Raw genomic sequence first — 1,153,433 nt, forward strand, 5'->3', positions numbered from 1 at the left:
TCTGCCTAGACTATTGCTTTGTTTCTGGCAATTTGATGGATAGAGTAAGAAGATTTGAAATGGTGCAGCAACTCGTGAGTGATCACGACCTGGTAGCTATTGCCCTGGAAATCAGAGAAAAACCTTATACCAGGGTAATAATGAACCCAGTGAAATTAACCTGGGCCAGAAACATGCTAGGGGTGGGAAAAAGGGAGATTTCTGCAATGTGTGGGCAATTGCAGGCGGCAGTGGAAGGCAATAAGGCCTGTGTCGAATATAATTGGATTTTAAAAGATTTCATCCAACCAGTGAAGAGAGGGAAAAATGCTGAGCTAATTCCTAAGCATGCTTACGATCCAATGGTTAGCAGGGCTGAGAAAGAACTTGCGTGGAGCCCTGAGGAAAATCCAAGCGGGAAAGGCTTCGGACTCCGCTGAACTGATCCGGCTTCGTAAGAAAATTTTTAGGAATTGGCTAATAGCCACTAGAAGTCAGCGACTGCAGTCCAAGGCTGAGCAGATGCTAAAGGTGGTCTGTAAGAAAAACACTAGGTACCTCTGTGAACTGCTGAACAACGGGGGGACCTTTAGAGCAGACCTTATGCTGGGCCAAGAGAGCGGGTCAAGTTGGCCATCTCACTACTCTGGGATGTTTTCAGATCTGGTACATCTAGTGAGGATGGAGGTGAGAGAGAGTGCCCACAGGTGGATGATTGAAATTGAAAGGGAAGATCTGGAGGTGAGGATAAAGGGATTCAGCTCTTCAAGAGCTGCAGGCCCTGATGGTATTTCTATCCAGCTCCTCAAAGAAAATCCGGAAGAGTGGAGCCGATTGGCTATGCTGGTCTTTGATCAGGTTCTTTGTACGAATCAGGTCCCGGATACCTGGTGAGAGGCGATAATTGTCCCCATCTTCAAGAAGGGCGACCTGCTGATCCTTGGAACTATCAGCCAATTGCCCTTCTTGACTCTATGCGGAAACTCTTCGCCTCAATTGTTTTACGTGACTTGACAGAGTGGGCTGGGAAGGCAGGAGGCTGGACCCCTGTCAAACGGGATTTGTAAAGGGTGTGGGAACCTGCCTGAATCTCTTTGTAATCAGAGACTTAAAACAAAGAGTACTTGAATCAGGGGTCTGTATCCATATGGACTTTATGGACCTGGAACAGGCCTTCAATTGTGTGAATCAGGAAAAGTTGTGGGCAAAATTAAAACATTTGAATTGCCCTGCGGATTTATTTGAGGCTATCCGCGCACTTTACTTGTACACATTGGTGCAAGTTAGACTTGCAGCTACAGGGGTTCTCTCTGTAAAGATCATGACTCATCGGGGCCTGAAGCAGGGCTGTGCCCTAGCCCCGTTATTGTTTAGTTTGTATGTCTCAGACTTGGGAGAATCACAGGCTGTAGTGAGGCCTTTTCCACACAAAAGAAATGGAAATGCTATACCTTGGGTCCTCTATGCAGACGATTTAGTGTTCATGGATCTTACCCCAGTTGGTTTGCAGAGGCAAATCAAGAGCTTTGCGCAGTATCTTAGAGCCAATAATATGAAAATCAATGTTTGCAAATCAATGATCCTGAGCATGTAGTACGCTCGTAGGAGGCCTAGAAAAGATCAGGTTTGGTGGTTGTAAAATGAGAGGATGGAAGTGGTTGATACTATGGTATATCTGAGGGTGGTCATTAATAAGAACATCGATGATAGAGCCCTTTATCTCTCACTTCGCACAAAGACTAAACGACTGGTGCGCCAGGGTATGAGAATCCATTGCAAATATGGTAAATTCTCTCTCTCCCCTCTACTGTCATTCTATCGCCAAAAGGTAGTGCCCATTCTTACTTATGGCACGGAAGGAATGATGAACATATCCTGGAAGGTTTGGGCTCTATTAGAGGGTCTGTTCTGAAGAAAGTCTCTTAAGTTACCCACCTCACTGCCGATGTCTATTATAAGGTACGAGTTGAGACTGCCGTCCTTGGACTCATTTGCCCTCTGGAAATCTATTGTGTTTTACCGAAAATGTAAGGTGGCTGAAAGTGGAACGCCCTTTGAGATTTTCAACTTAATGGAAAAATCTTCTGATCTATCTCTTAGGAGATGGTGGGAGAAGATTGAGGGAATCCTTGCTGAAAGTGAGGTTGAAAGAGCAGAGTTAATTTCCAACCACATGAAAATAAAAAAAACCCTGCAAGATCAAGATTCAGTTGAAACTGTTCGCTAAAGAAACTCAGACTCATTGAGACCCTGTTTAGAAAGAGAAAAAGTGTCTTCAATCAGCCCCCACAATATCTGCTAAAATTCCCTTCCTCACATTATAGGGATTTGTTGCTTAGGGTGGGATTGAATATTCTGGCTACGAGAGAGGTGGAACAGGAAAGAAACCAAATATCGCAGGAAGCCTCGCATTGTAGATATTGTGGATCCCCAGGGAAAGTTGAAACTCTTGGCCATTGGGTGACCTCGTGCTGGGCTCTTATGGATTTGTGTTCACATTTCCTGCAAGGCCATCAGAGTTCTAGGTTGACAACATTGGATCAACAGTGGTGGGAGTGGATCCTGATGGGAGAGAGAAGAAGTTCTGCAATTCATAGAAGCCGTGTTAAAGTCTTCAAAGGAACTCAAGGGTGCCCTCATTAACGCCAGATCTATTACGGCCCACGCACTGGACATCTCTGACCTCATCACCACTCATAACCTCTATTTTGTGGCCATTACCGAAACCTGGTTACACACAGCCTCTGGCCAACTTCTCTCCCTCGCTACCCCCAACGGTTACTCTATCCTTAGAGCTGACCGACAATCAACATCCAAAGGAGGTGGAGTCGCATTCATACATAGAAATAACATCACACTTAGAATCATCCCCAACACAGAGCTCAGTTCTGCAGAATCCCTCTCCGTGAAACTCACCTTATCTCCAACTAACACTGCTACCCTCCACCTTATCTATAGACCTCCAGGACCACTTGGCTCCTTCATAGATGAGATCACAGCCGTTCTGACTGTCAATACGAAACCCAACTCTCAGGTATTGCTTCTAGGTGACCTCAACCTTGGCCTACACGACACTAAGGATCATTTGGCCTCTGAGGTCGCTATCACATTAGCTAATTTAGGACTCCAACAGCGCATTGACAAACCTACCCATATTAAAGGCAGAACGCTCGATTGGATTACTGACCTCAATTGCAACACTACCATAAGTTCCAACCACGCTTGTGCCTGGTCCGACCACCACATCATCATCTTCCACCTACCAGCGACCAACCCTCTCACCACTCCCACGATAGCTCCAGCCACTCCCACAAGGAACAAAAAAGACATCACCGGGGATAAACTTCTCCCACTCATCCTTCCTATCCTGAACAAATGTGTGTCCCAACACAACGACCCTACAGTCTTAGTAGACATCTTCAATCAAACACTGCTCAAAGCCATTGATAATATAGCACTGCTTAAATTACGGAAAGCTAAACAACAAACCCATTTGAATTCCTGGTTCACCCCGCAGTTAAGAGTCTTACGCAAAGAAAAACGCAAGGCTGAATCACTCTGGAAGAGCCACCCATGTGACCCTAACAAAGAACGCCTCATCATCGCTACCCACAACTACAAGGAAGCGATCTTACAAGCCAAAAAGGAGACTTACAACCAACGTATCACACAAGCAGAATCCAACACTAAGGAGTTATTTAAAATCCTTAAAGAATTGGAAGCCCCCTCCCCCGTTCCTGATACCTGCACTAAAGACAGCCAATGGTGCAACAACATCCAAAACGCTCTCCTCAACAAAATCACCACCCTGCAATCAAAAATTAACGCCAAACAAACTACCCTACTCACCAACCCCGCCACTAAACCTTCCACTACGCCAAAGGCCTCCTTTACTCACACCCCTTTCAGCTTCACCCCACTCACCATCCTCGAAGTCGAAAACATCATTCGCAACCTAAAGCCCTCTAATTGCCAAGGTGACTCCTGCCCAGCACCTATCATTAAGGAAGCGGCACATGACCTCGCTCCTTTCATAACCACCTTCATCAACTCTTCATTCCTAACTGGAACGGTACCCAACAATTTAAAGGACGCATGGGTTATCCCTCTCCTAAAAAAAACGACTTTGGACCCCGAAACACCAACTAACTACAGACCTATTACCACTGTACCGTTCCTACTCAAAAATCTTGACAGAGCAGCATAACTGCAGATTCAGAACTACTTAGAAACTAATAACCTCCTCGGCTCAAGACAGTCTGGCTTCAGACCCAAGCACGGGACTGAAACAGCTCTTCTTGACCTCAAAACTCAAATTGAGGACCTTAAAGACAACGGTAAACTGGCCCTTCTACTACTACTGGACTTATCCGCTGCTTTCGACTTGGTCAACCACCAAATACTATGTCGGCACCTGAAGTCCGCTGCCCACTTCTCTGATCACGCATCCAACTGGATTAGGTCATTCCTCGACAACAGGCACATGAGAGTTTTCTCACCTACCGCATCGGCCGACCCTACACCAGTCCCTTGTGGAGTCCCGCAAGGGTCCTGTGTCTCCCCTACTCTCTATAATGTCTTCACCAAGCCATTATTTGATGTGCTTGACTATCTGGGTGTCACCTACACGAATTACGCCGATGACACCCAGATACTCATACCCATTACTGGTGACTACATTGTTGACTCCAAAGCCCTCAATGACATTTACCTTGTCATTCAAGCATGGATGGCCCAGCACGAGCTGTGCCTCAACGATGACAAGACTGAGCTTCTCATCTTAGGCACGCAACAGAGACTTAACAAACTGAGTCCCCTGTTCGGCTCCTTTAACATTGACGGTAATCTAATTAAAGTATCTAAAGATACCAAAACTTTGGGTATCTACTTGGACGCCTCCTTGACTCACCCGACAAACCAATGCAGTGGCTGCTGCGTCTGCCTACACCTGCAAATTGATCTCAGCCTGTCGCCCATTCCTTACCGCCCAGAACTGCATTACCCTGGCCCGGACCTTGGTTATGTCCAAACTGGACTATTGTAATGCATTGTACCAAGGCACTAACCAGGGTAATCTTAACAAACTTCAGACTACCCAAAATAATGCCATTAGAGCGGCTCTTAATATCCCCCGATCTACCCACCTCTCAGAAACCAGGAAGAACCTCAACTGGCTCTCAGTCGCCCAAAGGATCTCACTGAAAGCACTTACCCTTACATACAAATGTGTTAACCACCAGGCCCCCTCATATCTAGCCTCTCGATTCACGCAACATATACCAACGCGAGTATTTAGATCTGCACAGTCCCACGGTCTTGCAATCCCTAGATTCAAGCTTCATACAGCTGGGGGTGCCAGCTTCCCTGTCCTGGCAGCCAAGCTTTGGAACACTGTACCACTCACTATCAGAACCTTACCGTCATTTAAACTATTCAAACACAAAGCCAAGCTTTGGCTAGTTACATCTCACTAACAACCACCCTTCTGACTTTGACGGGCCATCTGGGACCTAGCTCTGCTTTGTTCCGGCACTACTGTTCTGCTTATTGCTCTGATTTGTAACGTCAATTGTATATTTTGTATATTTTGTTCACAATCTATTGGTACCATTGGTACCATTGTGATGATATGTTATGTAATTTTCTGCCAAGATATGCGCCCGGTTGCCTTTGGGCCTGGTCTGCGCTATATAAATAAAACAAATACAAATACAAATGTGCTCTGTAGCTAGGGCTTGTCTGAAAGTAGTAGAATGTCGAGGAAACCCCCATAGAGCTGGGAAGCTTCTGGCCGTCGACTATTAAGAGCTTATATTCATGCTCGGTGACAGAGGTGGCTGGAGACTACTCCGGTAAATGATCTATTGAAACGGTGTAAGGTTATGTAAAAGGGTGTTGCTGAAAATACTGTTTGATTTTAAAATGAAGATGGAAATAGGTGAGGAATGTTGAAGCCTTAAACATCTTCTTTTATGATTGATTTTTTCTTTCTGCCGGTTGCAATGTGGAAGAATGCCACGTCACGGAAATTGGAGGGGATCCGAGAAGGCATCTCTAGTAAAAAAGCCCTGACTTCCGACATTGGGGTCAGTGGGGCTCATACATCCTTTGTGAGGGACGAGGATATCCCTATATTTAATTTTAGCCCCATCACCACCGACCCAGGACTTAGCTTTGGTAATATCCAAACTTAAGGCTACGAAATGCACGGGTGATCCCTGCTCCTCTATCATCATCAAGACCTGCCCGCCGACGCTAGTACAGTCCATTTGTTAGTTTATCAACTCCTCCTTGACAACTGGGGTGGTCCCTAATGAGTTAAAACAAGCCTGGGTTACACCATTACTAAAAAAAACAGGATTGAGCCAAAGCCTCCCGGCTAACTATAGGCCGATAACCAACACTCCTTTCCCTCTTAAGAGTTTGAATCGAGTGGCCTATTCACAGATTGCCCAACATCTTAACCTGTATCCCATCCTAAACCCCTTACAATCAGGGTTCAGACAAGGTTTTGGGACTGAAACATCTCTATTAGATCTTAAATCCAAACTACTAAAGAGAATGGACAAAGGCCTTGCCTCCATGCTCATCTCCTTGGATAAATCCGCGGCTTTCGATCTTGTTGATCATACCATCTTGGCCGAGCGGTTTAAGGAAGTAGCAAATTATTCAGCAGAAGCTACTCAATGGATGTTATCCTTTCTATCTAATAGAACTAACAGAGTTAGTGCAGAGGACGCAATGGTGCCGCCCATCCATGTGTTGTTCAGAGTACCTCAGGGTGCTTGCACTTAGCCGTGTATATATAACATCTTCATGGTTCCTTTCTTTGCACATCTTGAACGGGAAGGAATTATTTTCTCCAACTATGCGGATGACACGTAATGTGTCATCCCGCTCTCAGGATCTCATTGCCAGGATGAAATAGAACTAAATAGAATATTTGCCATTATTGAGCGCTGGATGATGCAGAACAATCTGGCTCTCAATCGAGGCAAGACGGAACTCATGGTTGTCGGTTCAGTAGCACCCCTGTTGGGGGACGTAGAAATCATCACTCTCCCCAAGGTTAAAAAAATCCTGGGAGTTGTTCTTGATCAGGTGTTGGATATGAAACCATATGTAGGATGCACCGTCGCCTGAGCAACTTATTATATTAAACTATTAGCCCACTTGAGACCTTATATCTCTCAAGATAATGCGGAAGTAATTGCGCAAGCAATAATAGGCGCAAAGATTGATTATTGTTGTAGTCTTATGGCAGGAGCTGGCAAAGCTTCTATCAATCGGCTTCAAGTTGTTCAAAATGGGGCTGTGGGAGTGGTATCAGGCCTATCCATGCGTGCCCACGTAACAGAGTTACGTCGTGCCCTGCACTGGCTTCCTGTGGAGGCTCGTATCGCTTTCAGGTTACTGGTAATTACATTTAAGTGCCGAATGGGTACGATGCCGACCTATTTATAAGACCATGGGCCTCATTGCGACCCAGGCGCTAAGGGGTTTACGGCGCCGTAAAAGGTGGCAGTGCCGTTAACCCCTTAGCGCCTAATTACGAGGTCTCTTTGCGGGTTCCCACCTTAACGGCTGGTTTTACCAGCCCTTAAGGATTGGACCCGCAAAGGGACCTCGGAGGTAATTACGGTACCGCAAATTGTGGTACCGTAATTACCGCCTTCCCCATTCCCATTGAGCCCTATGGGGACAAAAATGGGAATGGGGAAGGGTCAATGGTGAATGGGGAATTACCGCCCCGCCAACCTTGGAATGGAGCGGTAATTCCACCATTCACCATGGCGGAATCGGTAAGTTACCAGCGTTAACCATGGCGCTATTATTCGTGGGTGGAAGTTTCATCCAGTCCTAGAGGGGACGGTGTAGGGCCTAGGGTGGCAGGCCACAGTGGAGGAGAGAGCAGGGAATATATGTTCCTTCCACAAGGACCTCCTTTTTGGCTCATTCAATTTGAGGTGGTTATGGATCATGCCGTCCCAATTATTGGAACCCCTAATCAAAATGGGGATCCCTTTGTCAATGTTTAATGCCCTTTTGTCACTTTACACAAAACAAAGCTGTTGTGAGTCGAGGTTTGGGTGGCAGCTCATTTTGAGGTTCAGAATGTGTGCAGCAAGGCTGTGTTCTGGCCCCCACTCTTTCTGCCTCTTTATAAATGGCACATTCGAGCCTGTATGGTCTATTTCCACTGATGCCCCTCTCTAGGGTGAGATAATACCCATTTCTTTTATTTGCCGATGATGCCGTATTGGTTTCCTTGACCCCGACTGGCCTGAGAAAGCAACTTGCACGGTTTGTCGATTTTTATGATTTTGTGGCCTCTTGCTCTCCTGAAAACAAAATCCATGGTCTTTGAGCCCAGGTCCCTTATTGGACAAGTAAGATCGTTCAATTACCCGGGGATCAGGTACATGCACTCGGGTGATTGGTCAATAGAAAGCTAAGCTTGCAGACTGATGGGTCCCTTATTGGACAAGTAAGATCGTTCAATTAGCCGAATCAGGTTCATGCATTCGGGTGATTGGTCAATAGAAAGCTAAGCTTGCAGACTGATGGGTCCCTTATTGGACAAGTAAGATCGTTCAATTACCCGGGGATCAGGTTCATGCACTCGGGTGATTGGTCAATAGAAAGCTAAGCTTGCAGACTGATGGGTCCCTTATTGGACAAGTAAGATCGTTCAATTTCCGGGGGATCAGGTTCATGCACTCAGGTGATTGGTCAATAGAAAGCTAAGCTTGCAGACTGATGGGTCTCTTATTGGGCAAGTAAGATCGTTCAATTACCCGGGGATCAGGTTCATGCACTCCAGTGATTGGTCAATAGAAAGCTAACCTTGCAGACTGATGGGTCCCTTATTGGACAAGTAAGATCGTTCAATTACCGGGGGATCAGGTTCATGCACTCAGGTGATTGGTCAATAGAAAGCTAAGCTTGCAGACTGATGGGTCTCTTATTGGGCAAGTAAGATCGTTCAATTACCCGGGGATCAGGTTCATGCACTCCAGTGATTGGTCAATAGAAAGCTAACCTTGCAGACTGATGGGTCCTTATTGGACAAGTAAGATCGTTCAATTACCCGGGGATCAGGTTCATGCACTCGGGTGATTGGTCAATAGAAAGCTAAGCTTGCAGACTGATGGGTCCCTTATTGACCAAGTAAGATCGTTCAATTACCTGGGTATCCGGATCATGGACTCGGGTGATTGGTCAATACAAAGCTAAGCTTGCAGACTGATGGGTCCCTTATTGACCAAGTAAGATCGTTCAATTACCTGGGGATCAGGTTCATACACTCGGGTGATTGGTCAATAGAAATCTAAGCTTGCAGTCTGATGGGTCTCTTATTGGGCAAGTAAGATCGTTCAATTGCCTGGGGATCCAGATCTTGCACTCGGATGATTGGTCAGATGGCTTCCTAGCACCCATGCCGCTCAGCTTCACATTACCTACTCTTCCTTGTCACAGTATTTACCTAAAAGGTACCCACCTCTGTCCCAGGACCATTTCATGCACTTCTTTTTTCTGGCCCCACTCCTTCCTCTGCAGGTGTAGAAGGTCCTTCTATCCCAGTCTGGGAGATAGAGGCAGTAAATCGGGACTGTGATGAGGACTCTGTTCTACCCCCCACTCTTCTGATGAGGACTGGGAGTAGTGAAGATTACTAGTAAGTAATCAGACCATTATCTTCATGTGCCTCTTCCTTGTCACAGTAATTCCTGTGAGTAAAACACAGCTATTGATGGAAGGAGCCTATGAATAATCCACCATGACCACCTTAAGTGCTGCCGCACCCTCCTCCGTGGCCACCTTAAGTGCTGCCACAACCGCCAACTCCACCTTAAGTGCTGCCGCACCCGCCACTATTTCCACCTTAAGTGCTGCCACACCCGCCACCATGATCACCTGAAGTGCTGCTGCACCCTCCACCATGACCACCTTAAGTGCTGCTGCACCCTCCTCCATGACCGCCTTAAGTGCTGCCACACCCGCCAACTCCACCTTAAGTGCTGCTGCACCCACCACCGTAACCACATTGAGTGCTGCCACAACCACCACCATGTCCACCTAGTGCTGCCGCACCCTCCTCCATGACCACCTTAAGTGCTGCCGCACCCTCCTCCATGACCACCTTAAGTGCTGCTACACCCGGCAACTCCACCTTAAGTGCTGCCGCACCCGCCACCATGACCACCTTAAGTGCAGCCACACCTGCCATGTCCACCTTTAGTGCTGCTGCACCCGCCACCATTTCCACCGTAAGTGCTGCTGCACCCACCACCATAACCACCTTCACTGATGCTGCACCCTCCATCATGACCACATTAAATGCTGCTGCACTCACCACTATGTCCACCTTAAGTGCTGCTACTCTCTTGACCATGACCACCTTAAGTGCTGCTGCATCCGCCACCATGACCACCGTGAGTGCTGCCACACCTGCCAACTCCACCTTAAGTGCTGCCTCACCGTCCTCCATCACCACCTTAAGTGTTGCCACACCCGCCAACTCCACCTTATGTGCTGCTGCACCTGCCACCATTTCCACCATAAGGGCTGCCGCACCCGCCACCATGACCACTTAAGTGCTGCTGCGCCCACCGCCATTACCACCTTAAGTGATGTTGCACCCTCCATCATGACCACATTAAATGCTGCCGCACCCGACACCATGTCCACCTTAAGTGCTGCTACTCCCTTCACCGTGACCACTGTAAATGCTGCCGCACCCACCACCATGACCACATTAAGTGATGCTGCACCCTCCACCATGACCACATTAAGTGCTGCCGCACCCGCCACCATGTCCACCTTAAGTGCTGCTACTCTCTTCACCGTGACCACCTTAAGTGGTGCTGCACCCTCCACCATGACCACATTAAGTGCTGCCGCACCCGCCACCATGTCCACCTTAAGTGCTACCACACTCACCACCATGTCCACCTTAAGTGTTGCTACTCCCTTCACCGTGACTACCTTAAGTGCTGCTGCACCCGCCACCATGGGCACCGTAAGTGCTGCTGCATCCGCCACCATGACCAGCTTAAGTGCTGCTGCACCCACCACCATAACCACCATAAGTTCTGCTGCACCCGCCACCAGGTCCAGCTTAAGTGCTGCCGCACCCGCCACCATGTCCACCTTAAGTGCTGCTACACCAACCACCATGAGCACCGTAAGTGCTGCCGCTCCCGTCACCATGTCCACCTTAAGTGCTGCTGCACCCGCTACCCTGAGCACCGTACATGCTGCCGCTCCCGTCACCATGTCCACCTTAAGTGCTGTCGCACCCGCCACAATGACCACCGTAAGTGCTGCCGCACCCGCCACCATAACCACCTTAAGTGCTGCTGCTCCCGTCACCATATCCACCTTAAGTGCTGCTGCTGGTCCCGCCTCCACCTTTATATCATTTTCAGAGTCGAGCACTCCACTTCCTTCTGCAGGTTCCAGTCCGCAGAATGCACGTGCCAAACAAGCTGCTGTATAGTCCACATTGGCCCAGCAATGCTTAATGAGCTATATGGGGGTCTGGTCATGATGCTGCCCTACAGATGTCCACCAGGACCCCATGATGAGTTAGGAGAGGAAGGGGGGATTTGAGCCCTGTTTTTCTGGTTCCAGATTTTTGACGGAGAGGAGACTTCATCTGCTCCTCTTCCATCCTCCGTGCAAGGGCCACCAAAACACTTTCTGCAGAGTTGTTATTCAAACGCTAAATTAGTAAATTGTTCAATAAATGTGACTTTCACACTTTAAAAAACATGGCTTTGAAAGCACCAAGTCACGTGATAAGGCAACCTGGAAAAGGTAAGAAAGTCTTAAAATAAACACATGTTCATATGGAACGTATTCAACACTCCATCTGAAATAATAAAGGGGCCGAGCTTTAGGGTGCAGTGGCACAGGTCAGGTACAGCTCACAGTAGCAGCCACTCAACATGCTGAGCTACCTTCCTAGGTGTGTACCTCTGTCTCATTTACCATATTTTCCTTGCCCGTGTCCTTCCCTTGCAGCGCATTCTCCGTGCCCTCCACCCCCTCCTCCCTTACAATTAACTTTCAGACCTCTGTTTTCTTTTTGCTCCATTCCTTAATTCCTTTTACCTCCCACTCGCCCTCTTCACTTGCCCACATTTCTCAGTCACCAGTTCCTTGCCCCTCATCCGGTTCAACTGCCCATCCCTTACCCCTCAACACCTTACCTTGCCCTGGCTCACAGGTAGGCGGCAGCCAATCTTGGTTTGCCATCCCTTACCCCGCAACACCTTACCTTGCCCTGGCTCACATGTAGGCGGCAGCCAATCTTGGCTTGCCATCCCTTACCCCGCAACACCTTACCTTGCCCTGGCTCACATGTAGGCGGCAGCCAATTTGTTTTGCCACCCCTTACCCCGCAACACCTTACCTTGTCCTGGCTCACATGTAGGCAGCAGCCAATCTTGGCTTGCCATCCCTTACCTTGCCCCAGGCTCACATATAGGCGGCAGCCAATCTTGGCTTGCCATCCCTTACCCCTCAACACCTTCCATTGCCCTGGCTCACATGTAGGCAGCAGCCAATCTTGGTTTGCCATCCCTTACCCTGCAACACCTTACCTTGCTCTGGCTCACATGTAGGCGGCAGCCAATCTTGGTTTGCCATCCCTTACCCCGCAACACCTTACCTTGCCCTGGCTCACATGTAGGCGGCAGCCAATCTTGGTTTGCCATCCCTTACCCCGCAACATCTTACCTTGCCCTGGCTCACATGTAGGCAGCAGCCAATCTTGGTTTGCCATCCCTTACCCCTCAACACCTTCCATTGCCCTGGCTCACATGTAGGCGGCAGCCAATTTGTTTTGCCATCCCTTACCCCGCAACACCTTACCTTGCCCTGGCTCACATGTAGGCGGCAGCCAATCTTGGTTTGCCATCCCTTACCCCTCAACACCTTACCTTGCCCTGGCTCACATGTAGGCCGTAGCCAATCTTGGTTTGCCAGTCCGCCTCTGCCAGACATGGCAAGGTGCTGTGATCAGGGGTCTTGCTTGTAGTTGTGACACTGGGACCTGAACTTTGAAACCTTCAGCTAAAGGCACTGAGGGCATTTGACTGGCATTGTGCTGGCAAGATGCACTTTCCTGGAGAATCGGCTGCATGCTTCAATCCATGGAGGCAGAGGAGTCTGCAGGGGTGGGGGAGGGAGGAAGAATTGGCTGTATGCTTCAATACATGGAGGCAGAGGAGTCTGCAGGGGTGGGGGAGGGAGGAAGAATTGGCTGCATGCTTCAATCCATGGAGGCAGAGGAGTCTGCAGGGGTGGGGGAGGGAGGAAGAATTGGCTGCATGCTTCAATACATGGAGGCAGAGGAGTCTGCAGGGGTGGGGGAGGGAGGAAGAATTTGCTGCATGCTTCAATACATGGAGGCAGAGGAGTCTGCAGGGGTGGGGGAGGGAGGAAGAATCGGCTGCATGCTTCAATCCATGGAGGCAGAGGAGTCTGCAGGGGTGGGGGAGGGAGGAAGAATCGGCTGCATGCTTCAATACATGGAGGCAGAGGAGTCTGCAGGGGTGGGGGAGGGAGGAAGAATCGGCTGCATGCTTCAATACATGGAGGCAGAGGAGTCTGCAGGGGTGGGGGAGGGAGGAAGAATCGGCTGCATGCTTCAATACATGGAGGCAGAGGAGTCTGCAGGGGTGGGGGAGGGAGGAAGAATCGGCTGCATGCTTCAATCCATGGAGGCAGAGGAGTCTGCAGGGGTGGGGGATGGAGGAAGAATTGGCTGCATGCTTCAATCCATGGAGGCAGAGGAGTCTGCAGGGGTGGGGGAGGGAGGAAGAATTGGCTGCATGCTTCAATCCATGGAGGCAGAGGAGTCTGCAGGGGTGGGGGAGGGAGGAAGAATTGGCTGCATGCTTCAATACATGGAGGCAGAGGAGTCTGCAGGGGTGGGGGAGGGAGGAAGAATTGGCTGCATGATTCAATCCATGGAGGCAGAGGAGTCTGCAGGGGTGGGGGAGGGAGGAAGAATTGGCTGCATGCTTCAATCCATGGAGGCAGAGGAGTCTGCAGTTGTGGGGGAGGGAGGGAGAATTGGCTGCATGCTTCAATACATGGAGGCAGAGGAGTCTGGGGCGGTCTGCGGAGGCAGAGGAGTCTGTGGGGGTTGGGGTGGCAGAGGAGTCTGTGGGGGGGCTGCGAGAGGTGGGGGGGCCCGTTGGAGCTGTTGATGGAGAGGGAGTAAGGGTGACCTACTACTTGTATTTACAAGAAAAGTTGGACTGGAGGTGTTTTTTCAGCCTGTGTGTTTGTGGTTATGTTTTCAGTGTATTTGTGAGTGTGTAAAGTATATGTGGAAGGCTGTAGCTTTCTGTTCATGCAACTATATATGTATATATGCGTATACGGTGTGGATTCCTATAGGTCTCTGTTGTTCACATATGTGTTCTGGGCGAGACACTGGAAAACTGTCACACACTCACTTTGTAGTCTACTAATAAATAATACATCTTTCTGCACACAGTTGCCAACTGCGCCTGAAAGTGAGAAACACAACCAACACATTGCACTACAGTCGCCATATAGTAACATACAAGGGGGGGGCTCCCTAGGGTGATATAGTAACATACAGGGGGGGGGTCTACCTAGGGTGATATAGTAACACACAAGGGGTGCTGCCTAGTGTGATATAGTAACACACAAGGGGGGCTGCCTAGTGTGATATAGTAACACACAAGGGGGGCTGCCTAGTGTGATATAGTAACACACAAGGGGGGTTGCCTAGGGTGATATAGTAACTCACAGGGGGGCTACCTAGGGTGATATAGTAACACACACAGGGGCTACATAGGGTGATATAGTAACACACAGGGGGGCTACCTAGGGTGATATAATAACACACAGGGGCTACCTAGGGTGATATAGTAACACACAAGGGGTGCTGCCTAGGGTGATATAGTAACACACAGGGGGGCTACCTAGGGTGATATAGTAACACACACAGGGGCTACCTAGGGTGATATAGTAACACACCCGGGGGCTACCTAGGGTGATATAGCAACACACAGGGGGGCTACCTAGGGTGATATAGTAGCACACACAGGGGCTACCTAGGGTGATATAGTAACACACAAGGGGGGCTGCCTAGTGTGATATAGTAACACACAAGGGGGGGCTGCCTAGTGTGATATAGTAACACACAAGGGGTGCTGCCTAGGGTGATATAGTAACACACAGGGGGGCTACCTAGGGCGCTATAGTAACACACAGGGGGGCTACCTAGGGTGATATAATAACACACACAGGGGCTACCTAGGGTGATATAGTAACACACAAGGGGTGCTGCCTAGTGTGATATAGTAACACACAAGGGGTGCTGCCTAGGGTGATATAGTAACACACCGGGGGGCTACCTAGGGTGATATAGTAACACACAGGGGGCCTACCTAGGATGATATAGTAACTCACCCGGGGGCTACCTAGGGTGATATAGTAACACACCCGGGGGCTACCTAGGGTGATATAGTAACACACAAGGGGGGCTGCCTAGTGTGATATAGTAACACACAGGGGGGCTACCTAGGGTGATATAGTAACACACAGGGGGGCTACCTAGGGTGATATAGTAACACACACGGGCTACCTAGGGTGATATAGTAATACACCCGGGGGCTACCTAGGATGATATAGCAACACACAGGGGGGCTACCTAGGGTGATATAGTAGCACACACAGGGGCTACCTAGGGTGATATAGTAACACACAAGGGGGGCTGCCTAGTGTGATATAGTAACACACAAGGGGGGCTGCCTAGTGTGATATAGTAACACACAAGGGGTGCTGCCTAGGGTGCTATAGTAACACACAGGGGGGCTACCTAGGGTGCTATAGTAACACACAGGGGTGCTGCCTAGGGTGATATAGTAACACACCGGGGGGCTACCTAGGGTGATATAGTAACACACAGGGGTCCTACCTAGGGTGATATAGTAACTCACCCGGGGGCTACCTAGGGTGATATAGTAACACACCCGGGGGCTACCTAGGGTGATATAGTAACACACAAGGGGGGCTGCCTAGTGTGATATAGTAACACACACAGGGGCAACCTAGGGTGATATAGTAACACACAAGGGGGGCTGCCTAGTGTGATATAGTAACACACAAGGGGGGCTGCCTAGGGTGATATAGTAACACACAGGGGGGCTACCTACGGTGATATAGTAACACACAAGGGGTGCTGCCTAGTGTGATATAGTAACACACAAGGGGGGCTGCCTAGTGTGATATAGTAACACACAAGGGGGGCTGCCTAGTGTGATATAGTAACACACAAGGGGGGCTGCCTAGTGTGATATAGTAACACACAAGGGGTGCTGCCTAGGGTAATATAGTAACACACAAGGGGTGCTGCCTAGGGTGATATAGTAACACACAGGGGGGCTACCTAGGGTGATATAGTAACACACACAGGGGCTACCTAGGGTGATATAGTAACACACCCGGGGGCTACCTAGGGTGATATAGCAACACACAGGGGGGCTACCTAGGGTGATATAGTAGCACACACAGGGGCTACCTAGGGTGATATAGTAACACACAAGGGGGGCTGCCTAGTGTGATATAGTAACACACAAGGGGGGGCTGCCTAGTGTGATATAGTAACACACAAGGGGTGCTGCCTAGGGTGATATAGTAACACACAGGGGGGCTACCTAGGGCGCTATAGTAACACACAGGGGGGCTACCTAGGGTGATATAATAACACACACAGGGGCTACCTAGGGTGATATAGTAACACACAAGGGGTGCTGCCTAGTGTGATATAGTAACACACAAGGGGTGCTGCCTAGGGTGATATAGTAACACACCGGGGGGCTACCTAGGGTGATATAGTAACACACAGGGGGCCTACCTAGGGTGATATAGTAACTCACCCGGGGGCTACCTAGGGTGATATAGTAACACACCCGGGGGCTACCTAGGGTGATATAGTAACACACAAGGGGGGCTGCCTAGTGTGATATAGTAACACACACAGGGGCTACCCAGGGTGATATAGTAACACACAGGGGGGCTACCTAGGGTGATATAGTAACACACAGGGGGGCTACCTAGGGTGATATAGTAACACACACAGGGGCTACCTAGGGTGATATAGTAATACACCCGGGGGCTACCTAGGGTGATATAGCAACACACAGGGGGGCTACCTAGGGTGATATAGTAGCACACACAGGGGCTACCTAGGGTGATATAGTAACACACAAGGGGGGCTGCCTAGTGTGATATAGTAACACACAAGGGGGGCTGCCTAGTGTGATATAGTAACACACAAGGGGTGCTGCCTAGGGTGCTATAGTAACACACAGGGGGGCTACCTAGGGTGCTATAGTAACACACAGGGGTGCTGCCTAGGGTGATATAGTAACACACCGGGGGGCTACCTAGGGTGATATAGTAACACACAGGGGGCCTACCTAGGGTGATATAGTAACTCACCCGGGGGCTACCTAGGGTGATATAGTAACACACCCGGGGGCTACCTAGGGTGATATAGTAACACACAAGGGGGGCTGCCTAGTGTGATATAGTAACACACACAGGGGCAACCTAGGGTGATATAGTAACACACAAGGGGGGCTGCCTAGTGTGATATAGTAACACACAAGGGGGGCTGCCTAGGGTGATATAGTAACACACAGGGGGGCTACCTACGGTGATATAGTAACACACAAGGGGGGCTGCCTAGGGTGATATAGTAACACACACAGGGGCTACCTAGGGTGATATAGTAACACACAAGGGGTGCTGCCTAGTGTGATATAGTAACACACAAGGGGTGCTGCCTAGTGTGATATAGTAACACACAAGGGGGGCTGCCTAGTGTGATATAGTAACACACAAGGGGGGCTGCCTAGGGTGATATAGTAACACACAGGGGGGCTACCTAGGGTGATATAGTAACACACAGGGGTGGCTTCCTAGGGTGATATAGTAACACACAAGGGGGGCTGCCTAGGGTGATATAGTAACACACGGGGGGGGCTACCTAGGGTGATATAGTAACACACACGGGGGCTACCTAGGGTGATATAGTAACACACAGGGGTGGCTTCCTAGGGTGATATAGTAACACACAAGGGAGGCTGCCTAGGGTGATATAGTAACACACGGTTGGGGCTACCTAGGGTGATATAGTAACACACACAGGGGCAACCTAGGGTGATATAGTAACACACAAGGGGGGCTGCCTAGTGTGATATAGTAACACACAAGGGGGGCTGCCTAGGGTGATATAGTAACACACAGGGGGGCTACCTACGGTGATATAGTAACACACAAGGGGGGCTGCCTAGGGTGATATAGTAACACACACAGGGGCTACCTAGGGTGATATAGTAACACACAAGGGGTGCTGCCTAGTGTGATATAGTAACACACAAGGGGTGCTGCCTAGTGTGATATAGTAACACACAAGGGGGGCTGCCTAGTGTGATATAGTAACACACAAGGGGGGCTGCCTAGGGTGATATAGTAACACACAGGGGGGCTACCTAGGGTGATATAGTAACACACAGGGGTGGCTTCCTAGGGTGATATTGTAACACACAAGGGGGGCTGCCTAGGGTGATATAGTAACACACGGTGGGGGCTACCTAGTGTGATATAGTAACACACAAGGGGGGCTGCCTAGGGTGATATAGTAACACACAGGGGGGCTACCTACGGTGATATAGTAACACACAAGGGGTGCTGCCTAGTGTGATATAGTAACACACAAGGGGGGCTGCCTAGTGTGATATAGTAACACACAAGGGGGGCTGCCTAGTGTGATATAGTAACACACAAGGGGGGCTGCCTAGTGTGATATAGTAACACACAAGGGGTGCTGCCTAGGGTGATATAGTAACACACAAGGGGTGCTGCCTAGGGTGATATAGTAACACACAGGGGGGCTACCTAGGGTGATATAGTAACACACACAGGGGCTACCTAGGGTGATATAGTAACACACCCGGGGGCTACCTAGGGTGATATAGCAACACACAGGGGGGCTACCTAGGGTGATATAGTAGCACACACAGGGGCTACCTAGGGTGATATAGTAACACACAAGGGGGGCTGCCTAGTGTGATATAGTAACACACAAGGGGGGGCTGCCTAGTGTGATATAGTAACACACAAGGGGTGCTGCCTAGGGTGATATAGTAACACACAGGGGGGCTACCTAGGGCGCTATAGTAACACACAGGGGGGCTACCTAGGGTGATATAATAACACACACAGGGGCTACCTAGGGTGATATAGTAACACACAAGGGGTGCTGCCTAGTGTGATATAGTAACACACAAGGGGTGCTGCCTAGGGTGATATAGTAACACACCGGGGGGCTACCTAGGGTGATATAGTAACACACAGGGGGCCTACCTAGGGTGATATAGTAACTCACCCGGGGGCTACCTAGGGTGATATAGTAACACACCCGGGGGCTACCTAGGGTGATATAGTAACACACAAGGGGGGCTGCCTAGTGTGATATAGTAACACACACAGGGGCTACCCAGGGTGATATAGTAACACACAGGGGGGCTACCTAGGGTGATATAGTAACACACAGGGGGGCTACCTAGGGTGATATAGTAACACACACAGGGGCTACCTAGGGTGATATAGTAATACACCCGGGGGCTACCTAGGGTGATATAGCAACACACAGGGGGGCTACCTAGGGTGATATAGTAGCACACACAGGGGCTACCTAGGGTGATATAGTAACACACAAGGGGGGCTGCCTAGTGTGATATAGTAACACACAAGCGGGGCTGCCTAGTGTGATATAGTAACACACAAGGGGTGCTGCCTAGGGTGCTATAGTAACACACAGGGGGCTACCTAGGGTGCTATAGTAACACACAGGGGTGCTGCCTAGGGTGATATAGTAACACACCGGGGGGCTACCTAGGGTGATATAGTAACACACAGGGGGCCTACCTAGGGTGATATAGTAACTCACCCGGGGGCTACCTAGGGTGATATAGTAACACACCCGGGGGCTACCTAGGGTGATATAGTAACACACAAGGGGGGCTGCCTAGTGTGATATAGTAACACACACAGGGGCAACCTAGGGTGATATAGTAACACACAAGGGGGGCTGCCTAGTGTGATATAGTAACACACAAGGGGGGCTGCCTAGGGTGATATAGTAACACACAGGGGGGCTACCTACGGTGATATAGTAACACACAAGGGGGGCTGCCTAGGGTGATATAGTAACACACACAGGGGCTACCTAGGGTGATATAGTAACACACAAGGGGTGCTGCCTAGTGTGATATAGTAACACACAAGGGGTGCTGCCTAGTGTGATATAGTAACACACAAGGGGGGCTGCCTAGTGTGATATAGTAACACACAAGGGGGGCTGCCTAGGGTGATATAGTAACACACGGGGGGGGCTACCTAGGGTGATATAGTAACACACACGGGGGCTACCTAGGGTGATATAGTAACACACAGGGGGGCTACCTAGGGCAGTGGTCTTCAAACTTTTTTGGCCAGGGCCCCCCTGAGCAAAATTTGGGCAGGTCGGGACCCCCCAGAAATGCCAAATGGACAGTATATATTGCGCGCCGTCACCTGCTCCCATCAAAGTCGCTGGGCTCCCTCATCCCACTCCTACCCAGTCGCTGGTCTCTCCCCACCCCATCACACACCCAGGGCTCTCCCCACTCTGCTCCTATCACTATCCCATGGTTCCCGTCCATTGTGCTCCCACCATAGTCCCTCGGTTCCCCCATCCCGTTCCCAACACAGTCTGAGGGCCAGTGGCGGCTGGTGAATCTTTTTTAAGCGGAGGGGCATTAAGGGGAGGTTCGGGGGGGTTTCCCCCTGTGAATTTTTTTTTAAATAATAGGTTAAAATGTTGCATTGTAGAGCATACTTTTAACAAAAAATGGGTAAATAGCCAAACAGTTTGCAATTGTTGCTGGGAGTCCAGGGGGCAGGCATTGATATTTTATTTCTATCGCGCTCGTACACAAGTGTTTCAGAGTGTGACAAGGCAAGGGAGGGGAACAGAGGAGAATAAAACAGCGATCTTACTAGGCCCAGTGACATTGAGAACGCGCAAGTGTGAGGGGAAAAGTGCATGGAAGGGGGGAGAAGTGGAAAGTGCGAAGCAGAGGAGAAACAGATAAATAACAATAAATAAATAATAAAGGCAACAAACAGTGGTAGTGCAGCCAGCAATTTGCAAGTGCTACGTTTAAGGCAGCAGACAGGGTAGGTCTGATAAGTGCAGGAAGAAAGATGGTTCTCCTCAAGTTTTAGAGTGGCAGGGCGCTGTTCCAGAGGGAGGCCCCAGCCGAAGACGGAGATCTACCCCCAGCTCGTTTCTTTGATAAACGACTGACCCTGAGGGAGTTGGAGGTAGAGGAGTGAAGAGCTCGAGAGGGGAGGTATTTGCGGAGGAATAGCTGAAGGTATTTTGGACCGAGGCCCCAGAAAGCCTTGTGGACAAGGCAGAGGGTTTTGAATGATAGATGTCCGGTAAAAAGATACCATCCCTGTCCCCTGGGCCCCACTGGTCCTAACACAATGAACATGATTATGTGTATATGCAAGGCGCTGCACATTCATACAGCAATCACTCTATCTTTCACATGAGCATCCATCACCATACACTCACTCATAACGCATCCATACACATGTTTAAATAAAAACAATGAACATAAACGTACCTTCTGCATTGGCCTGTGTGTGGGTGCTGCTCCAGCTGCTCTGTCCGTATGTGCGAGGAGGCGCAGGAGCTCCCCCTCGGACATACAGACATGCAGTGCCCCAGCCAGCATTTCCAATGAGCTATGCAATGCTGGCGAAGCAAAACGCCCCAGCACTTGCATGGCTCAGTGAGCATGTGCGGCTGGGGAACTAAACTGAACTGTCAAAGGGAAACAGTGTTTCCCTTTGACAGTTCAGCCAGCCCAGGAGCACTCCATTAGCTGGATAAAGCAGCTGAGGGAGTGCTCACTGTTTCACTGGGCTGGCTCCTTAGCTCCTCCATAATGGGTGAGGGGCCACTATGCAGTTAGTAATGTTGACCATTGTTGCTGGATATATCACAATTTACTTACATTTTAACACAAAGCACCCCTTTGGGTACTATTGAAACAGTGGGCTTCATAACTACTCTGGCGGTAGCTGTGCCGGTAAAACCGGCACGGCTGCCACTGGAGTTGCATCCGGGTCTGGCACCCGCGAATGGGCAATTACTAGGTCATGCCGAGTTAGGCGGACATGATAATTGCCCTTTCGAAGGTGCCGGTAGATCCCCATTCCCATTTGAGCCCCATATGGCTCAAATGGGAAGGGGGAGCTCGGATGCACCGGCACCGTTAATAACGGTGCTGGTGCATCCGACGAGCTGAGGTCAGACCTGGCGGGGGCTGTCAAGCACCCACGAGCACAACTCTTACTATGGTGGAACGGTAGCAACGGTGCCGGTAGCTTACCAGCACCGTTGTTACTGGTCCGCCATAGTAGTAATGAGGCCCAGTCTGTGACTAAAGGAATGAATATCCATTTACAACTGTGGGCCACTTTTTCATTGTTGCCTGAGACAGTTTCATGCTTCAGCCCGCCCATGTGGGCCACCCCTGCCCATTTCTTCCAATCTAAAAAAAAAAAAAAAAAAAAAAAAAAAAATCTTTTTTCATGCTGAGCTCTCAGGGCCCCCCTGGGATGCACCCGCGGACCCCTAGGGGGTCGCGACCCACAGTTTGAATACCACTGACCTAGGGTGATATAGTAACATACGGGGGGCTACCTAGGGTGATATAGTAACACACATGGGGGCTACCTAGGGTGATATAGTAACACACAGAGGGGCTACCTAGGGTGATATAGTAACACACAAGGGGGGCTTCCTAGGGTGATATAGTAACACACAGGGGGGCTACCTAGGGTGATATGGTAACACACGGGGGGCTACCTAGGGTGATATAGTAACACACACGGGGGCTACCTAGGGTGATATAGTAACACACACGGGGGCTACCTAGGGTGATATAGTAACACACGGGGGGCTACCTAGGGTGATATAGTAACACACGGGGGCTACCTAGGGTGATATAGTAACACACACAGGGGCTACCCAGGGTGATATAGTAACACACCGGGGGGCTACCTAGGGTGATATAGTAACAAACACAGGGGCTACCTAGGGTGATATAGTAACACACGGGGGCTACCTAGGGTGATATAGTAACACACACAGGGGCTACCCAGGGTGATATAGTAACACACCGGGGGGCTACCTAGGGTGATATAGTAACAAACACAGGGGCTACCTAGGGTGATATAGTAACACACACGGGGGCTACCTAGGGTGATATAGTAACACACACGGGGGCTACCCAGGGTGATATAGTAACACACAGGGGGGGTACCTAGGGTAATATAGTAACACACAGGGGGGTGCTCCTTAGGGTGATATTGGTGTCCTTTCATAAAGAACTCACCCATGATCAAGAGCTTCACCACAGCACAGGGGAGGGAGTCTTACAAGGTGAAACCAAGGTCAAGTCATAATGGACACTGTGGACACTTCCCTCCTTGAAAACAAGGAGTCCTGATAAACTGCTGAGGATTGTAACAGACCCTTGGCGTATTGGCCACAGTGAGGCCAGCATTACTATCCAGGGTCCTGATAAATGCTGAGAAGTGTAACAGACCCTTGGCGTATTGCCCACAGTGAGACCAGCATTACCATCCAGGGTCCTGATAAACTGCTGAGGAGTGTAACAGACCCTTGGCGTATTGGCCACAGTGAGGCCAGCATTATTATCCGGGGTCCTGATAAATGCTGAGAAGTGTAACAGACCCTTGGCGTATTGGCCACAGTGAGGCCAGCATTATCATCCGGGGTCCTGATAAACTGCTGAGGAGTGTAACAGACCCTTGGCGTATTGGCCACAGCGAAACCAGCATTACCATCCAGGGTCCTGATAAACTGCTGAGGAGTTAACAGACCCTTGGCATATTTGCCACACTGAGGCCAGCATTACCATCTAGGGTCCTGATAAACTGCTGAGGAGTGTAACACACCCGTGGCGTATTGGCCACAGCGAGACCAGCATTACCACCCAGGGTCCTGATAAAATGCTGAGGAGTGTAACAGACCCTTGGAGTATTGGCCAGAGCGAGGCCAGCATTACTATCCAGGGTCCTGATAAACTGCTGAGGAGTGTAACAGACCCTTGGCGTATTGGCCACAGTGAGGCCAGCATTACTATCCAGGGTCCTGATAAACTGCTGAGTGTAACAGACCCTTGGCGTATTGGCCACAGTGAGACCAGCATTACCATCCAGGGTCACAGGGTCACATCCCCAGCGCTTAGTCAGGGTGGCGCTTTGGGAGGCGCGGCAGTGGGACGAGGAGGAAAGGGCACCAGAAAGGGGATATGGTCATTCTGGCGCCGGGCCATGGGACAACGTCATGGATGGGCCCTGCCGTGCTGGAAGCAGAGTGCCGAGGGGTCTCGGAATGGGTATAAAGGGAAGGAGCACAAGGAGCTCTCCATCGTTTGTCTTCCCCTGGCCGAGAACGGTGATCTGCAAAGGCAGCTCAGTTAGCTAAACTTCCCGCCATACCACCCTACAGATTGGAGGTTGAGGGGGTGTGTTGCTGTAGGTTGGGGCACATTACATTCAATTTGTGGTCACTGAAGGGGAGATTTATTGCTGGCTTATGGTATGGTCCAAGGTTCGGAACGGAATGGTGAGGTGTCATGCCAGAGACTAATTGAGCGGTCCTCACCGTTCTGTGCAAAGGGAGGGATCGGGTCTGAGGGTCTGATCAGTTTAGGGGGTCACATATTTCCCTCTGACGCGTTCCCGGAGTGTGGGGGGTGATGACCATTGCCACCCCACCCAGGCTCAAGTAGGTAATTGATGATGTAATGACGATGTAACAGATGATGTAATGATGACTTAGATGACATAATGATGACCTGATTGATGACGTAACAGTTAATGATGATCTGCATATATGGCTTTGTCGCATTTTGGTGCTGTATGCAATATAATAAATGCGGCCTAATGCCTTCCAAAGAATATCTGTGTCTGGTGTCCCTCACTGCCCCTGCCGCCTGCGTTGCCCACAAGTTTGGCTTTTACGTGCAGCTGCTAGCGGGGGACTTGAACTTGGTGGACACCTTTTGACTGGGTAACTGGGGGTTTGGGACTCGGGGAAAGCCTGCATCTAGTGAACCCCTTGGACTAGGGTCCTTTAAGACGAGCTAGCAATACTTAGAGATGGATGGGGATGCAGGAATTACTCATACATCAGCAATCAAACCGACTCAGGAAGTTGGCAAAACTCTGTTCTGTTTTATTAGCAATTATCTAAAACAGCGAGAGGTTACAACGGACATCATCCGACATTCCCTCGAGCTCTCAATGCATTTCTGAAAAAACATTTTTATACAGAAAATTCATCATTGCTGACGTCATCCTACATGGCAAACTAAGAAAACCTACTAAGGAAAGTGATAGGCTTACAGGGAACATCTAAGTATACGTTCCATAATGGCGGGGGCTTTGATTGGGTTTCTAAGATCAGGTGGACAACTAAGCCCATCCCAAGTGCAAGTCATCTTCATCGTTACAAAATACACAACGATTCATTGGTTACACAAACTATAGGGCTCCTTACTATGTGGCCCTCTATGATTGGTTGACATGCTTGTACCCTTCTGGAATATTCCAATCACTAGCGGCTCGCAAGCTGCTTACCCCAGGTGTTGGGAGGGTCGGCCTGGTCATGCCTCCCCACCCAATTAGCCCAGCACCTATCATCACTCCTACTGTCTGCCATTCAATTAAGGCTTTGAACTTGGCCTGGTAGCGCTCCTCGAGCCTGAGAATAAGAGGGAGAATGAGCATGGTCTGTCTTCTGGTTTCGGTGTAGCCTGACCTGAAGTCTATTTTCATCTGATCATGTGACTAGAGACCACGTTTTCGAGCTCTTCTGTTGCATAAAACACTATTATATGATGAACTCTTGATGCCTTGAATGTTTTTTCATTTCACTAAACAGAAGTGTGTTTCTTTCTCACGTTAATGTAGCTTCTTGAACAGACAGTTAGGCTCATGGTGGCCTCGGCTCTTGGTGCTGGGCCAGCCAGCCTTTCTCGAATTTCTCGTTCCCCATCAGCTATTTTCTAACTGCGCTAAACTCAAGCCCTCTCCATTCCCAGGGTTTGAACTTGCTAAGGTGCATTGTGGAACATCCAGATTCTATATATTCCTATGTATATACACTGGTGCATCGCCACAATCTAATGCACTACATAGCCAGCCTCACGATTACTTTGTCTACTTGCGTTTCAGCATCTGTACAGGTGTAAAATTATTTTGCATTTTCTTCAATGTTTCTTCACACGAGCCTCTTCATTTCGATCCCGAAATGTTGCTTTCCTTTGATACTTCATCCTCATATTCTATAGAGTGTCTGCATTCCGTCTCCATTGACACTTCTTCTGGGCGCGTCAGTTCTACTTCGCATGACGTCACCAGTCTTCTTTCTTGTTTGTTTTCACACTTCTTCCAGGGCGTCTTCCGGAAGACCATTATTTCTTTGTGAGTGCATATAGGGTTTTCTCAATGGGTACCTTGTCTCAAGGACTCTTTGCGGTGTGGGCATCCTCACTGGAACTGCACGTGTCGCCACTTCCGGATCCCAGCATATAGGCAACACGGGGGCAGAGCTTTTGGTAGGGGTACTTGGCTTCTCTAGTCTAGTGAGACCTTTGGGTGCGCTAGTTGGTTTGTTTGAACTCTCCTGGGGATCTCCTTACGTGGCCTTTTCTTCTGTTGTGTATGTAAGAATAAACATCTTTGGAACATACTGAGTCCATCTGTTTGTGCAATCCACTCGGCCGTCCATGGAAACACCCAGCTATTGTATGACTGCTGTCATGCTTTGCCCATGTGCAGTGTGTTTGGTCAAAAGACCTTTAGTTGTCAACAATAAAATACCATATCATACCATTTTAAATCATACACTATTATGCTGTGTCATTCTAAATCAGCCCGTTATCAGACTGTATTCTACATTACCCCACATCTATCACCCTATGTCTTCATTGACTCCATATCAATCACTCCATCTGCCACTGCATCACTCCTTATCACACCTGTATGCGATCAGTAAAGGAAGAGTCCGCTGAGAGTTCTGTACAATGGAATGTTTTATTGAAATGCTTCCAGGTAAAGTCATCCAGTTCCGGGTCAAGTGTCATTCATCATAGAATTGTGGTAGGTCAGCACCTGCAATGATTGTGTGTTCACTTCCTGTTTTGGTGATGGTTACCATGTATATCACACCCCCACTGGATCCATCACGTGACATTGCCAGAGCCAGCGCTGTAGAGGAATCAGAAAACATGTACATCTTACTGCAAGAATGGGAGGCATGACCATGGCTGAAGTGTGCTTTATACATCCCATGTAACTTGACATGTGAGCATTACTCGAGTTATAGGAGGCATGTGCCAGTGAATAAGATAGATAACAGATCATTAATGTAAGTCAGGAAGCACACACCTTCCGCAATCAAGGGAACATGTTAGCGTGCAGGTCATGGGCACGTCAACATATGGGAGATATTGCAGGGTATGGGGCATCCAGTCCAAAATCTCTCTCACACACACCACACACACACACACACACACACACGCACGCACGCGCGCGCACACACACACACACACACGTTACTGCAAATCTGGGAACATGCAAGCCTCCTGCAATCCAGGGAGCATGTCAGCATGTGGGAGATATTGCAGGACATGGGACATCCAAGCCAATACTGTAAATCAGAGGGTTACCTCAGCATTAATGTGAGATAGGAAGGGCACACACACGTGTTACTGCAAATCTGGGCACATGCAAGCCTACTGCAATCCAGCGGGCATGTCAGCATGTGGGAGATACTGCAGGTCATGGGCATTTCAGCATGTGGAGATATTGCAGGACATGGGCATGTCAGCATGTGGGAGATACTGCAGGTCATGGGCATGTCAGCATGGGGGAGATACTGCAGGTCATGGGCATGTCAGCATGGGGGAGATATTGCAGGACATGGGACATCCAAGCCAATACTGTAAATCAGAGGGTTACCTCAGCATTAATGTGAGATAGGAAGGACACACACATATTACTGCAAATCGAGGAACATCCAAGCCTTCTGCAATTCAGGGGCATGTCAGCATGGGGGACATATTGCAAGTTACGGGGCATCCAAGCCAGTACTGTAAATCAGAGGGATACCTGAGCATTAATGTGAGATAGGAGGGGCACACCCGTGTTATTCCAAATCTGGGAACATGCAAGCCTACTGCAATCCAGGGGCATGTCAGAATGTGGGATATATTGCAGGTCATGGGGCATCCAAGTCAATGAATCAGAGGGGTACCTGAGCATTAATGTGAGGTAGGAGGGGAACACACACACACACGTCTTACTGCAAATCTGGGAACATGCAAACCTTCTGCAATTCAGGGGCATGTCAGCTTGTCCGATGTGATAGGAGAGATGAGGAGAGGAAGGCAGATTGAGGATGGGTGGCCAGGGGTGGTAGGAGGATGGAAGGGGGAGGGGGAAAGTGGAGTAGAGAGTGCTCAGGATGTCCAGGGTTTTAGCAGTGAAGTGGGTGGCCAGTGCAGTGCAGGGGGCCTGAGAGGGGAGAGGCGTGGTGGAGACTGCAGAAGGATGAGCTAGTTCCTTGCAGATTTTAAAGAGTTCAGCTGTGTTGTTGGATGCACCAGAGATGCAAGCCTGGATGTGGGCTCTCTTCTTGGAGCGAATGTAGAGACGATATTGCCTTTGGAGAAGGCGACAGGCCAGTTTGTCAGAGGATGAGCTTGAGGTCTGCCACTTCTGTTCCGCAGCTCTGCACTTGCACTTGAGGGCTTCAAGATCAGACTCGTACTGGGTGTTGCGCTTGGTAGCATGTTTCAGGCGAATCCTCATGACTGGGGCAAGGATATTGAGAGTGTTGGTGATGGCGAGGTGGAGGTTGCTAAGGGCAGCATCGTAGATAGAGTCTGCGGTGGGAGGGGATGGGGGTCAAGGTAGATGTGAAGGCAGCAGCTGCATCGGGCGAATGTCAGAGAATGAGGTTGGCAGAGCTGGAGGAAGTGAGGCCAGGGGGTCGAGAGGCCCAAGTGAGGGGATAGAAGGGAGTGGTCTGACCAGGAGAGAAGGGTGGCGAGAGGAGGGGAGAGCAGAAGATCAGTGTGGATGAAGGCATCGAGAGTGTGTCCAGACTTGTGGGTGGGACCAGTGGGGAGAATGGAGTGGGAGAGCGAGGTGCAAAGATCACGGAAGAGAGTGGTAGCTGTGATTGAGGAGTCAAGGTGGATGTTGAAATCACCAAGTAGGAGGAGTTTAGCGGTAGATGACAGGAGCGAGGAGGAGAAATCCACCCATTCTGAGAGGAACAGTGAGATGGAGACAGGTAGTCGACAGATAGCGGAAATGGTCAAGGATGAGGTAGGAGAGATGACCAGCTTGCAGACCGGGCTCTGAAAAGAGTATGGCTGGGTGGGTATGAGGAAAGAAGGGACCCACTCAGGGAAGATCAGGCAACCCCACTGCCATCTCGGTTGGGGCATGGCTTAGAGATGATCTTGTAGCCGTCAGGGAGAAGGGAGTCAAAAGCAGTGACTGAGCTGGCCTTGAACCATGTCTCGTGAGATTGAGGATGTGGAGGTCCATTCAAGGAGGAGGCAGAAGTCAGCAGAGTGTTTGATTCAAGCATTCAGTGCCTGAATTCGCCTGACCTCATTACTGGGACATTCATAGAAAGAGTAAAGTTCCTTTGAATGTAGTTGTTTCGTCGGTATGGTTTATGACGGGAAAAGCATTGAGAGGTCTGGGGAAACCAGGGGTCTGGTTGACAGTAGGCTAAGGGGATGTCAGGTACGGGGTTGTTTGGAAAGGGGGCATGCTATGTCTCACGCTTGGGTAAACCCTCCCCAATCGCAAGGGACCCTCCACTCAGGTGATCCTCCCTCGCTAGCCCGCTCACAGGGGCGGGATCCAAAAGCGATGGCCCAGCCCTGGCCACCTGTTTGGATGGTCCCCGAGATCAGGAAGGGAAAAACACCCCGATTTCTTACACCCCGCAAATGTACATAAGCTCAATTACTAAACTGGTTGCGGATACATGGGACAAATTGGTGATGAAATACGGTATTACTTCGTTTCCATACCCTTTGACACCAATATTTCTTTACCCAAGGTTCTCTCTGTGAATGCAGCGGGGAGCTTTCCGTAAGCGCTAGGTGGGGGGTTGCCAGAGACTGAGGGACATGGTTGCAGGGCAACCCGTCAAATCATTTATAGAGTGCAAACAGGGGTTTAGAGTCGATGAGAGGGAAGGATTGCATTACTTCCAATGAAGGCACTGGATCTCGAACTCAGAGGTTGAGGCTGCAGCCACTCGGCCGCTCATCTCTTATAGAAAAATATATTATGACTCATGACAGCTTTAAGGGATTGATTTCGGGTCTATACAGAACGCTGGTGGTTGCGGGATCCCAGAAGACCTGGCCGTATATAATGATTACATGGGGGAAAACCTTAGGGAAGGAAATACCCTGGGAACAATGGGACATCCTCTGGAGGGACATTCCCAAAATGGCAAAATCAACCCAATGACAAGAAATGTGGTATACGATTTCATACAGATGGCTCTACACAGCTGCCAGGCTTATAAGACTGTACCCAGAAGCCTTGCAGGATTGGTTGAGGGGGTGTGGGGGTATTGGCACTTGGTTCCATACATGTTGGAATTGCTCCAAGCTTAAAAGACTGTATCCGGAGGCCTCACAGGATTGTTTGAGTGGTTGTGGGGGTATTGGGGCTTGGTTCCATATATGGTGGAATTGCCCCAAGCTTAAAAGACTGTATCCGGAAGCCTCACAGGATTGTGTGAGTGGGTATGGGGGTATTGGCACTGGGTTGCATATATGGTGGAATTGCCCCAAGCTTAAAAGACTGTCTCCGGAAGCCTCACAGGATTATTTGAGTGGGTATGGGGGTATTGGCACTGGGTTGCATATATGGTGGATTTGCCCCTAACTTAAAAGACTGTACCCAGAAGCCTTGCAGGATTGGTTGAGTGGGTGTGGGGGTATTGGCACTTGGTTCCATACATGTTGGAATTGCTCCAAGCTTAAAAGACTGTATCCGGAGGCCTCACAGGATTGTTTGAGTGGTTGTGGGGGTATTGGGGCTTGGTTCCATATTTGGTGGACTTGCCCCAAGCTTAAAAGACTGTATCCGCAGGCCTCACAGGATGGTTTGAGTGGTTGTGGGGGTATTGGGGCTTGGTTCCATATTTGGTGGAATTGCCCCAAGCTTAAAAGACTGTATCCGGAAGCCTCACAGGATTGTTTGAGTGGTTGTGGGGGTATTGGGGCTTGGTTCCATATTTGGTGGAATTGCCCCAAGCTTAAAAGACTGTATCCGGAAGCCTCACAGGATTGTTTGAGTGGTTGTGGGGGTATTGGGGCTTGGTTCCATATATGGTGGAATTGCCCCAAGCTTAAAAGACTGTACCCAGAAGCCTTGCAGGATTGGTTGAGTGGGTGTGGGGGTATTGGCACTGGGTTGCATATATGGTGGAATTGCCCCAAGCTTAAAAAGACTGTATCCGGAAGCCTCACAGGATTATTTGAGTGGGTATGGGGCTATTGGCACTGGGTTCCATATATGGTGGAATTGCCCCAAGCTTAAAAGACTGTATCCGGAGGCCTCACAGGATTGTTTGAGTGGTTGTGGGGGTATTGGGGCTTGGTTCCATATATGGTGGAATTGCCCCAAGCTTAAACGACTGTATCTGGAAGCCTCACAGGCTTATTTGAGTGGGTATGGGGGGATTGGCACTGGGTTCCATATATGGTGGAATTGCCCCAAGCTTAAAAGACTGTCTCCGGAAGCCTCACAGGATTATTTGAGTGGGTATGGGGGTATTGGCACTGGTTTCCATATATGGTGGAATTGCCCCAAGCTTAAAAGACTGTATCCGGAAGCCTCACAGGATTGTTTGAGCGAGTGTGGGGTTATTGGCGCTTGGTTCCATACATATTGGAATTGCTTAAAAGACTGTGGGCCTCATTACGACCCTGGCGTTAACCATGGCGCTATTAGCGCCATGGTTGACGCCGGTAAATTACCAACTCCGCCATGGTGAATGGCGGAATTACCGCCCCATTCCAAGATTGGCGGGGCGGTATTTCCCCATTCACCATGGGCCCTTCCCCATTCCCATTTTTGCCCCCATAATGGGGAAGGCGCTAATTACGGCACCGTAAATTACGGTGCCGTAATTAGCTCCTAGGTCCCTTTGCGGGTTGGTTTTTTAACGCCTGCTAAAAGCAGGCGTTAAAGTGCAACCCGCAAAGGGACCTCGTAATCAGGCGTTAAGGGTTTAACGACGCCGACACCTTTTACGGCGCCGTTAACCCCTTAACGCCTGGGTTGTAATGGGGCCCTGTATCCGGAAGTCTCACAGGATTGTTTGAGTGGGTGTGGGGGTATTGGCACTTGGTTCCATATATGGTGGAATTGCCTGAAGCTTTGTTTGAGTGGGTGTGGGGGTATTGGCACTGGTTCCATAGATGGTGGAATTGCCGCAACCTTAAAAGACTTTGGGCCTCATTACGACCCGTGCGGAATGGGTTAATGGGTGCCGCTAATGGTTGCGGACCCGTTAACACCATTCCGCACGATTATGAGGTTCGCTCATGGGAACCGATGTGGACGTCTGGTTTTACCAGATGTCCTTACCGGGTCCTGCGAGGGGACCAGGGAGCTAACAACGGGCCGGCCGTAATCGGCCTGTTGTTAGGTCCCTCCCCCATTCCCATTGAGCCCTAAGGGGGCTCAAATGGGAATGGGGAAGGTCCGGGGCCGGGTTCTTTAAAGGAGGAATTACCTGGCCCTCCAAACTTGAAATGGCCCGGTAATTCCCCATTCAGGGAACCCGGACCCGGTTTTGGTGGCAGCCATGCCGCCAATAGCGGCATGGCTACCGCCAAAGCCGTAATGAGGCCCTGTATACGGATGTTAGGGAGAATTCTCTTCTAAGGCTAATTTCCCTTACCTATAGAGTCCCCCAGCAGCTTTGCTGGATTTGAAGGGTTTATTTTTTTCTCTTGCTAAGAATGAGACTCTTTTTTCCCACTCTTAGACCTGTTGCTGATGTGTGCCTTAGGCTATTTTTTGTGCTTATGGGCTATGGGGTTCTTCTTACCCTCATAGGTATCATCTTTTTACATGTGTGTTACACAGCACCCTCAGTGCAGTAACGCAGAGGCGTCACCTCGGCCCCAAATATAGACTCCATACCTTGGGACCGACTACTGTCTCCATTGACTTCACTAGTCAATAGTTATGAACAAAACCAGTATAACCCATCTTACTATGGAAGTACTGGGAAGGGTTAATAGTTTTTCCCTGGTGTTCATTTTCGAGAGGGTACCGTACAGTCCCTCTCTCCAAAATGTCTGGCTGGTGGCAGTGGTTACTACTGTAAATATTCGACGGCAAATATTTTCCTATGGGATTTACCCATTGTTCGAGGTTACCACTTTTACTGACAGCCTCTAACATACCGCCGGTTTATATTAATATTAATTTGACTCCGGTAGGTTTTTATTGCCAGATCTTTGATATTAATTCTGTCTTGTGTCTTTCTCTGTAATCCTAACCTCGGTCGGGGATCCTTTGTTCGTCCTTTTGGCAGGCTTCTGCACAGAAGCCCTCCTTTCGGCACCACTGAGTCTGGGGTAGACAGGATGTGTGGGAGGGGGAATAGGCACCCTGGACAGGGTAACCTAGGCAACCAAAGTCGCACTCTGCCCTGATAGGCTGGGGGGTTATCCCACCAGGATAGCCACCCCACTATGTGAGTGACAGCTAGGCAGTATGAATGGGGGTCTTTCTGCATAAAAGCAGGGTCCTGAGGACTGGAGGACAAGACATCGCCACTGGCACTAAGAAACGGAAGAGGAGAGAAGCTGAAGACATCTGCAATGACTGAACCACCGGTGAAGCCCTGCTGCAGATCCTCACCACTTTTCTCCAACGACTCGAGAAGATCTTCACCTGCAAGAGTCTTCTTCCCTTGAGCTGGTGGGGGCAAACAGTTCGCCAATCGCCTTCCAGGACCTGCCTTGGTCGAATCGCCAGTGCCAAGCACTAGGAGACCGGATAGCCAGGCACCCTTCCACCACCACCGCCATTTAAAGGAGCATACCTTTTATTCCATTTTGGCAGCACCGCGGCTGGTTTCATCCCTGGGCAGAGCAGTAACCCGAACCTTCCTCCATGATGAGAGCCTCTCTTCCTCTGCTGGATCTCCCGAAATGCAGGAACTGCCAGGAACTACCGCCACCACAGGAGCCTCTTCCACTTTCAAGGTACATTGTTCCACCAGGCCTCCCGTTTCGTTGGGTACTGCTAAAGGTGTTTTAAATCCTTTACTTACCTCCAGGGTTGGCCGCCCCTTTCGTCTAACATTATCATTTTACATCTGCAACCGCCTTTTCAATGTGTTAAACAAAGACTTGACTGCAGCTACTAGAACATTTTTTTGAACCTAGGCACTTTGCCTCGTACCACTGACTCTGGCACATCCCTATTGACTCTGGCTAAATCTGTTACAACTGCCTTCTCTAGATTACTTTTCACTAAAACATGTGTTGGTGCACCTAACTTCTTATAACCACCTTTTCCTTCCCCTTTATATATTGTGAAGTGCCATTTTGCTCAGTTTTCACCTAAGTATTGCTGTTGCTAAAGTACGGCCTTGCCTAACTTGTTCACAATCCAATTGGGAAGTGTTGCTGGTGTGTTTAGGAGTCTAAACCTGTATAACTTGTCCTTTCCCTCCCTCTGAAGAAATTGTGAGAGTGCCATTTCTGCTTGGTTTACACTGTGCCGTTTTGCTCAGTTTTCACTCTTGCTCAAACTTGTCTACAATTTAAATAGGGAGTTGTGTATACTTTTCTTGACTGTTTTAACTTGCTTTAAGGATAGTGATTTGGGTGTAAACTTAAAAGTGTGTAAAATAAATATATATTCTTTTGATACTTATGTCAGTGTTTCCTTGTTCCATAGTGCTGTAGTCCTATTGTGTAAACCCTGAATACTGCTCATCTCCCTCTTGAGATAAGTCTGAGTGCTTAGCCACAGCTACCAACTAAATCGTTGTGGTACAGACTGATACCAAAGGGTATTTATTGCATATACCTGTAGTCTTAATCTTCTGTAGTGCTCCCTAAGGGAACTGCACAGGATTCTGCCTAACACCGGAAGCCTCACAGGATTGTGTGTGTGGGGGTATTGGCACTTGGTTCCATATATGGTGGAATTGCCCCTAACTTAAAAGACTGCATCCGGAAACCTCACAGGATTGTTTGAGTGGGTGTGAGGGCATTGGCACTTGGTTCCATATATGGTGGAATTGCCCCAAACTTAAAAGACTGTATCCAGAAGCTTCACAGTATTGTTTGAGTGGGTGTGGGGTTATTGGCACTTGGTTCCTGTTATGAAGATGGCACAACACAGGAGGCAAGTCTTCATGAAGTGTTTATTTAAGTTAAATGATATAAAAGACCCCCAACAGCAGCAGGGAGCCACCAGCAATCGCATATAACTTCAACTAACAAAACATAGAACGTTAGGAATAACATAAGTAAACACTGGTTTTGTGACCACACTAGAACTTGGAACAGTGAACCATTCTATGTGTTATTAACCCTCTCTGTACATAGCTCTTTCTCCATGAGAGCACATTATAACACATCTTCCTCTTTTTCACAAAACTCACTCACAAAACATTAACACCTTCAATGTGACCTCTTTTCACCGTAGCAATTCTATCCTTATTCCAGACCTGTCCACCCGCTACACGCACCGCACCTTTTAGCACAGCAACCACCCTGACAGGATCTGAATATAACGAATCACCCTTTTTTTACAACACCTTTCTTTATTCTTACCCAATCACCACACTCTACTCGCAATTCCTTTCTTCCTCTTCACTTATTTTCACGCATTACCCAATCACTTTTTCTTTTTCAACACATTTTCCTCACCTCATCAATCACTACATCCGACTCTCTACTCCTCCCTAACCATGGAGGACATGTCATAGAGAAAGGTTTTCGACCCCTCATGAGTTCGAATGGACCTAAACCAGTAGTGGCATGGGGCGCCATACGCAACACCCACATCCTGTTGTGGATGGTCACTATTTTATCGAAACCGCACTCTTTCCCCATGCGGATGCTTTCCATCACGCATCTGTTCAACCTTTCGACTACCCCATTGGTTTCAGGATGATAAAGAGCAGCTCTTTTGTGTCTTATCCCTCACTTCTTCAGATAACTCGGAAAGCATCCACCCGTAAACTGGGTACCATTGTCTGTAAGAACACTCTCTGAAAGACCCTCACTCGCAAAAATCCCTTGCAACACATTCACCATGCTTTCCCCCTTGAATTCCCTCACAATTCTAAAATCAGACCACCTGGAGAATAGATCAACCACCAGCACCACAAATCTCCCCCTAACATAGCCCAAGTCAACAGGTCCCAGAATGTCCATGGCTATGCCACTCCAGACGTTAGACGGAACACCAACATCCACCAGCGGCTGCTTCCTAACTTCAATCCCCTTTCCACTCTTAATGGAGACATGTGACACTCGCTTAAACATCTCTCGACATCTTTGTCAAATCCCGGCCACCAATAGTCTGATCTCAATACACCCTTAGTTTTAGAGATGCCAATATGACCACTATGTGCTAAGTCAATAGCTTTGGCACGAATACCCGCTGGGACCACCGCTCTCTCCCGCAACTCACAGTTCATCTTTCACCTCCCAATAAGGTCTTTCTCCTACCGTCAATTCCGACTTGTTGGGCCAAACTGATGTTAACACATACGTCATCACCTTTTTAATTGCTTCATCCTTTCTTATTTCTGTTAGCCACTCCTCCTTAGACACAATCCCTTCAGTGTTCACAAACACCATCTCCATGTCAACATCCTCCTGCACGTCCCGTGTCACAACTCTTATTCTCGACAAATGATCAGCCAAAACGGTCTCTTTCCCAGGAATTACTTCCATTCTAAAACTATGAGCTTGCATCCTGGTAACCCATCCAGCTACTCTGCGTGAGACTCTATCCAAACCTCTGCTCTCAAAAATAACCTTCAGTGGTTTGTGGTCCGTCCGAATCACAAAGTCCACTCCCCATACAAAGTTTCTGAAACGCTCAACTGCCCAATAGCATGCCAGGGCTTCTTTTTCAAAAACAGAATATCGTAACTCTGCACCTTTCAGACCATGTGATGCATGTGCTATCACTACTTCTTATCCATCCTCTTGTTTCTGGGAAAGAACGGCACCTAGACCACCCTCACTGGCATCTACGGTAATGATCGACAATCTCTTTGTGTCAAAACATCCTAAAGGCCGAGCTAGATCTATCTCCTCCTTAATTCTTAGGAACTCCAACTCACAAGCTCGGCTCCATATGAAATCAGCACCTTTCCTTAAGATTTTCCTAATTTCCAGAACTTTTGTGGCATCATTTTCTATGAAATTTTGGTAAAATTTGGTCAGAAATGAACATAGTTCACCTTTAGTGGCTGGCCTCTCACAATGCTCTCCTTGGGCTTCACACCCTCACTCAACACCTCGTGACCTAAATAATCCACCTTGGACACAGCAAACTTGCACTTTTCTTCCCTTAAAGTAATGCCCCTTTCTTCAAAAATCTTTAATACTCTATCAAGGGTTTTATCGTGTTCTTCTAAGGTTTCTCCGCATATTAACACATCGTCTTGGAAGCAGAAAACTCTCTTCACACACCTGAGCAAACGATCCATGATCTTTTGAAACACTGACGAGGCTGATACCAGCCCAAAAGGCATCCTCCGAAATTGATACACGCCTTCATGTGTAATAAATGCAGTGACTTTCTTACACTCTTCTTCCAGTTCGACCTGGTGATATTCCGATGCCATATCGAGTTTCGAGAACATTTTGCCTCGCCCAACCATTGCTAACATCTCACCCATGTTCGGCAAAGGGTGCCTGTCAACCATCACACATTTGTTGAGTTTGGGCATGTCTATACACAATCTCAAGTCACCTGAACTCTTTTTAACAACTACAACAGGCGAAACCCACTCCACACCTGCTTTCTCAATAACGCCCATCTTTAACAATTTATCCAGCTCTTTTTTGACACCTTCTCATAAGGAGAAGGGTACAGGTCAAAGTTTTGCAACAACAGGTGTACTGCCCCTTTTTATGATGATTTGGTGCTGAAACCCCTTCACTCTCCCCAAGGTTTTGTTGAACACTTTACCATGCTCTGCTAAATAAGTACTTGGAGTGATGCAAGGTGAAGTTACTTGTAATACCTGTTCTACCTGGTTGGGATCTAGTCTAATTCCTAAATTCTTTTGCTCCCTCCATCCCAGTAAGGATTGCCCTTTCTTAGTAATGTACATTTTACCATCACATTTGCGTCCCTTGAACTCAAATTTACTCCAATTGTGATCCAACAACTCAATCTTATCCTGATTATAACCTCCTGGATTTATATCAGGTTTTATTTAATTGGACACTTCGCCCTTCAACTCCTTTTCAAATACGCTTCTTGATACTAAAGTAATCTTTGAACCAGAGTCAGCCATCATGGAGACTTTGTGGCCATTCACGCTCAGCACAGCATATGGACGCTAACAATCATCCGCACTCTCACTCTCGGATGTGACATTTACAGTGTTGACAATAACATTTTGCAACAGAAGTGTAATTTCTTCCTCCGATGATCTGCCATCTTATTCTTCATTCACATACAAAACCTTCCTTTGATTGAATTGTCCATATTGATAGTTTTTACAACAGTTCGCGAAATGCCCCTTCCATTTGCATTTCGCACATGTGGCTCTGCGACCAGGACATACAACTGATGAAGCGAAATGCGTACTACTCGCGCACCGAAAACACAGTCTCTCATCTTTTATTTCTGTTCTCTGTGGAGGTTCCTGGCTTCTTTTCTCTTCTGCAGTTACACGATTCGTCTGCTTGCCTTTCCCCCTTCTTTTACTTTTCCCATCCACCAGATTTAGGAGCTCCATTTTACTCTCCCTTGTTTCTCCCGTTTCATTTTTGGATAGTTTAGCCACACAAGCCAAGGAGTCTTCCACTTGTCTAGCAATATCTAATACTTCATCCAAGTTGGGTTCATCCCTTAGCCATAACTCTTCACGTATCTTGTTGGACCTGCAGTGCGTCGTGAACTGGTCACATATATGCTTGTCAAAAGCCTCTTGGAACTTGCAAGATAAGGCTAGATGTCGCAGCGCCGTCACATACTCTTCCACAGATTCCCCTTGGGCTTGTATGCGCATCCGGAAATTAGAACGTTCCAATATAGTGCTCGTTTTAGGATTAAAATGCTTGTCCAGCTTCATCAAAGCCAAATCAAATTCATTCACAGCATCACCCCCGCCATCGCCTAATGGCTGGGGAAGTGTCTCATAAATTCTCTCTCCTTCATATCCTAAAAAGTGTAGGAGAAGTGCTAACTTCCTTTCGTTGGAATAAGATGTCCCGCCAGCTGCCTTCATGTAATGCAAAAATCCTTTGCGCCACTGAGCCCACAGAATCTTCGCTGGACCTGGAGTTGGCATAAAAATTGGAGGTCCAGCTATTCCCGGTAGGCCCGCCATGCTCCTATGGAAGTTGCTTGTGCCTCTATACTCGCACACTCACACAGAGACACTGACTGTGAATCCGGGTGGATTTTTCAACTCAGTTTACTTCCCCCTTTAAAGGCAGTATATATATATATATATATATATATATATATATATATATATATATATATATATATATATATATATATATATATATGAGAATGGCTAATGTGCATTCACTTCTCACAAGTCTGATAGATGGACGAGCAACTGTTCAATTTGGCTGTGGCTTCAGAAGCTATGTTTCACTCATATGCTTCACTTATCAGCACGTGCTTCCATGAGCAGCAGCTCTGCCTGCACGCAACTTGCTGAAACACCTTCACTTCACTTATTTGTGGTGGTGTGTGCAATCATGTACAGCAACATTGCATGCGCTCAATTCTTGGGTCCCCACTAGTCCTTATGGCTCGATAAGGTGGCTGACTTCAATGAAGATACATTTTATGTCCTACGAGCGCATTTGGTAAAAGAAATTCCTTCGCAAGACATGAGCGAACGTTCAGGGTGCGCCTCTATTCCGCTTCGTACGGTACAGTGAATCTGCTCTCGCTGCCGGGCCCCTCCTTTCCCACACAGGAGCTAGCGTGGCTGAATCACTGCTCTCGCTGCCGGGCCTCTCCTTTCCCACGCAGGAGCTAGCGCAAGTGAATCACTGCTTTAGTTGCCGGGCCTCTCCTTTCCCACGCAGGAGCTAGCGCGGCTGAATCACTGCTTTAGTTGCCGGGCCTCTCCTTTCCCACGCAGGAGCTAGCGCGGCTGAATCACTGCTTTAGTTGCCGGGCCTCTCCTTTCCCACGCAGGAGCTAGCGCGGCTGAATCACTGCTTTAGTTGCCGGGCCTCTCCTTTCCCACGCAGGAGCTAGCGTGGCTGAATCACTGCTTTAGTTGCCGGGCCTCTCCTTTCCCACGCAGGAGCTAGCGCGGCTGAATCACTGCTTTAGTTGCCGGGCCTCTCCTTTCCAACGCAGGAGCTAGCGCGGCTGAATCACTGCTTTAGTTGCCGGGCCTCTCCTTTCCCATGCAGGAGCTAGCACGGCTGAATCACTGCTTTAGTTGCCGGGCCTCTCCTTTCCCACGCAGGAGCTAGCGCGGCATGCAGGAGCTAGCATGGCTGAATCACTGCTTTAGTTGCCGGGCCTCTCCTTTCCCACGCAGGAGCTAGTGCGGCTGAATCACTGCTTTATTTGCCGGGCCTCTCCTTTCCCACGCAGGAGCTAGCGCGGCTGAATCACTGCTTTAGTTGTCGGGCCTCTCCTTTCCCACTCAGGAGCTAGCGCGGCTGAATCACTGCTTTAGTTGCCGGGCCTCTCCTTTCCCACGCAGGAGCTAGCGTGGCACGCAGGAGCTAGCACGGCTGAATCACTGCTTTAGTTGCCGGGCCTCTCCTTTCCCATGCAGGACCTAGCGCGGCTGAATCACTGCTTTAGTTGCCGGGCCTCTCCTTTCCCACGCAGGAGCTAGCGTGGCTGAATCACTGCTCTCGCTGCCGGGCCTCTCCTTTCCCATGCAGGAGCTAGCGCGGCTGAATCACTGCTTTAGTTGCCGGGCCTCTCCTTCCCCATGCAGGAGCTAGCGCGGCTGAATCACTGCTTTAGTTGCCGGGCCTCTCCTTTCCCACGCAGGAGCTAGCGCGGCTGAATCACTGCTTTACTTGCCGGGCCTCTCCTTTCCCACGCAGGAGCTAGCGCGGCTGAATCACTGCTTTAGTTGCCGGGCCTCTCCTTTCCCACGCAGGAGATAGCGCGGCTGAATCACTGCTCTCTCTGCCGGGCCTCTCCTTTCCCATGCAGGAGCTAGCGCGGCTGAATCACTGCTTTAGTTGCCGGGCCTCTCCTTTCCCACGCAGGAGATAGCGCGGCTGAATCACTGCTCTCTCTGCCGGGCCTCTCCTTTCCCATGCAGGAGCTAGCGCGGCTGAATCACTGCTTTAGTTGCCGGGCCTCTCCTTTCCCACGCAGGAGCTAGCGCAGCTGAATCACTGCTCTCTCTGCCGGGCCTCTCCTTTCCCACGCAGGAGCTAGCGCAGCTGAATCACTGCTCTCTCTGCCGGGCCTCTCCTTTCCCATGCAGGAGCTAGTGCGGCTGAATCACTGCTCTCGCTGCCGGGCCTCTCCTTTCTCACGCAGGAGCTAGCGCGGCTGAATCACTGCTCTCGCTGCCGGGCCTCTGCTTTCCCACGCAGGAGCTAGCGCGGCTGAATCACTGCTCTCGCTGCCGGGCCTCTCCTTTCCCACGCAGGAGCTAGCACGGCTGAATCACTGCTTTAGTTGCCGGGCCTCTCCTTTCCCACGCAGGAGCTAGCGCGGCTGAATCACTGCTTTACTTGCCAGGCCTCTCCTTTCCCACGCAGGAGCTAGCGCGGCTGAATCACTGCTTTAGCTGCCGGGCCTCTCCTTTCCCACGCAGGAGCTAGCGCGGCTGAATCACTGCTTTAGTTGCCGGGCCTCTCCTTTCCCACGCAGGAGCTAGCGCGGCTGAATCACTGCTTTAGTTGCCAGGCCTCTCCTTTCCCACGCAGGAGCTAGCGCGGCTGAATCACTGCTTTAGTTGCCGGGCCTCTCCTTTCCCGCGCAGGAGCTAGCGCGGCTGAATCACTGCTTTAGTTGCCGGGCCTCTCCTTTCCCACGCAGGAGCTAGCGCGGCTGAATCACTGCTTTAGTTGCCGGGCCTCTCCTTTCCCACGCAAGAGCTAGCGCGGCTGAATCACTGCTTTAGTTGCCGGGCCTCTCCTTTCCCACGCAGGAGCTAGCGCGGCTGAATCACTGCTTTAGCTGCCGGGCCTCTCCTTTCCCACGCAGGAGCTAGCGCTGCTGAATCACTGCTTTAGTTGCCGGGCCTCTCCTTTCCCACGCAGGAGCTAGCGCGGCTGAATCACTGCTCTCGCTGCCGGGCCTCTGCTTTCCCACGCAGGAGCTAGCGCGGCTGAATCACTGCTCTCGCTGCCGGGCCTCTCCTTTCCCACGCAGGAGCTAGCACGGCTGAATCACTGCTTTAGTTGCCGGGCCTCTCCTTTCCCACGCAGGAGCTAGCGCGGCTGAATCACTGCTTTACTTGCCAGGCCTCTCCTTTCCCACGCAGGAGCTAGCGCGGCTGAATCACTGCTTTAGCTGCCGGGCCTCTCCTTTCCCACGCAGGAGCTAGCGCGGCTGAATCACTGCTTTAGTTGCCGGGCCTCTCCTTTCCCACGCAGGAGCTAGCGCGGCTGAATCACTGCTTTAGTTGCCAGGCCTCTCCTTTCCCACGCAGGAGCTAGCGCGGCTGAATCACTGCTTTAGTTGCCGGGCCTCTCCTTTCCCGCGCAGGAGCTAGCGCGGCTGAATCACTGCTTTAGTTGCCGGGCCTCTCCTTTCCCACGCAGGAGCTAGCGCGGCTGAATCACTGCTTTAGTTGCCGGGCCTCTCCTTTCCCACGCAGGAGCTAGCGCGGTTGAATCACTGCTTTAGTTGCCGGGCCTCTCCTTTCCCACGCAGGAGCTAGCGCGGCTGAATCACTGCTTTAGTTGCCGGGCCTCTCCTTTCCCACGCAGGAGCTAGCGCAGCTGAATCACTGCTTTAGTTGCCGGGCCTCTCCTTTCCCACGCAGAAGCTAGCGCGGCTGAATCACTGCTTTAGTTGCCGGGCCTCTCCTTTCCCACGCAGAAACTAGCGCGGCTGAATCACTGCTTTAGTTGCCGTGCCTCTCCTTTCCCACGCAGGAGCTAGCGCGGCTGAATCACTGCTTTAGTTGCCGGGCCTCTCCTTTCCCACGCAGGAGCTAGCGCGGCTGAATCACTGCTTTAGTTGCCGGGCCTCTCCTTTCCCACGCAGGAGCTAGCGCGGCTGAATCACTGCTTTAGTTGCCGGGCCTCTCCTTTCCAACGCAGGAGCTAGCGCGGCTGAATCACTGCTTTAGTTGCCGGGCCTCTCCTTTCCCATGCACGAGCTAGCACGGCTGAATCACTGCTTTAGTTGCCGGGCCTCTCCTTTCCCACGCAGGAGCTAGCGCGGCACGCAGGAGCTAGCATGGCTGAATCACTGCTTTAGTTGCCGGGCCTCTCCTTTCCCACGCAGGAGCTAGCGCGGCTGAATCACTGCTTTATTTGCCGGGCCTCTCCTTTCCCACGCAGGAGCTAGCGCGGCTGAATCACTGCTTTAGTTGTCGGGCCTCTCCTTTCCCACTCAGGAGCTAGCGCGGCTGAATCACTGCTTTAGTTGCCGGGCCTCTCCTTTCCCACGCAGGAGCTAGCGCGGCACGCAGGAGCTAGCATGGCTGAATCACTGCTTTAGTTGCCAGGCCTCTCCTTTCCCATGCAGGACCTAGCGCGGCTGAATCACTGCTTTAGTTGCCGGGCCTCTCCTTTCCCACGCAGGAGCTAGCGTGGCTGAATCACTGCTCTCGCTGCCGGGCCTCTCCTTTCCCATGCAGGAGCTAGCGCGGCTGAATCACTGCTTTAGTTGCCGGGCCTCTCCTTTCCCATGCAGGAGCTAGCGCGGCTGAATCACTGCCTCAGTTGCCGGGCCTCTCCTTTCCCACGCAGGAGCTAGCGCGGCTGAATCACTGCTTTACTTGCCGGGCCTCTCCTTTCCCACGCAGGAGCTAGCGCGGCTGAATCACTGCTTTAGTTGCCGGGCCTCTCCTTTCCCACGCAGGAGATAGCGCGGCTGAATCACTGCTCTCTCTGCCGGGCCTCTCCTTTCCCATGCAGGAGCTAGCGCGGCTGAATCACTGCTTTAGTTGCCGGGCCTCTCCTTTCCCACGCAGGAGCTAGCGCAGCTGAATCACTGCTCTCTCTGCCGGGCCTCTCCTTTCCCACGCAGGAGCTAGCGCAGCTGAATCACTGCTCTCTCTGCCGGGCCACTCCTTTCCCATGCAGGAGCTAGTGCGGCTGAATCACTGCTCTCGCTGCCGGGTCTCTCCTTTCTCACGCAGGAGCTAGCGCGGCTGAATCACTGCTCTTGCTGCCGGGCCTCTGCTTTCCCACGCAGGAGCTAGCGCGGCTGAATCACTGCTCTCGCTGCCGGGCCTCTCCTTTCCCACGCAGGAGCTAGCGCGGCTGAATCACTGCTTTAGTTGCCGGGCCTCTCCTTTCCCACGCAGGAGCTAGCGCGGCTGAATCACTGCTTTACTTGCCAGGCCTCTCCTTTCCCACGCAGGAGCTAGCGCGGCTGAATCACTGCTTTAGCTGCCGGGCCTCTCCTTTCCCACGCAGGAGCTAGCGCGGCTGAATCACTGCTTTAGTTGCCGGGCCTCTCCTTTCCCGCGCAGGAGCTAGCGCGGCTGAATCACTGCTTTAGTTGCCGGGCCTCTCCTTTCCCACGCAGGAGCTAGCGCGGCTGAATCACTGCTTTAGTTGCCGGGCCTCTCCTTTCCCGCGCAGGAGCTAGCGCGGCTGAATCACTGCTTTAGTTGCCGGGCCTCTCCTTTCCCACGCAGGAGCTAGCGCGGCTGAATCACTGCTTTAGTTGCCGGGCCTCTCCTTTCCCACGCAGGAGCTAGCGCGGTTGAATCACTGCTTTAGTTGCCGGGCCTCTCCTTTCCCACGCAGGAGCTAGCGCGGCTGAATCACTGCTTTAGTTGCCGGGCCTCTCCTTTCCCACGCAGGAGCTAGCGCGGCTGAATCACTGCTTTAGTTGCCGGGCCTCTCCTTTCCCACGCAGAAGCTAGCGCGGCTGAATCACTGCTTTAGTTGCCGGGCCTCTCCTTTCCCACGCAGAAACTAGCGCGGCTGAATCACTGCTTTAGTTGCCGGGCCTCTCCTTTCCCACGCAGGAGCTAGCGCGGCTGAATCACTGCTTTAGTTGCCGGGCCTCTCCTTTCCCACGCAAGAGCTAGCGCGGCTGAATCACTGCTTTAGTTGCCGGGCCTCTCCTTTCCCAAGCAGGAGCTAGCGCGGCTGAATCACTGCTTTAGTTGCTGGGCCTCTCCTTTCCCATGCAGGAGCTAGCGCGGCTGAATCACTGCTCTCGCTGCCGGGCCTCTCCTTTCCCACGCAGGAGCTAGCGCAAGTGAATCACTGCTTTAGTTGCCGGGCCTCTCCTTTCCCACGCAGGAGCTAGCGCGGCTGAATCACTGCTTTAGTTGCCGGGCCTCTCCTTTCCCACGCAGGAGCTAGCGCGGCTGAATCACTGCTTTAGTTGCCGGGCCTCTCCTTTCCCACGCAGGAGCTAGCGCGGCTGAATCACTGCTTTAGTTGCCGGGCCTCTCCTTTCCCACGCAGAAGCTAGCGCGGCTGAATCACTGCTTTAGTTGCCGGGCCTCTCCTTTCCCATGCAGAAGCTAGCGCGGCTGAATCACTGCTTTAGTTGCCGGGCCTCTCCTTTCCCACGCAGGAGCTAGCGCGGCTGAATCACTGCTTTAGTTGCCGGGCCTCTCCTTTCCCAAGCAGGAGCTAGCGCGGCTGAATCACTGCTTTAGTTGCCGGGCCTCTCCTTTCCCACACAGGAGCTAGCGCGGCTGAATCACTGCTCTCGCTGCCGGGCCTCTCCTTTCCCACGCAGGAGCTAGCGCAAGTGAATCACTGCTTTAGTTGCCGGGCCTCTCCTTTACCCCGCAGGAGCTAGCGCGGCTGAATCACTGCTTTAGTTGCCGGGCCTCTCCTTTCCCACGCAGGAGCTAGCGCGGCTGAATCACTGCTTTAGTTGCCGGGCCTCTCCTTTCCCACGCAGGAGCTAGCGCGGCTGAATCACTGCTTTAGTTGCCGGGCCTCTCCTTTCCCACGCAGGAGCTAGCGTGGCTGAATCACTGCTTTAGTTGCCGGGCCTCTCCTTTCCCACGCAGGAGCTAGTGCGGCTGAATCACTGCTTTAGTTGCCGGGCCTCTCCTTTCCAACGCAGGAGCTAGCGCGGCTGAATCACTGCTTTAGTTGCCGGGCCTCTCTTTTCCCATGCAGGAGCTAGCACGGCACGCAGGAGCTAGCATGGCTGAATCACTGCTTTAGTTGCCGGGCCTCTCCTTTCCCACGCAGGAGCTAGCGCGGCTGAATCACTGCTTTAGTTGCCGGGCCTCTCCTTTCCCACTCAGGAGCTAGCGCGGCTGAATCACTGCTTTAGTTGCCGGGCCTCTCCTTTCCCATGCAGGAGCTAGCGCGGCACGCAGGAGCTAGCACGGCTGAATCACTGCTTTAGTTGCCGGGCCTCTCCTTTCCCATGCAGGACCTAGCGCGGCTGAATCACTGCTTTAGTTGCCGGGCCTCTCCTTTCCCACGCAGGAGCTAGCGTGGCTGAATCACTGCTCTCGCTGCCGGGCCTCTCCTTTCCCACGCAGGAGCTAGCGCGGCTGAATCACTGCTTTAGTTGCCGGGCCTCTCCTTTCCCACGCAGGAGCTAGCGCGACTGAATCACTGCTTTAGTTGCCGGGCCTCTCCTTTCCCACGCAGGAGCTAGCGCAGCAGAATCACTGCTCTCTCTGCCGGGCCTCTCCTTTCCCACGCAGGAGCTAGCGCAGCTGAATCACTGCTCTCTCTGCCGGGCCTCTCCTTTCCCATGCAGGAGCTAGTGCGGCTGAATCACTGCTCTCGCTGCCGGGCCTCTCCTTTCTCACGCAGGGGCTAGCGCGGCTGAATCACTGCTCTCGCTGCCGGGCCTCTGCTTTCCCACGCAGGAGCTAGCGCGGCTGAATCACTGCTCTCGCTGCCGGGCCTCTCCTTTCCCACGCAGGAGCTAGCGCGGCTGAATCACTGCTTTAGTTGCCGGGCCTCTCCTTTCCCACGCAGGAGCTAGCGCGGCTGAATCACTGCTTTAGTTGCCGGGCCTCTCCTTTCCCACGCAGGAGCTAGCGCGGCTGAATCACTGCTTTAGTTGCCGGGCCTCTCCTTTCCCACTCAGGAGCTAGCGCGGCTGAATCACTGCTTTAGTTGCCGGGCCTCTCCTTTCCCATGCAGGAGCTAGCGCGGCACGCAGGAGCTAGCACGGCTGAATCACTGCTTTAGTTGCCGGGCCTCTCCTTTCCCATGCAGGACCTAGCGCGGCTGAATCACTGCTTTAGTTGCCGGGCCTCTCCTTTCCCACGCAGGAGCTAGCGTGGCTGAATCACTGCTCTCGCTGCCGGGCCTCTCCTTTCCCACGCAGGAGCTAGCGCGGCTGAATCACTGCTTTAGTTGCCGGGCCTCTCCTTTCCCACGCAGGAGCTAGCGCGACTGAATCACTGCTTTAGTTGCCGGGCCTCTCCTTTCCCACGCAGGAGCTAGCGCAGCTGAATCACTGCTCTCTCTGCCGGGCCTCTCCTTTCCCACGCAGGAGCTAGCGCAGCTGAATCACTGCTCTCTCTGCCGGGCCTCTCCTTTCCCATGCAGGAGCTAGTGCGGCTGAATCACTGCTCTCGCTGCCGGGCCTCTCCTTTCTCACGCAGGGGCTAGCGCGGCTGAATCACTGCTCTCGCTGCCGGGCCTCTGCTTTCCCACGCAGGAGCTAGCGCGGCTGAATCACTGCTCTCGCTGCCGGGCCTCTCCTTTCCCACGCAGGAGCTAGCGCGGCTGAATCACTGCTTTAGTTGCCGGGCCTCTCCTTTCCCACGCAGGAGCTAGCGCGGCTGAATCACTGCTTTACTTGCCAGGCCTCTCCTTTCCCACGCAGGAGCTAGCGCGGCTGAATCACTGCTTTAGCTGCCGGGCCTCTCCTTTCCCACGCAGGAGCTAGCGCGGCTGAATCACTGCTTTAGTTGCCGGGCCTCTCCTTTCCCGCGCAGGAGCTAGCGCGGCTGAATCACTGCTTTAGTTGCCGGGCCTCTCCTTTCCCACGCAGGAGCTAGCGCGGCTGAATCACTGCTTTAGTTGCCGGGCCTCTCCTTTCCCGCGCAGGAGCTAGCGCGGCTGAATCACTGCTTTAGTTGCCGGGCCTCTCCTTTCCCACGCAGGAGCTAGCGCGGCTGAATCACTGCTTTAGTTGCCGGGCCTCTCCTTTCCCACGCAGGAGCTAGCGCGGTTGAATCACTGCTTTAGTTGCCGGGCCTCTCCTTTCCCACGCAGGAGCTAGCGCGGCTGAATCACTGCTTTAGTTGCCGGGCCTCTCCTTTCCCACGCAGGAGCTAGCGCGGCTGAATCACTGCTTTAGTTGCCGGGCCTCTCCTTTCCCACGCAGAAGCTAGCGCGGCTGAATCACTGCTTTAGTTGCCGGGCCTCTCCTTTCCCACGCAGAAACTAGCGCGGCTGAATCACTGCTTTAGTTGCCGTGCCTCTCCTTTCCCACGCAGGAGCTAGCGCGGCTGAATCACTGCTTTAGTTGCCGGGCCTCTCCTTTCCCACGCAGGAGCTAGCGCGGCTGAATCACTGCTTTAGTTGCCGGGCCTCTCCTTTCCCAAGCAGGAGCTAGCGCGGCTGAATCACTGCTTTAGTTGCTGGGCCTCTCCTTTCCCATGCAGGAGCTAGCGCGGCTGAATCACTGCTCTCGCTGCCGGGCCTCTCCTTTCCCACGCAGGAGCTAGCGCAAGTGAATCACTGCTTTAGTTGCCGGGCCTCTCCTTTCCCACGCAGGAGCTAGCGCGGCTGAATCACTGCTTTAGTTGCCGGGCCTCTCCTTTCCCACGCAGGAGCTAGCGCGGCTGAATCACTGCTTTAGTTGCCGGGCCTCTCCTTTCCCACGCAGGAGCTAGCGCGGCTGAATCACTGCTTTAGTTGCCGGGCCTCTCCTTTCCCACGCAGAAGCTAGCGCGGCTGAATCACTGCTTTAGTTGCCGGGCCTCTCCTTTCCCATGCAGAAGCTAGCGCGGCTGAATCACTGCTTTAGTTGCCGGGCCTCTCCTTTCCCACGCAGGAGCTAGCGCGGCTGAATCACTGCTTTAGTTGCCGGGCCTCTCCTTTCCCAATCAGGAGCTAGCGCGGCTGAATCACTGCTCTCGCTGCCGGGCCTCTCCTTTCCCACGCAGGAGCTAGCGCGGCTGAATCACTGCTTTAGTTGTCGGGCCTCTCCTTTCCCACTCAGGAGCTAGCGCGGCTGAATCACTGCTTTAGTTGCCGGGCCTCTCCTTTCCCACGCAGGAGCTAGCGCGGCACGCAGGAGCTAGCATGGCTGAATCACTGCTTTAGTTGCCAGGCCTCTCCTTTCCCATGCAGGACCTAGCGCGGCTGAATCACTGCTTTAGTTGCCGGGCCTCTCCTTTCCCACGCAGGAGCTAGCGTGGCTGAATCACTGCTCTCGCTGCCGGGCCTCTCCTTTCCCATGCAGGAGCTAGCGCGGCTGAATCACTGCTTTAGTTGCCGGGCCTCTCCTTTCCCATGCAGGAGCTAGCGCGGCTGAATCACTGCCTCAGTTGCCGGGCCTCTCCTTTCCCACGCAGGAGCTAGCGCGGCTGAATCACTGCTTTACTTGCCGGGCCTCTCCTTTCCCACGCAGGAGCTAGCGCGGCTGAATCACTGCTTTAGTTGCCGGGCCTCTCCTTTCCCACGCAGGAGATAGCGCGGCTGAATCACTGCTCTCTCTGCCGGGCCTCTCCTTTCCCATGCAGGAGCTAGCGCGGCTGAATCACTGCTTTAGTTGCCGGGCCTCTCCTTTCCCACGCAGGAGCTAGCGCAGCTGAATCACTGCTCTCTCTGCCGGGCCTCTCCTTTCCCACGCAGGAGCTAGCGCAGCTGAATCACTGCTCTCTCTGCCGGGCCACTCCTTTCCCATGCAGGAGCTAGTGCGGCTGAATCACTGCTCTCGCTGCCGGGTCTCTCCTTTCTCACGCAGGAGCTAGCGCGGCTGAATCACTGCTCTTGCTGCCGGGCCTCTGCTTTCCCACGCAGGAGCTAGCGCGGCTGAATCACTGCTCTCGCTGCCGGGCCTCTCCTTTCCCACGCAGGAGCTAGCGCGGCTGAATCACTGCTTTAGTTGCCGGGCCTCTCCTTTCCCACGCAGGAGCTAGCGCGGCTGAATCACTGCTTTACTTGCCAGGCCTCTCCTTTCCCACGCAGGAGCTAGCGCGGCTGAATCACTGCTTTAGCTGCCGGGCCTCTCCTTTCCCACGCAGGAGCTAGCGCGGCTGAATCACTGCTTTAGTTGCCGGGCCTCTCCTTTCCCGCGCAGGAGCTAGCGCGGCTGAATCACTGCTTTAGTTGCCGGGCCTCTCCTTTCCCACGCAGGAGCTAGCGCGGCTGAATCACTGCTTTAGTTGCCGGGCCTCTCCTTTCCCGCGCAGGAGCTAGCGCGGCTGAATCACTGCTTTAGTTGCCGGGCCTCTCCTTTCCCACGCAGGAGCTAGCGCGGCTGAATCACTGCTTTAGTTGCCGGGCCTCTCCTTTCCCACGCAGGAGCTAGCGCGGTTGAATCACTGCTTTAGTTGCCGGGCCTCTCCTTTCCCACGCAGGAGCTAGCGCGGCTGAATCACTGCTTTAGTTGCCGGGCCTCTCCTTTCCCACGCAGGAGCTAGCGCGGCTGAATCACTGCTTTAGTTGCCGGGCCTCTCCTTTCCCACGCAGAAGCTAGCGCGGCTGAATCACTGCTTTAGTTGCCGGGCCTCTCCTTTCCCACGCAGAAACTAGCGCGGCTGAATCACTGCTTTAGTTGCCGGGCCTCTCCTTTCCCACGCAGGAGCTAGCGCGGCTGAATCACTGCTTTAGTTGCCGGGCCTCTCCTTTCCCACGCAAGAGCTAGCGCGGCTGAATCACTGCTTTAGTTGCCGGGCCTCTCCTTTCCCAAGCAGGAGCTAGCGCGGCTGAATCACTGCTTTAGTTGCTGGGCCTCTCCTTTCCCATGCAGGAGCTAGCGCGGCTGAATCACTGCTCTCGCTGCCGGGCCTCTCCTTTCCCACGCAGGAGCTAGCGCAAGTGAATCACTGCTTTAGTTGCCGGGCCTCTCCTTTCCCACGCAGGAGCTAGCGCGGCTGAATCACTGCTTTAGTTGCCGGGCCTCTCCTTTCCCACGCAGGAGCTAGCGCGGCTGAATCACTGCTTTAGTTGCCGGGCCTCTCCTTTCCCACGCAGGAGCTAGCGCGGCTGAATCACTGCTTTAGTTGCCGGGCCTCTCCTTTCCCACGCAGAAGCTAGCGCGGCTGAATCACTGCTTTAGTTGCCGGGCCTCTCCTTTCCCATGCAGAAGCTAGCGCGGCTGAATCACTGCTTTAGTTGCCGGGCCTCTCCTTTCCCACGCAGGAGCTAGCGCGGCTGAATCACTGCTTTAGTTGCCGGGCCTCTCCTTTCCCAAGCAGGAGCTAGCGCGGCTGAATCACTGCTTTAGTTGCCGGGCCTCTCCTTTCCCACACAGGAGCTAGCGCGGCTGAATCACTGCTCTCGCTGCCGGGCCTCTCCTTTCCCACGCAGGAGCTAGCGCAAGTGAATCACTGCTTTAGTTGCCGGGCCTCTCCTTTACCCCGCAGGAGCTAGCGCGGCTGAATCACTGCTTTAGTTGCCGGGCCTCTCCTTTCCCACGCAGGAGCTAGCGCGGCTGAATCACTGCTTTAGTTGCCGGGCCTCTCCTTTCCCACGCAGGAGCTAGCGCGGCTGAATCACTGCTTTAGTTGCCGGGCCTCTCCTTTCCCACGCAGGAGCTAGCGTGGCTGAATCACTGCTTTAGTTGCCGGGCCTCTCCTTTCCCACGCAGGAGCTAGTGCGGCTGAATCACTGCTTTAGTTGCCGGGCCTCTCCTTTCCAACGCAGGAGCTAGCGCGGCTGAATCACTGCTTTAGTTGCCGGGCCTCTCTTTTCCCATGCAGGAGCTAGCACGGCACGCAGGAGCTAGCATGGCTGAATCACTGCTTTAGTTGCCGGGCCTCTCCTTTCCCACGCAGGAGCTAGCGCGGCTGAATCACTGCTTTAGTTGCCGGGCCTCTCCTTTCCCACTCAGGAGCTAGCGCGGCTGAATCACTGCTTTAGTTGCCGGGCCTCTCCTTTCCCATGCAGGAGCTAGCGCGGCACGCAGGAGCTAGCACGGCTGAATCACTGCTTTAGTTGCCGGGCCTCTCCTTTCCCATGCAGGACCTAGCGCGGCTGAATCACTGCTTTAGTTGCCGGGCCTCTCCTTTCCCACGCAGGAGCTAGCGTGGCTGAATCACTGCTCTCGCTGCCGGGCCTCTCCTTTCCCACGCAGGAGCTAGCGCGGCTGAATCACTGCTTTAGTTGCCGGGCCTCTCCTTTCCCACGCAGGAGCTAGCGCGACTGAATCACTGCTTTAGTTGCCGGGCCTCTCCTTTCCCACGCAGGAGCTAGCGCAGCAGAATCACTGCTCTCTCTGCCGGGCCTCTCCTTTCCCACGCAGGAGCTAGCGCAGCTGAATCACTGCTCTCTCTGCCGGGCCTCTCCTTTCCCATGCAGGAGCTAGTGCGGCTGAATCACTGCTCTCGCTGCCGGGCCTCTCCTTTCTCACGCAGGGGCTAGCGCGGCTGAATCACTGCTCTCGCTGCCGGGCCTCTGCTTTCCCACGCAGGAGCTAGCGCGGCTGAATCACTGCTCTCGCTGCCGGGCCTCTCCTTTCCCACGCAGGAGCTAGCGCGGCTGAATCACTGCTTTAGTTGCCGGGCCTCTCCTTTCCCACGCAGGAGCTAGCGCGGCTGAATCACTGCTTTAGTTGCCGGGCCTCTCCTTTCCCACGCAGGAGCTAGCGCGGCTGAATCACTGCTTTAGTTGCCGGGCCTCTCCTTTCCCACTCAGGAGCTAGCGCGGCTGAATCACTGCTTTAGTTGCCGGGCCTCTCCTTTCCCATGCAGGAGCTAGCGCGGCACGCAGGAGCTAGCACGGCTGAATCACTGCTTTAGTTGCCGGGCCTCTCCTTTCCCATGCAGGACCTAGCGCGGCTGAATCACTGCTTTAGTTGCCGGGCCTCTCCTTTCCCACGCAGGAGCTAGCGTGGCTGAATCACTGCTCTCGCTGCCGGGCCTCTCCTTTCCCACGCAGGAGCTAGCGCGGCTGAATCACTGCTTTAGTTGCCGGGCCTCTCCTTTCCCACGCAGGAGCTAGCGCGACTGAATCACTGCTTTAGTTGCCGGGCCTCTCCTTTCCCACGCAGGAGCTAGCGCAGCTGAATCACTGCTCTCTCTGCCGGGCCTCTCCTTTCCCACGCAGGAGCTAGCGCAGCTGAATCACTGCTCTCTCTGCCGGGCCTCTCCTTTCCCATGCAGGAGCTAGTGCGGCTGAATCACTGCTCTCGCTGCCGGGCCTCTCCTTTCTCACGCAGGGGCTAGCGCGGCTGAATCACTGCTCTCGCTGCCGGGCCTCTGCTTTCCCACGCAGGAGCTAGCGCGGCTGAATCACTGCTCTCGCTGCCGGGCCTCTCCTTTCCCACGCAGGAGCTAGCGCGGCTGAATCACTGCTTTAGTTGCCGGGCCTCTCCTTTCCCACGCAGGAGCTAGCGCGGCTGAATCACTGCTTTACTTGCCAGGCCTCTCCTTTCCCACGCAGGAGCTAGCGCGGCTGAATCACTGCTTTAGCTGCCGGGCCTCTCCTTTCCCACGCAGGAGCTAGCGCGGCTGAATCACTGCTTTAGTTGCCGGGCCTCTCCTTTCCCGCGCAGGAGCTAGCGCGGCTGAATCACTGCTTTAGTTGCCGGGCCTCTCCTTTCCCACGCAGGAGCTAGCGCGGCTGAATCACTGCTTTAGTTGCCGGGCCTCTCCTTTCCCGCGCAGGAGCTAGCGCGGCTGAATCACTGCTTTAGTTGCCGGGCCTCTCCTTTCCCACGCAGGAGCTAGCGCGGCTGAATCACTGCTTTAGTTGCCGGGCCTCTCCTTTCCCACGCAGGAGCTAGCGCGGTTGAATCACTGCTTTAGTTGCCGGGCCTCTCCTTTCCCACGCAGGAGCTAGCGCGGCTGAATCACTGCTTTAGTTGCCGGGCCTCTCCTTTCCCACGCAGGAGCTAGCGCGGCTGAATCACTGCTTTAGTTGCCGGGCCTCTCCTTTCCCACGCAGAAGCTAGCGCGGCTGAATCACTGCTTTAGTTGCCGGGCCTCTCCTTTCCCACGCAGAAACTAGCGCGGCTGAATCACTGCTTTAGTTGCCGTGCCTCTCCTTTCCCACGCAGGAGCTAGCGCGGCTGAATCACTGCTTTAGTTGCCGGGCCTCTCCTTTCCCACGCAGGAGCTAGCGCGGCTGAATCACTGCTTTAGTTGCCGGGCCTCTCCTTTCCCAAGCAGGAGCTAGCGCGGCTGAATCACTGCTTTAGTTGCTGGGCCTCTCCTTTCCCATGCAGGAGCTAGCGCGGCTGAATCACTGCTCTCGCTGCCGGGCCTCTCCTTTCCCACGCAGGAGCTAGCGCAAGTGAATCACTGCTTTAGTTGCCGGGCCTCTCCTTTCCCACGCAGGAGCTAGCGCGGCTGAATCACTGCTTTAGTTGCCGGGCCTCTCCTTTCCCACGCAGGAGCTAGCGCGGCTGAATCACTGCTTTAGTTGCCGGGCCTCTCCTTTCCCACGCAGGAGCTAGCGCGGCTGAATCACTGCTTTAGTTGCCGGGCCTCTCCTTTCCCACGCAGAAGCTAGCGCGGCTGAATCACTGCTTTAGTTGCCGGGCCTCTCCTTTCCCATGCAGAAGCTAGCGCGGCTGAATCACTGCTTTAGTTGCCGGGCCTCTCCTTTCCCACGCAGGAGCTAGCGCGGCTGAATCACTGCTTTAGTTGCCGGGCCTCTCCTTTCCCAATCAGGAGCTAGCGCGGCTGAATCACTGCTCTCGCTGCCGGGCCTCTCCTTTCCCACGCAGGAGCTAGCGCAAGTGAATCACTGCTTTAGTTGCCGGGCCTCTCCTTTCCCCCGCAGGAGCTAGCGCGGCTGAATCACTGCTTTAGTTGCCGGGCCTCTCCTTTCCCACGCAGGAGCTAGCGTGGCTGAATCACTGCTTTAGTTGCCGGGCCTCTCCTTTCCCACGCAGGAGCTAGCGCGGCTGAATCACTGCTTTAGTTGCCGGGCCTCTCCTTTCCCACGCAGGAGCTAGCGTGGCTGAATCACTGCTTTAGTTGCCGGGCCTCTCCTTTCCCACGCAGGAGCTAGTGCGGCTGAATCACTGCTTTAGTTGCCGGGCCTCTCCTTTCCAATGCAGGAGCTAGCACGGCTGAATCACTGCTTTAGTTGCCGGGCCTCTCCTTTCCCATGCAGGAGCTAGCACGGCACGCAGGAGCTAGCATGGCTGAATCACTGCTTTAGTTGCCGGGCCTCTCCTTTCCCACGCAGGAGCTAGCACGGCTGAATCACTGCTTTAGTTGTCGGGCCTCTCCTTTCCCACGCAGGAGCTAGCGCGGCTGAATCACTGCTTTAGTTGCCGGGCCTCTCCTTTCCCACTCAGGAGCTAGCGCGGCTGAATCACTGCTTTAGTTGCCGGACCTCTCCTTTCCCATGCAGGAGCTAGCGCGGCACGCAGGAGCTAGCACGGCTGAATCACTGCTTTAGTTGCCGGGCCTCTCCTTTCCCATGCAGGACCTAGCGCGGCTGAATCACTGCTTTAGTTGCCGGGCCTCTCCTTTCCCACGCAGGAGCTAGCATGGCTGAATCACTGCTCTCGCTGCCGGGCCTCTCCTTTCCCACGCAGGAGCTAGCGCGGCTGAATCACTGCTTTAGTTGCCGGGCCTCTCCTTTCCCACGCAGGAGCTAACGCGACTGAATCACTGCTTTAGTTGCCGGGCCTCTCCTTTCCCACGCAGGAGCTAGCGCGGCTGAATCACTGCTTTACTTGCCGGGCCTCTCCTTTCCCACGCAGGAGCTAGCGCGGCTGAATCACTGCTTTAGTTGCCGGGCCTCTCCTTTCCCACGCAGGAGCTAGCACGGCACGCAGGAGCTAGCATGGCTGAATCACTGCTTTAGTTGCCGGGCCTCTCCTTTCCCACGCAGGAGCTAGCGCGGCTGAATCACTGCTTTAGTTGCCGGGCCTCTCCTTTCCCACGCAGGAGCTAGCGCGGCTGAATCACTGCTTTAGTTGCCGGGCCTCTCCTTTCCCACTCAGGAGCTAGCGCGGCTGAATCACTGCTTTAGTTGCCGGGCCTCTCCTTTCCCACGCAGGAGCTAGCGCGGCACGTAGGAGCTAGCACGGCTGAATCACTGCTTTAGTTGCCGGGCCTCTCCTTTCCCATGCAGGACCTAGCGCGGCTGAATCACTGCTTTAGTTGCCGGGCCTCTCCTTTCCCACGCAGGAGCTAGCGTGGCTGAATCACTGCTCTCGCTGCCGGGCCTCTCCTTTCCCACGCAGGAGCTAGCGCGGCTGAATCACTGCTTTAGTTGCCGGGCCTCTCCTTTCCCACGCAGGAGCTAGCGCGGCTGAATCACTGCTTTAGTTGCCGGGCCTCTCCTTTCCCACGCAGGAGCTAGCGCGGCTGAATCACTGCTTTACTTGCCGGGCCTCTCCTTTCCCACGCAGGAGCTAGCGCGGCTGAATCACTGCTTTAGTTGCCGGGCTTCTCATTTCCCGGGCAGGAGCTAGCGCGGCTGAATCACTGCTCTCTCTGCCGGGCCTCTCCTTTCCCATGCAGGAGCTAGCGCGGCTGAATCACTGCTTTAGTTGCCGGGCCTCTCCTTTCCCACGCAGGAGCTAGCGCGGCTGAATCACTGCTCTCTCTGCCGGGCCTCTCCTTTCCCACGCAGGAGCTAGCGCGGCTGAATCACTGCTCTCGCTGCCGGGCCTCTCCTTTCTCACGCAGGAGCTAGCGCGGCTGAATCACTGCTCTCGCTGCCGGGCCTCTCCTTTCCCACGCAGGAGCTAGCGCGGCTGAATCACTGCTCTCGCTGCCGGGCCTCTCCTTTCCCATGCAGGAGCTAGCGCGGCTGAATCACTGCTTTAGTTGCCGGGCCTCTCCTTTCCCACGCAGGAGCTAGCTCGGCTGAATCACTGCTTTACTTGCCGGGCCTCTCCTTTCCCACGCAGGAGCTAGCGCGGCTGAATCACTGCTTTAGCTGCCGGGCCTCTCCTTTCCCACGCAGGAGCTAGCGTGGCTGAATCACTGCTTTAGTTGCCGGGCCTCTCCTTTCCCACGCAGGAGCTAGGGCGGCTGAATCACTGCTTTAGTTGCCGGGCCTCTCCTTTCCCACGCAGGAGCTAGCGCGGCTGAATCACTGCTTTAGTTGCCGGGCCTCTCCTTTCCCACGCAGGAGCTAGCGCGGCTGAATCACTGCTTTAGTTGCCGGGCCTCTCCTTTCCCATGCAGGAGCTAGCGCGGCTGAATCACTGCTTTAGTTGCCGGGCCTCTCCTTTCCCACGCAGGAGCTAGCGCGGCTGAATCACTGCTTTAGTTGCCGGGCCTCTCCTTTCCCACGCAGGAGCTAGCGCGGCTGAATCACTGCTTTAGTTGCCGGGCCTCTCCTTTCCCACGCAGGAGCTAGCGTGGCTGAATCACTGCTTTAGTTGCCAGGCCTCTCCTTTCCCACGCAGGAGCTAGCGCGGCTGAATCACTGCTTTAGTTGCCGATCCTCTCCTTTCCCACGCAGGAGCTAGCGCGGCTGAATCACTGCTTTAGTTGCCGGGCCTCTCCTTTCCCACGCAGGAGCTAGCGCGGCTGAATCACTGCTTTAGCTGCCGGGCCTCTCCTTTCCCAAGCAGTAGCTAGCGTGGCTGAATCACTGCTTTAGCTGCCGGGCCTCTCCTTTCCCACGCAGGAGCTAGCGCGGCTGAATCACTGCTTTAGTTGCCGGGCCTCTCTTTTCCCACGCAGGAGCTAGCGCGGCTGAATCACTGCTTTAGCTGCCGGGCCTCTCCTTTCCCACGCAGGAGCTAGCGCGGCTGAATCACTGCTTTAGTTACCGGGCCTCTCCTTTCCCACGCAGGAGCTAGCGCGGCTGAATCACTGCTTTAGTTGCCGGGCCTCTCCTTTCCCACGCAGGAGCTAGCGCGGCTGAATCACTGCTTTAGTAGCCGGGCCTCTCCTTTCCCACGCATCAGCTAGCGCGGCTAAATCACTGCTTTAGCTGCCGGGCCTCTCCTTTCCCACGCAGGAGCTAGCGTGGCTGAATCACTGCTTTAGCTGCCGGGCCTCTCATTTCCCACGCAGGAGCTAGCGCGGCTGAATCACTGCTTTAGTTGCCGGGCCTCTCCTTTCCCACGCAGGAGCTAGCGCGGCTGAATCACTGCTTTAGCTGCCGGGCCTCTCCTTTCCCACGCAGGAGCTAGCGCGGCCGAGCCTCTCCTTTCCAACGCAGGAGCTAGCGCGGCTGAATCACTGCTTTAGTTGCCGGGCCTCTCCTTTCCCACGCAGGAGCTAGCGCGGCTGAATCACTGCTTTAGCCGCCGGGCCTCTCCTTTCCCACGCAGGAGCTAGCACGGCTGAATCACTGCTTTAGTTGCCCGGCCTCTCCTTTCCCACGCAGGAGCTAGCACAGCTGAATCACTGCTTTAGCTGCCGGGCCTCTCCTTTCCCACGCAGGAGCTAGCGCGGCTGAATCACTGCTCTAGTTGCCGGGCCTCTCCTTTCCCACGCAGGAGCTAGCGTGGCTGAATCACTGCTTTAGTTGCCGGGCCTCTCCTTTCCCACGCAGGAGCTAGCGCGGCTGAATCACTGCTTTAGCTGCTGGGCCTCTCCTTTCCCACGCAGGCTTTAGTTGCTTGCTGCCGGCCTCTCCTTTCCCACGCAGGAGCTAGCGCGGCTGAATCACTGCTTTAGTTGCCGGGCCTCTCCTTTCCCACGCAGGAGCTAGCGCGGCTGAATCACTGGTTTAGTTGCCGGGCCTCTCCTTTCCCACGCAGGAGCTAGCGCGGCTGAATCACTGCTTTAGTTGCCGGGCCTCTCCTTTCCCACGCAGGAGCTAGCGTGGCGGAATCACTGCTTTAGCTGCCGGGCCTCTCCTTTCCCACGCAGGAGCTAGCGCGGCTGAATCACTGCTTTAGTTGCCGGGCCTCTCCTTTCCCACGCAGGAGCTAGCGCGGCTGAATCACTGCTTTAGTTGCCGGGCCTCTCCTTTCCCACGCAGGAGCTAGCGCCGCTGAATCACTGCTTTAGCTGCCGGGCCTCTCCTTTCCCACGCAGGAGCTTGCGCGGCTGAATCACTGCTTTAGTTGCCGGGCCTGTCCTTTCCCACGCAGGAGCTAGCGCGGCTGAATCACTGCTTTAGTTGCCGGGCCTCTCCTTTCCCACGCAGGAGCTAGCGCGGCTGAATCACTGCTTTAGTTGCCGGGCCTCTCCTTTCCCACGCAGGAGCTAGCGCGGCTGAATAGTTTCTTGCTGCCGGGCCTCTCCTTTCCCACGCAGGAGCTAGTGCGGCTGAATCACTGCTTTAGTTGCCGGGCCTCTCCTTTCCCACGCAGGAGCTAGCGCGGCTGAATAGTTGCTTGCTGCCGGGCCTCTCCTTTCCCACGCAGGAGCTAGCGCGGCTGAATCACTGCTTTAGCTGCCGGGCCTCTCCTTTCCCACGCAGGAGCTAGCGCGGCTGAATCACTGCTTTAGTTGCCGGGCCTCTCCTTTCCCACGCAGGAGCTAGCGCGGCTGAATCACTGCTTTAGTTGCTGGGCCTCTCCTTTCCCACGCAGGAGCTAGCGCGGCTGAATCACTGCTTTAGCTGCCGGGCCTCTCCTTTCCCACGCAGGAGCTTGCGCGGCTGAATCACTGCTTTAGTTGCCGGGCCTGTCCTTTCCCACGCAGGAGCTAGCGCGGCTGAATCACTGCTTTAGTTGCCGGGCCTCTCCTTTCCCACGCAGGAGCTAGCGCGGCTGAATCACTGCTTTAGTTGCCGGGCCTCTCCTTTCCCACGCAGGAGCTAGCGCGGCTGAATAGTTTCTTGCTGCCGGGCCTCTCCTTTCCCACGCAGGAGCTAGTGCGGCTGAATCACTGCTTTAGTTGCCGGGCCTCTCCTTTCCCACGCAGGAGCTAGCGCGGCTGAATCACTGCTTTAGTAGCTTGCTGCCGGCCTCTCTCTTTTCATGAGTACCAGCTTTGCCTGTGTCATACGAACCCATCACTGTTGGGAAACGAGGCCTTGGAGGGCGCGGAGCAAGGAACGACGAGATTCAGTTACTTGTGAAATAGGCAGAGTGGGGGAGCCTCCCTCAGTGGCCGCTACAACGCTCGGGGTTCGCGGAGCAGCCCACTAGAAGAGAAGTCTTTATAATCTGGGTGGTTTTCCCTGGGTGGCCACTGCTACGCTTGCCAAAAGCAGAGCGGCATGAACAGGATCGCTGTCGGGGGTCTTCTTTTCACGATCCCATCCTCGTCGCCACTGTTATGAAGATGGCACAACACGGGAGGCAAGTCTTCATAAAGTGTTTATTTAAGTTAAATGATATAAAAGACCCCCAACAGCAGCAGGGAGCCACCAGCAATCGCATATAACTTCAACTGACAAAACATAGAACGTTAGGAATAATATAAGTAAACACTGGTTTTGTGACCACACTAGAACTTGGAACAGTGAACCATTCTATGTGGTATTAACCCTCTCTGTACATAGCTCTTTCTCCATGAGAGCACATTATAACAGTTCCATATATAGTGGAATTGCCCCAAGCTTAAAAGACTGTATCCGGAAGCCTCACAGCATTGTGTGAGTGGGTGTGTGGGTATTGGCGCTTGGTTCCATATATGGTGGAATTGCCCCAAGCTTAAAAGACTGTATCTGGAAGCCTCACAGGATTGTGGGTGTGGGGGTATTGGCACTTGGTTCCATATATGGTGGAATTGCCCCAGAATCGATGCATTTTGGAGGGAAATACGGGATGCCCGAGAGCAGATCTTTGGTGCTCACCTAATAACATCCTCAGAAGAGGGACTGCTGGGATGTAGGGGGAAGTCCGAAACAGGCTCCAATAAGGCACAGTGGAGAGCCCAAATCCTTCTAGTGTTAGCCGCCATGCTGCTGATCACACAGAGATGGAAAGCTGGGAGATTCCAACATTTCAAGAATGGAGGCGGGGAGGAGGAGGGGCAATGTTTTACAGAGCTGACTGTGTTGGGTGCATGGCATATAGCTCAGCCAAAATTAAATCAAATTAATTTAAAAAAAGAAGTATGAGAGGTTGTCAATCTAGATTAATAGTAAATCAGGAATACTGGCCTCCGCGATCAAACTGCCTGAGAATTGAAGAAAGATATCACATGGGCAAAAAAGAAAGGAGAGAAAAATGACGGGAGCACATTTATTTACTTTCAGCATGACTCCAGCTATGGTTGGGCATTAAGTGGCTGAAATGAAAGACGACTAAACAGGACTCCCCTCTCCTGCCTTCTCAGGAAACAACATCCAGAGACTTAAAATCAATATTATTGAGACTAGGGATCAAAGCCAAGACTTTGGCCTGAAGAACCAACTCTTCAAAGAACATCTTGCAATTGCTAATCATTCCACTCAACCCTTTTAACTCCCTCTGGAATACCCACTCACCCCCCCTCCCTAACCCCTCAGAGCTCCTCTGCTACCCCTGCAACCTACCCACTCACTCACCCCCTCTCTACCCATCAGAGCTCCTCTGCAACCCCTGCAACTTACCCACTCACTCCCCCTCTCTACCCATCACAGCTCCTTTGCTACCTCTGCAACCTACCCACTCACCCCCTCTCTACCCATCAGAGCTCCTCTGCAACCCTGCAACTTACCCACTCACTTCCCCTCACTACTCATCAGTGCCTCTCTGCAACCCCTGCAACCTACCCACTCACTCCCCACTCCCTACCCATCAGTGCTTCTCTGCTACCACTACAACCTACCTACTCACTCCCCCTCTCTACCCATCAGAACTCCTCTGCAACCCCTGCAACCTACCCACTCACTCACCCTCCCTACCCCTCAGAGCTCTTCTTCTACCCCTGCAACCTACCCACTCACTACCCCTCTCTGCCCATCAGTGCTCCTCTGCAACCTACCCACTCTCTCCCCCCTCTCTACCCATCAGAGCTCCTCTGCAACCCCTGCAACCTACCCACTCACTCATCCTCCCCCTCTCTACCCATCAGAGCTCCTCTGCTACCCCTGCAACCTACCCACTCACTCTCCCTCTCTACCCATCAGTGCTCATCTGCAACCCCTGCAACCTACCCACTAACCGTCTCTACCCATCAGAGCACCTCTACTACCTCTGCAACCTACCCGCTCCCTACCCATCTCTACCCATCAGAGCTCCTCTGCAACCCCAGCAACCGACCTGCTCACTCACCCTCTCTACCCATCAGAGCTCCTCTGCTACCCCTGCAACCTACCCACTCCCTCTCCCTCTCTACCCATCACTGCTCCTCTGCAACCCCTGCAACCTACCCACTAACCCTCTCTACCCATCAGAACTCCTCTTCTACCCCTGCAACCTACCTGCTCAGTCCCCCTCTCTACCCATCAAAGCTCTTCTGCAACCTACCCACTCATTCTCCCTCTCTACCCATCAGTGCTCCTCTGCAACCCCTGCTACCTACCCACTCACTCCCCCTCTCTACACATCAGAGCTCCTCTGCTACCCCTGAAACCTACCCACTCACTCAGCCTCTCTACCCATCAGAGCTCCTCTGCTACCTCTGCAACCAACCTGCTCAATCCCCACTCTCTACCCATCAGAGCTCCTCTGCTACCCCTGCAACCTACCCACTGACTCTCCCTCTCTATCCATCAGAGCTCCTCTGCAACCCCTGCAACCTACCTACTCACTCTTCCTCTCTACCCATCAGTGCTCCTCTGCAACAGCTGCAACCTACCCACTCACTCCCACTCTCTACCCATCAGCGCTCTTCTGCAACCCCGGCAACCTACCAGCTCACAACCCTTCTCTACCCATCATGCTCCTCTGCTACCCCTGCAACCTACCCTCTCTCCCTCTCTACCCAACAGCACTCCTCTGCAACCTCTGCAACCTACCCACTCACTCCCCCTCTCTACCCATCAGAGCTCCTCTGCAACCCCTGGCACCTACCTGCTCACTACCCTTCTCCACCCATCAGATCTCCTCTGCTACCCCTAAAACCTACCACTCACTCTCCCTCTTTACCCAACAGTGCTCCTCTGTAACCCTTGCAGCCCTACCTGTGCACTACCCTTCTCTACCCATCATGCTCCTCTGCTACGCCTGCAACCTACCCTCTCTCCCTCTCTACCCAACAGCACTCCTCTGCAACCTACCCACTCACTCCCCCTCTCTACCCATCAGAGCTCCTCTGCAACCCCTGGCACCTACCTGCTCACTACCCTTCTCCACCCATCAGATCTCCTCTGCTACCCCTAAAACCTACCACTCACTCTCCCTCTTTACCCAACAGTGCTCCCCTGTAACCCCTGCAACCTACCTGCGCACTACCCTTCTCTACCCATCATGCTCCTCTGCTACCCCTGAATCCTACCCACTCCCTCTCTACCCAACAGTGCTCCTCTGCAACCCCTGCAACCTACCCACTCACTTCCCCTCTCTACCCATCAGAGCTCCTCTGCTACCCCTACAACCTACCCACTCACTTCCCCTCACTACCCATCAGTGCCCCTCTGCAACCCCTGCAACCTACCCACTCACTCCCCACTCTCTAACCATCAGTGCCCCTCTGCAACCCCTACAACCTACCCACTCACCCCTGTGAGAAACCTGAGGATATTCGGACTCCTACTCCCCCTTGATCCTCTGTTCAGGTAGCCAGGGAAAGGCCATCGCTCTTGGATCACGACCCTGGTGGTGGAGAAGTGAGAGAGGATCACCAGGGTGTATGGTCCTTGGGGATTGGGAGTTGGGTGCCCACAGGCGAGACATGGTATCCCCTTTCCCTATTGACGACCAACCTAACCCTCCCCCAACCTTTATGGGCTACTGCAAGGCCTCACCCTTTATTTTCTGTCGGCCAGAGCATTTATATTCCATGTCACTGCATGAGTATTGCCGCCGGTCAGACAGAGCATTTATAGTCCATGTCACTGCATGAGTATCCCCGCCTGTCGGCCAGAGCATTTATATCCCATGTCATTGCATGACTATTCCAGCCAGTCAGACCGAGCATTCATATTCCATGTCATTGCATGAGTATTGCCGTCGGTGTTAGGGAGAATTCTCCTTCTAGCGCTAATTTCCCTCACCTAGTGAGTCCCCCAGCAGCTTTGCTGGATTTCTGGAGTTTATTTTTCCACCTGGTAAGAGTGTAAATCCTTTTTCCACTCTTACATGTCTTTTAGCCTATGTGTTTTTACTCATTGTGTGATCTTGGGCACTGGAGCACACCACTCCAGGTGCCCCTGTTCTTGTATGGGTTACACCGCACCCTCAGTGTAGTAACCCAGGGTTGTCTTTCAGACTTCCCTCTGACTCCATTTCGCTGGGGCTGACTACTGTCCCCCAGAGAAAGGTAAAGTTGCCATTTACTTTACATAGTCACTTTTTTTCCAGAGACCCAGTACACCCCATTTTACATGGAGTACTGGAAAGGACTAATCTGTGCCCCTTTTCTGTCTGTACCTCCCTGAGCATTGTTTTGCTCTTTTAACATTTAGACTTGGCTGGTGGCAGTGTTATCTATCCTAACTGTTCTACCGCGATTATATTAGATAAACGTGGTAATACTTTTGGCTATTTTTGCAGCCTTAAGCATAAACCCGCTTGACCAAATCGTCTTTCTTTTGGCTCCGGTTAGGTTTATTCGCCATTTCTTTTTGTTAAAGTCCTTCTTGTGTTTTACTTTGCGCGGCAAACTATGTTCGCCTTCTTTGTTCACCGTCTTTTGGCAGGCTTCTGCAGAGAAGCCCTCCTCTTGGCGCCTGGGTGTCTAGGTAGACTGAATGTGGGGAAGGGATGTAGTCACCCCCTGCACAGGGTATCCTAGGAAACCCAAGTCACACTTTGCCATGATTGGCTGAGGTGGTTGTCCCGGCTGGAGAACCCCCCCCTGCTGCATGATTGACAGCCAGGCTGGGTGAATGGGGGTTTTGCGCATAAAAGGCAGGTCTCTTGGGCTAGAAGTCAGAGTCGCCTCTGGAACTACAAGGAACCGAAGAGAAGCAGAGAGAACGACGGCTGCTGCAACCACCCCGTACCAGTGAAGCCCTGATGCAGTCCTGAGCTATCTACCCTTCGAAGACCAGAGAAGATCCAGTCCGGAGTCTTCTTCTCTTGAGCTTGGTGGGGATAACCAGCTCATCTTCTTCAGCCAGAGGTCTCTGTTGTGGTCGAAATCTCTGCTCACTGCTGTAGTGGTCCGGATAGCCACATGCTGAGCTTCTCCTGTTTTTAACGAGCACACCTTTTCGTTGCCACTGCTGCCGGCTTCATCCCTCTGTGGTGCAGACCCCCTTCAGATGTCCTCCTTCAGAACAAAGCTCCAGGACTCGTGGGTCTGCGGGAAACCAACAGGAACAACTGCCAGGGCACCAGCTGCACCATTGGAATAAGGTACTGTGTTCTACTCGAGGAAACTGGGGGAATCCCTTTTCTTCATCCACAAGGCTTGCCCTTGTCGTCCCTCCTTCTTATAACTTTTGCTTCTGAACATTGACAATTTCAAAGTACTTTTGGCTACGTAGAATCGTGAACTGTCTAACGGTGTGATCTTCGGCAACAGGCCTCCAGTGTCACTTGAACCTGGCTCCAGCCCTTTGACTTTTGAACTCCTGTCTCTGAGTGTTTCTCGATTCTGTCTGTCTAACCGAAATATTGCCTGTGATTTATACCTCCAACTCCCTCTGGGTATCTCAGGTGCTAAGTGTGTTTTTGCCAAGGTAGCATTTCATGTCACGGATACGCGTTTATTTAGTAGACCGTACTGTCAAAAAGTGATCGCAACCGTATCCGCGGTATCGTGTCTGGTTCATTCAAACACAGGGTACTTACCTTGAGACATACTGTACAAAGTGAATTGGTTAGTCATAGTATATTTAATGTGTGGTTTTGTGGAAAGTTTAATAGAAGTGTTGTGTTTATAACTGATGTTTTAAAAAAATAATTGTACTTATATTTTTCTACCTGTAACCTTGAGTCAGTGTTTGCTTGAGTCACAGTAATTGTGGTCCCTTTGTATAATCTCTGCTACTGCTCATATACTCTTGAGATAAGCCTGGCTGCTCCGCTACTGCTACCACTCTGACATAGTAGTACAGGCTTGTACCAAAGGTAAAACTTGTATTGCCACCTGTAGTCTTAATTGTGTGTAGTGGTCCCTAAGGGCACTGCACAGGATTCTGCCTAACAGTCGGTCAGACAGACAGAGCATTTATATTCCATGTCACTGCATGAGTATTTCCACCTGTCAGACAGAGCATTCATATTCCATGTCACTGCATGAGTATTCCCGCCTGTCAGACAGAGCATGCATATTCCATGTCACTGCATGAGTATTCCCACCTGTCAGACAGAGCATGCATATTCCATGTCACTGCATGACTATTCCCACCTGTCAGACAGAGCATGCATATTCCATGTCATTGCATGAATATTCCCGCCTGTCAGACAGAGCATGCATATTCCATGTCACTGCATGAGTATTTCCACCTGTCAGACAGAGCATTCATATTCCATGTCACTGCATGAGTATTCCCACCTGTCAGACAGAGCATTCATATTCCATGTCACTGCATGAGTATTCCCACCTGTCAGACAGAGCATTCATATTCCATGTCACTGCATGAGTATTCCCACCTGTCAGACAGAGCATGCATACAGTCTTTCTTTGCGTAATCCTTGGACATTACATTCATGTACTTCTTCATTGCAGCTGCACAGAGGTGTCCCTCCTAAACTATTACTGCTGCTTTTCTCTACATGCATGGGATCAGAGACCTTATGAGACACCAAGGGAGTACATTAAAAACGTTCCTGTGTTACTTCCACCCCAATCCTCTCCTCCGATATTGCCTCTTGTATTTCAAAGAATAAGCTCTATAGGTGCCCGAAACCTACCATTAGTTGCAAACTGAACACACTCCTCTCTCGACATCCTCGACTTGAAGGCGGAATCTACGTAGCCATAAATATACGTGCTCCCAGAACCTCCAATGGCAAAGGGTTGGCGGATCAGCATCCCGCTAAGCGTCGCATACACCTGAGCCAAGAAACAAATGCAGGTCAGTGACCATACTATGAGCTAAAGCACATGCACTGTGAAATATATCATGTGCCAGTGGCCATACACCTGATCCAAGAAACAAGTGCATGTCCGTGACCATACCATGAGCTAAAGCACATACACTATAACAGATATCATGTGCCAAGCATCGAATACACCTGAGCCAAGAAACACATGCATGTCAGTAACCATACCATAAGCTAAAGCACATGCACTATAACATATATCATGTGCCAAGCATCCCAAACACCTGAGTCAAGAAACAAATGCATGTTAGGGTCCATACCATGAGCTAAAGCACATGCACTATAACATGTATCATGTGGCAGTGTCCCATACACCTGAGCCAAGAAACAAATGCATGTCAGTGACCATACCATGAGCTAAAGCGCATGCACTATAACATATCTCATGTGACAGTGCCCCATACACCTGAACCAAGAAACAAATGCATGTCAGTGACCATACCATGAGCTAAAGCGCATGCACTATAACATATCTCATGTGCCAGCATCCCGTACACCTGAGCCAAGAAACAAATGCATGTCAGTGACCATACCATGAGCTAAAGCGCATGCACTGTAAAATATCTCATGTGCCAGCGTCTTGTACATCTGAACCAAGAAACAAATGCATGTCAGTGACCATACCATGAGCTAAAGCACATGCACTATAACATATCTCATGTGACAGTGCCCCATACACCTGAACCAAGAAACAAATGCATGTCAGTGACCATACCAGGAGCTAAAACACTTGCACTATAACATATGTCATGTGCCAGAGTCCCATACACCGGATCCAAGAAACAACTGCATGTCAGTGACCATACCATGAGCTAAAGCACATGCACTATAACATATATCATGTGACAGTGCCCCATACACCTGAACCAAGAAACAAATGCATGTCAGTGACCATACCATGAGCTAAAGCGCATGCACTATAACATATATCATGTGCCAGCATCCCGTACACCTGAGCCAAGAAACAAATGCATGTCAGTGACCATACCATGAGCTAAAGCGCATGCACTGTAAAATATCTCATGTGCCAGCGTCTTGTACATCTGATCCAAGAAACAAATGCATGTCAGTGACCATATCATGAGCTAAAGCACATGCACTATAACACATATCATGTGCCAGCGTCCCATACACCGGATCCAAGAAACAACTGCATGTCAGTGACCATAGCATGAGCTAAAGCACATGCACTATAACATATATCATGTGCCAGCATCCCGTACACCGGATCCAAGAAACAAATGCATGTCAGTGACCACACCATGAGCTAAAGCACATGCACTATAACATATATGATGTGCAAGCATCTTGTACATCTGATCCAAGAAACAAATGCATGTCAGTGACCATACCATGAGCTAAAGCACAGGCACTATAACATATATCATGTGACAGTGCCCCATACACCTGAGCCAAGAAACAAATGCATGTCAGTGACCATACCATGAGCTAAAGCGCATGCACTATAACATATATCATGTGCCAGCATCCCATACACCTGAGCCAAGAAACAAATGCATGTCAGTGACCATATCATGAGCCAAAGCACATGTACTATAACATATCTCATGTGTTAGCGCCCCATACACCTGAGCCAAGAAATAAATGCATGTCAGTGACCATACCATGAGATAAAGCACATGCACTATAACATATATCATGTGCCAGCATCCCATACACCGGAACCAAGAAACAAATGCATGTCAGTGACCATACCATGAGCTAAAGCGCATGCACTATAACATATATCATGTGCCAGCGTCCCGTACACCTGCACCAAGAAACAAATGCATGTCAGTGACCATACCATGAGCTAAAGCGCATGCACTATAACATATATCATGTGCCAGCATCCCGTACACCTGAGCCAAGAAACAAATGCATGTCAGTGACCATATAATGAGCTAAAGCACATGCACTATAACATATATCATTTGCCAGCGTCCTGTACAACTGAGCCAAGAAACAAATGCATGTCAGTGACCATAGCATGAGCTAAAGCACATGCACTATAACATATATCATGTGCCAGCGTCCCATACACCTGATCCAAGAAACAAATGCATGTCAGTGACCATAGCATGAGCTAAAGCGCATGCACTATAACATATATCATGTGCCAGCATACCGTACACCTGAGCCAAGAAACAAATGCATGTCAGTGACCATACCATGAGCTAAAGCGCATGCACTATAACATATATCATGTGCCAGCATCCCGTACACCTGAGCCAAGAAACAAATGCATGTCAGTGACCATATAATGAGCTAAAGCACATGCACTATAACATATATCATTTGCCAGCGTCCCGTACAACTGAGCCAAGAAACAAATGCATGTCAGTGACCATAGCATGAGCTAAAGCACATGCACTATAACATATATCATGTGCCAGCGTCCCATACACCTGATCCAAGAAACAAATGCATGTCAGTGACCAAAGCATGAGCTAAAGCACATGCACTATAACATATATGATGTGCCAGCATCCCATACACCTGAGCCAAGAAACAAATGCATGTCAGTGACCATACCATGAGCTAAAGCACATGCACTATAACATATATCATGTGCCAGCGTCCCGTACACCTGAACCAAGAAAAAAAATGCATGTCAGTGACCATACCATGAGCTAAAGCGCATGCACTATAACATATATCATGTGCCAGCATCCCGTACACCTGAGCCAAGAAACAAATGCATGTCAGTGACCATATAATGAGCTAAAGCACATGCACTATAACATATATCATTTGCCAGCGTCCCGTACAACTGAGCCAAGAAACAAATGCATGTCAGTGACCATAGCATGAGCTAAAGCACATGCACTATAACATATATCATGTGCCAGCGTCCCATACACCTGATCCAAGAAACAAATGCATGTCAGTGACCATAGCATGAGCTAAAGCACATGCACTATAACATATATCATGTGCCAGCATCCCGTACACCGGATCCAAGAATAAAATGCATGTCAGTGACCACACCATGAGCTAAAGCACATGCACTATAACATATATGATGTGCCAGCATCCCATACACCTGAGCCAAGAAACAAATGCATGTCAGTGACCATACCATGAGCTAAAGCACAGGCACTATAACATATATCATGTGACATGCCCCATACACCTGAGCCAAGAAACAAATGCATGTCAGTGACCGTATCAGGAGCTAAAGCACATGTACTATAACATATCTCATGTGTTAGCGCCCCATACACCTGTGCCAAGAAACAAATGCATGTCATTGACCATATCATGAGCAAAAGCACATGCGCTATAAAATATATCATGTGCTAGCGTCTCATAAACCTGACACAAGAAACAAATGCATGTCAGTGACCATACCATGAGCTAAAGCACATGCACTATAACATATATCATGTGCCAGCATCCCATACACCTGAGCCAAGAAACAAACGCATGTCAGTGACCATACCATGAGCTAAAGCACAGGCACTATAACATATATCATGTGCCAGCATCCCATACACCTGAGCCAAGAAACAAATGCATGTCAGTGACCATACCATGAGCTAAAGCACATGTACTATAACATATATCATGTGACAGTGCCGCATACACCTGAGCCAAGAAACAAATGCATGTCAGTGACCATACCATGAGCTAAAGCACATGCACTATAACATATATCATGTGACAGTGCCCCATACACCTGAGCCAAGAAACAAATGCATGTCAGTGACCATACCATGAGCTAAAGCGCATGCACTGTAAAATATCTCATGTGCCAGCGTCTTGTACATCTGATCCAAGAAACAAATGCATGTCAGTGACCATACCATGAGCTAAAGCACATGCACTATAACATATATCATGTGCCAGCGTCCCATACACCTGATCCAAGAAACAAATGCATGTAAGTGACCATACCATGAGCTAAAGCACATGCACTATAACAGGTATCATGTGCCAAGCATCCCAAACACCTGAGTCAAGAAACACATGCATGTTAGGGTCCATACCATGAGCTAAAGCACATGCACTATAACATGTATCATGTGGCAGTGTCCCATACACCTGAGCCAAGAAACAAATGCATGTCAGTGACCATACCATGAGCTAAAGCACATGCACCATAACATATCTCATGTGACAGCATCCCGTACACCTGAGCCAAGAAACAAATGCATGTCAGTGACCATACCATGAGCTAAAGCGCATGCACTGTAAAATATCTCATGTGCCAGCGTCTTGTACATCTGATCCAAGAAACAAATGGATGTCAGTGACCATACATGAGCTAAAGCACATGCACTATAACATATATCATGTGCCAGCGTCCCGCACACCTGAGCCAAGAAATAAATGGATGTCAGTGACCATACCAGGAGCTAAAACACTTGCACTATAACATATATCATGTGCCAGAGTCTCATACAACGGATCCAAAAAACAACTGCATGTCAGTGACCATACCATGAGCTAAAGCACATGCACTATAACATATATCATGTGACAGTGCCCCATACACCTGAACCAAGAAACAAATGCATGTCAGTGACCATACCATGAGCTAAAGCGCATGCACTATAACATATATCATGTGCCAGCATCCCGTAAACCTGAGCCAAGAAACAAATGCATGTCAGTGACCATACCATGAGCTAAAGCGCATGCACTGTAAAATATCTCATGTGCCAGCGTCTTGTACATCTGATCCAAGAAACAAATGCATGTCAGTGACCATACATGAGCTAAAGCACATGCACTATAACACATATCATGTGCCAGCGTCCCGTACACCGGATCCAAGAAACAACTGCATGTCAGTGACCATAGCATGAGCTAAAGCACATGCACTATAACATATATCATGTGCCAGCATCCCGTACACTGGATCCAAGAAACAAATGCATGTCAGTGACCACACCATGAGCTAAAGCACATGCACTATAACATATATGATGTGCCAGCATCTTGTACATCTGATCCAAGAAACAAATGCATGTCAGTGACCATACCATGAGCTAAAGCACATGCACTATAACATATATCATGTGCCAGCATCCCATACACCTGAGCCAAGAAACATATGCATGTCAGTGACCATACCATGAGCTAAAGTGCATGCACTATAACATATATCATGTGCCAGCATCCCATACACCTGAGCCAAGAAACAAATGCAAGTCAGTGACGTATCATGAGCTAAAGCACATGTACTATAACATATCTCATGTGTTAGCGCCCCATACACCTGAGCCAAGAAATAAATGCATGTCAGTGACCATACCATGAGCTAAAGCACATGCACTATAACATATATCATGTGCCAGCGTCCCGTACACCTGAACCAAGAAACAAATGCATGTCAGTGACCATATAATGAGCTAAAGCACATGCACTATGACATATATCATGTGCCACCATCCCATACACCTGAACCAAGAAACAATTGCATGTCAGTGACCATACTATGAGCTAAAGCACATGCACTATAATATATATCATGTGCCAGCGTCCCGTACAACTGAGCCAAGAAACAAATGCATGTCAGTGACCATAGCATGAGCTAAAGCACATGCAATATAACATATATCGTGTGCCAGCGTCCCGTACACCTGAGCCAAGAAACAAATGCATCTCAGTGACCATACCATGAGCTAAAGCACATGCACTATAACATATATCATGTGCCTGCTTCCCATACACCTGATCCAAGAAACAAATGCATGTTAGTGACCATACCATGAGCTAAAGCACAGGCACTATAACATATATCATGTGCCAGCATCCCATACGCCTGAGCCAAGAAACAAATGCATGTCAGTGACCATACCATGAGCTAAAGCACAGGCACTATAACATATATCATGTGCCAGCGTCCCACACACCTGAGCCAAGAAATAAATGCATGTCAGTGACCATACCATGAGCTAAAGCGCATGCACTGTAAAATATCTCATGTGCCAGCGTCTTGAACATCTGATCCAAGAAACAAATGCATGTCAGTGACCATACCATGAGCTAAAGCACATGCACTATAACATATATCATGTGCCAGCATCCCGTACACCTGAGCCAAGAAACAAATGCATGTCAGTGACCACACCATGAGCTAAAGCACATGCACTATAACATATATGATGTGCCAGCATCTTGTACATCTGATCCAAGAAACAAATGCATGTCAGTGACCATACCATGAGCTAAAGCACAGGCACTATAACATATATCATGTGCCAGCGTCCCACACACCTGAGCTAAGAAATAAATGCATGTCAGTGACCATACCATGAGCTAAAGCGCATGCACTGTAAAATATCTCATGTGCCAGCGTCCCGTACACCTGAGCCAAGAAACAAATGCATGTCAGTGACCATACCATGAGCTAAAGCGCATGCACTGTAAAATATCTCATGTGCCAGCGTCTTGTACATCTGATCCAAGAAACAAATGCATGTCAGTGACCATACCATGAGCTAAAGCACATGCACTATAACATATATCATGTGCCAGCGTCCCATACACCTGATCCAAGAAACAAATGCATGTAAGTGACCATACCATGAGCTAAAGCACATGACTATAACAGGTATCATGTGCCAAGCATCCCAAACACCTGAGTCAAGAAACACATGCATGTTAGGGTCCATACCATGAGCTAAAGCACATGCACTATAACATGTATCATGTGGCAGTGTCCCATACACCTGAGCCAAGAAACAAATGCATGTCAGTGACCATACCATGAGCTAAAGCACATGCACCATAACATATCTCATGTGACAGCATCCCGTACACCTGAGCCAAGAAACAAATGCATGTCAGTGACCATACCATGAGCTAAAGTGCATGCACTGTAAAATATCTCATGTGCCAGCGTCTTGTACATCTGATCCAAGAAACAAATGGATGTCAGTGACCATACATGAGCTAAAGCACATGCACTATAACATATATCATGTGCCAGCGTCCCGTTCACCTGAGCCAAGAAATAAATGCATGTCAGTGACCATACCAGGAGCTAAAACACTTGCACTATAACATATATCATGTGCCAGAGTCTCATACACCGGATCCAAGAAACAACTGCATGTCAGTGACCATACCATGAGCTAAAGCACATGCACTATAACATATATCATGTGACAGTACCCCATACACCTGAGCCAAGAAACAAATGCATGTCAGTGACCGTATCATGAGCCAAAGCACATGTACTATAACATATCTCATGTGTTAGCGCCCCATACACCTGAGCCAAGAAATAAATGCATGTCAGTGACCATACCATGATCTAAAGCACATGCACTATAACATATATCATGTGCCAGCATCCCATACACCTGAACCAAGAAACAAATGCATGTCAGTGACCATACCATGAGCTAAAGCGCATGCACTATAACATATATCATGTGCCAGCGTCCCGTACACCTGAACCAAGAAACAAATGCATGTCAGTGACCATACCATGAGCTAAAGCACATGCACTATAACATATATCATGTGCCAGCATCCCGTACACCTGAGCCAAGAAACAAATGCATGTCAGTGACCATACCATGAGCTAAAGCACATGCACTATAACATATATCATGTGCCAGCGTCCCGTACACCTGAACCAAGAAACAAATGCATGTCAGTGACCATACCATGAGCTAAAGCGCATGCACTATAACATATATCATGTGCCAGCATCCCGTACACCTGAGCCAAGAAACAAATGCATGTCAGTGACCATATAATGAGCTAAAGCACATGCACTATAACATATATCATTTGCCAGCGTCCCGTACAACTGAGCCAAGAAACAAATGCATGTCAGTGACCATAGCATGGGCTAAAGCACATGCACTATAACATATATCATGTGCCAGCGTCCCATACACCTGATCCAAGAAACAAATGCATGTCAGTGACCATAGCATGAGCTAAAGCACATGCACTATAACATATATCATGTGCCAGCATCCCGTACACCGGATCCAAGAAAAAAATGCATGTCAGTGACCACACCATGAGCTAAAGCACATGCACTATAACATATATGATGTGCCAGCGTCCCGTACAACTGAGCCAAGAAACAAATGCATGTCAGTGACCATATAATGAGCTAAAGCACATGCACTATAACATATATCATTTGCCAGCGTCCCGTACAACTGAGCCAAGAAACAAATGCATGTCAGTGACCATAGCATGGGCTAAAGCACATGCACTATAACATATATCATGTGCCAGCGTCCCATACACCTGAGCCAAGAAACATATGCATGTCAGTGACCATACCATGAGCTAAAGCACAGGCACTATAACATATATCATGTGACAGTGCCCCATACACCTGAGCCAAGAAACAAATGCATGTCAGTGACCGTATCAGGAGCTAAAGCACATGTACTATAACATATCTCATGTGTTAGCGGCTCATACACCTGTGCCAAGAAACAAATGCATGTCATTGACCATATCATGAGCAAAAGCACATGCGCTATAAAATATATCATGTGCTAGCGTCTCGTAAACCTGACACAAGAAACAAATGCATGTCAGTGACCATACCATGAGCTAAAGCACATGCACTATAACATATATCATGTTTCAGCATCCTGTACACCTGAGCCAAGAAACAAATGCATGTCAGTGACCATACCATGAGCTAAAGCACAGGCACAATAACATATATCATGTGCCAGCATCCCATACACCTGAGCCAAGAAACAAATGCATGTCAGTGACCATACCATGAGCTAAAGCACATGCACTATAACATATATCATGTGACAGTGCCACATACACCTGAGCCAAGAAACAAATGCATGTCAGTGACCGTATCAGGAGCTAAAGAACATTTACTATAACATATCTCATGTGTTAGCGGCCCATACACCTGTGCCAAGAAACAAATGCATGTCATTGACCATATCATGAGCAAAAGCACATGCGCTATAAAATATATCATGTGACAGTGCCCCATACACCTGAACCAAGAAACAAATGCATGTCAGTGACCACACCATGAGCTAAAGCGCATGCACTATAACATATATCATGTGCCAGCATCCCATACACCTGAGCCAAGAAACAAATGCATGTCAGTGACCATACCATGAGCTAAAGCACATGCACTATAACATATATCATGTGCCAGCGTCCCGTACACCTGAGCCAAGAAACAAATGCATGTCAGTGACCATACCATGAGCTAAACATGCACTACAACATATCTCATGTGCCAGCATCTCATACACCTGAGCCAAGAAACAAATGCATGTCAGTGACCATACCATGAGCTAAAGCACATGCACTGTAACATATATCATGTGCCAGCGTCCCACACACCTGAGCCAAGAAATAAATGCATCTCTGTGACCATACCATGAGCTAAAGCACATGCACTATAACATATCTCATGTGCCAGCGTCCCACACACCTGAGCCAAGAAATAAATGCATCTCAGTGACCAAACCATGAGCTAAAGCACATGCACTATAACATGTATCATGTGCCAGCATCTTGTACATCTGATCCAAGAAACAAATGCATTGTAATGAACATACCATGAGCTTAAGCCCATGCAATATAACATATATCATGTGCCACCATCCCGTACCCCTGAGCCAAGAAAAAAATGCATGTCAGTGACCATACCCTGAACAAAATCACATGCACTACAACATATCTCATGTGCCAGCGTCTTGTACATCTGATCCAAGAAACAAATGCATGTCAGTGACCATACCATGAGCTAAAGCACAGGCACTATAACATATATCATGTGCCAGCATCCCATACACCTGAGCCAAGAAAGAAATGCATGTCAGTGACCATACCCTGAACTAAATCACATGCACTATAACATATCTCATGTGCCAGCGTCCCACACACCTGAGCCAAGAAACAAATGCATGTCAGTGACCATACCATGAGCTAAAGCACATGCACTATAACATATACCATGTGCCAGAGTCCCGTACACCGGATCCAAGAAACAAATGCATGTCAGGTACCATACCATGAGCTAAAGCACATGCACTATAACATATATCATGTGCCAGAGTCCCGTACACCGGATCCAAGAAACAAATGCATGTCAGGTACCATACCATGAGCTAAAGCGCATGCACTATAACATATCATGTGCCACCATCCCGTACACCTGAGCCAAGAAAAAAATGCATGTCAGTGACCATACCATGAGCTAAAGCACATGCACTATAACATATATCATGTGCCAGCGTCCCACACACCTGATCCAAGAAATAAATGCATGTCAGTGACCATACCCTGAGCTAAATCACATGCACTATAACATTTCTCATGTGCCAGCGTCCCACACACCTGAGACTAGAAAAAAATGCATGTCAGTGACCATACCCTGAGCTAAATCACATGCACTATAACATATCTCATGTGCCAGCGTCCCACACACCTGAGCCAAGAAACAAATGCATGTCAGTGACCATACCATGAGCTAAAGCGCATGCACTATAACATATATCATGTGCCAGCGTCCCATACACCTGAGCCAAGAAACAAATGCATGTCAGTGACCATACCATGAGCTAAAGCGCATGCACCATAACATATATCATGTGCCAGCATCCCGTACACCTGAGCCAAGAAACAAATGCATGTCAGTGACCATACCATGAGCTAAAGCACAAGCACTATAACATATATCATGTGCCAGCATCCCGTACACCTGAGCCAAGAAACAAATGCATGTTAGTGACCATACCATGAGCTAAAGAGCATGCACTATAACATATATCATGTGCCAGCGTCCCATAGACCTGAGCCAAGAAACAAATGCATGTCAGTGACCATACCCTGAGCTAAAGCGCATGCACTGTAAAATATCTCATGTGCCAGCGTCTTGTACATCTGATCCAAGAAACAAATACATGTCAGTGACCATACCATGAGCTAAAGCACATGCACTATAAAATATATCATGTGCCACAATCCCGTACACCTGAGCCAAGAATAAAATGCATGTCAGTGACCATACCCTGAACTAAATCACATGCACTATAACATATCTCATGTGCCAGCATCCCGTACACCTGAGCCAAGAAACAAATGCATGTCAGTGACCATACCATGAGCTAAAGCACATGCACTATAACATATATCATGTGCCAGCATCTCATACACCTGAGCCAAGAAACAAATGGATGTCAGTGACCATACCATGAGCTAAAGCGCATGCACTATAACATATCATGTGCCAGTGTCCCATACACCTGAGCCAAGAAACAAATGCATGCCAGTGATCCTACCATGAGCTAAAGCGCATGCACTATAACATATATCATGTGCCACCATCTCGTACACCTGAGCCAAGAATAAAATGCATGTCAGTGACCATACCCTGAACTAAATCACATGCACTATAACATATCTCATGTGCCAGCATCCCGTACACCTGAGCCAAGAAACAAATGCATGTCAGTGACCATACCATGAGCTAAAGCACATGCACTATAACATATATCATGTGCCAGCATCTCATACACCTGAGCCAAGAAACAAATGCATGTCAGTGACCATACCATGAGCTAAAGCGCATGCACTATAACATATCATGTGCCAGTGTCCCATACACCTGAGCCAAGAAACAAATGCATGTCAGTGACCATACCATGAGCTAAAGCGCATGCACTGTAAAATATCTCATGTGCCAGCGTCTTGTACATCTGATCCAAGAAAAAAATGCATGTCAGTGACCACACCATGAGTTAAAGCACATGCACTATAACATATATAATGTGCCAGCATCTTGTATATCTGATCCAAGAAACAAATGCATGTCAGTGACCATACCATGAGCTAAAGCACAGGCACTATAACATATACCATGTGCCAGCATCCCATACACCTGAGCCAAGAAACAAATGCATGTCAGTGACCATACCATGAGCTAAAGCACATGCACTATAACATATATCATGTGAGACTGTGCCCCATACACCTGAGCCAAGAAACAAATGCATGTCAGTGACCATAGCATGAGCTAAAGCACATGCACTATAACATATATCATGTGCCAGCATCCCATACACCTGATCCAAGAAACAAATGCATGTCAGTGACCATAGCCTGAGCTAAAGCACATGCACTATAACATATATCATGTGCCAGCATCCCATACACCTGAGCCAAGAAACAAATGCACGTCAGTGATCATACCATGAGCTAAATCACATGCACTATAACATATATCATGTGCCAGAATCACATACACCTGAGCCAAGAAACAAATGCATGTTAGTGACCATACCATGAGCTAAAGCACATGCACTATAACATATATCATGTGCCAGAGTCCCGTACACCGGATCCAAGAAACAAATGCATGTCAGGTACCATACCATGAGCTAAAGCACATGCACTATAACATATATCATGTGCCAGAGTCCCATACACCTGAGCCAAGTAACAAATGCATGTCAGTGACCATACCATGAGCTAAAGCACATGCACTATAACATATATCATGTGCCAGAGTCCCATACACCTGAGCCAAGAAACAAATGCATGTCAGTGACCATACCATGAGCTAAAGCGCATGCACTGTAAAATATCTCATGTGCCAGCGTCTTGTACATCTGATCCAAGAAACAAATGCATGTCAGTGACCATACCATGAGCTAAAGCACATGCACTATAACATATATCATGTGCCAGCGTCCCATACACCTGATCCAAGAAACAAATGCATGTAAGTGACCATACCATGAGCTAAAGCACATGACTATAACAGGTATCATGTGCCAAGCATCCCAAACACCTGAGTCAAGAAACACATGCATGTTAGGGTCCATACCATGAGCTAAAGCACATGCACTATAACATGTATCATGTGGCAGTGTCCCATACACCTGAGCCAAGAAACAAATGCATGTCAGTGACCATACCATGAGCTAAAGCACATGCACTATAACATATATCATGTGACAGTGCCACATACACCTGAGCCAAGAAACAAATGCATGTCAGTGACCGTATCAGGAGCTAAAGCACATGTACTATAACATATATCATGTGACAGTGCCACATACACCTGAGCCAAGAAACAAATGCATGTCAGTGACCGTATCAGGAGCTAAAGCACATGTACTATAACATATCTCATGTGTTAGCGGCCCATACACCTGTGCCAAGAAACAAATGCATGTCATTGACCATATCATGAGCAAAAGCACATGCGCTATAAAATATATCATGTGACAGTGCCACATACACCTGAGCCAAGAAACAAATGCATGTCAGTGACCATACCATGAGCTAAAGCACATGCACTATAACATATATCATGTGCCAGCGTCCCGTACATCGGATCCATGAAACAAATGCATGTCAGTGACCACACCATGAGCTAAAGCACATGCACTATAACATATATCATGTGCCAGCGTCTCGTACAACTGAGCCAAGAAACAAATGCATGTCAGTGACCATACCATGAGCTAAACATGCACTACAACATATCTCATGTGCCAGCATCTCATACACCTGAGCCAAGAAACAAATGCATGTCAGTGACCAAACCATGAGCTAAAGCACATGCACTATAACATGTATCATGTGCCAGCATCTTGTACATCTGATCCAAGAAACAAATGCATTTTAATGAACATACCATGAGCTAAAGCCCATGCAATATAAAATATATCATGTGCCACCATCCCGTACCCCTGAGCCAAGAAAAAAATGCATGTCAGTGACCATACCCTGAACAAAATCACATGCACTACAACATATCTCATGTGCCAGCGTCTTGTACATCTGATCCAAGAAACAAATGCATGTCAGTGACCATACCATGAGCTAAAGCACAGGCACTATAACATATATCATGTGCCAGCATCCCATACACCTGAGCCAAGAAAGAAATGCATGTCAGTGACCATACCCTGAACTAAATCACATGCACTATAACATATCTCATGTGCCAGCGTCCCACACACCTGAGCCAAGAAACAAATGCATGTCAGTGACCATACCATGAGCTAAAGCACATGCACTATAACATATATCATGTGCCAGAATCACATAAACCTGAGCCAAGAAACAAATGCATGTTAGTGACCATACCATGAGCTAAAGCACATGCACTATAACATATACCATGTGCCAGAGTCCCGTACACCGGATCCAAGAAACAAATGCATGTCAGGTACCATACCATGAGCTAAAGCACATGCAATATAACATATATCATGTGCCAGAGTCCCATACACCTGAGCCAAGTAACAAATGCATGTCAGTGACCATACCATGAGCTAAAGCACATGCACTATAACATATATCATGTGCCACCATCCCGTACACCCGAGCCAAGAAAAAAATGCATGTCAGTGACCATACCCTGAACTAAATCACATGCACTATAACATATCTCATGTGTCAGCGTCCCACACACCTGAGCCAAGAAATAAATGCATGTCAGTGACCATACCATGAGCTAAAGCGCATGCACTATAACATATCATGTGCCACCATCCCGTACACCTGAGCCAAGAAAAAAATGCATGTCAGTGACCATACCATGAGCTAAAGCACATGCACTATAACATATATCATGTGCCAGCGTCCCACACACCTGATCCAAGAAATAAATGCATGTCAGTGACCATACCCTGAGCTAAATCACATGCACTATAACATATCTCATGTGCCAGCGTCCCACACACCTGAGACTAGAAAAAAATGCATGTCAGTGACCATACCCTGAGCTAAATCACATGCACTATAACATATCTCATGTGCCAGCGTCCCACACACCTGAGCCAAGAAACAAATGCATGTCAGTGACCATACCATGAGCTAAAGCGCATGCACTATAACATATATCATGTGCCAGCGTCCCATACACCTGAGCCAAGAAACAAATGCATGTCAGTGACCATACCATGAGCTAAAGCGCATGCACCATAACATATATCATGTGCCAGCATCCCGTACACCTGAGCCAAGAAACAAATGCATGTCAGTGACCATACCATGAGCTAAAGCACATGCACTATAACATATATCATGTGCCAGCATCCCGTACACCTGAGCCAAGAAACGAATGCATGTCAGTGACCATACCATGAGCTAAAGCGCATGCACTGTAAAATATCTCATGTGCCAGCGTCTTGTACATCTGATCCAAGAAACAAATACATGTCAGTGACCATACCATGAGCTAAAGCACATGCACTATAAAATATATCATGTGCCACAATCCTCTACACCTGAGCCAAGAATAAAATGCATGTCAGTGACCATACCCTGAACTAAATCACATGCACTATAACATATCTCATGTGCCAGCATCCCGTACACCTGAGCCAAGAAACAAATGCATGTCAGTGACCATACCATGAGCTAAAGCGCATGCACTGTAAAATATCTCATGTGCCAGCGTCTTGTACATCTGATCCAAGAAACAAATGCATGTCAGTGACCACACCATGAGTTAAAGCACATGCACTATAACATATATAATGTGCCAGCATCTTGTATATCTGATCCAAGAAACAAATGCATGTCAGTGACCATACCATGAGCTAAAGCACATGCACTATAACATATATCATGTGCCAGCATCCCATACACCTGAGCCAAGAAACAAATGCATGTCAGTGACCATACCATGAGCTAAAGCACATGCACTATAACATATATCATGTGACAGTGCCCCATACACCTGAGCCAAGAAACAAATGCATGTCAGTGACCATAGCATGAGCTAAAGCACATGCACTATAACATATATCATGTGCCAGCATCCCATACACCTGATCCAAGAAACAAATGCATGTCAGTGACCATAGCCTGAGCTAAAGCACATGCACTATAACATATATCATGTGCCAGCATCCCATACACCTGAGCCAAGAAACAAATGCACGTCAGTGATCATACCATGAGCTAAATCACATGCACTATAACATATATCATGTGCCAGAATCACATACACCTGAGCCAAGAAACAAATGCATGTTAGTGACCATACCATGAGCTAAAGCACATGCACTATAACATATATCATGTGCCAGAGTCCCGTACACCGGATCCAAGAAACAAATGCATGTCAGGTACCATACCATGAGCTAAAGCACATGCACTATAACATATATCATGTGCCAGAGTCCCATACACCTGAGCCAAGTAACAAATGCATGTCAGTGACCATACCATGAGCTAAAGCACATGCACTATAACATAAATCATGTGCCACCATCCCGTACACCCGAGCCAAGAAAAAAATGCATGTCAGTGACCATACCCTGAACTAAATCACATGCACTATAACATATCTCATGTGCCACCGTCCCACACACCTGAGACTAGAAAAAAATGCATGTAAGTGACCATACCCTGAGCTAAATCACATGCACTATAACATATCTCATGTGCCAGCGTCCCACACAGCTGAGCCAAGAAACAAATGCATGTCAGTGACCATACTATGAGCTAAAGCGCATGCACTATAACATATATCATGTGCCACCATCCCGTACACCAGAGCCAAGAAACGAATGCATGTCAGTGACCATACCATGAGCTAAAGCGCATGCACTGTAACATATATCATGTGCCAGCGTCCCACACACCTGAGCCAAGAAATAAATGCATCTCAGTGACCATACCATGAGCTAAAGCACATGCACTATAACATATCTCATGTGCCAGCGTCCCACACACCTGAGCCAAGAAATAAATGCATCTCAGTGACCATACCATGAGCTAAAGCGCATGCACTGTAAAATATCTCATGTGCCAGCGTCTTGTACATCTGATCCAAGAAACAAATGCATGTCAGTGACCATACCATGAGCTAAAGCACATGCACTATAACATATATCATGTGCCAGCGTCCCACACACCTGAGCCAAGAAATAAATGCATGTCAGTGACCATACCCTGAGCTAAATCACATGCACTATAACATATCTCATGTGCCAGCGTCCCACACACCTGAGCCAAGAACAAAATGCATGTCAGTGACCATACCATGAGCTAAAGCACATGCACTATAACATATATCATGTGCCAGAGTCCCATACACCTGAGCCAAGGAACAAATGCATGTCAGTGACCATACCATGAGCTAAAGCACATGCACTATAACATATATCATGTGCCACCATCCCGTACACCCGAGCCAAGAAAAAAATGCATGTCAGTGACCATACCCTGAACTAAATCACATGCACTATAACATATCTCATGTGTCAGTGTCCCACACACCTGAGCCAAGAAATAAATGCATGTCAGTGACCATACCATGAGCTAAAGCGCATGCACTATAACATATCTCATGTGCCAGCGTCCCACACACCTGAGCCAAGAAACAAATGCATGTCAGTGACCATACCATGAGCTAAAGCGCATGCACCATAACATATATCATGTGCCAGCATCCCGTACACCTGAGCCAAGAAACAAATGCATGTCAGTGACCATACCATGAGCTAAAGCACATGCACTATAACATATATCATGTGCCAGCATCCCGTACACCTGAGCCAAGAAACAAATGCATGTCAGTGACCATACCATGAGCTAAAGCGCATGCACTGTAAAATATCTCATGTGCCAGCGTCTTGTACATCTGATCCAAGAAACAAATACATGTCAGTGACCATACCATGAGCTAAAGCACATGCACTATAACAAATATCATGTGCCACAATCCCGTACACCTGAGCCAAGAATAAAATGCATGTCAGTGACCATACCCTGAACTAAATCACATGCACTATAACATATCTCATGTGCCAGCATCCCGTACACCTGAGCCAAGAAACAAATGCATGTCAGTGACCATACCATGAGCTAAAGCGCATGCACTGTAAAATATCTCATGTGCCAGCGTCTTGTACATCTGATCCAAGAAACAAATGCATGTCAGTGACCATACCATGAGCTAAAGCACAGGCACTATAACATATATCATGTGCCAGCATCCCATACACCTGAGCCAAGAAACAAATGCATGTCAGTGACCATACCATGAGCTAAAGCACATGCACTATAACATATATCATGTGACAGTGCCCCATACACCTGAGCCAAGAAACAAATGCATGTCAGTGACCATAGCATGAGCTAAAGCACATGCACTATAACATATATCATGTGCCAGCATCCCGTACACCTGAGCCAAGAAACAAATGCATGTCAGTGACCATACCATGAGCTAAAGCGCATGCACTGTAAAATATCTCATGTGCCAGCGTCTTGTACATCTGATCCAAGAAACAAATACATGTCAGTGACCATACCATGAGCTAAAGCACATGCACTATAACATATATCATGTGCCACAATCCCGTACACCTGAGCCAAGAATAAAATGCATGTCAGTGACCATACCCTGAACTAAATCACATGCACTATAACATATCTCATGTGCCAGCATCCCGTACACCTGAGCCAAGAAACAAATGCATGTCAGTGACCATACCATGAGCTAAAGCGCATGCACTGTAAAATATCTCATGTGCCAGCGTCTTGTACATCTGATCCAAGAAACAAATGCATGTCAGTGACCATACCATGAGCTAAAGCACATGCACTATAACATATATCATGTGCCAGCGTCTCATACACCTGAGCCAAGAAACAAATGCATGTCAATGACCATACCATGAGCTAAAGCGCATGCACTGTAAAATATCTCATGTGCCAGCGTCTTGTACATCTGATCCAAGAAACAAATGCATGTCAGTGACCATACCATGAGCTAAAGCACATGCACTATAACATATATCATGTGCCAGCGTCTCATACACCTGAGCCAAGAAACAAATGCATGTCAATGACCATACCATGAGCTAAAGCACATGCACTGTAAAATATCTCATGTGCCAGCGTCTTGTACATCTGATCCAAGAAACAAATGCATGTCAGTGACCATACCATGAGCTAAAGCACATGCACTATAACATATATCATGTGCCAGCGTCTCATACACCTGAGCCAAGAAACAAATGCATGTCAATGACCATACCATGAGCTAAAGCACATGCACTGTAAAATATCTCATGTGCCAGCGTCTTGTACATCTGATCCAAGAAACAAATGCATGTCAGTGACCATACCATGAGCTAAAGCACATGCACTATAACATATATCATGTGCCAGCGCCCCATACACCTGAGCCAAGAAACAAATGCATGTCATTGAACATATCATGAGCAAAAGCACATGCACTATAACATATATCATGTGCCAGCGGACAATACACCTGAGCCAAGAAACAAATGCATGTCAAGGCAAATACCATGAGCTAAAGAACATGCACTATAACATATATCATGTGCCAGAGTCTCATACACCTGAGCTATGAAGCAAATGCATGTCAGTGACCATACCATGAGCTAAAGCACATGCACTATAACATATATCATGTGCCAGCATCCCACACACCTGAGCCAAGAAACCAATGCATGTCAGTGACCATACCATGAGCTAAAGCACATGCACTATAATATATATCATGTGCCAGCATCCCATACACCTGAGCCAAGAAACAAATGCATGTCACTGACCACACCATGAGCTAAAGCACATGCACTATAACATATATCATGTGCCAGCGTCCCGTACACCTGAGCCAAGAAACAAATGCATGTCAGTGACCATACCATGAGCTAAAGCACATGCACTATAACATATATCATGTGCCAGCGTCTCATACACCTGAGCCAAGAAACAAATGCATGTCAATGACCATACCATGAGCTAAAGCACATGCACTGTAAAATATCTCATGTGCCAGCGTCTTGTACATCTGATCCAAGAAACAAATGCATGTCAATGACCATACCATGAGCTAAAGCACATGCACTGTAAAATATCTCATGTGCCAGCGTCTTGTACATCTGATCCAAGAAACAAATGCATGTCAATGACCATACCATGAGCTAAAGCACATGCACTGTAAAATATCTCATGTGCCAGCGTCTTGTACATCTGATCCAAGAAACAAATGCATGTCAATGACCATACCATGAGCTAAAGCACATGCACTGTAAAATATCTCATGTGCCAGCGTCTTGTACATCTGATCCAAGAAACAAATGCATGTCAGTGACCATACCATGAGCTAAAGCACATGCACAATAACATATATCATGTGCCAGCATCCCGTACACCTGATCCAAGAAACAAATGCATGTCAGTGATCATACCATGAGCTAAAGCACAGGCACTATAACATATATCATGTGCCAGCATCCCATACACCTGAGCCAAGAAACAAATGCATGTCAGTGACCATACCATGAGCTAAAGCACATGCACTATAACATATATCATGTGACAGTGCCCCATACACCTGAACCAAGAAACAAATGCATGTCAGTGACCATAGCATGAGCTAAAGCACATGCACTATAACATATATCATGTGCCAGCAGCCCATACACCTGATCCAAGAAACAAATGCATGTCAGTGACCATAGCCTGAGCTAAAGCACATGCACTATAACATATATCATGTGCCAGCGTCCCACACACCAGAGCCAAGAAACAAATGCATGTCAGTGACCATACCATGAGCTAAAGCGCATGCACCATAACATATATCATGTGCCAGCATCCCGTACACCTGAGCCAAGTAACAAATGCATGTCAGTGACCATACCATGAGCTAAAGCACATGCACTATAACATATATCATGAGCCACCATCCCGTACACCCGAGCCAAGAAAAAAATGCATGTCAGTGACCATACCCTGAACTAAATCACATGCACTATAACATATCTCATGTGTCAGCGTCCCACACACCTGAGCCAAGAAACAAATGCATGTCAGTGACCATACTATGAGCTAAAGCGCATGCACTATAACATATATCATGTGCCACCATCCCGTACACCAGAGCCAAGAAACAAATGCATGTCAGTGACCATACCATGAGCTAAAGCGCATGCACCATAACATATATCATGTGCCAGCATCCCGTACACCTGAGCCAAGTAACAAATGCATGTCAGTGACCATACCATGAGCTAAAGCACATGCACTATAACATATATCATGTGCCACCATCCCGTACACCCGAGCCAAGAAAAAAATGCATGTCAGTGACCATACCCTGAACTAAATCACACGCACTATAACATATCTCATGTGTCAGCGTCCCACACACCTGAGCCAAGAAACAAATGCATGTCAGTGACCATACTATGAGCTAAAGCGCATGCACTATAACATATATCATGTGCCACCATCCCGTACACCAGAGCCAAGAAACAAATGCATGTCAGTGACCATACCATGAGCTAAAGCGCATGCACCATAACATATATCATGTGCCAGCATCCCGTACACCTGAGCCAAGTAACAAATGCATGTCAGTGACCATACCATGAGCTAAAGCACATGCACTATAACATATATCATGTGCCACCATCCCGTACACCCGAGCCAAGAAAAAAATGCATGTCAGTGACCATACCCTGAACTAAATCACATGCACTATAACATATCTCATGTGTCAGCGTCCCACACACCTGAGCCAAGAAATAAATGCATGTCAGTGACCATACCATGAGCTAAAGTGCATGCACTATAACATATATCATGTGCCACCATCCCGTACACCTGAGCTAAGAAAAAAATGCATGTCAGTGACCATAGCATGAGCTAAAGCACATGCACTATAACATATATCACGTGCCAGTGTCCCACACACCTGAGCCAAGAAATAAATGCATGTCAGTGACCATACCCTGAGCTAAATCACATGCACTATAACATATCTCATGTGCCAGCGTCCCACACACCTGAGCCAAGAAACAAATGCATGTCAGTGACCATACCATGAGCTAAAGCGCATGCACTATAACATATATCATGTGCCAGCGTCCCATACACCTGAGCCAAGAAACAAATGCATGTCAGTGACCATACCATGAGCTAAAGCGCATGCACCATAACATATATCATGTGCCAGCATCCCGTACACCTGAGCCAAGAAACAAATGCATGTCAGTGACCATACCATGAGCTAAAGCACATGCACTATAACATATATCATGTGCCAGCATCCCGTACACCTGAGCCAAGAAACAAATGCATGTCAGTGACCATACCATGAGCTGAAGCGCATGCACTGTAAAATATCTCATGTGCCAGCGTCTTGTACATCTGATCCAAGAAACAAATACATGTCAGTGACCATACCATGAGCTAAAGCACATGCACTATAACATATATCATGTGCCACAATCCCGTACACCTGAGCCAAGAATAAAATGCATGTCAGTGACCATACCCTGAACTAAATCACATGCACTATAACATATCTCATGTGCCAGCATCCCGTACACCTGAGCCAAGAAACAAATGCATGTCAGTGACCATACCATGAGCTAAAGCGCATGCACTGTAAAATATCTCATGTGCCAGCGTCTTGTACATCTGATCCAAGAAACAAATGCATGTCAGTGACCATAGCATGAGCTAAAGCACATGCACTATAACATATATCATGTGCCAGCATCCCATACACCTGATCCAAGAAACAAATGCATGTCAGTGACCATAGCATGAGCTAAAGCACATGCACTATAACATATATCATGTGCCAGCGTCCCACACACCTGAGACTAGAAAAAAATGCATGTCAGTGACCATACCCTGAGCTAAATCACATGCACTATAACATATCTCATGTGCCAGCGTCCCACACACCTGAGCCAAGAAACAAATGCATGTCAGTGACCATACTATGAGCTAAAGCGCATGCACTATAACATATATCATGTGCCACCATCCCGTACACCAGAGCCAAGAAACAAATGCATGTCAGTGACCATACCATGAGCTAAAGCGCATGCACTGTAAAATATCTCATGTGCCAGCGTCCCACACACCTGAGCCAAGAAATAAATGCATCTCAGTGACCATACCATGAGCTAAAGCACATGCACTATAACATATCTCATGTGCCAGCGTCCCACACACCTGAGCCAAGAAATAAATGCATCTCAGTGACCATACCATGAGCTAAAGCGCATGCACTGTAAAATATCTCATGTGCCAGCGTCTTGTACATCTGATCCAAGAAACAAATGCATGTCAGTGACCATACCCTGAACTAAATCACATGCACTATAACATATCTCATGTGCCAGCATCCCGTACACCTGAGCCAAGAAACAAATGCATGTCAGTGACCATACCATGAGCTAAAGCGCATGCACTATAACATATATCATGTGCCAGCATCCCATACACCTGAGCCAAGAAACAAATGCATGTCAGTGACCATACCATGAGCTAAAGCACATGCACTATAACATATATCATGTGACAGTGCCCCATAAACCTGAGCCAAGAAACAAATGCATGTCAGTGACCATAGCATGAGCTAAAGCACATGCACTATAACATATATCATGTGCCAGCATCCCATACACCTGATCCAAGAAACAAATGCATGTCAGTGACCATAGCCTGAGCTAAAGCACATGCACTATAACATATATCATGTGCCAGCATCCCATACACCTGAGCCAAGAAACAAATGCACGTCAGTGATCATACCATGAGCTAAATCACATGCACTATAACATATATCATGTGCCAGAATCACATACACCTGAGCCAAGAAACAAATGCATGTTAGTGACCATACCATAAGCTAAAGCACATGCACTATAACATATATCATGTGCCAGAGTCCCGTACACCGGATCCAAGAAACAAATGCATGTCAGGTACCATACCATGAGCTAAAGCACATGCACTATAACATATATCATGTGCCAGAGTCCCATACACCTGAGCCAAGAAACAAATGCATGTTAGTGACCATACCATAAGCTAAAGCACATGCACTATAACATATATCATGTGCCAGAGTCCCGTACACCGGATCCAAGAAACAAATGCATGTCAGGTACCATACCATGAGCTAAAGCACATGCACTATAACATATATCATGTGCCAGCATCCCATACACCTGAGCCAAGTAACAAATGCATGTCAGTGACCATACCCTGAACTAAATCACATGCACTATAAGATATCTCATGTGTCAGCGTCCCACACACCTGAGCCAAGAAATAAATGCATGTCAGTGACCATACCCTGAGCTAAATCACATGCACTATAACATATCTCATGTGCCAGCGTCCCACACACCTGAGACTAGAAAAAAATGCATGTCAGTGACCATACCCTGAGCTAAATCACATGCACGATAACATATCTCATGTGCCAGCGTCCCACACACCTGAGCCAAGAAACAAATGCATGTCAGTGACCATACCATGAGCTAAAGCGCATGCACTATAACATATATCATGTGCCACCATCCCATACACCAGAGCCAAGAAACAAATGCATGTCAGTGACCATACCATGAGCTAAAGCGCATGCACTGTAACATATATCATGTGCCAGCGTCCCACACACCTGAGCCAAGAAATAAATGCATCTCAGTGACCATACCATGAGCTAAAGCACATGCACTATAACATATCTCATGTGCCAGCGTCCCACACACCTGAGCCAAGAAATAAATGCATCTCAGTGACCATACCATGAGCTAAAGCGCATGCACTGTAAAATATCTCATGTGCCAGCGTCTTGTACATCTGATCCAAGAAACAAATGCATGTCAGTGACCATACCATGAGCTAAAGCGCATGCACTGTAACATATATCATGTGCCAGCGTCCTACACACCTGAGCCAAGAAATAAATGCATCTCAGTGACCATACCATGAGCTAAAGCACATGCACTATAACATATCTCATGTGCCAGCGTCCCACACACCTGAGCCAAGAAATAAATGCATCTCAGTGACCATACCATGAGCTAAAGCGCATGCACTGTAAAATATCTCATGTGCCAGCGTCTTGTACATCTGATCCAAGAAACAAATGCATGTCAGTGACCATACCCTGAACTAAATCACATGCACTATAACATATCTCATGTGCCAGCATCCCGTACACCTGAGCCAAGAAACAAATGCATGTCAGTGACCATACCATGAGCTAAAGCGCATGCACTGTAAAATATCTCATGTGCCAGCGTCTTGTACATCTGATCCAAGAAACAAATGCATGTCAGTGACCATACCATGAGCTAAAGCACAGGCACTATAACATATATCATGTGCCAGCATCCCATACACCTGAGCCAAGAAACAAATGCATGTCAGTGACCATACCATGAGCTAAAGCACATGCACTATAACATATATCATGTGACAGTGCCCCATAAACCTGAGCCAAGAAACAAATGCATGTCAGTGACCATAGCATGAGCTAAAGCACACGCACTATAACATATATCATGTGCCAGCATCCCATACACCTGATCCAAGAAACAAATGCATGTCAGTGACCATAGCCTGAGCTAAAGCACATGCACTATAACATATATCATGTGCCAGCATCCCATACACCTGAGCCAAGAAACAAATGCACGTCAGTGATCATACCATGAGCTAAATCACATGCACTATAACATATATCATGTGCCAGAATCACATACACCTGAGCCAAGAAACAAATGCATGTTAGTGACCATACCATAAGCTAAAGCACATGCACTATAACATATATCATGTGCCAGAGTCCCGTACACCGGATCCAAGAAACAAATGCATGTCAGGTACCATACCATGAGCTAAAGCACATGCACTATAACATATATCATGTGCCAGAGTCCCATACACCTGAGCCAAGTAACAAATGCATGTCAGTGACCATACCCTGAACTAAATCACATGCACTATAAGATATCTCATGTGTCAGCGTCCCACACACCTGAGCCAAGAAATAAATGCATGTCAGTGACCATACCCTGAGCTAAATCACATGCACTATAACATATCTCATGTGCCAGCGTCCCACACACCTGAGACTAGAAAAAAATGCATGTCAGTGACCATACCCTGAGCTAAATCACATGCACGATAACATATCTCATGTGCCAGCGTCCCACACACCTGAGCCAAGAAACAAATGCATGTCAGTGACCATACCATGAGCTAAAGCGCATGCACTATAACATATATCATGTGCCACCATCCCATACACCAGAGCCAAGAAACAAATGCATGTCAGTGACCATACCATGAGCTAAAGCGCATGCACTGTAACATATATCATGTGCCAGCGTCCCACACACCTGAGCCAAGAAATAAATGCATCTCAGTGACCATACCATGAGCTAAAGCACATGCACTATAACATATCTCATGTGCCAGCGTCCCACACACCTGAGCCAAGAAATAAATGCATCTCAGTGACCATACCATGAGCTAAAGCGCATGCACTGTAAAATATCTCATGTGCCAACGTCTTGTACATCTGATCCAAGAAACAAATGCATGTCAGTGACCATACCATGAGCTAAAGCACATGCACTATAACATATATCATGTGCCAGCGTCCCACACACTTGAGCCAAGAAATAAATGCATGTCAGTGACCATACCCTGAGCTAAATCACATGCACTATAACATATCTCATGTGCCAGCGTCCCACACACCTGAGCCAAGAAAGAAATGCATGTCAGTGACCATACCCTGAGCTAAATCACATGCACTATAACATATCTCATGTGCCAGCGTCCCACACACCTGAGCCAAGAAACAAATGCATGTCAGTGACTATACCATGAGCTAAAGCACATGCACTATAACATATATCATGTGCCAGAGTCCCGTACACCGGATCCAAGAAACAAATTCATGTCAGTTACCATACCATGAGCTAAAGCACATGCACTATAACATATATCATGTGCCAGCGTCCCGTACACCTGAGCCAAGTAACAAATGCATGTCAGTGACCATACCATGAGCTAAAGCACATGCACTATAACATATATCATGTGCCACCATCCCGTACACCCGAGCCAAGAAAAAAATGCATGTCAGTGACCATACCCTGAACTAAATCACATGCACTATAACATATCTCATGTGTCAGCGTCCCACACACCTGAGCCAAGAAATAAATGCATGTCATTGACCATACCATGAGCTAAAGCGCATGCACTATAACATATATCATGTGCCAGCGTCCCACACACCTGAGCCAAGAAATAAATGCATGTCAGTGACCATACCCTGAGCTAAATCACATGCACTATAACATTTCTCATGTGCCAGCGTCCCACACACCTGAGACTAGAAAAAAATGCATGTCAGTGACCATACCCTAGCTAAATCACATGCACTATAACATATCTCATGTGCCAGCGTCCCACACACCTGAGCCAAGAAACAAATGCATGTCAGTGACCATACCATGAGCTAAAGCGCATGCACTATAACATATATCATGTGCCACCATCCGTACACCAGAGCCAAGAAACAAATGCATGTCAGTGACCATACCATGAGCTAAAGCGCATGCACTGTAACATATATCATGTGCCAGCGTCCCACACACCTGAGCCAAGAAATAAATGCATCTCAGTGACCATACCATGAGCTAAAGCGCATGCACTGTAAAATATCTCATGTGCCAGCGTCTTGTACATCTGATCCAAGAAACAAATGCATGTCAGTGTCCATACCATGAGCTAAAGCACATGCACTATAAAATATATCATGCGCCAGCATTCCATACACCTGAGCCAAGAAACACATGCATGTCAGTGACCATACCCTGAGCTAAAGCACATGCACTATAACATATATCATGTGCCAGCGTCCCACACACCTGAGCCAAGAAATAAATGCATGTCAGTGACCATACCCTGAGCTAAATCACATGCACTATAACATATCTCATGTGCCAGCGTCCCACACACCTGAGCCAAGAAAAAAATGCATGTCAGTGACCATACCCTGAGCTAAATCACATGCACTATAACATATCTCATGTGCCAGCGTCCCACACACCTGAGCCAAGAAACAATTGCATGTCAGTGACCATACCATGAGCTAAAGCGCATGCACTATAACATATATCATGTGCCACCATCCCGTACACCTGAGCCAAGAAACAAATGCATGTCAGTGACCATACCATGAGCTAAAGCACATGCACTATAACATATCTCATGTGCCAGCATCCCACACACCTGAGCCAAGAAATAAATGCATCTCAGTGACCATACCATGAGCTAAAGCGCATGCACTGTAAAATATCTCATGTGCCAGCGTCTTGTACATCTGATCCAAGAAACAAATGCATGTCAGTGACCATACCATGAGCTAAAGCACATGCACTATAACATATATCATGTGCCAGCGTCCCACACACCTGAGCCAAGAAATAAATGCATGTCAGTGACCATACCCTGAGCTAAATCACATGCACTATAACATATCTCATGTGCCAGCGTCCCACACACCTGAGCCAAGAAAAAAATGCATGTCAGTGACCATACCCTGAGCTAAATCACATGCACTATAACATATCTCATGTGCCAGCGTCCCACACACCTGAGCCAAGAAACAAATGCATGTCAGTGACTATACCATGAGCTAAAGCACATGCACTATAACATATATCATGTGCCAGAGTCCCGTACACCGGATCCAAGAAACAAATGCATGTCAGGTACCATACCATGAGCTAAAGCACATGCACTATAACATATATCATGTGCCAGAGTCCCATACACCTGAGCCAAGTAACAAATGCATGTCAGTGACCATACCATGAGCTAAAGCACATGCACTATAACATATATCATGTGCCACCATCCCGTACAATCGAGCCAAGAAAAAAATGCATGTCAGTGACCATACCCTGAACTAAATCACATGCACTATAACATATCTCATGTGTCAGCGTCCCACACACCTGAGCCAAGAAATAAATGCATGTCAGTGACCATACCATGAGCTAAAGCGCATGCACTATAACATATATCATGTGCCAGCGTCCCACACACCTGAGCCAAGAAATAAATGCATGTCAGTGACCATACCCTGAGCTAAATCACATGCACTATAACATTTCTCATGTGCCAGCGTCCCACACACCTGAGACTAGAAAAAAATGCATGTCAGTGACCATACCCTAGCTAAATCACATGCACTATAACATATCTCATGTGCCAGCGTCCCACACACCTGAGCCAAGAAACAAATGCATGTCAGTGACCATACCATGAGCTAAAGCGCATGCACTATAACATATATCATGTGCCACTATCCGTACACCAGAGCCAAGAAACAAATGCATGTCAGTGACCATACCATGAGCTAAAGCGCATGCACTGTAACATATATCATGTGCCAGCGTCCCACACACCTGAGCCAAGAAATAAATGCATCTCAGTGACCATACCATGAGCTAAAGCGCATGCACTGTAAAATATCTCATGTGCCAGCGTCTTGTACATCTGATCCAAGAAACAAATGCATGTCAGTGTCCATACCCTGAGCTAAATCACATGCACTATAACATATCTCATGTGCCAGCGTCCCACACACCTGAGCCAAGAAAAAAATGCATGTCAGTGACCATACCCTGAGCTAAATCACATGCACTATAACATATCTCATGTGCCAGCGTCCCACACACCTGAGCCAAGAAACAATTGCATGTCAGTGACCATACCATGAGCTAAAGCGCATGCACTATAACATATATCATGTGCCACCATCCCGTACACCTGAGCCAAGAAACAAATGCATGTCAGTGACCATACCATGAGCTAAAGCGCATGCACTGTAACATATATCATGTGCCAGTGTCCCACACACCTGAGCCAAGAAATAAATGCATCTCAGTGACCATACCATGAGCTAAAGCACATGCACTATAACATATCTCATGTGCCAGCGTCCCACACACCTGAGCCAAGAAATAAATGCATCTCAGTGACCATACCATGAGCTAAAGCACATGCACTATAACATGTATCATGTGCCAGCTACCATACACCTGAGCCAAGAAACAAATGCATGTCAGTGACCATACCATGAGCTAAAGCACATGCACTATAACATATATCATGTGCCAGCGTCCCATACACCGAATACAAGAAACAAATGTGTGTCAAGGCCCATACCATGAGCTAAAACACATGCACTATAACATATATCATGTGACAGCATCCCGTACACCTGAGCCAAGAAACAAATGCATGTCAGTGACCACACCATGTGCTAAAGCACATGCACTATGACATATAATGTGCCAGCATCTCATACACCTAAGCCAAGAAACAAATGCATGTCACTGATCATACCATGAGCTAAAGGGCATGCACTATAACATATATCATGTGCCAGCGCCCCATACACCTGAGCCAAGAAACAAATGCATGTCAGTGACCATACCATGAGCTAAAGAGCATGCACTATAACATATATCATGTGCCAGTGTCCCATACACCTGAGCCAAGAAACAAATGCATGTCAGTGACCATACCATGAGCTAAAGGACATGCACTATAACATATATCATGTGCCAGCATCCCATACACCTGGGCCAAGAAACAAATGCATGTCAGTGACCACACCATGAGCTAAAGCACATGCACTATAACATATATCATGTGCCAGCATCCCGTACACATGATCCAAGAAACAAATGCATGTCAGTGACCATAGCATGAGCTAAATCACATGAACTATAACATATATCATGTGCCAGTGTCTCATACACCTGAGCCACGATGCAAATGCATGCCAGTGATCATACCATGAGCTAAAGCACATGCATTATAACATATATCATGTGCCAGCGTCCCATAGACCTGAGCCAAGAAACAAATGCATGTCAGTGACCATACCATGAGCTAAAGCACATGCACTATAACATATATCATGTGCCAGCGTCCCACACACCTGAGCCAAGAAACAAATGCATGTCAGTGACCATACCCTGAGCTAAATCACATGCACTATAACATATCTCATGTGCCAGCGTCCCACACACCTGAGCCAAGAAAAAAATGCATGTCAGTGACCATACCCTGAGCTAAATCACATGCACTATAACATATCTCATGTGCCAGCGTCCCACACACCTGAGCCAAGAAACAAATGCATGTCAGTGACCATACCATGAGCTAAAGCGCATGCACTATAACATATATCATGTGCCACCATCCCGTACACCTGAGCCAAGAAACAAATGCATGTCAGTGACCATACCATGAGCTAAAGCGCATGCACTGTAACATATATCATGTGCCAGCGTCCCACACACCTGAGCCAAGAAATAAATGCATCTCAGTGACCATACCATGAGCTAAAGCACATGCACTATAACATATCTCATGTGCCAGCGTCCCACACACCTGAGCCAAGAAATAAATGCATCTCAGTGACCATACCATGAGCTAAAGCACATGCACTATAACATGTATCATGTGCCAGCATCCCATACACTTGAGCCAAGAAACAAATGCATGTCAGTGACCATACCATAAGCTAAAGCACATGCACTATAACATATATCACGTGCCAGCGTCCCATACACCAAATACAAGAAACAAATGCGTGTCAAGGCCCATACCATGAGCTAAAACACATGCACTCTAACATATCTCATGTGACAGCATCCCGTACACCTGAGCCAAGAAACAAATGCATGTCAGTGACGACACCATGTGCTAAAGCACATGCACTATTACATATCATGTGCCAGCATCTCATACACCTGAGCCAAGAAACAAATGCATGTCAGTGACCATACCATGAGCTAAAGCGCATGCACTGTAACATATATCATGTGCCAGCGTCCCACACACCTGAGCCAAGAAATAAATGCATCTCAGTGACCATACCATGAGCTAAAGCACATGCACTATAACATATCTCATGTGCCAGCGTCCCACACACCTGAGCCAAGAAATAAATGCATCTCAGTGACCATACCATGAGCTAAAGCACATGCACTATAACATGTATCATGTGCCAGCATCCCATACACCTGAGCCAAGAAACAAATGCATGTCAGTGACCATACCATGAGCTAAAGCACATGCACTATAACATATATCATGTGCTAGCGTCCCATACACCGAATACAAGAAACAAATGCGTGTCAAGGCCCATACCATGAGCTAAAACACATGCACTATAACATATATCATGTGACAGCATGCCGTACACCTGAGCCAAGAAACAAATGCATGTCAGTGACCACACCATGTGCTAAAGCACATGCACTATGACATATCATGTGCCAGCATCTCATACACCTGAGCCAAGAAACAAATGCATGTCACTGATCATACCATGAGCTAAAGCACATGCACTATAACATATATCATGTGACAGTGTCCCATACACCTGAGCCAAGAAACAAATGCATGTCAGTGACCATACCATGAGCTAAAGCACATGCACTATAACATATATCATGTGCCAGCGTCCCATACACCTGAGCCAAGAAACAAATGCATCTCAGTGACCATACCATGAGCTAAAGCACATGCACTATAACATATATCATGTGCCAGCATCCCATACACCTGAGCCAAGAAACAAATGCATGTCAGTGACCATACCATGAGCTAAAGCACATGCACTATAACATATATCATGTGCCAGCGTCCCACACACCTGAGCCAAGAAATAAATGCATGTCAGTGACCATACCATGAGCTAAAGCACATGCAATATAACATATATCATGTGCCAGGGTCCCATACACCTGAGCCAAGAAACAAATGCATGTCAGGCACCATACCATGAGCTAAAGGACATGCACTATAACATATATCATGTGCCAGCATCCCATACACCTGGGCCAAGAAACAAATGCATGTCAGTGACCACACCATGAGCTAAAGCACATGCACTATAACATATATCATGTGCCAGCATCCCGTACACCTGATCCAAGAAACAAATGCATGTCAGTGACCATAGCATGAGCTAAATCACATGCACTCTAACATATATCATGTGCCAGTGTCTCATACACCTGAGCCACGATGCAAATGCATGCCAGTGATCATACCATGAGCTAAAGCACATGCACTATAACATATATCATGTGCCAGCGTCCCATAGACCTGAGCCAAGAAACAAATGCATGTCAGTGACCATACAATGAGCTAAAGCACATGCACTATAACATATATCATGTGCCAGCGTCCCACACACCTGAGCCAAGAAATAAATGCATGTCAGTGACCATACCCTGAGCTAAATCACATGCACTATAACATATCTCATGTGCCAGCGTCCCACACACCTGAGCCAAGAGAAAAATGCATGTCAGTGACCATACCCTGAGCTAAATCACATGCACTATAACATATCTCATGTGCCAGCGTCCCACACACCTGAGCCAAGAAACAAATGCATGTCAGTGACCATACCATGAGCTAAAGCGCATGCACTATAACATATATCATGTGCCACCATCCCGTACACCTGAGCCAAGAAACAAATGCATGTCAGTGACCATACCATGAGCTAAAGCGCATGCACTGTAACATATACCATGTGCCAGCGTCCCACACACCTGAGCCAAGAAATAAATGCATCTCAGTGACCATACCATGAGCTAAAGCACATGCACTATTACATATCTCATGTGCCAGCGTCCCACACACCTGAGCCAAGAAATCAATGCATCTCAGTGACCATACCATGAGCTAAAGCACATGCACTATAACATGAATCATGTGCCAGCATCCCATACACCTGAGCCAAGAAACAAATGCATGTCAGTGACCATACCATGAGCTAAAGCACATGCACTATAACATATATCATGTGCCAGCGTCCCATACACCGAATACAAGAAACAAATGCGTGTCAAGGCCCATACCATGAGCTAAAACACATGCACTATAACATATATCATGTGACAGCATCCCGTACACCTGAGCCAAGAAACAAATACATGTCAGTGACCACACCATGTGCTAAAGCACATGCACGATGACATATATCATGTGCCAGCATCCCGTACACCTGATCCAAGAAACAAATGCATGTCAGTGACCATAGCATGAGCTAAATCACATGCACTATAACATATATCATGTGCCAGTGTCTCATACACCTGAGCCACGATGCAAATGCATGCCAGTGATCATACCATGAGCTAAAGCACATGCACTATAACATATATCATGTGCCAGCGTCCCATAGACCTGAGCCAAGAAACAAATGCATGTCAGTGACCATACCATGAGCTAAAGCGCATGCACTATAACATATATCATGTGCCAGCATCCCGTACACCTGAGCCAAGAAACAAATGCATGTCAGTGACCATACCATGAGCTAAAGCACATGCACTATAACATATATCATGTGCCACAATCCTGTACACCTGAGCCAAGAATAAAATGCATGTCAGTGACCATACCCTGAACTAAATCACATGCACTATAACATATCTCATGTGCCAGCATCCCGTACACCTGAGCCAAGAAACAAATGCATGTCAGTGACCATACCATGAGCTAAAGCGCATGCACTGTAAAATATCTCATGTGCCAGCGTCTTGTACATCTGATCCAAGAAACAAATGCATGTCAGTGACCATACCATGAGCTAAAGCACATGCACTATAACATATATCATGTGCCACAATCCCGTACACCTGAGCCAAGAATAAAATGCATGTCAGTGACCATACCCTGAACTAAATCACATGCACTATAACATATCTCATGTGCCAGCATCCCGTACACCTGAGCCAAGAAACAAATGCATGTCAGTGACCATACCATGAGCTAAAGTGCATGCACTGTAAAATATCTCATGTGCCAGCGTCTTGTACATCTGATCCAAGAAACAAATGCATGTCAGTGACCACACCATGAGCTAAAGCACATGCACTATAACATATATAATGTGCCAGCATCTTGTATATCTGATCCAAGAAACAAATGCATGTCAGTGACCATACCATGAGCTAAAGCACAGGCACTATAACATATATCATGTCCTAGCATCCCATACACCTGAGCCAAGAAACAAATGCATGTCAGTGACCATACCATGAGCTAAAGCGCATGCACTATAACATATATCATGTGCCACCATCCCGTACACCTGAGCCAAGAAACAAATGCATGTCAGTGACCATACCATGAGCTAAAGCGCATGCACTGTAACATATATCATGTGCCAGCGTCCCACACACCTGAGCCAAGAAATAAATGCATCTCAGTGACCATACCATGAGCTAAAGCACATGCACTATAACATATCTCATGTGCCAGCGTCCCACACACCTGAGCCAAGAAATAAATGCATCTCAGTGACCATACCATGAGCTAAAGCGCATGCACTGTAAAATATCTCATGTGCCAGCGTCTTGTACATCTGATCCAAGAAACAAATGCATGTCAGTGTCCATACCATGAGCTAAAGCACATGCACTATAACATATATCATGTGCCAGCGTCCCACACACCTGAGCCAAGAAATAAATGCATGTCAGTGACCATACCCTGAGCTAAATCACATGCACTATAACATATCTCATGTGCCAGCGTCCCACACACCTGAGCCAAGAAAAAAATGCATGTCAGTGACCATACCCCGAGCTAAATCACATGCACTATAACATATCTCATGTGCCAGCGTCCCACACACCTGAGCCAAGAAACAAATGCATGTCAGTGACCATACCATGAGCTAAAGCGCATGCACTATAACATATATCATGTGCCACCATCCCGTACACCTGAGCCAAGAAACAAATGCATGTCAGTGACCATACCATGAGCTAAAGCGCATGCACTGTAACATATATCATGTGCCAGCGTCCCACACACCTGAGCCAAGAAATAAATGAATCTCAGTGACCATACCATGAGCTAAAGCACATGCACTATAACATATCTCATGTGCCAGCGTCCCACACACCTGAGCCAAGAAATAAATGCATCTCAGTGACCATACCATGAGCTAAAGCACATGCACTATAACATGTATCATGTGCCAGCATCCCATACACCTGAGCCAAGAAACAAATGCATGTCAGTGACCATACCATGAGCTAAAGCACATGCACTATAACATATATCATGTGCCAGCGTCCCATACACCGAATACAAGAAACAAATGTGTGTCAAGGCCCATACCATGAGCTAAAACACATGCACTATAACATATATCATGTGACAGCATCCCGTACACCTGAGCCAAGAAACAAATGCATGTCAGTGACCACACCATGTGCTAAAGCACATGCACTATGACATATAATGTGCCAGCATCTCATACACCTGAGCCAAGAAACAAATGCATGTCACTGATCATACCATGAGCTAAAGGGCATGCACTATAACATATATCATGTGCCAGCGTCTCATACACCTGAGCCAAGAAACAAATGCATGTCAGTGACCATAGCATGAGCTAAAGCACATGCACTCTAGCATATATCATGTGCCAGCGCCCCATACACCTGAGCCAAGAAACAAATGCATGTCAGTGACCATACCATGAGCTAAAGAGCATGCACTATAACATATATATTGTGCCAGTGTCCCATACACCTGAGCCAAGAAACAAATGCATGTCAGTGACCATACCATGAGCTAAAGGACATGCACTATAACATATATCATGTGCCAGCATCCCATACACCTGGGCCAAGAAACAAATGCATGTCAGTGACCACACCATGAGCTAAAGCACATGCACTATAACATATATCATGTGCCAGCATCCCGTACACCTAATCCAAGAAACAAATGCATGTCAGTGACCATAGCATGAGCTAAATCACATGAACTATAACATATATCATGTGCCAGTGTCTCATACACCTGAGCCACGATGCAAATGCATGCCAGTGATCATACCATGAGCTAAAGCACATGCACTATAACATATATCATGTGCCAGCGTCCCACACACCTGAGCCAAGAAATAAATGCATGTCAGTGACCATACCATGAGCTAAAGCACATGCACTATAACATATATCATGTGCCAGCGTCCCACACACCTGAGCCAAGAAATAAATGCATGTCAGTGACCATACCCTGAGCTAAATCACATGCACTATAACATATCTCATGTGCCAGCGTCCCACACCCCTGAGCCAAGAAAAAAATGCATGTCAGTGACCATACCCTGAGCTAAATCACATGCACTATAACATATCTCATGTGCCAGCGTCCCACACACCTGAGCCAAGAAACAAATGCATGTCAGTGACCATACCATGAGCTAAAGCGCATGCACTATAACATATATCATGTGCCACCATCCCGTACACCTGAGCCAAGAAACAAATGCATGTCAGTGACCATACCATGAGCTAAAGCGCATGCACTGTAACATATATCATGTGCCAGCGTCCCACACACCTGAGCCAAGAAATAAATGCATCTCAGTGACCATACCATGAGCTAAAGCACATGCACTATAACATATCTCATGTGCCAGCGTCCCACACACCTGAGCCAAGAAATAGATGCATCTCAGTGACCATACCATGAGCTAAAGCACATGCACTATAACATATATCATGTGCCAGCGTCCCATACACCAAATACAAGAAACAAATGCGTGTCAAGGCCCATACCATGAGCTAAAACACATGCACTCTAACATATATCATGTGACAGCATCCCGTACACCTGAGCCAAGAAACAAATGCAAGAAAGTGAATTGTTCCTCGCGCTCCCAGCGCGGTGTTTGGCCTGCTCCTGCTCCCCCCTCCCACTTCCTGGTCTTCCCCTCCCTCCCCGCCTCCCTGCCCGCCCACACCCCCCCCCCTTCCTCCCTCTGCCTATAACCTCCCCCCTCCTGGGCAGCCCTCTGCCCGGCAGCCCCCGCGGCTAAGGGCCCCAGGCCAAGGGCGACTCCTACAGTGCGGCTCCCTGTGTGTCTGCAGGTGTCCGCAGGGGACGCCAGGCGCCAGCTTCTCCGCTCTCCGGCCCACCCCTCCTCACCTTGCTCACCTCATCCGCATGATGCCTCGCCCCCCTATTCCAATTTTTTGGTAAACTAGGGTGTTTTTTCTCCCCTCGGAGGATTCTCAAACTTAGGTGGCCCTGACCTACTACGCATTACTGTTTGCTCTGCATTGTGTTAAACTAGGGTGCTTTTCTCCCCTCGCAGGATTCTCAAACTTAGGTGGCCCTGACCTACTACGCATTACTGTTTGCTCTGCATTGTGTTAAACTAGGGTGCTTTTCTCCCCTCGCAGGATTCTCAAACTTAGGTGGCCCTGACCTACTACGCATTACTGTTTGCTCTGCATTGTGTTAAACTAGGGTGCTTTTCTCCCCTCTCAGGATTCTCAAACTTAGGTGGCCCTGACCTACTACGCATTACTGTTTGCTCTGCATTGTGTTAAACTAGGGTGCTTTTCTCCCCTCGCAGGTTTCTCAAACTTAGGTGGCCCTGACCTACTACGCATTACTGTTTGCTCTGCATTGTGTTAAACTAGGGTGCTTTTTCTCCCCTCGCAGGATTCTCAAACTTAGGTGGCCCTGACCTACTACGCATTACTGTTTGCTCTGCATTGTGGTAAACTAGTGCCCTCCACTCACTTCCTGTCTGCATACTCGTGGCGTCCGCCTCCCCTCCTACTCCATGGTGCTCTCTATCTCGCCTATCTACTCTAACTGCTTTTCCATTGACTATCCTGCTCTCCTCACTAAATCCGGTAGGAAAAAGTTTAAAAAGGACATCCTGGTCTCCAACCCAGGCCTCCCTATCGCTGACACCTACACGAGCGCCTGCTCCAAGGAAACTCTCACTGACATTCTCTTTTTCGTGCCTTCACCTGACCTATGGACCCCTCACATGGTCGCTGTGCTCTCTCCTTTCTCCACCTCTCCCATTAATGGTGGCACCCGTTGGGATGTCCTCTTGGCCCCTTTCCACTCCTCTAAAGCCATCATTAATGTCTATGCTAACGGGACCGTCTTGGTCCAAGGCCCTCAGGCCAACCTTCACCTCTTTGATAGACGCTTCCCATGCCTCATCAACTTCCTCTCCGCTCCCGCTGTCCCCCCTCCTCTGTCCTCGGCTACCTTGCCTCTCCCCTCCCTCCCTGCCCCTTCTCTTGCTCCCTCTTCAACTCCTTCTCTAACACCTCCGCAGGGCATACCTCTGATCTGTACCCCTCCCCGGAAGTTTTTCAAGGGTGGCAACCCTCTCCACATTGCCACTCTAAATTCTCGCTCTGCCATCAAGCACTCCTCTGATATCTGTCGCCTTCTTGAGGAACTGGACCTCGACGTCCTCGGTCTCACTGAGACTTGGTTCACTGCCAGCTCTGCCACCAGCTTTGACACACTCCTACCTGACGGCTACAAGATCCTCTCCGTGCCCAGGCCCAACCGTTCAGGGGGTGGTGTTGCCCTTATCTTCCCTGAGTGGATTCCTGCCACTGTCACTCCTACGCAGACCTACTCCTCTTTTGAATGTCTTGTCTGCCGACTCTCTCTCTCTCCTAGCCATTCCCTTACCGTGGCTACTATCTATCGGCCACCTGGTCAAATTTCCTCCTTCCTCTCTGAGTGGGCTGACCTCTCCTCCTCACTCCTGTCCTCAACCACCCAACTCCTCTTTCTCGGTGACTTCAACATCCACCTCGATGCCTCCTGTCCCCCCACTGGTCTCTTTCGCGAACTCTGCAACTCTCTCTCACTCTCTATTCTCCCGTCTGGGCCTACTCACTCTGCAGGGCACACTCTTGATGCTCTGATCTCTTCTGACCTTCCCCTCTCCCTCCCTCTCTCCACTCCTCTCTCCTGGAGCGATCACTTTCTCCTATCCTCCCACCTCTCCCTCCCTACCCCACAGGCAAAGCCACCCTCTTCACTGCCACCCACCTTCTCGGTCATCCGACCCATGAAGCGCGTGTCAGTTGAAGCTTTCGCTGCTACCTTCTCGCCCCCTCCCCCCCCCCGGCTGACTCCCACCCTGACACAGCCCTCTCCATGCTCTATTCCTCTATATCTGATACTCTCGATATCCTTGCCCCCGTCATGAGAATCCGCCTGAAGCCCAAAGCCAAATGTAACTCCTGGTATGACTCGGATCTCGTCACCCTAAAACGCAAGTGCAGGGTGGCAGAGAGGAAATGGCGTGCTTCATGTTCATCCTCTGACAAACTGGCCTGCCGCCTGCTCCAAAGGCAATACCGGCTCTCCGTTCTCACCAAGAAGAGAGCCCTTATCCAAGCCCGCATCTCTGAGGCATCTAACAACTCGGCCGAACTCTTTAAAATCTGCAAGGAGCTGGCCAACCCTGCTGCAGTCTCTACCTCTCCTGTCCCCTCCCAGGCCCTCTGCACGGCACTGGCCTCGCACTTCATCTCAAAAACTCAGGACATCCTGTCCTCGCTCTCCTCCGCTCTCCTCCCTCCCTCTCTTCCCGGCTCTTCCTCTTGCTCTCTTGCAGCCGCCCCTCCGCCCTCCTTCTCTGCTTTTCCACCTTTTTCTGCTGATGAGGTTTCCAGACAAGTCCGATCTATGAAAGCCTCGTCTAAACAGGTTCACCCCTGTTCCTCCAAAACCATCAAGGACCACATCGACTCCCTGGCTCCTGCCCTGGCTGACTTTTGCAACCACTCATTCGCCTCTGGAGTCTTCCCATCCCCCCTCAAGCACTCCCTTGTGCACCCCCTCCTCAAGAAACCCTCTTCCGACCCCTCCTACCCGGCCAACTATCGCCCAATCTCCATTACTCCCTTCCTGGGCAAACTCCTGGAGAAACTGGCCATCTCCCAGCTTAACCTCCATGCTGAATCTGTTGGTAATCTTCATGACCATCAATCCGGCTTCAGAGCGGCCAGAAGCACGGAAACTGCTCTCCTGAACATCCGTGAGGACCTGCTCCTGAACCTCGATTCCAACACTCCCTGTGTTCTCATTCTGCTCGATCTCTCCTCTGCCTTTGACACTGTCAACCTTGCCATCCTGCTCAACCGTCTCCGTGATAACCTGGGTATCACTGGTCAGGCTCTGGCATGGCTGACCTCTTTCCTTTCCGGTCAACCCTCCCAGGTCCAAATGGGCTCCTTCCTCTCTGACATCTTTTTCTCCACCTGTGGTGTCCCCCAGGGATCAAACCTCTCTCCCTGGCTTTTCAACCAGTATCTGGCACTCCTTGCCCACCGCATCGCCGCTCTCTGCCCCCACTTCCAGTGCTATGCGGACGATACCCAGCTCATTTTCAGGCTACCCTCGGCCTCCTCCTCTCCTTCCCTCATCTCCGACTGTCTGTCTGCTATCCAGGAATGGTGTGCCGCCAATGACCTCTGCCTTAACGCCAGTAAGACTGAGATTCTACTCATCGGCACACCCACTCCCTCCTTCCCTGCAGCTCTCTGGCCGGCCTCCCTTGGCCCCCTTCCCGCCCCTACCTGCAAGGCTAAAAACCTCGGGGTCATCTTCGACTCCACACTCTCCTTCTCTCCTCATATATCTGACGTCTCTAAGAAGTCACACTACCAGCTGCACCTCCTCAGAGGTATTCTTCCCTTCCTCTCCTTCCCCCAGAAGCTCACTGTCTCCCGAGCCCTGGTTCTCTCAAGGCTGGACTACTGTAACAGCCTCTATCTTAATCTGCCTGCCTCCACTCTCCGCCCTCTGCAACTTATCCAGAACAGAACTGCGAGACTTGTCCTTGGCCTCAAGCCCAGGGACCGTATCTCTCCAGGACTGAAATCTCTTCACTGGCTCCCAGTGGCTGCGAGGATTAAGTTCAAAACCCTCTGCATTGTCCACAAGGCCTTCTGGGGCCTGGGGCCTAAATACCTTCAACTCTCTCTTCCTAAATATCTTCCTTCACGAGCCCTTCGCTCATCCGTCTCCAACTCCCTCATGGTCAGCCGCTTCTCAAAGCAACGAGCTGGGGGTAGATCTCTCTCCGCAGCAGGGGCCTCCCTCTGGAACAGCCTTCCTGCCTCCCTGAAACTTGAGGAGAACCATCTCCGGTTCCGGAAGTACCTCAAAACCTTCCTCTTCGCTTCTGCCTTCTCTCTCCCTCTCCCCTGCTAAACCTGCTTATCTCCCCACTGAATTCTGCACTAAACCTGCATCTGGGCCACTCTCAGCGACCTCGGTCCAGGGCCCAGCCACTCTCTACTTGCACTGCCTCCCTGGCTCCCCCTGCACTGTGGGACTGTCACTGTATCCCTACAGCCCCCCTTCCCAGCACTTCCCAGCACTTGCTCTGCACTTACCTCGCACTTGCCACCAGCTGGCCCTTTTTATTTATTATTTATTATTTATTATTTTATTTCGCTACTTACCTTGTACTGCACTTCCCCCCCACCTCCTCCCCCTGCACTTTCTCCTTTTCCCCTTACCTCTGCACTTGCGCGATCTGAATGACACCTGGCCTAGTAGGATCGTTTGTCTGTCTTCCCCTTGTTTCCCTCCCTCCCTGCCTCGTCGCGCCTTGAAACACTTGTGTATAGGCGCGTTACAAATACCATATCATATCATATCATATCATATCATGTCAGTGACGACACCATGTGCTAAAGCACATGCACTATTACATATCATGTGCCAGCATCTCATACACCTGAGCCAAGAAACAAATGCATGTCAGTGACCATACCATGAGCTAAAGCGCATGCACTGTAACATATATCATGTGCCAGCGTCCCACACACCTGAGCCAAGAAATAAATGCATCTCAGTGACCATACCATGAGCTAAAGCACATGCACTATAACATATCTCATGTGCCAGCGTCCCACACACCTGAGCCAAGAAATAAATGCATCTCAGTGACCATACCATGAGCTGAAGCACATGCACTATAACATGTATCATGTGCCAGCATCCCATACACCTGAGCCAAGAAACAAATGCATGTCAGTGACCATACCATGAGCTAAAGCACATGCACTATAACATATATCATGTGCCAGCGTCCCATACACCGAATACAAGAAACAAATGCGTGTCAAGGCCCATACCATGAGCTAAAACACATGGGCCCTCATTACGACCCTGGCGGAATCCGCGGTGCTAAATGCACCGCGGAGCATGGCGGAAAGCCGCCGATAGCGCCATGGGGGTTGGCAGATTTACCACCCCATGCCGACCTTGGCGGAGCGGTAAATCCCCAATCCCCATTTTACCCTTCCCCATTCCCATTCTTGCCCCATAGGGTATAATGGGAGTGGGGAAGGAGTTAATTACGCCGCCGTAAAGTACGGCGGCGTAATTAACAACGAGGTCCCTTAGCGCCATGGTTTTCTCCGCCCGGTAAAACCAGGCGGAGAAAACCTCCATGGCGCTAAGGGAACTCGTAGTACGGCGGACGGGTCCGCCGCGATTACCGCTGGCGGAAACCCACTCCGCCAGGGTCGTAATGAGGGCCATGCACTATAACATATATCATGTGACAGCATGCCGTACACCTGAGCCAAGAAACAAATGCATGTCAGTGACCACACCATGTGCTAAAGCACATGCACTATGACATATCATGTGCCAGCATCTCATACACCTGAGCCAAGAAACAAATGCATGTCACTGATCATACCATGAGCTAAAGGGCATGCACTATAACATATATCATGTGCCAGCGTCTCATACACCTGAGCCAAGAAACAAATGCATGTCAGTGACCATAGCATGAGCTAAAGCACATGCACTATAGCATATATCATGTGCCAGCGCCCCATACACCTGAGCCAAGAAACAAATGCATGTCAGTGACCATACCATGAGCTAAAGAGCATGCACTATAACATATATCATGTGCCAGTGTCCCATACACCTGAGCCAAGAAACAAATGCATGTCAGTGACCATACCATGAGCTAAAGGACATGCACTATAACATATATCATGTGCCAGCATCCCATACACCTGGGCCAAGAAACAAATGCATGTCAGTGACCACACCATGAGCTAAAGCACATGCACTATAACATATATCATGTGCCAGCATCCCGTACACCTGATCCAAGAAACAAATGCATGTCAGTGACCATAGCATGAGCTAAATCACATGCACTATAACATATATCATGTGCCAGTGTCTCATACACCTGAGCCACGATGCAAATGCATGCCAGTGATCATACCATGAGCTAAAGCACATGCACTATAACATATATCATGTGCCAGCGTCCCATAGACCAGAGCCAAGAAACAAATGCATGTCAGTGACCATACCATGAGCTAAAGCACATGCACTATAACATATATCATGTGCCAGCATCCCTCACACCTGAGCCAAGAAATAAATGCATGTCAGTGACCATACCCTGAGCTAAATCACATGCACTATAACATATCTCATGTGCCAGCGTCCCACACACCTGAGCCAAGAAAAAAATGCATGTCAGTGACCATACCCTGAGCTAAATCACATGCACTATAACATATCTCATGTGCCAGCGTCCCACACACCTGAGCCAAGAAACAAATGCATGTCAGTGACCATACCATGAGCTAAAGCGCATGCACTGTAACATATATCATGTGCCAGCGTCCCACACACCTGAGCCAAGAAATAAATGCATCTCAGTGACCATACCATGAGCTAAAGCACATGCACTATAACATATCTCATGTGCCAGCGTCCCACACACCTGAGCCAAGAAATAAATGCATCTCAGTGACCATACCATGAGCTAAAGCACATGCACTATAACATGTATCATGTGCCAGCACCCCATACACCTGAGCCAAGAAACAAATGCATGTCAGTGACCATACCATGAGCTAAAGCGCATGCACTATAACATATATCATGTGCCAGCATCCCGTACACCTGAGCCAAGAAACAAATGCATGTCAGTGACCCTACCATGAGCTAAAGCACATGCACTATAACATATATCATGTGCCACAATCCTGTATACCTGAGCCAAGAATAAAATGCATGTCAGTGACCATACCCTGAACTAAATCACATGCACTATAACATATCTCATGTGCCAGCATCCCGTACACCTGAGCCAAGAAACAAATGCATGTCAGTGACCATACCATGAGCTAAAGCGCATGCACTGTAAAATATCTCATGTGCCAGCGTCTTGTACATCTGATCCAAGAAACAAATGCATGTCAGTGACCATACCATGAGCTAAAGCACATGCACTATAACATATATCATGTGCCACAATCCCGTACACCTGAGCCAAGAATAAAATGCATGTCAGTGACCATACCCTGAACTAAATCACATGCACTATAACATATCTCATGTGCCAGCATCCCGTACACCTGAGCCAAGAAACAAATGCATGTCAGTGACCATACCATGAGCTAAAGTGCATGCACTGTAAAATATCTCATGTGCCAGCGTCTTGTACATCTGATCCAAGAAACAAATGCATGTCAGTGACCACACCATGAGCTAAAGCACATGCACTATAACATATATAATGTGCCAGCATCTTGTATATCTGATCCAAGAAACAAATGCATGTCAGTGACCATGCCATGAGCTAAAGCACAGGCACTATAACATATATCATGTCCTAGCATCCCATACACCTGAGCCAAGAAACAAATGCATGTCAGTGACCATACCATGAGCTAAAGCACATGCACTATAACATATATCATGTGACAGTGCCCCATACACCTGAGCCAAGAAACAAATGCATGTCAGTGACCATAGCATGAGCTAAAGCACATGCACTATAACATATATCATGTGCCAGCATCCCATACACCTGAGCCAAGAAACAAATGCATGTCAGTGACCATAGCCTGAGCTAAAGCACATGCACTATAACATATATCATGTGCCAGCATCCCATACACCTGAGCCAAGAAACAAATGCATGTCAGTGATCATACCATGAGCTAAAGCACATGCACTATAACATATATCATGTGCCAGAATCCCATACACCTGAGCCAAGAAACAAATGCATGTCAGTGACCATACCATGAGCTAAAGCACATGCACTATAACATATATCATGTGCCAGCGTCCCATACACCGAATACAAGAAACAAATGCGTGTCAAGGCCCATACCATGAGCTAAAACACATGCACTATAACATATATCATGTGACAGCATGCCGTACACCTGAGCCAAGAAACAAATGCATGTCAGTGACCACACCATGTGCTAAAGCACATGCACTATGACATATAATGTGCCAGCATCTCATACACCTGAGCCAAGAAACAAATGCATGTCACTGATCATACCATGAGCTAAAGCGCATGCACTATAACATATATCATGTGCCAGCATCTCATACACCTGAGCCAAGAAACAAATGCATGTCAGTGACCATAGCATGAGCTAAAGCACATGCACTCTAGCATATATCATGTGCCAGCGCCCCATACACCTGAGCCAAGAAACAAATGCATGTCAGTGACCATACCATGAGCTAAAGAGCATGCACTATAACATATATCATGTGCCAGTGTCCCATACACCTGAGCCAAGAAACAAATGCATGTCAGTGACCATACCATGAGCTAAAGGACATGCACTATAACATATATCATGTGCCAGCATCCCATACACCTGGGCCAAGAAACAAATGCATGTCAGTGACCACACCATGAGCTAAAGCACATGCACTATAACATATATCATGTGCCAGCATCCCGTACACCTAATCCAAGAAACAAATGCATGTCAGTGACCATAGCATGAGCTAAATCACATGAACTATAACATATATCATGTGCCAGTGTCTCATACACCTGAGCCACGATGCAAATGCATGCCAGTGATCATACCATGAGCTAAAGCACATGCACTATAACATATATCATGTGCCAGCGTCCCATAGACCTGAGCCAAGAAACAAATGCATGTCAGTGACCATACCATGAGCTAAAGCACATGCACTATAACATATATCATGTGCCAGCGTCCCACACACCTGAGCCAAGAAATAAATGCATGTCAGTGACCATACCCTGAGCTAAATCACATGCACTATAACATATCTCATGTGCCAGCGTCCCACACACCTGAGCCAAGAAAAAAATGCATGTCAGTGACCATACCCTGAGCTAAATCACATGCACTATAACATATCTCATGTGCCAGCGTCCCACACACCTGAGCCAAGAAACAAATGCATGTCAGTGACCATACCATGAGCTAAAGCGCATGCACTATAACATATATCATGTGCCACCATCCCGTACACCTGAGCCAAGAAACAAATGCATGTCAGTGACCATACCATGAGCTAAAGCGCATGCACTGTAACATATATCATGTGCCAGCGTCCCACACACCTGAGCCAAGAAATAAATGCATCTCAGTGACCATACCATGAGCTAAAGCACATGCACTATAACATATCTCATGTGCCAGCGTCCCACACACCTGAGCCAAGAAATAAATGCATCTCAGTGACCATACCATGAGCTAAAGCACATGCACTATAACATGTATCATGTGCCAGCATCCCATACACCTGAGCCAAGAAACAAATGCATGTCAGTGACCATACCATAAGCTAAAGCACATGCTCTATAACATATATCATGTGCCAGCGTCCCATACACCAAATACAAGAAACGAATGCGTGTCAAGGCCCATACCATGAGCTAAAACACATGCACTATAACATATATCATGTGACAGCATCCCGTACACCTGAGCCAAGAAACAAATGCATGTCAGTGACCACACCATGTGCTAAAGCACATGCACTATGACATATCATGTGCCAGCATCTCATACACCTGAGCCAAGAAACAAATGCATGTCACTGATCATATCATGAGCTAAAGGGCATGCACTATAACATATATCATGTGCCAGCGTCTCATACACCTGAGCCAAGAAACAAATGCATGTCAGTGACCATAGCATGAGCTAAAGCACATGCACTATAACATATATCATGTGCCAGCGCCCCATACACCTGAGCCAAGAAACAAATGCATGTCAGTGACCATACCATGAGCTAAAGAGCATGCACTATAACATATATCATGTGCCAGTGTCCCATACACCTGAGCCAAGAAACAAATGCATGTCAGTGACCATACCATGAGCTAAAGGACATGCACTATAACATATATCATGTGCCAGCATCCCATACACCTGGGCCAAGAAAAAAATGCATGTCAGTGACCACACCATGAGCTAAAGCACATGCACTATAACATATATCATGTGCCAGCATCGCGTACACCTGATCCAAGAAACAAATGCATGCCAGTGATCATACCATGAGCTAAAGCACATGCACTATAACATATATCATGTGCCAGCGTCCCACACACCTGAGCCAAGAAATAAATGCATGTCAGTGACCATACCCTGAGCTAAATCACATGCACTATAACATATCTCATGTGCCAGCGTCCCACACACCTGAGCCAAGAAAAAAATGCATGTCAGTGACCATACCCTGAGCTAAATCACATGCACTATAACATATCTCATGTGCCAGCGTCCCACACACCTTAGCCAAGAAACAAATGCATGTCAGTGACCATACCATGAGCTAAAGCGCATGCACTATAACATATATCATGTGCCACCATCCCGTACACCTGAGCCAAGAAACAAATGCATGTCAGTGACCATACCATGAGCTAAAGCGCATGCACTGTAACATATACCATGTGCCAGCGTCCCACACACCTGAGCCATGAACTAAATGCATCTCAGTGACCATACCATGAGCTAAAGCGCATGCACTATAACATATATCATGTGCCACCATCCCGTACACCTGAGCCAAGAAACAAATGCATGTCAGTGACCATACCATGAGCTAAAGCACATGCACTATAACATATATCATGTGCCAGCGTCCCATACACCGAATACAAGAAACAAATGCGTGTCAAGGCCCATACCATGAGCTAAAACACATGCACTATAACATATATCATGTGACAGCATGCCGTACACCTGAGCCAAGAAACAAATGCATGTCAGTGACCACACCATGTGCTAAAGCACATGCACTATGACATATAATGTGCCAGCATCTCATACACCTGAGCCAAGAAACAAATGCATGTCACTGATCATACCATGAGCTAAAGCGCATGCACTATAACATATATCATGTGCCAGCATCTCATACACCTGAGCCAAGAAACAAATGCATGTCAGTGACCATAGCATGAGCTAAAGCACATGCACTCTAGCATATATCATGTGCCAGCGCCCCATACACCTGAGCCAAGAAACAAATGCATGTCAGTGACCATACCATGAGCTAAAGAGCATGCACTATAACATATATCATGTGCCAGTGTCCCATACACCTGAGCCAAGAAACAAATGCATGTCAGTGACCATACCATGAGCTAAAGGACATGCACTATAACATATATCATGTGCCAGCATCCCATACACCTGGGCCAAGAAACAAATGCATGTCAGTGACCACACCATGAGCTAAAGCACATGCACTATAACATATATCATGTGCCAGCATCCCGTACACCTAATCCAAGAAACAAATGCATGTCAGTGACCATAGCATGAGCTAAATCACATGAACTATAACATATATCATGTGCCAGTGTCTCATACACCTGAGCCACGATGCAAATGCATGCCAGTGATCATACCATGAGCTAAAGCACATGCACTATAACATATATCATGTGCCAGCGTCCCATAGACCTGAGCCAAGAAACAAATGCATGTCAGTGACCATACCATGAGCTAAAGCACATGCACTATAACATATATCATGTGCCAGCGTCCCACACACCTGAGCCAAGAAATAAATGCATGTCAGTGACCATACCCTGAGCTAAATCACATGCACTATAACATATCTCATGTGCCAGCGTCCCACACACCTGAGCCAAGAAAAAAATGCATGTCAGTGACCATACCCTGAGCTAAATCACATGCACTATAACATATCTCATGTGCCAGCGTCCCACACACCTGAGCCAAGAAACAAATGCATGTCAGTGACCATACCATGAGCTAAAGCGCATGCACTATAACATATATCATGTGCCACCATCCCGTACACCTGAGCCAAGAAACAAATGCATGTCAGTGACCATACCATGAGCTAAAGCGCATGCACTGTAACATATATCATGTGCCAGCGTCCCACGCACCTGAGCCAAGAAATAAATGCATCTCAGTGACCATACCATGAGCTAAAGCACATGCACTATAACATATCTCATGTGCCAGCGTCCCACACACCTGAGCCAAGAAATAAATGCATCTCAGTGACCATACCATGAGCTAAAGCACATGCACTATAACATGTATCATGTGCCAGCATCCCATACACCTGAGCCAAGAAACAAATGCATGTCAGTGACCATACCATAAGCTAAAGCACATGCTCTATAACATATATCATGTGCCAGCGTCCCATACACCAAATACAAGAAACGAATGCGTGTCAAGGCCCATACCATGAGCTAAAACACATGCACTATAACATATATCATGTGACAGCATCCCGTACACCTGAGCCAAGAAACAAATGCATGTCAGTGACCACACCATGTGCTAAAGCACATGCACTATGACATATCATGTGCCAGCATCTCATACACCTGAGCCAAGAAACAAATGCATGTCACTGATCATATCATGAGCTAAAGGGCATGCACTATAACATATATCATGTGCCAGCGTCTCATACACCTGAGCCAAGAAACAAATGCATGTCAGTGACCATAGCATGAGCTAAAGCACATGCACTATAACATATATCATGTGCCAGCGCCCCATACACCTGAGCCAAGAAACAAATGCATGTCAGTGACCATACCATGAGCTAAAGAGCATGCACTATAACATATATCATGTGCCAGTGTCCCATACACCTGAGCCAAGAAACAAATGCATGTCAGTGACCATACCATGAGCTAAAGGACATGCACTATAACATATATCATGTGCCAGCATCCCATACACCTGGGCCAAGAAAAAAATGCATGTCAGTGACCACATCATGAGCTAAAGCACATGCACTATAACATATATCATGTGCCAGCATCGCGTACACCTGATCCAAGAAACAAATGCATGCCAGTGATCATACCATGAGCTAAAGCACATGCACTATAACATATATCATGTGCCAGCGTCCCACACACCTGAGCCAAGAAATAAATGCATGTCAGTGACCATACCCTGAGCTAAATCACATGCACTATAACATATCTCATGTGCCAGCGTCCCACACACCTGAGCCAAGAAAAAAATGCATGTCAGTGACCATACCCTGAGCTAAATCACATGCACTATAACATATCTCATGTGCCAGCGTCCCACACACCTGAGCCAAGAAACAAATGCATGTCAGTGACCATACCATGAGCTAAAGCGCATGCACTATAACATATATCATGTGCCACCATCCCGTACACCTGAGCCAAGAAACAAATGCATGTCAGTGACCATACCATGAGCTAAAGCGCATGCACTGTAACATATACCATGTGCCAGCGTCCCACACACCTGAGCCAAGAACTAAATGCATCTCAGTGACCATACCATGAGCTAAAGCACATGCACTATAACATATCTCATGTGCCAGCGTCCCACACACCTGAGCCAAGAAATAAATGCATCTCAGTGACCATACCATGAGCTAAAGCACATGCACTATAACATGTATCATGTGCCAGCATCCCATACACCTGAGCCAAGAAACAAATGCATGTCAGTGACCATACCATGAGCTAAAGAACATGCACTATAACATATATCATGTGCCAGCGTCCCATACACCAAATACAAGAAACAAATGCGTGTCAAGGCCCATACCATGAGCTAAAACACATGCACTATAACATATATCATGTGACAGCATCCCGTACACCTGAGCCAAGAAACAAGTGCATGTCAGTGACCACACCACGTGCTAAAGCACATGCACTATGACATATCATGTGCCAGCATCTCATACACCTGAGCCAAGAAACAAATGCATGTCACTGATCATACCATGAGCTAAAGGGCATGCACTATAACATATATCATGTGCCAGCGTCTCATACACCTGAGCCAAGAAACAAATGCATGTCAGTGACCATAGCATGAGCTAAAGCACATGCACTATAACATATATCATGTGCCAGCGCCCCATACACCTGAGCCAAGAAACAAATGCATGTCAGTGACGATACCATGAGCTAAAGAGCATGCACTATAACATATATCATGTGCCAGTGTCCCATACACCTGAGCCAAGAAACAAATGCATGTCAGTGACCATACCATGAGCTAAAGGACATGCACTATAACATATATCATGTGCCAGCATCCCATACACCTGGGCCAAGAAACAAATGCATGTCAGTGACCACACCATCAGCTAAAGCACATGCACTATAACATATATCATGTGCCAGCATCCCGTACACCTGATCCAAGAAACAAATGCATGTCAGTGACCATAGCATGAGCTAAATCACATGCACTATAACATATATCATGTGCCAGTGTCTCATACACCTGAGCCACGATGCAAATGCATGCCAGTGATCATACCATGAGCTAAAGCACATGCACTATAACATATATCATGTGCCACAATCCTGTACACCTGAGCCAAGAATAAAATGCATGTCAGTGACCATACCCTGAACTAAATCACATGCACTATAACATATCTCATGTGCCAGCATCCCGTACACCTGAGCCAAGAAACAAATGCATGTGAGTGACCATACCATGAGCTAAAGCGCATGCACTGTAAAATATCTCATGTGCCAGCGTCTTGTACATCTGATCCAAGAAACAAATGCATGTCAGTGACATACCATGAGCTAAAGCACATGCACTATAACATATATCATGTGCCACAATCCCGTACACCTGAGCCAAGAATAAAATGCATGTCAGTGACCATACCCTGAACTAAATCACATGCACTATAACATATCTCATGTGCCAGCATCCCGTACACCTGAGCCAAGAAACAAATGCATGTCAGTGACCATACCATGAGCTAAAGTGCATGCACTGTAAAATATCTCATGTGCCAGCGTCTTGTACATCTGATCCAAGAAACAAATGCATGTCAGTGACCACACCATGAGCTAAAGCACATGCACTATAACATATATAATGTGCCAGCGTCCCACACACCTGATCCAAGAAACAAATGCATGTCAGTGACCATACCATGAGCTAAAGCACAGGCACTATAACATATATCATGTGACATGCCCCATACACCTGAGCCAAGAAACAAATGCATGTCAGTGACCATACCATGAGCTGAAGCACATGCACTATAACATATATCATGTGACAGTGCCCCATACACCTGAGCCAAGAAACAAATGCATGTCAGTGACCATACCATGAGCTAAAGCACATGCACTATAACATATATCATGTGCCAGAGTCCCGTACACCGGATCCAAGAAACAAATGCATGTCAGGCACCATACCATGAGCTAAAGCACATGCACTATAACATATATCATGTGCCAGAGTCCCATACACCTGAGCCAAGTAACAAATGCATGTCAGTGACCATACCATGAGCTAAAGCACATGCACTATAACATATATCATGTGCCACCATCCCGTACACCCGAGCCAAGAAATAAATGCATGTCTGTGACCATACCCTGAACTAAATCACATGCACTATAACATATCTCATGTGTCAGCGTCCCACACACCTGAGCCAAGAAATAAATGCATGTCAGGGACCATACCATGAGCTAAAGGACATGCACTATAACATATATCATGTGCCAGCATCCCATACACCTGGGCCAAGAAACAAATGCATGTCAGTGACCACACCATGATCTAAAGCACATGCACTATAACATATATCATGTGCCAGCATCCCGTACACCTGATCCAAGAAACAAATGCATGTCAGTGACCATAGCATGAGCTAAATCACATGCACTATAACATATATCATGTGCCAGTGTCTCATACACCTGAGCCACGATGCAAATGCATGCCAGTGATCATACCATGAGCTAAAGCACATGCACTATAACATATATCATGTGCCAGCGTCCCATAGACCTGAGCCAAGAAACAAATGCATGTCAGTGACCATACCATGAGCTAAAGCGCATGCACTATAACATATATCATGTGCCAGCATCCCGTACACCTGAGCCAACAAACAAATGCATGTCAGTGACCATACCATGAGCTAAAGCACATGCACTATAACATATATCATGTGCCACCATCCCGTACACCCGAGCCAAGAATAAAATGCATGTCAGTGACCATACCCTGAACTAAATCACATGCACTATAACATATCTCATGTGCCAGCATCCCGTACACCTGAGCCAAGAAACAAATGCATGTCAGTGACCATACCATGAGCTAAAGCGCATGCACTGTAAAATATCTCATGTGCCAGCGTCTTGTACATCTGATCCAAGAAACAAATGCATGTCAGTGACCATACCATGAGCTAAAGCACATGCACTATAACATATATCATGTGCCACAATCCCGTACACCTGAGCCAAGAATAAAATGCATGTCAGTGACCATACCCTGAACTAAATCACATGCACTATAACATATCTCATGTGCCAGCATCCCGTACACCTGAGCCAAGAAACAAATGCATGTCAGTGACCATACCATGAGCTAAAGTGCATGCACTGTAAAATATCTCATGTGCCAGCGTCTTGTACATCTGATCCAAGAAACAAATGCATGTCAGTGACCACACCATGAGCTAAAGCACATGCACTATAACATATATAATGTGCCAGCATCTTGTATATCTGATCCAAGAAACAAATGCATGTCAGTGACCATACCATGAGCTAAAGCACAGGCACTATAACATATATCATGTCCTAGCATCCCATACACCTGAGCCAAGAAACAAATGCATGTCAGTGACCATACCATGAGCTAAAGCACATGCACTATAACATATATCATGTGACAGTGCCCCATACACCTGAGCCAAGAAACAAATGCATGTCAGTGACCATAGCATGAGCTAAAGCACATGCACTATAACATATATCATGTGCCAGCATCCCATACACCTGAGCCAAGAAACAAATGCATGTCAGTGATCATACCATGAGCTAAAGCACATGCACTATAACATATATCATGTGCCAGAATCCCATACACCTGAGCCAAGAAACAAATGCATGTCAGTGACCATACCATGAGCTAAAGCACATGCACTATAACATATATCATGTGCCAGAGTCCCGTACACCGGATCCAAGAAACAAATGCATGTCAGGCACCATACCATGAGCTAAAGCACATGCACTATAACATATATCATGTGCCAGAGTCCCATACACCTGAGCCAAGTAACAAATGCATGTCAGTGACCATACCATGAGCTAAAGCACATGCACTATAACATATATCATGTGCCACCATCCCGTACACCCGAGCCAAGAAATAAATGCATGTCAGTGACCATACCCTGAACTAAATCACATGCACTATAACATATCTCATGTGTCAGCGTCCCACACACCTGAGCCAAGAAATAAATGCATGTCAGTGACCATACCCTGAGCTAAATCACATGCACTATAACATATCTCATGTGCCAGCGTCCCACACACCTGAGCCAAGAAACAAATGCATGTCAGTGACCATACCATGAGCTAAAGTGCATGCACTATAACATATATCATGTGCCACCATCCCGTACACCAGAGCCAAGAAACAAATGCATGTCAGTGACCATACCATGAGCTAAAGCACATGCACTATAACATATATCATGTGCCAGAGTCCCGTACACCGGATCCAAGAAACAAATGCATGTCAGGTACCATACCATGAGCTAAAGCACATGCACTATAACATATATCATGTGCCAGAGTCCCATACACCTGAGCCAAGTAACAAATGCATGTCAGTGACCATACCATGAGCTAAAGCACATGCACTATAACATATATCATGTGCCACCATCCCGTACACCCGAGCCAAGAAAAAAATGCATGTCAGTGACCATACCCTGAAATAAATCACATGCACTATAACATATCTCATGTGTCAGCGTCCCACACACCCGAGCCAAGAAATAAATGCATGTCAGTGACCATACCATGAGCTAAAGCGCATGCACTATAACATATATCATGTGCCACCATCCCGTACACCTGAGCCAAGAAAAAAATGCATGTCAGTGACCATACCATGAGCTAAAACACATGCACTATAACATATATCATGTGCCAGCGTCCCACACACCTGAGCCAAGAAATAAATGCATGTCAGTGACCATACCCTGAGCTAAATCACATGCACTATAACATATCTCATATGCCAGCGTCCCACACACCTGAGCCAAGAAAAAAATGCATGTCAGTGACCATACCCTGAGCTAAATCACATGCACTATAACATATCTCATGGGCCAGCGTCCCACACACCTGAGCCAAGAAACAAATGCATGTCAGTGACCATACCATGAGCTAAAGTGCATGCACTATAACATATATCATGTGCCACCATTCCGTTCACCAGAGCCAAGAAACAAATGCATGTCAGTAACCATACCATGAGCTAAAGCACATGCACTGTAACATATATCATGTGCCAGCGTCCCACACACCTGAGCCAAGAAATAAATGCATCTCAGTGACCATACCATGAGCTAAAGCACATGCACTATAACATATATCATGTGCCAGCGTCCCACACACCTGAGCCAAGAAATAAATGCATCTCAGTGACCATACCATGAGCTAAAGCGCATGCACTGTAAAATATCTCATGTGCCAGCGCCTTGTACATCTGATCCAAGAAACAAATGCATGTCAGTGACCATACCATGAGGAAAAGCACATGCACTATAACATATATCATGTGCCAGAGTCCCGTACACCGGATCCAAGAAACAAATGCATGTCAGGCACCATACCATGAGCTAAAGCACATGCACTATAACATATATCATGTGCCAGAGTCCCATACACCTGAGCCAGGTAACAAATGCATGTCAGTGACCATACCATGAGCTAAAGCACATGCACTATAACATATATCATGTGCCAGAGTCCCGTACACCGGATCCAAGAAACAAATGCATGTCAGGCACCATACCATGAGCTAAAGCACATGCACTATAACATATATCATGTGCCAGAGTCCCATACACCTGAGCCAAGTAACAAATGCATGTCAGTGACCATACCATGAGCTAAAGCACATGCACTATAACATATATCATGTGCCACCATCCCGTACACCCGAGCCAAGAAATAAATGCATGTCAGTGACCATACCCTGAACTAAATCACATGCACTATAACATATCTCATGTGTCAGCGTCCCACACACCTGAGCCAAGAAATAAATGCATGTCAGGGACCATACCATGAGCTAAAGCGCATGCACTATAACATACATCATGTGCCACCATCCCGTACACCTGAGCCAAGAAAAAAATGCATGTCAGTGACCATACCATGAGCTAAAGCACATGCACTATAACATATATCATGTGCCAGCGTCCCACACACCTGAGCCAAGAAATAAATGCATGTCAGTGACCATACCCTGAGCTAAATCACATGCACTATAACATATCTCATGTGCCAGCGTCCCACACACCTGAGCCAAGAAAAAAATGCATGTCAGTGACCATACCCTGAGCTAAATCACATGCACTATAACATATCTCATGTGCCAGCGTCCCACACACCTGAGCCAAGAAACAAATGCATGTCAGTGACCATACCATGAGCTAAAGTGCATGCACTATAACATATATCATGTGCCACCATCCCGTACACCAGAGCCAAGAAACAAATGCATGTCAGTGACCATACCATGAGCTAAAGCACATGCACTATAACATATATCATGTGCCAGAGTCCCGTACACCGGATCCAAGAAACAAATGCATGTCAGGTACCATACCATGAGCTAAAGCACATGCACTATAACATATATCATGTGCCAGAGTCCCATACACCTGAGCCAAGTAACAAATGCATGTCAGTGACCATACCATGAGCTAAAGCACATGCACTATAACATATATCATGTGCCACCATCCCGTACACCCGAGCCAAGAAAAAAATGCATGTCAGTGACCATACCCTGAAATAAATCACATGCACTATAACATATCTCATGTGTCAGCGTCCCACACACCTGAGCCAAGAAATAAATGCATGTCAGTGACCATACCATGAGCTAAAGCGCATGCACTATAACATATATCATGTGCCACCATCCCGTACACCTGAGCCAAGAAAAAAATGCATGTCAGTGACCATACCATGAGCTAAAGCACATGCACTATAACATATATCATGTGCCAGCGTCCCACACACCTGAGCCAAGAAATAAATGCATGTCAGTGACCATACCCTGAGCTAAATCACATGCACTATAACATATCTCATATGCCAGCGTCCCACACACCTGAGCCAAGAAAAAAATGCATGTCAGTGACCATACCCTGAGCTAAATCACATGCACTATAACATATCTCATGTGCCAGCATCCCGTACACCTGAGCCAAGAAACAAATGCATGTCAGTGACCATACCATGAGCTAAAGTGCATGCACTGTAAAATATCTCATGTGCCAGCGTCTTGTACATCTGATCCAAGAAACAAATGCATGTCAGTGACCACACCATGAGCTAAAGCACATGCACTATAACATATATCATGTCCTAGCATCCCATACACCTGAGCCAAGAAACAAATGCATGTCAGTGACCATACCATGAGCTAAAGCACATGCACTATAACATATATCATGTGACAGTGACCCATACACCTGAGACAAGAAACAAATGCATGTCAGTGACCATAGCATGAGCTAAAGCACATGCACTATAACATATATCATGTGCCAGCATCCCATACACCTGATCCAAGAAACAAATGCATGTCAGTGACCATAGCCTGAGCTAAAGCACATGCACTATAACATATATCATGTGCCAGCATCCCATACACCTGAGCCAAGAAACAAATGCATGTCAGTGACCATACCATGAGCTAAAGCACATGCACTATAACATATATCATGTGACAGTGCCACATACACCTGAGCCAAGAAACAAATGCATGTCAGTGACCATACCATGAGCGAAACATGCACTATAACATATATCATGTGCCAGTGTCTCATACACCTGAGCCAAGAAACAAATGCATGTCAGTGATCATACCATGAGCTAAAGCACATGCACTATAACATATATCATGTGCCAGAATCCCATACACCTGAGCCAAGAAACAAATGCATGTCAGTGACCATACCATGAGCTAAAGCACATGCACTATAACATATATCATGTGCCAGCATCCCATACACCTGATCCAAGAAACAAATGCATGTCAGTGACCATAGCCTGAGCTAAAGCGCATGCACTATAACATATATCATGTGCCACCATCCCGTACACCTGAGCCAAGAAAAAAATGCATGTCAGTGACCATACCATGAGCTAAAGCACATGCACTATAACATATATCATGTGCCAGCGTCCCACACACCTGAGCCAAGAAATAAATGCATGTCAGTGACCATACCCTGAGCTAAATCACATGCACTATAACATATCTCATATGCCAGCGTCCCACACACCTGAGCCAAGAAAAAAATGCATGTCAGTGACCATACCCTGAGCTAAATCACATGCACTATAACATATCTCATGTGCCAGCATCCTGTACACCTGAGCCAAGAAACAAATGCATGTCAGTGACCATACCATGAGCTAAAGTGCATGCACTGTAAAATATCTCATGTGCCAGCGTCTTGTACATCTGATCCAAGAAACAAATGCATGTCAGTGACCACACCATGAGCTAAAGCACATGCACTATAACATATATCATGTGACAGCGTCCCGTACACCGGATCCAAGAAACAAATGCATGTCAGGCACCATACCATGAGCTAAAGCACATGCACTATAACATATATCATGTGCCAGAGTCCCATACACCTGAGCCAAGAAACAAATGCATGTCAGTGACCATACCATGAGCTAAAGCACATGCACTATAACATATATCATTTGCCAGCGTCCCGTACACCTGATCCAAGAAACAAATGCATGTCAGTGACCATAGCCTGAGCTAAAGCACATGCACTATAACATATATCATGTGCCAGCATCCCATACACCTGAGCCAAGAAACAAATGCATGTCAGTGATCATACCATGAGCTAAAGCACATGCACTATAACATATATCATGTGCCAGAATCCCATACACCTGAGCCAAGAAACAAATGCATGTCAGTGACCATACCATGAGCTAAAGCACATGCACTATAACATATATCATGTGCCAGAGTCCCGTACACCGGATCCAAGAAACAAATGCATGTCAGGCACCATACCATGAGCTAAAGCACATGCACTATAACATATATCATGTGCCAGAGTCCCATACACCTGAGCCAAGTAACAAATGCATGTCAGTGACCATACCATGAGCTAAAGCACATGCACTATAACATATATCATGTGCCACCATCCCGTACACCCGAGCCAAGAAATAAATGCATGTCAGTGACCATACCCTGAACTAAATAACATGCACTATAACATATCTCATGTGTCAGCGTCCCACACACCTGAGCCAAGAAATAAATGCATGTCAGGGACCATACCATGAGCTAAAGCGCATGCACTATAACATATATCATGTGCCACCATCCCGTACACCTCAGCCAAGAAACAAATGCATGTCAGTGACCATACCATGAGCTAAAGCACATGCACTATAACATATATCATGTGCCAGCGTCCCACACACCTGAGCCAAGAAATAAATGCATGTCAGTGACCATACCCTGAGCTAAATCACATGCACTAAAACATATCTCATGTGCCAGCGTCCCACACACCTGAGCCAAGAAAAAAATGCATGTCAGTGACCATACCCTGAGCTAAATCACATGCACTATAACATATCTCATATGCCAGCGTCCCACACACCTGAGCCAAGAAAAAAATGCATGTCAGTGACCATACCCTGAGCTAAATCACATGCACTATAACATATCTCATGGGCCAGCGTCCCACACACCTGAGCCAAGAAACAAATGCATGTCAGTGACCATACCATGAGCTAAAGTGCATGCACTATAACATATATCATGTGCCACCATTCCGTTCACCAGAGCCAAGAAACAAATGCATCTAAGTGACCATACCCTGAGCTAAATCACATGCACTATAACATATATCATGTGCCAGCGTCCCACACACCTGAGCCAAGAAATAAATGCATCTCAGTGACCATACCATGAGCTAAAGCGCATGCACTGTAAAATATCTCATGTGCCAGCGTCTTGTACATCTGATCCAAGAAACAAATGCATGTCAGTGACCATACCATGAGCTAAAGCACATGCACTATAAGATATATCATGTGACAGTGCCCATACACCTGAACCAAGAAACAAATGCATGTCAGTGACCCTACCATGAGCTAAAGCACATGCACTATAACATATATCATGTGCCAGCGTCCCACACACCTGAGCCAAGAAATAAATGCATGTCAGTGACCATACCCTGAGCTAAATCACATGCACTATAACATATCTCATGTGCCAGCGTCCCACACACCTGAGCCAAGAAAAAAATGCATGTCAGTGACCATACCGTGAGCTAAATCACATGCACTGTAACATATCTCATGTGCCAGCGTCCCACACACCTGAGCCAAGAAACAAATGCATGTCAGTGACCATACCATGAGCTAAAGCGCATGCACTATAACATATATCATGTGCCACCATCCCGTACACCTGAGCCAAGAAACAAATGCATGTCAGTGACCATACCATGAGCTAAAGCACATGCACTGTAACATATATCATGTGCCAGCGTCCCACACACCTGAGCCAAGAAATAAATGCATCTCAGTGACCATACCATGAGCTAAAGCACATGCACTATAACATATCTCATGTGCCAGCGTCCCACACACCTGAGCCAAGAAATAAATGCATCTCAGTGACCATACCATGAGCTCAAACACATGCACTATAACATGTATCATGTGCCAGCATCCCATACACCTGAGCCAAGAAACAAATGCATGTCAGTGACCATACCATGACCTAAAGCACATGCACTATAACATATATCATGTGCCAGCGTCCCATACACCGAATACAAGAAACAAATGCGTGTCAAGGCCCATACCATGAGCTAAAACACATGCACTATAACATATATCATGTGACAGCATCCCGTACACCTGAGCCAAGAAACAAATGCATGTCAGTGACCACACCATGTGCTAAAGCACATGCACTATGACATATCATGTGCCAGCATCTCATACACCTGAGCCAAGAAACAAATGCATGTCACTGATCATACCATGAGCTAAAGGGCATGCACTATAACATATATCATGTGCCAGCGTCTCATACACCTGAGCCAAGAAACAAATGCATGTCAGTGACCATAGCATGAGCTAAAGCACATGCACTATAACATATATCATGTGCCAGCGCCCCATACACCTGAGCCAAGAAACAAATGCATGTCAGTGACCATACCATGAGCTAAAGAGCATGCACTATAACATATATCATGTGCCAGCGTCCCATACAGCTGAGCCAAGAAACAAATGAATGTCAGTGACCATACCATGAGCAAAAGGACATGCACTATAACATATATCATGTGCCAGCATCCCATACACCTGAGCCAAGAAATAAATGCATGTCAGTGACCATACCATGAGCTAAAGCGCATGCACTATAACATATATCATGTGCCACCATCCCGTACACCTGAGCCAAGAAAAAAATGCATTTCAGTGACCATACCATGAGCTAAAGCACATGCACTATAACATATATCATGTGCCAGCGTCCCACACACCTGAGCCAAGAAATAAATGCATGTCAGTGACCATACCCTGAGCTAAATCACATGCACTATAACATATCTCATGTGCCAGCGTCCCACACACCTGAGCCAAGAAACAAATGCATGTCAATGACCATACCATGAGCTAAAGTGCATGCACTATAACATATATCGTGTGCCACTATCCCGTACACCAGAGCCAAGAAACAAATGCATGTCAGTGACCATACCATGAGCTAAAGCACATGCACTGTAACATATATCATGTGCCAGCGTCCCACACACCTGAGCCAAGAAATAAATGCATCTCAGTGACCATACCATGAGCTAAAGCACATGCACTATAACATATCTCATGTGCCAGCGTCCCACACACCTGAGCCAAGAAATAAATGCATCTCAGTGACCAGACAATGAGCTAAAGCGCATGCACTGTAAAATATCTCATGTGCCAGCGTCTTGTACATCTGATCCAAGAAACAAATGCATGTGAGTGACCATACCATGAGCTAAATCACATGCATTATAACATATCTCATGTGCCAGCGTCCCACACACCTGAGCCAAGAAACAAATGCATGTCAGTGACCATACCATGATTTAAAGTGCATGCACTATAACATATATCATGTGCCACCATCCCGTACACCTGAGCCAAGAAACAAATGCATGTCATTGACCATACCATGAGCTAAAGCGCATGCACTGTAACATATATCATGTGCCAGCGTCCCACACACCTGAGCCAAGAAATAAATGCATCTCAGTGACCATACCATGAGCTAAAGCACATGCACTATAACATATCTCATGTGCCAGCGTCCCACACACCTGAGCCAAGAAATAAATGCATCTCAGTGACCATACCATGAGCTAAAGCACATGCACTATAACATGTATCATGTGCCAGCATCCCATACACCTGAGCCAAGAAACAAATGCATGTCAGTGACCATACCATGAGCTAAAGCACATGCACTATAACATATATCATGTGCCAGCGTTCCATACACCGAATACAAGAAACAAATGCGTGTCAAGGCCCATACCATGAGCTAAAACACATGCACTATAACATATATCATGTGACAGCATCCCGTACACCTGAGCCAAGAAACAAATGCATGTCAGTGACCACACCATGTGCTAAAGCACATGCACTATAACATATCATGTGCCAGCATCTCATACACCTGAGCCAAGAAACAAATGCATGCCACGGATCATACCATGAGCTAAAGGGCATGCACTATAACATATATCATGTGCCAGCGTCTCATACACCTGAGCCAAGAAACAAATGCATGTCAGTGACCATAGCATGAGCTAAAGCACATGCACTATAACATATATCATGTGCCAGCGCCCCATACACCTGAGCCAAGAAACAAATGCATGTCAGTGACCATACCATGAGCTAAAGAGCATGCACTATAACATATATCATGTGCCAGCGTCCCATACACCTGAGCCAAGAAACAAATGCATGTCAGTGACCATACCATGAGCTAAAGGACATGCACTATAACATATATCATGTGCCAGCATCCCATACACCTGAGCCAAGAAACAAATGCATGTCAGTGACCACACCATGAGCTAAAGCACATGCACTATAACATATATCATGTGCAAGCATCCCGTACACCTGATCCAAGAAACAAATGCATGTCAGTGACCATAGCATGAGCTAAATCACATGCACTATAACATATATCATGTGCCAGTGTCTCATACACCTGAGCCATGATGCAAATGCATGCCAGTGACCATACCATGAGCTAAAGCGCATGCACTGTAACATATATCATGTGCCAGCGTCCCACACACCTGAGCCAAGAAATAAATGCATCTCAGTAACCATACCATGAGCTAAAGCGCATGCACTGTAAAATATCTCATGTGCCAGCGTCTTGTACATCTGATCCAAGAAACAAATGCATGTCAGTGACCATACAATGAGCTAAAGCACATGCACTATAACATATATCATGTGCCAGAGTCCCGTACACCGGATCCAAGAAACAAATGCATGTCAGGCACCATACCATGAGCTAAAGCACATGCACTATAACATATATCATGTGCCAGAGTCCCATACACCTGAGCCAAGTAACAAATGCATGTCAGTGACCATACCATGAGCTAAAGCACATGCACTATAACATATATCATGTGCCAGAGTCCCGTACACCGGATCCAAGAAACAAATGCATGTCAGGCACCATACCATGAGCTAAAACACATGCACTATAACATATATCATGTGCCAGAGTCCCATACACCTGAGCCAAGTAACAAATGCATGTCAGTGACCATACCATGAGCTAAAGCACATGCACTATAACATATATCATGTGCCACCATCCCGTACACCCGAGCCAAGAAATAAATGCATGTCAGTGACCATACCCTGAACTAAATCACATGCACTATAACATATCTCATGTGTCAGTGTCCCACACACCTGAGCCAAGAAATAAATGCATGTCAGGGACCATACCATGAGCTAAAGCGCATGCACTATAACATATATCATGTGCCACCATCCCGTACACCTGAGCCAAGAAAAAAATGCATGTCAGTGACCATACCATGAGCTAAAGCACATGCACTATAACATATATCATGTGCCAGCGTCCCACACACCTGAGCCAAGAAATAAATGCATGTCAGTGACCATACCCTGAGCTAAATCACATGCACTATAACATATCTCATGTGCCAGCGTCCCACACACCTGAGCCAAGAAAAAAATGCATGTCAGTGACCAAACCCTGAGCTAAATCACATGCACTATAACATATCTCATGTGCCAGCGTCCCACACACCTGAGCCAAGAAACAAATGCATGTCAGTGACCATACCATGAGCTAAAGTGCATGCACTATAACATATATCATGTGCCACCATCCCGTACACCAGAGCCAAGAAACAAATGCATGTCAGTGACCATACCATGAGCTAAAGCACATGCACTATAACATATATCATGTGCCAGAGTCCCGTACACCGGATCCAAGAAACAAATGCATGTCAGGTACCATACCATGAGCTAAAGCACATGCACTATAACATATATCATGTGCCAGAGTCCCATACACCTGAGCCAAGTAACAAATGCATGTCAGTGACCATACCATGAGCTAAAGCACATGCACTATAACATATATCATGTGCCACCATCCCGTACACCCGAGCCAAGAAAAAAATGCATGTCAGTGACCATACCCTGAAATAAATCACATGCACTATAACATATCTCATGTGTCAGCGTCCCACACACCTGAGCCAAGAAATAAATGCATGTCAGTGACCATACCATGAGCTAAAGCGCATGCACTATAACATATATCATGTGACACCATCCCGTACACCTGAGCCAAGAAAAAAATGCATGTCAGTGACCATACCATGAGCTAAAGCACATGCACTATAACATATATCATGTGCCAGCGTCCCACACACCTGAGCCAAGAAATAAATGCATGTCAGTGACCATACCCTGAGCTAAATCACATGCACTATAACATATCTCATATGCCAGCGTCCCACACACCTGAGCCAAAAAAAAAATGCATGTCAGTGACCATACCCTGAGCTAAATCACATGCACTATAACATATCTCATGGGCCAGCGTCCCACACACCTGAGCCAAGAAACAAATGCATGTCAGTGACCATACCATGAGCTAAAGTGCATGCACTATAACATATATCATGTGCCACCATTCCGTTCACCAGAGCCAAGAAACAAATGCATCTCAGTGACCATACCATGAGCTAAAGCACATGCACTGTAACATATATCATGTGCCAGCGTCCCACACACCTGAGCCAAGAAATAAATGCATCTCAGTGACCATACCATGAGCTAAAGCGCATGCACTGTAAAATATCTCATGTTCCAGCGTCTTGTACATCTGATCCAAGAAACAAATGCATGTCAGTGACCATACCATGAGCTAAAGCACATGCACTATAAGATATATCATGTGCCAGCGTCCCACACACCTGAGCCAAGAAATAAATGCATGTCAGTGACCATACCTTGAGCTAAATCACATGCACTATAACATATCTCATGTGCCAGCGTCCCACACACCTGAGCCAAGAAAAAAATGCATGTCAGTGACCATACCGTGAGCTAAATCACATGCACTGTAACATATCTCATGTGCCAGCGTCCCACACACCTGAGCCAAGAAACAAATGCATGTCAGTGACCATACCATGAGCTAAAGCGCATGCACTATAACATATATCATGTGCCACCATCCCGTACACCTGAGCCAAGAAACAAATGCATGTCAGTGACCATACCATGAGCTAAAGCACATGCACTGTAACATATATCATGTGCCAGCGTCCCACACACCTGAGCCAAGAAATAAATGCATCTCAGTGACCATACCATGAGCTAAAGCACATGCACTATAACATATCTCATGTCCCAGCGTCCCACACACCTGAGCCAAGAAATAAATGCATCTCAGTGACCATACCATGAGCTAAAACACATGCACTATAACATGTATCATGTGCCAGCATCCCATACACCTGAGCCAAGAAACAAATGCATGTCAGTGACCATACCATGACCTAAAGCACATGCACTATAACATATATCATGTGCCAGCGTCCCATACACCGAATACAAGAAACAAATGCGTGTCAAGGCCCATACCATGAGCTAAAACACATGCACTATAACATATATCATGTGACAGCATCCCGTACACCTGAGCCAAGAAACAAATGCATGTCAGTGACCACACCATGTGCTAAAGCACATGCACTATGACATATCATGTGCCAGCATCTCATACACCTGAGCCAAGAAACAAATGCATGTCACTGATCATACCATGAGCTAAAGGCCATGCACTATAACATATATCATGTGCCAGCGTCTCATACACCTGAGCCAAGAAACAAATGCATGTCAGTGACCATAGCATGAGCTAAAGCACATGCACTATAACCTATATCATGTGCCAGCGCCCCATACACCTGAGCCAAGAAACAAATGCATGTCAGTGACCATACCATGAGCTAAAGAGCATGCACTATAACATATATCATGTGCCAGCGTCCCATACAGCTGAGCCAAGAAACAAATGAATGTCAGTGACCATACCATGAGCTAAAGGACATGCACTATAACATATATCATGTGCCAGCATCCCACACACCTGAGCCAAGAAATAAATGCATGTCAGTGACCATACCATGAGCTAAAGCGCATGCACTATAACATATATCATGTGCCACCATCCCGTACACCTGAGCCAAGAAAAAAATGCATTTCAGTGACCATACCATGAGCTAAAGCACATGCACTATAACATATATCATGTGCCAGCGTCCCACACACCTGAGCCAAGAAATAAATGCATGTCAGTGACCATACCCTGAGCTAAATCACATGCACTATAACATATCTCATGTGCCAGCGTCCCACACACCTGAGCCAAGAAACAAATGCATGTCAGTGACCATACCATGAGCTAAAGTGCATGCACTATAATATATATCATGTGCCACTATCCCGTACACCAGAGCCAAGAAACAAATGCATGTCAGTGACCATACCATGAGCTAAAGCACATGCACTGTAACATATATCATGTGCCAGCGTCCCACACACCTGAGCCAAGAAATAAATGCATCTCAGTGACCATACCATGAGCTAAAGCACATGCACTATAACATATCTCATGTGCCAGCGTCCCACACACCTGAGCCAAGAAATAAATGCATCTCAGTGACCAGACAATGAGCTAAAGCGCATGCACTGTAAAATATCTCATGTGCCAGCGTCTTGTACATCTGATCCAAGAAACAAATGCATGTGAGTGACCATACCATGAGCTAAATCACATGCATTATAACATATCTCATGTGCCAGCGTCCCACACACCTGAGCCAAGAAATAAATGCATCTCAGTGACCATACCATGAGCTAAAGCACATGCACTATAACATGTATCATGTGCCAGCATCCCATACACCTGAGCCAAGAAACAAATGCATGTCAGTGACCATACCATGTGCTAAAGCACATGCACTATGACATATATCATGTGCCAGCGTTCCATACACCGAATACAAGAAACAAATGCGTGTCAAGGCCCATACCATGAGCTAAAACACATGCACTATAACATATATCATGTGACAGCATCCCGTACACCTGAGCCAAGAAACAAATGCATGTCAGTGACCACACCATGTGCTAAAGCACATGCACTATGACATATCATGTGCCAGCATCTCATACACCTGAGCCAAGAAACAAATGCATGTCACTGATCATACCATGAGCTAAAGGGCATGCACTATAACATATATCATGTGCCAGCGTCTCATACACCTGAGCCAAGAAACAAATGCATGTCAGTGACCATAGCATGAGCTAAAGCACATGCACTATAACATATATCATGTGCCAGCGCCCCATACACCTGAGCCAAGAAACAAATGCATGTCAGTGACCATACCATGAGCTAAAGAGCATGCACTATAACATATATCATGTGCCAGCGTCCCATACAGCTGAGCCAAGAAACAAATGAATGTCAGTGACCATACCATGAGCAAAAGGGCATGCACTATAACATATATCATGTGCCAGCGTCTCATACACCTGAGCCAAGAAACAAATGCATGTCAGTGACCATAGCATGAGCTAAAGCACATGCACTATAACATATATCATGTGCCAGCGCCCCATACACCTGAGCCAAGAAACAAATGCATGTCAGTGACCATACCATGAGCTAAAGAGCATGCACTATAACATATATCATGTGCCAGCGTCCCATACACCTGAGCCAAGAAACAAATGCATGTCAGTGACCATACCATGAGCTAAAGGACATGCACTATAACATATATCATGTGCCAGCATCCCATACACCTGAGCCAAGAAACAAATGCATGTCAGTGACCACACCATGAGCTAAAGCACATGCACTATAACATATATCATGTGCAAGCATCCCGTACACCTGATCCAAGAAACAAATGCATGTCAGTGACCATAGCATGAGCTAAATCACATGCACTATAACATATATCATGTGCCAGTGTCTCATACACCTGAGCCATGATGCAAATGCATGCCAGTGACCATACCATGAGCTAAAGCGCATGCACTGTAACATATATCATGTGCCAGCGTCCCACACACCTGAGCCAAGAAATAAATGCATCTCAGTAACCATACCATGAGCTAAAGCGCATGCACTGTAAAATATCTCATGTGCCAGCGTCTTGTACATCTGATCCAAGAAACAAATGCATGTCAGTGACCATACAATGAGCTAAAGCACATGCACTATAACATATATCATGTGCCAGAGTCCCGTACACCGGATCCAAGAAACAAATGCATGTCAGGCACCATACCATGAGCTAAAGCACATGCACTATAACATATATCATGTGCCAGAGTCCCATACACCTGAGCCAAGTAACAAATGCATGTCAGTGACCATACCATGAGCTAAAGCACATGCACTATAACATATATCATGTGCCAGAGTCCCGTACACCGGATCCAAGAAACAAATGCATGTCAGGCACCATACCATGAGCTAAAACACATGCACTATAACATATATCATGTGCCAGAGTCCCATACACCTGAGCCAAGTAACAAATGCATGTCAGTGACCATACCATGAGCTAAAGCACATGCACTATAACATATATCATGTGCCACCATCCCGTACACCCGAGCCAAGAAATAAATGCATGTCAGTGACCATACCCTGAACTAAATCACATGCACTATAACATATCTCATGTGTCAGTGTCCCACACACCTGAGCCAAGAAATAAATGCATGTCAGGGACCATACCATGAGCTAAAGCGCATGCACTATAACATATATCATGTGCCACCATCCCGTACACCTGAGCCAAGAAAAAAATGCATGTCAGTGACCATACCATGAGCTAAAGCACATGCACTATAACATATATCATGTGCCAGCGTCCCACACACCTGAGCCAAGAAATAAATGCATGTCAGTGACCATACCCTGAGCTAAATCACATGCACTATAACATATCTCATGTGCCAGCGTCCCACACACCTGAGCCAAGAAAAAAATGCATGTCAGTGACCATACCCTGAGCTAAATCACATGCACTATAACATATCTCATGTGCCAGCGTCCCACACACCTGAGCCAAGAAACAAATGCATGTCAGTGACCATACCATGAGCTAAAGTGCATGCACTATAACATATATCATGTGCCACCATCCCGTACACCAGAGCCAAGAAACAAATGCATGTCAGTGACCATACCATGAGCTAAAGCACATGCACTATAACATATATCATGTGCCAGAGTCCCGTACACCGGATCCAAGAAACAAATGCATGTCAGGTACCATACCATGAGCTAAAGCACATGCACTATAACATATATCATGTGCCAGAGTCCCATACACCTGAGCCAAGAAACAAATGCATGTCAAGGCAAATACCATGAGCTAAAGCACATGCACTATAACATATCTCATGTGCCAGCATCCCATACACCTGAGCCAAGTAACAAATGCATGTCAGTGACCATACCATGAGCTAAAGCACATGCACTATAACATATATCATGTGCCACCATCCCGTACACCCGAGCCAAGAAAAAAATGCATGTCAGTGACCATACCCTGAAATAAATCACATGCACTATAACATATCTCATGTGTCAGCGTCCCACACACCTGAGCCAAGAAATAAATGCATGTCAGTGACCATACCATGAGCTAAAGCGCATGCACTATAACATATATCATGTGACACCATCCCGTACACCTGAGCCAAGAAAAAAATGCATGTCAGTGACCATACCATGAGCTAAAGCACATGCACTATAACATATATCATGTGCCAGCGTCCCACACACCTGAGCCAAGAAATAAATGCATGTCAGTGACCATACCCTGAGCTAAATCACATGCACTATAACATATCTCATGTGCCAGCGTCCCACACACCTGAGCCAAGAAACAAATGCATCTCAGTGGCCATACCATGAGCTAAAGTGCATGCACTATAACATATATCATGTGCCACCATTCCGTTCACCAGAGCCAAGAAACAAATGCATCTCAGTGACCATACCATGAGCTAAAGCACAAGCACTATAACATATCTCATGTGCCAGCGTCCCACACACCTGAGCCAAGAAATAAATGCATCTCAGTGACCATACCATGAGCTAAAGCGCATGCACTGTAAAATATCTCATGTTCCAGCGTCTTGTACATCTGATCCAAGAAACAAATGCATGTCAGTGACCATACCGTGAGCTAAAGCGCATGCACTATAACATATATCATGTGCCAGCGTCCCACACACCTGAGCCAAAAAAAAAATGCATGTCAGTGACCATACCCTGAGCTAAATCACATGCACTATAACATATCTCATGGGCCAGCGTCCCACACACCTGAGCCAAGAAACAAATGCATGTCAGTGACCATACCATGAGCTAAAGTGCATGCACTATAACATATATCATGTGCCACCATTCCGTTCACCAGAGCCAAGAAACAAATGCATCTCAGTGACCACACCATGAGCTAAAGCGCATGCACTATAACATATATCATGTGCCAGCGTCCCACACACCTGAGCCAAAAAAAAAATGCATGTCAGTGACCATACCATGAGCTAAAGCACAAGCACTATAACATATCTCATGTGCCAGCGTCCCACACACCTGAGCCAAGAAATAAATGCATCTCAGTGACCATACCATGAGCTAAAGCACATGCACTATAACATGTATCATGTGCCAGCATCCCACACACCTGAGCCAAGAAACAAATGCATGTCAGTGACCATACCATGAGCTAAAGCACATGCACTATAACATATATCATGTGCCAGCGTCCCACACACCTGAGCCAAGAAACAAATGCATGTCAGTGACCATACCAGGAGCTAAAGCGCATGCACTGTAAAATATCTCATGTGCCAGCGTCTTGTACATCTGATCCAATAAACAAATGCATGTCAGTGACCATACCATGAGCTAAAGCACATGCACTATAACATATATCATGTGCCAGCGTCCCACACACCTGATCCAAGAAATAAATGCATCTCAGTGACCATACCATGAGCTAAAGCGCATGCACTGTAAAATATCTCATGTTCCAGCGTCTTGTACATCTGATCCAAGAAACAAATGCATGTCAGTGACCATACCATGAGCTAAAGCACATGCACTATAAGATATATCATGTGCCAGCGTCCCACACACCTGAGCCAAGAAATAAATGCATGTCAGTGACCATACCTTGAGCTAAATCACATGCACTATAACATATCTCATGTGCCAGCGTCCCACACACCTGAGCCAAGAAAAAAATGCATGTCAGTGACCATACCATGAGCTAAAGCGCATGCACTATAACATATATCATGTGCCACCATCCCGTACACCTGAGCCAAGAAACAAATGCATGTCAGTGACCATACCATGAGCTAAAGCACATGCACTGTAACATATATCATGTGCCAGCGTCCCACACACCTGAGCCAAGAAATAAATGCATCTCAGTGACCATACCATGAGCTAAAGCACATGCACTATAACATATCTCATGTGCCAGCGTCCCACACACCTGAGCCAAGAAATAAATGCATCTCAGTGACCATACCATGAGCTAAAACACATGCACTATAACATGTATCATGTGCCAGCATCCCATACACCTGAGCCAAGAAACAAATGCATGTCAGTGACCATACCATGACCTAAAGCACATGCACTATAACATATATCATGTGCCAGCGTCCCATACACCGAATACAAGAAACAAATGCGTGTCAAGGCCCATACCATGAGCTAAAACACATGCACTATAACATATATCATGTGACAGCATCCCGTACACCTGAGCCAAGAAACAAATGCATGTCAGTGACCACACCATGTGCTAAAGCACATGCACTATGACATATCATGTGCCAGCATCTCATACACCTGAGCCAAGAAACAAATGCATGTCACTGATCATACCATGAGCTAAAGGCCATGCACTATAACATATATCATGTGCCAGCGTCTCATACACCTGAGCCAAGAAACAAATGCATGTCAGTGACCATAGCATGAGCTAAAGCACATGCACTATAACCTATATCATGTGCCAGCGCCCCATACACCTGAGCCAAGAAACAAATGCATGTCAGTGACCATACCATGAGCTAAAGAGCATGCACTATAACATATATCATGTGCCAGCGTCCCATACAGCTGAGCCAAGAAACAAATGAATGTCAGTGACCATACCATGAGCTAAAGGACATGCACTATAACATATATCATGTGCCAGCATCCCACACACCTGAGCCAAGAAATAAATGCATGTCAGTGACCATACCATGAGCTAAAGCGCATGCACTATAACATATATCATGTGCCACCATCCCGTACACCTGAGCCAAGAAAAAAATGCATTTCAGTGACCATACCATGAGCTAAAGCACATGCACTATAACATATATCATGTGCCAGCGTCCCACACACCTGAGCCAAGAAATAAATGCATGTCAGTGACCATACCCTGAGCTAAATCACATGCACTATAACATATCTCATGTGCCAGCGTCCCACACACCTGAGCCAAGAAACAAATGCATGTCAGTGACCATACCATGAGCTAAAGTGCATGCACTATAACATATATCATGTGCCACTATCCCGTACACCAGAGCCAAGAAACAAATGCATGTCAGTGACCATACCATGAGCTAAAGCACATGCACTGTAACATATATCATGTGCCAGCGTCCCACACACCTGAGCCAAGAAATAAATGCATCTCAGTGACCATACCATGAGCTAAAGCACATGCACTATAACATATCTCATGTGCCAGCGTCCCACACACCTGAGCCAAGAAATAAATGCATCTCAGTGACCACACAATGAGCTAAAGCGCATGCACTGTAAAATATCTCATGTGCCAGCGTCTTGTACATCTGATCCAAGAAACAAATGCATGTGAGTGACCATACCATGAGCTAAATCACATGCATTATAACATATCTCATGTGCCAGCGTCCCACACACCTGAGCCAAGAAACAAATGCATGTCAGTGACCATACCATGATTTAAAGTGCATGCACTATAACATATATCATGTGCCACCATCCCGTACACCTGAGCCAAGAAACAAATGCATGTCAGTGACCATACCATGAGCTAAAGCGCATGCACTGTAACATATATCATGTGCCAGCGTCCCACACACCTGAGCCAAGAAATAAATGCATCTCAGTGACCATACCATGAGCTAAAGCACATGCACTATAACATATCTCATGTGCCAGCGTCCCACACACCTGAGCCAAGAAATAAATGCATCTCAGTGACCATACCATGAGCTAAAGCACATGCACTATAACATGTATCATGTGCCAGCATCCCATACACCTGAGCCAAGAAACAAATGCATGTCAGTGACCATACCATGTGCTAAAGCACATGCACTATGACATATATCATGTGCCAGCGTTCCATACACCGAATACAAGAAACAAATGCGTGTCAAGGCCCATACCATGAGCTAAAACACATGCACTATAACATATATCATGTGACAGCATCCCGTACACCTGAGCCAAGAAACAAATGCATGTCAGTGACCACACCATGTGCTAAAGCACATGCACTATGACATATCATGTGCCAGCATCTCATACACCTGAGCCAAGAAACAAATGCATGTCACTGATCATACCATGAGCTAAAGGGCATGCACTATAACATATATCATGTGCCAGCGTCTCATACACCTGAGCCAAGAAACAAATGCATGTCAGTGACCATAGCATGAGCTAAAGCACATGCACTATAACATATATCATGTGCCAGCGCCCCATACACCTGAGCCAAGAAACAAATGCATGTCAGTGACCATACCATGAGCTAAAGAGCATGCACTATAACATATATCATGTGCCAGCGTCCCATACAGCTGAGCCAAGAAACAAATGAATGTCAGTGACCATACCATGAGCAAAAGGACATTCACTATAACATATATCATGTGCCAGCATCCCATACACCTGAGCCAAGAAATAAATGCATGTCAGTGACCATACCATGAGCTAAAGCGCATGCACTATAACATATATCATGTGCCACCATCCCGTACACCTGAGCCAAGAAAAAAATGCATTTCAGTGACCATACCATGAGCTAAAGCACATGCACTATAACATATATCATGTGCCAGCGTCCCACACACCTGAGCCAAGAAATAAATGCATGTCAGTGACCATACCCTGAGCTAAATCACATGCACTATAACATATCTCATGTGCCAGCGTCCCACACACCTGAGCCAAGAAACAAATGCATGTCAATGACCATACCATGAGCTAAAGTGCATGCACTATAACATATATCGTGTGCCACTATCCCGTACACCAGAGCCAAGAAACAAATGCATGTCAGTGACCATACCATGAGCTAAAGCACATGCACTGTAACATATATCATGTGCCAGCGTCCCACACACCTGAGCCAAGAAATAAATGCATCTCAGTGACCATACCATGAGCTAAAGCACATGCACTATAACATATCTCATGTGCCAGCGTCCCACACACCTGAGCCAAGAAATAAATGCATCTCAGTGACCAGACAATGAGCTAAAGCGCATGCACTGTAAAATATCTCATGTGCCAGCGTCTTGTACATCTGATCCAAGAAACAAATGCATGTGAGTTACCATACCATGAGCTAAATCACATGCATTATAACATATCTCATGTGCCAGCGTCCCACACACCTGAGCCAAGAAACAAATGCATGTCAGTGACCATACCATGATTTAAAGTGCATGCACTATAACATATATCATGTGCCACCATCCCGTACACCTGAGCCAAGAAACAAATGCATGTCATTGACCATACCATGAGCTAAAGCGCATGCACTGTAACATATATCATGTGCCAGCGTCCCACACACCTGAGCCAAGAAATAAATGCATCTCAGTGACCATACCATGAGCTAAAGCACATGCACTATAACATATCTCATGTGCCAGCGTCCCACACACCTGAGCCAAGAAATAAATGCATCTCAGTGACCATACCATGAGCTAAAGCACATGCACTATAACATGTATCATGTGCCAGCATCCCATACACCTGAGCCAAGAAACAAATGCATGTCAGTGACCATACCATGAGCTAAAGCACATGCACTATAACATATATCATGTGCCAGCGTTCCATACACCGAATACAAGAAACAAATGCGTGTCAAGGCCCATACCATGAGCTAAAACACATGCACTATAACATATATCATGTGACAGCATCCATTACACCTGAGCCAAGAAACAAATGCATGTCAGTGACCACACCATGTGCTAAAGCACATGCACTATAACATATCATGTGCCAGCATCTCATACACCTGAGCCAAGAAACAAATGCATGCCACGGATCATACCATGAGCTAAAGGGCATGCACTATAACATATATCATGTGCCAGCGTCTCATACACCTGAGCCAAGAAACAAATGCATGTCAGTGACCATAGCATGAGCTAAAGCACATGCACTATAACATATATCATGTGCCAGCGCCCCATACACCTGAGCCAAGAAACAAATGCATGTCAGTGACCATACCATGAGCTAAAGAGCATGCACTATAACATATATCATGTGCCAGCTTCCCATACACCTGAGCCAAGAAACAAATGCATGTCAGTGACCATACCATGAGCTAAAGGACATGCACTATAACATATATCATGTGCCAGCATCCCATACACCTGAGCCAAGAAACAAATGCATGTCAGTGACCACACCATGAGCTAAAGCACATGCACTATAACATATATCATGTGCAAGCATCCCGTACACCTGATCCAAGAAACAAATGCATGTCAGTGACCATAGCATGAGCTAAATCACATGCACTATAACATATATCATGTGCCAGTGTCTCATACACCTGAGCCATGATGCAAATGCATGCCAGTGACCATACCATGAGCTAAAGCGCATGCACTGTAACATATATCATGTGCCAGCGTCCCACACACCTGAGCCAAGAAATAAATGCATCTCAGTAACCATACCATGAGCTAAAGCGCATGCACTGTAAAATATCTCATGTGCCAGCGTCTTGTACATCTGATCCAAGAAACAAATGCATGTCAGTGACCATACAATGAGCTAAAGCACATGCACTATAACATATATCATGTGCCAGAGTCCCGTACACCGGATCCAAGAAACAAATGCATGTCAGGCACCATACCATGAGCTAAAGCACATGCACTATAACATATATCATGTGCCAGAGTCCCATACACCTGAGCCAAGTAACAAATGCATGTCAGTGACCATACCATGAGCTAAAGCACATGCACTATAACATATATCATGTGCCAGAGTCCCGTACACCGGATCCAAGAAACAAATGCATGTCAGGCACCATACCATGAGCTAAAGCACATGCACTATAACATATATCATGTGCCAGAGTCCCATACACCTGAGCCAAGTAACAAATGCATGTCAGTGACCATACCATGAGCTAAAGCACATGCACTATAACATATATCATGTGCCACCATCCCGTACACCCGAGCCAAGAAATAAATGCATGTCAGTGACCATACCCTGAACTAAATCACATGCACTATAACATATCTCATGTGTCAGTGTCCCACACACCTGAGCCAAGAAATAAATGCATGTCAGTGACCATACCCTGAGCTAAATCACATGCACTATAACATATCTCATGTGCCAGCGTCCCACACACCTGAGCCAAGAAACAAATGCATGTCAATGACCATACCATGAGCTAAAGTGCATGCACTATAACATATATCGTGTGCCACTATCCCGTACACCAGAGCCAAGAAACAAATGCATGTCAGTGACCATACCATGAGCTAAAGCACATGCACTGTAACATATATCATGTGCCAGCGTCCCACACACCTGAGCCAAGAAATAAATGCATCTCAGTGACCATACCATGAGCTAAAGCACATGCACTATAACATATCTCATGTGCCAGCGTCCCACACACCTGAGCCAAGAAATAAATGCATCTCAGTGACCAGACAATGAGCTAAAGCGCATGCACTGTAAAATATCTCATGTGCCAGCGTCTTGTACATCTGATCCAAGAAACAAATGCATGTGAGTTACCATACCATGAGCTAAATCACATGCATTATAACATATCTCATGTGCCAGCGTCCCACACACCTGAGCCAAGAAACAAATGCATGTCAGTGACCATACCATGATTTAAAGTGCATGCACTATAACATATATCATGTGCCACCATCCCGTACACCTGAGCCAAGAAACAAATGCATGTCATTGACCATACCATGAGCTAAAGCGCATGCACTGTAACATATATCATGTGCCAGCGTCCCACACACCTGAGCCAAGAAATAAATGCATCTCAGTGACCATACCATGAGCTAAAGCACATGCACTATAACATATCTCATGTGCCAGCGTCCCACACACCTGAGCCAAGAAATAAATGCATCTCAGTGACCATACCATGAGCTAAAGCACATGCACTATAACATGTATCATGTGCCAGCATCCCATACACCTGAGCCAAGAAACAAATGCATGTCAGTGACCATACCATGAGCTAAAGCACATGCACTATAACATATATCATGTGCCAGCGTTCCATACACCGAATACAAGAAACAAATGCGTGTCAAGGCCCATACCATGAGCTAAAACACATGCACTATAACATATATCATGTGACAGCATCCCGTACACCTGAGCCAAGAAACAAATGCATGTCAGTGACCACACCATGTGCTAAAGCACATGCACTATAACATATCATGTGCCAGCATCTCATACACCTGAGCCAAGAAACAAATGCATGCCACGGATCATACCATGAGCTAAAGGGCATGCACTATAACATATATCATGTGCCAGCGTCTCATACACCTGAGCCAAGAAACAAATGCATGTCAGTGACCATAGCATGAGCTAAAGCACATGCACTATAACATATATCATGTGCCAGCGCCCCATACACCTGAGCCAAGAAACAAATGCATGTCAGTGACCATACCATGAGCTAAAGAGCATGCACTATAACATATATCATGTGCCAGCTTCCCATACACCTGAGCCAAGAAACAAATGCATGTCAGTGACCATACCATGAGCTAAAGGACATGCACTATAACATATATCATGTGCCAGCATCCCATACACCTGAGCCAAGAAACAAATGCATGTCAGTGACCACACCATGAGCTAAAGCACATGCACTATAACATATATCATGTGCAAGCATCCCGTACACCTGATCCAAGAAACAAATGCATGTCAGTGACCATAGCATGAGCTAAATCACATGCACTATAACATATATCATGTGCCAGTGTCTCATACACCTGAGCCATGATGCAAATGCATGCCAGTGACCATACCATGAGCTAAAGCGCATGCACTGTAACATATATCATGTGCCAGCGTCCCACACACCTGAGCCAAGAAATAAATGCATCTCAGTAACCATACCATGAGCTAAAGCGCATGCACTGTAAAATATCTCATGTGCCAGCATCTTGTACATCTGATCCAAGAAACAAATGCATGTCAGTGACCATACAATGAGCTAAAGCACATGCACTATAACATATATCATGTGCCAGAGTCCCGTACACCGGATCCAAGAAACAAATGCATGTCAGGCACCATACCATGAGCTAAAGCACATGCACTATAACATATATCATGTGCCAGAGTCCCATACACCTGAGCCAAGTAACAAATGCATGTCAGTGACCATACCATGAGCTAAAGCACATGCACTATAACATATATCATGTGCCAGAGTCCCGTACACCGGATCCAAGAAACAAATGCATGTCAGGCACCATACCATGAGCTAAAGCACATGCACTATAACATATATCATGTGCCAGAGTCCCATACACCTGAGCCAAGTAACAAATGCATGTCAGTGACCATACCATGAGCTAAAGCACATGCACTATAACATATATCATGTGCCACCATCCCGTACACCCGAGCCAAGAAATAAATGCATGTCAGTGACCATACCCTGAACTAAATCACATGCACTATAACATATCTCATGTGTCAGTGTCCCACACACCTGAGCCAAGAAATAAATGCATGTCAGTGACCATACCCTGAGCTAAATCACATGCACTATAACATATCTCATGTGCCAGCGTCCCACACACCTGAGCCAAGAAACAAATGCATGTCAATGACCATACCATGAGCTAAAGTGCATGCACTATAACATATATCGTGTGCCACTATCCCGTACACCAGAGCCAAGAAACAAATGCATGTCAGTGACCATACCATGAGCTAAAGCACATGCACTGTAACATATATCATGTGCCAGCGTCCCACACACCTGAGCCAAGAAATAAATGCATCTCAGTGACCATACCATGAGCTAAAGCACATGCACTATAACATATCTCATGTGCCAGCGTCCCACACACCTGAGCCAAGAAATAAATGCATCTCAGTGACCAGACAATGAGCTAAAGCGCATGCACTGTAAAATATCTCATGTGCCAGCGTCTTGTACATCTGATCCAAGAAACAAATGCATGTGAGTTACCATACCATGAGCTAAATCACATGCATTATAACATATCTCATGTGCCAGCGTCCCACACACCTGAGCCAAGAAACAAATGCATGTCAGTGACCATACCATGATTTAAAGTGCATGCACTATAACATATATCATGTGCCACCATCCCGTACACCTGAGCCAAGAAACAAATGCATGTCATTGACCATACCATGAGCTAAAGCGCATGCACTGTAACATATATCATGTGCCAGCGTCCCACACACCTGAGCCAAGAAATAAATGCATCTCAGTGACCATACCATGAGCTAAAGCACATGCACTATAACATATCTCATGTGCCAGCGTCCCACACACCTGAGCCAAGAAATAAATGCATCTCAGTGACCATACCATGAGCTAAAGCACATGCACTATAACATGTATCATGTGCCAGCATCCCATACACCTGAGCCAAGAAACAAATGCATGTCAGTGACCATACCATGAGCTAAAGCACATGCACTATAAGATATATCATGTGCCAGCGTTCCATACACCGAATACAAGAAACAAATGCGTGTCAAGGCCCATACCATGAGCTAAAACACATGCACTATAACATATATCATGTGACAGCATCCCGTACACCTGAGCCAAGAAACAAATGCATGTCAGTGACCACACCATGTGCTAAAGCACATGCACTATAACATATCATGTGCCAGCATCTCATACACCTGAGCCAAGAAACAAATGCATGCCACGGATCATACCATGAGCTAAAGGGCATGCACTATAACATATATCATGTGCCAGCGTCTCATACACCTGAGCCAAGAAACAAATGCATGTCAGTGACCATAGCATGAGCTAAAGCACATGCACTATAACATATATCATGTGCCAGCGCCCCATACACCTGAGCCAAGAAACAAATGCATGTCAGTGACCATACCATGAGCTAAAGAGCATGCACTATAACATATATCATGTGCCAGCTTCCCATACACCTGAGCCAAGAAACAAATGCATGTCAGTGACCATACCATGAGCTAAAGGACATGCACTATAACATATATCATGTGCCAGCATCCCATACACCTGAGCCAAGAAACAAATGCATGTCAGTGACCACACCATGAGCTAAAGCACATGCACTATAACATATATCATGTGCAAGCATCCCGTACACCTGATCCAAGAAACAAATGCATGTCAGTGACCATAGCATGAGCTAAATCACATGCACTATAACATATATCATGTGCCAGTGTCTCATACACCTGAGCCATGATGCAAATGCATGCCAGTGACCATACCATGAGCTAAAGCGCATGCACTGTAACATATATCATGTGCCAGCGTCCCACACACCTGAGCCAAGAAATAAATGCATCTCAGTAACCATACCATGAGCTAAAGCGCATGCACTGTAAAATATCTCATGTGCCAGCGTCTTGTACATCTGATCCAAGAAACAAATGCATGTCAGTGACCATACAATGAGCTAAAGCACATGCACTATAACATATATCATGTGCCAGAGTCCCGTACACCGGATCCAAGAAACAAATGCATGTCAGGCACCATACCATGAGCTAAAGCACATGCACTATAACATATATCATGTGCCAGAGTCCCATACACCTGAGCCAAGTAACAAATGCATGTCAGTGACCATACCATGAGCTAAAGCACATGCACTATAACATATATCATGTGCCAGAGTCCCGTACACCGGATCCAAGAAACAAATGCATGTCAGGCACCATACCATGAGCTAAAGCACATGCACTATAACATATATCATGTGCCAGAGTCCCATACACCTGAGCCAAGTAACAAATGCATGTCAGTGACCATACCATGAGCTAAAGCACATGCACTATAACATATATCATGTGCCACCATCCCGTACACCCGAGCCAAGAAATAAATGCATGTCAGTGACCATACCCTGAACTAAATCACATGCACTATAACATATCTCATGTGTCAGTGTCCCACACACCTGAGCCAAGAAATAAATGCATGTCAGGGACCATACCATGAGCTAAAGCGCATGCACTATAACATATATCATGTGCCACCATCCCGTACACCTGAGCCAAGAAAAAAATGCATGTCAGTGACCATACCATGAGCTAAAGCACATGCACTATAACATATATCATGTGCCAGCGTCCCACACACCTGAGCCAAGAAATAAATGCATGTCAGTGACCATACCCTGAGCTAAATCACATGCACTATAACATATCTCATGTGCCAGCGTCCCACACACCTGAGCCAAGAAAAAAATGCATGTCAGTGACCATACCCTGAGCTAAATCACATGCACTATAACATATCTCATGTGCCAGCGTCCCACACACCTGAGCCAAGAAACAAATGCATGTCAGTGACCATACCATGAGCTAAAGTGCATGCACTATAACATATATCATGTGCCACCATCCCGTACACCAGAGCCAAGAAACAAATGCATGTCAGTGACCATACCATGAGCTAAAGCACATGCACTTTAACATATATCATGTGCCAGAGTCCCGTACACCGGATCCAAGAAACAAATGCATGTCAGGTACCATACCATGAGCTAAAGCACATGCACTATAACATATATCATGTGCCAGAGTCCCATACACCTGAGCCAAGTAACAAATGCATGTCAGTGACCATACCATGAGCTAAAGCACATGCACTATAACATATATCATGTGCCACCATCCCGTACACCCGAGCCAAGAAAAAAATGCATGTCAGTGACCATACCCTGAAATAAATCACATGCACTATAACATATCTCATGTGTCAGCGTCCCACACACCTGAGCCAAGAAATAAATGCATGTCAGTGACCATACCATGAGCTAAAGCGCATGCACTATAACATATATCATGTGACACCATCCCGTACACCTGAGCCAAGAAAAAAATGCATGTCAGTGACCATACCATGAGCTAAAGCATATGCACTATAACATATATCATGTGCCAGCGTCCCACACACCTGAGCCAAGAAATAAATGCATGTCAGTGACCATACCCTGAGCTAAATCACATGCACTATAACATATCTCATATGCCAGCGTCCCACACACCTGAGCCAAAAAAAAAATGCATGTCAGTGACCATACCCTGAGCTAAATCACATGCACTATAACATATCTCATGGGCCAGCGTCCCACACACCTGAGCCAAGAAACAAATGCATGTCAGTGACCATACCATGAGCTAAAGTGCATGCACTATAACATATATCATGTGCCACCATTCCGTTCACCAGAGCCAAGAAACAAATGCATCTCAGTGACCATACCATGAGCTAAAGCACATGCACTATAACATATATCATGTGCCAGCGTCCCATACACCTGAGCCAAGAAATAAATGCATCTCAGTGACCATACCATGAGCTAAAGTGCATGCACTGTAAAATATCTCATGTTCCAGCGTCTTGTACATCTGATCCAAGAAACAAATGCATGTCAGTGACCATACCATGAGCTAAAGCACATGCACTATAAGATATATCATGTGCCAGCGTCCCACACACCTGAGCCAAGAAATAAATGCATGTCAGTGACCATACCTTGAGCTAAATCACATGCACTATAACATATCTCATGTGCCAGCGTCCCACACACCTGAGCCAAGAAAAAAATGCATGTCAGTGACCCTACCGTGAGCTAAATCACATGCACTGTAACATATCTCATGTGCCAGCGTCCCACACACCTGAGCCAAGAAACAAATGCATGTCAGTGACCATACCATGAGCTAAAGCGCATGCACTATAACATATATCATGTGCCACCATCCCGTACACCTGAGCCAAGAAACAAATGCATGTCAGTGACCATACCATGAGCTAAAGCACATGCACTGTAACATATATCATGTGCCAGCGTCCCACACACCTGAGCCAAGAAATAAATGCATCTCAGTGACCATACCATGAGCTAAAGCACATGCACTATAACATATCTCATGTGCCAGCGTCCCACACACCTGAGCCAAGAAATAAATGCATCTCAGTGACCATACCATGAGCTAAAACACATGCACTATAACATGTATCATGTGCCAGCATCCCATACACCTGAGCCAAGAAACAAATGCATGTCAGTGACCATACCATGACCTAAAGCACATGCACTATAACATATATCATGTGCCAGCGTCCCATACACCGAATACAAGAAACAAATGCGTGTCAAGGCCCATACCATGAGCTAAAACACATGCACTATAACATATATCATGTGACAGCATCCCGTACACCTGAGCCAAGAAACAAATGCATGTCAGTGACCACACCATGTGCTAAAGCACATGCACTATAACATATATCATGTGCCAGCGTCTCATACACCTGAGCCAAGAAACAAATGCATGTCAGTGACCATAGCATGAGCTAAAGCACATGCACTATAACCTATATCATGTGCCAGCGCCCCATACACCTGAGCCAAGAAACAAATGCATGTCAGTGACCATACCATGAGCTAAAGAGCATGCACTATAACATATATCATGTGCCAGCGTCCCATACAGCTGAGCCAAGAAACAAATGCATGTCAGGGACCATACCATGAGCTAAAGGACATGCACTATAACATATATCATGTGCCAGCATCCCACACACCTGAGCCAAGAAATAAATGCATGTCAGTGACCATACCATGAGCTAAAGCGCATGCACTATAACATATATCATGTGCCACCATCCCGTACACCTGAGCCAAGAAAAAAATGCATTTCAGTGACCATACCATGAGCTAAAGCACATGCACTATAACATATATCATGTGCCAGCGTCCCACACACCTGAGCCAAGAAATAAATGCATGTCAGTGACCATACCCTGAGCTAAATCACATGCACTATAACATATCTCATGTGCCAGCGTCCCACACACCTGAGCCAAGAAACAAATGCATGTCAGTGACCATACCATGAGCTAAAGTGCATGCACTATAACATATATCATGTGCCACTATCCCGTACACCAGAGCCAAGAAACAAATGCATGTCAGTGACCATACCATGAGCTAAAGCACATGCACTGTAACATATATCATGTGCCAGCGTCCCACACACCTGAGCCAAGAAATAAATGCATCTCAGTGACCATACCATGAGCTAAAGCACATGCACTATAACATATCTCATGTGCCAGCGTCCCACACACCTGAGCCAAGAAATAAATGCATCTCAGAGACCAGACAATGAGCTAAAGCGCATGCACTGTAAAATATCTCATGTGCCAGCGTCTTGTACATCTGATCCAAGAAACAAATGCATGTGAGTGACCATACCATGAGCTAAATCACATGCATTATAACATATCTCATGTGCCAGCGTCCCACACACCTGAGCCAAGAAACAAATGCATGTCAGTGACCATACCATGATTTAAAGTGCATGCACTATAACATATATCATGTGCCACCATCCCGTACACCTGAGCCAAGAAACAAATGCATGTCAGTGACCATACCATGAGCTAAAGCGCATGCACTGTAACATATATCATGTGCCAGCGTCCCACACACCTGAGCCAAGAAATAAATGCATCTCAGTGACCATACCATGAGCTAAAGCACATGCACTATAACATATCTCATGTGCCAGCGTCCCACACACCTGAGCCAAGAAATAAATGCATCTCAGTGACCATACCATGAGCTAAAGCACATGCACTATAACATGTATCATGTGCCAGCATCCCATACACCTGAGCCAAGAAACAAATGCATGTCAGTGACCATACCATGTGCTAAAGCACATGCACTATGACATATATCATGTGCCAGCGTTCCATACACCGAATACAAGAAACAAATGCGTGTCAAGGCACATACCATGAGCTAAAACACATGCACTATAACATATATCATGTGACAGCATCCCGTACACCTGAGCCAAGAAACAAATGCATGTCAGTGACCACACCATGTGCTAAAGCACATGCACTATGACATATCATGTGCCAGCATCTCATACACCGGAGCCAAGAAACAAATGCATGACACGGATCATACCATGAGCTAAAGGGCATGCACTATAACATATATCATGTGCCAGCGTCTCATACACCTGAGCCAAGAAACAAATGCATGTCAGTGACCATAGCATGAGCTAAAGCACATGCACTATAACATATATCATGTGCCAGCGCCCCATACACCTGAGCCAAGAAACAAATGCATGTCAGTGACCATACCATGAGCTAAAGAGCATGCACTATAACATATATCATGTGCCAGCGTCCCATACACCTAAGCCAAGAAACAAATGCATGTCAGTGACCATACCATGAGCTAAAGGACATGCACTATAACATATATCATGTGCCAGCATCCCATACACCTGAGCCAAGAAACAAATGCATGTCAGTGACCACACCATGAGCTAAAGCACATGCACTATAACATATATCATGTGCAAGCATCCCGTACACCTGATCCAAGAAACAAATGCATGTCAGTGACCATAGCATGAGCTAAATCACATGCACTATAACATATATCATGTGCCAGTGTCTCATACACCTGAGCCATGATGCAAATGCATGCCAGTGATCATACCATGAGCTAAAGCACATGCACTATAACATATATCATGTGCCAGCGTCCCATAGACCTGAGCCAAGAAACAAATGCATGTCAGTGACTATACCATGAGCTAAAGCGCATGCACTATAACATATATCATGTGCCAGTGTCTCATACACCTGAGCCACGATGCAAATGCATGCCAGTGATCATACCATGAGCTAAAGCACATGCACTATAACATATATCATGTGCCAGCGTCCCATACACCTGAGCCAAGTAACAAATGCATGTCAGTGACCATACCATGAGCTAATGCACATGCACTATAACATATATGATGTGCCACCATCTCGTACACCTGAGCCAAGAAACAAATGCATGTCAGTGACCACACCATGAGCTAAAGCACATGCACTATAACATATATCATGTGCCAGCATCCCATTCACCTGAGCCAAGAAACAAATGCATGTCAGTGACCATACCATGAGCTAAAGCGCATGCACTATAACATATATCATGTGCCAGCATCCCGTACACCTGAGCCAAGAAACAAATGCATGTCAGTGACCATACCCTGAGCTAAATCACATGCACTATAACATATATCATGTGCCAGCGTCCCATACACCTGAGCCAAGAAACAAATGCATGTCAGTGACCATACCATGAGCTAAAGCGCATGCACTATAACATATATCATGTGCCAGCATCCTGTACACCTGAGCCAAGTAACAAATGCATGTCAGTGACCATACCATGAGCTAAAGCGCATGCACTATAACATATATCATGTGCCAGCATCCCATACACCTGAGCCAAGAAACAAATGCATGTCAGTGACATATCATGAGCTAAAGCGCATGCACTATAACATATATTATGTGTCAGAGTCTCATACACCTGAGCCAAGAACCAAATGCATGTCAGTGACTATACCATGAGCTAAAGCGCATGCACTATAATATATATCATGTGCCAATGTCTCATACACCTGAGCTACGATGCAAATGCGTGCCAGTGACCATACCATGAGCTGACGCACATGCACTATAACATATATCATGTGCCAATGTCTCATACACCTGAGCTACGATGCAAATGCGTGCCAGTGGCCATACCATGAGCTGAAGCACATGCACTATAACATATCATGTGCCAGCGCCCCAGACACCTGAGCCAAGAAACAAATGCATGTCAGTGACCATACCATGAGCTAAAGCACATGCACTATAACATATATCATGTGCCAGTGTCTCATACACCTGAGCTACGAAGCAAATGCATGCCACTGACCATACCATGAGCTAAAGCACATGCACTATAACATATATCATGTGCCAGCGTCTCATACACCTGAGCCAAGAAACAAATGCATGTCAGTGACCATACCATGAGCTAAAGCACATGCACTATAACATATATCATGTGCCAGCATCGCATACACCTGAGCCAAGAAACAAATGCATGTCAGTGACCATACTATGAGCGAAACATGCACTATAACATATATCATGTGCCAGCATCCCATACACCTGAGCCAAGAAACAAATGCATGTCAGTGACCATACCATGAGCTAAAGCACATGCACTATAACATATATCATGTGCCAGTGTCTCATACACCTGAGCCAAGAAACAAATGCATGCCAGTGGCATACCATGAGCTAAAGCGCATGCACTATAACATATATCATGTGCCACCATCTCGTACACCTGAGCCAAGAAACAAATGCATGTCAGTGACCACACCATGAGCTAAAGCGCATGCACTATAACATATATCATGTGCCAGCGACCCATAAACCAGATCCAATAAACAAATGCATGTCAGGTACCATACCATGAGCTAAAGCACATGCACTATAACATATATCATGTGTCACCATCCCGTACACCTGAGCCAAATAACACATGCTTGTCAGTGACCATACCATGAGCTAAAGCACATGCACAATAACATATATCATGTGCCAGCGTCTCATACACCTGATCCAAGAAACAAATGCATGTCAGTGACCATACCATGAGCTAAAGCGCATGCACTGTAAAATATCTCATGTGCCAGCGTCTTGTACATCTGATCCAAGAAACAAATGCATATCAGTGACCATACCATGAGCTAAAGCACATGCACTATAACAGATATCATGTGCCAGCGTCTCATACACCCGAGCCAAGAAACAAATGCATGTCAGTGACCATACCATGAGCTAAAGCACATGCACTGTGCCAGCGTCTTGTACATCTGATCCAAGAAACAAATGCATGTCAGTGACCATACCATGAGCTAAAGCACATGCACTATAACATATATCATGTGCCAGCGTCTCATACATCTGAGCCAAGAAACAAATGCATGTCAGTGACCATACCATGAGCTAAAGCACATGCACTGTAAAATATCTCATGTGCCAGCGTCTTGTACATCTGATCCAAGAAACAAATGCATGTCAGTGACCATACCATGAGCTAAAGCACATGCACTATAACATATATCATGTGCCAGCGTCTCATACACCTGAGCCAAGAAACAAATGCATGTCAATGACCATACCATGAGCTAAAGCACATGCACTGTAAAATATCTCATGTGCCAGCGTCTTGTACATCTGATCCAAGAAACAAATGCATGTCAGTGACCATACCATGAGCTAAAGCACATGCACTATAACATATATCATGTGCCACAATCCCGTACACCTGAGCCAAGAATAAAATGCATGTCAGTGACCATACCCTGAACTAAATCACATGCACTATAACATATCTCATGTGCCAGCATCCCGTACACCTGAGCCAAGAAACAAATGCATGTCACTGATCATACCATGAGCTAAAGCGCATGCACTGTAAAATATCTCATATGCCAGCGTCTTGTACATCTGATCCAAGAAACAAATGCATGTCAGTGACCACACCATGAGCTAAAGCACATGTACTATAACATATATAATGTGCCAGCATCTTGTATATCTGATCCAAGAAACAAATGCATGTCAGTGACCATAGCCTGAGCTAAAGCACATGCACTATAACATATATCATGTGCCAGCATCCCATACACCTGAGCCAAGAAACAAATGCATGTCAGTGATCATACCATGAGCTAAAGCACATGCACTATAACATATATCATGTGTCAGTGTCCCACACACCTGAGTCAAGAAATAAATGCATGTCAGTGACCATACCATGAGCTAAAGCACATGCACTATAACATATATCATGTGCCACCATCCCGTACACCTGAGCCAAGAAAAAAATGCATGTCAGTGACCATACCATGAGCTAAAGCACATGCACTATAACATATATCATGTGCCAGCGTCCCACACACCTGAGCCAAGAAATAAATGCATGTCAGTGACCATACCCTGAGCTAAATCACATGCACTATAACATATCTCATGTGCCAGCGTCCCACACACCTGAGCCAAGAAAAAAATGCATGTCAGTGACCATACCCTGAGCTAAATCACATGCACTATAACATATCTCATGTGCCAGCGTCCCACACACCTGAGCCAAGAAACAAATGCATGTCAGTGACCATACCATGAGCTAAAGTGCATGCACTATAACATATATCATGTGCCACCATCCCGTACACCAGAGCCAAGAAACAAATGCATGTCAGTGACCATACCATGAGCTAAAGCGCATGCACTGTAACATATATCATGTGCCAGCGTCCCACACACCTGAGCTAAGAAATAAATGCATCTCAGTAACCATACCATGAGCTAAAGCGCATGCACTGTAAAATATCTCATGTGCCAGCGTCTTGTACATCTGATCCAAGAAACAAATGCATCTCAGTGACCATACCATGAGCTAAAGCACATGCACTATAACATATCTCATGTGCCAGCGTCCCACACACCTGAGCCAAGAAATAAATGCATCTCAGTGACCATACCATGAGCTAAAGCACATGCACTATAACATATCTCATGTGCCAGCGTCCCACACACCTGAGCCAAGAAACAAATGCATGTCAGTGACCATACCATGAGCTAAAGCGCATGCACTATAACATATATCATGCGCCACCATCCCGTACACCTGAGCCAAGAAACAAATGCATGTCAGTGACCATACCATGAGCTAAAGCGCATGCACTATAACATATATCATGTGCCAGCGACCCGTAAATCGGATCCAATAAACAAATGCATGTCAGGTACCATACCATGAGCTAAAGCACATGCACTATAACATATATCATGTGTCACCATCCCGTACACCTGAGCCAAATAACACATGCATGTCAGTGACCATACCATGAGCTAAAGCACATGCACAATAACATATATCATGTGCCAGCGTCTCATACACCTGAGCCAAGAAACAAATGCATGTCAGTGACCATACCATGAGCTAAAGCACATGCACTATAACATATATCATGTGCCAGCGTCTCATACACCTGAGCCAAGAAACAAATGCATGCCAGTGATCATACCATGAGCTAAAGCGCATGCACTATAACATATATCATGTGCCACTATCTCGTACACCTGAGCCAAGAAACAAATGCATGTCAGTGACCACACCATGAGCTAAAGCGCATGCACTATAACATATATCATGTGCCAGCGACCCGTAAACCGGATCCAATAAACAAATGCATGTCAGGTACCATACCATGAGCTAAAGCACATGCACTATAACATATATCATGTGTCACCATCCCGTACACCTGAGCCAAATAACACATGCATATCAGTGACCATACCATGAGCTAAAGCACATGCACAATAACATATATTATGTGCCAGCGTCTCATACACCTGAGCCAAGAAACAAATGCATGTCAGTGACCATACCATGAGCTAAAGCACATGCACTATAACGTATATAATGTGCCAGCGTCTCATACACCTGAGCCAAGAAACAAATGCATGTCAGTGACCATACCATGAGCTAAAGCACATGCACTGTAAAATATCTCATGTGCCAGCGTCTTGTACATCTGATCCAAGAAACAAATGCATGTCAGTGACCATACCATGAGCTAAAGCACATGCACTATAACATATATCATGTGCCAGTGTCTCATACACCTGAGCCAAGAAACAAATGCATGCCAGTGGCATACCATGAGCTAAAGCGCATGCACTATAACATATATCATGTGCCAGTGTCTCATACACCTGAGCCAAGAAACAAATGCATGCCAGTGGCATACCATGAGCTAAAGCGCATGCACTATAACATATATCATGTGCCACCATCTCGTACACCTGAGCCAAGAAACAAATGCATGTCAGTGACCATACCATGAGCTAAAGCACATGCACTATAACATATATCATGTGCCAGTGTCTCATACACCTGAGCCAAGAAACAAATGCATGCCAGTGGCATACCATGAGCTAAAGCGCATGCACTATAACATATATCATGTGCCACCATCTCGTACACCTGAGCCAAGAAACAAATGCATGTCAGTGACCACACCATGAGCTAAAGCGCATGCACTATAACATATATCATGTGCCAGCGACCCATAAACCAGATCCAATAAACAAATGCATGTCAGGTACCATACCATGAGCTAAAGCACATGCACTATAACATATATCATGTGTCACCATCCCGTACACCTGAGCCAAATAACACATGCTTGTCAGTGACCATACCATGAGCTAAAGCACATGCACAATAACATATATCATGTGCCAGCGTCTCATACACCTGATCCAAGAAACAAATGCATGTCAGTGACCATACCATGAGCTAAAGCGCATGCACTGTAAAATATCTCATGTGCCAGCGTCTTGTACATCTGATCCAAGAAACAAATGCATATCAGTGACCATACCATGAGCTAAAGCACATGCACTATAACAGATATCATGTGCCAGCGTCTCATACACCCGAGCCAAGAAACAAATGCATGTCAGTGACCATACCATGAGCTAAAGCACATGCACTGTGCCAGCGTCTTGTACATCTGATCCAAGAAACAAATGCATGTCAGTGACCATACCATGAGCTAAAGCACATGCACTATAACATATATCATGTGCCAGCGTCTCATACATCTGAGCCAAGAAACAAATGCATGTCAGTGACCATACCATGAGCTAAAGCACATGCACTGTAAAATATCTCATGTGCCAGCGTCTTGTACATCTGATCCAAGAAACAAATGCATGTCAGTGACCATACCATGAGCTAAAGCACATGCACTATAACATATATCATGTGCCAGCGTCTCATACACCTGAGCCAAGAAACAAATGCATGTCAATGACCATACCATGAGCTAAAGCACATGCACTGTAAAATATCTCATGTGCCAGCGTCTTGTACATCTGATCCAAGAAACAAATGCATGTCAGTGACCATACCATGAGCTAAAGCACATGCACTATAACATATATCATGTGCCACAATCCCGTACACCTGAGCCAAGAATAAAATGCATGTCAGTGACCATACCCTGAACTAAATCACATGCACTATAACATATCTCATGTGCCAGCATCCCGTACACCTGAGCCAAGAAACAAATGCATGTCACTGATCATACCATGAGCTAAAGCGCATGCACTGTAAAATATCTCATATGCCAGCGTCTTGTACATCTGATCCAAGAAACAAATGCATGTCAGTGACCACACCATGAGCTAAAGCACATGTACTATAACATATATAATGTGCCAGCATCTTGTATATCTGATCCAAGAAACAAATGCATGTCAGTGACCATAGCCTGAGCTAAAGCACATGCACTATAACATATATCATGTGCCAGCATCCCATACACCTGAGCCAAGAAACAAATGCATGTCAGTGATCATACCATGAGCTAAAGCACATGCACTATAACATATATCATGTGTCAGTGTCCCACACACCTGAGTCAAGAAATAAATGCATGTCAGTGACCATACCATGAGCTAAAGCACATGCACTATAACATATATCATGTGCCACCATCCCGTACACCTGAGCCAAGAAAAAAATGCATGTCAGTGACCATACCATGAGCTAAAGCACATGCACTATAACATATATCATGTGCCAGCGTCCCACACACCTGAGCCAAGAAATAAATGCATGTCAGTGACCATACCCTGAGCTAAATCACATGCACTATAACATATCTCATGTGCCAGCGTCCCACACACCTGAGCCAAGAAAAAAATGCATGTCAGTGACCATACCCTGAGCTAAATCACATGCACTATAACATATCTCATGTGCCAGCGTCCCACACACCTGAGCCAAGAAACAAATGCATGTCAGTGACCATACCATGAGCTAAAGTGCATGCACTATAACATATATCATGTGCCACCATCCCGTACACCAGAGCCAAGAAACAAATGCATGTCAGTGACCATACCATGAGCTAAAGCGCATGCACTGTAACATATATCATGTGCCAGCGTCCCACACACCTGAGCCAAGAAATAAATGCATCTCAGTAACCATACCATGAGCTAAAGCGCATGCACTGTAAAATATCTCATGTGCCAGCGTCTTGTACATCTGATCCAAGAAACAAATGCATCTCAGTGACCATACCATGAGCTAAAGCACATGCACTATAACATATCTCATGTGCCAGCGTCCCACACACCTGAGCCAAGAAATAAATGCATCTCAGTGACCATACCATGAGCTAAAGCACATGCACTATAACATATCTCATGTGCCAGCGTCCCACACACCTGAGCCAAGAAACAAATGCATGTCAGTGACCATACCATGAGCTAAAGCGCATGCACTATAACATATATCATGCGCCACCATCCCGTACACCTGAGCCAAGAAACAAATGCATGTCAGTGACCATACCATGAGCTAAAGCGCATGCACTATAACATATATCATGTGCCAGCGACCCGTAAATCGGATCCAATAAACAAATGCATGTCAGGTACCATACCATGAGCTAAAGCACATGCACTATAACATATATCATGTGTCACCATCCCGTACACCTGAGCCAAATAACACATGCATGTCAGTGACCATACCATGAGCTAAAGCACATGCACAATAACATATATCATGTGCCAGCGTCTCATACACCTGAGCCAAGAAACAAATGCATGTCAGTGACCATACCATGAGCTAAAGCACATGCACTATAACATATATCATGTGCCAGCGTCTCATACACCTGAGCCAAGAAACAAATGCATGCCAGTGATCATACCATGAGCTAAAGCGCATGCACTATAACATATATCATGTGCCACTATCTCGTACACCTGAGCCAAGAAACAAATGCATGTCAGTGACCACACCATGAGCTAAAGCGCATGCACTATAACATATATCATGTGCCAGCGACCCGTAAACCGGATCCAATAAACAAATGCATGTCAGGTACCATACCATGAGCTAAAGCACATGCACTATAACATATATCATGTGTCACCATCCCGTACACCTGAGCCAAATAACACATGCATATCAGTGACCATACCATGAGCTAAAGCACATGCACAATAACATATATTATGTGCCAGCGTCTCATACACCTGAGCCAAGAAACAAATGCATGTCAGTGACCATACCATGAGCTAAAGCACATGCACTATAACGTATATAATGTGCCAGCGTCTCATACACCTGAGCCAAGAAACAAATGCATGTCAGTGACCATACCATGAGCTAAAGCACATGCACTGTAAAATATCTCATGTGCCAGCGTCTTGTACATCTGATCCAAGAAACAAATGCATGTCAGTGACCATACCATGAGCTAAAGCACATGCACTATAACATATATCATGTGCCACAATCCCGTACACCTGAGCCAAGAATAAAATGCATGTCAGTGACCATACCCTGAACTAAATCACATGCACTATAACATATCTCATGTGCCAGCATCCCGTACACCTGAGCCAAGAAACAAATGCATGTCAGTGACCATACCATGAGCTAAAGCGCATGCACTGTAAAATATCTCATGTGCCAGCGTCTTGTACATCTGATCCAAGAAACAAATGCATATCAGTGACCATACCATGAGCTAAAGCACATGCACTATAACATATATCATGTGCCAGCGTCTCATACACCTGAGCCAAGAAACAAATGCATGTCAGTGACCATACCATGAGCTAAAGCACATGCACTGTAAAATATCTCATGTGCCAGCGTCTTGTACATCTGATCCAAGAAACGAATGCATGTCAGTGACCATACCATGAGCTAAAGCACATGCACTATAACATATATCATGTGCCAGCGTCTCATACACCTGAGCCAAGAAACAAATGCATGTCAGTGACCATACCATGAGCTAAAGCACATGCACTGTAAAATATCTCATGTGCCAGCGTCTTGTACATCTGATCCAAGAAACAAATGCATGTCAGTGACCATACCATGAGCTAAAGCACATGCACTATAACATATATCATGTGCCACAATCCCGTACACCTGAGCCAAGAATAAAATGCATGTCAGTGACCATACCCTGAACTAAATCACATGCACTATAACATATCTCATGTGCCAGCATCCCATACACCTGAGCCAAGAAACAAATGCATGTCAGTGATCATACCATGAGCTAAAGCACATGCACTATAACATATATCATGTGCCAGAGTCCCGTACACCGGATCCAAGAAACAAATGCATGTCAGGTACCATACCATGAGCTAAAGCACATGCACTATAACATATATCATGTGTCAGTGTCCCACACACCTGAGCCAAGAAATAAATGCATGTCAGTGACCATACCATGAGCTAAAGCGCATGCACTATAACATATATCATGTGCCACCATCCCGTACACCTGAGCCAAGAAAAAAATGCATGTCAGTGACCATACCATGAGCTAAATCACATGCATTATAACATATCTCATGTGCCAGCGTCCCACACACCTGAGCCAAGAAACAAATGCATGTCAGTGACCATACCATGATTTAAAGTGCATGCACTATAACATATATAATGTGCCACCATCCCGTACACCTGAGCCAAGAAACAAATGCATGTCATTGACCATACCATGAGCTAAAGCGCATGCACTGTAACATATATCATGTGCCAGCGTCCCACACACCTGAGCCAAGAAATAAATGCATCTCAGTGACCATACCATGAGCTAAAGCACATGCACTATAACATATCTCATGTGCCAGCGTCCCACACACCTGAGCCAAGAAATAAATGCATCTCAGTGACCATACCATGAGCTAAAGCACATGCACTATAACATGTATCATGTGCCAGCATCCCATACACCTGAGCCAAGAAACAAATGCATGTCAGTGACCATACCATGAGCTAGAGCACATGCACTATAACATATATCATGTGCCAGCGTTCCATACACCGAATACAAGAAACAAATGCGTGTCAAGGCCCATACCATGAGCTAAAACACATGCACTATAACATATATCATGTGCCAGCATCTCATACACCTGAGCCAAGAAACAAATGCATGCCACGGATCATACCATAAGCTAAAGGGCATGCACTATAACATATATCATGTGCCAGCGTCTCATACACCTGAGCCAAGAAACAAATGCATGTCAGTGACCATAGCATGAGCTAAAGCACATGCACTATAACATATATCATGTGCCAGCGCCCCATACACCTGAGCCAAGAAACAAATGCATGTCAGTGACCATACCATGAGCTAAAGAGCATGCACTATAACATATATCATGTGCCAGCGTCCCATACACCTGAGCCAAGAAACAAATGCATGTCAGTGACCATACCATGAGCTAAAGGACATGCACTATAACATATATCATGTGCCAGCATCCCATACACCTGAGCCAAGAAACAAATGCATGTCAGTGACCACACCATGAGCTAAAGCACATGCACTATAACATATATCATGTGCAAGCATCCCGTACACCTGATCCAAGAAACAAATGCATGTCAGTGACCATAGCATGAGCTAAATCACATGCACTATAACATATATCATGTGCCAGTGTCTCATACACCTGAGCCATGATGCAAATGCATGCCAGTGACCATACCATGAGCTAAAGCGCATGCACTGTAACATATATCATGTGCCAGCGTCCCACACACCTGAGCCAAGAAATAAATGCATCTCAGTAACCATACCATGAGCTAAAGCGCATGCACTGTAAAATATCTCATGTGCCAGCGTCTTGTACATCTGATCCAAGAAACAAATGCATGTCAGTGACCATACCATGAGCTAAAGCACATGCACTATAACATATATCATGTGCCACCATCCCGTACACCTGAGCCAAGAAAAAAATGCATGTCAGTGACCATACCATGAGCTAAATCACATGCATTATAACATATCTCATGTGCCAGCGTCCCACACACCTGAGCCAAGAAACAAATGCATGTCAGTGACCATACCATGATTTAAAGTGCATGCACTATAACATATATCATGTGCCACCATCCCGTACACCTGAGCCAAGAAACAAATGCATGTCATTGACCATACCATGAGCTAAAGCGCATGCACTGTAACATATATCATGTGCCAGAGTCCCATACACCTGAGCCAAGTAACAAATGCATGTCAGTGACCATACCATGAGCTAAAGCGCATGCACTATAACATATATCATGTGCCACCATCCCATACACCTGAGCCAAGAAAAAAATGCATGTCAGTGACCATACCATGAGCTAAATCACATGCATTATAACATATCTCATGTGCCAGCGTCCCACACACCTGAGCCAAGAAACAAATGCATGTCAGTGACCATACCATGATTTAAAGTGCATGCACTATAACATATATCATGTGCCACCATCCCGTACACCTGAGCCAAGAAACAAATGCATGTCATTGACCATACCATGAGCTAAAGCGCATGCACTGTAACATATATCATGTGCCAGCGTCCCACACACCTGAGCCAAGAAATAAATGCATCTCAGTGACCATACCATGAGCTAAAGCACATGCACTATAACATATCTCATGTGCCAGCGTCCCACACACCTGAGCCAAGAAATAAATGCATCTCAGTGACCATACCATGAGCTAAAGCACATGCACTATAACATGTATCATGTGCCAGCATCCCATACACCTGAGCCAAGAAACAAATGCATTTCAGTGACCATACCATGAGCTAAAGCACATGCACTATAACATATATCATGTGCCAGCGTTCCATACACCGAATACAAGAAACAAATGCGTGTCAAGGCCCATACCATGAGCTAAAACACATGCACTATAACATATATCATGTGACAGCATCCCGTACACCTGAGCCAAGAAACAAATGCATGTCAGTGACCACACCATGTGCTAAAGCACATGCACTATGACATATCATGTGCCAGCATCTCATACACCTGAGCCAAGAAACAAATGCATGCCACGGATCATACCATGAGCTAAAGGGCATGCACTATAACATATATCATGTGCCAGCGTCTCATACACCTGAGCCAAGAAACAAATGCATGTCAGTGACCATAGCATGAGCTAAAGCACATGCACTATAACATATATCATGTGCCAGCGCCCCATACACCTGAGCCAAGAAACAAATGCATGTCAGTGACCATACCATGAGCTAAAGAGCATGCACTATAACATATATTATGTGCCAGCGTCCCATACACCTGAGCCAAGAAACAAATGCATGTCAGTGACCATACCATGAGCTAAAGGACATGCACTATAACATATATCATGTGCCAGCATCCCATACACCTGAGCCAAGAAACAAATGCATGTCAGTGACCACACCATGAGCTAAAGCACATGCACTATAACATATATCATGTGCAAGCATCCCGTACACCTGATCCAAGAAACAAATGCATGTCAGTGACCATAGCATGAGCTAAATCACATGCACTATAACATATATCATGTGCCAGTGTCTCATACACCTGAGCCATGATGCAAATGCATGCCAGTGACCATACCATGAGCTAAAGCGCATGCACTGTAACATATATCATGTGCCAGCGTCCCACACACCTGAGCCAAGAAATAAATGCATCTCAGTAACCATACCATGAGCTAAAGCGCATGCACTGTAAAATATCTCATGTGCCAGCGTCTTGTACATCTGATCCAAGAAACAAATGCATGTCAGTGACCATACCATGAGCTAAAGCACATGCACTATAACATATATCATGTGCCAGAGTCCCGTACACCGGATCCAAGAAACAAATGCATGTCAGGCACCATACCATGAGCTAAAGCACATGCACTATAACATATATCATGTGCCAGAGTCCCATACACCTGAGCCAAGTAACAAATGCATGTCAGTGACCATACCATGAGCTAAAGCACATGCACTATAACATATATCATGTGCCAGAGTCCCGTACACCGGATCCAAGAAACAAATGCATGTCAGGCACCATACCATGAGCTAAAGCACATGCACTATAACATATATCATGTGCCAGAGTCCCATACACCTGAGCCAAGTAACAAATGCATGTCAGTGACCATACCATGAGCTAAAGCACATGCACTATAACATATATCATGTGCCACCATCCCGTACACCCGAGCCAAGAAATAAATGCATGTCAGTGACCATACCCTGAACTAAATCACATGCACTATAACATATCTCATGTGTCAGCGTCCCACACACCTGAGCCAAGAAATAAATGCATGTCAGGGACTATACCATGAGCTAAAGCGCATGCACTATAACATATATCATGTGCCACCATCCCGTACACCTGAGCCAAGAAAAAAATGCATGTCAGTGACCATACCATGAGCTAAAGCACATGCACTATAACATATATCATGTGCCAGCGTCCCACACACCTGAGCCAAGAAATAAATGCATGTCAGTGACCATACCCTGAGCTAAATCACATGCACTATAACATATCTCATGTGCCAGCGTCCCACACACCTGAGCCAAGAAAAAAATGCATGTCAGTGACCATACCCTGAGCTAAATCACATGCACTATAACATATCTCATGTGCCAGCGTCCCACACACCTGAGCCAAGAAACAAATGCATGTCAGTGACCATACCATGAGCTAAAGTGCATGCACTATAACATATATCATGTGCCACCATCCCGTACACCAGAGCCAAGAAACAAATGCATGTCAGTGACCATACCATGAGCTAAAGCACATGCACTATAACATATATCATGTGCCAGAGTCCCATACACCGGATCCAAGAAACAAATGCATGTCAGGTACCATACCATGAGCTAAAGCACATGCACTATAACATATATCATGTGCCAGAGTCCCATACACCTGAGCCAAGTAACAAATGCATGTCACTGACCATACCATGAGCTAAAGCACATGCACTATAACAGTTATCATGTGCCACCATCCCGTACACCCGAGCCAAGACAAAAATGCATGTCAGTGACCATACCCTGAAATAAATCACATGCACTATAACATATCTCATGTGTCAGCGTCCCACACACCTGAGCCAAGAAATAAATGCATGTCAGTGACCATACCATGAGCTAAAGCGCATGCACTATAACATATATCATGTGCCACCATCCCGTACACCTGAGCCAAGAAAAAAATGCATGTCAGTGACCATACCATGAGCTAAAGCACATGCACTATAACATATATCATGTGCCAGCATCCCATACACCTGAGCCAAGAAACAAATGCATGTCAGTGACCACACCATGAGCTAAAGCACATGCACTATAACATATATCATGTGCCAGCGTCCCATACACCTGAGCCAAGAAATAAATGCATGTCAGTGACCATAGCATGAGCTAAAGCACATGCACTATAACATATCTCATGTGCCAGCATCCCATACACCTGAGCCAAGAAATAAATGCATCTCAGTGACCATACCCTGAGCTAAATCACATGCACTATAACATATCTCATATGCCAGCGTCCCACACACCTGAGCCAAGAAAAAAATGCATGTCAGTGACCATACCCTGAGCTAAATCACATGCACTATAACATATATCATTTGCCAGCGTCTTGTACATCTGATCCAAGAAACAAATGCATGTCAGGTACCATACCATGAACTAAAGCACATGCACTATAACATATATAATTTGCCAGTGTCTCATACACCTGAGCCAAGAAACAAATGCATGTCAGTGACCATACCCTGAGCTAAATCACATGCACTATAACATATCTCATGTGCCAGCGTCCCACACACCTGAGCCAAGAAAAAAATGCATGTCAGTGACCATACCGTGAGCTAAATCACATGCACTGTAACATATCTCATGTGCCAGCGTCCCACACACCTGAGCCAAGAAACAAATGCATGTCAGTGACCATACCATGAGCTAAAGCGCATGCACTATAACATATATCATGTGCCACCATCCCGTACACCTGAGCCAAGAAACAAATGCATGTCAGTGACCATACCATGAGCTAAAGCACATGCACTGTAACATATATCATGTGCCAGCGTCCCACACACCTGAGCCAAGAAATAAATGCATCTCAGTGACCATACCATGAGCTAAAGCACATGCACCATAACATATCTCATGTGCCAGCGTCCCACACACCTGAGCCAAGAAATAAATGCATCTCAGTGACCATACCATGAGCTAAAACACATGCACTATAACATGTATCATGTGCCAGCATCCCATACACCTGAGCCAAGAAACAAATGCATGTCAGTGACCATACCATGACCTAAAGCACATGCACTATAACATATATCATGTGCCAGCGTCCCATACACCGAATACAAGAAACAAATGCGTGTCAAGGCCCATACCATGAGCTAAAACACATGCACTATAACATATATCATGTGACAGCATCCCGTACACCTGAGCCAAGAAACAAATGCATGTCAGTGACCACACCATGTGCTAAAGCACATGCACTATGACATATCATGTGCCAGCATCTCATACACCTGAGCCAAGAAACAAATGCATGTCACTGATCATACCATGAGCTAAAGGGCATGCACTATAACATATATCATGTGCCAGCGTCTCATACACCTGAGCCAAGAAACAAATGCATGTCAGTGACCATAGCATGAGCTAAAGCACATGCACTATAACATATATCATGTGCCAGCGCCCCATACACCTGAGCCAAGAAACAAATGCATGTCAGTGACCATACCATGAGCTAAAGAGCATGCACTATAACATATATCATGTGCCAGCGTCCCATACAGCTGAGCCAAGAAACAAATGAATGTCAGTGACCATACCATGAGCTAAAGGACATGCACTATAACATATATCATGTGCCAGCATCCCACACACCTGAGCCAAGAAATAAATGCATGTCAGTGACCATACCATGAGCTAAAGCGCATGCACTATAACATATATCATGTGCCACCATCCCGTACACCTGAGCCAAGAAAAAAATGCATTTCAGTGACCATACCATGAGCTAAAGCACATGCACTATAACATATATCATGTGCCAGCATCCCACACACCTGAGCCAAGAAATAAATGCATGTCAGTGACCATACCCTGAGCTAAATCACATGCACCATAACATATCTCATGTGCCAGCGTCCCACACACCTGAGCCAAGAAACAAATGCATGTCAGTGACCATACCATGAGCTAAAGTGCATGCACTATAACATATATCATGTGCCACTATCCCGTACACCAGAGCCAAGAAACAAATGCATGTCAGTGACCATACCATGAGCTAAAGCACATGCACTGTAACATATATCATGTGCCAGCATCCCATTCACCTGAGCCAAGAAACAAATGCATGTCAGTGACCATACCATGAGCTAAAGCGCATGCACTATAACATATATCATGTGCCAGCATCCCGTACACCTGAGCCAAGAAACAAATGCATGTCAGTGACCATACCCTGAGCTAAATCACATGCACTATAACATATATCATGTGCCAGCGTCCCATACACCTGAGCCAAGAAACAAATGCATGTCAGTGACCATACCATGAGCTAAAGCGCATGCACTATAACATATATCATGTGCCAGCATCCTGTACACCTGAGCCAAGTAACAAATGCATGTCAGTGACCATACCATGAGCTAAAGCGCATGCACTATAACATATATCATGTGCCAGCATCCCATACACCTGAGCCAAGAAACAAATGCATGTCAGTGACATATCATGAGCTAAAGCGCATGCACTATAACATATATTATGTGTCAGAGTCTCATACACCTGAGCCAAGAACCAAATGCATGTCAGTGACTATACCATGAGCTAAAGCGCATGCACTATAATATATATCATGTGCCAATGTCTCATACACCTGAGCTACGATGCAAATGCGTGCCAGTGACCATACCATGAGCTGACGCACATGCACTATAACATATATCATGTGCCAATGTCTCATACACCTGAGCTACGATGCAAATGCGTGCCAGTGGCCATACCATGAGCTGAAGCACATGCACTATAACATATCATGTGCCAGCGCCCCAGACACCTGAGCCAAGAAACAAATGCATGTCAGTGACCATACCATGAGCTAAAGCACATGCACTATAACATATATCATGTGCCAGTGTCTCATACACCTGAGCTACGAAGCAAATGCATGCCACTGACCATACCATGAGCTAAAGCACATGCACTATAACATATATCATGTGCCAGCGTCTCATACACCTGAGCCAAGAAACAAATGCATGTCAGTGACCATACCATGAGCTAAAGCACATGCACTATAACATATATCATGTGCCAGCATCGCATACACCTGAGCCAAGAAACAAATGCATGTCAGTGACCATACTATGAGCGAAACATGCACTATAACATATATCATGTGCCAGCATCCCATACACCTGAGCCAAGAAACAAATGCATGTCAGTGACCATACCATGAGCTAAAGCACATGCACTATAACATATATCATGTGCCAGTGTCTCATACACCTGAGCCAAGAAACAAATGCATGCCAGTGGCATACCATGAGCTAAAGCGCATGCACTATAACATATATCATGTGCCACCATCTCGTACACCTGAGCCAAGAAACAAATGCATGTCAGTGACCACACCATGAGCTAAAGCGCATGCACTATAACATATATCATGTGCCAGCGACCCATAAACCAGATCCAATAAACAAATGCATGTCAGGTACCATACCATGAGCTAAAGCACATGCACTATAACATATATCATGTGTCACCATCCCGTACACCTGAGCCAAATAACACATGCTTGTCAGTGACCATACCATGAGCTAAAGCACATGCACAATAACATATATCATGTGCCAGCGTCTCATACACCTGATCCAAGAAACAAATGCATGTCAGTGACCATACCATGAGCTAAAGCGCATGCACTGTAAAATATCTCATGTGCCAGCGTCTTGTACATCTGATCCAAGAAACAAATGCATATCAGTGACCATACCATGAGCTAAAGCACATGCACTATAACAGATATCATGTGCCAGCGTCTCATACACCCGAGCCAAGAAACAAATGCATGTCAGTGACCATACCATGAGCTAAAGCACATGCACTGTGCCAGCGTCTTGTACATCTGATCCAAGAAACAAATGCATGTCAGTGACCATACCATGAGCTAAAGCACATGCACTATAACATATATCATGTGCCAGCGTCTCATACATCTGAGCCAAGAAACAAATGCATGTCAGTGACCATACCATGAGCTAAAGCACATGCACTGTAAAATATCTCATGTGCCAGCGTCTTGTACATCTGATCCAAGAAACAAATGCATGTCAGTGACCATACCATGAGCTAAAGCACATGCACTATAACATATATCATGTGCCAGCGTCTCATACACCTGAGCCAAGAAACAAATGCATGTCAATGACCATACCATGAGCTAAAGCACATGCACTGTAAAATATCTCATGTGCCAGCGTCTTGTACATCTGATCCAAGAAACAAATGCATGTCAGTGACCATACCATGAGCTAAAGCACATGCACTATAACATATATCATGTGCCACAATCCCGTACACCTGAGCCAAGAATAAAATGCATGTCAGTGACCATACCCTGAACTAAATCACATGCACTATAACATATCTCATGTGCCAGCATCCCGTACACCTGAGCCAAGAAACAAATGCATGTCACTGATCATACCATGAGCTAAAGCGCATGCACTGTAAAATATCTCATATGCCAGCGTCTTGTACATCTGATCCAAGAAACAAATGCATGTCAGTGACCACACCATGAGCTAAAGCACATGTACTATAACATATATAATGTGCCAGCATCTTGTATATCTGATCCAAGAAACAAATGCATGTCAGTGACCATAGCCTGAGCTAAAGCACATGCACTATAACATATATCATGTGCCAGCATCCCATACACCTGAGCCAAGAAACAAATGCATGTCAGTGATCATACCATGAGCTAAAGCACATGCACTATAACATATATCATGTGTCAGTGTCCCACACACCTGAGTCAAGAAATAAATGCATGTCAGTGACCATACCATGAGCTAAAGCACATGCACTATAACATATATCATGTGCCACCATCCCGTACACCTGAGCCAAGAAAAAAATGCATGTCAGTGACCATACCATGAGCTAAAGCACATGCACTATAACATATATCATGTGCCAGCGTCCCACACACCTGAGCCAAGAAATAAATGCATGTCAGTGACCATACCCTGAGCTAAATCACATGCACTATAACATATCTCATGTGCCAGCGTCCCACACACCTGAGCCAAGAAAAAAATGCATGTCAGTGACCATACCCTGAGCTAAATCACATGCACTATAACATATCTCATGTGCCAGCGTCCCACACACCTGAGCCAAGAAACAAATGCATGTCAGTGACCATACCATGAGCTAAAGTGCATGCACTATAACATATATCATGTGCCACCATCCCGTACACCAGAGCCAAGAAACAAATGCATGTCAGTGACCATACCATGAGCTAAAGCGCATGCACTGTAACATATATCATGTGCCAGCGTCCCACACACCTGAGCCAAGAAATAAATGCATCTCAGTAACCATACCATGAGCTAAAGCGCATGCACTGTAAAATATCTCATGTGCCAGCGTCTTGTACATCTGATCCAAGAAACAAATGCATCTCAGTGACCATACCATGAGCTAAAGCACATGCACTATAACATATCTCATGTGCCAGCGTCCCACACACCTGAGCCAAGAAATAAATGCATCTCAGTGACCATACCATGAGCTAAAGCACATGCACTATAACATATCTCATGTGCCAGCGTCCCACACACCTGAGCCAAGAAACAAATGCATGTCAGTGACCATACCATGAGCTAAAGCGCATGCACTATAACATATATCATGCGCCACCATCCCGTACACCTGAGCCAAGAAACAAATGCATGTCAGTGACCATACCATGAGCTAAAGCGCATGCACTATAACATATATCATGTGCCACCATCTCGTACACCTGAGCCAAGAAACAAATGCATGTCAGTGACCACACCATGAGCTAAAGCGCATGCACTATAACATATATCATGTGCCAGCGACCCGTAAATCGGATCCAATAAACAAATGCATGTCAGGTACCATACCATGAGCTAAAGCACATGCACTATAACATATATCATGTGTCACCATCCCGTACACCTGAGCCAAATAACACATGCATGTCAGTGACCATACCATGAGCTAAAGCACATGCACAATAACATATATCATGTGCCAGCGTCTCATACACCTGAGCCAAGAAACAAATGCATGTCAGTGACCATACCATGAGCTAAAGCACATGCACTATAACATATATCATGTGCCAGCGTCTCATACACCTGAGCCAAGAAACAAATGCATGCCAGTGATCATACCATGAGCTAAAGCGCATGCACTATAACATATATCATGTGCCACTATCTCGTACACCTGAGCCAAGAAACAAATGCATGTCAGTGACCACACCATGAGCTAAAGCGCATGCACTATAACATATATCATGTGCCAGCGACCCGTAAACCGGATCCAATAAACAAATGCATGTCAGGTACCATACCATGAGCTAAAGCACATGCACTATAACATATATCATGTGTCACCATCCCGTACACCTGAGCCAAATAACACATGCATATCAGTGACCATACCATGAGCTAAAGCACATGCACAATAACATATATTATGTGCCAGCGTCTCATACACCTGAGCCAAGAAACAAATGCATGTCAGTGACCATACCATGAGCTAAAGCACATGCACTATAACGTATATAATGTGCCAGCGTCTCATACACCTGAGCCAAGAAACAAATGCATGTCAGTGACCATACCATGAGCTAAAGCACATGCACTGTAAAATATCTCATGTGCCAGCGTCTTGTACATCTGATCCAAGAAACAAATGCATGTCAGTGACCATACCATGAGCTAAAGCACATGCACTATAACATATATCATGTGCCACAATCCCGTACACCTGAGCCAAGAATAAAATGCATGTCAGTGACCATACCCTGAACTAAATCACATGCACTATAACATATCTCATGTGCCAGCATCCCGTACACCTGAGCCAAGAAACAAATGCATGTCAGTGACCATACCATGAGCTAAAGCGCATGCACTGTAAAATATCTCATGTGCCAGCGTCTTGTACATCTGATCCAAGAAACAAATGCATATCAGTGACCATACCATGAGCTAAAGCACATGCACTATAACATATATCATGTGCCAGCGTCTCATACACCTGAGCCAAGAAACAAATGCATGTCAGTGACCATACCATGAGCTAAAGCACATGCACTGTAAAATATCTCATGTGCCAGCGTCTTGTACATCTGATCCAAGAAACGAATGCATGTCAGTGACCATACCATGAGCTAAAGCACATGCACTATAACATATATCATGTGCCAGCGTCTCATACACCTGAGCCAAGAAACAAATGCATGTCAGTGACCATACCATGAGCTAAAGCACATGCACTGTAAAATATCTCATGTGCCAGCGTCTTGTACATCTGATCCAAGAAACAAATGCATGTCAGTGACCATACCATGAGCTAAAGCACATGCACTATAACATATATCATGTGCCACAATCCCGTACACCTGAGCCAAGAATAAAATGCATGTCAGTGACCATACCCTGAACTAAATCACATGCACTATAACATATCTCATGTGCCAGCATCCCATACACCTGAGCCAAGAAACAAATGCATGTCAGTGATCATACCATGAGCTAAAGCACATGCACTATAACATATATCATGTGCCAGAGTCCCGTACACCGGATCCAAGAAACAAATGCATGTCAGGTACCATACCATGAGCTAAAGCACATGCACTATAACATATATCATGTGTCAGTGTCCCACACACCTGAGCCAAGAAATAAATGCATGTCAGTGACCATACCATGAGCTAAAGCGCATGCACTATAACATATATCATGTGCCACCATCCCGTACACCTGAGCCAAGAAAAAAATGCATGTCAGTGACCATACCATGAGCTAAATCACATGCATTATAACATATCTCATGTGCCAGCGTCCCACACACCTGAGCCAAGAAACAAATGCATGTCAGTGACCATACCATGATTTAAAGTGCATGCACTATAACATATATAATGTGCCACCATCCCGTACACCTGAGCCAAGAAACAAATGCATGTCATTGACCATACCATGAGCTAAAGCGCATGCACTGTAACATATATCATGTGCCAGCGTCCCACACACCTGAGCCAAGAAATAAATGCATCTCAGTGACCATACCATGAGCTAAAGCACATGCACTATAACATATCTCATGTGCCAGCGTCCCACACACCTGAGCCAAGAAACAAATGCATGTCATTGACCATACCATGAGCTAAAGCGCATGCACTGTAACATATATCATGTGCCAGCGTCCCACACACCTGAGCCAAGAAATAAATGCATCTCAGTGACCATACCATGAGCTAAAGCACATGCACTATAACATATCTCATGTGCCAGCGTCCCACACACCTGAGCCAAGAAATAAATGCATCTCAGTGACCATACCATGAGCTAAAGCACATGCACTATAACATGTATCATGTGCCAGCATCCCATACACCTGAGCCAAGAAACAAATGCATGTCAGTGACCATACCATGAGCTAGAGCACATGCACTATAACATATATCATGTGCCAGCGTTCCATACACCGAATACAAGAAACAAATGCGTGTCAAGGCCCATACCATGAGCTAAAACACATGCACTATAACATATATCATGTGCCAGCATCTCATACACCTGAGCCAAGAAACAAATGCATGCCACGGATCATACCATAAGCTAAAGGGCATGCACTATAACATATATCATGTGCCAGCGTCTCATACACCTGAGCCAAGAAACAAATGCATGTCAGTGACCATAGCATGAGCTAAAGCACATGCACTATAACATATATCATGTGCCAGCGCCCCATACACCTGAGCCAAGAAACAAATGCATGTCAGTGACCATACCATGAGCTAAAGAGCATGCACTATAACATATATCATGTGCCAGCGTCCCATACACCTGAGCCAAGAAACAAATGCATGTCAGTGACCATACCATGAGCTAAAGGACATGCACTATAACATATATCATGTGCCAGCATCCCATACACCTGAGCCAAGAAACAAATGCATGTCAGTGACCACACCATGAGCTAAAGCACATGCACTATAACATATATCATGTGCAAGCATCCCGTACACCTGATCCAAGAAACAAATGCATGTCAGTGACCATAGCATGAGCTAAATCACATGCACTATAACATATATCATGTGCCAGTGTCTCATACACCTGAGCCATGATGCAAATGCATGCCAGTGACCATACCATGAGCTAAAGCGCATGCACTGTAACATATATCATGTGCCAGCGTCCCACACACCTGAGCCAAGAAATAAATGCATCTCAGTAACCATACCATGAGCTAAAGCGCATGCACTGTAAAATATCTCATGTGCCAGCGTCTTGTACATCTGATCCAAGAAACAAATGCATGTCAGTGACCATACCATGAGCTAAAGCACATGCACTATAACATATATCATGTGCCACCATCCCGTACACCTGAGCCAAGAAAAAAATGCATGTCAGTGACCATACCATGAGCTAAATCACATGCATTATAACATATCTCATGTGCCAGCGTCCCACACACCTGAGCCAAGAAACAAATGCATGTCAGTGACCATACCATGATTTAAAGTGCATGCACTATAACATATATCATGTGCCACCATCCCGTACACCTGAGCCAAGAAACAAATGCATGTCATTGACCATACCATGAGCTAAAGCGCATGCACTGTAACATATATCATGTGCCAGAGTCCCATACACCTGAGCCAAGTAACAAATGCATGTCAGTGACCATACCATGAGCTAAAGCGCATGCACTATAACATATATCATGTGCCACCATCCCATACACCTGAGCCAAGAAAGAAATGCATGTCAGTGACCATACCATGAGCTAAATCACATGCATTATAACATATCTCATGTGCCAGCGTCCCACACACCTGAGCCAAGAAACAAATGCATGTCAGTGACCATACCATGATTTAAAGTGCATGCACTATAACATATATCATGTGCCACCATCCCGTACACCTGAGCCAAGAAACAAATGCATGTCATTGACCATACCATGAGCTAAAGCGCATGCACTGTAACATATATCATGTGCCAGCGTCCCACACACCTGAGCCAAGAAATAAATGCATCTCAGTGACCATACCATGAGCTAAAGCACATGCACTATAACATATCTCATGTGCCAGCGTCCCACACACCTGAGCCAAGAAATAAATGCATCTCAGTGACCATACCATGAGCTAAAGCACATGCACTATAACATGTATCATGTGCCAGCATCCCATACACCTGAGCCAAGAAACAAATGCATTTCAGTGACCATACCATGAGCTAAAGCACATGCACTATAACATATATCATGTGCCAGCGTTCCATACACCGAATACAAGAAACAAATGCGTGTCAAGGCCCATACCATGAGCTAAAACACATGCACTATAACATATATCATGTGACAGCATCCCGTACACCTGAGCCAAGAAACAAATGCATGTCAGTGACCACACCATGTGCTAAAGCACATGCACTATGACATATCATGTGCCAGCATCTCATACACCTGAGCCAAGAAACAAATGCATGCCACGGATCATACCATGAGCTAAAGGGCATGCACTATAACATATATCATGTGCCAGCGTCTCATACACCTGAGCCAAGAAACAAATGCATGTCAGTGACCATAGCATGAGCTAAAGCACATGCACTATAACATATATCATGTGCCAGCGCCCCATACACCTGAGCCAAGAAACAAATGCATGTCAGTGACCATACCATGAGCTAAAGAGCATGCACTATAACATATATTATGTGCCAGCGTCCCATACACCTGAGCCAAGAAACAAATGCATGTCAGTGACCATACCATGAGCTAAAGGACATGCACTATAACATATATCATGTGCCAGCATCCCATACACCTGAGCCAAGAAACAAATGCATGTCAGTGACCACACCATGAGCTAAAGCACATGCACTATAACATATATCATGTGCAAGCATCCCGTACACCTGATCCAAGAAACAAATGCATGTCAGTGACCATAGCATGAGCTAAATCACATGCACTATAACATATATCATGTGCCAGTGTCTCATACACCTGAGCCATGATGCAAATGCATGCCAGTGACCATACCATGAGCTAAAGCGCATGCACTGTAACATATATCATGTGCCAGCGTCCCACACACCTGAGCCAAGAAATAAATGCATCTCAGTAACCATACCATGAGCTAAAGCGCATGCACTGTAAAATATCTCATGTGCCAGCGTCTTGTACATCTGATCCAAGAAACAAATGCATGTCAGTGACCATACCATGAGCTAAAGCACATGCACTATAACATATATCATGTGCCAGAGTCCCGTACACCGGATCCAAGAAACAAATGCATGTCAGGCACCATACCATGAGCTAAAGCACATGCACTATAACATATATCATGTGCCAGAGTCCCATACACCTGAGCCAAGTAACAAATGCATGTCAGTGACCATACCATGAGCTAAAGCACATGCACTATAACATATATCATGTGCCAGAGTCCCGTACACCGGATCCAAGAAACAAATGCATGTCAGGCACCATACCATGAGCTAAAGCACATGCACTATAACATATATCATGTGCCAGAGTCCCATACACCTGAGCCAAGTAACAAATGCATGTCAGTGACCATACCATGAGCTAAAGCACATGCACTATAACATATATCATGTGCCACCATCCCGTACACCCGAGCCAAGAAATAAATGCATGTCAGTGACCATACCCTGAACTAAATCACATGCACTATAACATATCTCATGTGTCAGCGTCCCACACACCTGAGCCAAGAAATAAATGCATGTCAGGGACTATACCATGAGCTAAAGCGCATGCACTATAACATATATCATGTGCCACCATCCCGTACACCTGAGCCAAGAAAAAAATGCATGTCAGTGACCATACCATGAGCTAAAGCACATGCACTATAACATATATCATGTGCCAGCGTCCCACACACCTGAGCCAAGAAATAAATGCATGTCAGTGACCATACCCTGAGCTAAATCACATGCACTATAACATATCTCATGTGCCAGCGTCCCACACACCTGAGCCAAGAAAAAAATGCATGTCAGTGACCATACCCTGAGCTAAATCACATGCACTATAACATATCTCATGTGCCAGCGTCCCACACACCTGAGCCAAGAAACAAATGCATGTCAGTGACCATACCATGAGCTAAAGTGCATGCACTATAACATATATCATGTGCCACCATCCCGTACACCAGAGCCAAGAAACAAATGCATGTCAGTGACCATACCATGAGCTAAAGCACATGCACTATAACATATATCATGTGCCAGAGTCCCATACACCGGATCCAAGAAACAAATGCATGTCAGGTACCATACCATGAGCTAAAGCACATGTACTATAACATATATCATGTGCCAGAGTCCCATACACCTGAGCCAAGTAACAAATGCATGTCACTGACCATACCATGAGCTAAAGCACATGCACTATAACAGTTATCATGTGCCACCATCCCGTACACCCGAGCCAAGACAAAAATGCATGTCAGTGACCATACCCTGAAATAAATCACATGCACTATAACATATCTCATGTGTCAGCGTCCCACACACCTGAGCCAAGAAATAAATGCATGTCAGTGACCATACCATGAGCTAAAGCGCATGCACTATAACATATATCATGTGCCACCATCCCGTACACCTGAGCCAAGAAAAAAATGCATGTCAGTGACCATACCATGAGCTAAAGCACATGCACTATAACATATATCATGTGCCAGCATCCCATACACCTGAGCCAAGAAACAAATGCATGTCAGTGACCACACCATGAGCTAAAGCACATGCACTATAACATATATCATGTGCCAGCGTCCCATACACCTGAGCCAAGAAATAAATGCATGTCAGTGACCATAGCATGAGCTAAAGCACATGCACTATAACATATCTCATGTGCCAGCATCCCATACACCTGAGCCAAGAAATAAATGCATCTCAGTGACCATACCCTGAGCTAAATCACATGCACTATAACATATCTCATATGCCAGCGTCCCACACACCTGAGCCAAGAAAAAAATGCATGTCAGTGACCATACCCTGAGCTAAATCACATGCACTATAACATATATCATTTGCCAGCGTCTTGTACATCTGATCCAAGAAACAAATGCATGTCAGGTACCATACCATGAACTAAAGCACATGCACTATAACATATATAATTTGCCAGTGTCTCATACACCTGAGCCAAGAAACAAATGCATGTCAGTGACCATACCCTGAGCTAAATCACATGCACTATAACATATCTCATGTGCCAGCGTCCCACACACCTGAGCCAAGAAAAAAATGCATGTCAGTGACCATACCGTGAGCTAAATCACATGCACTGTAACATATCTCATGTGCCAGCGTCCCACACACCTGAGCCAAGAAACAAATGCATGTCAGTGACCATACCATGAGCTAAAGCGCATGCACTATAACATATATCATGTGCCACCATCCCGTACACCTGAGCCAAGAAACAAATGCATGTCAGTGACCATACCATGAGCTAAAGCACATGCACTGTAACATATATCATGTGCCAGCGTCCCACACACCTGAGCCAAGAAATAAATGCATCTCAGTGACCATACCATGAGCTAAAGCACATGCACCATAACATATCTCATGTGCCAGCGTCCCACACACCTGAGCCAAGAAATAAATGCATCTCAGTGACCATACCATGAGCTAAAACACATGCACTATAACATGTATCATGTGCCAGCATCCCATACACCTGAGCCAAGAAACAAATGCATGTCAGTGACCATACCATGACCTAAAGCACATGCACTATAACATATATCATGTGCCAGCGTCCCATACACCGAATACAAGAAACAAATGCGTGTCAAGGCCCATACCATGAGCTAAAACACATGCACTATAACATATATCATGTGACAGCATCCCGTACACCTGAGCCAAGAAACAAATGCATGTCAGTGACCACACCATGTGCTAAAGCACATGCACTATGACATATCATGTGCCAGCATCTCATACACCTGAGCCAAGAAACAAATGCATGTCACTGATCATACCATGAGCTAAAGGGCATGCACTATAACATATATCATGTGCCAGCGTCTCATACACCTGAGCCAAGAAACAAATGCATGTCAGTGACCATAGCATGAGCTAAAGCACATGCACTATAACATATATCATGTGCCAGCGCCCCATACACCTGAGCCAAGAAACAAATGCATGTCAGTGACCATACCATGAGCTAAAGAGCATGCACTATAACATATATCATGTGCCAGCGTCCCATACAGCTGAGCCAAGAAACAAATGAATGTCAGTGACCATACCATGAGCTAAAGGACATGCACTATAACATATATCATGTGCCAGCATCCCACACACCTGAGCCAAGAAATAAATGCATGTCAGTGACCATACCATGAGCTAAAGCGCATGCACTATAACATATATCATGTGCCACCATCCCGTACACCTGAGCCAAGAAAAAAATGCATTTCAGTGACCATACCATGAGCTAAAGCACATGCACTATAACATATATCATGTGCCAGCATCCCACACACCTGAGCCAAGAAATAAATGCATGTCAGTGACCATACCCTGAGCTAAATCACATGCACCATAACATATCTCATGTGCCAGCGTCCCACACACCTGAGCCAAGAAACAAATGCATGTCAGTGACCATACCATGAGCTAAAGTGCATGCACTATAACATATATCATGTGCCACTATCCCGTACACCAGAGCCAAGAAACAAATGCATGTCAGTGACCATACCATGAGCTAAAGCACATGCACTGTAACATATATCATGTGCCAGCGTCCCACACACCTGAGCCAAGAAATAAATGCATCTCAGTGACCATACCATGAGCTAAAGCACATGCACTATAACATATCTCATGTGCCAGCGTCCCACACACCTGAGCCAAGAAATAAATGCATCTCAGTGACCAGACAATGAGCTAAAGCGCATGCACTGTAAAATATCTCATGTGCCAGCGTCTTGTACATCTGATCCAAGAAACAAATGCATGTGAGTGACCATACCATGAGCTAAATCACATGCATTATAACATATCTCATGTGCCAGCGTCCCACACACCTGAGCCAAGAAACAAATGCATGTCAGTGACCATACCATGATTTAAAGTGCATGCACTATAACATATATCATGTGCCACCATCCCGTACACCTGAGCCAAGAAACAAATGCATGTCAGTGACCATACCATGAGCTAAAGCGCATGCACTGTAACATATATCATGTGCCAGCGTCCCACACACCTGAGCCAAGAAATAAATGCATCTCAGTGACCATACCATGAGCTAAAGCACATGCACTATAACATATCTCATGTGCCAGCGTCCCACACACCTGAGCCAAGAAATAAATGCATCTCAGTGACCATACCATGAGCTAAAGCACATGCACTATAACATGTATCATGTGCCAGCATCCCATACACCTGAGCCAAGAAACAAATGCATGTCAGTGACCATACCATGAGCTAAAGCACATGCACTATAACATATATCATGTGCCAGCGTTCCATACACCGAATACAAGAAACAAATGCGTGTCAAGGCCCATACCATGAGCTAAAACACATGCACTATAACATATATCATGTGACAGCATCCCGTACACCTGAGCCAAGAAACAAATGCATGTCAGTGACCACACCATGTGCTAAAGCACATGCACTATGACATATCATGTGCCAGCATCTCATACACCTGAGCCAAGAAACAAATGCATGCCACGGATCATACCATGAGCTAAAGGGCATGCACTATAACATATATCATGTGCCAGCGTCTCATACACCTGAGCCAAGAAACAAATGCATGTCAGTGACCATAGCATGAGCTAAAGCACATGCACTATAACATATATCATGTGCCAGCACCCCATACACCTGAGCCAAGAAACAAATGCATGTCAGTGACCATACCATGAGCTAAAGAGCATGCACTATAACATATATCATGTGCCAGCGTCCCATACACCTGAGCCAAGAAACAAATGCATGTCAGTGACCATACCATGAGCTAAAGGACATGCACTATAACATATATCATGTGCCAGCATCCCATACACCTGAGCCAAGAAACAAATGCATGTCAGTGACCACACCATGAGCTAAAGCACATGCACTATAACATATATCATGTGCAAGCATCCCGTACACCTGATCCAAGAAACAAATGCATGTCAGTGACCATAGCATGAGCTAAATCACATGCACTATAACATATATCATGTGCCAGTGTCTCATACACCTGAGCCATGATGCAAATGCATGCCAGTGATCATACCATGAGCTAAAGCACATGCACTATAACATATATCATGTGCCAGCGTCCCATAGACCTGAGCCAAGAAACAAATGCATGTCAGTGACTATACCATGAGCTAAAGCGCATGCACTATAACATATATCATGTGCCAGTGTCTCATACACCTGAGCCACGATGCAAATGCATGCCAGTGATCATACCATGAGCTAAAGCACATGCACTATAACATATATCATGTGCCAGCGTCCCATACACCTGAGCCAAGTAACAAATGCATGTCAGTGACCATACCATGAGCTAATGCACATGCACTATAACATATATGATGTGCCACCATCTCGTACACCTGAGCCAAGAAACAAATGCATGTCAGTGACCACACCATGAGCTAAAGCACATGCACTATAACATATATCATGTGCCAGCGTCCCATACACCTGAGCCAAGTAACAAATGCATGTCAGTGACCATACCATGAGCTAATGCACATGCACTATAACATGTATCATGTGCCAGCATCCCATACACCTGAGCCAAGAAACAAATGCATGTCAGTGACCATACCATGAGCTAAAGCACATGCACTATAACATATATCATGTGCCAGCGTTCCATACACCGAATACAAGAAACAAATGCGTGTCAAGGCCCATACCATGAGCTAAAACACATGCACTATAACATATATCATGTGACAGCATCCCGTACACCTGAGCCAAGAAACAAATGCATGTCAGTGACCACACCATGTGCTAAAGCACATGCACTATGACATATCATGTGCCAGCATCTCATACACCTGAGCCAAGAAACAAATGCATGCCACGGATCATACCATGAGCTAAAGGGCATGCACTATAACATATATCATGTGCCAGCGTCTCATACACCTGAGCCAAGAAACAAATGCATGTCAGTGACCACACCATGTGCTAAAGCACATGCACTATGACATATCATGTGCCAGCATCTCATACACCTGAGCCAAGAAACAAATGCATGCCACGGATCATACCATGAGCTAAAGGGCATGCACTATAACATATATCATGTGCCAGCGTCTCATACACCTGAGCCAAGAAACAAATGCATGTCAGTGACCATAGCATGAGCTAAAGCACATGCACTATAACATATATCATGTGCCAGCACCCCATACACCTGAGCCAAGAAACAAATGCATGTCAGTGACCATACCATGAGCTAAAGAGCATGCACTATAACATATATCATGTGCCAGCGTCCCATACACCTGAGCCAAGAAACAAATGCATGTCAGTGACCATACCATGAGCTAAAGGACATGCACTATAACATATATCATGTGCCAGCATCCCATACACCTGAGCCAAGAAACAAATGCATGTCAGTGACCACACCATGAGCTAAAGCACATGCACTATAACATATATCATGTGCAAGCATCCCGTACACCTGATCCAAGAAACAAATGCATGTCAGTGACCATAGCATGAGCTAAATCACATGCACTATAACATATATCATGTGCCAGTGTCTCATACACCTGAGCCATGATGCAAATGCATGCCAGTGATCATACCATGAGCTAAAGCACATGCACTATAACATATATCATGTGCCAGCGTCCCATAGACCTGAGCCAAGAAACAAATGCATGTCAGTGACTATACCATGAGCTAAAGCGCATGCACTATAACATATATCATGTGCCAGTGTCTCATACACCTGAGCCACGATGCAAATGCATGCCAGTGATCATACCATGAGCTAAAGCACATGCACTATAACATATATCATGTGCCAGCGTCCCATACACCTGAGCCAAGTAAAAAATGCATGTCAGTGACCATACCATGAGCTAATGCACATGCACTATAACATATATGATGTGCCACCATCTCGTACACCTGAGCCAAGAAACAAATGCATGTCAGTGACCACACCATGAGCTAAAGCACATGCACTATAACATATATCATGTGCCAGCATCCCATTCACCTGAGCCAAGAAACAAATGCATGTCAGTGACCATACCATGAGCTAAAGCGCATGCACTATAACATATATCATGTGCCAGCATCCCGTACACCTGAGCCAAGAAACAAATGCATGTCAGTGACCATACCCTGAGCTAAATCACATGCACTATAACATATATCATGTGCCAGCGTCCCATACACCTGAGCCAAGAAACAAATGCATGTCAGTGACCATACCATGAGCTAAAGCGCATGCACTATAACATATATCATGTGCCAGCATCCTGTACACCTGAGCCAAGTAACAAATGCATGTCAGTGACCATACCATGAGCTAAAGCGCATGCACTATAACATATATCATGTGCCAGCATCCCATACACCTGAGCCAAGAAACAAATGCATGTCAGTGACATATCATGAGCTAAAGCGCATGCACTATAACATATATTATGTGTCAGAGTCTCATACACCTGAGCCAAGAACCAAATGCATGTCAGTGACTATACCATGAGCTAAAGCGCATGCACTATAATATATATCATGTGCCAATGTCTCATACACCTGAGCTACGATGCAAATGCGTGCCAGTGACCATACCATGAGCTGACGCACATGCACTATAACATATATCATGTGCCAATGTCTCATACACCTGAGCTACGATGCAAATGCGTGCCAGTGACCATACCATGAGCTGAAGCACATGCACTATAACATATCATGTGCCAGCGCCCCAGACACCTGAGCCAAGAAACAAATGCATGTCAGTGACCATACCATGAGCTAAAGCACATGCACTATAACATATATCATGTGCCAGTGTCTCATACACCTGAGCTACGAAGCAAATGCATGCCACTGACCATACCATGAGCTAAAGCACATGCACTATAACATATATCATGTGCCAGCGTCTCATACACCTGAGCCAAGAAACAAATGCATGTCAGTGACCATACCATGAGCTAAAGCACATGCACTATAACATATATCATGTGCCAGCATCTCATACACCTGAGCCAAGAAACAAATGCATGTCAGTGACCATACTATGAGCGAAACATGCACTATAACATATATCATGTGCCAGCATCCCATACACCTGAGCCAAGAAACAAATGCATGTCAGTGACCATACCATGAGCTAAAGCACATGCACTATAACATATATCATGTGCCAGTGTCTCATACACCTGAGCCAAGAAACAAATGCATGCCAGTGATCATACCATGAGCTAAAGCGCATGCACTATAACATATATCATGTGCCACCATCTCGTACACCTGAGCCAAGAAACAAATGCATGTCAGTGACCACACCATGAGCTAAAGCGCATGCACTATAACATATATCATGTGCCAGCGACCCATAAACCGGATCCAATAAACAAATGCATGTCAGGTAACATACCATGAGCTAAAGCACATGCACTATAACATATATCATGTGTCACCATCCCGTACACCTGAGCCAAATAACACATGCATGTCAGTGACCATACCATGAGCTAAAGCACATGCACAATAACATATATCATGTGCCAGCGTCTCATACACCTGATCCAAGAAACAAATGCATGTCAGTGACCATACCATGAGCTAAAGTGCATGCACTGTAAAATATCTCATGTGCCAGCGTCTTGTACATCTGATCCAAGAAACAAATGCATATCAGTGACCATACCATGAGCTAAAGCACATGCACTATAACATATATCATGTGCCAGCGTCTCATACACCTGAGCCAAGAAACAAATGCATGTCAGTGACCATACCATGAGCTAAAGCACATGCACTGTGCCAGCGTCTTGTACATCTGATCCAAGAAACAAATGCATGTCAGTGACCATACCATGAGCTAAAGCACATGCACTATAACATATATCATGTGCCAGCGTCTCATACATCTGAGCCAAGAAACAAATGCATGTCAGTGACCATACCATGAGCTAAAGCACGTGCACTGTAAAATATCTCATGTGCCAGCGTCTTGTACATCTGATCCAAGAAACAAATGCATGTCAGTGACCATACCATGAGCTAAAGCACATGCACTATAACATATATCATGTGCCAGCGTCTCATACACCTGAGCCAAGAAACAAATGCATGTCAGTGACCATACCATGAGCTAAAGCACATGCACTGTAAAATATATCATGTGCCAGCGTCTTGTACATCTGATCCAAGAAACAAATGCATGTCAGTGACCATACCATGAGCTAAAGCACATGCACTATAACATATATCATGTGCCACAATCCCGTACACCTGAGCCAAGAATAAAATGCATGTCAGTGACCATACCCTGAACTAAATCACATGCACTATAACATATCTCATGTGCCAGCATCCCGTACACCTGAGCCAAGAAACAAATGCATGTCACTGACCATACCATGAGCTAAAACGCATGCACTGTAAAATATCTCATGTGCCAGCGTCTTGTACATCTGATCCAAGAAACAAATGCATGTCAGTGACCACACCATGAGCTAAAGCACATGTACTATAACATATATAATGTGCCAGCATCTTGTATATCTGATCCAAGAAACAAATGCATGTCAGTGACCATAGCCTGAGCTAAAGCACATGCACTATAACATATATCATGTGCCAGCATCCCATACACCTGAGCCAAGAAACAAATGCATGTCAGTGATCATACCATGAGCTAAAGCACATGCACTATAACATATATCATGTGCCAGAGTCCCGTACACCGGATCCAAGAAACAAATGCATGTCAGGTACCATACCATGAGCTAAAGCACATGCACTATAACATATATCATGTGTCAGTGTCCCACACACCTGAGCCAAGAAATAAATGCATGTCAGTGACCATACCATGAGCTAAAGCGCATGCACTATAACATATATCATGTGCCACCATCCCGTACACCTGAGCCAAGAAAAAAATGCATGTCAGTGACCATACCATGAGCTAAAGCACATGCACTATAACATATATCATGTGCCAGCGTCCCACACACCTGAGCCAAGAAATAAATGCATGTCAGTGACCATACCCTGAGCTAAATCACATGCACTATAACATATCTCATGTGCCAGCGTCCCACACACCTGAGCCAAGAGAAAAATGCATGTCAGTGACCATACCCTGAGCTAAATCACATGCACTATAACATATCTCATGTGCCAGCGTCCCACACACCTGAGCCAAGAAACAAATGCATGTCAGTGACCATACCATGAGCTAAAGTGCATGCACTATAACATATATCATGTGCCACCATCCCGTACACCAGAGCCAAGAAACAAATGCATGTCAGTGACCATACCATGAGCTAAAGCGCATACACTGTAACATATATCATGTGCCAGCGTCCCACACACCTGAGCCAAGAAATAAATGCATCTCAGTAACCATACCATGAGCTAAAGCGCATGCACTGTAAAATATCTCATGTGCCAGCGTCTTGTACATCTGATCCAAGAAACAAATGCATCTCAGTGACCATACCATGAGCTAAAGCACATGCACTATAACATATCTCATGTGCCAGCGTCCCACACACCTGAGCCAAGAAATAAATGCATCTCAGTGACCATACCATGAGCTAAAGCACATGCACTATAACATATCTCATGTGCCAGCGTCCCACACACCTGAGCCAAGAAACAAATGCATGTCAGTGACCATACCATGAGCTAAAGCGCATGCACTATAACATATATCATGCGCCACCATCCCGTACACCTGAGCCAAGAAACAAATGCATGTCAGTGACCATACCATGAGCTAAAGCGCATGCACTATAACATATATCATGTGCCACCATCTCGTACACCTGAGCCAAGAAACAAATGCATGTCAGTGACCACACCATGAGCTAAAGCGCATGCACTATAACATATATCATGTGCCAGCGACCCGTAAACCGGATCCAATAAACAAATGCATGTCAGGTACCATACCATGAGCTAAAGCACATGCACTATAACATATATCATGTGTCACCATCCCGTACACCTGAGCCAAATAACACATGCATGTCAGTGACCATACCATGAGCTAAAGCACATGCACAATAACATATATCATGTGCCAGTGTCTCATACACCTGAGCCAAGAAACAAATGCATGTCAGTGACCATACCATGAGCTAAAGCACATGCACTATAACATATATCATGTGCCAGCGTCTCATACACCTGAGCCAAGAAACAAATGCATGCCAGTGATCATACCATGAGCTAAAGCGCATGCACTATAACATATATCATGTGCCACTATCTCGTACACCTGAGCCAAGAAACAAATGCATGTCAGTGACCACACCATGAGCTAAAGCGCATGCACTATAACATATATCATGTGCCAGCGACCCGTAAACCGGATCCAATAAACAAATGCATGTCAGGTACCATACCATGAGCTAAAGCACATGCACTATAACATATATCATGTGTCACCATCCCGTACACCTGAGCCAAATAACACATGCATGTCAGTGACCATACCATGAGCTAAAGCACATGCACAATAACATATATCATGTGCCAGCGTCTCATACACCTGAGCCAAGAAACAAATGCATGTCAGTGACCATACCATGAGCTAAAGCACATGCACTATAACGTATATCATGTGCCAGCGTCTCATACACCTGAGCCAAGAAACAAATGCATGTCAGTGACCATACCATGAGCTAAAGCACATGCACTGTAAAATATCTCATGTGCCAGCGTCTTGTACATCTGATCCAAGAAACAAATGCATGTCAGTGACCATACCATGAGCTAAAGCACATGCACTATAACATATATCATGTGCCACAATCCCGTACACCTGAGCCAAGAATAAAATGCATGTCAGTGACCATACCCTGAACTAAATCACATGCACTATAACATATCTCATGTGCCAGCATCCCGTACACCTGAGCCAAGAAACAAATGCATGTCAGTGACCATACCATGAGCTAAAGCGCATGCACTGTAAAATATCTCATGTGCCAACGTCTTGTACATCTGATCCAAGAAACAAATGCATATCAGTGACCATACCATGAGCTAAAGCACATGCACTATAACATATATCATGTGCCAGCGTCTCATACACCTGAGCCAAGAAACAAATGCATGTCAGTGACCATACCATGAGCTAAAGCACATGCACTGTAAAATATCTCATGTGCCAGCGTCTTGTACATCTGATCCAAGAAACAAATGCATGTCAGTGACCATACCATGAGCTAAAGCACATGCACTATAACATATATCATGTGCCAGCGTCTCATACACCTGAGCCAAGAAACAAATGCATGTCAGTGACCATACCATGAGCTAAAGCACATGCACTGTAAAATATCTCATGTGCCAGCGTCTTGTACATCTGATCCAAGAAACGAATGCATGTCAGTGACCATACCATGAGCTAAAGCACATGCACTATAACATATATCATGTGCCAGCGTCTCATACACCTGAGCCAAGAAACAAATGCATGTCAGTGACCATACCATGAGCTAAAGCACATGCACTGTAAAATATCTCATGTGCCATCGTCTTGTACATCTGATCCAAGAAACAAATGCATGTCAGTGACCATACCATGAGCTAAAGCACATGCACTATAACATATATCATGTGCCACAATCCCGTACACCTGAGCCAAGAATAAAATGCATGTCAGTGACCATACCCTGAACTAAATCACATGCACTATAACATATCTCATGTGCCAGCATCCCATACACCTGAGCCAAGAAACAAATGCATGTCAGTGATCATACCATGAGCTAAAGCACATGCACTATAACATATATCATGTTCCAGAGTCCCGTACACCGGATCCAAGAAACAAATGCATGTCAGGTACCATACCATGAGCTAAAGCACATGCACTATAACATATATCATGTGTCAGTGTCCCACACACCTGAGCCAAGAAATAAATGCATGTCAGTGACCATACCATGAGCTAAAGCGCATGCACTATAACATATATCATGTGCCACCATCCCGTACACCTGAGCCAAGAAAAAAATGCATGTCAGTGACCATACCATGAGCTAAAGCACATGCACTATAACATATATCATGTGCCAGCGTCCCACACACCTGAGCCAAGAAATAAATGCATGTCAGTGACCATACCCTGAGCTAAATCACATGCACTATAACATATCTCATGTGCCAGCGTCCCACACACCTGAGCCAAGAAAAAAATGCATGTCAGTGACCATACCCTGAGCTAAATCACATGCACTATAACATATCTCATGTGCCAGCGTCCCACACACCTGAGCCAAGAAACAAATGCATGTCAGTGACCATACCATTAGCTAAAGTGCATGCACTATAACATATATCATGTGCCACCATCCCGTACACCAGAGCCAAGAATAAAATGCATGTCAGTGACCATACCCTGAACTAAAGCACATGCACTATAACATATATCATGTGTCAGTGTCCCACACACCTGAGCCAAGAAATAAATGCATGTCAGTGACCATACCATGAGCTAAAGCGCATGCACTATAACATATATCATGTGCCACCATCCCGTACACCTGAGCCAAGAAAAAAATGCATGTCAGTGACCATACCATGAGCTAAAGCACATGCACTATAACATATATCATGTGCCAGCGTCCCACACACCTGAGCCAAGAAATAAATGCATGTCAGTGACCATACCCTGAGCTAAATCACATGCACTATAACATATCTCATGTGCCAGCGTCCCACACACCTGAGCCAAGAAAAAAATGCATGTCAGTGACCATACCCTGAGCTAAATCACATGCACTATAACATATCTCATGTGCCAGCGTCCCACACACCTGAGCCAAGAAACAAATGCATGTCAGTGACCATACCATTAGCTAAAGTGCATGCACTATAACATATCTCATGTGCCAGCATCCGTACACCTGAGCCAAGAAACAAATGCATGTCACTGACCATACCATGAGCTAAAGCGCATGCACTGTAAAATATCTCATGTGCCAGCGTCTTGTACATCTGATCCAAGAAACAAATGCATATCAGTGACCATACCATGAGCTAAAGCACATGCACTATAACATATATCATGTGCCAGCGTCTCATACACCTGAGCCAAGAAACAAATGCATGTCAGTGACCATACCATGAGCTAAAGCACATGCACTGTAAAATATCTCATGTGCCAGCGTCTTGTACATCTGATCCAAGAAACAAATGCATGTCAGTGACCATACCATGAGCTAAAGCACATGCACTATAACATATATCATGTGCCAGCGTCTCATACACCTGAGCCAAGAAACAAATGCATGTCAGTGACCATACCATGAGCTAAAGCACATGCACTGTAAAATATCTCATGTGCCAGCGTCTTGTACATCTGATCCAAGAAACGAATGCATGTCAGTGACCATACCATGAGCTAAAGCACATGCACTATAACATATATCATGTGCCAGCGTCTCATACACCTGAGCCAAGAAACAAATGCATGTCAGTGACCATACCATGAGCTAAAGCACATGCACTGTAAAATATCTCATGTGCCATCGTCTTGTACATCTGATCCAAGAAACAAATGCATGTCAGTGACCATACCATGAGCTAAAGCACATGCACTATAACATATATCATGTGCCACAATCCCGTACACCTGAGCCAAGAATAAAATGCATGTCAGTGACCATACCCTGAACTAAATCACATGCACTATAACATATCTCATGTGCCAGCATCCCATACACCTGAGCCAAGAAACAAATGCATGTCAGTGATCATACCATGAGCTAAAGCACATGCACTATAACATATATCATGTTCCAGAGTCCCGTACACCGGATCCAAGAAACAAATGCATGTCAGGTACCATACCATGAGCTAAAGCACATGCACTATAACATATATCATGTGTCAGTGTCCCACACACCTGAGCCAAGAAATAAATGCATGTCAGTGACCATACCATGAGCTAAAGCGCATGCACTATAACATATATCATGTGCCACCATCCCGTACACCTGAGCCAAGAAAAAAATGCATGTCAGTGACCATACCATGAGCTAAAGCACATGCACTATAACATAAATCATGTGCCAGCGTCCCACACACCTGAGCCAAGAAATAAATGCATGTCAGTGACCATACCCTGAGCTAAATCACATGCACTATAACATATCTCATGTGCCAGCGTCCCACACACCTGAGCCAAGAAAAAAATGCATGTCAGTGACCATACCCTGAGCTAAATCACATGCACTATAACATATCTCATGTGCCAGCGTCCCACACACCTGAGCCAAGAAACAAATGCATGTCAGTGACCATACCATTAGCTAAAGTGCATGCACTATAACATATATCATGTGCCACCATCCCGTACACCTGAGACAAGAATAAAATGCATGTCAGTGACCATACCCTGAACTAAATCACATGCACTATAACATATCTCATGTGCCAGCATCCCGTACACCTGAGCCAAGAAACAAATGCATGTCACTGACCATACCATGAGCTAAAGCGCATGCACTGTAAAATATCTCATGTGCCAGCGTCTTGTACATCTGATCGAAGAAACAAATGCATGTCAGTGACCATACCATGAGCTAAAGCACATGCACTATAACATATATCATGTGCCAGCGTCTCATACACCTGAGCCAAGAAACAAATGCATGTCAGTGACCATACCATGAGCTAAAGCACATGCACTGTAAAATGTCTCATGTGCCAGCGTCTTGTACATCTGATCCAAGAAACAAATGCATGTCAGTGACCATACCATGAGCTAAAGCACATGCACTATAACATATATCATGTGCCACAATCCCGTACACCTGAGCCAAGAATAAAATGCATGTCAGTGACCATACCCTGAACTAATTCACATGCACTATAACATATCTCATGTGCCAGCATCCCGTACACCTGAGCCAAGAAACAAATGCATGTCACTGACCATACCATGAGCTAAAGCGCATGCACTGTAAAATATCTCATGTGCCAGCGTCTTGTACATCTGATCCAAGAAACAAATGCATGTCAGTGACCACACCATGAGCTAAAGCACATGTACTATAACATATATAATGTGCCAGCATCTTGTATATCTGATCCAAGAAACAAATGCATGTCAGTGACCATAGCCTGAGCTAAAGCACATGCACTATAACATATATCATGTGCCAGCATCCCATACACCTGAGCCAAGAAACAAATGCATGTCAGTGATCATACCATGAGCTAAAGCACATGCACTATAACATATATCATGTGCCAGAGTCCCGTACACCGGATCCAAGAAACAAATGCATGTCAGGTACCATACCATGAGCTAAAGCACATGCACTATAACATATATCATGTGTCAGTGTCCCACACACCTGAGCCAAGAAATAAATGCATGTCAGTGACCATACCATGAGTTAAAGCGCATGCACTATAACATATATCATGTGCCACAATCCCGTACACCTGAGCCAAGAAGAAAATGCATGTCAGTGACCATACCATGAGCTAAAGCACATGCACTATAACATATATCATGTGCCAGCGTCCCACACACCTGAGCCAAGAAATAAATGCATGTCAGTGACCATACCCTGAGCTAAATCACATGCACTATAACATATCTCATGTGCCAGCGTCCCACACACCTGAGCCAAGAAACAAATGCATGTCAGTGACCATACCATGAGCTAAAGCACATGCACTATAACATATATCATGTGCCACAATCCCGTACACCTGAGCCAAGAATAAAATGCATGTCAGTGACCATACCCTGAACTAAATCACATGCACTATAACATATCTCATGTGCCAGCATCCCATACACCTGAGCCAAGAAACAAATGCATGTCAGTGATCATACCATGAGTTAAAGCGCATGCACTATAACATATATCATGTGCCACAATCCCGTACACCTGAGCCAAGAAGAAAATGCATGTCAGTGACCATACCATGAGCTAAAGCACATGCACTATAACATATATCATGTGCCAGCGTCCCACACACCTGAGCCAAGAAATAAATGCATGTCAGTGACCATACCATGAGCTAAAGCACATGCACTGTAAAATATCTCATGTGCCATCGTCTTGTACATCTGATCCAAGAAACAAATGCATGTCAGTGACCATACCATGAGCTAAAGCACATGCACTATAACATATATCATGTGCCACAATCCCGTACACCTGAGCCAAGAAGAAAATGCATGTCAGTGACCATACCATGAGCTAAAGCACATGCACTATAACATATATCATGTGCCAGCGTCCCACACACCTGAGCCAAGAAATAAATGCATGTCAGTGACCATACCATGAGCTAAAGCACATGCACTGTAAAATATCTCATGTGCCATCGTCTTGTACATCTGATCCAAGAAACAAATGCATGTCAGTGACCATACCATGAGCTAAAGCACATGCACTATAACATATATCATGTGCCACAATCCCGTACCCCTGAGCCAAGAATAAAATGCATGTCAGTGACCATACCCTGAACTAAATCACATGCACTATAACATATCTCATGTGCCAGCATCCCATACACCTGAGCCAAGAAACAAATGCATGTCAGTGATCATACCATGAGCTAAAGCACATGCACTATAACATATATCATGTTCCAGAGTCCCGTACACCGGATCCAAGAAACAAATGCATGTCAGGTACCATACCATGAGCTAAAGCACATGCACTATAACATATATCATGTGTCAGTGTCCCACACACCTGAGCCAAGAAATAAATGCATGTCAGTGACCATACCATGAGCTAAAGCGCATGCACTATAACATATATCATGTGCCACCATCCCGTACACCTGAGCCAAGAAAAAAATGCATGTCAGTGACCATACCATGAGCTAAAGCACATGCACTATAACATATATCATGTGCCAGCGTCCCACACACCTGAGCCAAGAAATAAATGCATGTCAGTGACCATACCCTGAGCTAAATCACATGCACTATAACATATCTCATGTGCCAGCGTCCCACACACCTGAGCCAAGAAAAAAATGCATGTCAGTGACCATACCCTGAGCTAAATCACATGCACTATAACATATCTCATGTGCCAGCGTCCCACACACCTGAGCCAAGAAACAAATGCATGTCAGTGACCATACCATTAGCTAAAGTGCATGCACTATAACATATATCATGTGCCACCATCCCGTACACCAGAGCCAAGAATAAAATGCATGTCAGTGACCATACCCTGAACTAAATCACATGCACTATAACATATCTCATGTGCCAGCATCCCGTACACCTGAGCCAAGAAACAAATGCATGTCACTGACCATACCATGAGCTAAAGCGCATGCACTGTAAAATATCTCATGTGCCAGCGTCTTGTACATCTGATCCAAGAAACAAATGCATGTCAGTGACCATACCATGAGCTAAAGCACATGCACTATAACATATATCATGTGCCAGCGTCTCATACACCTGAGCCAAGAAACAAATGCATGTCAGTGACCATACCATGAGCTAAAGCACATGCACTGTAAAATGTCTCATGTGCCAGCGTCTTGTACATCTGATCCAAGAAACAAATGCATGTCAGTGACCATACCATGAGCTAAAGCACATGCACTATAACATATATCATGTGCCACAATCCCGTACACCTGAGCCAAGAATAAAATGCATGTCAGTGACCATACCCTGAACTAAATCACATGCACTATAACATATCTCATGTGCCAGCATCCCGTACACCTGAGCCAAGAAACAAATGCATGTCACTGACCATACCATGAGCTAAAGCGCATGCACTGTAAAATATCTCATGTGCCAGCGTCTTGTACATCTGATCCAAGAAACAAATGCATGTCAGTGACCACACCATGAGCTAAAGCACATGTACTATAACATATATAATGTGCCAGCATCTTGTATATCTGACCCAAGAAACAAATGCATGTCAGTGACCATAGCCTGAGCTAAAGCACATGCACTATAACATATATCATGTGCCAGCATCCCATACACCTGAGCCAAGAAACAAATGCATGTCAGTGATCATACCATGAGCTAAAGCACATGCACTATAACATATATCATGTGCCAGAGTCCCGTACACCGGATCCAAGAAACAAATGCATGTCAGGTACCATACCATGAGCTAAAGCACATGCACTATAACATATATCATGTGTCAGTGTCCCACACACCTGAGCCAAGAAATAAATGCATGTCAGTGACCATACCATGAGTTAAAGCGCATGCACTATAACATATATCATGTGCCACAATCCCGTACACCTGAGCCAAGAAGAAAATGCATGTCAGTGACCATACCATGAGCTAAAGCACATGCACTATAACATATATCATGTGCCAGCGTCCCACACACCTGAGCCAAGAAATAAATGCATGTCAGTGACCATACCCTGAGCTAAATCACATGCACTATAACATATCTCATGTGCCAGCGTCCCACACACCTGAGCCAAGAAACAAATGCATGTCAGTGACCATACCATGAGCTAAAGTGCATGCACTATAACATATATCATGTGCCACCATCCCGTACACCAGAGCCAAGAAACAAATGCATGTCAGTGACCATACCATGAGCTAAAGCGCATGCACTGTAACATATATCATGTGCCAGCGTCCCACACACCTGAGCCAAGAAATAAATGCATCTCAGTAACCATACCATGAGCTAAAGCAGATGCACTGTAAAATATCTCATGTGCCAGCGTCTTGTACATCTGATCCAAGAAACAAATGCATCTCAGTGACCATACCATGAGCTAAAGCACATGCACTATAACATATCTCATGTGCCAGCGTCCCACACACCTGAGCCAAGAAATAAATGCATCTCAGTGACCATACCATGAGCTAAAGCACATGCACTATAACATATCTCATGTGCCAGCGTCCCACACACCTGAGCCAAGAAACAAATGCATGTCAGTGACCATACCATGAGCTAAAGCGCATGCACTATAACATATATCATGCGCCACCATCCCGTACACCTGAGCCAAGAAACAAATGCATGTCAGTGACCATACCATGAGCTAAAGCGCATGCACTATAACATATATCATGTGCCACCATCTCGTACACCTGAGCCAAGAAACAAATGCATGTCAGTGACCACACCATGAGCTAAAGCGCATGCACTATAACATATATCATGTGCCAGCGACCCGTAAACCGGATCCAATAAACAAATGCATGTCAGGTACCATACCATGAGCTAAAGCACATGCACTGTAACATATATCATGTGTCACCATCCCGTACACCTGAGCCAAATAACACATGCATGTCAGTGACCATACCATGAGCTAAAGCACATGCACAATAACATATATCATGTGCCAGCGTCTCATACACCTGAGCCAAGAAACAAATGCATGTCAGTGACCATACCATGAGCTAAAGCACATGCACTATAACATATATCATGTGCCAGCGTCTCATACACCTGAGCCAAGAAACAAATGCATGCCAGTGATCATACCATGAGCTAAAGCGCATGCACTATAACATATATCATGTGCCACTATCTCGTACACCTGAGCCAAGAAACAAATGCATGTCAGTGACCACACCATGAGCTAAAGCGCATGCACTATAACATATATCATGTGCCAGCGACCCGTAAACCGGATCCAATAAACAAATACATGTCAGGTACCATACCATGAGCTAAAGCACATGCACTATAACATATATCATGTGTCACCATCCCATACACCTGAGCCAAATAACACATGCCTGTCAGTGACCATACCATGAGCTAAAGCACATGCACAATAACATATATCATGTGCCAGCGTCTCATACACCTGAGCCAAGAAACAAATGCATGTCAGTGACCATACCATGAGCTAAAGCACATGCACAATAACGTATATCATGTGCCAGAGTCTCATACACCTGAGCCAAGAAACAAATGCATGTCAGTGACCATACCATGAGCTAAAGCACATGCACTGTAAAATATCTCATGTGCCAGCGTCTTGTACATCTGATCCAAGAAACAAATGCATGTCAGTGACCACACCATGAGCTAAAGCGCATGCACTATAACATATATCATGTGCCAGCGACCCGTAAACCGGATCCAATAAACAAATACATGTCAGGTACCATACCATGAGCTAAAGCACATGCACTATAACATATATCATGTGTCACCATCCCATACACCTGAGCCAAATAACACATGCATGTCAGTGACCATACCATGAGCTAAAGCACATGCACAATAACATATATCATGTGCCAGCGTCTCATACACCTGAGCCAAGAAACAAATGCATGTCAGTGACCATACCCTGAACTAAATCACATGCACTATAACATATCTCATGTGCCAGCATCCCGTACACCTGAGCCAAGAAACAAATGCATGTCAGTGACCATACCATGAGCTAAAGCGCATGCACTGTAAAATATCTCATGTGCCAGCGTCTTGTACATCTGATCCAAGAAACAAATGCATATCAGTGACCATACCATGAGCTAAAGCACATGCACTATAACATATATCATGTGCCAGCGTCTCATACACCTGAGCCAAGAAACAAATGCATGTCAGTGACCATACCATGAGCTAAAGCACATGCACTGTAAAATATCTCATGTGCCAGCGTCTTGTACATCTGATCCAAGAAACAAATGCATGTCAGTGACCATACCATGAGCTAAAGCACATGCACTATAACATATATCATGTGCCAGCGTCTCATACACCTGAGCCAAGAAACAAATGCATGTCAGTGACCATACCATGAGCTAAAGCACATGCACTGTAAAATATCTCATGTGCCAGCGTCTTGTACATCTGATCCAAGAAACGAATGCATGTCAGTGACCATACCATGAGCTAAAGCACATGCACTATAACATATATCATGTGCCAGCGTCTCATACACCTGAGCCAAGAAACAAATGCATGTCAGTGACCATACCATGAGCTAAAGCACATGCACTGTAAAATATCTCATGTGCCATCGTCTTGTACATCTGATCCAAGAAACAAATGCATGTCAGTGACCATACCATGAGCTAAAGCACATGCACTATAACATATATCATGTGCCACAATCCCGTACACCTGAGCCAAGAATAAAATGCATGTCAGTGACCATACCCTGAACTAAATCACATGCACTATAACATATCTCATGTGCCAGCATCCCATACACCTGAGCCAAGAAACAAATGCATGTCAGTGATCATACCATGAGCTAAAGCACATGCACTATAACATATATCATGTGCCAGAGTCCCGTACACCGGATCCAAGAAAAAAATGCATGTCAGGTACCATACCATGAGCTAAAGCACATGCACTATAACATATATCATGTGTCAGTGTCCCACACACCTGAGCCAAGAAATAAATGCATGTCAGTGACCATACCATGAGCTAAAGCGCATGCACTATAACATATATCATGTGCCACCATCCCGTACACCTGAGCCAAGAAAAAAATGCATGTCAGTGACCATACCATGAGCTAAAGCACATGCACTATAACATATATCATGTGCCAGCGTCCCACACACCTGAGCCAAGAAATAAATGCATGTCAGTGACCATACCCTGAGCTAAATCACATGCACTATAACATATCTCATGTGCCAGCGTCCCACACACCTGAGCCAAGAAAAAAATGCATGTCAGTGACCATACCCTGAGCTAAATCACATGCAATATAACATATCTCATGTGCCAGCATCCCGTACACCTGAGCCAAGAAACAAATGCATGTCACTGACCATACCATGAGCTAAAGCGCATGCACTGTAAAATATCTCTTGTGCCAGCGTCTTGTACATCTGATCCAAGAAACAAATGCATGTCAGTGACCATACCATGAGCTAAAGCACATGCACTATAACATACATCATGTGCCAGCGTCTCATACACCTGAGCCAAGAAACAAATGCATGTCAGTGACCATACCATGAGCTAAAGCACATGCACTGTAAAATATCTCATGTGCCAGCGTCTTGTACATCTGATCCAAGAAACAAATGCATGTCAGTGACCATACCATGAGCTAAAGCACATGCACTATAACATATCTCATGTGCCAGCATCCCGTACACCTGAGCCAAGAAACAAATGCATGTCACTGACCATACCATGAGCTAAAGCGCATGCACTGTAAAATATCTCATGTGCCAGCGTCTTGTACATCTGATCCAAGAAACAAATGCATGTCAGTGACCACACCATGAGCTAAAGCACATGTACTATAACATATATAATGTGCCAGCATCTTGTATATCTGATCCAAGAAACAAATGCATGTCAGTGACCATAGCCTGAGCTAAAGCACATGCACTATAACATATATCATGTGCCAGCATCCCATACACCTGAGCCAAGAAACAAATGCATGTCAGTGATCATACCATGAGCTAAAGCACATGCACAATAACATATATCATGTGCCAGCGTCTCATACACCTGAGCCAAGAAACAAATGCATGTCAGTGACCATACCATGAGCTAAAGCACATGCACTATAACGTATATCATGTGCCAGAGTCCCACACACCTGAGCCAAGAAATAAATGCATGTCAGTGACCATACCATGAGCTAAAGCGCATGCACTATAACATATATCATGTGCCACCATCCCGTACACCTGAGCCAAGAAAAAAATGCATGTCAGTGACCATACCATGAGCTAAAGCACATGCATTATAACATATATCATGTGCCAGCGTCCCACACACCTGAGCCAAGAAATAAATGCATGTCAGTGACCATACCCTGAGCTAAATCACATGCACTATAACATATCTCATGTGCCAGTGTCCCACACACCTGAGCCAAGAAAAAAATGCATGTCAGTGACCATACCCTGAGCTAAATCACATGCACTATAACATATCTCATGTGCCAGCGTCCCACACACCTGAGCCAAGAAAAAAATGCATGTCAGTGACCATACCCTGAGCTAAATCACATGCACTATAACATATCTCATGTGCCAGCGTCCCACACACCTGAGCCAAGAAACAAATGCATGTCAGTGACCACACCATGAGCTAAAGTGCATGCACTATAACATATATCATGTGCCACCATCCCGTACACCAGAGCCAAGAAACAAATGCATGTCAGTGACCATACCATGAGCTAAAGCGCATGCACTGTAACATATATCATGTGCCAGCGTCCCACACACCTGAGCCAAGAAATAAATGCATCTCAGTAACCATACCATGAGCTAAAGCGCATGCACTGTAAAATATCTCATGTGCCAGCGTCTGGTACATCTGATCCAAGAAACAAATGCATCTCAGTGACCATACCATGAGCTAAAGCACATGCACTATAACATATCTCATGTGCCAGCGTCCCACACACCTGAGCCAAGAAATAAATGCATCTCAGTGACCATACCATGAGCTAAAGCACATGCACTATAACATATCTCATGTGCCAGCGTCCCACACACCTGAGCCAAGAAACAAATGCATATCAGTGACCATACCATGAGCTAAAGCGCATGCACTATAACATATATCATGCGCCACCATCCCGTACACCTGAGCCAAGAAACAAATGCATGTCAGTGACCATACCATGAGCTAAAGCGCATGCACTATAACATATATCATGTGCCACCATCTCGTACACCTGAGCCAAGAAACAAATGCATGTCAGGTACCATACCATGAGCTAAAGCACATGCACTATAACATATATCATGTGTCACCATCCCGTACACCTGAGCCAAATAACACATGCATGTCAGTGACCATACCATGAGCTAAAGCACATGCACAATAACATATATCATGTGCCAGCGTCTCATACACCTGAGCCAAGAAACAAATGCATGTCAGTGACCATACCATGAGCTAAAGCACATGCACTATAACATATATCATGTGCCAGCGTCTCATACACCTGAGCCAAGAAACAAATGCATGCCAGTGATCATACCATGAGCTAAAGCGCATGCACTATAACATATATCATGTGCCACTATCTCGTACACCTGAGCCAAGAAACAAATGCATGTCAGTGACCACACCATGAGCTAAAGCGCATGCACTATAACATATATCATGTGCCAGCGACCCGTAAACCGGATCCAATAAACAAATGCATGTCAGGTACCATACCATGAGCTAAAGCACATGCACTATAACATATATCATGTGTCACCATCCCGTACACCTGAGCCAAATAACACATGCATGTCAGTGACCATACCATGAGCTAAAGCACATGCACAATAACATATATCATGTGCCAGCGTCTCATACACCTGAGCCAAGAAACAAATGCATGTCAGTGACCATACCATGAGCTAAAGCACATGCACTATAACGTATATCATGTGCCAGAGTCTCATACACCTGAGCCAAGAAACAAATGCATGTCAGTGACCATACCATGAGCTAAAGCACATGCACTGTAAAATATCTCATGTGCCAGCGTCTTGTACATCTGATCCAAGAAACAAATGCATGTCAGTGACCATACCATGAGCTAAAGCGCATGCACTATAACATATCTCATGTGCCAGCATCCCGTACACCTGAGCCAAGAAACAAATGCATGTCAGTGACCATACCATGAGCTAAAGCGCATGCACTGTAAAATATCTCATGTGCCAGCGTCTTGTACATCTGATCCAAGAAACAAATGCATATCAGTGACCATACCATGAGCTAAAGCACATGCACTATAACATATATCATGTGCCAGCGTCTCATACACCTGAGCCAAGAAACAAATGCATGTCAGTGACCATACCATGAGCTAAAGCACATGCACTGTAAAATATCTCATGTGCCAGCGTCTTGTACATCTGATCCAAGAAACAAATGCATGTCAGTGACCATACCATGAGCTAAAGCACATGCACTATAACATATATCATGTGCCAGCGTCTCATACACCTGAGCCAAGAAACAAATGCATGTCAGTGACCATACCATGAGCTAAAGCACATGCACTGTAAAATATCTCATGTGCCAGCGTCTTGTACATCTGATCCAAGAAACAAATGCATGTCAGTGACCATACCATGAGCTAAAGCACATGCACTATAACATATATCATGTGCCAGCGTCTCATACACCTGAGCCAAGAAACAAATGCATGTCAGTGACCATACCATGAGCTAAAGCACATGCACTATAACATATATCATGTGCCAGCATCCCGTACACCTGATCCAAGAAACAAATGCATGTCAGTGACCATACCATGAGCTAAAGCACATGCACTATAACATATATCATGTGCCACAATCCCGTACACCTGAGCCAAGAATAAAATGCATGTCAGTGACCATATCCTGAACTAAATCACATGCACTATAACATATCTCATGTGCCAGCATCCCATACACCTGAGCCAAGAAACAAATGCATGTCAGTGATCATACCATGAGCTAAAGCACATGCACTATAACATATATCATGTGCCAGAGTCCCGTACACCGGATCCAAGAAATAAATGCATGTCAGGTACCATACCATGAGCTAAAGCACATGCACTATAACATATATCATGTGTCAGTGTCCCACACACCTGAGCCAAGAAATAAATGCATGTCAGTGACCATACCATGAGCTAAAGCGCATGCACTATAACATATATCATGTGCCACCATCCCGTACACCTGAGCCAAGAAAAAAATGCATGTCAGTGACCATACCATGAGCTAAAGCACATGCACTATAACATATCTCATGTGCCAGCGTCCCACACACCTGAGCCAAGAAAAAAATGCATGTCAGTGACCATACCCTGAGCTAAATCACATGCACTATAACATATCTCATGTGCCAGCGTCCCACACACCTGAGCCAAGAAACAAATGCATGTCAGTGACCATACCATGAGCTAAAGTGCATGCACTATAACATATATCATGTGCCACCATCCCGTACACCAGAGCCAAGAAACAAATGCATGTCAGTGACCATACCATGAGCTAAAGCGCATGCACTGTAACATATATCATGTGCCAGCGTCCCACACACCTGAGCCAAGAAATAAATGCATCTCAGTAACCATACCATGAGCTAAAGCGCATGCACTGTAAAATATCTCATGTGCCAGCGTCTTGTACATCTGATCCAAGAAACAAATGCATCTCAGTGACCATACCATGAGCTAAAGCACATGCACTATAACATATCTCATGTGCCAGCGTCCCACACACCTGAGCCAAGAAAAAAATGCATGTCAGTGACCATACCCTGAGCTAAATCACATGCTCTATAACATATCTCATGTGCCAGCGTCCCACACACCTGAGCCCAGAAATAAATGCATGTCAGTGACCATACCATGAGCTAAAGCGCATGCACTATAACATATATCATGCGCCACCATCCCGTACACCTGAGCCAAGAAACAAATGCATGTCAGTGACCATACCATGAGCTAAAGCGCATGCACTGTAACATATATCATGTGCCAGCGTCCCACACACCTGAGCCAAGAAATAAATGCATCTCAGTGACCATAAAATGAGCTAAAGCACATGCACTATAACATATCTCATGTGCCAGCGTCCCACACACCTGAGCCAAGAAATAAATGCATCTCAGTGACCATACCATGAGCTAAAGCACATGCACTAAAACATGTATCATGTGCCAGCATCCCATACACCTGAGCCAAGAAACAAATGCATGTCAGTGACCATACCATGAGCTAAAGCACATGCATTATAACATATATCATGTGCCAGCGTCCCATACACCGAATACAAGAAACAAATGCGTGTCAAGGCCCATACCATGAGCTAAAACACATGCACTATAACATATATCATGTGACAGCATCCCGTACACCTGAGCCAAGAAACAAATGCATGTCAGTGACCACACCATGTGCTAAAGCACATGCACTATGACATATCATGTGCCAGCATCTCATACACCTGAGCCAAGAAACAAATGCATGTCACTGATCATACCATGAGCTAAAGGGCATGCACTATAACATATATCATGTGCCAGCGTCTCATACACCTGAGCCAAGAAACAAATGCATGTCAGTGACCATAGCATGAGCTAAAGCACATGCACTATAACATATATCATGTGCCAGCGCCCCATACACCTGAGCCAAGAAAAAAATAGATGTCAGTGACCATACCATGAGCTAAAGAGCATGCACTATAACATATATCATGTGCCAGCGTCCCATACACCTGAGCCAAGAAACAAATGCATGTCAGTGACCATACCATGAGCTAAAGGACATGCACTATAACATATATCATGTGCCAGCATCCCATACACCTGAGCCAAGAAACAAATGCATGTCAGTGACCACACCATGAGCTAAAGCACATGCACTATAACATATATCATGTGCCAGCATCCCGTACACCTGATCCAAGAAACAAATGCATGTCAGTGACCATAGCATGAGCTAAATCACATGCACTATAACATATATCATGTGCCAGTGTCTCATACACCTGAGCCACGATGCAAATGCATGCCAGTGATCATACCATGAGCTAAAGCACATGCACTATAACATATATCATGTGCCAGCGTCCCATAGACCTGAGCCAAGAAACAAATGCATGTCAGTGACCATACCATGAGCTAAAGCACATGCACTATAACATATATCATGTGCCAGCATCCAATAGACCTGAGCCAAGAAACAAATGCATGTCAGTGACTATACCATGAGCTAAAGCGCATGCACTATAACATATATCATGTGCCAGTGTCTCATACACCTGAGCTACAAAGCAAATGCATGCTAGTTACCATACCATGAGCTAAAGTGCATGCACTATAACATATATCATGTGCCAGTGTCTCAGACACCTGAGCCACGATGCAAATGCATGCCAGTGATCATACCATGAGCTAAAGCACATGCACTATAACATATATCATGTGCCAGCGTCCCATACACCTGAGCCAAGTAACAAATGCATGTCAGTGATAATACCATGAGCTAATGCACATGCACTATAACATATATGATGTGCCACCATCTCGTACACCTGAGCCAAGAAACAAATGCATGTCAGTGACCACACCATGAGCTAAAGCACATGCACTATAAAATATATCATGTGCCAGCATCCCATTCACCTGAGCCAAGAAACAAATGCATGTCAGTGACCATACCATGAGCTAAAGCGCATGCACTATAACATATATCATGTGCCAGCATCCCGTACACCTGAGCCAAGAAACAAATGCATGTCAGTGACCATACCCTGAGCTAAATCACATGCACTATAACATATATCATGTGCCAGCGTCCCATACACCTGAGCCAAGAAACATATGCATGTCAGTGACCATACCATGAGCTAAAGTGCATGCACTATAACATATATCATGTGCCAGCATCCCGTACACCTGAGCCAAGAAACAAATGCATGTCAGTGACCATACCATGAGCTAAAGCGCATGCACTATAACATATATCATGTGCCAGCATCCCATACACCTGAGCCAAGAAACAAATGCATGTCAGTGACATATCATGAGCTAAAGCACATGCACTATAACATATATTATGTGTCAGAGTATCATAGACTGGAGCCAAGAACCAAATGCATGTCAGTGACTATACCATGAGCTAAAGCGCATGCACTATAACATATATCATGTGCCAATGTCTCATACACCTGAGCTACGATGCAAATGCGTGCCAGTGACCATACCATGAGCTGAAGCACATGCACTATAACATATATCATGTGCCAATGTCTCATACACCTGAGCTACGATGCAAATGCGTGCCAGTGACCATACCATGAGCTGAAGCACATGCACTATAACATATCATGTGCCAGCGCCCCATACACCTGAGCCAAGAAACAAATGCATGTCAGTGACCACACCATGAGCTAAAGCACATGCATTATAACATATATCATGTGCCAGCGTCTCATACACCTGAGCCAAGAAACAAATGCATGTCAGTGACCACACCATCAGCTAAAGCACATGCACTATAACATATATCATGTGCCAGCGTCCCATACACCTGAGCCAAGAAACAAATGCATGTCAGTGACCATACCATGAGCGACACATGCACTATAACATATATCATGTGCCAGCATCCCATACACCTGAGCCAAGAAACAAATGCATGTCAGTGACCATACCCTGAGCTAAATCACATGCACTGTAAAATATCTCATGTGCCACCATCTCCTACACCTGAGCCAAGAAACAAATGCATATCAGTGACCATACCATGAGCTAAAGCACATGCACTATAAAATATCTCATGTGCCAGTGTTTTGTACATCTGATCCAAGAAACAAATGCATTTCAGTGACCATACCATGAGATAAAGCACATGCACTATAACATATATCATGAGCCAGCGTCCCGTACACCAGATCCAATAAACAAATGCATGTCAGGTACCATACCATGAACTAAAGCACATGCACTATAACATATATAATTTGCCAGTGTCTCATACACCTGAGCCAAGAAACAAATGCATGCCAGTGATCATACCATGAGCTAAAGCGCATGCACTATAACATATATCATGTGCCACCATCTCGTACACCTGAGCCAAGAAACAAATGCATGTCAGTGACCACACCATGAGCTAAAGCGCATGCACTATAACATATATCATGTGCCAGCGACCCGTAAACCGGATCCAATAAACAAATGCATGTCAGGTACCATACCATGAGCTAAAACACATGCACTGTAAAATATATCATGTGACAGTGCCCCATACACCTGAGCCAAGTAACAAATGCATGTCAGTGACCATACCATGAGCTAAAGCACATGCACTGTAAAATATATCATGTGACAGTGCCCCATACACCTGAGCCAAGAAACAAATGCATGTCAGTGACCATAGCATGAGCTAAAGCACATGCACTATAACATATATCATGTACCAGAATCCCATACACCTGAGCCAAGAAACAAATGCATGTCAGTGACCATACCATGAGCTAACGCACATGCACTATAACATATATCATGTGCCAGAGTCCCGTACACCGGATCCAAGAAACAAATGCATGTCAGGTACCATACCATGAGCTAAAGCACATGCACTATAACATATATCATGTGCCAGAGTCCCATACACCTGAGCCAAGTAACAAATGCATGTCAGTGACCATACCATGAGCTAAAGCACATGCACTATAACATATATCATGTGCCACCATCCCGTACACCCGAGCCAAGAAAAAAATGCATGTCAGTGACCATACCCTGAACTAAATCACATGCACTATAACATATCTCATGTGTCAGCGTCCCACACACCTGAGCCAAGAAATAAATGCATGTCAGTGACCATACTATGAGCTAAAGCGCATGCACTATAACATATATCATGTGCCACCATCCCGTACACCTGAGCCAAGAAAAAAATGCATGTCAGTGACCATACCATGAGCTAAAGCACATGCACTATAACATATATCATGTGCCAGCGTCCCACACACCTGAGCCAAGAAATAAATGCATGTCAGTGACCATACCCTGAGCTAAATCACATGCACTATAACATATCTCATGTGCCAGCGTCCCACACACCCGAGCCAAGAAAAAAATGCATGTCAGTGACCATACCCTGAGCTAAATCACATGCACTATAACAAATCTCATGTGCCAGCGTCCCACACACCTGAGCCAAGAAACAAATGCATGTCAGTGACCATACCATGAGCTAAAGTGCATGCACTATAACATATATCATGTGCCACCATCCCGTACACCAGAGCCAAGAAACAAATGCATGTCAGTGACCATACCATGAGCTAAAGCGCATGCACTGTAACATATATCATGTGCCAGCGTCCCACACACCTGAGCCAAGAAATAAATGCATCTCAGTGACCATACCATGAGCTAAAGCACATGGACTATAACATATCTCATGTGCCAGCGTCCCACACACCTGAGCCAAGAAAAAAATGCATGTCAGTGACCATACCCTGAGCTAAATCACATGCACTATAACATATCTCATGTGCCAGCGTCCCACACACCTGAGCCAAGAAACAAATGCATGTCAGTGACCATACCATGAGCTAAAGTGCATGCACTATAACATATATCATGTGCCACCATCCCGTACACCAGAGCCAAGAAACAAATGCATGTCAGTGACCATACCATGAGCTAAAGCGCATGCACTGTAACATATATCATGTGCCAGCGTCCCACACACCTGAGCCAAGAAATAAATGCATCTCAGTAACCATACCATGAGCTAAAGCGCATGCACTGTAAAATATCTCATGTGCTAGCGTCTTGTACATCTGATCCAAGAAACAAATGCATCTCAGTGACCATACCATGAGCTAAAGCACATGCACTATAACATATCTCATGTGCCAGCGTCCCACACACCTGAGCCAAGAAAAAAATGCATGTCAGTGACCATACCCTGAGCTAAATCACATGCTCTATAACATATCTCATGTGCCAGCGTCCCACACACCTGAGCCCAGAAATAAATGCATGTCAGTGACCATACCATGAGCTAAAGCGCATGCACTATAACATATATCATGCGCCACCATCCCGTACACCTGAGCCAAGAAACAAATGCATGTCAGTGACCATACCATGAGCTAAAGCGCATGCACTGTAACATATATCATGTGCCAGCGTCCCACACACCTGAGCCAAGAAATAAATGCATCTCAGTGACCATAAAATGAGCTAAAGCACATGCACTATAACATATCTCATGTGCCAGCGTCCCACACACCTGAGCCAAGAAATAAATGCATCTCAGTGACCATACCATGAGCTAAAGCACATGCACTAAAACATGTATCATGTGCCAGCCTCCCATACACCTGAGCCAAGAAACAAATGCATGTCAGTGACCATACCATGAGCTAAAGCACATGCATTATAACATATATCATGTGCCAGCGTCCCATACACCGAATACAAGAAACAAATGCGTGTCAAGGCCCATACCATGAGCTAAAACACATGCACTATAACATATATCATGTGACAGCATCCCGTACACCTGAGCCAAGAAACAAATGCATGTCAGTGACCACACCATGTGCTAAAGCACATGCACTATGACATATCATGTGCCAGCATCTCATACACCTGAGCCAAGAAACAAATGCATGTCACTGATCATACCATGAGCTAAAGGGCATGCACTATAACATATATCATGTGCCAGCGTCTCATACACCTGAGCCAAGAAACAAATGCATGTCAGTGACCATAGCATGAGCTAAAGCACATGCACTATAACATATATCATGTGCCAGCGCCCCATACACCTGAGCCAAGAAAAAAATAGATGTCAGTGACCATACCATGAGCTAAAGAGCATGCACTATAACATATATCATGTGCCAGCGTCCCATACACCTGAGCCAAGAAACAAATGCATGTCAGTGACCATACCATGAGCTAAAGGACATGCACTATAACATATATCATGTGCCAGCATCCCATACACCTGAGCCAAGAAACAAATGCATGTCAGTGACCACACCATGAGCTAAAGCACATGCACTATAACATATATCATGTGCCAGCATCCCGTACACCTGATCCAAGAAACAAATGCATGTCAGTGACCATAGCATGAGCTAAATCACATGCACTATAACATATATCATGTGCCAGTGTCTCATACACCTGAGCCACGATGCAAATGCATGCCAGTGATCATACCATGAGCTAAAGCACATGCACTATAACATATATCATGTGCCAGCGTCCCATAGACCTGAGCCAAGAAACAAATGCATGTCAGTGACCATACCATGAGCTAAAGCACATGCACTATAACATATATCATGTGCCAGCATCCAATAGACCTGAGCCAAGAAACAAATGCATGTCAGTGACTATACCATGAGCTAAAGCGCATGCACTATAACATATATCATGTGCCAGTGTCTCATACACCTGAGCTACAAAGCAAATGCATGCTAGTTACCATACCATGAGCTAAAGTGCATGCACTATAACATATATCAATTGCCAGTGTCTCAGACACCTGAGCCACGATGCAAATGCATGCCAGTGATCATACCATGAGCTAAAGCACATGCACTATAACATATATCATGTGCCAGCGTCCCATACACCTGAGCCAAGTAACAAATGCATGTCAGTGATAATACCATGAGCTAATGCACATGCACTATAACATATATGATGTGCCACCATCTCGTACACCTGAGCCAAGAAACAAATGCATGTCAGTGACCACACCATGAGCTAAAGCACATGCACTATAAAATATATCATGTGCCAGCATCCCATTCACCTGAGCCAAGAAACAAATGCATGTCAGTGACCATACCATGAGCTAAAGCGCATGCACTATAACATATATCATGTGCCAGCATCCCGTACACCTGAGCCAAGAAACAAATGCATGTCAGTGACCATACCCTGAGCTAAATCACATGCACTATAACATATATCATGTGCCAGCGTCCCATACACCTGAGCCAAGAAACATATGCATGTCAGTGACCATACCATGAGCTAAAGTGCATGCACTATAACATATATCATGTGCCAGCATCCCGTACACCTGAGCCAAGAAACAAATGCATGTCAGTGACCATACCATGAGCTAAAGCGCATGCACTATAACATATATCATGTGCCAGCATCCCATACACCTGAGCCAAGAAACAAATGCATGTCAGTGACATATCATGAGCTAAAGCACATGCACTATAACATATATTATGTGTCAGAGTATCATAGACTGGAGCCAAGAACCAAATGCATGTCAGTGACTATACCATGAGCTAAAGCGCATGCACTATAACATATATCATGTGCCAATGTCTCATACACCTGAGCTACGATGCAAATGCGTGCCAGTGACCATACCATGAGCTGAAGCACATGCACTATAACATATATCATGTGCCAATGTCTCATACACCTGAGCTACGATGCAAATGCGTGCCAGTGACCATACCATGAGCTGAAGCACATGCACTATAACATATCATGTGCCAGCGCCCCATACACCTGAGCCAAGAAACAAATGCATGTCAGTGACCACACCATGAGCTAAAGCACATGCATTATAACATATATCATGTGCCAGCGTCTCATACACCTGAGCCAAGAAACAAATGCATGTCAGTGACCATACCATCAGCTAAAGCACATGCACTATAACATATATCATGTGCCAGCATCTCATACACCTGAGCCAAGAAACAAATGCATGTCAGTGACCATACCATGAGCGACACATGCACTATAACATATATCATGTGCCAGCATCCCATACACCTGAGCCAAGAAACAAATGCATGTCAGTGACCATACCCTGAGCTAAATCACATGCACTGTAAAATATCTCATGTGCCACCATCTCCTACACCTGAGCCAAGAAACAAATGCATATCAGTGACCATACCATGAGCTAAAGCACATGCACTATAAAATATCTCATGTGCCAGTGTTTTGTACATCTGATCCAAGAAACAAATGCATTTCAGTGACCATACCATGAGATAAAGCACATGCACTATAACATATATCATGAGCCAGCGTCCCGTACACCAGATCCAATAAACAAATGCATGTCAGGTACCATACCATGAACTAAAGCACATGCACTATAACATATATAATTTGCCAGTGTCTCATACACCTGAGCCAAGAAACAAATGCATGCCAGTGATCATACCATGAGCTAAAGCGCATGCACTATAACATATATCATGTGCCACCATCTCGTACACCTGAGCCAAGAAACAAATGCATGTCAGTGACCACACCATGAGCTAAAGCGCATGCACTATAACATATATCATGTGCCAGCGACCCGTAAACCGGATCCAATAAACAAATGCATGTCAGGTACCATACCATGAGCTAAAACACATGCACTGTAAAATATATCATGTGACAGTGCCCCATACACCTGAGCCAAGTAACAAATGCATGTCAGTGACCATACCATGAGCTAAAGCACATGCACTGTAAAATATATCATGTGACAGTGCCCCATACACCTGAGCCAAGAAACAAATGCATGTCAGTGACCATAGCATGAGCTAAAGCACATGCACTATAACATATATCATGTACCAGAATCCCATACACCTGAGCCAAGAAACAAATGCATGTCAGTGACCATACCATGAGCTAACGCACATGCACTATAACATATATCATGTGCCAGAGTCCCGTACACCGGATCCAAGAAACAAATGCATGTCAGGTACCATACCATGAGCTAAAGCACATGCACTATAACATATATCATGTGCCAGAGTCCCATACACCTGAGCCAAGTAACAAATGCATGTCAGTGACCATACCATGAGCTAAAGCACATGCACTATAACATATATCATGTGCCACCATCCCGTACACCCGAGCCAAGAAAAAAATGCATGTCAGTGACCATACCCTGAACTAAATCACATGCACTATAACATATCTCATGTGTCAGCGTCCCACACACCTGAGCCAAGAAATAAATGCATGTCAGTGACCATACCATGAGCTAAAGCGCATGCACTATAACATATATCATGTGCCACCATCCCGTACACCTGAGCCAAGAAAAAAATGCATGTCAGTGACCATACCATGAGCTAAAGCACATGCACTATAACATATATCATGTGCCAGCGTCCCACACACCTGAGCCAAGAAATAAATGCATGTCAGTGACCATACCCTGAGCTAAATCACATGCACTATAACATATCTCATGTGCCAGCGTCCCACACACCCGAGCCAAGAAAAAAATGCATGTCAGTGACCATACCCTGAGCTAAATCACATGCACTATAACAAATCTCATGTGCCAGCGTCCCACACACCTGAGCCAAGAAACAAATGCATGTCAGTGACCATACCATGAGCTAAAGTGCATGCACTATAACATATATCATGTGCCACCATCCCGTACACCAGAGCCAAGAAACAAATGCATGTCAGTGACCATACCATGAGCTAAAGCGCATGCACTGTAACATATATCATGTGCCAGCGTCCCACACACCTGAGCCAAGAAATAAATGCATCTCAGTGACCATACCATGAGCTAAAGCACATGGACTATAACATATCTCATGTGCCAGCGTCCCACACACCTGAACCAAGAAATAAAAGCATCTCAGTGACCATACCATGAGCTAAAGCGCATGCACTGTAAAATATCTCATGTGCCAGCGTCTTGTGCATCTGATACAAGAAACAAATGCATCTCAGTGACCATAGCATGAGCTAAAGCACATGCACTATAACATATCTCATGTGCCAGCGTCCCACACACCTGAGCCAAGAAATAAATGCATCTCAGTGACCATACCATGAGCTAAAGCACATGCACTATAACATATCTCATGTGCCAGCGTCCCACACACCTGAGCCAAGAAAAAAATGCATATCAGTGACCATACCCTGAGCTAAGTCACATGCACTATAACATATCTCATGTGCCAGCGTCCCACACATCTGAGCCAAGAAACAAATGCATGTCAGTGACCATACCATGAGCTAAAGCGCATGCACTATAACATATATCATGTGCCACTATCCCGTACACCTGAGCCAAGAAACAAATGCATGTCAGTGACCATACCATGAGCTAAAGCGCATGCACTGTAACATATATCATGTGCCAGCGTCCCACACACCTGAGCCAAGAAATAAATGCATCTCTGTGACCATACCATGAGCTAAAGCACATGCACTATAACATATCTCATGTGCCAGCGTCCCACACACCTGAGCCAAGAAATAAATGCATCTCAGTGACCATACCATGAGCTAAAGCACATGCACTATAACATGTATCATTTGCCAGCATCCCACACACCTGAGCCAAGAAACAAATGCATGTCAGTGACCATACCATGAGCTAAAGCACATGCACTATAACATATATCATGTGCCAGCGTCCCATACACCGAATACAAGAAACAAATGCGTGTCAAGGCCCATACCATGAGCTAAAACACATGCACTATAACATATATCATGTGACAGCATTCCGTACACCTGAGCCAAGAAACAAATGCATGTCAGTGACCACACCATGTGCTAAAGCACATGCACTATGACATATCATGTGCCAGCATCTCATACACCTGAGCCAAGAAACAAATGCATGTCACTGATCATACCATGAGCTAAAGGGCATGCACTATAACATATATCATGTGCCAGCATCTCATACACCTGAGCCAAGAAACAAATGCATGTCAGTGACCATAGCATGAGCTAAAGCACATGCACTATAACATATATCATGTGCCAGCGCCCCATACACCTGAGCCAAGAAACAAATGCATGTCAGTGACCATACCATGAGCTAAAGAGCATGCACTATAACATATATCATGTGCCAGCGTCCCATACACCTGAGCCAAGAAACAAATGCATGTCAGTGACCATACCATGAGCTAAAGGACATGCACTATAACATATATCATGTGCCAGCATCCCATACACCTGAGCCAAGAAACAAATGCATGTCAGTGACGACACCATGAGCTAAAGCACATGCACTATAACATATATCATGTGCCAGCATCCCGTACACCTGATCCAAGAAACAAATGCATGTCAGTGACCATAGCATGAGCTAAATCACATGCACTATAACATATATCATGTGCCAGTGTCTCATACACCTGAGCCACGATGCAAATGCATGCCAGTGATCATACCATGAGCTAAAGCACATGCACTATAACATATATCATGTTCCAGCGTCCCATAGACCTGAGCCAAGAAACAAATGCATGTCAGTGACCATACCATGAGCTAAAGCACATGCACTATAAAATATATCATGTGCCAGCGTCCCATAGACCTGAGCCAAGAAACAAATGCATGTCAGTGACCATACCATGAGCTAAAGCGCATGCACTATAACATATATCATGTGCCAGCATCCCGTACACCTGAGCCAAGAAACAAATGCATGTCAGTGACCATACCCTGAGCTAAATCACATGCACTATAACATATATCATGTGCCAGCGTCCCATACACCTGAGCCAAGAAACATATGCATGTCAGTGACCATACCATGAGCTAAAGTGCATGCACTATAACATATATCATGTGCCAGCATCCCGTACACCTGAGCCAAGAAACAAATGCATGTCAGTGACCATACCATGAGCTAAAGCGCATGCACTATAACATATATCATGTGCCAGCATCCCATACACCTGAGCCAAGAAACAAATGCATGTCAGTGACATATCATGAGCTAAAGCACATGCACTATAACATATATTATGTGTCAGAGTATCATAGACTGGAGCCAAGAACCAAATGCATGTCAGTGACTATACCATGAGCTAAAGCGCATGCACTATAACATATATCATGTGCCAATGTCTCATACACCTGAGCTACGATGCAAATGCGTGCCAGTGACCATACCATGAGCTGAAGCACATGCACTATAACATATATCATGTGCCAATGTCTCATACACCTGAGCTACGATGCAAATGCGTGCCAGTGACCATACCATGAGCTGAAGCACATGCACTATAACATATCATGTGCCAGCGCCCCATACACCTGAGCCAAGAAACAAATGCATGTCAGTGACCACACCATGAGCTAAAGCACATGCATTATAACATATATCATGTGCCAGCGTCTCATACACCTGAGCCAAGAAACAAATGCATGTCAGTGACCATACCATCAGCTAAAGCACATGCACTATAACATATATCATGTGCCAGCATCTCATACACCTGAGCCAAGAAACAAATGCATGTCAGTGACCATACCATGAGCGACACATGCACTATAACATATATCATGTGCCAGCATCCCATACACCTGAGCCAAGAAACAAATGCATGTCAGTGACCATACCCTGAGCTAAATCACATGCACTGTAAAATATCTCATGTGCCACCATCTCCTACACCTGAGCCAAGAAACAAATGCATATCAGTGACCATACCATGAGCTAAAGCACATGCACTATAAAATATCTCATGTGCCAGTGTTTTGTACATCTGATCCAAGAAACAAATGCATTTCAGTGACCATACCATGAGATAAAGCACATGCACTATAACATATATCATGAGCCAGCGTCCCGTACACCAGATCCAATAAACAAATGCATGTCAGGTACCATACCATGAACTAAAGCACATGCACTATAACATATATAATTTGCCAGTGTCTCATACACCTGAGCCAAGAAACAAATGCATGCCAGTGATCATACCATGAGCTAAAGCGCATGCACTATAACATATATCATGTGCCACCATCTCGTACACCTGAGCCAAGAAACAAATGCATGTCAGTGACCACACCATGAGCTAAAGCGCATGCACTATAACATATATCATGTGCCAGCGACCCGTAAACCGGATCCAATAAACAAATGCATGTCAGGTACCATACCATGAGCTAAAACACATGCACTGTAAAATATATCATGTGACAGTGCCCCATACACCTGAGCCAAGTAACAAATGCATGTCAGTGACCATACCATGAGCTAAAGCACATGCACTGTAAAATATATCATGTGACAGTGCCCCATACACCTGAGCCAAGAAACAAATGCATGTCAGTGACCATAGCATGAGCTAAAGCACATGCACTATAACATATATCATGTACCAGAATCCCATACACCTGAGCCAAGAAACAAATGCATGTCAGTGACCATACCATGAGCTAACGCACATGCACTATAACATATATCATGTGCCAGAGTCCCGTACACCGGATCCAAGAAACAAATGCATGTCAGGTACCATACCATGAGCTAAAGCACATGCACTATAACATATATCATGTGCCAGAGTCCCATACACCTGAGCCAAGTAACAAATGCATGTCAGTGACCATACCATGAGCTAAAGCACATGCACTATAACATATATCATGTGCCACCATCCCGTACACCCGAGCCAAGAAAAAAATGCATGTCAGTGACCATACCCTGAACTAAATCACATGCACTATAACATATCTCATGTGTCAGCGTCCCACACACCTGAGCCAAGAAATAAATGCATGTCAGTGACCATACCATGAGCTAAAGCGCATGCACTATAACATATATCATGTGCCACCATCCCGTACACCTGAGCCAAGAAAAAAATGCATGTCAGTGACCATACCATGAGCTAAAGCACATGCACTATAACATATATCATGTGCCAGCGTCCCACACACCTGAGCCAAGAAATAAATGCATGTCAGTGACCATACCCTGAGCTAAATCACATGCACTATAACATATCTCATGTGCCAGCGTCCCACACACCCGAGCCAAGAAAAAAATGCATGTCAGTGACCATACCCTGAGCTAAATCACATGCACTATAACAAATCTCATGTGCCAGCGTCCCACACACCTGAGCCAAGAAACAAATGCATGTCAGTGACCATACCATGAGCTAAAGTGCATGCACTATAACATATATCATGTGCCACCATCCCGTACACCAGAGCCAAGAAACAAATGCATGTCAGTGACCATACCATGAGCTAAAGCGCATGCACTGTAACATATATCATGTGCCAGCGTCCCACACACCTGAGCCAAGAAATAAATGCATCTCAGTGACCATACCATGAGCTAAAGCACATGGACTATAACATATCTCATGTGCCAGCGTCCCACACACCTGAACCAAGAAATAAAAGCATCTCAGTGACCATACCATGAGCTAAAGCGCATGCACTGTAAAATATCTCATGTGCCAGCGTCTTGTGCATCTGATACAAGAAACAAATGCATCTCAGTGACCATAGCATGAGCTAAAGCACATGCACTATAACATATCTCATGTGCCAGCGTCCCACACACCTGAGCCAAGAAATAAATGCATCTCAGTGACCATACCATGAGCTAAAGCACATGCACTATAACATATCTCATGTGCCAGCGTCCCACACACCTGAGCCAAGAAAAAAATGCATATCAGTGACCATACCCTGAGCTAAGTCACATGCACTATAACATATCTCATGTGCCAGCGTCCCACACATCTGAGCCAAGAAACAAATGCATGTCAGTGACCATACCATGAGCTAAAGCGCATGCACTATAACATATATCATGTGCCACTATCCCGTACACCTGAGCCAAGAAACAAATGCATGTCAGTGACCATACCATGAGCTAAAGCGCATGCACTGTAACATATATCATGTGCCAGCGTCCCACACACCTGAGCCAAGAAATAAATGCATCTCTGTGACCATACCATGAGCTAAAGCACATGCACTATAACATATCTCATGTGCCAGCGTCCCACACACCTGAGCCAAGAAATAAATGCATCTCAGTGACCATACCATGAGCTAAAGCACATGCACTATAACATGTATCATTTGCCAGCATCCCACACACCTGAGCCAAGAAACAAATGCATGTCAGTGACCATACCATGAGCTAAAGCACATGCACTATAACATATATCATGTGCCAGCGTCCCATACACCGAATACAAGAAACAAATGCGTGTCAAGGCCCATACCATGAGCTAAAACACATGCACTATAACATATATCATGTGACAGCATTCCGTACACCTGAGCCAAGAAACAAATGCATGTCAGTGACCACACCATGTGCTAAAGCACATGCACTATGACATATCATGTGCCAGCATCTCATACACCTGAGCCAAGAAACAAATGCATGTCACTGATCATACCATGAGCTAAAGGGCATGCACTATAACATATATCATGTGCCAGCATCTCATACACCTGAGCCAAGAAACAAATGCATGTCAGTGACCATAGCATGAGCTAAAGCACATGCACTATAACATATATCATGTGCCAGCGCCCCATACACCTGAGCCAAGAAACAAATGCATGTCAGTGACCATACCATGAGCTAAAGAGCATGCACTATAACATATATCATGTGCCAGCGTCCCATACACCTGAGCCAAGAAACAAATGCATGTCAGTGACCATACCATGAGCTAAAGGACATGCACTATAACATATATCATGTGCCAGCATCCCATACACCTGAGCCAAGAAACAAATGCATGTCAGTGACGACACCATGAGCTAAAGCACATGCACTATAACATATATCATGTGCCAGCATCCCGTACACCTGATCCAAGAAACAAATGCATGTCAGTGACCATAGCATGAGCTAAATCACATGCACTATAACATATATCATGTGCCAGTGTCTCATACACCTGAGCCACGATGCAAATGCATGCCAGTGATCATACCATGAGCTAAAGCACATGCACTATAACATATATCATGTTCCAGCGTCCCATAGACCTGAGCCAAGAAACAAATGCATGTCAGTGACCATACCATGAGCTAAAGCACATGCACTATAAAATATATCATGTGCCAGCGTCCCATAGACCTGAGCCAAGAAACAAATGCATGTCAGTGACCATACCATGAGCTAAAGCGCATGCACTATAACATATATCATGTGCCAGCATCCCGTACACCTGAGCCAAGAAACAAATGCATGTCAGTGACCATACCCTGAGCTAAATCACATGCACTATAACATATATCATGTGCCAGCGTCCCATACACCTGAGCCAAGAAACATATGCATGTCAGTGACCATACCATGAGCTAAAGTGCATGCACTATAACATATATCATGTGCCAGCATCCCGTACACCTGAGCCAAGAAACAAATGCATGTCAGTGACCATACCATGAGCTAAAGCGCATGCACTATAACATATATCATGTGCCAGCATCCCATACACCTGAGCCAAGAAACAAATGCATGTCAGTGACATATCATGAGCTAAAGCACATGCACTATAACATATATTATGTGTCAGAGTATCATAGACTGGAGCCAAGAACCAAATGCATGTCAGTGACTATACCATGAGCTAAAGCGCATGCACTATAACATATATCATGTGCCAATGTCTCATACACCTGAGCTACGATGCAAATGCGTGCCAGTGACCATACCATGAGCTGAAGCACATGCACTATAACATATATCATGTGCCAATGTCTCATACACCTGAGCTACGATGCAAATGCGTGCCAGTGACCATACCATGAGCTGAAGCACATGCACTATAACATATCATGTGCCAGCGCCCCATACACCTGAGCCAAGAAACAAATGCATGTCAGTGACCACACCATGAGCTAAAGCACATGCATTATAACATATATCATGTGCCAGCGTCTCATACACCTGAGCCAAGAAACAAATGCATGTCAGTGACCATACCATCAGCTAAAGCACATGCACTATAACATATATCATGTGCCAGCATCTCATACACCTGAGCCAAGAAACAAATGCATGTCAGTGACCATACCATGAGCGACACATGCACTATAACATATATCATGTGCCAGCATCCCATACACCTGAGCCAAGAAACAAATGCATGTCAGTGACCATACCCTGAGCTAAATCACATGCACTGTAAAATATCTCATGTGCCACCATCTCCTACACCTGAGCCAAGAAACAAATGCATATCAGTGACCATACCATGAGCTAAAGCACATGCACTATAAAATATCTCATGTGCCAGTGTTTTGTACATCTGATCCAAGAAACAAATGCATTTCAGTGACCATACCATGAGATAAAGCACATGCACTATAACATATATCATGAGCCAGCGTCCCGTACACCAGATCCAATAAACAAATGCATGTCAGGTACCATACCATGAACTAAAGCACATGCACTATAACATATATAATTTGCCAGTGTCTCATACACCTGAGCCAAGAAACAAATGCATGCCAGTGATCATACCATGAGCTAAAGCGCATGCACTATAACATATATCATGTGCCACCATCTCGTACACCTGAGCCAAGAAACAAATGCATGTCAGTGACCACACCATGAGCTAAAGCGCATGCACTATAACATATATCATGTGCCAGCGACCCGTAAACCGGATCCAATAAACAAATGCATGTCAGGTACCATACCATGAGCTAAAACACATGCACTGTAAAATATATCATGTGACAGTGCCCCATACACCTGAGCCAAGTAACAAATGCATGTCAGTGACCATACCATGAGCTAAAGCACATGCACTGTAAAATATATCATGTGACAGTGCCCCATACACCTGAGCCAAGAAACAAATGCATGTCAGTGACCATAGCATGAGCTAAAGCACATGCACTATAACATATATCATGTACCAGAATCCCATACACCTGAGCCAAGAAACAAATGCATGTCAGTGACCATACCATGAGCTAACGCACATGCACTATAACATATATCATGTGCCAGAGTCCCGTACACCGGATCCAAGAAACAAATGCATGTCAGGTACCATACCATGAGCTAAAGCACATGCACTATAACATATATCATGTGCCAGAGTCCCATACACCTGAGCCAAGTAACAAATGCATGTCAGTGACCATACCATGAGCTAAAGCACATGCACTATAACATATATCATGTGCCACCATCCCGTACACCCGAGCCAAGAAAAAAATGCATGTCAGTGACCATACCCTGAACTAAATCACATGCACTATAACATATCTCATGTGTCAGCGTCCCACACACCTGAGCCAAGAAATAAATGCATGTCAGTGACCATACCATGAGCTAAAGCGCATGCACTATAACATATATCATGTGCCACCATCCCGTACACCTGAGCCAAGAAAAAAATGCATGTCAGTGACCATACCATGAGCTAAAGCACATGCACTATAACATATATCATGTGCCAGCGTCCCACACACCTGAGCCAAGAAATAAATGCATGTCAGTGACCATACCCTGAGCTAAATCACATGCACTATAACATATCTCATGTGCCAGCGTCCCACACACCCGAGCCAAGAAAAAAATGCATGTCAGTGACCATACCCTGAGCTAAATCACATGCACTATAACAAATCTCATGTGCCAGCGTCCCACACACCTGAGCCAAGAAACAAATGCATGTCAGTGACCATACCATGAGCTAAAGTGCATGCACTATAACATATATCATGTGCCACCATCCCGTACACCAGAGCCAAGAAACAAATGCATGTCAGTGACCATACCATGAGCTAAAGCGCATGCACTGTAACATATATCATGTGCCAGCGTCCCACACACCTGAGCCAAGAAATAAATGCATCTCAGTGACCATACCATGAGCTAAAGCACATGGACTATAACATATCTCATGTGCCAGCGTCCCACACACCTGAACCAAGAAATAAAAGCATCTCAGTGACCATACCATGAGCTAAAGCGCATGCACTGTAAAATATCTCATGTGCCAGCGTCTTGTGCATCTGATACAAGAAACAAATGCATCTCAGTGACCATAGCATGAGCTAAAGCACATGCACTATAACATATCTCATGTGCCAGCGTCCCACACACCTGAGCCAAGAAATAAATGCATCTCAGTGACCATACCATGAGCTAAAGCACATGCACTATAACATATCTCATGTGCCAGCGTCCCACACACCTGAGCCAAGAAAAAAATGCATATCAGTGACCATACCCTGAGCTAAGTCACATGCACTATAACATATCTCATGTGCCAGCGTCCCACACATCTGAGCCAAGAAACAAATGCATGTCAGTGACCATACCATGAGCTAAAGCGCATGCACTATAACATATATCATGTGCCACTATCCCGTACACCTGAGCCAAGAAACAAATGCATGTCAGTGACCATACCATGAGCTAAAGCGCATGCACTGTAACATATATCATGTGCCAGCGTCCCACACACCTGAGCCAAGAAATAAATGCATCTCTGTGACCATACCATGAGCTAAAGCACATGCACTATAACATATCTCATGTGCCAGCGTCCCACACACCTGAGCCAAGAAATAAATGCATCTCAGTGACCATACCATGAGCTAAAGCACATGCACTATAACATGTATCATTTGCCAGCATCCCACACACCTGAGCCAAGAAACAAATGCATGTCAGTGACCATACCATGAGCTAAAGCACATGCACTATAACATATATCATGTGCCAGCGTCCCATACACCGAATACAAGAAACAAATGCGTGTCAAGGCCCATACCATGAGCTAAAACACATGCACTATAACATATATCATGTGACAGCATTCCGTACACCTGAGCCAAGAAACAAATGCATGTCAGTGACCACACCATGTGCTAAAGCACATGCACTATGACATATCATGTGCCAGCATCTCATACACCTGAGCCAAGAAACAAATGCATGTCACTGATCATACCATGAGCTAAAGGGCATGCACTATAACATATATCATGTGCCAGCATCTCATACACCTGAGCCAAGAAACAAATGCATGTCAGTGACCATAGCATGAGCTAAAGCACATGCACTATAACATATATCATGTGCCAGCGCCCCATACACCTGAGCCAAGAAACAAATGCATGTCAGTGACCATACCATGAGCTAAAGAGCATGCACTATAACATATATCATGTGCCAGCGTCCCATACACCTGAGCCAAGAAACAAATGCATGTCAGTGACCATACCATGAGCTAAAGGACATGCACTATAACATATATCATGTGCCAGCATCCCATACACCTGAGCCAAGAAACAAATGCATGTCAGTGACGACACCATGAGCTAAAGCACATGCACTATAACATATATCATGTGCCAGCATCCCGTACACCTGATCCAAGAAACAAATGCATGTCAGTGACCATAGCATGAGCTAAATCACATGCACTATAACATATATCATGTGCCAGTGTCTCATACACCTGAGCCACGATGCAAATGCATGCCAGTGATCATACCATGAGCTAAAGCACATGCACTATAACATATATCATGTTCCAGCGTCCCATAGACCTGAGCCAAGAAACAAATGCATGTCAGTGACCATACCATGAGCTAAAGCACATGCACTATAAAATATATCATGTGCCAGCGTCCCATAGACCTGAGCCAAGAAACAAATGCATGTCAGTGACTATACCATGAGCTAAAGCGCATGCACTATAACATATATCATGTGCCAGTGTCTCATACACCTGAGCTACAAAGCAAATGCATGCTAGTTACCATACCATGAGCTAAAGTGCATGCACTATAACATATATCATGTGCCAGTGTCTCATACACCTGAGCCACGATGCAAATGCATGCCAGTGATCATACCATGAGCTAAAGCACATGCACTATAACATATATCATGTGCCAGCGTCCCATACACCTGAGCCAAGTGACAAATGCATGTCAGTGACCATACCATGAGCTAATGCACATGCACTATAACATATATGATGTGCCAGCGTCCCACACACCTGAGCCAAGAAACAAATGCATGTCAGTGACCATACCATGAGCTAAAGCACATGCACTATAACATATATCATGTGTCAGAGTATCATACACTGGAGCCAAGAACCAAATGCATGTCAGTGACTATACCATGAGCTAAAGCGCATGCACTATAACATATATCATGTGCCAATGTCTCATACACCTGAGCTACGATGCAAATGCGTGCCAGTGACCATACCATGAGCTGAAGCATATGCACTATAACATATCATGTGCCAATGTCTCATACACCTGAGCTACGATGCAAATGCGTGCCAGTGACCATACCATGAGCTGAAGCACATGCACTATAACATATATCATGTGCCAATGTCTCATACACCTGAGCCAAGAAACAAATGCATGTCAGTGACCACACCATGAGCTAAAGCACATGCACTATAACATATATCATGTGCCAGCGTCTCATACACCTGAGCCAAGAAACAAATGCATGTCAGTGACCATACCATCAGCTAAAGCACATGCACTATAACATATATCATGTGCCAGCATCTCATACACCTGAGCCAAGAAACAAATGCATGTCAGTGACCATACCATGAGCGAAACATGCACTATAACATATATCATGTGCCAGCATCCCGTACACCTGAGCCAAGAAACAAATGCATGTCAGTGACCATACCCTGAGCTAAATCACATGCACTGTAAAATATCTCATGTGCCACCATCTCCTACACCTGAGCCAAGAAACAAATGCATATCAGTGACCATACCATGAGCTAAAGCACATGCACTATAAAATATCTCATGTGCCAGTGTTTTGTACATCTGATCCAAGAAACAAATGCATTTCAGTGACCATACCATGAGATAAAGCACATGCACTATAACATATATCATGAGCCAGCGTCCCGTACACCAGATCCAATAAACAAATGCATGTCAGGTACCATACCATGAACTAAAGCACATGCACTATAACATATATAATTTGCCAGTGTCTCATACACCTGAGCCAAGAAACAAATGCATGCCAGTGATCATACCATGAGCTAAAGCGCATGCACTATAACATATATCATGTGCCACCATCTCGTACACCTGAGCCAAGAAACAAATGCATGTCAGTGACCACAGCATGAGCTAAAGCGCATGCACTATAACATATATCATGTGCCAGCGACCCGTAAACCGGATCCAATAAACAAATGCATGTCAGGTACCATACCATGAGCTAAAACACATGCACTGTAAAATATATCATGTGACAGTGCCCCATACACCTGAGCCAAGTAACAAATGCATGTCAGTGACCATACCATGAGCTAAAGCACATGCACTGTAAAATATATCATGTGACAGTGCCCCATACACCTGAGCCAAGAAACAAATGCATGTCAGTGACCATAGCATGAGCTAAAGCACATGCACTATAACATATATCATGTGCCAGCATCCCATACACCTGATCCAAGAAACAAATGCATGTCAGTGACCATAGCCTGAGCTAAAGCACATGCACTATAACATATATCATGTGCCAGCATCCCATACACCTGAGCCAAGAAACAAATGCATGTCAGTGATCATACCATGAGCGAAAGCACATGCACTATAACATATATCATGTGCCAGAATCCCATACACCTGAGCCAAGAAACAAATGCATGTCAGTGACCATACCATGAGCTAACGCACATGCACTATAACATATATCATGTGCCAGCATCCCGTACACCTGATCCAAGAAACAAATGCATGTCAGTGACCATAGCATGAGCTAAATCACATGCACTATAACATATATCATGTGCCAGCGTCCCATACACCGAATACAAGAAACAAATGCGTGTCAAGGCCCATACCATGAGCTAAAACACATGCACTATAACATATATCATGTGACAGCATCCCGTACACCTGAGCCAAGAAACAAATGCATGTCAGTGACCACACCATGTGCTAAAGCACATGCACTATGACATATCATGTGCCAGCATCTCAAACACCTGAGCCAAGAAACAAATGCATGTCACTGATCATACCATGAGCTAAAGGGCATGCACTATAACATATATCATGTGCCAGCGTCTCATACACCTGAGCCAAGAAACAAATGCATGTCAGTGACCATAGCATGAGCTAAAGCACATGCACTATAACATATATCATGTGCCAGCGCCCCATACACCTGAGCCAAGAAACAAATAGATGTCAGTGACCATACCATGAGCTAAAGAGCATGCACTATAACATATATCATGTGCCAGCGTCCCATACACCTGAGCCAAGAAACAAATGCATGTCAGTGACCATACCATGAGCTAAAGGACATGCACTATAACATATATCATGTGCCAGCATCCCATACACCTGAGCCAAGAAACAAATGCATGTCAGTGACCACACCATGAGCTAAAGCACATGCACTATAACATATATCATGTGCCAGCATCCCGTACACCTGATCCAAGAAACAAATGCATGTCAGTGACCATAGCATGAGCTAAATCACATGCACTATAACATATATCATGTGCCAGTGTCTCATACACCTGAGCCACAATGCAAATGCATGCCAGTGATCATACCATGAGCTAAAGCACATGCACTATAACATATATCATGTGCCAGCGTCCCATAGACCTGAGCCAAGAAACAAATGCATGTCAGTGACCATACCATGAGCTAAAGCACATGCACTATAACATATATCATGTGCCAGCATCCCATAGACCTGAGCCAAGAAACAAATGCATGTCAGTGACTATACCATGAGCTAAACGCATGCACTATAACATATATCATGTGCCAGTGTCTCATACACCTGAGCTACAAAGCAAATGCATGCTAGTTACCATACCATGAGCTAAAGTGCATGCACTATAACATATATCATGTGCCAGTGTCTCAGACACCTGAGCCACGATGCAAATGCATGCCAGTGATCATACCATGAGCTAAAGCACATGCACTATAACATATATCATGTGCCAGCGTCCCATACACCTGAGCCAAGTAACAAATGCATGTCAGTGATAATACCATGAGCTAATGCACATGCACTATAACATATATGATGTGCCACCATCTCGTACACCTGAGCCAAGAAACAAATGCATGTCAGTGACCACACCATGAGCTAAAGCACATGCACTATAAAATATATCATGTGCCAGCATCCCATTCACCTGAGCCAAGAAACAAATGCATGTCAGTGACCATACCATGAGCTAAAGCGCATGCACTATAACATATATCATGTGCCAGCATCCCGTACACCTGAGCCAAGAAACAAATGCATGTCAGTGACCATACCCTGAGCTAAATCACATGCACTATAACATATATCATGTGCCAGCGTCCCATACACCTGAGCCAAGAAACATATGCATGTCAGTGACCATACCATGAGTTAAAGTGCATGCACTATAACATATATCATGTGCCAGCATCCCGTACACCTGAGCCAAGAAACAAATGCATGTCAGTGACCATACCATGAGCTAAAGCGCATGCACTATAACATATATCATGTGCCAGCATCCCATACACCTGAGCCAAGAAACAAATGCATGTCAGTGACATTTCATGAGCTAAAGCACATGCACTATAACATATATTATGTGTCAGAGTATCATACACTGGAGCCAAGAAATAAATGCATCTCAGTGACCATACCATGAGCTAAAGCACATGCACTATAACATATCTCATGTGCCAGCGTCCCACACACCTGAGCCAAGAAACAAATGCATGTCAGTGACCATACCATGAGCTAAAGCGCATGCACTATAACATATATCATGCGCCACCATCCCGTACACCTGAGCCAAGAAACACATGCATGTCAGTGACCATACCATGAGCTAAAGCGCATGCACTATAACATATATCATGTGCCACCATCTCGTACACCTGAGCCAAGAAACAAATGCATGTCAGTGACCACACCATGAGCTAAAGCGCATGCACTATAACATATATCATGTGCCAGCGACCCGTAAACCGGATCCAATAAACAAATGCATGTCAGGTACCATACCATGAGCTAAAGCACATGCACTGTAACATATATCATGTGTCACCATCCCGTACACCTGAGCCAAATAACACATGCATGTCAGTGACCATACCATGAGCTAAAGCACATGCACAATAACATATATCATGTGCCAGCGTCTCATACACCTGAGCCAAGAAACAAATGCATGTCAGTGACCATACCATGAGCTAAAGCACATGCACTATAACATATATCATGTGCCAGCGTCTCATACACCTGAGCCAAGAAACAAATGCATGCCAGTGATCATACCATGAGCTAAAGCGCATGCACTATAACATATATCATGTGCCACTATCTCGTACACCTGAGCCAAGAAACAAATGCATGTCAGTGACCACACCATGAGCTAAAGCGCATGCACTATAACATATATCATGTGCCAGCGACCCGTAAACCGGATCCAATAAACAAATACATGTCAGGTACCATACCATGAGCTAAAGCACATGCACTATAACATATATCATGTGTCACCATCCCATACACCTGAGCCAAATAACACATGCATGTCAGTGACCATACCATGAGCTAAAGCACATGCACAATAACATATATCATGTGCCAGCGTCTCATACACCTGAGCCAAGAAACAAATGCATGTCAGTGACCATACAATGAGCTAAAGCACATGCACAATAACGTATATCATGTGCCAGAGTCTCATACACCTGAGCCAAGAAACAAATGCATGTCAGTGACCATACCATGAGCTAAAGCACATGCACTGTAAAATATCTCATGTGCCAGCGTCTTGTACATCTGATCCAAGAAACAAATGCATGTCAGTGACCATACCATGAGCTAAAGCACATGCACTATAACATATATCATGTGCCACAATCCCGTACACCTGAGCCAAGAATAAAATGCATGTCAGTGACCATACCCTGAACTAAATCACATGCACTATAACATATCTCATGTGCCAGCATCCCGTACACCTGAGCCAAGAAACAAATGCATGTCAGTGACCATACCATGAGCTAAAGCGCATGCACTGTAAAATATCTCATGTGCCAGCGTCTTGTACATCTGATCCAAGAAACAAATGCATATCAGTGACCATACCATGAGCTAAAGCACATGCACTATAACATATATCATGTGCCAGCGTCTCATACACCTGAGCCAAGAAACAAATGCATGTCAGTGACCATACCATGAGCTAAAGCACATGCACTGTAAAATATCTCATGTGCCAGCGTCTTGTACATCTGATCCAAGAAACAAATGCATGTCAGTGACCATACCATGAGCTAAAGCACATGCACTATAACATATATCATGTGCCAGCGTCTCATACACCTGAGCCAAGAAACAAATGCATGTCAGTGACCATACCATGAGCTAAAGCACATGCACTGTAAAATATCTCATGTGCCAGCGTCTTGTACATCTGATCCAAGAAACGAATGCATGTCAGTGACCATACCATGAGCTAAAGCACATGCACTATAACATATATCATGTGCCAGCGTCTCATACACCTGAGCCAAGAAACAAATGCATGTCAGTGACCATACCATGAGCTAAAGCACATGCACTGTAAAATATCTCATGTGCCATCGTCTTGTACATCTGATCCAAGAAACAAATGCATGTCAGTGACCATACCATGAGCTAAAGCACATGCACTATAACATATATCATGTGCCACAATCCCGTACACCTGAGCCAAGAATAAAATGCATGTCAGTGACCATACCCTGAACTAAATCACATGCACTATAACATATCTCATGTGCCAGCATCCCATACACCTGAGCCAAGAAACAAATGCATGTCAGTGATCATACCATGAGCTAAAGCACATGCACTATAACATATATCATGTGCCAGAGTCCCGTACACCGGATCCAAGAAAAAAATGCATGTCAGGTACCATACCATGAGCTAAAGCACATGCACTATAACATATATCATGTGTCAGTGTCCCACACACCTGAGCCAAGAAATAAATGCATGTCAGTGACCATACCATGAGCTAAAGCGCATGCACTATAACATATATCATGTGCCACCATCCCGTACACCTGAGCCAAGAAAAAAATGCATGTCAGTGACCATACCATGAGCTAAAGCACATGCACTATAACATATATCATGTGCCAGCGTCCCACACACCTGAGCCAAGAAATAAATGCATGTCAGTGACCATACCCTGAGCTAAATCACGTGCACTATAACATATCTCATGTGCCAGCGTCCCACACACCTGAGCCAAGAAAAAAATGCATGTCAGTGACCATACCCTGAGCTAAATCACATGCAATATAACATATCTCATGTGCCAGCATCCCGTACACCTGAGCCAAGAAACAAATGCATGTCACTGACCATACCATGAGCTAAAGCGCATGCACTGTAAAATATCTCTTGTGCCAGCGTCTTGTACATCTGATCCAAGAAACAAATGCATGTCAGTGACCATACCATGAGCTAAAGCACATGCACTATAACATATATCATGTGCCAGCGTCTCATACACCTGAGCCAAGAAACAAATGCATGTCAGTGACCATACCATGAGCTAAAGCACATGCACTGTAAAATATCTCATGTGCCAGCGTCTTGTACATCTGATCCAAGAAACAAATGCATGTCAGTGACCATACCATGAGCTAAAGCACATGCACTATAACATATATCATGTGCCACAATCCCGTACACCTGAGCCAAGAATAAAATGCATGTCAGTGACCATACCCTGAACTAAATCACATGCACTATAACATATCTCATGTGCCAGCATCCCGTACACCTGAGCCAAGAAACAAATGCATGTCACTGACCATACCATGAGCTAAAGCGCATGCACTGTAAAATATCTCATGTGCCAGCGTCTTGTACATCTGATCCAAGAAACAAATGCATGTCAGTGACCACACCATGAGCTAAAGCACATGTACTATAACATATATAATGTGCCAGCATCTTGTATATCTGATCCAAGAAACAAATGCATGTCAGTGACCATAGCCTGAGCTAAAGCACATGCACTATAACATATATCATGTGCCAGCATCCCATACACCTGAGCCAAGAAACAAATGCATGTCAGTGATCATACCATGAGCTAAAGCACATGCACAATAACATATATCATGTGCCAGCGTCTCATACACCTGAGCCAAGAAACAAATGCATGTCAGTGACCATACCATGAGCTAAAGCACATGCACTATAACGTATATCATGTGCCAGAGTCCCACACACCTGAGCCAAGAAATAAATGCATGTCAGTGACCATACCATGAGCTAAAGCGCATGCACTATAACATATATCATGTGCCACCATCCCGTACACCTGAGCCAAGAAAAAAATGCATGTCAGTGACCATACCATGAGCTAAAGCACATGCACTATAACATATATCATGTGCCAGCGTCCCACACACCTGAGCCAAGAAATAAATGCATGTCAGTGACCATACCCTGAGCTAAATCACATGCACTATAACATATCTCATGTGCCAGTGTCCCACACACCTGAGCCAAGAAAAAAATGCATGTCAGTGACCATACCCTGAGCTAAATCACATGCACTATAACATATTTCATGTGCCAGCGTCCCACACACCTGAGCCAAGAAAAAAATGCATGTCAGTGACCATACCCTGAGCTAAATCACATGCACTATAACATATCTCATGTGCCAGCGTCCCACACACCTGAGCCAAGAAACAAATGCATGTCAGTGACCATACCATGAGCTAAAGTGCATGCACTATAACATATATCATGTGCCACCATCCCGTACACCAGAGCCAAGAAACAAATGCATGTCAGTGACCATACCATGAGCTAAAGCGCATGCACTATAACATATATCATGTGCCAGCATCCCATACACCTGAGCCAAGAAACAAATGCATGTCAGTGACCACACCATGAGCTAAAGCACATGCACTATAACATATATCATGTGCCAGCATCCCGTACACCTGATCAAAGAAACAAATGCATGTCAGTGACCATAGCATGAGCTAAATCACATGCACTATAACATATATCATGTGCCAGTGTCTCATACACCTGAGCCACGATGCAAATGCATGCCAGTGATCATACCATGAGCTAAAGCACATGCACTATAACATATATCATGTGCCAGCGTCCCATAGACCTGAGCCAAGAAACAAATGCATATCAGTGACCATACCATGAGCTAAAGCACATGCACTATAAAATATCTCATGTGCCAGTGTTTTGTACATCTGATCCAAGAAACAAATGCATTTCAGTGACCATACCATGAGATAAAGCACATGCACTATAACATATATCATGAGCCAGCGTCCCGTACACCAGATCCAATAAACAAATGCATGTCAGGTACCATACCATGAACTAAAGCACATGCACTATAACATATATAATTTGCCAGTGTCTCATACACCTGAGCCAAGAAACAAATGCATGCCAGTGATCATACCATGAGCTAAAGCGCATGCACTATAACATATATCATGTGCCACCATCTCGTACACCTGAGCCAAGAAACAAATGCATGTCAGTGACCACACCATGAGCTAAAGCGCATGCACTATAACATATATCATGTGCCAGCGACCCGTAAACCGGATCCAATAAACAAATGCATGTCAGGTACCATACCATGAGCTAAAACACATGCACTGTAAAATATATCATGTGACAGTGCCCCATACACCTGAGCCAAGTAACAAATGCATGTCAGTGACCATACCATGAGCTAAAGCACATGCACTGTAAAATATATCATGTGACAGTGCCCCATACACCTGAGCCAAGAAACAAATGCATGTCAGTGACCATAGCATGAGCTAAAGCACATGCACTATAACATATATCATGTGCCAGAATCCCATACACCTGAGCCAAGAAACAAATGCATGTCAGTGACCATACCATGAGCTAACGCACATGCACTATAACATATATCATGTGCCAGAGTCCCGTACACCGGATCCAAGAAACAAATGCATGTCAGGTACCATACCATGAGCTAAAGCACATGCACTATAACATATATCATGTGCCAGAGTCCCATACACCTGAGCCAAGTAACAAATGCATGTCAGTGACCATACCATGAGCTAAAGCACATGCACTATAACATATATCATGTGCCACCATCCCGTACACCCGAGCCAAGAAAAAAATGCATGTCAGTGACCATACCCTGAACTAAATCACATGCACTATAACATATCTCATGTGTCAGCGTCCCACACACCTGAGCCAAGAAATAAATGCATGTCAGTGACCATACCATGAGCTAAAGCGCATGCACTATAACATATATCATGTGCCACCATCCCGTACACCTGAGCCAAGAAAAAAATGCATGTCAGTGACCATACCATGAGCTAAAGCACATGCACTATAACATATATCATGTGCCAGCGTCCCACACACCTGAGCCAAGAAATAAATGCATGTCAGTGACCATACCCTGAGCTAAATCACATGCACTATAACATATCTCATGTGCCAGCGTCCCACACACCCGAGCCAAGAAAAAAATGCATGTCAGTGACCATACCCTGAGCTAAATCACATGCACTATAACAAATCTCATGTGCCAGCGTCCCACACACCTGAGCCAAGAAACAAATGCATGTCAGTGACCATACCATGAGCTAAAGTGCATGCACTATAACATATATCATGTGCCACCATCCCGTACACCAGAGCCAAGAAACAAATGCATGTCAGTGACCATACCATGAGCTAAAGCGCATGCACTGTAACATATATCATGTGCCAGCGTCCCACACACCTGAGCCAAGAAATAAATGCATCTCAGTGACCATACCATGAGCTAAAGCACATGGACTATAACATATCTCATGTGCCAGCGTCCCACACACCTGAACCAAGAAATAAAAGCATCTCAGTGACCATACCATGAGCTAAAGCGCATGCACTGTAAAATATCTCATGTGCCAGCGTCTTGTACATCTGATACAAGAAACAAATGCATCTCAGTGACCATAGCATGAGCTAAAGCACATGCACTATAACATATCTCATGTGCCAGCGTCCCACACACCTGAGCCAAGAAATAAATGCATCTCAGTGACCATACCATGAGCTAAAGCACATGCACTATAACATATCTCATGTGCCAGCGTCCCACACACCTGAGCCAAGAAAAAAATGCATATCAGTGACCATACCCTGAGCTAAGTCACATGCACTATAACATATCTCATGTGCCAGCGTCCCACACATCTGAGCCAAGAAACAAATGCATGTCAGTGACCATACCATGAGCTAAAGCGCATGCACTATAACATATATCATGTGCCACTATCCCGTACACCTGAGCCAAGAAACAAATGCATGTCAGTGACCATACCATGAGCTAAAGCGCATGCACTGTAACATATATCATGTGCCAGCGTCCCACACACCTGAGCCAAGAAATAAATGCATCTCTGTGACCATACCATGAGCTAAAGCACATGCACTATAACATATCTCATGTGCCAGCGTCCCACACACCTGAGCCAAGAAATAAATGCATCTCAGTGACCATACCATGAGCTAAAGCACATGCACTATAACATGTATCATTTGCCAGCATCCCACACACCTGAGCCAAGAAACAAATGCATGTCAGTGACCATACCATGAGCTAAAGCACATGCACTATAACATATATCATGTGCCAGCGTCCCATACACCGAATACAAGAAACAAATGCGTGTCAAGGCCCATACCATGAGCTAAAACACATGCACTATAACATATATCATGTGACAGCATTCCGTACACCTGAGCCAAGAAACAAATGCATGTCAGTGACCACACCATGTGCTAAAGCACATGCACTATGACATATCATGTGCCAGCATCTCATACACCTGAGCCAAGAAACAAATGCATGTCACTGATCATACCATGAGCTAAAGGGCATGCACTATAACATATATCATGTGCCAGCATCTCATACACCTGAGCCAAGAAACAAATGCATGTCAGTGACCATAGCATGAGCTAAAGCACATGCACTATAACATATATCATGTGCCAGCGCCCCATACACCTGAGCCAAGAAACAAATGCATGTCAGTGACCATACCATGAGCTAAAGAGCATGCACTATAACATATATCATGTGCCAGCGTCCCATACACCTGAGCCAAGAAACAAATGCATGTCAGTGACCATACCATGAGCTAAAGGACATGCACTATAACATATATCATGTGCCAGCATCCCATACACCTGAGCCAAGAAACAAATGCATGTCAGTGACGACACCATGAGCTAAAGCACATGCACTATAACATATATCATGTGCCAGCATCCCGTACACCTGATCCAAGAAACAAATGCATGTCAGTGACCATAGCATGAGCTAAATCACATGCACTATAACATATATCATGTGCCAGTGTCTCATACACCTGAGCCACGATGCAAATGCATGCCAGTGATCATACCATGAGCTAAAGCACATGCACTATAACATATATCATGTTCCAGCGTCCCATAGACCTGAGCCAAGAAACAAATGCATGTCAGTGACCATACCATGAGCTAAAGCACATGCACTATAAAATATATCATGTGCCAGCGTCCCATAGACCTGAGCCAAGAAACAAATGCATGTCAGTGACTATACCATGAGCTAAAGCGCATGCACTATAACATATATCATGTGCCAGTGTCTCATACACCTGAGCTACAAAGCAAATGCATGCTAGTTACCATACCATGAGCTAAAGTGCATGCACTATAACATATATCATGTGCCAGTGTCTCATACACCTGAGCCACGATGCAAATGCATGCCAGTGATCATACCATGAGCTAAAGCACATGCACTATAACATATATCATGTGCCAGCGTCCCATACACCTGAGCCAAGTAACAAATGCATGTCAGTGACCATACCATGAGCTAATGCACATGCACTATAACATATATGATGTGCCAGCGTCCCACACACCTGAGCCAAGAAACAAATGCATGTCAGTGACCATACCATGAGCTAAAGCACATGCACTATAACATATATTATGTGTCAGAGTATCATACACTGGAGCCAAGAACCAAATGCATGTCAGTGACTATACCATGAGCTAAAGCGCATGCACTATAACATATATCATGTGCCAATGTCTCATACACCTGAGCTACGATGCAAATGCGTGCCAGTGACCATACCATGAGCTGAAGCACATGCACTATAACATATATCATGTGCCAATGTCTCATACACCTGAGCTACGATGCAAATGCGTGCCAGTGACCATACCATGAGCTGAAGCATATGCACTATAACATATCATGTGCCAGCGCCCCATACACCTGAGCCAAGAAACAAATGCATGTCAGTGACCACACCATGAGCTAAAGCACATGCACTATAACATATATCATGTGCCAGCGTCTCATACACCTGAGCCAAGAAACAAATGCATGTCAGTGACCATACCATCAGCTAAAGCACATGCACTATAACATATATCATGTGCCAGCATCTCATACACCTGAGCCAAGAAACAAATGCATGTCAGTGACCATACCATGAGCGAAACATGCACTATAACATATATCATGTGCCAGCATCCCGTACACCTGAGCCAAGAAACAAATGCATGTCAGTGACCATACCCTGAGCTAAATCACATGCACTGTAAAATATCTCATGTGCCACCATCTCCTACACCTGAGCCAAGAAACAAATGCATATCAGTGACCATACCATGAGCTAAAGCACATGCACTATAAAATATCTCATGTGCCAGTGTTTTGTACATCTGATCCAAGAAACAAATGCATTTCAGTGACCATACCATGAGATAAAGCACATGCACTATAACATATATCATGAGCCAGCGTCCCGTACACCAGATCCAATAAACAAATGCATGTCAGTGACCATACCATGAACTAAAGCACATGCACTATAACATATATAATTTGCCAGTGTCTCATACACCTGAGCCAAGAAACAAATGCATGACAGTGATCATACCATGAGCTAAAGCGCATGCACTATAACATATATCATGTGCCACCATCTCGTACACCTGAGCCAAGAAACAAATGCATGTCAGTGACCACAGCATGAGCTAAAGCGCATGCACTATAACATATATCATGTGCCAGCGACCCGTAAACCGGATCCAATAAACAAATGCATGTCAGGTACCATACCATGAGCTAAAACACATGCACTGTAAAATATATCATGTGACAGTGCCCCATACACCTGAGCCAAGTAACAAATGCATGTCAGTGACCATACCATGAGCTAAAGCACATGCACTGTAAAATATATCATGTGACAGTGCCCCATACACCTGAGCCAAGAAACAAATGCATGTCAGTGACCATAGCATGAGCTAAAGCACATGCACTATAACATATATCATGTGCCAGCATCCCATACACCTGATCCAAGAAACAAATGCATGTCAGTGACCATAGCCTGAGCTAAAGCACATGCACTATAACATATATCATGTGCCAGCATCCCATACACCTGAGCCAAGAAACAAATGCATGTCAGTGATCATACCATGAGCGAAAGCACATGCACTATAACATATATCATGTGCCAGAATCCCATACACCTGAGCCAAGAAACAAATGCATGTCAGTGACCATACCATGAGCTAACGCACATGCACTATAACATATATCATGTGCCAGCATCCCGTACACCTGATCCAAGAAACAAATGCATGTCAGTGACCATAGCATGAGCTAAATCACATGCACTATAACATATATCATGTGCCAGCGTCCCATACACCGAATACAAGAAACAAATGCGTGTCAAGGCCCATACCATGAGCTAAAACACATGCACTATAACATATATCATGTGACAGCATCCCGTACACCTGAGCCAAGAAAAAAATGCATGTCAGTGACCATACCATGAGCTAAAGCACATGCACTATAACATATATCATGTGCCAGCGTCCCACACACCTGAGCCAAGAAATAAATGCATGTCAGTGACCATACCCTGAGCTAAATCACATGCACTATAACATATCTCATGTGCCAGCGTCCCACACACCCGAGCCAAGAAAAAAATGCATGTCAGTGACCATACCCTGAGCTAAATCACATGCACTATAACAAATCTCATGTGCCAGCGTCCCACACACCTGAGCCAAGAAACAAATGCATGTCAGTGACCATACCATGAGCTAAAGTGCATGCACTATAACATATATCATGTGCCACCATCCCGTACACCAGAGCCAAGAAACAAATGCATGTCAGTGACCATACCATGAGCTAAAGCGCATGCACTGTAACATATATCATGTGCCAGCGTCCCACACACCTGAGCCAAGAAATAAATGCATCTCAGTGACCATACCATGAGCTAAAGCACATGGACTATAACATATCTCATGTGCCAGCGTCCCACACACCTGAACCAAGAAATAAAAGCATCTCAGTGACCATACCATGAGCTAAAGCGCATGCACTGTAAAATATCTCATGTGCCAGCGTCTTGTACATCTGATACAAGAAACAAATGCATCTCAGTGACCATAGCATGAGCTAAAGCACATGCACTATAACATATCTCATGTGCCAGCGTCCCACACACCTGAGCCAAGAAATAAATGCATCTCAGTGACCATACCATGAGCTAAAGCACATGCACTATAACATATCTCATGTGCCAGCGTCCCACACACCTGAGCCAAGAAAAAAATGCATATCAGTGACCATACCCTGAGCTAAGTCACATGCACTATAACATATCTCATGTGCCAGCGTCCCACACATCTGAGCCAAGAAACAAATGCATGTCAGTGACCATACCATGAGCTAAAGCGCATGCACTATAACATATATCATGTGCCACTATCCCGTACACCTGAGCCAAGAAACAAATGCATGTCAGTGACCATACCATGAGCTAAAGCGCATGCACTGTAACATATATCATGTGCCAGCGTCCCACACACCTGAGCCAAGAAATAAATGCATCTCTGTGACCATACCATGAGCTAAAGCACATGCACTATAACATATCTCATGTGCCAGCATCCCACACACCTGAGCCAAGAAATAAATGCATCTCAGTGACCATACCATGAGCTAAAGCACATGCACTATAACATGTATCATTTGCCAGCATCCCACACACCTGAGCCAAGAAACAAATGCATGTCAGTGACCATACCATGAGCTAAAGCACATGCACTATAACATATATCATGTGCCAGCGTCCCATACACCGAATACAAGAAACAAATGCGTGTCAAGGCCCATACCATGAGCTAAAACACATGCACTATAACATATATCATGTGACAGCATTCCGTACACCTGAGCCAAGAAACAAATGCATGTCAGTGACCACACCATGTGCTAAAGCACATGCACTATGACATATCATGTGCCAGCATCTCATACACCTGAGCCAAGAAACAAATGCATGTCACTGATCATACCATGAGCTAAAGGGCATGCACTATAACATATATCATGTGCCAGCATCTCATACACCTGAGCCAAGAAACAAATGCATGTCAGTGACCATAGCATGAGCTAAAACACATGCACTATAACATATATCATGTGCCAGCGCCCCATACACCTGAGCCAAGAAACAAATGCATGTCAGTGACCATACCATGAGCTAAAGAGCATGCACTATAACATATATCATGTGCCAGCGTCCCATACACCTGAGCCAAGAAACAAATGCATGTCAGTGACCATACCATGAGCTAAAGGACATGCACTATAACATATATCATGTGCCAGCATCCCATACACCTGAGCCAAGAAACAAATGCATGTCAGTGACGACACCATGAGCTAAAGCACATGCACTATAACATATATCATGTGCCAGCATCCCGTACACCTGATCCAAGAAACAAATGCATGTCAGTGACCATAGCATGAGCTAAATCACATGCACTATAACATATATCATGTGCCAGTGTCTCATACACCTGAGCCACGATGCAAATGCATGCCAGTGATCATACCATGAGCTAAAGCACATGCACTATAACATATATCATGTTCCAGCGTCCCATAGACCTGAGCCAAGAAACAAATGCATGTCAGTGACCATACCATGAGCTAAAGCACATGCACTATAAAATATATCATGTGCCAGCGTCCCATAGACCTGAGCCAAGAAACAAATGCATGTCAGTGACTATACCATGAGCTAAAGCGCATGCACTATAACATATATCATGTGCCAGTGTCTCATACACCTGAGCTACAAAGCAAATGCATGCTAGTTACCATACCATGAGCTAAAGTGCATGCACTATAACATATATCATGTGCCAGTGTCTCATACACCTGAGCCACGATGCAAATGCATGCCAGTGATCATACCATGAGCTAAAGCACATGCACTATAACATATATCATGTGCCAGCGTCCCATACACCTGAGCCAAGTAACAAATGCATGTCAGTGACCATACCATGAGCTAATGCACATGCACTATAACATATATGATGTGCCAGCGTCCCACACACCTGAGCCAAGAAACAAATGCATGTCAGTGACCATACCATGAGCTAAAGCACATGCACTATAACATATATTATGTGTCAGAGTATCATACACTGGAGCCAAGAACCAAATGCATGTCAGTGACTATACCATGAGCTAAAGCGCATGCACTATAACATATATCATGTGCCAATGTCTCATACACCTGAGCTACGATGCAAATGCGTGCCAGTGACCATACCATGAGCTGAAGCACATGCACTATAACATATATCATGTGCCAATGTCTCATACACCTGAGCTACGATGCAAATGCGTGCCAGTGACCATACCATGAGCTGAAGCATATGCACTATAACATATCATGTGCCAGCGCCCCATACACCTGAGCCAAGAAACAAATGCATGTCAGTGACCACACCATGAGCTAAAGCACATGCACTATAACATATATCATGTGCCAGCGTCTCATACACCTGAGCCAAGAAACAAATGCATGTCAGTGACCATACCATCAGCTAAAGCACATGCACTATAACATATATCATGTGCCAGCATCTCATACACCTGAGCCAAGAAACAAATGCATGTCAGTGACCATACCATGAGCGAAACATGCACTATAACATATATCATGTGCCAGCATCCCGTACACCTGAGCCAAGAAACAAATGCATGTCAGTGACCATACCCTGAGCTAAATCACATGCACTGTAAAATATCTCATGTGCCACCATCTCCTACACCTGAGCCAAGAAACAAATGCATATCAGTGACCATACCATGAGCTAAAGCACATGCACTATAAAATATCTCATGTGCCAGTGTTTTGTACATCTGATCCAAGAAACAAATGCATTTCAGTGACCATACCATGAGATAAAGCACATGCACTATAACATATATCATGAGCCAGCGTCCCGTACACCAGATCCAATAAACAAATGCATGTCAGGTACCATACCATGAACTAAAGCACATGCACTATAACATATATAATTTGCCAGTGTCTCATACACCTGAGCCAAGAAACAAATGCATGCCAGTGATCATACCATGAGCTAAAGCGCATGCACTATAACATATATCATGTGCCACCACCTCGTACACCTGAGCCAAGAAACAAATGCATGTCAGTGACCACAGCATGAGCTAAAGCGCATGCACTATAACATATATCATGTGCCAGCGACCCGTAAACCGGATCCAATAAACAAATGCATGTCAGGTACCATACCATGAGCTAAAACACATGCACTGTAAAATATATCATGTGACAGTGCCCCATACACCTGAGCCAAGTAACAAATGCATGTCAGTGACCATACCATGAGCTAAAGCACATGCACTGTAAAATATATCATGTGACAGTGCCCCATACACCTGAGCCAAGAAACAAATGCATGTCAGTGACCATAGCATGAGCTAAAGCACATGCACTATAACATATATCATGTGCCAGCATCCCATACACCTGATCCAAGAAACAAATGCATGTCAGTGACCATAGCCTGAGCTAAAGCACATGCACTATAACATATATCATGTGCCAGCATCCCATACACCTGAGCCAAGAAACAAATGCATGTCAGTGATCATACCATGAGCGAAAGCACATGCACTATAACATATATCATGTGCCAGAATCCCATACACCTGAGCCAAGAAACAAATGCATGTCAGTGACCATACCATGAGCTAACGCACATGCACTATAACATATATCATGTGCCAGCATCCCGTACACCTGATCCAAGAAACAAATGCATGTCAGTGACCATAGCATGAGCTAAATCACATGCACTATAACATATATCATGTGCCAGCGTCCCATACACCGAATACAAGAAACAAATGCGTGTCAAGGCCCATACCATGAGCTAAAACACATGCACTATAACATATATCATGTGACAGCATCCCGTACACCTGAGCCAAGAAACAAATGCATGTCAGTGACCACACCATGTGCTAAAGCACATGCACTATGACATATCATGTGCCAGCATCTCAAACACCTGAGCCAAGAAACAAATGCATGTCACTGATCATACCATGAGCTAAAGGGCATGCACTATAACATATATCATGTGCCAGCGTCTCATACACCTGAGCCAAGAAACAAATGCATGTCAGTGACCATAGCATGAGCTAAAGCACATGCACTATAACATATATCATGTGCCAGCGCCCCATACACCTGAGCCAAGAAACAAATAGATGTCAGTGACCATACCATGAGCTAAAGAGCATGCACTATAACATATATCATGTGCCAGCGTCCCATACACCTGAGCCAAGAAACAAATGCATGTCAGTGACCATACCATGAGCTAAAGGACATGCACTATAACATATATCATGTGCCAGCATCCCATACACCTGAGCCAAGAAACAAATGCATGTCAGTGACCACACCATGAGCTAAAGCACATGCACTATAACATATATCATGTGCCAGCATCCCGTACACCTGATCCAAGAAACAAATGCATGTCAGTGACCATAGCATGAGCTAAATCACATGCACTATAACATATATCATGTGCCAGTGTCTCATACACCTGAGCCACGATGCAAATGCATGCCAGTGATCATACCATGAGCTAAAGCACATGCACTATAACATATATCATGTGCCAGCGTCCCATAGACCTGAGCCAAGAAACAAATGCATGTCAGTGACCATACCATGAGCTAAAGCACATGCACTATAACATATATCATGTGCCAGCATCCCATAGACCTGAGCCAAGAAACAAATGCATGTCAGTGACTATACCATGAGCTAAACGCATGCACTATAACATATATCATGTGCCAGTGTCTCATACACCTGAGCTACAAAGCAAATGCATGCTAGTTACCATACCATGAGCTAAAGTGCATGCACTATAACATATATCATGTGCCAGTGTCTCAGACACCTGAGCCACGATGCAAATGCATGCCAGTGATCATACCATGAGCTAAAGCACATGCACTATAACATATATCATGTGCCAGCGTCCCTTACACCTGAGCCAAGTAACAAATGCATGTCAGTGATAATACCATGAGCTAATGCACATGCACTATAACATATATGATGTGCCACCATCTCGTACACCTGAGCCAAGAAACAAATGCATGTCAGTGACCACACCATGAGCTAAAGCACATGCACTATAAAATATATCATGTGCCAGCATCCCATTCACCTGAGCCAAGAAACAAATGCATGTCAGTGACCATACCATGAGCTAAAGCGCATGCACTATAACATATATCATGTGCCAGCATCCCGTACACCTGAGCCAAGAAACAAATGCATGTCAGTGACCATACCCTGAGCTAAATCACATGCACTATAACATATATCATGTGCCAGCGTCCCATACACCTGAGCCAAGAAACATATGCATGTCAGTGACCATACCATGAGTTAAAGTGCATGCACTATAACATATATCATGTGCCAGCATCCCGTACACCTGAGCCAAGAAACAAATGCATGTCAGTGACCATACCATGAGCTAAAGCGCATGCACTATAACATATATCATGTGCCAGCATCCCATACACCTGAGCCAAGAAACAAATGCATGTCAGTGACATATCATGAGCTAAAGCACATGCACTATAACATATATTATGTGTCAGAGTATCATACACTGGAGCCAAGAAATAAATGCATCTCAGTGACCATACCATGAGCTAAAGCACATGCACTATAACATATCTCATGTGCCAGCGTCCCACACACCTGAGCCAAGAAACAAATGCATGTCAGTGACCATACCATGAGCTAAAGCGCATGCACTATAACATATATCATGCGCCACCATCCCGTACACCTGAGCCAAGAAACAAATGCATGTCAGTGACCATACCATGAGCTAAAGCGCATGCACTATAACATATATCATGTGCCACCATCTCGTACACCTGATCCAAGAAACAAATGCATGTCAGTGACCACACCATGAGCTAAAGCGCATGCACTATAACATATATCATGTGCCAGCGACCCGTAAACCGGATCCAATAAACAAATGCATGTCAGGTACCATACCATGAGCTAAAGCACATGCACTGTAACATATATCATGTGTCACCATCCCGTACACCTGAGCCAAATAACACATGCATGTCAGTGACCATACCATGAGCTAAAGCACATGCACAATAACATATATCACGTGCCAGCGTCTCATACACCTGAGCCAAGAAACAAATGCATGTCAGTGACCATACCATGAGCGAAACATGCACTATAACATATATCATGTGCCAGCATCCCGTACACCTGAGCCAAGAAACAAATGCATGTCAGTGACCATACCCTGAGCTAAATCACATGCACTGTAAAATATCTCATGTGCCACCATCTCCTACACCTGAGCCAAGAAACAAATGCATATCAGTGACCATACCATGAGCTAAAGCACATGCACTATAAAATATCTCATGTGCCAGTGTTTTGTACATCTGATCCAAGAAACAAATGCATTTCAGTGACCATACCATGAGATAAAGCACATGCACTATAACATATATCATGAGCCAGCGTCCCGTACACCAGATCCAATAAACAAATGCATGTCAGGTACCATACCATGAACTAAAGCACATGCACTATAACATATATAATTTGCCAGTGTCTCATACACCTGAGCCAAGAAACAAATGCATGCCAGTGATCATACCATGAGCTAAAGCGCATGCACTATAACATATATCATGTGCCACCATCTCGTACACCTGAGCCAAGAAACAAATGCATGTCAGTGACCACAGCATGAGCTAAAGCGCATGCACTATAATATATATCATGTGCCAGCGACCCGTAAACCGGATCCAATAAACAAATGCATGTCAGGTACCATACCATGAGCTAAAACACATGCACTGTAAAATATATCATGTGACAGTGCCCCATACACCTGAGCCAAGTAACAAATGCATGTCAGTGACCATACCATGAGCTAAAGCACATGCACTGTAAAATATATCATGTGACAGTGCCCCATACACCTGAGCCAAGAAACAAATGCATGTCAGTGACCATAGCATGAGCTAAAGCACATGCACTATAACATATATCATGTGCCAGCATCCCATACACCTGATCCAAGAAACAAATGCATGTCAGTGACCATAGCCTGAGCTAAAGCACATGCACTATAACATATATCATGTGCCAGCATCCCATACACCTGAGCCAAGAAACAAATGCATGTCAGTGATCATACCATGAGCGAAAGCACATGCACTATAACATATATCATGTGCCAGAATCCCATACACCTGAGCCAAGAAACAAATGCATGTCAGTGACCATACCATGAGCTAACGCACATGCACTATAACATATATCATGTGCCAGCATCCCGTACACCTGATCCAAGAAACAAATGCATGTCAGTGACCATAGCATGAGCTAAATCACATGCACTATAACATATATCATGTGCCAGCGTCCCATACACCGAATACAAGAAACAAATGCGTGTCAAGGCCCATACCATGAGCTAAAACACATGCACTATAACATATATCATGTGACAGCATCCCGTACACCTGAGCCAAGAAACAAATGCATGTCAGTGACCACACCATGTGCTAAAGCACATGCACTATGACATATCATGTGCCAGCATCTCAAACACCTGAGCCAAGAAACAAATGCATGTCACTGATCATACCATGAGCTAAAGGGCATGCACTATAACATATATCATGTGCCAGCGTCTCATACACCTGAGCCAAGAAACAAATGCATGTCAGTGACCATAGCATGAGCTAAAGCACATGCACTATAACATATATCATGTGCCAGCGCCCCATACACCTGAGCCAAGAAACAAATAGATGTCAGTGACCATACCATGAGCTAAAGAGCATGCACTATAACATATATCATGTGCCAGCGTCCCATACACCTGAGCCAAGAAACAAATGCATGTCAGTGACCATACCATGAGCTAAAGGACATGCACTATAACATATATCATGTGCCAGCATCCCATACACCTGAGCCAAGAAACAAATGCATGTCAGTGACCACACCATGAGCTAAAGCACATGCACTATAACATATATCATGTGCCAGCATCCCGTACACCTGATCCAAGAAACAAATGCATGTCAGTGACCATAGCATGAGCTAAATCACATGCACTATAACATATATCATGTGCCAGTGTCTCATACACCTGAGCCACGATGCAAATGCATGCCAGTGATCATACCATGAGCTAAAGCACATGCACTATAACATATATCATGTGCCAGCGTCCCATAGACCTGAGCCAAGAAACAAATGCATGTCAGTGACCATACCATGAGCTAAAGCACATGCACTATAACATATATCATGTGCCAGCATCCCATAGACCTGAGCCAAGAAACAAATGCATGTCAGTGACTATACCATGAGCTAAACGCATGCACTATAACATATATCATGTGCCAGTGTCTCATACACCTGAGCTACAAAGCAAATGCATGCTAGTTACCATACCATGAGCTAAAGTGCATGCACTATAACATATATCATGTGCCAGTGTCTCAGACACCTGAGCCACGATGCAAATGCATGCCAGTGATCATACCATGAGCTAAAGCACATGCACTATAACATATATCATGTGCCAGCGTCCCATACACCTGAGCCAAGTAACAAATGCATGTCAGTGATAATACCATGTGCTAAAGCACATGCACTATGACATATCATGTGCCAGCATCTCATACACTTGAGCCAAGAAACAAATGCATGTCACTGATCATACCATGAGCTAAAGGGCATGCACTATAACATATATCATGTGCCAGCGTCTCATACACCTGAGCCAAGAAACAAATGCATGTCAGTGACCATAGCATGAGCTAAAGCACATGCACTATAACATATAGCATGTGCCTGCGCCCCATATACCTGAGCCAAGAAACAAATGCATGTCAGTGACCATACCATGAGCTAAAGAGCATGCACTATAACATATATCATGTGCCAGCATCCCATACACCTGAGCCAAGAAACAAATGCATGTCAGTGACCATACCATGAGCTAAAGGACATGCACTATAACATATATCATGTGCCAGCATCCCATACACCTGAGCCAAGAAACAAATGCATGTCAGTGACCACACCATGAGCTAAAGCACATGCACTATAACATATATCATGTGCCAGCATCCGGTACACCTGATCCAAGAAACAAATGCATGTCAGTGACCATAGCATGAGCTAAATCACATGCACTATAACATATATCATGTGCCAGTGTCTCATACACCTGAGCCACGATGCAAATGCATGCCAGTGATCATACCATGAGCTAAAGCACATGCACTATAACATATATCATGTGCCAGCGTCCCATAGACCTGAGCCAAGAAACAAATGCATGTCAGTGACCATACCATGAGCTAAAGCACATGCACTATAACATATATCATGTGCCAGCGTCCCATAGACCTGAGCCAAGAAACAAATGCATGTCAGTGACTATACCATGAGCTAAAGCGCATGCACTATAACATATATCATGTGCCAGTGTCTCATATACCTGAGCTACAAAGCAAATGCATGCTAGTTACCATACCATGAGCTAAAGTGCATGCACTATAACATATATCATGTGCCAGTGTCTCATACACCTGAGCCACGATGCAAATGCATGCCAGTGATCATACCATGAGCTAAAGCACATGCACTATAACATATATCATGTGCCAGCGTCCCATACACCTGAGCCAAGTAACAAATGCATGTCAGTGATAATACCATGAGCTAATGCACATGCACTATAACATATATGATGTGCCACCATCTCGTACACCTGAGCCAAGAAACAAATGCATGTCAGTGACCACACCATGAGCTAAAGCACATGCACTATAAAATATATCATGTGCCAGCATCCCATTCACCTGAGCCAAGAAACAAATGCATGTCAGTGACCATACCATGAGCTAAAGCGCATGCACTATAACATATATCATGTGCCAGCATCCCGTACACCTGAGCCAAGAAACAAATGCATGTCAGTGACCATACCCTGAGCTAAATCACATGCACTATAACATATATCATGTGCCAGCGTCCCATACACCTGAGCCAAGAAACATATGCATGTCAGTGACCATACCATGAGTTAAAGTGCATGCACTATAACATATATCATGTGCCAGCATCCCGTACACCTGAGCCAAGAAACAAATGCATGTCAGTGACCATACCATGAGCTAAAGCGCATGCACTATAACATATATCATGTGCCAGCATCCCATACACCTGAGCCAAGAAACAAATGCATGTCAGTGACATATCATGAGCTAAAGCACATGCACTATAACATATATTATGTGTCAGAGTATCATACACTGGAGCCAAGAACCAAATGCATGTCAGTGACTATACCATGAGCTAAAGCGCATGCACTATAACATATATCATGTGCCAATGTCTCATACACCTGAGCTACGATGCAAATGCGTGCCAGTGACCATACCATGAGCTGAAGCACATGCACTATAACATATATCATGTGCCAATGTCTCATACACCTGAGCTACGATGCAAATGCGTGCCAGTGACCATACCATGAGCTGAAGCACATGCACTATAACATATCATGTGCCAGCGCCCCATACACCTGAGCCAAGAAACAAATGCATGTCAGTGACCACACCATGAGCTAAAGCACATGCACTATAACATATATCATGTGCCAGCGTCTCATACACCTGAGCCAAGAAACAAATGCATGTCAGTGACCATACCATCAGCTAAAGCACATGCACTATAACATATATCATGTGCCAGCATCTCATACACCTGAGCCAAGAAACAAATGCATGTCAGTGACCATACCATGAGCGAAACATGCACTATAACATATATCATGTGCCAGCATCCCATACACCTGAGCCAAGAAACAAATGCATGTCAGTGACCATACCCTGAGCTAAATCACATGCACTGTAAAATATCTCATGTGCCACCATCTCCTACACCTGAGCCAAGAAACAAATGCATATCAGTGACCATACCATGAGCTAAAGCACATGCACTATAAAATATCTCATGTGCCAGTGTTTTGTACATCTGATCCAAGAAACAAATGCATTTCAGTGACCATACCATGAGATAAAGCACATGCACTATAACATATATCATGAGCCAGCGTCCCGTACACCAGATCCAATAAACAAATGCATGTCAGGTACCATACCATGAACTAAAGCACATGCACTATAACATATATAATTTGCCAGTGTCTCATACACCTGAGCCAAGAAACAAATGCATGCCAGTGATCATACCATGAGCTAATGCGCATGCACTATAACATATATCATGTGCCACCATCTCGTACACCTGAGCCAAGAAACAAATGCATGTCAGTGACCACACCATGAGCTAAAGCGCATGCACTATAACATATATCATGTGCCAGCGACCCGTAAACCGGATCCAATAAACAAATGCATGTCAGGTACCATACCATGAGCTAAAACACATGCACTGTAAAATATATCATGTGACAGTGCCCCATACACCTGAGCCAAGTAACAAATGCATGTCAGTGACCATACCATGAGCTAAAGCACATGCACTGTAAAATATATCATGTGACAGTGCCCCATACACCTGAGCCAAGAAACAAATGCATGTCAGTGACCATAGCATGAGCTAAAGCACATGCACTATAACATATATCATGTGCCAGCATCCCATACACCTGAGCCAAGAAACAAATGCATGTCAGTGATCATACCATGAGCGAAAGCACATGCACTATAACATATATCATGTGCCAGAATCCCATACACCTGAGCCAAGAAACAAATGCATGTCAGTGACCATACCATGAGCTAACGCACATGCACTATAACATATATCATGTGCCAGAGTCCCGTACACCGGATCCAAGAAACAAATGCATGTCAGGTACCATACCATGAGCTAAAGCACATGCACTATAACATTTATCATGTGCCAGATTCCCATACACCTGAGCCAAGTAACAAATGCATGTCAGTGACCATACCATGAGCTAAAGCACATGCACTATAACATATATCATGTGCCAGCGTCCCGTACACCTGAACCAAGAAACAAATGCATGTCAGTGACCATACCATGAGCTAAAGCACATGCACTATAACATATATCATGTGCCACCATCCCGTACACCCGAGCCAAGAAAAAAATGCATGTCAGTGACCATACCCTGAACTAAATCACATGCACTATAACATATCTCATGTGTCAGCGTCCCACACACCTGAGCCAAGAAATAAATGCATGTCAGTGACCATACCATGAGCTAAAGCGCATGCACTATAACATATATCATGTGCCACCATCCCGTACACCTGAGCCAAGAAAAAAATGCATGTCAGTGACCATACCATGAGCTAAAGCACATGCACTATAACATATATCATGTGCCAGCGTCCCACACACCTGAGCCAAGAAATAAATGCATGTCAGTGACCATACCCTGAGCTAAATCACATGCACTATAACATATCTCATGTGCCAGCGTCCCACACACCCGAGCCAAGAAAAAAATGCATGTCAGTGACCATACCCTGAGCTAAATCACATGCACTATAACATATCTCATGTGCCAGCGTCCCACACACCTGAGCCAAGAAACAAATGCATGTCAGTGACCATACCATGAGCTAAAGTGCATGCACTATAACATATATCATGTGCCACCATCCCGTACACCAGAGCCAAGAAACAAATGCATGTCAGTGACCATACCATGAGCTAAAGCGCATGCACTGTAACATATATCATGTGCCAGCGTCCCACACACCTGAGCCAAGAAATAAATGCATCTCAGTGACCATACCATGAGCTAAAGCACATGGACTATAACATATCTCATGTGCCAGCGTCCCACACACCTGAACCAAGAAATAAATGCATCTCAGTGACCATACCCTGAGCTAAATCACATGCACTATAACATATCTCATGTGCCAGCGTCCCACACACCTGAGCCAAGAAACAATTGCATGTCAGTGACCATACCATGAGCTAAAGCGCATGCACTATAACATATATCATGTGCCACCATCCCGTACACCAGAGCCAAGAAACAAATGCATGTCAGTGACCATACCATGAGCTAAAGCGCATGCACTATAACATATATCATGTGCCACCATCCCGTACACCAGAGCCAAGAAACAAATGCATGTCAGTGACCATACCATGAGCTAAAGCACATGGACTATAACATATCTCATGTGCCAGCGTCCCACACACCTGAACCAAGAAATAAATGCATCTCAGTGACCATACCATGAGCTAAAGCGCATGCACTGTAAAATATCTCATGTGCCAGCGTCTTGTACATCTGATACAAGAAACAAATGCATCTCAGTGACCATAGCATGAGCTAAAGCACATGCACTATAACATATCTCATGTGCCAGCGTCCCACACACCTGAGCCAAGAAATAAATGCATCTCAGTGACCATACCATGAGCTAAAGCACATGCACTATAACATATCTCATGTGCCAGCGTCCCACACACCTGAGCCAAGAAAAAAATGCATATCAGTGACCATACCCTGAGCTAAATCACATGCACTATAACATATCTCCTGTGCCAGCGTCCCACACATCTGAGCCAAGAAACAAATGCATATCAGTGACCATACCATGAGCTAAAGCGCATGCACTATAACATATATCATGTGCCACTATCCCGTACACCTGAGCCAAGAAACAAATGCATGTCAGTGACCATACCATGAGCTAAAGCGCATGCACTGTAACATATATCATGTGCCAGCGTCCCACACACCTGAGCCAAGAAATAAATGCATCTCTGTGACCATACCATGAGCTAAAGCACATGCACTATAACATATCTCATGTGCCAGCGTCCCACACACCTGAGCCAAGAAATAAATGCATCTCAGTGACCATACCCTGAGCTAAAGCACATGCACTATAACATGTATCATTTGCCAGCATCCCACACACCTGAGCCAAGAAACAAATGCATGTCAGTGACCATACCATGAGCTAAAGCACATGCACTATAACATATCTCATGTGCCAGCGTCCCACACACCTGAGCCAAGAAATAAATGCATCTCAGTGACCATACCCTGAGCTAAAGCACATGCACTATAACATGTATCATTTGCCAGCATCCCACACACCTGAGCCAAGAAACAAATGCATGTCAGTGACCATACCATGAGCTAAAACACATGCACTATAACATATATCATGTGACAGCATTCAGTACACCTGAGCCAAGAAACAAATGCATGTCAGTGACCACACCATGTGCTAAAGCACATGCACTATGACATATATCATGTGCCAGCATCTCATACACCTGAGCCAAGAAACAAATGCATGTCACTGATCATACCATGAGCTAAAGGGCATGCACTATAACATATATCATGTGCCAGCATCTCATACACCTGAGCCAAGAAACAAATGCATGTCAGTGACCATAGCATGAGCTAAAGCACATGCACTATAACATATATCATGTGCCAGCGCCCCATACACCTGAGCCAAGAAACAAATGCATGTCAGTGACCATACCATGAGCTAAAGAGCATGCACTATAACATATATCATGTGCCAGCGTCCCATACACCTGAGCCAAGAAACAAATGCATGTCAGTGACCATACCATGAGCTAAAGGACATGCACTATAACATATATCATGTGCCAGCATCCCATACACCTGAGCCAAGAAACAAATGCATGTCAGTGACGACACCATGAGCTAAAGCACATGCACTATAACATATATCATGTGCCAGCATCCCGTACACCTGATCCAAGAAACAAATGCATGTCAGTGACCATAGCATGAGCTAAATCACATGCACTATAACATATATCATGTGCCAGTGTCTCATACACCTGAGCCACGATGCAAATGCATGCCAGTGATCATACCATGAGCTAAAGCACATGCACTATAACATATATCATGTTCCAGCGTCCCATAGACCTGAGCCAAGAAACAAATGCATGTCAGTGACCATACCATGAGCTAAAGCACATGCACTATAAAATATATCATGTGCCAGCGTCCCATAGACCTGAGCCAAGAAACAAATCAATGTCAGTGACTATACCATGAGCTAACGCGCATGCACTATAACATATATCATGTGCCAGTGTCTCATACACCTGAGCTACAAAGCAAATGCATGCTAGTTACCATACCATGAGCTAAAGTGCATGCACTATAACATATATCATGTGCCAGTGTCTCATACACCTGAGCCACGATGCAAATGCATGCCAGTGATCATACCATGAGCTAAAGCACATGCACTATAACATATATCATGTGCCAGCGTCCCATACACCTGAGCCAAGTAACAAATGCATGTCAGTGACCATACCATGAGCTAATGCACATGCACTATAACATATATGATGTGCCAGCGTCCCACACACCTGAGCCAAGAAACAAATGCATGTCAGTGACCATACCATGAGCTAAAGCGCATGCACTATAACATATATCATGTGCCACCATCCCGTACACCTGAGCCAAGAAACAAATGCATGTCAGTGACCATACCATGAGCTAAAGCACATGCACTGTAACATATATCATGTGCCAGCGTCCCACACACCTGATCCAAGAAATAAATGCATCTCAGTGACCATACCATGAGCTAAAGCACATGCACTATAACATATCTCATGTGCCAGCGTCCCACACACCTGAGCCAAGAAATAAATGCAACTCAGTGACCATACCATGAGCTAAAGCACATGCACTATAACATGTATCATGTGCCAGCATCCCATACACCTGAGCCGAGAAACAAATGCATGTCAGTGACCATACCATGAGCTAAAGCACATGCACTATAACATATATCATGTGCAAGCGTCCCATACACCGAATACAAGAAACAAATGCGTGTCAAGGCCCATACCATGAGCTAAAACACATGCACTATAACATATATCATGTGACAGCATCCCGTACACCTGAGCCAAGAAACAAATGCATGTCAGTGACCACACCATGTGCTAAAGCACATGCACTATGACATATCATGTGCCAGCATCTCATACACTTGAGCCAAGAAACAAATGCATGTCACTGATCATACCATGAGCTAAAGGGCATGCACTATAACATATATCATGTGCCAGCGTCTCATACACCTGAGCCAAGAAACAAATGCATGTCAGTGACCATAGCATGAGCTAAAGCACATGCACTATAACATATAGCATGTGCCTGCGCCCCATATACCTGAGCCAAGAAACAAATGCATGTCAGTGACCATACCATGAGCTAAAGAGCATGCACTATAACATATATCATGTGCCAGCATCCCATACACCTGAGCCAAGAAACAAATGCATGTCAGTGACCATACCATGAGCTAAAGGACATGCACTATAACATATATCATGTGCCAGCATCCCATACACCTGAGCCAAGAAACAAATGCATGTCAGTGACCACACCATGAGCTAAAGCACATGCACTATAACATATATCATGTGCCAGCATCCCGTACACCTGATCCAAGAAACAAATGCATGTCAGTGACCATAGCATGAGCTAAATCACATGCACTATAACATATATCATGTGCCAGTGTCTCATACACCTGAGCCACGATGCAAATGCATGCCAGTGATCATACCATGAGCTAAAGCACATGCACTATAACATATATCATGTGCCAGCGTCCCATAGACCTGAGCCAAGAAACAAATGCATGTCAGTGACCATACCATGAGCTAAAGCACATGCACTATAACATATATCATGTGCCAGCGTCCCATAGACCTGAGCCAAGAAACAAATGCATGTCAGTGACTATACCATGAGCTAAAGCGCATGCACTATAACATATATCATGTGCCAGTGTCTCATATACCTGAGCTACAAAGCAAATGCATGCTAGTTACCATACCATGAGCTAAAGTGCATGCACTATAACATATATCATGTGCCAGTGTCTCATACACCTGAGCCACGATGCAAATGCATGCCAGTGATCATACCATGAGCTAAAGCACATGCACTATAACATATGTCATGTGCCAGCGTCCCATACACCTGAGCCAAGTAACAAATGCATGTCAGTGATAATACCATGAGCTAATGCACATGCACTATAACATATATGATGTGCCACCATCTCGTACACCTGAGCCAAGAAACAAATGCATGTCAGTGACCACACCATGAGCTAAAGCACATGCACTATAAAATATATCATGTGCCAGCATCCCATTCACCTGAGCCAAGAAACAAATGCATGTCAGTGACCATACCATGAGCTAAAGCGCATGCACTATAACATATATCATGTGCCAGCATCCCGTACACCTGAGCCAAGAAACAAATGCATGTCAGTGACCATACCCTGAGCTAAATCACATGCACTATAACATATATCATGTGCCAGCGTCCCATACACCTGAGCCAAGAAACATATGCATGTCAGTGACCATACCATGAGTTAAAGTGCATGCACTATAACATATATCATGTGCCAGCATCCCGTACACCTGAGCCAAGAAACAAATGCATGTCAGTGACCATACCATGAGCTAAAGCGCATGCACTATAACATATATCATGTGCCAGCATCCCATACACCTGAGCCAAGAAACAAATGCATGTCAGTGACATATCATGAGCTAAAGCACATGCACTATAACATATATTATGTGTCAGAGTATCATACACTGGAGCCAAGAACCAAATGCATGTCAGTGACTATACCATGAGCTAAAGCGCACGCACTATTACATATATCATGTGCCAATGTCTCATACACCTGAGCTACGATGCAAATGCGTGCCAGTGACCATACCATGAGCTGAAGCACATGCACTATAACATATATCATGTGCCAATGTCTCATACACCTGAGCTACGATGCAAATGCGTGCCAGTGACCATACCATGAGCTGAAGCACATGCACTATAACATATCATGTGCCAGTGCCCCATACACCTGAGCCAAGAAACAAATGCATGTCAGTGACCACACCATGAGCTAAAGCACATGCACTATAACATATATCATGTGCCAGCGTCTCATACACCTGAGCCAAGAAACAAATGCATGTCAGTGACCATACCATCAGCTAAAGCACATGCACTATAACATATATCATGTGCCAGCATCTCATACACCTGAGCCAAGAAACAAATGCATGTCAGTGACCATACCATGAGCGAAACATGCACTATAACATATATCATGTGCCAGCATCCCATACACCTGAGCCAAGAAACAAATGCATGTCAGTGACCATACCCTGAGCTAAATCACATGCACTGTAAAATATCTCATGTGCCACCATCTCCTACACCTGAGCCAAGAAACAAATGCATATCAGTGACCATACCATGAGCTAAAGCACATGCACTATAAAATATCTCATGTGCCAGTGTTTTGTACATCTGATCCAAGAAACAAATGCATTTCAGTGACCATACCATGAGATAAAGCACATGCACTATAACATATATCATGAGCCAGCGTCCCGTACACCAGATCCAATAAACAAATGCATGTCAGGTACCATACCATGAACTAAAGCACATGCACTATAACATATATAATTTGCCAGTGTCTCATACACCTGAGCCAAGAAACAAATGCATGCCAGTGATCATACCATGAGCTAATGCGCATGCACTATAACATATATCATGTGCCACCATCTCGTACACCTGAGCCAAGAAACAAATGCATGTCAGTGACCACACCATGAGCTAAAGCGCATGCACTATAACATATATCATGTGCCAGCGACCCGTAAACCGGATCCAATAAACAAATGCATGTCAGGTACCATACCATGAGCTAAAACACATGCACTGTAAAATATATCATGTGACAGTGCCCCATACACCTGAGCCAAGTAACAAATGCATGTCAGTGACCATACCATGAGCTAAAGCACATGCACTGTAAAATATATCATGTGACAGTGCCCCATACACCTGAGCCAAGAAACAAATGCATGTCAGTGACCATAGCATGAGCTAAAGCACATGCACTATAACATATATCATGTGCCAGCATCCCATACACCTGAGCCAAGAAACAAATGCATGTCAGTGATCATACCATGAGTGAAAGCACATGCACTATAACATATATCATGTGCCAGAATCCCATACACCTGAGCCAAGAAACAAATGCATGTCAGTGACCATACCATGAGCTAACGCACATGCACTATAACATATATCATGTGCCAGAGTCCCGTACACCGGATCCAAGAAACAAATGCATGTCAGGTACCATACCATGAGCTAAAGCACATGCACTATAACATATATCATGTGCCAGATTCCCATACACCTGAGCCAAGTAACAAATGCATGTCAGTGACCATACCATGAGCTAAAGCACATGCACTATAACATATATCATGTGCCACCATCCCGTACACCCGAGCCAAGAAAAAAATGCATGTCAGTGACCATACCCTGAACTAAATCACATGCACTATAACATATCTCATGTGTCAGCGTCCCACACACCTGAGCCAAGAAATAAATGCATGTCAGTGACCATACCATGAGCTAAAGCGCATGCACTATAACATATATCATGTGCCACCATCCCGTACACCTGAGCCAAGAAAAAAATGCATGTCAGTGACCATACCATGAGCTAAAGCACATGCACTATAACATATATCATGTGCCAGCGTCCCACACACCTGAGCCAAGAAATAAATGCATGTCAGTGACCATACCCTGAGCTAAATCACATGCACTATAACATATCTCATGTGCCAGCGTCCCACACACCCGAGCCAAGAAAAAAATGCATGTCAGTGACCATACCCTGAGCTAAATCACATGCACTATAACATATCTCATGTGCCAGCGTCCCACACACCTGAGCCAAGAAACAAATGCATGTCAGTGACCATACCATGAGCTAAAGTGCATGCACTATAACATATATCATGTGCCACCATCCCGTACACCAGAGCCAAGAAACAAATGCATGTCAGTGACCATACCATGAGCTAAAGCGCATGCACTGTAACATATATCATGTGCCAGCGTCCCACACACCTGAGCCAAGAAATAAATGCATCTCAGTGACCATACCATGAGCTAAAGCACATGGACTATAACATATCTCATGTGCCAGCGTCCCACACACCTGAACCAAGAAATAAATGCATCTCAGTGACCATACCCTGAGCTAAATCACATGCACTATAACATATCTCATGTGCCAGCGTCCCACACACCTGAGCCAAGAAACAATTGCATGTCAGTGACCATACCATGAGCTAAAGCGCATGCACTATAACATATATCATGTGCCACCATCCCGTACACCAGAGCCAAGAAACAAATGCATGTCAGTGACCATACCATGAGCTAAAGCGCATGCACTGTAAAATATCTCATGTGCCAGCGTCTTGTACATCTGATACAAGAAACAAATGCATCTCAGTGACCATAGCATGAGCTAAAGCACATGCACTATAACATATCTCATGTGCCAGCGTCCCACACACCTGAGCCAAGAAATAAATGCATCTCAGTGACCATACCATGAGCTAAAGCACATGCACTATAACATATCTCATGTGCCAGCGTCCCACACACCTGAGCCAAGAAAAAAATGCATATCAGTGACCATACCCTGAGCTAAATCACATGCACTATAACATATCTCATGTGCCAGCGTCCCACACATCTGAGCCAAGAAACAAATGCATGTCAGTGACCATACCATGAGCTAAAGCGCATGCACTATAACATATATCATGTGCCACTATCCCGTACACCTGAGCCAAGAAACAAATGCATGTCAGTGACCATACCATGAGCTAAAGCGCATGCACTGTAACATATATCATGTGCCAGCGTCCCACACACCTGAGCCAAGAAATAAATGCATCTCTGTGACCATACCATGAGCTAAAGCACATGCCCTATAACATATGTCATGTGCCAGCGTCCCACACACCTGAGCCAAGAAATAAATGCATCTCAGTGACCATACCATGAGCTAAAGCACATGCACTATAACATGTATCATTTGCCAGCATCCCACACACCTGAGCCAAGAAACAAATGCATGTCAGTGACCATACCATGAGCTAAAGCACATGCACTATAACATATATCATGTGCCAGCGTCCCATACACCGAATACAAGAAACAAATGCGTGTCAAGGCCCATACCATGAGCTAAAACACATGCACTATAACATATATCATGTGACGGCATTCCGTACACCTGAGCCAAGAAACAAATGCATGTCAGTGACCACACCATGTGCTAAAGCACATGCACTATGACATATCATGTGCCAGCATCTCATACACCTGAGCCAAGAAACAAATGCATGTCACTGATCATACCATGAGCTAAAGGGCATGCACTATAACATTTATCATGTGCCAGCATCTCATACACCTGAGCCAAGAAACAAATGCATGTCAGTGACCATAGCATGAGCTAAAGCACATGCACTATAACATATATCATGTGCCAGCGCCCCATACACCTGAGCCAAGAAACAAATGCATGTCAGTGACCATACCATGAGCTAAAGAGCATGCACTATAACATATATCATGTGCCAGCGTCCCATACACCTGAGCCAAGAAACAAATGCATGTCAGTGACCATACCATGAGCTAAAGGACATGCACTATAGCATATATCATGTGCCAGCATCCCATACACCTGAGCCAAGAAACAAATGCATGTCAGTGACGACACCATGAGCTAAAGCACATGCACTATAACATATATCATGTGCCAGCATCCCGTACACCTGATCCAAGAAACAAATGCATGTCAGTGACCATAGCATGAGCTAAATCACATGCACTATAACATATATCATGTGCCAGTGTCTCATACACCTGAGCCACGATGCAAATGCATGCCAGTGATCATACCATGAGCTAAAGCACATGCACTATAACCTATATCATGTTCCAGCGTCCCATAGACCTGAGCCAAGAAACAAATGCATGTCAGTGACCATACCATGAGCTAAAGCACATGCACTATAAAATATATCATGTGCCAGCGTCCCATAGACCTGAGCCAAGAAACAAATGCATGTCAGTGACTATACCATGAGCTAAAGCGCATGCACTATAACATATATCATGTGCCAGTGTCTCATACACCTGAGCTACAAAGCAAATGCATGCTAGTTACCATACCATGAGCTAAAGTGCATGCACTATAACATATATCATGTGCCAGTGTCTCATACACCTGAGCCACGATGCAAATGCATGCCAGTGATCATACCATGAGCTAAAGCACATGCACTATAACATATATCATGTGCCAGCGTCCCATACACCTGAGCCAAGTAACAAATGCATGTCAGTGACCATACCATGAGCTAATGCACATGCACTATAACATATATGATGTGCCAGCGTCCCACACACCTGAGCCAAGAAACAAATGCATGTCAGTGACCATACCATGAGCTAAAGCACATGCACTATAACATATATTATGTGTCAGAGTATCATACACTGGAGCCAAGAACCAAATGCATGTCAGTGACTATACCATGAGCTAAAGCGCATGCACTATAACATATATCATGTGCCAATGTCTCATACACCTGAGCTACGATGCAAATGCGTGCCAGTGACCATACCATGAGCTGAAGCACATGCACTATAACATATATCATGTGCCAATGTCTCATACACCTGAGCTACGATGCAAATGCGTGCCAGTGACCATACCATGAGCTGAAGCATATGCACTATAACATATCATGTGCCAGCGCCCCATACACCTGAGCCAAGAAACAAATGCATGTCAGTGACCACACCATGAGCTAAAGCACATGCACTATAACATATATCATGTGCCAGCATCTCATACACCTGAGCCAAGAAACAAATGCATGTCAGTGACCATACCATCAGCTAAAGCACATGCACTATAACATATATCATGTGCCAGCATCTCATACACCTGAGCCAAGAAACAAATGCATGTCAGTGACCATACCATGAGCGAAACATGCACTATAACATATAACATGTGCCAGCATCCCGTACACCTGAGCCAAGAAACAAATGCATGTCAGTGACCATACCCTGAGCTAAATCACATGCACTGTAAAATATCTCATGTGCCACCATCTCCTACACCTGAGCCAAGAAACAAATGCATATCAGTGACCATACCATGAGCTAAAGCACATGCACTATAAAATATCTCATGTGCCAGTGTTTTGTACATCTGATCCAAGAAACAAATGCATTTCAGTGACCATACCATGAGATAAAGCACATGCACTATAACATATATCATGAGCCAGCGTCCCGTACACCAGATCCAATAAACAAATGCATGTCAGGTACCATACCATGAACTAAAGCACATGCACTATAACATATATAATTTGCCAGTGTCTCATACACCTGAGCCAAGAAACAAATGCATGCCAGTGATCATACCATGAGCTAAAGCGCATGCACTATAACATATATCATGTGCCACCATCTCGTACACCTGAGCCAAGAAACAAATGCATGTCAGTGACCACACCATGAGCTAAAGCGCATGCACTATAACATATATCATGTGCCAGCGACCCGTAAACCGGATCCAATAAACAAATGCATGTCAGGTACCATACCATGAGCTAAAACACATGCACTGTAAAATATATCATGTGACAGTGCCCCATACACCTGAGCCAAGTAACAAATGCATGTCAGTGACCATACCATGAGCTAAAGCACATGCACTGTAAAATATATCATGTGACAGTGCCCCATACACCTGAGCCAAGAAACAAATGCATGTCAGTGACCATAGCATGAGCTAAAGCACATGCACTATAACATATATTATGTGCCAGCATCCCATACACCTGATCCAAGAAACAAATGCATGTCAGTGACCATAGCCTGAGCTAAAGCACATGCACTATAACATATATCATGTGCCAGCATCCCATACACCTGAGCCAAGAAACAAATGCATGTCAGTGATCATACCATGAGCGAAAGCACATGCACTATAACATATATCATGTGCCAGAATCCCATACACCTGAGCCAAGAAACAAATGCATGTCAGTGACCATACCATGAGCTAACGCACATGCACTATAACATATATCATATGCCAGAGTCCCGTACACCGGATCCAAGAAACAAATGCATGTCAGGTACCATACCATGAGCTAAAGCACATGCACTATAACATATATCATGTGCCAGAGTCCCATACACCTGAGCCAAGTAACAAATGCATGTCAGTGACCATACCATGAGCTAAAGCACATGCACTATAACATATATCATGTGCCACCATCCCGTACACCCGAGCCAAGAAAAAAATGCATGTCAGTGACCATACCCTGAACTAAATCACATGCACTATAACATATCTCATGTGTCAGCGTCCCACACACCTGAGCCAAGAAATAAATGCATGTCAGTGACCATACCATGAGCTAAAGCGCATGCACTATAACATATATCATGTGCCACCATCCCGTACACCTGAGCCAAGAAAAAAATGCATGTCAGTGACCATACCATGAGCTAAAGCACATGCACTATAACATATATCATGTGCCAGCGTCCCACACACCTGAGCCAAGAAATAAATGCATGTCAGTGACCATACCCTGAGCTAAATCACATGCACTATAACATATCTCATGTGCCAGCGTCCCACACACCCGAGCCAAGAAAAAAATGCATGTCAGTGACCATACCCTGAGCTAAATCACATGCACTATAACATATCTCATGTGCCAGCGTCCCACACACCTGAGCCAAGAAACAAATGCATGTCAGTGACCATACCATGAGCTAAAGTGCATGCACTATAACATATATCATGTGCCACCATCCCGTACACCAGAGCCAAGAAACAAATGCATGTCAGTGACCATACCATGAGCTAAAGCGCATGCACTGTAACATATATCATGTGCCAGCGTCCCACACACCTGAGCCAAGAAATAAATGCATCTCAGTGACCATACCATGAGCTAAAGCACATGGACTATAACATATCTCATGTGCCAGCGTCCCACACACCTGAACCAAGAAATAAATGCATCTCAGTGACCATACCATGAGCTAAAGTGCATGCACTATAACATATCTCATGTGCCAGCGTCCCACACACCTGAGCCAAGAAAAAAATGCATATCAGTGACCATACCCTGAGCTAAATCACATGCACTATAACATATCTCCTGTGCCAGCGTCCCACACATCTGAGCCAAGAAACAAATGCATATCAGTGACCATACCATGAGCTAAAGCGCATGCACTATAACATATATCATGTGCCACTATCCCGTACACCTGAGCCAAGAAACAAATGCATGTCAGTGACCATACCATGAGCTAAAGCGCATGCACTGTAACATATATCATGTGCCAGCGTCCCACACACCTGAGCCAAGAAATAAATGCATCTCTGTGACCATACCATGAGCTAAAGCACATGCACTATAACATATCTCATGTGCCAGCGTCCCACACACCTGAGCCAAGAAATAAATGCATCTCAGTGACCATACCATGAGCTAAAGCACATGCACTATAACATGTATCATTTGCCAGCATCCCACACACCTGAGCCAAGAAACAAATGCATGTCAGTGACCATACCATGAGCTAAAGCACATGCACTATAACATATATCATGTGCCAGCGTCCCATACACCGAATACAAGAAACAAATGCGTGTCAAGGCCCATACCATGAGCTAAAACACATGCACTATAACATATATCATGTGACAGCATTCAGTACACCTGAGCCAAGAAACAAATGCATGTCAGTGACCACACCATGTGCTAAAGCACATGCACTATGACATATCATGTGCCAGCATCTCATACACCTGAGCCAAGAAACAAATGCATGTCACTGATCATACCATGAGCTAAAGGGCATGCACTATAACATATATCATGTGCCAGCATCTCATACACCTGAGCCAAGAAACAAATGCATGTCAGTGACCATAGCATGAGCTAAAGCACATGCACTATAACATATATCATGTGCCAGCGCCCCATACACCTGAGCCAAGAAACAAATGCATGTCAGTGACCATACCATGAGCTAAAGAGCATGCACTATAACATATATCATGTGCCAGCGTCCCATACACCTGAGCCAAGAAACAAATGCATGTCAGTGACCATACCATGAGCTAAAGGACATGCACTATAACATATATCATGTGCCAGCATCCCATACACCTGAGCCAAGAAACAAATGCATGTCAGTGACGACACCATGAGCTAAAGCACATCCACTATAACATATATCATGTGCCAGCATCCCGTACACCTGATCCAAGAAACAAATGCATGTCAGTGACCATAGCATGAGCTAAATCACATGCACTATAACATATATCATGTGCCAGTGTCTCATACACCTGAGCCACGATGCAAATGCATGCCAGTGATCATACCATGAGCTAAAGCACATGCACTATAACATATATCATGTTCCAGCGTCCCATAGACCTGAGCCAAGAAACAAATGCATGTCAGTGACCATACCATGAGCTAAAGCACATGCACTATAAAATATATCATGTGCCAGCGTCCCATAGACCTGAGCCAAGAAACAAATCAATGTCAGTGACTATACCATGAGCTCAAGCGCATGCACTATAACATATATCATGTGCCAGTGTCTCACACACCTGAGCTACAAAGCAAATGCATGCTAGTTACCATACCATGAGCTAAAGTGCATGCACTATAACATATATCATGTGCCAGTGTCTCATACACCTGAGCCACGATGCAAATGCATGCCAGTGATCATACCATGAGCTAAAGCACATGCACTATAACATATATCATGTGCCAGCGTCCCATACACCTGAGCCAAGTAACAAATGCATGTCAGTGACCATACCATGAGCTAATGCACATGCACTATAACATATATGATGTGCCAGCGTCCCACACACCTGAGCCAAGAAACAAATGCATGTCAGTGACCATACCATGAGCTAAAGCGCATGCACTATAACATATATCATGTGCCACCATCCCGTACACCTGAGCCAAGAAACAAATGCATGTCAGTGACCATACCATGAGCTAAAGCACATGCACTGTAACATATATCATGTGCCAGCGTCCCACACACCTGAGCCAAGAAATAAATGCATCTCAGTGACCATACCATGAGCTAAAGCACATGCACTATAACATATCTCATGTGCCAGCGTCCCACACACCTGAGCCAAGAAATAAATGCAACTCAGTGACCATACCATGAGCTAAAGCACATGCACTATAACATGTATCATGTGCCAGCATCCCATACACCTGAGCCGAGAAACAAATGCATGTCAGTGACCATACCATGAGCTAAAGCACATGCACTATAACATATATCATGTGCAAGCGTCCCATACACCGAATACAAGAAACAAATGCGTGTCAAGGCCCATACCATGAGCTAAAACACATGCACTATAACATATATCATGTGACAGCATCCCGTACACCTGAGCCAAGAAACAAATGCATGTCAGTGACCACACCATGTGCTAAAGCACATGCACTATGACATATCATGTGCCAGCATCTCATACACTTGAGCCAAGAAACAAATGCATGTCACTGATCATACCATGAGCTAAAGGGCATGCACTATAACATATATCATGTGCCAGCTTCTCATACACCTGAGCCAAGAAACAAATGCATGTCAGTGACCATAGCATGAGCTAAAGCACATGCACTATAACATAGAGCATGTGCCTGCGCCCCATATACCTGAGCCAAGAAACAGATGCATGTCAGTGACCATACCATGAGCTAAAGAGCATGCACTATAACATATGTCATGTGCCAGCATCCCATACACCTGAGCCAAGAAACAAATGCATGTCAGTGACCATACCATGAGCTAAAGGACATGCACTATAACATATATCATGTGCCAGCATCCCATACACCTGAGCCAAGAAACAAATGCATGTCAGTGACCACACCATGAGCTAAAGCACATGCACTATAACATATATCATGTGCCAGCATCCCGTACACCTGATCCAAGAAACAAATGCATGTCAGTGACCATAGCATGAGCTAAATCACATGCACTATAACATATATCATGTGCCAGTGTCTCATACACCTGAGCCACGATGCAAATGCATGCCAGTGATCATACCATGAGCTAAAGCACATGCACTATAACATATATCATGTGCCAGCGTCCCATAGACCTGAGCCAAGAAACAAATGCATGTCAGTGACCATACCATGAGCTAAAGCACATGCACTATAACATATATCATGTGCCAGCGTCCCATAGACCTGAGCCAAGAAACAAATGCATGTCAGTGACTATACCATGAGCTAAAGCACATGCACTATAACATATATCATGTGCCAGTGTCTCATATACCTGAGCTACAAAGCAAATGCATGCTAGTTACCATACCATGAGCTAAAGTGCATGCACTATAACATATATCATGTGCCAGTGTCTCATACACCTGAGCCACGATGCAAATGCATGCCAGTGATCATACCATGAGCTAAAGCACATGCACTATAACATATATCATGTGCCAGCGTCCCATACACCTGAGCCAAGTAACAAATGCATGTCAGTGATAATACCATGAGCTAATGCACATGCACTATAACATATATGATGTGCCACCATCTCGTACACCTGAGCCAAGAAACAAATGCATGTCAGTGACCACACCATGAGCTAAAGCACATGCACTATAAAATATATCATGTGCCAGCATCCCATTCACCTGAGCCAAGAAACAAATGCATGTCAGTGACCATACCATGAGCTAAAGCGCATGCACTATAACATATATCATGTGCCAGCATCCCGTACACCTGAGCCAAGAAACAAATGCATGTCAGTGACCATACCCTGAGCTAAATCACATGCACTATAACATATATCATGTGCCAGCGTCCCATACACCTGAGCCAAGAAACATATGCATGTCAGTGACCATACCATGAGTTAAAGTGCATGCACTATAACATATATCATGTGCCAGCATCCCGTACACCTGAGCCAAGAAACAAATGCATGTCAGTGACCATACCATGAGCTAAAGCGCATGCACTATAACATATATCATGTGCCAGCATCCCATACACCTGAGCCAAGAAACAAATGCATGTCAGTGACATATCATGAGCTAAAGCACATGCACTATAACATATATTATGTGTCAGAGTATCATACACTGGAGCCAAGAACCAAATGCATGTCAGTGACTATACCATGAGCTAAAGCGCATGCACTATAACATATATCATGTGCCAATGTCTCATACACCTGAGCTACGATGCAAATGCGTGCCAGTGACCATACCATGAGCTGAAGCACATGCACTATAACATATATCATGTGCCAATGTCTCATACACCTGAGCTACGATGCAAATGCGTGCCAGTGACCATACCATGAGCTGAAGCACATGCACTATAACATATCATGTGCCAGCGCCCCATACACCTGAGCCAAGAAACAAATGCATGTCAGTGACCACACCATGAGCTAAAGCACATGCACTATAACATATATCATGTGCCAGCGTCTCATACACCTGAGCCAAGAAACAAATGCATGTCAGTGACCATACCATCAGCTAAAGCACATGCACTATAACATATATCATGTGCCAGCATCTCATACACCTGAGCCAAGAAACAAATGCATGTCAGTGACCATACCATGAGCGAAACATGCACTATAACATATATCATGTGACAGCATCCCATACACCTGAGCCAAGAAACAAATGCATGTCAGTGACCATACAGTGAGCTAAATCACATGCACTGTAAAATATCTCATGTGCCACCATCTCCTACACCTGAGCCAAGAAACAAATGCATATCAGTGACCATACCATGAGCTAAAGCACATGCACTATAAAATATCTCATGTGCCAGTGTTTTGTACATCTGATCCAAGAAACAAATGCATTTCAGTGACCATACCATGAGATAAAGCACATGCACTATAACATATATCATGAGCCAGCGTCCCGTACACCAGATCCAATAAACAAATGCATGTCAGGTACCATACCATGAACTAAAGCACATGCACTATAACATATATAATTTGCCAGTGTCTCATACACCTGAGCCAAGAAACAAATGCATGCCAGTGATCATACCATGAGCTAATGCGCATGCACTATAACATATATCATGTGCCACCATCTCGTACACCTGAGCCAAGAAACAAATGCATGTCAGTGACCACACCATGAGCTAAAGCGCATGCACTATAACATATATCATGTGCCAGCGACCCGTAAACCGGATCCAATAAACAAATGCATGTCAGGTACCATACCATGAGCTAAAACACATGCACTGTAAAATATATCATGTGACAGTGCCCCATACACCTGAGCCAAGTAACAAATGCATGTCAGTGACCATACCATGAGCTAAAGCACATGCACTGTAAAATATATCATGTGACAGTGCCCCATACACCTGAGCCAAGAAACAAATGCATGTCAGTGACCATAGCATGAGCTAAAGCACATGCACTATAACATATATCATGTGCCAGCATCCCATACACCTGAGCCAAGAAACAAATGCATGTCAGGGATCATACCATGAGCGAAAGCACATGCACTATAACATATATCATGTGCCAGAATCCCATACACCTGAGCCAAGAAACAAATGCATGTCAGTGACCATACCATGAGCTAACGCACATGCACTATAACATATATCATGTGCCAGAGTCCCGTACACCGGATCCAAGAAACAAATGCATGTCAGGTACCATACCATGAGCTAAAGCACATGCACTATAACATATATCATGTGCCAGAGTCCCATACACCTGAGCCAAGTAACAAATGCATGTCAGTGACCATACCATGAGCTAAAGCACATGCACTATAACATATATCATGTGCCACCATCCCGTACACCCGAGCCAAGAAAAAAATGCATGTCAGTGACCATACCCTGAACTAAATCACATGCACTATAACATATCTCATGTGTCAGCGTCCCACACACCTGAGCCAAGAAATAAATGCATGTCAGTGACCATACCATGAGCTAAAGCGCATGCACTATAACATATATCATGTGCCACCATCCCGTACACCTGAGCCAAGAAAAAAATGCATGTCAGTGACCATACCATGAGCTAAAGCACATGCACTATAACATATATCATGTGCCAGCGTCCCACACACCTGAGCCAAGAAATAAATGCATGTCAGTGACCATACCCTGAGCTAAATCACATGCACTATAACATATCTCATGTGCCAGCGTCCCACACACCCGAGCCAAGAAAAAAATGCATGTCAGTGACCATACCCTGAGCTAAATCACATGCACTATAACATATCTCATGTGCCAGCGTCCCACACACCTGAGCCAAGAAACAAATGCATGTCAGTGACCATACCATGAGCTAAAGTGCATGCACTATAACATATATCATGTGCCACCATCCCGTACACCAGAGCCAAGAAACAAATGCATGTCAGTGACCATACCATGAGCTAAAGCGCATGCACTGTAACATATATCATGTGCCAGCGTCCCACACACCTGAGCCAAGAAATAAATGCATCTCAGTGACCATACCATGAGCTAAAGCACATGGACTATAACATATCTCATGTGCCAGCGTCCCACACACCTGAACCAAGAAATAAATGCATCTCAGTGACCATACCATGAGCTAAAGTGCATGCACTATAACATATCTCATGTGCCAGCGTCCCACACACCTGAGCCAAGAAAAAAATGCATATCAGTGACCATACCCTGAGCTAAATCACATGCACTATAACATATCTCCTGTGCCAGCGTCCCACACATCTGAGCCAAGAAACAAATGCATATCAGTGACCATACCATGAGCTAAAGCGCATGCACTATAACATATATCATGTGCCACTATCCCGTACACCTGAGCCAAGAAACAAATGCATGTCAGTGACCATACCATGAGCTAAAGCGCATGCACTGTAACATATATCATGTGCCAGCGTCCCACACACCTGAGCCAAGAAATAAATGCATCTCTGTGACCATACCATGAGCTAAAGCACATGCACTATAACATATCTCATGTGCCAGCGTCCCACACACCTGAGCCAAGAAATAAATGCATCTCAGTGACCATACCATGAGCTAAAGCACATGCACTATAACATGTATCATTTGCCAGCATCCCACACACCTGAGCCAAGAAACAAATGCATGTCAGTGACCATACCATGAGCTAAAGCACATGCACTATAACATATATCATGTGCCAGCGTCCCATACACCGAATACAAGAAACAAATGCGTGTCAAGGCCCATACCATGAGCTAAAACACATGCACTATAACATATATCATGTGACAGCATTCAGTACACCTGAGCCAAGAAACAAATGCATGTCAGTGACCACACCATGTGCTAAAGCACATGCACTATGACATATCATGTGCCAGCATCTCATACACCTGAGCCAAGAAACAAATGCATGTCACTGATCATACCATGAGCTAAAGGGCATGCACTATAACATATATCATGTGCCAGCATCTCATACACCTGAGCCAAGAAACAAATGCATGTCAGTGACCATAGCATGAGCTAAAGCACATGCACTATAACATATATCATGTGCCAGCGCCCCATACACCTGAGCCAAGAAACAAATGCATGTCAGTGACCATACCATGAGCTAAAGAGCATGCACTATAACATATATCATGTGCCAGCGTCCCATACACCTGAGCCAAGAAACAAATGCATGTCAGTGACCATACCATGAGCTAAAGGACATGCACTATAACATATATCATGTGCCAGCATCCCATACACCTGAGCCAAGAAACAAATGCATGTCAGTGACGACACCATGAGCTAAAGCACATGCACTATAACATATATCATGTGCCAGCATCCCGTACACCTGATCCAAGAAACAAATGCATGTCAGTGACCATAGCATGAGCTAAATCACATGCACTATAACATATATCATGTGCCAGTGTCTCATACACCTGAGCCACGATGCAAATGCATGCCAGTGATCATACCATGAGCTAAAGCACATGCACTATAACATATATCATGTTCCAGCGTCCCATAGACCTGAGCCAAGAAACAAATGCATGTCAGTGACCATACCATGAGCTAAAGCACATGCACTATAAAATATATCATGTGCCAGCGTCCCATAGACCTGAGCCAAGAAACAAATCAATGTCAGTGACTATACCATGAGCTCAAGCGCATGCACTATAACATATATCATGTGCCAGTGTCTCACACACCTGAGCTACAAAGCAAATGCATGCTAGTTACCATACCATGAGCTAAAGTGCATGCACTATAACATATATCATGTGCCAGTGTCTCATACACCTGAGCCACGATGCAAATGCATGCCAGTGATCATACCATGAGCTAAAGCACATGCACTATAACATATATCATGTGCCAGCGTCCCATACACCTGAGCCAAGTAACAAATGCATGTCAGTGACCATACCATGAGCTAATGCACATGCACTATAACATATATGATGTGCCAGCGTCCCACACACCTGAGCCAAGAAACAAATGCATGTCAGTGACCATACCATGAGCTAAAGCGCATGCACTATAACATATATCATGTGCCACCATCCCGTACACCTGAGCCAAGAAACAAATGCATGTCAGTGACCATACCATGAGCTAAAGCACATGCACTGTAACATATATCATGTGCCAGCGTCCCACACACCTGAGCCAAGAAATAAATGCATCTCAGTGACCATACCATGAGCTAAAGCACATGCACTATAACATATCTCATGTGCCAGCGTCCCACACACCTGAGCCAAGAAATAAATGCAACTCAGTGACCATACCATGAGCTAAAGCACATGCACTATAACATGTATCATGTGCCAGCATCCCATACACCTGAGCCGAGAAACAAATGCATGTCAGTGACCATACCATGAGCTAAAGCACATGCACTATAACATATATCATGTGCAAGCGTCCCATACACCGAATACAAGAAACAAATGCGTGTCAAGGCCCATACCATGAGCTAAAACACATGCACTATAACATATATCATGTGACAGCATCCCGTACACCTGAGCCAAGAAACAAATGCATGTCAGTGACCACACCATGTGCTAAAGCACATGCACTATGACATATCATGTGCCAGCATCTCATACACTTGAGCCAAGAAACAAATGCATGTCACTGAACATACCATGAGCTAAAGGGCATGCACTATAACATATATCATGTGCCAGCTTCTCATACACCTGAGCCAAGAAACAAATGCATGTCAGTGACCATAGCATGAGCTAAAGCACATGCACTATAACATATAGCATGTGCCTGCGCCCCATATACCTGAGCCAAGAAACAAATGCATGTCAGTGACCATACCATGAGCTAAAGAGCATGCACTATAACATATGTCATGTGCCAGCATCCCATACACCTGAGCCAAGAAACAAATGCATGTCAGTGACCATACCATGAGCTAAAGGACATGCACTATAACATATATCATGTGCCAGCATCCCATACACCTGAGCCAAGAAACAAATGCATGTCAGTGACCACACCATGAGCTAAAGCACATGCACTATAACATATATCATGTGCCAGCATCCCGTACACCTGATCCAAGAAACAAATGCATGTCAGTGACCATAGCATGAGCTAAATCACATGCACTATAACATATATCATGTGCCAGTGTCTCATACACCTGAGCCACGATGCAAATGCATGCCAGTGATCATACCATGAGCTAAAGCACATGCACTATAACATATATCATGTGCCAGCGTCCCATAGACCTGAGCCAAGAAACAAATGCATGTCAGTGACCATACCATGAGCTAAAGCACATGCACTATAACATATATCATGTGCCAGCGTCCCATAGACCTGAGCCAAGAAACAAATGCATGTCAGTGACTATACCATGAGCTAAAGCACATGCACTATAACATATATCATGTGCCAGTGTCTCATATACCTGAGCTACAAAGCAAATGCATGCTAGTTACCATAGCATGAGCTAAAGTGCATGCACTATAACATATATCATGTGCCAGTGTCTCATACACCTGAGCCACGATGCAAATGCATGCCAGTGATCATACCATGAGCTAAAGCACATGCACTATAACATATATCATGTGCCAGCGTCCCATACACCTGAGCCAAGTAACAAATGCATGTCAGTGATAATACCATGAGCTAATGCACATGCACTATAACATATATGATGTGCCACCATCTCGTACACCTGAGCCAAGAAACAAATGCATGTCAGTGACCACACCATGAGCTAAAGCACATGCACTATAAAATATATCATGTGCCAGCATCCCATTCACCTGAGCCAAGAAACAAATGCATGTCAGTGACCATACCATGAGCTAAAGCGCATGCACTATAACATATATCATGTGCCAGCATCCCGTACACCTGAGCCAAGAAACAAATGCATGTCAGTGACCATACCCTGAGCTAAATCACATGCACTATAACATATATCATGTGCCAGCGTCCCATACACCTGAGCCAAGAAACATATGCATGTCAGTGACCATACCATGAGTTAAAGTGCATGCACTATAACATATATCATGTGCCAGCATCCCGTACACCTGAGCCAAGAAACAAATGCATGTCAGTGACCATACCATGAGCTAAAGCGCATGCACTATAACATATATCATGTGCCAGCATCCCATACACCTGAGCCAAGAAACAAATGCATGTCAGTGACATATCATGAGCTAAAGCACATGCACTATAACATATATTATGTGTCAGAGTATCATACACTGGAGCCAAGAACCAAATGCATGTCAGTGACTATACCATGAGCTAAAGCGCATGCACTATAACATATATCATGTGCCAATGTCTCATACACCTGAGCTACGATGCAAATGCGTGCCAGTGACCATACCATGAGCTGAAGCACATGCACTATAACATATATCATGTGCCAATGTCTCATACACCTGAGCTACGATGCAAATGCGTGCCAGTGACCATACCATGAGCTGAAGCACATGCACTATAACATATCATGTGCCAGCGCCCCATACACCTGAGCCAAGAAACAAATGCATGTCAGTGACCACACCATGAGCTAAAGCACATGCACTATAACATATATCATGTGCCAGCGTCTCATACACCTGAGCCAAGAAACAAATGCATGTCAGTGACCATACCATCAGCTAAAGCACATGCACTATAACATATATCATGTGCCAGCATCTCATACACCTGAGCCAAGAAACAAATGCATGTCAGTGACCATACCATGAGCGAAACATGCACTATAACATATATCATGTGACAGCATCCCATACACCTGAGCCAAGAAACAAATGCATGTCAGTGACCATACCCTGAGCTAAATCACATGCACTGTAAAATATCTCATGTGCCACCATCTCCTACACCTGAGCCAAGAAACAAATGCATATCAGTGACCATACCATGAGCTAAAGCACATGCACTATAAAATATCTCATGTGCCAGTGTTTTGTACATCTGATCCAAGAAACAAATGCATTTCAGTGACCATACCATGAGATAAAGCACATGCACTATAACATATATCATGAGCCAGCGTCCCGTACACCAGATCCAATAAACAAATGCATGTCAGGTACCATACCATGAACTAAAGCACATGCACTATAACATATATAATTTGCCAGTGTCTCATACACCTGAGCCAAGAAACAAATGCATGCCAGTGATCATACCATGAGCTAATGCGCATGCACTATAACATATATCATGTGCCACCATCTCGTACACCTGAGCCAAGAAACAAATGCATGTCAGTGACCACACCATGAGCTAAAGCGCATGCACTATAACATATATCATGTGCCAGCGACCCGTAAACCGGATCCAATAAACAAATGCATGTCAGGTACCATACCATGAGCTAAAACACATGCACTGTAAAATATATCATGTGACAGTGCCCCATACACCTGAGCCAAGTAACAAATGCATGTCAGTGACCATACCATGAGCTAAAGCACATGCACTGTAAAATATATCATGTGACAGTGCCCCATACACCTGAGCCAAGAAACAAATGCATGTCAGTGACCATAGCATGAGCTAAAGCACATGCACTATAACATATATCATGTGCCAGCATCCCATACACCTGAGCCAAGAAACAAATGCATGTCAGTGATCATACCATGAGCGAAAGCACATGCACTATAACATATATCATGTGCCAGAATCCCATACACCTGAGCCAAGAAACAAATGCATGTCAGTGACCATACCATGAGCTAACGCACATGCACTATAACATATATCATGTGCCAGAGTCCCGTACACCGGATCCAAGAAACAAATGCATGTCAGGTACCATACCATGAGCTAAAGCACATGCACTATAACATATATCATGTGCCAGAGTCCCATACACCTGAGCCAAGTAACAAATGCATGTCAGTGACCATACCATGAGCTAAAGCACATGCACTATAACATATATCATGTGCCACCATCCCGTACACCCGAGCCAAGAAAAAAATGCATGTCAGTGACCATACCCTGAACTAAATCACATGCACTATAACATATCTCATGTGTCAGCGTCCCACACACCTGAGCCAAGAAATAAATGCATGTCAGTGACCATACCATGAGCTAAAGCGCATGCACTATAACATATATCATGTGCCACCATCCCGTACACCTGAGCCAAGAAAAAAATGCATGTCAGTGACCATACCATGAGCTAAAGCACATGCACTATAACATATATCATGTGCCAGCGTCCCACACACCTGAGCCAAGAAATAAATGCATGTCAGTGACCATACCCTGAGCTAAATCACATGCACTATAACATATCTCATGTGCCAGCGTCCCACACACCCGAGCCAAGAAAAAAATGCATGTCAGTGACCATACCCTGAGCTAAATCACATGCACTATAACATATCTCATGTGCCAGCGTCCCACACACCTGAGCCAAGAAACAAATGCATGTCAGTGACCATACCATGAGCTAAAGTGCATGCACTATAACATATATCATGTGCCACCATCCCGTACACCAGAGCCAAGAAACAAATGCATGTCAGTGACCATACCATGAGCTAAAGCGCATGCACTGTAACATATATCATGTGCCAGCGTCCCACACACCTGAGCCAAGAAATAAATGCATCTCAGTGACCATACCATGAGCTAAAGCACATGGACTATAACATATCTCATGTGCCAGCGTCCCACACACCTGAACCAAGAAATAAATGCATCTCAGTGACCATACCATGAGCTAAAGTGCATGCACTATAACATATCTCATGTGCCAGCGTCCCACACACCTGAGCCAAGAAAAAAATGCATATCAGTGACCATACCCTGAGCTAAATCACATGCACTATAACATATCTCCTGTGCCAGCGTCCCACACATCTGAGCCAAGAAACAAATGCATATCAGTGACCATACCATGAGCTAAAGCGCATGCACTATAACATATATCATGTGCCACTATCCCGTACACCTGAGCCAAGAAACAAATGCATGTCAGTGACCATACCATGAGCTAAAGCGCATGCACTGTAACATATATCATGTGCCAGCGTCCCACACACCTGAGCCAAGAAATAAATGCATCTCTGTGACCATACCATGAGCTAAAGCACATGCACTATAACATATCTCATGTGCCAGCGTCCCACACACCTGAGCCAAGAAATAAATGCATCTCAGTGACCATACCATGAGCTAAAGCACATGCACTATAACATGTATCATTTGCCAGCATCCCACACACCTGAGCCAAGAAACAAATGCATGTCAGTGACCATACCATGAGCTAACGCACATGCACTATAACATATATCATGTGCCAGCGTCCCATACACCGAATACAAGAAACAAATGCGTGTCAAGGCCCATACCATGAGCTAAAACACATGCACTATAACATATATCATGTGACAGCATTCAGTACACCTGAGCCAAGAAACAAATGCATGTCAGTGACCACACCATGTGCTAAAGCACATGCACTATGACATATCATGTGCCAGCATCTCATACACCTGAGCCAAGAAACAAATGCATGTCACTGATCATACCATGAGCTAAAGGGCATGCACTATAACATATATCATGTGCCAGCATCTCATACACCTGAGCCAAGAAACAAATGCATGTCAGTGACCATAGCATGAGCTAAAGCACATGCACTATAACATATATCATGTGCCAGCGCCCCATACACCTGAGCCAAGAAACAAATGCATGTCAGTGACCATACCATGAGCTAAAGAGCATGCACTATAACATATATCATGTGCCAGCGTCCCATACACCTGAGCCAAGAAACAAATGCATGTCAGTGACCATACCATGAGCTAAAGGACATGCACTATAACATATATCATGTGCCAGCATCCCATACACCTGAGCCAAGAAACAAATGCATGTCAGTGACGACACCATGAGCTAAAGCACATGCACTATAACATATATCATGTGCCAGCATCCCGTACACCTGATCCAAGAAACAAATGCATGTCAGTGACCATAGCATGAGCTAAATCACATGCACTATAACATATATCATGTGCCAGTGTCTCATACACCTGAGCCACGATGCAAATGCATGCCAGTGATCATACCATGAGCTAAAGCACATGCACTATAACATATATCATGTTCCAGCGTCCCATAGACCTGAGCCAAGAAACAAATGCATGTCAGTGACCATACCATGAGCTAAAGCACATGCACTATAAAATATATCATGTGCCAGCGTCCCATAGACCTGAGCCAAGAAACAAATCAATGTCAGTGACTATACCATGAGCTCAAGCGCATGCACTATAACATATATCATGTGCCAGTGTCTCACACACCTGAGCTACAAAGCAAATGCATGCTAGTTACCATACCATGAGCTAAAGTGCATGCACTATAACATATATCATGTGCCAGTGTCTCATACACCTGAGCCACGATGCAAATGCATGCCAGTGATCATACCATGAGCTAAAGCACATGCACTATAACATATATCATGTGCCAGCGTCCCATACACCTGAGCCAAGTAACAAATGCATGTCAGTGACCATACCATGAGCTAATGCACATGCACTATAACATATATGATGTGCCAGCGTCCCACACACCTGAGCCAAGAAACAAATGCATGTCAGTGACCATACCATGAGCTAAAGCGCATGCACTATAACATATATCATGTGCCACCATCCCGTACACCTGAGCCAAGAAACAAATGCATGTCAGTGACCATACCATGAGCTAAAGCACATGCACTGTAACATATATCATGTGCCAGCGTCCCACACACCTGAGCCAAGAAATAAATGCATCTCAGTGACCATACCATGAGCTAAAGCACATGCACTATAACATATCTCATGTGCCAGCGTCCCACACACCTGAGCCAAGAAATAAATGCAACTCAGTGACCATACCATGAGCTAAAGCACATGCACTATAACATGTATCATGTGCCAGCATCCCATACACCTGAGCCGAGAAACAAATGCATGTCAGTGACCATACCATGAGCTAAAGCACATGCACTATAACATATATCATGTGCAAGCGTCCCATACACCGAATACAAGAAACAAATGCGTGTCAAGGCCCATACCATGAGCTAAAACACATGCACTATAACATATATCATGTGACAGCATCCCGTACACCTGAGCCAAGAAACAAATGCATGTCAGTGACCACACCATGTGCTAAAGCACATGCACTATGACATATCATGTGCCAGCATCTCATACACTTGAGCCAAGAAACAAATGCATGTCACTGATCATACCATGAGCTAAAGGGCATGCACTATAACATATATCATGTGCCAGCTTCTCATACACCTGAGCCAAGAAACAAATGCATGTCAGTGACCATAGCATGAGCTAAAGCACATGCACTATAACATATAGCATGTGCCTGCGCCCCATATACCTGAGCCAAGAAACAAATGCATGTCAGTGACCATACCATGAGCTAAAGAGCATGCACTATAACATATGTCATGTGCCAGCATCCCATACACCTGAGCCAAGAAACAAATGCATGTCAGTGACCATACCATGAGCTAAAGGACATGCACTATAACATATATCATGTGCCAGCATCCCATACACCTGAGCCAAGAAACAAATGCATGTCAGTGACCACACCATGAGCTAAAGCACATGCACTATAACATATATCATGTGCCAGCATCCCGTACACCTGATCCAAGAAACAAATGCATGTCAGTGACCATAGCATGAGCTAAATCACATGCACTATAACATATATCATGTGCCAGTGTCTCATACACCTGAGCCACGATGCAAATGCATGCCAGTGATCATACCATGAGCTAAAGCACATGCACTATAACATATATCATGTGCCAGCGTCCCATAGACCTGAGCCAAGAAACAAATGCATGTCAGTGACCATACCATGAGCTAAAGCACATGCACTATAACATATATCATGTGCCAGCGTCCCATAGACCTGAGCCAAGAAACAAATGCATGTCAGTGACTATACCATGAGCTAAAGCACATGCACTATAACATATATCATGTGCCAGTGTCTCATATACCTGAGCTACAAAGCAAATGCATGCTAGTTACCATACCATGAGCTAAAGTGCATGCACTATAACATATATCATGTGCCAGTGTCTCATACACCTGAGCCACGATGCAAATGCATGCCAGTGATCATACCATGAGCTAAAGCACATGCACTATAACATATATCATGTGCCAGCGTCCCATACACCTGAGCCAAGTAACAAATGCATGTCAGTGATAATACCATGAGCTAATGCACATGCACTATAACATATATGATGTGCCACCATCTCGTACACCTGAGCCAAGAAACAAATGCATGTCAGTGACCACACCATGAGCTAAAGCACATGCACTATAAAATATATCATGTGCCAGCATCCCATTCACCTGAGCCAAGAAACAAATGCATGTCAGTGACCATACCATGAGCTAAAGCGCATGCACTATAACATATATCATGTGCCAGCATCCCGTACACCTGAGCCAAGAAACAAATGCATGTCAGTGACCATACCCTGAGCTAAATCACATGCACTATAACATATATCATGTGCCAGCGTCCCATACACCTGAGCCAAGAAACATATGCATGTCAGTGACCATACCATGAGTTAAAGTGCATGCACTATAACATATATCATGTGCCAGCATCCCGTACACCTGAGCCAAGAAACAAATGCATGTCAGTGACCATACCATGAGCTAAAGCGCATGCACTATAACATATATCATGTGCCAGCATCCCATACACCTGAGCCAAGAAACAAATGCATGTCAGTGACATATCATGAGCTAAAGCACATGCACTATAACATATATTATGTGTCAGAGTATCATACACTGGAGCCAAGAACCAAATGCATGTCAGTGACTATACCATGAGCTAAAGCGCATGCACTATAACATATATCATGTGCCAATGTCTCATACACCTGAGCTACGATGCAAATGCGTGCCAGTGACCATACCATGAGCTGAAGCACATGCACTATAACATATATCATGTGCCAATGTCTCATACACCTGAGCTACGATGCAAATGCGTGCCAGTGACCATACCATGAGCTGAAGCACATGCACTATAACATATCATGTGCCAGCGCCCCATACACCTGAGCCAAGAAACAAATGCATGTCAGTGACCACACCATGAGCTAAAGCACATGCACTATAACATATATCATGTGCCAGCGTCTCATACACCTGAGCCAAGAAACAAATGCATGTCAGTGACCATACCATCAGCTAAAGCACATGCACTATAACATATATCATGTGCCAGCATCTCATACACCTGAGCCAAGAAACAAATGCATGTCAGTGACCATACCATGAGCGAAACATGCACTATAACATATATCATGTGACAGCATCCCATACACCTGAGCCAAGAAACAAATGCATGTCAGTGACCATACCCTGAGCTAAATCACATGCACTGTAAAATATCTCATGTGCCACCATCTCCTACACCTGAGCCAAGAAACAAATGCATATCAGTGACCATACCATGAGCTAAAGCACATGCACTATAAAATATCTCATGTGCCAGTGTTTTGTACATCTGATCCAAGAAACAAATGCATTTCAGTGACCATACCATGAGATAAAGCACATGCACTATAACATATATCATGAGCCAGCGTCCCGTACACCAGATCCAATAAACAAATGCATGTCAGGTACCATACCATGAACTAAAGCACATGCACTATAACATATATAATTTGCCAGTGTCTCATACACCTGAGCCAAGAAACAAATGCATGCCAGTGATCATACCATGAGCTAATGCGCATGCACTATAACATATATCATGTGCCACCATCTCGTACACCTGAGCCAAGAAACAAATGCATGTCAGTGACCACACCATGAGCTAAAGCGCATGCACTATAACATATATCATGTGCCAGCGACCCGTAAACCGGATCCAATAAACAAATGCATGTCAGGTACCATACCATGAGCTAAAACACATGCACTGTAAAATATATCATGTGACAGTGCCCCATACACCTGAGCCAAGTAACAAATGCATGTCAGTGACCATACCATGAGCTAAAGCACATGCACTGTAAAATATATCATGTGACAGTGCCCCATACACCTGAGCCAAGAAACAAATGCATGTCAGTGACCATAGCATGAGCTAAAGCACATGCACTATAACATATATCATGTGCCAGCATCCCATACACCTGAGCCAAGAAACAAATGCATGTCAGTGATCATACCATGAGCGAAAGCACATGCACTATAACATATATCATGTGCCAGAATCCCATACACCTGAGCCAAGAAACAAATGCATGTCAGTGACCATACCATGAGCTAACGCACATGCACTATAACATATATCATGTGCCAGAGTCCCGTACACCGGATCCAAGAAACAAATGCATGTCAGGTACCATACCATGAGCTAAAGCACATGCACTATAACATATATCATGTGCCAGAGTCCCATACACCTGAGCCAAGTAACAAATGCATGTCAGTGACCATACCATGAGCTAAAGCACATGCACTATAACATATATCATGTGCCACCATCCCGTACACCCGAGCCAAGAAAAAAATGCATGTCAGTGACCATACCCTGAACTAAATCACATGCACTATAACATATCTCATGTGTCAGCGTCCCACACACCTGAGCCAAGAAATAAATGCATGTCAGTGACCATACCATGAGCTAAAGCGCATGCACTATAACATATATCATGTGCCACCATCCCGTACACCTGAGCCAAGAAAAAAATGCATGTCAGTGACCATACCATGAGCTAAAGCACATGCACTATAACATATATCATGTGCCAGCGTCCCACACACCTGAGCCAAGAAATAAATGCATGTCAGTGACCATACCCTGAGCTAAATCACATGCACTATAACATATCTCATGTGCCAGCGTCCCACACACCCGAGCCAAGAAAAAAATGCATGTCAGTGACCATACCCTGAGCTAAATCACATGCACTATAACATATCTCATGTGCCAGCGTCCCACACACCTGAGCCAAGAAACAAATGCATGTCAGTGACCATACCATGAGCTAAAGTGCATGCACTATAACATATATCATGTGCCACCATCCCGTACACCAGAGCCAAGAAACAAATGCATGTCAGTGACCATACCATGAGCTAAAGCGCATGCACTGTAACATATATCATGTGCCAGCGTCCCACACACCTGAGCCAAGAAATAAATGCATCTCAGTGACCATACCATGAGCTAAAGCACATGGACTATAACATATCTCATGTGCCAGCGTCCCACACACCTGAACCAAGAAATAAATGCATCTCAGTGACCATACCATGAGCTAAAGCGCATGCACTGTAAAATATCTCATGTGCCAGCGTCTTGTACATCTGATACAAGAAACAAATGCATCTCAGTGACCATAGCATGAGCTAAAGCACATGCACTATAACATATCTCATGTGCCAGCGTCCCACACACCTGAGCCAAGAAATAAATGCATCTCAGTGACCATACCATGAGCTAAAGCACATGCACTATAACATATCTCATGTGCCAGCGTCCCACACACCTGAGCCAAGAAAAAAATGCATATCAGTGACCATACCCTGAGCTAAATCACATGCACTATAACATATCTCATGTGCCAGCATCCCACACATCTGAGCCAAGAAACAAATGCATGTCAGTGACCATACCATGAGCTAAAGCGCATGCACTATAACATATATCATGTGCCACTATCCCGTACACCTGAGCCAAGAAACAAATGCATGTCAGTGACCATACCATGAGCTAAAGCGCATGCACTGTAACATATATCATGTGCCAGCGTCCCACACACCTGAGCCAAGAAATAAATGCATCTCTGTGACCATACCATGAGCTAAAGCACATGCCCTATAACATATGTCATGTGCCAGCGTCCCACACACCTGAGCCAAGAAATAAATGCATCTCAGTGACCATACCATGAGCTAAAGCACATGCACTATAACATGTATCATTTGCCAGCATCCCACACACCTGAGCCAAGAAACAAATGCATGTCAGTGACCATACCATGAGCTAAAGCACATGCACTATAACATATATCATGTGCCAGCGTCCCATACACCGAATACAAGAAACAAATGCGTGTCAAGGCCCATACCATGAGCTAAAACACATGCACTATAACATATATCATGTGACGGCATTCCGTACACCTGAGCCAAGAAACAAATGCATGTCAGTGACCACACCATGTGCTAAAGCACATGCACTATGACATATCATGTGCCAGCATCTCATACACCTGAGCCAAGAAACAAATGCATGTCACTGATCATACCATGAGCTAAAGGGCATGCACTATAACATATATCATGTGCCAGCATCTCATACACCTGAGCCAAGAAACAAATGCATGTCAGTGACCATAGCATGAGCTAAAGCACATGCACTATAACATATATCATGTGCCAGCGCCCCATACACCTGAGCCAAGAAACAAATGCATGTCAGTGACCATACCATGAGCTAAAGAGCATGCACTATAACATATATCATGTGCCAGCGTCCCATACACCTGAGCCAAGAAACAAATGCATGTCAGTGACCATACCATGAGCTAAAGGACATGCACTATAACATATATCATGTGCCAGCATCCCATACACCTGAGCCAAGAAACAAATGCATGTCAGTGACGACACCATGAGCTAAAGCACATGCACTATAACATATATCATGTGCCAGCATCCCGTACACCTGATCCAAGAAACAAATGCATGTCAGTGACCATAGCATGAGCTAAATCACATGCACTATAACATATATCATGTGCCAGTGTCTCATACACCTGAGCCACGATGCAAATGCATGCCAGTGATCATACCATGAGCTAAAGCACATGCACTATAACATATATCATGTTCCAGCGTCCCATAGACCTGAGCCAAGAAACAAATGCATGTCAGTGACCATACCATGAGCTAAAGCACATGCACTATAAAATATATCATGTGCCAGCGTCCCATAGACCTGAGCCAAGAAACAAATGCATGTCAGTGACTATACCATGAGCTAAAGCGCATGCACTATAACATATATCATGTGCCAGTGTCTCATACACCTGAGCTACAAAGCAAATGCATGCTAGTTACCATACCATGAGCTAAAGTGCATGCACTATAACATATATCATGTGCCAGTGTCTCATACACCTGAGCCACGATGCAAATGCATGCCAGTGATCATACCATGAGCTAAAGCACATGCACTATAACATATATCATGTGCCAGCGTCCCATACACCTGAGCCAAGTAACAAATGCATGTCAGTGACCATACCATGAGCTAATGCACATGCACTATAACATATATGATGTGCCAGCGTCCCACACACCTGAGCCAAGAAACAAATGCATGTCAGTGACCATACCATGAGCTAAAGCACATGCACTATAACATATATTATGTGTCAGAGTATCATACACTGGAGCCAAGAAGCAAATGCATGTCAGTGACTATACCATGAGCTAAAGCGCATGCACTATAACATATATCATGTGCCAATGTCTCATACACCTGAGCTACGATGCAAATGCGTGCCAGTGACCATACCATGAGCTGAAGCACATGCACTATAACATATATCATGTGCCAATGTCTCATACACCTGAGCTACGATGCAAATGCGTGCCAGTGACCATACCATGAGCTGAAGCATATGCACTATAACATATCATGTGCCAGCGCCCCATACACCTGAGCCAAGAAACAAATGCATGTCAGTGACCACACCATGAGCTAAAGCACATGCACTATAACATATATCATGTGCCAGCATCTCATACACCTGAGCCAAGAAACAAATGCATGTCAGTGACCATACCATCAGCTAAAGCACATGCACTATAACATATATCATGTGCCAGCATCTCATACACCTGAGCCAAGAAACAAATGCATGTCAGTGACCATACCATGAGCGAAACATGCACTATAACATATATCATGTGCCAGCATCCCGTACACCTGAGCCAAGAAACAAATGCATGTCAGTGACCATACCCTGAGCTAAATCACATGCACTGTAAAATATCTCATGTGCCACCATCTCCTACACCTGAGCCAAGAAACAAATGCATATCAGTGACCATACCATGAGCTAAAGCACATGCACTATAAAATATCTCATGTGCCAGTGTTTTGTACATCTGATCCAAGAAACTAATGCATTTCAGTGACCATACCATGAGATAAAGCACATGCACTATAACATATATCATGAGCCAGCGTCCCGTACACCAGATCCAATAAACAAATGCATGTCAGGTACCATACCATGAACTAAAGCACATGCACTATAACATATATAATTTGCCAGTGTCTCATACACCTGAGCCACGATGCAAATGCATGCCAGTGATCATACCATGAGCTAAAGCACATGCACTATAACATATATCATGTGCCAGCGTCCCATACACCTGAGCCAAGTAACAAATGCATGTCAGTGACCATACCATTAGCTAATGCACATGCACTATAACATATATGATGTGCCAGCGTCCCACACACCTGAGCCAAGAAACAAATGCATGCCAGTGATCATACCATGAGCTAAAGCGCATGCACTATAACATATATCATGTGCCACCATCTCGTACACCTGAGCCAAGAAACAAATGCATGTCAGTGACCACACCATGAGCTAAAGCGCATGCACTATAACATATATCATGTGCCAGCGACCCGTAAACCGGATCCAATAAACAAATGCATGTCAGGTACCATACCATGAGCTAAAACACATGCACTGTAAAATATATCATGTGACAGTGCCCCATACACCTGAGCCAAGTAACAAATGCATGTCAGTGACCATACCATGAGCTAAAGCACATGCACTGTAAAATATATCATGTGACAGTGCCCCATACACCTGAGCCAAGAAACAAATGCATGTCAGTGACCATAGCATGAGCTAAAGCACATGCACTATAACATATATTATGTGCCAGCATCCCATACACCTGATCCAAGAAACAAATGCATGTCAGTGACCATAGCCTGAGCTAAAGCACATGCACTATAACATATATCATGTGCAAGCATCCCGTACACCTGAGCCAAGAAACAAATGCATGTCAGTGATCATACCATGAGCGAAAGCACATGCACTATAACATATATCATGTGCCAGAATCCCATACACCTGAGCCAAGAAACAAATGCATGTCAGTGACCATACCATGAGCTAACGCACATGCACTATAACATATATCATATGCCAGAGTCCCGTACACCGGATCCAAGAAACAAATTCATGTCAGGTACCATACCATGAGCTAAAGCACATGCACTATAACATATATCATGTGCCAGAGTCCCATACACCTGAGCCAAGTAACAAATGCATGTCAGTGACCATACCATGAGCTAAAGCACATACACTATAACATATATCATGTGCCACCATCCCGTACACCCGAGCCAAGAAAAAAATGCATGTCAGTGACCATACCCTGAACTAAATCACATGCACTATAACATATCTCATGTGTCAGCGTCCCACACACCTGAGCCAAGAAATAAATGCATGTCAGTGACCATACCATGAGCTAAAGCGCATGCACTATAACATATATCATGTGCCAGCATCCCACACACCTGAACCAAGAAATAAATGCATGTCAGTGACCATACCATGAGCTAAAGCGCATGCACTGTAAAATATCTCATGTGCCAGCGTCTTGTACATCTGATACAAGAAACAAATGCATCTCAGTGACCATAGCATGAGCTAAAGCACATGCACTATAACATATCTCATGTGCCAGCGTCCCACACACCTGAGCCAAGAAATAAATGCATCTCAGTGACCATACCATGAGCTAAAGCACATGCACTATAACATATCTCATGTGCCAGCGTCCCACACACCTGAGCCAAGAAAAAAATGCATATCAGTGACCATACCCTGAGCTGAATCACATGCACTATAACATATCTCATGTGCCAGCGTCCCACACATCTGAGCCAAGAAACAAATGCATATCAGTGACCATACCATGAGCTAAAGCGCATGCACTATAACATATATCATGTGCCACTATCCCGTACACCTGAGCCAAGAAACAAATGCATGTCAGTGACCATACCATGAGCTAAAGCGCATGCACTGTAACATATATCATGTGCCAGCGTCCCACACACCTGAGCCAAGAAATAAATGCATCTCTGTGACCATACCATGAGCTAAAGCACATGCACTATAACATATCTCATGTGCCAGCGTCCCACACACCTGAGCCAAGAAATAAATGCATCTCAGTGACCATACCATGAGCTAAAGCACATGCACTATAACATGTATCATTTGCCAGCATCCCACACACCTGAGCCAAGAAACAAATGCATGTCAGTGACCATACCATGAGCTAAAGCACATGCACTATAACATATATCATGTGCCAGCGTCCCATACACCGAATACAAGAAACAAATGCGTGTCAAGGCCCATACCATGAGCTAAAACACATGCACTATAACATATATCATGTGACAGCATTCCGTACACCTGAGCCAAGAAACAAATGCATGTCAGTGACCACAACATGTGCTAAAGCACATGCACTATGACATATCATGTGCCAGCATCTCATACACCTGAGCCAAGAAACAAATGCATGTCACTGATCATACCATGAGCTAAAGGGCATGCACTATAACATATATCATGTGCCAGCATCTCATACACCTGAGCCAAGAAACAAATGCATGTCAGTGACCATAGCATGAGCTAAAGCACATGCACTATAACATATATCATGTGCCAGCGCCCCATACACCTGAGCCAAGAAACAAATGCATGTCAGTGACCATACCATGAGCTAAAGAGCATGCACTATAACATATATCATGTGCCAGCGTCCCATACACCTGAGCCAAGAAACAAATGCATGTCAGTGACCATACCATGAGCTAAAGGACATGCACTATAACATATATCATGTGCCAGCATCCCATACACCTGAGCCAAGAAACAAATGCATGTCAGTGACGACACCATGAGCTAAAGCACATGCACTATAACATATATCATGTGCCAGCATCCCGTACACCTGATCCAAGAAACAAATGCATGTCAGTGACCATAGCATGAGCTAAATCACATGCACTATAACATATATCATGTGCCAGTGTATCATACACCTGAGCCACGATGCAAATGCATGCCAGTGATCATACCATGAGCTAAAGCACATGCACTATAACATATATCATGTTCCAGCGTCCCATAGACCTGAGCCAAGAAACAAATGCATGTCAGTGACCATACCATGAGCTAAAGCACATGCACTATAAAATATATCATGTGCCAGCGTCCCATAGACCTGAGCCAAGAAACAAATCAATGTCAGTGACTATACCATGAGCTAAAGCGCATGCACTATAACATATATCATGTGCCAGTGTCTCATACACCTGAGCTACAAAGCAAATGCATGCTAGTTACCATACCATGAGCTAAAGTGCATGCACTATAACATATATCATGTGCCAGTGTCTCATACACCTGAGCCACGATGCAAATGCATGCCAGTGATCATACCATGAGCTAAAGCACATGCACTATAACATATATCATGTGCCAGCGTCCCATACACCTGAGCCAAGTAACAAATGCATGTCAGTGACCATACCATGAGCTAATGCACATGCACTATAACATATATGATGTGCCAGCGTCCCACACACCTGAGCCAAGAAACAAATGCATGTCAGTGACCATACCATGAGCTAAAGCGCATGCACTATAACATATATCATGTGCCACCATCCCGTACACCTGAGCCAAGAAACAAATGCATGTCAGTGACCATACCATGAGCTAAAGCACATGCACTGTAACATATATCATGTGCCAGCGTCCCACACACCTGAGCCAAGAAATAAATGCATCTCAGTGACCATACCATGAGCTAAAGCACATGCACTATAACATATCTCATGTGCCAGCGTCCCACACACCTGAGCCAAGAAATAAATGCAACTCAGTGACCATACCATGAGCTAAAGCACATGCACTATAACATGTATCATGTGCCAGCATCCCATACACCTGAGCCGAGAAACAAATGCATGTCAGTGACCATACCATGAGCTAAAGCACATGCACTATAACATATATCATGTGCAAGCGTCCCATACACCGAATACAAGAAACAAATGCGTGTCAAGGCCCATACCATGAGCTAAAACACATGCACTATAACATATATCATGTGACAGCATCCCGTACACCTGAGCCAAGAAACAAATGCATGTCAGTGACCACACCATGTGCTAAAGCACATGCACTATGACATATCATGTGCCAGCATCTCATACACTTGAGCCAAGAAACAAATGCATGTCACTGATCATACCATGAGCTAAAGGGCATGCACTATAACATATATCATGTGCCAGCGTCTCATACACCTGAGCCAAGAAACAAATGCATGTCAGTGACCATAGCATGAGCTAAAGCACATGCACTATAACATATAGCATGTGCCTGCGCCCCATATACCTGAGCCAAGAAACAAATGCATGTCAGTGACCATACCATGAGCTAAAGAGCATGCACTATAACATATATCATGTGCCAGCATCCCATACACCTGAGCCAAGAAACAAATGCATGTCAGTGACCATACCATGAGCTAAAGGACATGCACTATAACATATATCATGTGCCAGCATCCCATACACCTGAGCCAAGAAACAAATGCATGTCAGTGACCACACCATGAGCTAAAGCACATGCACTATAACATATATCATGTGCCAGCATCCCGTACACCTGATCCAAGAAACAAATGCATGTCAGTGACCATAGCATGAGCTAAATCACATGCACTATAACATATATCATGTGCCAGTGTCTCATACACCTGAGCCACGATGCAAATGCATGCCAGTGATCATACCATGAGCTAAAGCACATGCACTATAACATATATCATGTGCCAGCGTCCCATAGACCTGAGCCAAGAAACAAATGCATGTCAGTGACCATACCATGAGCTAAAGCACATGCACTATAACATATATCATGTGCCAGCGTCCCATAGACCTGAGCCAAGAAACAAATGCATGTCAGTGACTATACCATGAGCTAAAGCGCATGCACTATAACATATATCATGTGCCAGTGTCTCATATACCTGAGCTACAAAGCAAATGCATGCTAGTTACCATACCATGAGCTAAAGTGCATGCACTATAACATATATCATGTGCCAGTGTCTCATACACCTGAGCCACGATGCAAATGCATGCCAGTGATCATACCATGAGCTAAAGCACATGCACTATAACATATATCATGTGCCAGCGCCCCATACACTTGAGCCAAGTAACAAATGCATGTCAGTGACCATACCATGAGCTAATGCACATGCACTATAACATATATGATGTGCCACCATCTCGTACACCTGAGCCAAGAAACAAATGCATGTCAGTGACCACACCATGAGCTAAAGCACATGCACTATCACATATATCATGTGCCAGCATCCCATTCACCTGAGCCAAGAAACAAATGCATGTCAGTGACCATACCATGAGCTAAAGCGCATGCACTATAACATATATCATGTGCCAGCATCCCGTACACCTGAGCCAAGAAACAGATGCATGTCAGTGACCATACCCTGAGCTAAATCACATGCACTATAACATATATCATGTGCCAGCGTCCCATACACCTGAGCCAAGAAACAAATGCATGTCAGTGACCATACCATGAGCTAAAGCGCATGGACTATAACATATATCATGTGCCAGCATCCCGTACACCTGAGCCAAGAAACAAATGCATGTCAGTGACCATACCATGAGCTAAAGCGCATGCACTATAACATATATCATGTGCCAGCATACCATACACCTGAGCCAAGAAACAAATGCATGTCAGTGACATATCATGAGCTAAAGCGCATGCACTATAACATATATTATGTGTCAGAGTCTCATACACCTGAGCCAAGAACCAAATGCATGTCAGTGACTATACCATGAGCTAAAGCGCATGCACTATAACATATATCATGTGCCAATGTCTCATACACCTGAGCTACGATGCAAATGCGTGCCAGTGACCATACCATGAGCTGAAGCACATGCACTATAACATATATCATGTGCCAATGTCTCATACACCTGAGCTACGATGCAAATGCGTGCCAGTGACCATACCATGAGCTGAAGCACATGCACTATAACATATCATGTGCCAGCGCCCCATACACCTGAGCCAAGAAACAAATGCATGTCAGTGACCATACCATGAGCTAAAGCACATGCACTATAACATATATCATGTGCCAGTGTCTCATACACCTGAGCTACGAAGCAAATGCATGCCAGTGACCATACCATGAGCTAAAGCACATGCACTATAACATATATCATGTGCCAGCGTCTCATACACCTGAGCCAAGAAACAAATGCATGTCAGTGACCATACCATGAGCTAAAGCACATGCACTATAACATATATCATGTGCCAGCATCTCATACACCTGAGCCAAGAAACAAATGCATGTCAGTGACCATACCATGAGCGAAACATGCACTATAACATATATCATGTGCCAGCATCCCATACACCTGAGCCAAGAAACAAATGCATGTCAGTGACCATACCATGAGCTAAAGCACATGCACTGTAAAATATCTCATGTGCCACCATCTCGTACACCTGAGCCAAGAAACAAATGCATATCAGTGACCATACCATGAGCTAAAGTGCATGCACTATAACATATATCATGAGCCAGCGTCCCGTACACCAGATCCAATAAACAAATGCATGTCAGGTACCATACCATGAACTAAAGCACATGCACTATAACATATATCATGTGCCAGTGTCTCATACACCTGAGCCAAGAAACAAATGCATGCCAGTGATCATACCATGAGCTAAAGCGCATGCACTATAACATATATCATGTGCCACCATCTCGTACACCTGAGCCAAAAAACAAATGCATGTCAGTGACCACACCATGAGCTAAAGCGCATGCACTATAACATATATCATGTGCCAGTGTCTCATACACCTGAGCCACGATGCAAATGCATGCCAGTGATCATACCATGAGCTAAAGCACATGCACTATAACATATATCATGTGCCAGCGCCCCATACACTTGAGCCAAGTAACAAATGCATGTCAGTGACCATACCATGAGCTAATGCACATGCACTATAACATATATGATGTGCCACCATCTCGTACACCTGAGCCAAGAAACAAATGCATATCAGTGACCATACCATGAGCTAAAGTGCATGCACTATAACATATATCATGAGCCAGCGTCCCGTACACCAGATCCAATAAACAAATGCATGTCAGGTACCATACCATGAACTAAACCACATGCACTATAACATATATCATGTGCCAGTGTCTCATACACCTGAGCCAAGAAAAAAATGCATGCCAGTGATCATACCATGAGCTAAAGCGCATGCACTATAACATATATCATGTGCCACCATCTCGTACACCTGAGCCAAAAAACAAATGCATGTCAGTGACCACACCATGAGCTAAAGTGCATGCACTATAACATATATCATATGCCAGTGTCTCATACACCTGAGCCACGATGCAAATGCATGCCAGTGATCATACCATGAGCTAAAGCACATGCACTATAACATATATCATGTGCCAGCGCCCCATACACTTGAGCCAAGTAACAAATGCATGTCAGTGACCATACCATGAGCTAATGCACATGCACTATAACATATATGATGTGCCACCATCTCGTACACCTGAGCCAAGAAACAAATGCATGTCAGTGACCACACCATGAGCTAAAGCACATGCACTATAACATATATCATGTGCCAGCATCCCATTCACCTGAGCCAAGAAACAAATGCATGTCAGTGACCATACCATGAGCTAAAGCGCATGCACTATAACATATATCATGTGCCAGCATCCCGTACACCTGAGCCAAGAAACAGATGCATGTCAGTGACCATACCCTGAGCTAAATCACATGCACTATAACATATATCATGTGCCAGCGTCCCATACACCTGAGCCAAGAAACAAATGCATGTCAGTGACCATACCATGAGCTAAAGCGCATGGACTATAACATATATCATGTGCCAGCATCCCGTACACCTGAGCCAAGAAACAAATGCATGTCAGTGACCATACCATGAGCTAAAGCGCATGCACTATAACATATATCATGTGCCAGCATACCATACACCTGAGCCAAGAAACAAATGCATGTCAGTGACATATCATGAGCTAAAGCGCATGCACTATAACATATATTATGTGTCAGAGTCTCATACACCTGAGCCAAGAACCAAATGCATGTCAGTGACTATACCATGAGCTAAAGCGCATGCACTATAACATATATCATGTGCCAATGTCTCATACACCTGAGCTACGATGCAAATGCGTGCCAGTGACCATACCATGAGCTGAAGCACATGCACTATAACATATATCATGTGCCAATGTCTCATACACCTGAGCTACGATGCAAATGCGTGCCAGTGACCATACCATGAGCTGAAGCACATGCACTATAACATATCATGTGCCAGCGCCCCATACACCTGAGCCAAGAAACAAATGCATGTCAGTGACCATACCATGAGCTAAAGCACATGCACTATAACATATATCATGTGCCAGTGTCTCATACACCTGAGCTACGAAGCAAATGCATGCCAGTGACCATACCATGAGCTAAAGCACATGCACTATAACATATATCATGTGCCAGCGTCTCATACACCTGAGCCAAGAAACAAATGCATGTCAGTGACCATACCATGAGCTAAAGCACATGCACTATAACATATATCATGTGCCAGCATCTCATACACCTGAGCCAAGAAACAAATGCATGTCAGTGACCATACCATGAGCGAAACATGCACTATAACATATATCATGTGCCAGCATCCCATACACCTGAGCCAAGAAACAAATGCATGTCAGTGACCATACCATGAGCTAAAGCACATGCACTGTAAAATATCTCATGTGCCACCATCTCGTACACCTGAGCCAAGAAACAAATGCATATCTGTGACCATACCATGAGCTAAAGTGCATGCACTATAACATATATCATGAGCCAGCGTCCCGTACACCAGATCCAATAAACAAATGCATGTCAGGTACCATACCATGAACTAAAGCACATGCACTATAACACATATCATGTGCCAGTGTCTCATACCCCTGAGCCAAGAAACAAATGCATGCCAGTGATCATACCATGAGCTAAAGCGCATGCACTATAACATATATCATGTGCCACCATCTCGTACACCTGAGCCAAAAAACAAATGCATGTCAGTGACCACACCATGAGCTAAAGCGCATGCACTATAACATATATCATGTGCCAGCGACCCGTAAACCGGATCCAATAAACAAATGCATGTCAGGTGCCATACCATGAGCTAAAGCACATGCACTATAACATATATCATGTGCCACCATCCCGTACACCTGAGCCAAGAAACAAATGCATATCAGTGACCATACCATGAGCTAAAGCACATGCACTATAACATATATCATGTGCCAGCGTCTCATACACCTGAGCCAAGAAACAAATGCATGTCAGTGACCATACCATGAGCTAAAGCACATGCACTATAACATATATCATGTGCCAGCATCTCATACACCTGAGCCAAGAAACAAATGCATGTCAGTGACCATACCATGAGCTAAAGCACATGCACTATAACATATATCATGTGCCAGCGTCTCATACACCCGAGCCAAGTAACAAAAGCATGTCAGTGACCACACCATGAGCTAAAGCACACGCACTATAACATATATCATGTGCCAGCGTCCCATACACCTGAGCCAAGAAACAAATGCATGCCAGTGATCATACCATGAGCTAAAGCGCATGCACTATAACATATATCATGTGCCACCATCTCGTACACCTGAGCCAAGAAACAAATGCATGTCAGTGACCACACCATGAGCTAAAGCGCATGCACTATAACATATCATGTGCAAGTGTCCCATACACCTGAGCCAAGAAACAAATGCATGCCAGTGATCATACCATGAGCTAAAGCGCATGCACTATAACATATATCATGTGCCACCATCTCGTACACCAGATCCAATAAACAAATGCATGTCAGGTACCATACCATGAGCTAAAGCACATGGACTATAACATATATCATGTGCCACCATCCCGTACACCTGAGCCAAGAACAAAATGCATGTCAGTGAACATACCCTGAGCTAAATCACATGCACTATAAAATATATGATGTGCCAGCGTCTCATACACCTGAGCTACGATGCAAATGCATGCCAGTGACCATACCATGAGCTAAAGCACATGCACTATAACATGTATCATGTGCCAGCATCTCATACACCTGAGTCAAGTAACAAATGCATGTCAGTGACTATACCATGAGCTAAAGCACATGCACTATAACATATATCATGTACCAGCGTCTCATACACCTGAGTCAAGTAACAAATGCATGTCAGTGACCATACCATGAGCTAAAGCACATGCACTATAACATATATCATGTTTCAGCATCTCGTACACCTGAGTCAAGAAACAAATGCATGTCAGTGATCACACCATGAGCTAAAGCACATGCACTATAACATATATCATGTGCCAGCATCCCGTACACCTGAGCCAAGAAGAAAATGCATGTCAGTGACCATACCCTGAGCTAAATCACATGCACTATAACATATATCATGTGCCAGCATCCCATACACCTGAGCCACGAAGCAAATTCATGTCAGTTACCATACCATGAGCTAAAGAGCATGCACTATAACATATATCATGTGTCAGCATCCCGTACACCTGAGCCAAGAATAAAATGCATGTCAGTGACCATACCATGAGCTAAAGTACATGCACTATAACATATATCATGTGCCAGAGTCTCATACACCTGAGCCAAGAAACAAATGCATGTCAGTGACATACCATGAGCTAAAGCGCATGCACTATAACATATATCATGTGCCAGTGTCTCATACACCTGAGCTACGATGCAAATGCATGCCAGTGATCATACCATGAGCTAAATCACATGCACTATAACATATATCATGTGCCACCATCTCATACACCTGAGCCAAGTAACAAATGCATGTCAGTGACCACACCATGAGCTAAAGCACATGCACTATAACATATCATGTGCCAGCGTCCCATACACCTGAGACAAGAATCAAATGCATGTCATTGAACATATCATGAGCAAAAGCACATGGGCTATAACATATATCATGTGCCAGCGGACAATACACCTGATCCAAGAAACAAATGCATGTCAGTGACCATAGCCTGAGCTAAAGCACATGCACTATAACATATATCATGTGCCAGCATCCCATACACCTGAGCCAAGAAACAAATGCATGTCAGTGATCATACCATGAGCGAAAGCACATGCACTATAACATATATCATGTGCCAGAATCCCATACACCTGAGCCAAGAAACAAATGCATGTCAGTGACCATACCATGAGCTAACGCACATGCACTATAACATATATCATGTGCCAGAGTCCCGTACACCGGATCCAAGAAACAAATGCATGTCACGTACCATACCATGAGCTAAAGCACATGCACTATAACATATATCATGTGCCAGAGTCCCATACACCTGAGCCAAGTAACAAATGCATGTCAGTGACCATACCATGAGCTAAAGCACATGCACTATAACATATATCATGTGCCACCATCCCGTACACCCGAGCCAAGAAAAAAATGCATGTCAGTGACCATACCCTGAACTAAATCACATGCACTATAACATATCTCATGTGTCAGCGTCCCACACACCTGAGCCAAGAAATAAATGCATGTCAGTGACCATACCATGAGCTAAAGCGCATGCACTATAACATATATCATGTGCCACCATCCCGTACACCTGAGCCAATAAAAAAATGCATGTCAGTGACCATACCATGAGCTAAAGCACATGCACTATAACATATATCATGTGCCAGCGTCCCACACACCTGAGCCAAGAAATAAATGCATGTCAGTGACCATACCCTGAGCTAAATCACATGCACTATAACATATCTCATGTGCCAGCGTCCCACACACCCGAGCCAAGAAAAAAATGCATGTCAGTGACCATACCATGAGCTAAATCTCATGCACTATAACATATCTCATGTGCCAGCGTCCCACACACCTGAGCCAAGAAACAAATGCATGTCAGTGACCATACCATGAGCTAAAGTGCATGCACTATAACATATATCATGTGCCACCATCCCGTACACCAGAGCCAAGAAACAAATGCATGTCAGTGACCATACCATGAGCTAAAGCGCATGCACTGTAACATATATCATGTGCCAGCGTCCCACACACCTGAGCCAAGAAATAAATGCATCTCAGTGACCATACCATGAGCTAAAGCACATGGACTATAACATATCTCATGTGCCAGCGTCCCACACACCTGAACCAAGAAATAAATGCATCTCAGTGACCATACCATGAGCTAAAGCGCATGCACTGTAAAATATCTCATGTGCCAGCGTCTTGTACATCTGATACAAGAAACAAATGCATCTCAGTGACCATAGCATGAGCTAAAGCACATGCACTATAACATATCTCATGTGCCAGCGTCCCACACACCTGAGCCAAGAAATAAATGCATCTCAGTGACCATACCATGAGCTAAAGCACATGCACTATAACATATCTCATGTGCCAGCGTCCCACACACCTGAGCCAAGAAAGAAATACATATCAGTGACCATACCCTGAGCTAAATCACATGCACTATAACATATCTCATGTGCCAGCGTCCCACACATCTGAGCCAAGAAACAAATGCATGTCAGTGACCATACCATGAGCTAAAGCGCATGCACAATAACATATATCATGTGCCACTATCCCGTACACCTGAGCCAAGAAACAAATGCATGTCAGTGACCATACCATGAGCTAAAGCGCATGCACTGTAACATATATCATGTGCCAGCGTCCCACACACCTGAGCCAAGAAATAAATGCATCTCTGTGACCATACCATGAGCTAAAGCACATGCACTATAACATATCTCATGTGCCAGCGTCCCACACACCTGAGCCAAGAAATAAATGCATCTCAGTGACCATACCATGAGCTAAAGCACATGCACTATAACATGTATCATTTGCCAGCATCCCACACACCTGAGCCAAGAAACAAATGCATGTCAGTGACCATACCATGAGCTAAAGCACATGCACTATAACATATATCATGTGCCAGCGTCCCATACACCGAATACAAGAAACAAATGCGTGTCAAGGCCCATACCATGAGCTAAAACACATGCACTATAACATATATCATGTGACAGCATTCCGTACACCTGAGCCAAGAAACAAATGCATGTCAGTGACCACACCATGTGCTAAAGCACATGCACTATGACATATCATGTGCCAGCATCTCATACACCTGAGCCAAGAAACAAATGCATGTCACTGATCATACCATGAGCTAAAGGGCATGCACTATAACATATATCATGTGCCAGCATCTCATACACCTGAGCCAAGAAACAAATGCATGTCAGTGACCATAGCATGAGCTAAAGCACATGCACTATAACATATATCATGTGCCAGCGCCCCATACACCTGAGCCAAGAAACAAATGCATGTCAGTGACCATACCATGAGCTAAAGAGCATGCACTATAACATATATCATGTGCCAGCGTCCCATACACCTGAGCCAAGAAACAAATGCATGTCAGTGACCACACCATGAGCTAAAGCACATGCACTATAACATATATCATGTGCCAGCATCCCATTCACCTGAGCCAAGAAACAAATGCATGTCAGTGACCATACCATGAGCTAAAGCGCATGCACTATAACATATATCATGTGCCAGCATCCCGTACACCTGAGCCAAGAAACAGATGCATGTCAGTAACCATACCCTGAGCTAAATCACATGCACTATAACATATATCATGTGCCAGCGTCCCATACACCTGAGCCAAGAAACAAATGCATGTCAGTGACCATACCATGAGCTAAAGCGCATGGACTATAACATATATCATGTGCCAGCATCCCGTACACCTGAGCCAAGAAACAAATGCATGTCAGTGACCATACCATGAGCTAAAGCGCATGCACTATAACATATATCATGTGCCAGCATACCATACACCTGAGCCAAGAAACAAATGCATGTCAGTGACATATCATGAGCTAAAGCGCATGCACTATAACATATATTATGTGTCAGAGTCTCATACACCTGAGCCAAGAACCAAATGCATGTCAGTGACTATACCATGAGCTAAAGCGCATGCACTATAACATATATCATGTGCCAATGTCTCATACCCCTGAGCTATGATGCAAATGCGTGCCAGTGACCATACCATGAGCTGAAGCACATGCACTATAACATATATCATGTGCCAATGTCTCATACACCTGAGCTACGATGCAAATGCGTGCCAGTGACCATACCATGAGCTGAAGCACATGCACTATAACATATCATGTGCCAGCGCCCCATACACCTGAGCCAAGAAACAAATGCATGTCAGTGACCATACCATGAGCTAAAGCACATGCACTATAACATATATCATGTGCCAGTGTCTCATACACCTGAGCTACGAAGCAAATGCATGCCAGTGACCATACCATGAGCTAAAGCACATGCACTATAACATATATCATGTGCCAGCGTCTCATACACCTGAGCCAAGAAACAAATGCATGTCAGTGACCATACCATGAGCTAAAGCACATGCACTATAACATATATCATGTGCCAGCATCTCATACACCTGAGCCAAGAAACAAATGCATGTCAGTGACCATACCATGAGCGAAACATGCACTATAACATATATCATGTGCCAGCATCCCATACACCTGAGCCAAGAAACAAATGCATGTCAGTGACCATACCATGAGCTAAAGCACATGCACTGTAAAATATCTCATGTGCCACCATCTCGTACACCTGAGCCAAGAAACAAATGCATATCAGTGACCATACCATGAGCTAAAGTGCATGTACTATAAAATATCTCATGTGCCAGTGTTTTGTACATCTGATCCAAGAAACAAATGCATGTCAGTGACCATACCATGAGATAAAGCACATGCACTATAACATATATCATGAGCCAGCGTCCCGTACACCAGATCCAATAAACAAATGCATGTCAGGTACCATACCATGAACTAAAGCACATGCACTATAACATATATCATGTGCCAGTGTCTCATACACCTGAGCCAAGAAACAAATGCATGCCAGTGATCATACCATGAGCTAAAGTGCATGCACTATAACATATATCATGTGCCACCATCTCGTACACCTGAGCCAGAAAACAAATGCATGTCAGTGACCACACCATGAGCTAAAGCGCATGCACTATAACATATATCATGTGCCAGCGACCCGTAAACCGGATCCAATAAACAAATGCATGTCAGGTGCCATACCATGAGCTAAAGCACATGCACTATAACATATATCATGTGCCACCATCCCGTACACCTGAGCCAAGTAACAAATGCATGTCAGTGACCATACCATGAGCTAAAGCACATGCACTGTAAAATATCTCATGTGCCACCATCTCGTACACCTGAGCCAAGAAACAAATGCATATCAGTGACCATACCATGAGCTAAAGCACATGCACTATAACATATATCATGTGCCAGCGTCTCATACACCTGAGCCAAGAAACAAATGCATGTCAGTGACCATACCATGAGCTAAAGCACATGCACTATAACATATATCATGTGCCAGCATCTCATACACCTGAGCCAAGAAACAAATGCATGTCAGTGACCATACCATGAGCGAAACATGCACTATAACATATATCATGTGCCAGTGTCTCATACACCTGAGCCAAGAAACAAATGCATGCCAGTGATCATACCATGAGCTAAAGCGCATGCACTATAACATATATCATGTGCCACCATCTCGTACACCTGAGCCAAGAAACAAATGCATGTCAGTGACCACACCATGAGCTAAAGCGCATGCACTATAACATATCATGTGCAAGTGTCCCATACACCTGAGCCAAGAAACAAATGCATGCCAGTGATCATACCATGAGCTAAAGCGCATGCACTATAACATATATCATGTGCCACCATCTCGTACACCAGATCCAATAAACAAATGCATGTCAGGTACCATACCATGAGCTAAAGCACATGGACTATAACATATATCATGTGCCACCATCCCGTACACCTGAGCCAAGAACAAAATGCATGTCAGTGAACATACCCTGAGCTAAATCACATGCACTATAAAATATATGATGTGCCAGCGTCTCATACACCTGAGCTACGATGCAAATGCATGCCAGTGACCATACCATGAGCTAAAGCACATGCACTATAACATGTATCATGTGCCAGCATCTCATACACCTGAGTCAAGTAACAAATGCATGTCAGTGACTATACCATGAGCTAAAGCACATGCACTATAACATATATCATGTACCAGCGTCTCATACACCTGAGTCAAGTAACAAATGCATGTCAGTGACCATACCATGAGCTAAAGCACATGCACTATAACATATATCATGTTTCAGCATCTCGTACACCTGAGTCAAGAAACAAATGCATGTCAGTGATCACACCATGAGCTAAAGCACATGCACTATAACATATATCATGTGCCAGCATCCCGTACACCTGAGCCAAGAAGAAAATGCATGTCAGTGACCATACCCTGAGCTAAATCACATGCACTATAACATATATCATGTGCCAGCATCCCATACACCTGAGCCAAGAAGCAAATTCATGTCAGTTACCATACCATGAGCTAAAGAGCATGCACTATAACATATATCATGTGTCAGCATCCCGTACACCTGAGCCAAGAATAAAATGCATGTCAGTGACCATACCATGAGCTAAAGTACATGCACTATAACATATATCATGTGCCAGAGTCTCATACACCTGAGCCAAGAAACAAATGCATGTCAGTGACCATACCATGAGCTAAAGCGCATGCACTATAACATATATCATGTGCCAGTGTCTCATACACCTGAGCTACGATGCAAATGCATGCCAGTGATCATACCATGAGCTAAATCACATGCACTATAACATATATCATGTGCCACCATCTCATACACCTGAGCCAAGTAACAAATGCATGTCAGTGAGCACACCATGAGCTAAAGCACATGCACTATAACATATCATGTGCCAGCGTCCCATACACCTGAGACAAGAATCAAATGCATGTCATTGAACATATCATGAGCAAAAGCACATGGGCTATAACATATATCATGTGCCAGCGGACAATACACCTGAGCCAAGAAACAAATGCATGTCAGTGACCATAGCATGAGCTAAAGCACATGCACTATAACATATATCATGTGCCAGCATCCCATACACCTGATCCAAGAAACAAATGCATGTCAGTGACCATAGCCTGAGCTAAAGCACATGCACTATAACATATATCATGTGCCAGCATCCCATACACCTGAGCCAAGAAACAAATGCATGTCAGTGATCATACCATGAGCAAAAGCACATGCACTATAACATATATCATGTGCCAGAATCCCATACACCTGAGCCAAGAAACAAATGCATGTCAGTGACCATACCATGAGCTAACGCACATGCACTATAACATATATCATGTGCCAGAGTCCCGTACACCGGATCCAAGAAACAAATGCATGTCAGGTACCATACCATGAGCTAAAGCACATGCACTATAACATATATCATGTGCCAGAGTCCCATACACCTGAGCCAAGTAACAAATGCATGTCAGTGACCATACCATGAGCTAAAGCACATGCACTATAACATATATCATGTGCCACCATCCCGTACACCCGAGCCAAGAAAAAAATGCATGTCAGTGACCATACCCTGAACTAAATCACATGCACTATAACATATCTCATGTGTCAGCGTCCCACACACCTGAGCCAAGAAATAAATGCATGTCAGTGACCATACCATGAGCTAAAGCGCATGCACTATAACATATATCATGTGCCACCATCCCGTACACCTGAGCCAAGAAAAAAATGCATGTCAGTGACCATACCATGAGCTAAAGCACATGCACTATAACATATATCATGTGCCAGCGTCCCACACACCTGAGCCAAGAAATAAATGCATGTCAGTGACCATACCCTGAGCTAAATCACATGCACTATAACATATCTCATGTGCCAGCGTCCCACACACCCGAGCCAAGAAAAAAATGCATGTCAGTGACCATACCATGAGCTAAAGTGCATGCACTATAACATATATCATGTGCCACCATCCCGTACACCAGAGCCAAGAAACAAATGCATGTCAGTGACCATACCATGAGCTAAAGCGCATGCACTATAACATATCTCATGTGCCAGCGTCCCACACACCTGAGCCAAGAAACAAATGCATGTCAGTGACCATACCATGAGCTAAAGTGCATGCACTATAACATATATCATGTGCCACCATCCCGTACACCAGAGCCAAGAAACAAATGCATGTCAGTGACCATACCATGAGCTAAAGCACATGCCCTATAACATATAGCATGTGCCTGCGCCCCATATACCTGAGCCAAGAAACAAATGCATGTCAGTGACCATACCATGAGCTAAAGAGCATGCACTATAACATATATCATGTGCCAGCATCCCATACACCTGAGCCATGAAACAAATGCATGTCAGTGACCATACCATGAGCTAAAGGACATGCACTATAACATATATCATGTGCCAGCATCCCATACATCTGAGCCAAGAAACAAATGCATGTCAGTGACCACACCATGAGCTAAAGCACATGCACTATAACATATATCATGTGCCAGCATCCCGTACACCTGATCCAAGAAACAAATGCATGTCAGTGACCATAGCATGAGCTAAATCACATGCACTATAACATATATCATGTGCCAGTGTCTCATACACCTGAGCCACGATGCAAATGCATGCCAGTGATCATACCATGAGCTAAAGCACATGCACTATAACATATATCACGTGCCAGCGTCCCATAGACCTGAGCCAAGAAACAAATGCATGTCAGTGACCATACCATGAGCTAAAGCACATGCACTATAACATATATCATGTGCCAGCGTCCCATAGACCTGAGCCAAGAAACAAATGCATGTCAGTGACTATACCATGAGCTAAAGCGCATGCACTATAACATATATCATGTGCCAGTGTCTCATATACCTGAGCTACAAAGCAAATGCATGCTAGTTACCATACCATGAGCTAAAGTGCATGCACTATAACATATATCATGTGCCAGTGTCTCATACACCTGAGCCACGATGCAAATGCATGCCAGTGATCATACCATGAGCTAAAGCACATGCACTATAACATATATCATGTGCCAGTGTCTCATACACCTGAGCCACGATGCAAATGCATGCCAGTGATCATACCATGAGCTAAAGCACATGCACTATAACATATATGATGTGCCACCATCTCGTACACCTGAGCCAAGAAACAAATGCATGTCAGTGACCACACCATGAGCTAAAGCACATGCACTATAACATATATCATGTGCCAGCATCCCATTCACCTGAGCCAAGAAACAAATGCATGTCAGTGACCATACCATGAGCTAAAGCGCATGCACTATAACATATATAATGTGCCAGCATCCCGTACACCTGAGCCAAGAAACAGATGCATGTCAGTAACCATACCCTGAGCTAAATCACATGCACTATAACATATATCATGTGCCAGCGTCCCATACACCTGAGCCAAGAAACAAATGCATGTCAGTGACCATACCATGAGCTAAAGCGCATGGACTATAACATATATCATGTGCCAGCATCCCGTACACCTGAGCCAAGAAACAAATGCATGTCAGTGACCATACCATGAGCTAAAGCGCATGCACTATAACATATATCATGTGCCAGCATACCATACACCTGAGCCAAGAAACAAATGCATGTCAGTGACATATCATGAGCTAAAGCGCATGCACTATAACATATATTATGTGTCAGAGTCTCATACACCTGAGCCAAGAACCAAATGCATGTCAGTGACTATACCATGAGCTAAAGCGCATGCACTATAACATATATCATGTGCCAATGTCTCATACCCCTGAGCTATGATGCAAATGCGTGCCAGTGACCATACCATGAGCTGAAGCACATGCACTATAACATATATCATGTGCCAATGTCTCATACACCTGAGCTACGATGCAAATGCGTGCCAGTGACCATACCATGAGCTGAAGCACATGCACTATAACATATCATGTGCCAGCGCCCCATACACCTGAGCCAAGAAACAAATGCATGTCAGTGACCATACCATGAGCTAAAGCACATGCACTATAACATATATCATGTGCCAGTGTCTCATACACCTGAGCTACGAAGCAAATGCATGCCAGTGACCATACCATGAGCTAAAGCACATGCACTATAACATATATCATGTGCCAGCGTCTCATACACCTGAGCCAAGAAACAAATGCATGTCAGTGACCATACCATGAGCTAAAGCACATGCACTATAACATATATCATGTGCCAGCATCTCATACACCTGAGCCAAGAAACAAATGCATGTCAGTGACCATACCATGAGCGAAACATGCACTATAACATATATCATGTGCCAGCATCCCATACACCTGAGCCAAGAAACAAATGCATGTCAGTGACCATACCATGAGCTAAAGCACATGCACTGTAAAATATCTCATGTGCCACCATCTCGTACACCTGAGCCAAGAAACAAATGCATATCACTGACCATACCATGAGCTAAAGTGCATGTACTATAAAATATCTCATGTGCCAGTGTTTTGTACATCTGATCCAAGAAACAAATGCATGTCAGTGACCATACCATGAGATAAAGCACATGCACTATAACATATATCATGAGCCAGCGTCCCGTACACCAGATCCAATAAACAAATGCATGTCAGGTACCATACCATGAACTAAAGCACATGCACTATAACATATATCATGTGCCAGTGTCTCATACACCTGAGCCAAGAAACAAATGCATGCCAGTGATCATACCATGAGCTAAAGTGCATGCACTATAACATATATCATGTGCCACCATCTCGTACACCTGAGCCAGAAAACAAATGCATGTCAGTGACCACACCATGAGCTAAAGCGCATGCACTATAACATATATCATGTGCCAGCGACCCGTAAACCGGATCCAATAAACAAATGCATGTCAGGTGCCATACCATGAGCTAAAGCACATGCACTATAACATATATCATGTGCCACCATCCCGTACACCTGAGCCAAGTAACAAATGCATGTCAGTGACCATACCATGAGCTAAAGCACATGCACTGTAAAATATCTCATGTGCCACCATCTCGTACACCTGAGCCAAGAAACAAATGCATATCAGTGACCATACCATGAGCTAAAGCACATGCACTATAACATATATCATGTGCCAGCGTCTCATACACCTGAGCCAAGAAACAAATGCATGTCAGTGACCATACCATGAGCTAAAGCACATGCACTATAACATATATCATGTGCCAGCATCTCATACACCTGAGCCAAGAAACAAATGCATGTCAGTGACCATACCATGAGCGAAACATGCACTATAACATATATCATGTGCCAGTGTCTCATACACCTGAGCCAAGAAACAAATGCATGCCAGTGATCATACCATGAGCTAAAGCGCATGCACTATAACATATATCATGTGCCACCATCTCGTACACCTGAGCCAAGAAACAAATGCATGTCAGTGACCACACCATGAGCTAAAGCGCATGCACTATAACATATCATGTGCAAGTGTCCCATACACCTGAGCCAAGAAACAAATGCATGCCAGTGATCATACCATGAGCTAAAGCGCATGCACTATAACATATATCATGTGCCACCATCTCGTACACCAGATCCAATAAACAAATGCATGTCAGGTACCATACCATGAGCTAAAGCACATGGACTATAACATATATCATGTGCCACCATCCCGTACACCTGAGCCAAGAACAAAATGCATGTCAGTGAACATACCCTGAGCTAAATCACATGCACTATAAAATATATGATGTGCCAGCGTCTCATACACCTGAGCTACGATGCAAATGCATGCCAGTGACCATACCATGAGCTAAAGCACATGCACTATAACATGTATCATGTGCCAGCATCTCATACACCTGAGTCAAGTAACAAATGCATGTCAGTGACTATACCATGAGCTAAAGCACATGCACTATAACATATATCATGTACCAGCGTCTCATACACCTGAGTCAAGTAACAAATGCATGTCAGTGACCATACCATGAGCTAAAGCACATGCACTATAACATATATCATGTTTCAGCATCTCGTACACCTGAGTCAAGAAACAAATGCATGTCAGTGATCACACCATGAGCTAAAGCACATGCACTATAACATATATCATGTGCCAGCATCCCGTACACCTGAGCCAAGAAGAAAATGCATGTCAGTGACCATACCCTGAGCTAAATCACATGCACTATAACATATATCATGTGCCAGCATCCCATACACCTGAGCCAAGAAGCAAATTCATGTCAGTTACCATACCATGAGCTAAAGAGCATGCACTATAACATATATCATGTGTCAGCATCCCGTACACCTGAGCCAAGAATAAAATGCATGTCAGTGACCATACCATGAGCTAAAGTACATGCACTATAACATATATCATGTGCCAGAGTCTCATACACCTGAGCCAAGAAACAAATGCATGTCAGTGACCATACCATGAGCTAAAGCGCATGCACTATAACATATATCATGTGCCAGTGTCTCATACACCTGAGCTACGATGCAAATGCATGCCAGTGATCATACCATGAGCTAAATCACATGCACTATAACATATATCATGTGCCACCATCTCATACACCTGAGCCAAGTAACAAATGCATGTCAGTGAGCACACCATGAGCTAAAGCACATGCACTATAACATATCATGTGCCAGCGTCCCATACACCTGAGACAAGAATCAAATGCATGTCATTGAACATATCATGAGCAAAAGCACATGGGCTATAACATATATCATGTGCCAGCGGACAATACACCTGAGCCAAGAAACAAATGCATGTCAGTGACCATAGCATGAGCTAAAGCACATGCACTATAACATATATCATGTGCCAGCATCCCATACACCTGATCCAAGAAACAAATGCATGTCAGTGACCATAGCCTGAGCTAAAGCACATGCACTATAACATATATCATGTGCCAGCATCCCATACACCTGAGCCAAGAAACAAATGCATGTCAGTGATCATACCATGAGCAAAAGCACATGCACTATAACATATATCATGTGCCAGAATCCCATACACCTGAGCCAAGAAACAAATGCATGTCAGTGACCATACCATGAGCTAACGCACATGCACTATAACATATATCATGTGCCAGAGTCCCGTACACCGGATCCAAGAAACAAATGCATGTCAGGTACCATACCATGAGCTAAAGCACATGCACTATAACATATATCATGTGCCAGAGTCCCATACACCTGAGCCAAGTAACAAATGCATGTCAGTGACCATACCATGAGCTAAAGCACATGCACTATAACATATATCATGTGCCACCATCCTGTACACCCGAGCCAAGAAAAAAATGCATGTCAGTGACCATACCCTGAACTAAATCACATGCACTATAACATATCTCATGTGTCAGCGTCCCACACACCTGAGCCAAGAAATAAATGCATGTCAGTGACCATACCATGAGCTAAAGCGCATGCACTATAACATATATCATGTGCCACCATCCCGTACACCTGAGCCAAGAAAAAAATGCATGTCAGTGACCATACCATGAGCTAAAGCACATGCACTATAACATATATCATGTGCCAGCGTCCCACACACCTGAGCCAAGAAATAAATGCATGTCAGTGACCATACCCTGAGCTAAATCACATGCACTATAACATATCTCATGTGCCAGCGTCCCACACACCCGAGCCAAGAAAAAAATGCATGTCAGTGACCATACCCTGAGCTAAATCACATGCACTATAACATATCTCATGTGCCAGCGTCCCACACACCTGAGCCAAGAAACAAATGCATGTCAGTGACCATACCATGAGCTAAAGTGCATGCACTATAACATATATCATGTGCCACCATCCCGTACACCAGAGCCAAGAAACAAATGCATGTCAGTGACCATACCATGAGCTAAAGCGCATGCACTGTAGCATATATCATGTGCCAGCGTCCCACACACCTGAGCCAAGAAATAAATGCATCTCAGTGACCATACCATGAGCTAAAGCACATGCACTATAACATATATCATGTGCCACTATCCCGTACACCGAGCCAAGAAACAAATGCATGTCAGTGACCATACCATGAGCTAAAGCGCATGCACTGTAACATATATCATGTGCCAGCGTCCCACACACCTGAGCCAAGAAATAAATGCATCTCTGTGACCATACCATGAGCTAAAGCACATGCACTATAACATATCTCATGTGCCAGCGTCCCACACACCTGAGCCAAGAAATAAATGCATCTCAGTGACCATACCATGAGCTAAAGCACATGCACTATAACATGTATCATTTGCCAGCATCCCACACACCTGAGCCAAGAAACAAATGCATGTCAGTGACCATACCATGAGCTAAAGCACATGCACTATAACATATATCATGTGCCAGCGTCCCATACACCGAATACAAGAAACAAATGCGTGTCAAGGCCCATACCATGAGCTAAAACACATGCACTATAACATATATCATGTGACAGCATTCCGTACACCTGAGCCAAGAAACAAATGCATGTCAGTGACCACACCATGTGCTAAAGCACATGCACTATGACATATCATGTGCCAGCATCTCATACACCTGAGCCAAGAAACAAATGCATGTCACTGATCATACCATGAGCTAAAGGGCATGCACTATAACATATATCATGTGCCAGCATCTCATACACCTGAGCCAAGAAACAAATGCATGTCAGTGACCATAGCATGAGCTAAAGCACATGCACTATAACATATATCATGTGCCAGCGCCCCATACACCTGAGCCAAGAAACAAATGCATGTCAGTGACCATACCATGAGCTAAAGAGCATGCACTATAACATATATCATGTGCCAGCGTCTCATACACCTGAGCCAAGAAACAAATGCATGCCAGTGATCATACCATGAGCTAAAGCGCATGCACTATAACATATATCATGTGCCACTATCTCGTACACCTGAGCCAAGAAACAAATGCATGTCAGTGACCACACCATGAGCTAAAGCGCATGCACTATAACATATATCATGTGCCAGCGACCCGTAAACCGGATCCAATAAACAAATACATGTCAGGTACCATACCATGAGCTAAAGCACATGCACTATAACATATATCATGTGTCACCATCCCATACACCTGAGCCAAATAACACATGCATGTCAGTGACCATACCATGAGCTAAAGCACATGCACAATAACATATATCATGTGCCAGCGTCTCATACACCTGAGCCAAGAAACAAATGCATGTCAGTGACCATACAATGAGCTAAAGCACATGCACAATAACGTATATCATGTGCCAGAGTCTCATACACCTGAGCCAAGAAACAAATGCATGTCAGTGACCATACCATGAGCTAAAGCACATGCACTGTAAAATATCTCATGTGCCAGCGTCTTGTACATCTGATCCAAGAAACAAATGCATGTCAGTGACCATACCATGAGCTAAAGCACATGCACTATAACATATATCATGTGCCACAATCCCGTACACCTGAGCCAAGAATAAAATGCATGTCAGTGACCATACCCTGAACTAAATCACATGCACTATAACATATCTCATGTGCCAGCATCCCGTACACCTGAGCCAAGAAACAAATGCATGTCAGTGACCATACCATGAGCTAAAGCGCATGCACTGTAAAATATCTCATGTGCCAGCGTCTTGTACATCTGATCCAAGAAACAAATGCATATCAGTGACCATACCATGAGCTAAAGCACATGCACTATAACATATATCATGTGCCAGCGTCTCATACACCTGAGCCAAGAAACAAATGCATGTCAGTGACCATACCATGAGCTAAAGCACATGCACTGTAAAATATCTCATGTGCCAGCGTCTTGTACATCTGATCCAAGAAACAAATGCATGTCAGTGACCATACCATGAGCTAAAGCACATGCACTATAACATATATCATGTGCCAGCGTCTCATACACCTGAGCCAAGAAACAAATGCATGTCAGTGACCATACCATGAGCTAAAGCACATGCACTGTAAAATATCTCATGTGCCAGCGTCTTGTACATCTGATCCAAGAAACGAATGCATGTCAGTGACCATACCATGAGCTAAAGCACATGCACTATAACATATATCATGTGCCAGCGTCTCATACACCTGAGCCAAGAAACAAATGCATGTCAGTGACCATACCATGAGCTAAAGCACATGCACTGTAAAATATCTCATGTGCCATCGTCTTGTACATCTGATCCAAGAAACAAATGCATGTCAGTGACCATACCATGAGCTAAAGCACATGCACTATAACATATATCATGTGCCACAATCCCGTACACCTGAGCCAAGAATAAAATGCATGTCAGTGACCATACCCTGAACTAAATCACATGCACTATAACATATCTCATGTGCCAGCATCCCATACACCTGAGCCAAGAAACAAATGCATGTCAGTGATCATACCATGAGCTAAAGCACATGCACTATAACATATATCATGTGCCAGAGTCCCGTACACCGGATCCAAGAAAAAAATGCATGTCAGGTACCATACCATGAGCTAAAGCACATGCACTATAACATATATCATGTGTCAGTGTCCCACACACCTGAGCCAAGAAATAAATGCATGTCAGTGACCATACCATGAGCTAAAGCGCATGCACTATAACATATATCATGTGCCACCATCCCGTACACCTGAGCCAAGAAAAAAATGCATGTCAGTGACCATACCATGAGCTAAAGCACATGCACTATAACATATATCATGTGCCAGCGTCCCACACACCTGAGCCAAGAAATAAATGCATGTCAGTGACCATACCCTGAGCTAAATCACATGCACTATAACATATCTCATGTGCCAGCGTCCCACACACCTGAGCCAAGAAAAAAATGCATGTCAGTGACCATACCCTGAGCTAAATCACATGCAATATAACATATCTCATGTGCCAGCATCCCGTACACCTGAGCCAAGAAACAAATGCATGTCACTGACCATACCATGAGCTAAAGCGCATGCACTGTAAAATATCTCTTGTGCCAGCGTCTTGTACATCTGATCCAAGAAACAAATGCATGTCAGTGACCATACCATGAGCTAAAGCACATGCACTATAACATATATCATGTGCCAGCGTCTCATACACCTGAGCCAAGAAACAAATGCATGTCAGTGACCATACCATGAGCTAAAGCACATGCACTGTAAAATATCTCATGTGCCAGCGTCTTGTACATCTGATCCAAGAAACAAATGCATGTCAGTGACCATACCATGAGCTAAAGCACATGCACTATAACATATATCATGTGCCACAATCCCGTACACCTGAGCCAAGAATAAAATGCATGTCAGTGACCATACCCTGAACTAAATCACATGCACTATAACATATCTCATGTGCCAGCATCCCGTACACCTGAGCCAAGAAACAAATGCATGTCACTGACCATACCATGAGCTAAAGCGCATGCACTGTAAAATATCTCATGTGCCAGCGTCTTGTACATCTGATCCAAGAAACAAATGCATGTCAGTGACCACACCATGAGCTAAAGCACATGTACTATAACATATATAATGTGCCAGCATCTTGTATATCTGATCCAAGAAACAAATGCATGTCAGTGACCATAGCCTGAGCTAAAGCACATGCACTATAACATATATCATGTGCCAGCATCCCATACACCTGAGCCAAGAAACAAATGCATGTCAGTGATCATACCATGAGCTAAAGCACATGCACAATAACATATATCATGTGCCAGCGTCTCATACACCTGAGCCAAGAAACAAATGCATGTCAGTGACCATACCATGAGCTAAAGCACATGCACTATAACGTATATCATGTGCCAGAGTCCCACACACCTGAGCCAAGAAATAAATGCATGTCAGTGACCATACCATGAGCTAAAGCGCATGCACTATAACATATATCATGTGCCACCATCCCGTACACCTGAGCCAAGAAAAAAATGCATGTCAGTGACCATACCATGAGCTAAAGCACATGCACTATAACATATATCATGTGCCAGCGTCCCACACACCTGAGCCAAGAAATAAATGCATGTCAGTGACCATACCCTGAGCTAAATCACATGCACTATAACATATCTCATGTGCCAGTGTCCCACACACCTGAGCCAAGAAAAAAATGCATGTCAGTGACCATACCCTGAGCTAAATCACATGCACTATAACATATTTCATGTGCCAGCGTCCCACACACCTGAGCCAAGAAAAAAATGCATGTCAGTGACCATACCCTGAGCTAAATCACATGCACTATAACATATCTCATGTGCCAGCGTCCCACACACCTGAGCCAAGAAACAAATGCATGTCAGTGACCATACCATGAGCTAAAGTGCATGCACTATAACATATATCATGTGCCACCATCCCGTACACCAGAGCCAAGAAACAAATGCATGTCAGTGACCATACCATGAGCTAAAGCGCATGCACTATAACATATATCATGTGCCAGCATCCCATACACCTGAGCCAAGAAACAAATGCATGTCAGTGACCACACCATGAGCTAAAGCACATGCACTATAACATATATCATGTGCCAGCATCCCGTACACCTGATCAAAGAAACAAATGCATGTCAGTGACCATAGCATGAGCTAAATCACATGCACTATAACATATATCATGTGCCAGTGTCTCATACACCTGAGCCACGATGCAAATGCATGCCAGTGATCATACCATGAGCTAAAGCACATGCACTATAACATATATCATGTGCCAGCGTCCCATAGACCTGAGCCAAGAAACAAATGCATATCAGTGACCATACCATGAGCTAAAGCACATGCACTATAAAATATCTCATGTGCCAGTGTTTTGTACATCTGATCCAAGAAACAAATGCATTTCAGTGACCATACCATGAGATAAAGCACATGCACTATAACATATATCATGAGCCAGCGTCCCGTACACCAGATCCAATAAACAAATGCATGTCAGGTACCATACCATGAACTAAAGCACATGCACTATAACATATATAATTTGCCAGTGTCTCATACACCTGAGCCAAGAAACAAATGCATGCCAGTGATCATACCATGAGCTAAAGCGCATGCACTATAACATATATCATGTGCCACCATCTCGTACACCTGAGCCAAGAAACAAATGCATGTCAGTGACCACACCATGAGCTAAAGCGCATGCACTATAACATATATCATGTGCCAGCGACCCGTAAACCGGATCCAATAAACAAATGCATGTCAGGTACCATACCATGAGCTAAAACACATGCACTGTAAAATATATCATGTGACAGTGCCCCATACACCTGAGCCAAGTAACAAATGCATGTCAGTGACCATACCATGAGCTAAAGCACATGCACTGTAAAATATATCATGTGACAGTGCCCCATACACCTGAGCCAAGAAACAAATGCATGTCAGTGACCATAGCATGAGCTAAAGCACATGCACTATAACATATATCATGTGCCAGAATCCCATACACCTGAGCCAAGAAACAAATGCATGTCAGTGACCATACCATGAGCTAACGCACATGCACTATAACATATATCATGTGCCAGAGTCCCGTACACCGGATCCAAGAAACAAATGCATGTCAGGTACCATACCATGAGCTAAAGCACATGCACTATAACATATATCATGTGCCAGAGTCCCATACACCTGAGCCAAGTAACAAATGCATGTCAGTGACCATACCATGAGCTAAAGCACATGCACTATAACATATATCATGTGCCACCATCCCGTACACCCGAGCCAAGAAAAAAATGCATGTCAGTGACCATACCCTGAACTAAATCACATGCACTATAACATATCTCATGTGTCAGCGTCCCACACACCTGAGCCAAGAAATAAATGCATGTCAGTGACCATACCATGAGCTAAAGCGCATGCACTATAACATATATCATGTGCCACCATCCCGTACACCTGAGCCAAGAAAAAAATGCATGTCAGTGACCATACCATGAGCTAAAGCACATGCACTATAACATATATCATGTGCCAGCGTCCCACACACCTGAGCCAAGAAATAAATGCATGTCAGTGACCATACCCTGAGCTAAATCACATGCACTATAACATATCTCATGTGCCAGCGTCCCACACACCCGAGCCAAGAAAAAAATGCATGTCAGTGACCATACCCTGAGCTAAATCACATGCACTATAACAAATCTCATGTGCCAGCGTCCCACACACCTGAGCCAAGAAACAAATGCATGTCAGTGACCATACCATGAGCTAAAGTGCATGCACTATAACATATATCATGTGCCACCATCCCGTACACCAGAGCCAAGAAACAAATGCATGTCAGTGACCATACCATGAGCTAAAGCGCATGCACTGTAACATATATCATGTGCCAGCGTCCCACACACCTGAGCCAAGAAATAAATGCATCTCAGTGACCATACCATGAGCTAAAGCACATGGACTATAACATATCTCATGTGCCAGCGTCCCACACACCTGAACCAAGAAATAAAAGCATCTCAGTGACCATACCATGAGCTAAAGCGCATGCACTGTAAAATATCTCATGTGCCAGCGTCTTGTACATCTGATACAAGAAACAAATGCATCTCAGTGACCATAGCATGAGCTAAAGCACATGCACTATAACATATCTCATGTGCCAGCGTCCCACACACCTGAGCCAAGAAATAAATGCATCTCAGTGACCATACCATGAGCTAAAGCACATGCACTATAACATATCTCATGTGCCAGCGTCCCACACACCTGAGCCAAGAAAAAAATGCATATCAGTGACCATACCCTGAGCTAAGTCACATGCACTATAACATATCTCATGTGCCAGCGTCCCACACATCTGAGCCAAGAAACAAATGCATGTCAGTGACCATACCATGAGCTAAAGCGCATGCACTATAACATATATCATGTGCCACTATCCCGTACACCTGAGCCAAGAAACAAATGCATGTCAGTGACCATACCATGAGCTAAAGCGCATGCACTGTAACATATATCATGTGCCAGCGTCCCACACACCTGAGCCAAGAAATAAATGCATCTCTGTGACCATACCATGAGCTAAAGCACATGCACTATAACATATCTCATGTGCCAGCGTCCCACACACCTGAGCCAAGAAATAAATGCATCTCAGTGACCATACCATGAGCTAAAGCACATGCACTATAACATGTATCATTTGCCAGCATCCCACACACCTGAGCCAAGAAACAAATGCATGTCAGTGACCATACCATGAGCTAAAGCACATGCACTATAACATATATCATGTGCCAGCGTCCCATACACCGAATACAAGAAACAAATGCGTGTCAAGGCCCATACCATGAGCTAAAACACATGCACTATAACATATATCATGTGACAGCATTCCGTACACCTGAGCCAAGAAACAAATGCATGTCAGTGACCACACCATGTGCTAAAGCACATGCACTATGACATATCATGTGCCAGCATCTCATACACCTGAGCCAAGAAACAAATGCATGTCACTGATCATACCATGAGCTAAAGGGCATGCACTATAACATATATCATGTGCCAGCATCTCATACACCTGAGCCAAGAAACAAATGCATGTCAGTGACCATAGCATGAGCTAAAGCACATGCACTATAACATATATCATGTGCCAGCGCCCCATACACCTGAGCCAAGAAACAAATGCATGTCAGTGACCATACCATGAGCTAAAGAGCATGCACTATAACATATATCATGTGCCAGCGTCCCATACACCTGAGCCAAGAAACAAATGCATGTCAGTGACCATACCATGAGCTAAAGGACATGCACTATAACATATATCATGTGCCAGCATCCCATACACCTGAGCCAAGAAACAAATGCATGTCAGTGACGACACCATGAGCTAAAGCACATGCACTATAACATATATCATGTGCCAGCATCCCGTACACCTGATCCAAGAAACAAATGCATGTCAGTGACCATAGCATGAGCTAAATCACATGCACTATAACATATATCATGTGCCAGTGTCTCATACACCTGAGCCACGATGCAAATGCATGCCAGTGATCATACCATGAGCTAAAGCACATGCACTATAACATATATCATGTTCCAGCGTCCCATAGACCTGAGCCAAGAAACAAATGCATGTCAGTGACCATACCATGAGCTAAAGCACATGCACTATAAAATATATCATGTGCCAGCGTCCCATAGACCTGAGCCAAGAAACAAATGCATGTCAGTGACTATACCATGAGCTAAAGCGCATGCACTATAACATATATCATGTGCCAGTGTCTCATACACCTGAGCTACAAAGCAAATGCATGCTAGTTACCATACCATGAGCTAAAGTGCATGCACTATAACATATATCATGTGCCAGTGTCTCATACACCTGAGCCACGATGCAAATGCATGCCAGTGATCATACCATGAGCTAAAGCACATGCACTATAACATATATCATGTGCCAGCGTCCCATACACCTGAGCCAAGTAACAAATGCATGTCAGTGACCATACCATGAGCTAATGCACATGCACTATAACATATATGATGTGCCAGCGTCCCACACACCTGAGCCAAGAAACAAATGCATGTCAGTGACCATACCATGAGCTAAAGCACATGCACTATAACATATATTATGTGTCAGAGTATCATACACTGGAGCCAAGAACCAAATGCATGTCAGTGACTATACCATGAGCTAAAGCGCATGCACTATAACATATATCATGTGCCAATGTCTCATACACCTGAGCTACGATGCAAATGCGTGCCAGTGACCATACCATGAGCTGAAGCACATGCACTATAACATATATCATGTGCCAATGTCTCATACACCTGAGCTACGATGCAAATGCGTGCCAGTGACCATACCATGAGCTGAAGCATATGCACTATAACATATCATGTGCCAGCGCCCCATACACCTGAGCCAAGAAACAAATGCATGTCAGTGACCACACCATGAGCTAAAGCACATGCACTATAACATATATCATGTGCCAGCGTCTCATACACCTGAGCCAAGAAACAAATGCATGTCAGTGACCATACCATCAGCTAAAGCACATGCACTATAACATATATCATGTGCCAGCATCTCATACACCTGAGCCAAGAAACAAATGCATGTCAGTGACCATACCATGAGCGAAACATGCACTATAACATATATCATGTGCCAGCATCCCGTACACCTGAGCCAAGAAACAAATGCATGTCAGTGACCATACCCTGAGCTAAATCACATGCACTGTAAAATATCTCATGTGCCACCATCTCCTACACCTGAGCCAAGAAACAAATGCATATCAGTGACCATACCATGAGCTAAAGCACATGCACTATAAAATATCTCATGTGCCAGTGTTTTGTACATCTGATCCAAGAAACAAATGCATTTCAGTGACCATACCATGAGATAAAGCACATGCACTATAACATATATCATGAGCCAGCGTCCCGTACACCAGATCCAATAAACAAATGCATGTCAGTGACCATACCATGAACTAAAGCACATGCACTATAACATATATAATTTGCCAGTGTCTCATACACCTGAGCCAAGAAACAAATGCATGCCAGTGATCATACCATGAGCTAAAGCGCATGCACTATAACATATATCATGTGCCACCATCTCGTACACCTGAGCCAAGAAACAAATGCATGTCAGTGACCACAGCATGAGCTAAAGCGCATGCACTATAACATATATCATGTGCCAGCGACCCGTAAACCGGATCCAATAAACAAATGCATGTCAGGTACCATACCATGAGCTAAAACACATGCACTGTAAAATATATCATGTGACAGTGCCCCATACACCTGAGCCAAGTAACAAATGCATGTCAGTGACCATACCATGAGCTAAAGCACATGCACTGTAAAATATATCATGTGACAGTGCCCCATACACCTGAGCCAAGAAACAAATGCATGTCAGTGACCATAGCATGAGCTAAAGCACATGCACTATAACATATATCATGTGCCAGCATCCCATACACCTGATCCAAGAAACAAATGCATGTCAGTGACCATAGCCTGAGCTAAAGCACATGCACTATAACATATATCATGTGCCAGCATCCCATACACCTGAGCCAAGAAACAAATGCATGTCAGTGATCATACCATGAGCGAAAGCACATGCACTATAACATATATCATGTGCCAGAATCCCATACACCTGAGCCAAGAAACAAATGCATGTCAGTGACCATACCATGAGCTAACGCACATGCACTATAACATATATCATGTGCCAGCATCCCGTACACCTGATCCAAGAAACAAATGCATGTCAGTGACCATAGCATGAGCTAAATCACATGCACTATAACATATATCATGTGCCAGCGTCCCATACACCGAATACAAGAAACAAATGCGTGTCAAGGCCCATACCATGAGCTAAAACACATGCACTATAACATATATCATGTGACAGCATCCCGTACACCTGAGCCAAGAAAAAAATGCATGTCAGTGACCATACCATGAGCTAAAGCACATGCACTATAACATATATCATGTGCCAGCGTCCCACACACCTGAGCCAAGAAATAAATGCATGTCAGTGACCATACCCTGAGCTAAATCACATGCACTATAACATATCTCATGTGCCAGCGTCCCACACACCCGAGCCAAGAAAAAAATGCATGTCAGTGACCATACCCTGAGCTAAATCACATGCACTATAACAAATCTCATGTGCCAGCGTCCCACACACCTGAGCCAAGAAACAAATGCATGTCAGTGACCATACCATGAGCTAAAGTGCATGCACTATAACATATATCATGTGCCACCATCCCGTACACCAGAGCCAAGAAACAAATGCATGTCAGTGACCATACCATGAGCTAAAGCGCATGCACTGTAACATATATCATGTGCCAGCGTCCCACACACCTGAGCCAAGAAATAAATGCATCTCAGTGACCATACCATGAGCTAAAGCACATGGACTATAACATATCTCATGTGCCAGCGTCCCACACACCTGAACCAAGAAATAAAAGCATCTCAGTGACCATACCATGAGCTAAAGCGCATGCACTGTAAAATATCTCATGTGCCAGCGTCTTGTACATCTGATACAAGAAACAAATGCATCTCAGTGACCATAGCATGAGCTAAAGCACATGCACTATAACATATCTCATGTGCCAGCGTCCCACACACCTGAGCCAAGAAATAAATGCATCTCAGTGACCATACCATGAGCTAAAGCACATGCACTATAACATATCTCATGTGCCAGCGTCCCACACACCTGAGCCAAGAAAAAAATGCATATCAGTGACCATACCCTGAGCTAAGTCACATGCACTATAACATATCTCATGTGCCAGCGTCCCACACATCTGAGCCAAGAAACAAATGCATGTCAGTGACCATACCATGAGCTAAAGCGCATGCACTATAACATATATCATGTGCCACTATCCCGTACACCTGAGCCAAGAAACAAATGCATGTCAGTGACCATACCATGAGCTAAAGCGCATGCACTGTAACATATATCATGTGCCAGCGTCCCACACACCTGAGCCAAGAAATAAATGCATCTCTGTGACCATACCATGAGCTAAAGCACATGCACTATAACATATCTCATGTGCCAGCATCCCACACACCTGAGCCAAGAAATAAATGCATCTCAGTGACCATACCATGAGCTAAAGCACATGCACTATAACATGTATCATTTGCCAGCATCCCACACACCTGAGCCAAGAAACAAATGCATGTCAGTGACCATACCATGAGCTAAAGCACATGCACTATAACATATATCATGTGCCAGCGTCCCATACACCGAATACAAGAAACAAATGCGTGTCAAGGCCCATACCATGAGCTAAAACACATGCACTATAACATATATCATGTGACAGCATTCCGTACACCTGAGCCAAGAAACAAATGCATGTCAGTGACCACACCATGTGCTAAAGCACATGCACTATGACATATCATGTGCCAGCATCTCATACACCTGAGCCAAGAAACAAATGCATGTCACTGATCATACCATGAGCTAAAGGGCATGCACTATAACATATATCATGTGCCAGCATCTCATACACCTGAGCCAAGAAACAAATGCATGTCAGTGACCATAGCATGAGCTAAAACACATGCACTATAACATATATCATGTGCCAGCGCCCCATACACCTGAGCCAAGAAACAAATGCATGTCAGTGACCATACCATGAGCTAAAGAGCATGCACTATAACATATATCATGTGCCAGCGTCCCATACACCTGAGCCAAGAAACAAATGCATGTCAGTGACCATACCATGAGCTAAAGGACATGCACTATAACATATATCATGTGCCAGCATCCCGTACACCTGATCCAAGAAACAAATGCATGTCAGTGACCATAGCATGAGCTAAATCACATGCACTATAACATATATCATGTGCCAGTGTCTCATACACCTGAGCCACGATGCAAATGCATGCCAGTGATCATACCATGAGCTAAAGCACATGCACTATAACATATATCATGTTCCAGCGTCCCATAGACCTGAGCCAAGAAACAAATGCATGTCAGTGACCATACCATGAGCTAAAGCACATGCACTATAAAATATATCATGTGCCAGCGTCCCATAGACCTGAGCCAAGAAACAAATGCATGTCAGTGACTATACCATGAGCTAAAGCGCATGCACTATAACATATATCATGTGCCAGTGTCTCATACACCTGAGCTACAAAGCAAATGCATGCTAGTTACCATACCATGAGCTAAAGTGCATGCACTATAACATATATCATGTGCCAGTGTCTCATACACCTGAGCCACGATGCAAATGCATGCCAGTGATCATACCATGAGCTAAAGCACATGCACTATAACATATATCATGTGCCAGCGTCCCATACACCTGAGCCAAGTAACAAATGCATGTCAGTGACCATACCATGAGCTAATGCACATGCACTATAACATATATGATGTGCCAGCGTCCCACACACCTGAGCCAAGAAACAAATGCATGTCAGTGACCATACCATGAGCTAAAGCACATGCACTATAACATATATTATGTGTCAGAGTATCATACACTGGAGCCAAGAACCAAATGCATGTCAGTGACTATACCATGAGCTAAAGCGCATGCACTATAACATATATCATGTGCCAATGTCTCATACACCTGAGCTACGATGCAAATGCGTGCCAGTGACCATACCATGAGCTGAAGCACATGCACTATAACATATATCATGTGCCAATGTCTCATACACCTGAGCTACGATGCAAATGCGTGCCAGTGACCATACCATGAGCTGAAGCATATGCACTATAACATATCATGTGCCAGCGCCCCATACACCTGAGCCAAGAAACAAATGCATGTCAGTGACCACACCATGAGCTAAAGCACATGCACTATAACATATATCATGTGCCAGCGTCTCATACACCTGAGCCAAGAAACAAATGCATGTCAGTGACCATACCATCAGCTAAAGCACATGCACTATAACATATATCATGTGCCAGCATCTCATACACCTGAGCCAAGAAACAAATGCATGTCAGTGACCATACCATGAGCGAAACATGCACTATAACATATATCATGTGCCAGCATCCCGTACACCTGAGCCAAGAAACAAATGCATGTCAGTGACCATACCCTGAGCTAAATCACATGCACTGTAAAATATCTCATGTGCCACCATCTCCTACACCTGAGCCAAGAAACAAATGCATATCAGTGACCATACCATGAGCTAAAGCACATGCACTATAAAATATCTCATGTGCCAGTGTTTTGTACATCTGATCCAAGAAACAAATGCATTTCAGTGACCATACCATGAGATAAAGCACATGCACTATAACATATATCATGAGCCAGCGTCCCGTACACCAGATCCAATAAACAAATGCATGTCAGGTACCATACCATGAACTAAAGCACATGCACTATAACATATATAATTTGCCAGTGTCTCATACACCTGAGCCAAGAAACAAATGCATGCCAGTGATCATACCATGAGCTAAAGCGCATGCACTATAACATATATCATGTGCCACCATCTCGTACACCTGAGCCAAGAAACAAATGCATGTCAGTGACCACAGCATGAGCTAAAGCGCATGCACTATAACATATATCATGTGCCAGCGACCCGTAAACCGGATCCAATAAACAAATGCATGTCAGGTACCATACCATGAGCTAAAACACATGCACTGTAAAATATATCATGTGACAGTGCCCCATACACCTGAGCCAAGTAACAAATGCATGTCAGTGACCATACCATGAGCTAAAGCACATGCACTGTAAAATATATCATGTGACAGTGCCCCATACACCTGAGCCAAGAAACAAATGCATGTCAGTGACCATAGCATGAGCTAAAGCACATGCACTATAACATATATCATGTGCCAGCATCCCATACACCTGATCCAAGAAACAAATGCATGTCAGTGACCATAGCCTGAGCTAAAGCACATGCACTATAACATATATCATGTGCCAGCATCCCATACACCTGAGCCAAGAAACAAATGCATGTCAGTGATCATACCATGAGCGAAAGCACATGCACTATAACATATATCATGTGCCAGAATCCCATACACCTGAGCCAAGAAACAAATGCATGTCAGTGACCATACCATGAGCTAACGCACATGCACTATAACATATATCATGTGCCAGCATCCCGTACACCTGATCCAAGAAACAAATGCATGTCAGTGACCATAGCATGAGCTAAATCACATGCACTATAACATATATCATGTGCCAGCGTCCCATACACCGAATACAAGAAACAAATGCGTGTCAAGGCCCATACCATGAGCTAAAACACATGCACTATAACATATATCATGTGACAGCATCCCGTACACCTGAGCCAAGAAACAAATGCATGTCAGTGACCACACCATGTGCTAAAGCACATGCACTATGACATATCATGTGCCAGCATCTCAAACACCTGAGCCAAGAAACAAATGCATGTCACTGATCATACCATGAGCTAAAGGGCATGCACTATAACATATATCATGTGCCAGCGTCTCATACACCTGAGCCAAGAAACAAATGCATGTCAGTGACCATAGCATGAGCTAAAGCACATGCACTATAACATATATCATGTGCCAGCGCCCCATACACCTGAGCCAAGAAACAAATAGATGTCAGTGACCATACCATGAGCTAAAGAGCATGCACTATAACATATATCATGTGCCAGCGTCCCATACACCTGAGCCAAGAAACAAATGCATGTCAGTGACCATACCATGAGCTAAAGGACATGCACTATAACATATATCATGTGCCAGCATCCCATACACCTGAGCCAAGAAACAAATGCATGTCAGTGACCACACCATGAGCTAAAGCACATGCACTATAACATATATCATGTGCCAGCATCCCGTACACCTGATCCAAGAAACAAATGCATGTCAGTGACCATAGCATGAGCTAAATCACATGCACTATAACATATATCATGTGCCAGTGTCTCATACACCTGAGCCACGATGCAAATGCATGCCAGTGATCATACCATGAGCTAAAGCACATGCACTATAACATATATCATGTGCCAGCGTCCCATAGACCTGAGCCAAGAAACAAATGCATGTCAGTGACCATACCATGAGCTAAAGCACATGCACTATAACATATATCATGTGCCAGCATCCCATAGACCTGAGCCAAGAAACAAATGCATGTCAGTGACTATACCATGAGCTAAACGCATGCACTATAACATATATCATGTGCCAGTGTCTCATACACCTGAGCTACAAAGCAAATGCATGCTAGTTACCATACCATGAGCTAAAGTGCATGCACTATAACATATATCATGTGCCAGTGTCTCAGACACCTGAGCCACGATGCAAATGCATGCCAGTGATCATACCATGAGCTAAAGCACATGCACTATAACATATATCATGTGCCAGCGTCCCTTACACCTGAGCCAAGTAACAAATGCATGTCAGTGATAATACCATGAGCTAATGCACATGCACTATAACATATATGATGTGCCACCATCTCGTACACCTGAGCCAAGAAACAAATGCATGTCAGTGACCACACCATGAGCTAAAGCACATGCACTATAAAATATATCATGTGCCAGCATCCCATTCACCTGAGCCAAGAAACAAATGCATGTCAGTGACCATACCATGAGCTAAAGCGCATGCACTATAACATATATCATGTGCCAGCATCCCGTACACCTGAGCCAAGAAACAAATGCATGTCAGTGACCATACCCTGAGCTAAATCACATGCACTATAACATATATCATGTGCCAGCGTCCCATACACCTGAGCCAAGAAACATATGCATGTCAGTGACCATACCATGAGTTAAAGTGCATGCACTATAACATATATCATGTGCCAGCATCCCGTACACCTGAGCCAAGAAACAAATGCATGTCAGTGACCATACCATGAGCTAAAGCGCATGCACTATAACATATATCATGTGCCAGCATCCCATACACCTGAGCCAAGAAACAAATGCATGTCAGTGACATATCATGAGCTAAAGCACATGCACTATAACATATATTATGTGTCAGAGTATCATACACTGGAGCCAAGAAATAAATGCATCTCAGTGACCATACCATGAGCTAAAGCACATGCACTATAACATATCTCATGTGCCAGCGTCCCACACACCTGAGCCAAGAAACAAATGCATGTCAGTGACCATACCATGAGCTAAAGCGCATGCACTATAACATATATCATGCGCCACCATCCCGTACACCTGAGCCAAGAAACAAATGCATGTCAGTGACCATACCATGAGCTAAAGCGCATGCACTATAACATATATCATGTGCCACCATCTCGTACACCTGATCCAAGAAACAAATGCATGTCAGTGACCACACCATGAGCTAAAGCGCATGCACTATAACATATATCATGTGCCAGCGACCCGTAAACCGGATCCAATAAACAAATGCATGTCAGGTACCATACCATGAGCTAAAGCACATGCACTGTAACATATATCATGTGTCACCATCCCGTACACCTGAGCCAAATAACACATGCATGTCAGTGACCATACCATGAGCTAAAGCACATGCACAATAACATATATCACGTGCCAGCGTCTCATACACCTGAGCCAAGAAACAAATGCATGTCAGTGACCATACCATGAGCGAAACATGCACTATAACATATATCATGTGCCAGCATCCCGTACACCTGAGCCAAGAAACAAATGCATGTCAGTGACCATACCCTGAGCTAAATCACATGCACTGTAAAATATCTCATGTGCCACCATCTCCTACACCTGAGCCAAGAAACAAATGCATATCAGTGACCATACCATGAGCTAAAGCACATGCACTATAAAATATCTCATGTGCCAGTGTTTTGTACATCTGATCCAAGAAACAAATGCATTTCAGTGACCATACCATGAGATAAAGCACATGCACTATAACATATATCATGAGCCAGCGTCCCGTACACCAGATCCAATAAACAAATGCATGTCAGGTACCATACCATGAACTAAAGCACATGCACTATAACATATATAATTTGCCAGTGTCTCATACACCTGAGCCAAGAAACAAATGCATGCCAGTGATCATACCATGAGCTAAAGCGCATGCACTATAACATATATCATGTGCCACCATCTCGTACACCTGAGCCAAGAAACAAATGCATGTCAGTGACCACAGCATGAGCTAAAGCGCATGCACTATAATATATATCATGTGCCAGCGACCCGTAAACCGGATCCAATAAACAAATGCATGTCAGGTACCATACCATGAGCTAAAACACATGCACTGTAAAATATATCATGTGACAGTGCCCCATACACCTGAGCCAAGTAACAAATGCATGTCAGTGACCATACCATGAGCTAAAGCACATGCACTGTAAAATATATCATGTGACAGTGCCCCATACACCTGAGCCAAGAAACAAATGCATGTCAGTGACCATAGCATGAGCTAAAGCACATGCACTATAACATATATCATGTGCCAGCATCCCATACACCTGATCCAAGAAACAAATGCATGTCAGTGACCATAGCCTGAGCTAAAGCACATGCACTATAACATATATCATGTGCCAGCATCCCATACACCTGAGCCAAGAAACAAATGCATGTCAGTGATCATACCATGAGCGAAAGCACATGCACTATAACATATATCATGTGCCAGAATCCCATACACCTGAGCCAAGAAACAAATGCATGTCAGTGACCATACCATGAGCTAACGCACATGCACTATAACATATATCATGTGCCAGCATCCCGTACACCTGATCCAAGAAACAAATGCATGTCAGTGACCATAGCATGAGCTAAATCACATGCACTATAACATATATCATGTGCCAGCGTCCCATACACCGAATACAAGAAACAAATGCGTGTCAAGGCCCATACCATGAGCTAAAACACATGCACTATAACATATATCATGTGACAGCATCCCGTACACCTGAGCCAAGAAACAAATGCATGTCAGTGACCACACCATGTGCTAAAGCACATGCACTATGACATATCATGTGCCAGCATCTCAAACACCTGAGCCAAGAAACAAATGCATGTCACTGATCATACCATGAGCTAAAGGGCATGCACTATAACATATATCATGTGCCAGCGTCTCATACACCTGAGCCAAGAAACAAATGCATGTCAGTGACCATAGCATGAGCTAAAGCACATGCACTATAACATATATCATGTGCCAGCGCCCCATACACCTGAGCCAAGAAACAAATAGATGTCAGTGACCATACCATGAGCTAAAGAGCATGCACTATAACATATATCATGTGCCAGCGTCCCATACACCTGAGCCAAGAAACAAATGCATGTCAGTGACCATACCATGAGCTAAAGGACATGCACTATAACATATATCATGTGCCAGCATCCCATACACCTGAGCCAAGAAACAAATGCATGTCAGTGACCACACCATGAGCTAAAGCACATGCACTATAACATATATCATGTGCCAGCATCCCGTACACCTGATCCAAGAAACAAATGCATGTCAGTGACCATAGCATGAGCTAAATCACATGCACTATAACATATATCATGTGCCAGTGTCTCATACACCTGAGCCACGATGCAAATGCATGCCAGTGATCATACCATGAGCTAAAGCACATGCACTATAACATATATCATGTGCCAGCGTCCCATAGACCTGAGCCAAGAAACAAATGCATGTCAGTGACCATACCATGAGCTAAAGCACATGCACTATAACATATATCATGTGCCAGCATCCCATAGACCTGAGCCAAGAAACAAATGCATGTCAGTGACTATACCATGAGCTAAACGCATGCACTATAACATATATCATGTGCCAGTGTCTCATACACCTGAGCTACAAAGCAAATGCATGCTAGTTACCATACCATGAGCTAAAGTGCATGCACTATAACATATATCATGTGCCAGTGTCTCAGACACCTGAGCCACGATGCAAATGCATGCCAGTGATCATACCATGAGCTAAAGCACATGCACTATAACATATATCATGTGCCAGCGTCCCATACACCTGAGCCAAGTAACAAATGCATGTCAGTGATAATACCATGTGCTAAAGCACATGCACTATGACATATCATGTGCCAGCATCTCATACACTTGAGCCAAGAAACAAATGCATGTCACTGATCATACCATGAGCTAAAGGGCATGCACTATAACATATATCATGTGCCAGCGTCTCATACACCTGAGCCAAGAAACAAATGCATGTCAGTGACCATAGCATGAGCTAAAGCACATGCACTATAACATATAGCATGTGCCTGCGCCCCATATACCTGAGCCAAGAAACAAATGCATGTCAGTGACCATACCATGAGCTAAAGAGCATGCACTATAACATATATCATGTGCCAGCATCCCATACACCTGAGCCAAGAAACAAATGCATGTCAGTGACCATACCATGAGCTAAAGGACATGCACTATAACATATATCATGTGCCAGCATCCCATACACCTGAGCCAAGAAACAAATGCATGTCAGTGACCACACCATGAGCTAAAGCACATGCACTATAACATATATCATGTGCCAGCATCCGGTACACCTGATCCAAGAAACAAATGCATGTCAGTGACCATAGCATGAGCTAAATCACATGCACTATAACATATATCATGTGCCAGTGTCTCATACACCTGAGCCACGATGCAAATGCATGCCAGTGATCATACCATGAGCTAAAGCACATGCACTATAACATATATCATGTGCCAGCGTCCCATAGACCTGAGCCAAGAAACAAATGCATGTCAGTGACCATACCATGAGCTAAAGCACATGCACTATAACATATATCATGTGCCAGCGTCCCATAGACCTGAGCCAAGAAACAAATGCATGTCAGTGACTATACCATGAGCTAAAGCGCATGCACTATAACATATATCATGTGCCAGTGTCTCATATACCTGAGCTACAAAGCAAATGCATGCTAGTTACCATACCATGAGCTAAAGTGCATGCACTATAACATATATCATGTGCCAGTGTCTCATACACCTGAGCCACGATGCAAATGCATGCCAGTGATCATACCATGAGCTAAAGCACATGCACTATAACATATATCATGTGCCAGCGTCCCATACACCTGAGCCAAGTAACAAATGCATGTCAGTGATAATACCATGAGCTAATGCACATGCACTATAACATATATGATGTGCCACCATCTCGTACACCTGAGCCAAGAAACAAATGCATGTCAGTGACCACACCATGAGCTAAAGCACATGCACTATAAAATATATCATGTGCCAGCATCCCATTCACCTGAGCCAAGAAACAAATGCATGTCAGTGACCATACCATGAGCTAAAGCGCATGCACTATAACATATATCATGTGCCAGCATCCCGTACACCTGAGCCAAGAAACAAATGCATGTCAGTGACCATACCCTGAGCTAAATCACATGCACTATAACATATATCATGTGCCAGCGTCCCATACACCTGAGCCAAGAAACATATGCATGTCAGTGACCATACCATGAGTTAAAGTGCATGCACTATAACATATATCATGTGCCAGCATCCCGTACACCTGAGCCAAGAAACAAATGCATGTCAGTGACCATACCATGAGCTAAAGCGCATGCACTATAACATATATCATGTGCCAGCATCCCATACACCTGAGCCAAGAAACAAATGCATGTCAGTGACATATCATGAGCTAAAGCACATGCACTATAACATATATTATGTGTCAGAGTATCATACACCTGAGCCAAGAAACAAATGCATGTCAGTGACCATACCATGAGCTAAAGCACATGCACTATAACATATATCATGTGCCAGCATCCCATACACCTGAGCCAAGAAACAAATGCATGTCAGTGACCATACCATGAGCTAAAGCACATGCACTATAACATATATCATGTGCCAGTGTCTCATACACCTGAGCCAAGAACCAAATGCATGTCAGTGACTATACCATGAGCTAAAGCGCATGCACTATAACATATATCATGTGCCAATGTCTCATACACCTGAGCTACGATGCAAATGCGTGCCAGTGACCATACCATGAGCTGAAGCACATGCACTATAACATATATCATGTGCCAATGTCTCATACACCTGAGCTACGATGCAAATGCGTGCCAGTGACCATACCATGAGCTGAAGCACATGCACTATAACATATCATGTGCCAGCGCCCCATACACCTGAGCCAAGAAACAAATGCATGTCAGTGACCACACCATGAGCTAAAGCACATGCACTATAACATATATCATGTGCCAGCGTCTCATACACCTGAGCCAAGAAACAAATGCATGTCAGTGACCATACCATCAGCTAAAGCACATGCACTATAACATATATCATGTGCCAGCATCTCATACACCTGAGCCAAGAAACAAATGCATGTCAGTGACCATACCATGAGCGAAACATGCACTATAACATATATCATGTGCCAGCATCCCATACACCTGAGCCAAGAAACAAATGCATGTCAGTGACCATACCCTGAGCTAAATCACATGCACTGTAAAATATCTCATGTGCCACCATCTCCTACACCTGAGCCAAGAAACAAATGCATATCAGTGACCATACCATGAGCTAAAGCACATGCACTATAAAATATCTCATGTGCCAGTGTTTTGTACATCTGATCCAAGAAACAAATGCATTTCAGTGACCATACCATGAGATAAAGCACATGCACTATAACATATATCATGAGCCAGCGTCCCGTACACCAGATCCAATAAACAAATGCATGTCAGGTACCATACCATGAACTAAAGCACATGCACTATAACATATATAATTTGCCAGTGTCTCATACACCTGAGCCAAGAAACAAATGCATGCCAGTGATCATACCATGAGCTAATGCGCATGCACTATAACATATATCATGTGCCACCATCTCGTACACCTGAGCCAAGAAACAAATGCATGTCAGTGACCACACCATGAGCTAAAGCGCATGCACTATAACATATATCATGTGCCAGCGACCCGTAAACCGGATCCAATAAACAAATGCATGTCAGGTACCATACCATGAGCTAAAACACATGCACTGTAAAATATATCATGTGACAGTGCCCCATACACCTGAGCCAAGTAACAAATGCATGTCAGTGACCATACCATGAGCTAAAGCACATGCACTGTAAAATATATCATGTGACAGTGCCCCATACACCTGAGCCAAGAAACAAATGCATGTCAGTGACCATAGCATGAGCTAAAGCACATGCACTATAACATATATCATGTGCCAGCATCCCATACACCTGAGCCAAGAAACAAATGCATGTCAGTGATCATACCATGAGCGAAAGCACATGCACTATAACATATATCATGTGCCAGAATCCCATACACCTGAGCCAAGAAACAAATGCATGTCAGTGACCATACCATGAGCTAACGCACATGCACTATAACATATATCATGTGCCAGAGTCCCGTACACCGGATCCAAGAAACAAATGCATGTCAGGTACCATACCATGAGCTAAAGCACATGCACTATAACATTTATCATGTGCCAGATTCCCATACACCTGAGCCAAGTAACAAATGCATGTCAGTGACCATACCATGAGCTAAAGCACATGCACTATAACATATATCATGTGCCAGCGTCCCGTACACCTGAACCAAGAAACAAATGCATGTCAGTGACCATACCATGAGCTAAAGCACATGCACTATAACATATATCATGTGCCACCATCCCGTACACCCGAGCCAAGAAAAAAATGCATGTCAGTGACCATACCCTGAACTAAATCACATGCACTATAACATATCTCATGTGTCAGCGTCCCACACACCTGAGCCAAGAAATAAATGCATGTCAGTGACCATACCATGAGCTAAAGCGCATGCACTATAACATATATCATGTGCCACCATCCCGTACACCTGAGCCAAGAAAAAAATGCATGTCAGTGACCATACCATGAGCTAAAGCACATGCACTATAACATATATCATGTGCCAGCGTCCCACACACCTGAGCCAAGAAATAAATGCATGTCAGTGACCATACCCTGAGCTAAATCACATGCACTATAACATATCTCATGTGCCAGCGTCCCACACACCCGAGCCAAGAAAAAAATGCATGTCAGTGACCATACCCTGAGCTAAATCACATGCACTATAACATATCTCATGTGCCAGCGTCCCACACACCTGAGCCAAGAAACAAATGCATGTCAGTGACCATACCATGAGCTAAAGTGCATGCACTATAACATATATCATGTGCCACCATCCCGTACACCAGAGCCAAGAAACAAATGCATGTCAGTGACCATACCATGAGCTAAAGCGCATGCACTGTAACATATATCATGTGCCAGCGTCCCACACACCTGAGCCAAGAAATAAATGCATCTCAGTGACCATACCATGAGCTAAAGCACATGGACTATAACATATCTCATGTGCCAGCGTCCCACACACCTGAACCAAGAAATAAATGCATCTCAGTGACCATACCCTGAGCTAAATCACATGCACTATAACATATCTCATGTGCCAGCGTCCCACACACCTGAGCCAAGAAACAATTGCATGTCAGTGACCATACCATGAGCTAAAGCGCATGCACTATAACATATATCATGTGCCACCATCCCGTACACCAGAGCCAAGAAACAAATGCATGTCAGTGACCATACCATGAGCTAAAGCGCATGCACTATAACATATATCATGTGCCACCATCCCGTACACCAGAGCCAAGAAACAAATGCATGTCAGTGACCATACCATGAGCTAAAGCACATGGACTATAACATATCTCATGTGCCAGCGTCCCACACACCTGAACCAAGAAATAAATGCATCTCAGTGACCATACCATGAGCTAAAGCGCATGCACTGTAAAATATCTCATGTGCCAGCGTCTTGTACATCTGATACAAGAAACAAATGCATCTCAGTGACCATAGCATGAGCTAAAGCACATGCACTATAACATATCTCATGTGCCAGCGTCCCACACACCTGAGCCAAGAAATAAATGCATCTCAGTGACCATACCATGAGCTAAAGCACATGCACTATAACATATCTCATGTGCCAGCGTCCCACACACCTGAGCCAAGAAAAAAATGCATATCAGTGACCATACCCTGAGCTAAATCACATGCACTATAACATATCTCCTGTGCCAGCGTCCCACACATCTGAGCCAAGAAACAAATGCATATCAGTGACCATACCATGAGCTAAAGCGCATGCACTATAACATATATCATGTGCCACTATCCCGTACACCTGAGCCAAGAAACAAATGCATGTCAGTGACCATACCATGAGCTAAAGCGCATGCACTGTAACATATATCATGTGCCAGCGTCCCACACACCTGAGCCAAGAAATAAATGCATCTCTGTGACCATACCATGAGCTAAAGCACATGCACTATAACATATCTCATGTGCCAGCGTCCCACACACCTGAGCCAAGAAATAAATGCATCTCAGTGACCATACCCTGAGCTAAAGCACATGCACTATAACATGTATCATTTGCCAGCATCCCACACACCTGAGCCAAGAAACAAATGCATGTCAGTGACCATACCATGAGCTAAAGCACATGCACTATAACATATATCATGTGCCAGCGTCCCATACACCGAATACAAGAAACAAATGCGTGTCAAGGCCCATACCATGAGCTAAAACACATGCACTATAACATATATCATGTGACAGCATTCAGTACACCTGAGCCAAGAAACAAATGCATGTCAGTGACCACACCATGTGCTAAAGCACATGCACTATGACATATATCATGTGCCAGCATCTCATACACCTGAGCCAAGAAACAAATGCATGTCACTGATCATACCATGAGCTAAAGGGCATGCACTATAACATATATCATGTGCCAGCATCTCATACACCTGAGCCAAGAAACAAATGCATGTCAGTGACCATAGCATGAGCTAAAGCACATGCACTATAACATATATCATGTGCCAGCGCCCCATACACCTGAGCCAAGAAACAAATGCATGTCAGTGACCATACCATGAGCTAAAGAGCATGCACTATAACATATATCATGTGCCAGCGTCCCATACACCTGAGCCAAGAAACAAATGCATGTCAGTGACCATACCATGAGCTAAAGGACATGCACTATAACATATATCATGTGCCAGCATCCCATACACCTGAGCCAAGAAACAAATGCATGTCAGTGACGACACCATGAGCTAAAGCACATGCACTATAACATATATCATGTGCCAGCATCCCGTACACCTGATCCAAGAAACAAATGCATGTCAGTGACCATAGCATGAGCTAAATCACATGCACTATAACATATATCATGTGCCAGTGTCTCATACACCTGAGCCACGATGCAAATGCATGCCAGTGATCATACCATGAGCTAAAGCACATGCACTATAACATATATCATGTTCCAGCGTCCCATAGACCTGAGCCAAGAAACAAATGCATGTCAGTGACCATACCATGAGCTAAAGCACATGCACTATAAAATATATCATGTGCCAGCGTCCCATAGACCTGAGCCAAGAAACAAATCAATGTCAGTGACTATACCATGAGCTAAAGCGCATGCACTATAACATATATCATGTGCCAGTGTCTCATACACCTGAGCTACAAAGCAAATGCATGCTAGTTACCATACCATGAGCTAAAGTGCATGCACTATAACATATATCATGTGCCAGTGTCTCATACACCTGAGCCACGATGCAAATGCATGCCAGTGATCATACCATGAGCTAAAGCACATGCACTATAACATATATCATGTGCCAGCGTCCCATACACCTGAGCCAAGTAACAAATGCATGTCAGTGACCATACCATGAGCTAATGCACATGCACTATAACATATATGATGTGCCAGCGTCCCACACACCTGAGCCAAGAAACAAATGCATGTCAGTGACCATACCATGAGCTAAAGCGCATGCACTATAACATATATCATGTGCCACCATCCCGTACACCTGAGCCAAGAAACAAATGCATGTCAGTGACCATACCATGAGCTAAAGCACATGCACTGTAACATATATCATGTGCCAGCGTCCCACACACCTGATCCAAGAAATAAATGCATCTCAGTGACCATACCATGAGCTAAAGCACATGCACTATAACATATCTCATGTGCCAGCGTCCCACACACCTGAGCCAAGAAATAAATGCAACTCAGTGACCATACCATGAGCTAAAGCACATGCACTATAACATGTATCATGTGCCAGCATCCCATACACCTGAGCCGAGAAACAAATGCATGTCAGTGACCATACCATGAGCTAAAGCACATGCACTATAACATATATCATGTGCAAGCGTCCCATACACCGAATACAAGAAACAAATGCGTGTCAAGGCCCATACCATGAGCTAAAACACATGCACTATAACATATATCATGTGACAGCATCCCGTACACCTGAGCCAAGAAACAAATGCATGTCAGTGACCACACCATGTGCTAAAGCACATGCACTATGACATATCATGTGCCAGCATCTCATACACTTGAGCCAAGAAACAAATGCATGTCACTGATCATACCATGAGCTAAAGGGCATGCACTATAACATATATCATGTGCCAGCGTCTCATACACCTGAGCCAAGAAACAAATGCATGTCAGTGACCATAGCATGAGCTAAAGCACATGCACTATAACATATAGCATGTGCCTGCGCCCCATATACCTGAGCCAAGAAACAAATGCATGTCAGTGACCATACCATGAGCTAAAGAGCATGCACTATAACATATATCATGTGCCAGCATCCCATACACCTGAGCCAAGAAACAAATGCATGTCAGTGACCATACCATGAGCTAAAGGACATGCACTATAACATATATCATGTGCCAGCATCCCATACACCTGAGCCAAGAAACAAATGCATGTCAGTGACCACACCATGAGCTAAAGCACATGCACTATAACATATATCATGTGCCAGCATCCCGTACACCTGATCCAAGAAACAAATGCATGTCAGTGACCATAGCATGAGCTAAATCACATGCACTATAACATATATCATGTGCCAGTGTCTCATACACCTGAGCCACGATGCAAATGCATGCCAGTGATCATACCATGAGCTAAAGCACATGCACTATAACATATATCATGTGCCAGCGTCCCATAGACCTGAGCCAAGAAACAAATGCATGTCAGTGACCATACCATGAGCTAAAGCACATGCACTATAACATATATCATGTGCCAGCGTCCCATAGACCTGAGCCAAGAAACAAATGCATGTCAGTGACTATACCATGAGCTAAAGCGCATGCACTATAACATATATCATGTGCCAGTGTCTCATATACCTGAGCTACAAAGCAAATGCATGCTAGTTACCATACCATGAGCTAAAGTGCATGCACTATAACATATATCATGTGCCAGTGTCTCATACACCTGAGCCACGATGCAAATGCATGCCAGTGATCATACCATGAGCTAAAGCACATGCACTATAACATATGTCATGTGCCAGCGTCCCATACACCTGAGCCAAGTAACAAATGCATGTCAGTGATAATACCATGAGCTAATGCACATGCACTATAACATATATGATGTGCCACCATCTCGTACACCTGAGCCAAGAAACAAATGCATGTCAGTGACCACACCATGAGCTAAAGCACATGCACTATAAAATATATCATGTGCCAGCATCCCATTCACCTGAGCCAAGAAACAAATGCATGTCAGTGACCATACCATGAGCTAAAGCGCATGCACTATAACATATATCATGTGCCAGCATCCCGTACACCTGAGCCAAGAAACAAATGCATGTCAGTGACCATACCCTGAGCTAAATCACATGCACTATAACATATATCATGTGCCAGCGTCCCATACACCTGAGCCAAGAAACATATGCATGTCAGTGACCATACCATGAGTTAAAGTGCATGCACTATAACATATATCATGTGCCAGCATCCCGTACACCTGAGCCAAGAAACAAATGCATGTCAGTGACCATACCATGAGCTAAAGCGCATGCACTATAACATATATCATGTGTCAGCATCCCATACACCTGAGCCAAGAAACAAATGCATGTCAGTGACATATCATGAGCTAAAGCACATGCACTATAACATATATTATGTGTCAGAGTATCATACACTGGAGCCAAGAACCAAATGCATGTCAGTGACTATACCATGAGCTAAAGCGCATGCACTATAACATATATCATGTGCCAATGTCTCATACACCTGAGCTACGATGCAAATGCGTGCCAGTGACCATACCATGAGCTGAAGCACATGCACTATAACATATATCATGTGCCAATGTCTCATACACCTGAGCTACGATGCAAATGCGTGCCAGTGACCATACCATGAGCTGAAGCACATGCACTATAACATATCATGTGCCAGCGCCCCATACACCTGAGCCAAGAAACAAATGCATGTCAGTGACCACACCATGAGCTAAAGCACATGCACTATAACATATATCATGTGCCAGCGTCTCATACACCTGAGCCAAGAAACAAATGCATGTCAGTGACCATACCATCAGCTAAAGCACATGCACTATAACATATATCATGTGCCAGCATCTCATACACCTGAGCCAAGAAACAAATGCATGTCAGTGACCATACCATGAGCGAAACATGCACTATAACATATATCATGTGCCAGCATCCCATACACCTGAGCCAAGAAACAAATGCATGTCAGTGACCATACCCTGAGCTAAATCACATGCACTGTAAAATATCTCATGTGCCACCATCTCCTACACCTGAGCCAAGAAACAAATGCATATCAGTGACCATACCATGAGCTAAAGCACATGCACTATAAAATATCTCATGTGCCAGTGTTTTGTACATCTGATCCAAGAAACAAATGCATTTCAGTGACCATACCATGAGATAAAGCACATGCACTATAACATATATCATGAGCCAGCGTCCCGTACACCAGATCCAATAAACAAATGCATGTCAGGTACCATACCATGAACTAAAGCACATGCACTATAACATATATAATTTGCCAGTGTCTCATACACCTGAGCCAAGAAACAAATGCATGCCAGTGATCATACCATGAGCTAATGCGCATGCACTATAACATATATCATGTGCCACCATCTCGTACACCTGAGCCAAGAAACAAATGCATGTCAGTGACCACACCATGAGCTAAAACACATGCACTGTAAAATATATCATGTGACAGTGCCCCATACACCTGAGCCAAGTAACAAATGCATGTCAGTGACCATACCATGAGCTAAAGCACATGCACTGTAAAATATATCATGTGACAGTGCCCCATACACCTGAGCCAAGAAACAAATGCATGTCAGTGACCATAGCATGAGCTAAAGCACATGCACTATAACATATATCATGTGCCAGCATCCCATACACCTGAGCCAAGAAACAAATGCATGTCAGTGATCATACCATGAGTGAAAGCACATGCACTATAACATATATCATGTGCCAGAATCCCATACACCTGAGCCAAGAAACAAATGCATGTCAGTGACCATACCATGAGCTAACGCACATGCACTATAACATATATCATGTGCCAGAGTCCCGTACACCGGATCCAAGAAACAAATGCATGTCAGGTACCATACCATGAGCTAAAGCACATGCACTATAACATATATCATGTGCCAGATTCCCATACACCTGAGCCAAGTAACAAATGCATGTCAGTGACCATACCATGAGCTAAAGCACATGCACTATAACATATATCATGTGCCACCATCCCGTACACCCGAGCCAAGAAAAAAATGCATGTCAGTGACCATACCCTGAACTAAATCACATGCACTATAACATATCTCATGTGTCAGCGTCCCACACACCTGAGCCAAGAAATAAATGCATGTCAGTGACCATACCATGAGCTAAAGCGCATGCACTATAACATATATCATGTGCCACCATCCCGTACACCTGAGCCAAGAAAAAAATGCATGTCAGTGACCATACCATGAGCTAAAGCACATGCACTATAACATATATCATGTGCCAGCGTCCCACACACCTGAGCCAAGAAATAAATGCATGTCAGTGACCATACCCTGAGCTAAATCACATGCACTATAACATATCTCATGTGCCAGCGTCCCACACACCCGAGCCAAGAAAAAAATGCATGTCAGTGACCATACCCTGAGCTAAATCACATGCACTATAACATATCTCATGTGCCAGCGTCCCACACACCTGAGCCAAGAAACAAATGCATGTCAGTGACCATACCATGAGCTAAAGTGCATGCACTATAACATATATCATGTGCCACCATCCCGTACACCAGAGCCAAGAAACAAATGCATGTCAGTGACCATACCATGAGCTAAAGCGCATGCACTGTAACATATATCATGTGCCAGCGTCCCACACACCTGAGCCAAGAAATAAATGCATCTCAGTGACCATACCATGAGCTAAAGCACATGGACTATAACATATCTCATGTGCCAGCGTCCCACACACCTGAACCAAGAAATAAATGCATCTCAGTGACCATACCCTGAGCTAAATCACATGCACTATAACATATCTCATGTGCCAGCGTCCCACACACCTGAGCCAAGAAACAATTGCATGTCAGTGACCATACCATGAGCTAAAGCGCATGCACTATAACATATATCATGTGCCACCATCCCGTACACCAGAGCCAAGAAACAAATGCATGTCAGTGACCATACCATGAGCTAAAGCGCATGCACTGTAAAATATCTCATGTGCCAGCGTCTTGTACATCTGATACAAGAAACAAATGCATCTCAGTGACCATAGCATGAGCTAAAGCACATGCACTATAACATATCTCATGTGCCAGCGTCCCACACACCTGAGCCAAGAAATAAATGCATCTCAGTGACCATACCATGAGCTAAAGCACATGCACTATAACATATCTCATGTGCCAGCGTCCCACACACCTGAGCCAAGAAAAAAATGCATATCAGTGACCATACCCTGAGCTAAATCACATGCACTATAACATATCTCATGTGCCAGCGTCCCACACATCTGAGCCAAGAAACAAATGCATGTCAGTGACCATACCATGAGCTAAAGCGCATGCACTATAACATATATCATGTGCCACTATCCCGTACACCTGAGCCAAGAAACAAATGCATGTCAGTGACCATACCATGAGCTAAAGCGCATGCACTGTAACATATATCATGTGCCAGCGTCCCACACACCTGAGCCAAGAAATAAATGCATCTCTGTGACCATACCATGAGCTAAAGCACATGCCCTATAACATATGTCATGTGCCAGCGTCCCACACACCTGAGCCAAGAAATAAATGCATCTCAGTGACCATACCATGAGCTAAAGCACATGCACTATAACATGTATCATTTGCCAGCATCCCACACACCTGAGCCAAGAAACAAATGCATGTCAGTGACCATACCATGAGCTAAAGCACATGCACTATAACATATATCATGTGCCAGCGTCCCATACACCGAATACAAGAAACAAATGCGTGTCAAGGCCCATACCATGAGCTAAAACACATGCACTATAACATATATCATGTGACGGCATTCCGTACACCTGAGCCAAGAAACAAATGCATGTCAGTGACCACACCATGTGCTAAAGCACATGCACTATGACATATCATGTGCCAGCATCTCATACACCTGAGCCAAGAAACAAATGCATGTCACTGATCATACCATGAGCTAAAGGGCATGCACTATAACATTTATCATGTGCCAGCATCTCATACACCTGAGCCAAGAAACAAATGCATGTCAGTGACCATAGCATGAGCTAAAGCACATGCACTATAACATATATCATGTGCCAGCGCCCCATACACCTGAGCCAAGAAACAAATGCATGTCAGTGACCATACCATGAGCTAAAGAGCATGCACTATAACATATATCATGTGCCAGCGTCCCATACACCTGAGCCAAGAAACAAATGCATGTCAGTGACCATACCATGAGCTAAAGGACATGCACTATAGCATATATCATGTGCCAGCATCCCATACACCTGAGCCAAGAAACAAATGCATGTCAGTGACGACACCATGAGCTAAAGCACATGCACTATAACATATATCATGTGCCAGCATCCCGTACACCTGATCCAAGAAACAAATGCATGTCAGTGACCATAGCATGAGCTAAATCACATGCACTATAACATATATCATGTGCCAGTGTCTCATACACCTGAGCCACGATGCAAATGCATGCCAGTGATCATACCATGAGCTAAAGCACATGCACTATAACCTATATCATGTTCCAGCGTCCCATAGACCTGAGCCAAGAAACAAATGCATGTCAGTGACCATACCATGAGCTAAAGCACATGCACTATAAAATATATCATGTGCCAGCGTCCCATAGACCTGAGCCAAGAAACAAATGCATGTCAGTGACTATACCATGAGCTAAAGCGCATGCACTATAACATATATCATGTGCCAGTGTCTCATACACCTGAGCTACAAAGCAAATGCATGCTAGTTACCATACCATGAGCTAAAGTGCATGCACTATAACATATATCATGTGCCAGTGTCTCATACACCTGAGCCACGATGCAAATGCATGCCAGTGATCATACCATGAGCTAAAGCACATGCACTATAACATATATCATGTGCCAGCGTCCCATACACCTGAGCCAAGTAACAAATGCATGTCAGTGACCATACCATGAGCTAATGCACATGCACTATAACATATATGATGTGCCAGCGTCCCACACACCTGAGCCAAGAAACAAATGCATGTCAGTGACCATACCATGAGCTAAAGCACATGCACTATAACATATATTATGTGTCAGAGTATCATACACTGGAGCCAAGAACCAAATGCATGTCAGTGACTATACCATGAGCTAAAGCGCATGCACTATAACATATATCATGTGCCAATGTCTCATACACCTGAGCTACGATGCAAATGCGTGCCAGTGACCATACCATGAGCTGAAGCACATGCACTATAACATATATCATGTGCCAATGTCTCATACACCTGAGCTACGATGCAAATGCGTGCCAGTGACCATACCATGAGCTGAAGCATATGCACTATAACATATCATGTGCCAGCGCCCCATACACCTGAGCCAAGAAACAAATGCATGTCAGTGACCACACCATGAGCTAAAGCACATGCACTATAACATATATCATGTGCCAGCATCTCATACACCTGAGCCAAGAAACAAATGCATGTCAGTGACCATACCATCAGCTAAAGCACATGCACTATAACATATATCATGTGCCAGCATCTCATACACCTGAGCCAAGAAACAAATGCATGTCAGTGACCATACCATGAGCGAAACATGCACTATAACATATAACATGTGCCAGCATCCCGTACACCTGAGCCAAGAAACAAATGCATGTCAGTGACCATACCCTGAGCTAAATCACATGCACTGTAAAATATCTCATGTGCCACCATCTCCTACACCTGAGCCAAGAAACAAATGCATATCAGTGACCATACCATGAGCTAAAGCACATGCACTATAAAATATCTCATGTGCCAGTGTTTTGTACATCTGATCCAAGAAACAAATGCATGTCAGGTACCATACCATGAACTAAAGCACATGCACTATAACATATATAATTTGCCAGTGTCTCATACACCTGAGCCAAGAAACAAATGCATGCCAGTGATCATACCATGAGCTAAAGCGCATGCACTATAACATATATCATGTGCCACCATCTCGTACACCTGAGCCAAGAAACAAATGCATGTCAGTGACCACACCATGAGCTAAAGCGCATGCACTATAACATATATCATGTGCCAGCGACCCGTAAACCGGATCCAATAAACAAATGCATGTCAGGTACCATACCATGAGCTAAAACACATGCACTGTAAAATATATCATGTGACAGTGCCCCATACACCTGAGCCAAGTAACAAATGCATGTCAGTGACCATACCATGAGCTAAAGCACATGCACTGTAAAATATATCATGTGACAGTGCCCCATACACCTGAGCCAAGAAACAAATGCATGTCAGTGACCATAGCATGAGCTAAAGCACATGCACTATAACATATATTATGTGCCAGCATCCCATACACCTGATCCAAGAAACAAATGCATGTCAGTGACCATAGCCTGAGCTAAAGCACATGCACTATAACATATATCATGTGCCAGCATCCCATACACCTGAGCCAAGAAACAAATGCATGTCAGTGATCATACCATGAGCGAAAGCACATGCACTATAACATATATCATGTGCCAGAATCCCATACACCTGAGCCAAGAAACAAATGCATGTCAGTGACCATACCATGAGCTAACGCACATGCACTATAACATATATCATATGCCAGAGTCCCGTACACCGGATCCAAGAAACAAATGCATGTCAGGTACCATACCATGAGCTAAAGCACATGCACTATAACATATATCATGTGCCAGAGTCCCATACACCTGAGCCAAGTAACAAATGCATGTCAGTGACCATACCATGAGCTAAAGCACATGCACTATAACATATATCATGTGCCACCATCCCGTACACCCGAGCCAAGAAAAAAATGCATGTCAGTGACCATACCCTGAACTAAATCACATGCACTATAACATATCTCATGTGTCAGCGTCCCACACACCTGAGCCAAGAAATAAATGCATGTCAGTGACCATACCATGAGCTAAAGCGCATGCACTATAACATATATCATGTGCCACCATCCCGTACACCTGAGCCAAGAAAAAAATGCATGTCAGTGACCATACCATGAGCTAAAGCACATGCACTATAACATATATCATGTGCCAGCGTCCCACACACCTGAGCCAAGAAATAAATGCATGTCAGTGACCATACCCTGAGCTAAATCACATGCACTATAACATATCTCATGTGCCAGCGTCCCACACACCCGAGCCAAGAAAAAAATGCATGTCAGTGACCATACCCTGAGCTAAATCACATGCACTATAACATATCTCATGTGCCAGCGTCCCACACACCTGAGCCAAGAAACAAATGCATGTCAGTGACCATACCAAGAGCTAAAGTGCATGCACTATAACATATATCATGTGCCACCATCCCGTACACCAGAGCCAAGAAACAAATGCATGTCAGTGACCATACCATGAGCTAAAGCGCATGCACTGTAACATATATCATGTGCCAGCGTCCCACACACCTGAGCCAAGAAATAAATGCATCTCAGTGACCATACCATGAGCTAAAGCACATGGACTATAACATATCTCATGTGCCAGCGTCCCACACACCTGAACCAAGAAATAAATGCATCTCAGTGACCATACCATGAGCTAAAGTGCATGCACTATAACATATCTCATGTGCCAGCGTCCCACACACCTGAGCCAAGAAAAAAATGCATATCAGTGACCATACCCTGAGCTAAATCACATGCACTATAACATATCTCCTGTGCCAGCGTCCCACACATCTGAGCCAAGAAACAAATGCATATCAGTGACCATACCATGAGCTAAAGCGCATGCACTATAACATATATCATGTGCCACTATCCCGTACACCTGAGCCAAGAAACAAATGCATGTCAGTGACCATACCATGAGCTAAAGCGCATGCACTGTAACATATATCATGTGCCAGCGTCCCACACACCTGAGCCAAGAAATAAATGCATCTCTGTGACCATACCATGAGCTAAAGCACATGCACTATAACATATCTCATGTGCCAGCGTCCCACACACCTGAGCCAAGAAATAAATGCATCTCAGTGACCATACCATGAGCTAAAGCACATGCACTATAACATGTATCATTTGCCAGCATCCCACACACCTGAGCCAAGAAACAAATGCATGTCAGTGACCATACCATGAGCTAAAGCACATGCACTATAACATATATCATGTGCCAGCGTCCCATACACCGAATACAAGAAACAAATGCGTGTCAAGGCCCATACCATGAGCTAAAACACATGCACTATAACATATATCATGTGACAGCATTCAGTACACCTGAGCCAAGAAACAAATGCATGTCAGTGACCACACCATGTGCTAAAGCACATGCACTATGACATATCATGTGCCAGCATCTCATACACCTGAGCCAAGAAACAAATGCATGTCACTGATCATACCATGAGCTAAAGGGCATGCACTATAACATATATCATGTGCCAGCATCTCATACACCTGAGCCAAGAAACAAATGCATGTCAGTGACCATAGCATGAGCTAAAGCACATGCACTATAACATATATCATGTGCCAGCGCCCCATACACCTGAGCCAAGAAACAAATGCATGTCAGTGACCATACCATGAGCTAAAGAGCATGCACTATAACATATATCATGTGCCAGCGTCCCATACACCTGAGCCAAGAAACAAATGCATGTCAGTGACCATACCATGAGCTAAAGGACATGCACTATAACATATATCATGTGCCAGCATCCCATACACCTGAGCCAAGAAACAAATGCATGTCAGTGACGACACCATGAGCTAAAGCACATGCACTATAACATATATCATGTGCCAGCATCCCGTACACCTGATCCAAGAAACAAATGCATGTCAGTGACCATAGCATGAGCTAAATCACATGCACTATAACATATATCATGTGCCAGTGTCTCATACACCTGAGCCACGATGCAAATGCATGCCAGTGATCATACCATGAGCTAAAGCACATGCACTATAACATATATCATGTTCCAGCGTCCCATAGACCTGAGCCAAGAAACAAATGCATGTCAGTGACCATACCATGAGCTAAAGCACATGCACTATAAAATATATCATGTGCCAGCGTCCCATAGACCTGAGCCAAGAAACAAATCAATGTCAGTGACTATACCATGAGCTCAAGCGCATGCACTATAACATATATCATGTGCCAGTGTCTCACACACCTGAGCTACAAAGCAAATGCATGCTAGTTACCATACCATGAGCTAAAGTGCATGCACTATAACATATATCATGTGCCAGTGTCTCATACACCTGAGCCACGATGCAAATGCATGCCAGTGATCATACCATGAGCTAAAGCACATGCACTATAACATATATCATGTGCCAGCGTCCCATACACCTGAGCCAAGTAACAAATGCATGTCAGTGACCATACCATGAGCTAATGCACATGCACTATAACATATATGATGTGCCAGCGTCCCACACACCTGAGCCAAGAAACAAATGCATGTCAGTGACCATACCATGAGCTAAAGCGCATGCACTATAACATATATCATGTGCCACCATCCCGTACACCTGAGCCAAGAAACAAATGCATGTCAGTGACCATACCATGAGCTAAAGCACATGCACTGTAACATATATCATGTGCCAGCGTCCCACACACCTGAGCCAAGAAATAAATGCATCTCAGTGACCATACCATGAGCTAAAGCACATGCACTATAACATATCTCATGTGCCAGCGTCCCACACACCTGAGCCAAGAAATAAATGCAACTCAGTGACCATACCATGAGCTAAAGCACATGCACTATAACATGTATCATGTGCCAGCATCCCATACACCTGAGCCGAGAAACAAATGCATGTCAGTGACCATACCATGAGCTAAAGCACATGCACTATAACATATATCATGTGCAAGCGTCCCATACACCGAATACAAGAAACAAATGCGTGTCAAGGCCCATACCATGAGCTAAAACACATGCACTATAACATATATCATGTGACAGCATCCCGTACACCTGAGCCAAGAAACAAATGCATGTCAGTGACCACACCATGTGCTAAAGCACATGCACTATGACATATCATGTGCCAGCATCTCATACACTTGAGCCAAGAAACAAATGCATGTCACTGATCATACCATGAGCTAAAGGGCATGCACTATCACATATATCATGTGCCAGCTTCTCATACACCTGAGCCAAGAAACAAATGCATGTCAGTGACCATAGCATGAGCTAAAGCACATGCACTATAACATATAGCATGTGCCTGCGCCCCATATACCTGAGCCAAGAAACAGATGCATGTCAGTGACCATACCATGAGCTAAAGAGCATGCACTATAACATATGTCATGTGCCAGCATCCCATACACCTGAGCCAAGAAACAAATGCATGTCAGTGACCATACCATGAGCTAAAGGACATGCACTATAACATATATCATGTGCCAGCATCCCATACACCTGAGCCAAGAAACAAATGCATGTCAGTGACCACACCATGAGCTAAAGCACATGCACTATAACATATATCATGTGCCAGCATCCCGTACACCTGATCCAAGAAACAAATGCATGTCAGTGACCATAGCATGAGCTAAATCACATGCACTATAACATATATCATGTGCCAGTGTCTCATACACCTGAGCCACGATGCAAATGCATGCCAGTGATCATACCATGAGCTAAAGCACATGCACTATAACATATATCATGTGCCAGCGTCCCATAGACCTGAGCCAAGAAACAAATGCATGTCAGTGACCATACCATGAGCTAAAGCACATGCACTATAACATATATCATGTGCCAGCGTCCCATAGACCTGAGCCAAGAAACAAATGCATGTCATTGACTATACCATGAGCTAAAGCACATGCACTATAACATATATCATGTGCCAGTGTCTCATATACCTGAGCTACAAAGCAAATGCATGCTAGTTACCATACCATGAGCTAAAGTGCATGCACTATAACATATATCATGTGCCAGTGTCTCATACACCTGAGCCACGATGCAAATGCATGCCAGTGATCATACCATGAGCTAAAGCACATGCACTATAACATATATCATGTGCCAGCGTCCCATACACCTGAGCCAAGTAACAAATGCATGTCAGTGATAATACCATGAGCTAATGCACATGCACTATAACATATATGATGTGCCACCATCTCGTACACCTGAGCCAAGAAACAAATGCATGTCAGTGACCACACCATGAGCTAAAGCACATGCACTATAAAATATATCATGTGCCAGCATCCCATTCACCTGAGCCAAGAAACAAATGCATGTCAGTGACCATACCATGAGCTAAAGCGCATGCACTATAACATATATCATGTGCCAGCATCCCGTACACCTGAGCCAAGAAACAAATGCATGTCAGTGACCATACCCTGAGCTAAATCACATGCACTATAACATATATCATGTGCCAGCGTCCCATACACCTGAGCCAAGAAACATATGCATGTCAGTGACCATACCATGAGTTAAAGTGCATGCACTATAACATATATCATGTGCCAGCATCCCGTACACCTGAGCCAAGAAACAAATGCATGTCAGTGACCATACCATGAGCTAAAGCGCATGCACTATAACATATATCATGTGCCAGCATCCCATACACCTGAGCCAAGAAACAAATGCATGTCAGTGACATATCATGAGCTAAAGCACATGCACTATAACATATATTATGTGTCAGAGTATCATACACTGGAGCCAAGAACCAAATGCATGTCAGTGACTATACCATGAGCTAAAGCGCATGCACTATAACATATATCATGTGCCAATGTCTCATACACCTGAGCTACGATGCAAATGCGTGCCAGTGACCATACCATGAGCTGAAGCACATGCACTATAACATATATCATGTGCCAATGTCTCATACACCTGAGCTACGATGCAAATGCGTGCCAGTGACCATACCATGAGCTGAAGCACATGCACTATAACATATCATGTGCCAGCGCCCCATACACCTGAGCCAAGAAACAAATGCATGTCAGTGACCACACCATGAGCTAAAGCACATGCACTATAACATATATCATGTGCCAGCGTCTCATACACCTGAGCCAAGAAACAAATGCATGTCAGTGACCATACCATCAGCTAAAGCACATGCACTATAACATATATCATGTGCCAGCATCTCATACACCTGAGCCAAGAAACAAATGCATGTCAGTGACCATACCATGAGCGAAACATGCACTATAACATATATCATGTGACAGCATCCCATACACCTGAGCCAAGAAACAAATGCATGTCAGTGACCATACCCTGAGCTAAATCACATGCACTGTAAAATATCTCATGTGCCACCATCTCCTACACCTGAGCCAAGAAACAAATGCATATCAGTGACCATACCATGAGCTAAAGCACATGCACTATAAAATATCTCATGTGCCAGTGTTTTGTACATCTGATCCAAGAAACAAATGCATTTCAGTGACCATACCATGAGATAAAGCACATGCACTATAACATATATCATGAGCCAGCGTCCCGTACACCAGATCCAATAAACAAATGCATGTCAGGTACCATACCATGAACTAAAGCACATGCACTATAACATATATAATTTGCCAGTGTCTCATACACCTGAGCCAAGAAACAAATGCATGCCAGTGATCATACCATGAGCTAATGCGCATGCACTATAACATATATCATGTGCCACCATCTCGTACACCTGAGCCAAGAAACAAATGCATGTCAGTGACCACACCATGAGCTAAAGCGCATGCACTATAACATATATCATGTGCCAGCGACCCGTAAACCGGATCCAATAAACAAATGCATGTCAGGTACCATACCATGAGCTAAAACACATGCACTGTAAAATATATCATGTGACAGTGCCCCATACACCTGAGCCAAGTAACAAATGCATGTCAGTGACCATACCATGAGCTAAAGCACATGCACTGTAAAATATATCATGTGACAGTGCCCCATACACCTGAGCCAAGAAACAAATGCATGTCAGTGACCATAGCATGAGCTAAAGCACATGCACTATAACATATATCATGTGCCAGCATCCCATACACCTGAGCCAAGAAACAAATGCATGTCAGTGATCATACCATGAGCGAAAGCACATGCACTATAACATATATCATGTGCCAGAATCCCATACACCTGAGCCAAGAAACAAATGCATGTCAGTGACCATACCATGAGCTAACGCACATGCACTATAACATATATCATGTGCCAGAGTCCCGTACACCGGATCCAAGAAACAAATGCATGTCAGGTACCATACCATGAGCTAAAGCACATGCACTATAACATATATCATGTGCCAGAGTCCCATACACCTGAGCCAAGTAACAAATGCATGTCAGTGACCATACCATGAGCTAAAGCACATGCACTATAACATATATCATGTGCCACCATCCCGTACACCCGAGCCAAGAAAAAAATGCATGTCAGTGACCATACCCTGAACTAAATCACATGCACTATAACATATCTCATGTGTCAGCGTCCCACACACCTGAGCCAAGAAATAAATGCATGTCAGTGACCATACCATGAGCTAAAGCGCATGCACTATAACATATATCATGTGCCACCATCCCGTACACCTGAGCCAAGAAAAAAATGCATGTCAGTGACCATACCCTGAGCTAAATCACATGCACTATAACATATCTCATGTGCCAGCGTCCCACACACCCGAGCCAAGAAAAAAATGCATGTCAGTGACCATACCCTGAGCTAAATCACATGCACTATAACATATCTCATGTGCCAGCGTCCCACACACCTGAGCCAAGAAACAAATGCATGTCAGTGACCATACCATGAGCTAAAGTGCATGCACTATAACATATATCATGTGCCACCATCCCGTACACCAGAGCCAAGAAACAAATGCATGTCAGTGACCATACCCTGAGCTAAATCACATGCACTATAACATATCTCATGTGCCAGCGTCCCACACACCCGAGCCAAGAAAAAAATGCATGTCAGTGACCATACCCTGAGCTAAATCACATGCACTATAACATATCTCATGTGCCAGCGTCCCACACACCTGAGCCAAGAAACAAATGCATGTCAGTGACCATACCATGAGCTAAAGTGCATGCACTATAACATATATCATGTGCCACCATCCCGTACACCAGAGCCAAGAAACAAATGCATGTCAGTGACCATACCATGAGCTAAAGCGCATGCACTGTAACATATATCATGTGCCAGCGTCCCACACACCTGAGCCAAGAAATAAATGCATCTCAGTGACCATACCATGAGCTAAAGCACATGGACTATAACATATCTCATGTGCCAGCGTCCCACACACCTGAACCAAGAAATAAATGCATCTCAGTGACCATACCATGAGCTAAAGTGCATGCACTATAACATATCTCATGTGCCAGCGTCCCACACACCTGAGCCAAGAAAAAAATGCATATCAGTGACCATACCCTGAGCTAAATCACATGCACTATAACATATCTCCTGTGCCAGCGTCCCACACATCTGAGCCAAGAAACAAATGCATATCAGTGACCATACCATGAGCTAAAGCGCATGCACTATAACATATATCATGTGCCACTATCCCGTACACCTGAGCCAAGAAACAAATGCATGTCAGTGACCATACCATGAGCTAAAGCGCATGCACTGTAACATATATCATGTGCCAGCGTCCCACACACCTGAGCCAAGAAATAAATGCATCTCTGTGACCATACCATGAGCTAAAGCACATGCACTATAACATATCTCATGTGCCAGCGTCCCACACACCTGAGCCAAGAAATAAATGCATCTCAGTGACCATACCATGAGCTAAAGCACATGCACTATAACATGTATCATTTGCCAGCATCCCACACACCTGAGCCAAGAAACAAATGCATGTCAGTGACCATACCATGAGCTAAAGCACATGCACTATAACATATATCATGTGCCAGCGTCCCATACACCGAATACAAGAAACAAATGCGTGTCAAGGCCCATACCATGAGCTAAAACACATGCACTATAACATATATCATGTGACAGCATTCAGTACACCTGAGCCAAGAAACAAATGCATGTCAGTGACCACACCATGTGCTAAAGCACATGCACTATGACATATCATGTGCCAGCATCTCATACACCTGAGCCAAGAAACAAATGCATGTCACTGATCATACCATGAGCTAAAGGGCATGCACTATAACATATATCATGTGCCAGCATCTCATACACCTGAGCCAAGAAACAAATGCATGTCAGTGACCATAGCATGAGCTAAAGCACATGCACTATAACATATATCATGTGCCAGCGCCCCATACACCTGAGCCAAGAAACAAATGCATGTCAGTGACCATACCATGAGCTAAAGAGCATGCACTATAACATATATCATGTGCCAGCGTCCCATACACCTGAGCCAAGAAACAAATGCATGTCAGTGACCATACCATGAGCTAAAGGACATGCACTATAACATATATCATGTGCCAGCATCCCATACACCTGAGCCAAGAAACAAATGCATGTCAGTGACGACACCATGAGCTAAAGCACATGCACTATAACATATATCATGTGCCAGCATCCCGTACACCTGATCCAAGAAACAAATGCATGTCAGTGACCATAGCATGAGCTAAATCACATGCACTATAACATATATCATGTGCCAGTGTCTCATACACCTGAGCCACGATGCAAATGCATGCCAGTGATCATACCATGAGCTAAAGCACATGCACTATAACATATATCATGTTCCAGCGTCCCATAGACCTGAGCCAAGAAACAAATGCATGTCAGTGACCATACCATGAGCTAAAGCACATGCACTATAAAATATATCATGTGCCAGCGTCCCATAGACCTGAGCCAAGAAACAAATCAATGTCAGTGACTATACCATGAGCTCAAGCGCATGCACTATAACATATATCATGTGCCAGTGTCTCACACACCTGAGCTACAAAGCAAATGCATGCTAGTTACCATACCATGAGCTAAAGTGCATGCACTATAACATATATCATGTGCCAGTGTCTCATACACCTGAGCCACGATGCAAATGCATGCCAGTGATCATACCATGAGCTAAAGCACATGCACTATAACATATATCATGTGCCAGCGTCCCATACACCTGAGCCAAGTAACAAATGCATGTCAGTGACCATACCATGAGCTAATGCACATGCACTATAACATATATGATGTGCCAGCGTCCCACACACCTGAGCCAAGAAACAAATGCATGTCAGTGACCATACCATGAGCTAAAGCGCATGCACTATAACATATATCATGTGCCACCATCCCGTACACCTGAGCCAAGAAACAAATGCATGTCAGTGACCATACCATGAGCTAAAGCACATGCACTGTAACATATATCATGTGCCAGCGTCCCACACACCTGAGCCAAGAAATAAATGCATCTCAGTGACCATACCATGAGCTAAAGCACATGCACTATAACATATCTCATGTGCCAGCGTCCCACACACCTGAGCCAAGAAATAAATGCAACTCAGTGACCATACCATGAGCTAAAGCACATGCACTATAACATGTATCATGTGCCAGCATCCCATACACCTGAGCCGAGAAACAAATGCATGTCAGTGACCATACCATGAGCTAAAGCACATGCACTATAACATATATCATGTGCAAGCGTCCCATACACCGAATACAAGAAACAAATGCGTGTCAAGGCCCATACCATGAGCTAAAACACATGCACTATAACATATATCATGTGACAGCATCCCGTACACCTGAGCCAAGAAACAAATGCATGTCAGTGACCACACCATGTGCTAAAGCACATGCACTATGACATATCATGTGCCAGCATCTCATACACTTGAGCCAAGAAACAAATGCATGTCACTGAACATACCATGAGCTAAAGGGCATGCACTATAACATATATCATGTGCCAGCTTCTCATACACCTGAGCCAAGAAACAAATGCATGTCAGTGACCATAGCATGAGCTAAAGCACATGCACTATAACATATAGCATGTGCCTGCGCCCCATATACCTGAGCCAAGAAACAAATGCATGTCAGTGACCATACCATGAGCTAAAGAGCATGCACTATAACATATGTCATGTGCCAGCATCCCATACACCTGAGCCAAGAAACAAATGCATGTCAGTGACCATACCATGAGCTAAAGGACATGCACTATAACATATATCATGTGCCAGCATCCCATACACCTGAGCCAAGAAACAAATGCATGTCAGTGACCACACCATGAGCTAAAGCACATGCACTATAACATATATCATGTGCCAGCATCCCGTACACCTGATCCAAGAAACAAATGCATGTCAGTGACCATAGCATGAGCTAAATCACATGCACTATAACATATATCATGTGCCAGTGTCTCATACACCTGAGCCACGATGCAAATGCATGCCAGTGATCATACCATGAGCTAAAGCACATGCACTATAACATATATCATGTGCCAGCGTCCCATAGACCTGAGCCAAGAAACAAATGCATGTCAGTGACCATACCATGAGCTAAAGCACATGCACTATAACATATATCATGTGCCAGCGTCCCATAGACCTGAGCCAAGAAACAAATGCATGTCAGTGACTATACCATGAGCTAAAGCACATGCACTATAACATATATCATGTGCCAGTGTCTCATATACCTGAGCTACAAAGCAAATGCATGCTAGTTACCATACCATGAGCTAAAGTGCATGCACTATAACATATATCATGTGCCAGTGTCTCATACACCTGAGCCACGATGCAAATGCATGCCAGTGATCATACCATGAGCTAAAGCACATGCACTATAACATATATCATGTGCCAGCGTCCCATACACCTGAGCCAAGTAACAAATGCATGTCAGTGATAATACCATGAGCTAATGCACATGCACTATAACATATATGATGTGCCACCATCTCGTACACCTGAGCCAAGAAACAAATGCATGTCAGTGACCACACCATGAGCTAAAGCACATGCACTATAAAATATATCATGTGCCAGCATCCCATTCACCTGAGCCAAGAAACAAATGCATGTCAGTGACCATACCATGAGCTAAAGCGCATGCACTATAACATATATCATGTGCCAGCATCCCGTACACCTGAGCCAAGAAACAAATGCATGTCAGTGACCATACCCTGAGCTAAATCACATGCACTATAACATATATCATGTGCCAGCGTCCCATACACCTGAGCCAAGAAACATATGCATGTCAGTGACCATACCATGAGTTAAAGTGCATGCACTATAACATATATCATGTGCCAGCATCCCGTACACCTGAGCCAAGAAACAAATGCATGTCAGTGACCATACCATGAGCTAAAGCGCATGCACTATAACATATATCATGTGCCAGCATCCCATACACCTGAGCCAAGAAACAAATGCATGTCAGTGACATATCATGAGCTAAAGCACATGCACTATAACATATATTATGTGTCAGAGTATCATACACTGGAGCCAAGAACCAAATGCATGTCAGTGACTATACCATGAGCTAAAGCGCATGCACTATAACATATATCATGTGCCAATGTCTCATACACCTGAGCTACGATGCAAATGCGTGCCAGTGACCATACCATGAGCTGAAGCACATGCACTATAACATATATCATGTGCCAATGTCTCATACACCTGAGCTACGATGCAAATGCGTGCCAGTGACCATACCATGAGCTGAAGCACATGCACTATAACATATCATGTGCCAGCGCCCCATACACCTGAGCCAAGAAACAAATGCATGTCAGTGACCACACCATGAGCTAAAGCACATGCACTATAACATATATCATGTGCCAGCGTCTCATACACCTGAGCCAAGAAACAAATGCATGTCAGTGACCATACCATCAGCTAAAGCACATGCACTATAACATATATCATGTGCCAGCATCTCATACACCTGAGCCAAGAAACAAATGCATGTCAGTGACCATACCATGAGCGAAACATGCACTATAACATATATCATGTGACAGCATCCCATACACCTGAGCCAAGAAACAAATGCATGTCAGTGACCATACCCTGAGCTAAATCACATGCACTGTAAAATATCTCATGTGCCACCATCTCCTACACCTGAGCCAAGAAACAAATGCATATCAGTGACCATACCATGAGCTAAAGCACATGCACTATAAAATATCTCATGTGCCAGTGTTTTGTACATCTGATCCAAGAAACAAATGCATTTCAGTGACCATACCATGAGATAAAGCACATGCACTATAACATATATCATGAGCCAGCGTCCCGTACACCAGATCCAATAAACAAATGCATGTCAGGTACCATACCATGAACTAAAGCACATGCACTATAACATATATAATTTGCCAGTGTCTCATACACCTGAGCCAAGAAACAAATGCATGCCAGTGATCATACCATGAGCTAATGCGCATGCACTATAACATATATCATGTGCCACCATCTCGTACACCTGAGCCAAGAAACAAATGCATGTCAGTGACCACACCATGAGCTAAAGCGCATGCACTATAACATATATCATGTGCCAGCGACCCGTAAACCGGATCCAATAAACAAATGCATGTCAGGTACCATACCATGAGCTAAAACACATGCACTGTAAAATATATCATGTGACAGTGCCCCATACACCTGAGCCAAGTAACAAATGCATGTCAGTGACCATACCATGAGCTAAAGCACATGCACTGTAAAATATATCATGTGACAGTGCCCCATACACCTGAGCCAAGAAACAAATGCATGTCAGTGACCATAGCATGAGCTAAAGCACATGCACTATAACATATATCATGTGCCAGCATCCCATACACCTGAGCCAAGAAACAAATGCATGTCAGTGATCATACCATGAGCGAAAGCACATGCACTATAACATATATCATGTGCCAGAATCCCATACACCTGAGCCAAGAAACAAATGCATGTCAGTGACCATACCATGAGCTAACGCACATGCACTATAACATATATCATGTGCCAGAGTCCCGTACACCGGATCCAAGAAACAAATGCATGTCAGGTACCATACCATGAGCTAAAGCACATGCACTATAACATATATCATGTGCCAGAGTCCCATACACCTGAGCCAAGTAACAAATGCATGTCAGTGACCATACCATGAGCTAAAGCACATGCACTATAACATATATCATGTGCCACCATCCCGTACACCCGAGCCAAGAAAAAAATGCATGTCAGTGACCATACCCTGAACTAAATCACATGCACTATAACATATCTCATGTGTCAGCGTCCCACACACCTGAGCCAAGAAATAAATGCATGTCAGTGACCATACCATGAGCTAAAGCGCATGCACTATAACATATATCATGTGCCACCATCCCGTACACCTGAGCCAAGAAAAAAATGCATGTCAGTGACCATACCATGAGCTAAAGCACATGCACTATAACATATATCATGTGCCAGCGTCCCACACACCTGAGCCAAGAAATAAATGCATGTCAGTGACCATACCCTGAGCTAAATCACATGCACTATAACATATCTCATGTGCCAGCGTCCCACACACCCGAGCCAAGAAAAAAATGCATGTCAGTGACCATACCCTGAGCTAAATCACATGCACTATAACATATCTCATGTGCCAGCGTCCCACACACCTGAGCCAAGAAACAAATGCATGTCAGTGACCATACCATGAGCTAAAGTGCATGCACTATAACATATATCATGTGCCACCATCCCGTACACCAGAGCCAAGAAACAAATGCATGTCAGTGACCATACCATGAGCTAAAGCGCATGCACTGTAACATATATCATGTGCCAGCGTCCCACACACCTGAGCCAAGAAATAAATGCATCTCAGTGACCATACCATGAGCTAAAGCACATGGACTATAACATATCTCATGTGCCAGCGTCCCACACACCTGAACCAAGAAATAAATGCATCTCAGTGACCATACCATGAGCTAAAGTGCATGCACTATAACATATCTCATGTGCCAGCGTCCCACACACCTGAGCCAAGAAAAAAATGCATATCAGTGACCATACCCTGAGCTAAATCACATGCACTATAACATATCTCCTGTGCCAGCGTCCCACACATCTGAGCCAAGAAACAAATGCATATCAGTGACCATACCATGAGCTAAAGCGCATGCACTATAACATATATCATGTGCCACTATCCCGTACACCTGAGCCAAGAAACAAATGCATGTCAGTGACCATACCATGAGCTAAAGCGCATGCACTGTAACATATATCATGTGCCAGCGTCCCACACACCTGAGCCAAGAAATAAATGCATCTCTGTGACCATACCATGAGCTAAAGCACATGCACTATAACATATCTCATGTGCCAGCGTCCCACACACCTGAGCCAAGAAATAAATGCATCTCAGTGACCATACCATGAGCTAAAGCACATGCACTATAACATGTATCATTTGCCAGCATCCCACACACCTGAGCCAAGAAACAAATGCATGTCAGTGACCATACCATGAGCTAAAGCACATGCACTATAACATATATCATGTGCCAGCGTCCCATACACCGAATACAAGAAACAAATGCGTGTCAAGGCCCATACCATGAGCTAAAACACATGCACTATAACATATATCATGTGACAGCATTCAGTACACCTGAGCCAAGAAACAAATGCATGTCAGTGACCACACCATGTGCTAAAGCACATGCACTATGACATATCATGTGCCAGCATCTCATACACCTGAGCCAAGAAACAAATGCATGTCACTGATCATACCATGAGCTAAAGGGCATGCACTATAACATATATCATGTGCCAGCATCTCATACACCTGAGCCAAGAAACAAATGCATGTCAGTGACCATAGCATGAGCTAAAGCACATGCACTATAACATATATCATGTGCCAGCGCCCCATACACCTGAGCCAAGAAACAAATGCATGTCAGTGACCATACCATGAGCTAAAGAGCATGCACTATAACATATATCATGTGCCAGCGTCCCATACACCTGAGCCAAGAAACAAATGCATGTCAGTGACCATACCATGAGCTAAAGGACATGCACTATAACATATATCATGTGCCAGCATCCCATACACCTGAGCCAAGAAACAAATGCATGTCAGTGACGACACCATGAGCTAAAGCACATGCACTATAACATATATCATGTGCCAGCATCCCGTACACCTGATCCAAGAAACAAATGCATGTCAGTGACCATAGCATGAGCTAAATCACATGCACTATAACATATATCATGTGCCAGTGTCTCATACACCTGAGCCACGATGCAAATGCATGCCAGTGATCATACCATGAGCTAAAGCACATGCACTATAACATATATCATGTTCCAGCGTCCCATAGACCTGAGCCAAGAAACAAATGCATGTCAGTGACCATACCATGAGCTAAAGCACATGCACTATAAAATATATCATGTGCCAGCGTCCCATAGACCTGAGCCAAGAAACAAATCAATGTCAGTGACTATACCATGAGCTCAAGCGCATGCACTATAACATATATCATGTGCCAGTGTCTCACACACCTGAGCTACAAAGCAAATGCATGCTAGTTACCATACCATGAGCTAAAGTGCATGCACTATAACATATATCATGTGCCAGTGTCTCATACACCTGAGCCACGATGCAAATGCATGCCAGTGATCATACCATGAGCTAAAGCACATGCACTATAACATATATCATGTGCCAGCGTCCCATACACCTGAGCCAAGTAACAAATGCATGTCAGTGACCATACCATGAGCTAATGCACATGCACTATAACATATATGATGTGCCAGCGTCCCACACACCTGAGCCAAGAAACAAATGCATGTCAGTGACCATACCATGAGCTAAAGCGCATGCACTATAACATATATCATGTGCCACCATCCCGTACACCTGAGCCAAGAAACAAATGCATGTCAGTGACCATACCATGAGCTAAAGCACATGCACTGTAACATATATCATGTGCCAGCGTCCCACACACCTGAGCCAAGAAATAAATGCATCTCAGTGACCATACCATGAGCTAAAGCACATGCACTATAACATATCTCATGTGCCAGCGTCCCACACACCTGAGCCAAGAAATAAATGCAACTCAGTGACCATACCATGAGCTAAAGCACATGCACTATAACATGTATCATGTGCCAGCATCCCATACACCTGAGCCGAGAAACAAATGCATGTCAGTGACCATACCATGAGCTAAAGCACATGCACTATAACATATATCATGTGCAAGCGTCCCATACACCGAATACAAGAAACAAATGCGTGTCAAGGCCCATACCATGAGCTAAAACACATGCACTATAACATATATCATGTGACAGCATCCCGTACACCTGAGCCAAGAAACAAATGCATGTCAGTGACCACACCATGTGCTAAAGCACATGCACTATGACATATCATGTGCCAGCATCTCATACACTTGAGCCAAGAAACAAATGCATGTCACTGATCATACCATGAGCTAAAGGGCATGCACTATAACATATATCATGTGCCAGCTTCTCATACACCTGAGCCAAGAAACAAATGCATGTCAGTGACCATAGCATGAGCTAAAGCACATGCACTATAACATATAGCATGTGCCTGCGCCCCATATACCTGAGCCAAGAAACAAATGCATGTCAGTGACCATACCATGAGCTAAAGAGCATGCACTATAACATATGTCATGTGCCAGCATCCCATACACCTGAGCCAAGAAACAAATGCATGTCAGTGACCATACCATGAGCTAAAGGACATGCACTATAACATATATCATGTGCCAGCATCCCATACACCTGAGCCAAGAAACAAATGCATGTCAGTGACCACACCATGAGCTAAAGCACATGCACTATAACATATATCATGTGCCAGCATCCCGTACACCTGATCCAAGAAACAAATGCATGTCAGTGACCATAGCATGAGCTAAATCACATGCACTATAACATATATCATGTGCCAGTGTCTCATACACCTGAGCCACGATGCAAATGCATGCCAGTGATCATACCATGAGCTAAAGCACATGCACTATAACATATATCATGTGCCAGCGTCCCATAGACCTGAGCCAAGAAACAAATGCATGTCAGTGACCATACCATGAGCTAAAGCACATGCACTATAACATATATCATGTGCCAGCGTCCCATAGACCTGAGCCAAGAAACAAATGCATGTCAGTGACTATACCATGAGCTAAAGCACATGCACTATAACATATATCATGTGCCAGTGTCTCATATACCTGAGCTACAAAGCAAATGCATGCTAGTTACCATACCATGAGCTAAAGTGCATGCACTATAACATATATCATGTGCCAGTGTCTCATACACCTGAGCCACGATGCAAATGCATGCCAGTGATCATACCATGAGCTAAAGCACATGCACTATAACATATATCATGTGCCAGCGTCCCATACACCTGAGCCAAGTAACAAATGCATGTCAGTGATAATACCATGAGCTAATGCACATGCACTATAACATATATGATGTGCCACCATCTCGTACACCTGAGCCAAGAAACAAATGCATGTCAGTGACCACACCATGAGCTAAAGCACATGCACTATAAAATATATCATGTGCCAGCATCCCATTCACCTGAGCCAAGAAACAAATGCATGTCAGTGACCATACCATGAGCTAAAGCGCATGCACTATAACATATATCATGTGCCAGCATCCCGTACACCTGAGCCAAGAAACAAATGCATGTCAGTGACCATACCCTGAGCTAAATCACATGCACTATAACATATATCATGTGCCAGCGTCCCATACACCTGAGCCAAGAAACATATGCATGTCAGTGACCATACCATGAGTTAAAGTGCATGCACTATAACATATATCATGTGCCAGCATCCCGTACACCTGAGCCAAGAAACAAATGCATGTCAGTGACCATACCATGAGCTAAAGCGCATGCACTATAACATATATCATGTGCCAGCATCCCATACACCTGAGCCAAGAAACAAATGCATGTCAGTGACATATCATGAGCTAAAGCACATGCACTATAACATATATTATGTGTCAGAGTATCATACACTGGAGCCAAGAACCAAATGCATGTCAGTGACTATACCATGAGCTAAAGCGCATGCACTATAACATATATCATGTGCCAATGTCTCATACACCTGAGCTACGATGCAAATGCGTGCCAGTGACCATACCATGAGCTGAAGCACATGCACTATAACATATATCATGTGCCAATGTCTCATACACCTGAGCTACGATGCAAATGCGTGCCAGTGACCATACCATGAGCTGAAGCACATGCACTATAACATATCATGTGCCAGCGCCCCATACACCTGAGCCAAGAAACAAATGCATGTCAGTGACCACACCATGAGCTAAAGCACATGCACTATAACATATATCATGTGCCAGCGTCTCATACACCTGAGCCAAGAAACAAATGCATGTCAGTGACCATACCATCAGCTAAAGCACATGCACTATAACATATATCATGTGCCAGCATCTCATACACCTGAGCCAAGAAACAAATGCATGTCAGTGACCATACCATGAGCGAAACATGCACTATAACATATATCATGTGACAGCATCCCATACACCTGAGCCAAGAAACAAATGCATGTCAGTGACCATACCCTGAGCTAAATCACATGCACTGTAAAATATCTCATGTGCCACCATCTCCTACACCTGAGCCAAGAAACAAATGCATATCAGTGACCATACCATGAGCTAAAGCACATGCACTATAAAATATCTCATGTGCCAGTGTTTTGTACATCTGATCCAAGAAACAAATGCATTTCAGTGACCATACCATGAGATAAAGCACATGCACTATAACATATATCATGAGCCAGCGTCCCGTACACCAGATCCAATAAACAAATGCATGTCAGGTACCATACCATGAACTAAAGCACATGCACTATAACATATATAATTTGCCAGTGTCTCATACACCTGAGCCAAGAAACAAATGCATGCCAGTGATCATACCATGAGCTAATGCGCATGCACTATAACATATATCATGTGCCACCATCTCGTACACCTGAGCCAAGAAACAAATGCATGTCAGTGACCACACCATGAGCTAAAGCGCATGCACTATAACATATATCATGTGCCAGCGACCCGTAAACCGGATCCAATAAACAAATGCATGTCAGGTACCATACCATGAGCTAAAACACATGCACTGTAAAATATATCATGTGACAGTGCCCCATACACCTGAGCCAAGTAACAAATGCATGTCAGTGACCATACCATGAGCTAAAGCACATGCACTGTAAAATATATCATGTGACAGTGCCCCATACACCTGAGCCAAGAAACAAATGCATGTCAGTGACCATAGCATGAGCTAAAGCACATGCACTATAACATATATCATGTGCCAGCATCCCATACACCTGAGCCAAGAAACAAATGCATGTCAGTGATCATACCATGAGCGAAAGCACATGCACTATAACATATATCATGTGCCAGAATCCCATACACCTGAGCCAAGAAACAAATGCATGTCAGTGACCATACCATGAGCTAACGCACATGCACTATAACATATATCATGTGCCAGAGTCCCGTACACCGGATCCAAGAAACAAATGCATGTCAGGTACCATACCATGAGCTAAAGCACATGCACTATAACATATATCATGTGCCAGAGTCCCATACACCTGAGCCAAGTAACAAATGCATGTCAGTGACCATACCATGAGCTAAAGCACATGCACTATAACATATATCATGTGCCACCATCCCGTACACCCGAGCCAAGAAAAAAATGCATGTCAGTGACCATACCCTGAACTAAATCACATGCACTATAACATATCTCATGTGTCAGCGTCCCACACACCTGAGCCAAGAAATAAATGCATGTCAGTGACCATACCATGAGCTAAAGCGCATGCACTATAACATATATCATGTGCCACCATCCCGTACACCTGAGCCAAGAAAAAAATGCATGTCAGTGACCATACCATGAGCTAAAGCACATGCACTATAACATATATCATGTGCCAGCGTCCCACACACCTGAGCCAAGAAATAAATGCATGTCAGTGACCATACCCTGAGCTAAATCACATGCACTATAACATATCTCATGTGCCAGCGTCCCACACACCCGAGCCAAGAAAAAAATGCATGTCAGTGACCATACCCTGAGCTAAATCACATGCACTATAACATATCTCATGTGCCAGCGTCCCACACACCTGAGCCAAGAAACAAATGCATGTCAGTGACCATACCATGAGCTAAAGTGCATGCACTATAACATATATCATGTGCCACCATCCCGTACACCAGAGCCAAGAAACAAATGCATGTCAGTGACCATACCATGAGCTAAAGCGCATGCACTGTAACATATATCATGTGCCAGCGTCCCACACACCTGAGCCAAGAAATAAATGCATCTCAGTGACCATACCATGAGCTAAAGCACATGGACTATAACATATCTCATGTGCCAGCGTCCCACACACCTGAACCAAGAAATAAATGCATCTCAGTGACCATACCATGAGCTAAAGCGCATGCACTGTAAAATATCTCATGTGCCAGCGTCTTGTACATCTGATACAAGAAACAAATGCATCTCAGTGACCATAGCATGAGCTAAAGCACATGCACTATAACATATCTCATGTGCCAGCGTCCCACACACCTGAGCCAAGAAATAAATGCATCTCAGTGACCATACCATGAGCTAAAGCACATGCACTATAACATATCTCATGTGCCAGCGTCCCACACACCTGAGCCAAGAAAAAAATGCATATCAGTGACCATACCCTGAGCTAAATCACATGCACTATAACATATCTCATGTGCCAGCATCCCACACATCTGAGCCAAGAAACAAATGCATGTCAGTGACCATACCATGAGCTAAAGCGCATGCACTATAACATATATCATGTGCCACTATCCCGTACACCTGAGCCAAGAAACAAATGCATGTCAGTGACCATACCATGAGCTAAAGCGCATGCACTGTAACATATATCATGTGCCAGCGTCCCACACACCTGAGCCAAGAAATAAATGCATCTCTGTGACCATACCATGAGCTAAAGCACATGCCCTATAACATATGTCATGTGCCAGCGTCCCACACACCTGAGCCAAGAAATAAATGCATCTCAGTGACCATACCATGAGCTAAAGCACATGCACTATAACATGTATCATTTGCCAGCATCCCACACACCTGAGCCAAGAAACAAATGCATGTCAGTGACCATACCATGAGCTAAAGCACATGCACTATAACATATATCATGTGCCAGCGTCCCATACACCGAATACAAGAAACAAATGCGTGTCAAGGCCCATACCATGAGCTAAAACACATGCACTATAACATATATCATGTGACGGCATTCCGTACACCTGAGCCAAGAAACAAATGCATGTCAGTGACCACACCATGTGCTAAAGCACATGCACTATGACATATCATGTGCCAGCATCTCATACACCTGAGCCAAGAAACAAATGCATGTCACTGATCATACCATGAGCTAAAGGGCATGCACTATAACATATATCATGTGCCAGCATCTCATACACCTGAGCCAAGAAACAAATGCATGTCAGTGACCATAGCATGAGCTAAAGCACATGCACTATAACATATATCATGTGCCAGCGCCCCATACACCTGAGCCAAGAAACAAATGCATGTCAGTGACCATACCATGAGCTAAAGAGCATGCACTATAACATATATCATGTGCCAGCGTCCCATACACCTGAGCCAAGAAACAAATGCATGTCAGTGACCATACCATGAGCTAAAGGACATGCACTATAACATATATCATGTGCCAGCATCCCATACACCTGAGCCAAGAAACAAATGCATGTCAGTGACGACACCATGAGCTAAAGCACATGCACTATAACATATATCATGTGCCAGCATCCCGTACACCTGATCCAAGAAACAAATGCATGTCAGTGACCATAGCATGAGCTAAATCACATGCACTATAACATATATCATGTGCCAGTGTCTCATACACCTGAGCCACGATGCAAATGCATGCCAGTGATCATACCATGAGCTAAAGCACATGCACTATAACATATATCATGTTCCAGCGTCCCATAGACCTGAGCCAAGAAACAAATGCATGTCAGTGACCATACCATGAGCTAAAGCACATGCACTATAAAATATATCATGTGCCAGCGTCCCATAGACCTGAGCCAAGAAACAAATGCATGTCAGTGACTATACCATGAGCTAAAGCGCATGCACTATAACATATATCATGTGCCAGTGTCTCATACACCTGAGCTACAAAGCAAATGCATGCTAGTTACCATACCATGAGCTAAAGTGCATGCACTATAACATATATCATGTGCCAGTGTCTCATACACCTGAGCCACGATGCAAATGCATGCCAGTGATCATACCATGAGCTAAAGCACATGCACTATAACATATATCATGTGCCAGCGTCCCATACACCTGAGCCAAGTAACAAATGCATGTCAGTGACCATACCATGAGCTAATGCACATGCACTATAACATATATGATGTGCCAGCGTCCCACACACCTGAGCCAAGAAACAAATGCATGTCAGTGACCATACCATGAGCTAAAGCACATGCACTATAACATATATTATATGTCAGAGTATCATACACTGGAGCCAAGAAGCAAATGCATGTCAGTGACTATACCATGAGCTAAAGCGCATGCACTATAACATATATCATGTGCCAATGTCTCATACACCTGAGCTACGATGCAAATGCGTGCCAGTGACCATACCATGAGCTGAAGCACATGCACTATAACATATATCATGTGCCAATGTCTCATACACCTGAGCTACGATGCAAATGCGTGCCAGTGACCATACCATGAGCTGAAGCATATGCACTATAACATATCATGTGCCAGCGCCCCATACACCTGAGCCAAGAAACAAATGCATGTCAGTGACCACACCATGAGCTAAAGCACATGCACTATAACATATATCATGTGCCAGCATCTCATACACCTGAGCCAAGAAACAAATGCATGTCAGTGACCATACCATCAGCTAAAGCACATGCACTATAACATATATCATGTGCCAGCATCTCATACACCTGAGCCAAGAAACAAATGCATGTCAGTGACCATACCATGAGCGAAACATGCACTATAACATATATCATGTGCCAGCATCCCGTACACCTGAGCCAAGAAACAAATGCATGTCAGTGACCATACCCTGAGCTAAATCACATGCACTGTAAAATATCTCATGTGCCAGCATCTCCTACACCTGAGCCAAGAAACAAATGCATATCAGTGACCATACCATGAGCTAAAGCACATGCACTATAAAATATCTCATGTGCCAGTGTTTTGTACATCTGATCCAAGAAACTAATGCATTTCAGTGACCATACCATGAGATAAAGCACATGCACTATAACATATATCATGAGCCAGCGTCCCGTACACCAGATCCAATAAACAAATGCATGTCAGGTACCATACCATGAACTAAAGCACATGCACTATAACATATATAATTTGCCAGTGTCTCATACACCTGAGCCACGATGCAAATGCATGCCAGTGATCATACCATGAGCTAAAGCACATGCACTATAACATATATCATGTGCCAGCGTCCCATACACCTGAGCCAAGTAACAAATGCATGTCAGTGACCATACCATTAGCTAATGCACATGCACTATAACATATATGATGTGCCAGCGTCCCACACACCTGAGCCAAGAAACAAATGCATGCCAGTGATCATACCATGAGCTAAAGCGCATGCACTATAACATATATCATGTGCCACCATCTCGTACACCTGAGCCAAGAAACAAATGCATGTCAGTGACCACACCATGAGCTAAAGCGCATGCACTATAACATATATCATGTGCCAGCGACCCGTAAACCGGATCCAATAAACAAATGCATGTCAGGTACCATACCATGAGCTAAAACACATGCACTGTAAAATATATCATGTGACAGTGCCCCATACACCTGAGCCAAGTAACAAATGCATGTCAGTGACCATACCATGAGCTAAAGCACATGCACTGTAAAATATATCATGTGACAGTGCCCCATACACCTGAGCCAAGAAACAAATGCATGTCAGTGACCATAGCATGAGCTAAAGCACATGCACTATAACATATATTATGTGCCAGCATCCCATACACCTGATCCAAGAAACAAATGCATGTCAGTGACCATAGCCTGAGCTAAAGCACATGCACTATAACATATATCATGTGCCAGCATCCCATACACCTGAGCCAAGAAACAAATGCATGTCAGTGATCATACCATGAGCGAAAGCACATGCACTATAACATATATCATGTGCCAGAATCCCATACACCTGAGCCAAGAAACAAATGCATGTCAGTGACCATACCATGAGCTAACGCACATGCACTATAACATATATCATATGCCAGAGTCCCGTACACCGGATCCAAGAAACAAATGCATGTCAGGTACCATACCATGAGCTAAAGCACATGCACTATAACATATATCATGTGCCAGAGTCCCATACACCTGAGCCAAGTAACAAATGCATGTCAGTGACCATACCATGAGCTAAAGCACATACACTATAACATATATCATGTGCCACCATCCCGTACACCCGAGCCAAGAAAAAAATGCATGTCAGTGACCATACCCTGAACTAAATCACATGCACTATAACATATCTCATGTGTCAGCGTCCCACACACCTGAGCCAAGAAATAAATGCATGTCAGTGACCATACCATGAGCTAAAGCGCATGCACTATAACATATATCATGTGCCACCATCCCGTACACCTGAGCCAAGAAAAAAATGCATGTCAATGACCATACCATGAGCTAAAGCACATGCACTATAACATATATCATGTGCCAGCGTCCCACACACCTGAGCCAAGAAACAAATGCATCTCAGTGACCATACCATGAGCTAAAGCACATGGACTATAACATATCTCATGTGCCAGCGTCCCACACACCTGAACCAAGAAATAAATGCATCTCAGTGACCATACCATGAGCTAAAGCGCATGCACTGTAAAATATCTCATGTGCCAGCGTCTTGTACATCTGATACAAGAAACAAATGCATCTCAGTGACCATAGCATGAGCTAAAGCACATGCACTATAACATATCTCATGTGCCAGCGTCCCACACACCTGAGCCAAGAAATAAATGCATCTCAGTGACCATACCATGAGCTAAAGCACATGCACTATAACATATCTCATGTGCCAGCGTCCCACACACCTGAGCCAAGAAAAAAATGCATATCAGTGACCATACCCTGAGCTGAATCACATGCACTATAACATATCTCATGTGCCAGCGTCCCACACATCTGAGCCAAGAAACAAATGCATATCAGTGACCATACCATGAGCTAAAGCGCATGCACTATAACATATATCATGTGCCACTATCCCGTACACCTGAGCCAAGAAACAAATGCATGTCAGTGACCATACCATGAGCTAAAGCGCATGCACTGTAACATATATCATGTGCCAGCGTCCCACACACCTGAGCCAAGAAATAAATGCATCTCTGTGACCATACCATGAGCTAAAGCACATGCACTATAACATATCTCATGTGCCAGCGTCCCACACACCTGAGCCAAGAAATAAATGCATCTCAGTGACCATACCATGAGCTAAAGCACATGCACTATAACATGTATCATTTGCCAGCATCCCACACACCTGAGCCAAGAAACAAATGCATGTCAGTGACCATACCATGAGCTAAAGCACATGCACTATAACATATATCATGTGCCAGCGTCCCATACACCGAATACAAGAAACAAATGCGTGTCAAGGCCCATACCATGAGCTAAAACACATGCACTATAACATATATCATGTGACAGCATTCCGTACACCTGAGCCAAGAAACAAATGCATGTCAGTGACCACACCATGTGCTAAAGCACATGCACTATGACATATCATGTGCCAGCATCTCATACACCTGAGCCAAGAAACAAATGCATGTCACTGATCATACCATGAGCTAAAGGGCATGCACTATAACATATATCATGTGCCAGCATCTCATACACCTGAGCCAAGAAACAAATGCATGTCAGTGACCATAGCATGAGCTAAAGCACATGCACTATAACATATATCATGTGCCAGCGCCCCATACACCTGAGCCAAGAAACAAATGCATGTCAGTGACCATACCATGAGCTAAAGAGCATGCACTATAACATATATCATGTGCCAGCGTCCCATACACCTGAGCCAAGAAACAAATGCATGTCAGTGACCATACCATGAGCTAAAGGACATGCACTATAACATATATCATGTGCCAGCATCCCATACACCTGAGCCAAGAAACAAATGCATGTCAGTGACGACACCATGAGCTAAAGCACATGCACTATAACATATATCATGTGCCAGCATCCCGTACACCTGATCCAAGAAACAAATGCATGTCAGTGACCATAGCATGAGCTAAATCACATGCACTATAACATATATCATGTGCCAGTGTATCATACACCTGAGCCACGATGCAAATGCATGCCAGTGATCATACCATGAGCTAAAGCACATGCACTATAACATATATCATGTTCCAGCGTCCCATAGACCTGAGCCAAGAAACAAATGCATGTCAGTGACCATACCATGAGCTAAAGCACATGCACTATAAAATATATCATGTGCCAGCGTCCCATAGACCTGAGCCAAGAAACAAATCAATGTCAGTGACTATACCATGAGCTAAAGCGCATGCACTATAACATATATCATGTGCCAGTGTCTCATACACCTGAGCTACAAAGCAAATGCATGCTAGTTACCATACCATGAGCTAAAGTGCATGCACTATAACATATATCATGTGCCAGTGTCTCATACACCTGAGCCACGATGCAAATGCATGCCAGTGATCATACCATGAGCTAAAGCACATGCACTATAACATATATCATGTGCCAGCGTCCCATACACCTGAGCCAAGTAACAAATGCATGTCAGTGACCATACCATGAGCTAATGCACATGCACTATAACATATATGATGTGCCAGCGTCCCACACACCTGAGCCAAGAAACAAATGCATGTCAGTGACCATACCATGAGCTAAAGCGCATGCACTATAACATATATCATGTGCCACCATCCCGTACACCTGAGCCAAGAAACAAATGCATGTCAGTGACCATACCATGAGCTAAAGCACATGCACTGTAACATATATCATGTGCCAGCGTCCCACACACCTGAGCCAAGAAATAAATGCATCTCAGTGACCATACCATGAGCTAAAGCACATGCACTATAACATATCTCATGTGCCAGCGTCCCACACACCTGAGCCAAGAAATAAATGCAACTCAGTGACCATACCATGAGCTAAAGCACATGCACTATAACATGTATCATGTGCCAGCATCCCATACACCTGAGCCGAGAAACAAATGCATGTCAGTGACCATACCATGAGCTAAAGCACATGCACTATAACATATATCATGTGCAAGCGTCCCATACACCGAATACAAGAAACAAATGCGTGTCAAGGCCCATACCATGAGCTAAAACACATGCACTATAACATATATCATGTGACAGCATCCCGTACACCTGAGCCAAGAAACAAATGCATGTCAGTGACCACACCATGTGCTAAAGCACATGCACTATGACATATCATGTGCCAGCATCTCATACACTTGAGCCAAGAAACAAATGCATGTCACTGATCATACCATGAGCTAAAGGGCATGCACTATAACATATATCATGTGCCAGCGTCTCATACACCTGAGCCAAGAAACAAATGCATGTCAGTGACCATAGCATGAGCTAAAGCACATGCACTATAACATATAGCATGTGCCTGCGCCCCATATACCTGAGCCAAGAAACAAATGCATGTCAGTGACCATACCATGAGCTAAAGAGCATGCACTATAACATATATCATGTGCCAGCATCCCATACACCTGAGCCAAGAAACAAATGCATGTCAGTGACCATACCATGAGCTAAAGGACATGCACTATAACATATATCATGTGCCAGCATCCCATACACCTGAGCCAAGAAACAAATGCATGTCAGTGACCACACCATGAGCTAAAGCACATGCACTATAACATATATCATGTGCCAGCATCCCGTACACCTGATCCAAGAAACAAATGCATGTCAGTGACCATAGCATGAGCTAAATCACATGCACTATAACATATATCATGTGCCAGTGTCTCATACACCTGAGCCACGATGCAAATGCATGCCAGTGATCATACCATGAGCTAAAGCACATGCACTATAACATATATCATGTGCCAGCGTCCCATAGACCTGAGCCAAGAAACAAATGCATGTCAGTGACCATACCATGAGCTAAAGCACATGCACTATAACATATATCATGTGCCAGCGTCCCATAGACCTGAGCCAAGAAACAAATGCATGTCAGTGACTATACCATGAGCTAAAGCGCATGCACTATAACATATATCATGTGCCAGTGTCTCATATACCTGAGCTACAAAGCAAATGCATGCTAGTTACCATACCATGAGCTAAAGTGCATGCACTATAACATATATCATGTGCCAGTGTCTCATACACCTGAGCCACGATGCAAATGCATGCCAGTGATCATACCATGAGCTAAAGCACATGCACTATAACATATATCATGTGCCAGCGCCCCATACACTTGAGCCAAGTAACAAATGCATGTCAGTGACCATACCATGAGCTAATGCACATGCACTATAACATATATGATGTGCCACCATCTCGTACACCTGAGCCAAGAAACAAATGCATGTCAGTGACCACACCATGAGCTAAAGCACATGCACTATCACATATATCATGTGCCAGCATCCCATTCACCTGAGCCAAGAAACAAATGCATGTCAGTGACCATACCATGAGCTAAAGCGCATGCACTATAACATATATCATGTGCCAGCATCCCGTACACCTGAGCCAAGAAACAGATGCATGTCAGTGACCATACCCTGAGCTAAATCACATGCACTATAACATATATCATGTGCCAGCGTCCCATACACCTGAGCCAAGAAACAAATGCATGTCAGTGACCATACCATGAGCTAAAGCGCATGGACTATAACATATATCATGTGCCAGCATCCCGTACACCTGAGCCAAGAAACAAATGCATGTCAGTGACCATACCATGAGCTAAAGCGCATGCACTATAACATATATCATGTGCCAGCATACCATACACCTGAGCCAAGAAACAAATGCATGTCAGTGACATATCATGAGCTAAAGCGCATGCACTATAACATATATTATGTGTCAGAGTCTCATACACCTGAGCCAAGAACCAAATGCATGTCAGTGACTATACCATGAGCTAAAGCGCATGCACTATAACATATATCATGTGCCAATGTCTCATACACCTGAGCTACGATGCAAATGCGTGCCAGTGACCATACCATGAGCTGAAGCACATGCACTATAACATATATCATGTGCCAATGTCTCATACACCTGAGCTACGATGCAAATGCGTGCCAGTGACCATACCATGAGCTGAAGCACATGCACTATAACATATCATGTGCCAGCGCCCCATACACCTGAGCCAAGAAACAAATGCATGTCAGTGACCATACCATGAGCTAAAGCACATGCACTATAACATATATCATGTGCCAGTGTCTCATACACCTGAGCTACGAAGCAAATGCATGCCAGTGACCATACCATGAGCTAAAGCACATGCACTATAACATATATCATGTGCCAGCGTCTCATACACCTGAGCCAAGAAACAAATGCATGTCAGTGACCATACCATGAGCTAAAGCACATGCACTATAACATATATCATGTGCCAGCATCTCATACACCTGAGCCAAGAAACAAATGCATGTCAGTGACCATACCATGAGCGAAACATGCACTATAACATATATCATGTGCCAGCATCCCATACACCTGAGCCAAGAAACAAATGCATGTCAGTGACCATACCATGAGCTAAAGCACATGCACTGTAAAATATCTCATGTGCCACCATCTCGTACACCTGAGCCAAGAAACAAATGCATATCAGTGACCATACCATGAGCTAAAGTGCATGCACTATAACATATATCATGAGCCAGCGTCCCGTACACCAGATCCAATAAACAAATGCATGTCAGGTACCATACCATGAACTAAAGCACATGCACTATAACATATATCATGTGCCAGTGTCTCATACACCTGAGCCAAGAAACAAATGCATGCCAGTGATCATACCATGAGCTAAAGCGCATGCACTATAACATATATCATGTGCCACCATCTCGTACACCTGAGCCAAAAAACAAATGCATGTCAGTGACCACACCATGAGCTAAAGCGCATGCACTATAACATATATCATGTGCCAGTGTCTCATACACCTGAGCCACGATGCAAATGCATGCCAGTGATCATACCATGAGCTAAAGCACATGCACTATAACATATATCATGTGCCAGCGCCCCATACACTTGAGCCAAGTAACAAATGCATGTCAGTGACCATACCATGAGCTAATGCACATGCACTATAACATATATGATGTGCCACCATCTCGTACACCTGAGCCAAGAAACAAATGCATATCAGTGACCATACCATGAGCTAAAGTGCATGCACTATAACATATATCATGAGCCAGCGTCCCGTACACCAGATCCAATAAACAAATGCATGTCAGGTACCATACCATGAACTAAACCACATGCACTATAACATATATCATGTGCCAGTGTCTCATACACCTGAGCCAAGAAAAAAATGCATGCCAGTGATCATACCATGAGCTAAAGCGCATGCACTATAACATATATCATGTGCCACCATCTCGTACACCTGAGCCAAAAAACAAATGCATGTCAGTGACCACACCATGAGCTAAAGTGCATGCACTATAACATATATCATGTGCCAGTGTCTCATACACCTGAGCCACGATGCAAATGCATGCCAGTGATCATACCATGAGCTAAAGCACATGCACTATAACATATATCATGTGCCAGCGCCCCATACACTTGAGCCAAGTAACAAATGCATGTCAGTGACCATACCATGAGCTAATGCACATGCACTATAACATATATGATGTGCCACCATCTCGTACACCTGAGCCAAGAAACAAATGCATGTCAGTGACCACACCATGAGCTAAAGCACATGCACTATAACATATATCATGTGCCAGCATCCCATTCACCTGAGCCAAGAAACAAATGCATGTCAGTGACCATACCATGAGCTAAAGCGCATGCACTATAACATATATCATGTGCCAGCATCCCGTACACCTGAGCCAAGAAACAGATGCATGTCAGTGACCATACCCTGAGCTAAATCACATGCACTATAACATATATCATGTGCCAGCGTCCCATACACCTGAGCCAAGAAACAAATGCATGTCAGTGACCATACCATGAGCTAAAGCGCATGGACTATAACATATATCATGTGCCAGCATCCCGTACACCTGAGCCAAGAAACAAATGCATGTCAGTGACCATACCATGAGCTAAAGCGCATGCACTATAACATATATCATGTGCCAGCATACCATACACCTGAGCCAAGAAACAAATGCATGTCAGTGACATATCATGAGCTAAAGCGCATGCACTATAACATATATTATGTGTCAGAGTCTCATACACCTGAGCCAAGAACCAAATGCATGTCAGTGACTATACCATGAGCTAAAGCGCATGCACTATAACATATATCATGTGCCAATGTCTCATACACCTGAGCTACGATGCAAATGCGTGCCAGTGACCATACCATGAGCTGAAGCACATGCACTATAACATATATCATGTGCCAATGTCTCATACACCTGAGCTACGATGCAAATGCGTGCCAGTGACCATACCATGAGCTGAAGCACATGCACTATAACATATCATGTGCCAGCGCCCCATACACCTGAGCCAAGAAACAAATGCATGTCAGTGACCATACCATGAGCTAAAGCACATGCACTATAACATATATCATGTGCCAGTGTCTCATACACCTGAGCTACGAAGCAAATGCATGCCAGTGACCATACCATGAGCTAAAGCACATGCACTATAACATATATCATGTGCCAGCGTCTCATACACCTGAGCCAAGAAACAAATGCATGTCAGTGACCATACCATGAGCTAAAGCACATGCACTATAACATATATCATGTGCCAGCATCTCATACACCTGAGCCAAGAAACAAATGCATGTCAGTGACCATACCATGAGCGAAACATGCACTATAACATATATCATGTGCCAGCATCCCATACACCTGAGCCAAGAAACAAATGCATGTCAGTGACCATACCATGAGCTAAAGCACATGCACTGTAAAATATCTCATGTGCCACCATCTCGTACACCTGAGCCAAGAAACAAATGCATATCTGTGACCATACCATGAGCTAAAGTGCATGCACTATAACATATATCATGAGCCAGCGTCCCGTACACCAGATCCAATAAACAAATGCATGTCAGGTACCATACCATGAACTAAAGCACATGCACTATAACACATATCATGTGCCAGTGTCTCATACCCCTGAGCCAAGAAACAAATGCATGCCAGTGATCATACCATGAGCTAAAGCGCATGCACTATAACATATATCATGTGCCACCATCTCGTACACCTGAGCCAAAAAACAAATGCATGTCAGTGACCACACCATGAGCTAAAGCGCATGCACTATAACATATATCATGTGCCAGCGACCCGTAAACCGGATCCAATAAACAAATGCATGTCAGGTGCCATACCATGAGCTAAAGCACATGCACTATAACATATATCATGTGCCACCATCCCGTACACCTGAGCCAAGAAACAAATGCATATCAGTGACCATACCATGAGCTAAAGCACATGCACTATAACATATATCATGTGCCAGCGTCTCATACACCTGAGCCAAGAAACAAATGCATGTCAGTGACCATACCATGAGCTAAAGCACATGCACTATAACATATATCATGTGCCAGCATCTCATACACCTGAGCCAAGAAACAAATGCATGTCAGTGACCATACCATGAGCGAAACATGCACTATAACATATATCATGTGCCAGTGTCTCATACACCTGAGCCAAGAAACAAATGCATGCCAGTGATCATACCATGAGCTAAAGCGCATGCACTATAACATATATCATGTGCCACCATCTCGTACACCTGAGCCAAGAAACAAATGCATGTCAGTGACCACACCATGAGCTAAAGCGCATGCACTATAACATATCATGTGCAAGTGTCCCATACACCTGAGCCAAGAAACAAATGCATGCCAGTGATCATACCATGAGCTAAAGCGCATGCACTATAACATATATCATGTGCCACCATCTCGTACACCAGATCCAATAAACAAATGCATGTCAGGTACCATACCATGAGCTAAAGCACATGGACTATAACATATATCATGTGCCACCATCCCGTACACCTGAGCCAAGAACAAAATGCATGTCAGTGAACATACCCTGAGCTAAATCACATGCACTATAAAATATATGATGTGCCAGCGTCTCATACACCTGAGCTACGATGCAAATGCATGCCAGTGACCATACCATGAGCTAAAGCACATGCACTATAACATGTATCATGTGCCAGCATCTCATACACCTGAGTCAAGTAACAAATGCATGTCAGTGACTATACCATGAGCTAAAGCACATGCACTATAACATATATCATGTACCAGCGTCTCATACACCTGAGTCAAGTAACAAATGCATGTCAGTGACCATACCATGAGCTAAAGCACATGCACTATAACATATATCATGTTTCAGCATCTCGTACACCTGAGTCAAGAAACAAATGCATGTCAGTGATCACACCATGAGCTAAAGCACATGCACTATAACATATATCATGTGCCAGCATCCCGTACACCTGAGCCAAGAAGAAAATGCATGTCAGTGACCATACCCTGAGCTAAATCACATGCACTATAACATATATCATGTGCCAGCATCCCATACACCTGAGCCACGAAGCAAATTCATGTCAGTTACCATACCATGAGCTAAAGAGCATGCACTATAACATATATCATGTGTCAGCATCCCGTACACCTGAGCCAAGAATAAAATGCATGTCAGTGACCATACCATGAGCTAAAGTACATGCACTATAACATATATCATGTGCCAGAGTCTCATACACCTGAGCCAAGAAACAAATGCATGTCAGTGACATACCATGAGCTAAAGCGCATGCACTATAACATATATCATGTGCCAGTGTCTCATACACCTGAGCTACGATGCAAATGCATGCCAGTGATCATACCATGAGCTAAATCACATGCACTATAACATATATCATGTGCCACCATCTCATACACCTGAGCCAAGTAACAAATGCATGTCAGTGACCACACCATGAGCTAAAGCACATGCACTATAACATATCATGTGCCAGCGTCCCATACACCTGAGACAAGAATCAAATGCATGTCATTGAACATATCATGAGCAAAAGCACATGGGCTATAACATATATCATGTGCCAGCGGACAATACACCTGATCCAAGAAACAAATGCATGTCAGTGACCATAGCCTGAGCTAAAGCACATGCACTATAACATATATCATGTGCCAGCATCCCATACACCTGAGCCAAGAAACAAATGCATGTCAGTGATCATACCATGAGCGAAAGCACATGCACTATAACATATATCATGTGCCAGAATCCCATACACCTGAGCCAAGAAACAAATGCATGTCAGTGACCATACCATGAGCTAACGCACATGCACTATAACATATATCATGTGCCAGAGTCCCGTACACCGGATCCAAGAAACAAATGCATGTCACGTACCATACCATGAGCTAAAGCACATGCACTATAACATATATCATGTGCCAGAGTCCCATACACCTGAGCCAAGTAACAAATGCATGTCAGTGACCATACCATGAGCTAAAGCACATGCACTATAACATATATCATGTGCCACCATCCGTACACCCGAGCCAAGAAAAAAATGCATGTCAGTGACCATACCCTGAACTAAATCACATGCACTATAACATATCTCATGTGTCAGCGTCCCACACACCTGAGCCAAGAAATAAATGCATGTCAGTGACCATACCATGAGCTAAAGCGCATGCACTATAACATATATCATGTGCCACCATCCCGTACACCTGAGCCAATAAAAAAATGCATGTCAGTGACCATACCATGAGCTAAAGCACATGCACTATAACATATATCATGTGCCAGCGTCCCACACACCTGAGCCAAGAAATAAATGCATGTCAGTGACCATACCCTGAGCTAAATCACATGCACTATAACATATCTCATGTGCCAGCGTCCCACACACCCGAGCCAAGAAAAAAATGCATGTCAGTGACCATACCATGAGCTAAATCTCATGCACTATAACATATCTCATGTGCCAGCGTCCCACACACCTGAGCCAAGAAACAAATGCATGTCAGTGACCATACCATGAGCTAAAGTGCATGCACTATAACATATATCATGTGCCACCATCCCGTACACCAGAGCCAAGAAACAAATGCATGTCAGTGACCATACCATGAGCTAAAGCGCATGCACTGTAACATATATCATGTGCCAGCGTCCCACACACCTGAGCCAAGAAATAAATGCATCTCAGTGACCATACCATGAGCTAAAGCACATGGACTATAACATATCTCATGTGCCAGCGTCCCACACACCTGAACCAAGAAATAAATGCATCTCAGTGACCATACCATGAGCTAAAGCGCATGCACTGTAAAATATCTCATGTGCCAGCGTCTTGTACATCTGATACAAGAAACAAATGCATCTCAGTGACCATAGCATGAGCTAAAGCACATGCACTATAACATATCTCATGTGCCAGCGTCCCACACACCTGAGCCAAGAAATAAATGCATCTCAGTGACCATACCATGAGCTAAAGCACATGCACTATAACATATCTCATGTGCCAGCGTCCCACACACCTGAGCCAAGAAAGAAATACATATCAGTGACCATACCCTGAGCTAAATCACATGCACTATAACATATCTCATGTGCCAGCGTCCCACACATCTGAGCCAAGAAACAAATGCATGTCAGTGACCATACCATGAGCTAAAGCGCATGCACAATAACATATATCATGTGCCACTATCCCGTACACCTGAGCCAAGAAACAAATGCATGTCAGTGACCATACCATGAGCTAAAGCGCATGCACTGTAACATATATCATGTGCCAGCGTCCCACACACCTGAGCCAAGAAATAAATGCATCTCTGTGACCATACCATGAGCTAAAGCACATGCACTATAACATATCTCATGTGCCAGCGTCCCACACACCTGAGCCAAGAAATAAATGCATCTCAGTGACCATACCATGAGCTAAAGCACATGCACTATAACATGTATCATTTGCCAGCATCCCACACACCTGAGCCAAGAAACAAATGCATGTCAGTGACCATACCATGAGCTAAAGCACATGCACTATAACATATATCATGTGCCAGCGTCCCATACACCGAATACAAGAAACAAATGCGTGTCAAGGCCCATACCATGAGCTAAAACACATGCACTATAACATATATCATGTGACAGCATTCCGTACACCTGAGCCAAGAAACAAATGCATGTCAGTGACCACACCATGTGCTAAAGCACATGCACTATGACATATCATGTGCCAGCATCTCATACACCTGAGCCAAGAAACAAATGCATGTCACTGATCATACCATGAGCTAAAGGGCATGCACTATAACATATATCATGTGCCAGCATCTCATACACCTGAGCCAAGAAACAAATGCATGTCAGTGACCATAGCATGAGCTAAAGCACATGCACTATAACATATATCATGTGCCAGCGCCCCATACACCTGAGCCAAGAAACAAATGCATGTCAGTGACCATACCATGAGCTAAAGAGCATGCACTATAACATATATCATGTGCCAGCGTCCCATACACCTGAGCCAAGAAACAAATGCATGTCAGTGACCATACCATGAGCTAAAGGACATGCACTATAACATATATCATGTGCCAGCATCCCATACAGCTGAGCCAAGAAACAAATGCATGTCAGTGACGACACCATGAGCTAAAGCACATGCACTATAACATATATCTTGTGCCAGCATTCCGTACACCTGATCCAAGAAACAAATGCATGTCAGTGACCATAGCATGAGCTAAATCACATGCACTATAACATATATCATGTGCCAGTGTCTCATACACCTGAGCCACGATGCAAATGCATGCCAGTGATCATACCATGAGCTAAAGCACATGCACTATAACATATATCATGTTCCAGCGTCCCATAGACCTGAGCCAAGAAACAAATGCATGTCAGTGACCATACCATGAGCTAAAGCACATACACTATAAAATATATCATGTGCCAGCGTCCCATAGACCTGAGCCAAGAAACAAATGCATGTCAGTGACTATACCATGAGCTAAAGCGCATGCACTATAACATATATCCTGTGCCAGTGTCTCATACACCTGAGCTACAAAGCAAATGCATGCTAGTTACCATACCATGAGCTAAAGTGCATGCACTATAACATATATCATGTGCCAGTGTCTCATACACCTGAGCCACGATGCAAATGCATGCCAGTGATCATACCATGAGCTAAAGCACATGCACTATAACATATATCATGTGCCAGCGTCCCATACACCTGAGCCAAGTAACAAATGCATGTCAGTGACCATACCATGAGCTAATGCACATGCACTATAACATATATGATGTGCCAGCGTCCCACACACCTGAGCCAAGAAACAAATGCATGTCAGTGACCATACCATGAGCTAAAGCGCATGCACTATAACATATATCATGTGCCACCATCCCGTACACCTGAGCCAAGAAACAAATGCATGTCAGTGACCATACCATGAGCTAAAGCACATGCACTGTAACATATATCATGTGCCAGCGTCCCACACACCTGAGCCAAGAAATAAATGCATCTCAGTGACCATACCATGAGCTAAAGCACATGCACTATAACATATCTCATGTGCCAGCGTCCCACACACCTGAGCCAAGAAATAAATGCAACTCAGTGACCATACCATGAGCTAAAGCACATGCACTATAACATGTATCATGTGCCAGCATCCCATACACCTGAGCCAAGAAACAAATGCATGTCAGTGACCATACCATGAGCTAAAGCACATGCACTATAACATATATCATGTGCAAGCGTCCCATACAACGAATACAAGAAACAAATGCGTGTCAAGGCCCATACCATGAGCTAAAACACATGCACTATAACATATATCATGTGACAGCATCCCGTACACCTGAGCCAAGAAACAAATGCATGTCAGTGACCACACCATGTGCTAAAGCACATGCACTATGACATATCATGTGCCAGCATCTCATACACCTGAGCCAAGAAACTGATGCATGTCACTGATCATACCATGAGCTAAAGGGCATGCACTATAACATATATCATGTGCCAGCGTCTCATACACCTGAGCCAAGAAACAAATGCATGTCAGTGACCATAGCATGAGCTAAAGCACATGCACTATAACATATAGCATGTGCCTGCGCCCCATATACCTGAGCCAAGAAACAAATGCATGTCAGTGACCATACCATGAGCTAAAGAGCATGCACTATAACATATATCATGTGCCAGCATCCCATACACCTGAGCCAAGAAACAAATGCATGTCAGTGACCATACCATGAGCTAAAGGACATGCACTATAACATATATCATGTGCCAGCATCCCATACACCTGAGCCAAGAAACAAATGCATGTCAGTGACCACACCATGAGCTAAAGCACATGCACTATAACATATATCATGTGCCAGCATCCCGTACACCTGATCCAAGAAACAAATGCATGTCAGTGACCATAGCATGAGCTAAATCACATGCACTATAACATATATCATGTGCCAGTGTCTCATACACCTGAGCCACGATGCAAATGCATGCCAGTGATCATACCATGAGCTAAAGCACATGCACTATAACATATATCACGTGCCAGCGTCCCATAGACCTGAGCCAAGAAACAAATGCATGTCAGTGACCATACCATGAGCTAAAGCACATGCACTATAACATATATCATGTGCCAGCGTCCCATAGACCTGAGCCAAGAAACAAATGCATGTCAGTGACTATACCATGAGCTAAAGCGCATGCACTATAACATATATCATGTGCCAGTGTCTCATATACCTGAGCTACAAAGCAAATGCATGCTAGTTACCATACCATGAGCTAAAGTGCATGCACTATAACATATATCATGTGCCAGTGTCTCATACACCTGAGCCACGATGCAAATGCATGCCAGTGATCATACCATGAGCTAAAGCACATGCACTATAACATATATCATGTGCCAGTGTCTCATACACCTGAGCCACGATGCAAATGCATGCCAGTGATCATACCATGAGCTAAAGCACATGCACTATAACATATATGATGTGCCACCATCTCGTACACCTGAGCCAAGAAACAAATGCATGTCAGTGACCACACCATGAGCTAAAGCACATGCACTATAACATATATCATGTGCCAGCATCCCATTCACCTGAGCCAAGAAACAAATGCATGTCAGTGACCATACCATGAGCTAAAGCGCATGCACTATAACATATATCATGTGCCAGCATCCCGTACACCTGAGCCAAGAAACAGATGCATGTCAGTAACCATACCCTGAGCTAAATCACATGCACTATAACATATATCATGTGCCAGCGTCCCATACACCTGAGCCAAGAAACAAATGCATGTCAGTGACCATACCATGAGCTAAAGCGCATGGACTATAACATATATCATGTGCCAGCATCCCGTACACCTGAGCCAAGAAACAAATGCATGTCAGTGACCATACCATGAGCTAAAGCGCATGCACTATAACATATATCATGTGCCAGCATACCATACACCTGAGCCAAGAAACAAATGCATGTCAGTGACATATCATGAGCTAAAGCGCATGCACTATAACATATATTATGTGTCAGAGTCTCATACACCTGAGCCAAGAACCAAATGCATGTCAGTGACTATACCATGAGCTAAAGCGCATGCACTATAACATATATCATGTGCCAATGTCTCATACCCCTGAGCTATGATGCAAATGCGTGCCAGTGACCATACCATGAGCTGAAGCACATGCACTATAACATATATCATGTGCCAATGTCTCATACACCTGAGCTACGATGCAAATGCGTGCCAGTGACCATACCATGAGCTGAAGCACATGCACTATAACATATCATGTGCCAGCGCCCCATACACCTGAGCCAAGAAACAAATGCATGTCAGTGACCATACCATGAGCTAAAGCACATGCACTATAACATATATCATGTGCCAGTGTCTCATACACCTGAGCTACGAAGCAAATGCATGCCAGTGACCATACCATGAGCTAAAGCACATGCACTATAACATATATCATGTGCCAGCGTCTCATACACCTGAGCCAAGAAACAAATGCATGTCAGTGACCATACCATGAGCTAAAGCACATGCACTATAACATATATCATGTGCCAGCATCTCATACACCTGAGCCAAGAAACAAATGCATGTCAGTGACCATACCATGAGCGAAACATGCACTATAACATATATCATGTGCCAGCATCCCATACACCTGAGCCAAGAAACAAATGCATGTCAGTGACCATACCATGAGCTAAAGCACATGCACTGTAAAATATCTCATGTGCCACCATCTCGTACACCTGAGCCAAGAAACAAATGCATATCAGTGACCATACCATGAGCTAAAGTGCATGTACTATAAAATATCTCATGTGCCAGTGTTTTGTACATCTGATCCAAGAAACAAATGCATGTCAGTGACCATACCATGAGATAAAGCACATGCACTATAACATATATCATGAGCCAGCGTCCCGTACACCAGATCCAATAAACAAATGCATGTCAGGTACCATACCATGAACTAAAGCACATGCACTATAACATATATCATGTGCCAGTGTCTCATACACCTGAGCCAAGAAACAAATGCATGCCAGTGATCATACCATGAGCTAAAGTGCATGCACTATAACATATATCATGTGCCACCATCTCGTACACCTGAGCCAGAAAACAAATGCATGTCAGTGACCACACCATGAGCTAAAGCGCATGCACTATAACATATATCATGTGCCAGCGACCCGTAAACCGGATCCAATAAACAAATGCATGTCAGGTGCCATACCATGAGCTAAAGCACATGCACTATAACATATATCATGTGCCACCATCCCGTACACCTGAGCCAAGTAACAAATGCATGTCAGTGACCATACCATGAGCTAAAGCACATGCACTGTAAAATATCTCATGTGCCACCATCTCGTACACCTGAGCCAAGAAACAAATGCATATCAGTGACCATACCATGAGCTAAAGCACATGCACTATAACATATATCATGTGCCAGCGTCTCATACACCTGAGCCAAGAAACAAATGCATGTCAGTGACCATACCATGAGCTAAAGCACATGCACTATAACATATATCATGTGCCAGCATCTCATACACCTGAGCCAAGAAACAAATGCATGTCAGTGACCATACCATGAGCGAAACATGCACTATAACATATATCATGTGCCAGTGTCTCATACACCTGAGCCAAGAAACAAATGCATGCCAGTGATCATACCATGAGCTAAAGCGCATGCACTATAACATATATCATGTGCCACCATCTCGTACACCTGAGCCAAGAAACAAATGCATGTCAGTGACCACACCATGAGCTAAAGCGCATGCACTATAACATATCATGTGCAAGTGTCCCATACACCTGAGCCAAGAAACAAATGCATGCCAGTGATCATACCATGAGCTAAAGCGCATGCACTATAACATATATCATGTGCCACCATCTCGTACACCAGATCCAATAAACAAATGCATGTCAGGTACCATACCATGAGCTAAAGCACATGGACTATAACATATATCATGTGCCACCATCCCGTACACCTGAGCCAAGAACAAAATGCATGTCAGTGAACATACCCTGAGCTAAATCACATGCACTATAAAATATATGATGTGCCAGCGTCTCATACACCTGAGCTACGATGCAAATGCATGCCAGTGACCATACCATGAGCTAAAGCACATGCACTATAACATGTATCATGTGCCAGCATCTCATACACCTGAGTCAAGTAACAAATGCATGTCAGTGACTATACCATGAGCTAAAGCACATGCACTATAACATATATCATGTACCAGCGTCTCATACACCTGAGTCAAGTAACAAATGCATGTCAGTGACCATACCATGAGCTAAAGCACATGCACTATAACATATATCATGTGCCAGCATCCCGTACACCTGAGCCAAGAAGAAAATGCATGTCAGTGACCATACCCTGAGCTAAATCACATGCACTATAACATATATCATGTGCCAGCATCCCATACACCTGAGCCAAGAAGCAAATTCATGTCAGTTACCATACCATGAGCTAAAGAGCATGCACTATAACATATATCATGTGTCAGCATCCCGTACACCTGAGCCAAGAATAAAATGCATGTCAGTGACCATACCATGAGCTAAAGTACATGCACTATAACATATATCATGTGCCAGAGTCTCATACACCTGAGCCAAGAAACAAATGCATGTCAGTGACCATACCATGAGCTAAAGCGCATGCACTATAACATATATCATGTGCCAGTGTCTCATACACCTGAGCTACGATGCAAATGCATGCCAGTGATCATACCATGAGCTAAATCACATGCACTATAACATATATCATGTGCCACCATCTCATACACCTGAGCCAAGTAACAAATGCATGTCAGTGAGCACACCATGAGCTAAAGCACATGCACTATAACATATCATGTGCCAGCGTCCCATACACCTGAGACAAGAATCAAATGCATGTCATTGAACATATCATGAGCAAAAGCACATGGGCTATAACATATATCATGTGCCAGCGGACAATACACCTGAGCCAAGAAACAAATGCATGTCAGTGACCATAGCATGAGCTAAAGCACATGCACTATAACATATATCATGTGCCAGCATCCCATACACCTGATCCAAGAAACAAATGCATGTCAGTGACCATAGCCTGAGCTAAAGCACATGCACTATAACATATATCATGTGCCAGCATCCCATACACCTGAGCCAAGAAACAAATGCATGTCAGTGATCATACCATGAGCAAAAGCACATGCACTATAACATATATCATGTGCCAGAATCCCATACACCTGAGCCAAGAAACAAATGCATGTCAGTGACCATACCATGAGCTAACGCACATGCACTATAACATATATCATGTGCCAGAGTCCCGTACACCGGATCCAAGAAACAAATGCATGTCAGGTACCATACCATGAGCTAAAGCACATGCACTATAACATATATCATGTGCCAGAGTCCCATACACCTGAGCCAAGTAACAAATGCATGTCAGTGACCATACCATGAGCTAAAGCACATGCACTATAACATATATCATGTGCCACCATCCCGTACACCCGAGCCAAGAAAAAAATGCATGTCAGTGACCATACCCTGAACTAAATCACATGCACTATAACATATCTCATGTGTCAGCGTCCCACACACCTGAGCCAAGAAATAAATGCATGTCAGTGACCATACCATGAGCTAAAGCGCATGCACTATAACATATATCATGTGCCACCATCCCGTACACCTGAGCCAAGAAAAAAATGCATGTCAGTGACCATACCATGAGCTAAAGCACATGCACTATAACATATATCATGTGCCAGCGTCCCACACACCTGAGCCAAGAAATAAATGCATGTCAGTGACCATACCCTGAGCTAAATCACATGCACTATAACATATCTCATGTGCCAGCGTCCCACACACCCGAGCCAAGAAAAAAATGCATGTCAGTGACCATACCCTGAGCTAAATCACATGCACTATAACATATCTCATGTGCCAGCGTCCCACACACCTGAGCCAAGAAACAAATGCATGTCAGTGACCATACCATGAGCTAAAGTGCATGCACTATAACATATATCATGTGCCACCATCCCGTACACCAGAGCCAAGAAACAAATGCATGTCAGTGACCATACCATGAGCTAAAGCGCATGCACTGTAGCATATATCATGTGCCAGCGTCCCACACACCTGAGCCAAGAAATAAATGCATCTCAGTGACCATACCATGAGCTAAAGCACATGCACTATAACATATATCATGTGCCACTATCCCGTACACCGAGCCAAGAAACAAATGCATGTCAGTGACCATACCATGAGCTAAAGCGCATGCACTGTAACATATATCATGTGCCAGCGTCCCACACACCTGAGCCAAGAAATAAATGCATCTCTGTGACCATACCATGAGCTAAAGCACATGCACTATAACATATCTCATGTGCCAGCGTCCCACACACCTGAGCCAAGAAATAAATGCATCTCAGTGACCATACCATGAGCTAAAGCACATGCACTATAACATGTATCATTTGCCAGCATCCCACACACCTGAGCCAAGAAACAAATGCATGTCAGTGACCATACCATGAGCTAAAGCACATGCACTATAACATATATCATGTGCCAGCGTCCCATACACCGAATACAAGAAACAAATGCGTGTCAAGGCCCATACCATGAGCTAAAACACATGCACTATAACATATATCATGTGACAGCATTCCGTACACCTGAGCCAAGAAACAAATGCATGTCAGTGACCACACCATGTGCTAAAGCACATGCACTATGACATATCATGTGCCAGCATCTCATACACCTGAGCCAAGAAACAAATGCATGTCACTGATCATACCATGAGCTAAAGGGCATGCACTATAACATATATCATGTGCCAGCATCTCATACACCTGAGCCAAGAAACAAATGCATGTCAGTGACCATAGCATGAGCTAAAGCACATGCACTATAACATATATCATGTGCCAGCGCCCCATACACCTGAGCCAAGAAACAAATGCATGTCAGTGACCATACCATGAGCTAAAGAGCATGCACTATAACATATATCATGTGCCAGCGTCCCATACACCTGAGCCAAGAAACAAATGCATGTCAGTGACCATACCATGAGCTAAAGGACATGCACTATAACATATATCATGTGCCAGCATCCCATACACCTGAGCCAAGAAACAAATGCATGTCAGTGACGACACCATGAGCTAAAGCACATGCACTATAACATATATCATGTGCCAGCATCCCGTACACCTGATCCAAGAAACAAATGCATGTCAGTGACCATAGCATGAGCTAAATCACATGCACTATAACATATATCATGTGCCAGTGTCTCATACACCTGAGCCACGATGCAAATGCATGCCAGTGATCATACCATGAGCTAAAGCACATGCACTATAACATATATCATGTTCCAGCGTCCCATAGACCTGAGCCAAGAAACAAATGCATGTCAGTGACCATACCATGAGCTAAAGCACATGCACTATAAAATATATCATGTGCCAGCGTCCCATAGACCTGAGCCAAGAAACAAATGCATGTCAGTGACTATACCATGAGCTAAAGCGCATGCACTATAACATATATCATGTGCCAGTGTCTCATACACCTGAGCTACAAAGCAAATGCATGCTAGTTACCATACCATGAGCTAAAGTGCATGCACTATAACATATATCATGTGCCAGTGTCTCATACACCTGAGCCACGATGCAAATGCATGCCAGTGATCATACCATGAGCTAAAGCACATGCACTATAACATATATCATGTGCCAGCATCCCATACACCTGAGCCAAGTAACAAATGCATGTCAGTGACCATACCATGAGCTAATGCACATGCACTATAACATATATGATGTGCCAGCGTCCCACACACCTGAGCCAAGAAACAAATGCATGTCAGTGACCATACCATGAGCTAAAGCACATGCACTATAACATATATCATGTGCCACCATCCCGTACACCTGAGCCAAGAAACAAATGCATGTCAGTGACCATACCATGAGCTAAAGCACATGCACTGTAACATATATCATGTGCCAGCGTCCCACACACCTGAGCCAAGAAATAAATGCATCTCAGTGACCATACCATGAGCTAAAGCACATGCACTATAACATATCTCATGTGCCAGCGTCCCACACACCTGAGCCAAGAAATAAATGCAACTCAGTGACCATACCATGAGCTAAAGCACATGCACTATAACATGTATCATGTGCCAGCATCCCATACACCTGAGCCAAGAAACAAATGCATGTCAGTGACCATACCATGAGCTAAAGCACATGCACTATAACATATATCATGTGCAAGCGTCCCATACACCGAATACAAGAAACAAATGCGTGTCAAGGCCCATACCATGAGCTAAAACACATGCACTATAACATATATCATGTGACAGCATCCCGTACACCTGAGCCAAGAAACAAATGCATGTCAGTGACCACACCATGTGCTAAAGCACATGCACTATGACATATCATGTGCCAGCATCTCATACACCTGAGCCAAGAAACAAATGCATGTCACTGATCATACCATGAGCTAAAGGGCATGCACTATAACATATATCATGTGCCAGCGTCTCATACACCTGAGCCAAGAAACAAATGCATGTCAGTGACCATAGCATGAGCTAAAGCACATGCACTATAACATATAGCATGTGCCTGCGCCCCATATACCTGAGCCAAGAAACAAATGCATGTCAGTGACCATACCATGAGCTAAAGAGCATGCACTATAACATATATCATGTGCCAGCATCCCATACACCTGAGCCAAGAAACAAATGCATGTCAGTGACCATACCATGAGCTAAAGGACATGCACTATAACATATATCATGTGCCAGCATCCCATACACCTGAGCCAAGAAACAAATGCATGTCAGTGACCACACCATGAGCTAAAGCACATGCACTATAACATATATCATGTGCCAGCATCCCGTACACCTGATCCAAGAAACAAATGCATGTCAGTGACCATAGCATGAGCTAAATCACATGCACTATAACATATATCATGTGCCAGTGTCTCATACACCTGAGCCACGATGCAAATGCATGCCAGTGATCATACCATGAGCTAAAGCACATGCACTATAACATATATCATGTGCCAGCGTCCCATAGACCTGAGCCAAGAAACAAATGCATGTCAGTGACCATACCATGAGCTAAAGCACATGCACTATAACATATATCATGTGCCAGCGTCCCATAGACCTGAGCCAAGAAACAAATGCATGTCAGTGACTATACCATGAGCTAAAGCGCATGCACTATAACATATATCATGTGCCAGTGTCTCATATACCTGAGCTACAAAGCAAATGCATGCTAGTTACCATACCATGAGCTAAAGTGCATGCACTATAACATATATCATGTGCCAGTGTCTCATACACCTGAGCCACGATGCAAATGCATGCCAGTGATCATACCATGAGCTAAAGCACATGCACTATAACATATATGATGTGCCACCATCTCGTACACCTGAGCCAATAAACAAATGCATGTCAGTGACCACACCATGAGCTAAAGCACATGCACTATAACATATATCATGTGCCAGCATCCCATTCACCTGAGCCAAGAAACAAATGCATGTCAGTGACCATACCATGAGCTAAAGCGCATGCACTATAACATATATCATGTGCCAGCATCCCGTACACCTGAGCCAAGAAACAGATGCATGTCAGTGACCATACCCTGAGCTAAATCACATGCACTATAACATATATCATGTGCCAGCATCCCGTACACCTGAGCCAAGAAACAAATGCATGTCAGTGACCATACCATGAGCTAAAGCGCATGCACTATAACATATATCATGTGCCAGCATACCATACACCTGAGCCAAGAAACAAATGCATGTCAGTGACATATCATGAGCTAAAGCGCATGCACTATAACATATATTTTGTGTCAGAGTCTCATACACCTGAGCCAAGAACCAAATGCATGTCAGTGACTATACCATGAGCTAAAGCGCATGCACTATAACATATATCATGTGCCAATGTCTCATACACCTGAGCTACGATGCAAATGCGTGCCAGTGACCATACCATGAGCTGAAGCACATGCACTATAACATATCATGTGCCAGCGCCCCATACACCTGAGCCAAGAAACAAATGCATGTCAGTGACCATACCATGAGCTAAAGCACATGCACTATAACATATATCATGTGCCAGTGTCTCATACACCTGAGCTACGAAGCAAATGCATGCCAGTGACCATACCATGATCTAAAGCACATGCACTATAACATATATCATGTGCCAGCGTCTCATACACCTGAGCCAAGAAACAAATGCATGTCAGTGACCATACCATGAGCTAAAGCACATGCACTATAACATATATCATGTGCCAGCATCTCATACACCTGAGCCAAGAAACAAATGCATGTCAGTGACCATACCATGAGCGAAACATGCACTATAACATATATCATGTGCCAGCATCCCATACACCTGAGCCAAGAAACAAATGCATGTCAGTGACCATACCATGAGCTAAAGCACATGCACTGTAAAATATCTCATGTGCCACCATCTCGTACACCTGAGCCAAGAAACAAATGCATATCAGTGACAATACCATGAGCTAAAGTGCATGTACTATAAAATATCTCATGTGCCAGTGTTTTGTACATCTGATCCAAGAAACAAATGCATGTCAGTGACCATACCATGAGATAAAGCACATGCACTATAACATATATCATGAGCCAGCGTCCCGTACACCAGATCCAATAAACAAATGCATGTCAGGTACCATACCATGAACTAAAGCACATGCACTATAACATATATCATGTGCCAGTGTCTCATACACCTGAGCCAAGAAACAAATGCATGCCAGTGATCATACCATGAGCTAAAGCGCATGCACTATAACATATATCATGTGCCACCATCTCGTACACCTGAGCCAAAAAACAAATGCATGTCAGTGACCACACCATGAGCTAAAGCGCATGCACTATAACATATATCATGTGCCAGCGACCCGTAAACCGGATCCAATAAACAAATGCATGTCAGGTGCCATACCATGAGCTAAAGCACATGCACTATAACATATATCATGTGCCACCATCCCGTACACCTGAGCCAAGTAACAAATGCATGTCAGTGACCATACCATGAGCTAAAGCACATGCACTGTAAAATATCTCATGTGCCACCATCTCGTACACCTGAGCCAAGAAACAAATGCATGTCAGTGACCATACCATGAGCTAAAGCACATGCACTATAACATATATCATGTGCCAGCATCTCATACACCTGAGCCAAGAAACAAATGCATGTCAGTGACCATACCATGAGCGAAACATGCACTATAACAAATATCATGTGCCAGTGTCTCATACACCTGAGCCAAGAAACAAATGCATGCCAGTGATCATACCATGAGCTAAAGCGCATGCACTATAACATATATCATGTGCCACCATCTCGTACACCTGAGCCAAGAAACAAATGCATGTCAGTGACCACACCATGAGCTAAAGCGCATGCACTATAACATATCATGTGCAAGTGTCCCATACACCTGAGCCAAGAAACAAATGCATGCCAGTGATCATACCATGAGCTAAAGCGCATGCACTATAACATATATCATGTGCCACCATCTCGTACACCAGATCCAATAAACAAATGCATGTCAGGTAGCATACCATGAGCTAAAGCACATGGACTATAACATATATCATGTGCCACCATCCCGTACACCTGAGCCAAGAACAAAATGCATGTCAGTGAACATACCCTGAGCTTAATCACATGCACTATAAAATATATGATGTGCCAGCGTCTCATACACCTGAGCTACGATGCAAATGCATGCCAGTGACCATACCATGAGCTAAAGCACATGCACTATAACATGTATCATGTGCCAGCATCTCATACACCTGAGTCAAGTAACAAATGCATGTCAGTGACTATACCATGAGCTAAAGCACATGCACTATAACATATATCATGTACCAGCGTCTCATACACCTGAGTCAAGTAACAAATGCATGTCAGTGACCATACCATGAGCTAAAGCACATGCACTATAACATATATCATGTTTCAGCATCTCGTACACCTGAGTCAAGAAACAAATGCATGTCAGTGATCACACCATGAGCTAAAGCACATGCACTATAACATATATCATGTGCCAGCATCCCGTACACCTGAGCCAAGAAGAAAGTGCATGTCAGTGACCATACCCTGAGCTAAATCACATGCACTATAACATATATCATGTGCCAGCATCCCATACACCTGAGCCAAGAACCAAATTCATGTCAGTTACCATACCATGAGCTAAAGAGCATGCACTATAACATATATCATGTGTCAGCATCCCGTACACCTGAGCCAAGAATAAAATGCATGTCAGTGACCATACCATGAGCTAAAGTACATGCACTATAACATATATCATGTGCCAGAGTCTCATACACCCGAGCCAAGAAACAAATGCATGTCAGTGACCATACCATGAGCTAAAGCGCATGCACTATAACATATATCATGTGCCAGTGTCTCATACACCTGAGCTACGATGCAAATGCATGCCAGTGATCATACCATGAGATAAATCACATGCACTATAACATATATCATGTGCCACCATCTCATACACCTGAGCCAAGTAACAAATGCATGTCAGTGACCACACCATGAGCTAAAGCACATGCACTATAACATATCATGTGCCAGCGTCCCATACACCTGAGACAAGAATCAAATGCATGTCATTGAACATATCATGAGCAAAAGCACATGGGCTATAACATATATCATGTGCCAGCGGACAATACACCTGAGCCAAGAAACAAATGCATGTCAGTGACCATACCATGAGCTAACGTACATGCACTATAACATATATCATGTGCCAGTGTCAAATACACCTGAGCTACGAAGCAAATGCATACCAGTGACCATACCATGAGCTAAAGCGCATGCACTATAACATATATCATGTGCCAATGTCTCATACACCTGAGCTACGATGCAAATGCGTGCCAGTGACCATACCATGAGCTGAAGCACATGCACTATAACATATATCATGTGCCAATGTCTCATACACCTGAGCTACGATGCAAATGCGTGCCAGTGACCATACCATGAGCTGAAGCACATGCACTATAACATATCATGTGCCAGCGCCCCATACACCTGAGCCAAGAAACAAATGCATGTCAGTGACCATACCATGAGCTAAAGCACATGCACTATAACATATATCATGTGCCAGCGTCCCACACACCTGAGCCAAGAAATAAATGCATCTCAGTGACCATACCATGAGCTAAAGCACATGGACTATAACATATCTCATGTGCCAGCGTCCCACACACCTGAACCAAGAAATAAATGCATCTCAGTGACCATACCATGAGCTAAAGTGCATGCACTGTAAAATATCTCATGTGCCAGCGTCTTGTACATCTGATACAAGAAACAAATGCATCTCAGTGACCATAGCATGAGCTAAAGCACATGCACTATAACATATCTCATGTGCCAGCGTCCCACACACCTGAGCCAAGAAATAAATGCATCTCAGTGACCATACCATGAGCTAAAGCACATGCACTATAACATATCTCATGTGCCAGCGTCCCACACACCTGAGCCAAGAAAAAAATGCATATCAGTGACCATACCCTGAGCTAAATCACATGCACTATAACATATCTCATGTGCCAGCGTCCCACACATCTGAGCCAAGAAACAAATGCATGTCAGTGACCATACCATGAGCTAAAGCGCATGCACTATAACATATATCATGTGCCACTATCCCGTACACCTGAGCCAAGAAACAAATGCATGTCAGTGACCATACCATGAGCTAAAGCGCATGCACTGTAACATATATCATGTGCCAGCGTCCCACACACCTGAGCCAAGAAATAAATGCATCTCTGTGACCATACCATGAGCTAAAGCACATGCACTATAACATATCTCATGTGCCAGCGTCCCACACACCTGAGCCAAGAAATAAATGCATCTCAGTGACCATACCATGAGCTAAAGCACATGCACTATAACATGTATCATTTGCCAGCATCCCACACACCTGAGCCAAGAAACAAATGCATGTCAGTGACCATACCATGAGCTAAAGCACATGCACTATAACATATATCATGTGCCAGCGTCCCATACACCGAATACAAGAAACAAATGCGTGTCAAGGCCCATACCATGAGCTAAAACACATGCACTATAACATATATCATGTGACAGCATCCCGTACACCTGAGCCAAGAAACAAATGCATGTCAGTGACCACACCATGTGCTAAAGCACATGCACTATGACATATCATGTGCCAGCATCTCATACACCTGAGCCAAGAAACAAATGCATGTCACTGATCATACCATGAGCTAAAGGGCATGCACTATAACATATATCATGTGCCAGCATCTCATACACCTGAGCCAAGAAACAAATGCATGTCAGTGACCACACCATGAGCTAAAGCACATGCACTATAACATATCATGTGCCAGCGTCCCATACACCTGAGACAAGAATCAAATGCATGTCATTGAACATATCATGAGCAAAAGCACATGGGCTATAACATATATCATGTGCCAGTGTCAAATACACCTGAGCTACGAAGCAAATGCATGCCAGTGACCATACCATGAGCTAAAGCGCATGCACTATAACATATATCATGTGCCAATGTCTCATACACCTGAGCTACGATGCAAATGCGTGCCAGTGACCATACCATGAGCTGAAGCACATGCACTATAACATATATCATGTGCCAATGTCTCATACACCTGAGCTACGATGCAAATGCGTGCCAGTGACCATACCATGAGCTGAAGCACATGCACTATAACATATCATGTGCCAGCGCCCCATACACCTGAGCCAAGAAACAAATGCATGTCAGTGACCATACCATGAGCTAAAGCACATGCACTATAACATATCTCATGTGCCAGCGTCCCACACACCTGAGCCAAGAAAAAAAATGCATCTCAGTGACCATACCATGAGCTAAAGCACATGGACTATAACATATCTCATGTGCCAGCGTCCCACACACCTGAACCAAGAAATAAATGCATCTCAGTGACCATACCATGAGCTAAAGTGCATGCACTGTAAAATATCTCATGTGCCAGCGTCTTGTACATCTGATACAAGAAACAAATGCATCTCAGTGACCATAGCATGAGCTAAAGCACATGCACTATAACATATCTCATGTGCCAGCGTCCCACACACCTGAGCCAAGAAATAAATGCATCTCAGTGACCATACCATGAGCTAAAGCACATGCACTATAACATATCTCATGTGCCAGCGTCCCACACACCTGAGCCAAGAAAAAAATGCATATCAGTGACCATACCCTGAGCTAAATCACATGCACTATAACATATCTCATGTGCCAGCGTCCCACACATCTGAGCCAAGAAACAAATGCATGTCAGTGACCATACCATGAGCTAAAGCGCATGCACTATAACATATATCATGTGCCACTATCCCGTACACCTGAGCCAAGAAACAAATGCATGTCAGTGACCATACCATGAGCTAAAGCGCATGCACTGTAACATATATCATGTGCCAGCGTCCCACACACCTGAGCCAAGAAATAAATGCATCTCTGTGACCATACCATGAGCTAAAGCACATGCACTATAACATATCTCATGTGCCAGCGTCCCACACACCTGAGCCAAGAAAAAAATGCATCTCAGTGACCATACCATGAGCTAAAGCACATGCACTATAACATGTATCATTTGCCAGCATCCCACACACCTGAGCCAAGAAACAAATGCATGTCAGTGACCATACCATGAGCTAAAGCACATGCACTATAACATATATCATGTGCCAGCGTCCCATACACCGAATACAAGAAACAAATGCGTGTCAAGGCCCATACCATGAGCTAAAACACATGCACTATAACATATATCATGTGACAGCATTCCGTACACCTGAGCCAAGAAACAAATGCATGTCAGTGACCACACCATGTGCTAAAGCACATGCACTATGACATATCATGTGCCAGCATCTCATACACCTGAGCCAAGAAACAAATGCATGTCACTGATCATACCATGAGCTAAAGGGCATGCACTATAACATATATCATGTGCCAGCATCTCATACACCTGAGCCAAGAAACAAATGCATGTCAGTGACCATAGCATGAGCTAAAGCACATGCACTATAACATATATCATGTGCCAGCGCCCCATACACCTGAGCCAAGAAACAAATGCATGTCAGTGACCATACCATGAGCTAAAGAGCATGCACTATAACATATATCATGTGCCAGCGTCCCATACACCTGAGCCAAGAAACAAATGCATGTCAGTGACCATACCATGAGCTAAAGGACATGCACTATAACATATATCATGTGCCAGCATCCCATACACCTGAGCCAAGAAACAAATGCATGTCAGTGACGACACCATGAGCTAAAGCACATGCACTATAACATATATCATGTGCCAGCATCCCGTACACCTGATCCAAGAAACAAATGCATGTCAGTGACCATAGCATGAGCTAAATCACATGCACTATAACATATATCATGTGCCAGTGTCTCATACACCTGAGCCACGATGCAAATGCATGCCAGTGATCATACCATGAGCTAAAGCACATGCACTATAACATATATCATGTTCCAGCGTCCCATAGACCTGAGCCAAGAAACAAATGCATGTCAGTGACCATACCATGAGCTAAAGCACATGCACTATAAAATATGTCATGTGCCAGCGTCCCATAGACCTGAGCCAAGAAACAAATGCATGTCAGTGACTATACCATGAGCTAAAGCGCATGCACTATAACATATATCATGTGCCAGTGTCTCATACACCTGAGCTACAAAGCAAATGCATGCTAGTTACCATACCATGAGCTAAAGTGCATGCACTATAACATATATCATGTGCCAGTGTCTCATACACCTGAGCCACGATGCAAATGCATGCCAGTGATCATACCATGAGCTAAAGCACATGCACTATAACATATATCATGTGCCAGCATCCCATACACCTGAGCCAAGTAACAAATGCATGTCAGTGACCATACCATGAGCTAATGCACATGCACTATAACATATATGATGTGCCAGCGTCCCACACACCTGAGCCAAGAAACAAATGCATGTCAGTGACCATACCATGAGCTAAAGCGCATGCACTATAACATATATCATGTGCCACCATCCCGTACACCTGAGCCAAGAAACAAATGCATGTCAGTGACCATACCATGAGCTAAAGCACATGCACTGTAACATATATCATGTGCCAGCGTCCCACACACCTGAGCCAAGAAATAAATGCATCTCAGTGACCATACCATGAGCTAAAGCACATGCACTATAACATATCTCATGTGCCAGCGTCCCACACACCTGAGCCAAGAAATAAATGCAACTCAGTGACCATACCATGAGCTAAAGCACATGCACTATAACATGTATCATGTGCCAGCATCCCATACACCTGAGCCAAGAAACAAATGCATGTCAGTGACCATACCATGAGCTAAAGCACATGCACTATAACATATATCATGTGCAAGCGTCCCATACACCGAATACAAGAAACAAATGCGTGTCAAGGCCCATACCATGAGCTAAAACACATGCACTATAACATATATCATGTGACAGCATCCCGTACACCTGAGCCAAGAAACAAATGCATGTCAGTGACCACACCATGTGCTAAAGCACATGCACTATGACATATCATGTGCCAGCATCTCATACACCTGAGCCAAGAAACAAATGCATGTCACTGATCATACCATGAGCTAAAGGGCATGCACTATAACATATATCATGTGCCAGCGTCTCATACACCTGAGCCAAGAAACAAATGCATGTCAGTGACCATAGCATGAGCTAAAGCACATGCACTATAACATATAGCATGTGCCTGCGCCCCATATACCTGAGCCAAGAAACAAATGCATGTCAGTGACCATACCATGAGCTAAAGAGCATGCACTATAACATATATCATGTGCCAGCATCCCATACACCTGAGCCAAGAAACAAATGCATGTCAGTGACCATACCATGAGCTAAAGGACATGCACTATAACATATATCATGTGCCAGCATCCCATACACCTGAGCCAAGAAACAAATGCATGTCAGTGACCACACCATGAGCTAAAGCACATGCACTATAACATATATCATGTGCCAGCATCCCGTACACCTGATCCAAGAAACAAATGCATGTCAGTGACCATAGCATGAGCTAAATCACATGCACTATAACATATATCATGTGCCAGTGTCTCATACACCTGAGCCACGATGCAAATGCATGCCAGTGATCATACCATGAGCTAAAGCACATGCACTATAACATATATCATGTGCCAGCGTCCCATAGACCTGAGCCAAGAAACAAATGCATGTCAGTGACCATACCATGAGCTAAAGCACATGCACTATAACATATATCATGTGCCAGCGTCCCATAGACCTGAGCCAAGAAACAAATGCATGTCAGTGACTATACCATGAGCTAAAGCGCATGCACTATAACATATATCATGTGCCAGTGTCTCATATACCTGAGCTACAAAGCAAATGCATGCTAGTTACCATACCATGAGCTAAAGTGCATGCACTATAACATATATCATGTGCCAGTGTCTCATACACCTGAGCCACGATGCAAATGCATGCCAGTGATCATACCATGAGCTAAAGCACATGCACTATAACATATATGATGTGCCACCATCTCGTACACCTGAGCCAATAAACAAATGCATGTCAGTGACCACACCATGAGCTAAAGCACATGCACTATAACATATATCATGTGCCAGCATCCCATTCACCTGAGCCAAGAAACAAATGCATGTCAGTGACCATACCATGAGCTAAAGCGCATGCACTATAACATATATCATGTGCCAGCATCCCGTACACCTGAGCCAAGAAACAGATGCATGTCAGTGACCATACCCTGAGCTAAATCACATGCACTATAACATATATCATGTGCCAGCATCCCGTACACCTGAGCCAAGAAACAAATGCATGTCAGTGACCATACCATGAGCTAAAGCGCATGCACTATAACATATATCATGTGCCAGCATACCATACACCTGAGCCAAGAAACAAATGCATGTCAGTGACATATCATGAGCTAAAGCGCATGCACTATAACATATATTTTGTGTCAGAGTCTCATACACCTGAGCCAAGAACCAAATGCATGTCAGTGACTATACCATGAGCTAAAGCGCATGCACTATAACATATATCATGTGCCAATGTCTCATACACCTGAGCTACGATGCAAATGCGTGCCAGTGACCATACCATGAGCTGAAGCACATGCACTATAACATATCATGTGCCAGCGCCCCATACACCTGAGCCAAGAAACAAATGCATGTCAGTGACCATACCATGAGCTAAAGCACATGCACTATAACATATATCATGTGCCAGTGTCTCATACACCTGAGCTACGAAGCAAATGCATGCCAGTGACCATACCATGATCTAAAGCACATGCACTATAACATATATCATGTGCCAGCGTCTCATACACCTGAGCCAAGAAACAAATGCATGTCAGTGACCATACCATGAGCTAAAGCACATGCACTATAACATATATCATGTGCCAGCATCTCATACACCTGAGCCAAGAAACAAATGCATGTCAGTGACCATACCATGAGCGAAACATGCACTATAACATATATCATGTGCCAGCATCCCATACACCTGAGCCAAGAAACAAATGCATGTCAGTGACCATACCATGAGCTAAAGCACATGCACTGTAAAATATCTCATGTGCCACCATCTCGTACACCTGAGCCAAGAAACAAATGCATATCAGTGACCATACCATGAGCTAAAGTGCATGTACTATAAAATATCTCATGTGCCAGTGTTTTGTACATCTGATCCAAGAAACAAATGCATGTCAGTGACCATACCATGAGATAAAGCACATGCACTATAACATATATCATGAGCCAGCGTCCCGTACACCAGATCCAATAAACAAATGCATGTCAGGTACCATACCATGAACTAAAGCACATGCACTATAACATATATCATGTGCCAGTGTCTCATACACCTGAGCCAAGAAACAAATGCATGCCAGTGATCATACCATGAGCTAAAGCGCATGCACTATAACATATATCATGTGCCACCATCTCGTACACCTGAGCCAAAAAACAAATGCATGTCAGTGACCACACCATGAGCTAAAGCGCATGCACTATAACATATATCATGTGCCAGCGACCCGTAAACCGGATCCAATAAACAAATGCATGTCAGGTGCCATACCATGAGCTAAAGCACATGCACTATAACATATATCATGTGCCACCATCCCGTACACCTGAGCCAAGTAACAAATGCATGTCAGTGACCATACCATGAGCTAAAGCACATGCACTGTAAAATATCTCATGTGCCACCATCTCGTACACCTGAGCCAAGAAACAAATGCATGTCAGTGACCATACCATGAGCTAAAGCACATGCACTATAACATATATCATGTGCCAGCATCTCATACACCTGAGCCAAGAAACAAATGCATGTCAGTGACCATACCATGAGCGAAACATGCACTATAACATATATCATGTGCCAGTGTCTCATACACCTGAGCCAAGAAACAAATGCATGCCAGTGATCATACCATGAGCTAAAGCGCATGCACTATAACATATATCATGTGCCACCATCTCGTACACCTGAGCCAAGAAACAAATGCATGTCAGTGACCACACCATGAGCTAAAGCGCATGCACTATAACATATCATGTGCAAGTGTCCCATACACCTGAGCCAAGAAACAAATGCATGCCAGTGATCATACCATGAGCTAAAGCGCATGCACTATAACATATATCATGTGCCACCATCTCGTACACCAGATCCAATAAACAAATGCATGTCAGGTAGCATACCATGAGCTAAAGCACATGGACTATAACATATATCATGTGCCACCATCCCGTACACCTGAGCCAAGAACAAAATGCATGTCAGTGAACATACCCTGAGCTTAATCACATGCACTATAAAATATATGATGTGCCAGCGTCTCATACACCTGAGCTACGATGCAAATGCATGCCAGTGACCATACCATGAGCTAAAGCACATGCACTATAACATGTATCATGTGCCAGCATCTCATACACCTGAGTCAAGTAACAAATGCATGTCAGTGACTATACCATGAGCTAAAGCACATGCACTATAACATATATCATGTACCAGCGTCTCATACACCTGAGTCAAGTAACAAATGCATGTCAGTGACCATACCATGAGCTAAAGCACATGCACTATAACATATATCATGTTTCAGCATCTCGTACACCTGAGTCAAGAAACAAATGCATGTCAGTGATCACACCATGAGCTAAAGCACATGCACTATAACATATATCATGTGCCAGCATCCCGTACACCTGAGCCAAGAAGAAAGTGCATGTCAGTGACCATACCCTGAGCTAAATCACATGCACTATAACATATATCATGTGCCAGCATCCCATACACCTGAGCCAAGAACCAAATTCATGTCAGTTACCATACCATGAGCTAAAGAGCATGCACTATAACATATATCATGTGTCAGCATCCCGTACACCTGAGCCAAGAATAAAATGCATGTCAGTGACCATACCATGAGCTAAAGTACATGCACTATAACATATATCATGTGCCAGAGTCTCATACACCTGAGCCAAGAAACAAATGCATGTCAGTGACCATACCATGAGCTAAAGCGCATGCACTATAACATATATCATGTGCCAGTGTCTCATACACCTGAGCTACGATGCAAATGCATGCCAGTGATCATACCATGAGATAAATCACATGCACTATAACATATATCATGTGCCACCATCTCATACACCTGAGCCAAGTAACAAATGCATGTCAGTGACCACACCATGAGCTAAAGCACATGCACTATAACATATCATGTGCCAGCGTCCCATACACCTGAGACAAGAATCAAATGCATGTCATTGAACATATCATGAGCAAAAGCACATGGGCTATAACATATATCATGTGCCAGCGGACAATACACCTGAGCCAAGAAACAAATGCATGTCAGTGACCATACCATGAGGTAACGTACATGCACTATAACATATATCATGTGCCAGTGTCAAATACACCTGAGCTACGAAGCAAATGCATACCAGTGACCATACCATGAGCTAAAGCGCATGCACTATAACATATATCATGTGCCAATGTCTCATACACCTGAGCTACGATGCAAATGCGTGCCAGTGACCATACCATGAGCTGAAGCACATGCACTATAACATATATCATGTGCCAATGTCTCATACACCTGAGCTACGATGCAAATGCGTGCCAGTGACCATACCATGAGCTGAAGCACATGCACTATAACATATCATGTGCCAGCGCCCCATACACCTGAGCCAAGAAACAAATGCATGTCAGTGACCATACCATGAGCTAAAGCACATGCACTATAACATATATCATGTGCCAGCGTCCCACACACCTGAGCCAAGAAATAAATGCATCTCAGTGACCATACCATGAGCTAAAGCACATGGACTATAACATATCTCATGTGCCAGCGTCCCACACACCTGAACCAAGAAATAAATGCATCTCAGTGACCATACCATGAGCTAAAGTGCATGCACTGTAAAATATCTCATGTGCCAGCGTCTTGTACATCTGATACAAGAAACAAATGCATCTCAGTGACCATAGCATGAGCTAAAGCACATGCACTATAACATATCTCATGTGCCAGCGTCCCACACACCTGAGCCAAGAAATAAATGCATCTCAGTGACCATACCATGAGCTAAAGCACATGCACTATAACATATCTCATGTGCCAGCGTCCCACACACCTGAGCCAAGAAAAAAATGCATATCAGTGACCATACCCTGAGCTAAATCACATGCACTATAACATATCTCATGTGCCAGCGTCCCACACATCTGAGCCAAGAAACAAATGCATGTCAGTGACCATACCATGAGCTAAAGCGCATGCACTATAACATATATCATGTGCCACTATCCCGTACACCTGAGCCAAGAAACAAATGCATGTCAGTGACCATACCATGAGCTAAAGCGCATGCACTGTAACATATATCATGTGCCAGCGTCCCACACACCTGAGCCAAGAAATAAATGCATCTCTGTGACCATACCATGAGCTAAAGCACATGCACTATAACATATCTCATGTGCCAGCGTCCCACACACCTGAGCCAAGAAATAAATGCATCTCAGTGACCATACCATGAGCTAAAGCACATGCACTATAACATGTATCATTTGCCAGCATCCCACACACCTGAGCCAAGAAACAAATGCATGTCAGTGACCATACCATGAGCTAAAGCACATGCACTATAACATATATCATGTGCCAGCGTCCCATACACCGAATACAAGAAACAAATGCGTGTCAAGGCCCATACCATGAGCTAAAACACATGCACTATAACATATATCATGTGACAGCATCCCGTACACCTGAGCCAAGAAACAAATGCATGTCAGTGACCACACCATGTGCTAAAGCACATGCACTATGACATATCATGTGCCAGCATCTCATACACCTGAGCCAAGAAACAAATGCATGTCACTGATCATACCATGAGCTAAAGGGCATGCACTATAACATATATCATGTGCCAGCATCTCATACACCTGAGCCAAGAAACAAATGCATGTCAGTGACCACACCATGAGCTAAAGCACATGCACTATAACATATCATGTGCCAGCGTCCCATACACCTGAGACAAGAATCAAATGCATGTCATTGAACATATCATGAGCAAAAGCACATGGGCTATAACATATATCATGTGCCAGTGTCAAATACACCTGAGCTACGAAGCAAATGCATGCCAGTGACCATACCATGAGCTAAAGCGCATGCACTATAACATATATCATGTGCCAATGTCTCATACACCTGAGCTACGATGCAAATGCGTGCCAGTGACCATACCATGAGCTGAAGCACATGCACTATAACATATATCATGTGCCAATGTCTCATACACCTGAGCTACGATGCAAATGCGTGCCAGTGACCATACCATGAGCTGAAGCACATGCACTATAACATATCATGTGCCAGCGCCCCATACACCTGAGCCAAGAAACAAATGCATGTCAGTGACCATACCATGAGCTAAAGCACATGCACTATAACATATCTCATGTGCCAGCGTCCCACACACCTGAGCCAAGAAATAAATGCATCTCAGTGACCATACCATGAGCTAAAGCACATGGACTATAACATATCTCATGTGCCAGCGTCCCACACACCTGAACCAAGAAATAAATGCATCTCAGTGACCATACCATGAGCTAAAGTGCATGCACTGTAAAATATCTCATGTGCCAGCGTCTTGTACATCTGATACAAGAAACAAATGCATCTCAGTGACCATAGCATGAGCTAAAGCACATGCACTATAACATATCTCATGTGCCAGCGTCCCACACACCTGAGCCAAGAAATAAATGCATCTCAGTGACCATACCATGAGCTAAAGCACATGCACTATAACATATCTCATGTGCCAGCGTCCCACACACCTGAGCCAAGAAAAAAATGCATATCAGTGACCATACCCTGAGCTAAATCACATGCACTATAACATATCTCATGTGCCAGCATCCCACACATCTGAGCCAAGAAACAAATGCATGTCAGTGACCATACCATGAGCTAAAGCGCATGCACTATAACATATATCATGTGCCACTATCCCGTACACCTGAGCCAAGAAACAAATGCATGTCAGTGACCATACCATGAGCTAAAGCGCATGCACTGTAACATATATCATGTGCCAGCGTCCCACACACCTGAGCCAAGAAATAAATGCATCTCTGTGACCATACCATGAGCTAAAGCACATGCACTATAACATATCTCATGTGCCAGCGTCCCACACACCTGAGCCAAGAAATAAATGCATCTCAGTGACCATACCATGAGCTAAAGCACATGCACTATAACATGTATCATTTGCCAGCATCCCACACACCTGAGCCAAGAAACAAATGCATGTCAGTGACCATACCATGAGCTAAAGCACATGCACTATAACATATATCATGTGCCAGCGTCCCATAAACCGAATACAAGAAACAAATGCGTGTCAAGGCCCATACCATGAGCTAAAACACATGCACTATAACATATATCATGTGACAGCATCCCGTACACCTGAGCCAAGAAACAAATGCATGTCAGTGACCACACCATGTGCTAAAGCACATGCACTATGACATATCATGTGCCAGCATCTCATACACCTGAGCCAAGAAACAAATGCATGTCACTGATCATACCATGAGCTAAAGGGCATGCACTATAACATATATCATGTGCCAGCATCTCATACACCTGAGCCAAGAAACAAATGCATGTCAGTGACCACACCATGAGCTAAAGCACATGCACTATAACATATCATGTGCCAGCGTCCCATACACCTGAGACAAGAATCAAATGCATGTCATTGAACATATCATGAGCAAAAGCACATGGGCTATAACATATATCATGTGCCAGTGTCAAATACACCTGAGCTACGAAGCAAATGCATGCCAGTGACCATACCATGAGCTAAAGCGCATGCACTATAACATATATCATGTGCCAATGTCTCATACACCTGAGCTACGATGCAAATGCGTGCCAGTGACCATACCATGAGCTGAAGCACATGCACTATAACATATATCATGTGCCAATGTCTCATACACCTGAGCTACGATGCAAATGCGTGCCAGTGACCATACCATGAGCTGAAGCACATGCACTATAACATATCATGTGCCAGCGCCCCATACACCTGAGACAAGAAACAAATGCATGTCAGTGACCATACCATGAGCTAAAGCACATGCACTATAACATATCTCATGTGCCAGCGTCCCACACACCTGAGCCAAGAAATAAATGCATCTCAGTGACCATACCATGAGCTAAAGCACATGGACTATAACATATCTCATGTGCCAGCGTCCCACACACCTGAACCAAGAAATAAATGCATCTCAGTGACCATACCATGAGCTAAAGCGCATGCACTGTAAAATATCTCATGTGCCAGCGTCTTGTACATCTGATACAAGAAACAAATGCATCTCAGTGACCATAGCATGAGCTAAAGCACATGCACTATAACATATCTCATGTGCCAGCGTCCCACACACCTGAGCCAAGAAATAAATGCATCTCAGTGACCATACCATGAGCTAAAGCACATGCACTATAACATATCTCATGTGCCAGCGTCCCACACACCTGAGCCAAGAAAAAAATGCATATCAGTGACCATACCCTGAGCTAAATCACATGCACTATAACATATCTCATGTGCCAGCGTCCCACACATCTGAGCCAAGAAACAAATGCATGTCAGTGACCATACCATGAGCTAAAGCGCATGCACTATAACATATATCATGTGCCACTATCCCGTACACCTGAGCCAAGAAACAAATGCATGTCAGTGACCATACCATGAGCTAAAGCGCATGCACTGTAACATATATCATGTGCCAGCGTCCCACACACCTGAGCCAAGAAATAAATGCATCTCTGTGACCACACCATGAGCTAAAGCACATGCACTATAATATATCTCATGTGCCAGCGTCCCACACACCTGAGCCAAGAAATAAATGCATCTCAGTGACCATACCATGAGCTAAAGCACATGCACTATAACATGTATCATTTGCCAGCATCCCACACACCTGAGCCAAGAAACAAATGCATGTCAGTGACCATACCATGAGCTAAAGCACATGCACTATAACATATATCATGTGCCAGCGTCCCATACACCGAATACAAGAAACAAATGCATGTCAAGGCCCATACCATGAGCTAAAACACATGCACTATAACATATATCATGTGACAGCATCCCGTACACCTGAGCCAAGAAACAAATGCATGTCAGTGACCACACCATGTGCTAAAGCACATGCACTATGACATATCATGTGCCAGCATCTCATACACCTGAGCCAAGAAACAAATGCATGTCACTGATCATACCATGAGCTAAAGGGCATGCACTATAACATATATCATGTGCCAGCATCTCATACACCTGAGCCAAGAAACAAATGCATGTCAGTGACCATAGCATGAGCTAAAGCACATGCACTATAACATATATCATGTGCCAGCGCCCCATACACCTGAGCCAAGAAACAAATGCATGTCAGTGACCATACCATGAGCTAAAGAGCATGCACTATAACATATATCATGTGCCAGCGTCCCATACACCTGAGCCAAGAAACAAATGCATGTCAGTGACCATACCATGAGCTAAAGGACATGCACTATAACATATATCATGTGCCAGCATCCCATACACCTGAGCCAAGAAACAAATGCATGTCAGTGACCACACCATGAGCTAAAGCACATGCACTATAACATATATCATGTGCCAGCATCCCGTACACCTGATCCAAGAAACAAATGCATGTCAGTGACCATAGCATGAGCTAAATCACATGCACTATAACATATATCATGTGCCAGTGTCTCATACACCTGAGCCACGATGCAAATGCATGCCAGTGATCATACCATGAGCTAAAGCACATGCACTATAACATATATCATGTTCCAGCGTCCCATAGACCTGAGCCAAGAAACAAATGCATGTCAGTGACCATACCATGAGCTAAAGCACATGCACTATAAAATATATCATGTGCCAGCGTCCCATAGACCTGAGCCAAGAAACAAATGCATGTCAGTGACTATACCATGAGCTAAAGCGCATGCACTATAACATATATCATGTGCCAGTGTCTCATACACCTGAGCTACAAAGCAAATGCATGCTAGTTACCATACCATGAGCTAAAGTGCATGCACTATAACATATATCATGTGCCAGTGTCTCATACACCTGAGCCACGATGCAAATGCATGCCAGTGATCATACCATGAGCTAAAGCACATGCACTATAACATATATCATGTGCCAGCGTCCCATACACCTGAGCCAAGTAACAAATGCATGTCAGTGACCATACCATGAGCTAATACACATGCACTATAACATATATGATGTGCCAGCGTCCCACACACCTGAGCCAAGAAACAAATGCATGTCAGTGACCATACCATGAGCTAAAGCGCATGCACTATAACATATATCATGTGCCACCATCCCGTACACCTGAGCCAAGAAACAAATGCATGTCAGTGACCATACCATGAGCTAAAGCACATGCACTGTAACATATATCATGTGCCAGCGTCCCACACACCTGAGCCAAGAAATAAATGCATCTCAGTGACCATACCATGAGCTAAAGCACATGCACTATAACATATCTCATGTGCCAGCGTCCCACACACCTGAGCCAAGAAATAAATGCAACTCAGTGACCATACCATGAGCTAAAGCACATGCACTATAACATGTATCATGTGCCAGCATCCCATACACCTGAGCCAAGAAACAAATGCATGTCAGTGACCATACCATGAGCTAAAGCACATGCACTATAACATATATCATGTGCAAGCGTCCCATACACCGAATACAAGAAACAAATGCGTGTCAAGGCCCATACCATGAGCTAAAACACATGCACTATAACATATATCATGTGACAGCATCCCGTACACCTGAGCCAAGAATCAAATGCATGTCAGTGACCACACCATGTGCTAAAGCACATGCACTATGACATATCATGTGCCAGCATCTCATACACCTGAGCCAAGAAACAAATGCATGTCACTGATCATACCATGAGCTAAAGGGCATGCACTATAACATATATCATGTGCCAGCGTCTCATACACCTGAGCCAAGAAACAAATGCATGTCAGTGACCATATTATGAGCTAAAGCACATGCACTATAACATATAGCATGTGCCAGCGCCCCATATACCTGAGCCAAGAAACAAATGCATGTCAGTGACCATACCATGAGCTAAAGAGCATGCACTATAACATATATCATGTGCCAGCATCCCATACACCTGAGCCAAGAAACAAATGCATGTCAGTGACCATACCATGAGCTAAAGGACATGCACTATAACATATATCATGTGCCAGCATCCCATACACCTGAGCCAAGAAACAAATGCATGTCAGTGACCACACCATGAGCTAAAGCACATGCACTATAACATATATCATGTGCCAGCATCCTGTACACCTGATCCAAGAAACAAATGCATGTCAGTGACCATAGCATGAGCTAAATCACATGCACTATAACATATATCATGTGCCAGTGTCTCATACACCTGAGCCACGATGCAAATGCATGCCAGTGATCATACCATGAGCTAAAGCACATGCACTATAACATATATCATGTGCCAGCGTCCCATAGACCTGAGCCAAGAAACAAATGCATGTCAGTGACCATACCATGAGCTAAAGCACATGCACTATAACATATATCATGTGCCAGCGTCCCATAGACCTGAGCCAAGAAACAAATGCATGTCAGTGACTATACCATGAGCTAAAGCGCATGCACTATAACATATATCATGTGCCAGTGTCTCATATACCTGAGCTAAAAAGCAAATGCATGCTAGTTACCATACCATGAGCTAAAGTGCATGCACTATAACATATATCATGTGCCAGTGTCTCATACACCTGAGCCACGATGCAAATGCATGCCAGTGATCATACCATGAGCTAAAGCACATGCACTATAACATATATCATGTGCCAGCGCCCCATACACTTGAGCCAAGTAACAAATGCATGTCAGTGACCATACCATGAGCTAATGCACATGCACTATAACATATATGATGTGCCACCATCTCGTACACCTGAGCCAAGAAACAAATGCATGTCAGTGACCACACCATGAGCTAAAGCACATGCACTATAACATATATCATGTGCCAGCATCCCATTCACCTGAGCCAAGAAACAAATGCATGTCAGTGACCATACCATGAGCTAAAGCGCATGCACTATAACATATATCATGTGCCAGCATCCCGTACACCTGAGCCAAGAAACAGATGCATGTCAGTGACCATACCCTGAGCTAAATCACATGCACTATAACAAATATCATGTGCCAGCGTCCCATACACCTGAGCCAAGAAACAAATGCATGTCAGTGACCATACCATGAGCTAAAGCGCATGGACTATAACATATATCATGTGCCAGCATCCCGTACACCTGAGCCAAGAAACAAATGCATGTCAGTGACCATACCATGAGCTAAAGCGCATGCACTATAACATATATCATGTGCCAGCATACCATACACCTGAGCCAAGAAACAAATGCATGTCAGTGACATATCATGAGCTAAAGCGCATGCACTATAACATATATTATGTGTCAGAGTCTCATACACCTGAGCCAAGAACCAAATGCATGTCAGTGACTATACCATGAGCTAAAGCGCATGCACTATAACATATATCATGTGCCAATGTCTCATACACCTGAGCTACGATGCAAATGCGTGCCAGTGACCATACCATGAGCTGAAGCACATGCACTATAACATATATCATGTGCCAATGTCTCATACACCTGAGCTACGATGCAAATGCGTGCCAGTGACCATACCATGAGCTGAAGCACATGCACTATAACATATCATGTGCCAGCGCCCCATACACCTGAGCCAAGAAACAAATGCATGTCAGTGACCATACCATGAGCTAAAGCACATGCACTATAACATATATCATGTGCCAGTGTCTCATACACCTGAGCTACAAAGCAAATGCATGCCAGTGACCATACCATGAGCTAAAGCACATGCACTATAACATATATCATGTGCCAGCGTCTCATACACCTGAGCCAAGAAACAAATGCATGTCAGTGACCATACCATGAGCTAAAGCACATGCACTATAACATATATCATGTGCCAGCATCTCATACACCTGAGCCAAGAAACAAATGCATGTCAGTGACCATACCATGAGCGAAACATGCACTATAACATATATCATGTGCCAGCATCCCATACATCTGAGCCAAGAAACAAATGCATGTCAGTGACCATACCATGAGCTAAAGCACATGCACTGTAAAATATCTCATGTGCCACCATCTCGTACACCTGAGTCAAGAAACAAATGCATATCAGTGACCATACCATGAGCTAAAGTGCATGTACTATAACATATATCATGAGCCAGCGTCCCGTACACCAGATCCAATAAACAAATGCATGTCAGGTACCATACCATGAACTAAAGCACATGCACTATAACATATATCATGTGCCACCATCTCGTACACCTGAGCCAAAAAACAAATGCATGTCAGTGACCACACCATGAGCTAAAGCGCATGCACTATAACATATATCATGTGCCAGCGACCCGTAAACCGGATCCAATAAACAAATGCATGTCAGGTGCCATACCATGAGCTAAAGCACATGCACTATAACATATATCATGTGCCACCATCCCGTACACCTGAGCCAAGTAACAAATGCATGTCAGTGACCATACCATGAGCTAAAGCACATGCACTGTAAAATATCTCATGTGCCACCATCTCGTACACCTGAGCCAAGAAACAAATGCATATCAGTGAAAATACCATGAGCTAAAGCACATGCACTATAACATATATCATGTGCCAGCGTCTCATACACCTGAGCCAAGAAACAAATGCATGTCAGTGACCATACCATGAGCTAAAGCACATGCACTATAACATATATCATGTGCCAGCATCTCATACACCTGAGCCAAGAAACAAATGCATGTCAGTGACCATACCATGAGCGAAACATGCACTATAACATATATCATGTGCCAGCATCCCATACACCTGAGCCAAGAAACAAATGCATGTCAGTGACCATACCATGAGCTAAAGCACATGCACTGTAAAATATCTCATGTGCCACCATCTCGTACACCTGAGTCAAGAAACAAATGCATATCAGTGACCATACCATGAGCTAAAGTGCATGTACTATAACATATATCATGAGCCAGCGTCCTGTACACCAGATCCAATAAACAAATGCATGTCAGGTACCATACCATGAACTAAAGCACATGCACTATAACATATATCATGTGCCACCATCTCGTACACCTGAGCCAAAAAACAAATGCATGTCAGTGACCACACCATGAGCTAAAGCGCATGCACTATAACATATATCATGTGCCAGCGACCCGTAAACCGGATCCAATAAACAAATGCATGTCAGGTGCCATACCATAAGCTAAAGCACATGCACTATAACATATATCATGTGCCACCATCCCGTACACCTGAGCCAAGTAACAAATGCATGTCAGTGACCATACCATGAGCTAAAGCGCATGCACTATAACATATATCATGTGCCAGCATCCCGTACACCTGAGCCAAGAAACAGATGCATGTCAGTGACCATACCCTGAGCTAAATCACATGCACTATAACAAATATCATGTGCCAGCGTCCCATACACCTGAGCCAAGAAACAAATGCATGTCAGTGACCATACCATGAGCTAAAGCGCATGGACTATAACATATATCATGTGCCAGCATCCCGTACACCTGAGCCAAGAAACAAATGCATGTCAGTGACCATACCATGAGCTAAAGCGCATGCACTATAACATATATCATGTGCCAGCATACTATACACCTGAGCCAAGAAACAAATGCATGTCAGTGACATATCATGAGCTAAAGCGCATGCACTATAACATATATTATGTGTCAGAGTCTCATACACCTGAGCCAAGAACCAAATGCATGTCAGTGACTATACCATGAGCTAAAGCGCATGCACTATAACATATATCATGTGCCAATGTCTCATACACCTGAGCTACGATGCAAATGCGTGCCAGTGACCATACCATGAGCTGAAGCACATGCACTATAACATATATCATGTGCCAATGTCTCATACACCTGAGCTACGATGCAAATGCGTGCCAGTGACCATACCATGAGCTGAAGCACATGCACTATAACATATCATGTGCCAGCGCCCCATACACCTGAGCCAAGAAACAAATGCATGTCAGTGACCATACCATGAGCTAAAGCACATGCACTATAACATATATCATGTGCCAGTGTCTCATACACCTGAGCTACGAAGCAAATGCATGCCAGTGACCATACCATGAGCTAAAGCACATGCACTATAACATATATCATGTGCCAGCGTCTCATACACCTGAGCCAAGAAACAAATGCATGTCAGTGACCATACCATGAGCTAAAGCACATGCACTATAACATATATCATGTGCCAGCATCTCATACACCTGAGCCAAGAAACAAATGCATGTCAGTGACCATACCATGAGCGAAACATGCACTATAACATATATCATGTGCCAGCATCCCATACACCTGAGCCAAGAAACAAATGCATGTCAGTGACCATACCATGAGCTAAAGCACATGCACTGTAAAATATCTTATGTGCCACCATCTCGTACACCTGAGTCAAGAAACAAATGCATATCAGTGACCATACCATGAGCTAAAGTGCATGTACTATAACATATATCATGAGCCAGCGTCCCGTACACCAGATCCAATAAACAAATGCATGTCAGGTACCATACCATGAACTAAAGCACATGCACTATATCATATATCATGTGCCACCATCTCGTACACCTGAGCCAAAAAACAAATGCATGTCAGTGACCACACCATGAGCTAAAGCGCATGCACTATAACATATATCATGTGCCAGCGACCCGTAAACCGGATCCAATAAACAAATGCATGTCAGGTGCCATACCATGAGCTAAAGCACATGCACTATAACATATATCATGTGCCACCATCCCGTACACCTGAGCCAAGTAACAAATGCATGTCAGTGACCATACCATGAGCTAAAGCACATGCACTGTAAAATATCTCATGTGCCACCATCTCGTACACCTGAGCCAAGAAACAAATGCATATCAGTGACCATACCATGAGCTAAAGCACATGCACTATAACATATATCATGTGCCAGCGTCTCATACACCTGAGCCAAGAAACAAATGCATGTCAGTGACCATACCATGAGCTAAAGCACATGCACTATAACATATATCATGTGCCAGCATCTCATACACCTGAGCCAAGAAACAAATGCATGTCAGTGACCATACCATGAGCGAAACATGCACTATAACATATATCATGTGCCAGTGTCTCATACACCTGAGCCAAGAAACAAATGCATGCCAGTGATCATACCATGAGCTAAAGCGCATGCACTATAACATACATCATGTGCCACCATCTCGTACACCTGAGCCAAGAAACAAATGCATGTCAGTGACCACACCATGAGCTAAAGCGCATGCACTATAACATATCGTGTGCCAGTGTCCCATACACCTGAGCCAAGAAACAAATGCATGCCAGTGATCATACCATGAGCTAAAGCGCATGCACTATAACATATATCATGTGCCACCATCACGTACACCAGATCCAATAAACAAATGCATGTCAGGTACCATACCATGAGCTAAAGCACATGGACTATAACATATATCATGTGCCACCATCCCGTACACTTGAGCCAAAAACAAAATGCATGTCAGTGAACATACCCTGAGCTAAATCACATGCACTATAACATATATGATGTGCCAGCGTCTCATACACCTGAGCTACGATGCAAATGCATGCCAGTGACCATACCATGAGCTAAAGCACATGCACTATAACATGTATCATGTGCCAGCATCTCATACACCTGAGTCAAGTAACAAATGCATGTCAGTGACTATACCATGAGCTAAAGCACATGCACTATAACATATATCATGTACCAGCGTCTCATACACCTGAGTCAAGTAACAAATGCATGTCAGTGACCATACCATGAGCTAAAGCACATGCACTATAACATATATCATGTTTCAGCATCTCGTACACCTGAGTCAAGAAACAAATGCATGTCAGTGATCACACCATGAGCTAAAGCACATGCACTATAACATATATCATGTGCCAGCATCCCGTACACCTGAGCCAAGAAGAAAATGCATGTCAGTGACCATACCCTGAGCTAAATCACATGCACTATAACATATATCATGTGCCAGCATCCCATACACCTGAGCCAAGAAGCAAATTCATGTCAGTTACCATACCATGAGCTAAAGAGCATGCACTATAACATATATCATGTGTCAGCATCCCGTACACCTGAGCCAAGAATAAAATGCATGTCAGTGACCATACCATGAGCTAAAGTACATGCACTATAACATATATCATGTGCCAGAGTCTCATACACCTGAGCCAAGAAACAAATGCATGTCAGTGACCATACCATGAGCTAAAGCGCATGCACTATAACATATATCATGTGCCAGTGTCTCATACACCTGAGCTACGATGCAAATGCATGCCAGTGATCATACCATGAGCTAAATCACATGCACTATAACATATATCATGTGCCACCATCTCATACACCTGAGCCAAGTAACAAATGCATGTCAGTGACCACACCATGAGCTAAAGCACATGCACTATAACATATCATGTGCCAGCGTCCCATACACCTGAGACAAGAATCAAATGCATGTCCTTGAACATATCATGAGCAAAAGCACATGGGCTATAACATATATCATGTGCCAGCGGACAATACACCTGAACCAAGAAACAAATGCATGTCAGTGACCATACAATGAGCTAACGTACATGCACTATAACATATATCATGTGCCAGTGTCAAATACACCTGAGCTACGAAGCAAATGCATGCCAGTGACCATACCATGAGCTAAAGCGCAGGCACTATAACATATATCATGTGCCAATGTCTCATACACCTGAGCTACGATGCAAATGCGTGCCAGTGACCATACCATGAGCTGAAGCACATGCACTATAACATATATCATGTGCCAATGTCTCATACACCTGAGCTACGATGCAATTGCGTGCCAGTGACCATACCATGAGCTGAAGCACATGCAATATAACATATCATGTGCCAGCGCCCCATACACCTGAGCCAAGAAACAAATGCATGTCAGTGACCATACCATGAGCTAAAGCACATGCACTATAACATATATCATGTGCCAGTGTCTCATACACCTGAGCTACGAAGCAAATGCATGCCAGTGACCATACCATGAGCTAAAGCACATGCACTATAACATATATCATGTGCCAGCGTCTCATACACCTGAGCCAAGAAACAAATGCATGTCAGTGACCATACCATGAGCTAAAGCACATGCACTATAACATATATCATGTGCCAGCATCTCATACACCTGAGCCAAGAAACAAATGCATGTCAGTGACCATACCATGAGCTAAAGCACATGCACTATAACATATATCATGTGCCAGCATCTCATACACCTGAGCCAAGAAACAAATGCATGTCAGTGACCATACCATGAGCGAAACATGCACTATAACATATATCATGTGCCAGCATCCCATACACCTGAGCCAAGAAACAAATGCATGTCAGTGACCATACCATGAGCTAAAGCACATGCACTGTAAAATATCTCATGTGCCACCATCTCGTACACCTGAGCCAAGAAACAAATGCATATCAGTGACCATACCATGAGCTAAAGCACATGCACTATAAAATATCTCATGTGCCAGTGTTTTGTACATCTGATCCAAGAAACAAATGCATGTCAGTGACCATACCATGAGATAAAGCACATGCACTATAACATATATCATGAGCCAGCGTCCCGTACACCAAATCCAATAAACAAATGCATGTCAGGTACCATACCATGAACTAAAGCACATGCACTATAACATATATAATGTGCCAGTGTCTCATACACCTGAGCCAAGAAACAAATGCATGCCAGTGATCATACCATGAGCTAAAGCGCATGCACTATAACATATATCATGTGCCACCATCTCGTACACCTGAGCCAAGAAACAAATGCATGTCAGTGACAACACCATGAGCTAAAGCGCATGCACTATAACATATATCATGTGCCAGCGACCTGTAAACCGGATCCAATAAACAAATGCATGTCAGGTACCATACCATGAGCTAAAGCACATGCACTGTAAAATATATCAATTGACAGTGCCCCATACACCTGAGCCAAGTAACAAATGCATGTCAGTGACCATACCATGAGCTAAAGCACATGCACTGTAAAATATATCTTGTGACAGTGCCCCATACACCTGAGCCAAGAAACAAATGCATGTCAGTGACCATAGCATGAGCTAAAGCACATGCACTATAACATATATCATGTGCCAGCATCCCGTACACCTGATCCAAGAAACAAATGCATGTCAGTGACCATACCATGAGCTAAAGCACAGGCACTATAACATATATCATGTGCCAGCATCCCATACACCTGATCCAAGAAACAAATGCATGTCAGTGACCATAGCCTGAGCTAAAGCACATGCACTATAACATATATCATGTGCCAGCATCCCATACACCTGAGCCAAGAAACAAATGCATGTCAGTGATCATACCATGAGCGAAAGCACATGCACTATAACATATATCATGTGCCAGAATCCCATACACCTGAGCCAAGAAACAAATGCATGTCAGTGACCATACCATGAGCTAACGCACATGCACTATAACATATATCATGTGCCAGAGTCCCATACACCTGAGCCAAGAAACAAATGCATGTCAGTGACCATACCATGAGCTAAAGAGCATGCACTATAACATATATCATGTGCCAGCGTCCCATACACCTGAGCCAAGAAACAAATGCATGTCAGTGACCATACCATGAGCTAAAGGACATGCACTATAACATATATCATGTGCCAGCATCCCATACACCTGAGCCAAGAAACAAATGCATGTCAGTGACCACACCATGAGCTAAAGCACATGCACTATAACATATATCATGTGCCAGCATCCCGTACACCTGATCCAAGAAACAAATGCATGTCAGTGACCATAGCATGAGCTAAATCACATGCACTATAACATATATCATGTGCCAGTGTCTCATACACCTGAGCCACGATGCAAATGCATGCCAGTGATCATACCATGAGCTAAAGCACATGCACTATAACATATATCATGTTCCAGTGTCCCATAGACCTGAGCCAAGAAACAAATGCATGTCAGTGAACATACCATGAGCTAAAGCACATGCACTATAACATATATCATGTGCCAGCGTCCCCTAGACCTGAGCCAAGAAACAAATGCATGTCAGTGACTATACCATGAGCTAAAGCGCATGCACTATAACATATATCATGTGCCAGTGTCTCATACACCTGAGCTACAAAGCAAATGCATGCTAGTTACCATACCATGAGCTAAAGTGCATGCACTATAACATATATCAGGTGCCAGTGTCTCATACACCTGAGCCACGATGCAAATGCATGCCAGTGATCATACCATGAGCTAAAGCACATGCACTATAACATATATCATGTGCCAGCGTCCCATACACCTGAGCCAAGTAACAAATGCATGTCAGTGACCATACCATTAGCTAATGCACATGCACTATAACATATATGATGTGCCAGCGTCCCACACACCTGAGCCAAGAAACAAATGCATGTCAGTGACCATACCATGAGCTAAAGCGCATGCACTATAACATATATCATGTGCCACCATCCCGTACACCTGAGCCAAGAAACAAATGCATGTCAGTGACCATACCATGAGCTAAAGCACATGCACTGTAACATATATCATGTGCCAGCGTCCCACACACCTGAGCCAAGAAATAAATGCATCTCAGTGACCATACCATGAGCTAAAGCACATGCACTATAACATATCTCATGTGCCAGCGTCCCACACACCTGAGCCAAGAAATAAATGCATCTCAGTGACCATACCATGAGCTAAAGCACATGCACTATAACATATCTCATGTGCCAGCGTCCCACACACCTGAGCCAAGAAATAAATGCATCTCAGTGACCATACCATGAGCTAAAGCACATGCACTATAACATGTATCATGTGCCAGCATCCCATACACCTGAGCCAAGAAACAAATGCATGTCAGTGACCATACCATGAGCTAAAGCACATGCACTATAACATATATCATGTGCCAGCGTCCCATACACCGAATACAAGAAACAAATGCGTGTCAAGGCCCATACCATGAGCTAAAACACTTGCACTATAACATATATCATGTGACAGCATCCCGTACACCTGAGCCAAGAAACAAATGCATGTCAGTGACCACACCATGTGCTAAAGCACATGCACTATGACATATCATGTGCCAGCATCTCATACACCTGAGCCAAGAAACAAATGCATGTCACTGATCATACCATGAGCTAAAGGGCATGCACTATAACATATATCATGTGCCAGCGTCTCATACACCTGAGCCAAGAAACAAATGCATGTCAGTGACCATAGCATGAGCTAAAGCACATGCACTATAACATATAGCATGTGCCAGCGCCCCATACACCTGAGCCAAGAAACAAATGCATGTCAGTGATCATACCATGAGCTAAAGAGCATGCACTATAACATATATCATGTGCCAGCATCCCATACACCTGAGCCAAGAAACAAATGCATGTCAGTGACCATACCATGAGCTAAAGGACATGCATTATAACATATATCATGTGCCAGCATCCCATACACCTGAGCCAAGAAACAAATGCATGTCAGTGACCACACCATGAGCTAAAGCACATGCACTATAACATATATCATGTGCCACTGTCTCATACACCTGAGCCACGATGCAAATGCATGCCAGTGATCATACCATGAGCTAAAGCACATGCACTATAACATATATCATGTGCCAGCGTCTCATACACCTGAGCCAAGAAACAAATGCATGTCAGTGACCATACCATGAGCTAAAGCGCATGCACCATAACATATATCATGTGCCAGCATCCCGTACACCTGAGCCAAGAAACAAATGCATGTCAGTGACCATACCATGAGCTAAAGCACATGCACTATAACATATATCATGTGCCAGCATCCCATAGACCTGAGCCAAGAAACAAATGCATGTCAGTGACCATACCATGAGCTAAAGCACATGCACTATAACATATATCATGTGCCAGCGTCCCATAGACCTGAGCCAAGAAACAAATGCATGTCAGTGACTATACCATGAGCTAAAGCGCATGCACTATAACATATATCATGTGCCAGTGTCTCATACACCTGAGCTACAAAGCAAATGCATGCTAGTTACCATACCATGAGCTAAAGTGCATGCACTATAACATATATCATGTGCCAGTGTCTCATACACCTGAGCCACGATGCAAATGCATGCCAGTGATCATACCATGAGCTAAAGCACATGCACTATAACATATATCATGTGCCAGCGCCACATACACCTGAGCCAAGTAACAAATGCATGTCAGTGACCATACCATGAGCTAATGCACATGCACTATAACATATATGATGTGCCACCATCTCGTACACCTGAGCCAAGAAACAAATGCATGTCAGTGACCACACCATGAGCTAAAGCACATGCACTATAACATATATCATGTGCCAGCATCCCATTCACCTGAGCCAAGAAACAAATGCATGTCAGTGACCATACCATGAGCTAAAGCGCATGCACTATAACATATATCATGTGCCAGCATCCCGTACACCTGAGCCAAGAAACAGATGCATGTCAGTGACCATACCCTGAGCTAAATCACATGCACTATAACATATATCATGTGCCAGCGTCCCATACACCTGAGCCAAGAAACAAATGCATGTCAGTGACCATACCATGAGCTAAAGCGCATGCACTATAACATATATCATGTGCCAGCATCCCATACACCTGAGCCAAGAAACAAATGCATGTCAGTGACATATCATGAGCTAAAGCGCATGCACTATAACATATATTATGTGTCAGAGTCTCATACACCTGAGCCAAGAACCAAATGCATGTCAGTGACTATACCATGAGCTAAAGCGCATGCACTATAACATATATCATGTGCCAATGTCTCATACACCTGAGCTACGATGCAAATGCGTGCCAGTGACCATACCATGAGCTGAAGCACATGCACTATAACATATATCATGTGCCAATGTCTCATACACCTGAGCTACGATGCAAATGCGTGCCAGTGACCATACCATGAGCTGAAGCACATGCACTATAACATATCATGTGCCAGCGCCCCATACACCTGAGCCAAGAAACAAATGCATGTCAGTGACCATACCATGAGCTAAAGCACATGCACTATAACATATATCATGTGCCAGTGTCTCATACACCTGAGCTACGAAGCAAATGCATGCCAGTGACCATACCATGAGCTAAAGCACATGCACTATAACATATATCATGTGCCAGCGTCTCATACACCAGAGCCAAGAAACAAATGCATGTCAGTGACCATACCATGAGCTAAAGCACATGCACTATAACATATATCATGTGCCAGCATCTCATACACCTGAGCCAAGAAACAAATGCATGTCAGTGACCATACCATGAGCGAAACATGCACTATAACATATATCATGTGCCAGCATCCCATACATCTGAGCCAAGAAACAAATGCATGTCAGTGACCATACCATGAGCTAAAGCACATGCACTGTAAAATATCTCATGTGCCACCATCTCGTACACCTGAGCCAAGAAACAAATGCATATCAGTGGCCATACCATGAGCTAAAGTGCATGCACTATAAAATATCTCATGTGCTAGTGTTTTGTACATCTGATCCAAGAAACAAATGCATGTCAGTGACCATACCATGAGATAAAGCACATGCACTATAACATATATCATGAGCCAGCGTCCCGTACACCAGATCCAATAAACAAATGCATGTCAGGTACCATACCATGAACTAAAGCACATGCACTATAACATATATCATGTGCCAGTGTCTCATACACCTGAGCCAAGAAACAAATGCATGCCAGTGATCATACCATGAGCTAAAGCACATGCACTATAACATATATCATGTGCCACCATCTCGTACACCTGAGCCAAGAAACAAATGCATGTCAGTGACCACACCATGAGCTAAAGCGCATGCACTATAACATATATCATGTGCCAGCGACCCGTAAACCGGATCCAATAAACAAATGCATGTCAGGTGCCATACCATGAGCTAAAGCACATGCACTATAACATATATCATGTGCCACCATCCCGTACACCTGAGCCAAGTAACAAATGCATGTCAGTGACCATACCATGAGCTAAAGCACATGCACTGTAAAATATCTCATGTGCCACCATCTCGTACACCTGAGCCAAGAAACAAATGCATATCAGTGACCATACCATGAGCTAAAGCACATGCACTATAACATATATCATGTGCCAGCGTCTCATACACTTGAGCCAAGAAACAAATGCATGTCCGTGACCATACCATGAGCTAAAGCACATGCACTATAACATATATCATGTGCCAGCATCTCATACACCTGAGCCAAGAAACAAATGCATGTCAGTGACCATACCATGAGCGAAACATGCACTATAACATATATCATGTGCCAGTGTCTCATACACCTGAGCCAAGAAACAAATGCATGCCAGTGATCATACCATGAGCTAAAGCGCATGCACTATAACATATATCATGTGCCACCATCTCGTACACCTGAGCCAAGAAACAATTGCATGTCAGTGACCACACCATGAGCTAAAGCGCATGCACTATAACATATCATGTGCCAGTGTCCCATACACCTGAGCCAAGAAACAAATGCATGCCAGTGATCATACCATGAGCTAAAGCGCATGCACTATAACATATATCATGTGCCACCATCTCGTACACCAGATCCAATAAACAAATGCATGTCAGGTACCATACCATGAGCTAAAGCACATGGACTATAACATATATCATGTGCCACCATCCCGTACACCTGAGCCAAGAACAAAATGCATGTCAGTGAACATACCCTGAGCTAAATCACATGTACTATAAAATATATGATGTGCCAGCGTCTCATACACCTGAGCTACGATGCAAATGCATGCCAGTGACCATACCATGAGCTAAAGCACATGCACTATAACATATATCATGTGCCAGCATCCCATTCACCTGAGCCAAGAAACAAATGCATGTCAGTGACCATACCATGAGCTAAAGCGCATGCACTATAACATATATCATGTGCCAGCATCCCGTACACCTGAGCCAAGAAACAGATGCATGTCAGTGACCATACCCTGAGCTAAATCACATGCACTATAACATATATCATGTGCCAGCGTCCCATACACCTGAGCCAAGAAACAAATGCATGTCAGTGACCATACCATGAGCTAAAGCGCATGCACTATAACATATATCATGTGCCAGCATCCCATACACCTGAGCCAAGAAACAAATGCATGTCAGTGACATATCATGAGCTAAAGCGCATGCACTATAACATATATTATGTGTCAGAGTCTCATACACCTGAGCCAAGAACCAAATGCATGTCAGTGACTATACCATGAGCTAAAGCGCATGCACTATAACATATATCATGTGCCAATGTCTCATACACCTGAGCTACGATGCAAATGCGTGCCAGTGACCATACCATGAGCTGAAGCACATGCACTATAACATATATCATGTGCCAATGTCTCATACACCTGAGCTACGATGCAAATGCGTGCCAGTGACCATACCATGAGCTGAAGCACATGCACTATAACATATCATGTGCCAGCGCCCCATACACCTGAGCCAAGAAACAAATGCATGTCAGTGACCATACCATGAGCTAAAGCACATGCACTATAACATATATCATGTGCCAGTGTCTCATACACCTGAGCTACGAAGCAAATGCATGCCAGTGACCATACCATGAGCTAAAGCACATGCACTATAACATATATCATGTGCCAGCGTCTCATACACCAGAGCCAAGAAACAAATGCATGTCAGTGACCATACCATGAGCTAAAGCACATGCACTATAACATATATCATGTGCCAGCATCTCATACACCTGAGCCAAGAAACAAATGCATGTCAGTGACCATACCATGAGCGAAACATGCACTATAACATATATCATGTGCCAGCATCCCATACACCTGAGCCAAGAAACAAATGCATGTCAGTGACCATACCATGAGCTAAAGCACATGCACTGTAAAATATCTCATGTGCCACCATCTCGTACACCTGAGCCAAGAAACAAATGCATATCAGTGGCCATACCATGAGCTAAAGTGCATGCACTATAAAATATCTCATGTGTTAGTGTTTTGTACATCTGATCCAAGAAACAAATGCATGTCAGTGACCATACCATGAGATAAAGCACATGCACTATAACATATATCATGAGCCAGCGTCCCGTACACCAGATCCAATAAACAAATGCATGTCAGGTACCATACCATGAACTAAAGCACATGCACTATAACATATATCATGTGCCAGTGTCTCATACACCTGAGCCAAGAAACAAATGCATGCCAGTGATCATACCATGAGCTAAAGCACATGCACTATAACATATATCATGTGCCACCATCTCGTACACCTGAGCCAAGAAACAAATGCATGTCAGTGACCACACCATGAGCTAAAGCGCATGCACTATAACATATATCATGTGCCAGCGACCCGTAAACCGGATCCAATAAACAAATGCATGTCAGGTGCCATACCATGAGCTAAAGCACATGCACTATAACATATATCATGTGCCACCATCCCGTACACCTGAGCCAAGTAACAAATGCATGTCAGTGACCATACCATGAGCTAAAGCACATGCACTGTAAAATATCTCATGTGCCACCATCTCGTACACCTGAGCCAAGAAACAAATGCATATCAGTGACCATACCATGAGCTAAAGCACATGCACTATAACATATATCATGTGCCAGCGTCTCATACACTTGAGCCAAGAAACAAATGCATGTCAGTGACCATACCATGAGCTAAAGCACATGCACTATAACATATATCATGTGCCAGCATCTCATACACCTGAGCCAAGAAACAAATGCATGTCAGTGACCATACCATGAGCGAAACATGCACTATAACATATATCATGTGCCAGTGTCTCATACACCTGAGCCAAGAAACAAATGCATGCCAGTGATCATACCATGAGCTAAAGCGCATGCACTATAACATATATCATGTGCCACCATCTCGTACACCTGAGCCAAGAAACAATTGCATGTCAGTGACCACACCATGAGCTAAAGCGCATGCACTATAACATATCATGTGCCAGTGTCCCATACACCTGAGCCAAGAAACAAATGCATGCCAGTGATCACACCATGAGCTAAAGCGCATGCACTATAACATATATCATGTGCCACCATCTCGTACACCAGATCCAATAAACAAATGCATGTCAGGTACCATACCATGAGCTAAAGCACATGGACTATAACATATATCATGTGCCACCATCCCGTACACCTGAGCCAAGAACAAAATGCATGTCAGTGAACATACCCTGAGCTAAATCACATGTACTAGAAAATATATGATGTGCCAGCGTCTCATACACCTGAGCTACGATGCAAATGCATGCCAGTGACCATACCATGAGCTAAAGCACATGCACTATAACATATATCATGTGCCAGCATCTGATACACCTGAGTCAAGTAACAAATGCATGTCAGTGACTATACCATGAGCTAAAGCACATGCACTATAACATATATCATGTACCAGCGTCTCATACACCTGAGCCAAGAAACAGATGCATGTCAGTGACCATACCCTGAGCTAAATCACATGCACTATAACATATATCATGTTTCAGCATCTCGTACACCTGAGTCAAGAAACAAATGCATGTCAGTGATCACACCATGAGCTAAAGCACATGCACTATAACATATATCATGTGCCAGCATCCCGTACACCTGAGCCAAGAAGAAAATGCATGTCAGTGACCATACCCTGAGCTAAATCACATGCACTATTACATATATCATGTGCCAGCATCCCATACACCTGAGCCAAGAAACAAATGCATGTCAGTGACATATCATGAGCTAAAGCGCATGCACTATAACATATATTATGTGTCAGAGTCTCATACACCTGAGCCAAGAACCAAATGCATGTCAGTGACTATACCATGAGCTAAAGCGCATGCACTATAACATATATCATGTGCCAATGTCTCATACACCTGAGCTACGATGCAAATGCGTGCCAGTGACCATACCATGAGCTGAAGCACATGCACTATAACATATATCATGTGCCAATGTCTCATACACCTGAGCTACGATGCAAATGCGTGCCAGTGACCATACCATGAGCTGAAGCACATGCACTATAACATATCATGTGCCAGCGCCCCATACACCTGAGCCAAGAAACAAATGCATGTCAGTGACCATACCATGAGCTAAAGCACATGCACTATAACATATATCATGTGCCAGTGTCTCATACACCTGAGCTACGAAGCAAATGCATGCCAGTGACCATACCATGAGCTAAAGCACATGCACTATAACATATATCATGTGCCAGCGTCTCATACACCAGAGCCAAGAAACAAATGCATGTCAGTGACCATACCATGAGCTAAAGCACATGCACTATAACATATATCATGTGCCAGCATCTCATACACCTGAGCCAAGAAACAAATGCATGTCAGTGACCATACCATGAGCGAAACATGCACTATAACATATATCATGTGCCAGCATCCCATACATCTGAGCCAAGAAACAAATGCATGTCAGTGACCATACCATGAGCTAAAGCACATGCACTGTAAAATATCTCATGTGCCACCATCTCGTACACCTGAGCCAAGAAACAAATGCATATCAGTGGCCATACCATGAGCTAAAGTGCATGCACTATAAAATATCTCATGTGCTAGTGTTTTGTACATCTGATCCAAGAAACAAATGCATGTCAGTGACCATACCATGAGATAAAGCACATGCACTATAACATATATCATGAGCCAGCGTCCCGTACACCAGATCCAATAAACAAATGCATGTCAGGTACCATACCATGAACTAAAGCACATGCACTATAACATATATCATGTGCCAGTGTCTCATACACCTGAGCCAAGAAACAAATGCATGCCAGTGATCATACCATGAGCTAAAGCACATGCACTATAACATATATCATGTGCCACCATCTCGTACACCTGAGCCAAGAAACAAATGCATGTCAGTGACCACACCATGAGCTAAAGCGCATGCACTATAACATATATCATGTGCCAGCGACCCGTAAACCGGATCCAATAAACAAATGCATGTCAGGTGCCATACCATGAGCTAAAGCACATGCACTATAACATATATCATGTGCCACCATCCCGTACACCTGAGCCAAGAAACAAATGCATGTCAGTGACCATACCATGAGCTAAATCACATGCACTATAACATATATCACGTGCCAGCGCCCCATACACCTGAGCCAAGTAACAAATGCATGTCAGTGACCATACCATGAGCTAAAGCACATGCACTGTAAAATATCTCATGTGCCACCATCTCGTACACCTGAGCCAAGAAACAAATGCATATCAGTGACCATACCATGAGCTAAAGCACATGCACTATAACATATATCATGTGCCAGCGTCTCATACACTTGAGCCAAGAAACAAATGCATGTCCGTGACCATACCATGAGCTAAAGCACATGCACTATAACATATATCATGTGCCAGCATCTCATACACCTGAGCCAAGAAACAAATGCATGTCAGTGACCATACCATGAGCGAAACATGCACTATAACATATATCATGTGCCAGTGTCTCATACACCTGAGCCAAGAAACAAATGCATGCCAGTGATCATACCATGAGCTAAAGCGCATGCACTATAACATATATCATGTGCCACCATCTCGTACACCTGAGCCAAGAAACAATTGCATGTCAGTGACCACACCATGAGCTAAAGCGCATGCACTATAACATATCATGTGCCAGTGATCATACCATGAGCTAAAGCGCATGCACTATAACATATATCATGTGCCACCATCTCGTACACCAGATCCAATAAACAAATGCATGTCAGGTACCATACCATGAGCTAAAGCACATGGACTATAACATATATCATGTGCCACCATCCCGTACACCTGAGCCAAGAACAAAATGCATGTCAGTGAACATACCCTGAGCTAAATCACATGTACTATAAAATATATGATGTGCCAGCGTCTCATACACCTGAGCTACGATGCAAATGCATGCCAGTGACCATACCATGAGCTAAAGCACATGCACTATAACATATATCATGTGCCAGCATCTGATACACCTGAGTCAAGTAACAAATGCATGTCAGTGACTATACCATGAGCTAAAGCACATGCACTATAACATATATCATGTACCAGCGTCTCATACACCTGAGCCAAGAAACAGATGCATGTCAGTGACCATACCCTGAGCTAAATCACATGCACTATAACATATATCATGTTTCAGCATCTCGTACACCTGAGTCAAGAAACAAATGCATGTCAGTGATCACACCATGAGCTAAAGCACATGCACTATAACATATATCATGTGCCAGCATCCCGTACACCTGAGCCAAGAAGAAAATGCATGTCAGTGACCATACCCTGAGCTAAATCACATGCACTATTACATATATCATGTGCCAGCATCCCATACACCTGAGCCAAGAAGCAAATTCATGTCAGTTACCATACCATGAGCTAAAGAGCATGCACTATAACATATATCATGTGTCAGCATCCCGTACACCTGAGCCAAGAATAAAATGCATGTCAGTGACCATACCATGAGCTAAAGTACATGCACTATAACATATATCATGTGCCAGAGTCTCATACACCTGAGCCAAGAAACAAATGCATGTCAGTGACCATACCATGAGCTAAAGCGCATGCACTATAACATATATCATGTGCCAGTGTCTCATACACCTGAGCTACGATGCAAATGCATGCCAGTAATCATACCATGAGCTAAATCACATGCACTATAACATATATCATGTGCCACCATCTCATACACCTGAGCCAAGTAACAAATGCATGTCAGTGACCACACCATGAGCTAAAGCACATGCACTATAACATATATCATGTGCCAGCGTCTCATACACTTGAGCCAAGAAACAAATGCATGTCCGTGACCATACCATGAGCTAAAGCACATGCACTATAACATATATCATGTGCCAGCATCTCATAAACCTGAGCCAAGAAACAAATGCATGTCAGTGACCATACCATGAGCGAAACATGCACTATAACATATATCATGTGCCAGTGTCTCATACACCTGAGCCAAGAAACAAATGCATGCCAGTGATCATACCATGAGCTAAAGTACATGCACTATAACATATATCATGTGCCAGAGTCTCATACACCTGAGCCAAGAAACAAATGCATGTCAGTGACCATACCATGAGCTAAAGCGCATGCACTATAACATATATCATGTGCCAGTGTCTCATACACCTGAGCTACGATGCAAATGCATGCCAGTAATCATACCATGAGCTAAATCACATGCACTATAACATATATCATGTGCCACCATCTCATACACCTGAGCCAAGTAACAAATGCATGTCAGTGACCACACCATGAGCTAAAGCACATGCACTATAACATATATCATGTGCCAGCGTCTCATACACTTGAGCCAAGAAACAAATGCATGTCCGTGACCATACCATGAGCTAAAGCACATGCACTATAACATATATCATGTGCCAGCATCTCATAAACCTGAGCCAAGAAACAAATGCATGTCAGTGACCATACCATGAGCGAAACATGCACTATAACATATATCATGTGCCAGTGTCTCATACACCTGAGCCAAGAAACAAATGCATGCCAGTGATCATACCATGAGCTAAAGCGCATGCACTATAACATATATCATGTGCCACCATCTCGTACACCTGAGCCAAGAAACAATTGCATGTCAGTGACCACACCATGAGCTAAAGCGCATGCACTATAACATATCATGTGCCAGTGTCCCATACACCTGAGCCAAGAAACAAATGCATGCCAGTGATCATACCATGAGCTAAAGCGCATGCACTATAACATATATCATGTGCCACCATCTCGTACACCAGATCCAATAAACAAATGCATGTCAGGTACCATACCATGAGCTAAAGCACATGGACTATAACATATATCATGTGCCACCATCCCGTACACCTGAGCCAAGAACAAAATGCATGTCAGTGAACATACCCTGTGCTAAATCACATGCACTATAAAATATATGATGTGCCAGCGTCTCATACACCTGAGCTACGATGCAAATGCATGCCAGTGACCATACCATGAGCTAAAGCACATGCACTATAACATGTATCATGTGCCAGCATCTGATACACCTGAGTCAAGTAACAAATGCATGTCAGTGACTATACCATGAGCTAAAGCACATGCACTATAACATATATCATGTACCAGCGTCTCATACACCTGAGTCAAGTAACAAATGCATGTCAGTGACCATACCATGAGCTAAAGTGCATGCACTATAACATATATCATGTTTCAGCATCTCGTACACCTGAGTCAAGAAACAAATGCATGTCAGTGATCACACCATGAGCTAAAGCACATGCACTATAACATATATCATGTGCCAGCATCCCGTACACCTGAGCCAAGAAGAAAATGCATGTCAGTGACCATACCCTGAGCTAAATCACATGCACTATTACATATATCATGTGCCAGAGTCTCATACACCTGAGCCAAGAAACAAATGCATGTCAGTGACCATACCATGAGCTAAAGCGCATGCACTATAACATATATCATGTGCCAGTGTCTCATACACCTGAGCTACGATGCAAATGCATGCCAGTGATCATACCATGAGCTAAATCACATGCACTATAACATATATCATGTGCCACCATCTCATACACCTGAGCCAAGTAACAAATGCATGTCAGTGACCACACCATGAGCTAAAGCACATGCACTATAACATATCATGTGCCAGCGTCCCATACACCTGAGACAAGAATCAAATGCATGTCATTGAACATATCATGAGCAAAAGCACATGGGCTATAACATATATCATGTGCCAGCGGACAATACACCTGAGCCAAGAAACAAATGCATGTCAGTGACCATACCATGAGCTAACGTACATGCACTATAACATGTATCAAGTGCCAGTGTCAAATACACCTGAGCTACGAAGCAAATGCATGCCAGTGACCATACCATGAGCTAAAGCGCATGCACTATAACATATATCATGTGCCAATGTCTCATACACCTGAGCTACGATGCAAATGCGTGCCAGTGACCATACCATGAGCTGAAGTACATGCACTATAACATATATCATGTGCCAATGTCTCATACACCTGAGCTACGATGCAAATGCGTGCCAGTGACCATACCATGAGCTGAAGCACTTGCACTATAACATATCATGTGCCAACGCCCCATACACCTGAGCCAAGAAACAAATGCATGTCAGTGACCATACCATGAGCTAAAGCACATGCACTATAACATATATCATGTGCCAGTGTCTCATACACCTGAGCTACGAAGCAAATGCATGCCAGTGACCATACCATGAGCTAAAGCACATGCACTATAACATATATCATGTGCCAGCGTCTCATACACCTGAGCCAAGAAACAAATGCATGTCAGTGACCATACCATGAGCTAAAGCACATGCACTATAACATATATCATGTGCCAGCATCCCATACACCTGAGCCAAGAAACAAATGCATGTCAGTGACCATACCATGAGCTAAAGCACATGCACTGTAAAATATCTCATGTGCCACCATCTCGTACACCTGAGCCAAGAAACAAATGCATATCAGTGACCATACCATGAGCTAAAGCACATGCACTATAAAATATCTCATGTGCCAGTGTTTTGTACATCTGATCCAAGAAACAAATGCATGTCAGTGACCATACCATGAGATAAAGCACATGCACTATAACATATATCATGAGCCAGCGTCCCGTACACCAGATCAAATAAACAAATGCATGTCAGGTACCATACCATGAACTAAAGCACATGCACTATAACATATATAATGTGCCAGTGTCTCATACACCTGAGCCAAGAAACAAATGCATGCCAGTGATCATACCATGAGCTAAAGCGCATGCACTATAACATATATCATGTGCCACCATCTCGTACACCTGAGCCAAGAAACAAATGCATGTCAGTGACCACACCATGAGCTAAAGCGCATGCACTATAACATATATCATGTGCCAGCGACCCGTAAACAGGATCCAATAAACAAATGCATGTCAGGTACCATACCATGAGCTAAAGCACATGCACTGTAAAATATATCATGTGACAGTGCCCCATATACCTGAGCCAAGAAACAAATGCATGTCAGTGACCATACCATGAGCTAAAGCACATGCACTGTAAAATATATCATGTGACAGTGCCCCATATACCTGAGCCAAGAAACAAATGCATGTCAGTGACCATAGCATGAGCTAAAGCACATGCACTATAACATATATCATGTGCCAGCATCCCATACACCTGATCCAAGAAACAAATGCATGTCAGTGACCATAGCCTGAGCTAAAGCACATGCACTATAACATATATCATGTGCCAGCATCCCATACACCTGAGCCAAGAAAGAAATGCATGTCAGTGATCATACCATGAGCAAAAGCACATGCACTATAACATATATCATGTGCCAGAATCCCATACACCTGAGCCAAGAAACAAATGCATGTCAGTGACCATACCATGAGCTAACGCACATGCACTATAACATATATCATGTGCCAGAGTCCCATACACCTGAGCCAAGTAACAAATCCATGTCAGTGACCATACCATAAGCTAAAGCACATGCACTATAACATATATCATGTGCCACCATCCCGTACACCCGAGCCAAGAAAAAAATGCATGTCAGTGACCATACCCTGAACTAAATCACATGCACCATAACATATCTCATGTGTCAGCGTCCCACACACCTGAGCCAAGAAATAAATGCATGTCAGTGACCATACCATGAGCTAAAGCGCATGCACTATAACATATATCATGTGCCACCATCCCATAAACCTGAGCCAAGAAACAAATGCATGTCAGTGACCATACCATGAGCTAAAGCACATGCACTGTAACATATATCATGTGCCAGCGTCCCACACACCTGAGCCAAGAAACAAATGCATGTCAGTGATCATACCATGAGCTAAAGCACATGCACTATAACATACATCATGTGCCAGCATCTCATACACCTGAGCCAAGAAACAAATGCATGTCAGTGACCATACCATGAGCTAAAGCACATGCACTATAACATATCATGTGCCAGCGTCCCATACACCTGAGCCAAGAAACAAATGCATGTAAGTGACCATACCATGAGCTAAAGCACATGCACTATAACATATATCATGTGCCAGCGTCCCACACACCTGAGCCAAGAAATAAATGCATGTCAGTGACCATACCCTGAGCTAAATCACATGCACTATAACATATCTCATGTGCCAGCGTCCCACACACCCGAGCCAAGAAAAAAATGCATGTCAGTGACCATACCCTGAGCTAAATCACATGCACTATAACATATCTCATGTGCCAGCGTCCCACACATCTGAGCCAAGAAACAAATGCATGTCAGTGACCATACCATGAGCTAAAGCACATGCACTATAACATATATCACGTGCCACTATCCCGTACACCTGAGCCAAGAAACAAATGCATGTCAGTAACCATACCATGAGCTAAAGCGCATGCACTGTAACATATATCATGTGCCAGCGTCCCACACACCTGAGCCAAGAAATAAATGCATCTCAGTGACCATACCATGAGCTAAAGAACATGCACTATAACATATCTCATGTGCCAGCGTCCCACACACCTGAGCCAAGAAATAAATGCATCTCAGTGACCATACCATGAGCTAAAGCACATGCACTATAACATGTATCATGTGCCAGCATCCCACACACCTGAGCCAAGAAACAAATGCATGTCAGTGACCATACCATGAGCTAAAGCACATGCACTATAACATATATCATGTGCCAGCGTCCAATACACCGAATACAAGAAACAAATGCGTGTCAAGGCCCATACCATGAGCTAAAACACATGCACTATAACATATATCATGTGACAGCATCCCGTACACCTGAGCCAAGAAACAAATGCATGTCAGTGACCACACCATGTGCTAAAGCACATGCACTATGACATATCATGTGCCAGCATCTCATACACCTGAGCCAAGAAACAAATGCATGTCACTGATCATACCATGAGCTAAAGGGCATGCACTATAACATATATCATGTGCCAGCGTCTCATACACCTGAGCCAAGAAACAAATGCATGTCAGTGACCATAGCATGAGCTAAAGCACATGCACTATAACATATATCATGTGCCAGCGCCCCATACACCTGAGCCAAGAAACAAATGCATGTCAGTGACCATACCATGAGCTAAAGAGCATGCACTATAACATATATCATGTGCCAGCGTCCCATACACCTGAGCCAAGAAACAAATGCATGTCAGTGACCATACCATGAGCTAAAGGACATGCACTATAACATATATCATGTGCCAGCATCCCATACACCTGAGCCAAGAAACAAATGCATGTCAGTGACCACACCATGAGCTAAAGCACATGCACTATAACATATATCATGTGCCAGCATCCCGTACACCTGATCCAAGAAACAAATGCATGTCAGTGACCATAGCATGAGCTAAATCACATGCACTATAACATATATCATGTGCCAGTGTCTCATACACCTGAGCCACGATGCAAATGCATGCCAGTGATCATACCATGAGCTAAAGCACATGCACTATAACATATATCATGTTCCAGCGTCCCATAGACCTGAGCCAAGAAACAAATGCATGTCAGTGACCATACCATGAGCTAAAGCACATGCACTATAACATATATCATGTGCCAGCGTCCCATAGACCTGAGCCAAGAAACAAATGCATGTCAGTGACTATACCATGAGCTAAAGCGCATGCACTATAACATATATCATGTGCCAGTGTCTCATACACCTGAGCTACAAAGCAAATGCATGCTAGTTACCATACCATGAGCTAAAGTGCATGCACTATAACATATATCAGGTGCCAGTGTCTCATACACCTGAGCCATGATGCAAATGCATGCCAGTGATCATACCATGAGCTAAAGCACATGCACTATAACATATATCATGTGCCAGCGTCCCATACACCTGAGCCAAGTAACAAATGCATGTCAGTGACCATACCATTAGCTAATGCACATGCACTATAACATATATGATGTGCCAGCGTCCCACACACCTGAGCCAAGAAACAAATGCATGTCAGTGACCATACCATGAGCTAAAGCGCATGCACTATAACATATATCATGTGCCACCATCCCGTACACCTGAGCCAAGAAACAAATGCATGTCAGTGACCATACCATGAGCTAAAGCACATGCACTGTAACATATATCATGTGCCAGCGTCCCACACACCTGAGCCAAGAAATAAATGCATCTCAGTGACCATACCATGAGCTAAAGCACATGCACTATAACATATCTCATGTGCCAGCGTCCCACACACCTGAGCCAAGAAATAAATGCATCTCAGTGACCATACCATGAGCTAAAGCACATGCACTATAACATATCTCATGTGCCAGCGTCCCACACACCTGAGCCAAGAAATAAATGCATCTCAGTGACCATACCATGAGCTAAAGCACATGCACTATAACATGTATCATGTGCCAGCATCCCATACACCTGAGCCAAGAAACAAATGCATGTCAGTGACCATACCATGAGCTAAAGCACATGCACTATAACATATATCATGTGCCAGCGTCCCATACACCGAATACAAGAAACAAATGCGTGTCAAGGCCCATACCATGAGCTAAAACACTTGCACTATAACATATATCATGTGACAGCATCCCGTACACCTGAGCCAATAAACAAATGCATGTCAGTGACCATACCATGTGCTAAAGCACATGCACTATGACATATCATGTGCCAGCATCTCATACACCTGAGCCAAGAAACAAATGCATGTCACTGATCATACCATGAGCTAAAGGGCATGCACTATAACATATATCATGTGCCAGCGTCTCATACACCTGAGCCAAGAAACAAATGCATGTCAGTGATCATAGCATGAGCTAAAGCACATGCACTATAACATATAGCATGTGCCAGCGCCCCATACACCTGAGCCAAGAAACAAATGCATGTCAGTGATCATACCATGAGCTAAAGAGCATGCACTATAACATATATCATGTGCCAGCATCCCATACACCTGAGCCAAGAAACAAATGCATGTCAGTGACCATACCATGAGCTAAAGGACATGCATTATAACATATATCATGTGCCAGCATCCCATACACCTGAGCCAAAAAACAAATGCATGTCAGTGACCACACCATGAGCTAAAGCACATGCACTATAACATATATCATGTGCCACTGTCTCATACACCTGAGCCACGATGCAAATGCATGCCAGTGATCATACCATGAGCTAAAGCACATGCACTATAACATATATCATGTGCCAGCGTCTCATACACCTGAGCCAAGAAACAAATGCATGTCAGTGACCATACCATGAGCTAAAGCGCATGCACCATAACATATATCATGTGCCAGCATCCCGTACACCTGAGCCAAGAAACAAATGCATGTCAGTGACCATACCATGAGCTAAAGCACATGCACTATAGCATATATCATGTGCCAGCATCCCATAGACCTGAGCCAAGAAACAAATGCATGTCAGTGACCATACCATGAGCTAAAGCACATGCACTATAACATATATCATGTGCCAGCGTCCCATAGACCTGAGCCAAGAAACAAATGCATGTCAGTGACTATACCATGAGCTAAAGCGCATGCACTATAACATATATCATGTGCCAGTGTCTCATACACCTGAGCTACAAAGCAAATGCATGCTAGTTACCATACCATGAGCTAAAGTGCATGCACTATAACATATATCATGTGCCAGTGTCTCATACACCTGAGCCACGATGCAAATGCATGCCAGTGATCATACCATGAGCTAAAGCACATGCACTATAACATATATCATGTGCCAGCGCCACATACACCTGAGCCAAGTAACAAATGCATGTCAGTGACCATACCATGAGCTAATGCACATGCACTATAACATATATGATGTGCCACCATCTCGTACACCTGAGCCAAGAAACAAATGCATGTCAGTGACCACACCATGAGCTAAAGCACATGCACTATAACATATATCATGTGCCAGCATCCCATTCACCTGAGCCAAGAAACAAATGCATGTCAGTGACCATACCATGAGCTAAAGCGCATGCACTATAACATATATCATGTGCCAGCATCCCGTACACCTGAGCCAAGAAACAGATGCATGTCAGTGACCATACCCTGAGCTAAATCACATGCACTATAACATATATCATGTGCCAGCGTCCCATACACCTGAGCCAAGAAACAAATGCATGTCAGTGACCATACCATGAGCTAAAGCGCATGCACTATAACATATATCATGTGCCAGCATCCCATACACCTGAGCCAAGAAACAAATGCATGTCAGTGACATATCATGAGCTAAAGCGCATGCACTATAACATATATTATGTGTCAGAGTCTCATACACCTGAGCCAAGAACCAAATGCATGTCAGTGACTATACCATGAGCTAAAGCGCATGCACTATAACATATATCATGTGCCAATGTCTCATACACCTGAGCTACGATGCAAATGCGTGCCAGTGACCATACCATGAGCTGAAGCACATGCACTATAACATATATCATGTGCCAGCGTCCCACACACCTGAGCCAAGAAATAAATGCATCTCAGTGACCATACCATGAGCTAAAGCACATGCACTATAACATATCTCATGTGCCAGCGTCCCACACACCTGAGCCAAGAAATAAATGCATCTCAGTGACCATACCATGAGCTAAAGCACATGCACTATAACATATCTCATGTGCCAGCGTCCCACACACCTGAGCCAAGAAATAAATGCATCTCAGTGACCATACCATGAGCTAAAGCACATGCACTATAACATGTATCATGTGCCAGCATCCCATACACCTGAGCCAAGAAACAAATGCATGTCAGTGACCATACCATGAGCTAAAGCACATGCACTATAACATATATCATGTGCCAGCGTCCCATACACCGAATACAAGAAACAAATGCGTGTCAAGGCCCATACCATGAGCTAAAACACTTGCACTATAACATATATCATGTGACAGCATCCCGTACACCTGAGCCAATAAACAAATGCATGTCAGTGACCATACCATGTGCTAAAGCACATGCACTATGACATATCATGTGCCAGCATCTCATACACCTGAGCCAAGAAACAAATGCATGTCACTGATCATACCATGAGCTAAAGGGCATGCACTATAACATATATCATGTGCCAGCGTCTCATACACCTGAGCCAAGAAACAAATGCATGTCAGTGATCATAGCATGAGCTAAAGCACATGCACTATAACATATAGCATGTGCCAGCGCCCCATACACCTGAGCCAAGAAACAAATGCATGTCAGTGATCATACCATGAGCTAAAGAGCATGCACTATAACATATATCATGTGCCAGCATCCCATACACCTGAGCCAAGAAACAAATGCATGTCAGTGACCATACCATGAGCTAAAGGACATGCATTATAACATATATCATGTGCCAGCATCCCATACACCTGAGCCAAAAAACAAATGCATGTCAGTGACCACACCATGAGCTAAAGCACATGCACTATAACATATATCATGTGCCACTGTCTCATACACCTGAGCCACGATGCAAATGCATGCCAGTGATCATACCATGAGCTAAAGCACATGCACTATAACATATATCATGTGCCAGCGTCTCATACACCTGAGCCAAGAAACAAATGCATGTCAGTGACCATACCATGAGCTAAAGCGCATGCACCATAACATATATCATGTGCCAGCATCCCGTACACCTGAGCCAAGAAACAAATGCATGTCAGTGACCATACCATGAGCTAAAGCACATGCACTATAGCATATATCATGTGCCAGCATCCCATAGACCTGAGCCAAGAAACAAATGCATGTCAGTGACCATACCATGAGCTAAAGCACATGCACTATAACATATATCATGTGCCAGCGTCCCATAGACCTGAGCCAAGAAACAAATGCATGTCAGTGACTATACCATGAGCTAAAGCGCATGCACTATAACATATATCATGTGCCAGTGTCTCATACACCTGAGCTACAAAGCAAATGCATGCTAGTTACCATACCATGAGCTAAAGTGCATGCACTATAACATATATCATGTGCCAGTGTCTCATACACCTGAGCCACGATGCAAATGCATGCCAGTGATCATACCATGAGCTAAAGCACATGCACTATAACATATATCATGTGCCAGCGCCACATACACCTGAGCCAAGTAACAAATGCATGTCAGTGACCATACCATGAGCTAATGCACATGCACTATAACATATATGATGTGCCACCATCTCGTACACCTGAGCCAAGAAACAAATGCATGTCAGTGACCACACCATGAGCTAAAGCACATGCACTATAACATATATCATGTGCCAGCATCCCATTCACCTGAGCCAAGAAACAAATGCATGTCAGTGACCATACCATGAGCTAAAGCGCATGCACTATAACATATATCATGTGCCAGCATCCCGTACACCTGAGCCAAGAAACAGATGCATGTCAGTGACCATACCCTGAGCTAAATCACATGCACTATAACATATATCATGTGCCAGCGTCCCATACACCTGAGCCAAGAAACAAATGCATGTCAGTGACCATACCATGAGCTAAAGCGCATGCACTATAACATATATCATGTGCCAGCATCCCATACACCTGAGCCAAGAAACAAATGCATGTCAGTGACATATCATGAGCTAAAGCGCATGCACTATAACATATATTATGTGTCAGAGTCTCATACACCTGAGCCAAGAACCAAATGCATGTCAGTGACTATACCATGAGCTAAAGCGCATGCACTATAACATATATCATGTGCCAATGTCTCATACACCTGAGCTACGATGCAAATGCGTGCCAGTGACCATACCATGAGCTGAAGCACATGCACTATAACATATATCATGTGCCAATGTCTCATACACCTGAGCTACGATGCAAATGCGTGCCAGTGACCATACCATGAGCTGAAGCACATGCACTATAACATATCATGTGCCAGCGCCCCATACACCTGAGCCAAGAAACAAATGCATGTCAGTGACCATACCATGAGCTAAAGCACATGCACTATAACATATATCATGTGCCAGTGTCTCATACACCTGAGCTACGAAGCAAATGCATGCCAGTGACCATACCATGAGCTAAAGCACATGCACTATAACATATATCATGTGCCAGCGTCTCATACACCAGAGCCAAGAAACAAATGCATGTCAGTGACCATACCATGAGCTAAAGCACATGCACTATAACATATATCATGTGCCAGCATCTCATACACCTGAGCCAAGAAACAAATGCATGTCAGTGACCATACCATGAGCGAAACATGCACTATAACATATATCATGTGCCAGCATCCCATACACCTGAGCCAAGAAACAAATGCATGTCAGTGACCATACCATGAGCTAAAGCACATGCACTGTAAAATATCTCATGTGCCACCATCTCGTACACCTGAGCCAAGAAACAAATGCATATCAGTGACCATACCATGAGCTAAAGTGCATGCACTATAAAATATCTCATGTGCTAGTGTTTTGTACATCTGATCCAAGAAACAAATGCATGTCAGTGACCATACCATGAGATAAAGCACATGCACTATAACATATATCATGAGCCAGCGTCCCGTACACCAGATCCAATAAACAAATGCATGTCAGGTACCATACCATGAACTAAAGCACATGCACTATAACATATATCATGTGCCAGTGTCTCATACACCTGAGCCAAGAAACAAATGCATGCCAGTGATCATACCATGAGCTAAAGCACATGCACTATAACATATATCATGTGCCACCATCTCGTACACCTGAGCCAAGAAACAAATGCATGTCAGTGACCACACCATGAGCTAAAGCGCATGCACTATAACATATATCATGTGCCAGCGACCCGTAAACCGGATCCAATAAACAAATGCATGTCAGGTGCCATACCATGAGCTAAAGCACATGCACTATAACATATATCATGTGCCACCATCCCGTACACCTGAGCCAAGTAACAAATGCATGTCAGTGACCATACCATGAGCTAAAGCACATGCACTGTAAAATATCTCATGTGCCACCATCTCGTACACCTGAGCCAAGAAACAAATGCATATCAGTGACCATACCATGAGCTAAAGCACATGCACTATAACATATATCATGTGCCAGCGTCTCATACACTTGAGCCAAGAAACAAATGCATGTCCGTGACCATACCATGAGCTAAAGCACATGCACTATAACATATATCATGTGCCAGCATCTCATACACCTGAGCCAAGAAACAAATGCATGTCAGTGACCATACCATGAGCGAAACATGCACTATAACATATATCATGTGCCAGTGTCTCATACACCTGAGCCAAGAAACAAATGCATGCCAGTGATCATACCATGAGCTAAAGTGCATGCACTATAACATATATCATGTGCCACCATCTCGTACACCTGAGCCAAGAAACAATTGCATGTCAGTGACCACACCATGAGCTAAAGCGCATGCACTATAACATATCATGTGCCAGTGTCCCATACACCTGAGCCAAGAAACAAATGCATGCCAGTGATCATACCATGAGCTAAAGCGCATGCACTATAACATATATCATGTGCCACCATCTCGTACACCAGATCCAATAAACAAATGCATGTCAGGTACCATACCATGAGCTAAAGCACATGGACTATAACATATATCATGTGCCACCATCCCGTACACCTGAGCCAAGAACAAAATGCATGTCAGTGAACATACCCTGAGCTAAATCACATGCACTATAAAATATATGATGTGCCAGCGTCTCATACACCTGAGCTACGATGCAAATGCATGCCAGTGACCATACCATGAGCTAAAGCACATGCACTATAACATGTATCATGTGCCAGCATCTGATACACCTGAGTCAAGTAACAAATGCATGTCAGTGACTATACCATGAGCTAAAGCACATGCACTATAACATATATCATGTACCAGCATCTCATACACCTGAGTCAAGTAACAAATGCATGTCAGTGACCATACCATGAGCTAAAGTGCATGCACTATAACATATATCATGTTTCAGCATCTCGTACACCTGAGTCAAGAAACAAATGCATGTCAGTGATCACACCATGAGCTAAAGCACATGCACTATAACATATATCATGTGCCAGCATCCCGTACACCTGAGCCAAGAAGAAAATGCATGTCAGTGACCATACCCTGAGCTAAATCACATGCACTATTACATATATCATGTGCCAGCATCCCATACACCTGAGCCAAGAAGCAAATTCATGTCAGTTACCATACCATGAGCTAAAGAGCATGCACTATAACATATATCATGTGTCAGCATCCCATACACCTGAGCCAAGAAGCAAATTCATGTCAGTTACCATACCATGAGCTAAAGAGCATGCACTATAACATATATCATGTGTCAGCATCCCGTACACCTGAGCCAAGAATAAAATGCATGTCAGTGACCATACCATGAGCTAAAGTACATGCACTATAACATATATCATGTGCCAGAGTCTCATACACCTGAGCCAAGAAACAAATGCATGTCAGTGACCATACCATGAGCTAAAGCGCATGCACTATAACATATATCATGTGCCAGTGTCTCATACACCTGAGCTACGATGCAAATGCATGCCAGTAATCATACCATGAGCTAAATCACATGCACTATAACATATATCATGTGCCACCATCTCATACACCTGAGCCAAGTAACAAATGCATGTCAGTGACCACACCATGAGCTAAAGCACATGCACTATAACATATATCATGTGCCAGCGTCTCATACACTTGAGCCAAGAAAAAAATGCATGTCCGTGACCATACCATGAGCTAAAGCACATGCACTATAACATATATCATGTGCCAGCATCTCATACACCTGAGCCAAGAAACAAATGCATGTCAGTGACCATACCATGAGCGAAACATGCACTATAACATATATCATGTGCCAGTGTCTCATACACCTGAGCCAAGAAACAAATGCATGCCAGTGATCATACCATGAGCTAAAGCGCATGCACTATAACATATATCATGTGCCACCATCTCGTACACCTGAGCCAAGAAACAATTGCATGTCAGTGACCACACCATGAGCTAAAGCGCATGCACTATAACATATCATGTGCCAGTGTCCCATACACCTGAGCCAAGAAACAAATGCATGCCAGTGATCATACCATGAGCTAAAGCGCATGCACTATAACATATATCATGTGCCACCATCTCGTACACCAGATCCAATAAACAAATGCATGTCAGGTACCATACCATGAGCTAAAGCACATGGACTATAACATATATCATGTGCCACCATCCCGTACACCTGAGCCAAGAACAAAATGCATGTCAGTGAACATACCCTGAGCTAAATCACATGCACTATAAAATATATGATGTGCCAGCGTCTCATACACCTGAGCTACGATGCAAATGCATGCCAGTGACCATACCATGAGCTAAAGCACATGCACTATAACATGTATCATGTGCCAGCATCTGATACCCCTGAGTCAAGTAACAAATGCATGTCAGTGACTATACCATGAGCTAAAGCACATGCACTATAACATATATCATGTACCAGCGTCTCATACACCTGAGTCAAGTAACAAATGCATGTCAGTGACCATACCATGAGCTAAAGTGCATGCACTATAACATATATCATGTTTCAGCATCTCGTACACCTGAGTCAAGAAACAAATGCATGTCAGTGATCACACCATGAGCTAAAGCACATGCACTATAACATATATCATGTGCCAGCATCCCGTACACCTGAGCCAAGAAGAAAATGCATGTCAGTGACCATACCCTGAGCTAAATCACATGCACTATTACATATATCATGTGCCAGAGTCTCATACACCTGAGCCAAGAAACAAATGCATGTCAGTGACCATACCATGAGCTAAAGCGCATGCACTATAACATATATCATGTGCCAGTGTCTCATACACCTGAGCTACGATGCAAATGCATGCCAGTGATCATACCATGAGCTAAATCACATGCACTATAACATATATCATGTGCCACCATCTCATACACCTGAGCCAAGTAACAAATGCATGTCAGTGACCACACCATGAGCTAAAGCACATGCACTATAACATATCATGTGCCAGCGTCCCATACACCTGAGACAAGAATCAAATGCATGTCATTGAACATATCATGAGCAAAAGCACATGGGCTATAACATATATCATGTGCCAGCGGACAATACACCTGAGCCAAGAAACAAATGCATGTCAGTGACCATACCATGAGCTAACGTACATGCACTATAACATGTATCAAGTGCCAGTGTCAAATACACCTGAGCTACGAAGCAAATGCATGCCAGTGACCATACCATGAGCTAAAGCGCATGCACTATAACATATATCATGTGCCAATGTCTCATACACCTGAGCTACGATGCAAATGCGTGCCAGTGACCATACCATGAGCTGAAGCACATGCACTATAACATATATCATGTGCCAATGTCTCATACACCTGAGCTACGATGCAAATGCGTGCCAGTGACCATACCATGAGCTGAAGCACATGCACTATAACATATCATGTGCCAGCGCCCCATACACCTGAGCCAAGAAACAAATGCATGTCAGTGACCATACCATGAGCTAAAGCACATGCACTATAACATATATCATGTGCCAGTGTCTCATACACCTGAGCTACGAATCAAATGCATGCCAGTGACCATACCATGAGCTAAAGCACATGCACTATAACATATATCATGTGCCAGCGTCTCATACACCTGAGCCAAGAAACAAATGCATGTCAGTGACCATACCATGAGCTAAAGCACATGCACTATAACATATATCATGTGCCAGCATCCCATACACCTGAGCCAAGAAACAAATGCATGTCAGTGACCATACCATGAGCTAAAGCACATGCACTGTAAAATATCTCATGTGCCACCATCTCGTACACCTGAGCCAAGAAACAAATGCATATCAGTGACCATACCATGAGCTAAAGCACATGCACTATAAAATATCTCATGTGCCAGTGTTTTGTACATCTGATCCAAGAAACAAATGCATGTCAGTGACCATACCATGAGATAAAGCACATGCACTATAACATATATCATGAGCCAGCGTCCCGTACACCAGATCCAATAAACAAATGCATGTCAGGTACCATACCATGAACTAAAGCACATGCACTATAACATATATAATGTGCCAGTGTCTCATACACCTGAGCCAAGAAACAAATGCATGCCAGTGATCATACCATGAGCTAAAGCGCATGCACTATAACATATATCATGTTTTACCATCTCGTACACCTGAGCCAAGAAACAAATGCATGTCAGTGACCACACCATGAGCTAAAGCGCATGCACAATAACATATATCATGTGCCAGCGACCCGTAAACAGGATCCAATAAACAAATGCATGTCAGGTACCATACCATGAGCTAAAGCACATGCACTGTAAAATATATCATGTGACAGTGCCCCATACACCTGAGCCAAGTAACAAATGCATGTCAGTGACCATACCATGAGCTAAAGCACATGCACTGTAAAATATATCATGTGACAGTGCCCCATATACCTGAGCCAAGAAACAAATGCATGTCAGTGACCATAGCATGAGCTAAAGCACATGCACTATAACATATATCATGTGCCAGCGTCCCATACACCGAATACAAGAAACAAATGCATGTCAGTGACCATACCATGAGCTAAAGCACATGCACTATAACATATATCATGTGCCAGCATCTCATACACCTGAGCCAAGAAACAAATGCATGTCAGTGACCATACCATGAGCTAAAGCACATGCACTATAACATATATCATGTGCCAGTGTCTCATACACCTGATCCAAGAAACAAATGCATGTCAGTGACCATAGCCTGAGCTAAAGCACATGCACTATAACATATATCATGTGCCAGCATCTCATACACCTGAGCCAAGAAACAAATGCATGTCAGTGACCATACCATGAGCTAAAGCACATGCACTATAACATATATCATGTGCCAGTGTCTCATACACCTGATCCAAGAAACAAATGCATGTCAGTGACCATAGCCTGAGCTAAAGTACATGCACTATAACATATATCATGTGCCAGCATCCCATACACCTGAGCCAAGAAACAAATGCATGTCAGTGACCATACCATGAGCTAAAGCACATGCACTATAACATATATCATGTGCCAGCATCTCATACACCTGAGCCAAGAAACAAATGCATGTCAGTGACCATACCATGAGCTAAAGCACATGCACTATAACATATATCATGTGCCAGTGTCTCATACACCTGATCCAAGAAACAAATGCATGTCAGTGACCATAGCCTGAGCTAAAGTACATGCACTATAACATATATCATGTGCCAGCATCCCATACACCTGAGCCAAGAAACAAATGCATGTCAGTGACCATACCATGAGCTAAAGCACATGCACTATAACATATATCATGTGCCAGCATCCCATACACCTGATCCAAGAAACAAATGCATGTCAGTGACCATAGCCTGAGCTAAAGCACATGCACTATAACATATATCATGTGCCAGCATCCCATACACCTGAGCCAAGAAAGAAATGCATGTCAGTGATCATACCATGAGCAAAAGCACATGCACTATAACATATATCATGTGCCAGAATCCCATACACCTGAGCCAAGAAACAAATGCATGTCAGTGACCATACCATGAGCTAACGCACATGCACTATAACATATATCATGTGCCAGAGTCCCATACACCTGAGCCAAGTAACAAATCCATGTCAGTGACCATACCATAAGCTAAAGCACATGCACTTTAACATATATCATGTGCCACCATCCCGTACACCCGAGCCAAGAAAAAAATGCATGTCAGTGACCATACCCTGAACTAAATCACATGCACCATAACATATCTCATGTGTCAGCGTCCCACACACCTGAGCCAAGAAATAAATGCATGTCAGTGACCATACCATGAGCTAAAGCGCATGCACTATAACATATATCATGTGCCACCATCCCGTACACCTGAGCCAAGAAAAAAATGCATGTAAGTGACCATACCATGAGCTAAAGCACATGCACTATAACATATATCATGTGCCAGCGTCCCACACACCTGAGCCAAGAAATAAATGCATGTCAGTGACCATACCCTGAGCTAAATCACATGCACTATAACATATCTCATGTGCCAGCGTCCCACACACCCGAGCCAAGAAAAAAATGCATGTCAGTGACCATACCATGAGCTAAATCACATGCACTATAACATATCTCATGTGCCAGCGTCCCACACATCTGAGCCAAGAAACAAATGCATGTCAGTGACCATACCATGAGCTAAAGCACATGCACTATAACATATATCACGTGCCACTATCCCGTACACCTGAGCCAAGAAACAAATGCATGTCAGTAACCATACCATGAGCTAAAGCGCATGCACTGTAACATATATCATGTGCCAGCGTCCCACACACCTGAGCCAAGAAATAAATGCATCTCAGTGACCATACCATGAGCTAAAGAACATGCACTATAACATATCTCATGTGCCAGCGTCCCACACACCTGAGCCAAGAAATAAATGCATCTCAGTGACCATACCATGAGCTAAAGCACATGCACTATAACATGTATCATGTGCCAGCATCCCACACACCTGAGCCAAGAAACAAATGCATGTCAGTGACCATACCATGAGCTAAAGCACATGCACTATAACATATATCATGTGCCAGCGTCCAACACACCGAATACAAGAAACAAATGCGTGTCAAGGCCCATACCATGAGCTAAAACACATGCACTATAACATATATCATGTGACAGCATCCCGTACACCTGAGCCAAGAAACAAATGCATGTCAGTGACCACACCATGTGCTAAAGCACATGCACTATGACATATCATGTGCCAGCATCTCATACACCTGAGCCAAGAAACAAATGCATGTCACTGATCATACCATGAGCTAAAGGGCATGCACTATAACATATATCATGTGCCAGCGTCTCATACACCTGAGCCAAGAAACAAATGCATGTCAGTGACCATAGCATGAGCTAAAGCACATGCACTATAACATATATCATGTGCCAGCGCCCCATACACCTGAGCCAAGAAACAAATGCATGTCAGTGACCATACCATGAGCTAAAGAGCATGCACTATAACATATATCATGTGCCAGCGTCCCATACACCTGAGCCAAGAAACAAATGCATGTCAGTGACCATACCATGAGCTAAAGGACATGCACTATAACATATATCATGTGCCAGCATCCCATACACCTGAGCCAAGAAACAAATGCATGTCAGTGACCACACCATGAGCTAAAGCACATGCACTATAACATATATCATGTGCCAGCATCCCGTACACCTGATCCAAGAAACAAATGCATGTCAGTGACCATAGCATGAGCTAAATCACATGCACTATAACATATATCATGTGCCAGTGTCTCATACACCTGAGCCACGATGCAAATGCATGCCAGTGATCATACCATGAGCTAAAGCACATGCACTATAACATATATCATGTTCGAGCGTCCCATAGACCTGAGCCAAGAAACAAATGCATGTCAGTGACCATACCATGAGCTAAAGCACATGCACTATAACATATATCATGTGCCAGCGTCCCATAGACCTGAGCCAAGAAACAAATGCATGTCAGTGACTATACCATGAGCTAAAGCGCATGCACTATAACATATATCATGTGCCAGTGTCTCATACACCTGAGCTACAAAGCAAATGAATGCTAGTTACCATACCATGAGCTAAAGTGCATGCACTATTACATATATCATGTGCCAGTGTCTCATACACCTGAGCCACGATGCAAATGCATGCCAGTGATCATACCATGAGCTAAAGCACATGCACTATAACATATATCATGTGCCAGCGTCCCATACACCTGAGCCAAGTAACAAATGCATGTCAGTGACCATACCATGAGCTAATGCACATGCACTATAACATATATGATGTGCCAGCGTCCCATAACCCTGAGCCAAGAAACAAATGCATGTCAGTGACCATACCATGAGCTAAAGCGCATGCACTATAACATATATCATGTGCCACCATCCCGTACACCTGAGCCAAGAAACAAATGCATGTCAGTGACCATACCATGAGCTAAAGCACATGCACTGTAACATATATCATGTGCCAGCGTCCCACACACCTGAGCCAAGAAATAAATGCATCTCAGTAACCATACCATGAGCTAAAGCACATGCACTATAACATATCTCATGTGCCAGCGTCCCACACACCTGAGCCAAGAAATAAATGCATCTCAGTGACCATACCATGAGCTAAAGCACATGCACTATAACATGTATCATGTGCCAGCATCCCATACACCTGAGCCAAGAAACAAATGCATGTCAGTGACCATACCATGAGCTAAAGCACATGCACTATAACATATATCATGTGCCAGCGTCCCATACACCGAATACAAGAAACAAACGCGTGTCAAGGCCCATACCATGAGCTAAAACACATGCACTATAACATATATCATGTGACAGCATCCCGTACACCTGAGCCAAGAAACAAATGCATGTCAGTGACCACACCATGTGCTAAAGCACATGCACTATGACATATCATGTGCCAGCATCTCATACACCTGAGCCAAGAAACAAATGCATGTCAGTGACCATAGCATGAGCTAAAGCACATGCACTATAACATATAGCATGTGCCAGGGCCCCATACACCTGAGCCAAGAAACAAATGCATGTCAGTGACCATACCATGAGCTAAAGAGCATGCACTATAACATATATCATGTGCCAGCATCCCATACACCTGAGCCAAGAAACAAATGCATGTCAGTGACCATACCATGAGCTAAAGGACATGCACTATAACATATATCATGTGCCAGCATCCCATACACCTGAGCCAAGAAACAAATGCATGTCAGTGACCATACCATGAGCTAAAGCGCATGCACTATAACATATATCATGTGCCACCATCCCGTACACCTGAGCCAAGAAACAAATGCATGTCAGTGACCATACCATGAGCTAAAGCGCATGCACTATAACATATATCATGTGCCACCATCCCGTACACCTGAGCCATAGAAAAAAATGCATGTAAGTGACCATACCATGAGCTAAAGCACATGCACTATAACATATATCATGTGCCAGCGTCCCACACACCTGAGCCAAGAAATAAATGCATGTCAGTGACCATACCCTGAGCTAAATCACATGCACTATAACATATCTCATGTGCCAGCGTCCCACACACCCAAGCCAAGAAAAAAATGCATGTCAGTGACCATACCATGAGCTAAATCACATGCACTATAACATATCTCATGTGCCAGCGTCCCACACATCTGAGCCAAGAAACAAATGCATGTCAGTGACCATACCATGAGCTAAAGCACATGCACTATAACATATATCACGTGCCACTATCCCGTACACCTGAGCCAAGAAACAAATGCATGTCAGTAACCATACCATGAGCTAAAGCGCATGCACTGTAACATATATCATGTGCCAGCGTCCCACACACCTGAGCCAAGAAATAAATGCATCTCAGTGACCATACCATGAGCTAAAGAACATGCACTATAACATATCTCATGTGCCAGCGTCCCACACACCTGAGCCAAGAAATAAATGCATCTCAGTGACCATACCATGAGCTAAAGCACATGCACTATAACATGTATCATGTGCCAGCATCCCACACACCTGAGCCAAGAAACAAATGCATGTCAGTGACCATACCATGAGCTAAAGCACATGCACTATAACATATATCATGTGCCAGCGTCCAACACACCAAATACAAGAAACAAATGCGTGTCAAGGCCCATACCATGAGCTAAACACATGCACTATAACATATATCATGTGACAGCATCCCGTACACCTGAGCCAAGAAACAAATGCATGTCAGTGACCACACCATGTGCTAAAGCACATGCACTATGACATATCATGTGCCAGCATCTCATACACCTGAGCCAAGAAACAAATGCATGTCACTGATCATACCATGAGCTAAAGGGCATGCACTATAACATATATCATGTGCCAGCGTCTCATACACCTGAGCCAAGAAACAAATGCATGTCAGTGACCATAGCATGAGCTAAAGCACATGCACTATAACATATATCATGTGCCAGCGCCCCATACACCTGAGCCAAGAAACAAATGCATGTCAGTGACCATACCATGAGCTAAAGAGCATGCACTATAACATATATCATGTGCCAGCGTCCCATACACCTGAGCCAAGAAACAAATGCATGTCAGTGACCATACCATGAGCTAAAGGACATGCACTATAACATATATCATGTGCCAGCATCCCATACACCTGAGCCAAGAAACAAATGCATGTCAGTGACCACACCATGAGCTAAAGCACATGCACTATAACATATATCATGTGCCAGCATCCCGTACACCTGATCCAAGAAACAAATGCATGTCAGTGACCATAGCATGAGCTAAATCACATGCACTATAACATATATCATGTGCCAGTGTCTCATACACCTGAGCCACGATGCAAATGCATGCCAGTGATCATACCATGAGCTAAAGCACATGCACTATAACATATATCATGTTCCAGCGTCCCATAGACCTGAGCCAAGAAACAAATGCATGTCAGTGACCATACCATGAGCTAAAGCACATGCACTATAACATATATCATGTGCCAGCGTCCCATAGACCTGAGCCAAGAAACAAATGCATGTCAGTGACTATACCATGAGCTAAAGCGCATGCACTATAACATATATCATGTGCCAGTGTCTCATACACCTGAGCTACAAAGCAAATGAATGCTAGTTACCATACCATGAGCTAAAGTGCATGCACTATTACATATATCATGTGCCAGTGTCTCATACACCTGAGCCACGATGCAAATGCATGCCAGTGATCATACCATGAGCTAAAGCACATGCACTATAACATATATCATGTGCCAGCGTCCCATACACCTGAGCCAAGTAACAAATGCATGTCAGTGACCATACCATGAGCTAATGCACATGCACTATAACATATATGATGTGCCAGCGTCCCATACACCTGAGCCAAGAAACAAATGCATGTCAGTGACCATACCATGAGCTAAAGCGCATGCACTATAACATATATCATGTGCCACCATCCCGTACACCTGAGCCAAGAAACAAATGCATGTCAGTGACCATACCATGAGCTAAAGCACATGCACTGTAACATATATCATGTGCCAGCGTCCCACACACCTGAGCCAAGAAATAAATGCATCTCAGTAACCATACCATGAGCTAAAGCACATGCACTATAACATATCTCATGTGCCAGCGTCCCACACACCTGAGCCAAGAAATAAATGCATCTCAGTGACCATACCATGAGCTAAAGCACATGCACTATAACATGTATCATGTGCCAGCATCCCATACACCTGAGCCAAGAAACAAATGCATGTCAGTGACCATACCATGAGCTAAAGCACATGCACTATAACATATATCATGTGCCAGCGTCCCATACACCGAATACAAGAAACAAACGCGTGTCAAGGCCCATACCATGAGCTAAAACACATGCACTATAACATATATCATGTGACAGCATCCCGTACACCTGAGCCAAGAAACAAATGCATGTCAGTGACCACACCATGTGCTAAAGCACATGCACTATGACATATCATGTGCCAGCATCTCATACACCTGAGCCAAGAAACAAATGCATGTCAGTGACCATAGCATGAGCTAAAGCACATGCACTATAACATATAGCATGTGCCAGGGCCCCATACACCTGAGCCAAGAAACAAATGCATGTCAGTGACCATACCATGAGCTAAAGAGCATGCACTATAACATATATCATGTGCCAGCATCCCATACACCTGAGCCAAGAAACAAATGCATGTCAGTGACCATACCATGAGCTAAAGGACATGCACTATAACATATATCATGTGCCAGCATCCCATACACCTGAGCCAAGAAACAAATGCATGTCAGTGACCATACCATGAGCTAAAGCGCATGCACTATAACATATATCATGTGCCACCATCCCGTACACCTGAGCCAAGAAACAAATGCATGTCAGTGACCATACCATGAGCTAAAGCACATGCACTGTAACATATATCATGTGCCAGCGTCCCACACACCTGAGCCAAGAAATAAATGCATCTCAGTAACCATACCATGAGCTAAAGCACATGCACTATAACATATCTCATGTGCCAGCGTCCCACACACCTGAGCCAAGAAATAAATGCATCTCAGTGACCATACCATGAGCTAAAGCACATGCACTATAACATGTATCATGTGCCAGCATCCCATACACCTGAGCCAAGAAACAAATGCATGTCAGTGACCATACCATGAGCTAAAGCACATGCACTATAACATATATCATGTGCCAGCGTCCCATACACCGAATACAAGAAACAAACGCGTGTCAAGGCCCATACCATGAGCTAAAACACATGCACTATAACATATATCATGTGACAGCATCCCGTACACCTGATCCAAGAAACAAATGCATGTCAGTGACCACACCATGTGCTAAAGCACATGCACTATGACATATCATGTGCCAGCATCTCATACACCTGAGCCAAGAAACAAATGCATGTCAGTGACCATAGCATGAGCTAAAGCACATGCACTATAACATATAGCATGTGCCAGGGCCCCATACACCTGAGCCAAGAAACAAATGCATGTCAGTGACCATACCATGAGCTAAAGAGCATGCACTATAACATATATCATGTGCCAGCATCCCATACACCTGAGCCAAGAAACAAATGCATGTCAGTGACCATACCATGAGCTAAAGGACATGCACTATAACATATATCATGTGCCAGCATCCCATACACCTGAGCCAAGAAACAAATGCATGTCAGTGACCACACCATGAGCTAAAGCACATGCACTATAACATATATCATGTGCCAGCATCCCGTACACCTGATCCAAGAAACAAATGCATGTCAGTGACCATAGCATGAGCTAAATCACATGCACTATAACATATATCATGTGCCAGTGTCTCATACACCTGAGCCACGATGCAAATGCATGCCAGTGATCATACCATGAGCTAAAGCAAATGCACTATAACATATATCATGTGCCAGCGTCCCATAGACCTGAGCCAAGAAACAAATGCATGTCAGTGACCATACCATGAGCTAAAGCACATGCACTATAACATATATCATGTGCCAGGGTCCCATAGACCTGAGCCAAGAAACAAATGCATGTCAGTGACTATACCATGAGCTAAAGCGCATGCACTATAACATATATCATGTGCCAGTGTCTCATACACCTGAGCTACAAAGCAAATGCATGCTAATTACCATACCATGAGCTAAAGTGCATGCACTATAACATATATCATGTGCCAGTGTCTCATACACCTGAGCCACGATGCAAATGCATGCCAGTGATCATACCATGAGCTAAAGCACATGCACTATAACATATATCATGTGCCAGCGCCCCATACACCTGAGCCAACTAACAAATGCATGTCAGTGACCATACCATGAGCTAATGCACATGCACTATAATATATATGATGTGCCACCATCTCGTACACCTGAGCCAAGAAACAAATGCATGTCAGTGACCACACCATGAGCTAAAGCACATGCACTATAACATATATCATGTGCCAGCATCCCATTCACCTGAGCCAAGAAACAGATGCATGTCAGTGACCATACCATGAGCTAAAGCGCATGCACTATAACATATATCATGTGCCAGCATCCCGTACACCTGAGCCAAGAAACAGATGCATGTCAGTGACCATACCCTGAGCTAAATCACATGCACTATAACATATATCATGTGCCAGCGTCCCATACACCTGAGCCAAGAAACAAATGCATGTCAGTGACCATACCATGAGCTAAAGCTCATGCACTATAACATATATCATGTGCCAGCATCCCATACACCTGAGCCAAGAAACAAATGCATGTCAGTGACCACACCATGAGCTAAAGCGCATGCACTATAACATATCATGTGCCAGTGTCCCATACACCTGAGCCAAGAAACAAATGCATGCCAGTGATCATACCATGAGCTAAAGCGCATGCACTATAACATATATCATGTGCCACCATCTCGTACACCAGATCCAATAAACAAATGCATGTCAGGTACCATACCATGAGCTAAAGCACATGGACTATAACATATATCATGTGCCACCATCCCATACACCTGAGCCAAGAACAAAATGCATGTCAGTGAACATACCCTGAGCTAAATCACATGCACTATAAAATATATGATGTGCCAGCGTCTCATACACCTGAGCTACGATGCAAATGCATGCCAGTGACCATACCATGAGCTAAAGCACATGCACTATAACATGTATCATGTGCCAGCATCTCATACACCTGAGTCAAGTAACAAATGCATGTCAGTGACTATACCATGAGCTAAAGCACATGCACTATAACATATATCATGTACCAGCGTCTCATACACCTGAGTCAAGTAACAAATGCATGTCAGTGATCACACCATGAGCTAAAGCACATGCACTATAACATATATCATGTGCCAGCGTCTCATACACCAGAGCCAAGAAACAAATGCATGTCAGTGACCATACCATGAGCTAAAGCACATGCACTATAACATATATCATGTGCCAGCATCTCATACACCTGAGCCAAGAAACAAATGCATGTCAGTGACCATACCATGAGCGAAACATGCACTATAACATATCATGTGCCAGCGCCCCATACACCTGAGCCAAGAAACAAATGCATGTCAGTGACCATACCATGAGCTAAAGCACATGCACTATAACATATATCATGTGCCAGTGTCTCATACACCTGAGCTACGAAGCAAATGCATGCCAGTGACCCTTACCATGAGCTAAAGCACATGCACTATAACATATATCATGTGCCAGCATCCCATACACCTGAGCCAAGAAACAAATGCATGTCAGTGACCATACCATGAGCTAAAGCGCATGCACTATAACATATATCATGTGCCAGCATCCCATACACCTGAGCCAAGAAACAAATGCATGTCAGTGACATATCATGAGCTAAAGCGCATGCACTATAACATATATTATGTGTCAGAGTCTCATACACCTGAGCCAAGAACCAAATGCATGTCAGTGACTATACCATGAGCTAAAGCGCATGCACTATAACATGTATCATGTGCCAATGTCTCATACACCTGAGCTACGATGCAAATGCGTGCCAGTGACCATACCATGAGCTGAAGCACATGCACTATAACATATATCATGTGCCAATGTCTCATACACCTGAGCTACGATGCAAATGCGTGCCAGTGACCATACCATGAGCTGAAGCACATGCACTATAACATATCATGTGCCAGCGCCCCATACACCTGAGCCAAGAAACAAATGCATGTCAGTGACCATACCATGAGCTAAAGCACATGCACTATAACATATATCATGTGCCAGTGTCTCATACACCTGAGCTACGAAGCAAATGCATGCCAGTGACCCTACCATGAGCTAAAGCACATGCACTATAACATATATCATGTGCCAGCGTCTCATACACCTGAGCCAAGAAACAAATGCATGTCAGTGACCATACCATGAGCTAAAGCACATGCACTATAACATATATCATGTGCCAGCATCTCATACACCTGAGCCAAGAAACAAATGCATGTCAGTGACATACCATGAGCGAAACATGCACTATAACATATATCATGTGCCAGCATCCCATACACCTGAGCCAAGAAACAAATGCATGTCAGTGACCATACCATGAGCTAAAGCACATGCACTGTAAAATATCTCATGTGCCACCATCTCGTACACCTGAACCAAGAAACAAATGCATATCAGTGACCATACCATGAGCTAAAGTGCATGCACTATAAAATATCTCATGTGCCAGTGTTTTGTACATCTGATCCAAGAAACAAATGCATGTCAGTGACCATACCATGAGATAAAGCACATGCACTATAACATATATCATGAGCCAGCGTCCCGTACACCAGATCCAAGAAACAAATGCATGTCAGGTACCATACCATGAACTAAAGAACATGCACTATAACATATATCATGTTCCAGTGTCTCATACACCTGAGCCAAGAAACAAATGCATGCCAGTGATCATACCATGAGCTAAAGCGCATGCACTATAACATATATCATGTGCCACCATCTCGTACACCTGAGCCAAGAAACAAATGCATGTCAGTGACCACACCATGAGCTAAAGCGCATGCACTATAACATATATCATGTGCCAGCGACCCGTAAACCGGTTCCAATAAACAAATGCATGTCAGGTGCCATACCAGGAGCTAAAGCACATGCACTATAACATATATCATGTGCCAGCGTCTCATACACCAGAGCCAAGAAACAAATGCATGTCAGTGACCATACCATGAGCTAAAGCACATGCACTATAACATATATCATGTGCCAGCATCTCATACACCTGAGCCAAGAAACAAATGCATGTCAGTGACCATACCATGAGCGAAACATGCACTATAACATATCATGTGCCAGCGCCCCATACACCTGAGCCAAGAAACAAATGCATGTCAGTGACCATACCATGAGCTAAAGCACATGCACTATAACATATATCATGTGCCAGTGTCTCATACACCTGAGCTACGAAGCAAATGCATGCCAGTGACCCTTACCATGAGCTAAAGCACATGCACTATAACATATATCATGTGCCAGCATCCCATACACCTGAGCCAAGAAACAAATGCATGTCAGTGACCATACCATGAGCTAAAGCGCATGCACTATAACATATATCATGTGCCAGCATCCCATACACCTGAGCCAAGAAACAAATGCATGTCAGTGACATATCATGAGCTAAAGCGCATGCACTATAACATATATTATGTGTCAGAGTCTCATACACCTGAGCCAAGAACCAAATGCATGTCAGTGACTATACCATGAGCTAAAGCGCATGCACTATAACATGTATCATGTGCCAATGTCTCATACACCTGAGCTACGATGCAAATGCGTGCCAGTGACCATACCATGAGCTGAAGCACATGCACTATAACATATATCATGTGCCAATGTCTCATACACCTGAGCTACGATGCAAATGCGTGCCAGTGACCATACCATGAGCTGAAGCACATGCACTATAACATATCATGTGCCAGCGCCCCATACACCTGAGCCAAGAAACAAATGCATGTCAGTGACCATACCATGAGCTAAAGCACATGCACTATAACATATATCATGTGCCAGTGTCTCATACACCTGAGCTACGAAGCAAATGCATGCCAGTGACCCTACCATGAGCTAAAGCACATGCACTATAACATATATCATGTGCCAGCGTCTCATACACCTGAGCCAAGAAACAAATGCATGTCAGTGACCATACCATGAGCTAAAGCACATGCACTATAACATATATCATGTGCCAGCATCTCATACACCTGAGCCAAGAAACAAATGCATGTCAGTGACATACCATGAGCGAAACATGCACTATAACATATATCATGTGCCAGCATCCCATACACCTGAGCCAAGAAACAAATGCATGTCAGTGACCATACCATGAGCTAAAGCACATGCACTGTAAAATATCTCATGTGCCACCATCTCGTACACCTGAACCAAGAAACAAATGCATATCAGTGACCATACCATGAGCTAAAGTGCATGCACTATAAAATATCTCATGTGCCAGTGTTTTGTACATCTGATCCAAGAAACAAATGCATGTCAGTGACCATACCATGAGATAAAGCACATGCACTATAACATATATCATGAGCCAGCGTCCCGTACACCAGATCCAAGAAACAAATGCATGTCAGGTACCATACCATGAACTAAAGAACATGCACTATAACATATATCATGTTCCAGTGTCTCATACACCTGAGCCAAGAAACAAATGCATGCCAGTGATCATACCATGAGCTAAAGCGCATGCACTATAACATATATCATGTGCCACCATCTCGTACACCTGAGCCAAGAAACAAATGCATGTCAGTGACCACACCATGAGCTAAAGCGCATGCACTATAACATTTATCATGTGCCAGCGACCCGTAAACCGGTTCCAATAAACAAATGCATGTCAGGTGCCATACCAGGAGCTAAAGCACATGCACTATAACATATATCATGTGCCACCATCCCGTACACCTGAGCCAAGTAACAAATGCATGTCAGTGACCATACCATGAGCTAAAGCACATGCACTGTAAAATATCTCATGTGCCACCATCTCGTACACCTGAGCCAAGAAACAAATGCATATCAGTGACCATACCATGAGCTAAAGCACATGCACTATAACATATATCATGTGCCAGCGTCTCATACACCTGAGCCAAGAAACAAATGCATGTCAGTGACCATACCATGAGCTAAAGCACATGCACTATAACATATATCATGTGCCAGCATCTCATACACCTGAGCCAAGAAACAAATGCATGTCAGTGACCATACCATGAGCAAAACATGCACTATAACATATATCATGTGCCAGTGTCTCATACACCTGAGCCAAGAAACAAATGCATGCCAGTGATCATACCATGAGCTAAAGCGCATGCACTATAACATATATCCTGTGCCACCATCTCGTACACCTGAGCCAAGAAACAAATGCATGTCAGTGACCACACCATGAGCTAAAGCGCATGCACTATAACATATCATGTGCCAGTGTCCCATACACCTGAGCCAAGAAACAAATGCATGCCAGTGATCATACCATGAGCTAAAGCGCATGCACTATAACATATATCATGTGCCACCATCTCGTACACCAGATCCAATAAACAAATGCATGTCAGGTACCATACCATGAGCTAAAGCACATGGACTATAACATATATCATGTGCCACCATCCCATACACCTGAGCCAAGAACAAAATGCATGTCAGTGAACATACCCTGAGCTAAATCACATGCACTATAAAATATATGATGTGCCAGCGTCTCATACACCTGAGCTACGATGCAAATGCATGCCAGTGACCATACCATGAGCTAAAGCACATGCACTATAACATGTATCATGTGCCAGCATCTCATACACCTGAGTCAAGTAACAAATGCATGTCAGTGACTATACCATGAGCTAAAGCACATGCACTATAACATATATCATGTACCAGCGTCTCATACACCTGAGTCAAGTAACAAATGCATGTCAGTGATCACACCATGAGCTAAAGCACATGCACTATAACATATATCATGTGCCAGCAAAACAATGCGCTCCGGGCAGCACTGTCCATTCCAAAAAGAGAACACATCTCGCAAGCAAGGAGAGATGCCCACTGGCTACCTGTGAAGGAACGCATACTGTTCAAAGCCATGACCATCACACACAGATGCCTATCCCTGGATGCCCCACCCTATCTCGCAGAAAGAATCACACCGAAAGCCTCCATCAGACCCACCAGAGCTCACCGCACCAACATGATTGATGTCCCCACGTTTCAAAGATCCAGGGCGGGAGGAACCAGCTTCCAACACCTCGCACCAAAAAACTGGAACTCCCTACCTACCTCACTAAGGAACGAAAAATCATACCATACCTTCCGTAAAAACCTCAAAACCCTCCTATTCCGCTAAAGTCTGCCACATTCACTCTCATGCTTGCATTGTAACCACAGCATAGCATAACCTTTAAGCTCAATGTTTATTACCAATGTGAAATGTACTATGTAACTCGGTTACATCTGTAAACACATTCCTATGTTTGTGTTCATGACTAAGTCTGCTGTAACAGCGCCACGATGCCCCAGGGCAGTTCTGTGCGCTTTATAAATGCAAATAAATAAATAAAATAAATAAATAAAAAATAAATATCATGTGCCAGTGTCTCATACACCTGAGCTACGAAGCAAATGCATGCCAGTGACCATAGCATGAGCTAAAGCACATGCACTATAACATATATCATGTGCCAGCGCCCCATACACCTGAGCCAAGAAACAAATGCATGTCAGTGACCATACCATGAGCTAAAGCGCATGCACTATAACATATATCATGTGCCAGCGTCCCACACACCTGAGCCAAGAAATAAATGCATGTCAGTGACATATCATGAGCTAAAGCGCATGCACTATAACATATATCATGTGCCAGCGCCCCATACACCTGAGCCAAGAAACAAATGCATGTCAGGTACCATACCATGAGCTAAAGCACATGCACTATAACATATATCATGTGCCAGCGTCTCATACACCTGAGCCAAGAAACAAATGCATGTCAGTGACCATACCATGAGCTAAAGCACATGCACTATAACATATATCATGTGCCAGCATCTCATACACCTGAGCCAAGAAACAAATGCATGTCAGTGACATACCATGAGCGAAACATGCACTATAACATATATCATGTGCCAGCATCCCATACACCTGAGCCAAGAAACAAATGCATGTCAGTGACCATACCATGAGCTAAAGCACATGCACTGTAAAATATCTCATGTGCCACCATCTCGTACACCTGAACCAAGAAACAAATGCATATCAGTGACCATACCATGAGCTAAAGTGCATGCACTATAAAATATCTCATGTGCCAGTGTTTTGTACATCTGATCCAAGAAACAAATGCATGTCAGTGACCATACCATGAGATAAAGCACATGCACTATAACATATATCATGAGCCAGCGTCCCGTACACCAGATCCAAGAAACAAATGCATGTCAGGTACCATACCATGAACTAAAGAACATGCACTATAACATATATCATGTTCCAGTGTCTCATACACCTGAGCCAAGAAACAAATGCATGCCAGTGATCATACCATGAGCTAAAGCGCATGCACTATAACATATATCATGTGCCACCATCTCGTACACCTGAGCCAAGAAACAAATGCATGTCAGTGACCACACCATGAGCTAAAGCGCATGCACTATAACATATATCATGTGCCAGCGACCCGTAAACCGGTTCCAATAAACAAATGCATGTCAGGTGCCATACCAGGAGCTAAAGCACATGCACTATAACATATATCATGTGCCACCATCCCGTACACCTGAGCCAAGTAACAAATGCATGTCAGTGACCATACCATGAGCTAAAGCACATGCACTGTAAAATATCTCATGTGCCACCATCTCGTACACCTGAGCCAAGAAACAAATGCATATCAGTGACCATACCATGAGCTAAAGCACATGCACTATAACATATATCATGTGCCAGCGTCTCATACACCTGAGCCAAGAAACAAATGCATGTCAGTGACCATACCATGAGCTAAAGCACATGCACTATAACATATATCATGTGCCAGCATCTCATACACCTGAGCCAAGAAACAAATGCATGTCAGTGACCATACCATGAGCAAAACATGCACTATAACATTTATCATGTGCCAGTGTCTCATACACCTGAGCCAAGAAACAAATGCATGCCAGTGATCATACCATGAGCTAAAGCGCATGCACTATAACATATATCCTGTGCCACCATCTCGTACACCTGAGCCAAGAAACAAATGCATGTCAGTGACCACACCATGAGCTAAAGCGCATGCACTATAACATATCATGTGCCAGTGTCCCATACACCTGAGCCAAGAAACAAATGCATGCCAGTGATCATACCATGAGCTAAAGCGCATGCACTATAACATATATCATGTGCCACCATCTCGTACACCAGATCCAATAAACAAATGCATGTCAGGTACCATACCATGAGCTAAAGCACATGGACTATAACATATATCATGTGCCACCATCCCGTACACCTGAGCCAAGAACAAAATGCATGTCAGTGAACATACCCTGAGCTAAATCACATGCACTATAAAATATATGATGTGCCAGCGTCTCATACACCTGAGCTACGATGCAAATGCATGCCAGTGACCATACCATGAGCTAAAGCACATGCACTATAACATGTATCATGTGCCAGCATCTCATACACCTGAGTCAAGTAACAAATGCATGTCAGTGACTATACCATGAGCTAAAGCACATGCACTATAACATATATCATGTACCAGCGTCTCATACACCTGAGTCAAGTAACAAATGCATGTCAGTGACCATACCATGAGCTAAAGTGCATGCACTATAACATATATCATGTTTCAGCATCTCGTACACCTGAGTCAAGAAACAAATGCATGTCAGTGATCACACCATGAGCTAAAGCACATGCACTATAACATATATCATGTGCCAGCATCCCGTACACCTGAGCCAAGAAGAAAATGCATGTCAGTGACCATATCCTGAGCTAAATCACATGCACTATAACATATCTCATGTGCCAGCATCCCATACACCTGAGCCAAGAAGCAAATTCATGTCAGTTACCATACCATGAGCAAAAGAGCATGCACTATAACATATATCATGTGTCAGCATCCCGTACACCTGAGCCAAGAATAAAATGCATGTCAGTGACCATACCATGAGCTAAAGTACATGCACTATAAAATATATCATGTGCCAGAGTTTCATACACCTGAGCCAAGAAACAAATGCATGTCAGTGACCATACCATGAGCTAAAGCGCATGCACTATAACATATATCATGTGCCAGTGTCTCATACACCTGAGCTACGATGCAAATGCAAGCCAGTGATCATACTATGAGCTAAATCACATGCACTATAACATATATCATGTGCCACCATCTCATACACCTGAGCCAAGTAACAAATGCATGTCAGTGACCACACCATGAGCTAAAGCACATGCACTATAACATATCATGTGCCAGCGTCCCATACACCTGAGACAAGAATCAAATGCATGTCATTGAACATATCATGAGCAAAAGCACATGGGCTATAACATATATCATGTGCCAGCGGACAATACACCTGAGCCAAGAAACAAATGCATGTCAGTGACCATACCATGAGCTAACGTACATGCACTATAACATATATCATGTGCCAGTGTCAAATACACCTGAGCTACGTAGCAAATGCATGCCAGTGACCATACCATGAGCTAAAGCACATGTACTATAACATATATCATGTGCCAGCGTCTCATACACCTGAGCCAAGAAACAAATGCATGTCAGTGACCATACCATGAGCTAAAGTGCATGCACTATAACATATATCATGTGCCAGCGTCTCATACACTTGAGCCAAGAAACAAATGCATGTCAGTGACCATACCATGAGCTAAAGCACATGCATTATAACATATCTCATATGCCTGCGTCCCATACACCTAAGCCAAGAAGCACATGCATGTCAGTGACCATACCATGAGCTAAAGTACATGCACTATAACATATATCATTTGCCAGCGTCTCATACACCTGAGCCAAGAAACAAATGCATGTCAGTGACCATACCATGAGCTAAAGCACATGCACTATAACATATATCATGTGCCAGCATCTCATACAACTGAGCCAAGAAACAAATGCATGTCAGTGACCATACCATGAGCTAAAGCGCATGCATTATAACATATATCATGTGCCAGTGTCTCATACACCTGAGCTATGATGCAAATGCATGCCAGTGACCATACCATGAGCTAAACATGCACTATAACATATCATGTGCCAGCGCCCCATACACCTGAGCCAAGAAACAAATGCATGTCAGGTACCATACCATGAGCTAAAGCGCATGCACTATAACATATATCATGTGCCAGTGTCTCATACACCTGAGCTACGATGCAAATGCAAGCCAGTGATCATACTATGAGCTAAATCACATGCACTATAACATATATCATGTGCCACCATCTCATACACCTGAGCCAAGTAACAAATGCATGTCAGTGACCACACCATGAGCTAAAGCACATGCACTATAACATATCATGTGCCAGCGTCCCATACACCTGAGACAAGAATCAAATGCATGTCATTGAACATATCATGAGCAAAAGCACATGGGCTATAACATATATCATGTGCCAGCGGACAATACACCTGAGCCAAGAAACAAATGCATGTCAGTGACCATACCATGAGCTAACGTACATGCACTATAACATATATCATGTGCCAGTGTCAAATACACCTGAGCTACGTAGCAAATGCATGCCAGTGACCATACCATGAGCTAAAGCACATGTACTATAACATATATCATGTGCCAGCGTCTCATACACCTGAGCCAAGAAACAAATGCATGTCAGTGACCATACCATGAGCTAAAGTGCATGCACTATAACATATATCATGTGCCAGCGTCTCATACACTTGAGCCAAGAAACAAATGCATGTCAGTGACCATACCATGAGCTAAAGCACATGCATTATAACATATCTCATGTGCCTGCGTCCCATACACCTAAGCCAAGAAGCACATGCATGTCAGTGACCATACCATGAGCTAAAGTACATGCACTATAACATATATCATTTGCCAGCGTCTCATACACCTGAGCCAAGAAACAAATGCATGTCAGTGACCATACCATGAGCTAAAGCACATGCACTATAACATATATCATGTGCCAGCATCTCATACAACTGAGCCAAGAAACAAATGCATGTCAGTGACCATACCATGAGCTAAAGCGCATGCATTATAACATATATCATGTGCCAGTGTCTCATACACCTGAGCTATGATGCAAATGCATGCCAGTGACCATACCATGAGCTAAACATGCACTATAACATATCATGTGCAAGCGCCCCATACACCTGAGCCAAGAAACAAATGCATCTCAGTGACCATACCATGAGCTAAACATGCACTATAAGATATATCATGTGCCAGTGTCTCATACACCTGAGCTACGATGCAAAGGCATGCCAGTGACCATACCATGAGCTAAAGCACATGCACTATAACATATATGATGTGCCAGCGTCTCATACACCTGAGCCAAGTAACAAATGCATGCCAGTGACCATACCATGAGCTAAAGCACATGCACTATAACATATATTATGTGCCAGAGTCTCATACACCTGAGCCAAGAAACAAATGCATGTCAGTGATCACACCATGAGCCAAAGCGCATGCATTATAACATATATCATGTGCCAGTGTCTCATACACCTGAGCTACGATGCAAATGCATGCCAGTGACCATACCATGAGCTAAAGCACATGCACAATAACATATATGATGTTCCAGCGTCTCATACACCAGAGCCAAGAAACAAATGCATGTCAGTGACCATACCATGAGCTAAAGCACATGCACTATAACATATATCATGTGCCAGCATCTCATACACCTGAGCCAAGAAACAAATGCATGTCAGTGACCATACCATGAGCGAAACATGCACTATAACATATCATGTGCCAGCGCCCCATACACCTGAGCCAAGAAACAAATGCATGTCAGTGACCATACCATGAGCTAAAGCACATGCACTATAACATATATCATGTGCCAGTGTCTCATACACCTGAGCTACGAAGCAAATGCATGCCAGTGACCCTTACCATGAGCTAAAGCACATGCACTATAACATATATCATGTGCCAGCATCCCATACACCTGAGCCAAGAAACAAATGCATGTCAGTGACCATACCATGAGCTAAAGCGCATGCACTATAACATATATCATGTGCCAGCATCCCATACACCTGAGCCAAGAAACAAATGCATGTCAGTGACATATCATGAGCTAAAGCGCATGCACTATAACATATATTATGTGTCAGAGTCTCATACACCTGAGCCAAGAACCAAATGCATGTCAGTGACTATACCATGAGCTAAAGCGCATGCACTATAACATGTATCATGTGCCAATGTCTCATACACCTGAGCTACGATGCAAATGCGTGCCAGTGACCATACCATGAGCTGAAGCACATGCACTATAACATATATCATGTGCCAATGTCTCATACACCTGAGCTACGATGCAAATGCGTGCCAGTGACCATACCATGAGCTGAAGCACATGCACTATAACATATCATGTGCCAGCGCCCCATACACCTGAGCCAAGAAACAAATGCATGTCAGTGACCATACCATGAGCTAAAGCACATGCACTATAACATATATCATGTGCCAGTGTCTCATACACCTGAGCTACGAAGCAAATGCATGCCAGTGACCCTACCATGAGCTAAAGCACATGCACTATAACATATATCATGTGCCAGCGTCTCATACACCTGAGCCAAGAAACAAATGCATGTCAGTGACCATACCATGAGCTAAAGCACATGCACTATAACATATATCATGTGCCAGCATCTCATACACCTGAGCCAAGAAACAAATGCATGTCAGTGACATACCATGAGCGAAACATGCACTATAACATATATCATGTGCCAGCATCCCATACACCTGAGCCAAGAAACAAATGCATGTCAGTGACCATACCATGAGCTAAAGCACATGCACTGTAAAATATCTCATGTGCCACCATCTCGTACACCTGAACCAAGAAACAAATGCATATCAGTGACCATACCATGAGCTAAAGTGCATGCACTATAAAATATCTCATGTGCCAGTGTTTTGTACATCTGATCCAAGAAACAAATGCATGTCAGTGACCATACCATGAGATAAAGCACATGCACTATAACATATATCATGAGCCAGCGTCCCGTACACCAGATCCAAGAAACAAATGCATGTCAGGTACCATACCATGAACTAAAGAACATGCACTATAACATATATCATGTTCCAGTGTCTCATACACCTGAGCCAAGAAACAAATGCATGCCAGTGATCATACCATGAGCTAAAGCGCATGCACTATAACATATATCATGTGCCACCATCTCGTACACCTGAGCCAAGAAACAAATGCATGTCAGTGACCACACCATGAGCTAAAGCGCATGCACTATAACATATATCATGTGCCAGCGACCCGTAAACCGGTTCCAATAAACAAATGCATGTCAGGTGCCATACCAGGAGCTAAAGCACATGCACTATAACATATATCATGTGCCACCATCCCGTACACCTGAGCCAAGTAACAAATGCATGTCAGTGACCATACCATGAGCTAAAGCACATGCACTGTAAAATATCTCATGTGCCACCATCTCGTACACCTGAGCCAAGAAACAAATGCATATCAGTGACCATACCATGAGCTAAAGCACATGCACTATAACATATATCATGTGCCAGCGTCTCATACACCTGAGCCAAGAAACAAATGCATGTCAGTGACCATACCATGAGCTAAAGCACATGCACTATAACATATATCATGTGCCAGCATCTCATACACCTGAGCCAAGAAACAAATGCATGTCAGTGACCATACCATGAGCAAAACATGCACTATAACATATATCATGTGCCAGTGTCTCATACACCTGAGCCAAGAAACAAATGCATGCCAGTGATCATACCATGAGCTAAAGCGCATGCACTATAACATATATCCTGTGCCACCATCTCGTACACCTGAGCCAAGAAACAAATGCATGTCAGTGACCACACCATGAGCTAAAGCGCATGCACTATAACATATCATGTGCCAGTGTCCCATACACCTGAGCCAAGAAACAAATGCATGCCAGTGATCATACCATGAGCTAAAGCGCATGCACTATAACATATATCATGTGCCACCATCTCGTACACCAGATCCAATAAACAAATGCATGTCAGGTACCATACCATGAGCTAAAGCACATGGACTATAACATATATCATGTGCCACCATCCCATACACCTGAGCCAAGAACAAAATGCATGTCAGTGAACATACCCTGAGCTAAATCACATGCACTATAAAATATATGATGTGCCAGCGTCTCATACACCTGAGCTACGATGCAAATGCATGCCAGTGACCATACCATGAGCTAAAGCACATGCACTATAACATGTATCATGTGCCAGCATCTCATACACCTGAGTCAAGTAACAAATGCATGTCAGTGACTATACCATGAGCTAAAGCACATGCACTATAACATATATCATGTACCAGCGTCTCATACACCTGAGTCAAGTAACAAATGCATGTCAGTGATCACACCATGAGCTAAAGCACATGCACTATAACATATATCATGTGCCAGCGTCTCATACACCAGAGCCAAGAAACAAATGCATGTCAGTGACCATACCATGAGCTAAAGCACATGCACTATAACATATATCATGTGCCAGCATCTCATACACCTGAGCCAAGAAACAAATGCATGTCAGTGACCATACCATGAGCGAAACATGCACTATAACATATCATGTGCCAGCGCCCCATACACCTGAGCCAAGAAACAAATGCATGTCAGTGACCATACCATGAGCTAAAGCACATGCACTATAACATATATCATGTGCCAGTGTCTCATACACCTGAGCTACGAAGCAAATGCATGCCAGTGACCCTTACCATGAGCTAAAGCACATGCACTATAACATATATCATGTGCCAGCATCCCATACACCTGAGCCAAGAAACAAATGCATGTCAGTGACCATACCATGAGCTAAAGCGCATGCACTATAACATATATCATGTGCCAGCATCCCATACACCTGAGCCAAGAAACAAATGCATGTCAGTGACATATCATGAGCTAAAGCGCATGCACTATAACATATATTATGTGTCAGAGTCTCATACACCTGAGCCAAGAACCAAATGCATGTCAGTGACTATACCATGAGCTAAAGCGCATGCACTATAACATGTATCATGTGCCAATGTCTCATACACCTGAGCTACGATGCAAATGCGTGCCAGTGACCATACCATGAGCTGAAGCACATGCACTATAACATATATCATGTGCCAATGTCTCATACACCTGAGCTACGATGCAAATGCGTGCCAGTGACCATACCATGAGCTGAAGCACATGCACTATAACATATCATGTGCCAGCGCCCCATACACCTGAGCCAAGAAACAAATGCATGTCAGTGACCATACCATGAGCTAAAGCACATGCACTATAACATATATCATGTGCCAGTGTCTCATACACCTGAGCTACGAAGCAAATGCATGCCAGTGACCCTACCATGAGCTAAAGCACATGCACTATAACATATATCATGTGCCAGCGTCTCATACACCTGAGCCAAGAAACAAATGCATGTCAGTGACCATACCATGAGCTAAAGCACATGCACTATAACATATATCATGTGCCAGCATCTCATACACCTGAGCCAAGAAACAAATGCATGTCAGTGACATACCATGAGCGAAACATGCACTATAACATATATCATGTGCCAGCATCCCATACACCTGAGCCAAGAAACAAATGCATGTCAGTGACCATACCATGAGCTAAAGCACATGCACTGTAAAATATCTCATGTGCCACCATCTCGTACACCTGAACCAAGAAACAAATGCATATCAGTGACCATACCATGAGCTAAAGTGCATGCACTATAAAATATCTCATGTGCCAGTGTTTTGTACATCTGATCCAAGAAACAAATGCATGTCAGTGACCATACCATGAGATAAAGCACATGCACTATAACATATATCATGAGCCAGCGTCCCGTACACCAGATCCAAGAAACAAATGCATGTCAGGTACCATACCATGAACTAAAGAACATGCACTATAACATATATCATGTTCCAGTGTCTCATACACCTGAGCCAAGAAACAAATGCATGCCAGTGATCATACCATGAGCTAAAGCGCATGCACTATAACATATATCATGTGCCACCATCTCGTACACCTGAGCCAAGAAACAAATGCATGTCAGTGACCACACCATGAGCTAAAGCGCATGCACTATAACATATATCATGTGCCAGCGACCCGTAAACCGGTTCCAATAAACAAATGCATGTCAGGTGCCATACCAGGAGCTAAAGCACATGCACTATAACATATATCATGTGCCACCATCCCGTACACCTGAGCCAAGTAACAAATGCATGTCAGTGACCATACCATGAGCTAAAGCACATGCACTGTAAAATATCTCATGTGCCACCATCTCGTACACCTGAGCCAAGAAATAAATGCATATCAGTGACCATACCATGAGCTAAAGCACATGCACTATAACATATATCATGTGCCAGCGTCTCATACACCTGAGCCAAGAAACAAATGCATGTCAGTGACCATACCATGAGCTAAAGCACATGCACTATAACATATATCATGTGCCAGCATCTCATACACCTGAGCCAAGAAACAAATGCATGTCAGTGACCATACCATGAGCAAAACATGCACTATAACATTTATCATGTGCCAGTGTCTCATACACCTGAGCCAAGAAACAAATGCATGCCAGTGATCATACCATGAGCTAAAGCGCATGCACTATAACATATATCCTGTGCCACCATCTCGTACACCTGAGCCAAGAAACAAATGCATGTCAGTGACCACACCATGAGCTAAAGCGCATGCACTATAACATATCATGTGCCAGTGTCCCATACACCTGAGCCAAGAAACAAATGCATGCCAGTGATCATACCATGAGCTAAAGCGCATGCACTATAACATATATCATGTGCCACCATCTCGTACACCAGATCCAATAAACAAATGCATGTCAGGTACCATACCATGAGCTAAAGCACATGGACTATAACATATATCATGTGCCACCATCCCGTACACCTGAGCCAAGAACAAAATGCATGTCAGTGAACATACCCTGAGCTAAATCACATGCACTATAAAATATATGATGTGCCAGCGTCTCATACACCTGAGCTACGATGCAAATGCATGCCAGTGACCATACCATGAGCTAAAGCACATGCACTATAACATGTATCATGTGCCAGAATCTCATACACCTGAGTCAAGTAACAAATGCATGTCAGTGACTATACCATGAGCTAAAGCACATGCACTATAACATATATCATGTACCAGCGTCTCATACACCTGAGTCAAGTAACAAATGCATGTCAGTGACCATACCATGAGCTAAAGTGCATGCACTATAACATATATCATGTTTCAGCATCTCGTACACCTGAGTCAAGAAACAAATGCATGTCAGTGATCACACCATGAGCTAAAGCACATGCACTATAACATATATCATGTGCCAGCATCCCGTACACCTGAGCCAAGAAGAAAATGCATGTCAGTGACCATATCCTGAGCTAAATCACATGCACTATAACATATCTCATGTGCCAGCATCCCATACACCTGAGCCAAGAAGCAAATTCATGTCAGTTACCATACCATGAGCAAAAGAGCATGCACTATAACATATATCATGTGTCAGCATCCCGTACACCTGAGCCAAGAATAAAATGCATGTCAGTGACCATACCATGAGCTAAAGTACATGCACTATAAAATATATCATGTGCCAGAGTTTCATACACCTGAGCCAAGAAACAAATGCATGTCAGTGACCATACCATGAGCTAAAGCGCATGCACTATAACATATATCATGTGCCAGTGTCTCATACACCTGAGCTACGATGCAAATGCAAGCCAGTGATCATACTATGAGCTAAATCACATGCACTATAACATATATCATGTGCCACCATCTCATACACCTGAGCCAAGTAACAAATGCATGTCAGTGACCACACCATGAGCTAAAGCACATGCACTATAACATATCATGTGCCAGCGTCCCATACACCTGAGACAAGAATCAAATGCATGTCATTGAACATATCATGAGCAAAAGCACATGGGCTATAACATATATCATGTGCCAGCGGACAATACACCTGAGCCAAGAAACAAATGCATGTCAGTGACCATACCATGAGCTAACGTACATGCACTATAACATATATCATGTGCCAGTGTCAAATACACCTGAGCTACGTAGCAAATGCATGCCAGTGACCATACCATGAGCTAAAGCACATGTACTATAACATATATCATGTGCCAGCGTCTCATACACCTGAGCCAAGAAACAAATGCATGTCAGTGACCATACCATGAGCTAAAGTGCATGCACTATAACATATATCATGTGCCAGCGTCTCATACACTTGAGCCAAGAAACAAATGCATGTCAGTGACCATACCATGAGCTAAAGCACATGCATTATAACATATCTCATGTGCCTGCGTCCCATACACCTAAGCCAAGAAGCACATGCATGTCAGTGACCATACCATGAGCTAAAGTACATGCACTATAACATATATCATTTGCCAGCGTCTCATACACCTGAGCCAAGAAACAAATGCATGTCAGTGACCATACCATGAGCTAAAGCACATGCACTATAACATATATCATGTGCCAGCATCTCATACAACTGAGCCAAGAAACAAATGCATGTCAGTGACCATACCATGAGCTAAAGCGCATGCATTATAACATATATCATGTGCCAGTGTCTCATACACCTGAGCTATGATGCAAATGCATGCCAGTGACCATACCATGAGCTAAACATGCACTATAACATATCATGTGCCAGCGCCCCATACACCTGAGCCAAGAAACAAATGCATGTCAGGTACCATACCATGAGCTAAAGCGCATGCACTATAACATATATCATGTGCCAGTGTCTCATACACCTGAGCTACGATGCAAATGCAAGCCAGTGATCATACTATGAGCTAAATCACATGCACTATAACATATATCATGTGCCACCATCTCATACACCTGAGCCAAGTAACAAATGCATGTCAGTGACCACACCATGAGCTAAAGCACATGCACTATAACATATCATGTGCCAGCGTCCCATACACCTGAGACAAGAATCAAATGCATGTCATTGAACATATCATGAGCAAAAGCACATGGGCTATAACATATATCATGTGCCAGCGGACAATACACCTGAGCCAAGAAACAAATGCATGTCAGTGACCATACCATGAGCTAACGTACATGCACTATAACATATATCATGTGCCAGTGTCAAATACACCTGAGCTACGTAGCAAATGCATGCCAGTGACCATACCATGAGCTAAAGCACATGTACTATAACATATATCATGTGCCAGCGTCTCATACACCTGAGCCAAGAAACAAATGCATGTCAGTGACCATACCATGAGCTAAAGTGCATGCACTATAACATATATCATGTGCCAGCGTCTCATACACTTGAGCCAAGAAACAAATGCATGTCAGTGACCATACCATGAGCTAAAGCACATGCATTATAACATATCTCATGTGCCTGCGTCCCATACACCTAAGCCAAGAAGCACATGCATGTCAGTGACCATACCATGAGCTAAAGTACATGCACTATAACATATATCATTTGCCAGCGTCTCATACACCTGAGCCAAGAAACAAATGCATGTCAGTGACCATACCATGAGCTAAAGCACATGCACTATAACATATATCATGTGCCAGCATCTCATACAACTGAGCCAAGAAACAAATGCATGTCAGTGACCATACCATGAGCTAAAGCGCATGCATTATAACATATATCATGTGCCAGTGTCTCATACACCTGAGCTATGATGCAAATGCATGCCAGTGACCATACCATGAGCTAAACATGCACTATAACATATCATGTGCCAGCGCCCCATACACCTGAGCCAAGAAACAAATGCATCTCAGTGACCATACCATGAGCTAAACATGCACTATAAGATATATCATGTGCCAGTGTCTCATACACCTGAGCTACGATGCAAAGGCATGCCAGTGACCATACCATGAGCTAAAGCACATGCACTATAACATATATGATGTGCCAGCGTCTCATACACCTGAGCCAAGTAACAAATGCATGCCAGTGACCATACCATGAGCTAAAGCACATGCACTATAACATATATTATGTGCCAGAGTCTCATACACCTGAGCCAAGAAACAAATGCATGTCAGTGATCACACCATGAGCCAAAGCGCATGCATTATAACATATATCATGTGCCAGTGTCTCATACACCTGAGCTACGATGCAAATGCATGCCAGTGACCATACCATGAGCTAAAGCACATGCACAATAACATATATGATGTTCCAGCGTCTCATACACCTGAGACAAGTAACAAATGCATGTCAGTGACCATACCATGAGCTAAAGATCATGCACTATAACATATATCATGTGCCAGCATCCCATACACCTGAGCCAAGAAACAAATGCATGTCAGTGACCATACCATGAGCTAAAGCGCATGCACTATAACATATATCATGTGCCAGCATCCCGTACACCTGAGCCAAGAAACAAATGCATGTCAGTGACCATACCATGAGCTAAAGCGCATGCATTATAACATATATCATGTGCCAGTGTCTCATACACCTGAGCTACGATGCAAATGCATGCCAGTGACCATACCATGAGCTAAAGCACATGCACTATAACATATATGATGTGCCAGCGTCTCATACACCTGAGTCAAGTAACAAATGCATGTCAGTGACCATACCATGAGCTAAAGCGCATGCACTATAACATATATCATGTGCCAGCATCCCATACACCTGAGCCAAGAAACAAATGCATGTCAGTGACCATACCATGAGTTAAAGCGCATGCACTATAACATATATCATGTGCCACCGTCTCGTACACCTGAGTCAAGAAACAAATGCATGTCAGTGATCACACCATGAGCTAAAGTACATGCACTATAACATATATCATGTGCCAGCATCCCGTACACCTGAGCCAAGAAAAAAATGCATGTCAGTGACCATACCCTGAGCTAAATCACATGCACTATAACATATATCATGTGCCAGCGTCCCATAGACCTGGGCCAAGAAGCAAATTCATGTCAGTTACCATACCATGAACTAAAGAGCATGTACTATAACATATATCATGTGCCAGCGTCTCATACACCTGAGCCAAGTAACAAATGCATGTCAGTGACCACACCATGAGCTGAAGCACATGCACTATAACATATATCATGTGCCAGAGTCTCATACACCTGAGCCAAGAAACAAATGCATGTCAGTGATCACACCATGAGCTAAAGCGTATGCATTATAACATATATCATGTGCCAGTGTCTCATACACCTGAGCTATGATGCAAATGCATGCCAGTGACCATACCATGAGCTAAAGCACATGCACTATAACATATATGATGTGCCAGCGTCTCATACACCTGAGCCAAGTAACAAATGCATGCCAGTGACCATACCATGAGCTAAAGCACATGCACTATAACATATATTATGTGCCAGAGTCTCATACACCTGAGCCAAGAAATAAATGCATGTCAGTGATCACACCATGAGCTAAAGCGCATGCATTATAACATATATCATGTGCCAGCATCCCGTACACCTGAGCCAAGAAACAAATGCATGTCAGTGACCATACCATGAGCTAAAGCGCATGCATTATAACATATATCATGTGCCAGTGTGTCATACACCTGAGCTACGATGCAAATGCATGCCAGTGACCATACCATGAGCTAAAGCACATGCACTATAACATATATGATGTGCCAGCGTCTCATACACCTGAGCCAAGTAACAAATGCATGCCAGTGACCATACCATGAGCTAAAGCACATGCACTATAACATATATTATGTGCCAGAGTCTCATACACCTGAGCCAAGAAACAAATGCATGTCAGTGATCACACCATGAGCTAAAGCGCATGCATTATAACATATAGCATGTGCCAGGGCCCCATACACCTGAGCCAAGAAACAAATGCATGTCAGTGACCATACCATGAGCTAAAGAGCATGCACTATAACATATATCATGTGCCAGCATCCCATACACCTGAGCCAAGAAACAAATGCATGTCAGTGATCATACCATGAGCTAAAGTGCATGCACTATAACATATATCATGTGCCAGCGTCTCATACACCTGAGCCAAGAAACAAATGCATGTCAGTGACCATACCATGAGCTAAAGCACATGCATTATAACATATCTCATGTGCCTGCGTCCCATACACCTAAGCCAAGAAGCACATGCATGTCAGTGACCATACCATGAGCTAAAGTACATGCACTATAACATATATCATTTGCCAGCGTCTCATACACCTGAGCCAAGAAACAAATGCATGTCAGTGACCATACCATGAGCTAAAGCACATGCACTATAACATATATCATGTGCCAGCATCTCATACAACTGAGCCAAGAAACAAATGCATGTCAGTGACCATACCATGAGCTAAACATGCACTATAAGATATATCATGTGCCAGTGTCTCATACACCTGAGCTACGATGCAAAGGCATGCCAGTGACCATACCATGAGCTAAAGCACATGCACTATAACATATATGATGTGCCAGCGTCTCATACACCTGAGCCAAGTAACAAATGCATGCCAGTGACCATACCATGAGCTAAAGCACATGCACTATAACACATATTATGTGCCAGAGTCTCATACACCTGAGCCAAGAAACAAATGCATGTCAGTGATCACACCATGAGCTAAAGCGCATGCATTATAACATATATCATGTGCCAGTGTCTCATACACCTGAGCTACGATGCAAATGCATGCCAGTGACCATACCATGAGCTAAAGCACATGCACTATAACATATATGATGTTCCAGCGTCTCATACACCTGAGCCAAGTAACAAATGCATGTCAGTGACCATACCATGAGCTAAAGATCATGCACTATAACATATATCATGTGCCAGCATCCCATACACCTGAGCGAAGAAACAAATGCATGTCAGTGACCATTCCATGAGCTAAAGCGCATGCACTATAACATATATCATGTGCCAGCATCCCGTACACCTGAGCCAAGAAACAAATGCATGTCAGTGACCATACCATGAGCTAAAGCGGATGCATTATAACATATATCATGTCCCAATGTCTCATACACCTGAGCTACGATGCAAATGCATGCCAGTGACCATACCATGAGCTAAAGCACATGCACTATAACATATATGATGTGCCAGCGTCTCATACACCTGAGTCAAGTAACAAATGCATGTCAGTGACCATACCATGAGCTAAAGCGCATGCACTATAACATATATCATGTGCCAGTGTCTCATACACCTGAGCCACGATGCAAATGCATGTCAGTGACCACACCATGAGCTAAAGCGCATGCACTATAACATATATCATGTGCCACCATCTCGTACACCTGAGTCAAGAAACAAATGCATGTCAGTGATCACACCATGAGCTAAAGTACATGCACTATAACATATATCATGTGCCAGCATCCCGTACACCTGAGCCAAGAAAAAAAATGCATGTCAGTGACCATACCCTGAGCTAAATCACAAGCACTATAACATATATCATGTGCCAGCGTCCCATAGACCTGGGCCAAGAAGCAAATTCATGTCAGTTACCATACCATGAACTAAAGAGCATGCACTATAACATATATCATGTGCCAGCGTCTCATACACCTGAGCCAAGTAACAAATGCATGTCAGTGACCACACCATGAGCTAAAGCACATGCACTATAACATATATCATGTGCCAGAGTCTCATACACCTGAGCCAAGAAACAAATGCATGTCAGTGATCACACCATGAGCTAAAGCATATGCATTATAACATATATCATGTGCCAGTGTCTCATACACCTGAGCTACGATGCAAATGCATGCCAGTGACCATACCATGAGCTAAAGCACATGCACTATAACATATATGATGTGCCAGCGTCTCATACACCTGAGCCAAGTAACAAATGCATGCCAGTGACCATACCATGAGCTAAAGCACATGCACTATAACATATATTATGTGCCAGAGTCTCATACACCTGAGCCAAGAAACAAATGCATGTCAGTGATCACACCATGAGCTAAAGTGCATGCATTATAACATATATCATGTGCCAGCATCCCGTACACCTGAGCCAAGAAACAAATGCATGTCAGTGACCATACCATGAGCTAAAGCGCATGCATTATAACATATATCATGTGCCAGTGTGTCATACACCTGAGCTACGATGCAAATGCATGCCAGTGACCATACCATGAGCTAAAGCACATGCACGATAACATATATGATGTGCCAGCATCTCATACACCTGAGTCAAGTAACAAATGCATGTCAAAGATCACACCATGAGCTAAAGTACATGCACTATAACATATATCATGTGCCAGCATCCCGTACACCTGAGCCAAGAAAAAAATGCATGTCAGTGACCATACCCTGAGCTAAATCACATGCACTATAACATATATCATGTGCCAGCGTCCCATAGACCTGAGCCAAGTAACAAATGCATGTCAGTGACCACACCATGAGCTAAAGCACATGCACTATAACATATATCATGTGCCAGCGTCTCATACACCTGAGCCAGGTAACAAATGCATGTCAGTGACCACACCATGAGCTAAAGCACATGCACTATAACATATATCATGTGCCAGCGTCTCATACACCTGAGCCAAGTAACAAATGCATGTCAGTGACCACACCATGAGCTAAAGCACATGCACTATAACATATATCATGTGCCACCATCTCATACACCTGAGCCGAGAAACAAATGCATGTCAGTGACCATACCATGAGCTAAAGCACATGCACTATAACATATATCATGTGCCAGCGCCCCATACACCTGAGCCAAGAAACAAATGCATGTCAGTGAACATATCATGAGCAAAAGCACATGGGCTATAACATATATCATGTGCCAACGGACAATACACCTGAGCCAAGAAACAAATGCATGTCAGTGACCATACCATGAGCTAAATCACATGCACTATAACATATATCATGTGCCAGCGTCCCATAGACCTGGGCCAAGAAGCAAATTCATGTCAGTCACCATACCGTGAACTAAAGAGCATGCACTATAACATATATCATGTGCCAGCGTCTCATACACATGAGCCAAGTAACAAATGCATGTCAGTGACCACACCATGAGCTATAGCACATGCACTATAACATATATCATGTGCCAGCGTCTCATACACCTGAGCCAAGTAACAAATGCATGTCAGTGACCATACCATGAGCTAAAGCACATGCACTATAACATATATCATGTGCCAGCGCCCCATACACCTGAGCCAAGAAACAAATGCATGTCATTGAACATATCATGAGCAAAAGCACATGCACTATAACATATATCATGTGCCAGCATCCCATACACCTGAGCCAAGAAACAAATGCATGTCAGTGACATATCATGAGCTAAAGCGCATGCACTATAACATATCTCATGTGCCAAGCATCCCATACACCTGAGCCAAGAAGCACATGCATGTCAGTGACCATACCATGAGCTAAAGCACATGCACTATAACATATATCATGTGCCAGCGTCTCATACACCTGAGCCAAGAAACAAATGCATGTCAGTGACATATCATGAGCTAAAGCGCATGCACTATAACATATATCATGTGCCAATGTCTCATACACCTGAGCTACGATGCAAATGCGTGCCATTGACCATACCATGAGCTGAAGCACATGCACTATAACATATATCATGTGCCAATGTCTCATACACCTGAGCTATGATGCAAATGCGTGCCAGTGACCATACCATGAGCTGAAGCACATGCACTATAACATATCATGTGCCAGCGCCCCATACACCTGAGCCAAGAAACAAATGCATGTCAGTGACCATACCATGAGCTAAAGCACATGCACTATAACATATATCATGTGCCAGTGTCTCATACACCTGAGCTACGAAGCAAATGCATGCCAGTGACCATACCATGAGCTAAAGCACATGCACTATAACATATATCATGTGCCAGCGTCTCATACACCTGAGCCAGGTAACAAATGCATGTCAGTGACCACACCATGAGCTAAAGCACATGCACTATAACATATATCATGTGCCAGCGTCTCATACACCTGAGCCAAGTAACAAATGCATGTCAGTGACCACACCATGAGCTAAAGCACATGCACTATAACATATATCATGTGCCACCATCTCATACACCTGAGCCGAGAAACAAATGCATGTCAGTGACCATACCATGAGCTAAAGCACATGCACTATAACATATATCATGTGCCAGCGCCCCATACACCTGAGCCAAGAAACAAATGCATGTCAGTGAACATATCATGAGCAAAAGCACATGGGCTATAACATATATCATGTGCCAACGGACAATACACCTGAGCCAAGAAACAAATGCATGTCAGTGACCATACCATGAGCTAAATCACATGCACTATAACATATATCATGTGCCAGCGTCCCATAGACCTGGGCCAAGAAGCAAATTCATGTCAGTCACCATACCGTGAACTAAAGAGCATGCACTATAACATATATCATGTGCCAGCGTCTCATACACATGAGCCAAGTAACAAATGCATGTCAGTGACCACACCATGAGCTATAGCACATGCACTATAACATATATCATGTGCCAGCGTCTCATACACCTGAGCCAAGTAACAAATGCATGTCAGTGACCATACCATGAGCTAAAGCACATGCACTATAACATATATCATGTGCCAGCGCCCCATACACCTGAGCCAAGAAACAAATGCATGTCATTGAACATATCATGAGCAAAAGCACATGCACTATAACATATATCATGTGCCAGCATCCCATACACCTGAGCCAAGAAACAAATGCATGTCAGTGACATATCATGAGCTAAAGCGCATGCACTATAACATATCTCATGTGCCAAGCATCCCATACACCTGAGCCAAGAAGCACATGCATGTCAGTGACCATACCATGAGCTAAAGCACATGCACTATAACATATATCATGTGCCAGCGTCTCATACACCTGAGCCAAGAAACAAATACATGTCAGTGACATATCATGAGCTAAAGCGCATGCACTATAACATATATCATGTGCCAATGTCTCATACACCTGAGCTACGATGCAAATGCGTGCCATTGACCATACCATGAGCTGAAGCACATGCACTATAACATATATCATGTGCCAATGTCTCATACACCTGAGCTATGATGCAAATGCGTGCCAGTGACCATACCATGAGCTGAAGCACATGCACTATAACATATCATGTGCCAGCGCCCCATACACCTGAGCCAAGAAACAAATGCATGTCAGTGACCATACCATGAGCTAAAGCACATGCACTATAACATATATCATGTGCCAGTGTCTCATACACCTGAGCTACGAAGCAAATGCATGCCAGTGACCATACCATGAGCTAAAGCACATGCACTATAACATATATCATGTGCCAGCGTCTCATACACCAGAGCCAAGAAACAAATGCATGTCAGTGACCATACCATGAGCTAAAGCACATGCACTATAACATATATCATGTGCCAGCATCTCATACACCTGAGCCAAGAAACAAATGCATGTCAGTGACCATACCATGAGCGAAACATGCACTATAACATATATCATGTGCCAGCATCCCATACACCTGAGCCAAGAAACAAATGCATGTCAGTGACCATACCATGAGCTAAAGCACATGCACTGTAAAATATCTCATGTGCCACCATCTCGTACACCTGAGCCAAGAAACAAATGCATATCAGTGACCATACCATGAGCTAAAGTGCATGCACTATAAAATATTTCATGTGCCAGTGTTTTGTACATCTGATCCAAGAAACAAATGCATGTCAGTGACCATACCATGAGATAAAGCACATGCACTATAACATATATCATGAGCCAGCGTCCCGTACACCAGATCCAATAAACAAATGCATGTCAGGTACCATACCATGAACTAAAGCACATGCACTATAACATATATCATGTGCCAGTGTCTCATACACCTGAGCCAAGAAACAAATGCATGCCAGTGATCATACCATGAGCTAAAGCACATGCACTATAACATATATCATGTGCCACCATCTCGTACACCTGAGCCAAGAAACAAATGCATGTCAGTGACCACACCATGAGCTAAAGCGCATGCACTATAACATATATCATGTGCCAGCGACCCGTAAACCGGATCCAATAAACCAATGCATGTCAGGTGCCATACCATGAGCTAAAGCACCTGCACTATAACATATATCATGTGCCACCATCCCGTACACCTGAGCCAAGTAACAAATGCATGTCAGTGACCATACCATGAGCTAAAGCACATGCACTGTAAAATATCTCATGTGCCACCATCTCGTACACCTGAGCCAAGAAACAAATGCATATCAGTGACCATACCATGAGCTAAAGCACATGCACTATAACATATATCATGTGCCAGCGTCTCATACACTTGAGCCAAGAAACAAATGCATGTCAGTGACCATACCATGAGCTAAAGCACATGCACTATAACATATATCATGTGCCAGCATCTCATACACCTGAGCCAAGAAACAAATGCATGTCAGTGACCATACCATGAGCGAAACATGCACTATAACATATATCATGTGCCAGTGTCTCATACACCTGAGCCAAGAAACAAATGCATGCCAGTGATCATACCATGAGCTAAAGCGCATGCACTATAACATATATCATGTGCCACCATCTCGTACACCTGAGCCAAGAAACAATTGCATGTCAGTGACCACACCATGAGCTAAAGCGCATGCACTATAACATATCATGTGCCAGTGTCCCATACACCTGAGCCAAGAAACAAATGCATGCCAGTGATCATACCATGAGCTAAAGCGCATGCACTATAACATATATCATGTGCCACCATCTCGTACACCAGATCCAATAAACAAATGCATGTCAGGTACCATACCATGAGCTAAAGCACATGGACTATAACATATATCATGTGCCACCATCCCGTACACCTGAGCCAAGAACAAAATGCATGTCAGTGAACATACCCTGAGCTAAATCACATGCACTATAAAATATATGATGTGCCAGCGTCTCATACACCTGAGCTACGATGCAAATGCATGCCAGTGACCATACCATGAGCTAAAGCACATGCACTATAACATGTATCATGTGCCAACATCTGATACACCTGAGTCAAGTAACAAATGCATGTCAGTGACTATACCATGAGCTAAAGCACATGCACTATAACATATATCATGTACCAGCGTCTCATACACCTGAGTCAAGTAACAAATGCATGTCAGTGACCATACCATGAGCTAAAGTGCATGCACTATAACATATATCATGTTTCAGCATCTAGTACACCTGAGTCAAGAAACAAATGCATGTCAGTGATCACACCATGAGCTAAAGCACATGCACTATAACATATATCATGTGCCAGCATCCCGTACACCTGAGCCAAGAAGAAAATGCATGTCAGTGACCATACCCTGAGCTAAATCACATGCACTATTACATATATCATGTGCCAGCATCCCATACACCTGAGCCAAGAAGCAAATTCATGTCAGTTACCATACCATGAGCTAAAGAGCATGCACTATAACATATATCATGTGTCAGCATCCCGTACACCTGAGCCAAGAATAAAATGCATGTCAGTGACCATACCATGAGCTAAAGTACATGCACTATAACATATATCATGTGCCAGAGTCTCATACACCTGAGCCAAGAAACAAATGCATGTCAGTGACCATACCATGAGCTAAAGCGCATTCACTATAACATATATCATGTGCCAGTGTCTCATACACCTGAGCTACGATGCAAATGCATGCCAGTGATCATACCATGAGCTAAATCACATGCACTATAACATATATCATGTGCCACCATCTCATACACCTGAGCCAAGTAACAAATGCATGTCAGTGACCACACCATGAGCTAAAGCACATGCACTATAACATATCATGTGCCAGCGTCCCATACACCTGAGACAAGAATCAAATGCATGTCATTGAACATATCATGAGCAAAAGCACATGGGCTATAACATATATCATGTGCCAGCGGACAATACACCTGAGCCAAGAAACAAATGCATGTCAGTGACCATACCATGAGCTAACGTACATGCACTATAACATGTATCATGTGCCAGTGTCAAATACACCTGAGCTACGAAGCAAATGCATGCCAGTGACCATACCATGAGCTAAAGCGCATGCACTATAACATATATCATGTGCCAATGTCTCATACACCTGAGCTACGATGCAAATGCGTGCCAGTGACCATACCATGAGCTGAAGCACATGCACTATAACATATATCATGTGCCAATGTCTCATACACCTGAGCTACGATGCAAATGCGTGCCAGTGACCATACCATGAGCTGAAGCACATGCACTATAACATATCATGTGCCAGCGCCCCATACACCTGAGCCAAGAAACAAATGCATGTCAGTGACCATACCATGAGCTAAAGCACATGCACTATAACATATATCATGTGCCAGTGTCTCATACACCTGAGCTACGAAGCAAATGCATGCCAGTGACCATACCATGAGCTAAAGCACATGCACTATAACATATATCATGTGCCAGCGTCTCATAAACCTGAGCCAAGAAACAAATGCATGTCAGTGACCATACCATGAGCTAAAGCACATGCACTATAACATATATCATGTGCCAGCATCTCATACACCTGAGCCAAGAAACAAATGCATGTCAGTGACCATACCATGAGCGAAACATGCACTATAACATATATCATGTGCCAGCATCCCATACACCTGAGCCAAGAAACAAATGCATGTCAGTGACCATACCATGAGCTAAAGCACATGCACTATAACATATATCATGTGCCAGTGTCTCATACACCTGAGCTACGAAGCAAATGCATGCCAGTGACCATACCATGAGCTAAAGCACATGCACTATAACATATATCATGTGCCAGTGTCTCATACACCTGAGCTACGAAGCAAATGCATGCCAGTGACCATACCATGAGCTAAAGCACATGCACTGTAACATATATCATGTGCCAGCGTCTCATACACCTGAGCCAAGAAACAAATGCATGTCAGTGACCATACCATGAGCTAAAGCAGATGCACTATAACATATATCATGTGCCAGCATCTCATACACCTGAGCCAAGAAACAAATGCATGTCAGTGACCATACCATGAGCGAAACATGCACTATAACATATATCATGTGCCAGCATCCCATACACCTGAGCCAAGAAACAAATGCATGTCAGTGACCATACCATGAGCTAAAGCACATGCACTGTAAAATATCTCATGTGCCACCATCTCGTACACCTGAGCCAAGAAACAAATGCATATCAGTGACCATACCATGAGATAAAGCACATGCACTATAACATATATCATGTGCCAGTGTCTCATACACCTGAGCCAAGAAACAAATGCATGCCAGTGATCATACCATGAGCTAAAGCGCATGCACTATAACATATATCATGTGCCACCATCTCGTACACCTGAGCCAAGAAACAAATGCATGTCAGTGACCACACCATGAGCTAAAGCGCATGCACTATAACATATATCATGTGCCAGCGACCCGTAAACCGGATCCAATAAACAAATGCATGTCAGGTACCATACCATGAGCTAAAGCACATGCACTGTAAAATATATCATGTGACAGTGCCCCATACACCTAAGCCAAGTAACAAATGAATGTCAGTGACCATACCATGAGCTAAAGCACATGCACTATAACATATATCATGTGCCAGCATCCCATACACCTGATCCAAGAAACAAATGCATGTCAGTGACCATAGCCTGAGCTAAAGCACATGCACTATAACATATATCATGTGCCAGCATCCCAAACACCTGAGCCAAGAAAGAAATGCATGTCAGTGATCATACCATGAGCAAAAGCACATGCACTATAACATATATCATGTGCCAGAATCCCATACACCTGAGCCAAGTAACAAATCCATGTCAGTGACCATACCATGAGCTAAAGTACATGCACTATAACATATATCATGTGCCACCATCCCGTACACCCGAGCCAAGAAAAAAATGCATGTCAGTGACCATACCCTGAACTAAATCACATGCACTATAACATATCTCATGTGTCAGCGTCCCACACACCTGAGCCAAGAAATAAATGCATGTCAGTGACCATACCATGAGCTAAAGCGCATGCACTATAACATATATCATGTGCCACCATCCCGTACACCTGAGCCAAGAACAAAATGCATGTCAGTGACCATACCATGAGCTAAAGCACATGCACTATAACATATATCATGTGCCAGCGTCCCACACACCTGAGCCAAGAAATAAATGCATGTCAGTGACCATACCCTGAGCTAAATCACATGCACTATAACATATCTCATGTGCCAGCGTCCCACACACCCGAGCCAAGAAAAAAATGCATGTCAGTGACCATACCCTGAGCTAAATCACATGCACTATAACATATCTCATGTGCCAGCGTCCCACACATCTGAGCCAAGAAACAAATGCATGTCAGTGACCATACCATGAGCTAAAGCACATGCACTATAACATATATCACGTGCCACTATCCCGTACACCTGAGCCAAGAAACAAATGCATGTCAGTGTCCATACCATGAGCTAAAGCGCATGCACTGTAACATATATCATGTGCCAGCGTCCCACACACCTGAGCCAAGAAATAAATGCATCTCAGTGACCATACCATGAGCTAAAGAACATGCACTATAACATATCTCATGTGCCAGCGTCCCACACACCTGAGCCAAGAAATAAATGCATCTCAGTGACCATACCATGAGCTAAAGCACATGCACTATAACATGTATCATGTGCCAGCATCCCACACACCTGAGCCAAGAAACAAATGCATGTCAGTGACCATACCATGAGCTAAAGCACATGCACTATAACATATATCATGTGCCAGCGTCCGATACACCGAATACAAGAAACAAATGCGTGTCAAGGCCCATACCATGAGCTAAAACACATGCACTATAACATATATCATGTGACAGCATCCCGTACACCTGAGCCAAGAAACAAATGCATGTCAGTGACCACACCATGTGCTAAAGCACATGCACTATGACATATCATGTGCCAGCATCTCATACACCTGAGCCAAGAAACAAATGCATGTCACTGATCATACCATGAGCTAAAGGGCATGCACTATAACATATATCATGTGCCAGTGTCTCATACACCTGAGCCAAGAAACAAATGCATGTCAGTGACCATAGCATGAGCTAAAGCACATGCACTATAACATATATCATGTGCCAGCGCCCCATACACCTGAGCCAAGAAACAAATGCATGTCAGTGACCATACCATGAGCTAAAGAGCATGCACTATAACATATATCATGTGCCAGCGTCCCATACACCTGAGCCAAGAAACAAATGCATGTCAGTGACCATACCATGAGCTAAAGGACATGCACTATAACATATATCATGTGCCAGCATCCCATACACCTGAGCCAAGAAACAAATGCATGTCAGTGACCACACCATGAGCTAAAGCACATGCACTATAACATATATCATGTGCCAGCATCCCGTACACCTGATCCAAGAAACAAATGCATGTCAGTGACCATAGCATGAGCTAAATCACATGCACTATAACATATATCATGTGCCAGTGTCTCATACACCTGAGCCACGATGCAAATGCATGCCAGTGATCATACCATGAGCTAAAGCACATGCACTATAACATATATCATGTTCCAGCGTCCCATAGACCTGAGCCAAGAAACAAATGCATGTCAGTGACCATACCATGAGCTAAAGCACATGCACTATAACATATATCATGTGCCAGCGTCCCATAGACCTGAGCCAAGAAACAAATGCATGTCAGTGACTATACCATGAGCTAAAGCGCATGCACTATAACATATATCATGTGCCAGTGTCTCATACACCTGAGCTACAAAGCAAATGCATGCTAGTTACCATACCATGAGCTAAAGTGCATGCACTATAACATATATCATGTGCCAGTGTCTCATACACCTGAGCCACGATGCAAATGCATGCCAGTGATCATACCATGAGCTAAAGCACATGCACTATAACATATATCATGTGCCAGCGTCCCATACACCTGAGCCAAGTAACAAATGCATGTCAGTGACCATACCATGAGCTAATGCACATGCACTATAACATATATGATGTGCCAGCGTCCCATACACCTGAGCCAAGAAACAAATGCATGTCAGTGACCATACCATGAGCTAAAGCGCATGCACTATAACATATATCATGTGCCACCATCCCGTACACCTGAGCCAAGAAACAAATGCATGTCAGTGACCATACCATGAGCTAAAGCACATGCACTGTAACATATATCATGTGCCAGCGTCCCACACACCTGAGCCAAGAAATAAATGCATCTCAGTGACCATACCATGAGCTAAAGCACATGCACTATAACATGTATCATGTGCCAGCATCCCATACACCTGAGCCAAGAAACAAATGCATGTCAGTGACCATACCATGAGCTAAAGCACATGCACTATAACATGTATCATGTGCCAGCATCCCATACACCTGAGCCAAGAAACAAATGCATGTCAGTGACCATACCATGAGCTAAAGCACATGCACTATAACATATATCATGTGCCAGCGTCCCGTACACCTGAGCCAAGAAACAAATGCATGTCAGTGACATATCATGAGCTAAAGCACATGCACTATAACATATATCATGTGACAGCATCCCGTACACCTGAGCCAAGAAACAAATGCATGTCAGTGACCACACCATGTGCTAAAGCACATGCACTATAACATATATCATGTACCAGCGTCCCATACACCTGAGCCAAGAAACAAATGCATGTCAGTGACCATAGCATGAGCTAAAGCACATGCACTATAACATATAGCATGTGCCAGGGCCCCATACACCTGAGCCAAGAAACAAATGCATGTCAGTGACCATACCATGAGCTAAAGCACATGCACTATAACATATATCATGTGCCAGCATCTCATACACCTGATCCAAGAAACAAATGCATGTCAGTGACCATACCATGAGCTAAAGCACATGCACTATAACATATATCATGTGCCAGCATCCCATACACCTGATCCAAGAAACAAATGCATGTCAGTGACCATACCATGAGCTAAAGCACATGCACTATAACATATATCATGTGCCAGCATCCCATACACCTGAGCCAAGAAACAAATGCATGTCAGTGACCACACCATGAGCTAAAGCACATGCACTATAACATATATCATGTGCCAGCATCCCGTACACCTGATCCAAGAAACAAATGCATGTCAGTGACCATAGCATGAGCTAAATCACATGCACTATAACATATATCATGTGCCAGTGTCTCATACACCTGAGCCACGATGCAAATGAATGCCAGTGATCATACCATGAGCTAAAGCACGTGCACTATAACATATATCATGTGCCAGCGTCCCATAGACCTGAGCCAAGAAAAAAATGCATGTCAGTGACCATACCATGAGCTAAAGCACATGCACTATAACATATATCATGTGCCAGCGTCCCATAGACCTGAGCCAAGAAACAAATGCATGTCAGTGACTATACCATGAGCTAAAGCGCATGCACTATAACATATATCATGTGCCAGTGTCTCATACACCTGAGCTACAAAGCAAATGCATGCTAATTACCATACCATGAGCTAAAGTGCATGCACTATAACATATATCATGTGCCAGTGTCTCATACACCTGAGCCACGATGCAAATGCATGCCAGTGATCATACCATGAGCTAAAGCACATGCACTATAACATATATCATGTGCCAGCGCCCCATACACCTGAGCCAACTAACAAATGCATGTCAGTGACCATACCATGAGCTAATGCACATGCACTATAACATATCTCATGTGCCAGCGTCCCACACACCCGAGCCAAGAAAAAAATGCATGTCAGTGACCATACCCTGAGCTAAATCACATGCACTATAACATATCTCATGTGCCAGTGTCCCACACATCTGAGCCAAGAAACAAATGCATGTCAGTGACCATACCATGAGCTAAAGCACATGCACTATAACATATATCACGTGCCACTATCCCGTACACCTGAGCCAAGAAACAAATGCATGTCAGTGACCATACCATGAGCTAAAGCGCATGCACTGTAACATATATCATGTGCCAGCGTCCCACACACCTGAGCCAAGAAATAAATGCATCTCAGTGACCATACCATGAGCTAAAGAACATGCACTATAACATATCTCATGTGCCAGCGTCCCACACACCTGAGCCAAGAAATAAATGCATCTCAGTGACCATACCATGAGCTAAAGCACATGCACTATAACATGTATCATGTGCCAGCATCCCACACACCTGAGCCAAGAAACAAATGCATGTCAGTGACCATACCATGAGCTAAAGCACATGCACTATAACATATATCATGTGCCAGCGTCCAATACACCGAATACAAGAAACAAATGCGTGTCAAGGCCCATACCATGAGCTAAAACACATGCACTATAACATATATCATGTGACAGCATCCCGTACACCTGAGCCAAGAAACAAATGCATGTCAGTGACCACACCATGTGCTAAAGCACATGCACTATGACATATCATGTGCCAGCATCTCATACACCTGAGCCAAGAAACAAATGCATGTCACTGATCATACCATGAGCTAAAGGGCATGCACTATAACATATAGCATGTGCCAGGGCCCCATACACCTGAGCCAAGAAACAAATGCATGTCAGTGACCATACCATGAGCTAAAGCACATGCACTGTAACATATATCATGTGCCAGCGTCCCACACACCTGAGCCAAGAAATAAATGCATCTCAGTGACCATACCATGAGCTAAAGCACATGCACTATAACATGTATCATGTGCCAGCATCCCATACACCTGAGCCAAGAAACAAATGCATGTCAGTGACCATACCATGAGCTAAAGCACATGCACTATAACATGTATCATGTGCCAGCATCCCATACACCTGAGCCAAGAAACAAATGCATGTCAGTGACCATACCATGAGCTAAAGCACATGCACTATAACATATATCATGTGCCAGCGTCCCATACACCGAATACAAGAAACAAATGCGTGTCAAGGCCCATACCATGAGCTAAAACACATGCACTATAACATATATCATGTGACAGCATCCCGTACACCTGAGCCAAGAAACAAATGCATGTCAGTGACCACACCATGTGCTAAAGCACATGCACTATAACATATATCATGTACCAGCGTCCCATACACCTGAGCCAAGAAACAAATGCATGTCAGTGACCATAGCATGAGCTAAAGCACATGCACTATAACATATAGCATGTGCCAGGGCCCCATACACCTGAGCCAAGAAACAAATGCATGTCAGTGACCATACCATGAGCTAAAGCACATGCACTATAACATATATCATGTGCCAGCATCTCATACACCTGATCCAAGAAACAAATGCATGAGAGTGACCATACCATGAGCTAAAGCACATGCACTATAACATATATCATGTGCCAGCATCCCATACACCTGATCCAAGAAACAAATGCATGTCAGTGACCATACCATGAGCTAAAGCACATGCACTATAACATATATCATGTGCCAGCATCCCATACACCTGAGCCAAGAAACAAATGCATGTCAGTGACCACACCATGAGCTAAAGCACATGCACTATAACATATATCATGTGCCAGCATCCCGTACACCTGATCCAAGAAACAAATGCATGTCAGTGACCATAGCATGAGCTAAATCACATGCACTATAACATATATCATGTGCCAGTGTCTCATACACCTGAGCCACGATGCAAATGAATGCCAGTGATCATACCATGAGCTAAAGCACATGCACTATAACATATATCATGTGCCAGCGTCCCATAGACCTGAGCCAAGAAACAAATGCATGTCAGTGACCATACCATGAGCTAAAGCACATGCACTATAACATATATCATGTGCCACCATCCCGTACACCCGAGCCAAGAAAAAAATGCATGTCAGTGACCATACCCTGAACTAAATCACATGCACTATAACATATCTCATGTGTCAGCGTCCCACACACCTGAGCCAAGAAATAAATGCATGTCAGTGACCATACCATGAGCTAAAGCGCATGCACTATAACATATATCATGTGCCACCATCCCGTACACCTGAGCCAAGAACAAAATGCATGTCAGTGACCATACCATGAGCTAAAGCACATGCACTATAACATATATCATGTGCCAGCATCCCGTACACCTGAGCCAAGAAACAAATGCATGTCAGTGATCATACCATGAGCTAAAGCACATGCACTATAACATATATCATGTGCCACCATCCCGTACACCTGAGCCAAGAACAAAATGCATGTCAGTGACCATACCCTGAGCTAAATCACATGCACTATAACATATATCATGTGCCAGCATCTCATACACCTGAGCCAAGAAACAAATGCATGTCAGTGACCATACCATGAGCAAAACATGCACTATAACATATATCATGTGCCAGCATCTCATACACCTGAGCCAAGAAACAAATGCATGTCAGTGACCATACCATGAGCAAAACATGCACTATAACATATATCATGTGCCAGTGTCTCATACACCTGAGCCAAGAAACAAATGCATGCCAGTGATCATACCATGAGCTAAAGCGCATGCACTATAACATATATCATGTGCCACCATCTCGTACACCTGAGCCAAGAAACAAATGCATGTCAGTGACCACACCATGAGCTAAAGCGCATGCACTATAACATATCATGTGCCAGTGTCCCATACACCTGAGCCAAGAAACAAATGCATGCCAGTGATCATACCATGAGCTAAAGCGCATGCACTATAACATATATCATGTGCCACCATCTCGTACACCAGATCCAATAAACAAATGCATGTCAGGTACCATACCATGAGCTAAAGCACATGGACTATAACATATATCATGTGCCACCATCCCGTACACCTGAGCCAAGAACAAAATGCATGTCAGTGAACATACCCTGAGCTAAATCACATGCACTATAAAATATATGATGTGCCAGCGTCTCATACACCTGAGCTACGATGCAAATGCATGCCAGTGACCATACCATGAGCTAAAGCACATGCACTATAACATGTATCATGTGCCAGCATCTCATACACCTGAGTCAAGTAACAAATGCATGTCAGTGACTATACCATGAGCTAAAGCACATGCACTATAACATATATCATGTACCAGCGTCTCATACACCTGAGTCAAGTAACAAATGCATGTCAGTGACCATACCATGAGCTAAAGTGCATGCACTATAACATATATCATGTTTCAGCATCTCGTACACCTGAGTCAAGAAACAAATGCATGTCAGTGATCACACCATGAGCTAAAGCACATGCACTATAACATATATCATGTGCCAGCATCCCGTACACCTGAGCCAAGAAGAAAATGCATGTCAGTGACCATATCCTGAGCTAAAGAGCATGCACTATAACATATATCATGTGTCAGCATCCCGTACACCTGAGCCAAGAATAAAATGCATGTCAGTGACCATACCATGAGCTAAAGTACATGCACTATAACATATATCATGTGCCAGAATTTCATACACCTGAGCCAAGAAACAAATACATGTCAGTGACCATACCATGAGCTAAAGCGCATGCACTATAACATATATCATGTGCCAGTGTCTCATACACCTGAGCTACGATGCAAATGCATGCCAGTGATCATACTATGAGCTAAATCACATGCACTATAACATATATCATGTGCCACCATCTCATACACCTGAGCCAAGTAACAAATGCATGTCAGTGACCACACCATGAGCTAAAGCACATGCACTATAACATATCATATGCCAGCGTCCCATACACCTGAGACAAGGATCAAATGCATGTCATTGAACATATCATGAGCAAAAGCACATGGGCTATAACATATATCATGTGCCAGCGGACAATACACCTGAGCCAAGAAACAAATGCATGTCAGTGACCATACCATGAGCTAACGTACATGCACTATAACATATATCATGTGCCAGTGTCAAATACACCTGAGCTACGTAGCAAATGCATGCCAGTGACCATACCATGAGCTAAAGCACATGTACTATAACATATATCATGTGCCAGCGTCTCATACACCTGAGCCAAGAAACAAATGCATGTCAGTGATCATACCATGAGCTAAAGTGCATGCACTATAACATATATCATGTGCCAGCGTCTCATACACTTGAGCCAAGAAACAAATGCATGTCAGTGACCATACCATGAGCTAAAGCACATGCATTATAACATATCTCATGTGCCTGCGTCCCATACACCTAAGCCAAGAAGCACATGCATGTCAGTGACCATACCATGAGCTAAAGTACATGCACTATAACATATATCATTTGCCAGCGTCTCATACACCTGAGCCAAGAAACAAATGCATGTCAGTGACCATACCATGAGCTAAAGCACATGCACTATAACATATATCATGTGCCAGCATCTCATACAACTGAGCCAAGAAACAAATGCATGTCAGTGACCATACCATGAGCTAAACATGCACTATAAGATATATCATGTGCCAGTGTCTCATACACCTGAGCTACGATGCAAAGGCATGCCAGTGACCATACCATGAGCTAAAGCACATGCACTATAACATATATGATGTGCCAGCGTCTCATACACCTGAGACAAGTAACAAATGCATGCCAGTGACCATACCATGAGCTAAAGCACATGCACCATAACATATATCATGTGCCAGCATCCCGTACACCTGAGCCAAGAAACAAATGCATGTCAGTGATCACACCATGAGCTAAAGCGCATGCATTATAACATATACCATGTGCCAGTGTCTCATACACCTGAGCTACGATGCAAATGCATGCCAGTGACCATACCATGAGCTAAAGCACATGCACTATAACATATATGATGTTCCAGCGTCTCATACACCTGAGCCAAGTAACAAATGCATGTCAGTGACCATACCATGAGCTAAAGATCATGCACTATAACATATATCATGTGCCAGCATCCCATACACCTGAGCCAAGAAACAAATGCATGTCAGTGACCATACCATGAGCTAAAGCGCATGCATTATAACATATATCATGTGCCAGTGTCTCATACACCTGAGCTATGATGCAAATGCATGCCAGTGACCATACCATGAGCTAAAGCACATGCACTATAACATATATGATGTGCCAGCGTCTCATACACCTGAGTCAAGTAACAAATGCATGTCAGTGACCACACCATGTGCTAAAGCACATGCACTATAACATATATCATGTGCCAGCGCCCCATACACCTGAGCCAAGAAACAAATGCATGTCAGTGACCATAGCATGAGCTAAAGCACATGCACTATAACATATAGCATGTGCCAGGGCCCCATACACCTGAGCCAAGAAACAAATGCATGTCAGTGACCATACCATGAGCTAAAGCACATGCACTATAACATATATCATGTGCCAGCATCTCATACACCTGATCCAAGAAACAAATGCATGAGAGTGACCATACCATGAGCTAAAGCACATGCACTATAACATATATCATGTGCCAGCATCCCATACACCTGATCCAAGAAACAAATGCATGTCAGTGACCATACCATGAGCTAAAGCACATGCACTATAACATATATCATGTGCCAGCATCCCATACACCTGAGCCAAGAAACAAATGCATGTCAGTGACCACACCATGAGCTAAAGCACATGCACTATAACATATATCATGTGCCAGCATCCCGTACACCTGATCCAAGAAACAAATGCATGTCAGTGACCATAGCATGAGCTAAATCACATGCACTATAACATATATCATGTGCCAGTGTCTCATACACCTGAGCCACGATGCAAATAAATGCCAGTGATCATACCATGAGCTAAAGCACATGCACTATAACATATATCATGTGCCAGCGTCCCACACACCTGAGCCAAGAAATAAATGCATGTCAGTGACCATACCCTGAGCTAAATCACATGCACTATAACATATATCATGTGCCAGCATCTCATACACCTGAGCCAAGAAACAAATGCATGTCAGTGACCATACCATGAGCAAAACATGCACTATAACATATATCATGTGCCAGCATCTCATACACCTGAGCCAAGAAACAAATGCATGTCAGTGACCATACCATGAGCAAAACATGCACTATAACATATATCATGTGCCAGTGTCTCATACACCTGAGCCAAGAAACAAATGCATGCCAGTGATCATACCATGAGCTAAAGCGCATGCACTATAACATATATCATGTGCCACCATCTCGTACACCTGAGCCAAGAAACAAATGCATGTCAGTGACCACACCATGAGCTAAAGCGCATGCACTATAACATATCATGTGCCAGTGTCCCATACACCTGAGCCAAGAAACAAATGCATGCCAGTGATCATACCATGAGCTAAAGCGCATGCACTATAACATATATCATGTGCCACCATCTCGTACACCAGATCCAATAAACAAATGCATGTCAGGTACCATACCATGAGCTAAAGCACATGGACTATAACATATATCATGTGCCACCATCCCGTACACCTGAGCCAAGAACAAAATGCATGTCAGTGAACATACCCTGAGCTAAATCACATGCACTATAAAATATATGATGTGCCAGCGTCTCATACACCTGAGCTACGATGCAAATGCATGCCAGTGACCATACCATGAGCTAAAGCACATGCACTATAACATGTATCATGTGCCAGCATCTCATACACCTGAGTCAAGTAACAAATGCATGTCAGTGACTATACCATGAGCTAAAGCACATGCACTATAACATATATCATGTACCAGCGTCTCATACACCTGAGTCAAGTAACAAATGCATGTCAGTGACCATACCATGAGCTAAAGTGCATGCACTATAACATATATCATGTTTCAGCATCTCGTACACCTGAGTCAAGAAACAAATGCATGTCAGTGATCACACCATGAGCTAAAGCACATGCACTATAACATATATCATGTGCCAGCATCCCGTACACCTGAGCCAAGAAGAAAATGCATGTCAGTGACCATATCCTGAGCTAAAGAGCATGCACTATAACATATATCATGTGTCAGCATCCCGTACACCTGAGCCAAGAATAAAATGCATGTCAGTGACCATACCATGAGCTAAAGTACATGCACTATAACATATATCATGTGCCAGAATTTCATACACCTGAGCCAAGAAACAAATACATGTCAGTGACCATACCATGAGCTAAAGCGCATGCACTATAACATATATCATGTGCCAGTGTCTCATACACCTGAGCTACGATGCAAATGCATGCCAGTGATCATACTATGAGCTAAATCACATGCACTATAACATATATCATGTGCCACCATCTCATACACCTGAGCCAAGTAACAAATGCATGTCAGTGACCACACCATGAGCTAAAGCACATGCACTATAACATATCATGTGCCAGCGTCCCATACACCTGAGACAAGGATCAAATGCATGTCATTGAACATATCATGAGCAAAAGCACATGGGCTATAACATATATCATGTGCCAGCGGACAATACACCTGAGCCAAGAAACAAATGCATGTCAGTGACCATACCATGAGCTAACGTACATGCACTATAACATATATCATGTGCCAGTGTCAAATACACCTGAGCTACGTAGCAAATGCATGCCAGTGACCATACCATGAGCTAAAGCACATGTACTATAACATATATCATGTGCCAGCGTCTCATACACCTGAGCCAAGAAACAAATGCATGTCAGTGATCATACCATGAGCTAAAGTGCATGCACTATAACATATATCATGTGCCAGCGTCTCATACACTTGAGCCAAGAAACAAATGCATGTCAGTGACCATACCATGAGCTAAAGCACATGCATTATAACATATCTCATGTGCCTGCGTCCCATACACCTAAGCCAAGAAGCACATGCATGTCAGTGACCATACCATGAGCTAAAGTACATGCACTATAACATATATCATTTGCCAGCGTCTCATACACCTGAGCCAAGAAACAAATGCATGTCAGTGACCATACCATGAGCTAAAGCACATGCACTATAACATATATCATGTGCCAGCATCTCATACAACTGAGCCAAGAAACAAATGCATGTCAGTGACCATACCATGAGCTAAACATGCACTATAAGATATATCATGTGCCAGTGTCTCATACACCTGAGCTACGATGCAAAGGCATGCCAGTGACCATACCATGAGCTAAAGCACATGCACCATAACATATATTATGTACCAGAGTCTCATACACCTGAGCCAAGAAACAAATGCATGTCAGTGATCACACCATGAGCTAAAGCGCATGCATTATAACATATACCATGTGCCAGTGTCTCATACACCTGAGCTACGATGCAAATGCATGCCAGTGACCATACCATGAGCTAAAGCACATGCACTATAACATATATGATGTTCCAGCGTCTCATACACCTGAGCCAAGTAACAAATGCATGTCAGTGACCATACCATGAGCTAAAGATCATGCACTATAACATATATCATGTGCCAGCATCCCATACACCTGAGCCAAGAAACAAATGCATGTCAGTGACCATACCATGAGCTAAAGCGCATGCATTATAACATATATCATGTGCCAGTGTCTCATACACCTGAGCTATGATGCAAATGCATGCCAGTGACCATACCATGAGCTAAAGCACATGCACTATAACATATATGATGTGCCAGCGTCTCATACACCTGAGTCAAGTAACAAATGCATGTCAGTGACCATACCATGAGCTAAAGCGCATGCACTATAACATATATCATGTGCCAGCATCCCATACACCTGAGCCAAGAAACAAATGCATGTCAGTGACCATACCATGAGTTAAAGCGCATGCACTATAACATATATCATGTGCCACCGTCTCGTACACCTGAGTCAAGAAACAAATGCATGTCAGTGATCACACCATGAGCTAAAGTACATGCACTATAACATATATCATGTGCCAGCATCCCGTACACCTGAACCAAGAAAAAAAATGCATGTCAGTGACCATACCCTGAGCTAAAGCACATGCACTATAACATATATCATGTGCCAGCATCCCATAGACCTGGGCCAAGAAACAAATGCATGTCAGTGACCATACCCTGAGCTAAAGCGCATGCACTATAACATATATCATGTGCCAGCATCCCGTACACCTGAGCCAAGAAACAAATGCATGTCAGTGACCATACCATGAGCTAAAGCGCATGCATTATAACATATATCATGTGCCAGTGTCTCATACACCTGAGCTACGATGCAAATGCATGCCAGTGACCATACCATGAGCTAAAGCGCATGCATTATAACATATATCATGTGCCAGTGTCTCATACACCTGAGCTACGATGCAAATGCATGCCAGTGACCATACCATGAGCTAAAGCACATGCACTATAACATATATGATGTGCCAGCGTCTCATACACCTGAGTCAAGTAACAAATGCATGTCAGTGACCATACCATGAGCTAAAGCGCATGCACTATAACATATATCATGTGCCAGCATCCCATACACCTGAGCCAAGAAACAAATGCATGTCAGTGACCATACCATGAGTTAAAGCGCATGCACTATAACATATATCATGTGCCACCGTCTCGTACACCTGAGCCAAGAAAAAAATGCATGTCAGTGACCATACCCTGAGCTAAATCACATGCACTATAACATATATCATGTGCCAGCGTCCCATAGACCTGGGCCAAGAAGCAAATTCATGTAAGTTACCATACCATGAACTAAAGAGCATGTACTATAACATATATCATGTGCCAGCGTCTCATACACCTGAGCCAAGTAACAAATGCATGTCAGTGACCACACCATGAGCTAAAGCACATGCACTATAACATATATCATGTGCCAGAGTCTCATACACCTGAGCCAAGAAACAAATGCATGTCAGTGATCACACCATGAGCTAAAGCGTATGCATTATAACATATATCATGTGCCAGTGTCTCATACACCTGAGCTACGATGCAAATGCATGCCAGTGACCATACCATGAGCTAAAGCACATGCACTATAACATATATGATGTGCCAGCGTCTCATACACCTGAGCCAAGTAACAAATGCATGCCAGTGACCATACCATGAGCTAAAGCACATGCACTATAACATATATTATGTGCCAGAGTCTCATACACCTGAGCCAAGAAACAAATGCATGTCAGTGACCATACCATGAGCTAATGCACATGCACTATAACATATATGATGTGCCAGTGTGTCATACACCTGAGCTACGATGCAAATGCATGCCAGTGACCATACCATGAGCTAAAGCACATGCACTATAACATATATTATGTGCCAGAGTCTCATACACCTGAGCCAAGAAACAAATGCATGTCAGTGACCATACCATGAGCTAATGCACATGCACTATAACATATATGATGTGCCAGTGTGTCATACACCTGAGCTACGATGCAAATGCATGTCAGTGACCATACCATGAGCTAAAGCGCATGCACTATAACATATATCATGTGCCAGCATCCCATACACCTGAGCCAAGAAACAAATGCATGTCAGTGACCATACCATGAGTTAAAGCGCATGCACTATAACATATATCATGTGCCACCGTCTCGTACACCTGAGCCAAGAAAAAAATGCATGTCAGTGACCATACCCTGAGCTAAATCACATGCACTATAACATATATCATGTGCCAGCGTCCCATAGACCTGGGCCAAGAAGCAAATTCATGTAAGTTACCATACCATGAACTAAAGAGCATGTACTATAACATATATCATGTGCCAGCGTCTCATACACCTGAGCCAAGTAACAAATGCATGTCAGTGACCACACCATGAGCTAAAGCACATGCACTATAACATATATCATGTGCCAGAGTCTCATACACCTGAGCCAAGAAACAAATGCATGTCAGTGATCACACCATGAGCTAAAGCGTATGCATTATAACATATATCATGTGCCAGTGTCTCATACACCTGAGCTACGATGCAAATGCATGCCAGTGACCATACCATGAGCTAAAGCACATGCACTATAACATATATGATGTGCCAGCGTCTCATACACCTGAGCCAAGTAACAAATGCATGCCAGTGACCATACCATGAGCTAAAGCACATGCACTATAACATATATTATGTGCCAGAGTCTCATACACCTGAGCCAAGAAACAAATGCATGTCAGTGACCATACCATGAGCTAATGCACATGCACTATAACATATATGATGTGCCAGTGTGTCATACACCTGAGCTACGATGCAAATGCATGCCAGTGACCATACCATGAGCTAAAGCACATGCACTATAACATATATCATGTGCCAGCATCTCATACACCTGAGCCAAGAAACAAATGCATGTCAGTGATCATACCATGAGCTAAAGTGCATGCACTATAACATATATCATGTGCCAGCGTCTCATACACTTGAGCCAAGAAACAAATGCATGTCAGTGACCATACCATGAGCTAAAGCACATGCATTATAACATATCTCATGTGCCTGCGTCCCATACACCTAAGCCAAGAAGCACATGCATGTCAGTGACCATACCATGAGCTAAAGTACATGCACTATAACATATATCATTTGCCAGCGTCTCATACACCTGAGCCAAGAAACAAATGCATGTCAGTGACCATACCATGAGCTAAAGCACATGCACTATAACATATATCATGTGCCAGCATCTCATACAACTGAGCCAAGAAACAAATGCATGTCAGTGACCATACCATGAGCTAAACATGCACTATAAGATATATCATGTGCCAGTGTCTCATACACCTGAGCTACGATGCAAAGGCATGCCAGTGACCATACCATGAGCTAAAGCACATGCACTATAACATATATGATGTGCCAGCGTCTCATACACCTGAGCCAAGTAACAAATGCATGCCAGTGACCATACCATGAGCTAAAGCACATGCACTATAACATATATTATGTGCAAGAGTCTCATACACCTGAGCCAAGAAACAAATGCATGTCAGTGATCACACCATGAGCTAAAGCGCATGCACTATAACATATATCATGTGACAGTGCCCCATACACCTGAGCTACGATGCAAATGCATGCCAGTGACCATACCATGAGCTAAAGCACATGCACTATAACATATATGATGTTCCAGCGTCTCATACACCTGAGCCAAGTAACAAATGCATGTCAGTGACCATACCATGAGCTAAAGATCATGCACTATAACATATATCATGTGCCAGCATCCCATACACCTGAGCCAAGAAACAAATGCATGTCAGTGACCATACCATGAGCTAAAGCGCATGCACTATAACATATATCATGTGCCAGCATCCCGTACACCTGAGCCAAGAAACAAATGCATGTCAGTGACCATACCATGAGCTAAAGCGCATGCATTATAACATATATCATGTGCCAGTGTCTCATACACCTGAGCTACGATGCAAATGCATGCCAGTGACCATATCATGAGCTAAAGCACATGCACTATAACATATATGATGTGCCAGCGTCTCATACACCTGAGTCAAATAACAAATGCATGTCAGTGACCATACCATGAGCTAAAGCGCATGCACTATAACATATATCATGTGCCAGCATCCCATACACCTGAGCCAAGAAACAAATGCATGTCAGTGACCATACCCTGAGCTAAAGCGCATGCACTATAACATATATCATGTGCCACCATCTCGTACACCTGAGTCAAGAAACAAATGCATGTCAGTGACCATACCCTGAGCTAAATCACATGCACTATAACATATATCATGTGCCAGCGTCCCATAGACCTGGGCCAAGAAGCAAATTCATGTCAGTTACCATACCATGAACTAAAGAGCATGCACTATAACATATATCATGTGCCAGCGTCTCATACACCTGAGCCAAGTAACAAATGCATGTCAGTGACCACACCATGAGCTAAAGCACATGCACTATAACATATATCATGTGCCAGAGTCTCATACACCTGAGCCAAGAAACAAATGCATGTCAGTGATCACACCATGAGCTAAAGCATATGCATTATAACATATATCATGTGCCAGTGTCTCATACACCTGAGCTACGATGCAAATGCATGCCAGTGACCATACCATGAGCTAAAGCACATGCACTATAACATATATGATGTGCCAGCGTCTCATACACCTGAGCCAAGTAACAAATGCATGCCAGTGACCATACCATGAGCTAAAGCACATGCACTATAACATATATTATGTGCCAGAGTCTCATACACCTGAGCCAAGAAACAAATGCATGTCAGTGATCACACCATGAGCTAAAGCGCATGCATTATAACATATATCATGTGCCAGCATCCCGTACACCTGAGCCAAGAAACAAATGCATGTCAGTGACCATACCATGAGCTAAAGCGCATTCATTATAACATATATCATGTGCCAGTGTGTCATACACCTGAGCTACGATGCAAATGCATGCCAGTGACCATACCATGAGCTAAAGCACATGCACTATAACATATATGATGTGCCAGCGTCTCATACACCTGAGTCAAGTAACAAATGCATGTCAATGATCACACCATGAGCTAAAGTACATGCACTATAACATATATCATGTGCCAGCATCCCGTACACCTGAGCCAAGATAAAAATGCATGTCAGTGACCATACCCTGAGCTAAATCACATGCACTATAACATATATCATGTGCCAGCGTCCCATAGACCTGAGCCAAGTAACAAATGCATGTCAGTGACCACACCATGAGCTAAAGCACATGCACTATAACATATATCATGTGCCAGCGTCTCATACACCTGAGCCAGGTAACAAATGCATGTCAGTGACCACACCATGAGCTAAAGCACATGCACTATAACATATATCATGTGCCAGCGTCTCATACACCTGAGCCAAGTAACAAATGCATGTCAGTGACCACACCATGAGCTAAAGCACATGCACTATAACATATATCATGTGCCACCATCTCATACACCTGAGCCAAGAAACAAATGCATGTCAGTGACCATACCATGAGCTAAAGCACATGCACTATAACATATATCATGTGCCAGCGCCCCATACACCTGAGCCAAGAAACAAATGCATGTCAGTGAACATATCATGAGCAAAAGCACATGGGCTATAACATATATCATGTGCCAACGGACAATACACCTGAGCCAAGAAACAAATGCATGTCAGTGACCATACCATGAGCTAAATCACATGCCCTATAACATATATCATGTGCCAGCGTCCCATAGACCTGGGCCAAGAAGCAAATTCATGTCAGTCACCATACCGTGAACTAAAGAGCATGCACTATAACATATATCATGTGCCAGCGTCTCATACACATGAGCCAAGTAACAAATGCATGTCAGTGACCACACCATGAGCTATAGCACATGCACTATAACATATATCATGTGCCAGCGTCTCATACACCTGAGCCAAGTAACAAATGCATGTCAGTGACCATACCATGAGCTAAAGCACATGCACTATAACATATATCATGTGCCAGCGCCCCATACACCTGAGCCAAGAAACAAATGCATGTCATTGAACATATCATGAGCAAAAGCACATGCACTATAACATATATCATGTGCCAGCATCCCATACACCTGAGCCAAGAAACAAATGCATGTCAGTGACATATCATGAGCTAAAGCGCATGCACTATAACATATCTCATGTGCCAAGCATCCCATACACCTGAGCCAGGAAGCACATGCATGTCAGTGACCATACCATGAGCTAAAGCACATGCACTATAACATATATCATGTGCCAGCGTCTCATACACCTGAGCCAAGAAACAAATGCATGTCAGTGACACATCATGAGCTAAAGCGCATGCACTATAACATATCTCATGTGCCAAGCATCCCATTCACCTGAGCCAAGAAGCACATGCATGTCAGTGACCATACCATGAGCTAAAGCACATGCACTATAACATATATCATTTGCCAGCGTCTCATACACCTGAGCCAAGAAACAAATGCATGTCAGTGACCATACCATGAGCTAAAGCACATGCACTATAACATATATCATGTGCCAGCGTCTCATACAACTGAGCCAAGAAACAAATGCATGTCAGGACCATACCATGAGCTAAACATGCACTATAACATATATCATGAGCCAGCGTCCCGTACACCAGATCCAATAAACAAATGCATGTCAGTGACCATACCATGAGCTAAAGCACATGCACTATAACATATATCATGTGCCAGCTGCCCATACACCTGAGCCAAGAAATAAATGCATGTCAGTGACCATACCATGAGCTAAAGCGCATGCACTGTAAAATATCTCATGAGCCAGCGTCCCGTACACCAGATCCAATAAACAAATGCATGTCAGGTACCATACCATGAGCTAAAGCACATGCACTATAACATATATCATGTGCCAGCGTCCCGTAAACCGGATCCAATAAACAAATGCATGACAGGTACCATACCATGAGCTAAAGCATATGCACTATAACATATATCATGTGCCACCATCCCGTACACCGGAGCCAAGAACAAAATGCATGTCAGTGACCATACCCTGAGCTAAATCACATGCACTATAACATATATCATGTGCCAGCGTCCCATAGACCTGAGCCAAGAAGCAAATTCATGTCAGTTACCATACCATGAGCTAAAGAGCATGCACTATAACATATATTATGTGCCAGAGTCTCATACACCTGAGCCAAGAAACAAATGCATGTCAGTGATTGTACCATGAGCTAAAGCACATGCATTATAACATATATCATGTGCCAGCGTCCCATACACCTGAGCCAAGAAATAAATGCATGTCAGTGACCATACCAGGAGCTAAAACACATGCACTATAACATATCTCATGTGCCACCGTCTCGTACACCTGAGTCAAGAAACAAATGCATGTCAGTGATCACACCATGAGCTAAAGTACATGCACTATAACATATATCATGTGCCAGCATCCCGTACACCTGAGCCAAGAAAAAAATGCATGTCAGTGACCATACCCTGAGCTAAAGTACATGCACTATAACATATATCATGTGCCAGTGTCTCATACACCTGAGCTACGATGCAAATGCATGCCAGTGATCATACCATGAGCTAAAGCACATGCATTATAACATATATCATGTGCCAGCGTCCCATACACCTGAGCCAAGAAATAAATGCATGTCAGTGACCATACCAGGAGCTAAAACACATGCACTATAACATATCTCATGTGCCACCGTCTCGTACACCTGAGTCAAGAAACAAATGCATGTCAGTGATCACACCATGAGCTAAAGTACATGCACTATAACATATATCATGTGCCAGCATCCCGTACACCTGAGCCAAGAAAAAAATGCATGTCAGTGACCATACCCTGAGCTAAAGTACATGCACTATAACATATATCATGTGCCAGCATCCCGTACACCTGAGCCAAGAAAAAAATGCATGTCAGTGACCATACCCTGAGCTAAAGCACATGCATTATAACATATATCATGTGCCAGCGTCCCATACACCTGAGCCAAGAAATAAATGCATGTCAGTGACCATACCAGGAGCTAAAACACATGCACTATAACATATCTCATGTGCCACCGTCTCGTACACCTGAGTCAAGAAACAAATGCATGTCAGTGATCACACCATGAGCTAAAGTACATGCACTATAACATATATCATGTGCCAGCATCCCGTACACCTGAGCCAAGAAAAAAATGCATGTCAGTGACCATACCCTGAGCTAAAGCACATGCATTATAACATATATCATGTGCCAGCGTCCCATACACCTGAGCCAAGAAATAAATGCATGTCAGTGACCATACCAGGAGCTAAAACACATGCACTATAACATATCTCATGTGCCACCGTCTCGTACACCTGAGTCAAGAAACAAATGCATGTCAGTGATCACACCATGAGCTAAAGTACATGCACTATAACATATATCATGTGCCAGCATCCCGTACACCTGAGCCAAGAAAAAAATGCATGTCAGTGACCATACCATGAGCTAAAGTGCATGCACTATAACATATATCATGTGCCAGCATCCCGTGCATCTGAGCCAAGAAATAAATGCATGTCAGTGACCAAACCATGAGCTAAAGCACATGCACTATAACATATATGATGTGCCAGCGTCTCATACACCTGAGCCAAGAAACAAATGCATGTCAGTGATTGTACCATGAGCTAAAGCGCATGCACTATAACATATATCATGTGCCAGTGTCTCATACACCTGAGCTACGATGCAAATGCATGCCAGTGATCATACCATGAGCTAAAGCACATGCATTATAACATATATCATGTGCCAGCATCCCATACACCTGATCCAAGAAATAAATGCATGTCAGTGACCATACCAGGAGCTAAAACACATGCACTATAACATATATCATGTGCCAGCATCCCGTACACCTGAGCCAAGAAATAAATGCATGTCAGTGACCAAACCATGAGCTAAAGCACATACACTATAACATATATGATGTGCCAGCATCTCATATACCTGAGCCAAGAAACAAATGCATGTCAGTGACCAAACCATGAGCTAAAGCACATGCACTATAACATATATCATGTGCCAGCGTCTCATACACCGGAGCCAAGTAACAAACGCATGTCAGTGACCACACCATGAGCTAAAGCACATTCACTATAACATATCATGTGCCAGTGTCCCATACACCTGAGACAAGAAACAAATGCATGTCAGTGACCATACCATGAGCTAAAGCACATGCACTATAACATATATCATGTGACAGCGTCCCATAAACCTGAGCCAAGAAACAAATGCATGTCAGTGACCATACCATGAGCTAAAGCACATGCACTATAACATATATCATGTGCCAGCGCCCCATACACCTGAGCCAAGAAACAAATGCATGTCATTGAACATATCATGAGCAAAAGCACATGCACTATAACATATATCATGTGCCAGCGGACAATACACCTGAGCCAAGAAACAAATGCATGTCAAGGCAAATACCATGAGCTAAAGAACATGCACTATAACATATATCATGTGCCAGAGTCTCATACACCTGAGCTATGAAGCAAATGCATGTCAGTGACCATACCATGAGCTAAAGCACATGCACTATAACATATATCATTTGCCAGCGTCTCATACACCTGAGCCAAGAAACAAATGCATGTCAAGGCAAATACCATGAGCTAAAGCACATGCACTATAACATATATCATTTGCCAGCGTCTCATACACCTGAGCCAAGAAACAAATGCATGTCAAGGCAAATACCATGAGCTAAAGCACATGCACTATAACATATATCATTTGCCAGCGTCTCATACACCTGAGCCAAGAAACAAATGCATGTCAGTGACCATACCATGAGCTAAAGCACATGCACTATAACATATATCATGTGCCAGCATCTCATACAACTGAGCCAAGAAACAAATGCATGTCAGTGACCATAGCATGAGCTAAACATGCACTATAAGATATATCATGTGCCAGTGTCTCATACACCTGAGCTACGATGCAAAGGCATGCCAGTGACCATACCATGAGCTAAAGCACATGCACTATAACATATATGATGTGCCAGCGTCTCATACACCTGAGACAAGTAACAAATGCATGCCAGTGACCATACCATGAGCTAAAGCACATGCACCATAACATATATTATGTGCCAGAGTCTCATACACCTGAGCCAAGAAACAAATGCATGTCAGTGATCACACCATGAGCTAAACATGCACTATAACATATATCATGTGCCAGAGTCTCATACACCTGAGCTATGAAGCAAATGCATGTCAGTGACCATACCATGAGCTAAAGCACATGCACTATAACATATATCATGTGCCAGCATCCCGTACACCTGAGCCAAGAAATAAATGCATGTCAGTGACCAAACCATGAGCTAAAGCACATACACTATAACATATATGATGTGCCAGCATCTCATATACCTGAGCCAAGAAACAAATGCATGTCAGTGACCAAACCATGAGCTAAAGCACATGCACTATAACATATATCATGTGCCAGCGTCTCATACACCGGAGCCAAGTAACAAATGCATGTCAGTGACCATACCATGAGCTAAAGCACATGCACTATAACATATATCATGTGCCAGCATCCCGTACACCTGAGCCAAGAAACAAGCGCATGTCAGTGATCATATCATGAGCTAAAGTATATGCGCTATAACATATATCATGTGCCAGCGCCCCATACACCTGAGCCAAGAAACAAATGCATGTCAGTGACCACACCATGAGCTAAAGCACATTCACTATAACATATCATGTGCCAGTGTCCCATACACCTGAGACAAGAAACAAATGCATGTCAGTGACCATGCCATGAGCTAAAGCACATGCACTATAACATATATCATGTGACAGCGTCCCATAAACCTGAGCCAAGAAACAAATGCATGTCAGTGACCATACCATGAGCTAAAGCACATGCACTATAACATATATCATGTGCCAGCGCCCCATACACCTGAGCCAAGAAACAAATGCATGTCATTGAACATATCATGAGCAAAAGCACATGCACTATAACATATATCATGTGCCAGCGGACAATACACCTGAGCCAAGAAACAAATGCATGTCAAGGCAAATACCATGAGCTAAAGAACATGCACTATAACATATATCATGTGCCAGAGTCTCATACACCTGAGCTATGAAGCAAATGCATGTCAGTGACCATACCATGAGCTAAAGCACATGCACTATAACATATATCATTTGCCAGCGTCTCATACACCTGAGCCAAGAAACAAATGCATGTCAAGGCAAATACCATGAGCTAAAGCACATGCACTATAACATATATCATTTGCCAGCGTCTCATACACCTGAGCCAAGAAACAAATGCATGTCAGTGACCATACCCTGAGCTAAATCACATGCACTATAACATATCTCATGTGCCAGCGTCCCACACACCTGAGCCAAGAAATAAATGGATGTCAGTGACCATACCATGAGCTAAACATGCACTATAACATATATCATGTGCCAGAGTCTCATACACCTGAGCTATGAAGCAAATGCATGTCAGTGACCATACCATGAGCTAAAGCACATGCACTATAACATATATCATTTGCCAGCGTCTCATACACCTGAGCCAAGAAACAAATGCATGTCAAGGCAAATACCATGAGCTAAAGCACATGCACTGTAACATATATCATGTGCCAGCATTTCATACACCTGAGCCAAGAAACAAATGCATGTCAGTGATTATACATGAGCTAAAGCATATGCACTATAACATATCTCATGTGCCAGCATAATAGATGCTCATGGAAGACAGGTTTATACAGGATGGGTGGTTAGACGAAGAGACAAGTTTACACAGGATGGGTTGTTAGGTGAAGACACAGGTTTATATAGGAAGGATCATTTCATGAACAAACAGCTTTAATCAGGATGGGTGGTTAGGTGGACAGATGGGTTTATATGGGAAGGATCATTACATGAATGGACAGGTTTATATAGGATGGATCATTACATGAACAGTCAGGTTTACACAGGAAGGATGGTTAGATGAACAGGAAGTGTTATACAGGATGGATTATTACATGAACAGACAGGTTTATACAGGATGGATCATTACATGAACAGACAGGTTTACATAGGATGGATCATTACATGAACAGAGATGTTTATATAGGATGGATTATTACATGAACAGACAGGTTTATATAGGATGGATCATTACATGAACAGACAAGTTTATATAGGATGGATTATTACATGAACAGACAGGTTTACACAGGAAGGATGTTTAGATGAACAGGAAGTGTTATACAGGATGGATTATTACATGAACAGACAGGTTTATACAGGATGGATCATTACATGAACAGACAGGTTTCTATAGGATGGATCATTACATGAACAGAGATGTTTATATAGGATGGATCATTACATGAACAGACAGGTTTATATAGGATGGATTATTAAATGAACAGACAGGTTTATATAGGATGGATCATTACATGAACAGACATGTTTATATAGCAAGACAGGTTTATATAGGATGGATTATTACATGAACAGACAGGTTTATACAGGCTGGATTGTTACACGAACAGATAGATTTATATAGGATGGATCATTACATGAACAGACATGTTTATATAGGAAGACAGGTTTATATAGGGTGGATCATTAGATGAACAGAAATGAATCCATCCTGTATAAACCTGTCTGTTCATGTAACGATCCATCCTGGATAAACCTGTCTGACAGAGAGGTTTATCCAAGATGGATCATTAAATGAACAGGCAGGTTTATACAGGATGGATTATTACATGAACAGACAGGTTTATATAGGAAGACAGTCTTATACACGATGGATCATTAGATGAACAGAAATGAATCCATCCTGTATAAACCTGTCTATCAGACAGGTTTATACAGGATGGATTAATAGATAATCAGTTTAATAGGTGTGCGATCAATATTAGAGGAACAGCCAGAGAGATGATGGAGGGAAATGGATAAGAAGATGAACAGACTGATAGACTGGCATTTTGACAGATGGACAGACTGGTAATCAGGCAGACACAGGAATGAACGCTCAATTTAGAAATAGATGGTTAAACACTGCCGACATGGAGAGACAGGCTTAGGTTGGGCATCTCTTACCTGTCCTCCATGTCTCCGGTCCCAGCCGGCCACCAGTAGATGTGCTGACAGCTCCTCCTTGTACTTATAGCTGATGCCCTTCACAAGATTGGCAGCTGCCACTACCAATGGGGCGTCGTCCATGTCGAGGCTGAGAAAGAGAGACAGGCACCTGAAGCTTTCTCTTACATCGGCTGTACATCCCAGGCCCTCACTCAGAGACCCTCAATTTAGGACCCGGATGGACCTGGCTTATCTGCTACACCAGTCTGATAGTACCCATCGTAGGTTGTTGCGAGTTACAGCAAGAACACCCACGAAAGGGGGCTGGCACAGACACAGAGTGGGGCCAGGTTTGGGGTGAGAACTCCAGTCAAAGCCTGGAAGGAAACCCCTAATTATCCAGCACTTCAGCGCACGTGAACTTGGGGGAGGCAGGTATAATAGTGCATGAGAATTCCACTGTATAGTGCTCCTGACCACATGCTCGGCCCAGACTGTGTAGGAAACAGATAGGCATGTGGCAATGGTGTCTCAGCTTCCACAGCCTGTAGGACATGGCAGGGAACAGAGAAGCATGTGGTTCACAGTCTGTAGGACAGGGCAGGGAGCAGATAGGCATGTGCTAATGGTTTTTCAGCTTTCACAGCCGGCAGGACAGGGCAGGGAGCAGACAGGCATGTGGTAAGGGTTTCTCAGCTTTCACAGCCTGTAGGACAGTGTAGGGAGCTGATAGGCATGCGGTTCATAGCCTGTAGGAGAGGGCAGGGACAGATAGGCAGTAGGACAGGGCAGGGAGCAGATAGGCATGTGGTGCACAGCCTGTAGGACAGGGCAGGAAACACATAAGCATGTGGTAAGGGTTTCCTCAGCTTTCCAAGCCGGTAGGACAGGGCAGGGAGCAGATAGGCACGTGGTAAGGGTTTCTCAGCTTTCACAGCCGGTAGGACAGGGCAGGGAGCAGATAAGCATGTGGGAATGGTGTCTCAGCTTCCACAGCCTGTAGGACAGATCAGGGAACATATAGGCATGTGGTTCACAGACGGTAGGACAGGGCAGGGCGCAGATAGGCATGTGGGAATGGTGTCTCAGCTTCCACAGCCTGTAGGACTTGGCAGGGAACAGATAGGCATGTGGTTCACAGCCTGTAGGACAGGGCAGGAAGCAGATAGGCATGTGGTAAGGGTTTCTACGCTTCCACAGGCTGTAGGACAGGGAAGGGAGCAGATAGGCACATGGTAAGGATTTCTCAGCTTCCACAGCCTGTAGGACAGGGCAGGGAGCAGATAGGCATGTGGTAAGGGTTTCTCAGCTTCCACAGCCTGTGGGACAGGGCAGGGAGCAGATAAGCATGTGGCAATGGTGTCTCAGCTTTCACAGACGGTAGGACAGGGCAGGGAGCAGATAGGCATGTGGTAAGGGTTTCTCAGCTTCCACAGCCTGTGGGACAGGGCGGGGAGCAGATAAGCATGTGGTAAGGGTTTTTCAGCTTCCACTGCCTGCAGGACAGGGCAGGGAGCAGATAAGCATGTGGTAAGGGTTTCTAAGCTTCCACCGCCTGCAGGACAGGGCAGGGAGCAGATAAGCATGTGGTAAGGGTTTCTAAGCTTGCACAGGCTATAGGACAGGGAAGGGAGAAGATAGGCATGTGGTAAGGGTTTCTCAGCTTCCACCGCCTGCAGGACAGGGCAGGGAGCAGATAAGCATGTGGTAAGGGTTTCTAAGCTTCCACAGGCTGTAGGACAGGGCAGCGAGCAGATACGCATGTGGTAAGGGTTTCTAAGCTTCCACAGCCTGTAGGACAGATCAGGGAGCAGATAGGCATGTGGTTCACAGCCTGTAGGACAGGGCAGGGAGCAGATAGGCATGTGGCAATTGTGTCTCAGCTTCCACAGTCTGTAGGACTTGGCAGGGAACACATAGGCATGTGGTTCACAGCCTGTGGGACAGGGCAGGGAGCAGATAGGCATGTGGTAAGGGTTTCTCAGCTTCCACCGCCTGCAGGACAGGGCAGGGAGCAGATAAGCATGTGGTAAGGGTTTCTAAGCTTCCACAGCTGGTAGGACAGAGCAGGGAGTAGATAGGTATGTGGTTCACAGACTGTAGGACAGGGCAGGGAGCAGATAGGCATGTGTTAAGGGTTTCTAAGCTTCCACAGGCTGTAGGACAGGGAAGGGAGCAGATAGGCATGTGGTAAGGGTTTCTCAGCTTCCACCGCTTGCAGGACAGGGCAGGGAGCAGATAAGCATGTGGTAAGGGTTTCTAAGCTTCCACAGCCTGTAGGACAGATCAGGGAGCAGATAGGCATGTGGTTCACAGCCTGTAGGACAGGGCAGGGAGCAGATAGGCATGTGGCAATTGTGTCTCAGCTTCCACAGCCTGTAGGACTTGTCAGGGAACAGATAGGCATGTGGTTCACAGCCTGTGGGACAGGGCAGGGAGCAGATAGGCATGTGGTAAGGGTTTCCCAGCTTCCACCGCCTGTAGGACAGGGCAGGGAGTAGATAGGCATGTGGTTCACAGACTGTAGGACAGGGCAGGGAGCAGATAGGCATGTGTTAAGGGTTTCCTCAGCTTCCACCGCCTGCAGGACAGGGCAGGGAGCAGATAGGCATGCAGTAAGGGTTTCTCAGCTTCCACCGCCTGCAGGACAGGGCAGGGAGCAGATAGGCATGCAGTAAGGGTTTCTCAGCTTCCACAGGCTGTAGGACAGGGAAGGGAGCAGATAGGCATGTGGTAAGGGTTTTTCAGCTTCCACCGCTTGCAGGACAGGGCAGGGAGCAGATAAGCATGTGGTAAGGGTTTCTAAGCTTCCACAGCCTGTAGGACAGATCAGGGAGCAGATAGGCATGTGGTTCACAGCCTGTAGGACAGGGCAGGGAGCAGATAGGCATGTGGCAATTGTGTCTCAGCTTCCACAGCCTGTAGGACTTGTCAGGGAACAGATAGGCATGTGGTTCACAGCCTGTGGGACAGGGCAGGGAGCAGATAGGCATGTGGTAAGGGTTTCCCAGCTTCCACCGCCTGTAGGACAGGGCAGGGAGTAGATAGGCATGTGGTTCACAGACTGTAGGACAGGGCAGGGAGCAGATAGGCATGTGTTAAGGGTTTCCTCAGCTTCCACCGCCTGCAGGACAGGGCAGGGAGCAGATAGGCATGCAGTAAGGGTTTCTAAGCATCCACGGCCTGTAGGACGGGGCAGGGAGCAGATAGGCATGTGGTAAGGGTTTCCTCAGCTTCCACCGCCTGCAGGACAGGGCAGGGAGCAGATAGGCATGCGGTAAGGGTTTCTAAGCATCCACGGCCTGTAGGACGGGGCAGGGAGCAGATAGGCATGTGGTAAGGGTTTCTAAGCATCCACGGCTTGTAGGACAGGGCAGGGAGCAGATAGGCATCCAGTAAGGGTTTCTAAGCATCCACGGCCTGTAGGACGGGGCAGGGAGCAGATAGGCATGTGGTAAGGGTTTCTAAGCATCCACGGCCTGTAGGACAGGGCAGGGAGCATATAGGCATGTGGTAAGGGTTTCTCAGCTTTCACAGCTGGTAGGACAGGGCAGGGGGCAGATGGCACGTGGTAAGGGTTTCTAAACTTTCACAGCCGGTAGGACAGGGGGCAGATAGGCACGCGGTAAGGGTTTCTCAGCTTTCACAGCCGGTAGGACAGGACAGAACACCCAAGGGGTGAATGGATACCGCGTTTTCCCAGGGCTATCGTCACTGGCCCCATGAGGGATTTCCCTCCCCATGAGATCCACCCGCTGAGTACCACCCCCAGGGGGAATATCGGGTACAGTTCGTCACAACAGCTACTCATATTCATATATTTCGGCATCAGTTTCTGGCAACCACCCTGCACTATTTGCTGCTCCAAACACTAACTCCCACTCTCGCCCGATACCTGGCCTCGGCTGATGGACCTGTGGATACTCTGTTCCAACGTGTCCAGGTGGAGGAGAATACTACAAGGTCCCATTAGCATTGCTGGTAGTGTTTCTTCATACGTCACCATGTTTTTTCAGTACAGGACAAGTGCATTTCTTTAATGTCTAGTAGATACGCTAGGTTCATCAACCTGCAGGCCTGGTTGCATTGTAAAGGTACTTCAAGGCCTGGTGCAGGTGCCGAGAGTAGGGTCAGGAGGGACCACGTGAGGCATGAATGAAAGCCCCCTGAAATGGACCAGAGGCGATGGCGTGCTGGTGCAGAGTAGTGTCAGGGCGTACCACGCGCTGCATGAAGGAAAGACACTGAACTAGACCAGACAAAGGGCAGATGGAGAAGAAGAGAGGGGAAAGGGAGGGGAATTTACAGACATTGAAGAGATTCATTGGAATGGACACTAGAGAAGGGAAACAGAGAGAGTGAAAGGGGGGGGGGGCAGATAATGGAAGGAAAATGGACAAGAGGTTCATGTGGAAGCATTGGAGGGTGCACAGAGGAGAGACACTGCAAAGAACAAGAGAGATGCACTGAGAAGGACACAGGATAAAGCCAGCCAGACTGCAACATAACAGAAGGCATGGAGCAATGTGGAAGACACTGCATGAAATCCATAATAAAACATTGAGGTGTGCATCCCCTCAGCTCCCTCCATATAGAGCCTCACACCTGTGCAGGTCCTGGTGGTAGTTCACCATATCCGCCACTGCCTGCGCGTCGGCCGCAGACCCCGAGAGGGCACAGTAGATCCGCTCATGAAGGGGCGCCAGCTTATCAAACACACGGTTCGACACAAATTCACTGGGGAAAAAGGTAAGCAGTTCATTACTTGAGCATGGTTGAACCCCACCACCCCAATGCATGACCACCCACAGAGGCACATGCAACCTTTCCTCTTAGAAGGTGCTGTGAGGCCAGAATCACTAGCGCGTGCCCATAATTGATCAGTGCAAAGCATGAACCCACACACAAACACTGCCCAAGATGTCACTGCCTAGACACACACAAACACACACCCTCTGCAAGACCCATCACTGCCTAACCATGACTAGAATCAGTGCAAACCATGAACCCACACACTGCCCGACATGTGACCGCTGAGGCACAAGTCACTGTCCAGACACAAACACTCACACCCACCCACACACCCTCTGCAAGACCCATCACTGCCTAACCATGACTAGAATCAGTGCAAAGCACGAACCCACAAACAAACACGGCCTGAGATGTCACTGCCCAGACACACAGACACACAAACACACACTGGCCCTCATTACGACCCTGGCGGAAAGTGACTGACCGGAACTCCACAGCGTAAATAGCGTTTCCGCCATTGCACGACGGAGCAAAGTCCGGCCCATTCCGACCCAGCGGGCACGAGCACCACGCCATGGCGGAAGTGCAAAGTCCGCGATGGCGGAAACGACCCCAAAACGGCCCACACCGCCGCCGTACGGCGCCCTAGGTGCAATACCGCCACCCCTCTTAGCGGACACCGCAGTGAGCGCCAACCGGAAAGTACGGTGACCGGAAATATACGGAAACGGAAGCAAAAACATGGGGCCGGAACGGGAAACATCCCGCCGTACACCTATAAAACCACTCAAACCACACAACCACTAAAAACACTACCCTGCGACACACCCCAACCCGTCATCCACCCTAGCGAAACCAAGAAAAATGGGAAAAGTAGCGAAGAAAGCGTGCGACCGCAAGCGGCAGGTCCACTTCTCCCGTGAGGAACTCACCATGCTAACAGAGACCCTCCAGGAGAATGCTGCCGTCGTCTTCTCCACGCAAATGACCAGGACGGCACTTGCGAACAAGAAGGCCACATGGGCCCTGGTGGCACAGCGGGTAAGTGCGGTGGGGACCGCACCCCGCAACCCACAGCAATGCAGAAAGTGATGGGACGACTTGCGGATACGCGTACGGAGCATACTATCCGCCAACCGCAACATTGCCACAGCCACCGGGGGAGGTCCTGAATCACCCATCAAGTTGACCCCCTGGGAAGAAATCTGTGCCTCCACCATCGGAATGGAGAGCATCGAGGGAGTCGGAGGGATGGAGAAAGGAGTGCAGACATCCGAAGAATCAGGTAGGTGTCCCAAATAAAACAATGCTAAAACCACAATGTCCAATCATCTGAAGTACCACGTGTCCACATAGTGCAACAGTAACACATGTCCAGGAGTACGACCACACACATCGGCCCTATAGCGCACATTAAAACCACAACAAATACATAAATAATTACAAACCCCCATAACACCCACTACACGCGCAGCAGGCACACCCTAACTGCAGGCTGCCAAAGAACTGCACCCTCACTCCACACACAAATGAAACCACCTCCAAGGCCCCGACCCAAATCACCCTCAGGTACCACCCCAATGCATGTGATACATTGCCATTCCAATTTCCACAGACCCATTAATAACGCACGCTTCTCCTTTACTCCACCACAGGGTCCGATTCAAACGACGAGCTCCAGGACACCCCTACCAGCACACCTGCAAAGAGGGCCAAGACCAACGGCCAAAGACCCTCCACCTCAGCTGCACGCATCAAGACACGGCAGCAGCACAAATCGAGTGGCAGCACACAGGAGGGAACATCAACAGGCACCCCAGCAGCCAGCATGGCCACACCACCACAGGTCCCCCCAACGGATGCCACAGAAGGCACTGCCTCTTGTGGCAGCAGCACCATAGGTGACACCCCATTGATGGCAGCATGCTCCGACACAGAAAACGGGGATGTCGATCTAGGATCCATCCATGACCTGTCCCAATCCCCCTGTCTGTCCCATCCCGTACAACATGAGGATACCACGCAGGGGCACCCACAAGACGACGACTGGCCATCCCCCACAAGCCCTGTGGCAAGGCAACATGAGGACAACAGCCCCTCTGTGACACCCCCGCAAATGGCCATGGCCCAGCAGAGGCAACAGTCCCTCGACCAGTTAATCCTCCAACAGCAGCAACTGGCCACGCTCCTCAAGGACCATGCCGATGAGTGTGGGGGCACCAAGGCAGACATGGAAACATCAACCGAGACACTCAGGGCAGAAATGGAGAGAAGCACCGAGACACTTAGGGCAGAAATGGAGAGAGGCACCGAGACACTAAGGGCACAAATGGAGAGTAGCACCGAGAGCCTGAGGGGGGAACTGCATGCGACGTCCAAAGACGTATGTTCCGAACTTGCCGCTGTGCGTCGTGTGCTCACTGAGCTCTCACAAACACTCAGGGACATGCATGGACGTGAGCAGGCAGAGACGTCATCCGTCGCAAGTTCCGTCCAGGGCAGCCCCCAACGTAGATCTGGGAGGAACCTGCGCTCCACAGGCAGGGGTGCCCCTGATACCCGGAGAGGGGGCTTGCAATAGCGACAGCCCACTGACAATGAGCATCTATGGACACTGGTGTTCGGGGGGGAGGCAGGAGGGTGGAGGGGGTGTGTTGGGCTCACTAGGGTGGCGGGTCGATAGGGTGTTCATTATTAAATCACACATGCCATAAACAGTACACGAACAACCAATGAGATGTGTGGACAATGATCTTATTGTACTAGGCCATCATAGGCGTACAGTCCATATTGTGCATGTCCCAGACGCACACAGTGCCACGGGTACCGTGTCCATGTATCAGCCACCAGGCGTGAGTGCTAGAAGCATGCATCTATGATATGCTGACGAATGTCACGGCCCTCCTGTGCCTCGGGGACTCCTTGAGGTGCTGCCACTTCCCCACCCTCATCATGACCATCTTCAGGTGCTTGCAGTTCTGCGTCAGGGGGCATGGGCACATTTCTACGGACGCACATGTTGTGGAGCATGACACATGCCATGACCATCTTTGCAACCTTCTCATGGCGGTACAGGAGTGCCCCGCCAGACCTGCTGAGGCAGCGGAAACGACCCTTCAGTAGGCCGAATGCCTGTTCAATGACTACACGGGTACGTGAGTGGGCATGGTTGTAGTCCTCCTCGTGCTGGTCCCGTGGGTTCCGGACTGGTGTGAGGAGCCATCTCTTCAGTGGATATCCAGCATCACCTGTATGTGGACGATAAACGGATTATGAGGAATGCCATTGCTACGTACGCACCCCCCCCTCCCCTTCCTGCCAGGTCATTGCCGAATCACATACCCCACATTATCATGCATGTAATGAGACTCACCGAGTAGCCAGGATCTGTTCCCTGCGTGTCGCTCCATGTAGCGTGGTATTGTAGAGTTCCTCAAGACCATAGAATCATGGGTTGATCCAGGGAATCGGGCACAACAATGTGTAATGATCCTGTTGGAGTCACACACCATTTGTACATTCAAGGAATGAAATTGTTTCCGGTTGCGGTACTGGGCCTCCATGGCATGTGGGACGACCAATTCCACATGGGTGCAGTCGATGGCACCAATGCAACCCGGTATGCCGGCAAGTGCATGGAATCCCACTTTTGTGTTGGTAATTTCCTGCTCCGAGCGTGGTAGGGAGATGTAGTCGTCTGCGTGCTGCAGGAGGGCATCGAGCACTTGCAATAGTGTCCGTGAGAACAGTGGCTGTGAAATGCCATGCAACTGTCCGACTGTGTGCTGGTAGGTGCCTGTGGCCAGGAAGTGGAGTACAGACACCACCTTCAGTAGGGGTGGGATGGCGGTTGGGCTGTCTATCATGCTGACAAGGTCAGCCTGTGTCATGTCCACAATGGCGGTTATGGTGTCCCGGTCCAAACGGTAGAGGGTGTGTATCTGCTCAGCAGTGAGGTTGAACGGATTTGCTCGGAGGCGTGGGATTGCGGGCTGCCTGCGTGGTGGTAGTGGCTGTGCCGGCGGCCCTTGCTGGCCCTGCCTTGCCCTCCTCCTCCTCCTCCTGCGTCTCCTCCGTGCGGCCGGTTGTTGTAGTGGTTGGCGTTCGTCTTCTTCTTGAAGTTGGAGTACTTGCAGTGCTATCAGGTCCCCCATGGCCAACATCGCGAGTCCTGCCGGTAGCATTTCGGAGTGGGTGTGGGAGGAGACTGGGTGTGCTATTTATGTGTTTCCGGCCTGTATGGCCTCCACCTGTGGTGATACATTCCACCTGTGCAAGCTGCTCTCCCCTTCGGCCGAGCACGTCCCGCACACAACGCTGCAATCCGAGTAATGGCATGTATTTGTACCCGATGGCCGTGTAACATTTGTTGATATGTACATTCTGCTATGGTCCCATTGCTTCACATACAATCTTTGCAGTCACGAACAGACTTGTGAAGGGTCAGTGGAACGTAGTACTCGAGTAACGGTGGGCCCTCATGCATCACTGTACCGAGTTGCACCGACGGGCGGGGCGTCCCATTTGTGGGTGAAGGCAGTTGCCATCTTCACACACAGCCGCACTGGATGGATTAATGTGTGATCTCAAACGGCCACAGATGCCATTCCGACGGGATGTTGCAAATGTGGAATTCGAAGGCCGGCGCCTTCGGTTGTCAGCTAGCGGCGAGGAGATGCCCACAGGTCTGGCTGCAGATATAACGTTCTGTTGTTCGATGTCCTTGGGACAGGGGCCATGGCGAGGGTGCTATGGTTGATATGGATGTTTTGGGATGCGCAATAGCGACGTGGGCGATGAGGCCGGTCGTTCCCAAATACATGTTACTTCACAACACTGGAATTGCGGGCTGGGGCACTGTGGATTTCGCAGGCTGCATGACGCACAGACTCAATGGATATTTCTAATGTCATGTGAGTAGATATTCAGGCGTTTTCATACCGGGATGAGGGAATGATGAATGGATGCATGGGCAGATGATTTGATGCAGAGTTTGCCATGTACAGGGCTTCTTGGAATCTATCCGCCTCCCCTGCGCTATGTGATGCAGGGCTGCCATAGTGGGACCATCGTCTCTCTGGCCTTGTTGAGCCCTCCCTTTCTCGACGCGCCTTCAGACACTTGTGTCCATGCACGTTAACATTCCCATCGGATGCATTCAGTTGTGGCAGACGCATGCAGAGGTACACTCGTTTGTGATGGTGTTTACGCCTCGATATAGATGGTTATGAGTCGCAAGTGGTTTTGGGGTGGTGATGATCCTTTGGAGTGGGCTAGCATGCATATGGCTGTGGATTCAGTGTGATCATTGAAGTGAGTTGTTCGAATGTAGTTCTGATGGCCATTCTGTTCTTTTTCTTTTCTTTTGGTTGACAGGTATCTCCTCCCCTTTTGCCACTGCCATCTGTATGCCACTCCTGCAGATGGCTTCTACTCCCGACACCTGCTGCTTCGTGTTAATCAGTGGAGCAGCATCACGATCTTATGGGACGATCGCCAATGGGCCACATGCCCTTACGCAGTACTAGTGGCTCGGAGCAACATTTCGGCCTTTCAGCTGGACTAGTGCCTCCCCATTGGGACGGCCCTGCGGTTCTGTGCGCTTCCATGTTGCCTTTTCGTACGTGTATGTGGCTCTGTGTACCATGATGGCACAGGGCGTCACACAAGTAGTAGCTAGTCATTTCTTGCGGATGCAGCCCACAATGGTGTAATGTGTTCTTGAGTTCATGGCCAAATGGCTGTATGGCCTTGGTGATTTTGTTGTGCATTAAATTTCTATTCTGATATGGGCCGTGTTGCGTCCTTCTTCGGGAGTGATGTGGCATATTCCTGTTTGGGGAGCGATGTATTGTGAGGAGATCTGCATTGGGTTCCAGATTCGGAGTTTAGTTGCGTGGTACTGTGCTGGGCGCGTTTGCCTGCGTAGACCAGTGAGGTCAGGGATGGGGGGCTGCCAATATGGCAGTTTTAATGGTGTCATGCTCAGGGGCGGGGGTTTGGGTTTTGTGTGACAGATGCCGGTCAGCCAGGTGGACTGGTGGACTGATGTGATTTTCGGAATCTTGCTGGTCACAGGTGCCTGTGTTTGCGTGCGTTTCGGGGGGGGGACTGTGGTCATGTCCATTGGAATGGCTTCTGTATTCGTGCCATCTGTGCCCTGCAGCTCCCATTGGCCCCTCTTGTGACTCTTTTGTTCGTTGGCATGCATGGGTGACTTGTACATTTCACTGGTTGCATTTGTGACTTCATTGCACCTACGGGGAGTTGTACTTTGTGGCCAGGGAGCGGTGTGCAGGCACTCAGTGGGGCCGTTTACGGTTGATTCGCGATGCCGTACTTCTCGCCATGGCGGAATGGTACTTTCCGCCGTGCTTGATGGCGTTAGGTACATGTCCGCTAGGGTCGGAATTCGAGTACCCTTGCGCCATGGTGGTATTTACGGTTTGGCATGGCGCGCGCGCGCGTACTTGGTGCAGTTAGCGTTGGCGTTCACTACGGTGTCGCTGTTGTCATCGTACTGTGCGGTGAGGGGTCGTAGTCGCACCGAGCGCTATTCGATGGCGGTATTGCAGTTCCGCCATCGTTTTTCGATTTCCGCCAGGGTCGTAATGAGGGCCACTGTCTGCAAGGCCCATCACTGCCTAACCATTACTAGAATCAGTTCACATATCAACCCTCAAACAAAACGTGATTACACCAACCACTGCAACAATCACTGCAAACCATTAAAACCAGCATACCATAAACCAACACTCATACAAACTGTGATCCCACACCCACCAATGCAACAAGTACTGCAAAACATTAACACAAACACGGCCTGAGATGTCACTGCCCAGACACACAGACACACAAACACACACTGTCTGCAAGGCCCATCACTGCCTAACCATTACTAGAATCAGTTCACATATCAACCCTCAAACAAAACGTGATTACACCAACCACTGCAACAATCACTGCAAACCATTAAAACCAGCATACCATAAACCAACACTCATACAAACTGTGATCCCACACCCACCAATGCAACAAGTACTGCAAAACATTAACAAAACCAACATACCATGAACTCACACTCATACAACCTGTCATCCTACACCCACCACTGCAAAAGACAAACACTGCAACCCATTAACAAAGCCAGCATACCATAAACCCACACTCATACAAACTGTGATCCCACACCCACGACTGCAACAGACAATCACTGCAACCCATTAACAAAACCAGCATACCATGGACCCACACTCATACAAACTGTGATCCCACACCCACCACTGCAACAATCACTGCAAACCATGAACAAAACCAGCATGCCATAAACCCACACTCATGCAAACTGTGATCCCACAACCACCACTGCAACAGACAATCACTGCAAACCATTAACAAAACCAGCATACCATGATCCCACACTCATACAAACTGTGATCACACACCCACCACTGCAACAGACAATCACTGCAAATCATTAACAAAACCAGCAAACCATGATCCCACACTCATACAAACTGTGATCCCACACCCACCATTGCAACAATCCCTGCAAACCATTAACAAAACCAGCATACCATGAGCCACACACTCACACAAACTGTGATCCCACACCCACCACTGCAACAGACAATCCCTGCAAATCATTAACAAAACCAGAATACCATGAACCCACATTCACACAAACTGTCATCCCACACCCACCACTGCAACAGACAATCACTGCAAACCATTAACAAAACCAGCATACCATGAACCAACACTCATACAAACTGTGATCACACACCCACAACTGCAGCAATCACTGCAAACCATTAACAAAACCAGCATGCCATGAACCCACACTCATACAAACTGTGATCCCACACCCACCACTGCAACAGACAATCACTGCAAACCATTATCAAAACCAGCATACCATGATCCCACACTCATACAAACTGTGATCCCACACCCACCACTGCAACACTCACTGCAAACCCTTAACAAAACCAGCATACCATAAACCCACACTCATACAAACTGTGATCCCACACCCACCACTGCAACAATCACTGCAAACCATTAACAAAACCAGCATACCATGAACCCACACTCATACAAACTGTGATCCCACACCCACCACTGCAACAATCACTGCAACCCCTTAACAAAACCAGCATACCATAAACCCACACTCATACAAACTGTGATCCCACACCCACCACTGCAACAATCACTGCAAACCATTAACAAAACCAGCATACCATGAACCCACACTCATACACACTGTGATCCCACAACCACCACTGCAACAGACAATCACTGCAAATCATTAACAAAACCAGCATACCATGATCCCACACTCATACAAACTGTGATCCCACACCCACCACTGCAACAATCCCTGAAAACCATTAACAAATCCAGCATACCATGAACCAACACTCACACAAACTGTGATCCCACACCCACCACTGCAACAGACAATCACTGCAAACCATTAACAAAACCAGATACCATGAACCCACACTCACACAAACTGTGATCCCACACCCACCATTGCAACAGACAATCACTGCAAACCATTAACCAAACCAGCATACCAGGAACCCACACTCACGCAAACTGTGATCCCACGCCCACCACTGCAACAGACAATCACTGCAAACCATGAACAAAACCAGCATACCATGAACCCACACTCATACAAACTGTGATCACACACCCACCACTGCAACAGACAATCACTGCAAACCATTATCAAAACCAGCATACCATGAACCCACACTCATACAAACTGTGATCACACACCTACCACTGCAACAATCACTCCAAATCATTAACAAAACCAGCATACCATGATCCCACACTCATACAAACTGTGATCTCACACCCACCACTGCAAACATCCCTGCAAACCATTAACAAAACCAGCATACCATGAACCCACACACACACAAACTGTCATCCCACACCCACCACTGCAACAGACAATCACTGCAAACCATTAACAAAACCAGCATACCATGAACCCACACTTATACAAACTGTGATCACACACCCACAACAATCACTGCAAACCATTAACAAAACCAGATGCCAGGAACCCACACTCACACAAACTGTGATCCCACACCCACCACTGCAACAGACAATCACTGCAAACCATTAACAAAATCAGCATACCATGAACCCGCATTCATACAAACTGTGATCACACACCCACCACTGCAACAGGCAATCACTGCAAACCATTATCAAAACCAGCATACCATGAACCCACACTCATACAAACTGTGATCACACACCTACCACTGCAACAATCACTCCAAATCATTAACAAAACCAGCATATCATGATCCACACTCATACAAACTGTGATCCCACACCCACCACTGCAACAGACAATCACTGCAAACCATTATGAAAACCAGCATACCATGAACCCACACTCATACAAACTGTGATCCCACACCCACCACTGCAACAATCACTGCAAACCATTAACAAAACCAGCATACCATAGACCCACACTCATACAAACTGTGATCCCACACTCAACACTGCAACAGACAATCACTGCCAACCATTAACAAAACCAGCGTACCATGAACCCACACTCACAAACTGTGACCCCACACCCACCACTGGAACAATCACTCAAAACCATTAACAAAACCAGCATACCGTAGACCCACACTCATACAAACTGTGATCCCACACCCACAACTGCAACAGAAAATCACTGCAAACAATTAACAAAACCAGATACCATGAACCCACACTCACATAAACTGTGATCCCACACCCACCACTGCAACAGACAATCACTGCAAACCATTAACAAAACCTGCATACCATGAACCAACACTCATACAAACTGTGATCACACACCCACAACTGCAACAATCACTGCAAACCATTAACAAAACCAGCATACCATGAACCCACACTCATACAAACTGTGATCCCACACCCACCACTGCAACAATCACTGCAACCCCTTAACAAAACCAGCATACCATAAACCCACACTCATACAAACTGTGATCCCACACCCACCACTGCAACAATCACTGCAAACCATTAACAAAACCAGCATACCATGAACCCACACTCATACAAACTGTGATCCCACACACACCACTGCAACAGACAATCACTGCAAATCATTAACAAAACCAGCATACCATGATCCCACACTCATACAAACTGTGATCCCACACCCACCACTGCAACAATCCCTGGAAACCATTAACAAATCCAGCATACCATGAACCAACACTCACACAAACTGTGATCCCACACCCACCACTGCAACAGACAATCACTGCAAACCATTAACAAAACCAGATACCATGAACCCACACTCACACAAACTATGATCCCACACCCACCATTGCAACAGACAATCACTGCAAACCATTAACCAAACCAGCATACCAGGAACCCACACTCACGCAAACTGTGATCCCACGCCCACCACTGCAACAGACAATCACTGCAAACCATGAACAAAACCAGCATACCATGAACCCACACTCATACAAACTGTGATCACACACCCACCACTGCAACAGACAATCACTGCAAACCATTATCAAAACCAGCATACCATGAACCCACACTCATACAAACTGTGATCACACACCTACCACTGCAACAATCACTCCAAATCATTAACAAAACCAGCATACCATGATCCCACACTCATACAAACTGTGATCTCACACCCACCACTGCAAACATCCCTGCAAACCATTAACAAAACCAGCATACCATGAACCCACACACACACAAACTGTCATCCCACACCCACCACTGCAACAGACAATCACTGCAAACCATTAACAAAACCAGCATACCATGAACCCACACTTATACAAACTGTGATCACACACCCACAACAATCACTGCAAACCATTAACAAAACCAGATGCCAGGAACCCACACTCACACAAACTGTGATCCCACACCCACCACTGCAACAGACAATCACTGCAAACCATTAACAAAATCAGCATACCATGAACCCGCATTCAAACAAACTGTGATCACACACCCACCACTGCAACAGGCAATCACTGCAAACCATTATCAAAACCAGCATACCATGAACCCACACTCATACAAACTGTGATCACACACCTACCACTGCAACAATCACTCCAAATCATTAACAAAACCAGCATATCATGATCCACACTCATACAAACTGTGATCCCACACCCACCACTGCAACAGACAATCACTGCAAACCATTATGAAAACCAGCATACCATGAACCCACACTCATACAAACTGTGATCCCACACCCACCACTGCAACAATCACTGCAAACCATTAACAAAACCAGCATACCATAGACCCACACTCATACAAACTGTGATCCCACACTCAACACTGCAACAGACAATCACTGCCAACCATTAACAAAACCAGCGTACCATGAACCCACACTCACAAACTGTGACCCCACACCCACCACTGGAACAATCACTCAAAACCATTAACAAAACCAGCATACCGTAGACCCACACTCATACAAACTGTGATCCCACACCCACAACTGCAACAGAAAATCACTGCAAACAATTAACAAAACCAGATACCATGAACCCACACTCACATAAACTGTGATCCCACACCCACCACTGCAACAGACAATCACTGCAAACCATTAACAAAACCTGCATACCATGAACCAACACTCATACAAACTGTGATCACACACCCACAACTGCAACAATCACTGCAAACCATTAATAACACCAGCATAGCATGAACCCGAACTCATGCAAACTGTGATTAAACACCCACCACTGCAAATGACAATCACTGCAAACCATTCGCAAAACCAACATACCATGAACCCACACTCATACAAACTGTGATCCCACACCCACCACTGCAAGAATCACTGCAAACCATTAACAAAACCAGCATGCCATTAGCCCACACTCATGCAAACTGTGATCCCACACCCACCACTGCAACAATCACTGCAAACCATTAACAAAACCAGCATGCCATGAACCCACACTCATGCAAACTGTGATCCCACACCCACCACTGCAACAGACAATCACTGCAAACCATTAACAAAACCAGCATACCATAAACCCACACTCATACAAACTGTAATCCCACACCCACTACTGCAACAATCACTGCAAACCATTAACAAAACCAGCATACCATGAACCCACACTCATACAAACTGTGATCCCACACCCACAACTGCAACAGAAAATCACTGCCAACCATTAACAAAACCAGCATGCCATGAACCCACACACATACAAACTGTGATCCCACACTCACCACTGAAACAGACAATCACTGCAAACCATTAACAAAACCAGCATACCATAGACCCACACTCATACAAACTGTGATTCCACACTCAACACTGCAACAGACAATCACTGCCAACCATTAACAAAACCAGCGTACCATGAACCCACACTCACAAACTGTGACCCCACACCCACCACTGGAGCAATCACTCCAAACCATTAACAAAACCAGCATACCATAGACCCACACTCATACAAACTGTGAACCCACACCCACAACTGCAACAGAAAATCACTGCAAACAATTAACAAAACCAGATACCATGAACCCACACTCACACAAACTGTGATCCCACACCCACCACTGCAACAGACAATCACTGCAAACCATTAACAAAACCTGCATACCATCAACCAACACTCATACAAACTGTGATCACACACCCACAACTGCAACAATCACTGCAAACCATTAATAACACCAGCATACCATGAACCCGAACTCATGCAAACTGTGATTAAACACCCACCCCTGCAAATGACAATCACTGCAAACCATTCACAAAACCAACATACCATGAACCCACACTCATACAAACTGTGATCCCACACCCACCACTGCAAAAATCACTGCAAACCATTAACAAAACCAGCATGCCATGAACCTACACTCATGCAAACTGTGATCCCACACCCACCACTGCAACAGACAATCACTGCAAACCATTAACAAAACCAGCATACCATAAACCCACACTCAAACAAACTGTGATCCCACACCCACCACTGCAACAATCACTGCAAACCATTAACAAAACCAGCATACCATAAACCCACACTCATACAAAGTGTAATCCCACACCCACCATTGCAACAATCACTGCAAACCATTAACAAAACCAGCATACCATGAACCCACACTCATACAAACTGTGATCCCACACCCACAACTGCAACAGACAATCACTGCCAACCATTAACAAAACCAGCATGCCATGAACCCACACACATACAAACTGTGATCCCACACTCACCACTGAAACAGACAATCACTTCCAACCATTAACAAAACCAGCATACCATAAACCCACACTCATACAAACTGTGATCCCACACCCACCACTGCAACAATCACTGCAAACCATTAACAAAGCCAGCATACCATGAACCCACACTCATACAAACTGTGACCCCACACTCACCACTGCAACAGACAATCACTGCCAACCATTAACAAAACCAGCATACCATGGACCCACACTCATACAAACTGTGATCACACACCCACCACTGCAACAGACAATCACTGCAAATCATTAACAAAACCAGCATACCATGATCCCACACTCATACAAACTGTGATCCCACACCCACCACTGCAACAATCACTGCAAACCATTAACAATACCAGCATACCATGAACCCACACTCACACAAACTGTGATCCCACACCCACCACTGCAACAATCACTGCAAACCATTAACAAAACCAGCATACCATGAACCCACACTCACACAAACTGTGATCACACACCCACCACTGCAACAGACAATCACTGCAAACCGTTAACAAAACCAGCATACCATGGACCCACACTCATACAAACTGTAATCCCACACCCACCACTGAAACAATCACTGCAAACCATTAACAAAACCAGCATACCATGAACCCACACTCATGCAAACTGTGATCGAAAGCTGATGTCTACATCTCATCCATCAACACCCAGCCATCCAGCAAGGACTTTTACCAAACCTCAAAAAGATGGCTGTGGATGTACTTCCCATGGATGATTGCGTTTCCTGTCCAACATCACAAAACATGCTCTCAGATAAGCAACTGCACACTTACCCAGCAGACACGCGAGAATCTGAAGCCACTATTACGCCGCCATCAAACTCCACTGCCAGGATTGTCGTCTACGGAAAGAGGAGAGCACAGCCAGATATGAAACACAAAACTAGGTCAAATAAAAATGAATTGTGGGAGGTTTCAAGATTTTATGAAAAACATAAAGCTTAATTCTTCACTTCAGCAAATGCAAATGTATTGTCAAGAGGGCAAGTGGGGTTCACAAAGATGCTGAAAAGCAACTTGTAGCCCCAAATTAATGTATAGATAGACATTCTCAGAAGCAAATCTCAAAGTTATGTGAATTACCTCTTAATAGTTTAGGGCTCTCAGCCTGTCAGCATACAGTTCTGTATGAATGGGGAGCACCCATTGCCTCTCACCCTTGAAAGAACACTTCCTGGCCAGCAGGTGTCGCTGGCTCTACACCACTAGCTGCGAGTAGTAGCAGAGCTGCTCCTCAATGTTCACTCTTGGGGATAAGGGTTTCCTGCACCCTGCTTTGGCAATCTTCTCAAGCTTGTCTCCTCACTCAGTGTCATGGATCCTGATGATGAACTCATATACCCCAGGATGATATACCCCAGGACGATATACCCCAGGCTGATATACCTCAAGACCATATACCCGAGGATGATGTACCCCTGGACGATAGACCCCTGGACGATAGACCACAGGATGATATACCCCAGAATGAAATACCCCTGGATGATGGACTCCATGATGATATACCCCAGGATGATGGACTCCAGAATGATATACTCCATGATGATATAACCCAGGACGATATACTCCAGGATGGTATAACCCCGGACGATATAACCCAGGATGATATACCCCAGGACGAAAGACCCCTGGAGGAAAGACCCATGGATGATAGACCCCAGGATGATAGACCCCAGGATGATGCACCCCAGGATGATAGATCCAGGATGATATAACCCTGGACGATATACCCCAGGATGAAATACCCCAGGAGGATAGACCCCAGGATGATATACCCTAGTATGATATACCCCAGGATGATAGACTCTTGGATGATAGACCCCTGGACGATAGACCCCAGGATGGTATACCCCCGGATGACATACCACTGAACGATATATACCCCAGGATGATATATCCCCAGGCTGATATACCCGAGGATGATGTACACCTGGACCATATACCCCTGGATGATAGACCCCTGGACGATAGACCCCAGGGTAATATACCCCAGGACGATATACCCCAGGATGGTATACCCCTGCATGATATACCCCACGACGATATACCCCAGGGTGATGGATTCCAGGATGATATACCCCAGGATGATGTACCCCAGGACGATGTACCCCAGGATGATATACCTCAGGATGCTATACCCCAGGATGATATACCCCAGGACAATATACCCCAGGGTGATATGCCACAGGATGGTATACCCCAGGATGATATACTCCAGGCTGATATACCCCAGGCTGATATACCCCAGGCTGAAATACCCCAGGACGATATACCGGAGGACCATATGCCCCTGGTTGATAGACCCCTGGACGATAGACCCCAGGATGATGTACCCCAGGATGATATACCTCAGGATGCTATACCCCAGGATGATATACCCCAGGACAATATACCCCAGGGTGATATACCACTGGATGGTATACCCCAGGATGATATACTCCAGGCTGATATACCCCAGGTTGATATACCCCAGGCTGAAATACCCCTGGACGATGGACTCCATGATGATATACCCCAGGATGATGGACTCCATGATGATATACCCCAGGACGATATGCTCCAGGTCGATATACCCCTGGACGATAGACCCCAGGATAATAAATTATAATAATAATAACAATAACAATAATAATAATAATAATATACCCCTAGATGATATACCCCAGGATGGTAGACCCCAGGATGATATACCCCTGGACGATATACCATAGGATGATATACTCCTGGACGATTCACCCCAGGATGATGTACCCCAGGATGATAGATCCAGGATGATAGATCCAGAATGACAGATCCAGGATGATATACCTCTGGACGATATACCCCAGGATGGTAGACCCCAGGATGATATACCCCTGGAAGATATACCCAAGGATGATAGACCCCAGGATGATATACTCTAGGATGATAGACCACAAGGTGATAAACCCCAAGGTGATAGACCCCAGGACAATTTACCCCTAGACGATCGACCCCTGGATGATAGACCCAAGTATGATAGACCCAAGGATAGTATACCCCTGGACGACATACTCCTGGATGATATACTCCAGGATGATATACCCTAGGATGATATACCCCAGGATGATAGACCCCAGGATTATATACCCCAGGATGATAGACCCCTGGATGATATATACCTCTGGATGATAGACCCCAGGGTGATAGACCCCTGGATGATAGACCCCAGGATGATATACCCCCGAATGATATACCTCTGGACGATAGACCCCAGGATGATATAACCTACGATGACAGACCCCGGATGATAGACTACAGAATGATAGACCCAGGATGGCAGACCCCTGGACGATATACCCCAGGGTGATAGACCCCAGGATGATATAACCTACGATGACAGCCTCCAGGATGATACACCGTGGGATGACAGACCCCTGGACGATATACCCCAGAATGGTATACCCCAGGACGATAGACCCCAGGATGATAGACCCTAGGGTGATAGACCCCAGGATGATAGACCCCAGGATGATAGACCCCTGGATGATATATAGACCTGGATGATAGACCCCAGGGTGATAGACCCCAGGATGATAGATCCCAGGGGGATAGATCCCAGGATTATAGACCCCGGGATGATAGACCCCAGGATGATAGACCCCTGGATGATATAGGCCTGGATGATAGACCCCAGGGTGATAGACCCCAGGATGCTAGACCCCAGGATGATATACCCCAGGACGATGGACTCCATGATGATAGAACCCAGGATGATAGACTCCAGGATGATATACCCCAGGATGATAGACCCCTGGATAATATATAGGCCTGGATGATAGACCCCAGGGTGATAGACCCCTGGACGATATACCATAGGATGATATACCCCTGGACGATTCACCCCAGGATGATGTACCCCAGGATGATAGATCCAGGATGATAGATCCAGAATGACAGATCCAGGATGATATACCTCTGGACGATATACCCCAGGATGGTAGACCCCAGGATGATATACCCCTGGAAGATATACCCAAGGATGATAGACCCCAGGATGATATACTCTAGGATGATAGACCACAAGGTGATATACCCAAGGTGATAGACCCCAGGACAATTTACCCCTAGACGATTGACCCCTGGATGATAGACGCGAGTATGATAGACCCAAGGATAGTATACCCCTGGACGACATACTCCCGGATGATATACTCCAGGATGATATACCCCAGGATGATAGACCCCTGGATGATATATACCTCTGGATGATGGACCCCAGGGTGATATGCCCCTGGATGATAGACCCCAGGATGATATACCCCCGAATGATATACTTCTGGACGATAGACCCCTGGAAATAGACCCCAGGATGATATAACCTACGATGACAGACCCTAGGATGATAGACCACAGAATGATAGACCCCAGGATGGCAGACCCCTGGGCGATATACCCCAGGGTGATAGACCCCAGGATTATATAACCTACAATGACAGACTCCAGGATGATATACCGTGGGATGACAGACCCCTGGATGATATACCCCAGAATGGTATACCCCAGGACGATAGACCCGAGGATGATAGACCCCAGGGTGATAGACCCCAGAAAGATATACCCCAGGATGATAGACCCCATGATGATAGACCCCTGGATGAAATATAGACCTGGATGATAGACCCCAGGGTGATAGACCCCAGGATGATAGACCCAGGACGACAGACCCCAGGGTGATAGACCCCAGGATGATAGGCCCCAGGAGGATAGACCCCTGGATGACATATAGGCCTGGATGATAGACCCCAGGATGATAGACCCCAGGGTGATAGACCCCAGGATGATATACCCCAGGACGATGGACTCCATGATGATAGAACCCAGGATGATAGACCCCAGGATGATATACCCCAGGATGATAGACCCCTGGATGATATATAGGCCTGGATGAAAGACCCCAGGGTGATAGACCCTAGGATGATAGACCCCAGGACGATAGACCCCAGGGTGATAGACCCCAGGACGATAGACCCCAGGATGATAGACCCGAGGACGTACCCGTTGGTCTACAGAGGATCACAGACACAGCTCCAGGACTCTATTTCAGACCAGAGAATAAAGAATACTTTGTCTTAAGAAGCAAGCTTTTCGATAAATTATGGAATTGTATGCATGCTAGGTCAGGTGTTTCTAGTCCTAAGCCCCTGTTGAGGCAGCGCCTGTTCAGGTAGTAGGTGTCTCAGAGGAGTTATGATCAGTGAGAAGATGAGACTGATTGCACAAAAGGTGATATATAAATGTGCCAACTGAGAAAACACTAGACAACAATACAAGAGGCCCTCCTTTCGCCCGTTCCACCTAATCAGCTCGCAATCTGCTCTGGCAACAGTTTGCTTTGTGTTTGGTCTTGTTTTGGTGTCTGGCGCGTGCACTGGAATGACGTTTCCACTTTGCCTTTGATATTTGAAAGGGACCCTTTGTCTGAATCAGAAGAAAGATTTGGGCTCGACCTGGGGAAGGCAAAGGGGCAAGATGGACTAAGGACAGGACAAAAGAACCTCGAAGCACAGCCATTTTGGAGCCAGCCCACCTTCCTATGCCAAAAGCAGTAAACGGCAAGAAAGGGTTCAAAATAGACAAAAAGATAAGCTGCCACCAGCCCTGTCCAGACCAATCCTTTGAGGGAGTCTAGGGCCTTTGGAAACGAAAGGAAGACGCAAGCGCATTGTACTGTACGGTACATTGTGACTTGTAACATGTTGCAGAAAAGTTGCAAGATTGAAAGGGACTAAGGGAAACAAAGCCTCCCAGTACTGACTGTCCTTAAGCGCATGTCAGTTTCCCCATAAAAAGTGAGCGAAAGCCCAGAGGAGTGCAGCTGAAGGCTGGGCTCCAAAGTCAGACTATGGTGTTAAAACAGAAACAGAGAGTTGGGGGGTACACAATGGAGGGAAAACGTCACATAAATGGGAATCTTTCCTAACAAACGCGATGAAAGCTTTTGATTCCCTGGAATGGGAATGGTTGTTCGGAGTGTTAGGGGCCTATGGATTTAGGGTGAATATCTGCCGCTGGCTGAGTCTGCTTTGCAATAAGCCGGTTGCAGTGGGCTATGCAATAAGCCGGTTGCAGTGGTGAAGACTAATGACTGGGTGTGCGACAGTGGATGCTGAGCAGAGGCACACGACAGGGATGACCGGTCTCACCAATCGTGTTTTCCATGGCGCTAGAGCCGTTGGCGTGGTTCCTGAGACAGGCGATGAGCGAGGCAGGGATTCTAGAGGGAGGGATACGGCATGTAGCTTCGTTATATGCAGATGACCGGCTGTTGTATGTTGGAACCCACGGGATAACATGCCAATGCTGCTTGAGGTGCTGGGGAACTTCCAGAGGGTGTCAGGATTCCGGATCAATAACAATAAATATCTTCTATTCCCATTGAGGGGCTCAGGAACAAGCACTTAGCTGAGCTCCCAGACTGGGGGAGACGGTGGGAGGGGGAGTAAGCTGACCTCCCAGACTGGGGGAGACAGTGGCAGGGGGAGTAAGCTGACCTCCCAGACTGGGGAAGACGGTGGAAGGGGGAGTTAGCTGACCTCCCAGACTGGGGGAGACGGTGGGAGGGGGAGTAAATTGACCTCCCAGACTGGGGGAGACGGTGGGAGGGGGAGTAATCTGACCTCCCAGACTGGGGCAGACGGTGGGAGAGGGAGTTAGCTGACCTCCCAGACTGGGGGGGACAGTGGGAGGGGGAGTAAGCTGACCTCCCAGATTGGGGGAGACAGTGGCAGGGGGAGTTAGCTGGTCTCCCAGACTGGGGGAGACGGTGGGAGGATGAGTAAGCTGACTTCCCAGACTGGGGGAGATGGTGGGAGGGGAAGTTAGCTGACCTCCCAGAATGGGGGAGACAGTGGCAGGGGGAGTTAGCTGACCTCCCAGACCAGGGAAGACGGTGGGAGGGGGAGTAAGCTGACTTCTCAGACTGGGGGAGACGGTGGAAGGGGAAGTTAGCTGACCTCCCAGACTGGGGGAAACGGTGGGAGGGGGAGTAAGCTGACCTCTCAGACTGGGGGGGACGGTGGCAGGGGGAGTTAGCTGACCTCCCAGACTGGGGGAGACGGTGGGAGGAGGTGTTAGCTGATGGGAGGGAGAGTAGGCTGACCTCCCAGACTGGGAGGGGGAGACGGTGGGAGGGAGAGTACACTGACCTCCCAGACTGGGGGAGACAGTGGAAGGGGGAGTAAGCTGACCTCCCAGACTGGGGGAGACGGTGGGAGGGGGAGTTAGCTGACCTCCCAGACTGGGGGAGATGGTGGCAGGGGGAGTTAGCTGACCTCCCAGACTGTGTGAGACATTGGGAGGGGGAGTTAGCTGACCTCCCAAACTGGGGGAGACGGTGGCAGGGGGAGTTAGCTGACCTCCCAGACTGGGGGATATGGTGGGAGGGGGAGTTAGCTGACCTCCCAGACTGACGGAGACGGTGGGTGGGGAGCTAGCTGCCCTCCCAGACTGGGGGAGATGGTGGGAGGGGGAGTTAGCTGACCTCCCAGACTGGGGGAGACGGTGGCAGGGGGAGTTAGCTGACCTCCCAGACAGGAGGAGACGGTGGAAGGGGGAGTTAGCTGACCTCCCAGACTGGGGGAGACGGTGGGAGGGGGAATAAGCTGACCTCCCAGACTGGGGGACGATGGTGGGTGGGGGAGTTAGCTCACCTCCCGGACTGGGGGAGACGGTGGGAGGGGGAGTAAGCTAACCTCCCAGACTGGGGGAGACGGTGGGAGAGGGAGTTAGCTGACCTCCCAGACTCGGGGAGATGGTGGGAGGGGGAGTTAGCTCACCTTCCAGACTGGGGTAGATGGTGGGAGGGGGAGTTAGCTCACCTCCCAGACTGGGGGAGACGGTGGGAGGGGGAGTTAGCTCACCTCCCGGAATGATGGAGACGGTGGGAGGGGGAGTTAGCTGACCTCCCGGACTGGGGGAGACGGTGGCAGGGGTAGTTAGCTGACCTCCCAGACTGGGGGAGACAGTGGGAGGGGGAGTTATCTGACCTCCTGGACTGGGGGAGACGGTGGGAGGGGGAGTTAGCTGACCTCCCAGACTGGGGGAAGATGGTGGGTGGGGGAGTTAGCTCACCTCCCGGACTGGGGGAGACGGTGGGAGGGGGAGTAAGCTAACCTCCCAGACTGGGGGAGACGGTGGGAGAGGGAGTTAGCTGACCTCCCAGACTGGGGGAGCCAGTGGGAGGGGGAGTTAGCTGACCTCCCAGACTGCGGGAGACGGTGGGAGGGGGAGTAAGCGGACCTCCCAGACTGGGGGAGACGGTGGGAGGAGGAGTAAGCTAACCTCCCAGAATGGGGGAGATGGTGGTAGGGGGAGTTAGCTGACCTCCCAGACTGGGGGAGATGGTGGGAAGGGGAGTTAGCTGACCTCCCAGACTGCGGGAGACGGTGGGAGGGGGAGTTAGCTCACCTTCCAGACTGGGGTAGATGGTGGGAGGGGGAGTTAGCTCACCTCCCAGACTGGGGGAGACGGTGGGAGGGGGAGTTAGGTCACCTCCCGCAATGATGGAGACGGTGGGAGGGGGAGTTAGCTGACGTCCCGGACTGGGGGAGACGGTGGCAGGGGTAGTTAGCTGACCTCCCAGACTGGGGGAGACAGTGGGAGGGGGAGTTATCTGACCTCCTGGACTGGGGGAGACGGTGGGAGGGGGAGTAAGCTGACCTCCCAGACTGGGGGAGACGGTGGGAGGGGGAGTAAGCTAACCTCCCAGACTGGGGGAGACAGTGGGAGGGGGAGTAAGCAGACCTCCCAGACTGGGGGAGATGGTGGGAAGGGGAGTTAGCTGACCTCCCAGACTGCGGGAGACAGTGGGAGGGGGAGTAAGCTGACCTCCCAGACTGGAGGAGACAGTGGGAGGGGAAGTTAGCAGACCTCCCAGACTGGGGGATATGGTGGGAGGGGGAGTTAGCTGACCTCCTAGACTGGGGGAGACGGTGGGAGGGGGAGTCCTTCCGGTATTTGGGAATTCAAATCTTTCACGATATAGAAGACACGTTTATGTACAATACGGGAGGGCGTTATCTGGGATGGGAGACTCTATCCAATTTTTGAAGAAGCTGCCGCTTTCACTGAGGGGGAGGGTAGCGCTCTGCAAAATGGCGGTACTACCGAGGCTACTCTATTATTTCACTAATATTTCCTATGTGATTAAAGGGTATTTTTCTGGATGCTGGATGAGAAGATTGGGAATTGTGGAATGCAGGGAGGAGAGAGGTGTCGCTGGCGACCGTGCGGTGCCCATGCTCAACGGTGGTCCCAATTTACCCGACTATGAGGCATACTTTATGGTGGCATAGCTCCAGGCGGTGTTGGAGTGGGGGGACTCTAAGGGGGAGTTACTGAGGGGATTGGTGGGGACAGGGGCGATGAATGTGTTTCAGACGGTACAGGCGGTGTGGGAGAAGTATCTCGGGAGGATCCAAGTCGCGGGGTGGCATAGTGTAGCTTTGCCATGGAGTGCAGACCCAAAGCTACGGCAAATCATTGGGAGAGTTGGACCTGGATGGCTACGGGAGAAAGGGGGCCGGACAGTGGGGGACCTATTTGAGGGAGGAAAACTGATTATGTTGGCAGAGTGGAGTGCGCAGTACAGGATTTCCAAGGGGCATTTTCTTATATATTGGGCGGTGGCTAAAAGGCCTGCGGCAATATGGGAGGAGACACCTGAAGAACCGGGCACGAGTCTGCTGATCCAGGCGCTGATGGATCAGGACGGGGGTGGGGCCAAAATCTCCTGCATTTACCAAGCAGTGAGGTACGAGATCCCCCTGAAGGAACTGGAAGTAAAGAGGAAGTGGGAATAGGATGGGGGTTGCCAGATATCTGAGAAGGAGTGGGCAAACATGTGGGAACAGGTCCGTAAGGTCTCGAGGAATGCTAGGTTTCAACTCATTCAGTTCAATATACTGCACAGGGTTTATGTGACCCCCAGCAAGCTTCATGTTATGAATGACACCCTCAGCCAGGACTGTCCACGTGGTGGGACGGGTCCGGCAGGGCGCAGGCACATGATCTGGGGGTGCATGGCTATTGCACACTGCAGAGGGTTTATGTGACCTCCACCAGGCTCCATGCTATGAATGACACCCTCAGCCAGGACTGCCCACACTGTGGGACGGGTCCAACAGGGCACGGGAACATGATCTGGGGGTGCATGGCTATTGCACACTTCAGAGGGTATATGTGACCCCGACCAAGCTCCATGTTATGAATGACACCCTCAGCCAGGACTGCCCGCGTGGTGGGACGGGTCCAGCAGGGCGCGGGCACATGATCTGGGGGTGCATGGCTATTGCACACTGCACAGGGTTTATGTGACCCCACCCAAGCTCCATGTTATGAATGACACCCTCAGCCAGGACTGCTCGCATTGTGGGAGGGGTCCGGCAGGGCGCTGGCACATGATCTGGGGGTGCATGGCTATTGCACACGGCACAGGGTTTATGTAACCCCGCCCAAGCTCCATGTCAACAACGACCCTGAGCAGGAGGAAGGGGTAACAGCAACCCTGAGCAGGAAGCGGTAACAGCAATCCTGAGCAGGAGGAAAGGGCAACAGCGACCCTGAGCAGGAGGAAGGGGTAACAGCAACCCTGAGCAGGAAGCGGTAACAGCAATCCTGAGCAGGAGGAAGGGGCAACAGCGACCCTGAGCAGGAGGAAGGGGTAACAGCGACCCTGAGCAGGAGGAAGGGGTGACAGCGACCCTGAGCAGGAGGAAGGGGCAACAGCGACCCTGAGCAGGAGGAAGGTGTAACAGCGACCCTGAGCAGGAAGAAGGGGTAACAGCGACCCTGAGCAGGAGGAAGGCGTAACAGCGACCCTGAGCAGGAGGAAGGGGTAACAGTGACCCTGAGCAGGAGGAAGTTGTAACAGCGACCCTGAGCAGGAGGAAGGGGTAACAGCGACCCTGAGAAGGAGGAAGGGGTAACAGCGACCCTGAGCAGGAGGAAGGGGTAACAGGGGGTAGAAGGGGTAACAGCGACCCTGAGCAGGAGGAAGGGGTAACAGTGACCCTGAGCAGGAGGAAGGCTAACAGCGACCCAGAGCAGGAGGAAGTTCTAACAGCGACCCTGAGCAGGAGGAAGGGCTAACATTGACCCTGAGCAGGAGGAAGGCGTAACAGCGACCCTGAGCAGGAGGAAGGGGTAACAGTGACCCTGAGCAGGAGGAAGTTGTAACAGCGACCCTGAGCAGGAGGAAGGGGTAACAGCAACCCTGAGAAGGAGGAAGGGGTAACAGCCACCCTGAGCAGGAGGAAGGCGTAACAGCGACCCTGAGCAGTAGGAAGGGGTAACAGCGACCCTTAGCAGGAGGAAGGGGTAACAGCGACCCTGAGCAGGAGGGAGGGGTAACAGCGACCCTGAGCAGGAGGAAGGCGTAACAGCGACCCTGAGCAGGAGGAAGGTGTAACAGCGACCCTGAGCAGGAGGAAGGGGCAACAGCGACCCTGAGCAGGAGGAAGGTGTAACAGCGACCCTGAGCAGGAGGAAGGGGCAACAGCGACCCAGAGCAGGAGGACGTTGTAACAGCGACCCTGAGCAGGAGGAAGGGGTAACAGCGACCCTGAGCAGGAGGGAGGGGTAACAGCGACCCTGAGCAGGAGGAAGGGGTAACAGCGACCCTGAGCAGGACGAAGGGGTAATAGCGACCCTGAGCAGGAGGAAGGGGTAACAGCGACACTGAGCAGGAGGAAGGGGTAACAGCGACACTGAGCAGGAGGAAGGGGTAACAATGGACTGGAGCCAGATGTTGAACGAGCTGTGTTCCTCAGCAGATATGAACCCCCATGAGGGGGGAATGGGGAGGCAAAACAATCAAGGCAGGGGGAGGAGGAAGTGGGGTTGGGGCAGAGAGAGGGAGGCTGGGAGATCGAGAGGGGGAAGGGAAAGCAAAAGGTTACTGTACACTGTATTTGGTTGAAAGGCACCATTATGAACCATGTATTTGGTTGTGGGGTTTGTGGACCAGGGGGAACCCGAAAGAATGAATGTACCAGAAGGGAAGTAAGGGGGAGTATGGGGGGATGGGCAGCTGTGTTGGGTTGTTATGGTTTGTTTGTCAATAGAAATATTGTTAAAATAATTAAACAGGGCCCCTTCTGGAGGGGATGGAATGACTGCAGGTCCCAGCATAGCAAGCAAACCTGCAGCAGCTTCTCACCAGGAACTATACATAGCTGCAGTAGGTGCATTAACCCACTGCGCCGGCAACCCCTCTCTCCCCTTCCACTGAGACCTGGAAACTAGATGTCTAGGGTGCCTTCTGTTGGCCTATTACATCAATTTCTCACACATTTCAGAGGATATATAGATCATTGTTTTTTAAATTCTGATTTTTTTGTATAAAACAAGCGTTGCACACATTTTAAAAATAATATATGATTTAGTTAACAGAAAAAGAAACAAATAGATTAATAAGGCAGGCTTCTTTCCTCTTCCGGGTTGCTTCTGTGGACTGTTAAGGATTTTTAAATGTAACTACTGTGTTCTCCGGGGTGAGAGGTTTCTCAGGCTGTTGCTGTTGCTGTCGCGCCCCTGACATGGGCAGTCGGCTACTGCTCGCCCCCACCTGTCAAGACACACAATATCCTGTTGTGCCCACCCCTTGGCTAAATAACTGAGGCCAGACCCGTTTTCCTCCTTTGTGGCATAACAAGGCTGTAGTTTATTTATAAACATTTCACACTATCACATTATTACAGTCCCAGGTGATCGGCAGCAGCTTTCTGTGTACACCTTCCTTGGCACCCCCCTTTTCACCTTTCTCTGCTCCTTCCTTTATATCCAGCCAGCTCTCTTTTACTTATCCATTCCTTTCCAGCATACTTAGGTCACCACTCCCCGAACCTCCCAGAGCCGGCGCCGCTGATGGTTTGCAGGGGGCGCCGCTGCTGGGCTACAGGGAGTGCCGTCCCCGAACCTCCCAGAGCCTCGGTCTGGGCAACACACATTGGCCGGCGCCGCTGATGGTTTGCAGGGGGCGCCGCTGCTGGGCTACAGGGAGTGCCGTCCCCGAACCTCCCAGAGCCTCGGTCTGGGCAGCACACATTGGCCGACGCCGCTGATGGGCTGCAGGGAGTGCCGTCCCCGAACCTCCCAGAGCCTCGGTCTGGGCAACACACATTGGCCGGCGCCGCTGCTGGGCTACAGGGAGTGCCGTCCCCGAACCTCCCAGAGCCTCGGTCTGGGCAACACACATTGGCCGGCGCCGCTGATGGGCTGCAGGGAGTGTCGTCCCCGAACCTCCCAGAGCCTCGGTCTGGGCAACACACATTGGCCGGCGCCGCTGATGGGCTGCAGGGAGTGCCGTCCCCGAACCTCCCAGAGTCCCGGTCTGGGCAACACACATTGGCCGGCGCCGCTGATGGTTTGCAGGGGGCGCCGCTGCTGGGCTACAGGGAGTGCCGTCCCCGAACCTCCCAGAGCCTCGGTCTGGGCAACACACATTGGCCGGCGCCGCTGATGGGCTGCAGGGAGTGCCGTCCCCGAACCTCCCAGAGCCTCGGTCTGGGCAACACACATTGGCCGGCGCCGCTGCTGGGCTACAGGGAGTGCCGTCCCCGAACCTCCCAGAGCCTCGGTCTGGGCAACACACATTGGCCGGCGCCGCTGCTGGGCTGCAGGGAGGGCCGTCCCCGAACCTCCCAGAGCCTCGCTCTGGGCAACACACATTGGCGGGTGCCGCTGATGGGCTGCAGGGAGTGCCGTCCCCGAACCTCCCAGAGCCCCGGTCTGGGCAACACACACTGGCCGGCGCCGCTGATGGGCAGCATGGAGTGCCGTCCCCGAACCTCCCAGAGCCTCGGTCTGGGCAACACACATTGGCCGCCGCCGCTGATGGGCTGCAGCGAGTGCCGTCCCCGAACCTCCCTGAGCCTCGGGCTGGGCAACACACATTGGCCGATGCCGCTGATGGGCTGCAGGGGGCGCCGCTGCTGGGCTACAGGGGGCGCCGCTGATGGGCTGCAGGGAGTGCCGTCCCTGAACCTCCCAGAGCCTCGGTCTGGGCAACACACATTGGCCGGCGTCGCTGATGGGCTGCAGGGAGGGCCGTCCCCGAACCTCCCAGAGCCTCGCTCTGGGCAACACACATTGGCCGATGCCGCTGATGGGCTGCAGGGGGCGCAGCTGCTGGGCTACAGGGGGCACCGCTGATGGGCTGCAGGGAGTGCCGTCCCCGAACCTCCCAGAGCCTGGGTCTGGGCAACACACATTGGCGGGTGCCGCTGATGGGCTGCAGGGAGTGCCGTCCCCGAACCTCCCAGAGCCCCGGTCTGGGCAACACACACTGGCCGGCGCCGCTGATGGGCAGCATGGAGTGCCGTCCCTGAACCTCCCAGAGCCTCGGTCTGGGCAACACACATTGGCCGGCGTCGCTGATGGGCTGCAGGGAGGGCCGTCCCCGAACCTCCCAGAGCCTCGCTCTGGGCAACACACATTGGCCGATGCCGCTGATGGGCTGCAGGGAGTGCCGTCCCCGAACCTCCCAGAGCCTGGGTCTGGGCAACACACATTGGCTGGCGCCGCTGATGGGCTGCAGGGAGTGCCGTCCCCGAACCTCCCAGTGCCTCGGTCTGGGCAACACACATTGGCCGCCGCCGCTGATGGGCTGCAGCGAGTGCCGTCCCCGAACCTCCCTGAGCCTCGGGCTGGGCAACACACATTGGCCGATGCCGCTGATGGGCTGCAGGGGGCGCCGCTGCTGGGCTGCAGGGAGTGCCGTCCCCAAAACTCCCAGAGCCCCGGACTGGGCAACACACACTGGCCGACGCCGCTGATGGGCAGCATGGAGTGCCGTCCCCGAAACTCCCAGAGCCTCGGTCCAGGCAACAAACATTGGCTGGCGCCGCTGATGGGCTGCAGGGAGTGCCGACCCTGAACCTCCCAGAGCCTCGGGCTGGGCAACACACACTGGCCGGCGCCGCTGATAGGCAGCATGGAGTGCCGTCCCTGAACCTCCCAGAGCCTCGGTATGGGCAACACACATTGGCCGGCGCCGCTGATGGGCTGCAGGGAGTGCCGTCCCCGAACCTCCCAGAGCCCCGGTCTGGGCAACACACACTGGCCGGCGCCGCTGATGGGCTACAGGGAGTGCCGTCCCCGAGCCTCCCAGAGCCTCGGTCTGGGCAACACACATTGGCCGGCGCCGCTGCTGGACTTCAGGGAGTGCCGTCCCCGAACCTCCCAGAGCCTCGGTCTGGGCAACACACATTGGCAGGTGCCGCTGCTGGACTTCAGGGAGTGCTGTCCCCGAACCTCCCAGAGCCTCGGTCTGGGCAACACACATTGGCCGGCGCCGCTGATGGGCTGCAGGGAGTGCCGTCCCCGAACCTCCCAGAGCCTCGGTCTGGGCAACACACATTGGCCGGCGCCGCTGATGGGCTGCAGGGAGTGCCGTCCCCGAACCTCCCAGATCCTCGCTCTGGGCAACACACATTGGCCGGCGCTGCTGATGGGCTACAGGGAGTGCCGCCCCCGAACCTCCCAGAGCCTCGCTCTGGGAAACACACATTGGCCGGCGCCGCTGATGGGTTATAGGGAGTGCCGTCCCCGAACCTCCCAGAGCCTCGGTCTGGGCAACACACATTGGCTGGCACTGCTGCTGGGTTGCAGGGGGCGCCGCTGCAGGGCTACAGGGGGCAACACTGATGGGCTGCAGGGAGTGCCATCCCCGAACCTCCCAAAGCCTTGGTCTGGGCAACACACATTGGCCGGCGCCGCTGATGGGCTACAGGGAGTGCCGTCCCCGAAACTCCCAGAGCCTCGGTCTGGGCAACACACATTGGCCGGCGCCGCTGATGGGTTATAGGGAGTGCCGTCCCCGAACCTCCCCGAACCTCCCTCTGGGCAACACACATTGGCCGGCGCCGCTGCTGGGCTACAGGGGGCGCCGCTGCTGGGCTACAGGGGGCGCCGCTGCTGGACTGCAGGGGGCGCCGTTCTGCTTTCTTTTTCCACCAGCCCAAGCTAGAATCTGATGCCCGCGGGGGGTGCCCCTCCTCTTTATACCGTACAGGCCCCCGCTGTTAGGTTACCCCCTCCTCTTTATACCGTGCAGCCCCCGCTGTTAGGTTACCCCCTCCTCTTTATACCGTACGAGTCCCGCTGTTAGGTTACACCCTCCTCTTTATACCGTACGGGCCCCGCTGTTAGGTTACCCCCTCCTCTTTATACCGTACGGGCCCCCGCTGTTAGGTCACCCCCTCCTCTTTATACCGTACGGGCCGCCACTGTTAAGGTTACCCCTCCTCTTTATACCGTGCAGCCCCTGCTGTTAGGTTACCCCCTCCTCTTTATACAGTATGGGCCCCCGCTGTTAGGTTACCCCCTCCTCTTTATACCGTATGGGGGACCCCCGCCGTTAGGTTACCCCCTCCTCTTTATACCGTACGGGCCCCCGCTGTTAGGTTACCCCCTCCTCTTTATACCGTACAAGCCCCCGCTGTTAGGTTACCCCCTCCTCTTTATACCGTACGGCCCCCACTGTTAGGTTACCCCTCCTCTTTATACCGTGCAGCCCCCGCTGTTAGGTTACCCCCTCCTCTTTATACCGTACGGGCCCCCGCTGTTAGGTTACCCCCTCCTCTTTATACCGTACGGGGGACCCCCGCCGTTAGGTTACCCCCTCCTCTTTATACCGTACGGGCCCCCGCTGTTAGGTTACCCCCTCCTCTTTATACCGTACGGGCCCCCGCTGTTAGGTTACCCCTTCCTCTTTATACCGTACGGGCCCCCGCTGTTAGGTTACCCCCTCCTCTTATACCGTACGGCCCCTGCTGTTAGGTTACCCCCTCCTCTGCATACCGTACGGGCCCCGCTGTTAGGTTACCCCCTCCTCTTTATACCTTACGGGCCCCACTGTTAGGTTACCCCCTCCTCTTTATACCGTACGGGCCCCCGCTGTTAGGTTACCCCTTCCTCTTTATACCGTACGGGCCCCCGCTGTTAGGTTACCCCCTCCTCTTATACCGTACGGCCCCTGCTGTTAGGTTACCCCCTCCTCTGCATACCGTACGGGCCCCGCTGTTAGGTTACCCCCTCCTCTTTATACCTTACGGGCCCCACTGTTAGGTTACCCCCTCCTCTTTATACCGTACGGGCCCCCGCTGTTAGGTTACCTCCTCCTCTTTATACCGTATGGCCCCTGCTGTTAGGTTACCTCCTCCTCTTTATACCGTACGGGCCCCCGCTGTTAGGTTACCCCCTCCTCTTTATACAATACGGGCCCCACTGTTAGGTTACCCCCTCCTCTTTATACTGTACGGGTCCCCGCTGTTAGGTTACCCCCTCCTCTTTATACCGTACGGGCCCCCGCTGTTAGGTTACCCCCTCCTCTTTATACCATACGGGCCCCACTGTTAGGTTACCCCCTCCTCTTTATACCGTACGGGCCCCCGCTGTTAGGTTACCCCCTCCTCTTTATACCGTGCAGCCCCTGCTGTTAGGTTACCCCCTCCTCTTTATACCGTACGGGCCCCTGCTGTTAGGTTACCCCCTCCTCTTTATACCGTACGGGCCCCCGCTGTTAGGTTACCCCCTCCTCTTTATACCGTACAGCCCCTGCTGTTAGGTTACCCCCTCCTCTTTATACCGTACGGGCCGCTGCTGTTAGGTTACCCCCTCCTCTTTATACTGTACGGGCCCCGCTGTTAGGTTACCCCCTCCGCTTTATACCGTACGGCCCCTGCTGTTAGGTTACCCGCTCCTCTTTATACCGTGCAGCCCCTGCTGTTAGGTTACCCGCTCCTCTTTATACCGTACGGGCCCCTGCTGTTAGGCTACCCCCTCCTCTTTATACCATACGGGCCCCCGATGTTAGGTTACCCCCTCCTCTTTATACCATACGGGCCCCCGATGTTAGGTTACCCCCTCCTCTTTATACCGTACGGGCCCCCGCTGTTAGGTTACCCCCTCCTCTTTATACCGTACGGGGGACCCCCGCCGTTAGGTTACCCCCTCCTCTTTATACCGTACGGGCCCCCGCTGTTAGGTTACCCCCTCCTCTTTATACCGTACGGGCCCCCGCTGTTAGGTTACCCCTTCCTCTTTATACCGTACGGGCCCCCGCTGTTAGGTTACCACCTCCTCTTTATACCGTACGGCCCCTGCTGTTAGGTTACCCCCTCCTCTGCATACCGTACGGGCCCCGCTGTTAGGTTACCCCCTCCTCTTTATACCTTACGGGCCCCCGCTGTTAGGTTACCCCCTCCTCTTTATACCGTATGGCCCCTGCTGTTAGGTTACCTCCTCCTCTTTATACCGTACGGGCCCCCGCTGTTAGGTTACCCCCTCCTCTTTATACAATACGGGCCCCACTGTTAGGTTACCCCCTCCTCTTTATACTGTACGGGTCCCCGCTGTTAGGTTACCCCCTCCTCTTTATACCGTACGGGCCCCCGCTGTTAGGTTACCCCCTCCTCTTTATACCGTACGGGCCCCACTGTTAGGTTACCCCCTCCTCTTTATACCGTACGGGCCCCCGCTGTTAGGTTACCCCCTCCTCTTTATACCGTGCAGCCCCTGCTGTTAGGTTACCCCCTCCTCTTTATACCGTACGGGCCCCTGCTGTTAGGTTACCCCCTCCTCTTTATACCGTACGGGCCCCCGCTGTTAGGTTACCCCCTCCTCTGCATACCGTACGGGCCCCGCTGTTAGGTTACCCCCTCCTCTTTATACCTTACGGGCCCCCGCTGTTAGGTTACCCCCTCCTCTTTATACCGTATGGCCCCTGCTGTTAGGTTACCTCCTCCTCTTTATACCGTACGGGCCCCCGCTGTTAGGTTACCCCCTCCTCTTTATACAATACGGGCCCCACTGTTAGGTTACCCCCTCCTCTTTATACTGTACGGGTCCCCGCTGTTAGGTTACCCCCTCCTCTTTATACCGTACGGGCCCCCGCTGTTAGGTTACCCCCTCCTCTTTATACCGTACAGGCCCCACTGTTAGGTTACCCCCTCCTCTTTATACCGTACGGGCCCCCGCTGTTAGGTTACCCCCTCCTCTTTATACCGTGCAGCCCCTGCTGTTAGGTTACCCCCTCCTCTTTATACCGTACGGGCCCCCGCTGTTAGGTTACCCCTTCCTCTTTATACCGTACGGGCCCCCGCTGTTAGGTTACCCCCTCCTCTTATACCGTACGGCCCCTGCTGTTAGGTTACCCCCTCCTCTGCATACCGTACGGGCCCCGCTGTTAGGCTACCCCCTCCGCTTTATACCGTACGGCCCCTGCTGTTAGGTTACCCGCTCCTCTTTATACCGTGCAGCCCCTGCTGTTAGGTTACCCGCTCCTCTTTATACCGTACGGGCCCCTGCTGTTAGGCTACCCCCTCCTCTTTATACCATACGGGCCCCCGATGTTAGGTTACCCCCTCCTCTTTATACCATACGGGCCCCCGATGTTAGGTTACCCCCTCCTCTTTATACCGTACGGGCCCCCGCTGTTAGGTTACCCCCTCCTCTTTATACCGTACGGGGGACCCCCGCCGTTAGGTTACCCCCTCCTCTTTATACCGTACGGGCCCCCGCTGTTAGGTTACCCCCTCCTCTTTATACCGTACGGGCCCCCGCTGTTAGGTTACCCCTTCCTCTTTATACCGTACGGGCCCCCGCTGTTAGGTTACCACCTCCTCTTTATACCGTACGGCCCCTGCTGTTAGGTTACCCCCTCCTCTGCATACCGTACGGGCCCCGCTGTTAGGTTACCCCCTCCTCTTTATACCTTACGGGCCCCCGCTGTTAGGTTACCCCCTCCTCTTTATACCGTATGGCCCCTGCTGTTAGGTTACCTCCTCCTCTTTATACCGTACGGGCCCCCGCTGTTAGGTTACCCCCTCCTCTTTATACAATACGGGCCCCACTGTTAGGTTACCCCCTCCTCTTTATACTGTACGGGTCCCCGCTGTTAGGTTACCCCCTCCTCTTTATACCGTACGGGCCCCCGCTGTTAGGTTACCCCCTCCTCTTTATACCGTACGGGCCCCACTGTTAGGTTACCCCCTCCTCTTTATACCGTACGGGCCCCCGCTGTTAGGTTACCCCCTCCTCTTTATACCGTGCAGCCCCTGCTGTTAGGTTACCCCCTCCTCTTTATACCGTACGGGCCCCTGCTGTTAGGTTACCCCCTCCTCTTTATACCGTACGGGCCCCCGCTGTTAGGTTACCCCCTCCTCTGCATACCGTACGGGCCCCGCTGTTAGGTTACCCCCTCCTCTTTATACCTTACGGGCCCCCGCTGTTAGGTTACCCCCTCCTCTTTATACCGTATGGCCCCTGCTGTTAGGTTACCTCCTCCTCTTTATACCGTACGGGCCCCCGCTGTTAGGTTACCCCCTCCTCTTTATACAATACGGGCCCCACTGTTAGGTTACCCCCTCCTCTTTATACTGTACGGGTCCCCGCTGTTAGGTTACCCCCTCCTCTTTATACCGTACGGGCCCCCGCTGTTAGGTTACCCCCTCCTCTTTATACCGTACAGGCCCCTGCTGTTAGGTTACCCCCTCCTCCTTATACCGTACGGGCCCCTGCTGTTAGGTTACCCCCTCCTCTTTATACCGTACGGGCCCCTGCTGTTAGGTTACCCCCTCCTCCTTATACCGTACGGGCCCCCGCTTTTAGGTTACCCCCTCCTCTTTATACCGTGCAGCCCCTGCTGTTAGGTTACCCCCTCCTCTTTATACCGTACGGGCCCCTGCTGTTAGGTTACCCCCTCCTCCTTATACCGTACGGGCCCCCGCTTTTAGGTTACCCCCTCCTCTTTATACCGTGCAGCCCCTGCTGTTAGGTTACCCCCTCCTCTTTATACCGTACGGGCCCATGCTGTTAGGTTACCCCCTCCTCTTTATACTGTACGGGCCCCGCTGTTAGGTTACCCCCTCCGCTTTATACCGTACGGCCCCTGCTGTTAGGTTACCCGCTCCTCTTTATACCGTGCAGCCCCCGCTGTTAGGTTACCCGCTCCTCTTTATACCGTACGGGCACCTGCTGTTAGGCTACCCCCTCCTCTTTATACCGTACGGGCCCCCGCTGTTAGGTTACCCCCTCCTCTTTATACCGTACGGGCCCCACTGTTAGGTTACCCCCTCCTCTTTATACCGTACGGGCCCCCGCTGTTAGGTTACCCCCTCCTCTTTATACCGTGCAGCCCCTGCTGTTAGGTTACCCCCTCCTCTTTATACCGTACGGGCCCCACTGTTAGGTTACCCCCTCCTCTTTATACCGTGCAGCCCCTGCTGTTAGGTTACCCCCTCCTCTTTATACCGTACGGGCCCCTGATGTTAGGTTACCCCCTCCTCTTTATACCGTACGGGCCCCCGCTGTTAGGTTACCCCCTCCTCTTTATACCGTGCAGCCCCTGCTGTTAGGTTACCCCCTCCTCTTTATACCGTACGGGCCCCTGCTGTTAGGTTACCCCCTCCTCTTTATACTGTACGGGCCCCGCTGTTAGGTTACCCCCTCCGCTTTATACCGTACGGCCCCTGCTGTTAGGTTACCCGCTCCTCTTTATACCGTGCAGCCCCCGCTGTTAGGTTACCCGCTCCTCTTTATACCGTACGGGCCCCTGCTGTTAGGCTACCCCCTCCTCTTTATACCATACGGGCCCCCGATGTTAGGTTACCCCCTCCTCTTTATACCATACGGGCCCCCGATGTTAGGTTACCCCCTCCTCTTTATACCGTACGGGCCCCCGCTGTTAGGTTACCCCCTCCTCTTTATACCGTACGGGGGACCCCCGCCGTTAGGTTACCCCCTCCTCTTTATACCGTACGGGCCACCGCTGTTAGGTTACCCCCTCCTCTTTATACCGTACGGGCCCCCGCTGTTAGGTTACCCCTTCCTCTTTATACCGTACGGGCCCCCGCTGTTAGGTTACCCCCTCCTCTTTATACCGTACGGCCCCTGCTGGTAGGTTACCCCCTCCTCTTTATACCGTACGGGCCCCACTGTTAGGTTACCCCCTCCTCTTTATACCGTACGGGCCCCCGCTGTTAGGTTACCCCCTCCTCTTTATACCGTGCAGCCCCTGCTGTTAGGTTACCCCCTCCTCTTTATACCGTACGGGCCCCTGCTGTTAGGTTACCCCCTCCTCTTTATACCGTACGGGCCCCCGCTGTTAGGTTACCCCCTCCTCTTTATACCGTGCAGCCCCTGCTGTTAGGTTACCCCCTCCTCTTTATACCGTACGGGCCCCACTGTTAGGTTACCCCCTCCTCTTTATACCGTACGGGCCCCCGCTGTTAGGTTACCCCCTCCTCTTTATACCGTGCAGCCCCTGCTGTTAGGTTACCCCCTCCTCTTTATACCGTACGGGCCCCTGCTGTTAGGTTACCCCCTCCTCTTTATACCGTACGGGCCCCCGCTGTTAGGTTACCCCCTCCTCTTTATACCGTGCAGCCCCTGCTGTTAGGTTACCCCCTCCTCTTTATACCGTACGGGCCCCTGCTGTTAGGTTACCCCCTCCTCTTTATACTGTACGGGCCCCGCTGTTAGGTTACCCGCTCCTCTTTATACCGTACGGGCCCCTGCTGTTAGGCTACCCCCTCCTCTTTATACCATACGGGCCCCCGATGTTGGGTTACCACCTCCTCTTTATACCATACGGGCCCGCGATGTTAGGTTACCCCCTCCTCTTTATACCGTACGGGCCCCCGCTGTTAGGTTACCCCCTCCTCTTTATACCGTACGGGGGACCCCCGCCGTTAGGTTACCCCCTCCTCTTTATACCGTACGGGCCCCCGCTGTTAGGTTACCCCCTCCTCTTTATACCGTACGGGCCCCCGCTGTTAGAATACCCCTTCCTCTTTATACCGTACGGGCCCCCGCTGTTAGGTTACCCCCTCCTCTTTATACCGTACGGCCCCCGCTGTTAGGTTACCCCCTCCTCTGCATACCGTACGGGCCCCGCTGTTAGGTTACCCCCTCCTCTTTATACCTTACGGGCCCCCGCTGTTAGGTTACCCCCTCCTCTTTATACCGTATGGCCCCTGCTGTTAGGTTACCTCCTCCTCTTTATACCGTACGGGCCCCCGCTGTTAGGTTACCCCCTCCTCTTTATACAATACGGGCCCCACTGTTAGGTTACCCCCTCCTCTTTATACTGTACGGGTCCCCGCTGTTAGGTTACCCCCTCCTCTTTATACCGTACGGGCCCCCACTGTTAGGTTACCCCCTCCTCTTTATACCGTACGGGCCCCACTGTTAGGTTACCCCCTCCTCTTTATACCGTACGGGCCCCCGCTGTTAGGTTACCCCCTCCTCTTTATACCGTGCAGCCCCTGCTGTTAGGTTACCCCCTCCTCTTTATACCGTACAGGCCCCTGCTGTTAGGTTACCCCCTCCTCTTTATACCGTACGGGCCCCCGCTGTTAGGTTACCCCCTCCTCTGCATACCGTACGGGCCCCGCTGTTAGGTTACCCCCTCCTCTTTATACCTTACGGGCCCCCGCTGTTAGGTTACCCCCTCCTCTTTATACCGTATGGCCCCTGCTGTTAGGTTACCTCCTCCTCTTTATACCGTACGGGCCCCCGCTGTTAGGTTACCCCCTCCTCTTTATACAATACGGGCCCCACTGTTAGGTTACCCCCTCCTCTTTATACTGTACGGGTCCCCGCTGTTAGGTTACCCCCTCCTCTTTATACCGTACGGGCCCCCGCTGTTAGGTTACCCCCTCCTCTTTATACCGTACGGGCCCCACTGTTAGGTTACCCCCTCCTCTTTATACCGTATGGGCCCCCGCTGTTAGGTTACCCCCTCCTCTTTATACCGTGCAGCCCCTGCTGTTAGGTTACCCCCTCCTCTTTATACCGTACGGGCCCCTGCTGTTAGGTTACCCCCTCCTCTTTATACCGTACGGGCCCCCGCTGTTAGGTTACCCCCTCCTCTTTACACCGTGCAGCCCCTGCTGTTAGGTTACCCCCTCCTCTTTATACCGTACGGGCCCCTGCTGTTAGGTTACCCCCTCCTCTTTATACTGTACGGGCCCCGCTGTTAGGTTACCCCCTCCGCTTTATACCGTACGGCCCCTGCTGTTAGGTTACCCGCTCCTCTTTATACCGTGCAGCCCCCGCTGTTAGGTTACCCGCTCCTCTTTATACCGTACGGGCCCCTGCTGTTAGGCTACCCCCTCCTCTTTATACCATACGGGCCCCCGATGTTAGGTTACCCCCTCCTCTTTATACCATACGGGCCCCCGATGTTAGGTTACCCCCTCCTCTTTATACCGTACGGGCCCCCGCTGTTAGGTTACCCCCTCCTCTTTATACCGTACGGGGGACCCCCGCCGTTAGGTTACCCCCTCCTCTTTATACCGTACGGGCCCCCGCTGTTAGGTTACCCCCTCCTCTTTATACCGTACGGGCCCCCGCTGTTAGGTTACCCCTTCCTCTTTATACCGTATGGGCCCCCGCTGTTAGGTTACCCCCTCCTCTTTATACCGTACGGCCCCTGCTGTTAGGTTACCCCCTCCTCTGCATACCGTACGGGCCCCGCTGTTAGGTTACCCCCTCCTCTTTATACCTTACGGGCCCCCGCTGTTAGGTTACCCCCTCCTCTTTATACCGTATGGCCCCTGCTGTTAGGTTACCTCCTCCTCTTTATACCGTACGGGCCCCCGCTGTTAGGTTACCCCCTCCTCTTTATACAATACGGGCCCCACTGTTAGGTTACCCCCTCCTCTTTATACTGTACGGGTCCCCGCTGTTAGGTTACCCCCTCCTCTTTATACCGTACGGCCCCCGCTGTTAGGTTACCCCCTCCTCTTTATACCGTACGGGCCCCACTGTTAGGTTACCCCCTCCTCTTTATACCGTACGGGCCCCCGCTGTTAGGTTACCCCCTCCTCTTTATACCGTGCAGCCCCTGCTGTTAGGTTACCCCCTCCTCTTTATACCGTACGGGCCCCTGCTGTTAGGTTACCCCCTCCTCTTTATACCGTACGGGCCCCCGCTGTTAGGTTACCCCCTCCTCTTTATACCGTGCAGCCCCTGCTGTTAGGTTACCCCCTCCTCTTTATACCGTACGGGCCCCACTGTTAGGTTACCCCCTCCTCTTTATACCGTGCAGCCCCTGCTGTTAGGTTACCCCCTCCTCTTTATACCGTACGGGCCCCTGCTGTTAGGTTACCCCCTCCTCTTTATACCGTACGGGCCCCCGCTGTTAGGTTACCCCCTCCTCTTTATACCGTGCAGCCCCTGCTGTTAGGTTACCCCCTCCTCTTTATACCGTACGGGCCCCTGCTGTTAGGTTACCCCCTCCTCTTTATACTGTACGGGCCCCGCTGTTAGGTTACCCCCTCCGCTTTATACCGTACGGCCCCTGCTGTTAGGTTACCCGCTCCTCTTTATACCGTGCAGCCCCCGCTGTTAGGTTACCCGCTCCTCTTTATACCGTACGGGCCCCTGCTGTTAGGCTACCCCCTCCTCTTTATACCATACGGGCCCCCGATGTTAGGTTACCCCCTCCTCTTTATACCATACGGGCCCCCGATGTTAGGTTACCCCCTCCTCTTTATACCGTACGGGCCCCCGCTGTTAGGTTACCCCCTCCTCTTTATACCGTACGGGGGACCCCCGCCGTTAGGTTACCCCCTCCTCTTTATACCGTACGGGCCCCCGCTGTTAGGTTACCCCCTCCTCTTTATACCGTACGGGCCCCCGCTGTTAGGTTACCCCTTCCTCTTTATACCGTACGGGCCCCCGCTGTTAGGTTACCCCCTCCTCTTTATACCGTACGGCCCCTGCTGGTAGGTTACCCCCTCCTCTTTATACCGTACGGGCCCCACTGTTAGGTTACCCCCTCCTCTTTATACCGTACGGGCCCCCGCTGTTAGGTTACCCCCTCCTCTTTATACCGTGCAGCCCCTGCTGTTAGGTTACCCCCTCCTCTTTATACCGTACGGGCCCCTGCTGTTAGGTTACCCCCTCCTCTTTATACCGTACGGGCCCCCGCTGTTAGGTTACCCCCTCCTCTTTATACCGTGCAGCCCCTGCTGTTAGGTTACCCCCTCCTCTTTATACCGTACGGGCCCCACTGTTAGGTTACCCCCTCCTCTTTATACCGTACGGGCCCCCGCTGTTAGGTTACCCCCTCCTCTTTATACCGTGCAGCCCCTGCTGTTAGGTTACCCCCTCCTCTTTATACCGTACGGGCCCCTGCTGTTAGGTTACCCCCTCCTCTTTATACCGTACGGGCCCCCGCTGTTAGGTTACCCCCTCCTCTTTATACCGTGCAGCCCCTGCTGTTAGGTTACCCCCTCCTCTTTATACCGTACGGGCCCCTGCTGTTAGGTTACCCCCTCCTCTTTATACTGTACGGGCCCCGCTGTTAGGTTACCCCCTCCGCTTTATACCGTACGGCCCCTGCTGTTAGGTTACCCGCTCCTCTTTATACCGTGCAGCCCCCGCTGTTAGGTTACCCGCTCCTCTTTATACCGTACGGGCCCCTGCTGTTAGGCTACCCCCTCCTCTTTATACCATACGGGCCCCCGATGTTAGGTTACCCCCTCCTCTTTATACCATACGGGCCCGCGATGTTAGGTTACCCCCTCCTCTTTATACCGTACGGGCCCCCGCTGTTAGGTTACCCCCTCCTCTTTATACCGTACGGGGGACCCCCGCCGTTAGGTTACCCCCTCCTCTTTATACCGTACGGGCCCCCGCTGTTAGGTTACCCCCTCCTCTTTATACCGTACGGGCCCCCGCTGTTAGGTTACCCCTTCCTCTTTATACCGTACGGGCCCCCGCTGTTAGGTTACCCCCTCCTCTTTATACCGTACGGCCCCCGCTGTTAGGTTACCCCCTCCTCTGCATACCGTACGGGCCCCGCTGTTAGGTTACCCCCTCCTCTTTATACCTTACGGGCCCCCGCTGTTAGGTTACCCCCTCCTCTTTATACCGTATGGCCCCTGCTGTTAGGTTACCTCCTCCTCTTTATACCGTACGGGCCCCCGCTGTTAGGTTACCCCCTCCTCTTTATACAATACGGGCCCCACTGTTAGGTTACCCCCTCCTCTTTATACTGTACGGGTCCCCGCTGTTAGGTTACCCCCTCCTCTTTATACCGTACGGGCCCCCGCTGTTAGGTTACCCCCTCCTCTTTATACCGTACGGGCCCCACTGTTAGGTTACCCCCTCCTCTTTATACCGTACGGGCCCCCGCTGTTAGGTTACCCCCTCCTCTTTATACCGTGCAGCCCCTGCTGTTAGGTTACCCCCTCCTCTTTATACCGTACAGGCCCCTGCTGTTAGGTTACCCCCTCCTCTTTATACCGTACGGGCCCCCGCTGTTAGGTTACCCCCTCCTCTGCATACCGTACGGGCCCCGCTGTTAGGTTACCCCCTCCTCTTTATACCTTACGGGCCCCCGCTGTTAGGTTACCCCCTCCTCTTTATACCGTATGGCCCCTGCTGTTAGGTTACCTCCTCCTCTTTATACCGTACGGGCCCCCGCTGTTAGGTTACCCCCTCCTCTTTATACAATACGGGCCCCACTGTTAGGTTACCCCCTCCTCTTTATACTGTACGGGTCCCCGCTGTTAGGTTACCCCCTCCTCTTTATACCGTACGGGCCCCCGCTGTTAGGTTACCCCCTCCTCTTTATACCGTACGGGCCCCACTGTTAGGTTACCCCCTCCTCTTTATACCGTACGGGCCCCCGCTGTTAGGTTACCCCCTCCTCTTTATACCGTGCAGCCCCTGCTGTTAGGTTACCCCCTCCTCTTTATACCGTACGGGCCCCTGCTGTTAGGTTACCCCCTCCTCTTTATACCGTACGGGCCCCCGCTGTTAGGTTACCCCCTCCTCTTTACACCGTGCAGCCCCTGCTGTTAGGTTACCCCCTCCTCTTTATACCGTACGGGCCCCTGCTGTTAGGTTACCCCCTCCTCTTTATACTGTACGGGCCCCGCTGTTAGGTTACCCCCTCCGCTTTATACCGTACGGCCCCTGCTGTTAGGTTACCCGCTCCTCTTTATACCGTGCAGCCCCCGCTGTTAGGTTACCCGCTCCTCTTTATACCGTACGGGCCCCTGCTGTTAGGCTACCCCCTCCTCTTTATACCATACGGGCCCCCGATGTTAGGTTACCCCCTCCTCTTTATACCATACGGGCCCCCGATGTTAGGTTACCCCCTCCTCTTTATACCGTACGGGCCCCCGCTGTTAGGTTACCCCCTCCTCTTTATACCGTACGGGCCCCCGCTGTTAGGTTACCCCTTCCTCTTTATACCGTACGGGCCCCCGCTGTTAGGTTACCCCCTCCTCTTTATTCCGTACGGCCCCTGCTGTTAGGTTACCCCCTCCTCTGCATACCGTACGGGCCCCGCTGTTAGGTTACCCCCTCCTCTTTATACCTTACGGGCCCCCGCTGTTAGGTTACCCCCTCCTCTTTATACCGTATGGCCCCTGCTGTTAGGTTACCTCCTCCTCTTTATACCGTACGGGCCCCCGCTGTTAGGTTACCCCCTCCTCTTTATACAATACGGGCCCCACTGTTAGGTTACCCCCTCCTCTTTATACTGTACGGGTCCCCGCTGTTAGGTTACCCCCTCCTCTTTATACCGTACGGGCCCCCGCTGTTAGGTTACCCCCTCCTCTTTATACCGTACGGGCCCCACTGTTAGGTTACCCCCTCCTCTTTATACCGTACGGGCCCCCGCTGTTAGGTTACCCCCTCCTCTTTATACCGTGCAGCCCCTGCTGTTAGGTTACCCCCTCCTCTTTATACCGTACGGGCCCCTGCTGTTAGGTTACCCCCTCCTCTTTATACCGTACGGGCCCCCGCTGTTAGGTTACCCCCTCCTCTTTATACCGTGCAGCCCCTGCTGCTAGGTTACCCCCTCCTCTTTATACCGTACGGGCCCCTGCTGTTAGGTTACCCCCTCCTCTGCATACCGTACGGGCCCCGCTGTTAGGTTACCCCCTCCTCTTTATACTGTACGGGCCCCGCTGTTAGGTTACCCCCTCCGCTTTATACCGTACGGCCCCTGCTGTTAGGTTACCCGCTCCTCTTTATACCGTGCAGCCCCCGCTGTTAGGTTACCCCCTCCTCTTTATACCATACGGGCCCCCGATGTTAGGTTACCCCCTCCTCTTTATACCGTACGGCCCCTGCTGTTAGGTTACCCCCTCCTCTTTATACTGTACGGCCCCCGCTGTTAGGTTACCCCCTCCTCTTTATACCGTACGGGTCCCCGCTGTTAGGTTACCCCCTCCTCTTTATACCGTGCGGGCCCCCGTTGTTAGGTTACCCCCTCCTCTTTATACCATACGGCCCCCGCTGTTAGGTTACCCCCTCCTCTTTATACCGTACGGGCCCCCGCTGTTAGGTTACCCCCTCCTCTTCATACCGTACGGCCCCCGCAGTTAGGTTACCCCCTCCTCTTTATACCGTACGGGCCCCCGCTGTTAGGTTACCCCCTCCTCTTTATACTGTACTGGCCCCCGCTGTTAGGTTACCCCCTCCTCTTTATACCGTACGGGCCCCCGCAGTTAGGTTACCCCCTCCTCTTTATACCGTACGGGCCCCCGCTGTTAGGTTACCCCCTCCTCTTTATACCGTACGGGCCCCCGCTGTTAGGTTACCCCCTCCTCTTTATACCGTACGGGCCCCCGCTGTTAGGTTACCCCCTCCTCTTTATACCGTACGGGCCCCACTGTTAGGTTACCCCCTCCTCTTTATACCGTACGGGCCCCCGCTGTTAGGTTACCCCCTCCTCTTTATACCGTGCAGCCCCCGCAGTTAGGTTACCCCCTCCTCTTTATACCGTACGGGCCCCCGCTGTTAGGTTACCCCCTCCTCTTTATACCGTACGGGCCACCGCTGTTAGGTTACCCCCTCCTCTTTATACCGTACGGGCCCCCACTGTTAGGTTACCCCCTCCTCTTTCTACCGTACGGGCCCCACTGTTAGGTTACCCCCTCCTCTTTATACCGTACGGGCCCCCGCTGTTAGGTTACCCCCTCCTCTTTATACCGTGCAGCCCCCGCTGTTAGGTTACCCCCTCCTCTTTATACCGTACAGGCCCCCAATGTTAGGTTACCCCCTCCTCTTTATACCGTACGGGCCCCCGCTGTTAGGTTACCCCCTCCTCTTTACGGGCCCCGCTGTTAGGTTACCCCCTCCTCTTTATACTGTACAGCGGACCCCGCTGTTAGGTTACCCCCTCCTCTTTATACCGTGCGGGCCCCCGCTGTTAGGTTACCCCCTCCTCTTTATACCGTACAGGCCCCCGATGTTAGGTTACCCCCTCCTCTTTATACCGTACGGGCCCCCACTGTTAGGTTACCCCCTCCTCTTTCTACCGTACGGGCCCCACTGTTAGGTTACCCCCTCCTCTTTATACCGTACGGGTCCCCGCTGTTAGGTAACCCCCTCCTCTTTATACCGTGCGGGCCCCCGCTGTTAGGTTACCCCCTCCTCTTTATACCGTACGGGCCCCCGCTGTTAGGTTACCCCCTCCTCTTTATACCGTACGGGCCCCCGCTGTTAGGTTACCCCCTCCTCTTCATACCGTACGGCCCCCGCAGTTAGGTTACCCCCTCCTCTTTATACCGTACGGGCCCCCGCTGTTAGGTTACCCCCTCCTCTTTATACTGTACTGGCCCCCGCTGTTAGGTTACCCCCTCCTCTTTATACCGTACGGGCCCCCGCAGTTAGGTTACCCCCTCCTCTTTATACCGTACGGGCCCCCGCTGTTAGGTTACCCCCTCCTCTTTATACCGTACGGGCCCCCGCTGTTAGGTTACCCCCTCCTCTTTATACCGTACGGGCCCCCGCTGTTAGGTTACCCCCTCCTCTTTATACCGTACGGGCCACCGCTGTTAGGTTACCCCCTCCTCTTTATACCGTACGGGCCCCCACTGTTAGGTTACCCCCTCCTCTTTCTACCGTACGGGCCCCACTGTTAGGTTACCCCCTCCTCTTTATACCGTACGGGCCCCCGCTGTTAGGTTACCCCCTCCTCTTTATACCGTGCAGCCCCCGCTGTTAGGTTACCCCCTCCTCTTTATACCATACAGGCCCCCGATGTTAGGTTACCCCCTCCTCTTTATACCGTACGGGCCCCCGCTGTTAGGTTACCCCCTCCTCTTTACGGGCCCCGCTGTTAGGTTACCCCCTCCTCTTTATACTGTACAGCGGACCCCGCTGTTAGGTTACCCCCTCCTCTTTATACCGTACGGGCCCCCGCTGTTAGGTTACCCCCTCCTCTTTACGGGCCCCGCTGTTAGGTTACCCCCTCCTCTTTACGGGCCCCGCTGTTAGGTTACCCCCTCCTCTTTATACCGTACGGGCCCCCGCTGTTAGGTTACCCCCTCCTCTTTACGGGTCCCCGCTGTTAGGTTACCCCCTCCTCTTTACGGGCCCCGCTGTTAGGTTACCGGGGCGGTTAGTTTAGCCACTGCTCGATCGCCTGAGTTACCGCCACAGGAAGAAGGGTTTCCCTATCCTACTATTCACGCCCTCACCTTCTTAGGGCGTCCTCCAAGTTCAGCAAACCAGGTACCCGCCCATATCCGACAGGTGACCCCCGTCTTTCTCATAATGCCCTGTCCTTCTGCAATAATGCCCTATTGTTCAGAAACCAGCCCCTTGCAGAATGCTGGCATTGCCACGTGGAGCTTCTTCTGGACTTCCCAGCAGCTGCCACGGACTAGGCCTCACTACATATAAACCTCGCAAGCGGTTCTGCCCACATCCCATGGTCTCGCTCAGCGCCTCCCGCGCCCCAGGGCGCCTCTACCCAATGGGAGCAGGGCACCCCCTCCTAGGGGGATAATCGGCATTTTTGCCCCTCTCATTCTGGCCGGGGCCCCTTTCATTTAGGTGCCATGTCTCCCCAACCTGCTCAGCAAAGTTACTCCGCTGCAATGACCCGACTATGTGAGCTAACGTTCCTCCCTCCCCCCGGGAGGTGTAGGGGCCCGTGCCCGGCCCGCAAGCAATGCACAGATGGGAGACACTCGTTCTGCGTCGCACTTCCTTGCGCAACACTCGCCACTCTCGTTTCGGGGGTCATGCCCCCACTCGTAGCCAGCCTGGTTCATGTTTAAAGCTTGAAGCTTGACCCCCAGCGCACAGCAGGGGCCTCACCTGGCTGGATGTGTTCTGCCTCCTGGCAGCTGGTGGTGCCCAGCTACCCAGCCTCTTCTGGCACAGCACCTGGCAATCCGAGGCAGCCTCCCACCCAATTACTACCCGCCCCGACCCTGCCCAGCTGCCAGGATCAGACCCATACCGCAGCACCCCAGTTCCTAAACTGCACCCCCACCGGAGGATCACGAAGCATCACAATCAGGCAGGACTGGCCTACAGGGCCATGGGCCCATGGCCGAACTAAAAATGCAAAATGCTTGTGTGGGTCCGTTATTTGGGCCCAAGGGGGCCACTTTTTTGGCCAGTGTGGGCAAGTTTGATGAGTTACTTCAGCTAATAGTTTTTGACCAGTGTTGCTGAATTAACATTCTTTAAAATGCGCAATTTGCATCACATTTTATCAAAAAAGCTCCCCCTTGAGAACTATTCACAGAGCGTCACAAAAGGAATGAATTCCCATTTGCAACCCTGGGCCACTTTTCCGTTAGTGCCCGAGACAATGTTATGCCCCAGTCCGACCCTGATCACAATGAGGGCCTGCGCCGAGGTTTCCAACCGTGCACTCAAGGTGAGGCATCTAAACTCCCTGCGGCACTCCCTGCCCCCGTGCCATTACCCCCGCCCCCCCGCCCCCCCCAGGCAATGTTCCAAACCACACTCTCCATCTTCATGCGCTGGTGCAGGAGCGCCATATAAATACAATATCATTTCCTATCACACTCACACCTTCCAACCCCTAGGGGGCACTGTCCCTTCTCTTGCTGTCCCACTGAAGAACACCCCCACCCCCATCGTGTCTGGGGGCCAGAGCACGGCTCCTGGCAGCGGAAAGAGTAGGGCGCAAAATGCCCCTGCAGCTCTTGAAGCCCCCCCCCCCCCAGGGAGCCCGAGGGAGCATGGGAGCGGCAAATGCGCACATTCCACGGGAGCGGCAAATGCGCACATTCCACGGGAGCGCCAAATGCGCACATTCCACGGGAGCGGCAAATGCGCACATTCCAATGGGAGAGGCAAATGCGCACATTCCAATGGAGAGGCAAATGCGTACATTCCAATGAAGAGGCAAATGCGCACATTCCACAGGAGCGGCAAATGCGCACATTCCACGGGAGCGGCAAATGCGCACATTCCACGGGAGCGGCAAATGCGCACATTCCACAGGAGCGGCAAATGCGCACATTCCACGGGAGCGGCAAATGCGCACATTCCACGGGAGCGGCAAATGCGCACATTCCACGGGAGCGCCAAATGCGCACATTCCACGGGAGCGGCAAATGCGCACATTCCAATGGAGAGGCAAATGCGCACATTCCACGGGAGCGGCAAATGCGCACATTCCAATGGTAGCGGCAAATGCGCACATTCCAATGGAGCGGCAAATGCGCACATTCCACGGAGCGGCAAATGCGCACATTCCAATGGAGCGGCAAATGCGCACATTCCAATGGAGCAGCAAATGCGCACATTCCACAGGAGCGGCAAATGCGCACATTCCAATGGAGAGGTAAATGCGCACATTCCAATGGGAGCGGCAAATGCGCACATTCCACGGGAGCGGAAAATGCGCACATTCCACGGGAGCGGCAAATGCGCACATTCCAATTGAGCGGCAAATGCGCACATTCCAATGGAGCGGCAAATGCGCACATTCCAATGGAGCGGCAAATGCGCACATTCCACAGGAGTGGCAAATGCGCACATTCCAATGGAGAGGTAAATGCGCACATTCCAATGGGAGCGGCAAATGCGCACATTCCAATGGGAGCGGCAAATGTGCACATTCCACGGGAGCGGCAAATGCGCACATTCCAATGGAGAGGCAAATGCGCACATTCCAATGGGAGCGGCAAATGCGCACATTCCACGGGAGCGGCAAATGCGCACATTCCACGGGAGCGGCAAATGCGCACATTCCAATGGAGAGGCAAATGCGCACATTCCAATGGAGCGGCAAATGCGCACATTCCACGGGAGCGGCAAATGCGCACATTCCAATGGGAGCGGCAAATGCGCACATTCCAATGGAGCGGCAAATGCGCACATTCCAATGGAGAAGCAAATGCGCACATTCCACGGGAGCGGCAAATGCGCACATTCCAATGGAGAGGCAAATGCGCACATTCCACGGGAGCGGCAAATGCGCACATTCCAATGGAGAGGCAAATGCGCACATTCCAATGGGAGCGGCAAATGCGCGCATTCCACGGGAGCGGCAAATGCGCACATTCCACGGGAGCGGCAAATGCGCACATTCCACGGGAGCGGCAAATGCGCATATTCCAATGGAGCGGCAAATGCGCACATTCCAAGGGAGCGGCAAATGCGCACATTCCAATGGGAGCGGCAAATGCGCACATTCCACGGGAGTGGCAAATGCGCACATTTCACGGGAGCGCCAAATGCGCACATTCCACGGGAGCGGCAAATGCGCACATTCCAATGGAGCGGCAAATGCGCACATTCCAGCGGAGGCAAATGCGCACATTCCACAGGAGCGGCAAATGCGCACGTTCCACGGGAGCGGCAAATGCGCACATTCCAATGGGAGCGGCAAATGCGCACATTCCAATGGAGCAGCAAATGCTCACATTCCACGGGAGCGGCAAATGCGCACATTCCAATGGAGCAGCAAATGCGCACATTCCAGCGAAGGCAAATGCGCACATTCCACGGGAGCGGCAAATGCGCACGTTCCACGGGAGCGGCAAATGCGCACATTCCAATGGGAGCGGCAAATGTGCACATTCCAAAGGAGCGGCAAATGCGCACATTCCAATGGAGCGGCAAATGCGCACATTCCACGGGAGCGGCAAATGCGCACATTCCAATGGGAGCGGCAAATGCGCACATTCCATGGGAGCGGCAAATGCGCACATTCCACGGGAGCGGAAAATGCGCACATTCCACGGGAGCGGCAAATGCGCACATTCCAATTGAGCGGCAAATGCGCACATTCCAATGGAGCGGCAAATGCGCACATTCCAATGGAGCGGCAAATGCGCACATTCAACGGGAGTGGCAAATGCGCACATTCCACGGGAGCGGCAAATGCGCACATTCCACGGGAGCGGCAAATGCGCACATTCCAATGGAGCGGCAAATGCGCACATTCCACGGGAGCGGCAAATGCACACATTCCACGGGAGCGGCAAATGCGCACATTCCAATGGGAGCGGCAAATGCGCACATTCCACGGGAGTGGCAAATGCGCACATTCCACAGGAGCGGCAAATGCGCACATTCCAATGGAGAGGTAAATGCGCACATTCCAATGGGAGCGGCAAATGCGCACATTCCAATGGGAGCGGCAAATGTGCACATTCCACGGGAGCGGCAAATGCGCACATTCCAATGGAGAGGCAAATGCGCACATTCCAATGGGAGCGGCAAATGCGCACATTCCACGGAAGCGGCAAATGCGCACATTCCAATGGGAGCGGCAAATGCGCACATTCCAATGGAGCGGCAAATGCGCACATTCCAATGGAGCAGCAAATGCGCACATTCCAATGGAGAGGCAAATGCGCACATTCCACGGGAGCGGCAAATGCGCACATTCCAATGGAGAGGCAAATGCGCACATTCCACGGGAGCGGCAAATGCGCACATTCCAATGGGAGCGGCAAATGCGCACATTCCACGGGAGCGGCAAATGCGCACATTCCACGGGAGCGGCAAATGCGCATATTCCAATGGAGCGGCAAATGCGCACATTCCAAGGGAGCGGCAAATGCGCACATTCCAATGGGAGCGGCAAATGCGCACATTCCACGGGAATGGCAAATGCGCACATTCCACGGGAGTGGCAAATGCGCACATTCCACGGGAGTGCCAAATGCGCACATTCCACGGGAGCGGCAAATGCGCACATTCCAATGGAGCGGCAAATGCGCACATTCCAATGGAGCGGCAAATGCGCACATTCCAGCGGAGGCAAATGCGCACATTCCACAGGAGCGGCAAATGCGCACGTTCCACGGGAGCGGCAAATGCGCACATTCCAATGGGAGCGGCAAATGCGCACATTCCAATGGAGCAGCAAATGCTCACATTCCACGGGAGCGGCAAATGCGCACATTCCAATGGAGCGGCAAATGCGCACATTCCAATGGAGCGGCAAATGCGCACATTCCAGCGGAGGCAAATGCGCACATTCCACGGGAGCGGCAAATGCGCACGTTCCACGGGAGCGGCAAATGCGCACATTCCAATGGGAGCGGCAAATGTGCACATTCCAAGGGAGCGGCAAATGCGCACATTCCAATGGAGCGGCAAATGCGCACATTCCACGGGAGCGGCAAATGCGCACATTCCAATGGGAGCGGCAAATGCGCACATTCCACGGGAGCGGAAAATGTGCACATTCCACGGGAGCGGCAAATGCGCACATTCCAATTGAGCGGCAAATGCGCACATTCCAATGGAGCGGCAAATGCGCACATTCCAATGGAGCGGCAAATGCGCACATTCAATGGGAGCGGCAAATGCGCACATTCCACGGGAGCGGCAAATGCGCACATTCCACGGGAGCGGCAAATGCGCACATTCCAATGGAGCGGCAAATGCGCACATTCCACGGGAGCGGCAAATGCACACATTCCACGGGAGCGGCAAATGCGCACATTCCAATGGGAGCGGCAAATGCGCACATTCCACGGGAGCGGCAAATGCGCACGTTCCACAGGAGCGGCAAATGCGCACATTCCAATGGAGAGGTAAATGCGCACATTCCAATGGGAGCGGCAAATGCGCACATTCCAATGGGAGCGGCAAATGTGCACATTCCACGGGAGCGGCAAATGCGCACATTCCAATGGAGAGGCAAATGCGCACATTCCAATGGGAGCGGCAAATGCGCACATTCCACGGGAGCGGCAAATGCGCACATTCCAATGGAGCGGCAAATGCGCACATTCCAATGGAGCGGCAAATGCGCACATTCCACGGGAGCGGCAAATGCACACATTCCACGGGAGCGGCAAATGCGCACATTCCAATGGGAGCGGCAAATGCGCACATTCCACGGGAGTGGCAAATGCGCACATTCCACAGGAGCGGCAAATGCGCACATTCCAATGGAGAGGTAAATGCGCACATTCCAATGGGAGCGGCAAATGCGCACATTCCAATGGGAGCGGCAAATGTGCACATTCCACGGGAGCGGCAAATGCGCACATTCCACGGGAGCGGCAAATGCACACATTCCACGGGAGCGGCAAATGCGCACATTCCAATGGGAGCGGCAAATGCGCACATTCCACGGGAGTGGCAAATGCGCACATTCCACAGGAGCGGCAAATGCGCACATTCCAATGGAGAGGTAAATGCGCACATTCCAATGGGAGCGGCAAATGCGCACATTCCAATGGGAGCGGCAAATGTGCACATTCCACGGGAGCGGCAAATGCGCACATTCCAATGGAGAGGCAAATGCGCACATTCCAATGGGAGCGGCAAATGCGCACATTCCACGGGAGCGGCAAATGCGCACATTCCAATGGAGCGGCAAATGCGCACATTCCAATGGAGCGGCAAATGCGCACATTCCACGGGAGCGGCAAATGCACACATTCCACGGGAGCGGCAAATGCGCACATTCCAATGGGAGCGGCAAATGCGCACATTCCACGGGAGTGGCAAATGCGCACATTCCACAGGAGCGGCAAATGCGCACATTCCAATGGAGAGGTAAATGCGCACATTCCAATGGGAGCGGCAAATGCGCACATTCCAATGGGAGCGGCAAATGTGCACATTCCACGGGAGCGGCAAATGCGCACATTCGAATGGAGAGGCAAATGCGCACATTCCAATGGGAGCGGCAAATGCGCACATTCCACGGGAGCGGCAAATGCGCACATTCCAATGGAGCGGCAAATGCGCACATTCCACGGGAGCGGCAAATGCGCACATTCCAATGGGAGCGGCAAATGCGCACATTCCACGGGAGCGGCAAATGCGCACATTCCACGGGAGCGGCAAATGCGCACATTCCACGGGAGCGGCAAATGCACACATTCCAATTGAGCGGCAAATGCGCACATTCCAATGGAGCGGCAAATGCGCACATTCCAATGGAGCGGCAAATGCGCACATTCAATGGGAGCGGCAAATGCGCACATTCCACGGGAGCGGCAAATGCGCACATTCCAATGGAGCGGAAAATGCGCACATTCCACGGGAGCGGCAAATGCACACATTCCACGGAGCGGCAAATGCGCACATTCCAATGGGAGCGGCAAATGCGCACATTCCACGGGAGTGGCAAATGTGCACATTCCACAGGAGCGGCAAATGCGCACATTCCAATGGAGAGGTAAATGCGCACATTCCAATGGGAGCGGCAAATGCGCACATTCCAATGGGAGCGGCAAATGTGCACATTCCACGGGAGCGGCAAATGCGCACATTCCAATGGAGAGGCAAATGCGCACATTCCAATGGGAGCGGCAAATGCGCACATTCCACGGGAGCGGCAAATGCGCACATTCCAATGGAGAGGCAAATGCGCACATTCCACGGGAGCGGCAAATGCGCACATTCCAATGGAGCGGCAAATGCGCACATTCCACGGGAGCGGCAAATGCACACATTCCACGGGAGCGGCAAATGCGCACATTCCAATGGGAGCGGCAAATGCGCACATTCCAATGGGAGCGGCAAATGTGCACATTCCACGGGAGCGGCAAATGCGCACATTCCAATGGAGAGGCAAATGCGCACATTCCAATGGGAGCGGCAAATGTGCACATTCCACGGGAGCGGCAAATGCGCACATTCGAATGGAGAGGCAAATGCGCACATTCCAATGGGAGCGGCAAATGCGCACATTCCACGGGAGCGGCAAATGCGCACATTCCAATGGAGCGGCAAATGCGCACATTCCACGGGAGCGGCAAATGCGCACATTCCAATGGGAGCGGCAAATGCGCACATTCCACGGGAGCGGCAAATGCGCACATTCCACGGGAGCGGCAAATGCGCACATTCCACGGGAGCGGCAAATGCACACATTCCAATTGAGCGGCAAATGCGCACATTCCAATGGAGCGGCAAATGCGCACATTCCAATGGAGCGGCAAATGCGCACATTCAATGGGAGCGGCAAATGCGCACATTCCACGGGAGCGGCAAATGCGCACATTCCAATGGAGCGGAAAATGCGCACATTCCACGGGAGCGGCAAATGCACACATTCCACGGAGCGGCAAATGCGCACATTCCAATGGGAGCGGCAAATGCGCACATTCCACGGGAGTGGCAAATGCGCACATTCCACAGGAGCGGCAAATGCGCACATTCCAATGGAGAGGTAAATGCGCACATTCCAATGGGAGCGGCAAATGCGCACATTCCAATGGGAGCGGCAAATGTGCACATTCCACGGGAGCGGCAAATGCGCACATTCCAATGGAGAGGCAAATGCGCACATTCCAATGGGAGCGGCAAATGCGCACATTCCACGGGAGCGGCAAATGCGCACATTCCAATGGAGAGGCAAATGCGCACATTCCACGGGAGCGGCAAATGCGCACATTCCAATGGAGCGGCAAATGCGCACATTCCACGGGAGCGGCAAATGCACACATTCCACGGGAGCGGCAAATGCGCACATTCCAATGGGAGCGGCAAATGCGCACATTCCAATGGGAGCGGCAAATGTGCACATTCCACGGGAGCGGCAAATGCGCACATTCCAATGGAGAGGCAAATGCGCACATTCCAATGGGAGCGGCAAATGCGCACATTCCACGGGAGCGGCAAATGCGCACATTCCACGGGATCGGCAAATGCGCACATTCCACGGGAGCGGCAAATGCGCACATTCCAATGGGAGCGGCAAATGCGCACATTCCAATGGAGAGGCAAATGCGCACATTCCAATGGAGCGGCAAATGCGCACATTCCACGGGAGCGGCAAATGCGCATATTCCAATGGAGAGGCAAATGCGCACATTCCAATGGAGCGGCAAATGCGCACATTCCACGGGAGCGGCAAATGCGCATATTCCAATGGAGAGGCAAATGCGCACATTCCAATGGAGCGGCAAATGCGCACATTCCACGGGAGCGGCAAATGCGCACATTCCACGGGAGCGGCAAATGCGCACATTCCAATGGGAGCGGCAAATGCGCACATTCCAATGGAGCGGCAAATGCGCACATTCCAATGGAGAGGCAAATGCGCACATTCCACGGGAGCGGCAAATGCGCACATTCCAATGGAGAGGCAAATGCGCACATTCCACAGGAGCGGCAAATGCGCACATTCCAATGGAGAGGCAAATGCGCACATTCCAATGGGAGCGGCAAATGCGCGCATTCCACGGGAGCGGCAAATGCGCACATTCCACGGGAGCGGCAAATGCGCATATTCCAATGGAGCGGCAAATGCGCACATTCCAAGGGAGCGGCAAATGCGCACATTCCAAAGGGAGCGGCTAATGCGCACATTCCAAGGGAGCGGCAAATGCGCACATTCCAAAGGGAGCGGAAAATGCGCACATTCCACGGGAGCGGCAAATGCGCACATTCCAGTGGTGATCGGTTCCAGGGTAAAAGGGGGTGTCCACATTGTAGCTGCTACCCACTTCCCCAGGCCCCTTTCCTATGAAAGGGTTGAAAGGCCCTGACCAGTCCCTGTTGTCCGATGCCCGCGTCCCTTCTTTCCTTCCCTTCCCTGGACGTGCCGCACCCCCGCCCCACCCCCACCTCTGTTATCTTTGACACGGCCCCTTTATGCCTCTGGGAGGCGGCCCCTTTATACCTCTGGGAGGCTGGCCCTGCTCACCGCTGCTGTGCTTTCCCAGCCGAGAGGCACCAGAACTTACTGAAGCCCTACAGTGGCTCAAAGCGCCTCGAGGGAAAGGGACTCCACCAGTGAAGGGCACCCCCCACTTTGCAATTTCTGGCGTTAATAGTAATTAGCTGCCACACCAGATGATTCCCAAACACAGCATGCATTCCTGCTAATTACCCTCAGGTGGCGCTACGCCATCGAATGCCGTGAGCGCCGCCACCCACACTGCCAGCCCACCCGGGCAAGCGCTGCCTCAGCCCTTGACGTAACCGCTCACAGACCTCGCGCTCCGAGGAGCCACACACCCCCTGGGTACAGCACACTGTGCACAGCGGAGCACGCCCACACTGAGTGGCCGAGAGACCCCATCCTTCCACGGGCAGCTGCGGGCATAGCTGCTGGCACACCCACACTGGGTGGCCGAGAGACCACTTCCTTCCACGGGCAGCAGCTGCGGGCATAGCTGCTGGCACACCCACACTAGGTGGCCGAGAGACCACTTCCTTCCACGGGCAGCTGCGGGCATGGCTGCGGGAACACCCACACTAGGTGGCCGAGAGACCCCTTCCTTCCACGGGCAGCAGCTGCGGGCATAGCTGCTGGCACACCCACACTAGGTGGCCGAGAGACCACTTCCTTCCACGGGCAGCTGCGGGCATGGCTGCGGGAACACCCACACTAGGTGGCCGAGAGACCCCTTCCTTCCACGGGCAGCTGCGGGCATAGCTGCTGGAACACCCACACTGGGTGGCCGAGAGACCCCTTCCTTCCACGGGCAGCTGCGGGCATAGCTGCTGGAACACCCACACTGGGTGGCCGAGAGACCACTTCCTTCCACGGGCAGCTGCGGGCATAGCTGCTGGAACACCCACACTGGGTGGCCGAGAGACCCCTTCCTTCCACGGGCAGCTGCGGGCATAGCTGCTGGAACACCCACACTGGGTGGCCGAGAGACCCCATCCTTCCACGGGCAGCTGCGGGCATAGCTGCTGGCACACCCACACTTGGTGGCCGAGAGACCACTTCCTTCCACGGGCAGCAGCTGCGGGCATAGCTGCTGGCACACCCACACTAGGTGGCCGAGAGACCACTTCCTTCCACGGGCAGCTGCGGGCATGGCTGCGGGAACACCCACACTAGGGGCCGAGAGACCCCTTCCTTCCACGGGCAGCTGCGGGCATAGCTGCTGGAACACCCACACTGGGTGGCCGAGAGACCCCTTCCTTCCACGGGCAGCTGCGGGCATAGCTGCGGGCACACCCACACTAGGTGGCCGAGAGACCCCTTCCTTCCACGGGCAGCTGCGGGCATAGCTGCGGGCACACCCACACTAGGTGGGCGAGAGATCCCTTCCTTCCACGGGCAGCTGCGGGCATAGCTGCGGGCACACCCACACTGGGTGGCCGAGAGACCACTTCCTTCCACGGACAGCTGCGGGCAAAGCTGCGAGAACACCCACACTGGGTGGCCGGGAGACCCCTTCCTTCCACGGGCAGCTGCGGGCATAGCTGCTGGCACATCCACACTAGGTGGCCGAGAGACCACTTCCTTCCACGGGCAGCTGCGGGCATGGCTGCGGGAACACCCACACTAGGTGGCCGAGAGACACCTTCCTTCCACGGGCAGCTGCGGGCATAGCTGCGGGAACACCCACACTAGGTGGCCGAGAGACCCCTTCCTTCCACGGGCAGCTGCGGGCATAGCTGCTGGAACACCCACACTGGGTGGCCGAGAGACCCCTTCCTTCCACGGGCAGCTGCGGGCATAGCTGCGGGCACACCCACACTAGGTGGCCGAGAGACCCCTTCCTTCCACGGGCAGCTGCGGGCATAGCTGCGGGCACACCCACACTAGGTGGGCGAGAGATCCCTTCCTTCCACGGGCAGCTGCGGGCATAGCTGCGGGCACACCCACACTGGGTGGCCGAGAGACCACTTCCTTCCACGGACAGCTGCGGGCAAAGCTGCGAGAACACCCACACTGGGTGGCCGGGAGACCCCTTCCTTCCACGGGCAGCTGCGGGCATAGCTGCAGGAACACCCACACTAGGTGGCCGAGAGACCCCTTCCTTCCACGGGCAGCTGCGGGCATGGCTGCGGGATCACCCACACTAGGTGGCCGAGAGACCCCTTCCTTCCACGGGCAGCTGCGGGCACACCCACACTGAGTGGCCGAGAGACCCCATCCTTCCACGGGCAGATGCGGGCAGAGACCCCATCCTTCCACGGGCAGCTGCGGGCATAGCTGCGGGCACACCCACACTGGGTGGCCGAGAGATCCCTTCCTTCCACGGGCAGCTGCGGGCATAGCTGCGAGAACACCCACACTGGGTGGCCGAGAGACCACTTCCTTCCACGGGCAGCAGCTTTGGGCATAGCTGCTGGCACACCCACACTAGGTGGCCGAGAGACCACTTCCTTCCACGGGCAGCTGCGGGCATGGCTGCGGGAACACCCACACTAGGTGGCCGAGAGACCCCTTCCTTCCACGGGCAGCTGCGGGCATAGCTGCTGGAACACCCACACTGGGTGGCCGAGAGACCCCTTCCTTCCACGGGCAGCTGCGGGCATAGCTGCGGGCACACCCACACTAGGTGGCCGAGAGACCCCTTCCTTCCACGGGCAGCTGCGGGCATAGCTGCGGGCACACCCACACTAGGTGGGCGAGAGATCCCTTCCTTCCACGGGCAGCTGCGGGCATAGCTGCGGGCACACCCACACTGGGTGGCCGAGAGACCCCTTCCTTCCACGGACAGCTGCGGGCAAAGCTGCGAGAACACCCACACTGGGTGGCCGAGAGACCCCTTCCTTCCACGGGCAGCTGCGGGCATGGCTGCGGGATCACCCACACTAGGTGGCCGAGAGACCCCTTCCTTCCACGGTCAGCTGCGGGCACACCCACACTGAGTGGCCGAGAGACCCCATCCTTCCACGGGCAGCTGCGGGCATAGCTGCGGGCACACCCACACTGGGTGGCCGAGAGGTCCCATCCTTCCACGGGCAGCTGCGGGCATAGCTGCGAGAACACCCACACTGGGTGGCCGAGAGACCCCTTCCTTCCACGGGCAGCTGCGGGCATAGTTGCGAGCACACCCACACTGGGTGGCCGAGAGACCCCTTCCTTCCACGGGCAGCTGCGGGCATAGCTGCGGGCACACCCACACTGGGTGGCCGAGAGACCACTTCCTTCCACGGGCAGCTGCGGGCATAGCTGCGGGCACACCCACACTGGGTGGCCGAGAGACCACTTCCTTCCACGGGCAGCTGCGGGCATAGCTGCTGGCACACTCACACTGGGTGGCCAGGAGACCCCTTCCTTCCACGGGCAGCTGCGGGCATAGCTGCGGGCACACCCACACTGGGTGGCCGAGAGATCCCATCCTTCCACGGGCAGCTGCGGGCATAGCTGCGGGCACACCCACACTGGGTGGCCGAGAGATCCCTTCCTTCCACGGGCAGCTGCGGGCATAGCTGCGAGAACACCCACACTGGGTGGCCGAGAGACCCCTTCCTTCCACGGGCAGCTGCGGGCATAGCTGCGAGCACACCCACACTGGGTGGCCAAGAGACCCCTTCCTTCCACGGGCAGCTGCGGGCATAGCTGCGGGCACACCCACACTGGGTGGCCGAGAGACCATTTCCTTCCACGGGCAGCTGCGGGCATAGCTGCTGGCACACCCACACTGGGTGGCCAGGAGACCCCTTCCTTCCACGGGCAGCTGCGGGCATAGCTGCGGGCACACCCACACTGGGTGACCGAGAGATCCCATCCTTCCACGGGCAGCTGCGGGCATAGCTGCGGGCACACCCACACTAGGTGGCCGAGAGACCACTTCCTTCCACGGGCAGCTGCGGGCATAGTTGCGGGCACACCCACACTAGGTGGGCGAGAGATCCCTTCCTTCCACGGGCAGCTGCGGGCACAGCTGCGGGCACACCCACACTAGGTGGGCGAGAGATCCCTTCCTTCCACGGGCAGCTGTGGGCATAGCTGCGGGCACACCCACACTGGGTGGCCGAGAGACCCCTTCCTTCCACGGGCAGCTGCGGGCATAGCTGCTGGCACACCCACACTAGGTGGCCAAGAGATCCCTTCCTTCCACGGGCAGCTGCGGGCATAGCTGCTGGCACACCCACACTGGGTGGCCGAGAGACCACTTCCTTCCACGGGCAGCTGCGGGCATAGCTGCGGGCACACCCACACTGGGTGGCCGAAAGATCCCTTCCTTCCACGGGCAGCTGCGGGCATAGCTGCTGGCACACCCACACTGGGTGGCCGGGAGACCACTTCCTTCCACGGGCAGCTGCGGGCATAGCTGCGGGCACACCCACACTGGGTGGCCGAGAGATCCATTCCTTCCACGGGCAGCTGCGGGCATAGCTGTGGGCACACCCACACTAGGTGGGCGAGAGATCCCTTCCTTCCACGGGCAGCTGCGGACACAGCACACTGTGTACAGCGGAGCACACCCACGCAGGGTGGCCGAGATACCCCTTCCTTCCACGGGCAGCTGCGGGCACAGCTCACTGTGCATATGTGACCAAGAGACCCCTTCTGTTGGGCCCGGATGTGCCACTGAAAGAAGGACAGACACGCCGAGGTTGTGCGCACGTCTTTCTTTATTCTCCGCAAAGCATAAACTAACCTAGAACGTTCCCTCCCATTGCGTTCCCTGTCACGTGACGCTACTCACGTGACACGGCGTCAGTCTCTTAAGGAGCCATGAACGCTGTGACCTCACCCCCGGACAAAAGGTCCTTACAACGTTTTCAACATTCTTCAACCAGGCGTGCTGGTTTCTTCACAGCTCGTTGGGGCCGGCTACTGGCGGCTTCTCCTGGATCTTCTTCTGGCCTCTCTGTTTTCTTTGTTCCTGGACGAGGTGAGAATTTTGGAGGCGTCCATAATGTATCTCGAGGATCTAGTGACATCGGTTCGGGATCTGGGGGCTGAAAGCTCTCATTTCCCTTTGTTGCCGTGAGCTTGAACTGTGAACTGTTCCGAGTTATTTCTCGTTCTTCATTTTCGGCAGTCAATATGGTCGCTTTTATTGCCGTGACTTGTAGCGGCTGTGGGGCTAATCTTGAATCGGTCTTCTTGACTGTTGCCTGTTCTACCAACACTTCGTCTCCCACTTGAAGGTCTTTTGTGCATGCTCCTCTTCTTTCATGTGCCTAGATGTGGGCTCGTTCTTTCCACTCCGCGTCTCTCTCTAGGATTTCTGGATCTGTTTCTGGTTTGTTTGTCAGGTGTCGTATGATTCGTGTGCGAACTTGGTACTTTACCATGAGTTCGGCTGGGGTCCTATTCGTGGCCTCATGTGGTGTGTTACGATAATCTCGAAGCATCCTGCATAGGGCCTGGTGTGGGTCGACGTTTTCCAGTCTGGCTCTTTGTAATGTCTTTTTGATCGAAGACATGAATCTCTCGCCCATTCCGTTGGCTTGCGGCCATCGAGGTGTTATTTTCTGGTGCTTAAATTCCAAGGGTTTGGCGAATGTTGCAAACTCGTGGCCGCAGAATGGCGGGCCATTGTCTGACTTGATGATGTCAGGTATGCCCCATTCACTCACGACTTCGTCAAAGACAGCTGTGATTTGGGCAAAGGCTGTGGATGAGGATCTCTTTACGATTGGGAACCTTGAATGTTCATCAGTGAATAGGAGCAGGTATTCCCCTGATTCTAGGGGTCCATAAAAGTCCATTGCCACTTTTTCCCATGGGTGTTCTGGTATCTGTGTTGGCTGTAGGGGTATCGGGGCTTTGGCTCTGGCCATACATTGGCATGCCATGCGGATCTTTACCCATCTTTCTACTAAAGCGTCAAGAAAAGGGAACCATACGCGGCAGCGCAGTTGTCGTTTGGTATTGTCCGCTCCTTGGTGTTCCTCATGGGCTGTCTTGATTATGGGCCTCATTACACGGATGGCGGAGAACCATGGCGCTATTAGCGCCATGTTTCATGCCGGTAAAATACCGGCACCGCCTTGACGGAAAGGGGAATTACCGCCCCATTCCAAGGTTGGCGGGGCGGTAATTCCCCCTTCCACCATTGCCCTCCCCCATTCCCATTTTTGCCCCATAGGGCATAATGGGAATGGGGAAGGCGCTAATTACGGTACCGCAAATTGCGGTAACGTAATTAGCTCCCTGGGTCCCTTTGCGGGTTGGTTTTTAACGCCTGCAAAAAGCAGGCGTTAAATTCCCCAACCCGCAAAGGGACCTCGTAGTAAGGCGGTAAGGATTTACCGGTACCGGTAAAATACCAGTACCGGTAAACCCTTACCGCCATCCGTGTAATGAGGCCCTATGTCTGACCGTAGATCCGCTGGGATTACTATTCTGCACCCTCTGAGGAGTATGGCTTTGTCTTTGACGGCTAGCTCTGTATGGACTTTTGCTAGCCTCTCTAGTTTGTCTCGGTTTGGGCCTGGATGTGTTGTCAGTGACCTCCTGTAGTCCTTCCACTTGTTATGTTCAGTGAGTTCAATCGCCAGGGCCATGGATGGATCAGCTGCTGACGACAGTGCGACGGCTTCTAACGATATCGCTGGAGGCAACGCATTTGTGGTGACGTAGCTTATTATTCCATGTCACCCTGTCTTGGTGTTGGCTTTCCTGTGGGGTGTCTGGATAAATAGTCAGCTGGGTTGTGTTCACCCCCCGGACGATGTATGATCTGATAATCGTATTCTTGTAGACGAATGACCCACCGTTCAATACTGGGGGGCATCTTCGTTCGTGGGTTTCCAAACAGTGAAAGTAGGGCTTGATGGTCCGTGATAAGGGTGAATCTCTTCCATATTATAAAATTGTGAAAGGGTTCACACGTCCATACTGCTGCTAGGCTCTCTTTTTCTGCTTGGGAGTATGCAGACTCGGGGGGTGCCAGTGTCCTGCTGACATATGCCACTACGTGTCTCGGGTGGGAGTCAACTCTGTTGGTCTGGGCGAGTATGGCTCCCGGTCCCACTGGGCTTGCGTCAACCACTATTTCAATGTGCCAGTCCGGGTCAAAATAGGCCAGTTTCCTGGCTTCTGTAAGGATTGCTTGATGGTGTAGAATGCGTCCTGGCATTCTGCTGTCCAGGCGAACAGCATATCCTTCTGGAGCAGTTTTCGGAGTGGTTCGGTGATTGTGGCGTAGTGCAGTATATATCTTACGCAGTATCCTGCCATGCCCAAGAACGAACGTACGTCCGCTATTTGTCTCGGTTCTTGTAGGTTGAAGATCGTTGCAACTTTGTCAAGGTCTGGGGTCATTCCATCTGGGGAGTATATGTGAACGAAAAATTTTAATTTGGTTTTGCTGAACCGGCACTTGTCAACATTCAAGGTGAGGCCTGCATCTTGGATGGCCTTGTATGTGGCACAAAGGGCGACATCATGTTCTTCTTTGGACCGTCCATACACAAGAATGTCGTCACTGTAGTTCAGTGCCCCTTTGGTTGGCCGAATGATTTGTCTGATGGCCTCGTGGAAAATGTCTGCAGCTGAAGATATGCCGAAATTTAGACGCTTATAGCGGAATAATCTGTCGTGCGTGGCAAAGGTGGTGATTCCTCTCGATTCTGGATGGAGTACCATCTGGTGGTACCCTTGATTCAGGTCTACTTTGAGAAGAGAGTGGACTTATTCAGTTGAACAATCATGTCCTCGATTCTGGGGCCTGGGTGTCATTCACGCTGAATCGTGGTGTTGGCTAATCGCATGTCCACACAGAGTCTGAGTCCTCCGTCCTTTGGCACTATGACCAGTGGAGAGACCCACGGGGTCGGGCCCGTAGCTGGTTCTATTATTCCGTCTTCCAGGAGTTGTCCGAGTTCAGCTGACACTGCGGGTTGGAGGTGGAAACCAACCCTCCTTGGATGTTGTGGAACGGGTCGGACAGTGGGATCAATGTGGAGTTTCACTGGGGGTCCTTTTAGTTTCCCTAGGCCCTTGCAGATGAGAGGAAATTCTTTCACGCTGGTGTCTTTTGACATCATGTCTGTACACGTGGGCCCTGATCGGACGTTGGACACACTATCTGTCACGCTCACCTGATTCCCACGGGGGCGCTGGCCTGGTTTCGAGTGCTGATGCCTCTTCAATGGTGAAGCGCAGGGCTCTGAAGATGGATAGGACGGGCCCCTCTACTCTGGCTAAACTGGCTCGCAGGAATATCCTCCTGTACGTGAAAAGGGAGTATTACAATCTGGCGTAATAATGCTCGAGCCTCCCACTTCCTTCCAACCCTCCTCGATACCCTTCCACGATCCCCCGTGAAGTCTCACCTTAGGGTCTGAAAGGACGAGCTCTCCATCCTGCTTCTAACGCAGGGGCGCGTTGAACCCAGTTACTTCACTGGATTGAGGTTGGATGGGAGTTCAGGTAAGCTTGATTATACTGGTAAGGCGCTGTAAAAGTTCTGTTGCAAGTTCAAAAGTTCAAGCTTTAAATAATAATGTTCATTGTCTTTTTCAGGTGATGAATGAAGATTCCTTTGGAGACTTCTTGCAACAAAGCGCTAATGTTGATGTCTTTTCCCCATAGGGGCCGGGGTTCGGAATGCCGGAGATATGGCGCCGACCCGAAGTGAAAAGTGCAGTTCCAGTAAAGATCAGGTAAGTCCTAGATGAGCGCTCAGGTAATGTTTTTGCATTCGCTCATCTAATGCCTTTGTCTTTTTTCCCCATAGGGGCCGGGGTCCGGAAAATGCCTGGAAGCAGCAAGACCCGAAATGAAATGGGAATGACCCAACAGGTAAGTCTTAGAAGGAAACTGAGCTTTTCCTATTCCCTTCCTTCTCTCACCTTGTGTTCTTGTCTTTTTCTCTCTAGGCTCTGGGAAGTGGCTGCGGATCCGGATGATCGCTGCTGAAGATGGAGGCGCCCAAGAAAGGTGAGTGAAATGCAGCGCTGCAGCGACCAGAGCGAAATGCTTTTAAAAATGATGTCTTCCTTTTCAGGATCGTCGGTGAAATGTCTCTGTGATGCAGGTTTAGCAGGTAAGGCCTTCTTCCTCTCGAATTCTCTTCTTATCACCCTTTGCAGGTGTCCCAGGATGCTGACAGGCGTGGCTGAAGTCCAGAAGCAGGAGCAGACACGGTGAGCGTCCAGCTGCTAGGTGCAGAACAACGCGAAGCACGTGTGGCTGTTCGGGTGGGGTTTAAATAGCTTTGGAAGAAGTTCCAGGTATGTATCCTTCCACCGATCAGGTATGTATCCTTCCCCGACCACACCCAGGTGGAAAGTAGTCCCACAGGTAAAGTAGTCCCATTCAGGAATCAAGAGGTCCTGGATGTAGCAGCATGGTCTGCATCAGGTAAGTGCACATAAAAACACTTGAACACATGTCCAGCTTTAGGAGCCTGGCGCCTAAGGCGCCAGGACTGGGGTCCAACATGAGCCTGGCGCCTAAGGCGCCAGGACTGCGTCCAAAGGGCCTCAGCTTGGGCCCGCTGGAACTTCCCTGGGGGGAATGATGCCTGCCTCTGGGGTTGCTGGGTCAGACCTGGCTCCTTGGAGGTAGGCATCATGACACTATCTCTTGTCTCAAGTGTTGGTTCTGTCGAGTGGATTTTGTCACCTTCTTGCACGTGTATGTCTATAAGTCCTAGGCAGGAGGTGGTTCTATAGCTGAGATGGCATCTTCCTTTGGTCAGACTGCAAATGACGTGAATGCTCGTCATGGTGGAGTGGTTGTCGTGGATGAGACGACGACCGAATGAGCCAATTGTTTGCAGGGGGTTTGCAGCGCCCCATTGGTATATCTTGGAATCGGATGGCATCAGGGCCAGTTTGTTGGGAATCTGGTGAAACTTCTTCTCACCCATTATGTTGACAGTGGCTCCTGAGTCGACTAGGAAACAGAATTGTCTCCCTCCTATATCCACCGGTATCTTGGGTGCTTCCCGTGCTCTCCTTCCTTCATGATAAGATTGACGTATTCGTCATGCTGATATTGGTCATACTGATAGACTTCATGTTTGAAACCTTGTAGGTCCGCTGCATAGTGGGTGTGATGTGTTGGGGGTCCATCATATTCAACTCTTATGTGGAAGGTTATAGGTCATTTGGTCGAAAACTTTTGGTCGACTGGACAACTGGTCGACACCATTTGGTCGAAAACCAAATGGTCAAATTTTTAATTTTTATTTTTTTTACCCCTTTTTTGGTTTTTTTGGGGGGGTCCCCCCCTCCCCCCAACCCCCTTTTTTTTCTTTTTTTTTTCCCACACAAAAACCCACAAAACACATATATAAATTTAAAAAAAAAAATTCGACCATTTGGTTTTCGACCAAATGGTGTCGACCAAATTGCAGTCGACCAGTTTGCAGTCGACCAAATGACCGGACATCTATGTGGAATACTTGCTCGTATCCTTCACTTCCTTGGATCTCATCAGTCGGGTAGACATCTTCGACCACTCTGACGTACTTTCTTGGGTTTTGGTGATATGGGCGTGTTTGGTAGGCTTGAGCTTGTGGGTTTCCGCTGGGTATTTTGAATTGAGGGGCAACAGGTGGTCTTTGCATCGGAAATGGTCTGCATTCCCTGCAGACTGAGTGAAAGTGTCCCTCTCTGCCGCAGTAGCCACATCTCTGGGACAGTGCGGGGCAAGTCCCTGCCTGAGGGAAAGCCATCCCGCAGTGGTAGCATTGGCGTTGGGTTCTCAGCGTTATTGAATAGTTGGGATTGGGGGCTCTCTCTGTCGTTCTGGTGGTGTTGGCCTGCATTGCCGCTATCGCTTCATTCTTGTCCTGTTTTGTCGAAGTGCCTCTTATCTGTGTCACTTGTTTTTCCACCCCTTCTAAAATCCTTGCCATCTGGCTTACTTCTTCTATGGTGATCAGTTTTTTGAGGAGTTGCTTCTTTAGGGTCTGGGATACACATCCTTCGATTACTCTCAGACGTATGGCCTCATCAAGCGAGAAGGCATGGAATTGGCAGTTCGCTCCTTTTATTCGTAGATTCGTCAACGGTGTCATCGATCCTTTGCGTGCACTGATTCAATATGTACCTTTCATAGTCCCTGTTGGGCTCAATTACCAGTCTTCTGTTCAGTGCCGCGATTAGTGCTGGGAAGTCAGCTTGTTCAGCCGTTGGGATGGTTTTCAACAGGACTTTGATGTCATTCCCTGCTAGGTTTAGAAACATGCTGCGTAGTCTTGGTGACTTTTCTTCCCCCGCAGCATCTATGAAGATATTAAAGTCTTCTAACCACTCAACCCACCTTGGGCCCTTGTCCGCTTGTGGCATCATGGAGAAAGGGGGGGGCATGTGCCATGCCGTGGTTGCTGTGCTCCCTGTAGGAGTTGGAGGGGTTGGAGCTTGCTGATCTTGGGATGAGCTCATGGTGAGGTGGTGGTGGTGAATGGGGTGTGTGGTACTGTTGGTCATCTCGAGTCGGGCCCCTTGTGGTTGCAGCAGGTGGATGGGCTTGGGCCTGCTGTCTTATGTGGTGGCTGTAGATGCGGGGTATCACCCACCTTTCTTAAGAGTCTGCTGGAGTCTGCTGGGCCTTGGTTGCGACTGCTGGCGGATTGCTGTGCAGTCGATGTGTGGGGGCACTTCAAATGCACCCTGGACGAGTTGTCTTCGCCGGCGTGGAGTTGTCGCTGGAGGATGGGCCACGTGGAGTTGACGTGTGCCCTGGATTGAGAAGAGCTTGGGCTTGGGATCATGCATTCCTCTGCGTAGATGGATGGCCTGGGATCAGGCTTGCTGCTGTGCACGTGGCTTGCACGTGTTCATGGAGGAGAAGGAGGAGAGCGGCCTCAGGCCTGACTGGCCGCCAGTGGCGCACGTGTTATTGTTCGCATGGCCGTGTGTGCACAGAGGAGGGAGGGCGGGCCTGGGATCAGGTCGCAGTGTGGAGGAGGAGGAGGAGGGCGGGTGTGGGATCGCACGCGCCGGCAATGTAAAGCGGGCCAGGATCGGTCCATTGACTGTGGGAGGAGGAGGCGGGCCTCGGATGAGGCGCGGGCGCCAGCGGGCTGGAGGTGCCTGCGGTGTGCTTCCGAGCAGGATCGCTGCTGGAAGATGGAGGACGAGGACTCGGCGGTCCTGGAGAGCACCCCGTCGCCAGTTGTTGGGCCTGGATGGGCCACTGAAAGAAGGACAGACACGCCGAGGTTGTGCGCACGTCTTTCTTTATTCTCCACACAACATAAACTAACCTAGAATATTCCCTCCCCCTTGCGTTCCCCGTAACGTGACGCTACTCACGTGACACGGCGTCGGTCTCTTAAGGAGACACGAACGCTGTGACACCTTCCTTCCACGGGCAACTGCAGGCACAGCACACTGTGCACAGCAGAGCACACCCACACTGGGTGGCCGAGAGACCCATTCCTTCCAAGGGCAGCTGCAGGCACAGCACACCATGCACAACAGAGGACCCCCACACTAGGTGGCCGAGAGACCCCTTCCTTCCATGGGCAGCTGCGGGCACAGCACACCGCGCACAGCGGAGCACAGCCACACTGGGTGGCCGAGAGACCCCTCCCTTCCACAGGCAGCTGCGGGCACAGCGCACCGTGCACAGCAGAGCACAAGCAAGGGCCTAGCACACTGTGCACAATGGAGCACACCCACACTGGGTGGCCTAGAGACCCCTTCCTTCCTCGGGCAGCTGCGGGCACAGCACACCGTGCACAGCGGAGCACACCCACACTGGGTGACCGAGAGACCCCTTCCTTCCACGGCCAGCTGCGGGCACAGCACACCATGCACAGCGGAGCACACCAACACTGGGTGGCCTAGAGACCCCTTCCTTCCTCGGGCAGCTGCGGGCACAGCACACCGTGCACAGCGGAGCACACCCACACTGGGTGGCCGAGAGACCCCTTCCTTCCACGGGCAGCTGCGGGCACAGCACACCATGCACAGCGGAGCACACCAACACTGGGTGAGCGAGAGAACCCTTCCTTCCACGGGCAGCTGCGGGTATAGCGCACTGTGCACAGGGGCGCACACTGGGTGGCCGAGAGACCCATTCCTTCCAAGAGCAGCTGCGGGCCCGGCACACTGTGCACAGCGGAGCACACCCACACTGGGTGCCCGAGAGACCCCTTCCTTCCACAGGCAGTTGCGGGCATAGCACACTGTGCACAACGGAGCACACCCACACTGGGTGGCTGAGAGCCCTTCCTTCCATGGGAAGCTGAGGGCACAGCACACCGTGCACAGTGGAGCAGACCCACACTGGGTGGCTGAGAGACCCCTTCCTTCCACGAGCAGCTGCGGGCACAGCACACTGTGCACAGCGGAGCACAGACACACTGGGTGGCTGAGAAACCCCTTCCTTCCACAGGCAGCTGTGGGCATAGCACACTGTGCACAGCGGAGCACACTGGGTGGCTGAGAGACCCATTCCTTCCAAGGGCAGCTGCAGGCACAGCACACCATGCACAACAGAGGACCCCCACACTAAGTGGCCAAGAGACCCCTTCCTTCCATGGGCAGCTGCGGGCCCAGCACACCACGCACAGCGGAGCACAGCCACACTGGGTGGCAGAGAGACCCCTCCCTTCCACAGGCAGCTGCGGGCACAGCGCACCGTGCACAGCAGAGCACAAGCAAGGGCATAGCACACCGTGCACAATGGAGCACACCCACACTGGGTGGCCTAGAGACCCCTTCCTTCCTCGGGCAGCTGCGGGCACAGCACACCGTGCACAGCGGAGCACACCCACACTGGGTGACCGAGAGACCCCTTCCTTCCACGGGCAGCTGCGGGCACAGCACACCATGCACAGCGGAGCACACCAACAATGGGTGACCGAGAGAACCCTTCCTTCCACGGGCAGCTGCGGGTATAGCGCACTGTGCACAGGGGCGCACACTGGGTGGCCGAGAGACCCATTCCTTCCAAGAGCAGCTGCGGGCACGGCACACTGTGCACAGCGGAGCACACCCACACTGGGTGGCCGAGAGACCCCTTCCTTCCACAGGCAGCTGTGGGCATAGCACACTGTGCACAGTGGAGCAGACCCACACTGGGTGGCCGAGAGACTCCTTCCTTCCACGGGCAGCTGCGGGCACAGCACACTGTGCACAGCGGAGCACAGACACACTGGGTGGCTGAGAAACCCCTTCCTTCCACAGGCAGCTGTGGGCATAGCACACTGTGCACAGCGGAGCACACTGGGTGGCTGAGAGACCCATTCCTTCCAAGGGCAGCTGCAGGCACAGCACACCATGCACAACAGAGGACCCCCACACTAAGTGGCCGAGAGACCCCTTTCTTCCATGAGCAGCTGCAGGCACAGCACACTGTGCATAGTGAAGCACACCCACACTGGGTGGCCGAGAGACCCCTTCCTTCCACGGGCAGCTGTGGGCACAGCACATTGTGCACAGCGGAGCACACCCACACTGGGTGGCCGAGAGACCCCTTCCTTCCATGGGAAGCTGCGGGCACAGCACACTGTGCACAGCGGAGCACGAGCACACTGGGTGGCCGAGAGACCCCTCCCTTCCATGGGCAGCTTCGGGCACAGCACACCGCGCACAGTGGAGCACAGCCACACTGGGTGGCCGAGAGACCCCTCCCTTCCATAGGCAGCTGCGGGCACAGCGCACCGTGCACAGCAGAGCACAAGCAAGGGCATAGCACACTGTGCACAATGGAGCACACCCACACTGGGTGGCCTAGAGACCCCTTCCTTCCACAGGCAGGTGTGGGCACAGCACACCGGGCACAGCGGAGCACACCCACACTGGGTGACTGAGAGACCCCTTCCTTCCACGGGCAGCTGTGGGCACAGCACACTGTGCACAGCGGAGCACGAGCACACTGGGTGGCCGAGAGACTCCTTCCTTCCACAGGAAGCTGCGGGCACAGCACACTGTGCACAGCGGAGCACACCCACTCTGGGTGGCCTAGAGACCCCTTCCTTCCACGGGCAGCTGTGGGCACAGCACACCGTGCACAGCGGAGCACACCCACACTGGGTGACTGAGAGACCCCTTCCTTCCACGGTAAGCTGCGAGCACAGCACACTGTGCACAGTGAAGCACACCCACACTGGGTGGCCGAGAGACCCCTTCCTTCCACGGGCAGCTGTGGGCACAGCACACTGTGCACAGTGGAGCACGAGCACACTGGGTGGCCGAGAGACTCCTTCCTTCCACGGGAAGCTGCGGGCACAGCACACTGTGCACAGCGGAGCACACCCACTCTGGGTGGCCAAGAGAACCCTTCCTTCCACGGGAAGCTGCAGGCACAGCACACTGTGCACAGCGGAGCACACCCACACTGGGTGGCCGAGAGACCCCTTCCTTCCATGGCAGCTGTGGGCATAGTGCACTGTGCACAGCGGAGCACACCCACACTGGGTGGCCGAGAAACACCTTCCTTCCACGGGAAGCTGCAGGCACAGCACACTGTGCACAGTGAAGCACACCCACACTGGGTGGCCGAGAGACCCCTTCCTTCCACGGGCAGCTGCGGGCACAGCACACCATGCACAGCGGAGCACACTAACACTGGGTGACTGAGAGAACACTTCCTTCTACAGGCAGCTGCGGGTATAGCGCACTGTGCACAGGGGAGCACACTGGGTGGCCGAGAGACCCATTCCTTCCAAGAGCAGCTGCGGGCACGGCACACTGTGCACAGCGGAGCACACCCACACTGGGTGGCCGAGAGACCCCTTCCTTCCACAGGCAGCTGCTTGCATAGCATACTGTGCACAACAGAGCACACCCACACTGGGTGGCCGAGAGACCCCTTCCTTCCATGGGAAGCTGAGGGCACAGCACACTGTGCACAGTGGAGCAGACCCACACTGGGTGGCCGAGAGACCCCTTCCTTCCACGGGCAGCTGTGGGCATAACACACTGTGCACAGCGGAGCACACTGGGTGGCTGAGAGACCCATTCCTTCCAAGGGCAGCTGCGGGCACAGCACACCATGCACAACAGAGCACACCCACACTAGGTGGCCGAGAGACCCCTTCCTTCCATGAACAGCTGCGGGCACAGCACACTGTGCACAGTGAAGCACACCCACACTGGGTGGCCGAGAGACCCCTTCCTTCCATGGGCAGCTGTGGGCACAGCACACTGTGCACAGCGGAGCACACCCACACTGGGTGGCCGAGAGACCCCTTCCGCCCACGGGCAGCTGCAGGCATAGTGCACTGTGCACAGCAGAGCACACCCACACTGGGTGGCCGAGAGACCCCTTCCTTCCACGGTAAGCTGCGGGCACAGCACACTGTGCACAGTGAAGCACACCCACACTGGGTGGCCGAGAGACCCCTTCCTTCCACGGGAAGCTGTGGGCACAGCACACTGTGCACAGCGGAGCACGAGCACACTGGGTGGCCGAGAGACTCCTTCCTTCCACGGGAAGCTGCGGGCACAGCACACTGTGCACAGCGGAGCACACCCACTCTGGGTGGCCAAGAGAACCCTTCCTTCCACGGGAAGCTGCAGGCACAGCACACTGTGCACAGCGGAGCACACCCACACTGGATGGCCGAGAGACCCCTTCCTTCCATGGCAGCTGTGGGCATAGCGCACTGTGCACATCGGAGCACACCCACACTGGGTGGCCGAGAGACACCTTCCTTCCACGGGAAGCTGCGGGCACAGCACACTGTGCACAGTGAAGCACACCCAGACTGGGTGGCCGAGAGACCCCTTCCTTCCAGAGGCAGCTGTGGGCACAGCACACTGTGCACAGCGGAGCATGAGCACACTGGGTGGCAGAGAGACCCGTTCCTTCCACGGGAAGCTGCGGGCACAGCCCACTGTGCACAGCAGAGCACGAGCACACTGGGTGGGCGAGAGACCCCTTCCTTCCATGGGCAGCTGTGGGCACAGCACACCGCGCACAGCGGAGCACAGCCACACTGGGTGGCCGAGAGACCCCTTCCTTCTAAAGGCAAACTGCGGGCACAGCGCACCACGCACAGCAGAGCACAAGCAAGGGCATAGCACACTGTGCACAGCGGAGCACACCCACACTGGGTGACCGAGAGACCCCTTCCTTCCACAGGCAGCTGCGGGCACAGCACACCATGCACAGCGGAGCACACCAACACTGGGTGACTGAGAGAACCCTTCCTTCCATGGGCAGCTGCGGGCATTGCGCACTGTGCACAGGGCAGCACACTGGGTGGCCAAGAGACCCATTCCTTCCAAGAGCAGCTGCGGGCACGGCACACTGTGCACAGCGGAGCACACCCACACTGGGTGGCCGAGAGATCCATTCCTTCCAAGGGCAGCTGCGGGCACAGCACACCATGCACAACAGAGCACACCCACACTAGGTGCCCGAGAGACCCCTTCCTTCCATGGGCAGCTGCAGGCACAGCACAACGTGCACAGTGGAGCACAGCCACACTGTGTGGCCGAGAGAACCCTTCCTTCCACGGGCAGCTGCAGGCACAGCACACCTTGCGCAACAGAGCACACCCACACTAGGTGGCCGAGAGACCCCTTCCTTCCACGGGCAGTTGCGGGCATAGCACACCGTGAACACACCCACACTAGGTGGCTGAGAGACCCCCCAGAGTGTCCTAATGTTGCATTGAATGGATACTTGCACAGGCCCAGCCACAGGCGCCTCTAGACCCTGAAATCTTAGGTGTGGGGGCGGGAAGCATGGTGCCCCTGGGGCGGCACCACGTGCTGTCCACCCATCTCTGCCCACTAGTCTCCCACTCACCACCATGTTGATAGCTCATCCCTCATGTGGCCGCTTTGCTGTAGCAGAGCTGCCAGAGAGGCAAGGCCTCTCAAACGCTCACAAGCAACTCTGCACATTTCCTTCTAACTCAAAACCGCCCAGGGCACAACACAAACACCAAGCACAACACTGCGGAAAAACCACCTTGCTGGCGGCACGGCGACCACACAGGGCACAAACATTGCCCTCAAACACCCAGGCAGCCTTCCCGAACATTCCCCTCAAACACACAGGCAGCCATCTCGAAGGGACCACCCAGGGCACAAACACCCAGGCAGCCTTCCCGCGGGGACCACCCAGGGCACAATCATTGCCCTCAAACACCCAGGCAGCCTTCCAGCGGGGGCCACCCAGGGCACAAGCATCGCCCTCAAACACCCAGGCAGCCTTCCCACGGCGGCCACCCAGGGCACAAGCATCACCCTCAAACACCCAGGCAGCCTTCCCACATCGACCACCCAGGGCAAAAGCATCACCCTCAAACACCCAGGCAGCCTTCCCGTGGCGACCACCCAGGGCACAAGCATTGCCCTCAAATACTCAAACACCCAGGCAGCCTTCCCGTGGTGACCACCCAGGGCACAAGCATCGCCCTCAAACACCCAGGCAGCCTTCCCGCGGGGACCACCCAGGGCACAAGCATCCCCCTCAAACACCCAGGCAGCCTTCCTGCGGCGCCCCACGTTGCACAAGCATCGCCCTCAAACACCCAGGCAGCCTTCCCGCGGCGACCACCCAGGGCACAATCATTGCCCTCAAACACCCAGGCAGCCTTCCAGCGGGGGCCACCCAGGGCACAAGCATCGCCCTCAAACACCCAGGCAGCCTTCCCGCGGCGGCCACCCAGGGCACAAGCATCACCCTCAAACACCCAGGCAGCCTTCCCACATCGACCACCCAGGGCAAAAGCATCACCCTCAAACACCCAGGCAGCCTTCCCGTGGCGACCACCCAGGGCACAAGCATTGCCCTCAAATACTCAAACACCCAGGCAGCCTTCCCGTGGTGACCACCCAGGGCACAAGCATCGCCCTCAAACACCCAGGCAGCCTTCCCGCGGGGACCACCCAGGGCACAAGCATCCCCCTCAAACACCCAGGCAGCCTTCCTGCGGCGCCCCACGTTGCACAAGCATCGCCCTCAAACACCCAGGCAGCCTTCCCGCGGCGACCACCCAGGGCACAAGCATCGCCCTCAAACACCCAGGCAGCCTTCCCGCGGCAGCCATCCAGGGCACAAGCATCGCCCTCAAACACCCAGGCAGCCTTCCCGTGGGGACCACCCAGGGCACAAGCATTGCCCTCAAAAACACAGGCAGACGTCCCGTGGGGGCCACCCAGGGCACAAGCATGGCCCTCAAACACCCAGACAGCCTTCCCGCGGCAGCCACCCAGGGCACAAGCATGGCCCTCAAACATCCAGGCAGCCTTCCCGCGGCGGCCACACTGTGCACAAGCATCGCCCTGAAACACCCAGGCAGCCTTCCCGCAGTGACCACCCAGGGCACAAGCATCGCCCTCAAACACCCAGGCAGCCTTCCCACAGCAACCACCCAGGGCACAAGCATCGCTCCTCAAACACGCCGGCAGCCTTCCTGCAGGGACCACCCGGGCACAACCATCACCCTCAAACACCCAAGCAGCCTTTCCACGGCGACTACCCAGGGCACAAGCATTACCCTCAAACACCCAGGCAGCCTTCCCACGTCGACCACCAAGGGCAAAAGCATCACCCTCAAACACCCAGGCAGCCTTCCCGTGGTGACCACCCAGGGCACAAACATCGCCCTCAAACACCCAGGCAGCCTTCCCGCGGGGACCGGCCAGGGCACAAGCATCCCCCTCAAACACCCAGGTAGCCTTCCTGCGGCGCCCCCCCATTGCACAAGCATCGCCCTCAAACACCCAGGCAACCTTCCCGTGGCGGCCACCCAGGGCACAAGCATCGCCCTCAAACACCCAGGCAGCCTTCCCGTGGGGACCACCCAGGGCACAAGCATTGCCCTCAAAAACACAAGCAGCCTTCCTGCGGGGGCCACCCAGGGCACAAGCATGGCCCTCAAACACCCAGGCAGCCTTCCCGCGGCGGCCACCCAGGGCACACGCATCGCCCTCAAACACCCAGGCAGCCTTCACGCGGCGACCACCCAGGGCACAAGCATCGCCCTCAAACACCCAGGCAGCCTTCCCGCAGCGACCACCCACGGCACAAGCATCGCCCTCAAACACCCAGGCAGCCTTCCCGCAGCGACCACCCACGGCACAAGCATCGCCCTCAAACACCCAGGCAGCCTTCCCGCGGCGGCCACCCAGGGCACACGCATCGCCCTCAAACACCCAGGCAGCCTTCCCGCGGCAGCCAGCCAGGGCACAAGCATCGCCCTCAAACACCCAGGCAGCCTTCCCGCGGCAGCCAGCCAGGGCACAAGCATCGCCCTCAAACACCCAGGCAGCCTTCCCGCAGCGACCACCCACGGCACAAGCATCGCCCTCAAACACCCAGGCAGCCTTCCCGCGGCAGCCAGCCAGGGCACAAGCATCGCCCTCAAACACCCAGGCAGCCTTCCCGCGGCGGCCACCCAGGGCACAAGCATCGCTCCTCAAACACCCAGGCAGCCTTCCCGCAGCGACCACCCAGGGCACAAGCATCGCCCTCAAACACCCAGGCAGCCTTCCCGCAGCGACCACCCACGGCACAAGCATCGCCCTCAAACACCCAGGCAGCCTTCCCGTGCAAAGAACAAGGAACACTGTCGCCAGCAGTAAAATCATCCCACCTAAACCAAAACAAAGTGCAAGCCTTCGGGGTACAATAAGCATGTCTATGTAAAGCGCTTTGGATAAAAGCGCTATATAAAAAACAAGTTATTATTATTATACTGCCAACTTCACTGGGGAAAACCCTGAAAGCGCCATGTCCGTTTCACACGCAATCAAGCCTCAGGTGTGGGAATGAAAGTGCACTGAGGTGGGGCGCTGCTTAACTGTACTCTCTGAATACAATAAGCCGTAGAAAGAGGGACATCCCTTCCCAGGAGGAGGGACAGGTGCGTGGGGAAGAAGGTTAAAGGAGGAAACACACACAGAAAACTGCCCCTTGGGGTGAATTCTCTAAAAATGAAGGGGAACGGAGGGTCCTGGAAGCCATGGTGCCCTCCCCAGGGCTCATTACCCCTGTCCTGATCTCACAGGAAGTATCCCAGGGCTCAGTCATGGTCTCCCCGCTCTGTGCTCTCCTCTGTCTGGTCTGCACTCTCCTGGTCTGCTCTGTGCTCTCCTCCTGTCTGGTCTGCACTCTCCTCCTGTCTGGTCTGCGCTCTCCTCCTGTCTGATCTGCACTCTCCTGGTCTGCTCTGTGCTCTCCTCTGTCTGGTCTGCACTCTCCTCCTCCCTGGGCTGCACCCTCCTCCTCCCTGGGCTGCACCCTCCTCCTCCCTGGTCTGCACTCTTCCTCTCTGGTCTGAGCTCTTCGGTGCAGCTCGAGAAGATGGGAAGGTGTGAAAGTGAAAGTGAAAGTGAAAGTAACATGGGGACAGCTGGGGCCATGGCTGCTCACAGTGTAGTACCGCCTGCCACCGCCAGAGGGTACGCACAGAGGTTGTCGGGGCATTAGTTCTCTGCTGCCTAGCAACTCCATGATGCTGGGAAAGCTCTAACTCTATTGGATAATGCTCTTCTACTCTTCAGAGACTTAACAGGTACACCCTTGCCTAGCTACTGATGACGCGTTGTGAGCTTTGCCACCATTGGCTGGGTGTAATAAGCACATGTCTAGCGAACCTGGGTCCTGAAGCTACACCTTTCCCTAGCTACTGATGACGCGTTGGTAGCTTTGCCACCATTGGCTGGGTGTAAATAGCACATGTCTAGCGTACCTGGGTCCTGAAGCTAAAGGCTCGCCTAGCAACTGATGACGCACAGGAGCGTGGGGTGCCTCCCTATGGAGCTTGGCTCAAGGGGGCGGAGTCTGGCTGTCAATAGAGGCCATTGAGTCCTGGGGCTGTGGCTGCGCGTGGGAGACAATGAGAGCTCTGTGTGGGGCCCGGGCAGCCATGCACAGGGAACAGAATAGCCATATACTGAAAAAAGTGCAGCTCCCTACATGTGAAAGTGCAGCTTAGGTGCAGGGAAAAGTGCTACTGGGGCCCTGGCAGCCATGCACAGGGAACAGTATAGCCATATACTGAAAAAAGTGCAACTCCCTACATGTGAAAGTACAGCCTAGGTCCAGGGAAAAGTGCTACTGGGGCCCTGGCAGCCATGCACAGGGCACGGTATAGCCATATACTGAAAAAAGTGCAACTCCCTACATGTGAAAGTACAGCCTAGGTGCGCTGAAAAGTGCTACTGGGTCCCAGGCAGACATGCACAAAGAACAGTATAGCCATATACTGAATAAAGTGCGGCTCCCTACATGTGAAAGTACAGCCTATGTGCAGGGAAAAGAGCAGCCACATACAAGAAAGAAAGTACAGCCATTACTTCCAAGGCACTCTTCCTCGTCCCAGTACTTCAGGGGAACCAACTTTTGGGGCCCAGTAGCCTGGGACTCCCTTCGTTAGACATCCGTTCAGGGTGAGCTGGGACGTGGGAGGTTCTTCTAGGGTCCTTCCTCATAGCTCTCAACCATTTGTCTCGCAAAGGCGGGTGAAATCACCCGATTTTGTTTCTGGCGGGTGAGACGCCCATTGAAATGAATGGGCGTGCAGGAGGCTCGGCGGGTGAGTCAGCCCTTTGAAAGGCGGGTGACACCCGCCAAAAGCGGGTGAGTTGAGAGCTATGCCTTCCTTCTGTGATGTCACGTGCCGGGGGAGACCCGGTCACGTGTCGGGGCGGGAGCAGGAAAATAAAGGAATCACCGGAACTGGCGTTTTGGCGCCAGTCCGGGTTTATGCAGTGAACCGAGTGGTCATGTCATTATTCAGCGCTGCGCTACAACATCAGGCCTAGGCAGGCCCATGCCCCTTGCTGGGCCTCCGCAGCAACGGAGCGTCCTGACATCTCACCTTCCTGAGGGGCCTCAGTGAGGAGGGGTCAGGGATCTGACAGTTGCGCTGGGCAGGTGCTGCGATGGATGTACCTGCTTTGCTGCTCAGGATGGAGAATCGCTCTGTGGCCAGGCACAGGTGGTGAGGAATGTGTCAGATGAAAGAACCAGGGGCTGGTGTGGGCCTCCCCGCTCCCTTAGATTGCGTGTAAGGCTCACGGATGAGTAGTGTAGAGAGTTACATGTGTTCATTCGCTCTCTGCGCCTCGCTGCGGTCACGCGAGCCCTTGTTTGGTTGTAAGCAGGGCTGCCGCGTGACAACAGTGAGGCGGTTGAAAGGGAGTGTGACAGGGTGGAGTTGGCTCTGTGGGGGCCCATTATAATAAACTAAGTTCGACTTACCTGAATCTGCGCCTATTCCTTTCACTGGCGATGAGGTGAACGGGGAGCTTGCCACGGAGCACAAGCAGCAGGGGCCCGCTGTCTATGTGGCTGATCTGCCAGCGGAGCGGAGGCGGAGCAGCAGCGGAGCAGGCGCCTCTGCATCGCGGCCAGCTCAGACCGCAACCGATCGGGGCGTCAGAAGTGCGAGGCAGTGCTGCAGGGGGACGGTTTCCCTAGCCCTGCATTAAGCTTCCAACGAGCGACAAAGTGCTGCTTCAGCCGATCCTATTTTGGACCAGCCCGCCTCAGGTCTCATTGGATGTCGAGGTGAGGAGCAAAAGGGGAATAGAGAAGGGCACACCTAGAGGAGGAGGTCCACTCATTGTAAAAGCACTCTGTCTCTCATTGGGTAAGGGTCATTGTACCAAGAAAACAAGCCCAATTGCCACGTAAAGTTGCTTAAGGATTAAGCAGGTCAAGGAAAAGGCCCCTGCAAACTTGCAGTGTCAAAGAAAAGACTCAAGGGAGAAGAGATAAGGTGCAGACACACTTGGACTGATAATAAACAGGAATTTTGTGCAAATATGCGTACAGGATAAGTAACATTTAATATAAAAAGGCACACAATAGTGCTGGCAATTTTATTATTCACCACAGAACACAAGCACATCTCTCAATAACAATGGCTGCAGCAAGCATGTCCCCACCTCCACCTTTTTTATCCGAACCAGCCGTCGATAAGGTGGGACAGATGGAAAAGGCTGTTTGACACTTACCTGATTGCTAACGGGGCGGGGGGGAGTTTGCCCCAGCAAGAAAGGAGGTGATATTGCTCCACAATCTGGGAACTGAAGGTCAGAGCGTTTATGATGGACTACCTGAACCTCCTCAAGAGGGCCAAGGGGAATTAGACCAAAAGTTAGAAATTCATTTTGAAGCCAAAAATAAATTACATTCGAGAGACACAGATTTTTTCAAAGTTCTCAGGATCCACAGAGCCAGGGGAGAGTTTTATTGCAGCTTTAAGGTCCCGCAGCCACACGTGTGAGTTTGGACCGCTAACAGACTCACTTATACGGGACCAACTAGTCCGGTGTACCAATAATATAAAGATGCAGAAAAGATTGTTGTGAAAGGATGTGTCACTGGAGACGGCTGTAGAAACGGCAAGAAGCATAGAACAGACCCACAAATATATGTCATCTATGAAAGGCGACAAACAGGAAGGTGAGGTAGCTGTTGTGAGAGGGTTTTGCAAGGTAATCCCTAACAAGGAAGTCAAATGCTATAAGTGCGGGAGCAACTGCCACATATCTACTCGTTTATTTTGTCCTGCGAGAAACATTTCATGTTTGAAGTGCAAAAAGAAGGGACACTTCGGGAGAGTCTGTTGTGAATCTGGGCAGGTGCAAAACATTGAGTCTGGCGGAAAGGTACCTGAACAGGAGGAGAATTCGGCGATGTTGCAAGGCAGTCAGGCCAAACACGTGCTGGAAGTGTCAGAGGTTTCACATAAGGGAGGTGCATCAACGGATGTGTTTGTGGTCAACGGTAGAGTGGTAACAATGAAGGTGGACAGTTGTTCACCTTGGACCCTCATGTCGAAGGCAACATTTGAAGATTGTATGCAAGGTGATGTGAAACTATTAAAGGAACACAGACTAGAACCATATGCTTATGGCAATGTGAGAATTGAAGTTTTAAGGAAGCTCCGAGCTTCCATAAAATACAAAGGGAGAAGCTGTGAATCAGAAGTGTATGTCACTCAAGAAGGTTCGTCTCTCCTGGGGTGGGGCGAACAGCGTAAATTGGGAATTAGAATACAAGCAAGTACCGAAGAACCTATTGCTGTGGCTGAGCTGAGAGACAAATGGGAGAAGGAATTGCCATTGGTGTTTCAAGAGGAATTAGGGGTGCTGAAGGGGTTTGAACATGAGATACCTTTGAAGGCTGGTCCCATTCCTAAGGTGCACAAGGTGAGGCCAGTACCTCATGATCTAAGCAAAAAACTGAAACTGGAAATTGAGTCGTTATTGCAGAAAGGAATCGTAGAGAAGAGTGAGAGTTCAGAATGGTTGTCACCAGTGGTGGTCGCTGCGAAATCAAATGGAGACATAAGGCTCTGTGTAGATCTGCGGGACGTCAATAGGAACATTTTAATAGATAGACATCCCTTGCCGATAATTGGTGACAAGTTGTCAATGCTCAATGATGTCAAAGTATTTTCAGTGATTGATCTCTCTCAGGCATATAATCAAATTCCCCTGAAGGAAGACTGTCAACACTTAACGGCATTCATAACAATCTTTGGAACATTTAGATATTGCAGAATGCTGTTCGGACTTGCCTCGGTTGCGGCCGTATTCCAAAGATCGATTGAGACTGTGATGAATGGAGTAAACAATATTATTGTGTTTCAAGACGATCTGTTAATATATGCAAGTTCCATAGGAGAACATGATGTGATTCTGAGACAAGTGTTAAGCAGATTGAGTGAGGCTGGGTTAACCGTGAGGAGAAGCAAATGTAAGATTGCGGTTGACAGAGTGGAGAATCTGGGACACGAGATTGACAAACAGGGGGTGAAACCTACGAGAGATTTGGTGGAGGCGGTGAAATGAGCTCCTGTGCCAATAGATAAAGATCAAGTGAGATCGTTTTTAGGATTAGCCGAATATTATCATAGATTTGTGAAGGAATTTGCCAGGGTGTCCACACCTCTCAGAATGATGCTTAAGACGGGTGCAAGGTTTGAGTGGACTTCAGAGTGTGATGCAGCCTTTGATTGTATTAAACAGGCGGTGAGTGAAGCGCCCTCAATTGGAAGGTTCGACCCCAAAGACAGGGTTGTCTTGGTGGTTGATGCAAGCATGTTAGGTTTGGGCGCGACTTTAGTACAATATGACAGGGACAACACAGAAAGAGTCATTGTGTTTGCGTCTAGGGCGCTCAGGGGTGCAGAGTGTAAGTACTCTATTATTGAAAGAGAAACATTAGCGATGTTTTGGGCCGTTATACACTTTAAATATTGTTTGTGGGGGAGAAGATTCATTGTCAGGTCGGACCACAAACCCATGGTGCAGCTATTTGAAAGCGGAAGGTGGGCTATGGGTTCCATAAGGATAAGTAGGTGGGGCTTAGGACTTCAAAATTATCATTTTGATGTGAGTTATCTACCTGTGACAAGGAATGTGGTGGCATCTTGCCTGTCTGGGCTGCCGGTTGGGAAAATAGTAGAGGACAAGGCCGAGAAGGAGGTAGAGGAGGAGTCGGTGGTAGCAGAGATACAAAGTGCTGTTAGTCAGGAAAGGTGGGTACAGGAAGAGGATTTGGATGAGGACCTCAAATTGATCAAAAGGTGGACTGTGATGGGATGGCCGGACAGGAAGGAGCTAGATAGGAGGTTCAATGTGTGGTGGGAGATTAAAGAAGAATTGAATTTGTATGAAGACAGGTTAAGGAGGGGGCGATGTGTAGTTCTCCCAGAATCTCTCAGATCCATGTTAGTAGAACTTGCGCATCAGGGACACCCAAGGGAAGGAGCCATGAAAAGGACACTTCGGCAGAGATATTGGCGGCCAGGGATTGACAGGAGGGCGGAGAGGTATGTCAAGGATTGTATGGCTTGTCAGACTTGGGACAAGAGCAGAGTCGTAAGAGAAACTCCATTGGTCCCCAATTTCATGCCTGACCAGTCTTGGACCAAGTTAGCGGTGGACATTATGGGTCCAATAGCGGGATTAGGTGAAGGTCTGAGATTTTTGTTTGTTTTGGTAGACTTTCACTGTAAATGGATTCAGTGGGAAGCTGTTAAAGAAGTAACGGCAGGGGAATTGATTGTGTTCCTAGAGAGAGTCTTTCTTAAAGAAGGCGTACCCGCTGAAATTGTGTCAGATAACGGGGTACAGTTTGTTTCAGGGGCCATGATGAGGTTTCTAACCAGTTATGGAATAAAACACACTAGGACAGCGCTGTATAATCCCACGGCTAATGGTCTTGTAGAAAGAGTCAACAGATATTTGAAAGGGGGTTTACAAATGGCCATGAGGTTGAGACAGCCTTGGAGGGAAGTGTTGAGTCTGTTAACTTGGAACTATGTAACTACACCACATTCAGTGACAGGAGTTTCTCTATTTGTGTCCATTAAAGGTAGAGAGTTTGGGACAAGGCTCTGTCCAGGATGGCTAGGAATGGCCAGAGTTGTTCAAGTAGATAGGGACCGCATTATGAAGCTTATCAACATGAGTCAGGAAAGAAACAAGGAGTTGTTTGATGCCAAGAAGAGTGTGAAAGATCGTGAGTGGAAGGTTGGGGAGATGGTCTATGTTAAAAACCCCAGGTTGGTGAATAAATGTGTGGGAAATAAGTTCCTTGGTCTGAAGAAGACATGGGCCGTAAGGAAGAGTGTAGTCATCCTAGAAGGGGGAGATTAGCAAGAGCTTTTGATTCGAAAGAGGAGAGTGGAAGGGCAGCTTTGCGAGCTGATAATAGAACTGCCAGTGCTGTGGTAGAAGAGGACTTGAATGGGGAAGGTTCTCATAGGATAAGATCAAAGCTTGTGTGGAGGAGAGATTATGAATGTTAGATATTTGTCATTCACTTCAACTTCATTTATTGTCTATTTAGGGAATATTTCTGGGAATGCAAAGGTTATTTCTGGGAAGGCTAATGCTAATTCCTTTGTTATTCTTACGTTGTATTTTGTTCATCATTTTCTAGTCATAGTAATGTGTAATTTAGGTGTAAGAGATTTGGGTTACTTTGTTACTGTGTTTTCTTTGGAGGGGAAGATGTGTAGAGAGCTACATGTGTTCACTCGCTCTCTGTGCCTCGCTGCGGTCACACGAGCCCTTGGTTGGTTCTAAGCAGGGCTGCCGCGTGACAACAGTGAGGCGGTTGAAAAGGAGTGTGACAGGGTGGAGTTGGCTCTGTGGGGGCCCGTTATAATAAACTAAGTTCGATTAGCTGCAGGAACACACACACTAGGTGGCCGAGAGACCCCTTCCTTCCACGGGCAGCTGCGGGCATGGCTGCGGGATCACCCACACTAGGTGGCCGAGAGACCACTTCCTTCCACGGGCAGCAGCTTTGGGCATAGCTGCTGGCACACCCACACTAGGTGGCCGAGAGACCACTTCCTTCCACGGGCAGCTGCGGGCATGGCTGCGGGAACACCCACACTAGGTGGCCGAGAGACCCCTTCCTTCCACGGGCAGCTGCGGGCATAGCTGCTGGAACACCCACACTGGGTGGCCGAGAGACCCCTTCCTTCCACGGGCAGCTGCGGGCATAGCTGCGGGCACACCCACACTAGGTGGCCGAGAGACCCCTTCCTTCCACGGGCAGCTGCGGGCATAGCTGCGGGCACACCCACACTAGGTGGGCGAGAGATCCCTTCCTTCCACGGGCAGCTGCGGGCATAGCTGCGGGCACACCCACACTGGGTGGCCGAGAGACCCCTTCCTTCCACGGACAGCTGCGGGCAAAGCTGCGAGAACACCCACACTGGGTGGCCGAGAGACCCCTTCCTTCCACGGGCAGCTGCGGGCATGGCTGCGGGATCACCCACACTAGGTGGCCGAGAGACCCCTTCCTTCCACGGTCAGCTGCGGGCACACCCACACTGAGTGGCCGAGAGACCCCATCCTTCCACGGGCAGCTGCGGGCATAGCTGCGGGCACACCCACACTGGGTGGCCGAGAGGTCCCATCCTTCCACGGGCAGCTGCGGGCATAGCTGCGAGAACACCCACACTGGGTGGCCGAGAGACCCCTTCCTTCCACGGGCAGCTGCGGGCATAGTTGCGAGCACACCCACACTGGGTGGCCGAGAGACCCCTTCCTTCCACGGGCAGCTGCGGGCATAGCTGCGGGCACACCCACACTGGGTGGCCGAGAGACCACTTCCTTCCACGGGCAGCTGCGGGCATAGCTGCTGGCACACTCACACTGAGTGGCCAGGAGACCCCTTCCTTCCACGGGCAGCTGCGGGCATAGCTGCGGGCACACCCACACTGGGTGGCCGAGAGATCCCATCCTTCCACGGGCAGCTGCGGGCATAGCTGCGGGCACACCCACACTGGGTGGCTGAGAGATCCCTTCCTTCCACGGGCAGCTGCGGGCATAGCTGCGAGAACACCCACACTGGGTGGCCGAGAGACCCCTTCCTTCCACGGGCAGCTGCGGGCATAGCTGCGAGCACACCCACACTGGGTGGCCAAGGGACCCCTTCCTTCCACGGGCAGCTGCGGGCATAGCTGCGGGCACACCCACACTGGGTGGCCGAGAGACCACTTCCTTCCACGGGCAGCTGCGGGCATAGCTGCTGGCACACCCACACTGGGTGGCCAGGAGACCCCTTCCTTCCACGGGCAGCTGCGGGCATAGCTGCGGGCACACCCACACTGGGTGACCGAGAGATCCCATCCTTCCACGGGCAGCTGCGGGCATAGCTGCGGGCACACCCACACTAGGTGGCCGAGAGACCACTTCCTTCCACGGGCAGCTGCGGGCATAGTTGCGGGCACACCCACACTAGGTGGGCGAGAGATCCCTTCCTTCCACGGGCAGCTGCGGGCACAGCTGCGGGCACACCCACACTAGGTGGGCGAGAGATCCCTTCCTTCCACGGGCAGCTGCGGGCATAGCTGCGGGCACACCCACACTGGGTGGCCGAGAGACCCCTTCCTTCCACGGGCAGCTGCGGGCATAGCTGCTGGCACACCCACACTAGGTGGCCAAGAGATCCCTTCCTTCCACGGGCAGCTGCGGGCATAGCTGCTGGCACACCCACACTGGGTGGCCGAGAGACCACTTCCTTCCACGGGCAGCTGCGGGCATAGCTGCGGGCACACCCACACTGGGTGGCCGAAAGATCCCTTCCTTCCACGGGCAGCTGCGGGCATAGCTGCTGGCACACCCACACTGGGTGGCCGGGAGACCACTTCCTTCCACGGGCAGCTGCGGGCATAGCTGCGGGCACACCCACACTGGGTGGCCGAGAGATCCATTCCTTCCACGGGCAGCTGCGGGCATAGCTGTGGGCACACCCACACTAGGTGGGCGAGAGATCCCTTCCTTCCACGGGCAGCTGCGGACACAGCACACTGTGTACAGCGGAGCACACCCACGCAGGGTGGCCGAGATACCCCTTCCTTCCACGGGCAGCTGCGGGCACAGCTCACTGTGCATATGTGACCAAGAGACCCCTTCTGTTGGGCCCGGATGTGCCACTGAAAGAAGGACAGACACGCCGAGGTTGTGCGCACGTCTTTCTTTATTCTCCGCAAAGCATAAACTAACCTAGAACGTTCCCTCCCATTGCGTTCCCTGTCACGTGACGCTACTCACGTGACACGGCGTCAGTCTCTTAAGGAGCCATGAACGCTGTGACCTCACCCCCGGACAAAAGGTCCTTACAACGTTTTCAACATTCTTCAACCAGGCGTGCTGGTTTCTTCACAGCTCGTTGGGGCCGGCTACTGGCGGCTTCTCCTGGATCTTCTTCTGGCCTCTCTGTTTTCTTTGTTCCTGGACGAGGTGAGAATTTTGGAGGCGTCCATAATGTATCTCGAGGATCTAGTGACATCGGTTCGGGATCTGGGGGCTGAAAGCTCTCATTTCCCTTTGTTGCCGTGAGCTTGAACTGTGAACTGTTCCGAGTTATTTCTCGTTCTTCATTTTCGGCAGTCAATATGGTCGCTTTTATTGCCGTGACTTGTAGCGGCTGTGGGGCTAATCTTGAATCGGTCTTCTTGACTGTTGCCTGTTCTACCAACACTTCGTCTCCCACTTGAAGGTCTTTTGTGCATGCTCCTCTTCTTTCATGTGCCTAGATGTGGGCTCGTTCTTTCCACTCCGCGTCTCTCTCTAGGATTTCTGGATCTGTTTCTGGTTTGTTTGTCAGGTGTCGTATGATTCGTGTGCGAACTTGGTACTTTACCATGAGTTCGGCTGGGGTCCTATTCGTGGCCTCATGTGGTGTGTTACGATAATCTCGAAGCATCCTGCATAGGGCCTGGTGTGGGTCGACGTTTTCCAGTCTGGCTCTTTGTAATGTCTTTTTGATCGAAGACATGAATCTCTCGCCCATTCCGTTGGCTTGCGGCCATCGAGGTGTTATTTTCTGGTGCTTAAATTCCAAGGGTTTGGCGAATGTTGCAAACTCGTGGCCGCAGAATGGCGGGCCATTGTCTGACTTGATGATGTCAGGTATGCCCCATTCACTCACGACTTCGTCAAAGACAGCTGTGATTTGGGCAAAGGCTGTGGATGAGGATCTCTTTACGATTGGGAACCTTGAATGTTCATCAGTGAATAGGAGCAGGTATTCCCCTGATTCTAGGGGTCCATAAAAGTCCATTGCCACTTTTTCCCATGGGTGTTCTGGTATCTGTGTTGGCTGTAGGGGTATCGGGGCTTTGGCTCTGGCCATACATTGGCATGCCATGCGGATCTTTACCCATCTTTCTACTAAAGCGTCAAGAAAAGGGAACCATACGCGGCAGCGCAGTTGTCGTTTGGTATTGTCCGCTCCTTGGTGTTCCTCATGGGCTGTCTTGATTATGGGCCTCATTACACGGATGGCGGAGAACCATGGCGCTATTAGCGCCATGTTTCATGCCGGTAAAATACCGGCACCGCCTTGACGGAAAGGGGAATTACCGCCCCATTCCAAGGTTGGCGGGGCGGTAATTCCCCCTTCCACCATTGCCCTCCCCCATTCCCATTTTTGCCCCATAGGGCATAATGGGAATGGGGAAGGCGCTAATTACGGTACCGCAAATTGCGGTAACGTAATTAGCTCCCTGGGTCCCTTTGCGGGTTGGTTTTTAACGCCTGCAAAAAGCAGGCGTTAAATTCCCCAACCCGCAAAGGGACCTCGTAGTAAGGCGGTAAGGATTTACCGGTACCGGTAAAATACCAGTACCGGTAAACCCTTACCGCCATCCGTGTAATGAGGCCCTATGTCTGACCGTAGATCCGCTGGGATTACTATTCTGCACCCTCTGAGGAGTATGGCTTTGTCTTTGACGGCTAGCTCTGTATGGACTTTTGCTAGCCTCTCTAGTTCGTCTCGGTTTGGGCCTGGATGTGTTGTCAGTGACCTCCTGTAGTCCTTCCACTTGTTATGTTCAGTGAGTTCAATCGCCAGGGCCATGGATGGATCAGCTGCTGACGACAGTGCGACGGCTTCTAACGATATCGCTGGAGGCAACGCATTTGTGGTGACGTAGCTTATTATTCCATGTCACCCTGTCTTGGTGTTGGCTTTCCTGTGGGGTGTCTGGATAAATAGTCAGCTGGGTTGTGTTCACCCCCCGGACGATGTATGATCTGATAATCGTATTCTTGTAGACGAATGACCCACCGTTCAATACTGGGGGGCATCTTCGTTCGTGGGTTTCCAAACAGTGAAAGTAGGGCTTGATGGTCCGTGATAAGGGTGAATCTCTTCCATATTATAAAATTGTGAAAGGGTTCACACGTCCATACTGCTGCTAGGCTCTCTTTTTCTGCTTGGGAGTATGCAGACTCGGGGGGTGCCAGTGTCCTGCTGACATATGCCACTACGTGTCTCGGGTGGGAGTCAACTCTGTTGGTCTGGGCGAGTATGGCTCCCGGTCCCACTGGGCTTGCGTCAACCACTATTTCAATGTGCCAGTCCGGGTCAAAATAGGCCAGTTTCCTGGCTTCTGTAAGGATTGCTTGATGGTGTAGAATGCGTCCTGGCATTCTGCTGTCCAGGCGAACAGCATATCCTTCTGGAGCAGTTTTCGGAGTGGTTCGGTGATTGTGGCGTAGTGCAGTATATATCTTACGCAGTATCCTGCCATGCCCAAGAACGAACGTACGTCCGCTATTTGTCTCGGTTCTTGTAGGTTGAAGATCGTTGCAACTTTGTCAAGGTCTGGGGTCATTCCATCTGGGGAGTATATGTGAACGAAAAATTTTAATTTGGTTTTGCTGAACCGGCACTTGTCAACATTCAAGGTGAGGCCTGCATCTTGGATGGCCTTGTATGTGGCACAAAGGGCGACATCATGTTCTTCTTTGGACCGTCCATACACAAGAATGTCGTCACTGTAGTTCAGTGCCCCTTTGGTTGGCCGAATGATTTGTCTGATGGCCTCGTGGAAAATGTCTGCAGCTGAAGATATGCCGAAATTTAGACGCTTATAGCGGAATAATCTGTCGTGCGTGGCAAAGGTGGTGATTCCTCTCGATTCTGGATGGAGTACTATCTGGTGGTACCCTTGATTCAGGTCTACTTTGAGAAGAGAGTGGACTTATTCAGTTGAACAATCATGTCCTCGATTCTGGGGCCTGGGTGTCATTCACGCTGAATCGTGGTGTTGGCTAATCGCATGTCCACACAGAGTCTGAGTCCTCCGTCCTTTGGCACTATGACCAGTGGAGAGACCCACGGGGTCGGGCCCGTAGCTGGTTCTATTATTCCGTCTTCCAGGAGTTGTCCGAGTTCAGCTGACACTGCGGGTTGGAGGTGGAAACCAACCCTCCTTGGATGTTGTGGAACGGGTCGGACAGTGGGATCAATGTGGAGTTTCACTGGGGGTCCTTTTAGTTTCCCTAGGCCCTTGCAGATGAGAGGAAATTCTTTCACGCTGGTGTCTTTTGACATCATGTCTGTACACGTGGGCCCTGATCGGACGTTGGACACACTATCTGTCACGCTCACCTGATTCCCACGGGGGCGCTGGCCTGGTTTCGAGTGCTGATGCCTCTTCAATGGTGAAGCGCAGGGCTCTGAAGATGGATAGGACGGGCCCCTCTACTCTGGCTAAACTGGCTCGCAGGAATATCCTCCTGTACGTGAAAAGGGAGTATTACAATCTGGCGTAATAATGCTCGAGCCTCCCACTTCCTTCCAACCCTCCTCGATACCCTTCCACGATCCCCCGTGAAGTCTCACCTTAGGGTCTGAAAGGACGAGCTCTCCATCCTGCTTCTAACGCAGGGGCGCGTTGAACCCAGTTACTTCACTGGATTGAGGTTGGATGGGAGTTCAGGTAAGCTTGATTATACTGGTAAGGCGCTGTAAAAGTTCTGTTGCAAGTTCAAAAGTTCAAGCTTTAAATAATAATGTTCATTGTCTTTTTCAGGTGATGAATGAAGATTCCTTTGGAGACTTCTTGCAACAAAGCGCTAATGTTGATGTCTTTTCCCCATAGGGGCCGGGGTTCGGAATGCCGGAGATATGGCGCCGACCCGAAGTGAAAAGTGCAGTTCCAGTAAAGATCAGGTAAGTCCTAGATGAGCGCTCAGGTAATGTTTTTGCATTCGCTCATCTAATGCCTTTGTCTTTTTTCCCCATAGGGGCCGGGGTCCGGAAAATGCCTGGAAGCAGCAAGACCCGAAATGAAATGGGAATGACCCAACAGGTAAGTCTTAGAAGGAAACTGAGCTTTTCCTATTCCCTTCCTTCTCTCACCTTGTGTTCTTGTCTTTTTCTCTCTAGGCTCTGGGAAGTGGCTGCGGATCCGGATGATCGCTGCTGAAGATGGAGGCGCCCAAGAAAGGTGAGTGAAATGCAGCGCTGCAGCGACCAGAGCGAAATGCTTTTAAAAATGATGTCTTCCTTTTCAGGATCGTCGGTGAAATGTCTCTGTGATGCAGGTTTAGCAGGTAAGGCCTTCTTCCTCTCGAATTCTCTTCTTATCACCCTTTGCAGGTGTCCCAGGATGCTGACAGGCGTGGCTGAAGTCCAGAAGCAGGAGCAGACACGGTGAGCGTCCAGTTGCTAGGTGCAGAACAACGCGAAGCACGTGTGGCTGTTCGGGTGGGGTTTAAATAGCTTTGGAAGAAGTTCCAGGTATGTATCCTTCCACCGATCAGGTATGTATCCTTCCCCGACCACACCCAGGTGGAAAGTAGTCCCACAGGTAAAGTAGTCCCATTCAGGAATCAAGAGGTCCTGGATGTAGCAGCATGGTCTGCATCAGGTAAGTGCACATAAAAACACTTGAACACATGTCCAGCTTTAGGAGCCTGGCGCCTAAGGTGCCAGGACTGGGGTCCAACATGAGCCTGGCGCCTAAGGCGCCAGGACTGCGTCCAAAGGGCCTCAGCTTGGGCCCGCTGGAACTTCCCTGGGGGGAATGATGCCTGCCTCTGGGGTTGCTGGGTCGGACCTGGCTCCTTGGAGGTAGGCATCATGACACTATCTCTTGTCTCAAGTGTTGGTTCTGTCGAGTGGATTTTGTCACCTTCTTGCACGTGTATGTCTATAAGTCCTAGGCAGGAGGTGGTTCTATAGCTGAGATGGCATCTTCCTTTGGTCAGACTGCAAATGACGTGAATGCTCGTCATGGTGGAGTGGTTGTCGTGGATGAGACGACGACCGAATGAGCCAATTGTTTGCAGGGGGTTTGCAGCGCCCCATTGGTATATCTTGGAATCGGATGGCATCAGGGCCAGTTTGTTGGGAATCTGGTGAAACTTCTTCTCACCCATTATGTTGACAGTGGCTCCTGAGTCGACTAGGAAACAGAATTGTCTCCCTCCTATATCCACCGGTATCTTGGGTGCTTCCCGTGCTCTCCTTCCTTCATGATAAGATTGACGTATTCGTCATGCTGATATTGGTCATACTGATAGACTTCATGTTTGAAACCTTGTAGGTCCGCTGCATAGTGGGTGTGATGTGTTGGGGGTCCATCATATTCAACTCTTATGTGGAAGGTTATAGGTCATTTGGTCGAAAACTTTTGGTCGACTGGACAACTGGTCGACACCATTTGGTCGAAAACCAAATGGTCAAATTTTTAATTTTTATTTTTTTTACCCCTTTTTTGGTTTTTTTGGGGGGGTCCCCCCCTCCCCCCAACCCCCTTTTTTTTCTTTTTTTTTTTCCCACACAAAAACCCACAAAACACATATATAAATTAAAAAAAAAAAATTCGACCATTTGGTTTTCGACCAAATGGTGTCGACCAAATTGCAGTCGACCAGTTTGCAGTCGACCAAATGACCGGACATCTATGTGGAATACTTGCTCGTATCCTTCACTTCCTTGGATCTCATCAGTCGGGTAGACATCTTCGACCACTCTGACGTACTTTCTTGGGTTTTGGTGATATGGGCGTGTTTGGTAGGCTTGAGCTTGTGGGTTTCCGTTGGGTATTTTGAATTGAGGGGCAACAGGTGGTCTTTGCATCGGAAATGGTCTGCATTCCCTGCAGACTGAGTGAAAGTGTCCCTCTCTGCCGCAGTAGCCACATCTCTGGGACAGTGCGGGGCAAGTCCCTGCCTGAGGGAAAGCCATCCCGCAGTGGTAGCATTGGCGTTGGGTTCTCAGCGTTATTGAATAGTTGGGATTGGGGGCTCTCTCTGTCGTTCTGGTGGTGTTGGCCTGCATTGCCGCTATCGCTTCATTCTTGTCCTGTTTTGTCGAAGTGCCTCTTATCTGTGTCACTTGTTTTTCCACCCCTTCTAAAATCCTTGCCATCTGGCTTACTTCTTCTATGGTGATCAGTTTTTTGAGGAGTTGCTTCTTTAGGGTCTGGGATACACATCCTTCGATTACTCTCAGACGTATGGCCTCATCAAGCGAGAAGGCATGGAATTGGCAGTTCGCTCCTTTTATTCGTAGATTCGTCAACGGTGTCATCGATCCTTTGCGTGCACTGATTCAATATGTACCTTTCATAGTCCCTGTTGGGCTCAATTACCAGTCTTCTGTTCAGTGCCGCGATTAGTGCTGGGAAGTCAGCTTGTTCAGCCGTTGGGATGGTTTTCAACAGGACTTTGATGTCATTCCCTGCTAGGTTTAGAAACATGCTGCGTAGTCTTGGTGACTTTTCTTCCCCCGCAGCATCTATGAAGATATTAAAGTCTTCTAACCACTCAACCCACCTTGGGCCCTTGTCCGCTTGTGGCATCATGGAGAAAGGGGGGGCATGCGCCATGCCGTGGTTGCTGTGCTCCCTGTAGGAGTTGGAGGGGTTGGAGCTTGCTGATCTTGGGATGAGCTCATGGTGAGGTGGTGGTGGTGAATGGGGTGTGTGGTACTGTTGGTCATCTCGAGTCGGGCCCCTTGTGGTTGCAGCAGGTGGATGGGCTTGGGCCTGCTGTCTTATGTGGTGGCTGTAGATGCGGGGTATCACCCACCTTTCTTAAGAGTCTGCTGGAGTCTGCTGGGCCTTGGTTGCGACTGCTGGCGGATTGCTGTGCAGTCGATGTGTGGGGGCACTTCAAATGCACCCTGGATGAGTTGTCTTCGCCGGCGTGGAGTTGTCGCTGGAGGATGGGCCACGTGGAGTTGAGGTGTGCCCTGGATTGAGAAGAGCTTGGGCTTGGGATCATGCATTCCTCTGCGTAGATGGATGGCCTGGGATCAGGCTTGCTGCTGTGCACGTGGCTTGCACGTGTTCATGGAGGAGAAGGAGGAGAGCGGCCTCAGGCCTGACTGGCCGCCAGTGGCGCACGTGTTATTGTTCGCATGGCCGTGTGTGCACAGAGGAGGGAGGGCGGGCCTGGGATCAGGTCGCAGTGTGGAGGAGGAGGAGGAGGAGGAGGGCGGGTGTGGGATCGCACGCGCCGGCAATGTAAAGCGGGCCGGGATCGGTCCATTGACTGTGGGAGGAGGAGGCGGGCCTCGGATGAGGCGCGGGCGCCAGCGGGCTGGAGGTGCCTGCGGTGTGCTTCCGAGCAGGATCGCTGCCGGAAGATGGAGGACGAGGACTCGGCGGTCCTGGAGAGCACCCCGTCGCCAGTTGTTGGGCCTGGATGGGCCACTGAAAGAAGGACAGACACGCCGAGGTTGTGCGCACGTCTTTCTTTATTCTCCACACAACATAAACTAACCTAGAATATTCCCTCCCCCTTGCGTTCCCCGTAACGTGACGCTACTCACGTGACACGGCGTCGGTCTCTTAAGGAGACACGAACGCTGTGACACCTTCCTTCCACGGGCAACTGCAGGCACAGCACACTGTGCACAGCAGAGCACACCCACACTGGGTGGCCGAGAGACCCATTCCTTCCAAGGGCAGCTGCAGGCACAGCACACCATGCACAACAGAGGACCCCCACACTAGGTGGCCGAGAGACCCCTTCCTTCCATGGGCAGCTGCGGGCACAGCACACCGCGCACAGCGGAGCACAGCCACACTGGGTGGCCGAGAGACCCCTCCCTTCCACAGGCAGCTGCGGGCACAGCGCACCGTGCACAGCAGAGCACAAGCAAGGGCCTAGCACACTGTGCACAATGGAGCACACCCACACTGGGTGGCCTAGAGACCCCTTCCTTCCTCGGGCAGCTGCGGGCACAGCACACCGTGCACAGCGGAGCACACCCACACTGGGTGACCGAGAGACCCCTTCCTTCCACGGCCAGCTGCGGGCACAGCACACCATGCACAGCGGAGCACACCAACACTGGGTGGCCTAGAGACCCCTTCCTTCCTCGGGCAGCTGCGGGCACAGCACACCGTGCACAGCGGAGCACACCCACACTGGGTGGCCGAGAGACCCCTTCCTTCCACGGGCAGCTGCGGGCACAGCACACCATGCACAGCGGAGCACACCAACACTGGGTGAGCGAGAGAACCCTTCCTTCCACGGGCAGCTGCGGGTATAGCGCACTGTGCACAGGGGCGCACACTGGGTGGCCGAGAGACCCATTCCTTCCAAGAGCAGCTGCGGGCCCGGCACACTGTGCACAGCGGAGCACACCCACACTGGGTGCCCGAGAGACCCCTTCCTTCCACAGGCAGTTGCGGGCATAGCACACTGTGCACAACGGAGCACACCCACACTGGGTGGCTGAGAGACCCCTTCCTTCCATGGGAAGCTGAGGGCACAGCACACCGTGCACAGTGGAGCAGACCCACACTGGGTGGCTGAGAGACCCCTTCCTTCCACGAGCAGCTGCGGGCACAGCACACTGTGCACAGCGGAGCACAGACACACTGGGTGGCTGAGAAACCCCTTCCTTCCACAGGCAGCTGTGGGCATAGCACACTGTGCACAGCGGAGCACACTGGGTGGCTGAGAGACCCATTCCTTCCAAGGGCAGCTGCAGGCACAGCACACCATGCACAACAGAGGACCCCCACACTAAGTGGCCAAGAGACCCCTTCCTTCCATGGGCAGCTGCGGGCCCAGCACACCACGCACAGCGGAGCACAGCCACACTGGGTGGCCAAGAGACCCCTCCCTTCCACAGGCAGCTGCGGGCACAGCGCACCGTGCACAGCAGAGCACAAGCAAGGGCATAGCACACCGTGCACAATGGAGCACACCCACACTGGGTGGCCTAGAGACCCCTTCCTTCCTCGGGCAGCTGCGGGCACAGCACACCGTGCACAGCGGAGCACACCCACACTGGGTGACCGAGAGACCCCTTCCTTCCACGGGCAGCTGCGGGCACAGCACACCATGCACAGCGGAGCACACCAACAATGGGTGCCCGAGAGAACCCTTCCTTCCACGGGCAGCTGCGGGTATAGCGCACTGTGCACAGGGGCGCACACTGGGTGGCCGAGAGACCCATTCCTTCCAAGAGCAGCTGCGGGCACGGCACACTGTGCACAGCGGAGCACACCCACACTGGGTGGCCGAGAGACCCCTTCCTTCCACAGGCAGCTGTGGGCATAGCACACTGTGCACAGTGGAGCAGACCCACACTGGGTGGCCGAGAGACTCCTTCCTTCCACGGGCAGCTGCGGGCACAGCACACTGTGCACAGCGGAGCACAGACACACTGGGTGGCTGAGAAACCCCTTCCTTCCACAGGCAGCTGTGGGCATAGCACACTGTGCACAGCGGAGCACACTGGGTGGCTGAGAGACCCATTCCTTCCAAGGGCAGCTGCAGGCACAGCACACCATGCACAACAGAGGACCCCCACACTAAGTGGCCGAGAGACCCCTTTCTTCCATGAGCAGCTGCAGGCACAGCACACTGTGCATAGTGAAGCACACCCACACTGGGTGGCCGAGAGACCCCTTCCTTCCACGGGCAGCTGTGGGCACAGCACATTGTGCACAGCGGAGCACACCCACACTGGGTGGCCGAGAGACCCCTTCCTTCCATGGGAAGCTGCGGGCACAGCACACTGTGCACAGCGGAACACGAGCACACTGGGTGGCCGAGAGACCCCTCCCTTCCATGGGCAGCTTCAGGCACAGCACACCGCGCACAGTGGAGCACAGCCACACTGGGTGGCCGAGAGACCCCTCCCTTCCATAGGCAGCTGCTGGCACAGCGCACCGTGCACAGCAGAGCACAAGCAAGGGCATAGCACACTGTGCACAACGGAGCACATCCACACTGGGTGGCCTAGAGACCCCTTCCTTCCACAGGCAGGTGTGGGCACAGCACACCGGGCACAGCGGAGCACACCCACACTGGGTGACTGAGAGACCCCTTCCTTCCACGGGCAGCTGTGGGCACAGCACACTGTGCACAGCGGAGCACGAGCACACTGGGTGGCCGAGAGACTCCTTCCTTCCACAGGAAGCTGCGGGCACAGCACACTGTGCACAGCGGAGCACACCCACTCTGGGTGGCCTAGAGACCCCTTCCTTCCACGGGCAGCTGTGGGCACAGCACACCGTGCACAGCGGAGCACACCCACACTGGGTGACTGAGAGACCCCTTCCTTCCACGGTAAGCTGCGAGCACAGCACACTGTGCACAGTGAAGCACACCCACACTGGGTGGCCGAGAGACCCCTTCCTTCCACGGGCAGCTGTGGGCACAGCACACTGTGCACAGCGGAGCACGAGCACACTGGGTGGCCGAGAGACTCCTTCCTTCCACGGGAAGCTGCGGGCACAGCACACTGTGCACAGCGGAGCACACCCACTCTGGGTGGCCAAGAGAACCCTTCCTTCCACGGGAAGCTGCAGGCACAGCACACTGTGCACAGCGGAGCACACCCACACTGGGTGGCCGAGAGACCCCTTCCTTCCATGGCAGCTGTGGGCATAGTGCACTGTGCACAGCGGAGCACACCCACACTGGGTGGCCGAGAAACACCTTCCTTCCACGGGAAGCTGCAGGCACAGCACACTGTGCACAGTGAAGCACACCCACACTGGGTGGCCGAGAGACCCCTTCCTTCCACGGGCAGCTGCGGGCACAGCACACCATGCACAGCGGAGCACACTAACACTGGGTGACTGAGAGAACACTTCCTTCTACAGGCAGCTGCGGGTATAGCGCACTGTGCACAGGGGAGCACACTGGGTGGCCGAGAGACCCATTCCTTCCAAGAGCAGCTGCGGGCACGGCACACTGTGCACAGCGGAGCACACCCACACTGGGTGGCCGAGAGACCCCTTCCTTCCACAGGCAGCTGCTTGCATAGCATACTGTGCACAACAGAGCACACCCACACTGGGTGGCCGAGAGACCCCTTCCTTCCATGGGAAGCTGAGGGCACAGCACACTGTGCACAGTGGAGCAGACCCACACTGGGTGGCCGAGAGACCCCTTCCTTCCACGGGCAGCTGTGGGCATAACACACTGTGCACAGCGGAGCACACTGGGTGGCTGAGAGACCCATTCCTTCCAAGGGCAGCTGCGGGCACAGCACACCATGCACAACAGAGCACACCCACACTAGGTGGCCGAGAGACCCCTTCCTTCCATGAACAGCTGCGGGCACAGCACACTGTGCACAGTGAAGCACACCCACACTGGGTGGCCGAGAGACCCCTTCCTTCCATGGGCAGCTGTGGGCACAGCACACTGTGCACAGCGGAGCACACCCACACTGGGTGGCCGAGAGACCCCTTCCTTCCACGGGCAGCTGCAGGCATAGTGCACTGTGCACAGCAGAGCACACCCACACTGGGTGGCCGAGAGACCCCTTCCTTCCACGGTAAGCTGCGGGCACAGCACACTGTGCACAGTGAAGCACACCCACACTGGGTGGCCGAGAGACCCCTTCCTTCCACGGGAAGCTGTGGGCACAGCACACTGTGCACAGCGGAGCACGAGCACACTGGGTGGCCGAGAGACTCCTTCCTTCCACGGGAAGCTGCGGGCACAGCACACTGTGCACAGCGGAGCACACCCACTCTGGGTGGCCAAGAGAACCCTTCCTTCCACGGGAAGCTGCAGGCACAGCACACTGTGCACAGCGGAGCACACCCACACTGGATGGCAGAGAGACCCCTTCCTTCCATGGCAGCTGTGGGCATAGCGCACTTTGCACATCGGAGCACACCCACACTGGGTGGCCGAGAGACACCTTCCTTCCACGGGAAGCTGCGGGCACAGCACACTGTGCACAGTGAAGCACACCCAGACTGGGTGGCCGAGAGACCCCTTCCTTCCAGAGGCAGCTGTGGGCACAGCACACTGTGCACAGCGGAGCATGAGCACACTGGGTGGCGGAGAGACCCGTTCCTTCCACGGGAAGCTGCGGGCACAGCCCACTGTGCACAGCAGAGCACGAGCACACTGGGTGGGCGAGAGACCCCTTCCTTCCATGGGCAGCTGTGGGCACAGCACACCGCGCACAGCGGAGCACAGCCACACTGGGTGGCCGAGAGACCCCTTCCTTCTAAAGGCAAACTGCGGGCACAGCGCACCACGCACAGCAGAGCACAAGCAAGGGCATAGCACACTGTGCACAGCGGAGCACACCCACACTGGGTGACCGAGAGACCCCTTCCTTCCACAGGCAGCTGCGGGCACAGCACACCATGCACAGCGGAGCACACCAACACTGGGTGACTGAGAGAACCCTTCCTTCCATGGGCAGCTGCGGGCATTGCGCACTGTGCACAGGGCAGCACACTGAGTGGCCAAGAGACCCATTCCTTCCAAGAGCAGCTGCGGGCACGGCACACTGTGCACAGCGGAGCACACCCACACTGGGTGGCCGAGAGATCCATTCCTTCCAAGGGCAGCTGCGGGCACAGCACACCATGCACAACAGAGCACACCCACACTAGGTGCCCGAGAGACCCCTTCCTTCCATGGGCAGCTGCAGGCACAGCACAACGTGCACAGTGGAGCACAGCCACACTGTGTGGCCGAGAGAACCCTTCCTTCCACGGGCAGCTGCAGGCACAGCACACCTTGCACAACAGAGCACACCCACACTAGGTGGCCGAGAGACCCCTTCCTTCCACGGGCAGTTGCGGGCATAGCACACCGTGAACACACCCACACTAGGTGGCTGAGAGACCCCCCAGAGTGTCCTAATGTTGCATTGAATGGATACTTGCACAGGCCCAGCCACAGGCGCCTCTAGACCCTGAAATCTTAGGTGTGGGGGCGGGAAGCATGGTGCCCCTGGGGCTGCCGTCCACCCATCTCTGCCCACTAGTCTCCCACTCACCACCATGTTGATAGCTCATCCCTCATGTGGCCGCTTTGCTGTAGCAGAGCTGCCAGAGAGGCAAGGCCTCTCAAACGCTCACAAGCAACTCTGCACATTTCCTTCTAACTCAAAACCGCCCAGGGCACAACACAAACACCAAGCACAACACTGCGGAAAAACCACCTTGCTGGCGGCACGGCGACCACACAGGGCACAAACATTGCCCTCAAACACCCAGGCAGCCTTCCCGAACATTCCCCTCAAACACACAGGCAGCCATCTCGAAGGGACCACCCAGGGCACAAACACCCAGGCAGCCTTCCCGCGGGGACCACCCAGGGCACAATCATTGCCCTCAAACACCCAGGCAGCCTTCCAGCGGGGGCCACCCAGGGCACAAGCATCGCCCTCAAACACCCAGGCAGCCTTCCCGCGGCGGCCACCCAGGGCACAAGCATCACCCTCAAACACCCAGGCAGCCTTCCCACATCGACCACCCAGGGCAAAAGCATCACCCTCAAACACCCAGGCAGCCTTCCCGTGGCGACCACCCAGGGCACAAGCATTGCCCTCAAATACTCAAACACCCAGGCAGCCTTCCCGTGGTGACCACCCAGGGCACAAGCATCGCCCTCAAACACCCAGGCAGCCTTCCCGCGGGGACCACCCAGGGCACAAGCATCCCCCTCAAACACCCAGGCAGCCTTCCTGCGGCGCCCCACGTTGCACAAGCATCGCCCTCAAACACCCAGGCAGCCTTCCCGCGGCGACCACCCAGGGCACAATCATTGCCCTCAAACACCCAGGCAGCCTTCCAGCGGGGGCCACCCAGGGCACAAGCATCGCCCTCAAACACCCAGGCAGCCTTCCCGCGGCGGCCACCCAGGGCACAAGCATCACCCTCAAACACCCAGGCAGCCTTCCCACATCGACCACCCAGGGCAAAAGCATCACCCTCAAACACCCAGGCAGCCTTCCCGTGGCGACCACCCAGGGCACAAGCATTGCCCTCAAATACTCAAACACCCAGGCAGCCTTCCCGTGGTGACCACCCAGGGCACAAGCATCGCCCTCAAACACCCAGGCAGCTTTCCCGCGGGGACCACCCAGGGCACAAGCATCCCCCTCAAACACCCAGGCAGCCTTCCTGCGGCGCCCCACGTTGCACAAGCATCGCCCTCAAACACCCAGGCAGCCTTCCCGCGGCGACCACCCAGGGCACAAGCATCGCCCTCAAACACCCAGGCAGCCTTCCCGCGGCAGCCATCCAGGGCACAAGCATCGCCCTCAAACACCCAGGCAGCCTTCCCGTGGGGACCACCCAGGGCACAAGCATTGCCCTCAAAAACACAGGCAGACGTCCCGTGGGGGCCACCCAGGGCACAAGCATGGCCCTCAAACACCCAGACAGCCTTCCCGCGGCGGCCACCCAGGGCACAAGCATGGCCCTCAAACATCCAGGCAGCCTTCCCGCGGCGGCCACACTGTGCACAAGCATCGCCCTGAAACACCCAGGCAGCCTTCCCGCAGCGACCACCCAGGGCACAAGCATCGCCCTCAAACACCCAGGCAGCCTTCCCACAGCAACCACCCAGGGCACAAGCATCGCTCCTCAAACACGCCGGCAGCCTTCCTGCAGGGACCACCCGGGCACAACCATCACCCTCAAACACCCAAGCAGCCTTTCCACGGCGACTACCCAGGGCACAAGCATTACCCTCAAACACCCAGGCAGCCTTCCCACGTCGACCACCAAGGGCAAAAGCATCACCCTCAAACACCCAGGCAGCCTTCCTGCGGCGACCACCCAGGGCACAAGCATCGCCCTCAAATACTCAAACACCCAGGCAGCCTTCCCGTGGTGACCACCCAGGGCACAAACATCGCCCTCAAACACCCAGGCAGCCTTCCCGCGGGGACCGGCCAGGGCACAAGCATCCCCCTCAAACACCCAGGTAGCCTTCCTGCGGCGCCCCCCCATTGCACAAGCATCGCCCTCAAACACCCAGGCAACCTTCCCGTGGCGGCCACCCAGGGCACAAGCATCGCCCTCAAACACCCAGGCAGCCTTCCCGTGGGGACCACCCAGGGCACAAGCATTGCCCTCAAAAACACAAGCAGCCTTCCTGCGGGGGCCACCCAGGGCACAAGCATGGCCCTCAAACACCCAGGCAGCCTTCCCGCGGCGGCCACCCAGGGCACACGCATCGCCCTCAAACACCCAGGCAGCCTTCACGCGGCGACCACCCAGGGCACAAGCATCGCCCTCAAACACCCAGGCAGCCTTCCCGCAGCGACCACCCACGGCACAAGCATCGCCCTCAAACACCCAGGCAGCCTTCCCGCAGCGACCACCCACGGCACAAGCATCGCCCTCAAACACCCAGGCAGCCTTCCCGCGACGGCCACCCAGGGCACACGCATCGCCCTCAAACACCCAGGCAGCCTTCCCGCGGCAGCCAGCCAGGGCACAAGCATCGCCCTCAAACACCCAGGCAGCCTTCCCGCGGCAGCCAGCCAGGGCACAAGCATCGCCCTCAAACACCCAGGCAGCCTTCCCGCAGCGACCACCCACGGCACAAGCATCGCCCTCAAACACCCAGGCAGCCTTCCCGCGGCAGCCAGCCAGGGCACAAGCATCGCCCTCAAACACCCAGGCAGCCTTCCCGCGGCGGCCACCCAGGGCACAAGCATCGCTCCTCAAACACCCAGGCAGCCTTCCCGCAGCGACCACCCAGGGCACAAGCATCGCCCTCAAACACCCAGGCAGCCTTCCCGCAGCGACCACCCACGGCACAAGCATCGCCCTCAAACACCCAGGCAGCCTTCCCGTGCAAAGAACAAGGAACACTGTCGCCAGCAGTAAAATCATCCCACCTAAACCAAAACAAAGTGCAAGCCTTCGGGGTACAATAAGCATGTCTATGTAAAGCGCTTTGGATAAAAGCGCTATATAAAAAACAAGTTATTATTATTATACTGCCAACTTCACTGGGGAAAACCCTGAAAGCGCCATGTCCGTTTCACACGCAATCAAGCCTCAGGTGTGGGAATGAAAGTGCACTGAGGTGGGGCGCTGCTTAACTGTACTCTCTGAATACAATAAGCCGTAGAAAGAGGGACATCCCTTCCCAGGAGGAGGGACAGGTGCGTGGGGAAGAAGGTTAAAGGAGGAAACACACACAGAAAACTGCCCCTTGGGGTGAATTCTCTAAAAATGAAGGGGAACGGAGGGTCCTGGAAGCCATGGTGCCCTCCCCAGGGCTCATTACCCCTGTCCTGATCTCACAGGAAGTATCCCAGGGCTCAGTCATGGTCTCCCCGCTCTGTGCTCTCCTCTGTCTGGTCTGCACTCTCCTGGTCTGCTCTGTGCTCTCCTCCTGTCTGGTCTGCACTCTCCTCCTGTCTGGTCTGCGCTCTCCTCCTGTCTGATCTGCACTCTCCTGGTCTGCTCTGTGCTCTCCTCTGTCTGGTCTGCACTCTCCTCCTCCCTGGGCTGCACCCTCCTCCTCCCTGGGCTGCACCCTCCTCCTCCCTGGTCTGCACTCTTCCTCTCTGGTCTGAGCTCTTCGGTGCAGCTCGAGAAGATGGGAAGGTGTGAAAGTGAAAGTGAAAGTGAAAGTAACATGGGGACAGCTGGGGCCATGGCTGCTCACAGTGTAGTACCGCCTGCCACCGCCAGAGGGTACGCACAGAGGTTGTCGGGGCATTAGTTCTCTGCTGCCTAGCAACTCCATGATGCTGGGAAAGCTCTAACTCTATTGGATAATGCTCTTCTACTCTTCAGAGACTTAACAGGTACACCCTTGCCTAGCTACTGATGACGCGTTGTGAGCTTTGCCACCATTGGCTGGGTGTAATAAGCACATGTCTAGCGAACCTGGGTCCTGAAGCTACACCTTTCCCTAGCTACTGATGACGCGTTGGTAGCTTTGCCACCATTGGCTGGGTGTAAATAGCACATGTCTAGCGTACCTGGGTCCTGAAGCTAAAGGCTCGCCTAGCAACTGATGACGCACAGGAGCGTGGGGTGCCTCCCTATGGAGCTTGGCTCAAGGGGGCGGAGTCTGGCTGTCAATAGAGGCCATTGAGTCCTGGGGCTGTGGCTGCGCGTGGGAGACAATGAGAGCTCTGTGTGGGGCCCGGGCAGCCATGCACAGGGAACAGAATAGCCATATACTGAAAAAAGTGCAGCTCCCTACATGTGAAAGTGCAGCCTAGGTGCAGGGAAAAGTGCTACTGGGGCCCTGGCAGCCATGCACAGGGAACAGTATAGCCATATACTGAAAAAAGTGCAACTCCCTACATGTGAAAGTACAGCCTAGGTCCAGGGAAAAGTGCTACTGGGGCCCTGGCAGCCATGCACAGGGCACGGTATAGCCATATACTGAAAAAAGTGCAACTCCCTACATGTGAAAGTACAGCCTAGGTGCGCTGAAAAGTGCTACTGGGTCCCAGGCAGACATGCACAAAGAACAGTATAGCCATATACTGAATAAAGTGCGGCTCCCTACATGTGAAAGTACAGCCTATGTGCAGGGAAAAGAGCAGCCACATACAAGAAAGAAAGTACAGCCATTACTTCCAAGGCACTCTTCCTCGTCCCAGTACTTCAGGGGAACCAACTTTTGGGGCCCAGTAGCCTGGGACTCCCTTCGTTAGACATCCGTTCAGGGTGAGCTGGGACGTGGGAGGTTCTTCTAGGGTCCTTCCTCATAGCTCTCAACCATTTGTCTCGCAAAGGCGGGTGAAATCACCCGATTTTGTTTCTGGTGGGTGAGACGCCCATTGAAATGAATGGGCGTGCAGGAGGCTCGGCGGGTGAGTCAGCCCTTTGAAAGGCGGGTGACACCCGCCAAAAGCGGGTGAGTTGAGAGCTATGCCTTCCTTCTGTGATGTCACGTGCCGGGGGAGACCCGGTCACGTGTCGGGGCGGGAGCAGGAAAATAAAGGAATCACCGGAACTGGCGTTTTGGCGCCAGTCCGGGTTTATGCAGTGAACCGAGTGGTCATGTCATTATTCAGCGCTGCGCTACAACATCAGGCCTAGGCAGGCCCATGCCCCTTGCTGGGCCTCCGCAGCAACGGAGCGTCCTGACATCTCACCTTCCTGAGGGGCCTCAGTGAGGAGGGGTCAGGGATCTGACAGTTGCGCTGGGCAGGTGCTGCGATGGATGTACCTGCTTTGCTGCTCAGGATGGAGAATCGCTCTGTGGCCAGGCACAGGTGGTGAGGAATGTGTCAGATGAAAGAACCAGGGGCTGGTGTGGGCCTCCCCGCTCCCTTAGATTGCGTGTAAGGCTCACGGATGAGTAGTGTAGAGAGTTACATGTGTTCATTCGCTCTCTGCGCCTCGCTGCGGTCACGCGAGCCCTTGTTTGGTTGTAAGCAGGGCTGCCGCGTGACAACAGTGAGGCGGTTGAAAGGGAGTGTGACAGGGTGGAGTTGGCTCTGTGGGGGCCCATTATAATAAACTAAGTTCGACTTACCTGAATCTGCGCCTATTCCTTTCACTGGCGACGAGGTGAACGGGGAGCTTGCCACGGAGCACAAGCAGCAGGGGCCCGCTGTCTATGTGGCTGATCTGCCAGCGGAGCGGAGGCGGAGCAGCAGCGGAGCAGGCGCCTCTGCATCGCGGCCAGCTCAGACCGCAACCGATCGGGGCGTCAGAAGTGCGAGGCAGTGCTGCAGGGGGACGGTTTCCCTAGCCCTGCATTAAGCTTCCAACGAGCGACAAAGTGCTGCTTCAGCCGATCCTATTTTGGACCAGCCCGCCTCAGGTCTCATTGGATGTCGAGGTGAGGAGCAAAAGGGGAATAGAGAAGGGCACACCTAGAGGAGGAGGTCCACTCATTGTAAAAGCACTCTGTCTCTCATTGGGTAAGGGTCATTGTACCAAGAAAACAAGCCCAATTGCCACGTAAAGTTGCTTAAGGATTAAGCAGGTCAAGGAAAAGGCCCCTGCAAACTTGCAGTGTCAAAGAAAAGACTCAAGGGAGAAGAGATAAGGTGCAGACACACTTGGACTGATAATAAACAGGAATTTTGTGCAAATATGCGTACAGGATAAGTAACATTTAATATAAAAAGGCACACAATAGTGCTGGCAATTTTATTATTCACCACAGAACACAAGCACATCTCTCAATAACAATGGCTGCAGCAAGCATGTCCCCACCTCCACCTTTTTTATCCGAACCAGCCGTCGATAAGGTGGGACAGATGGAAAAGGCTGTTTGACACTTACCTGATTGCTAACGGGGCGGGGGGGAGTTTGCCCCAGCAAGAAAGGAGGTGATATTGCTCCACAATCTGGGAACTGAAGGTCGGAGCGTTTATGATGGACTACCTGAACCTCCTCAAGAGGGCCAAGGGGAATTAGACCAAAAGTTAGAAATTCATTTTGAAGCCAAAAATAAATTACATTCGAGAGACACAGATTTTTTCAAAGTTCTCAGGATCCACAGAGCCAGGGGAGAGTTTTATTGCAGCTTTAAGGTCCCGCAGCCACACGTGTGAGTTTGGACCGCTAACAGACTCACTTATACGGGACCAACTAGTCCGATGTACCAATAATATAAAGATACAGAAAAGATTGTTGTGAAAGGATGTGTCACTGGAGACGGCTGTAGAAACGGCAAGAAGCATAGAACAGACCCACAAATATATGTCATCTATGAAAGGCGACAAACAGGAAGGTGAGGTAGCTGCTGTGAGAGGGTTTTGCAAGGTAATCCCTAACAAGGAAGTCAAATGCTATAAGTGCGGGAGCAACTGCCACATATCTACTCGTTTATTTTGTCCTGCGAGAAACATTTCATGTTTGAAGTGCAAAAAGAAGGGACACTTCGGGAGAGTCTGTTGTGAATCTGGGCAGGTGCAAAACATTGAGTCTGGCGGAAAGGTACCTGAACAGGAGGAGAATTCGGCGATGTTGCAAGGCAGTCAGGCCAAACACGTGCTGGAAGTGTCAGAGGTTTCACATAAGGGAGGTGCATCAACGGATGTGTTTGTGGTCAACGGTAGAGTGGTAACAATGAAGGTGGACAGTTGTTCACCTTGGACCCTCATGTCGAAGGCAACATTTGAAGATTGTATGCAAGGTGATGTGAAACTATTAAAGGAACACAGACTAGAACCATATGCTTATGGCAATGTGAGAATTGAAGTTTTAAGGAAGCTCCGAGCTTCCATAAAATACAAAGGGAGAAGCTGTGAATCAGAAGTGTATGTCACTCAAGAAGGTTCGTCTCTCCTGGGGTGGGGCGAACAGCGTAAATTGGGAATTAGAATACAAGCAAGTACCGAAGAACCTATTGCTGTGGCTGAGCTGAGAGACAAATGGGAGAAGGAATTGCCATTGGTGTTTCAAGAGGAATTAGGGGTGCTGAAGGGGTTTGAACATGAGATACCTTTGAAGGCTGGTCCCATTCCTAAGGTGCACAAGGTGAGGCCAGTACCTCATGATCTAAGCAAAAAACTGAAACTGGAAATTGAGTCGTTATTGCAGAAAGGAATCGTAGAGAAGAGTGAGAGTTCAGAATGGTTGTCACCAGTGGTGGTCGCTGCGAAATCAAATGGAGACATAAGGCTCTGTGTAGATCTGCGGGACGTCAATAGGAACATTTTAATAGATAGACATCCCTTGCCGATAATTGGTGACAAGTTGTCAATGCTCAATGATGTCAAAGTATTTTCAGTGATTGATCTCTCTCAGGCATATAATCAAATTCCCCTGAAGGAAGACTGTCAACACTTAACGGCATTCATAACAATCTTTGGAACATTTAGATATTGCAGAATGCTGTTCGGACTTGCCTCGGTTGCGGCCGTATTCCAAAGATCGATTGAGACTGTGATGAATGGAGTAAACAATATTATTGTGTTTCAAGACGATCTGTTAATATATGCAAGTTCCATAGGAGAACATGATGTGATTCTGAGACAAGTGTTAAGCAGATTGAGTGAGGCTGGGTTAACCGTGAGGAGAAGCAAATGTAAGATTGCGGTTGACAGAGTGGAGAATCTGGGACACGAGATTGACAAACAGGGGGTGAAACCTACGAGAGATTTGGTGGAGGCGGTGAAATGAGCTCCTGTGCCAATAGATAAAGATCAAGTGAGATCGTTTTTAGGATTAGCCGAATATTATCATAGATTTGTGAAGGAATTTGCCAGGGTGTCCACACCTCTCAGAATGATGCTTAAGACGGGTGCAAGGTTTGAGTGGACTTCAGAGTGTGATGCAGCCTTTGATTGTATTAAACAGGCGGTGAGTGAAGCGTCCTCAATTGGAAGGTTCGACCCCAAAGACAGGGTTGTCTTGGTGGTTGATGCAAGCATGTTAGGTTTGGGCGCGACATTAGTACAATATGACAGGGACAACACAGAAAGAGTCATTGTGTTTGCGTCTAGGGCGCTCAGGGGTGCAGAGTGTAAGTACTCTATTATTGAAAGAGAAACATTAGCGATGTTTTGGGCCGTTATACACTTTAAATATTGTTTGTGGGGGAGAAGATTCATTGTCAGGTCGGACCACAAACCCATGGTGCAGCTATTTGAAAGCGGAAGGTGGGCTATGGGTTCCATAAGGATAAGTAGGTGGGGCTTAGGACTTCAAAATTATCATTTTGATGTGAGTTATCTACCTGTGACAAGGAATGTGGTGGCATCTTGCCTGTCTGGGCTGCCGGTTGGGAAAATAGTAGAGGACAAGGCCGAGAAGGAGGTAGAGGAGGAGTCGGTGGTAGCAGAGATACAAAGTGCTGTTAGTCAGGAAAGGTGGGTACAGGAAGAGGATTTGGATGAGGACCTCAAATTGATCAAAAGGTGGACTGTGATGGGATGGCCGGACAGGAAGGAGCTAGATAGGAGGTTCAATGTGTGGTGGGAGATTAAAGAAGAATTGAATTTGTATGAAGACAGGTTAAGGAGGGGGCGATGTGTAGTTCTCCCAGAATCTCTCAGATCCATGTTAGTAGAACTTGCGCATCAGGGACACCCAAGGGAAGGAGCCATGAAAAGGACACTTCGGCAGAGATATTGGCGGCCAGGGATTGACAGGAGGGCGGAGAGGTATGTCAAGGATTGTATGGCTTGTCAGACTTGGGACAAGAGCAGAGTCGTAAGAGAAACTCCATTGGTCCCCAATTTCATGCCTGACCAGTCTTGGACCAAGTTAGCGGTGGACATTATGGGTCCAATAGCGGGATTAGGTGAAGGTCTGAGATTTTTGTTTGTTTTGGTAGACTTTCACTGTAAATGGATTCAGTGGGAAGCTGTTAAAGAAGTAACGGCAGGGGAATTGATTGTGTTCCTAGAGAGAGTCTTTCTTAAAGAAGGCGTACCCGCTGAAATTGTGTCAGATAACGGGGTACAGTTTGTTTCAGGGGCCATGATGAGGTTTCTAACCAGTTATGGAATAAAACACACTAGGACAGCGCTGTATAATCCCACGGCTAATGGTCTTGTAGAAAGAGTCAACAGATATTTGAAAGGGGGTTTACAAATGGCCATGAGGTTGAGACAGCCTTGGAGGGAAGTGTTGAGTCTGTTAACTTGGAACTATGTAACTACACCACATTCAGTGACAGGAGTTTCTCTATTTGTGTCCATTAAAGGTAGAGAGTTTGGGACAAGGCTCTGTCCAGGATGGCTAGGAATGGCCAGAGTTGTTCAAGTAGATAGGGACCGCATTATGAAGCTTATCAACATGAGTCAGGAAAGAAACAAGGAGTTGTTTGATGCCAAGAAGAGTGTGAAAGATCGTGAGTGGAAGGTTGGGGAGATGGTCTATGTTAAAAACCCCAGGTTGGTGAATAAATGTGTGGGAAATAAGTTCCTTGGTCTGAAGAAGACATGGGCCGTAAGGAAGAGTGTAGTCATCCTAGAAGGGGGAGATTAGCAAGAGCTTTTGATTCGAAAGAGGAGAGTGGAAGGGCAGCTTTGCGAGCTGATAATAGAACTGCCAGTGCTGTGGTAGAAGAGGACTTGAATGGGGAAGGTTCTCATAGGATAAGATCAAAGCTTGTGTGGAGGAGAGATTATGAATGTTAGATATTTGTCATTCACTTCAACTTCATTTATTGTCTATTTTTGGAATATTTCTGGGAATGCAAAGGTTATTTCTGGGAAGGCTAATGCTAATTCCTTTGTTATTCTTACGTTGTATTTTGTTCATCATTTTCTAGTCATAGTAATGTGTAATTTAGGTTGTAAGAGATTTGGGTTACTTTGTTACTTTGTTTTCTTTGGAGGGGAAGATGTGTAGAGAGCTACATGTGTTCACTCGCTCTCTGTGCCTCGCTGCGGTCACACGAGCCCTTGGTTGGTTCTAAGCAGGGCTGCCGCGTGACAACAGTGAGGCGGTTGAAAAGGAGTGTGACAGGGTGGAGTTGGCTCTGTGGGGGCCCGTTATAATAAACTAAGTTCGATTTACCTGAATCTGCGCCTACTCCTTTCAAGTAGGTACAGGGAGATGACTTTTTGGCTTCTTTCGTTATGTAGGGTTTCCTCCAGGTGCAGCTGCATTGCTATCCAAGAGCCGGTCGGTTCCATGGAAAGCAACAGCAAGTGGACCCAACTGGGGGCCTTGAGCAGCGCAGTATGAGAGGAATAATGAGAGGTGTTAGGCAAGATTGTATGCAGTACCCTTTGGGTGCACTACAATAACCCTGACCTCCTGGCAATAGAGACCCAAACTTTGCTATAAGTCTGAACTACCCAGGTTGGTAGTGTGGACAAGCAGTCAGGCTTATTTCAAGATGGGTCAATGTGAGCAGTATTGTTGTGACACAGAGTTTAACAGTACAGTTATCCAAATAAACACGTATACTCAAGGTTTCTTGATAAAACATTTATTAATGTATTTCACAGTCAATTATATAAACCTTCGTTAGAAAGGGAGCAAAACATGTAACCCTTAAATATACTTCAAAACAAATTCTTAGTTTCTCTAAATCAGATGATACCCATTGGGAATGGCACACAGACACTTCCTACACCCCCAGGTGACCTAAATAGCTAGGACACTGTGGACATTGATTTATCACTGGTACATTTAGAGCAATACTGAGTTTGGTGCAAAAGATAGAATAGAGGAATAAAACAAAGGTTAACAAACAATTCAGAAATACTTTTAGAAGTACTTTTAGAAACCTTCCAATGCAGAGTAAATTAACCATTTCCCGTGGAAAGAGAAAGCACAGAGTCAGAGGCAAGAAGAGTCACTCAGGGAGCCAGGACAGCCAATGTTAATTGCACAATGTCAAGGGGAGCTGAAGGTCTTCTTTGCAGGTAGGTAAAAAGTCTTGCACAATGTTTTTAGAAATGGTTGTAGAAAATAGAACACTTGAAGGGCCACAAGCTGGGAGGCTTGTAAGGGGCAAAGCTTTAGCAACTCTGTAAGGTAACCAAGACAGGTCTCAACTGAGAGCAAGCAAGGCTACACAACAAGAGGTAAGTTCTCTTAGACTTCTTTACAGTACCTCTGTGTAAAGACTGGAGGGGGGTGTCTGTACTTCTGCTCTCTATGTGGTAGAGGAGAGGCACAGAGGACCCCAGCCAAGATTCTCTATTATGGTAGCAATGGACGAGCAATCAAGGCCTAGCTTCTCAGGAGGTGATGCAGGCTGGTTCTTAAGTACAGTGTAGTCCCCAAGCCCCCACAAAGGAATGTCCGCACACTGTATTAGTTAAAACATAGTCTTTATATAATCAGGTTCAAGGTTATGTACACTATCACAATAACTCACGTTGTGCTCAGTGAATCTACAATGGCAAATATATACAGTTCTAAAGGTGTACCGCAATTATCAGATCTCATTAAAGTGCATCAACTATACTCTGGTTAAATGTCACACAGATCACGTAATAAAGTCAACCAACAATAGACATAGAAGGAAAGCAGTTGGTGAGAACAATTGGCAGAATACTGACCCCTACCACTAGACACAGTTCTGTGTGGAGATCCCCCCACCTGGGCAACCTGTAAAGTAAAGATATATCACAAGCCCAGTCCATATATTGTTCACAAGAGTCTTATTTCTTTCTAAGATAGTTCTACAACACCAATGTACCTGGAATAGCAGAGTTCATCATCGGGTCATCGACGGATCCTTCTTGAGCGGCTGCCTTTAAGGCAGCAGCCACGGATCGTCGAGATTCCATGAGGAAAAGGGTTGAACGACAACGGTGAGGTGGCAGCTTTGTTCCTAGCAGTGCTCGTCAACTTCCTGCAAGGAAGAAGTGTGCGGGGTACCTCAGTGACGATAGTTCAGGACCGCAAAGAGTTTGAAGAACTGTGGCCCAGCAAGGGCATCGAGTCATCGGCGTCTCTATGGTCATCAGGTGGCAGGAAACCCACCGGCGGATGCTCCTCGGCGTGTCAGCGGCCTCGACTTTCTCCGGCGGGACAAAGCGGTCGATGGTGCAGTCGAGAACATCCTTGGATCAAATGTTCTTAGGCAAAGGGAGCACGGCAGCTCCGGTCTGCGACGGCCGTCGTCAATGGTGATGGACAACAGTGTCCGGGCGCTTCTCCTTGTGATTCCGCGGCGGTCCCTGTCTCCGGTCGGCAGCCTTTCGTAGGTCTGTCTACCAGGGAGCGCTGGCAAAGATTAGCAGTACACGATGGTCCCTCATAGCTCAGGAAGAGGGCGCCTAATCAGGTCCTCTCTGGGTCAGTCCTTGGAGACACAGCAGCTTTTAGATTGACGAAGTAGAGCAACAGCAAGACCTCTCTTCCAGCAGGGCTTCAAGGTTAAGCTTCAGTTCGGTCAGAAGGGCATTCTTGCAGGCAGGCAGCCAATCAGGTGCATAGTGCTTTCAGGCCATTCACTTCTCTCCAGACACTCACAACAAGTTATGTGTATTGGGACAAGTACCCAGCCATTCAACACTCCACACTGCATTCATACCAGTTTCGGGCAGGGCTGTTGCTAGGCCGAAACCTCTGCAGTTCCCTTCGGGACCACTGCAAAAGGCTTAAGACTACAGGTGTTGGCAGTAAACCCAATTGGTAGCAGTCTGTACCACCCAGATTTACCTGGTAGCTGTGGCTGAGCAGTCAGACTTCTCTGAAGAAGAGTTAGGCAGTATATAGAGTATACACAATAGGTGCAGAGATACAGTAGCACAAGCAAACACTGACCAGAGCTTTGGTGTAAAGGTTTATCATTATTTATTTAAAGACACACTTGTAAATTACACTAGCACAAAAAGAGGTGAGTAAATTCAACACACAGTCACTATTATAGATATACAACCCTGATTACTTATTAGACAAGCCTTAGTGAGAAACACCACTTATTTTCATACAGAGGTGAGTGCTTAACCTAAGATGGCACTCTAATAAGTTATAAAAAAAAAAAGGAGGGAAAAAGGCAGAGTTATGAAAGCACACAATTCCAATGCTTTTAAAAGAACCACAGTGAGGCAGGTTAGGCAAAGTCTACTGCAGAGCAAGGAAATTCAAATGCCAGGCCCACTCTTAGAGAGAGCAAGCGAAATGTGTCCAGGATCACACAGTGGGTTTGTGCCCAAAGAGTCTTTGTAGATAGTTCAAAAAGATGAGATCAAGTCAGGAAAAGTTAGTTAACAGGCCCCAGGCTAACCCAGGTTAGAAAGTCGAGGATTTACTGTCATCCTGAACGATCTGTCGCAAGGGAAGCCAGGCGGGACACAGTACCTGAAATGGGAAGAACGCTCCAACGGGGGCAGTTGTTCCTGGCAGCGGGTGCAAGTCAGTGTTTCGTCCAGAGGAAGAGGAGGTCTCGACGTGGAGGAAAGATGAAGGTCGTTGCACTGCCAGGGAAGAAACCAGCCGCAGAGTTCTCCGGTTACAAGGTACTACCCTTTTCTTCGCTGTAGTGGTAAACCGTGGTATCCCGGTTGCCGGGGTGCTTGGCACAGGCAAGGCGGTCACGAGATGATCCAGGAAGGCGAAAAGACGGGCAAACTGGTTATCCCCACCAGTCAAAGGAAGAAGACTCTCCGGACTGGAGATCTCCTCTGTCGTCAGGAAAAGTGGTGAGACGGTTCAGCAGGGCTCCACCGGTGGTGTCGTTGTTGCAGGTTGGCTCGGCTTCTCCCTCCTCGGACTATTTCAGTCCTGTGGCGACTTCTGAAGTTCCAGTCCCCAAAGCCCTGCTTTTATGCAGAAAACCCCCATTCATCAGTCCTAGCTGTCACTCAAACATGCTAAGTGGTGAGCCGGGCGGCTCACCACTGGGCCAATCACACCAGAGTGTGACTTGAGTTGCCAAGGCAACTCAGTCCAGGGTGCCTAAACCCCCTCCCACACGCGCTGTGGTACCCTGACTGAGTGGCACCACTTTTGGAGGCTTCTGTGGAGAAGCCCGCCAAAAAGTGGAACAAAGGGCTCGACTTGGGTTGGAGTCACAGAAGCGAACACAAACGCCATTTTGGAACCGAGTTTCGGCAAAAAATACCAACCAGTGAATTTATATTAATTTAATAAACCGGCAGTATGTTCGAGGCTATTTTAAAAAGTGGTAGCCTCGAACAATGGGAAAAATCCATAGGAATATATTTGCGGTCGAATATAAAAAGTAGTATCCACTGCCACCAGCCAAAACTCGGTCGCAGGGGACTGGACAGTGCCCCCTCGAACAACAGACCCCGGGGCCATCGAATTGCCCCGACCAGTACGTCCACAATATGATGGTTTGTACTGGTTCTGTTCACAATTTGAAGACTAGTAAAGCCAATGGTGACTTAACATGCCCTGGGAGACAGTAGTCAGTCCCAGGATATGGAGTCTATGTTTGGGGGTCGCTACGACACCCCTGGGTTACTGCACGGAGGGTGCTGTGTAACCCACATACCAAAAACACATCAAGCCCTATGGGGTAAAGGACCCCATAGCCCATAAAACACATACAAAGTCAAAGGAACACCTCAAATCATGTCTAAGAGTGGGAGAAAAAGAGTCTCACTCTTAGCAGGAGAAAAAAATAAACCCCAAAAATCCAGCAAAGCTGCTGGGGGACTCACTAGGTTTAGGGAATTAGCCCTAACAGAGAATTCTCCCTAACAGCTGTCTCAGTGATTGTGTCAAACACCAGCAACCAGACATCCACAACAAGAAGTGCATATTGGTCATACACTCCATTCACCCAGGTCCCACCCACAGGGTGTACCCACAACATACAGTCACTGGGAAGGCTCCAGCCAGTCTGACCTGGACATCACAACAACACCATATATGGAACTTCCACCCAACAGCCAGTCTGGGGGAAGGGACAGAGAAAGGGCTTCCTGGGACTTTGGGAAGATCAAGGTAACAGACGATGGAAGGCAAGAGGCCACGGGGCCCTCTTGTCTCCATCAGGAATATACCGATTCCAATGACAGGGCCTGGGCATCCCAAAATGGAGGACGCTCAGGGCACCAGTGTCACGATTCCTCCCACGCGCACACCACTGGCCCGGGATCGTGTGGGCTCCAAAGCGCTCTCCCGCCCCCCATCTCGCTCATCCCTTTCTCCCTCTCCTCTCCGGGACTCACGTGGATACTCACATGCCTTGCGCGCGCGGCCATGCCCGGTCCGTAACAGGACTGCTCTCAGGCTACAGCCGTTTCTTCACTGGCAGTTACCTTGGCGCCTGGGATCACGAAGGACTAGCATCGGGCTTCCGCGTCGCGGGACTGTAAGGTCGCGTGACGCGCTTGCCCGGTCATGTGACCCAGCCGTGCATCACGTGACCAGAAGCGCTCATCACGTGACCAGAAGCGCGAGTACTTAAACACAGGAAACCCAGGTACTCGTTGCTTCACAGCTGTGCTCTGCATCCTGTTTGGCGTTACGTACTTCGGATCATTGACTACTCACGGAATCGACCTGGCCTGCTCTACTGGACTCTTCTTGGATTTCCCCTTGGATTTGTTACTTGGTGATTATTGCCTTTCGACCACGGACTGTTTGGACTGCCTTACGGATTCTCCCTCTGGCACTTCGACTCTTTGGACTTCTTGTCTCACAGCTCCACAGTTTACTCCTGCTAACAGGCGGATAAGCCGACTACTACTCCTTTTGGGGTAATTCAGTCCACGTGGGTCCCGGACCTCCCCATTAGATTCATCATCTCTACCTTGACCTCCTTAGGTAAGACCTTTACGTTTTCCTAACACTGTGGTTTATTGCTTATTGCTTGGTACTTAATCCGCATTTTCTTGCAGCAGCTTGGGGTCCCAGAGGTTTGCGGTCCCGGATTTGAACATCTCCGCCTGTGGCCTCAACGGCTGCACAGAGAGTGACTTTGGGTTCTCTCTGTGTGGCATTTGGGGACGGAGGCCTCTTCTGCCTACACGACACTCAAGTCACAACAGACTGTGAAGCCTATTGTCGTGTAGGCAATGGAGGGGAACGCTGAAGATCCCATGACTGCTATAGTCCAAGCCATCACAGTGCTACGAGCCGACATGGCAGCAGCCAACACGGCTATCCATCAACGCCTTGACAACATACAGAGTCTCAGACACCCTTTGCCCCCAGATGCAGAGTTCGGAGATACACCCCCTGTCCCTCAACCCGTTCCGCCACTGGTTCCCTCACCTCAGAATCCCATTCCTGTGGTGTTACCCACCCCGTTCCCGCTGGCAGCTCCTGAGAGATACTATGGGGATCCCAAGAAATTCAGGACCTTCCTAAACCAATGCAAACTGCACTTTCTGTGGCGACCTCAGGCTTTCCCAGATTCCGCCACAAAAGCAGCGTTCACCCTTTCCCATCTGGCTGGTGTGGCTGCTGCATGGGCCAACCCCTTGTTGGAGAATGACAACCCGGCCCTACCTGACTTCGATCTCCTTGTCACTGAAATGTCCAGGGTCTTTGATACCAGACACAAAGCCCAGTCCCGGGACCTGGAACTCCTGGACTTGAGTCAGGGTAGGGGTTCCCTCATTGAATTCATAACCCGTTTTAACCAGCTCTCCGCTGAAACCTCCTGGCCCGAGAGCAAGAAGGCAGTGGTGTTCTATAGGGGTCTCAGTAATTCCATGAAGGACCATGGTAGTCCCTTCGTTACCCACTGCATTCCAGGATCTGGTTGATTTGTCTCTTCAGGTGGACGCACGTAGGTCCGAAAGAAGAGCGGAAGCGGGTTTCGCTCAGTCCACCACTCCTCACATGACAGTTCCTTCCCCTGACTCCTCACAAGAACCCATGCAGATCGGGGGCATCAGGAGCCCGATAACTCCCCTAGAAAGGGAACGTAGGAGGGTGGACAAAGCCTGCTACTATTGTGGCACACTAGGTCACTTTGTTAAGGAATGTCTGCGACGCCCCAAACTCAAGCCACAGTGTTTTCGGACAGCTCGATCATAGTATCGGGGACGGGATCGAGCTATATCACTCACACCCCGGACCCAACACCCGCTTTCGGGCGGATCCGCCCCATCCATGTACAAGCCACTCTACAGCCCACAGCATCTGTCACGCATCCTGTTACCCTGATTATCGATTCGGGGGCAACGGGTAACTACATCGACATTTCCTTGGCCCATTCCCTGAATCTGCCCCTCGTGACCAAGACTAGGCCCGAACCAGTACATGCTGTAGATGGCTCTTCTTTGATTTCAGGCCCGGTAAAACAACAAACAGCCCCTTTGCTATTGGCGATTCAATCCAAACACAGGGAGACCATAAGTTTTGATCTCATTACCGTGCCACAGTTCGGACTCATACTCGGAATCCCTTGGCTTCAGGAACATAACCCCGTTATTGATTGGAAATTGGGTTTGGTTCACTTTGAGTCGGACATATGCCAACATTTCTGTCTTCCCACAGACACTGTCAGCGATAACCCTGCTCAAGCTATAGCTCAGTTAACGGTGCTTGACCCGCAGGAAACATTATCGGATCACGTAGTCGGACTAGTAGCGACAGACGTTCCCCAAGTCTACCAGGATTATGCGACTGTGTTTGATCGTGGCTCCTCCGAAAAACTTCCACCTCATCGTCCATACGATTGCCCCATCAATCTGCTTCCTAACGCTGTGGTTCCCTCAGGGTGGATCTATTCCCTCTCACCATCCGAGGAATCGGCTCTCCAGGAGTACATTCCGAAGGCCTTGAGCCTAGGGCACATACGGCCATCCACCTCACCGGCAGCGAGCCCTATATTTTTTGTGCCCAAGAAAGAAGGCGATCTGCGCCCATGCGTAGACTATAGACGCCTGAATGCGGTCACGAGGAAAGACCGGTACCCTATTCCCCTCATCACACCCTTGCTTGACCGACTCACACACGCTACTATCTTCACCAAATTAGACCTCTGCGGAGCCTACAACCTGGTCCGCGGCCGTTCCGGGGACGAATGACAAACCGCTTTCTGTACCCGGTACGGCTTATACGAGTATACAGTCATGCCCTTTGGGCTGTGCAACGCCCCGACGACCTTCCAGAGGTTTATGAATGACATCTTGAGTGATATTCTAGATGTCTACGTTGTGGTTTACCTCGATGACAAGAGCACGTACGCCATGTTTGTGAGGTGTTGTCACGGTTGCAAAAACATTCGTCATATGCCAAGCCGGAGAAGTGTCTGTTCCACGTTGATAACGTTGACTTCCTCGGGTTCTGTATCACTCCCGGAGGGTTGTCCATGAACCATTCCAAGGTAAAAGCGGTTTTGGACTGGCCTGTTCCTGCGAACCTGAAAGCTCTTCAGTCCTTTTTGGGCTTCGCGAATTTCTACAGGAGGTTCATCTCTGGTTTCTCTTCTATCGTGTCCCCCCTCACCACATTAACCAGCCCTAACGTCCCATTTCTTTGGTCTGATACACATTAGAAGGCCTTTGATGCATTAAAGACTGCTTTCACTACAGCCCCTGTTCTCCAGCATCCCGACCCAGAACTCCCTTTTATTGTAGAGGCCGACGCCTCCTCCTTTGCTGTTGGTGCTGTCTTGTCCCAAGCATGTCAGTCCACGGGTCGCCTGCACCCGGTTGTATTCCATTCCCGCAAGTTTACTACCCCCGAGTCCCACTACACCGTGACCTAGAAGGAGCTGTTAGCGGTGATGGACGCGTTCTGCGTTTGGCGACACCACCTTTTGGGCGCCAAGCATCGAGTCATGGTATTCTCAGATCACCAAAACCGGCAGGATTTGGCGTCCCTAAAATGTCTTAACAGTCGACAGGTGAGGTGGTATCTTTTCTTCACGGCATTCGACTTCCAGATCTGACATCGGGCTGGTTCCGCACATGGCAAAGCCGATGCATTGTCACGCTCTCCCGGGGAGGTTTCTCTGCCAGAATTCCCTGACACGTTGTTGGACAACACCAAGGTAATTTGTCTATGTACCCCCTCAGTGCCCTTAGTGGACGCGGTACGCAATTCCGGGGACGAATGACAAACCGCTTTCTGTACCCGGTACGGCTTATACGAGTATACAGTCATGCCCTTTGGGCTGTGCAACGCCCCGACGACCTTCCAGAGGTTTATGAATGACATCTTGAGTGATATTCTAGATGTCTACGTTGTGGTTTACCTCGATGACAAGAGCACGTACGCCATGTTTGTGAGGTGTTGTCACGGTTGCAAAAACATTCGTCATATGCCAAGCCGGAGAAGTGTCTGTTCCACGTTGATAACGTTGACTTCCTCGGGTTCTGTATCACTCCCGGAGGGTTGTCCATGAACCATTCCAAGGTAAAAGCGGTTTTGGACTGGCCTGTTCCTGCGAACCTGAAAGCTCTTCAGTCCTTTTTGGGCTTCGCGAATTTCTACAGGAGGTTCATCTCTGGTTTCTCTTCTATCGTGTCCCCCCTCACCACATTAACCAGCCCTAACGTCCCATTTCTTTGGTCTGATACACATTAGAAGGCCTTTGATGCATTAAAGACTGCTTTCACTACAGCCCCTGTTCTCCAGCATCCCGACCCAGAACTCCCTTTTATTGTAGAGGCCGACGCCTCCTCCTTTGCTGTTGGTGCTGTCTTGTCCCAAGCATGTCAGTCCACGGGTCGCCTGCACCCGGTTGTATTCCATTCCCGCAAGTTTACTACCCCCGAGTCCCACTACACCGTGACCTAGAAGGAGCTGTTAGCGGTGATGGACGCGTTCTGCGTTTGGCGACACCACCTTTTGGGCGCCAAGCATCGAGTCATGGTATTCTCAGATCACCAAAACCGGCAGGATTTGGCGTCCCTAAAATGTCTTAACAGTCGACAGGTGAGGTGGTATCTTTTCTTCACGGCATTCGACTTCCAGATCTGACATCGGGCTGGTTCCGCACATGGCAAAGCCGATGCATTGTCACGCTCTCCCGGGGAGGTTTCTCTGCCAGAATTCCCTGACACGTTGTTGGACAACACCAAGGTAATTTGTCTATGTACCCCCTCAGTGCCCTTAGTGGACGCGGTACGCAATTGGGTTTCCTTGCACCCCGACCAGTTATCAGAGTGGGATCCGGTATTCCATGATGGTCTCCCGTATGTGTTGAACCGCCTGTTCTTGCCCACTGCCGATACAAGCAATATGGCCATGGAATGGTCGCCCGATGCCCCTGTGAACGGTCATCCTGGCCAACGCCGGATGTTATCTCTCCTGAAACGCTGGTGTTGGTGGCCAGGCACGAAGAGGGACGTGGATTGCTACGTCAACACCTGCACTGTATGTACACAATGCAAAACCCATAGGGGACGCCCATTGGGCCTACTTCTCCCTTTACCCGTGCCTCCGAGACCATGGCATACATTAACCATGGATTTTGTTACAGAACTTCCCCGGGTGCAGGGTTATGATACTATTTGGGTGGTGGTGGACTCCTTCTCAAAGATGGCCCGTTTCATCCCTGTAAGGGTATACCCTCCGCTTCCGTCCTGGCCACCTTGTTCTTTGATTCCATATTTTGTCTATTTGGGTTGCCCTCTGTCCTTATTTCTGACCGGGGTTCTCAATTCACTTCTCGCTTCTGGCGTGCTCTGACCAGGTTAATGGGTATAGATGTCCGGTTCTCTTCGGCCTACCACCCGGAGACGGATGGTCATACCGAAAGGACAAATCAGACCATGGAGCAGTATCTGCGCTGTCTGATCCTGCAGCAGCAGTGCTCTTGGTTGCGTGCCCTTCGACACGCTGAATTCACCTACAACAATGCGGTTCATGCATCCACTGTGTTCTCTCCCTTCTATGTCCTCTATGGCCAGCATCCCCGCACATTGCCGATCCCTGACCTCGCGGCCTCCACCAATCCGGCCGCTAGTACCTGTCTTAGGGATCTGTCATCTATCCACGCCCAGACCATGTTGCATCTCCGTGAGGCCCAGTCTTCTGTGAAGGTCCAGGCAGACAAGAAGTGTCTGTTAGCCCCTAGTTTCACGGTGGGTTCCCGGGTGTGGCTTTCTACCCGTCACTTGAGGTTAGTGGGTTGCAGGAAGCTTTTGCCCAGTTTTGTGGGTCCTTATGTGGTGTCCCGGGTAATCAATCCTGTCACGTACCGTCTTGTTCTCCCGGGGTCGTGGAGGATCCACCCTGTGTTTCATGTCTCCCTTCTCAAGCCATGTCCGGCCCCTTCCCGCTTGCGCGCCTCTGCTGCCCCAGTGTCCCTGGCGTCCCCTGATGTGTACGAGGTGTCCTCCATCCTGGGCTCCCGGTTCTACAGGGGGCACTTGCAGTATCTGGTGGATTGGGTTGGTTATGGCCCCGAGGAGCGCTCTTGGGTCCCCGCTATCGATGTCAACACTCCCCGGTTGGTGGCTCGTTTTTACCGGGTACATAAACAATAGGTGTATTCTACCCTTTGTTAGACTAAGTCTAAGTTTAAATGATTCTTGAGGGAGCAAGTACTCGACTATTTCTTTGCGAGGTTGCTAAAGATCTTATCAAACCACTAGTGCTAGTATTTGGCCGCTTTCTAGTGAGGATGATACGGTTGGAGGGAGAAAGAAAACCAAAACAATAATGTGTTAACCACTAATCATTAGCAGGTTGGAGACTGTAAATCAAAAACTCCATTTGGAGAAATAATCTAGTCCAAAACATTCGTGCATTTTCTACAAAGTTGTATTAATATTTACAATGTGCATAAGATACATTCTGTGCATTACATAGGTTCAGAAACGGACACAGTCATTTAACTTCATGGTTCTTTAGCTACAGGAAAGTAAGTGGGAAAATTGTAGACATTTCTGAAACATATTCAACAACATGACAAACTGAAATTCAAATGTCAACAAAAGTTCTTCTGCATATGATAGAGGAAAACTTTTTTCAGAGGAAAGAGGAAACTAAAAAAGTCGTTGCCCCTAGGTGTGAGGGAAGTGCTTTTCTTTTTTTATCAAGTTCTTTCCCTTTGAGACAGTTCCTTTTGTCTTGATCTAAGTTCAGGGCTTCAATGTTGCCCTATCAATGGGTCTCTATGTAGTAAAAGAATTCTTTGCCAACGTGATGCTTGGCAAGCTTCTCAAGCAGTTCACGTTTCGGCGGTCTTTTCAGCGTGTGCCTACAGCTGCCTTCATCAGGGCATGTTAGTTCAAGACCCTGTGATTGCATACAAAACACAAAAGAAGAAAGAAAAGGAGAAAAGAAAAACCTTTTTTAAAAAACAAAGAGAGGTTGTTTTTGTCCCTCACTTAACCAGTCAGAAAGCATTTTCTGACGTAGTATTATAGTTTGTGTACCTCTGCTCAATCAGCTGGAGATTTGCCTGCCGTGGCATTTATCCCAAGGTCTGGGTTCGAGTGTGGTCCGGAAGGTTGAGACACCCCTTCTCCTACTGTGGGGTTGCTGCTGTGCCACGTAGTGGCACTTAACGCCTGGACAACGTTGTCCGAGTTCTCTTCTTAGGTCCTGGTCTGTATATAGAGTCCTGTATGGTACCAGGAAGGAAGCAGGACACAGAAGAGCAAGAAAGAAAGAGAAGAAAAGAGGGATGTATATTACTGCCTCATGGTAAGCTGGTGAGCAAATGGGTTAAAGCCACCAGTGGAGGTAAACATCTTTTCCTACCTGCACCGTGGTCGTGCATGGAGCCTGGGTGGAAAGGTAGGCTGGGAGAACTGGAGAGGTGTAGCTGGGGCAGTGCCCTCTTGTGCTTGGAGTCGAGTCGACCAGATTTTATCCTTTGGATGCTGCGTGGATGCCGAAGTGAAATTTCACGTGTGAGTCGGCCTATAGGGAAACAAAATGAGCCCATGTATGTTGTGGCTAAGAGAGAGCGTGGTGCAGTGGCATGGTACACAGCCTGTGTGCAGAGGGGGTCTGTTCCAGCGCGGCCGGCTGGTAAATGACTCCCCTGGAGCACTCGGGTAGGGTGAGGGAACCAAATTTCGTGCGCGAGCCCCATGAACATATCCCATGTATTGGGTATGTGGATCGCATCATGGGGGCTGCATGTGGGCACTTACTTCTGGGCTTGTTTGGTCTGCACAGTGGATGTGTGTGGGAACGGCAGGCTCTTGGCTTTCTCTGTCTCCCGGAGTCGCACTGTGCAGCGTGGCGTACGTTGCTATGGTGAAGGAAGCCGAGCTCCCGATTGGAGCCCCGGAGCAAAGAGGCCCGGATTGCAAAAAGACTACTGACACTGCTGGGAAATGTAGTCTAAGGTCCGGAGATGTGCCTTGATGAGCAGAGCTGGGTGGGTTAAACGTGCCCTAATATCTGGAAAGGTGCTGTTACAAGTGATTTGACTTCTGTAATGGCTGAAGGGCGAGCCAAAACATTCCTGAAAAGGAGTTAATTCATCCTGTAGGTAGAAACTGGAGTGAAAGAAGGGTGCTCGGTGTTGCATTGTTATGCAGGTGATAGATGATGCATAAACCTTCTGGATACTCCACTTATTGATAAAGGCTGAAATCTGGCCAAACAGTTACAGCTACAGGGTGTGTTTGTCCTGTAGGTGGGAGCATGAGTGATGCCACCTACGTATAATGTGAATGTTTCAAGCCGGTGGGTGAAGTGTATGGCTCGGCTCCTGTGTATGACATGGGTAGTGTTCGCAAAGGTGTGTGCGGAGTACACAGAGCCTGTATGTTAACTGTGTTGTGATCTGAGGATCAGGCTCAGCTCATCACAGGCAAGGTGCTTAATGTGTAACCGGATGGAAGGCTTCGTTAAGTCCCTGATGGTATGTATCTAAACGATGTATCCTTTGTGATTCCTTGTACAGAAGACTGTTCTGGAGGTTGGGGCCTCCTTTTACTCTTTCTAAGACCCACTATTTGATATCATTGGGGGTATGTCTTGCCTCCAAGAAATGTGGTACTAAAGGTGCTTGCAAAGTCTTGCACCTGATCTTGGATCTATGCTCGGAAATCCTCAGGTGAACTGATCTCATAGTCTGTCCGACATATTTCAGACTGCAAGGGCACTCAATGCAATAGACAACTTGAGCGCTTTTACAGTTCGTGAAATCCTTCAAAATCCAGTCTCTTTGTCCAATTTTGAAAGATTTTATTTTCATCGTGAAGCGGCACGCCACACAGTTCCCGCATGGATAGTGTCCTTGTATGGGGCGAAGTGTTCTCTGGCCTATGTTGGAAGGTTCAGCTTGGAATAGAGAGTGTATCAGGTGTTCTTTCAAGTTTTTTGCCCGCTTGTAGGCGAATCTAGGAGGTGCGTGTTCCGGGAGGTTCAGTTTAGCAATGTACCAGTATTTCTGGCTAATTCTCTTTACCATTGCTGTGTGTTTGCCATGTGTGATGGCGCAGGTAAGCTGATCTTCTCCCTTGGTGGTTTCTTCTTCTCCTGTTTCCAGGAGGTGGCCTCTGTTCAAATTGAGGGCTCTCTTCATCGATTGATTAAGAAGTCTTTTGGGGTATCCCCTTTCCCTTAGTCGCCCAGAGAGATTCTCTGCATGGGTTTGAAAGTCTGTTATCTGTGTGCAATGTCTGCGTATCCTTAAGAATTGACCAAAAGGTAAGTTGTGTTTGGTATGCGTAGGGTGGTTGCTTGTGTGGTGGAGCAGGGTGTTCCTGTCACCTGGATAACCGTTCCCGCCCACTGGGTCGAGGGCCTTTGGGGGGGGGGCTCTGTCACGATTCCTCCCACGCGCACCCCACTGGCCCGGGATTGTGTGGTCTCCAAAGCGCTCCCCCGCCCCCGTCTCGCTCATCCCTTTCTCCGTCTCCTCTCCGGGACTCACGTGGATACTCACATGACTTGCGCGCGCGGCCGTGCCTGGTCCGTAACAGGACTGCTCTCAGGCTACGGCCGTTTCTTCACTGGCAGTTACCTTGGCGTCTGGGATCACGAAGGACTAGCATCGGGCTTCCACGTTGCGGGGCAGTAAGGTCGCGTGACGCGCTTGCCCGGTCACGTGACCCAGCCACACATCACGTGACCAGAAGCAGTCATCACGTGACCAGAAGCGCGAGTACTTAAACACAGGAAACCCAGGTACTTGTTGCTTCACAGCTGTGCTCTGCATCCTGTTTGGCGTTACGTACTTCGGATCATTGACTACTCACAGAATCGACCTGGCCTGCTCTACTGGACTCTTCTTGGATTTCCCCTTGGATTTGTTACTTGGTGATTATTGGCTTTCGACCACGGACTGTTTGGACTGCCTTACGGATTCTCCCTCTGGCACTTCGACTCTTTGGACTTCTTGTCTCACAGCTCCACAGTTTACTCCTGCTAACAGGCAGATAAGCCGACTACTACTCCTTTTGGGGTAATTCAGTCCACGTGGGTCCCGGACCTCCCCATTAGATTCATCATCTCTACCTTGACCTCCTTAGGTAAGACCTTTACGTTTTTCCTAACACTGTGGTTTATTGCTTATTGCTTGGTACTTAATCCTCATTTTCTTGCAGCAGCTTGGGGTCCCAGAGGTTCGCGGTCCCGGATTTGAACATCTCCGCCTGTGGCCTCAACGGCTGCACAGAGAGTGACTTTGGGTTCTCTCTGTGCGGCACTTGGGGACGGAGGCCTCTTCTGCCTACACGACACTCAAGTCACAACAACCAGTCAATTCAGCACAGAGCTGCCACCAGCCGGTACCCTGCTCTGTGGGCCACCCACAGGCACCCAAAAACATACACTAGGGGCACAGCGTTGCATCCCCACCCATGGGTGCCATAAGGGTATCCCATGGGTCTGTACACCAAACCATAAGAGAGCTGCACCGCCAGGAGTCCCACATGAACTCTTGCATGGAAAATACGACAGAACACACGATAAAAAACAGACAAGGATACGGAGGCTCTGTCCCTCCGATGGATTCCCAGCATCACAGTCACCCCCCCAAGACTGAGGTTAGGGTGCCTAATCTCCCACGAACTAGACACCCTCATCCAAATGGTCAACATACCCTCTGGAAAGGCCATCTGCGTTATCGTGACTCTTCCCTGGTCTGTGCTCTATGGTGAAGTCTAGCCCTTGCAGGCTAATGGACCACCTGAGCAGTTTCGGGTTCTTACCCTTCATCTGCATAAGCCACTTCAGGGGCTTATGATCTGTTTGGACCTTGAAGGTAGACCCCGTGAGGTAGGGCCTAAAACACCTAAGGCTCCAAACTATACTAAAACATTCCTTTTCAACAGTTGCCCACCTAAGTTCCCTACCCTTAAGTTGTCTACTGATGAATATGATCGGATGTTCTCTTCCTTTGTCATCTTACTGGGACAAGACAGATCCAATTCCAGTGTCGCAAGCGTCAGTTTGAACGATAAAGGGCTTGCTGTAATCAGGTGCACACAACACAGGTGCCCTACACAGACTTTCTTTCAAGCCAACAAAGGCCCTCTGACAGTCTTCTGTACAATTAACCTTTTTAGGTTGTTTAGGTGAAGTTAGAGCTGTCAGTGGTGCAGCTATGGTTCCATAGTCCACCATGAATTTGCAATAATACCCAGTGAGGCCCAAAAAGGCTCCCACCTGGGTTTGAGTAGTGGGAGTCTCCAAGTCATGTACATCCTGTACTTTACTGGGGAGAGGATGGATTTGACCCCCTCCTACCTCATGACCAAGATATGTGACTTTCCCCTGAGCTATCTGGCACTTGGTGGCCTTGATAGTGAGGTTAGCCCTTTTCAAGGCCTACAACACCTTGTCCAGATATGCCAAATGCTCTTCCCAGGTGGAACTGTAGACGGCAATGTTGTCTAAGTAGGCCACACAAAAGGCCTCCAGCCCACTGAGCGCATGATTGACCAATCTCTGGAAGATGGCAGGGGCATTCTTCAACCCAAAAGGCATGACCCTAAACTGGTAGAGTCCCTCTGGTGTAGAGAATGCCGTCTTTTCCTTGGCATGGTCCGTCAGAGCTATTTGCCAATAGCCTGAGGTAAGGCCAAAGGTGCTCAAAAATCTGGCAGCACCTATGGTGTCCACAAGCTCGTCAGCCCAGGGCAATGGGTGTGCGTCAGTTTTGGTGACGGAATTGACTCCTCAGTAGTCCACACAGAACCTCCAATCCTTGGTACCTGCCTGGGAACTTGCCTTGGGGACAAGGACCACTGGACTGGACCAGGGACTGGTTGAGGGTTCAATAACACCCAGATTCAACATCTTGATGACCTCAGCCTGGATGTGGTTCTTAACTGTATCTGACATACGGTAGCACCTGCTTTTGACAGGCACACTGTCACCAGTGTTAATTTCGTGCCTACACCACGGTGTAAGGCCTCGTGTCAGGGAAAACAGAGAGGCATACTGTTGGAGCAAAGCCCTGCAGGCCTTCTGCTGCTCTGTCGTCAGTTCTGGAGAGAGATGCACCCCCTCCACTGAGCCATCCTGAGGGTTGCTATGCAGCAAATCAGGAAAGGGCTCACTCTCATCCTCTTCTTGCTCTGAAGCTAGCAAGAGACATGAGACTTCTGCTCGCCTGTGGAAAGGCTTTAGCCTGTTAACATGGAATACCTGAGGGGCTATCCCAGGGGCTCCCATGTCAACCAGATAATTGACTTCGCCCATCTTGGAGATGATCCTGAAGGGTCCAGTCCACTTGTCCGCCAAAGCTCTAGGCTTGGTAGGCTCCATCACAAGGATTTCCTGTCCTTGCGTTCAATCCACTTGCAAGGCTTTAAGGTCATGCCAGTACTTGTTCAATTCCTGGCTGGCCTTGAGATTTTCTGTCGCCTGACCCATCATCTGGGTCATCCTCTGTCTGAGGCCTAACACATAGTCCCCCACTTGCTTGGCGGGACCTGGAGGGGTGGCCTCCATACCTTCTCTGATCAAGGCAAGGGGCCCCCTCACGGGATGTCCAAAGAGTAACTCAAAGGGGCTTAAACCAACACCCTGTTGAGGTACCTCTCTGTAAGCGAACAGCAGACATGGCAGGAGGAGATCCCATTTCCTCCTTAGGGGCTCTTCCAAAGCACCTAGCATTCCCTTGAGAGTTTTGTTAAATCTCTCAACCAGACCATTGGTCTGGGGATGGTAAGAGGTGGAGAATGTGTAGGTTACCCCGCACTCTTTCCACATAGTTTTCATGTAACTAGACATGAAGTTGGATCCTCTGTCAGAGACAACCTCCTTAGGGAATCCAACTCATGTGAAAATGCCCAGGAGAGCCCTGGCAACCACTGTGCAGTAACAGTCCGAAGGGGTATAGCCCCAGGGTACCTGGTGGCATGATCAACCAAGACCAGGATGAACCGATGTCCACCTGAAGTGGGAGGGTCAAGGGGACCGAAAATGTCGATGCCCACCCTCTGAAATGGTGTGCCAACCACTGGCAATGTCTGCAGTGGGGCAATGACACTGCCTCCAGTCTTGCTAGACAATTGACAAGTTGGGCAGGTCCTTCAGTGGGGCTCCACTTCTACTCCCATCCAAAGCCATTAGAAATGGGCAGAGAGCCTCTGCTTCGTCTTCTTGGTCCCAAGATGACCAGCTAAGGGCACCTCATGCACCAACTGCAGCAGGAAGGGTCTGTAATCCTGGGTACCACCAATCTCTTGAGGGCACCAGGTTCAGGCTTAGTGGGCTCACTAACAAGGAGCTCACCCTCCCAATAGATCCGGAATGTCCTAGGCACATCTCCTTGTGCCTGGGACAGGGCCTGTTTCCTCAGACCCTAGAGAGAGAGAGTGGCACTCTCTCTGTCTCTTACAGAAGTCTGCCCGGGAGGGTCCCCCTTCAGCCAACAGGCATTGAAGGTCGGGGTGGTCCTCCGGGTTGAGAACCTCTTCCACATGAGAGTCTTCTGTCTCTTCTCCATCAGGAGTTGAGTTTGGGTTTTCCACTGGACCCAGCCCGTCCAGAGCATGGATCCCAATAGGTGATGTAAGAACAGCAGGAAGAGAAGGAGCCCCCTTCACAGAGGTGGCCTTCTTGTTCTTACGTCTTTTTGCCTTAGGCCTTGCCTTTGGCTCGAGTACCTGACTCACAGCCAGATCCTGTGTCAAATGTGACCTAGTGACTGCAGCCGCAGTCAGGGGGAGACCATCCAAGATCAACCCCAACTCTACTAGATCATTTCCTAACAGAATGTTAGCAGGGACATTGTCCTGAACCAGTACAGGAAGCTTTGCTGTCTTGTCTCCAATCATGAGTGTGACTAAGGCTACAGGCGATAATTTGGGAGGCCCACCAGCTAACCTGGTGGTTCTCAGAGGAGCACCTACATAGTCCTCTGGCACCACTGTCATGCTTGCCCCAGTGTCTCTCAAACCAGTAGAAGGCTGGCCATTCAAGAGGACACTTCTCAAAAACCTACGGGTGTTCTGTGGGATAGTCGCCAGTACTTCTGCGTACTGGTCCCAGGCCCCAAGGGACACTAAGGAAATCTCTACAGGAGCACCTAATGTGATCCCTGTAGAGGAGGGGAGGACAGTGGCCCCCACCTCAGACATGGGGTAAGGGTAGCTCAGACTGACAGCCTGTACTCCAAGTGCCTTACCTTTACACTTGGAGTCACGCTTCTTGTGATCCAAAGCCCCACATTCCCAACAGGTGACAGGAATAGGAATGCGGGGTACGGTACTGGAACCACTGGGAGCCTGCTTTGCAGCAGGTGGACCACTACTCTTATTCCCACCCACAGATGACTTATCCCCACTAGATTTTGGGGTTTTAGGAGAGGAAGGTTTTGGTTTACCCAACTGTGATTGCTTCTGGGCCTCCTCAGCTTTCTGAGAGGTCCCCTTTTCTTTGTCCTTGTCCTTCCCACTGGGTTCCTTAGGGGACACCCGGTGGGAGACCCACCTGTCAGCCAGTCTTGCCAGCTGAAAGGGATCTAAAATGTTCTGGTCAGCAACATACTGACGCAGCTCTGGTGAACAGGCATCAGAAAAGTTCTAAAAAAACAAAAGGTGCGACAATTCAACAAATGTTTTCACTTTCTATCCATCAATCCACCCCATCATGTTCATGTGCGCAGCACTCACCCAGTCAACCCAAGACACATTCTCTATTTTCTTAAAATCCCTGAACCCTTTGAGGTATTGGGTAGGTGTCTTGCCAAACTTGGCAATCAAAGCAGACTTCATACACTCATACTGACCCCTTTCTTCCACACTCAGCTTCAGAATACAGTCATATCCTGTCTGAGGCACTCTGCTTAATAAACACCTAACCTAATCTCTCTTATCAACATCATGAATTGCACAAGCCATTTCAAACGCTTCAATCCATTGGAGGATATCTGAACCCTCCACAAACACACCAACCAAATCTTTCATAAACTTGGTTGCTGGGGACCTGACACTCTCAACGGGTTTAGCTGAAGTCTCCACTCTAGCTTTCTCTAGCTGGATTTTCTGACACTCAGTTTCCCGGTTCTTGAGTTCGAGGTCCTTATCTTTGAGTTCAAGATCCCTATTCTTGAGCTCCACTTGTTGTGCCAACTCCTCTTTCTTAAGCTCAGCATCTATTTCCAACTTGTGGTATTCCAAGGCTAATTTCATCCTTAATGACTTAAGCTACAAGGAATTGCTGAGGTTTGGAACAGAGGCAGCAGGAATGGTGGCATTCCCAGAAACAGATTCAGCAGCAACCCCAGGGGCAGAGCCCTCATTGGTTGCATCCCCCCTTCAAGAGTTTCACAATCAGTTTGGTAGTCCACCAGGGCAGCTATCAGCTCAGCCCTAGACTTATCCACAAAGTCTAACTACCTGGCTTTACAGGCATTCTGGAGAGCCTCTAAGCTCATCCTAGTCAATTTACCATTTGCAATAGACTCCATTGCATGTAATGCAGTTATCTTGTACACAACTAAACCTTAATTTAACAAAGTGCAGATATTTTGTAAGTGGCACGGTTATACACTGATTCTTAAAACCATAAGCATCCCACTGCTGCCACCAGCGTAAAGACTCTGATTAGAATAAATGGTTCCAGCTGGCTTCTGTTCCTGTACAGCTGTTACGAAGTTCGTTGGTCGTGTAGAGTATGAACTACCCCTCTGTCCCCAAGAAACACCATGACAACACCTAAAATACTGTCAGCGTGATTATTAAGGCCACAGGTGGAAGTCCCCAAACCAGGACGCGGGACAGCCGGAAGAATCCCTTGAGCGCTGTAAGGCAAGGTACAATGGTTATGTAAGTATGAAAGCAAGACACAATTACTTGTATGTAAATAGCAGATACTAAAATACCTGTGAGGACTTGGAAGAGGTGTGAACCTCCAGACTGTGGCGGGACAAGGCTGTATGGTATAGCAGGCAACCACCTATTGTAGGACCGAGGTCCAACTGGAAACACGTGGAAATCCGAGGTCAGAAACTTGATGATCAAATGTTCCAACGTCAGTGAAGGGTGAAGCAAAAACAATCCGTGTACTAAGCGTAGGTCGGCAACAGGCAATCCAATGTTCCAAAGTTCCAGAGTCAGAGAAGGGCTAAGCAAAGATGATCCGTGGAGCAGGCGTAGGTCGATGATAGGCAATCCAAAGTTCCAAAGTTCCAGAGTCAGAGAAGGGCTAAGCAGAGACAATCCGTGGAGCAGGCGTAGGTCGACAATGAAAACAGGTCTGTAGAACGAAGAGAGTGCGTCACGTGATCCTGATTGAAACAGCTGTGAAGCAACGCCTTCGGTTTCCGAACTCTTTTTATCCCTGGAAAGGACACACGTGACAACGTCACGTGGAAGCGAACCGAAAGCGTTGCCGCGTTGCTAGGAAACCAGGGTCACATAGTCCGTGACGCGCCGGGCAGCACTGATCTCCGCGGAAGATACGAGTTCCTGGATTGCAAAAGTCTCCACTTGGTTTGCCACCGCAGTGAAGGGCGATAAATGCCTGTACCGCCAAACATGCCACGCCGTGCCCTGCCGTGTGGAACGTGAGTGGGAATTGCTGTGCAGGAATCTGAGCGTGTGTGCCGGGAAGCGCTGATAGTGGTAGAAGCGGAGGGGCGTGTCTTCGGCTGAGTAGGAAGCGGTGTGACAACAGCTCTGAAGATCCTGTTGTTCCTGTGCCTCAGGCGTGGGGACAAGAGGGAGGACGTCTGGGGACTCCTGCTCTGGAACGGGATGATCAGCAGCAGCAATGGGCAAACTTCAATTCACCTGTCCTTCAGTGTTTCAGCTCCTCGCGTCTGACAGCAAATAGCAACACCACGGTTCTCAGATACCACTTCATACTTTCCTTGCTTCTGGGGTCCAGCACTCTGTTGAGGTGGCTCAGGCTTGGTCAGTCCTGCATCAGGGAAGTCCGGTGGATATTCCTGGAGCTTGGGTCCGACTTAAAAGCAATGCACACAATCTGGTGTTCCTCTCCCTGGCTTTTCGGTTCAAGCAGCAGCAGTGGAAATACAACCAGCTTCGAGAGGATGTCCAGACGGGCTTACTTTGGAATTGATTGGTCCCACCAACTCAAAGGGAGAAGCCGTCCTTGCAGGGCTTCTCTAGTTGATGCGAATTCGGAGCTTCAGCACAGCAGCAGGGCTTCACCAGGCAAACCAACGTTCCAGGAGTTACAGCAGGCATCTCTTCCAAATACGTCTTTGGATTCCTTCGTCCAGTGGTCGACTCTGCCTTCCAAGCCAAAAAGCCTCACCTTTTATGCAGGTTTCTTCCATTCATTCCAGCCTAGCTGTCAATCACACAGCAGGGTGGCTGTCCTTTCCGAACAGCCTGCAGGCCAATCACCTTTGGGTGCATTCCTGTAACCAAGGGGATTAAGTACAGGGAGTTTCAAGCACCTGCCTCACTTCCTGCCCTGCCAGACATACTGGAGCCAGAGACGGGCTTCACTCGTGAATCCCGCCAAAGACAAAACGAACAAAGAGACCTAACATGGTTTGGCTCGCAGAGTAAATCTCAAGAATTACCTTTCCAACAAGAAATGGTGAAAAAAGAAGACCAGTGCCATTTTTATGAAATGGACACCCATGGGTGCCTTACCGTGGCTGCAAACGCAACCCGTGGTAAAAACACACAATGGTAGTAAAAAGTAAACCACTGTCTTCAGCCATTAATTGTAGAAAAGGTAACATAAAATTGTTACATAAGAAACTAGACAAAGGGGATACTAAGTTACCCCTCCAGCACCCTATTGTAAGATAGTGTGTGCTGGGTCTACAAAGTTACAAAATGTAAGTAAAGTCAATTTCACTTCACTGCTCTTGTAAACAGTAGTTTATCCAAGAAAAGGTATTCAAGCCTTTGGGAAATCTAAGAGACTTCCCTGTGTCACTGCACTGAAGGTGCTGTGTGACACAATGCAAAGTTAATGCCTATGGAGTTTGTCAGACCCAAAGTCAAAAGAAACACAGAAAATAAATCACATTAAATGTAAATGAGAGATAAAAAGTCCTAAATTCAAGCAAAAGAGCTGGTGGGTCTCTAAGGAAGAAGGGAATTAGCACATTTCTGAGAATTCTCCCTAACAAGAGGAATGCTGACGGCAAGGGTCTCCATGCAATAAGTCTGGAGAGTCAGGCACCACCCTTATTCAATCACATTAAACATTTCAAATATTCTAAAGAAACCCTATTTGGCCTAGACCAGCTAACCGCATTCACAGAATCTGCAGGGACATCATTTCACCAAAATGCCAGGGGTAGCGGAAGTGACATCACCCGACCCTTGACCCCTGGATGACATCACAGGAAGTGATGTCATTTGACCACACCCAAAGTGATATCGCGGGAAGTGATGGAACATGACCTTTCACCCCTTGACAAAACAGGAAGTGGCATCACATAGCATTGTACACTACGAAAAATATGGTTACGATATCACTATAATGTGATGTACATTTCATACAAGAATGTATCGCCATATGTATCGTTAAGATCAGTGTATATAGGCCCATATTACCAAATTACTGTGAATGCAAGCAGATGTCCATGACCAAATGATAATGATATGTTATTATATAGCATTTACGTTTAAGCGCTTTATATAGTAAATATATACACCCAATATCACCCAACCTGTGTTGGTACCCATTTATCGACCTCAGAAAGATGAAAGGCTGAGTTGAGGTGTTTAAGAAAAGACTAAATCAGTGACTCACCCCCTGAAGTGAGCCTGAAATAAACCTTTAATGAGTTTAGCAATTATTGTATAGAATTCTAGAAAGACACATTATTTGGTATTCCTATTCTTTCTTATTTTGGGCCAGTGCTGAAAGTGTTAGACTTGTGGCACTCCTACAAGAAAGCCAGCCACTCCAGAAGTAAAGAGCCACAAATGACGTCCCTGAGAATGTGGTAAAACAATATTAGCAACAAAAGACCAAGGAACCCTCCCCAGTGCTGCATGTGCTCTTGCAGGGATCGCCAGTGCTAATTTATGTCCGTGAGATTAAATCAATAATCCTTTGTTACATATCACTTTAATGCTAAAAAGAACTAAGTCCAAATTCAATTTGGAGATGGAAGGATTGATCCAGTGCATTTCGGGCATCCCATGCCCTTCTTCAGGGAAAGCATCTGTCTACTTCCGAGTGTCTCTTGCGCTGTCCAAGAAAAATTTGCCACCAAAGATCTCTTTCATAAAATATGCAGTTTTCCAGTGCAGGGGGTGTGGCTTATTTCCCCTGGATTTCACACAGTCAAAGGGTTCTCTTCCTCTCCTTGCCTTTCACAATGTATTCAACTTTCCAGTCCAGAAAGTATGGTTCCCTTCCCCTGGACTTCACACATCTAAGAGGTTGTATTTCCTCTTCTTGACTCTCACAGTTTTAAAAAAAAAAGTTTTAATTAAATTTTACAAACAAACAAACAATAAAAACCAAGCCAACAGTGCATGTTCCAACAGTTTCATTACACTTTTCTTAATTCCTAACCACTACTCCCTCTACCCCACCCCCCATGCAAGTCTATTGCGTTAAACCTTCAGTTTCCACATCCTGTGGTTCGGTCTCCTCCTCCACAGGCTCAGTCGGGTCGTCTAATGACCCAAACAGTCTGGCTATCAGTGATTTCCAGGCCATCAGGGACTCATTCTTCTCCCCCCCCCCCATTGCTACACGCTTCTTGCCATGCCATGGTTTCGGTTTCTGCCCATTTTTGCAAGTCTTTCCACCACACCTCTATCATCGGCACATGGCATGACTTCCATCCCATGGCAATCCTTCGTTTTGCAAGCACATAAACCAGGTCCCTCAGTTTGCTTACATGCCTGAGCTTCTGTGGTCTGGGGACCCCCCCCAGCAGACAGGCCCACACCATATCCACTACTATCTTGACCCCTCTTCTTTCTAGTTTCTCTTTTACTCCCCTCCAGAACCTCTCTATGAGCGGGCATGACCAGAACATATGCACCATGCCCCCGTTCTCTTCGTCACACTTGGGGCATGCTTGCCGACCTGCATTTTCGAACCCCGATATCCTCTAAGGCGTCATATAAGCCCTGTGTGTTATGTACAGCTGTATCTGTTTCAGCCTCGCGTTTCTAGACACCTTCTTATGATACCCTTGCACCCGTTCCCCCATCCCATCTCCCATTTGGGCCCCAACCTCCGTTTCCCAGTCCAGTCTCAACTGCGTGACCTCCTTCCCCACTTTGGACATCAACATCTCATACAGTCTGGAAATCTCATGACCCCCCTCAGCTATATCATATATCACGTCTATGGTGGCGTCCAATTCTTCCTCCAGCACAGTTTCAGGCCATGTTCTCTGAATCCTCTGTACCATTCTGTGATACGTAATGTATTGGCCTTCGTGCAACCCAGCTTCTTCCCGCAACCCCTCAAAAGTAAGGCTAGAGACCCCCTGCCAAATATCCCCCATCGTTGCCACCCCAGCCGGTTCCAAGTGGGTCCGGAGTATCAGTCGCAGCTGAGCGTCTGCCCCTGTCAATGCAACTAATGGTATCTGCGGTGAGCATGGGGACGGGTCCCCCATCATTTGACATGCCCTGCGCCACACCTTCCACCCTAGTAGCATCATTTTAGGGCGCCCCACCATTTCCACCCTGGGTGCCCACATAACTTCTTTCAAATAAAAAGGTGCACAATCACACCCAAACAGCCTAAGTTCAGAGGTCTCTTCATCAGAGAGCCATTTGGCAACATACTGCAACTGGCTAGCCACATAGAACGCCTCATAGTTGGGCAGCTTTATTCCCCCTTTGTCATGGAAGTTCTGAAGCTTCCATAACGCCACTCTGTTTCGCGTGCCATGCCACAAAAATTCCCTACACATGCTATTCAGTTTGGTGAAGAACCCTTTAGGAATCAGGTACGGTATATTCCCGAAGTAGTGTAAGAGCCTTGGCAGGACCACCATCTTTAGCATCGCTCCCCGCCCCATCATCGCCATGGGCAGCTTTGCCCAAAACCGCATGCATTTCACAATTCTTTTGATTGCCACTTCTGTATTACACCTATGCTCCTCCTCAACGGTGTGATATATGTCTATCCCCAGGTACCGGAAAGTACTAAACGCCCACGGTACCTGTAAAACTGGTAACCTCTCCGCTGGAACCCCTATATACCCTCCAACGGGAACAGGCTAGACTTTTGGGGGTTCACTGCTATGCCGGATAGCACAGCGTATCTCCCGAGCACTTCCAAGATGTACTGGAGGTTCTCCTCTGGAAACCGCACATACAGCAGCATGTCGTCTGCATATAGGGAGATCAAATGCCGCTCCCCGTTCACCTCGATGCCTATGGTGTCATATTGTTGCCTCAGATAGATCGCGAGAGGTTCCAGGGCCAGTATGTAGAGCATAGGAGACCATGGGCATCCTTGTCTAGTACCCCTACTAAGCTGCCACCTCTCTGATATCACAGATCCTGTCTTAACTCTAGCCAGCGGTTCACTATACAAAATCTTCGCCCACCTTACATAGCCAGGCCCCAACCCGTAGTGTTTCAGGGCCGCCAGCAGCCACGGCCACTTGACGGAGTCAAAGGCCTTGATCGCATCCAAGGACACGATTGCAATTTCCTCATCACTTCCTCTGCCCAACTCAATGATCCTCTGGAGTCGCCTATGATTATTGGTGATGTTTCTATGGGGGACATAGCCCGTTTGATCCGGGTGTATTAACTTGCTAATGACCCTCTTCAGTCTATTTGCCAAGACAGCAGTTAATATCTTGCCGTCTTGGTTCAGCATTGACACAGGTCTAAAGGAACCACAGCTACGCCCCGGTTTATTAGGTTTAGGGAGAGGTACTATGACAGCCTCTCTCAGTGACTCCGGTAAGCGGCCCGTCTCGAACGCTTTGTTTATCATTTCTAGCAGCGGGGGGAGGACCTCTTCTATATATACCTTATAAAATTCGCTTGGGAGCCAATCTGTCCTCGGGGTCTTACTAGTAGGCAACTGCCTCACCACCTCCCCCAGTTCTTCCAGGGTAATCGGGGTGTCCAATTCCTCTCTTTCTTCCTCGCTTATCTTGGGCAGCCCCATATCCTCAAGCGTTTCCTCTATCATTACACGGCTACTTTCCCCATCTTCCCCGTATAACACTTTATAATAATCCACAAATGCTTGATTAACCCCCTCCTGGGTGTCCTCTACGCTACCATCTTCCCTCTCTATAGTTCTAATTGTGGCTCTGGGGGTCTCGCTCTTATATAACCACGCCAAAAGTCTCCCGGGTTTATCACCTCCCGCATGCTGTCTCTCTATTTACTGTTTATATTAAGGTTACACAACCTCTCCCAGTATTCCGCACATTGTTGCTGTAGCCTAAGTATCAAATCTAGCTTCTCCGCTGTATCGTCACCGGCTTTTAAGGCCTCTTCCAATTTTGCTTCTGTCTCCCTCAGTTCAGCCAAAACCCCACCCTGTAGGCCCTTGGATTTCACCATGGCCGCCCCCCTCATGACAACTTCAAAGGCCTCCCATAGTGTCATCGCCGAGTCCACACTCCCAGTATTGGTTTCAAAATAGTTTACTATCTCCTCCCGCAAATCCTCTCTAAAGAAGGGGTCTCGCAACACCTCTGCTCGTAGGTGCCATGTCAGGATCCTCGCCCTCAGGGGGCAGTATTGCCACGCAAGAATCAGGGGCGAGTGGTCCGAGAGGACCCTGGCCCTATACTCTATGTGTGCAATCTCTGCTATCATTTCAGGTGATGCAAAGACATAGTCCAGCCTCATTGATAACTGCTGTGGGGCAGAATAATGCGAATATTGCCTTTCCCCAGGGTGCCACACTCTCCATGCATCTTCCAACCCAAAGTCATCAAGCAGTGTCTGTAGCGCCCTGGGTGCAGGGGCTGGTCTATCCAATTTCCCGTCCGATCTATTCACCCTCGGGTTCAATACGTAGTTGAAGTCCCCTCCCCAGATCACCACGCTTCCCACACACACGCTCAGGTTCGCACTCAGTGCCCTAATGTACGCCGCTGTGTTCTGGTTCAGGGCGTACGTGTTAACAATACTTATCTCCCTGTTCTCTACCAATCCCCTCAGAATAACCATCCTCCCGTCTGTCTCAGCCACCACTTGCAACCACTGAAACGGGACATGTAGCGCCACCCATATAAGTACTCCTCTTGCGTAGGCTGAGTACGATGAGCCCACCAACACCCCCTTCCACTTTCCCGCAATCATGTCCATCCTCTCACGTGTAAGGTGGGTTTCTTGCAGCAATACAATATCTATTTTCTGCCTGCGCAGATACAGCATAATATTGTTCCTTTTTAAATAGCTATTAAGCCCTGGCACATTCTATGTGAGTATTTTAAGGTCCCCCATGGCCTGGTATGATCCCCTTCCCTCCCCTGCAGGTGCAGTTTAACTTTGAGTTCCAATCCAATCTATATAGGCTCACATCCCCTTCTAAATCCCCTTTAACCAAAAACACGCCAAACTTCCCGCTCCCTCTCCCGCCGCCTCCCATCCCTTCCCCAACACCCCCCCCAACTGTTGCCCAGCTCCATCCCTGGATCTCAGGCTCCCCCACATCTAGCTCTTTCCGGCTTTCGCCTGTACTCGAAGCTCTGCAGGGTGAGGCCGCCCTAGTGGCCAATCTGCTACAACTACAACTATAATTCGGGGGGTAGGGCGCTTCCGCCCTGCCGCTCCAATAGCACATCGAATAGCCACCCATTGCCATACAGTTTAAATATATGTAACCGCCACTGTATTCCAGTATATCAAGTCTCTCACAAACAGCAATATGTTATCGAATATCAGCCTCCTACAGCCAGGCCCATCGTTCTTAGCCTTCGCCTAGGCGCTCTTGGGATGTTTGCTTGCCGCCATAACAGTATGCATACCGTATCTGAGTCACTTATCACGTCCATCTCGTGTCTCTTCCGTGTCTTGATCCGGGCAGCCCAGCAGATCCAGCCATGTTGTTGCTTCTTCCGGAGTGTCAAAAAAATGCATTTTGCTCTTATGAACGACCTTCAATTTCGCAGGGTACAGCAGCATATATTTTATCCCGGCCGCCCGCAGCCTCCTTTTGATGGTTAAATAGCTGTACCGCTACCAGCATAGTATAATCGGGTATGCCGTGATAGTGCTCGAGGCCCTCTCAATGTTCCGCCTTTCCGAAAATACTCCAGTATTTTCTCACAGTCTTTGTAGTTCAGTATTTTGGCGATTATCGCTCGTGGAGGGGCCCCTGGTTTTGGCTTCCTCATGAGGGCTCTATGTGCGCGCTCCACCACAAATCCATGCGAGAGTGTGCCAGCCCCGATTCCTTGTAGAAGTAAGTTCTCAATGTAATCAGTTGGGTCCTGGCCATCCTCACCTTCTGGAAAACCCACCTCGCGAATATTGTTTCTCCTCGCTCTCCCTTCTGCTTCTTCTGCTCGAGCCTCCAAGTTGGCCACCTGTTGCTTAAGGACATGGATCTCCTTTGCATTGTCGGTGCTGGTGTCCGTGTTAGATTTCACTGCACATTCCAGGCTGCTTGTGCGTTCCGCCAGCCCCCTGACATCTTGTCTCAGCAGGGAGACTTCGATGCCCACTGCTTCAATTTTAGCCTCCAGGGAAGTGCGTAGGTCCATCATCACAACCCCCCAAGATTCCTTCAACTCCGTAATGGCTTCTAAAATCTGATGATTATCAGCCGCTGTGGCACCTGTGGCCTGTGCCATCGAGCCTTTGGTTGCGGTGGCCGCAGGAGACTGTTGTGTTTTCGCGAAAATATCCATTGTGGGTTGTTTGTTCTTATTCCTACCCACGGCCCGTCGCACCGCCATTTTCCGGCCTTCGTTGGGTCTCCCTATTACGATCCAACGTCCGAGTGTCTCCCCAACCATAATTTTCGCTCTTTACCGACTGTTGTGGTAATCTCCAGGCAGTCGCGACATCCACCTCCTCTCACTGCTGCTAGTTGCTCATCAATGCCTAGCGAGCGATTCTCGTGCTTGTCGTGGTGTGGCCTGCATTTTCACAACTCTGCTGCCCTCGGGCCCCTGCCGTCCTGGCCAGCACCCAAGCCTTCACGACCCAAGGCCCACAGCCCCCAGGGGTTTTTCTCCGTCTTCACTTCGCCATTGTCATTCCTTCCCCGTGGCCGCCGCCTCTATTCGTCCTCTTCGGGTGTCCTAGTTTCGTTTCCTTTGTTGTCGGCCATCTTGTGTGACAATGGACCGAACTGCTGCCGTCGTTCGTCAAGCAATTCCTCCAGACTCCCGCTTACGATTCTCTCGATCTTTATACAATGAGCAGAGCATACATTCCTGTGCGTGTGTGATCAATTCTGGAACCAATGGCGCACTTTCAAAGGTAGTTTTCACGGAACAACTGTCGGATCCTCCGGAGCTACACAGGAAGCACGTCCTACTCCATGGCTGCTCAAGCCACGTCCCTCTTGACTCTCACAGTTTATTCACAATTGGGTGCGTGTCCCAGATTCGCAATCACATTGCCTGGTATACTCTCCTGCCAGGGCTTTCACAATGTTCACTTTATGATTGGATGCGGGTCCCAGACTTGCAAAAGGGTTGCCTGGTATACTCTCCTGCCAGGGCTTTCTCAACATGTAACAGTCTGACTCATTCAGCCTCTGGGTCTTTGACCCCCTTTCATTTGTTTCACTCTGTAATGCACTCAGCGTCCCAGCTTCCTTGCTCAGGTGCACCCTGTGAATATTACTGTTGCTCCTCATCATACGGTATAAGCTGCAAAGCGCTCTGGTGTCCCATTTCCCCTCTTTGGGCGCACCAGTCACTTCTGGCGGATTCAGCATTCTCTATGCTCTTTGGTTTATCCAGTGGGGCACCTCCTCCTACTGTTGGCGTCCCATCTGCTCTCCAGTCACCGATATGCCTTGGCCTCCTCTCTACAGCGTCTCCGGCTGCAGGCTTTTGTGCGGTGTACCTTTTGACCTCTAAGCTTTTCTTGGCGACACTGTTTGGAGCTTTTCTGCTCCCCGCTACTACTGGCTTCTTCCTCGTTTCCTGACCCGCGTTGGGTGTAATGGTTCTCCATCTTCCTTGCTGTGCTTAGGTTTTAAATGTCCCTGCATACATCAGATCCATAAAACCACTAGAGCGCATCTCTAGTTCTGCAGCTTCAGTGCTCTGCATTGCTCTTGTGCTCTTCCTCATCTCAGTCGATTTGCAAAAAGTATAGGAAAGTGCCCTCCTTTCAGTGCAAAGTGGATGGACTGGATCTATATCACAATATTCCAAACAGGTTTGAGAATTCAAGGGGTTGGTGTTATACCATGAGTGGGAAGGGGGATTGCATACTCCTGCCAGTGAGTCTCCTTTCCTCCCATGAGGGTTGTCTCCCCCCATATGGTCCTCCCTCAGGCAGCCACCCCCATTGTTGGGATCAGGTAGTGGCTGCCCTTCTCTGGCCATATCGGAAGAGAGTTTTCATGGAGAAGGAGTGATGACATCTCTAGATTCCCCACACACCCTTCCCCTCATGTCGCTGGTTTCTTCTACACCTATTGGGAAAGGGGAAAGGTAATCCACATTGCCTTGATCTTTCCTTTCCTGTGTTTTATACTAAAACAATAGGACTATAGGTTCTAAAACCAGCGCATGACTCTGGAATTTGTGCCTTTCCGGAGACTGATCCATATTAAAGGGGAGTGATCAGTTACCAACCAGAGCTCCCTGCTTGTAAGGTAGTACCGTTAGGAAGACACAACTCATTGCATAGCTAGGGCCTCAAGTCCAATTGCGGCATCATTTCTCTCCCTTGGGAAGAGCTTTCGGCTAATAAAAAGAATAGGGGGTTCAATGCCGTTATATTCCTGGTAGAGAACTGCCCCCAACCCAGCCTGGGATGCGTCTCTTTGTAATATGAACTCCTTATTGAAGTTAGCTACACAGAATCTGCTTGAGGGTGTTAAAACAAGCTTGGTCTTCTTGATTCCACTTACGCTTCTGGGGTTCAGCATTTTTAAGTTTGTCAGTAAGGCACGCTGTAATAGAACAGTCACTGGGAATAAATCTTCTATAATACCCCAGTAACCCAAGGAAAGCTCTCAGATCTCTTTTTGTCTTTAGGGACATCCTTTACCTTTTATGTTGTGGTTGCACAAGAACCCCAAGTGCTTTACTGCAGATTGGGCAAGGTGGCATTTTTTGGGTTTGCAGTAGGTCCTGCCTTTCTTAGGGCCCTTGTTACTTGATAAAGATTGTACACCTGTTCATTCCAGGTCTCACATTGGATGACTATGTCAAAGGGGGCAAAGCAGAAGTGTTTTTTTATTTTCCAAACAGACCGGGATCATACGGGAAACGACAACATCTCCAGCAATATCAGCTCTTGAGCCCATGTCACAAGCTTTCATAGTATTATGACATCACAAGTCCCAACACTTCCCAAAAGACCCACCCCATTGGGCAGCTCGGGTATTATTACAATTAGGTATCCCCTACATGAGTGGTCTAACTGGTCCTTCCACCCCAGAATTTGGGCTCCCTGATTGGCTGGAGCGGGTTCCCCCAGGCCTGGGACCCTGCTCTGTTCACAGGCCTCAGTGTACCTTTTCAAGGTAATGTGAAAGACTGTGTGCCCCTATTATTGCTACTGGTATAGCCACCTAGCCAGGGAGATTGCCTGCAGGTTGCAATGTTAGTTGGGCAACACATGTAGCAATTCTGACAGTCTTCTCTTCCCACCACGGGTAAATGGCTATTTTTCAGCCTGGCTGAGTCACATGGGTGAGGACTGCAAAACTGAGCTTTTGGGTATGCAATTAGTGAGGATTTATTGTGTTATTTTGCAGGTGGCTCCGGGATCCAGAATATTACACCCGCCCTTGTCCTTGGCTGCGAGCACTGTGGCTCTGTGCTTCGTGCTGCAGAGTCTGCATCTCTTCGTTCCTTATTCTGAGACCTGTGACTTCATGTGAATTCACTACAGTCATTCTATGGTTTCCTACATTTATATAGTGTAGTATTCTCCTTCGGGGTTAATAGTACTCGGCTCTTTGAGGCTTGTTATACGTCCCTGAAGTTCCATATGGTTAGTTGTAGTGAAGCGGTTGCAAGCGTGCTCTGTGTTACTTTTTGCTTTCTTGCTTTTCTGTATTTGGCTAGCGAAAAGAAAAAGGTTTCTGAAAGTATGTACATGTATCTGTCCTCTATCTACAGAACTGTGTATGCATGTTCTTCGTGTGTGCACGTCTGTGTCTGTGTAACTTCGTGCAGGGATGCAAGTTTGCTGCGTGACTAACGTTACTTTGTCGGGGTGTCACTAATGACGTCAGCACGGCTGGATATTTATCATTAGTCAACCTGGTCCAGTGATGGGGCTAAACTGGATATGGTTTGAAGGGTTGCCTAAGAGAATATGTGCTCACATACGTGGAATGCTCCGGTCCACCAAGGGGTTGGCCAAACAGTGACCGCCATCTGTCATTTCTCATCCTGCGGGCAGTCATGCAGATAGGGGACATGAGGGCCATTCCAGGGACCCTCTCTTCAGGAGGGAGTGAGAGGAGGGCTGAAGAGTGTCTTGAATCTTTGAGATTTTGCAGGAAATGTGAGCAAACTCAGTAGTAGAAAAGGATTAGGTGATGGATATTGGCTTGGAAGGTGTGAGCAAAGATTGGAGGCAGGTGATCATTTGCAGGGGTGATTGCAAAGGGAGGAGATTAGGTTTCTGAAGTAGGTTATGGAAGCAAGGGAAGTTTTGGAGGCTAGATATAGGGTAGATGTCTGTAATTTGCACCAGCGTCATAGGTAACAGCGCATGTTTGTTTTGAGGGTCTGACTTGCAGAGGTCATCCAAGGATGGAGACAGGGAGGGATGGTGTGAATGTGCGAGCAGGATAGCGTTGGTCAAATGGAGTCAGAAGTGCATATTGAAAGTCAGAGAAATCACAGTCAATGGAAGAGGCATGAATCGGAAAGAGACAGAAGAGGGGTACTCACACCATCAAGGTAAGGGGCAATAGAGTCCTGCCTTCATTTCCTCTTAATCATTGAAGAGGGGAGATGAGGAGTAGAAGGTGGAGGGACTGAGATATTAAAGTGAACAATCAAGTGATCACAGGGATCAATGCAGAGGTCACAGGAGGAGAGCCAATAGGGAGCAAGTGATCAGAGGGATCAATGCAGAGGTCACAGGAGGAGCCAATAAGGAGAAAGCAAAGATCAAGAGAAATCCTGCCAGAGTGGGCAGGCTGGTCGTGGAGGGATTAGAGGGCATGGTCAGATGGAGGGAGATAAGATCAAGAGAGCTCCCACCAGAGTGGGCAGGCTGGTCGTGGAGGGAGTAGAGGGTGTGGTCATATGGAGGGAGATAAATTCAAGAGAGTTCCCACCAGAGTGGGTAGGCTGGTCGTGGAGGGAGTAGAGGGTGTGGTCAGATGGAGGGAGATACATTCAAGGGAGGTGGCTGCATAGGGCTTGGGGAGGTAAAAGTTGCCCATCATGACATTGGGGATGTCAGTAGGAAGTGACTCAATGAGAAGGTTCAGATCAGGGAAGAAGAAGTTGAGAGCACCAGGGGGTCAATAGAGTGCAACAGGGAGTCAATAGAGAGTCAGCACAGTGAGAGGAGCACCAGGGGGTCAATATAGAGCCAGAACAGTGAGACGGCACCAGGGGGCCAATAGAGAGCCAGAACAGTGAGAGAGCACCAGGGGGTCAATGGAGACCCAGAACAGCAAGAGAGCACCAGGGGGTCAATGGAGACCCAGAACAGCAAGAGAGCACCAGGGGGTCAATGGAGAGCCAGAACAGTGAGAGAGCACCAGGGGGTCAATAGAGAGCCAGAACAATGAGAGAGCACCAGGGGGTCAATAGAGAGCCAGAACAGTCAGAGAGCACCAGGGGGTTGATAGAGAGCCAGAACAGTGAGAGGAGCATGAAGAAGGATTGAATAGTGACAAATTAGAAAAGGAAGAGTTGGTGTCCGACAGGGGTAGAGAGTCGGTGTTGAGGGCGTTACTGACACCACCGCCCTTCCCAACAGGTCTGTGAGAGAGGGAGACGGTAGCAGAGTCCGTGTGGAGAGCTGCTCGTGTAGCAGATCAAGGATTCTGTGATAGCAAAAGTGAAAGTTGAGGGTTAAAAGAGTCGAAGTGGTCAGTGATGTCGGAAGGCTTGTTACAGGGGAATTGTGCATTCTAGAGGCCACGTGAAGGAGTGATAGGAGGGGGACAGGGGCAAGTGTTGTATGGTAGGCAAGGTGGATAGATGAGGTTGGAGATCCTGGGAGAACAGGGGTGTCCTATTTGAAGAGTGATGGTGCAGGCGGGAGAGGAAGATGGGAAGGTCTGAGAGTGATGCAGAAGTTGCGCCAAGTTGAGGCTGAAGGCTATGAGAGAAAGGAAGGAGAAGAGCGAGTAGGAGGAATGGAGCAAAGTCAAGATGCACGATGAGGGGTAGAAAAAATAATCAAGTGAACACAGTGAAGAAAGGGTGCTGCCCAACAAAGAGGAGGGGTTAGGTGGGTGAGCGGAAAGGGAAGTGGTGGATGGTCTTCTGTGAAGAAGTAGGTGGGCTTCCAGACTTGCAGGCAGAGTCCTGGGTATTGTAAGCACAGTGAGCTTTGTTTTGCTGACAGGAACCTCAGATGGTGTACAGGGTCCTCTGGCAAAGCAGGATGTGGCCAAGAAAAAAAAGAAAAATGAAAACCAACATCCAGACAGTTATATGTTCCTCTGGGTGGCAGTCACAGTGCTATAGATGGCTTCTAGACCTGAGTCCTGAGTGATTTGAAGGAGTTGGTGACTGACAGAGAGCATGAATGTCCCAATATTTATTACATTTAATGCAGTGGAAGGGTAGTAACACTTCCGGTCAAAGTCAGTACAGGTTGACACCATTTCTACCCAGGCTGGTGGGTAGTTTGTCCATGGCCCTGAGGAAGGAATGCAAAACCAAGTAGACAAGAAGGCAGGCCCATCTCTGAAGGGGCCCATTTGACCTTGCGGACCAGCGCTTAGACATCATACACTGCAGAAGCAGAGCTAGGCCACTTTGAGAATTTGCCCAAAGCATTTATCAGACTGAGCTTATGATGGAGTCTGGGGGCTTCAATCATGACACTGAGGAATGTAATCTCAAGGCAATGCCACTTTTCAGCCATTGGCATCTGGAAAGCCATCAGATGGCCACAGCAATGAAGATTCATTTGGAGGGTAAGATGATATTTGGAGACTCCATGGAACATAAGGTGCAAAGGGTATTTAAGGCAGATAAACATCTGCAAGAAATCCCACACTAATGCCAAGTAGGGCTCTAAGAATACCTGTTTCCACTTAGAGACCGAGTGGGTACAAGTAATCCAGCTTTAGAAGGAAGCCAGAGTTTCCTCCAAAGTCTGGGAAAGAAATCCCTCCTTAAAAATACAGAAATCCGGATGCCAGGGAAGTGTGAGCCAGACTACATTGGTTTTCACAACTTATGGAACAAGCTCTCATTGGATGCCCGGGTGAACAGGATCATCTGTTGGGGTTAAAAAATAGAGGCGAGCACCCTTACCTGATTCTTGGTGAGGGAAGATGGCGGCCTCTTGCTCTGAGGAGGCTCCGAGCAGGGCCTGTACTGTGTGGTATAGACCCCGTTCTGAGCCTCCTCATTGGCCCATTCGCCGGGTACTAATAAAGAGTTTGAATAAGGCCTAACTTTCCCTGTCGCTATGGGGTATTCCCCACCTATTTTACTCAGTTGTCAGTAAATGTCCAAACGAATAAGTCAGTTGCCCAAAACTAATGCTTACTGACCCCACCACTATTCTAACAAACTAAGGTCAGGGATAGGACTCCCTTCTCCTGATGTATGTTTCTCGCACTTCTCTTCTTTAATCTTTCGAGTTTCTTGTTAATATTGTATTTTCAAATATTCTCTTGTTACTTTCTGCACCAGTTCCTGTAGATCTCTTTGCCGACTTTTGGCTTCCCTCTCCTCTTAAAGGATTACTTTTTTTGGCCTTTGTCCAATCCTTTGATTATATATTCGGGGTAACCGTGGAAAGTGTCTTTTCCTATATCTTGTTTACAATTAGGGTTCAGCCTTTCTTGCTGTTGTCTGTCTTGTAAATCATTTATTCCTGATGCTTTTCTGCCCTTCAGTTTGTAATATTCCTTCTCTGTTATGTTCCCCTCAATGTTCCTTCAGTAACCAAGTGTTTCCCCCCTCTTTGTAGGATAGTGAGACCCACGTTCCATTGATCCTTCTCTCAGGATTATTTATGATCCTTCTCATATCAAAACTGTTGAAGTTCATCAGATTTTATATGATATGATAGGTTATTTATAACACGCTTAATACCCAGAGGTTTCCAAGTGTGGACCCGGGGATCGAACCTGTGTTGCTCCGAATTGTCTTGCTTCCAAGGCGAGCATGTTTCTTCTAAACTATCCTCCCGAGACAATTTCAAATTTAGTTTTATGATTTCATCAATTGTACTGAGAGAAGTCTCTGTGCTTGCATAATGTGCCACGGTTGGCCTCTCGATCCTCCCGTTCCCCCTTTACCTTTACTCTGTCGGTGGAACGTCTCCAGGGCCTGTAAGGGCGTGAAACCTTCTTCTTTCAGTTTCTCTGTCGGCTCTCTTCTGCCGGCGTCTTCTCCTTGCGGTTCTCTTGCTCTCTCTTCGTGTCTCTGTATCTCGACGAGAGGCAGGAGCGTTTGCCAACATCACTGTCACGGTTACCATCCGACTCGTAATGAGGCCCAATGTCTTTACACTCCGAATTCTTCCTGTTAACTACATTGGAACACTTTCACAAACACGGTCCTCTTTCTTATGCGTTCTTAGTGTTTACTTTATATCATGCTCTTCACAAACTGGCTTCACAATGCCGTCCGACTCACTGGGCTGACTTCTGCACTTTGGTTTCAAGGGGCACTTTGTTCCAAGGTCAGGATCTCACCACCTGCCCCTCGGACGCTCCTGGGCTGTCTCACCAACCCAGGGGAACACGCATTCACATACACAGTTGCTGCAGGGGACCAGCACACCCCTCGAGTTCCATGTAAGGACCCTTCTTGGCTCTCTAGAGACACGGCTCCCTCGCCACGCTTCTGCTTTCTCACACTGCAGTTCCTCAGCGTCTCGGCTTTGCAGGCTCTGGCCTCTCGTCCTGGGTAACTCTGGTGTTGTGGTTCTCCTCTCAGCTCACACACCTGCTTGCTCTCCTACTCGCTCGTACATCTGAGTCAGACCACACCTTTTATAGGGAAAAGACCATTCAAGTGGAGTCAGGTGTGAGGATTACCTCAAAGGCCTGACCCTGCCTGACTTCATTAGCTGGACATTTTAAGTTGTTTCTATGATAGGTTTCCCTCATGTTATTCCTATGGGTAATCTTTACTGATCTTAGTTGCATCTTCCTCGTCTCAGTCTTTGTTGGAAATGGGGAGGGGGAGTTGGGGTGAGATTGAAAATATCCCATAAAGGCTGAGGGAGAGTAGGTTCGGGTGTTGTTGGGACTGGGGAAATACCATGTCTCGCCCTCGGGTATTCTCCTGTCAATCCCCTGTGACCCTCCACTCAGGTGATCCTCCCTCGCTTGTACACCCCCAGGGTCGGGATCCAAAAGCGATGGCCCTTCCCTGGCCACCTGAATGGATGATCCCGAGGGAGTGGGTGGGAGAATACAGTCTGCTTTCTCACAAGAGCCACCTCTCATTCAAGTCACACAAAGCAAAGATATGTAAAAACAGCATCATGCCAGGTATCTCTCTAGCGGCAAATCAAGCCCCTCCCACCAGACACCAGCCCTGTCGCCGTCTCACATGGATGGAGGAATCGCCCTGCTCACTGGCCTATCCACGAGAACCCTCCTCCACACCAATGCCTGCCGTATCAAAGGTCTCTGGAAATACAACCACATAAACACCCAGACACTCATCAAACTTCACTGGCTGCCTCTGCAAGCGTGAATCACCTCACTATGCACGATTCCTTCTGCACGCTTCCTGCTGCATGATTCCTGCTGCACGATTCCTGCTGCACGATTCCTGCTGCCGGCAGATAAAGGTACATCATCTCTGGGGAGGTGAACTCATCCTCAGAAGCCAGCTGCATTATATACAGCGCTGTCACTATGCACGCTTCCTGCTGCTGGCAGAAAAAGGTACACCATCTCTGGGAGGGGAACTCGTCCTCAGAAGCCAGCTACATTATATACAGCGCAGTCACTATGCACGATTCCTGCTGCAGGCGGTTAAAGGTACACCATCTCTGGGAGGGGAACTCGTCCTCAGAAGCCAGCTACATTATATACAGCGCAGTCACTATGCCCGATTCCTGCTGCAGACAGATAGAGGTACACCACCTCTGGGGAGGTGAACTCGTCCTCAGAAGCCAGCTGCATTATATACAGCGCTGTCGCCATGCACGATTCCTGCTGCTGGCAGATAGCGGTACCCCCCATCTCTGGGGAGGCGAACTCGTCCTCAGAAGCCAGGTGCATTATATACAGCGCTGTCACTATGCATGATTCCTGCTGCTGGCAGATAAAGGTCACCATCTCTGGGGAGGTGAACTCGTCCTCAGAAGCCAGCTGCATTATATACAGCATAGTCACTATGCACGTTTCCTGCTGCTGGCAGATACAGGTACACCACCTCTGGGGAGGTGAACTCGTCCTCAGAAGCCAGCTGCATTATATACAGCGCTGTCACTATGCACGATTCCTGGCGCCAGCAGATAAAGGTACACCATCTCTGGGGAGGTGAACTCGTCCTCAGAAGCCAGCTGCATTATATACAGCGCTGTCGCTATGCACGCTTCCTGCTGCCGGCAGATAAAGGTACACCATCTCTGGGGAGGTGAACTCGTCCTCAGAAGCCAGCTGCATTTTATGCAGCGCTGTCACTATGCACGATTCCTGCCGCCGGCAGATAAAGGTACACCATCTCTGGGGAGGTGAACTCGTCCTCAGCAGCCAGATGCATTATATACAGCGCCGTCGCTATGCACGCTTCCTGCTGCCGGCAGATAAAGGTACACCACCTCTGGGGAGGGGAACTCGTCCTCAGAAGCCAGCTGCATTATATACAGCGCAGTCACTATGCACGCTTCCTGCTGCAGGCAGATAAAGGTACACCACCTCTGGGGAGGTGAACTCGTCCTCAGCAGCCAGATGCATTTTATACAGCGCTGTCACTATGCACGATTCCTGGTGCCGGCAGATAAAGGTACACCATCTCTGGGGAGGGGAACTCGTCCTCAGAAGCCAGCTGCATTTTATGCAGCGCCGTCACTATGCACGATTCCTGCAGCTGGCAGATAAAGGTACACCATCTCTGGGGAGGTGAACTCGTCCTCAGAAGACAGGTGCATCATATACAGCGCTGTCACTATGCACGATTCCTGCTGCTGGCAGATAAAGGTACACCACCTCTGGGGAGGTGAACTCGTCCTCAAAAGCCAGCTGCATCATATACAGCGCAGTCTCTATGCACGATTCCTGCTGCAGGCAGATAAAGGTACTGTCACGACCCGGCCAGGTTGGAAATTGCCTTGGCGATTATCCGAGCGCTATTCGGCAAGTAAAAGTCCCTGAGACTACAATTCCCACAACGCCTGTTGTCATAGCCGCGTGAAGAACGCGTGACGTTGTGATGATTTCATTTGTTGGGAACGACATATAATTCCCATCTACCCGGAGATCGAGTGCTCCTAAACTGTCGTTAGTTGCGAGCTCCCGGACCCGTTTCTTGAATCCTCGACTAACCCGCGCCTGAATCAACTTATTGCCTTCGCCTTGTCCGTACCTGCTTCCTGACGCCAGCCTCCCTCGATTGTTCCCCTTGGATATTCTGAACTCGGCTTGCTCATTCTCGACCTCCCAAATTCTAAATCCTTAAACTTTGGTGACCCGATACCTCAAAAATCTCCGTAAGGAAAGTAGCGTGAAGTGAACGCTCACTTCCCGATTCAATATTTCTTTTACCTCTGTTGCTTCAAACTATATTTTGGGACGCTTTGCTGTTTATCGTTTGGATTGCTTTTGAACCTTTATTTGGGACGCTTTGCTGTTTACCTTGTGGATTGCTTTGAACTTTGATTTGGGACGCTTTGCTGTTTACCTTTTGGATTGCTTTGAACCTTCTATTTTGGGACGCTCTGCTGTGTATACTTTGGATTGCATTGAACCTACTTGGGACGCTCTGCGGTCTTCGCCCTGGTGATCCTAAGATACTAGCAAATCTTCCATTTCCTCCCTCCCTACAATTTGATACTAGTAGGTTACTGGTATATTATTTCTACGGTGCAGGTAAGAGTGGGGATTGGGGGTGGTGTTGGCTGTTTGTTATTCCAACACTACTTGGCTGCATATTTCTGAACAACTGTTTTCTTTGTTTTGTTCTTTATCCCTCTAGCTCTGACGATTCTGCTCCGGCCTTTTCGCTCAAGCCCCCAGCCTATCAGGTTTATATATCCCTGAAGGCTGAGCTCTTGGGAGGGAAGTCTTGGGCGCATCTCCGTAAAAGCCCAGGATTACTTGAGCAAAAGGAAATACTGCATACAACCAGAAAACTACCTCTGGGTTGTGACAGATTTAGGAGCCCTAACATAACGCCTATTGGTTATGGAAGCCGCATCTGACCCGATGACAGCTCTCATGCAGGCTTTTTCCGCCTTGCGTACCGATATGGCATCTGCCCATGCGACCTTACATCAACGCATGGATGTATTACAGAGCTTTGTGCAGCCATTACCCCATGATGAGGAATTCGGGGATGGCGCTGTAGCGGCACCTCCTCCTGTATTTCCCCCAACTCCAGCTCCGGTGGTTCTTCCTGGGCCATTTCCTTTGGCCCCACCCGAACGCTTTTTGGGGGATCCCAAGGCGTATCGGACTTTCGTGAATCAATGTCGCCTTCACTTTCTTTGTCGGCCTTTGGCGTTTCCAGATGCTACCACTAAGGCGGCCTTCGTTCTCTCCCATTTAGGCGGCACTGCCGCAGCATGGGCTAATCCTTTGTTGGAAGCTAATGATCCGGCTCTTTATGACTTTGATCGGCTAATTCTATCCATGAACAGCGTTTTTGATATGCGATACAAAGCACAAACCACGGATTTAGAATTTTTAGCTATAAATCAAGGCAAGACGGATCTGTTGACCTACCTGGCCCGTTTCAATCAGTTGGCGGCTGAAACCACTTGGCCAGAACAAAAGAAAGCGGCTGTTTTCTACAAAGGTTTGTCGGAGGACCTAAAGGACGCCTTGTCAGTGGTGCCCGCCCTTCCTTCTGGTTTTCCTGAGTTACTCGACCTGGTTCTCCAAGTTGATGCTCGGATTCGGCAAAGACGGGGCGAACGTCGGTACCCTGATATTCGTTCCTCTTCCCGGTCAGATAGCACTACTACGATTCCTCAAGGCGAGGTTGAACCCATGCAAATTGGGGCCATCAGGGGTCCATTGTCTAAGGCTGAACGAGAGAAACGGGCACTGAATAACCTATGTTTCTATTGTGGCCAGTCAGGACATTATATACGACTATGTCCTAAAAGACCAACTAAACCGGCGGGAAACGCCAGGACTCGTCCATGAACCGGGCCTTTAGGATGAGTCAAACGTACCCGGGCTCGGATGCATGTCTTCCGTCTCCACATGTATATCTCACGATGTGCTTCAAGGCCCCTGGTGTCAATTCTTTTTCCAACCCGGTAATGATAGACTCAGGGGCTAGCGGGAATTATATGGATTCTACCCTGGCTAAACATTATGGGCTACCTATAATTTCCAAAATACGACCTGAAGACATACATGCTGTTGACGGTTCCCGTTTGGTATCCGGACAAGTCACGGAACAAACCACGGCACTACAAATGTCCACATTACAGGGTCATTCGGAATACATCTCCTTTGACCTCATTACGGCCCCCCAGTTTGGTATGATTCTGGGTCTATCCTGGTTGCAAACCCATAACCCTGTAATCAATTGGGTTAAACAAACCGTGCTGTTCTCTTCCTCTTTTTGCAGTCAGAAATGTCTAGGGACTCAAGAGGCAGCCGTCTTCTCCCCTTGCCTGGCCCTGGTGGCAAGTGTACCTTCCATCAGTGCTTTATCCTCTATCCCAGTCCCTGTACTTCCAGAGGAATACCTAGAGTACTCGGATGTCTTCGACAAAGGCCTATCGGAAAAACTGCCTCCACACCGAGACTATGACTGCCCCATTGACCTTATACCTGGGGGAATCGTCCCACATGGACGTATCTACTCCCTTGCTCGAAAGGAAGAAGAACACTTGCGACAATACATAGACAAAGCATTAAGCTTGGGTCACATACGTCCATCCCGTTCACCAGCGGCCTCCCCAATATTCTTCGTACAAAAAAAAGAAGGGGATTTACGACCATGTGTCGATTATCGTTCCCTTAATAACGTCACAATCAAGAACCAATATCCTCTACCGCTCATTACGGAGCTTCTTGATAAAATGTCCTCCTCTACCATCTTCACCAAGTTGGACTTACGGGGAGCATACAATTTGGTGAGGATGCGTGAGGGGGATGAATGGAAAACAGCATTCAAATCTAAATTCGGGCTTTACGAATATTGTGTAATGCCCTTCGGGCTTTGCAACGCCCCAGCGACGTTCCAACACTTTGTCAACGACATTTTCAGGGACTTGTTGGACTGTTACGTCGTGATATATCTGGACGACATCCTGATATATTCAGATACCTTGTCCCAGCACATACACCATGTACGCTCTGTTCTCCTCCGCCTGAGAGAACACTCCCTCTTTGCAAAACTGGAGAAGTGTGTGTTTCATGCATCGTCTGTGGAATTTTTGGGTTTTCAAATATCACAAAAGGGAGTGCTTATGTGCACCTCAAAGGTCCGGGCAGTACTGGATTGGCCTGTCCCGACTTCAGTAAAAGCCCTTCAATCATTCTTGGGCTTTTCCAACTTTTACAGACGTTTCATTGCCTCCTTTTCTGAAATAGTTGCGCCACTGACTCGGTTGACCAGCCCGAACGTCCATTTCATTTGGGATGAACAGGCGCACTCTGCATTTCAGAAATTGAAGGAAGCCTTTACCACAGCTCCTGTCCTGCAGCACCCAGATCCGACCCTTCCTTTTATCGTGGAAGCCGATGCCTCTGCAATTGCTGTAGGGGCTATCCTGTCGCAAAATTGTCCAGCCACCCACCGACTACATCCTGTGGCTTTCCATTCTCGGAAACTTACGCCAGCCGAACGTAATTATACGATCATGGAAAGAGAACTACTGGCGATTAAAGTAGCGTTTAATGAATGGAGACATCACCTCTTAGGTGCTAAACATCCCATTACTGTATATACGGATCATCGGAATCTCCAGGCATTATCTCATATGAAATGCACCAATGCTAGGCAAATACGGTGGCATTTATTTTTTACCATGTTTAACTTCACAGTGACATATCGCCCCGGTCCACTACATGGAAAGGCGGATGCATTGTCGCGTATCGGTACAGATATGGTAACCACGAAACAGTCAACCCCTGTGTTATCCTCAGGGACTGTGGTGTGTGTTTGTTCGGTTTCTCCGTCCATCTTGGATGGATTAAGAACGTGGGCTAAAGATCACGCTTCTGTGCTTAAGGAGCTGGGCGCTGAACTCATCACCGGTCTTCCATATGTTAATGGTTTACTATACTTACCTGATAACCGCATTCGACGTAAAGCTCTTGAATGGTCCCATGATCTCCCGTTGGCAGCTCATCCTGGCCGGGCAAAAACCTATGATCTTCTCCACCGATGGTGCTGGTGGCCTGGTATGAAGAACGACACCGAACAATATGTCTCCAAGTGTGCAGTATGTACACAGTGCAAGAGGCAACCGGGCAAGCCCGTCGGTCTTCTAATGAGTATGCCGTTACCCCCATATCCATGGCATACGGTTACCCTTGATTTCGTGGTGGAGCTCCCTTGTATCGGGGGTATGTCCACCATTCTTGTGGTTGTCGACGTCTTTACCAAAATGGCACGATTTATACCGTGCTCGGGTATACCTACTGCCTCTATGTTAGCGACACTGTTTTTTGACCATGTGGTACGATATTTTGGGCTTCCTACGGTTCTGATTTCTGATCGGGGGTCTCAATTCACCTCACGCTTCTGGCGCTCCCTTACTTCATCTTTGGGTATCGATGCCCGCTTGTCTTCGGCCTACCATCCTCAAACGGATGGTCAGACTGAACGTACCAATGGTACTATGGAACAGTTTCTTCGCTGTCTGTGTCTGCAGCATCAATCCAACTGGTTCTCGCTACTAGGTGCTGCAGAATTTGCCTATAACAATTCCATGCATTCCTCAATCGGTTGCTCTCCGTTTTATGCTTTATATGGTCTGCACCCAAGGACACTCCCACCTGTCTTACCCTCCTTAAAGCAGTTTCCCGCCGCCAATGCTGTAAAAGACTCCTTGCTTGCCATCCGTAAATCAGTGTTGTCCCATCTGCAAACGGCACAACGTCGTACCAAAATGCAAGCTGACAAACGGCGCACACCCGCCCCTTCGTATTCTTGTGGGGAACGTGTATGGCTCTCTACGAAACATCTGGCCATTAAAGGAAAGAGGAAACTATTACCATGTTACCTAGGTCCTTATAGGATTCTACGGTGTCTTAACCCTGTCACCGTTTTCCTAGGGATTCCATCTCATTGGCGGGTACACCCGGTATTCCATGTTTCCTTGCTTCGCCCTTTTGTACCTGGCACGAGAATGCCTACTGCCCCCACCCCGGTTAACGTCCATGGTGAAGACGAGTATGAGGTGCGTGCTGTCTTGGACACTCGCCTATGTCGTGGGATTCGCTCCTACCTGATCGACTGGAAAGGGTATGGTCCAGAGGACAGGTCCTGGGAACCGGCCTCTAATCTAAACGCTCCCCGTTTACTACGTGCCTTTTGGTCACACCGCTTGCGTAGTCTCAGGAGTAAACGTTCTTTGTGGGGGGGTACTGTCACGACCCGGCCAGGTTGGAAATTGCCTTGGCGATTATCCGAGCGCTAGGCAAGTAAAAGTCCCTGAGACTACAATTCCCACAACGCCTGTTGTCATAGCCGCGTGAAGAACGCGTGACGTTGTGATGATTTCATTTGTTGGGAACGACATATAATTCCCATCTACCCGGAGATCGAGTGCTCCTAAACTGTCGTTAGTTGCGAGCTCCCGGACCCGTTTCTTGAATCCTCGACTAACCCGCGCCTGAATCAACTTATTGCCTTCGCCTTGTCCGTACCTGCTTCCTGACGCCAGCCTCCCTCGATTGTTCCCCTTGGATATTCTGAACTCGGCTTGCTCATTCTCGACCTCCCAAATTCTAAATCCTTAAACTTTGGTGACCCGATACCTCAAAAATCTCCGTAAGGAAAGTAGCGTGAAGTGAACGCTCACTTCCCGATTCAATATTTCTTTTACCTCTGTTGCTTCAAACTATATTTTGGGACGCTTTGCTGTTTATCGTTTGGATTGCTTTTGAACCTTTATTTGGGATGCTTTGCTGTTTACCTTGTGGATTGCTTTGAACTTTGATTTGGGACGCTTTGCTGTTTACCTTTTGGATTGCTTTGAACCTTCTATTTTGGGACGCTCTGCTGTGTATACTTTGGATTGCATTGAACCTACTTGGGACGCTCTGCGGTCTTCGCCCTGGTGATCCTAAGATACTAGCAAATCTTCCATTTCCTCCCTCCCTACAATTTGATACTAGTAGGTTACTGGTATATTATTTCTACGGTGCAGGTAAGAGTGGGGATTGGGGGTGGTGTTGGCTGTTTGTTATTCCAACACTACTTGGCTGCATATTTCTGAACAACTGTTTTCTTTGTTTTGTTCTTTATCCCTCTAGCTCTGACGATTCTGCTCCGGCCTTTTCGCTCAAGCCCCCAGCCTATCAGGTTTATATATCCCTGAAGGCTGAGCTCTTGGGAGGGAAGTCTTGGGCGCATCTCCGTAAAAGCCCAGGATTACTTGAGCAAAAGGAAATACTGCATACAACCAGAAAACTACCTCTGGGTTGTGACAGGTACACAACCTCTGGGGAGGTGAACTCGTCCTCGGAAGCAAGCTGTATTATATACAGCGCTGTCACTATGCACGATTCCTGCTGCTGGCAGATAAAGGTACACCACCTCTGGGGAGGTGAACTCGTCCTCGGAAGCCAGCTGCATTATATACAGCGCTGTCACTATGCACGATTACTGCTGCTGGCATATAAAGGTACACAACCTCTGGGGAGGTGAACTCGTCCTCGGAAGCAAGCTGCATTATATACAGCGCTGTCACTATGCACGGTTCCTGCTGCTGGCAGATAAAGGTACACCATCTCTGGGGAGGTGAACTCGTCCTCAGAAGCCAGCTGCATTAAATACAGCGCTGTCACTATGCAAGATTCCTGCTGCTGGCAGATAAAGGTACACCATCTCTGGGGAGGTGAACTCGTCCTCAGAAGCCAGCTGCATTATATACAGCGCTGTCGCTATGCAAGAATCCTGCTGCTCGCAGATAAAGGTACACCATCTCTGGGGAGGTGAACTCGTCCTCAGAAGCCAGCTGCATTATATACAGCGCAGTCACTATGCACGCTTCCTGCTGCTGGCAGATAAAGGTACACCATCTCTGGGAGGGGAACTCGTCCTCAGAAGCCAGCTGCATTATATACAGCGATGTCACTATGCACGATTACTGCTACTGGCAGATAAAGGTACACAACCTCTGGGGAGGTGAACTCGTCCTCAGAAGCCAGCTGCATTAAATAAAGCGCTGTTGCTATGCAAGATTCCTGCTGCTGGCAGATAAAGGTACACCATCTCTGGGGAGGTGAACTCGTCCTCAGAAGCCAGCTGCATATGTCGCTATGCAAGAATCCTGCTGCTCGCAGATAAAGGTACACCATCTCTGGGGAGGTGAACTCGTCCTCAGAAGCCAGCTGCATTATATACAGCGCAGTCACTATGCATGCTTCCTGCTGCAGGCAGAAAAAGGTACACCATCTCTGGGGAGGTGAACTTGTCCTCAGAAGCCAGCTGCATTATATACAACGCTGTCACTATGCACGATTCCTGCTGCTGGCAGATAAAGGTACACCATCTCTGGGGAGGTGAACTCGTCCTCAGAAGCCAGCTGCATTATATATAGCGATGTCACTATGCACGATTACTGCTGCTGGCTGGTAAAGGTACACAACCTCTGGGGAGGTGAACTCGTCCTCAGAAGCAAGCTGCATTATATACAGCGCTGTCACTATGCACGATTCCTGCTGCTGGCAGATAAAGGTACACCATCTCTGGGGAGGGGAACTCGTCCTCAGAAGCCAGCTGCATTTTATACTGCACTGTCACTATGCACGCTTCCTGCTGCAGGCAGATAAAGGTACACCATCTCTGGGAGGGGAACTCGTCCTCAGAAGCCAGCTGCATTATATACAGCGCCGTCGCTATGCACGATTCCTGCTGCTGGCAGATACAGGTACACCACCTCTGTGGAGGGGAACTCGTCCTCAGGAGCCAGCTGCATTAAATACAGTGCTGTCACTATGCACGATTCCTGCTGCTGGCAGATAAAGGTACACCATCTTTGGGGAGGTGAACTCGTCCTCATAAGCCAGCTGCATTAAATACAGTGCTGTCACTATGCAAGATTCCTGCTGCTCGCAGATAAAGGTACACCATCTCTGGGGAGGTGAACTCGTCCTCAGAAGCCAGCTGCATTATATACAGCGCTGACGCTATGCAAGAATCCTGCTGCTCGCAGATAAAGGTACACCATCTCTGGGGAGGTGAACTCGTCCTCAGAAGCCAGCTGCATTATATACAGCGCCGTCGCTATGCAAGAATCCTGCTGCTCGCAGATAAAGGTACACCATCTCTGGGGAGGTGAATTCGTCCTCAGAAGCCAGCTGCATTATATACAGCACAGTCACTATGCACGCTTCCTGCTGCAGGCAGAAAAAGGTACACCATCTCTGGGGAGGTGAACTCGTCCTCAGAAGCCAGCTGCATTATATACAGCGCTGTCACTATGCACGCTTCCTGCTGCTGGCAGATAAAGGTACACCATCTCTGGGGAGGTGAACTCGTCCTCAGAAGCCAGCTGCATTATATACAGCGCTGTCACTATGCACGATTCCTGCTGCTGGCAGATAAAGGTACACCACCTCTGTGGAGGGGAACTCGTCCTCAGGAGCCAGCTGCATTATATACAGCGCTGTCACTATGCACGATTCCTGCTGCTGGCAGATAAAGGTACACCATCTCTGGGGAGGTGAACTCGTCCTCAGAAGCCAGTTGCATTATATACAGCGATGTCACTATGCACGATTACTGCTGCTGGCAGGTAAAGGTACACAACCTCTGGGGAGGTGAACTCGTCCTCAGAAGCCAGCTGCATTATATACAGCGCTGTCGCTATGCAAGATTCCTGCTGCTGGCAGATGAAGGTACACCATCTCTGGAGAGGTGAACTCGCCCTCAGAAGCCAGCTGCATCATATACAGCGCTGTCACTATGCACGATTCCTGCTGCTGGCAGATAAAGGTACCCCCCATCTCTGGGGAGGTGAACTCGTCCTCAGAAGCCAGCTGCATTATATACAGCGCTGTCACTATGCACGATTCCTGCTGCTGGCAGATAAAGGTACACCACCTCTGTGGAGGGGAACTCGTCCTCAGGAGCCAGCTGCATTATATACAGGGCTGTCACTATGCATGCTTCCTGCTGCCGGCAGATAAAGGTACACCATGTCTGGAGAGGTGAACTCGTCCTCAGAAGCCAGCTACATTACATACAGCGCCGTCGCTATGCACGATTCCTGCTGCTGGCAGATAACGGTATACCACCTCTAGGGGAGGTGAACTCGTCCTCAGAAGCCAGCTGCATTATATACAGCGCCGTCACTATGCACGCTTCCTGCTGCAGGCAGAAAAAGGTACACCATCTCTGGGGAGGTGAACTCGTCCTCAGAAGCCACCTGCATTATATACAGCGCTGTCACTATGCACGATTCCTGCTGCTGGCAGATAAAGGTACACCATCTCTGGGGAGGTGAACTCGTCCTCAGAAGCCAGCTGCATTATATACAGCGATGTCACTATGCACGATTACTGCTGCTGGCAGGTAAAGGTGCACAACCTCTGGGGAGGTGAACTCGTCCTCAGAAGCCAGCTGCATTATATACAGCGATGTCGCTATGCACGATTACTGCTGCTGGCAGGTAAAGGTACACAACCTCTGGGGAGGTGAACTCGTCCTCAGAAGCCAGCTGCATTATATACAGCGCTGTCGCTATGCACGATTCCTGCTGCTGGCAGATAAAGGTACCCCCCATCTCTGGGGAGGTGAACTCGTCCTCAGAAGCCAGCTGCATTATATACAGCGCTGTCGCTATGCACGCTTCCTGCTGCTGGCAGATAAAGGTACCCCCCATCTCTGGGGAGGTGAACTCGTCCTCAGAAGCCAGCTGCATTATTGTGATGCTGGAAATGCATCAGAGGGACAGGGCCTCTGAATCCTTGTCCTTTACTGCTTTTTATCGTGTGTTCTGTCATGTTTTCTGCCCAGGAGTCCATGTGGGACTCCTGGCAGTGCAGCTCTCTCTTTTGGTTTGGTGAACAGACCCATGGGATACCCTTATGGCACCCATGGGTAGGGGTACAACCCTGTGCCCCTAGTGTATGTTTTTGGGCACCTGTGGGTGGCCCACAGAGCAGGGTATGGGCTGGTGGCAGCTCCATGCTGAATTTGACAGGTGCTCTGGGTGTCCTCCATTTTGGGATACCCAGGCCCTGCCATTGGGATCAGTTGATTTCTGATAGGAAACAAGATGGCCCCTGTGGCCTCTTGCTCTCTATTGCCTGTTACCTTGTTTTCCCAAAGTCCTGGGAAGCCCTGACTCTGTCCCTTCCCCCTGACTGGCTGTTGGGTGGAAGTTCCATATATGGTGTTGTTGTGAAGGCCAGCTAGACTGACTGGAGCCTTCCCAGTGACTGTATGTTGTGGGTACCTCCTGTGGGTGGGACCTGGGTGAATGGAGTGTGTGACCAATATACACTCCTTGTTGTGGTTGTCTGGTTTCTGGCATGAGAGACAAAGACTGAGACAGCCCTGCCCGAAACTGGCCTGGATGCAGTGTGTAGTGTTGAATGGCTGGGTACTTGTCCCAATCCACATTCCTTGTTGTGAGTGTCTGAAAGGGAGGAGTGTGGCCTGAATGCACTGTGTGCCTTATTGGCTGACTGACTGCATGAATGCCCTTCTGTATGATTGGCTGCTGAGTGTGTGCCAGCAGTGTGGATGAGAGACAGAAGTATATCTGGGGACCTCTCACCACTGGTAGGAGGTTCAGGGAACGTTCAGAAGCGTTCAGAAGCGTTCTGGAGCTGAGTCTCCACTCTAAGAGTAACTGGAACTGCTGATCCTCGACGTCCAGCTGGAAGAAGAAGACTTGCTGTTGCATTTGCTTCGACCGATCCGAAGGCTGCCGAAATCGTCGAAGACTGACCCGAGAGAGGACCTGGTAAGGCGCCCTCTTCCCGTGCTCCGAGGGACCATCGAGCACCGCTCCATCTTCGCCGAAGCGCCCTGGAAGACAGACCCTCGAAAGGCTGCCGACCCGAGACGGGACCGCCGAGGAGATCGAAGTGAAGCACCCGGACATCGCCGCCGTCGAAGTCCATTGCCGTCGACCAGGGTTCGCAGGTTTGTGTAACCGCTGGAGGCCCGTCGAGGTTGTGTTGCCCAGCCGTGGGAACCACTTGACGCCATGCCGACGACGACCGGAGCCGTCCGCTCCTTTGCCTAAGAACATTCGAATCGAAGGACTCCCTCGTCCGCACCGTCGACCGCTTTATCCTGCCGGAGAAAGTCGAGGACGACCAACGCGCCGAGGAGAAACCTGCCGGTGGGTTTCCCGCCACCTGAAGACCACAAAGACTCGAACAACTCGACGCCCTTGCTGGGCCTCCGTCTCCACAATCTTTGCGGTCCAGAACTATTGTCACCGAGGTGCCCCGCACGCCTCTGCCTTGCAGGACGCCAACGCTCCGACGCCGACGAGCACCGCTCGGACGAAGCTGCCACCTCATCGACGCCGATCTACCCTGTTTGTCGACGGACGTTCGACGCCCCGTGTCTCCCGCTTGAAAGGGAAGGCATTCAAGAAGGGCCGTCGATTCCCCGTCGCCGAACACCGAGTTCCTCGACGCTTCTCGACGCCTCTCGACGATCCGTGACTCCCGCTTGAAAGGGGGTCGCTCAAGAAGGATCTGTCGACGCCTCTTCGAAGAACTCGACTCCACCAGGTACATTGGGGGGGTAAAAACATTATAGGAGGGAATAAGACTTGCAGAACAATATATGGACTGGGCTTGTGCTATATCTTTATTTTACAGGTTGCCCAGGTGGGGGGGGATCTCCACACAGAACTGTGTCTAGTGGTAGGGGCCAGTATTCTGTCTATTGCTCAACCATCTTATTTTCTCTCATCTCTCTATTGTTGGTTTCACTCTATTGATCTGTGTGACATTGTTACAGTATTGTTGATGCACTTTAATGAGATCTAATACAAAGGGTGGTACCACTTTAGAATTGTATATATTTGCCATTGTTGATTTTCCTAAGTACAAAGTGAGTTATTATGATAAGTGTACATAACCTTGAATATTGATTATATAAAGACTGTGTTCTAACCAATACAGTGTGTGGACATTCCTTTGTGGGGGCTTGGGGACTACACTGTACTTAAGAACCAGCCTGCATCACCTCCTGAGAAGCTAGGCCTTGATTGCTCGTCCATTGCTACCGTAATAGAGAATCTTGGCTGGGGTCTTCTGTGCCTCTCTTCTACCATATAGAGAGCAGAAGTACAGACACCCCCTACCGGACTTCTTCACAATTATATACAGCGCCGTCGCTATGCACGCTTTCTGCTGCTGGCAGATAAAGGTACACCATCTCTGGGGTTGTGAACTCGTCCTCAGAAGCCAGCTGCATTATATACAGCGCTGTCACTATGCATGATTCCTGCTGCCGGCAGATAAAGGTACACCATCTCTGGGGAGGAGAACTCGTCCTCAGAAGCCAGCTGCATTATATACAGCATAGTCACTATGCACGATTTCTGCTGCCGGCAGATAAAGGTACACCATCTCTGGGGAGGTGACCTCGTCCTCAGAAGCCAGCTGCATTATATACAGCGCTGTCGCTATTCATGATTCCTGCTGCTGGCAGATAAAGGTACACAACCTCTGGGGAGGTGAACTCGTCCTCAGAAGCCAGCTGCATTATATACAGCGCTGTCACTATGCACGGTTCCTGCTGCTGGCAGATAAAGGTACACCATCTCTGGGGAGGTGAACTCGTCCTCAGAAGCAAGCTGCATTATATGCAGCGCTGTCACTATGCACGCTTCCTGCTGCTGGCAGATAGAGGTACACCACCTCTGGGGAGGTGAACTCGTCCTCAGAAGCCAGCTGCATTATATACAGCGCCGTCACTATGCACGCTTCCTGCCGCTGGCAGATAGAGGTACACCATCTCTGGGGAGGTGAACTCGTCCTCAGAAGCCAGCTGCATTATATACAGCGCTGTCGCTATTCATGATTCCTGCTGCTGGCAGATAAAGGTACACCATCTCTGGGGAGGTGAACTCGTCCTCGGAAGCCAGCTGCATTATATATAGCGCTGTCACCATGCCCGATTCCTGCTGCAGGCAGATAGAGGTACACCACCTCTGGGGAGGTGAACTCGTCCTCAGAAGCCAGCTGCATTATATACAGCGCTGTCGCCATGCACGATTCCTGCTGCTGGCAGATAGAGGTACAACATCTCCGGGGAGGGGAACTCGTCCTCAGAAGCCAGCTGCATTATATACAGCGCTGTCACTATGCATGATTCCTGCTGCTGGCAGATAAAGGTCACCATCTCTGGGGAGGTGAACTCGTCCTCAGAAGCCAGCTGCATTATATACAGCATAGTCACTATGTACGTTTCCTGCTGCTGGCAGATACAGGTACACCACCTCTGGGGAGGTGAACTCGTCCTCAGAAGCCAGCTGCATTATATACAGCGCTGTCACTATGCACGATTCCTGGCGCCAGCAGATAAAGGTACACCATCTTTGGGGAGGTGAACTCGTCCTCAGAAGCCAGCTGCATTATATACAGCGCTGTCGCTATGCACGATTCCTGCTGCTGGCAGATAAAGGTACACCATCTCTGGGGAGGTGAACTCGTCCTCAGAAGCCAGCTGCATTATATACAGCGCTGTCGCTATGCACGATTCCTGCTGCTGGAAGATAAAGGTACACCATCTCTGGGGAGGTGAACTCGTCCTCAGAAGCCAGCTGCATTATATACAGCGCTGTCGCTATGCAAGATTCCTGCTGCTGGCAGATAAAGGTACACCATCTCTGGGGAGGTGAACTCGTCCTCAGAAGCCAGGTGCATTATATACATGGCTGTCGCTATGCACGATTCCTGCTGCTGGCAGATAAAGGTACACCATCTCTGGAGAGGTGAACTCGTCCTCAGAAGCCAGCTGCATCATATACAGCGCTGTCACTATGCACGCTTCCTGCCGCTGGCAGATAAAGGTCACCATCTCTGGGGAGGTGAACTCGTCCTCAGAAGCCAGCTGCATCATATACAGCGCTGTCACTATGCACGATTCCTGCTGCTGGCAGATAAAGGTACCCCCCATCTCTGGGGAGGTGAACTCGTCCTCAGAAGCCAGGTGCATTATATACAGCGCCATCTCTATGCACGCTTCCTGCTGCTGGCAGATAAAGGTACACCACCTCTGGGGAGGGGAACTGGTCCTCGGAAGCCAGCTGCATTATATACAGCGCAGTCACTATGCACGCTTCCTGCTGCAGGCAGATAAAGGTACACAACCTCTGGGGAGGTGAACTCGTCCTCGGAAGCCAGCTGCATTATATACAGCGCAGTCACTATGCACGATTCCTGCTGCTGGCAGATAAAGGTACACCACCTCTGGGGAGGTGAACTCGTCCTCGGAAGCCAGCTGCATTATATACAGCGCTATCACTATGCACGCTTCCTGCTGCAGGCAGATAAAGCTACACCATCTCTGGGGAGGTGAACTCGTCCTCAGAAGCCAGCTGCATTATATACAGCGATGTCACTATGCACGATTACTGCTGCTGGCAGATAAAGGTACACCACCTCTGGGGAGGTGAACTCGTCCTCAGAAGCAAGCTGCATTATATACAGCGCTGTCACTATGCACGCTTCCTGCTGCAGGCAGATAAAGGCACACCACCTCTGGGGAGGTGAACTCGTCCTCAGAAGCCAGCTGCATTATATACAGCGCTGTCACTATGCACGATTCCTGCTGCTGGCAGATAAAGGCACACAACCTCTGGGGAGGTGAACTCGTCCTCAGAAGCAAGCTGCATTATATACAGCGCTGTCACTATGCACGATTCCTGCTGCTGGCAGATAAAGGTACACCATCTCTGGGGAGGTGAACTCGTCCTCAGAAGCCAGCTGCATTAAATACAGCACTGTCGCTATGCAGGATTCCTGCTGCTGGCAGATAAAGGTACACCATCTCTGGGGGGGTGAACTCGTCCTCAGAAGCCAGCTGCATTATATACAGCGCTGTCGCTATGCAAGAATCCTGCTTCTCGCAGATAAAGGTACACCATCTCTGGGGAGGTGAACTCGTCCTCAGAAGCCACCTGCATTATATACAGCGCAGTCACTATGCGCGCTTCCTGCTGCAGGCAGAAAAAGGTACACCAGCTCTGGGGAGGTGAACTCGTCCTCAGAAGCCAGCTGCATTATATACAGCGATGTCACTATGCACGATTACTGCTACTGGCAGATAAAGGTACACAACCTCTGGGGAGGTGAACTTGTCCTCAGAAGCAAGCTGCATTATATACAGCGCTGTCACTATGCAAGATTCCTGCTGCTGGCAGATAAAGGTACACCATCTCTGGGGAGGTGAACTCGTCCTCAGAAGCCAGCTGCATTAAATACAGCGCTGTCACTATGCAAGATTCCTGCTGCTGGCAGATAAAGGTACACCATCTCTGGGGAGGTGAACTCGTCCTCAGAAGCCAGCTGCATTATATACAGCGCTGTCGCTATGCAAGAATCCTGCTGCTCGCAGATAAAGGTACACCATCTCTGGGGAGGTGAACTTGTCCTCAGAAGCCAGCTGCATTATATACAGCGCAGTCACTATGCACACTTCCTGCTGCAGGCAGAAAAAGGTACACCAGCTCTGGGGAGGTGAACTCGTCCTCAGAAGCCAACTGCATTATATACAGCGATGTCACTATGCACGATTACTGCTGCTGGCAGATAAAGGTACACAACCTCTGGGGAGGTGAACTCGTCCTCAGAAGCAAGCTGCATTATATACAGCGCTGTCACTATGCAAGATTCCTGCTGCTGGCAGATAAAGGTACACCATCTCTGGGGAGGTGAACTCGTCCTCAGAAGCCAGCTGCATTAAATACATCGCTGTCGCTATGCAAGATTCCTGCTGCTGGCAGATAAAGGTACACCATCTCTGGGGAGGTGAACTCGTCCTCAGAAGCCAGCTGCATTATATACAGCGCTGTCGCAATGCAAGAATCCTGCTGCTCGCAGATAAAGGTACACCATCTCTGGGGAGGTGAACTCGTCCTCAGAAGCCAGCTGCATTATATACAGCGCTGTCACTATGCACCATTCCTGCTGCTGGCAGATAAAGGTACACAACCTCTGGGGAGGTGAACTCGTCCTCAGAAGCAAGCTGCATTATATACAGCGCTGTCACTATGCACGATTCCTGCTGCTGGCAGATAAAGGTACACAACCTCTGGGGAGGTGAACTCGTCCTCAGAAGCAAGCTGCATTATATACAGCGCTGTCACTATGCACGATTCCTGCTGCTGGCAGATAAAGGTACACCATCTCTGGGGAGGTGAACTCGTCCTCAGAAGCCAGCTGCATTAAATACAGCACTGTCACTATGCAGGATTCCTGCTGCTGGCAGATAAAGGTACACCATCTCTGGGGGGGGTGAACTCGTCCTCAGAAGCCAGCTGCATTATATACAGCGCAGTCACTATGCACGCTTCCTGCTGCAGGCAGAAAAAGGTACACCAGCTCTGGGGAGGTGAACTCGTCCTCAGAAGCCAGCTGCATTATATACAGCGATGTCACTATGCACGATTACTGCTACTGGCAGATAAAGGTACACAACCTCTGGGGAGGTGAACTCGTCCTCAGAAGCAAGCTGCATTATATACAGCGCTGTCACTATGCAAGATTCCTGCTGCTGGCAGATAAAGGTACACCATCTCTGGGGAGGTGAACTCGTCCTCAGAAGCCAGCTGCATTAAATACAGCGCTGTCACTATGCAAGATTCCTGCTGCTGGCAGATAAAGGTACACCATCTCTGGGGAGGTGAACTCGTCCTCAGAAGCCAGCTGCATTATATACAGCGCTGTCGCTATGCAAGAATCCTGCTGCTCGCAGATAAAGGTACACCATCTCTGGGGAGGTGAACTCGTCCTCAGAAGCCAGCTGCATTATATACAGCGCAGTCACTATGCACACTTCCTGCTGCAGGCAGAAAAAGGTACACCAGCTCTGGGGAGGTGAACTCGTCCTCAGAAGCCAACTGCATTATATACAGCGATGTCACTATGCACGATTACTGCTGCTGGCAGATAAAGGTACACAACCTCTGGGGAGGTGAACTCGTCCTCAGAAGCAAGCTGCATTATATACAGCGCTGTCACTATGCAAGATTCCTGCTGCTGGCAGATAAAGGTACACCATCTCTGGGGAGGTGAACTCGTCCTCAGAAGCCAGCTGCATTAAATACATCGCTGTCGCTATGCAAGATTCCTGCTGCTGGCAGATAAAGGTACACCATCTCTGGGGAGGTGAACTCGTCCTCAGAAGCCAGCTGCATTATATACAGCACTGTCGCTATGCAAGAATCCTGCTGCTCGCAGATAAAGGTAGACCATCTCTGGGGAGGTGAACTCGTCCTCAGAAGCCAGCTGCATTATATACAGCGCTGTCACTATGCACCATTCCTGCTGCTGGCAGATAAAGGTACACCATCTCTGGGGCGGTGAACTCGTCCTCAGAAGCCAGCTGCATTATATACAGCGATGTCACTATGCACGATTACTGCTGCTGGCAGGTAAAGGTACACAGCCTCTGGGGAGGTGAACTCGTCCTCAGAAGCAAGCTGCATTATATACAGCGCTGCCACTATGCACGATTCCTGCTGCTGGCAGATAAAGGTACACCATCTCTGGGGAGGTGAACTCGTCCTCAGAAGCCAGCTGCATTAAATACAGAGCTGTCACTATGCAAGATTCCTGCTGCTGGCAGATAAAGGTACACCATCTCTGGGGAGGGGAACTCGTCCTCAGAAGCCAGCTGCATTTTATACAGCACTGTCACTATGCACGCTTCCTGCTGCAGGCAGATAAAGGTACACCATCTCTGGGAGGGGAACTCGTCCTCAGAAGCCAGCTGCATTATATACAGCGCTGTCGCTATGCACGATTCCTGCCGCCGGCAGATAAAGGTACACCATCTCTGGGGAGGTGAACTCGTCCTCAGAAGCCAGCTGCATTATATACAGCGCTGTCGCTATGCACGCTTCCTGCTGCTGGCAGATAAAGGTCACCATCTCTGGGGAGGTGAACTCGTCCTCAAAAGCCAGCTGCATTATATACAGCGCCGTCGCTATGCACGCTTCCTGCTGCTGGAAGATAAAGGTACCCCCCATCTCTGGGGAGGTGAACTCGTCCTCATAAGCCAGCTGCATTAAATACAGTGCTGTCACTATGCAAGATTCCTGCTGCTGGCAGATAAAGGTACACCACCTCTGGGGAGGTGTACACCATCTCTAGGGAGGTGAACTCGTCCTCAGAAGCCAGCTGCATTATATACAGCGCCGTCACTATGCACGCTTCCTGCTGCTGGCAGATAGAGGTAAACCACCTCTGGGGAGGTGAACTCGTCCTCAGAAGCAAGCTGCATTATATACAGCGCTGTCACTATTCACGATTCCTGCTGCTGGCAGATAAAGGTACACCATCTCTGGGGAGGTGAACTCATCCTCAGAAGCCAGCTGCATTAAATACAGTGCTGTCACTATGCAAGATTCCTGCTACTGGCAGATAAAGGTACACCATCTCTGGGCGGTGAACTCGTCCTCAGAAGCCAGCTGCATTATATACAGCGCTGTCGCTATGCACGCTTCCTGCTGCAGGCAGAAAAAGATACACCATCTCTGGGGAGGTGAACTCGTCCTCAGAAGCCAGCTGCGTTATATACAGCGCTGTCACTATGCAAGATTCCTGCTGCTGGCAGATAAAGGTACACCATCTCTGGGGAGGGGAACTCGTCCTCAGAAGCCAGCTGAATTATATACAGCGCTGTCACTATGCAAGATTCCTGCTGCTGGCAGATAAAGGTACACCATCTCTGGGGAGGGGAACTCGTCCTCAGAAGCCAGCTGAATTATATACAGCGCTGTCACTATGCACGCTTCCTGCCACAGGCAGATAAAGGTACACCATCTCTGGGAGGGGAACTCGTCCTCAGAAGCCAGCTGCATTATATACAGCGCCGTCGCTATGCACGATTCCTGCTGCTGGCAGATAAAGGTACACCACCTCTAGGGGAGGTGAACCCGTCCTCAGAAGCCAGCTGCATCATATACAGCGCCGTCGCTATGCACGCTTCCTGCTGCTGGCAGATAAAGGTACACCTGCTCTGGAGGGGAGGTGAACTCGTCCTCAGAAGCCAGCTGCATTATATACAGCGCTGTCACTATGCACGATTCCTGCTGCTGGCAGGTAAAGGTACACCAGCTCTGGGGAGGTGAACTCGTCCTCAGAAGTCAGCTGCATTATATACAGCGCTGTCGCTATGCACGATTCCTGCTGCTGGCAGGTAAAGGTACACCAGCTCTGGGGAGGGGAACTCATCCTCAGAAGCCAGCTGCATTATATACAGCGCCGTCGCTATGCACGCTTCCTGCTGCTGGCAGATATAGGTACACCACCTCTGGGGAGGGGAACTCGTCCTCAGAAGCCAGCTGCATTACATACAGCGCTGTCACTATGCAAGATTCCTGCTGCTCGCAGATAAAGGTACACCATCTCTGGGGAGGTGAACTCGTCCTCATAAGCCAGCTGCATTAAATACAGTGCTGTCACTATGCAAGATTCCTGCTGCTGGCAGATAAAGGTACACCACCTCTGTGGAGGGGAACTCGTCCTCAGAAGCCAGCTGCATTATGTACAGCGCTGTCGCTATGCAAGATTCCTGCTGCTCGCAGATAAAGGTACACCACCTCTGGGGAGGTGAACTCGTCCTCAGAAGCCAGCTGCATTATATACAGCATAGTCACTATGCACGATTCCTGCTGCTGGCAGATAAAGGTACACCATCTCTGGGGAGGTGAACTCGTCCTCAGAAGCCAGCTGCATTATATACAGCGCCGTCACTATGCACGCTTCCTGCTGCTGGCAGATAGAGGTAAACCACCTCTGGGGAGGTGAACTCGTCCTCAGAAGCAAGCTGCATTATATACAGCGCTGTCACTATTCACGATTCCTGCTGCTGGCAGATAAAGGTACACAATCTCTGGGGAGGGGAACTCGTCCTCAGAAGCCAGCTGCATTATATACAGTGCTGTCACTATGCAAGATTCCTGCTGCTGGCAGATAAAGGTACACCATCTCTGGGGAGGTGAACTCGTCCTCAGAAGCCAGCTGCATTATATACAGCGATGTCACTATGCACATTTCCTGCTGCTGGCAGATAAAGGTACACCATCTCTGGGGAGGTGAACTCGTCCTCAGAAGCCAGCTGCATTATATACAGCGCTGTCACTATGCACGCTTCCTGCTGCTGGCAGATGAAGGTACACCATCTCTGGGAGGTGAACTCGTCCTCAGAAGCCAGCTGCATTAAATACAGCGCTGTCGCTATGCACGCTTCCTGCTGCAGGCAGAAAAAGGTACACCAGCTCTGGGGAGGTGAACTCGTCCTCAGAAGCCAGGTGCATTATATACAGCGCTGTCACTATGCACGATACCTGCTGCTGGCAGATAAAAGTAAACCACCTCTGGGGAGGTGAACTCGTCCTCAGAAGCCAGGTGCATTATATACAGCGCTGTCGCTATGCACGCTTCCTGCCGCTGGCAGATAAAGGTACACCAGCTCTGGGGAGGGGAACTCGTCCTCAGAAGCCAGCTGCATTATATACAGCGCCGTCGCTATGCACGCTTCCTGCTGCTGGCAGATAAAGGTACACCATCTCTGGGGAGGTGAACTCGTCCTCAGAAGCCAGCTGCATTTTATACAGCACTGTCACTATGCACGCTTCCTGCTGCAGGCACATAAAGGTACACCATCTCTGGGGAGGTGAACTCGTCCTCAGAAGCCAGCTGCATTATATACAGCGCTGTCACTATGCACGATTCCTGCTGCTGGCAGATAAAGGTACACCATCTCTGGGGAGGGGAACTCGTCCTCAGATGCCAGCTGCATTATATACAGCGCTGTCACTATGCACGCTTCCTGCTGCCGGCAGATGAAGGTACACCTGCTCTGGAGGGGAGGGGAATTCGTCCTCAGAAGTCAGGACATGGCTAGACTAGAAAAGCAGAAATGCAAAAATGAAAGTGCCAGTAAATAAACACGCTCATTCTCAGACCGACAACGTCTGACCCACCCCCACTCAATTCAGACAAGCCAAACCGCCCTCTTTAAGCAGCACCTTCTTCACAGCCTCCAAGCCCATCGTGAGAACCCCCCCCCCTATAGCCCGCTCCCCGGTTCCACGCCCCACCCTGTTCTACTGCCCCACCTGTTCCACTTAGACATTGTTTGCTTGTTCCCCATCTCTGCGCCACCTGGTGTTACCGGAAGTGCCTCCATCATGTCTTTTTTTTATTGGTTTTTATTGGCATTTCTTAGAAAGAGGAACATTAGCAACAAGCAATGTGGGGTATCGCATCCCCTGAACAAATGAAAGGTTACAGTTCCCAAACTTTTAATAACCCTAGTTGCCCCCCCTCCCGCCTACCCCGTCCAAGGTGCCGTCCCAGATTTGGTGGGTCGGAGAAGTTCTGGTAGACTTTCGTTAAGGACCCCGGGGGTCGTGGGGGTGTTTCATGTCTCTTATTCAGCGACCTCTTCTGTGACTAGCTCCTTTCTTTCCCTGAGCAGGGGTTTTCGGTGGGGCCGGGTCTATGTTTCCTTGTGTCTCTATACTCTGTTTCCATCCTTAGAAAAGAGGTGGTGGAATTGTGACCAGTCTGTCTCCACCTGTGCACTATTCCCCAAAATAGGAGCTGATATCTTTTCCAGGAGGTAATTGTCTCTAGCTGTCCCAACCCATTCTCAGACCGTGGGGAGAGGGATCCTTTCCCAGTGCCTGGCACTGTGTGCTGGCATGCTCTTGCTGCCAATAGTAGAGAGTGTGCCAGCGGGGGGAGCTTATTCCACTGCTCGTCTTTCCTCTCCAGGCCAAACAGCACCAGGACCGGGTCCCCCCTCCCGCATCCCTAATCTAGCCTAGCGCTTCTGACCAGTACATCTCTACCTTGTCACATGTCCACCACATGGGCCAGTAATTGGCCTTTTCCCCGCATCTGTGCCAGCAGCGGGGTCCACCGTACGGAACATCTTAGAGAGGGAATCTGGGTTGTACTGCCGCCTATGCAGCAGTTTTATAGCGTGCATTTTGTATTGGCAGGAAATCGAGGGTTTAAAAGCTCTCCCACAGAGGCGTGCCCACAGTCCACCTCCCACCTCTAGGCGCAGATCCCTCTCCCATTTTGCCCTAAGACCCCTCGTCATCCCCACCCTGGCTTCCAAAAGAGCTCAGTAAAGGAGGGAGTTGAGTCCTTTCATTACCACCCGCGAGTCCAGGACTTTCTCAACCCGGGTAAGGTCCCTGCAAACGAGTGGCTTCCATCCCTCCCGTGTGAATATCCCCTTTAATCTCAGAAATAGGAGCGGGGACAGGGTACCAATTCGCAATGAGCCTTCAAGTGTTAGGATATCTATGGACTTCTATTCTCGGGTCAGCTGACCCACCCTGCAGAGTCCCACCTCAAACCAGGTCTGGTAGTGTTCCACTCCCGGGATAACATCCCTGACTGGTGGTGCCAGATGTGGCTCATCGGGGAGGGCCACGTGGTCGCCCTCTCTCTTTTCCCTTTCCCGGCCAGAGCCCTCCACATGATCCCCAGGAATGGTTGTTCCCTGATCCGCCGCGGAGCTCAGGTAGTGGGACCCGCAGCCATTCCCCCACCGTGGCCGGGCACAGGTGACAATTCTCGAGGTAAACCCACTGTTTATCCAGATCTTCTCTAAGATGGGGGACCAGTGCCCTGAGCTGGGCGGCTCTATAATACAGCTGCAGATCTGGGAGGCCCACTCCCCCCTTCTCCTTCGGGTGGGTGAGAGTCTCATATCCTATCCTAGGTTTCTGGCATTGCCAGATAAAACTCAGGATGCGCCGTTTGACTTCCCTCAGATGTTCTTCGGGGGCCGGTATCGGGAGCATCTGGAAAAGGTATAGCACCCTGGGAAGGAGGTTCAGTTAGATCGCATTTACTCTCCCCATCCATGAAATCTCCTCTGTTCCACCCCTCCATTTCTGTACATAACCTATCGAACAAGGGTGGGTGATTGGCCCGACCCAGATCCTCATCTGGCCTGACAATATTTATCACTAAATATTTCACCCCTTCGGTCTGAATTTGAAGGCCCAGGGATTCCAGCTCTTCTAGATTCCGGTCTGCGTCCGCGGTTAAGGGGAAGACAACAGATTTGTTTACATTCACCTTAAAGCCAGAGAAGCATTCATAATCCCCTATGACCTGCAAGGCTGCTGGGACAGAGCTAGAGGGGTGCCTCAAGTGAAGCATGATGTCATCCGCGTATAGCCCAATTAAAAAAGTTCTTTCTCCTACTTCAATACCCTTCACCTCGACAGAGCGCCTCAGGTATTCTGCCAATACCTCCATGGTCATGGCGAACAACAAGGGCGACAGGGGGCATCCCTGGTGCGTCCCCGCTGAAGCCTAAAGGAGCGAGAGAGACGCCCGTTGACCGTGACCCTGGCCGATGGGCTCAGGTACAGGGCCTTGACGGCACACCAGAGTCCTTCCCCAAACCCAAAATTCCCCAAGACTCTGTGCAGGAATCCCCAGTGCACCCGATCAAAGGCCTTTTCTGCGTCTATGGCCACAAGGACCAGATTGCCCCCCCCCACCAGGGCCGCCCTCATGAGGTGCAGGGTCTTTCTCATTGTATCTGCTCCCTGTCTCCCCCGTTTAAAGCCCACCTGGTCCAGTGGACGAGCTTCGGCATAAGAACCTCTAGTCTTGTGGCGATAATCCTAGTGAACAGCTTTGCATCGACATTCAATAGGGAGATGGGCCTATAGGACCGACAGTCGCTCGGGTCCTTCCCTTCGTTGGGATTACGGTGATCAATGCCATTCCAAATGAGGGGGGAGCCCTCCCTGTTGCCATAATGTTGGAAGCCCGCCAAAGGAACTGCAAAAGTCTTCTAGAAGCCCGCCTACCTATTTTCAGGCCCGCTATTGCTACCAGGACCTCTTTGTTAGGCAGAATCCTGTGCAGTTCCCTTCAGGAACACAGCAAAAAGATTAAGACTACAGGAGTAAGCAGTAAACCCAATCGGTAGCAGTCCGCAGCACCCAGATTTACCTGGTAGCTGTGGCTGAGCAGTCAGACTTCTCTCAAGATGAGTAGGGCTGTATATAGACTATACACAATAGGGCTAAAAACACAGTAGAGCAAACAAACACTGGCCAGAGCTTTGCTATCAAAAGTATATACGAGTGTTAGGGAGAATTCTCTGTTAAGGCTAATTTCCCAAACCTAGTGAGTCCCCCAGCAGCTTTGCTGGATTTCTGGGGTTTGTTGTTTTCTCCTGCTAAGAGTGAGAATCTTTTCCTCCCACTCTTAGGCATGATTTGAGATGTCTTTGACTTTGTATGTGTTATGGGGTATTTTACTCCTTAGGGTATCATCTGTTTTTGTATTGTGTTACACAGCACCCTCAGTGCAGTAACACAGGGGTGTCATAGTGACCCCCAAACATAGACTCCATACCATGGGACTGACTACTGTCTCCCAGGGCATGTAAAGTCACCATTGGCTTCATTAGTCCAAATTTGTGAACAGAACCAGTACAAACCATCATATTGTGGAAGTACTGGAAGGGGTTAATTAGATTGCCCCTGGGTCTGTTTTCAAGGGGGGCACTGTCCAGTCCCCCCTTGTCGAGTTTCTGGCTAGTGGCAGTGGTTATCACTCAAAATATTCCACCAGAATATTTCCTATGGGATTTTCCCATTCATTTTAAACGCACCACTTTTTGGTGCAATGTTAAAGATACCGCCGGTTTATTTATTTAATATTAAATCACCAGTTGGGTCTGTTCGCCAGAACTCAGTTTTAAAATGGCGTTTGTGTTCGTCTCTGAAACTCTAACCCAAGTCGAGCCCTTTGTTCCACTATTTTGGCAGGCTTCTCCACAGAAGCCCTCCAAATGGTGCCACTCTGTCTGGGGTCCACAGGATGTGTGGGAGGGGGAATAGGCAACCTGGACTGCGTTGCCTCGGCAACTCAAGTCGCACTCTAGTCTGATTGGCCCAGTGGTGAGCCGCCCGGCTCACCACTTATCATGTTTGAGTGACAGCTAGGCTGTTGAATGGGGGTTTTTCTGCATAAAAGCAGGGATTTGGGGACTGGAACTGCAGAAGTCGCCACAGGACCTAAGAAATCCAAAGAGGGGAGAAGCTGAGCCATCTTCAATGATGACACCACCGGTGGAGCCCTGCTGTACGAACTCACCACTTCCCCGACGACAGAGGAGATCTTCTTCCAGGAGAGTCTTCTTCCTTTGAGCTGGTGGGTTCAACCAGTTCGCCCTTTTCACCTTCCAAAGACTTCACTTAGTCGAATCGCCTGTGCCAAGCACCCCGGCGGCCGGATAGCCAAGCTTCACCACTTTGATCACGAATAAAAGGAACGCACATTTTAACCGAGAACTCCGCGGCTGGTTTCATCCCTGTGCAGTGCAACAAATCCACGTTTCCTCCTCGACGAGATCCTCTCTTCCCCTAGTCGAAACAACAAACTGCCACCGCCGGAGCTTCCTCTCTCTTTAAGGTACTGTGTTCTACCTGGCCTCCCTTTCTACGGATTGCTAAAGGTGACCCTTAAATCCTTGGCTTTCCAACTGGGTTGGCTCCAGACCTTCTAACTTAACTTCTTGAACTACCTTAACCTCTTTTGAACATTCTGCAAAGACTGTTAGTGCATTTTAAACCGTGTGATCCTGGGCACATTTCGCTTTGCCCCATTTAAAGTGGGCCTGGCCTATGAACTTTGGCTCTACCGTGTATATTGCATTGATTCCCTTGCTGAGAACTCCTAAAAGTGTTGGTAACTGTTTTATTTCTATAAGGTATTAATAACCCGGAAGGAGACTGCGCCAAATGTTCCAAGAAAATGTGTTATTTACAAAAATGCCCTTAGATAATGACACGTGTTTCGGTCTCCCAGAGACCTTTCTCAAATCAGGGCTATTAATCTGTCATAGCGCCATAACGTTATAACACAAAAGTTCAAAGTGAGCATTTTAATGTAGACATTCACATTAATAACCATGTACAATTGTCCTCATTACATAAAATGTAAGAATTAAACAAAAAAACAGAGTTCAGAGTAGTGTTAAATGAACAGAAAAAGTCCAAATTGAAATAAAAATCCAGACAAAAATAGGATGGGGAATGGGAGTGGTAATGGAAGGGGTATTCTTTTGAAAAAGATAAATACAAGACACTTATTAAATAAAGTACTTTTGAATGGGTAAATGATCAGCTTTGAATTCATTGTGAGGCTCATTTAAAAATAATGAATTTTCTTTACCTTAAAGTTCCTCTAGTGCCCCTGTCATATTTGGCCTTAATCCTCCATAGATAACTTAAAGTTCCTCTAGTGCCCCTGTCACAATTGGCCGTAATCCTCCATAGATAACTTTAAGTTCCTCTAGTGCCCCTGTCACATTTGGCCTTAATCCTCCGTAGATAACTTAAAGGTCCTCTAGTGCCCCTGTCACATTTGGCGTTAATCCTCCGTAGATAACTTAAAGTTCCTCTAGTGCCCTGTCACATTTGGCCTTAATCCTCCATAGATAACTTAAAGTTCCTCTAGTGCCCCTGTCACATTTGGCCTTAATCCTCCATAGATAACTTAAAGTTCCTCTAGTGCCCTGTCACATTTGGCCTTAATCCTCCATAGATAACTTAAAGTTCCTCTAGTGCCCTGTCACATTTGGCCTTAATCCTCCATAGATAACTTAAAGTTCCTCTAGTGCCCCTGTCACATTTGGCCTTAATCCTCCATAGATAACTTAAAGTTCCTCTAGTGCCCCTGTCACATTTGGCCTTAATCCTCCATAGATAACTTAAAGGTCCTCTTTTGCCCCTGTCACATTTGGCATTAATCCTCCATAGATAACTTAAAGTTCCTCTAGTGCCCTGTCACATTTGGCATTAATCCTCCATAGATAACTTAAAGTTCCTCTAGTGCCCCTGTCACATTTGGCCTTAATCCTCCATAGATAACTTAAAGGTCCTCTTTTGCCCCTGTCACATTTGGCCTTAATCCTCCATAGATAACTTAAAGTTCCTCTAGTGCCCTGTCACATTTGGCATTAATCCTCCATAGATAACTTAAAGTTCCTCTAGTGCCCCTGTCACATTTGGCCTTAATCCTCCATAGATAAAAGGGCTCGATCCCTACAGGGGTGAAATATTGACACAATCACCTTAGTATCCAAGTAGTTAGGTAAGTCAAAAATTAAAGCTGATGCGCGGTGAAGTCACATTATTTCTGTTATAGTGGTGTTTTATAAAGTATAATAGTAATGTTGGAGCTTGCGTTTGTTTCTAACAGTCTTGCTATTCAGACTTCTTCTCCAAGAGAAGTATCATAGCTCCTCAATAATCCCCCACGGGAGATGTGTGACATGAGTAGCTAACAAATCGGATTGATAAGTGCGCCCGTTCGCGTGCGAGAATTCTACGTATTTCAGAGTACAAAGAAGGCCGTGAAATGCCAGACGGTCTCTTACCTTAGTATAGCAATGCAGCGTCTAATCGCGTGTTGCAAAGAATCTCGAGGGGGCGCCATTAGGCGTCCTCAGTGTAAATGTTTATATTGCTATGGTGACAAACATCTTAACTCAGTCCTTTCTCCATGTTTAATCCAGTGAAAAACTGGCGGCCAGGTTAGGATGGAGTCCGTTCATATATACAGTATAGTAAGTCCTTATGAACGTGGTATTAAGAGATTCAGCATGATTGTGTACAAGTCAGATTCATGGTAATATATTAGGTATTCATATTAAGTACCAAAAATAGGCCTCCAATGAAAATAGGAGAACCTAAAAGTTCGAGCGCTCGTGATGGCGTTGCAATGGTAGAGCGGACAATATCTAATCTCAAAAAGCACTGCACTGTGAAAACTACCCTGGTGACAGGCGGGTAACCTGTAGCAGTAGAACATTCAAACATTCATTGAAATAAAGGCATGGATTAGCATAAAGGAAGAAGCAAATGTATAATTGTCACAATGGAGTAGATTCACTCAGTTAATCATTCATTGAAGTAAAGGTGTGGATTATCATAAAGGAAGAAGCAAATGTATAATTATACAATTGTAACAATGGGCTGGGTTCACTCAGTTAATCAATAATCAAACATATGTTACTTCTCGTTCTGCTGAATGCCGAAAAGTAGTCGGTTGTCCTTAAATAAAGAGAAAATGAGAATAAAGAGAGATTTATGTGGAATCACACTCAGCAATGTATAGTTGGTGACTAATTTCCTATAAAAAGGACACCATCTCATTATCTGTGTTAAGGCCTGCTACCGTAGAATTAAGTTTACAGATTATTTTTGCTTCCATTTGTCTGAGTTTCTTCTCTTTGTCATCTCCACATCTACCCAATGTGACTCTTTGAAGACCAATGAACTGGATGACTGCCTTGTCATCCAGTTGGTGTTTCTCTTGCCAATGGCATGCAAGTGGCAGTCTGGGATCTTGGCTTCTGATTTTCGCTAGATATTCTCGTACTCGGGTCCTGAGTTCTCTGATCGTGCTGCCAATGTACACCAATTTGCGCACACAGATGATTGCATAGACCACATATTTAGTCCTACACTTTATAGGTTGTTTAATTTTAAAGATCTTATTGTTGCCGCTGGAGAATGAGTCTGTTTTGTCATGTGCATATTTGCACATGGTGCAAGTTCCGCATTTCCTAAATCCATTGCTGGTTGATGTTAACCAATTCGATGGTTCCTCCGTTGTGTCTGGTAGGTTCGAAGGACTTAGCTTATCTTTTAGTGTCTGTGCTCTCTTAAAAATAATCCTCGATTTTACATCAACAAAATTGGAGATGTGCTCATCCAATTTTAACAGATGCCAGTGTTTGGCTAGGATTTTCTTTACGTATCTGTAGTCATTGCCAAATGTGGTGATGAAACCAATAGTTGGTTGTTCCAATACTTTGTTCCTTTTTACTAGTGTTTCCTCTTGTGTTATTAACGGACTTCGGTCCAAAGCTTTGTTGACACATTGTTCTGAATATCCTCTAGATAGGAATCTTGATTTCAGAAGTTTACATTCTTTCACAAAGGGTTCTGTGGTCTGACAGTTTCTTCTTGCTCTTAAAAATTCCCTGATGGTATGTTTAGAATTGTTGGTTTGTGATGGCAGCTTGTCGCATGTATGGTAGAGTTGACTTCAGTAGGTTTCCGAAATGTGCATGTTCTAATTTGCTTCTGGCCAATGTATATTGTGTCAAATTAACCATTACAATTTTAACAACTGGCAGGTTACCCCAAGGTCTCACCGTTACCTCTCTTCCTCTCCTGTGACTGACACCTTCCAGCAGGGGAAGACTCTCCTTGTTCCAAGCGGGGAGATGAAAGTGAAAGCCTCCCAAGTACCTCTTCCCCCTCCCAGATAAACCAGGTAGGAGAAGAAGTCCCAGGGAAACCCTCTGGGGAAGAAAACCCTGTACCGAAGGTTGCGGGAAAGATGTCTTCAATTGCAGGCGGAGATTCAGGTGAAGTCCGGAGGACGTTCGTCTTGAAAGAGAAAGAGACTGGTAAGTATAAACAGGTAAGTGGAAATATGGAAATGTAAGATGTTTAGGAATGTTGATTACCCTTAAACAGGAACGATGTGTGGGAAAAGGTGCCAGTCAGAAACTTCCGAAAACTTCTACGATAGTAGAAAAGGTTTAGATTAGAACTAGTAAGATAACTAGATTGAATAGGGGAAAACCACGGGGAATCTTTACCTGAGAGGCATGAAGGGCGGAGCTAGGAGTTGTTTTGATAGTGCAGAGTTTTGCACGGGCGGTCGCAATACCGGTGTGCCACAAGCCTGTAACTATGCGAAGGAAGATGGAATAGTGAGTTGGGAAAGGTAGAGAAACGGGAATTCAATGTGCCGGAGAATCCCGAATGAACCTTACCGCGCTCCGGAACGAGACCGGTGGGCAAACTTGGGAGAGAAAGAGATGGAGTCCGTGGAATCGGGAGACAGAGAGGCGGTGAGGAATGCACTGAACAGAGACAGAGCGAGAAAGTTTAGAAGGCTGAAAGGTTAGTGTTTAGCAAGCCGTATCAGGATACCTAGATGCGAACTTACGTAGCGTTGTTGAAGCAGAGTAGCAACGCATTCGTGTGCTGATCACAGGAACAGATATACCTACACTCGGGTAGGGAGACAGCACTTCCTGGATACCGAGTCGTGCAGAGGCTAGACCCGCATCTCTAGTTACGGCGGCCATCTTGCTGGTAAAAACGGCTGACACCCGCCGTCCTAAGGTCCATCGATGCCACAAGGACCACCGCCTTCGAAGGGGCGTGACATATTGTGAGATCTAGAAAATTAATACTTGTTGCATCAGAGACACCAGTGAATTGAATCCCCATTCCATTACGATTGATTCTGTTCTGAAAGTCTGTGAGCTCCAATTCTGTGCCTTCCATTGTATCAACACATCATCTATATATCTTAACCAATGCACAAGTTCCTTCTGATATGCCTTGTCCTGGTAGATAACCGTATCCTCAAATAGGCCCATAAAGAGGTTTGCTAGGGCAGGAGCGTATTCTGTGCCCATTACAACTCCCTTGGTTTGCCTGTAATATGTATTATTGAAATTGAAAATGTTGCACTCTAAGGATAGTTCTAACATTTCTTTGATCATTAGAATTTGATGGTACATCGATGCTGAGTCATCCTTAAAGGTATGATCAATTGTTTGTAAGGCCCATGAGTGTTGAATCGATGTGTACAAAGCTTTCAAATCCATGGTTGCCAGTAAGCAGTCATTATCCCATTTCCAAGATTGCAGTTTAATAATTACATCGGTCGTATCTTGTAGATATGCTTTCAAATTCATGGCTCTAGGTCTCAAAATATTATCCAGGTACTGTGAGATATTTTCCGTTGACCAGCCTGTTCCACTTAGAATTGGTCGACCTTCCGGTATTGAATCGTATTCCTTGTGGACCTTAGGTAAGAAATACATTATTGGTATGATCAGATCTTTAATCAGGAGATAGCTCTTTTCATTGTCTGTAAGAAAACCTTTTCAGTACCACTCATGAATTTTGTATTCCAATTTATGTACAATTTCCTTAGTAGGGTTAGCCGGCAATCTTTCATAGCAACCTGCGGTGTCAAGGTGCCTTTTAGCCATTTCCAGGTAATTCTCCCTGTCCATAATGACAATATTCCCTCCCTTGTCCACCTCTTTGATCACTATTGAGCAGTCGCTTTGCAATTTATGTAAAGCTTCTTGTTCTTTAGGGGTCAGATTTGGTTTAGTTTTTGAGTGTAGTCGTCTTTGGTCTGTTTGGTAGAGGTCTTGAGATACTGCCTTGTAAAAGGTGTCAATGATATTATCAGCTGCAAATTGGGGTACAAATCTAGAAGTTGGTTTTAGTTCCTTAATTGGCAACGTATCGGGTTACACGTTAAGATCTCTCGGTACATTGGTAATATCATAATCTACTGGTTCCGTTATTGATCTAAGTAAGTGAATTTCTTCTTATTTCTTTAATGCTTAATTCACTCGGATTTTAATTTACGGATTTTGATCTTCCCTAATTTCAACAATGATCAGGACAATGACCTAGCAGAGATGTGGGAACATAATTTGAATGGAAGCGCAAAGAAAATGGTAGAATTACTGATTGAACACGCGACACAGGAACATAAGAGAACAATAGAACTGATTGATAAAACCAAAAAAGAAATTGAGGAGAAAAAGTCACAAGATTCGACGAAAGTGAAGAATTATAATTCAATGCATGACATTCTGAAAAATGATCAAGATGAAGTGAAACTGAGGAAGCATTACAGGGATGAGAGAGACTATCAAGATGATAGGGTCTATACCTTTCAAGCAAAATATAACACACCAACGAAATTCGGATCGAAAACTAGCACACCTAATAAATCATCCGCAAGTTCGGATGCGGACTCAGAAGGAGAAACGCAGAATACAGATGAGACAATAACCGTAACGGATACGTCCGGGGCTAAAGAAAGTACAAGTGGAAGATCTACCTCTGGCTTTATGAATCAAATCAAGAGATATAAAAAAGGCAACAGAAATTTCATACCCAAATAGGTCTGTTTTCAGTTACCTGTGAATACCGGACCAACAACCAGCACACCAGGAGGAGAGGAAGGAGGGGGGGGGAACAAGATCTAATAAATCAAGTATTACAAGAAAATACAAACAAAAGACTTACAAGAGGGACCTCAAAAGAAATAAACAGAGTGAAATAGGGCCCAATCTCATTCTTAATCTATCAAGTAGATCGATATCACCCAAAGAGAGCAAATTACTAAACAAAGGACTTTAATTCGCTCCATCTACACACCATAATGAGACGGACTTACATACTGATCTTTTCAAGTTCGTACGGAAATTGAAACTGAAAAATGTCTTCACCACTAAAGCACCAGGGACATATAAACAGCAACAGAAAATCATTCCGGTGAATTAAGCATTAAATAAATAGAAGAAATTCACTTGATTAGATCAATCACGGAACCAGTGGATTATGATATTACCAATGTACTGAGAGATCTTAACGTGCAACCCGATGATACATTGCCAATTAAGGAACTAAAACCAACCTCTAGATTTGTACCCCAATTTGCAGCTGATAATATCATTGACACCTTTTACAAGGCAGTATCTCAAGAACTCTACCGAACAGACCAAAGACGACTACACTCAAAAACTAAACCAAATCTGACCCCCAAAGAACAAGAAGCTTTACATAAATTGCAAAGCGACCGCTCAATAGTGATCAAAGAGGCGGACAGGGGAGGGAATATTGTCATTATGGACAAGGAGAATTACCTGGAAATGGCTAAAAGGCACCTTAGCACCCCAGGTTGCTATGAAAGATTGCCGGCTAACCCTACTAAGGAAATTGTACATAAACTGGAATACAAATTTCATGAGTGGTACCGAAAAGGTTTTCTTACAGACAATGAAAAGAGCTATCTCCGGATTAAAGATCCGATCATACCAATAATGTATTTCTTACCTAAGGTCCACAAGGAATACGATTCAATACCGGAAGGTCGACCAATTCTAAGTGGAATAGGCTGGTCAACAGAGAATATCTCACAGTACCTGGATAATATTTTGAGACCTAGAGCCATGAATTTGAAAGCATATCTAAAAGATACGACCGATGTAATTATTAAACTGCAATCTTGGAAATGGGAGAATGACTGCTTACTGGCAACCATGGATGTGAAAGCTTTGTACACATTGATTCAACACTCATGGGCCTTACAAACAATTGATCATACCTTTAAGGATGACTCAGCATCAATGTACCATCAAATTCTAATGATCAAAGAAATGTTAGAACTATCCTTATAGTGTAACATTTTCAATTTCAATAATACATATTACAGGCAAACCAAGGGAGTTGCAATGGGCACAGAATACGCTCCTGCCCTAGCAAACCTCTTTATGGGTCTATTTGAGGATATGGTTATCTACCAGGACAAGGCATATCAGAAGGAACTTGTGCATTGGTTAAGATATATAGATGATGTGTTGATACTATGGAAAGGCACAGAATTGGAGCTCACAGACTTTCAGAACAGAATTAAACGTAATGAAATGGGGATTCAATTCACTGGTGTCTCTGATGCAACAAGTATTAATTTTCTAGATCTCACAATATACATTGGCCAGAAGCAAATTAGAACATGCACATTTCGGAAACCTACTGAAGTCAACTCTATCCTACACGCGACAAGCTGCCATCACAAACCAACAATTCTAAACATACCATCAGGGAAATTTTTAAGAGCAAGAAGAAACTGTCAGACCACAGAACCCTTTGTCAAAGAATGTAAACTTCTGAAATCAAGATTCCTAGCTAGAGGATATTCAGAACAATGTGTCAACAAAGCTTTGGACAAAAGTCAGTTAATAACACAAGAGGAAACACTAGTAAAAAGGAACAAAGTATTGGAACAACCAACTATTGGTTTCATCACCAAACTTGGCAATGACTACAGATACGTGAAGAAAATCCTAGCCAAACACTGGCATCTGTTAAAATTGGATGAGCACATCTCCAATTTTGTTGATGTCAAACCGAGATTATTTTTAAGAGAGCACAGACAATGAAAGATAAGCTAAATCCTTTGAACCTACCAGACACAACGGAGGAACCATTGAACTGGTTAACCTCAACCACCAATGGATTTAGGAAATGCGGAACTTGCACCGTGTGCAAATATGCACATGACAAAACAGACTCATTCTCCAGCGGCAACAATAAGATCTTGAAAATTAAACAACCTATAAACTGTGGGACAAAATATGTTGTCTATGCAATCATCTGTGTGTGCAAATTGGTGTACATTGGCAGCACGATCAGAGAACTCAGGACCCGAGTACGAGAACATCTAGCGAAAATCGGAAGCCAAGATCCCAGACTGCCACTTGCATGCCATTGGCAAGAGAAACACCAACTGGATGACAAGGCAGACATCCAGTTCATTGGCCTTCAAAGAGTCACATTGGGTAGATGTGGAGGTGACAAAGAGAAGAAACTCAGACAAATGGAAGCGAAAATAATCTGTAAACTTAATTCTACGGTAGCAGGCCTTAACACAGATAATGAGATGGTGTCCTTTTTATAGGTAATTAGTCACCAACGATACATTGCTGAGTGTGATTCCACATAAATCTCTCTTTATTCTCATTTTCTCTTTATTTAAGGACAACCGACTACTTTTCGGCAATCAGCAGAACGAGAAGTAACATATGTTTGATTATTGATTAACTGAGTGAACCCAGCCCATTGTTACAATTGTATAATTATACATTTGTTTGTCTTTTTATGCTAATCCACGCCTTTACTTCAATGAATGATTAACTGAGTGAATCTACTCCATTGTTACAATTATACATTTGCTTCTTCCTTTATGCTAATCCACGCCTTTATTTCAATGAATGTTTGAATGTTCTACTGCTAAAGGTTACCCGCCTGTCACCAGGGTAGTTTTCACAGTGCAGTGCTTTTTGAGATTAGATATTGTCCGCTCTACCATTGCACCGCCATTAAGAGCGCTCAAACTTTTAGGTTCTCCTATTTTCATTGGAGGCCTATTTTTGGTACTTAATATGAATACCTAATATATTACCATGAATCTGACATGTACACAATCATGGTGAGTCTCTTAATACCACATTCATAAGGACATACTATACTGTATATATGAACGGACTCCATCCTAACATGGCCGCCAGTTTTTCACTGGATTAAACATGGAGAAAGGACTGAGTTAGGATGTTTGTCACCATAGCAATATAAACTTTTACACTGAGGACGCCTAATGGTACCCCCTCGAAATTCTTTGCAACACGCGATTAGACGCTGCATTGCTATACTAAGGTAAGAGACCGTCTGGCATTTCACGGCCCCCTTTGTACTCTGAAATACGTAGAATTCTCGCACGCGAACGGGTGCACTTTTCAATCTGATTTGTTAGCTACTCATGTCACGCATCTCATCTCCCGCGGGGGATTATTAAGGAACTATGATACTTCTCTTGGAGAAGAAGTCTGAATAGCAAGACTGTTAGAAACAAACGCAAGCTCCAACATTACTATTATACTTTATAAAACGCCACTATAACAGAAATAATGTGACTTCACCGCGCATCAGCTTTAATTTTTGACTTACCTAACTACTTGGATACTAAGGTGATTGTGTCAATATTTCACCCCTGTAGGGATCGAGCCCTTTTATCTATGGAGGATTAAGGCCAAATGTGACAGGGGCACTAGAGGAACTTTAAGTTATCTATGGAGGATTAATGCCAAATGTGACAGGGCACTAGAGGAACTTTAAGTTATCTATGGAGGATTAAGGCCAAATGTGACAGGGGCAAAAGAGGACCTTTAAGTTATCTATGGAGGATTAAGGCCAAATGTGACAGGGGCACTAGAGGAACTTTAAGTTATCTATGGAGGATTAATGCCAAATGTGACAGGGCACTAGAGGAACTTTAAGTTATCTATGGAGGATTAATGCCAAATGTGACAGGGGCAAAAGAGGACCTTTAAGTTATCTATGGAGGATTAAGGCCAAATGTGACAGGGGCACTAGAGGAACTTTAAGGTAAAGAAACGCAATTATTTTTAAATGAGCCGCACAATGAATTCAAAGCTGATCTTTTACCCATTCAAAAGTACTTTATTTAATAAGTGTCTTGTATTTATCTTTTTCAAAGAAATACCCCTTCCATTACCACTCCCATTCCCCATCCTATTTTTGTCTGGCTTTTTATTTCAATTTGGACTTTTTCTGTTCATTTAACACTACTCTGAACTCTGTTTTTTTGTTTAATTCTTACATTTTATGTAATGTGGAGAATTGTACATGGTTATTAATGTGAATGTGTACATTAAAATGCTCACATTGAACTTTTGTGTTATAACGTTATGGTGCTATGACAGATTAATAGCCCTGATTTGAGAAAGGTCTCTGGGAGACCGAAACACGTGTCATTATCTAAGAGCATTTTCGTAAATAACACATTTTCTTGGAACATTTGGCGCAGTCTCCTTCCGGGTTATTGATACCTTATACTAATGCTTAAGCAGGTTTTCTCTTGGCTAAACCCAGTATCCGGTGAGACGCGACTGTTTGCATTTAAGGAAACCTCTTTGAAATACACTCATCATCACAAGATGGCGCCATGTTAGACCAAACCGCTACAGCCAAGATTATTTGGATAAAACGGTTTTATTTTTATGCTCTGCCCTTTTCTCTCTCTTTAACCGAATTATTGGAGTGCCATCTAGGTTACGCGCTCACCTCTGTTTTGCAAATAAGTGGTGTTTTAACTTAGACTTATCTGATAATTATTAAGGGAGCTGTGTATACTTTTGTTGATTGTGTTTTGAACTTGCTTTGCTATATAGTGCTAGTGTATTTCTTAAAGTGTGTGTTAAATAAATAATTATATACTTTTGATACCAAAGCTCTGGTCAGTGTTTGTTTGCTCTACTGTGTTTTTAGCCCTATTGTGTATACTCTATATACTGCCCTACTCATCTTGAGAGAAGTCTGGCTGCTCAGCCACAGCTACCAGGTAAATCTGGGTGGTGCTGACTGCTACCAATTGGGTTTACTGCTTACTCCTGTAGTCTTAATCTTTTTGCAGTGTTCCCTAAGGGAACTGCACAGGATTCTGCCTAACACTCTTCCTCGGTAATCGGCCTTTAAAGCTCAGAGACCTCACTGTGACTAAGCGTTGGTAGGGACACCCCTTCCAGGTAAGACTCCATTGCTTCCCCTTCTTGGACTCCCTCTTCCCCATATAGGGACTCATAAAAGTTGGCAAATTCCCTGGCTATTGCCTCTGGTTCTGACTGCGGGCTGGTCCCTTCCCCCTTAATCTTGTCCACCCACCTCGCCGCCCTTTAGCCTCTGAGCTTCTCTGCCAGCATGGCATCCGCCTTAACCCCCTTCTCGTAATATCTCTGCTTTAAATACTGGAGGCCAGATACCACCCTCCCCATCTCTATGCCCCTTAGTTCCTGCCGCTTATCCCTGGCGGCTGCCTCCAGATCCCTTACCCTTTCTTTCTTCCCCTTCCCCTCCGCTCTCTCCAGGAGGCGAATCTCCCTCTGAAGAATCTTGGATTGGAGTGACCTAATCCTCTTCTTCGCCGCCCCTTCCCAATCTGCTTGCCCCACCAGGTTGCCTTGGCCGCATCCCAAACTATCCCTTGTTCTACTTCTCCTGTATCATTGATGGTTTAATATTCCTTGATACACTCTCTCATTTCTTCCCTGAAGGGCTCGTTCCTCAGGAGCAGGTCGTTACAGCGCCACAAAGATTCCCTGGGTTTAAGTCTTGACATAGCAATGTCCGCCCCCACTAATTTGTGGTCAGACCAGCTAATAGGGGATGTTCACACCTCTCCACTCTATTGGCCTGTTGGAGCTCCAGGAAAATGTAATGGATCCTAGTTCTGGACCCATGGACTGCCGAGTGAAAGGTGTATCCCCGCGTGGCCGGGTGCACTTCCCACCAGGTGTCAACCAGTCTCTGGTCCCACATAAAATCCATAAACCCCCGGCTCGCCTGTCCGTCCCTGCTACCCTTGGGTATGGGCTCACCACTATGATCCATTCCACGGTCCGCCCACATGTTGAAATCACCTCCCAGGAGGAGAAGCCCCTCTACTCTGGCCAGGATCTCCCTCAGGAATTGCATCTGACCAATGTTTGGGCAGTCTAGGGTTGCAATGGATATTCTACCATTTTCCAGGTTACCCGAGACTACCAGAGCCCTCCCGTCCATTCTTCTCCAAACTCTGGGTTCGGAGAGCCTGAGTCTTTTGTAGATCAAGATCCCTACTCCCTCTTTCTTGTCAAGGCCGGAAGCCCAGAATGTCTGGCCCACATAAGGGGCCCGGGATGCGTCTCTCCTCTCCTTCCACTGTCCTAGTTTCTTGGACCAGCAATACCTCCAACCTCAAATTTCTCATCTCCCTTCCAAAGAGAGATCGCTTTATAGGCGAGTTGAGACCCTTCACATTCAGGGATCCCAACTTAAGTGTCTCGACCCAGCCCCCGCTCTCAGGGATAGCCATCCGGGATCACCAGGCTTCGCAATTCCCCTTTGGCCCTGAAGGATCTCCCTGCACACTTCTCTGTCCCCGACCTCTGACACCTTGAATGAAACCCCCCACCCTCCTCCACCCTCCCCTGCCCCCCCTCCCCATGGTATGAGACACCTGCCCGTGGACAGGCCAATATGGGTTAAGATCCGTTGGTCCTCCGTTGTCTTCGTATGTCTCATCTTCACCCCCGGCAGGGGTCTCCCCGTGGCCAGCTTCTCTTCCGGTGGTGCTCTGTAGGCCCTCTCTAATTCACTTCCTCATTGCGTGTTGGGGTTTTTGGTTTCCTGAATGTTCTCTTCCCCTTCATCTTCCTGTTGAGAGCCCAAGGGCCTTCGGGTCCCCTTGCTTGTCCAGTTGAGGTTGTTCCTTCATCTCCCCCTTCCGCTGGTGCGCCTTCCCCCTTGAGGACTTGGAGCACTTCCTTGCCACTGGTCACCAGGTAATCCACTCTCTCCCGCTCAAAAGACAGCGCAAAAGGATAGGACCACCTATATCTGATGTCCTGTTCGGTGAGCCATTGTGTTAGTGGGCAGCATTCCCGTCTGCGGGCTAGCGTGAGGGTTGAGAGATCCTGGAAGATCCGGACTGTGTCCCCCTCAAATATAAAGCTCCCAAGTCTTTTCGCCTTCTCCAGGACTTCCATCTTTTCTCTGTTGCGGAGGAAGCGAACGAGAAAGGACCTTGGGCCGCCTTCTCCACCCCCTCCATCTCTATGTTATGTGCTCTTACAAGCTGTACCTCCTTGCCTCCTTCCACGGTGAACAGTTGGTTTATCAGGCCCTGTACCTTTCTTTCTACTTCCACCGCCATTTTGCCCCTCTGCTGTGACACGCCTAATATGCGCAAGTTGTTACGGCGGTCTCTATTTTCGAGGTCGTCCATCTTTAACAGCATGTCCTCTTGTCTGATTTCGAGGTCAGTTATCCTCGCCTCATACTTCATGTCGAGGAGGTCGGCTTGTAGGTGATTATTTTCCATACCCTCCATCTTATTCTCGAGTGTGTCCACCCTTCCTTTGAGGTCACTTATCGAGGCTTGTATGTCTGTCCTAATGGCTTTGATCTCTTGCAGTATGTCTTTGAGATCCTCTCTGGTGAGCACCGGGGGTGGTGGGCCGCCTCCTGCAGACATTCTGTAAGTGGTTGGGTAGGTTTCCCCTCCGGCGTCCTGTGGCTGTCTCCGGAAATGCTGCAGGGAGAGGAGTGCTTGGGCAGGTGACCGATTATTTGAGCTGATTATGTGTGATGGCTCCAGGTTCGCCCCTCGGTACCTCTCTGGTACTGTTGTTTCGGCTCCCAGAGTTCACGTCCCTTTCTTGACTCGTGCTCTCGTAGGCCTGATCACCTCAGCCCCCAACTCTGCACTTCACAGCATTTGCTTTCCGTGGGGGTGCGTTGGGGCGCTCCTGTATGTGGACCCATGGCATGTACCAGTGTGTCATTCAGCGCCCTTCCCGGGGGACCAATCTCCCTCTTCTTGACCTTTGCCCCATTTTCAGGGAGCCCCTGGGTGCCAGGGGCCCTCTTTCTTGCTTGGGAGTATTGCCCAGGGGGGTCGCGGGATCAGTTCCCCGTCGGGGGCAGAATGCTCTGTGTCCTGTATCTTGTTTGCGGCACTTCTGGAGCAGGGCATTTACATGTTGGTGCTGTCATGAACTTCAGATCACGCCCCTTTTGGACCTCCTGGTCCTTGTCTCAACGGGGCTTACATTCCGTACTACTTCCAATATGGCCGTCCAGAGCTGAAGCCCTTACTCGCTCCATGCGCTGAACGCGGCGTGATCTATTTATAGACCACACCTTCCGCGGCTCTGCGCGTCTCAATGCTATTGCAGAGTAGCCTCAGACGTGTGTTCGTAGCTCGCGGTATTGTTTCCTTTGTCCCAGTGCTACTACCCGCTCTTGACCCTTTCCCCCTTCCTGATTCTGAGTATTTCTAGCCTTTCCCAGACTCCCGGATTCCTGGACTCCGCGCTCCCGGAACTAAACGCAACCTGGAACTAGACGAGACTCAGGCAGCGCTGTTCAAGACCAGGAGCGTTCGCAAGAAGGCAGCGATCGAAGACACCGGCAAACACCGGACCCAGATAAGAAGAGGGGAACTCCTTGACAGTTTGAGACGCCACCCAATCGAACCTAAAAACGAGATGGAAGCTGCCGTGCAGGACTTAATGCGACGCATGCAAGAATTATCAACCGAGGTTCAAAATCTTAAGGCGGAAAACGCTGCGCTCAAACAATTGGTCTTATCCCGGGATTCTGCTACAAAGGAGGGTGCCCTGTTCGGCGGTATTGTTGACAAGTATGATGGTTCGGCAAAAACACTTGGCGGATTCCTGGATTCATGCCTGGTCCACTTTACCTTTAAGCCCTATTATTTCTCGACTCCTAGGGCTAAGGTGGGTTTCATCATATCCCACCTTTCCGGCAACGTCTTAACTTGGTCAACACCCCTTGTTAACTCCGGCGATGCCCTCCTAGATGACTATGATGGGTTCATACAGGCCCTTAAAGGCATGTTTGACCGTCCAGAGCAGGTCTATACTGCCCAAGAACGCTTGCTGGACTTTCAACAGGGCTCACAAGATATGCTCACTTATGTGACCAGATTTAAACAATTGGCTAAGGAAGCAGACTGGTCCTCTGAGGCTAGTTTTACCCTGTTCAGGAGAGGCCTGAACGATGAGATCAAGGATGAACTGGCCAGGGTGGCCAGACCAAATTCATTCCAAACACTAATGGACCTGGCCTTGCAGATAGACTTTCGCATCCAGGAAAGGAAGGCTGAAAGGAAGAAATCCAAGGGAAACCCACCCAAGACGTCCTTTGAGAGCACAGCCAGAACGGACGCAAACCCAAGTCCAGCCCCAGAACCTGAACCCATGCAAATTGGAGCCTTTCGTGGACCCATATCACCTCAAGAAAGATTGAGAAGGATCCATATGGGTTTGTGTATGCATTGTGCTTCAGACAAACATTTTGTCAGGGAATGTCCTCTGGCACCTCCTCGGCGTTTGGGAAACGCCAGCTCCCGATCTTAAATGGAACAGAGATTCAGGAGAGAGATGTTTGCTCCACATCAATTCTATCCTTGAACTCTCCTGGACAAAACAGTTTGGTGATACTACAGGCCTTCCTGTCGCCCTCCAAAGACAAGACCTATCCCATTCTGGCCTTGGTGGACTGCGGAGCTATGGGAATTTTCATTGATCAAGACTGGGTTGTTAGTCATCATATTCCGTACAAGACATGAAACACCATGCAGCCGGTGGAAGAAATTGATGGAAGACCCCTCTCTTCAGGACCCATAAACCTGCAGACTAAAGAGATCCAACTTTCCATAAACCATCATCAAGAGCGGATTACATTCGACATCATTAAGTCAGCCCATTACCCCAAGGTTTTGGGAATGCCCTGGTTACAAAAGCACAATCCGTATATCAATTGGACAGCAGGATCATTATTCCTGGGCTCAGAGTTCTGTATGTCCCACTGTCTATCCCTGGACCCCTCCTTGATAACTTCTAAAGAACCACCAAGAGACCAAGAAACACCACTCATGGTTTCCAATATCATACAAGGTCCAGAAGCCTATCAGGGATATGCTGATGTATTTTATACTGCCATAGTCCAAGCCTTGCCCCCTCACAGGCCCGAAGACTGTGCCATAGATACGGATCCCTCAGCTGTAATTCCCTTTGGCAGAATGTACATTCTTTCCGAACCCAAGAAAAAGGCCCTTCGGGAATACCTAGACACTAATCTTGAAAACAGCACCATAAGACCCTCAAAATCTCCAGCGGGTGCTTCGTTGTTCTACGTTCCCAAGAAGGATACCAAGGAACTCAGACCTTGCCTCGACTATAGAGGCTTAAATCAATGCACCCTCAAAGATCAGTACCCACTGCCCCTGATCTCGGATATCCTGGAAGCTGTGAGAGGAGCCGTAATATTCACCAAATTGGATCTCATGGGTGCCTACCATTTGATCCGTTTCCGGGAAGGAGGCGAGTGGTAGACCGCCTTTAGAACACCCTTTGGCCACTACGAGTACCTGGTCATGCCCTTTGGACTAGCCAATGCCCCAGCAGTATTCCAACGTTTTATGGCTAGAGTGTTCTCTGATATGTTGTTTCTTTTCATCATTGTCTATCTGGACGACATATTGATTTTTTCCAAGGACCCTCTGAAGCATGAAGGACATGTTAAGGCAGTTCTACAAAGACCCCGGGAACATCACCTCTTAGCCAAGCCTGAAAAATGTTTGTTTCACGTTACCTCTGTGCACTATCTGGGATTTATCCTTAGTCCAGAGGGGATTGGCATGGACCCTTCAAAAGTAAAGGCCATTCTCGCCTGGCCTACTCCCACGTCCGTGAAACAAATCCAATCCTTCCTAGGACTAGCCAATTTCTACCGAAAGTTCATAGCCACCTTTTCCGAGATTGTACAACCTATAGTGGCTCTGCTAAAGAAGGATACCCCATTTGTCTGGTCAACATTACAAGAAACTGCATTCCAGCTTTTGAAGACCGAGTTCACACAAGCTCCCATTTTGGCTCAACCTGATACAAGTCGATCCTTTTTAGTGGAAACGGATGCCTCTAATTACGCTATAGGAGCAGTGTTGAAGCAGAAAATGGAGGACGATTTGGAACACCCCGTTGCTTATCTTTCAAGAACCTTAACTCCGAGTGAAACACACTACTCCGTCCTGGAAAAGGAACTCTTAGCCATTCGCCAAACCTTCACTGAATGGCGACACCTACTTCTGGGAGCCAGACATCCTGTCCAAGTCCGTACTGATCATCGAAACCTTCAAATTCTACAGTCACTGGAGTGCAGGAACAGTTGTCAGGCATGTTGGGCCTACTTTTTTGCCCAGTATCAGTTCCACATTACTCATGTCCCTGGATCACAGAACCTGATCGCTGATGCCTTGTCTCGCCGTCCTGACTATGTGACCACTGAAGATAAGGCATTTCCTAAAATGTTTTCTCCCACGATCTTCGTAGCCCAAGCAGTTGATCTCCTGGAAGAAGTCCGATCGCAAACCCAATCCTCGGAAATATGGAAGGACATTTCAACAAGAAATCACTGGAAATTAAGAGCCAAGGAAGGCTACTTATTCAAGGACAATGCACTACTCATTCCTACACGGAAGTTACAGCAAAAAATAATAAACCTTTGTCATGACACACTCCATTCCGGGCACCGAGATATCACCAACACCCTCCGTCTTATACAGTGACAGTTCTGGTGGCCTAAAATGAAGTCTGACGTACAGCAATACATCCAGGCTTGTATAACCTGTGCCCAAAATAAACATGATAACCAAAGAACGGCGGGTCTTCTTCTGCAGCCCACTCTACCCTCTAAACCATGGGAAATCATCGCTACAGACTTCATAGTGGAGTTACCACCTTCCCGAGGATATACTACCATCATGGTCACCATAGATTTATTTACCCATATGGCCCATTTTACGCCACTGATGAAACTACCCTCCTCTTCAGAGCTAGCTGGAATATTTCTGGAACACATATTCCGACTACATGGGCTTCCTTCCAAGATCGTATCTGACCGGGGTCCCCCAATACATTTCACAATTCTGGAAACACCTCTGTCGGGTACTAGGAATCCAACGTGCCCTCTCTTCAGGATATCACCCCGAAACCAACAGAGCCACAGAACGTGCAAATCAGACCCTGGAACAATATCTCCGATGTTTCGCCACCAAGGTCCAGGATGACTGGTCTCTCCTGATACCCGTTGCAGAATTCGCTTACAACAACTCCGAACACTCAGCGCTACAGACCAGCCCTTTTTATTGTAGTCAGGGGTTCCATCCATCGGTTTTACCCTCGGTTCTTCCTTACCCTACACCAGTACCTACTGTTGACTCCTGGATCGAAACTCTTATCAACATTCACCGGGAGGCTAAAGAACACTTAGAGAAAGCCAGATTACAGACCAAGAGGTATGCGGATTCCAAGAAAGACCAGGTCCTTCCTATACGGTCGGTGACCGAGTATGGTTGTCATCAAAACTACTCCCCCGACACTTGCGACCAAACAAGCTGGCTCCCCGCTACTATGGTCCATTTCCAATCAAGGAGATTATCAATCCTGTCTCATATCGAATCAAGCTACCTGACTCCTGGAAAAGAATTCATCCTGTTTTTCACACATCCCTATTGAAGCCCTACATCCAATCCTCTCGAAAATCCAGTAGACCTCCTCCTCTACTGGTTGACAACCAACTGGAATTTGAGGTGTCCCGGATATGTGACTCCAAATATAAGCGGGGCCATCTTCAATACCTAGTGGAGTGGAAAGGATATCCCCTCCTAGCGAAAGGACCTGGGAACCTGTTTCAAATATCAAGGCTCCTCGGTTGCTCAGAAGATTTCACCTAATACACCCGGGCAAACCTGGAGGAAAAGACCCTCGGAGGAGGCATGCTGTCATGAACTTCAGATCACGCCCATTCCGCACTACTTCCAACATGGCCGTGCAGAGCTGAAGCCCTTGCTCGCTCCATTCGCTGAACGCGGCGCGATCTATTTATAGACCGCGGCTCTGCGCGTCTCAATGCTATTGCAGAGTAGCCTCAGACGTGTGTTTGTAGCTCGCAGTATTGTTTCCTTTGTCCCAGTGCTATTACCCGCTCCTGACCCTTTCCCCCTTCCTGATTCCGAGCATTTCTAGCCTTTCCCAGACTCCCGGATTCCTGGACTCCGCGCTTCCAGAAGGAAACGCAACCTGGAACCAGACGAGACTCGGGCAGCGCTGTTCAAGACCAGGAGCGTTCGCAAGAAGGCAGCGATTGAAGACACCGGCAAACACTGGACCCAGGTGAGAAGGGGGGGGGGGGGACTCCTTGACAGGTGCTCCCTGGATGGAGGTGTCAACCTCAAGGGGTCCCATTCTCGTCCATGGGGGCCCGCCTCCCTTCAGTGCCCCTGCAACTCAGCGTATGGCAGTCTTTTATGGTGCACTCTTCATGGCGGTGCCCTGGGCCGCCTCCTGCAACCGTGTGTCTTCTCTGTGGTGTCCCCGGGGTTGGCCCAACAGGACTTGGCTCATATGCGAGGGGGACCTCACCGGAGGGTGCCCCTTCCAGTTCCGGGGGAGCGGGTCCCCAGAGTGGCTCCCCAATCAGCGGGCAGTCCAGCTTTAGGTTTCGGTGATCCCTGCACACTGTGTCCCTTGGAATGTCCCCTCCTTATGATGTGCACCAGGGTCTCGTCAGGGTCAGCCCAGTGTTCCCTCTGTGCAGGGATCTCCACTCGACTAGTCCCATGTGACCCACCTCAGCCCCCCTGACCCCTCTTCCACTCCTAACCTGGTCCCACTGGGATTCTCCCATTGAAGGGGGATTCTGTGATCTTTGCAGCCGCAGGTGATGCAGGCCACTTGGTCTTGTGGGGGAGGCTGCTCCATGTGGTCCAAAGCCTGGTCTCTCCCTAGGGCTGGCCCTGACGTGTCGACGTGGGTAGAGGGCCCAGTGCGGCCGCTCTTCACTTGCTTTCTTCTCTCCCTCACCTCCACTGGGTCGGATCCACCAGCAGGAATCCCTACTCCTGGGGTGAGCAGCTGTGCTCCCTCGGCACTGGTCCCGGGGGGGGTTCTTAGCCAGATCTCCTAGGGGCCCAACGACCGTTGCCTCAGGCCGTCTCTCTCGGGGCAGGTCCACCGCCGCCAGGCCTTCACCCACGTTGCGCCCGCCTCAGCAGGTAGAAATCCGGGCTCCACTGCAAGGATCGCTCTGCTCAGCACCAGCTGTCACTGGGGTCTCAGCTTCCTGCAGGTGGAGTGCCTCTCCCCTCCAGCGAGATCTTCCATCTGCTCCGGATAGCTCTTTACCAGAAAGTTGGGGGCTCCAGTCAAGTCCCGAACTCTTTATCTCTGCCGGGGTGAAAGTTGCACCCCATGCCCAACTGGTGAGGACGGAGCACGAGTCTCACGCCTCTGCCATGGTCCGCAGCCCCTAGCGGTCTCCCTCCATCTTGTCTTGATATCACTTTCAATCATTCCTGCCTTTTTCTGACTTCCAGACCAGGCTGTTGTGCTCTGGACACATTCCCAGAAGACTCTTCTAAATGGGTTGAGATGCAGGCAACAGAGGGATGGGCATTCTCGTGATTGTACCTGCAGAGCAGGAGGTCATGTCAGCGGCCGATCCACAGTAGCACCCAGGGTAGCAGGCAACAGAGGGATGGGCCTTCTCAGGATTCTATGGCATGACAGGAGGCTTCATATTATGCATAACAATCTTTACTCTGAAACCACAGCAGCAAAGAAAAAACGTTTACAAACAAAAAAGTTTCAATAACAGAACTAAATAGAGTTCAATGTCAATGCAAGGGGAGCTCCCCAATCCATCATGGAGGACAAGTCCTGCCCTGTAGGGAACCAATGAGCGGGGACTCTCCTCTATATATGTCCTTTACTCTAAATCCAACTCCTCTTTCTTTGCTGCTGACACCACAGCTAAGTCACTCCTTTTAGTTGTGCTTTGCATGTTAGTCAGTGGTTGCCATATGAATTTGTGTTTCATATATAATATGCTGGGTGCTTTACTGTGTTCACCATGGGAATTGGGTTTCCTTATTTTGAGTTTATTATTGCAGTATTGTATGAACTGCCACTTACTTCGTGGCCTTTAACCAAAATATTGGGTCGTGAGTGCCCGCACTTTAATTGTGGTGTGGTTTCCTGAAGTGAGTATTTCGATTTTCAGAAACCTTTTTTAAATACCCAACGCCCTTCACGCGTGGGTTTGGGGCGCTGGGCAATGCTGGCCTCTGTGTTTATTTATTTTGCTTTTCTTTATAAAATGGAATGCGAGCTGTGTCGCACGGGTCTTTGAAGCCTTGGCTTCAGACCTCGCACGCACAGCCTTTTGTTTGTTTATTTCACATGCTGCCCTTTTAGAAGCTGTAGCTTCAGGTCTGTCACGCGTGGGTTGGTGCACCTAGAGCGCCAGGTTATGTTTCTTTTTGTTTAGCATTGTGTTGTCAGCTGTGCACGCGGGTCTTTAGAAGCCTTGGCTTCAGACCTCACGTGCACAGGCTGCTGTTTCTGCTTCCCTCCGTCGTGCGCGGCCCTTTCAGAAGCTTTTGCTGCAGGCCCGACGCGCGCCCGAAACCCTTCTGATTAACACGCTTGTCGGCTAACCGATGACCGCTCCTCCCTCCCCATTCACCTTGCGCGTGGGTATTGAAATCTTTGCTTTGCTCGCAGTGCAGGGGGGGGGGGTGCTAGTGTTGGGAGTTTTTTCCCTTCTGGAGCAGCGCTCTGATACCTCTAGGTTTGTAGCGCTGTATAAATTAGGAATTATGAATGACAAATTATTCAATTTATATGCAATAAGGTACTAGAGTGATGGGAATTTTTTCCCTTCTTATACGCTGCCCCAGGCACAGGGGTAGGGTTGAGCAGCGCTCTTATACCTGTGGGTTTGTAGCGCAATGTAACTGCTCAATTATGAATGCTCAATTGTTCAATTTATACACAATAAGGTACAAGAGTGAGGGGAGGTTGTTTCCCTTCTTATACGCTGTCCCAGGACCTGGGGTAGGGTTGAGCAGCGATCTTATACCTGTGGGTTTGTAGCGCAATGTAACTGCTCAATTATGAATGCTTAATTGTTCAATTTATACACAATAAGGTACAAGAGTGAGGGGAGGTTGTTTCCCTTCTTATACGCTGTTCCAGGCCCAGGGGTAGGGTTGAGCAGCGCTCTGATACCTGTGGGTTCATAGCGCTATATATGAATGTTGAATGCTAAATTGTTCCATTTATACCCAATGTAATACAAGGGTTTTTCCCTTTAAAGGAAACATTATGGGAAAAGTGCAAGTTTTCCACATGTCCCCACGCGCACCCTGGCAACAGATTTGCTTACTGATGCGCAGGTCAGGGGAGCGCCATTTACCATCTCCCTTACATTTTAGAAATGAAATACAAAAAATACAAAGTGTCTCTCACTGTTTGGGGGTATATTGTGTCAGACTTTCGGCACATACATTTTGAGTGCCGATGCCTGCTCGGCTTCAGGTTTCACCTGAGTTTGGATGCGAGGGTTGTTCCCTGGCGGGCTGTTGGTTTCCATACCCTGCTAGGGTAAACAGCTTGTGGTGCGCTTGCTCAGCATATTCCTTTGTTACAGCAATGGTTAAGCTGTGTGTGAAGCATTAACGCTTCCCTTTTGTTAAAAGAATTATTTTGTTTTATTTATTTTTCTCATTTTATCCTTCAAAGAAAAAGACAGGGGTTGGTGGAGGAGGTCGTTAAGTGACCTAGGGGGGCTTGGGCCTTCCTATCCAGCCTTCATTCAGACACAATCCTGTACTAGCATGATATTTCATGTCCCTTTATGGGGGGAAAAATGTCTGGTTAGTTTCCCCTCTCTCTTTTTTCCATTAGGTAGGTTCAGGACAACTCAGTCCGTTTACTTCCCTTAGGTTTTTCGCCTCCCCCGAAGGGGTCAGGTACGCAGGTTAGGGGGGGGGGGGGGGGGGAGTACCCACAGTTCTGGTCCGTTCCTCATAGCCTGTTTTCTTAGTATATATCTCCGCTACTGCATGGTCCTTGTTTCTGTGACAGATAATTTGGAGGACCCTATTTGCCTTCAGAGCTAACCCTCTCGACATTGATTGGACAGTCCTTGGTATCCTTCTTTGCCCTAGAGGAAATAAGGGGAAGGACCCTACGAAGGAAGAGTGGTAGCTGTGTATTTAAGACATGTATAACCCAGTTTGCTCAGCTGGCTAAAGAGGGATGCAACCTCTAGTTTCACTATTTGATGTGCAAGTACTGGGCTACTTGAATGAAATCTGTTTGCCTGCTCAGCAACGACGACGCCTCTGCTCTGACGGAGCGGCGTAATTACCCCTCTTGTGAGGAGGGATGGCTCAAGGTAAAACAATACAATCCAGGTTTGGATTATAATACTAGCACTTGAAAATGTGCGGATCATGAAGGCCTAGATTATAAGAGCGATTGCCTGCTCGGCATCGATGAAACACCTTCATGGCCACAGGATGACGTAAGCCCCTTCCCGTGCGACTTCATCTCAAATTATTATTGAACAGGTGGCTTTTATTAAGAGCTTTGCCCCTCAGGAAAAGGGAGCCAGCTCCTGTGGGTGTTTTTCCCTAAGTCTACCTATCCGGTAGAAGGCGCATCAAGAGTTGCGCACAGTTACTCCTCTGCTCGAGGGGCTTGAGCACTGTGTTTTTGTTCCTTTGGAGAGATTGTGCCGACAGGAGTCCTGCTAGTCATAGGATATCTCCTCTAATGCCTCAGGTGTTCACCAGATTCTTCTTAAATGTTCACCTCAAACCCCTGGGGGTTGCTGTAGGTTAACAAGGATCCAATGTTGTACATTTCCTCTGTCAGTGTTCCCTTGCCTACTTCCCCAGTGGTCACTAAGGCAAGTAACATTTTTGGAAGGGGCGGTGATACCAGCCTCCCTCAAGGTTTTTCAATTATGAATGAGATAACTCTGCTCCCACTAATTCGGAGTGGGCATATGGAGTACTTCCAATAATTAGCTTGCCAGTCTTAACATCTATTTGGGGCACCTTTAAAAGAGGAAGAGTTTTTATGCTCGTTGTTTCCTGTCCCTTGCCGGAGGGCATGGTCAGGTTAGGCCTCGAGGATGAGTGCTGGGAGTTCCAGTTTTTCCTTCTTATCAGGAGTTTCCTCTTCATTTCCACTGATGGGTTCACTCTTATCAATGTCCTTCCCTTTTGGTTTGCCTTCTGATTTGAGCAGACAAGGCATAGTGTGAAAAAAGGATTCGCCCGGGAGCACTGACTTTGGTTAAGTGACGAAACTGTGATTTGAGAGCAGTCTGCAGTTCAGAAACTTGAACACATCTCTTCCCAGATGTAAATCGGTAGAAATACTTTCTGCAAAAGGCCTTTTGAAACTTTGGTTTGAAAACACTATCTTTGGAAAGCATTGCAAAAATATGGCAATTGTGTTTTGCTAACGGAAACACACTACTCTTTTTGCAGAAGTTTCACGATTGTTTTTATTTTTTCATTTGTATATTTGGGCAATCTAGCGCCTAGATGCCTACGGGTTTAGTGTGCTTTACAATTTTAAAAAGAAATAAAAGATAAATATTGTCCAAATTAGCAATATGCTTTTATTTCAGAAGCTGCAAATAAGGATTATTTTGACTGTCAAAATAAATTAGCCAATAATAACTATGTTTATCCAGTGCTGCTCACTACAAAATGAGATGGGAGCCTCATTAATGTACCCCCTGAGCCCTGACTGGAGGGGGAGAGCAGGCCAAAACTGTATGCCGGTGTAGAATAGCAGGGGATCCTACAGCAGATTGTTACAAAGCCAACTGAGTTGGTTAGGAGACTGTTGCTGAGATGCTATGAAACACAATTTACTTGTTGTATAAGCGCCTAACAAAGGCAACAATATATAAATAAATGTATACATTTAGACTTTCCTGTAAATCACACGTCTTCTTTCCTATTCCTGCGGCAACATGTGCAGTAAAATGTGGTGTCTTGACATGGGGAGGAGTACGGCTCCCTCACTTCACTCAGTGTCTGAACTTTTGCCCCCATAGAAAAAACCAAAAGCTGGCACCCAAGAATGTACGCACAGTAAGTGAACACATCTGAAAGTGAAAGGAGAAAGATACAAATGTATTGCAATTGACCTTTCCCCTTAGAAGAAAGTGCAGGAGGCAAAAGAGTACTGACCTTTCCAAAAAGTAATCAACAACAGAAAAATAACCTCAGAGGAGATTTTGCAACAAATACGCTGGCAAAGTTTAAAAGGTGCACACCATTTAAACCCAGCAATATGTAGTGAAATATTCCCTGGAAAACAAAATCCCAATACGAGCAAGTGCTTTGATGATGATTTTATGTGCATGCACTGGATGCTTTGATGAACGTTTTATGTGTCTGCACTGGAAACATGACAACCTGGGTGGAATCCCGGTAGTCACATGCTTGAGCAAGCTTGCCGACCTCAAAAACACCCTAGCGGGCTGCGTCCACCCTCTGAAAAATGTTACTGTCCACCCACATGTATCCTTTACTTGTGCCCTGACATGCAGCACATGGCCACAATCAAAGGGAAAATATCTGCACCAGTCTCCAGGATTGCAACCTCTCTTGCCACGTCCTGGGCAAATATTCAGGACTCACTTTCCCTCTCAACATTTCCCCTCCTCAACCCCATGTCTGGCCTTCAACAATACTCTGCTTTATGAAGATGACTTGAAAAGTACACATACCATAGTAAGGTACCCACTCAAATATAGAAATCCTGACAGAAATATGTTAAGCATAAAGTGTACAATTGTGGCACTATTTCCTCATCTTGACTAGGAGACTACAAATACCAGAATGCAACTCAGCAAAAGGCAAACAAATGCCCTTTGTATTTTCACGACATATAACAACATGTAGTGTGTGAAAAGGTTACCTGTTTGTGTTTCAGTGTTTCGCAAATGCAGGGTTCATATCTGATGTGATGAAAAAATCAAATTCTATCAAAAATAAACGCTTTTTGGTGTATTAAATATGAACATCTGAAAATAATGTAGCTAATTTAAAACAGTTTTGTTTGATATATTGTAATTGACCTGGAGGAGAGCATAGATGTAGGCAGCTAACCTGTTCTGTATGTGTGCTTGCAGAATGAAAACGCCTATTTGAATTTCTTAAGACAGAAATGCTACAAACCTCTCCTCCAAAACAATGGTCTCTTAAATGGGCCATCACTTGTAAATCGCCCCCACTTTACATGCTCCGTTTGAAGAAAGAACGTGATAAGCAGTCATTAAGGGGCCTGCAGCACCTGATGGGCCGCTGGGAATGGGTGTTGGTCTCTAGAGAGCCACGGGAGGTTGGGAGGCGACACTGTGGCCTCACGCGAGCTTAGTACCTTAGCCGCACAGGCCCCCTTAACACATTATTCCTGGTAAAGTTGAGGCAGGTACTGGTGCCTGCGGGGCCCCTCTGACAGCAGGGCCCTGGGCCACAGCACAGACTGCCCATGCCTCAGGCCGGCTCTGTATTGGAGCCTTCCCCCTGTTGCGTTTCATCCTTCAGGCCTTCATGCGCTCCAGCCTGTGCTGGCAGGGGGCTGGAGCCGGTATAGGTGGGTACCACTTACTTGCTGCCCGCGACTGACTCCCCCTCCTCCGGAGTCACGCCACAGCATTTATTGTACGTACCGCTCTAATGCAGAGACTTGTACATAACACCCCCATCCCGCTGTATGGTTTCTCAACCAAAAGGCACCTTTGCTCTCTCACAGCCCCACCACATAGATCTGGGACGGGGTGAACTAAAGTCTCTTTAGGAACTAGAAAGAAACTATCCTGTGTTCTTGGAAGTGAGCACAATTGCAGAGTAAAAGGCAGGTCTTGCACCTGACTTTATAAACACGCTGCACATGCCCCCCCCACCCCCACCATTCCCTTTCACACTCAGAGATCCTAACACATCTGAAAACGGGGACCATATTTAATAATAGAGTTTTTTAATGAAAATATTTCCTTATACAAAATAGCATTCAAACATATTGAACATAATTATTTAGCAAACTATATTAAGACAAGACCACCAAGGCAGGCCAGTTAGTGGTCTGCAACTAAGGCATATTTACAGGGGGCGTAAGTAGCGCGTCTAGCGCTTTATGGGGATCAATGGCCACCTGTTTACAGCCACTGCACACCCTAAGTTCCCCCACTCACCTAAAGGGGGGTCACGCTCTAGAATGTGTAGAATGGGGGTACATGCACTCATTCAAGGTCTCCGACACACAGGGGAAAGCAGGCAATTGTGGTATGTATCCGCACATGTGGGTCAAAGTTTGCTTGGGGCACTTTGACAGTGCAGACACCTGGCCTGCAGGCGACCCACCCAGGCGGATATCTCTGGTAGATGGGGTCCTGGGCACTGAACTCTGCCAGGGAGTCATTGATGGCCAGATGCCAAAGGGGGAGCCTTCTACGGGGCAAAGCCTTGTGGAGCCATGCTTGAGGGTGAAGGCCGAGGTGTAATCACCCGTGTGGCCACACTTTATTCACAAATCCTATTCTTTTCAGATTTTTCAATGGACTTGAGAATTATTTTTATCTTCGCTAAGCAAAAAAAACACATTGATAACTTTTTAGCTAGCATGTGGTGCACTGACTCCTTTCACTGGAGCCTGGTGCCATCCATGCCTTGCACAGCTGTGCATTACGCGTGCATCGGTTCATTGCCTGGTGCCATCCATGCCATGCACAGCTGTGCATTACGCCTGCACCGATTCATTGCCCGGTGCCATCCATGCCGTGCACAGCTGTGCATTATGCCTGCACCGATTCATTGCCTGGTGCCATCCATGCCGTGCACAGCTGTGCATTACGCGTGCATCGGTTCATTGCCTGGTGCCATCCATGCCATGCACAGCTGTGCATTACGCCTGCATCGGTTCATTGCCTGGTGCCATCCATGCCGTGCACAGCTGTGCATTTCGCCTGCATCGATTCATTACCCGGTGCCATCCATGCTGTGCACAGCTGTGCATTATGCCTGCACCGATTCATTGTCTGGTGGGCCCTCAGAGAAGCCATTCAGCTGTTTCTGCACCAGGGCCCAGTAGATGCCTTTTCTTTCCAGCAGCTTCTGGTGTGTCCCCTGCTCTTTAATCTCACCCCCAGACAGCACCAGGATGTTATCGGCCTGCTCTGCCACGCTCATCCGGTGTGCGATCACCAGCACAGTCCTCTTCTTCTCCTTACTGTAGATGGCGCTCTGCACCTGGGTGTAGAAGAGTGACAGGTTAGAACACACGCACCAGTACTCTCACACCAGTGTCTGACTGACATTGCCCAGTCAGACATGCCAGGGCCTTCAGAAGACCTTCAGAGGCAACTACAACCACTGGCACAGGAATCACCATCACAAGCTTTGTGTGTAGAAAGGTGAGGGTGTCACTAGTACGCTTACACCAGTGTCTGACCAACTTTGCCCCATCAGACACGCAACTGGCCTTCGGAAGCCCTTCAGCCAAGCAGATCTCCTCCAGCAGAAATCTCTGGAAGTTACTGATCCTTATCAGATTTAGCGATCCACTCTGAGAATCTGATGAATAAGGAGCTTGAGGGGGCCCAGAGCATCCTAAGATTGTAAGGTCTCCACGGAGGAGACTCTCCCGCCTCCAATGGATGGTCGAGACATATGTTGTTCTGCACAACCATCCAAGCTCTGACTATGCTCCTGTGGGCACTAATCCCAGAATATGAGGTGTCCTGGGCCCTCCCCATTACCGCATCCCTACCATGAGCTTCTAGACAAGAGATCCTGCTCTAGACAGGATGGAACCCCCTCCTGATCCACCACCACCCCAGATTATGAGGTGTCCCGGGCCCTCCCCATGACCCCATCCCTACCATGAGCTTCTAGACAAGAGATCCCGCTCTAGAAAGGATGGATCGCCCCCCTGATCTTCCACCACCCCAGGATATGAGGTGTCCTGGGGACTCCCCATGACCCATCCCTACCATGAGCTTCTAGACAAGAGATCCCCTCCTGATCCTCCACCACCCCAGGATATGAGGTGTCCTGGGCCCTCCCCATGACCCCATCCCTACCATGAGCTTCTAGACAAGAGATCCCACTCTAGACCGGATGGATCCCCCTCCTGATCCTCCACCAACCCAGGGTATGAGGCGTCCTAGGCCCTCCCCATGACCCCATCTCTACCATGAGCTTCTAGACAAGAGATCCCACTCTAGACAGGATGGATCGCCCCCCTGATCTTCCACCACCCCAGGATATGAGACGTCCTGGGCCCTCCCCATGACCCCATCCAGAGGTCGAAGTGGGTGGGAGCGGTGCTCCTATACTTTTTATTTTTCAGTTTCACCGTTCCTATACTTTTATTTTAAAAAGAAACCGTTCCGGAACAGTTTCATTTTTAAAATAAAAGTGTAGGAAGAAATTGAAGCTTGCACTTCAGTGCACTGCACTGAACATTCCCTTAAATAATAGGTGTGTTTGTTTGGGGGTTTGGACTGTGTGTGGGAGGGGCGCAGCTATGGGGTTTGTGGGGAGTGGGGCAGGCCGGCAGGGAACATAGCTCCACTACTTCTTTTCGTACACTTCGACCACTGACCCCATCCCTACCATGAGCTTCTAGACAAGAGATCACACTCTAGACAGGATGGATCCCCCTCCTGATCCTCCACCACCCCAGGATATGAGGTGTCCTGGGCCCTACCATGAGCTTCTAGACAAGAGATCCCACTCTAGACAGGATGGATCCCCCTCCGGATCCTCCACCACCCCAGGATATGAGGTGTCCTGGGCCCTCCCCATGACCCCATCTCTACCATGAGCTTCTAGACAAGAGATCCCATTCTAGACAGGATGGATCCCCCTCCTGATCCTCCACCACCCCAGGATTTGAGGTGTCCTGGGCCCTCCCCATGACCCCATCCCTACCATGAACTTCTAGACAAGAGATCCCGCTCTAGAAAGGATGGATCGCCCCCCTGATCTTCCACCACCCCAGGATACGAGGTGTCCTTGGGACTCCCCATGACCCATCCCTACCATAAGCTTCTAGACAGGATGGATCCCCCTCCTGATCCTCGACCAGCCCAGGATATGAGGCGTCCTGAGCCCTCCCCATGACCCCATCCCTAGCATGAGATTCTAGACAAGAGATCCCATTCTAGACAGGATGGATCCCCCTCCTTATCCTCCACCACCCCAGGATATGAGGTGTTCTGGGCCCTCGCCATGACCCCATCCCTACCATGAGCTTCTAGACAAGAGATCCCATTCTAGACAGGATGGATCCCCCTCCTGATCCTCCACCACCCCAGGATATGAGGTGTCCTGGGCCCTCCCCATGACCCAAGCCCTACCATGAGCTTCTAGACAGGATGGACCTCCCTCCTGATCCTCCACCACCCCAGGATATGAGGTGTGCTGGGCCCTCCCCATGACCCAAGCCCTACCATGAGCTTCTAGACAGGATAGACCTCCCTCCTGATCCTCCACCACCCCAGGATATGAGGTGTGCTGGGCCCTCCCCATAACCCATCCCTATCATGAGCTTCTAGACAAGAGATCCCACTCTAGACAGGATGTATCCCCCTCCTGATCGTCCACCACCCCAGGATATGAGGTGTCCTGGGCCCTCCCCATGACCCCAGCCCTACCATGAGCTTCTAGACAAGAGATCCCGCTTTAGACAGGATGGATCCTCCTCCTGATCGTCCACCACCCCAGGATATGAGGTGTGCTGGGCCCTCCCCATGACCCAAGCCCTACCATGAGCTTCTAGACAGGATGGACCTCCCTCCTGATCCTCCACCACCCCAGGATATGAGGTGTGCTGGGCCCTCCCCATAACCCATCCCTACCATGAGCTTCTAGACAAGAGATCGCTCTAGACAGGGTGGATTCCCCTCCTGATCCTCCACCACCCCAGGATATGAGGTGTCCTGGGCCCTCCCCATGACCCCATCTCTAACATGAGCTTATAGACAAGAGATCCTGCTCTAGACAGGATGGATCCCCTTCCTGATCCTCCACAACCCCAGGATATGAGGTGTCCTGGGCCCTCCCCATGACCCCATCCCTACCATGAGCTTCTAGACAAGAGATCCTGCTCTAGACAGGATGGATCCCCCTCCTGATCCTCCACCACTCCAGGATATGAGGCATCCTGGGCCCTCCCCATGACCCCATCCCTACCATGAGCTTCTAGACAAGAGATCCCGCTCTAGACAGGATGGATCCCCCTCCTGATCCTCCACCACCCCAGGAAAGGAGGTGCCCTGGACCCTCCCCTTGACCCCATCCCTACCATGAGCTTCTAGACAAGAGATCCCCTCCTGATCCTCCACCACCCCAGGATATGAGGTGACCTGGGCCCTCCCCATGACCCCATTCCTAGCATGAGCTTCTAGACAGGATGGATCCCCTCCTGATCCTCCACCACCCCAGGATATGAGGTGTCCTGGGCCCTCCCCATGACCCCATTCCTAGCATAAGCTTCTAGACAGGATGGTTCCCCTCCTGATCCTCCACCACCCCAGGATATGAGGTGTCTTGGGCCCTCCCCATGACCCCATTCCTAGCATGAGCTTCTAGACAGGATGGATCCCCTCCTGATCCTCCACCACCCCAGGATATGAGGTGTCCTGGGCCCTCCCCATGACCCCATTCCTAGCATGAGCTTCTAGACAGGATGGATCCCCCTCCACCCCAGGATATGAGGTGTCCTGGGCCCTCCCCATAACCCATCCCTATCATTAGCTTCTAGACAAGAGATCCCGCTCTAGACAGGATGGATCCCCCTCCTGATTCTCCACCACCCCAAGATATGAGGTGTCCTGGGCACTAGCCATGACCCCATCCCTACCATGAGCTTCTAGACAAGAGATCCCGCTCTAGACAGGATGAAATCCCCCTCCTGATCCTCCACCACCCCAGGATATGAGGTGTCCTGAGCCCGCCCCATGACCCCATCCCTACCATGAGCTTCTAGACAAGAGATGCCGCTCTAGACAGGATGGATCCCCCTCCTGATCCTCCACCACCCCAGGGTATGAGGTGTCCTGGGCCTCCCATGACCCCATCCCTACAATGAGCTTCTAGACAGGATGTGAAGTGGGAGAATGGAAGACCAGGCTCCCGTCCTTCACCTCTCGTGCTTGGCCTAAAGGGTCACGACCCAGACACCCGCCACGAGAAGAGTTTGCCCATCTACCAGACGACCAAATACCCTGGTACAGGAACATACGGATGTGTCCATCTGCCTGCCCAGCAGCCCGCACTGGCCATGCCGACACCTGCGGCGCGGATCAACTAGACTAAAACCTACACGTCGTTAGAGATGCCATGACGACCTAGCCAACGGTTAGCACACCTGTACAAATATACACACTGGACACTCCCGCACCAATCCACACGAAGAATATACTCAGTGCTATGACGTAGGCGACAGACATACTCACGGACGTGCATCTTTATTATTTTCCACATAGGCTTTTAAAATGCAGAAACGCAAGACGCATCATGAACTCATCTAAAAGAGCTTGCTTACGCTTCTCCTAAACCCAGGTGCCACAATGAGAAATACAATGAAGACACGATACTGGTCATAAGACAATATGGTACTGTAACCTAAAGCGCCTGTGCACCAAATGGTTCCACTTATACACCAGGCCTAAGTAGGCCGCAAGCAAGAGCTTCCATGGACGTTAAAAGAACAAGAGTCAGGTTGCTGATCCTGCAGAATGAGCCCGGCGAAGCAAACAGCCAAGGTCGCAATGTTGCAAACCCACATTCCGAGAGCAAACCATCAAAGGCACGATGTTGCAACCTCGCACGCCGCACACCAACGTTAAAGTCACACCTGCAAATTAAACCAGGCACACAGTGCAAAAACAATATTAATTGTGCAGAATTCTGCCTCAAACACGGTCCCACCTCACGTGACCAAGCCAAACCTGACAGGACGCCAAGCCCAGGAGGAAGAAGGCGTCTGGATCCCTTGTTACAAGACATAGGCAGATACAATTAAAAGGCTCAATGGACATCTGCGACAGTGGGAGTAGTCGGTCTTCCAGCTATGAATAAGTCCTCACATTGTCTGCACGTACCCATAGTGAAACATTGTTGCAAATAACAGGTACACCGAGAGCTGGGAACAGCGATGGTCCCAGGCTGGGAAGCTCGCGGGCGCACCAATCAGAACATGGGGTTCCTATCACTGACGCCATTAACATTAACCAATCATCAGGGGTCTTCATGTAACAATTCTCATGTATCTAATTGTAGGGACAACCCAGATATATCACCTGACTAACCCTTGTCCACTGATATTGTTCTCTATACGTGTGCTATACTAACCCTACCACTCGAGCAACCAATTAAGAGTGGCGATAGGTTTTTTGCTAACTTTCCAAGGTGACGCAAGTAGCGCGTCATACTAAGGTAAAAAGGGCCTGCGAGCCCTACGATTGTGTGTGTGTCAGGACGGACGCGTACGCTCCTTGACCCATCCCTGCCGTTTTTGTCTAATAAACAGCAGAGTCACCTTGCTTCTTGCGTGTGTCTCATACTCTATCTCTTTTGGGATATACGGGAGGAGTTGGGGCCTCCCTGCCTGGAGGTCTGCGGACGGCCCGGCCGACCCCGGCAGAATTTCCCCCCCGACAGATGGATCCCCTCATGATCCTCCACCACCCCAGGATATGAAGTGTCCTAGGCCCTCCCCATGACCCCATCCCTACCATGAGCTTCTAGACAAGAGATCCCATTCTAAATAGGATGGATCCCCATCCTGATCCCCCACCACCCCAGGATATGAGGTGTCCTGGGCCCTCGCCATGACCCCATCCCTACCATGAGCTTCTAGACAGGATGGATCCCCCCCTGATCCTCCACCACCCCAGGATATGAAGTGTCCTAGGCCCTCCCCATGACCCCATCCCTACTATGAGCTTCTAGACAAGAGATCCCGCTTTAGACATGATGGACCCCCCCCCTCCTGATCCTCCACCACCCCAGGATATGAGGCGTCCTGGGCCCTCCCCATGAACCCATCCCTACCATGAGCTTCTAGACAAGAGACCCCACACTAGACAGGATGGATCCCCCTCCTGATCCTCCACCACCCCAGGATATGAGGTGTCCTGGGCCCTCCCCATGACCCCATCCCTAGCATGAGCTTCTAGACAAGATGGATCCCCCTCCTGATCCTCCACCACCCCAGGATATGAGGTGACCTGGGCCCTCCCCATGACCCCATCCCTAGCATGAGCTTCTAGACAAGAGATCCCGCTCTAGACAGGATGGATCTTCCTCCTGATCCTCCACCACCCCAGGGTATGAGGTGTCCTGGGCCCCCCCATGACCCCATCCCTACCATGAGCTTCTAGACAGGATGGATCCCCTCATGATCCTCCACCACCCCAGGATATGAGGTGTCCTGGGTGCTCCCCATGACCCCATCCCTACCATGAGCTTCTAGACAAGAGATCCCATTCTAGATAGGATGGATCCCCGTCCTGATCCTCCACCCCCCCCTCCCAGGATATGAGGCGCTGCTTGGACCCCATGACTCACCAGGTGCTCGCTCTCGGTGTCCAGCGAGCTGGTGGCATCGTCCAGGATGAGAATCTGGGGGTCCCTTATCAGGGCCCTGGCGAGGGCCACACGCTGCTTCTCTCCTCCAGACAGCTGCCCTCCCCTCTCGCCGGCATCTGGGGAAGGGAGACAGGAAGGAATCAGACATACAGAGAGGAGGGTAGCGCATGAGAGGGTTTCCAAGCGCTTCATGGGTCCCATGGGAAGATGGAAGTTTCTTCCACATTGGGAGATGTAGAGAGGCTTACAGCCGGACACAAGCCTCGCCTCCCACTCATGCCAAGAGCATACATGTAGATCGCTTCAGAGCACTTTAAAGGGAGTTAAACCATAGATAGAATGTCTTAAACCACTGCTTCCCAAAAAGGCCTACATGCTTCCCAATACTTATTATTGCACGGATGGCTGACCTTTGACCCCCTTCGTGTGTAAGAGAAATTAAAGACTGCAGGTGTGCACGGTAATGGAGTATACATGGGTGCCCCAGGGCGTTGCCTCACATCTCACACACACACACACGCACACAGACACAGGGGTGCGGAAAACATTTTTAGCACACACTCATGTCTCAATGCTTTCACCATTAGATGGACGGCGCATGGAGGCAGGGAAGCAGCAATTCCTCCCCACTTACCCCCACCTCCCGGGGATGCACTGTCGTCAAACAGGATGCATGCATAGTGCTGAGCAATCACCAGCACCGAGGCATAGTGCAGTGCAATCACCAGCACCGAGGCATAGTGCTGTGCAATCACCAGCACAGAGGCATAGTGCAGTGCAATCACCAGCACAGAGGCGTAGTGCAGTGCAATCACCAGCACAGAAGCATAGTGCAGTGCAATCACCTGCACCGAGGCATAGTGCAGTGCAATCACCAGCACCGAGGCATAGTGCAGTGCAATCACCAGCACCGAGGCATAGTGTAGTGCAATCACCAACACTAAGGTGCAATCACCAGAACCGAGTCATAGTGCAGTGCAATCACCAGCACCGAGGCATAGTGCAGTGCAATCACCAGCACCGAGGCATAGTGCAGTGCAATCACCAGCACAGAGGCATAGTGCACTGCAATCACCAGCACCGAGGCATAGTGCACTGCAATCACCAGCACCGAGGCTTAGTGCAGTGCAATCACCAGCACCGAGGCATAGTGTAGTGCAATCACCAACACTAAGGTGCAATCACCAGAACCGAGTCATAGTGCAGTGCAATCACCAGCACCGAGGCATAGTGCAGTGCAATCACCAGCACTGAGGCATTGTGCAGTGCAATCACCAGCACAGAGGCATAGCGCACTGCAATCACCAGCACCGAGGCATAGTGCACTGCAATCACCAGCACCGAGGCTTAGTGCAGTGCAATCACCAGCACCGAGGCTTAGTGCAGTGCAATCACCAGCACCGAGGCTTAGTGCAGTGCAATCACCAGCACAGACGGATAGTGCAGTGCATTACCAGCACTGAGGGATAGTGCAGTGCAATCACTAGTACCAAGGCACAGTGCAGTGCAATCACCAGCACCTAGACATAGTGCAGTGCAATCACAGCACCGAGGCACAGTGCAATGCAATCACCAGCACCAAGGCACAGTGCAGTGCAATCACCAGCCCCTAGACATAGTGCAGTGCAATCACCAGCACCGAGGCACAGTGCAGTGCAATCACCAGCACAGAGGCATAGTGCAGTGCAATCACCAGCACAGAGGCATAGTGCAGTGCAATCACCAGCACAGAGGCATAGTGTAGTGCAATCACTAACACTGAGGAATAGTGTAATGCAAACACCAGCACTAAGGTGCAATCACCAGAACCGAGTCATAGTGCAGTGCAATCACCAGCACAGAGGCATTGTGCAGTGCAATCACCAGCACAGAGGCATAGTGCAGTGCAATCACCAGCACCGAGGCATAGTGCAGTGCAATCACAAGCACCGAGGCATAGTGCAGTGCAATCACAAGCACCGAGGCATAGTGCAGTGCAATCACAAGCACCGAGGCATAGTGCAGTGCAATCACAAGCACCGAGGCATAGTGCAGTGAAATCATAAGCACCGAGGCATAGTGCAGTGCAATCACCATCACGAGGCATAGTGCAGTGCAATCACCAGCACCGAGGCATAGTGCAGTGCAATCACCAGCACCGAGGCATAGTGCAGTGCAATCACAAGCACCGAGGCATAGTGCAGTGCAATCACAAGCACCGAGGCATAGTGCAGTGAAATCACAAGCACCGAGGCATAGTGCAGTGCAATCACCATCACGAGGCATAGTGCAGTGCAATCACCAGCACAGAGGTATAGTGCTGTGCAATCACCAGCACTGAGGCATAGTGCAGTGAAATCACCAGCACCGAGGCTTAGTGCAGTGGAATCACCAGCACAGACTGATAGTGCAGTGCAATCACTAGCACTGAGGCATAGTGCAGTGCAATCACTAGCACTGAGGCACAGTGCAGTGCAATCACCAGCACCGAGGCACAGTGCAGTGCAATCACCAGCACCGAGGCACAGTGCAGTGCAATCACCAGCACAGAGGCACAGTGCAGTGCAATCACCAGCACCGAGGCATAGTGCAGTGCAATCACTAGCACTGAGGCATAGTGTAGTGCAAACACCAGCACTAAGGTGCAATCACCAGAACCGAGTCATAGTGCAGTGCAATCACCAGCACTGAGGCATTGTGCAGTGCAATCACCAGCACCGAGGCATAGTGCAGTGCAATCACAAGCACCGAGGCATAGTGCAGTGCAATCACAAGCACCGAGGCATAGTGCAGTGCAATCACCAGCACCGAGGCTTAGTGCAGTGCAATCACCAGCACTGAGGCACTGTGCAGTGCAATCACCAGCACCGAGGCACAGTGCAGCGCAATCACCAGCACCGAGGCATAGTGCAGTGCAATCACCAGCACCGAGGCATAGTGCAGTGCAATCACCATCATGAGGCATAGTGCAGTGCAATTACCAGCACCAAGGCATAGTGCAGTGCAATCACCAGCACCGAGGCATAGTGCAGTGCAATCACCATAACGAGGCATAGTGCAGTGCAATCACCAGCACTGAGGCATAGTGCAGTGCAATTACCAGCACCAAGGCATAGTGCAGTGCAATCACCAGCACCAAGGCATAGTGCAGTGCAATCACCAGCACCGAGGCATAGTGCAGTGCAATCACCATAACGAGGCATAGTGCAGTGCAATCACCAGCACAGAGGCATAGTGCAGTGCAATCACCAGCACCGAGGCATAGTGCAGTGCAATCACCAGCACCGAGGCATAGTGCAGTGCAATCACCAGCACCGAGGCATAGTGCAGTGCAATTACCAGCACCAAGGCATAGTGCAGTGCAATCACCAGCACCGAGGCATAGTGCAGTGCAATCACCATAACGAGGCTTAGTGCAGTGCAATCACCAGCACCGAGGCTTAGTGCAGTGCAATCACCAGCACAGACTGATAGTGCAGTGCATTACCAGCACTGAGGCATAGTGCAGTGCAATCACTAGCACTGAGGCACAGTGCAGGTCAATCACCAGCACCGAGGCACAGTGCAGTGCAATCACCAGCACCGAGGCACAGTGCAGTGCAATCACCAGCACCGAGGCACAGTGCAGTGCAATCACCAGCACCGAGGCACAGTGCAGTGCAATCACCAGCACCGAGGCATAGTGCAGTGCAATCACTAGCACTGAGGCATAGTGTAGTGCAAACACCAGCACTAAGGTGCAATCACCAGAACCGAGTCATAGTGCAGTGCAATCACCAGCACTGAGGCATTGTGCAGTGCAATCACCAGCACCGAGGCATAGTGCAGTGCAATCACAAGCACCGAGGCATAGTGCAGTGCAATCACAAGCACCGAGGCATAGTGCAGTGCAATCACCAGCACCGAGGCTTAGTGCAGTGCAATCACCAGCACTGAGGCACTGTGCAGTGCAATCACCAGCACCGAGGCACAGTGCAGCGCAATCACCAGCACCGAGGCATAGTGCAGTGCAATCACCAGCACCGAGGCATAGTGCAGTGCAATCACCATCATGAGGCATAGTGCAGTGCAATTACCAGCACCAAGGCATAGTGCAGTGCAATCACCAGCACCGAGGCATAGTGCAGTGCAATCACCATAACGAGGCATAGTGCAGTGCAATCACCAGCACCGAGGCATAGTGCAGTGCAATCACCAGCACCAAGGCATAGTGCAGTGCAATCACCAGCACCAAGGCATAGTGCAGTGCAATCACCAGCACCAAGGCATAGTGCAGTGCAATCACCATAACGAGGCATAGTGCAGTGCAATCACCAGCACAGAGGCATAGTGCAGTGCAATCACCAGCACCAAGGCATAGTGCAGTGCAATCACCAGCACCGAGGCATAGTGCAGTGCAATCACCATCATGAGGCATAGTGCAGTGCAATTACCAGCACCGAGGCATAGTGCAGTGCAATCACCAGCACTGAGGCATAGTGCAGTGCAATCACCATAACGAGGCACTGTGCAGTGCAATCACCAGCACCGAGGCATAGTGCAGCGCAATCACCAGCACCGAGGCATAGTGCAGTGCATTCACCAGCACCGAGGCATAGTGCAGTGCAATCACCATCATGAGGCATAGTGCAGTGCAATTACCAGCACCGAGGCATAGTGCAGTGCAATCACCAGCACTGAGGCATAGTGCAGTGCAATCACCATAACGAGGCATAGTGCAGTGCAATCACCAGCACCGAGGCATAGTGCAGTGCAATCACCAGCACCGAGGCATAGTGCAATGCAATCACCAGCACTGAGGCATAGTGCAGTGAAATCACCAGCACCGAGGCTTAGTGCAGTGGAATCACCAGCACAGACTGATAGTGCAGTGCATTACCAGCACTGAGGCATAGTGCAATCACTAGCACTGAGGCACAGTGCAGTGCAATCACCAGCACCGAGGCACAGTGCAGTGCAATCACCAGCACCGAGGCACAGTGCAGTGCAATCACCGGCACAGTGCAGTGCAATCACCAGCACAGAGGCATAGTGCAGTGCAATCACCAGCACCGAGGCACAGTGCAGTGCAATCACCAGAACCGAGGCACAGTGTAGTGCAAACACCAGCACTAAGGTGCAATCACCAGAACCGAGTCATAGTGCAGTGCAATCACCAGCACTGAGGCATTGTGCAGTGCAATCACCAGCACCGGGGCATAGTGCAGTGCAATCACAAGCACCGAGGCATAGTGCAGTGCAATCACCAGCACCGAGGCTTAGTGCAGTGCAATCACCAGCACCGAGGCACTGTGCAGTGCAATCACCAGCACCGAGGCATAGTGCAGCGCAATCACCAGCACCGAGGCATAGTGCAGCGCAATCACCAGCACCGAGGCATAGTGCAGTGCAATCACCAGCACCGAGGCTTAGTGCAGTGCAATCACCAGCACCGAGGCACTGTGCAGTGCAATCACCAGCACCGAGGCATAGTGCAGCGCAATCACCAGCACCGAGGCATAGTGCAGTGCAATCACCAGCACCGAGGCATAGTGCAGTGCAATCACCATCACGAGGCATAGTGCAGTGCAATCACCAGCACAGAGGTATAGTGCTGTGCAATCACCAGCACAGAGGCATAGTGCAGTGAAATCACCAGCACCGAGGCTTAGTGCAGTGGAATCACCAGCACAGACTGATAGTGCAGTGCATTACCAGCACTGAGGCATAGTGCAGTGCAATCACTAGCACTGAGGCATAGTGCAGTGCAATCACTAGCACTGAGGCACAGTGCTGTGCAATCACCAGCACCGAGGCATAGTGCAGTGAAATCACCAGCACCGAGGCACAGTGCAGTGCAATCACCAGCACAGAGGCATAGTGCAGTGCAATCACCAGCACCAAGGCATAGTGCAGTGCAATCACCAGAACCGAGGCACAGTGTAGTGCAATCACTAGCACTGAGGCATAGTGTAGTGCAAACACCAGCACTAAGGTGCAATCACCAGAACCGAGTCATAGTGCAGTGCAATCACCAGCACTGAGGCATTGTGCAGTGCAATCACCAGCACCGAGGCATAGTGCAGTGCAATCACAAGCACCGAGGCATAGTGCAGTGCAATCACCAGCACTGAGGCATAGTGCAGTGCAATCACCAGCACCGAGGCTTAGTGCAGTGCAATCACCAGCACCGAGGCACTGTGCAGTGCAATCACCAGCACCGAGGCATAGTGCAGCGCAATCACCAGCACCGAGGCATAGTGCAGTGCAATCACCAGCACCGAGGCATAGTGCAGTGCAATCACCATCACGAGGCATAGTGCAGTGCAATTACCAGCACCAAGGCATAGTGCAGTGCAATCACCAGCACCGAGGCATAGTGCAGTGCAATCACCATCACGAGGCATAGTGCAGTGAAATTACCAGCACCAAGGCATAGTGCAGTGCAATCACCAGCACTGAGGCATAGTGTAGTGCAATCACTAGCACTGAGGCATAGTGTAGTGCAATCACGAGCACTAAGGTGCAATCACCAGAACCGAGTCATAGTGCAGTGCAATCACCAGCACTGAGGCATTGTGCAGTGCAATCACCAGCACAGAGGCATAGTGCAGTGCAATCACCAGCACAAAGGCATAGTGCAGTGCAATCACCAGCACAAAGGCATAGTGCAGTGCAATCACAAGCACAAAGGCATAGTGCAGTACAATCACAAGCATCGAGGCATAGTGCAGTGCAATCACCAGCACTGAGGCATAGTGCAGTGCAATCACCAGCGCTGAGGCATAGTGCCGTGCAATCACCAGCACTGAGGCTTAGTGCAGTGCAATCACCAGCACCAAGGTATAGTGCAGTGCAATCACCAGCACCGAGGCATAGTGCAGTGCAATCACTAGCACCGAGGCATAGTGCAGTGCAATCACCAGCACTGAGGCATAGTGCAGTGCAATCACCAGCACCGAAGCATAGTGTAGTGCAATCACCAGCACCGAGGCATAGTGCCGTGCAATCACCAGCACCGAGGCATAGTGCCGTGCAATCACCAGCACCGAGGCATAGTGCCGTGCAATCACCAGCACTCAGGCATAGTGCAGTGCAATCACCAGGACCGAGGCACAGTGCAGTGCAATCACCAGCACCGAGGCATAGTGCCGTGCAATCACCAGCACCGAGGCATAGTGCCGTGCAATCACCAGCACCGAGGCACAGTGCAGTACAATCACCAGCACAGAGGTATAGTCCCGTGCAATCACCAGCACCGAGGCATAGTGCAGTGCAATCACCAGCACAGAGGTATAGTGCCCTGCAATCACCAGCACAGAGGTATAGTGCAGTGCAATCACCAGCACAGATGGATAGTGCAGTGCATTACCAGCACCGAGGCATAGTGCAGTGCAATCACTAGCACCAAGGCACAGTGCAGTGCAATCACCAGCACCTAGACACAGTGCAGTGCAATCATCAGCACAGAGGCATAGTGCAGTGCAATCACCAGCACCGAGGCATAGTGCAGTGCAATCACCAGCACCGAGGCATAGTGCAGTGCAATCACCAGCACCGAGGCTTAGTGCAGTGCAATCACCAGCACAGACGGATAGTGCAGTGCAATCACCAGCACCGAGGCATAGTGCAGTGCAATCACCATCACCGAGGCACAGTGCAGTGCAATCACCAGCACCGAGGCATAATGCAGTGCAATCACCAGCACCGAGGCACAGTGCAGTGCAATCACCAGCACTGAGGCATAGTGCAGTGAAATCACCAGCACAGAGGTATAGTGCCGTGCAATCACCAGCACTGAGGCATAGTGCAGTGCAATCACCAGCACAGACGGATAGTGCAGTGCATTACCAGCACTGAGGCACAGTGCAGTGCAATCACTAGCACCAAGGCACAGTGCAGTGCAATCACCAGCACCTAGACATAGTGCAGTGCAACCACCAGCACCGAGGCACAGTGCAGTGCAATCACCAGCACCGAGGCATAGTGCAGTGCAATCACCAGCACCGAGGCATAGTGCAGTGCAATCACCAGCACAGCGGCATAGTGCAGTGCAATCACCAGCACAGAGGCATAGTACAGTGCAATCACCAGCACTGAGGCATAGTGTAGTGCAATCACCAGCACCTAGGCATAGTGCAGTGCAATCACCAGCACTGAGGCATTGTGCAGTGCAATCACCAGCACCTAGACATAGTGCAGTGCAATCACCAGCACCGAGGCACAGTGCAGTGCAATCACCAGCACTGAGGCATTGTGCAGTGCAATCACCAGCACTGAGGCATAGTGCAGTGAACTCACCAGCACCGAGGCATAGTGCAGTGCAATCACCAGCACCGAGGCATAGTGCAGTGCAATCACCAGCACCGAGGCATAGTGCAGTGCAAACATAAGCACCGAGGCATAGTGCAGTGCAATCACCAGCATAGAGGTATAGTGCCGTGCAATCACCAGCACTGAGGCATAGTGCAGTGCAATCACCAGCACCGAGGCATAGTGCAGTGCAATTACCAGCACTAAGACTTAGCACGGCATAGGTTACGGCTTGCTCATGAAGAATCAGGTGTACATTATACTTGTTCTTTTGTAAAGGAGCTCCCAGTCACCAACCAAATAAGGGAGCAACCCAAGGTGCAGGAAGAAACCAGCTTTATTGATGTAATCGGCTGGTACAAGGTCCACAGACGTCCTCAATTACTTCCAGGTGACCCCGGGGGAAAAGACTAACCAGATGACATCATCATATTCATAAACACAATATTCACAAGCTGCCATTGGTTGCTGAAATAAAATCACCTATATTGTTATATACATGACCTCTTCTAATTGGATATTCATTATCTTTGAGCCTGCCCATGGTCCCTCCTACTATGCAAGACGTCATGTCCCACGCATCATCGGACCGTGCACCAAATGGATGGAACCACAACATGCCGACATCGTTACAATACTGGTGCCTGTTACTGATGTGGCCTTGGGTGTTACTGGTGCCCTTTACTGATGTGGCCTTGGGTGTTACTGGTGCCTGTTACTGATGTGGCCTTGGGTGTTACTGGTGCCTGTCGCTGATGTGGCCTTGGGTGTTGCTGGTGCCTGTCGCTGATGTGGCCTTGGGTGTTGCTGGTGCCTGTTGCTGATGTGGCCTTGGGTGTTACTGGTGCCTGCTACTGATGTGGCCTTGGGTGTTACTGGTGCCTGCTACTGATGTGGCCTTGGGTGTTACTGGTGCCTGTTGCTGATGTGGCCTTGGGTGTTGCTGGTGCCTGTTGCTGATGTGGCCTTGGGTGTTACTGATGTGGCCGTGGGTGTTACTGATGCCTGTTACTGATGTGGCCGTGGGTGTTACTGGTGCCCGTCGCTGATGTGGCCTTGGGTGTTGCTGGTGCCTGTCGCTGATGTGGCCTTGGGTGTTACTGGTGCCTGTCGCTGATGTGGCCTTGGGTGTTACTGGTGCCTGTTACTGCTGTGGCCTTGGGTGTTGCTGGTGCCTGTTGCTGATGTGGCCTTGGGTGTTACTGATGTGGCCGTGGGTGTTACTGATGCCTGTTACTGATGTGGCCGTGGGTGTTACTGGTGCCTGTCGCTGATGTGGCCTTGGGTGTTGCTGGTGCCTGTCGCTGATGTGGCCTTGGGTGTTACTGGTGCCTGTTGCTGATGTGGCCTTGGGTGTTACTGGTGCCTGTTACTGATGTGGCCTTGGGTGTTACTGGTGCCTGTCGCTGATGTGGCCTTGGGTGTTACTGGTGCCTGTTGCTGATGTGGCCTTGGGTGTTACTGGTGCCTGTCGCTGATGTGGCCTTGGGTGTTACTGGTGCCTGTCGCTGATGTGGCCTTGGGTATTACTGGTGCCTGTCGCTGATGTGGCCTTGGGTGTTACTGGTGCCTGTCGCTGATGTGGCCTTGGGTGTTACTGGTGCCTGTTACTGATGTGGCCTTGGGTGTTACTGGTGCCCGTTACTGATGTGGCCTTGGGTGTTACTGGTTCCTGTCACTGCTGTGGCCGTGGGTGTTACTGGTGCCTGTCGCTGATGTGGTCTTGGGTGTTGCTGGTGCCTGTCACTGATGTGGCCTTGGGTGTTGCTGGTGCCTGTCGCTGATGTGGCCTTGGGTGTTACTGGTGCCTGTCGCTGATGTGGCCTTGGGTGTTACTGGTGCCTGTCGCTGATGTGGCCTTGGGTGTTACTGGTGCCTGTTACTGATGTGGCCTTGGGTGTTACTGGTGCCTGTCACTGATGTGGCCTTGGGTGTTACTGGTGCCTGTTGCTGATGTGGCCTTGGGTGTTACTGGTGCCTGTTGCTGATGTGGCCTTGGGTGTTACTGGTGCCTGTTGCTGATGTGGCCTTGGGTGTTACTGGTGCCTGTCGCTGATGTGGCCTAGGGTGTTGCTGGTGCCTGTTACTGCTGTGGCCTTGGATGTTACTCGTGCCTGCTACTGATGTGGCCTTGGGCGTTACTGGTGCCTGTCGCTGATGTGGCCTTGGGTGTTACTGGTGCCTGTTGCTGATGTGGCCTTGGGTGTTACTGGTGCCCGTTACTGATGTGGCCTTGGGTGTTACTGGTGCCTGTCGCTGATGTGGCCTAGGGTGTTGCTGGTGCCTGTTACTGATGTGGCCTTGGGTGTTACTGGTGCCTGTCGCTGATGTGGCCTTGGGCGTTACTGGTGCCCGTTGCTGATGTGGCCTTGGGTGTTACTGGTGCCTGTCGCTGATGTGGCCTTGGGTGTTACTGGTGCCTGTCGCTGATGTGGCCTTGGGTGTTACTGGTGCCTGTTACTGATGTGGCCTTGGGTGTTACTGGTGCCTGCTACTCATGTGGCCTTGGGTGTTACTGATGTGGCCTTGGGTTTTGCACTTGTCCACAACAATCCAATCAACTTGTGGTGGGAAAGGAGCGATTGAAACGTTGCCTTGGCCAAAGAACTATCAAACTCACTCCCATCTCATCTTTCCACGCCAGGTCTCAATCTCCCAACCAGTTTGCTCAACCTGGGAAAGCTTGTCCCGTACTCCCTTCTGATACATACTGCTGCCTACAGGCGTTTGCTGCAATTGGGTCATGCCGTGCACAGCTTATTCATTGCAGCGGGAGGCCAGTGTATGAGACCTTTTCCCTTCAATTTATTCAACCTGTTAATGTGTTCTGCGGGCGTGCGTTGAACTGCATTCACCATTGGAGGCGCTGTGGATGCATCTTGCTAGAGTGTTCTTGGCAACATTACTTACTTCCCGATAGCAATTAAAACTGTCTGCTAGCAACAAAACGAACTTTATTGTCGTTTAGCTAAACTGGAACCATGAGAAAGGCATATTCGTGCAGTTTCAGCCATCCTCCCTCTTCCCTCCGCCTTGGCAATTTCAGCCGTCTGGGCACCGTCATGGACGTGCAGTTTCAGCCATCCCCCCCCTCTTCTCTCAGCCTTGGCCTTGGCACTTTCAGCGACCTGGAGACCACCATGGACGTGCAGTTTCAGCTATCCTCTCTCTTCTCTCAGCCTTCGCACTTTCAGCCGTCTGGACACTGTCATGGACGTGCAGTTTCAGCTATCCTCTCTCTTCTCTCAGCCTTCGCACTTTCAGCCATCTGGACACCATCATGGATATGCAGTTTCAGCTCTCCTCCCTCTTCTCTCAGCCTTGGCACTTTCAGACGTCTGGACACCATCATGGACGTGCGGTTTCAGCCACCCCCCCCCCCCCTTCTCTCAGCCTTCGCAATTTCAGACGTATGGACACCATCATGGACGTGCAGTTTCAGCTATCCTCCCTCTTCTCTCAGCCTTGGCACTTTCAGTCGTCTGGACACCATCATGGACGTGCAGTTTCAGCCATCCTCCCTCTTCCCTCAGCCTTGGCAATTTCAGCCGTCTCGGCACCGTCATGGACGTGCAGTTTCAGCTATCCCCCTCTTCTCTCAGCCTTGGCACTTTCAGCGACCTGGAGACCACCATGGACGTGCAGTTTCAGCTATCCCCCCTCTTCTCTCAGCCTTGGCACTTGCAGCCGCCTGGACACCATCATGGACCAGCGATAATTTCTATTAAGCAATTTCTACTACAATGCTATGCATTCTTAACCATGTGCTGTGCAGGGCCTTGCAAAGGGAAGAATGGTGCTTCTCTTGCCATTTATAACGCTGCTTTACATATATACCCTACCTAACTGTGCACACCAGCATGTACTACATTCCCTCTGTGTATTCAGCAACCTAACCCTTCCTACAAAGTGGCAAAACTAACCCTAACCTGCTTGTGTTACATTCTACATGGCGGTGGGAAACACAAAATGACACATTTTAATTTTCTTTTTCTGTATGTTCGCTCTGGTTTGGGGACAGGTGGAGTGGGGCCTTGCACACTACTGTGGTCATCTCCATCACACATCTATGTATTTTATTTATAAATGGCAAGATAAGCTGGGAAGCACTGACGCGCTGTCCATCGGGGGCACCATACAGCAGCCTGGGGGTTGCAGAGCAGCTGGAATGAATAAGTGGAGCAGGGGGCTTCAGAAGGTGGGGGAAGGGGTTGAGTGGAGCAATCAGCGATTGGGTAAGATGTTCTTTGAAGTGTAGGGTCTCCATGTCCTTGGTGAAGTGTGGATGGAGGGGCCAGTCTTATCTGCGTTGGTAACTTGTTCCAGAGACAGGGGCACAGCAGGAAAAGGCCTGTCCTCTTTTTTCTCCTCTTGCAGTTCTATGTGTCCACGCTGGTGATGTGGCTTCTGGTGCTGCACTGCCCTCCAGAGATGGTAAGTTTCTCAGGCAGGTAGAGTGGTGCTTTGTTTCCACACTGGTGATGTTGCGGCTTCTGGTGCTGCGCTGCCCCCCAGAGATGGCAAGTTTCTCAGGCAGGTAGAGTGGTGCTTTGTTTCCACGCTGGTGATGTTGTGGCTTCTGGTGCTGCGCTGCCCCTCAGAGATGGTAAGTTTCTCAGGCAGGTAGAGTGGTGCTTTGTTTCCACGCTGGTGATGTTGTGGCTTCTGGTGCTGCGCTGCCCTCCAGAGATGGTAAGTTTCTCAGGCAGGTAGAGTGGTGCTTTGTTTCCACGCTGGTGATGTTGTGGCTTCTGGTGCTGCGCTGCCCTCCAGAGATGGCAAGGTTCTCAGGCAGGTAGAGTGGTGCTTTGTTTCCACGCTGGTGATGTTGTGGCTTCTGGTGCTGCGCTGCCCTCCAGAGATGGCAAGGTTCTCAGGCAGGTAGAGTGGTGCTTTGTTTCCACGCTGGTGATGTTTCGGCTTCTGGTGCTGCGTTGCCCCCCAGAGATGGTAAGTTTCTCAGGCAGGTAGAGGGGTGCTTTGTTTCCACGCTGGTGATGTTGTGGCTTCTGGTGCTGCGCTGCCTTCCAGAGATGGTAAGTTTCTCAGGCAGGTAGAGTGGCGCTTTGTTTCCACGCTGGTGATGTGGCGGCTTCTGGTGCTGCGCTGCCCCCCAGAGATGGCAAGCTTCTCAGGCAGGTAGAGTGGTGCTTTGTCTCCACGCTGGTGATGTTGCGGCTTCTGGTGCTGCACTGCCCTCCAGAGATGGTAAGTTTCTCAGGCAGGTAGAGTGGTGCTTTGTTTCCACACTGGTGATGTTGCGGCCTCTGGTGCTGCGCTGCCCCCCAGAGATGGTAAGGTTCTCAGGCAGGTAGAGTGGAGCTTTCTTTCCACGCTGGTGATGTTGCGGCCTCTGGTGCTGCGCTGCCCCCAAGAGATGGTAAGTTTCTTAGGCAGGTAGAGTGGTGCTTTGTTTCCACACTGGTAATGTTGTGGCTTCTGGTGCTGCGCTGCACCCCAGAGATGGTAAGTTTCTCAGGCAGGTAGAGTGGTGCTTTGTTTCCACACTGGTGATGTTGCGGCTTCTGGTGCTGCGCTGCCCTCCAGAGATGGTAAGTTTCTCAGGCAGGTAGAGTGGCGCTTTGTTTCCTTGCTGGTGATGTTGCGGCCTCTGGTACTGCGCTTCACCCCAGAGATGGCAAGGTTCTCAGGCAGGTAGAGTGGCGCTTTGTTTCCTCACTGGTAATGTTGCGGCTTCTGGTGCTGCGCTGCCCCCCAGAGATGGCAAGTTTCTCAGGCAGGTAGAGTGGCGCTTTGTTTCCACGCTGGTGATGTTGTGGCTTCTGGTGCTGCGCTGCCCTCCAGAGATGGCAAGGTTCTCAGGCAGGTAGAGTGGTGCTTTGTTTCCACGCTGGTGATGTTGCGGCTTCTGGTGCTGCGTTGCCCCCCAGAGATGGTAAGTTTCTCAGGCAGGTAGAGTGGTGCTTTGTTTCCACACTGGTGATGTTGTGGCTTCTGGTGCTGCGCTGCCCCCCAGAGATGGTAAGTTTCTCAGGCAGGTAGAGTGGCGCTTTGTCTCCACGCTGGTGATGTTGTGGCTTCTGGTGCTGCGCTGCCCCTCAGAGATGGTAGTTTTCTCAGGCAGGTAGAGCACTGAACTTGGGTCTAGTGCTGGTGGCGGTGGTACATCCCAGTGCATGTACCAGTGTGGGGTCTATGCACTATATGTAGGTGCACCGAGGAGGCCGAGCAGGATACATATACTAGCATTGAGCCTGAGCAGGAGGCATATACCAGCACTGAGGCTGAGCAGGAGGCATATACCAGCACTGAGCTAAGCAGGAGGCTTATACTAGCAATGAGGCCAAGCATGGGGTATTTCACAGCACTGAGGCTGAGCAGGAGGCATTTAACAGCACTGAGGCCGAGCAGGATGCCTATACCAGCACTGAGGCCGAGCAGGGTGCCTATACCAGCAGTGAGGCCGAGCAGGGTGCCTATACCAGCACTGAGGCCGAGCAGGGTGCCTATACCAGCACTGAGGCCGAGCAGGGTGCCTATACCAGCACTGAGGCCGAGCAGGGTGCCTATACCAGCACTGAGGCCGAGCAGGGTGCCTATACCAGCACTGAGGCCGAGCAGGGTGCCTATACCAGCACTGAGGCCGAGCAGGGTGCCTATACCAGCACTGAGGCCGAGCAGGGTGCCTATACCAGCACTGAGGCCGAGCAGGGTGCCTATACCAGCACCGAGACCGAGCAGGGTGCCTATACCAGCACCGAGGCCGAGCAGGGTGCAGATACCAGCACCGAGACTGAGCAGGGTGCCTATACCAGCACCGAGACTGAGCAGGGTGCCTATACCAGCACTGAGACTGAGCAGGGTGCCTATACCAGCACTGAGGCCGAGCAGGATGCATATACCAGCACTGAGGCCGAGCAGGATGCATATACCAGCACTGGGGCCGAGCAGGGTGCATATACCAGCACTGAGGCTGAGCAGGATGCATATACCAGCACTGGGGCCGAGCAGGGTGCATATACCAGCACTGAGGCCGAGCAGGGTGCATATACCAGCACTGAGGCCGAGCAAGATGAATATACCAGCACTGAGGCCGAGCAGGATGCATATACCAGCACTGAGGCCGAGCAGGATGCATATACCAGCACTGAGGCCAAGCAGGATGCATATACCAGCACGGAGGCCGAGCAGGATGCATATACCAGTACTGAGGCCGAGCAGGATGCCTATACCAATCAGGAGGCTGAGCAGGAGGCATATCCCAGCATTGAGGCTCAGCAGGAGGCATATACCAGCACCGAGGCTGAGCAGGGTGCCTATACCATCATTGAGGTTCAGCATGGGGCATATAACAGCACTGAGGCTGAGCAGGTTGCATAAGCCAGCACTGAGGCTGAGCAGGTTGCATAAGCCAGCACTGAGGCAGAGCAGGTTGCATAAGCCAGCACAGAGGCTGACCAGGGTGCATACACCAGCACAGAGGATGACCAGGGTGCATACGCCAGCACAGAGGCTGACCAGGGTGCATACGCCAGCACAGAGGCTGACCAGGGTGCATACGCCAGCACAGAGGCTGACCAGGGTGCATACGCCAGCACATAGGCTGACCAGGGTGCAAACGCCAGCACATAGGCTGACCAGGGTGCAAACGCCAGCACGGAGGCCGAACAGGATGCATTCAACAGCACAGAGGCCGAGCACGATGCATATACCAGCACTTAAGCCGAGCAGGGTGCATATACCAGCACTGAGGCTGTGCAGGATGAATATACCAGCATTGAGGCTGTGCAGGATGCATATACCAGCACTGAGGCCGAGCAGGATGAATATACCAGCACTGAGGCGGAGCAGGATGAATATACCAGCACTGAGGCTGAGCAGGGTGCATGTACCAGCACTGAGGCCGAGCAGGATGCATGTACCAGCACTGAGGCCGAGCAGGATGCATGTACCAGCACTGAGGCCGAGCAGGGTGCATGTACCAGCACTGAGGCCGAGCAGGGTGCATGTACCAGCACTGAGGCCGAGCAGGGTGCATGTACCAGCACTGAGGCCGAGCAGGGTGCATGTACCAGCACTGAGGCCGAGCAGGGTGCATGTACCAGCACTGAGGCTGAGCAAGATGAATATACCAGCACTGAGGCCAAGCAAGATGCATACACCAGCACTGAGGCCAAGCAAGATGCATATACCAGCGTGGAGGGTGAACAGGAGGCATATACCGGCACTGAAGCTGAGCAGAGTGCCTATACCATCATTGAGGTTGAGCATGGGGCATATACCAGCACTTGGGCCGAGCAGGATGAATATACCAGCACTGAGGCTGAGCAGGATGAATATACCAGCACTGAGGCTGAGCAGGGTGCCTATAGTACCACTGAGGCTCAGCAGGATGCATAACGTACCACTGAGGCTCAGAAGGATTCATATACCAGCACAGAGGATGAGTAAGAGGCATATACCAGTGCTGAGGCTCAGCAAGAGGCATACACTAGCGAGGAGGCTCAGCCAGAGGCATATACCAGTGCGGAGGCTGAGCAGGAGGCATATACCGGCACTGAAGCCCAGCATTTTATGTATACCAGCACTGAGACCAAGGATGGGATGCATATAGTACCGCTGAGCAGGGTGCCTATACCATCTTTGAGGCTGAGCACAGCGCCTATAGCAGCATTGAGGCTGAGCAGGTTGTGTTAAGGTAGCTATTGTCTGCGGTCAAGACTAGGTCTCAGGAGGGGTGAGGGTGACTGAAGGACAATGAGCACACAGAGCAAGGACACTTACAAATGACTCCCAGACAGGTGTATATATCAAACATATAAAAACATTTACTACAAGGCCTTTGTAACTCAGCACACCGAAAAAAGAATCACAGCAATACTATCAAACCAACACAACACTATCAATACAAGATATATACAAGACCATTGGGGTCTAAAGGGTTAAAGGCACAAAATATATTCACAACCTAGAGGGGGAAGGAAGATAGGCAGTGCAGATAGTCTTTAGTCCCCTTGCACATCAACCACACACCTAACTAAGAGGCAGTCCAAACCCTAAGAAGAGAGGAGCCTTATGCTCAATAGTACATGTAGTGCAGGCGCACGCGGTTGTTCCAATGGGCAAAACGGGGTCCCTTCAGGGGTCTCTAGCAGCTCAGGAAGGTGGGTGAGGCGATGAAGAATATATTCTCACTATTCAAGGAGGGCCTCCACTTGAAGGCAGAGGTGATTCCAAGGTTCGGGAATAGTTTGCTAGTTAGCACTAGCAGTGGAAGAGAGAGGGACCTCCAAGGGCCACTCGTGCGTAAAAATGGATGGAGGCGCTAGGGCCCACCGGTTAGGGATGCGATTACTCACCGACCCCGGCGCACTCCGGACCAAACTTCGCCAGTCGAGTCCACTTCGGTTGCAGGTTCAAATGCGGCAATATGACGGCTCTGCGGCTTTCAGTTCCGAAGATACAGTGATGATTCCCAAACAGGACAGTGGCGATTTCTCTGCTCCGGATGGATGGATCAGGCCAGTTTCACTGGAGCAGGCTTTAGGGGCAAGAGGGGCACAAATGCAGCGTACCTGCAAAGGTTGTTGCCGCGGCTTGGCAACACGGTAACCGTGTTTACTCCGGTCCTGGCACACTCGTCTCACTTCAGACCAGGGAATGCCAAGTGTACGAAATTCGGTGTGAGGGTGCCGTTGACAGAGAGCTAGCAGTAAACCCAGTTTTGAGGGTCTCCTCGAAACGGCGGCGGAGACAGAGCAAAGTCCTGCGTAAGCTGGTCAGACCACTGGTTGGCACAGGGACACTTCCGAGAAGGCTTACTTGCAGGTTTTGTTGAAGGTGCCGAGAATAGTTGGTCCCACTATTCCAATGGGTCGAAGCGCCTTTGCAGACCTTCTAGGACGACCAGATACAGTGGGGTCCCACGTGATGACAGCGGGCTCAGGGTGCCAAACCTTACAGCAGTTCCTCAACTCGGCTTATTTAGTTTCAGGATACTTGGATCCTATCCTTCGTTCAGTGAGAACTCCAGAGATCGACATGGTAAGGGTGTTTTTGGCCTCCTCTTATCCAGAGTCTCCTTCGCGCCAAAATGAAGAGGACCCAATGGGAGATCTGCTCACAAACACACACTCCATACGTGGACCAATCACGGACCACGGTGGTCCCAGGCATTCACAGCACTCCAGACTCTCTGGCACCCTGGATGTGTATTGGGGACAGACACCCCAGCCCACATTATGGAGGCACACACACAAGGCATGTAGAAGCTGGCGTTTCACGGGAAACTGCATGACCAAATAAGGATTGACCCGGGTCGGCTCGACCTGGGGAAGGCAAAGGGGCAAGATGGCCAAAGGACAGGACAAAAGAACCTCGTGGCATGGCCATTTTGGAGCCAGGCCACCCATTTGTGCCAAACGCGGTAATCGCGGTTTAAATGAAGGAAAGGGTTAAAATTATATGAAAAGATAAGCTGCCACCAGCCCTGTCCATGACACATCTGCACATCTCCGAAAAAGTCCTATGAGAGTATCTAGGGTCTTTGGGAATTACTAGGAGACCCAAGTGCACTGTACTGTAAGGTACATTGTGCACTTGTTACATGTTGCAGAAAAATTGCAACATTGGAAAAGGACTCCCAGTACTGACTGTCTTAAGGGCATGTCAGTTTTCCCATAAAAAGTGAATGAAAGCCCAGAGGAGTGCAGCTGAAGGCTGTGCTTCTCTGGCAAAGTCAGACCATAGTGTTTAAACAGCAGCAAAACGTTTGGGGGTGTACAACTGGAGGGAAAATTACACATAATGGAAATCTTTCCTAACAGGATGAGGCTGAGCAGGAGGCATATCCCAGCGCTGAGACCGAGCAGGGTGCATATATCAGCACTGAGGCTGAGCAGGATTCATCTACCAGCACTGAGGCTGAGCAGGATTCATCTACCAGCACTGAGGCTGAGCAGGGTGCATATATCAGCACTGAGGCTGAGCAGGATTCATCTACCAGCACTGAGGCTGAGCAGGGTGCATATCCCAGCACTGAGACCGAGTAGGATTCATCTACCAGCACTGAGGCTGAGCAGGATTCATCTACCAGCACTGAGGCTGAGCAGGGTGCATATATCAGCACTGAGGCTGAGCAGGATTCATATACCAGCACTGAGGCTGAGCAGGGTGCATATATCAGCACTGAGGCTGAGCAGGATTCATATACCAGCAATGAGGCTGAGCAGGATTCATCTACCAGCACTGAGGCTGAGCAGGATTCATCTACCAGCACTGAGGCTGAGCAGGATTCATCTACCAGCACTGAGGCTGAGCAGGATTCATCTGATTCATCTACCAGCACTGAGGCTGAGCAGGATTCATCTACCAGCACTGAGGCTGAGCAGGATTCATCTACCAGCACTGAGGCTGAGCAGGATTCATCTACCAGCACTGAGGCTGAGCAGGGTGCATATACCATCATTGAGGCTGAGCAGGGTACCTATATCATCTTTGAGCCTGAGCACGGGGCATATACCAGCACTGAGGCTGAGCAGGGTGCATATAGCAGTAGTGAGGCTGAGCAGGGTGCATATACCATCATTGACGCTGAGCAGTGTGCCTATATCATCTTTGAGGCTGAGCACGGGGCATATACCAGCACTGAGGCTGAGCAGGGTGCATAAAGCAGTAGTGAGGCTGAGCAGGGTGCGTATACCAGCAATGAGGCTGAGCAGGGTGCCTATACCATCTTTGAGGCGGAGCACGGAGCATATACCAGCACTGAGGCTGGGCAGGGTGCATATACCAGCAATAAGGCTGAGTAGGGTGCATATAGCAGTAGTGAGGTTGAGCAGGATTCATCTACCAGCAATGAGGCTGAGCAGGGTGCCTATACCATCTTTGAGACGGAGCACGGAGCATATACCAGCACTGAGGCTGGGCACGGTGCATATACCAGCAATAAGGCTGAGTAGGGTGCATATATCAGCACTGAGGCTGAGCAGGATTCATATACCAGCAATGAGGCTGAGCAGGATTCATCTACCAGCACTGAGGCTGAGCAGGATTCATCTACCAGCAATGAGGCTGAGCAGGGTGCCTATACCATCTTTGAGGCGGAGCACGGAGGATATACCAGCACTGAGGCTGGGCAGGGTGCATATACCAGCACTGAGGCTGAGTAGGGTGCATATGGATCGACGTGATTACAGCGAGGCATGAAATTGCAAATCTGAAAATATTGACTTGCAAAGCCATGCAGTGCAGTGATCACATCTATATATCTTTATTATGTGTTATATAGCACCACTAACCCGAAGGCCTCAGGGCGCTCACACAAACAGAACATCAAAAGAACAAACAGGAAAACATACAAAGGACAAAGGAGCTACAGCACATTGACCAAGTTCATTGTCGAAGAGGAGAGTCTTTATGTGTTTTTTAAAGAGGGTAGTTGAGGCACTCTCCATAAGATCCGAGGGAAGTGTGTTCCACAGAGCTGGGGCCCCAGAAATGTCAACTTGCTGCACCACTTTTCTTGAGGTTACCTTGTGGGTGGCTAAGTCTGGTGGTGCTGTTAGATCGTCGAACACGTCTAAAAGGGGTCCTATTTATTCTTGTAGTCAGAGAAGGCGGCGCCTCACCCCAGAGACATATAAAGACCATGACTAGGCCCTTCACCTGAATCCTTTGCTGGACCGGAAGCCAGTGCAGTCTCCTCCGGGCCTCAGTGACGTGGGCAAGACGTTTCAACCCACAGACAGCCCGTACAGTGCTATTCGGAATTACCTGCAATTTTCTAATGTGAGTCTGGGAGGTTCATACCAACAGACTATTGTAGTGATCCAGTTTAGTGTTTGATTGCAGCAGCGATCATTGCCCAGTTTGCCTCCGATAACAATTGATTGTTTATTTGTATAGCGCCTATATACAAAGTGCTTAAAGGAGGGGGGGGACATGGGAGAAGACAATTACATTCTTACAAGTCCTTGAAACAATTAAGAATGAGAATAATAACTATCAGAATCAGCCTGACGACATTTCAGATAGTGCAAGGAACAAATAGGGAGAAGAGGGGTAGGGAAAAAGGAGACAAACTAGCAGTAACATTACTCTGCCTGATGGCAAGTGATGCACTGCATGAGTATACAGAAGGTGGGGGGGGCTGGAGAGGTGAAGGTGTGGAGTTGAAGGGGAAGGAGAGGAACAAACAAGAACAGAAAGGTCCGATGACAGTTCAGCAAAGTGCAAGGAAGGGAGGGGAGGAGAAGACCAGGAGGGAAAGGAGGGGGAACGTGCAAGCTGCCATCAAAGTCGAGAGACAGATGATAGGAGTAAGTGCTAAGGGACAGAGAAAGAAACTGGGAAGGGGCACAAGACTGGGAAATTGGGCAGAAGTGCACAGAGACAATCACATGGGACATGGGGGAGGGTAAAAGGTGCAAGACAGAGACAGGGAGCATAGGGGTAGAAGGACAGGGTCCGGACAGGGAAGGGTAGGGGGAGCGGGAGAGGGCAGGTGGCTGCAAGGCAGGTGGCTACGATACTATGCCTGACGGCAATTGGGGTAGAACCGGACTTATCAGGACAAGGGGAGGAGCTACAGGGGAGGGACAGACGGTTACGATTACTATGGCCAACGACACCTAGGGGAGTGTCTGAGAATGTTAGCGTCTGAGGGGGAGGGTAAAGAAGGGTAAAGGGGAGGAGAGAGAAGGGGAAGGGAGGAGGTAGGGTGGGGTGAAAATAGAAATTGCAAGGGCAAAAGGGTGGGAGGGGGTAAGGGGCTGAGTGGGGGGGGCACACAGAATGACTCTGGGGCACACTCAGGGGAATGGGGGGCACACAGACAGACCAGGGGGCATGGGGGCACACAGACAGACTCAGGGGCATGTGGGGGCACACAGACAGACTCAGGGGCATGGGGGGCACACAGACAGACTCGGGGGCATGGGGGCACACAGAGACTCGGGGGCGAATCTGCCATAACAAATGGCCATAATAAGAGTGGGATGATTTAAGATGGCGGACCTGCTTAAACGATAGCTGCCAGTCAAAGGAGACTCCCAAAGTCTTAACACATACGGAGACTGGGATAACATGGTCTACAATTGTAAAGCTCTTATAACTTGGGTCCAGTTTTTTCAATTTTTGTTGTGTCCCTAAAATAAGCAGCTCCGTTTTAAATTGTTCAGAGCCAGAGAGTTCAGAGCCATCCATGATTGTGTGGCTAAAAAGACCTTGTTAATGTTCCCAGAGTCATCAACATAAGAACCAGAGAGCTTCAACACAATCTGGGCGTCGTCCACATGCATCCCCAAAGCAGACATTGCCGTAATGTTGTGGCACTACTGGTGGATATAGCGGCACAGAGGCTGAGCAGGGTGCATATAGCAGCACTGAAGCAGAGCAGGGTGCATATAGCAGCACTGGAGCTGAGCAGGGTGCATATAGCAGCACTGAAGCAGAGCAGGGTGCATATAGCAGCACAGAGGCTGAGCAGGGTGCATATAGCAGCACAGAGGCTGAGCAGGGTGCATATAGCAGCACTGAGGCTGAGCAGGGTGCATATAGCAGCACTGGAGCTGAGCAGGGTGCATATAGCAGCACTGGGTCTGAGCAGGGTGCATATAGCAGCACTGAGGCTGAGCAGGGTGCATATAGCAGCACTGGGGCTGAGCAGGGTGCATATAGCAGCACTGAAGCAGAGCAGGGTGCATATAGCAGCACAGAGGCTGAGCAGGGTGCATATAGCAGCACTGGGGCTGAGCAGGGTGCATATAGCAGCACAGAGGCTGAGCAGGGTGCATATAGCAGCACTGGGGCTGAGCAGGGTGCAAATACCAGCACTGAGGCTGAGCAGGGTGCATATAGCAGCACTGGGTCTGAGCAGGGTGCAAATACCAGCACTGAGGCTGAGCAGGATGCATATACCAGCACTGGAGCTGAGCAGGGTGCATATAGCAGCACTGGGTCTGAGCAGGGTGCATAAAGCAGCACTGAGGCTGAGCAAGATGCATATCTGAGCACTAAAATCAATCATGGTGTATGGGCCAGCACTGAGGCAAAGTACAATGGCTGTACCAGCTCTGAAGTCAAGCACATTTCATGTAATGAGGCAAAAGACTCTGCATGCACCCACCATGCTCAGCCTCCGTGCTGGTATATGTGCACACTGCTCAGTGCTGGTACATGCATCCTGCTCAGCCTCAGTGCTGGTACATGCACCCTGCTCAGCCACAGTGCTGGTACATGCACCCTGCTCATCCACAGTGCTGGTACATGCACCCTGCTCAGCCTCAGTGCTGGTACATGCACCCTGCCCAGCCTCAGTGCTGGTACATGCACCCTGCCCAGCCTCAGTGCTGGTACATGCACCCTGCCCAGCCTCAGTGCTGGTACATGCACCCTGCCCAGCCTCAGTGCTGGTACATGCACCGTGCTCAGCCTCAGTGCTGGTACATGCACCCTGCTCAGCCTCAGTGCTGGTATATGCACCCTGCTCAGCCACAGTGCTGGTATATGCACCCTGCTCAGCCACAGTGCTGGTATATGCACCCTGCTCAGCCTCAGTGCTGGTATATGCACCCTGCTCAGCCTCAGTGCTGGTATATGCACCCTGCCCAGCCTCAGTGCTGGTATATGCACCCTGCCCAGCCTCAGTGCTGGTATATGCACCCTGCTCAGCCACAGTGCTGGTACATGCACCCTGCTCAGCCTCAGTGCTGGTATATGCACCCTGCCCAGCCTCAGTGCTAGTATATGCACCCTGCTCAGCCTCAGTTTGTTTGTTTGTTTGTTTGTTTATTTGGTAATGCGCTCCAAGCCCGTGGGCATCTGGGCGCAGCAATACAAGAGGACTCGAAGCTTAGTTACAATGCCTGACACAGTCTATTACAGAAAAACAATGGTTACTTACAATGGGTGATACAGTACATATAGAATAACAAAGGTTAAGCGCGTAAGAATAACATCTTAACAGGTTGTAGCGTTTCCGCTAGGATGAGGATCGTTGCATGTCGTTGTTGTGCAGCCATTTGAGGGCGTGGGATCTGAATCTTGTGTAGGGTAGAGGGCGTCTAAGGTCGGATGGGAGTGTGTTCCATGATTGTGCAGCTCTAACTGGGAAGCTCACACCGCCCGCTGTGGTAAGTTTGAATCTAGGGACTTCCAGTAGAAAGGTGTTGGCAGATCTCGTCAGTCGGTTGGAGGGTCTCCAGTTGATTCTTTCCGCTAGGTAGGGGGGTGCTTGATTGTTGAGGCATTTAGAGGTGAGGGAAATAGTTTTAAGGAGGATTCTGTCTTTTATCTTTAGCCAGTGGGTTTCTGTCCGGTGTTTGGAGATATGCTCTCTGCGTGGGATGTTCAGAGCTGCTCTGAGAGCGTTATTTTGTAATCTCTGGAGTTTGTCAGTGACTGACTTGTTTGCGCCCGAGTATAAGGCGTTGCAATAGTCCAGTCTGGACATGACAAGGGCATTGGCCAAGGTGAGGCAGCTGGCACTGGACAGGAAGGGTCTGGCGGCACGGATAAGTTTACACGTGTAGGTGGTTGAGGAGGCGAGGGAGTTCATTTGCTTTTTGAGGGTAAGAGCTGAGTTAAGGTAAAAAACTAAAGTTTTGACCTCGCGCATAACCTTAATAGTGTTGTTATCGATGTTAAATGAGGCATAGTCCGGGGTGAGTTTGGATAAGTTGTGGTCTGAACCGAGGAGCAGGATTTCAGTTTTATCGTCGTTCAGGCAGAGGCCATGAGTGGCCATCCATGCTTGAATGAGGATGTAAATTTTATTCACCAGAGCCAAGTCCGCTTCATAGTTGCCCGAAAGGGGTATGAGGATCTGGGTGTCATCTGCGTAATTAGTGTAGGTGACGCCCAGTCTGTCCAACTTGTCGAACAATGGCCTGGTGAAGATGTTGTACATAGTGGGTGAGACACAGGAGCCCTGTGGGACTCCACATGTGATTTGGATGGGGTCGGCACAAGTGGAAGGGGAGAACACTCTCATGGTCCGGTTGGCTAGAAAGGATTGGACCCAAGCTATAGCATCTCTTGTGAAGTTGGCAGCCAGCTTGAGGTGGTTGCATAAGACTGCATGATCCACCAGATCAAAAGCTGCAGACAAGTCCAGTAAAAGTAGCAACGCCATTTTCCCATTATCCTTAAATTCCTCCATTTTAGTTTTAAGATCTATCAGGGCTGTTTCAGTGCCATGGAGTGGGCGGAAGCCCGATTGGCGCGAGCCTAGTAGATGATTAGCTTCCAGGTATTCTTGAATTTGGAGATAGGCTACTCTGTCGATAATTTTTAGTCGGAAGGGTACTGTGGTGATTGGCCTATAGTTGGTCGGGATAGATGGATCGAGGGTTTGTTTTTTGAGAAGGGGGAGGACCCAGGATTCTTTTAAGTTAGCTGGCACTGTGTTGGATTTGAAGGATGAGTTGATAAGCTTCGAGATGAAAGGGGCTAAGTCTCTGGCAGCGTCCTTTATTATTTGAGCTGGGCAGCTGTCGCCCTTACAGTTGAAGGGCTTCAGTGAGAGGATAGCCTTTTCAGTGTCGATGATGGAGATGGGTTTAAAGCTAAAAGGGGGGATGGTGATAGGTTCAGTTACTAGAGGCACTTGTTGATCAGTAGGAGAGAGGGTGTCTTTTTTATTCATTATTTTAAGTTGGAGGGTGGAGATTTTGTTTGATAGGGCATTCTGTATATTAGTGCACCATATCTTGTCCTTTGGGACCGTATCAGTTGGTTGGATAGGGGATTCCATTTCCCAGAGGATGGCAAAAAGTTCCTTGGTATTCGATTTGGCATTGGTAATTCTGTCATTGAATACGTTTTTTTTAGTGTTGATAATTTCTGACTTGTAGTGTTTTGTAGCTTGGGTTAGCTTAGCTTTGTTGTCATTGGTGGGCGAATTACGCCAGATAGTTTGGAGTTTTCGTTTCTGCTTTCTAAGGTCCTTAAGCTGGGGGGTGAACCAGGCATTGAGGTGGGCTTCTTGCTTGGCTTTGCATAGTTTTGCAGGTGCAATGGTGTCTAGTGCGTGAGACATAGCTTTATTGAAGGTGTCTACTAGTATGTCTGGGTCAGTGTTGTCCTTCAGACCGTTAATAGTGGGCAGGAGGAGGGGGATGAGTTTTTCTGTAGTAATGTCTTTTTTACTTCTGGTAGGGAGTGGTGGTATCATTTTGATAGTTTTAGGGCTGGGGAGGTCAAGTGTGGCAGTGAAATTTATTAGAGAGTGGTCAGTCCATAGTTGAGGGGTGATGGCAGTGATGACTATGTTGCAGTTGAGTTCTGATACCCAGTCAAGGGTTCTGCCTTTAGCATGTGTGGGGGAGAGAACTTTTTGGGTGAGGCCTTGGTCATTTAGGATAGCTGTTATAGAGAAGGCGTTTTTGTTGTCTGGCTCATTGAAGCCGATGTTAAAGTCGCCCAGCAGCAGCGTTTGCGAGTGACTTTGGGTATTGTTCGCTATGAGGGTAGTAAGGTCATCTTCAAAGTTTCCCAGGGGACCTGGGGGCCTGTAGATCAAGTGAATGGTTAGCGTGCGGTTATTAGAGAGTTGCATTTTTGCTGAGAGTACTTCGCAGGAAGCACAGGGGGGTGAGGTGGTGAGTCTGATAGGCAAAGTGGTTTTCGCGATGATTGCTAGGCCACCGCCTTTAGCATTGGGCCGGTCTACTCTGTGGATCTGGTAGTTGTCAGGTATGGCTAACATCAGTGAGGGTCCTGCTGCCTCATGGAGCCAGGTTTCTGTTACGGCAAGGAAGTCAATGCTACTGTTGTTTAGTATGTCAGCAATTTCAATTGCATGGGCTACCATGGATCTGGCATTGATAAGGGCTCCAGTAAGTGATAGGGTGTTCTTGGGAATAGGATGACTTGCAAGTGTGTCTGTATGTTTATTTTGACTCCGGCGTTTCTTTTGTTGGAGGTGAGTAGGAGTTAGGGTTAGAGTTAAAGGTGACGTAGTTAGTGTTTGCTTATCCATGTGTGTCTGTATAGATGGGAATCTAGCAGTATTGTTAGTACTGTTTCTTTTAGGTTCGTATATGCAAGGTAACCTTGCCCTGAGTCTCAGGTTTCTGTCTGTGGGGGGACGAGTAATAAAGGTAGCAAAGGTCATGATTGTAACTAGGAGGGTCAGGGAGGTCAAGTTTCTGCACATGGTAGTTGGTGTGGTTCCCTTGTTTCGCTAAGATGTCTGGCTAGGGTGACGCAATGTGTAGTGCAGGTGGCTAGTTGAAGCCAGGGCTGTGCCTAGTGTTAAAGGGCATGATATTCACAAAACACAGTATAAACAAGAGTGCATGGTCTGTTAATGAAGAAGGGCCACAGCACAATCAAGGTGGTCCGTTAGCGACTATGAGGCACAACACAGTTAAAGTGGTCCGTTAGCGACCATAAGTCACAACACAGTTAAGGTGGTCCGTTAGCGACCATAAGGCACAACACAATAAGGTGAACCATGAACACCTGGGTATAAGTAGCACCAAGAAAACTAGGGTCTAAGTATGTGGACACAGCTATGGCAGTTATCGTGGGTACGGGTCTAGATCAAATCATGCAAACATGAATCGGTGCATTAACAATGCAATGAGACACAATTTGAATGCATACATCAGGGGTACCTAGATTCGAATTTAGCAGGAGGAGCCAAAAAGGCACTGGCTAATAATGCAATGGGACACAATTTGAATGCATAACTCAGGGGTACCTGGATTCGAATTTAGCAGGATGAGCTTAAAGTTCAGTGGGCCACAAGATCAAAATGTATGAGCAAAGAAAGAAAGAAAAAAAAAAAAAAAAGAGCACAACTATGTAAAATGCCAGAGGGTGAATGGGCATAATAAGCGTAGTAATGATACCCATCAGGGTATGGTGAACGTGGGTCAAGCTATAGTGGCGCAATGTTATGGCAGTTTAGGCAACCTGAACGTCCCGTGCGGTGACTGCAGCGCATGACATGTGCTAGAAAGGCAGTGCGGAGAGCCGTTTGGGAGGATAGAGCAGGTAATATAGCTTAAGGCAAATATACTCACAGCCTCAAATGGGCAGGGGGTATGGCCCTGGCTTATGCCTCCCGGCGTTGGATAGGTGAAGAAGTAGGCTGTAGAAGCCAATCAGCCGGTGCCTCTCGTCGGATGAAGAAGCAGAGTGAAAGGGAGAATTCAAATGGCACGGGCAGCCATCTTGGAGTGCTTACCAGCACGTGTCTTGCAATGGCGATCAGGTGGCAATGCCTCAGTTAAATGGATGGCCACAGCTTGCATTAGCTTGCACATGTGAAGAAAACACGTGCGTTTCAATTACAAATATTGTAATGAAAAAAAAAATAATAAATAAAAAAAATGCTAATGGTTACCGGACCTAACGCGCTAAGAATAACCAAGAAACAGGGCTGAAATCATTAGTTTCGAGGTGACATACCTTAGTGCAATTCTACAGTAGGGGTGGCAGCTGTGGACCACTGCTCCAGCAGTGGCCAGGAGCTCCGGCGAATTTCGAGGGTGCATGTGCTGGCACATGCACCCTGCTCGGCCTCAGTGCTGGCATATGCACCGTGCTCAGCCTCAGTGCTGGCATATGCACCGTGCTCAGCCTCAGTATTAGTTTGTGCCTCCTGCTGGTGTCCATGGGGTCATCTTTTTTACAGCAATTATAATCTACTGTAGTCTGTGCATGCTTAACTACCGCTGTGCCCCTGTGTGTGCCATACTGGGACTGGCACTTTGCTACCTTCTGTGTACAGACACATACCATATCACAAACTGGATATCCATGAATCTCTGTGGGTGTTTTATTGGGGGGAGGTGGATATCCCTCTTGCGGTTTCAAGCGTGACAAACCCACTTACCTTTTGCGATTAACTCGTGCGCATTGGCCTGTCTCACCACTCTCTCGACAGCGTCCAATGGCTGGGCCTTAAACCCATAAGTGATATTCTCCTGCACCGGGCGGGTAAACAGCACCGGCTCCTGACTCACTAGCGCCATCTGCAGAGAGAACAGGGAGACACATGAGCACATAATCCTGCTCCCTAGCGCCATCTTCAGCAAGAGAACTGTTATTACGCCGAAACACAGTACACAATCCTGCTCCATAGCGCCATCTTCAGCAAGAGAACAGGGAGACACATGAGCACACAATCCTGCTCCCTAGCGCCATCTTCAGCAAGAGAACGGTTATTACACTGACACACAGTACACAATCCTGCTCACTAGCGCCATCTGCAGAGAGAACTGTTATTACACTGACACGCAGTACACAATCCTGATCACTAGCGCCATCTGCAGAGAGAACTGTTATTACACTGACAGGCAGTACACAATCCTGCTCCCTAGCGCCATCTTCAGCAAGAGAACTGTTATTACACTGACATGCAGTACACAATCCTGCTCCCTAGCGCCATCTTCAGCAAGAGAACTGTTATTACGCCAACACCCAGCACACAATCCTGCTCACTAGTGCCATCTTCAGCAAGAGAACAGGGAACACCTGAGCACACAATCCTGCTCCCTAGCGCATCTTCAGCAAGAGAACTGTTATTACACTGACACACAGTACACAATCCTGCTCCCTCGCGCCATCTTCAGCAAGAGAACTGTTATTACGCCAACACCCAGCACACAATCCTGCTCACTAGTGCCATCTGCAGAGACACGCATGGGTACACAATCCTGCTCACTAGTGCCATCTGCAGAGAGAACAGGGAGACACATGAGCACACAATCCTGCTCACTAGCGCCATCTTCAGCAAGAGAACTGGTATTACACTGACACACAATCCTGCTCACTAGTGCCATCTACAGAGAGAACAGAGAGACACATGAGCACAGAATCCTGCTCACTAGCGCCATCTTCAGCAAGAGAACTGGTATTACACTGACACACAATCCTGCTCACTAGTGCCATCTACAGAGAGAACAGAGAGACACATGAGCACAGAATCCTGCTCACTCGCGCCATCTTCAGCAAGAGAACTGCTATTAAACTGACACACAGTACACAATCCTGATCACTAGCACCATCTGCAGAGAGAAAAGAGACACATGGGCACACAATCCTGCTCACTGATGCCATCTTCAGCAAGAGAACTGTTATTACACTGACACACAGCACACAATCCTGCTCCCTAGCGCCATCTTCAGCAAGAGACTTTTATTACGCCAACACCCAGCACACAATCCTGCTCACTAGTGCCATCTGCAGAGACACGCATGGGTACACAATCCTGCTCACTAGTGCCATCTGCAGAGAGAACAGGGAGACACATGAGCACACAATCCTGCTCACTAGCGCCATCTTCATCAAGAAAGCTGCTACACTACACCAACACCCAGCACACAATCCCTGCTCCCTAGTGACATCTTCTGCAAGAGACATGTCATTACCCGGACACAGTTATTAGACGCACACCCAGCACACAATCCGTGCTAACCAGTGCCAGCTACAGAGAGAACAGGGAGACACATGGGGACACAATCCCTGCTCACTAGCGCCATCTGCAGCAAGAGAACTGTCATTACCCGGACACTGTTATTAGACACACACCCAGCACACAATCCGTGCTCACCAGTGCCAGCTGCAGAGAGAACAGGGAGACACATGGGGACACAATCCCTGCTCACTAGCGCCATCTGCAGCAAGAGAACTGTTATTACCCGGACACTGTTATTAGACGCACACCCAGCACACAATCCGTGCTCACCAGTGCCAGCTACAGAGAGAACAGGGAGACACATGGGGACACAATCCCTGCTCACTAGCGCCATCTGCAGCAAGAGAACTGTCATTACCCGGCCACTGTTATTAGACACACACCCAGCACACAATCCGTGCTCACTAGCGCCATCTGCAGAGAGAACAGGGAGACACATGGGGACACAATCCCTGCTCACTAGCGCCATCTGCAGCAAGAGAACTGTCATTACCCGGACACTGTTATTAGACACACACCCAGCACACAATCCGTGCTAACCAGTGCCAGCTACAGAGAGAACAGGGAGACACATGGGGACACAATCCCTGCTCACTAGCGCCATCTGCAGCAAGAGAACTGTCATTACCCGGACACTGTTATTAGACACACACCCAGCACACAATCCCTGATCACTAGCGCCATCTGCAGCAAGAGAACTGTCATTACCCGGACACTGTTATTAGACGCACACCCAGCACACAATCTGTGCTCACCAGTGCCAGCTGCAGAGAGAACAGGGAGACACATGGGGACACAATCCCTGCTCACTAGCGCCATCTGCAGCAAGAGAACTGTCATTACCCGGACACTGTTATTAGACGCACACCCAGCACACAATCCGTGCTAACCAGTGCCAGCTGCAGAGAGAACAGGGAGACACATGGGGACACAATCCCTGCTCACTAGCGCCATCTGCAGCAAGAGAACTGTCATTACCCGGACACTGTTATTAGACACACACCCAGCACACAATCCGTGCTCACCAGTGCCAGCTGCAGAGAGAACAGGGAGACACATGGGGACACAATCCCTGCTCACTAGCGCCATCTGCAGCAAGAGAACTGTTATTACCCGGACACTGTTATTAGACGCACACCCAGCACACAATCCGTGCTAACCAGTGCCAGCTACAGAGAGAACAGGGTGACACATGGGGACACAATCCCTGCTCACTAGCACCACCTGCAGCAAGAGAACTGTCATTACCCGGACACTGTTATTAGACGCACACCCAGCACACAATCCGTGCTAACCAGTGCCAGCTACAGAGAGAACAGGGAGACACATGGGGACACAATCCCTGCTCACTAGCGCCATCTGCAGCAAGAGAACTGTCATTACCCGGACACTGTTATTAGACGCACACCCAGCACACAATCTGTGCTCACCAGTGCCAGCTACAGAGAGAACAGGGAGACACATGGGGACACAATCCCTGCTCACTAGCGCCATCTGCAGCAAGAGAACTGTCATTACCCGGACACTGTTATTAGACGCACACCCAGCACACAATCTGTGCTCACCAGTGCCAGCTACAGAGAGAACAGGGAGACACATGGGGACACAATCCCTGCTCACTAGCGCCATCTGCAGCAAGAGAACTGTCATTACCCGGACACTGTTATTAGACGCACACCCAGCACACAATCTGTGCTCACCAGTGCCAGCTACAGAGAGAACAGGGAGACACATGGGGACACAATCCCTGCTCACTAGCGCCATCTGCAGCAAGAGAACTGTCATTACCCGGACACTGTTATTAGACGCACACCCAGCACACAATCCGTGCTAACCAGTGCCAGCTGCAGAGAGAACAGGGAGACACATGGGGACACAATCCCTGCTCACTAGCGCCATCTGCAGCAAGAGACATGTCATTACCCGGACACAGTTATTAGACGCACACCCAGCACACAATCTGTGCTCACCAGTGCCAGCCACAGAGAGAACAGGGAGACACATGGGGACACAATCCCTGCTCACTAGCGCCACCTGCAGCAAGAGAACTGTCATTACCCGGACACTGTTATTAGACGCACACCCAGCACACAATCTGTGCTCACCAGTGCCAGCTACAGAGAGAACAGGGAGACACATGGGGACACAATCCCTGCTCACTAGCGCCATCTGCAGCAAGAGAACTGTCATTACCCGGACACTGTTATTAGACGCACACCCAGCACACAATCTGTGCTCACCAGTGCCAGCTACAGAGAGAACAGGGAGACACATGGGGACACAATCCCTGCTCACTAGCGCCATCTGCAGCAAGAGAACTGTCATTACCCGGACACTGTTATTAGACGCACACCCAGCACACAATCCGTGCTCACCAGTGCCAGCTGCAGAGAGAACAGGGAGACACATGGGGACACAATCCCTGCTCACTAGCACCACCTGCAGCAAGAGAACTGTCATTACCCGGACACTGTTATTAGACGCACACCCAGCACACAATCCGTGCTCACCAGTGCCAGCTGCAGAGAGAACAGGGAGACACATGGGGACACAATCCCTGCTCACTAGCACCACCTGCAGCAAGAGAACTGTCATTACCCGGACACTGTTATTAGACGCACACCCAGCACACAATCCGTGCTCACCAGTGCCAGCTGCAGAGAGAACAGGGAGACACATGGGGACACAATCCCTGCTCACTAGCACCACCTGCAGCAAGAGAACTGTCATTACCCGGACACTGTTATTAGACGCACACCCAGCACACAATCCGTGCTCACCAGTGCCAGCTGCAGAGAGAACAGGGAGACACATGGGGACACAATCCCTGCTCACTAGCACCACCTGCAGCAAGAGAACTGTCATTACCCGGACACTGTTATTAGACGCACACCCAGCACACAATCCGTGCTCACCAGTGCCAGCTGCAGAGAGAACAGGGAGACACATGGGGACACAATCCCTGCTCACTAGCACCACCTGCAGCAAGAGAACTGTCATTACCCGGACACTGTTATTAGACGCACACCCAGCACACAATCCGTGCTCACCAGTGCCAGCTGCAGAGAGAACAGGGAGACACATGGGGACACAATCCCTGCTCACTAGCACCACCTGCAGCAAGAGAACTGTCATTACCCGGACACTGTTATTAGACACACACCCAGCACACAATCCGTGCTCACCAGTGCCAGCTGCAGAGAGAACAGGGAGACACATGGGGACACAATCCCTGCTCACTAGCACCACCTGCAGCAAGAGAACTGTCATTACCCGGACACTGTTATTAGACGCACACCCAGCACACAATCTGTGCTCACCAGTGCCAGCTGCAGAGAGAACAGGGAGACACATGGGGACACAATCCCTGCTCACTAGCGCCATCTGCAGCAAGAGAACTGTCATTACCCGGACACTGTTATTAGACGCACACCCAGCACACAATCTGTGCTCACCAGTGCCAGCTACAGAGAGAACAGGGAGACACATGGGGACACAATCCCTGCTCACTAGCGCCATCTGCAGCAAGAGAACTGTCATTACCCGGCCACTGTTATTAGACACACACCCAGCACACAATCCGTGCTCACTAGCGCCATCTGCAGAGAGAACAGGGAGACACATGGGGACACAATCCCTGCTCACTAGCGCCATCTGCAGCAAGAGAACTGTCATTACCCGGACACTGTTATTAGACACACACCCAGCACACAATCCGTGCTAACCAGTGCCAGCTACAGAGAGAACAGGGAGACACATGGGGACACAATCCCTGCTCACTAGCGCCATCTGCAGCAAGAGAACTGTCATTACCCGGACACTGTTATTAGACACACACCCAGCACACAATCCGTGCTAACCAGTGCCAGCTGCAGAGAGAACAGGGAGACACATGGGGACACAATCCCTGCTCACTAGCACCACCTGCAGCAAGAGAACTGTCATTACCCGGACACTGTTATTAGACGCACACCCAGCACACAATCTGTGCTCACCAGTGCCAGCCACAGAGAGAACAGGGAGACACATGGGGACACAATCCCTGCTCACTAGCGCCATCTGCAGCAAGAGAACTGTCATTACCCGGACACTGTTATTAGACGCACACCCAGCACACAATCCGTGCTAACCAGTGCCAGCTACAGAGAGAACAGGGTGACACATGGGGACACAATCCCTGCTCACTAGCGCCATCTGCAGCAAGAGAACTGTCATTACCCGGACACTGTTATTAGACACACACCCAGCACACAATCTGTGCTCACCAGTGCCAGTTACAGAGAGAACAGGGAGACACATGGGGACACAATCCCTGCTCACTAGCGCCACCTGCAGCAAGAGAACTGTCATTACCCGGACACTGTTATTAGACACACACCCAGCACACAATCCGTGCTCACCAGTGCCAGCTGCAGAGAGAACAGGGAGACACATGGGGACACAATCCCTGCTCACTAGCGCCATCTGCAGCAAGAGAACTGTCATTACCCGGACACTGTTATTAGACACACACCCAGCACACAATCTGTGCTCACCAGTGCCAGCTGCAGAGAGAACAGGGAGACACATGGGGACACAATCCCTGCTCACTAGCACCACCTGCAGCAAGAGAACTGTCATTACCCGGACACTGTTATTAGACGCACACCCAGCACACAATCCGTGCTCACCAGTGCCAGCTACAGAGAGAACAGGGAGACACATGGGGACACAATCCCTGCTCACTAGCGCCATCTGCAGCAAGAGAACTGTCATTACCCGGACACTGTTATTAGACACACACCCAGCACACAATCTGTGCTCACCAGTGCCAGCTGCAGAGAGAACAGGGAGACACATGGGGACACAATCCCTGCTCACTAGCGCCATCTGCAGCAAGAGAACTGTTATTACCCGGACACTTATTAGACGCACACCCAGCACACAATCCGTGCTCACCAGTGCCAGCTACAGAGAGAACAGGGAGACACATGGGGACACAATCCCTGCTCACTAGCGCCATCTGCAGCAAGAGAACTGTCATTACCCGGACACTGTTATTAGACGCACACCCAGCACACAATCCGTGCTCACCAGTGCCAGCTGCAGAGAGAACAGGGAGACACATGGGGACACAATCCCTGCTCACTAGCGCCATCTGCAGCAAGAGAACTGTCATTACCCGGACACTGTTATTAGACACACACCCAGCACACAATCCGTGCTAACCAGTGCCAGCTACAGAGAGAACAGGGAGACACATGGGGACACAATCCCTGCTCACTAGCGCCATCTGCAGCAAGAGAACTGTCATTACCCGGCCACTGTTATTAGACACACACCCAGCACACAATCCGTGCTAACCAGTGCCAGCTGCAGAGAGAACAGGGAGACACATGGGGACACAATCCCTGCTCACTAGCGCCATCTGCAGCAAGAGAACTGTCATTACCCGGACACTGTTATTAGACACACACCCAGCACACAATCTGTGCTCACCAGTGCCAGCCACAGAGAGAACAGGGAGACACATGGGGACACAATCCCTGCTCACTAGCGCCATCTGCAGCAAGAGAACTGTCATTACCCGGACACTGTTATTAGACGCACACCCAGCACACAATCTGTGCTCACCAGTGCCAGCTACAGAGAGAACAGGGAGACACATGGGGACACAATCCCTGCTCACTAGCGCCATCTGCAGCAAGAGAACTGTCATTACCCGGACACTGTTATTAGACGCACACCCAGCACACAATCTGTGCTCACCAGTGCCAGCCACAGAGAGAACAGGGAGACACATGGGGACACAATCCCTGCTCACTAGCGCCATCTGCAGCAAGAGAACTGTCATTACCCGGACACTGTTATTAGACGCACACCCAGCACACAATCTGTGCTCACCAGTGCCAGCCACAGAGAGAACAGGGAGACACATGGGGACACAATCCCTGCTCACTAGCGCCATCTGCAGCAAGAGAACTGTTATTACCCGGACACTGTTATTAGACACACACCCAGCACACAATCCGTGCTCACCAGTGCCAGCTACAGAGAGAACAGGGAGACACTTGGGGACACAATCCCTGCTCACTAGCGCCATCTGCAGCAAGAGAACTGTCATTACCCGGACACTGTTATTAGACGCACACCCAGCACACAATCTGTGCTCACCAGTGCCAGCTGCAGAGAGAACAGGGAGACACATGGGGACACAATCCCTGCTCACTAGCGCCATCTGCAGCAAGAGAACTGTCATTACCCGGACACTGTTATTAGACGCACACCCAGCACACAATCTGTGCTCACCAGTGCCAGCTACAGAGAGAACAGGGAGACACATGGGGACACAATCCCTGCTCACTAGCGCCATCTGCAGCAAGAGAACTGTCATTACCCGGACACTGTTATTAGACGCACACCCAGCACACAATCCGTGCTAACCAGTGCCAGCTGCAGAGAGAACAGGGAGACACATGGGGACACAATCCCTGCTCACTAGCGCCATCTGCAGCAAGAGAACTGTCATTACCCGGACACTGTTATTAGACACACACCCAGCACACAATCTGTGCTCACCAGTGCCAGCTGCAGAGAGAACAGGGAGACATATGGGGACACAATCCCTGCTCACTAGCGACATCTGCAGCAAGAGAACTGCTATTACATAAACACACAGAACACAATCCTGGCTCAGCAGCACCATCTGCAGAAAGAAAAGGATGTCACATGAGCATCCAATCCCTACTTAACCGCACTGTTATCCGCATGAGAAATGTTAATGCATGAACACACAGCACACAATCAAAGCTCTCACGTGCCACTGGCAGTGAGAAGAGGGTGACACATTAGCACAGGAAGGGAACATCTAACATAGGACTACACAGCCCTCACCTCTGCCTCACTAGCGCCCCCTACAGGAAGGAAACATCTAACATACGACTACAGGGCCCACAATCCTGGCTCACTAGCTCCCCCTACAGGAAGGGATCATCTAACATAGGACTACACAGCCCTCACCTCTGCCTCACTAGCGCCCCCTATAGGAAGGGAACATCTAACATACGAATACAGGGCCCACAATCCTGGCTCACTAGCGCCCCCAACAGGAAAGGAACATCTAACATATGACTACACGGACCACCATTCTGGCTCACTAGCACCCCCTACAGGAAGGGAACATCTAACTTATGTCTACACAGCCCACAATCCGGTCCCACTAGTGCTCCTACAGGAATGGAAAATCTAACATTGGACTACACAGCCCACAATCCTGGCTCACTAGCGCCCCTACAGGAAGGGAACATCCAATATATGGCTACACGGCCCACAATCCTGGCACACTAGGGCCCCCTATAGGAAGGGAACATCTAATATAGGACTACACGGCCCACAATCCTGGCTCACTAGAGCCCCCTACAGGAAGGGAACATCTAACATATGTCTACACAGCCCACAGCCCTGCCACACTAACTCCCCCTACAGGAAGGGAACATCCAACATATGACTACACAGCCCACAATCCTGGCTCACTAGCGCCCCATATAGGAAGGGAACATCCAACATAGGACTACAGAGCCCACAATCCTGCCCCACTAGCGCCCCTACAGGAAGGGAACATCTAACACATGACTACACGGCCCACAATCCTGGCTCACTAGCGCCCCCTACAGGAAAGAAACATCTAACCTAGGACTACACAGCCCACAATCCTGGCTCACTAGCACCCCTACAGGAAGGGAACATCTATAATATGACTACAGGGCCCACAAGTCTGCCTCACTGGCACCCCCTACAGAAGGAAACATCTACCATATGACTACACAGCCCACATTCCTGGCTCACAAGCACCCCCTACAGGAAGGGAACATCTAACATAGGACTACAAAGTCTTGTAGCATTTGTCTAATATTTACCAGTAGGGAGGAATAATTTGTTGTGGACAGTGACTCAATATCTTTAGTAATGTTGACCCCCCAAATATTTTATCGCATTATCTGGCCAACTGTAGTGAAAAAGACTTCTAGTGTATAGAGGGTCCTCTCAGCCAAGTTCAATGGATTTTTGAAGAAAGTTGGAAGTTCAATGGACTGGTTTACATGGAACCTGGGTATGAATTTAGGTGAAACACTAGGATGTGTTCTAAGTGCAGCCTTGTTCTTGTGGATAACAAAGAAAGGGTCTTGTACTGATAATACGTGTCGCTCACTAACCCGTCTTATAGAGGTGATGGCTACTAGGAAAGCTGTCTTGTAGGTAGGGTGTTTGAGGCTGGCTTTGTGCATAGGCTCGAAGCGTGGACCCATGAGCTTTGAGAGTACAGAATTAAGATCCCAACCTGGTGGCGAGTTGGAAATTGGAGGGTAAAGTATCTTTACTCCCTCCATGAAAGTCTTGATAACAGGAACTTTCTAGCAAGACACCTTGTTTTGTGAAGTAGTGTGCGCAGACAGAGCCGCTAGGTGAACTTTGATGGAGCTACATACTAGACCAGAGTCTAGTAGATAGAGCATGTAGTGAAGAATGTTTGTTGGGGAACATTCAATTGGATTTACAGCTTGTGTTCGGCACCATATCACAAATATTTTCCATTTGTTGAAGTAGCAGTGCCTGGGGTTAGGTTTGCGTGCCTCCTTTGAGGTAATTTTAAGTGTCCGAACTCTATGACTTCGGGAGCCAGGCTGCCCAGTTCATAGATTGAGGATTTGGGTGGAGAGTTGTTCCCTCGTGCTGTGATAGTTTGTTGTAGGGGCATGGGAGTTTGACTGGTTTGCACATCGCCAGTTTGAGCAGATGTGGAAACCATGGTTGTTCTTGCCCACACAGGAGCCATCAGGATTAGTGTTGCTTGTTCCTGGTGAATCTTGTGCACGATCCTGCTGAGGAGAGTTGTTGGGGGTGACGGGGGGGGGGTGTGAGGGACAAGCATAAGCACATTTCCCTGACCAGTTCATCCACAGGGCGTTCCCCTTGGATTGTGGTTGAGGGAGCCTGGATGCGAAGTCGAGGCATTGTGCGTTTTGTGGTGAACAAGTCTAAAGGAGGATAACCCCACAGGAAGATCATTATTTTTTATTTTTTATTTGGTTGGTTGATAAAATCATCCTTTCTAATATATACAAATCGTTAATTTAGAAGTTTTAACAGTTTCACAGTTTGCAATTTTGCTAACACTTTACAATGATATTAATCCCATTGCATTCATAATACAAAAAAATTGGTAAAACATTTAACTTCATACAAACAACTTTTAGATCTCTCAACAGTTTACGATAGTATTCGTCAGAGTAATTAGCGCTAGAACTCTTAATCTAGCTAGTTTGATGATTTGGGAAGTATGAGATCCAAGTACTGAATTATCGCAATGCCAACAGCTAGTCTTGTGTTTGTAAAAAGCCAAAACCATATTTCACTTGTCTCCATTTGAAGATGTTTAAAAGTAAAATTCTTGAATAGCATATTTCTCTCATCCTTTAGTTCCAGACACATTACAATACAGTGTTGCAGTGTTTCACGCTCTGTTACATTTTTGCAGAATCGATAATAATTTTGTTCAATTGGTATTAATTTTCTTCTCACCAGCACATCCCTAGCGGGCCAGAAATTCAGCCTAAATCGCAGAAATTGTGTTTGTATGTATGGGGACAGACACTTAATAAGATAGTCAGACATGACACGAAATATTTTATGGCCCAACAATAACGTATTAAAATCTTTGTAGGTCATACAACGATTTCGGTTCATGATTTTGAGCTTAACCCGCTCAGGATTTTGTAGCAATTGATCTAGATCATCCGCTAAAGCATTTGTAGCACATTCAAGCCATGTTTCAGGAAACATGTGTTTTGCAGGTAATAAAGATTTTGTTTAGAATTTCTCTGCTGAATTGCCACTCGTGCTCCTGTGGTTTCTGCTTCGAGTGTCTGCTAGAGCATCGAGTTCCCCCGAACGTGTTGCGAGACTAGGAACATATTTCCGCTTGAGTGCCCACTTCACCATTTTATGGGACAGCCTGGACAGACTTGGAGAGTGTGTGCCTCCCAGCTCATTTATGTAAAACATGGCAGTGATGTGGCTGTGAGAATTTGCACCGTCTGACCTGCTAGATGCAGTTGAAAAGCTTGTAGGGATTTGAGTACTGCTAGTACGGCTTCCCATACGGACAGTGAGGTGTCTGTTGTAAGTATTGCTTGAACTGGTGGCTTGTGAAAGGGTTTTCCTTTTAACACATTTTCCTTGGACCATCAGCGAAGTGCTTATGCCAGGGTTAGCGAAACAACCACTAGATCGTCCCACTTACCGCTTGCCTGAGACCGTTGTTTCGCTAACGGCTCCTGCATTGAGCGCATACGCAGCTGTGTACGTGGAACTAGACAAATGCATGAAGCCATCATCCTGAGCAGGTGCATTGCCTTGCGTACGGTTATTTGCTGACCAGCGAGATATTGCAGAATTTGCAGCAGCATGTTTTGAAATCTTTCGTTTGAGGGGAAGACTAGCCACTCTCTTGTCCTCATGATAGCTCCCAGGAACTGCTTAGTTTGACTGGGAACAAGACTGGATTTGTTCTCTTTGATTGAGAACCCCAATTGCAACAGAAGGTTGATTGTTCTCTGGGTATTGTGCTTGCAATTTTGAAGGTATTCCCCTGTTATTAGCCAGTCGTGCAGATAAGGGTACACTGGGATTGATTCTCTGCGCAAGTGTACCGCCAGTACCTTGGTGAATACTGTAAAGACTGGAAGGGGAGTTATCTGTACTCCTGCTCTCTATATGGAATAGTAGAAGCACAGAGCACCCCAGTGAAGATTCTCTATAGGGCAGAGAAGGACGAGCAATAAAGGCCTAGCTTCTCAGGAGGTAACGCGGGCTGGTTCTTAAGTACAGTGTAGTCCCCAAGCCCCCACAAAGGAATGTCCACACACGATGTTATGTGATAACACAGTTCTTTATGTAAATAAGGTTCAAGATATATACACAATCAATAACACACGTGGTTTGGCAAAACTAATATGGCAAATCTATACAATGTCTATGCGGTACCACACTTAACTCTTGACTCCTTAAAAATGCACCAACTGCTGACAGTTCTAATGGAACACAAATCAAACAGTAATGGGTATCAGCATCAGACATAGGAAGGAAGACAAGTTAGGATAAACAATGGCAGGACAGTACTTTAGCTACCAAGACACAGTTCTGTGTGAGGATCCCCCACTATGGCAACCTGCAAATAAAGTGTATAAACAAGACCAGTTCATTATTGTTTAGTCTTGTTTCCTGTTAAAAATGTTCTACTACCCCAATGTACCTGAGTTTAGCAGAGTTTCTTCAACGGTTCATCGACGGATCGCTCGTGGGTGAACTCCCTTTAGACCAGGAGTCACAGGGCATTCCTAGTCCTCCAACAATGTGAACCTTGGCATTGAGAGTCCCAGATGAAAAGAGTTTGTTGCCGCAAAGATGATTCAATGAAGAACGTAGGCCTGGCAGCGGGCGTCAGGTGTCGGCGATCGGCACTCGATTTTGGCTTCCTTTCAGATCTTCGTCGGCGTCTTTGTGGACTTTGGTTGGTGGGAAACCCACCGACGGATTCTCCTTGGTCGTCGACGACCTCGACTTTCTCTGGCAGGAAAAAGCATTCAGCGGTGATGGCAAGGCAGCCCTCCATTTATGATATGATAATGGCATTTATAACGCGCCTATACACAAGTGTTTCAAAGCGCGATGAGGCAAGGGAGGGGGAACAGAGGGAAGACAGAGACAGCGATCTTACTAGGCCAGGTGACATTGAGATCGCGCAAGTGCACAGGAGGGGGGAAGGGGAGAAGTGCAGGGGGGAAACTGGGAGGGGGCAGTGCAGAACATAAGATAACCGTGATAAAAAATAAAGGTAAATAAATAAAATAAATAAAGACAATAAAAAAGAAGTACAGCCAGCTCGTGGCAAGGGTAAGGGCAGACATCAGGTGTCAAGTGCTGGTGGGGGACTGTAGGGATACAGAAACAGTCCCCAAGTGCAAGGGTTGTCAGGGGGGCAGTGCAGATGTGCAACTGGCAGGGAGGGGACCTGGGCCCAAGATCAGAGTGTAGCCAGGTAAACCAGTGCAGTTTCAGTTTCAACCAGGAGACCAGCAGGGGAGCAGAGGAGAGAAAGCAGAAGCAAAGAGGAAGGTCTTGAGGTGCTTTCGGAACCAGAGATGGTTCTCAAGTTTCAGAGAGGCAGGGAGGCTGTTCAAGAGGGAGGCCTAAGCAAAAGAAACATCTACCACCAACTCGTTTCTTGGAGAAGCGAGTGACCCTGAGGGAGTTGGTGGCAGATGAGTGAAGTGCTCGAGAAGGAAGATGTTTAGGAAGAGAGGGTTGAAGATATTGAGGGCCCCAGGCCCAGAAGGCCTTATGGACAATGCAGAGGGTTTTGAACGTAATCCTCGCTGCCACTGGGAGCCATTGCAGAGATTTCAGTCCTGGAAAGATACGATCCCTGGGCTTGAGGCCAAGGACAAGTCTTGAAGTCCTGTTTTGGATGAGTTGCGGAGAGTAGAGGCAGGCAGATTTTGAAAGAGGCGGTTGCAGTAGTCCAGCCTAGAGAGAACCAGAGCTCTGGAGACAGTGGGCTTCTGGGGAAAGAGAGGAAAGGAAGAATACCTCTGAGGAGGTGCAGCTGGTAGTGTGACTTCTTGGAGATGTCGGAGATGTGAGGAGAGAAGGAGAGTGTGGAGTCGAAGATGACCCTGAGGATTTTAGCCTCACAGGTGGGAGCAGGAAGAGGGCCAAGAGAAGACGGGCAGAGAGCTGCAGGGAAGGAGGGAGTGGGTGTGCCAATGAGGAGAATCTCGGTCTTACTGGCATTAAGGCAGATATCATTGGTGGCACACCACTCCTGAATAGCAGACAGTCATAGATGAGAGAAGGAGAAGAGGTGGCAGAAGGGAGCCTGAAAATGAGTTGAGCGTCATCCTCATAGCACTGAATGTTGGGGCAGAGAGCGCCAATGCGGTGGGCAGGACATGCCAGTTATTGGTTGAACAGCAAGTGAGAGAGATTAGACCCATGGGGAACACCACAGGTAAAGCTAGAGATAGAAATGGAGGAAAGGAAGGACCCAATTTGGACCTGGGAGGGTCGAGTGGAGAGGAAAGAAGTCAGCCAAGCCAGGGTCTGATAAGTGATACCCAGGTTATCACAGAGACGGTTGAGCAGGATGGCATGGTTGACCATGTCAAAGGCAGAAGAGAGATCAAGTAAGATGAAGACACAGGGGGTGTTGGAATCAAGGTAGGAGAGCAGGTCTTCACGGATGTTCAGGAGAGCAGTTTCCGTGCTTCTGGCAGCTCTGAAGCCAGACTGATGGTCATGGAGACAACCAACAGATTCAGTGTGATGATTAAGCTGGGAGATGGCCAGCTTTTCCATGAGTTTGCCCAGGAAAGGAGTGTTGGAGATTGGGCGATGGTTAGCTGGGCGGGAAGGGGCGGCAGAGGGTTTCTTAAGGAGAGGGTGCAGAAGGGAGTGCTTCAGGGGGTAAGGGAAGACTCCAGTGGTGAAGGAGTGGGTCCGGAAGTCAGCCAGAGCAGGAGCCAGAGTGTCAATATGATCCTTCATGGTTTTAAAGGAACAGGGTGAACCTGTTTTGACGAGTCTTTCATAGATCGGACTTGTCTGGAAACCTCGTCGGTGGAGAACAGGGCAGAGGCAGAGAAGGAGGAAGGAGAGGTGGCCGAAGAAGGACCAGAGGAAGAGCAGGGAGAAGAGGGAGGAGGGGGAGAGGAAGAGAGAGAGAGGGCAGGATGTCCTGAGTTTTAGTGATGAAATGAAAAGCCAGGGCTGTGCAGAGGGCTTTGGAGGGGACAGGAGAGGTAGATACTGCAGCAGGATTGGCCAGCTCCTTGCAGATTTTAAGGAGTTTGGCTGAGTTGTTAGATGCCGCAGAGATGCAGTCTTGGATGTGGGCTCTCTTCTTGGTACGGACAGAGAGCTTTGGCAAAAGGTAGAGCGGTGTGGCTCTGGTCGTCGAGCAGCACAGCGTCAAGATGTCCCCGCTTCTGGTTCCGACTCGACGGGCCTCCAGCAGTCACAGAAATTCTCCGAACCCCGGTCAATGGCAATGGACTTCGATGGCCTCAATATCCGGGTGCTTCACTTCGAGGATCCTCAACTGACCCAGTTTCCGGTCGACAGCCTTTCGGGACTGGCTTCCAGTGTGCCTCAGTGAAGATAAGCTTTTGCACGATGTTGCCGCGTAGCTCGGGGAAGAGGTCTCCTAGCCAGGTCCTCTCTCAGATCAGTCCTCGACAGATTCAACAGCTTTCGGATCGGGTTGAGGGAAAACATCAGTAACCCTTCTTCTTCCAGCTGGGCTTCAAGAATAAGCAGCTTCAATAAGAAGTTTCAACTTCAACAATTCTGGTAGCTGAGAGGTCCCCAGATATACAGTTCTGTCTCTCATTCATACTGCTGAGCCAAGCTCGGGCAACCAATCGGTCAGAAGGGCATTCATACAGGCAGGCAGCCAATCAGGCTCTCAGTGCATTCAGGCCATTCACTTCCACCCAGACACCCATAACAAGGAATGTGGATTGGGGCAAGCACCCAGCCTTCAGCATGCCACACTGCATTCATGTCAGTTTCGAGCAGGGCTGTCTCATTCATTGTGTCATCCACACAGAAACCAGACACCCATAACATGAAGTGCATATTGGACACTCCATTCACCCAGGTCACACCCCGAAGGTGTACCCACAACATACAGTCACTGGGAAGGCTCCAGCCAGTCTAGCCTGGACTTCCCCACAATACCATATATGGTTCTTCCACACAACAGCCAGTCAGGAGAAGGGACAGTCAAGGCTTCCCAGGACTTTGGGAAAACAAGGTAACAGGCAATGGAAAGCAAGAGGCCACAGGGGCCATCTTGTCTCCTATCAGGAATCCACCGATTCCTATGGTAGGGCCTGGGTATCCCAAAATGGAGGATACTCGGAGCACCTGTCAAATTCAGCATGGAGCTGCCACCAGCCCATACCCTGCCTGGTGGGCCACACACATGTGCCCAAAATAATACACTAGGGGTACAGGGCTGTACCCCCACCCATGTTCACCACAACCAAAAAGAGGAAGAGCGGACAAGGGTTCCACGTGTTAAAAAACCCCTGCAAAAATATCGCCATACACAAATATAGCCTATGGCCATTCCCGACGACCATATATACGGCAATATTTTTGGTGGGGATAATATTACCTGATATCAGGACAAGGACATGGAGGCCCTGTCCCTCCAATGCATTCCAGCATCACAAATACCCTCGCAGATGAGTCATTGCCAAAGGGGAGCACCATGAACTGGAAGTCTTCTCCTGCTATTTGGAAGCGAAGGAATTTTCTGTGCGCTGGGAACATTGAAATATGTAAGTATGCATCTTTCATATCCAATGTTGCCCTGTAGTCCCCTTGTTTCAATAGGGGGATTACCTCCTCCAGGTGAGGGCTGCAGTGGTTGTATTCGGTAGGTGCTGGTGTGTGCCTCCAGGTGAGCGCTGCAGTGCTTGCCTTCTCAAGGGGATGGTGCGTGCCTCCTGGTGAGGCTGCAGTGGTTGCCTTCTAAAGGGGATGGTGTGTGTCTCCAGATGAGCGTCGCAGTGGTTGCCTTCTAAAGGGGACGGTGTGTGCCTCCAGGTGAGGCCTGCAGTGGTTGCCTTCGCTAGGTGATGGTGTGTGCATCCAGGTGAGGGCTGCAGTGGTTGCCTTCTGAAGGTGTTTGTATGCCTCCACAGGAGGGCTACAGTAGTAGCCTTCTTAAGATGATGGTGTGTGCTTCCAGTGGGACGCTGCATACGTTGCCTTCTGAAGGTGATGGGGTGTGCCTCCAGGTGAGGGCTGCAGTGGTTGCCTTCTAAAGGGGATGGTGTGTGCCTCCAGGTGAGGGCTGCAGTGGTTTCCTTCTCATGGTGATGGTGTGTATCTCCGGATGATGGCTGCAGAGGCTTTCTCCTCCGTGTTTTGGAATGCCTTGATCCAGCAGTAGCATAGTGGTGGCCTCCTCCGGGTGAGGAATACCTGGATTCAGTGGTAGTGGAGTGGCGGTCTCCTCCAGGTGAGCAATTCCTTCATCCAGTAGTAGTGGAGTGGTTGTCTCCTCCGGGTGAGGAATGCCTTCATCCAGCAGTAGCAGAGTGATGGTCTCCTCAGAGGAATGGCATGGCTTCATCCAGCAATAGTGGAGTGGTTGTCACTTTGGGGTGATGGAATGCCTTCATCCAGCAGTAGCAGAGTGGTGGTCTCCTCAGAGGAATGGCATGGCTTCATTCAGCAGTAGTGGAGTGGTGGTCTCCTCAGGGTGAGGAATGCCTCATCCAGCAGTAGCAGAGTGGTGGTCTCCTCAGAGGAATGGCCTGGGTTCATCCAGCAGTAGTGGAGTGGCTGTCTCCTCTGGGTGAGTAATTCCTTCATCCAGCAGTAGTGGAGTGCTTGTCACCTTAGGGTGATGGAATGGCTTCATCCAGCAGTAGTGGAGTGGCTGTCTCCTCCGGGTGAGTAATTCCTTCATCCAGCAGTAGTGGAGTGGTTGTTTCCTCCGGATGATGGCATGTCTTCATCCAGCAGTAGTGGAGTGGTGGTCTCCTCAGGGTGAGGAATGTCTTCTTACCAGCAGTAGTGGAGTGGTTGTTTCCTCCGGATGATGGCATGTCTTCATTCAGCAGTAGTGGAGTGGTGGTCTCCTCAGGGTGAGGAATGTCTTCTAGCAGCAGTAGTGGAGTGGCGGTTTCCTCTGGGTGAGGAATGTCTTCTACCAGCAGTAGTGGAGTGGGGGTTTCCTCTGGGTGAGGAATGCCTTCTAGCAGCAGTAGTGGAGTGGGGGTTTCCTCTGGGTGAGGAATGTCTTCTAGCAGCAGTAGTGGAGTGGGGGTTTCCTCTGGGTGAGGAATGTCTTCTAGCAGCAGTAGTGGAGTGGTGGTCTCCTCAGGGTGAGGAATGCCTTCTAGCAGCAGTAGTGGAGTGGGGGTTTCCTCAGGGTGAGGAATGCCTTCTAGCAGCAGTAGTGGAGTGGGGGTTTCCTCAGGGTGAGGAATGTCTTCTAGCAGCAGTAGTGGAGTGGTTGTCACTTTAGGGTGAGGAATGTCTTCTAGCAGCAGTAGTGGAGTGGTGGTCTCCTCAGGGTGAGGAATGTCTTCTAGCAGCAGTAGTGGAGTGGGGGTTTCCTCCGGGTGAGGAATGCCTTCATCCAGCAGTAGCAGAGTGGTGGTCTCCTCAGAGGAATGGCATGGCTTCATTCAGCAGTAGTGGAGTGCTTGTCACCTTAGGGTGATGGCATGTCTTCTAGCAGCAGTAGTGGAGTGGGGGTTTCCTCTGGGTGAGGAATGTCTTCTTACCAGCAGTAGTGGAGTGGTTGTTTCCTCCGGATGATGGCATGTCTTCATTCAGCAGTAGTGGAGTGGTGGTCTCCTCAGGGTGAGGAATGTCTTCTAGCAGCAGTAGTGGAGTGGCGGTTTCCTCTGGGTGAGGAATGTCTTCTAGCAGCAGTAGTGGAGTGGTGGTCTCCTCAGGGTGAGGAATGTCTTCTAGCAGCAGTAGTGGAGTGGTTGTCTCCTCTGGGTGAGGAATGTCTTCTACCAGCAGTAGTGGAGTGGTTGTCTCCTCTGGGTGAGGAATGTCTTCTAGCAGCAGTAGTGGAGTGGGGGTTTCCTCTGGGTGAGGAATGTCTTCTACCAGCAGTAGTGGAGTGGTTGTCTCCTCTGGGTGAGGAATGTCTTCTAGCAGCAGTAGTGGAGTGGGGGTTTCCTCAGGGTGAGGAATGTCTTCTACCAGCAGTAGTGGAGTGGCGGTGTCCTCTGGGTGAGGAATGTCTTCTAGCAGCAGTAGTGGAGTGGGGGTTTCCTCTGGGTGAGGAATGTCTTCTAGCAGCAGTAGTGGAGTGGTGGTCTCCTCTGGGTGAGGAATGTCTTCTAGCAGCAGTAGTGGAGTGGTGGTCTCCTCAGGGTGAGGAATGTCTTCTAGCAGCAGTAGTGGAGTGGTTGTCTCCTCAGGGTGAGGAATGTCTTCTACCAGCAGTAGTGGAGTGGTTGTCTCCTCAGGGTGAGGAATGTCTTCTAGCAGCAGTAGTGGAGTGGGGGTTTCCTCAGGGTGAGGAATGTCTTCTAGCAGCAGTAGTGGAGTGGGGGTTTCCTCAGGGTGAGGAATGTCTTCTAGCAGCAGTAGTGGAGTGGTGGTCTCCTCAGGGTGAGGAATGTCTTCTAGCAGCAGTAGTGGAGTGGTGGTTTCCTCTGGGTGAGGAATGGCTTCATCCAGCAGTAGTGGAGTGGCTGTCTCCTCCGGGTGAGTAATTCCTTCATCCAGCAGTAGTGGAGTGCTTGTCACCTTAGGGTGATGGAATGTCTTCTACCAGCAGTAGTGGAGTGGTTGTTTCCTCTGGGTGAGGAATGCCTTGGTCTCCTCAGAGTGAGGAATGCCTTCATCCAGCAGTAGTGGAGTGCTTGTCACCTTAGGGTGATGGAATGTCTTCTACCAGCAGTAGTGGAGTGGTGGTCTCCTCAGGGTGAGGAATGTCTTCTACCAGCAGTAGTGGAGTGGTTGTTTCCTCTGGGTGAGGAATGCCTTGGTCTCCTCAGAGTGAGGAATGCCTTCATCCAGCAATAGTGGGTGGGGGGGTTCTCCTTGGGGTGATCTGGAGCATTCCTCCCATGTGGGTGATGTAGTCACATGTCCCACCCGCCCCCTATATTTATAAAAGGCAGTTTAGGTTTTAGAGCCTCTGGGAGATCAGATAATTATTATTACTATTTATTAATGTGATACAGTTTTAAACAAATGTAAAAAACTTTACACATATTTACATCAAAAAACTGAAATTCGATTAATAAAAATAAAATTCCAAACCTTGATAAAATCCTTAATACAGTTAATAGATAATTGATACTATATATGAGGTCAGAACAGAGCATAGTTATTGTATGTATATACGTAAAAGGAGAGAGAAACACCCTCTTCATATTCATATTAAAATTAAACATTTCATACTTGCACAGCAAGAAAACCACTACATACCAGGAAGAAGCCCCCTCGAGTTTGAATTCATGAGAGCAGCGGCCTCACGCCACGCCTGATGGAGTGCAAGATGCAGTTTAGAATTGTAGGTATTAACACTGCTTCCAGAAATCTGCCTGATCCATATAATCTATATTATGAACAAACTCACCGAGATACTTTATATACTTCGTTCTCATCCTACAGCATCTCGTCAGCACATGGCGAGCCGTCTCCGGCTCGGTAGGGAGATCACAAATCCTACAGTATCTTTCTGCTAAACTCAGACCCAATTCTGGGCCCCGAGTAGTCAGAACCGGTAAGTGGTTGAGGCGCATTAATAGAATAAACCGCCTCAGATGTTCTGATGGGCATACATTTAAATAGGGTGGGGCCTTCGCATAGGTATATAGTACAAATAGGATGAAACTATAGCTTTTCAGGCTACTAAGATGGTTAAAATTATTCTGACAGTCCCACAAATTGAGGCGATTGCGCATGCTAGTAATCAGGAAATCATTTTCCCTGGCCCATTCCGGTGACCAGCTGATTTCTTCATCAGAGACCGAATCTGGCTTTCTAATTTAGCCTGTCTACCCGCCACGCAATCTTCCTTAATAGTCAAAAGTAGCCTATTTGTTGGTTTATTATTGAGCCTGATATAGAATTCCATCCTCTTCCTTAAGACCGTGGCTCTACGAGAGAAGATTCCTAGCTCGAGTCTAATGATCGCCATGGGGATACACTGGGGAAGGCCAAGAATTTTTCTCCAAAACTTACCCTCTACCAGTTGTAGCCATCCTAAATTCATGTTTATCAAAGGTTCTAAACCATACGTCACCATGGGGGCCAGGCATTGAATATACAGCTGACGTGCTGCCCAAATTGAAAATCCACACTGATCTCGTGTGAACTTATACATTAAGGCTGTGAGTTGAGCTGCTTTTGTTCTACGCTCCTGAATGCAAGTGAAATAATTTCCTTTACTGTCAAATTCTACCCCCAGATATCTGTACATATGAGTGTATTCAATTTCGATCAAGGCCATCGTCATTCTCGGTCTAGCCACTCTACCAGCAGTATATAGCAATAGCTTAGTTTTACTATTATTAATAACTAATTCATTGTTTTCTGCATATCGCCATAGCTGATTTTCCGTGGTATCCTGAGATCAGCCAGTGTGATCCATGATCACCAAATCGTCCGCATAAGCCAGGAGTGGGCAGTGGCAGGAGCCTATTTTAGGGGGACAGTTATTAATCCCTGAGAGGCATTTTGGGTACATCTGAAACAAACAAATTATATAGGGTAGGAGCTGTCACACATCCTTGCTTTACCCCTCGACTCTGGGGAATGGGTCTGGTCACTGAACCCAAATTATCCAACCTAACTTGAACAGTGTTATTAGAATGTAGGAGCTCCAGATAATACAATAAAGATTCGGGACAGCCCAAATTCCTCAATGTGTTCCATAGGAGGGAGCGGTTAACCCAATCAAAGGCCGCCTTGAAATCTACATATAGAGCGTATAGTGAAGGGTTAGAACGGGCCAATGCCTTATTTCTCAGAGTATTCATAACAAATATATTGTTAGAAGTAGAATAGCCTGCTCTAAAACCGCTTTGAAATTGATCTAATATACCAGCGTTCTCTACCCATATTAGCAATTCTTTCAAAATAAGGGCTGCAAACAATTTCCCAGAACAATCCAGCATAGATAAGAGCCGGTAGTTCGTAGGATCGGACCTACTGCCTTTTTTGAAAACGGGTATGATGATGGCTGCCTGCCAAGATGTCGGTATACTACCCTCATATAATACCTAATCAAACAATATTTTCAAAAGGTTTGCCCAGAAAGGGGGGTTGTTTCTCAGCACCATATTAGAGAGGCCATTTGGCCCTGGAGCTCGTGAAGTATTTAATGACTTGATTCTATTTTGCAGATCCTCCACAGAAACAGAGAATGGGGGAATATGGGGTTTGCTAGCAGTAGGAATAAAAATCTTACAGCTGCTCCCCATATTTCTCATTCCCAGAAAGGAGATCCATTCATCACACCCTATAGGATTAACCATGCTGGATATAGTTTTCCCTTTCGCTTTCCCTAGTATAGACCAGATTTTACGAGGGTTCTTGCCACATAATGTTCTAACTGTATGTTGCCATCTCTCCACTTTCCTGATATTTGTATGTATTTTTAGCCATACTTGGTAAGCAACATTCAGCTTTCTTGTTTTGAGAGCTATAACCTTTTTGGGTTCAGGGCCATTTCTGATATGTCTCATGTCTTGCGCTTCCTATGTCTAATTGCACGGTCATATTTTAACTCGTTTGAGGCCTTACCCACCATCAGCCCCATTTTACAAGAGCCGTGTAAGCCAGAGAATTTGCTAATCCAGCTTTCTATTTGTTTGGGTGACATTTGCATAAACATATTTGATTGTTCAGTCCCCCACTCACCAGACGCCCTTGTGGCCTTTAGAATAATATTCGCTGACCAAGAAATACGATTTAGGGAGTGGTTGATTACGAGATCTCCCAGATTTGCAGTTTCTACATTAAGGTGGCTGTATCCCAGAGATAATATCAAGGGGTCGTGGTCACTCCATTTATATTCCTTCACCCTCATATCTTTAACGATTGATGCAATCTCCACACTTGTGTAGATATAATCGAGGGTGCTCTCGTTACTCCCATTCTTCCGGGTAAATTTACCGGGACTATCATTTCTAGTTCGACCATTAATTATTTCAAGGTCCCAGCATTCAAAGAAATCCCTCCAGCACATCCCCTCATTATCAGTAAAAGCCTGATTCCAAAAACTATTATTCGCTAAGTACTGATTATTGCTTATACCACCACCACCACTATTGATTCTACAATTTAGATCCCCGGCCACAATACCAAAATATCTGTCATTGGTTAATTTCCAATTGCTTAAAAGATTGTGCAGAGTATCTTGTATGCACTCTCTATACTTCGCACCCGGGGGATTATATACATTTATTAACAATATTTCTTCCCATCTTGCTTTTATTCTGAGGGTCAGGGCAGCAGCACACAAATAGTTACTGTCCACTGGGATCATTCTGCTTTTAATCTTATTAGATATCCCTATAGCTACGCCCCCATAAGGTCGTCCGCGTAAGCCTTTCTTAGCAAGGGTGGGGTATGTAGCGTAACCATCAATGGCTGTCTGCTGCAGCAGCCAAGTTTCTTGTAATAAAATGATGGGATATTTGTTTATCAATAGTAGGGAACCCTTATTAGTAAGAAAATGCTGATGACCATGTGTATTCCAACTTAGCAGGGTATAATCTCATGTTTGTTGTAGAACTAAAGGCAGCGAATCTGCCAACCATGGCAAAGTGTTTTGGATATCTGACATCTGTGCTTCCTTTCCCATAATTTGGGGAGGTATACCACTCTTGTTTTGGGCTGCCATTGGCTCAGCGCTTGGAAGTGAGGGATCTTCCTTCTCTTTACAGGCATGTACTTCCACCCCCACTTGTAAAAGGCATTGTTTATGCGATCAAATCAATTGGGCTGATGCCAGGACACAGCAATGGAGAGCTGTCACATTGGGATTACATACAGTAAGTGGTTCCACAAAGGAGAAGTCTTCCGAGCGGATAAACCGCAATTATGGAATCAGATGCAATTTATTCAGGACCTCCGTTCTTGTCAACCACTTATGCCTCTTCTTTTGATTTAAGTTTTTAATAATGCATATTTGACTTGCATTAGGATCGTCTATTTCTGTTGCTTCCATTGGGTTGTGTGGCCCCTTGGCATCGACATTATCATCCCCACATTGATTCGAACATTTCGTGTCCTCTTCAGCTAAGCTGGTAGAAATGTTAGAATCTGGATCCTCAAGGATCGTGCTGTTAACTTCCTGTGTTATGTCCAGGATAATCCAGCTTGTTAAGGTCCCTAATCCTTTCTTAGCACATTTCCTAGTTTCCCGCCTCCTGCGTTTTGCTTTTTTAGCACGGGTTGCTGGAACATTAGTAGCAGGTAAGGGGGAAGCTATTTCGACTACCAAGTTTTTAGAGGCTAGACGTCTTTGTTGCCGTCGCTGCTTTTTTGTCAGGGGTGCTTCCAAGCCATTCTCTACAGGCTTGTCTGATTTGTCGGGTGCCATCAGTGCAACCGGCCACCCAGCTCCATTTGGGGGTTGCTGATTTGATAGATCTTGCCCCATAGATGTAACAGAATTAGGAAGCCCCAACTGTATTATCGAATTGGTGTGGATCCTCCCGCATAGTTTTAACAGAATTTTCATGGCAAATTGGAGAGATGCCACTGCGGCTTGCAATTCTACAATGGCTATGTTATTGCAGTCCTCAATGTTTCTGCTATCTCCCCTATCCATGCACTCCGGGTCTTCAGATCCAATATATAGGTTTGGAGAAGTTGATAACCGCTCAACTGTTGGGACCACTGGGGAAATAGAGGTAGGGTGCATAGAGTGGGTACACGATAAGTTAGAAGTTGAGTTGCCTGGTTGTCTTGGGCTAACAGATCCCCTGAGACTTTGCTGCTCCCCCTGAGCTGCATTTAGAACCTGGGCCTCAACCACAAGTGGACAATCGTTTAATGCAGTGGAGGGTTTGTTTAGAGAGGCCATCGATTTTTGAATTGATTATTATCAATGTCATTATAATTAGTATTATCCAGGGTAATACTATTATTATGTTGGAATGGGGGTGGAAAATTACAATCTTCAGCTACTGACTTATCCGCAGTGGTGGTTTCCTTTATGTTGTTTTTCCCAAACACAGCTGGGATAGTCCCTTTAATCAATCTACCCACCTCCTCCCTAGTGTTGATATGCTTATTTACTTTCTGCGGTGGATTATCCCTGGGCCCTTCTTGGCCTTTATGCAAGTTATATCGGGTTTTGTTCTGCCTTGTTTTGGCCATGAGGTCAAGCAGACCTTGGCCTCCCTTCTTCTTAGGTGGATGTAGCGATGGAATAAATAAGCACAAACGTGCTAGTATAGTCTCACTTGAATTATACCGGCTTCCACAGTATGTAAGATCAGAGGTGCACCAAGGCACAATGTAGTTGTAGGTATGCGAGATAAATAACTCACCGCCTCGAATGTCAAGTTGGCGATATCACCTCAGCGCCAAACAGTCGCAAAACAGTCGGCGCCCTTCACCCCTGTCAGGCTTAACGCCGCAAGGGTGGTAGCCTGGTCTTTTTACTGCTCCCGAGGTCACGTGGTCTGGGCACGTGTGGTGAGTGGCCCCGCCTCCTCCAGGAAGGGTGCAGCAGGGATAGTAGCGGCAAGAGTCGAGGAGCAACTCGCAGTGCCGGCTCTTTGATTGTAGGCTCCAGTCAATGTAAAATCACCAGTTCTTTGTAAAAAACAAATGATCTGCTGACCTGCACCCCCACTTCCTTGCAAACCACCAACTAGTCCCCCCAAGACCCAAGTTCCTATAGTCAAAGATTCTTAGCCTGCCAGGTCTAGAGGCTTGAACTCTGACCCTGTGCATGGGTGCACCTACACAAGCAGACTCCTTAATGTATCCACCTGCTCACCCGCGTATCATAATGCAGCGCTATGGTGTGCGGTCACCAGGCCGCCATCTTACCTTACTGTGCAGGTACCGGTGATCGTACTCCTGAAGGGGCGTCCCATCCAGGAGGATCCTGCCAGCCTGCGGCTCATAGAAGCGCTCCAGGAGAGCCACGCAGGATGACTTACCAGCCGAGGAAGGGCCTATGAGGGCTGTTACTGTACCCGGCCTCAGCTCAAATGAGACAGCCTAGGGAGAAAAAGAGAGACTGGTGATTAGTAGAGATGAGAGAGTCTCATGGATACTTTACTATATCCATGTTATTTCTCTCTGGTGAGGTGTAAAGTGCTGCCGCCCTAGTGGGGGAATAAGAATCTGCAGCCATTTACAGCACGGCCCTAGCCATGGATGAACCTTCCAGCACCACCTAGTGTTTATCTGCAGAAATGTGAAGAACACAGAGCACTTCCAATGAAGAATTGTATTAGCAGAATGCCCCGCTGCAGACTATGCACACACAATCTGACCTCAGGGTAAAGGGGCAAAGGAGAAGCTTGAAGGCCTGAAGCCATCCAGAGCCCCCTGGGAAGGGGAACGCCTTCACGTACCTTCAGCACTGGAATGTTCGGCTGGCTGGGGTAGGAGAAAGCCACGTTCTCAAAGGTGACGTGACCATGCAGTGTTGCTGGTGCCAGCGTGCCGGGAGGCGAGATCTGTGGAGTGCGGTTCATGTACTCGAAGATCTTCTCAGAGGCTCCGACGGCTCCTTTCACATCGGGGTACATCCTGAGGAGCACCTGATTCAGGGGAGACAGTGATTAAGACAGCAGCACACTCAGACACACTAGGGCTGTCAGCAGGCATACGGTAGCAAGATACCCTGCATAGGTGTAGGCACATAGGATAGCTGATCTTCAGGGGCACAGGAGGCATGCTGTGATGCCAATCCCCGGGGGCACTGGAGCATGGGACGAAACATACCCCTGATGGGCACTGGAGGCAGGTGGTCATATGTCGTATGGTGAAGCTTGCTCCCAATGGAAAACACTTCACCTGCTCAACTCACCAGAAGAAAGCAAGGGTGACAGAGGAGGAAGATGTACAAGGAGCGAAGGTGGGTGGAGTTGGACGCAGGAGAGTAGCGAGGGTAGAATTACATTCAGAGACAGGGAGAGGAATATCAGGGCATGAGAGGAAGAAGACAGAGCCTGGTAGAGTGTTACATTCAGAGACAGGGAGAGGAATATCAGGGCATGAGAGGAAGAAGACAGAGCATGGTAGAGTGTTACATTCAGAGACAGGGAGAGGAATATCAGTGCATGAGAGGAAGAAGACAGAGCCTGGTAGAGTGTTACATTCAGAGACAGGGAGAGGAATATCAGGGCGTGGGAAGAAGAAGCCAGAGCCTGGTGGACTGTTACATTCAGAGACAGGGGGAGGAATATCAGTGCATGAGAGGAAGAAGACAGAACCTGGTAGAGTGTTACATTCAGAGACAGGGAGAGGAATATCAGGGCATGAGATGAAGAGACAGAGCCTGGTAGAGTGTTACATTCAGAGACAGGGAGAGGAATATCAGGGCATGAGAGGAAGAAAACAGAGTCTGGTAGAGTGTTGCATTCAGAGACAGGGAGAGGAATATCAGGGCATGAGAGGAAGAAGACAGAGCCTGGTAGAGTGTTACATTCAGAGACAGGGAGAGGAATATCAGGGCATGAGAGGAAGAAGACAGAGCCTGGTAGAGTGTTACATTCAGAGACAGGGAGAGGAATATCAGGGCATGAGAGGAAGAAGACAGAGCCTGGTAGAGTGTTACATTCAGAGACAGGGAGAGGAATATCAGGGCATGAGAGGAAGAAAACAGAGTCTGGTAGAGTGTTACATTCAGAGACAGGGAGAGGAATATCAGGGCATGAGAGGAAGACACCAGAGCCTGGTAGAGTGTTACATTCAGAGACAGGGAGATCAGGGCATGAGATGAAGAGACAGAGCCTGGTAGAGTGTTACATTCAGAGACAGGGAGAGGAATATCAGGGCATGAGAGGGAGAAGACAGAGCCTGGTAGAGTGTTACATTCAGAGACAGGGAGAGGAATATCAGGGCATGAGATGAAGAGACAGAGCCTGGTAGAGTGTTACATTCAGAGACAGGGAGAGGAATATCAGGGCATGAGATGAAGACACCAGAGCCTGGTAGAGCGTTACATTCAGAGACAGGGAGAGGAATATCAGGGCATGAGAGGAAGAAGACAGAGCCTGGTAGAGTGTTACATTCAGAGACAGGGAGAGGAATATCAGGGCGTGAGAGGAAGAAGACAGAGCCTGGTAGAGTGTTACATTCAGAGACAGGGAGAGGAATATCAGGGCATGAGATGAAGAGACAGAGCCTGGTAGAGTGTTACATTCAGAGACAGGGAGAGGAATATCAGGGCATGAGAGGAAGAAAACAGAGTCTGGTAGAGTGTTGCATTCAGAGACAGGGAGAGGAATATCAGGGCATGAGAGGGAGAAGACAGAGTCTGGTAGAGTGTTACATTCAGAGACAGGGAGAGGAATATCAGGGCATGAGAGGAAGAAGCCAGAGCCTGGCAGAGTGTTACATTCAGAGACAGGGAGAGGAATATCAGGGCATGAGAGGAAGAAGCCAGAGCCTGGTAGAGTGTTACATTCAGAGACAGGGAGAGGAATATCAGGGCATGAGATGAAGAGACAGAGCCAGGTAGAGTGTTACATTCAGAGACAGGGAGAGGAATATCAGGGCATGAGAGGAAGAAGCCAGAGCCTGGTAGAGTGTTACATTCAGAGACAGGGAGAGGAATATCAGGGCATGAGAGGAAGAAGCCAGAGCCTGGTAGAGTGTTACATTCAGAGACAGGGAGAGGAATATCAGGGCATGAGAGGAAGAAGCCAGAGCCTGGTAGAGTGTTACATTCAGAGACAGGGAGAGGAATATCAGGGAATGAGAGGAAGAAGACAGAGCCTTGTAGAGTGTTACATTCAGAGACAGGGAGAGGAATATCAGGGCGTGAGAGAAGAAGCCAGAGCCTGGTAGAGCGTTACATTCAGAGCGAGGGAGAGGAATATCAGGGCATGAGATGAAGAGACAGAGCCTGGTAGAGTGTTACATTCAGAGACAGGGAGAGGAATATCAGGGCATGAGAGGAAGAAGACAGAGCCTGGTAGAGTGTTACATTCAGAGACAGGGAGAGGAATATCATGGCATGAGAGGAAGAAGCTAGAGCCTGGTAGAGTGTTACATTCAGAGACAGGGAGAGGAATATCAGGGCATGAGAGGAAGAAGACAGAGCCTGGTAGAGTGTTACATTCAGAGACAGGGAGAGGAATATCAGGGCATGAGAGGAAGAAGACAGAGCCTGGTAGAGTGTTACATTCAGAGACAGGGAGAGGAATATCAGGGCATGAGAGGAAGAAGCCAGAGCCTGGCGGAGTGTTACATTCAGAGACAGGGAGAGGAATATCAGGGCATGAGAGGAAGAAGCCAGAGCCTGGCAGAGTGTTACATTCAGAGACAGGGAGAGGAATATCAGGGCATGAGAGGAAGAAGACAGAGCCTGGTAGAGTGTTACATTCAGAGACAGGGAGAGGAATATCAGGGCATGAGAGGAAGAAGCCAGAGCCTGGTAGAGTGTGACATTCAGAGACAGGGAGATCAGGGCATGTGAGGAAGAAGACAGAGCCTGGTAGAGTGTTACATTCAGAAACAGGGAGAGGAATATCAGGGCATGAGATGAAGAGACAGAGCCCGGTAGAGTGTTACATTCAGAGACAGGGAGAGGAATATCAGGGCAGGAGAGGAAGAAGACAGAGCCTGGTAGAGTGTTACATTCAGAGGCAGGGAGAGGAATATCAAGGCATGAGAGGGAGAACACAGAGCCTGGTAGAGTGTTACATTCAGAGACAGGGAGAGGAATATCAGGGCATGAGAGGAAGAAGACAGAGCCTGGTAGAGTGTTACATTCAGAGACAGGGAGAGGAATATCAGGGCATGAGAGGAAGAAGCCAGAGCCTGGCAGAGTGTTACATTCAGAGACAGGGAGAGGAATATCAGGGCATGAGAGGAAGAAGACAGAGCCTGGCAGAGTGTTACATTCAGAGACAGGGAGAGGAATATCAGGGCATGAGAGGAAGATGACAGAGACTGGTAGAGTGTTACATTCAGAGACAGAGAGATCAGCGCATGAGAGGAAGAAGCCAGAGCCTGGTAGAGTGTTACATTCAGCCAGGGAGATCAGGGCATGAGAGGAAGAAGACAGAGCCTGGTAGAGTGTTGCATTCAGAGACAGGGAGAGGAATATCAGGGCATGAGAGGGAGAAGACAGAGCCTGGTAGAGTGTTGCATTCAGAGACAGGGAGAGGAATATCAGGGCATGAGAGGAAGAAGACAGAGCCTGGTGGAGTGTTACATTCAGAGACAGGGAGAGGAATATCAGGGCGTGGGAGGAAGAAGCCAGAGCCTGGTAGAGTGTTACATTCAGAGACAGGGAGAGGAATATCAGGGCGTGGGAGGAAGAAGCCAGAGCCTGGTAGAGTGTTACATTCAGACAGGGAGATCAGGGCATGAGAGAAAGAAGACAGAGCATGGTAGAGTGTTACATTCAGAGACAGGGAGAGGAATATCAGGGCTTGAGAGGAAGAAGCCAGAGCCTGGTAGAGTGTTCCATTCAGAGACAGGGGGAGGAATATCAGGGCTTGAGAGGAAGAAGCCAGAGCCCGGTAGAGTGTTACATTCAGAGACAGGGAGATCAGGGCATGAGAGGAAGAAGACAGAGCCTGGTAGAGTGTTACATTCAGAGACACGGAGAGGAATATCAGGGCATGAAAGGAAGAAGACCGAGCCTGGTAGAGTGTTACATTCAGAGACAGGGAGAGGAATATCAGGGCATGAGAGGAAGAAGCCAGAGCCTGGTGGAGTGTTACATTCAGAGACAGGGAGAGGTATATCAGGGCATGAGAGGGAGAAGACAGAGCCCGGTAGAGTGTTACATTCAGAGACAGGGAGATCAGGGCATGAGAGGAAGAAGACAGAGCCTGGTAGAGTGTTACATTCAGAGACAGGGAGAGGAATATCAGGGCGTGGGAGGAAGAAGCCAGAGCCTGGTAGAGTGTTACATTCAGAGACAGGGAGAGGAATATCAGGGCATGAGAGGAAGAGACAGAGCCTGGTAGAGTGTTACATTCAGACAGGGGATCAGGGCATGAGAGAAAGAAGACAGAGCCTGGTAGAGTGTTACCTTCAGAAACAGGGAGAGGAATATCAGGGCATGAGAGGAAGAAGACAGAGCCTGGTAGAGTGTTACATTCAGACAGGGGATCAGGGCGTGAGAGGAATAAGCCAGAGCCTGGTGGAGTGTTACATTCAGAGACAGGGAGAGGAATATCAGGGCGTGGGAGGAAGAAGCCAGAGCCTGGTAGAGTGTTACATTCAGAGACAGGGAGAGGAATATCAGGGCATGAGAGGAAGAGACAGAGCCTGGTAGAGTGTTACATTCAGACAGGGGATCAGGGCATGAGAGAAAGAAGACAGAGCCTGGTAGAGTGTTACCTTCAGAAACAGGGAGAGGAATATCAGGGCATGAGAGGAAGAAGCCAGAGCCTGGTAGAGTGTTACATTCAGACAGGGGATCAGGGCGTGAGAGGAAGAAGCCAGAGCCTGGTAGAGTGTTACATTCAGAGACAGGGAGATCAGGGCCTGAGAGGAAGAAGACAGAGCCTGGGAGGGTGTTACATTCAGAGACAGGGAGAGGAATATCAGGGCATGAGAGGAAGAAGACAGAGCCTGGGAGGGTGTTACATTCAGAGACAGGGAGATCAGGGCCTGAGAGGAAGAAGACAGAGCCTGGGAGGGTGTTACATTCAGAGACAGGGAGAGGAATATCAGGGCATGAGAGGAAGAAGCCAGAGCCTGGTAGAGTGTTACATTCAGAGACAGGGAGAGGAATATCAGGGCATGAGAGGAAGAAGACAGAGCCTGGGAGGGTGTTACATTCAGAGACAGGGAAAGGAATACCAGGGCATGAGGAAGAAGACAGAGCCTGGTAGAGTGTTACATTCAGAGACAGGGAGAGGAATATCAGGGCATGAGAGGAAGACGCCAGAGCCTGGTAGAGTGTTACATTCAGAGACAGAGAGAGGAATATCAGGGCATGAGAGGAAGAAGACAGAGCCTGGTAGAGTGTTACATTCAGAGACAGGGAGAGGAATATCAGGGTATGAGAGGGAGAACACAGAGCCTGGTAGAGTGTTACATTCAGAGACAGGGAGAGGAATATCAGGGCATGAGAGGAAGAAGACAGAGCCTTGTAGAGTGTTACATTCAGAGACAGGGAGAGGAATATCAGGGCATGAGATGAAGAGACAGAGCCTGGTAGAGTGTTACATTCAGAGACAGGGAGAGGAATATCAGGGCATGAGAGGGAGAACACAGAGCCTGGTAGAGTGTTACATTCAGAGACAGGGAGAGGAATATCAGGGCATGAGAGGAAGAAGACAGAGCCTGGTAGAGTGTGACCTCCAGAGACAGGGAGAGGAATATCAGGGCATGAGAGGGAGAAGACGGAGCCTGGTAGAGTGCTACATTCAGAGACAGTGAGATCACGGCATGAGAGGAAGAAGACAGAGCCTGGTAGAGTGTGACCTTCAGAGACAGGGAGAGGAATATCAGGGCGTGAGAGGAAGAAGACAGAGCCTGGTAGACTGTTACATTCAGAGACAGGGAGAGGAATATCAGGGCATGAGAGAGAGAAGACAGAGCCTGGTAGAGTGCTACATTCAGAGACAGGGAGAGGAATATCAGGGCGTGAGAGGAAGCAGACGGGGTCTGGCAGAGTGTGACATTCAGAGACAGGGAGAGGAATATCAGGGCATGAGAGGATGAAGACAGAGCCTGGTAGAGTGTTACATTCAAAGACAGGGAGAGGAACATCAGGGCATGAGAGGAAGAAGACAGAGCCTGGTAGAGTGTTACATTCAGAGACAGGGAGAGGAATATTGGCGCATGAGAGGAAGACGCCAGAGCCTGGTAGAGTGTTACATTCAGAGACAGGGAGAGGTTTATCAGGGCATGAGAGGGAGAAGACAGAGTCTGGTAGAGTGTTACATTCAGAGACATGGAGAGGAATATCAGGGCATGAGAGGAAGAAGACAGAGCCTGGTAGAGTGTTACATTCAGAGACAGGGAGAGGAATATCAGGGCATGAGAGGAAGAAGACAGAGCCTGGTAGAGTGTTACATTCAGAGACAGGGAGAGGAATATCAGGGCATGAAAGGAAGAAGACCGAGCCTGGTAGAGTGTTACATTCAGAGACAGGGAGAGGAATATCAGGGCATAAGAGGAAGAAGACAGAGCCTGGTAGAGTGTTACATTCAGAGACAGGGAGAGGAATATCAGGGCGTGGGAGGAAGAAGCCAGAGCCTGGTAGAGTGTTACATTCAGAGACAGGGAGAGGAATATCAGGGCATGAGAGGAAGAGACAGAGCCTGGTAGAGTGTTACATTCAGACAGGGGATCAGGGCATGAGAGAAAGAAGACAGAGCCTGGTAGAGTGTTACCTTCAGAAACAGGGAGAGGAATATCAGGGCGTGAGAGGAAGAAGCCAGAGCCTGGTAGAGTGTTACATTCAGAGACAGGGAGAGGAATATCAGGGCATGAGAGGAAGAAGACAGAGCCTGGTAGAGTGTTACATTCAGAGACAGGGAGATCAGGGCCTGAGAGGAAGAAGACAGAGCCTGGGAGGGTGTTACATTCAGAGACAGGGAGAGGAATATCAGGGCATGAGAGGAAGAAGACAGAGCCTGGGAGGGTGTTACATTCAGAGACAGGGAGATCAGGGCCTGAGAGGAAGAAGACAGAGCCTGGGAGGGTGTTACATTCAGAGACAGGGAGAGGAATATCAGGGCATGAGAGGAAGAAGACAGAGCCTGGTAGAGTGTTACATTCAGAGACAGGGAGAGGAATATCAGGGCATGAGAGGAAGAAGACAGAGCCTGGTAGAGTGTTACATTCAGAGACAGGGAGAGGAATATCAGGGTATGAGAGGGAGAACACAGAGCCTGGTAGAGTGTTACATTCAGAGACAGGGAGAGGAATATCAGGGCATGAGAGGAAGAAGACAGAGCCTGGTAGAGTGTTACATTCAGAGACAGGGAGAGGAATATCAGGGTATGAGAGGGAGAACACAGAGCCTGGTAGAGTGTTACATTCAGAGACAGGGAGAGGAATATCAGGGCATGAGATGAAGAGACAGAGCCAGGTAGAGTGTTACATTCAGAGACAGAGAGAGGAATATCAGGGCATGAGAGGAAGAAGACAGAGCCTGGTAGAGTGTTACATTCAGAGACAGGGAGAGGAATACCAGGGCATGAGAGGAAGAAGACAGAGCCTGGTAGAGTGTTACATTCAGAGACAGGGAGAGGAATATCAGGGCATGAGATGAAGAGACAGAGCCTGGTAGAGTGTTACATTCAGAGACAGGGAGAGGAATATCAGGGCATGAGAGGGAGAAGACAGAGCCTGGTAGAGTGTTACATTCAGAGACAGGGAGAGGAATATCAGGGCATGAGATGAAGAGACAGAGCCTGGTAGAGTGTTACATTCAGAGACAGGGAGAGGAATATCAGGGCATGAGAGGAAGAAGACAGAGCCTGGTAGAGTGTTACATTCAGAGACAGGGAGAGGAATATCAGGGCATGAGATGAAGAGACAGAGCCTGGTAGAGTGTTACATTCAGAGACAGGGAGAGGAATATCAGGGCATGAGAGGGAGAACACAGAGCCTGGTAGAGTGTGACCTCCAGAGACAGGGAGAGGAATATCAGGGCATGAGAGGGAGAAGACGGAGCCTGGTAGAGTGTTACATTCAGAGACAGTGAGATCACGGCATGAGAGGAAGAAGACAGAGCCTGGTAGAGTGTGACCTTCAGAGACAGGGAGAGGAATATCAGGGCGTGAGAGGAAGAAGACAGAGCCTGGTAGACTGTTACATTCAGAGACAGGGAGAGGAATATCAGGGCATGAGAGAGAGAAGACAGAGCCTGGTAGAGTGCTACATTCAGAGACAGGGAGAGGAATATCAGGGCGTGAGAGGAAGCAGACGGGGTCTGGCAGAGTGTGACATTCAGAGACAGGGAGAGGAATATCAGGGCATGAGAGGATGAAGACAGAGCCTGGTAGAGTGTTACATTCAAAGACAGGGAGAGGAACATCAGGGCATGAGAGGAAGAAGACAGAGCCTGGTAGAGTGTTACATTCAGAGACAGGGAGAGGAATATCAGGGCATGAGATGAAGAGACAGAGCCTGGTAGAGTGTTACATTCAGAGACAGGGAGAGGAATATCAGGGCATGAGAGGAAGACGCCAGAGCCTGGTAGAGTGTTACATTCAGAGACAGGGAGAGGAATATCAGGGCATGAGATGAAGAGACAGAGCCCGGTAGAGTGTTACATTCAGAGACAGGGAGATAAGGGCATGAGAGGAAGAAGACAGAGCCTGGTAGAGTGTGACCTTCAGAGACAGGGAGAGGAATATCAGGGCGTGAGAGGAAGAAGACAGAGCCTGGTAGACTGTTACATTCAGAGACAGGGAGAGGAATATCAGGGTGTGAGAGGAAGCAGACGGGGTCTGGCAGAGTGTGACATTCAGAGACAGGGAGAGGAATATCAGGGCATGAGAGGATGAAGACAGAGCCTGGTAGAGTGTTACATTCAAAGACAGGGAGAGGAACATCAGGGCATGAGAGGAAGAAGACAGAGCCTGGTAGAGTGTTACATTCAGAGACAGGGAGAGGAATATCAGGGCATGAGATGAAGAGACAGAGCCTGGTAGAGTGTTACATTCAGAGACAGGGAGAGGAATATCAGGGCATGAGAGGAAGACGCCAGAGCCTGGTAGAGTGTTACATTCAGAGACAGGGAGAGGAATATCAGGGCATGAGATGAAGAGACAGAGCCCGGTAGAGTGTTACATTCAGAGACAGGGAGATAAGGGCATGAGAGGAAGAAGACAGAGCCTGGTAGAGTGTTACATTCAGAGACACGGAGAGGAATATCAGGGCATGAAAGGAAGAAGACAGAGCCTGGTAGAGTGTTACATTCAGAGACAGGGAGAGGAATATCAGGGCATGAGAGGAAGAAGACAGAGCCTGGTAGAGTGTTACATTCAGAGACAGGGAGCGGAATATTAGGGCTTGAGAGGAAGAAGACACAGCCTGGTAGAGTGTTACATTCAGAGACAGGGAGAGGAATATCAGGGCATGAGATGAAGAGACAGAGCCTGGTAGAGTGTTATATTCAGAGACAGGGAGAGGAATATCAGGGCATGAGAGGAAGATGACAGAGCCTGGTAGAGTGTTACATTCAGAGACATGGAGAGGAATATCAGGGTATGAGAGGGAGAACACAGAGCCTGGGAGGGTGTTACATTCAGAGACAGGGAGAGGAATATCAGGGCATGAGAGGAAGAAGACAGAGCCTGGTAGAGTGTTACATTCAGAGACAGGGAGAGGAATATCAGTGCAAGAGAGGAAGAAGACAGAGCCTGGTAGAGTGTTACATTCAGAGACAGTGAGAGGAATATCAGGGCATGAGAGGAAGAAGACAGAGCCTGGTAGAGTGTTACATTCAGAGACAGGGAGAGGAATATCAGGGCATGAGAGGAAGAAGACAGAGCCTGGTAGAGTGTTACATTCAGAGACAGGGAGAGGTTTATCAGGGCATGAGAGGAAGAAGCCAGAGCCTGGTAGAGTGTTACATTCAGAGACAGGGAGAGGAATATCAGGGCATGAGAGGAAGAAGACAGAACCTGGTAGAGTGTTGCATTCAGAGACAGGGAGAGGAATATCAGGGCATGAGAGGAAGAAGACAGAGCCTGGTAGAGTGTTACATTCAGAGACAGGGAGAGGAATTTCAGGGCATGAGAGGGAGAAGACAGAGCCTGGTAGAGTGTGACATTTAGAGACAGGGAGATCAGGCCATGAGATGAAGAGACAAAGCCTGGTAGAGTGTTACATTCAGAGATGGGGATCAGGGCATGAGCGGAAGAAGACAGAGCCTGGTAGAGTTACATTCAGAGACAGGGAGAGGAATATCAGGGCACGAGAGGAAGAAGCCAGAGCCTGGTAGAGTTACATTCAGAGACAGGGAGAGGTATATCAGGGAATGAGAGGAAGAAGACAGAGCCTAGTAGAGTGATACATTACGTTCAGAGACAGGGAGAGGAATATCAGGGCATGAGAGGAAGAAGACAGAGCCTGGTAGAGTGTTACATTCAGAGACAGGGAGAGGAATATCAGGGCATGAGAGGAAGAAGAGAGAGTCTGGTAGAGTGTTGCATTCAGAGACAGGGAGAGGAATATCAGGGCATGAGAGGAAGAAGACAGCGCCTGGTAGAGTGTTACATTCAGAGACAGGGAGATCAGGTCATGAGAGAAAAAGCCAGAGCCAGGTAGAGTGTTACATCCAGAGACAGGGAGACGAATATCAGGGCATGAGAGGGAGAAGACAGAGCCTGGTAGAGTGTTACATTCAGAGACAGGGAGATCAGGCCATGAGATGAAGCGACAAAGCCTGGTAGAGTGTTACATTCAGAGACGGGGATCAGGGCATGAGCGGAAGAAGACAGAACCTGGTAGAGTGTGACATTCAGAGACAGGGAGAGGAATATCAGGGCATGAGAGGAAGAAGACACAGCCTGGTAGATTGTTACATTCAGAGACAGGGAGAGGAATATCAGGGCATGAGATGAAGAGACAGAGCCTGGTAGAGTGTTACATTACATTCAGAGACAGGGAGAGGAATATCAGGGCATGAGAGGGAGAAGACAGAGCCTGGTAGAGTGTTACATTCAGAGACAGGGAGATCAGGGCCTGAGAGGAAGAAGACAGAGCCTGGTAGAGTGTTACATTCAGAGACAGGGAGAGGAATATCAGGGCATGAGAGGGAGAAAACAGAACCTGGTAGAGTGTTACATTCAGAGACAGGGAGAGGAATATCAGGGTGTGGGAGGAAGACAGAGCCTGGTAGAGTGTTACATTCAGAGACAGGGAGAGGAATATTAGGGCATTAGAGGAAGAAGACAGAGCCTGGTAGAGTGTTACATTCAGAGACGGGGAGATCAGGGCATGAGAGGAAGAAGCCAGAGCCTGGTAGAGTGTTACATTCAGAGACAAGGAGAGGAATATCAGGGCATGAGAGGAAGAAGACAGAGCCTGGTAGAGTGTTACATTCAGAGACAGGGAGATCGGGGCATGAGAGGAAGAAGCCAGAGCCTGGTAGAGTGTTACATTCAGAGACAGGGAGAGGAATATCAGGGCATGAGAGGAAGAAGCCAGAGCCTGGTAGAGTGTTACATTCAGAGACAGGGAGAGGAATATCAGTGCAAGAGAGGAAGAAGACAGAGCCTGGTGGAGTGTTACATTCAGAGACAGGGAGAGGAATATCAGGGCCTGAGAGGAAGAAGACAGAGCCTGGTGGAGTGTTACATTCAGAGACAGGGAGAGGAATATCAGGGCTTGAGAGGAAGAAGCCAGAGCCTGGTAGAGTGTTACATTCAGAGACAAGGAGAGGGTGGTTCCCTGCACCTCGATTTCTCTTCACTTTGTTTTATACTTCAAAGGAAAACAGTTGCTTAAGTTTCTCTCGATCAACAACACAACTGACACACAAAACAGTTTGGCTGTTAGTCTGTATCTTGGTAGGATACCTGGTGTACTCTCCTGCAAGGTTTTCACTCCTTTTCAATATGCTTTAACACAGCTTTTTGCTAGTCCCGATGGATCCTTCTCTGGCCTTCCTTAGGTGATGCATTTTACACACTGTTCAACATGACCTGTCTGATATGCTTCCTTACCAGGATTTCGACAATGAATAAGTTTGCAGCCTGCATCTGCCTGGTATACTCTCCTGCCAGGGCCTTTCTCTTGTGGCTTGAATCTGCATGATATTCTCTCCTGCCAAGGCTTTCCTCATATGTGCACTGTGCACACTTACAGATTTAATAGTCTCTCTTGTTTGCTCTGTTCTATCTTGACTCTGCCTGGTACACTATCCTGCCAGGGCCTTTCTCTTGTGGGCTGCATCTGCCTGGTATACTCCCTTGCCAGGGCCTTTCTCTTGTGGCTTGAATCTGCCTGATATTCTCTCCTGCCAAGGCTTTCCTCATATGTGCACTGTGCACACTTACAGATTTAATAGTCGCTCTTGTTTGTTCTGTTCTATCTTGACTTTGCCTGGTACACTATCCTGCCAGGGCATTCCTTATATGTAGTATACACTTACAAACTTGACAGTCTCTTTTAGCTCCTTCATGCTGTCTCTAAGTAATATTGACTGGTTCGCTCTTTCTCATACACTTCATTTCATGTTATTTGCTTTTGGGAGGGTTTCCAACACGCCCCAGTGTCCCTGCTTCCCTTGGGTGGACTCACTGGCTCTTGATGGTGTATATAGGTTCTCCTGCAGTAAGCCTGTGGCTCATCAGCATTTTGTTTCCTCTCACCGCCTCTGCTTCACAGCTTCTGTGCCTCTCGGGGCTCCCATTCTTCCGTTCTGCATCTCTCCGGGCTACGGCGGTGTGGAGGTTGTCTTTCGGTACCTGCGAACGCCCTGAAGCTTCTCGTCTGCTTCTGGCATCCTCGCAGTGTGCCGTCCTCTGCAGTCAGCACTCCTCGTTTCCTTCGGTGAGCCAGTTGGCGCCATACACCTCAAACCAGCACTGCAGTCCCTAAGTCGACAGAGAGGACTAGAGTTCTCCAGCCAGCGTCTCCCTGTCAGCTGGTCTGCCAGTTTAAATCTCCCAGCAGCTTGCCTTTTCCTGCAACAACTAGAGCGCAGCTTGTGCTCTTGGCCTCCATTGATCTTCATTACTCAGCTCATCTATTTCGTCCCAGTATTTTCGTATTTAGGAACAAGGTATTGAAGTTCTTGATGAAGTCTTGGAATGGAAGGGGGTGTCAGGTCTGTGTCCCACCCACCCTGTGCAGGCAGATCTGGGCGTATGGCTCATTTTGGAATGGAGGGAGGGGGTCGTCAGATTTGTGTCCCACCCGCCCTGTGCAGTTAGAACAGGGTGCACGGCTCATTAATGGAATGGAGGAGGGGGGGGGGGGGGGGTGTTGGATCTTTGTATCACCCACCCTGTGCAGTCAGAGCTGGGCGTACGGTACATTTTGGAATGGAGGGGTGGCGTTCCTTAGTAAAACTTTTTCCTGCAGTGAGAATTTAAGCAGACGCATTTATATACGGCCCTCAACATGGATTAGGTTTGCTCCCTGGATCTATTCGTGGGGTCCTCCTCTGCTGCCCTCACGTATGGCTTGCTTAAGTTTGTGTACATATGGTGGAGGGGCTGTCTGAGTTTTAAGAACTGCAATATCTCTAAGCACTCACCTCCACTGCTGTGGTGAACTGCAGCTCGTACAGGATGAAAGCCACAAGGTCCCCTCCACTGACTGCGCCAGATGTCACGAGGCACCCCCCGTAGTAGAGGATCCCCACCTTGAGGGCCAAGCCTGAGAACTGAGGGCAGAAATGAAAGGCAGGTCACAGCAGCAAAGAAAACATCCTCTTTACAGTGGTTCTGAACCTAAAGTGGGATGGGGGATGTGCAAGCCCTCACCTCAAACAGGAGGGAAGACATGAGGGATGCACACACATGCCCAGGATGTCCTTGCCTGATTATATATATATATATATCACACACACACACACACACACACACACCTCGCCTACCACTGACTTCTTGTAGACCGTTCCCATTTCGCTTTCTCACTTTGCCACTGCCAAACTCTTGCTTTCTACCCCCCGCCCCACCCTCTCTCACACAGATACATTGAACCCCCATGTGCAACAAGGATCTGGGAGATGAGCAAAGGGGGTAGCGTGGAGACTCCACTCATTAACATGAGCTGCATGCAGGGGGATATGGAAGGCATGAACCTTGGGTTCAGAGCTTGGGAAGGGAGGACTCTGGCCCACATTTCACTTTCCTTGGTATGGTGGTTGGCAGGCTGTTTCAAACCACACTTCAACTTGTTCAAATGCTGTGCTCTGTGGTCAGCTGGGACGTTTGCCTGTCACGGCAGTGCCGGTCGGGGCAGGCATTGGCGCTCATCATGCGATTGGGCAGGGCCCACAATCCCTGGGTGTTTTTCCCCCAGAGTCTCCCACAGGTCTAAAGATTCTTGCACACAGTGCACACAGCCACAGGACAAAATGAAATCCACCACACTGGCCCCCACTCACCAGGAATGTGCACATATCCAAGTTGTCATTAACGTAGACAGGGGGTGCGCTCCTATCCAGGCACCATTCCCTCAAATCTGGGGTTCACAAGGAATACACACACACATCCAGACAATTGCTAAACTGCAAAGGACAGTGCACCCACCCAGAGCTTGCAGTTAGGTCCTACTGGGGGGTCTTTGGGGGGGAACTACACGGCATGAGCACGAGGCCAGCATCTGTGAACATCCTCCAGCTCATTACACTGCTAGTATATTGCACTGCTAGCATATAAGAAGTCAGCATAAGTGGATATCCTACAGCCCATTACACTGCTAGCATATAAGAAGTCAGCATAAGTGGATATACTACAGCCCATTACACTGCTAGCATAGAAGAAGTCAGCATAAGTGGATATACTACAGCCTGTTACACTGCTAGCATATAAGATGTCAGCATAAGTGGATATACTACAGCCTGTTACACTGCTAGAATAGAAGAAGTCAGCATAAGTGGATATACTACAGCCCGTTACACTGCTAGCATAAAAGAAGTCGGCATAAGTGGATATCCTACAGCCCGTTACACTGCTAGCATAAAAGAAGTCGGCATAAGTGGAGATACTACAGCCCGTTACACTGCTAGTATATAAGAGGTCGGCATAAGTGGATATACTACAGCCCGTTACACTGCTAGCATAGAAGAAGTCAGCATAAGTGGATATACTACAGCCCGTTACACTGCTAGCATATAAGAGGTCGGCATAAGTGGATATACTACAGCCTGTTACACTGCTAGCATATAAGAAGTCGGCATAAGTGGATATACAACAGCCCGTTACACTGCTAGCATATAAGAGGTCGGCATAAGTGGATATACTAGAGCCCATTACACTGCTAGTATATTGCACTGCTAGTATATAAGAAGTCAGCATAAGTGGATATCCTACAGCCCATTACACTGCTAGCATATAAGAAGTCAGCATAAGTGGATATACTACAGCCCGTTACACTGCTAGCATATAAGAAGTCAGCATAAGTGGATATACTACAACCCATTACACTGCTAGCATAGAAGAAGTCAGCATAAGTAGATATACTACAGCCCGTTACACTGCTAGCATATCAGAAGTCAGCATAAGTGGATATACTACAGCCGTTACACTGCTAGTATATAAGAGGTCGGCATAAGTGGATATATTACACCCATTACACTGCTAGCATATCAGAAGTCAGCATAAGTGGATATACTGCAGCCCATTACACTGCTAGTATAGATGAAGTCAGCATAAGTGGATATACTAGAGCCCATTACACTGACAGCATATAAGAAGTCAGCATAAGTGGATATACTAGAGCCCATTACACTGCTAGCATATAAGAAGTCAGCATAAGTGGATATACTACAGACCATTACACTGCTAGCATATAAGAGGCCAGCATAAGTGGATATACTACAGCCTGTTACACTGCTAGCATATAAGAGGTCGGCATAAGTGGATATACTACAACCCATTACACTGCTAGCATATCAGAAGTCAGCATAAGTGGATATACTACAGCCCGTTACACTGCTAGCATATAAGAAGTCGGCATAATTGGATATACTACAGCCAGTTACACTGCTAGCATAGAAGAAGTCAGCATAAGTGGATATACTACAGCCTGTTACACTGCTAGCATAGAAGAAGTCAGCATAAGTGGATATACTACAGCCCGTTACACTGCTAGTATATAAGAAGTCAGCATAAGTGGATATCCTACAGCCCGTTACACTGCTAGTATATAAGAAGTCAGCATAAGTGGATATCCTACAGCCTGTTACACTGCTAGCACATAAGAAGTCAGCATAAGTGGATATACTACAGCCCATTACACTGCTAGCATATAAGAAGTCAGCATAAGTGGATATACTACAGCCCATTACACTGCTAGCACATAAGAAGTCAGCATAAGTGGATATACTACAGCCCATTACACTGCTAGCATATAAGAAGTCAGCATAAGTGGATATACTACAGCCCATTACGTCTGTGCTCCTTGTGTAGGACATGGGGGAACACCCTACGCCTCATTGCTCTAGTGGTACTGTAGGAGATGGGGGAACACCTCACACCTCATTGCTGTAGTGGTGCTCAGCAGCCACTCACACTGTTGGTCCACATGACTCCTGCGTATGTTGCAGCCTCCATCTTGTTGAGTTGGTACGTCTCGTGCAGCTTCTCCGCATATCGCTCGGCTTCCCAGTCCTCATTGGCAAAGCTCCTCACCGTCTTCATGTTGGAGAATGTCTCCGATGCCACGTGATTGGCCTTCGACAGAGATTCCTGTACCTGCTTTGACAGATTCTGGGAGGGGGGAGAGAGAGCATTGCTGAGTAGGGGGTCAATAAGGAGAGGTGCAGTTTTGTTGAGCTATTACAAGGTTTTCTTGCTGCTTTTCCTATGCCAAAGATCACATCCTTCATGACCAGAACTGTCCCTTGTGACACCCTCCAGCTTCCCCTCCCAGCGCCCCATATCCCCATGGAGGACCCCTCTTCGACGCACCTTGCTGGTCCAGACCAGTCCTTCATATGACATTGCCCCTGTGCCCTGTAAAGTCCACATTGCATCCTGAGGGGAATGGCTGAAACTCGTACCCACATCTTCATGAAGGGAGCTCCTCATCCACCAGGCACTTTACTGAGCGTGCTCCACGCGGCACATGCCTCCCAAGTACAATGGCCACACTCAGCTGCACATCACAACAATACACACTGCTGTGGATGCAACACCCTCAACTTCACATCCCCCCATATTCTCTCCTGAACACCACCAACCTCCAAGGAAACATCCTTCTGAAGCTCAGTTCCCTCATCAGTCACCCTGCTCATCCAAGCAGCATCCTCGTCCCAAATTATTTATTTATTTAATGTTTGCTTTTTTAGGCGATTATACAATAAGAATATACAATAAGAATATACTGTTTCAAAGCGCCCACAGGGCAGGGAGGGAGAGTGGGTAATACATTATAACATTAGGAAGTGTAAATGCGAGTCTCCAAAGCAGAGGGAGTGCAGATGCAAGTGCTGTGGAAAGACAGGAGCTGGGAAGAATTGGTTTGGGAGTTCAAGGCCCCAAAGATGCATAAGGGGCAAGGACACAGATTCATCAACTGTGGGATTGGCAGAGGAGAGAAGGAGGGAAGGAGGAGGAAAAGAGGAAAGTCTTGAGGAGATTCTGGAATTTGAGAAGATCCTGCTCAAGGCGCAGGGGGAGGCTATACCAACGGAGGGAGCCCGCAGAGGAAAGTGAGCGGCCCCCTGTCCTCTGTTTAGCAAAACGCTTTACACACAAAGAGTTGGTGCCAGAGGAACATAGTGGTCTAGAGGGAGAGTATTTACTAAGATAGAACTGAAGGTAGTGTGGTCCCCGGGCCCAGACAACCTTGTGGATGATGCAGATGTGTTTGAATTTAATCCTTGCAGCAACCAGGAGCCAGTGAAGACTTTAGTTCAGGAGAGATGCGGTCCCTGTGCTTAAGGTCAAGGATAAGTCTCGCAGGCCTATTCTAGATAAGCTGCAGGGGTCACAGAGTGGAAGAAGGAAGATTCAGGAGAAGGCTGCAAGAGTAGTCAAGTCTAGAGAGAACCAGGGCTCGAGTCACATTGAGCCTCTGTGGGAAAGTGAGAAAAGGTAGAATTCCTTTGAGAAGGAATAGCTGATAGTTGGCCTTCTTGGCAATGTCCTGAGTGTGAGCGAGGAAGGAAAGAGAGGAGTCAAAGATGACTCCAAGATTCCTGGATTCAGTTGAAGGCGCAGGGGTAGTGCCCAAGGAGGAAGGCCAGAGTGAATGGAAGAAGGAGGGAGCAGGGGTCCCAATGGGAAGGATCTCAGTTTTACAGGCGTCGAGACAGAGATCATTGAAGGCGCACCAGGACTGGATGGCAGATAGGCAGTCAGGGATGATCGAGGGTCAGCAAGGAGTCTGAAGAAGAGCTGTGTGTCATCTGCATAAGACTGGACGTTGGAGGAGAAAGTGGAGATGAGGCATGCAAGGAGAGCAAAGTAGACGTTAAAGAGCCAGGGGGAGAGTATAGAGCCCTGAGGGACACCACAGGTGGCGATTGAAGTAGGAGAGGAGAAGGGGCCTAGGATGATTGGGAGGAGCAGTTAGTGAGGAAGGAGGACAGCCAATCCAGTGCCCGTTCCGAGATACCAAGTGCATCATGGAGCCTTTGTATGAGGATGGAATGGTTAACTGTGTCAAATGCAGAAGAGAGATCGAGAAGGATTAGGACAGCTGGGGAGTTGGAGTCCAGAGATGTGAGCTGTTCTTACTGGGTGTTCAGAAGAGCAGTTACCGTGCCTCTGGATGCTTGGAATCCAGATTGATAGTCATGGTAGGATAGCTCAGGGGCAACGTGCTCGCCTTGGAAGCAAGACGACATGAAGCAACACAGGTTTGATCCCCGGGTCCACGCTTACAAACCTCTGGGTATTAAGCACGTTATAAATAACCAATCATATCATATCATGGAGGCCACCAACAAGTTGGGACCAGGCCAGCTTCTCAAGTAGCTTGATGGATGCAATAGCTGGCAGGGCAGTTACGGTCAGAGGATGTTTTTTTCAGCAGCGGGCGTACAAGGGAGTGCTTGAGGGGGAAGGGGAAAGATCCAGAGAAGAAAGAATGATGTCAGAAATCAGCGAGAGCAGGGGGAAGAGAGCCAATGTTATCCTTGATGGTCCTGTATGAGCAAGGGGAGACCTTTTTAGAAGAGACCTTCATGGAGTGTACAACTCTGGTAACTTCATCAGGCGTGACAGGAGAGGAGGGGGAATGAGGAGGGAGGGGGATCTGGTGGAGGGGTGGAGTGGGATGGGTTGTGAGGGAGTGTAGAAAAGGTGGACAGAATGTCGTGAGTTTTGGTGGTGAGTGGTCAGTGATCAATGTAAACTTCCTTCCCAGCAGATATCTGAGATATAGGACTGCCCATGTGATGGCAAGGGCCTCTAATTCTAATACAGAATCGTTCCTTTCTCTGGGGAATGGTTTACGACTGGCAAATAGGATGGGATGCTCTAGACCATCATGCACTTGGGATAATACTGCTGCTAATCCTGTCAGGGAGGAATCCGTCTGTAAGGTGATTTCCTTGGAGAAGTCTGCCCCTTTAGTACGGGGTTTTGACATAGGGTCAGCTTTAGGTTATTATAACAGATGTCGTCTTCCTCAGTCCAGCAAACGTTCAGAGTCTTTGCGAATTTTAGCTTATCAGTCAATCTGGATGTTTTGTCAGAGAACCTGGGGATAAACTTACGGTAATACCCGATTAAACCCAAGAATGAGGGAATAGCTCTCTTTGTCTTAAGTGTGGGAGCATCTAGAGCAGTTTTTACCTTTCCTCGCTGTGGCTGTACACTGCCATTCCCAAAAAAGAAGCCTAGATATTTCACTGCGGATTGAGTTAATTTGCATTTCTTTGGATTGGCAATCAGTCCGGCTTGTCGGAGTGCCCTCATGATAGTGTAACGAAGGGAGAGATGGTCTTCCCAGGTCAGGCTATAAATGACAATGTTGTCAATGTAAGCCCCACAGAAATCAGAGTAGGGTTGGAGTATCTTATCCGTAAATCATTGAAAAGTTGCTGGGGCCCCATGTAAGCCGAAAGGAGGACTTTAAACTGGAATAGCCCTATTAGGGTCGAACAAGCCATATTTTCTTTATCAGGTCCATGTACCGGGAACCTGCCAATACCCTTGTTAGGTCCCGGGGTTGATAAGAATACCGCAATACCCAGCTTGTCTATCAAATCATCGATTTGAAGCATGGGATAAGCATCAAAGGCGGAGATGCCTTTTACTAGCCTGCAAAATATGCAAAACTGTCAGGTTTGGTTACCAAAACAACAGGGGAGGACCACAGGATTGAAGAGGGTTCAATGACATTGGATTTTAGCATGTTCTTAACCTCCTCAATCACTATTTTCTTTCGAGCCTCTGGAATTCTGTAGGGCGTTAGATGTACTACCTTCCTTTTTTACCCTAACAGGTTTTTCACTAAATACATCATTGAAAGCACAAATGAGATCGTCCAATCTCTCTGCTTATCCTTAGATAAGTCTTGGGGAATGAGGTCTAGGTTATCAATCTCTTCCGATATCAGACAGGATAGCACGGAAGATGTGGAGGCCGCTGTATTTTCGTTCCATTCTTTCAGGAGGTTATATGATACATATGGGTATTTGTTCTTCTATCAGGTCGGGCTACCCTATTGGTACAGGTACCTGTTTATTCTATCATCTCATAAGGTCCGTGCGATTTGAAAGAAGTTTATTCTCTGAGGTGGGTAAGAGAACAAACACTTTCTGACCCACTGAAAATTAGCAGAGGTTCACTCTCTAACATAGACCTGTTTTTGTTGGGTTTGAACTTTCTCCATATGAGTATGAACTAGAGTTCTAACTAGCTTCATGTGTTCTCGTAATCGGGTAGCTGTCTGGGACAAGGGTATTGGTGCTTCTCAAGTTTTCCTGAGCATGTCTAAGGCATCACTGGGTTCTCTACCGTACAGTAGTTCAAAGGGAGGGAATCCAGTAAATGCTGGAGGAGTTTTCCTCACTGCAAACAGGGCCCATGGGATCATGCAGTCCCAATCCTTTCCATCCTCATCTAGTAACTTTCACAAGATTGTCTTGAGGGTCTTATTAAATCTCTCCACCAATCCGTCTGTCTAAGGTTTGTAAACTGAAGTTCTCAATGTAGTAATGTGTAGTAATTCCTTTATTTCAGCTTAGCTTCCTTATGAAATTCGTTCCCTGATCAATTAATGTTTCCTTGGGAAAGCCAACCCTAGAAAAGAAGGGTAACAAATGCTTTAGGATCTGCTGAGTGGTGCTATTTCTCATAGGGAAGGCTTCTGGGTAACGGGTGGCATATTCTACAACTAAAAGAATACATTTATTACCCAACTTAGAGATTTCCAAGGGTCCTATAATGTCCATCCCTATTCTAGAGAAGGGAATTTCTATTATGGGCAGAGGGTTTAACAGGGCAGGTAAAGGAATTTGTGAACTGGTCTTTTGACATATTTCACATGTCTGAACATGCATACCTGGCCAATAGAATTTCCCACTTAACCAGGCCTTCTACAGTCGTTTCTCTCCTATATAGGAGTCCTTGTTTCAGAAAGAAAATAGGGCTACCTTTTCCTTGGCCTTCTCCTTCGGGAATTACTTGCAAGAATGCCTCTATGAGTATTGGATAACTTCACTATGCGAAGGCTAAGTCAGGAAGGATGGACGGTTCATCGTTCCTTGTGGAGCTGATGTTAAGCTCCTTGTCAACCTCTCCAAAACCCAAGTCACCCCTCTCAGTTTCCTCCATTTCCTTTTCCTCCTCAAAGCGGGGAACTAGAGCCCTTTCAAGCATTCCCTGGGCGATTTTATCCCCAGGTTGTATTATAAAAGGGTTTTCTCCATGATTTTGTAGAAGAACTTTTATGTCTCCCCTAAAGTCTAGATCTATAACTCCTGCCAGGACATCCAGACCAGATTTCCATGCCAAACCACATTTTGGGGCTAATCTAATACAGCAACCAGATGGGGGTATTAGGACTAAGTCAGTGGGAATTAAGCCTCTCTTCCCAGGAGGGATGGTAGTTTCCTTAATGCTACATATATCAAAGCCAATGGATTCCTTAGTGGCAACAGAGGTGTCTGAGGCTCAGTAGCTACGCTTCTGATGTTTCAGGGTTCCTCAATTTGTTTCAATTGAGTTGCATCCCACTTCTGACACCACATGTAAGGGAGGCATGGTATCACAAGTGAAGACTGAGAAACCTGAGGGTATTCCCGCAGCAAAACCTTGAAAATCCCAAGTGGTCAGTACACGGCCATTGTTGTTGGATCCAGTTCCTGGAGGTGGGCAAGCAGGGGAGTATCACCTGGGTAGGGGAACCCGGGGTTATGCTTGGGGAATACCCCAGGTGGGATGCGGTACCATCACAGGGAGGATGGTGAGGGGAACCAAGTCCCTGAGGCTTTTATAAGCTATTCCCACTTCCACCCATTGAATCTCCCTTACCCAAAAGTTAAAAACAACAACCCATTCACATCCGATACATACCCTAGGAGCACAACCCCAATTAGGATTAAAAATGCCTCTCTCAGAATCCTTGCGTTACTGTTCCCCATCTGCACACTCACAGTCATTCTTCTTCCTGTCCCTCTGACTGCTTTCTTCCACACTCCCAACCTACTTGGGGAAAAATACCACAGCTCCCACAATCCCTCTTGTTTATTTCACAGCCCCAGCTAGTCCCATTTGCCCAACAAACCCTATCAATCCCGTCCCACTGATTGTCATTTTCCGAACAGCCAATACACTATGACAGGACACTACCATTCCCACAATCCCCTCTGTTCTGTTCTCCATCCCGGTCATGCTCGTCCATTTAACAAAACCTACCCTTCCAAGAGCACCCCAACCCCAAATGCGAAGGCTATATTTCCATGCATCACCTCTTGCCCTTCCGACTCTGTAGGATGTTTGGAAACTCTACCAACCGCCTTTTCCGATACTCCAACCCCTTCCTTTTCCGACATGAACACTGGTTTACAGTCTTGTAATGTTAAACCTGTGTACCTGACATGTCCCAACCAGAGGGTCAGGCAACTGACTCAAATCACACACACCTGACGGCTCTTCCTGTTCCCACAGGGATAAAAGGTGAAGCAAGAGAGCGCAGTATGAGCAAGGCAAGCACGGCAGACAGCACGACAAGACGGCTAAACAGGCACAGCTATTCAAGCGAAGGAGAAAGGCGGCAGGAATCAAGAGGGTGGCAAGAGGAGAGGTGACCTTGCCCTATTCATACCTGTTTGACCGCATCGTGCGTGCGTTTGTGTCTTTCGTTTTCTTGACTGTGCATAGATTGATTCCCGTGAGGTGGTTCACGAACTTTGAAATGAATTTTTCATTGCGCTGCAATGCCACGAGATCCGAAATAAAAGCAACCCGCGCATGCGTTTAAAAACAACGTGGTCTCTGCTGCAATAGGGTAAGCACATCATTAGTGAAGTGGTTTTTAAATAGCCTGATGTGGAGAGTTTTGTGGAAACAACGGAATGACTGCCAGCATCACCATGACAATAGTAACCTTTTCTTGGAAAAGCAGTGGTGACGAAGTTTCTTTTGCCTCTTGTTTTTTCAGGACAGTGTAAATGACCTTTGTAATTTGGCATTTGCTCCACCCAGATGATTTTGGCAGCATAAGAAGCTGTGTAGCAGTGCCGCGGTATAGTTTCTCTGAGAGGCCTGTATATATAACAAACCACTGGCCAGATCTGGGAAAAGGAAAATTCGTATTTTCAGATGACAACAGTAAGTGGAATCAGTACACCATTTTTTCATGATTTATAAATAGAACCAGGCTGATTAAAATATGCACGGTTCGTATAATACTTCGTCCCTTTCAGGGGCCATGATGGGTGCTGGTGGAAGGTCCTTGACCTGTAGGTTAAAAAACCAATGCCAACATTATGAGCAGATAGTTAAATAAATAAGTAGATTACAGGGCTCATCCTGGTGGAGTAATTGGATGCGATCCCTGGCATTCTAAAATAAGTAGATTACAGGGCTCATCCTGGTGGAGTAATTGGATGCGATCCCTGGCATTCTAAAATAAGTAGATTACAGGGCTCATCCTGGTGGAGTAATTGGATGCGATCCCTGGCATTCTAAAATAAGTAGATTACAGGGCTCATCCTGGTGGAGTAATTGGATGCGATCCCTGGCATTCTAAAATAAGTAGATTACAGGGCTCATCCTGGTGGAGTAATTGGATGCGATCCCTGGCATTCTAAAATAAGTAGATTACAGGGCTCATCCTGGTGGAGTAATTGGATGCGATCCCTGGCATTCTAAAATAAGTAGATTACAGGGCTCATCCTGGTGGAGTAATTGGATGCGATCCCTGGCATTCTAAAATAAGTAGATTACAGGGCTCATCCTGGTGGAGTAATTGGATGCGATCCCTGGCATTCTAAAATAAGTAGATTACAGGGCTCATCCTGGTGGAGTAATTGGATGCGATCCCTGGCATTCTAAAATAAGTAGATTACAGGGCTCATCCTGGTGGAGTAATTGGATGCGATCCCTGGCATTCTAAAATAAGTAGATTACAGGGCTCATCCTGGTGGAGTAATTGGATGCGATCCCTGGCATTCTAAAATAAGTAGATTACAGGGCTCATCCTGGTGGAGTAATTAGATTTGATACCTGGCATTCTAAAATAAGTAGATTACAGGGCTCATCCTGGTGGAGTAATTGGATGCGATCCCTGGCATTCTAAAATAAGTAGATTACAGGGCTCATCCTGGTGGAGTAATTGGATGCGATCCATGGCATTCTAAAATAAGTAGATTACAGGGCTCATCCTGGTGGAGTAATTGGATGCGATCCCTGGCATTCTAAAATAAGTAGATTACAGGGCTCATCCTGGTGGAGTAATTAGATTTGATACCTGGCATTCTAAGAAAGATTATATAAGAGATGAAAAGCTTATTAATGACTAGCTCTAATTGAATTTGGAGAAAGATTGCAAGAGTCAACATCATTTATAAGTTGTAAATTGAGTAAAGGAGCTGTATTTTTGAACAGCTCGCTTACATTGCCCTGGTGTGCCCCAAAGTTTTTTTTTTAAAGTGAAGCATGTTTAGTGTTGTTTTAGTCTTAAACAGGTCTATTTAAATGAGGAGTAGTAATGTGCCAAAGTAATATATTTAACAGCAACTGTTATGTGGCGAGACCTTGTAAATAATTGAACCCATGAAAATGAATGTATTTGAGATTGATATGTTGTTTTTGTATATATTTTTTATAGATTGAGTTGTTCAAATCTACTGTTGGGGTGTAAAGTCTATCTGGACTTATCTTGAAGAAATTCTGTCCTGAAGATGGCCATAAAAAAGAAAGTTTAAAGACACTAGGGATAGTGTCTGGAATAAATTAAAGGCCGAAACATGTCGACAGCGATCTAGAATACCCATGCTAATTCACTGTGGGATTGTGTTTTATATGAACAAAGTGGTCAGAATAATATGAAACCTTGTTATATAATTTTTTTGTGTATCCCTTTTCTTTGACGTTCGATTGTTGCGCAACGTATCTTGGTTTTTGAGATTTACAGCTTTTTAATCCAATGGCAAAGTGCCTAAAATGTGTATTGTCATGTGTTTGGCACTTAGTGCCTTTTTAATGTTATACAACATGTGAAAATAAATTTCAAAAAATATTTTTTGTAATTATTGTACACACATTGGGTTCATGATTTTAGACAGTAGCTTATGCGTGAGGCATCTGTGTTTGGTGTAATTGTGGCTTCTCTTTAGAACACTGGGGAATGGAAAGAGGGGTACCAGACTCACTTTCATGTTTCATATTGTGCTCGTCTTAGAGCTAGTTCCCTTTGAGTCTTGGTCCCCCGATATAAAAGTTGGGAACCTTACCTGTTTTTCGGTAACACTATTCATACCAGGCCTGTAGAACCTTTGTGGAAGAGAGCCTAAAACCATGAACAATAGCACAAGTGTCCTGCAGCAGATGTCAACGGTACACGTGGCAAGCTTATGCCGATAAGCAAGAGTGAGGGACGCTCCCACGCCCGTTCTACCGACCTTGACTCCAGAGAAGACAAAAAAACAAGCGGTTCATCACAGTTGGTGAGTCGAGGAGAGAACCGATAAGAACTGGTCTGTGTTGAGTGAGAATCACAAAGTGGCAAGTTTTGAAACAAAGCTGATGAACTTTGAATGAACTGTTAAAAGTGTGATTGGGAGACCAGCTGTAGAGGGAAACTGGCACCACGTAGGTGCTAACTCAAGAGACTCTAGTCGAGCCCCAGAGGAGAGAAACTACAAATACCAGAAGGCTGTAGGAGGGCCTGCAAAATAGGAGGTCAACGTGGTCATACAGAGGGTCAAGCAAAATCCCTGTACAATCGAAAGACTTTGATCTATAAGCAGTGTGAGAGAACGGGAAGTGAATCCCACAGCAAGAGTAAACATTGAAAAATCAAGGGAACTGAATCCCGCTAAAGGCAAGATGGGTCCGAGCACGACCGAGGGAGATCCAGGGGTGAAGTCATCACCCAAGCAAAAGACATTGAGAAAATGAGGGAGGAGAAATCCTGCAAAAGGCAAGAGGGGTTCGAGCCTGACCGAGGGAGATCTAGGGGTGAAGCCATCACCCAAAATTGATTTATATAGGAACTATAATATATTTTTGAAGTACGATACTTAAAGGGTCACTACCCAGAAGAGGGGGACCCAGAGTGAAACAATCACCTTACTTGAATGTGGTTATAAACAATTGAGAAGGGTCAGCATCCAGAAGAGAGTGGCCCAGGGGTGAAGCCAACACCCTACATGAAACTGTGATAAACAATTGAGAACGGTCAACACCCAGAAGAGGGGGGCCCAGGGGTGAACAATGATCACCCCAAGCAAGATAAGGGAACAAACTTGCATTTGGTTAAAGAAACTTTTGTTTTTGTTATTTGAACAAGTCATGCCCGGAGGCAGGAGACTTTCAAAGGAAATGAGACTTGGCATCGACGCGCCCAAGAACCATCTTCGGAACTGTCATCTCGTGCTGGAGAAGCCAGAGACTGTACTGTGCTCTAAGCTCCAATCTTACCCCGTACACAAAATGTGGGGAAGGGAGACCCAGCCTACTGCATCCTTACATATTCTTTAAGAACACTTCTTTCTTTTCTGGATAACTAGCCCACATCCCTTTTTGTATTTGTTGTGAGGTTTGGCTAAAGATTTTTTAGTATAGGTCCTTTTATTTTGACACAACGGCACCAGGACTGTCTTATATTCATTTGATGGTCGATGCTTGCTCCCATCTTAGATATAGGTTTAGATTAGGCATTTTTCCAACCTGCATACAGCATTCATTGTTCAATAAACACCTATGAACTGTGATTGCTTGCGTCTGTCTTGTTGTCACCATGAGTTTCTCACAAGACAGACACAAGATATGCACTGTTCAAGGGTGTTTATTGAACAACAGGGGTTGTAAAAACTCCTGTCTGGCTCTATAGCTAAACATTGGAGCACGCTCTACCATCAAATAAAAATAAAACAGTCCCAGTCACGTCAGTCAAAACAAAATGGCCTATACTAAATAAACCTATTGCCTGCCCTTCTGCTACTACAGTAAATGGGTGCATGGGAAAAGGTATATGTAAAGAAAAACAGTGTTCAAAATAATATGTTGGGGTGGCTGAGCAACCAAATTCCCTTCAACACGTGTTTTAGCACGGGACACAGTGGCAGCCTCGGGTCTTTAGAACACACTGTGGCTGTTTTGGCACGAGGATGCAGCTCAGGAGACAGACCAGGACCTTCCATGAAAAAGCCTCTTGTTCGCACCAAGTCTCTTATTCGCAGGATGTCTTGGACTTCTTTAACACAAAAGAAAAGCTCCTTCTAAATTCAATACAGTCACATTTCTTCAGGATTTCTCAGGGTTCACAATTCACAATAGTTCTCCCTCGGCCGGGCTCAGACCATCCACTTGCAATTTTATCATCGTTCGTTACAGGCCTCCCTCTGCCAGCCTCGGACCTTCTGGTCATACTTTCAAATATGCGAGGGGTTTTACAAAAACCTCCGCAGGATCACTTCGATTGCAGTTTATTCTTCCCTTCAACCATTCAGGATTTCAAAGTTAATTACTTGACGAGGTTATTTCCTACTTTCACTTTCCATCTCATTACAGTATATGTTAAACAGAGACCTTCGTTTGGGCACTTTCACTATGCCGGACCACTCTGTTATTTGGTATCACTCGTTACTTGCATGCTTGACAGTTCATCAATGCTTTTGATGGTTTAATCATATCTTGCCTTCACTTGTGTCTTTCCAGTAAACGTGCCTCCTTCATTCTCATGATAAACTGTTGCCGTTTGCAATCTTAGCTTCAATACAGGCTGGTTTTGCACGGCTTTCTCTAACTCAGCAGCTGTGTTGATTTCTGAGTTTGCGTCTTTGGTTTGGGAGCCAAAGATGATACAATGGCGGCTGCTTCACCTCCCCCACTCAGCCATTAATCCGGGAGTGCAGCGTGTATCTTTTACACACAATGCTGGATTCAATATTCTCTGTCGTCGGGTTTGCATATGCAGTTTTCCAGTTTCCTGGGAGGTAACGATCACCTGCCGAGACGCCCAAGGGCTCCACACTTCTTGTTCCTGGCTCTCGGTCTGCTGTCTGTCTCCACCTGCTTTGCTGCTGACCTGGAAGAACAGCTCCTTCGTGTGATGTGCCTCGCTCAGAGTGTTTTCCCGTGCTCCACCTTTTATCCATGTGGGGAAAGTCCATAGGATTGGATACATGCAGGTGGGGAAGACAACAGCATGTAACTATCTAACCCTGTTGGAAGAACACCCTGTCCCTACGCAAGGGTGCCTATCCCTAAGCAGTGTATGGTACAACGGCCAATCTAATAGGGATAGGATAGGAGAGAAACTGTCCCTCACTTAACCAAATGTTTGAATACCCCAGCCTGCATTGATGCTTATTTTACAACATGAAGAGTTTTTCCTAAAATAGAGCAACCAACAAAAACAACACACAACTGTGTTTCCTGGTGCGACAGGACTGGTTATTAGATCACTGTCAGACACAGCTAAATAGCTTGCATGAGCATTTAAATAACCATGGGTTAGGGGGGTAGATGAAAACTCGGAATATCCTAAAGAGTAGGATGGTATAGAGGTGTTAAGGTGGGTATATCACGTATCACCATTCAGTGTCCCAACCCCACTCCCAAGGACCCCTCACCCAGGTGATCCTCCCGCAGGGGACCACCCCCAGGCTCAGGATCCAATGGCGATGGCTGTGCCCTGGCCAACGGAGTAAGAGATCCTCTGGGACTAGACAGTGAGACACCCTCTGGTTTCTCTCACCTGGGTTGGAAGGGTGAGCAGGGCACCATTTCCCTGGTTTTGGAAGGGTGAGCAGGGCACTATACCACTGGGAGAGGGACCAGGGTGCATTATCTCTGGATGTGGACTAGAGAGCAGGGGTCTGTATCCCTGGGTGTGGACTAGAGAGCAGGGGTCTGTATCCCTGGGTGTGGAAGGGTGAGCAGGACACTATACCCCTGGGAGGGAGAGGGACCAGGGTGCATTATCTCTGGGTGTGGACTAGAGAGTAGGGCTCTATATCCCTGGGTGTGGAAGGGTGAGCAGGGCACTATACCCTTGGGAGGGAGAGGGACCAGGGTGCATTATCTCTGGGTGTGGACTAGAGAGCAGGGGTCTATATCCCTGGGTGTGGAAGGGTGAGCAGGGAACTATACCCTTGGGAGGGAGAGGGACCAGGGTGCATTATCTCTGGGTGTGGACTAGAGAGCAGGGGTCTATATCCCTGGGTGTGGAAGGGTGAGCAGGGCACTATACCCCTTGGAGGGAGAGGGACCAGGGTGCATTATCTCTGGATGTGGACTAGAGAGCAGGGATCTATATCCCTGGGTGTGGAAGGGTGAGCAGGGCACTATACCCCTGGGTGTGGACTAGTGAGCAGGGCACTATATCCCTGGGTGTGGAAGGGTGAGCAGGGCACTATATCGCTGGGAGAGGGACCAGGGTGCATTATCTCTGGATGTGGACTAGAGAGCAGGGATCTATATCCCTGGGTGTGGAAGGGGGAGCAGGGCACTATACCCCTGGGAGAGGGACCAGGGTGCATTATCTCTGGGTGTGGACTAGAGAGCAGGGATCTATATCCCTGGGTGTGGAAGGGTGGGCAGGGCACTATACCCCTGGGAGGGAGAGGGACCAGGGTGTATTATCTCTGAATGTGGACTAGAGAGCAGGGATCTATATCCCTGGGTGTGGAAGGGTGAGCAGGGCACTATACCCCTGGGTGTGGACTAGTGAGCAGGGCACTATATCCCTGGGTGTGGAAGGGTGAGCAGGGCACTATATCGCTGGGAGAGGGACCAGGGTGCATTATCTCGGGATGTGGACTAGAGAGCAGGGATCTATACCCTGGGTGTGGAAGGGTGAGCAGGGCACTATACCCCTGGGAGGGAGAGGGACCAGGGTGCATTATCTCTGGATGTGGACTAGAGAGCAGGGATCTATAGCCCTGGGTGTGGAAGGGTGAGCAGGGCACTATACCCCTGGGAGAGGGACCAGGGTGCATTATCTCTGGGTGTGGACTAGAGAGCAGGGATCTATATCCCTGGATTTAGAAGGGTGAGCAGGACACTACCCCTGGGAGAGGGACCAGGGTGCATTATCTCTGGATGTGGACTAGAGAGCAGGGGTCTATATCCCTGGGTGTGGAAGGGTGAGCAGGGCACTATACCCCTGGGAGGGAGAGGGACCAGGGTGCATTATCTCTGGATGTGGACTAGAGAGCAGGGGTCTATATCCCCGAGTGTGGAAGGGTGAGCAGGACCCTATACCACTGGTAGAGGGACCAGGGTGTATAATCTCTGGGTGTGGACTAGAGAGCAGGGATCTATATCCCTGGGTGTGGAAGGGTGAGCAGGACCCTATACCACTGGTAGAGGGACCAGGGTGTATAATCTCTGGGTGTGGACTAGAGAGCAGGGATCTATAACCCTGGGTGTGGAGTAGAGAGCAGGAATAGATATCCCGGGGTTGGGAAGGGGTGAGCAGGGCCCTATACTGCTGGGAGAGTGACCAGGGTGTATAATCTCTGGATGTGGACTAGAGAGCAGGGATCTATATCCCTGGGTGTGGAAGGGTGAGCAGGGCACTATACCCCTGGGAGGGAGAGGGACCAGGGTGCATTATCTCTGGATGTGGACTAGAGAGCAGGGGTCTATATCCCTGGGTGTGGAAGGGTGAGCAGGGCACTATACCCCTGGGAGGGAGAGGGACCAGGGCGCATTATCTCTGGGCGTGGACTAGAGAGCATGGATCTATATCCCTGGGTGTGGAAGGGTGAGCAGGGCACTATACCCCTGGGAGGGAGAGGGACCAGGGTGCATTATCTCTGGATGTGGACTAGAGAGCAGGGGTCTATATCCCTGGGTGTGGACTAGAGAGCAGGGGGTCTATATCCCCGGGTGTGGACTAGAGAGCAGGGGTCTATATCCCCGGGTGTGGAAGGGTGAGCGGGCACTATACCCCTGGGAGGGAGAGGGACCAGGGTGCATTATCTCTGGATGTGGACTAGAGAGCAGGGGTCTATATCCCTGGGTGTGGAAGGGTGAGCAGGGCACTATACCCCTGGGAGGGAGAGGGACCAGGGTGCATTATCTCTGGATGTGGACTAGAGAGCAGGGATCTATATCCCTGGGTGTGGAAGGGTGAGCAGGGCACTATACCGCTGGGAGAGGGACCAGGGTGCATTATCTCTGGATGTGAACTAGAGAGCAGAATTCTATAACCCTGGGTGTGGAGTAGAGAGCAGGAATAGATATCCCGGGGTTGGGAAGGGGTGAGCAGGGCCCTATACTGCTGTGAGAGTGACCAGGGTGTATAATCTCTGGGTGTGGACTAGAGAGCAGGGATCTATATCCCTGGGTGTGGAAGGGTGAGCAGGACACTATACCCCTGGGAGGGAGAGGGACCAGGGTGCATTATCTCTGGATGTGGACTAGAGAGCAGGGGTCTATATCCCTGGGTGTGGACTAGAGAGCAGGGGTCTATATCCCCGGGTGTGGACTAGAGAGCAGGGGTCTATATCCCTGGGTGTGGAAGGGTGAGCAGGGCACTATACCCCTGGGAGGGAGAGGGACCAGGGTGCATTATCTCTGGATGTGGACTAGAGAGCAGGGATCTATATCCCTGGGTTAGGAAGGGTGAGCAGGGCACTATACCCCTGGGAGGGAGAGGGACCAGGGTGCATTATCTCTGGGTGTGGACTAGAGAGCAGGGGTCTATATCCCTGGGTGTGGATGCGTGAGCAGGGCACTATACCCCTGGGAGGGAGAGGGATCAGGGTGCCTTATCTCTGGATGTGGACTAGAGAGCAGGGATCTATATCCCTGGGTTAGGAAGGGTGAGCAGGGCACTATACCCCTGGGAGGGAGAGGGACCAGGGTGCATTATCTCTGGGTGTGGACTAGAGAGCAGGGGTCTATATCCCTGGGTGTGGAAGGGTGAGCGGGGCGCTATACCCCTGGGAGGGAGAGGGACCAGGGTGCATTATCTCTGGATGTGGACTAGAGAGCAGGGGTCTATATCCCTGGGTGTGGAAGGGTGAGCAGGGCACTATACCCCTGGGAGGGAGAGGGACCAGGGTGCATTATCTCTGGATGTGGACTAGAGAGCAGGGATCTATATCCCTGGGTGTGGAAGGGTGAGCAGGGCACTATACCGCTGGGAGAGGGACCAGGGTGCATTATCTCTGGATGTGAACTAGAGAGCAGAATTCTATAACCCTGGGTGTGGAGTAGAGAGCAGGAATAGATATCCCGGGGTTGGGAAGGGGTGAGCAGGGCCCTATACTGCTGGGAGAGTGACCAGGGTGTATAATCTCTGGGTGTGGACTAGAGAGCAGGGATCTATATCCCTGGGTGTGGAAGGGTGAGCAGGACACTATACCCCTGGGAGGGAGAGGGACCAGGGTGAATTATCTCTGGATGTGGACTAGAGAGCAGGGGTCTATATCCCTGGGTGTGGACTAGAGAGCAGGGGTCTATATCCCCGGGTGTGGAGTAGAGAGCAGGGGTCTATATCCCTGGGTGTGGAAGGGTGAGCAGGGCACTATACCCCTGGGAGGGAGAGGGACCAGGGTGCATTATCTCTGGATGTGGACTAGAGAGCAGGGATCTATATCCCTGGGTTAGGAAGGGTGAGCAGGGCACTATACCCCTGGGAGGGAGAGGGACCAGGGTGCATTATCTCTGGGTGTGGACTAGAGAGCAGGGGTCTATATCCCTGGGTGTGGAAGCGTGAGCAGGGCACTATACCCCTGGGAGGGAGAGGGACCAGGGTGCCTTATCTCTGGATGTGGACTAGAGAGCAGGGATCTATATCCCTGGGTTAGGAAGGGTGAGCAGGGCACTATACCCCCTGGGAGGGAGAGGGACCAGGGTGCATTATCTCTGGGTGTGGACTAGAGAGCAGGGGTCTATATCCCTGGGTGTGGAAGGGTGAGCGGGGCGCTATACCCCTGGGAGGGAGAGGGACCAGGGTGCATTATCTCTGGATGTGGACTAGAGAGCAGGGGTCTATATCCCCGGGTGTGGACTAGAGAGCAGGGGTCTATATCCCTGGGTGTGGAAGGGTGAGCAGGGCACTATACCCCTGGGAGGGAGAGGGACCAGGGTGCATTATCTCTGGATGTGGACTAGAGAGCAGGGATCTATATCCCTGGGTTAGGAAGGGTGAGCAGGGCACTATACCCCTGGGAGGGAGAGGGACCAGGGTGCATTATCTCTGGGTGTGGACTAGAGAGCAGGGGTCTATATCCCTGGGTGTGGAAGGGTGAGCAGGGCACTATACCCCTGGGAGGGAGAGGGACCAGGGTGCATTATCTCTGGATGTGGACTAGAGAGCAGGGATCTATATCCGTGGGTGTGGAAGGGTGAGCAGGGCACTATACCGCTGGGAGTGGGACCAGGGTGCATTATCTCTGGGTGTGAACTAGAGAGCAGGGATCTATAACCCTGGGTGTGGAGTAGAGAGCAGGAATAGATATCCCGGGGTTGGGAAGGGGTGAGCAGGGCCCTATACTGCTGGGAGAGTGACCAGGGTGTATAATCTCTGGGTGTGGACTAGAGAGCAGGGATCTATATCCCTGGGTGTGGAAGGGTGAGCAGGGCACTATACCCCTGGGAGGGAGAGGGACCAGGGTGCATTATCTCTGGATGTGGACTAGAGAGCAGGGGTCTATATCCCTGGGTGTGGACTAGAGAGCAGGGGTCTATATCCCCGGGTGTGGACTAGAGAGCAGGGGTCTATATCCCTGGGTGTGGAAGGGTGAGCAGGGCACTATACCCCTGGGAGGGAGAGGGACCAGGGTGCATTATCTCTGGATGTGGACTAGAGAGCAGGGATCTATATCCCTGGGTTAGGAAGGGTGAGCAGGGCACTATACCCCTGGGAGGGAGAGGGACCAGGGTGCATTATCTCTGGATGTGGACTAGAGAGCAGGGGTCTATATCCCCGGGTGTGGACTAGAGAGCAGGGGTCTATATCCCCGGGTGTGGACTAGAGAGCAGGGGTCTATATCCCTGGGTGTGGAAGGGTGAGCAGGGCACTATACCCCTGGGAGGGAGAGGGACCAGGGTGCATTATCTCTGGATGTGGACTAGAGAGCAGGGATCTATATCCCTGGGTTAGGAAGGGTGAGCAGGGCACTATACCCCTGGGAGGGAGAGGGACCAGGGTGCATTATCTCTGGGTGTGGACTAGAGAGCAGGGGTCTATATCCCTGGGTGTGGAAGCGTGAGCAGGGCACTATACCCCTGGGAGGGAGAGGGATCAGGGTGCCTTATCTCTGGATGTGGACTAGAGAGCAGGGATCTATATCCCTGGGTTAGGAAGGGTGAGCAGGGCACTATACCCCTGGGAGGGAGAGGGACCAGGGTGCATTATCTCTGGGTGTGGACTAGAGAGCAGGGGTCTATATCCCTGGGTGAGGAAGGGTGAGCGGGGCGCTATACCCCTGGGAGGGAGAGGGACCAGGGTGCATTATCTCTGGATGTGGACTAGAGAGCAGGGGTCTATATCCCCGGGTGTGGACTAGAGAGCAGGGGTCTATATCCCTGGGTGTGGAAGGGTGAGCAGGGCACTATACCCCTGGGAGGGAGAGGGACCAGGGTGCATTATCTCTGGATGTGGACTAGAGAGCAGGGATCTATATCCCTGGGTTAGGAAGGGTGAGCAGGGCACTATACCCCTGGGATTGAGAGGGACCAGGGTGCATTATCTCTGGGTGTGGACTAGAGAGCAGGGGTCTATATCCCTGGGTGTGGAAGGGTGAGCAGGGCACTATACCCCTGGGAGGGAGAGGGACCAGGGTGCATTATCTCTGGATGTGGACTAGAGAGCAGGGATCTATATCCCTGGGTGTGGAAGGGTGAGCAGGGCACTATACCGCTGGGAGAGTGACCAGGGTGTATAATCTCTGGGTGTGGACTAGAGAGCAGGGATCTATATCCCTGGGTGTGGAAGGGTGAGCAGGGCACTATACCCCTGGGAGGGAGAGGGACCAGGGTGCATTATCTCTGGATGTGGACTAGAGAGCAGGGGTCTATATCCCTGGGTGTGGACTAGAGAGCAGGGGTCTATATCCCCGGGTGTGGACTAGAGAGCAGGGGTCTATATCCCTGGGTGTGGAAGGGTGAGCAGGGCACTATACCCCTGGGAGGGAGAGGGACCAGGGTGCATTATCTCTGGATGTGGACTAGAGAGCAGGGATCTATATCCCTGGGTTAGGAAGGGTGAGCAGGGCACTATACCCCTGGGAGGGAGAGGGACCAGGGTGCATTTTCTCTGGGTGTGGACTAGAGAGCAGGGGTCTATATCCCTGGGTGTGGAAGCGTGAGCAGGGCACTATACCCCTGGGAGGGAGAGGAATCAGGGTGCATTATCTCTGGATGTGGACTAGAGAGCAGGGATCTATATCCCTGGGTTAGGAAGGGTGAGCAGGGCACTATACCCCTGGGAGGGAGAGGGACCAGGGTGCATTATCTCTGGGTGTGGACTAGAGAGCAGGGGTCTATATCCCTGGGTGTGGAAGGTTGAGCAGGGCACTATACCCCTGGGAGGGAGAGGGACCAGGGTGCATTATCTCTGGATGTGGACTAGAGAGCAGGGGTCTATATCCCTGGGTGTGGACTAGAGAGCAGGGGTCTATATCCCCGGGTGTGGACTAGAGAGCAGGGGTCTATATCCCTGGGTGTGGAAGGGTGAGCAGGGCACTATACCCCTGGGAGGGAGAGGGACCAGGGTGCATTATCTCTGGATGTGGACTAGAGAGCAGGGATCTATATCCCTGGGTTAGGAAGGGTGAGCAGGGCACTATACCCGTGGGAGGGAGAGGGACCAGGGTGCATTATCTCTGGGTGTGGACTAGAGAGCAGGGATCTATATCCCTGGGTGTGGAAGGGTGAGCAGGGCACTATACCGCTGGGAGAGGGACCAGGGTGCATTATCTCTGGGTGTGAACTAGAGAGCAGGGATCTATAACCCTGGGTGTGGAGTAGAGAGCAGGAATAGATATCCCGGGGTTGGGAAGGGGTGAGCAGGGCCCTATACTGCTGGGAGAGTGACCAGGGTGTATAATCTCTGGGTGTGGACTAGAGAGCAGGGATCTATATCCCTGGGTGTGGAAGGGTGAGCAGGGCACTATACCCCTGGGAGGGAGAGGGACCAGGGTGCATTATCTCTGGATGTGGACTAGAGAGCAGGGATCTATATCCCTGGTTTAGGAAGGGTGAGCAGGGCACTATACCCCTGGGAGGGAGAGGGACCAGGGTGCATTATCTCTGGGTGTGGACTAGAGAGCAGGGGTCTATATCCCTGGGTGTGGAAGGGTGAGCAGGGCACTATACCCCTGGGAGGGAGAGGGACCAGGGTGCATTATCTCTGGATGTGGACTAGAGAGAGGGATCTATATCCCTGGGTGTGGAAGAGTGAGCAGGGCATTATACCGCTGGGAGAGGGACCAGGGTGCATTATCTCTGGGTGTGAACTAGAGAGCAGGAATCTATAACCCTGGGTGTGGAAGGGTGAGCAGGGCACTATGATATGATATGATAGGTTATTTATAACGCGCTTAATACCCAGAGGTTTCTGAGCGCAGACCCGGGGATCGAACCTGTGTTGCTCCGTGTCGCCTTGGTTCAAAGGCGAGAACGTTGCCGCTGAGCTATCCTCCCGGACCGGCAGGGTCATAATGAGGCCCTAGGTCATGGGTGCACAATATACGACCCGCGGGCCAGTTGTGGCCCGCCATGCTCTTTTGCCCGCGGCTGCCCTCCATTAGGAAAGTCTTTGTTGTCTTCCGGGCCGGACAAAACACTGGCCCTCATTGGCTCAGCACACACACACGCCCTAGGTCTTCTTTCTTTAGCTTAGTTTGCAAGGTAGAGACATCCTCGCTAGGATAGGGAAAGACAGGCATTTATCCCAACCCTTTTTAATTTAATAAATGGCGAACTTTGAGAAAACTGTACCTTTGTGCCCGTCTCACATTTCTGACCCCTCACACTGTTCTACAATCAACGACACCCCTCCACTGAAGTCCCTGTGACCCATGGTTCTACCATTGACGAAATCCTTGACTGGAAGGCCCTGTGACCCATGGGTCTACCATTGACGAAATCCTTGACTGGAAGGCCCTGTGACCCATGGGTCTACCATTGACGACACCCCTCCAATGGTAGGCCCAGTGACCCATGGGTCTACCATTGACGACAGACACCCCTCCAATGGTAGGCCCAGTGACCCATGGGTCTACCATTGACGACACCCCTCCAATGGAAGGCCCTGTGACCCATGGGTCTACCATTGACGAAACCCTTGACTGGAAGGCCCTGTGACCCATGGGTCTACCATTGACGACACCCCTCCAATGGTAGGCCCAGTAACCCATGGGTCTACCATTGGCAACACCCCTTCAATGGTAGGCCCAGTGACCCATGGGTCTACCATTGACGACACCCCTCCAATGGAAGGCCCAGTGACCCATGGGTCTACCATTGACGACACCCATCCAATGGAAGGCCCTCTGACCCATGGGTCTACCATTAATGACACCCCTCCAATGGAAGGCCCAGTGACCCATGGGTCTACCATTGACGAAACCCTTGACTGGAAGGCCCTGTGACCCATGGGTCTACCATTGAGGACGCCCCTCCTCTGGAAGGCCCTGTGACCCATGGGTCTACCATTGACAACACCCCTCCAATGGAAGGCCCTGTGACCCATGGGTCTACCATTGACGAAACCCTTGACTGGAAGGCCCTGTGACCCATGGGTCTACCATTGAGGACGCCCCTCCTCTGGAAGGCCCTGCGACCCATGGTTCTACCATTGAGGACGCCCCTCCAATGGTAGGCCCTGTGACCCATGGGTCTACCATTGAGGACGCCCCTCCTCTGGAAGGTCCTGTGATCCATGGGTCTACCATTGAGGACGCCCCTCCTCTGGAAGGCCCTGTGATCCATGGGTCTACCATTGACGACACCCCTCCAATGGAAGGCCCTGTGACCCATGGGTCTACCTTAGATAACAATGCTCTCCCATGATCCATCTTCTCACGAAAGATCAAAGCCTCAACTCCTGTCCCCAAAGGGTAACAGTGAACATGTCTCATATGCCATGCCCATTCCATCTCAACCCGATTGATCTCACCGCTTTCACGTCACATGATCAACCTCCCAGCACATACATGTTTAATGTACCATGTCCATTCCAACTAACACCCGACCCACTTCCGTGCACAAACATGCCTCATGTACCATACCAATTCCATCTCGCACCAGATCAACATCCTAGCTCAAGCAGCTCTGGCATACCATGTTCATTCCATCTCATCCCCGATCGACCATCCCCACCATAAACATGTCTCTGGTACCAGGCCCCTTTCATCTCACATTGCATTGATATCCCAGCTCAAATCTGTCCCATGCACTGTGCCCATCTCATCTCACACCAGACCTACCTCCCAGCCAGTACATGTCTTATATGCCATGCCCATCTCATCTCACACCTGACCGACTGTCCCATGCACCGTGCCCCTTCCATCCCCACCAAACCTACCTCCCAGCTTGTACATGTCTTATATGCCATGCCCATCTCATCTCACACCTGACCGACTGTCCCATGCACCGTGCCCCTTCCATCCCCACCAAACCTACCTCCCAGCTTGTACATGTCTTATATGCCATGCCCATCTCATCTCACACCTGAACGACTGTCCCATGCACCTTGCCCCTTCCATCTCAGGCAAAACCTACGTCCCAGCCTGTACATGTCTTATATGCCATGCCCATCTCATCTCACACATGAACGACGGTCTCGGGTGCCATGCCCATTCCATCTCACACCAAACCTACCTCCCAGCTTGACCATGTCTTATATGCCATGCCCATCTCACCTCACACCAAACCTACCTCCCAGCTTGACCATGTCTTATATGCCATGCCCATCTTATCTCACACCTGAGCGATGGTCTCGGGTACCATGCCCATTGATTGTCTTTGCCAACTGTTACCAGACTGCCCAGAACTCTGCGATTTCTAATGCCCTTCCCTGGGAATGCATCGCCAGCCTTTTCCAAATGCCAAGGGAATCTGCTCTAACCTGTTGGAAGGTTCCAGAGAGTTTAGGGATGACCATAATGATTGGCAGCCCAACAAGCGTGAAGAGAGCCAGTTTCCATGACATCCAGAGCATGAACACGTAGAGGGAGGTCACCCTCATAAAGTACCACATCAGCAGGCTCAGGTTCTGGCTCAGAGACTCGCTCATCGTATTCGTGTCAGTCGTGATCCGTGAAGTGATTTCTCCTGCGAACAAAGGAACGACAGGGCGGTTATCATTTCGTAATTGCCAGCGGGAGGCTTGCTTAGAGGTGATCACTGTAGAGAGAGGGCAACACATCAATGGGCCCGAGGAAGGGACATTCCTTCCAGCTACTAGAGGTGGTCATGCCCTCGTGGAGAGCGAAGGATAGAGCAGTAAAGAGACCAGACTCACATCTCACCCTCAACCCCTGCCCTTAGCCGTATGACGAGCACCATATGGAGCAGTACAGAGACCAGACTCACATCTCACCCTCCAGCCCAGCCCTTGGCCGTATGACGAGCACCATATGGAGCAGTACAGAAATGTGGAGCAGTACAGAGACAAGACTCACATCTCACCCTCAATCCCAGCCCCTAACTATATGACGAGCGGCATATGGAGCACTACAGAGACCAGACTAACATCTCACCCTCAATCCCAGCCCCTAACTATACGACGAGTGGCATATGGAGCAGTACAGAGACCAGACTTACATCTCACCCTCAATCCCAGCCCTTAGCCGTATGATAAGCAGCATATGGAGCAGTGCAGAGACCAGACTCACATCTCACCCTCAATCCCAGCCCCTGGCCGTATGACGAGCACCATATGGAGCAGTACAGAAATGTGGAGCAGTACCAAGACCAGACTCACACCTCACCCTCAATCCCAGCCCTTGGCCGTATGACGAGCAGCCCCCATCTCACCCTCAATCCCAGCCCCCGGCTATGACTAGCAACGTATGGGATTTTAAAGTCTCCTCCCACTGGGATTCCCCAGTCCCAGCAAAGGGAGATTTGTATGCCCCTTCCCACACAGGATTCTAAGGGCCATCTCATGGGGATGGCTAAGTCCCGGAACCGGGGATTTCTGTGGCAGAGTACTTGGAGTTTTAAAGATACACAATGTTGGAGGATGGGGCGGTGAAAATCAAATAATTTTGGAGAGTTTCAGGATTGAGGACTCTGAGGGAGGATAGGACAAAGGACCCATGGATTTGAACACTTATAATGTTGGGATTTCTTGACAGAGGATATGAGGAAATTAAGACTGAGGACTTAGTTAATTAAGTATGAAAGATGTGAGAATGTAAAGATCCTAAGTCTGTGGGAATTTAAGACCCAGCAGATGTCTGTATACTAGTATCAAGGAAGAGTGCCTGGGCCAATCATATGATTCAGGATGCAGGCAATAACTGGAGATAATGAACTGCATTCCAATCCATATGGTAGGATCGGTGCACCTCTTTGCTTGGTCCTTTAACTCATTCCCTGTGCCTTTATTGCCCAGTATAGCCCTCATCTGTGGCCATTCTGATTGTATTAAAACCAATGACAAAAGGATATTTTCGACCCAGAACTAGGTTATTTAGAATCCAGGTTATGGAGTTCTCAACCCACAATTGACGTGTTTTAGGAGCTGTACATGGGATATTCAAGATCCAGAAACAGGGATTTTAAGAACAATCACTTGTAGATTTCCGAACACTGAATTGCGAGTCTAGGACTCAAGATACGTGATATTGAGGCCTTGGACTGGGGAGTTTATAGCTTTGCGACTTGTAATTTCCAATTCATGGGTTGGAGTGCATCTCAGCTTCTTCTGGAGTTAAGGTGTTGTGATGAATCTGACAATGTCATTGCTGCTTCCCCAGGGAAAGTCTCCCCCCATGTGTCCAAGGAAAGGCGGAAACTGCCCGACTCTGACCTGGGGGCAGGGGGGAGGGGGCTACTTAAGGGCCGACCACATGGAGGGATAGGATCCCTGCTTCACAGGAGAGGCATCGCCAGATAAGGCATGGTATTCCCCCACTCCCTTTACACCCAGTGACCCCTCCTGGAAACCCCAAGCCCTTATGGCTTATTTTTAATGAGGCATTTGAACATCCCGGGAAGAATAATAATGAAGCTCGGGAACACTCTCACGAGAAAATGCTAAATTGTACTGCGACGAGGAGGAGGGTCTGAGTAAGGGGAGATCACTTGTAGAAACCAAGGAGCTCGCTCTAGCTGTTGGGCTCAGCTGATTGGTAATAGCCCATTTTAACCACGTGGGGAGAGGTAATAGGAACCTGGTGTTTCTAATTGCAGTTAATTGCCTGACCCTGCCTGATCTCATCAGTGGAACATGATGAATGTTCTGCATGGGTGGTAATCTTCTTAGCCTCAGACCTCCTCTTCCTCGGCTCAGTATTTGTTTAGGAAAGGGGATGAGGGTTGGGAAGTTGGTATTTCCTATTAAAAAGGATGGGATAGGGGGTTGGGAAAGGCGGATACCGCGTTTCGCCAGTGGGTGCTCCCCCCCCACTCCCCGAAGACCCCCCAGTCAAGCGATCCTCCTGCACTAGTCCAACCCCAGGGTCTGGATCCAAAGGTGATGGCCGTGCCCTGGCCACCTGACTAAGAGATCCTCGGGAACTAGACTGTGAGACACCCCCTGGTTTCTCACAATAACTTCTGTTTGTGAACTATAAATAAGCTGAGAAACTGGGGGGAATGGACGCCCCCCCTGAGGATTGTGGAGCCCCCACCTGAGGTTTGTGGAACTTGGATTGTTTCTTTGGGCATCTGTTTTGAACTTTGTGTTGGAACTGTGGAAAGAAACACAATTGGCCACTTAAGATACTATATACCTTTTCCCGTTATTATAGGTTTAGAATGTAAGGGTCAGGTTAGGATTTCGGATCCAGGACAGAGAACTCTTTTGCTTTTGGACATTCCGACATGGACATGCTTTAGTTTCGTTGAGGCAGGGAACACCCACATAGTGAGGGGGCAGGATAGGCCTTTCTCCAAACCTCTTAACTTTAATAAAGGTTTATAGCAATCAACACAATGCCCTTGTGTCTGAGTCCTGCTCCCGATTCCTTACAGTGTATTCTGGTCTCTCCTCGAATTCTGGGTTCTGAGCGGTTAGAAGTAGAGTTGGGCAGGGGATTTGTGCTTACCTGTAGACAAGGTGTCGAAGAAGGCAATCTCCTGCCCCAGCACAGCTTTAAAGACCTGTCCCTGTATCCTCACATGGACCAGGCCCATCGTCCAGTAGTACAGGTTATCACAGAGGAACTCGGTCATTGCACTGTGGGGGACAGACAGAAGATAGAACACAGGGCCATTACCGTCAATATACAGAGGACTGCTGGGCTGCAAGATTTCCAATCTGGCCAGGCTGGCACAGTGGCATGATGGATACAGCTTCAGAACTGAAAAGAATGTTGGTGCATGCCATGCCAAAGAAAACAGACAGCATGCCTGCCAAGATATCCATGTCTTGTCACGAAGGTACGCTGCAAGCTTCATAAACAGATGTACTGTGACAGGTATGCAGCAAGCTTCATTCAGAGATGTACTGTGAAAGGTACACTGCAAGCTTCATTCAGAGAGTTGCAGCGAAATGTACGCAGCAAGCTTCATACAGAGAGTTACTGTGAAAGGTACACAGCAAGCTTCATTCACAGAGTTACTGCGAAAGGTATGCAGCAAGCTTCATACAGAGAGTTACTGCGAAAGGTACGTGGCAAGCTTCATACAGAGAGTTACTTCGAAAGGTACACTGCAAGCTTCATGCAGAGAGTTACTGTGAAAGATACGCTGCAAGCTTCATAAACAGATGCACTGCGAAAGGTACACTGCAAGCTTCATGCAGAGAGTTGCAGCGAAAGATATGCTGCAAGCTTCATAAACAGATGCACTGCGAAAGGTACACTGCAAGCTTCATACAGAGAGTTACTGTGAAAGATACGCTGCAAGCTTCATAAACAGATGCACTGCGAAAGGTACACTGCAAGCTTCATGCAGAGACTTGCAGCGAAATGTACGCAGCAAGCTTCATACAGAGAGTTACTGCGAAAGATATGCTGCAAGCTTCATAAACAGATGCACTGCGAAAGGTACACTGCAAGCTTCATGCAGAGAGTTGCAGCGAAAGATATGCTGCAAGCTTCATAAACAGATGCACTGCGAAAGGTACACTGCAAGCTTCATACAGAGAGTTACTGCGAAAGATATGCTGCAAGCTTCATAAACAGATGCACTGCGAAAGGTACACAGCAAGCTTCATTCAGAGATGTACTGTGAAAGGTACACTGCAAGCTTCATTCAGAGTTACTACGAAAGGTACACTGCAAGCTTCATGCAGAGAGTTGCAGCGAAAGATATGCTGCAAGCTTCATAAACAGATGCACTGCGAAAGGTACACTGCAAGCTTCATGCAGAGAGTTGCAGCGAAATGTACGCGGCAAGCTTCATACAGAGAGTTACTGTGAAAGGTGTGCTGCAAGCTTCCTACAGAGAGTTACTGTGAAAGGTGTGCTGCAAGCTTCATAAACAGATGTATTGTGAAAGGTACACTGCAAGCTTCATGCAGAGAGTTGCAGCGAAATGTACGTGGCAAGCTTCATACAGAGAGTTACTGTGAAAGGTGTGCTGCAAGCTTCATACAGAGAGTTACTGCGAAAGATACGCTGCAAGCTTCATAAACAGATGCACTGCGAAAGGTACACTGCAAGCTTCATTCAGAGATGTACTGTGAAAGGTACACTGCAAGCTTCATTCAGAGTTACTACGAAAGGTATGCAGCAAGCTTCATACAGAGAGTTACTGTGAAAGATACGCTGCAAGCTTCATAAACAGATGCACTGCGAAAGGTACACTGCAAGCTTCATGCAGAGAGTTGCAGCGAAATGTACGCGGCAAGCTTCATACAGAGAGTTACTGTGAAAGGTGTGCTGCAAGCTTCCTAAAGAGAGTTACTGTGAAAGGTGTGCTGCAAGCTTCATAAACAGATGCATTGCGAAAGGTACACTGCAAGCTTCATGCAGAGAGTTGCAGCGAAATGTACGCTTCAAGCTTCATACAGAGAGTTACTGTGAAAGGTGTGCTGCAAGCTTCATACAGAGAGTTACTGCGAAAGATACGCTGCAAGCTTCATAAACAGATGCACTGCGAAAGGTACACTGCAAGCTTCATGCAGAGAGTTGCAGCGAAAGGTACGCAGCAAGCTTCATACAGAGAGTTACTGCGAAAGATATGCTGCAAGCTTCATAAACAGATGCACTACACTGCAAGCTTCATGCAGAGAGTTACAGCGAAAGGTACGCGGCAAGCTTCATACAGAGAGTTACTGCGAAAGGTATGCTGCAAGCTTCATGAACAGATGCACTGTGAAAGGAACGCTGCAAGCTTTATACATAGATGTACTGTGAAAGGTAGGCTGTAAGCTTTATATAGAGATTTACTGTGACATGTACGCTGCAAGCTTTATACAGAGATGTACTGTGAAAGGTACGCTGCAAGATTTATGCAGAGATGTACTGTGAAAGGTACGCTACAAGCTTCATAGAGAGATGTACTGTGAAAGGTACGCTGCAAGCTTCCAACAGAGATGTACTGTGAAAGGTACGCTGCAAGCTTCATACAGAGATGTACTGTGAAATGTACGCTACAAGCTTCATACAGAGATGTACTGTGAAAGGTGTGCTGCAAGCTTCATACAGAGAGGTATTGTGAAACGTACGCTGCAAGCTTCATACATAGAGGTACGGTGAAAGGTACGCTGCAAGCTTCCTACAGAAAGGTACGGTGAAAGGAACGCTGCAAGCTTCCAACAGAGATGTACTGTGAAAGGAACGCTGCAAGCTTCCTACAGAGATGTACTGTGAAAGGAACGCTGCAAGCTTCCTACAGAGAGGTACTGTGAAAGGTATGCTGCAAGCCTCAAACAGATGTACTGTAAAAGGTACGCTGCAAGCCTCATACAGAGATGTACAGTGAAAGTTACACTGCACGCTTTATGCAGAGATGTTCAGTGAAAGGTACACTGCAAGCTTCATACAGAGATGTACTGTGAAGGGTACGCTGCAAGCTTTATGCAGAGATGTTTGGTGAAAGGTACACTGCAAGCTTCATACAGAGATGTACTGTGAAGGGTACGCTGCAAGGTTTATGCAGAGATGTTTGGTGAAAGGTACGCTGCAAGCTTCCTACAGAGATGTACTGGAAAGGTACGCTTCATGCAGAGATGTACTGTGAAGGGTACGCTGCAAGCTTTATGCAGAGATGTTTGGTGAAAGGTACGCTGCAAGCTTCATACAGAGATGTACTGTGAAAGGTGTGCTGCAAGCTTCATACAGAGATGTACGGTGAAAGGTACGCTGCAAGCTTCATACAGAGATGTACTGTGAAGGGTACGCTGCAAGCTTTATGCAGAGATGTTTGGTGAAAGGTACACTGCAAGCTTCATACAGAGATGTACTGTGAAAGGTGTGCTGCAAGCTTCATACAGAGCTGTACTGTGAAGGGTACGCTGCAAGCTTCCTACAGAGATGTACGGTGAAAGGTACGCTGCAAGCTTCATACAGTGATGTACTGTGAAAGGTACACTGCACGCTTCATGCAGAGATGTTCGGTGAAAGGTACACTGCAAGCTTCATACAGAGCTGTACTGTGAAGGGTACACTGCAAGCTTTATGCAGAGATGTTTGGTGAAAGGTACACTGCAAGCTTCATACAGAGATGTACGGTGAAAGGTACGCTGCAAGCTTCCTACAGAGATGTACTGTGAAGGGTACGCTGCAAGCTTTATGCAGAGATGTTTGGTGAAAGGTACACTGCAAGCTTCATACAGAGATGTACGGTGAAAGGTACGCTGCAAGCTTCCTACAGAGATGTACTGTGAAGGGTACGCTGCAAGCTTTATGCAGAGAAGTTTGGTGAAAGGTACGCTGCAAGCTTCCTACAGAGAGTTACTGTGGACACCAATGTGTCATGGGAGACACCTTCTGCCACCACAGCCTTAAAACCCAAATAATGGGGGAGGGGCAGAGGTGATCTCATGCTCTCTGCACATGATCTTCAAGAGTTACATTCACAATGTTTAAGGTAGATCCATCTTGCAGCCAGCAGATCGAGTGATCACGGATAAAAGGGAAGTGGTTACCGTGCTTTTATACAGTGCTTTTCTGAGATACTCAAAAGCTATTTTGATTACATCTGCCAACCTATCAGAGTTGAGAGCTTGGGACACTCCAGGTCCTAACACTGGACGTATATTGCGTCCATGCCCAACTTGTGCACTTGGCATGCTCCTAAGCGTGGCCAATCAAATCTTTTCTTAAATCCCTTTTATAGCTGGATGATTGGTGGACCTGCTCCAGGGCATCCTTAGCACGACTGATGCCAAGTATAGCGCCTCCTGTAGCGTCATCAATTGACTCTGCATGGCGCTATGCAAGAATACAATGTGGGTCCATCTCAGAGGCATACGAGGGAATCCCCCCTTCTCGAGTATTCTAGAATAAGTCTCCCTAACTCCGGGCTTCTGGGACATGAGGGCATGCAAGGAGCAGGGGCGTCTGCAGGGTCTGGTGTGAAGGGAACTAGGGAGCCAATCACATCTCTTGGTGACCCTGAAAACTGGCCAAAGGTGGCACCAAAAGGTGAACCAACAGTCAATGAAAAGGTGTGTTATGGTGCGTGAGACGGCGAGATGTTACCTAAAGATGGTGATGGGAGAGACAGTGATGATGGGAGAGAGACGGCCAGACGTTACCTAAAGATGGTGATGATGGGAGAGAGACGGCCAGATGTTACCTAATGGTGGAGATGATGGGTGAGAGAGCTGGCCAGACATTACCTAAAGGTGGAGATGGTGATGAGAGAGACAGTGATGATGGGAGGGAGACGGCCAGACGTTAACTAATGATAGAGATGATGGGTGAGAGAGCTGGCCAGACGTTACCTAAAGATGGAGATGATGGGAGAGACAGTGATGATGGGAGAGAGACAGCCAGACGTTACCTAAAGATGGTGATGATGGGAGAGAGACGGCAGATGTTACCTAAAGATGGTGATGAGAGAGACAGTGATGATGGGAGGGAGACAGCCATATGTCACCTAAAGATGGTGATGATGGGAGAGAGACGGCAGATGTTACCTAAAGATGGTGATGAGAGAGACAGTGATGATGGGAGGGAGACGGCCAGACGTTACCTAAAGACGGTGATGAGAGAGACAGTGATGATGGGAGGGAGACGGCCAGACGTTACCTAAAGGTGGAGATGATGGGAGAGAGACGGCCAGACGTTACTTAATGGGGGAGATGATGGGTGAGAGAGCTGGCCAGACATTACCTAAAGGTGGAGATGGGAGAGACAGTGATGATGGGAGAGAGACAGCCAGACGTTACCTAAAGATGGTGATGATGGGAGAGAGACAGTGATGATGGGAGAGAGACGGCCAGACGTTACCTAAAGATGGTGATGGGAGAGACAGGGATGATGGGAGAGAGACGGCCACACATTACCTAATGATGGGAGAGAGACGACAAGATGTTACCTAAAGATGGTGATGATGGGAGAGACAGGGATGATGGGAGAGAGACGGCCACACATTACCTAATGATGGTGATGATGGGAGAGAGACGGCCACATGTTACCTAAAGATGGTGATGAGAGAGACAGTGATGATGGGAGAGAGACGGCGAGATGTTACCTATAGATGGTGATGATGGGAGAGAGACGGCCAGACGTTACCTAAAGATGGTGATGATGGGAGAGAGACGGCCAGACGTTACCTAAAGATGGTGATGGGAGAGAGACGGCCAGACGTTACCTAAAGATGGTGATGAGAGAGACAGTGATGATGATGAGAGAGAGGGCGAGATGTTACCTAAAGATGGTGATGGGAGAGAGACGGCCAGACGTTACCTAAAGATGGTGATGAGAGAGACAATGATGATGGGAGAGAGACGGCGAGATGTTACCTAAAGATGGTGATGATGGGAGAGAGACGGCCAGACGTTACCTAAAGATGGTGATGGGAGAGAGACGGCCAGACGTTACCTAAAGATGGTGATGAGAGAGATGGTGATGAGAGAGACAGTGATGATGGGAGAGAGACGGCGATATGTTACCTAAAGATGGTGATGATGGGAGAGAGACGGCCAGACGTTACCTAAAGATGGTGATGAGAGAGATGGTGATGAGAGAGACAGTGATGATGGGAGAGAGACGGCGAGATGTTACCTAAAGATGGTGATGATGGGAGAGAGACGGCCAGACGTTACCTAAAGATGGTGATGGGAGAGAGACGGCCAGACGTTACCTAAAGATGGTGATGAGAGAGACAGTGATGATGGGAGAGGGACGGTGAGATGTTACCTAAAGATGGTGATGATGGGAGAGAGACGGCCATATGTCACCTAAAGATGGTGAGGAGAGAGACGGCGAGATGTTACCTAAAGATGGTGATGATGGGAGAGAGACGGTGAGATGTTACCTAAAGATGGTGATGATGGGAGAGAGACGGCCAGACGTTACCTAAAGATGGTGATGATGGGAGAGAGACGGAGAGATGTTACCTAAAGATGGTGATGATGGGAGAGACAGTGATGATGGGAGAGAGACGGCCAAACGTTACCTAAAGTTGGAGATGATGGGAGAGACAGTGATGATGGGAGAGAGACGGCCAGACGTTACCTAAAGATGGTGATGATGGAGAGAGGCAGTGATGATGGGAGAGAGACAGCCATATGTTACCTAAAGATGGTGATGACGGGAGAGAGACGGCCAGACGTTACCTAATGATGGTGATGACGGGAGAGAGACGGCCAGCCGTTACCTAATGATGGTGTTGATGGGAGAGACAGTGATGATGGGAGACAGCCAGACATTACCGAAAGATGGTGATGATGGGAGACAGACGGACAGACGTTACCTAAATATGGTGATGATGGGAGAGACAGGGATGATGGGAGAGAGACAGCGAGATGTTACCTAAATATGGTGATGATGGGAGAGAGACGGCCAGATGTTACCTAAAGATGGTGATGAGGGGAGAGACAGGGATGATGGGAGAGAGACAGCGAGATGTTACCTGAAGATGGTGATGATGGGAGAGAGACGGCCAGATGTTACCTAAAGATGGTGATGATGGGAGAGAGACTGCCAGACGTTACCTAAAGATGGTGGTGGGAGAGAGACAGTGATGATGGGAGAGAGACGGCCACATGTTACCTAAAGATGGTGATGATGGGAGAGAGACTGCCAGACGTTACCTAAAGATGGTGATGATGGGAGAGAGACGGAGAGACGTTACCTAAAGATGGTGATGATGGGAGAGAGACTGCCAGACGTTACCTAAAGATGGTGATGATGGGAGACAGACGGACAGACGTTACCTAAATATGGTGATGGGAGAGACAGGGATGATGGGAGAGAGACAGCGAGATGTTACCTAAATATGGTGATGATGGGAGAGAGACGGCCAGATGTTACCTGAAGATGGTGATGATGGGAGAGAGACGGCCAGATGTTACCTAAAGATGGTGATGATGGGAGAGAGACTGCCAGACGGTACCTAAAGATGGTGGTGGGAGAGAGACAGTGATGATGGGAGAGAGACGGCCACATGTTACCTAAAGATGGTGATGATGGGAGAGAGACTGCCAGACGTTACCTAAAGATGGTGATGATGGGAGAGAGACGGAGAGACGTTACCTAAAGATGGTGATGATGGGAGAGAGACGGCCACACATTACCCAATGATGGTGTTGATGGGAGAGACAGTGATGATGGGAGAGAGACGGACAGACGTTACCTAAAGATGGTGATGATGGGAGAGACAGTGATGATGGGAGAGAGACGGACAGACGTTACCTAAAGATGGTGATGACAGTCATGGCTTTAATGGCGCCAACGAAGGCTGAAGGGTCTTCCTCCTCCTTCCCGATCCAGTCCGTCATTCTACCCGTGTAATAGGGCAGCACCATTTCACCTGCAAACAAGGAACAATGTTTTTATTCAATTTATAGAGCACTTTTACCCGGAGGAGGACACAGTTATTACACAGTCTGAAACCAATTCATGCAATATTAGGAATGCTTTCTGCGGTAGTTACAAAGATGCTTCCATGAGTGAGGAAGATCACCAAAGAGGTATGGGCCGAGGTAAAGCATTTCACAAACCTGGCGCCAGGAGGAATTAAGAGCAAAAGAGGCAGAGTGGGGTGATTATGGGGCAGTCACAAGACAGAGAAGCCGAGAGGAGAGAAACAGGAGTAGAAGTAGAGATAAGAGGAGAGATATGGGGTGGGGCAAGGTAGCGTATGTCTGTAAATGCTGCAAGAAGAAGCTAAGAGGAGAGAAGCAGGAGTAGAAGTAGGGATAAGAGAGGAGAGATATGGTGTGGGGCAAGGTAGCGTATGTCTGTAAATACTGCAAGAAGAAGCTAAGAGGAGGAAACAGGAGTAGAAGTAGAGATAAGAGGGGAGAGATATGGGGTGGTGCAGAGTATCATATACCTGTAAATACTGCAAGAAGTCCAGAGGAGAAAAGTAGAAGTAGAGAGGAGAGATATGGTGTGGGGCAAGGGAGCATATGCCTGCAAATACTGCAAGAAGCTGAGAGGAGAGAAACAGCAGTAGAGGCAGAGATAAGAGAGGAGAGGATAGATATGGGGTGGGGCAAGGGAGCATATGCCTGCAAATACTGCAAGAAGCTGAGAGGAGGGAAACAGGAGTAGAAGTAGAGATGGAAGAGGAGAGATATGGGGTGGTGCGGGGCAACATATGCCTGTAAATACTGCAAGAAGAAGCTGAGAGGAGGAAACAGGAGTAGAAGTAGGGATAAGAGAGGAGAGATATGGGGGGGTGCAAAGGAGCATATGCCTGTAAATACTGCAAGAAGTCCAGAGGAGAAAAGTAGAGAGGAGAGATGTGGGGAGGTGCAAGGGAGCATATGCCTGTAAATACTGCAAGAAGCTGAGAGGAGAGAAACAGAGGTAGAGGCAGAGATAAGAGAGGAGAGATATGGGGTGGTTCAAGGTAGCGTATGCCTGTAAATACTGCAAGAATAAGCTGAGAGTGACATATGCACAGGACTGGGGGCCAATGGAGATGATCCGGAAGAGAGGGCGTGTGAAGAACATCCTCAAGGATAGAGAACAGGAACACGCGTGTGTAGAATACACTGGAGAAGAGCCCTCGGAGGAAGACTATGGGAGAAGAGCCCCCGTAGGAAGACCATGGCAGGAGAGGCCCAGGGGAAGACCATGGGAGGAGCGGCCCAGGGGAAGACCATGGGAGCAGAGGCCCCAAAGGAAGACCATGGGAGGAGAGGCCCCCAGAGGAAGACCATGGGAGGAGAGGCCCATGGGAAGACCATGGGAGAAGAGCCCCCAGAGGAAGACCATGGGAGGAGAGGCCCAGAAGTTAAGAGAGAGACACAGTTATAAATGTTTGGTTGGAGTGCTGTCAACACTAATAGCCCAGGATAGGCCTACCTACGTGCTATGAAACCCAGAACCCACAGGATACGACCACAGTGTTGAACTTACTCAAACAGGACAGAACCACCAACACAGCAACGAGGAGGAAGCGACCGAGCTCTGGCTTCATGCAGGAGAAGAGCCTGCCCAGCGAGGCAGAGGGCTGCTTCTCCTTGACCTTCATCTGGAAGGGGGATAAGTGATGCCAGACCAGGGCCACCACCAAAGTGACCACATGAGTTGAGGCAAGAACATCCCACCGCCCCCATCCGTAGAGACATTCTGCGGCTGCGGGAAACGTGGCCACCATGCTCACAGTCACATAGCAGGGGAGCAGGAGGCTGAGGGTCGCAGTGGACAAGAGGAGTGCCTGCCGCAGTCCCTCAGGAAGGCGCATACTCAGCACATGGACTGCATAAGTCAGGAGTCCCCAACGTGCCAGAGAGGCGACCCAGATGACGAGTACAGGCTCCTGAAGGCCAACAAAAGGACAGAACCACTGAAGAAGGTTCAGCACCAAGACATCCAGGACCGGCAAGAACCACAGCGCGGATGGAAACTCCATGCTCCAGCAAAGTCAAACCTACAGAACGGAAACAAACAGGGGTTCAGTGCAGACACACAAGTGCAACTTATACACATTCACCTCCCAGAAAGTAACCTCTCCACCATTCATAGTAAAACCCAACAAAGACCAGACACACCAGTGCAGCTAATACACATCCAGCAGAGACTAGACACACAAGTGCAGCTAATACACAAGGATCTCACAGACAATAACCATAACATTCAACCTAACCACCAGTGCAAGGAGAACCCAGCAGAGACCAGACACACCAGTGCAGCTCATACACACCCAGCAGAGACTAGACACACAAGTGCAGCTAATACACAAGGACCTCACAGGCAATAACCAGAACATTCAACCCCTCCACCAGTGCAAGGAGAATCCAGCAGAGACTAGACACACAAGTGCAGTTAATACACTCCCAGCAGAGACCAGACACACAGGTACAGCTAATACACACCCAGCAGAGACCAGACACACAAGTGCAGCTAATACACAACCAGCAGAGACCAGACAAACCAGTGCAGCTAATACACGTGCACCTCACAGACAGTAACCATAGCATTGACCCTCTCCACCAGTGCACGGAGATCCCAGCAGAGACTAGGCACACCAGTGCAGCTGATACACACCCAGCAGAGACTAGACCCACAAGTGCAGCTAATGTACATGCACCTCACACACAGTAACCAGAACAGTCAATCTCTCCGCCATTCACAGGAAAACCCAGCAGAGACCAGACAAACCAGTGCAGCTAATACACGTGCACCTCACAGACAGTAACCATAGCATTGACCCTCTCCACCAGTGCACGGAGATCCCAGCAGAGACTAGGCACACCAGTGCAGCTGATACACACCCAGCAGAGACTAGACCCACAAGTGCAGCTAATGTACATGCACCTCACACACAGTAACCAGAACAGTCAATCTCTCCGCCATTCACAGGAAAACCCAGCAGAGACCAGACACACAAGTGCAGCTTATACACAACCAGCAGAGACCAGACAAACCAGTGCAGCTAATACACGTGCACCTCACAGACAGTAACCAGAACAGTCAATCTCTCCGCCATTCACAGGAAAACCCAGCAGAGACCATGCACACCAGTGCAGCTAATACACACCCAGCAGAGACCAGACACATAAGTGCTGCTAATACACACCCAGCAGAGACCAGGCACACAAGCACTGCTAATACACACCCAGCAGAGACCAGACACACAAGCGCTGCTAATACACACCCAGCAGAGACTAGACACACAAGTGCAGCTAATACACACCCAGCAGAGACCAGACACATAAGTGCTGCTAATACACAACCAGCAGAGACCAGACAAACCAGTGCAGCTAATACACGTGCACCTCACAGACAGTAACCAGAACAGTCAATCTCTCCGCCATTCACAGGAAAACCCAGCAGAGACCATGCACACCAGTGCAGCTAATACACACCCAGCAGAGACCAGGCACACAAGTGCAGCTAAAAGCACCTCACACACAGTAACCGAAACATTCAACCTCTCCAAAACCCAGCAGAGACCAGAAACACCAGTGCAGCTAATACACACCCAGTACACACCCAGCAGAGACCAGACACACAAGCACTGCTAATACACACCCAGCAGAGACCATGCACACCAGTGCAGCTAATACACACCCAGCAGAGACCAGACACATAAGTGCTGCTAATACACAACCAGCAGAGACCAGACAAACCAGTGCAGCTAATACACGTGCACCTCACAGACAGTAACCAGAACAGTCAATCTCTCCGCCATTCACAGGAAAACCCAGCAGAGACCATGCACACCAGTGCAGCTAATACACACCCAGCAGAGACCAGGCACACAAGTGCAGCTAAAAGCACCTCACACACAGTAACCGAAACATTCAACCTCTCCAAAACCCAGCAGAGACCAGAAACACCAGTGCAGCTAATACACACCCAGTACACACCCAGCAGAGACCAGACACACAAGCACTGCTAATACACACCCAGCAGAGACCATGCACACCAGTGCAGCTAATACACACCCAGCAGAGACCAGACACATAAGTGCTGCTAATACACAACCAGCAGAGACCAGACAAACCAGTGCAGCTAATACACGTGCACCTCACAGACAGTAACCAGAACAGTCAATCTCTCCGCCATTCACAGGAAAACCCAGCAGAGACCATGCACACCAGTGCAGCTAATACACACCCAGCAGAGACCAGGCACACAAGTGCAGCTAAAAGCACCTCACACACAGTAACCGAAACATTCAACCTCTCCAAAACCCAGCAGAGACCAGAAACACCAGTGCAGCTAATACACACCCAGTACACACCCAGCAGAGACCAGACACACAAGCGCTGCTAATACACACCCAGCAGAGACCAGACACACAAGCACTGCTAATACACACCCAGCAGAGACCAGACACACAAGCGCTGCTAATACACACCCAGCAGAGACCAGACAGACAAGCGCTGCTAATACACACCCAGCAGAGACTAGACACACAAGTGCAGCTTATACACAAGGACCTCACAGACAATAACCAGAACATTCAACCCCTCCACCAGTGCAAGGAGAATCCAGCAGAGACTAGACACACAAGTGCAGTTAATACACTCCCAGCAGGGACCAGACACACAGGTACAGCTAATACACACCCAGCAGAGACCAGACACACAAGTGCAGCTAATACACAACCAGCAGAGACCAGACAAACCAGTGCAGCTAATACACGTGCACCTCACAGACAGTAACCATAGCATTGACCCTCTCCACCAGTGCACGGAGATCCCAGCAGAGACTAGGCACACCAGTGCAGCTGATACACACCCAGCAGAGACTAGACCCACAAGTGCAGCTAATGTACATGCACCTCATACACAGTAACCAGAACAGTCAATCTCTCCGCCATCCACAGGAAAACCCAGCAGAGACCAGACAAACCAGTGCAGCTAATACACGTGCACCTCACAGACAGTAACCAGAACAGTCAATCTCTCCGCCATTCACAGGAAAACCCAGCAGAGACCATGCACACCAGTGCTGCTAATACACACCCAGCAGAGACCAGACACACCAGTGCTGCTAATACACACCCAGCAGAGACCAGGCACACAAGTGCAGCTAAAAGCACCTCACACACAGTAACCGAAACATTCAACCTCTCCAAAACCCAGCAGAGACCAGAAACACCAGTGCAGCTAATACACACCCAGTACACACCCAGCAGAGACCAGACACACAAGCGCTGCTAATACACACCCAGCAGAGACCAGACACACAAGCACTGCTAATACACACCCAGCAGAGACCAGACACACAAGCGCTGCTAATACACACCCAGCAGAGACCAGACACACAAGTGCAGCTCATACACAGGAACCTCACACACAGTAACTGTGACAAAGGATTCTCCTCTGCACGAGTACAAGGATGAGTAGTGGCGAAAATGCCAACTCAGCATTCACACTTCTACAAACCAACACTTCTACAAACCAAGAGCCAATGCAATCATGAAGGTAAAACAGGCGGAGTTAAGAGATATACCTCCTTCGTCTTTTGTGGCGACGTTGGCCGAGGGAAGGCTATGTTCTTAAGAGGGGTGTTAATGTGAACCAGTAGTCACCCAAACAATACAGTAATACAGTCCAAAATAAATGGAATGTCCAATCAAGGTTCTATAAAAATATATGTACTATAATCAAACACAGCACCTGCAGTGGAACCATCTAAAAAAAACACTGTACGAAACCCAACCCTGTGGAAGAACGGAGAAGATGCTACAGACCGAAGAATGTAGCACTTGGCGTATGAATACAGGGGTGATGGGCAAATTACTAGCCATAAAACAGATACATCTTTGCATGAAAAAAGTTGCAAAAGTGACGTAACCAGTCCCTAGGGCCCAAATGGACCACAGGGGCAGTTATTGGTCAACAGTACCTCATTTTGGGTCTGTGGCGGGTTAAAGTCCTCAAACCCGGCTTCAAGCAGTGATGCCAGTGGAAAAAGCTCAATGTGGACAGTGGATTGTGTGGCCCCAAGCAGCAAGCAGACGTCGAGCTGGTTCAAATACCGTACCTCCGTGGGGCTCGAAGGCGGCATTCAGTGTTGCAGGTTGAGGTGCTCACCAAGATCTCTTCAATGTCAAGTCGGGGTGTAACCTCCAGGAAGGATCGAAGAGTGACACTCGAGCGGTTCGAGATGACGGACGGTGGTTGTCGAAATGGTGATCCTGTTGCTCTGATGTATGGTTCACCGAAGCAACAGTTTGAGGGGGTGAGTCATGGTGTAACCCCCCGGTAGGGGTCGGCAAGTGACTCTCCAGTGGTTCATGTCGGGTCCCAGTGGCTAGCGGATGATTGTGCCTAGCAGGTGATGGGCTCAGCAAGGACACAGGAGGATAGCTCAGGGGCAATGTGCTCGACTTGGAAGCAAGTTGACACGGAGCACCACAGGTTCGATCCCCGGGTCCGCGTTTAGAAACCTCTGGGTATTAAGCACGTTATAAATAACCTATCATATCATATATCAATGCAGCTTTGAGCAGCTCAATGTACAATCAATTATTCGAAGGTTCGGAGGAGTGCCAGAAAGTAGCAACGCTGGGATCCCTCTGCATTGAATTCGCTATGATGGCCGTCCGACTGGTTCTGAAGCAGCGGAATGGGGAGCCTTAGCAGATCTGATCCTCCGGGTGCTGCGACTCCCAATTCAGGGGCTTGAGGACAGAGCAAGTCCTTTCAGGGTCTGTTCTCCGAGCCCTGGGAGATTTTGGTGCAGCATGGCAGGTCCTGGTTCTCAGCAAAATGTCACCCCCAATGTATCCTGGGAGTGGGTAGAGCTCTCCTCTGCCTTGGATTACTCCTCTTCACCTCAGTGGTTGAGGACATTGGAAAGATCTTCTCACTACTCTAACTCTGCCCCTTCCCTTCTCACCAAGATCAAAGGCCCTTAGAAGTACAGCACCCTGATGTGAGGCTACTCCCTTTGAATGGGTGTGCCACTTTCATACCTGGGCCCAGGGCAGCTATGTCTGAAAGAGGGCAAAGAAGAGGCAGGGTCATCCCGGTTCCTGTCCCATCATTTGGCAGCTCAGTCCTTCCGGCCAGAATACAGACCAGCTTCCACAGCTAAACTGACTCACAGGAGCGGAAACATGTGAAATATCAAATTGGATGTGGCTGTCGCTGCAACTGTCAAATGGACAACTGTGACCACTGAACCTGCTCTGCGCCAGTGGTAGAGCAGGTGCTGCAAATCAGGATACGGTGCAGCAGGACCCAGATGCACACCATGCTTTAGGCACGGAGCTTATGAAAGGGGAATCTATCTGATCAGGAGATTTCCAGGGCTTCCACACCCTTGCCAAATGGTAATCTGTCACAGTAACCAGAACATTCAAACTCTTCACCTGTACAATGAGAACCAAGCAAAGCCCAGACACCAGTGCAGCCAATACACTCCCAGCAGAGACCAATGCAGCCAATACACTCCCAGCAGAGACCAGTGCAGCCAATACACTCCCAGCAGAGACCAGTGCAGCTAATACACTCCCAGCAGAGACCAGTGCGGCCAATACACACCCAGTAGAGACCAGTGCAGCCAATACACTCCCAGCAGAGACCAGTGCAGCCAATACAGTCCCAGCAGAGACCAGTGCAGCCAATACACTCCCAGCAGAGACCAGTGCAGCCAATACACTCCCAGGAGAGACCAGTGCAGCCAATACACTCCCAACAGAGACCAGTGCAGCCAATACACTCCCAGCAGAGGCCAGTGCAGCTAATACACTCCCAGCAGAGACCAGTGCAGCGAAGACACACCCAGCAGAGACCAGGGCAGCTAATACACTCCCAGCAGAGACCAGGGCAGCTAATACCCTCCCAGCAGAGACCAGGGCAGCTAATACACTCCCAGCAGAGACCAGTGCAGCGAAGACACACCCAGCAGAGACCAGTGCAGCCAATACACTCCCAGCAGAGACCAGTGCAGCAAATACACACCCAACCGAGACCAGTGCAGCAAATACACACCCAGCAGAGACCAGTGCAGCTAATACACTCCCAGCAGAGACCAGTGCAGCCAATACACTCCCAGCAGAGACCAGTGCAGCCAATACACACCCAACCGAGACCAGTGCAGCAAATACACACCCAACCGAGACCAGTGCAGCCAATACACTCCCAGCAGAGACCAGTGCAGCCAATACACTCCCAGCAGAGACCAGTGCAGCCAATACACTCCCAGCAGAGACCAGTGCAGCTAATACACTCCCAGCAGAGACCAGTGCAGCCAATACACTCCCAGCAGAGACCAGTGCAGCCAATACACTCCCATCAGAGACCAGTGCAGCCAATACACTCCCAGCAGAGACCAGTGCAGCCAATACACACCCAGTAGAGACCAGTGCAGCCAATACACTCCCAGCAGAGACCAGTGCAGCCAATACACTCCCAAAAGAGACCAGTGCAGCTAATACACACCCAGTAGAGACCAGTGCAGCCAATACACTCCCAGCAGAGACCAGTGCAGCCAATACACTCCCAGCAGAGACCAGTGCAGCCAATACACTCCCAGCAGAGACCAGTGCAGCCAATACACTCCCAGCAGAGACCAGTGCAGCCAATACACTCCCAGCAGAGACCAGTGCAGCCAATACACTCCCAAAAGAGACCAGTGCAGCCAATACACTCCCAAAAGAGACCAGTGCAGCCAATACACACCCAGCAGAGACCAGTGCAGCCAATACACACCCAGCAGAGACCAGTGCAGCTAATACACACCCAGCAGAGACCAGTGCAGCTAATACACACCCAGCAGAGACCAGTGCAGCGAAGACAAACCCAGCAGTCAGCCCAGTGCAGAGAAGACACACCCAGCAGAGAGCAGTGTTGCAAATACACACCCAGCAGAGACCAGTGCAGCTAAAACACTGCCAGCAGAGACCAGTGCAGCTAAAACACTGCCAGCAGAGACCAGTGCAGCTAAAACACTGCCAGCAGAGACCAGTGCAGCCAATACACTCCCAACAGAGACCAGTGCAGCCAATACACTCCCAGCAGAGGCCAGTGCAGCTAATACACTCCCAGCAGAGACCAGTGCAGCGAAGACACACCCAGCAGAGACCAGGGCAGCTAATACACTCCCAGCAGAGACCAGGGCAGCTAATACCCTCCCAGCAGAGACCAGGGCAGCTAATACACTCCCAGCAGAGACCAGTGCAGCGAAGACACACCCAGCAGAGACCAGTGCAGCCAATACACTCCCAGCAGAGACCAGTGCAGCAAATACACACCCAACCGAGACCAGTGCAGCAAATACACACCCAGCAGAGACCAGTGCAGCTAATACACTCCCAGCAGAGACCAGTGCAGCCAATACACTCCCAGCAGAGACCAGTGCAGCAAATACACACCCAACCGAGACCAGTGCAGCAAATACACACCCAACCGAGACCAGTGCAGCCAATACACTCCCAGCAGAGACCAGTGCAGCCAATACACTCCCAGCAGAGACCAGTGCAGCCAATACACTCCCAGCAGAGACCAGTGCAGCTAATACACTCCCAGCAGAGACCAGTGCAGCCAATACACTCCCAGCAGAGACCAGTGCAGCCAATACACTCCCATCAGAGACCAGTGCAGCCAATACACTCCCAGCAGAGACCAGTGCAGCCAATACACTCCCAGCAGAGACCAGTGCAGCCAATACACTCCCAGCAGAGACCAGTGCAGCCAATACACTCCCAAAAGAGACCAGTGCAGCTAATACACACCCAGTAGAGACCAGTGCAGCCAATACACTCCCAGCAGAGACCAGTGCAGCCAATACACTCCCAGCAGAGACCAGTGCAGCCAATACACTCCCAGCAGAGACCAGTGCAGCCAATACACTCCCAGCAGAGACCAGTGCAGCCAATACACTCCCAGCAGAGACCAGTGCAGCCAATACACTCCCAGCAGAGACCAGTGCAGCCAATACACTCCCAAAAGAGACCAGTGCAGCCAATACACTCCCAAAAGAGACCAGTGCAGCCAATACACACCCAGCAGAGACCAGTGCAGCCAATACACACCCAGCAGAGACCAGTGCAGCTAATACACACCCAGCAGAGACCAGTGCAGCTAATACACACCCAGCAGAGACCAGTGCAGCGAAGACAAACCCAGCAGTCAGCCCAGTGCAGAGAAGACACACCCAGCAGAGAGCAGTGTTGCAAATACACACCCAGCAGAGACCAGTGCAGCTAAAACACTGCCAGCAGAGACCAGTGCAGCTAAAACACTGCCAGCAGAGACCAGTGCAGCTAAAACACTGCCAGCAGAGACCAGTGCAGCCAATACACTCCCAGCCGAGACGAGTGCAGCTAATACACATGTACCTCAAACAGTCACCAGAACTTTCAACCTCTTCACCAGTGCAATGAGAACCAAGCAAAGACCAGAGACACTGGCGCAGTTAATACACTCCCAGCAGAGACCAGTGCAGCTAATACAGGCCCAGCAGAGACCAGTGCAGCTAATACACTCCCAGCAGAGACCAGTGCAGCCAATACACTCCCAGCAGAGACCAGTGCAGCCAATACACTCCCAGCAGAGACCAGTGCAGCCAATACACTCCCAGCAGAGACCAGTGCAGCCAATACACTCCCAGCAGAGACCAGACACACAAGTGCAGCTAATACACTCCCAGCAGAAACCAGACACACCAGTGCAGCTAATACACACCCAGCAGAGATCAGTGCAGCTAATACACAGCCAGCAGAGAACAGTGCAGCCAATACACTCCCAGCAGAGACCAGTGCAGCCAGTACACTCCCAGCAGAGACCAGACACACAAGTGCAGTAATACGCATGCAGCTCACACACAGTAACCAGAGCATTAAACCCCTCCACTATGCATAGGAGCACCCAGCTCTGTAAGAACAGAATGGGTTCATGAGTCCCTGTCGTCCTGCATTCTGTGCTCTATGAAGGCGCCCCGTCACCCATGCACAGCTTTCCTCCTGGAAGGCGCCCCGTCACCCATGCACGGCTTTCCTCCGGGAAGCCGCCCCGTCACCCATGCACGGCTTTCCTCCGGGAAGCCGCCCCGTCATCCATGCACGGCTTTCCTCCTGGAAGGCGCCCCGTCACCCATGCACGCACCCCGTCACCCATGCACGGCTTTCCTCCTGGAAGCCGCCCCGTCACCCATGCACGGCTTTCCTCCTGGAAGCCGCCCTGTCACCCATGCACGCACCCTGTCACCCATGCACGGCTTTCCTCCTGGAAGCCGCCCCGTCACCCATGCACGGCTTTCCTCCTGGAAGGCGCCCCGTCACCCATGCACGCACCCTGTCACCCATGCACGGCTTTCCTCCTGGACGCAGGTGCAGGTTTCCCCCCTCAGCTTGTTAGGGAAGCGCGGGGTTGTGTATGCCACGATTGCAGCGTGAGTGAGTGTGGCAGAGTGTGCACCGTGTGCCAGTATAGTCATAATGGGGTCCTAGTTGGCACTGCCTGTGCATGTGTGGAGAACGTGCACTGCACTCTCACTGCTCTCCCTCTTACACCTCGGCACCCCGTGTGTGGAGAGTTCTGTTACAGGTGACCACCACCTGCTCTATAAGGCGCAGGCGCAGCAGCGTGGAGGGGTTCACGCCCCCTTGCTCTGGAGGGGCGCCGCATATTCCATCAGATTAAGTGTTCATATTATATGTGAGCTGCACTGTGGAGGCGGAGGGGGGCGTGGGTTCAGGGGCTGCAAGAGGGTGGGAGGGTAGGGACGAAGTGGGGAGCAAGGTGGGAAGGTTCAGTGGTAAGGAGAGTGGGGGGCACGATAGTACCTGGAATGGAGGATTGGGGGAGGGGGGGCGCGATCCTACCTGCTACGAAGAGCGAAAGACTGAAGGGGAAGGAGGCGGCTCAGATCATCCATGCGGGCTCCGCTGCTCACCTGTAGCGCTGCGAGGCGGCCCGTGTCTCTGGCCGGACGCGAGGCGCTCTCTGCCCGGCTCCTCCTCGGGCTCCCCCCACTCCCCGGGCTCCCCCTGGCCTCGGTCCAGGCTCTGATAGGAAAACGAAACTGAAAGGCCCCACCGCCCGCGCGCCCTAAGACTGGCCCTCCTTGGTTTCTCCCCACCCCTCCTCCCCCCTCCCTCGGCCCTCCCTGGTTTCTCCCCACCCGTCCTCCCCTCTCCCTGGTTTCTCCCCACCCCTCCTGTAGGCACCGCAGGGCCTGGGTTTCCCCCACCTGCACCGCACAGAAGCGCGGCTTCTCGGCACAGCCGTCGCCGGTGTTGTATGATGTTCTGCATCCCGTGGCAGAATGATGCAGCAGGTGTTAGCAGTCTTTGGGCCACGCCCACCGGGTAGCCCCGCCCACTGGCGGGCGAGGCTGCCCGGTAGGGGCGTTGTAGCCCCGCCTGCTGTGGACGGGGCTACCCGGTAGGCGTGGCCCGGAGAGTTGCCCCACCTCCTTCAGGGCTGGGTTAGATTCTGGCTCTTGTGCTCGGGGGCGCGCCCGGCTGCCGTGGGTTCATGGTTTCATATGGAGGTTCAAGGGAACTAGTAGGTGGAATGGATGCGGTATAAGGGGGGGATGGGGGTTTGCGGAATGGAGACCATACCCAGCTTTGTTACGGACATCGCTCGCGATAGAGGGGGTAGTGTGCATTTAAGGGGGTGTCGCCACAGCTTGGTTCGCGCCATGGGTAGCAGTGCTTCGCAAGGGAGATAAAGTGGCTAGCAGTGCCTCGCAAGGGAGATAAAGTGGCTAGCAGTGCCTCGCAAGGGAGATAAAGTGGCTAGCAGTGCGTCGCAAGGGAGATAAAGTGGCTAGCAGTGCGTCGCAAGGGAGATAAAGTGGCTAGCAGTGCCTCGCAAGGGAGAAAAAGTGGCTAGAGGAAGGTAGGCGGCCGTTTGCAGTAGCCGGCATGCCTTTCTACAGGGGGCGCGCACAATGAATGCAGTTGCTTGGGGGCTGTTGCACATTCACAGAGGCACAAGGTGCACACAATGGGCCAGCTGGCTGATGAGGTGGTTTTATGAGTTGACGGCTTAAGTTATGAAACAAAATGGCCCTTATAGCAGGCTTATACACGAAACAAAATGGCCCTTATAGCAGGCTTATACACGAAACAAAATGGCCCTTATAGCAGGCTTATACACGAAACAAAATGGCCCTTATAGCAGGCTTATACACGAAACAAAATGGCCCTTATAGCAGGCTTATACACGAAACAAAATGGCCCTTATTGCAGGCTTATACACGAGGGTTTCATGGCTCACTTTTCAATTACGAGGTAAATTAGTGGTTTAGGACAGTGCATTCGTTATGTATGTTATACATGTTTGTAAAACGGGCAGGTGGAATGCGATTGCTCGGGTTGCTATCAAGGAGCGCGGGTTTGGTTTCTGACGGCGGGGTAGTGGTAAAAATGGAAAGAGTATGCATACGGGGCGTTGGGTCGCCACGTTACCCCTCCGGTATCTTTGACTTTCCTGGGGTGCGACCTGACGAGCAGCCAGGGAGTCGAGACAGGGTTCTGAATGAACATTGTATCCGGGGTCCATGGCTGCACAAATGGCGGCGTACGACGGTTAGATTTTAGAAGGAGAACTAGGCATGTTTGTAAAGGGCGGCAATGTAGTGTGAAAGAAGGCTCGCGTTACTGGGGAAGGCATTGTGCCTATAATGTGATGTTCATAGGCAGCTGTGGTGCGTCGCAAGGTGAGCGCATTACTATGCAGAAGGGTTTGGAGTTTAGGTCAAAACGCGCTGTACTGGGGCTGCCGTGTACCACGGCCCATACCCGCATGCAGAAAGTCCTTTTTAAACGCTTTTACGAGTGTCTCCACCCCATTACTTGTTCGCGCCGAAGGGAGACCATGATATGGCACTTGTATCGCACTGATATCAAATGTGATTATTCACACTCATTTGTGGTGGTGGGCGCCGTGCAATCCCGATGGGCGACTCCTGGGTAGAGCGGGAGGTGCAGTGGACCGGCCACGGCACTGGGAGGCCACTACGGTAACAAGTGCAGTTCGGAAGGCGACTTCCATGACATGACTTCACCAGGCCATATGGAGTAGCGGCCAAGGGGCCAACCGGTGAAGCTGGCGACTGGGAGGTAGCATCCCCAGGTCGCATGGTAAACAGTTAAGTGGGAAAAGACGGTCTAAGATTGGCGTGGTACAGGGCTTCTATTTGCTGAGGGGTTCCTGGTAATGGCGGAAGCACGAGGTATTCTTGACATGGCCCTGGTTATGTTTTAACGCAGGGGCAGGCTCTGCATTAAAGTTTCCCGATGGGCTTTGGGTTAACAGCGGCTAGTAAAGTAACAGAGGGGCATGGTCGATGTCAAATATGCGGGCCGCGGAACATGCAAGCACGGCCTCTCGGGGCACTGGATTTTAGGCGAAGTGTGGGGTTATAGCACAGTTGTAACAACAGGGGGGGGTGCGCTCTTGCATGGAAGGGGCGGAATCACAACCAGTGGAAGTAATACGGCACCGCCCCAAAAAACAAGGGGGCAGGGGTCAGTGTGTAGGTGATGTGGCTGTGCCCAGATTTGTAGTACACCATCTGTGGGGTGAAGTGGAGGTAATGGGGTCAGCGGTTCGTAGTTGCTGCTGGGGTCAAGTTCTAAAAATTAAAGCGGAGGGACTCCTCAGCAAAGACAATGGGATGTGACTTCCTCAGAAATTAGCATGTCAAGGTGCAATATTCACATTTAGTCATGACCTTTGCATTAACACCCAAATTAAACGGGACAAGTGGCATTTGCTTTTCATAAAATGCACACACACACACTAAGCCAAGAGAGGATATATTCGTCTGAGAGTGTTTTGGAACACAGAGGGTGTGTAATTTTAATCCTCCAAGAACCAATACAAAGGTTTCCCCCGAAACCCACAGTATCGAATTGGGCCATTTCACCTTCACTTATGTGAAGATTTCCATCATGTTATGTAGTGCAGTGGTGAAGTGACTGGCCTGCAAACCGAACAACTGCGGTCCGAGACCCGAGGTCCCCTTTAATGCACTAATTCAAAGAGGATGTTCAACGCGTTTTCTTTTTAACTGTGGGGGGGACCGAGCCCCGAACTGCGGTCTATCCAGCTAGGGGCGAGTCACATAGGGCTAGTAAATTTTGCCAAAGGAGCTAAACGTTCAGGCGTTGTAAGGCAGACTGGCGCGGGACAAGGTGGGTCTACCATGTCGTGGCTAGGTCTGGTAGTGGGGGTCGGGAGTTACGCCTGTGGGAGAGGTGGCAGGCGTGACCAAGCTACAAGGGGATGTAAGCAGGGTTCGTCTCGAAAGTAAGGTGTTATGCAAGTAAGCAGGGTACAGTGTTGGCACTGTAGGGTGGAAAAGTTGGAGTGTGGATCTTCAGGTCAGCAAGTCCAACGCTGCCGGTCAGCATGCCAAAAGAATAGAAGTAGGGAAGGGCCCAGCCGAGGTTGGGGGGGGGGGGAAGTGGGCCCACATGACAAGGAATGTGGGAGGGAGCCTGGGAAAGAGAAAGAAATGGATAGGGGGCGACAAGGAGCAACAAAGGGGCTTTGGAACATCAAGCAAAAGAATACAGCTCAAACTCTCCCCTACCGGAAATGGCGCCCTCCAAACAGGGTAACTCCTGCAAGTGCAGACGGAGCAAGGAAGTTGGTTGGGGAGCTTTTGCTAGACAAAGGATGGTGGAGGGGCCATAGCAAGCCCGGAAAGGAGCAAGAAAGGCACTGTTGGTTCTGGAAAACAAGCAAAAGAATACAGCTCAACCGCACCCACCAGGAGCAGCCCTCTCCCAACAGGGTAACTCCTGCAAGGGCAGGCAGAGCAAAGATAGTGGTTGGGGAGCTTTTTCGCCAAATAAAAGGGGTAAGGAACCTATGGCGGGTGCAGTATGAGGAACAAGTTGGAAAGGTGGCAGGGGCAGAAGTGTCCTGGAGCAGGCCCGCCCTGGTTAAGGCGGAATAGGATGGAAATGTGACTGAGGCAGGAGTGTCCCAGAGCAGGCTCAGACTATACCCGGACAGGACGGTGGCAGTCTTCCTCAGGCTGAGACCTTCCTCGGGAGGGGAGGCTCCGCTGCTCATTCAGCACAATGGGACAGCTCTAAGCCGCTTCCAATTCGGAAGGGTACGGAATTGGCGCTGGAAAAAACTGGGGAGACAAGGGGAGTATTCGGGCCGCACTCAGTTCGGATTGGGGCAGCCACGTCAGCCGCAACCATGGGCGTGGGGGAATGAGCATTCAGGCAGATTGGTAGATGGAGGTCTTGGTGTTTTAAGAAGTATATAAGGCCGGAAAAAATTATAAAATTGACATGCCACCGTTTCTCCCCAACAGCAGCAGCTCGGAGGGAAAAGTGATCGGTCTGGGTAGTAGAACACTCAGCTGGGGCATACACTTGGGAGGTAACGACCCGACAAGCCTGGGAAGGGGGGGCTCTGAGGCGGGAAATGATGGGCTCTCTACAGGAATAGGCAAGCCAATTGGGGGAAACAGAAATCAGTCGGTCAGAGATAATCCAAGGCCAGAATGGAGGGGTGCAGATAATCACGCAGCGGTGGAGAGGTCCAGAAGAAAGCTAAATGGGGCAATGGCAAAATTCAGAAGGGGCAGGGGTTTTGGCCAGATCAGGCAGAACTTGATTAATTTAAATTCCTCAGAGTATGTTCTGAGAGATGGGGTATATTTGTCACCACTGGGGTTGGAGCCATTCTTCTGGAACCTTTGCTCAAAATCCTAGAAAATGTAAGGAAGACAGCAGGGTGGATCCACGGTGGGTGGTAACCCACCTGTGGCGTGGCAGTGTTTGGGCGACCAAGCACAATAGACAGACTCCGGATGAGCCAGGAGAAAGCCGGAAGGGTCTTTGCTCTTCTCAGACCAGCGCCCCTTGGGAGCCTAAACGGTAGGGGCGTCTGGGGTGGGGAGGAACAACAAGGGCTCAGCTTCCCCCAAGGAAACAGCACTCTCCCCGCCCACGGACACCTGCAGGGGCAGGCGAGGCTCAGGCGCAAAGGGTTGGGAGAGTTGGGCCTATACTGGACTTTTGGAAAGAAAGGGTGAAGCAGGTTATTTGGTCACGGAGCAGTCGCCGCATCTTCTGAGTTACTTCCACTAATGTGTGCAGTGTGGTTTTATGATATTGTGGAAAATAAATCTGCGGCCTTTTTATGCCAAAAAACAAAAGCAAGACTCGGGTCACACTTTTCTGGGGGGAAAAAAGGGGAATGAGTTATTGCTATGTGATGGGTCCAAAATGGACGGATGCACAGATTATGTGTATGCCAGTATTGCAGCGTGAGTGATTGTGGCAGAGTGTGCACCGTGTTTCTGTGCCCCCAGGGAAGTGTGGGATTGTGTATGCCAGGATTGCAGCTTGAGTGTGGCAGAGTGTACACGTGTTTCTGTGCCCCCAGGGAAGTGTGGGATTGTGTATGATGCCAGGATTGCAGCGTGAGTGATTGTGGCAGAGTGTGCACTGTGTTTCTGTGCCCCCAGGGAAGTGTCGGGATTGTGTATGCCAGGATTGCAGCGTGAGTGATTGTGGCAGAGTGTGGGCCGTGTTTCTGTACCCCCAGGGAAGTGTGGGATTGTGTATAATGCCAGGATTGCAGCCTGAGTGATTGTGGCAGAGTGTGCACCGTGTTTCTGTGCCCCCAGGGAAGTGTGGGGCGGTGTATGCCAGGATTGCAGCCTGAGTGAGTGTGACAGAGTGTGCACGTGTTCCTGTGCACCCAGGGAAGTGTGGGATTGTGTATGATGCCCGGATTGCAGCGTGAGTGATTGTGGCAGAGTGTGCATGTGTTTCTGTGCCCCCAGGGAAGTGTGGGGTTGTGTATAATGCCAGGATTGCAGCGTGAGTGATTGTGGCAGAGTGTGCACGTGTTTCTGTGCCCCCAGGGAAGTGTGGGGTTGTGTATAATGCCCGTATAATGGGATTGTGGCAGAGTGTGCACGAGTTTGTGCCCCAGGAAGTGTGGGATTGTGTATGATGCCCGGATTGCAGCGTGGCAGAGTGTGCACGTGTTTCTGTGCCCCCAGGGAAGTGTGGGGTTGTGTATAATGCCCGTATAATGGGATTGTGGCAGAGTGTGCACGAGTTTGTGCCCCAGGAAGTGTGGGATTGTGTATGATGCCCGGATTGCAGCGTGGCAGAGTGTGCACGAGTTTCTGTGCCCCCAGGGAAGTGTGGGATTGTGTATGATGCCCGGATTGCAGCGTGAGTGATTGTGGCAGAGTGTGCACATGTTTCTGTGCCCCTAGGGAAGTGTGGGATTCTGTATGATGCCAGGATTGCAGCGTGAGTGGTTGTGGCAGAGTGTGGGCCGTGTTTCTGTGCACCCAGGGAAGTGTGGGATTGTGAATGCCAGGATTGCAGCGTGAGTGGTTGTGGCAGAGTGGGCACATGTCTCTGTGCCCCCAGGGAAGTGTGGGATTGTGTATGCCAGGATTGCAGCGTGAGTGATTGTGGCAGAGTGTGCACGTGTTTCTGTGCCCCCAGGGAAGTGTGGGATTGTTTATGATGCCCGGATTGCAGCGTGAGTGATCGTGGCAGAGTGTGCATGTGTTTCTGTGCCCCCAGGGAAGTGTGGGATTGTGTATAATGCCAGGATTGCAGCGTGAGTGATTGTGGCAGAGTGTGCACGTGTTTCTGTGCCCCCAGGGAAGTGTGGGATTGTGTATGATGCCAGGATTGAAGCGTGAGTGATTGTGGCAGAGTGTGCACTGTGTTTCTGTGCCCCCAGGGAAGTGTCGGGATTGTGTATGCCAGGATTGCAGCGTGAGTGATTGTGGCAGAGTGTGGGCCGTGTTTCTGTACCCCCAGGGAAGTGTGGGATTGTGTATAATGCCAGGATTGCAGCCTGAGTGATTGTGGCAGAGTGTGCACCGTGTTTCTGTGCCCCCAGGGAAGTGTGGGGCGGTGTATGCCAGGATTGCAGCCTGAGTGAGTGTGACAGAGTGTGCACGTGTTCCTGTGCACCCAGGGAAGTGTGGGATTGTGTATGATGCCCGGATTGCAGCGTGAGTGATTGTGGCAGAGTGTGCATGTGTTTCTGTGCCCCCAGGGAAGTGTGGGGTTGTGTATAATGCCAGGATTGCAGCGTGAGTGATTGTGGCAGAGTGTGCACGTGTTTCTGTGCCCCCAGGGAAGTGTGGGGTTGTGTATAATGCCCGTATAATGGGATTGTGGCAGAGTGTGCACGAGTTTGTGCCCCCAGGAAGTGTGGGATTGTGTATGATGCCCGGATTGCAGCGTGGCAGAGTGTGCACGAGTTTCTGTGCCCCCAGGGAAGTGTGGGATTGTGTATGATGCCCGGATTGCAGCGTGAGTGATTGTGGCAGAGTGTGCACGTGTTTCTGTGCCCCTAGGGAAGTGTGGGATTCTGTATGATGCCAGGATTGCAGCGTGAGTGGTTGTGGCAGAGTGTGGGCCGTGTTTCTGTGCACCCAGGGAAGTGTGGGATTGTGAATGCCAGGATTGCAGCGTGAGTGGTTGTGGCAGAGTGGGCACATGTCTCTGTGCCCCCAGGGAAGTGTGGGATTGTGTATGCCAGGATTGCAGCGTGAGTGATTGTGGCAGAGTGTGCATGTGTTTCTGTGCCCCCAGGGAAGTGTGGGATTGTGTATAATGCCAGGATTGCAGCGTGAGTGATTGTGGCAGGATTGCAGCGTGAGTGATTGTGGCAGAGTGTGCACGTGTTTCTGTGCCCCCAGGGAAGTGTGGGATTGTGTATAATGCCAGGATTGCAGCGTGAGTGATTGTAGCAGAGTGTGCACGTGTTTCTGTGCCCCCAGGGAAGTGTGGGATTGTGTATGATGCCAGGATTGCAGGGTGAGTGATTGTGGCAGAGTGTGCACGTGTTTCTGTGCCCCCAGGGAAGTGTGGGATTGTGTATAATGCCAGGATTGCAGCGTGAGTGATTGTGGCAGAGTGTGTGTAAAGACTGGTAGGGGGTGGTCTGTACTTCTGCTCTCTATATGGTAGAGGGGAGGCACAGAGGACCCCAGCCTAGATTCTCTATTCGGTAGCTATGGTCGAGCAATCAAGGCCTAGCTTCTCAGGAGGTCATGCAGGCTGGTTCTTAAGTACAGTGTAGTCCCCAAGCCCCCACAAAGGAATGTCCACACACTGTATTGGTTAGAACAACAGTCTTTATATAATCAATATTCAAGGTTATGTACACTTATCATAATAACTCACTTTGTACTTAGGAAAATCAACAATGGCAAATATATACAATTCTAAAGTGGTACCACCCTTTGTATTAGATCTCATTAAAGTGCATCAACAATACGGTAACAATGTCACACAGATCAATAGAGTGAAACCAGCAATAGAGAGAGGAGAGAAAATAAGATGGTTGAGCAATAGGCAGAATACTGGCCCCTACCACTAGACACAGTTCTGTGTGGAGATCCCCCCACCTGGGCAACCTGTAAAATAAAGATATAGCACAAGCCCAGTCCATATATTGTTCTGCAAGTCTTATTCCCTCCTATAATGTTTTTACCCCCCCAATGTACCTGGTGGAGTCGAGTTCTTCGAAGAGGCGTCGACAGATCCTTCTTGAGCGACCCCCTTTCAAGCGGGAGTCACGGATCGTCGAGAAGCGTCGAGGAACTCGGCGTTCGGCGGCGGGGAATCGACGGCCCTTCTTGAATGCCTTCCCTTTCAAGCGGGAGACACGGGGCGTCGAAACGTCCGTCGAGGAACTCGGCGTTCGGCGTCGGGGAATCGACGGCCTGTAACGCTCACCTGAACTCTGCGGGAACCTTCTGGAACTCCAACTGACTTCTACCTTCCTGGGAACTACACACGGAATTTCTGTGAAGAAAATAACAATTTTCCCTTCCTTAGTTCTCTCTTGTTAAATAGAAGGTCAAAACTGGTAATTATAGGACCAGCAATATCTCACCTTGGTATTTAATTTGTTGAGCTCTCCATCCTGTTCTATACAGGGGCGCAAGTCCTGAAGATGGGACACTGGAATAGTTTCTATTATAAGGGGCTAAATGGCACTAAGGAGAGTAATATCACTTGGAAGAAAGGAAATGACAGACACCCTATGCTAATTTGAACCTAAAGGGGCAATATGCTGTGATGAGATGCATGTGTAAAATTACAGAAAAAACTTCCTCACTACACTGCGGGACGAAATAGAAAACCCCTGAAACAATAGAAGAGTCAAAGAACTACTCGGTCGGAAACATGGAAACACCTTATCACTGTGCGTAAATAGAACATGAGTGTGACCAAAAATATCTGCCTAGAAAACAACTTCCCAAGGAAAACTCCACAGAAAGGGTGCGAACCCGCTAATAACAACGTAATACCCTGAAATGCGTGAGGGATTCAAATAACATTTATACACAATTTCAATGTATCAGATAAGGCAGCAAAAACGGAGCAATAGCATTTGCACATAACTGGGAGTACTTGCGTGAGAGAAAACTGCTACGGACTGTGAGGTGAGGAGACCGCTATGACAGGACTTCGGACTATAGACTGCGACTGAGCCGGGAACGACAGCAACTGGAAATTACAGGAAGGGAGCTGATATCTGACTAATGTTACTCTTGGAATGAAAGGTAATTATCTGGGGACAAGGAATATAGAGCTGTGACAGGGAACGGAGGTACGCGGCGAGCGTTCCGTCTGAACTCAGACAAACGACGCGAAGCACAAGCCTCCTGATGGGCGGGGCTTAAATAGCTGGCACCTGAAAACAACTAGACCGCTAGCTAACCAACCCAGAGGCAACACCTAGCGGCCATTAACGAAACTCCAACCAACCATTAATATGGGGAATTAGAGTCAATAACCAGCTAGGGCAAATAAATTCCCTATGAACCTGCATCTCTTAGGACAAGTATGGGAAAAAACTAACCTGTGGTCATGACACAGCCCTTCTTGAATGCCTTCCCTTTCGAACGTCCGACAACAAACAGGGTAGAACGGCGTCGATGAGGCGGCAGCTTCAATCCAAGCGGTGCTCGTCGACGACGGAGCGTTGGCGTCCTGCAAGGCAGAGGCGTGCGGGGCACCTCGATGACAATTGTTCTGACTGCAAAGATTGTGGAGACGGGGGCCCAGCGAGGGCGTCGAGTCGTTCGAGTCTTTGTGGTCTTCGGGTGGCGGGAAACCCACCGGCAGGTTTCTCGTCGGCGCCTTGGTCGTCCTCGACTTTCTCCGGCAGGATAAAGCGGTCGACAGTGCGGACGAGGGAGTCCTTCGATTCAAATGTTCTTAGGCAAGGAGCGGACGGCTCCGGTCGTCGACGGCACGGCGTCAAGTGGTTCCCACGGCTGGGCAACACAACTTTGACATGCCTCCAGCGGTTACACAGACCTGCGAACCCTGGTCGACGGCAATGGACTTCGACGGCGGCGATGTCCGGGTGCTTCACTTCGATCTCCTCGGCGGTCCCGTCTCGGGTCGGCAGCCTTTCGAGGGTCTGACTTCCAGGGCGCTTCGGCAAAGATGTAGCGGTGCTCGATGATCCCTCGGAGCACGGGAAGAGGGCACCTTACCAGGTTCTCTCTCGGGTCAGTCCTCGACGAATTTGGCAGCTTTCAGATCGGTCGAAGCAAATGCAACAGCAAGTCTTCTTCTTCCAGCTGGGTGTCGAGGATCAGCAGTTCCAGTTACTCTTAGAGTGGAGACTCAGCTTCTGAACAATTACCAGTGGTGAGAGGTCCCCAGATATACTATTCTGTCTCTCATCCACACTGCTGGCACACACTCAGCAGCCAATCATACAGAAGGGCATTCATGCAGTCAGTCAGCCAATCAGGCACACAGTGCATTCAGGCCACACTCCTCCCTTTCAGACACTCACAACAAGGAATGTGGATTGGGACAAGTACCCAGCCATTCAACACTACACACTGCATTCAGGCCAGTTTCGGGCAGGGCTGTCTCAGTCTTTGTCTCTCATGCCAGAAACCAGACAACCACAACAAGGAGTGTATATTGGTCACACACTCCATTCACCCAGGTCCCACCCACAGGAGGTACCCACAACATACAGTCACTGGGAAGGCTCCAGTCAGTCTAGCTGGGCCTTCACAACAACACCATATATGGAACTTCCACCCAACAGCCAGTCAGGGGGAAGGGACAGAGTCAGGGCTTCCCAGGACTTTGGGAAAACAAGGTAACAGGCAATAGAAAGCAAGAGGCCATCTTGTTTCCTATCAGGAATCAACTGATCCCAATGGCAGGGCCTGGGTATCCCAAAATGGAGGACACCCAGAGCACCTGTCAAATTCAGCATGGAGCTGCCACCAGCCCATACCCTGCTCTGTGGGCCACCCACAGGTGCCCAAAAACATACACTAGGGGCAGAGGGTTGTACCCCTACCCATGGGTGCCATAAGGGTATCCCATGGGTCTGTTCACCAAACCAAAAGAGAGAGCTGCACTGCCAGGAGTCCCACATGGACTCCTGGGCAGAAAACACGACAGAACACACGATAAAAAGCAGTAAAGGACAAGGATTCAGATGCCCTGTCCCTCTGATGCATTTCCAGCATCACAGTGTGCATGTGTTTCTGTGCCCCCAGGGAAGTGTGGGGTTGTGTATGCCAGGATTGCAGCGTGAGTGATTGTGGCAGAGTGCGGGCCGTGTTTCTGTGCCCCCAGGGAAGTGTGGGATTGTGTATAATGCCAGGATTGCAGCGTGAGTGAGTGTGGCAGAGTGTGCACGTGTTTCTGTGCCCCCACAGAAGTGTGGTATTGTGTATAATGCCAGGATTGCAGCGTGAGTGATTGTGGCAGAGTGTGCACGTGTTTCTGTGCCCCCGGGGAAGTGTGGGATTGTGTATAATGCCAGGATTGCAGCGTGAGTGGTTGTGGCAGAGTGTGGGCCGTGTTTCTGTGCACCCAGGGAAGTGTGGGATTGTGAATGCCAGGATTGCAGCGTGAGTGGTTGTGGCAGAGTGGGCACATTTCTCTGTGCCCCCAGGGAAGTGTGGGATTGTGTATGCCAGGATTGCAGCGTGAGTGATTGTGGCAGAGTGTGCACGTGTTTCTGTGCCCCCAGGGAAGTGTGGGATTGTGTATGATGCCCGGATTGCAGCGTGAGTGATCGTGGCAGAGTGTGCACGTGTTTCTGTGCCCCCAGGGAAGTGTGGGGTTGTGTACAATGCCAGGATTGCAGCGTGAGGGATTGTGGCAGAGTGTGCACGTTTTTCTGTGCCCCCAGGGAAGTGTGGGATTGTGTATGATGCCAGGATTGCAGTCTGAGTGATTGTGGCAGAGTGTGCTCAAGTTTCTGTGCCCCCGGGGAAGTGTGGGGTTGTGTATAATGCCAGGATTGCAGCGTGAGTGATTGTGGCAGAGTGTGCACGTGTTTCTGTGGCCTAATGAGTGTGGGATTATGTATGCAAGGATTGCAGCGCGAGCGAGTGTGGCAGAGTGTGGGCCGCGTTTCTGTGCACCCAGGGAAGTGTGGGATTATGTATGCCAGGATTGCAGCGTGAGGGATTGTGGCAGAGTGTGCACGTGTTTCTGTGCCCCCAGGGAAGTGTGGGATTGTGTATAATGCGATTGCAGCGTGAGTGATTGTGGCAGAGTGTGCACGTGTTTCTGTGCCCCCAGGGAAGTGTGGGATTGTGTATAATGCCAGGATTGCAGCGTGAGTGAGTGTGGCAGAGTGTGCACGTGTTTCTGTGCCCCGCGTGAGTGAGTGTGGCAGAGTGTGCACGTGTTTCTGTGCCCCCAGGGAAGTGTGGGATTGTGTATAATGCCAGGATTGCAGCGTGAGTGAGTGTGGCAGAGTGTGCACGTGTTTCTGTGCCCCCACAGAAGTGTGGTATTGTGTATAATGCCAGGATTGCAGCGTGAGTGATTGTGGCAGAGTGTGCACGTGTTTCTGTGCCCCCGGGGAAGTGTGGGATTGTGTATAATGCCAGGATTACAGCGTGAGTGGTTGTGGCAGAGTGTGGGCCGTGTTTCTGTGCACCCAGGGAAGTGTGGGATTGTGAATGCCAGGATTGCAGCGTGAGTGGTTGTGGCAGAGTGGGCACATTTCTCTGTGCCCCCAGGGAAGTGTGGGATTGTGTATGCCAGGATTGCAGCGTGAGTGATTGTGGCAGAGTGTGCACGTGTTTCTGTGCCCCCAGGGAAGTGTGGGATTGTGTATGATGCCCGGATTGCAGCGTGAGTGATCGTGGCAGAGTGTGCACGTGTTTCTGTGCCCCCAGGGAAGTGTGGGGTTGTGTACAATGCCAGGATTGCAGCGTGAGGGATTGTGGCAGAGTGTGCACGTTTTTCTGTGCCCCCAGGGAAGTGTGGGATTGTGTATGATGCCAGGATTGCAGTCTGAGTGATTGTGGCAGAGTGTGCTCAAGTTTCTGTGCCCCCGGGGAAGTGTGGGGTTGTGTATAATGCCAGGATTGCAGCGTGAGTGATTGTGGCAGAGTGTGCACGTGTTTCTGTGGCCTAATGAGTGTGGGATTATGTATGCAAGGATTGCAGCGCGAGCGAGTGTGGCAGAGTGTGGGCCGCGTTTCTGTGCACCCAGGGAAGTGTGGGATTATGTATGCCAGGATTGCAGCGTGAGGGATTGTGGCAGAGTGTGCACGTGTTTCTGTGCCCCCAGGGAAGTGTGGGATTGTGTATAATGCGATTGCAGCGTGAGTGATTGTGGCAGAGTGTGCACGTGTTTCTGTGCCCCCAGGGAAGTGTGGGATTGTGTATAATGCCAGGATTGCAGCGTGAGTGAGTGTGGCAGAGTGTGCACGTGTTTCTGTGCCCCGCGTGAGTGAGTGTGGCAGAGTGTGCACGTGTTTCTGTGCCCCCAGGGAAGTGTGGGATTGTGTATAATGCCAGGATTGCAGCGTGAGTGAGTGTGGCAGAGTGTGCACGTGTTTCTGTGCCCCCGGGGAAGTGTGGGATTGTGTATAATGCCAGGATTGCAGCGTGAGTGATTGTGGCAGAGTGTGCACGTGTTTCTGTGCCCCCGGGGAAGTGTGGGATTGTGTATAATGCCAGGATTGCAGCGTGAGTGAGTGTGGCAGAGTGTGCACATGTTTCTGTGCCCCCAGGGAAGTGTGGGATTGTGTATAATGCCAGGATTGCAGCGTGAGTGATTGTGGCAGAGTGTGCACGTGTTTCTGTGCTCCCGGGGAAGTGTGGGATTGTGTATAATGCCAGGAATGCAGCGTGAGTGATTGTGGCAGAGTGTGCACCGTGTTTCTGTGCCCCCAGGGAAGTGTGGGATTATGTATGATGCCAGGATTGCAGCGTGAGTGATTGTGGCAGAGTGTGCACGTGTTTCTGTGCACCCGGGGAACTGTGGGATTGTGTATAATGCCAGGATTGCAGCGTGAGTGATTGTGGCAGAGTGTGCACGTGTTTCTGTGCCCCCGGGGAAGTGTGGGATTGTGTATAATGCCAGGATTGCAGCGTGAGTGATTGTGGCAGAGTGTGCACTTGTTTCTGTGCCGCCAGGGAAGTGTGGGATTGTGTTTAATGCCAAGGTTGCAGCGTGAGTGATTGTGGCAGAGTGTGGGCCGTGTTTCTGTGCACCCAGGGAAGTGTGGGATTGTGAATGCCAGGATTGCAGCGTGAGTGATTGTGGCAGAGTGGGCACATGTCTCAGTGCACCCAGGGAAGTGTGGGATTGTGTATGCCAGGATTGCAGCGTGAGTGATTGTGGCAGAGTTTGCACGTGTTTCTGTGCCCCCGGGGAAGTGTGGGTGGTGTATGCCAGGATTGCAGCGTGAGTGATTGTGGCAGTGTGTGCGCGTGTTTCTGTGCCCCCAGGGAAGTGTGGGATTGTGTATAATGCCAGGATTTCAGCGTGAGTGATTGTGGCAGAGTGTGCACGTGTTTCTGTGCCCCCCAGGGAAGTGTGGGATTATGTATGATGCCAGGATTGCAGCGTGAGTGATTGTGGCAGAGTGTGCACGTGTTTCGAGTGATTGTGGCAGAGTGTGCACGTGTTTCTGTGCACCCAGAGCTGCCGTATAGACTCATAATGGACCTGTCTGTGCTGCTGTGCATTTTCGCACAGCACACTCACTGCTCTCCCTCTTAGACCTCGGCACCCCGTGTGTGGAGAGTAGTGTTACAGGTCACCCCTGCTCTATAAGGCGCAGGCGCAGCAGCGTGGAGGGGTTCGCTCCCCCTTGTTCTGGAGGGGCGGCACATATTCCCACCAGATTAAGTATTCATAGTACATTTGAGTTGCACGGAGAGGGGGGCAGCCTAGAAGCACTGGGGAGAGGGGAGTGGGGTAGCAAGAGGGTGGAGGGAAGTGGGGAGCAGGTTCAGCTTTCACGACACTACCTGCGACGAAGAGCGAAAGACTGAAGGGGAAGGGGGCGGCTCAGCTCACCTGTAGCGCTGCGAGGCGGCCCGTGTGTCTGACCGGACGCGAGGCGCTCTCTGCCCGGCTCCTCCCTTGGTCCCCTTGGCCCCGGTCCAGGCTCTGATAGGAAAACGAAAGTGAAAGGCGCCACCGCCCCCCCCCCCCCCGCTCCCTCCCTTGGCACCCTAAACCCGGCCCTCCCTGGTTTCTCCCCACCCCTCCCTCGGCGACCTAAACCCGGCCCTCCCTGGTTCCCCCCACCCCCTCCCTCGGCCCTCCCTGGTTTCTCCCCACCCCTCCTGTAGACACCGGCGGGCCTGGGTTCCCCCACCTGCAGCGCTCAGAAGCGCGGCTTCTCACTTCTCAGCGCACCCCAGTCCAGCCGCCGCCGGTGTTGTATGATGTTCTGCATCCCGTGGCAGAATGATGCAGCAGGTGTTAGCAGGCTTTGAGCCACGCCTACCTGGTAGCCCCGCCCACTGGCCCAAAGCGTTGCCTGAGCCTCCACCTCCTTCTGAGCCTCCACCTCCTTCGCAGCTGGTTCGGGTCCTGGTGCAAGGATCCTGCAGACACCAGCGCCGCCTTCAGGCGAGGAGAGAAGGTCTCCTGCACATCCGCCTTCACCCAGAACAGACCAGCCCTGGATCCGCAACATCCGCTTCCATAGTGGCGCATTTTCTGAAAAATGCATGAGACCTTTGTGAAAAAAGCACCATCTGGACAGCTGTGTTACTTGATAATGTGTTATTTCGGCCACAAATTCAAGTGCGACAGTCGTCAACTCTCGGGTCTCTATAGCGCTAGGAAGCATCTCCCGGGTCTCTATAGCGCTAGGAAGCATCTCCCCGGTCTCTATAGCGCCAGGAAGCATCTCCCGGGTCTCTATAGCGCTAGGAAGCAACTCCCGGGTCCCTATAGCGCTAGGAAGCATCTCCCAGGTCTCTATAGCGCTAGGAAGCATCTCCCGGGTCTCTATAGCGCTAGGAAGCATCTCCCGGGTCTCTATGGCGTTAGGAAGCATCTCCCGGGTCTCTATAGCGCCAGGAAGCATCTCCCCAGTCTCTATGGCGTTAGGAAGCATCTCCCGGGTCTCTATAGCGCTAGGAAGCATCTCCCCGGTCTCTATGGCGTTAGGAAGCATCTCCCGGGTCTCTATAGTGCCAGGAAGCATCTCCCGGGTCTCTATAGCGCCAGGAAGCATCTCCCGGGTCTCTATAGCGCTAGGAAGCAACTCCCGGGTCCCTATAGCGCTAGGAAGCATCTCCCCGTCTCTATAGCGCTAGGAAGCATCTCCCCAGTCTCTATAGCGCTAGGAAGCATCTCCCCGGTCTCTATGGCGTTAGGAAGCATCTCCCTTGTCTCTATGCATTAGGAAGCATCTCCCGGGTCTCTATAGTGCCAGGAAGCATCGGGTCTCTATAGCGCTAGGAAGCATCTCCTGGGTCTCTATAGCGCTAGGAAGCATCTCCCCGGTCTCTATGGCGTTAGGAAGCATCTCCCGGGTCTCTATAGCGCCAGGAAGCATCTCCCGGGTCTCTATAGCGCTAGGAAGCATCTCCCCGGTCTCTATGGCGTTAGGAAGCATCTCCCGGGTCTCTATAGCGCCAGGAAGCATCTCCCGGGTCTCTATGGCGCTAGGAACAACTCCCGGGTCTCTATAGCGCTAGGAAGCATCCCCGGGTCTCTATAGCGTTAGGAAGTATCTCCCGGGTCTCTATGGCGTTAGGAAGCATCTCCCGGGTCTCTATAGCGCTAGGAAGCATCTCCCGGGTCTCTATAGCGCTAGGAAGCATCTCCCCGGTCTCTATGGCGTTAGGAAGCATCTCCCGGGTCTCTATAGCGCCAGGAAGCATCTCCCCGGTCTCTATGGCGTTAGGAAGCATCTCCCGGGTCTCTATAGCGCCAGGAAGCATCTCCCCGGTCTCTATGGCGTTAGGAAGCATCTCCCGGGTCTCTATAGTGCTAGGAAGCATCTCCCCAGTCTCTATGGCGTTAGGAAGCATCCCCGGGTCTCTATGGCGTTAGGAAGCATCTCCCGGATCCCTATAGCGCTAGGAAGCATCTCCCCGGTCTCTATGGCGTTAGGAAGCATCCCCGGGTCTCTATAGCGTTAGGAAGTATCTCCCGGGTCTCTATGGCGTTAGGAAGCATCTCCCCGGTCTCTATGGCGTTAGGAAGCATCTCCCGGGTCCGGACGTGATTGGCGAAAGTAGCCAGACCGAACAAGACCCCGCGGCACCATACACTACATAGTGGTCGGCTAGGCCACATCGACCACAGGCTTTCCCTGCCGCTGGACACTCAGCAGGGTGGGGCAGGTCATACCCGCACTTCAGGCACGCCTCCTGTTAGGCAGATCCTGTGCAGTTCCCTTAGGGAGCACTACCCCAGATTAGGACTACAGGTGAGAGCAATAAATCCCCTTTGGTATCATTCTGTACCACAAAGATTTAGTTGGTAGCTGTGGCTGAGCAGTCAGACTTATCTCAAGAGGGAGATGAGCAGTATTCAGGGTTTACACAATAGGCCTACTGTACTATGGCACAAGGAAACACTGACCAAAGCTTTGTAGTTAAAAAGTAAATATATATTTATTTTATACACCTCTAATAAGACACATGTATCACAGTCATCAAGCAAGTTAAATTAAGTCAAAGGAAAAATATACACACTCCCAAGTTAAATTGTAGACCAAGTGAACCAGAGTGAAAACTGAGCAAAATGGCACAGTGACAACTTCACACAAGGATCCTCTAACAATTCCTCACAAGGGAGGGAAAGCACAAGTTATATAGACATAGGCTCTTACACACCCTAGCAGCACCTCCCCCAAGTTTGTGAACCAGTTTAAGCAAGACAGTGCATCAGTATAAACAATACTTCAATGAAAACCGAGCAAAATGGCATTTTACAAGGTTTAGAAAAGGGAAGGAAAGGGAAGGAAAGGGTAGTTGTAAGAAATTGGTGCACCACACAATTCTAGATGAGAATCAATCTAAATAAGGCAGGTCTAACCCATTTAGCCAGAGTCAGTAGGCCTGTGCCAGATTTAGTGGTACAGGGCAAGGGCCCAGGAGCAAAATGTTCTCGTCGCTGCAGTCAAGTCTTTGGTTAACGATGTTGAAAAGGTGGATGCAGGAAGCGAATAGACAATGGAGGTCATTACAACCTTGGTGCTAAGTGCACCAACCTTACCACCATGGTGTAAACTACGTTTACACCATGGTGGATGGCGGATTTACTGCCCCATTCCAAGGGGAGTGGGGCGGTAAATCCCCATTTCCCATTATCCCTTCCCTATTCCCATTTTTGCCCCATAGGGCATGATGGGAGTGGGGAAGGCGCTAATTACGCCGCCGTAAATTACGGCGGCGTAATTAGCACCATGGCGGGTTAGCGCCATGGACTTTAACGCCTGCCAAAAGCAGGCGTTAAAGTGGGAATCCGGCGTTAAGGGTTAACGCCGTCGTTAACCCTTAACGCCGGGGTTGTAATGACCTCCAATGTTAAGAGAGAGGGGCGGACAACCCAACAGGTAGGTAAAGGATTTAAAACACCTTTAGTGCTAACACGAAGAAAGGGCGGCCTGGCGGAACAATGTACCTTTAAATAGAAGAAGTGGCTCCTGCGGTGGCGGTTGTTCCTGGTAGTTCTTGCAGTTCAGGGGATCCAGCAGAGGAAGAGAGGCTATTGTTGTGGAGGAAGGTTCGAGTTACTGCACTACCCAGGGATGAAACCAGCCGCGGTGCTGCCCAACTAATAAAAGGTATGCTCCTTTAAATCGCGGTCCGGGTAGACTGGTGCCTGGCTATGCGGCCTCCGAGTACAGGGTACGGGAGATTCGACCAAGGCAGGTCTGGGAAGGCGATTGGCAAACTGGTTGGCCCCACCAGCTCAAGGGAAGAAGGCTCTTGCAGATGAAGATCTCCTCTTGTTGTGTGGAGAAAAGAGATGAGACGCTGCAGCAGGGCTTCACCGGAGGTGCAGGTGCTGAAGATGTCCTTGGCTTCTCTCCTCTTCAGCTTCTTATTTCCAGTGGCAACGTCTTGCTCTTCCAGTCCTCAGGACCCTGCTTTTATGCAAAAGGAGCCCCATTCATACAGCCTAGCTGTCACTCACACAGTGGAGTGGTCATCTTGGCGGGAGACCTTCCAGCCTATCAGGATAGAGTGCGTCATGGGTTGCAGAGGCAACCCTGTCCAGGGGTCCTACTCCCCTTGCCACACAATGGGTCTACCCCAGACTCAGTGGCGCCGAAAGGAGGGCTTCTTGGTAGAAGCCCGCCAAAAGGCAGAACAAAGGATCCCCGACCTGGGTTGGGAGTTTAGAGAAAGACACGAGAAAGAAGTTATATTAAAGTTCTGGCAAATAAAACCTACCGGAGCGAAGTTAATATTAAAATGCACCGGCGGTATGTTAGAGGCTGTCAGAAAAAGTGGTAGCCTCGAACAATGGGAAAATCCCATAGGGAAATATTCGCAGTCGAATATTTATGGTAGTAACCACTGCCACCAGCCAGAAACTTTTGAGAGCGGGACTGTATGTACCCTCTCGAAAATGAACATAGGGGAAAAACTATTAACCCCTTCTAGTACCTCCATAGTAAGATGGGTTGTACTGTTTTAGTTCATAGGATTTGACTAGTAAAGTCAATGGGGACTTTACATGCCCTGGGAGACAGTAGTCAGTCCCAGGGTATGGAGTCTATGTTTGGGGGTCGCTGCGACACCCCTTTGTCACTGCACTGAGGGTGCTGTGTAACACATGTGAATAAAGATGGTTCCTATGGGGTTGAGAAAGATCCCATAGGCATTAAACACAAAAATAGCCTAGAAAACACATAGCAAAAATGCCTAGGAGTGGGAAAAAGAGTCTCACTCTTAGCAGGAAAAAAGAAACACACCCTACAAATCCAGCAAAGCTGCTGGGGGACTCTATAGGTAAGGGAAATTAGGCATAGAATGAAAATTCTCCCTAACACCTCCCCTGGGTTTCCGCCCCTGTCAGAGAAATTCCCTGCTAGCCTCCTGGTACCTCTGCCACCTCGGCCCACCGCACAGACCTCCTCCGCCTTGGCTGGGCGCACTCCCGATTCCATTCTGGACGACGTACCTCAGACACTTCTTGGCAGCGACCCAGTTCTAGGATACGAGGCAAGGTGATTCCAGGCTCCCGCAGCACCTGTCTGTGTAGTTTCCCCGACGAGCAACCTTGGATCAGCTGATTCCTGACCATTGTATCAGGATTGTCCCAGGCACGCCACTGATAGCTGCCGGAGACGGCCATAGAAGGTGTCCACAGTCTCATTATAACTCAGGCGGTCCGGAAATAACGGTGGCGGTAAACCCGCCGCCACCGTTGTTTCCGGACCGCCTGATCCCGACTGCTGCAGGCGGGAGGTGATGTTCCCGCCAGGTCTGACCTGGCGGGTTTAACACTGCGCGCCTGCAGGCGGACGAGGAAACACCGGCAGCATTACGAGATGCTGCCGGTGTTTCCATGATCCCCATTCCCATCGAGTCCCATAGGACTCAATGGGAATGGGGATTAACACCATTCCGCCTCCGTGATTCCCGGAAAACCGGGGTTGTAATGCCCCGGTAATTCTGGGAATCACGGAGGCGGAATGGTAATACGAGTCCGGCGGTAACCAGGCAGTTTTACCGCCGCGGTTACTGCCGGACTCGTAATGAGGCCCATAGTCTGCATTTGCCAAAGAAAGGAAATAGTCATGAAGAGCCGTCTTCACTGCACCATTGGAGGCATCTGTTGGTTGGAGAGAGTCAAATATTTCATGTGCCACAGGCCCTGCAGAGAACATTAGGGTCGCCAATTTGCTGTCCTCGTTGGTCTCCATGGTGGCCCTGAAGTACATGTCGAGGCGATCAATCCACCGCTTCCACCTAGGTCCCAGGCTGGATGGAGGGCCAGACACGTCACATTCAGGGATTGGCTGTAGTGCCCCTGGAGGTCTCATCATGGCCATGGTTGAGGCACAGGTAGGGGCAGAGTGTGGATCACAGGTGGAGGCTGGACCTGGGGCATGGCTGGGCTACTGGCTGAGCCCCAGCTTGATCAACCTGATCATTCATGGGTTAAGCGCAGGAGCACCCCTCCTTGGATGACTAAGGGGCCGCAACTCACCCAGACAGTCTGAAAAACTGCAGGCCTTCTTGATCTTCAAACTTCCACACCAGTCCAGGATGCAGTGCAAGCTACACAAACATGGTCCAGTCACAAACAGCCAGCCAATGTGATGAAAAGTGGGCCTCAGGCAAAGCAGGAAGTGTCCAGAAAAGGAGCCAGGGAGGCCTAGGGATTACCAAGGAAAACAGCAGGCTTCCCCCAGCACCTCACCTTAACTCGACGAAATTCCCATCAAAAATCGAAATGTCCGATATCTGGTGGGCTGTGCATGCAGAAACAGCTGCCCGCTGTCTGTATGTCCAAAAATTAGACCTGGATGGCATGTGGGAGCCCCTCCAGAGCACCGCGATCATCCTAGGCCTCATCAACTAAATGGCCGCCAGCCGCGTGTTCCACACCCTCTCCGCAGCCTTGAACGAGAAAATTGCATACCTCGTTCGAAATGAAAAATTAAACTTCCATTCACCGCCAGGCATGACTCCAGTCACGTCGCCACTGCTGTGGGGCGCTCTGCAGCCCCGCGATATCCCGTGATCCTCCCACCCGCCACAGACTCACAACCAGAGACGTCTGTTTGGTTCAGCCTCCCCGATTGCACTGACAGCTGGGGCACGCCCCCTTTATTTAAAGGCACACGGCGGAGTGTAACGTCACTCCGCCGCGTGCTGAAGCCCTTAAAGCGGCAGCACCACAACACAGACCCAGACCGTGGCCTGGGGCACCCAGCCCGTCAGAGCCAGAGTTTCCCGGCAGGGGGTCCGGAGCACAGCTGCAGAGTTGCCTGGCAGGGGCTCTGCTGAATACCAGTGGAGGGAGGTAGTGTTACCCGTCAGGTACACTGTCAAAGTGGAGGGCCCAGCAGGCAGGCCCACTGCCTGCTATGCAGCACCAGCATCACGCTGCAGCAAGAACCACACCGCAGTCATGAGTCTGTTGGTATCGACTGACGAGCCGGAAATGGCTCATCCCTTTTATTCAGTAAGTCAGATGATCACAGACATATGACATTAGCATGAGCCCTAGGAGGGACTCATTCTCTCAAAAAGGGTGGCACACCACACTCCTCCTTTTCCATAACAAACAAACAAATGGCAAGCATGACTGGACATCCAATCAATTAACAGTCAGACACAGTCACACTTGGAATCCAGGTGCAAACAATAGTCACGTGCGTTGGGACTCAGGTTAGCATACTTTGCTAGTTTCAAACATGAAACATACACTGAGCGTTGGTACACGCTTTAGGGTGACGGTCAGGGTTGGTGGACTGCTGGTCACATTGTTGGAAATTCCACATTTGAAAAACCCTTTATTAAACTGGGTGAGTGGAACTTGAACCACTGAATGACACCATTGTTAGCTCCTGGCACAACTTAAAACAGGCCCACAATATGCAGGAGCACAACTTCACATGACATTTTAGCTGGGGCCACTTTAAGCATGTCCTGTCCAGGGTCTGCAGGCTCCCAGCATTTATTTAGATGGCTACTGAGGCCACTTTAAGCATGTCCAGGGTCTGCAGGCTCCCAGCATTTATACAGATGGCTACTGAGGCCACTTTAAGCATGCCCAGAGTCTGCAGGCTCCCAGCATTGATATGGATGGCTACTGAGGCCACTTTAAGCATGTCCGGGGTCTGCAGGCTCCCAGCATTGATATGGATGGCTACTGAGGCCACTTTAAGCATGTCCGGGGTCTGCAGTCTCCCAGCATTGATATGGATGGCTACTGAGGCCACTTTAAGCATGTCCGGGGTCTGCAGGCTCCCAGCATTGATATGGATGGCTACTGAGGCCATTTTAAGCATGTCCAGGGTCTGCAGGCTCCCAGCATTGATATGGATGGCTACTGAGGCCATTTTAAGCATGTCCAGGGTCTGCAGGCTCCCAGCATTGATATGGATGGCTACTGAGGCCACTTTAAGCATGTCCAGAATCTGCAGGCTCCCAGTATTGATATGGATGGCTAATGAGGCCATTTTAAGCATGTCCAGGGTCTGCAGGCTCTCAGCATTGATATGGATGGCTACTGAGGCCACTTTAAGCATGTCCAGGGTCTGCAGGCTCCCAGCATTGATATGGATGGCTACTGAGTCCACTCTAAGCATGTCCAGAGTCTGCAGGCTCCCAGCATTGATATGGATGGATACTGAGGCCATTTTAAGCATATCCAGGGTCTGCAGGCTCCCAGCATTTATATGGATGGATACTGAGGCCATTTTAAGCATGTCCAGGGTCTGCAGGCTCCCAGCATTTATACAGATGGCTACTGAGGCCACTTTAAGCATGTCCAGGGTCTGCAGGCTCCCAGCATTTATACGGATGGCTACTGAGGCCACTTTAAGCATGTCCAGGGTCTGCAGGCTCCCAGCATTGATATGGATGGCTACTGAGGCCACTTTAAGCATGTCCAGAGTCTGCAGGCTCCCAGTATTGATATGGATGGCTAATGAGGCCATTTTAAGCATGTCCAGGGTCTGCAGGCTCTCAGCATTGATATGGATGGCTACTGAGGCCATTTTAAGCATGTCCAGGGTCTGCAGGCTCTCAGCATTGATATGGATGGCTACTGAGGCCACTTTAAGCATGTCCAGGGTCTGCAGGCTCCCAGCGTTTATATGGATGGATACTGAGGCCATTTTAAGCATGTCCAGAGTCTGCAGGCCCCCAGTATTGATATGGATGGCTACTGAGGCCACTTTAAGCATGTCCAGGGTCTGCAGGCCCCCAGTATTGATATGGATGGCTGCTGAGGCCACTTTAAGCATGTCCAGGGTCTGCAGGCTCCCAGCATTGATATGGATGGCTGCTGAGGCCACTTTAAGCATGTCCAGGGTCTGCAGGCTCCCAGCATTGATATGGATGGCTGCTGAGGCCACTTTAAGCATGTCCAGGGTCTGCAGGCTCCCAGCATTGATATGGATGGCTACCGAGGCCATTTTAAGCATGTCCAGGGTCTGCAGGCTCCCAGCATTGATATGGATGGCTACCGAGGCCACTTTAAGCATGTCCAGAGTCTGCAGGCTCCCAGTATTGATATGGATGGCTAATGAGGCCATTTTAAGCATGTCCAGGGTCTGCAGGCTCTCAGTATTGATATGGATGGCTACTGAGGCCACTTTAAGCATGTCCAGGGTCTGCAGGCTCCCAGCATTGATATGGATGGCTACTGAGTCCACTTTAAGCATGTCCAGGGTCTGCAGGCTCCCAGCATTGATACGGATGGCTACTGAGTCCACTTTAAGCATGTCCAGAGTCTGCAGGCTCCCAGCATTGCTATGGATGGCTACTGAGTCCACTTTAAGCATGTCCAGGGTCTGCAGGCTCCCAGCATTTATGTGGATGGCTACTGAGGCCTCTTTAAGCATGTCCAGGGTCTGCAGGCTCCCAGCATTTATGTGGATGGCTACTGAGGCCACTTTAAGCATGTCCAGGGTCTGCAGGCTCCCAGCATTGATACGGATGGCTGCTGAGTCCACTTTAAGCATGTCCAGGGTCTGCAGGCTCCCAGCATTGATATGGATGGCTGCTGAGGCCATTATAAGCATGTCCAGGGTCTGCAGGCTCCCAGCATTTATGTGGATGGCTACTGAGTCCATTTTAAGCACTTGCTGGGCTGTGGGAGACCGGCCCACCTTACATTAGTATCTGTTCAGGACAGTTCAGTTCATAGTTCAGGGCCGGCAAAGCCGCACCTGGGGGCACCGGGGGCCACATCAGCATAGGCCATAGATGGTGGAGGCCGGCAGAGGCAGGGTACTGGTGGTGGGGTGACAGGCCACTCATTTCACTTCCCCCTCCATGCAGGGGCTGCTGGCAGGATTCTGCTGATAGCAGAGGGCGTACAAGCACTTGCAAGAACTGTAACTCTCTCTGCTCTTTCCCTTCTCTTTTCCATTTTCTTCCTTGGCAATCACCCCCACCTGGCCCCAGGGTGGCGCCCACAGAGCAGGTGCACACTGGCGTGGGGCCTGCTACTGTGTGGTGAGCGTGGGCAGCCACACACTCTCTTTAATGTACACAACATTGCTCCTACCTTGAGCCTGCAGCCAGCACCCCTTTCATTTGCAATCAGTTCTGATCCCAGAGCACACACTCCTCTTCAAAGATAGCATAGATGAAATGTCAGGAGAGGCAAGACAGATGGCACTCCGTCAACTAGCATTGACATTTGATCGTTCCTGACAGCAGCACAAAAGGCACTTGTCACTTTGTTATAGGTGCAATGTGCCCCGCGTACTGGGAGGAGAGCGAGCTCTTAGTCCATAAGAGTGCCAGACTGTATTCTAAAGTGGTTGCAGCTTCCGAGATAGGCTGGTTGCTTGCATTGCCACCTTCAGTGGAGGGGCCTTCCGTCAGGGAGTGCACGAAACAGGATCTTCATGTCCACAGAGCGCAGGCAGCACCTTTGCCTTTTCCATTTCACCACCAAATAGGCCCAGAATCTTCAGGGAGGGCGACCTCCAATGCTGCACACTGTTATGGCTTAATCTCTCGCATACGCAATGAATACACGAGACACAGGTCCGCACGTCCTACTCCCTTTATTACCTCTTCACAGACTAACTTCCCTTGTCTTTCTCCCCTCCCTTTCCCTCCACCACCCTCTCCCTTCCTTCCAGGTCCCCTCCTTCTTAAGGGAGCCGCATCCGAAAGTCCACAACATCCCCCCCTTGCTTATCACGGGAGGTTGTGGCCTACATCTGTTCGATGAGGCAGGGGGGCTTGCGGATGGTATGCTGGGACCAACCTGGTAGGTCATGGGCCTCCTCATTGGGTACCCCGGCGGGGGGGTCCTTGGGCGGTTCCACCCTGAGCTCTTCTTGTTCTTCTTCGACGTGTGTTTCTTTTTCTGCATCCTCTTGGAACAGCTTGCAAAAGAATGAGGCATTCCGGGTTATCTCTCCATCCTCTCCCAGGGCCGTAACCATTGGCCCTTTGATCTCGGTGACCACGAGCGGCTCCGGTCTGTACAGTGCGTCTGTTTGCTTTTGTTGTTTTTGCCGGACAAGTAAGACCTCGCCCACTGGGAGCTGTGGTTCTACGGCCTTTCGCTTGCGATCCGTCCATTCTTTGGCCTTCTTTCTTTTTTCGGCCTCTCGTTCCCTGATCTCCTCATCCTCCGCTGGGGTGTAGTCTTCCAGTTGCAGAAGCCGGGTCTGTGGTTTGTATCGTATCATGAGTTCGGTGGGTGTGCGTCCGGTCGTCTTGTGTGGTGTATTCCTGTAACTCCTCAGCATTTGGGAGATGGCTTGAGGCATGGACATCAGGTCCACTGCTGCTTTTGGCATTTCCTTTTGATGGTGGCCATGAATCGCTCCACCATGCGGTAGGCCTGTGGGCATAGAGGAGTGATCCTTTGATGATGTAATCCTAGGTGAGATGCACATTTCGTAAATTCTTGGCCTTGGAATGGCAGGCCATTGTCTGTTTTGACTACGTTGGGGACACCCCATTTGTTGAATATCCCGTCTACTACCGCCACTGCATGGTGGAATGCTGTGAACGGGACGTGCTTTACCAGGGGGAAACAAGAGTTTTTATCTATGGTTACCAGTAGGTGGCCTTCTCCTTATAGTGCCCCATAAAAATCCATTGCCACCCTTTGCCAGCGTCCTTCGGGTAGTGGGACCGTTTGGAGTGGGCATGGGGGCCTGTTTGGTGCGGTTACTTGGCACAGTCTGCAGTGTTTTAGTTTATCTTCCATTGTTGCGCCCATGTATGGGAACCACACCTGGTTTCGCAGTATCTTCTTTGTATTGCCAATTCCCCTGTGGCCTTCGTGCGCTATGATGATGAGGGCTTTCCTGAGACTCTTGGGGGCCACTAGTCGGTTACCTCTCAGCAGTGTTCCCTGGTCGATTGTGGCCAGTTCACCTTGTATTCTTGCTATTCTCTGTAGGTCCTGTTCTGGAAGAGAGGAATTCACTGACGGGCCCATAGGTCAGTGCTCACCCTCTAGAACTTGTAAAACAAGATAGCTGCACCATGTGGGGACAGGGGGTGCAGGATTCACTTACTCCAACACCACTCAATAATGAGGACTCAGAGGTTTGGCAAAGGGAAGTCTGTTTAATGACAAATACATCAAACAGAGAAACAAATGGAAATCAGCAGCATTGCGATCACCTGTCTCGCTCCGACTTCCTCGAACTTCAGTCGAACAGTCATTGTTATAGGCAACATCGTCATCACTGACGTCTAATTCTATAAAAAATCATCATGCAATGTAATTGGTTAGGAAAGGTAACTTAAATATAGGTGCTATATCTGTATATGATAATAGGGCATGCGGATTGGATAACTCTTATCGGGTGGGCGTCTACGCCCATCCCTCTACATCACGCGTGATGGACGTCACTACAACTACGACGTCCTATTGGTTACAGTATCTATAGGACTCCAGATAACTTGGTCCATTGTGATTGGGCAGGTTACACCCCTAGACATACATTTCCACTTTTAATTAGCAGCATGCAGAATGGACACCCCTGTGTCTGGTGTCCCAAGTTTCACCCTGCCTCCCTTCCATCAATCAGTGTTTTAGGGTGATGTGTCAATTAGTTGGCTAAGGATGGCCTCAAAACTGTAGTCTCTTATCGGGAAAAGTTATGGCATCCTCGGGTCCGGGATGACATCAGGCGATGGTACTTCTTCGCGCCTGGCTGGTCACGTGTTAGTTCACCATGAATCTGCTTCAGTTTCCAGCTTTTAGTGCATTTAATTCTGTTTCAGCCTCGCCACCTGCATGGGCCACCCTTATCTTGACCTTCATGAAGCAGGCTGGTATGCTCTGAAGTTTGAGTCTTGTTAGCTGACGCTCGCCTCCCTTTGCCTGGTTGACCTCGATTTCCTAGGCATTGAGTTTCGATTCTGCTCCTTCTCTTGGCTGGGTTGCAAAACTTGGCCTGTCAGGCCTCTGGCCGCCTGGGTACATTTCTGCTTTTACAAAATGGAGTGGCACTTGTATAATGTGCCTTATTGAGGTAGATATATGGTTGGCGCTTGCCGCTCTATCTTCTACTAAGCATTGCAAACAGTATCGATTTCTATGCATCTTGCGTTTCAAGCCTACTTACACACGATTAACAGGTCGGTTGCTTCCATCTTGTCTCATAGCACCGTTTCCTCACGTTTTAACATTGTCTCTTCTCTGTGTCCATTATATTTATTTTTGTAGTTACTCGCACTAGCGTGTTATCCTCGATAGCTGCTTTTGTTCATTCACGAGTCTGTTCAGGCCCTTGTGTCATTTCCACTGGCCTTCCATTAGGGCTCTTTGGGTCTCTTCATGGACTGTCTGTAGGTACTCTTTGTTTCGTATCAGTGGCTGGTACGGCTGTCTAATAGGGTACCGTGCTGCCCAGGGTTGTCTGGTTATGGGTGCTTCAACAGGTATGGATCTTCTGATGCCTACTGGGCAGAGTCCCAGTGCAGCTCTTTGTAGGTTCATTTGCTCTTCATACGTCACATACCTTGGCGAGTACGCTCCTGGTACCTCGAAATGAGGGGAACGGGTGCAGGCCATGTCTGGGACCTCCTCTACACTCCCCCCTCCAGTCGGTTCATCGACCACTTCTGCAACCTCCTTTGCATTTATTTCCTTTGATTCTTCGGTGTCATGCTCATCGTCTTCAGGGTTTGTACATGATGGTGTGAATGTGTGAGCCTTTGGAATCCATATTTCTATCACTCCCTTCAAACTCCCTGCTGTTTTCACATGTTCGTCTTTGTTCCATGTCATTAGGTGACATTGTCCATTTTGGCTACAGTAGATCCATTTTCCTTCATACCTTCTTTGTTTCTTAGAGTATGTGAACCTTGTTCCCTCTGGCGCAAATTTGCTGGCTTTCACAAAGTCTCTTATTTCTTCATCAGTCAGGTCTCTGGGCTTCCACCCTGGCTCGACATCAACCATTATTTTCATCCCTATGGATTTCTTTGCAGTTTTCTGGCACTGTGTAATGATTATCTTGATGACACAGAATCCTAGCAATACCATTGCTAGTAGAGCTTCCAGAAACTTGAATATATCTGCCATCCATTGTGGGAACCACGAGAATAGGTCTCTAAACCAGCTGTCATCATCCACTTCATCACTTTCATCGATCATCTGTTTTTTCAGGCTTGTCAACATGCTTATGGCCTCTGTTAGGGTTCTGTTTTCTTCATCGTTTGATGGTACAAATGTGCAACATGATTCTCCAATTTTTGCGCAAACACCTCCATCCATTGCAGTGATCATGTCAAGCACATATCTGTTTTGGAGGGTCATTAGTCTGATTGCTCTCAGCTCTTCTTTGATCGCGTTGAATCCTTTTATAGTGGTATTGATGGTCTGCAATAACTCCCATCTGGTTATCTGCAACCATTTATCATTCACTCCAACTTGGATGTGGGCAGGAGTAGTGTTGTGAATACTATTGAGGTGAGGCTGAACAGCCTGTGTTCGTACAGGATTGCATGGAATGCCTCTTCTGATTTGGGAGAAAAGTAATTTTACCTCTTCATCCTGGATGCCAGTTCCACAGATCCCCTTCTTCTTAGATGAGCATCTGCTTTCGGGAAACTGTCCAACTTCAGGTCATTCTTAGGGATCACTAGTGCGGGAACGTGGACGTTCACTAGTGTGCATATGCCTCCCCAGTTTATCGGCAGCCTTATGCATGCCTTGGATCCACACACCCAGTAATGGTCCATAATAACTGCGGTTCCTTGTGTCACTCCTGGAGCTTCAAAGATTCGTCCGCAGTTTTGATTCTCTCCCATCTTCCTTGTGCCATTGTTTCTGAAACGTAGTTTCGGGCTCTCCAGTGGCACTATCTAAAGGGTCCCCCTCTATCTTCGACCCATGTTAGTTGCTTTACTAGCTTTGGCCACAGAGGTTTGCACAACCTCTGCAAATTCTCTATTGCTTCTTTGCAGGCTCCAAGGACCATTCACGCTCGGCAGATTACTACTCTGTTCTCTTATCCATCTGGGGAGACCACTGACCCCCAGATCTGCATTTGGCCTCTGTTCTTCCAGATTTGAGCCTCTTCTGCAGTCTTTCCTTGAACGTTCAGTCTCGGGTTAACTTCCCATTTTATCCCTGATCCTTTGATGCCAGGGTTCTCATACCTGATCACATGATTTCTGGTGTGCGCTCGGTTTCTTGTTTTAATGTTCTGGACATAGCCATCTTCATCCGGGTAATCCTTTTCGTTGGCCCATATCAACGAGGTGTCTTTTCCCATAAATTGTCCTCTGGTGTTACACATTGCTAAATGTGACATACAGTGTGCTGTAGGGACATCAATTTCTACAGCCACAAAGATCTTGGATTTTCCCATGCTGTATGAAAGGAAAGCACAGACGCAGCATTCTCCTTCCGACTGTCTTTGTCCTACTTCCTTTATGTGCTGGTACAATATGTTGTTTCCGAGATGGGCTGTGCTGTCCAGGTAATCATTAAGTTCATTGTTATATTCGTGTGGGCTTCTCTTGATTCTCAGCGTTCTTCTGTAGTTTGCTATGACTGTGGGCCTCATTACACGGAAGGCGGTAAACCAAGGTGCTATTAGCACCTTGGTCCATGCCGGTAAATTACCGGCACCGCCTTGGAGAAAAGGGGAATTACCGCCCTATTCCAAGGTTGGCGGGGCGGTAATTCCCCCTTCCACCATTGCCCTTCCCCATTCCCATTTTTGCCCCATAGGGCATAATGGGAATCGGAAGGTGCTAATTACGGTACCGCAAATTTGCGATGCCGTAATTAGCACTAAGGTCCCTTTGCGGGTTGGTTTTTAACGCCTGCAAAAAGCAAGCGTTAAAGTACCAACCCGCAAAGGGACCTCGTAGTAAGGCGGTAAGGGTTATCGGTCACCAGTACCATTACCGGTGACCGTTAACCCTTACCGTCTTCCGTGTAATGAGGCCCTATGTCTCTAAATGCGTCTGTGCTGCTTTTCCTCTCTGGGTGTCTCAGTGGAGCAGGCTGCCTCGACTGCATCGCTGTGGTAGGAGAAGGGTTTGTGTTTCCTTTCATTCCCTTTGTATGTTGTCATAGACTTCCTCTAACCGCCATTGGCTCTCCAACCTCCCAACGCGTGGTTGTGTTGTAGGCCTGAGGCTTGTTCCTTGCGTTGGAGCAGGTGTGCTTGCTGTTATAGTCTCTATAGTCCTGCCTTTCAGCTCCTCATGCAGTTTCTTTGCTCCGACTATGAAGGGGAACAAATAGTCTATCAGCATTTGTGTTTTCTCTGTGAATTCCTTTGTGGCTACTTCTGTTCTTTTGAGGGATTTTGCTATGCCCTCTCTCTCTGGTGTTTCACTTGGCTCCTCTTGGTGGGTACTTCCACTGTTTTCTGGAACTGATTGTTCGGCAGGCAGTCTCCCCTTCTCTGCTGCCTTCGTTGGAGGCTCTGTAGCCATTGACACATGCCCTTGTCTGTTTGCATCCTGTGTGTGGGTGCGTGCAGTGGTCAGTGCAGCGTTTTCATTCATTCTGTGCTGACCCTGTCTCCAGCTTTTCTCTTCAATTGTTACCTCAAATACGTCTAAATCATTGCTCATTACATTTAAATTTAGTTTGTTACTTTTATCATCACGTTTTCTTGGGACTGGGGTGACTATATAGGGTCTGGGAGCTTTCGCAGGCCCCAGATGTTCATTATCTGGTGGATGCACTGAGATTGGGACACTTCGCACACTAATCAAGAAAGCAGTTCTGATTGTTAATGACAGAAAAACAATAATAATAACTATACATATACACATAATCGTTCAGAACGACAATTTGCAGCATTTTCTTCCAGTGAAATGGGGACGCCCTTCTGTTGGGGGTAAAACCAAGTTACTGTTCTGGGCCCCCATTTCGAATGAGTTCATAGTCAGTTATTTATTCCTCCTCTTGCTCTGGTCTCGTAGTTCGAGGGTTCATTACTATTATATTGACAAGTGCTTCTCCAAATTTCCCCCCTCATGTGAGTGACGACGGTAGTCTCTGGGTACTCAGTACAGTTCCTGTGCCAGACTATGGAAAAGGGTTAGGCTAGCACCTTTGGTACATCACATTCATTTTGCCTATCGATAATAGGTGAGGTCCCAATGCACGCCTCGAATTTGCCTTGGTCCTGAGGACATGCTGGAACTTGCTCACTGAGAAATAATGAAAAGATGGAACTGCTAAAAATCACACAAAAATAAAATGTTGTAAAAATAAAAACAAAAATAAAAATAAAAGTGAACATATGAAAAAATAGGAAAAAATGAGAAAAATTAAGAAAAAGGAAAATACGATCGTGAAGTTCTTGTGTCCGCTCCTTACACTCGGTCTCTCGGTGACAAGTTGAAGAACAGTGTCTCTCTCCTCGATCTGCTCCAAGGCAGATGACGAAAAGGATAATAAGAAAAATAGAAGAAAAAATAAAAATAAACTAGGAACAAGATATCGTAATCCTTGTTTCTGCTGTTCTCGATCTGTCCTCGGCAGAACGTTTATTGGGATCTCCTCTTCACAAGGCTCTCCTCAGTAGTTGATGAACATAATTACTTCTCAGTTGCGCTATGATGGCTCTCAGGAGCTTGTTTAATTGTGCGTTCTTTACTGGGTCTCTGAGGAATGCAGGTACGTCAACATTGTTGGGTCTCCCCACTAACCTAGGAAAGTTCTCAATGATGTGAAAGGAAACATGGTATGCATATTGGCTGTCTTCTGGTGATAATGACATTTGACCTGTTCTTGCTGGATTCGAGGCTACAGTTTTTTCCTTTTACGTGAACAGTCTCTGCACTTTCCTGCTGTGTGGATTGCAACCACGTAGTTTAGTTTGTACCACACTCGGTTTAGGAATTTGTTGTTTCTTGGATCTCTGATAAAGGATAAGGTATCTGTGGTTCTCCCAACGGGTCCTGGGCATTCCTCTATGATGCGAAAGAAAAGCGTGTATGTCAGCTCATCAATGATCACTTGTGGTGGAAGCATCTGTGCCCTTATCACCGTACTCGGGCAGTACAATGAAGGCTTCCGTGATGACAGTCAGTAGTTGCCAGATTATTTTCTTGTTGGCAGGATCTTGAATAAAGTCTGTGACACTGGATCCTCTCTCTATGAGTGATGGATATGATAACACCACGAGTTGGAAATAGGTTAGCACATCCCACCTGAGACTTCTGCTGGAATGTACCGTAAGTTCTGTGAACAAAGTCTCAATACTGATTGCTTCAGGATACTGTGTTACACTCTCAGGCAATGTCTTATTTGCAGTCTATCAGAGTCTTGATTCTTTGTGCTACTTGGGCATGTCGTGCTTTCAAAAGTTCATTTTATCAATGTTGTTGTGGCTTCGGGTGTGCTTCTCTTTACCCTGCAACTGGGATGTACAGAGTGTTTGTTATGTCCTTATTCCCTTTTGTTTGGGGAACCTGTCCAGTTTTATGCCACAACTTGCATCCAGGTTCTTTGTCTTGGTTCTCTGCTCATGCGTCCTTCTTCCTCGCCATGGATCTTGTCTGCACGTGCTGAGGTTCTTCCCCGTTGTCTGTGGTGTCTTTGCAGTTGGATGCAGCAGGAAGGCTCTCTCCTATATAGGGTTTAATGTCATTTAGGAAGATCCATGCTCTTCTGCCCTGGAGCTTGACGGCGGAGGGGGTGCAGTCCTCTACGATGAAAGGGCCGTTAAATCTTGGCTCGTCCCACCTCTTCCTGGTAAAGTTCTTCACAAGCACGCTGTCACCAGGGAAGACGAGGGGCGCATGCACACCTTCCTCGGTGTCTGCTTCAACACTTCCTGATGTGTTTTGTGCTGCGCCGTCCCCTTTTTGCCGTTGCTGCAGCTGGCCTGTAATGACAGAGGCGCTGGATGTCATACAGTTAAGGTACGTTTGCATCTCTGTTCCCAGAACCTCCCTAGTCGGCTGGGCATCACATCTAGCTCTATCTTGGGGGATAAGAGGGGTCGTCATCCTTCTGCCGTGACTATCTCGTGCGGCGTGAGATGATGGTCGGAGCCTGGTTGGTTCCGAAGTGCATACAATGCCAATGGTAGACAGTGCAGCCATCCCTTCTTTAATGTGAGCTTCAACTTGGCTATCCTCTCCTTAAATACATTTACTAACAGACATTATTATTCTCTAATTTAACGTTACACTCCTTACATATTGCTTTAATACAAATCAAACAAATGTTTCGCATTTCGTATTTGGATAGCATTATTGTTCTTGTATACTTGTAGGTTAACATTGCTAATTCAAGTAATCCCCTGATCCCGAGGTCACCAAAGGACAAGGTCTACATGACCCTAACATGTAGCCTGAAGGCAGGTTGGACATTAACCCTCCTACAGAGGTTGAAGAGGTTAAAGCAAGAACAAGAGCACACGAGACGGCCATTTTAGACTACATGGTGACTTTGTATAATAAACTAAAATGGCGGTTCTAACCTAAAATGGAGGCTCAATTCACTTGAGGTCACGACCTTGTAATACGGATTTCCTCGCAAAGCGACTGGGCATAGGCCAACATATACAATGAGGACGAAACAATATTATATCAGTTCTAACAAACCCTCCTTTTGGCCTATGCCAAGTGCTAAACTACCTTCAATCACTTTGCGACTAACTCCACACTTCAACATCTATACATCCCGAATCATTGTCTGACATATCTGTTGCCATTAGATCTGACACCAGAGTTTCTTTTAATACATACTCTTTGGAAACCTTCTCTGGGGCGTATATTTTATGCCCTAATACACTTGTTGCTTGCGCGCAACATCCCCCTAATACTGAGCATATACCAGGGAGACACTGTATACAAAAACTTCCCAAGATAATCAGCAGGGCCGAAAACAACTTCCATCCCCATGACCGTAGGAGGTCCCAAAACCATGCACTAAGTTCCCAGTTTCCCTCAGGAACATGTACTTCTGAACTAAGAACATGTAGATTTTGGATAGCCCTAAAGATCGTCGGAGAGGAGTCTGGTACGTAAAAGCAGCAAGCGGACCCCACTAATTTACATACTCCTCCACGCTCGGCCAGAATGACATCTAATGCCATCCGGTTCTGAAGAGCCACTAATCTTATCGCTTTCTGTTCTAACGTCATATTATAGAGTATGTCAGTGGTCCGATTGATGGTTCTCTCCAATACTCTCGCTAGTCCCCTGATATCTTCTGAATTCGTAATTTGCCCAAAAAATGGCACAAAGGATTTCATGATATCTCCTAGAGTTTGCGCTGGAGTATCCCCTTTCACACCTCGTCGTGGACGAGTTTTCGAAACATCTGCAGTACTAGCAATAAATACCCCAGGTAGTAGAATCCCTTAATAGCAGGTTCCTTGCCAATCCCTGGGCAACCATGGAAATGCCACATTACCGCAAACAAAATAGACAGGTTCGCCTACGTACAGAGGTTTGTTTTCACTAGTCAAATTCGCAACGTTGGCGCACTTTCTAAAATTACCCATTGAACGTGTTCCATTCCTCTGTATGCAGAAGGATACTGAATCGGGGCTATGATTAACAGAATAAGATGGAGGCGTGGCATCCTTATTGCCTATAGGAGCCATTTTGAAAGAGATTAAAGACTGAAAAGGACGAGGCAATCTATCAGAGTGCCTAACAGAAGCAACGTTTGGCTTACTTCTATTTGCAAAAAGCGAGCAACCCAGGGGCATCAAAACATGCTTTTCAAAGCTATTTAAATTTGTACCATCAAAGTTCCCTGAGATGCTGTCATTCCATCGGCCAAAAAATAGTGCTCTAAGAGAAGCGTAACAGGCAGTTGTCAAAGGTAAAGGATGAATATACCAACCTAGCCCCTTATCCCCATGTTGCGGTAGATGTGAACAGATCCAACAATTGGTCTTATTTAAAATTGCATGAGTGGCATTCATAATTAACAAAAGGGTATTATTCTGATAGTTCCGTCTATGCAAAGAATCTCTAGGCAATACAGTATGCAATTGCACGGAAGGAGTAGGGATAACAAATACATTTTCAATGGGTAAAAAGTCCTCTAGCGGATATGCTTCCTTCAGATACCATAACCCAAAACCAACAGTTACTAAAAATCCAGTAATTATCACAAAGAGGCAACAATACACTTTGGGGGTCCCTTTACATGCTTGATCATTGTCTCTGCTAGTCACATATTTATCTAAAAGTTCGGTACGAGCGGTAGCGGGTGCAGGCATTGTAGTCTTCAACCGAAAAAACACTAATTGTTTGTTTGCTGGCGACTCCAGTCGCGCGTCTTCTTAATGTCTTTCCCACAACCCTTAGCCAACAGAATCTTCCCGTACAGTCGGGCCAAAAGACAAGCCCTCGAACGATTTTTTTTCAATCGCACAATCAGACCATGCTGTACGTTTACTTCCTTGGACACAAATTATATTTCGCAGTTTCTGGTGAGGACAAAGTGTCGTCACTTCCTCCTGGAAGTGGCGAATGAACGGAAATGGGATCAGAAAAGGATTGATCCGGAAGTTCCACTGTTGAGGAGTGCGGAGACAAGATGGTCGTTTTGTCTGGCATTGCGGATTCTGGAGCGGTCTCCGATTCTCCCTTGTTGGTTGTTGCTGTTTCAGGCACGCTAGTTACAGCAGTGGGAAGGAATTCTGTATCTTCTGTATCATATGACACGGGCTGTGGGATCCGTTTGGTGTGCGTCACATGGATCCAGTTCTTATGACCCGCTAGCCGCACAGCAGTCTGGGTGACTAGCAGGACTTGGTAGGGACCGCTCCACCGAGGTGCAAAGCAAGACGACCTCTCAAAAACCTTTGTGAGGCTCCAGTCCCCCGGTTGTAGACTGTGACCGGGACCCTCGTAGCGTACAGGTAATGTCTCTCGCACCTGGTGATAAATAGAAAACAGATTTTTAGTCAACTGGTTACAGTAATCTGAAAGAAGCACATTCTCTATATCCCGCAATGAGCGACTTTTTGGCATACCCCAAATATTAGCAGGCCTCCCCATCCTCACCTCAAAGGGAGAGAGCCCAGTCTTAGTTTGAGGGGTTGTTCTCATCGATAGCAACACGATCGGTAAGGCGTCTGGCCATTTTAACTTGGTGCCAGCACATGTCTTAGCGAGCTTGTTCTTTATAATGCTGTTATGCCTTTCCACTAATCCGGCACTTTGGGCATGTCTGGCCAAATGGAACCGTTTATCAATCTGTAATACTTTGCAAATTTGTAGGATTACAGTAGCAATAAAGTGTGGCCCATTATCCGACCAGATGACTCTCGGCAGCCCGAACCTTGGGAAAAACTCTTTCAACAGAGTTTTTGCCGTGGTTATGGCCGTTGCATCTCTAACCGGGAAGGCCTCAACCCACTTACTAAAGGCACAAATGACAACCAACACATATTTAAGATTGTTACAACGGTCCATTTCAATAAAATCAAAGTGAATAACCTCAAACAGAACAGAAGGTGGAGCGAAACTTCCTCCAGGAGTCGAGGTACCTTTTCCTACATTGTGCTGCAAGCAGACCATGCAGCCTTGGACAAAACGCTCTGCAGTTTTGGAAATCTTATCATTGGCCCATACACTATGTAGCATTTTAGTCAATTTACGCGCACAAACATGTGTCGGACCATGAGCCATAATAACCATCATTGTAATGTAGGCGTCAGGGAGTAACCATTTTCCTTCAATATTGTCCACCCAACACCCATCATCCTCCAGTCTCCCTGCACCCTCGATCCATCTCTTAGTTTCCTCTAGGGTAGCATCTGCTTGAATGTTTTTTACAGCATCGATACTTTCACCCAAAGTGCAAACATTTACAATTTCTCTTACAGCATACATTTCTGAACTGAAATCAGTGGCAGTTTGTTTAGCTATCTGATCGGCGAAAGCATTCCCTTTTCCTACATCATCTGTAACCTTTTGATGTGCTGAACATTTTATAATAGCTAACTGAACAGGGAGTGCGAGTGCTGAAAGTAATCGCACTATTAAAGTGCCGTGCTGAATTTTCGTTCCGTGCGAGGTCAAGAAACCTCGTTCTTTCCAAAGTCTACCGAAATTGTGGACCACCCCAAAAGCATACTGACTATTGGTATATATATTTACTGTAAGCCCTTCAGAAAGTTCACAAGCTCGAGTTAACGCTATAATTTCTGCGGCCTGCGCGGAATTATGCATAATTCTTTTGGTTTCCACAATCGTGTTTAAAGTAGTGACGGCATAAGCAGCCGTGGATGTACCGTCTGGAAGTTTAAAACAAGAGCCATCACAAAATAGCTCTCCTTGTGCGCTATTCAAAGGTGTGTCTTTCAGATCGATTCTGCCTTTAGTCTCCTGTTCTGTCATATAATGGCAATCGTGTGACGTTTTGTCACCATCAACAGTATCTTGCGAGACAGGTAAAAGTTCAGCCGGATTTAATACACAACACCTCTGAATTTGAATGTGGGGGGCAAACAAGATTGGTTCATATCTTGTCAATCGTGCAGAAGTGAGGTGTTGCGTTTGAGTTCTATTCAATAAAATATCTACGGCCTATTCTTCCCTCCATGCTCCTGCATTAATACAGCCAAAGCACATCCATCACGTTCATGCACAAACAATACAAAGGCCTTGTCATAATTCGGAGTTCCTAAAACCGGCGCTGAACACAGCGTGGATTTGAGCAAATCAAATGCTGTCTGGTGTTCCAAAGTCCATGGCAATGGCAAAGAAATGCCCTTCTTTGTCAAAGCCAGCATTGGTTTAATTGTTAACGAAAAGTTAGGGATCCACAATCTACAATAAGAAGCCATACCTATCAGGGCTCTAACTTCCTTCTGCGTATTTGGGACAGACATGCCGGAAATAGTCTTTATTCGTTTAGGTGTCAACCGTCTTCCCTCCTTTGACAGGAGGTAGCCTAAATAGGTGACCTCCTGACAACAATATTGGAATTTCTTAAGTGAAGCTTTGTGGCCATGTTCTGCTAGATGACAAAGCAACAACACGGTGCCTTCTTTACAGGCGCTCTCAGAATCAGCAGCCAAGAGGAGGTCATCTACATACTGTAGTAATGTGCAAGTAGTAGGCAACTTGAGAGTATCGAGCTGCTCTTTCAATGCCCTACTATAAATACTTGGACTCTCAGTGTACCCTTGTGGTGCACGAGTGAATGTAAATGAGCGTCCACCTAGGGTAAACGCGAACAAATACCTGCTATCCTTGTGTATGGGAATACTGAAAAATGCGTTTTTAAGATCAACAACGCTAAAATGAGTGGCAGAAGCCGGAATCATGGTTAGTATCGTAGTAACATCAGGTACAATAGGAAATTGAGGAGCCACAATTTTGTTAATAGCACGTAAATCAATTATAAAACTAAAGGGAATCGCATTATCACCTTTTTTGTATACTGGCAAAATGGGGCTGTTACATAGGCTACCCGTGATCTCCTCAATTACTCCACGATGTACAAAATCAGAAACTATACATTTCAAAGCCTGTTTGCCTTAAACTGAGATCTTATATTGCGGGATGCGAGGCAATTTTACTCCATGTTTCAAAATAATTTTAACAGGTTCAAATTGAATAATGCCCACATCATTATCATCAATTGCCCATAAGCATTCTGGGACATTACTGAATTCTGGCGGTAAAGGTTGAGTCAAAAACTGAGAGGCGAGTGATTGCTGCGGTGAAATTGTTAACCGAACTACGTCCGGAGAACAATGTATTACTGCATGCAATGCCTTTAACAAATTTAGCCCCAGCAAGTTCTCCCCACAGTTTGTGGTAAGTAGAAATGGACACTGTTCCGTGAAGGGACCCAGTGTTATCGGTACCGGCAAAGAGACCGGACAAACTACAGGTGTGCCTGAAAACCCTACGGAAACGTTGGACTGCCCTGACAGGGGAATATTTGGAACCCGTGAATGATCAATTGAACATTTCTGTGCTCCCATATCTACTAAAAATAGATGCTTCCTATTTCCCACCGCCATCTCAACGTAGGGGCCTTTCTGATGAACGGGAATAGGCATAGGTTCCAAATCCTGCTTCGGGCAATCCTAGCGAAACAGAATATTATCAAAAGGAAGCTCTTCAGAGAGGTACGCGGTAGAAGGGTGATCAAAAATGTTTCTATTATCCACATTCGAAACTTGCTTATCTTGTGAAGGAGGTTGCTGTGATTCTGGTGCAAACTGACCTCTGCCAGGGCCTTTTTTCAGGAACTATAGCTTTCAATTTTACAATAATTCTATCAGGCAAGGTTAATATCACTTGAGGCGGTCGTTCGCCAGCTGGTCTTTCTCTATCTAGCCTAACCATGTTATCCCATGTATCTCCCAACCCAGGTATGTCATCTATAGTCCTAATCTGTTTCCACAAATCGACTGGCAGGAGTACGGGAAATAATAGGTCAATATCACTTAAGGTGAATACCGACGACTGTAAGACCGACTCTATTTCCTTATAGAACCCGGTCGGATTCTTTATTATATTGGGAATAGATTGCTTTATGGTGTTCACTTCCTGTCTTGAAAACGGGACGTGAACAAACTGTGATACGTAATGTGCAGGAATTTCTCCGGCGACTATTCCTCATCCAGCATCGGCCGCAATCTCAACTTTCGGGACAAATGTCAGAGGGACCTCTCTCATAGGCAACTGAGAAGTAGGCAGCTCCGAACGCTTACTAAGCCACAGAGCCAAATCAAGCGCTAGGGCAGTCAAAGAAGTATCAATCGAAAAAGCTCTCTTATAAACACTCAACAATTCTGCGGGACAACAAATCTTTCTTTTTACACACTCATTCTGCAGGTACTCTACCATCACCTGTATCACTTTCTTTTGCATTTCTAACGGATACTGACTATATGTGTCATATACTTCATCTGGAGTTATCGACATATCCGAAATCCATCTTATCGCATCCTTTATACAAATTCGCGCTTGCTCACCTTTTAATTCACGGTGAGGAGAAAACCGTTTCTGTAAGTACATAATACCTAAACTACCACCATCTGCTTCCTCATTCTGTAACCCTTCCAACTCCTCCCTATACTCAAAAATCCTCTCAACATGCTCATATACCTTCTTCGCAGTATCTCTGGACAACGCTAAGGCGTTCAAATCCCGGAATAGATTGATCTTCATCGTTCAATCTATTCTACATTATACTCAAATGAGTCCCTAATCCTTCAATAAAAACATTTTTCTCAGGAATACTTTTTAAATTTTCGAGTGTGGAAAAAACATTAGCTTGTTCACCCTTCTCCATACAATGTTTAGCCCAAGCAATCAATTCACTCTTTTTGTCTGGGGATACAGTATTACGAGTCACAACCCTTGGTCTCGCTCCCTGGTCTACTACAAGCGATGCAGAATCACTTGGAAGAGGAAGAGTAGGCACATTCTGAATATCAACAGGTGGAGGCAAAGGGGCAGGCAAAGGAGCGACAGCTGGAAGAACAACAGGAAGAACAGCAGGGAGGACCGGAGGAACTATAGGAGGGGGAACAACAACGGGAAGGGGCAAAGCGCAAGGAGAAGCGACGTACGGAGGTGGCGCAGAGGCATCGGGCCTTCGTTCATGTAAAAGTTTATTAATCAATTCATCTGATGTATGAAAATCTTTTGAAGGGTAGATTTTCTGAATGCCTAATTGAAACGCCCTGTCCGTGTTCCTAATTGACTCCAATTGTTTATTTTGATCATATAACCGTGCCTTTTCGACACTTGTCATGTGTCTACGCATATGTTTCTCTCTACTCTTTTGTTGCTGCAAAGCTTCTGTTTTCCAACTGTGCAATGCATCAAATGCTGCAGGTCTAGCCTTTTTCTTTACTAATACAGACTCTAAATATTCTATACGAGGGATTTCAAAACTACCATTGGTTGGCCACCGAAGATTAGAATTATGTCTGGTCTGTCTGTGCCAAATGTCATTAAATGCTGTACTACTAAAGCCTTTCTTACAGTACATAGTACATGCCGGCGACCCCTCCTGTGGTGCGGGACGGCTATCTTCCAAAGATTGTCTGTTGCTGCGTAATAATGCCCTAAAGCAGGCAGACAATTTCCAAGGCATATCAAAGTTCTGGTGTTACCTGGTTAAATAATTGTGCTCGCGAGTACAATGCTCCAAATTCAAATTGTCAGGGTTAGATTAAGAATCGGGACACGATTCACCTGACCATCGGACTGGGAGGCCCCATCGGGTTACTAAGGACAATGCTAAGGACCCACGTGTCTGGTGATTTTCGGCAAATTTACCCACCTCCATACATGGACCCTCGTCAAGACGTCGTCTCGGGCTACAGCACACCGTTCAGGGATCGGATCGTGCAGTTTCGTCGAGGAATTCGCTTCTCGTCTAGAGTGGCCATTTCTGTTGGCACTGTCCGATCCCGGTCCGATAGCCGAGCCAACCTTCAACAAGATGAAGTCAATCTTGAGGGTCCCTATTCGGGCGCCATCTGTGGAATCAGAAAAATACAATATTAAGGCTGTTACAACAAGCAAAGGAAAATACACCGACATGGGCTTGTAAAGATTCCCAGAATCTTTATTACAAAACTGAACAGTATTGGACAAAGTACACAAATAGCTATTTGGCTGTCAATACATCACAGAGACCACCAGCAGGGTTCAATTTGAGAAGTGAGCAGAATTTCCTAGCTGGACATCAGCGTATTTATACAGTTTGTTATAATGATGTCCAGCCTCTTACAAGTTAATTATACACTGGGCTAGGGTCGCCCCAGGTTCATTTCCTAATTTACATATCTTGTGCATGCGGTTTACTTTTAAATACATTTACCAACAGATATTATTATTCTCTAATTTAACGTTACACTCCTTACATATTGCTTTAATACAAATCAAACAAATGTTTCGCATGTCGTATTTGGATAGTATTATTGTTCTTGTATACTTGTAGGTTAACATTGCTAATTCAAGTAATCCCCTGATCCCGAGGTCAACAAAGGACAAGGTCTACATGACCCTAACATGTAGCCTGAAGGCAGGTTGGACATTAACCCTCCTACAGAGGTTGAAGAGGTTAAAGCAAGAACAAGAGCACACGAGACGGCCATTTTAGACTACAGGGTGACTTTGTATAATAAACTAAAATGGCGGTTCTAACCTAAAATGGAGGCTCAATTCACTTGATGTCACGACCTTGAAATACGGATTTCTCGCAAAGCGACTGGGCATAGGCCAACATATACAATGAGGAGGAAACAATATTATATCAGTTCTAACAGGGTTACCCAGGATACTGTTTACCCATGTCTGTTTCTGAGAAGCTAATTCATTTAAAGTTGTGAATTGGGGTTATCCATGATACTGTTTACCCATTTGTATTGCTGGGAAGCCAATGCATGTTATTTGGGGTTATCCAGGATACTGTTTACCCATTTGTATTGCCGAGAAGCCAATTCATTTAAAGTTGTGATTTGGGGTTACCCATGATACTGTTTACCCATTTGTATTGCTGGGAATCCAATTCATTTAAAGTTGTGATTTGGGGTTACCCATGATACTGTTTACCCATTTGTATTGCTGGGAATCCAATTCATTTAAAGTTGTGATTTGGGATTACCCATGATACTGTTTACCCATTTCTATTGCTGGGAAGCCAATGTATGTTATTTGGGGTTATCTAGGATACTGTTTACCCATTAGTATTTCAGAGAAGCCAATTATTTTAAAGTTGTGATTTGGGCTTATCCATGATACTGTTTACCCATTTCTATTACCGAGAAGCCAATTCATTTAAAGTTGTGAATTGGGGTTACCCATGATACTGTTTACCCATTTCTATTGCTGGGAAGCCAATGCGTGTTATTTGGGGTTATCCAGGATACTGTTTACCCATTAGTATTTCAGAGAAGCCAATTCATTTAAAGTTGTGATTTGGGATTACCCATGATCTTTATTACCCATTTATTTTACTGAGAAGTCAATAAATTTAAAGTTGTGAATTGGGGTTACCCAGGATACTGTTACCCATTTCTATTACTGAGAAGCCAATTCATTTAAAGGTGTGAATTGGGGTTATCCATGATACTGTTTACCCATTTCTATTACTGAGAGGTTAATTCATTTAAAGTTGTGAATTGGGGTTACCCATGATACTGTTTACCCATTTCTATTACTGAGAAGCTAATTCATTTAAAGTTGTGATTTGGGGTTACCCATGATACTCTTTACCCATTTCTATTACTGAGAAGCCAATTCATTTAAAGCTGTGAATTGGGGTTACCCATGATACTGTTTACCCATTTCTATTACTGGGAAGCCAATGCATGTTATTTGGGGTTATCCAGGATATTGTTTACCCATTTGTATTGCTGAGAAGCTAATTCATTTAAAGTTGTGAATTGGGGTTATCTATGATACTGTTTACCGATTTCTATTACTGAGAAGCCAATTCATTTAAAGCTGTGAATTGGGGTTACCCATGGTACTGTTTACCCATTTATATTACTGGGAAGCCAATTCGTGTTATTTGGGGTTATCCAGGATACTGTTTACCCATTAGTATTGCCGGGAAGCCAATTCATTAAAACTTGTGATTTGGGGTTACCTATGATACTGTTTACCCATTTCTATTACTGAGACGCCAAATCATTTAAAGTTGTGAATTGGGGTTATCCATGATACTGTTTACCCATTTCTATTACTGAGAAGCCAATTCATTTAAAGTTGTGAATTGGGGTTACCCATTATACTGTTTACCCATTTCTATTACTGAGAAGCCAATTCATTGAAAGTTGTGATTTGGGGTTACCCATGATACTGTTTACCCATTTCTATTACTGGGAAGCCAATGCATGTTATTTGGGGTTATCCAGGATACTGTTTACCCATTTGTATTGCCGAGAAGCCAATTAATTTAAAGTTGTGATTTGGGGTTATCCATGATACTGTTTACCCAATTTTATTACTGAGAAGCCAATTCATTTAAAGTTGTGAATTGGGGTTACCCATGATACTGTTTACCCATTTCTATTACTGGGAAGCCAATGCATGTTATTTGGGGTTATCCAGGATACTGCTTACCTATTAGTATTTCCGAGAAGCCAATTAATTTAAAGTTGTGATTTGGGGTTAACCATGATACTGTTTACCCATTTCTATTGCTGGGAAGCCAATTCATTTAAAGTTGTGAATTGGGGTTAACCATGATACTGTTTACCCATGTCTATTGCTGGGAAGCAAATGCATGTTATTTGGGGTTATCCAGGATACTGTTTACCCATTTTTATTACTGAGAAGCCAATTCATTTAAAGTTGTGAATTGGGGTTACCCATGATATTTTGTACCCATTTATTTTACCGAGACGCCGATTCATTTAAAGTTGTGAATTGGGGTTACCCATGATATTTTGTACCCATTTATTTTACCGAGAAGACGATTCATTTAAAGTTGTGAATTGGGGTTACCCAGGATACTGTTTACCGATTTCTGTTACTGAGAAGCCAATTCATTTAAAGTTGTGATTTGGGGTTACCCATGATACTGTTTACCCATTTCTATTACTGAGAGGCCAATTCATTTAAAGTTGTGATTTGGGGTTACCCATGATACTGTTTACCCATTTCTATTACTGAGAGGCCAATTCATTTAAAGTTGTGATTTGGGGTTATCCATGATACTGTTTACCGATTTCTGTTACTGAGAAGTCAATTCATTTAAAGTTGTGAATTGGGGTTACCCATGATACTGTTTACCCATTTCTATTAATGGGAAGCAAATGCATGTTATTTGGGGTTATCCAGGATACTGTTTACCCATTTCTATTGCCTAGAAGCCAATTCATTTAAAGCTGTGAATTGGGGTTACCCATGATACTGTTTACCCATTTCTATTACTGAGAAGTCAATTCATTTAAAGTTGTGAATTGGGGTTACCCATGATACTGTTTACCCATTTCTATTACTGAGAAGCCAATTCGTTTAAAGTTGTGATTTGGGGTTACCCATGATACTGTTTACCCATTTCTATTACTGAGAAGCCAATTCGTTTAAAGTTGTGATTTGGGCTTATCCATGATACTGTTTACCCATTTCTATTGCTGAGAAGCTAATTCAGTAAAGTTGTGATTTGGGGTTATCCAGGATACTGTTTACCGATTTCTGTTACTGAGAAGTCAATTCATTTAAAGCTGTCAATTGGGGTTACCCATGATACTGTTTACCCATTTCTATTGCTGGGAAGCCAATGCATGTTATTTGGGGCTATCCAGGATACTGTTCACCCATTTGTATTGCCTAGAAGCCAATTAATTTAAAGTTGTGATTTGGGGTTACCCATGATACTGTTTTCCCATTTCTATTGCTGAGAAGCAAATGCCTGTTATTTGGGGTTATCCAGGATACTGTTTACCCATTTATATTACTGAAAAGCCAATTCATTTGAATTTGTGATTTGGGGTTACCCATGATACTGTTTACCCATTTCATTACTGAGAAGCCACCGTATTTACAGCTGTGAAGCCACTGCATTTAAAGTTGTGCATTTGAATTATTCAAGATACTGTACACTCAGTTCTTTTAATCAGAAGCTACTGTATTTAAAGCACTAATATTGATCTATTTCTCCATCAGGCATCTGTTACCAGGGTCATGAACTAATGAATGTAAACACTAATGGTTATCTATTTATCCAACAGGCTTCTATTACCAAGGCCAGTTGCTTCTGTATAAAACCACTAATATTTATGTATTTATCCATCAGGCATCTGTTACCATGGCCAATTTCTAATGTATGTAACCACTAATCTTTATCAATTCATCCATCACGCATATGTTACTATATGTATTAAATAAATGGTTCCCTTTCAGAAGGTTACAGCACATTTATTTGGTGCACTTCAGTATTATTTAATACTCTCAGCAGTTTATTGGGGTCTCAGTGGGGGGATTGGTTCACCCTTTATGGTCCAGGCTGGGTGCTCTCAAGTGCACCCCCGGGATTTGCAGGACACACTCTTTGGGCTGTAAGGTGCACGCCCGTTTCTTTGTTCAGCAACAGGTTGCTTAGTCATAGGGAAGTTCTGCCTATCCGTATTTGGTTAGGAACCAGGGTCAGTATGACCTTTTTTGTTTCTTTTGTTTCCATTTATATAGCGCTACAAGCTCTCAGGCATCAGAGCACTGCTTACCCACGGTGTGTGGTGCTCATTTATCGACCTGGGAAGGTTGAAAGGCTGAGTCTGGCCCTACCGGGATTCAAACCTGCAACGGCGGACTCTGCACGGATGTCAAAGCGAGCGATCCACTTGCTGTGCTATTTGACCGGACTTTACACATATACTCAGGATCCCTTAATTTCTTTTGGGTTTGAAGGGGGCCGCAAAGGTAACCATGCCCCAGGCCATTACAGTGCTTAAAATGGGCCTGACTGGACCTCTGCTGGGAGTACAGCTTGTTCTAAAATCCTCTGCCAGAGAGTGTTAGAGAGGAGACATCCAAGGTAGAGAAGTGCTCTGTCCCCTAACCATCCTCAGGGAACAGTGAGGTCGAATTGCTGTGGACTAAGCTCTCTCTATTGGCTGCACTGGAATTCTATTAATTGGGGGAAACCCTGTAGGTGTCAGCCAAGCTCCCTGAAATGGGAGTGCAGAACCAATTGACTCGTCTTATCCCAGCTCCACAGAAAAAAGGAAGTGACAGCTGGCTCTCCCTGCATCTCCAAACTGCCCCAATGTCAGTTTGGGTATCTTCATCGCCGTCCAATCTGCCATAAGGGAAACGCTGTGGTCACCCTTGACCTCTACATTTGAACACCTACACATCTCCAAGGTCACTCGATGCAGAGACCTGGCAAGTCTTCTAGCATCCATAACTGGACACTGGTGCCTTGTCCCCAGCTCCCTCAAGCACTTAGCCAGTGGTGCTGCTGTGTCCCGATGTGATGCTGAGCCAGCCGCGCGCGGTCCTCACTCAAGGCAAGTATGCGCGTCTCCAACCCCCGCAGCCACAAAGTCTTCCAGTACTGCCACAAAGTCTTCCAGTACTGCAAATCTCTCTCCAGCCAAACGGCACTGCTTCGTTGGGACCAGCGGCGGCTGCCACTGCAGCACTCAGCCCCCGACCAGCAGCAAAAGCATGCAGACTTCAGCTTTGATGCCAAAAACCCTGGCTCAATGCCTTTGAGCCCCAAAGGCACAGGCCTGTTCCCAGGTCCACCTTTTGGATCCATAGTGACTTTTAAGCCCTCCTTCTCTATCTTATTCTTCAAAGATATAACCTGGAACAGTCAGTGACGTTGTTGCCAATCTTTTACCTGAGCACCCTGCTGATCCTGACATGGTGCCCCACATGTCTTCATTCTCTGTGTTTCCTTTGCAGGAGTGGGTTCTGCTACTATTGCCTGATGAGTGGATTGAATGTTATTGTTTGTTAGATGGAACCATTTTGCTTAAGTTCTCTGGATTTCTACTGTTTTCAGCTCACACGCCTCCTGAAGATGCAGCCTGGAGGTATACATTTTAGGCTGTGCCTGTTTCACTTTTATGATTGGCATCACTGCTGGTTTGGTTGTAGTGTGGGGCTGAGTAGGCCTTTTTCCCACTACTCATCCGAGCACTCTATCAGAGCAGTAGTCATTTCCTCACAGCAGCCCCAGGCACGGTGACATTTTTGACACACCTCACGCTTACAATGGGTCCAGAGTCGAGGGGTTTAGAATCAAAATGGTGCCCCGGTGCCCCGGTGCTTGAGGCACCCTAGGCTGCTGCCTAAAAGGGCCTCCTCCCCTTCCATCGCCCATCTTGTCTCTCCTTTGCAATCTTCCCTCCGCTATTCACACACCCAGGTACTCTTTGTATTGTTGGATTGATGCTGCATGCTCTGTCACGTTCTGCTGATCTCTGGAAAGTCGAGGATGACATGGACCTATGGACTCCAGAAATGGGGACTTACACCGCCCTACCACCACTTGCACTCTCGTGGTAAACCCATGGGACCAAGTAGTGGAAATGGTAACCGATTCTGCCGGTAATACGGAAGAAATCCCACCGAATTACCACCACACCCGGAAGGAGGCCCTTTGAGTAAAGCAAAGCCGTATCCCACAAGATCATATCATGACAAGCGCATGCGTGAAGGATGTCCCGCAACACACAATTGTGTTGAATGGCAACATGTTGTTTGGCTCAAGTGAAAGGATCCTCTAACATATTCAGCTCAGTTGTGCCAGAAATGTGTGGGCCCTGTTCACAGATGACACGAGACAAGCAAAGTGTGGAAGTGGGAGGGTCTGTGCCCTTGAAAGCTCATTTGGAATTCAGAAATGGATGCACCTTAAAATGCACAGAAAACAGAGCCTGTGCCCAGCTCCTGTAGGGAATTGCATGTGAGGGGGCAGTGCATGCCAGGGTCGTTTCTGGTCCTTAAATGTATTTTGTTTTAGAGTTAGCACAACTGTCCCACCTACATTACTATCCCTCAAACAGGGATAGCATTTCTTTTTTATTCTTTTTTGTTAGCATTGCACAACAGCAGGTCCCTGGAGGGACAGCCACTGTGAAATGCTCACCCCCTACCTCTTGGGTACGTGCAGTTGATCATGCATTAGTGTCTAAAGAATGCTTCAGACATGAATGCATGCAAACGGGCTGGCCAGCAGATACATGGCACTGGAGCACAGACCTGTGTGAATAGGGTGATCTGTGCATTTATTTGCATCACACAAAGGTGCCTCCATGGGGCTTTTTCCCTACTTGTGTGATTCTTTCAGAATCCGCCACATACATTTTCGGGAAAGGTGTGGGCGCCATTTTGATACCTATAGAATCCATCTGACGTTTGCCCTCTTGTCCTCCAGCACTGAAATCCCCATCCCAGCCAACTGCTTTTGAATTCCCTTGCACGGGCTCGATCAGGATGCATTGCATCTCCTCGGATGAAAACTGCGTCCTAGTGCCTTGAAGCCCTTCTTCACAGAACTGGCAGGAATACCCAGAATAGGGCCTCATTGCAACCTTGCCGGTATCCTGGTGGTATAATTAGGACAGTAGTTGATTATACTGCTACTGGGCATTTCTTTTAACTGGCAATGCAGAGAAGGATCAGTATTGACCTTCCCTGCATAATATTGTGAATGGGTGAAGATGGGCAGCAGTGATGGCCACTTTTTCACCCCTTTTTGGAGTCCCACTACAGAGCATTTGTATTGAATTTGAATTGATGGGCTGGCAGAACCCTTGTATTGAGGTTGAATTGAGAGGGCTGGCGTGAGCCTTGTATTGAAGTTGAAGTGATGGGCTGGGGGAGCCCTTGTATTGTAGTTGAAGTGATGGGCTGGCGTAAACCCTTCACTGCAAATTTAAAAATGTATTTAGGAGGCTGGCTGAATTGCAGTCTTTACCTCTAATTTGTGGAGGTGAGCAATTTGGAGTATGGAGTATTGTTAGGAATACTGCATGTGGTAAATACTGCCTGCCCCATAATGAACCAGGCATCTGGCTAAACCGGCTAGTAATGCGGGCACAAAGGGAAACAGTGTGCATGCTGGATCTGGACTCTATACGGAGTCCTTTGACCATAAAGTGGCCAGAACAGTTTCCATTAAGCAACCTTCTCCAGATATTCCCGCCGCCTGCTGAAGAAGGTCACGCTCTGAATCCTGGGAAGAACAATATGCTATAGAGTTCGTACTACAGGAAAGAAAGCTTCATTTCGACCTGTATGTATTTCCTCCCCCATTGGGATTTGGAAAGAAACACATGAACCTGCATACCCTGTCAGTCCAATCTGGTTCTTGACTCTCGTTCCCTGGCCAGACATAGGGCCTCATTACACGGATGGCGGTAAGGATTTACCGGTACCGGTATTTTACCGGTACTGGTAAATCCTTACCGCCTTACTATGAGGTCCCTTTGCGGGTTGGGGAATTTAACGCCTGCTTTTTGCAGGCGTTAAAAACCAACCCGCAAAGGGACCCAGGGAGCTAATTACGGTACCGCAATTTGCGGTACCGTAATTAGCGCCTTCCCCATTCCCATTATGCCCTATGGGGCAAAAATGGGAATGGGGAAGGGCAATGGTGGAAGGGGGAATTACCGCCCCGCGTCCTTGGAATGGGGCGGTAATTCCCCTTTCCGCCAAGGCGGTGCCGGTATTTTACCAGCATGAACCATGGCGCTATTAGCGCCATGGTTCTCCGCCATCCGTGTAATGAGGCCCATAGTCAGAAGGAGCACGCGTTCCTGCCACAAAAGCAACCGCTCCACTGGGGGGGTGGGGTGTGAGTCCTGGTGATCCAGCTTTTCAATGCCTGCCCTGTAGCCTCCAGTTGGGTTGAAGGCAGCTAGAAAGTGTAGGCCATCACCTAAATCTTCCCGGATCTACTTTTCCACAGGAGACATGCTGAATGTGGTTCCACAAGGCTGCACCGGGTGGTTCCACGAGGCTGCACCGGGTGCGCTTGTGATGGCGACTTCTCCTCTCCTTCTCTTTGACACTCAGAACATGCACCTCTGTTGCTGAGAGTAGAAAGGGGGGTACCTGCAATGCATCCTTTATACAGAGCATGCTACTACCAGTCATTGGCCCTCATCAGGAGGTTGGAGGTAACCAAGCCGCTTTTAGCGGCATGGTTGCCTCCTTACCGCAATCCGGGCCCAGGTCCCTCGAATGAGGATTTACCGGGCCATCTCAACCTTGGCGGACCCGGTAATTCCCCGTCCGAGGAACCCGGACCTGGTCCATCCCCATTCGAGCCCCCATAGGGCTCAATGGGAATGGGGATGGAGCTAACAACGGGCCCGTTAATGACTGGCCCGTTGTTAGCTCCCTGGTGTCCTCGCGCGACCCGGTATGGACGCCTGGTTTTTCCAGGCGCCCATTGCGGGTCCCGCGAGGAGACCTTGTGGAAGGGCAGAATGGGTTTACCGGCACCGGCACTTTTACCGGTTCCGGTAAACCCATTCCGCCAACCTTATAATGAGGGCCATTGTGGTGGTAATGGGAAAGTTGACTGCAACTCTTGAATACCACCCAAAGACTCAAACGATTTCTAAATTACTGGTTTCATGTGAGAAAAAGGAACTGTGGTTGTGGAAAGGAAAAGTGTAATGACTAAGCAACCTTTGGCCATACACCTAACATGGCTCATGCTAAGATAGCAAAGGACTGGGTATTTCAACCAGAACTCCTCACCAATGCGTTGAGCCCTCCCATTATTTGCATGACGAGAATCCACCAAATATTTCTTTTCTTTTCTGGTACAGACAGCCCCGTACATGACGAAAGAATGGCTTTGTACCGGCTCTACAAAAACTGATAGAAAAGAGGTCCGCAGATAGGGAATTTAGGTTACCAAGACCATAACCAAAGGAATATCTGGAGGAAATCTACTGACGCAAACAAGCCGAAGTAAAAACTAGTAGGCCCATGGCTGACTAAACACTAGCCCAGAGGTTGGTGTTCACTTTAGCCCTACACGGAAGCTACTGAGAGTGCATAGCCAGGCCTAAAGGAGGAAGAGTTGGCACAGAGATGTACATCCATGACAAAAGAAGGACCCCTCCCAGCAGAACAAACTGGAGGTTCCAGAGTATTGCATGCAATCCACCCGAGGGTGAGTTGTCTTATCATTGACTCCTCAACCTAAGAGCATGTGTATTCTTTATGATTTCAGAAAAGGTTGAAGTTTCTGAACCCATCTGCATGGAGCCACAAGCTCACACTGTCACTACCACAAGACCTCCATCTGAGGGTCTGACACCATTGGCGAAAGACGTGAAGCAGAAAATAAAGACAAACTAATTTAAGACCAGATTATGTAAATCCAAGAAATAAAGAAATACAGTGAGCTGTTCCACTCTGGATGGTTCCTGCAGTTCAAGACCAACAAGACCAACTCAAAAGGTGGCTGCAATCCCTGGAAAAGACCCAGAGAAACCTTATTTATAGAAAAGACCAGGAACAAGCTTTGGAAAGAGGGCTGTCACATCCAGAGGCAAGCCAAAAAAGCACAGTAACACAGTAATGGCCAGTAATCTGCAGACTTCCACAATGCTCCAATCTGTCTCCTCTAATCTTCAACCTGTACATAGGACCTCTGTGGGAACTCATCATCAACAAAGACATTAAGATACACACATTTGCGAATGTCACACAGCTTTACCTAAAGATCAACTGCATCGACAACATCCCTCGACTCAAGCACTGTCAATCGCTCTCCATGCCTGGATGTTAAGTACCTACCTGAAGCTCAGCCTTACAAAGGCTGACATTTTATTCTGAGGAAACCCTAGCAAGCATGCCCAAGTCCAGAATTGGCTGTCTGACATGAAGGTTAATGGACACTCCCTCAGTGCAAAACCTCAAACGACTGTGACCTCTCATTCAAAACACACATCCCCAAGAAGATCCAAGCAGCATGGTACCAGCTTGCGCTACTCCACAATTCAACCCTTTCATCCCTGCCCTGAGTTTTACAACAGTTGTAACTGAAAAGTATCCAAATGTATTGCATACCCCGTCCCCTGCAAACCTTAGTGCGGACAACGTCAGCAGAGATTAGTAGGAAATGTATGTGATTTTACAAATATACATAAAGCATCCATTCATTTTTCAGTGAAATTACAATCATTTAAATCCACAGTACATATAATTGTATTGTATAATTGGTTATTTATAACACACTTAATACCGGGAGGTTTCAGTAGTCCTGTAGATAACATTTTCTTTATGTTTGATATCATCAGCACAACACATTTTGGGATTCAGGCTCTATTGATCAGTTGCAATTCTACAATATAATATGTTAGTTTAGTATATAACTATATTAGTTAAATCTTGTATAAACAAACATATATCTCTTAGTGCATTTACAAAATGTACACATGTTTCTGCACACTGAATGTCCAAATTCTAGTTAGCCGTGTGCTGTGCCTTATAGAAGACATTTGGCAATGCGAGAAATTGTGATATATCTCTGAGGTACGAGATTACAGATACTCCCATGTGCAAGAGAAAATCATGTCTGTGTGTTTGTGTTTGTTTCTTCTTCAGAGAGAATCCTTGTGCTGCATACATATCCATTGGTGGAGAGCATGCACTAGATACATGCGAGGGTAGACGATTCACAATCTAAGATTCAAGCAAGGCAGTGAAGAAAATAGTAAAAACTCCCTCAAATGTGCATCTCTAAAACTCTCTTATTGGCAAGTCTCAAATTGCTAGGGGGTCAAGTCATGAAGAAAATCACTGGGGGTAATCAAAAGAACCAAACATCATTTTCAAAATGTATATCTTAAAATCCATTTTAGAGCCAAGGTGGAGGGAATAAAAGAAATATAGCTGGATTAAATAAACGTTACCATGGACTTTGTGACCATGTATCAAAGAAATGCACTTGCCGGCTGCAAAGACAATGAAGAGCATATTGTACCCATATTGTATCGCTATATTACATAATTACATGATTATAAAACATGATGTATAATAGATAAAGGAAAAGTGGTTATCTTGCCTGCGTTCAGTATAGAACAATTATTCTGAACAGGTCTGCACATGCAAAAAGTTACCTGTGTCTCGCTGCATGTATATATATATAGCTGCTCTGCATGTTTATGTTGTTGCCGTAGTAACAACACGAGTCATAGAAGACAGACTTGTCTGTATAAACGGAGGTACAGTGTAACCTAACAAACGTAATCCTAGTTAAATGCAAGGATTCATCCAGCAGGTTTATCAAGAAAATTCAATTTAAGAACTAATTGTTACGAGCATCCTAATCTTATGTTATTGAAATAACCGTAACAAATGGAGTAAAGAACTCCATAGGAAGCAGCAAAACCGTAAAATGCAGTTCTTTCTGCTCTCACTAATCTGTCTCTGAAATGTATCCCCCTTCTATAAGACATCAAGGAAGGTCTTGGAAACAGATTTTGGAGTAGTGGGGCATACTGTAGGTATGTTCACCTGTTGCTAATTATCCTACGTAGATGTATGCTTTGCCTTGAAAACTCTGAGCTATAGAGAAGAGGAATCCCCTTATCTCTTAGCGTTGGATGTAATAATGTCATCCTGTCAACTGCATCTGCCTTCTGTTTGGCCAATTCCAGAATCTCATAGGGATATCCTCTTGACATGAATTTATTTTTTGTGGTCTGTGTGTTCTATCTCAAGCAATTCTGTATTGGTGATCATTCTCTTGATATGTAAGAATTGGCTGTATGGAATATTTTGCATCACCTGTCTAGGGTGAAAGCTTGCATACTGTAAGAAGTTATTAGCATCTGTAGGCTTATGGTATATGTTGGCTTCTGAGCCAGTCTCTGTTATTTTTAACTTTACATCCAAAAAGTGTAAATAGGGGTCTCTTATTTCCACAGTGAATTTGATACAAGGGTGAATCTCGAGATATTTATAAAAATCCATCATGTGGGATTTGGTGACTGACCATATGCCAAAGATATTGTCAGTGTACCTCTTCCAAATAATTAGGTTATTGGACCAGTTGGTGTTCTCCAGAATATACCGTCTCTCAAAATAGTACATGAAGATATTCACATATGCATGTGCCATCACTAAGCCCATCGATGAACTGTACATTTGGGCATCATTTTTGTTATCATTCTTAAAGTAGCTGTTATGTAGGATAATGCATGACAGTTCAATCATGTCATCTTAGGAAATTAATGACAAAATCCTGGCGCCCTCCTCTGTAGAGAAGGGTAGGGTTGCTGTATGTCTGTCTGGAAGGTCATTGATCCTAGAAAAGGACACAGCTGCTAAAAGGGTGCAATGCACTCTTTTGTATCATGCCTAGAAGGGCTTGGAAAACAGTGTACAGAAAGAGAAGTGTGGGTGCACACCTTCTAAATGGAGCTCATTAAAAAACCATTCAAATATGATCATGAGAATGAATTTGGGGCACACAAGGTAACTCACCCTTGACATGAGGTTGGAAAGACAACTCCAACTGAAAACTATCCAAACGTTTTCAATTAATGAATTAACTCCAATGCAGTTCACCCATGTGTCCTTTTCTAGGACCAATGACCTTCCAGACAGACATGCGGCAACCCTAGCCTTCTCTGCAGAGGAGGGCACCAGGATTGTGTCATTAATCTCTCAGGTTCATACATCAGACACTACTGGGGATCGAATAAATGAATCATCATACTCGAGAGACTAATTAGGAGAGAAATTCACAGAAGGGTCATGTATACACGCTAGTGGAATATTACAAAGCCAAACGCATTCCAAGAGAAGTAAGGGTCTACCTGTGCCCTACATTGTGTGAGGATAGTGTTGAGCTTGTGAAAAGAGGGACCAGATCCTAAACAAATGCTCACTCAGCCTGATCTTACTGACTATTAAGGAACTGTCCAAAAAACTAACTTCAATCGATAGTGATATCACAGAATTAAAGATCCAATTGAGTCAGTTTAAGGCCTTTGAAGAAATGCATAACATCCTAGATTATATCAACACACAAATCTTTCATCGTATCAAAAATATATAGAGTAAAGGAAGATACGTCAATTCAAAAGAGATTCTTTTGACTATGTGAGAGACATAGTGTACAAGAGGCAGGAGTATTATTCACAACAGTTCGGAGGAGCTAACAATAGAAATTCAAACAGACAAAGTGGAACAAAGAACTCTAGTGATAAAAGAGAGGACAGTAATTCAAGTGGAAGTTCAGGGACAAGAGGTGACCCTATTCCCACCACATCTACAAACAGTGACATAGAATCAACAACAAACACTGTTTCAGTTCCACTAACCACGTAAACCACACCAATCACAGTGCAGGTTCATCGTTTAAACCAAAAAGACGACCAGATGAGGGAAAAATACCACTAAGGTCAAGACAAAAATTAACTCTTAGAATAATCTTGTTGACAACATCCCAAATACATCACTGAGTTAACAACAGCTTAGATAATTGAACATGGGCTTATCTTTTGTGTCACCATTCAACACCACATTATTTGCAGAGTAGGTGAATTTGAGCAAACCATTGAGAAAGATATGCCTACAAATGGTCTTTGAGTTACAACCTCCAGTTGAGAGTGAATCATTGTCTTTTGACTTATTAGAGCTGTGGCTGAAAAGCAACTTTAATCCCACTTTTAACAACATAGCTCTCAACATATTTGAAAATCAAGTCATTAAACAAATGAGAAATGTCAACTATATGAAAAAGTTTCCTAGTAGCATCAAAATTAATCAACTCAAGTTAATTGAGAATTTGGCAAAAGATGCAAGCTCGATTATCAAACCTGCTGGCAAAGGGGGAGCTATAGTTGTAATAACTTTGAGCTTTACCATTCCAACTGTTTAAGGCTTTTGTCAGATGAGAATATTTATTTGAGACTAGATAAAGACCTCATAATAGACATTGAACACATTAGAAAGTGCTGAAGAGAGTGGTTGGATTACATCTAATACAAAGGGATTTCTCATGAATACCTTTCCAATAATTCCAGTTTTATACACATTGCCAAAGATCCGCAAACATGCTACTAAGCAACCCTTCAGACCATTTGTGGCAGGCACCAAGAGTGTTTCTGATGCTCTGGCCCTATATATAGACAAAGTATTACAACCTCTAGTTTAATCAACAGATACATACTTGCGGGACACAACACGCTCTCCGAATCATCGTGAACGTCTGAAGTCTGTTCCAACTGCTCACACACTGTTTTCTTTAGATGTGGGCAGCCTATGCACATCGTTACCCCAACATGAGATCTTGGAAGCAGTTGAATGGCTCATCCTAAGAGATGACGCTGTGAGGGAAAACAAACAGTTAACTATTGAACTGTTTTACATTATCCTACATAACAGCTACATCATGTATGATAAATATTAGCCCACATGTCAGGTACATCGATGGGTTCAGTGTTGGCATCTGCTTACGCGAACATCTTCAAGTACTATTTTGAGAGAAGATATATTCTGAAGAACACCAACTGGTCCAATAACCTGATTATCTGGAAGAGGTACATTGACGATATCTTTGGCATAGGGTCAGGTACCAAATCCCAGCTGATGGGTTTTTATAACTATCTCAACGAGATTCACCCTCGGAACACATTCAATATGGAGACAGGAGAGCCCAATTTGCACTTTTTGGATGTACAGCTAAAAATAACAGAGACTGGCTTAGAAAACAGCATATATAATAAGCCGACAGATGCCAAAAACGTCATACATTATGCATGCGTTCACCCTAGACCGATAATGCAAAATCTTCTTACGTATGATTCTCACAAATACAGAATCTCTTGAGAAAGAATACAGAGACCAGAAAGAAATATTCATGTCAAGAGGATATCCCTCTGGAATTGTGGAATTGAACAAACAGAGGGCAGATCCTGTTGACAGGATGGAATTATTACATCCAACAAAAAGAGATAAGAGGATTCCTCTCCTCTACACCTCAGGGTTTTCAAGGCAAAGCATACATTTACATAGAATAATTTGTAACAACTGGAAATACCTACACCATGATCCACTACTACAAAATCTTTTTCCAAGACCTCCCATGAGGTTTTATAGAAGGGGGGTTAACTTCAGAGACAGATTAGTGAGAGCAGAAAGAGCTTGCCCAGCTACACAAAGAACTCTATCTATACGGAAGAAAGGGACATTCCCATGCTTGGGGTGCAGTAATTGTAACAATATTATCAAGGGCAACACCATCCCACACCCTCAAAAAGGCCAGAAAGTGGAACTAAGGGATTTCTCAACTTGTAACAGTACTGCAGTTGTACATGCAATGAAGTGCCCATATGGTTTCCTATATGTGGGTCACACAAGAAGGTCCGTAAGAGAAAGGTGGCTGGAACACAAATCTAATATCCTCACTAACAATTTAAAATCCCCAGTGGCAAGACACTTCAAGGAACATAGGCACAATTTATCCCAAATTAGGTTTATGATCTTATAAATAGTCCACATATCAGCCAGAGCAGGAGATGAATCTAAAAAAGTGATGCAGAGAGAAATGCACTCAATCCATCTTTTTGATATAGTGCATCCAAAAGGACTGAACAAGAAGTTCAATTTACATTGTTTTCTATAAATACCTATGAGTCTACTGTTCATATCTTCCAATCCACTGTATGTATGTACATACTGTATGCCATCCCTTTTCACATTTCTTTGTTGGAAGCCCTATATAAAATACTGCTGTGGATACATGTGATTGTTTTGCGTTTAACCCTTTTCGAATATGATGTGTTATAGCTCAGTGAGATGTCTGAGTCTTTAGTGTGAATATATATTATGAACATTTAACTATATCGTCTCTCAAGCTAGACTCACAGAAGTAAGCTCTTCCTTCTTTATTCAATGTATGTAGAAATTGGTCACTCTGGTGTTATCCCTTAATTCTTAGCAAAGTGTTTTATTGGGCAAGATTTACACATTACCATACACGATAGACGTTATTCATAAAATCTGTGCACAAGGTGAGCTTTTGTGATATAAGTCCAATATATCTTCCTTTTCACATGTGTAGAGGAGGTGCCAAGCTCGATTCACACTCCTACCGCCCATTTTGAAGTACCAGGAACATTCACGCTTAAATATGTGTGGTATGATGAGCAAATAAACCCGCAGAGAGCCGCGGTTGGGCTCTGTCCAGTACCTATCAGAAGAACAGCACCTGTTGAAGTACCGACACCTACGAAAACCTGGACAGTAAGGGACCCATTGAGAAAACCATATCGACACATGAGACAGAGTGACAATTGTCAGAATACAATACCTGAAGAAGCTAAAAAGATACTAAAGGAATTCAAATGGCGACATCACAAGAACCCGGACTGACTCACATATAGAATACATGACGACTTGTGAATGATGAAAAGAGACGAAACACCATGGATAAGTGACATCCTGAGCCTCGTGAAATAATTGATGTCAAGATGTCAGAAATTATGCTATATGCTCAATGAAGGCTTGTTTATGCTTAGTAGTAAGATAGATTGCGGCAAGCGCCACCTATACATATCTACCTCAAAGAAGCACTTTATATAAGCATACTTCCACTATGCACAAGGGCATAACCAACCAAAGGTTACTAAAGGTCTCAAGACGAAAGTTTTGCAGCAAGCAAATCGAGAAATAAAGACGGAGAGAAACTCAAATGAAGGTAATCATGCCAAGAAGCCAAGGTCGTATCGGCTGAAATAGACCAACAGTGGATACAATCAATGAGAAAAAGAACAGAGTATCCTGTTCAGAAAGATCAAGATAAGCCACAGATGGCAGATGGCTGGCAGAATTAAATCAAATACACAAAATTGCATGATGAATAAGACGATTTCACGGTGTCCAAATCACATGACCAGACGAGCAAGAAGGGATGAAACTTTCACACCTATGCATGTACCTTTGCCATGCACAGATGCCTTAACTTTCCCAGACCAAGAAGCAGACTCGGGGCCAATCACAAAGAAATAATTGACACATGACCACTGAAGTGATGAGTGATTGTAGCAATAATTGGAGGGAAGCTGGGGTTGCAGGCGAACTCCCTGCACCTGGCAGGCTATTCTGCATGCTGCTAAACAAGTGGAAAAGTATGAGTGGAGTTGATGCCAACCCAATCATAGTGGACCATGTCATCTAGGGTCCTATAGTTAGTAGAACCAATGAGACGTCGTACTTTTAATGACATTTACAGTAGCCATTTTGAAGGAAGGGCTCAGATGCCCCACCTGACATTGTTTATCCAATCCGTTCTCTCTGTTAACATATACAGATGTAGTACCTATATTAAAGTTACCTTCCTGGACCCAATCAAGTTGCATGCTATGTTGTGTGCGTTACACGTCAGTGATGACGAGTTTTTGGTATAAATGATGTGTTTTTTCTGAAAGGACGATCGAGTGATTGCTGATATTCATGAACTCCCCGTTTTTTGTACTTGTCATTAAACTTGAGTCGTCATTATTGACTTGGTGCGAGAGTATTAATCTGCGTCCCCATCCATCTCATGGGTGCTGCTGCTCATCTTAAAGTGCTGTTTGGGAGCCCCCAGTCCTATGGGCCGCTGCGGTCCCTACTGCACACATCGGTGGCTTGTTGCTCTCTGGATCATCATTAGGCACCTTTATCCTTTTATTTATTTTTTAGCATTGTGCTGGTATCTAATATTTGTATGCAGGTCATCCAATTTATCATCACCTATTATTTCAAATAGCACTATGGTACATTTCCATACTTTGCTGGTAAGTCCTCACTATAGGAGCGCTTTAGAATGTATTAAACTACACTTTGCAATGCTCGTGTAGTTCCAGTGCTTTGCTTTTAGCAATTCAATAAATGGCGCCATTTTTTACATTTTTCACAGCTTCTTATTAAGTTCTTTACTCCAATTGATACTGTTATTTTAAAAACATAATATAAGGGTGCTCGTAATAATGAGTTCTCAACTTGCACGTTAGGTTACACTGTACCTCTGTTTATACGGACAAGGCCATCTTCTATGACTTGTGCCGTTAGTACGGCAACTACATTAACACATAGCGTAATACAGAGAAGTCCTTCTTCTATGACGCATGCCATTACTACGGAAATTAAGAGCTTCATTAGGAGTAAGCCGATCCTGGAAAAAATGGCAGTATAATGGTCCATACTACCGGATCCAGCATTTTTCCACACCGGCTGTTTCCGAGTTTGCTGGTAGGCGCGTAAACTACCAACAGGCCTGAGCTGTAGTGAGCAGGTGCCTACTGGCAGAGTAATCACTGAATCACATGCACTGTTAGAAACAGTGCCGGTGCGTCAGTAGTTCCCATCCCACAGAGTCCCAAGGGACTCCATGAAATGGGAATTTAGCGCCGTTGCTAGCACTTGTAATAGCCAGGTAACACCAGGATATCGGGCGCCAGTAACAGTACGTGAGTCTACTGGTAGACTCATAATGAGGGCCTTTATAAATGCATGTGGCAAGACACGAGAAACTGCGCGCGCAGACCTGCTCAGAATGATAATTCCATTCTGAACGCGGGTGAGATAACCACTCTTCCTTTATCTATTATACATTGTATTGTATAATAATGTAATTAGGAAATGTAAGGGTACAATACGCTCTCCATTTTCTTTGCAGCGGCAAGTGCATTTCTTTGGTACATGGTCACAAAGTCTATGGTTATGTTTAGGTAACCCAGCTTTGTTTCTTTTATTCCTTCCTCCTTGGGTCTAAAACGGATTTTCAAATATCCATTTTTGTAAATGGTTTTTGGTACTTTTGATTATCCCAGTGATTGTCCTCACAACTTGACCCCTAAGCAATTTGAGATTTTGCCAATAAGAGAGTTTTACAGATGCAAATTTGGGGTTGTTTTAACTTTTTTTTTCAATACCTTGCTTGTATCTAAGATTGTGAATCATATACCCTCACATGTATCTAGTCCATGCTCTACCCCAATGGATACGTATGCAGCACATAGATACCATTCTGACTATGGGATTTTCTTTTTCTCTAGAAAACAAACAAACACACAGACATGATTTTTTCTTGCACATAGGATCATCTGTAATCACAGACCTCGGAGAAATTTCCCTATTTCTCACATTGACAAATGTCTAATATAAGGCACGACACACATCTTACTAGAATATGGACATTCTGTGACCAGAAAAGGGTATACAAATTGTAATTGCACTGCAATATATTTTTGTTCATACAAGATTTAAAGAGTATGGTTATATATTATACTGACAGACTGCCATGTTATATTGTAGATTGTTGAATTGCACCTGATGAAGTGAGCCTGAATCCTGAAATGTGTTGTGCTGATGATATCAAACATAAAGAAAATGTTATCCATTGGACTACTGTGGAATTGAATTATTGTCATTTCACTGAAATCAGTGGATGTTTTATACATCTGCTACTAATCTTCATTGATTAGTTCATCACTAAGGTGTGCAGGGGATGGGAGTATCTGATACTTTTGGATACTTTTCAGTTGCAGTTGAATTTCCAACCTTGTGTCAAGGTTAAGTGAACTCCTCTGCACCCAAATTCCCTTGATCATATTTGAATTGTTTTTTAATTAACATCATTTAGAAGGTGTGCACCCACACTTCATCTTCTGTACATTGTTCTTTTCGAACAGTTGTCCAAGCCCTGGTCATCTCTGACGTGGACAATGTCCACACCCATCTTGCAGGAATCCCAGATGTCACCTTGAACCCTCTGCAAGCCATCCAGTCCACTGAAGCCCACCTTAGCACGGGACTAAGAAGATTTGACATCACCCGCATCCTCAAGGATTTGAACTGACTACCCTTTCAAGCATGCATCCTGCTCACGACTGCCTGCATCACCTACAAAGCAGCCACAACCAAAACACCACTCTACTTGGCTGAGAAACCTACAATCGCAGGTGCCATGCACCACCAGAAGCCACAACATCTCCAGGCTGGAAACAACGAATGGCAAGAGTTGAAAAACCATGAAACAGGCCATTTACTTCTATGCACCCTTTCTCTGGAACAAGTTACCAAATCAGGTAAGACTGGCTCCCTCCATCCTTCACTTCAGGAAGGACCTGAGAGACCCAACTCTTCAAAGATCATTTCACCAATCATTGATAGCTCGACTGAACCATTTCCCTTTATCTGGCATTCCCCCCAGTGACTCCCCCTTACCCTTCCCAGATCCTTGCCTAATTCTGTATCCTACGTGTAACCCATTGGTGTGTCCTGGTTCTACATCATGCTGTTGCTTCCCAGCTAGGTTTGCACTTTATAAATCCCACACATACACACATACATACATAGAAAGCATGGAAAAGTCACAAAGCATGCATAGACTGTTAATTAGCACAGCTCTGACTCTGAGCAGAAGCACTCGTACCTGCGGAAGGAGAGTCAACAATGGAACACCTGGCCAACAGGGAGAAAACGGGGGGGCACACAACCAGGGTGAGAAGAAACTTTACGATCCTGCACCTGGGAAAGTGGTAAAAGGGGCACTGGCAAAGTAAAGCCGTCGAAAAGGTGGAGTAAAGTAACGGCATCAGTTCCGCTTAACAGATGCTGCTCGCCATGCAAGTTGGGTCACAAGAAGAAAAGTGGGAAAGTAAAGGCAAGTAAAGTAAAGTAAAGTAAAGTGAAAAGTAACGGCGTCAGTTCCGCTCCACAGATGCTGCTCGCCATGCAAGTTGGGTCACAAGAAGAAAAGTGGGAAAGTAAAGGGAAGTAAAGTAAAGTAAAGTGTAAAGTAACGGCGTCAGTTCCGCTTAACAGATGCTGCTCGCCATGCAAGGTGGGTCACAAGAAGAAAAGTGGGAAAGTAAAGGGAAGTAAAGTAAAGTAAAGTGAAAAGTAACGGCGTCAGTTCCGCTTAACAGATGCTGCTCGCCATGCAAGGTGGGTCACAAGAAGAAAAGTGGGAAAGTAAAGGGAAGTAAAGTAAAGTGAAAAGTAACGGCGTCAGTTCCGCTCTACGGATGCCGCTCGCCATGCAAGGTGGGTCACAAGAAGAAAAGTGGGAAAGTAAAGGGAAGTAAAGTAAAGTAAAGTGAAAAGTAACGGCGTCAGTTCCGCTCTACGGATGCTGCTCGCCATGCAAGTTGGGACACAAGAAGAAAAGTGGGAAAGTAAAGGGAAGTAAAGTAAAGTGAAAAGTAACGGCGTCAGTTCCGCTTAACAGATGCTGCTCGCCATGCAAGGTGGGACACAAGAAGAAAAGTGGGAAAGTAGAGGGAAGTAAAGTAAAGTGAAAAGTAACGGCGTCAGTTCCACTTAACAGATGCTGCTCGCCATGCAAGTTGGGTCACAAGAAGAAAAGTGGGAAAGTAAAGGGAAGTAAAGTAAAGTAAAGTGAAAAGTAACGGCGTCAGTTCCGCTCTACGGATGCTGCTCGCCATGCAAGTTGGGACACAAGAAGAAAAGTGGGAAAGTAAAGGGAAGTAAAGTAAAGTGAAAAGTAACGGCGTCAGTTCCGCTTAACAGATGCTGCTCGCCATGCAAGGTGGGACACAAGAAGAAAAGTGGGAAAGTAAAGGGAAGTAAAGTAAAGTGAAAAGTAACGGCGTCAGTTCCGCTCTACGGATGCCGCTCGCCATGCAAGGTGGGTCACAAGAAGAAAAGTGGGAAAGTAAAGGGAAGTAAAGTAAAGTAAAGTGAAAAGTAACGGCGTCAGTTCCGCTCTACGGATGCTGCTCGCCATGCAAGTTGGGACACAAGAAGAAAAGTGGGAAAGTAAAGGGAAGTAAAGTAAAGTGAAAAGTAACGGCGTCAGTTCCGCTTAACAGATGCTGCTCGCCATGCAAGGTGGGACACAAGAAGAAAAGTGGGAAAGTAAAGGGAAGTAAAGTAAAGTGAAAAGTAACGGCGTCAGTTCCACTTAACAGATGCTGCTCGCCATGCAAGTTGGGTCACAAGAAGAAAAGTGGGAAAGTAAAGGGAAGTAAAGTAAAGTAAAGTGAAAAGTAACGGCGTCAGTTCCGCTCTACGGATGCTGCTCGCCATGCAAGTTGGGACACAAGAAGAAAAGTGGGAAAGTAAAGGGAAGTAAAGTAAAGTGAAAAGTAACGGCGTCAGTTCCGCTTAACAGATGCTGCTCGCCATGCAAGGTGGGACACAAGAAGAAAAGTGGGAAAGTAAAGGGAAGTAAAGTAAAGTGAAAAGTAACGGCGTCAGTTCCGCTCTACGGATGCCGCTCGCCATGCAAGGTGGGTCACAAGAAGAAAAGTGGGAAAGTAAAGGGAAGTAAAGTAAAGTAAAGTGAAAAGTAACGGCGTCAGTTCCGCTCTACGGATGCTGCTCGCCATGCAAGTTGGGACACAAGAAGAAAAGTGGGAAAGTAAAGGGAAGTAAAGTAAAGTGAAAAGTAACGGCGTCAGTTCCGCTTAACAGATGCTGCTCGCCATGCAAGGTGGGACACAAGAAGAAAAGTGGGAAAGTAAAGGGAAGTAAAGTAAAGTGAAAAGTAACGGCGTCAGTTCCGCTCTACGGATGCTGCTCGCCAAAAAGTGGGGAATGTAAAGGTGTGCTGCTCAGAGTAGAATATCCTGAAGCAGTACTGCCAAATTCGAGTAACGGAGTAACACTTGCATACGAGCGCGATAGAAATAAAATATCAATCAATCAACTGAACTTGCTGAAGTTGAGAGTGTTGTACCGCAAGAAAAGGGAGATCTGTAAGAAAAGAAGTCAGAGGAAGCAGAGAGAAGTGACTGGACCCATGGACCACAAAGGCCTTATTTGATGGAAATTAAACATGAACAGTCTTACACATAAGAATGACTCAAGTTGATTAAAGATTATTCACCAACCAAACTTAGGAAGTAGTGACTATCTCATGCTTGCTGGATTTTCTTTCATATATTGTCCATGTCCCTAGTTAAATGTTTTGCTTTCTTGACCTGTCACACACTGCAGCCCTAATAGATTCTTTTCCTGATCACCCGTTCATGTTTTCACCAAACTCATGCTCTTGCCACGAACTAGGGTTGCCCTGCCCTCCTTCTATTTGGATACGGTTCACTAGAGAAAGAAAAAGAAAGCCTCGGGAGATACTTTTGCTGAAGGGGAAAAGATTAGGGGAGTGTACAGGTCATGCGATCAATAATTCTCGCCTTTGTTTCCCCACTGGTTACCCGCATTAAGTTGTTTATGTACATGTGCATACAGGAACCTCTACTGAACATGGTAAGGGCGGCTATAAAGCAAATTATATAAATTATTTAAAAGCGCATCAATTTAAAAGAGTGTGCCCAACCCAAGATTGACACTGCTGGCGAGGCAATGTGTGTGGCTGACGTGGCGTTACAGCTCAAGGCGATAACAGGAAGTTGAAAGATGATTGACTAATCAAATGAGTGTATTGGAGAGGCTTTTTGTGACTGGTGTGCTTGGAAGGACATCAGGGAGAGTAGACAGTAAGGAGGGTCCGACTAGAATCTGAGCTTCAGAATTGGCCAATGAATAGAATTTAAATGGCTGTGCCCATTTTTCATTGGATACGGTTGTATGAAGTGATCTTTTTGCCAAAGGCTCGAGGTGGTATGCACCTGGAAGAGATGAAAGTTGCCTGAAATTGAGAAAGTTGAAAGAACCGTCTAGTTTATATCTAGTGTAGAAGGTCACCAACCAATCCGATGAATTTGGTGTGGGGGGGAGAGGGTTAGAAAATTACCTGGTGGTTTAGGGTGCCCCTCAGCCCGCCCTAAATTGTAGTGTATAATTTTCCATGTTTTTCTTTGTTTATGAAACTTGCCTTGGCATAGAGGGGCACATTGGTGTGCCAATCTGGTGCCAGGGTGCCCAAACCTTACTGCCCCACTCACTGGGGGGCTTGTCCTACACATTTCTGGTGGCCCTCATGCCCCAACCCAAAATTGGGTGGGGTGTACCTCACGCAGCCGTTTGTAGGAGGCCCAGGGAGGCCTGCATCAGGTGCCCCCGCCACCCATTTGGGGGAAGGGGGGAGAGGACCATCAAAAATTGTGGGGCAGGCCTCCCAGTGGGTGGGGCTGTATGGGTTGGGCACCCTGGGGCCAGATTAGCACACCAATGTGCCCCTCTGCGTCAAGACAAGTTTCGTAAACAAAGAAAAAAAGAAAATGGTGGAACGCATTTTAGGGGGGCTGTGGGGCAGCCCAAAGGGACGGGGAATTTTCTAATGGGATGGGGCATTGAACCCCCTGCCCCCCACCCACAATGGAGTGGGTGCCATGTCATGCAGCCCTCCCTGGGACCAGATATCTGCTCCTAGGAAGGGACGCCTGAGCCCAGGCAGGAGTGCAGGACAGCCCCCACTTATCTGCCCCCAGGGAGGGCTACATGAGAGGTGCCGCCCCTCCAGTTGGGTTGGGGATGGAGAGGTGCTGCCCCCTTCACATTAGAAAATTCCCGATGGTGTAGGGTGCCCCTCAGCCCCCGCTAAAGGGCAGCCTGCCATTTTGAATTATTTTCTTTGTTTACTAAACCTGCCCTGGCACAGAGGGGCACGTTGGTGTGCCAATCTGGCCCTGCAGTGCCCAACCTTACTGCCCCACCCACTGGGGGGCCTGACCCACAATTTCTGGGGGCCCTCTCCCCCCCACCTCAAATGGAGGGGGGGTGTACCACACGCAGCCATTTGTAGGAGGTCCAGGGAGGCCTGCATGAGGTGCCCCCGCCACGCATTTGGGATGAGGGGGGAGAGGGTTTCAAAAATTGTGGGACAGGCCCCCCAGTGGGTGGGGCAGTAACGTTTGGGCACCCTGGGGCTAGATTGGTACACCAATGTGCCCCTCCGCGCCAAGGGGAGTTGGGTTACCAAAGGAAAAAAGTGAAAATGGTGGAACACATTTTAGGGGGGGGCTGTGGGGCACCCCAAAGGGACGGGGAATTTTCTAATGTGATGGGGCATTGACCCCCCCACCCCCCACCTGCAATGAAGTGGGTGCCACGTCATGCAGCCCTCCCTGGGACCAGATATCTGCTCCTAGGAAGGGATGCCTGAGTTCAGCGAGGAGTGCCGGACAGCCCCACCCTTATCTGCCCCCAGGGAGGGCAGAGGTGTACCCCCCTTCACAGTAGAAAATTCCCCGGTGCACCTCAGCCCCCGCTAAAGGGCAGCCTGCCATTTTGAATTATTTTCTTTGTTTACTAAACTCGACGATATATAGGGTTATAAGACATATAGGGTTTTCTCAATAAAATACCTTGTTTCAAGGATGAAAACGGTAACTCACATGTGTGGGTGCACCTACCGAGGCACAAAAGGGAAAGGGTAACCCACTGGTAACCCCAAGCCTTTCGGCGCAACCCATTTTGTTCATGTGGGCAATCTACAGATTTGGGCCTAGGGTGTCGAAGCCAGCAAGAAAAACAGGGAACCCCATGCATTTCCCAAAAGAGGACACCCGTGGGAATGCGCAGAGGTCTGACTTGCGCAAAGCGGCCCAGAATTTATTACCCAGAACCCCAGACAAAGTGAACATTGTGTTTTTTCCCCACCAAATATCACACTTTGTCGGGGATTGTGGCTAATAAAAACTGGGGCAATTTGCGCAAGGCAGACCTCTGTGCATTCCCACGGGTGTCCTCTTTTGGGAAGTGCATGGGGTTCCCAGTTTTCTTTGCTGGCTTTCACACCCTAGGCCCAAATCTGTAGGTTGCCTTATGAACAAAATGTGCTGTGCCAAAAGACTAGTGGTTACCAGTTAGTTACCCTTTTCCTTTTGCACCCCCAGTAGGTGCACCCACACCAAACATCCCACTTTGTCGGGGATTGTGGCTAATACATTCTGGTCTGCTTCGCGCAAGTCAGAAATGCATGGTGTTCCGAGTTTTCCTTGGTGGCTTGGACATCCTAGGCCAAATCTGTATAGTGTGCACATTAGTCAAAATCCTGCAATCCTGCTGTGCCAAAAGAGTTGGGATTACCAGTGTTTTAGGCTTTCCCCTTGGCGCCCAGGTAGGTGTACCCACACATGTGAGGTACCATTTTCATTGGGACACCTGTGAGAACGCGGGACGGTAGTCCATGTGATGATGGCGGTGTTTTTTTTCGGTGGGTGAGCCGAGTGAAATGTGCGGAAAAGATATTTTTTATTGCCACATTTCGGACTTTGCCAGGGTGTCTGGGTAATACATTCTGGGCCGATTTAGGCAAGTCAGACCTCTGCGGAATCCCACGGGTGTCGTCTTTTCAGAAATGCATGGGGTCCCTGTTTTCCTTGGTGGCTTGGACACCCTAGGCCCATATCTGTATGGTGTGCCCGTCTGGAAAAAGTGTTAAATTCAGCTGTCATTACAGACTAGGGGGTTAACTGAGTTTTGGGCTTTCCTCTTGGCGCCCAGGTAGGTGCACCCACACATGTGAGGTACCCTTTTCATTGGGACACCTGTGGGAACGCGGGACGGTAGGCCATGTGTTGTTGGCGGCGTGTTTCGATGGGGGAGGCGAGTGAAATGGGCGGAAAATACATTTTTCCCACAAATTTCGGACTTTGTGGGGGTGTCTGGGTAATACATTCTGGGCCGATTTGCTCAAGTCAGACCTCTGTGGATACCCACGAGTGTCCACTTTTAGGAATTGCATGGAGTTCCCTGTTTTCCTTTGTGGCTTGGACACCCGAGGCCCATATCTGTATGGTGTGCCCATCTGGAAAAAGTGTGAAATTCAGCTGTCAGAACAGACTTGGTGTTACCTGTGTTTTAGGCATTCCACTTGGCGCCCAGGCAGGTGCACCCACACATGTGAGGTACTGTTTTCATCGGGACGCCTGTTGGAATGCGGGACAGTAGGCCATGTGTTGTTGGCAGCGTGTTTTGGTGGGTGAGCCGAGTGAAATGTGCAGAAAATGCGTTTTTTTTTGCAACATTTTGGAATTTGCCGGGGTGTCTGAGTAAAAAATTGTGGGCCGATTTGCGAAAGTCAGACCTCTGCGGATTCCCATGGAAGTCCTCTTTTCAGAAATGCATGGGGTTCCCTGTTTTCCTTGGTGGCTTGGACACCAGAGGCCCATATCTGTATGGGGTGCCCGTCTGGAAAAAGTGTGAAATTCAGCTGTCAGAACAGACTTGGGGTTACCTGTGTTTTAGGCTTTCCCCTTGGCACCCAGGTAGGTGCACCCACACATGTGAGGTACCATTTTCATCGTGACACCTGTGGGAATGCGGGACGGTAGGCCATGTGTTGTGGGCAGCGTTTTTCGGTGGGTGAGCTGAGTGAAATGTGCGGAAAATGCTTTTTTTTCCCCACGTTTCAGATTTTTGCAGCAGTGTCTGGGTAAAATAAATTGTGGGTCGATTTGCGCAAGTCAGACCTCTGCGGATTCCCACGGGTGTCATCTTTTTGGGAATGCATGGGGTTCCCTGTTTTCCTTGGTGCCTTGGACACCCGAGGCCCATATCTGTATGGTGTGCCTGTCTGGAAAAAGTGTGAAATTCAGCTGTCATAACCGACTTGGGGTTACTTGTGTTTTAGGCTTTCCCCTTGGCGCCCAGGTAGGTGCACCCACACATGTGAGGTACTTTTTTCATCAGGAAACGTGGGGGAACGTGGGACGGTAGGCCATGTGTTGTTGGGGGCGTGTTTCGGTGGGAGAGCCGAGTGAAATGTGCGGAAAATGCATTTTTTTACCCACATTTTGGACTTTGCGGCGGTGTCTGGGTAATAAATTCTGGGCCGATTTGGGCAAGTCAGACCTCTGTGGATTCCCAGGGGTGTCCTCTTTTCGTAAATACATGGGGTTCACTGTTTTCCTTGGTGCCTTGGACACCCGAGGCCCATATCTGTATGGTGTGCCTGTCTGAAAAAAAGTGTGAAATTCAGCTGTCAGAACAGACTTGGGGTTACCTGTGTTTTAGGCTTTCCCCTTGGCGCCCAGGTAGGTGCACGCACACATGTGAGGTACCGTTTTCATCGGGACACCTGTGGGAATGTGGGACGGTAGGCCATGTGTTGTTGGCCGCGTGTTTCGGTGGGTGAGTCAGTGAAATGTACGGAAAATGCATATTTTTTCCCACATTTCGGACTTTGCTAGGGTGTCTGGGTAATACATTCTGGGTTGATTTGCGCAAGTCAGACCTCTGTGGAATCCCACGGATGTCCTCTCAACACATGTGAGGTACAGTTTGCATTGGGACACCTGTGGGAACGCGGGACGGTAGGCCATGTGTTGTTGGCGGCGTGTTTCGGTGGGTGAGCCCAATGAAATGTGCAGAAAATGCGTTTTTTTTTTACACGTTTCAGATTTTTGCAGCAGTGTCTGGGTAAAATAAATTGTGGGTCGATTTGATTTGCGCAAGTCAGACCTCTGCGGATTCCCATGGAAGTCCTCTTTTCAGAAATGCATGGGGTTCCCTGTTTTCCTTGGTGGTGGGACACCCAAGGCCCATATCTGTTTGGTGTGCCTGTCTGGAAAAAGTGTGAAATTCAGCTGTCATAACAGACTTGGGGTTACCTGTGTTTTAGGCTTTCCCCTTGGCGCCCAGGTAGGTGCACCCACACATGTGAGGAACTGTTTTCATCGGGACACGTGTGGGAACGTGGGACAGTAGGCCATGTGTTGTCGACCACATGTTTCGTTGGGTGAGCCCTGTAAAATGTACGGAAAATGCATTTTTTTCCCCACATTTCGGACTTTGCGGGGGTGTCTGGGTAATAAGGTCTGGGCCGATTTGCGCAAGTCAGACCTCTGCGGATTCACACAGGTGTCCTCTTTTCGTAAATATATGGGGTTCCCAGCTTTCCTTGGTGGCTTGGACACCCGAGACCCATATCTTTATGGTGTGCCTGTCTGAAAAAAGTGTGAAATTCAGTTGTCAGAACAGATTTGGGGTTACCTGTGTTTTAGGCTTTCCCCATGGCGCCCAGGTCGGTGCACCCACACATGTGAGGTACCGTTTTTATCAGGACACCTGTGGGAACACGGGACGGCAGGCCATGTGTTGTTGGTGGCATGTTTGAGTGAGTGAACCGAGTGAAATGTGCAGAAAATGTGTTTTTTTGCCACATTTCGGACTTTGCCCGGGTGTCTGGGTAATAAATTCTGGGCCGATTTGCGCAAGTCATACCTCTGCCGATTCCCACGGATGTCCTCTTTTCAGAAATGCATGGGGTTCCCTGTTTTCCTTGGTGGCTTGGGCACCCGAGGCCCATATCTGTATGGTGTGCCCGTCTGGAAAATGTGTGAAATTCAGCTGTCAGAACAGACTTGGGGTTACCTGTGTTTTAGGCTTTCCCCTTGGCACCCAGGTAGGTGCACCCACACATGTGAGGTACTGTTTTCATCGGGACACCTGTGGGAACACAGGACAGTAGGCCATGTGTTGTTGGTGGCGTTCTTCGGTGGGTGAGCCGAGTGAAATGTGTGGAAAATGCGTTTTTTTTGCCACATTTCAGACTTTGCGGGAGTGTCTGGGTAATACATTTTGGGCCAATTTGTGCAAGCCAGACCTCTGTGGATTCCCACAGGTGTCCTCTTTATGGAAATGCATAGGGTTCCCTGTTTTCCTTGGTGGCTTGGACACCCTAGGCCCATATCTGTATGGTGTGCCCATCTGGAAAAATCGTAAAAATTAAGATGTCTGAAAAGACTTGGGGTTAGGGGTGTGTTCAGCTTTCCCCTTGGCGCCCAGGTAGGTGCACCGACACATGTGAAGTACAGTTTTCATCGGTACACATGTGGGAATGCGGGAAGGTATAACATTTGTTGTGTTTGTGTGGTTTTCATAAGGTTTTGACCCATTTGCTGGTGCCCTTTGTCACACAACCCTTTAATTTCCCAAATGCGCCCTATATTTAGTCGCTGCTTTAGGCACCCTACACTTTTGTAACCTGCACAAGTCACCTACCCTTGAAAAGGTCTTCTTGTGCTCTTTCAAAAAATGTATGTTTGCCCTTTCTCACCACATTGGTTTTCCTGATTTACACATGCTAAGTACGTCTTTTCAGGCCGTAAGCATAAAACTCCTGTGTACCATGGCTCAGTGTTTGGCTTGTGGTATTGCTTGTTTTGTAAAACACTACCAAAAATGTGTGCTTTCCTAACTACAGGAGTTGGGGGAATGTAGCAGAGCATTGCTTTTCTCAAAATTCATAGAAGCCATTGCCGTACCAAGCCAACCATGTCCACCACATACCTTTTTTTTCGGGTCATTTTCCCGCTTTTCCCTCAATCTATGGCCTTTTCCCCTACCTAGTTGTTGCCCGACCTACGCAAATCACCCCTTCCTAAACTTGGAATTTTGTCTACTTTTCAAAAATGTATGCCTTTCTGTCCTCCAATTCGGCTTTCCTACACTTTTCATCCATTCCGTCCATGCATGTCCAATTGGCAAAATGGACAAAATCGCCTACCTATCACAAAAGGGTTGATAACCACATCAAAATCATTTTTTTTCGTTTCCACTCAACCTGTTCTTGAAAGCCAGGAAATTGGGAAATTCAACACAGCAAACCATTTGTTCCTAGCTCTTACAAGGAAAAAAAACACAGGCTTCTTTGTACATCATTTCATTGGCATTTTCTGAAAAAACACAACATTTTCGCCCTTTTTGCTTATTTTCTCTCACCCGCCTACAGCAACCTAGGATTCCTGGGTGGCGTTACGACCGCCTACAAGTGGGAAAAAAGGGGCCAAATTTGGCCGAGATATCTCATGTAACAAGAAAGTTACAAGGCATTGAAGCGCGACATACCAAAATTACCAAAAAGGGCCTTTGCACTGGGCGGAAAAACCCATGGCAGTTAAAGGGTTAATACTATTAAATGAAGAAATCTTGGCACTTGGAGTGGTTTTCCATTACACCTCAAACAGGAGCTCAGCCTGCATCTCACGCTCATGTATCTTCTCGAGTAGATAACTAGGCTCTCGGCGCCCCGACTCTTGACACTGGGCCAGGCAAGCTTTCACAAATCTTCCTTCGTCGTCAGCTGTTTTTATTCTGGTGTGCCACACTTCCAGCCTTTTCATTCACGGGGTCCAAGTTTGCTAAAATGCGTTGTGGAACATCCAGATTCTATACATTCCTATATAAATATACATTGGCGCATCACCTGCAATCTATTCGCTACGTATGCAGCCTTATGATTACTTTATGTATTTGCGTTTCTGCCTCTGTACATTTGCAAATTGGTTTTGCATTTTCTTCAGTGCTTCTCCGCACGTGCAACCTTCATCTCACTCCCGAAATGTTGTTCACTTCATAACTTCGTCGTCAGATTCTATAAGGTCTATATTGTTTCTTCATTCGCATCGATTCTGGGTGCATCACTTCTGCTATATGTGACATGACCATTCTTCTCTTCATTCATTTTCACTCTTCTTCTGGAATTTCCTTCAGAAGACCGTCATTTCTCACAAAGACATATAGGTAGAGCTGCCGGCCCCGTAACCCCCTACAGCCTCATTACGAGGTCTCCTCGCTGGACCTGCTAAGAACGCCTGGTAAAACATTCTTTTATACTAAAAATTCATCATAAGTAAAACCAGGCGTCCTTAGTGAGTCCCGCGAGCAGACTAGGATGCAAACAACGGGCCTGTCATTATCGGGCCCGTTGTTTACATCCTCCCCATTCCCATTGATCCCTATGGGGGCTCAAATGAGAATGGGGATGTACCAGGTACGGGTTCCCTGAATGGGGAAATACCGGGCCCTACAAGGTCGGAATGGGCGGTATTTCCCCATTCAGGGGACCCAGACCCGGTACCCGGAATGCGGGTAGCCATGCCACAAAAAGTGGCATGGTTACCTCCAGGGTCGTAATGAGGCCCCATATGATTATTACTCCCTTCGAGCATCCTGCTGGTTTCACATATTCATCAACACTCCAGGTCATAAGACTGCATTGTCCATTCTGCATGCAGTAAATCCATCTTCCCGCATACTTCTTGTGGTTTCTTGGATACAGGAATTTTGTTTCCTCTGGTGCATGGATACTGGCATTAACATAGTCTCTGATTTCTTAATCTGTCAGCTCTTTCGGTCCAAACCCAGACTCGAAATCTAGCATGATCTTCATTCCTGTTGCTTTCTTTGCAGTCTTTTTGCACTGTGTGATTATTTTTCTGACCACACAGAATCAAAACATGATCATCACTAACAGGGCTGCAAGGAACTTGAAGATATTCGCCATCCATTGTGGAACCCATGAGAAGACTGAAGCAAACCAGCTGGCATCAGAAATGTCTTCCACTTCATGCTCGATCTTGACGTGCAAGTTTGTCAACATCGTTATGGCCTCTGTCAAGGTGCCATTCTCATCATCATGAGAAGGTATGAATGTGCAACATGGTTCTCCAATTTTGGCACAAACACCTCCATCCATAGCTGTAATCATGTCCAGGACATATCTGTTCTGAAGAGTCATCAGTCATATGGCTCTCAGCTCTTCCTTTATAGCATTGAATCCTTTTATGGTAGTATTGATCTTCTGCAGGAGCTCCCATCTGGTTATCTGTAACCATTTGGCATTTGCCATTGTCTCGATCCCTGGCATAAAGGTTGTAGGGAAGCACTGCTGAAGTATGGCTGAACAACCTGTGTTCATACGGAATCAAATTGAAGGCTTCTATTGATTTACCTGAGAAGTAATTCTCTCTCTTTATTTGATTGAGGAATCCAATAGATGTCATCTTTCTCAGGTGAGCATCTGCTTTTGGAAACTCACCAATGTTCAAATCACTCTTTGGAATTACTCATGCTGGAACATGGACAATCTCCATAGAACATAGTCCTCCCCAATCTCTGTGCAGCTTCATGTATGTTCTGGATCCGCAGGCCCAGTAGTAGTCCATTATCACTACTGTCTCATCCTTCATTCCTGGTACATCGAAGATTCAACCACACTGCTGATTTTCTCCACCTTTTCATGTGCCATTGTTTCTAAAGCATAGTTCTGTACTAACCAGAGGCACTATCGACAACGGGCCTCCTCTGTCTTTGACCCCTGTCATCAACTTTGCAAGCCACGGCCATAGAGGTTTGCATCTCTTTTCCACATGAACTATAACTGGTTTATGATGTCCAGTTACTGCAACAGCTCTGCATATGACTATGCCTTCTTCCCAGCAATATGGAGAAAGTACTTTTCCCCAGATCTGCATCTGGTATCTTTCCTTGCATCTTCATATTTCTTCATCAGTCTTTCTTTGGCAATTGAGCTTTCGATTTATTTCCCATTGGATTCCTGCTCCCTTCATGCCAGGCTGTTCGTATCTCATCACATGATCTCTGGTGTGCAGTCTCTCTCTTGTCTTTAAATCTTGAACGTAATCCTCTTCTTCTGGTGCTGTCCGTTCAGTTGCCCCTACTGCCCATACCAAAGATGATGTTCGACCCTGAAATTGACCTCTTGTATGGCAGAGTGCAAGGTGAGTCAAGCAATGAGCTGTCTCGACATTTATCTCGAAAGCTATGAATATCTAGGACTTCCCCATAATATAAGGTAGGAGAGCACAAACATAGCAATTTTCCTCAGAGGTTCTCTTTCCTACCTCCTTCCCCAAATGCGCTGTTCTATCTAGATAATCGTTTCACTCATAATCATCTTCACTTGCAATTCTCTTGGGCCTTTTTCTTGCCAAGTTAGCTCTCATAAGAAACTCATGAAATAAATCTGTATACATCCTTCCTACAGGGTAAATCATAGGAACACTTGTCAGAGAAATAAGTGACTTCACTTGTGTCACTGGTGTAGGGAAAATCACATAAGGCCTCAGCCTCCTTACAACATCTAACTCTGCATAGGTCACTGGAGTGGGAAGAATCAAAGGGACTTCTACCTTTTTTGGAACCAACAAGGTAAGCGGCATTAATTAGCAGAAATAGAAAAACAATGACAGATGCTGTGCACATATATATTATGCACCAATACATGAAACCCACCATTGGTGTCTTTCGACACGTGAGTCTGCTCACTTTCTGGAACTGCATTATGCTCAATAGACCACATTGTACCTGGTGCACTATTTCTAAGGAAGGAAAACACCTTTTTAATCAGACAGCCTCTTTAAATGCTCAGGTAGCTGCTGAATTTGCTCAATTATCGCTGCCAATAATCTTCTAATCATAGGGCTTTTTTTAGGATCCTGCACAAAAGTGTGAACATCAGTGCTATACCTAACAAGAGCAGGGTAAGCTCTGAGTATAAAAACAAAGACAGCACGAAGGAGTATATTGACATCGACATCAGACAGGACCATGTGTCTGACCAAAGAGAAATTCAGTGATAGATGAATCAGGTAAGTGCTCACTTTTCCAATTGTCCAAAATAAAGTCAAGAGCTGGCATTTCTCGTCACATCAGTACTTTCCAAAGTCCAATTTGACACAATCCCTGTGGTTTGAGAACAGTTACTTTTTGCACCCCAGCTAAAATATCTATAAAGAGTGTCCGGGAAAAGCCACATTCCAAATGCACACTTGCATCTTTTGAATCAGCAATCTTAGCATCCTTCTTCCTCGTCATCGATCGAGTCTGCAAGTGCTGAACTGCTTCTTCATGACTTGCTACCGAATCAGGTGGGTGTGTTCTGGTCTCACCTACATACAGCTTCACGTCGCCCAAGTAGATCTAGGCGTGCCTTTCTTGAACTTTTACTGCAGATAGAGTAATATTCTCCCCAATGAACGGCCCACTAAATCGGGGCTCATGCCACTTCCTAGTGAAGTTGCGAATTAGAATAGAATCACCAATAAATTGTTTGGGTACAGATATTTCTGTGTATCTGGTTTCTGAATGGTCTTCATCTGTGACCTGAGACCGACAACCCTTACGCTTGAGTTGATCTGAAATGACTGAGATACTAGCGGTGATACATATTAAATACGCACATAGCTCATTTCCTAACAATTCTGCAGTCATCTGGGCATCACTTCTACTCCTCATTGGAGGTGACAGGGGTATCTCATTCGCCTTCCTGTGACTAGCTCATGGGGTGTAAGGTGGTGGTCCGACCCCGGCTGATTCCTTAATGCATATAATGAAAGGGGCAGGCAATACAGCCACTCCTTCTTCAGTGTCAGTTTAAGTTTGGCAATTATTTCTTTCAGAAGACCGTTGAGTATATCACATAACCTGTTTTATTGCGGGTGATAAGCAGAAGAAAACTTGTGTTTAATACTAAGCAATAAGCACCAGGGTGTGGACATGGAGCAGTTTTAATCCATCTCAAAAAGGGGCACACCACCACTATCATATACCTATATCCACTATATACTTTGAGCATATCAATATAGTCGATATGTAAATGCTGAAAAGGACCATTATGATGATGTTGGAAGCTTCGGTGGGCTCGGAGGCACAGGTAAGCTACTTGCAGAAAAATATTGCAGATTATCTACGTTTTCTGAAAGCAATAAGACCATTCATTAATGAAATCAATGCCGCAACAATTGCCAGAGCAATCATCCTGTTGCGGCTTGATTATGGCAACGCTCTCTTGTTAGGAGCCACTAAAAGAGAAATTCAAAAGTGCCAAGTCATTCAAAACGATGCAGTTCGGATAGTCAAGAGTATAAAAAAACAGAGAACATGTGTCAACAGAGAGAAGAGCTCTACATTGGTTAAGAGTGGAGGATAGAGTTAAGTTCAAGGCCATGACAATAATTCATAGATGCCTATATGGAGAAGTCCCCAGCTATTTTAAAAAACACTTCTCCTTCTATTCACCTGGAAGATGTCTAAGATCAGCCGACAGGGGCACTCTGAATACTTCTGGGGCGAAGTATGTATCTAGGCAAGGTAATTCCTTCCCGGTGAAAGCAGTAGACATCTGGAACAAGCTGCTGATGGCATTACGGTTAGAAGCAAACTATCAGAGTTTCAGGAAACAGCTTAAAACCTTGTTGTTTCAATGAGTAATAGAGTCCCTCCCTCGAAGTTCTTAACCTTACTCAATGAGGAGAGTGACGTGTTTTTATTTTACTTCCTTGGTTCCCGCGCCATGATGCCTGCAGGTTACCGTCGCAAAATAAGCAAGCACATAACATAACATAACATTAGGTCGAGGAATCACTCCTCTAATTGTTTGCAATGTGTGTCCAGTGGTAAACTTTTGACATACGATGCAATTTACTACATAAAAAGCAACGTGTTCTAACAGGTTTGGTACAAACCAATCCTCCACAATAGTTACTGCGAGGCTTCCCCTAGCTACATGCACAGGGTAGTGTAGTTGTTCTAAAGCTACCCTTAATAAGGCTAGAGGTATCACCGGTTTACCAGTGCTGTCCTGTCACCATAATGCTTCAGAGGGGGATAAAGAACACCCCATCTGTCTCTATAGCTCCTTTTCGTCCTGTGGGGCACTGCCTTGAACCTCCACGGTCTCAGGAGGATAGCTCCAGGGCAACGCGCTTGCCTTTGAAGCAAGACGACGTGGAGCAACACAGGTTCGATCCCGGGGTCCGTGCTTAGAAACCTCTGGGTATTAAGCGCATTATAAATAAGCAATCATATCAAATCATATCATCAATTGCATTCTATATAAATGATTAAATCCTTCATTTACAATCATAATCATAACAATTTTTTTGTTTACATTAGGAGTATCAAAACTAGAAATATCAATTGAATATGCAACCCTTTTGGCCTCTTCGTCTGCGGCTTTGTTCCCGCGTGAGATACAATTAGTTCTCTTAGTATGTGCTGCACATTTAACTATTGCAATGGCTCCTGGGAGTTGTAGTACTTTAATAAGCCTGTCCAATAATGCAGCATGTTGCACTGGAGTGCCGTCCGCTCGGAGGTAGCCCCTCCTTTTCCAATGTGTTAGCCCTGTGTGCACGGTTGACATCACATAGGTGGAGTCACTATACACCGTCACTTCCTGTCCTCCTTGTTTCTCAAGCACGACAATCAGCACCACCAATTCTGCAGCCTGTACCGAAAAGTGAGACGGTAGTCTTGCACTTGCTACCACTTCAAATTCCCATTAGCTCTGTGTCTTACCACAGCTGAACTTGAATGCCTTTTCCCATCAGTTTCATCAATTTTTATGACCCATCAATAAAGAGAACCTCCCCCACCCTCCCTACTAGAGTATTCTCCTTTACCCCTCGGATCTTGTCATAATACTCCTCATAGTCAGAGCAATAATGCAATTGCTCATCTGCTGCCAAAGGCTCAGCTACAAATGTGGCAGGATTCACTATTTTACACCTGACTATTTTGATTGCTGGATTTCATATAACTACCTTATATGCAGAAGCCCTCTGAGATGTCAGTGTACCCTTAGGTTTCTCCAAAACAGCAAACAAAGCATGCTCAACAAATAAAGTCATGGAACACCCCATCACGATACTTGCAGACTTCTCAATAGCAAGCGTGGCTGCTGCCAGCGATTGTTCGCAAGGAAAGTGTCCTCTCATAACTGGATCTAGAATCCCACTATAATATGCCAGAGGTTTATACCCAAGTGTGGTCCTCAGTGTAAACAGTGCTGTCATAACTGTTCCGTTCGTGTATGAAATAGGAAGAGCTCCTCAGAATAATTGGGAATTCCTAAAACTGGAGCTGTACAAATTGCTTTCTTCAACTCCTTTAAAACTTCCTCCATTTCTTCAGTCCATTCTAATTTCTCGTTATTCACTTGGGCTTTCTTTGAAGCCTGCAAAAGGAGTCTTGTGTATAAACTGTAATCAAATACCCATGCTCTAACATAGTTACACAATCCCAAGAATTGCTGCATTTGCTTTATCGTGTGCAGCTTTGGTGTTTTCATGATCACCTCAGCTCGTTCAGGTGCAACCTTATTTCCCTCATGCAAGATTAATTGGCCTATGTAAAACACCTCCTCCTGGCAATATTGCAATTTCTCCTTGTCTATCTTGTATCCCTTGTCTGCTACGATAGTCATTAGCCGAATCAAATATTGTCGGCACTCATCTTCTGTCATATTACAAACTAACATGTTATCTACTTACTACAGCACAAACCTTGGCAAATCAATATTGCTTAGGTCCATCTGTAGGACCCTATTAAAGATCGACGGAGACTCATATTACCCTTGGGGCAAACGAGTGCTTTTCAATGTAGTCTTACGAAACGTAAATGACGTGAGGTCTTGAGAGTCCTTATCCAACGGGATTGAGAAAAAGGCATTTTTCAAGACAATAACTGTGAAATATTGGACCTCTGTGGGAATACTACATAAAATCATCAATGGATTCGTAACTAGAGGAAACTCTGCCTCTACAATCTGGGTAATTGGTCTCATGTCCTGAATTAATCACCATGACCTTCCTTTTGATTTTTTCACAGGGTACACAGCAGTATTACAAAGTGACTCTGACGTCACCAAAATACCTTGTTCCATCATAGCTGATATAGGGGGTCATTATGAGTTGGGCAGTAAGGGATACCGGGCACCGGTAAGGAGACCAGTGCCAGTAATCCCTTACTGCCCATTTCCGAGGTCCCTTAGTGGGAACTGTAAAGGCCATGTGGTCTGACCACAGGTCCTTTACGGGTCCTGCGAAGGGACCAGGGCGCTAATAACGGGCCTGCTATTTGCGGGCCTGTTATTAGCGCCTTCCCCATTCCCATTGAGCCCTATGGGAGCTCAAATGGGAATGAGGAATGATTGGTTGAATGGGGACTTACCAGGTCCGCACAGGTTGGAATGTCCCGGTAAGTCCCCATTCAACCAGACCAGTGCCGGACACGGTATTGGAGGCAGCCATGGCACAAATAGCACCATGGCTACCTCCAATCTCGGAATGAGGGCCATAGTCTTAAAAATACCCTCATCCGCCTTGGGTACTGCCTTGCTCAAGGTAAAATTGCTCCTGGTTTCAGTAAATCTTAACTTCTCCCACCCCCCTCAATAGGCCTACATCAAATGGGCCTGTAGTCCATAAAGAGGTTGCCACTTTTTCCATGTCTTCATCAAAAAATGCAGTGTGCTGCTGCACTATCATCATTCGCGGTAGGATTTCCCTTCTCTCTATTCTGATCCAATATGTAATACTCACTTTGAATATTAATTAATCGTCTGACTGGTCATCCTTAAACATATCTTCACCTGTAACGTCAGTCAATCTATACCCTTCCCCAATGGCAATTACTGTTCTCCATGGCCTGCCCTCATCATCAAATCCTTTGAGCATGGCCAATTCCCCTCGCACTTTGGCTGTCTGCAGCTGTAAGGGACAAATCTGTCCCCCCTCTTCGTCCATAGGTATCTGTGGCCTGAACAAAAATTCATCAGGTATCCTCATAGTCTTCCCCACTAAGCCAGGTAGTGACATCAACAAAATGCGCACCCCATAAAGAAAGACTTCTGCCTCTAATGGCATTCCTCACAGAGCTATCTGCCCAGTAAACGCCATGATAAATTCACCCACATTTATATAATATATCCCTGGAGTTGAACACACTATGCCTTAATTAGTAAAAGAAATGGTCATATTTAGCTTTGTCATTAAGTCCCGGCCCGAATATTAACTGGTGTCTGCCTTGAATACAATAAAGGTACATACATATCACATTCTCCTATAGAGACTGGTCATTCAACGGTAAAAGGAACTCTACTTGTAGCTCCAGAGAAGCCTTCCACATTCATGGCATTTCCTGATAACAAAAACGTTCCCTCTCCTTTACATGAGCGAGTTGCCCCAGTGTTTCCTAAAAAATAAAAAGATTTGCCTCCTATGGTAACATCGACCCTTGGTTCCCCTTGAGGATTCATTGTCACCGATAGTATTGTACACATCAAGTTGCCCTGTGAGCTGTCCTATTGTGGATACATGCATATTTCCGTGCCTGTAAAAGGTCTTCCTCCCACGACAGCGACACCCCCTACTCAAGGAGTCAATAACTGTCCAGTGTTTGCACTCTGCTGTATCTGCATGGGTGCATGCTGTGACTACCCTTGCATCAGATTCAATGGTGCTTGCTGTGGTTGTAAAGCATGTTGCGTTTGCGGCGCTTGTGCTTGATATACTGTCTGATGTTGGGCAAATCTGCCCCTATTTTGTGAGCTAAATGCTGGAGGTTAAGCTGCCCAGACTCTTGAAAATTGCCCATTCTGTATATACCCTTGGTTTCCACATGTTAGCACAATGTGCATTGTCATACCACATGTCCAACGTATAAGAGGAAGTCTTCTGATTTGCCCTCCTTGCATATTTTGATTGTCATCCTGCATATTCTGAAACCCGCCTTGATTATTTTGAACACCACCCTGATTATTCTGGAAACCACCTCTTCCGCTAAAACCCGATCCTCTGCCTCTCGGCAAAAACCCATTTCCTCCTTGACCCAACTGGCGTTGATTATTCACCTGTGGCATACCCACTGCTTGCTGCATTCCCAGCCCTTCTCTGCTTGTCAGTACCACCCCTTCTATGGCCTACTTTGACAATTTCTTCTGCACTAACTTAGCCTCCTCAAGCTTCCTAGCATCCTCCTTCTTCTTATTTTTCTCTTGCAGCAATCGGCAATGATGCACAATAGTCAACTGTATTTCAGCCCATGGCTCTGCTTCCATTACACTAGCTTCTTGATCTGTCTCTGTACCTATTATGGCAATCCCTGACACAAAATGTGGTAAAATACTGGCACTGATTTCCCCTTGGCTCTCGAGTTTCCAAGGACTAACGTTCCTGAATGCTTTGAATGTAAGCAAGCAGACCCTCGTTATCCTTCATCTTATGTGCCATAATTGCACCCATATCTGACATATCAGGATACTGTACCCTGAGCACTTTCCAAACAGCCGCCCTGCAAATATTAAATGGCGCTCCATCATGAGCTCTGCTATTTGTCGTGACACTGCTCTCTTACAAATGTCATCAACTCTTTCCCCAAGAATGGCTGCTAGGAGACCCTTAATGTCCCCTATAGCTAATGTATTTCCTCCTGTCATCTATTCTAGCTCAAAAATCAATTTTCCCACACCCACTGTTAAACTAGGGACTTTGCATTTTAAATTATCCTTATCCATTTGGGGCCAAGGGATATACTGTGGTCTGGCCCCTCCTTTCTCCAATAAGGGGAATTGTATGAACCCAAATCTGCAATCGGCTCCCATCGTCTGCCTAACCATAGTGGGGACAATGGCTCCTGATTGCCTTCTACCTGGCAATGACCTCAACCTGTTCACATATGGTGGCGATTCCCCCCTCTCACTATGCTATCGTCCTTTAGGTCACTCTGGGTATGCCATGGGGTCTGGCGTTCTATCTTTAGGTTGCTCTAGATCTGACCATCTCACTTCCTTGTCTGTCTGAAAAGATCCCTCTGGACTGCATGCACTTTCTCCCTCTTCCCCACGGAAGGTTTCTCTGTCTTTGTCTGAGATATCTAGTCCCCAACTAGTATGGCTTTCATGTTTCTCATATCTGTTTAAAGTCAGCCTGTCTATAGACAAGGTTCTATGCTCAGGACTAAACAGGCTTTCTTCTTTGCCTCGTGACTGGACACCCATGGCTCGATATTCTTTTCCCTTGCTTCTCGATTCACTTTTTGTCCTCATCTCTTGATAAGCTTTATTGATCCTATCTCTGATGCTTCCTATCTCCATTTTCTCATCTAGATTTACTCTAGACGGTCTTGGCATTGCTCCTTGTGACAGGAGAAACTACTCTATGTCACCCCATGATATTACTGGACTCGGTTCCATCAGCTCTTTCTGAATGCGATTAATGTTGCGTGACCTTTGTCTCCTTTTTCGCTCCATTTCTTTGTCTAATTCCCTTTGCTTCTTTGCTTCCCATCTAATTCTATCCTCCTCCTTTATTTTCTCTTCCCTTCTTTCGTTTACTCTACGCACTTCTTTGTCTCTTCATCTTTGCATTTTTTATCTCGTAATTTCTGTTCTTCTTCCCCTTTCTCTTCTTTTCTAGCCTGTCCCGTTGTTCGATTGCTCTCTGCCTGTTGTCATACTTTCTCTGTTTCTCTGCCCTTTCTTCCTTTCTTAGTTGCTCCTGCTGATACATCTGCTCTCGTCATTGTCTACTCTTCCTTTTATGCTCATCCTCTTTCAATCGTTTCTCTCGATCCCTGTCTTTTCTATCCTGTTTGTTTTGATCTTCCCCTTGCCTCACTTCCTTGATAATTTTCCCATCGAGTTTCAGCAATATCTGTCCACCCATCCATTTGTTCTTTAGGAGCGTAACCGCGCCAGCTTCATCCTTTTCTCAGTTCCATCTCTTAATCTCCCGTTCTATATCTAAAGACACATTCAGTTGTTTGCTCTTCTCCTCTTTGTCTTGTAAGACCTTAAAGATCTCCTCCTTTTCTTTAGTCCTTTCCCTTTCTGGGCTCTCGTCACTGCTATAAGCAGGCGGTTCATGTATCGGATTACAATATCCTGTTGCTGCTTTTAATTCTCTTAATGGATACAATCCTTCATCTTTTGTACTATCGCCATTTACTTCAGGTGCGGTAGGGGGAGCAGAAGGCTCAACACCTCCCTGCACTGATTAAGCAACCAATCCTCAGGAGGCATATCTTCTTGTTCCTCCTGGTACGTCTTCCAAAGCTCTAAGCTAGCTAACCTTTTCTCCAATTTCTTCCCTGTGTACGCAGCGTGCAGGGATGTGATCATATGTTGCAAAACCGCTTTTGACAGTGATCCCCCTTGTGGCCATGGCATGAACATTTTGTCTGTGGTACCCTTAACCCATTCCGCACTATACTGTCTGAGCGTGGGTGCGTGTTTTGGGAGTTAGTTACAAAGATGCATCAGTGGAGTAACATCCCCCATTGCAACAAGTCTTAATTGACTGTCGATACTTAGCATTGCTTTACACAAAATACATTTCAGAAACATAACGAATATGAGCGTGCACCAACAGTCTCAGCTCAAGGCCTCTACTTCACAATTTACTCTAATCTACCTTTTACAGCTGGCGCCGACAATGGCTGAACAAATATACAATAACTTTCGATCTGTACTCAGCACAACCTATCCTTGTCACTTTTCGACACTTCACTTTTTTCAATACATAAAACACACAAACAGACAAACTAGTTGACTTCAACATGTACTTCCTCAGCCCTTAAACTACTGTGATAGGAGTTTGAGTTATTCCCTCTCACAGACCTTGTCCGTGTGCCACCAAAGTACACACTTTGGGTTCTTGAATAACCCATTCTAGATGCTCCTTGAGCGGAGGACTCTGGGCTTATCTAGACGCTCCTCGCCTCAACGTTCCTCATCATATAATTACTCAAACAACCCACTGTTACTCTTCACTATTACCACAATCCCCTGTTCCCACATTATTTGCCATTCCCCTCAAACCACTCACCATTCGCCTTTTGGCTCTTGACACTCGGGATCGTCTCCTCCTCCAACCAGCCACGGTTGCCTTCGGTCCGCTCAGCGCCTGTAGAAACCAGGAGGGATTTCGTGAAAAAGGGGCCTGTCCCACCTTTATCTTCCTTACTTGCAAGATTTCTATGTCGGCCGCTCTCCACAGGAAGCCCCGCGATCCTACAGCTAAATAGCAGAGGACGCACGATAATCCGAACTTCTAAAAGCCTACTGGGTTGATGGGTCTTTCAGAAGCCATTCTCCCTCTGCTTCCAAGTGAACCCCGGGACGGGTCCTTTAAGACGAGGTAACAGTATCTGAGATGGATCGGGGGTGCAGATCTTACTCATACATCAATAATCAGACCGACTCAGGAAGTTGGCAAAATCAAAGCTGTTTTAATAGCAAGTCTTTAAAACAGGGAGTACAACGGACATCAAAGGACGCTGCACAGCTCACTCAACGAAAACATATCATACAAAACTTCTTTTATGCTAAAAAATCATCATAAGTGATGTCATGCTATGTGGCAAAATAAGACAACCTACTAGGGATTGTGGTTGGTCTGCGGGGAACATCTACATATACTTTCTATGGGATACAGGGTCGTGATTGGGTCGATAAGATCAGGTGGGCAATTAAGCACACCCCAAGGGCAAGTCATCTTCTGTGTCAGACTAATACACAATGTACTATTTGCTTCTCAAACTATAGGGCTCTTTGCTACGTGGCCCTCTATAATTGGTTGGCACACTTGTACACTTCTGGAATATTCCACTCATTAGCAGCACACGCGCTGGTACCCCGGGTGCTGGGGGTTGGCCTAGTCAGGCCTCCACACCCAATTAGCCCAACATCCATCATCACTCCTGCGGTCTGCCATTCAATTAAATCTGTTTGCACTCGGCCTTGCAGAGGCTCATTATGCCTGAGACTAAAAGGGAGTGTGAGCTTGGCCTTATCTTCTGGTCTCGGTGTAGCTCACCCCAAAGTCTATTTTCATCTAACCATGTGACTGGAGACCAAGTTTTTGAGCTCCTTTGTTTTATTTAGTACTATTAAATGAAGAAATATTGGCGCTTCCAGTGGTTTTCCATCACACGTCACACAGGAGCTCTGCTTGCATCTCACGCTCATGTATCTTCTCGAGTAGATAACTAGGCTCTCAGCAGCCTGACTCTTGACACTGGGCCAGGCAATCTTTCTCGAATCTTCCTTCGTCGTCAGCTATTCCTCTTCTTCTGTGACACACTGCCATCCCTTTAGTTTGCTAAAATGCGTTGTGGAACATCCAGATTCTACACATTCCTATATATATATACATTGGTGCATCACCTGCAATATATTCACTACGTAGCCAGCCTTATGATTACTTCGTCTACTTGCATTACTGTGTCTGCACATTTTTTAAATGGTTTTGCATTTTCTTCAGTGCTTCTCCGCACGTGCAATCTTCATCTTGATCCCGAAATGTTGCTCACTTCGTTCCTTCGTCATCAGATTCTAGGAGTTCTATATTCTTTCTTCATTCGCGTCTCTTTTGGGTGCGTCACTTCTGCTTTATGCGACGTCACCATTCTTCTCTTCATTCATTTTCACACTTCTTCTGGAAATTCCTTCAGGAGACCGTCATTTCTTTGCGAATACATATAAGGTTTTCTCAATGAATACCTTGTTTCAAGGACTTTTCGCGAGATAGGCTCCATTATTGGCTTTGCACATGTCGCAATTTCCGGTTGCCAACATATAGGCAGGATATGGGCGGTACTTGAGGGACTTGGCTCCTCCTCTACAACTTCACCTGAAGTTCTGCCACCAAATCCAGCGAAGGGTTCAAGAACCCTACATGGGGGCCAGGTGGCCTGAACAATATCAAGAAATGCACAGAAAAGGTTGCTGATACAGCCAAACAAATAAAGCGTCAATGTTCTCCACATGTGGTAATGGAATACGTGATCATTGAAATCTAGATTTAAAAACAATAGCAGCACCTCCTCCCAGATGGGGCGACATCCAATCAAGGGGAATTATTTTATATTCCCCGGAAAGCACCTGTACCAGCATGGACGCAGATGCCTCCCTGAGCCACGTCTCGGTTAGGCACATACAATCAAGGGATTTGCCACACAAAACATCATAAACAGATGCTGTGTGAGCTACTAATCGACTAATCTATTGTGCGTTAGATAAAATCACTTTAAAAGAAGATTCCCACCTCCTTTCTGCGGGTTAGACAGCCAACCAATGTATCTTTCCAGTTCACAGGGAACAAAGCATCACAGGGAGACAAATACTATATATATTCATTGGTGAGCCTAGCATCAGTAGCAACACCACTTCCGCCCGCAGCACGGATGAGCACAGACGGGCTTGCCTTTGGCGTTCATAAGGCATGCCCACTGCACTCACCCACTGCACTGTCTGGCCTGCCAGCACATTTACGCTGTGCTGAAAAGTCAGGTGACCGCTGCAGAGCAGAAAGTGAACGCGTACTCTAGCCAGCAGGACGCGAGTGTCCGGTGGCTAAGATAGACTAATGTCCCCACAGAGAATAAACAATCAACATCAAGGGAGGTTTTAGGGAAGGGAAATCAACACACACTACGACTCTGCAGGCAGGTGCTGTCCCACCTGCCAGGGTCAGAACTGGCGGGCGGAACAGCACCCACCCGCAGAGTATCACGGAAGCACAGGCAGCGTTGTTAACAGTGCCAGTGCTTCCCTGGCTACCGGACTCCATGGGAATGGGGACTTACAAAATTACTGGCGCCTGACTTCCTGGCCGCCGGGGTCGGAATGCCCTAGTGTAACCGGGAAGTCAGGCGCTGGTAATTCATTACGAGTCTGGCGGCTACCTGCCAGTTGTACAGGCACGGCTACCGCCGGACCTGTAATGAGGCCCTATGAAACAACTGCGCAGCAAGGTTGTAAAAAACATAGCGAGCAACCAAGCTTCATCTGCCTGAGTATCCTGTGAACTTAGAAACGTGATCATGCCTTCCCTTAACAGACTTTTAAAAAGTATTTTTCACCTCACCCGATAACAAAATAAAATCCAAGTTTGTTTGGTGGACCATGATCTTTAGCTGCCAAACTAAAAGTGCCCGCTTGTTAATCTACTCAACTTTCCCCTCATTTACTTGACAGTCTCCCACCCGGAATGCCCGCCAGTAATGAGCAGCCACCGTGTTACCCATGTGTGATATCATGCAGTGAGACACACACACACACGCACGCACGCACGCACGCACGCACGCACGCACACACACACACACACATTATGTGAAGATATTTCTGGCCCTACCACGAATTTAGACTTATTGCAGATGGGATCTTTGTGACTCTACTGCTGGCATGTGAAAGGACATACCATGTACCACCTCCCTTTAGGCTTTCATGAGTGGATGGACAATACTCAGTGGCAGTGAGGCGGGGTCATGGCTCCTATAGGGACTATTCTATGGTTAAGTGGCTTATGTTGGGAAATCACAGGACTTCCGGCTGATAATTGTACAGCTTCATTATTTCATGGGGGACTTCCATGTTGATATATGATGTATTTTAAGGGTGGTAGTTTGAATTTCTGCCTTGCTTTCTGCAGCGCCAAAAGGAATATTTCACACGTATGTGCTGTTCTGATGACCTCTGGGCATTGTTGGATGGCAAAGTGTTGAATTTTCATGGATTATCATGATGTTTTTTGTGAAGCTGTTTTCAGTGTGTGCCAGTCTGCTACTTTTGATGCATCTTAGTATTTTCTTCTTTAAAATGTATCCCAGTTTAATTTAAATCACGTGCCTGAAATGTATTTTAAAAATACCATTTCACCCCGTTTTATGGGCATCCTTTGTGAATATAAGTGCTACATTCTTGTAGAAAAGACCTCTTCAGCGTGTTGCCTGCTTTGTGCAAGTGATGAGGAACGATTCCCCAGACCCTGCATAGACAGTGGGACAATTCTCTAAAAGACACGGAAAAGCGCATTGCCCTTCACTGAAACTGCGCGCACCTACACTTCCCAGACATCCCCGGGAATGCTCTGGTTTTAAAAAGATGGACTGCGTGCTCTCGATAGCCTAATCCTACTCTCTCCATTCCACCATACAACATCCTTTTCTTTTCCCCTTCCTGCTCCTTTGATATAAATAAACCAGCCCGGACAAATCGCCTCCTTTCTGTGCACAAGAACAAGACTTGCCAACCACCTGCTGGTATGTAGCGCTCGCAAGAAATACCTGCCGGAGATTTTGTAGAACGTCCAAAACGTATCAAGATTACAGCAAGGGAGGTTTGTGCATGTGGCGTGACTTCGATCTAAGGGCCTCATCACCAGTTGGGCGGTATCTCTTCTGGGATACCAGCCAATTTTATTTGCATTAGTGCCCATCTGTCTAATACCGCCGGATCACGGGTTGGGTGCTAAACGTTACTCCACATTGCCCTTTGGGTCCATTGGACCATTGGACCCAATGGGGAATTTTCAGCGCAATTACCGCCGGCAAAATTACAGCACGATAATTGCACCGAAAATGGGTGGAGCAGTAAATGCGCAGTAACCCTGTTACCGTCGCATATAAGGGTTGCCGCCCAAATTGTGATAAGCCCCAAAGTAGGGTACATGTTCTTGAGGTTTATGTTATGCCTGAACAAGTTTTACGGAGGGGCAGGAGGGTGCTGTGAGGGTTTGAGTTACTGTAAATATGGGAACTTGCATCTGAAATACATTTGAATTGGATACATTTAATATTACAATGGGGCTCTTTTTATAACTATTAAAATAGGTTTTACATTGCAATTCAAATACGGCTTTGCTTGAGTAGGTTTTGAATTGCAAGTAGAGTAGAAATAGCAAAGGGCTTTTTCATTAGTCAGCATTTTCTGAGGGCATGTGGCATGTGCAAAACACATATGCACAGGAGGGGGAAATCCCAGTGACTGGCCTCAGTGATACATTGAGCATGTAATGTTGCTGTGATAGACTAGAGAGTCACTGAAGGGCTTGAGAATCACAACATGTGGCTTCTGATGGAGAAAGCCTGACACTGACTGGGTTAAGAGAGGCAAATGCGCTTTTCCTCAAGGGATAAGAAAAATAAAGCATTGTCTACAGCGGGGGCACCCAGAGCCATCGAAGGAGCAGACCCTCACATTGGGACCCATTATTTTATTATTTTATTGTATTTTTGTTGGTATGGCTGAAATAAAAATTCAACCTTTCAATACAAAATGTAAAAATAAACATTTCAATACACATTATACTGTTTATACAAAACCGTTCTGTTACAAGCAAATTGATATTGCATAATCACGTAAAATATCCACAGTTATTGCAATTACAAAAGTTCCAGGGAAAAGAAATCCTTTACCACTGCTAAAATGACTATAATACGATAGCCATTACAAATCTTTTTCCATAAAATGTCTGCACTTAAGCGTCCTTAATCACGCTCTCTACACCTTTCTCTCCCCAAATACTCTCCATCAAGATTTCTCCGATCTTCTGGCTCCAACTCTCTGCTTGTCAAGCGCGTCTCTGAGCAGCGAGCGGGTGGCTGATCTATTTAATTGGCTGGCTCCCTCCGCTAGCCTCCCCCTTCCTCTTCGTCTTCAGCCGTATCTCCTCAAATTCCACGAGCTTCTCACGACTTTCCTCTTCTCCTCCTCCTTCCCCCTCTCTCTCTCCTGTGCTAATCTCCTCAGTCGCTGAGATTGGTGCTAGGGGCCCTTATGTGTTCTTATGGGTCCTGCCTTCTGCCCAATCGCCCGCAGCCTCCTCCCTTCCCCTGCACTTACCTTTGGGCACCCACCAGCCTGTGTTGTCTCACAGTCCTGCACTGATTGTATTTACAGGTGACCACTCTTCTACCAAGTGGTCACTGCCTGGCATTTACCAGTTGCCCTTCAACTTGTTCTCTGATGCTACCCCCTCTCTGGAACCTCTAGCACTTGCCCCCTCCGCTGTCCCTTCTGTCCCTTCTCTCTCTCTCTCTGAACTTGCACGTTCCAAATGTTCACAAGGCCTAGTAGGGCTGCCTCTGCCTTTTGCTCATCATTGTTTCTTATTCCATTGTCTTTTTTTTTCCATTCTTCCCTCCCCTTTGCTCTGTGGGTGCTTTGAAACACAATTTATTGATGTATAAGCGCCTTACAAATGCACAGTAAATAAATAAATAAATCCTTAATATAATTCTGTCAAAACAATTTATGTTGTGACATCAAATTAGGGCACACAACCACTATGTGCTTCAAAGTTTCAATCTAATTTTCATTTTTACAAAACTGACACTCTCGCTGAGTAATAGGCAACTTCAATCTAGATCCTAAAACATCCCTAGTCTGCCAAAAGTTAATACGGAGCCTCAAAAACAACAAGTTGCATTTTAGATATGTGAACTTCAGAAGGTATGACTGCATTTGATGAAGAGGTTTCATTTGGAAGTGCCCCACCCTGAATATCTGATATTCAGTGCATTGCCCCCAGGTTATTCTCCAATCGTATTGCCATACATTACATTTAGCCCAGTCAGGGTTATTTAAAAGTAGATCTACAGTAATATCAGCCTCTGTCATAGCACTTAGACATGTTTTCTTCCACGCCTGCATAGAAATGTCTGAGTTTGGACCTAGTAATGAGGCTATGAACGGGATAATTGTAATTGCTTTATTCTGGTTCAAACTGTATTTTTTAAACATAGACAAGAGCCGCCATTTGTACATAACACTCCGTGATAAAAGCCCTAACTCATGACGTATTATTTGATTTGGGAGACTTAAGGAAAGGCCTAGCACTTTCTTCCAAAAGAACCCCCTATGATATTCCAATCTGGCGTCCCTGCCTCATACATTAAAATTGATACCACCTTTTGATTATAAATAGGAACGGCAGTGGAACATAAAAATGTTCCCTATTATCTTTGAATAATTCACCCCTGCATTACAGCAATTTGGGTCTTATGCATAATTTCGTCTCTATATGCGGCTTTCTGAATGTTATTCTTGGTGGTCATGCTCACGTAGTGGCATTCATCCAATACTAGCAGAGGCTTTTTGTATAGCGACCATTTCAAAGAGATCCTCTTATGCAACTTATTTGGTGTTAGCATAATAATATTCGATTTTTCAATATCAATGAGCAGATGATTTCTATTAGCATATTTTTCTAGGGCCAATAAAGATCTTTGAAGGCCAAATTATCATCTACATATAGTAGCCATGGTAATTGAATAGCTCCTATTTTCGGCAGGTGTGAAACCACTGCTTCCAAATATTGACCAATGTCCACTATAAATAGATTAAAAAGTGCCAGGGCCAAAAATGCACCCTTGCTTAAGACCTCTGCTAGTAAAAATGTGATTGGGCAGGAGACCTTGCTGATTTAGTTGAACCTGCATTGAGGCGTCTGAATACAACTGAGAGACAAACAATTTAATATGCACCGGCAGGCCACCCGTTTCCTTTTTTTAAACAGAAGTTCTCTTGGGATAGAGCCAAATGCTTGCTTAAAGTTAATGAAGGCCATATAGACAAACTGTTTTGATTGAATAACTCTTTTCTTCACCAGGGTTATTGCCAAAAGATTTACAGAGGTACCCAGCCTCACTTTATTTCCCTTAGTAACAATTGGGCAAAGATTTTCCCGGGGCATCTAAAAGGGCTATTTGCTGATAATTCTCCAGCAATTCCCGGTCTCCCTTTTTAAAAATTGGAATAATTACAGACTTTTTCCAAACTCGCAGAATTGTCTTTGTGTTTATGACCTGATAAAAAATAGTAAAAAGGATCATAGACCAAGCTTCCTTGTGGGCTTTCAACATTGAATTTGTGAGGCCAACTGGACCTGGAGCTCTAGATGTACTCAATTTGTTTATAAGGCACAAAATGTAATCAAGATCAAAACGCAAGGTGTCCACAGAATTCCAGTTGTAAATTCCCTTAAAAACCAACAGGGTTAGAGAGGCATATAATTTTGAAAAATAATGGTTTCAAACTTGCTCTTGAATTGGGTTAGTGCAGCGGGAGCTGAGGTTGCTTAGACCCCAGCCTTAATAAAGACCATATTTGAGCACTGTTTTTTGATGCCATAGCTCTAAGCATGTTCTCACCATCTTGCTTATACATTGCTGCCCAAAGACATTTTAGCCAATTCATATACGTTAACTTTAGTTTTTGTAGCATTAGCCTTTTAGGAATCTGATCGTTTCATGTCCATTATTTGAATGTCAAAGACATGCCTGTGGTTAAAAATTGGTTTAAACCCCAATTGCTTGTGTTCACTAAATAAGCTAAGTACCGAGACATGCTGCTCTTGATCATCATCCATCATCACTCAAGCTGTCTGCCATGAGACTAGTCTTTGAACTCGGCCTTGCAAAGTATTACTGCTCCTGAGAATAAAAGGGAGTGTGAGCAGGACCTTATCTTCTGGTCTCGGTGTACCCTGCCAAAATTCTATTTTCATCTGATCATGTGACTGGAGACAATGTTTTGAGCTTCCTTGTTGTATTTATTAATATTAAATGAATAAAACTTGGCAATCAATGTCCTTCCGTCGAACCTTAATAGGAGCTTGGCTCTCGCCTTCTTGTCCATTGTATCTTTTCATTATAATTAACTAGTTTCTTGGCTGCCTCACCCTTGACATGGGGCCAGGCAGGCCTCTTTGATTCTTCTTCCATCCACAGCCAGGCTTTTCCAGCCCTTCTATTCATGGGCTCCAGTTTGCCCAAATACGATTGTGGAACTTTCAGATTCCTATGCAAATATATACCTAGCGCATCGCTACAATCTATTCACTACATGGCCAGCCTTATGATTACTTTGTCTACTTGTGTAACTGCATTTGTACAATTATAAAATGGTTGCCTGTTTCTTGCATTCTCTTCACATGTGTCATGCACCAGCACTGGAAGGTCTGGTACCGATGGAAGTACACTTAACACGGCAGTCAGGAACCTCTTTTGGTGGTCTATGCCTCATCCAATATGGCCGCCAGCACGTATTTACGTACGACGCACCAGTGTCCCGATGCGTTGTATCGAAGTACTCTCGTTCTTCTTCCCAGCTCTGTTTACTGAGCTCTTAGCTTGTTCTAATTATCTCTCCAGCTTCTTGTTCTATTACTCTTCCTCGTCTTCCTTGTCACCGCGCGTTTGCTTACTTACGGGTATCTTTCTTTATTGAGGTTTGTATTCTCTGTTAATCGTACATTAAGGTTTTTCTAGTACTCCTCAGTCTCTGTTCCTATCGTTCTTTCGCTTGCTTACCTTTTACCCTGTCTTCGTTTCCTTACCTATTGTTACCCTGTTCTATTTACTCAGCCTTCCTACTATCTCTTTCCTTCCTATTCTGCGGGCTGGGTTATTCGGTTCGCCGTTCTTGGTGTTCCTCTACCTTCCGGTTCTTGCTACCCAGATTCCCGTGTGGATCTTACCGTTTACTGCTACTTACCTCCTGTGTAAGCGCCTTCCATCCTTCGGCGCCTCTTCCTGGTGGAATCTAACTTTTGGACTTTCTCTCATTGTTTATCACTACCGGCTCCTGCTGTCTGAACCTTCCTGCTGCAACATTCGAGGAGGTTTCTCAGAATGGACATTTGAATTCAGTGTTCTTACTACACTGAACTATTGGTCTGCATCGTTTACACTCTGCATCTCTACAAGGAAGCGAGACCATTTTACAGGGTTTTTTCAGCCGTATGGCTTTTTCCCTAGATTTGGGGACTGACTCCTGGGAGGCACCTGGATTTGGTTCCCATCTGGTCACGGTGGCCTCCGGGGAGTCACGTTCGTATTAACATCAAAAGAAGAGTAAAGAGTCCAGAAAGACTAGAAGAAAGAAGAAGACAGAAACTCAAGAAGACCCCGCCGAAGACTCAGGAGAGGAGAAGTTGGAAAGGAGGGGACCTACAGTTGCAAGTCCTGACAGTATACAACGTCAAAAGACCAAGACAATGGCCACTCCAGAGCAGATACAAGAGATGTGCAATGCTATTCAAGCACTTCAAGTTGACATGCAGAAATTACAAGCAGAGAATCAGTCCCTTTGTCAGCAAGTAGCTACCAGAGACGAAGGAAGAGGTGAATTACCTCCGATGCCCCTCTCAATGAACAAATATGATGGAAACCCAAAAGGAATGAAGGAATTCCTAGACGCTTGTGCTGCATATTTTTCTTTCAGAAGGAGAAATTTTGAGACCGGAAGGGCCCGGGTTGGGTTTTTGATTGCTAACCTAACGGATAGTGCATTCAAATGGGCGACACCTCTAGTTACTTCAGAAGACCCTTCTGTAAATGATTACGACTTGTTTGTCCGCAATTTCAAGACTAGGTTCGAAAGACCAGAGGTCCAGTACTCAACATATGATGCCCTACTGGACATCAAACAAGGGAACCAACATGTCCATCTTATATATCCCAATTTCAATGATTGGCGACTTTATCAGGATGGCCAGACACAGCCCAGCAGACCATATTTCGTACAGGACTGCACGAGGATATAAAGGATGAACTGGCACGGGTAGAAAGACCCGAGACATTCTCCAATTTGGTATCCTTAGTTCTCCGTATTGAATTCAGATTGAACGAGAGACACCATGAGAAGAGAAGAGGCTGAGGACCCCAATGGAATTACCAAGCAGTAACACACCCTAAGGATCGCACTCCCATTGAAGAACCGATGCAGATCGGTTCTACAAGAGGACCCCTGTCTTCTAATGAAAGAAGGCGCAGAAGGGAACTAAATTTGTGCATGTATTGTGGGTCTTCGGAGAATCAGTTGAAGGACTGTACAGAGATTCCATCACGGCGTTCGGGAAACGCGCAACCCCGTGTCTATGCAAGGGAGACTACGGGGAAGGTGGCGCAAACCCTTGCAACTCCGCGAGCTCAGGAGAGGACAACCGACTGATGATTTTCTAGATATCATTAACCCTTGCGACTGGAATCTCAATTTCAGTAGTAGCCATGTTGGACTGCGGAGCAGCAGGTAACTTTATAGACATCTCATGGGCACAGGACAAGGGGATTCCGCTTTAACAGAAGGGGAAGTCCATTTCTGTAGAAGGCGTTAATGGACGTCCACTGTCGTCGGGACCTATAACTACGGAGATTATGCCTTTACTGGTCTCCATGGAAAACCATACAGTAGAAATAACCTTTGATGTTATCAGGGCTGCACACTTCCCTGTAATACTCTGAATTTCTTGGTTGAGACTCCACAACCCCTCCATTGACTGGAGTTCTAATCGACTGAGTTTCGATTCAGATTACTGCGGCAAGAATTGCATCAAGGAACAACAGGTTGAAATTCCTGTTTACCCTACCGCCCAGCCGACCATTTCTATTTCAGCTATTCCCATACAGTATAAGATGTGGTTCACAAACTCCTCCCACCTTACCGCCCTGAGGATTGCAGGATAGACTTAAAGGAAGACGCCTCCGTACCTTTTGGGCGGATGTATCCTTTGTCCCAGCAGGAACTGATGGCCTTGAAAGAATACCTGGATTCAAATCTTCAGAACGAATTGATAAGGAAGTCACGATCTTCCGGTGGAGCTTCGCTTTTCTTTGTGGTCAAGAAGGGAACCAAGGTGCTACGCCCTTGTATAGACTACCGAGAATTAAACAGAATCACAATTCGGGATCGGTATCCCATGCCCCTTATAAGGGACATCCTCGAAGCAGTCAAGGACTCTCAGATCTTCACAAAGATCGATCTATATGGAGCATATCACTTACTTAGAATACATGCAGGCGATGAATGGAAGACTGCTTTTCGAACACCGTTGGGGTTGTATGAATACTGTGTCATGCCTTGTGGACTGGTCAATGCCCCATCAGTGTTCCAGAGGTTCATGGACCACATTTTTGCTGATTTGCTAGGTACATCCGTAGTAGTGTATTTAGACGATATTTTGGTCTACTCCTCCACACTACAGGAACATCGGAACCAAGTGAAGGAAGTACTACAGAGGCTTAAAGAAAACCACCTGTATGCTAAGGCTGAGAAGTGCACATTTGAGGCTGCCGAGGTACCCTACCTCGGTTTTATCTTATCCTCAAGTGGCATACGGATGGACCAAGACAGTTATAGCCATTCTCAGATGGCCAGAACCTTCTTCCAATAAGGATGTACAATGTTTTCTTGGGTTGGCAAATTTTTACCGCCGCTTCATTCCTCACTTCTCGGAGATGGTACTTCCTCTGACTATGCTTCTTAAGAAGGGTAGTATTTTTGACTGGAATCCTGCTGCGCAATCAGCCTTTTCTACCCTCAAGAAGTTGTTCACCTCAGCTCCGGTGCTTATTCAACCGAACCAGTCTAAACCTTTTATTGTGGAAACAGATGCTTCTGGCGGAGCCATCGGAGCTGTCTTATTACAAGAAGACAGTGAAGGTGTAGAACACCCTATAGCCTACTACTCACGTACTCTTACTTTCAGCAAACGGAACTATTCTGTGCTTGAGCGAGAGTTACTAGCTATGAGAAGAGAATGCGAGGAGTGGAAACACTTGTTACAAGGGGCTATGAAACCATTTTTAATTTGCACTGATCACAGAAATGTGCGAGTCCTCCAACAGATGGAATGCCACAATTCACGCCATGCCAGGTGGGCCTACTATTTCTCTAACTTCAATTTTCAGATTACGTACACACCCGGTACACAGAACGGAGTTGCAGACGCTCTTTCTAGAAGCTAGTCCAATGAATTGGAGGCGGAAACTACGCCCACCGAGAAGGAAAGAATGTTGCCCAACCTAAGAATTATAGCTCCAATTAACAGCTTTCTTCATAACGTGCAGGAAGATTATAAGATCTGGACTAGACTGAGACTATTGTCTAGGGGTCTTCAAGAAAGAGATGGACTATGGTTTTTTAAATCGGCTCTCTTTCTCCCTTCTCTGAAACTCCAAGAACAAGCACTTCACCTTTGCCATGATCTCCCCTTGGCTGGACATAGGAGACAAAAGGCCACATATGAACTATTGACCAGAAGTTTTTGGTGGCCTTTGGTACGAGCAGATGTACACTCATATGTTAATTCCTGTTCGGTGTGTGGCAGTTCCAAGATCTCAAGACAGGGACCTCTAGGTCTCTTACAACAATCTGACTTGCCCTCTCGTCCTTGGGAGAATCTATCTATGGACTTCATCGTGGAGTTGCCTCCATCTCAAGGAAAGACAGCTATAATGGTTACTGTTGATTCATTCTCCAAACAAGCCCATTTTTCCTCCCTTACAGGAGTACCTTCTGCTGCTGAAACAGCTTCTGTATTCCTGAGAGTATTCCCTTCTCTGGAACTCCAAGAACAAGCACTTCACCTTTGCCATGATCTCCCCTTGGCTGGACATAGGAGACAAAAGGCCACATATGAACTATTGACCAGAAGTTTTTGGTGGCCTTTGGTACGAGCAGATGTACACTCATATGTTAATTCCTGTTCGGTGTGTGGCAGTTCCAAGATCTCAAGACAGGGACCTCTAGGTCTCTTACAACAATCTGACTTGCCCTCTCGTCCTTGAGAGAATCTATCTATGGACTTCATCGTGGAGTTGCCTCCATCTCAAGGAAAGACAGCTATAATGGTTACTGTTCATTCATTCTCCAAACAAGCCCATTTTTCCTCCCTTACAGGAGTACCTTCTGCTGCTGAAACAGCTTCTGTATTCCTGAGAGACATTGTAAGAATACACAGATTACCTCAAGTCATTATCTCTGACAGAGGGGTACAATTTACCTCCAAATTCTGGTCCATATTGTGCAGGGAACTGGGAATCCATAGGTCATTGTCATCTGGGTACCACCCTCAGTCTAATGGGCAGACTGAGAGACTAAACACCACCCTTGAAGAATACCTTCAGTGTTTCTGTAATAAAGAACAATATAATTGGGCATCCCTGTTGCCTATGGCAGAGTTCACATACAACAACACCATACATACAACTATTGGAATGAGTCCTTTTCTGTGCACCTATGGGTACCATCCACATTTTCTACCCACTACAGTCATCAGTAGTACCAAGGCTCCTGCTGTGGATGAGGTTGCGTCCAGGATCCAGCGAACTCACCAATCGGCCTTGCAGACGTTGGACGAAAGCCGAAGGAATTACAAGAAATACGCCGATGCCAAGAGAAGACCGACTCCTCAATGGGTTCCTGGTACAATGGTTTGGTTATCTACCTGATATTTACCTCGTTGGACACGGATGGGAAAATTTTCCCCAAGATACATCGGTCCATACAAGATAGAGGCAATGATCAATCCTGTCGCCTACAAGTTGAAGCTGCCACCTCGCCTTAAGAGGATACACCCGGTATTTCATACCTCCCTACTAAAGGCACACGTTGAGGATCCATATCATAGGAGTATTAAGAAGACGAGTGTAGCAGATTCCAACGAAACCAATGAGTATGAAGTAGCCAGGCTGGTGGACTCTTGTTATCGACAAGGACTCCTACAGTACCTGGTACACTGGGAAGGATATCCCAGATCTGAGAGAACCTGGGAGCCCAAAACACATATAAGTGCACCAAGGCTTGTACAGAAGTTCCACAAGTTGTACCCGAGTAAACCAGGTGGAGACCGACATAGAAAGGGGCATACTGTCATGAACCAGCCCTGGAATGTCTGCTACCGATGGAAGTACACTTAACATGGCGGTCAGGAACCTCTTTTGGCGGTCTATGCCTCATCCAATATGTCCGCCAGCACGTATTTACGTACGACGCACCAGTGTCCCGATGCGTTGTATCGAAGTACTCTCGTTTTTCTTCCCAGCTCTGTTTACTGAGCTCTTAGCTTGTTCTAATTATCTCTCCAGCTCATTGTTCTATTACTCTTCCTCGTCTTCCTTGTCACCGCGCGTTTGCTTACTTACGGGTATCTTTCTTTATTGAGGTTTGTATTCTCTGTTAATCGTACATTGAGGTTTTTCTAGTACTCCTCAGTCTCTGTTCCTATCGTTCTTTCGCTTGCTTACCTTTTACCATGTCTTCGTTTCCTTACCTATTTTTACCCTGTTCTATTTACTCAGCCTTCCTACTCTCTCTTTTCTTCCTATTCTGTGGACCGGCTGGGTTATTCGGTTCGCCGTTCTTGGCATTCCTCTACCTTCCGGTTCTTGCTACCCAGATTCCCGTGTGGATCTTACTGTTTACAGTTACTTACCTGCTGTGTAAGCCCCTTCCATCCTTCGGCGCCTCTTCCTGGTGGAATCTAACTTTTGGACTTTCTCTCATTGTTTATCACTACCGGCTCCTGCTGTCTGAACCCTCCTGCTGCAACATTCGAGGAGGTTTCTCAGAATGGACATTTGAATTCAGAGTTTTTACTACACTGAAATATTGGTCTGCATAGTTTACACTCTGCATCTCTACAAGGAAGCAAGACCATCTTACAGGGTTTTTTCAGCCGTACGGCTTTTTCCCTGGATTTGGGGACTGACTCCTGGGAGGCACCTGGATTTGCTTCTCATCCGGTCATGGTGGCTTCCGGGGAGTCGCGTCCGTATTTACATCAAAAGAAGAGTAAAGAGTCCAGAAAGACGAGAAGAAATTAGAATACGGAAACTCAAGGAGACCCCGCCGAAGACTCATGTGAGGAGGAAATGGAAACGAGGGGACCTACAGTTGCAAGTCCTGACAACATATGTGATCATCATCCCATATATGAAAGTTTGCTTGATTCTTACTTCGTCATCAGATTCTATATGGTCTATTCATCTTCTTTTCTGTCATCTCCTCTGAGGTGTATCACCTTGCTTCATGTGACATCACCAGTCTCGTATTTCATCCGTCTTCACATGCACTTCTGGGATCTTTCCCAAGAGGCTGTCAGTTCTCCGTAAAGAATGGTTTCCTTAATGAATACTTTGCTTCAAAGGCTGCTCATGTTATAGGCATCATTACAGGTGTCTTGCTTGTCACTATTTACGGGTCCCAACATATAGGCAATTTAGGGGTGGGACTTCCTGTAGAGGCTTTTGGCTCCTCCTCTACACTGCTAAAATGCCAGCCGCAGGCCGCCCTCTTGCCACTTTAGTTGCTTCACCAGGGAAATCATATAGCCATTCCAAACAGGGAGGTTCAGGAGCCATTTCTCCTGAAGCACGATAATGTCTAGTCCCATCAGTGGATTATCTTTTTCCAAGAGGAGGTGTTTAAAGCCTCCAGTATTCCAAACTGCAATTATTAGACTTCTTTTATAACTGCGAGTTATTCTAAAAAACTCTGACTCTTCCCTTCTAATGCCGCAGGGAGCCAGGACAAATCAGAATCCTTTTATTCTGGATTCCCTGGGATGGGTGTTCTGACTTGAGTGTCATGTAGACCGTTAATACCTCCATCCCCAAGTGACGCACAGGGGTACCTGAAGAACCCCCTGTGCGACCTTTGAGGCCACAGGTGGGAGATGTCTCTTCCCGGATCCACAGAGCCTCAAGAACACCGATGCTGCTGCAAAAAGAACGGGGTTAAGCACCAGGCAATGACAGTATAACACGAATCACAGAATCTGAGAGGTCTTACCTATCCGGTGGTAGGAAGGCACGGGAGACCAAAGTGCAGGAGGTTCGAGACTCAGATGAAAGGTAGTCCCCAGAAGAACAGGGACCAGAGTCTACGTGGAAGCAGGACGGCCCACCTGAGCCAAGGACTGGGTGCGTGACGTGGGAATCGGGAGACAGTTGTGGCTACTTGGGTTTCTTCTCCCCTCGCAGGTTTCTCAAACTTAGGTGGCCTCTCCACTGGGTGTACCTAATACGCATTTACTGTTGTTCTCTAAAATGTGGTAAACTAGAGTTTTTCTCCCCTCGCAGGTTTCTCAAAATTAGGTGGCCTCTCCACTGGGTTTACCTAATACGCATTTACTGTTGTTCTCTAAAATGTGGTAAACTAGGGTTTTTCTCCCCTCGCAGGTTTCTCAAACTTAGGTGGCCTCTCCACTGGGTGTACCTAATACGCCTTTACCGTTGTTTTTCTGAAAAGTGGTAAACTTGGTCTTGCCGCTCACTTCCTATCTTCGTGCTTTCATAACGTCTGTCTTCCCCCCCACTCCCTCCTACTCCATGGTGCTCTCTATCTCGCCTATCTTCTCTAACTGCTTCTCTATTGACTCTCCTGCTCTCCTCACTAAATCTGGTAGGAAAAAGTTTAAAAAGGACATCCTGGTCTCCAACCCAGGCCTCCCTATCGCTGACACCTACACTAGTGCCTGCTCCAAGGAAACTCTTACTGACATCCTCTTTTTTGTGCCTTCGCCTGACCTATGGACCCTTCATATGGTCTCTGTGCTCGCTCCTTTCTCCTCTTCTCCCATTAATGGTGGCACCCGTTGGGATGTCCTCTTGGCCCCCTTCCGCTCCTCTAAGGCCATCATTAATGTCTACGCTAATGGGACCGTCTTGGTCCAAGGCCCTCAGGCCAACCTTCACCTCTTTGATAAACGCTTCCCACATCTCATCAACTTCCTTTCCTGTCCTGCTGTCCCCCCTCCTCTGTCCTCGGCTACCTTGCCTCTACCCTCCCTCCCTGCCCCCTCTCTTGCTCCTTCTTCACCTCCTTCTTCTACACCTCCGCAGGGCGTACCTCTGATCTGTACCCCTCCCCGGAAGTCCTTCAAGGATGGCAACCTTCTCCACATTGCCATTCTTAACTCTCGCTCTGCCATCAAACATTCCCCTGATATCTGTCACCTTCTTGAGGAACTGGACCTGGATGTCCTCGGTCTCACTGAGACATGGTTCACGGCCAGCTCTGTCACCAGCTTTGACACACTCCTACCTGATGGTTACAAGATCCTCTCCGTGCCCAGGCCCAACGGTGCAGGGGGGGTGTGGCTCTTATCTTCCCTGAGTGGATTCCTGCCACTGTCACTCCTACACAGACCTACTCCTCTTTTGAGTGCCTTGTCTGCCGACTCTCTCTCTCTCCTAGCCATTCCCTTACAGTGGCTACTATCTATCGGCCACCTGGTCAAATTTCCTCCTTCCTCTCTGAGTGGGCTTACCTCTCCTCCTCACTCCTGGCCTCAACCACTCAACTCCTCTTCCTTGGAGACTTCAACATCCACCTGGATGCCTCCTGTCCCCCCTCTGGACTCTTTCGTGACCTCTGCGACTCTCTCTCACTCTCTATTCTCCCGTCTAGGCCTACCCATTCTGCAGGGCACACTCTTGATGCTCTGATCTCTTCTGACCTTCCCCTCTCCGTCCCTCTCTCCACTCCTCTCTCCTGGAGTGATCACTTTCTCCTATCCTCCCACCTCACACTCCCTACCCCACAGGCAAAGGCTCCCTCATCACTGCCACCCACCTTCTCGGTCATCCGACCCATGAAGCGCTTGTCAATTGAGGCTTTCGCTGCCATCTTCTTGCCCCCCCCTCCCCATTCGGCTGACTCCCACCCTGACACAGCCCTCTCCACACTCCACTCTGCTATATCTGATAGACTTGATATCCTTGCCCCTGTCATGAGAATCCGCCTGAAGCCCAAAGCCAAATGCAACTCCTGGTATGACTTGGATCTCGTCACCCTAAAACGCAAGTGCAGGGTGGCAGAGAGGAAATGGCGTGCTTCATGTACATCCTCTGTCAAACTGGCCTGCCGCCTGCTCCAAAGGCAATACCGTCTCTCCGTTTTCACCAAGAAGAGAGCCCTTATCCAAGCCTGCATCTCTGCTGCATCTAACAACTCGGCCGAACTCTTTAAAATCTGCAAGGAGCTTGCCAACCCTGCTGCAGTCTTTACCTCTCCTGTCCCCTCCCAGGCCCTCTGCACTGCACTGGCCTCTCACTTAATCTCTAAAACTCAGGACATCCTGTCCACACTCTCCTCCTATCATCTCCCTCCATCTCTTCCTGGCTCTTCCTCTGGCCCTTCTGCAGCCACCCCTCCTCCCTCCTTCTCTGCCTTTCCCCTTTTTTCTGCTGACGAGGTTTCCAGACAAGTCCGATCTATGAAAGTCTCGTCTAAACAGGTTTACCCCTGCTCCTCCAAAAATATCAAGGACCACATCGACTCCCTGGCTCCTGCCCTGGCTGACTTTTGCAACCACTCCTTCGCATCTGGAGTCTTCCCATCCCCCTTAAGCACTCCCTTGTGCACCCTCTTCTTAAGAAACCCTCTTCCGACCCCGCCTGCCCGGCTAACTATCGCCCAATCTCCATCACTCCCTTCCTGAGCAAGCTCCAGGAGAAACTGGCCATCTCCCAGCTCAACCTCCATGCTGAATCTGTTGGTAGTCTTCATGACCATCAATCTGGATTCAGAGCTGCTAGAAGCACGGAAACTGCTCTCCTGAACAACCGTGAGGACCTGCTCTCGAACCTCGACTCCAACACTCTGTGTGTTCTCATTCTGCTCGATCTCTCTTCTGCCTTTGACACTGTCAACCATGCCATCCTGCTCAACCGTCTCCATGACAACCTGGGTATCACTGGTCAGGCTCTGGCATGGCTGACCTCTTTCCTTTCCAATCGACCCTCCCAGGTCCAACTGGGGTCCTTCCTCTCTGACATCTTCTTCTCTACCTGTGGTGTCCCCCAGGGATCTAATCTCTCTCCCTGGCTGTTCAACCAGTATCTGGCACTCCTTGCCCACCGCATCGCCACTCTCTGCCCCAACTTTCAGTGCTATGCGGACGATACCCAGCTCATTTTCAGGCTACCCTCGGCCTCCTCCTCTCCTTCCCTCATCTCTGACTGTCTGTCTGCTATCCAGGAATGGTGTGCCGCCAATGACCTCTGCCTTAATGCCAGTAAGACTGAGATTCTACTCATCGGCACACCCACTCCCTCCTTCCCTGCAGCGCTCTCGCCAGCCTCTCTTGGCCCGCTTCCTGCTCCTACTTGCAAGGCAAAAAACCTCGGGGTCATCTTCGACTCCACACTCTCCTTCTCTCCTCATATATCTGACGTCTCTAAGAAGTCACACTACCAGCTCCACCTCCTCAGAGGTATTCTTCCCTTCCTCTCCTTCCCCCAGAAGCTCACGGTCTCCAGAGCCCTGGTTCTCTCGAAGCTGGACTACTGTAACAGCCTCCATCTTAATCTGCCTGCCTCCACTCTTTGCCCTCTGCAACTCATCCAGAACAGGACTGCGAGACTTGTCCTTGGCCTCAAGCCCAGGGACCGTATCTCTCCAGGACTGAAATCTCTACACTGGCTCCCTGTGGCTGCGAGGATTAAGTTCAAAACCCTCTGCATTGTCCACAGGGCCTTCTGGGGCCTGGGGCCTAAATACCTTCAACTCTCTCTTCCTAAATATCTTCCTTCCCGAGCCCTTCGCTCATATGTCTCCAACTCCCTCAGGGTCAGCCGCTTCTCGAAGCAACGAGCTGGGGGTAGATCTCTCTCTGCGGCAGGGGCTTCCCTCTGGAACAGCCTTCCTGCCTCCCTGAAAATTGAGGAGAACCATCTTCGGTTCCGGAAGCACCTCAAAACCTTCCTCTTTGCTTCTGCTTTCTCTCTCCCTCTCCCCTGCTAAATTCTTCATTGAAACTGCACTGAACCTGCACCTGGGCCACTCTCACCGACCTCGGTCCTTGGCCCAGCACCTCTACACTTGCACTGCCTCCCTGGCAACCCCTGCACTGCAGCACTGTCTCTGCATCCCTACAGCCCCCCCCAGCACTTGTCTGAACTTAACTTGCACTTGCCACCAGCTGGCCCTATTTATTTATTTATTTTTTATTCTACTTACCCTGTTCAGCACTTCCCCCTTTCCCCTTCCCCTTGCACTTTTTCCCTTCCCCCTACCCCTGCACTTGCGCGATCTGAATGACACCTGGCCTAGTAGGATCGTTGTCTGACTTTCCCCCCTGTTAACCCCTCCCTGCCTCGTCGCGCATTGAAACACTTGTGTATAGGCGCGTTACAAATGCCATATCATATCATAACAAATCCGATTGCAAGTGAAGGATGGTCCGGAGTTCAGCGACGAGTAAACAGTTCCAAGCAGAGGGACAGAAGGGCAATCCAAGGGATTCCAGGTGAGAGTTCCGAAGTCAAGGTATACCAACAAGAGCAAGGTCCAAACGTAGCGCCAAACAGGGTCCAAGAGACAGCTGAGAAGCGGTGACTGTTTTGCTCGTCAAGCGTTTTGTAACGGGCGCCTGACAGTCACGTGACGCGCTCTGCCACCACGTGACGGACGCTGTGCTGGGTCACAAGATCGGAGAGTTACGCGATGCGGGAGCGTTCTGCCGATCCTTCTGGCGTGTGTTCTCCATGGCAACTGCCAGTGCAGGAAAGGCTGCAACCGGGTACGAACATGACACCTAGTGCGACGTAAACGGTCCTGTGGGACAACCAAATCATGTGAGTCTCGTAACCGGGGAGTAGTGTGCAAACAGGAGGTAGGTGTTGTGGGAACGCTAGCTAAGTTCTGGTGTTCGTGTGGATGCCTAACATAGCCCCCCCCAAAGGCCCACGATCCCGTGGGCAGGACGGGTTGTCCCGGTGGAAGCGGGAGACCAACTGAGGCGCATCGACGTCCAAGGCGGAAACCCAAGAGCGCTCCTCCAGGCCATACCCCGCCCAATCTACAAGGTACTGGAGACGACCCCTAAACCAACGGGAACCCAGGACAGCAGACACCTCAAAAACGTCAGGGGAGGCCAGAGACATAGGGGCCACTGGGGCACGGAGACGGGAGGAATCCGGGCAGGGCTTAAGGAGGGAGACATGAAAAACGGGATGGATGCGCCAGGAGCTCGGAAGGACCAGGCAAAACGCCACAGGATTGACCACCTGGGAGATCACGTAGGGACCAACAAAGCGAGGCAGGAGTTTCCGGCAACCAACCAGGCATAGGTGACGGGAGGACAACCAAACCCGGGAACCCACCGCAAAGGGAGGAGCAGCCAGGCGCTTCCCATCCGCACGAGACTTCATGGAGGCCTTCGCCTCGGCAAGGTGCACAAGGGTATGGGCATGAACAGCAGACAGGTCCCTAAGACAGGCCGTGGCAGCGCGATTCATGGACATGGAAGCATCCTGGACGGGCAGCACCCTGGGGTGCTGACCATAGAGGGCATAGAAAGGGGAGAATCCTGTAGCAGAGTGAGCCATGTTGTTATAGGCGCAAAACGTCTAACCAAGAGGACTGCTGGTGCAATATAAGACACCGAAGATACTGCTCCATAGTCTGGTTCGTCCTTTCGGTCTGCCCATCGGTCTCGGGATGGTAAGCCGAGGAGTAGCGTGTGTCGATGAAAAGCAGCTTAGTCAACGCCCGCCAAAAACGGGAAGTGAATTGTCAACCCCGATCAGAGATAAGAACAGACGGGAGCCCAAACAAAGAGAAGACAGTATCAAAAAACAAGTTAGCCAGAACCGGAGCCGAGGGGATCCCCTTGCAAGGAACAAAGCGGGCCATTTTGGTGAAGGTGTCTACCACTACCGAGATAGCATCAAAGCCCCGCACCTTGGAAAGGTCAGTAACAAAATCCATAGTCAACGTGTGCCAGGGTTTTGGGGGTACCGGCAGCGGTAGCAGCAGACCGATCGGACGACCCCTTCAGTGCTTAGATTGCGCACAAACAGAGCAGGTGTTGACATAGCGCTCCACATCGTGCTTCATGGAAGGCCACCAGCACCAACGCTTTAGAAGGTCCATAGTGCGTTCTTGGCCGGGATGGGCATTGATGGGGGCGTCATGGGACCATTCGAGAGCCAGATTACGGGTGTCGGGCGTAGGAAGGAACAGGCGATCGTGTACGAAGGGCAAGCCGTCACGGTATACCGGATCCCAATCCCGTAGATGGTCAGGGTGACTGCTTGTCCAGGCACGTATGGAATCTACCAACGAGAGAGAGGGGGTACACAGACAGATTACGTGGCTTTTGTCTAGAAGAGTGTCGGGGATGCTGGCAACGAGACCCCGCCCGGAGAGCACGACAAGGCATCTGCTTTCCCATGAGTAATCCCAGGGCGATGAGTGAAGCAAAAATCAAAAGCAGCAAACAAAAGATGCCACCGGACCTGCCTGCTATTGATGCACTTCAAGGAGGTCAAGTCCTGCAGATTCTGATGGTCGGAGTACACATTGACTTGATGCTTGGCCCCCAGGAGATGGTGACGCCAGACGCGAAAGGCATCCATGACAGCCAGGAGCTCCTTCTCAGTCACCGTATAGTGGGCTTCTGTACTGGAAAACTTACGGGAGTGATACGCCACCGGGTGTAGTTTGCCTGATGTCGGACAAGTCTGAGATAATACTGCACCAAGGGCAAAAGAAGAGGCGTCCGCCTCGACTATAAAAGGGAGCTTGGGGTTGGGATGCTGGAGGATCGGAGCAATGGTGAAGGCGGTCTTCAGGGCCTCGAAGGAATCCTGCTACTCCTTCTGCCAATGGTAGGATACTTGGGGGCTAGTCAGGGCTGTGAGGGGGGCTACAATGGCAGAAAAGGAGGAGATAAAGTGCCTATAAAAGTTGGCGAAACCCAAAAAAGCCTGCAAGGCCTTGAGTGTCTGGGGAATCGGCCACTGCAGGACCTCTCGCACCTTGGACTCGATCATGGCGAGGCCTCCAGGAGTGATATGAAACTCGACAGATGTTTTGTGAAACTGGCATTTTTCGGGTTTGGCAAAAAGCGAATGCTTCCTTAGACAGGACAGGACCTCCTGGACATGCTGCACATGTTCGTCCAGATCACGTGAAAAGATCAGGATGTCATCCAAGTAAACTACCATGAACACATCCAGGATGTCCCTGAAAATGTCGTTCATAAAACGCTGGAATGTGGCCGGGGCATTGCATAGGCCGAAGGGCATGACTAGGTATTTGTACAATCCGTAGCGGGTACAGAAGGCGGTTTTCCACTCATCGCCCTCGCGTACGCATACCAGATTGTACGTGCCTCGGAGATCTAGCTTGGTCAAGATAGATGCATGAGACAACCTGTCCAGGAGTGGGGTGATCAAAGGGATTGGGTACCTGTCTTTTTTGGTGATAGCATTAAGGCGACGATAGTCCACACAAGGGGGGAGGTCCCCCTCTTTCTTAGGGACGAAGAATATAGGACTTGCAGCCGGCGAGGTAGAGGGGCGAATGTGGCCTAATTGTAGGGAGTTCTGAACGTACTGTTTCAGGGCTTGTTGTTCCGAAGGGGAAAGTGAATATATCCTACCAGAGGGAACGGTAGAGCCTGGGACCAGTTCAATCGGGCAGTCATAGGACCGGTGAGGAGGAAGTACCTCGGAGGAGCCTCGATCAAACACTGTCTCGTATGCCCCGTACACAGAGGGAATCCCATTAATCACCCCCCGACAGTATGGGAACCCGCAGCCGAGGCCCATTCGTCTTCCAACGTGAGTCGTGCAATGGCACCCAAGGCCCGCAACGGCGTGTCTGCTTCATGGTGTGCCGGGAGACAATAGTTTTGACAGATGTCTGATACAAAGAGAACCGTCCCTGATTTCCAATTGATGAGTGGGTTATGCTCCCGCAACCAGGGTATTCCCAAAATAAGACCGAATTGAGGCATGGTAATCAGGTGAAAACTAATTGTCTCTGTGTGAATGTCTTGTATAGTCAATAAGAGAGGAGCGGTTTGGTGCTTAATGGGACCGGATATCAAGGCAGTACCGTCCACAGCTTGGACCGGTTCGGGTCGGGTTTTTACCACTAAAGGCAGATTGAGTGAGTGGGCTAAAGCGATGTCAATGTAGTTCCCTGTGGCACCGGAGTCGATGATGATCGTGACTGAGTGAGTTATATCCACAGAGGGACGAAGAGTGGCCTGTACAAAGATGGGTTGGATGCGAGAAAAAACAGGGGTTGTGTCCGGAGAAGAAGACTGGATGCTCGACCTGGTCTCCGGGTCTAGGGTCGAGCAGTCCGAAAAACCTGGGACTTCTTGGGAGGTCGTGGACATTCCTTTACGTAGTGACCCGTTAGGCCACAATAGAAACAGTCCTGGGAGCAGTGCAACTATTTAGAAATACATGTAGGACTTGGTCTAGAATATCCAGCACATGTCATCCCTGTGCTGACACCCCTCCACTGCATAAACAGTATCCCATTATGCCACAAGCAACGGTACACATAAAAGACCATAGTCTACCAAGTAATGCCCCAAAGGGTAATTATGGAGCAAACAAGCCCACATAATACTCTGATTTTGCCTATTTTGAAATTTGATGGTACTTATAGTATGTTCTTAGGTTAGCGAGTTTTTAATGCACATTCCAAAACAGAGGCAGTTCAAAATCAGCATAGCACATGGCGTTTAGCCATCCTGCACAGATGCAAATACAAAACAAATCTTTATCTAAGTAATGGATATTTTACACAGCCTTTAGTGAGGTAAGCCGGAAATACATCACATTCACTTTTAAGGGGACCCATTTTGTGTTCAAAAGATTAATGCAGGGGTATACAAATTCACCCAGCACCTTTTCAACTAGAATAAAGAGTTTGTTAGTAGACATTCCTAACTGCTGCCAATATGTTGATGATATTTACGTCACGCATGAGGACTGACTTGAATCCTAGCACCAAGTGGATTTAGTCATTTGCACGCTGATTGCCAAAGGGTATTTGTTTAACTTCAAGAAATCTAAAATAGCTCACAGTGATGTCACCTTCCAGGGATTCACTCTCACGGAGGAGGGCAAGCATTGTCGGCTGATTTCTTTGAGAAGTGTGCCATAATATGCCATCCTAACACACATACACAATTGCACGCCATTCAGAGTCTCTTAAATGTTGGCATATCATACGTGGCTAATTTCACGGAGCCAGTGAAACATTGTATGCTTTGATAAAACCAAATTTCAAAGCTGCTCATTGTTTGCCAGAGCCCACTGACATTGTGCACCATGTGTACTCGTTGAAGACACAAACCAGTCCTTTGCAAGTCAGAAGCATAGATAACAATCTAGATATACACCTGATGACGGGTGATCATGCATTCATGTATCCTGTTTGCAATTTAGGGAAAACTAAACCAAATGCTTGTAAATCACATGTATTTTCTACTCCTGAATTGAAAAAAATCCTCATGGCAGTCCAGATCATTATTCAGAAAGAGTTCCCCTGGCCATGAATAGCAGTATGCACATAAACACACTTTTAGTTCAAATTAAGTCTGCCACACAAGCCAGTGTGCCAAATGCAAAAGCATTACATTCTAGATGGGTCCAGCATGCTACAATACCTGAAATCCCATTATTTGTCTTTCACCAAGTCATTTATTGTAATGGATCTGCAATTGCAGCTGTTGGTACATGTTCCAAGTATGCAGCTGCATGTGCAACTATCACAGGGCATTTTACACATGATAAACATTTTATACATTCTGAAATTGCAACAAAACACCTAGAAGACATGTCAGCCCAGTAAATTGTCTGGGCTTATAACACTCAATTACAGTGGTGGATTCAGAATGATTTCAGAGACTACAGACATAAAGCAGTCTCATCCAGACAGCTTTGGAAACAAGTCTGGGACCTTAAAGAGGCTCACCCTTTACTATGGGTGATTCACACAAGAACACATACACAAGGGCACATTCATATCATTGGCAATGCATTGCAGAAAACTATGCCAAAGAGTACACAGTGTGAAAAACAGTAGCAGCCATAACTTGCTCAGCTATTGCAATTCATGAGGCAATTAAAGGAAGCATGTTTGGGTATCGTACCCAGGCCAAAAGGCTTTCCATGTCATTATATTTATGACATAGAGAATAACAAAGCAGGTTTGAGGCAACAAAATAAGGTATACATAGCAAACAATGACACATGTCTGAAGATGACTGTAGATCACAGTAAAAATGAAAAATAAAAGGAGACTCCTCTAAGGAAGGCAAACTCTCCTTTTGAGATTCAATACTTGGATAACATAGACCCAGTAACAGCAGTAAATATGTACACATATATACCAGTAATAGTGGATTCTTGAACAAGGTTCACTTGCATGATCCCTTAGAAGAGAGCAGACTGCAAATCAGTCATACAGGCACTTCGGGGTGTTGTATCCATGACAGCAACTCAGGCATTCCATTGACCAGCTTTCACAGGGCCGGCCCTGAGAAAATCGTTAAAGGCCAATGGGGTCAAATAAAGGCAAAATCACTTCATAAAGTTGTGCCTGAATACATCCTTTCAATGGGGTCGGACGGCAATTGGGTGGACCATGGGACGCTTGTATTTAGACGCTTAAATAGGTTACCATGCCAGTCTTTCTGCAGGGGTAAGGCACCATTTGAGCGCTTGTTTGGGAGACAAATGTTTATCCCTGATCTACACACTATCCCCAGTCCTTTCTCGGACCAGGAAAAACTGCAGGAAACAACGTTGCTGAGGAAATCCCTCCAGGTGGAAGCTGCCAGAGACTACTCCTGATGCCGCCCTTAAGGCTGCAGACTGTGTCCTGGAAAAGATCCATGGCAAGACACCATCTGGCCTTTCCTGCAGACTGGCAGTGCAAGTAATCAGACTGAAGGGTTCCAGAACCGCTGTACTGCCCACAATACCACCCAAGCGAGGCACCAGACAACTTTATGTGGATCACCTCAAACCTGCTCCAAATGTTTACTGTGTTGTTTCCACCCAATCCTCCTCTTCCAGTTGATGAGCCTAAAGAATAAGACAAGATGAAGATTGGACAGAGGATGATGGTTGGCATCCAAGATGGCGCAGAATATGCCACACTTGGCTACAACGCCTCAACTAAGGTAAGTACAGAGGCTCTGCCCATTTGGGAGCAGAAAGCTACAAAGGATTTTGTTTTGACAGACTTTCTTAAATAAGTGTATCCAATGTTGGTAGTGCACTTCATTCTGTTATGGTTGAGTCTCACTATATTTTTCATCTCACTGACTTCTGGGTATTTATTTGAGCATGGTTTCCACTACACCTGTAAGCAAAGGAGTTGTTCAATGTTCTTCACACATGTTAGAGAAGAGAGGGTTCCAGAAGCCTGGCACTCCAGCCTTCATACAGATATTTCCTCTAAGCATGGGTCATGTGTGGAAGCCATTGTTTAAAACAAGTAAAGGCCCAGCCAAGCAGCTGCAGGTGCACACTATTCCTGTGATTGATGAATCCTGACTGTTTGCACCCAGTACTCCTGTGTCCAGAACATATAGAAAACTGTTAAGAGCTAGGATCCAGACATTTGCACAGAATGCTTTGTTGGATCCTTTTGATGATATGGAAGACCTCCATGATATGGGGTCCCATGTGTTATGTGAGATGTTACAATGCCTTTTGGTTTGCCAAGCATGAGCCCATCCTGTGGCCAAAATGCACTTTGTGGGAGAACTGTGCAGTGCTATTCCAAACAGATATTCCTGAATACCAAGCACAGTTCCCATATATTTCACTAACTCCATAACAAACAGGGGATTACAAGTTTGAAAATTCCCTCCAGAGGTTACACAGCACATGTACGTTGCAGATTCAGTTATTTTTGACAGAGAATTCCTTTCATACTTGACTGAACAGACATGTTGGGAAACTGTGCCTCTTTGGTCTACATGGGGTCAGCAAAAAGGGCAAATCAAAGCTGTTCAGTTGTTGGACATGGCATGTAGATTCCCACGTGTGCTTCTACTCTGAGTGGAAGAGGTAAGAAGGTGAGCTACAGAGTGTGGAAGAAAAGGAACACAATATCACCAAGCATATTACCTATGTGTCGGGACAACCTGTATTGCCAGTTGCACAAGCAAACAAATGCAATCAAAGGAAATCAGGGTCCATTGTGGTCCCATAACATCCCGGGAACTCCAGCAACACTTCCCTGTCTCAAGCCATAGCCACATGTAAACCAAGTCAGAGAATGCTTTCACAATCTCACCAGAATTAGGTGATACAATCCTTAGATTATTTTATAAAAGAAAAGAATTGGACAGCTACCATGCAGGCAGCTACTAATCTGCTGTGCATGCAGAGTGAGCATGTCAGGAGGTCAGCTACCTGCACCACCTCTGACCCTATAACACCTTGAGAGAAGGGGCATGTGTCCATAACAGGTCAAAGTTACACTTGCTCACAAGCAATAATGCAAATCCTGCAGACCGAGAGTGGGGCAGTGCAACAGGAATTCCATGCATCAGACTCTAATGATCAAGTGCTAGTGCATGGCTTCTATGCACTAGGGAATGTCATTACAGATGTAGTGGGATTGGTACAGAACTACCTGTCTATTATTAGAAGCGATCGAGAAGCAGCCGTAAGTCTTTCTGTTGTAACAGATTTTCTGGACACCGAGCAGAAGAGTTCCTGATTGGAATGTGATGTCATGGTCAGGACAGATAGCTGCACTTTACTTGTCCATGGATGCAACGAGCCATGCCATGCCAGGTTCTACATTCCTTTTGCTCCGTGTGCTTAAAGGATGCTTTCTGCAACATATGCCCGGTGAACTGAAGTATCCACTTTGATTGTGCATGGTGTTTTAAATATACCCCATTTAAACGGCACCTTCTATGGTTTGTCATGAACTACAATCCTGGAGACATATGTACTTAATTAATAACACTTTGGTTAGGGAAGACTACGTTGTGCCATACTCACATGTATGTATTTCACCTTCAAGTCCTGAACTAACACTGTACTCGTTACATAATTGTGAGGGTTCTACTCAAATAATGTGTGCACATGCTGTGCAGGTGAGTTGGTTGGAGAATAGCACTGAATGCGCACTCCCAGTTACACCTATTACAACATGTCACAGTCAGGTATGTAGCTTATCAACTGGTTTCTATCCAGTGCATTTCAGTTTCTCATGTTGTCATCTTGAAATTTGGCTGCCGACCCTTATCACTGTAGTGCACAAGTTACACGTTGTGGATTGATACTAAATACACCTATGCAATCACAGTGAATAATCCTAGCCTTGCCAGCCCTCCATGTAAGGCCTTTACAATTTCCAAAACTACGTTTGTATTTTCCACGCTTACAGAACCTTCACATAACAGTGTGCAGCATGAGGAGTGTTATCTCGAAGTACACTCCAAAGCGGTCAAGCAGGATGTATCTCTCCTGGCCTGTCAAGACCCAATGGAAGGGGCCAGTCACGTCTTAACTGACACTTCACGGCTAACAGTCATATGTTTAGCCTTCACTGCAGTTGCTTTGTTGACTTATAAAGCCCTAAAAAGGGCAGGGAAGCGTTTGATGCATGTATTAGAACATTGACATCACGCCAACCATTTGGCTGATTATAATATTTGCAAAACTTGGAATTCCCTTACAGTGCCATGCTAAACACTGCATCATGGGTGATCACTGCATCCAGTACCTTCAAGATGATCCATTTCCTTTCAGAGCTGATCTCTGCAGATGCCTTGGCTTTGAGCAGTGTTCCTCAATTAGCAACACATCAACAGTCAAAGCCATTGCCAGATGTGTGACCAAGAACTTGGGTGCAGAGTCACACATGACACAGATCCGTCTTGGCAAGATCAATTCTCTAAAACTCTGTCCGAGCACAGAGACATGTTTGGGATCCAGAGGTTTTTTCCTCAATTTTTTTACTGTGACTTTATAGACATTCCACCAGACACTGAGGCTCGCTATGGTAGCATGTCTGGGGACAACAAATCGCCCAAAGGAAAAAAATAAAGAACAGGTCCAGGTGGCTCCGTCTGCACCATTGCAAAACCATGTGAAACCGATGCCCAGTGCGCCAAGCTTGATTCAAGCCGAACAAAGGAACACATCTGCTTCCTTTCTAACCCTTCGACTTTTGAGCCAACAGTTTCATTGGGGAATACAGTTATGTCTGGTTCCATGAATACATGGGCTAACCAACTAATGTCCCCCATCAAACGCAGAAGAGGAGGACGCGGCTATCCCATTAGCTTGCAGAAACCTGAAAGTCATATTTTGTTTGCATCACCACTGTGTTTTCTGGCACCTCAAGCAAACATTTCCAGCTAATACTGAGGACAGAGAGCCTGAGATATTGCTGAATCCACCTGTATCTGGACAACAATATGCTTCTAGGGAACTGCAATTGTACTGCACTTTACCTCAAGTCCCCAGTGTGAGCACAAATCAAACATACGCGCTGGAGGATCTTAACCTGCACATCACGGTGGGTGACAAAGGAACTCACATATTGGTCCGCCTTAAAGACCACCAGTTTAAACTTTGGATGATTTACAAGTGCAATCAAAGGGTTAGGATCACTAAGTCCAAGGTTCATTGGATCAGGAAATCAGGGGCACTTTGTGCTGGATACTGAATAGGAATGGGTTTTCCAAATATCTGCCTTTATATATTGGGCCATGACCAGTGGTAGGACTTCATCTCAATGCTTCTTATTAAATGCATTTATTCATTTAGGTTTTTCTTAGCGCATGCACGTACAATTCTAGGTACTTAAGTATGTATGGTGAAAAGCATTTACATAATTGTATATGCAGTAATTACTTATGACACAGGAGCTCAAAAGGTTCATGCTTTATTTTTGCCAGCAATATAGGCAACTTGTCTAACACATGTAGTTTCAACATTGTCAATAGTGGTTTCTGAGTGTTACAGCTCAAATCTGGTTTTTACCGTAAGGAAAATGATTTGTATTGCAGAATTCATGGTCTATTACAACTGCCTGGTGGGGGGTGACCTGATACCTGCCCTTATGGTTATGACCTCATCCATAATGATGTCATCTATGCAAAGCAATGTGTTTAAGGCAGCTGTAACAGACTGCAGAATGTGCATAAGGGGCGTGTTACATGGTTTATAAAATTGACATCAGAACAACGTATTACAATGGACATGGCCCACCACTGAAGTACAAAATCTCTGTTATCACAATGTACAGCTCCATGTGGGCTTTCTGGGAAGTTAAAATATGCATCTATTAACTGCTGCAGGAACTCAGTTCAAAAGCTTAATGCACTAGTTTCTAACCTTTAACAATTCAATGTTCTACCGCTAAACAAACAGAGGTGGACACACAAACTGCTTCCTGAACAGAACAGAAGTCTGCAACAGTCCCTTTCCTGATTTGGAGTCTTTCTCAGACAGCAGACATTGGGTTTCGACAACATGAGTTACAATATTAGTAACTGACTTTTTTTGGCTACAGAGCTCCCAGGGTGAAGTTAAGTCTAAGGTACAGGAAGTCTCCCAATAATAAAAATGAGCAGAAGAGCTGAAATTCTAAAACTTCCCTGTGTAACAGGACTTTACGGATGGCATCACGTGAGACTTGATTGGAAGTTAAAAACACCTTAACTCTAATACAGAGTGGAACATATGGCCTAATGACTTCTAAGGATGGACATTTAGATATTCTAACTTACTGGCTGCCATTTTATGTTAGCAAATTATATATATAGGGCCTCATCACGACTTTGGCGGTAACCCTTCAATCCGGCGGTAGCGTTACTACCGCCGGATTTAAGGGTCCGCCAAATCAGGGTTTAGGCAGGTTTCGCCCCAGCTCTGAGCTGGGGGAAATCCGCCGAAAATTTGCGCTCATACCGCTGGCGGGAAATCCGCCGGCGGTTTGAGCGTGAAATTTCCCCATTGAGCCCAATGGGGAATGGGGCATTCCCGAATGGGCTCAATGGGGAATACCATTACTGCCGAACTCGTGATCCGGCTCTATTAGCGCTGGGGGGTTCGGCGGTAGGGCAGATAGCGCTGGCACTGATAGCGCCGACGTTACCACCCAAGTCGTGATGAGGCCCATAGGCAAGGCCAAAAATAGTCACACACACACACACACAAGGTCAGCCGTCTTGGTCGACCGGCGTAAGCAGTATTGGAGTCGAAAGGGCTGGAAAAAGGGAGACAGATTGCAGCAGACCAGGGCTCATAGGAGGTTTATCATGAAACTGTTTGTTTTTCTTCCAACATGAGTACAATGGGTCTTGGCTGTGTATAGACTGGTCGTGGAGGACAGGGAGGGATGTGTTTTCCATGCCTTTTACTTCTTCATTGTTGTTGCCCAAAATGTTCATCGCTTTTACAATAGTTTTGCTGGTAGGATTTAGGGCTTTTTATGTTATATTTGCCATTTTTATCGCTTGCCTATTTAACGTACATGCTTTTAGAAATAATGTGTTACATTAAAATACATTACATATAGCTCAGTGCCATTATACATATATGCAACAATTCAGAGCTGCCATCTCCAAGTGGGTTTTGAACCCAGTTTGTGTTTGATGATCATGCAAAAAGCCCCAGTAAACTAGGCCCCAAGATGCAAAGCACTGGCATCAGCTTGGCTTGCTTTAGGCATGAATGACTTATGACCAGAAACTATTCATCACAGCCTTGTCAGGAGGTGGAGATGAATGACTTCTGGTCGTTCATTATCTAGGAAATCAAGACTGTGTGCTTGCTATAGGGGTGCCTGCTCACTACATGATCACCAGATGTGGGCCACCTGGAGGCACGTGCAGGGGTCTTGGGGCTTGATTTCCAGTGCTGTGGATCTGATGTGTTCTTACAGCTCCTACACCATCTTCACCATTTTCCTTGTCCATAAACACCTTTCCGTGAGAAGAAGTTCCAACAGCTGAACTCTTTTGCTAGTGATCACTCAAATCCCTTTGATAGTTATTTTTCCAAATGACTCCACTTTCTTCTGTTGTCATTATGTGTGCTCAGCTTCACACAATGCACCACTTTTCAAGACCGTGTGTAGATGGCAATGTGGTTGTTGTGCGAATCAATGATGAAAAAAGCCCCAATCTGACATGTGGCATTATTTACAGTAGGAAAGCCAGTAAAGGAGCGTCTTATTTTGGGGTGGTGCTGGCCGATTCGCTGGACGTAGAATAACCATGGGCCTCTAGCGCTGGTAGGCCATGCAGAAACTTTTATTTGTTGGGTGGTACCATTTCTCACTTGCATTTGAACTCAAATATTGAGTGCTAATAGCTGTACCATTATCATCATAATCACTAGAGTCTGCAATAAATTCTATAACCTACCTCTCACTGGGGCCTACAGTGGCCCATAGCGAGTTGCTGGCATTATTGCCTGAAATGAATGGTGGTGAGGAATAGCCGCCCTTGACTTTGTTTTTCATCTTCACAACCATTCCCACCTTCATCTGAAGAATTTTCCATGCATGCAACCACAACTAGATCGTCTTGCTTTTTTCAAGCACTTGCTCCTCCTTTTGTAACGGTACCTCAACACCTGAGCTCCCCTCGATCACTTTAGCAGGACAAAAGAGATTACATCTTTTCCCATGATTCAAATTGGATGAGGTGTTGAGCTCAAGAGCACTTTGACCATGTTCACTGCTGGGCCCAATAGTAGTGGTTGAACGATGTACACCAGATGGTGACTGATGCGGTATACTACTCTTAAAGAACTTGGATACCTTGATCCCAAACTAAGCCACAATTCTTGTTTTCTTAGATGTGCACACCTACTTGCTGGCTTCATCTTGTTTTTTAGGTATCATGCTTCAGTAAAGCATCTCAGCACATTTCATCTTTATTGATTTGTTGAACTGCATAGAAGAGAAAGAAATAATTCTGCATGCACAATACAGTACTCAGGGATCATTAGGAAATACTCATTTTGAGGAACAAATTCAGATTGCCATTTGTGTTTATAAATGTGTTACATCTGACTGCATTCAAATCCCACTGAGATGCTAGACATTGGTAGTTTAAAGGTTGTGTGGGAGATGAAAAAGGACACAATACGGAGAGTACGAAATTCCTGGAAATGTGCAGTAAAAAATTGCCACATATTCTCACTTTGGATTTATCATTCTATAATCGATAGCCGTTCTCCTCTGCCATCCTCCCTTTTAATTCCTTTTACTATGTCTTGTCAAGTCCACAAATTGTAACCATAAATAAAAAAAAGCAATACATACAAATAAAATATGAAAACAAAATAACACGTTTGTTAAAATTACTGGTGAACATAGTAAAAATCAATGGAAAATACAATATTAACACAAGATAAAATGTACAATGAATTGAAGTAATAATAAAAGTTAAGAAAACATAACATAAATACGTGAAAACTAAAAAGTAATACAAAATAAATGATCAATTGAATTATGCAAGATTAATAAAAACAAATTAAAAATAGTAAAAATTACACGTACGATTACAATACAAAATAAACATTGATATTAATCAAAAGTAGTAATTGAATTTAATAAAACAATTAACAATTAAACAAATTACTAACACATTAAAATAAAAATCTTGAGACAAATTATTAACACATTTATTAATTTAAAAAATGATTAGCTAAAATCCATACTCAACAATTACAAATTAACAAAGCTGTTGTAATTAATTTTATGATATACATAAATTGTTCATTCTAAGCAATACAAATCTGAAATAATAACAGTACACTAATAGTTATGATAATGCTACTAAAAAAGTCACGTTTGGATACAGATGTGAACTTATCAAGTGGTAGCAAGGACATGTTAATCCCCATGTTTTTAGTCCATAAGTCTCTGTGGGGAGTTTTTAGGCTTTGCCTCGAGCAATAATTCTGCCACATAGAATCTGCTATTTTTTTAGGCAAAGTGAGGAGTTTACATCTAGCTATATGCCAGAGGTAAATCCTTCAATTCCCCTCCAAAACATGTAGTACAGCGGTGAGGGAAACTGGTGGTAAAGTGGCAGTAATTCCTTTACTTCTATTGTACAGCTGTTTTTCCCTTGCCACTGTACCCGTAATGTGGCCCTTAGTTATGGCATTAAATTACACTGAAAAATATCTATCGATGAACAACATCTGTTAAGATTGAGAATGCCCAATCGAGTGCGAGGTTCTGTTCGGTGTAAGGACACAATTCAAGGTTTGCGATCTCTGGTACCTGTGCAGATGAATCAGAACTTATTAGCGGAGAGTTGGTTGATGCTCTATGCTGGCATTAAGGTTTTGGGTTTACAAATTGGAAGCCGGTGAACTTGGGCTCAATGTTGAGAGCTAATATTATGTCTGTATACCCTGTTTAAACAAAAATTAGAATTACAGATAGGTAGTACAGTACCATTCTTTGAGTTCTCTGCCTTTATTTCTTGACATCTCTCTTATCATATGTCTACCCAGTGGAGGCTGAGCTCTAACAACATCCATTATAATACTTGGGTTTTTCAACCCATCCAAGCAAAGCGTTCGGAAATGAACAGTTATGTACTGAAGGCAAGAACACCTACTACTGAAACCCACATGAAGAACTACCAGTACTTACTAAGCTGCAAGGATGCTTGCCAACCCATCTTGAATGAACATTGGAAAGAAAGGAAGAAAGCACGAGGCAGATGTATTTTAAGAAGAAGGTGCAGAGTTTGTAAGATGTTACAACTACATCTTGACACTTTGCATTAGCAATTACATAAGTTCATTACATCTAGCTATGGGCAACGTAGCAGAAGACTCTCCCAACAATGGCTAGTGGTGCACACACTGACAACACTTCACACAGCATTTGATATTGTACAGAGAAAGGAGATATGGCTCAGCCTCCAAGATTTGTGAGTTCCGACAAACTTGATCATAGCAATAGATATTCTTTACACTGACAATTATGCCCTGGTGAGATATGGAATTAGAGGCAAAGGTACCCCAACCTTTCTTGTAACAAGGGGCATTAGACAGGTCTGTGCACTGGCTCCACTTCTATTGTGTTAATATATCAACAAAATAGCCAATATCCTTAAAGATTTAGGGCCTCATTATGACCCTGGCGGAACAGGTTAAACGGCGCCGTAAAAGGTGACGGCGCCGTTCAACCCAGTCCGCAACATTACGAGGTCCCCTCGCGGGACACGTTAAGCACACCTGGGAAAACCAGACGTGCTTACCGGGTCCCGCGAGGGGAAGAGGGAGCAAACAACGGGCCATCTCGTTATGGCCCGTTGTTTGCTCCCTCTCCCATTCCCATTCAGCCCTATGGGGGCTGAAATGGGAATGGGGAAGGACCGTGTCCGGGTCCTTGAGGGAAGAATTACCGGGCCATCCGAACTCGGAATGGCCCAGTAAGTCCTCATTCCGAGGACTCGGACACGGATGCGATTTCGGCGGCAGCCATGCCGCCAATAGCGGCATGGCTGCGGGCCGAACTGGTAATGAGGGCTTTAGACATGGTTGCACCACATCTCAGAGGGGGGCTAGTTGGTATGCTGATTTTCGTGGATGACACAGTACTAATCAGTAAAACCACCAACAGGCCTCTAGAAAGGCCTGCTAACCTTTCAAACCTTTTGTAACAGGCTGCGATTAGAACTAAATATCTCCCAAACCAAGTTTGTAATATGGTCCAAATGTAAGCTCTAGAAAATCAATATTATCAATATTCAACTTAGAGTGAGGAGGCTAGATCGAGCCGATCACTCTGAATATATTGGGGTGTGAATTGACGAGAAAAGCCTTTGGTACAAGCACATCTCCAAAAGTGAGACAACCCTTTCAAGATATGGAGGAGACACTCACAGGCCGATTCATGGAATAATTAGTGCGGCACAAGTGGCCAAAAACGTGTGAATCGCAGTGGAATAGCGAAAATCGCAGTGCAAGTTCGAAAATCGCACGAAAAGCAGCGCACATCGATTCATGGAAGGCCGTGCGTGAGAAAACCATCGGATGTGCGATAAAAAAGTGCGCAGCGCACGTTGGCGCACAGGCCATCTAACTGGGTGCGCCAGGTCACAGCGAAAATCGCACAGGCCACAGCGAAAATCGCACATAGCGCGGCGCACGCAACAAAAGTAGGCGGAACACGGGGCGTAACACTCGGAATGGGGAACAACTTGCCAAAATGTGGGCGTCACGGGGGAAGTACAGGGCACAAGTGCGCGGAACGCCCACACGCTCGCCTACAACACGTATTCATGGAATAGAATAGGGCAAAAAAGCACACGCTCAAACCAGCGCACAGGCACAAACACGACCGCCACAAGAAAGCAGGCGGTAGCGTCTCTGCGCCTGTAAGAAATGTGCGCCAAAAGGTGCGCCAACAAATAGCACCTATATACTGCCATGATGAATGTCCTATACTGTGGGCCTCCAGAACAAATGACGTGCAAAGGGGTACCCACAAACACGGACACCTGCTGACAAAAAATATGTGTGCGTGTATACCGGGGTGGGCGGGAAGTCTCACACGCAATTTGGCCGTGTACGTGGATTTCAGGAGTGCGCGGGAAGTTCCACACGCAATTTGGCCGGGTACGTGGATTTCAGGGGTGCGCGGGAAGTTCCACACGCGATTTGTCAGGGTACGTGGATTTCAGGGGTGCGCGGGAAGTTCCACACGCGATTTGGCTGGGTACGTGGATTTCAGGGGTGCGCGGGAAGTTCCACACACGATTTGTCAGGGTACGTGAATTCCAGGGGTTTGCGGGAAGTTCCACACGCGATTTGCCAGGGTACGTGGATTACAGGGGTGCGGGGGAAGTTCCACACGCGATTTGGCCATGTACGTGGATTCCAGGGGTGCGCGGGAAGTTCCACATGCGATTTGGCCGTGTACGTGGATTACAGGGGTGCGCGGGAAGTTCCACACGCGATTTGGCCGGGTACGTGGATTTCAGGGGTGCGCGAGTAGTTCCACACGCGATTTGTCAGGGTACTTGAATTCCAGGGGTTTGCGGGAAGTTCCACACGCGATTTGTCAGGGTACGTGGATTACAGGGGTGCGCGGGAAGTTCCACACGCGATTTGGCCATGTACGTGGATTCCAGGGGTGCGCGGGAAGTTCCACACGCGATTTGGCCGTGTACGTCGATTACAGGGGTGCGTGGGAAGTTCCACACGCGATTTGGCCGGGTACGTGGATTTCAGGGGTGCGCGGGAAGTTCCACACGCGATTTGTCAGGGTACGTGGATTTCAGGGGTGCGCGGGAAGTTCCACACGCGATTTGGCTTGGCACGTGTATGACAGGGGTACGCGGGAAAATCTACACGCAATTTGGCTGTGTGCTCCCAGGTATTCCCTGTACACCCTCCACGGCCCCTGCAGGCAGCACACACCACAGGGGACTACCCTGCACACCTGCTCATGTCACCCAGCACCCCCACCCCCCAGCATCCAGGGGCACCCTCCACCAGGCCCCCACTCATGTCTCCCACCACCCACACCCCCCAGCATCCAGGGGCACCCTCCACCAGGCCCCCACCCATGTCCCCTATCACCACCACCCCCCAGCAGTGAAGGGGCACCCTCCACCAGGCCCCCACTCATGTCTCCCACCACCCCCACCCCCCAGCAGTGCAGGGGCACCCTCCACCAGGCCCCCACTCATGTCTCCCACCACCCCCACCCCCCAGCCACAAGGTGCACCCTCCACCAGGCCCCCACTCATGTCTCCCACCACCCCCACCCCCCAGCAGTGCAGGGGCACCCTCCACCAGGCCACCACCCATGTCTCCCACCACCCCCACCCCCCAGCAGTGCAGGGGCACCCTCCACCAGGCCCCCACCCATGTCTCCCACCACCCCCACCCCCCAGCAGTGCAGGGGCACCCACCACCAGGCCCCCACCCATGTCTCCCAGCACCCCCACCCCCCAGCCACCAGGGGCAGCCTCCACCAGGCCCCCACCCATGTCTCCCACCACCCCCACCCCCCAGCAGTGCAGGGGCAGCCTCCACCAGGCCCCGACCCATGTCTCCCACCACCCCTACCCCCCAGCCACCAGGGGCACCCTCCACCAGGCCCCCACTCATGTCTCCCACCACCCCCACTCCCCAGCAGTGCAGGGGCAGCCTCCACCAGGCCCCCACTCATGTCTCCTATCACCCCCACCCCCCCCGCCACCAGGGGCAGCCTCCACCAGGCCCCCACCCATGTCTCCCACCACCCCCACCCCCCAGCCACCAGGGGCACCCTCCACCAGGCCCCCACTCATGTCTCCCACCACCCCCACCCCCCAGCAGTGCAGGGGCACCCTCCACCAGGCCCCCACTCATGTCGCCTATCACCCCCACCCCCCAGCCACCATGGGCAGCCCCCACCAGGCCCCCACTCATGTCTCCCACCCACCCCCACCCCCCAGCCACCAGGGGCACCCTCCACCAGGCCCCCACTCATGTCTCCCACCACCCCCACCCCCCAGCAGTGCAGGGGCAGCCTCCACCAGGCCACCACCCATGTCTCCCACCACCCCCACCCCCCAGCAGTGCAGGGGCACCCTCCACCAGGCCCCCACTCATGTCCCCTATCACCCCCACCCCCCAGCCACCATGGGCAGCCCCCATCAAGCCATAGCCACATGTAAACCAAGTCAGAGAATGCTTTCACAATCTCACCAGAATGAGGTGATACAATCCTTAGATTATTTTATAAAAGAAAAGAATTGGACAGCTATCATGCAGGCAGCTACTAATCTGCTGTGCATACAGAGTGGGCATGTCAGGAGGTCAGCTACCTGCACCACCTCTGACCCTATAATACCTTGAGAGAAGGGGCATGTGTCCATAACAGGTCAAAGTTACACTTGCTCACAAGCAATAATGCAAATCCTGCAGACTGCGAGTGGGGCAGTGCAGCACGAATTCCATGCATCAGAGTCTAATGATCAAGTGCTAGTGCAGGGCTTCTATGCACTAGGGAATGTCATTACAGATGTAGTGGGATTGGTACAGAACTACCTGTCTATTATTAGAAGCGATCGAGAAGCAGCCGTAAGTCTTTCTGTTGTAACAGATTTTCTGGACACCGAGCAGAAGAGTTCCTGATTGGAATGTGATGTCATGGTCAGGACAGATAGCTGCACTTTACTTGTCCATGGTCGCAACGAGCCATGCCATGCCAGGTTCTACATTCCTTTTGCTCCGTGTGCTTAAAGGATGTTTTTTGCAACATATGCCCGGGGAACTGAAGTATCCACTTTGATTGTGCATGGTGTTTTAAATAAACCCCATTTAAACGGCACCTTCTATGGTTTGTCATGAACTACATTCCTGGAGACATATGTACTTAATTAATAACACTTTGGTTAGGGAAGACTATGTTGTGCCATACTCACATGTATGTATTTCACCTTCAAGTCCTGAACTAACACTGTACTCGTTACATAATCAAATAATGTGTGCACATGCTGTGCAGGTGAGTTGTTTGGAGAATAGCACTGAATGCGCACTCCATGTTACACCTATTGCAACATGTCACAGTCAGGTATGTAGCTTATCAACTGGTTTCTATGCAGTGCATTTCAGTTTCTCATGTTGTCATCTTGAAGTTTGGCTGCCGACCCGTATCACTGTAGTGCACAAGTTACACGTTGTGGATTGATACTAAATACACATATGCAATCACAGTTAATAATCCTGCCCTTGCCAGCCCTCAATGTAAGGCCTTTACAATTTCCAAAACTAAGTTTGTATTTTCCACGCTTACAGAACCTTCACATAACAGTGTGCAGCATGAGGAGTGTTATCTCGAAGTACACTCCAAAGCGGTCAAGCAGAATGTATCTCTCCTGGCCTGTCAAGACCCAATGGAAGGGGCCAGTCACGTCTTAACTGACACTTCACGGCTAACAGTCATATGTTTAGCCTTCACTGCAGTTGCTTTGTTGACTTATAAAGCCCTAAAAAGGGCAGGGAAGCGTTTGATGCATGTATTAGAACATTGACATTACGCCAACCATTTGGCAGATTATAATATTTGCAAAACTTGGAATTCCCTTACAGTGCCATGCTAAACACTGCATCATGGGTGATCACTGCATCCAGTACCTTCAAGATGATCCATTTCCTTTCAGAGCTGATCTCTGCAGATGCCTTGGCTTTGAGCAGTGTTCCTCAATTAGCAACACATCAACAGTCAAAGCCATTGCCAGATGTGTGACCAAGAACCTGGGTGCAGAGTCACACATGACACAGTTCCGTCTTGGCAAGATCAATTCTCTAAAACTCTGTCCGAGTACAGAGACATGTTTGGGATCCAGAGGTTTTTTCCTCAATTTTTTTACTGTGACTTTATAGACATTCCACCAGACACTGAGGCTCGCTATGGTAGCATGTCTGGGGACAACAAATCGCCCACAGGAAGAAAATGAAGAACAGGTCCAGGTGGCTCCGTCTGCACCATTGCAAAACCATGTGAAACCGATGCCCAGTGCGCAAAGCTTGATTCAAGCCGAACAAAGGAACACATCTGCTTCCTTTCTAACCCTTCGACTTTTGAGCCAACAGTTTCATTGGAGAATACAGTTATGTCTGGTTCCATGAATACATGGGCTAACCAACTAATGTCCCCCATCAAACGCAGAAGAGGAGGACGCGGCTATCCCATTAGCTTGCAGAAACCTGAAACTCATATTTTGTTGCATCACCACTGTGTTTTTTGGCACCTCAAGCAAACATTTCCAGCTAATACTGAGGTCAGAGAGCCTGAGATATTGCTGGATCCAACAATATGCTTCTAGGGAACTGCAATTGTGCTGCCCTTTACCTCAAGTCCCCAGTGTGAGCACAAATCAAACATATGCGCTGGAGGATCTTAACCTGCACATCACGGTGGGTGACAAAGGAACTCACATATTGGTCCACCTTAAAGACCACCAGTTTAAACTTTGGATGATTTACAAGTGCAATCAAAGGGTTAGGATCACTAAGTCCAAGGTTCATTGGATCAGGAAATCAGGGGCCACTTTGTGCTGGATACTGAATAGGAATGGGTTTTCCAAATCCCTGCCTTTATATATTGGGCCATGACCAGTGGTAGGACTTCATCTGAATGCTTCTTATTAAATGCATTTATTCCTTTAGGTTTTTCTTAGCACATGCACGTACAATTCTAGGTGCTTAAGTATGTATGGTGAAAAGCATTTACATAATTGTATATGCAGTAATTACTTATGACACAGGTGCTCAAAAGGTTCATGCTTTATTTTTGCCAGCAATATAGGCAACTTGTCTAACACATGTAGTTTCAACATTGTCAATAGTGGTTTCTGAGTGTTACAGCTCAAATCTGGTTTTTACCTTAAGGAAAATGATTTGTATTGCAGAATTCATGGTCTATTACAGCTGCCTGGTAGGGGGTGACCTGATACCTGCCCTTATGTTTATGACCTCATCCATAATGATGTCATCTATGCAAAGCAATGTGTTTAAGGCAGCTGTAACAGACTGCAGAATGTTCATAAGGGGCGTGTTACATGGTTTATAAAATTGACATCAGAGCAACGTATTACAATGGACATGGCCCACCACTGAAGTACAACATCTCTGTTATCACAATGTACAGCTCCATGTGGGCTTTCTGGGAAGTGAAAATATGCATTTCTTAACTGCTGCAGGAACTCAGTTCAAAAGCTTAAAGGCATGGTCTAGTAAAAAATTGTATTTAAAAAATAGATAGGCAACATAAAAAAAAATACTAGCCTTTTACTTCTTTATAGTTGTTGCCCAAAATGTTCATCGCTTTTACAATAGTTTTGCTGGTAGGATTTAGGGCTTTTTATGTTATATTTGCCATTTTTATCGCTTGCCTATTTAACGTACATGCTTTTCGAAATAATGTGTTACATTAAAATACATTAAATATAGCTCAGTGTCATTATACATATATGCAACAATTCAGAGCTGCCATCTCCAAGTGGGTTTTGAACCAAGTTTGTGTTTGATGATCATGCCAAAGGCACAGTAAACTAGGCCCCAAGAGGCAAAGCACTGGCATCAGCTTGGCTTGCTTTAGGCATGAATGACTTATGACCAGAAACTATTCATCACAGCCTTGTCAGGAGGTGGAGATGAATGACTTCTTGTCGTTCATTATCTAGGAATCAAGACTGTGTGCTTGCTATATGGGTGCCTGCTCACTACATGATCACCAGATGTGGGCCACCTGGAGGCATGCGCAGGGGTCTTGGGCTTGATTTCCAGTGCTGTGGATCTGATGTGTTCTTACACCTCCTACACCATCTTCACCATTTTCCTTGTCCATAAACACCTTTCCGTGAGAAGAAGTTCCAACAGCTGAACTCTTTTGCTAGTGATCACTCAAATCCCTTTGATAGTTATTTTTGCAAATGACTCCACTTTCTTCTGTTGTCATTATGTGTGCTCAGCTTCACACAATGCACCACTTTTCAAGACCGTGTGCAGATGGCAATGTGGTTGTTGTGCGAATCAATGATGAAAAAAGCCCCAATCTGACATGTGGTATTATTCACAGTAGCAAAGTCAGTAAAGGAGTGTCTTATTTTGGGGTGGTGCTGGCCGATTCGCTGGACGTAGAATAACCATGGGCCTCTAGCGCTGGTAGGCCATGCAGAAACTTTTATTTGTGGGTGGTACCATTTCTCACTTGCATTTGAACTCAAATATTGTGTCATGATCTCTACTTCCAAAAGGTCAGGGTTTTCCAAACTCGCTTGGAAGCAGATCCATAACCCAGGTTCCGAGTGCCAACCAGTCCCAATTGGGACCTTTTGGACCCAGTCCTGGCGCCAGTGGCACCAGGCTCATAAATATGCCCAGTCCCAGCGCTGGAAGCGCCGGGCTCATAATGCTTGGGTGGACTTACCTGCAGCAGACCATGCTGCTTACTTGCCTGCCAGTTGAGCCTCTGATCCTCTTCTGTTTGGAACTACTTTTCCTGTTGGGTGGGGCAGGAGCCACTCCCTAGGTTCAGAACACTGGAACTCTTCTGGAAAGCAGGAACTCTTTTCTTACCTAGGCGTGGCTGTGGAAGGAGACACCTAAGCACTACAGGAGGCTATTTAAACCACACCCGATGGATGAATCTTGCTTTGCGTTATTCTGCATCCTCTGCAGCAGAACGCTCATCGTGTCTTCTGCATCTGATCCTGGGCCTAAGGAAAAAGGCTTACCATCCTGAATCCAGTCTTCAGCAACACCTATAAAGACAAGAAAGAACAGGTTAGCATTACGGTCTTCAGTGACAGCGCTTCACCTACCTGGTCCATCGGCTGTCACCAACGCCTCGCGCTGCATTCCGGCATCTGAAAGACAAAGGCTTACCTACTCTTCGTGCGCTCCGGAGGTCTTCGCACTGCATTCCGGCATCTGAAAGACAAAATCTTACCAACTCTTCGCACGCTCCGGAGGCCTTCGGCGCTGCATCCCGCATCTGAAAGACAAAACAAGGTGCGTTTAAAGACATTGGGGAACTTTAATACTCACGTGCCATTACTCCTTTCCACATCTAACCCAGTGCGTATTCCGGCACCCTGCAGCCGCTCCGAACTTGTACCTGCAAAATAAAAAGACAGTTAGAGCGCATCGTGAAGCAGGCAACAAGCGCTTACTTACGTGCTTCCAGGCGCTTCTATTCATCACACGGGCTCCATCTTCAACTCACTTCAGCCCGTCATCCGCCATCGCCGGAACCCTGCAAAACAAGAGACATCATTACTAAAGACTTTTAAAGACATTAGAATTACTCGAAACTTACCGTTAGTGCAGTAAACGACGGACAGCAGTCCTCTGAAGTCAAGAGGCCTGCTCCCCTTATCCAGTGAAGAAACTGGTTACAGCACCCTGCCCCGAGGCAGATGGAGAGCACGGCGTTCACTTACCTAAGGTGAGAGCGTTAACCTTTGGGGTTCTACAGGAGAAGAGAAAGGGAAGAAGAGAGAGACATTCAATAACCCAGTTCATTAATCCCATATTTTCTATCTGCAGACATCTAACCCTTCGAGTCAGACATACAGTGCACAGAGGTCCAGCCCAAAGAGCCAGCCGTGTGTTACACATCACCTTTGAAGATACGGTATACGCCCAGTCAAGACCGGCGCCTCTACGGGAATCAGGTGAGCGTTACAGAACGCAAAGCCTACCGCAAAACTCCCGTCCAGGCACTATGGAAACCTCGGATACCGACCAGCTAGCCCAGTTACTTGGGGAACTAAGGGCAGAAGTGCATGCAGCCCGTCAGGAAACGAACGCTCTAAGAAGGGAACTGATTATTTCCAAGGAGCGAACAGATGATCTCGCTAGACAATTGCTACAGTCACAAGCCGGACAGACCCCGTTACCCGCATCTGGGGGAAATCTTCCTTCTACATCCTCTATGAATCCAGTGCAGATCAACCTACCTGGGAATGTACCTCTGGCTCCGCCCGAACGATTTTCTGGTGACCCAAAGAGGTTTGCAGTATTTATCAATCAGTGCCGGTTGCATTTCTTATGCCGGCCAGCAGCCTTTCCAACTGATCAAGCTAAAGTAGCTTTCGTGCTTTCGTACCTTAGTGGCAATGCGGCAGACTGGTCGATCCCTCTAGTAAATCAAGATGATCCGGTCCTCCATGATTTTCAAGCTTTTCAGCTCAGTATGGAAAAACTGTTCGCAAGACATTCACAGGGGCAGGCCTTGGACAATGAGCTTCTTTCGTTGCGACAACGTAATCAAGACCTTTTGGCTTATATTGCGTCTTTCAACAGACTGATAGTGGAAACTCAATGGCCTGAGGACAAAAGGATTACGCTGTTTTATAGAGGTCTACGTGGAGAGCTCAAAGATGTGTTAGCCCAAGTAGTGAATCCCCCACAAGATTGTTCGGACTATATAGACTTAGTCGTTCAAATAGATCACAGACTGCAGAACAGGAAGGCCGATTGTTCCAAGTTTGATGCTCGAGTATTTTCCAAACCGCCAACTCCTTCCAAAGGAGTAGACTCCGGGGAACCCATGCAAATAGGGGGCCTGAAAGGTCCTCTAACACAAAAGGAGCGGGAAAGGAGAAAACAGTTGCAATTATGCCTCTATTGCGGAAACTCATGGCACTTTCTTTGAGACTGTCCGGTGAAACCTGCCAAGAAGGCAGTAGGAGCTGCAGTTACCAAAGTTACAAACTCTGAGCAGGGAAACGACCTCGCCCGACAAGAATAGAGGTCCTCTTGCCGAGCGTGAAAACCAGTTCCGTGACCTCGCATTTCGTGATACCTATGGTCCTCATTAGCCCTGATAATCCGGATCGATTACATGCAATTGAAGCTTACGTCGACAGCGGTGCCATCGGCAATTATGTGGATCATGAAATGGTTTTGAGGATGAATCTAACTCTTTGTCCCAAGGCTGTAAAGGACGACATTACTACGGTGGATGGAACGGAGATAGCCTCCGGACCAGTAACGCATACCACTCAAGAAGTGACGCTAGTAAGTCAAGATGGACACCATGAGAAGATCGTGTTCGATGTGATCAAGGCTCCTCAGTTTCAGATTATTCTAGGAATACCTTGGTTAGAGAAACACAATCCTCTGATCGATTGGCAAGCAAGAACGGTCCAGTTTCCAGAATGTGTCTCTACTTGTCACCCTCCACCTGGTGTTGCACTGGCAGCAATTTCTTCAGAGACTCCCCAGTTACCTCCCGAATACCTAGAATACCAAGATGTTTTCCGGAAGGATCAGGCTAACTCTCTACCTCCTCATAGGTCTTATGACTGCCAGATTGACCTGATACCTGGATCTACTCCTCCTTGTAGTAGAATTTATGCCCTCACCGAGCCTGAGAACCTTCACCTTCGACAATACCTGGATCAATACCTGGCAAATGGGTTTATTCGTCCTTCCAAGTCCCCTGCTTCTTCATCTTTGTTCTTCGTTCCAAAAAAGGAAGGAGACCTTAGAACTTGTATAGATTATCGCTCCCTGAACCAGATCACCGTCAAGAATAGATATCCGTTACCTTTGATCCCTGAACTCCTGGACCAAGTCAGAAAAGCATGCATATATACAAAGCTGGATCTTAGAGGAGCCTAACACTTGGTACGAGTAAAAGAGGGCGATGAATGGAAGACGGCCTTCCGCACCAAATATGGGCTATTTGAATATCAGGTCATGCCCTTCGGACTTTGCAATGCCCCGGCCGCCTTTCAATATTTTATGAACGATGTCCTCAGAGAGCTCATAGACGTGTGTGTTGTTGTTTACATTGACGACATCCTCGTTTATTCTTCATCGGAATCTGAACATCGGAAACACGTGAAAATGGTCCTCGAAAGATTGCGTCAACACAAACTTTTCGCTAAGTTGGAAAAATGTGTTTTCAACGTGACTAAAGTTGAATTCTTGGGATTCATATTATCACCTAGCGGAGTGCGTATGGATTCAAAGAAGGTCGATGCAGTTCTCAAATGGCCATCACCATCCTCCGTAAAAGGTGTGCAAAGCATGTTAGGCTTCGCTAACTTTTACCGCAGGTTTATCCCCGAATTTTCTCGAATAGTCCAGCCCATCACTGCCTTGTTAAAGAAAAACAAACGTTTTGAATGGTCTACCGAGGCGGAACAAGCTTTCCAGGATTTGAAGACTAAATTTATCTCTGCACCAATCTTAAAACACCCTCGCCCCGAACTCCCCTACATCGTGGAAACTGATGCTTCAAGCCTTGCCATGGGGGCAGTTCTATCACAAAAGGACCCGGTAACCAATCAGTTGCATCCCGTGGCATTTTGGTCCCGCAAATTCTCGCCTCCTGAAATCAATTACACGATTACTGACAAGGAACTTCTGGCTATCAAGTCTGCCTTTAAGGCTTGGCAGCATTATCTGCTGGGGGCCCGACACACCGTTACTGTGATTACGGATCACCGAAACCTGCAATATTTGAAAACCGCAAAAGCCCAATCCTCTAGACAACTCTATCGACCTGGTACAAAAAACGGTAAAGCTGATGCCCTTTCTCGGATGGGGGTGGAAGAACACTTGATCAACCCTAAACCTGTACCAATCATTCCCGAACAAAGAATTCTGGGTGTAATCGCCACACAATCCATAGAGGAAGTTAAGGATAAAGCCAGGCAACATGTAACTCCAGCAGACATACAGAATTGGCATCTGCAGGGAAAGGACTTTGCAGTAAAGGACAACTTATTGTATTTCCAAGAACGATTATACCTGCCCAGCACAGATTTACAGAAAAAAGTAATCTCTTGTTATCACGATTCTTTAATGGAAGGACATCCCGGTATGGCCAAGACCTCAGAAAAGATCAAGCGCTACTTCTGGTGGCCGTCTTGGAAAAAAGATATCAGAGACTTTATAATGTCCTGTGGAGTATGCGCCCAAAACAAGAGTCAAAAAGAAAGACCAGCAGGCCTCTTACGCCCTATTGACATCCCACCTCGCCCTTGGCATACGCTTTCTATGGACTTCATCACCGATCTACCTCCATGCTCCGGATACAATACGATTCTAGTAATCGTGGACTTATTCTCCAAGATGGCGCATTTCATTCCGCTCAAAGGCTTGCCAACAGCAGCAACTCTGGCCCGAGAATTTCTCGAAAACATCGTCCGACTGCACGGTTTTCCTTCGGTTCTAATTTCGGATCGAGGTAGTCAATTTATTTCTCATTTTTGGCGAAGTTGCTGTCGGTCGGCTCAAATTGATGTGAGACTATCCACCAGTCACCACCCTCAGACCGACGGACAAACCGAGAGGACCAATCAAACTCTGGAACAGTATTTACGCTGCATGCTGCAACAAACTGAAAAAACTTGGAAAGACATCCTTTGGATAGCCGAATATGCCTACAATAACTCTGTCCATTCGGGAACTGGGAAAACCCCGTTTTTTCTTTTATACGGCAGTCACCCTCGAACCTCGGAGTTGGATCCCCTCCAAGATCTTGAAACACCAGCAGTAGACTACCTGCATTCTACAATCACCCAAGCCTTTAAGGAAGCTGTTTCTCACCTTCAAAGGGCTAAAGAACAATACAAGAAAGGAGCAGATCAACATCGGAAGGAAGCCCCTCAATATCAAGTAGGGGATCAAGTCTGGTTATCCACCAAATATCTACCTCTAAAAGGGCCACGCACATTCAACCCAAGATACCTTGGTCCCTATTCCATCACTACCATAGTAAACCCAGTAGCGGTCAAGTTGGGCTTGCCCCCGCACATGAAGATACATCCGGTCTTCCACGTCTCTCTATTAAAACCCGTGCAACCTCAAACCCGACTAACTAAATCTCCAAAACCCATCCTAGTTGATGGAGAACTCGAGTTTGAAGTCAAAAGCATTCTGGACTCCAAGATCCCCAAATCTAAACTATTTTACCTAATTGACTGGAAAGGCTACGGCCCCCAAGAGAGATCCTGGGAACCTGCTGAATATGTCCACGCTCCTCGCCTAATCAAAAGATTTCACCGAACATTTCCTGACAAGCCAAAACCCCCGGAGAAGCCCGGTTTGGGAGGGGCCTTGAGGGGGGGTACTGTCATGATCTCTGCTTCCAAAAGGTCAGGGTTTTCCCAACTCCCTTGGAAGCAGATCCATAACCCAGGTTCCGAGTGCCAACCAGTCCCAATTGGGACCTTTTGGACCCAGTCCTGGCGCCAGTGGCACCAGGCTCATAAATATGCCCAGTCCCAGCGCTGGAAGCGCCGGGCTCATAATGCTTGGGTGGACTTACCTGCAGCAGACCATGCTGCTTACTTGCCTGCCAGTTGAGCCTCTGATCCTCTTCTGTTTGGAACTACTTTTCCTGTTGGGTGGGGCAGGAGCCACTCCCTAGGTTCAGAACACTGGAACTCTTCTGGAAAGCAGGAACTCTTTTCTTACCTAGGCGTGGCTGTGGAAGGAGACACCTAAGCACTACAGGAGGCTATTTAAACCACACCCGATGGATGAATCTTGCTTTGCGTTATTCTGCATCCTCTGCAGCAGAACGCTCATCGTGTCTTCTGCATCTGATCCTGGGCCTAAGGAAAAAGGCTTACCATCCTGAATCCAGTCTTCAGCAACACCTATAAAGACAAGAAAGAACAGGTTAACATTACGGTCTTCAGTGACAGCGCTTCACCTACCTGGTCCATCGGCTGTCACCAACGCCTCGCGCTGCATTCCGGCATCTGAAAGACAAAGGCTTACCTACTCTTCGTGCGCTCCGGAGGTCTTTGCACTGCATTCCGGCATCTGAAAGACAAAATCTTACCAACTCTTCGCACGCTCCGGAGGCCTTCGGCGCTGCATCCCGCATCTGAAAGACAAAACAAGGTGCGTTTAAAGACATTGGGGAACTTTAATACTCACGTGCCATTACTCCTTTCCACATCTAACCCAGTGCGTATTCCGGCACCCTGCAGCCGCTCCGAACTTGTACCTGCAAAATAAAAAGACAGTTAGAGCGCATCGTGAAGCAGGCAACAAGCGCTTACTTACGTGCTTCCAGGCGCTTCTATTCATCACACAGGCTCCATCTTCAACTCACTTCAGCCCGTCATCCGCCATCGCCGGAACCCTGCAAAACAAGAGACATCATTACTAAAGACTTTTAAAGACATTAGAATTACTCGAAACTTACCGTTAGTGCAGTAAACGACGGACAGCAGTCCTCTGAAGTCAAGAGGCCTGCTCCCCTTATCCAGTGAAGAAACTGGTTACAGCACCCTGCCCCGAGGCAGATGGAGAGCACGGCGTTCACTTACCTAAGGTGAGAGCGTTAACCTTTGGGGTTCTACAGGAGAAGAGAAAGGGAAGAAGAGAGAGACATTCAATAACCCAGTTCATTAATCCCATATTTTCTATCTACAGACATCTTACCCTTCGAGTCAGACATACAGTGCACAGAGGTCCAGCCCAAAGAGCCAGCCGTGTGTTACACATCACCTTTGAAGATACGGTATACGCCCAGTCAAGACCGGCGCCTCTACGGGAATCAGGTGAGCGTTACATATTGAGTGCTAATAGCTGTACCATTATCATCATAATCACTAGAGTCTGCAATACATTCTATAATCTACCTCTCGCTGGGGCCTACAGTGGCCCTTAGCGAGTTGCTGGCATTATTGCCTGAAATGAATGGTGGTGAGGAATAGCCGCCCTTGACTTTTTTTTCATCTTCACAACCATTCCCACCTTCATCTGAAGAATTTTCCATGCATGCAACCACAACTAGATCGTCTTGCTTTTTTCAAGCACTTGCTCCTCCTATTGTAACGGTACCTCAACACCTGAGCTCCCCTCGATCACTTTAGCAGGACAAAAGAGATGACATCTTTCCCCATGATTCCAATTGGATGAGGTGTTGGGCTCAAGAGCACTTTGACCATGTTCACTGCTGGGTCCAATAGTAGTGGTTGAACGATGTACACCAGATGCTGACTGATGCGGTATACTACTCTTAAAGAACTTGGATACCTTGATCCCAAACTAAGCCACAATTCTTGTTTTCTTAGAAGATGTGCACACCTACTTGCTTGCTTCATCTTGTTTTTTAGGTATCATGCTTCAGTTAAGCATCTCAGCACATTTCATCTTTATTGATTTGTTGAACTGCATAGAAGAGAAAGAAATAATTATGCATGCACAATACAGTACTCAGGGTTCATTAGGAAATACTAATTTTGAGGAACAAATTCAGATTGCCATTTGTGTTTATACATGTGTTACATCTGACTGCATTCAAATCCCACTGAGATGCTGGACATTGCTAGTTTAAAGGTTGTGTGGGAGATGAAAAAGGACACAATACGGAGAGTACGAAATTCCTGGAAATGTGCAATAAAAAATTGCCACATATTCTCACTTTGGATTTATCATTCTATAATCGATAGCCGTTCTCCTCTGCCATCCTCCCTTTTAATTCCTTTTACTATGTCTTGTCAAGTCCACAAATTGTAACCATAAATAAAAAAAGCAATACATACAAATAAAATATGAAAACAAAATAACACGTTTGTTAAAATTACTGGTAAAACATAGTAAAAATCAATGGAAAATACAATATTAACACAAGATAAAATGTACAATGAATTGAAGTAATAATAAAAGTTAAGAAAACATAACATAAAAACGTGAAAACTAAAAAGTAATACAAAATAAATGATCAATTGAATTATGCAAGATTAATAAAAACAAATTAAAAATAGTAAAAATTACACGTGCGATTACAATACAAAATAAACATTGATATTAATCAAAAGTAGTCATTGAATTTAATAAAACAATTAACAATTAAACAAATTACTAACACATTAAAATAAAAATCTTGAGACAAATTATTAACACATTTATCAATTTAAAAAATGATTAGCTAAAATCCATACTCAACAATTACAAATTAACAAAGCTGTTGTAATTAATTTTATGATATACATAAATTGTTCATTCTAAGCAATACAAATCTGAAATATTAACAGTACACTAATAGTTATGATAATGCTACTAAAAAAGTCACGTTTGGATACAGATGTGAATGTATCAAGTGGTAGCAAGGAAATGTTAATCCCCATTTTTTTAGTCCATAAGTCTCTGTGAGTAGTGGGAGTCTTGGAACACTGATAGGCGGTGCTGAAGGCGGGTTTATACTATTTCTCCAGTTTTATTTACAGGGCATAATATCACTCATCACCTAATGTTTCACCTTTACAAAAGTTATAGTTCCACTGATTTTAGTTAACCTGTGCAGTCTCACCTTTATGATCAATACAATCTGTGACGTTATTGTAATGATATTTTATGCTATAAACACAAGGCTTATTCATCAGAAGGTCTCAGACTGGATGATGCAGAAATGTTATGTTAAGTTGCGTATCACATTGGCTGCTCTCATCTTCCATTGGTCTCAGGAAGCCTGGGAGTACCATGCATTCAGCGGATTGATGTCTGACATTGCACAATAAATGTCATTGCACAAGACATTGCAAAATAGTTTAACAAATTGGCAGAGCATAGTAGAATATCATTGATTGCTCCCTGTTTGCAAGACAATGCTAGGTTATGAGGAGTGAGGTTGGCGTGTAGAGTGAGGTTGGCTAGGTCAGTTACTAGTGCATGTTGTTTGTCAGACTGTATTGTTTGATGTGAGCTGTCATTTGGCAGTCAGAGGGAAGTCCTTGCAAATTACCATCAAATAGCAGGTCCTAGTTTGTGTCATTTCATGACATACCATGACATAGCTAAATAATTGCATAAAATAGCCCAAGAAAATATAAAATGGACAAGACTGCCATCCAGGGATCTATAAATATCACAAGAGGTCTATAAGTATCGCAATAAATAGCAGGACATGCCAAGACATCACAGGGTGTTGAAAGGAAGCAAAGTCATTAAAAGGAAGGTATTGAAAGGAATAATCAGACATCACAAGACATCACATCATCAATAGGGATCCCAGGGCACCAACAGGCATCTAAAGAAATAACATGACATCACGTGGGACAGCAAGGCATAGAAATGCACAGCACAGCGCGCCATAATGTACCTTGAGCAGGAGTGTTTATCGATAGCATGAATATTGACGGCATAAAACTGAGAAAGGCAGCGATCTTTGATTAGCAATCAGGGTGTCAGCGATAGCCAAACAGCTTGCTCTTCACAGCTGAATTGCACGACCCAAGCCTGCATTCCAAGCAACCTGGTAGCTGAGAGTGCCCACCCCACCATCTTCCTCCAACCTTGCCCTGCATCAGCACTGGCATAGCAGGGACCCTCGCCGCCCCCATGCTGTGCGGTCCCCTGCTGTCACATGTCCTGGAAGGGGGCCCGGTCGGACATCAAAAAGAAATAGTTTATTTTTGAAGTCTCTCTGCATTCATAAGTACATTATATCCGTTAAGGTTTGGTCCTGTAACGGAAATAATTTCTTTATGAATTCAGAGTAACTTCAAAACCAAACTATTTCTCATTGAAGTCATAGGAGCTCTCCTCCACCCCATGACATGGATGCCACCAGACCCTCTGCACATGACAGGAGCAAGTGTTCTTGCCTGCTGCAGGTAGCTGAGGCCTCCTTCCCTGGACCAACATATTCAAAAAGGTCAGAAAATGTATTTTGTTTAAATGTCTGCGTGTATGTATATGATATAATGTGTGTGAGTCTATGATGTATGGGTGTGTGAGTTTATGTTGAAAGGGTGCACGTGGGAATGTGTGGGGGTGTGTGTGCGTGTATGGTGAATGCTGTGTGTGCTTGTGTTTAATGTCTGGATTACTTATCTGTAATCTTCATTACTCCTAGTGCTACTCTTTCTCGTCCCAGAAGTTCTGTAGGATGCACGTTGGCTCACACACAAGTACTGGGATGAGGTAGAGGGACATGTAGGTAATGCCTGGCTTAGTTTCCCGTAATCCTCTTTGCTCCTAGTCCCACTCTTCCTCGTCCCATTACTGACCTATGAGGCCAAGTGCCTCATACGTAAGCACAGGGATGAGGAAGAGTGACAGGGAGGTCATTTTGGGCAGAGGAGATGTATTGTGGTGGGGCAGGAGTTGTGTGCTAAATCCTAATGGTCATCCATGTCCAGGCTAAGCAGGCATGATATGTGTTATTATTGGGTAGACAGACATTATGGTGCAGCCAGTCTAGTAATTTCTTACTTTGGTTTGACTTTTTGTTGACTGGCCATCTTTGATAAATCAGTCCTTCTAAGTATTTGGGTGCTGCCAGTCTAGCCGCTTCTTACTATGCCATTGTATATTTTTCTGTCCCTCTGTGATAACATAACATGATAAGTGTAATAGCTTAAACTGGCACTTTGATGCAACCAGTTTATGCATGTCTGAATGTGGCATGGCATGTTTTACTGTAATACGTTATTACGTTTCTAGACTGGTCTACATTGTGCAGCCAGCTGGACATGTTTTCATTGTGGCATGGCATTTTTAATAGCAAAGCATTACATTAATTAAAACATTAATGTTCCTGTGCACTGTTGATAACTTGTATATATTGGATTTTTGGATTGGTGTTATCCTACAAAACAATTTCAAACACTTTGGGTTTTTAGTCAATTTTTTAAAAAGTGTGGTGTTTAATGCATTAAAACACATATGTATATATTTCTCCTATTGCACTGTGGCGCATGCCCCTGCAACATGATCCTTTATATTGCGCAAGGATGGTAGTCTAGCCCGCCCAGGGTGTGACGTGACCTGGGCGGTGGGCTCAGCATGGCTCGGGTGGAGGGGCCCAGATTTTGTGCTACACCACTGTTTATCAGGTACATATTCCATCCTTCCTTCCCACCCCACCCCACTTTCTTGATTTCTCCTGCATCCTGGACCACCATAGCAGGATGTCCCGCCTTCCATTGCCATGGTGGCCATCTTAGGGGAGTATTTGTTTGAATGAATGGGACATCGTGACAGTGCAACCCGTTCATTCAAACAGATTGCTATCAGCACGCCAGATTAAAAACCTGGGATGGTAATACAATAGTACTCGAGCTGGTGGGATGGATGGGGTCGTAGAGGGTATCAGGTAATATTTTCGCCAGCAAAAATATCGCCGAACATATGGTCGTCGGGAACGGCCATAGACGATATTTTTGGTGGCGAAAATATTAGGTGCGGGGGTTGCAGGGGTGTCCCCCCGCACATAAATAAATGAGGCGGGGTTGCAGGGGTGTCCCCCGCAGGGTCCATGTGTTATTTTCGATGCAAAAATATGGTGATATTTTTGCATTGCGATATTTTTGCGACGAAAATATCACATGGAACCGTGGTAGAGGCACTGCCCCATCGTTAGGGCCTTGCTTCGCTCTTGCCTTTAGCTTGGTCCTCAGGTCTATACCACCCAGTCCAGCCCGCCTTCTTGGGTATTATTGCTATATTAATATGTTGCCACTTTTCCTCATTCCGGAAGGTCAGAGGGACTCAATTTCCTGTGATAGAAGTCGAGTAAAACTATACCATCCCTGTCCCCTGGGCCCCACAGTGCCTAACACAATTAACGTGATTATGTGTGTATGCCAGGCGCTGGGGGCCCAAGGGAGAAAGCATGGTATTTTTGACTGGATATCTATGATAGATATCCAGTATACAAATACCATCCCTGTCCCCTGGGCTCCAGAGCTCCTCAGAGGAGAGATGATTTTGGCAAGTGGGCAGGGGGATTGTGCAACAAAGGCATTTTTTAAATGCCTTTGTTGTACAACTCTCCTTCCCCTCTCTGCCCCCTCTCACCAAAATCAGCTCAATAGACCAAAACAAACACACACAGACACACACGCACATTCACAGAGCAATCACTCTATCATTCACACGCGCACCAATCATCATAGCCCCACTCATAACACAAGCATACAAGCATCCGTACACATATTTAAATAAAAATAAACGAACATAAACATACCATGAGTGTGGGTGCTGAAACGCCCCGCTCCAGGCTGCTCTGTCCGTATGTGCGAGGAGGCGCAAGAGCTCCCCCTCGCACATACTGACATGCAATGCCCCAGCCCGCATTTCCAATGAGCTTTGCAAGGCTGGCGAAGCAAAACACTCCCAGACTTGCATGGCCCAGTGAGCATGTGCACCTGGGGAACTGAACTGAACTGTCAAAGGGAAACCGTGTTTCCCTTTGACAGTTCAGCCAGCCCAGGAGCACTCCCTCAGCTGGAAAAAGCAGCTGAGGGAGTGCTCAGTGTTTCCAAGGGCTGGCTCCTTGGCTCCTCTATAATGGGTGAGGGGTCCACTGCGTGGATGCCCCTCACCCATTATGGAAGAGCCACCAGGCTCGGACTGACCCATAGGGCCATAGGGCAATGCCCGTACCAATAATGCAAAATGCTCGTGTGGGCCAGTCAAAATGGGCCACTTTTCTGGCCAAGATGGGCCATTTTGATGAGTTACTTCACTATGCAGCTAGTAGTTTTGACCATCGTTGCTGAATAAATATTCTTTAAATATCACAATTTGCTAACATTCCTGTCCCCTGGGCCCCACAGTGCCTAACACAATTAACGTGATTATGTGTGTATGCCAGGCGCTGGGGGCCCAAGGGAGAAAGCATGGTATTTTTGACTGGATATCTATGATAGATATCCAGTATACAAATACCATCCCTGTCCCCTGGGCTCCAGAGCTCCTCAGAGGAGAGATGATTTTGGCAAGTGGGCAGGGGGATTGTGCAACAAAGGCATTTTTTAAATGCCTTTGTTGTACAACTCTACTTCCCCTCTCTGCCCCCTCTCACCAAAATCAGCTCAATAGACCAAAACAAACACACACAGACACACACGCACATTCACAGAGCAATCACTCTATCATTCACACGCGCACCAATCATCATAGCCCCACTCATAACACAAGCATACAAGCATCCGTACACATATTTAAATCAAAATAAATGAACATAAACATACCATGAGTGTGGGTGCTGAAACGCCCCGCTCCAGGCTGCTCTGTCCGTATGTGCGAGGAGGCGCAAGAGCTCCCCCTCGCACATACTGACATGCAATGCCCCAGCCCGCATTTCCAATGAGCTTTGCAAGGCTGGCGAAGCAAAACACTCCCAGCCTTGCATGGCCCAGTGAGCATGTGCACCTGGGGAACTGAACTGAACTGTCAAAGGGAAACCGTGTTTCCCTTTGACAGTTCAGCCAGCCCAGGAGCACTCCCTAAGCTGGAAAAAGCAGCAGAGGGAGTGCTCAGTGTTTCCAAGGGCTGGCTCCTTGGCTCCTCTATAATGGGTGAGGGGTCCACTGCGTGGATGCCCCTCACCCATTATGGAAGAGCCACCAGGCTCGGACTGACCCATAGGGCCATAGGGCAATGCCCGTACCAATAATGCAAAATGCTCGTGTGGGCCAGTCAAAATGGGCCACTTTTCTGGCCAAGATGGGCCATTTTGATGAGTTACTTCACTATGCAGCTAGTAGTTTTGACCATCGTTGCTGAATAAATATTCTTTAAATATCACAATTTGCTAACATTTGAAAAAAAACAAAAAACCCTTGGTTTGATTCAGTCTGTGACTAAAGGAATGAATTTCCATTTGCAACTGGGGGTCACTTTTGCATTGGTGCCTGAGGCAGTTTTATGCTCCACTCCGACCATGTGAGCCGCCCCTGCCCATTTCCTCCAATATAAAAAGAAAAATGTATGAAGACCTCTGCGTTAGAGCCTTACTGGCGCAGAATATAACGCTATTAGAGAGTTTGCAGAAGTTAAAAAGTGAAACCCTACCTGGGGCTACCCATCACAGAGGTGGTCCATGTTACTGGCACATGGACTTCCTGCCCAAGTCAGCGCATCGGCACAGAACAACCAAGATCGCCACATGGTACATGGAAAACTAGACCACTACGGAACATCATGGTGCCTATTTTGGGTAAAAAAGATGAAACGGAGAGGGAGCCAGCACAGGGATGGAGACATAGATGGAAATTCAGAGGAGTTTCAAACCGCAGTGCCCAATCCGAAAGAGGACACAAGTAAGGACTACAAAGGTAGAATAATGGGATGGAGTAGAGGAGCACAGTGAACAAAGGGAAGCTTGGATTGCAGGGTTTTGCGGGTGGTGAAAGCCCTCATTCCAAGTTGCCTGATTGGCTGAGATGGAGCTCTAATTCTCCAACACTCTGGGCCTCATTACGAGTTTGGAGGTAGACATGCCATTTTAGCGGCATGGCTACCCCCAAACTGGGTACCGGGTCCCGAAAATAGGGAATTACCGGGCCATGCCGACTTTGGCGGGCCCAGTAATTCCCATTCTCGGGACCAGGACCCGGTACATCCCCATTCCCATTTGAGCCCCATAGGACTCAATGGGAATGGGGAGGATGCTAACAACGGGCCCGTTAATGAAGGGCCAGTTAGCATCCTGGTCTGCTCGCGGGTGCCGCTAAGGACGTCTGATATGACCAGACGTCCTTAGCGGCACCCGCGAGGAGACCTCGTAATATGGCGGCCCGGAATAAACGGTGCTGGTCCTTTACCGGCACCTTTCATTCCGCGGCCGCACTCGCTGTAATGAGGCCCTCTGGCCCTTAACTGCACCAGTAAAATATAATCTGCATATCCATTCTTGCTTATTTCTTCTATTTTTTTAATGCAAGCTAATTTGCATTATTTGCATTCATATAATTCAATGTTACTGTTCTTGATAGTTTCTAAATCTAAAATAGTTTCTAGAACGCACTAGTTTAAGTAAACTGTGATTAAGAATGTATTCCACATAAAGGTGCTTGGCTACTTTATTTGAAAAAGAACAAGCTGCCAGCGGTCTCCAACAACTTTGGATGGCCTGAAAGTTGTTAAGATGTCTTATTTTGAAAAGCAATCACTTTTGAATATTACTTGTCTTCCCTTGGATCCATCATTTGCTGAAATTCTGTTTCAAAACATTTCCGCCTGGATGAACCTCGCGTCTTACAAAAATAATAACTATCACTGTTGTAGGAGCCGAAGCAATCCCCACGTTTATATGAAAAAAGCAACCTTACATGATCCAGTAGACTGCATTTCATTCCAATTGATCTTTTCAGAGCACCCGCGGTAAAGTAAATTGGTGATTAGTGATCCGATCCAGACAGCAATCCTGGAAAAAGGGCCTTAAAATGAGGCCTCCACATTCGGTCCTCAAGAGCTGCAACCATGCCAGGCCTTGGGGTAACCCCCGACTATTCAGATTCTCTGTATTCACATTGATTTTGTGTTGATACTATGAAAGCAGGGAGTGAACTTGACTCTTTAGGAGGAGAGCCGTAGTCCGCAGCCATCTATACCTTGCATCTCCTTATAGGATAACTCATTCCGTAGAAACTAAACAATTGAGAGAGAGTTTCCAGCAGTCAAATGTATTTACTTGGGCTGGGTAACTTGCCATGCAACATAATATAACAATCCACCATCACAAAGGATGATTACATCAAATAGTCAATGGCCCTCATTACGACCCTTGCGGAATTCGGAAAACGATGGCGGAAATGCAATACCGCCATCGAATAGCGCTCGGTGCGACTATGACCCGTCACCGCAAAGTACGAAGCCATTAGCGACACCGTAGTGAACGCCAACGCTAACTGCACCAAGCACGCGCGCGCGCGCCATGCGAAACCGCAAACACCACCATGGCGCAAGGGTACGCCAATTTCGACCCTAGCGGACATGTACCTAACGCCATCAAGCATGGCGGAATGTACCATTCCGCCATGGTGAGAAGTACGGCATCGCGAATCAACTGTAAACGGCCCCACTGAGTGCCTGTACACCGCTCCCTGCCCACAAAGTACAACTCCCCGTAGGTGCAATGAAGTCACAATGCAACCATTGAAATGTACAAGTCACCCATGCATGGCAACGAACAAAAGAAACACAAGAGGGGCCAATGGGAGCTGCAGGGCACAGATGGCACGAATACAGAAGCCATCCCAATGGACATGACCACAGTCCCCCACCAAGAAACGCACGCAAACACAGGCACCTGTGACCAGCAATATTCCGAGAATCACATCATTCCACCAGTCCACCTGGCTGACCGGCATCTGTTACACAAAACCCAATCCCCCGCCCCTGGGCATGACAACATTCAAACTGTCATATTGGCAGCCCCCATCCCTGACCTCACGGGCTTCGTAGGCAAACGCGCCCAGTACAGTACCACGCAACCAAACTCCGAAGCTGGAACCCAATGCAGATCTCCTCACAATACATCGCCCCCCAAATAGGCATATGCCACATCACTTGCAAAGAAAAACGCTACACGGGCCAAATCAGAATAGAAATTTAATGCACATCAAAATCACCAAGCCCATACAGCCATCAGGCCATGAACTCCAAAACACTTATCACCATTGTGGGCTGCATCCGCAAGAAATGACCAGCCACTACTTGTGTGTCGCCCTGTTCCCTCATGGTACACAGAGCCACATTCACGTACGAAAAGGCAACATGGAAGCGCACAGAACCGCAGGGCCGTCCCAATGGGGAGGCACTAGTCCAGCTGAAAGGCCGAAATGTTGCTCCGAGCCACCAGTACTGCGTAAGGGCATGTGGGCCATTGGCGATCGTCCCATAAGATCGTAATGCTGCTCCACTGATTAACACGAAGCAGCAGGTGTCGGGAGTAAAAGCCATCTGCAGGAGTGGCATACAGATGGCAGTGGCAAAAGGGGAGGAGATACCTGTCAACCAAAGGAAAAGAAAAAGAACAGAATGGCCATCAGAACTACATTCGAACAACTCACTTCAATGATCACGCTAAATCCACAGCCATATGCATGCTAGCCCACTCCAAAGGATCATCACCACCCCAAAACCACTAGCGACTCATAACCATCTATATCGAGGTGCAAACACCATCACAAACGAGTGTACCTGTGCATGCGTCTGTCAAAACAGAATCCATCAGATGGGAATGTTAACGTGCATGGACACAAGTGTCTGAGGGCGCGTCGAGACAGGGAGGGCTCAACAAGGCCAGATAGACGATGGTCCCACTATGGCAGCCCTGCATCACAAAGCATAGGGGAGGCGGATAGATCCCAAGAAGCCCTGTACATGGCAAACTCTGTATCAAATCACCTGGCCATGCATCCATTCATCATTCCCTCATCCCGGGATTAAAACGCCTGAATATTTACTCACATAACATTAGAAATATCCATTGAGTCTGTGCGTTATGCAGCCTGCAAAATCCACAGTGCCCCAGCCCGTAATTCCAGTGCAGTGAAGTAACATGTATTTGGGAACGTCCGGCCTCTTCGCCCACGTCGCTATTGCGCATCCCAAACTATTCATATCAATCATTGCTTCCTCGCCATGGCCCCTGTCTCAAGGACATTGAACAATAGTACGTTATATTTGCAGTCAGACCTGTGGGCATTTCCTCGCCGCTAGCTGAAAACCGAAAGCGCCGCCCTCCGAATTCCTCATTTGCAACATCACGTCGAAGAGGCATCTGTGGCCGTTTGAAATCACTAATTATTCCATCGAGTGCGGCAGTGTGTGAAAATGGCAACTGCCTTCACCCACAAATGGGACGCCCCGCCCGTCGTTGCAACTCGGTACAGTGATGCATGACGGCCCACCGTTACTCGAGTACTACGTTCCACTGACCCTTCACAAGTCTGTTCGCGACTGCACAGATAGTATGTGAAACAATGGGACCACAGCAGAATGAACATATCAACCAATTTTACACGGCCATCGGGTACAAATACATGATTGCAATAGCAAGATGCCATTCCCCGAATTGCAGCGTTGTGCGCGGGACGTGCTCGGCCAAAGGGGAGAGCAGTTTGCACAGGTGGAATTAATCACCACAGGTGGAGGCCATACAGCCTGAAAACACATAAATTGCACAGCCAGTCTCCTCCCACAACCACACCGAAATGCTACCGGCAGGACTCGCGATGTTGGCCCTGGGGGACCTGATAGCACTGCAAGTACTCCAACTCCAAGAAGAAGACGAACACCAACTGCAACCGGCCGCACGAAGGAGACGCAGGAGGAGGAGGAGGCCAAGGCAGGGCCAGCAAGGGCCGCCAGCACAGCCACTACCACCACGCAGGCAGCCCGCAATCCCACGCCTCCGAGCACATCCGTTCAACCTCAATGATGAGCAGATCCACACCCTCTACCGTCTGGACCGGGACACCATAGCCGCCATTGTGGACATGACACAGGCTGACCTTGTCAGCATGATAGATAGCCCAACCGCCATCCCACCCCTACTGAAGGTGGTGTCTGTACTCCACTTCCTGGCCACAGGCACCTACCAGCACACAGTCGGACAGTTGCATGGCATTTCTCAGCCACTGTTCTCACGGACACTATTTCAAGTGCTCGATGCCCTCCTGCAGCACGCAGACGACTACATCTCTCTACCACGCTCGGAGCAGGAAATTACCAACACAAAAGTGGGATTCCATGCACTTGCCGGCATACCGGGTTGCATTGGTGCCATCGACTGCACCCATGTGGAATTGGTCGTCCCACATGCCATGGAGGCCCAGTACCGCAACCGAAAACAATTTCATTCCCTGAATGTACAAATGGTGTGTGACTCCAACAGGATCATTACACATTGTTGTGCCCGATTCCCTGGCTCAACCCATGATTCTATGGTCTTGAGGAACTCTACAATACCACGCTACATGGAGCGACACGCAGGGAACAGATCCTGGCTACTCGGTGAGTCTCATTACATGCATGATTATGTGGGGTATGTGATTTGGCAATGACCTGGCAGGAAGGGGGGGGGGGGTGTGCGTACGTAGCAATGGCATTCCACATCATACGTTTCTCGTCCACATACAGGTGATGCTGGATATCCACTGAAGAGATGGCTCCTCACACCAGTCCGGAACCCACGGGACCAGCATGAGGAGGACTACAACCATGCCCACTCACGTACCCGTGTAGTCATTGAACAGGCATTCGGCCTACTGAAGACTCGTTTCCGCTGCCTCAGCAGGTCTGGCGGGGCACTCCTGTACCGCCATGAGAAGGTTGCAAAGATGGTCATGGCATGTGTCATGCTCCACAACATGTGCGTACGTAGAAATGTGCCCATGCCCCCTGACGCAGAACTGCAAGCACCTGATGATGGTCATGATGAGGGTGGGGATGTGGCAGCACCTCATGGAGTCTGCGAGGCACCGGAGGCCCGTGACATTCGTCAGCATCTCATTGATGCATGCTTCTAGCACTCACGCCTGGTGGCTGATACATGGACACGGGACTCGTGGCACTGCGTGTGTCTGGGGCATGCACAATATGGACTGTACGCCTATGATGGCCTAGTACACAAAGAACAATGTCCACACATCTCATTGGTTGATCGTGCACTTTTTATGGCATATGTGATGTCATGTTGAACACCCTATCGACCCGCCACCCAAGTGAGCCCAACACACCCCCTCCACCCTCCTACCTCCCCCCCGAACACCAGTGTCCAAAGATGCTCATTGTCAGTGGGCTGTCGCTATTGCAAGCCCTCTCTGCGGGTATCAGGGGCACCCCTGCCTGTGGAGCGCAGGTTCCTCCCAGATCTACGTTGGGGGCTGCCCTGGACGGAACTTGCAACGGATGATGTGTCTGCCTGCTCACGTCCATGCATGTCCCTAAGGGTTTGCGAGAGCTCAGTGAGCACACGGCGCACAGCGGCAAGTTCAGCACATACGTCTTTGGACGTCGCATGCAGTTCCCCCCTCAGGCTCTCGGTGCTACTCTCCATTTGTGCCCTTAGCGTCTCTGTACCTCTCTCCATTTCTGCCCTAAGTGTCTCAGTTGATGTTTCTATGTCTGCCTTAGTGCCCCCACATTCATCGGCATGGTCCTTGAGGAGTGTGGCCAGTTGCTGCTGTTGTACGATTAACTGGTCGAGGGACTGTTGCCTCTGCTGGGCCATGGCCATTTGCGGGGGTGTCACAGAGGGGCTGTTGTCCTCATGTTGCCTTGCCACAGGGCTTGTGGGGGATGGCCAGTCGTCGTCTTGTGGGTGCCCCTGCGTGGTATCCTCATGTTGTACGGGATGGGACAGACAGGGGGATTGGGACAGGTCATGGATGGATCTGACTTCGACATCCCCGTTTTCTGTGTCCGAGCATGCTGCCATCAATGGGGTGTCACCTATGGTGCTGCTGCCACCAGAGGCAGTGCCTTCTGTGGCATCCATTGGGGGGACCTGTGGTGGTGGTGTTGTGGGCATGCTGGCTGCTGGGGTGCCTGTTGATGTTCCCTCCTCTGTGCTGCCACCTGATTTGTGCTGCTGCCGTGTCTTGATGCGTGCAGCTGAGGTGGAGGGTCTCTGGCCGTTGGTCTTGGCCCTCTTTGCAGGTGTGCTGGTAGGGGTGTCCTGAAGCTCGTCGTTTGGATCGGACCCTGTGGTGGAGTAAAGGAGGGCGAGGGTTATTGATGGGTCTGTGGGAATTGGAATGGCATTGTATCACATGCTTTGGGGTGGTACCTGAGGGTGATTTGGGTCGGGGCCTTGGAGGTGCTTTTATTTGTGTGTGGAGTGAGGGTGCAGTTGTTTGGCAGCCTGCAGTTAGGGTGTGCCTGCTGCACGTGTAGTGCGTGTATTAGGGGTTTTTAATTATTTATGTATTTATTGTGTGTTTTAACGTGCGCTATCAGGCCGATGTGTGTGGACGTTCTCCTGGACATGTGTTTCTGTTGCACTATGTGGACGCATGGTACTTCACATGGATGGACTGTGTGGATTTGGCATTGTTTTATCTGGCCCACCTACCTGAATCTTCGGATGACTGCACTCCTTTCTCCATCCCTCCGACTCCCTCTATGCTCTCCATTCCGATGGTGGAGGCACAGATTTCTTCCCAGGGGGTCAACTTGATGGGTGATTCAGGACCTCCCCCGGTGGCTGTGGCAATGTTGCGGTTGGCAGAGAGTATGCTGCGGACGCGTATCCGCAGGTCGTCCCATCGCTTGCGGCATTGCTGTGGGGTGCGGGGTGCGGTCCCCACCGCACTTACCCGCTGTGCCACCAGAGCCCATATGGCCTTCTTGTTTGCAAGTGCCGTTCTGGTCATTTGCGTGGAGAAGACGACGGCAGCATTCTCCTGGAGGGTCTCTGTTAGCACGGTGAGTTCCTCACGGGAGAAGTGGACCTGCCGCTTGCGGTCGCACGCTTTCTCCGCTACTTTTCCCATTTGTCTTGGTTTCGCTAGGGTGGGTGACGGGTTGGGGTGTGTTTCAGGGTAGTGATTTTAGTGGTTGTGTGGTTTTAGTGGTTTTATAGGTGTACGGCGGGATGTTTCCCGTTCCGGGCCCATGTTTTTACTTCCGTTTCCGTATATTTCCGGTCAACGTACTTTCCGGTAGGCGCACACTGCGGTGACCGCTAAGAGGGGTGGCGGTATTGCACCTAGGGCGCCGTACGGCGGCGGTGTGGGCCGTTTTGGGGTCATTTCCGCCATCGCGGACTTTGCACTTCCGCCATGGCGTGGTGCTCGTGCCCGATGGATCGGAATGGGCCGCACTTTGCTCCTTCGTGCAATGGCGGAAACGCTATTTACGCTGTGGCGGTCCGGTCAGTCACTTTCCGCCAGGGTCGTAATGAGGGCCAATGTCAGGAATGTGCACATTAAAGGTTTTATTCATTGTTGTACTCGATGGAAGACCTTAGTTTTACATCTCCAAAGCATTGCAAAGTGTGAATTCCATTTGTCGACCATCTCCAGGTTTCGCAGTTTGACAGAAATCCCGGGCATTCACAGCTAGTGGGAACTATAGAGGGCGAGTGGCGCGGTCTCTCTATGTTCTGCAAGGGAATCACGGTGCCTAACTGCTGATGCCAGACCAGCTGCAATCATTGCTGGGCCCTTTGGCTTTACTTGGTCCGGTGTTAGTTGACATTTCAGACCGCAAATATTGGTTCAATAACCTTTCGCGGTCAATGAGGCAATAATCAATAATCGTGCCAGCGGCTGAGGATTCATTTCAACCAACCCCTAGCTGTCCACCCAACTTTTTATGAGAGGGTTTCTTAGGTTAATATACACTCTTCAGGCTGTAAACTGGGTTTTGCAGAGCGTAAATACCATATCCAGTCTGTTTGTCACCATCAATGGAGATTTCAGAAATACTTTAACTTTGACGCCACCAAACTGATGAGTAACCTCATAGATGTCATTGCATACCTTCCTATTCATGTGAACATGGCATGGCGCAAGGTGAAAGGTATGTTTGATTTTGGAGCGGCTCTTAACCTAGTTGAGTCAATTCTTTCAGAGACATATGGACTCATTATTTGCCATCACTTTTACAGCACTGCCAAAAAGCAACCTTAAGTGAAAGAAGGCCTGCGCCACTTTAATTCTAAAAAATGGATGATTTACCACTGGCCGAACTATCACCAAATCCCCCATGGAGTGCAATGGACTCCAAGAATGAGGACTAAATCCTCAGCACAGCTACTCATAATCTGAAAGACCTCCTCAGATAATGATGACCCAAATGTCACCAAACTCATAGTGAGGCCCATTGCCCTATTGAGGGGTATTCCACTCGCTTGGAGGCAAAGGGCCTATTTATTTATTTATTTATTGCATTTGCTATACGCCAGAGACCGATAGGTATCACGGCGTAGTCACAGACATCTTCATTATGATTTGGACCTTATTCTAAAGGCTCATGCACAGTACAATAATTACAATGCTAACGGTTTTTCAGTACTCTACTAAATTGCAGGCTCTACTCTGCTAAATACAAGCATACATAATTCACAATTTACAAAATATTCAGGCTAAGGAACAGTGGGCCTCATTACAAATCAGGCGGTCCGGAAATTGTTTCCGGATCGCCTGATCCCGACTCCTGCAGGCGGGAGGTGATGTTCCCGCCAGGTTTGACCTGGCGGGTTTAACACCGCCCGCCTGCAGGCGGACGAGGAAACACCGGCAGCATTACGAGATGCTGCCGGTGTTTCCATGATCCCCATTCCCATTGAGTCCCATAGGACTCAATGGGAATGGGGATTAACACTATTCTGCCTCCGTGATTCCCGGAAAACCGGGGTTGTAATGCCCTGGTAATTCCGGAAATCAGGGAGGCGGAATGGTAATACGAGTCCGGCGATAACCAGGCGGTTTTACCGCCTCGGTTACCGCCGGAATCGTAATGAGGCCCAGTTTCTTGTATTAGTAGTTTCTTGTCTAGCTTTGATTAAACAGCCAGGTTTTTAGGCATTTTTTAAAGCACTGGAATGATTCTACATTTTTGAAACGTAAAGGTAGGGCATTCCAGTGTTTGGGGGCCATGGCTAAGAAGCTGCTTCTGCCAGCTCTGGAGCTTTTGAAGCAGGGGACAGCTAATAGCGTTTTTGTTTTTATTTTTTTTTATCTAAGCATTCTGTTGGATGTTTCTTTCATTATTGAATTGTTGATATAGATAGGGGCTTTTTTGGCCAGTGCTTTGTCTGTGATGCACAGAGATTTGAAAATGATTCTAGATTTGATAGGTAGCCAGTGGTTTTCTCTTCAGATATTGGAAATGTGGTCTGATTTTCTTACTCCTAGAGCAGCTCGTAGGGCTTTATTTTGCATGAGTTGCAGTTTGTCTAAGTTGGCCTTGGATGTCCCTAGTAGGAGTATATCACAGTAGTCCAACTTAGAAAGTATCAGAGCCCTGGCTAGGGTGATAAAGTTGGTAGGTGAGAGAAACTGATGACTGAGGGCAATTAACTCAGATGTATAAGAGGTAGATGAAGATAAGGCATTCATATGTTTTCGTCATGGTGAGATCGGCATCTAAGTAAACTCCTAAGGTTTTTACTTGTTTAGAGATAGGAATCAAGGAACCATCAATGTTAATGGCTGTGTAGTCTGCGTGTAGGGAATTGATTTTACATTTTGGTTTTCTCATCATTGAGACATAGGGCCTCATTAGGACTCGGCGCTAAACCATGGTGCTATTAGCACCATGGTCCATGCCGGAGTCCGCCATGGCGGAATGGGGAATTACCATCCCATTCCTAGGTTGGTGGGGCGGTAATTCCCTATGCCGCCATGGCCCTTCCCCATTCCCATTTTTGCCCCATAGGGCTCAACGGGAATGGGGAAGGCGCTAATTACGGTACCGCAAATTGCGGTACCGTAATTAGCACCAAGGTCCCTTTGCGGGTCCCTACTTTAACGGCTGGTTTTACCAGCCGTTAAGGTCGGGTCCCGCAAAGGGACCTTGTAATTAGGCGCTAGGTGTTTAACGGCGCCGCAGCCTTTTACGGCGCCATTAAACACTTAGCGCCTGGGTCATAATGAGGCCCATAGGCTGTTTAGAGCCATCCAGTTTTCAGTAAGTCTGTATATTTTATTTATTAACATAGTGTCTTGGTCATAGTTCCCTGTAATAGGGATGAGGATCTGAGTTTCATCTGCAAAATTAGTGTAGATGACACCCAGCGCATCCAAGGCAGAAAAGAGTAGCTTAGTGCATGCGTTGTACAGAGTGGGTGAGACGCATGATCCCTGGGGAACCCCAATTGGGAATGGGGTGGGATCAGCTGCCTCTTTACCAATAGACACTCTGGATGTGAGATCAGCTAGAAAGGATTTCACCCACAGAGTGGCATCTTTAAGGAAGCTGAAGTCACTGGCTAATGTTGCGCAGAGTTTATCATGGTTCACCAGACCGAATGCTGCTGAGAGATCTAACAATAGCAGAATGCATAGTTTGCCAGTGTCCCTGATGGTGTCCATCTGGATTTTCAGATCCAAGAGTACTGTGTCAGTGCTATGATTAGGCCTAAAACCAGATTGTCTAGCACCTAAGAGTTGGTTTTGCTCTAGATGGTTTTGAATTTGAGTGTATGCTATTTTATCTATGACCTTGAGCAGGAATGGGACTGTGGTTATTGGTCGATAGTTTGTGGGTATTGTGGGGTCCAGCAGGGTTTTTTTAGCAGAAGGGTCACCCAGGCTGCTTTTATACTAGCTGGTACTGTGTTCGTTTTGAATGAAGCATTCAGGAAGTTGGTGATAATAGGGGTGAGGGTAGAGGTGCATAGTTTGACTAGGTGTTCTGGAAAGTTGTCCACTTTGCAGACTGTCCTTCTGCCTGAATATCGTTTGTAACTGACGATAAGTCGCACACTCAGATGTCAATTTTGCACATTAGATTTTACACAGTAGAGGTTGCATTTGTATGCAAGCACCTTTTAAAGTATTGGCTTTTATGTTTTAGTGACACCTAGTGGAACACAAATTATTAGTATTGATAGTGGTAGATAGCAAGTGGGTGCAAAAACACATCTCCCTTAGGGATGTGCCACGATCTGCCAGTCTGATATGGTGATAAGTGAACATTCTGTGTATGCCTTTGCCATGGGGTTCCATGCTGTTATTTAAGCAAGCCGTTGATCCGTTCACATATCCCATTCCCCTCAGGATGATACGCGACGAGAACTTGTGCTTTATACCAAGCAACAAGCTAATCTGTTTGAAAACTGAATTAACAAAGTGAGCCCCGTTATCTGATCTCATTACTTCTCACACCCTCCATCTAGGGAACACTTCCCTCACTAGGAACTTGGCAGCACAGGTAGCGTCGGGTTGTGTACAGGGACCTGCTTCTATCCATCTAGAGAATGGACACACCACAACAATTAAATACCTGTACCCGTTGCACACTTGAATCATGTCGACATAGTCGATATGCAAGTGCTGGAATGGTCCATCCGGTCTGGGAATGATTCCTCTCACTACTTTTAATGTGTGCCCAGCAGTGGACTGTTGGCAGATAATGCAGTTCACCATAAAAAATGCAACATGCGCTGCTAAATTCGGTGTGAACCAGTCTTCTGCGAGCATTGCAGCAAGATTTTCTTTTGACATATCGATGGGGTAGTGTAGTTGTTCTAATGCTACCTTTAGCAGGGCGACATGCATCACTGGTTTACCAGTGCTGTCTTGCCTCCACAACCCGTCAGAGGGGTTTAAAGAACACCCTCAACGCTTCCACAAATGTTTCTCCTCCTGAGGTGCCTCCCCCTGGAGCTCCATTAGCTGAGTCTGCCCCATATTACTATAGGCTTCTGGTGTGGCTCGCGCTACCATCATCCGCTCATGGGTACGTGCCACCTCCATGTCCATGATTGTTTCAGTTTTGGATGCCATGCGCTTGGCTTCCGTGTCCGCTTCATGATTTCCATGTGACACAAAATCTGTCCCCTTGGTGTGGACGGTGCATTTCACGACCGCTTTGCCCACTGGGAGCTGTAGTGCTTTTATCAGCCTGTCCAATAAGGCTGCATGTTGCACTGGCGTGCCGTCTGCTCAGAGGTAGCCCCTCCTTTTCCAGCGCGCTAAACCTGCATGTACTGCGGACGTCACATAGGCTGAGTCACTGTATACAGTTACTTCCTGGTCTGCATGATTCTCAATGGTGAGTATCAGTGCCAGCAGTTCTGCAGCTTGCGCAGAATAGTGAGAGGGTATTCGCGCACTGACGAGTACTCGAAACTCTCCATTCGCTAGGTGTTTTACCACAGCCACACCTGTATACCTTTGTCCGTCTTCTTGGTCGATTCTCGAAGACCCGTCAATAAAGACAATCTCTCCACTTGCCAGGGCATTTTCCTTTACCCTGGGAAACTCATCATAGAATTCCTCATAGTTTGCACAGTTGTGTACTGGTTCTCCCTCTGCGACTGGCTCCGCTATGAATGTAGCAGGGTTCACAGTTTTACATTGAACTATTTTGATTGATGGGTTAGAGATAATCACCTCATAGGTGGATGCTCTCTGAGATGTCAGTGTGCCCTTTGGCTTCTCTAGTATGGCGGACAGCGAATGTTCAACATAGAATGTCATGGAGCACCCCATCACAATGGATGACGCCTTTTCGATAGCGAATGCGGCAACAGCTAGATTTTGTTTGCGTGGGAAGTGGCCCTTCATAACCGGGTCCAGACTCCCGCTGTAATATGCTAGGGGCTTGTACGCCAGCGAGGTTCGCTGCGCGAGCACTGCCATCATAAAATTACAATCAGAGTGTGAAAACAGGTAGAATTCTACCTCCTAAATTAACCCTTAAGTTCTGAAAACCCTTTCTCCATTGCCTCAGTCCATTCAATTTCTCCTTTTGTTGCCTGGGCTTTCTTCAAAGCCTGAAGCAAGGGCTTGGTATACGAGCTGTAGCCAAAGACCCATGCTCTGACATAATTGCACAGGCCTAAGAAGCTCTGCATTTGTTTTATCATGCGCGGCTTGGCCTTGTTCATGATGGCTTCAGCCCTTTCTGGGGTTACCTTTTTCCCCTCATGTGAGATTTGCTGCCCTATGTACAACACCTCCTGTTGACAGTACTGCAACTTTTCCTTGTATGTCAACCTTGTATCCCTTCTCAGCCAGTATAGTCAATAGCTGGACAGAGTCGCACCTGCATTGCTCTTCAGGGGTGCTGCAGATCAGAATGTCATCTACATACTGCAAAACAACACTGTCCACCTCAATATTGCTTATGTCCATTTGCAGGACTCTGTTGAAAATAGACAGGGACTCGCAATACCCCTGTGGCAACCTCGTACTTTTCAGGCGCATTTGTCTGAAAGTGAATGACGTCCGGTCTTGTGAGTCACGGTGCAGTGGAATTGAGAAAAATGCGTTTTTCAAATCGATCACCATGAAATATTTTGCCTCAGTGGGTATGTTACACAGTATTGTGGATGGATTAGGGACTAGAGGGAACTCGGCTTCAACTATATCGTTTAATGCTCGTAAATCTTGGATTAAATGCCAAGACCCTCCCTTTGATTTTTTGACAGGGTAAATCACTGTGTTGCAAGGTGATTCTGACGTCACTAAGATGCCCTGCTCCATCATGGCGGAAATTGTCTTTGCGATCCCTTCCTCTGCCTCTCGGGACATGGGATATTGTCGCGCTCATGGTAAAATTGCTGCTGGTTTCAGTTTAATTTTCACTTCACCTGCCCCCTTCAGGAGACCTACGTCATAGGTCCCTGTAATCCATACTGTGGCAGGCACTTGGGCCATGTCGTCATCAAAGTATTCTGGACGTACCCGCGCCAACATCATTCTCTGTGGCACCTCTCGTTTGATCATTTTGACCCACAATGTGAGACTTACTTCCACTCTTGTCTCCTCTAGGTCTGGGTGCTCTTCGAACTGATCGTCATCGGTGACGTCAGTCACTCGATACCCTTCTTCGATGGTGATAATCGCACACCATTGTCTGCCTTCGTCATCATATCCTTCGACCAATACCACTTTCCCGCGCATTGCGGCAGATTGTATTACCAAGGAAAATACTTGTCCCTCCTCTTCGTGCATGGGTATTCTTGGTCTGAACAGAAACTCATCAGGGGTTCTCATAGTTTTGTCTGTGAGGACTGGCAGTCCCGCCATAAGCACCCGCATGCCATATGCAAAGACTTCTGGCTCCAATGGTATAGCTCTCATGGCTATACGTCCTGAGTATGCTCTGATCATTTCGCACACGTTTGAATAATGCATTCATGGAGTGGCACACTATACCATTCTCGGTAAACAAGATGGTCATGTTTAATTTAGTCATCAGGTCTCGGCCCAGAATATTTACTGGGGTCTGACGTGAATATAATAGGGGTACATTCATCTCACGCTCTCCCACTGAGACTGGGAGAACGTCTGTAAAGGGATCTCTACTATGAGCTCCAGTGAAACTCTGAGTATCTATAGCCTCGCCGGACATGGAAAATTTGCCCTCTCGTATGCACAAGCGCGTTGCACCGTGTCGACTAAGAAGGAATATTCTTTACCCCCTATGGTGACATTCACCCTAGGTTCCCTGTTAGGGTCTGGTGTCACTGATAGGATAGAGCACATCATAGTCCCCTGTGAGCTGTCTTATTTCATATATAAGTTTGGCCCACTGTATACTTGTTGATTTCCTCCAACCCCAGGGTTAACTCCCCCTCCGGAGCTAGTGCCCTGTGAAATTTGCGGTGGTGCCTGCTGGGATTGTCCCTGTAGCTAGTTCCCCATGTTCGGTGGTTGAACCACTTGCTGTGCACCTTGCTGCACGCCTGACGCCTGCTGCTGCACGGTGTAATTGTGTGCAGTGCCCTGCTGCGGGATGGCAGGCAGATTCATCATGCGTGCCCCAATCCCTTAGCTATTTTGCCACATTCCTCGTCTTCTGCACATGGGCGCCACATGTCCTGACATTCCACACAGCCAATGCACTGGCAGTGGTCGGGCCATCTGTCCATCTGGCATAGCTGGACCGCCCATCTGCGTGTTCTGAAAGCCATTTTGATTATACTGAAAGCCTCCCTGGTTACCTCGAAACCCTACTTGATTACTCTGCCATCCTCTTCCTCCAAAACCACTTCCTCTTGGGTAAGATCCTGTGTTACCCTGATTATTCTGCGATGGGTTGGTCGCTTGTTGTGTGCTTGGTTCGGCTGGGTTGGTGAGCATGGCTCCTTCGAGAGTATACTTCGAGAGCTTCTTTTGCACCTGCTTCGCCTCCTCGCCCTTACGAGTTGCCTCCTTTTTCTGGTTCTTTTTTTTGAAATATTTGCAAGGAACTTGGGGTTTGTCACCCTGAGTTACCAAGGGGCAACCAGACGTGGACTCCCTGCTCACTGTGCACAGAGAGGCACAGCTCCACCTCACTGATGAGCACCAACTTGGCTGAAACACGTGTATGGGATTGCTGTTGGTACTCTTGTTCAGAGAGGAATTGCCATAGCATTTTGGTGCTGGACTGCCCAAGTGGGCGGGACAAAGACTGATAAGGAAATAGGTATTTCCTATCCGTGAAAGGTACAGTGAGCAAAAAGAGTGTGCTGCAAACTCTCTTCTCAGAACAGGTTATCCTGCCACGTTCTTTCTGGAACGGAGCGCCTGTTACCTTTTTTGAAATATTTCCAAGAAACTTGGGGTTGGTCACCCTGAGTTACCTGGGGCAACCAGACGTGGACTCCCTGCTCACTGTGCTCAGATAGGCACAGCTCCACCTCACTGATGAGGCATGACAAGGCTGAAACAAGTGCATGGGGTTGCTGTTGGTTCTCTTGTTCAGAGAGGAATTTGCATAGTATTTTGGTGCTGGATTGCCCAAATGGGTGGGACAAAGACTGATATGCAAATGGCTATTTCCCATCTGTGAAAGGTAGAGTGAACAAAAGTGTCTGCTGACAACTCTCATCTCAGAAAACGTTATCATGCCATGTTCTTTCTGGAGAGGAGCACCTGCTATCTTTTTTGAAATATCTGCAAGGAACTTGGGTTTGGTCACCCTGAGTTACCTGGGGGCAACCAGATGTGGACTCCCTGCTCACTGGGCACAGAGAGGCACAGCTCCACCTCACTGATGAGGCCCAACAAGACTGAAACACGTGTATGGGGTTGTTGTTGGTTCTCTTGTTCAGAGAGGAATTGCCATAGCATTTTGGTGCTGGACTGCCCAAGTGGGGGGGGGAAATCTGGTATGCAAATGGCTATTTCCCATCTGTGAAAGGTACAGTGAGTAAAAAGCGTGTGCTGCAAACTCTCATCTCAGAACAGGTTATCATGCCAGGTTCTTTCTGGAGAGGGGCGCCTGCTACCTTTTTCGAAATATCTGCAAGGAACTTGGGGTTTGTCACCTTGAGTTACCTGGGGGCAACCAGACATGGACTCCCTGCTCACTGTGCTCAAAGAGGCACAGCTCCACCTCACTGATGTGGCCCAACAAGGCTGAAACACATGTATGGGGTTGCTGTTGGTACTCTTGTTCAGAGAGGAATTGCCATATCATTTTGGTGCTGGACTGCCAATGTGGGCGGGACAAAGACTGATATACAAATGGGTATTTCCCATCCATGAAAGGTACAGTGAGCAAAAAGCGTGTGCTGCAAACTCTCTTCTCAAAACAGGTTATCATGCCTCGTTATTTCTGGAGAGGAGCACCTGCTACCTTTTTTGAAATATTTGCAAGGAACTTGGGGTTGGTCTCCCTGAGTTACCTGGGGGCAATCAGACGTGGACTCCCTGCACACAGTGCTCAGAGAGGCACAGCTCCACCTCACTGATGAGGCCTAACAAGGCTGAAACAAGTGTATGGGGTTGCAGTTGGTACTCTTGTTCATTGAGGAATTGCCATAGCATTTTGGTGCTGGACTCCCCAAGTGGGCGGGACAAAGACTGATAAGGAAATGGATATTTCCCATCTGTGAAAGGTAAAGCGAGAAAAAGTGGGTGCTGCAAACTCTCATCTCAAAACAGGTTATTATGCCATGTTCTTTCTGGACAAAGACTGATATGCAAATGACTATTTCCTATCTGTGAAAGGTACAGTAAGCAAAAAGCGTGTGCTGTAAACTCTCATTTCAGAACAGGTTATCATGCCATGTCCTTTCTGGAGCAGAGCACCTGCTACCTTTTTTGAAACATTTGCGAGGAACTTGGGGTTGGTCACCCTGAGTTGCCTGGGGGCAACCAGACGTGGACTCCCTGCTCACTGTGCACAGAGAGGCACAGCTCCACCTCAATGATGAGGCCCAACAAGGCTGAAACACATGTATGGGGTTGCTGTAGGAATTGCCATAGCATTTTGGTGCGGGACTGCCCAAGTGGGTAGGACAAAGACTGATATGGAAATGGATATTTCCCGTCTGTGAAAGGTACAGTGGCAAAACATTGTGCTGCAAACTCTCCTCTCAGAACAGGTTATCATGCCATGTTCTTTCTGGAGAGGTGCGCCTGCTACATTTTTTGAAATATTTGCAAGGAACTTGGGGTTGGTCACCCTGAGTTACCAAGGGGCAACCAGACGTGGACTCCCTGCTCACTGTGCACAGAGAGGCACAGCTCCATCTCACTGATGAGCACCAACTTGGCTGAAACACGTGTATGGGATTGCTGTTGGTACTCTTGTTCAGAGAGGAATTGCCATAGCATTTTGGTGCTGGACTGCCCAAGTGGGCTGTACAAAGACTGATAAGGAAATAGGTATTTCCTATCCGTGAAAGGTACTGTGAGCAAAAAGTGTTTGCTGCAAACTCTCTTCTCAGAACAGGTTATCCTGCCACGTTCTTTCTGGAGAGGAGCGCCTGTTACCTTTTTTGAAATATTTCCAAGAAACTTGGGGTTGGTCACCCTGAGTTACCTGGGGCAACCAGACGTGGACTCCCTGCTCACTGTGCTCAGATAGGCACAGCTCCACCTCACTGATGAGGCATGACAAGGCTGAAACAAGTGCATGGGGTTGCTGTTGGGTCTCTTGTTCAGAGAGGAATTGCCATAGTATTTTGGTGCTGGGCTGCCCAAATGGGTGGGACAAAGACTGATATGCAAATGGCTATTTCCCATCTGTGAAAGGTAGAGTGAACAAAAGTGTCTGCTGACAACTCTCATCTCAGAAAACGTTATCATGCCATGTTCTTTCTGGAGAGGAGCACCTGCTATCTTTTTTGAAATATCTGCAAGGAACTTGGGTTTGGTCACCCTGAGTTACCTGGGGCAACCAGATGTGGACTCCCTGCTCACTGTGCACAGGGAGGCACAGCTCCACCTCACTGATGAGGCCCAACAAGACTGAAACACGTGTATGGGGTTGTTGTTGGTTCTCTTGTTCAGAGAGGAATTTCCATAGCATTTCGGTGCTGGACTGCCCAAGTAGGCGTGACAAAGGCTGATATGCAAATGGATATTTCCCATCTGTGAAAGGTGCAGTGAGCAAAAAGTGTGTGCTGCAAACTCTCATCTCAGAACAGGTTATCATTTCATGTTATTTCTGGAGAGGAGCTTCTGCTATCATTTTCGAAATATTTGCAAGGAACTTGGGGTTGGTCACCCTGAGTTACCTGGGGGCAACCAGACGTGGACTCCCTGCTCACTGTGCTCAGAGAGGTACAGCTCCACCTTTCTGATGAGGCCCAACAAGGCTGAAATATGTGTAAGGGGTTGCTGTTGGTACTCTGGTTCAGAGAGGAATTGCCATAGCATTTTGGTGCTGGACTGCCCAAGTGGGGGGGGGGGAAATCTGGTATGCAAATGGCTATTTCCCATCTGTGAAAGGTACAGTAAGCAAAAAGTGTGTGCTGCAAACTCTCTTCTGAGAACAGGTTATCATGCCTCGTTATTTCTGGAGAGGAGCACCTGCTACCTTTTTTGAAATATTTGCAAGGAACTTGGGGTGTGTCTCCCTGAGTTACCTGGGGGCAATCAGACGTGGACTCCCTGCACACAGTGCTCAGAGAGGCACAGCTCCACCTCACTGATGAGGCCTAACAAGGCTGAAACAAGTGTATGGGGTTGCAGTTGGTACTCTTGTTCATTGAGGAATTGCCATAGCATTTTGGTGCTGGACTCCCCAAGTGGGCGGGACAAAGACTGATAAGGAAATGGATATTTCCCATCTGTGAAAGGTAAAGCGAGAAAAAGTGGGTGCTGCAAACTCTCATTTCAGAACAGGTTATCATGCCATGTCCTTTCTGGAGCAGAGCACCTGCTACCTTTTTTGAAACATTTGCGAGGAACTTGGGGTTGGTCACCCTGAGTTACCTGGGGGCAACCAGACGTGGACTCCCTGCTCACTGTGCACAGAGAGGCACAGCTCCACCTCAATGATGAGGCCCAACAAGGCTGAAACACATGTATGGGGTTGCTGTAGGAATTGCCATAGAATTTCGGTGCAGGACTGCCCAAGTGGGTAGGACAAAGACTGATATGGAAATGGATATTTCCCGTCTGTGAAAGGTACAGTGGCAAAACATTGTGCTGCAAACTCTCATCTCAGAACAGGTTATCATGCCATGTTATTTCTGGAGAGGTGCGCCTGCTACATTTTTTGAAATATTTGCAAGTAACTTGGAGTTGGTCACCCTGAGCTACCTGGGGGCAACCAGAGGTGGACTCCCTGCTCACTGTGCTCAGAGAGGCACAGCTCCGCCTCACTGATGAGGCCCAACAAAGCTGAAACGCATGTATGGGGTTGCTGTTGGTACTCTTGTTCAGAGAGGAACTGCCATAGCATTTCAGTGCTGGACTGCCAAGTGGGCGGGACAAAGACTGATATTCAAATGGATATTTCCCATCTGTGAAAGGTACAGTGAGCAAAAAGCATGTGCTGCTACTTTCATCTCAGAATAGGTTGTCATGCCATGTTCTTTCTGGAGAGGAGCACCTGCAACCTTTTTTGAAATATTTGCAAGGATCTTGGGGTTGGTCACCCAGAGTTACCTGGGGGCAACCAGACATGGACTCCCTGCTCACTGTGCTCAGAGAGGCAGAGCTCCACCTCACTGATGAGGCGCGACATGTCTGAAATAAGTGAATGGGGTTGTTGTTGGTTCTCTTGTTCAGAGAGGAATTGCCTTAACATTTCGGTGCTGGACTGCCAAAGTAGGCGGGACAAAAACTGGTATGCAAATGGATATTTCCCATCTGTGAAATGTACAGTGATCGAAAAGCGTGTGTTGTAAACTCTTATCTCAGAACAGGTTATCATGCCATGTTCTTTCTGGAGAGGAGCGCCTGCTACATTTTTTGAATCATTTGCATGGAACTTGGGGTTGGTCACCCTGAGTTACTTGGGGGCAACCAGACGTGGACTCCCTGCTCACTGTGCACAGAGAGGCACAGCTCCACCTCACCGATGAGGCCCAACAAGGCTGAAACACGTGTATGGGGTTGTTGTTGGCACTCTTGTTCAGAGAGGAATTGCCATAGCATTTTGGTGCTGGATTGCCCAAGTGGGTAGGACAAAGACTGATATGAAAATGGCTATTTCCCATCTGTGAAAGGTACAGTGAGCAAAAAGCGTGTGCTGCAAACTCTCATCCCAGAACATGTTATCATGCCATGTTCTTTCTGGAGAGGAGCGCCTGCTACCTTTTTTGAAATATCTGCAAGGAACTTGGTGTTGGTCACCCTGAGTTACCTGGGGGCAACCAGACATGAACTCCTGCTCACTGTGCTCAAAGAGCCACAGCTCCACCTCATTGATGAGGCCCAACAAGGCTGAAACAAGTGTATGGGGTTGCTGTTGGTAATCTTGTTCAGAGAGGAATTACCATAGCATTTTGGTGCTGGACTGCCCAAGTGGGCAGGAAAAAGACTGATATGAAAATGCCTATTTCCCATCTGTGAAAGGTACAGTGAGCAAAAAGTGTGTGCTGCAAACTCTCATCTCAGAACAGGTTATCATGCCATGTTCTTTCTGGAGAGGAGCGCCTGCTACCTTTTTTGAAATATCTGCAAGGAACTTGGGGTTGGTCACCCTGAGTTACCTGGGGACAACCAGACATAGACTCCTGCTCACTGTGCTCAAAGAGGCACAGCTCCACCTCACTGATGAGGCCCAACAAGGCTGAAACATGTGTATGGGGTTGCAGTTGGTACTCTTGTTCAGAGAGGAATTACCATAGCATGTTGGTGCTGAACTGCCAAAGTGGGCGGGACAAAGACTGATATGCAAATGGATATTTCCCATCTGTGAAAGGTACAGTGAGCAAAAAGTGTGTGCTGCAAACTCTCTTCTCACAACAGTTATCATGCAACGTTCTTTCTGGAGAGGAGCGCCTGTTACCTTTTTTGAAATATTTGCAAGGAAATTGGGGTTGGTCTCCCTGAGTTACCTGGGACAACCAGACGTGGACTCCCTGCACATGGTGCACAGAGAGGCACAGCTCCACCTCACTGATGAGGCCCAACAAGGCTCAAACAAATGTATGTGTTGCAGTTGGTACTCTTGTTCAGAGAGGAATTACCATAGCATGTTGGTGCTGGACTGCCAAAGTGGGCGGGACAAAGACTGATATAGAAATGGATATTTCCCAACTGTGAAAGGTACAGCGAGCAAAAAGTGGGTGCTGCAAACTCTCATGTCAAAACAGGTTATTATGCCATGTTCTTTCTGGACAAAGACTGATATGCAAATGGCTATTTCCCATCTGTGAACGGTACAGTATGCAAAAAGCGTGTGCTGCAGACTCTCATCTCAGAACAGGTTATCATGCCATGTCCTTTCTGCAGAGGAGCACCTGCTACCTTTTTTGAAATATTTGCAAGGAACTTGGGGTTGGTCACCCTGAGTTACCAAGGGGCAACCAGACATGGACTCCCTGCTCACTGTGCTCAAAGAGGCACAGCTCCACCTCACTGATGTGGCCCAACAAGGCTGAAACACGTGTATGGGATTGCTGTTGGTACTCTTGTTCAGAGAGGAATTGCCATAGCATTTTGGTGCTGGACTGCCCAAGTGGGCGGGACAAAGACTGATATGGAAATGTGTATTTCCCATCCATGAAAGGTACAGTGAGCAATAAGTGTGTGCTGCAAACTCTCTTCTCAGAACAGGTTATCATGCCACGTTATTTCTGGAGAGGAGCACCTGCTACCTTTTTTGAAATATTTGCAAGGAACTTGGGGTTGGTCTCCCTGAGTTACTTGGGGGCTACCAGACGTGGACTCCCTGCACACAGTGCTCAGAGAGGCACAGCTCCACCTCACTGATGAGGCCTAACAAGGCTGAAACAAGTGTATGGGGTTGCAGTTGGTACTCTTGTTCATTGAGGAATTGCCATAGCATTTTGGTGCTGGACTCCCCAAGTGGGCGGGACAAAGACTGATACGGAAATGGATATTTCCCATCTGTGAAAGGTACAGCGAGAAAAAGTGGGTGCTGCAAACTCTCATCTCAAAACAGGTTATTATGCCATGTTCTTTCTGGACAAAGACTGATATGCAAATGGCTATTTCCTATCTGTGAAAGGTACAGTAAGCAAAAAGCGTGTGCTGTAAACTCTCATTTCAGAACAGGTTATCATGCCATGTCCTTTCTGCAGCAGAGCACCTGCTACCTTTTTTGAAACATTTGCAAGGAACTTGGGGTTGGTCTCCGTGAGTTATCTGGGGGCAATCAGACGTGGACTCCCTGCACACAGTGCTCAGAGAGGCACAGCTCCACCTCACTGATGAGGCCTAACAAGGCTGAAACAAGTGTATGGGGTTGCTGGAGGAATTGCCATAGCATTTCGGTGCGGGACTGCCCAAGTGGGTAGGACAAAGACTGATATGGAAATGGATATTTCCCGTCTGTGAAAGGTACAGTGGCAAAACGTTTGTGCTGCAAACTCTCATGTCAGAACAGGTTATCATGCCATGTTCTTTCTGGAGAGGTGCGCCTGCTACATTTTTTGAAATATTTGCAAGTAACTTGGAGTTGGTCACCCTGAGTTACCTGGGGGCAACCAGACATGGACTCCCTGCTCACTGTGCTCAGAGAGGCACAGCTCCACCTCACTGATGAGGCGCGACATGTCTGAAACAAGTGAATGGGGTTGTTGTTGGTTCTCTTGTTCAGAGAGGAATTGCCTTAACATTTCGGTGCTGGACTGCCAAAGTAGGCGGGACAAAAACTGGTATGCAAATGGATATTTCCCATCTGTGAAATGTACAGTGATCGAAAAGCGTGTGTTGCAAACTCTTATCTCAGAACAGGTTATCATGCCATGTTCTTTCTGGAGAGGAGCGCCTGCGACCTTTTTGGAAACATTTGCATGGAACTTGGGGTTGGTCACCCTGAGTTACTTGGGGGCAACCAGACGTGGACGCCCTGCTCACTGTGCACAGAGAGGCACAGCTCCACCTCACCGATGAGGCCCAACAAGGCTGAAACACGTGTATGGGTTTTTGTTGGCACTGTTGTTCAGAGAGGAATTGCCATAGCATTTTGGTGCTGGATTGCCCAAGTGGGCAGGACAAAGACTGATATGCAAATGGATATTTCCCATCTGTGAAAGGTACAGTGAACAAAAAGCATGTGCTGCAAACTCTCATCTCAGAACAGGTTATCATGCCATGATCTTTCAGGAGAGGAGCGCCTGCTACCTTTTTTGAACTATTTTCAAGGAACTTGGGGTTGGTCACCCTGAGTTACTGGGGGCAAACAGACATGGACTCCCTGCTCACTGTGCTCAGAGAGGCACAGCTCCACCTCACTGATGAGGCCCAACAAGGCTGAAATACATATATGGGGTTGCTGTTGGTACTCTTGTTCAGAGAGGAATTGCCATAGCATTTTGGTGCTGGACTGCCCAAATGGGCGGGACAAAGACTGATATGCAAATGGCTATTTCCCATCTGTGAAAGGTATAGTGAGCAAAAAGTGTGTGCTGTAAACTCTCATCTCAGAACAGGTTATCCTGCCACGTTCTTTCTTGAGAGGAGCGCCTGTTACCTTTTTTGAAATATTTCCAAGGTACTTGGTGTTGGTCTCCCTGGGTTACCTGGGGCAACCAGATGTGGACTCCCTGCTCACAGTGCTCAAAGAGGTACAGCTCCACCTCACTGATGAGGCCCAACAAGGCTGAAACACATGTATGGGGTTGCTGTTGGTACTCTTGTTCAGAGAGGAACTGCCATAGCATTTCGGTGCTGGACTGCCAAGTGGGCGGGACAAAGACTGATATTCAAATGGATATTTCCCATCTGTGAAAGGTACAGTGAGCAAAAAGCGTGTGCTGCTACTTTCATCTCAGAATAGGTTGTCATGCCATGTTCTTTCTGGAGAGGAGCACCTACAACCTTTTTTGAAATATTTGCAAGGAACTTGGGGTTGGTCATCCAGAGTTACCTGGGGGCAACCAGACATGGACTCCCTGCTCACTGTGCTCAGAGAGGCACAGCTCCACCTCACTGATGAGGCATGACAAGTCTAAAACAAGTGAATGGGGTTGTTGTTGGTTCTCTTGTTCAGAGAGGAATTGCCTTAACATTTCGGTGCTGGACTGCCAAAGTAGGCGGGACAAAAACTGGTATGCAAATGGATATTTCCCATCTGTGAAATATACAGTGATCGAAAAGCGTGTGTTGCAAACTCTTATCTCAGAACAGGATATCATGCCATGTTCTTTCTGGAGAGGAGCGCCTGCTACCTTTTTTGAACTATTTTCAAGGAACTTGGGGTTGGTCACCCTGAGTTACTGGGGGCAAACAGACGCAGACTCCCTGCTCACTGTGCTCAGAGAGGCACAGCTCCACCTTACTGATGAGGCCCAACAAGGCTGAAATAAGTGTATGGGGAAAGTGTGTGCTGTAAACTCTCATATCAGAACAGGTTATCCTGCCATGTTCTTTCTGGAGAGGAGTGCCTGCTACCTTTTTTGAAACATTTGCATGAAACTTGGGGTAGGTCACCCTGAGTTACTTGGGGGCAACCAGATGTGGATTCCCTGCTCACTGTGCACAGAGAGGCACAGCTCCACCTCACTGATGAGGCCCAACAAGGCTGAAACACGTGTATGGGTTTTTGTTGGCACTGTTGTTCAGAGAGGAATTGCCATAGCATTTTGGTGCTGGATTCCCCGAGTGGGCGGGACAAAGACTGATATGCAAATGGATATTTCCCGTCTGTGAAAGGTACAGTGAACAAAAAGCATGTGCTGCATACTCTCATCTCAGAACAGGTTATCATGCCATGATCTTTCAGGAGAGGAGCGCCTGCTACCTTTTTTGAACTATTTTCAAGGAACTTGGGGTTGGTCACCCTAAGTTACTGGGGGCAAACATACGTGGACTCCCTGATTACTGTGCTCAGATAGGCACAGCTCCACCTCACTGATGAGGCCCAACAAGGCTGAAATACGTGTATGGGCTTGCTGTTGGTACTCTTGTTCAGAGAGGAATTGCCATAGCATTTTGGTGCTGGACTGCCCAAATGGGCGGGACATAGACTGATATGCAAATGGCTATTTCCCATCTGTGAAAGGTACAGTGAGCAAAAAGTGTGTGCTGTAAACTCTCATCTCAGAACAGGTTATCCTGCCACGTTCTTTCTTGAGAGGAGCGCCTGTTACCTTTTTTGAAATATTTGCAAGGAGCTTGGGGTTGGTCTCCCTGAGTTACCTGGGACAACCAGACATGGACCCCCTGCACACGGTGCTCAGAGAGGCACAGCTCCACCTCACTGATGACCCCCAACAAGGCTCAAACAAGTGTATGGGGTCGCTGTTGGTACTCTTGTTCAGAGAGGAATTGGCATAGCATTTCAGTGCTGGACTACCCAGTTTGCGGGACAAAGACTGATATGGAAATGGATATTTCCCATCTGTGAAAGGTACAGCGATCAAAAAGTGGGTGCTGCAAACTCTCATGTCAAAACAGGTTATTATGCCATGTTCTTTCTGGACAAAGACTGATATGCAAATGGCTATTTCCCATCTGTGAAAGGTACAGTATGCAAAAAGCGTGTGCTGCAAACTCTCATCTCAGAACAGATTATCATGCCAATGTCCTTTCTGGAGAGGAGCACCTGCTACCTTTTACTAAACATTTGCAAGGAACTTGGGGTTGGTCACCCTGAGTTACCAGGGGGCAACCAGACGTGGACTCCCTGCTCACTGTGCACAGAGAGGCACAGCTCCACCTCACTGATGAGCACCAACAAGGCTGAAACACATGTATGGGTTTGCTGGAGGAATCGCCATAGCATTTCCGTGCTGGACTGCCCAAGTAGACGGGACAAAGACTGATATGCAAATGGGTGTTTCCCATCTGTGAAAGGTACAGTGATCAAAAAGCATGTGCTGCAAACTCTCATCTCAGAACAGGTTATCATGCCATGATCTTTCAGGAGAGGAGCGCCTGCTATCTTTTTTGAACTATTTTCAAGGAACTTGGGGTTGGTCACCCTGAGTTACTGGGGGCAAACATACATGGACTCCCTGCTCACTGTGCTCAGAGAGGCACAGCTCCACCTCACTGATGAGGCCCAACAAGGCTGAAATACCTGTATGGGGTTGCTGTTGATACTCTTGTTCAGAGAGGAATTGCCATAGCATTTTGGTGCTGGACTGCCCAAATGGGCGGGACAAAGACTGATATGCAAATGGATATTTCCCATCTGTGAAAGGTACAGTGAGCAAAACGTGTGTGCTGTAAACTCTCATCTCAGAACAGGTTATCCTGCCACGTTCTTTCTGGAGAGGAGCGCCTGTTACCTTTTTTGAAATATTTCCAAGGAACTTGGGGTTGGTCACCCTGAGTTACCTGGGGGCAACCATACATGGACTTCTGCTCACTGTGCTCAAAGAGGCACAGCTCCACCTCATTGATGTGGCCCAACAAGGCTGAAACATGTGTATTGGGTTGCTGTTGGTACTGTTATTCAGAGAGGAATTGCCATAGCATTTTGGTGCTGGACTGCCCAAATGGGCGGGACAAAGACTGATATGCAAATGGCTATTTCCCATCTGTGAAAGGTACAGTATGCAAAAAGCGTGTGCTGCAAACTCTCATCTCAGAACAGGTTATCATGCCATGTCCTTTCTGGAGAGGAGCACCTGCTACCTCTTTTGAAACATTTGCAAGGAACTTGGGGTTGGTCACCCTGAGTTACAAGGGGGCAACCAGACGTGGACTCCCTGCTCACTGTGCACAGAGAGGCACAGCTCCACCTCACTGATGAGCACCAACTTGGCTGAAACACGTGTATGGGATTGCTGTTGGTACTCTTGTTCAGAGAGGAATTGTCACTGCATTTTGGTGCTGGACTGCCCAAGTGGGCGGGACAAAGACTGATATGCAAATGGTTATTTCCCATCTGTGAAAGGTACAGTGAGCAAAAAGGGTGTGCTGCAAACTCTCATCTCAGAACAAGTTATCATGCCATGTTCTTTCTGGAGAGGAGCACCTGCTACCTTTTTAGAAATACGTGCAAGGAACTTGTGGTTGGTCACCCAGAGTTACCTGGTGGCAACCAGACATGGGCTCTCCACCTCACTGATGAGGCATGACAAGGCTGAAACAAGTGAATGGGTTGCTGTTGGTTCTCTTGTTCAGAGAGGAATTGCCTTAACATTTCGGTGCTCGACTGCCGAAGTAGGCGGGACAAAGATTGATATGCAAATGGGTATTTCCCATCTGTGAAATGAACAATGATCAAAAAGCGTGTGCTGCAAACTCTCATCTCAGAACAGCTTATCATGCCATGTTCTTTCTGGAGAGGAGCGCCTGCTATTTTTTTTAACTATTTGCAAGGAACTTGGGGTTTGTCACCCTGAGTTACCTGGGGCAACCAGACATGGAATCCCTGCTCACTGTGCTCAGAGCCACACAGCTCCACCTCACTGATGAGGCCCAACAAGGCTGAAATACATGTATGGGGTTGTGTTAGTACTTTTGTTCAGAGAGGAATTGCCATAGCATTTTGGTGCTGGGCTGCCCAAATGGGTGGGACAAAGACTGATATGCAAATGGATATTTCCCATCTGTGAAAGGTAGAGTGAACAAAAAGTGTGTGCTGACATCTCTCATCTCAGAACAGGTTATCATGCCATGTTCTTTCTGGAGAGGAGACCTGCTATCTTTTTTTAAATATCTGCAAGGAACTTGGGGTTGGTCACCCTGGGTTACCTGGGGGCAACCAGATGTGGACTCCCTGCTCACTGTCCTCAAAGCGGCACAGCTCCACCTCACTGAAGAGGCCCAACAAGGCTGAAAAAAGTGTATTGGGTTGCTGTTGGTACTCTTGTTCAGAGAGGAATTGCAATAGCATTTCGGTGCTGGACCGCCCAAGTAGGCGTGACAAAGGCTGATATGCAAATGGATATTTCCCATCTGTGAAAGGTACAGTGAGCAAAAAGCGGATGCTGCAAACTCTCATCTCAAAACAGGTTTTCATGCCATGTTCTTTCTGGACAAAGACTGATATGCAAATGTCTATTTCCGATCTGTGAAAGGTACAGTGATCAAAAAGCGTGTGCTGCTACTCTCATCTCAGAATAGGTTATCATGCCATATTCTTTCTGGAGAGGAGCGCCTCCTACCTTTTTTGAAAAATGTGCAAGGAGCTTGGGGTTGGTCACCCTGAGTTACATGGGGGCAACCAGACGTGGACTCCCTGCTCACTGTGCACAGATAGGCACAGCTCCACCTCACTGATGAGGCCCAACAAGACTGAAACACTTGTATAGGGTTGTTGTTGGTTCTCTTGTTCAGAGAGGAATTTCCATAGCATTTTGGTGCTGGACTGCCCAAGTAGGCGTGACAAAGGCTGATATGCAAATGGATATTTCCCATCTGTGAAAGGTACAGTGAGCAAAAAGCGTGTGCTGCAAACTCTCATCTCAGAACAGGTTATCATTTCATGTTCTTTCTGGAGAGGAGCTTCTGCTATCATTTTTTAAATATTAACATGGAACTTGTAGTTGGTCACCCAGAGTCACCTGGGGGCAACCAGACGTGGACTCCGTGCTCACTGTGCTCAGAGAGGTACAGCTCCACCTCTCTGATGACGCCCAACAAGGCTGAAATATGTGTCAGGGGTTGCTGTTGGTACTCTGGTTCAGAGAGGAATTGCCATAGCATTTTGGTGCTGGACTGCCCAAGTGGGGGGGCTGGGGAAATCTGGTATGCAAATGGCTATTTCCCATCTGTGAAAGGTACAGTGAGTAAAAACCGTGTGCTGCAAACTCTCATCTCAGAACAGGTTATCATGCCATGTTCTTTCTGGAGAGGAGCGCCTGCTACCTTTTTTGAAATATCTGCAAGGAACTTGGGATTGGTCACCCTGAGTTACCTGGGGGCAACCAGATATGGACTCCCTGCTCACTGTGCTCAAAGAGGCACAGCTCCACCTCACTGATGTGGCCCAACAAGGCTGAAACACATGTATGGGGTTGCTGTTGGTACTCTTGTTCAGAGAGGAATTGCCATATAATTTTGGTGCTGGACTGCCAATGTGGGCGGTACAAAGACTGATATACAAATGGGTATTTCCCATCCATGAAAGGTACAGTGAGCAAAAAGCGTGTGCTGCAAACTCTCTTCTCAGAACAGGTTATCATGCCATGTTATTTCTGGAGAAGATCACCTGCTACCTTTTTTGAAATATTTTCAAGGAACTTGGGGTTGGTCTCCCTGAGTTACCTGGGGGCAACCAGACGTGGACTCCCTGGACACAGTGCTCAGAGAGGCACAGCTCCGCCTCACTGATGAGGCCTAACAAGGCTGAAACAAGTGTATGGGGTTGCAGTTGGTACTCTTGTTCAGAGAGGAACTGCCATAGCATTTCGGTGCTGGACTGCCAAGTGGGCGGGACAAAGACTGATATTCAAATGGATATTTCCCATCTGTGAAAGGTACAGTGAGCAAAAAGCGTGTGCTGCTACTTTCATCTCAGAATAGGTTATCATGCCATGTTCTTTCTGGAGAGGAGCAACTGCAACCTTTTTGAAATATTTGCAAGGAACCTGGGGTTGGTTACCCAGAGTTACCTGGGGGCAACCAGACATGGACTCCCTGCTCACTGTGCTCAGAGAGGCACAGCTCCACCTCACTGATGAGGCGCGACAAGTCTGAAACAAGTGTATGGGGTTGTTGTTGGTTCTCTTGTTCAGAGAGGAATTGCCTTAACATTTCGGTGCTGTACTGCCAAAGTAGGCGGGACAAAAACTGGTATGCAAATGGATATTTCCCATCTGTGAAATGTACAGTGATCAAAAAGCGTGTGTTGCAAACTCTTATCTCAGAACAGGTTATCATCCCATGTTCTTTCTCGAGAGGAGCGCCTGCTACCTTTTTTGAAACATTTGCAAGGAACTTGGGGTTGGTCACCCTATGTTACTTGGGGGCAACCAGACGTGGACTCCCTGCTCACTGTGCACAGAGAGGCACAGCTCCACCTCACCGATGAGGCCCAACCAGGCTGAAACATGTGTATTGGGTTGTTGTTGGCACTCTTGTTCACAGAGGAATAGCCATAGCATTTTGGTACTGGACTGCCCAAGTGGGCGGGACAAAGACTGATACGGTTCTCTCGTTCCAGTGACGACTCTGCCTTCCAAGTCTCAGAGACCTGCTTTTAAGTAGTTTTCCCCCATTCACACAGCCTGGCTGTCAATCACACAGCAGGGTGGCTGTCCTGGCAGGACAGCCACCTAGTCAATGAAACTAGAGTGTGACTTGGGTCTTCAAGGAGACCCTGTGCAGGGGGCCTCAAACCCCTCCCTCACATCCTATCCACCCAGACATTCAAGTGCCTAAGGAGGGCTTCTGTGTAGAAGCCCACCAAAGGACGGTGAACAAAGGAACCAATCCTGGTTTGACGCGCAGAGCAAAACAAGAGAAAGACCTTTACAAAAAGAAATGGTGAATAAAGCCTACCAGAACCAAATAAAAATAAAAGGCTCCAGCAGATTAGAATTTGAGGCTACCACCATAGCCTCTAACGTTACTGAGTAAAATGGTAGATACCACTGCCACAAGCCAAATCTTAGAGAAAGGGGAACAAAATAATGTTCCATGAGAATCACCCTTCCATTACTCTATGGGAAGATAGGGTGTACTGGGTCTGTAGTTTTAAAAAGACAAGTAAAGTCAATGTCAACTTTACATGTTCTGGGAGACAGTAGCAGTCCCAAAAAATTGAGTTTAACAGTGGGAAGTCTAAAAAGACAACCCAGTGTCACTGCACTAAATGTGCTGTTTGACACACAGTAAAAAGATGATGCCTGTGGAGTGGTTGAGACTCCATAGTCCATGAGCACAAAAGATGTACAACACACAGCAAAACACATGCATGAGTGGGACAAAAAGGCTCACCCTCTTACCAGGTGAGAAAAATAAATCCTAAAAATCCAGCAAAGCTGCTGAGGGACGCAACAGGTAAGGGAAATTACCCATTCTGGAGAATTCTCCCAAACACTATCCAATAGATTGTAGCGGGGTTGCCATGGAAAACAGCAATAGGGCATGTATCACCCTGGTTCCTATCTTAATGGGTAATTATTTTGTAAACAGAAGCAAGTGTACTGCCTCAGAGAAGCTCTGCATGTTCATTACAACACCTCACCAAGGGAATCCTCCCTCACTGATACACCACTTTGTTGAACCTGTATGCAGCATAACAATAAATGGTTCCTCTTTTGCCTTGGCAGTGAGCGATAGAACTGGGCACGCTAAGGCTCTCTGTGGGCTGCCCAAGTCTGGTTACACATTTGTTCCTGGAAAAACAAATATGTTCCCTCCAACAACAGTGGCCCCTTGATAACGTGTCACTGTGATGTTGGGTACTGCGTTACTATTCTGCACTTGATGGCCCTGCTGCTGCCCCGGTTGTACTGTGTATATGGGTGGACCACCAGAAACTGGGGCTAGCAGCTGCGGAAATCATGGTGGAGGAGCAGGCAGGGCAGTGGGCAATGGCACACCATAAGGAACTGCTGGGGCACTTGAAAATATGGCTGGGGGAATGAAGTGGGCCCTCCTTGTTTGTGTACATCTACTGCTGCGGGTACGCAATTTCTTGTCTACTTCTGCATTTGCTTGAAAAATGACCCATCCATCCTCAAATCCAACATTGTCCTGCTTCTCCTTCCCATGGCCGAATTCCTCCAAATACACCTCGCCCTCCGCAAGCCCTTGAGAACCCCCTTTTCCTCACTAATACCCCTGGACACCCTCCTTGGTACTGAGGCGGGTATGCGCCCAGATGCCTTTGTACCAGGCGCGCTATACAAATAAACAAAAGACATAAAATACCTACTGTTCCAATCATAATCCCCTTCCTGAAAAGGTGACACTCGTACGTCTGCTTGGATTCCTGCCTGGATCCCTCTGAGCTCTACCTACCCTTCTGTCTGTACTGCTGTTACTGCCTCTTCCAATGCAACTTTTGCTAATTGCCTCTGCACCAGTTTCACTTCCTCTATTTGAGCCTGCTAAGCAGTTTCCTTCTCTTTCTCTTTTAAATGTGAAAGATATGTGTACCGCACACTGTCACCAAACCAATCAGAATTGGTCCCCAGGCACTCAGGCGGATCTGCAAACAAGAAGGCGGGGAGGGTTAGTTGGGTGAAGAGGGAGTAGGAACATGAGAAAGTGGTGTGCTGCTGGCAGCGTCAGTTCAGTTTCCACCATGCGCTGAGCTTTGGTGTGAACATTGGAGTGATGCGAGACCTCATGCGCTGTTGGTGCGGTTGATGTGTAGTTTGTTGTTGCGGTATGGTGAAGTGCGTGAAATTTGCTGAACAAGAAGATGGTTGTATGGATTATTGTGGGACTTAGGTATGCAGAGATTTGAGCATTGGGTTAGTCAATCCTGTCTAGATGTGGCAATGGCTAATATTGACAGTTCTCTCTAAATTTGGCACTGGCTAACATTTGCAATCCTGTCTAGAGATGATGCAAGCATACATTTACAGTCCTGTCTAGATGTGACGCCACAATCCTGCCAATTGTACAATAGTACAATCAAAGACTGTATTTCTGCCACTCCTTTAGCTTCAATCCCCACTATCCTATGGAGAGTCTTCTGTACTTTCTTTTGGGGATCCTCTTTTTGCTACAAAATAAAATAATGGAATCACCTGGTCCCAGGAATCTCCTGTCTGTGCCCTCCACATTTCCAATATATGCAAAATATACTGAGTAGGGTCTTGATCATTCCTCATTGTCCACTGCATTATCAATTGATGTTCAGGCTTATCTTAATATGTATCCACAGCGGCACCATACTAATGTAGAAATGTGCTCCCTAATGGCTATCATCCCCTAACTTCACACCGGGTACTCTGATTTAACCCAAATGTCATCTGCCTGATGCCCCAGTATCAACAAATACACTTTTCAAATCTCTCTCTGCCAAGGTATTACCAACAGTCTGCTTCTCAAAGGCATATATCCACTTGCCCGCTGCAGCAGTGAGAGATGGGAGTGCCTTTATTAGATGATTTTTGTCCATGTCGGTCTATGGTATGTATTGGGGTTCCCCGGTCCCTTATGCAATAATGGAAACTTCGCCCCCACTGTCTTAGTAACTTTCTTCTTCCCTGCCTGCGTTCTTTTGACCACTGCCATACACCCACACCTATTTCTTAACCTCTCCACAAACTCTCAATCCATGGTGATATTCCAGGTGGCTCTTCTTCAGCTTCCAACTGGTCCCCTGCATGCAATTGTTCAGAGTCATCATCAGACCGTACCCTCCCGCAATCCAAACTGTCTGGTGCCTTCTCCTTCTATCCTCCATCTCTTTCTCTATTTTACTTTAATCGCAGTACTATCAATTCTAAACAAAATGTCTCCTGCTCTCCATTCACTCACCAGTCCCAACGGTGCCAACTGTCCATCACTCCTATCCAACTTCAGCCTTTCTCAGTGCTTCATTCAACTCCTTCTGTGGCTTTCTATCTGTTTCCTCTTGTACTATAGCTCTCACAGGTGCAGATGCTATAATACTGGGGAGGTTCTGATACTGGGCCAGTGTGGATGGTGGGGGAGCAGTATCAGTCAAATGGACGAAAGTAGGATTTGTATATCCTGTCACAGCACATGCAGGATCACACCCTAGCAGAGGGGACTGATTTGCTTCTGTGGTGAACATTCAGGCAGAAGGTACTGGAGCAGTGAGCATAGTAGTGGTTGGGATGCAGGTAATGGGCAGCTGGTTCCCCATCGTAGGGGGATCAATAGGCACATCTTCCAAGTCTTCCAACATTGTCCACAACGCTAACACTTCCTTTACATTCTTCAAATGTTTCCTTAATATCTGGCAACTAAAACATATACATATGGCTCAAAATACTTTTATTATTTGTTCACTGTTTCGACCATGGATTATGCATTTCACGTTGGTCTCAGCTAGTCATTCTTTATGATACTTGAGGATCTGCTCTCAGTACAAGGGAAGAGCCTTAAACATATACTCAAATGGGGTTACCGGCTCCATTGTAGCCACCCCTCTACCACCCTTATACAATATTTCATATGACCACACCTCAAACCCGTGTGGCTTGTACTCACCGGTTACCCATCTTGCCCTCCCACTACCAATACCCCACCCTTCCCCTCACTCACAGCCCTCCAGCCACCTCTCACACATGTCCTCACGCTATCCAATAACCTCCTTTCACACAACAACATCAGGCACTTCCCTCAGCCTTTCATCATCACAATGAAACAAACAACCATAAAATCACAATGAAAAGTACATTTCTGTTCCCACACCTCCTGTATATCAGGTGGGGAGTGTTACCTGGTACATTTCTGCTTCTGCACTTTCTTTTGGTTTGAAATACATCACATCTGAAGCAGGAAGACTGGCCTACTTATTTGGCAGAAATGGGCGAAGACACAGACTGGCTGGGTTCCGTGGGAGGCAACTGTGTACAACAGACGGGAGGGAGGACAATTTGGAAAAAAAAGATGCAATGACTGATTTGGCAAATGAGGTCCTCACAGAATGGGGGGAGGCATATCCGGACAAAGGTGGCAATAAATAAACAGGATTTCAGAAGGAAGGGAGACTGTGGAGTGTGCACCTTAGACGAGGAAGTGAACAAGATGCCAGTGAAAGGTGTAGTGTCAAGCGAATACATGTCAGAGAATGTCAGATCACAACAGGACGCTTTCAGGACATGTACACCAGAGAAGGACATTGACAAGCCCGCATATGATATGATAGTTTATTTACATAGCGCCTATACACAATGTGTTTCAAAGCGCTTCAAGGCAAGGGAGGGAACAAGAGAAAATCCAATGACATTCTTTCAGGCCATGAACAGTAAGGATGTGAAATTAACTATCGTACTCAGCCTGACGACATTTCAGATAGTGCAAGAGCTAAGACATAGATAAGGAAGGGAGGGGGAGAGTGGGAAGAAAATGGAAACAGACAGGCGACTACCGTACTAGGCCTGATGACATTTCTGGTAGAGCTGGAGAAAAACAAAAGGTGAGGGAGAGGGCTGTAGAAAGGGAAGGGAGGAACAAAACAAGCGACTATCATACTAGGCCTGACGACATTTCAGATAGTGCTGGAGGGGGGGTGGTGATGAAAAAAACTGAAATGGGAGGGTGGGGGAAACAGATGAGGTTGCTATCATATTAGGTCCAGGGACAATTCTGATAGAGTAAGTGCATAGAAGAAAGTAAGGGGAGGAGATAGGAAAAGGGAGAAGGAAAAGGAGGAGAGAACAGAGAGTAAGCAGTCAAGAAGAGTGGAGAAGCAAGAGGGGAGAGTGAATACAATTGCAGAAGTCAGTAGTAACACATAATGTTGCAAGCCAGGATACAAGATGAAGATGGGAACAGCATGATTCAGGGCCACCATGAGTACAAGATGCAAAGGAAGTCCAGCATGAGAGTTGAGAAAGAGTGACGCACCATGAATGAATGAAGTCCATAAAAGTCAAATCCAGCATTGGCCACAAGACGGTGAAACCAGAATGTATCAGGACAGACTCCTGCAGAAGTAGGCTGGAGGAGGTTGAGGGGGAGCAGGGTAGAATAATCAAGCAAAACAGGCAACACATGTGTGTGAGAAGGGGGAACAAGGGAACATCACAGGGGGACCAAAGGAGGTGGGGATGGCATGTGGGGACAGAGCGGGTAACACATGTTGGTGCATGCTTACCTGCTGTCTGAGCAGGGGGTCGGGCCCTGAGTCCTCCTGGTCCGAACAGGTCCAAACAGGAATTGCCTTTTCTTCGTCTGCCCTTCGCTAGAGCCACCCTTGATCTAATAGTTAAGAGCCAGAAGGAAGAGGCAGGGCTAAGAAGGTGGGTGGTGGTTAGGCCAAGTGACCTAGATCCACTTGCACCTGCTCCCCATCTGCAAAGGAAAAGAGGCTGGAGGGCTCCTTAAGTAGGGAAACAGAGCGGCAAGCAGGAAGGCACCAGGTGGGCGGGGCTTGCTAAGTGGTGAAACAGAGCGGCAAGCAGGAAGGCACCAGGTGGGCGGGGCTTGCTAAGTGGTGAAAAAGAGCGGCAAGCAGGAAGGCACCAGGTGGGCGGGGCTTAGGCCAGGTGACCTAGATCCACTTGCACCTGCTCCCCATCTGCCCATATGAAGTTGGTGGTCAGTGTCAGCGTGACTTAATAGTGTTTTGGGGGAAAGAGCACAGCATGGTGAAGCACAATCAGTGGTGGCGGCCCTAGGAAGAAAGAAGAGAACTGCATCTGAGCGAGAGTGGCCCGTGGCACCTGACAATGACCCCAAGCAACAGCTAATGGCATCCATAGAAGATAAGGAGTGTCATGTGATGGAGGGCCCGCAGCTTGAAGTGATAGCGATTATCCTACAGAAGAGCAAGAAGGAGGATCAAAGGAAATGTGAGTGCCTCCTGGCGATTTGGAAAGGGGAGGATGACCAATGATGCAACTTATCAATGCAGAGAAAGGGCCCGACAGAGACGGCCTGGTGGCCCACGGCAAAAGAAGGCTGGCAGGAGCACGTGGACATTTGTGTGGCTCATTGGAAGAAAAACAGAAAGACAGAAAGCCAAAGAAGGAGTATTTCAAACCAATGGATGTGAAAGGCACACAGTGGGAAGACTGGCTGTCATTTGTTCTGCATGGACTGCTGAGAGAGCGGTCAGCGACCAGGTATTCACCAGGCAATATGACAAGCACTGACAAGTCGCTGCTGACACTGACTGCGGGTGCACTTAGGGACTCGGATATACTGGAAGGTTACTATATACTGGAAAGTAAGGAAGTGATTGACTTTGACTTCCACAGTGCAAACAAACATGACAACGGCCCTCATTAGGACCCTGGCGGATTTTTACCGCCATCCACGGACTTTCCGGCCATGGCGCAAAGTCCCTTTACGCCATGGCCGATGGCGGACTTACCGCCCCATTCCGAGGTCGGCGGGGCGGTAAGTCCCCATTGTCCCATTTACCCTTCCCCATTCCCATTTCGGCCCCATAGGGCTCAATGGGAGTGGGGAAGGAGTTAATTACGCCACCGTAAAATACGGTGGCGTAATTAACACCAAGGTCCCAGAGCGCCATGGTTTTTTCCGCCCGCAAAAAGCGGGCGGAAAAGTGTCCATGGCGCTCTGGAATCTCGTAGTTGGCGGTAAGGGGCCGGCGCAGCTAACGCTGGCGCAAACCCCTTACCGCCAGGGTCCTAATGAGGCCCAACCACATGAATGGGGTGTTGCTGAATGTGAGAGTGACAGGGATGCTCAGAGCTAGAAAGGGCGGGACATGTAGTAATGCCTGCTGTTGGTGTTTTAGATGCACCGTAGATTATGGCTGATGCTAATAGGTGGCAGTGTTTATGCAATAAAGTACAGAGAATGAATGGCTTTACATGAGTAAAAAAATACATAAGCTGTCTTAGTTTGAGAGTATTTATTTTTCTTGCTTCCTTATTGAGTTTGAATAGTTTTATTGGAATGTGCTTATGTAGAAGTAGTGAAAGGGTTTTGGTTAGCGATTCATAGATAAAATGAGAAGAGAGGGGAAAAAGTGAGCACATGTTACCTGGTACATTTCTGATTCTGCACTTTCTTTTGGTTTGAGATACATCACATTTGAAGCAGGAAGACTGGCCTACTGATTTGGCATACAGACTGGCCTTACAACTCAGATGTCGCAGCAGAGCTGTGGAATGCCGTCCAGGCCTCACAGATGGGTATCAACAGCCCTCCCTTCGAGAATGTACACAGTTCTGAAGCTGCTGGCTCAAATCCCAAGGGTGATAAGCAAAGACAATCTGAAGTTACGAAATATGTTTTCTCTGTCTCTGTTCTTGCGATTTGTACCTACGTATGAGCCAGGCCTGGGAGGGGACAGAGTTGAATGCCACCCTCCAGAGCCTGGTGGTTGTGTTAGCATTACAACACTTTTACACCAAACTTCTGGCTTTGTTTATTATTTGTGTTCAAGTGCCGAGCGCTTGGAATGCCTGAGACGGTGTGAGGGAGCTGGATTTGCACTAGTGTCATGGGTAGCAATACGAACCTGTGTAACAGGGAGTTCCCAGGTCCACAACAGGACTCTAAAAGAAATACTTATTGTTCTCACACCCTCCCTGATACTGAGCAACTGGTATTAATAATAGGAAGGAACTTGTTACACCACAGTCCTCTATATTATAATCAAACCAACCTATTTACAATACCACATGGTCTTACACACTTTCCACTTATTCTTCACACACTATGCCCTCACCACTCTTCACACCCTCAACCACTTTCACTTCCCTCCATTGCCTGCTTGTTTTTCTCCTCAAGTAGTGCACTTACATCTATGTGCTCTCCCAAAATCATCTGTCACGGGGTCCCATCAATGGCTTGCACAATCTGGGGCAAGGGCTGCACTCCAAATAACATACAGGAATTCAGATAAAAAGGCTCCTTTGAACCTATCCAAGGTGCACGCAATTTAATTGGTCCCTGAATGTCGGTGTGTGGCCCCTCTGGATATGCAGCAGGAATAATCCATCCTCGCAGAGGAGTCTGAGATCATGTCGGGGTCACCAATTTTGTAGGCTAAACCTCCAACAACCAGACAGAAAATACAAATCCCCTAAGGAAAAAGGCTTGGTGCACCCTTTAGTAAGAACACAAGCTTTATTTGTATACAAAAAGGAAATGGCTGTAGAGCTCTTTATCTTCCTCAAAGCAAACAGCAAGTTAAACTGCAAAAATCATCATCTGTGATGTACACGATATACAGTGTTCATCCCCCACCATCATTGGCTACCACCTACATACATATTACTGATTACATATGAACCCCCAGTTCATTAGTTCATTGGCAACATCCTCTTTGCCTCCAACATCTCCACACATGGGTTTCCATCTCTTCACCTTGGGTTGCTGTTACGTGATTGGTTAGATTACTGAAAATCATTGCCCTGCCCTAAGGCCTTATCACGTGATATGCACCTGGCCATCAACATGAGCTCAGTGGATAACTTCGAGGTCAGTCTGGTCCTTGCGAACAAAGCAATGCTTTTCTCATCAGAGGCGCACAGGCGCCCCCACCATGCTTGCCGAGCAGCACAGCTGCAGGATTGAATTCCTGCCGGTCCATCTGGGCCTAAAGTGAGGAAATCTTGTTTATTTTGTTTGTAACTTGTTGCGCTCCGAGCACGTGGTTGGTGTGTTCTCCCTCCCCACTCCCCTTGCAGCCTCTTCCTGGTGCCCTCCTCCAGCCCGCCTCACTGCCCGCCCCCCCCCTCTGATTGGCTCCTTCTCGTAGTCCCTCTGGATTACCCGACGGCTGCTCTCCCCCGCTCGCCTCTTTGCACAGTTCCTGGGGTGAGAGCAGCTCGCCAGGCAGCCCAGCTGCAGGATTGAATTCCTGCCTGTCCATCTGGGCCCAAAAGTGAGGAAATCTTGTTTATTTTGTTTGTAACTTGTTGCGCTCCGAGCGCGTGGTTGGTGTATTCTCCCTCCCCCCTCCCCTTGCAGCCCCTTCCTGGTGCCCTCCTCCAGCCCGCCTCCCTGCCAGCCCCCCCTTATCTTCTGACCCTCCTGGGCAGCCCCACTGCCCGGCAGTCCCCACGGCTAAGGGCCCCTCAGGCAAAGCGCGGCTCCTACAGCTGCGGCTCCCACTGTGTCTGCAGGTGTCCGCAGGGGTCGCTTGGCGCCAGTTTCACTTGCTTTCTCCACCTTCTCCCGTCCCACCCCACCTACACCTGGTCACCTCTTTCACATGCTGTCTTCTCCTCACTGTGTTCCACAGATGTGGTAAACTAGGGTTTTTCTCCCCTCGCAGGATTCTCAAACTTAGGTGGACTCTCCACTGTGTACCTAACACGCATTTACCGTTGTTTTTCTGAAATGTGGTAAACTTGGGCTTGCCGCTCACTTCCTGTCTGCGTGCTCTCGTATCGTCTGTCTTCCCCCCCTCACTCCCTCCTACTCCATGGTGCTCTCTATCTCGCCTATCTTCTCTAACTGCTTCTCTATTGACTATCCTGCTCTCCTCACTAAATATGGTAGAAAAAAGTTTTAAAAGGACATCCTATGTTAATGCTAAAGGGACCGTCTTGGTCCAAGGCCCTCAGGCCAACCTTCACCTCTTTGATAGACGCTTCCCACGCCTCATCAACTTCCTTTCCTCTCCTGCTGTCCCCCCTCCTCTGTCCTCGGCTACCTTGCCTCTACCCTCCCTCCCTGCCCCCTCTCGTGCTCCTTCTTCACCCCCTTCTTCTACACCTCCGCAGGGCGTACCTCTGATCTGTACACCTCCCCGGAAGTCCTTCAAGGATGGCAACCTTCTCCACTTTGCCACTCTTAATTCTCGCTCTGCCATGAAGCATTCCTCTGATATCTGTCGTCTTCTTGAGGAACTGGACCTTGACGTCCTCGGTCTCACTGAGACATGGTTCATGGCCAGCTCTGTCACCACCTTTGACACACTCCTACCTGACGGTTACAAGATTCTCTCCGTGCCCAGGCCCAACCGTGCATGGGGGGGGCGTTGCCCTTATCTTCCCTGAGTGGATTCCTGACACTGTCACTCCTACGCAGACCTACTCCTCTTTTGAATGTCTTGTCTGCTGACTCTCTCTCTCTCCTAGCCATTCCCTTACCGTGGCTACTATCTATCGGCCACCTGGTCAAATTTCCTCCTTCCTCACTGAGTGGGCTGACCTCTCCTACTCACTCCTGTCCTCAACCACTCAACTCCTCTTTCTTGGTGACTTCAACATTCACCTGGATGCCTCCTGTCCCCCCACTGGACTCTTTCGTGACCTATGCGACTCTCTCTCACTCTCTATTCTCCCTTCTGGGCCTACTCATTCCGCAGGGCACACTCTTGATGCTCTGATCTCTTCTGACCTTCCCCTCTCCGTCCCTCTCTCCACTCCTCTCTCCTGGAGTGATCACTTTCTCCTATCCTCCCACCTCACCCTCCCTATCCCACAGACAAAGCCACCCTCATCACTGCCACCCACCTTCTCGGTCATCCGACCCATGAAGTCAGTTGAGGCTTTCGCTGCCACCTTTTCGCCCCCCCTTCGGCTGACTCCCACCCTGACACAGCCCTCTCCATGCTCCACTCTGCTACATCTGACACTCTTGATGTCCTTGCCCCCGTCATGAGAATCCGCCTGAAGCCCAAAGCCAAATGTAACTCCAGGGTGGCTGAGAGGAAATGGCGTGCTTCGTGTTCATCCCCTGACAAACTGGCTTGCCGCCTGCTCCAAAGGCAATACCGTCTCTCCGTTCTCACCAAGAAGAGAGCCCTTATCCAAGCCCGCATCTCTGCGGCATCTAACAACTCGGCCGAACTCTTTAAAATCTGCAAGGAGCTTGCCAACCCTGCTGCAGTCTCTACCTCTCCTGTCCCCTCCCAGGCCCTCTGCACTGCACTGGACTCTCACTTCATCTCTAAAACTCAGGACATCCTGTCCTCACTCTCCTCCTATCACCTCCCTCCCTCTCTTCTCGGCTCTTCCTCTGGCCCTTCTGCAGTCACCCCTCCTCCCTCCTTCTCTGCCTTTCCCCTTTTTTCTGATGACGAGGTTTCCAGACAAGTCCGATCTATGAAAGTCTCGTCTAAACAGGTCCACCCCTGTTCCTCCAAAACTATCAAGGACCACATCGACTCCCTGGCTCCTGCCCTGGCTGACATTTGCAACCACTCCTTTGCCTCTGGAGTCTTCCCATCCCCCCTCAAGCACTCCCTTGTGCACCATCTTCTTAAGGAACCCTCTTCTGACCCCTCCTGCCCGGCTAACTATCGCCCAATCTCCATCACTCCCTTCCTGGGCAAGCTCCTGGAGAAACTGGCCATCTCCCAGATTAACCTCTATGCTGAATCTGTTGGTAGTCTTCACGACCATCAATCTGGCTTCAGAGCTGCCAGAAGCACGGAAACTGCTCTCCTGAACATCCGTGAGGACCTGCTCTTGAACCTCGACTCCAACACTCTGTGTGTTCTCATTCTGCTTGATCTCTCTTCTGCCTTTGACACTGTCAACCATGCCATCCTGCTCAACCGTCTCCGTGATAACCTGGGTATCACTGGTCAGGCTCTGGCGTGGCTGACCTCTTTCCTTTCCAATCGACTCTCCCAGGTCCAACTGGGGTCCTTCCTCTCTGACATCTTTTTCTCCACCTGTGGTGTCCCCCAGGGATCTAATCTCTCTCCCTGGCTGTTCAACCAGTATCTGGCACTCCTTGCCCACCACATCGCCGCTCTCTGCCCCAACTTTCAGTGCTATGCGGACGATACCCAGCTCATTTTCAGGCTACCCTCGGCCTCCTCCTCTCCTTCCCTCATCTCTGACTGTCTGTCTGCTATCCAGGAATGGTGTGCCGCCAATGACCTCTGCCTTAATGCCAGTAAGACTGAGATTCTACTCATTGGCACACCCACTCCCTCCTTCCCTGCAGCTCTCTGACCAGCCTCTCTTGGCCCTCTTCCTGCTCCTACCTGCAAGGCAAAAAACCTCGGGGTCATCTTCGACTCCACACTCTCCTTCTCTCCTCATATATCTGACGTCTCTAAGAAGTCACACTACCAGCTGCACCTCCTCAGAGGTATTCTTCCCTTCCTCTCCTTCCCCCAGAAGCTCACTGTCTCCCGATCCCTGGTTCTCTCGAAGCTGGACTACTGTAACAGCCTCTATCTTAATCTGCCTGCTTCCACTCTCCGCCCTCTGCAACTCATCCAGAACAGAACTGCGAGACTTGTCCTTGGCATCAAGACCAGGGACCGTATCTTTCCAGGACTGAAATATCTACACTGGCTCCCAGTGGCTGCGAGGATTAAGTTCAAAACCCTCTGCATTGTCCACAAGGCCGTCTGTGGCCTGGGGCCTAAATACCTTCAACTCTCTCTTCCTAAATATCTTCCTTCCCGAGCCCTTCGCTCATCCGTCTCCAACTCCCTCAGGGTTAGCCGCTTCTCGAAGCAACAAGCTGGGGGTAGATCTCTCTCCGCGGCAGGGGCCTCCCTCTGGAACAGCCTTCCTGCCTCCCTGAAACTTGAGGAGAACCATCTCCGGTTCCGGAAGCACCTCAAAACCTTCCTCTTTGCCCCTGCTTTCTCTCTCCCTCTCCCCTGCTAAATCCTTCACTGAAACTGCACTGAATCTGCAACTGGGCCATTCTCACCGACCTCGGTCCTGGGCCAGCCACTATCCACTTGCACTGCCTCCCTGGCAACCTCTGCACTGCGGGACTGTCTCTGTATCCCTACAGCCCCCCCTTCCTAGCACTTGTCTGCACTTACTTTGCACTTGCCACCAGCTGGCCCTATTTATTTATTTATGTTATTCTACTTACTTGTACTGCACTTCCCCCCTCCCCTTCCCCTTGCACTTTTCCCTTCCCCCTTCCCCTGCACTTGCGCGATCTGAATGACACCTGGCCTAGTGGGATCGTTGTCTGTCTTCCCCTTGTTTCCACCCTCCCTGCCTCGTCGCGCCTTGAAACACTTGTCTATAGGCGCGTTACAAATGCCATATCATATCATATCATGCCTCCCCCTTGCAATCTCGTATGCGTTGGCATCACCCATTGCTCTCCCTTGTACAAATCACTGGCCAGGTTGTCTTCTATTCTCGCCTTATCAGCTGCTCCTCCCGGTGGGCAGGGGAGCAGGCCTGGTTTTCCTGCAGGTCCCACGGATCAGTCTAATTTGTGAAGGATTTAAGTGCTTTGCTCACGGACACCTGGTAGTTCAAATGGGATGACCATTAGCATGCAGGGCGCTAGTGTCTTAAATCTCAATGCATATTTTGGCTGTTCAAGACCTCTGCTCTGGGTCCCATGGGTTTGTCCTTCACAACCGGCTGCAGCCCTACTTGTATTAGGACAGTCACATTCCTTTCTAATTTCACAAGAGCTCTAACAGGATTAATTTGTGTGTGTCTGTGTATGTGTGCAGGTTCCCTAACTCTCCTGGGGTGGGGGTGACTTATTTGAACACAAGACCTTGTTGTTCTGTGTTCTCAAAATGACCTGCAAGGGCCCAGGCTTAACTTTGAATATGGTGACACTTCTATGTTTCCCGTCATTGGTTGGGGGACTTGTACCCTATGTGATATATACACAAAGTATGTCTAACTAACACTCTATAGGGTTGTAGTTGGTTTACCTTAAATCTATCTAAATTTCTACAATCAATACACCCCACACTACCCCCTATACCCGCTCATGTTCGTTTCCCATGTATTAGTATAGTTTCTGCAGTCTAAATCATTTGAGAAGGGCAGGGACATGAATGTGAATCCCAACAGCTCTAACCCCTGGGGAAAGTGTATCACTTTGTTCCTCAGTTCAGAAATGTGATTTAGAACCTTTCCCCTGGATAGCAACCTGACTTCTGTGTGAAACATCTAAGCATTATGTTCTGCTCCCCTTCATGAACATAATGTGGCAAAACATTGGACTCTTGTGGGGTGTACAGTCTTTATGGCAAAGGACTGCACCTCTGTTAGCTCATGGACCATATTGTGCACAACCAAACCTTGGAGTCACTGCCAACACTTTTGCTTAATACCCATCCTGAGCATCACTCATTGAAGGAGCACCATCCCAGGTGATTCATACTCTTAGCCGTGGAAACGTAGGAAGTAGTTAAGAATGTCAAATATTTCAGATGCTGTTGCCCACCCTGGATTGGCTTACAAAATAAAAAATCCTCCAATGTATCAGTTCCATCACGAGTTGGGCAGTAGCCCTTAAATGTGGCGGTAAGGATATTCCCATCACATTTACAGGCTGGTCCTGTTAAGTGTTGTGCGGTAAGTTGGAGTTTTACCTCTAGCAAAAAACCTGGAGGTAACAAAGTCCACTTACCGCCGTTTTTAGGTGTTTTCAGCACTATTACTGCCGGCACAATTACCGCTGGCGGTAATAGCGCTCTCCAACCCCATTGTGTACTATGGACCCAATGGGGAATGGGCAATAACCACTCAATCGCTACTCATAATCTGGTGCTAATAGCGCTGGACCGAGTAGCAGATACCACCAGATTCACAATGAGGCCCTTTTTGGTTTTTATCAAGATGTATGCAATGTGCTAAGGAGATTGCAAAGCATTTGCAGGCATGGGTGCCACATTTCTTATGTTGTCTTTTTGTTTTTGTGAAGAAATTCCTACTTTTTCTTGTCATATCATTGTGTTTTGTTTCCAAATTACACCTTATTTTTCACCTAAATCAAAACAATCCCTCCTAGTGTTGATCTGCACGTGTGTTATCTTTGAAACGGTTCATTTATTTGGGTCCACTAGGACACCTGCCCCCCACCCCCTCCTTCCTCTCCTACTCTTGCTGGATTGGAGATATTTGGGTTACTGGGTAATTGTGAACGGACCTGCTTATATGGTATACTCTAGTTACCTTTTTTAAAACATTTAATTTTGTTCATAACCCCTTTCATTGCCTGGGGTTCTGGTACTTGATTGATTTACCAAAGATACATGCAATGTGCTAAGAAGACTGCAAACCTTTTGGAGGCATGGAGGCCACATTTCTAACTGTGTCTTTTTATTTTTGGTTGCCTTGCAACTTCTGTGCAAAGAAATCCCTGCTCTTTCTTGCCAGATCGTCTTGTTTTGTTTCCAAATGACAACTTATTTTTGTTGGTGGCAGGCTATCATTTGGTAATGTAACACCACAAACCACCCACTGCACCAACATTGTCCACCAACTGCGATTCATGTGCTCCCAAAGTCCAAATAAGAATCATAATATTTCTGCTTTTTTGCATTTTGTCTTTATCCAGCTCTCCTACTGCTTTTCGTTTGAGACCACTACTATCTTTGGCCAACAGGAAATGATGCATCTCAAAAAGTGTAATGAATCTGTGAAAAAATTGCAAACCCTCATTTTAAGCGTAGGCCACATTTGATATATTTTTGGTCACGTCAGTTTTGAAATAACATTTACAAATTTAAAAATGACCCGAAAAGATATAAATTGTTAAACACCACATGAAAAGGTTAAAGATGACCAGAGTGAAAAGCTTTAATTTAAAAACGTTTGTGTCAGACATAATGGTTGAAAAAATATACAACAACACATCGACACACGTTTCAGAAGACGCCATCTTCTGATTGTAAACCCTAGTTTGGGATTCTTTTTAAACTGAGGTCCCAGAGCAGGTAAGGGGTAGCGGAGGAAGCCACATCTGAATGCACACTGAATGCACACTGCAGAGAAACCAATGTAAACCTTCAGCAATTCAACCACCAGTGATTCATAGTAAAAACAAATCCTTACCTGCCTGCTTGACCAGACCAAGTGCTTCAATACATTTTTCCTGCCGGGATATCGATTGATAGGTTGCTGTGCTTTGGTTTGAACTGATATTGCTGCAATGAAATTCACCAGGTTGTGAAATATACATTGGTCTTCCTAAGGCTCGCAGGATTCAAAATCAAGAATAGATGAGCAGGAGCTAAAACCATCTTCTGGGTGTCAGGCATTACCCAGTAGGCAAGAGCTACTACTGGTTAACTAGGAGCGAGTTGCACATTATCTGTGATCTTTTATATTTAAGTCAAGTTACCAGTTGGCCCAGGAGCCAAAAATAACTCCTGGTACTAGGCTCTCTTAAGGTAGTAGTAACAGGAGCTAAATACCCCCAGCTCTGAGAAATTATATGAGCCTTCTAAGGGGCTACCCTAACCGATACAGCCCACATGAGCATTCAATGCTTCCACCCCAACTAGACATGACAAAAGTAAAACCTAAAAAATAGGTCTGAGAGTCTTAGCTGTGGCTCTTAACTACACCTTTAGAATTACCCGGTGTTCCTTGCCTACCTTAAAAACAAAAACAAACACAAAAAAAGCATCCTTACATTGGGCAAGTCCTATTGCAGTAGTAACTATTTTGCTGCTGGGGTCTTGCTGCTGGGGACTTTGGCTTCTGTCCTAGCTGGGATAATAGAGCCAATTCATGTTCCTGCAATTTAAAAAGTACATACAAAAATATCAATCATAGACCTACCACCTTGACCTTAACAATAATACTGGGAAGCCATACACAACTAATCCAAAAAATAGGACACATCAAGTACACCTTTGAGCATAAAAGATCATATGTAATGTGCAAAATAGTAAAGGTTTGCCACTCCTAGAAGTCAGATTGTGGTTCAATGTGTACTTGCTTCTGGTTCTCCGTAGGTTGCTCCTGCCTACTGGGTGATGTATGATACTCAAGAGCTGCATTTACCCCCTCTGCCATGAATCTAAATTTCAAACCATGTTTCTACACCCACTGCACAGTCCTCTGGTCTCTGGTCACTCTCCTTTCTCCCGCAGCTTCCAAGGTGGGTCTGTGGGGGCAGAGGGGCACAGGTGGACCAGCAAAGCAATGCCCTGGTCTCCACTCCCCCTCCTCTTCCCCTGCTACCTCCAGGGTGGATCCATGGGTGTAAGGGCACAGGGTACTAGGAAAACAGTGCTCTGGTCCCTGCTCACCTACTGTCCCCTGCAGCCTCCTAGGTGGGTCATCTGCTGGAGAGTGCAGCAATGGGACCGGAAAACATAAAAAAGAAAAGAAAAATTCACCTGTCTCCTTTCTTCTTCCTCTCCCCACAAGACTTTCAAGATGGCACCGTGGGGGGGAGCGGTGAGCAAGGGGGCTGACAAACATTTAAAAAGTCAAAAAATGCAATGTACTGGTACCCGCTCGCCCTCCTCTCTCTTCGCAAGTTGGTTCTGTGGGGGAGGAGGGATACAGGAGACCAGCATATCAGTGATCTGGCTCCCACTTGCTCTCTTTTTTCCCCACGGCCACCAAGGAGGGTGTTAGGTGGAAGGGGATTGCAGGGGGATCAGTCAAACTGTGCTCTCTTCCCCGCTCACCATCCTACCACCCTGCGGCCTCCTAGGTGTGTCCACACAGGGAGAGGGGTGCAGACGGAATGGCAAATGTAAAAAATAAGAAAGAAAAGCAATGCTCCGGTCACCACTTACCTGTCTCTCCCCTGGAAGCCTCCAAGGTGGGACTGTGGGGGAAGAGGGGTGCAGGTGGGCAACCAAACAAAAACTATTTTTTACAAAAATGCTCAGTCCCTCTACACATACCTCTGCCACCGCTGCCTCCAAGGTGGGCTCATGTTGGGAGAGGGGTACAGGGGGACTGACAAACATAAACACATTTAACGAAAAAAAGCAATTCTCCATTCCCTCCACGCCCTACTCTCTCCCTGTGACCTCCAATTTGAGTCCTTTGGGAGAGAGAGGCACATAGGGACTAGCAAAACATTTCTCTTTTACCCACTCCTCCTCCTCCTCCTCCCTGCAGCCTCCAAGGTAGGTCCTTGGTGGAAATAGAACTTACCTGGGTCAAGGTTTATGCTGATCATCGGGTCTGCAGAAAGAAAGACAGAAAAGACAGCCTGGAAGGCTGTATGCATTTCCTGTATTGTGCACCACGCCACCTAGTATCACAGCCCCCTAGTTGCACTGTGCATGTGTGATGGGGTCAATGGTAAAATGTTTCTCTCTTTCCCAAATGCTGAGTGTGACTAAACATTAAAGCTGGCAATTATTTCCAGAGCTCACATGTCCCCGCTGGAATGTTGCCAGGAACCACAAGGGGCTAGCACACCACAGATTGAAGACCTCTGCCTAAGCCACATTAGGCAAATGTGCTTTGCAAATTGGGAACTTAGGCAACGTGTCCTTTTAGTTGAAGGGAGTAGTAGGGGTATGAGGAGCTGGATCACTAATTCTCTGTGCAAATGTTTGAGGGTGTCATCAAACAGTGGGAGAGAGGGATCAAGGAGGACTTGTGAATAGAGGTTTAGATGAAACATGAGATGGTGGAGGCAGTGGTTAAGCAGGGTGACTGTGGTTAAAGATTTGTAGATGGGGATTGAGCAAGGGGTGATAGAGGTTGGGGAGGTGAGATGGTAGTTGAGGAGGAGAGATGTTGATTAAGGAGGAGAGGTGGTGTTTGGGAAGGTGGAGGTTGTGGCTACCAACCTGGAAGATGTTGTGGTGGAGGCAGAATCACTCAAGGAATACCTGCACAATGTGGTAATGAAAAATTAATTGGACTACATGAAAAGCAGGGAGAGACAGCCACAGATATGCATGGGTATGGGAGGCAGGGGGGGAAGGAGTTAACGATTCTACAGAAGATCAAAGGCACAAGGCAGAGGCACCCGAGTGAGTCCCCAAGCGTGTGGCTAATGAGGAGAAAACTTCCCATTTCCTGCCGGATGTGGAGAAGCCAAATGAGGATCAAGCTATCACCAAGAAGGTTACATCAGGCCAGAAAACACCCCAACCAATGTAATAACTATTTATCTGGTAATGGGTGTGGGAATGCTTCAGCTTGCCAGAGAGTGTGACTATAAGGGTGACATAGGCAATGTAAAATGTATGCTCTTGCAGAAAAAAATGTCTTCTGTGTAACTTAAGTCTTCGAGTGGCAAGTACTCTATGGCACAACTATATGTTCAAGGAGCGCCTATCAGCTGCCAGACATGCATTAGTGATGGTGGCCACAATTGAGTTATTTATGATACTCCAGACGTATACTAGTCATGCTTTAGCAAGCAATCCCATCCTCCTCACTCTGGGCCAGCCCAACTGTCTCCCTGACCCCATGTCTGTCCCATCACAGCCAGGCCTGGTTGTACAAATGACTGGCAGCACCGCCTCCTTTTACTGGTGGTAGAATGTATGGAGTGGTGCCATGGCTAGGTGATGGAGAATACAGACACATTTTGCATGCATTGGGTGACCTCTGTAAACTGGTATGAGCTGAATGATGAGGAAGTGGACTATGCAATTTAGCAACATATGCTCCTGCAACACATTACACTATTTTGGATGACCAGCCAAGAGGGTACTAAATAGGGAAACATGGTCCACTGGGAGATGGATCTAATAATGCATTGTTGTATCCAATGTTAGTAGAGCCAGATACATTGGGGAATAACCTTCTATTTGTGAGCATAGTACTAGGACTCAAAGCGTGCCTCTATTGTTTGGTAGAGACACAAATTGTATAAGAACTTCTGGTTTGTGAGCAAGGTACTAGGACTTGGAGCTTGGCTACTCTGGTAAGTAAAAGAAAGAACATTGAGGCAGAATCTCCAGTTTGTGAGCATGGTGCTCGGACACAGAGAGTGGCTTCTCTGGCTGATGCAGCCAAATAGATGCTGGATGATGTAAAAACTAAACATGTACGTTTGCAGTATACTATATAAGTCACAATTATTCACTTGCCTTTTGGAAATTAGTTAGACATATTACACACCAATTTACCTATTTTAGGAGCATCTAAATCTGATTGGGAGAAATATATAACTAATACAATAGGCTGTAAACTCATCCAAGACCTATCATTATATTTTTCTAACATTAAGTGGGCCTTCTCACTTAGCAATGCAGAACTTTTAGCTATCATAGTGTCCTTAGAAACCTCTAGTACACCGGGCTCAGTCGGAATTTGTAATAGTCTAATCAAACACAATCCATTATGGTGGTCTGCAAAACAGGTTTTAAAGTGATTGGCCATTTGAATTGCATCCGTGATTTTTTCATTAAAATGTTGTGGTAATGGGCCACAAAAAAGAGCCCACGCAATAATACAGCCAACTATATAATCCTAGCTATGCTAGATGCCCCAGCGAAGATTTTTACACACATCCTTTGTCTGGAATTTAACAATTGGGCTACCGCCCATAATATTATCCCTTTGCAGCAGACTGGTTTCTGCAAAGGCATGAGCACCATGACCAATTTATTAATATTAACCTTGATAGCTGAAGGGGCATGGCACATCAGAAGTCAATCTACGTATGCAGCTTTTATTGGCTACAGTGCTACATTCAATTCGGTCAAGTGTGAGTTTTATGGCATAATGTAATGAATTGGGTTGTCCCTTTGGGTCTCCTCAAAATGATCATCGTTTTTTTTGTCAGATACCAGCCTCAGAGTTAGACTCTCATGTGCAAGGACATCCACAGATATTATCCTACCTAATTTTGTCCTTGGTCACGCCAATCTTTAACGCATAATTAAACACATACTTAGCCGATCTCCAACATGTATTGTGTTCTCTGAATGTGAACCCCCCAAAGCTTGGTAAGACTAGTACCCAGTGGCTATGCTAAGCGGATGACTTGGTCATACCAGATAATACCCCTAAGGGCTGGAAGACCCTACTAAATAAATTAGGTGATTACTCCAAACGCAATGACCGTAAGATTAACGTTAACAGAACTAATGTTATGATATTCAGCCCAAATAAATCTATGTTAAAAATTAGGATATCTTGGCGCATACGTCTTCATCCTATTGAAGTGATCAAATCATACCTTTTTAAGGGGTCACACTTGATGATAAAATCTCAGGGCATGCCCACTTAGACTTAACTGAGGCTAAAGTTCATCAACTTGGGGGGGCTATCAAACAGTTTGCTCCAAATCATTCAAAGTGACAATTCCACCTACACTACTATAGGGTATTGAATTATGAGGCAACAGCCTGATAAGCAGAATACTGAAAGTTGAAAGTTCATCCTTTAATAAGTACATTTTAAATTGTAAAAAGGCCACACTGATCAAACACACATAAACCTAGCTTGTACTCACCCCTTAGGAACACGGCACAGGATACTCCTATGCACCTTATTTATCTATCATATGCTGTCAGGCCTATCTCTTTTCAACACGCTAATCTATATATGTTAATGAAAGAGTCTGATGAATGGAATTTGAAACATGGTACACCAAAAACAATGTATATAACATTAAGCAGCAACTGAAGACTCACACCAGGAGCTTCAGCAAACAGACCAACTTTCTAACCCATTTCCCCTTCCTGCTCCTCCAACATAACCAACGCCACTTCCCTTGATTAAGGGATAGTCACACTACACATGAACACACAAAGAATCATTCTAAGGTTCACACCCTACCATCTCTCTGAAATTCTGAAAGTAAACCTGGAGGGAAAACCCTGGCACAAAGTCCATAAATCCATCAACACTACACAAATACACATCAATAGATATTCATATAACTTACAGCCAAGTGCAAATCTGGAACCCTTATGGATACAGCTAACCATTGCGCACAACCACAATCAACCCTAACATCGCACAATACACACACCAACACAAACAGTAGCACACATACGAGCCATTGAGTTCTACCCATACGGTTACAACACATAGGGCCTCCCTAACAAACTCCCACATGCAAAACAAAACTCACAGGTGCCAGTTCCTCCTGGTTCTGAACCTGTCATATCATCCTATGCCCACTAACACATATTGAACCTGCAAATATTACTTTTGATCGATATAAAGTCCTAACTAAAAAACAACTTAACATCATAGACTCAGAGCAAAATGTAACAGACTTAGCCTCGAAATCTCTAAAAATATGCAAATGCAAGGCTATAAACGGAAAGGGAAATACGAACTCAGAGAACACCAAAAACATGAGGTTTTCTGCCATTATACTGATGGTACAGATGCCATGGTGCTTTATGTCTGTGCCATTTTGAATTAGGCTTCGGGTCTGCTGCATCCAAGAGAACCTCTTAAGGATGTGGCTGGTTGTAGGCAGTGGAATAATTTACCATATTAGTTATTGCTTCAAGGGTGAGGTTTCTGTCATTCTCTCGATTACACAGCTTTTTCCAGGGAAGTTGAGCACATGGAGTAATAAAGATGAATGTATTTAGTGAGCATTAGTCAGATAGAAATGCAAAAGTTGCGAAAGATGTGTTCTGGCCTGAACCAGGCCTCCGGTTGAGGCCCTGCCAAAATACTGAATCAGGCTTTGAATCGACTGCCTCTAATGAAGTATTAGGACTTCTGGATACGTGGGCGGAGTGTACAGATAGTACAAGAAATCACATCTCTAGAGTAGGGTCTCTGTTACATGTTTTTTTGTTGGTGTAAGGTTCTTTCTTTCCTAAGCTTGATGAACGTCCTGCAGACTAACCGGTTCTGTCCTTGGCCAAGCTGAGTAATGGGGACTGCAACATGTATCAATGCAAACAATGCAGTTAACATTTGTGTTAGGAGTGAGGAAGTCACAAGGTCTGGGAATGGTCTAGGATGCTAAAAATTCTAGTGTAATGGGAAAGGATGTCAATGTGTTGATTATTGTTGCCATGAGATGCTGATTTCCCTATGGTTAATTGCCCAAACCATGTGAGCTGCCCCAGCCCATTTCTTCCAATCTAATTTATTTTTATAAAAATGTGTTTTTAAAAAAAAATTACGAGACCGCCAGGGGGTGGCGAGCATGCTGGATGTGTGAGACCAGCGCTCCTTCACCACCGCAGGGTCTAGCACTCTGAGCCAATCCCCGGCTGAGAGTTTGGAGTAACCCCGACGGGAACGTGCGCCCCCATGGAAGCGGCTCAACGAATCGAGCGCCCCTCCGAAAGTGGATATAGCCTGGCCCCGATCTGAGGCCCCGCTCGCCGAACAACAGAGAGGACACCTTTTCGGAGGCCGTGCAGCGGAGCCACTGAGGGCGTCACCTCTCGCGGTGCCCCAGGCTGCGGCCGGACCTCCTGCGGAACCCGGTGCAGCCGATCGTCGTCTCCGCGGCCGCGGCTTGCACCCATAACACCGAGAGGGAGACGCAGGAGCACGCCCCCTGCCGTGCGCAGATGCCGAGCGGGCCTCGGAGCTCTGCCTCGGTGGCGTGTGGACATCGCACGGGGCCAGGGACGAGTGGGGCACCCTGGTGGGAGCCCCACACCACGAAGAACCGCTCCGGTGCGGACAACTAGCAGCAGGTCAGGACTCTGGGAGCCTCCCGACCCATCCCCCACGCACGGAGGCCTACTTGAAGAGGAGCCCCCTGTCATGATCACTGCTTCCAAGGAGCCAGGATCAGCCCAACGTCCTTGGAAGCAGGCTCCTAACCCTGATCCTAGGCACCAGCCGGTCCCCACAGGGACCTTTTGGACCTTGTCCTGGCGCCGGTGGCACCAGGCTCATCAGAAGCATCGGTTCCGGCACTGGAAGCGCCGGGCTCATAATTGGTGTGAAGGTGCTTGGGTGGACTTACCTGCGGCAGACCATGCTGCTTACTTGCCAGACTCTTAGAAGTCCTCGGTGAACTGGGACTACTTTCTTACCTGGGTGGGGCAGCTCCACTCCCTGGATACAGCACTGGAACTCTTCTGGAAGCAGGAACTCTTTTCTTACCAAGGCGGGGCTGTGGAAGGAGACGCCTCATCACTCCAAGGCTATTTAAACCACACCCGATTGATGAAACGTGCTTCGCGTTATTCTGCATCTGCAGCAGAACGCTCACCGAGTCTGTTCCAGCATTTCTTCTTGGGATCCTGAACCTGCAAGAATTATACTTACCATTCCTGTACCCGAGCAACTTCAGCACCTGCAAAAGACCAGAAACAACAGGTTAGCAGAACGAACTTTCACACGCAGTGCTTGCTTACCTGATCCATCGGCAGCGGCCGTGTCTAACGCTGCACCTTCGCCGGCAAAGATAAACAGCATTATTATACTTACTGGCACGCTGTGCACTCCAGATTCTTGACGCTGCATCTGCACCTGCAAAGATAAACAGCATTATTCTACTTACTGGCACGCAGTGCATTCCGGATTCTTCACGCCGCATCTTCACCTGCAAAGACAACAGCAGTGTCACACTTACCGGCACGTGGCGAATTCCGGATTTCTTCATTCTGCATCGTCTCCTGCAAAGACAAAGAAAGAAATAGTAAGAGCGCTGCCATACTTACGCAACTCCAGGCGCTTCAGTGCCACGCATAAAAGACTATAAAGACTAAAGGTGTCCAGAAACTTACCGGTCGTGCAGTCAACGACGGTACCCATCCTCTGACGTCAAGAGGCCCACGTTTCACCAGTGAAGGAACTGGCAACGGCACCCTGCACTAGACGCAGATGGAGAGCCCAGCATTTACCTATCTAAGGTGAGCACGTTGACCTGGGAGGGGGGTTCAACAGACAAGCTGGGAGGAGAGAGATAGGGACATTCAGCAGACCTTTAATCCCCATATTATTTCACCTGCAGAAACCTCACCCTTCGAGTTCGACACACAGTGCGGAGAGGGTCAACCCCAGAAGCCAACCGAATCCTGCACATCACGTTTCGTGTTACAGACACCTTCCTGCCAAGACCCGCGCCTCCGTGGGAATCAGGTGAGCGTTACACCCCCAGTGAAGGGGTCCGAGCCCACAATGGACGTGTGGAGGCCCTCGACGGCCCGGAGAAGGTGAGGGGCGCAGGGGGGAGAACTGATACTCGGCGGACTGGGTTTGGCCCCCCCGGCGCCCTCCGGGCACGGACCAGCGCAACTCACCCCATAAAAGCTGGCACGGCCCTCCCCCTTGGAGTACAGGGGTCCCCCGGAACATTTCAGCCATGACGCATCTGGGGAAACAGGCCCCAATCACAATCCTAGCCCCCCATCAAATGCAAGCTTGCCTCTGCGGAAGCGGGGAGGACCCAAGACGACCAGAGGAAACCTCAAGGCATTAAGGCAGGGTGAGAGGCGCCCCCCGCCCCCACCGATACTCCAAAGGGCACCCAGAGACCGGAGCCCTGGAACCAACTCAGCCCACGTGCGCAATCCGCTCCCTCCAACGCTTCCGCCGGTCCGACACACCCCTCGGTGAGCCACACAGAGTCACCATGCCTTCAAGTGCCTACCCCCCCCACCGCAGTGCTAACGAAGGACAACCTTAAGGACATCCTCCAGGAGATAAAAGCGATTTGAACGGACATACAAGCCTGTATAGTCGATCTCAGGGGGAGAGTGGAGACGCTCGAGGAAAAAATGGAGGGAATGGAAAACAACCACCTCCAAATGGACCTGTTAGACATGAAATACGAAGCGAGGCTAACAGACCTAGAAATCAGAGAGGAGGATATAGCCCTAAAAATGGACGACCTAGAGAACAGAGAACGCCGAAACAACCTGCGCATTATGGGTGTGACTCAACAGAGAGGTGAGACTGCCGCAGACGTGGGGAGAAAGGTTCAGGGCCTCATCAACCAACTCTTCACACTCGAGGGGGGGAAGGAAGTCCAGCTGGAAGGAGCCCACCGAAGGGGGGTGGAGCGAGGGGCGGCCCCAGGTCCATAGTTGTGCGCTTCCTCTGCTACAGAGAGAAAATGGAGGTCCTCGAGAAAGCGAGAAGGCTGGAGAGTTTCTTGTTCGAAGGAGACATAGTGAGGATTTACCAGGACCTCTCGGCTTTCACTCTTACCCGCAGAAGAGAGTGTCGGCCACTCACCCAGTGGCTCACCAGCCAAGACATAAGATACAGGTGGTCCTTCCCATTCGCTTTGTCTTTTGAACGCTCAGGAGTGGACTATAGAGTAACCAGCGGCAAGGAGGCATCCCAAGTGCTGCAGGTACTCAAAGGGGGTACCCCAGAGGAAGGAAACAAGATGGAGGTGCAAGAGCCTCGGAGCGCTGTGAGGGAACCGGAGGGCCCCTGGTCCACAAAGAAGAAGATAAAGGGCCGAAGGAAATTCAAGAAACTTAACACCCCCACAACGGAAGCCGAAGGGGACTAAGTGATCAGAGGCTCGCTATTAGTGAGACTGAGAGATTGAATCAAACAGCCCCGGCCGGGGACGCTGAGCTTAACAAGGGGGCTGCGGTGGATGGACTTGCATTCACCCTGGTGGCTTGCCCATTGGCAGGTGTCATGATAAAGAGGGGGAGGGGAGTGGAGGGATGGGAAGGAGTTGGGGTTGAGGATCTTGGGGACCCACACAGTCTCAAAACCACATTGGAAGGTGGCAGCAAGCACAGATCCGGGAAGACGGTATACACAAGACAAGGACCCAATGGCGGACAATGAGAATAGGGGCCAGGCTGAGTCACTGAGAATTGGCTCACTCAATGTGAAGGGTCTGAACTCCCTAGCAAAGCGCTCGCTCTTGGGGAGGGAAGTGAAGAACGCAAAAATAGATATCCTCTTCGTACAGGAAACTAGAACGGTCATGGGAGAGGAGAGGGCCATCCCGGGAGCACACGTGGGCCAGACCTTCTGGGCATCCGCTCCCACGAAACAGAGTAGAGTCAGGATCATCCTGCAGAGAAACCAGAGACTCACAGAGGTAACCAGGTGGGGGAGGGAAGACGGTAGAGCAATGATTATATCAGGTGACTTGCACAACTCCAGGGTCTCCCTAGCAGCGATCTATTGTCCTAATGTGGGCCAGGTTGAATTCCTCAAAGAGGCGATGGGAGAGATAATGGCCAGGACAGAGGGGCTCCTTATACTGGGTGGAGACTTTAACATGTGGGCAAATCGGGAATTAGATCATAGTGGAGGGGCCATCCCGTTAGGCAGCCGAGGGGGTTGACCCCAGGGGAAATGTGGGGCTATAGGCTCATGGACACATGGAGGGAACTGCATCCGGAGGGTAAGGGATACACCTTCTACTCGGCAGTCCATGGCACCAGAACAAGAATAGATTATCTTTTCATGGGGCACCAGAACATGAGCCGAGTGGAGTCCTGCATCATCCGCCCGGTTAGCTGGTCGGACCACGATATGGTCTGGGCAGATATTAGTGTATTCAGTCTGAAACCCAGAGAATCCCTGTGGAAATGCCATGACTTCCTGCTAAGGGATGTGGTTTTTAAGGAGGAGATGGAGAAGGCGATCAATGAATATTTTGAACTCAATAACACGGGTGAAGTCAACATAGAGACAGTCTGGAAGGCAGCAAAGGCGACCTGGAGGGGTGTTCTGATTAGAGAGGGGGCTTCCAAAAAAAGGACCAGGACTCTCCTGGCTCATAGGCTATGGGCGGAGATAATAGCATTGGAGGGATCTGAAGGGAAGAGAGATGAGGAGAGGGAAAGGGACTTGGGGGATGCAAGAGAGAAAAGGCAAGAGCTGAGAGCATTGGAGATGGGGAAAATTGTAGCGGGCCTCCAACACCTGCGCCAAAGGTATTATGAGAAAGGGGATAAGGCCAACGCCATGTTGGAGGCCAAACTCCGGGGCCAACGGAGAGATAGATGGGTGTCAAGGATCTCATGCAGGGGTGAGGGGACAAAAACGGATCCCGAGGGAATAGTGGAGGAATTTGCGGGGTTCTATGAGACTCTCTACGGGAGGGAAGGAGAAGTGGAGGCGGAGGCACTGGGAGCATATCTCGGAGGAGTAACATTACCTGTGATGGACCCCCCAGAGGCATCAGCTTTAGACGCCCAAATAACGAGCGAGGAGGTACTCAAGGCAATATCGGGTTTTAAGCTGGGCAGGGCCCCCGGGGAGGACGGATTCACCGCAGGCTTCTGTAAGGCCTTTGGAGGCCTACTAGTGGGGTTTCTGGCGGGCCTATTCACAAAGATCATGAGGACCGGGAGGGCACCTCCGTCTTTTGGCAAAGCACTGATAGCAGTGATCCCGAAGGAGGGCAAAGATCCAACAGACTGCCGGTCATATAGACCAATCTCCCTCCTGAAGTGGACGCTAAACTGTTCACCAAGATCATAGCCACGAGACTAGACAGCCATATGCCGGTACTCATCCACTCCGACCAGGTGGGCTTCATACAGGGGAGACAGGGGGCGGACACCCTCCGAAAGACCCTGCATCTAATGAGGGAAGCGGCCCCGAAGGGAGACAACCCTGTCTTGGTGGCCATCGACGCCGAAAAAGCGTTTGACAGGGTGGACTGGGAGTTTCTACGCGGAGTCCTTGTCAAACTGGGCTTTGGCGAGGGAATCAGGCGAGCCATTAAGGCTTTATACACAGACCTCTCTGCTAGAGTCACGGTGAATGGTCGCCTTTCACGAACATTCAGCCTTCAAAGGGGGACGAGGCAGGGCTGCCCCCTCTCCCCAATCCTGTTCGCCATGACCATGGAAATACTTGCAGAGTACATCAGATGTGCCCCGATGGTCCGCGGTATTGATGTTAGAGGTCGGATCTTCAAGCTCGGCCTCTATGCAGATGACATACTGCTCCACCTGAGGGAATCTACTAGCTCGGTCCCGGCGGCCGTTCAGGTTATTGAACGGTTCAGCCAATTCTCAGGCTTCAGGATGAACATAGGGAAGTCAATGATCTTCCCCTTTGCCCCAGACGCAGACAGGGACCTCACGGAGCTGTCCCCCCTTTGGTTCCAAATTCGTACCGAAGGGATTAAATACCTGGGGATCAACACCGTCCGGCCCCACACGAAGACCTAAGCCAGGCAAATTACCCCCTGCTGTGTGACAATTTATTTAAAGATATGGAGACATGGGGTAAGGGGCAAATCTTGTGGATGGGAAGGATAACGCTGTAAAGATGAACCTTCTCCCCAGGGTCCTGTACGTTTTCCAGATGCTCCCTTTGGAAGCCCCAGACGCACTTCTTAAAGAAGCCAAAAACCGTATAACGAGATTCATATGGCAAGGCCAGAGACCCAGAATAGGTTACGAAACACTCACCCTCCCCAAGGATAGAGGGGGGGTCGGCCTCCCAGACTTACGAATTTACCACAGAGCAGCCCAGCTCAGAATCCTGGCCCCCAACCTCAGAGAGGACCCCAACAAACAATGGGTCTTTCTCGAAAACTCCCTCCTGAGCCCGGTCACAGTGGGTGAGTGGTTATGGGTCCCGATGAAAAAGCTGCCAAGGAGAATCAGGGATCACCCAATACTAGTAACAATGTGGAAGGCGTTGGAGGGTAAGGGACACGGTGAGAAGGTGACCACTTGGCCCTCCCCCATGAGTCACATCTGGTCCACACCAGTTTTAGAGGAAATCCCAGGCCATGAACACTATCAGCCCTGGTTTGACGCGGGTCTATGCAGAGTTGGTCAGTTGGTCAGGCAGGAGTCCTTTATAAGCATCCAGGAGCTTGAAGAATCCTTGGGAATAGGTAGGCTCTCCCCACTCCTCTACCTGAGACTCAAGGGAATCCTAATGAATCCAAAACTAAAGCCCAAATTACAAAGAAAACTCACCCCAGTTGAAAAAATCTTAGATACCCATGTAGAAATGAGAGGCCTCATCTCACTCCTTTACTCTGCCCTTTTTACCCCCCGGGAGGGAACCACCAAAAGCCTCAGGGGGAAATGGGAAAGAGACTTGGGTTGTAGGATCGGAGACGGTCTCTGGGGGCGACTCTGTAGTAGATCATTTAAGACCTCGATCTCCTGAAAATACAAAACCCATGCTGTCAAACTCCTGCACAGATGGCAGTATGACCCGATCACACTTTCTAGGATGTTCCCCGACGTAATCCCCCTTTGCTGGCACGGGTGTGGGGAAAGGGCAAACTATTGGCACATGTGGTGGACATGCGAGAAGGTCCAAACTTACTGGGCCGAAGTCCTTAGCTGGCTGAAAGAGGCGGGCGAAGGTGTGCTCCCACTGGACCCGATATTGATACTGTTTGGCCTGCAGCATAAGGATGAACACTGGGAAAAATTACTGGACCTCTCGCACTCCCTACTGTTGGCAGCCAGAGCGGCCCGCGCTAGAACGTGGAAGAGGCCCGCCCTCCCCTCGAAGAAAGAATGGGTGATGATTGCCAAAGACATATTCCTTATGGAAAGACTTACTGCGGCTTTACATGGTTCTCAAATAGAGACAGACTGGCTACAATTTCAAGAGGTGTTTGGCAATACATAGGCCACGTCCTGAGACCCTCAAGCGTCCTTGGCCCAGCCCAAAAACAAGCCCTGACATGGAATGAATGGCCTTGGAACCTGGAAAGCCGGTCTACCACTGGCGGAGAAAACCCGGATTGATGCTGCCCTATGCCGCATCATTTCTATAAGTAGACAGCAGCGCTCGAGATACTGTGTGGGGTGGGTGGGGGGAACAAACGCAGGGAATAATGGCTTATAGTTTGATTTGTTGGGGGCGATTGCCCAAATCTTGTAATTTGCGTACCTATGCTGTTGTTTTCCAAAAATCAATAAAAATGGAATTTAAAAAAAATATATAAATTACATTTCATGCTGGGCTCTCACGGCCCCCCAGGGAGGCACCCGCGGCCCCCTGTGGGGGCGCGCTCCGCAGTTTGAATATCGCTGGTTTTTGGTGTGTGCTTGCTTTTTATCAGCAGAAAGAGGCACTGAGGTGTGGCCTTCTCCAAAATCACAGTGAAGGCCTGGATCTAACTACCAAGGAAAGTTCACACAATTCATGGTCAGCTTGTGTTCATTAATACACAAAAGACCTGGCTGTTCAACAAACCTCAACCAACCACTACCCCGTCATTAAGATCGAACTCACATGATGGCACTGAAGCCAAGGCAACTCACTACATACTAGTTACTAATTCAGGATGTCAAACGCAAAAAAAAAATAAAGTGGGCTTAAAGAGTTTTTTCAGGTTGACATATTGCGTTCTGGGACTTATAGTTTTCCATTCCGGATGTGAAAATTAAACCCACAATGATATTCTTTTGGCTTAACACGTGGCTTTACTATGCAACTCAATGCTGCTTTTGAGGGCTTTCTGGGAATGTCAGGCTGAGTGGGCATGACTGAGTGACTAGGCATGACCGACTGTGTGCCTGACTGTGTTTTTAATCATTGACTTAGTGTAACCAATTGTGACTAATGCAGAGTTACTATGACTGAGTCCAGCCAAGCGATTGTTACTGAATAACTGGGATTGTGTGGGAGTGACTGACTGACTGAATGTGACTAAGTGATGGTGTGACTGCATGAGTGACTGACTGACTGAGTGGCTGGCTGGCTGACTGGCTGGCTGAGTGGCCCAAGCAGGGGCTATTTCTGACATTGTATTTTTTTCCCCCAGCAGATGCAAACAGTGTTGTTGGTGAAAGCTGCCAGAGCGGATTTATCTTCATGGTGTTTACGAACTCTCGAAGCCAGGATGGATAAAGAACACTGAACTCTTGGGGAAGTAGTCTGCTACTCCAATGCAAATATGCTACCATTTTTAAGAATGGTATCTCAAATTTGTATTTCTTTCAACGTGTGTTTTAATTTTTTTCTTGGTTATTTTATTTGGATGTTTTATATTGTACTTTTTGACCCCTTCAACTGCATAGAGGGAGTGATCGAGTAGCTGAGCGGGTAGGAGAGGTTGTGCGGGTGGGAGTGTGTGTAGAAGATATTGTGTACACGTTGTTGGGAGATGCTTGTATGGGGGTGTAAGAATGGTAATGGCAGAAGAGGAGGTAGTTGGGGAAGAAGAAGGTTGGGGCAGGGGAGAAGAGGGGTGGGGGCAGTTGCGATAGAAGGGAATTTGGTTACTGGTCATGTGTAATATTAATGTTTGTGCTACTATTTCAGTGTACTGGGATAGAATGGATTTGCATCGGAAGCTGGCCATCGAACAGTGCCTGGAAATGGCTCTTCATTGGAAAGAGGAGGACCAGAACCACTGAGTGCCTGATCCTGGTCCGGAAACAGCATCAGAAGTAAGCACCCCTTGAGTAAAATGAAAGTTGAATGACACCCCTATTCAAAGTAATGCTTTATTTTCTCAGTCAATATGCGAGTGAAATCTTCTCCTGTCTCATCTGTCCCCTCTTCCCCGGGCATTCCTGGGAAGACATCTAGGGGCAATCGACTATATGCCTAGGCCTACAGAGCTATAATTGTATATATTGTGCTTACAAAGCTGTTTCACCAAAGCACAATACTATGTGAATAAATAACCAGTTAGGCAGAAAAGCAGTAAGGAAACAAGATAAAGACAACCAAAAAGAGAGCATATACTTGTGGTTGGGGCTTTATTAAATATTGAAATCTGAACAATTTCCAGATCTAGATATAGTTTTTCAGTGTTGAGTGATCTAATCCTTTTTCATTTCTTATATGCAGAGAGGAAAATTCTTCTTGTTACAGGCTTCATGGTGAACCCTGTGAATCCAAGGGAGATGTGATGACAGCAAAAAAAAAGACAGACAAGCTACTTCTCTTTAAACTTACAGTTGCATACATTTTCTGCACAGCTGCCGACTCATATGAAACCATTATGGAAATACAGCTTTAGGCGTTGCCTTTCTCTATCGTGCTCCCGAACCTGCTTATAATCCTGCTCCCATGGCCCCTGTGCCCCAACACCACCCTGTCCTGTGCAACCATCGCCCCACCACCCGTTTGCCCCCACACTTGCTGTTTGATGCGCTTATGCTGCTGCCTTCCCATTACTCCTTGTGACCCCCCTCTGCATTTCTCGAGTATCTAAATTGCATTAAGTATTTAAAATTGCATTGTGAAACCTAGGCCTGTTTTCACACTATGCAGGACTCTCAGATTTAGGTGTGTTGCTGCCATATCTAAATTGTATTATGAAAGTAGTGCCGTCGTTTGGTTTTTGCCTCCTAGCCAAACTTTCATCTAGCAAACTTTTCTACCTTTATCTAAGCCCCTGTCGTCTTGTCTACTTGTCTCATCTCACTCTGTCTTGTCTGCTTGCACCCCACCCTGTGGCCTTCCCTAGTGTTCTCCCCGCCCCCTCCCACCCGTTCCCACTCCATTACTCTTCTCCCCTCTCCCTACCTACTCTATGGTACTCTCTGTCTCTCCTATCTTTTCTAACTGATTCTGTATCGACTATCCTGCTCTCCTCACTAAATCTGGGAGGAAGAGGTTTGATAAGGATATCCTGGTCTCCAACCCAGGCCTGCCTATCGCTGATACCTATACCAGTACCTCCTCCAGGCAAACCCTCACCAACATCCTCTTTGTCGTTCCCTCGCCAGACGTATGGACCCTACCTATGGTCTCTGTGCTCTCTCCTTTCTCTTCTCCTCCCATTAATGGTGGCACCCGGTGGGAGGCCTTCCTGGCCTCCTTCCACTCCTCTAAGTTCATCATTAATGTTTACTTGAATGGTACTGTCTTGGTACAAGGCCCTCTAGCCAACCTTCTTCTCGTTGATAGATGCTTCCCGCACCTCATCAATTCCCTTTCTTCTCCTGCTGTGCCCTCTCTCCCCACCACAGCTTCCTCGCCTCCCCCTGCTGTCTCCTTCTTGGCCACCTTGCCCTCTCCTCCTGACACTTCTGCTCCCCCCTCGGGCTTCTTCTACAACTCTACAGGGCGTACCTCTGATTTGTACACCTCCCCGGTCAAGGATGGCAACCTTCTACTTATTGCCACTCTAAACTCTTGCTCAGCTGTCAAACCCTTGTCTGACATTTGCTGCCTCCTTAGGGAACTTGACCTTGATGTCCTCGGTCTCACTGAGACATGGTTTACAGCCAGCTCTGTCACGAGCTTTGACACTCTCCTCCCTGATGACAAGATCCTCTCAGCGCCCAGATCCAACCGTCCCAGAGGGGGTGTAACCATGATCTGCCCTAAGTGGATTCCTGCCTCTGTCATTCTGATGCAGGCCTACTCATCTTTCGAATGCCACGTCTGCAGGCTCTCTCTCTGTATGTTCTGATCTCTTTAGACCTTCCCCTTTCGATCCCTCTCACCACTCCTCTCTCTTGGAGTAATCACTTTCTCCTTTCCTCCAAGCTCACCCTCTATCCCTCAGGCCATGCCAACTCCAGCACTACCAGCTACCTTCTCGGTGATCCGACCTATAAAGTGTGTGTCAGTTGAGGCTTTTGCTGCCACTTTTCTCAGCCCTTCCTCTCCCCTTGGCTGATGTGCACCATGACACAGCCCTCTCCATGCTCCACTCTGCTCTATCTGATACTCTCAATGTTCTTGCCCCTGTCATGAAGATCCGCTTGAAGCCCAAAGCCAAGTGCAACTCTTGGTACGACTTAGACCTTGGCACCCTTAAATGCAAGTGCAGGGTGGCTTAGAGGAAATGGCGTGCTTCAGGTACATCTTCTGACAAACTGGTCTGCCGCCTGCTCCATAGGCAATACCGGCTCTCTGTCTGAACCAAGAAGAGAGCCCACATACAAGCCTGTGTCTCTGAGACATCTAACAATTCGGCCAATCCTGCTGCAGTCTCTACATCTCCTGTCCCCTCCCATGCCCTCTGCACGGCAGTGGCTTCTCATTTCATCTCTAAAAGTCAGGAAATCCTGTCCTCTCTCTCTCTCTCTTCTCTCTACTCCCTGCACTTCCCCTGGTTCTTCTTCGGCCACCTCTCCTCCCTCCTTCTCTGCCTTTCCCATGTTCTCCCTAGATGAGGTTTCTAGACCAGTCCGATCTATGAAAGTCTCATCAGAACAGGTTCACCCCTGTTCCTCCAAAACCATCAAGAACCACATTGACACCCTGGCTCCTACTCTGGCTGACTTCTACAACCACTCCTTTGCCACTGGAGTCTTCCCATCCCATCTGAATCACTCCCTTATGCACCCTCTTCTTAACAAACCCTCCGCCAACCCTTCCGGCCTGGCTAACTATTGCCTAATCTCCGTCGCTCCTTTCCTGGGCAAACTCCTGGAAAAACTGGACATTTCCCAGCTTAATCTTCACACTGAATCTGTTGGTTGTCACCATGATCATCGATCTGGCTTCAGAGCTACCAGAAGCACGTAAACTGCTCTCCTGAACATCCATGAAGACCTGCTCTCCAACCTTGATTCCAACACCCCTTGTGTACTCGTCTTACTGGATCTCTCTTCTGCCTTTGACACGGTCAACCATGCCATCCTGATCAACCATCTCTGTGATAACCTTGGTATCACTGATCAGGCCCTGGCTTGGTGCACTTCTTTCCTCTCCGATTGACCCTCCAAGGTCCAATTTGGGTACTTCCACTCCTCTATCTCTATCTCTACCTATGGTGTTCCCCAGGGGTCTAACCTCTGTTCAACCAATACCTTGCACTTCCTGCCCACTGCATTGCCGCTCTCTGCTCCAACTTTCAGTGCTATGCAGTTCATTTTCAGGCTCCCTTCCGCCACCTCTTCTCCTTCTCAAAATCTCTGTCTGTCTGCTATCCAGGAGTGGTGTGCCACCAATGATCTTTGCCTTAATACCAGTGTCTAAGAAGTCGCAGTACCAGCTGCACCTCCTCAGAGGTATTCTTCCTTTACTCTCCTTCTCCCAGAAGCTCACTGTCTACAGGCTGGACTACTGCAACCGCCTCTTTCTAAATCTGCCTCACTCTACTCTACTCCCCTCCCCCCCCTCTGGAACTCATCCTAAACAGGACTGCCAGCCTTGTCCTTATCCTCAAGCCCAGGGATTGTATCTCTCCAGGACTGAAATCTCTGCACTGGCTCCCAGTGGTGGCGGGGATTAAGTTAAAAACCCTCTGCATTGTTCACAATGCCTTCTGATGCCTGGGGCCTCAATACCTTCAACTCTCTCTTCCTTAATATCTACCTTCATGAGCTCTTCGCTCATCCGTCTACAACTCCCTTAGGGTCAGTTGCTTCTCCAAGCAACAAGTTGGTGGTAGATATTTCTTTTGCTGGGGCCTCCCTCTTGCCTCTCTGAAACTTCAGGAGAACCAACTCCGGTTCCTGAAGAACCTCAAGACCTCTTTGCTTCTGCTTTCTCTCCTCATCTCCCCTGCTGATCTCCTGGCTGAAACTGAAACTGCACTGGTTACCTGGCTACCCTCTGATCCCGAGCACAGCTCCCCTCCCTGCCTGTTGCACACCTGCACTGCCCCCCTGGCAACCTTTGCACTCAGAGAATGTCTCTGTATCCCTACAGCCCCCTACCAGCACTTTACACCTTATGTCTGTACTTACCCTTACCCTTGCACTTGCCACCAGCTGGCCGCACTTTTTATTTATTGTCCTTATTTATTTTACTGTTATCCTATGTACTGCGCTGCCCCCTCCCTCTTTCCCTCTGCACTTTTCCCTTCCCCCATCCCTTGCACTTGTGCAATCTCAATATCACCTGGCCTAGTGAGATCATTAGTCCTAGAGCCCCCAATGCTTGCCGTCGAATATCAAAATTGCGATACCTAAAAATGCCAGGCGCTGAGCCTTCCTCCCAACCTGAACCATGGCGCAATACTATGACCCCCAGCTTATCCCCACATGTCACTTCCACCTACCCGTACTAATAAGCCTCCCCGATTTTACATTGCCCACTCCCCCATTCCATGAAATTTTGGCCTTGAGGCCACTGGTAAGAGGGGCAGGGGCGAGATGTCCCATGAAGCCATTAACGTGGGAGAGGCCAGGCTCACAGGACCCAACCTGCCGTGGTGCTGTGGGCAAAGACAGCGCCACACAAGGAGCCCTTACTCCCCGCCTCCCTTCAACACTTGCCAATGTGCACAACCGTAACCTGGAAGCTGGACCAAAGCGGGTGCCCCAACGTGCTGGTGGCATTATAGGGGGCTCACTGGCCGTGGCTCCCCCAGCATCGCCCCTGGATGAGGCGTCTACCCCCCAACCATACCCTGGGCTTTGAATGCAGACACCTCCCCTTCTTTAGTATACGCCAAAGTGGGCGTCCTCGCTAAGGCAGCCCCCAGCAAGAGGCCGTTTGCAGTGGCGCGGAAGTCTCGCAGAGTAGGCATGACTGAGTCCAGCCACGCACGTTACCTGAATGACTAGGACTGACTGACTGTGTGTCTAATATTGGGTTACTGATTGAATGTGACTAAGTTATGGTGTAGCTACATGTGTGGCAGGGTGATTGAGTGACCCTCAGACTGGCAGACTGAGTGGGACAGTGAGTGAGTGGCTTACTGACTAACTAACCGACTGACTAGTCAAGGGAAGGAGTGAATAGTTTGTTGAGGGAGTGAGTGGGTTAGTGATTGACTGGTTGGCTGGAAATGTTACAAAAGCCTGCCACTGGCCCAAGCAAGGGCTGTTTCTGACATATTGGGCCTCATTACGAGTCTGGCGGTAACCGAGGCGGTAAAACCGTCTGGTTACCGCCGGACTCATATTACCATTCCGCCTCCGTGATTCCCGGAAATACCGAGGCATTACAACCCCGGTTTTCCGGGAATCACGGAGGCGGAATGGTGTTAATCCCCATTCCCATTGAGTCCTATGGGACTCAATGGGAATGGGGATCATGGAAACACAGGCAGCATCTCGTAATGCTGCCAGTGTTTCCTTGTCCGCCTGCAGGCGGGCAGTGTTAAACCCGCCAGGTCAGACCTGGCGGGAACATCACCTCCTGCCTGCAGGAGTCGGGATCAGGCGGTCCAGAAACAACGGTGGCGGCGGGTTACCGCTAACGTTATTTCCGGACCGCCTGACCTGTAATGAGGCCCATTGTCTTTTTCTCCCTCCGGCAGATCCAAACGGGGCTCTTGGTGAAAGCTGCCAGCGAGGATTTATCTTCTTGGTGTTACAAACTCTCGAGGCCAGGATGGATAAAGAAAACAAGAGTGAACTCTTGGGAGGAAGTAGTCTGCTACTCCAATGCAAATAAGCTACCTATTTAAGAATAGTATCTCAATTTAGGATTTCTTTTAATATGTTTTTCTTATTTATTTCTTGGTTATTTTATTTGGGTGTTTTATATTGCACTTTTTGACCCCTTCAACTGCATCAAAGGAGTGATCAGTAGCTGGGTGGGTGGGAGCATTTGTGCGGGTAGAAATATTGTGTGTGTGTTGTTGCGAGATATTGTATGTATGGGGGTGTAGAAGGGTAGGGGCAGAAGGAGAGGTATTTGGGGAAGAAGAGCGCTGGGGTAGTTGGGGGAGACGAGGGGTGGGGGCAGTTGGGTAGAAGGGAATTTGGTCACTGGTCACAGCACTCACTATTCACCTCACAAACTGTCTCAGTGCGAACTAGCCGAAGTGGCAAGCTTGCCGCACCAGTTCTAAAGCGAGTGGGTGAAAGCAGACTTGGTTAAGACATTTTTTATTACACCAGTAGTGGGTTTAAAACTCCATTGATTCATTAACTCTCAGAAGACTGCTTTGAAAAAACAATGGCAGCCCTGTGCATGGTGCAGTGTGTGCCTAGAGGGCTAATTATCCCTGCTGGCTTGGCCTCATGTTGGAGCGGAATATTCGTTTTTTGTAAGCATGGTTTTCAACAAATTTGAATATCCAGATAAAATGAAACCATTTGTGTCAAACTAAAAGCCATCATAGTTAGTGAGATTTATTTGTTTTGCTGACTTTCATTGCCCAGGAAGAAGTGCTATTAGAATGTGTAATATTAATGTTTGTGCTACTATTTCAGTGTACTGGGATAGAATGCCAGCAAGCTGGCCATCAAAAACTGCCTGGAACTGGCTCTTCAGTGAAAAAAAAAGGGGACCGGAACCACCGGGTGTCTTATCCCAGTCCTGGTCCAGCAACAGCATCAGAAGTAAGAACCCCTTGAGTAAAAAAAAAAGTTGGTTGACGCCCCTCAACTTTCTCTCTCTGCTGTTGAACATTCCTCTGATATCTGTCACCTCCTTGAAGACTTTGATGACCTTGACATCCTCACTCTCACCCAGATGTGGTTCTCTGCCTGCTCTGTCACTGCTTTTGACAAACTCCTCCATGAGGGCTAAGTCTAGGCCTAAGATCCTCACCTGGTATGATTCCGACCTAGCCTCTCTCAAACGCAAGAGCAGAGTTGCTGGCTTCAAGCCCATACACTGACAGACTGGCCTGCCACCTGCTCCAAATCTAATACAGACTCTCCAGCCATTCAAAGAAGAGGGCCCATACCGAAGAATGCATCTCTGGGGCCACCAGCAACACGGCTGAACTGCTCAAAATCTGCATGGAACTTGACAATCCTACTGCAGTCTCATCTGGCATCGCAGGTTCTCTGCACTGCACAGGCCTCCCACTTCACAACCAAAACTCAGGACATCCTGTGCTCACTCTCCTACTCCCCTCACTCTTTCCTCACCTGCTCTTAGGCCCCCCTTGGTTCCCCTTTCCCCTTCCCTCATACTTTCCTCCTTCTTCTCCTTCTCTCCTCCTTCTCGCCCATAGTACCAGAAGAGGTCTCTAAACATGTCCTCTCTATGAAAGTCTCTTCCAAACAGGTGCTCCCCTGTTGCTTCAAAACTATCAAAGACACCATTGCCTCACTTGCTGCAGCCTTGGCTGATATCTGCAGTCAATCCTTTGCCACTGGTTACTTCCCACTACCCCTCAAGCAGTCACGTGTGTACCCTCTCCTTAAAAAGCCTTCTGTCACCCTTTGCTGCCCTGCTAATTACTGCCCTATCTCCATTACCCCTGCCTGGGCAAACTCTTGGAGAAGTTGGTTATCTCCCAATTGATCCAGCACACTAAAACTGCTGGTTGTCTCCACGACCTCCAGTCTGATTTCAGAGCAGCCAGAGGCATGGAAACTGTTCTCCTGAACACCCTTCAAGACTGGCTCTCAAATCTCGATCCCAACTCTCCTCCATTCTCATCCTTCTCAATCTTTCCTCTGCCTTCGACATGGTCAATCATACCACACTTGGCATCACTGACCTAGCAATGGACTGGTTGACCTCCTTTCTATCTGACTGACCTTCAGAGGTTCAACTGGGTCCTTTCCTCGCCTCCAGTGCACTCTAGCTGCAGCGTCCCTTAGGGCTCTATCCTCTTGCTGTGGCTCTTCAACATCTACCTTGCTCCTCTGGCCCACCTGATCTCCACCTTCTCTCCTCAATTCCAGTGTTATGCAGATGATACGCAACTCTCCTTCAAGCTTCCCTCCACTTCCTCTTCTTCTTCCTCTCTCATTCCTGACAGATTGGTATTCAGGTATGGGGCACTGCTAACGATCTCTGCCTTCATGCCAGTAAGTCTGAGATACTTCTCATTGGGACCCCTGCTCCCCCTTCCCTCCTACTCACTGGCCATGCTCCATGGGTGCCCTCCCCTCACCCTCTTGTGAGGCTTAAAACCTTGGCATCATCTTTGACTCCTCTGTCGCTTTCTCTCGTCACATCGTAGACCTTGCCAAGAAGGCCCACTTTCAGCTGCACCTCCTCGGAGGCATTCTAAATGTCCTCACCTTTTCCCAAAAACTCAATGTCTCCAGAGCTCTAGTCCTCTCAAAACTGGACTACTGCAACAACAATTTCCTCAATCTACCTTTTTCCTCCCCTACCTCCTTCAACTTATCCAGAATAGGCTGTGAGACCTATCCATGGCCTCAAGCCCATGGACCACATCCCTCCAGCTCTAAAATCTCTCCACCGGCTCCCTGTGGCTGTGAGGATCAGGTTCAAGACCCTCTGCATCATCCACAAGGCTTTCTGGGGCATGGGACATCCCCACATTTACATCCCTCTCCCTAAATACCTCCCTGCTAGAGCCCTATGGTTTTCTAGCAACAATTCTCTGCAGATCTGATGCTTTTCTAAGCAGAGAGTTGGGGGTAGATCTCTCTCTTCGGCAGGAACCTCCCTGTGGAATGGCCAACCTGCTCCTCTAACACTTGAGCCAGATTTCCTTAAGTTCCAGAAGCTTCTCAGTACCCTCATTTTTTTTTTATTTGTTTCCTTTCCCCTCCCCTGCTCATGCCCCCTTCTGCCTCATGGACTGGAAGCCTGGTCCCTTCTGAGTCCTACAGGGCGCCAGGCCATCCTCACACAGTCTTCCCTAGGACTCTGTTCTCCTTAACCTGCACTTGCCCTTCCGGGCCCCCTTCCCCTCTCTAGCCTGATGGGGTGTGCATCCCTACTTAGCCTGGTTCACCCCCGCTCTCGCACTTAGCATGTGGTCCTCACTCCTTGCTTTGCCTGGAACTTGCCCACCTGGCTTCCCCTTGGCACTTACCTAGCCCATTGGGCTCTCATATTCCCCTCCTACCCCCTGTACTTCTATGCCGCCACTCTACCCCATACTTCCCTCTAATCCTAGAATCTACCCCTACATGCACCCCTCCCCACTCTCCTCCCCCTTGCACTCCTTGTTACGGCACTTGCACGATCCCAAGACCTAGTACAACCGTTATTGCCTGTCTTCCCCCCACACAGTTTTTTGTCTTGTGGCACCGTGAAACGCCATTTGATGTATAGGCGCAATATAAATAAGCAATAAATAAATAAAATATGTATTTTGCTTTGAGCCATATGAAAAATGTTGGCACCATGTGCAAGATTGCCCATTTTGTTCTCTTTTGTCCTCCTCAAATGGAATGCAGGAAGTGAAAGAGCTGGGAGCTATTTAACTCATGGTTGTAAATTCAAAGAGCGCAGTTAGCTTGACACCAAGCAATACCTGGAGCTACAGTTCGACTCCATAGTCGAACCGGTGCCGTTTAAATATACCTATATGTAATGTGTACAAAGGAGCATTATGACACATATAAGACATTTAAATGTAAAATGCAGCATATTCATAAAACCTAGTGTATAGCTTAAAATAAACTTTCCACAAAACAATCACATCGTAACAAAAAGAAAAACATTACCAAACACAAGTCCAATCACATTAGAATGAGGCATATATAATGGACAATAGTTTGGATCTCTGTTACATGTGTGGCATGCCACGTACTAGTTGCTAGTTCTCCAGATATGTTTCCTGTGTACTAGGTGATGCCAGATAGCTTGGAGCTGCTCCTAAAGGCTCCTGCCCATCAAAGCTTTATTTTGATTAGTAGGAACGTGTCCCCACTCACAATCCCATAACCTCATTGCTGGTAATAACAGGTAGAAGTCAGAAGACAGATTGCCTTTAACCCAGTCTGTGTTCCAAGAGTTACTTCTATGTTGTTCCAGCTTCCCAGTAGGAGAGCTAGACAACTGCTAGTGTAAGGATGGATACTAGAAATAGATGTAATATAGTTGCACGCCAGGGTTTTCACCTGCTATGTTTTACAAGCATGAGTTGGGTTTCGGGAAATCTGATTAGGTCCGAGGAACAGCAGCAACACACAGACTTATGTTGGTGATGGATTTTAATGCTAACCAGGATTGGTAATAAATAAATCCTCTTTATTTTGTGATGGCTGTTCGAATTTGGGTATAAGTTTATTCGTAGTTGTCTATATTGTGCTTTGATCATCTTTCACTGAAGAATGTTTAACTTCTTGAAAGGAAGGGGCTAAGGGGAATTTGTTTGAAGGGTTAGACATTTTTAGACTTCACACGCATGCAAAGTAATAAAAGGTTATTGTAATACAAGGCTGCTCAATGTCCAACAATGCATAGGCATTTAGGCTTAGTGATTTAAACTGCACCACTGTCCCAATTTGGGAACATTTTTAGACCAGCATTTAAAGCTCGGTCTTGTTTGTGCCCGCCTTGTGCTATTCTTTCACCTCCAGTTTGGGATTCTCTGTCCTGCTTCCACTCTCTTGGATCCCAAATTAATATCTGTCTCTAAGCAGTCTCACACTATTCTAATGGTCATCTTCTTCCTTTATTTGAATCAGAGGCACTGTAGAGGCATTCACTCCAAGCGGTCTGCCGCTCATTGCTAATGGTTAGCCTACTTTCTTACAATCTGCCATGGAGGAGGCACTCGCTATAAGCGGTCTGCCACTCTGTGCTAATGGTTGTTTTTCTCTCTGCCTTTTTCTTTCTCCCCTTTTCTCTTTCTCCCTCTTTCTTTTCCTTCCTTCCTTTTCATTATAAGCACTAAGTCACAATTAGCTAATGGTCCTCGTTTTGCTTTTTTAGAATTTGAGTTATGCATGTGTATGTGGTCATTCACACCATGCTAATTTCATACCCACTTTCACAAGGGGGATAGAGGGCTACACAAAGTGGCTAAGGGAGCCATAGTTCCATGATGAGGGCACAAAGAAGTAAGACCTTCACAATGGGGAGCCCAAACTTTACAAAGTGGGAACGGGGAACACAGTGTTGTGGACACCTGGTTCTGAAGGAGTAAGTGACATGCCTCAATAAACTGGAGAATTAGCAGACTTTATTTTTAAGTCCCTAACTTGACAAAACTCAGATCTTCGCCAAATCACTATGCCACAAATGATGTTGCTTTCCAACAGGAAATATTCTTCCGAAAAACTATCGAATAATCTTTACACTTTAAGACTCAAGATGGAATGTTTAGCTATTTTTTCTTTGTAAGTGGTTAATATTACTATTTGGTGAACTCTGTCAAGTAATCAGTGGCTGATGTAGAAGCTAAGATGATTGTATTGGTGCTGCCCAATAGGTTTGTTTCTATATTTCTAATGACCACATTCAACATGCCGCAATACCTGAAAGGCTTATTTGTACATCTACTCAACCACAGTCGCACACATTGTAATTGCCATTATTCTGTTTTGAACGCATGTGCCTTGTAAGTTGCTTGCATTTTAGTCAGTTTTCCCTACTCCAATCAAAGGATGTGAAATCATGTTGGATACTGTCTTGGATTAGAATTGTGATTTTGATGAAACCTCTGGGAGGTGAGAGCTGGTGCTCTGCATCAAAGCAGGGTTTAGGTACACACCAGCACTTTAGCAGGGGAGAAGCATATGCTGGTTTGTCTAAATATAGGACCTTGTTTTTCAAATTGCTTTTATTGTGGGTTTTCAATATAGCATACATTTGCTTCACCTATAGTTCCCTTCTTTGTGCTGTAGGACCTCATCTGGCTTCATAGGTGTTTTTTTTAATTACATTTGCCAGTGGTCACTATATGCCTAATGGTCAGCATGCAACAGTTTCTTTTACTTTTAAACCCACTAACCTATTGGTTCACATGGCTATAAACATGATTTGTAGCTGTTGCTTACATTAATTTGCCCTGTGAAAGTTATTTTTGGCACTCTGGGCGCACTGGTGACATTTATGACATTTGAGCGAATGGTGAATTTAGATTTAAAAAGACAGGTAAAGAGCCATAACTGGATGATTAACCAACAATTCATAAGTCATGTAGTTAATGTAGGTGTGGTGTAGCAAGAGTCTAGCGTCCACGAGAAAATTGGTGGTTACAATTTCAGCGGTTGAAATTAGGATTTCTTGACCAGGAGCAAAATTCAGCTCCTGTGTATCAGTCATCACCAATTAGGCAGGAGCTACCCCGGGGGAACCAGGATATAGTGCATAGAGCACAGCAAATGTAACCTTTGCGTAAGACACAAACTCTAAATCATTGTGCATTTATATATTATCCAATATGCTTTCAATGTCTCTTAAGTGTGTCCATGATTCTCTTTTATACACATACCCAAACCTACCCAGTTAATATTACATTAACGAGTTTGTATAGCACCACTTGCCTAGGGTGACAGAAGAAGCTCCTGGTAGCTCTTGGTTTCAAGCTAACTAGGCTCTCCTTGGCTATAACCAGGAGCTAAATAACTCATGGCTCCTGGCAATGTGGATCCCTGCTACTGTTTTGCATGTTTCTGTATGGATCTACATCTTATGTGATGTCTGCAGTGTAATGTTGGCATGCAATCACATGGTTGAGAGGCTTTAAATATTTGTATAACCTTTTTTTAGGTGTGCTGCCAGTGATGCAAAATCAAGTTGTTTTCTTTAAATCATATGCGCCTTTTGTAAGTCACTGCAGAGAGGGGCTACTGCAGTAGATTCCAGGTCTGTATTTACGAGGTTTCGTAAGTAAACTCTTTAAACACAACCTTTTAAAAAATTGTGTTTTAAGGGGTATACATTACAATTTAATAATGTAAAAGTGCACTCAAAAGACTGAACTGGACACTATTTGTAAAGGTTTACAAACATTGTAAATTCTGTAAACCAAATGTTTACTAATAATGACAGTTTTGTGGTGTGCACTAGGTTTACAAACAATAGTAAATGGTGTAAACCAAAAGTTTACAAATATTGAAAAATTTGAGCTGTAAACTAGGTTTGCAAAGGTTTACAAATAAGTTTTCTTTGTAAATGAAATGTTCAATTGTGCATGAAACATTAAGTGTACATTAGGTTTACAAAGTATTCATGATTTGTAAACCATGGCAAACTTAGGGTTTACATATCTCTGGAACTTTAAGTCCAAATGGACTTGCATAACTACAAGGTTTACTTATGTGTAAACACAAAGTAAACCAAAGGTTTACAAAAAGGTTTCAAACACTCGCAAACCTATGCAATCGTATATTTTGCATAGGTTTGTATGCAGTTTACCAAATTTGTAAACCATGATTTTCATGCAGTGTAAAACAATACTGTTGGTGCTATCCAAGCAGGTGCAACAGCTTGCTTTGGTATCTTTGGAACATGGCATACAAGTTGCAGCTGATTCATATGTGTCCAAACGGATGCCACTTTTACACGCCAATTCTAGCTTTTCATTTTGATTGGTTTGGCAAAATGATAATTTGGGTGCTTTCAGCTGTCGTCCGGGGTGTGTACGCAGATGGAATATTCAGTAAAATAGATTGCGTTGTGAATGGTTTATAATATGGGAATTAAAATGTTGGAGAGCTTGGACTCACACAGACCCAATGTCCACATATTGGCTAATAAAATATTTAAAACCTGTAATATTTAACAAAAATCGGTATTTGTTGCCACTAAATCGGTAGGCGGTAGGACTGCTTAAACATCAGTATCCTACTGCCTAAATCGGTAGGGTTGGCAAGTATGCCAATGCACAGAAAGATACTACCTTTGCCTCGAATCCGATCACTGCGTGCATTGTCACCAGCCACTCCCATGGCCAATCAACAGACCTCGACTCAATAATTACACATCCTGAACTGTCTATCAACCTCCCACCCCCTTATGACTTCTTACCCTCGCACGGCCTTGGCCCTCGGGACCGCCTAGTAGTGACATTCACCTGCCCTTGTCATTGCTTAGTACATTAACTTCAACCACAAACCCCTCAGGCAGACTGTATCCGCCCGCTCACTGTTTTGGCCCACATACATCTGCAATCCTCCTTTGCCACCTTGGTCCATCATCCCACAACGGCCTACAAAAGTGTGCAGGTGTCCTCTCCCAGCATGTGGCAATAGCCCACAACAGCCTACAAATGTCTGCAGAACTCCTCTACCACCATTTACCACCAGGTCACAATGGCCTATAAATACATGCAGAGCTCCTCTGCTGCCATGATCCACCAGCCCACAATGGCGTATAAATACAAACAGAGCTCCGTTGCCACCATGTGCTACCACCCCACAATGGCCTACAAAAGTCTGCAAGCTTCTCTACCACCATGTGCCACCAGCCCTCAATGGCCTACAAAGGTCGCCAGAGCTCCTTTACTATCGTGCTCTCTTACAGAACTTCCGACATTCAATCCCTCGCAGATCTCTCTGCCAACAAACTCACACACAACTAAGCATCTACCACGTCCTATTTCAGAACATGCCCTCTACTTGGCAATACACATGCAGTTACCCCCCTGTTCCTTCACACCCCTCCTGCTTTCCACCCTGCAGCACAAACCCACTCCAGCTAAAGCTCCCATGGACTTTTGCACCCCACTCAATTGTGTAACCAGCCTCCTTCGCTCAGCACAGAACCCACCTCTACATTGTGTACTCCTCAATGCCAGATCCATGGTAGCCCACGCACCAGACATATCTGATCTCATCCACCAGGAGAACCTCAACATCCTAGCCATCACAAAAACCTGGCTCATCCCTTCAGCAGGCGCCTCCCTCTCCATTGCTTTACCCCCAGGCTATGCCATATTACGCAGTGACATACCCCTCAGTCAAGGCAGTGGGGTTGCCACCATCTACAGAGATGACATCCCATTGCACGTCGCACCGACACCCAAATTCCCCTCTGCTAATCCATCTCAGCCAAATCTACCTTGTCCCCCAACTCAACAATCACCATTCACCTTTTCTAACATCCAGCAGGACGATATAACGATACCTCGGATACATAGGCCTCAACCCTTGCCAAATCCAGCACCGTCCTGGGCCTCACACAACATATCCTTAAACCCACCCACACACATAGCTGCACATTCGACTGGCCTTTGGACCAGAATGCAACATCTCCATTACCTCCAATCTATCTTGCCCATACCTGGCAATAGAACCACTACAGTACTCCCCACTACCCCACCACCATCACCCACAGCTCCCACAACCTTACCAGCAATCAACCCATTTCCCTTCTCAATTACCCCCTCCACAACCTTCCCAACAATACCTTCAACCTTATGGAATACTACAACACACTACTAGTGAACTATATCAACTTCCTTGCCCCCCGTCAAATCACATAAGGCTTAAGTCACCAGCCATCGCAACATGTAGTTCTCCATGAACCTCTGTGCCAACCGCACCACCCAGAGAGAAGCAGAAGCTGCATGGCTTAAGGACCCCACCACCACCAACAAAACCCACTTTTTGGACGTCACCCATCAATACAAGCATGCCATAGTTTCCACCAAATCTTCCTCTACAACAAAAGAATAGTGTCTGTCACTTCCAGTCCGAAAGAATTATTCACAGTCCTCAGAGAGCTTGAATCCCCAGTCCTCCCCTTCCTCCATGGTAAAAGACAATCGTTGGTGCAGTGCCATCCAAGATGCCCTCACAGGAAAATGTTCTCGGCTGCAATCCAAAATCAACAAGAAACTCACCAGCATACCAGAAGCCGAGCTACAACTCCTTCAGCAGCCACCCCCACCATCACCCATCCCTCCATTCGAGTTCCAGCCCATCTCAACTTGCAGCCTACATACTTAAATCAATGGCCTCAAACGTTCTAAATGTAAAGGCAACCTTTTCCCAGCCCCACTTGTAAAGGAATGCGTTGGATCACTCCTGTCCCTCATTGCTTCCATCATTAACACCTTTTTTGCCTCTTGCTCAATACCCACCCCCCCTCAAAGAGTCCTGGGTCACACGTGTGCTCAAGAAACATACCCTAGACGCGGAAGCCCCGACCCACTGTAGGTCCAACATCACAGTCCCCTTTCTCATGTAAATCATTGACAAAGCAGCCTACCTACAGAACCAGGACTTCCTAGAAGCACATTATATCCTGAGCCCCAACAATCTGGCTTCTGTCCTAAACATAGAACTGAAACAGCCCTTCTAGACTTAGAAAAACAACTTGACGAAGCCAAGGATGATGGCAACCTCTCCCCGCTCCTTCTTTTGGATCTTTTGGCTGCTGTTGACCTGGTCGACCACCAATCCTTGTGCCCCACCTGACCTCCTTTACCCACATCTCTCTGAAAGCTGCAAAATTGATCTCTGCCTTCCTAGCAAACAGATCCTCCAAAGTCTTTGCTGGGAGCACTGCTGCCTCCCCCACACCAAACTCCTGCTGAGTCCCACTAGGCTCCTGCGTCTCACCTACGCTCTACAAATATATACAAAGCCCCTATTTTACCACCTTGACTCCTTGATCATCACGTATACCAACTATGCGAACAACACTGAAATCCTCATCCCCTCGCTTGGAGCCACACACAACGCACTGCCAAAGTGAACAGCATATACAAAACCATTCAAATCTAGATGGCCTCACATAACCTCTGCTTAAACAATGAGAAAACCAAACTACTTCTCATTGGTTCCCCCACCTGTCTCAACCAAACTATATGCTGCCTTCAGCCACTTCAACATCGGCAGCCACTCCATCTCTGTCGCCACCTCGGTAAAAATGTTGGGAATTTATCTAAATGCATCTCTCACCATCACACGATATGGCAACCAAATCGCTGCAACCAAGGTCATCACCCATTGCAAGCCTTTTCTTTCTATCCACGGCAAAAACGTCTCAATATTGCACAGGCCCTTATCCTGTCCAAGCTGGGCTATTGTAATGATCTCTCTGGCACTTCCGAGAAAAACATTACCAAAATACAGGTCCTCCAAAACAATGCTCTCCGGGCCGCTCTCAACCTGACCAGGCACCACCACATCTCAGAGGCACAAAGATCTGCCCACTGGCTCACTGTCTGCGAATGGATTTTTATTAAAAATACTTGCTATAAGCCACCATTGTCTCTCCAACAACACTCCTCTTGCTCACAGGGACTTCTTCATCACAACAAGATTTAAATGCAAAATCAGTCAGCACGAGCTTCACTGTTCGCTCTGCCACACTCTGGAACAATCTCTTACTCTCGTCCTGGGCGGAGTCTTCCTTCCTTCTAGTCTGAAAAAAATGAAAAACTCACGTATTCTAGTAGCTACACCCCCGCCATGATAACTGACTTTTGTACAACTCTGCTCTGCCATTGTAACTTCTTCTGTAACGGTTTCACCCCCACCCCTGTAAGAATCAGCACGTAGATGTCCAAGGCTTTGTGCCCCACTATATATGAAAAAAATAAATATAGTAATGATAACTTGTGTTTTATGGTTGCATGACTAAACGTGCTTCTGCTTGAGAGCAAAGGCTGCATAAAAAACAATCACGGGGCCAGTACTCAGAGGCAGCCCCTCCCTCTCTGTTTAAACAGTTGCATAGTTGTTCATGCCATTGCAAACGTTGCAGAGACAATGTACTGCAAGGGTAGCAAAGTTGTTCTTATTGTGAGATTGTTTTAAAAAAGCCATTCTGCTTGGTGTTGCTGAACTTACATAGGACCACTACTTCCACTCCATCGCCCTCCTGGCCCTACCCGTGAGGGGTTTGACTCAGATGGGTGATGCTCTGCTTTCAGAGGTTTCCACGGGACATCTGCTACGATTGTGGCCTACAAGTGGGTGGGTGACATGGTTTTGCCTATGTTGCTTTATCACGACTTCTTCAGGCTTCAATGTTTTCTGTACATTTTGATCCACTCCCTTTGGCGTGCAGTCCCAAAACAAGTGTCAGCAGGAAATGGCACCTGCATCCTCTGCCAAGTTAGTGAATGCCAGACCCTTGTGCACTCTGGAAGCTCAGATTGGTTTATTGCTCTTCTGTAACTCGTGATGAAAGAGGGAAAATCATTATGTTTCCCTGGCCAGAGCTCTAGGCATCAGCCAAGTCTTCCTAGTCTTCCTAGTGCTGGCACAGGCCCTGTGCATAGAAACGAGAATAGTGCTATTTATGTCGACTGTTTGCACACCTACATATTTAGTCTTTTTAGAAAAGAATCATGACACAAAATTAAATAACAAGTAAATGAAAGCTGAAGTCCTTCTGTCATAGAGAAAAATATAGTGAACCTGGATCATATAACTTGGGCCTCATTATGAGTCCGGCGGTAGCTGTGCCGGTAAAAACGGCACGGCTGTTGCCGGAGTCATTTTCTTTCCGGCGCCCGCCAATGGGGATTTATCAGGGCATTACAGCCCCGGCGGTCCTGGTAATCCCCCATTGCCGGGCACCGGAAAATATTATTCCCCATTCATGAATGGTGCTGGTGCTACCGTCAAGGTCTGCGAGCGGGTGCCTTTCCGCCTGCCAGATCAGACCTACGGTCTAAAAGGCACCCGCTAGCAGAACTCAGAGTATGGCAGTCCGGTAACAACAGTGCCGGTAGCTTACCGGCACCGTTTTTACCAGACCGGCATACTTACAATGAGGCCCATTGAATTCAATTGATATGTCGTAGGCTCATTTCTTAGTATTATCACTTATAGTTCACTGCTAGTTACAACTATCACTGAAGGACACTTAATAAAGTACGGTTCAGTTGCATGCTAGTTTTTGCCTCGTTATGTTATTATTGTTTTAGGTTTAGAATACGTTTTTAAAACAAATATAACATGAATTTTATGGAGATAAAATTCTTGATTGTGTGCAACGATATATTTAATTTGAGGGCTAACAATAATTGATTGTAGAACGTTCATCCAACAAGAAACACACGTATACACAGACCAGAAACAAAGCATGACGTAAGATCTGAAAGGGACCTTTCTTTTCAGAGTTCTGATTGGCATGGTGCCCCAAACATGCTCACAGGCACCACACTTCCACCACTTAAATAGAGCTGCATGGGCATTTTAGAAGACAGGTCATTGCATGTGGTCTAGAATGAACACCCAGCATACATGTGATGGTGGGGTTTGCATCATGCTGATTTCAGCGAGCCCTGAATACTCTAAGCACATGGTTGCTTTGAGGTGAAAGCCATTTTAGTATGGGGTATGCACTCTATGTTTATTGCATGGATGGCTTGGTTGTTCCAGTGTGAGGTCAGTCTGAAGGTTCACTTTGTTTTAGATAATTTACAGTTTTAAACAATACTGCCAATTAATATGAACGTTGTGAGTGCAGTTTCCATTTCACAGTTTGCTTCATATATTTTGCAATTTTCTGTATTCCTTCAATAACAATAAAATATGTACAACTGAACTTAAGTGAGCCTAATTCTTTCTACGATTCATATTTCACATTGTCATCTCCAATGTGTAAGATATGCATCGAATGGATGCTCACATTACCTCTGGGAAACTGGTGTGCTCTGTGTGATTCCCAACTGCAGTCTTTTAGAGAATAATTCAGCTAGTTCCATCCGGCATTGAAGTGGATATAGAAGGAATTTCGTTAATCAGGTCTGTCATAATGAACTTTTAGAAGCAACTGGGACTGTAAGGTAGGCATCCTTTAGGTCTAGCCTGGTTAGCCAGTCTCCCTCCCTCAGGGAGTCTCTGAGCTGATGGATTCCTTCCATCTTGAAATGATGGTAAACTACCCATCCGTTCAGCTCCTTCAGATTTATTACCGGGCGTACTTTCTCCTTCCTGTGAACGAGAAACATTTTGCTGAGAAAGCTTGGGACCCCGGGGCATCTCTCTATGGCTCTCTTCCTCACTAGGAGCTCCAACTCGGTATCGAGGGCCGCCTGCTCCCCTCTCGCTAGCTGCTGTACTACTCTCTGTATAGCGCTACCCATAATCCCAATGCTTCATTTGGCTAATTTAACAGGCATTGGAAATCATTCTACTGAGCACTTATTAAAGGAGCTTCTCCGCAGGATGTCCATGCAACCTACATATTCATACGCTTTCCAGCTCTGGAGCGTCTCTTCTTCCTTTATGCTGGAGATGATTAGTTATTCTCTTTGGAAAACCTTGCAGGGGGCAGACCTGCTTTGATGCTGTCTGCCTCTTGGCTTAAGCCTCCAGAGCTGTGGTGCCAACAGATCACAACTTCTGATCATTAGATAATGATGCATTCTTAGCAATGGGAATTTCTCCTCCTCGGTACAGCAAACATCCAGTTTTGGATACTCATTATTTTTTTTTTAAATCAGATACTTTTGCACTGTTCTTTTAGTTGACTTTGTTTCTCCAGGGTTCATTGCAGAAATTAGCATTCTTTAACTTGACTCTCTTTGAATAGGTCTGAGTGCACACAGAACACACCGTTTTATCCACTAGAGCAAAGTATATCACTTCGATTACATATTTTGCAAGCCAGCACTGTTTTGAGAGTTCATTTTACTGTTTTATATTCACTGTCGTAAAGTTGAACAGAAAAGCAATGTTGCCCAATTATTTTTTTATTGCAGACATTAATAAAGTGCGAACAAGTCAAAAAGCATCAGAGCACTGTACACAATACATATATAACAAATAACAAACATACACAAACAGATTACTAAAAGCGATCTAAAAAAAATAATAATATGGGCAATGGTCAAATCAAAGAATCTCTGAGGGGAACCCCAACTAAGTGAATTAAGAAATACATGAAAGTTACCCTTCCCTTAATGGTTGCCCCAACAGCCTTCTTATTCAAACATTCAACAATGCAGAGTCACATAAAGAAGGCCTAATTTACAAAATACCGAAAGTGATTCACAAAATGTACTTTGCCCTGGCCCTCCATACTCTTAGTGCCCTGCCTGAGCAGATTGTGCTCAGCGCTAATAACATCACATTGGTGTGAAGGAAGTGCCACAGCAAAGTGAGAGAAGTGTACTGTAAGGACTGTAGGAGGGTATGTGTACTTCTGCTCTCTATATGGTACAGTAGAGGCACAGAGCACCCCAGCCAAGGTTCTCTATTGTGGTAGCAATGGACGAGCAACCAAAGCTTAAGCTCTCAGGAGGTTAGGCAGGCTGGTTCTTAAGTACAGTGAGTCCCAAGCCCCCACAAAGGAATGTCCACACAGTTGTGTGCTAACAGTTTTTGATATATAAATAAGGTTCAGAGATATATACACAATTCAATAACACACTTTGTACTCTGGTAATTCTAAATTGACAAACATATACAATTTCTATGTGGTACCTACACTAAGCTATAGATTCCTTTAAAATGTATCAACTGCTGACAGCTATTATGTAGCATACAAATCATGCAGCAAGGTGTATCAATATGGATCATAAGGGAGGAAGACAGGTTAGGTTAATTAATGGCAGAATTCTTTCTGTAGCTATAGAGACACAATTCGGAGTGAGGATCCTCCCACCTGGGCAATCTGTAAAAAAAGTATTAACAAGCCCAGTCCATTCATGTCAACTAAGTCTTGCTTCCTGGTCAAAAAGTTCAACCATCCCAATGTACCTGAGATGGAAGAGTTTCTCCGATTGTTCATCGACGGATCCCTCAATGGTGGACTCCCTTTAAAGCAGGAGCCACAGGGTGTCGAGATCCACGAAGAAAAGCAGAACACTGGTGTCGAGACAGCAGATTCAACCTTCCCGGTGCTCTTCGATGTTCGTTCGTGGAAGTCCTGGTAAGATGAGGCATGCAGTACACCTTTATGCAAAGTGTTTGGTGCTGAAAAGAAGATTCTGTGATGGATGTAGGCCTGGCAACGGGCGTCGAGTGTCAGGATTGGCTTTGGCGGTCCTCTGGCAGCCACAGCATGTACCTCAAGATAGCTTTGGTGATCGAGACTGAACCCAGGGGCTGGACCGCGGATCTTCACTCCGTCCATGTCCTCGGGACATCTTTGTTGGCTTCGGGTGGTGGGAAACCCACCAGCGGAATTTCCTCGGTAGCCAGCAACCTCGACTTTCTCTGGCGGGACAAAGTGGTCGACAGTGATGGCAAGGGAGCCCTTGTTCAAATGTTCTTAGGTAAAGGTGGAGCTTTTGTGGCTCTGGTAGTCAAGCAGCATGGCATCAGGGTGTCACTGCTTCTGGGCAACATGACTCAAATGGCTTCCAGTGGTCACGGAAATCATTTGAACCCTGGTCGACGGCAATGGACTTTGATGGCATTGATGTCCCAGAGCATTTATTCAGGATTCTCGGCAGACCTCTTCTCCGGTCGACAGACTTTCGGTACTGGATCCCAGGGTACCTCGATGAAGAGCAGCAGGTTTTGCATGATGGACTCTCATGACTCGGGCAGAGGTCTCCTAGCTAGGTCCTCTCTTGGATCCTTCCTCGACCAACTCAACAGTTTTTAGAATTCATCGAAGGAAATGCAGCAGAAATTCATCTTCTTCCAGCTGGGCTTCAAGGATGAACTTTAAGTTTCAACTTCAGCTTCTGAACAAATTGGTAAGTAAGAGGTCCCCTGATATACACATCTGTCCCTCATTCACTCTGGCTGAGTCAGGCTCAGTCAGCCAATCAAACAGAGGGGCATTCATGCAAGCAGGCAGCCAATCAGGCTTACAGACATTCAGGCCATTCACTTCCACCCAGACACCCATGATAAGGAATGTGGATTGGGGCACACACCAAGCCTTTCAGCATACCACACTGCATTAATGTCAGTTTCAGGCAGGGCTGTCTCATTCATTGTGTCACACACACACACAAAAACACCCATAACATAGAATGCATATTGGTCACACACTCTATACACACTGGTCCCACTCCAAGGGTGTAGTCACAACATACAGTCACTGGGAAGGCTCCAGCCAGTCTGGCAAGGACTTCCCCAAGGGGATATCTTGCCATCTGTCAGGAATTCACTGTTTCCTATGGCAGATCCTGTGTATACCAAAATGGAGGATACTCAGAGCTCCTGTTATATTCAGCATGGAGCTGCCACCAGCCCATACCTTGCCCTGTGGGCAACAGAGAGGTGGCCAAAAACATACACTAGGAGTAGAGGGTTGTACCCACTCCCATGAGTACCATAAGGGTATCCCAAGGGTCTATGTTCACCACAACCAAAAAGATAAAGAGATGCACCGCCAGGGGTCCCAACTGGACTCCTGTGCAGAAAATAACACAGAATATACATGATAAGGGAGTAGAGGACACAGACATGGAGGCCCTGCCCCTCCAATGCATTTCCAGCTTGACAGTCACCCCCCAACACTGACTGAGGTTAGGGTGGTCTAATCTCCCACGAGATTGACACCCTTATCCGGCATAGAAACATACCTTCTGGAGAGGCCATTTGCATTATCAGGACTCTTCCCTGGTTATGATCAATAGTGAGGTCTAGCCCTTGCAGGCTAATGGGCCCCTGAGCAGTTCAGGGTGTTCACCCTTTGTCTACACAAGCCACTTTAAGAGCTTATGATCAGTTTGAAGGTAGACCCAGTAAGTTAAGGCCTAAAATTCCCAAGACTCCAAACTATACAAAAACATTCCTTTTCAACAGTAGCCTACCTAATTTCTCTACCTTTGAGTTGCCAACTGATAAAAATATTGGGATGTTCACTCCATTTGTGATCTAACTGGGATAAGACATCTCCAATTCCAGTGTCACAGTTTGATTAATAAAGGGTTTGCGGTAATCAGCAGCACACAACACAGGTGCCCTACACAGACTTTCCTTCAAGCCAGCAAAGGCCCTCTGACATTCTTCCGTCCAATTCACCTTTCTAGGTTGTTTGGGCAATGTCAGAGTGGCAGCTATGGTGCCTACGTCTGCCATGCAGTTACGGTAATACCCAGTGAGGCCCAAAAAAGCTCTCACCTGGGTTTGAGTAGTGGGGGTCTCCCAGTCATGTACATCCTGTACCTTACTGTGGAGAGGTTGGATTTCACACCCTCATACCTCATGACCGATGTAAGTGGCTTTCCCCTGAGCTATCTGGCACTTGTTGATAGTGAAGTTATCCCTTTTTCAAGGCCTGCAATACCTTATACAAATGAGTCAAATGCTCATCCCAGGTGGAAAAAACATTGATGGTTCGTTGACGGAGCCCTCAAGTGTGGACTCCCTTTAAGGCAGGAGCCACAGGGCATCGAGATCCTCGAAGAAAAGCGAAACACTGGCTTCGAGACAGCAGCTTGGACCTTTGCGGTGCTCTTTGATGATTGTTCGTGGAAGTCCTGGGAAGATGAGACGTGCAGTGCACCTCGATACATGAGAATCCACAACATGGGACAAGACAAACAGATTATTTGGTGGGAGCGCTGCACTCAGCATATCATTTTGGAAAGAATATTTTAGTTTTGGTATTGATTTAGAATTGTAGTTGTTAAATCCATTTCAAGTTTTAAAGGATAAAATGTGACTGAAAATTCTCCGATCTTATTTGGCTGAGGAATCGGAGTTTCCACAGCTTAGTGTTATTTCCTGTATTCTGTAAATGCGACTGTTAGTGCTCAAGAGAGTTGTAATGTTCGAGCATTTCCCATGAAGACCACATGTCGTTTAGACTAGCTTTCTAGTCAGATGAAGAAAAATCCTTCTTTAAGCTAATGATTGCGAACGAGTGATTCAAAGTTAAGAAACCGTTTTCTAGGATTACTTGTTTAGTACGGTTATCGTGCTCATGAAATAAATTACTGTAAACCTTTACCTTCTACAATAACGCACTTAACAGTAAAAAGATTAGCTTTGCACAGAGTTTACAGTATAGCATTGAGGCTTTCAAACGCGCATGCACACAAGAAATAATCAGTGCCTGATGGAGAGTAGTGTCACTATGGAAAATTAACGTAGTGTAGTGACAATCTAGCTTTCAGCTCATGCGCCCCAATCTTTTTCTTTAATAACGGAGGGCATGCTAACAATTCAACAGAGCTGTTTCTTCGTGTCAGTGACTCTCTTAAAATTTACTGCACTTGTGCTCACAAGACTTTGCCAAAAAAAGCTGAGTGCAGTGTTTATGTTTTTGATGAAATTACTACAGTACACTAGAGACTTGGGATTCACTTTCTGCATATGCGTGCACTACAACTTAAAACAAATTGAACTGAAAGTTAAATTTAAGTGGCGTCATTGATTCTAATCTCTGGGTAGTAATTCACTTCAAGTCACCTGCCATCTCCTAGGAGGTTCCTTCAGTCTCTGATAACCAGAGGGGGAGCAGTGTGGGGGCTGGGGTGGGGGGATAGGTGTGAATGACTCCATGTCACATGCATATCCCCTAGGAGGTTCCTTCAGTCTCTGGTAACCAGAGGGGGAGCAGTGTGGGGGCTGGGGTGGGGGGATAGGTGTGAATGACTCCATGTCACTTGCACATCCCCTAGGAGGTTCCTTCAGTCTCTGGTGACATCACAGAGTGCAATCTGAGGGCTAGGGTGGGGGATAGGTGTGTATGACTCCATGTCACCTGCACAACCCCTAGGAGGGACCTTCAGTCTCTGGTGGACCAGAGGGGGAGCAGTGTGCGGGCTGGGGTGGGGGGATAGGTGTGAATGACTCCAAGTCACCTGCCATCCCCTAGGAGGTTCCTTCAGTCTCTGGTGACCCCAGGGCGTGCAGTGTGAGGGCTGGGGTGGGGGCATAGGTGCAGGTGACTCCATGTCACCTGCCATCCCCTAGGTGGTTCCTTCAGTCTCTGGTGACCAGAGGGAGTGCAGTGTGAGTGCTGGGGTGGGGGGATAGGTGTGAATGACTCCATGTCACCTGCACATCCCCTAGGAGGTTCCTCCAGTCTCTGGTGACCTCAGGGAGTGCAGTGTGGGGGCTGGGGTGGGGGAATAGGTGTGAATGACTCCATGTCAGCTGCACATCCCCTAGGAGGTTCCTTCAGTCTCTGGTGACCAGAGGGAGTGCAGTGTGAGGGCTGGGGCGCAGGGATACGTGTAAATGACTCCATGTCACATGCACATCCCCTAGGAGGTTCCAGTCTCTGGTGACCAGAGGGAGAGCGGTGTGAGGGGTGGGGGGATAGGGGCGAGTGACTCCATGTCACCTGCACATCCCCTAGGAGGTTCCTTTAGTCTCTGGTGACCAGAGGGAGTGCAGTGTGAGGGTTGGGGTGAAGGGGATAGGAGTGGATGACTCCATGTCACCTGCATATACCCTAGGAGGTTCCTTCACTCTCTGGTGACCTCAGGGAGTACAGTCTGAGGGCTGGTGTGGGGGGATAGGTGTGAATGACTCCATGTCACCCGCACATCCCCTAGGAGGTTCCTTCAGTCTCTGGTGACCAGAGGGCGTGCAGTATAAGGGTTGGGGTGGGGGAGTAGGTGTGGATGACTCCATGTCACCTGCACATCCCCTAGGTGGTTCCTTCAGTCTCTCGTGACCAGAAGGAGTGCAGTGTGAGGACTGGGGTGGGGGAGGGGATAGGTGTGAATGACTCCATGTCACCTACACATCCACTAGGAGGTGCCTTCAGTCAGTCTCTTGTGACCAGAGGGAGTTCAGTGTGAGGGGTGGGGTGGGGGGTATAGGTACAGGTAACTCCATGTCACCTGCATTCCCCTAGGAGGTTCCTTCAGTCTCTGGTGACCAGAGGGAGTGCAGTGTGAGGGTTGGGGTGGGGAGATAGGCGTGAATGACTCCATGTCACCTGCACATCCCCTAGGAGGTTCCTTCAGTCTCTGGTGACCTCAGGGAGTGCAGTGTGAGGGCTGGGGTGGGGGGATAGGTGTGAATGTCTCCATGTCACCTGCCATACCCTAGGAGGTTCCTTCAGTCTCTGGTGACCAGAGGGAGTGCAGTGTGAGTGCTGGGGCGGGGGGGATAGGTTTGAATGACTCCATGTCACCTGCACATCCCCTAGGAGGTTACTTCAGTCTATGGTGACCTCAGGGAGTGCAGTGTGGGGACTGGGGTGGGGGGATAGGTGTGAATGACCCCATGCCACCTGCACATCGCCCAGGAGGTTCCTTCAGTCTCTGGTGACCTCAGGGGGTACAGTCTCAGGGCTGGGGTGGGGTATAGGTGTGAATAACTCAATGTCACGTGCACATCGCCTGGGAGGTTCCTTCAGTCTCTGGTGACCTCAGGGCGTGCAGTGTGAGGGCTGGGGTGAGGGCCTAGGTGCAGGTGACTCCATGTCACCTACCATCCCCTAGGAGGTTCCTTCAGTCTCTGGTGACCAGAGGAGTGCAGTGTGGGGGCTGGGGTGCGGGGATAGGTGTGAATGACTCCATGTCACCTGCCATCCCCTAGGAAGTTCCTTCAGTCCCTGGTGACCAGAGGGAGTGCAGTGTGAGTGCTGGGGTGGGGGGATAGGTGTGAATGACTCCATGTCACCTACACATCCCCTAGGAGGTTCCTTCTGTCTCTGGTGACCTCAGGGAGAGCAGTGTGGGGGCTGGGGTGGGGGAATATGTGTGAATGACTCTATGTCACCTGCACATCCCCTAGGAGGTTCCTTCAGTCTCTGGTGACCAGAGGGAGTGCAGTGTGAGGGCTGGGGTGGGGGGATACGTGTGAATGACTCGATGTCACCTGCACCTCCCCTAGGAGGTCCCAGTCTCTGGTGACCAGAGGGAGAGCAGTGTGAGGGCTGGGGTGGGGGGGATAGGTGCGAGTGACTCCATGTAACCTGTTCATCCCCTAGGAGGTTCCTTCAATCTCTGGTGACCAGAGGGCGTGCAGTGTGAGTGCTGGGGTGGGGGGATAGGTGTGAATAACTCTGTGTCACCTGCACATCCCCTAGGAGGTTCCTTCAGTCTCTGGTGACCTCAGGGAGTGCAGTGTGAGTGCTGGGGTGGGGGGGATAGGTGTGAATAACTCTGTGTCACCTGCACATACCCTAGGAGGTTCCTTCAGTCTCTGGTGACCTCAGGGAGTGCAGTGTGGGGGCTGGGGTGAGGGAATATGTGTGAATGACTCCATGTCACCTGCACATCCCCTAGGAGGTTCCTTCAGTCTCTGGTGACCAGAAGAAGTGCAGTCTGCATGCTGGTGTGGGGGAGGGGATAGGTGTGAATGACTCCAGGTCACCTACACATCCCCAGGAGGTGCCTTCAGTCTCTGGTGACCAGAGGGAGTGCAGTGTGAGGGCTGGGGTGGGGTATAGGTGTGAATAACTCAATGTCACCTGCCATCCCCTAGGAGGTTCCTTCGGTCTCTGGTGACCAGAGGGAGTGCAGTGTGGGGACTGGGGTGGGGGAATATGTGTGAATGACTCCATGTCACCTGCACATCCCCTAGGAGGTTCCTTCAGTCTCTGGTGACCAGAAGAAGTGCAGGCTGCATGCTGGTGTGGGGGAGGGGATAGGTGTGAATGACTCCATGTCACCTGCACATCCCTAGGAGGTTCCTTCAGTCTCTGGTGACCTCAGGGAGTGCAGTGTGGGGGATGGGGTGGGGGAATATGTGTGAATGACTCCATGTCACCTGCACATCCCCTAGGAGGTTCCTTCAGTCTCTGGTGACCAGAAGAAGTGCAGTCTGCATGCTGGTGTGGGGGAGGGGATAGGTGTGAATGACTCCATGTCCCCTACACATCCCCAGGAGGTGCCTTCAGTCTCTGGTGACCAGAGGGAGTGCAGTGTGAGGGATGGGGTGGGGTATAGGTGTGAATAACTCAATGTCACCTGCCATCCCCTAGGAGGTTTCCTCAGTCTCTGGTGACCAGAGGGAGTGCAGTGTGAGTGCTGGGGTTGGGGGATAAGTGTGAATGACTCCATGTCACCTGCACATCCCCTTGGAGGTTCCCTCAGTCTCTGGAGACCTCAGGGAGTACAGTGTGGGGGCTGGGGTGGGGGAATAGGTGTGAATGACTCCATGTCACCTGCACATCCCCTAGGAGGTTCCTTCAGTCTCTGGTGACCAGAGGGAGTGCAGTGTGAGGGCTGGGGTGAGGGGATACGTGTGAATGACTCCATGTCACCTGCACATCCCCTAGGAGGTTCCAGACTCTGGTGACCAGAGGGAGAGCAGTGTGTGGGCTGGGGTGGGGGGGATAGGGGCGAGTGACTCCATGTCACCTGATCATCCCCTAGGAGGTTCCTTTAGTCTCTGGTGACCAGAGGGAGTGCAGTGTGAGGGCTGGGGTGAGGGGATATGTGTGAATGACTCCATGTCACCTGCACATCCCCTAGGAGGTTCCAGACTCTGGTGACCAGAGGGAGAGCAGTGTGAGGGCTGGGGTGGGGGGGATAGGGGCGAGTGACTCCATGTCACCTGTTCATCCCCTAGGAGGTTCCTTCAGTCTCTGGTGACCAGAGGGAGTGCAGTGTGAGTGCTGGGGTGGGGGGGATAGGTATGAATGACTCCATGTCACCTGCACATCCCCTAGGAGGTTCCTTCAGTCTCTGGTGACCAGAGGGCGTGCAGTCTGCATGCTGGTGTGGGGGAGGGGATATGTGTGAATGACTCCATGTCACCTACACATCCCCTTGGAGGTTCCTTCAGTCTCTGGTGACCTCAGGGAATGCAGTGTGAGGGCTGGAGTGGGGATGTAGGTGCAGGTGACTCCATGTCACCTACCATCCCCTAGGAGGTTCCTTCAGTCTCTGGTGACCAGAGCGAGTGCAGTGTGAGGGTTGGGGTGGGGGGATAGGTGTGAATGACTCCATGTCACCTGCCTTCCCCTAGGACGTTCCTTCAGTCTCTGGTGACCTCAGGGAGTGCAATCTGAGGGCTGGGGTGGGGGGATATGTGTGAATGACTCCATGTCACCTGCACATCCCCTAGGAGGTCCCTTCAGTCTCTGGTGACCTCAGGGAGTGCAGTGTGGGGGCTGGGGTGGGGGAATATGTGTGAATGACTCCATGTCACCTGCACATCCCCTAGGAGGTTCCTTCAGTCTCTGGTGACCAGAGGGAGTGCAGTGTGAGGGCTGAGGTGGGGGGATATGTGTGAATGACTCCATGTCACCTGCACATCCCCTACGAGGTTCCAGTCTCTGGTGACCAGAGGGAGAGCAGTGTGAGGGCTGGGGTGTGGGGATAGGTGCGAGTGACTCCATGTCACCTGTTCATCCCCTCTGAGGTTCCTTCAGTCTCTGGTGAACAGAGGGAGTGCAGTGTGAGTGCTGGGGTGGGGGGATAGGTGTGAATGACTCCATGTCACCTGCACATACCCTAGGAGGTTCCTTCAGTCTCTGGTGACCTCAGGGAGTGCAGTGTGGGGGCTGGGGTGGGGGGATAGGTTTGAATAACTCTGTGTCACCTGCACATCCCCTAGGAGGTTCCTTCAATCTCTGGTGACCTCAGGGAGTGCAGCGTGGGGGCTGGGGTGGGGGAATATGTGTGAATGACTCCATGTCACCTGCACATCCCCTAGGAGGTTCCTTCAGTCTCTGGTGACCAGAAGAAGTGCAGTCTGCATGCTGGTGTGGGGGAGGGGATAGGTGTGAATGACTCCATGTCACCTACACATCCCCAGGAGGTGCCTTCAGTCTCTGGTGACCAGAGGGAGTGCAGTGTGAGGGCTGGGGTGGGTTATATGTGTGAATAACTCAATGTCACCTGCCATCCCCTAGGAGGTTCCTTCAGTCTCTGGTGTACAGAGGGAGTGCAGTGTGGGGGCTGGGGTGGGGGAATATGTGTGAATGACTCCATGTCACCTGCACATCCCCTAGGAGGTTCCTTCAGTCTCTGGTGACCAGAAGAAGTGCAGTCTGCATGCTGGTGTGGGGGAGGGGATAGGTGTGAATGACTCCATGTCACCTGCACATCCCTAGGAGGTTCCTTCAGTCTCTGGTGACCTCAGGGAGTGCAGTGTGGGGCTGGGGTGGGGGAATATGTGTGAATGACTCCATGTCACCTGTACATCCCCTAGGAGGTTCCTTCAGTCTCTGGTGACCAGAAGAAGTGCAGTCTGCATGTTGGTGTGGGGGAGGGGATAGGTGTGAATGACTCCATGTCACCTACACATCCCCAGGAGGTGCCTTCAGTCTCTGGTGACCAGAGGGAGTGCAGTGTGAGGGATGGGGTGGCGTATAGGTGTGAATAACTCAATGTCACCTGCCATCCCCTAGGAGGTTCCTTCAGTCTCTGGTGACCAGAGGGAGTGCAGTGTGAGTGCTGGGGTTGGGGGATAAATGTGAATGACTCCATGTCACCTGCACATCCCCTTGGAGGTTCCTTCAGTCTCTGGAGACCTCAGGGAGTACAGTGTGGGGGCTGGGGTGGGGGAATAGGTGTGAATGACTCCATGTCACCTGCACATCCCCTAGGAGGTTGCTTCAGTCTCTGGTGACCAGAGGGAGTGCAGTGTGAGGGCTGGGGTTGGGGGATATGTGTGAATGACTCCATGTCACCTGCACATCCCCTAGGAGGTTACAGTCTCTGGTGACCAAAGGGAGAGCAGTGTGAGGGCTGGGGTGGGGGGGATAAGGGCGAGTGACTCCATGTCACCTGTTCATCCCCTAGGAGGTTCCTTCAGTCTCTGGTGACCAGAGGGAGAGCAGTGTGAGGGCTGGGGTGGGGGGATAGGTATGAGTGACTCCATGTCACCTGCACATCCCCTAGGGGGTTCCTTCAGTCTCTGGTGACCAGAGTGAGTGCAGTGTGGGGACTGGTGTGGGGGATAGGTGTGAATGACTCCATGTCACCTGGACATCCCCCAGGAGGTTCCTTCAGTCTCTGGTGACCTCAGGAGGTGGAGTCTGGGGGCTGGGGTGGGGGCATAGGTGCAGGTGACTCCAAGTCACCTGCCATCCCCTAGGAGGATCTTTCAGTCTTTGGTGACCAGAGGGAGTGCAGTGTGAGTGCTGGGGTGGGGGATAGGTGTGAAGGACTCCATGTCGCCTGCAGATCCCCTATGAGCTTCCTTCAGTCTCTGGTGACCTCAGGGCGTGCAGTGTGAGGGCTGGGGTGGGGGTGAAGGTGCAGGTGAGTCCATGTCACCTGCCATCCCCTAGGAGGTTCCTTCATCTCTGGTGACCTCAGGGAGTGCAGTGTGGGGGCTGGGGTGGGGGAATAGGTGTGAATGACTCCATGTCACCTGCACATCCCCTAGAAGGTTCCAGTCTCTGGTTACCAGAGGGAGAGCAGTGTGAGGGCTGGGGTGGGGGCTATAGGTGCGAGTGACTCCATGTCTCCTGTTCATCCCCTAGGAGGTTCCTTCAGTCTCTGGTGACCAGAGGGAATGCAGTGTGAGTGCTGGGGTGGGGGGATAGGTGTGAATGACTCCATGTCACCTGCACATACCCTAGGAGGTTCCTTCAGTCTCTGGTGACCTCAGGGAGTGCAGTCTAAGGGCTGGTGTGGGGGGATAGGTGTGAATAACTTTGTGTCACCTGCAATCCCCTAGGAGGTTCCTTCAGCCTCTGGTGACCAGAGGGTGTGCAGTCTGAGGGCTGGGGTGGGGGAATAGGTGTGGATGAGTCCATTTCACCTGCACATCCCCTAGGAGGTTCCTTCAGTCTCTGGTTACCAGAAGGAGTGCAGTCTGCATGCTGGTCTGGGTGAGGGGATAGGTGTGAATGACTCCATGTCACCTGCACATCCCCTAGGAGGTGCCTTCAGTCAGTCTCTGGTGACCAGAGGGAGTGCAGTGTGAGGGCTGGAGTGGGGGGTATAGGTACAGGTGACTCCATGTCACCTGCCATCCCCTAGGAGGTTCCTTCAGTCTCTGGTGACCAGAGGGAGAGCAGTGTGAGGGCTGGGGTGGGGGGGAGAGGTGTGAATGACTCCATGTGCCCTGCACATCCCCTAGGAGGTTCCTTCAGTCTCTGGTGAACTCAGGGAGTGCAGTGTGGGGGCTGGGGTGGGGGAATAGGTGTGCATGACTCCATGTCACCTGCTCATCCCCTAGGAGGTTCCAGTCTCTGGTGACCAGAGGGAGAGCAGTGTGAGGGCTGCGGTAGGGGGGATAGGTGCGAGTGACTCCATGTCACCTGTTCATCCCCTAGGAGGTTCCTTCAGTCTCTGGTGACCAGAGGGAGAGCAGTGTGAGTGCTGGGTTGGGGGATAGGTGTGAATGACTCCATGTCACCTCTACATCCCCTAGGAGGTTCCTTCTTTCTCTGGTGACCAGAGGGAGTGCAGTGTGAGTGCTGGGGTGGGGGGTATAGATGTGGATGACTCCATGTCACCTGCACATCCCATAGGAGGTTCCTTCAGTCTCTGGTGACCAGAAGGAGTGCAGTCTGCATGCTGGTGTGGGGGAGGGGATAGGTGTGAAGGACTCCATGTCACCTACACATCCCCTAGGAGGTGCCTTCAGTCAGTCTCTGGTGACCAGAGGGAGTGCAGTGTGAGGGCTGGGGTGGGGGGTATAGGTACAGGTGACCCCATGTCACCTGCCATCCCCTAGGAGGTTCCTTCAGTCTCTGGTGACCAGAGGGAGTGCAGTGTGAGGGTTGGGGTGGGGGGATAGGTGTGAATGACTCCATATCACCTGTACATCCCCTAGAAGGTTGCTTCAGTCTCTGGTGACCTCGGGGAGTGCAGTGTGAGGGCGGGGGAGGGGGAATAGGTGTGAATGAATCCATGTCACCTGCCATCCCCTAGGAGGTTCCTTCAGTCTCTGGTGACCTTAGGGAGTGCAGTGTGAGTGCTGGGGTGGGGCGATAGGTGTGAATGACTCCATGTCGCCTACACATCCCCTAGGAGGTTCCTTCATTCTCTGGTGACCTCAGGGAGTGCAGTGTGGGGACTGGGACGGGAGGACAGGTGTGAATGACTCCATGTCACCTGCCATCCTCTAGGAGGTTCCTTCAGTCTCTGGTGACCAGAGGGAGTGCAGTGTGAGGGCTGGGGTGGGGGGATACGTGTGAATGACTCCATGCCACCTGCACATCCCCTAGGAGGTTCCAGTCTCTGGTGACCAGAGGGAGAGCAGTGTGAGGGCTGGGGTGGGTGGACAGGTGCGAGTGACTCCATGTCACCTATTCATCCCCTAGGAGGTTCCTTCAGTCTCTGGTGACCAGAGGGAGTGCAGTGTGAGTGCTGGGGTGGGGGGATAGGTGTGAATGACTCCATGTCACCTGCACATCCCCTAGGAGGTTCCTTCAGTCTCTGGTGACCAGAGGGCGTGCAGTCTGCATGCTGGTGTGGGGGAGGGGATATGTGTGAATGACTCCATGTCACCTACACATCCCCTAGGAGGTTCCTTCAGTCTCTGGTGACCTCAGGGAATGCAGTGTGAGGGCTGGAGTGGGGATGTAGGTGCAGGTGACTCCATGTCACCTACCATCCCCTAGGAGGTTCCTTCAGTCTCTGGTGACCAGAGCGAGTGCAGTGTGAGGGTTGGGGTGGGGGGATAGGTGTGAATGACTCCATGTCACCTGCCATCCCCTAGGAGGTTCCTTCAGTCTCTGGTGACCTCAGGGAGTGCAGTCTGAGGGCTGGGGTGGGGGGATATGTGTGAATGACTCCATGTCACCTGCACATCCCCTAGGAGGTCCCTTCAGTCTCTGGTGACCTCAGGGAGTGCAGTGTGGGGGCTGGGGTGGGGGAATATGTGTGAATGACTCCATGTCACCTGCACATCCCCTAGGAGTTTCCTTCAGTCTCTGGTGACCAGAGGGAGTGCAGTGTGAGGGCTGGGGTGGGGGGATACGTGTGAATGACTCCATGTCACCTGCACATCCCCTAGGAGGTTCCAGTCTCTGGTGACCAGAGGGAGAGCAGTGTGAGGGCTGGGGTGGGGGGATATGTCCGACTGACTCCATGTCACCTGTTCATCCCCTCTGAGGTTCCTTCAGTCTCTGGTGAACAGAGGGAGTGCAGTGTGAGTGCTGGGGTGGGGGGGATAGGTGTGAATGGCTCCATGTCACCTGCACATACCCTAGGAGGTTCCTTCAGTCTCTGGTGACTTCAGGGAGTGCAGTCTAAGGGCTGGTGTGGGGGGATAGGTGTGAATAACTCTGTGTCACTGGCACATCCCCTAGGAGGTTCCTTCAGTCTCTGGTGACCAGAGGGAGAGCAGTGTGAGGGCTGGGGTGGGGGAATAGGTGTGAATGACTCCATGTCACCTGCACATCCCCTAGGAGGTTCCTTCAGTCTCTGGTGACCAGAAGGAGTGCAGTCTGCATGCTGGTGTGGGGGAGGGGATATGTGTGAATGACTCCATGTCACCTACACATCCCCTAGGAGGTGCCTTCAGTCTCTGGTGAACAGAGGGAGTGCAGTGTGAGTGCTGGGGTGGGGGGGTAGGTGTGAATGACTCCATGTCACCTGCACATACCCTAGGAGGTTCCTTCAGTCTCTGGTGACCAGAGGGAGTGCAGTGTGAGTGCTGGGGTGGGGGGATAGGTGTGAAGGACTCCATGTAACCTGCACATCCTCCAGGAGGTTCCTTCAGTCTCTGGTGACCAGAGGGAGTGCAGTGTGAGTGCTGGGGTGGGGGATAGGTGTGAAGGACTCCATGTCACCTGCAGATCCCCTATGAGCTTCCTTCAGTCTCTGGTGACATCAGGGCGTGCAGTGTGATGGCTGGGGTGGGGGTAAAGGTGCAGGTGAGTCCATGTCACCTGCCATCCCCTAGGAGGTTCCTTCATCTCTGGTGACCTCAGGGAGTGCAGTGTGGGGGCTGACGTGGAGGATAGGTGTGAATGACTCCATGTCACCTGCACATCCCCTACGAGGTTCCTTCAGTCTCTGGTGACCTCAGGGAGTGCAGTGTGTGGGCTGGGGTGGGGGAATAGGTGTGAATGACTCCATGTCACCTGCACATCCCCTAGAAGGTTCCAGTCTCTGGTTACCAGAGGGAGAGCAGTGTGAGGGCTGGGGTGGGGGCTATATGTGCGAGTGACTCCATGTCTCCTGTTCATCCCCTAGGAGGTTCCTTCAGTCTCTGGTGACCAGAGGGAGTGCAGTGTGAGTGCTGGGGTGGGGGGATAGGTGTGAATGACCCCATGTCACCTGTACATACCCTAGGAGGTTCCTTCAGTCTCTGGTGACCTCAGGGAGTGCAGTCTAAGGGCTGGTGTGGGGGGATAGGTGTGAATAACTTTGTGTCACCTGCAATCCCCTAGGAGGTTCCTTCAGCCTCTGGTGACCAGAGGGCGTGCAGTCTGAGGGCTGGGGTGGGGGAATAGGTGTGGATGAGTCCATGTCACCTGCACATCCCCTAGGAGGTTCCTTCAGTCTCTGGTGACCAGAAGGAGTGCAGTCTGCATGCTGGTCTGGGGGAGGGGATAGGTGTAAATGACTCCATGTCACCTGCACATCCCCTAGGAGGTGCCATCAGTCTCTGGTGACCTCAGGGAGTGCAGTGTGGGGGCTGAGGTGGGGGAATAGGTGTGCATGACTCCATGTCACCTGCTCATCCCCTAGGAGGTTCCAGTCTCTGGTGACCAGAGGGAGAGCAGTGTGAGGGCTGGGGTGGGGGGATACGTGTGAATGACTCCATGTCACCTGCACATCCCCTAGGAGGTTCCAGTCTCTGGTGACCAGAGGGAGAGCAGTGTGAGGGCTGGGGTGGGGGGATATGTCCGACTGACTCCATGTCACCTGTTCATCCCCTCTGAGGTTCCTTCAGTCTCTGGTGAACAGAGGGAGTGCAGTGTGAGTGCTGGGGTGGGGGGGATAGGTGTGAATGGCTCCATGTCACCTGCACATACCCTAGGAGGTTCCTTCAGTCTCTGGTGACTTCAGGGAGTGCAGTCTAAGGGCTGGTGTGGGGGGATAGGTGTGAATAACTCTGTGTCACTGGCACATCCCCTAGGAGGTTCCTTCAGTCTCTGGTGACCAGAGGGCGTGCAGTCTGAGGGCTGGGGTCGGGGAATAGATGTGGATGACTCCATGTCACCTGCACATCCCATAGGAGGTTCCTTCAGTCTCTGGTGACCAGAAGGAGTGCAGTCTGCATGCTGGTGTGGGGGAGGGGATATGTGTGAATGACTCCATGTCACCTACACATCCCCTAGGAGGTGCCTTCAGTCTCTGGTGAACAGAGGGAGTGCAGTGTGAGTGCTGGGGTGGGGGGGTAGGTGTGAATGACTCCATGTCACCTGCACATACCCTAGGAGGTTCCTTCAGTCTCTGGTGACCAGAGGGAGTGCAGTGTGAGTGCTGGGGTGGGGGGATAGGTGTGAAGGACTCCATGTAACCTGCACATCCTCCAGGAGGTTCCTTCAGTCTCTGGTGACCAGAGGGAGTGCAGTGTGAGTGCTGGGGTGGGGGATAGGTGTGAAGGACTCCATGTCACCTGCAGATCCCCTATGAGCTTCCTTCAGTCTCTGGTGACATCAGGGCGTGCAGTGTGATGGCTGGGGTGGGGGTAAAGGTGCAGGTGAGTCCATGTCACCTGCCATCCCCTAGGAGGTTCCTTCATCTCTGGTGACCTCAGGGAGTGCAGTGTGGGGGCTGACGTGGAGGATAGGTGTGAATGACTCCATGTCACCTGCACATCCCCTACGAGGTTCCTTCAGTCTCTGGTGACCTCAGGGAGTGCAGTGTGTGGGCTGGGGTGGGGGAATAGGTGTGAATGACTCCATGTCACCTGCACATCCCCTAGAAGGTTCCAGTCTCTGGTTACCAGAGGGAGAGCAGTGTGAGGGCTGGGGTGGGGGCTATATGTGCGAGTGACTCCATGTCTCCTGTTCATCCCCTAGGAGGTTCCTTCAGTCTCTGGTGACCAGAGGGAGTGCAGTGTGAGTGCTGGGGTGGGGGGATAGGTGTGAATGACCCCATGTCACCTGTACATACCCTAGGAGGTTCCTTCAGTCTCTGGTGACCTCAGGGAGTGCAGTCTAAGGGCTGGTGTGGGGGGATAGGTGTGAATAACTTTGTGTCACCTGCAATCCCCTAGGAGGTTCCTTCAGCCTCTGGTGACCAGAGGGCGTGCAGTCTGAGGGCTGGGGTGGGGGAATAGGTGTGGATGAGTCCATGTCACCTGCACATCCCCTAGGAGGTTCCTTCAGTCTCTGGTGACCAGAGGGAGTGCAGTGTGAGTGCTGGGGTGGGGGGGATAGGTCTGAATGACTCCATGTCACCTGCACATACCCCAGGAGGTTCCTTTAGTCTCTGGTGACCAGAGGGAGTGCAGTCTAAGGGCTGGTGTGGGGGGATAAGTGTGAACAACTCTCTGTCACCGGCACATCTCCTAGGAGGTTCCTTCAGCCTCTGGTGACCAGAGGGCGTGCAGTCTGAGGGCTGGGGAGGGGGAGTAGGTGTGAATGACTCCATGTCACCTGCACATCCCCTAGGAGGTTCCTTCAGTCTCTGGTGACCAGAAGGAGTGCAGTCTGCATGCTGGTGCGTGGGAGGGGATAGGTGTGAATGACTCCATGTCACCTACACATCCCCTAGGAGATCCCTTCAGTCAGTCTCTGGTGACCAGAGGGAGTGCAGTGTGAGGGCTGGGGTGGGGTATCAGTGTGAATAACTCAATGTCACCTGCACATCGCCTGGGAGGTTCCTTCAGTCTCTGGTGACCAGAGGGAGTGCAGTGTGAGGGCTGGGTGGGAGGATAGGTGCAGGTGACTCCATGTCACCTGCCATCCCCTAGGAGGTTATTTCAGTCTCTGGTAACCTAAGGGCATGCAGTGTGATGGCTGGGGTGGGGATATAGGTGCAGGTGACTCCATGTCACCTGCCATCCCCTAGGAGGTTCCTTCAGTCTCTGGTGACCAGAGGGAGTGCAGTGTGAGGGTTGAGGTGGGGGGATAGGTGTGAATGACTCCATGTCCCCTGCACATCCTCTAGGAGGTTACTTCAGTCTCTGGTGACCTCAGGGAGTGCAGTGTGGGGGCTGGGGTGGGGGAATAGGTGTGAATGACTCCATGTCACCTGCTCATCCCCTAGGAGGTTCCTTCAGTCTCTGGTGACCAGAGGGAGTGCAGTGTGAGGGCTGGGGCGCTGGGATACGTGTGAATGACTCCATGTCACCTGCACATCCCCTAGGAGGTTCCAGTCTCTGGTGACCAGAGGGAGAGCAGTGTGAGGGCTGGGGTGTGGGGGATAGGTGCGAGTGACTCCATGTCACCTGCACATCCCCTAGGAGATTCCTTCAGACTCTCGTGACCAGAGGGAGTGCAGTGTGAGTGCTGGGGTGGGGGGATAGGTGTGAATGACTCCATGTCACCTGCACATCCCCTAGGAGATTCCTTCAGACTCTCGTGACCAGAGGGAGTGCAATGTGAGTGCTGGGGTGGGGGGATAGGTGTGAATGACTCCATGTCACCAACACATCCCCTAGGAGGTGCCTTCAGTCAGTCTCTGGTGACCAGAGGGAGTGCAGTGTGAGGGCTGGGGTGGGGGGTATAGGTACAGGTGAACCCATGTCACCTGCCATCCCCTAGGAGGTTGCTTCAGTCTCTGGTGACCAGAGGGAGTGCAGTGTGAGGGTTGGGGTGGGGGGATAGGTGTGAATGACTCCATGTCACCTGCACATCCCCTAGGTTGTTCCTTCAGTCTCTGGTGACCTCGGGGAGTGCAGTGTGAGGGCGGGGGAGGGGGGATAGGTGTGAATGACTCCATGTCACCTGCCAACCCTAGGAGGTTCCTTCGGTCTCTGGTGACCATAGGGAGTGCAGTGTGAGTGCTGGGGTGGGGGGATAGGTGTGAATGACTCCATGTCACCTACACATCCCCTAGGAGGTTCCTTCATTCTCTGGTGACCTCAGGGAGTGCAGTGTGGGGACTGGGACGGGAGGACAGGTGTGAATGACTCCATGTCACCTGGATCCCCTAGGAGGTTCCTTCAGTCTCTGGTGACCAGAGGGAGTGCAGTGTGGGGGCTGGGGTGGGGGGATAGGTTTGAATGACTCCATGTCACCTGCAGATCCCCTATGAGGTTCCTTCAGTCTAGGGTGAAAAGAGGGAGTGCAGTGTGGGGGCTGGGGAGGGGGGATAGGTGCAAATTACTCCATGTCACCTGCACATCCCCTAGGAGGTTCCTTCAGTCTCCAGAGACCAGAGGGGGAACAGTGTGAGGGCTGGGGTGGGAGGGAGCAGTGTAAGGGTTAGTGTGGGGGTGGGGGGTAGGTGTGAATGACTCCATGTCAACTGCACATCCTCTTGGAGGTTCCTACTGTCACTGGGGACCAGAGGGAGTGCAGTGTGAGGGCTGGAGTGGGAGGATAGGTGCAGGTGACTCCATGTCACCTGCCATCCTCTAGGAGGTTCCTTCAGCCTCTGGTGACCAGAGGGAGTTCAGTGTGGGGGCTGGGGTGGGGGATAGGTGTGAATGACTCCAAGTCACCTGCCATCTCCTAGGAGGTTCCTTCAGTCTCTGGTGACCAGAGGGAGTGCAGTGTGGGGGCTGGGGTGGGGGATAGGTGTGGATGACTCCATGCAACCTGCACATCCCGTAGGAGGGACCTTCAGTCTCTGGTGGACCAGAGGGGGAGCAGTGTTCGGGTTGGGGTGGGGGGATAGGTGTGAATGACTCCAAGTCACCTGCCATCCCCTAGGAGGTTCCTTCAGTCTCTGGTGACCAGAGGGAGTGCAGTGTGGGGGCTGGGGTGGGGGGATAGGTGCGAGTGACTCCATGTCACCTGTTCATCCCCTCTGAGGTTCCTTCAGTCTCTGGTGAACAGAGGGAGTGCAGTGTGAGTGCTGGGGTGGGCGTGATAGGTGTGAATGACTCCATGTCACCTGCACATACCCTAGGAGATTCCTTCAGTCTCTGGTGACCTTAGGGAGTGCAGTCTAAGGGCTGGTGTGGGGGGATAGGTGTGAATAACTCTGTGTCACCGGCACATCCCCTAGGAGGTTCCTTCAGTCTCTGGTGACCAGAGGGAGAGCAGTGTGAGGGCTGGGGTGCGGGAATAGGTGTGAATGACTCCATGTCACCTGCACATCCCCTAGGAGGTTCCTTCAGTCTCTGGTGACCAGAAGGAGTGCAGTCTGCATGCTGGTGTGGGGGAGGGGATATGTGTGAATGACTCCATGTCACCTACACATCCCCTAGGAGGTGCCTTCAGTCAGTCTCTGGTGACCAGAGGGAGTGCAGTGTGAGTGCTGGGTTGGGGGGATAGGTGCAGGTGATTCCGTGTCACTTGCACATCCCCCAGGAGGTTCCTTCAGTCTCTGGTGACCACAGGGGTTGCAGTCTGAGGGCTGGGGAGGGGTATAGGTGTGAATAACTCAATGTCACCTGCCATCCCCTAGGAGGTTCCTTCAGTCTCTGGTGACCAGAGGGAGTGCAGGGTGAGTGCTGGGGTGGGGGATAGGTGTGAATGACTCCATGTCACCTGCACATCCCCCAGGAGGTTCCTTCAGTCTCTGGTGACCTCAGGGAGTGCAGTGTGGCGGGGCTGGGGTGGGGGGATATGTGTGAATGACTCCATGTCACCTGCACATCCCCTAGGAGGTCCCTTCAGTCTCTGGTGACCTCAGGGAGTGCAGTGTGGGGGCTGGGGTGGGGGAATATGTGTGAATGACTCCATGTCACCTGCACATCCCCTAGGAGTTTCCTTCAGTCTCTGGTGACCAGAGGGAGTGCAGTGTGAGGGCTGGGGTGGGGGGATAGGTGCGAGTGACTCCATGTCACCTGTTCATCCCCTCTGAGGTTCCTTCAGTCTCTGGTGAACAGAGGGAGTGCAGTGTGAGTGCTGGGGTGGGGGGGATAGGTGTGAATGACTCCATATCACCTGCACATACCCTAGGAGGTTCCTTCAGTCTCTGGTGACCTCAGGGAGTGCAGTCTAAGGGCTGGTGTGGGGGGATAGGTGTGAATAACTCTGTGTCACCGGCACATCCCCTAGGAGGTTCCTTCAGTCTCTGGCGACCAGAGGGAGAGCAGTCTGAGGGCTGGGGTGGGGGAATAGGAGTGAATGACTCCATGTCACCTGCACATCCCCTAGGAGGTTCCTTCAGTCTCTGGTGACCAGAAGGAGTGCAGTCTGCATGCTGGTGTGGGGGAGGGGATATGTGTGAATGACTCCATGTCACCTACACATCCCCTAGGAGGTGCCTTCAGTCAGTCTCTGGTGACCACAGGGGTTGCAGTCTGAGGGCTGGGGTGGGGTATAGGTGTGTATAACTCAATGTCACCTGCCATCCCCTAGGAGGTTCCTTCAGTCTCTGGTGACCAGAGGGAGTGCAGGGTGAGTGCTGGGGTGGGGGGATAGGTGTGAATGACTGCATGTCACCTGCACATCCCCCAGGAGGTTCCTTCAGTCTCTGGTGACCTCAGGGAGTGCAGTGTGGGGGCTGGGGTCGGGGAATAGGTGTGAATGACTCCATGTCACCTGCACATCCCCTAGGAGGTTCCTTCAGTCTCTGGTGACCAGAGGGAGTGCAGTGTGAGGGCTGGGGTGGGGGGATACGTGTGAATGACTCCATGTCACCTGCACATCCCCTAGGAGGTTCCAGTCTCTGGTGACCAGTGGGAGAGCAGTGTGAGGGCTGGGGTGGGGGGATAGGTTCGAGTGACTCCATGTCACCTGTTCATCCCCTAGGAGGTTCCTTCTGTCTCTGGTGACCAGAGGGCGTGCAGTCTGGGGGCTGGGGTGGGGGAATAGGTGTGAATGACTCCATGTCACCTGCACATCCCCTAGGAGGTTCCTTCAGTCTCTGGTGACCAGAAGGAGTGCAGTCTGCATGCTGGTGTGGGGGAGGGGATATGTGTGAATGACTCCATGTCACCTACACATCCCCTAGGAGGTGCCTTCAGTCAGTCTCTGGTGACCAGAGGGAGTGCAGTGTGAGTGCTGGGTTGGGGGGATAGGTGCAGGTGACTCCATGTCACTTGCACATCCCCCAGGAGGTTCCTTCAGTCTCTGGTGACCACAGGGGTTGCAGTCTGAGGGCTGGGGTGGGGTATAGGTGTGAATAACTCAATGTCACCTGCCATCCCCTAGGAGGTTCCTTCAGTCTCTGGTGACCTCAGGGAGTGCAGCTTTGGGGCTGGGGTGGGGGAATAGGTGTGCATGACTCCATGTCACCTGCACATCCCCTAGGAGGTTCCAGTCTCTGGTGACCAGTGGGAGAGCAGTGAGAGGGCTGGGGTGGGGGGATAGGTGCGAGTGACTCCATGTCACCTGTTCAACCCCTAGGAGGATCCTTCAGTCTCTGGTGACCAGAGGGAGTGCAGTGTGAGTGCTGGGGTGGGGGGATAGGTGTGAATGACTCCATGTCACCTGCACATACCCTAGGAGGTTCCTTTAGTCTCTGGTGACCAGAGGGAGTGCAGTCTAAGGGCTGGTGTGGGGGGATAGGTGTGAATAACTCTCTGTCACCGGCACATCTCCTAGGAGGTTCCTTCAGCCTCTGGTGACCAGAGGGCGTGCAGTCTGAGGGCTGGGGAGGGGGAATAGGTGTGAATGACTCCATGTCACCTGCACATCCCCTAGGAGGTTCCTTCAGTCTCTGGTGACCAGAAGGAGTGCAGTCTGCATGCTGGTGTGTGGGAGGGGATAGGTGTGAATGACTCCATGTCACCTACACATCCCCTAGGAGATCCCTTCAGTCAGTCTCTGGTGACCAGAGGGAGTGCAGTGTGAGGGCTGGGGTGGGGTATCAGTGTGAATAACTCAATGTCACCTGCACATCGCCTGGGAGGTTCCTTCAGTCTCTGGTGACCAGAGGGAGTGCAGTGTGAGGGCTGGGTGGGAGGATAGGTGCAGGTGACTCCATGTCACCTGCCATCCCCTAGGAGGTTATTTCAGTCTCTGGTAACCTAAGGGCATGCAGTGTGATGGCTGGGGTGGGGATATAGGTGCAGGTGACTCCATGTCACCTACCATCCCCTAGGAGGTTCCTTCAGTCTCTGGTAACCAGAGGGAGTGCAGTGTGAGGGTTGGGGTGGGGGTATAGGTGTGAATGACTCCATGTCCCCTGCACATCCTCTAGGAGGTTCCTTCAGTCTCTGGTGACCTCAGGGAGTGCAGTGTGGGGGCTGGGGTGGGGGAATAGGTGTGAATGACTCCATGTCACCTGCTCATCCCCTAGAAGGTTCCTTCAGTCTCTGGTGACCAGAGGGAGTGCAGTGTGAGGGCTGGGGCGCTGGGATACGTGTGAATGACTCCATGTCACCTGCACAGCCCCTAGGAGGTTCCAGTCTCTGGTGACCAGAGGGAGAGCAGTGTGAGGGCTGGGGTGTGGGGGATAGGTGCGAGTGACTCCATGTCACCTGTTCATCCCCTAGGAGGTTCTTTCAGTCTCTGGTGACCGGAGGGAGTGCAGTGTGAGTGCTGGGGTGGGGGGGATAGATGTGAATGACTCCATGTCACCTGCACATACCCTAGGAGATTCCTTCAGACTCTCGTGACCAGAGGGAGTGCAGTGTGAGTGCTGGGGTGGGGGGATAGGTGTGAATGACTCCATGTCACCAACACATCCCCTAGGAGGTGCCTTCAGTCAGTCTCTGGTGACCAGAGGGAGTGCAGTGTGAGGGCTGGGGTGGGGGGTATAGGTACAGGTGAACCCATGTCACCTGCCATCCCCTAGGAGGTTCCTTCAGTCTCTGGTGACCAGAGGGAGTGCAGTGTGAGGGTTGGGGTGGGGGGATAGGTGTGAATGACTCCATGTCACCTGCACATCCCCTAGATTGTTCCTTCAGTCTCTGGTGACCTCGGGGAGTGCAGTGTGAGGGCGGGGGAGGGGGGATAGGTGTGAATGACTCCATGTCACCTGCCAACCCTAGGAGGTTCCTTCGGTCTCTGGTGACCATAGGGAGTGCAGTGTTAGTGCTGGGGTGGGGGGATAGGTGTGAATGACTCCATGTCACCTACACATCCCCTAGGAGGTTCCTTCATTCTCTGGTGACCTCAGGGAGTGCAGTGTGGGGACCGGGACGGGAGGACAGGTGTGAATGACTCCATGTCACCTGGATCCCCTAGGAGGTTCCTTCAGTCTCTGGTGACCAGAGGGAGTGCAGTGTGGGGGCTGGGGTGGGGGGATAGGTGTGAATGACTCCATGTCACCTGCAGATCCCCTATGAGGTTCCTTCAGTCTCTGGTGAAAAGAGGGAGTGCAGTGTGGGGGCTGGGGAGGGGGGATAGGTGCAAATTACTCCATGTCACCTGCACATCCCCTAGGAGGTTCCTTCAGTCTCCAGAGACCAGAGGGGGAACAGTGTGAGGGCTGGGGTGGGAGGGAGCAGTGTAAGGGTTAGTGTGGGGGTGGGGGCTAGGTGCGAATGACTCCATGTCAACTGCACATCCTCTTGGAGGTTCCTACTGTCACTGGGGACCAGAGGGAGTGCAGTGTGAGGGCTGGAGTGGGAGGATAGGTGCAGGTGACTCCATGTCACCTGCCATCCTCTAGGAGGTTCCTTCAGCCTCTGGTGACCAGAGGGAGTTCAGTGTGGGGGCTGGGGTGGGGGATAGGTGTGAATGACTCCAAGTCACCTGCCATCTCCTGGGAGGTTCCTTCAGTCTCTGGTGACCAGAGGGAGTGCAGTGTGGGGGTTGGGGTGGGGGATAGGTGTGGATGACTCCATGCAACCTGCACATCCCGTAGGAGGGACCTTCAGTCTCTGGTGGACCAGAGGGGGAGCAGTGTTCGGGCTGGGGTGGGGGGATAGGTGTGAATGACTCCAAGTCACCTGCCATCCCCTAGGAGGTTCCTTCAGTCTCTGGTGACCTCAGGGCGTGCAGTGTGAGGGCTGGGGTGGGGGCATAGGTGCAGGTGACTCCATGTCACCTGCCATCCCCTAGGTGGTTCCTTCAGTCTCTGGTGACCAGAGGGAGTGCAGTGTGAGTGCTGGGGTGGGGGGATAGGTGTGAATGACTCCATGTCACCTGCACATCCCCTAGGAGGTTCCTTCAGTCTCTGGTGACCTCAGGGAGTGCAGTGTGGGGGCTGGGGTGGGGGAATAGGTGTGAATGACTCCATGTCAGCTGCACATCCCCTAGGAGGTTCCTTCAGTCTCTGGTGACCAGAGGGAGTGCAGTGTGAGGGCTGGGGCGCAGGGATAAGTGTGAATGACTCCATGTCACCTGCACATCCCCTAGGAGGTTCCAGTCTCTGGTGACCAGAGGGAGAGCGGTGTGAGGGGTGGGGGGGATAGGGGCGAGTGACTCCATGTCACCTGCACATCCCCTAGGAGGTTCCTTTAGTCTCTGGTGACCAGAGGGAGTGCAGTGTGAGGGTTGGGGTGAAGGGGATAGGTGTGGATGACTCCATGTCACCTGCATATACCCTAGGTGGTTCCTTCAGTCTCTGGTGACCAGAGGGAGTGCAGTGTGAGTGCTGGGGTGGGGGGATAGGTGTGAATGACTCCATGTCACCTGCACATCCCCTAGGAGGTTCCTTCACTCTCTGGTGACCTCAGGGAGTACACTCTGAGGGCTGGTGTGGGGGGATAGGTGTGAATGACTCCATGTCACCCGCACATCCCCTAGGAGGTTCCTTCAGTCTCTGGTGACCAGAGGGCGTGCAGTCTAAGGGTTGGGGTGGGGGAATAGGTGTGGATGACTCCATGTCACCTGCACATCCCCTAGGAGGTTCCTTCAGTCTCTCGTGACCAGAAGGAGTGCAGTGTGAGGACTGGGGTGGGGGAGGGGATAGGTGTGAATGACTCCATGTCACCTACACATCCACTAGGAGGTGCCTTCAGTCAGTCTCTTGTGACCAGAGGGAGTTCAGTGTGAGGGGCGGGGTGGGGGGTATAGGTACAGGTAACTCCATGTCACCTGCATTCCCCTAGGAGGTTCCTTCAGTCTCTGGTGACCAGAGGGAGTGCAGTGTGAGGGTTGGGGTGGGGAGATAGGAGTGAATGACTCCATGTCACCTGCACATCCCCTAGGAGGTTCCTTCAGTCTCTGGTGACCTCAGGGAGTGCAGTGTGAGGGCTGGGGTGGGGGGATAGGTGTGAATGTCTCCATGTCACCTGCCATACCCTAGGAGGTTCCTTCAGTCTCTGGTGACCAGAGGGAGTGCAGTGTGAGTGCTGGGGTGGGGGGGGATAGGTTTGAATGACTCCATGTCACCTGCACATCCCCTAGGAGGTTACTTCAGTCTATGGTGACCTCAGGGAGTGCAGTGTGGGGACTGGGGTGGGGGGATAGGTGTGAATGACCCCATGCCACCTGCACATCGCCCAGGAGGTTCCTTCAGTCTCTGGTGACCTCAGGGGGTACAGTCTCAGGGCTGGGGTGGGGTATAGGTGTGAATAACTCAATGTCACGTGCACATCGCCTGGGAGGTTCCTTCAGTCTCTGGTGACCTCAGGGCGTGCAGTGTGAGGGCTGGGGTGAGGGCATAGGTGCAGGTGACTCCATGTCACCTACCATCCCCTAGGAGGTTCCTTCAGTCTCTGGTGACCAGAGGAGTGCAGTGTGGGGGCTGGGGTGCGGGGATAGGTGTGAATGACTCCATGTCACCTGCCATCCCCTAGGAAGTTCCTTCAGTCCCTGGTGACCAAAGGGAGTGCAGTGTGAGTGCTGGGGTGGGGGATAGGTGTGAATGACTCCATGTCACCTACACATCCCCTAGGAGGTTCCTTCTGTCTCTGGTGACCTCAGGGAGAGCAGTGTGGGGGCTGGGGTGGGGGAATATGTGTGAATGACTCCATGTCACCTGCACATCCCCTAGGAGGTTCCTTCAGTCTCTGGTGACCAGAGGGAGTGCAGTGTTTGGGCTGGGGTGGGGGGATACGTGTGAATGACTCCATGTCACCTGCACCTCCCCTAGGAGGTCCCAGTCTCTGGTGACCAGAGGGAGAGCAGTGTGAGGGCTGGGGTGGGGGGGATAGGTGCGAGTGACTCCATGTCACCTGTTCATCCCCTAGGAGGTTCCTTCAATCTCTGGTGACCAGAGGGCGTGCAGTGTGAGTGCTGGGGTGGAGGAATAGGTGTGAATGACTCCATGTCACCTGCACATCCCCTAGGAAGTTCCTTCAGTCTCTGGTGACCAGATGGAGTGCAGTGTGAGAGCTGGGGTGGGGGAGATAGGTGTGAATGAATCCATGTCACCTGCACATACCCTAGGAGGTTCCAGTCTCTGGTGACCAGAGGGAGAGCAGTGTGAGGGCTGGGGTGGGGGGGATGTAGGTGCGAGTGACTCCATGTCACCTGTTCATCTCCTAGGAGGTTCCTTCAATCTCTGGTGACCAGAGGGAGTGCAGTGTGAGTGCTGGGGTGGGGGAATAGGTGTGAATGACTCCATGTCACCTGCACAATCCCTAGGAGGTTCCTTCAGTCCCTTTTGACCAGAGGGAGTGCAGTGTGAGTGCTGGGTTGGGGGGATAGGTGTGAATAACTCTGTGTCACCTGCACATCCCCTAGGAGGTTCCTTCAGTCTCTGGTGACCTCAGGGAGTGCAGTGTGAGTGCTGGGGTGGGGGGGATAGGTGTGAATAACTCTGTGTCACCTGCACATACCCTAGGAGGTTCCTTCAGTCTCTGGTGACCTCAGGGAGTGCAGTGTGGGGGCTGGGGTGAGGGAATATGTGTGAATGACTCCATGTCACCTGCACATCCCCTAGGAGGTTCCTTCAGTCTCTGGTGACCAGAATAAGTGCAGTCTGCATGCTGGTGTGGGGGAGGGGATAGGTGTGAATGACTCCAGGTCACCTACACATCCCCAGGAGGTGCCTTCAGTCTCTGGTGACCAGAGGGAGTGCAGTGTGAGGGCTGGGGCGGGGTATAGGTGTGAATAACTCAATGTCACCTGCCATCCCCTAGGAGGTTCCTTCAGTCTCTGGTGACAAGAGGGAGTGCAGTGTGGGGGCTGGGGTGGGGGAATATGTGTGAATGACTCCATGTCACCTGAACATCCCCTAGGAGGTTCCTTCAGTCTCTGGTGACCATAAGAAGTGCAGTCTGCATGCTGGTGTGGGGGAGGGGATGGTGTGAATGACTCCATGTCACCTGCACATCCCTAGGAGGTTCCTTCAGTCTCTGGTGACCTCAGGGAGTGCAGTGTGGGGGCTGGGGTGGGGGGGATAGGTGTGAATAACTCCGTGTCACCTGCACATCCCCTAGGAGGTTCCTTCAGTCTCTGGTGACCTCAGGGAGTGCAGTGTGGGGGCTGGGGTGGGGGAATATGTGTGAATGACTCCATGTCACCTGCACATCCCCTGGGAGGTTCCTTCAGTCTCTGGTGACCAGAAGAAGTGCAGTCTGCATGCTGGTGTGGGGGAGGGGATAGGTGTGAATGACTCCATGTCACCTACACATCCCCAGGAGGTGCCTTCAGTCTCTGGTGACCAGAGGCAGTGCAGTGTGTGGGCTGGGGTGGGGTATAGGTGTGAATAACTCAATGTCACCTGCCATCCCCTAGGAGGTTCCTTCGGTCTCTGGTGACCAGAGGGAGTGCAGTGTGAGTGCTGGGGTGGGGGGATAGGTGTGAATGACTCCATGTCACCAACACATCCCCTAGGAGGTGCCTTCAGTCAGTCTCTGGTGACCAGAGGGAGTGCAGTGTGAGGGCTGGGGTGGGGGGTATAGGTACAGGTGAACCCATGTCACCTGCCATCCCCTAGGAGGTTCCTTCAGTCTCTGGTGACAAGAGGGAGTGCAGTGTGAGGGTTGGGGTGGGGGGATAGGTGTGAATGACTCCATGTCACCTGCACATCCCCTAGGTTGTTCCTTCAGTCTCTGGTGACAACGGGGAGTGCAGTGTGAGGGCGGGGGAGGGGGGATAGGTGTGAATGACTCCATGTCACCTACACATCCCCTAGGAGGTTCATTCATTCTCTGGTGACCTCAGGGAGTGCAGTGTGGGGACTGGGACGGGAGGACAGGTGTGAATGACTCCATGTCACCTGGATCCCCTAGGAGGTTCCTTCAGTCTCTGGTGACCAGAGGGAGTGCAGTGTGGGGGCTGGGGTGGGGGGATAGGTGTGAATGACTCCATGTCACCTGCACATCCCCTAGGAGGTTCCTTCAGTCTCCAGAGACCAGAGGGGGAACTGTGTGAGGGCTGGGGTGGGAGGGAGCAGTGTAAGGGTTAGTGTGGGGGTGGGGGGTAGGTGCGAATGACTCCATGTCACCTGCACATCCCCTAGGAGGTTCCTTCAGTCTCCAGAGACCAGAGGGGGAACTGTGTGAGGGCTGGGGTGGGAGGGAGCAGTGTAAGGGTTAGTGTGGGGTTGGGGGGTAGGTGCGAATGACTCCATGTCAACTGCACATCCTCTTGGAGGTTCCTACTGTCACTGGGGACCAGAGGGAGTGCAGTGTGAGGGCTGGAGTGGGAGGATAGGTGCAGGTGACTCCATGCCACCTGCCATCCTCTAGGAGGTTCCTTCAGCCTCTGGTGACCAGAGGGAGTTCAGTGTGGGGGCTGGGGTGGGGGATAGGTGTGAATGACTCCAAGTCACCTGCCATCTCCTAGGAGGTTCCTTCAGTCTCTGGTGACCAGAGGGAGTGCAGTGTGGGGGCTGGGGTGGGGGATAGGTGTGGATGACTCCATGCCACCTGCACATCCCGTAGGAGGGACCTTCAGTCTCTGGTGGACCAGAGGGGGAGCAGTGTTCGGGCTGGGGTGGGGGGATAGGTGTGAATGACTCCATGTCACCTACACATCCCCTAGGAGGTTCCTTCATTCTCTGGTGACCTCAGGGAGTGCAGTGTGGGGACTGGGACGGGAGGACAGGTGTGAATGACTCCATGTCACCTGGATCCCCTAGGAGGTTCCTTCAGTCTCTGGTGACCAGAGGGAGTGCAGTGTGGGGGCTGGGGTGGGGGGATAGGTGTGAATGACTCCATGTCACCTGCAGATCCCCTATGAGGTTCCTTCAGTCTCTGGTGAAAAGAGGGAGTGCAGTGTGGGGGCTGGGGAGGGGGGATAGGTGCAAATTACTCCATGTCACCTGCACATCCCCTAGGAGGTTCCTTCAGTCTCCAGAGACCAGAGGGGGAACTGTGTGAGGGCTGGGGTGGGAGGGAGCAGTGTAAGGGTTAGTGTGGAGGTGGGGGGTAGGTGCGAATGACTCCATGTCAACTGCACATCCTCTTGGAGGTTCCTACTGTCACTGGGGACCAGAGGGAGTGCAGTGTGAGGGCTGGAGTGGGAGGATAGGTGCAGGTGACTCCATGTCACCTGCCATCCTCTAGGAGGTTCCTTCAGCCTCTGGTGACCAGAGGGAGTTCAGTGTGGGGGCTGGGGTGGGGGATAGGTGTGAATGACTCCAAGTCACCTGCCATCTCCTAGGAGGTTCCTTCAGTCTCTGGTGACCACAGGGGTTGCAGTCTGAGGGCTGGGGAGGGGTATAGGTGTGAATAACTCAATGTCACCTGCCATCCCCTAGGAGGTTCCTTCAGTCTCTGGTGACCAGAGGGAGTGCAGGGTGAGTGCTGGGGTGGGGGATAGGTGTGAATGACTCCATGTCACCTGCACATCCCCCAGGAGGTTCCTTCAGTCTCTGGTGACCTCAGGGAGTGCAGTGTGGCGGGGCTGGGGTGGGGGGATATGTGTGAATGACTCCATGTCACCTGCACATCCCCTAGGAGGTCCCTTCAGTCTCTGGTGACCTCAGGGAGTGCAGTGTGGGGGCTGGGGTGGGGGAATATGTGTGAATGACTCCATGTCACCTGCACATCCCCTAGGAGTTTCCTTCAGTCTCTGGTGACCAGAGGGAGTGCAGTGTGAGGGCTGGGGTGGGGGGATAGGTGCGAGTGACTCCATGTCACCTGTTCATCCCCTCTGAGGTTCCTTCAGTCTCTGGTGAACAGAGGGAGTGCAGTCTAAGGGCTGGTGTGGGGGGATAGGTGTGAATAACTCTGTGTCACCGGCACATCCCCTAGGAGGTTCCTTCAGTCTCTGGCGACCAGAGGGAGAGCAGTCTGAGGGCTGGGGTGGGGGAATAGGAGTGAATGACTCCATGTCACCTGCACATCCCCTAGGAGGTTCCTTCAGTCTCTGGTGACCAGAAGGAGTGCAGTCTGCATGCTGGTGTGGGGGAGGGGATATGTGTGAATGACTCCATGTCACCTACACATCCCCTAGGAGGTGCCTTCAGTCAGTCTCTGGTGACCACAGGGGTTGCAGTCTGAGGGCTGGGGTGGGGTATAGGTGTGTATAACTCAATGTCACCTGCCATCCCCTAGGAGGTTCCTTCAGTCTCTGGTGACCAGAGGGAGTGCAGGGTGAGTGCTGGGGTGGGGGGATAGGTGTGAATGACTGCATGTCACCTGCACATCCCCCAGGAGGTTCCTTCAGTCTCTGGTGACCTCAGGGAGTGCAGTGTGGGGGCTGGGGTCGGGGAATAGGTGTGAATGACTCCATGTCACCTGCACATCCCCTAGGAGGTTCCTTCAGTCTCTGGTGACCAGAGGGAGTGCAGTGTGAGGGCTGGGGTGGGGGGATACGTGTGAATGACTCCATGTCACCTGCACATCCCCTAGGAGGTTCCAGTCTCTGGTGACCAGTGGGAGAGCAGTGTGAGGGCTGGGGTGGGGGGATAGGTTCGAGTGACTCCATGTCACCTGTTCATCCCCTAGGAGGTTCCTTCTGTCTCTGGTGACCAGAGGGCGTGCAGTCTGGGGGCTGGGGTGGGGGAATAGGTGTGAATGACTCCATGTCACCTGCACATCCCCTAGGAGGTTCCTTCAGTCTCTGGTGACCAGAAGGAGTGCAGTCTGCATGCTGGTGTGGGGGAGGGGATATGTGTGAATGACTCCATGTCACCTACACATCCCCTAGGAGGTGCCTTCAGTCAGTCTCTGGTGACCAGAGGGAGTGCAGTGTGAGTGCTGGGTTGGGGGGATAGGTGCAGGTGACTCCATGTCACTTGCACATCCCCCAGGAGGTTCCTTCAGTCTCTGGTGACCACAGGGGTTGCAGTCTGAGGGCTGGGGTGGGGTATAGGTGTGAATAACTCAATGTCACCTGCCATCCCCTAGGAGGTTCCTTCAGTCTCTGGTGACCTCAGGGAGTGCAGCTTTGGGGCTGGGGTGGGGGAATAGGTGTGCATGACTCCATGTCACCTGCACATCCCCTAGGAGGTTCCAGTCTCTGGTGACCAGTGGGAGAGCAGTGAGAGGGCTGGGGTGGGGGGATAGGTGCGAGTGACTCCATGTCACCTGTTCAACCCCTAGGAGGATCCTTCAGTCTCTGGTGACCAGAGGGAGTGCAGTGTGAGTGCTGGGGTGGGGGGATAGGTGTGAATGACTCCATGTCACCTGCACATACCCTAGGAGGTTCCTTTAGTCTCTGGTGACCAGAGGGAGTGCAGTCTAAGGGCTGGTGTGGGGGGATAGGTGTGAATAACTCTCTGTCACCGGCACATCTCCTAGGAGGTTCCTTCAGCCTCTGGTGACCAGAGGGCGTGCAGTCTGAGGGCTGGGGAGGGGGAATAGGTGTGAATGACTCCATGTCACCTGCACATCCCCTAGGAGGTTCCTTCAGTCTCTGGTGACCAGAAGGAGTGCAGTCTGCATGCTGGTGTGTGGGAGGGGATAGGTGTGAATGACTCCATGTCACCTACACATCCCCTAGGAGATCCCTTCAGTCAGTCTCTGGTGACCAGAGGGAGTGCAGTGTGAGGGCTGGGGTGGGGTATCAGTGTGAATAACTCAATGTCACCTGCACATCGCCTGGGAGGTTCCTTCAGTCTCTGGTGACCAGAGGGAGTGCAGTGTGAGGGCTGGGTGGGAGGATAGGTGCAGGTGACTCCATGTCACCTGCCATCCCCTAGGAGGTTATTTCAGTCTCTGGTAACCTAAGGGCATGCAGTGTGATGGCTGGGGTGGGGATATAGGTGCAGGTGACTCCATGTCACCTACCATCCCCTAGGAGGTTCCTTCAGTCTCTGGTAACCAGAGGGAGTGCAGTGTGAGGGTTGGGGTGGGGGTATAGGTGTGAATGACTCCATGTCCCCTGCACATCCTCTAGGAGGTTCCTTCAGTCTCTGGTGACCTCAGGGAGTGCAGTGTGGGGGCTGGGGTGGGGGAATAGGTGTGAATGACTCCATGTCACCTGCTCATCCCCTAGAAGGTTCCTTCAGTCTCTGGTGACCAGAGGGAGTGCAGTGTGAGGGCTGGGGCGCTGGGATACGTGTGAATGACTCCATGTCACCTGCACAGCCCCTAGGAGGTTCCAGTCTCTGGTGACCAGAGGGAGAGCAGTGTGAGGGCTGGGGTGTGGGGGATAGGTGCGAGTGACTCCATGTCACCTGTTCATCCCCTAGGAGGTTCTTTCAGTCTCTGGTGACCGGAGGGAGTGCAGTGTGAGTGCTGGGGTGGGGGGGATAGATGTGAATGACTCCATGTCACCTGCACATACCCTAGGAGATTCCTTCAGACTCTCGTGACCAGAGGGAGTGCAGTGTGAGTGCTGGGGTGGGGGGATAGGTGTGAATGACTCCATGTCACCAACACATCCCCTAGGAGGTGCCTTCAGTCAGTCTCTGGTGACCAGAGGGAGTGCAGTGTGAGGGCTGGGGTGGGGGGTATAGGTACAGGTGAACCCATGTCACCTGCCATCCCCTAGGAGGTTCCTTCAGTCTCTGGTGACCAGAGGGAGTGCAGTGTGAGGGTTGGGGTGGGGGGATAGGTGTGAATGACTCCATGTCACCTGCACATCCCCTAGATTGTTCCTTCAGTCTCTGGTGACCTCGGGGAGTGCAGTGTGAGGGCGGGGGAGGGGGGATAGGTGTGAATGACTCCATGTCACCTGCCAACCCTAGGAGGTTCCTTCGGTCTCTGGTGACCATAGGGAGTGCAGTGTTAGTGCTGGGGTGGGGGGATAGGTGTGAATGACTCCATGTCACCTACACATCCCCTAGGAGGTTCCTTCATTCTCTGGTGACCTCAGGGAGTGCAGTGTGGGGACCGGGACGGGAGGACAGGTGTGAATGACTCCATGTCACCTGGATCCCCTAGGAGGTTCCTTCAGTCTCTGGTGACCAGAGGGAGTGCAGTGTGGGGGCTGGGGTGGGGGGATAGGTGTGAATGACTCCATGTCACCTGCAGATCCCCTATGAGGTTCCTTCAGTCTCTGGTGAAAAGAGGGAGTGCAGTGTGGGGGCTGGGGAGGGGGGATAGGTGCAAATTACTCCATGTCACCTGCACATCCCCTAGGAGGTTCCTTCAGTCTCCAGAGACCAGAGGGGGAACAGTGTGAGGGCTGGGGTGGGAGGGAGCAGTGTAAGGGTTAGTGTGGGGGTGGGGGCTAGGTGCGAATGACTCCATGTCAACTGCACATCCTCTTGGAGGTTCCTACTGTCACTGGGGACCAGAGGGAGTGCAGTGTGAGGGCTGGAGTGGGAGGATAGGTGCAGGTGACTCCATGTCACCTGCCATCCTCTAGGAGGTTCCTTCAGCCTCTGGTGACCAGAGGGAGTTCAGTGTGGGGGCTGGGGTGGGGGATAGGTGTGAATGACTCCAAGTCACCTGCCATCTCCTGGGAGGTTCCTTCAGTCTCTGGTGACCAGAGGGAGTGCAGTGTGGGGGCTGGGGTGGGGGATAGGTGTGGATGACTCCATGCAACCTGCACATCCCGTAGGAGGGACCTTCAGTCTCTGGTGGACCAGAGGGGGAGCAGTGTTCGGGCTGGGGTGGGGGGATAGGTGTGAATGACTCCAAGTCACCTGCCATCCCCTAGGAGGTTCCTTCAGTCTCTGGTGACCTCAGGGCGTGCAGTGTGAGGGCTGGGGTGGGGGCATAGGTGCAGGTGACTCCATGTCACCTGCCATCCCCTAGGTCGTTCCTTCAGTCTCTGGTGACCAGAGGGAGTGCAGTGTGAGTGCTGGGCTTGGGGGGATAGGTGTGAATGACTCCATGTCACCTGCACATCCCCTAGGAGGTTCCTTCAGTCTCTGGTGACCTCAGGGAGTGCAGTGTGGGGGCTGGGGTGGGGGAATAGGTGTGAATGACTCCATGTCAGCTGCACATCCCCTAGGAGGTTCCTTCAGTCTCTGGTGACCAGAGGGAGTGCAGTGTGAGGGCTGGGGCGCAGGGATAAGTGTGAATGACTCCATGTCACCTGCACATCCCCTAGGAGGTTCCAGTCTCTGGTGACCAGAGGGAGAGCGGTGTGAGGGGTGGGGGGGATAGGGGCGAGTGACTCCATGTCACCTGCACATCCCCTAGGAGGTTCCTTTAGTCTCTGGTGACCAGAGGGAGTGCAGTGTGAGGGTTGGGGTGAAGGGGATAGGTGTGGATGACTCCATGTCACCTGCATATACCCTAGGTGGTTCCTTCAGTCTCTGGTGACCAGAGGGAGTGCAGTGTGAGTGCTGGGGTGGGGGGATAGGTGTGAATGACTCCATGTCACCTGCACATCCCCTAGGAGGTTCCTTCACTCTCTGGTGACCTCAGGGAGTACACTCTGAGGGCTGGTGTGGGGGGATAGGTGTGAATGACTCCATGTCACCCGCACATCCCCTAGGAGGTTCCTTCAGTCTCTGGTGACCAGAGGGCGTGCAGTCTAAGGGTTGGGGTGGGGGAATAGGTGTGGATGACTCCATGTCACCTGCACATCCCCTAGGAGGTTCCTTCAGTCTCTCGTGACCAGAAGGAGTGCAGTGTGAGGACTGGGGTGGGGGAGGGGATAGGTGTGAATGACTCCATGTCACCTACACATCCACTAGGAGGTGCCTTCAGTCAGTCTCTTGTGACCAGAGGGAGTTCAGTGTGAGGGGCGGGGTGGGGGGTATAGGTACAGGTAACTCCATGTCACCTGCATTCCCCTAGGAGGTTCCTTCAGTCTCTGGTGACCAGAGGGAGTGCAGTGTGAGGGTTGGGGTGGGGAGATAGGAGTGAATGACTCCATGTCACCTGCACATCCCCTAGGAGGTTCCTTCAGTCTCTGGTGACCTCAGGGAGTGCAGTGTGAGGGCTGGGGTGGGGGGATAGGTGTGAATGTCTCCATGTCACCTGCCATACCCTAGGAGGTTCCTTCAGTCTCTGGTGACCAGAGGGAGTGCAGTGTGAGTGCTGGGGTGGGGGGGATAGGTTTGAATGACTCCATGTCACCTGCACATCCCCTAGGAGGTTACTTCAGTCTATGGTGACCTCAGGGAGTGCAGTGTGGGGACTGGGGTGGGGGGATAGGTGTGAATGACCCCATGCCACCTGCACATCGCCCAGGAGGTTCCTTCAGTCTCTGGTGACCTCAGGGGGTACAGTCTCAGGGCTGGGGTGGGGTATAGGTGTGAATAACTCAATGTCACGTGCACATCGCCTGGGAGGTTCCTTCAGTCTCTGGTGACCTCAGGGCGTGCAGTGTGAGGGCTGGGGTGAGGGCATAGGTGCAGGTGACTCCATGTCACCTACCATCCCCTAGGAGGTTCCTTCAGTCTCTGGTGACCAGAGGAGTGCAGTGTGGGGGCTGGGGTGCGGGGATAGGTGTGAATGACTCCATGTCACCTGCCATCCCCTAGGAAGTTCCTTCAGTCCCTGGTGACCAAAGGGAGTGCAGTGTGAGTGCTGGGGTGGGGGATAGGTGTGAATGACTCCATGTCACCTACACATCCCCTAGGAGGTTCCTTCTGTCTCTGGTGACCTCAGGGAGAGCAGTGTGGGGGCTGGGGTGGGGGAATATGTGTGAATGACTCCATGTCACCTGCACATCCCCTAGGAGGTTCCTTCAGTCTCTGGTGACCAGAGGGAGTGCAGTGTTTGGGCTGGGGTGGGGGGATACGTGTGAATGACTCCATGTCACCTGCACCTCCCCTAGGAGGTCCCAGTCTCTGGTGACCAGAGGGAGAGCAGTGTGAGGGCTGGGGTGGGGGGGATAGGTGCGAGTGACTCCATGTCACCTGTTCATCCCCTAGGAGGTTCCTTCAATCTCTGGTGACCAGAGGGCGTGCAGTGTGAGTGCTGGGGTGGAGGAATAGGTGTGAATGACTCCATGTCACCTGCACATCCCCTAGGAAGTTCCTTCAGTCTCTGGTGACCAGATGGAGTGCAGTGTGAGAGCTGGGGTGGGGGAGATAGGTGTGAATGAATCCATGTCACCTGCACATACCCTAGGAGGTTCCAGTCTCTGGTGACCAGAGGGAGAGCAGTGTGAGGGCTGGGGTGGGGGGGATGTAGGTGCGAGTGACTCCATGTCACCTGTTCATCTCCTAGGAGGTTCCTTCAATCTCTGGTGACCAGAGGGAGTGCAGTGTGAGTGCTGGGGTGGGGGAATAGGTGTGAATGACTCCATGTCACCTGCACAATCCCTAGGAGGTTCCTTCAGTCCCTTTTGACCAGAGGGAGTGCAGTGTGAGTGCTGGGTTGGGGGGATAGGTGTGAATAACTCTGTGTCACCTGCACATCCCCTAGGAGGTTCCTTCAGTCTCTGGTGACCTCAGGGAGTGCAGTGTGAGTGCTGGGGTGGGGGGGATAGGTGTGAATAACTCTGTGTCACCTGCACATACCCTAGGAGGTTCCTTCAGTCTCTGGTGACCTCAGGGAGTGCAGTGTGGGGGCTGGGGTGAGGGAATATGTGTGAATGACTCCATGTCACCTGCACATCCCCTAGGAGGTTCCTTCAGTCTCTGGTGACCAGAATAAGTGCAGTCTGCATGCTGGTGTGGGGGAGGGGATAGGTGTGAATGACTCCAGGTCACCTACACATCCCCAGGAGGTGCCTTCAGTCTCTGGTGACCAGAGGGAGTGCAGTGTGAGGGCTGGGGCGGGGTATAGGTGTGAATAACTCAATGTCACCTGCCATCCCCTAGGAGGTTCCTTCAGTCTCTGGTGACAAGAGGGAGTGCAGTGTGGGGGCTGGGGTGGGGGAATATGTGTGAATGACTCCATGTCACCTGAACATCCCCTAGGAGGTTCCTTCAGTCTCTGGTGACCATAAGAAGTGCAGTCTGCATGCTGGTGTGGGGGAGGGGATGGTGTGAATGACTCCATGTCACCTGCACATCCCTAGGAGGTTCCTTCAGTCTCTGGTGACCTCAGGGAGTGCAGTGTGGGGGCTGGGGTGGGGGGGATAGGTGTGAATAACTCCGTGTCACCTGCACATCCCCTAGGAGGTTCCTTCAGTCTCTGGTGACCTCAGGGAGTGCAGTGTGGGGGCTGGGGTGGGGGAATATGTGTGAATGACTCCATGTCACCTGCACATCCCCTGGGAGGTTCCTTCAGTCTCTGGTGACCAGAAGAAGTGCAGTCTGCATGCTGGTGTGGGGGAGGGGATAGGTGTGAATGACTCCATGTCACCTACACATCCCCAGGAGGTGCCTTCAGTCTCTGGTGACCAGAGGCAGTGCAGTGTGTGGGCTGGGGTGGGGTATAGGTGTGAATAACTCAATGTCACCTGCCATCCCCTAGGAGGTTCCTTCGGTCTCTGGTGACCAGAGGGAGTGCAGTGTGAGTGCTGGGGTGGGGGGATAGGTGTGAATGACTCCATGTCACCAACACATCCCCTAGGAGGTGCCTTCAGTCAGTCTCTGGTGACCAGAGGGAGTGCAGTGTGAGGGCTGGGGTGGGGGGTATAGGTACAGGTGAACCCATGTCACCTGCCATCCCCTAGGAGGTTCCTTCAGTCTCTGGTGACAAGAGGGAGTGCAGTGTGAGGGTTGGGGTGGGGGGATAGGTGTGAATGACTCCATGTCACCTGCACATCCCCTAGGTTGTTCCTTCAGTCTCTGGTGACAACGGGGAGTGCAGTGTGAGGGCGGGGGAGGGGGGATAGGTGTGAATGACTCCATGTCACCTACACATCCCCTAGGAGGTTCATTCATTCTCTGGTGACCTCAGGGAGTGCAGTGTGGGGACTGGGACGGGAGGACAGGTGTGAATGACTCCATGTCACCTGGATCCCCTAGGAGGTTCCTTCAGTCTCTGGTGACCAGAGGGAGTGCAGTGTGGGGGCTGGGGTGGGGGGATAGGTGTGAATGACTCCATGTCACCTGCACATCCCCTAGGAGGTTCCTTCAGTCTCCAGAGACCAGAGGGGGAACTGTGTGAGGGCTGGGGTGGGAGGGAGCAGTGTAAGGGTTAGTGTGGGGGTGGGGGGTAGGTGCGAATGACTCCATGTCACCTGCACATCCCCTAGGAGGTTCCTTCAGTCTCCAGAGACCAGAGGGGGAACTGTGTGAGGGCTGGGGTGGGAGGGAGCAGTGTAAGGGTTAGTGTGGGGGTGGGGGGTAGGTGCGAATGACTCCATGTCAACTGCACATCCTCTTGGAGGTTCCTACTGTCACTGGGGACCAGAGGGAGTGCAGTGTGAGGGCTGGAGTGGGAGGATAGGTGCAGGTGACTCCATGCCACCTGCCATCCTCTAGGAGGTTCCTTCAGCCTCTGGTGACCAGAGGGAGTTCAGTGTGGGGGCTGGGGTGGGGGATAGGTGTGAATGACTCCAAGTCACCTGCCATCTCCTAGGAGGTTCCTTCAGTCTCTGGTGACCAGAGGGAGTGCAGTGTGGGGGCTGGGGTGGGGGATAGGTGTGGATGACTCCATGCCACCTGCACATCCCGTAGGAGGGACCTTCAGTCTCTGGTGGACCAGAGGGGGAGCAGTGTTCGGGCTGGGGTGGGGGGATAGGTGTGAATGACTCCATGTCACCTACACATCCCCTAGGAGGTTCCTTCATTCTCTGGTGACCTCAGGGAGTGCAGTGTGGGGACTGGGACGGGAGGACAGGTGTGAATGACTCCATGTCACCTGGATCCCCTAGGAGGTTCCTTCAGTCTCTGGTGACCAGAGGGAGTGCAGTGTGGGGGCTGGGGTGGGGGGATAGGTGTGAATGACTCCATGTCACCTGCAGATCCCCTATGAGGTTCCTTCAGTCTCTGGTGAAAAGAGGGAGTGCAGTGTGGGGGCTGGGGAGGGGGGATAGGTGCAAATTACTCCATGTCACCTGCACATCCCCTAGGAGGTTCCTTCAGTCTCCAGAGACCAGAGGGGGAACTGTGTGAGGTCTGGGGTGGGAGGGAGCAGTGTAAGGGTTAGTGTGGAGGTGGGGGGTAGGTGCGAATGACTCCATGTCAACTGCACATCCTCTTGGAGGTTCCTACTGTCACTGGGGACCAGAGGGAGTGCAGTGTGAGGGCTGGAGTGGGAGGATAGGTGCAGGTGACTCCATGTCACCTGCCATCCTCTAGGAGGTTCCTTCAGCCTCTGGTGACCAGAGGGAGTTCAGTGTGGGGGCTGGGGTGGGGGATAGGTGTGAATGACTCCAAGTCACCTGCCATCTCCTAGGAGGTTCCTTCAGTCTCTGGTGACCAGAGGGAGTGCAGTGTGGGGGGTGGGGTGGGGGATAGGTGTGGATGACTCCATGCCACCTGCACATCCCGTAGGAGGGACCTTCAGTCTCTGGTGGACCAGAGGGGGAGCAGTGTTCGGGCTGGGGTGGGGGGATAGGTGTGAATGACTCCAAGTCACCTGCCATCCCCTAGGAGGTTCCTTCAGTCTCTGGTGACCTCAGGGCGTGCAGTGTGAGGGCTGGGGTGGGGGCATAGGTGCAGGTGACTCCATGTCACTTGCCATCCCCTAGGTGGTTCCTTCAGTCTCTGGTGACCAGAGGGAGTGCAGTGTGAGTGCTGGGGTGGGGGGATAGGTGTGAATGACTCCATGTCACCTGCACATCCCCTAGGAGGTTCCTTCATTCTCTTGTGACCTCAGGGAGTGCAGCGTGGGGGCTGGGGTGGGGGAATAGGTGTGAATGACTCCATGTCAGCTGCACATCCCCTAGGAGGTTCTTTCAGTCTCTGGTGACCAGAGGGAGTGCAGTGTGAGGGCTGGGGCGCAGGGATACGTGTGAATGACTCCATGTCACCTGCACATCCCCTAGGAGGTTCCAGTCTCTGGTGACCAGAGGGAGAGCGGTGTGAGGGGTGGGGGGGATAGGGGCGAGTGACTCCATGTCACCTGCACATCCCCTAGGAGGTTCCTTTAGTCTCTGGTGACCAGAGGGAGTGCAGTCTGAGGGCTGGTGTGGGGGGATAGGTGTGAATGACTCCATGTCACCCGCACATCCCCTAGGAGGTTCCTTCAGTCTCTGGTGACCAGAGGGCGTGCAGTCTAAGGGTTGGGGTGGGGGAATAGGTGTGGATGACTCCATGTCACCTGCACATCCCCTAGGAGGTTCCTTCAGTCTCTCGTGACCAGAAGGAGTGCAGTGTGAGGACTGGGGTGGGGGAGGGGATAGGTGTGAATGACTCCATGTCACCTACACATCCACTAGGAGGTGCCTTCAGTCAGTCTCTTGTGACCAGAGGGAGTTCAGTGTGAGGGGTGGGGTGGGGGGTATAGGTACAGGTAACTCCATGTCACCTGCATTCCCCTAGGAGGTTCCTTCAGTCTCTGGTGACCAGAGGGAGTGCAGTGTGAGGGTTGGGGTGGGGAGATAGGAGTGAATGACTCCATGTCACCTGCACATCCCCTAGGAGGTTCCTTCAGTCTCTGGTGACCTCAGGGAGTGCAGTGTGAGGGCTGGGGTGGGGGGATAGGTGTGAATGTCTCCATGTCACCTGCCATACCCTAGGAGGTTCCTTCAGTCTCTGGTGACCAGAGGGAGTGCAGTGTGAGTGCTGGGGTGGGGGGGATAGGTTTGAATGACTCCATGTCACCTGCACATCCCCTAGGAGGTTACTTCAGTCTATGGTGACCTCAGGGAGTGCAGTGTGGGGACTGGGGTGGGGGGATAGGTGTGAATGACCCCATGCCACCTGCACATCGCCCAGGAGGTTCCTTCAGTCTCTGGTGACCTCAGGGGGTACAGTCTCAGGGCTGGGGTGGGGTATAGGTGTGAATAACTCAATGTCACGTGCACATCGCCTGGGAGGTTCCTTCAGTCTCTGGTGACCTCAGGGAGTGCAGTGTGGGGGCTGGGGTGCGGGGATATGTGTGAATGACTCCATGTCACCTGCCATCACCTAGGAAGTTCCTTCAGTCCCTGGTGACCAGAGGGAGTGCAGTGTGAGTGCTGGGGTGGGGGATAGGTGTGAATGACTCCATGTCACCTACACATCCCCTAGGAGGTTCCTTCTGTCTCTGGTGACCTCAGGGAGAGCAGTGTGGGGGCTGGGGTGGGGGAATATGTGTGAATGACTCCATGTCACCTGCACATCCCTTAGGAGGTTCCTTCAGTCTCTGGTGACCTGAGGGAGTGCAGTGTTTGGGCTGGGGTGGGGGGATACGTGTGAATGACTCCATGTCACCTGCACCTCCCCTAGAAGGTCCCAGTCTCTGGTGACCAGAGGGAGAGCAGTGTGAGGGCTGGGGTGGGGGGGATAGGTGCGAGTGACTCCATGTCACCTGTTCATCCCCTAGGAGGTTCCTTCAATCTCTGGTGACCAGAGGGCGTGCAGTGTGAGTGCTGGGGTGGAGGAATAGGTGTGAATGACTCCATGTCACCTGCACATCCCCTAGGAGGTTCCTTCAGTCTCTGGTGACCAGATGGAGTGCAGTGTGAGAGCTGGGGTGGGGGAGATAGGTGTGAATGAATCCATGTCACCTGCACATACCCTAGGAGGTTCCAGTCTCTGGTGACCAGAGGGAGAGCAGTGTGAGGGCTGGGGTGGGGGGGATGTAGGTGCGAGTGACTCCATGTCACCTGTTCATCTCCTAGGAGGTTCCTTCAATCTCTGGTGACCAGAGGGAGTGCAGTGTGAGTGCTGGGGTGGGGGAATAGGTGTGAATGACTCCATGTCACCTGCACAATCCCTAGGAGGTTCCTTCAGTCCCTTTTGACCAGAGGGAGTGCAGTGTGAGTGATGGGGTGGGGGGATATGTGTGAATAACTCTGTGTCACCTGCACATCCCCTAGGAGGTTCCTTCAGTCTCTGGTGAACTCAGGGAGTGCAGTGTGAGTGCTGGGGTGGGGGGATAGGTGTGAATAACTCTGTGTCACCTGCACATACCCTAGGAGGTTCCTTCAGTCTCTGGTGACCTCAGGGAGTGCAGTGTGGGGGCTGGGGTGAGGGAATATGTGTGAATGACTCCATGTCACCTGCACATCCCCTAGGAGGTTCCTTCAGTCTCTGGTGACCAGAAGAAGTGCAGTCTGCATGCTGGTGTGGGGGAGGGGATAGGTGTGAATGACTCCAGGTCACCTACACATCCCCAGGAGGTGCCTTCAGTCTCTGGTGACCAGAGGGAGTGCAGTGTGAGGGCTGGGGTGGGGTATAGGTGTGAATAACTCAATGTCACCTGCCATCCCCTAGGAGGTTCTTTCAGTCTCTGGTGACAAGAGGGAGTGCAGTGTGGGGGCTGGGGTGGGGGAATATGTGTGAATGACTCCATGTCACCTGAACATCCCCTAGGAGGTTCCTTCAGTCTCTGGTGACCAGAAGAAGTGCAGTCTGCATGCTGGTGTGGGGGAGGGGATGGTGTGAATGACTCCATGTCACCTGCACATCCCTAGGAGGTTCCTTCAGTCTCTGGTGACCTCAGGGAGTGCAGTGTGGGGGCTGGGTGGGGGGATAGGTGTGAATAACTCCGTGTCACCTGCACATCCCCTAGGAGGTTCCTTCAGTCTCTGGTGACCAGAAGAAGTGCAGTCTGCATGCTGGTGTGGGGGAGGGGATAGGTGTGAATGACTCCATGTCACCTACACATCCACTAGGAGGTGCCTTCAGTCAGTCTCTTGTGACCAGAGGGAGTTCAGTGTGTGGGGTGGGGTGGGGGTTATAGGTACAGGTAACTCCATGTCACCTGCATTCCCCTAGGAGGTTCCTTCAGTCTCTGGTGACCAGAGGGAGTGCAGTGTGAGGGTTGGGGTGGGGAGATAGGAGTGAATGACTCCATGTCACCTGCACATCCCCTAGGAGGTTCCTTCAGTCTCTGGTGACCTCAGGGAGTGCAGTGTGAGGGCTGGGGTGGGGGGATAGGTGTGAATGTCTCCATGTCACCTGCCATACCCTAGGAGGTTCCTTCTGTCTCTGGTGACCTCAGGGAGAGCAGTGTGGGGGCTGGGGTGGGGGAATATGTGTGAATGACTCCATGTCACCTGCACATCCCCTAGGAGGTTCCTTCAGTCTCTGGTGACCAGAGGGAGTGCAGTGTTTGGGCTGGGGTGGGGGGATACGTGTGAATGACTCCATGTCACCTGCACCTCCCCTAGGAGGTCCCAGTCTCTGGTGACCAGAGGGAGAGCAGTGTGAGGGCTGGGGTGGGGGGGATAGGTGCGAGTGACTCCATGTCACCTGTTCATCCCCTAGGAGGTTCCTTCAATCTCTGGTGACCAGAGGGCGTGCAGTGTGAGTGCTGGGGTGGAGGAATAGGTGTGAATGACTCCATGTCACCTGCACATCCCCTAGGAGGTTCCTTCAGTCTCTGGTGACCAGATGGAGTGCAGTGTGAGAGCTGGGGTGGGGGAGATAGGTGTGAATGAATCCATGTCACCTGCACATACCCTAGGAGGTTCCAGTCTCTGGTGACCAGAGGGAGAGCAGTGTGAGGGCTGGGGTGGGGGGGATGTAGGTGCGAGTGACTCCATGTCACCTGTTCATCTCCTAGGAGGTTCCTTCAATCTCTGGTGACCAGAGGGAGTGCAGTGTGAGTGCTGGGGTGGGGGAATAGGTGTGAATGACTCCATGTCACCTGCACAATCCCTAGGAGGTTCCTTCAGTCCCTTTTGACCAGAGGGAGTGCAGTGTGAGTGCTGGGGTGGGGGGATAGGTGTGAATAACTCTGTGTCACCTGCACATCCCCTACGAGGTTCCTTCAGTCTCTGGTGACCTCAGGGAGTGCAGTGTGAGTGCTGGGGTGGGGGGGATAGGTGTGAATAACTCTGTGTCACCTGCACATACCCTAGGAGGTTCCTTCAGTCTCTGGTGACCTCAGGGAGTGCAGTGTGGGGGCTGGGGTGAGGGAATATGTGTGAATGACTCCATGTCACCTGCACATCCCCTAGGAGGTTCCTTCAGTCTCTGGTGACCAGAAGAAGTGCAGTCTGCATGCTGGTGTGGGGGAGGGGATAGGTGTGAATGACTCCAGGTCACCTACACATCCCCAGGAGGTGCCTTCAGTCTCTGGTGACCAGAGGGAGTGCAGTGTGTGGGCTGGGGTGGGGTATAGGTGTGAATAACTCAATGTCACCTGCCATCCCCTAGGAGGTTCCTTCAGTCTCTGGTGACAAGAGGGAGTGCAGTGTGGGGGCTGGGGTGGGGGAATATGTGTGAATGACTCCATGTCACCTGAACATCCCCTAGGAGGTTCCTTCAGTTTCTGGTGACCATAAGAAGTGCAGTCTGCATGCTGGTGTGGGGGAGGGGATGGTGTGAATGACTCCATGTCACCTGCTCATCCCTAGGAGGTTCCTTCAGTCTCTGGTGACCTCAGGGAGTGCAGTGTGGGGGCTGGGGTGGGGGGGATAGGTGTGAATAACTCTGTGTCACCTGCACATCCCCTAGGAGGTTCCTTCAGTCTCTGGTGACCTCAGGGAGTGCAGTGTGGGGGCTGGGGTGGGGGAATATGTGTGAATGACTCCATGTCACCTGCACATCCCCTGGGAGGTTCCTTCAGTCTCTGGTGACCAGAAGAAGTGCAGTCTGCATGCTGGTGTGGGGGAGGGGATAGGTGTGAATGACTCCATGTCACCTACACATCCCCAGGAGGTGCCTTCAGTCTCTGGTGACCAGAGGCAGTGCAGTGTGTGGGCTGGGGTGGGGTATAGGTGTGAATAACTCAATGTCACCTGCCATCCCCTAGGAGGTTCCTTCGGTCTCTGGTGACCAGAGGGAGTGCAGTGTGAGTGCTGGGGTGGGGGGATAGGTGTGAATGACTCCATGTCACCAACACATCCCCTAGGAGGTGCCTTCAGTCAGTCTCTGGTGACCAGAGGGAGTGCAGTGTGAGGGCTGGGGTGGGGGGTATAGGTACAGGTGAACCCATGTCACCTGCCATCCCCTAGGAGGTTCCTTCAGTCTCTGGTGACAAGAGGGAGTGCAGTGTGAGGGTTGGGGTGGGGGGATAGGTGTGAATGACTCCATGTCACCTGCACATCCCCTAGGTTGTTCCTTCAGTCTCTGGTGACCTCGGGGAGTGCAGTGTGAGGGCGGGGGAGGGGGGATAGGTGTGAATGACTCCATGTCACCTACACATCCCCTAGGAGGTTCCTTCATTCTCTGGTGACCTCAGGGAGTGCAGTGTGGGGACTGGGACGGGAGGACAGGTGTGAATGACTCCATGTCACCTGGATCCCCTAGGAGGTTCCTTCAGTCTCTGGTGACCAGAGGGAGTGCAGTGTGGGGGCTGGGGTGGGGGGATAGGTGTGAATGACTCCATGTCACCTGCACATCCCCTAGGAGGTTCCTTCAGTCCCCAGAGACCAGAGGGGGAACTGTGTGAGGGCTGGGGTGGGAGGGAGCAGTGTAAGGGTTAGTGTGGGGGTGGGGGGTAGGTGCGAATGACTCCATGTCACCTGCACATCCCCTAGGAGGTTCCTTCAGTCTCCAGAGACCAGAGGGGGAACTGTGTGAGGGCTGGGGTGGGAGGGAGCAGTGTAAGGGTTAGTGTGGGGGTGGGGGGTAGGTGCGAATGACTCCATGTCAACTGCACATCCTCTTGGAGGTTCCTACTGTCACTGGGGACCAGAGGGAGTGCAGTGTGAGGGCTGGAGTGGGAGGATAGGTGCAGGTGACTCCATGCCACCTGCCATCCTCTAGGAGGTTCCTTCAGCCTCTGGTGACCAGAGGGAGTTCAGTGTGGGGGCTGGGGTGGGGGATAGGTGTGAATGACTCCAAGTCACCTGCCATCTCCTAGGAGGTTCCTTCAGTCTCTGGTGACCAGAGGGAGTGCAGTGTGGGGGCTGGGGTGGGGGATAGGTGTGGATGACTCCATGCCACCTGCACATCCCGTAGGAGGGACCTTCAGTCTCTGGTGGACCAGAGGGGGAGCAGTGTTCGGGCTGGGGTGGGGGGATAGGTGTGAATGACTCCATGTCACCTACACATCCCCTAGGAGGTTCCTTCATTCTCTGGTGACCTCAGGGAGTGCAGTGTGGGGACTGGGACGGGAGGACAGGTGTGAATGACTCCATGTCACCTGGATCCCCTAGGAGGTTCCTTCAGTCTCTGGTGACCAGAGGGAGTGCAGTGTGGGGGCTGGGGTGGGGGGATAGGTGTGAATGACTCCATGTCACCTGCAGATCCCCTATGAGGTTCCTTCAGTCTCTGGTGAAAAGAGGGAGTGCAGTGTGGGGGCTGGGGAGGGGGGATAGGTGCAAATTACTCCATGTCACCTGCACATCCCCTAGGAGGTTCCTTCAGTCTCCAGAGACCAGAGGGGGAACTGTGTGAGGGCTGGGGTGGGAGGGAGCAGTGTAAGGGTTAGTGTGGAGGTGGGGGGTAGGTGCGAATGACTCCATGTCAACTGCACATCCTCTTGGAGGTTCCTACTGTCACTGGGGACCAGAGGGAGTGCAGTGTGAGGGCTGGAGTGGGAGGATAGGTGCAGGTGACTCCATGTCACCTGCCATCCTCTAGGAGGTTCCTTCAGCCTCTGGTGACCAGAGGGAGTTCAGTGTGGGGGCTGGGGTGGGGGATAGGTGTGAATGACTCCAAGTCACCTGCCATCTCCTAGGAGGTTCCTTCAGTCTCTGGTGACCAGAGGGAGTGCAGTGTGGGGGGTGGGGTGGGGGATAGGTGTGGATGACTCCATGCCACCTGCACATCCCGTAGGAGGGACCTTCAGTCTCTGGTGGACCAGAGGGGGAGCAGTGTTCGGGCTGGGGTGGGGGGATAGGTGTGAATGACTCCAAGTCACCTGCCATCCCCTAGGAGGTTCCTTCAGTCTCTGGTGACCTCAGGGCGTGCAGTGTGAGGGCTGGGGTGGGGGCATAGGTGCAGGTGACTCCATGTCACCTGCCATCCCCTAGGTGGTTCCTTCAGTCTCTGGTGACCAGAGGGAGTGCAGTGTGAGTGCTGGGGTGGGGGGATAGGTGTGAATGACTCCATGTCACCTGCACATCCCCTAGGAGGTTCCTTCAGTCTCTGGTGACCTCAGGGAGTGCAGTGTGGGGGCTGGGGTGGGGGAATAGGTGTGAATGACTCCATGTCAGCTGCACATCCCCTAGGAGGTTCCTTCAGTCTCTGGTGACCAGAGGGAGTGCAGTGTGAGGGCTGGGGCGCAGGGATACGTGTGAATGACTCCATGTCACCTGCACATCCCCTAGGAGGTTCCAGTCTCTGGTGACCAGAGGGAGAGCGGTGTGAGGGGTGGGGGGGATAGGGGCGAGTGACTCCATGTCACCTGCACATCCCCTAGGAGGTTCCTTTAGTCTCTGGTGACCAGAGGGAGTGCAGTGTGAGGGTTGGGGTTAAGGGGATAGGTGTGGATGACTCCATGTCACCTGCATATACCCTAGGAGGTTCCTTCACTCTCTGGTGACCTCAGGGAGTACAGTCTGAGGGCTGGTGTGGGGGGATAGGTGTGAATGACTCCATGTCACCCGCACATCCCCTAGGAGGTTCCTTCAGTCTCTGGTGACCAGAGGGCGTGCAGTCTAAGGGTTGGGGTGGGGGAATAGGTGTGGATGACTCCATGTCACCTGCACATCCCCTAGGAGGTTCCTTCAGTCTCTCGTGACCAGAAGGAGTGCAGTGTGAGGACTGGGGTGGGGGAGGGGATAGGTGTGAATGACTCCATGTCACCTACACATCCACTAGGAGGTGCCTTCAGTCAGTCTCTTGTGACCAGAGGGAGTTCAGTGTGAGGGGTGGGGTGGGGGGTATTGGTACAGGTAACTCCATGTCACCTGCATTCCCCTAGGAGGTTCCTTCAGTCTCTGGTGACCAGAGGGAGTGCAGTGTGAGGGTTGGGGTGGGGAGATAGGAGTGAATGACTCCATGTCACCTGCACATCCCCTAGGAGGTTCCTTCAGTCTCTGGTGACCTCAGGGAGTGCAGTGTGAGGGCTGGGGTGGGGGGATAGGTGTGAATGTCTCCATGTCACCTGCCATACCCTAGGAGGTTCCTTCAGTCTCTGGTGACCAGAGGGAGTGCAGTGTGAGTGCTGGGGTGGGGGGGATAGGTTTGAATGACTCCATGTCACCTGCACATCTCCTAGGAGGTTACTTCAGTCTATGGTGACCTCAGGGAGTGCAGTGTGGGGACTGGGGTGGGGGGATAGGTGTGAATAACTCAATGTCACGTGCACATCGCCTGGGAGGTTCCTTCAGTCTCTGGTGACCTCAGGGCGTGCAGTGTGAGGGCTGGGGTGAGGGCATAGGTGCAGGTGACTCCATGTCACCTACCATCCCCTAGGAGGTTCCTTCAGTCTCTGGTGACCAGAGGAGTGCAGTGTGGGGGCTGGGGTGCGGGGATATGTGTGAATGACTCCATGTCACCTGCCATCACCTAGGAAGTTCCTTCAGTCCATGGTGACCAGAGGGAGTGCAGTGTGAGTGCTGGGGTGGGGGATAGGTGTGAATGACTCCATGTCACCTACACATCCCCTAGGAGGTTCCTTCTGTCTCTGGTGACCTCAGGGAGAGCAGTGTGGGGGCTGGGGTGGGGGAATATGTGTGAATGACTCCATGTCACCTGCACATCCCCTAGGAGGTTCCTTCAGTCTCTGGTGACCAGAGGGAGTGAAGTGTTTGGGCTGGGGTGGGGGGATACGTGTGAATGACTCCATGTCACCTGCACCTCCCCTAGGAGGTCCCAGTCTCTGGTGACCAGAGGGAGAGCAGTGTGAGGGCTGGGGTGGGGGGGATAGGTGCGAGTGACTCCATGTCACCTGTTCATCCCCTAGGAGGTTCCTTCAATCTCTGGTGACCAGAGGGCGTGCAGTGTGAGTGCTGGGGTGGAGGAATAGGTGTGAATGACTCCATGTCACCTGCACATCCCCTAGGAGGTTCCTTCAGTCTCTGGTGACCAGATGGAGTGCAGTGTGAGAGCTGGGGTGGGGGAGATAGGTGTGAATGAATCCATGTCACCTGCACATACCCTAGGAGGTTCCAGTCTCTGGTGACCAGAGGGAGAGCAGTGTGAGGGCTGGGGTGGGGGGGATGTAGGTGCGAGTGACTCCATGTCACCTGTTCATCTCCTAGGAGGTTCCTTCAATCTCTGGTGACCAGAGGGAGTGCAGTGTGAGTGCTGGGGTGGGGGAATAGGTGTGAATGACTCCATGTCACCTGCACAATCCCTAGGAGGTTCCTTCAGTCCCTTTTGACCAGAGGGAGTGCAGTGTGAGTGATGGGGTGGGGGGATAGGTGTGAATAACTCTGTGTCACCTGCACATCCCCTAGGAGGTTCCTTCAGTCTCTGGTGAACTCAGGGAGTGCAGTGTGAGTGCTGGGGTGGGGGGATAGGTGTGAATAACTCTGTGTCACCTGCACATACCCTAGGAGGTTCCTTCAGTCTCTGGTGACCTCAGGGAGTGCAGTGTGGGGGCTGGGGTGAGGGAATATGTGTGAATGACTCCATGTCACCTGCACATCCCCTAGGAGGTTCCTTCAGTCTCTGGTGACCAGAAGAAGTGCAGTCTGCATGCTGGTGTGGGGGAGGGGATAGGTGTGAATGACTCCAGGTCACCTACACATCCCCAGGAGGTGCCTTCAGTCTCTGGTGACCAGAGGGAGTGCAGTGTGAGGGCTGGGGTGGGGTATAGGTGTGAATAACTCAATGTCACCTGCCATCCCCTAGGAGGTTCCTTCAGTCTCTGGTGACAAGAGGGAGTGCAGTGTGGGGGCTGGGGTGGGGGAATATGTGTGAATGACTCCATGTCACCTGAACATCCCCTAGGAGGTTCCTTCAGTCTCTGGTGACCAGAAGAAGTGCAGTCTGCATGCTGGTGTGGGGGAGGGGATGGTGTGAATGACTCCATGTCACCTGCACATCCCTAGGAGGTTCCTTTAGTCTCTGGTGACCTCAGGGAGTGCAGTGTGGGGGCTGGGTGGGGGGGATAGGTGTGAATAACTCCGTGTCACCTGCACATCCCCTAGGAGGTTCCTTCAGTCTCTGGTGACCTCAGGGAGTGCAGTGTGGGGGCTGGGGTGGGGGAATATGTGTGAATGACTCCATGTCACCTGCACATCCCCTGGGAGGTTCCTTCAGTCTCTGGTGACCAGAAGAAGTGCAGTCTGCATGCTGGTGTGGGGGAGGGGATAGGTGTGAATGACTCCATGTCACCTACACATCCCCAGGAGGTGCCTTCAGTCTCTGGTGACCAGAGGCAGTGCAGTGTGTGGGCTGGGGTGGGGTATAGGTGTGAATAACTCAATGTCACCTGCCATCTCCTAGGAGGTTCCTTCGGTCTCTGGTGACCAGAGGGAGTGCAGTGTGGGGACTAGGGTGGGGGAATATGTGTGAATGACTCCATGTCACCTGCACACCCCCTAGGAGGATCCTTCAGTCTCTGGTGACCAGAAGAAGTGCAGTATGCATGCTGGTGTGGGGGAGGGGATAGGTGTGAATGACTCCATGTCACCTACACATCCACTAGGAGGTGCCTTCAGTCAGTCTCTTGTGACCAGAGGGAGTTCAGTGTGAGGGGTGGGGTGGGGGGTATAGGTACAGGTAACTCCATGTCACCTGCATTCCCCTAGGAGGTTCCTTCAGTCTCTGGTGACCAGAGGGAGTGCAGTGTGAGGGTTGGGGTGGGGAGATAGGAGTGAATGACTCCATGTCACCTGCACATCCCCTAGGAGGTTCCTTCAGTCTCTGGTGACCTCAGGGAGTGCAGTGTGAGGGCTGGGGTGGGGGGATAGGTGTGAATGTCTCCATGTCACCTGCCATACCCTAGGAGGTTCCTTCAGTCTCTGGTGACCAGAGGGAGTGCAGTGTGAGTGCTGGGGTGGGGGGATAGGTGTGAATAACTCTGTGTCACCTGCACATACCCTAGGAGGTTCCTTCAGTCTCTGGTGACCTCAGGGAGTGCAGTGTGGGGGCTGGGGTGAGGGAATATGTGTGAATGACTCCATGTCACCTGCACATCCCCTAGGAGGTTCCTTCAGTCTCTGGTGACCAGAAGAAGTGCAGTCTGCATGCTGGTGTGGGGGAGGGGATAGGTGTGAATGACTCCAGGTCACCTACACATCCCCAGGAGGTGCCTTCAGTCTCTGGTGACCAGAGGGAGTGCAGTGTGAGGGCTGGGGTGGGGTATAGGTGTGAATAACTCAATGTCACCTGCCATCCCCTAGGAGGTTCCTTCAGTCTCTGGTGACAAGAGGGAGTGCAGTGTGGGGGCTGGGGTGGGGGAATATGTGTGAATGACTCCATGTCACCTGAACATCCCCTAGGAGGTTCCTTCAGTCTCTGGTGACCAGAAGAAGTGCAGTCTGCATGCTGGTGTGGGGGAGGGGATGGTGTGAATGACTCCATGTCACCTGCACATCCCTAGGAGGTTCCTTTAGTCTCTGGTGACCTCAGGGAGTGCAGTGTGGGGGCTGGGTGGGGGGGATAGGTGTGAATAACTCCGTGTCACCTGCACATCCCCTAGGAGGTTCCTTCAGTCTCTGGTGACCTCAGGGAGTGCAGTGTGGGGGCTGGGGTGGGGGAATATGTGTGAATGACTCCATGTCACCTGCACATCCCCTGGGAGGTTCCTTCAGTCTCTGGTGACCAGAAGAAGTGCAGTCTGCATGCTGGTGTGGGGGAGGGGATAGGTGTGAATGACTCCATGTCACCTACACATCCCCAGGAGGTGCCTTCAGTCTCTGGTGACCAGAGGCAGTGCAGTGTGTGGGCTGGGGTGGGGTATAGGTGTGAATAACTCAATGTCACCTGCCATCTCCTAGGAGGTTCCTTCGGTCTCTGGTGACCAGAGGGAGTGCAGTGTGGGGACTAGGGTGGGGGAATATGTGTGAATGACTCCATGTCACCTGCACACCCCCTAGGAGGATCCTTCAGTCTCTGGTGACCAGAAGAAGTGCAGTCTGCATGCTGGTGTGGGGGAGGGGATAGGTGTGAATGACTCCATGTCACCTACACATCCACTAGGAGGTGCCTTCAGTCAGTCTCTTGTGACCAGAGGGAGTTCAGTGTGAGGGGTGGGGTGGGGGGTATAGGTACAGGTAACTCCATGTCACCTGCATTCCCCTAGGAGGTTCCTTCAGTCTCTGGTGACCAGAGGGAGTGCAGTGTGAGGGTTGGGGTGGGGAGATAGGAGTGAATGACTCCATGTCACCTGCACATCCCCTAGGAGGTTCCTTCAGTCTCTGGTGACCTCAGGGAGTGCAGTGTGAGGGCTGGGGTGGGGGGATAGGTGTGAATGTCTCCATGTCACCTGCCATACCCTAGGAGGTTCCTTCAGTCTCTGGTGACCAGAGGGAGTGCAGTGTGAGTGCTGGGGTGGGGGGGATAGGTTTGAATGACTCCATGTCACCTGCACATCCCCTAGGAGGTTACTTCAGTCTATGGTGACCTCGGGGAGTGCAGTGTGGGGACTGGGGTGGGGGGATAGGTGTGAATGACCCCATGCCACCTGCACATCGCCCAGGAGGTTCCTTCAGTCTCTGGTGACCTCAGGGGGTACAGTCTCAGGGCTGGGGTGGGGTATAGGTGTGAATAACTCAATGTCACGTGCACATCGCCTGGGAGGTTCCTTCAGTCTCTGGTGACCTCAGGGCGTGCAGTGTGAGGGCTGGGGTGAGGGCATAGGTGCAGGTGACTCCATGTCACCTACCATCCCCTAGGAGGTTCCTTCAGTCTGTGGTGACCAGAGGAGTGCAGTGTGGGGGCTGGGGTGCGGGGATAGGTGTGAATGACTCCATGTCACCTGCCATCCCCTAGGAAGTTCCTTCAGTCCCTGGTGACCAGAGGGAGTGCAGTGTGAGTGCTGGGGTGGGGGGATAGGTGTGAATGACTCCATGTCACCTACACATCCCCTAGGAGGTTCCTTCTGTCTCTGGTGATCTCAGGGAGAGCAGTGTGGGGGCTGGGGTGGGGGAATATGTGTGAATGACTCCATGTCACCTGCACATCCCCTAGGAGGTTCCTTCAGTCTCTGGTGACCAGAGGGAGTGCAGTGTTTGGGCTGGGGTGGGGGGATACGTGTGAATGACTCCATGTCACCTGCACCTCCCCTAGGAGGTCCCAGTCTCTGGTGACCAGAGGGAGAGCAGTGTGAGGGCTGGGGTGGGGGGGATAGGTGCGAGTGACTCCATGTCACCTGTTCATCCCCTAGGAGGTTCCTTCAATCTCTGGCGACCAGAGGGCGTGCAGTGTGAGTGCTGGGGTGGGGGAATAGGTGTGAATGACTCCATGTCACCTGCACATCCCCTAGGATGTTCCTTCAGTCTCTGGTGACCAGATGGAGTGCAGTGTGAGAGCTGGGGTGGGGGAGATAGGTGTGAATGAATCCATGTCACCTGCACATACCCTAGGAGGTTCCAGTCTCTGGTGACCAGAGGGAGAGCAGTGTGAGGGCTGGGGTGGGGGGGATGTAGGTGCGAGTGACTCCATGTCAACTGTTCATCCCCTAGGAGGTTCCTTCAATCCCTGGTGACCAGAGGGAGTGCAGTGTGAGTGCTGGGGTGGGGGAATAGGTGTGAATGACTCCATGTCACCTGCACAATCCCTAGGAGGTTCCTTCAGTCCCTTTTGACCAGAGGGAGTGCAGTGTGAGTGCTGGGGTGGGGGGATAGGTGTGAATACCTCTGTGTCACCTGCACATCCCCTAGGAGGTTCCTTCAGTCTCTGGTGACCTCAGGGAGTGCAGTGTGAATGCTGGGGTGGGGGGGATAGGTGTGAATATCTCTGTGTCACCTGCACATACCCTAGGAGGTTGCTTCAGTCTCTGGTGACCTCAGGGAGTGCAGTGTGGGGGCTGGGGTGAGGGAATATGTGTGAATGACTCCATGTCACCTGCACATCCCCTAGGAGGTTCCTTCAGTCTCTGGTGACCAGAAGAAGTGCAGTCTGCATGCTGGTGTGGGGGAGGGGATAGGTGTGAATGACTCCAGGTCACCTACACATCCCCAGGAGGTGCCTTCAGTCTCTGGTGACCAGAGGGAGTGCAGTGTGAGGGGTGGGGTGGGGTATAGGTGTGAATAACTCAATGTCACCTGCCATCCCCTAGGAGGTTCCTTCAGTCTCTGGTGACAGGAGGGAGTGCAGTGTGGGGGCTGGGGTGGGGGAATATGTGTGAATGACTCCATGTCACCTGAACATCCCCTAGGAGGTTCCTTCAGTCTCTGGTGACCAGAAGAAGTGCAGTCTGCATGCTGGTGTGGGGGAGGGGATGGTGTGAATGACTCCATGTCACCTGCACATCCCTAGGAGGTTCCTTCAGTCTCTGGTGACCTCAGGGAGTGCAGTGTGGGGGCTGGGGTGGGGGGGATAGGTGTGAATAACTCCGTGTCACCTGCACATCCCCTAGGAGGTTCCTTCAGTCTCTGGTGACCTCAGGGAGTGCAGTGTGGGGGCTGGGGTGGGGGAATATGTGTGAATGACTCCATGTCACCTGCACATCCCCTGGGAGGTTCCTTCAGTCTCTGGTGACCAGAAGAAGTGCAGTCTGCATGCTGGTGTGGGGGAGGGGATAGGTGTGAATGACTCCATGTCACCTACACATCCCCAGGAGGTGCCTTCAGTCTCTGGTGACCAGAGGGAGTGCAGTGTGTGGGCTGGGGTGGGGTATAGGTGTGAATAACTCAATGTCACCTGCCATCCCCTAGGAGGTTCCTTCGGTCTCTGGTGACCAGAGGGAGTGCAGTGTGGGGACTGGGGTGGGGAATATGTGTGAATGACTCCATGTCACCTGCACATCCCCTAGGAGGTTCCTTCAGTCTCTGGTGACCAGAAGAAGTGCAGTCTGCATGCTGGTGTGGGGGAGGGGATAGGTGTGAATGACTCCATGTGACCTGCACATCCCTAGGAGGTTCCTTCAGTCTCTGGTGACCTCAGGGAGTGCAGTGTGGGGGCTGGGGTGGGGGAATATGTGTGAATGACTCCATGTCACCTGCACATCCCCTAGGAGGTTCCTTCAGTCTCTGGTGACCAGAAGAAGTGCAGTCTGCATGCTGGTGTGGGGGAGGGGATAGGTGTGAATGACTCCATGTCCCCTACACATCCCCAGGAGGTGCCTTCAGTCTCTGGTGACCAGAGGGAGTGCAGTGTGAGGGATGGGGTGGGGTATAGGTGTGAATAACTCAATGTCACCTGCCATCCCCTAGGAGGTTCCTTCAGTCTCTGGTGACGAGAGGGAGTGCAGTGTGAGTGCTGGGGTTGGGGGATAAGTGTGAATGACTCCATGTCACCTGCACATCCCCTTGGAGGTTCCCTCAGTCTCTGGAGACCTCAGGGAGTACAGTGTGGGGGCTGGGTGGGGGAATAGGTGTGAATGACTCCATGTCACCTGCACATCCCCTAGGAGGTTCCTTCAGTCTCTGGTGACCAGAGGGAGTGCAGTGTGAGGGCTGGGGTGAGGGGATACGTGTGAATGACTCCATGTCACCTGCACATCCCCTAGGAGGTTCCAGACTCTGGTGACCAGAGGGAGAGCAGTGTGAGGGCTGGGGTGGGGGGGATAGGGGCGAGTGACTCCATGTCATCTGTTCATCCCCTAGGAGGTTCCTTTAGTCTCTGGTGACCATAGGGAGTGCAGTCTAAAGGCTGGTGTGGGGGGATAGGTGTGAATAACTCTGTGTCACCGGCACATCTCCTAGGAGGTTCCTTCAGCCTCTGGTGACCAGAGGGCGTGCAGTCTGAGGGCTGGGGAGGGGGAATAGGTGTGAATGACTCCATGTCAACCGCACATCCCCTAGGAGGTTCCTTCAGTCTCTGGTGACCAGAAGGAGTGCAGTCTGCATGCTGGTGTGGGGGAGGGGATAGGTGTGAATGACTCCATGTCACCTACACATCCCCTAGGAGATCCCTTCAGTCAGTCTCTGGTGACCAGAGGGAGTGCGGTGTGAGGGCTGGGGTGGGGTATCAGTGTGAATAACTCAATGTCACCTGCACATCGCCTGGGAGGTTCCTTCAGTCTCTGGTGACCAGAGGGAGTGCAGTGTGAGGGCTGGGTGGGAGGATAGGTGCAGGTGACTCCATGTCACCTGCCATCCCCTAGGAGGTTATTTCAGTCTCTGGTAACCTAAGGGCATGCAGTGTGATGGCTGGGGTGGGGATATAGGTGCAGGTGACTCCATGTCACCTGCCATCCCCTAGGAGGTTCCCTCAGTCTCTGGTGACCAGAGGGAGTGCAGTGTGAGGGTTGGGGTGGGGGGATAGGTGTGAATGACTCCATGTCCCCTGCACATCCTCTAGGAGGTTCCTTCAGTCTCTGGTGACCCCAGGGAGTGCAGTGTGGGGGCTGGGGTGGGGGAATAGGTGTGAATGACTCCATGTCACCTGCTCATCCCCTAGGAGGTTCCTTTAGTCTCTGGTGACCAGAGGGAGTGCAGTGTGAGGGCTGGGGCGCTGGGATACGTGTGAATGACTCCATGTCACCTGCACATCCCCTAGGAGGTTCCAGTCTCTGGTGACCAGAGGGAGAGCAGTGTGAGGGCTGGGGTGTGGGGGATAGGTGCGAGTGACTCCATGTCACCTGTTCATCCCCTAGGAGGTTCTTTCAGTCTCTGGTGACCAGAGGGAGTGCAGTGTGAGTGCTGGGGTGGGGGGGATAGATGTGAATGACTCCATGTCACCTGCACATACCCTAGAAGGTTCCTTCAGACTCTCGTGACCAGAGGGAGTGCAGTGTGAGTGCTGGGGTGGGGGGATAGGTGTGAATGACTCCATGTCACCAACACATCCCCTAGGAGGTGCCTTCAGTCAGTCTCTGGTGACCAGAGGGAGTGCAGTGTGAGGGCTGGGGTGGGGGGTATAGGTACAGGTGAACCCATGTCACCTGCCATCCCCTAGGAGGTTCCTTCAGTCTCTGGTGACCAGAGGGAGTGCAGTGTGAGGGTTGGGGTGGGGGGATAGGTGTGAATGACTCCATGTCACCTGCACCTCCCCTAGGTGGTTCCTTCAGTCTCTGGTGACCTCGGGGAGTGCAGTGTGAGGGCGGGGGAGGGAGGATAGGTGTGAATGACTCCATGTCACCTGCCAACCCTAGGAGGTTCCTTCAGTCTCTGGTGACCATAGGGAGTGCAGTGTGAGTGCTGGGGTGAGGGGATAGGTGTGAATGACTCCATGTCACCTACACATCCCCTAGGAGGTTCCTTCATTCTCTGGTGACCTCAGGGAGTGCAGTGTGGGGACTGGGACGGGGGACAGGTGTGAATGACTCCATGTCACCTGGATCCCCTAGGAGGTTCCTTCAGTCTCTGGTGACCAGAGGGAGTGCAGTGTGGGGGCTGGGGTGGGGGGATAGGTGTGAATGACTCCATGTCACCAACACATCCCCTAGGAGGTGCCTTCAGTCAGTCTCTGGTGACCAGAGGGAGTACAGTGTGGGGGCTGGGGTGGGGGGATAGGTGTGAATGACTCCATGTCACCTGCAGATCCCCTATGAGGTTCCTTCAGTCTCTGGTGAAAAGAGGGAGTGCAGTGTGGGGGCTGGGGAGGGGGGATAGGTGCAAATTACTCCATGTCACCTGCACATCCCCTAGGAGGTTCCTTCAGTCTCCAGAGACCAGAGGGGGAACAGTGTGAGGGCTGGGGTGGGAGGGAGCAGTGTAAGGGTTAGTGTGGGGGGTGGGGGGTAGGTGCGAATGACTCCATGTCAACTGCACATCCTCTTGGAGGTTCCTACAGTCACTGGGGACCAGAGGGAGTGCAGTGTGAGGGCTGGAGTGGGAGGATAGGTGCAGGTGACTCCATGTCACCTGCCATTCCCTAGGAGGTTCCTTCAGTCTCTGGTGACCTCAGGGAGTGCAGTCTGAGGGCTGGGGTGGGGGGATATGTGTGAATGACTCCATGTCACCAGCACATCCCCTAGGAGGTCCCTTCAGTCTCTGGTGACCTCAGGGAGTGCAGTGTGGGGGCTGGGGTGGGGGAATATGTGTGAATGACTCCATGTCACCTGCACATCCCCTAGGAGGTTCCTTCAGTCTCTGTTGACCAGAGGGAGTGCAGTGTGAGGGCTGAGGTGGGGGGATATGTGTGAAGGACTCCATGTCACCTGCACATCCCCTAGGAGGTTCCAGTCTCTGGTGACCAGAGGGGGAGCAGTGTGAGGGCTGGGGTGGGGGGATAGGTGCGAGTGACTCCATGTCACCTGTTCATCCCCTCTGAGGTTCCTTCAGTCTCTGGTGAACAGAGGGAGTGCAGTGTGAGTGCTGGGGTGGGGGTGATAGGTGTGAATGACTCCATGTCACCTGCACATACCCTAGGAGGTTCCTTCAGTCTCTGGTGACCTTAGGGAGTGCAGTCTAAGGGCTGGTGTGGGGGGATAGGTGTGAATAACTCTGTGTCACCGGCACATCCCCGAGGAGGTTCCTTCAGTCTCTGGTGACCAGAGGGAGAGCAGTGTGAGGGCTGGGGTGGGGGAATAGGTGTGAATGACTCCATGTCACCTGCACATCCCCTAGGAGGTTCCTTCAGTCTCTGGTGACCAGAAGGAGTGCAGTCTGCATGCTGGTGTGGGGGAGGGGATATGTGTGAATGACTCCATGTCACCTACACATCCCCTAGGAGGTGCCTTCAGTCAGTCTCTGGTGACCAGAGGGAGTGCAGTGTGAGTGCTGGGTTGGGGGGATAGGTGCAGGTGATTCCGTGTCACTTGCACATCCCCCAGGAGGTTCCTTCAGTCTCTGGTGACCACAGGGGTTGCAGTCTGAGGGCTGGGGAGGGGTATAGGTGTGAATAACTCAATGTCACCTGCCATCCCCTAGGAGGTTCCTTCAGTCTCTGGTGACCAGAGGGAGTGCAGGGTGAGTGCTGGGGTGGGGGATAGGTGTGAATGACTCCATGTCACCTGCACATCCCCCAGGAGGTTCCTTCAGTCTCTGGTGACCTCAGGGAGTGCAGTGTGGCGGGGCTGGGGTGGGGGGATATGTGTGAATGACTCCATGTCACCTGCACATCCCCTAGGAGGTCCCTTCAGTCTCTGGTGACCTCAGGGAGTGCAGTGTGGGGGCTGGGGTGGGGGAATATGTGTGAATGACTCCATGTCACCTGCACATCCCCTAGGAGTTTCCTTCAGTCTCTGGTGACCAGAGGGAGTGCAGTGTGAGGGCTGGGGTGGGGGGATACTTGTGAATGACTCTATGTCACCTGCACATCCCCTAGGAGGTTCCATCTCTGGTGACCAGAGGGAGAGCAGTGTGAGGGCTGGGGTGGGGGGATAGGTGCGAGTGACTCCATGTCACCTGTTCATCCCCTCTGAGGTTCCTTCAGTCTCTGGTGAACAGAGGGAGTGCAGTGTGAGTGCTGGGGTGGGGGGGATAGGTGTGAATGACTCCATATCACCTGCACATACCCTAGGAGGTTCCTTCAGTCTCTGGTGACCTCAGGGAGTGCAGTCTAAGGGCTGGTGTGGGGGGATAGGTGTGAATAACTCTGTGTCACCGGCACATCCCCTAGGAGGTTCCTTCAGTCTCTGGTGACCAGAGGGAGAGCAGTCTGAGGGCTGGGGTGGGGGAATAGGAGTGAATGACTCCATGTCACCTGCACATCCCCTAGGAGGTTCCTTCAGTCTCTGGTGACCAGAAGGAGTGCAGTCTGCATGCTGGTGTGGGGGAGGGGATATGTGTGAATGACTCCATGTCACCTACACATCCCCTAGGAGGTGCCTTCAGTCAGTCTCTGGTGACCACAGGGGTTGCAGTCTGAGGGCTGGGGTGGGGTATAGGTGTGTATAACTCAATGTCACCTGCCATCCCCTAGGAGGTTCCTTCAGTCTCTGGTGACCATAGGGAGTGCAGGGTGAGTGCTGGGGTGGGGGGATAGGTGTGAATGACTGCATGTCACCTGCACATCCCCCAGGAGGGTCCTTCAGTCTCTGGTGACCTCAGGGAGTGCAGTGTGGGGGCTGCGGTCGGGGAATAGGTGTGAATGACTCCATGTCACCTGCACATCCCCTAGGAGGTTCCTTCAGTCTCTGGTGACCAGAGGGAGTGCAGTGTGAGGGCTGGGGTGGGGGGATACGTGTGAATGACTCCATATCACCTGCACATCCCCTAGGAGGTTCCAGTCTCTGGTGACCAGTGGGAGAGCAGTGTGAGGGCTGGGCTGGGGGGATAGGTTCGAGTGACTCCATGTCACCTGTTCATCCCCTAGGAGGTTCCTTCTGTCTCTGGTGACCAGAGGGCGTGCAGTCTGGGGGCTGGGGTGGGGGAATAGGTGTGAATGACTCCATGTCACCTGCACATCCCCTAGGAGGTTCCTTCAGTCTCTGGTGACCAGAAGGAGTGCAGTCTGCATGCTGGTGTGGGGGAGGGGATATGTGTGAATGACTCCATGTCACCTACACATCCCCTAGGAGGTGCCTTCAGTCAGTCTCTGGTGACCAGAGGGAGTGCAGTGTGAGTGCTGGGTTGGGGGGATAGGTGCAGGTGACTCCATGTCACTTGCACATCCCCCAGGAGGTTCCTTCAGTCTCTGGTGACCACAGGGGTTGCAGTCTGAGGGCTGGGGTGGGGTATAGGTGTGAATAACTCAATGTCACCTGCCATCCCCTAGGAGGTTCCTTCAGTCTCTGGTGACCAGAGGGAGTGCAGGGTGAGTGCTGGGGTGGGGGGATAGGTGTGAATGACTCCATGTCACCTGCACATCCTCCAGGAGGTTCCTTCAGTCTCTGGTGACCTCAGGGAGTGCAGTTTTGGGGCTGGGGTGGGGGAATAGGTGTGCATGACTCCATGTCCCCTGCACATCCCCTAGGAGGTTCCAGTCTCTGGTGACCAGTGGGAGAGCAGTGAGAGGGCTGGGGTGGGGGGATAGGTGCGAGTGACTCCATGTCACCTGTTCAACCCCTAGGAGGTTCCTTCAGTCTCTGGTGACCAGAGGGAGTGCAGTGTGAGTGCTGGGGTGGGGGGGATAGGTGTGAATGACTCCATGTCACCTGCACATACCCTAGGAGGTTCCTTTAGTCTCTGGTGACCAGAGGGAGTGCAGTCTAAGGGCTGGTGTGGGGGGATAGGTGTGAATAACTCTCTGTCACCGGCACATCTCCTAGGAGGTTCCTTCAGCCTCTGGTGACCAGAGGGCGTGCAGTCTGAGGGCTGGGGAGGGGGAGTAGGTGTGAATGACTCCATGTCACCTGCACATCCCCTAGGAGGTTCCTTCAGTCTCTGGTGACCAGAAGGAGTGCAGTCTGCATGCTGGTGCGTGGGAGGGGATAGGTGTGAATGACTCCATGTCACCTACACATCCCCTAGGAGATCCCTTCAGTCAGTCTCTGGTGACCAGAGGGAGTGCAGTGTGAGGGCTGGGGTGGGGTATCAGTGTGAATAACTCAATGTCACCTGCACATCGCCTGGGAGGTTCCTTCAGTCTCTGGTGACCAGAGGGAGTGCAGTGTGAGGGCTGGGTGGGAGGATAGGTGCAGGTGATTCCATGTCACCTGCCATCCCCTAGGAGGTTATTTCAGTCTCTGGTAACCTAAGGGCATGCAGTGTGATGGCTGGGGTGGGGATATAGGTGCAGGTGACTCCATGTCACCTGCCATCCCCTAGGAGGTTCCTTCAGTCTCTGGTGACCAGAGGGAGTGCAGTGTGAGGGTTGAGGTGGGGGGATAGGTGTGAATGACTCCATGTCCCCTGCACATCCTCTAGGAGGTTCCTTCAGTCTCTGGTGACCTCAGGGAGTGCAGTGTGGGGGCTGGGGTGGGGGAATAGGTGTGAATGACTCCATGTCACCTGCTCATACCCTAGGAGGTTCCTTTAGTCTCTGGTGACCAGAGGGAGTGCAGTCTAAGGGCTGGTGTGGGGGGATAGGTGTGAATAACTCTCTGTCACCGGCACATCTCCTAGGAGGTTCCTTCAGCCTCTGGTGACCAGAGGGCGTGCAGTCTGAGGGCTGGGGAGGGGGAGTAGGTGTGAATGACTCCATGTCACCTGCACATCCCCTAGGAGGTTCCTTCAGTCTCTGGTGACCAGAAGGAGTGCAGTCTGCATGCTGGTGCGTGGGAGGGGATAGGTGTGAATGACTCCATGTCACCTACACATCCCCTAGGAGATCCCTTCAGTCAGTCTCTGGTGACCAGAGGGAGTGCAGTGTGAGGGCTGGGGTGGGGTATCAGTGTGAATAACTCAATGTCACCTGCACATCGCCTGGGAGGTTCCTTCAGTCTCTGGTGACCAGAGGGAGTGCAGTGTGAGGGCTGGGTGGGAGGATAGGTGCAGGTGACTCCATGTCACCTGCCATCCCCTAGGAGGTTATTTCAGTCTCTGGTAACCTAAGGGCATGCAGTGTGATGGCTGGGGTGGGGATATAGGTGCAGGTGACTCCATGTCACCTGCCATCCCCTAGGAGGTTCCTTCAGTCTCTGGTGACCAGAGGGAGTGCAGTGTGAGGGTTGAGGTGGGGGGATAGGTGTGAATGACTCCATGTCCCCTGCACATCCTCTAGGAGGTTCCTTCAGTCTCTGGTGACCTCAGGGAGTGCAGTGTGGGGGCTGGGGTGGGGGAATAGGTGTGAATGACTCCATGTCACCTGCTCATCCCCTAGGAGGTTCCTTCAGTCTCTGGTGACCAGAGGGAGTGCAGTGTGAGGGCTGGGGCGCTGGGATACGTGTGAATGACTCCATGTCACCTGCACATCCCCTAGGAGGTTCCAGTCTCTGGTGACCAGAGGGAGAGCAGTGTGAGGGCTGGGGTGTGGGGAATAGGTGCGAGTGACTCCATGTCACCTGTTCATCCCCTAGGAGGTTCTTTCAGTCTCTGGTGACCAGAGGGAGTGCAGTGTGAGTGCTGGGGTGGGGGGGATAGATGTGAATGACTCCATGTCACCTGCACATCCCCTAGGAGATTCCTTCAGACTCTCGTGACCAGAGGGAGTGCAGTGTGAGTGCTGGGGTGGGGGGATAGGTGTGAATGACTCCATGTCACCAACACATCCCCTAGGAGGTTCCAGTCTCTGGTGACCAGTGGGAGAGCAGTGAGAGGGCTGGGGTGGGGGGATAGGTGCGAGTGACTCCATGTCACCTGTTCAACCCCTAGGAGGTTCCTTCAGTCTCTGGTGACCAGAGGGAGTGCAGTGTGAGTGCTGGGGTGGGGGGATAGGTGTGAATGACTCCATGTCACCTGCACATACCCTAGGAGGTTCCTTTAGTCTCTGGTGACCAGAGGGAGTGCAGTCTAAGGGCTGGTGTGGGGGGATAGGTGTGAATAACTCTCTGTCACTGGCACATCTCCTAGGAGGTTCCTTCAGCCTCTGGTGACCAGAGGGCGTGCAGTCTGAGGGCTGGGGAGGGGGAGTAGGTGTGAATGACTCCATGTCACCTGCACATCCCCTAGGAGGTTCCTTCAGTCTCTGGTGACCAGAAGGAGTGCAGTCTGCATGCTGGTGCGTGGGAGGGGATAGGTGTGAATGACTCCATGTCACCTACACATCCCCTAGGAGATCCCTTCAGTCAGTCTCTGGTGACCAGAGGGAGTGCAGTGTGCGAGGGCTGGGGTGGGGTATCAGTGTGAATAACTCAATGTCACCTGCACATCGCCTGGGAGGTTCCTTCAGTCTCTGGTGACCAGAGGGAGTGCAGTGTGAGGGCTGGGTGGGAGGATAGGTGCAGGTGACTCCATGTCACCTGCCATCCCCTAGGAGGTTATTTCAGTCTCTGGTAACCTAAGGGCATGCAGTGTGATGGCTGGGGTGGGGATATAGGTGCAGGTGACTCCATGTCACCTGCCATCCCCTAGGAGGTTCCTTCAGTCTCTGGTGACCAGAGGGAGTGCAGTGTGAGGGTTGAGGTGGGGGGATAGGTGTGAATGACTCCATGTCCCCTGCACATCCTCTAGGAGGTTCCTTCAGTCTCTGGTGACCTCAGGGAGTGCAGTGTGGGGGCTGGGGTGGGGGAATAGGTGTGAATGACTCCATGTCACCTGCTCATCCCCTAGGAGGTTCCTTCAGTCTCTGGTGACCAGAGGGAGTGCAGTGTGAGGGCTGGGGCGCTGGGATACGTGTGAATGACTCCATGTCACCTGCACATCCCCTAGGAAGTTCCAGTCTCTGGTGACCAGAGGGAGAGCAGTGTGAGGGCTGGGGTGTGGGGAATAGGTGCGAGTGACTCCATGTCACCTGTTCATCCCCTAGGAGGTTCTTTCAGTCTCTGGTGACCAGAGGGAGTGCAGTGTGAGTGCTGGGGTGGGGGGGATAGATGTGAATGACTCCATGTCACCTGCACATCCCCTAGGAGATTCCTTCAGACTCTCGTGACCAGAGGGAGTGCAGTGTGAGTGCTGGGGTGGGGGGATAGGTGTGAATGACTCCATGTCACCAACACATCCCCTAGGAGGTGCCTTCAGTCAGTCTCTGGTGACCAGAGGGAGTGCAGTGTGAGGGCTGGGGTGGGGGGTATAGGTACAGGTGAACCCATGTCACCTGCCATCCCCTAGGAGGTTGCTTCAGTCTCTGGTGACCAGAGGGAGTGCAGTGTGAGGGTTGGGGTGGCGGGATAGGTGTGAATGACTCCATGTCACCTGCACATCCCCTAGGTTGTTCCTTCAGTCTCTGGTGACCTCGGGGAGTGCAGTGTGAGGGCGGGGGAGGGGGGATAGGTGTGAATGACTCCATGTCACCTGCCAACCCTAGGAGGTTCCTTCGGTCTCTGGTGACCATAGGGAGTGCAGTGTGAGTGCTGGGGTGGGGGGATAGGTGTGAATGACTCCATGTCACCTACACATCCCCTAGGAGGTTCCTTCATTCTCTGGTGACCTCAGGGAGTGCAGTGTTGGGACTGGGACGGGAGGACAGGTGTGAATGACTCCATGTCACCTGGATCCCCTAGGAGGTTCCTTCAGTCTCTGGTGACCAGAGGGAGTGCAGTGTGGGGGCTGGGGTGGGGGATAGGTTTGAATGACTCCATGTCACCTGCAGATCCCCTATGAGGTTCCTTCAGTCTAGGGTGAAAAGAGGGAGTGCAGTGTGGGGGCTGGGGAGGGGGGATAGGTGCAAATTACTCCATGTCACCTGCACATCCCCTAGGAGGTTCCTTCAGTCTCCAGAGACCAGAGGGGGAACAGTGTGAGGGCTGGGGTGGGAGGGAGCAGTGTAAGGGTTAGTGTGGGGGTGGGGGGTAGGTGTGAATGACTCCATGTCAACTGCACATCCTCTTGGAGGTTCCTACTGTCACTGGGGACCAGAGTGAGTGCAGTGTGAGGGCTGGAGTGGGAGGATAGGTGCAGGTGACTCCATGTCACCTGCCATCCTCTAGGAGGTTCCTTCAGCCTCTGGTGACCAGAGGGAGTTCAGTGTGGGGGCTGGGGTGGGGGATAGGTGTGAATGACTCCAAGTCACCTGCCATCTCCTAGGAGGTTCCTTCAGTCTCTGGTGACCAGAGGGAGTGCAGTGTGGGGGCTGGGGTGGGGGATAGGTGTGGATGACTCCATGCAACCTGCACATCCCGTAGGAGGGACGTTCAGTCTCTGGTGGACCAGAGGGGGAGCAGTGTTCGGGTTGGGGTGGGGGGATAGGTGTGAATGACTCCAAGTCACCTGCCATCCCCTAGGAGGTTCCTTCAGTCTCTGGTGACCAGAGGGAGTGCAGTGTGGGGGCTGGGGTGGGGGGATAGGTGCGAGTGACTCCATGTCACCTGTTCATCCCCTCTGAGGTTCCTTCAGTCTCTGGTGAACAGAGGGAG

General features: G+C 47.9%; 2 protein-coding genes across 8 annotated transcripts; both read right to left on the bottom strand.

The window, feature by feature from the left end:
* Positions 1–27,212: 27,212 nt before the first annotated feature.
* On the bottom strand, positions 27,213–603,596 carry LOC138522048 (proteasome subunit beta type-9-like). The gene is made up of 6 exons (XM_069635273.1): positions 603,320–603,596; positions 542,332–542,399; positions 528,049–528,180; positions 523,462–523,591; positions 67,453–67,594; positions 27,213–27,405 (listed from the first exon to the last, which is right to left on the bottom strand). Exons 1-6 carry the CDS (start codon positions 603,359–603,361, stop codon positions 27,278–27,280), a joined length of 642 nt encoding a protein of 213 aa, XP_069491374.1. The 5' UTR covers positions 603,362–603,596; the 3' UTR covers positions 27,213–27,277.
* Positions 603,597–730,333: 126,737 nt separating this feature from the next.
* LOC138522049 (antigen peptide transporter 1-like) lies at positions 730,334–872,535 on the bottom strand. 7 transcript variants are annotated; one of them, XM_069635274.1, is made up of 12 exons: positions 872,387–872,535; positions 846,233–846,746; positions 844,556–844,673; positions 836,849–836,979; positions 833,698–833,903; positions 810,549–810,746; positions 807,566–807,694; positions 793,776–793,964; positions 793,243–793,416; positions 767,050–767,188; positions 737,949–738,085; positions 730,334–731,618 (listed from the first exon to the last, which is right to left on the bottom strand). In XM_069635274.1, the coding sequence occupies exons 2-12, from the start codon at positions 846,726–846,728 to the stop codon at positions 731,385–731,387; spliced, it is 2,151 nt and encodes a 716-aa protein (XP_069491375.1). In that variant the 5' UTR covers positions 846,729–846,746; positions 872,387–872,535; the 3' UTR covers positions 730,334–731,384. The 7 variants fall into 7 exon arrangements, with proteins under 7 accessions (XP_069491375.1, XP_069491381.1, XP_069491379.1 ...); XM_069635280.1 differs by having other exon boundaries at positions 846,603–846,746; positions 872,428–872,482; XM_069635278.1 differs by lacking the exon at positions 872,387–872,535 and adding an exon at positions 872,083–872,180.
* Positions 872,536–1,153,433: the final 280,898 nt, after the last annotated feature.

Source organism: Ambystoma mexicanum, chromosome 13 (genome assembly GCF_040938575.1).
Source record: "Ambystoma mexicanum isolate Mex_15411 chromosome 13, UKY_AmexF1_1, whole genome shotgun sequence".
Classification (NCBI taxonomy): domain Eukaryota; kingdom Metazoa; phylum Chordata; class Amphibia; order Caudata; family Ambystomatidae; genus Ambystoma; species Ambystoma mexicanum.

Bases quoted from the DNA above. Each gene is read 5' to 3' on its own strand.
- LOC138522049 (XM_069635274.1), bottom strand. From the start codon at position 846,728: ATGGAGTTTCCATCCGCGCTGTGGTTCTTGCCGGTCCTGGATGTCTTG. The intron at 836,980-844,555 runs GTAACGTCTGTC...TGTCCCCCACAG, and splicing joins ACTGTCATCACCATCTTTAG to TGCAATGACCGAGTTCCTCT. The intron at 807,695-810,548 runs GTGAGTGGCTGC...TTCTGCCCTCAG, and splicing joins GAGTCATGTGGACCAACAGT to TTCTCAGGCTTGGCCCTCAA.
- LOC138522048 (XM_069635273.1), bottom strand. From the start codon at position 603,361: ATGACTGAGCCCTGGGATACTTCCTGTGAGATCAGGACAGGG. The intron at 542,400-603,319 runs GTAATGAGCCCT...CTCTTTCCGTAG, and splicing joins CCTGTGAGATCAGGACAGGG to ACGACAATCCTGGCAGTGGA. The intron at 523,592-528,048 runs GTGTGAGGCTCT...TCTCTTTCTCAG, and splicing joins TACCACCAGGACCTGCACAG to CCTCGACATGGACGACGCCC.